The sequence below is a fragment of the Myxocyprinus asiaticus genome, chromosome 10 (genome assembly GCF_019703515.2).
Source record: "Myxocyprinus asiaticus isolate MX2 ecotype Aquarium Trade chromosome 10, UBuf_Myxa_2, whole genome shotgun sequence".
In the NCBI taxonomy this organism is placed as follows: Eukaryota; Metazoa; Chordata; class Actinopteri; order Cypriniformes; family Catostomidae; genus Myxocyprinus; species Myxocyprinus asiaticus.
This window is the reverse complement of record NC_059353.1, coordinates 38053240-39206672: the sequence shown is the minus strand read 5'-3', so window position 1 is coordinate 39206672 and position 1153433 is coordinate 38053240. Positions and strand designations below refer to the sequence as shown.

The window sequence follows — 1153433 nt, the reverse complement described above, 5'->3', positions numbered from 1 at the left end:
GCTAACTGAGTAATATGTAATATGGTGTGACTCGTGTCAAAATAAAATATTTTGAAAGAACTTGGATATGACGTACTGGTAATTACCACTTCAGACGAAAAAAGCATGTTTCCAAAACATTTCAGTAGACAACAAACTCCATAAAGCACAAGTTGTGAAAATTAGATGCCCCCTTTTTACAGCTTTATTCAGTGCATGCCTTTAAGAGAAAGTCTCTCTCACAGCTTTGTTTTCATTCCCATCAAAAATCAGATATGGCCCACTGTGAGTAAGTCTGTTGTTGCTGAAAGTTATGTTCAAAATGTGTTAATGGGTTATGGGTGTATACTAACATTAATGTTACTGTCTATTCCATAATGGTAGCTCACTGTTACCTTTTAACTTTAATTCCTGGGATTCACAGTGAAGAGAAAGGAAGTAGGCAGCAGTGTTAGGTTCTTTCAGTTAATGCAAAAGAATGCCATGCATTATGATGTCTGATCCTGCAGTACATTTTTTTCCCCCTTTTTTACTTTACAGTGTAGGGCTTTACTGGTTGTTTAGATCAGTGTTACTATCAGAAATAATTAATAATTCTTTATTTAGTTATTAATTAATATTTAAATTAAATAATAGAATCTAACTCATTAAAACCTCATATGGGGCTTCAGTAAATGTAGTGCACTACGTTTAGGAGCAGGTTTGGTTATTAGCAATAATTAATAATTATCAAAGATAATTATTAATTATTCAAATCAATAGAACATTGATTTGAATCAATGTTAGCTTTTTTTAATCCTTTAAATCAACAATTATCAAAGATAATCATTAATTGTTAACATCGATGAAACATTGATTAAAATTAACACTAGCTTATTGATCCTTCAAATTCAACAATCATCAAAGATAATTATCAAATATCAAAAATCAATAGAATATTAATAAGGATTAATATCGCCGGGGCACCACCCTGGAATCAGGGACTAATAACCAGATAGTATAACAGTCTCAATATTAGATTGTTCTTTCAGGAAAATAGACATCCGAAGAATATCGATTTTCGAAAAAAAAATTATGAAGGCTTGAATCTGAGCACTGACATCCCGTCAGCATTTTACACAGGTGTATGCAAACAAACCAAAACACTTCTCTTTGAAATATAACGAAATTTATTTATGCAGTAATATCAATTAATATTCAATACAATGCAGTCAATAAACTTCCGACTTACAACTACAAACTAAACAGTGATATGATTAGATATGGTAACCAAAATAATCCTATAACACACGAGGAAGGCGTGTGTGTGTAAGGAGGGACGCGCACAAAATGGCGGACATGACTCTCGTGGAGAGTATGTCACGCGAGATTTCCGGCCAGAGAATATGGCCACGAATGTGGGCAGAGAGAAACCAGTCAATGGCTTCTGCCAGTTTACCGCGTGTATCCACTTGTACGATAGCTTAGGAACAAAGCTGAGCTTTATCACGAAGTTATCTACTAGCCAAAAATGTATGCGAGAATGTTAGTGAGGGGTCACGTGTGTGTGAGTGTGTGGTTAGTACGAGAGAGTGAATTAAGTGATGGCCCCAAAGCCAGTTTCGCGATCATGGGAGAGAAAGCGGCTGTTAGTTTATCACTCAGAGACGTGGTGGACGGCTCGTAAACCGTCCCGCGGACTTTGATTCTTTAATGGATAAACTCCGTGTGCCGGTCACATCCGCGATGGCGGAAATACACAACAGTCCAATGTGGTTGGACTACAACACAGCAGATCTCATCCGTGATACCAGTACAGTGCATCCGGAAAGTATTCACAGCATTTCACTTTTTCCACATTTTGTTATGTTACAGCCTTATTCCAAAATGGATTAAATTCATTACTTTCCTCAAAATTCTACAAACAATACCCAATAATGACAACATGAAAGAAGTTTGTTTGAAATCTTTGCAAATTTATTAAAAATAAAAAACGAAAAAAATCACATGTACATAAGTATTCACAGCCTTTGCCATGACACTCAAAATTGAGCTCAGTTGCATCCTGTTTCCACTGATCATCCTTGAGATGATTCTACAACTTGACTGGAGTCCACCTGTGGTAAATCAGTTGATTGGACATGATTTTGAAAGGCACACACCTGTCTATATAAGGTCCCACAGTTAACAGTGCATGTCAGAGCACAAACCAAGCCATGAAGTCCAAGGAATTGTCTGTAGACCTCCGAGACAGGATTGTATCGAGGCACAGATCTGGGGAAGGGTACAGAAAAATTTCTGCAGCATTGAAGGTCCCAATGAGCACAGTGGCCTCCATCATCCATAAATGGAAGAAGTTTGGAACCACCAGGGCTCTTCCTAGAGCTGGCCGCCTGGCCAAACTGAGCGATCGGGGGAGAAGGGCCTTAGTCAGGGAGGTGACCAAGAACCCAATGATCACTCTGACAGAGCTCCAGCATTTCTCTGTGGAGAGAGGAGAACCTTCCAGAAGAACAACCATCTCTGCAGCACTCCACCAATCAGGCCTGTATGGTAGAGTGGCCAGACAGAATCCACTCCTCAGTAAAAGGCACATGACAGCCCGCCTGGAGTTTGCCAAAAGGCACCTGAAGGACTCTCAGACCATGAGAAACAAAGATTGAACTCTTTGGCCTGAATGGCACGCGTCATGTCTGGAGGAAACCAGGCACCGCTCATCACCTTGCCAATACCATCCCTACAGTGAAGCATGGTGGTGGCAGCATCATGCTGTGGGGATGTTTTTAAGCGGCAGGAACTGGGAGACTAGTCAGGATTGAGGGAAAGATGAATGCAGCAATGTACAGAAACATCCTTGATGAAAACCTGCTCCAGAGTGCTCTGGACCTCAGACTGGGGCGAAGGTTCATCTTCCAACAGGACAACGACCCTAGGCACACAGCAAAGATAACAAAGGAGTGGCTCCGGGACAACTCTGTGAATGTCCTTGAGTGGCCCAGCCAGAGCCCAGACTTGAACCCGATTGAACATCTCTGGAGAGATCTGAAAATGGCTGTGCACCGACGCTCCCCATCCAACCTGATGGAGCTTGAGAGGTCATGCAAAGAAGAATGGGAGAAACTGCCCAAAAATAGGTGTGCCAAGCTTTTAGCATCATACTCAAAAAGACTTGAGGCTGTAATTGGTGCCAAAGGTGCTTCAACAAAGTATTGAGCAAAGGCTGTGAATACTTATGTACATGTGATTTTTTTTTTTTTTTTTTTATTTTTTATTTTTAATAAATTTGCAAAGATTTCAAACAAACTTCTTTCACATTGTCATTATGGGGTATTGTTTGTAGAATTTTGAGGAAAATAATGAATTTAATCCATTTTGGAATAAGGCTGTAACATAACAAAATGTGGAAAAAGTGAAGCGCTGTGAATACTTTCCAGATGCACTGTACATTACATTAATACCTTGAGTATTATTATTAGCAATGAGTGGACTCAGCGGTCCGTAAACTGTACAAGCAATAACCTTGATACACAAGAATAACACACTATAATATTTTATCTCTGCCTAGACATAAACCTCTTACTTGAATCAGATGAGGACACAGACGAATGTGTGTTCATCCGTCCTCTAACTCCGACTTGGTTCCTCGAGGCTCGGGTGATGACGGGAGGCAGAGAGAGTCCCTCCATCAGGGAACAGAGGTTACATCAGTAACCAAGACGTTCCCTGTCTGTCACTCACTCAACTTTGTGTCGATATAGTGACACTAGGGGTTCCTATACGAAACGCCGCAGTGAGGTACAAAGGAGCGGACATGGGCAGGCTGCTGCATGCCTCACAGTGAGCGCTCGACCACGTCTTAGGTAAGGTGTCTCCCGGGTCCCAGTATGGGTAGGAGGAGGACTTACCCAAGGAAGCTACAGGCGGTGGCCTTTCCTGGTTTTTTTATTAAGCAATTTCCCACCGAGCACCTGTTAGAATAGCACTGGGGAAGTGCTCTTCCCTCTCCAGGAAGGAGAACACTACGGAGACCACATCCAACTGGAGGGAGTTTAACATGTGGAGAATACCTCACATGGACTTACCGATGGGGAAGTTCACATATGGAATGATACCACTGGGAAGACCCTATCTACGGAGAGGGTACACAGCCTCAGTGGCCAAGGCAGAGCAGAGCTCTGATGAGGGGAAACACAGGGTTCACCTGAGGGGAAACCAAACAGTGGAAACGCATCATACGGGATTACCGAGGGGGGAATCACCACGTATGGAGCACTGAGCCCAGTACACGGGCTCACCTGAAAAGGGGCATACCACGAGTACTGGGCCTGGCGGCTTTACTCCTCCACCGAGTTTGCCACCGAATAGTGCTTAAGGAATTAAAGAAGCATCCAGTGTTCACCAGTTACGGGTAACTGTTGTGGACAAGATAGCGCACATTATCACCTCAAGGGGAAAGGCGCAATGCAAGCGATACACCTGACCAGCCGCCCGGCCTAGCTGTTGTTACCCCGTAACACTCGGGTCAAAACCGGTTCTATGCGCAGGTTGTAGAACCTCGCAAAGGTATTGAGTGTAGACCAACCCACTGCTCTGCATATGTCTGCTAGAGAGGCGCCCCTCACCAGTGCCCAGGAGGACGCAACACCTCTGGTGGAGTGCGCCCGGACTCCCAAAGGGCACGGCAGATCTTGTGATTGGTAAGCCAGAGAAATGGCATCCACAATCCAATGGGACAAACTCTGTTTGGAGACAGCTTTCCCCTTCTGCTGCCCTCCAAAACAGACAAAGAGCTGCTCCGAGTGCCTAAAGCTTTGTGTGCAGTCCAGATAGATGCACAGGGCACAAACTGGACACAACAATGACAAGGCCGGGTCTTCCTCCTCTGAAGGGAGCACTTGCAGGTTCACCACTTGATCCTAGAAGGGAGTAGTGGGAACTTTGGGCACATAATCAGGCTGGGGTCTCAAGATCACATGAGAGTGTACCGGCCTGAACTCCAGGCATTCGCTGGTGACAGAGAGCGCGTGAAGGTCCCCCACCCTCTTGATAGAAGTGAGCGCCACCAGGAGGGCCATCTTCAGGGACAAAGTGCTGAGCTCGGCCTGCTCCAGGGGCTCAAAGGAGGCTCTCTATAAGGCAGGTAGGACCACAGAGAGATCCCAAGAGGGAATCAGGCACGGTCTAGGGGGATTCAATCTCCTAGCGCCTTTGAGGAACCTGGTAATTGGGTCGTGCTGTTGAGAGGGTTTCCCATCCAGTGTATCGTGATATGCTGCAATGGCAGCCACGTACACCTTCAGTGTAGAGGGAGACAGCTGTCTCTCCAGTCCCTCCTGTAGAAAGGAAAACACAGACCCGACTGCGCATCTCCGTGGATCTTCCCCATGGGAAGAACACCAATTCATGAAGAGATGCCACTTCAGAGCATACAGCCGCCTCGTGGAGGGGGCTCTGGCCTGAGTGATCGTGTCTACCACCACTGGGCAGGGCAGCCTATGCGACTTTGGTAAAGATGTGAGGAGACAGGGACAGACCAAAAGGGAGGACCTTGTACTGGTATGCTCGTCCCTCGAAGGCAAACCGAAGAAAGGGCCTGTGTCGAGGAAGGATCGATACGTGAAAGTACTCGTCCTACAGGTTGGTGGCCGCGAACCAATCCTGATGTTGTACATGCCGTGCCACCTTCCTGTGGGAGGATCTTCTTCTTAAAGACCAGCGTACAGGCTCTGATGGTGGGGCAGCTGGGGCCGGCACCGCAGGAGGACGGCCCTGGCCAGAGGCAGATGGGGTGTGGGACTTCGGAGGCCTATAGGCAGCTGAGCCGTGCCACGGCAGGATGTGTTTGATGGCCTCCGTCTGCTGCTTCATCGTCGAGAACTGGTGGGCGAAATCCTCCCCTTGGGAGATGGGCGCATCAAGAAGCGGACCTTCTCGGCATCACACATCTCTGCAAGGTTGAGCTACAGGTGCTGCTCTTGGACCACCAAGGTGGACATCGTCCGGCCCAGGGTGTGCGCCGTGACTTTCTTCACCTGTAGAGCGAGGTCGGTCGCGGTACGCAGTTCCTGCATAAGCCCTGGGTCACTCCTATCCTCGTGCAGATCTTTGAGCACCTTGGCCTGGTGGACCTGCAGGATGGCCATGGCATGCAGGGTGGAAGCGGCCTGACCCACGGCGTTGTAAGCCTTTGCCACGAGTGACGAAGAAAACTTACATGCCTTGGAAGGGAGTCTTGGTCGGTTCATCCAGGTGGCTGCACTCTGCGGGCATAAATGCATCACAACGGCGCGCTCTACCTGGGGAAGCTCGACATATCCCTTAGCTGCTCCGCCGTCGAGGGTAGTTAGGGTGGACGAGCCGGCGCAGCATGTACGGGCAGAGAAAGGTGCCTTCCATGACTTTGCGAGCTCCTCGTGCACTCTCAGGAAGAAAGGCACTGGGGTGGGGCACGGCCGTAAGTCACACTCCGAGACCAGAAACCAATCATCTAGCCGCGAGTGCTCAGGGCAGGGCGGAGGGTTCCACTCAAGACCGATGTTTGCGGCCGCCTGGGCAAGCATGGCTGCCAACCCAGCGTCCGCCTCATCAGCCCTCTACCACCCGAGAGCGGGAGCTCAGAAGATTTGTCCGCTTCCAAAAGCAGAAGCCCACCCTCTGATGCTGCAACCGATAACTCATCCTCGTCATGAGCCCCAAACGAGATATTAACTCAGCACTGAGGTGGACCACCTACCTCACTCATGAACTCTACCGGGCAGAAAGAGCGTGCTGGGGCTGGGAGGTCCGCGGGGATTGAGCTGGCGGAAACACTCCCATATCCACATCCAGATCATCCGCGGTGCTCGCCGACTCAGCCGCCTGAGTTTCAACCCAGGACGGACTGGGTCGGGAAGCAGCTGCAATGGCTTTCTACTTCACGAAGAAGGAAGAGAGCCGCGACCGCAACACTCTAATGGCATTTTCCCGCAGTGACCCCTCCACGAAAGCTGCCTCGGCGTGCTGGCGACCCAAGCACTCGACAGAGCTCATGGCCATCCGGTGGGAAGAGATAACAGCCGCACCCAGTAGCACAAAGGCGAAAGGACATCTTTAAAAAGACGTCAAACGTTTGTGCGAGCTCTTTTAGAGAAAATATACTCTTTTGGAATATACTCTTTTAACACCTGTGGACTCAGCCACCGAAGTGCCCAGGGGAAGCACAACACTCGACCGTGCGAGAGTGACCGCTGGTATACATCGTAAATTCCAGCAGCAGAAGATAAGGTGATGGGACGAACACACACACACATGCGCTCGGCTCCGAAGAACAAGTCTTAATGAGTGGTACATGCCATCTCCTTTTATACCTGTATATCCGGGGTGGAGAGTGGCATGCAAATTCCACTCGCCAATTTTCATTGGCCTTTTCTGAATAAAGCAAAGGTGATTGGGGCTCTCAAGAGCAAACCCCTAGTGTCACTACATCGACACAACGTCGAGTGAGTGACAGACAGGGAACATAGTACTACACTTCCAGGCTCTTTCAGCAGATTCCTGTTGTCACCCGTTGTTCCCTGTCTCTGCTTCTCAAGCCCAGACTTGCATTGTTCCTCATTTCTTATACATGGTTTTCTCTAGTGCTGCTGCTTCTGCCAGACAGCAAAAAACGAGCCTGGCCCATTGAATCTGTGTTTACTAGAGAACTCTCCTACAATGCGGCTGAATGCCACATGGAGATGAATAAAACTTTGTCCCTGACTCTGCCTAGGAGAGGCTGACATCATAAGTTAGAGTGAGACTTACTATCATAGCCTTAAAGTAGGTAATGAAGTCAACCTTGCCGCTGAGGTGCCATTCATGTGCAGTCAGCTGGCATAAATAATCTTTTATAGTTCTGTGTGAGTGTGCTGTAGAATACACTGTAGTTTTGAGGCCAAAACAATGCAAGTTTTTCAGGTCAGCTATGGGAGCCCCAAATGGAATCTGTGGTCATTTCTGTGCTTTTTTGGAGAAAAATTTGCGGAATGGATTAAAACATAGAAAATGTGCAAAATGAATAGTTCACCTGAAAATTAAGATTCTGTCATTATTTAGTCACCCTCATGTCATTCCAAACCTATATTACTTTCTTTGTGCATGGAACAAATTTTGAATAATGTACTAGTCGCTCTTTCCATGCACTTACAATGAAGGGAGTGAATATTGACTTTGATTTTGAATGGCACTCACAGTGAATTCTGCAACTAGCTTTTTTCCTTTTTTTTTTCCTTTTTTTCAAACATTATCTGTTCTCATTAACAGAAACAATACAGCAAATACAAACAATAAAATACAAACTTCGGCAACAATAATTACATTAAAATAAAATTACATTATTGAGCTTGTGTGCAATTCAGTGGACTTTGTCACTGTATTACTTTACTGCCATGACAACAATGATTTAAAATCCGATATTCAGACTTACTGGTGTAGAGAGTATTCATCAGGCGAGGGTCAGAGGCATTTCGAACTAATATTAACATCAGTGTTGCTGTGTTAAACCACATAATTACAAACCTCTCACCAATGCAAATCCATTGTAAAAAGTGCCATGACAACACATTACCTGTTCATTTTCAGGTTTGTGTATCCATGGAGCATTAGTATTAGCTTTTGGAGTCTAATGGTCCCCCCTCTCTGTTTATATACTTTGCTGGGAGAGGGAGGTTTTCCACTAATTGTCTCTATTACTGGTGGCTGAACATCAAACCAGGAATCTTAAGTATTCAGCCAGCAGTACAAATGTTCAAAAAAGAATAAAATAATGAGACTAAAAAAATTATAAAAGATCAAAAGCACTTAATTCTTTGCCTCCATACATGATGGTTGAGAATTGTTTGAAAATATTTGAATGTTTGCGCTATCTCTGGGTGTATTGTATGTTTATGAAGTGGCGCAAGGTGCGTTTTGCTGTTTTCCTGAGAAATAGGTAATTGCGATAGACGTTTAAGAACCACATCTAATCTCGGCGCAAAAGTCTAAAATCAGTTCCTTCATTTGCAGTTTGGGCATTCCACCAGCAGATGATATTTAAGAGATATTGATCACTTGTAAAGCTACACTATGTAAGATTTTTTTTATTAGAGATTAACAAAATTGAATTAATGACCAACAATTCATCTTCTAAACCATGTTTTTGCCTTACCCAGATTCACTATGGTAAGCCTATCATTTGTATGTTAGAGTTGTTGGGACGGATTTGGCAGGAAATTGCATACTTCCATCATTCGTCCGTGCGCGTTTACGTCATGTCCGTAAATAAAGAAAATAAGGTCCAGACAGCTACTACAGCCTAACTTTTGTAACGCTATATATTTTAAAACAACAGTAAGTAACAGTTTTCAGTAAGTAAAAAAACAAAAACAAAAACAAAAAACAGATGAAGATATGCTACTTAGCTGCTCATAAGACATATTGTTCAGATATCTGTCTTTTTCTTCCTTTTGTAATTTATTTATGTATTTTTTTTGAGGGAAGGGGGCGAGTTTTGTCGTCGTTAGTGACATTCGCTAAGATTATCACCTGTAACTATGGTTACAACAGTACTCCTCAAACTGTCAGATTCATCCACGCAGAAGAGATGAAGCCCAACTCACGTAATTACCAAAACAATGTTCCTCTGCATGTAACTTGCAGTTTTATGTTTCAACCGCTAGAGGGCCAAAAGTTACATAGTGTAGCTTTAATACTAGCCATGATTTGTGTGTTAGTAGATCAATATGATTGATAATAATAATACATTTTATTTTGTAAAGTGACTTTCCAAAGCTTAAATAAGCTAGAAATTAAACATAAATTATTAAACAGAGAAACATATAACAAATATTCATTACAAAACAATTAACAATGGGAGAGAACCAAAACATATTTAAAGCAGGTGAGACATGTGCGAGCAGGACGAGAGCCAACAGTCCCAGAGAGGCCGATAGAAAACATACAACACATACACTGAGGTCCAGAGCAGTACAGTCACAGAGCAGGAGATGCATTGCATAAAATGAAGACAGCCCGTTCATACGAATTTGGTAGTATGAATGGGCTGTCTTCATATTTATCGATGTTGCTTGACATGAAATGGAATATACCTGTACAGTGTACAGTAATGGGACGCAGACGGTGCAATAACCGGAGCAAAACCTCATAATTAAATTGCACTTGACCAAGCCCATTAGCGATTTGCACTCGCAGTTTCGCCAACCAACTTGTGCCAAGACTTAGCGCATGCTTGCACGAAAATATCAAAACTTCACGGTCACGTCCACTGACTGCGTGTATCACGTATCATATAGCGCTGCGTATAGGTCGTAGGGCTCTTAAAATAGGGCCATATGTATGTGTCAAAATAAATTTGTTCCCATCTGCTAAGTACTGTATACTGTGTATTTAATTACATATAGGCGATTTTAAACATCATGTTTCAGAATTATATTTAGTAAGAAAGTAGAAAGCAGCAATTTAGCAGATGCTTTTATCCAAATCGATTTTATATACGTACTTTAGTTACAGTTGCCCTGCCTGGGCTGAAGTAACCTGAGTTTAAAGGGATAGTTCACCCAAAAATGAAAATGCTGTCATTCTCTGATGTCAAAGTCTAATGTTTTTCCAAATCTGTATGACTTTCAAAAGGAAATTCACTGTCATTGTATGGAGAAAAAAAATGGTCACTAAGGCTGTCAGTCCTTAACATTCTTCCTGACATCTGCTTTTGTGTTCCACAGAGGAAAGAAAGTCATACAAGTTCGGAACAACATGAGGGTGAGTAAACGATTACATAATCTAAATATTTTATCTATTAAATAAGTATTGTCATATACAATATACATGAGATGTATGTTTTAAGGTAAAAATAGCTCTGAGTAGCACAAAAATTTGCTTTAGATCCAGCTCAAGACTCTGATATTAGACCAAAAACAGCTGCAGAGTTGCAGAGCTGGTGTCCTCAGCTCCACAGGACAGGCCCTAAATCAGGCACTCCTCTGGTGTTCATTTCTCTCTTTCCCTGCTGACTCCTCCAGAAATTATAGTATTTACTCCACTTTCAGAGCCTTCTCTAACCTGTGACATCCATCTCTGATATACAGTCTGATGTCATCCATGTCACTCACTGAACCTCTCCTGTAAAAGATGAACAGCTCTGCATTGGAGATAAAAGCGCTGGTATCTGCCTGTTGTAGAGATGAGAGTGGCTTTAATTTGTAAGTTACCATTCTTAGGCTGAGACAAGCGCAGCCATGGAATATTAATGGACGGTGGGAGAAACTGAGAAAGTTTGACGTAAGCAGGTGTTAGCTAGACACCTTTTCTTACTACTTTCTTCCTGCAAAGTTCCAGAAAGGTTTTTGTTAACTTTTCCTGTTTTTCCTGAAATTCACTGGCATTGTTGCAGATTGTTAAAAGTTGTACTGTCTTACACGATGTTTTTTCCCTCTACAGACACTTCTGAATGTGCTATCCACACTTGTACTGTAATCACACCTGAGAATATAGGTTTGTATCACCCTATAGCAAAATGAGTTAGAGAAAGATGTGAATCAGTTCTTTTGCAAAATTCAGCAGACTGAACTGAAAACGTGTTATGAATGTATACTTTACTGCGTGAGACAACAGTGCTGGTTATCAGAACTTCTTCCCCCCACATTGATTTCAGTGTGAATGGTGCATTTCAAGGACATAAAAGAAAAATGCAAGAGTTTGAGAAAGTGACCAAATGCGATGTGCCATTCCATTTTAAAAAATCACTTACAGCACCTTTATTTGTGTTGTCACATTGGAATGATTTCCCTTCATCTCATCTGCTTTTCTCTTTTGACACAGAGTGTTTAGAGAGCTCCATTTATTATAATTGTGCATTCTGAATGCGTTGTGTGTTGAGTGCAATGTGATATGAGGGTTCAGTTTTCAAAGTGTAGTATCGCTGTAGTTTCTTGTGTTCCTCCTATGTAGGCCCAGATGTTTATACAACAGATGTGTTTACTCTGATTTCACACTCACCACAACTCCACAAGGATGAAATCCCTTCTGGAGCAGTCACGGCCAGCAACTGCGGTTGTGAATAAAATCATTTTGGCTCTCTGCGAGTAAATATCTGTTTTGGTGTGCTTTTAATGTGTTGCTCCTGGCAACTGAGTGAGATGTTGCTCATGTGCTACGTGGTTCGAAAGACAAGTGAGCCTGATCAGAAAAGTAATTTAATGAATTGAAGAGAAAAGAATAGGGAGTAAAGAAAGCAAAATACAATTCAAGTACGGCTGAAGTCAGAAATTTACATACACCTTAGCCAAATCCATTTAAATTCAGATTTTCACAAGTCCTGACATTTAATCGTAGAAAACATTGCCTGTCTTAGGTCAGTTAGGATCACTACTTTATTTTAAGAATGTGAAATGTCAGAATAATAGTAGAGAGAATGATTTATTTCAGCTTTTATTTTTTTCATCACATTCCCAGTGGGTAAGAAGTTTACATACACATTGTTAGTATTTGGTAGCATTGCCTTTAAATTGTTTAACTTGGGTCAAACATTTTGGGTAGCCTTCCACAAGCTTCTCACAATAGTTGTTGGAATTTTGGCCCAGGTTGAGTCAGGTTTGTAGGCCTCCTTGCTCGCACACTATTTTTCAGTTCTGCCTACAAATCTTCTATTGGGTTGAGGTCAGGGCTTTGTGGTGGCCACTCCAGTACCTTGACTTTGTTGTCCTTAAGCCATTTTGCCACAACTTTGGAGGTATGCTTGGGGTCATTGTCCATTTGGAAGACCCATTTGCACTGAGCTTTAACTTCATGGCTGATGTCTTGAGATGTTGCTTCAATATATTCACATAATTTTCTTTCCTCATGATGCCATATATTTTGTGAAGTGCACCAGTCCCTCGTGCAGCAAAGCACCCCCACAACATTATGCTGCCACCCCCATGCTTCACGGTTGGGATGGTGTTCTTCAGCCTGCAAGCCTCACCCTTTTTCCTCAAAAAATAACGATGGTCATTTTGGCTGAAAAATTACATTTTTGTTTCATCAGACCAGAGGAAATTTCTCCAAAAAGTAAGATCTTTGTCCCCATGTGCACTTGCAAACTGTAGTCTGGTTTTTTTATGGCAGTTTTGGAGCATTGGCTTCTTCCTTGCCGAGCAGCCTTTCAGGTTATACCGATATAGGACTCGTTTTACTGTGGATTTAGATACTTGTCTACCTGTTTATCCAGCATCTTCGCAAGGTCCTTTGCTGTTGTTCTGGGACTGATTTGAACTTTTCGCACCATACTACATTCATCTCTAGGAGACAGAATGCGTCTCCTTCCTGAGTGGTATGATGGCTGCATGGTCCCATGGTGTTTATACTTGTGTACTATTGTTTGTAAAGATGAATGTGGTACCTTCAGGCATTTGGAAATTGCTCCCAAGGATGAATCAGACTTGTGGAGGTCCACAATTTTTGTTTCTGAGGTCTTGGCTGATTTCTTTTGATTTTCCTATGATGTCAAGCAAAGGGGCATTGAATTTGAAGGTAGGCTTTAAAATACATCCACAGGTACACCACCAATTGACTCCAATTAGCCAATTAGCCTATCAGAAGCTAATTGGCTAATTGCCTAAAGGCTTGACATCATTTTCTGGAATTTTCCAAGCTGCTTAAAGGTACAGTTAACTTAGTGAATGTAAACTTCTGACCCACTGGAATTGTGATATAGTCAATTAAACAAGTCTGTAAACAACTGTTGGAAAAATTACGTGTGTCATGCACAAAGTAGATGTCCTAAACGACTTGCCAAAACTATAGTTTGCTAATATGTAATCTGTGAAGTGGTTAAAAATTGAGTTTTAATGACTTCAACCTAAGTGTATGTAAACATCTGACTTCAAATGTATGTCTTGCGGAGGTCACAGAATTGGCAAACTTTTTGAACTCTAAACAGCTCTTTATTCAGAGTGATTCAGGTCATTTGAAGATTCATTACTTTGTGGCATAGCAAACTCTTTCTGTCTTTATCATAGTTCTTGCAAGGCAGCACTGTATTGATTGACATTCTGGTTAGGGGTTTCTTCATTAATTTACTTTTGCAATTAGCTCAAACCGCTTAACATACAGACTCCATTCAAAGTTATGTAGATCATTTCAGCCTTACTGTAGGTGTGCTGCCTGCTTTTGTTTTTTATAAACTTTAATCTCAATTTTTTATTTTGTTTAGCAATAACATCACTGTGTTATTCAGGGTTCCAACAGTCATGTGAAACTAATATCAGGCAATTAAAACAGTTTGATTTTCAGGCCTGAAAATCGATAAAATCTTCAAAAGTCATTTAAATTTCTATACTGAATATAAGTTTTTCCAATTATTATTATTATCAGCACTTAAACATTTTACTGGCTATATATATATATATATATATATATATATATATATATATATATATATATATATATATATATATACACACATTTACATATATATATATATATATATATATATACATTTACATTTATTCATTTGGCAGACGCTTTTATCCAAAGTGACTTACAAAAGAGGAAAACATAAGCGAATCATCTTAAGGAGACAGTGGTATGAAAAGTGCCGTATTACAAAGTTTCACTAGCATCAGAATAGTATTCAAAACAGAATAAAGTGCAACAGGAATTTTTTTTTTTTCTTTATTTTATTTTTTTTTCTTTTTCTAATGACTGGTTAAGTGCTCATGGAAAAATTTGTTTTTAGTAGTTTTTTGAAGACAGAGAGTGAGTCAGCTTCACGGATGGAGTTGGGAAGGTCGTTCCACCAACGTGGTACGATGAAGCTGAAAGTCCGGGAAAGTATTTTGGTGCCTCTTTGTGTTGGTACAACAAGGCGACGTTTCTTAGCCGACCATAGGCTTCTAGTGGGCGCATAGCTCTGCATAAATGATTTTAGGTATGCTGGAGCAGACCCAGTGACTGTTCTGTATGCCAGCATCAGAGCCTTGAATTTGATACGTGCATCAACCGGCAGCCAGTGGAGAGAGACAAGGAGTCGTGTAACATGCGCTTTCTTTGGTTCATTAAAGACCAGACAGTCTAGTTATGACAAGTGACTGGACAAGCAGTTGTGTGGCATGTTCAGAGAGGAAGGGTCCTATATTCCTGATATTGTAGAGTGTAAATCTACATGATCTTGCGGTTCGAGATATGGTCTGTGAAATTTTGTCTGTTGTCGATGGTTACCCCTAGATTTATGACTGATTTGGAAGGTGTTACTGTAGTTGCACCCAGCTGCACGGTGATGTTGTGTTAAACAGCAGGGTTGGCTGGAAAGACAAGGAGTTCAGTCTTGGCTGGGTTGACTTGCAGGTGGTGCTCCTTCATCCAGGCCGAGATGTCTGCCAGCCAGGCAGAAATTCGAGCAGTCACTGTGGTGTCGCTGGGCTGGAAAGACAAGTAGAGTTGCGTGTCATCAGCATAGCAGTAGTAAGAGAAACCATGTGCCTGAATGATGGGTCCCAGTGATGTTGTGTGTATATAGAGAAGAGAAGTGGCCCAAGCACTGATCCCTGAGGTACCCCAGTAAGTAGCTGATGAGGCTTGGATACCTCACCTCTCCAGGCTACCTTGAAGGACCTACCTGAGAGATAGGAGTTAAACCAGTCATGCACAGTTCCTGTGATGCCCAGCGAGGAGAGGGTAGAGAGTAAGATCTGATGGTTGACTGTGTCAAAGGCTGCAGAAAGGTCCAGCAGAATCAGGACGGATGATCTGGATTCAGCTTTCGCCCGTCTCAGCGACTCAGTGACAGACAGTGGGGCAGTCTCGGTGGAGTGTCCACTTTTGAAACCTGACTGATTGTCATCCAGCAGCTTGTTCTGTGAGAGATAGGCAGAGATTTGATTGAACACTGCCCATATATATATATATATATATATATATATATATATATATATATATATATATATATATATATATATATATATATATATACAGGGTTGGGAGGATTACTTTTGAAATGTATTCCACTACAGAATTTGTAAGGTATTCCATTAGATTACTCAAGGACAGTAACATATTCTAAATACTTTGGATTACTTCTTCAGCACTGGTAGATTTTTTCACTTGTTTCTACTATATAAATTGGAATAAAAATTGTACAGTAAGACAAATTACACATGTTAAAAATACATTCTCTCAATAAACTTAAACATTCTCTGAAAAACCTTATGTAGTATTGTTTCAAAAACAAGATCAATCAAATTGATCTTGTTTTAAGGATTTTTAGATATTTTTACAGGAAAACAATACAAAAATTATTATCAAGAATATGATTTTTGCCCTAAGATCAAAGGTCTTACTAGAAAAAAGAAATTATGATCTAACGTGAATTTTCTTGATAAAAATATATGATCGTGCCTGGTAACATGTGCATGTAAAATGGATAGAAATAGCATTTTAGCTTAGGGTAAAGATGACAATTTACACAAGGTATATTTCTATTTCTTCTGCTCCAAACTTACTTCAAATGTACTTTTCTGCCTGCTCTTATGAATGTAACACCTCATAAGAAAGTGTTTCACCGCTGTTCAAATGCACTTTGGATCGCATCATTTATATGTATAAATGTTTTCCATAGCTAACTGAATGAGAGTCATGAAATCGGCTTGTTAGGAAGTATTAGCAGGCTAGCGGCTAATATGATATTGTGTACTGAACAAGACAGCTATCGACTCAACCTGTTGATGCTAATTGACCCCACCCATGGGTTTGACTTTACTTTGCTTAAATTAGTTCACATTTACCATATAGTGCGCTGTTCAAAATTGTTCATAATGTTGACAAATTATACATCTTTATAATATGTCAACATTATTAACTCTTTTTTTGACTAGACTATATAGGATATGTGAACTAATTCACATATTGGGGGGGGGGCGGGCATGCACATCAACAATCGATAGCTGTCTTGTTCAGTACACAATATCATATTAGCCGCTAGCTAATTGACAACTTTTAATTTGACATGGAGAAAAAGTAAAGAAACAAAAACTTAAGTAGACAAGAGCTGGAGGTTCTTGTAGAGGAAATTATTGCAAGAAAAAAGTTCTCCTTGGGAAGCTTGATAATTATATCACATCGGAAAGTAAGAGGCAGGCAAAGGAAAGGGTGGCGGAGGACAGTCTCAGCTTTATAATGTTATAATTATTATGTTTCTATGGACTCTAAAGATCGCAGAGAGAGTGTTATGCAGCCCATCCATTTGAATTGACTAGCATGATTGGTCACCACATTAAGAAGCTTCAAAACAATATTTGTTGCTTGAATTTCATAATAATATTTGAATAGAATGAAAGCTAAAAATAAAAACAAAATAAAAAAATCAGTAAAAAAAAACAAAAAAAAAAAAACATGTTTTGGTCTAAAATCACATTTCTACATAAGCAGCCTATTTACGATTTCCAACTCAACATGATAGAATTTGTCACATTTAAAACAACCCAGCAAATTAATTAAAAATCTTTATACCATGGTCTGTTCGAATACTCAGTTCTGATTGGCTGGAATGCGTGTGGTTTGAGCCATTGAATGCACAGGTAGTTCCGGTCAGTTTTAATTATGGTTGGATATTAATGTGCTGTTTGTAACCCTAGCAACATAACATTACAGAGCAAGCAGAGTGAGCTTTTGCAGAGATGGGCCACTTCTATTAAAAAGAATGAGAGAAATGGGAACACTCAACTAAGAAGCTTTGAGCACCCAACAGTCAACGGATGTAGAAAGGAAGTCCCGCCTTACAGTTAAAAAAACCTGTCAGTCAACTCTAGAACGCACATGCGCATTAGCTATACAAGCCGGAAAAATATAATTTTTGTGTGTAATATGAGGTAAAGAATCACAATTTATGAAGCCAGTATTTTCAGATTTTATTGGTGATTTGAAATATGTTCTTTGATCGTAATCTTGAAATGTTGACCGTTTTTGAAATGTTGGTTTTTCTCCATTCAAGTAGATGGGAGCTGCACTGGCATGACTGGAAATAGCCTCCCGAGAGCATTCCAAAGATGACCGACAGTGGACTGACTTGCTAGAAAGACTTTGGCTATAGCAATTGAAAACATTTTCTAACCACTTTCATCAGCATAGCTAATGAAATGGAATTCAGATTGTTTTGCATGGAGGGTGAGAGAAGGAAATCAGGACCTATTAAATGCGTCTTTCGCTGTCCGGCAAGGCGATGCAAGATGAATTAAACTGTAATGTGTTGTGTATGTTATGTGCTGAGGGGCCACCTATTACCTCCACGTCATGCATTTAAAATAGTTTAATACACACCTAGCAGTGGATTATCCCATACTTAATTATATTTTAAGAATTTGAATTCTTCTGAAGTTTTTTCTAAAGAATAATCTAATGGATAAGAACTTTCCTAAGAAGGTTTTTTCAGGAATACAAGATATTCGTAACTTTTTTTCTTAAGTTAGAAATTAAGGGGAAAAAATTGTAGTTAAGAAAAATGTTGTTCTTAAGAACGTTTTGTTAATCCGGCCCCAGAAAACTGATTAGTGTGGATGTGGCCTTAGGCTATATACACACACACTGTGTATGTTTAATGCCACAACATTAAAACCACCTGCCTAATATTGTGTAGGTCCCCCTCATGCCGCCAAAACAGCGCCAGCCCGCATCTCAGAATAGCATTCTGAGATTCTATTCTTCTCACCACAAATGTACAAAGTGGTTATCTGAGTTACCGTAGACTTTGTCAGTTTGAAACAGTCTGTCCATTCTCTGTTGACCTCTCTCATCAACAAGGCATTCCCATCCACAGAACTGCCGGTCACTGGATATTTTTTGTTTTTGGCACCATTTGGAGTAAATTCTAGAGACTGTTGTGTGTAAAAATCCCAGGAGATCAGCAGTTTCAGAAATACTCAAACCAGCCCATCTGGCACCAACAATCATGTCACAGTCCAAATCACTGAGATCACATTTTTTCCCCATTCTGATGGTTGCTGTGAACATTAACTGAAGCTCCTGACCCATATCTAAATTATTTTATGCACTGCACTACTGCCACATGATTGGCTGCTTAGATAATCGCATGGAGGATTGTTGGTGCCATACGGGCTGGTTTGAGTATTTCTGTAACTTCCAGCACCTGTACGATCAGCACTGGTGCCCCCCAGGGATGTGTGCTCTCCCCACTACTCTTCTCCCTGTACACAAATGACTGCACCGCCAAGGACCCCTCTGTCAAGCTCCTGAAGTTTGCAGATGACACTACTGTCATTGGCCTCATCCAGGATGACGATGAGTCTGCATACAGAAGGGAGGTTGAACAGTTGGCTGTCTGGTGCAGTCAAAACAACCTGGAGCTGAACACGCTGAAAACAGTGGAGATGAAAGTTGACTTTATGAGGAACACCCCAACATTGACCCCGCTCACCATTATGAACAGTACAATGGCAGCAGTGGAGTCCTTCAGGTTCCTGGGCTTTACCATCTCACAGGACCCGAAGTGGAGACTCACATTAACTCCATTGTGAAAAAGGCCAAGCAGAGGTTGTACTTCCTTCGCCAGTTGAGGAAGTTCAACCTGCCACAGGCGCTGCTGATACAGTTCTACTCCGCAGTCACTGAGTCTGTCCTCTGCACTTCAATAACTGTCTGGTTTGTTTCAGCTATGAAATCAGACATCAGAAAAACTACAAAGGACAGTTCGGACTGCTGAGTGGATTATTGGTTGCCCCCTGCCCTCCCTTCAAGAACTGTACATTTCCAGGGTGAGGAAAAGGGCTAGAAAAATCATTCTGGACCCCACTCACCCAGCCCACTACCTCTTTAAACTGTTGCCTTCTGACCGGCACTACAGAGCACTGAGCACCAGTACCTTCAGGCACAAGAACAGTTTTTTCTCTCAGGCTACCCATCTCATGAACAGTTAAACTGTCCCATTGAGCAATAATTATGTGCAATACACAGTTTAGTCTATTAATTTTTATCCAACAAATCCTACCTCTTCTGCCATTACATTCCCTTGCACTATCTGTATATAGCAGATTTGTATTTGTACATACGTATATATATATATATATATATATCAAAATCAAATCAAATCACTTTATTGTCACACAGCCATATATACAAGTGCAATGGTGTGTGAAATTCTTGGGTGCAGTTCCGATCAACATAGCAGTCGTGACAGTGATGAGACATATACCAATTTACAATAACATCAAATTAACACAGCACAATTTAAATGTCTGATATACACATAATTACACACAACAATATACAAATAATAACATACACTGTACAGTATACAATACACACAATATAGATACACATTATTCAATAAAAATAAAAAATATATAAAAAAGTATTTATAGCAGTATAAATAGAATGTACAGTATGTTGTATTGTACTGTATTGACATTCAGGCTGTCGGTTGATAGTAAGTTTTTAAGAGAGAATATAATATAATAATAATATAATTTATGACAGTCCGGTGTGAGATATAAGAGTAAGAGTAATAAAGTGCAGTGCTGATGTATTTGATCATGGGAGATCAAGAGTTCATATATATATATATATATTATATATATATATATATATATATATATATATATATATATATATAATATATATATAAAATATATATATTTCTATTTATACTTATATTTTCTATTCGCTTTTTTTTTATTCTATTTTCTTGTCTTGTTTGTGCAATGGAAGCTTCTGTCACCAAGACAAATTCCTTGTATGTGTAAGCATACTGTACTTGGCAATAAAGCTCATTCTGATTCTGATTCTAACTGCTGATCTCCTGGGATTTTCAAGCACAACAGTCTCTAGAATTTACTCCGAATGGTGCCAAAAACAAAAAACATCCAGTGAGCGGTAGTTCTGTGGATGGAAATGCCTTGTTGATGCAAGAGTTCAACAGAGAATGGCCAGACTGGTTCGAACCGACAAAGTCTACGGTAACTCAAATAACTGCTGTGTACAGTTGTGGTGAGAAGAATACTAGAATAATAGAATGCTATTCTGAGATGCGGGTTGGTGCTGTTTTGGAGGCATGAGGGGGACCTACACAATATTAGGTAGGTGGTTTTAATGTTGTGGCTGATCGGTGTATAGTACACTGTACAGGAAATCTTTTTCGAAAGTCTATGTTTTTGGTGGAGGAAAACAACGTTCCAGTGTGTATCAGAGGGAAGAAAATGTAGCAAAATCCATTTGTTTTCAAACAAAAACGTATTAGGGTGGATGTGACTTTTTGGAAACAACTTCAAGGTAGGATGCTTTAAAAATGCTGTCTTGGTAGGCTGCCCACTAGCTTTTATAATAGAGCTTTTGTCTAGAATTTAGATAAAAGTGTTAAAAATATTTGTTTGCTGATTGCATGTAGTTATGGGCATTATATTGGCTGAACTAAAAACCTGACCTGAAGAGTTTAAAATATGTAGACTGCATTGCATAGCCCTAACCGAGCCAGAACCCTGAGAAATAAATTAATAAACCAAAACAGAAATAGCTGAAGTCATTGCATTACTTGCTGTTCTGCTCGATTTAGTTTTTTTGTGCATTTTGGGACAGCGGCTTTTTGTTTGAGCAAAATATCTGAGAGCTCTTTTTATCATGTTATTCTAAATGAACAAACACTGTGAGCTCAAATGAGGTTCCATAGAAAGATGCCTGCCGCTGTTGCCTTTGACCAATTAAGACTATTTATTCTACATGGAGCCTTTTTTGGAGACGATAAGGCACAGCACATCCTTGCTCATGCTGTTCCTTCAAGCATTTCCGATTTATCCGTGTAGAAGCAAGGAGACAAGCGGCGCATATCCACAATTGCAAACTGATTCAATCATTATTGTTGTCATTACCGTGACTGATGCATGCTAGCGATGATAGCACAACACTCGAAGACAATGCTCCCCATCCTCTAACGTACCTGTGTGTAAGAGGGGAAGAGAGAAGAGGGAAAGAGCCAGATTTAATAAAGGCCATTGTTTGTGATTTATGAAGTGTGACTCAAGATGATTTATCTTATTAGTTGGTGCCATGTGTAGAACAGGCATGTCACAGGACTCTCGATTTGTGTCACCCTTCACATGCAAGATTTCAGATCGATAGAGACTCATCATTGTCAAGATCGTCATCTCACTTGACAGTTATGGCTTTGATTAAAATAGTTTTACATCACAGCCCATAATGTCTGATGCCTTCCAACATGTGCTTTCCCATACAAGTGCTGACTGTCTGCATGTTTTTTTTCGCAGTACTAAGACTTTAAGGCATAGTTCATCCAAAATGAAAATTCTGTCATTATTTACCTAACCTCATCTCACTCCAAAACTGAATGACTCTTTGCTCTGTGGAATACAAAAGGAGAACTTGGTTCGTTCAGATTCTTTGCAATGAACCAGTTCAAAAACAGGTTAGATAGAAGCTCTTAAATTTAAATAAGCTCTTAAATCTTATTCTCCATTCAGCATATTCAAATGGACTCATCACGTTTGGTTACAACACTCAATGGCATTGGGTGTCAAAGTTGTCAAATCTTGGGCAAGAAACATCAGCATGCCATTTTTTTTTTATCTGACTCCAAAATCAAACTGTTTCATGGAAAAGAGCTGTTTAAAGATTCTTCAACATTCCTCTTGTGTTCCACAGAAGAAGAAGAAAACAGAATTCAGGCTTGAAACGGCGTGTGAGTATTTTTTATTTTATTTTTTATTTTATTATTCCTTTAATTCCTGAAGGCAAAAATAATACAGAGATCAACAATCCTGTGAACAAAATTACCCTCCTACTTGGGCCTAAGTGCGCTTTCTAAACGCATGAGTTTAGCCCATTAAACCCACATACAACCATCTTCTATATTCACAAAGAGAATGGTCTGTGGATTCATTATGACCATATCATCACATTCCCAACACCTCTGCTCAGATCCAAGAGCCTTTAATTTGTCATACCTCCTTCTGTCGGGATCAGTAATGAATGTATCATGAATGTGGCGGAACATGCTTTTACATCAACAAAAGTTGGTGTACAGATGTAACAGCGTTGAAGAAGATGTGCTGTCCTAATTTAGAAGTGCTCTTCATCAACTGTAAGCCTTTCTACTCTCTGCAGGAGTTTTCCTCATTCATTCTGGTGAGTGTTTATATCTCGCCACAAGCATGCATGAACGCAGCGCTGCAACAGCTGGCTGATCACATTACAGACATGGAGCGACAACACCCGGACTCACTTATTATTATTCTGGGAGATTTTAATAAAGCTAACCTCACCTGTGAACTGCTAAAATACAAACAACATATCACATATGCCCCACCAGAGACAGAAATATACTGGACCACTGCTACACCACTGTAAAGGATGCATATCGCTCTGTCCCATGTGCAGCTTTAGGACTCTCTGATCATTGTCTGGTTCATCTTCTCCCGACCTACAAGCAGAAACTAAAATCAGCTAAGCCCTTAGTAAGGACTGTAAAGAGATGGACTAATGAAGCAGAGCTGGAACTACAAGCCTGCTTTGACAGCACTGATTGGAGTGTTTTTGAAACTGCAGCCACAGACCTGGATGAGCTCACAGATACTGTGATATCATATGACAGTTTCTGTGAGGATATGAGCATCCCTACTAGGACATTTTTATCATTCAGTAATGATAAACCATGGATTGCAGGAAAACTCAGACACCTTCGTCATGCCAAAGAGGATGCTTACAAAAGCCGGGATATTGTACAACCAGGCCAGGAACACACTGACTAAGGAAATCAGAGTGGCTAAAAGAAGCTACTCTGAAAAGCTGAAAAAACAGTTTTCAGCCAACGATCCTGCATCTGTGTGGAAAGACCTGAAAAGCATCACCAATTACAAGACACCTTCCCCTCGCTCTGTAGAGAGTCAACTGAATGTGTTTTACTGCAGGTTTGAAAAGCCCAGTCTCACAACCCTCCCCCGCTCTGGTCTTCACTTCACACACACACCAACACCTCGTGGAACCCCCCTCCTCCCAGCTCTCCATGCCCACCCCAATCTGTCGATGGATCACCAGCTTTCTGACAGATAGGCAGCAGCTAGTGAGACTGGGGAATCTCATATCCGGGACCCTCACTATTAGCACTGGTGCTCCTCAGGAATGCGTTCTCTCTCCACTGCTCTTCTCCCTGTACACAAATGACTGCACTGCAAAGGACCCCACTGTCAAGCTCCTGAAGTTTGCAGATGACACCACAGTCATCGGCCTCATCTGCAACAGTGACGAATCAGCATACAGATGGGAGGTTGATCAGCTGGATGTCTGCTGCGGTCACAACAACCTTGAGCTGAACACGCTCAAAACAGTGGAGATGATAGTGGACTTCAGGAGAAATCACCCCGCACTCTTCCGCCCCCCCACCACCATCCTGAACAACACTGTAGCAGCAGTGGAGTCATTCAGGTTACTGGGCTCTACCATCTCTCAGGACCTGAAGTGGGACACCCATGGACTCCATTGTGATGAAGGCTCAGCAGAGGTTGTACTTCCTTCGCCAGATGAGAAAGTTCAACCTGCCACAGAAGCTGCTGACATGGTTCTACTCGGCCATCATTGAGTCTGTCCTGTGTACATGTATAACTGTCTGGTTTGGTTCAGCCACCAAATCAGACAGAAGGAAACTACAATGGAGAGTCAGGACTGCTGAGAGGATTATTGGTGCCCCCCTGCCCACACTCCAAGACCTGTACATCTCCAGAGTGAGGAAATGTGCAGGTAGAATCACTCTGGACCCCACACACCCTGCCCACTCCCTTTTTGAACTGTTTCCCTCTGGCTGGCACTACAGAGCACTGAGCACCAGGACATCCAGGCACAAGAACAGTTTTTACCCTCAGACCATTTTCCACATGAAAAATTAAACTGCCTCAGGACTCCCACATAGTGCAATAATGTAAATACATATCTCATATACATATGAAAATTCACATATTTAATTCAATAACTGTACATACCCCTACCTTGCATGTACATTAACACTTACATTTACACATTTGACAGACACTTTTATCTGTGATAAAATTACAGTGCACTTATTACAGGGACAATACCCCCAGAGCAACCTGGAGTTAAGTGTCTTGCTCAAGGACACAGTGGTGGTGACTGTGGGGATTGAACCAGCAACCTTCTGATTACCAGTTATGTGCTTTAGCCCACTACACCACCACCACTCCAACACTTGCATATGTACATTCGCCATTCTGTTATATGTCCTATTATTTGTATGTCTATTTATACTCTTACCTTGTTTTATATTCTGTGTCTCACTGTAATGTTCTGTGTGCACTTGTTTCTCCGGTCACCAAAAAACATTCCTTGTGTCTGATTCTGATCAGAGCTAATAATGAGCCTAATTTAAAGGGAGTGCAGTATTGGTTTAAATGAAATGATGATATGTACAATAATGGTAACAAGATCCTGCAAGTATTTCAAAGTTCAGTCTTGCTGAGCCGGAAGAAAGTCATGGAAATCTCAACAGCAGCTGTACTAAAGAATCTGATATTTCTGTTTCTCCTCTCCAAGTCTTAGCATTCATGTTTTTATGAGGGAGAGTAGAAGGGCATGTAGAAATGAGGACATACATCAATAATATAGTCATGAATCTGGTAATTACCATATATGCACATTTATGATTGCACATGGATGTACTCTTAAAGGAATAGTGTACCCATAAATACAAATTCTGTCATTATGCACAAAGAGCATTTGTGCAAAACAACATCATCTAAAAAGGGTGAAAATATAACCCCAGCCCTCTCTTCTGTTACCTGAAGTGAATAACAATGCAAAATTTAGCATGCATCAGTACCAGTAAATGAGTGACAACAGACTTTCACATGCACTTATACAAGAATTCTCAGAAAAATGCTAGATGATTTAGTCTTCATTTTGCTTTAAATTCTTGTTGACATACATTTCTCATTAACTGTTCAAAGCCTTGAAGTCTGAGCATTAAAGCATGCTAATTTAGCAGCTTCACTGTTTTTATCCACAGCTGTTAAATGTTTTAAGAGAGCCAAAAGGGTACATGACTAACAACACCCTAAGTGACTCGCATGATATCATGTGGATGTTTTTGAAAAGGTGACTGAGGAAGGTTGACAGGGATGACAAGAGCAATTTTTCAGACCTACAAGTAGTAACAGCCCCCTCTGCTGGTGCAATAGTCACACTGCTTGCACAACAATGGCTAAATCAGCGATTGATCTTAGTATTCGAAATAAGTTATAGCAAAAGAAAAAGACAAAGCTACTGTCACACACATTAAGCATTCTCGCTAAATGAAAAGTTCACCCAAAAAGGAAATATTGTTCAAACCAAGTATTATTTTCTTATTGTACTGCCAAGCTTAAAGGGATAGTTCACCCAAAAATGAAAGTTCTCTCGTCATTTGGTCCTTAAATTGCAAGTGAATGGTGACCAGACCTTTAAAGTTACAAAAATCACATTAAGGCCACATAAAAGTAATCCATATGACTCCAGTGGTTAAATCCATATCTTCAGATGCGAAATGATCAGTGTGGGTAGAAACAGATTCATATTTAAATCCTTTTTTACCATAAATCCCCACTTTCACTTTCAAAATGTGAAAGACTGTGAAAGTTGAGATTTATAGTAAAAAAAAAAAAGGACTGTTTCTTACCCACACTTACAGGAAACAGGACGTAGTCCATAGTACTCATGTAGCTACTATATTCCAGGGCCCGTATCCACAAAGATTTCTATCTTACCACTAGGAGTTCTCCAAATAGATCCTAGCTATGAGTTTTTGCTTAAAACCTATTCACAAAACTGCTAAGAGCAAGTTAGGAAATCTTAAAATAAGAGTAAGGGGAAGTAGACCTCATTGCTATGGATGACGTCACATTTTATTAGTGTGCTCTTTTAAATCGCCGTCAGTGATTGGTAGACAGGAAACAGCTATTTGTCAGCAAGGCAGACAACGATATATATATATATATATATATATATATATATATACAGGGTTGGGAGGGTTACTTTTGAAATGTATTCCACTACAGAATACATGCTGTATAATGTCATTTGTAATGTATTCCATTAGATTACTCAAGGTCAGTAACATATTCTAAATACTTTGGATTACTTCTTCAGCAGTGGTATATTTTTTTTCACTTGTTTTGACTATAAAAAATCTATGCCAGTAAAGTGACAAAATACACATGTTAAAAATACATTCTCTGAAAAACCTAAATATCTTATGCATTGTTTCTAAAACAAGATAAATCAAATTGACCTTGTTATAAGGATTTATAAGGAAAACAATACAAAAATTATTATCAAGAATATGATTTTTGCCCTAATATCAAAGGTCATGCTAGAAAAAAAAAAAGAAATTATGATCTGACGTGAATTTTCTTGATAAAATAAAATATGATCGTGCCTGGTAACATGTGCATGTAAAATGGCTAGAAATAGCATTTTAGCTTAGCGTAAAGCTGACAATTTACACATGGTTTATTTCTATTTCTATTGTGGGTGAACTATTAATTTAAACTGAATGTCTTGTGTGTTGTTTGTTATAGAAATAGTGAGTAAATTATATTAAAAGTGTGTTTTGGGTGAACTATTCCTTTTAAATTGAGTGTCTTGTTTGTTGTGTGGTATAGATATAGTAATTTTCACTGTATAAGCATAAAGACAGGTTTTACATTTCACAAATCCTCTAGGTCAATTTAGGATCTTAGCTTTAGGAATATTCACACTGTTCTGGGAATTCTGGATCGGACTATACCCAGCCCATTATACTTCTGCAGCAGATCCATCCCCAATAACTCTGATCAGCGATTTAGCAGAGAACAATAAAGCTGGTTTTCATAAAATCCCTTTCTATGCGGCTGTTTCACAGTCGCTAACTGTGCCTGGTAATTCCAGCAAATGATCTATCAACTATCCACTCTGACAGAGTATGATGTATTGTTCCCATGTAGCAATTCAAGTGCATTGAACTGCAGAAGTTACTTTTAAAGTAATCATTGCAAAACCAAGCTGTGAGGAAACCACAAATCTCATTGCTTGTTCCTCTCTGAATGCATGCTAAATGAATGTGTGATCAAATGTGTGTGAGTGCGTGGGTGGATGTGTGTACAGGCAATTGTGTTTGTTGTGGTGGCTGTCCTGCTCACGGACTGGCTGACTGCAGGTGTGTGTGAGGAATGAGTAAGACTCAAGCAGAAGGGTGATGTGATCACACTCGCTGTGCTCAGCATGGATGCGGAAGCCTGGCACTGGTAACATGCTTGTGACATGTGACGGACAGGAGGGGGTCTGCGCTGCACATCCCAGTGCCAGGAAAATGTGCCAGGCAGAGGACAGCAGGCAGCACTGCCCATGCCAACCTTTCTTTCCACGAGAAAGGTGTAGGTCTGGAAGACAAAGTGGTACAATCAAAATATTTTTCTTTGAAAAAAACAGTCAACATGAACTCAAAATTGATTTACTTATTTACTTTCTTAAAGAATAATTCACCCAAAAATGAAAATTCTGTCATCATATACTCACCCTCATATTGTTCCAGCCATGCCACCATTGTGTCACATCTCATGCTGTTTTTGAGCATCCCGCCACAAGCACTGTGTATTTAAAGGAATGGTTCACCCAAAAATTCTAATTCTCTCATCATTTACTCACCCTTATGCCATCCCGGATGTGTATGACTTTCTTTCTTCAGCAGAACACAAATTAAGATTTTTAGAAAAATTTCTCAGCTCTTTTGGTCCATACAATGCAAGTGAATGTGTGCCAACATTTTGAAGCTCCAAAAATCACATAGGTCAGCATAAAAGTAATCCATATGAATTCAGTGTTCAGAAGTGATTTGACAGGTGTGGGTAAGAAACAGATAAATATTTTAGTAAATTTTTACTATAAATTGTCTTCCCTGCTCAGTCAATCTCCACTTTCACTTTCACTTTCACATTCTTCTTGAGTTTTTTGGTGATTCACATTCTTGACTTGACATTAACTTTTTGGCTCACCGGCCACTGAGGCTAGTGGTATTCCAAAGTCACTTGCCACAGCATTTTCACAAGCCAAAATCCCCTGCCCCCAAAAAAGTGATACTAACTGGAGACTGTAACCGCATGCATTTATTTTGGACATTTTATTTGAACTAGAATGAGTTCAGCAGGACACAAGCCTAATGATTTAAGTCATCTCTTAGAATATCTGAAGGCAAACAAGGGCAGTTAGAATAGGACTAGAACAGAACAGGAGGAAAACTTTGTCAATAATTTGTCCATTTGTCCATGGAAGTCCAGATTTGAACTATTTCTAAATAATTCTTGCCTATTTAAAAGTTTACCATTGTTCTTCAATAAACAGCATTTGTTATGAAAAACGAATAGCCTAAACACATTTAGAAACCTTTAACTACAACTTTCACAGTTAATAATTCCATGGAGTACAAAAAGAGATGTTAGATTAAACTCAGTCAACATTCACTATCATTGCAACTTTTTACATAAATAGAAAAATTAATTAATCTGTTTTCCAATCATGGAAGAAAGAAAGACCTACGGGACAGGATTGGATAAAGATAATAAGTCTTATAGATTCGCCCTAATCGAATTAATATGTATCTATACCAGTTACCAGTTAGTATTACTTCAATAAAACATTTTAGTTTAGATGATGAGGTGTATTTTAAAAACCTTGTAATCGATATTGATGCATGGCACAATGTTGTCTCTTTACCTCGTCAGGTAGAGAGGTTCAACTTCCTCAATATAGCGCGTTAAAGTAGAAGATTCTCAGTAGAACTCTAATGGGTCACATACATTTTGTGATCTCCGCCGGCCGCGCGATTTTGTGTAAAGCCCGACTGAATCATGCAATTTCTGCTCTGCGCTGTCCCAAAACTCTGGCTCTATCTCTGAAACATGCTGATGTGCACTATGGCAGTCGCGTGAAAGTATGCTTCATTCGCCCCACACAGATGCACGTGTAAGTTATGAGAAGCATATTTAGTCCTTATGAGGTGCTGAATGTGGGATGAATACAATTAAATTTGATTCGGCTGCGTCCACCCGCTAAAATGGCTAGTAAGGGTAACAGAGTTACTGCCGATTTCAAGCTGCATTTGGCGGGTGGGCGGGTGTTCATGTCAAGCCATGCATATGCATTTCTAGCAAAAATTTACTTAAATATTAATCTGTTTCTCACCCAAAACTATAACACCCTTCTGAAGATATGGATTTAACCACTGGAGTCTTATGGATTACTTTTATGCTGTCTTTATGTGCTTTGGAGCGTCAGCATTTTGGCACCCATTCACTTGCATTGTATGTTCCTACAGAGCTGAATTATTCTTCTAAAAATCTTAATTTGTGTTCTGCAGAAGAAAGAAAGTCATACAAATCTGGGATGGCATGAGGGTGAGTAAATTATCAGAGAATTTTCATTTTTGGGTGAACTATCCCTTTAAGTCACCGTGTCAAGATAAAAATATTCCCAACTTTTAAAAACACATCTCCAGCCCCCTGCATTCTGTTCCATGTGTTCTTGCACAAAAAACAAGATAGACACAGCAGCACAAACAGAACAGAATGCAGGTCTCTTGAGACATGTTTTTAACATGTTTAACCATGACACGGTGTCTAAAAAACACAGTGCTCTAGTACTCTACATGGTGCTCCAGATGCTGAAAAAATTGCAAGATGTGGTGCAACAGTCAAAGACGTCCATCTAGTGCATGTTTACAAAGTACAAACAATTGAAAAAAGTGTGGATGGAAATAATAACACTTTCGTTGTGAACGGCCCCTGATGTGTCATATGTCGATGCCCCTGTAAGAAATGATCAAACTGATTAGTTGACCAGTTGTTTGTTGTTGAAAATATTTAGTTTTGCACAACCGAACAAAAGGACTGTAATGTTTTATCAAAATTCTACATGTTCTGCCTCTGAAATGACTTTCAGCTGACGTTACAAATACCTCTTACTTTTCATACCTCCCTCTCCAACTACCTGGCTCCATTCCTGTATGTACCCTCTGACTTTTACCATCCTGTCAATTCCAGATAGATGAAATCAAGCCTGGTCTTACATATTTACATGCTGAATATCCTCTTTCACTCGTTAATACACAATTTTATGGAAGTAAAACATTGCAAACAACGTTTCGCATTGCCCTTTACAATCTCCATTCTCAGAAAGTCAGAGGGCCTTACATTTTCATTGCAAGACTTAAGCAAACTCAGTTCACAAAAGCATGTACTTATAAAGGACACATCAATGGGACAGCTTTTCAGTTCAGATGTTGTACCCACCTTGAAAATAAAATTTCTGTAATGACAAATGGCTAAATCTTCAACAAATAAAGGACACCATTCACAGGTCTCGTAATGAGCTCTAACTTGAGGAAAAGAGAATGCTTGTCTGTTACATTGATGAACAAAACAGATTTGTAAAACAACATTTTACAATAATAGACATTCTACAGTGTAGCTTATTAATCACACATTTAATATAAAGAGCAGTAAAGGGGCCTGGGTAGCTCAGTGGTAAAATACGCTGGCTACTACCCCTGGAGTTCGCTAGTTCGAATCCCAGGGCGTGCTGAGTGACTCCAGCCAGGTCTCCTAAAGCAACCAAATTGGCCTGGTTGCTAGGGAGGGTAGAGTCACATGGGGTAACCTCCTCGTGGTCGCTATAATGTGGTTTGTTCTCGGTGAGGCGCATGGTGAATTGAGCATGGTTGCCGCGGTGGATGGCATGAAGCCTCCACACACGCTATGTCTCCGTGGCAATGCGCTCAACAAGCCACGTGATAAGATGCGCGGGTTGACTGTCTCAGATGCGGAGGCAACTGGGATTCGTCCTCTGCCACCCGGACTGAGGCGAATCACTATGTGACCACGAGGATTTAGAGCGCATTGGGAATTGGGCATTCCAAATTGGACGAAAAAGGGGCAAACCCCCCCCCCCCAAAATATAAAGAGCAGTATTGCTCTTACAGTTTGGTGTTGAGAGGGTGATGGAAATTATAAGCCAGGTGCGGTCATCAGCCATTTCTCAGGCTTGTATTAAAGTGGAGTGTGTGCTGAAAAGGAAGGGGACATCAGAGAGTGTGGTTCTGGAGCACGTACCGTGTTCTCATTACTGCTAACAGCCTTGAGCCTGCCTTCCCATTATGGAGAATTACGCACAATTGTGTCAACTATTGGTCACACAAGGCAGAGCAGGCCTGCTCTTACTGCCTAGATCTCAAGTGGGGATGTTTTTTCTATCAGTCTGTTTATGGATTTGTCCTAAACTTCTTAAGTCCTTGCTTAAAACAATCTGTTTATCTCAGTATGATCGGATTGTTCTGATGGGATGTGATTGGGGTTTTTGTTGGATATACTGTTTGATACTCAGCAAAGGAGATTTTTAGGAAAGCATTCTTTTTTTATCTCTTTCAGGGATCATGTTTACATGCATATTATTTTCTATTAAGGTCCATATTCTGGTTAAAGGGATAGTTCACCCAAAAATCCAAATTCTGTAATTTCCTCATACATATGTTGTTTCAAAACCATATGACTTTTTTCTGTGAAACACAAAAGGAGATTTTAGGCAGAATGTTAGCCTTAGTCACCATTGATTCAACGAAAGTGAATGTGGCTAACGTTCTACGTAACATCTTAATTTGTGTCCCACAGACAAAAGATAGTCATATAGGTTTAAAACAACATTAGGGTGACTAAATGATGACATAATATTAATTTTTGGGTGAACAGTCCTTTTAAGCCTTGATTCTAAGTCATGCACGTTCTTCATGCTATACTCTTAAAAAAATAAAGTGGATAAATCCAGCAACTCTTTTTAAATGTGGGGTTAGGGTTAACCCAAGTTTTAGTCATCCTGTAATCAATAGCATTTTAAACATAAATAGTTTTATCACATGTAGAACTAAAAAAATATTATTTAATTAATTCAGCGCCCATGTGAAAAGGTCTATGTTGGGGAAACATCCCACCCCTTCAAAGACCAGAAGAGGGGATTTGACCAACCCTGTAGCAAGGCATTTTAAAGGTGAAGTATGTAATTTCTGCATTACTAGTGGCACTAATTGGAATTACATAAAGTATGTTTTCAAACAACCTTTGACTCAACACCCTTTAGACTCATTACACTCTTTTGCACTCGCTGATTCTCTATGATCCATACTAAGTGAAAGGTGATAAACTTTTAACGTCGTAATAAACAACACTATAACATATACACATAGGACAGAAAGTATGGCAGAGGAATCTGGTCATCCAGTAACATCGCCGAATTGACATCACCGGCAGCTGGGTGTGCGGGGGATCCAGAACATGAAATAATATAGTTCTTCTGGTAACTAGTAAGCATAAAGATGCATATTCCGAGTATCTTACGAATTTATCTGCTCGATAGTAATGAGCTAACTTGTGTGGCTTGAGTGTACCTTACTTGTCGAAAAGCAATTTGGCACGTTTGGCATCTCCATCGAACCCCAAAAATTCCCTCAAAGTTCTCCACCTTGTAAATGCAACGCCAATGTTCACTTTGGTTTTACTTTGTTCTCTGTCTCTGTGTCTTTTAGCAAGTCTTCGAATTTGGCTTTAAAATCTTTAGGAGATGCTAAGTTTCTTTTCCTCTGCAAACGTCTGGCATGGATGTTCAAATTCCTCCGGTCCCTCAAAATATAAGTATCAGTGTTTTGATAGTGCCTGGGAGGCTCAGTGTTTATACTTTTGATGGATTACTTATAGTTTTGAACAATAAACTGAGATAGTAGAATATATTTTGACATCAAAAAAGTTTCATACTTCACATTTAAGGAATTTAATCACCCTATGTCCTCCCTTTTGTTTTGGGGCATTGAACAGATACAACCTTCTGCAAAAGGTGGCAACATGGACCACATTAGTAAGAAAAGGGATTTTTTTATTTAAAAATGTATCTCCTCTAGGAATGAATGAAGTGTTGGTAATAAAATATTTTTTTCTTATGTATTGGACTTTGATATGTATAAGCTTTTAACTGTTTTTAAAAGTCTTGTTTTTTGTTTTTATAATTGCAATTATGGTGCAATTGAGTGTGGTTTTTCTTTTGATCTGTTCTTTATTTTATTGTCTAACTGGTACAATTGAGATTGGTGTGTTCTGATTGGTGGCTGACATTATCCTGTTCATTTAATTGGCTGGATCTTAGTCTTGTTTTTATTCAAATGACTGCCCTGCACATGTTTTCTTTTAACCTTGTTAACCCTGATGAAGGCCTGTGTGCTGAAACACGTCAGTTTTAAATCAACATTCTTCCTTTAACAAGAGTTGCTGGATTTATCCACTTCATTTGTACTTTGCTCTATCCATGAATCTTGTTTGTTGGTTAAGTTGCACAAGACTCATTACTCAAATATAGTCTTCAAGAAATACAGGAAATGCTCACTCTTGCCACTTTTAAGACAGTTATTTAATCAACTAATTATTTCTCATTCACATTCTTAACAATACCACACAAGAGTGCAATGATTTGCATAATAAAAGTCATGATATCTTGACGATTTCTGTTAATGCTGTTGGGCCTCATGTGTTCAGATAGAAGACAAAGGCAGGCCTAACAGTCATAAAACCTAACTCAGCCCCCACACATTCCATGTCGTAAATTATACTGATAAAAATCGCACCAAAATCAAACAAAGGGAGTCCAAAACAGACTACAAATCCAGGAAGCCTTGCTCACTAAAGGATTGAGCTCTGAACTCTTATTGGATGAGGCACACAACAGAACGTCCCTCAAACATGACATCATCAGGAGTTCAAATAATTCTGAAATGCTTCCAGAGTGGCTTCCAGCGACTTAGTTCACCGAATACGGACGTAGCTTTTTGCTGCTCTCCGGTGCAACCTCGTGGCTTAAGGAAATAATGTCCGACTTGAAACTGTAGCCATACAATCTCCATCTCGCTGGACGTGTTGAGATTACTCTGTGTTCAACCGAACACTATAACGGATCCGAAGGAGACCACCGAGCAATTCGCATCTTCATCCGTTGGCCTACAGAAGTGAAGAGATTAAAGATTTCTCTTCCATCTTCAGTCAAGTCGACATTTCTGAGTTCTCCGCCAACCCGCTGAGAATCAACAGCCGTACCGCCCGCCGACAGCATGAGGAAACGGCCTCCCGTCATCACCCGAGCCTCAAGGAACCGGGTCAAAGTTAAAGGACGGAGGAAAACACATTCTACCTGTGTCCTCATGCGATTCAAGTAAGAGGTTACGTCTGGGCAGAGATAGAATATTATAGCGTGTTATTCTTGTGTTTCAAGGTTTTTGCTTGTACAGTTTACGGACCGCCATGTCCGCTCATTATTAATACTCAGGGTATTAATTATCACAAATTTGTTTGCTGTATTGTGGTCCAACCAAATTGGATTGTTGTGCATTTTCGCCATCGCGGGTGAGACAGAAACTGAGTTCATCCATTAGAGTCAAATAACGCGAGACTGTTTACGAGCCGTCCACCGCGTCTCTGAGTGATGAACACGGCTGCTTTATCTCCAGCTATCGCGAAATCAGCTTTCGGGCTGTCACTTAATAATCTCTCTCTCTCTCTCTCACTAACCACACTGACACACACACACACACTGTCACACACACACCTTATGTGTTATAGGATTCTTTTATTTCCATATCTAATCATATCACTGTTTAGTTTGCAGTTGTAAGTCGGAAGTTTATTGACTGCATTGTATTAATTATTAATTGATATTACTGCATAAATAAACTTTTGTTTATATTACAAAGAGAAGTGTTTTGGTTTGTTTTGCATACGCCTGTGTCATGCTGACGGGATGTCAGTGCTCGGATTCAAACCTTCATTCATTGTTTTTTTTTCCCGAAAATCGATATTCTTCAGATGCCGATTTTCCTAAGAAAACAGTCTAATATTGAGACTGTTTTAATATTCGGTTATTAGTCCCTGATTTAAGGGTGGTGCCCCGTCAATGTTAATCCTTATTAATATTCTATTGATTTTTGATAATTGATAATTATCTTGGATGATTGAATTTGAATGATCAATAAGCTAGTATTAATTTTAATTAATGTTTCATCGATGTTAACAATTAACGATTACCTTTGATAACTGTTGATTTAAAGGATTTAAAAAAGCTAACATTGATTCTAATGAATGTTCTATTGATTTTAATAATTAATAACTATCTTTGATAATTATTAATTATTGCTAATAACCAAACTTGCTCCTAAACGTAGCGCACTACATTTACTGGAGCCCCATATGAGGTTTTAATGAGTTAGATCCAATTAATTAATTTAAATATTAATTAATAACTACAGAAATAATTATTAATTATTTCTGATAGTAACACTGATCTAAACAACCAGTAAAGCCCTACAATGCTTTTTAAATTTTGGTACAAAAAATTAGCCTCCTCCTAAGGTGTTTACATGACCCAGAATTCTGATTAGTACAGATATATGCAAATTTCTATAAACCAGAATATTGGTATAATTTGGCTTAATCAAATTATGACTAAATTCCGATATTGGAATATTATTGTGCAGGTCTTTCAGTTCCACCTTTTAAATTCTCTCAGTAACAAACTTTCCAATTCTCCCTGGTCATCTTATTAATTCCTCTTAAAAAAATAAAAATAAAATAAAAATCTGCAAAATCAAGTAACATTACCTTTTCAAACCTTCACTTTTCCCCACCCAACATCCTCTTTTCCCACACCACCTCAACCAGGTTGCAGGCTGGGAATATAAATTACCTGACTGGCAGTACGCGTTTTGCTTGGCTGATAGCAGTCATGAGCCGACAGGATGGATGGAGAGAGACAGAGAGGGATGAGTCTGTCAGTTTCCCTCCCTCATTCCCTCCACTCCTTCTCTGGAGGCATTTCCTCCCGCTGTCCTTCCAATTGAACACAGAGCACCGGAGCAGGCATTGTGGGCCACTGACTCAGAGCATGTGTGCGTGTCCCTCTGCCCTTGGGTATTGCATGAAACGTTTCATCATCAGTCTTTGGTACTTGACAGCCATACAACATTCTGGACCAACAATTCATAACTCATTATAAAAAGGTTTCTTTAGCTATCAAGTCACAAGCAAGCAACCAATCTACAACCACCACAACCTCAGCATGACACAACTAAGTAAATAGCCCTAAAAAAGTAAATAATGTTTCTCTATCAGAACATTGGTCTGTTTGTTTGAGCATCCTGACCAGCCTGACATAACAACATGGGATTAACCAATGGCAGTGTTTGGAGTGGGACTATCTGTTTGGGTGACCAATGGTAGGCCCAAGGGGTCAAAATCTGGATGGTTAGCATGGTCCATTTAGCCCCTGCTGGTTTAATGCCATAACTAAACTATTATGGGTACAGAAATTTACTTTCTTTATTGATGGCCATTCAAAGGTGAATTCCGACGAAATAGTCATTTTTGCAAGCAACTCATAAATTGCAAATATTTTATTATATGTTATAGCTGATGTTTTGCTGATTCTGATTAATTCTGAAAAATCTTTGTCTTTCAGTTCATCACCTTTTAAATTCTGTTCACACTTCTTTCTGTTCTCCCTAGTCATCTTTTAAAATCAATTTTTTTTTACTATCCTTCACTTTAAAAGGTTCATGGGATAGGTTGATGTCTTGTTGCAATTGGAAGTGCAAACGGACCACGGGAATTCATAAAGAACATGCCCTGTGCGTATGGACCATGAAAACTAATTAATCCAGATAGTCTGGTAAATGTCACAGGCAGACATATGGAGTAACAGAGGGATCCATGGAGCCCCGTCCTCCTCGTAAATTACCAAGGCTGCTGAGTAAGATGCTCCAACACTGCCCCGATGAGATGGGGCCCGTACATTTTATTTCCCCCCACTTAATCTAACCTAACCATCTGTGAAAGAGGGGAGATGTGGCACCCCAGCCAAATGGGCTGATTTCATAATCAGGAGGTCCTTCCAATTATTGCTTAATGTACCACGGTATTACAGTGCGTGCCATTCTGTCCAGGCAGCTTTTACGTATTCATTTCCCCGGCATCCATATCACGTTACAGTGAGCTAGCTCGTGGTCATCCTCATTAGCCGGCTGGTTGGGTCCCTGACGATAAAACCAGCATTAAGAGCTCTCTGGAAAACCTCTGCCCCTCCATGAAGGAAAACCTTCTTTCTCTCAAAACTGTCCCTCTGCAAAGTAAATTACAGTCAGCGTTCTGGGTGACTTCGTGCAACATACAGATTTGCCATTTGTAGCACATGGCTCAGTGAAAAAGTAAATGGAAATTTTTTGAAAGCTGACAAATTTGCAGATTGTACATTTGGGTGAGATAATTCACGGCTCATGTGAAGTGTCACTATTATTACAGGGCTTCAGTATATTTACTGAACACCTATTACTTGATTTTTTTTTCTTGTAATTTATTAATGCCCTATTCACACATTTACAGTGGTCACTAATAGGCGTTCCTACTGCTGGATGTGGTGGGCCATGCAACTGGTCATGGCTTTTGAAAATCTAGTCACAAAAGTGATGTATTGCCAATAATGAAAAATAAAATGTCATTCTAATTTGAAAAGGAATCTGTTTTCTTGCTGCTAAAAATTTACATTCTGGAGGGGAAAACATTTATATATACTGTACAGTAAATTGCAGTTGTGCATAAGGCATTATATCATGAACAAGATGAACGATTATCAATGCACTAATCAAACTTACTTTAACCATGCATAATTTGTTAAACTGCTCACATAAGTTACATTAACTTCTCCATCTTGCCTACATTCAACTAGTAACTAATAGATAATGGATTGTGTGTGTTCTAATGTCTGCTCTACCATTGGTAGCACTGCATTGCTGCTCACTGGATAAGTTACAGTTTGTTGCATTGGTTGACACACTTCTAAAATTTATTTTTTAATCTGTATTTCTGTCTTGTGTTCCAGTAAATATGTAAACATCCTTAAATAAGATAAATTGAATCAAGAAGCAAGGTAATAGTTTTTTGGAAACACTACAATAGGATTCAATTTGTTAACATTAGTTAACAATATTAGTTAAAATGAACTAACAATTAACCACATATTTTATACAGCATTTATTAATCTTTATTAATGTTAGTTTATAGAAATGCAATGAATTATTGTTAGATCATAGTACATTAACTAATATTTACAAATGTATTAGTATATATTTTATACCTTATTGTAAAGTTTTATTGTATGTTTTTATAGTTTCAAGCATAAAATGCACTGTGTTGTTAGATCAATACTTTAAACAAGAAAAAACTATTTGTCAATGGGGTTAGAAAAATACACTTAATGTGGTTTTATTAACAAGGTTCGGGAGGAACAAGTTCATTTAATCCAACCAATCACACAGCCAGAGTAAGAGTATATAAACAGCTGCTTACCTCTATGTAGCACTGAGAGTTTTTGGCATTACGCCCCACCCTCAAACAACCATGTCCACTGAACTCGAGCTCTTCACCTCTGACGAGGAACTTTCATTCATTCCGGACTCACCACACCAGCTCGTCGAGTCAGGGATCATCTTGCCATCTTCTCAGGCTCTTCCTCAACCTCCAACAGTAAACCTAGGCCATCCAGCCTCTTGCTCAGACACCTCTTCTCGTAGGCGCAGTCGCCGATCTAATTCTCCCCCACCTCAAGATCTCTGCATACCTCCACAGCTTCTGTCTCTTCGATGTCCGACTGCCAAACCATTCCTGCTATTGCCAAATGGACGGTCATCAGACTCAGACATGCTCTTGCAACTGCAGACATCTCTTACCCTTGGCGTGCTATAAAAGCCCAACTCTACGACCTGCTCATCGCCCATAAACGCGGCAATCCACCCACCTTGCCTTCTTCTCCCCCACCTGCTAAAATCTCCAAACCGGCTACTTCCAAAACAAAAACTACAACAGCGCAGCAAACCAGCTCTAGTAGCAATGCTTCCCCTCAGATCACCACACGGATTCTGCGCCTGCACAGAACCTCCAGTAACGGAGCTCTATTGTCACTATCCCCTCCCCCGCCGAGCCCTCTTTTCCTCCTCCCCTCCCTCTCCAGTCTACTTCGGCAAATTTCAACTCGATTACAGATCATCCAGCAAACTCTTATCGTTTCACGCAGCAAGATCTTGTCCTGCCCTCTGGACCTTTCACCACTCTCATGAGCCATCCTCCTCACTCTTCTAATACTGTGGCATCTTGGCGGTGCTGGGTCTTGAACCCCCGACCTTCGGGTTACTGATCAGAAGGTCGGGGGTTCAAGCCCCAGCACCGCCAAGATGCCACTGTTAGGACCTTGAGCAAGGCCCTTGACCCTAACTGCTCCAGGGGCGCCGTATCATGGCTGACCCTGCACTCTGATCCCAGCTTAGCTGGGATATGTGAAAAAAAGAATTTCACTGTATATGTGCAAACGTATAATGTGTGATAAATAAATATAATTATAATTATTATAATTATACAGCTCTTCCTCACGTCTCCGCATTTTCCACACAAACTATCCATTCAGATCATTTCCATCCCTTTCTCCCCCTCTATCCATGGGCTATGGGAGCAGATTCCCACGTGAGGCTGTCTCCACTGGAGAACTCCACCCCAAACCCATACCCTCCCCAACCTTACCCCTCTTCCTCCTATCATCCTAATCTCCCTCACTCCGGAGCCATTCCTTGTGCGAGGCTGCCTCAGCAAGTGAATCCGTTTCCGAATATTTTCTCAGCCAATCCATACTTTCCAGTTCGCCTTCCCAGCTTCACTCTACAGACAGCTATACCTCTCGCTTTGAGCCTCTGCCAGTCTCCAACCACCTCCGCTCTCAGATCTTTGCAGGTTCAGACATAGATCTCTCCTCTTTACTGCCAACAATTCCACATGAAAACACAGTTAGAACCATAGATTTTTGCAAATTTTCAGTAAACCTAAAAAATCCCTCTCCCAGCGCTTCTCGCACACTCACCTTTGCCGAATTCTGTATCGCCTTCGGGTGCTTTACTCAAGTTATATGGTCTATGTTTCACAGCACGAGTCTCACAGTGGAACCAATGCCAGTACTGGGGAGCGCTAGATTTAGACATCCATAATAGAGTATTCCTCGGATGTAAGAGCATTTCATGCAAGGTGTGCAGTTCAACAGAACACCAAACCACTTCCTGCCCCTCTATCACACCTCCCCATCAATCCGCCGCATCTGCCATTAATCCTAACAACTACGTCCCTAAACCCAGCAGCAACCCTTCAAATTCATCCATTAAAGATTTTAGAGCAAGAACAGTACGCTATTCAGCGGGAAAACAAATCTGCAACAACTTTAACGATGTCGGTTGCATTAGACCAGCATGCCGTTTTCTACACATCTGCAGCTTCAGCCCACTTGCCCCTTCTGTCTGATCAAAAAATCTTCAATAAAACATTCATTCAGAAAGTACCTCCATACTCCTGTCATCATTGAAACACTAGCAAAAGAACTAGTCAATTTTCTAGACAAAGCTTTCACTCAATTTTTATTGTCCGGTTTAAAACACGGTTTCAACCCTGGCATAGAAAGTCTGACGACCTCAAATCTCATCTGTCACAACTTGCAATCAGCCCTAGTTCAACATCAAATAGTTGACAATCTCCTTAACAAAGAAGTCTGATCAGGTTTCATGATAGGTCCCTTTGCTAAACCTCCCTTTGAGAATTTTCACATCAATCCCATCGGAATAGCCACCAGAAAATTATCTGGGAAAAATACCTCATTATAGACCTCTAAGCCCCTCATGGCGGGCCTCCTCTGAGCATCAATAGCTTGATTTCAATCAACGAATACACTCTTTGATATCACAACATCGACCAAGCTATACAAATGATTAAAAAAGTTGGCAGGGAGGCATGGCTCACTAAAGTCGACATCACTTCAGCATTTAAAATTATGCCCCTGCACCCAGATTTCTGGCACCTCTTCGGCGTCCGTTGGAATGACAAATTCTATTTTGCTATCTGCCTCACTCATTTGACATGCTATCTGTAGCAATCTGCTGGATTTTGTTAAATAATCACACTGTGCATTACCTCATCCACCTGCTTGACGATTTCCTTGTAGTTTTGCCCCACAACTCCCCTCTGGCTCTCCACCTTACCAAAGTTTCAAAAGTTTCCTATGACCTAGGAATTCCTATCGCCCAAGAAAAGACCGCTGGCCTTTCCACCTCCATCGAATTCCTAGGCATCCAACTCGATTCGGCCAAATGTCTTGCTTCCCTGCCCAAAGAGAAAATCGATAGGATTATTTCTCTCTTCCGACATCCTATCAAACCCAGCCCACACTAAGTGCGATCTACTCTCCCTCCTCAGCTACTTGAACTTCACCATGCGCATCATCCCCCAAGGCTGCCCATTCATCTCACACCTTCTTTCTCTAGCCTCTTCAGTTCAGTCCCTAAACGTATTCCAAAACCAAGCATGTCAGGCAGATTTGCAACTATGGCTGACTTTCCTTAGACATTGGAACAGCCTCTCATTTGTCTACGATGACTTTATCTCATCACCCAAAGATATTCAACTGTACACTGATGCAGCCCCATCAATCGGTTTCGGAGGTTACTACCAGGGCCGTTGGTTTGCATCCACATTGCCCCCCAATATAACTAAATCCCCTCCCCACTCGGAATCCTCCACCCTGTTTGAACTATATCCCATCGTGGTAGCAGCCTCCCTCTGGGTATCAGAATGGACATCTAAAAATATCCTAATTCATTGATTTCACCAGAATTGTCGCTATTTCTCAGTGTCTAATTTGAAATCGAATCCATAACCAATTCATCATCAAAGCAGAACACATTCCAGGATCAAAAAACAGATTGCTGACTCTCTCTCTCGTTTTCTTTTTCAGAGATTCAGAGTTTTGGCCCCAGAAGCAAACCCTACACCAACCCCTGTCCCTCCCTGTTCAGAACTGAAATTTTTATAAACCACCCACTCAGACTTCTCCATCAAGCTTCATTAGATTCCATCCTTCAAGCCATTTCCCCTCGAACTCTTCAAACCTACTGGACAGCGTGGAAATGCTTTAAAAAATGTCACTTCATCTACAACCTACCATTCCCAGATTTTTCCCTTCTCTCCACATCCTCCTTCGCCTCACACCTCAGTCAACCAAAAAAACTCACTTCTCCTTAAAGGTATCTACAAATCCCAACCCACCAGAACCGACACCAGGCTCCCCCTCACCATCAACCTGCTAATCAGATGCTTAAACACTCTCCGACAGGGCTTCATTTCCCAAACACCACAAAAACACTAGACGCAATGTTCATCCTCGCCTTCTTCGGCTTCCTTCACTGTTCATAAATCACTACCACAACTAAATTCGACCCAAGAATCTACCACACAATTTCGGACTCATGTCATAGAGAGCAAGATAATCAGATACTTTATCAAACAAAGTAAAACAGATCAGACCAAAAAAGGGCATCCAATTTTCATTTTCAATCTACCAAGTCCTATCCAGCCTTTCCAATTGCTAGCTCACTATCTCCATCGATCTGCTTTTTGTAGATGACAAAAACCATACAGTTTCCCGATTCTGGTTCCAAAAACACAATCCGTCCTGATCAAATCCGGCATCCCTGAAAAACTATACTCAAGCCATTCATTCTGCATCGGCGCCACAACCACAGCAGCCCAAAAAGGGCTGCCCAAGCAACAAATATGCCTACTAGGCCATTGGTCATTGGATGCATCTCAACTACATCCGTACTAACTATCTCCATATCAGAAACGCCCAAAAAGCCCTCATCAGCTAACCACGAGGCATTCACGACCAGGGCCGGGGGGGGTTGCTTGCTTATCCCTGTCAACCATGCTGGCCCGCCATTTGAATGCCGCGGGGGTCTCGCCACCCAGTCCGTGGCCCCCCATCTCAAAATGCTAGTTGGGCCCATAACTACACTCAAGGCCCCTCCCGTTCAAATCGCAGCAGGGGGTTCTCCCGTTCGAAAGTGTATGAGCTAACTCACGTGTATTCGTATCTTGGGCTCACCATTCAAAATGCTAGGAGGACTCCCCCATTTGAAATGCTAGGCGGGCCCCTCCATTGTGTCTGAAGGGGGAGTCAGGTCAGTCTCAAGCGGCTAGGGTTAACGCCTCTGCTCAGGCCGATCCTGCCCCCCATGACAGGGCATTGCAAACCCCTCCAACACAATCTATTCTAGGGCTCTCCCATTCGATCAGCAGCGGGATCTCCCGCCTTAACGCAGTATGAGCTATCCACATTTATTAGTATAATGTGCTCCCCATTCGTGGTTGGGTTGACTCCCCCACTGAATGCTGTAAGCGCCCTTCCCATTCAAATGCTAGCTGGGCTTGCTTACTCGAGCGGCTGCCGAGTCTCCCATGGAGCTCGCACCTTTCGCCGCATGAGCCCGTCCAACAAACCAAGCCAGGAGGGAGACTTAATGTCGGCCTGGGCGGTCAGGATTCTCGCCTCCATCCAGGGTGACCCTGCCCTTCCACGGGGGTGCCCCCCCGTGTTAGGGCATAACGACCACTCCTGCACTCAACAGCTATTTGCGAGCTCATTTGTCTGTGGCCAATAGCACCACTGTCTCTCCTTATCTGCTGTGAGCACCCTTCCCGTTTGAATGCTAGTTGGGCTTGCTTGCTCTAGCGGTCGCCGAGTCTCCCATGGGGCTCGCACCGTTCGCTGCACGAGCCCTTCCGTCAAACTTAAGCCAGGAGGGAGACTTAAGGTTGGCCCGGGAAGTCAGGATTCTCGCCGCTGTCTAGTGCGACCCTGCCTTTCCACGGGGTTGCCCCCCGCATTAGGGTGTAATGATCCCTCCTGCACACAACAGCTCTCCACAAGCTCATTTGCAGCTGATTCGTCACTGTCCCTTCAGTGTTTCAACTTGCATGCCTTCTCCTATCCTACATCTCCCAATTTCCTATCCCCCGACTCGGACCCTAGCGTGAGGCTGCCTCCACTAGCGGCCAAGCTTGATTCTATATTCTTTGGCACACCTGCCCATCACTCACAGGATAGGCAAGCGACCCATCCCACCACCTCTCCATCTCCTCCTATCTATTCCATCAATATTAATACAGTCCGGGGGGGTATTTGAGCTCGGGTCCAGTCTCGAGCCTCGAGTCCTTTGCTCTGGACAGTGAGCCACAGGTTTACACTATCCTTAATACAGAATTACATTAACTGCGAACTACTGAAATTCAAGATATGTTTTATGAAAACGTCCTGGTTACTTTCATAATCTCCATTCCCTGATGGAGGGAAGGAGACATTGTGTCAATGTAGTGACACTAGGGGTCCCACTCTTGGGAGCCCCAAACACCTCTGATTTTGAAAAAAGGCCAATGGAAATTGGCAAGTGGAATTTCCATGCCACTCCCCCAGACATATGGGTGTAAAAGGTGCTGGCTCGCAACCACTCATTCAGGTTTTGTGTTGAGGAACTGAGACAAGGTCCTGGCCATTTCAGCGGGTAGTTCAGTATTGTGGCAAGAGGGACACAACGTCTCGTTCTCTCCATCAGGGAACGGAGGTTACGAAAGTAACCAGGACGTTCCCTATCTGTCACTCACTCAACGTTGTGTCGATGTAGTGACACTAGGGGTCCCTATACAAAACGCCACAATAAGCTGAACTGTGTTACGTGGACTGGCAGTGCGAGACAGGGTAGACCGCTGTGTGCCTCATAGCCAGTGCACCAGGCCATAACATAACCTCCCCCAACACTCTTATGAGCATCAAACGGTCCTTTGGGAACAAGTCGACTTGCCCAACAAATAGGGACAGGCTAGCCCAGCCGTGGCCTCTTTTCCTCTTTTTTCTCCCCAAAAAGAATGGAAGTTTGTTTACCGGCTGGGGGCCATAAGTGTCTACATCGGGGGGGTGTCACTCCCAAGGGGAAGACACCGCGGAGACCACACCCCACCCGGAGGGGGGTATTTTGAGTGGAAATACGTCACATGGTCTTACCGAGTCTTGTCGGAAGTATGTCATGTGGAGAAGTCCCATGGTAGGTCCTACCCAACGGGGGAGGATTTCTACAAGCACGGTGACTGGAGGCAGAGGAACCTCTGCCCAAGGAAGACCCAGTTTACCGACAGGGAAATTATTTCACATGGGGTCACCTATGGGGAACCAGCGCATGTGGAGCACAGGGTTAGTTAGCACATGTACTGGGCCAGCAGCGAGTTTCTCCACAAACTCGCCTGCCACAGGGCTGAGGACGAAAGTCATCCAGGGATCACAACTTGTGAACACGACTGGGAGTCAAAAGTGCACGTCTTCACCTCAGGGGAGGGGTAAGGCACTATGCGCAAGCGGTACACCCGGCCAGCTATCATGGAACTTACCCGGAACTGTCAATACACGGGACGAGACCAGCTCAACCCGGAGATTATAGAACCTCACAAAGGTGTTGGGTGTTGCCCAGCCCACTGCTCTGCAGATGTCTGCCAAAGAGGCGCCATTGGTCAGGGCCCAGGAGGCTGCCACACTCCTAGTAGAGTGGGCTCATAGCCCCACAGGGGGCGGCACGTCCTGAGCATGATATGCCATCACGATGGCATCAATGACCCAATGGGCATTCCTCTGTTTGGAGACAGTGCTCCCTTTCCGCTGTCCGCCAAAACAGACAATGAGCTGCTCGGAACTTCTAAAGCTCTGCGTGTGATCCAAATGGATGCGTAAAGCACGCACTGGATACAGCAACGCCAAGGCTGGGTCTGCCTCCTCCCGGGGCAGTGCTTGCAAGTTCACCACCTGATCCCTAAATGGGGTCGTGGGAACCTTGGGCACATAGCTCGCTCGGGGTCTCAGGATCACGTGAGAGTAGCCTGGACCGAACTCCAGGCACGTTTTGCTGACAGAGAACACCTGCAGGTCCCCTACCCTCTTGATGGAAGTGAGCGCAGTCAGGAGGGCAGTCTTCAAAGAGAGTGTCTTAAGCTCAACTGACTCTAGGGGCTCGAAGGGAGCTCCCCGTAGACCCCGAAGGACTACAGAGAGGTCCCACGAGGGGATGAGGCACGGTCTGGAGGGATTCAACCTCCTAGCACCTCTCAGGAACCTGATGATCAAGTCGTGCTTCCCCAAATACTTACCATCTACTGCATCGTGATGTGCCGAAATGGCGGCTACATACACCTTCAAGGTGGAGGGGGACAGCCACCCCTCCAGCCTCTCCTGCAGGAAGGAAAGCACCAATTCGACTGTGCATCTCTGGGGGTCTTTGCGTTGGGAAGAACACCACTTAGCGAACAGACGCCACTTCAAGGCATACAGGCACCTCTTAGAGGGAGCCCTAGCCTGAGTGATCGTGTCTACCACCGTGTCTACCACCGTCTAAGGGCCAGACGTGGAGATTCCAAAGGTCTGGTCGCGGGTGCCAGATGGTGCCCCATCCCTGAGAAAGAAGGTCCTCCCTCAGGGGAATTCACCGGGGGAGGGTGGGCTGTCGCAAAGAGCGTGAGGTCCGAGAACCACATCTGGTTGGGCCATTAGGGTGCTACTATGACGACCTGCTCCCCGTCCTCCCTGACCTTGCACAGGGTCTGTGCAAATAGGCTCACTGGGGGAAACCAGTGTCGGGGTCCAGCTGTGTGCAAGCACGTCTATACTGAGGGGTGCCTCGGTCAGGGCGTACCAAAGCAGGCGGTGGGAGGATTCCCGGGAAGCAAACAGGTCTACCTGTGCTCGACCAAATCGACTCCAAATCAGCTGGATCACCTGGGGGTGGAGTCTCCACTCTCCCCTGAGCGTAACCTGTCATGACAGTGCGTCCACTGTGGTGTTGAGGTCGCCCGGGATATGAGTGGCTTGCAGCGACTTGAGGCGAGTAGTGACATGCAACGGGAGCATAGGCCACCTTGGCGGTTGATGTATGCTACCGTCGCCGTGTTGTCCATCCAGACCAACACATGCTTGCCCTGGATCAATGGCCGGAGCCTCCGCAGGGTGAGCAGTACTGCCAATAACTTGAGGCAGTTGATGTGCCAACGCAGCCGCGGACTTGCCAAGAGCCGGCAATTGCGTGCCCGTTTCATACGGCACCCCAGCCCACCTTGGAGGCGTCTGTCGTAACTATGACGCGCTTGCAGACCTGCTCTAGGGGAACCCCTGCCCGTCGAAATGCTAGGTCGGTCCAAGGGCTGAAGAGGTCGCGACAGATCGGTGTGACGACTACGCGATGTTGACGACTACGCGATGTGTCCCATGGCACCATGCCCATCTCGGGACTCGAGTCTGAAGCCAGTGCTGAAGCGGTCTCATATGCATCAACCCGAGCGGTGTGGCCACTGCTGAGGATGCCATATGCCCCAGGATCCTCTGAAAAAATTTCAGTGGAACCACTGTCCTCCATCTGAAGGTCTTCAGACAGTTCAGCACTGACTGTGCGTGCTCGTTCATGAGGCGCACCGTCATCGAGACTGAGTCCAACTCCAAACTGAGAAAAGAGATGCTCTGAACCGGGGAGAGCTTGCTCTTATCCCAGTTGACACAAAGCCCCAGCCACAGATCCCTGTGCGCACACAACACATCCCGAGAGTGAGCTAGGATTAGCCAGTCCCTTAGCGGGGCAAGGGCTGCCTCTGCGACCTTTGTGAAGACGCGAGGAAACAAGGACAGGTCGAAGGGGAGGACCTTGTACTGGTACGCCCGGCCCTCGAAAGCAAACTGCAGGAAGGGTCTGTGTCGAGGTAAAACCGAGACGTGGAAGTACTCGTCCTTCAGGTCTACCGCCGCGAACCAATCTTGATGCTGGACGCTCACTAGAATGTGTTTTTGCATCATTATCTTGAACAGGAGTGTGTGCAAAGCCCGGTTCAGAACTTGGAGGTCCAAGATTGGCCGCAACCCACCACCTTTCTTCGGTATGATGAAGTAGGGGCTGTAAAACTCCTTCTTCATCTCGGCCGGAGGGACAGGCTCTATTGCACCCTTCCGTAGAAGGGTAGCGATCTCCGTACGCAAGGTAGCGGCATTCTCGCCCTTCACCGAGGTGAAGTACGGTGAACGGTGGCCGGTGGTCGTGATAACGACGGCCGTGAGCACCAGATATGTGACCCAGGGAATGAGGAAACTGCTCCTTCGGGTATGTGGTGAATCAACGAAAAGGCAAAGGATTCTCCTCCCGGCCCTCCACTGGGGGATGGAGTGGTCTGCTTACCATCTCTAGGCCTGCAGCAGATCTTCACGTAACTGGGTCGCCCGTCTCAGGGGCGCTTTGAAGCCTTCCTTGGGATCTTGGCGGCCGGCCAAGGAGGACACCCTTGGCAACGAGCAGACGAGATGCGAGGTCTTGAACCGCGCCAATGCAGGATGTGCATCTGTCTGCTGTTTCACCACCGAGAACTCCTGGGCGAAGTCCTCGACGGTGTCACCGAACAGGCTGACCTGGGAGACAGGGGCGTCAAGGAACCGTACCTTGTCAGCTTCCCACATCTCAACCAAGTTGAGCCATAGGTGGCACTCCTGGACCACCAGGGTGGACATCGCCTGCCCGAGAGTCGCGCCGTGACCTTCGTTGCCCGGAGAGTGAGGTTGGTCGTCGAGCGCAGCTCCTGCATCAGTCCCGGGTCAGAACTACCCTCGTGCAGTTCTCTTAGCGCCTTGGCTCGGTGCACTTGCAGGGAGAGCCATGGCGTGCAGGGTGGAGGCAGCCTGTCCAGCGGCACCGCAGGCCTTAGCCGCCAGAAACGACGTAACCCTACAGGTGCTGGACGGGGGTCTCAGGTGGCCCCGCCAGGTGGTGGCGTTTTGCGGGCACAGGTGCACCACAACTGCCTTATCCACCTAGGGAATCGCCGAATACCCCCTGGCAGCCCCACCATCGAGGGTAATGAGAGCAGAGGAGCTCAGAAACTGGGTCCGGGCAGTGAAAGGTGCCTGCCACGACCTGCATTCAAGAAAGGGACCAGGGCAGGGCGCGGCCGTGAGTGGCACTCCGGGCCCAGGAACCAATCGTCAGGCTGCAAGGATTCAGGGGGTGGAGGGTTCCACTCCAGCCCGACACACGCAGCTGCCCGGGCAAGCATGGCTGCCAGCCGCACATCAGTCTGCTACTGGGCGACCGCACCCGAAGGTGTTAGCCCAGTCGAGTCCTCAGTGTCAGACTGGACAGCCTGCTCTCTGATGCTGCAATTGGGAGCTCATCCATTTCGCGAGCACTGAAAAAAGATCGTGAACTCGCCCTGAGACGAGCCGGCGGTCTCATCCCAGCGGGGCAAACGAGCGTACTGGGGAATGGGAGGTCCGTGGGGAGCTACCTGGCGGAGTGGCTCCCATTGGGGTCCCCAAATCGCCCCCCAGTGCTAACTGACGCGGCCTCAAACCCGTAGGTAGAAGGACCGAGGCGGGGAGCCACTGGGGTGGTCTATAAGACATAACGAAGGAAAAACCGCGACCGCAATGTTGCCATGGTCATGCTCTCGCAGTGAGAACATGACCCATCCACAAATGCTGTCTCCGCATGGGCAGCGCCCAAGCACGTAAGACCGCAATTGTGACCATCGGAAGCAGAGAGGTAATGACCGCAACCAGGAAATACACACAAACAGAGAGGCATCTTTAAAAAGACACTCTCCATTAATCTTTTAGAAGGGAAAATATACTCTTTCAGTAGACAGCCCCTGTGGGGCTATGAGCCCGCTCTACTAGGAGTGTGGCAGCCTCTTGGGCCCTGACCAATGGCGCCTCTTTGGCAGACATCTGCAGAGCAGTGGGCTGGGCAACACCCAACACCTTTGTGAGGTTCTATAATCTCCGGGTTGAGCCGGTCTCGTCCCGTGTATTGACAGTTCCGGGTAAGTTCCGTGATAGCTGGCCGGGTGTACCACTTGCGCATAGTGCCTTTCCCCTCCCCTGAGGTGAAGGCATGCACTTTTGACTCCCAGTCGTGTTCACAAGTTGTGATCCCTGGATGACTTCCGTCCTTAGCCCTGTGGCAGGCGAGTTTGCGGAGAAACTCGCTGCTGGCCCAGAACATGTGCTAACTAACCCTGTGCTCCACATGCACTGGTTCCCCATAGGTGACCCCATGTGAAATAATTTCCCTGTCACCGTGCTTGTAGAAATCCTCCCCCGTTGGGTAGGACCTACCATGGGACTTCTCCACATGACATACTTCCGACAAGACTCGGTAAGACCATGTGACGTATTTCCACTCAAAATACCCCCCTCCGGGCGGGATGTGGTCTCCACGGTGTCTTCCCCTTGGGAGTGACACCCCCTCGACATAGACAGTTATGGCCCCCAGCCGGTAAACAAACTTCCATTCTTTTTGGGGAGAAAAAAGAGGAAAAGAGGCCACGGCTGGGCTAGCCTGTCCCTATTTGTTGGGCAAGTCGACTTGTTCTCAAAGGACCGTTTGACGCTCATAAGAGTGTTGGGGGAGGTTACGTTATGGCCTGGTGCACTGGCTATGAGGCACACAGCGGTCTGCCCTGTCTCGCACTGCCAGTCCACGTAACACAGTTCAGCTTATTGCGGCGTTTCGTATAGGGACCCCTAGTGTCACTACATCGACACAACGTCGAATGAGTGACAGATAGGGAACATCCTGGTTACTTTCGTAACCTCCGTTCCCTGATGGAGAGAACGAGACGTTGTGTCCCTCTTGCCACAATACTGAACTACCCGCTGAAATGGCCAGGACCTTGTCTCAGTTCCTCAGCACAAAATCTTAATGAGTGGTTGCGAGCCAGCACCTTTTACACCCATATGTCCGGGGGAGTGGCATGGAAATTCCACTTGCCAATTTCCATTGGCCTTTTATCAAAATCAGAGGTGTTTGGGGCTTCCAAGAGTGACCCCTAGTGTCACTACATCGACTCAACATCAAGTGAGTGACAGATAGGAAACAAGTGTTAATATCTTATACAATTGTACTTCAAGTACATGTATCTTGTTTAAATTGTTTTAGATGTTATTACTGGAAAAAATGGAAAATGCAAATGAATAAATAAATGTATTTATTTATTTATTTGTTTGTTTTGCAGTGCATGCCAATATTGCATTGCCAATGGTTGCTAGCAGTCATCTTTGACTTCCGGTTACTTTTTTGTATGTGTGAACACCCCTTAATATTTCTAGTAGGCCCAGGATTAATGGTTTCCTACCTGTTTCCTCTGACTCCACTGCTATCATCCTTCTCTTGAACTGTGTTGCTCTCTTCATCTCTCCTTTCTTGTGACTCCAGTGTCTTTTAAAGAGGGCAGTCATGCAAGGATCCATTAGGTAAAAACCAATTTCACACAGAGCCGATTTCATAAATATTGAAAGTGAGCCCACCCTCCGCCCTGCTTGAGTGGCTTTAGAGGGATATACAAAACCATCAACAACAGGCCCGACGCTAGCACCCATCTCCACTGACGCATTTTATTAAGCTTCACTCAACAGATTACAAAAGCTCACCACACAACAGCAAGATGCTAGGCCTAACTGATTGGCCAGTACACCTGAATATTTTCCCGCAGAGAGAAACTTTTTTCTTACCATGACTTTATTAGTTTATTAAGGTTAAAGGTGGTATAAAGTAAGAAGAGGAAGCTGAAAGAGATTTTAATATGATTATAAAGTGCTCCACCTGATAATAGAAGCAGTTTGTGGCATTTTTGAAATACTTTCATGTTGGAACCATGGTGCAACTGCAAATAGGGGTAGTCAATATAGTAAATATATATTTGAGTATTTTTCAGCTTTTTGTTGATGGTGATTTTGGTGAAAATTATTTGTATTTTTTTCTGAAATCAAACATGACAACATTAACCAAACAGCCATTATTGCCAATTAGATTTATTGTTAGAAACAATTAAATCAATTTAAATGTTTAAAGGGATAGTTCACCCAAAAATGAAATTGTGTATGACTTTCTTTCTTCTGCAGACCACAAACAAAGATATTTAGAAGAATATTTCAGGTCTTTCAATGCAAGTGAATGGTGACCAGACATTTTAAGCTCCAAAAATCACATAAAGGCAGCATAAAAGTAATCCATATGACTCCAGTGGTTTGATATATGTCTTCTGAAGCGATGCAATCACTTTCGGAATGTGAAAGTGAAAGTGGAGATTTAAAGTAAAAAAGGACTTAAATATTAATCTGTTTCTCACCCACACCTATCATATATCGCTTCTGAAGACATGGATTTAACCACTGGAGTCAAAAGATTTTTGAAACAAAGTGTTTTGAAACAAAGTATTTTCATGTTTGGTCCATAACATTGGGTTTGGCCACTATTAGCATTGCAGCTTGTTCCATCGTGCAGCTTGTTCCATTGAATCCAAACAGTAAGACTGCTGTTGTTGGGCCACAGGGCCCTGTGCATTTTTAATTTTACTTTAAACTACAAATTTAAGTTTAACAGAGGTTTGAAATGTCGCCTTGCAACTAAAATTCTGTTCACTTCTCGCAGTTATGTCTAATTACTTACCTTTTCATAAAACAAGCCAAGTAATACTACAGAGAGTTTTATCATATGAAATGCAAAGTGGCTCATTTTGGTTTTGTTAAGCCTACATAGAAACTGTGACAAGGAAATTGTTAAATTAAGTTTCTGGTTTTCTTAGAAAAGGCATAAATAATTAGGGTTTTAAATTGTTCATAAAAGACAGTAATTGTGGGCAGTAATTTCAGAGAACTGACAGAATAGAAAGTGAATTAGAAAGCGGACAAGTATGAAACCAAGCTGTGAGTGGCATCAACTTACAATAACAGACATAAATGGCTTGTCTTTATATGCAACACCTTGGCTTCTCAAGTGATTTAAACATGCTTGTATACAATTGTTCTTTCATGTTTGTCCACATCAGCTCCTATTGTGGGTAATAATGCACTGGGTAAAAAGTGTGTTCAACACACGTATTTCCACACTGATTGCTCATATTCACACATATGCAGCATCCGAATATACATATTTCCTTGCTATATAGTATGCCAATGGAGAAGTATGTCCGAATCCTCAGTAATCATGAAGCAGTAAGGGAGAAATATCTGAATGACCTGCTATTTCTGGCAAGATTTTGAAGTGCCGTTCGACGAACACTTGACAATCCCATAATCCATTGGGAGCTGAGGAGATGCCACGTTCACGAACAGGTGAAGAGAATAACACTGATCATCTCCTAACAAGACCACATGTCAAGATCTGGGTAGATTAGATGATAAGCAAATAATCAGTTCTCATAGTCAACATGTTGAATGCAGGAGAAATGGGCAGGAGTAAAGATCTGAGTGACTTTGACAATTTGGCAAGGGCCAAATTGTAATGGCCAGACAACTGGGTCAGAGCATCTCTGAAACAGCAAGGCTTGTGGGGTGCTCCCGGTCAGCAGTGGTGGGTACCTACTGACAGTGGTCCGAGGAGTGACAAACCACAAACCCACGACAGGGTGTTGGGCGCTCAAGGCTCATCTATGCGTAAGGGCAACGAAGACTATCCCATCTGGTCTGAACCGACAGAAGGTCTACTGTGGCACAAGTCACAGATCATTTTAATGATGGTTACGGGAGGAATGTTTCATAACACACAGTGCATCCCACCCTGCTGCGTAGCTGCAGACCAGTCAGAGTGCCCACGATGACCCCTATCCACCGTCGAAAGCACCTACAATGGGCACGTGAACATCTGAACTGGACCTTGGAGCAGTGGAAGAAGGTTGCCTGGTCCAATGAGTCCTATTTCCTTTTACATCACGTGGACAGCCATGTATATGTGTGGTGGAGGGAGTGTGATGCTCTGGGCAATATTCTGCTGGGAAACCCTGGGTCCGGCCATTCGTGAGGAAGTCAATTTGACATGTGCCACCTACCTAAACATCGTTGCAGACCAGGTACACCCCTTCATGGCAATGGTATTCCCTGATGATAGTGGCCTCTTTCAGCAGGATAATGCGCCCTGCCACACTGCACACATTGTTTGGGAATGGTATGAGGAACATGATGAAGAGTTCAAGGTGTTGCCCTGGCCTTCAAGTTCCCCAGATCTCAATCCGATTGAACATCTGTGGGATGTGCTGGACCAACAAGTCCAATTCATGGTGGCTCCACCTCGCAACTTACAGGACTTGAAGGATCTGTTGCTAATGTCTTGGTGCCAGATACCACAGGACATCTTCAGAGGTCTTGTAGAGTCCATGCCTCTGCGGGTCGGAGCTGTTTTGGCGGCATGCGGAGGACCAACAGCATATTAGGCAGGTGGTCGTAATGTTTTGGCTCATCAGTGTGTGTGTGTACAGTACTGTGCAAAAGTTTTAGGCACTTAAGATGTTTCACAAAAACATTTGTCTTAAGATGGTTATTTATATCTTCAGCTTTAGTGTGTCAATAGGAAAAATATATTTTAGACTCCCAAACATTACTTTTGCAAATAGAAAAGATAAGAATAGAAGAACAGGGCACTCTGCAAGAGATGGCATTGCCCCCACAGTGCCCCCAACTGAACACCGAGTCAGTGTGGGATTACACGAAGAGACAGAAGCAATTGAGACAGCCTAAATAGATCGAAGAACTGTGGTGAATTCTCCAAGAAGCTTAGAACATACTATCTGCTAGCAACCAAGAAAAACCATGTCCAGGTGTACCTAGGAGAATTGGGGCTATTTTAAAGGCAGAGCTGGTTACACCAAATATTGATTTAGCTTTTTTTATGTTTACTGGACTTTGTATGTTGTTAATTGATAAATGAAAACTATTTATGGCATTATTTTTGAAGACATCCTCACTATGCAACATTTTTCACAAGTGCCTTACTTTTGCACAGTACTGTGTATATACGATCAGCCACAACATTAAAACCACCTGGCTAATATTGTGTAGGTCCCCCTCAGGCCACCAAAACAGCGCCAACCTGCATCTCAAAATAGCATTCTGAGATGATATTCTTCTCACCACAATTGTACAGAGCAGTTATCTGAGTTACCGTAGACTTTGTCAATTCCAACCAATCTGGCCATTCTCCGTTGACCTCTCTCATCAACAAGGCATTTCTGTCCACAGAACTGCCGCTCACTGGATGTTTTTTGTTTTTGGCACCATACGGAGTAAATTCTAGAGACTGTTGTGTGTGAAAATCCCAGGAGATCAGCAGTTACAGAAAAACTCAAACTAGCCCATCTGGCACAAACAATCATCCATGCGATTATCTAATCACCCAATTGTGTGGCAGCAGTGCAGTTCATAAAATCATGCAGATACGGGTCAGGAGCTTCAGTTAATTTTTGACATCAACCATTAGAATGGGGAAAAAGTGATTTTGACCGTGGCATGATTTTTGGTGCCTAATGGGCTGGTTTGAGTATTTCTGTAACTGCTGATCTCCTGGGATTTTCACACACAACAGTCTCTAGAATTTACTCCGAATGGTGAATAAAAACAAAAAACATCCAGTGAGGTGCAGTTCTGTGGATGGAAATGCCTTGTTGATGAGAGAGGTCAACACAGAATGGCCAAACTGGTTCGAACTGAAGTCTATGGTAACCCAGATAACCGCTCTGTACAAATGCTATTCTGAGATACGGGTTGGCGCTGTTTTGGCGGCACGAAGGGGAGCTACACAATATTAGGCAGGTTGTTTTAATGTTGTGGCTGATCGGTGGGTGTGTGTGTATATATATATATATTTATATACAGGTGCATCTCAATAAATTAGAATGTCGTGGAAAAGTTCATTTATTTCAGTAATTCAACTCAAATTGTGAAACTCGTGTATTAAATAAATTCAATGCACACAGACTGAAGTAGTTGAAGTCTTTGGTTCTTTTAATTGTGATGATTTTGGCTCACATTTAACAAAAACCCACCAATTCACTATCTCAAAAAATTAGAATATGGTGACATGCCAATCAGCTAATCAACTCAAAACACCTGCAAAGGTTTCCTGAGCCTTCAAAATGGTCTCTCAGTTTGGTTCACTAGGCTACACAATCATGGGGAAGACTGCTGATCTGACAGTTGTCCAGAAGACAATCACTGACACCCTTCACAAGGAGGGTAAGCCACAAACATTCATTGCCAAAGAAGCTGGCTGTTCACAGAGTGCTGTATCTGAGCATGTTAACAGAAAGTTGAGTGGAAGGAAAAAGTGTGGAAGAAAAAGATGCACAACCAACCAAGAGAACCGCAGCCTTATGATTGTCAAGCAAAATCGATTCAAGAATTTTGGTGAACTTCACAAGGAATGGACTGAGGCTGGGGTCAAGGCATCAAGAGCCACCACACACAGACATGTCAAGGAATTTGGCTACAGTTGTCGTATTCCTCTTGTTAAGCCACTCCTGAACCACAGACAATGTCAGAGTCGTCTTACCTGGGCTAAGGAGAAGAAGAAGTGGACTGTTGCCCAGTGGTCCAAAGTCCTCTTTTCAGATGAGAGCAAGTTTTGTATTTCATTTGGAAACTAAGGTCCTAGAGTCTGGAGGAAGGGTGGAGAAGCTCATAGCCCAAGTTGCTTTAAGTCCAGTGTTAAGTTTCCACAGTCTGTGATGATTTGGGGTGCAATGTCATCTGCTGGTGTTGGTCCATTGTGTTTTTTGAAAAGCAAAGTCACTGCACCCATTTACCAAGAAATTTTGGAGCACTTCATGCTTCCTTCTGCTGACCAGCTTTTTAAAGATGCTGATTTCATTTTTCAGCAGAATTTGGCACCTGCCCACACTGCCAAAAGCACCAAAAGTTGGTTAAATGACCATGGTGTTGGTGTGCTTGACTGGCCAGCAAACTCACCAGACCTGAACCCCATAGAGAATATATGGGGTATTGTCAAGAGGAAAATGAGAAACAAGAGACCAAAAAATGCAGATGAGCTGAAGGCCACTGTCAAAGAAACCTGGGCTTCCATACCACCTCAGCAGTGCCACAAACTGATCACCTCCATGCCACGCCGAATTGAGGCAGTAATTAAAGCAAAAGGAGCCCCTACCAAGTATTGAGTACATATACAGTAAATAAACATACTTTCCAGAAGGCCAACAATTCACTAAAAATGTTTTTTTTATTGGTCTTATGATGTATTCTAATTTTTTGAGATAGTGAATTGGTGGGTTTGTGTTAAATGTGAGCAAAATCATCACAATTAAAAGAACCAAAGACTTCAACTACTTCAGTCTGTGTGCATTGAATTTATTTAATACACGAGTTTCACAATTTGAGTTGAATTACTGAAATAAATGAACTTTTCCACGACATTCTAATTTATTGAGATGCACCTGTATATATATATATATACACACACACACACACACACACATACAGTTGTGCTCAAAAGTTTACATACCCTTGAATGTTTGGCCTTGTTACAGACACACAAGGTGACACACACAGGTTTAAATGGCATTTAAAGGTTAATTTCCCACACCTGTGGCTTTTTAAATTGTAATTAGTGTCTGTTTATAAATAGTCAATGAGTTTGTTAGCACAATACTTGTTGACCCCTCTCCAAACATAGTGCTTATGGTTGTGACCATAAAGCTCTATTTTGGTCTTGTCACTCCAAATTACAGTGTGCCAGAAGCTTGACAGGGGCTTGACTTTCTGGCAACTTGACCATGCAGCTCATATTTGTTCAAGTATCGTCGTATTGTGCTCCTTGAAACAACCACACTGTCTTTTTCCAGAGCAGCCTGTATTTCTCCTGAGGTTACCTGTGGGTTTTTCTTTTTATCCCGAACAATTCTTCTGGCAGTTGTGGCTGAAATCTTTTTTGGTCTACCTGACCTTGGCTTGGTATCAAGAGATCCCCGAATGTTCCACTTCTTAATAAGTGATTGAACAGTACTGACTGGCATTTTCAAGGCTTTGGATATATTTTATATACTTTATAAAGTTCCATTACCTTGTTACACAGGTCTTTTGACAGTTCTTTTCTGCTCCCCATGGCTCAGTATCTAGCCTGCTCAATGCATCCACATGAGACCTAACAAACTCATTGACTATTTATACACAGACACTAATTGCAATTTAAAAAGCCACAGGTGTGGGAAATTAACCTTTAATTGCCATTTAACCCTGTGTGTGTCACCTTGTGTGTCTGTAACAAGGCCAAACATTCAAGGGTATGTAAACTTTTGATCAGGGCCATTTGGGTGATTTCAGTTACCATTATGATTTAAAAAGGAGCCAAGCAACTATGTGATAATAAATGGCTTCATATGAATACTATCCTTAAATAAAAGACAGTTTTTTTGCACATCAGTCATATTTTCAAAATCAATGCCGAAATTTCACAATTTCTGCCAGGGTATGCAAACTTTTGAGCACAATTACACCAAGAAAGTTGTTCTTTGTGCTTAAATGATGCTTGTTTAACAAAACCAGAGTGGATTATTTTCACGGTTGTTATTACATCATATATTCATGTCACAGATCAATGCCCATGACCCCAGATGATGTATGTCTGAAATCTATTCATATTACTCTCATATTTTACCAGCCGAGAAGTGCGCCCTTCATCAAATACAGTACATACTGTGATGGTACACGGTTTCAGAACCAGCACACGTTATTTGTTACAGCACACATTTTCAGAACCAAGGATAGCCTGTAATTCATCTCACGAAATGGTTATTTGAATTGCAATAAAAAAAAAATAACAACTGACTTTTACTAAATGTACTTATTCGAGCATTAGATTACAGAGGAATAACTGTGCATTTAAAATACTTGAGATCTTAACTAGAGCTACTGTACTACCACTTTCTGTTAATTTGGAGATGCTTAATCAGTCCAGGCAAATGAAATAAGTATCTTTCAAAATCATTAAAGGATCTTTTACCATTAGCCCATTCCTACAGAGTTTTAAGGAAACTGTCAGATCTTGTCCTCTTAAAATGTTGCAGCTTAGCATGGAAAGGGAATTTCCCTTCCCTCTGCACTCTGTTGGAAGAAAATCTAGCCAGATCACTGCATGTGTGATGCAGAAGAGGAACTGCTATTGAGGAGGTGGCCAATTTTGTTCAATGTATGATATTGGCTCCTATGTAAACCAAAGATAATGTTACATAACCAAAATATGAGGTCCACATTGAAAATCTGGGATTATGTAATACAAGTTTTAGTATTTGAAAACATTTAAAACAAAAATGTCATGACAAAATTATTAGGAAGTATTTAAGATTGTGAAAAACATATGCCACTAATCAATTTGTATATATTATTATATATATATTTTTTTTAAATTGACCATGTTTGAACAAAAGGTCAGATTTCCACTGAAGTACACAAGATTAACTTTAAAGTGAAAAGAGACATAAAGAATTCTTAAATTCTTGTTAAATTGTATAAAAATTTCAAAATAGTGGAATTTTCTATTGATTTCAGACTTTAGGACAGTACTCTATTTGCTCATTGTTCCATTATTGTTCATCTGTCGAACTCAAGCAAAGCTTTTTATAAATTTGATATGACATCATTAAAATGATCTAATATATGGTATTTCATATACAGTAATATAAAATAATATTAAAATTAAATCTGTGTGATATCAATGTGTATTCAGTCCTCTGAAAAATTCTGTGTTGATAGACACAACAGTCCAACAGTTGTTCCACACATCAGAATATGAGCGAAAACAGCCTTTCAAAAGTTTTAGAAAAAACTAAAACAAAAGTGAGATTTAGTCTATATAGAGTATATTAATGTAATGTAAATATTTGAGTATAATGACTTCAAAGTACCATCATAATGATGTCATGTGTTCAACATGTAAGACACTTTTTAATCTCCCTTCTTAGACATCTCCATTCCAACTGACATAATAAATTCAGGCACATAATCGACAAATAAATCAAATGGCATTGCAAAACAGCCATCATTTATCTGTCAGCCACTCCTGAAGATACCGCCGGGCACCTCACAGGATGGCATGCTCCGCTCCGTGCCTCACCCCTGTCCAGTGGATAATTCATTAGCACAGCATGAGAAACCGATGTCAATTAATGAGTCTTTTTTTTTTTTTTACATTCTTCAGCAAACAGCAGGCCTCCTTCAGCCCAGGCAGGTGCCGTGCATTACGCAGTATGGCTGAGTCTGCACACTCTATCAGCTCAGGGACGGGGATGACTGCAGCTGCCTGGCCTTTGAGACTCTCCGTGAGACTACTGAAGGTTAGACCGTAATAGTCACAACACTTTACTTAATGAGCTTCAGCTTAATTTGTTCAAGTGCATCTGTCTGCATCTCACAAGACTACAAGGAACACCTACTTCACGGCACGCCCACTACACGTAACGCCCCCTTTGGATCATCAAGCGATTCTACAAGAACATTCTTGGCTACAAGAACCTTTAAAAGCCTATACAATCGCTGTATGATTCATTTTCTCTTAACTCTTTAAATATGACAAAGAATAACTTTGAAATGATATGTCACATATCATATTATTAAACGGAAGATATAAATGGTAAACTGAACTTACTTGTTTAATGTGACATTTTTTGGAAGTGCTCTTTACTCTTTTCCTGAAGGTGTTTGTACAATTTCTGCTTGTTCAATAATAAAAAAGATATAAATGGTGAAATAAACGTTTATCTGTTCTGTTTTGTCCAGTTAGCTTATAGGCTAATTGGTTAGCCTGTTAGCTTAGCATACCGCTAGCTTCTTCTCCTATTCACTTTAATTAAACTTCTCCTCACTGTTGCCACCTACTTATATGGCAGTAGGAATGAAATAAAAAACTTAATTTGTGGTATATTTTAAGTATCCCTGGCTGCAGCTTGCAGAAAGTGGCAGGGCAACACATTGGGGTGTAGCTACACGTGTCGCTCCGCCAATAACTTACTCTCATTGGCTCGGTCGTCTTTTATTGGTATGGCGAAATTTCAACTCTAATACTGTCGTAGTATGCTGAACCATGTCTTGGCCCACTTCAAGAGGTGGGCTCGGGCACGATTCAGTTGGCTTAGGCATGGTACGCGTCTAGTGTGATCGCTAACTGTGGCCGAGCACGGAACTCGAAACATAACATCAATGATGCAACTGTTCCATTTAACAAACATGCCAAAGGGATCACTTTGGTCTACAGCAGAGGTGCAGTGTTTACTAGAAATTTGGGCCGACGAGAGTATACAGGAAAAACTGGATACAACACACAAGAACTCCGAGATATTTTGTAAATTCCTGACTATCTTCGTGCTCGTGGATACCAAAGAACCACTGGGCAATGTCGTGACAAGCTGAAAAAAAAGCGGGTTCAGTATCTGAATATAAATCTGGCAGCTCATCGGACGAAAAGGTTAAATTCCAGTGGTACGATGCTGTCGACAATTAGGCATGTGAGAGGGCCGTGTGTCACCGCGCCCCAAATGACTACAAATAAGTCACAAAGTAACGTTAGAATGATGGACTCCATTGTGCTGTGCGAGAGCGCTATTCTTCCTGTTTTCTTCAATACAAAAAGTCACATCGTAATGACGTAAGCGTGCTCAGGCCCGGAATGTTAAGTGCAATGTGAGTGCAGGCCAGCGAGGGCATGGGGACAGTCGTTCATGGGCACAGTACAAGGCAACTGGGCCTAGTGTGAGTACGCACTTAGTCTCCCGGTTTCTGCCATAACAGCTCATCATCATGAGTGATTATTTTGCATGATTATAACACATCAATGGAAAGGAGGAGGTGAGAACCGGATTTAGATATAAATAATATTTAATGATTAACTAAAACCAAAATGACAAACACACACAGGTGTCGGACAGCTGTCCGTAACTCTCTCTCTCTCTGTCGCACTGCCGTCACCAATTGGCCTTTATCCCTCTCAGTCTAATCAGCCTTATTAGGAGCCAGGTGTGTAGAATCACGACCCGGCCCCGCTCTCCGCCCTGCCACATTCCTCCCCTGTTCTCTCAGCCTGGGGAGCCCCCGGCATGACGTACATCCCCCCCCTTTCCCTGGGGGGGGGTGCGTGCATTCTGCCCCGTCTGCCGGCAGGTCATCCCCATCTACCTGGATCAGGGGAGGGGACAAGGGGAGGAAAACAAAAAAAAAATGTGGCACCTACACGCTGTAACGGCAATTGTGCCAAATTAACAAAAACATTTAAAAAGAGAGGGAAAAGGCCAACACAGAGCGGCAGCAGGAGAGAGAGAGGAGAGAGAGAGAAAAAAAATTCACTTGCCGGTTCTCCGATACACAGTAGCCTGGTCCATCGGCCACTCCTCCACCCTCTGGTGGACGACAGCCGCACCTCCCCAGGTGGATCAGAGGCAGTCCTCCAGCCCCTGGTGGATGGAATGCCCTGCTGCATTTTTGGTGGATGGAAGGGTCTCCCCTGCCCCTGGCAGTGGTTCTTCCACTCCAGGCGGTCGTCCAGGAGCCCCTCCCCGCTCACAGTCAGCGGTCTCAGACCCCGCCGCGTTTCAGCGGCTGGTAGGGGTCTCCTCCGCCCCTGGCAGTGGCCCTGACCACTCCAGGCGGTCGGTTAGGAGCCCCTCCTCCTCTCGCGGTCGGCGGCCGTTCCTCCGCTTTCATGCGGTCGGGCTCCTCCATCCCCCACAGCTGCTCCATTGGGGTGGATGGTAGTGGTGAGGACTCTACTACGGCGCATCCCTCCTCCTTCTCGGGTTTCGGCACCAGTGTAACACATCAATGGAAAGGAGGAGGTGAGAACCGGCTTTAGATATAAATAATATTAAATGATTAACTAAAACCAAAAAGACAAACACACACAGGAGTCGGACAGCTGTCCGTAACTCTCTCTCTGTCGCACTGCCATCTCCAGTCGGCCTTTATCCTTCTCGGGCTTATCAGCCTGATTAGGAGCCAGGTGTGTAGAATCACGACCCGGCCCCACCCTCCGCCCTGCCACAATGATCAATACTAGATTCTTTCACTGACCAAGTTTGCTTTATGCACGCCGTCTGTATCTGCTCGATCTATTGAAAACTCTGCATTTTAGGAATTTAGTCATTTTAATTTAAGCCATCAACAACAGTAAACAAGAGTCTGATGAACTGACGAAAATTCTTATACCATTCTTGAGATGGTTGCTGTGCTTTTACTTGTATTCTATATTGATTTATATTAATTTATTTTAAGGATCGTAAACGATTATCTCTCCTCCAAAAATGTGTGCTCCATTATCTCGTCTGCCTAAAAGTTACTTTCTAATTGACATGCATACAGAAACCAATGCCAGTCAATAAATAGTACATTACAGGGGAAAATAAGGAATATTGCATAAGGCATACAGGCTATAACTGTTAATAATGTACTGACGTACCGGTGCATGAGCACCAAACACAAAAAACACATATACATGATTTTCAGTTGGCATTTGTTTAAGAACATTTTCTTTTAAATCCCGATTTGTTCCTCACTTTTAACATAGGATAAAATCCATGGAATTTAGGATTGAATATCACATACAAATAAGCACCACAATCAAATGGTTTGGCTCAACTATTCAATATCTCTCAAACAATGACAACACACCAGCAACGATTACAACATCTCCTATCATGTATGTCTGTGAAAGATGAACGAGCCAAAGAGACTATGTTATGGGTGGAGCGACACGTGTAGCTCTGCCCCATATGTAGCCCCACCTCATTCTGCAGGCTGCAGCCAGGTCCTTCTCATATATTTAATGATTTTATAAACTTTAATTGTTTTTTTTATTTTTGTGGTTATGTTTAGGTTTAGAGTTATGGATAGGTGTAGGTGTTTATAGTTGCTGTGGGACTCCAAATAAACACAACAAACAGTGTATGAATGTGGCATCTAAATGTGGTGTCTTGGAACAGCCAAGACTTCAGGATTTCGCTGGTTATTTGGAGGGGGCGTAACTTTTAATGGACGTGCCGGGTAGTAGTCTTGCAGGATGCAGACAGACATCATTTACTGCCCCTCATTTTGTTCCAAACCCATATGACATTTTTTCTTCTGCAGAACACAAGGACATAATTTTAAGAATGTTGTGATGCTGATTTCCATATAATAGCAGTGGATAGTACCTCCCTTAAAAGTTAAAAAAAACACCCATGATCCTCCCTGGTTTGTTATTGAACAGGCAGTTCTTGCCCCTATTTCGCCATTACAAAGCATCTCTATCAAACTAATTGGAAAAGTTAAGTTACACCCCATTATTTCGCATTTACACTCGGTATGGACTAAAGTGTCCAGATTGTTTAAATTGGACACTTATTTAAATGCTGCCTCGAGCATATGGCAGAACCCAAGACTATGTACTGGCAAGTCTCCTTTCTGCTGGCCGGAGTGGATTGTGAGGGGGGTTGCTACACTCGGTGACCTATATGAAGGTGGTGTGTTGAGATCATTTGAAAACTTGGTCCAACATTTTGGGATCCCCAGACCTCAGTTATAGGTATTTACAACTGCGCCACCTGCTTTGCACTATTTTTGGGAGTAGCATACATCCCCCTAAGGAGGCAGATGCTTTGAGAGAGGTGATTGCGGCTTTTGGAAAAGGTCATGAGGCATCAGTGTACTACTCCCTGTTAATTCAGAATATGGGGGACGGAGCCTTAACTTCTCTCAAGAAAGTATGAGAGAAAGATTTCAACTTGGCATTGGAGGAAGGAGTGTGGGCTAAGATTCTTAAAAACGTTAAGTCTGCATCTAGTGATGCAAAGGTGCGTCTTATACAATTCAAAATTTTGCATAGATTTTATTGGACCCCCTCTAGACTGTATAGGCTTGGTCTTAAAGACACACCCACCTGCTGGAGATGCCAATCGGAGGATGGAGACATGGCCCATGTTTTTTGGTGGTGTGTCGAGATCCAAAAATTCTGGTCGAAGGTTCAGAATTTTGTGTGTGACGTGGTGGGCACTCAGGTTTCATTTGGCCCCAGACTTTGTGTTCTGGGCGATGGGGCAGTCATTGATGTGGGGGATGGCCATATAGGGAACTGGGTTCTGACATGTGTGATGATCACCAGGCAGGTTATTTTGAGGGGTTGGAGGTCAGCTGGTGCGCCCCCATATCCGGAGTGCTGCACGGAGGTGGGGAGGGTGGCAGCTTATGAGGAGGTGTTATCTGGAAGACGGGGTGGCTTGGATAAGTTTGTTCGGAAATGGGGCAGGTATTTGGAGTTTTTGGAGGGCTCTCGGGTGGGGTGTGGAGAGAGTAGTGTATTATAGTTAGTATGATTATTATGTGTGTGTATGTATGTATGTATGTGTATATATATATGTATATGTATTTATGTTTGTATATGTATGTATGTATATTGACCACAGGGTTGTTTATTTGGGGGGGGGGGGGGGGGGGTTGTGGGGTTTAAATGTTGATTTTATATATATGTTTACAATTCATTGTAAAAAAAAATTAAATAAAATTGTTCAGCTGTCTTGAAAAAAAAAAAAAAAAAACACCCAAGATTGTTATAAAAGTAGCCATGCTACTCGTACATCATATTCCAAGTCTTCTGAAGGCATGCAATCACTTTGTGTTTTGAACATGCCTAAATTCAAGTCATTTTTCACTCTAAAATCAAATGAAATATGGCAACAATCAATAACATCAAACCTCATTGGTTCAGAAGACTTGGAAAATGAAGCATGAGTCACATGGAGTACTTTTAAGACACTTTTGGGTGCTTTTTTTATTAAGCTTTAAATTGAGGCACCATCCACAGCTGTATGGAAATCAGCGATCACAGCATTCATATAGGCTTGGAATGGCATGAGGGTGAGTAAAAACAGACAGAATTTAAAAAATTTTTGGGTGAATTATTCCTTTAAGTAGCTTCGCCAGAAAGACCATGTTGGTTTACCAAGTGCTGATCCACCAGCATGCCAAGCACCCAGCAAACACTAACTAACATAAACCAGCTGAGTTTATGTTACCATATGTTACCATACAGTATAAACCATACTGTAAATGTCAATTAAAATGTTTATTAATTCAGTACTGAAGAGTATTTATTAAACAGTTCAATTAAATTACAATGGGCTATTTCATGCAATATTTGTTTGTGCTATGTATTTTTATGCATATTAATTGCATCATTAGCTTCGCTACATGCTATCTGCAAACACTACTGGAATTGATTGTGAGTCAAGTCTCCCATTTGCTTTGTGTAAGGAGCGCAAATAGTATAACGCACAGAGATGCTGCCTATGTAGAGCACTCCAGATTGGTCACTTAAAAGGTTCCAAGCCATTTAGGCTGCTCCCTTAGAAAGCAAATGCATGTGTAAGCAGTAGACATGCAAGGCAGCCCACTAGGTTAAGGAACAAAACCATGAACTATGCTTTCTGGACTGTCTTCAGTCATTATCTCAGTCACATCACACTAGTTTAGCTTTAAATTCAGCTGAAGTATGTAATTTCTGCGACAGTACTGCCAACGAATGGAAAACATTTTTTAAACAGCTTTCTGAATATACCCCTCATCTGCTGTTTATCAAACCAAGAGCTAGCCCCATCCCAAGCTCATGCTATTGGTTGAGTAACATTGTTGGGGTGGATCTAAATGGGTCACTCAAAACAAACAGAGGAATTTTCATAGCGCCACAGAGACAGTGTTTACAGTTTTCGAGAAAATTAACCTATGAATATCTTACTTATAGTTGTCTCTGCATATTAAGCTAGGATAGGAGGAAGTATTTTAGAACTGGAAAAGTTACATACTTCAGCTTTAAAATCTTTTTAACTAAAGTCTGATGTAGTGATAGAGAGGTGGAACACAGATATTGAAAATATAAATGAACGGCACAAAAATAAAAAAATAAAAAAATAAAAAAAATAATGGATTATAAACCAGAATGTTCTATGAAAATGGCTGCCTGTCAAGTAACTTAAAAAAAAAAAAAAAAAAAAGAAAGAAAAGCCTCAAAATGAATAAAGTGAATGAATGTAAAGTGATGGTATTTCAGATTACATATAAATATCACAGTTACATGGTTCATGTATGATCCAAATGATCTAAACTGCAGTATTCAAAGAATGTAAAATAGAGCTGAAAATTTATTCCTTGCCTCTGGTATATTCAGATGAATGGCAGTGCAATCTCCTCCCTGAGGTGAAGTCTGCATTTCCATGTCCATTTGAACCACTTTTAATTACATAGATTTTTATATAACAGAGTCATAAAGATAGTCTCTGTAATCTGTGGCCTTAGCCAGTAATATCTTGGGGTGCCACTGACAGCCATACTATTACACTTTACATGATGTCTTTAATTCCTTTTGAACATAAAGATTAGAGGTCTTAGAAAATTTCAAAGAATTGCGATATTTTACCTTAATAATATATCGAATCGATATTCTGACAACAATCAATATTTTGTCAAATTTTTCACAGATCCTCTGTACAGCTAAACTGCAAGGGTTTTGTTTAATGCTAAACACACTGGAACCAAGATACACTATTTGCTCATGTCATTTTTTTTCTTACACATATGTACCTATGCTCTACACAACGTTTATGACTCTACAATGAAGCAAAGCAAGAAGTTCAGCATTTGTTGCACAAAACACCAAAGTCCAATTAAGAATGAAAAAAGGGAGTAAAAGGGAGTAAAAGATCCCAATAATCAGTTTTGATCCCAATACACTAAACATAAAGAATGGCATTATCATCGTATAATATTGTATCGTCAGGTCTTTGTTGATTCTCACCCCTGTTAACCTCCTGAGACCTTAGCGTGACTGCTATACTTTTTCCATTTCTCTTTTTGATTTTTAACTAGTTGCACCTAATAAACATGCAAAAAAATTTTTTTAGACCAAATAGTTTTTCTAAAATTTTATGTCAACATATGTGGGCACACTGGACTGTGGGACTAAGTTGTGAAATTTTAAATAATACCATAATACCTTTTCTTTCTTTCTTTTTTAAATTTTTTTCTTTTTTTATTATAACGTTTCCAGAAGTATTGGTTATTCATGCTTTTGAGACATTACAGAATATAACAGGACTGGTCATTGTAGGAATGAGGAAGTGGGGTTCAGGTAACGTCACACTCTTTTATTAACACAAAATACACTCAGTAAAGCTTGTAAACACTCTCATGCGGGGTTTAGCTGTGTAGCACTCTCTCTCTCTGGGCTCTGGCATGGGCTCCTCTTATCGCTCTTCCCGAATTACTGCAACAAGATGTATAGCTCGCGTAGTGCACATGACATGAAGGAGGCGCCTTGATCAGTGAGGATTTATTTCGGAATCTCCACTTGGGAAATACTTCTGAATAGTGCCTCCGCAACACTGCATACTGAGATGTTGCGCAAAGGTACTGCTCCCGGATATCGCGTTGCGTAATCCACCAGAACTAAAACAAAGCAATGTCCGCGAGCCGTCTGTTCTAATGGCCCGATGAGGTCCATGCCAATTCTTTTGAAGGGGACCTCGTTTAATGGCAGATGGTGCAATGGCGTGCCTAAGGGTCTGGTCTCACGACTGCTCCAGAGGGAAATCCCCGGCAGGGAATCCTCTAAGGGCTGGGGAAGCTGAGACTTCAACCTCCCTTACGTCATTCTGACGTGGAGCTGATTTAGACGGCCCTGGCTCCGCCTCCACAGCCAGCGAATCACACACCACACACCGATACGCTTTGTCGCAGGAACCATCCACACACATTCCCCTCAATAAAATAGTAAATGCCGGCCAATTAGTTCCCAAAATTAGTGGATGGGTGAGGCAGGAATTAACCGCAGCCTCGACACTATGTTTCTGTCCCCGAAATTTAATAGTGACTGTCACTATAGGGTAACTTTGAATATCCCCGTGCACACACCTCACCTTCACCTTCCGCCCCGTGCCCAAACATTGTTTGAACAAAACATTGGTGGATAGTGGTTTGATTATCCACCAAGGCTAGATATGTACTTCCCCTGATATTCACAGGTATGCGGTACATTCCATCTCGATTGGGGGCAGCCCGTGGGGTGTTGGGGACCCAGATCAATACTCCCAGTTCCATCACTGGGCATTGGTTCTGGAAGTGCCCCGGCTCCCCGCAATTCCAACAAGCCAGCCCAGACGTTATGCCTGCACTCACAGCAGGGGATTCACCAACCTGGGGTGAAGAGCAAGAAGAGACAGGAGGAACCACCGGCTGGACAAACCTCCTTGCCGGGGGAGCCGGTTTGGGAGTAAACAACTCCCGTTTCCTGGGATGGGGCGGAGACCAGACAGAACCAGGGGTAGAGGGAAAGCGAGGGGGAGAGGGAGAGTGAAGAGAAAGAGAGTGAGAAGAGAGAGAAACCGAGGGCTACTCCACCCCCGGGTATGCCGCCATATGGTCCTCAGCCAGCTGGACGGCCTCTTCCAGCGACGCTGGAGAGTGGCACTGGACCCATTTTGCTGTTCCGGTCATCAGACGAAGGACGAACTGCTCCAGCAACACCAGATCAACGACTCCCTCGGCATCGCGCTCCTCCACCAGCAGCTATTTCTGGCAGGCATCACAGAGCTGTTGGACAAACGCAAATGGGCGGCCACGCTCGCTCAGCGTCAATGAGCGGAAGCACTGTCGCTGTTGCTCAGGGCTGCTGCCGACCCATTGCATGATGGCTTTCTTGATGTCCCCATACACCATGAGGTTTGCTGCAGGCAGGTGTTGGGCTGCGAGCTGGACTTCCCCGGACAACAGCAGCAGGAGGTGGTCCGCCCACTGTGACTTTGGCCATTTCCAGACCTCCGCCGTGCGCTCAAACAGGGAATGCCTCCGGTTCATCCTGCGGGTCATTTTCATAAGGGTGACCAGAGGCATGGAGGTTGTTAGGTCCGGGGTCGTGGTTGGGCCTTCCCCCCGGTGTAGCAAGCTCCACTTGATCTCGGAGAATTGCCTGGAAACATTGATCTTGCTCTCAATGTAGCTCAAGGAGGGCCTGGTGTTGTTCCTGATGCATGCTGGCGAGGGATCTGGCCAATGGCAAGGAAAAATGCGCTAAAGTACACATTAGTGTACATTGTGTTTAGCAGAGTGGCGTTTCGTGATAAATCGCTCAATTTTTTAAAATGGCATATTGTTTTAAAATAGACTCTAACATTTAAATCAGTAGGTTTCAATGTAAAATGTTAATGTTATGAAGCTGAGACAAGGAGTTGAACCCAGATGCAGTTTATTGCACAACTCAGGGGTAAACACAAGGAAAAACCACAGATTAAATCAGGATATGAGGTAACAAAGATAACTGATGACCAACAGGTAAATAACTCACGAATCTAGGATTCAAGGAAGATGTGAACACACTGGAAGCAGGTCCAAACGAGACTAGACAAAGACTGAGGGAGAGTGGTGAGACTTTATAGTGTTCTAATTGATGGTTTGATATTAATTAATAATTAATAATCAGGAGAGTGCGAGGGGTTTGGAGGAGCAGAGGCTGACGAGGGTGTGACAGTTAATTAGGTTTCTTATCAGATGTAGTTTTGTTGCCGTTTCTCCCAAAGACAAACTCCGCTGTGATCGGCGCCATGTTGCTTTGTCAAATGACTCCGTGTGTCAAAAGTTTAACCCTTAACTGACAGCACAGATATCAGTCGGTTTACATTTATTTAAATTATGCATTGCATATAGCAAAGCCAAAATACAACGTCCATGCAAAATAAGGAGGAATGCTCTATCTAATTAAAGAGCATTAAGTTGCATGTACCATGGTAGATAGGGATCAGTATCAATCTAAAATCATTCTAATCAATGTTACTCTGCTTTTTACAACATAAAACACTTCTGACCCGCAGAGGGTTAGAAGCAGCTCCGATTCCATTTCAGTCTCCTCAAGGCCTTATACAAGTTTCTTAAACAGTAATCTCTATCCTATCACATTTCAACATTTAATTTTCCCAGCTAAATTCAATCAAACATTCAGCCTTGTGTGACCAGCTAATCATGACCCCTGGTAGCTCGGCATACAGCACTCTAATCTCAGAGGTCTTCACTGAGAGGCAGCACTAAAACTCATTCATGTATAATTAAAAGTTCTCAACGCATATGGAATATCAAGGCATGCTGGAATCCACCGAGACAGATCACATGGCAGGGAGAATATTACGCACCCCTAACGTTTCGTGGTAATTATGTTCTGAAATATTTCTCACCTCTGTTCTCTTTTCATTTTCAAGTGGTAATAATATGAAGAGGGTTAAGGATCTATTTTGACACCGTTGTCAGCAACGACGTGCCAAGTGCCCCTAAGGGTCCACAAGTCATTACTCTATACACCCATTCTGCAGCAGTTAAGCTGCTGAACACCAGCCAGAGGCAATATAACATTTATGTGGGGGGAAAAAAACACATCTTGCATTTGTCACATTACTTGTTCGATTCTCCTTATTTACAAGAAAAATAGGTACACAATTGCTCTGTTCTAAAAATTTGTGAGCTGCCTATGGAGGCAGTATTTTAAAGCATCAAAAAAACACAAAGGCTATTCAAAAAGGTAGAGGTCTGCTGGGTTCGTTTCAGTTTTTTAGGTATAACTTTGGGTCAGGTTCGGGTTTGTAATTAATGAAACAAACGCATACAAACACAAAGTTAGTGTTTTTGCATGTGTCTGCGCTGCCTTTAAAATTTTCTCTATGTAAACACATGTTGGATGGACATCCACATTTTATTTTTTTCAGCATCTCGTGCAGGATCGTGATTTTAGACACTGTGTCAGGTTTAAAATATATATTTTTTAAAAGCATCTCGAGACACTTGTGTTCTGTTTTATTTGCTGCATTGCATTATGCTTTCTTTGTGACTTTCTAGCTGTAGGGAGCAAGGCAGGTCACTAAGCTTTGGACCAGAGCTTGTATTTAGAATAGAGTTGATATACAGTATAGAATCTGATTATTCGATAGCATATCTCTTAAACTCATAAAAGTAATCGCTATGACCTGAATCTGGCAAATGCGAGAGATTAGCATATTATCCTCCCCTGGGCTCTGTTTATAGGCCAATTCTGACTAATGCCACAAGTTCTCCCTAGGTTGTATTGAAATTGGATAAGCCTATTAAGTTAAGGCTGAGGTAATGAAAGTTCAAGTTGTTTTGAAGTGTGAAGTCTATTCGTCACAGGCCCTGATGACAAGACACTTTGTCCTGTCCTTTAGTCTTAATCGAAGGAGAGAGGTTTGTGAATAAAGTATGCCATCAGTGCAGTCCTGCCATCTGTACAGCCTTTAAATCAGAGCAAACGACTAAAACAAATTAACCTCCATTTGCTTAAAGAACACAGTAAGACCCTTCAAACTCCTTACAAGGTAAACAGTTTAGGGAAATGTAATCATTTGATTCTTTGGAGAACTGCTCTATGGCTGCTATGTTCTCGACCCAGAGCACGTAAGGAATTAGCCTGAGGGAGATCTTGAGGAAATCTGAACCTGCACTAATGATTGAAAAGCAAATGCACTGCATGTTCTGAGCACTTGTTGTTTGAGTAAATCATACAGTTTCATCAACTAGAGTTAAACTTTCTCATACATGTAATAAATGTATACAGCAAATAAAACATACAGTGGGGTTCATAAGTCCAAATTGAAAATATGGGATTCAGAATCTAATTTAAACCATGAAATGAATAGTTTTATGATTTTGAAAAGATTTACCCCAAGAAACATAATAAACAATAAATATTTAAGACTAAATTTGTAATATTGACCATGTTAAATTTGTGTTAATAACTTTACACTCGAGTCAGAACAGCCTGAAGGTCTGTACCGAGTTTGGTGGCTGTAGAGGAATAATAAAATAGCAGAACAGTATGTTGGCTTTGACAAGCCAAAATTAAAAGCACTTGATCTTACTCCTGCATGTTGAAACTGCATTTATATAGCAACAACCTAAATTAGACAGTTTGTTTCATCAATATATTCCACTACATGGTAAAATATCTCAAGGTTTTATCCATTTGTCATCCATTTTAGCAGATGTACTAAACAGAGCTGTTTTGATCAACAGCTGCAAAATAGCAAAGGGTCAATACAGGGACATATTCAGCATAATGCTTTAACATGCCCTGCTATAAATGAATGGCCATTAGCCAATATGAAATGGCGTATATATGAACTCAATCACTGCCACATGGGTGCCCCCTCATCTGGCTTGCATAAGGTGCCATCTGCCTGCTGGTGTTTCCAATGCCCATATGCCAAATCTGTGATTGCCTCCAATCTAATGAACTCAAAGGTACGATCTGTGATACTTAAACAGAGACACTCAAACCATAGGAATGTGCAGCATGTGAATGTGTGATGTGCACAGGAAAGCTAGGAAGTGAACTGACTTGTCAATAAGCCCTGCCTTAAAAACTTAATTGACCAATCCTCCCTTTGGCAACTGTTGCCATTTAATCAGACTAGTTTTGGCCCTTTCCTAATATAAGTCTTTGGAATTCATGTGTTTGGCTATCTTTAAATTTTACAGAAGTTGTTTACAGAAGTTGACAGAGGATGCTCAGACAGGATACCCCCAATGCACTTACAATGATTATAGAGGAAGAAAAATCTTGTTGAATATTGTTGATTCAAATGATTTAGTCATAGCATTTTGGGGATTTCTCTGTTTGAGCTGTGTGAGCAGAAAGAGCTGACCACTGGTAAACTGAAGTGCTTCTTTACTAGCGGGTAAATCACCTTACTCAAATGCATTCCAATAAGCTATCTATAAGATTAATCAGCTATATTCTCAACATGGATTTAATATGGTAACTTACATCTGCACAAAATATGAACACACAGGTCAGTTTAAACTAAGTTGCGTGCTAGTCAGAATGCATATCTCGGGATGTAAAGCCCTTCGTGAACAATATGCTATAAGTGTATAAATAATTCACATTAAGTACTGTAGCTTATACAGTACATTAATATACTCATATGCTATTATTGCACAGACTTATTTCAGGTTTTCAGAAAATCTTATTGGCTGTAAGTTGATACATGTTAAAAATGTCCATAAAACTATTATTGAATATTTGGTTTAGGATTTGACTGCTTTGACTGATTTTTTTTTTTATACTGCTTATTAGTACAAATTAGCCTACTAGAACGCTACTTTGGTTTACTAAAATTCTATGTAAAAATGAAAAAAATGAATGAAAATGACATGACAAAATATTGACTAAATTTAAATGACATTTTCATCAAAAGATTATAATTACAACTAAAACAAAAATTGGTGTAAAAATCAACACTGTTCCACAGCACTATAAAGGACTTTCCTCACTGCTGTTGTTTTTTCCCATTTCAGTTCCGCTTTTCCCTTTCTGCAATCTCTCTTCATTATGAGATGTGACATGTAGCCTGCTTAGCTCCCACACACTCTGATGTGTTGAGATTTTATTGTGGCATCAATATCTAGACCATTAGATAATGGGCAACACTCTAGTGGGCTGTTTGGTCATAATATTAGCTTTTCCAATTAGCACTGTGTTCATATATAAGTGATACTTAACCAATAAGCATAATGCAGGCAAGCAGACTAATGTTAATAGGTGGATTATAAATGCTTAATATTAATTTTACTAAAAGACTAATAAAGCTAAATGAGGGATCTCTCAAGCAACTACCAATAAGTGAATGACATTAGTCTGATCGCTTGGAGGCCAATGTGAATGAATGAATAATTGCATTTTTCTTCATCCCATCAGTTAGGGGCCTGGTATAACATAACTACCTTGAAATCACTCCATTTATCTCAGGATTTGAAAACTATATCACTATTGTTTGTGAATTTCCACTAAGGTAGTTTCAAGGTAGTTATTTCAGATAAAAAATAAATAAATAAATAAAATAAAAAAATCTTAAACCAGCCTAATCTAAGTCTCAGCCTGATCCAGGTCTCTCAGTTTTGGTTTGCTGGTTTTAGAGGGGTTTGGGCACTTTTTAGCTGTTCGAGCTGGGAGACCAGCTTAGATTTTTTTTTTTTTTTTTCTCAACAAAGAATAGGCTATGAAAGGCCCATACATATTTTGGGTCTGTAATTGGATACCCCCATCTCACTAAACCTGTTAATAACAGAGGACCTGTTCTTGTGGATCTATTCAAGCATAAAATAACTTTGTGTAACATATTAAAATGTTTGTTAATTTTTATTGAGGAATAAGGTCGAGGCATTTTTTTCCACCATTAACTGTGGAAGATAAAGACAGAAAAATGGACACATTCATAGACATTTTTCTTTAGGTGTAATCACACGCATGTCTGCTATTGTGTGCTGAGAGCAGCACTATCTTACTCTTTGGTACATTAAACAGACAGTGCTGAGTGTTGAAAACAGCTGGAGTGCTTAAACTCAGTAAGAGTTAGGCAGAGAAGCACTGCACACAATTTGACTGAGCCTTTAGAGCATGGCCCTAAAACTACTGGCTTGTTAGATAGTTTCATGTGGCCCCTCAAGTGTTAACAGAGCACAGCAGTAGGATTCGAAGTAAAAATCCCATTCATTTTCTCCATAGAGTAATTAATTTTTAAATATACCGTAGAAACCTTTTAAGACAGACTAACTGTGACCTAGACAATAGTTAACATGCAATTGTAGCCTAGGTGATGACAACAAACAAGACAAGTAAAATGTCTCTTTCGAAACCTAAAAGAAATGTATATTGGAATACAGACAAATTCAGAATAAGTGGACAAACAACGATCAATAACTGTATAACTGTGCCAAAAACCGTATATAGTTCAAATTCATGGTTGTAAAAACACTAGTTTTAACTAGTTGTAACTGTTCACCTGGCCCCTAATGGAGAACAACACCTGGCTCGGGCCCTCAGGTAACTTAACTCTGAGTCCCTGCTTTAGTGGTTATAAGTTAACCATGCGGTAAAGCTCTCGGACAGTCTGGGCTCACGCTGCCGGTAATGGAATAGACTGGTAGCATCTAAGTCACTTGAATACTTAATGGCCTCTGCAAACAGCTTAACTACCTGTTGAAAAAGAAAACAGATATTTAACACAAGAACAAAAAATGATTCATGATGCATTAGAGTAAGGGCTGACCTGGAAGTTTGTGATAAGGGGCACTCCGTAATCCACCGCCATTCTGCGAATCAGGAAGTTGTCTTTCAGGAACTTGGTGTTGTTATTTGGTAGATTGACCACTAGGTCAATGTGTCTTTCACTGATAAGTCTATTCAGAGAATAATGCAAAGATAGATACGTAAGTTCAGAGACATACTTTATACAAGTACGTAAATGTGCATTTATATGCACTTAATTACAGTCTTGCATGTATCGGAATGCAACGAAATGTGAAACCAAATTTGCATGGCTAGAAGTGTTTGTGTTCGTGTTCAAACTTTTTTTTAGGGCCTTACAAACTTTTAACAAATATGCAAAACATTAATTATCTATTGAAATACTAAAACCAGTTTCCAGAGCTTTAATTGTGGACTCTAGTCTCAAATAATGTAGGGAGGTTGTATTAAAAGTTCCCTCTAATTAGTAATAAATGTGATCAAGCTGAACCTGGGATCCCACCTAAATTGGTGGACGCCTTTCAATGCCACCCTTGAGGGTAAATGGCAGACACGATTCAAGAAACAGCATGAGCAGTGTTTTCCCTAGGATTTTTTTCAGCAGCGGTGCTGTTTCGCAAGCCAGACCCGCATTTACACAATAGCTTTAAATGACCTTTGAATCACTAAAGATGGGTTAATCATGTTCGCCTTATCATGTGTGTTTATTTAGTGGGAGCCTTTGACACTTTAAGGGCTCTGGAAGTCCTGATAGCTGTAGTAAGAGAAACCATACAGAGAATTCTTTTGGATACAGAGTACAGAATACAGAGAAACTGTAAATGTCTATTTATTGGCAGTACGTTTCATCTGTGCTAATCATTCCTTTTTGTTCTCCATTTATTAACAAAAATTACAAAACATGAATAAATAATTTCACAACTTCTGTAGTTATATCCATCACCACAAAAACCTATAACTATGACCATATAGCTTTTCCAGTAACTAGCTATTTTTTCCAAAAAGTAGTGGTGTTGCATGACAAAACACTACATTGCTATATTTTGTCAGATTGTGATATAATATAATATATATATATATATATATATATATATATATATATATATATATATATATATATATATATTAGTAGTGAGCTATTTTTTAATATAAGCTTGTATTTTTTATTTCAACGGTAGCGCTTAGATTATCTACTTTAAATTATGGTTAGTTTTAATGTAGCTTCTTAACACTGTTACTGTGAGTATTATACAGAAGTATGTGTCATAACTGTTTTAGACTTTTAGCATTGTGACACCTACAACAGAAATATCCATTTCAAAATAGACACACAAAAATACAATGAATTATGAAGTTCTCACCTGCTGATGCTGGGTAAGGAGGTGTTGTTGCCTTCATGGCTTGGCCAGGTAACAGGGATTGTTGGAACATCATTAGCATTAAGCCAAGCTGATGTACCCTCCGTGGCATAAAGCTGAACCCATGCCAACAAAATTATGTTCTTTATTCATGCAAAATATAATTTATCTAAGAAAGTGAAACAAATACTAAGTGAAATAACTACCACTACTTTCTAGTATTCTCACATCACTTAGCGCAAACAGACCACCAATAATCACAAGAGTGTGAAGACAGAGGCATTTTAATAGCATCTCTGATTTAAACTTTAGTAGCAAAAATGTGTTTTTGTTACCATGAATAATTTCAAACTGTAGGGTAAGTGCACCCATTAAGCCCACATACCCTTTTAAGCCCACTGTCAGCTTTAGAGTGAAATAAAATAAAAAGAAACCCTCATTTAATTTGGCTTTTTTTATATTTAAATAAGCATTTAATCGATCAGCATTTCTTTCAGGTGGGCTTAAAGGGGTCATGTCATGCTTTTCTTTTCTGCAGTAATTTTATTATTTCCGCTGAGTTAAGTGCAATTTTTATTTATTTTTTCACCAAAAACAGTCATAATTTAGTTAAATACATTGTACAACCCCTCAAATTCAGCCATATATGTTTGAAACTCTTTTAGAAGAGTGAATGCACCAGCTCCACAACAGCAAAAACTATATTTCACATAATAAAATGTTGCAAAATGTACTTAATGCATCTTTTAAATGTTTCAGTGGTGATGATTGTATTTAGACTCTGTACCAAATACATTTACAGTTTACCTACTGAAGTATTTTACATAATATAGAATGAATTCTTCTGTTGTAAATGTAAAATTATGTTTACCAGTCATGCTGGATATGTTTTAACAATTGTAAACAAAAAAATATATATTTTTAAATGAATCAAAAAGTGCTACAGGAAGCGTGGGGTGAAATGTCACCTGAGTATCTGGACAAACTGACAGCTAGAATGCCAAGGATCTGCAAAGCTGTCATTGCTGCATATGGAGGATTTTTTGAAGAGAACTCATTGAAGTAGTTTAACTTTTTTTTTCAAATTGTAATAGTAATTTTTCACGTTATTAATGTCCTAACTATACATTGTGATCAGCTGAATGCCACTTTGGTGAATAAAAGTACCAATTTCTTTCCATAAGAGCAAAATCTGTAGAGTATTCCAAACTTTTGGCTGCCAGTGTGTGTGTGTGTGTATATATATATATATATATATATATATATATATATATATATATATATATATATATATATATATATATATTCACACATACATACATACATATATATATATATATATATATATATATATATATACACACACACACACACACACACACACACACACACACACACACACACTATATGGCCAAAAGTTTGTGGACACCATATGTGCTTGATGAACATTTGATTACAAAACCTTAGGCATCAATTTCCCCCTTTGCTGTAATAACAGCTTCCACTCTTTTGGGAAGGCTTTCCACTATACTATATGTAGTAACATGGCTGCAGGGATTTGCTCTCATTCAGACACAAGGCTATCAGTGAGGTCCGGAACTGATGTTGGTCGATGGGGCCTGACTTACAGTTGCTGTTCCAGTTCACTCCAAAAGTGATCAGTGGGGTTCAGGTCTGGGCTTTGTGCAGGCCAGTCAATTTCTTCCACGCCAGACACAGTAAACTATTTCTTTATGGACCTCACTTTGTTCACAGGGGCATTGTCATACTGGAACAGAAAAGGGCTATCCCCAAACAGCTGCCACAAATTTGGAAGCACACAAAGCCCAAGCCATTACATAAAGAAACATTAAGATTTTTCTTTACTGGATTTAATGGAGTAACCAGATTTGTTAATTAGAAGGGGGTGTCCACAAACCTTTGGCCATATAGTGTGTGTGTGTGTGTGTATATATATATATATATATATATATATATATATATATATATATATATATATATATATATATATCTCAAATGTCTATTTATTGTTATCACCCAGAACAATAATAACTCACCTTAAAGCCCTCCTCATGAAGCTGGTGAGCAGTGGACAGGAAGTTAGGTCTGAAAGAATGCTGGAGACCAAATAAATAAATAAAATAAAGATAAGAAAGGAGAGATTGGAAAAAGAAAGCAGAAAGAAAAAGACAGACCATCAGAAAAAGATAAAAGCCTAAGCTCAGACTGTCTGTGTGGATGGACACAGAATATATCTATTTCTTGAGGAAAATTCTTCCTCTAAGCACTTTCAGATCAGTAGCATAGCTCTGTGTTCATGGAGACTTAACCATGGGCTAGTAATCAGACTTTAAAAAGCATGTCAGATCTGCAGTCCCCAGGTATGGCCATCAGGCAGGTAGCGTACAAAGAAATCTCGGTTTGTTTCGAATGGGAATTTCATGCTCTCATTAGTACTCAAGGCTCCATTAGAACACAATGATGCCTGAACACCACCAATGACCCTGACAAGATATGTGATTTCCACGCTGAGTGCAGGAGGAAATGAAAGAGGGCACGCAGATGATGATATTTTATCAAAACGTTAAACAAAACCTCAGGGTTTCACTGTCATAGTTGAGGCTCGATGTGTGTAAACATCACACAGTTACACACAAGGAAACAACAACACAAAAACACACTTTGAACCAAGTGAGGAAATATATATCAGAAACTACTGGAAATGTTTGTGTTTTAAAATTTAAGAATTCCTTTATGTTTCTGTTTCTGTCCACCCAAGCAAGAAGTGGACTGATTGGCTACATCTGTAAGTGTATGTGTGTTTTCAACTTAATGCTATAAAAACTTGCTTTTAATGGAATAGTTCACCCAAAAATGATAATTCTATCATCATATACTCACCCTTATGACATCACAAATTCATACGACTTATTTGTTTCTGCAGAACACAAATGAAGATGTTTTTATAGATGTATAATATGTTTATATCCATACAATGAAAGTTAATGGTTTCCAAAATTCTTAAGCTCCAAAAAGGACATAAAGGCTGTATTAAGGTAATCCATACACTTCGAGTGGTTTAATCCATGTCTTCTGAAGTAATACTATCAGTTTTGGGGAAAGAAACAGACCAAAACATTACTCCCTTTTCACTCAAAATCTTGCCATCTGCAGTCTCCTTGGCGCAATAACAATTTGAAGTTTGATTACACTTCCTCAAGAAAGTGTAATCAAGCTTGCCATCCTACATTTCGGAAATCCACAAGCGGTACATTGTTCCAGGACTAGAATAGCTGCCGGTAGAGTGACGGAATTTCTGCATCATTGCCCACTCTCTGAGTACTCCGGAGACTGCGACTAAAATTAGGAACTATGCCTTTAAACATCTTAGCTCTCATAAATTTGCACATGTCTTAATACTCCTACTCAAAGAGCTCACATTTATCACATTATGACCACTGTCATTCCAGGAGGAAATTAACTGCAGCCATCCAAATAACAATCTCAGATCAAAATGAGCTAAAAATGCTAATGTTCTACTGAGTAAATTTGTACAGGAAAGGTTATGCTTATTCATGAGAGCTTCATCCTTTATGAAAAGAAAAAAAAATCTTCCTCACTTGTATCCCAATGAGAATGCCTTTCCGTGGAAGCTTGAATCCTGTTGAGAGCATGGCCTTCAGGAAGGCAGAGTAGATGTTTGGTCCAAAGCAAGCCACCTGCAGAGAGCAAACGAGAACATTGAAAATCAAGAGACAGAAAGAAATATCTTGATCTTCAAGATCATGAGCACATCTGTGAATATTCATTGCAGGCTGCAGATTCTCCTGGATAAATTATTCATTTGTCTCCGTTAGTACAATATTTAAAGCCAAAGTGAAATAAATCAAATATATTAAAGATGTTGCTGAATGGAGGTAGAAGGGTGTGATATTGCAATTATGGAAATAACAGACAGAATGGGGCCATCATCAACTGGGGTAGAATATTGTACTTCTAATATATATTGTATTTGTATTTCTAATACTGAAAATCAGTCAGTGAAACGAACAGCGCTGAGCGGCGGTAAAGCTCCGCCTGCTACACTGTCCTCAAGGCTGGTTTCTAAGGTTTTCTTATTACCTGGGAGAGAGTGTACCTATCGTCTGTGTGGAAACAAAAAATGTTCTTCGCTGAATTTGGAGAGAGGATGGAAAGTCTGGATGTGCACTGGATGTATGTCCATGAGTGCCTCTGAACTAATAGGACAATATGTATGCTGTTTCTTGGCAAGCTGTGATGAATACATGAGCTGAAGCCTCACTATATTCTATGACAGATGTAACATTGATCATTTATGAGGCTGAAGAAGCTTCATACCTCTCCAGTGGAGGCCATCTCACAACGAAGGACTGGGTCAGCATCTCTCAGCCGTGGCCAGGAAAACATGGGAGCCTAGCAAAGTGTCAGAAGGGGAGGTTTTCAAAATATTCAAGTAGTGCTAATACTAAAAATACTGAAAATATTCAGTATTGGTCGACTAATGTGTTGTTGTTGTTTTTTTAATAGTTGATGCCAGTTGAGTTTTTTAGTGGCTGGTGCTGATATATACACATTAAAAGGTACACACAATTGCTGACATCAAACAAACACGTTGACAAAGCTATTGGGTCAATTTGATATGGTCCCATATGAAAGAAAAATCACAATGAAATCTTTTAATATCGTAATTGCTTCTTCTTCACAGGACAACAAATTTGAGGAGAAATGTCAAATGTTCATAGTGAAATTGTGACTTTTCGTGCAGACTTTGGTATCTTGGAAAATCTGAGAGCAGTGCGAGACATTGTTGGGATCTCTTCTAAAACTCTAGAGGAGAAACGTGAGATTAATGGGGTATTTTTATCTTGAGAAACATCTGAGAAGCAGAAGATCTACCACTTGCTCTTCATTTATTCTCATTGCTGTCTAGGAGAAGCAGTTGAGACATTAAAAGATTACACCAAGATATTATACACTCACTGAGCACTTTTATTAGGAACACTTGTACACCTACTTACTCCTGCAATTATCCAATCAGCCAATCGTGTGGCAACAGTGCAATGCATAAAATCACGCAGATACGGGTCTGGAGCTTCAGTTAATGTTCACATCAACCATTAGAATGGGGAAATGTGATCTCAGTGATTTCGACCGTGGCATGATTGTTGGTGCCAGAGGGGCTGGTTTGAGTATTTCTGTAACTGCTGATCTCCTGGGATTTTCACACACAACAGTCTCTAGAGTTTACTCAGAATGGTTCCAAAAACAAAAAACATCCAGTGAGCGGCAGTTCTGCAGACAAAAAAGCCTTGTTGATGAGAGAGGTCAGCGGAGAATGGCCAGACTGGTTCTAGCTGACAGAAAAGCTAGGGTAACTCAGATAGCCACTCTGTACAATTGTAGCAAGCAGAATAGCATCTCAGAATGCACAACATGTCGAACCTTGAGGTGGATGGGCTACAAGAGCAGAAGACCACATAGGGCTCTTTATTAAGACTATAGTGTTCCTAATAAAGTCTTCAGTAGAGTGTAGATTTTGCCAAGATTCCAAAGTCTGCAATGAAAAGTCAAAGATTTCACTATGAATTTAAAATTTTTATGTCAAAATTTTCCAAGACCAAATTATTTGCGCTATGCTATCCACATTCATTTTATGGCTCTGTACTCTCACTGTATGTTGTCTCATTTGTGTCTATTTTTAACACTCCAGAGAAACACCTGAAACAAAGCTGATACTCAAAAGAAATTTAAGTAAGAACTCAACATCAGAGAAATACAAACTTTCCTCTGGGGATACAAGGAGGAACAAACACTTTTGTTAATTGGCCAAGCCGATTATGTCAAATTGGCCAAAGATTGGCTGATTAGTCAGCCTACCTGATATTTTGTTCCAATTTAAATCTAGAAGACTTCCAATTAGCATAGGCCTATCCTGCAAGAGAAATGGTTGGCTACATTTGAGCACCTCAGAAGACAGATTTTCGTAAGGATCTTTGCATTTAGCCAAACCGCCTGATACAAATGCTTTTCATTTAGTGACACTTATCGTTGCAGAAGCATTGCTCAGTGTTTATCAAGAATACAAAGTACAGGAATTTTTTTTTTTTTTATTGAAACCTAATGGAAGTCTAGTGTGTCCTATCCAAAAAGGAGTTATTTGTAAATTATATTCACCCTTTGCTATATTGAAAGCACTACAACTACACATTATATGATGTTTTACCTTGTGATTTCACTGTTTTCTTTTATTATTTTTTTTTTTTTATGTACAGTAATTTCAAATCAGATGATTGCAACATGCTCCAAAAAAATTGAGACAGGGGCAATTTAAGACTAATAACAATCTGATGAGTTAAAATAAGGCAATGTGAAACAGGAGATGTTAAACAGGTGAGGCAATTCGTGTCATAGTATACAAGGAGCCTCCAAAAACAGCCTAGTCCTTCAAGAGCAAGGATCATTCAAGACTTGTCAATTTGCCAGCAGATGCTTCAGCAAATAATCCAGCACTTTGAGAACAGTGTTCCTCAAAGACAAATTGAAAGGATTTTTTATGCATTTCAGCTTACAGTGCACAATATAGTTAAAAGATTCAAGGAATCTGGTCAAATCTCGGTGCGTACAGGGCAAGACGAAAACCACTTCTGAATGTGCATGATCTCTGATCCCTCAGACAACACTGTCTTAAAAAACATAATTCATCTGTTATGGATATCATGAACATGGGTTTGGGATTATTTTAGTAAACTTTTGTTAGTAAACACAATTCGTCGCTGCATCCACAGATGCAAGTTAAGACTTTACTATGCAAAGCAGAAGCCCTACATCAACACTGTCCAGAAGCACTGCTGACTTCTCTGGGCTGAGTCTCATCTTTGATGGAAATTAGAACAGTGGAACCGTGTTTTTTGGTCCGATGAGTCCACATTTCAAATAGTTTTTGAAAAACACAGCCGTCGTGTTCTCCGTGTCAAAGAGGAAAAGGACCATCTAAGCTGTTATCAGCGTCAGGTCCAAAAGCCAGTGTCTGTATGGGCCAGGGGTGTGTCAGTGCCCATGGCATGGGTAACTCGCACATCTGTGAGGGCACCATTAATGCAGACAGATATGTAAAAATTTTGGAGCAAAATATACTGCCATCCAGCACCGTCTTTCCCAGGGACATTTTCAGCAGGACAACTTTAAACCACATACTGGCCGAATAAGCAGAGAGTGCGGGTGCTAGATTGGCCTCCCTGCAGTCCTGACCATCTCCAATTGAGTATGAGTTGTGCATTGAAGCACACAATATGGCAATGAAGACCCTGTACAATTGTGCAGCTGAAGACCTGCATAATGGATGATTGGGGGAAAATTCCACTTTTTAAACTTAACAATCTTGTGTCTTCAGTGCCTAAATGCTTAATAAGTGTTATTAGAAGAAATTGTGATGTTTCAGTGGTAAACACTCGACTGTCCCAACTTTTTTGGAGTGTGTCGCAATCATCTGATTTGAAATTACTGTACATAAAAAAAAATACAAACAAATAAAATTCACAAGGTAAAACATATAATGTTTAGTTGTAGTGCTTTCAATATAGCAAAGGGTGAATATAATTTACAAATAACTCCTTTTTGCTTTTATTAGCATTTTTCATACTGTCCCAACTTTTTCGGAATTGGGGTTGTACGTTTGATGTCTTAGGGTGATTTTCACACCAATCAAATGAACAGCTGAAACAGTAAATAACCTTTACTGTATGAGAACACCTGCAAAGCAAAACAAGAAAACTGCAGCACCACTGCCACCTACTGTACAGGCCAAAACCAAATCAAAATCAAATCACTTTTATTGTCACACAGCCATATACACAAGTGCAATGGTGTGTGAAATTCTTGGGTGCAGTTCCGATCAACATAGCAGTCGTGACAGTGATGAGACATATACCAATTTACAATAACATCAAATTAACACAACACAATTTAAAGTCAAATATACACATAATTACACACAACACAATATACAAATAACATACACTGTACAATATACAAGACACACAATATAGATACACATTATTCAATAAAAAAAAGTATATATAGAATGTACAGTAGGTTGTATTGTACTGTATTGACATTCAGGCTGTCGGTTGATAGTAAGTTGTTAAGAGAGAATATAATATAATAATAATATAATTTATGACAGTCCGGTGTGAGATATAAGAGTAAGAGTAATACAGTGCAGTGCTGATGTATTTTGATCGTGGGAGATCAAGAGTTCAAAAGTCTGATTGCTTGGGGGAAGAAGCTATCATGGAGTCGGCTGGTGCGTGTTCTGATGCTGCGATACCGCCTGCCTCATGGTAGCAGTGAGAACAGCCCATGGCTAGGGTGGCTGGAGTCTCTGATGATCCTCCGAGCTTTTTTCACACACCACCTGGTATATATGTCCTGGAGGGAGGGAAGCTCACCTCCGATGATGTGTCTGGCAGTTCGCACCACCCTTTGCAGTGCTTTGCGGTTGTGGGCTGTGCTATTGCCGTACCAGGCAGAGATGCAGCCAGTCAGGATGCTCTCTACAGTGCAGGTGTAGAACTGTGTGAGGATGTGGCGGTTCATTCCAAACTTCCTCAGCTGTCTCAGGAAGAAGCAGCGCTGATGAGCCTTCTTCACAACGACTTCAGTGTGGATGGACCATGTGAGTTCCTCAGTGATGTGGGCATCCAGGAACTTGAAGCTGCTGACTCTCTCCACTGGTGCTCCATTGATGGTGATGGGACTGTGTTCTCTGTCTTTTCTTCTGAAGTCCACCACAAGCTCACCACAAGTCTTACTGACGTTGAGGGAGAGGTTGTGCTCCTGACACCAGTGTGTCAGAGTGTGCACCTCCTCTTCATCATTGTCAGTGATCAGACCTACCACCGTCGTGTCATCAGCAAACTTAATGATGGCATTGGAGCTATGTGTTGCCACACAGTCATGTGTGTACAAGGAATACAAGAGTGGGCTGAGAACAGAGCCCTGTGGTGCTCCAGTGTTGAGGGTCAGTGATGAGGAGATGTTGCTGCCTATTCTAACCACCTGGCGTCTGCTTGACAGGAAGTCCAGGATCCAGCTGCACAGTGAGCTGTTTAAGCCCAGAGCCCGGAGTTTCTCATCTAGCTTGGAGGGCACTATGGTGTTGAATGCTGAGCTGTAGTCTACAAACAACTTTCTCACATAAGTGTTCTTTTTTTCCAGGTGGGAGAGAGCAGTGTGTATTGTAGATGCGATGGCATCATCAGTGGAGCGGTTGTTGCGGTAAGCAAACTGCAATGGGTCTAGAGAGAGAGGCAGCACAGAGCAGATGTAATCTCTGATTAGTCTCTCAAAGCATTTGCTGATGATGGGGGTCAGAGCAACAGGAAGCCAGTCATTTAAGCAAGTGATTTTTTTGCTTTGGAACAGGCACAATGGTGGATGTTTTAAAGCATGTAGGGACTACAGACAAAGAGAGGGAAAGGTTGAAAATGTCCATAAAAACACCAGCCAGCTGGTTCGCGCACGCTCTGATGACGTGGCCCGGAATGCCGTCTGGGCCCGCAGCTTTGCGGATATTCACCCGTCGGAAGGATCGGGTTATATCCACTACAGAGATGGAGAGTGAACTAACCTCTGTAGCTTCGGCCACGAGAGCTCTCTCCACGAGGGCGGTGTTATTTCCCTCAAAACGAGCATAAAAAGTATTAGCTCATCCAGGAGAGATGCAGCGGTGTTCACGGCGGAGTTTTTATTCCCTTTAAAGTCTGTGATGATGTTAATTCCCTGCCACATGCTTCTAGAGTTGGTGATGTTAAACTGTCCTTCAATCTTGTTCCTGTACTGGCGTTTTGCTGTTCTGGGCATAACTGGCTTGTTTATGCTCCTCCGCGTTCCCTGAATTAAAAACGGAGGTCCGCACATTAAGTGCCACGCAAACTTCGCTATTTATCCATGGCTTCTGGTTCGGATAAATCCGTGTTGTTCTGGTCGGAACGACGTCCTCTACGCACTTTCTGATGAAACACATAACGCTATCAGCATAAAGCTCAATGTCGTCATCAGAGGCGGACCAGAACATCTCCCAGTCCGTGTGATCAAAACAGTCTTGTAGCGTAGAGTCTGATTGGTCCGACCGGCACTGGATCGTTCTGAGGGTGGGTGCTTCCTGTTTCAGTTTCTGCCTTAAGCGGGCAGAAGCAGAATGGAAGAGTGATCTGATTTGCCAAATGGTGGGCGGGGGAGGGATTTTTAGCCATCCCGGAAGGGAAAGTAGCAATGGTCCAAAACCCAGTCCCCTTGTGTGTTGAAACTAATGTGCTGGTGGTATTTTGGTGCGACTGATTTGAAACTGGCTTTATTAAAGTCCCCGGTCACAATGAACGCGGCCTCAGGGTGCGCGGTTTCCTGCTCACTTATACTCCCATACAGTTCCTTGAGTGCCCGGTCTGTGTCGGCTTGTGGTGGGATGTACACGGCAGTGATAATGACCGCTGTGAATTCCCTCGGCAGCCAGAATGGTCGACACAGAAGCATGAGAAATTCCAGATCAGGAGAGCAGAAAGACTTGATAGAATGTACGTTCCTCTGATCACACCAGGATTTGTTGATCATAAAACATACACCACCACCTCTGCTTTTACCTGAGAGGTCTATCGCACTGTCTGCTCGGTGCACGGAGAACCCGCGGGTTCAATGGCTGAGTCTGGAATCTCCGCAGACATCCAAGTTTCCGTAAGGCAGATAATGCAGCAGTCCCTCGTCTCTCGTTGGAAAGAGATCTGCGCTTTCAGCTCGCAGAGCTTGTTATCCAGAGACTGAACATTTGCCAGTAGAATACTGGGTAGCGGGGGTCGATTTGTGCGGCGTCTTACTCTGATGAGAATGCCGGCTCTGTTTCCCCTTTTCCTCCTTCGTTTCCGCGTCCGGGCTGCCCAGACAAAGGGCTCCGCTTGCGTGTTTGTAAACAGCGGGTCGGCATTGAGGAATTTGTAGTCCGGTTTACGGTGTGAAATTGCTGAACCAATGTCCAAAAGTGTTTGTCTGTCGTAGACAATAAGGCAGACAACATCCAAGACAAAAAACATAAGAATTGTAAACAAAACAAACAAAACACTACCATGTTGTGTCGGAGCTCACAACGCAGCAGCCGTACTCAGCACCATCTTGAGACATGAGTAAAACCGACGCCATCTTAAAACATGAGTAAAACCGCCTGTGTTCATCTGTTTGTGAGGAGATAAGGACACAAAACCATAATGAGACGATTTAAACAAAGGTGAGGTTGTAACACCTCCATAAGCAGGCAGGGACACATGAAAGTGATACTGGGTCCTACTAACAGTCAGCTTGCAGTACATGGTGAATTAATGGGCGAGTGCTAAAGGCAGAATGTTTTTGGACTGGTCCTACAGGGGAGCAGTTTGACTTTTCTATTCAAACTGTTCTCAAATGATGGGGCAAGCTGATTGCCCTGTGAGAAGTAATGTCCTTATCTCTCCAATTAAATGCAGACAGCTCCCATTACCTCCTCAGGGGAAATAGTACACAGATTAGCATGTCACCTCTGCCGCCACTGCAGCGGGCGACAAAGGGGGAACTCATCCTTGAAGCTATCTAATCAGCCCTGGATAAGCCAGCCTCACTTACGCATGTAAATGCAAGAATAGGCCGCACTGCTGGGAATAAACAAAAGCAGCTTTGATTTGTTCTGTTATTGATGCATTGTCGGCCGTTAATGTGGTCGAAATCCCACCGGAATCGCCAAGCTCAACTGTGGAGGTGAAGGACACTATAAGTTCTACTACTAAACTGGGCACCATTCCTGAGACAAGTTTTCAAGCTCACCATGATACCTGATATATTATTTACCATTGAAGCCCCTGAGAATTCACACTGCCCACCGAGAAGAATCCCAGTACATCTTTGATGAAGAAGCAAAGAGAGGTCTTCCCTATTACCAATTTATAGAGCTTCCTTGAAAAGCCGGTGGTTGCCATGGAAACCAGGCCTTCCTGGTCCCAACGGGTAACTGCATACATTACAAGAAGAAAATTGTGAATATTTATTGTATGCCGACAACCATTTCACATAATGCCAGTAGAAAGCTGAAGAAAAGTCAGTGAGCAAATTCGTATTGGACTTTTAGAGAGATATCAAGATCAGCTTGGTGGACATATTTCATCAAAAACCCATGGTGCTTCTGGCTAATGTGAGGAGCAGTGCAGAGCAAATAATGAAAACTAGTACTCTGTGAAACACACAGAGACAGAGTGTATCCATGTATTTTCAAAACTCTTGCATTACGTCCTTCGAATAACAGCAGAATCCGTGAAGCAAGGTTTCACATTGGGGACTTGTTAGGCAGAGAGAGAGAGAGAGTACCAATTCAGAGATGTTACCCGAGCTTGACAAAGCAGAGGAAACATTAAACATAACAATGTGCCGAGGTGGACTCTTTAAACATGGCCATATTAGCACTGTTTGCTGTCTGAATAAAAGACAGCAGGCAAAAATAGAGAGAGAGAGAGAAATACAGAATGCGCTTGTACACATTCAAACATGGAAAGCCACAACTGATCACGAGATGAGCCAATGGCGTCAGTGATGTTGAAGCTGGGATGACATGCCTCGAGGCTACAACTCTGAATATGTTAGTGCAAAGTAGATTTGAGAGCTGCGGCAAAAGTATTTTCAGCAAATGACCTGTCTATCCCTTACATAATTGTATGGCTTTAGAAGACTAGTGCACAAGTTGTATGGACTACCTTTATGGTACCTTCAGGGTGCTCATTATCCTTTAGAGAGCTTAACAGCCATTTGACTTGTCTCATAGTTCAAGAGACTTGAAGAGACTTCTCAGATACATTTCACTTAATCAACTTTGTCTCAGAGGGTTCTTCTAAAATTCCTTGGGAAAAATAGAAAAAGACACAAATGAGAATATTGACACAGCAAGAGTATGGGAGTTATAAAATTAATGTGGATAACAGTTCAGATAATTTGATCTTGGAAGAACTTGAGTTCTTATTGAAATCTCTGACGTTTGTTTGCAGACTTTGGTATCTTGGCAAATCTGAGCGCAGTTTGTGACATTTCAGATCTATTCTGCAGCTCTAGAGGAGACACATGTGGGTCATCGTTTGCTCTTAATCTTGATGCTGTCTAGGAGAAACAATTGAGGTATTCTCATACAAAGGTATGTAACTGAAAAACTGTTACATGAGTGAAAGAAATGTGAAAGAATGGCAGATGCATTAAAGGGAGAGCGAGAGAGAGAGAGAGAGAGAGAGAGAGAGCGAGAGCGAGAGAGAGAGAGAGAGAGAGAGAGAATTAATCCTTAATCTTGAGAGAAAGCGTAAATCCCCTATATATCTCTCACCATGTCTCTCTTCAACAGAAACATCCAGCTAGCTGTTTAAAATTCCTCTCAGGACCAAACTAGGTATTTAAAACTTTGAGATTGGCAGGGGAAAGGGATTATTCCCTTGTGATTGGCTCCTCATTGCGGCCATTGCACTGTAACTCCTTGACAATTTCACAGAAAATTACTTTTGGGAGAAGAGAGAAACCATTTAGGCATCAAGTGTCTTAGACTCAAGTAACAACTCTGACTGCTGGTACAAACCAGCACCACCATTTAGGCCTGATAATTTAATTGTACAAAAATAACTTTTAAAGCTGAGAAACGTATTGGGTTAACTCAACTAATTACTAGGGGAGTATATGGCACACCAAAGGTGATGCAGTTTTTTCTATGTTAAAATATTTTCTCCTATCCCAGCTTAATATGCAAAGAAAACAAGTAAACCGTTCATAGGATGATTTCTCTGAAAACTGTAAACTGTGTCTCTGTGGCACTACCAAAACATTATGTTTGTTTGAACACTCCATCCATCCGGACATGGCAACACTGGCTTAACCAACGGCATGAGTTTGTGGCAAGACTATCTGTATGTTCGACTAATGGCAGATGGTGGGAGTGTTTGAAATGCTGGCAATATTTTTGCAATATCCTTTGGTGATGCTAGTGGCGCACAAATTACTCACTTCAAATTTAAACATTTACTTCTCTTAACACACATACACACCTTGATGCCAACGTAGTCAACTGGAATGATTGGGTTTTCTAAGGAGGGCAGCCGGGACTCGTCCATTGCCTCACCCACCATAACCCTGGTGGCCACATCGATGAAGTCCACACCAATAGTTTTAGAGACGAAAGGGAAGGATCGAGAGGCACGCAGGTTACACTCTATTACCTGAGACAGAAAGACACTGTCCTGAGTAACCAACAACCATATTTTACAATTCTTACAGGAATAGTTCACTCAAAAATGGAAATTATGGGGCCTGGGAAGCTCAGCGAGTATTGATGCTGACTACCACCCCTGGAGTCACGAGTTCAAATCCAGGGCGTGCTGAGTGACTCCAGCCAGGTCTCCTAAGCAACCAAATTGGCCCGGTTGCTAGGGAGGGTAGAGTCACATGGGGTAACTTCCTCGTTGTCACGATTAGGGATTCTCGCTCTCAATGGGGCGCGTGGTAAGTTGTGCGTGGATCGCGGAGAGTAGCATGAGCCTCCACATGCATCTCCGCAGTGTCATTCACAGTGAGCCACTTGATAAGATGCGTGGATTGACTGTCTCAGAAGCGGAGGCAACTGAGACTTGTCTTCCGCCACCCGGATTGAGGTGAGTACCGTGCCACCACGAGGACCTACTAAGTAGTGGGAACTGGGCATTCCAAATTACGAGAAAAGGGAATAATAAAAATAAAAAGGAAATTCTGTCCTTATTTACTAACCCTCGTGTAATTCCAAAGCTATATGCTGTTATTTTTTACAGTGGAACACAAAAGAAGAAACTTTTTAATTATACGTACGCAGCTCTTGCCATACAATAACAATTCAAAGTGGCAACAACTGTCAAAAAAAAAAAAAAAATATATATATATATATATATATATATATATATATATATATATATACAGTTGTGCTCAAAAGTTTGCATACCCTTGGAGAATTGTTAATATATGTACCATTTTGAAAGAAAACATGAGTGAGCAGGCAAAACAGAATTATTTTATTTCTTATGGGATTCATATTCAAATGTAGGTTATAACAGAATGGCACAATCATAAAACAAAACATGGCAACAAAGAAAAAAATGAAATGACCCCTGTTCAAAAGTCTGCATACCCTTAGTTCTTAATACTGTGTATTGCCCCCTTTAGCATCAATGACAGTGTGCAGTCTTTTGTCATAGTTGTCTATGAGGCCCCAAACTCTTGCAGTTGGTATAGCTGCCCATTCGTCTTGGCAAAATGCCTCCAGGTCATGCAAAGTCTTTGGTCGTCTTTCATGAACCGCACGTTTCTCCCCAGAGTGGCTCGATGATATTAAGGTCAGGAGACTGTGATGGCCACTCCAGAACCTTCACCTTTTTCTGCTATAACCACTGGAGGGTCAACTTGGCCTTGTGCTTAGGGTCACTGTCGTGCTGGAAAGTCCAAGAGCGTCCCATGTGCAGCTTTCGTGCGAAGAATGCAAATTGTCTGCCAGTATTTTCTGATAACATGCTGCATTCATCTTGCCATCAATTTTCACAAGATTCCCCGTGCCTTTAGAGCTCACACACCCCCAAAACATCAGTGAGCCATCACCATGCTTCACAGTGGGGATGGTATTCTTTTCACTATAGGCATTGTTGACCCCTCTCCAAACATAGCGCTTATGGTTGTGACCATAAAGCTCTATTTTGGTCTCGTCAATCCAAATTACAGTGTGCCAGAAGCTGTGAGGCATGTCAAGGTGTTGTCGGGCATATTGTAACCAGGCTTTTTTGTGGCATTGTGCAGTAAAGGCTTCTTTCTGGCAACTCGACCATGCAGCTAATTTTTGTTCAAGTATCGTTGTATTGTGCTCCTTGAAACAACCACACCGTCTTTTTCCAGAGCAGCCTGTATTTCTCCTGAGGTTACCTGTGGGTTTTTCTTTGTATCCCGAACAATTCTTCTGGCAGTTGTGGCTGAAATCTTTCTTGGTCTACCTGACCTTGGCTTGGTATCAAGAGATCCCAGAATTTTCCACTTCTTAATAAGTCATTGAACAGTACTGACTGGCATTCTGAAGGCTTTGGATATCTTTTTATATCCTTTTCCATCTTTATAAAGTTCCATTACCTTGTTACACAGGTCTTTTGACAGTTCTTTTCTGCTCCCCATGGCTCAGTATCTAGCCTGCTCAGTGCATCCACATGAGAGCTAACAAACTCATTGACTATTTATACACAGACACTAATTGCAATTTAAAAAGCCACAGGTGTGGGAAATTAACCTTTAATTTAAACCTGTGTGTGTCACCTTGTGTGTCTGTAACAAGGCCAAACATTCAAGGGTATGTAAACTTTTGATCAGGGCCATTTGGGTGATTTCTGTTATCATTATGATTTAAAAAGGAGCCAAACAGCTATGTGATAATAAATGGCTTCATATGATCACTATCCTTAAATAAAAGATAAAATACATGATCAGTCATATTTTCAAAATCAATGCCAAAATTTCACAATTTCTGCCAGGGTATGCAAACTTTTGAGCACAACTGATTACACAGGTGCATCTCAATAAATTAGAATGTCGTGGAAAAGTTCATTTATTTTAGTAATTCAACTCAAATTGTGAAACTCGTGTATTAAATAAATTCAGTGCACACAGACTGAAGTAGTTTAAGTCTTTGGTTCTTTTAATTGTGATGATTTTGGCTCACATTTATCAAAAACCCACCAATTCACTATCTCAAAAAATTAGAATACATCATAAGACCGATAAAAAAAACATTTTTAGTGAATTGTTGGCCTTCTGGAAAGTATGTTCATTTACTGTATATGTACTCAATACTTGGTAGGGGCTCCTTTTGCTTTAATTACTGCCTCAATTCAGCGTGGCATGGAGGTGATCAGTTTGTGGCACTGCTGAGGTGGTATGGAAGCCCAGGTTTCTTTGACAGTGGCCTTCAGCTCATCTGCATTTTTTGGTCTCTTGTTTCTCATTTTCCTCTTGACAATACCCCATATATTCTCTATGGGGTTCAGGTCTGGTGAGTTTGCTGGCCAGTCAAGCACACCAACACCATGGTCATTTAACCAACTTTTGGTGCGTTTGGCAGTGTGGGCAGGTGCCAAATCCTGCTGGAAAATGAAATCAGCATCTTTAAAAAGCTGGTCAACAGAAGGAAGCATGAAGTGCTGCAAAAAGTCTTGGTAAACGGGTGCAGTGACTTTGGTTTTCAAAAAACACAATGGACCAACACCAGCAGATGACACTGCACCCCAAATCATCACAGACTGTGGAAACTTAACACTGGACTTCAAGCAACTTAGGCTATGAGCTTCTCCACCCTTCCTCCAGACTCTAGGACCTTGGTTTCCAAATGAAATACAAAACTTGCTTTCATCTGAAAAGAGGACTTTGGACCACTGGGCAACAGTCCAGTTCTTCTTCTCCTTAGCCCAGGTAAGAGGCCTTTGACGTTGTCTGTGGTTCAGGAGTGGCTTAACAAGAGGAATATGACAACTGTAGCCAAATTCCTTGACACGTCTGTGTGTGGTGGCTCTTGATGCCTTGACCCCAGCCTCAGTCCATTCCTTGTGAAGTTCACCCAAATTCTTGAATTGATTTTGCTTGACAATCATAAGGCTGCGGTTCTCTCAGTTGGTTGTGCATCTTTTTCTTCCACACTTTTCCCTTCCACTCAACTTTCTGTTAACATGCTTGGATACAGCATTCTGTGAACAGCCAGCTTCTTTGGCAATGAATGTTTGTGGCTTACCCTCCTTGTGAAGGGTGTCAATGATTGTCTTCTGGACAACTGTCAGATCAGCAGTCTTCCCCATGATTGTGTAGCCTAGTGAACCAAACTGAGAGACCATTTTGAAGGCTCAGGAAACCTTTGCAGGTGTTTTGAGTTGATTAGCTGATTGGCATGTCACCATATTCTAATTTTTTGAGATAGTGAATTGGTGGGTTTTTGTTAAATGTGAGCCAAAATCATCACAATTAAAAGAACCAAAGACTTAAACTACTTCAGTCTGTGTGCACTGAATTTATTTAATACACGAGTTTCACAATTTGAGTTGAATTACTGAAATAAATGAACTTTTCCACGACATTCTAATTTATTGAGATGCACCTGTATATATATATATATATATATATATATATATATATATATATATATATATATATATATATATAAAATAAAATAAAAAGCATCATAAAAGTAGTTTTCGGAAGACATAGGATAGGTTGGTGTGATAAACACTTTGCATAAGATGCAAGGCATTATTCACTAATAATCTTGCCCTCCCCTGAAGCTTACGACATAAAAAAATAAACTAGAGACAGGCCCAATGAGAACTTCGGTGGAGGTAAAGATTATCAGTAAATAACAATTAAATTACAGTCTGTTCCTCATACAAAACTATTGTATGGTTTGAAATATAGCAAATGAGTTGTATGGACTACTTTTATGGTTTTTGTCCTTTTTATTGCTTGACAGCCCCTTAAAAATTAAATAGCTTAACATGATTAATTACTTTCTTACTATTATAAATAATTTAATAAAAAACAATTTAAATTAAATCAAGAAAAATATACTGCATTTTAGATCAAAATATGTTTCTGAATGTTGCCAGTGAACTGGCAATAAAAAAACTCTATTTATCTTCTTAAGTCATAGACATATTTTTTCATCAAGAATCGAGCATCAATAACTTACCATGACATCGTTGCCTTTCACCAAAAATTGAGTGTTAAACGGCCCTGAAATCTCAAACGCCTTTGCAATTTTCTGGGTAGCCGTCTTTACCTACAAGAAAAAATCTAGACATTAAAAAATATATGAATACTAGCAATAACTCACTTAAAGTCTTTATAAATGCACATGAATCTAGTAATACATCAATCAAAGTTTGGGTTATGCATGTCCTGTAAAATATACAGCAATCAAATGTACAACGTAGAGCATTTAAAAAAAAGTTTGTGATCAACTTTGTGATAAACTGAGGCAGACTTTAAAGAGAAGACTTTGAGTGGCTGATGTCCCTCTGAGAAAGTGATCGTAACTTTGCTCTGGATAAAAATGCTTTGTCAAATGTGTTGTAGTTGTGCAATTCACAAGCACACAACTTGTTTTTACCAGTTTGCTTTGATTTAGCTTAGAGGAGAGAATAGGTAATTTTATTTGTGGCTCATACAATTAAAGGGGTCATGTCATGAGTAATCAAATTTGATATTTTGACTTATAAGAGGTCATTCTACTATAAAAACATACTGCAAATTTCAGAAATTAAAACTTAAACCCCAATACAATTAAAGAATATATTGAAACCAAGCTGCAAAATGCCTCGTTCTCTACTTCCGCGACTTCCCTACGTCACTAGGGGGCTCATTAATTCATGACCGCCTCTACAGCAACAACATCAAAGCCTTCTGTAAATCATCGCAACCTTGGCCCCGCCCACTGGTGCTCAGTAACAGAGAGAAGAGCAGGAGAGACGGGCCTAGTGTGGCCTACAAACTATATCTGAACATCAAAGGGGACCCATATGGACTATTTTGAATTATTTTTGTATATAAACATGCACTAAACAGACGTTGTTGACCATTGTCATGTATTTTGCTCTGCTTTTTAAAGACACGTGTCAAGTTACAACTTTGAAAAGGAGACCCCATTTTGTTTCATTCAGATGCACTGCATCTTGCTGTTTTGAGCACAAACGCATCCTGGATGAGTTCTTGAGCCCATATGCACTATTTTTAATTATTGGTGTATGAGACCATGCACTAGATGGACGTCTTTGACCGTTTTGATGCGTTTCCGGCAATGTGCGCATCATTGCAGGATGATATTGTATGTGTGTGCGTCATGTGGATATGTCTTCAGCATATTTCAACGTGGACTGTATGTTTTTTCAGCTCATATCTGCGTGGATTGCTTGTGAACCAGTCATAATACGATTCAAGCTTTGCAAAGGAAAGCTACTGAAGGATGGGGCAGTTAAAAACACTACTGGACCCGATCGGAAAACCGTAAGTAAACATTCATGAATATTTCAAATGTCATGTTTTATAGTTTATGGTCCTGCTGTGCTTGAGTGAACAGTTTAATATATTCAGAAGCAATGGGCGATATGTGTACACCCTGAAACTTAGTTTTATTATGTTCTGCAGCTGGTTTATTCTATTCCGATTGAGTTGCAAGTATTCTAGGGGAATTCCAGGGACTGCATTCGAGGGGCTGCATTTCAAATATTCGAGCTGTATTCGAGGTGCTGCATGATGTTAGCCAATCATAACGGTGGGCGTTTACATTGAAGTTTAAAGGAGGCCAAAACCAAGCTTTTCAGACAGAGGGCCAGAGACAGGGTGGAAAATGATAATATTTTACAAAATTATGACTGTTTTGATGCAAAAAAATAACTTTGCTAACATTATCAGTGGACCTCAGGGAAGATAATAAAATTATATTAAAAAAAGAGTATGTCATGACCCCTTTAAGACCACAACATTCTGGATGAAAAAAACAAACAAACTTTAGACTGAAGAACTACAACAATTCAAAATACAGGGTTCCCACGGTCACAAAAATAAATAAATAAATAAAAAATAAATAAAAGGGAAATTCCAAGGTCTTAAAACCTGCTTAAAAGCAAGACTTCCTTGGTCTACCAGCTTTATCAGAAAGACCGTCCTGGTCGACCAGTTTCATTAACTGGTTTCACTGATGAATGATAAGCTTGGCTTTGCTGGTCCACAGCTAGATCTGCACCAAACCAGCATATACATGCCAAAGCCAGCATGGAAATTGATGCTGGTCTGTTCAGAAGTAGACTGAAAGCTTTGTTGAATAAAAATGAAAAATGCTGGACCTTTTCCAGAGCTCCCTGGCTGATGGTTTGGGTGGGCAGCATGAGTGTGGCATCTCCTGAATGCACTCCTGCGTCTTCCACATGTTCTGTGATAGCATGAACCAGCACCTGTAACAACAATGATACTACATCAAGTCTTGTGTCTTTGATTGCACTAACACTCATACTTTATTCAGTTTCCAAACCATCTGTTGATTGTAAAAAAAAAAAAGTGAAATGTATTCCGAAAGTTTTTTAACATATTTTGAAAGTGCCTTCATTGTTTGTCCACGGTACAAGCTGTCAAGAGTCAGCACTCAGCACTGCCTGTAGTTACTCTCCATTTGTTTCAATAAAAATCAAGTGTTCCCTATCTGTCACTCACTCGGCGTTGTGTCGATGTAGTGACACTAGGGGTCACTCTTGGGAGCCCCAAACACTTGAAAAAAGGCCAATGGGAATTGGCGAGTGGAATTTGCATGCCACTCTCCTGGACATACGGGTATAAAAGGAACTGGCTCGCAACCACTCATTCAGATTTTCTCTTCGGAGCCGATCGGTTGCATTCAGTGCACTGAATTCAATCCTTCCATACTCACCGCAAATTGCTGGATCTACGGCGCATTTCAGCGGCTTCTCCCCCTCTGCACCCGTGGAGTGCAGAGAACACCCCTGGGTGCTTCGGCAGAACAAAAAGTGTGGCACTCACGGAACATCTTTTTAAAGATGCCTTTCCGTTTGTGCATTATTCCTGGTTGTGGTCGTTATCTCTCTGCTTCTGACGGCCACGTTCGCTGTCTTACATGTCTGGGCGCTGCCCACGCGGAGACATCGTTTGTGGATGGGTCATGTCTTCATTGCGAGAACATGACTATGGCAACGTTGCGGTCGTGGCTTTCCTTCGTAAGAGGGCAAGCCACCCCATCGGCTCCCTGCCTCGGTCCTTCTACCTATGGGTATGAGGCCGCATCGGTTAGCACTGGGGGCGATTTGGGGACTTCAATGGGAGCACCTCCGCGAGTAACCCCCCACGGACCTCCCATTCCTCAGCATGCTCGCTTACCCCGATCGGACTCTCGGATGAGACAGCCGGCCCGTCTCAGGGTGAGTTCGACCTCTTATTCGGAGCCCGGGAAGACAATGAGCTCTTGATTGCAGCATCGGAGAGTGGGTTCGTCCAGTCTGACGCAGAGGCTTCGGCTGGGCTTCCTCCTTCGGGTATGGTCGCCCAGTCTCAGGCCGACGTGGAGCTGACGGGCATGCTTTCCCTGGCGGCCGCGAGCGTCGGGCTAGAGTGGAACCCTCCACTCTCCCCTGAACCCTCGCGGCTCGATGATTGGTTCCTGGGCTGCGCCCCGGTCCCTTTCTTCCCGGAGGTGCATGAGGAGCTGACGAGATCATGGGGGGCACCTTTTACTACCCGATCTCGGTCTTCCAGCTCCCCCCGCTCTCACTACCCTCGATGGTGGATCGGCCAGGGGGTATTCGGTGATCCCCCAGGTGGATAAGGCGCACGCGGTGCACTTGTGCCCACAGAGCGCCGCCACCTGGCATGGGTGCCCGAAGCTCCCGTCCAGGGCCTGTGGGTTTACGTCATCTCTGATGACTAAGGCCTACGGTGCCGCTGGACAAGCTGCCTCCACCCTGCACGCCATGGCTCTCTTGCAGGTACACCAAGCCAAGGTGCTAAAAGAGCTGCATGAGGGTAGTTCTGACCCGGGATTGATGCAGGAACTGCGCTCGGCGACCAACCTCGCTCTCCGGGCGATGTCCACCCTGGTGGTCCAGGAGCGCCAACTTTGGCTCAACCTGGTCAAGATGAGAGAGGCTGACAAGGCGCGGTTCCTTGACACCCCCATCTCCCAGGTTGGCCTGTTTGGCGACACCATCGAGGACTTTGCCCAGCAGTTCTCGGCGGTGAAGCAGCAGACGGAGACTATTCAACACATCCTGCCCCGGCGAATGGAGGTTACGAAAGTAACCAGGATGTTTTATCACATTTTAGACAGACTTCAATTTAATGCCTGATAAACATATTTTTACTGATAATTTTTCCTTGATCTTTCAAGATAAAAGAGTTAATTATACTTTAAAAACATGCTGTAATTTTTAGAACTCAACACCTCCTCCCCTATCTAAAACCACCATTCATTGAAAGCAAGCTGGAAAGTTTCTCGCATCACACTTCTGCAACTTACAGATTACATATGAACACATTATTGGTCAAATTTAACTGTCAACAACACCTTTTCAGTATTTTGAAACTTGGCCCGCCCAGTTACGGTGAAGTAGGTTAAAAATGAGAGAGGTAGATAGATACCATTATTCCTAAACACCAAAAGACTAATGATGAATTTAATGAAGAACTAAAGGTGGGATATCGCCAAACCTTGTGCTGCCCCTGGCTGTGTGTAGCACCTACTGCTCTGCACATCTTTTCTGAAGAATCCCAACATTAAAAACGGCAACTGAAATTTATTTTTAACAAGATCCGTAAACAATTAAGTCTGATTTTAACAGTTTGTGTACTGCATTTCAGTGTAGATTGTTTTGTGAACCTGTCACAATGGTTTTCAGATTTTTCACTCTCATTTCACAAGCGAAGAGGGCATTTACAAAAATGTCTATTTGAATTCTAAGGGTCAGAAAAAGGGTGTAAAATGGTCATGAAAAACTAAATTAGGACAGTTTTGACACAAAATTTCCTATCATTATTAGCGGACCTCAGGGAAGAAAATAAAATTATAAAATGTCTGATATGACCCCTTCAAATGTTAGTAGGTCTGCAGCATCTCTCACCTTGCCCATCTTGGCCACAGCATCCACCTCAACCTCTCTGGCACTTTGGATGAACTTGGTGATGACCACAGGATGATCCTGTTTCCGAGAAATTAAATACTGTAATAGCATTGCTTAAAATATTTAAACAAAATACTGGAAATGGCACAAGGACACCAAAAATACCATACTGAAAACTTATTCAAAGGGTCTTTCAAAGCTATAGTGGTACATTTACAAGGACGGTGTGTTTGTGAAATGCTTTCCAGAATGGCTCTTATAGCCACCCCACCCTGAGTCACGCACAGCCCAAGGTCATCCTGTAACTTGCGTGAATGGACGTACCACACCATGCAGAATAAAATATTTCCACCCAACACTTGTCTAAAAGACCTGTGTCTTTATTTCAATCCAATATCCAAATATCATACTGTGCTGTATGTATAGCTCAGGAAGCTGTAACGGGCATTTTCTTTGAGGAGGCAAAATGCCTCAAAAATATTTGGATGAGAAAATAATCAGAAGTACAGAAATACAGTGAAGCAAAACACATCTATAAAATATGAGATCAATTAGTGTTTAAAGCAAAGTAACACTGTCCAACAGCACCACCAGTGGATACAATTTCGGAGGGAGGCAGCATCTATTTTTGATTGGCTGATTACCCCAATAGGTGGGCTTTAACCCACTGATATGTTCACGCAACAGTAACCACCCACTTTTTCAGCCATCTTGGTTCCAGAAGAATTTTCCCCATTCATTTTTTTTACACATGGATTTTATAAAGTCCTTCATAGTCCTTCAAAGAGTTCTTAACCATGAGCCATATCAACCAGCTCCAAGGTGAATCACAGCATTACAAACTTTGTATTGGAAAATCGGACAAAAGGTAGAAGACTGTACTTAAAGGTATAGTTCACCCAAAAAACATAATTCTCCCATCATTTACTCACCTTTATGTCATCTCAAACTTGTATGACTTTCTTCCGCGGAACACAAACAAAGATATTTTTATGAAGATATGAGGTGTTTTTGTCCATACAATGCAAGGGAATGGTGACCAAATTTCCAAGCTCCAAAAAGGACATAAAGGCAGCATAAAGATAATAAATAAGACTCCAGTGTTTGAATCCATGTCTTCTCAAACGATCCAATTGGTTTTGGGTGAGAACAGACCAAAGTATGACACCTTTTTCTACATAAATCATGACATCAGCAGTCTCCTTGACGATCATGATTTCAAGCTCGATTACACTTCCTAGCGCCATCTAGCACTCTGCGCATGCATTAAGCGCTAGGAAGTGTAATCATGTTTAAAATCATGATCATGCCTAGAGACTGTAATGGCTAGATGTACAGTGAAAAAGGAGTTACATTTTGGTCTGCTCTCACCCAAAACCAATTAAATCACTTCAGAAGACATGGATTAAACCACTGGAGTTTTATGGATTACCTTTATGCTGCCTTTATGTCCTTTTTAAAGCTTGAAAATTTGGTCACTATTCGCTTGCATTGTATGGATAAGCAGACATCATACCTTCATTAGTATTCTGTGGAAGAATTAAGTCGGTTTTGAGAGGAAATAAGTTTGAGTGAATGATGGGAGATTTATTTTTGGATGAACTATTCCTTTAAAGTCTTTAATGAGGCAATGAACTACAATCCCGTGAAGCATTGTGAATGATGTAAACAAATTAAAAACAATTAAAAAATATAAAACTGTTGATTTAAAGTTGATGATTACAAGTACATAATTAATTTATTTAAAGTATATTGCAAAAAAATTTGATATATACAAATATATAATTAGTTTGACAGTGTAGGAGAAACCAACTCAAGTTCACAGTACGTCATGGAAGTGGGCAGTCACTGCTGTTTTTTTTTTTTTGGCCACTATTTGTTTGCCACAATTCTCTGATTGGTGGATTTCCTCTCTCTCAAGATCATGGGTAGCATAGTTTTTATCAAGGAATTGCACCATTAAACATGATTTGTAAAAAAAAAAAAAAAGTTGACTGAATGCAGACTGATGGCTTCAACAGAAGCATATACCATCCATTAACAACCTCAGAGCTCACAGTAGGTCAGTCTTTAAAGGTTTACAAGTTATTGTTAATAACCAATTCTCCTATATGGAAAACAAATTAAAAGGATTTTTACTTCCGAAACCAGACTGTTGCTCTCTATTGGCCTGAATTGTTCGAACTATTGGAAACAGATAGAGCAATTAGAGAGTAAACAATTCAACCACTTAATGGCAGCTTAACCACTGTCAGTCACATCACTATCTAAATGAATAAAAACTCTCAGTGAGCTGGTTGTAAGCGACTGCTTAGCCCACAACCGGTGAGAAAATCGGCCTTTATGGGTCAAACTGTTGAAAACGGATGGAGTAGTTACAGGGTAAACAACACACTCACTCGGAAATCACCACTTTTGGTGACGTCAGAATCAAAATGAAAAAAAAAATTTATGAGAGTGAGTCTGTTTTTGTCGAGCACTCAGGTTAACGCTCGGTTAGATTAAAGGTGCTGTGCCTGTGACCGTCATGACCCCTGCAGGTTTTTACCAAGGATCTGATGTGAATTGTCTGGAAATAAGGTGATATATTCAAATAACAGCCAAAACCATCTTGAAGTAGTTGTTTTTTTTTTTTTTTTAAGCAAAGAAATATAAAAATTGTATTGTAAAATGACTAAAAAACACATACTTGATCAAACTTATGACTTGTGTGAAGGTAAAGTCCCCATGAAATAAAAGTGGGAGTTTTTTGGTTTTTAGCCTCTGTGTGTTAGCGTTGAGTCCATCTATGAAAGTGTACAATTCAAAGTTCACAAAATTAACTTTTAGCCAACATACACGTTTGAATTGTCGTTCTCTTCATGCCATAATTGACCAAAACTATTGATGACTACTGTATCAAAATTGTGTGCAATAAAATACTCTCTAGCATGAGAATTTCCCGGCCAACTAGCATTAGAAAGCAGCAAATAATGATTTCCTCATACTTTATTTCCTTTCCCAACCATTGATTGGTTGTGAAGGAAATGGTGAAACTTATTTATTTTGAAAGTGTCTCGATTGTTTTCATCCATGGTACAAGCTGTTGATATATTCTGCCATCTTGCATATGCAACAGTAGCCAGTTGGTACGTGATAGCTGTGCAGTGTGTAAACCTCACTCTCCTGGCCTTAAGAGATGCACTAGTGACCGAAGCTAGAGTCCATGGCTTTTAGAGATTCCTTGCTAGCGAGTCCGACTCCAGTGTCGGGAATCGCCAGTTCGAATCCCCCTCGGGGCAGGTCGAGTAGGACCGGTGACACATCGAAAATATAAACACAGAGAAAAAAAAACTGTGCTTGTCAAACCATTTAATTTCATGGGATCCTTAACTTCAAGATATGCTCAACTTCACAAGATATAACTTTCAGATATTGGGCTCTATTTTCTTGAGTGTGCAAAGTGTCCTATCCAATTTTCACAAGAGCCCTAATTCTAAGTGCAATTTTCATGTCAACACGAAGCGCAAGTGGGCGTTGGAGGGAGTGTTTACACTACTGCTGGTGTAGGCAAGCAAACTGTGGGTGTATTGTATATAAATGAAGTGGCGCAGAGCGCAATTTGCTATTTTCCTAAGAAATATGTAATTGCGCCAAGACGTTTCAATACCACCTCTTAACCCAGCGCAAAGTCCAAATTCAGTTCCTGCATTTGCAGTTTGAAGATTTCACCAGCAGGTGGTAATAAATTTCATGTCTAAATTCTGAAAGTACAGAATTATGTCCCTTCAATCGCTGTTGAAGCCATCTGTTGAAACTAAACATTATGAGTTTTGTGTTAAACTTTCTAGAGGTCATGGTTTATTTTTTCAATTATTATTATTATTTTTATTGTTATGTTTATTTGTATTATTATTATTGTATATTTACAATTGTAATGTATTATTTAATTTTGACTAGTGATTTTCCACCTGTTGTCGTAGAGTGATTTTAAGTCACTGCAAAAGGGGGCAGTGGAAGAAGTTGGAGAATGAAAAATGTTTGGATTTAGTATGATTTTTTTGACCACTTCATTATTTGTATTATATTTTTGTTTCTTTTGTAGTGTAATTTGAATTTAGAAATATGTTTGATTAAAAAAAAATTGTTTCAATAAATCAATAAAAATTTTCAAAATCAACCAGTAGAAGTGAAGTGTGCGCCGATACAATCACTGTTAATGCTAGCCATGATTTGTGTTTCAGTAGATGAAAATGATTAATGATAATTACTTAATTTAACAGAACATGTATCCAAATTCTGATGTGAATCACATTTTCCATGCATATAAAAGAAGCATGTCACTGTCATAGAAATAGGCCGGCCATTCATCAAAGATGCAGTTAATGCACAAAAGAACATCATTTTCAATTCTTCTAATTCATTCAGTCCATTTACACTACCAACTTCTTATTAATGTGCTGTCTTTGTTTAAATCATTGGTCCTTGAGGGAATGGACTATATCAGGGTTTCTCAACCTTTTGCCCACTGCGACCCACAGTCACATTTTTTTAATGCCAGTAAATTAAATTTGTATGCCAGTAAATTAATAGGTACTTAATGAATCTAGTTATGTTTATATGCTTATAATACAGCGGCCTAATATCTATGCCCCAATATTTGTAGCCCAAGTAATTTCATAAATACACAAACATTTTCAAACATTAAACACACTGTGAAACAAAACTGCACCAACCCGCATCTCAGAATAGCATTCTGAGATGCTATTCTTCTCACCACAACTGTACAGATTGGTTATCCGAGTTACCGTAGACTTTGACAGATCGAACAAGTCTGGCCATTCTCTGTTGACCTCTCTCATCAACAACGCGTTTCCATCAGCAGAGCTGCCCCTCACTGGATGTTTTTTTTGTTTTTGGCACCATTCAGTGTAAATTCTAAAGACTGTTTTGCGTGAAAATCCCAGGAGATCGGCAGTTACAAAAGTGGGTCGTGACCCAGTGGTTGAGAAACCCTGGACTATATAATAGGAGGCAGATGCTGGAATAACCGGAGAAGAACCTCAGAATTAAATTGCACCAGGTCCAGCCTTTTTGTGCATTGCACGGGCGATTTCGCCAAACCCACTTGTGTAGAGACTTAGCGCATGCTTGCATGAAAATATTGTCCTCTTAACCCTCTGGGGTCGACGGACGCGCTGGCGCGTCCTGCTGGATTTTTTCCTCATAACAGCGGAAACGATATTTCTAGGCATACAGATAAGTTTAAGACATCATTAGAGACTATAAAGGGTCAACTTTTATTTGTGTACACTCACAATAACAACAAAACCTTGAACTTTTGTAAAATAAAGAAAATAAACAGGGTGCGCTTTCAGCCGTCTCTGTCTCCGCGAGCATCTTTCTGAAACACGTCACAAAAATGAACTGAAACTCTGCGAATACTTATCAGACAAACATTAAACATACGTATGTCTAAAGAAAGCTTAAAATGTCTACTTTTAAATAAAACAATTCAAATTTAAAACAAATATTCTCCTGCAATGTAATCTGTATGAAACAAAGTGATGTACAGTTTCTCCTGGCTCAGCTAATTATCACTAATATGATCACACCCACTAGCAGAGCGCACTATTCATACGGTAATGTGCTGAGGCGATCAATACAAATGGTAAACGCCCCCAACAATGCCTTAAAAAGCATCAAGTTCATTCACTTTCCTGCCCATTTGGAAGATGGCATGCTACACAGGTGAGGAAGCTCCTGGATAGTGACGAAGAGTTCATATTTTCCTCAGAAGAAGAGTGGGAATCCGATGAGGAACGTTTGCATTTTGAAGAGCAACTTGATCCAGCCGAGGATACAATTTCGGATGAGTAAGTCATTTAGTTTTACTTACATTAGTTGACATGCTATTTTATATAAACATGTACATATTTTACTAGTTGGACCATTTCCAGACTTTCCCGCCAGGATTCAGAGTATTGAAATTTGAAATATGTCCTAATAGGCAAGTTTTAGTTACATTTAAATGTTGTTTCGGCTAAAGCAGGTATTTAAATTGTAAGCTGTATGATATAAATATGATATGTAATATGATATAAAAATAATATGAATTTTTAGATTATATTTTAACTAGGGTTTATGCTGCCTCATTATCATCAACGAAGCTTGTGCCTGCAAATATCTGTTCGGGTGTAAAAGTGTAAAATGTGCTGTAAATATGCCCATATTAGAAAATCAGCATATTAGAATGATTTCTGAAGGACCATGTGACATTGAAGACTGCAATAATGATGCTGAAAATTCAGCTTTGATCACAGGAATAAATTGCATTTTACAATATATTCAAATAGAAAAGTTATTTTAAATTGTAAAAATATTTCACAATATCACTGTTTTTGCTGTATTTTGGATCAAATAAATGCAGCCTTGGTGAGCAGAAGAGACTTCTTTTAAAAACATTAAAAAATCTTACAGATCTAAAAACTTTTAAACGGTAGTGTAGGTCTAAAGTTTTTAAGTAAAATCTTTATGTAAAGAAAATGTATAGTCAGATTACTTCTTTTAACTTAAACTTGATTTTGTGAATAAGCTACAAACAATACATTCAATCATTAAGTCTCCTCACATTCATTCTCTCTCAGGGGAGGGGTCTTTGTCTCTTCAGGTATGAATCACATCAATATTCATGATCATCCACGCCTCCTCACATATGGCCTTTCTAACACTAAAAGTGTCCTACAGAGTTAAATGATTATATTGTTTTGTATGAATGAGTGATCAGGATGGTTTTCACATAATTTTTGTAGCAAAAACTCTAGGTTACCAGATCCAGTTCTCAAAAGTCTTGTGAACAAATGTTTAGTATGTGTTATATGGCCTTATTTCAGTGACTTAAAATGTTGTTTTTTCAAAAACCACGCATAAATGTTATTTTCTCAAAAATACAAACAGGTACATACATGTTGTTCACATGTTATTGTAGCCCAGTTTGTGCTGAATGCAGTGTTATCAGACTTTAGCCATTAATATGTTTTTAAGCAACTGAAAAAGCACAAATGTCAAGGCATGTCAAAACGTCTCCAGGGCTCAAAACACCCTCAGACCCCAGAGGGTTAAAGTAGGGCCCATAAAGTTAATACCTGTTGGTTTCTGATGTCAGTCCATCTAGGTTTGATTCAAGGTTAATAAATATGCTATTTGATTTTATGTGGTTATAAATATTTCTTATAGAAATATAAACTGCAATAAAGTCTTCTGTTGTCTCTCTGTTCTCCATATTCTGTAGTTACAGTAAAAGTCTTTGTAGAACATTATGCTGGCTAATTTACTATCTTGTGACAACATAAAACTGACCTATTTCACCTCTTTTTGGTGGTGATAGTATTTAGAAAAACAACAACATGACAAACGGGATGACAAATACTGAAAATCCCAAGCCAAATATCTTGACGTATAAACTCACAAATGGTTCAATGATGGTAACAGTGGTGGTAAAGCAGTTTTGCTGGACTCAGGAAAACTATTGCCCTCTTAAGTGAAAAACTGAGTAGGAAGATTAGATTAAAATCAATACTGGCCCTGAGCTACAGGAAAATTAGGGCTGCTGGAAATGTGCATGGTCTGCCACGATCTCCAGAGCATCGAGAGGGCTCTCATAGGCTCTGTTATAAAACCTAATGAGCTGCCTAAGTAGACAGCATTTTAAGACATCATAGGGATGCTTCCAAAATGAAGGTTGTTTTCTAAGAAACCTTCTTTTGGCAAATTCTAGTGCAGCATTGCATGTATTTGTGAGGAAATCAGTCTCATAATTAATTGCATTGTGTCCTTAGTGGATATCAATCCAATACCTAAAACAAGACATGAAAAATTTTGATTATAAATATGATTAATTCAATACCAAAGAGTTTTGCTAAAAAAAAAAAAAATCTAATTAAAAATAAATTTTTACCAAATATTTCTATGTACTGTATTTTATGCATATTAAAATATTGCATCTTAATCTTAGCAATATGTTTTCGCCAAACTCTGAGATCAGTTTTAAGTCAATTCTCCTGTGCACTTTGTATGAAGAGGTCTATTTTTACCATGCTGCCTATATAGAGCTTTTCCAATTAGTAACTTATGAGGTTCCATTTCCATTAGGATGCTCCCTATGTAGGCAGTAGACAAGGCAGCTCACTAGGTTGTGGAACAGAGCTATACTATTATAATTTCAAGAGAGGCACATATTAAATAATTCATGATTGAGCCATTGAATGATTCATGTGGCAAAACCAACACGCTTCGCATGAAGTAATTTTTGGTCGTGACTAGCCTGAATGACCTCACCTGTGACACCTGCGTAGCTTCCTCCAAGAAACGTTTCATCTCGTCTTCACAGTATGCCACGTTCATGGCTGAGCCACTGAAAACAGAGAAAGATTCTCATGAAGTCATTTATCACTCTGACACTTGATCCAGTTGTGTGAAGTGTTTTAAAACGAGCCCATCAGGAAATGAGATGGGACAAAAAACATGATTTGATGGTTGTAGAGTCAAAGCTAACAGACAGGTAGATATGTAGAGGCATGTAACAAAAGCAAGCAAATTGAAAAATCAAACCGGAGGAATATATTTAGGTCAGGTTGTCCTCGAGGCGATCAGAACTGAGTGTTTTATTTTGAGACGAAAAAAAAGATCTTTGGGTGATTTTATGGGTTTCTGCCCTTCAGCTACCATTTGAAGCATCCACCAGATTGTAAAGGTACTGAAACCACATCTTATCTGTTGTATTACATATTTAAAATAAACAAAAATATCACAGACGTTGACCAGCTAAATGAAGCAGTGTAAACAGAAAGACAAGTGGGAAATGTACATACTGCAGAGGGCTGTTGCAGTATGTGTTCTACAGTCCAGATGAACTGGCAGTGTTTCTGTCAGGTTCTGTGTCAGAGCTGCAGATCCTGAGAATCTGAGCCTGCAGCACGGGTTAAGCACCAGCTCTGCGGGCAGTGGAGATCCCTTCACACTCCTGATGCCAAACCACAGCTGGTACCAAAAACCCTCAGCAACACATAGCAGAGATCAAAACACATCTCTCACAGCTCTCAACTGAGCAGCTAAGTGATTGCAGAGTCAAACAAGGCAGTAAACACACAAATGTTAAAGAAATCCCTTTACAAGCCATGTATTTGTCAGTTGGATTTTCTTGAAAACTGTAAAAGCAAATCTGACTGTCACCTAACTGGTGCTTTGGTCAACACTCGAGAGTGAGATGTAGAGTGTGGGGTAGTCTAGTGTCTAGGGTTGGGTGTAGGGCTGGGCACTGATACAGATTTTCTGATTCGATTCCGATACAATAGCTCTCGATTTGATTCCAATTTAGATTCGATATCGATTCATATGGGTATATTTCAGTTATAATGTCCCTTGCTTACATATGTAAGCTAATGCTGTTAATAATACAGGGGACCTTCTAACTAGGTACATTACGAAAATATTAATTTTACGAATTATATTTTATTACTTTATCATTTTGGTCACATTTTAGCTTTTTAAATATGAACAAAAATCCATAATAATAATAATTTTGACTGAATTAAATTTTAGTTTTTCCCTACTCGTTTGTAGATGAATTAGGAGTAGAAAGCGATTGAAAATGCATAGGAAAAGAGGTGAATGAAAATGAAAGAATGAAAACAAAATATTTATTAGGCATGTTAGGCCAGCAGAGAAGGCTTTGCTGGCCCTGAGAATTCACCACTGGATTTTAGTCATACTGCCAACCTCTACTAGTAGCTAAAGATGTAAGCTTTTAAATAAAAGTTTGTAGGTTCTAACCCAAAAGAAGTGATCCATAAACTATTGCCATTATATCATAAGCCAGGCACAATAGCTCCAACTGACCCCGTAATAAGTGTACTCTTAAGTCACTTTGGATAAAAGTGTCAGATAAATAACAAGTAAGATGTAGTAACTATAAAAAGAGATACACTAAACAGGTTTTAAATAACTCTGTGAGAACAAACTTGAATATGTAGCAGAAATAAAAGGATGTGCAAAACCACTTTACTCACTTTCGTTCAGCGGTATTTTCATATGTTGTGAATCTGGTTTCAAACATAACATTTGAAATTTGTGCTCTGTGTTTTCCACTTGATAACCATTAAGTATCACTGTACAGCATCACACTTAGTGAAATCAGTGAATTTTGGCTGCTGCAATTCCTTGAAAAAGCTTAATATTGTCTCAAACAGACAGTAACCATTGAGGCAACATCTAATGAGAACAAATAGAAAAGTACTGCATCTGAGGAAATTGCATTTATGATTGAGCTGTGCTCTGGGTAATGGCAGAATAGCAGAATTTACAGCTATCTCAGTGTGGCCTCTTGGTAAACAGCGATTGGAACCAGATTTAAAAGGGACATAATTTTCGGGTTCTCAAAACAGACAACTGCTGTGCAAATTAGCTCTTCAAGTTGGCCAATCTGAGCCTCTTAGTGTGCTGTTGAATTGCATCTCACCCAGTGTTTCTACAGGCTGTAATTGAGAAGCCTGCAGCAGAATTTCTCTGCTCTTGACAATAAAGTGGTTGTCTACATGTCCACTTTCATTTGTGCTCAGTGGAATCTACTGATGAATACTGGAGATCTATGAAGTTAAGCGCTCTGTATGAAAAGAATAAAATTTCCCAGCGTTCTCTGCCCAGGCGATGTATAGCAGACTACTGTAACTCGCTGTATTATGGCATCTCTCAGTCTTCCATTTCTTGTCTGCAGCTAGTACAAAATGCAGCTGAAAGGCTTCTCAAAGGGATATTCTAATTTCTTTGCACTGGCTCCCTGTCAAGTATAGGACTGACTTTAAAATCGCATTATTTGTCTACAAAGCCCTCAATATCTGGCTCCTCAATACTTTACTGATTTATTGCTCCCGTACACTCCTTCTCGAACCCTAAGATCGTGTGACCATGGCCTACTCACTGTCCATAGAGCAAAACCTAAAAATCGGGGTGATCGCGCCTTCACTACCGCTGGTCAGAAACTTTGGAATAGCTTTCCTCTTTATATCAGACATGCTCCATCCATCTCTGCATTTAAATCTTCTCTTAAGACTTATTTTCCCTGGCTTTTAACATTCCCTAACTATGTTATTTTGGGGTGTTTTATATTCATGATTGTTTATTATTTGTTTATTTTGTTTTTATTTTTATTTTATTTTAATTTATTCCTTTTATTCACTGTAAAGCACTTTGGTCAACCTCTGTTGTTTTTAAATGTGCTTTATAAATAAACACTGCTTTTGATTGATTGATTGATTGATTGATTGATGTATAGCACCACATGGGGAATCAATTGCGAAACTGATCTCTGCTTGTGTCCTGAATTCACTGTACCCCATGTACTCACCTAAGAACGTAGGATGGGCGCAGGAGACAGGGGTAGCCTACTTTACTTGCAAAAGACACAGCATCTTCCTGAAAAAGAGAGGAGTACATGTGTACTTAGAAAGACCCCATGAAATGACAAACACAGCTTTCTATCATGTGTTGATGAATTACCTATCAAAAGTTGGGCAGGACATATCATGCTCGTCCCTTTTTATTTTATTTTAAATAGCCAATAATCCTTCAGTTATGTCACAGCCATGAACCATAATTTGTTACTTGCTAGTCAGTTGCAAGCAGGGGAGGGGCATTCTCATTCTGGACAGCATTTGATAGGACAAAATCTGTGTAGCATAACATGAGTCATAAATACTTTTGGTATTTTATTTTATTTATTTTTTTTCAGAAGAGAAAGACTGTACATTTTAAATGCATGTTTTTGCTAAAGGTTAATTTTGTCAACTTTTAGGAGTACACTAGAATATAAATGGTACACATGGACTAAATGGCACAAATCTTATATTTTAATTATGTACATGCGGTCTTTAAACCGATTAAACAGAAATGTAAGCGCAGTGTAGTTCTAGCGGGAAGACTAGCAGCTGTACATCATCGCACCATTAGCTAGGTAACTCCTAGCCAATCACATGTAAGCCAGTGCTTTATGAGTCTGCTCACAATCTATCACATTGCGTTTCAGTGTGCTAACACGGCAACCTCCACTACCCCACCACCACCAGTTGAGTCCCGTCCTGCGCGGGGGTAGGCTCCTCGCCCCTGCCTCCTATCTCCGGCAGGATATGACAGTTCGAAGTACAACTTCTTCGGACCGCCAGACAGGGTTTACACCACAGTGAGGCATTACATTTCTGTTTTATATTCATCAAATAAGATATCTGGAAATGGATTTCAGATGTCAATAAATTGAAGAGTAATTAAAGACATCTTAAAAGGCTTTCTTACTAGTTACAATAACATTAAAGATATAAAAAATGTATATTGCCACTAGTAAAAACCAAATTACATACAGGGGTGTAAATTAACGAATTACAAATACTCTTGTTAAGGTAATTAAGTAGTTTTTCCCAGGAATTGTACTTTTTCCAAGTAGTTTAGAAATGGTGTACTTTTACTTATGTACATTTTAGGTGCTTTAACTATACTTTTACTGTGCTATTTTCCCTCCTTCTGTGTTCGCTACATCTCTGACCTGATTTTATTTTTATCCATCAAAGTGAGTCTCGTGAAATCAAAACTTGAATGGCAGCAGGCACCAACTGCAATAAATCATCATGGATGTAGAGGATACCTCAGCAGTTCAACACCTAGACATCCAAGCCGTATCTGAATGAGCTTTTAGCAATAAAGAAGGTCAATTGCTTGATCGTGTCATGTGAGTTTAGCTTGCTCAAGCCAGTCGAGATTTCAGCTTTAGTTTGAAGAAACATATCGAGGTAAATGTAATATTTTTGCTTACTAGATTCTCTGTAACATTGCCTGTAAATTAGCTATCAATCACCGAGATTATTGGGCTGTGAGATAAAAAGTCCCTGGACGTATCTGTTTATTTTTACTTTGTCCTCTTTGTTTGTTAAATTACATCCGTGGATGTATGGCTTTGGTCTTATTGCAATTGGACATTTTGCCTGCTTTGTGTTGTGTTTTTCTTGTTTTGTTGTCTCTACCTCTCTTTCTCTCTCTTCCATGCAGGTTGCTCAACATTAAGGTGTCTGCAGTAATGATTGCTAATCACTCCTCTGTCAGGATTGGCTAGTGGGGAGAGTGAAGCAAGATAAAGCCCAGGCAGATCTCCACTGCATGGAGCTTCCCTTCCCTTGTTCCAGATGGTTGTTGGTATGCATGTGTTGCTGCATGTGGTTGTAGCTGTTAATTGTTGTAGGTTACTGTGTTGATGGTAACCATTGTTGTCACTGAGGTTGATCTCTGTCATTTAATTTAAAATTTCTTTATCTGGTGGCCTGGGTAGCTCAGTGGTAAGGACGCTACCACCCCTGGAGTTCGCTAGTTTTCTAGTTTGTTAGTTCGAATCCCAGGGCATGCTAAATGACTCCAGCCAGGTTGGCCTGGTTGCTAGGGAGGGTAGAGTCACATGGGGTAACCTCCTTGTGGTCACTATAATATGGTTCATTCTCGGTGGGGCACGTAGTGAGTTGAGTGTGGTTGCTGCAGTGGATGGCATGAAGCCTCCAAACGCGCTATGTCTCCGTGGCAATGAACTCAACAAGCCATGTGATAAGATGCACGGGTTGACAGTCTCAGACGCAGAGGCAACTGGGATTCATCCTCCACCACCTGGACTGAGGCAAATCACTACGTGACCACAAGGACTTAAAGCACATTGGGAATTGGGGATTCGAAATTGGGAGAAAAAGGGGAAAAATCCAACAAAAAGATATTTTTTTTATCTTGACACTTTGATGTAAATATTGAAAATAGTAATATGTGCCATTTTGTTTAACCTTTTTGTGTTATATCCTGTTTTTAGTTAGAAAGAGAGACAGGGAAGTTTTCTGTGGCTTTATTTTCTTTTGCATGTATTTTACTCTCCCCTTCATAGAAGACTTTTTTTTTTTTTTTGGTCTTGCCCCCTCCTGAAGCCTTTTGATAGTTCCTTTTTTCTGTTTCTTTAATTAAAGTGTTATTTGAACTTAAGTTGACTTGATGGGAGAAGGGAACTCCAACCTTTTTTGTTACTCCTCCCCAACCCTAGACTGGGGCAGGTCATAGCATCGGACTTGAAGTGTACATGTAACCGAATAGAGCACTGTCTAATATGTTTTTAAAAGGCTATTAATCTAACATCTCAGTCCAGGGACCATTCATCCAGCTGCCAGAGGGCGCCATCACCCGAATACTAGTCATGTTTCATTTCCTGGTTTACTTGTATCACTTCCTGTTACACATATATAAACCATGTGCTTGCAACACAACATTGTGAAGTATTGCCAGTTTTTACCTGCCTTACTGAGCATTTTTCATTGTATGTGGATCTAATGTTTCTGGATTTTTTGGCCTGTTCTTTCGACTCAGGTTTTTGGATTACTGTTTTGGATTTGTTTGCTAGTGATTTGCCTCTCTGTGTTTGTGACCTCTGCCTGGACTTTTACTACACTATTTGTCTATCGATTTGGATTTTATGAACTGTACTTTTATTAAACTTCTGCAAATGGATTCTAATCCTACTCCAGTCCTGAGCTCGTTACAATTAATCAAACAACAAAACGAGAAAACCACTCACTGCTTTTGGCTGAACAACTTTAGTAGCTATAAAAGTATTAATGCAACATAATAAAACAGTGACATTTTTAATATTTTAATATTATTATTTTTTTAATACCGACCCCTGATGAAGAGAGTATGTTCATTTAAATAATAAATTTCCAGTGAAGTAGAGATGATAAAATAATTTAAAACTATGCTCATTTTTTTCTTATGCCTGATAGAAAATTATCAATCCTTGTAGAGCAATACTTCAGGCAGATTATTCCCACCAGTCTCAAATACACTTCAGAAAATTGTGCATCATGCATTAGAATGAATACAGAACTATTTCTGGGCTTAAAAGATACAAGAACTAAATCAATGTAGAACATTGTATCTCAAAAGGAATACAATGTGGCCCCCTATGTACTACTTGAAGGCCAATGTGGCCCCTGTACAAAGAACTTTGCCCACCACTGCTCTATACCGTCTCTTTTGTGTGGGATGTAACATGCCAAGTGACAGTCTATTTTTGTTGTTGTTCTTGCTTAATGTTTTTTGCATTCTTTCTATTGTTTTGAACAATGTTTTACGTGCAACAATAACGTCCTGGTTACTTGCGTAACCTCCGTTCCCTGATGGAGGGAACGAGACGTTGTGTCGATGTAGTGACACTAGGGGGTCACTCTTGGGAGCCCGAGACACCTCTGGTCTTTGATAAAAGGCCAATGAAACTTGGCGAGTGGTATTTGCATACCCCTCCCTGGGACATACGGGTATAAAAGGAGCTGGTATGCAACCACTCATTCAGGTTTTGTGCAGAGGAGCCGAGACAAGGTCCCGGCCATTTCAGCGGGTAGTTCAGCATTGTGGCAGGAGGGACACAACGTCTCGTTCCCTCCATCAGGGAACGGAGGTTATGCAAGTAACCAGGACGTTCCCAATCTGTCACTCACTCGACGTTGTGTCGATGTAGTGACACTAGGGGTCCCTATACGAAACGCCGCAACTGGCTGAACTGAGTTACGTGAACTAGCGGTGTGTGACAGGCAGACCACTGTGTGCCTCGTAGCCAGCACACCAGGCCGACACGTAACCTCCCTCAACGCTGTTATGAGTGTAGAACGGCCCTTTGGGGACAAGTCGACTGCCCAAAAGATAGAGACAGGCTAGCCCAGTCGTGGCCTCTTATCCTCTTTTTTTTCCTCTCCCAAAAAAAAGGAATTAACCGACTGGGGCCACCAGGTCCAGTCGGGGGGGTGGGGGTGGGTGTCACTCCCAAGGGGAAAACACCACGGAGACTACACCCCGCCCACACTCTGCCCAAGGAAGACACAGTTTGCCAACAGGGAAACTAATTAGCGGAAGATATACGTTGCATGGGGTTACCTACGGGGAACCACCACATGCGGAGCACCTACCCCAGTACAGGGCTTAGTAGCACGTGTACTGAGCTGGCAGCGAGTCTCCACAGGGCTCGGAGGAAATCATCCAGGAAACACAGTTTGTGAACTCTACTGGGAGTCAACAGCACACGTCTTCAGCTCAGGGGAGGTGAAAGGCGCTATGCGCAAGCGATACACCCGGCCAGCTTTCCTGGACTTACCTGCTTGTGCGTGCCACTACACGGGACGAAACCGGTTCCACACAGAGATTGTAGAACCTCGCAAAGATGTTGGGTGTTGCCCAGCCCGCCACTCTGCAAATGTCTGTTATAGAGCGGCCACTGGTCAAGGCCCAGGAGGCCGCTACACCCCTGGTAGAATGGGCTCATAGCCCTGCCGGGGGCAGCATGTCCTGGGCGTGATATGCCATTGTTATGGTGTCAATGAGCCTGTGGGTGATCCTCTGCTTGGAGACAGCGCTTCCTTTCCGCTGTCCACCAAAGCAGACAAAGAGCTGCTCAGAGACTCTAAAGCTCTGCGTGCGATCCAAATAGATGCATAAAGCGCACACCGGACACAGCAACGTCAGGGCTGGGTCTGCCTCCTCCTGGGGCAGCACTTGCAGGTTCACCACCTGGTCCCTAAAAGGGGTCATTTGGGGGGTCATTTGGGGGGTCATTTGGGAACCTTGGGCACATAGCCCGGTCGGGGTCTCAGGATCACGTGAGAGTAGCCCGGACCAAACTCCAGGCACGTTTCGCTGACAGAGAACGCTTGCAGGTCTCCTACCCTCTTGATGGAAGTGAGCACAGTCAGGAGGGCAATCTTCAAAGAGAGTACCTTAAGCTCAGCTGACTGCAAGGGCTCAAAGGGGGCTCTCCGTAGACCCTGAAGAACTACAGAGAGGTCCCATGAGGGAATGAGGCGCGGTCTGAAAGATTCAACCCCCTGGTGCCTCTCAGAAACCTGATGATCAGGTCGTGATTCCCTAAGGACGTGGTGTGCCGCTATAACGGCTACATACACCTTCAAGGTGGAAGGGGACAGCCGCCCTTCCAACCTCTCCTGCAGGAAGGAAAGCACCGATCCGACTGCGCATCTCTGGGGGTCTTCGCATCGGGAAGAACACCACTTAGTGAACAGATGCCACTTAAAGGCATACAGGCGGCTCATAGAGGGGGCCCTAGCCTGAGTGATCGTGTCTACTACCACTTAATTCTTCCGCATCCCATCCAGGGGCCAGACACGGCGATTCCAGAGGTCTGGTCGCGGATGCCAGATGGTGCCCCGTCCCTGAGAAAGAAGGTCCTTCCTCAGGGGAATTCGCCCGGGGGGGGGCTATTGCGAGGAACGTGAGGTCCGAGAACCACGTCTGGGTGGGCCAGTAGGGTGCTACCAGGATGACCTGCTCCTCGTCCTCCCTGACCTTGCACAGGGTCTGTGCAAGTAGGCTCACTGGAAGTCCAGGGGGCCAGCTGTGTGCCAGCGCATCTATACCGAGAGGTGCCTCGGTCAGGGCATAACAGAGCGGTAAGTGGGAGGATTCTTGGGAGGCGAACAGGTCTACCTGTGCCTGCCCAAATCGACTCCAAATCAGCTGGAACACCCGAGGGTAGAGTCTCCACTCTCCCCTGAGGGTAACCTTCCATGACAGCGTGTCCGGTCTGCTTACCAGCTCCAAGGCAGTGGGTTTCGTCATCCCTGGGTCGCCTGTCTCAGGGGCGCTTTGAAGACTTTTGCGGGTTCTTGGCGGCCGGCCGTGAGACGGGTGGCGTCTGCTTCCTGCGGTGGGCTCCACGCCGGGGCCGGGCCGAAGGGGCGGGCTGCGGCAGAGCCAGTGCAGTCACCGCAGGGGGATGCCCTTGGTGACGAGCAGGCGGTGTGCGGGATCTTGAGCCGTGCCGGGGCAGGATGTGCCAGATAGCCTCCGTCTGCTGCTTCACCATCGAGAACTGCTGGGCAAAGTCCTCGACGGTGTCGCCGAATAGGCCAACCTGGGAAATGGGGGCAGCAAGGAACCGTGCCTTTTCGGCCTCTCCCATCTCGACCAGGGTGAGCCAAAGGTGGCGCTCCTGGACCACCAAGGTGGACATCGACCACCCGAGAGACTGCACCGTGACCTTCATGCCCCGGAAAGCGAGGTCGGTCACCGAGCGCAGATCCTGCATCAATCCCGGGGCAGAACTACCCTTGTGCAGTTCCTTTAGCGCCTTGGCTTGGTGGACTTGCAGGAGAGCCATGGCGTGCAGGGCGGAGGCGGCTTGTCCAGCGGCACTGTAGGCTTTGGCCGTCAGGAACGACGTAAACCTACAGGCCTTGGACGGGAGCTTTGGGAGCCCATGCCAGGTGGCGGCGCTCTGCGGGCATAGGTGTACCGCGCCTTATTCACCGGGGGAATCGCCAAATAGCCCCTGGCCGCCCCACCATCGAGGGTAGTGAGGGTGGGGGAGATGAAAGATTGGGACCGCGCAGTAAAAGGTGCCTCCCATGACCTTGTCAGCTCCTTGTGTACTTCCAGGAAGAAAGGAACTGGAGCGGGGCGTGGCTGTGAGCGGCGCCGCGAGCCCAGGAACCAATCATCGAGCCGCAAGGGTTCAGGGGAGAGTGGAGGGTTCCACTCTAGCCTGACGCTCGCGGCTGCCCGGGAAAGCATGTCCGTCATTTCCGCGTCAGCCTGTGACTGGGCGACCGTACCCGAGGGGGGGAGCCCAGCTGAGGCGTCCGACTGGACAAGCCCGCCTCCGACGCTGCGCTCGAGAGCTCATCAGCTTCGCGGGCTCAGAACAAGAGGTCGAACTCGCCGTGAGACGAGCCGGCGGACTCATCCGGAAGCCCGATCGGGGCAGACAAGTGTGCTGGGGAATGGGAGATCCGTGGGGGGATACCCGGCAGAGGTGGTCCCATTGGGGTCCCCAAATCACCTCCAAGTGCTAGCCGCGCTGGCCTCATACCTGTAGGTAGAAGGACCGAGGCGTGGCGACCGCATCGTTGCCATGGTCATGTTCTCGCAATGAGCACGTGATCCATCCACGAACACAAAAGACAGCGATCGTGATCATCAGAAGATAACGACCACAACCAGGAATAACACACAAACGGAAAGGCATCTTTAAAAAGACGCGTCTTTAAAAAGAAGTTCCGTGTGTGCCGCTCTTTTAGAGAAATATACTGTCTTATTTCTGCCGAAGCGCCCAGGGGCGTTCTCTGCAGTGCACCAGTGCAGAGGAGGGAGAAGCCGCTGAAATGTGCCGTCAGATCCAGCAGAGGTGAATGAACTGTCAGCTCAGTAAACATTGACCGTTCGCTCCGAAGAGAAAATCTGAATGAGGTTGCATACCAGCTCCTTTTATACCTTTGACACAACATCGAGTGAGTGACAGATAGGGAACTTGCTCTGTTGCCACTGAGGGCAATTTAGACCCTACACATAAATTGATTTGATAGTAATTGTTTCATACATTATGATTCAAAATGGTGATCAGTGTACTGAAAATAACTTTCATCTTTTCATCTCTGTAATCATGTCTCTATTATTTTTTTGAAATCAGATACATGTGTTTATCATAGATAAGTGAAGTTGGCATTCAAAAATTAAATTGTTAGAGGACACCTAGATTTTTCATTCTTTCTGACAAACAGCCATAAAAGAGAATGTGAATTATTGTATGTATGAAACATTTTTAAATTGCAGCATTGTTTATTATAAGGTGGCATATACTTTAGCTTTCACAACCCAATACTCACTACTCATGAGTATTTCTAAATGAGCTACTCTTTTACTCTTACATGAGTTGTTTTTAGGACAGGTACTTTTACTCTACTCACACTAAATTTTTTGGGAATTAACAGTACTTTTACTTGAGTAGGATTTTTCAATACTCTTTCTACCCTTGATTACAGATATCAAAAATTAGCATTTTTACTAGTTGTAATTTAATGGAGATTTGCACTAGTAACAGAATTTAGTATTTCAGCTTTACTGCCAAGTATGCTTACACATACAAGGAATTTGACTTGGTAACAATATATTTGTTGATTAGAAAAATTACTGATATGTGATATTGCTGATATAGTATGTGTAGTTGAAATTTCAACTAGTCAGAAATTAATTCTAGATATCTGTAGTTGTGTTTTGATCAGGAGTGAATGACAGATCATTGAAAATGCAGTTACACATACAGTTGAAGTCAGAAGTTTACATACACCTTAGCCAAATACATTTAAACTCAGTTTTTCACAATTCCTAAAAATTAATCATAGAAAACATTCCCTGTCTTAGGTCAGTTAGGATCACTACTTTATTTTAAGGATGTGAAATATCAGAATAACAGTAGAGAAAATGATTTATTTCAGCTTTTATTTCTTTCATCACATTCCCAGTGGGTAAGAAGTTTACATACACTTTGTTAGTATTTGGTAGCATTGCCTTTAAATTGTTTAACTTGGGTCAAACTTTTTGGGTAGCCTTCCACAAGATTCTCAAAATAAGTTGCTGGAATTTTGGCCCATTCCTCCAGACTGAACTGGTGTAACTGAGTCAGGTTTGGAGGCCTCCTTGCTCGCACACACTTTTTCAGTTCTCCCCGCAAATTTACTATCATACTGAGGTCAGGGCTTTGTGATGACCACTCCAATACCTTGACTTTGTTGTCCTTAAGCCATTCTGCAACAAATCTGGAGGTATGCTTGGGGTCATTGTCCATTTGGAAGACCCATTTGCGACCGAGCTTTAACTTCCTGGCTGATGTCTTGAGATGTTGCTTCAATATATCCACATAATTTTCCTTCCTCATGATGCCATCTATTTTGTGAATTGCACCAGTCCCTCCTGCAGCAAAGCACCCCCACAACATGATGCTGCCACCCCCATGCTTCTCGGTTGGGACGGTGGTCTTCACGGTTCCTCCAAACATAATGATGGTCATTATGGCCAAACAGTTCAATTTTTGTTTCATTAGACCAGAGGACATTTCTCCAAAAAGTAAGATCTTTGTCTCCATGTGCACTTGCAAACTGTAGTCTGGCATTTTTATGGCGGTTTTGGAGCAGTGGCTTCTTACTTGCTGGGCAGCCTTTCAGGTTATGTCAATATAGGACTCGTTTTACTGTGGATATAGATACTTGTATACCTGTTTCTTCCAGCATCTTCACAATGTCCTTTGCTGTTGCTCTGGGATTGATTTGTACTTTTTGCACCAAACTACGTTTATCTCTAGGAGACAGAATGCATCTCCTTCCTGAGTGGTATGATGGATGAGTGGTCCCATGGTGTTTATATTTGTGTACTATTGTTTGTACAGATGAACGTGGTACCTTCAGTCATTTGGAAATTGCTCCTAAGGATGAACCAGACTTGTGGAGGTCCACAAATTGTTTTTTCTGAGGTCTTGGCTGATTTCTTTTGATTTTCCCATGATGTCAAGCAAAGAGGCACTGTGTTTGAAGGTAGGCCTTAAAATCTATCCACAGATACACCTCCAATCAGAAGCTAATTGTCTAAAGGTTGGACATAATTTTCTGGAATTTTCCAAGCTTCTTAAAGGCACAGTTAACTTAGTGTATGTAAACTTCTAAACCCACCGGAATTGTGACATAGTCAATTAAAAGTGAAACAATCTGTCTGTAAACAATTGTTGGAAAAATTACTTGTGTCATGCACAAAGTAGATGTCCTAAACGACTTGCCAAAACTATATTTTGCTAATATTAAATCTATGGAGTGGTTAAAAATTCAACTGTATCAGTAAATATGTTTTTGTAATAGTTGAAATTAAATTCCACAAGTTATGATGTAATTTTTGATATAAAGAATTATTATTTTTACTAGTGCAAACATAATTATATAAAAACTAGCATTTTCACTAGTAGCAATTCCATTGCTGATCTCACTAATTAGCATTTTAACTAGTGAAAATTTAATTATAGATATCTATTATTCATATCCCGCACATCATTAAATGTTGAAAGTACTTGCAATATAACATTATATGTTCCTAGAACTGGTTGGTAACTACTTGATTTTTTACCCATAGTATTGATTTAAAAGTTAAAAAGTTAATTATTGTAATAATGGGCATTTGAATTCTAATAATGATAATGTTAAATGATATCCAGTATAATGTGTGAAAAGGAATATATTTCTGGTTTGATGTTGAAGTGGTAACTTGAGCCTCACTGATGGGGCTGTGGGACTACATAGAACAACAAAAGTTTGGAAACAATGTCCCAGTCTGTCACAGATGTGTTTCTGAATGTGCTTTAGATTAGGTCAGGCTGCTCTGTGCTCCTTTCTATATTTGACTCAGACTGTGGGCACAGGACCAGTTAATTACCACTGACCACATCTACTCACTTCATTATTATGCTTTGTGACTGGCTACTTCACAGAGAGAAATACTATAATATAGATCAAACAACCCTCCTGCCCTTGTTGTATGTCAATTGGGTTGTGTGAGGTGATTCAGTCTATCATACCAAAGCCTGAGAGTACCTGTAAATACTATATATTGGACAAATGGATCCTTAAATGTGCTCTCTTCTGAATCGTGGAGAAAAAATCCTTACAATTTTTCTCCTTACAGCAAAATCTCACATACTGTATCAACATTATAGTGAAATGCAGTTCGCAACCCATTTAACTTCCGTAATCTGATGTTTTTTCCAAGTGAACGAGAAAATGTGTAGGGCAGGACTTGATTTTATCCATCAGGAATTGACTGGATCCTGAAAAGTTTTTGGGCAATAATCAGGTGTATTGGTTAAATCAAGCCTTAATGCAAAGAAAATGTAAAAAATGTAGCCGGTCGCAAAATTACCAGCTTTACAGCAAATCCGTTGTAACTACTGGCCAAATGCTACATCATATAGTTAATATTCAGGATGTAGGCTGAAAAGCTTTTAATATGTCCCTATTAGTGGTCAACCGATATATCGCAGAGGCTGATAAATCGGCCGATATTCTGACTTTTTAAATTATCGGCATTGGACAATAAATTTTCTCCTTTGGCCGATTTGTTTCTTGAGGGTGCAGAGAATCGGCTGCTTGCATGTGAAGCAACTGAAACATGTAAACGACCAGTCACGGTTCGTTTTGTTGTCGACATGTTACTACAATAATAGACCAGTGTGCAACATAGTGCCATTTAAATGGTCCACTTATCAGAGCCGCGGCAGAAGCATTAGAGCTCATAATGTTAAAGTGCTTGCCTGTTTCATTCTCCCTTGTAACTTGTAACTGTCTTGTCTAATGATAAAAAGGCAAATATCAATAAAATTAATATCACATACTATCTGCAAATATGTGCATATCTCGTTTAAACAGATGTAATAAAACAACCTCACACAACTTCAGCATCCTGTGGAGCACTCAATTATCTTCCTCTAAAGCACGTATTCTAACAGTCTCTCCTGAACAGTTCCCTGTCACTTTTCTAATAATAAAAGGCAAATATAAATAAAACTTCTATTGTAAACCATCTGCAAATATGCAGATATCTCGTTTAAACAGATGTAATTCACAAACCTCACGAAAATCCAGCGTTCTCTTCCTGTCAAGCACTCATCTATTATCTTCCTCTGAACCGTGTATTCTATCAGCCAGAATCAAAACTTCAGGATCAGGATCAAAAGTTCCTCTAATTCACAAATCATGACGACAATCCAAGCAGGCAATCCAGGCCGTTTAAACTGTCAGGAGATTGAGGCTCGCACTGGATATGCACGAGCGCGTGAGTGTGACCAAAGTCTTTCTAGCAAGTCAGTCCAATGTCGGCCATGTTTGGAACGGTCTCAGGAGACTATTTCCAGTCATGAATGTGCAGCTCCAATCTACTTGAATGGAGAAAGACCAAAATCTCCAAAACGGTTGGTCAAGATTACAATCAAAGAACATATTTCAAATCAGCAGTAAAATCTGACAACACAGGTATCATAAATGGTGCTTCTTTACCTCAGATTAAGCTAAAAAAAAAAAAAAAAAAGCTATTTTCCCAGCTTTTATAGCTAAAGTGCATGCGTGATCTAGAGTTGATTGATAGGCGATGTCTGTATCTAAAAGGTGATTGGCTCTTTTACCTGTAAGGCGGGACTTCCTATCTACATCCGTTGACTGCTGGCTGCAGTTAGGCGTTCTAATTTCTCCCATTCATTTTAACAGAAGTGGCCCGTCTCTGCTAAATAGTCGCTGGTGCAACTTCAATGTAAAAGAGCTTCACATGTGCTATAAGTAAATGTCTTAATCACTATGTACTGTATGTACAATTGGTTTGATTCTGTATTTTTTGAGAAAATGCGATTGCTAACGTGGACATGCCATCCATGGTTGCTGGACTATTGTGTGTACTGCTATTTCATTCTTACTAATATATTAACAATTTCTTCATGTGCAATTAATCTACAAAAATGTTATGACTAAACAGAAATCAGAAAAAACTGCTATCTACCATTTAAAATACAATATAATTTTTTTAGATTATTTTTTACAAAGTTAACATTTTGTGTGAAATTGAGTAAATATAGTGCTAGATAAAAGTTTATTAATTTTTTTTTGCAATTTTATGTTTATGTTATTTACTATATTAAATTGTGTTATATATCAGCATTGTATCGGCTTATCGGCCACCCTGCTCTCTGGATATCAGCATCGGCCATTAAAAAACCCATAACGGTCGACCACTAGTCCCTTTACCCCACTTTTCAGATTGTTCCTACACCACTGGGTCAATTTTGATTTTATGTTGACTTTAACTAAGCAGGAAAATGCTGCATGGCATAAGTAAGCAACCGTATCCTGTCTCCTAACTTTTTCTAAGCACAGAAACAGCACACTGAGCGAACCACAGATTCCCAAAACTTTCTGCTCTTTTGCATTCCTGGCTTGTTTAAACAAGTGGGAGACCATTAAAATACTGAATGTACCCTCAGCAGTGAGACAGAGATCCAGCAAAGGGTGAGTGGGCAGCGCCGTGGGGCAGAATGCCCTCTCTCTTCTCCCTTCATCACACAACTTGAGCTCTTCACTTCCATGGCCCGCGGCAAGAAAGCTGGATGTAGCTAACAGCCGAGCAAGCATGCTTCTAGACAACATGTTTCAGCACTTCTAATGTTTGCTGTCTGAAAGCACTCTAACACCTCTGGAGTATTTAGGGTGAAAGCACATGTGTAAAAGTCAGGAAATGTGTCTACATTAGAAAAACATCAGCACAGCCGAGCGAGTGGATGATTTCTAGAAAACTTGGAATGAATGAAGTAATGAATGATTAATTAAACAAGAAAATGAATAAGTAAGAAGGCGTTCACCAGTAAATCACATCCATATTACTCAAATGACCTAAATCAACAAGCTCTAACAAATGCCAACCCTTTTATCCTGATTATTCAGTGGTTCGATAAAAACATAACAACTGTTACACCAGACTTACTGATCCATTCTACCATGCAAAGGCAAAATGCAGTAACTACACATTTTGTCAAAAAAAAAATCAGTTATGACCAAGATCGGTTCTCTTAGGCCACGTCCACACTAATACGTTTTCGTTTGAAAATGCATCTTTTTCTCTACGTTTTGGCCACACGGAAGGTGTTTTTGACAGCTAAAACTGAGCTTTTCAAAAATGCTCTCCCAAGCTGAAAAATTATAAAACACCGTCTTTGCATTGTATTGTGGACAGGGGAAATGTAAATATCTGAAAACTATGATGTATTCGTTGTCATGTGACGCAGTCATGTGATCCATTCAATTCAAAACAATCAAGATGGCGGCCCATGTTGTAGTAATGTTGTTGCTCCTGCTATTCACTTTGATAGCATTTTTAAAGATAAATGTTACTTTGTACAACCTTCACATTATATTCTTTCAAAGGCAACAGGAAGTTTACTTGGAATTGCTGTCCAGCAACAGAACATGAGGACAAATGCGTTTCAGACCGTACATGGAAAGGTGATTTTTTGCATGAGCAGTAAGGGTATTTGAGAGTTTTCCTCCGTTTCAGTGTGGACGATCAACTTTTGGAACATGCTTAAAAACGGCAGTGTGGACAGAGAGAGTTTACAAAAACGCAGTTTTCAAATGTATCCGGATTAATGTGGACGTAGCCTTAGACCAGGGAATTTCAAACTGGGGTGCAGGGATAACAAGGGGGTGCTAGGGGGTCCACAAAAAAAAAAGTGTAAAAATTAGAGCTGTCAGAATTAACGCGTTAAGGCATGCGATTAATTTAATAGGTTTAAAGCACACATTTTCCTTAATCGCGAATAACGCATTTACCGTTAATACAGCATAAACACTTGTGTGAACGGCAGAAACTTTGTAATGTGTCCGCCCGGAGTCATTACACTGACACACACTTCACAAACAGACACAGTGCCAGAGCCCTTCTAACAAGACGAGCCTACAAGCTTAACATAAAACAGCATAACACGGTGGTCCCACTGACATTCTATGGGCGGTACTGTCGTAATCAGGGACTAAAAACGGTTCAAGGAATGAAAACCAAAAATGAACTAAATTTTTTGCAGAACATAACCGAAAACCAGAACAAAGTGATTTTCAAAAACGTTATTTTTAAATGCTGGTAACGGTTATAACTACCAATTTTGTAATGAAACTAAAGGCCAAAGGTTTTAACACAGTACATTTTTGGAACTACACCACTTCATGTTGCCCAAAAAAATTAAACATCTACTTTGATCCTGAAGGAAACTGCTGCATCACATTTCTTTGCCAAATTGTCCATTGTGGATGATGCATTCTCTGAATGAAGAGCTTTTTATCAGCTATGTATAATTACTACACACTGTATACATGCACAGCTAATCCAGGTACAAGGAAAACATTATTAGAGGTAAAAAATTAATTTCTCAGTTGTTTCCAAGTCTTCCCTGAATTATTGTTAGATATGATGCATTAATAAAGTTTTGATGCTGCCGAGTTTTGACTCAGAAGCAGATCTGTAAATAAAATGATACTTAACTGTTAATTAACTGCTTGTTATGATTTCTATGCTGATAAATCCACCTGCTGATTGCTTATTTTTGCATATTTTGGTGAGGCATGTGGCTTATTTTGGGCTTATTTTTCCAGAGCATGTTGCTTGTTGCTCTTGCGAGATCTGGCAACACCGCAAATGGTATTTCACCCACCCCTTTGCACAGAGTACTGTCATTTTTAAAAGAACGTTATTAACCGTTCTTTTATTTTGTTCTAACTGGTAACCTTTTGTAGAGGAGGCTGCGGAACTTCTGAACCGGAACGAAAAATTCAGTTTTTGCTCAGAATGAACCGAAATGAAAAACAATTAGCTTCGTAATACTCTCCTATGATAGAGCCGTGGAGGTTGTTATCTCACTAAACAAAAAAAAAGAAAGTGCTTTCCTGTCAGTGATGGAGAAAGGAGCTCTTAGCGCTGTATGATGTACAAAACAAGCCCAGATGGGACTTGTAATCATTTTAATTACCACAGAAGCAACTCTAGTCTTAACTATCACCAAAACGCAGAATAAGAAGTTTTTGTCTGGAAGCGCTTTTCATGGCGAGTTCAAAGCAGCGCTGATGCCCTGATGTAAATTATGAACGCAGCTTCACAATTGCTGTAACAAAGCAGACAGCCACAGCCTACTGGCAGATTAATATTGCGGAGGATGAGTTTAAGAGATATAATGCCAATTGCAATGAATGTGCAACCTATGGGGAGACTAGTTCTTTCACCTAGTCAAACTCCCACTTAGACTGAATGTTACTTGAATTAGTGCTATTTTAGTGCATTTCATATGGAAGGCTTTGTTTGGAAAATGTTAATAAAGCATTATATTGTTACATATTGTTTTATTTCCTAAGATGGAAACAAATGCATTTTGACAAGAAAATAAGTATATATATTGTCAAATTTCAGCACTTTCATTAACTACAAAAAATTATGCGATTAACCGCAATTAAAAATGTTTATCAACTGACAGCACTAGTAAAACAAATTTTTGTTTTTTTAAATATGCATATTTTATAACCCCCTCACAGGGGGTTGTGAGGCCATATTCTTAGTGAAGCTGCTTTGGAATAACATTTATTGTGAAAGCACTATACAAACACATTTGAATTTAATGGAAAATGTTTCTTATAAGGTTTATATACAAACATTAACAGTGAAAGTAAGATGCAAATCAAGTGTTTTTGAAGTCTAAGAAATTGAATTGGAATTGGTTTTACCAGAGAGCTGAGAGCCCTCCACGGGGCCTGGCCTACACCCAGCTTGTCCAGAATGGAGGAGAATACAGATCTTTCTTCTGCACGATCGATCTGAAGGGGGCTGGTTCCCAGAATCGTCACTCCGTTTAGATGTAGGGGCATGGCCAGGTTATTTGGGATCTGCCCACCCACAGACACAATGCAGCCAGTGCAACCCTGAGGGAGCAAGGAAAGATTAAATCTTGGCAGTCTTAGTAAGGCATGGCAGGCTATTGACTATTGGCATAATGTCTGCTGAACATTACAGCTTATTCTGGCCAAGAACCGCTTAATGTAAGAAGGTTTGTTTTAAGCAAATAATGCTGTAATCAAAGTAAGCACAGTTTTGACATGAATGACTGTAATCATTACACATTAATTGCATGCAATGCTTTTCTGTTACTCTGTTTATAGGCATTATTTAAACTAGACTTTTATCCACTCATGTCTGTCTCTCTCTTGATGTTTTTGAGATGAGCTCTGGTACCAAGAGCAGACCGTGGAACATGACACGGCATTCTTATATGTTCTGAGATCCTTTTGATCCTATGGCAACCACATGTATGCCCACTTCATCATTCATACGCCAGCTTTGCTGCTCCCTTCAGGTTTATCTGATCACGCTAGCATGATGTTAATAAACCACCACACAGCACCAGGGAATTAGTACAACCTCGGAGCACAATATACCCCATAAAACAGCAAACACTTGATGAACCCATGCTTTAATCACCACTTTAACTAGATTATAATGTGTCTGAATGGAAAAGTCAATGGCTGTTAGAGAGGTCAGGTTTTGCATTTTCAGTGGAGACATCAGTGGCATCTCTATGAGGCATATATGAATGTGTTTACCACAGACTGCTTAGATGCTTAGTGGATGTGTGTAATTTCTGTGCAACTAGCACATCTATATAGAATTCAACAGATGTGTGGGCACAGGAGTTCCTATATCGGCTATTTTACGACTGAGTATGGCTCATCCAATCTCATTTTATGACAATTTTCACTGCATGTTGCAGTTCGACTCGACTCGACTCTGCTCACTTTACTTTTCTGAGTTTGCTTTTCCACTGCAGTTTAGTGCAGCCTCAACATGGGTGGGATTATAGGCTGATTGACATAGCTGCACCGCCTCTACTGCCATGACATCATCTTAAACACGACACAAACACTCAGCAAAGAAGCAATGGAGGATATCGAAGGAATGGTGTTCTTGATTCTCGGCATGTGACCGTTATTCGCAGCAAGACGACAAACTTTGTTTCAAATTAGGCTGACGGCAGCAAGACAAAATACAGCTAAAAAAACAGGAGAGTTTGGGAAATCATACACCAAAGCGCAGATGAGGACATCACTGTGTTAGGTCAAAGACGATGCACGAGGGTAAGCTAACCTGCCATCTAGCTTATAGCAATGACGCTCTTTTCGCAATTTTCTCTGACCAATTAGTGATCCGCAGGGTTTGATGTCACATTTAGTATCAGCTCGGCTCGCTTGGAACCTCGACCGAGGTGGTACTAAAAAAAGTACCAGGTACCAGGTACTATCCACAGTGGAAAACCCCCAAAAAGCGAGCAGAGTCGAGTCGAGCCGTACCATGCAGTGGAAAAGCCCCATTAGAGCAAGAACCATCCATTTTCTAATAGGAAATTTTACATGGCTACGTTTTCAGAAAGTGGACCACTAACGCCACATCATTAGGTTGCCCTTGTCAAACATGAAAGTGAATAATACCTTTCAGTTACCCAAAGGCACCAGGTGTATGGGTTGAACTTTGACCTCTCACCTCCTGCTGTGTGATGTCCAAGATGCGCTCCAGGGTCAACTCCTCGAAATACAGACGGTCACACTCATCAAAGTCCGTACTGACTGTCTCTGGGTTGTGGTTCACCACCACTGTACGCTTGCCCATCTGTCTGAGGGCACGAATGCTTGACACAGCACACCAGTCAAACTCCACACTGCTGCCTGTGGGAGAGTAGAGTGAAATGCTGCCCTGACTCACTCCTGCACTAATTGCTCATTAAAACTAATGAAGACAATACATGAATGGGTTGGTTTGAAATAAAAATCAGAAGATGGTTAAGTTAAAAAGAAAGGCAATGATAGGAAATATACTGCTGGAGAATCCTGACTTGAGCTCACCAATGTGATAGGGACCACAGCCGACAATCATGATACCATGATCCTTAAAATCCAGGTCATGCTCCTGTTGAGAGACACAAAACAATTGTGTTCATAAGCTTAAAACTTCAACAGAGTGTAGGTTTCATAGAGTGCAACAGTTCCATTAGAGTGCAACAATTCCAAAAAAGTGCAACAGTTTCAACATTGTGCTGCAATTCCAATAGAGTGCAACAGTTCAACTAGAGTGCAAAATGTAGTTCAACTGTTGAAATAGTTCCAATATAGTTCAACATTTCTGCAACAGATCCAATAGAGTGCAACATTTCCAAAAATTGCAACATTTCCAATAGAGTGCAACAATTCAAAGTTATTTTTTACTAGACTACCCATTGGCTGTGTTTCCCAAAAGCATTGCAAGCTAAAGTTAAACGTGGAGACTATTGGCACAAATGGTGATTTTGGGAAACGCTGCCCTGAAGAGTGATCCACCAATCAGAAATGTCTGATCTGGAAACACGTCAAATAGAGTGCAACAGTTTCATAAGAGTGCAACAGTTCCAATAGAGTGCAACCCTTCAAAAGAGTGCAACAGTTCCAATAGAGTGCAACGGTTTCAGTAGAGTGCATCATTTCTAACAGATGCAAACAGATCCAATAGAGTGCAACAGTTCCAACAGAGTGCAACAATACAAAGTTATTTTTTACTAGACTACCCTGAAGAGTCCTAAAACGTGATCCACCAATCAGAAATGTCTTTGTACCTACACCCTCAAACTAGTTATATAATTGTATATATGACATTTTTGCAATAAACTTAAAATATTGTTTTTATAATTATAATCAATGACTACAGTTACTGAAAGTGAATTGTTTTAAATTGTACCCTCATTTTTGATTGATTGCATCATTTGTAATGCTTCATGGGATGGTAGTTAATTTTCTTATAAAATAATATTTCATATTATTATAATTATATTATTTTTGGCTTCAAACAAAAGGTTGCAATGTTGTGATTCATCTTAGAGCTGGTTGGTTTGGTTCAAAGCGTAGAACTCTTTTATGAAGGATTTCTTGAAATCCCTGTGGAGAAAATGAATGTGAAAAATACTTTCAGAACCAAAGCAGCTAAAAAAAGTGGGTGGTCACTGTTGCGCTCTATAGTGTGTATTTTAAATTTCATGGTTTTATATAGAGTTGGTTTATAAATTAATGCTTTCCCTTGTGTTCTATAATTATAGAGAGAAATTGTATGCTATTGTAGAAAAAATCTAGACAGGGAACAAGAACAAAACATTGCCCAACAATTCAGCTGTCAGAGACTGAGTGACGCACCTGACCGTGGTAAGTGCAATACAAATAGTTGGTGACTGCGGGGTATTCTGCAGCAAGTGTATCAATCTGAGAGTGAAAAAGAAAAACATTTATCATGAAGCTAAGGTCAACATGACCACAGCTTCTCAATCATAAAGGGAAGAGGATATTTCTGGCAAAGGGTTCAAACCTGTTTGACCCAAGGTTGGATGTTGTGTCTGAGCCTGAGTGCCCTGGCCTCTCCCTCAGAGATGTCCAGGGCCTGGCCAACTTGTAGGTCCGAAAAACCATCTCTCTTGGCCTTCAGGAGTAGATCCCTCGGCACTGTGGTGCTGAAACAGCATTAAAGGAATAATTCACCCAAAAATGAAAATTCTGTCATTGTTTATTCACCCTCATGTTGTTTCAAACACATATGAAATTTTTTTTCATGGAATCCAATAGTTGGATTTTTTTGAAGAATCTTTACACAGCTCATGCCATTCAATGACAGTTCATGCTGACATCTGTCAAGCTCCAAAAAGGACAAAAGTAGCCCATATGACTTGTGAACTATATTCCAATTCTTCTGAAGCCATATGATAGGTTTGTGTGAAGTTATTATTACCTGATAATCTTGCCCTTCCCCAAAGTTCCCATCTAGCCCATGTTCACAACCAAATTACAAAAAGGAAAAAATTGAACTATTTGAACAATTCCTTTAAGAAAGTCAACATGACACAAATGCACTGAACCTAGTCAGTAAAGTTACTGAAGTTACAAGAACATTAACTAATTATTATTATTTACTGGTTGGGTAAATAGTGTTTTCTGGGCTTGTTTTAATGTTTTTAGTAAATACATGATAAATCATTTGAGGGAAAATTTTATTTTTAAGATAAATAACAAGCCATGGACCTTTGATCATAAGAGAGTTTAAGCTCCAGTGAACATGGGAGGAATTAGAAACCCCAAAAAAGTCTCCAACCGCCATCCTTGTTAAAGATGCTTTAGACTATTTTCAAATCAATACAACATTTCGACTGAGATCAAAGGAAAACAAATTCATGTTTAATAAGCTCTGCATGGACATAAAACAACTGAGATGTTCAAACGTCTTTAAAAAAAAAAAAAATTTAAACTACACATCCAAAAGTTTGGACACACCAACTCATTCTTTATTATTATTATTTTCCAATCTTTAGAATAATAAAGAAGTAATCAAATCTATGAAATATGAAGTGTGAATTATGTAGTGACTTAAAAATATAAAGGCTATCATATATTTGAATTTCTTCAAATTAGCAAACCTTTGTCTAGATTACACTCTGCACACTCTGAGCATTCTCATTCTCAACTTCATAAGGTATCCACCAGGGATATTTTTTAAAACAGCATTGAAGGACTTCCAATGTATGCACCATTTTCGTTTTATTAAGAAACTCTGGTAACACTTTCTATGAAGCCCATTTTTATAATGCACTGTATAGGCAGGCATTATAAATGCATTATGATGCTTTTGTAATGTCTCATATTACGCCTTCTAATATGTTCTAACTTCTCATAAATAATTGTAACCACAAGTATAATACATTATAATACATATCCCTTAGAGTATATTGCATTTTAACATGACCAACATTAAATTCTATTTGCAAAATTAATGTATTGCATACATTTGTAATATATATATAAATATATATAAAAACTTACCCTCATGCCATCCCAAATGTGTATCACTTCCTTTATTTTTAGAAAAATATATCAGCTTTGTAGGTCCATAAAATGCAAGTGAATGGTGACCATAACTTTGAAGGTCCAAAAATCATATAAAAGGCAGCATAAAAGTAATCCACATGACTTTTTTTTTTTTTTTTTACTATAAATGCTTCTCCCTGCCCAGTAGGCGCAATATGCATGAAGAATGTGAATTGCCAAAAACAAAAGAAGAATGTGAAAGTGAACGTGGAGATTTACAGTATAGTAAAAAGGACTTAAATAATGGTCTGATTCTCACCCACATCTATCATATTGCTCCTGAAGATATAGATTTAACCACAAGAGTCTTATGGATTGCTTTTATGCTGACTTTATATGCTTTTTAGACCTTCAAAGTTCTGGCCACCATTCACTTGCTGAGATATTTTTTATTATTTTTTATTTGTTTGTGTTTAGCAAAAGAAAAATATTATACACATCTGAGATGGCATGAGAGTGAGTAAAGGATGAGAGAATTTTCATTTTTGGGTGAAGATAGATTTTATTATAATGCACGTATAATGCCTTTACAATGCATTACAAACATGGGCTTATAGAAAGTGTTACAGAAATTCTTATGTAGGCACAATTTATATCTGGCTTCAAGATATATATACTTATATATCAGATCAATCTCAAGAATTTAATCATAAGCCTTTAGATCAAACTTTCTTTTTTTAAGATTATGAGAAACATAAATTCAGTCTAGTCCAAACTTTAGCCTGATAGCATATAAAAATCTAAAAATCTCTAATCTAAAAAAATCTAGTAAAAATTCTGTAGTAAATATCTAAAGTGTTTTATTGAAAGTTTAAGCTGTGAGTATACAGCAATAACAATGTATACAGTAGTCCCTAAGTACATAAACAAGGAGCAGATTTTTCACTCTCTCATAGCGCAAACAATGCAAAGACAGTTTGCAACCACTAAAACCAGCATGAGACAGCAGGAGTGTGAGACAGCAGAGTGTCAGTCAGAGAAAACCCATCCTCACTATACCACGCACCAACTGTGGGACCTTATTCCTTACTGCACTCAGAGGGGTCAACTCTCACCTGCACAGCTAGTAACGGCGATCTTTGGGCTATCACAGTAATGGGAATTTGGGAAATATGCTTAATTGGCATCATGAACCTAATGTCACAATGCAAAAAAATCGTAATGGTCCTAAAATAGGCTTGAAATTCTTGAAGCATTTAGAATTTCTTATTTCTTTAGACTTTGGTGTGAAATATGATAAAAAATATATATAACAAGTTCTGACAGATTTTGGAAGAATCACCCACTTGTACTGTTAATACATGTAATCTATGACAATCACTTATAATACTTTGCATTTTCAGGAAAGAATGAATGCCCAAAGTAATAAACAAAAACATCTCCACATCACCATCTTGTGGTGATTAACTGATCACTGCTCATTTCAGCTACAAGTTGTGTGGTTAAGTGGTGTGTATTTCTGTCTTAAAAGTGAGTATCAGTCATGAGTGTTCGAATGTGTGTATGAAGCTCTCTCACCTGTTATACTGACCCAGGTACTGCTCCATTTCAGAAATATGCCTTAGTTTGTGCAGGAACCATTTGTCAATGGCAGTGAGGTTGTGGATCTGATCAACAGTTACACCACTGTGCAAGGCCTTATAAAAAAATCAAAATAAACACCTAAAATTATTTTAGAGTATTTTTGTAAAAATAAATAACTAAACATCCATAAAACTCTTAACAAGGTTTATTGAATTTTATAATAAAAAATAGAAAATACTAAGTCTCACAAAAGTTTGGTTGATTTCTATGAAAACTACACTGAAAAGGATAGTTCACCCAATAATGAACTCTGTTATTATTTACTCACCCTCATGTTGTTCTAAACCTAAATAACTTACTTTCTTCCATGAAACACTAAAGGAGATTGCAAAATGATAGGGAGCCTCAATCACCATTCACTTTCATTGCCTCTTTGTTCCATATAATGAAAGTGAATGGGGACTGAGACTGAACATTGACCGCATGTGATTTAAAGAAAAAAAGTAAGTCATACTGATATGGAACAACATCAGGATGAGTAAATTATGAAAGTTTTTTTTTTTCTTTGGGTAAATTGTTAATTTAATATCTTTAAGGAACAGTTATCTATCTTACTGATCTTTAGATCAATTTAGAAAATGATTAAGAAAATGATTTTTGCAATGCAGTCCTAAACTAGCCAACCAAACTTATTTAAACTTAAATATCAAGAAAATAAACTGGCTATTATAATAAATGATTGTGATCTACAAAAATGTTTGGGTCATTGTTAAATGAGAAATAATGGCTCTTGATTGTTGGCTGTAAGTTGCAGTGTCCCTTGAATACAGAGCAGAGCCCAATGAGCTGTAACTTTCTGTTGCTGTATAGCGCTGTGGGGGGACCGGGACTCCTGGCCAATCAGGACACAGAACTTAATAGCTTGTCTGCTTAATAGGAGGCATAACCTGATCTGAATTAAATGATGTGCCTGGAGACAAAAATCAAACTCCAGTAACACAACTGCAAGACCAACCTTGAGAGTTATTGATGTCTCATGTCATGATAGGATTTGACAATTATTTCTTAATAAATCTGCCAGCATCAATATGTTCATTTGACACTCATATGACATTCCATTTTGAAGAAATCTAAGTGTTTTTTTTGTTTTGTTTTTTTAGGCAGAAAGGTCATTTCAATGAATGTCCAGGAGATTAACAAAGGGAAAACATCAAATGAAATAATAGTGTATATACACAAAATATAGTCAGGGTTCCCACATTCTTGAACAACCTGGAAATATCAAGCCTGGAAAAGTCATAGAAAATTAATTACTTCTTAAAAATCATGGAAAAGTAATGTAAATTTCTATAGTGAATATACATTTTTCTAGTTATGCTATACTCAAAGTAATTTAATATTGACTAGAGATGTAGAGGGGATACAACTCGCAAGCCATGGCGATTTCGGATTTGTGAGAAAATTGTTCTTTTGAGATGGTTCTTTTCAATGAATCAGTCGAATTAACTAAAAAATTGGTCTGAATTATTAATTAGTAAATCTGTCTGAATTTGAATGATTATTTTAAATTCATACCCAGTATTCTCAAACAAATGGAAAGGTTGTGGAAAAGTCATGAAAATTTACTGGTCAAAAAGTACAGTACCCTATAAAGTATTATATAGCCCCCTTAGTCCTCGTTATATATATTTGTATAGTATCTATTTCATTAAAATTGTATATGTCCCACTTCCTCCTTATGACTTCACAATGACTAGGCAGGCCAAGTTTCTGAACACTGAATAGGCAATGTTGAAGTGTAAATGTGGGCAGTCATATGTTAATGTTTCAGGTTTTAGACATTTTTGCAGCTTCAGTAATTGTTCATTTTGGTTTAAAGGGGTCATGACATGAGGAATCAAATTTTCCTTGATCTTTTGACATATAAGACGTCATTGTACTATAAAAACATTCTGTAAGTTTCAGAACTGAAAACTTCCTCCTTAATAGAAGAAGAACATTTATTTAAACCAAGCTGCAAAAATTACTCATTTGGAATTCGTGAACTTCTGACAACACAAGGACCAAATACATCTGCATATCCAATGCCTATTTTTCTGTCATTGTACCCTTGGACCCCGCCCACTGGTGCTGACAGTCAGTCACACAGGTGAAGAGCAGAGAGATGGGCCTGTCATTTGAGATTCATCCAAAGGAGACTTACACGGGACATCTTCATGTGCCTGTCTGGATATAAATGTTTTTCTACATAAGCGTGCACTAGACTAACGGTTTTGACCATTATCATACATCTTGTGCCGCTTTTAAAAGACGCAATGTCAAGTTATAACTCTGAAAAGGATCCCCCATTGTGTTTCATTCAGCTGCGATGTCTTGCTGTTATGCTGTCTTGCCGTTGTGCTGTTTGGACCATTTTTGCACCTGTCTATGCTATTTTTAAATGTTGGTCTTTTGTAAATATGCACTTGATGAATATCTTTGATCGTTTTGATGCATTTCCGGCGATGTGTGCTGCGTTTTAAAAGCAGCAAAAACACGTCTCATTCTGCCGCTGCCACTGACTGGGAGAAACACATGCAGTTGTGTGTGTAAACAAACCAGGAAAATGTGAGATGTGAAGACCAGCGTCTCTGCTTTGGCCTGTTAAAGTCGGTTAAAGCACCCAACATCACCGTATATTGTATTACGTTTGTGTATTCAGAACATTTCAGTGTGAGTTGCTTGTGAAACAGTCACAATATGATTCAAGCTTTGCAAAGGAACTGTTATTGAAAGATGCGGCAGTTAAAATTGGACTACTGGATGAAAAACTGTAAGTAACCTATTTCATTCATGAATATTACATATGTCGTGACTGTTTGATAGTTTATGGTGCTGCTTGAGAGAACAGTTTGATACATTCAAATGAAATGTGTTGGGTGTACGTTATGTGTTAATTCTGAAATGTAGTTTTAATGTTGTGTGGAGTTGGTTCATTTTCTTCGGATTGTGTTTCAAATATGCCTGTATTGAAAGGGTTGTATGATGTTAGCCAATCACAATAGTGGGCATTTACATTGAAGTTTTAAAGGGCCAGGCAGCTTAAAACCGAGCGTTTCAGATAGAGGGCCAGAGACAGGGTGGAAAATTATTATATATGAATAAATTATGACTGTTTGGTGCAACGTTACTAACATTCTATTTGGACCTAGGGAAGATTATAAAATTATATATATATATATATATATATATATATATATATATATATATATATATATATATATATAAAAAAAAGAGTATGCCATGATCCCTTTAATGTTAAAGGTTTTATTTCAAAAGATCAAGGAAAATGTTATTCCTCATGATATGACCACTATGAGATTTCTTTTAATCTAGATAATTCTAGCTGAAACAGGACACAGGGTTGTATTATAAAATGATTACATCATATTCAGTACATACAGATCATACTGGACCCAAAGGAATTAAATGTTAAAACTCCCTGATTCATAAAGCATGGTATAAAAAGCTGAATTAAACATTGCTGCTATATGAGTTGAACACAATCAGAAACTATCATACTGCAAAGTCTCTGCTCTGACGCATGTCTCTTAGTGTTCAGGGCCACATACCTGGGCAAGAGAGAAGATGCGAGTACTTGAAGGCATGGAGAGCTCTCGCTGCAGGTCATGCTGCTCCGTCCAGGCTCTCTTTAGAGGCAGACGCGGTACAAAGCCATCCACTGATGGGTGGCACATCCGCAGAGCCTTCTGGATGCTTTCCTCAAAGGTGCGGCCAACTGCCATGACCTGTGAGGGGAGGAAGCAAGAATTAGAGGATACCTTCTATGCTTGTGTTTTTGTGTTGTGTACATCAATGGTACTGACTTAACAGTTTTCAGTATTTTGTTCCATTAAAAATACTGAAACATCCTTAAAACAAGATTAATGTACTTGAGAATATATTAAGCCTTGTTTTCAGATAATATCTCTTGAATTAAGCTTTTTCTTTCCTTTTTTGAGCATAATCCACACACACAAAAAAGAAAAAAAGATTTTATGCAAAAACAGTAACACTTCACAATAAGGTTCCATTTGTTAACATTAGTTAATGCATTAGGTTTCATGAACTAACAATGAACAATATACTTTTACAGCATTTATTAATCTTGGTTAATGTTATCTTATAAAAATAAATTTGTTCATTGTTAGTTCATAGTTCTTTAACTTATGTTAACGTATACAACTTTTAATTTTAAAAATGTATTAATATATGTTGAAATTAACATTACCAAGATAAATAAATGCTGTAAAAGTATAGTTCATTGTTAGTTCATGTTAACTTATGTAGTAAACTAATGTTAACAAATGGAACCTTATTGTAAAGTGTTAGCAAAAAAACTACTTGTCAATGGAGTAAAAAAATTAGCTTAATGCAAGATATATTCTCTGAATTATTTTAATATTCTATGCAACTTTGCTTCACAAGTATGGTAAATCTGTTTAGTTTTAATGATGTTTACATATTTTTACTAGAAAACCACACAATAATAATGATTAAGAAAATTCTTTTTTCCATGACTAGTGACTAGACTAGGATCTTGGCAATAAAGAATCAAAATTATTATTTGGTCCAGGATTAGTTTTAATCTGTGCTAAAAAATTGCCAATGTTCAGTTGCTATGGCAACTCATGCACCTCTCCAACGCTCTTCATGGCACTGCCGATCTCCTGAGACATTCCATGAAAGCGGTCCAGATCCCAACGAGGTATTTTAGTGACAATGTAATCCAAACTGGGCTCGAAACATGCTGTGGTCTGCTCCGACACGGCGTTCTTTATGTCCGGCAGAGGGATGCCCAGCGCCAGTTTAGCTGCTACAAATGCAAGTGGGTACCTAATAAGAAACAGTTACAAAGATATAAAGATTAATTAGGCTAATGTTATCTTCTACATAGTGCTTATATTCAGCAAGCAACAAAAACTGTGACTTGTGATCATTGAACACTGACTGCTTTGAAACAATATGTACTGTGAAAACGCTATACAAAATAAATGAATGAGAATAGATCCATAGTACAGAAAAATCCCAAATGAGATCTCCTTAATATCTAAAATCTTCTCCTATACAGCAATGAGATTAAATGGAGGCTTTTGCTTTACTGTACTGCATCTTAGATTTTTTTTATACTTAGAAAAAGACCCCAATATTCTAACATGTGTCTCTTCTAGAGTTTCAAAAGAGATCGCAACAATGGTATCTTGATGAATCAGACCAGTTTAGACAAGTTTGCAATCAAAAGTCAATGCTTTCAATATCGCTTCAAACATTATTATTATTTTTTTTTTATCAAATTCTTCAAAGAACACTTTATATGTCAACAATAATTTCTTTATAAATTTATTTTTATTCCTCCTAAGGAATTTGATAAAGTTGAGACACATCTGATACTTAATGTAAAAATGTATGATTAAATATATATTTTTTGAGTTCCCTGTGCTGCGCTTATGTGCACAGCTGTTTTGTCTGTACTGTGTAGTGCTTTCTTAAATACATGTAAATGGGGTTAGTGTATTACACATGTGTTTTCAGTGGTTTCAGAGCGGTTCTCTGCTTGATACACAAGAATTCTATTTATCTGGTGGCCAGAGTGGCAAAGTTTGGTTCGGTGTGCTAACATGCACTGAATTATATTTAAAGCACTACAGTTTCACTTTAATTGCACATTTGTGTAATTTAACAGTATGTTTGGCCGCTAAAATTTACTATACAAATTAAAAACAACCCCATGTCACAGAGTTTTTGTGGACAGAAAGGGAGATGAGAGCATTTCACAGCATTAAAATGCTATTGTCAACTACAAACTACAGAAACTTCAGTTCCCAAAATAAAAGCTTCCACCAAAATAAAGACTTGAGGGTTTAACCAGACTGCATAGCAATGCCACGAGCAAGTTAAGAAAGTATTATAGAAATAAATTACTATTGAATAATAATGATTATTATTACTATAAAATAATTTACTTCTATAATTATTTATTAACTTATTATTACTATTATTATTATATGACAATAATATAATATTCAAGTTGACAGGGTTTAAAAAACAAAATTATGAAAAGTGAGCTCACACTTTCACAAATTGGATAAAAAAAACTTACACAGTGGACAGATGAAATGTGAATGTGATGATTTTTTTCCTCTGTTTCACTGTTTTATTTATTTATTTAGTTTGGTTCTTATTAAGAGGACTAAACTGTGAATACCCTTTCTAGAAAAGTATTTCCGGTTAGCAATAGAGCATAGGCAAAACATTAATTTTAGTTCAAATCACTTACACGCTGTTGTTTTTATGTTTTGTTTTTTCAATCATATCGCAGGTCAATTGAAATATTTTTTAAATAATTGCAATTAGATTTTTTTGTCCAAATCGTTCAACCCTACTTGAAACACTATAACGTCTCTTGAGCTATGAAAGAACAATAAAATGTTACAATTGCCTAACAACCTATAGTAATGTGCTCCACAAAATGCCTCCATTAGAATTTGTGGAAAAATGTTTTGCCCCACAAGGTATTAAAACTATTTTTGCATTTTTACACCAATCTTTTTATAAGACTCAAAATCTGTTCTGTTTATTCCACACAATTAGTTTTTCTTCTAACAGAGCACGCAGGATCAATGCTTTCAAAGAATGTGGATTCATTTCACACTGAACAGACAGAGTAGTGGGTGGGTGTTTTAAATGTCTGGCTCTCAACAAACCCAGAACTTTGGCTGCAGTTACTTCTCAAAATATTGGTGACAAAAAACACAAAACCAAAGACGGTGTGAAACTGACACCTTCAGATGATCACGGGGAAATGTCTGTTTTGCAGGTAAAACTCAAACCAAACCAAAGAAATGTACACCCTTAAATCTGTGCATACAGTGATTAAATAAACTCAAATAAATAGTAAATAAAGACATACACAACCACACAGTTTGGACTAAACCTATTTTCAACATTTTAGAATAATATTAAATTCATCAAAACTGTGAAGTAACACAAATGGAAGTATAGGAAGTGACTATAATGTATTTTAGCCTCTTCAAAGTAGTCACCAACTTGTGTCCAACTTGACTGGTAGTGTAACTATATGTGGGTATCCTGTCCGCGTGGTCTAATATGGCAAAATAATACTGTTGTATCCTGTGTGAGGTGTGCAAGTCTCACCCTGTTGCTTTAGACGCCAGTGCCGAGCTTCTGGAGAGGCGTGCATTCACCTCAATGATACAGTACTCCAGAGAGGACGGGTGCAGGGCATACTGGATATTACACTCTCCCACAATGCCTAGATGACGCACCACCTTAATAGCTGTCTCTCTCAGCATGTGGTACTCCTCATTGGACAGAGTCTGGCTGGGTGCAACTACAATGGAGTCACCTTTGGGAAGACCAGAAAGAGATATTATCTGTAAGTCTCTTAGAAATGCAGTCTTTGTATTAATGTTGGTTGTGTATGTTTTTGAAAAACATTTCCATTTCATGTCAAGTGGTGTAACCATCAAGTAAGAAGTAATACAATATTTTTCGTACACCTTGAATACATGTACACATATTAATCATTGAACAGTAACATAACGTGGATTTTTTTTTTCTTTTAAGTCCAACAAAAATATCCAAATTCATTTTTGATGTTCATCATAGAAGAGGTGTATTCAAGTAATTCCCTGTTTGAATTGCATTTTTAATGCTTTTTTGAACAATATAATAGTACATAAAAATGAGCATCATTTCATTGTCAAAAGGTTTCTGTGTACCTGTGTGGATTCCCAGGGGGTCAAAGTTCTCCATATTGCAGACAGTGACACAGTTATCAGCGACATCTCTCACCACCTCATATTCCACTTCCTTCCAGCCCAGGAGGGACATTTCAACCAGGATCTGGCTGCTCATGGCCAGGGCCTTCAAAAGGAATAGACATAACCCACTTTCATCATGCCAACCTATAGATATAATCTGTTGATCATAAAGTGGATAGTAGCTCAACTGGTAGAGCGTTGTTCTAGCAACACATATGTCATGGGTTTGATTCCCAGGGAATGTATGCAAGCAATACATTTTATCATTGCATGTACTTTAAGTTGCTTGGGATAAAAGCATCTGCCAAATGCATAAATCTATTCTGAATGTATTAGTATTAATGGAAGGAATTAACATCATGTTGTGTGATGTTTTACAATACTCACCTTGCAAGCAGTGTCCTCTAACTTCTCTCTGTTATCACACAAACCAGAGCCAAGACCACCCAGGGCATAAGCTGATCTCAACATGACAGGATAGCCGATCTCATCTGCTGCCTTCAAAGCATCTGCTACCTGCCAGACAAACAGGCTCATTCATAATAACCTACAATTATCTATTCAAACAAATGCATCTCAATTGCAACATCTATAGTCAAACATTTTTCTGACACCACAAAAGAGAAAACAACTACTTTGAACAGTGCCACAATATGCAGGTGTTCATCTCACCGTTTTAACTGCGAAACTGGGAGCGATCTTTTCATTGATCTCCATTAGTTTATCTGCAAATAGTTGCCGGTCCTCAGTGGCCATGATGGACTCCACAGGTGTACCCAAAACCTGCACTCCATACTTCTGCAATACCCCACTCTGAAAGAGCTCCACCCCTGACAGCACAAACACGAACATAACACTCATCTAACCATAAAGTGGAGCATGAAACATAACAAGCAATCCTTTTTTGACAAAATCCTCAATACTTAAGTTAAAATAAGAAATAGTTCAGCCAAAAATAAAAATCATGTCATTATTTACTCACCCTTATGTCGCTCCAAACCCATATGCTGTTATTTTTTTCAGTGGAAAACAAAAGGAGAATTTCTGAAGAATTTTCATGCAGCTCTTTTCCATAAATCAGTTCATAGTGACCACATCTGTCAAGGATGGGAATGGATCTGTCATCTGTATGAAAATCTAGGTGAAGATTCTTAACCTCCTGAGACCCCGCGTCCACATGCGTGGACATTACGTTTTTGGCTTCGCTATAGGTTATGCATCATTTAATTTAATTTAAACTGACTGATCTCAGTTCAGGAGACTCAAGGCCAGGGGTCGGCAACCTATGGCATGCACGCCAGCATTGGCACACAGAGGGGTAATCACTGGCACGCCAGCAATGGCGAGAGAGGAGTAGACTATTTTATTTATATAAATTCCGCACCTGCATGCCAATTTGCTTCTGTCAGCCTGCGCGGATGACATTCCGTGTTTCATTTTTGCTTACAGAACAACACGTAATGTAATAAGGAAAACACCACTATTAATCCTTGAGATTCCCAACCCAGCATACAGGTACACCCTCCTTAAACCATAGTCACACTTAAAATTACATAAAACGATTAAAAGAGAAAACATAAACCCACATCGTGGGGTTCACAAATCTTTTCAAATCTATTCAAAATATAAATGAAACCTGGAAATAAAGTTTTAGGATTTTGCAGGTGCGATTCACCGAAAAGGCCTAAACAGTTGACCGGCTTGTGATGCATGAATGGCTTGCACGCGCAGCGCGAGTCTCGTACTGTTTAACCTCCCATTCAGCTGATGAAAACACGCTGCGTGATCAAGAGGCAGGATTATATCAAGATATAGATTGGAATGCAGGTGCAAAAAACTTCATATAAGTAAAATAGCCTGCTCCTCTCTCGCTGTTGCTTGCGTGCTAGTGATTACATGATTACAATGACATAATATACGAAATATTTAAGATTCCACACAATTTTGTGATCAGTAATCAAATAAGCAAATTTGTGACATTAACTGTGTTAACTCATTTTGTACAAAAGGACAGGTTTTCTTTCATTAAAGCACTTAAGATGCTCTGTTCACATGCAGGATCATGATTATATGATAATCATGGGGTTTTGCACAAAATTTTCACTGAAACTGTTATGTTGATTTGTCATTGTCATTTGTATGAAAAATAAACGATTAAATTAGAAAAATGCAAAACAGAAACACTTTCACAAGTGGACTCGTCCTTCGGAAAATCGCAAACTTGTGCATGTTTTTTTGACACAGCCATTGACCAGGAAAATAAAAAATGGCACTCCATGTCAACAAGGTTGCCGACCCCTGCTCTAGGCTGTCATTAAAGGGTTAAACTTTCGACGCATGGAGTCATGCGACAAAACCACATGGCGCTGATCTTAGCTGTGTTTGTCTTTGGGAGAAACGGCAAAATAAACTAAATCTGGTAAGAAGCCTCATTAAGTTTTTACATTAAAACCTGTTTGAGTCAAAAGAGTAGTCTCTAGTTTCATCCGATATGCCATTTAAAAAATGTAATCGATTTATCGCAAAACGGCACGCTGTTAAACACAATGACCATGTACGTGGACTATAGGCTCATTTTCCTTAAAATATCCTATTTTCACTGCACTATCACATTGAGAATCAATGGATGCATCCAAAAGCTTGAAAATGTCGCTTTCAGAGGCTGTATATGGAGTTAGGATGAAAATAAGGTGCATTTCAAACTGTTCTGAGACAAGTGCATACAGACAGCACACTGGAGGTTAAGCCATTCACTAAACAAGGAGCAAAGGAGCAAGGGAGCATCCTATAGCTTTCCTATGCAGAAAAGTGTATTCACTCCTAACATCCAGTCAAAAGTTCAGTTTCAGCCTGCAGATGATGTTTGGACCATTCAACATGATTGACAGACATGGGACAATGGTAATCAGAACATAGATTCAGATTTTATATTGCTTAATTTTATTTTAACGTGGTTGGCAGGGATTGGACGATGCTAACCATTACTTTGAATCAGAATTAATTATGCTAATTGCTTCAGCACTGGCTATCACTTATTTGTTTGACAGTGCAAGGAGAGAACATTAAGATTTTGTTGCCAAAGTAAAAAAAAAAAACTTTGAAAAATAAAAGTCAAATCAAGTCAAATCATTTTTAGTTTTTTATTTGTGCTTTTCCCATTACACATTATTCCAAAGTAGCTTACAGAAAAAAGCTGTAATGTCTGTAACGTTTCAAAAACATGAATAACCAACACTCCTGGAAACATAATAAACCATTTGATTAAAAAAATCTGACTTTCTGTAGCTTGGTATTATTTTACATTTCACAACTTTCACATATGTGGACATAAATTTTCGGGAAAACTATTTGGTTTAAAAATTATATTTTTTGCATGTTTATTAGGGGCTACTAGTTAAAAATCAAAAAGGGAAATGAAAAATGCACACAGCAGTCGCGCTCAGGTCTCAGTAGGGTATGGAAAAGTTGGGTGAAGATTCTTAAAGATTGGGGGCCTGGGTAGCTCAGTGGTAAAAGACGCTGGCAACCACCCGGAGTTCGCTAGTTCGCTAGCTCGAATACCAGGGCATGCTGAGTGACTCCAACCAGGTCTACTAAGCAACCAAATTGGCCCGGTTGCTAGGGAGGGTAGAGTCACATGGGATAACCTCCTGATGGTCGATATAATGTGGTTCGTTCTCGGTGGGGCGTGTGGTGAGTTAAGCGTGGATGCCGCGGTGGATGGCGTGAAGTCTCCACACGCACTATGTCTCCGTGGCAACGCGCTCAACAAGCCACGTGATAAGATGCACGGGTTGATGGTCTCAGACGCGGAGGCAGCTGGGATTCATCCTCCGCCACCCGGATTGAGGCAAATCACTACACAACCACGAGGACTTAAAAAGCTCACTGGGAATTGGGCATTCCAATTGGGTAAAAAAAAAAAAAAAAAAAGATTTCTTAAAGATTTCTCCTTTTGTGGTCCGGAAAAAATTGGCATTGGGTGTACTTTTCCAGATTGCTGATTGGTTGATGCTGTTCAGAAAAGTGTGATGCTGAATGCTTACCACAGTTGAGAGCCGTTTGTCCACCCATGGAGAGCAGGATACCGTCGGGTCGCTCCACTTTGATCACATCCGTCACAAACTCAGGAGTGACGGGGAGGAAGTACACAGAGTCTGCCTGCTTAGTGCCAGACTCGTTAGTCTGTACCGAGGCAATGTTCGGGTTAATCAGCACCGTTTTCAGGTTTTCCTCCTGCAGACAAAAACAAGAAACACAGTTGTCAGAAAGATCATCTGTATTGTTCTTTCAAGTAGTTCCTTGGTCCCCAGCTGTGGTACAGTACATGGAGTGCCCCAAGGTGGCACGCAACATGACATTTGAAATGTACAATTAAAAAAATTATACATTCTATTTATAACTATAACATTTTATTTTAATTGTTTTATTTTTTTTCAATGATTTATTTCTAATTTCTGATCTATTTACAATATGAATGCACTGTAGCTTTGTGTGTCTAAGACTCTTAGACAGACCACATTCTACTGGAACTGTAGTATACGAATATGTAATGATCTCAAGCTGCACACTGGCACGGATGCGATGATCAGAGTGCACCACAATTTTAGTCTGCACGTAAAAAAGAGAAGACTGCAAAATTTTGCATATTAACACATGCAATTGCAATGCTTTCATAATGGTACTATTATTGTGATGAGGGTCTTGCAGCATAATGATTCACCTTAACTACATTAATATTGATATGAATCAAAATATGACATCATGTCGCTCAAAGAGTTGTCAATAGGCTCAATGCTACAAAAATTAGGGGGAACATTGTTGTGACTATGTGTAGGTGGTACTTGGATGGTTTGATCTGAATAAAAGTGGTACTTAGCCTAAAAAGATGAGAACCATTGAAGTAGGTAATTGAAAAGAGGTACAAAATCCATCTCACCTTCATAGCTTTGACAGCCTGGGATCCTGAATAGTCAAACTCCCCAGCCTGACCGATAGACAGACCCCCAGATCCCAGCACCAGAACTTTGGAAACCTAGGTGAAACAAGGACAACAAATGTGTGGGTAATTCACACAGAACATGTTCATTAGTATTTTTTTCAAGATTCAAGATATAAATTATTAACAAATTAATGTATAAATAAAAGAGTATATTTTAGTTTCTATGACTGCTCACCATTAATTTTAAAATTTGTAATCACCTTTTTGCTTTCAGTTCATTTTTAATGGTCCTGCGTTATGAGAAATAATTTTTTTAAGGTACAAAGTTTCCATGTCGTCTCTCAATTAAAGATGTTATTTAAACTGTATGCATAATATCCATAAATAAGCAAAATGTTGTTTAAAATAGTCTCAGATGGAAACTAGAATGCCACATTGCATGTCATCTTAAAAAAAGTACTTCATGTCAAATACCCATGTTCAGAAGAGTATTTGAACAATATTACAGAGAGGGCCTCCAAATTATGTGGTTTGTCTCCCTCACCTGGATTCTCTGAGGAATTGCAGGTTTCTTTGGCATCACAGATGTGATGCTTCCCTCCTTCCCCTTCTTTATCAGAGAGATGAAAGCATCAAACAGGAACTATAAAAGATAATTCAAGAAAATTCTCAAGTAAACTGGCTGTTTTTTAATGAAATAATTAGCACCCTGCTGTGTAGTACAGTCATGTATGAATCCCTAAGGAGAATTCTTCCAATGAACACAACATGATCAAGAGAGGACATTCGGTGATGAAAAATATAAAGATCTAATGCTTCAAGATCTTCTGAAAGTGCTGCGGTACCTCTGTGTCCGTGGGTCCTCCCTTGGCTTCGGGGTGGAACTGCGCTGTGAACACTGGCTTGGTGTTATGCATAATACCCTGAGAGAAATAAAGTACAGTGGAAAACATTAGCCCAGATTCTTCTAAAAACAAACCAGAGGTTCTTTGCCATACAGACTATAAGATAAGCAGTAATTAGTAATAAAGACAGAGACCGCTGTCAAGTTGAATGCAGAGGGATGCTACTTTAAAAGCAAGAAACCACAGAAGCAAAGTACAAGTATATTGTTACAAAATCGTTTTTTCATCATAGGCTACCTTTATGTGGCCAGTCAGTCATAACTTAGATTAAAGGAATAGTTCACCAAAAGAGTTTAAAAAAATCTGTCATTATTTACTCACCCTTATGTTTCTCTAAACCCATTTTCTTTTTGTGGAACATAAAAGGAGAATTTTAGAAATATCCATGCAGCTCATTTTCAACTAAAGTTTGTCATGCTACAAAAAAAAAGAACAAAAAAAAAAAAAAACCCACCATAAAAGTAGTTATACTATTTTAATGGGAAGTGAGTGACTTAAAGGGATAGTTCACCCATCGCTCATCATTTACTCACTTTCATGCCATCCCAGATGTGTATGACTTTCTTTCTTGTGCTGAACACAAACAAATGTTTTTGGAAGAATATATCAGCTTTGTAGGTCCATACAACACAAGTGAATGGTGGCCAGAACTTTGAAGGTCCAAAAAGCATATAAAGGCAGCATAAAAGTAATTCATACAACTCCAGTGGTTTAATATATGTCTTCTGATGTGATGCAACCACTTTGGGTGAGAAACAGATCAATATTTCAATCCTTACTTACAATAAATCTCCACATTTGCTTTTAAAATGTGGAGATTTACAGTAAAAAAGGACTTAAATATTGATCTGTTTCTCACCCACACCAATCATATCGCTTCTGAAGACATGTATTTAACCAATGGAGTCGTATGGATTGCTTTTATTCTGCCTTTATGTAATTTTTGGAGCTTGAAAGGTCTGGCCACCATTCACTTGCATTGTATGCACCTACAGAGCTGACATATTTTTCTAAAATCTTAGTTTGTGTCCTGCAGAAGAAAGAAAGTCATACACATCTAGGATGGCATGAGGGTGAGTAAATGATGGGAGAAGATTCATTATTGGGTAAACTATCCCTTTACATTTTGGTCCGTTCCTCAAACCAAGCTATCAAATAGTTTCAGAAGACTTGGATTATAGCACAAAATTCATATGGAATACTTTTATTGCAATTTATTTATTTATTTATTTTGGTCCCATCTAGAGCTTGACAGCAATGGTCAATTTGAGGGTAAATAATGACAGAATGTTCATTTTGGGATACTAGATTTAAAATCTATCTTAAACTATATCAAGTGAAACAGAGGACAAACCTCATTGGTTCCATCATTTGCATTGATGAAAAGAGGACTCCAGTCTGGAGGAAGAGACTCGCTGTCTATTCCATACCCGTGATTTTGGGCTGTAATAAAGGCCTGACCCGTCATCAAGTTCACAACAGGCTGGTTCTGGCCCCTGTACAAGATCAAGAAGCAAGTTTTGTCATTATTATTAGTCTAAGGATGCAACTGGGGAAAAAAAAATCTGCAGGAAGGCACCTGGAAACATTATGTAACACATTAATATTAATATTAACATATAAAATTAATATGTACCTATTCCCCATAGGTAGTTTATAAGACTGTGCACCAGTTGCCAGAGCTGTGATCTGATTCCCCATACAAATACCAAACACTGGCTTTGATCTGTCACTTTCCAGCACCTGAAAGAGATGGATGAATCACTATGATGGTAAGATAAAAGCATGACAATATATAGATTTACGATTATTCAAAACAGTTTATGATGGGGCAGAATTTGAAGTTTTCATTTTTTTTTACAAAATGATAATATTATCATAGTACCTTTCGGACATTATGAATCAGGGTCTTTGCTAGTGAAGGATCTCCTGGGCCATTAGAGATGAAAAGACCATCGTAATCCAAACTCATCAGGTCTTGGTCCCATGGCACCAAATGCACCTCAGCTCCACGCTAAGATACAAAAATAAACATTGAAATATGAAAAATTATAACACCTATTGGTTACACTCAAATGTAAAGGATAAGTCTACAACAGCCATAATGTTCTACCTTGACGAGCAGTCTGATAATGTTGTGCTTGATTCCACAGTCAACAGCAACTACTTTAATCGGGTTACCTTTTCCAAACACTTGAATATCCTTGAACCAGAAAGAGACAAGTCTTTAAATTTGTTGACAACCTACTGGAAATGCAAAGCACGTGTAAATGTATGATAGTTACCTTGGTTGAAACCTCAGCGACTAGATTTCGCTGGTTAGGGTTTGTGATCTCCACTGGCTGTCCATCAAATTCAATCTTCCCTAAAACAGTGCCCTAAGTACAAGAAGAAACACTATCAAGCTTTCAAATCAATGAAAATAATGTCTTTAAAGCATATTCATAATTTTAAAAGTACCACAAATGTTGACCTTGTCTCTGATGATCTTTGTCAGCATCCTGGTATCTATACCAAAAAGTGCAGGCACCTACAAACACAAGAAAAAAAGATTTGTATGAAAGAATTTGTGAAGTAAGAGGTTTTTAAATAGGTTTCTATGTGCAAACACACCTTTTCTTCTTGTAGCCACTGTGCCAGTGATTTCACAGAGTTCCAATGACTGTACTCATGACTGTAGTCCTGAACCAAAAGTCCTGACACCTTCCAACAACAAATGACATGGAAACAAACCAATATTATAGCAGTTAGGGGTTGTATCTGACCTTAAAGGGATAGTTCACCCAAAAATTTAAATTCTCTCATCATTTATTCACCCTCATGCCATCCCTGATGTGTATGAATTTCTTTCTTCTGCTGAACACAAAGATTTTTAGAAAAATATCTCAGCTCTGTACAATGTAAGTGAATGGTGGCCAGAACTTTGAAGGTCCAAAGAGCATATAAAGGTAATCCATATGACTCCAGTGGTTAAATCCATATCTTCAGAAGCGATATGATAGGTGTAGGTGAGAAACAGATCAATATTTAAAGGTGCACACAGTAATTCTAATCCAATGCACTTTTTGTCAAATTCTGCAAATATTTCCCCACAGTCTGCTAGCTGTCCGTTCTGTGGGTGAGCTGAAAAAAATCTAGTATTTGTACACAGCCCTGGCTCTGTAAATGGGACAAAAACATAGTGGAACAGACCGATCCACACAACACTACTCAAGCCAATCAGTAACAGGGGGTGGTTCTTGCGCATGCACAGGATGGGGGGTGGGGGCAGAGCGAGAGGAGAAGAGCGATGGCAAATCTGGCTGATGCGAACTTTCTAAACTCCAAGGAGGACAAATGGCTGAGAAACAGACCAAGAGAAAAAGGTCAGACGAATATAAACTAAAAAAGAATGATTGTGATAAGTCTAGGGCTAGGAGCCGCGTCAACATCGGTGAGGCTTTTCAGCAGTGGAGAGACCTCCGATTGGTAAAAGGCTTGAAGACGGATGCAGAAGTTGCTCTTTTTCTTCTCGATAAGTGGGTAACATAAATTTTGCTATGTTTTACAGAACCCATATATGCTGTTGTTGTGATGTTAGATTTAGTAGCAGGAAAGTTGTGAGTGTCTGGAGCTGGTGTGTGTAAAACCATCTCCCGTGCATGAATTTGGGGGGCGGAGCTTCCAAAGGAGCACTGAAGGAAGGGGTGTTTGCTTTGGCAGGTGAGTTCGAATATCAGTGTTTCTCAGGAATTGTTGAGTGCACCTTTATGTCTTTTTTAATATAAATCTCCACTTTCACTTTCACATTCTTCTTCTTTTGTTTTTGTCGATTCGCATTCTTTGTGCATATCACCACCTACTGGGCAAGGAGGAGAATTTATAGTAAATAATTCTCAAGATATAGATTGAACTACTGATTACTTTTATGCTGCCTTTATTTACTTTTTGGACCTTTAAAGTTCTGGCCACCATTCACTTGCATTGTGAGGACCTACAGAGGTGAGATATTCTTCTAAAAATCTTTGTTTGTGTTCAGCAGAAGAAAGAAAGTCATAAACATCTGGGATGGCATGAGGGTGAGTAAATGATGAGAGAATTTTCATTTTTGGGTGAACTATTCCTTTATCCAATAGAGCCAAATATCAACATTTACTGTATGTAGACGACATTGTAAGGGAAGCTAAACTCACCTGAATGCAATTGGACTCAACATTTTTCTTCAATCCCAGCTCATCTAGCTCCTGTGTGTTGGGAACTCCATAGTTTCCCACAATGGGGTAGGTGAGGGTCAAAATCTGCCCTCTGTAACTGGGATCTGTCAGGGCTTCAGGATAGCTGAAGATGATAGATGCTTTAAGACAATGTATTATCAATTTAAAACTAAGTAAAATATCATCTATATAATTCTGTGTATAGTACTAATCATTATACTATCTAATACTAATGTAATACTTTGATAATACTAATCATTTGTGACCTGTTTCATCATTTTGAGTAACTTTGACCCAGAAACACATTTTGAGTGGGTAATCAAATGTGCATTTTCATTATTTTTCTTTGGAATCGACACCAAATAAATGGGTCCTCATACATAAAAATACATGGCTATATATAGCCTATATATTTTAGGGAGTCATCACAAGTGGATCATCATTTTGGGGCATTAAACGTTTTGGCCTTACTTTGACAAATGTCAAAACACCAAATCCAAAATGACCATATTCAGAGGCTCATGCCAAAGGTTCCTTCTTACCCAACTAGTCCTGTATTGAAGACCAGCTCTCCGGCTGCAGACTGGTAATGGCCAAAAGAGTAGCCCTTCATTTTTGTACCATCATCAAGCACCAGGTGAGCAGTCTGAGCCTGGAAATTAGACTAAATGTATAGGCAACAAATGTGTTCAAGATGTTCATTTGCAAACGAAATACACGTGAACCTGATTTCTACTTCTACTGTGCAAAGATCAATTAATTATCGATGAACTCACCAATAATCTGCCATACCTCAGTCATATCACACTGTAAATTAATTGATCCTCTGTGATTAATACCATTATCCAAATAACTAAAAAGTTAACATACCTTAAAGCTAAGCAACCTCGTAGGTGTTCTCCAGTTGCGCCATCCCAGCTTCAGTTTGGCAACTCCACAGACTGTTAAGATTTTTGACATATTCTGTCCAAAACTGCTCTTCCCCCCTTTAATAATTTGTTTTCAATGTTTGCTATTCTCAAGCTGCGACGCGTGAATTTCTGCTTGGAGAAGATTTAAAATACTTCCATGTACCGGTGAATAAGGTGTGCTCTGTTCACCTGCTGCACCAAGTCATAAAGTTGGAGAGCAACCCTAGAGCTCGCGGGTTCTTCACACTCCGCATGTTTTTTTCATCGCTTACTCAACGCGCTGTACTGTGATTGGTCCATTTGTCTTAGCTGGCTAAAAACGCTGCACACCGATTGTTACTGTTATATTGTTACTACAAACAGCTTACGTAAATAAAAAAGAAAAAAAAAAAGAAAAAGAAAAACTACTTAAAAAAAAAAAAAATAAAAGATTACTGAACTAATAATTTCCACAGTTTAAAAACATCAAAGTTATGTAAAATATGCATCCCAAAACAAAAAAAAAAAAAAAGTAATTAAAAATAAATTAATATAAACAAACTCAAATTGGGTGAATCTTTATAATTTATGCTTTAACTCTATTATTATAATAAACAAGGACACTGCTGTCATCTCTGACTTGACGGAACATCATCATATTCGTCACTGTAAAATATGTAGGCTACTTATGGCATATTGCCACTTCCACTTCCTTTAGGACAATTAAACTACTATGACTGCATGTAAATAAATAACTGTAATCTAATTTATGTATTCCCAGTGACGATAGATAGGCCTAAGCATTACTGCAATTTCATTGTGGTACAGAGTTGCCATGTACTGTAGCAACATTCATATTTTACAGATTTATAGTATAACTATGATAGATAAAGTGGATTTGAACAACAATCTATCAACAATCAAACATCTACAGTTATTAACTAGTCAAAATAGAGATCATGACTCATGTGTCGTCATGGGTATTTTAAAGAATTTCCATTTTATTCCAACAATATGTTCTAATTTTCTGACAACAAAATTTGTTCTGATTTAAAAAAAAAAAAAAAAAAAAAAGGTGAAGGACAAGGATATGCTGTATAACATAATATAAGAGAGGTGAATTTTAGCACACTGTCCCTTAACATCTTGAATACATGTTGCTCAGGCAACTTATTTTAAATAAATTATGATCATGACATTCCTGTTTCAAACATGATGAAACTTTGCATCATCAGACTGCACCCACAGGGCAACCAAATTTCATATGTTTAGAAGTAAAAAAAAATAAAATAAAATATTTCAAAAGGAAGCCTTAATATGCCTTCTAAAGAAGCACCACAAGGGCTTCTGATGAAACTGTGGTGCCTCCCAACCATGCTTTCACATTTGCAACTCAAATCCACTGTTCGCTACAGTGAGCAAATCCTTTCTCTTTTCCTCTCCTCCTCACAATAGCGAGAGCCCCTGTCAGAGGATTAATGCTGCTGCAGGACTTTGCTGAGCATGCTAGGAGGGCTCAGTGCCAGGGCCGCCACTCTGCTGGATTCAGCAGTCTGTCAGAAGCAGCACATAATGTGTGGCTTCATTCAGTAAAGACACTGACCTTAGACAGGAACAATATCACAGACTTTTTGTGACCCAAATGACCCCTGAGTTAATATAGCACATGAAAAGTAGAGATCATAGGTCAGAGCTCTGATGGGTTATGACTGTTGTCAGGACTAGAAGACAAACCAGACCATGGGCACATTTCAATCCCAGTACCTTGCGAAGTGGATTTCACATGCCATGGTATATGAGATTCAAAATCATAGGGGAGAATACAGGTAAAGTGGAACACTTTAAAAACCTAAATTATACTAAACAATCCTGTTTCCCTTAACAATCATTACAGGGCATTGTATACCTTCGACTATTTCAGTGCATTTTGGAATATACTCTTTACTGACATATTGTTAATTCCAGTATTACTTAGTTCTTCTGAAAGCTGGATCCTTTCTCTGTCATATGCAGTGCAATACATCAGCACATGTTCAGCTGTCTCTTGGAGGCCACACTGGGCACAACAACCAGATTCACTTATCCCAATGATGAATAGAGAATGATAAAAGAGGTATGCCCAATATGGAACCTGGATATCCCCTCTGTTTCCATATTGACTTCTCTCAACCCCAACTTTAGTTTGGATATTGTATAGATGTCTTCCTTTTGTCTCCTTGTCCCATTTCTCCTGCCACATCTTATTTAGAGCCACTTTAATTAGTCCTTCAACTTCAGCTTTACTCAGTGGAACATTAACATCAATATCATAATATACGGTAATAAAATCTTCTTCTTACTTAATCGAGATCGTGAAGATGCAGTTTCTTTTTGTAATTAACATTTTTATTAAATCATACAATAACAATGAAATGTACAACATTATATATATATATATATATATATATATATATATATATATATATATATATATATATATATATATATATATATATAAAATCAACATTTAAATCCCGCAACCCCCCCCCCCCCAAAAAAAAACAACCCTGTGGCCAAACATAAGAAAATATATAAAAATAAAACCGACACACATATGTGTATACTTACGTATATATATATATATATATATATATATATATATATATATATATATATATATATATATATATATATATATACACACATAAATACATACATACACACACATAATAATCATACTAACTATAATACACTACTCTCTCCACACCCCACCCGAGAGGCCTCCAAAATCTCCAAATACCTGCCCCATTTCCGAATAAACTTATCCAAGCCACCCTGTCTTCCCGATGACACCTCCTCATAAGCTGCCACCCTCCCCACCTCCGTGCACCACTCCGGAAATGGGAGCGCACCAGCTGACCTCCAACCCCTCAAAATAACCTGCCTGGCGATCATCACACATGTCAGAACCCAGTTCTCTATATGGCCATCCCCCACATCGATGACCGCCCCATCGCCCAGAACACAAAGTTGGGGCAAAACGAAACCTGAGTGCCCACCACGTGACAAAATTCTGAACCTTCGACCAGAATTTCTGGATCTCGACACACTACCAAAAAACATGGACCATGTCTCCATCCTCCGATTGGCATCTCCAGCAGGTGGGTGTGTCTTTAAGACCAAGTCTATACAGTCTAGAGGGGGTCCAATAAAATCTGTGCAAAATGTTGAATGTTGTATAAGACGCACCCTTGCATCACTAGATGCAGACTTAACGTTTTTAAGAATCTTAGCCCACACTCCTTCCTCCAATGCCAAGTTGAAATCTTTCTCCCATACTCTCTTGAGAGAAGTTAAGGCTCCGTCCCCCATACTCTGCATTAACAGGGAGTAGTACACTGATGCCTCATGATCTTTTCCAAAAGCTGCAATCACCTCTCCCAAAGCATCTGCCTCCTTAGGGGGATGTGTGCTACTCCCAAAAATAGTGCAAAGCAGGTGGCACAGTTGTAAATACCTATAAAACTGAGGTCTGGGGATCCCAAAATGTTGGACTAAGTTTTCAAACGATCTCAACACACCACTTTCATATAGGTCACTGAGTGTAGCAACCCCCCTCACAATCCACTCCGGTCAGCAGAAAGGAGACTTGTCAATACACAGTCTTGGGTTCTGCCATATGCTCGAGGCAACATTTAAATAAGTGTCCAATTTAAACAATCTGGACACTTTAGTCCATACCGAGTGTAAATGCGAAATAACAGGGTGTAACTTAACTTTTCCAATTAGTTTGATAGAGATGCTTTGTAATGGCGAAATAGGGGCAAGAACTGCCTGTTCAATAACAAACCAGGGAGGGGCTCTCTCAGGTGGAAGTGACCAATGAGCCAAATGTCTGAGACTGAACGCATAGTAATAAAACAAAATCTTGGGTAGGCCTAGCCCTCCTTTGTCTATCGGCCTATGTAACTTATTAAAATGCAATCTGGGACGTTTACCATTCCAAATGAAGGACTTCGCTATGCTATCAAATTCCTTGAAATAAGAGAGGGGGACATCTACAGGGAGAGATTGTAGCAGGTAGTTACATTTTGGAATACAATTCATTTTAATAACATTAACCTTCCCAATCATCGATAAATGTAATGAAGCCCATCTGCACACATCGCTCGATTAAATTATTAAAGGGTCAAAATTAACACTAACTAAATCAGACAAATTTGCTGGGAATAAAATCCCCAAATACTTAATGCCCTGTTTGGGCCATTGGAAGGCGCCCGGTTGAAAAGCCGTTACTGGGCAGTACGCTGTCAGAGCCAAAGCTTCGGATTTAGGCCAGCTGACTTTGTATCCTGAGAACCTGGAAAAGGAATTAATAATTCTGTGGAGGCAAGGCATAGATCTAGTAGGTTCAGAGACAAATAATAAAATATCATCTGCGTAAAGCAGAAGCTTATGCGGCACACCTCCCGCCTCCACCACTGGAAAATCATCCTCCTTTCTTATCGCGGCTGCTAATGGTTCCAGGACAAGACAGAACAATAATGGGGAAAGAGGGCAGCCCTGCCGAGTGCCCCTATCCAGAGTAAAATAATCTGAAATTAATCCATTTGTTTGTACCGCTGCTACAGGGTGTCTATAAAGTAACTTATTCCAACCAATAAATGTACTCCCGAACCCATACATTTCCAAAATCTTAAAAAGATAATCCCATTCTACCATATCAAATGCCTTTTCGGCATCAAGTGAGATGGCAGCGACTGGAGATTGATCATTCGCTACTGACCACATGATATTGATGAGACGCCTGATGTTATCAGAAGAGCTGTGGCCCCGAATAAATCCCACCTGATCTATATGTATAAGTGATGTCATAACTTTACTTAATCGATTAGCCAAAATTTTTGACAATATTTTTACATCTAGTTGGATCAGGGAAATTGGACGGTAACTTTTACACTCGCTTGGATCTTTGTCCTTTTTAAGAATCAGACCGGGCTTGTGTCATGGTTGGAGGAAGCTTTCCATTCTTTAATGATTCTGTATAAACTTCTAACAAAAGTGGAGCCAGTTCTGTAGCATAGGATCTAAAAAATTCTGCAGCAAAACCATCTGGCCCCGGAGCTTTGCTAGTAGGTAGGGACTTAATTACCTCATCAAGCTCCTCCAAGTTTATCTCAGAATCAAGAGAATTGTTTTGCTCAGTCGTCAGTTTAGGAGGATCTAATGGTTCCACAAATTTTCTAATATCTTCATCAGTAGATGAAGATGTGGAACTATAGAGATCAAGATAGAATTCTTTAAAAGCATTATTAATATCAATGGCTGAAGTAAAAATTTCACCATCAGCAGATTTCACTGAGGGAATGGTAAAAAAAGACTCTCTCTGCTTTATATATCTAGCCAAAAGCTTCCCTGCTTTGTCACCTGACTCAAAGTATGACTGTCTTGCCTTGAATAACCAAAACTCCACTTTCTGTGACAAAAGAGTATTATATCTGTATTTCAATCGGGTCAATTCTCTGAGGCCATCAGCTGACATATGGCGCTTCAGCTCTGCCTCGGTACTTTCCTTCCAACTCCATAAGTTCTTGTGCTTTGGATTTTTTGATGAATGAGGCATACTGTATGATCCAACCCCTAAGAACCGCCTTAAGTGCCTCCCAAGCCACGCCCACAGAGGATACTGAGGACCAGTTGGTCTCCATATAAATACTGATTTCAGTCTTTAACATTTGTTGGAAATCAGGATTTTGCAGAAGGGATACATTAAGGCGCCAACTATATGATTTCTTTTTCTCTATATGTGGCATCACCTCTAAACTCATCAGGGCATGATCCGAGACTAAAATGTTTCCAATTGAGCAATCAACAACAGATGAAATAAGGGATTTGGATATAAAAAAAAAAAAAAAAATCTATTCTAGAATAAATCTTATGGACTGATGAAAAAAATGTATAGTCCCTACCAGATCTAAACTCACCAGGGCATGATCCGAGACTAAAATGTTTCCAATTGAGCAATCAACAACAGATGAAATAAGGGATTTGGATATAAAATAAATAAATAAATAAAAACTATTCTAGAATAAATCTTATGGACTGATGAAAAAAATGTATAGTCCCTACCAGATGGGTTCAAGGTCTCCAAATATCTGTAAGACCAAGATTTTTACACGTCCTGTGAAGCGTCAATGTTGCTCTAGGGGGTTTACACACTTTTGCTTCACTATGATCAAGGACTGAGTCCATCAAAAGATTAAAGTCTCCTCCCAATATTATATCATGAGGGGTGCCAGCGGCTTGTAACATCCCTTCAAGATCTATAAAAAAGCCCTTATCATCAGCGTTAGGTGCGTAAATATTAGCCAAAAACAACATTTGTCCTTGAATTTCAGCTAAAACTATAATGACTCTTCCTAATTTATCTTTAATCCGTTTGAGACATTTGAATTGTAGATGTTTATTTACCAATATAATGACTCCCTTGCTCTTACTTGAGCCAGCACTAAAAAAAACATGTCCACCCCATATCTTCCCAAAATGTTCAGCTTCCTGCGGGGAGAGATGTTTTTCTTGAAGAAACACTATATCATATTTCTTACGTTTAAGAAAAGTAATAACCTTCCTTCTTTTTATGGGGTGACCCAACCCATTTACATTCCATGTGGAGAGAGATAGTATACTCATATTAACATTTGACATTTTGATACAGTAGAAAAAATAAATTGTGTGTCAAAAACAAAATTATAAAGACCACATTCCCCATTAGTGAAACAATCAAACCCCGAACTTCCCCCCGAACAAAACAAACAGAAAAAAGAAAAACGTGCGCATTAACCCGACAGCGCCAACCAGCGACAATCCCTCTAAACTCAAAAGGTCCATGAACGCCCACGAGTCCCCACGACAACTTTGCCATCGGATTGCTCAATTTTGCCTCACAAATTTGTGAGGCAAATTTACATAACAGTAAATACTTTGTAAAATAAACCCAGCAAATAGGAATAATGAACACAAAGAATGTGTAGATTCATTCACAGGATTGTTTTAAAGGTGTGATCTTCCACAAAACAAATTCCAGCTGATATAAGACCGTTCAGATTCCTCGGACAGACAAACGAATGTTCAGTGAGCCAGCTGTTATGAGTTCAGCGGATGACGTAATCATTCCAATGTCCCGTAAAAAAAAACTCAACAAATCAAACTACAGTCAGCAGGAGGAATAAGCACGAAGAATGAACAGATTAATCCACAGCTGTTCCAAAGGAGTGTTATTCAATAGAACCAATACAAAAAGAAACAAAACCGGCATACCTGTTCCCCAGATGGTCGAGTCAATTCACTCGGAGGCTGTATAAAAGTAGATACCATGACTTACATAATCCGTCAACTTCATAAAAGACATCCTTTGTGTGAGTATGTAGATATTTTGTGGTCATCCGTAGTGTCCACTCTCAAACTGGCCGGGAACTTCAATGCAAAAGTTTCTTTAACGAAAAGTGTTATTCACAAAACAAGCTCTGGCCGCTCAGCAGAGCCAACGCAAAAAGAAAAAAGAAACCAAAATGATGCCCAGCTTCCTCAAGAGTAAGAACAGCGAGTTGGCCCACTCACATGAGTAACATCCAATGGTTTACTCAGACATTGATTCTATAAAAGACATTGCCTGATTTGGACATGTAAATACTTTGCGACCGTTTTTCGTTTCTATTCTCAGTTTGGCCGGAAACATCAGAGCAAACGAGATCTTTTTCTGATGTAAGAGTTTCTTGCATTCCTTGAACCGATCGCGTTTCTCTCTTGTCGAACTCGCAAAGTCCGGGAACAAGAAAACATTATGGTTCTTCCAAGAGAGCTTCCCTTTGCTCCTCGCCTGGCGCAACACATGATCTTTATCGGATGATCTCAGAAATTTGGCCAGAATCGATTGGGGCCTTTCTCCCTTAGCAGATCTGTGAGCTGGGACTCTGTGAGCTCGCTCGATTTCCAGCTTGTGGCCTGTTATGTCAAGCAGGCTTGAGAAAAGCTCTTCAAGGAATTTCACCATATCTCTGCCCTCTTCATGCTCAGGAATTCCAACAATTCGAACATTATTCCTGCGGCTTCTATTCTCAAGATCTTCAAGCTTTTCAAGGAGATGTTCCAAATCGACTTTGGTCACGGTGGATTAGCAGTTAATTCCCCCTCCGAAGATCCCAGAAAGTCGATTCGTTTTTCAACATCAGTCACTCTTGTAGCTAACTCAGAGAATTTTGTTTCCATCGCCGTAATCGATCGACGTATTACAACGAGATCCTCCAAGTCAGCAAGAATCTTCGTCAACATCACCGACATGTTGGACAACTGACGCTGGATTCCTTCTCCCACCGTGCAATCCAAATCGAGTTCCCAGTCTGTAGGTCTGTCAGGGCTTTCATCCTGAACACGTAAGTGTCTTATAATGTCTCCAGAGCCCGATGATTTTGACTTCTTTGCCATGTTTTGCATCAAAGAGTAAATGTGTAGCTGGGTGTATCAAAATTTACCAGATTATAAAATGAAAATAATTAAAAACTTAGCAAAGTGCGCAGAGCTCGTTGCTCACACGTTTGCTTCTTGCATGGCGTCACGTGACCCTCCGATGCAGTGTTTCTTGTCTCCATGTAAACCTCCGTTCATAACCTCCAATGATGCTGTTTACTATACACTGCTAAGAAAGAGAGAATGCCCTCTGACAAGAATGGAGAGTAAAATGTGTTTATTAATTTACCAAGATGAAACAAGATGCAGTTTTGGTGCAAAGAAAGTTAAAGCAGCATTTGGCCAGTGGCTCAACCAACTTCTTGAGGTATCACCCTGGGATGCTTTTTAAATAGTATTGAAGGAGTTCCCATCTATGTTGGGCACTTATTGGCTGCTTTGCTTTATTATTCGGTCCAAGTAATCAATTTCATAAACTTTTTTATTATTATTAAATTTGAGTTTTATAATGAAATAAATTAATATGGTGGCACAATTATATTTTTGTCTACAAAACTAATTTCAAATATTTAAGCGTACGCCTTCAGATCAAAATATTTTTAAGATCATTAGAAACATTTTGGTCAAGTGTTTCAAAATTTTTGACCGGTAGTGTATATGTGAAAGTAACTTTATATGTCCACAAAAAGAACATTCAGGCTTGTAATTTTAAAAGTTTAATATCTTGATTAATATCTGAAATTAAATGCTTTAGTATTAATTTAAATTACTAACATAATATTATTTAATACTATTATATATTAATACACTATCAAATAATAAAAATGTGAGCAAATGGAAAATGAATAGATGGTATGCACTAATAAACACTTATTTGTTCTTTCTTTCTAGCAGCATAAGACACAGTAAAGACATATTTGGTGTGCTAGTGTGCTTTTATTGAACTTCAAGTGAAAAACTGTATGTTGATGGCATCTCTGCCAGCAAATCCTAATAAGAAGAGGTTTGGGTGGCATTCACAATTTTCTGATGTATCTACAGTATATTGTGGAGTGATTAAGTTTTTATATTTTAAAGTCATTCAGTCATTATTGATATTGTATTACTATCTTACTTTAAACTATATAATTATTTTAGGTTTATTTATTCATAAATATTTTATGGCTAGTGTGGGAAAATGATTGCAAAAAAATTTAAGTGTCTTTAAACAAATGCAAGACAAAATATATTTCTTGCAATAAATAATAATCATAAATAGCTTATTTTGTAAATTTCTAAAACTGTCTTGTTGAAATGCACTTTAAATTGGAGTGAGAGATACTGGGGCAGTGACAGTCACTTTGCTTACAGCTGATTGGTCCTGAATATGGATGAGATCTCTGATCAGGAACATAAGGTTAGCCGATTAGTGTATGTTACTATGGCAAAGAACCAAAGATGAAAGCCTATCCACTTTACTGGTACCGCGAATTCAGAGTTAGCTTAAACTAAGTTTAAACTTATATAGCTAGCTGCTTAATCCTGCTTTGTGACATAGGCCACAAGAGACCAAACAATATATGTTTCCACCATAAAACAAACTGATCATCAGTATATACAGCTGTGCTCAAAAGTTTGCATGCCCTGGCAGAAATTGTGAAATTTTGGCATTGATTTTGAAAATATGACTGATCATGCAAAGAAACTGTCTTTTATTTAAGGATAGTTATCATATGAAGCCATTTATTATCACATAGTTGTTAAGTCACCCAAATGGCCCTGATCAAAAGTTTACATACCCTTGAATGTTTGGCCTGGAAAAAGTAGGTGTGGTTGTTTCAAGGAGCACAGTACGACGATACTTGAACAAAAATTAGCTGCATGGTCTAGTTGCCAGAAAGAAGCCAATGCCACAAAAAACCCCAGTTACAATATGCCCGACAACACCTTGACATGCCTCACAGCTTCTGGCACACTGTAATTTGGAGTGACGAGACCAAAATAGAGCTTTATGGTCACAACCATAAGCGTTATGTTTGGAGAGGGGTCAACAAGTATTGTGCTCCTTGAAACAACCACACCGTCTTTTTCCAGAGCAGCCTGTATTTCTCCTGAGGTTACCGAACAATTCTTCTGGCAGTTGTGGCTGAAATCTTTCTTGGTCTACCTGACCTTGGCTTGGTAACAAGAGATCCCAGAATTTTCCACTTCTTAATAAGTGATTGAACAGTACTGACTGGCATTTTCAAGGCTTTGGATATCTTTTTTATATCCTTTTCCATCTTTATAAAGTTCCATTACCTTGTTACGCAGGTCTTTTGACAGTTCTTTTCTGCTCCCCATGGCTCAGTATCTAGCCTGCTCAGTGCATCCACGTGAGAGCTAACAAACTCATTGACTATTTATACACAGACAATAATTGCAATTTTAAAAGCCACAGGTGTGGGAAATTAAACTTTAATTGCCATTTAAACCTGTGTGTGTCACCTTGTGTGTCTGTAACAAGGCCAAACATTCAAGGGTATGTAAACTTTTGATCAGGGCCATTTGGGTGATTTCTGTTATCATTATGATTTAAAAAGGAGCCAAACAACTATGTGATAATAAATGGCTCCATATGATCACTATAAATAATGATCAGTCATATTTTCAAAATCAATGCCAAAATTTCACAATTTCTGCCAGGGTATGCAAACGTTTGAGCACAATTGTATGACAATGGACACCTTTCACATGTCCACATGCCACAAAGCGGAAGTCGTCATAGTTGACTAAACTTGAATGGCGGTGAATGGAGGACCACAGCAAATTTAATTTTTGCCTACCCGTTTGCTACAACAGCAAAAGAAAAAAAAAAAAATCAATGATTATGTTATTATTGCTTTGCAAAAGAAGATACAGCTGTGCCCGTGAACATGGGCAGTGACTGGGGAAAGACCTCTGTGGCCGTGAGCACGGGCAGCGACTGGGGAAAGGCCTCCATGGGAGAATTGGAAGGCGGAGTCGTTGGAGGTTCGAGTGGCAGACCCATGGGAGGCACGATGAAGGAAGTCTCCAGGACCACCAAGGCTGGGGAGAAAGTGGTATCCATTGAAGGGAGCTCAGAGACCACTGGAGACATAATGGCCCCCCCAACAAATTCTTCTAAGGCTGGAGCTGGCTCTGGGACAGAAGAGGCTTCAATGCTGGCTCTGGGATGGACGAGGCATCAAGAACTGGCTCGTGGACCGTGGCAGGTGTGGGCGCTGGCTCATGAACTGTGGTGGCCATGATGGGGAACTCTGGCTTGGCGGCCATGACGGGGAACTCTGGCTTGGTGGATTCGGACGAAGGTGAAATCAGGGTGGCTGAGGGCTCGGATGTGACAGTTACTGTAGAAGTGCTGTGTTCCTCATCAGCCACTCCCACAGTGAAGGCTGAGCCACTCAAAGAGCAAAGTCAATCTATTCAAACAAAGTCCAACTAAATCTGCCTCCAGGCAGCATGGAGGATATGGGCTCATTTAGCCCAAAATGGAAAAAGTCTTTGAGGGCGATCTCATTAAAATCCACCTTGCTGGCCAGAGCACAGAAGTCTTCCACATATTCCTCCATGGAACGGTTTCCCTGGTGTAACCGCATGAGGCAAACTGCTAGGTTCATGTTGGGGTTGAGTATTCTGTAACGTTTGGGCCAGGCAGGACAGGCTGAAGACAGGAACAGACGAGGATGAGATGATGATGAAATGAGAACCCAAGTGCAGTTTTGTTTTAGAAAGTGCAATAAATCCAAAAACATGAATCCAAAACAAAACAAACATAAACAACTTGACTTGACAACATTACATCAACAATATTTGACCAAGGACTAGAGAACATGAGGGCTATAAATACATAGACTAGGTAAACAAGTTAACAAGACAACCAATGAAAATACAAAATTGATAACAAGACAATGAAACATGAACCAATAACAAGACAAAACTAATAACAAGATAACAAGACTATACACCAATGAGAACAAGGCACATGAACAAGAGAGAAACAGGATAATCACATGACTAGACAAGGAAGTTAACTAATTTCTAAATAAAAGACCTGAAAACATGAACAAAAACACATTTAAACATGACAACAGCACTGGATAACAGCAGCAAGAAGAGAGAAACAGACCAAATGTTCTGTCACTCCCTCAGCAGCTGTGTTAGAAGCCTCATCGCAACTATGGAAACTGATTTTTTAAAACGTATTCCAGGGTAATACAAATTACAATGTTATACATTTACACTAAATATTTAAAAAAACTTGTAAATATAAACATTTACTCTGTTAAAGAAGGCAGAAACGCGTCATAACAGGTCTGTGAAAAGGGTCATTACCAGAACCATACTATTTCAGTAAAGGAGGGTCCCTGATTCACCTGTTCATGTTTCTTTAGATGTTAATTTATGTATTAGTTTAATTCTGGTTAAATTTGTGTGCTATTGTAAATATTAGGGTTATTATTTGTAGCTTTGTCTTTGTTAATCCGTTTCATTATGGAATGCTGTTATTCACACTTACCTTCCTTGTTGGAGGGAGAGGCAGAGAGATGGAAAATTAGCCAATTTCACCATCCAAAATCGTGCATTGGTAAAATATCTATAATCTAATTAAATATTTCATTTTTTTATGTTGCTATTCAGCAAATGTTTTGTCAGATAACACTGCTACTTTTGAATGTCCGTCAAGGAGCCATCCGTATTTGGAATTTTCCAGCCTAAACTCTACCTCCTTGTTTCATACAATGCACTGCTCTCTAATTGTCATCCTATAAAAAAGCATTTTCTGTCGAGGTTCCCTGAGACATGGACACCACTGATGTTGAATAAATAGAAAATAGAATCAGTTGAGAAATTACAGTGAAGTTCCACAATATAGAAATATTTGATCTACATTTTATGTGATCATAAACTACAACACAGTATTTTAATTTAGAATTGTAATTCAGAGTGAGTATTTCTTATTTTATGTATGGGATGGGATGATATCATCGTATTTGCGTTAACTAATTGTCCTGCAATGCAATGCAATCCCTCTGTCTAAAACAGAAATTGAATGGAGTGAACTGCTCTGTGTTAAGATAGCCTGCAATGCTTCTGTGTTCCTTTTTAGAGACTTCTGTCAATAATAAGATGGAAAATTGCTAATTGATTAGAGGGTATGAGGTTCTTGAGAAATGCATAGCTTTCTATTACAGCTCAGCATTGGATACCCACACTTAACAATTACAGCTAGTTTCTCCTTCTTCTGGAGGCCAATCTGTTTAGGCTGGCATCCCATTTGCTGTTTTCAAAGATCCCAGGCCATATACAAGGGTCTGAAAATAACCAAGGCCATGTTGGTCAGTATCTAACTGCTCGGTAGGCTTGTCTCTACTCCTTGGGAAACAACAGGATGAAATGGATGCACATGGATCTATTGACACAATACAATATTCTTTAGAATTGTATGTGCTATATGTAACATCTAAGTTTTAGGCTGATTTCTATTTTTTTATGTATTTATATTTTATTTAGATATGATTTATTTATTATATTTTATTGATATATATTTATATATGAGGCCATACATTAGACTTTTTACTTACCTGGAATTGTAGTATAAGTTTTTTAATATCTTTCATCACATTACATTATTTGAAGTGCTACATTATAGCATCCTCTAGCATGTTAAAATAATTATTTAATATTTTGTTTTAACATGACCCTTGAAATGCTAGACCAGAAGAGGAGGGGCACTGCTCTTTAATGACATTTTTCTTGGTGACTTCATTAATACTAAGAAACTATAATGGGTATTCTTTTAAGGGTATAGAGTTAAGATTGCTTGGGGACTCTCACTGGAAGGCACTTATTGGCTTTTCCAAGGCTGTTTGCTGCTTTGTTTAGCTTTACCCTTTATAACTTATGTCTGAGCTATGAGAGGGCTTTTATGGGTATGCAGATGACGCTGAATCAACACCCTTAAGGAGCTGTGCCCCCCAGAGAGATCCCAAGAAAACTTTGCACCTCTTCAGACAGGCCTATAAATAGTGCCCATCTGTCCAAGGGCTAAGTTACAATCCCATTCCTTATGGAAGTTGTAAGGGTGGTCCAGGAGAGTGAGTGTTAATGTTAGTTATAGGGCTCACATCAGAACCATTGAGGTCCACACTATGCAGAATCTGTGACCTCTAAATCTACAGTAAATGCTTCTGTTGTTCCTCCTTAAGGTTATCTAAAAATATCTCTCATGCCAGTCACTTCCTGCACTATTCTTAAGGCAGCAACACCATGGTTCATTCACTCAGTTTAGTTTGTCCTTCAGTATCTCCTTTATTCAACTCTTGATTCATATTCATGCTCAAATATACAATTCATCCAATTTGTATACCTCAAACAAATAATTTTGCAGGAGCTGCTCATGACGTAAAAGTTCTAGAAGCTCCTAGTAGTTTTCAAAGGCATTTTTGGGTGTTAAAGGAACAGTCCGGGTTCAATATATGTTAAGCTCAGTTGACAGCATTTGTGGCATAATATCGATTACTACAAAAATTTATTTCATCTCGTCCCTCCATTTCTTAAAAAAAAAAAAAAAAGCTCAAATCTGGTTTCCAGTGAGGCACTTACAATGGATGTGAATGGGGCCAATCCGTAAACTTTTTTTACAACTTCGTTGCCATGACAATATAATGTCAACAAACCCTAAAACGACGGTAAAAATGATTGATAATACATGAGTTTTAACAGAAGAATTAATGTGTGTTTTATCAAATTAAAAGCGTCACATTTCTGCCTTTAAACCCTCCAAAAATTGGTTCCATTCACTTCCATTGTATGTACCTCGCTGTAACAATGATTTTTGCTTTTTTTAAAGAAAAGGAGGGACGAGTCAAAAAATGTTTTTGTGGTAATCAACATTATGCCACAAACTCTGTCGATTAAGCTTAACTTGTATTGAACCCCAAATATTCATTTATTGTGTCACATGATTGGTAATCCAAAATGTATTTTTTGCATCCAGTGATTTAAAAATATTGTAAAAACAACTATGATGTGAAACACCTGTTCATCTTGTTACTGTGTCTGTGCCCACTGAATACCATTCTGTTGTTGTTTACATGTCAGGGACTAGATCTTCTAGCAGAAGCTTGGCACTACATTAATTTTCTTAATAAAATAAAATTGTTGTCCTTATTTTTTTTTATTTACCAGGCCTCTCACACTCTATTGCTTAAATTCTAGGGAGCTGCTCTTGAAGACACTGACCCATATAAGTGTCTCTTCTAATGCAATATGACACCTATTACTTATGTCTCAAAAATGTTTCAATATTTTTAGATATGATCTTGAAGACACTCCAGGGTCCTTACTAATCAGTTGGACTTCATATGTCATTGAAACTTCATATGCTATCATCTCAATGTAGTGTTTTCCAATTAATTATCTATAAGGTGGATCTGAAAATGTGAAGTAAATTATAAGGTAAGGTAAGTCCACATTTCTAATTAGATGAAAGATTTAAAATGTAAATCATTGGAGGTCATGTGGCTCCATGTGAGGATCAGACGTGTGAGCTGCGAGCTCTGCGCACTTTGCTAGTTTTGGTTACTTTTGGTGACGTGGACCAGTGAGGTTCGGTGCGCTCTGTTTCGTGACTGTTCTGGGAGGATGGTATGTCAGGGAGTTCAGGGTTCTCGGTCTCTGGAGACATTGGGGGCGCTTGCGTGCTCGGGCTGGCACCCCTGGGTGGGCCGCGGACCGGGGGGATTGATTTGGTCGGGGGGGTGCGGGGGTTGTGGCGGGGGATGTTGGGCATGCTGGCTTGGGGGATCTTGCTGTGGTGCGTCGGTCGATCGCTGCCGTGGGTGCGGGGTTTACTCGTGTGGTCATGGGGATGGGGGGTGTCGAGGGGCAGGTCGATTGTCTGGGGTCATCAGAGAGGGAATTGTCTGATGATCCGCTGTTGACCGGGGTGGATTTGGGGCATGGAGGGCGTGGAGGGCCGTGGCTGGCGAAGTGGCGTCCGTGTCGTGGGGATCCTGGAGGAAGTGGAGGGACAGAATGTGGTAGAGTTCCTGGACAGGTTCTTTCCAGGTCTGCTTGGCGTGGCGGGCTATGGGCTGGGGGTCGGGCAGGCTCGCGGGGTTCCGGCTCGGCGGTCTGCTGGGGGGATGGGCCCCGATCAATTCTGGCCAGGTTTCTGAGATCATCTGATGGGAATCTTGTGTTGCATGGGGTGGGGGTTTCTTGGAGGAGCCACGGCATGGCAGGAGGGGGGCATGGTCGATTCGGGGAGAGTAGGAGGCTTTTGCATCAGCGGGGGGGGTCGCTTTAACACTGATGTTCCCGGCCAGGATGGGGGTGGATGCTGGGGATGGCCATGGGACGTTCGCATGCCCATAGCAAGTGATGTCCTTCGTGGGGTCAGTGGAGAGGGTGGGTCGTGTTATGGCTGGGTGGGCCGGGTGGGCCGGCTCGCTGGGCACTCGCTTGACTGTTTGAGGATTCTGCGTGCTCTTTTTGTGTTGGTTCCGGCTAGTGGCTGGAGTTTCTTATGTGGAGTGGCACAACTTCGGGACAGTTTTGTGGATGAATCTACACACTCTTTGTGCTTGTTCTGCCTATCGGCTGGAGTTTATTTTGTGGAGTATTTCTGGCAAAGTCATTGAAATAAGTAATTTGTTATACTCATGTTGCAGCCGAATGGGCCAGCTCACTGAACATCCGCTTGACAGATTGAGGAACCTGCATGTTTTTTATTTGTGCTGGTGCCACCTATCGGCTAGAGTTTATTTTGTGGAGTATCTCTTGCAAAGTCATTGGAGTGAGTAAGTCATTTACTTGTACTCACATTGCAACCATGTGGACTGGCTCACTGAACATTTGTTTGACTGTTTAAGGAATCTGCATGTTCTTTTTGTGCTGGTTCTGCCTGGTGGCTGGAGTTTGTTTTGTGGAGTGGCACGCCTTCGGGACGGTTTTGTAGATGGGTCTGCACGCTCTTTGTGTTTGTTCTGCCTGTTGGCTGGAGTTTGATTTGTAGATTGTCTTTTGCTGTGTAGTTCTGTCTCGCAGGGTGTGTGTGGGGGCACCGGACTTGCGCAGTCTGGCGGTGGGGTTGTTGCGGGGGTTATCATGGGCATGGGTGGACTGATTGGGTTTGGGGGGGTGGACGGCATTTGGTGCTGTCGTGCGTGGGGTTGGTGCGCACGTTTTTCTTTTTTCTGTTCTTTTTGTTCTGGGAGATGTTCGGGGTTTGGTTGTTGCGCTGGTGTTGGAGTGTGGTCTTTGTGGTCCTGTTTTTGACACGTGATCTGTTTGTTCTTGTGTGTCGGGATTTTAGGTGTTGTTGTGGGTGAGTTGTCTCTCACTGCGTGGGGTGTGGATGGGTTGGGGCGCCCCATGGAGGGAGGGAGGGTTGTTTCTCTTCTTGGGCATAGGAAGTGTGGTGTTTCTTCAGGGGGTGCACCTTTCTCTGCAGGAAGCTGAGGGGTTTGGAGGGATGTGGGGTGGGCATTTTTTTTTTTGTTGTGGTGCTGGCTTGAGTGGGAGTGGGGGAGTCGTTGCACTGGTGGGTGGGTGTCTGCAGTTCAGGTGTCTCAAACAGAGTGGGGATGGATTGGGAGGAGTCATTGTTGTTTTGGCTGAAATTCAGGGACAGAGTCTTGTTTTGGCTAGTGTTTGTGCACCTAGCGTCGATGGTCAGGGCTTTTTTGTGGGGGTGTGCGGGCCCCTTGGAACAGCATTGTTGCTTCGCAGGATGTGTGGGAGTCTTGGTCTTGCCTTTTGAGCCCATCTGGTGGGGACTGGGCTGGTCCTCGGTGTCCTCTGTGGGCATGGTTTGGGGGGCACTTGGAGTGGTTCTTGGGTGCCGGATTATACAGTATGCCGCTTTCACCCAAAAAATCCAGGGTGCAGGAACTCGTGGAATTGGAGGGGAGTGTTGGAGGTGCCGGGGCAGAGCTGGGGTGCCGGGTGTTGTCTGGTGGCCTCGGGAGGTTGGCCTGATTGGAATGCAGATATGGTGCTGTTTTGTCACGGAGGGTGGAGTTTTGGCTGTTCGGGGCGGTCTTACTTTGGGTCAGGGGACGGGGCTGGAGGACTTCTGGCTGGATATTTAGGGGGGGGGGGTTTCTGCCATTCCCTCAGTGCGATCTGCTGGTGTTGGGATGTTTGAGAATTCTGTCTTAATCTTTGTGGTTCCGCGTCCTAGTCTGCTCATGAGGTTGTTGGGGGCTTTGTGGAACCATTGGAACTTCCTGAACTGTCGGCTGAGCGGAGGGGTTCTCTTGGTTCTGGGGTGGCCTTGGGGGAGCTTGGTGAGGTGGTTGGGTCCTTGCCTGCAGGCAGGGCTCCGGGGCCAGATGGCTTGGATCTTGTGCTGCAGAGCTGGCTCCACTCTTTGTGCAGGGTCATTGAGGGGTTGGGGCTTCCACCGGCTGTGGCGTGGGCCCGGATCGGTCTGGTTCTTGGGGAGGATGGGGATCCGGGTGGGTGTGGGAGTTGCCGTCCAGTTTTCCTGATCCGGCTGGATGTTGAAGTGTTGTTGGAATTTTTGTCTGGCCGATTGAGTGAAGTTCTCTTGTGTATGTGGATCGGGTGGGGTTTGTTCGGGGCCGTGGCTCTTCTGGTGGCATTGGAAATTTCACCGGTGTCTTGTGACCAATGGTGGGTGGTTGGGCTCCAGTCACTGCCATCTTACTTGGCACTGGGGGGGGGGGGGGGGGGGGGATTTGATGTGGTGGAGTGGGATTGTCTTTTTGGGATTTTGGGGGTGTACGGGTTCGGGAGTGCTTTTGTTGGATGGATTGGGTTGCTTTGTGGTCACTCGGTGGCAGCGGTGCAGACAAGTGGATTAGTTTCAGATTGTTTTGCTCTGGGTGGGGGAGTCTGGTGGGGTTACCCTCTTTCCCTATTGTTGTTCTGACTTGCCCTGGGGCCATTGGTGGCCGCGGTGGGGGGGGGGGGTGGCGCGTGGGCTTTTGCTTTGCGCAGATGATGTTTTGTTGTTCGTCTCCAGCCATGCTGGATCTGTCCCTTGACACCAAGGAATTGTTGATTCCTTTTCTGGGTTCTTGTGATGCAGAGTTGGTTGGTCTGGATCCAGGGCTTTGGCACTTGCGGCGTGCTGCCTGGTGGCAGCTTTTTGGCCAAGTGCCTTCCAGTAGCCCAGGCAGGGCGTTGAGTGTTTGGGTGTTTGACACTTTGGTGGAGGGGTTTTCAAACGGTGTTGGCGGGTGGGCTTCATTGCATTTGTCTGTAACTGGGAGGGTTGATGTTGTTGGGGTGAATTGTGTTCCAGGGTTCGCTGCCTGCTGCGGTCTCTCCCTGTGGATGTCCCCCTCTCTTGTTTTGGGCAGTTTGGTGGTGTGGCGGGTTCCTTTATTTGAAGTAGTGGATGTCCCGGATTGCACTTCGGTGGGTTGTATGGGCCGGTTGGCGTGGGTGGGCTGGGCCTGACCAAGATTTTGTTTTGTTGTTGTACGTTCGGTATCGGATGTTTGGCTCCTTGGTCACTTCCGCCTGGAAGAGCCCCTTCCTGGTTTTGTTTTGGGCGGGGGGTTCTTGCCCGTCTCGCCATTGTGGGGCCTTTCTGTCAGGCTGGCCAGGGAGGTTGGGTTGCACCTCGTTGTTTCGTGTTTGCATGTGGTGTGGACGGGGGTGTCCAGGGTGTTTTTTTCGGACATTTGTTTGGGTGCTGACTCGAGCATATGGCTGAACACAGGGTTGTGTGTTGATGAGTCCCCTTTCTGCTGGATGGAGTGGATTGTGGGGGAGGTTGGTGTGCTCGGTGGCCTGTGTGGGGGTGAAGTGTTGAGATCCTTTGAAAATATGGTTCGGCATTTTGGGATTCCCAGGTCTCAATTCATTAGATATTTGCAGCTGCGCCACCCGCTCTGTGCTGTTTTGGGGGGTGGCATGCACCCCTCTGGGGTGGCAGGCACTCTGGTGATTTCTGCCTATGGAGATGGTCGTGGGGCATTGTGTGTTGCTCCCTGCTGGTTCGGGGACTGGGGGACGGAGCTTTGGCTTCTCTCTGGAGATTATGGGAAAGGGATTTGGGCTTGGTGTTGGAGAGGGGAGTGTGGGCTAGGATTCTGGAGGGCATTGGGTCTGCATCTGGAGGTGCAAGGGTGCGGCTTGTGAAATTTAATATATTGCATCAGGTCTGTTGGACCCCCTCTGGATTGTGTGGGCTTGGTATTGGGGATGCACCCACCTGCTGGTGGTGCCAGTCGGAGGATGGGGTGTGGCCCATGTTTTTTGGTGGTGTGTTGGGATCCAGGGGTTTTGGTTGGGGGTTCGAAGTTTTGTGTGTGGCGTGTTGGGAACTCAGATTTCATTTTGCACCAGGCTCTGTGTTTTGGACAATGGGGCAGTCATTGATGTGGGGGATGAGTGCGTGGGGAATTGGGTCCTGGCCGGTGTTGTTGTTGGCGGGTGGGTTATTCTTGGGGGGTGGGGGTCGGCTGGGGCACTCTCGTTTCAGGGGTGGCGCGCAGAAATGGGCAGGGTTGCGGCGTTTGGGGGAATGTCATATGGTGGGCTAGGTGGCATGGATGTGTTTGATGGGAAATGGGGCAGCTGTTTGGCCTTTTTGGGGGGTTCTCGGGGAGTGGCAGTGGAGGGAGATTTGTAGTTTTGAATGTATGATTTTATTTTTTTATCTATTCTTAAGTGTTTCCTCTTGTCTGTTTGAAATTTTTTGTATGTGTGTTGGACCACTGAATGTTTGTGGTGTGTGTGTGTGTGGAGGGGGTCGGGGGGGGGATATATAGTTTGATATAATTTGATTCTGTGTGTGTATATTCTGTTTCTTCAATCCTGTTTTTTGAATCAATAAAATGTTAATTATTTTTTTTAAATCATACAAAAAAATAAGCCACATGTTATTTATCAGGTAGAAAATGTGTGCCATCGAAGTAATACGCAAGCACTCGCAGTCATTTCCTCTGCCACACACAGAGACGTGTTTCAGTGAGAGACCTTTTCACTTTCCCTTGTGTCTGTCTCCTCCCTCACTATAGGCTCCTCCTTCCTTTTGCTCTCTTGAAAAAGATCTTAAATTAATCCAGAGATGTGCGTCACCTTGGCATGAAACTCTGCATGCTCTTAACTGTATCACGGGCATCACTCACAAGCTCACTTACCTCTTTAGCTGGTGTAGTTTAAGGAGAGTCAGGTGGGGGTGTTTTCAAATCTGAGTTGGAGTAGGAAAGCATTTTTAAGTCTCATGGTTTGGAAAACAGGATATTCTTGGGCAGTCTTGATCACATGATATACCTTGACTGTAAGCATATGCTTAAAGTATATAAAATGGGTCACAGGTTCCTACAGCAGGTATTGGTTTACACTGTTTTGTTTCATCTTTACGAGTTTTAGTCCATGTTTAAAGTCAAGGTTAGCCTTTGGTGATCTTTTTGAAGCTCAAAAAAGATGCAAACACATCATAAAAGTATCATAAAAGTAGTCCATAGGCTTAAGCACTATATTTCAAGTCTGCTAAAGCCATACTTTGTGTGACACAGACCAAAATTTAAGTCATTATTCACCAGAAATGTTCTATTTGGGACATTTATGAGAGTTCTTGAGAGAAGTAGTGATTTGTGAACAAAGTGTTCAATTAAGTAAAATCATTTCAATTAATTAGTTGATGTGGTCCACAAAACTGTTTGCAATGTTTTGTTAAAGACTCGGACTGGTCTGTTCAACTCACTGACTCAATGATCTGGATCTCGAAAAGAAAAAACGGATCTCGAGTTAAGAGTTCACTTGAGGGGAAGATTAAATAATAACTTACATTTCGGCCTGTTTCTCACACAAAGTAATCAAATAGTGTCAGAGACTGAGAATACAGTGTACTAGTCATATAGATCACTTCTGTGATACTGTAATGGTGCTTTTGCATCCTTTTTGATGCATGGAAGCTTCATTACCCAATCACTGTAAATACAGTACATGGAAAAAAGCAGTCAGTACATCATTCAAAATTTCTCCTTTTGTTTTCCAATGATGAAAGTCATGGTTTAGAACAAAGTGAGTGTGAGTAAATAAGGACAGTATTTTAAATTTTGGGCTGAACTATTCTTCATGTTCCTGTGGCAACAACAGGTCCTGCTTCATAGTCCTGTGGATCATGTGTGGAATTAATTTCAAACTCTGAGAAATCTCTGGTTCAATAAAAAACAAACTTGACACATACTGGAGAAGTTATCTTGGGACATGGTGACTCCAGTCAAAAGTAACAACTCCTCCCCTTCCCTAACAACCAAATAACCATGTAGGCAAAAAGTTATGTATCTGCTAAAATAATTAAGGGTCGAAGGGGGTTGTTGGTTCTGATGGACAAGTGAATGGGTGGGGAGGGGTCAGGTTTTAGGGAAGGTGCTTCTTGATGTCAGGGGTGAGACCTGATGACAGCTGGGGCGATGAGGGTTTCTCTGCCTCTGCTACAACTGAAGGGGGTCAGTGAAAGGGAAACGAGGTAAACTACTGTCAAGCTACTTGTTTGAAAAAGTAGTTTTCTACACTAAAAGCTCCAGTAGTAGCAAAAAGTATAAAACTACACTAAAGCTATTCAAGGGATCAAAATTATTAAATACAAATCTAAAAGATAATTATTTTCAAAATCAAAGCAGTACTTATCTGATATAAAACAACGAGGATCTCAATTTAGGTGGGAGCATTCTACTTATACACTAAATACAACAGTAAATTAGTAGCAAGATTCATTTGATTTAGTTACTCCCCAACACTGGCATCCAGTCTCTATATTGCTGGCCTTTATCCGGGGGTGGGGAAGGGCCCACAAGACAGATTAAGATGAGTGGAGGAGGGACAACTCACTCTGTACACCCTGTGAGGAAACAGGCATCAGCAGCTGAGGCCGCCTTAAGACTTTCCATCTCCTCTAACCCCATTCCCAAGAGTCCAGCCTGAGATGAACAAAGCCCATTTAGCCATTCACTGTTACTATCAGCTTTCATTAAGTATACAGTCGGATTTATCTCTGCTTCTCATACCTCATAGAGTCTGCACTTTGCCTACACACATCAACACTCACTGAGCACTTATTTAGGAACACTATTGTCCTATTAAAGTTCCCGATGTTATCTTCTGCTGTTGTAGCCCATCCACCTCAAGGTTCAACGTGTATTCTGAGATGCTATTCTGCTCACTACAATTGTACAGAGTGGTTATCTGAGTTACCGTAGTCTTTCAGTCAGCTCGAACCAGTATGGCCATTCTTCGTTGACCTCTCTCATCGATGTTTTTTTTTTTTTTTTTTTTTTTTTTTTTTGTGGCACCATTCTGAGTAAACTCCAGAGACTGTTGTGTGTGAAAATCCCAGGAGATCAGCAGTTACAGAAATACTCAAACCAGCCCGTCTAGGACCAACAATCATGCCACGATCGAAATCACTGAGATCACATTTTTTCCCCATTCTGATGGTTGATGTGAACATTAACTGAAGCTCCTGACCTGTATCTGCGTGATTTTATGCATTACACTGCTGCCACATGACTGGCTGATTAGATAATCACATGAATAAGTAAGTGTACCGGTGTTCCTAATAAAGTGCTCAGTGAGTGTAGGTTTAACAACATGATGAGGGACACTGATGAATTTGTATGTTGGCAAAGTTCCACTTCTTGACAAAAATCTCTCCTTGTTCAGATTACCCATATCTGCACACAGAGACTCTGATCATACACAGTCTGTATGCAGTGCATGTGACTTGGCCTAGAACAGATGATAGCTCTGCACACTCTTGGCATTCTTTCAACCAACTTTATAAAGTAATTAATTATGAGGTGCCACTAGGGATGCTTTTTAAAGAGTATTGGATTTCCCATGTATGCTGGGCACTTGTTGGCTGCTTTACCATCACTATGTGTTCCCACTCATCTTTATATAAATAATAATAATAATAATAATAATAATAATAATTTGTAAAGAAATTCACACATAAACACAATTTATATTTCTTTACAAATTTCAAGCATTTATGCATAAACCTTTAGATGAAAAGGTTTTTAAGATAATAAGAAAGATAAATTCAGTCTGGTGTCCAAACTTTTGATTGGTCTTATTTATTTATCTTTCCAAAATCTGCCTAAATCTAAAATGCACATCCACTTTAGGCTGTCATTTTTTGTCAATTTTGGGGAAATCTCCAGTATATTTTAGGAACTCATGCTTTGGTTTTTAGTGGACTTCATTGTCCTGAAGAGTAAACATACCAGGAGATTTTGGAGAAAGTGGTTGCATCCTAGCCACCTGTCCTGCCATTTATAGCTATCAGCAGATGCCATGTGCCATTCCCCATTCTTTCCAGCATTATAGACTGGATGTAAGGATGTAGTCCTTTATATGGGAACATTATACACATAAAAAGGACCCTAAACATTATTTGTACAGAGATAATCATCTTGCAAGCCAAGTAGGCCTATATTTAAAAAAAAAAAAAAAAAAAAAAAGAAAAGGGTAACTAAGTGCAAATAGTGTTAGATGCTATTTACATCCCAGTGCAAATAGTGGCAAATCCTTTACTTTTTGCACTCCTAAACATACAGTATAGATGTATCAGTGCTGCATGTTTATTGTGTTTATTTAAAATCCCACAGACACCCTACACCAATCCCTAAACCTAACCTTATCTTACATAAATTAACCATGGTTTTACTACAGTAACTGTATCACCATGGTATTTTTTAGTAAAATCATAGTAACCACAAAATTAAACATGGTTACTATACTAACACAATATAACTGTAGTAACACCATGGTTAACTGCATTAAAACTATGGCTTCTACCAAAAATACAATATTACTATAATAAAATCATGATTAATTTGACCTAAATCAAAACTTTCTCTCAACTCCCTGACCATCAGCATGCGAGATAGTCAAATTTTGTATCAATTTTTATTTATTATTATAAGCAGCATTAAAGGAAATATTAAGATTGGAGAAAGGAAACAAAATGGGGAAGAGTGGGACAAAAGGGTGAATCGATCCCAGGTCGTCTGCATGAAAAAAAATATATTTGCATTGTGTTTACATACTACACCATTGCAGCAATACCTGATGTTGCAGTTTGTGTTTATTTCTTTGTTTCCATCAGGCTATTTGAGTGCAAATAGTCAAGCTATGTGGCAGGTGCTATTTACACCTAGTGCAAATCTTCACTCCGTAAACAAATATTTTGTCAGCTTACATGTAAATTCATGAATATTATTTCATATGACTGAATCAACTTCACTTGATTAAGGGGGGCCAGAAAAGTAATTTTAAAGGGTAAGATTGGGAAGAAATAACAACTTTTGTACATTTTTACGTTTTACAGTGAGTCCAATAAAACCCTGAACTGAAGTTGGCCATCCACAGACTGAACTGGCCTGTAAAGAAATTAATTATTTTACAGTCACATTTACTTTGGTATGTAAATGACTAGGGTGTTTATGTTTTTAATGCAACCTGTAAACGGTGAACACATCTTGAATTGGGGCATCTCCAAGGAAACGAGTCGCGCGGTACCTCGTGACCCCGCACAACCCCCATTCATAATTTCTCAACTTTTCTTTGTTCCTCATATTCTCCAGGTAAAAACAGGCTATCGGAGAGGGCTTTGGAAGATACGTCTCCTTTCCCACTCTCATCTTTGAGAAAACATTTAAATCATCAACATTACAATAAATATCGTGAAGCAAAGTTCCTGTTTGTTTTCATCCCGAGTTGGAATGAGATTTATGACCCTGCGCTGTCGCCTCGCGTCGCCCCCATCTCCATTTGGGGAGCGCAAGCCCTCCCCTCTGTCCCCAACGGCCCAATCCGCTCACATGCGGGTATGACATCAACTCTGGGGTAAATTATACGCGTATATAAACGTCTATACTTGCCTTTAGAACGCTGAGTTTCCTCCAAGCAGTGGTCCACTCCCAGTGTTGACTTCCCTTCCGTTGGACAAATAGACTACTGAAAAATGGCACCTAAGAAGGACGCTAAGAAGCCCGATCCCCCCAAGAAGGCAGAGCCCGCACCTGCTCCCGCGCCGGAGCCCGAGGCCCCACCTAAACCAGCCGCAGTAGATCTGTCTGCCGTGAAGGTAACGGGACACGATCATTCATATGGTGTGATGAGATTAAACAGACATTAACATTTTAAAACAAAATATGTTAGCCTAAAAAATACATTCAAGTCAAAACATTATTTAACAAAACTTAATCAAATATAACACATTAAGTTACACTATTATACAAATTTTAAGGGTTAGATCAGGTAGAAATAGCTCCTTATTGTAACAATTGCAGGTTACCACTTTGTACAGTGAATAAAACTAACTTTATCAGGCTACACCAACAGAAGTAATTAGGGTTATAGCCTATATAATAGAAATAAATCCTTAAGATACCAGCGGCATTCACTTTTGACAGTGTGAGAAAGTGCTACTTGTAGAAAGCATGTTTTGCTTTTAGGCCCGTATTTCAAGATTAACTTGAATTTGCTGGTATTTCAGTTAATTGAAACTAAAGCGTAATTGTATATACAATAATGACTCTATCATAAATTATAAAATGCTGATGCTGATCAGTTGGTGAACTGTTCACCATATCGCTCCGTAGCCTAACGCATAGTTAGTAGGCTACTGAATATTGTTAATGTTTACATTTCAGGGACTAACCTATATCATAACAGAAGGATGGTACTCAGTGGATTTGCTTGCTAAAATGACTTTGGATAACTATTTATATTAACCTGCATTAATAGCTTTAACAAACATATTTACACCATGTAATGTGCAGAGCTTGAATTGCAGATCATATGAAAATGGAAAAATCATGGAACTTTTATCCATCTATTTGAATGCACATGGAATAATGATCTGTAAAACATTTTATTTAGTGTTTTATTAAGACATTACGTTAATAGAAAGTGCTGCCTTACGTTGTTCTTTTCATTGAATGACTTCTGAAAATATCTATTATTGGAGGATGATTCAGCACCACGGATAGTTCCAGGGTTGCTTTTGTTTTCTGCATACAATCGGTGGTTAATCGACCGCCACGCCCTGAGCTTTTCTGATTGCCTGATTGGCTAATTGCGAAGATGAGCGTCTGCGATTTAACGCATGTCCAAATGTGGAGAAGGTTAACATAGCCTAACATGGAGCTCCAGTCTACCCACCTTACTGTCTAAATTAAGCATGCCGAGATCTTGGGCTGGCACTGTTCAGTTGTGAATGACTCACCTGCCTTAACGATTGTTAGTGATGAGATTCAGGTCTTGAAAATCATTAAAAATCTTTGAGAATTATGTAGTGGAAAATTAATTCTCCATTTTACATCCCTTCAGCCATGTCTGTGATTGCCCTTATATTTTCTTATTTCAAATATATCTTTGCCTTTGATATTTTAGCTTATTAATTTGATGATGATGACAATGAATATTATATATATATATATATATATATATATATATATATATATATATATATATATATATATAAACAGAAAAAAATACAAATAATAGTCTGTATACATAATGTATGCATGGAATGACCGCTTTTATATGCATCCTTTACATTTTATCTTAATAAAGTCTATTACAAAGTTTAAACTGTTTAGTACTTGTTTTAATGTGTCATAAAAACCTGTATATATATAAGACAGCATTTGCACATACTGTACACAAATCTGTGTACTCCTATGTCCCTTACCTTACGTCACTTAGAATATTAAGGTTTAAGTATAAAAATATTAAAAATGGGTAAGAAATAAAATGTTCCTCTGTTTTCATTTAGGTTGATTTCAGCCAGGACCAGATGGAAGGTGAGATTATTACTATCCTATAACCCTTGATCACACACATGTACAGTATAAACATTTATATCTGCACAAAACACTGATTTGGGATTTTTGGGGCGTGTGGTCCTTGAAATAATGAAGAAAAAAAATCTACTATATATCAATTCATTTTTATACCCTATTTTAATGTAACTAGTTTTAATCTGGCTCTAGTTGTTGTGCCTGGGCAGGATTTTTATAATGGCCCCAGAAATATTAATTCAACTACCTAGAACACTCCAAGTGGTTTGCAGTAGAAGACTTGTGTCAAATTCCGTCAAATTAAATTGTGCCTTAAAGGTCAACCAATTTAATGCACCTTCAAAGTAGATATGCACTATTGTCCAGTATCACGTCTTACATGGAAGAATGTGGCCATTGCTCAGTGAGGGGCAGGCTTTCAGCAGCCTGGGTTTTAGTTACACCGCAGTCAGCATTCTAGACCCACATGATAATGCCTTTATAAGGAGGGGGTTATATTCTTGGGTGAGCATATCAATTCCAAGACGACTCTTTGAATGTCTTCCCCAGTCCTGCCATTGGTGGCAGCTGGCTTTGTGTGGAAATCAGATGAAGCTATTAATCTTTCAGCAGATCACCTTCCAGTGAGCCAATAGATAGCCATAAAGTTCATAGAAATAGTGAGCACTGATTATTACTCAGTGTGTCCGATCTCCCCAGGTGCGCACACAGCTGTCTGTTTAAATTTGCATCATTAAATGAGTGAACTGAGTCACATTAAACCCACAAATTGATAGTCTTGTGATTAAAAAGGCAATCTGAGAGTGTTGTAGACACCTGATACTTTGCGAGATCCTAATAAAATGCATCATCAAAGGGATTTTCCTAGCTGTAGATGTAGTGTAGCAAATGTTATTATTGTATAAATCAAAGTATGTAAAATAACAAAAATAAGCATTCATTTTAACATTTGCATTAGATACAGAATTTAGAGTGCTTCATTAAAGGTGTAGAGAGAACTATAGAGTAAGTAGGGGGGTTTGTTTGGTATCTGTTTATGAATCCTGTTTGAAATCAGTCACTTTTTTTGCAATTCAGTTTGTTGATCCTATTGGTGCAGAAATTACACACTTCAGCTTTAACTGAATAATAATCTCTCATCATAATTCCAGATTACAGGGAGGCCTTCGGACTTTTCGACAGAGTTGGTGACAGCAAGGTGGCCTTCAACCAGATTGCAGATATCATGCGTGCACTGGGACAGAACCCAACCAACAAAGAGGTGCTAAAGATCCTGGGCAACCCCAGCGCTGATGGTAAGAGAAGGGAAAGCAAAACATAGATCACCCCGAAGTGAAAATTCTGTCATTTACTCCCCCTTATGTTGTTACAAACCCATATGACTTTTTTCTTCTATGGAATACAAAGGGAGAAGTTAGGCAGAATGTTAGACTCAGCCACCATTCACCTTTTTTATGATAACATTTTACAATAAGGTTCTATTCATTAACATTAGATAATGCATTAGTTATCATGAACTTACAATGGAGAATATACGTGTATATATTTTACAGCATTTATTAATCTTTGTTAATGCTAGTTAATATAAATTCAATTGTTCATTGTTAGTTCATAGTGCATTAACTAATGTTAACATATACAACTTTTGATTTGAAAAATGTATTATTACATGTTGAAATTAACATTAACCAAGATGAATAAATGCTGTAAAAAATACATAGTTTATTGTTAGTTCATGATACCTAATGCATTAACTAATGTTAACAAATTAAACCTTATTGTATTTTTCCCTCATACATTGAAAGTGAATGGTGACTCAGTAAATAATGACAGGATTTGGGTGAACTATACCTTTAATTCATAACATTCATTTTTTCATAACATTCACAAGTGTTAGTACCTGAAGCAGCATTAGTTTGCAGTCAAGTCAACATTAGCGTTGACAGGAAGCTTTCACTATGGCATGTTCAGATGCCACTGTAATTGGTTAAAGGCTGGTGTCATGACAGGTGATTGCAGTCCATTACGTTTCAATACATCTGCCTTCCACCCCCCCCCCCCCACCCCCCACCCCACAGACATGGCAAACAAGAGAGTTGACTTCGAGGGCTTCCTGCCCATGCTGCAGTTTGTGATCAACAGCCCAAACAAGGCATCATTCGAGGACTATGTTGAGGGTCTGCGTGTATTCGATAAGGAGGGCAATGGAACAGTAATGGGTGCTGAGCTGCGTATTGTCTTGTCAACACTTGGTAAGGTGCCAAAATGAACTATTTGATGCCATTTCTGCAATTCTAGTTCAGCATCCACATTTAAAGTGTATTAATATGAAATAGATATTTTAAATTTGATTTTGGCCTTGTTTAATCACTTATATTTTAAGAGTGTCATGCAGCTATGCAATTCTACAATTGCACCCAGAAGTACACTTGAGACTCTTGACAAATGTAGTCTATGAATGTCTTACATGAATATCAAACCAAGAGGAATTTATTTTAAAGAAATATAACACAAACACCTTAAGCAAAATATTTCAGAAAAAGAAAAGAAGTTTTAACTTGAGTCTCAAGGAACTGACTTCCTCTAAATATCACCTAAACATCAGTTGTTCTAAAGTCCTTGCAAAAATGTGTTAGAAAAGTGGTTACTTCTGAGAAAAACTTGCTTGCAGATGCCACTTGTTTTGATATTTTGTCATCAATGCAGTGAAATTCACATTTTAAGTGTGACATAAGTGGCCAAAACTTTTTGGGGACAATGTCTGTAGTAAATTTGACACAATAAAATCTTGTTAAATTGGGTATGGACTGTGAAATGGTTTTGGCCCATATGTTGACAAACCTACCCCCCTCTCTCCTCCAGGTGAGAAAATGAATGAAGCCGAGATTGACGCTCTCATGACAGGCCAGGAAGATGAAAACGGCTGTGTGAACTATGAGGGTCAGTTCAGCATGTCCTTTTATTGTCTCAGTACACATTTATCACATCTGAAAATTTAACGACTTTATTTGACTAGGGTTCCCACAGTTATGGATAACCTGGAAATGTGGTCTTTAAAAGTCATATAAATGAGAATTAGTCATGGAAATGTCTTTACTGTGTTATAAAATAATTAATTTTCTATAAATATTTTTCTAGATAATGCTCTTTGTATATGTTGTGTAGAGTAAAACTTAATTCCAAGCCAGTGTGACATCTAAAAAAATGTCTTTCCTGTCGTTCATGATAACTTGATAAAGGAAAAGTCATTTAAATTCATTCAAAGAGTGTGGGAACCTTGACTTCATGATTGTGCTGGGTAAAAAGTTTTGAGATAATGTTTGTTTTCTGTTCTGTGGTTCTAAGATTCACATGAACATTCCCTTTTCAATCTTTTCATTCTGAATAGCTTTCGTCAAACACATCATGTCTGTGTAAGAAGAGTTTTTGAGGAAACTGAAAAATTTCTCCAGACTCCATGATGTCAGGACATCCACGCAACGTTTCCAACACCAACTCAGAAACGGATAAAAGGAAATATGGGATGTCAGTCATAAACATTTATTTTGTTTTTTGTTATTCCTATTTTTTCCACTTGACTCCAATTTCTTTTGTTCATTCTTGGAAGCCATTCAGATTTTTCCAGCAAATGTTTTTGTTCATACCAGGACAAGCCTCTCCATAGCGGAATGGTTATGAGGGGTGTTGGGGGAAGGTGTTGGGCAGGGGCATCGTAACTACACATAAAAAACAGACATCACCCCCCTTGACCCCTCACTGCCTGGATTGCAAAGTCAAAGGTGCTAAATCTCCTGCCATAAGTGGACTGGCTACATAACTTCCTTACCCCTTTCCCTAATCTTAATTTATATTTAGCCTCTGTCAATTCTCATAATAAACTTTTCACAAAGTACCAAAATTGTCTTGATTAATGTTCCTGTACTCAGCGCAGAAAGACAAGTTACAGGTAAGTGGATAGGTGAGAGTATCGTTTAAATAGCTTAGCAGTAACATCAAAGGACTTTAAGTTCACTGGAACTGCAGAAAATCAACGTGAATGCCACCCATTGCACCCATTGTTGTATTTCTGAATGAAACAATGAGCATTACATGTCAAACAAAGGTGTTTGGAGAAGAAGGGTTGAAAAATAAGAGGGCTTAGTGGCGTTGGACCAAAAGAAAAGTCATTTCAGAGGCAAAGCAAGTTTTTACATTTTAATGAACGATTACAAATTTTGTGAAATAAAAACAGGAACATGTATTGAGAAAACAACAGGGTCTATTTTGATTTCATGTTGACTTTTAAATTTACATTGTTAACCATAGAATAATTTATCAAAAGGTATCCATTTATTTAAGTTATAGTAGAATATCTGGCAGAATTTAAAGATGTTATAATGTGTTTTTTTAATATACAGTATATATTATATATTATATACAGACTTATTATATACAGATAAATCATTGTTTTTGCCTCTCATTCAAGCAGCTCATCTTTGATGCTCAACAAAACCCTCATTGGAGTGAGTGGTGTATATGTTTTAAAATCACTAAATAACTGAGTCCTGATGTCTCTTATTGAATATAAATTTATGAAATTGAAATTTATCTTTCAAAAGTAAACAGTTTCTAATGTACCAAATGACTAATTGTGAACAAATTCACATTCTGAGGCCTGCCAAAGGGAATTTATTACCCTATTTACATCTAGCCGATACACATCTACATGGACACAACACAAACACATAAGAATAATCAAATCAGACTAATGTTTTGTTCATTTTCTGTATTTTTATTGTCATAACTGTTAAGGGCATTTATAATCCATATCATAACAATAGGAGAAAAACTGAGTACATCTATGTGACCTTTTAAATACATTTACAACAGCTGTGGGAATAAGGGAAGGGTGGGAAAGGCTCAGGGGGGGCGAGAAACACGGAAGCCTACAAATAACAGCTCTTTCTAGCGAAAAAGGGGTAGAACCACAAATGACGAGAGAAAACATATACTGGATTACTGCATTCAAACAGATACACGCCGAGTGGGTATCCTTTTTTACGTTTGTTTTAATGTTTTTCTTTGTTTCATGTTCCACATCCTAAGTTCACTCATACAAAAAAGAAAAAAAAAAAAAGAAACCTATGCATCAAAGCAGAATTCAGCAGACAAAAACAGGGCCTATGATCACCAACAGAGTCCCAAGTAGCTGCTCCTACGTTAAAGGTATAGTTCACCCAAAAATGAAAATTCATAATTTACTCACCCTCATGCCATCCCAGATGTGTATGACCTTCTTTCTTCTGCTGAACGCAAACAAAGATTTTTAGAAAAATTTCTCAGCCCTGTTGGTCCATTCAATGCAAGTGAATGGTTACCAGAACTTTAAAGGTAAAAAATGCACATAAAGGCAGCATAAAAGTAATCCATACGTCTCAAGTGGTTAAATCCATATTTGCAGAAGCGATATCATAGGTGTGGGTGAGAAACAGATAAAAAATTAAGTATTTTTTTTTTACTATAAATGTCCGCTTTCTCTTCTCTCCTAAGAGTTCTTCTTCTTTTGTTTTTGGTGAATTGCATCCTTCATGCATATCGCCACCTACTGGGCAGGGAGGAGACTTTATCATTAAAAAAGGACTTAAAATGTATCTGTTTCTCACCCACACCTATCATATCGCTTCTGAAGACATGGATTTAACCAGTGGAGTCTTATGGATAACTTTTATTCTGCCTTTATATTCTTTTTGGACCTTCAAAGTTCCGGTCACTATATACTTGCAATGCATGAACCTACAGAGCTGAGAAATTCTTCAAAAAAATCTTCGGTTGTGTTCAGCAGAAGAAAGAAAGACACACATCTGGGATGGCATGAGGGTAAGTAAATGAAGAGAGAATTTTCATTATTGGGTGAACTATTCCTTTAAGAATAAAATGAGGGCCACAGCACCACCCATCTCGCTCAGACAGCCACTAACCAAGTGTAGCGATTTCCAACTTGCCTCTAAAAGAGGCGGTACATGGTTCACACTTCAAGACAGCAGTTTTAAAGCCGTTAGACCCAGCCACATGACTGTATTTGAACAAAACTCCATGATTCATGTTCTTGTCCTTTCTTTGTTCCTTTGATTAAAGATGCTGTAAGCAATGCTAGCCGTTCTGGAACTTACTTCCGCCAGATTTTAGACACTCTTACAGAATTAGACACACCCCCTCTGTCCAAAACAACTGTTGTGGTCAGAAATGGAGCTGGTGAGCAACACTGAGTTATCTCAGCAGCATTGAATTATCTCAGCGTTATCAAAAGCAACGCTTGTCACATGACAAACTATCAACTAACAAACTGAACACTGCTTATGAAGCTGAATGTGGCATTTACGTTACTTAAATGTTCTGCTTGAACTACTGCCCTCTCAGCTTCATGCTGCCCATATATGGGCTGCCCTGTGAACACGCAAAATGATTGACAGGCAGAAAGTGCCTCAAAGTCTTCTGACTGGCTAAACAAAGAATCTGACAGCGGCCCACAGTAACATTTTCTTCCGCTGTTTACAGAGCCAGAAGAAATATATTTCAAGACACCTATTTCAGTGATGTCTGTCAGGTAATAGGGACATTTTCTGCGTGTCATTCCATAAAAAAATCGCTTACAGCACCTTAAATGTAATACTGTTTGCGATATAGCCATCATGTGTAATTTAAAGCACAAATCTGCTTAAAATGTTCCAACAAAGATCCGCTTTTCTTACCAACAGCAAAGGCAGGAGTGCAACATGGACCCCTGGGCAATGTCAGTGCAGTCACCTGAAATGATGTACAAGCTTAACATCATCACTAATATCTACAAAAAACATGAAGTGTTCATTTTATCCAATGTTTCGGCAAATAACTTACTAAAATCCCTTGAAATAGAAAATAGCCACTTTTGTGTACTAGAATACATGCTCGTAATACTATCTAAGATTTCTTTTAATAATGCAATTGTACACGTATAAGTTATCGTAGTAATAATTTTTTCTTTTTCAACTGAGCATGAGATGTTGAGATTAAGAGCCGGTATATTTATAATTATATTCCCTAGTATTATATTTTTTGTTTGCAGGGGAAATTTTTATTTTTGAGTTCATGCACTGAATGGGCAAAAGAAATACGTGCAGTATGGAATCATCGTGCCATATTCTCACGTAGAAAATAGTTCTGATTCATGATACTGCCAACCGACTTCACGCAACATACTTAAGGCTGACCCTTGTCCAGCATTTGAGAGCACTGTCTGTACACCACCATAAAAAGTCAAACACATAACATGAGTAATAAAAAGCACAGGTACCTCTCTAGCTAAGTCATTATTCATTAAAATGATCAAAAAATAAACAGAGAAAATCCTTTTTTCTGTGTTTAGATAGTCACAATAGGGTTCTGCAAGATTGTTGGCTGATGAAGAGGGAAGTGTGTTTAGAGGTGTGCATTGAAAGTGAAATTGTACAGTCTTTCATAAATACCAGGGGGAGAAGGGATTTGTACCAACCGTGAAACCACTGAAAGAAGAGCTACTGTAGATTGAGCAGAGGGCTAGTTGAACAATGTTGCTAGACACTGGGGACTGGTGGAGAGGGGTTGGGGATTCACAAGCCCTGCTTGGCCAGGGCGGCTGTCACATCCTCAGCCAGCGTGGCCAGCTGTGGAGACTCAAGCATGTTGATGCTCCCAGACGAGGACATGTGGCTGTGCCGCTGAGGGGAGGTGCCACCCGACAGCCCGGCCGTCTCAATCACAATCTCCGCCCCATGATCCACACGTGCTTTGGCAGCATCCCGGAATGACAGCTTATGGCTTTCGATCTTAGAAAAGAAAGACAATAGCAAGTTGGTGATGGTCACTCAAAGGGATAGTTCATACAAAATGAAAATGCTGTCATCATTTACTTATCCTCATGAGTCGGTAACCCTTTCTATGAAGCCCATATTTATAATGCATTGTAAAGGCATTATAAATGCATTGTACTGAATTCATAATGTCTCATAATACACCTTATAATAAGTTATAACTTCTCATAAATAATTAGAACTACAGTTATAATACATTATAAGACATCCCCTATTCATAGTTATACTTTAGAATATAATGCATTATAACACAAGCAACATTCAATTTTAACGCAGCAGAAGCTAATAAAGTTAATCATATGAATGCTGTCATGCAAAAGCAGCATAGTGTAAACAGTCAAAAGGCTTTATGATGTGATCATATTATAAGTAAATTTACAAAAGCAATATCTTTTTATAAAAATACATAACATTAACTTGTAACATGCAATACATCACAATTCAAACTTATATAATTGAAGTTATTTATAAAATAATTCTCTAAATATGAGACTTATAAATTACAATAAATTCCAGCATGACTTGTAATGTCTTATAACCACTTAAAAATATTTTATGGATGTTTATATTAAGACATTGCTTTTGTCACTTATATTACAAATATATAAAGTATAGTACATTATAACTTCTGCATATAAAATTGGATGTTGCTTGTGTTATAATGCATTATACTTTAAGGTATACCTATGAATAGGTAAGAATTATAATGCATTATAATTGTGGTTACAATTATTTATGAGAATTTATAACACATTACAGTATAAGCTGTATTATAAGACATTACTAATGCATTATAATGCCTTTACAATGCATTATAAACAGATTTGGGGAGTGACGGAATAAATGTAACGGGATTATGTATTTAAAATAAAAGTAACTGTATTCCACTACAGTTACAATTTAAATCATTGGTATTTAGAATACAGTTACATTCAAAAAGTATTTTGATTACTGAAAAGATTACTTTGCATTTTATTGTCATTTGTTTCATTTAATATTTAGTCCTTTCAGATGGAAAACATTTATACATATAAATGATGTGATCCAAAGTGCATTTGAACAGCGGTGAAAAACTTTCTTATGATGTGTTACATTCATACGAGCAGAGAGAAGTTTGAAGTAAGTTTGGAGCAGAAGAAATAGAAATAAACCTTGTGTAAATTGTCAGCTTTATGCTAAGCTAAAATACTATTTCTAGCCATTTTACATGCACGTTACCAGGCACGATCATATTTTTTTATCAAGAAAATTCACGTTGGATCATAATTTCTTTTTTTCCAATAAAACCTTTGATATTAGGGCAAAAGTCATATTCTTGATAATAATGTTTGTATTGTTTTCCTGTAAAAATATCAAAAAATTCTTAAAACAAGAGCAATTTGATTAACCTTGTTTTAGAAACAACACTACATAAGATATTTTGGTTTTTCAGAGAATGTATTTTTAACATGTGTATTTTGTCTTACTGTACTGGCAGAGTTTTTATAGTCAAAACAAGTGAAAAAATCTACCAGTGCTGAAGAAGTAATCCAAAGTATTTAGAATACGTTACTGACCTTGAGTAATCTAACAGAATACATTACAAATTACATTTTACAGCATGTATTCTGTAATCTACATTTCAAAAGTAACCCTCCCAACCATGATTATAAATATGCGCTTCATAGAAAGTGTTACCACTGAGCCTAACATACTGCCTAAAATCTCCTTTTGTATTCCATGGAAAAAAGAAATTCATTCGGGGCTGGAACAACATTAGCATAAGTAAATGATGGCAAAATTAACATTTTTGAGTGAACTATCCTTTTAACCCAAGCCCATCTTCAAATATGATGTAGGATGTAAAATCAAGGCAGTTGTTTAAACAAACATTATTGTCATTTTCTGTTTTGTAAACTCACCTGTACATGGCCTCCTCCAGGTACATGGTGAGCATTGTCCAGGGAGCCCACCTTTGCATGGGCTTTTTCTCTGAAGTCCAGCTTCACACTCTCAATGCGCACATGGCCACCCCCTAAAACACAGGGAGCGTCATAGAACAAAGAAATACAGTATGATCAATTTCTTGCATCTTCCCTGGTGCAATCTTCACCCCTAAAACACTTCCAAACCCATATGCTGTTGTTTTTTTTTTTTTTATGTAAAATAAAAGAATTATTGAAGAATGTTCATGCATTTTCCCCCCCATACAATGACTGAAATTGTATATATTTTTTTAAGTATAACCTTATCTGCTACACTGAAACTATAGCAGCATACCGGTTTGGAATAACATGAGGGTGAGTAAATAATGACAGAATTTATTTTAGTGTGAACTATTCCTTTAAGCTTCCTAACATTGTTCCTAAATTCGAATCTAGTTCAAAGTAATAATTTGATATGTGTGTGAAATTCAAAAGAGAACCAAAATAAAAAAATAAAAAAATAGGAAAAAAAAAAAAACTACCAGAAGAGGGCACTGTTGTGACATCCAATAGCCTAGCTCAGGCACTCAACACTTTAAAGGTGCAGTATGTAAGATTCAGAAACCTTTGTTATTAATGACACCTGTGGCCGTTAAGTGAACTGCAGCCAGCTACCTCTTGCTCTTGCACACACTCCATAGGGACGCGAGTGAGCGAACATCGACCAAAACAATGACGTAACGTACAAAGAGACTGAATGTGATTCACCAGCATCATGCTGACAGATGAGGTATCATAATTAAAATTACACAGTTATGATTGTTTCACTACAAACTTTGAGACTGTATATTATATTTGAGTCTCCAGTGCTGGAACAGGGCTAAAACAAAGTGTGTATATGGGTCTTACTATGCGAGACTCTAGTTTGAAGTAATCACTTTTCTTTGCATGATACATTGACTGCATTTATACGACAGCCTATGTCGGCGTTAGCTAGCTAGCCAGCTTTATCAATAGCTGTTAGCTAAATATGGTGGATGATGACAGTAGCTGTTTATAAAATAGACTGTACATTATAAATATGTTGACACAATTCAATATTGATGTGATTCCATCACAACTGTCATTTTGATATATCGATGCACTATTGTTTTATAATAATAGAATGCCAATTCAGGGACGGTTTTGATCCCCAAAACCGAACGAAGGTCCCTCCAGGAATCAAATGCCCTGCCAGTGTTCACTCTAGTTTACTTTTCGCTAAAACACGATCACGTTCCCGCTTAGCCAGACTAGATTCAGTAGATAATTTTTAATTTTTTTTTTGGCTTACTCTGAGTTTGTGTAGGAGTCGGTGTTGTGCTGGGAGCCGGATGTTTGCTCGATTCCATCTCTAAGATAACATTACCTAGTGTTGCAGTTTGTTGTCGCTGTTGAATAGCGGAAGAGAAGCTATTACTGTCTGAGGCAAGGCTCTCGGGAGCGCGCATAAACGTCACAACCTTTGGATTTTTCCAGCAAAAGCGACCCGCTCCCTTCTCATGAAAATCAGTCTACAGGCTTTAATAGGCAACCTAGGAAGTCTGGGTATTTTTAAGTTGCGTTATGAGCCTTTCACACATTGGCAAAAAAAGGTGAATATTACATGAAAATTGTTAAAATATTGCACCTTTAAATAACTGTCTGCATGACACAGCACATTCCTAACTGCCCAAAAGTTCCATCAGTCATTAGCATGCTTACCTGGCCTGTGGCGGATATTATCCAAAGATCCACACTTGGAGGTCACATGACTAAGATCAATCTTCTTAGTTGAAATGTACACCTGCGAGGAAAACCAGAATTGACCATGTTTACAATAGCTTTACATATGCACCTAATAAGAAGGTATTAAGAATGGATGCTGCATTGGCAACCATAAAATTAACATATCAACAGAAAAAAGCTTCAGGACATTTTTTTGAACACATTTATAGAATACCGCACAGGAAAATTGATGAGTTGAACAGCGTATACAGTAAATGTTGCTAACTGGGCAGCAAATGAAGCACAACTGATACATATGCTGAATAAAACACAACATAATAAGACCTGATGACTGCACTGAGTATCATGATACATAGAATTATTTCCACATTTTCAGCACTAATTTTGGGAAGAAATCTGCAGAATGGATTGGTGAAATGTATTAAACAAAGCTGAGAGTACTTTTCTCTTATTGGTACTGTAGCTCAAAGCACAATCAAATTAGCTAAAATATTTAATAAACGAACATATAAGGGGCAGGGGATGTATAGAACTTTGCGAATGACAAGCGTTCCAATTCAGTGGGATTCCACAGAGCTTTATGATGAGCTCTGAATCGAAATTGTGAACTCTAACATAAAATTGTTATATTACAGTGCATGGGCCTGCATTAAATAAAAGTTCCGGTTTCAGTACATCGTAAGCTCTTCCACTGTATGCTGTATTACTGTACACACAATCTTTACAAACTGTGAGGGACAGAAATTTTGTCTGTGGCAACCAACTTAACCAGATTAATTTATATTGAATCTGGAACCTTCAATTGATCTTAATAACCTGAGAGAACGTGTGGCCGTTATAACTTTGTTGTGATATATAGTGACTCATAGTGACTGACTGCTGCTGCTGTGCAGGGCAGAAAAAGCAGATCTGATTGAAGTACAGACACGACTCAGCAAAAATAAGCTCTGACATTTAAAAACACTGTCAAGACATTTCAGTATGCAATGTGCACAGTCAGAAAGAACAGAGAGACTGTTCCAAAACCTCGTGAGCAGCCTACCTAGGCAGCTTTTTAAAGCATTATAGGCAGGCTACCTACCCAAAGTCTGTTCCAAAGGGTAGACAGCATTATTATAATAATTTTTCTTTCAAAGATATCTTCTTTGGGCCAAGTTTTAAGGGGCTGTTCACACAGAATGTGTTTTTTCCCACAAATCTGGGCTGTTTTTTAATTTTTTTAATTTATTATTAGGCATATCATTCTTCTTCTTATTATTATTATTATTATTATTACTACTATTATTATTATATATATAAATATGTGCTAGACTGATGTCTTGCCCGAGTGTCACGTTTCTACAATAAATATATAAATATATTTAGAAGACAACATATACTGTAAATATACTTAATTCATTCAATACCAAATTGTTTAGTTAAAAATAGTTAAAAATAATTAAGAATGTACTATTTATCCAATATTCATGAGTGCTTTATATATTTACGCTTATTAGAAAATTGCATTATTTGCTTAACACCAAGCCTGAGTCGAGTCTCCCTCCACTTCATGTGAGGAGCACTATTTGTATTATGCATGTTGTTGTCTATAAAGAGCATTCCAAATTGTTTAATTACAATGTGAGGTTCCATTTCGGTTAGGATGCTGCTTTTGAAGGCAGATACCTACACTATGTAGGCAGTAGACAACAAGGCAGCTCAATAGGTTTTGAAACAGAGTCAGAAAGAGAGCCAGAAAAAGACCAAGAGAGAGGAGACACAGCTTTAAACCTAAAGAAGATAGTAGCGTAGGTTGATAACAATTATACAACAGTAAGTTATGGTGTTCTAATCTGATTGGACGAGAGGCGTTCCAAGAGTGCTGATAGCTCAGACCATCAGCACTGGGACGCTTTACTGTTTGTATGACTCCGCTTGTGTTTGTGGCATTCCAAACCAACATGTAAGAGCAGTGCAGATGTGTAAGAGCAGCTAAATGTGTGAATTTTCATTCATTCCTGTGACATTAAAGATCTGAGCCAGCAGATGGCGACAAAAGGCCGTCTTGTGTGTGCTATGAGCGAGTTCAGTTGACCTTGACAAACTGTGTCAGTTCTTTGTGTGTTCTTTGAAGTCATCCAGAATTGTCTCTCACTCCATGTTCACTCAGATAACTACTAAACTATAGCTAAGAAATGATGTAAAAATAACAGCTTCATCATTACAGCCGATCACAGCAGTAATCACAGAGAGACTCGCGACAGACAGAGTAATCAAACACACTCAGGGTGCCTACGTGATACCCAAACTTGTTGAGATGGGGGAAGACATAAACTTTCAACATGGTAGAGGAGAGTCTGGTTTCTGTGTTGGTGTTTAAAATAAGAGCTCCCAAAGAAATGTACAAGAAAAAAACTGCCATCCTCCATGTTTTCTCTCCGACAACAAAACACATGAATGTGAGTGAAATAGGCTAGTTTGGATCATTCCAATAGCACGAATGGCAGCATCACTCTATGATTGAAATGGATTACTATCACACTACAGCTGAGGAATATAGTTAAAATAACAGCTGCAGCATCAATGTTCATCACTGCAACAAATGCAGATAATCACACGTTTAGTCTCTCTCTCTCATACATACACACACGTCCTTGTTTCTCTAATAACATGTTAGAAACAGCCCAAGCTGTTGTTACTATTTCTAAACTGTGGTTTTCAGATTAGTAACAGAGGCATGGGCACATCTTTCAAACTAGCAACAGCAGATCCTAAATCCGTGTTTTGAGAAAATTGTTCCATACACAAGATTATTTATTTGGGACAGTCCTTAATTTTTTCCCTACTTATTTATTTACTTGTTCGTTGAACTGTTTTATAAAAGCAGTATCACACTCACAATTCTGCTGTACTGTTCATCTATCAGCATGGCTGTGATTACCTGCGGCACTCGGCTGACGAACATACAGCACTTTTGCTCGTGTGATATTGCTTTAGTAATCCAAAATACAGCTCCATGTCTGTTGAGCAAAGATATTTCAGCATGTGAATAATCATAAAAATCATTCACATAGGTTAACCTGATTTAAAATGCCATTTTGTTTATTCTTATGACAAGGTTCATTGTGTGACGGATAAAGGAGGAAGTGGGAGCCGGTTCCCACAGACCACGAGAGTCAGGGTTTATTATCAAAATAACAGAAATTACTTTTCAGCTCACATTCAAAACAAAAGTCTGCTTTTCAGCATAATAGGTAACACAGATCAGTTTTTCAGCACAACAATCTAAAACACAGAAATGCAGTCTCTGGTGTGCAACTCTCTCTCCTCTCTCTGTGGACTGGGTCACTTTTTATCTCCCCCGTCTCTCACTGCAAGCATAAAAACTGTAATTAGTAGCAATTCATTTCAGGTGGAACTCCTTACCGTTTTCTCTCTCTCCAGACGGGCACTCGACCACGCCCTCACCTCCACAATTCTCAAAAATAAATTTGTCTCTAATGAAAACTGATGATATTCCATACGGTGGACACGCAAGTGTTGATAGGTAAAAATCCAACACTTTACAGTCTGCAAATACAGTGCATCCGGAAAGTATTCACAGCATTTCACTTTTTCCACATTTTGTTATGTTACAGCCTTATTCCAAAATGGATTAAATTCATTATTTTCCTCAAAATTCTACAAACAATACCCCATAATGACAACATGAAAGAAGTTTGTTTGAAATCTTTGCAAATTTATTAAAAATAAAAAACGAAAAAAATCACATGTACATAAGTATTCACAGCCTTTGCCATGACACTCAAAATTGAGCTCAGTTGCATCCTGTTTCCACTGATCATCCTTGAGATGTTTCTACAACTTGACTGGAGTCCACCTGTGGTAAATCAGTTGATTGGACATGATTTTGAAAGGCACACACCTGTCTATATAAGGTCCCACAGTTAACAGTGCATGTCAGAGCACAAACCAAGCCATGAAGTCCAAGGAATTGTCTGTAGACCTCCGAGACAGGATTGTATCGAGGCACAGATCTGGGGAAGGGTACAGAAAAATTTCTGCAGCATTGAAGGTCCCAATGAGCACAGTGGCCTCCATCATCCGTAAATGGAAGAAGTTTGGAACCACCAGGGCTCTTCCTAGAGCTGGCCGCCCGGCCAAACTGAGCGATCGGGGGAGAAGGGCCTTAGTCAGGGAGGTGACCAAGAACCCGATGGTCACTCTGACAGAGCTCCAACATTTCTCTGTGGAGAGAGGAGAACCTTCCAGAAGAACAACCATCTCTGCAGCACTCCACCAATCAGGCCTGTATGGTAGAGTGGCCAGACGGAAGCCGCCACTCAGTAAAAGGCACATGACAGCCCGCCTGGAGTTTGCCAAAAGGCACCTGAAGGACTCTCAGACCATGAGAAACAAAGATTTAACTCTTTGGCCTGAATGGCAAGCATCATGTCTGGAGGAAACCAGGCACCGCTCATCACCTGGCCAATACTATCCCTACAGTGAAGCAGGGTGGTGGCAGCATCATGCTGTGGGGATGTTTTTCAGCGGCAGGAACTGAGAGACTAGTCAGGATCGAGGGAAAGATGAATGCAGCAATGTACAGAAACATCCTTGATGAAAACCTGCTCCAGAGTGCTCTGGACCTCAGACTGGGGCGAAGGTTCATCTTCCAACAGGACAACGACCCTAGGCACACAGCCAAGATAACAAAGGAGTGGCTCCGGGACAACTCTGTGAATGTCCTTGAGTGGCCCAGCCAGAGCCCAGACTTGAACCCAACTGAACATCTCTGGAGAGATCTGAAAATGGCTGTGCACCGATGCTCCCCATCCAACCTGATGGAGCTTGAGAGGTCATGCAAAGAAGAATGGGAGAAACTGCACAAAAATAGGTGTGCCAAGCTTGTAGCATCATACTCAAAAAGGCTTGAGGCTGTAATTGGTGCCAAAGGTGCTTCAACAAAGTATTGAGCAAAGGCTGTGAATACTTATGTACATGTGATTTTTTTTTTTATTTATTTTTTTTTTTTTTTATAAATTTGCAAAGATTTCAAACAAACTTCTTTCACATTATCATTATGGCGTATTGTTTGTAGAATTTTGAGGAAAATAATGAATTTAATCCATTTTGGAATAAGGCTGTAACATAACAAAATGTGGAAAAAGTGAAGCGCTGTGAATACTTTCCGGATGCACTGTATATACATGAGGGGTTGTATATATTTTCACAATATGAACAACAAGAAGGGACATCAGTTTTGCATTTTAGCTTGCGTGTGAAAGTATATCTGATGTGTAGATGTGCATGCAAGGTTGCCGGGGTGTGTATGTTTGATTCTGTGCCAAGGTTGGCATTTTTTTATTAAGGTATCGATTCTCTGTAGCTTTGAGCATACAGTGCAGTAGAGAATGCAGAAAAGACTAGCCTATGTGCCGTGCCTGTAACCATTACATAAGTATGACCTCAGATCCAAAAATTAAAACCGCATGAAGCAAAACGTACATTTTTAATCTTAATGGACAGAGTAATGGTCATAAAAGTGGACTGCCAGTGGAGGACTATTGGCTTTGCAAGAGTAGGAGAGATAGACAGGCATAGGGAGCAGTACATACATTGCCTCCACAGGGCGAATGCTTCAGATTATCATTGGATCCACACTTTGTATGTGAATGAAGTGAAATTTGAATCTAGAAAAATACAAAGATATGTGCCTCTTTTAATGAAGATGGAGCACACACATACATGCACTAGCACAAACAAACAAGTGGTGGCCGTGCATCGATGATATCAACAGTTTTCAGGACGGGTTAGACAACAAACCAACAATGCCACCAATGATGGATTTATGTAATATAAAGGCACACAGCACCTCATGAAAACATCCTGTTTTAAAATGCTCAATGTAGCCGAGCATCACCCAGCCACTCCCTTTCATCTCAACAGCAGTTGCTCGGCCTTCCACTGTGCACTCAATTCAATAGCCTGTTTGCTGTTGTGATAGCATGCTTTTAACTGAAGTCAGCTGTTACTTTTTAAGGGAACAGGTATTTGGACCTGGGCTTGATTAGAAAGCAGGTCAAAGTAAGCAACTGTAGTGTATGTTACTGAAATCTCCTGAAAACACACACACCAGTCTACTGCAAGACTGCTGGATGGTGGGAATGTAGCAAACCTAAATGAGGTGTGCATTATACTGTCGCAGAGATGATGATGGAGAAAACTGAACAGATGAAAAAAAAGTCAATTTATTGAAACTAAACTGTAAAAACAGCAAATTTGTTGATGGTCAGAGCTGTAAGTATTTTGTCATGCTCTATTTTTATCCATTTTTGTTCTCATTTTCCCAGTTCTCAGTTTAGGTTAATAACAATCTGGGCTTTTTAAAATATAGGCTAAAATAGAAGTTAATAAAGATAAGGGAGAGGCTATTTGCACTAAGTGTACAAGTGTAAATAGCAACAAAAAGCTTCTTCTTGCAATAAGTGCAAATAGTGTTAGATGCTATTTACACCCCAGTGCAAATAGTGGCAGATACCATTTGCAATCATAATTAAATAGTAACATTACCAAATTTTCCCATGGTTTTACTACAATAAATGTAGTACCACCATGGTATTTTGTAGTACAATCATAGTAACCACAACATTAAATATGGTTACTACAGTATATTAACACCATATTACTATATAACACTATGGTTAATTGCATTAAAACTATTGTATATTCAAACCATGGTTAATCAAACCTTTCTCTCAACTCCCCGACTGTCACTGTGAAAAAATCACTGCAAGGCAATCAACCTTTATTTTAATTACGTTATATTTATTATTATAAGTAGTATTAAAGCAAATATAAAGAGTGGAAACAGGAAACAGGATGGGGAAAACTGGGACAAAAGGCAGATTAGAACAGCATGAGAAAAGTACATCCACACTACTTTATTGGAACAACACTAGGTGGTGCAGTTTGTCTTCAATTACACATAGTGCAAATAGTCACTACATAAAGATATACATTAAAAAGAAGACAATTCTTTAAAAAGTTGTTAAAGAAGTAAAAGGAATGTTCTGGGTTCAATACAAGTTAAGCACAATCGACAGCATTTGTGGCATAATGTTGGTTACCATAAAAAAACAATTTAAACTCATCCCTCATGTATATATAAAAAAAAATCGGTTAGAGTAAGTTTTACCAACAGTACGGTGTTACCACATTACAAAGTTTAACGCCGTTATGCTGTCTTGACAAAAAAGGTGTAATACTGGTTATATAACTTTACACAGATAAGGTCACTAAGTGATTTTATTACACTCAAATGTTAACATATGTAACAATATTTACGTCTTGTGGCTATACTTTTATACTTTTGTGTATTTTAATGTTTATGGACTGGTCCCATTCACTTCCATTGTAAATGCCTAGTGTAACTGCGATTTTTGCTTTTTCAAAATAAACAAGGGACAGGTCAACATTATTTTTTAAGGTAATCAACATTTTGCCCCAAATGCTGTCAATTGATCTTAACTGTTCTTGAAGTTACTAAAGAACTAAACTCATGGATGACTCACAAAAATGAAGGAGAGCAGATGCAAGTCTACTAGATAACTCAGCTCTAAAGATTTTGTCCAGTTGTTTGTCCAGTTGCCTGTTGATACACAGCAGCTTTTAGATTAAAACAATCAATCTCTCTTTTATCTTATTAAATATCTACTTCAAACATCCCCATGTCCACAGTCACCTTATAATAAAACATGGTCAACAATTGATAAATCTACAGCTCACACTACAGTACTATAAGGACATCATTAGACTTCATTAAACATGCACACAGTTCCCTCCATATTAGACGGTTTAGAGTTTTCAGATGGTCCAAATCCGCTTCAGTGGCCCTCAGCGGACATATTATGAAGGCACAGACGGGCACAGCATTCTTACCCAGTTTTACCCTTGGGCAAACACAGAGTGGCAGTGGCCGCAACATGCCCGGTCATTCAACCCTGAGAGATTGTGGCTCATGTCACTGTCACTTAGACCTTTTCTGTGAGTCACTATGTTGGGGAGACACTCGCTGTCATCCAGGGGTGAGAAAGCATTTGGGTCCAGACAGATTGAGGCTGTGGCATGGGTTATACAACATGCCCCTCCCCAAGGTGTCCTGAACATCCCAAACTAAACCTCATGTGCCCTCTGAGTGCACTTCAACTAGGAAAGAACTCTGCAAATATGCACCAATAATTCAACACTGTAAAGCCATACCAGACTCACTCAGACTTGATAAGCTAGCAACAAACTTTGAAATTAAGTGATTTCATTGGTGCTATTAAGTCTCATTAGTCACCTCTTCACCCAAAAATAAAAAATTCTGTCCTAGTTTTCTGCTCAAACACATAAGGACATATTTTAAAGAATGTTGCAATCGCTGATTTCCGTGCAGGTAGTTGATAGTGACTCACTTTAATGCTTAAAAAAGCACCCAAAAGTGTCTTAAAAGTAGTCCTGTGATCATTCTGTATGACAAACAGACAGAAATTTAAGTTAGTCTCTCTCAAATTAAATGAAATCAAATCATTGACCAACTTAAAAGTCATTATCAACTGCTATTGTATGGAAATCAATCATCGCAATTTTTTTTTTTAAATATATCCTTTTGTGTTCCGCAGAAGAAGAAAAAGTAATATGGGTTTAGAACGACATGAGAATGAGTAAATGACAGAATGTTCATTTCTGGGTGAACTACTCCTTAAAAATTGGTCATATACTACACTGTTTGCAGCACTTCTATTTCCTGAGGTCCACTTAAAATGTTAGTCAAGATTCCTTTGGCCAAAACCCATGTAACTGGTATTAATTTAGTTTCACATGATCATTATCTACTCACTCTTTGAGCCTTCGAATGAGTTAAACAGGCAGTTTCTGCTACTATACGTTTGAAGACAATCTTACTTTACATGAAATCAAAAGTGATCTCATTCCAAATACAAAAAAAGGTTTTTGTAATATTTTTTAAAAATAATAACAGTAAAAACTTGCTTCTCCTCTACAACTACTTTCAGATGACTTCACAAATCCCCATTACTTCTCAACTCCTCTTTTCCAACCACCTGACTCCATTCTGATATGTAACGGCCACTTTTTATGATCCAATCTGTTCCTCTATATTGTTTCTCATTGCAAACCCTTTCTTTTCTTTATCTTTACAAAAAAACCTTATGTTTTGATTATATTTCATCTCTAAATCAATTTCTCAATAACAGAAACTGGCACACTGTCCCCAAGACACACAAAATATAGCAGTTCATTTATTCCAGTGTCACTTGGCGTCCTTCCTTTCATTTTATCACTGCAGTGTCCCGCTCCAGTCCGCAGTGTTCAGTAACTTCAGATTCCCTCCTGTTTCCTCTACACTCCTTTCTGCTGGCTGATGAGATTCTTTACTCTGCACTACTGCACTCTGCCACAAGCCAGACATAAACATGCTTGCAAGAGATGACCCAAAATCACAGGGGTGTTTACATCATGGGCCTGTCCGCATCACTCCTGCAGTCTATTCATCATGGAAAACAAACCTCCTACAAGGCCAGTGTGCCTTTGTCTTAAGATATAAGAAGACAATGACACTCGTGCATGTGTGTATACGTATAAATGGTGGGGTTCAAATGTCCACTTGTGTAAATACGTAATATTATTTAAATATTATATATCATTTAATCCTGTTTTTCAATACAAATTATAATATCAGCATAACAATTTGGGTGAAAAGTTTAAATGAAACACACTTAGGCTAGTATTTGTTATGTCAACCATTTGCTATATTGACAGCATGCACTTGAGCTGGCACAGATTCTACAAGTTTGTGCAAAACCTGATGTTATCCCAGCATGATTTGAGAATGTTCCAAAGAGCATCTTTTGTGCTTCGATGCATGGAAATCTTTTGTACAGAGGAGTTAACATGGTAAATGTTACAAATCTTTAATATGAATAGTGACCTAGAAATAGAACAGAATTTTAAATATATCTTCTACATTCTACCTCAAAACTTTTTTTGTTTTAAAGGTTTCAAAAATACTAAACCCCCCTAAAACTCCCAATTCTTGAATTCCAAATCACTGTGGACTTTTGAACACCACAGCATGTGTATATAGACTATATATGTTAATGTTCTCCTTATTAATGTAGTACAAAATTTAAGAATTCCAAAACCATGTTCCCCAATACAAAAACTATCACAGCATTCTATATTACCTTCCAACTGAGAAAGGATCAAGTCAATCCAAGACAAGTGAACTTGCCTAACAACTATTATTTGAATCCATTAGCATGCGTATGGTGAATTGGAACATGTGACCACAAGGCAAAAGTGATAAATGTGAGACAAATTGACCACAGTATAGGACACTACAGAGGACAGTGTGCCTACAGGGGACAGAATTGACCCAAGCAGCAGTTGAGGAAGCAGAGTGCAATCAGATTGAGCTGATAGAATATGAACTTGCCTGCCCCCCCTTGGGTTGGTACTTGATGTTGTCGATGGAGCCGATCTTGGATTTGACGTTCTTGAGGTCAGGCAATGGCTGGTTAAGAACACGCAGCTGTTTAGGGGTTGTTGCGGGTGATTTCGGAGGTGTGCGGATGATGGCCACTTTCTTCTCCTGGGACAGCAGGCTGAGAGATCTGGGGGTGCCTGGGGTGCGAGGTGTACCCGGGGTACGGCAGGAGTAGCTGGGAGGGGTGCCAGGGGTGATGGCCATGGAGCCGGGCGTGCGTGGTGTGGAGGTGCCACTGCGGGCCGAGCGGGACCTAGCAGACTCTGTGCCTTTAAAAAACAGAATTAGGATTTCAGGTTAAATGCAAGGAATTAACCAAACAAAAAGTACAGCACAACCTCACAAAACATGCAATGAGGTCCAAAAATCTGAGGCCACATTAAATATCTGGGCCCGTATTCACAAAAAATCTTAAGGCTAAAAGTAGCTCCTAACATGAAAATTTAGGAGCAACTCTTAAAAATTAGGGGCGTGTCACTAATAATTCTAGGACTCGTAAAATTTTCATCTGATCTAAGAGTAATTCATGAAGCTTTTTAACACTAAAAGTAGCTCCTAAACCCACGACAGCTTAGAAGTTCTCCTGAGGACTTCTAACTCCTGAAGACTGACTCACAAACGATCCAAAGCGTGTTGCTGTAAACAATCCACATTAAAAACTATTTGTGCCATCCATCAGCAGGGATGCACGGTCGTTTCATTACATCAACACAGGATGAAGAAATGTTTATCAACCAAAAAAAAAAAAATCTATTTATCTATCTATCTAGCTAGCTAGCTAGTCTACTCTATAATAATGTACAGATTTTGCTGTTTAGGAAGAAAATTGGTACTTTAATTCACCAAAGTGGCATTCAACTGATCACAAATTATAGTCAGGACATTAATGATGTAAAAATCTGCACCATCACTTTTTGAAAAAAGTAATTTTTGATCAAATCTAGACAGGCCCCATTTCCAGCAGCCATCACTCCAACACCTTATCCTTGAGTAATCATGCTAAATTGCTAATTTGGTACTAGAAAATCACTTGCCATTATATCAAACACAGTTGAAAGCTATTTGGTTCGTTAAATGAAGCTTAATATTGTCTTTGTGTTTGTTTTTGTGTTGCCACAGTATGCAATAGACTGGCATGTCTTAAGGTCAATATTAGGTCAAAAATGGCAAAAAAGAAACAGCTTTCTCTAGAAACTCATCAGTCATTCATTGTTTTGAGGATGAAGGCTATACAATGCTTGAAATTGCCAAAAAACTGAAGATTTCATACAAAGCTGTACACTACAGTCTCCAAAGACAAAGGACAATTGGCTCTAACAAGGACAGAAAGAGATGTGGAAGGCCAGATGTATAACTAAACAAGAGGATATGTACATCAGAGTCTCTAGTTTGAGAAATAAACGCCTCACATGTCCTCAGCTGACAGCTTCATTGAATTCTACCCACTCAACACCAGTTTCATGTACAACAGTAAAGAGAAGACTCAGGAGTACAGGCCTTATGGGAAGAATTGCAAAGAAAAAGACACTTTTGAAAACAAAAAGTGGGCAAAGAAACACAGGCATTGGACAAAAGATAATTGGAAAAGAGTGGTATGGATCTTAACCCCATTGAGCTTCTGTGAGATCAGCTAGACTCTAAGGTGCGTGAGAAGTGCCCGACAAGACAGCCACATCTATGCCAAGTGCTATAGGAAGCGTGTGGTGAAATTTAGTATCTGGACAAACTGACAGCTAGAATGACAATGATAAAACTGTCATTGCTGCATGTGGAGGATTTTTTGATGAGAACTCTTTGAAGTAGTTTAAGTTCTGAACATTTTTTTTTTTTATTATTATTATTTTTTTTCAAATTGTAATAGTAGTTTTGGTAACACTTTATATTAGGTGGTCTTAACTACTATAGGTAGGGTTAGGGTAGGATTAGCGGTTAGAGTTAGGTTTTGGGATAAGGGTTGTGTTAGGGTTTGGGGTAAAGTTAACAGTGTAACTACAAATGTAATTAAATACAAGTACTTTAAATGTAATTACAATGCAACAACATGTATGTACATAATAAGCACATTGTATCAAATGGTTAAGTACACAGTAGTTAAGGCCACCTAATATAAAGTAGGTCAGTAATTTTTCACGTTATTAATGTCCTGACTATACACTGTGATCAGTTGAATGCCACTTTGGTGAATAAAAGTACAAATTTCTTTCTATAAGAGCAAAATCTGTAGAGTATTCCAAATTTTGGCTGCCCGTGTGTGTGTGTATATATATATATATATATATATATATATATATATATATATATATATATAGGGTGACCAGATTCCTTCTTGTGGAAAACGGGACAGCCCCCTCCCAGCAAAAATTAAATTGATGTATCCTTGCCTAGGCACAGATCAATGCAAAGTAGAGGGTGCATCCACATTAGTAACTGTTGTCACCTTGAACTTTTCACTGGCAGCAATTTTTCTCAGTGTGCGCTCATCTTTCAAGAGTTTATTGTAAAATGCAGAGCAGTCCAAAATTAAGACGTATGAAAAGCATTGCCTTCATGACTGTTACACTGAGTTGAGATTTATCAGGTGTCCATGCTGCGTTCATTAATGAGAACACACGTTCCACAGATGCAGATGTCCCAGGCAGGCATAAAACAAACTCCACGACCTTGGCTAAGACTCCGAAGTTGATGATCTTGCTCTCTAGCTCACGAAAAACGTCTGTCCATCTCTCAGATATGGCCATCTTGTTTATGTTCCACTCAGTGATGCGACTAGTGACAATGTTTTTTGCGCAAGCCCACTCATCAAAGAGCGTGGTTTCACCAATTAAACTGAGAGCGGGGATTCTGGAGTAGAAGTGTTCGAGGCTGCTCTAAATGACTTTCCACTCTGAGATGTCTCTCAGTAGGGCCCACTCAAGTTTTTATGTGTTCTCCAATGAGCGGCTCCAATTTTGGAGGTAATCCACCGATGCTGAATAAAAGTTTCTGACTGCACAAAAGAAATCATCCGCTCGCATGTCACCAGCTTCAACCAGGGCATCCAACTGCTTTTTAATGTCAGAGGGTATGAATGATTCCTCCAGCCTGGCCTGCAAGAATTTTCTCAGGTCATGAATGCACAAAGCTATGGCCATGCAAAACAGAATGATAAGCAAAAAATCCTTCACTTGCGTGCACCTTGTCAGATTCTGAATTTTGCTTCACAAAAAAATCGCCTACACTTGGTGCACGATGTCGGTGCGGTCTCCATGGGCGATGGAAAAGCGAGCTCCTCAAATCTCACACCTCACTTTACTAGGCTCTGTCTGTGACTCCTTTTTTAGAAATGTAAACTCTTTTTGAAGATCCTCATTAAATGTACATGCATGCTTCCTTCACTTTTTTGAAGCCGCAATTTCATCTGTGTGCTCTTTCAAACTGACTCTTCAATCAGTTCACTAACTGGATGTCTATTGATAGGGGATTGTGATAGGATAGTTTAATCCAATCATGTACTTCAAATAACACGGTGTGATTTTACTGGTTTTACAAGCTATATCCTTGGTTATCTTTGATTAGAATACTCACGTGACTGAGAAAGCCACATAGGTGATAGAGAAATTTTAGGAGAGGGGAAATACGGGACAAAGCACGATTTTTTCAGAATAAGTCGGGACACTAGAAAAAGTGCTTAAATACGGCACTGTCCTGGGAAAAACAGGACGTCTGGCCACCCTATATATATATATATATATATATACAGGTGCATCTCAATAAATTAGAATGTCGTGGAAAAGTTCATTTATTTCAGTAATTCAACTCAAATTGTGAAACTCGTGTATTAAATAAATTCAGTGCACACAGACTGAAGTAGTTTAAGTCTTTGGTTCTTTTAATTGTGATGATTTTGGCTCACATTTAACAAAAACCCACCAATTCACTATCTCAAAAAATTAGAATACATCATAAGACCAATAAAAAAAAACATTTTTAGTGAATTGTTGGCCTTCTGGAAAGTATGTTCATTTACTGTATATGTACTCAATACTTGGTAGGGGCTTCTTTTGCTTTAATTACTGCCTCAATTCGGCGTGGCATGGAGGTGATCAGTTTGTGGCACTGCTGAGGTGGTATGGAAGCCCAGGTTTCTTTGAAAGTGGCCTTCAGCTCATCTGCATTTTTTGGTCTCTTGTTTCTCATTTTCCTCTTGACAGTACCCCATAGATTCTCTATGGGGTTCAGGTCTGATGAGGTTGCTGGCCAGTCAAGCACACCAACACCAAGGTCATTTAACCAACTTTTGGTGCTTTTGGCAGTGTGGGCAGGTGCCAAATCCTGCTGGAAAATGAAATCAGCATCTTTAAAAAGCTGGTCAGCAGAAGGAGGCATGAAGTGCTCCAAAATTTCTTGGTAAACGGGTGCAGTGACTTTGGTTTTCAAAAAACACAATGGACCAACACCAGCAGATGACACTGCACCCCAAATCATCACAGACTGTGGAACCTTAACACTGGACTTCAAGCAACTTGGGCTATGAGCTTCTCCACCCTTCCTCCAGACTCTAGGACCTTGGACAATGAAATACAAAACTTGCTCTCATCTGAAAAGAGGACTTTGGAACACTGGGCAACAGTCCAGTTCTTCTTCTCCTTAGCCCAGGTAAGACGCCTCTGACATTGTCTGTGGTTCAGGAGTGGCTTAACAAGAGGAATACGACAACTGTAGCCAAATTCCTTGACACGTCTGTGTGTGGTGGCTCTTGATGCCTTGACCCCAGCCTCAGTCCATTCCTTGTGAAGTTCACCCAAATTCTTGAATCGATTTTGCTTGACAATCATAAGGCTGCGGTTCTCTCGGTTGGTTGTGCATCTTTTTCTTCCACACTTTTTCCTTCCACTCAACTTTCTGTTAACATGCTTGGATACAGCACTCTGTGAACAGCCAGCTTCTTTGGCAATGAATGTTTGTGGCTTACCCTCCTTGTGAAGGGTGTCAATGATTGTCTTCTGGACAACTGTCAGATCAGCAGTCTTCCCCATGATTGTGTAGCCTAGTGAACCAAACTGAGAGACCATTTTGAAGGCTCAGGAAACCTTTGCAGGTGTTTTGAGTTGATTAGCTGATTGGCATGTCACCATATTCTAATTTTTTGAGATAGTGAATTGGTGGGTTTTTGTTAAATGTGAGCCAAAATCATCACAATTAAAAGAACCAAAGACTTAAACTACTTCAGTCTGTGTGCATTGAATTTATTTAATACACGAGTTTCACAATTTGAGTTGAATTACTGAAATAAATGAACTTTTCCACGACATTCTAATTTATTGAGATGCACCTGTATATATATATTGCTGTCTGTCTTAGCTGAAAAATAGCTGTTCCCTGTCTACCAATCACTGAGGGCGATTTAAAAGAGCACATTAATAAAACATGACATCCTCCATAGCAACAAGTTCAACTCCGCTTTACTCTTATCTTAAGATTTCCTTACTAAAACGTGCGTTTAGCCGTTTTGTGAATAGGTTTTAAGCAAAAACTCCTAGCTAGGAACTCTTTGGAGAACTCCTAGTGGTAAGATAAAAATCTTTGTGATTACAGGCCCTGGATTTTTTCATATAAACATGGAAATAATGTTTTAGGATTTTGAAAAATATTTTAAAATGAAGAAGAAATATTTAAGATTCTTCACTTTTTCTAGTTTACCAAATTAAGTTGATATTGACCATGCTAACATTGTACAAAATGCCACATTTCCTTGCTTCCACTGAAGCACACAAAATGCTCTTTGGAACATTCTCAACTCATGCTGGGATAACATGGATCATCAGGTTTTGCATAAACTAGTGGAGTCCAAGCCAGCTCGAGTGCATGCTGTCATTGAAGCAAGACAGGGACATACCAAATAGTAAGAAATTCTGAAATGTATGTACTTTTCACTCAAACGGTTATGCTTAAAAAAAAAAAAAAAATTATTACATTTGAAAAATTCTAAATAAAAGCATTTTCACTAGTGGTCTCAGACTTTTGGACCCCACTGTATGTGAGAATGACTTGCATATCAGTTTACATACATTTTCTTACATAACAAATAGATGATGATGACAAAAAAAAAAAAAAAAGGTCACATAAATGTAGAAAACAGATTTAATGGACATGAACAAATCAAAGAAAAGTGATCATACAGTACATACAAAACTGAAAAACGGTGGAACGATGTATGATGGGCTCAATGTAAATAAAATGTATAGCAATGCATATGAAAATTATTCATCCTCCTTATACTTCTTCATTGTGTTAGAGAACCTTTAAAGATGAGGGGTAAACAGTTCAAAAGAGTACATGCAATACCAAAATATGTTCAAAAGGGGTGAAAAAAGTATATTGACTTTGTAGGCTCATACTGACTGTATCCTCATTGAGAACAGCAGGTGTGAAAGATGAGGATAAATAGGGTAAAGAGTGAAATAGTGGGGACAAGTACTCTTTACCTGTCATGCTAGCAGACCTGCCTTTCCTGTGCTCTGCTTTTACTTCAGTATGGAATGCTACAGAATAGAGAAGCGGGAAGGAGAGGAAAGAGAGGGCTGTGAATATATAGTTAAAGAGCCTGCACAGACTGAAGTAGAGACTCTACAGATGTCCCATATCCCGGATATTGAAAATACACCTGATTGGAGCAAAAAGTGAAAAAGTGGGGAAAGAAACCGAGGAAAAGATAGAGATTGAAACAACAAGAAAGATACAGAAAAAGGGGCAGTAGGAAGGTATATACCTTACAAAGGTAGAAATGTGTCAATTTTGCTATAGCATTTAATGTATACAGCTGTGGATATATTTGCAAGGCTTATCAGTATAGGCAGTGCTGGTACACAGTGCTGGTACTGATTACAAATTACATGAATAAAATTGTAGCCAGTAATGTTATCTATTGAATTACTTTTCCAGGTAATCTAATCAGATTGCTTTTAGATTACCTTATTCTTGTTTGCTGGTACCATTTTGACAATGGATCAAAATATGAGAATTGATATGATTTGTGTGTGTGTGTGTGTGTGGGGGTGTGTGTGTGTTTTACTCGCTAGTTTAATTTCGGCATTATACAGTTTTTCTCAGTTGCTTTGGTACATTTCTCGAATCATCCTTAACATTTGCAAACCAGTAAGTGCATTTCTCGAAACAATTTGTACAAACAGCACCACACAATGGATTGCCTGTAAAAGCCTTTAACTTGCTCAAAATCCTTAGTTTATCTCTCAAAAGTAAATATTTATGTCAATGAACATATTAGTGCCATCAGAATGGCAAGTCCTTGTGTCATTGTTCACAAACAAGATAGTCAAAATGCTTAGCCATGTTGCCAATATAACAGTGTACTCTGTCAGTATTTCCTGATGTAAATTATGGCTATGGTTTGGATGACAATGATTGAAAATGCACAAGGCTGCACTTTTTCTGTATGGCATATATCAATTTCAACAGTACAAAGTTACACATTACTGTATGTTGGATATTGATTGCAATGGATTGGACAGAATTCACATTTATGCTTTTACTGTTGGTCTGTCAACAAGTTACAGTACAATGTCATTGCGATACAGAAAAGAAAAAGACAAGACTATTTTACAGCACAAAGGGAAAAAAATACAATCGATTCAGGACACATTTACAAAAAAAATTCTATAGAAATGTATAGAAAATATGCTTGACAGATTATGACAACTGGTTCAACCATTTTGCATTTAATGACTTATGCAATGAACTAATGCCTAGATGTTTGGGGGGTAAGACTATTCAACAGAGAACCAGTATAATATATTTTGATCAACATGACATAAGCAATTGATAATGTAGGAAAAAGCAAACAATTGTACATAATCAATTTCATGAATGTACCAAAGCATTGGTAATTTGTTCAAAAGAATGAGAAATTGCTTTTATGATGTGCACAAGTGACTAGATGATGAGGAGGTTGAACAAGTAGTTTTGAGAATTCCAATTGTGATCTGAGAAATGTACCAAAGTGACTAAGAAAAACTGTAAATGGCATCCATGTGTGGTAACAGATCAGACCAGTTATATTTGTGAATCAGTGTCTCAAAAGTTGTTAGAAAAGCAAAATTGCATTCATGTACACGTACAAAAGCAACTGGTGAAACTAAAGCTAACTTTACCGCACTTATGCACTTGGTTCGGCATTTAAGCGTGGATTACTGCTCCAACTTTAGTGTAATAATGGCTAGTATCAGGTTTGTGTGTAATTACAAATCCTTGATTTTTGTAATCTGATAACCTAATCCAGATTACATGTAATTGTACTACCCAGGGCCCCGTTTCCCAATAACGATCAATCTTAGTAGTTAAGAGCATTTTCTACGAGCAATTTTATGAACATTCGTTATTTTTACGTGCGTTTCCCAAAACTGCACTAAACATGAACATGCAAGGATGCACTGTCACTGTCCATGTGCTGTGCTGAAATGTGACCGTATAGTGCTGTTCGTCATTGTAACTTATTTCATTAAAATTGAAATAATATATTGTAAAATATTTGTGCATCATTTTACAATCATTTGTAATTTACCTCGCTAAAAAAATTTTCTCATGCTCGGTAGCAAGTTAATGATTTTTTTCTTCTCTCTCTAATATTAATTTATTAATTTTTCTGCATCAATCATGCCACCACTTTGTTGTTACCAACTAGTCCACACAAATACTTTTATTTGTTTACTAATTAACCTATTCATCCATTTAGACTATCTATTTTATGCATTTTATTATTAATAATATTATTAGTCTTGTCTATTAAATTAAAATAAGTAAAACACATATATCCTGATATTAAAGTCTCAGCATAAAGTGTAGCTATTGGTATTTAAATTGCATGAAGTGTAATTTCACAATTGTCCTGCAGGTGTCTGCATAAGTACTGGTTTACGTCAATAAAGTTTCAAATGAAAAGAAAAGAATAATCATATAAAATGAATTTTTCAATTGTAAAATATTTAATTTAATGGATTATCTACAATTAGGCATAACCACATTTTTATTTAATACATGAATCATTTTTTCATTGAATTACCATTAACAATACCATAAGGTCATACCACCCACCCATCAAGAAGTATGGGAGAGGGAGAGACAGGGATATAGAGAGAGTGCCTCTTACATGTGGGCCTGCGTGGTGCTGTGGACCCAGAGCTGGTAATGGAAGTGGAACTCTCCTCATGCTCAGCTGTGCGTGAACGGCGGGTGAGGATGGAGGCTGGCCGTGGCAGGGACGACCTCTTCTCCGGGCTCCGAGAACCACCATCCTGAGGACAAAGTCATTTATCCTGTCAGAATTGTGGTAAACTAATGTTGCGTTCAGGTGTTGGAATTACTGTAATTACGAGAACTTTTTTCTCTATGGCAACGGTTATTTAGTTATTTTACATGATGTAACAGTGGTCAAGTTGGAGCTTTCATTTAATTTTCCGTTTCAAACTTGTAATTACAAGTTCTACGAAGCCATGAGTGGTTCTAACATGTTGGAATCTCGTAGTTACGGTAATTCCGACATGATGTAAACACAGCATTATTCATAATTGAGTTAAGTTTACACTTCAGTGAAGTGGCTTAAGTATTCTCTGGAAAGATTAGTTCTAATCATGAGCTGAGGAAAATAGTTATTCTAACCACCTTGCTCCCTGCTTACCTTCACTACATGTATGTTTAGTGATTCTTGTGGGCCCGCTGAAGAAGGGCGGGGCTCATAAAGATCCGCCTCAACCAATGGGCTCTTTTTATGGGCTAAGCAGGCTGAGTTTGGCCGGGCTGGCACCAAGGCCGCTGCCCGCATTTTAGAGGTGCATGGTATCTTTGTTAGTGTTGTAGGGTTGGAGGTCTATGATGAGAGCATGATGAGAAATGGAAAGGTGAATGATTTATGCACAAGGAAGAAAACAAAAACATGAAAATATGTAAGGAATTATGATGAAACTAAAACATGAGCAGAAAATGATATGAAATTTGGCATGACGCAGACCAAATAAAATGACATTTGAAAATTTGACCACAGATTAGGGGATTCAAGGGCAATTATTGAAAAAGTTAATGGATGAACAAAAGAAGGTGGACATGTTTAGTTTCTTTGAATATTGTGTTAGTACATGGGCAATGAAACTTCTTTAAGTGACACAGAAATGTATCACTTTCAGAGGAATAGTTCATGCAAAAATGAAACTTCTGTCATCATTTACTCATCATTACCTTCATGTTCATACACATATGCTGTTATTTTTTCCATGGTACACAAACAGAGAAATTCAAAAGAATTTCAAACAATTCACCCTTTGTGTTCCCCTAAAAAAATAACAGCATGTACCTGTAGGTCTGCAACAACAACATGAGGGAGTAAATAATGTCCGTACTGTAATTTTGGGGCAAACTATTCATTTATGGTTAAAAGAAATAATAATCCAAGTGAACTTGTAAAATGAACATAATACAGAGGAGATGGGATGTATAGACAATGCAAAAAAAGCATACAAAGGAACTGCATGAACAGACTCCAAATTCAGCTCGTCATTTAGGTACAGTACTGTATGTCTTTATTATTTTTATTAGGGAATTAGGCATTACTTGAAATATGAACATTCAACTAGATGACTGATCTTTCAAAAACCTACTAATCAGGTCATTGCACACTTGAACTGGCACCTTTATATTTTTTTCTAACAGTAAAATCGAATGTAAAGGTGCACTTACAGATGCCCGATCTCTGGAGTGCCTGGCCACACTGAATGGCAGTCGCCCATCCGCAGACACTACGAGATAAAGAGAAATGGCCATAAAAAAAAATCAATTCATACTGCGGCCATGACTACTGGATTATATACTTTCTAATAAAAACAAACATTGAACAATTATTTTAGACAAGCAAAAAATCAAGCATTTAAAAAAAAAAAAAAAAAAGATTTAATCGTATACTTAATCCTTAAAAATTTATAAATCACATTACCACTATTGGCACGGCATAGAAGGTACTCCACTGTTGTAATTGAGTTATTTATGGCCAAACTGGAATTGATCTTTACCCACAACTGAAAGTTATTAAGCAAATGGAAAGCCCTGCTCTAAATCTACTTGCCACAGAATAACAGAATTCGAAAATTACAAGATACTTTTTAGGAAAGTCCAATTGGGGCACTGCAGCAATGCATATGATGTCTACCATAAATTAAAGCACAATTCCCATTCAGCTAACAGTGGAACTTCATTATGGCACAGTTAGTTCTTCTACTCTAGACAGATGGAGGCCATTTCTCTTAACCGACAGCCCAGAACACACTCAAACCACCAGTTGCCTGGCAACCAGTGCAATTGGTCCCTGAATGTAGGATTTAACAGAATAGGAACGTTACAAATGGAGAGGAAATAGTGATGACTGTATGCTGCACCTCATAAATTGTTTAAAATATTTAAGTCAGAAGGATATCCTTTAAAATTAACCCACTCACACACTCACGCATACAATGACTGGAAGCACCACATTTCACAATATTCAATATTAAGCACTATATAGAAAAGAAAACCAAGTGTGAATGAGCGTGGAAATCAAAACAAAAGGTCAAGCTATGAGAAAATAGTAAACATGGAATAAAATATCTGTGAGCCATACAAATACTGCATGAGTATTTATACAACTTTTAATATAAATAAATAAATAAAACAAAGGCAAAAAAGCATAAAATAGAAAAATTAAAATGATAGATAAGTATCACTCTTAAAATGAAATGCAAATGCCCATGTTTGCCAGCCACACTGCACAACTGCTCCTTGTGACAGAGATCACCTGTGGGTTTCCGCTTAACACACGCGTGGTGTTGGGTAGGCCTAGGATGCCTTACGGTAGTCTTTAAAACACTTTTCCGGGAAGGAGAGAATGTCTGAATATCAGATTTTTTTGCGAGCTCAGACTTCTTAATCACAGCTACAAGAGGAAGACACAGAGTCAAGGACAGGCACAAAAGCAGTAAAATTCAGGACAATGGGTGACATGATATAGTCACTCCCCTCAAATCATTTAACATTGACATCATGAACAAAACTTTTACTTGCAAAGAGTGAGTGATAATGCAGTTTGTAGTGTGTGAAATGTCATATGTCATAATTTATTAACCCTTATGTTCAAACCCATATGACTTTCTTTCATCTGTGTCAAACGAATGTGGAGGTTAGGCAGAATTACAGCCTCAGTCACCATTTACTTTAATTGTATATATAAAGATGCAATGAAAGTGAATAGTAACTGATACTGTCAGTCCCTAATATTCTGCCAAAGAATGCTAGTCATGTGGGTGTGGAACAACGGTGAAGACTGAATTTTCATTTTTGAGTGAAATATCTTTTTAAATCTGGCCTTGTGTTGTCTCTAAAAGAGTATAAACATGAAAAAATACTGTAAAAAAAAAAAAAAAAAATCACAATACTGTACAAAGTTTCAAACATGATACATGATACCTAAGCAAAGTTGAAATAAACATTCGATTTTAAACTTTTAACCTGTTGAAAAACATGCATAAGGCTATAGGAAACTTCACATTCATAAAAAAATAGAAATCACAGAAAACTATTTTATGTCAATCCAGCAACAGAAACCTTTTTTCTTTTTCAGCTCTTCCTTCTGGATGGGTACCGGCTCCTTGCGAACAGGTCTGCGTTCAGGTGTGGTAATTCGTCCTTTGGCCCTGCCGCCCTTAGTCCTGTGTTTGACCGGTTTCTCTGCAGATGGTTTCTTGACAGGGCTCATCACTATGGGCAGAGGTTCAATTTTCTCTGTGGCCATGCTCTTATCATCATCTGCAGAGCACAGGAGGTGAAACAGGCAAGCAACTCTTTTACCAGCCTGTGATCATGGATCTACTCTGAAATCATACATGGACCTTCACAGACAGTGAAATGATAAAATGACAAACAGAATTGTGTGACAAACAGTGTTTCAACTTCAATAAACCTAAAACATAGATATGAAGTTTACAGACACTCCTGAGAAGTATTGCAATTTATTGATCTCATTTCATGCATAATAGACATTAAAACCACACCTTGAGTGTCCACCCAGGAACTGTCTAAGATGGAGTCATCAATGGTAGTTTCGTCTTTGTAGTCATCATAGCTTTGAGTTGGAGCCTCACTCTCTTGTACTTCTATCTCCTTAACTGGACATACAGGAGATTCAACAGGTTCTGGGACATCTAGGATTTCCTCCAAACTTGCAGCCTCCATTTCGACTTTTTGTGCTTTTTCCACAGACTCTTCCTCTTCTTGGAGGAGTTGTGGAGGTTCCTCTTCAGAGGGGGCAGAGAAGCATACACTGTGTCCAGAGACTTCCCGCTCATCAATGGTCTGCACCACTGTGATGAAGTCATCTTCTACTGTAACTACAGACTCAATTGCAGCTCGAGGCTCAACAGTGTCCTCTGCTGCCTTGGCCCCTTCCAAGACTTCTTCTACTTCTTCTTCTTTCTCGACAACTTTAACCTCCTCTTTTTCTACAGCAACCTCAGCTGGCTCAGTTTTATCTGCCACTGGCCTCTCCTCCAAATTTGAAATCAAAGCTGGTTTTGTTTCTGGCTCAACCTCCTTAGGCTCCTCAGCAAGCTCCACCTCCTCCTCTATTCCTTGAGGTACTGCGGTGGCACATGGAACCTCTTCTGTCTTTGAAGGAGCTGGCTGAGGTTTCTCCTCCACAGTTTTATCTTTCTCCACCTCCTCTACTCCTTGAGGTACTTTGGTGGCACAAGGAGCCTCTTCTGTCTTTGAAGGAGCTTGCTGAGGTTTCTCCTCCACAGTTTTATCTTTCTCCTCAACACTTTTATCTTTCTGTTTTACCTCCTGTTCAGAAGGTCTTTCCTCTCTAAAGTATTTTTCAAAAGATCCAACAGGAGATAATCTATTAGGGTCTGTTTTAAGAGCCTCTTTCTCTGCTGGTGATTTAGGTCTCGTCAGCATCTCCTCATCTGTGGCACTTTCTACTGAAGATGCTGGGGATGGCCTAATGGGCCTTGCAATCCTGTCCTTTGCAGCTCCAGTGAGCTGGTACGCATCTTCTGCATCCACCTCCTCATAAGCTTCTTGGTGCACAAGGTCTGGTTTATTCTTCACTTTCTCTCTAAGCTCCTGGAGCTCTCTTTCCTCCTCTACACTCAAAGGCCGGTCCTCCATCTCCAACTTGCGTATTTGCCTCTCATAGTCGGCTATTTCAGCTTCAGTTTCAGCTGCAAAATTAGTACCTGCATCAAGGTCAGGCTTGGTATCCTCCAGGGTTACAGTCACCTTTGGTGTGATGAAGGTTTCGGCTTGTTTGTCTAACTGTCCTTTATCATTGTCAGATAAAGTTGCACTCTTGATGTCTCTTGATAAAATATCAAACTCGTCTTTCTTTGTCACAGTAGTACTTTCTCTTTCAAAGGAATCTTCCTCCCTGTTCTTTTCTTCCTCTAGTTTTGCCTGTGGTGCGACAACCTCTGTTGTTGTCAGATCCTCAGCCAATAAGCACTCCTGTCCACCTGCAACAAAACCAGTTTCCTTTTCCTCTATCACAGTGTTAAATATTTGAGAAGAAGAATCTATTGGACTGTGCACATCAGCGGGAGATGGCATAGGACCAGAATATTCACTAAAGACACAATACCCTTGCTCCTCCATCTGTATCTCTCTCTTTGCAGCCATCTGACTTTGGTCACCTTTAAACAAATTTGCTAAAGAATCACTCACAAGAGAAGACATGTCCATAGGGACGGACTTCCTCCTCATAATCTCTGGGTCTGTGCTTTCTGATGTCAGCCTTGATCTACTACCTGCCAGGTCAAGCATTTCAGGTAGGTCTGGGGCCATGACTGTGCCGTTATTGTAACAGCACTTAGAAGGGACAGGTGATTCTGGGGACTCTGCTTGCAGACTTGTCTTTACATCACTAACTGTTGCATGGGGAGGTGAAGGTGATGGAGCTGTGGCAGAGGCAGTTGTCTCGAGGATCAGAGGAGGAAATTCAGGGAGCTTCTCTACTGAAGGAGTGGTGACAGGAAGGTAATCGGCAGATTCATCAAGGCTCCCACTGGTGTGAGACAGGATGTCAGAGGCTAATGGAGAAAAGTTTCTGGGACATTCTTGGGCTTCACCATGATCCACTGCCCCAATGGTGATATTCAAAGAGTAGCTTCTTTGCTCTAGAGCCAGTTTTCCTGGAGAGAGCCTGTCTACTGGTGATGGGGTCTTCAGTGTTTCTGCAGTACTTTTTGGAAAATCTGCCGTGACTTCCAAAGAGTGTGTTTGAACCAGGGTGCTATAGCTGATTTCAGGAAGTGGCAGGTTACCAACAGTGTCCTTTTGCTCTTCTGATGTAACACTAAGCTCATAATACCCTTCCTCTTGAGACCTGGCAGTATCTGTCTTAATTGTAGTGGTTTCAAAATAAGCAGACATTCCAGATTTGTCCTTAACTTCCACTTCTTGTTCATCAGGTTTCATTGAGGCTACTATTTCCATTTGTTTGTCTTGTTCCTGTCCTGATTTTACCTCTTGTATATTGCTAGAGTCATGTGTTTCAATTGAAGGCTGAATCACAATACCACTTCGACTATCCAGCATTTGAGTTGGAGACTCGCAAGTTTCTTTGGCATGACCCTGGCCACTTGGAGGCACTTCAAAATCCTCCATAGGGTATGTTTGACCAAAGGGGCTTTCTGGCATATCTGTGTCTCTGGCAAGGCTTTGGTAAGACGGGAGATCATCTAGATGCACTGCAGATTCAGTGAAGTCCATGCCAATGGGATCTGCCCTCTCGCTGTCTGGCCTCTCTTCTTCCATCTTCACAGCTGAAAGCAAATCTCAAGTAGTCTGCATTGTATTGCATCACTATTAATTCACAGTACAAGTATTTGCCAGGCCAATCACCACACAGACAGGCAAAGCTCTTAGTCGAATGAACTTCCATTTCCAAAAAGCAGCAGCCGAGATGAGACACGCATACCAATTCAGTGATGGAGTGATGGCATGGGTATGACAGGACCAGCATGCAGACCCAGAACATTTAATGTTGGGAGGATGAGGTCCAGAAAATGAGGATGGAATGTCCAAAGAGGTGGTCCAAACATGGTACTGAAATCAGTACCCCAGCAGAAAGATGGAGTTGCTGATATAAAGACGTCTGCCAGATAAATATTCAGTGATTATGGAAAATGTGCAAAATGTTATCACCATTAAGCTTTTCATTAGATAATTTAATAGTGGTTTGTTAGATTCAAAATGTGTGGCCTGCACTGTTTGATTAGAAGCTGGTTGTCAGGGACCAATTATGTATAAATTATACTTTATCATTTGGCTGATTGTAATAATAAGCTGACTTAGTCTTAAAATGTCACTATGAGACAAATACATTTTTAATTATTCACTGATTTATTTGCATTTTAAATAATGAAAAGCATTTGAGAACAAAGAAGGTTCACACAAGTAACCAAGATGAAATGACAATGCTTTGAGAAAAAAACAATGAAAATGTACAAATTAAATGATACTCAAATCAAAAATCTTTGTCTTTTCAAACCCAAATGTCTTTGAAAACAAAGAAGAACACACTGATTCACAGAAACAGAGGATTCTCACCGAATCCCTTTTAAACTAATTTTGTTTGGAGTAGGGCTGCAACTAACGATTATTTTGATAATCGACTAATCTAACAATTATTAGAACGACTATTCAACTATTCGGGCGATTATTGCAATGATTAATCATTAGCTCTTCACAGACTGTTCAGCTTGTGCCCCGACTTAAAAGGTTGTATTAAACATGCTTGATAACAATAAAGAGGACAAAATCATCTTTTAAAAATACCTCTAAATGACATTCACTGAATTAAAGGAAAAAATACTTTAATTCAGTAAAAAATTCACTGCAAAAATTCTTATTGTTATCAAGTGTTTTGTCTTGTTTTCCATTTAAAAGTGTCTAAAAATCCTAAAAACAAGATACATTTACTTGAGAAGCAACATATAAGATATTTAGACTTGCTTTAAGAGAATTTATCTTAAATATCAGTGTATTTTATCTTGGTTATACTTCTACAAGTGCATTTAAGACAAAATATACTTATATTCAAGATCTATTCTCTAAAAGCAAGTCTAAATATCTTATATGCTGCTCCTCAGGTGAATGCATATTTTTTTAAAGGATTTTTAGATATTTTAAAATATTTGTCTTTTTAATATTATATTCAACATTCTCATATAACAATTGTTTCTTCTGCAGTATAGCTGCTAAAGTAAATGTATGTTGTTTTAAAGGAGTTTTAGATATGTATATCGGAAAACACACCAAAACAAAAACAAATCAAAAACGTATTTTTTTTGCAGTGTATAATGGGGTGAAGACTACCCTCTCTCACCTTTTTGCAGTGACACATGTATTATGATACAATAAGTCACAAGCCATCATTTTATAATCTAGCTGCATTAAGTGCACGCACTCAAGGGATGATCGTCCCCGCGACAGAGTGTGCATCAGCCGGGTGCAGTTTCAATCTCTCCCCCTTAGATCAGAACATTTCGCGCAACTCATAGAAGAGTTTCGGAGTTTGTAGTTATTTACATGACCTGCTTCCTTATTATTTTAACTTTTAAGCTATAACACATTAAATATAACTGCATTAAAGATGTAACGCCAGGGTGTTTCCTTTAAAGATGCTCAACGAAGTTTTGCTTAAGCGGATCGACAGCTCCGGCTCCGCTTATTCCACAACGAGAGTGCTTCTGTATTTACTTATTTTGTATTTTTGTATAATTCCCTCATACTTTGCGATCTACATCACCTGAAGCTGTTTGGACAGTTTAGAGTGCATCTGGACTGTGAGCTGTGTTTTCTTCCTCTCCTCAGTCAGGCGTGAACTGCAGTGCTGCTCTCATGCGCCATCATTAGAGTTTCATGTGATGTCATGTTACGTTAAATGAGATCAAACGGCTATTCAACAAAGAATTTTTTTGTCAACAATTTATTATTGTCGATTTTGTCGATAATGTCAATTAATCGTTTCAGCCCTAATTTGGAGCATGCAGCAAAAATCAACAATACACTGGCAATGTAGCTGGCAAATAAAAGACACCAAGCAATGGATGACAATTTATGAAAGAGGTCAACCTAGCAGCAATAGCATCAATCGAGAAATAAGCAGTAGTAAGGTTTAGAAAATCTTCATTAGAAACAGTAGCTAGCAGATAGCGGCTGCTCTGGAAAAAGTGTTTAAGCAGAAAGAAGAGTGAAAGGAAGAGAATGACAGACACACATAGCTCTTGCCACAAAAGCCGGTCACCATCAAGCCAGTGTTGCCTTGCAGCATCAGCAGATAGAGGAGATATTTGAGCCATTCACCTACATTCCCTTAGAAAGCTCTCACAAGGCTTTCACTTTGCTTTTTTTGTAAAGGGAGAGAGAAAACATGCAGGTCGTGAGAAGGATGGACACACCTTCTGCAGGGCTTTCTTGCCCCCCTGCATCCTCAGCTCTCCCATTAGGGGCCTCGTTGGCAGCAGTCCCTGCCTGTGTGTGAAGCACAGCCTCGGCCTGCAGGCTGGGCAGAGCCTGGGCCTCACCTATGACCTCTGCCCGCTCTAGGAGCTCAGATGGGGGTTCCTGCTCAGGCTCCTCCCCACTCCACTCATCCTCCTCCTCCTGTTCCTCTAGAGCTGCTGCTGTTGCTGCGGTTTCTGAAGTCTCCTCCTCTTCCTCCTCCCCAGCTGAGAGACTCTCTATGGTCTCCTCTTCTTCATAAAGAGGGAGACAAGTGGAAACATCAAGACTATAGACAACACAGACTTGGGTTACTAGGGAAGAAAAAGATGGGACACTTTCAGCTCTTTCAGTTATGAGGACATCTCAAATGACAGTTTTTCAGTATGTTTAGGGAGGAGTTGTCTCTGTCCTTGAGTTGAATTAGTGGTAGATAAAGGTGAATACAGAAGACGGTCATGCAATGAAACACTCCATCAAACAAGATTCTAATTTAAGCCAGCAAGCATTTCTTCCTTAGCTGCCTCAATATTTACAGCTTATTTTATAGCAAATAATTTACTAGCTTGGTAAATAAATTTTGATATCTACAGTATTAGTAATCTAAAGTAAAATCAATCAGGAAAGAAGAATATAGTTACAATGGTCCCAAAAATTATTTAGACACTTAAGCCACACTAAGAAATTAATTAATTTCATTTGATATATTTCACAAAATATGAAACCAAGTGGCATCTGCAAACAAATTATGTTAGACCTTCTCTCAGAACTAACTTTTCTTAGTTATTTTTCCTTTTTCTCAGCCATATTTGCAATTACATTTAACTAACTGGTATAAAGTTAATATTTAGTGAATGTATAAAGTTATTAACCCTCAAGTTTACACAGCTGTGCTAGCCACCAGTGTAGTTCTTCACATTAACTATGGCCATTTTCCACTTCGTTTGACAACCAGAAAATGTCCACATACATTTTCATGTTTATTTTGAACAGTATTGTTTAAAACCTAACAAACATTTTTGGTGAAATGTTTTGCTTAAAAGGTGTGCACTTTTGGTATCTTTCTTTAAAAAAAAATAAAAAAGTAATTTGGTTTGATATTTTATTCCATGCAATGATAATAAAGTGTGGCTTAAGTGTCCAAATACTTTTCGAGGACACAGTATTCATTTCACACAATTCCAAAGAAAGAACAATGTTAACGTTTATGCCAAGTGCTCCATATCAGCTCCTTCATTTGTTCAATTTTAGTCTTGAACATGAAAAAATTACTTGCACACAACACTTCACAATGCATTGTGCAATTGCACTGTCACTGAGACAGAATGAGAGGCGCAGCAGCATTCCTGAGACATAAGAATGAATATGAAACCAGAGATGCAGAAATCCTGCTCAGAACAAAGTGTGACTGCTTATGATACGGTAACACTTTATTTTGATGGTTCCTTATTTGACTATACAGTGGTGTGAAAAAGTGTTTGCCCCCTTCCTGATTTCTTATTTTTTTGCACGTTTGTTACACTTAAATGTTTCAGATCATCAAACAAGTTTAAATATTAGTCAAAGATAACACAAGTAAACACAAAATGCAGTTTTTAAATGAAGGTTGTTATTATTAAGGGAAAACAAAATCCAAACCTACATGGCCCTGTGTGAAAAAGTGTTTGCCCCACTTGTTAAAACATAACTTAACTGTGGTTTATCACACCTGAGTTCAATTTCTCTAGGCACACCCAGGCCTGATTACTGCCACACCTGTTCTCAATCAAGAAATCACTTAAAGCTAGACATCGTGCCGAGATCCAAAGAAATTCAGGAACAAATGAGAAAGAAAGTAATTGAGATCTCTCAGTCTGGAAAAGGTTATAAAGCCATTTCTAAAGCTTTGGGACTCCAGAGAACCACAGTGAGTGCCATTATCCACAAATGGCGAAAACATGGAATAGTGGTGAACCTTCCCAGGAGTGGCCGGCCGACCAAAATTACCCCAAGAGTGCAGCGACGACTCATCCAAGAAGTCACAAAAGACCCCACAACAACATCCAAAGAACTGCAGGCCTCACTTGCCTCAGTTAAGGTCAGTGTTCATGACTCCACCATAAGAAAGAGACTGGGCAAAAATGGCCTGCATGGCAGAGTTCCAAGACGAAAACCACTGCTGAGCAAGAAGAACATTAAGGGTCGTCTCATTTTTGCCAGAAAACATCTTGATGATTCCCAAGACTTTTGGGAAAATACTCTGTGGACTGACGAGACAAAAGTTGAACTTTTTGGAAGGTGTGTGTCCCATTACATCTGGCATAAAAGTAACACCGCATTTCAGAAAAAGAACATCATACCAACAGTAAAATATGGTGGTGGTAGTGTGATGGTCTGGGGCTGTTTTGCTGCTTCAGGACCTGGAAGACTTGCTGTGATAAATGGAACCATGAATTCTGCTGTCTACCAAACAATCCTGAAGGAGAATGTCCGGCCATCTGTTCGTGACCTCAAGCTGAAGCGAACTTGGGTTCTGCAGCAGGACAATGATCCAAAACACACCAGCAAGTCCACCTCTGAATGGCTGAAGAAAAACAAAATGAAGACTTTGGAGTGGCCTAGTCAAAGTCCTGACCTGAATCCTATTGAGATGTTGTGGCATGACCTTAAAAAGGCAGTTCATGCTCGAAAACCCTACAATGTGGCTGAATTACAGCAATTCTGCAAAGATGAGTGGGCCAAAATTCCTCCACAGCGCTGTAAAAGACTCATTGCAAGTTATCGCAAACGCTTGATTGCAGTTGTTGCTGCTAAGGGTGGCCCAACCAGTTATTAGGTTTAGGGGGCAATCATTTTTTCACACAGGGCCATGTAGGTTTGGATTTTGTTTTCCCTTAATAATAATAACAACCTTCATTTAAAAACTGCATTTTGTGTTTACTTGTGTTATCTTTGACTAATATTTAAACTTGTTTGATGATCTGAAACATTTAAGTGTGACAAACATGCAAAAAAATAAGAAATCAGGAAGGGGGCAAACACTTTTTCACACCACTGTAAGTGACTTATCAACTGGCTTGCTATAGCTAGTAAACAGTGTTTCAACAAACTTTCAGTAGACTTTCAGTAGCCTGTATATAGATCTTTATTAATGACCTTTTAATGAACTGATGTTCTCAACAATAATGTAAGTAGGTCATTAATAGAGATCTATATACAGGCTACTGAAAGTCTACTGAATGTTTGTTGAAACACTGTTGACTAGCTATAGCAAGCCAGTTGATAAGCTGTTATTTTGCTGCTGTTATACAGGCTATACACATCACAAACACATACAACAGCAAATTCGTGTCAATGATCAAGTGATGGGGAAAGGACCTCTTACAAAACAAACACAGATGGGATTTGTGACAAAACTCAAGTACATTGCAGCCTTTGTAAAGTGGAATTTATTAACCACAGAATCACGTCTTCAAGTCTTAACTGGCACCTAAAAGCCAAACATACAAATGGCAATAATGAGGGATCACTGTGGTAGGACAATTACCGATTACCAGACAATTCAGATAAAGTATCATTATGTGGTCAGTGCCAGCTCTAAAAGCAGAACAAGACATTGGACGTGTTCAGAATGGCATACTACTAAACTACTCTTGCTATTTCTGCCATACATAGATACGGCAAAAGCAGTAAGAGTAGTATGGGTAGTATGCCATTCTAAACTCACCTATTCTCTGCAGCACTTTTCATGTGGAGTTCAAAGTGGCACTTGACGCTGGATATCAAGTGGATAGTCACATCCTGCCAGCATATAAATATTGTGGAGAGTGAGGGTTTAAGAGATTTAATGCATATTCAACCTATGGGGACTAGTTCTTTTATTTATTCAACCTCTCACTTAGACATTGGGAAACATTTAGTGTTACTTGAATTACTACAATTTTAGTGCATTTTTATCTTTATAATATGGAAGGCTTTGTTTGGAAAATGTTAATAAACATTAATGTTACATATTGTTTTGTTTTCTTTCCTAAAAAGGAAATAAATGTGTCCTAACAGAAAAAGAAGTACTGTATATATAGAGTAGATTTTCAGCACTTTCCAAATCTGCCATTAATCATGATTTATACAATGAAAAATCATGTTATTAATCACAATTAAATAATTTAATCGACTGACAGCGCTTTTAACAACATGTTGTTATTTGAACAACCAAACAGTATATCATTACACTGATTTAAAGGTGATGTGAGACACTTCCCCTACCCAGTTTAAAGGATAGGTTCACCTAAAAATGAAAGTTCTGTCAAAATCCCCGTTATGTCAGTCCAAACCCATATAATTTTCTTTCTTATGTGGAACACAATGAATTTCTCAGTCTGTGTTTTTCAATACAATGGTGGAGGATAGTACCTCACTTGAAAAAAGGCATAAAAAAGGAGCCAAAAATATAATTTACGTATTCCAAGCGATTCGTGCATCATATCACGCCAAGTATTCTGAAGACATTTGATACGTTTTGGTGAGAAACAACCTGAAATTTAAGTAATTTCTTGAAATGTATTTAATCTGTTGCATGTACTGTATATTAGTGCATGAGAGAAGTTTTTTCGTAGTGGCATGTGTGTTCATGAGAGAACTTGCGCTTTTTTAGTGCTTAATGCAAGTTAAGTGAATTAGTTGAGTAAATGACAGAGTTTTCATTTTTGAGTGAACTGTTCCTTTAAAGTACAGAGACAACTACAAGCCATTCGTAGGTTGATTCATTTTGGGTCTTTTTGACCAAATCATTCAAACCAACTCACAAAATGTATTAATTCATGAATCAGATTACAGTGATTCACAGAATGCGCTGTATGTCATATAACTGAATGCAACTTCTGAAGAAGAATCGGTTCTTGATTCTCAACCCTAATTAAAAGGGAAACACAACCCACAGAGTAATCATTTTGGTACAGTAAGAGATTAACCTTTCTTGACTGATGCATTAAGGTCAGAGATTCTGATGACCATCTACGTTTGTATGCAAGTGTGTATGTGTGTGTGGGCCATCATATGAAGAAGAGCTGAAAGTCCTCCTGTGATCTACAGCATGTGTACATCAGCAGGTTGGAGAAATAGGAGGGGCATGTTGAGTTGGGTAGGTTACAGACACATGGGTACGTTTTTGAGCTTTGATGAAGTGACAATCAAAAGTACCGATGGACAGAGAGGCTCACATACGGGCAGACAGATGCAGAGATAAAAACACAGCAAACAGGCATAGGAGAAAATGTGCACAGCATGCACAAATGTCCTGCTGATGGTGCAAGTCATTCAGATTTCATTTTCAGAGCCAGTGATTTTCCTCCTTTGAATGAACACTTCATAGCAGCAGGGATTTTGCAAAGACAATGCTTGTGCCTTGTACTGCATGGCAAAAAAATCTTTCATGAAATCCAAATGACTTGCAATTGGAATGTACCAAGAACGAGGTACAAAAACAGAAACCACCCCACAAGACACACTTTGGTCAGAATGGGCATGACACAATGGAGACAAACGACAGGAGGAGGCGAACCAGAGAGAAAGAGAGAGGTGATGATGCTGAGCCGATGAAAGAAGAGGAAGATAAGAGAGAGGAAGAGGGAAGAAGGAGGGAAGGAGAGAATGGCAGACAGGAACCATGCGTGGTTCACCTTCGATCTGTCTAAACGCAGCGGCCTGCCCCGGGGGGCGAGAGCCAGAGCGCGTCCACTCTGGGCTGAATAAAGGGTGCTCATAGTATTCCTCATCAGAGTGGTACGGGTCATCTTCAGGCACAGACACTGAGATGGAGGGGGCGAGGAACTTGCACCTCTCGCGAGAATTTTGGAAGCGGCGGAGAGGACCTGCTTCCTCCTCATCCCCTACATCTACAAATAGACACAAGGAAAAGAACTGCAGGGAAATCTGGACAAAGAGACAGAAATAAAGAGACAGAGAGGAAAGGGAAGTGGAAGAGAGAAAGGAAAGAGAAGAGGAAAAAAACAGAAAGGGAAAGGGGAAAAGAGAGAAGGAAAATGAAAAGGAAGAGAATAGGAAAAGGAAGAGATAGATGGGAGAGAAGAAAAAGAAGAGAGTAAGAAAGAGGAGGTAGAAGAAGAGACGAAGAAAAAGGAAGAGAAAGATATAGGGAACGAGGAAGAGGAACAGAAAGAGGAAGGGAAAGAGAAAGAGAGAGAAGGAAAGAAAAGAGGAAAAGAAAGGGGAAGGGAAAGAGGAAGAGGAACAGAGAGAAAGAAGGAAGAGGAAAAGGAAAGAAAAGAGGATAAGAAAGAGGTGGGGAATAGGGAAGAGGAAGAGACAGAAGGAAAAGGAAAATAAAGAGAAAGGGAAAGAAGAAGAGGAAGAGAGAGAAGGAAGGAAGAGGAAAAGGAAAGTAAAGAGGAAAAGAAAGAATAAGGGGAAGAGGAAGAGAGAGAAGGAAAATGGAAGAGAAGAGGAAGAAGAAAAGAGAGAAGGAAGTAATAGGAAAAGGAAAGAGAAGAGAACAGAGAGAGGAAGGGAAAGAAGAAAGGGAGGATGAAGAGAGAGAAGCAAGATGAAAAAGAAAAAAGAGGAAAAGAATGAGGCAGGGAAAGAGGAAAAGGTAAAAGAAGATGAAAAGAAAGAGAAAGGGGAAGAGGAAGAGGAAGGAAGCTAGAAAGGCTGTAGCAAGTAATGTAGAAAAAGGGAACACAAGTGAAAGTAAAAAGGTAAATCTGAATATGCTAAAAGAGACAGTGAGAAGGGAAGGGAAATGGACGAAAAAGAGAGAAAGTGTGAGAGAACATAAGGAAAAAAAGAACTAAAAAAAAAGTCAGATGGAGAGAAATAAAACAAAAAAGGTGTATGTGTACGAAAAACAGAAAGACACACACAAAAAAGACATACAGTGTCAAGAAACACAAAGTACAACTGTAGTGGTGCAAAGCCATAACCAGAGTTTTAACAGGAAGACATTCTAATTGTCTAAACTTAGGGAGATTGCAGGCTGAGGGAACTGTACCATTATGAAGTGTTTGATGAGAGTCAACATACTGTAAATGGGCATTCACAAACCATTTTACTTGTGTAATTTATTTTGGAGTTAAACATAATAAAAGTAAAGAGCATTAAATTAAAGAGCATCTTGACTTAAACCAAATCTATCATTATTTGCTATTATTTCCACAACCTTTATTACCTTAATGTCACTGCTGTAAATTTGTAAGGATTTAGAAATAACTATTTCAAACTAGTTTCATAAAGATTGCAATTCTGTTTGGTGCCACTAGTGGCACAGAAATTGTGTCACCTTCAGGAAATTAAAGAGTTTTGATTTCACGTTGACTTCCTCCTGAAGACTGTTAGTGGTTGGATAAGTGCTAATGACACTGATGTTTAGTGTAGTAGCTTTAGAGAGTGATCTGGGCATGGCATTGACCTACCACAGGCAGTAGATACAGACACAGTCAAAACAACAAACGAGCACAAGCCCACAACATCAACAGCACCTACAACACAACATGCAAAACTAAAGACAGGGACGCACAGAGGAACTGAGAGAGGTTTGGAGCAATTCACAGATCTCTAAAGGGGCTTTGAAGAGAGAATGAGCAGGCAACCTGAATGCCACAGGGTTTCAGCAACAGCCTAACATCAGCAAGAACATTAGCAAAACAAGTTGGCTGTAGTTGAGACTTCAGCAGCATTCAGTTTAAGGTGGCAGGGCTATCATGCAGGGCAGAGTCAAGATCCATGATTGGGCAGGGCATAATGAGGGTTTGAGTTTGATTGGTTATGAGGAGAGGAAAGGGGGTGGGGTCTCTTTGGTCTTGGGTTTTTGATCAAGATAAGCTCCCGGAGTTAGCATGATGAAGATGAGGCCATTTTTAAGAGCTGGAGATGCTGGATGAAGAGGAGGAAGAGGAGGCCGACTTGAATGATGTCAACAAAAGAGGCAAAGTTGATCCTGCAAACACAACTCCATCAGTCTCTGGACCAGCCCCACAGATCGGCTGGGCTTGGGTGAAATCAGCCTGGAAGGGGCAGGACTAGCACGCGTCCCCAATAAAACCCCCTCATTTAAGCCAGGGTCAGAGGGTGACCAAAAATACCACAAAAAAAGAAGGTTTTCAAGCTCTTTCAGTGTGTTTCTCACCTCACCTCTCTCTACACACATTCACTCACTCACTCACAGAGTGAAGCATGACCCTACCTTGCTCCAAAGGCCCGAAATGCTCTGCTGCTGGGGACGGAGGAGGAGAGGGTGGCAGATTTGCAGAGTCCTCCACTGCAGACAAACAACAGAAGTAGAGATTAAGATAATGTTCAAGACAGTTTAGGTGTCTTACTGTGGCTCTATTCCAAATACCTAGTGAGCTGCTAACGTAAGGAGCATTAAGGCATCATAGGTGTGCTCTTAAAGATACTTCTAAGATACCTTATTTTTGGTACCATACTGTTTGCATAAATCATTCCATTCGACCTTAGAAAAAGTTGCCTATACAGGAAATTATAAGGAAAAGGGAAGTGAATGTGGACGGGAAATGACGCAAGCCAGATTCAAATTTGAACATCACTGTTAAATTTGTCAAAGCATGTGTGCTTGCCCACAGCTCCGATGTGATGCGTTTTCTATTATTGTGGAAGCAAAATATCTTTAAATGTCCATACAAGAAAAATAAAACCTGTTAGCAATGTCTTCACAAGGAAAAAATAGATTAATGAAGGGACTAAATGTTGTACTTTAAAATGCAATTAGCTCATAATAGCTTGTAAAGGGACACAACAGAATGACGGAGATTATACGTTTAGTGTACATGTGAAATCCCCAAAAATGCAGGGTTGTGTGATTGTGTGTGTGTGTGTGTGTGTGTGTTATTTCTAAGAAAATACTGAGCAGAGAGAGGGTTAGGCTTAGGATTGGTATGCTGAATATTTTGCTGTCTCTAATCCTCTGATCTCTTCTGAGTGCAGAAATCATTATCTATTTTTTGATGACTAATTCCAGCACAGCAAGTACAAGTTCTTTTGGTGGGAACTCCGCGCCATAGATTTCTCATGTTTGCATCTGATCTCTTGAATTGCATTTCAATTGGAAAAGAAGTCTGACTGCATATAATTTTAAGTATTATCTATCAGTATTAGTTTATGATTTCAGTATTTGCTGTTTATAATTACAATAATTGAGAAATGTAATAACAGGGATGAAAACTCATGAGAGGTGAAAAATACATAAATATATTTTTTATTTTTTTATTTAAAGCTTTTAAAGTATTTAAGTTTAAACTAACCCTTTCAAATGATTTTAATAAGGAAAATTAAAAATAAATTACCAAACAATTTGGGCAAATTAGCTTTAAAAAAGGTGACTAGCTGAGGTGAGTAGTATGCATACCTGAATAAATTATTGGTGATCCAGATGGAATCAATCTTGGATCAGGATCTTTACCACAATTCGCTAATTGGTCCTCTGGCCTGTGCACTACTATATGTGTGTATGTGACAAATAAACAACTCTGACTTTGAGAGTGCTTTGCACTTTTGACTTTGTAATGTGTTTAAACAAAAATGTGGAAGGAAATTGTGACATGTTCAAACTAATTATGTCTTCTTGTAAAATGAATTATGTGAATGTTGATAAGATGTCTCCTTAGAAGTTGCATACAGTTGTGCTCAAAAGTTTGCATACCCTTGGAGAATTGGTAATATATGTACCATTTTTAAAGAAAACATGAGTGAGCAGGCAAAACACATTTCTGTTATTTCTTATGGGATTCATATTCAACTGTAGGTTATAACAGAATGGCACAATCATAAAACAAAACATGGCAACAAAGAAAAAAATGAAATGACCAAAAGTCTGCATACCCTGAGTTTTTAATACTGTATATTGCCCCCTTTAGCATAAATGACAGCGTGCAGTCTTTTGTAATAGTTGTCTATGAGTCTCCAAATTCTTGCAGGTGGTATAGCTGCCCATTCGTCTGGGCAAAATGCCTCCAGGTCATGCAAAGTCTTTGGTCGTCTTGCATGAACCACACGTTTGAGATCTCCCCAGAGTGGATCGATGATATTAAGGTCAGGAGACTGTGATGGGCCACTCCAGAACCTTCACCTTTTTCTGCTGTAACAACTGCAGGGTCAACTAGGCCTTGTGCTTAGGGTCATTGTCATGCTGGAAAGTCCAAGAGCCTCCCATGTGCAGCTTTCGTGCAGAAGAATGCAAATTGTCTGCCCGTATTTTCTGATAACATGCTGCATTCATCTTGCCATCAATTTTCACAAGATTTCCCATGCCTTTAGAGCTCACACACCCAAAACATCAGTGAGCCACCACCATGCTTCACAGTGGGGATGGTATTCTTTTCACTATAGGCCTTGTTGACCCCTCTCCAAACCTAGCGCTTATGGTTGTGACCATAAAGCTCCATTTTGGTTTCGTCACTCCAAATTACAGTGTGCCAGAAGCTGTGAGGCGTGTCAAGGTGTTGTCGGTAGCCAGGCTTTTTTGTGGCATTGGTGCAGTAAAGGCTTCTTTCTGGAACTCGACCATGCAGCTCATTTTTGTTCAAGTATGGTCGTATTGTGCTCCTTGAAACAACCACACCGTCTTTTTCCAGAGCAGCCTGTATTTCTCCTGAGGTTACCTGTGGGTTTTTCCTTTGTAAAACAATTCTTCTGGCAGTTGTGGCTGAAATCTTTCTTGGTCTACCTGACCTTGGCTTGGTATCAAGAGATCCCAGAATTTTCGACTCCTTAATAAGTGATTGAACAGCACTGACTGGCATTTTCAAAGCTTAGGATATCTTTTTATATCCTTTTCCATCTTTATAAAGTTCCATTACCTTGTTACGCAGGTCTTTTGACAGTTCTTTTCTGCTCCCCATGGCTCAGTATCTAGCATGCTCAGTGCATCCACGTGAGAGCTAACAAACTCATTGACTATTTATACACAGACACTAATTGCAATTTAAAAAGCCACAGGTGTGGGAAATTGACTTTTAATTGCCATTTAAACCTGTGTGTGTCATCTTGTGTGTCTGTAACAAGGCCAAACATTCAAGGGTATGTAAACTTTTGATCAGGGCCATTTGGGTGATTTTTGTTATCATAATGATTTAAAAAGGAGCCAAACAACTATGTGATAATAAATGGCTTCATATGATCACTATCCTTAAATAAAAGACAGTTTTTTTGCATGATCAGTCATATTTTCAAAATCAATGCCAATTTTCTGCCAGGGTATGCAAACTTTTGAGCACAACTTATATTTACAACCTTGTGCATTGATAATAAAGTCACTGGTAACAGTAAAAAACATTTTAGTCACACAGGCAACACACACTCACTAATGAAACACAAAGAGTTTCCTTTTACAAAGCCAAGAAAGCTTAGATAAAACCATGAAAGACAAAATGAAATTACCATCAAAACAGACATGCAGCACAACCACAGAAACCAGAAAGAAAACAAAGACCTTTATGTTTTACTTTGTTGCCATCCAGCCATAGGAGAGAGAGGGAGAGAGAGAGAGGAAGACAGAGAGATAGAGAGGAATGGAGAGAGAGAGTGCTCAAGGCAACCCTCTCTGCCCCATGTTGGCACACACATAGATAGACAAGGGAGTGGTGTGTTTAAAACCCAAGCAGACAGAAGCTTGAACAGGCTAGCTGTCAGGGCGAATATGTCATTATAAAGCAAATAAAAGTGCCCTGGTGACATTCTCCACAGCTTTGATCAGATCACACACACACACAAACAGACTGAGAAATGGACAGACAAAATGACAATGCTAACCACATACCACAGAGATAGAATTTTTTTTATGAAAATGGTACTGTGCTGTACTGCAAGAACATCAAGTACTATGCAAAATCCATAGTGTTCTGTTCCAGAGAATTGCTTCTAAATTATGGCCGCAACAAATAATCCATTGACTAGTGGTAAACTGATATGGTTTTTCGATAGCTAATGCCAATACCGATATCTAGAGAGTAGGGTGGTTGATATAAATGGCATCAGATATATATGAGTAGTCCACACATAACATGTCCATAGATGATTTTTTTTACTTCAAGATTTCAGATTAAAATGTATATGAACGTATAAGGGAAAGTGAATTTCTGTGGTCCTGTAACTGGCCACCATATTTTTTTATTTTTATTTTTTAAAATTTTTAAGCACCTTTTGCCATCAGTAGTTCATTTTAAATGTCCATATAGTCTAAATTAAGAGTGCATAAAAGGTTACGTGCATAATAATTATAAAAGAAAAAGCTAAATTCTGTTTAGAATAGTTTAAGAGGGAGTATACAGCCTGTCACACCACAGAACATGTCAACTTCCCCAAAAGCTACCTATATGTATTAATTAGAATTTCTGTTTGAAAACAAATGAAAACAACACAAAATTTTCTATCCATCAGTAGTTTTTGGAACTTAAACACAGGGGAGGTAACACTTCTGTTCATCAGCCAGAGGACACGGTTATCGTGTGATGTAATTATCTCAGAAAGGCCAAATATCGGCTGATCAATCATCTTGGGCCATATTTAGATCTCACTAATAACCTGTTATATTGTGCAGAGGAGAAAAAAAACATCACTGTTCCTGATGCTTACATTTTTTAAAAAGCAAACAATTGCAGTTACAGTAAGGTATTTACAATGAAAGTGAATGGGGCCAGTCCATAAACATTAAAACACATGCAGTTTCAAAAGTATAGCCACAATATGTAAACATTATACATGGTAATATGACTTTAGTGTTATAAAATGTAAGTTTTACATGATTTTAGAGTGATAAAATTACAGGATTCTTGCATCACCATGGCAAAAAAGTTGTAATATTGGAAATAACTTTACACAGAAAAGGTTAGTAAGTGATTTTATCACACTAAAATCATGTTAACACTTATAATGTTTACATCTTGTGGCTATATTTTTGAAACTAAGTGTATTTTAGCATTTATGGATTGGCCCCATTCACTTCCATTACTGTAACCACAATTTAAAAAGGGAGTTAGGGTTAGGGTTAGGCATTTAGCTACTCATGCTGTCGATTGAGCTTAACTTGTATTGAACCCGGAATATTCCTTTAAGATTAGGTCTGAGCATGGCAAAACCTCCAGTATCCCAGGGTGCTCTCCTGCCTTCCTACCTGAGGGCAGCCTGACGGCAGAGTCCGGATGCTGCTCCTGCTCTCCCTTCAGTACAGCTACCGCTTCAGCCGTAACTTCCTGCACGATCCGCGCCGACACTTGCTCTGTGCAACATATACACAGGCAAATATTCACATATACACATCAACAAATGGGTAAATAGTCATACATACACAGAGTAGCTCACTTTCAAATGTGAATCAATTCAGATAGGATGTCTCCATTTTTGTTCATCATACTTTATCCACTTTATACTTAATAAATCCTTGCAGTCCTTACAAAAGGGGCTGGGCTTCACTGAGATCTGAACCCATGACAATGAGGTTGCATTGTACAATGAGCGCAAAAAAGCTGTGCAAACATATGGTAGCCCACACACACTTACGCACACAAGTAAGGTTTTTATTGGTGTTAATAAAAATTATTAAATGGGTTTGAAACTATATGAATAAGGTCCATCTCATAGGCTTCCCCATTTACATCTCTCTGTTGTATGTTTTGTATCTTATTTGGCCAAAGGAACCAAAAGAACATCTATAGAGAAGCTGTGTGAAAACAATACAACGCAGTTATTGTAAATCTTAAACATATCCAGGACATGGCCCTGATTTGGACACCAAATCTCTTAACCAAATCACATGACAACTACTTACACTTTCATTCTGTATTTTAGTTTTAACTCTTTCTCTTTGGTGGGTTTTGATTTAAACTTCTACTCAGTGGAGATAACATAAAACACTCAAAAAAAAAAATAGCAAGAAAACTGGCAGCTCTTTGAGAGAGTAAATTGTCATTGTAACAGCAGAAGGAGAAGGTTTAAGTGGTGACTGCAACCAATTAAGAAGCAGGCTGAATCCAGCCCACCGACTGGCTGCCAACAGTCTTCCAGGAATACATCGCTTTAAAACAGTTCTATTAAAAGTATCCCTCAGCAGAAATGTGAACTTCAATTTCAGTGGCATCAATCGTACAATGTTATTAATTACTAGAAGCACATCTGGTTAGAGTTGTAATAGCCACCCATAGCGTGTGTTTGGCAAAGATTATGACTACAAACCTGATGTGTTTCACTGAAGAAAGAAAATCATTCGGCTTTGAAACAACAACATTACGGTGAATAGATCATTTTTTGGGTGAAGAATCCCTTTAAGAGTTTAAAATACAAGAAAAAGGCAAAAACGTTCAATTTAATCCTAATCAAAACTGCAATAATCAGCTAATGTGCTCAACATGAGACCGACATATTAGCGCCAGGAGAAAAACATCCCCAGCGACTCTTACGTCAAAGCTTTCTGAAGAGATGCGAAGTGATTAGGGCCATTTGCTACTCCCACTCTCTCTCCAGTGCAAAGAGACTGCATGATGGGAGTTAGCAATGCATCGCTTTTGTTTCCTTGTGCACTTTAAGGCAAAATTTACGCCTACCTTACAGTCCCAGAATCCACCCACACACTCACAGATACACACACACACACACACACACACACACACACACACACACACAGAAAGGGAAAAGAGTTTTGTTCAAATCCCATTAGAATAATGTTCACCCACGCAGCTATGGCTCACGTTTGTGGTGCGCCATCAACCTGTGGTCAGACGAGTCTAGTATTAACCTCTAGAGGAAACTCACAATAAAAGGAATTTTCTGGGTTCAATAAATTATGCTCAATCGACAGCATTTTTGGCACAACATTGATTACCACAGAAAAAAAATCAGAATCAGTGAGGCAGTGCATAAATAAAACAGTTCATAAACATTAAAATACAAATAGTTTTTAAAGTAGAGTCACAAGATGTCAAAATTATATGTGTTAACATGATTTTAGTGTGTTAAAATCACTTCACTGTGTGAAGTTATAACTAATATTACAACTTTGTAGTCATGACGATATTACGCTGGTAAACCCCAATAAGAGATTTTATCAAACTAAATCATGTTGAACTGAGATTTGATCATACTAAAACCATGTTAACATGTTAAATGTTTATGTCTTGTGGCTATACCTTTGAAACTGTGTCTATTTTAACATTTATGGACTGGCAACATTCACCTCCATTGTAATTGCCTTACTGTAACCATGAATTTTTTTATATTTATTTTTATTTTTATTTTTTTTTATAAACGAGAGACAAGTTGAAATTATTTTATGTGGTAATTAATGTTAGGCCATAAAGGCTGTTGATTCATGTTAACTTGTATTGACCCCGGAACATTCCTTTAAAGCAACAGTTCACCCCAAAAATACAAAATTCATTATCATTAACTACTTACCCTCATGTTGTTCCAAACCTATATGCTGTTTATTTATTTATCTGTTTATTTATTTATTGTGAAACCCTAAAAAAGTAACCTGAAATAATCTTCACACAGCTTTTTTCACCACAACAAAACTTCATAGTGACCATGGCTTTCAAGCTCCAAAAAGGACCAAAAAAAAGCACCATTGAAAGACTTGGAATATAGCGGAAAAGTTACAGTATGTGGACTACTTTTTTTGGTGCTTCTGTGGTGTTTTTTGTCCTTTTTGGAGCTTGATAGCCACTGTCACTATGCGCTGTTCTTGAATGGAAAAGAACTGCATAAGGACTCTTCAAAAGTTCTTCATTTTCTTTTTTCCAAGGATGAAAAGGTCATAAGGGTTTGGAACAACATGAGAGTGAGTAAATAATGACAGAATGTTAATTTTATGGAAAATATCACTTTAAGGCAAATAATATAATTTAGAACTCCCTGGAAATAGATGTTTGCTATATAATGACAAATTTGCAATAACAAATTACATAAGCACAGCCAATTACTGCATGACTCAACAGAAAGGCAAGGAATATGCCCAGAAAGAGAGATAATTTATTAATTTGATATACAAATATACAGTATTGCTCAATCTTTGAAAAAAACATTACAGTACCACAGTATATGACCAGCCCTCTCTCTTCTTTTTGTTTTCTAGTAGATATCTGATTGCTCTCTCTCCTTGACCGCTACCTTCATCGTTATGTCATATCTGTAATGTGGTGTCAATCCAGATTCCCTTTCAGGGTGAACCTGGCCAGTCCATCGCTGTCTTTGTGTCTGACAGCTGAGTCTGTGTGTCTACCACAACAGCTACCCAGCACCCCCCCTCTCCCCCCTTTGCCTGTCCACACCCGTCTGCTTGCGATGTGCTCGGACTGCTGATCAAATGGGATTGCCACCAACACACAAAAGCTTGCATCTCTGGGATATCAACACAAACAGTAAGTACAGTGAATATCCCAAAATGTAGCATAAAGACAGCTTCACACCATAGAAGGTAAAGAATATAGTGTCTTACATATCCATTTTTCACATGGAGAGCCGTATTCCACCTTCAGCAGGTGGTAGAAAATCAGAGTCAAATTTACATTTGCATCTGGCAGATGCTTTTATCCAATTAAGCGATTTACAGTGCACTTGAGCAATATGCAGTAACTACACATTCTGTCAAAATAGACAGGTTTGACTCAACTGTGCTCTGATTCATAGAAAACTTACTACATAAAGTAACAGTAACTTCAAAATCCACACTAAAAACAAGTAACTTTGAAGCCATTTACTGCATTTTACCTTTGTGGTGCATAACATATTTTGTTAGCTGTTGCAAGCATCAGTTGAGCCACAGGAACTGAAATCTATTTGCACTCGTTGGTACATCAGTACACTTCTAGCAAGTGCACATTCATCCTACAATACAGACACAATCTGTACAACTTGACTAGTCTAAATATGCTAACAACCTGCTATTTTAGTGCTGAGATGCCACTTAAACCTAGAGAGGACTATCCAACCCATTAGAAAAATCAGAGCTCTTACCAAAAAGTGCAGTGTCTGTGATCTGGTTGTCTAGAGGCAACTGCTTCCCTGTGCACTCTTATTCACGTATGCCTGCCAAAAGCAAGCCGGGAGGAAGGAGGGGGGAAGGTTGGTATTCCATGCCAGGACTCCCCCGCCAAAGAGCTGTTACCACAGCAACACACAGCCAGGCCCCAATCTGAATGGTCTCCCAGCATGCCTCAATTTTGCCACCCTCGCTATGTGAGTGACACACAGCCATATGCATCTGTGCTGCCATCCAATGGTTTCTCTACACTCATCATGAATGTCTATACATGAGAGATTTTAAATTATGTGTTTGTCCAAAGCAGACTTGTCGCAGAGACAATTTCTTTGGAGAAGTCAAGGTTTAAAGGAACAGTTCATCCACAAAGAAAATTCTGTCATTATTTGCTCACCCTTATGATGTTCTAAACCTGTATGGCATGAAACACAAGAGAAGAATCTTAGGGACTGACAGCTTCGGTCACTATTCACTTTTTTTTTTCATACAATGAAAGTGAATAGTGACTGTCATTTTAACAAACATCTCCTTTTGTGTTCAATGGAATATAGAAAGCTATATGGATTTGGAACAACATGAGGGTGAGAAAAGGATGACCAAATTTTCATTTTTGGATAAACTATACCTTTAAAAGGAGGGTTCACCCAAAAATGAAAATTATCTAATTTACTCACCCTCATGCCATCCCACATGTGTATGACTTTCTTTCTTCTGCTGAACAGAAATGAAGGTTTTAAGAAAAATATCTTAGCTCTGTCGGTCCACACAAATCAACTGAATGATGGCCAGAACTTTGAAGGTCCAAAAAGCATATAAAGGCAGCAAAAAAGTAACCCATAACACTCCAGTGAATAATTCCATATCTTCACAAGCGAAATGATGGTGGGTGAAAAACAGATAAATATTTAAGCCCTTTTTTTACAATCAATCTCCACTTTCACTTTCACATTCTTCTTCTTTTGTTTTTGGCGATTCGCATTGTGCATATCGCCACCTACTGGGCAGGGAGGAGAATTTATTTTAAAAAAGGACTTAAATATTGATCTGTTTCTTACCCACACCTATCATATTATTTAGATATGGATTTAACCACTGGAGTCATGTGGATTACTTTTATGTTGCCTTAAAATGCTTCAAAGTTTTGATCAACATTCACTTGCATTGTATGGACCTACAGAGCTGAGATATTCTTCTAAAAATCATTGTTTGTGTTCAGCAGAAGAAAGAAAGTCATACACATCTGATATGAAATAAGAGAGAGTAAATGATGAGAGAATTTTCATTTTTGGATGAACTATCTCTTTAAGTGCTTTATTTCTAAAGGTAAAAATGGTGACATAATAAAACAAACTTGAAGTTTGAACCAACACCATTTAGTTACCCAAATCTTGAATAACTAGGTCATAGCACTCCTACAGAAAACATACAACAGTTAGTATTAAATAAAGGAGTTTGTATGTAGCTCTACCAATCTTGTGCACTGTTTCAAGATGCCACACTTTTCAGTACAGCCCCTTTAATTCAAGCCAATGGCTGCCACAGCAAACAATCTCTCTGTGCTTCTCAAGTCTCCCATTCCTAATACAAAGCAATGTCATATGTCACACAGTCAGCATCATGGTCTAGCACCTCTTGTGTGTCTGAAGGGCCCTTGTGTGGCTTGCCTACGCCCCTTTGGCTCCGAAATCTCCCCAGCAGCGAGATATACTGTAGAGGCAGAGAGGCTGTTTGTGGGCAAGGTCTTTCTCTGCAGCTCCTAAAGGACACATCATTAGACCCTCTCTTTACAATTGGGCAGTTTTGCTCACATCAGCACAGAATAAGAATGTTCCGGAAACTATCAAAAAACAGTGAGAAATACGATGCAATGGCCAAAGATGTCTGACTGTATGTGTATGGTTGCTGCGCCAGTAATTAAAGGAAAAGAAATTCAATAATGATTTGGATCATTGATGGTCTCTGCTTTTTCAATTCGCTGAAGTCGTGCTCTTAATACCTGTTCTCCTGATTTTTATGCTATTTTATTCTTTTTATTTTATTTTTATATCACTTTTTCTCAATGTGTGTATTACTTTTTATTTTTATTTCATGTTCTTAACTGATTGTTTTTGTTGTTTTTTTGTTTTATGTATCTTGTATTTTCTTTCAAATTTATATGTAAAGCACTTTGAATTGCCATTTTGTATGAAATGTGCTATATAAATAAACTTGTCTTGCCTTGCCTTCCTTGCCTTGCCAGTAAAACAATGTAACTTTATCCGTAAAGGGAATGTACTCTGCAAACGGTCTAACAGCTAAAGCACAGCATGCTAATTAAAGCACAGTGGCTTAAAATATATAAACTAAAAGATATATATATATATATATATATATATATATATATATATATATATATATATATATATACATATATATGAAAGAATCTAGATAAACTAGTCAAGTGGTTCCCAAATGGTTTTGCTTCAGGACTCAGACACTGGACACCAAGTGATGACCAAACATGCTACCAAAACTATTTATCACACAAATGTAAATAAAAAGGTTAAAAATTATAATATAATATCATATCATATGATCTCATTAAATTTACGTGACAATGGCACATTTTTGCAAACCAAAATGTTGTGCTGTATTACATGTTTGGCAGGAGTTTTCAGTGACATATCCAGCAGGGGGCTGCAAAATCAGGTGAAATTATGTGTAGTCATACGAGGTTTTAAAGGTGAATATTAGATGGATGATTTAATGAGTAAAACATACCCTAACTTAAAACTTTAACCTAAACCTAACCAACAGTGTCTCAAAAGACAAATGAGAGGTGAACAAAACAGATAGTGTTTTAAAAGCAAATCCGACATGAAAAGCACATTTACTGAAGCAACTACGTCATGTCGTGTTGCTTCTATGGCACTTCCGAGTCACTTTTATTTTCATTTCAAGTGTTCTTGGCTGGGCTCGAGATTTAGTCTCCAAGTCCAACACTCAGGTGAGCTACCGTGGAAGCAAATCACATTGTAATAAGTTTGTAAATGTAGGTAGGTCTATAATACAAGCGTTAAAATGTATCGTTTTTCAAATGATGCGGTAGAGTAAAAGTGTTGTGTTATAATAACAAAGCAGGGTGTGAGTAATAGAATGAAAAATAATGTGTTTGAAAAGTTGATTTGTATGAAAAGAAATAAAACGCACACATTGTAGCGCCTCTAGTGTTCATTTCACCAGGAAACTGCAGCAAAACCTAGAAAGCGGTACGTAAAACTCAGTTTGCAAAAATGTAGTTATAGTAGCGTTCATTCTATGAGACTAGGTTGATTATAATATAATATAATATATTTTTAATTATTATTTAATTATTTGTATTGATAATTTATATTAATAATGATAGAAAATTAATAATAAAACAATATAAATCTCATCAGCCAATAATTTTCCACACAAAACATGTTGTCAGCACTTATGGCATTTAATCTCATTGCAGCTTAATTAAATGTAATCTTCATATTTTTTTTTTTACCTTGCATCGTTTTGTTCACTGTTTTAGGATGGATTGAGAAATGGGAAAATGCTATTTATTTTCACATTTTCTTTATGCACAATTATACAGTAAGTTGCATTTTATTATTTGCATCTAGAATTGTTTTTTTCCCTGTGGCCGTAACACCAATTGAGAACCACTGAACAATTCAGCCTCATTTCTTGTCTCGTCAGTTGTTGGACAACTACACAAAAAAATGACCCAGCCCGGATACAGAACTTGAAATATAAGAACAAGGCTGCCTGGAATCATTAATTAAACACCCAGACCCATGCAAAAGAAACAGGTTGTTCTTCTGGCTCAAAGTGATTTACAACAGCAAGTTTGTTAATGAGAAACGCATGAGCAATGTAAACACAACACTGAAGGATCGTTAGAATTAAGGCTGGGAAGTCCATCTCCATCACTCACTGTCAGGGATCGGGGTAGTGATGCGTTCTGCTGGGCTTTGCAGTGTATTAAGTATTTATGGGGATGAAAGGGGACCTGTGCTGATTTATACCAAGGACAGAATTTACTGGAACGTAAAGGGATTTCATAAACACAAAAAACTACTAGGAAAAACGTATGATATGGTACCTCAGAAATGTCCACTTAAGTGTCTGCGATGACATAAAATGTACAGTAAGGGAGCAGTATCAAACTGACAAAATAGATACTGGGAACATAAAAATAGATTTTAATTTAAAAAAATAGTGAAGATTTCCCAAGGTGATTACCATGATATGTAAACCTGTCCAGACAGAGACTTCAGAACGAGGCTCTGAAGTTTGATTTTATTGGATTCTACAGTGTCTCTTAAAGGAATGTTTCGGGTTCAATACAATTTAAGCTCACTTAACAGCATTTGTCGACTCGTCCATCGTTTATCAAAACCCTGTAATCCCCTTCTTAGATATAACTTTACACAGATAAGTTTAGTTATAGAGCACAACACTCAGGGTCAGGAGCTTCAGTTAATATTCACATCAACCATCAGAATGGGGGAAAAATGTGATCTCAGTGATTTCGACCATGGCATGATTATTGGTACCAGTTTGAGTATTTCTGTAACTGCTGATCTCCTGAGATTTTCATGCACAACAGTCTCTGGAGTTTACTCAGAATGGTGCCAAAAACAAAAAAATCCAGTGAGCAGCAGTTCTGCGGACGGAAACGCCTTGTTGATGAGAGAGGTCAACAGAGAATGGCCAGACTGGTTCGAGCCTACAGAAAGGCTACGGTAACTCAGATAAGCACTGTACAATTATAGTGAGCAGAATAGCATCTCAAAATGCACAACACGTCGAACCTTGAGGTGGATGGGCTACAACAGCAGAAGACCATGTTGGGAACTTTATTAGGACCATAGTGTTCCTAATAAAGTGTTCAGTGAGTGTGTATCTACACGAGCGGTGTAGAGCACACTTTCAGCATTTGAAAGAGCCAATTCAGGTGTATAGCGTAGTGGTGAAGTGATGTTCTACAGTCTTGGTGAAGTATACCAGATTGTGGTGGTCTGCTGCATCCTTCACAACCCAGCACTCAGAACCAACCAGCAAGATTGGGAATTGCACCATGCAAATTTTGTTCAACGCCGTTACCTAATTTGCATAATTCGTTGAGTAAATAGGTTGATAAAACATAGCAGACAGATAAACGACGCTATCAGCGGGCGCAATTCATTCTTTGTAAATTCACCTCACAGTTTCCATCCATGTGAGCTGTCAATGTATGATTCAGTGCTTGTCTGCAGGTGTCTGTGAACTGCTCTCTATAAGCAGAGTGCAGAGAGGCAAAACATAGGATGACCTGTTATGCATGTGTCTCTTCATCTGTGCAGTCATTCTTTAATCTATTCATCATTTAACTCTGAACATTTCTGCTGATGTGGCCATTATTCCCCTGACTGGGCTCCCAGAATGCCTACATTCTTCTTAATACTGGAACTAGAGGAATACTTTTATCAATGCAACCCATATGAAAGAAAATTCACAAACTTTTTCTCCTTGAGAGAAAGAGATGAAATAGAGAGCAAATAGAGATTTTTGCTTGAGTGACCTGCTTTTCAGGTAGTAATTTCACAGGTGTCTGCTCTAGAGTTTCAGAAGAGATCTCAAAAATGTGCTCAGATTTGCCAAGATACTACAGTCTGAAAACAAACGTTAGAGATTTCAATATGAACTAGAACATTATCAAATTTTTCAGGGACCAAATGATCTGGACTATGCTATTTGCATTACTTTTCTAGCTCTATACCTTTAACGTTTGCCAACAATTATTTCATAGATAAAAATATCTATTTCTACATTTCCCTGCAGGAATTTAGGAGAAACATCTGCGACAAAGTTTATACTTTAACTAAATATAACTGAGAACGTCTTAAGTCTCATGATTAGCTCTAAAGATCAACCTATCAAAACATTGCTCTGTTTGTTTGCTCAACCCGATAAGCCTGACACAGACACATTGGCTCAACCAATGGTGTGAGTTTGGGGTGGGACTATCTTTTTTCCGACTAAAGTCAGACGGGGGGAAAGTTTGAAAAAAAACCTGTTTGGAAACATTCATTAGTTTTGTAATTTCGTATGGTGACGATACTGGTGCAAAAAATGATACACTTCTTCTTCAAATAATGTGTCCAGACAGGATCATTTTTGTTACTGTATTACAGTAATTAAAATGAGATTTGGGACATTTTTTGTGAGATTCACCTTCATATGCCCTGTAATCGTGCGTTTGCTCTTGTGACTGTGTGTGCATGTACTGTATACCCTTACAAATGTGCAGGGCACTGGTATTGTTTGTCTTTGTGTAATAGGCAGTTATGATCCGTCATTACAGGGGTAATTAACAACACCACTCCCTCCCCCTGAGCAGTGCTCACAGCACCAACTCTCACTATCACAGGGTTGCCATGGCAGCTGCTCCCCTACAATTTACTCTGCCAAACCTTTGTTCAGCATCCCTGCAATCTTTCCTTTTACATTCTTTTTTTGCCAGCATGACAGAAGCAGCACCTCATTTTCCTCCTTGTACTCCCCTGAGGCCTTATAATACCCAGACGAAACAGCAATGGCCAAACCTACTTCCTCATACCACAGATTGCTAAATTCACTGGTTTCTTAAACAACATTAAACAGTTTTGGAGAAACGCACGCAAATCTACAGCACAACATGACTTTTAAAATGGTAACACAGTCTGTTATTAAGCCTAGTCTATCATTCCAATGGGAAAAAAACAGAGATAATTGTTCACTCTCTATTAATTATGTCAATCCTTTCGTCTGCATTAATAGCTGTAATACAGAAAGGAATGCAAAGAGCTTCGCCCCTGCTTGTGTTTTTTTTTTTTTTTCATCAAATATTAACAACTGTCTGTGGGTAATATGAAGTTTTCCTCCTCTGAATGTTCACATACTGTATAATATTTCAGTAATGTGAAGCAGCCTCCAGCAATACAGATACAGGAATTTTATGAGTTTGCAACCATATTACTGCCTCACTCCAGCAATACAGATACAGGAATTTTATGAGTTTGCAACCATTTTACGGCCTCACTCCAGCAAAAATTTAACAATGGGTCGAAATGCCTTACTAGTTGTTTTTGACCTCTGGTCGCAGGCTCAGCCCACCCACAGTCCATTCACTGCCAATGGCAAACAATGAAATCTTCAGCTGTAATTTGATTGGCTGGCTTTCCACAACTTCCAGGAGTATATATGGAAACAATAGTCATGCTAACATGGTACTGGGTTGATACAATGAACACAAAGATTAAAATAATCAGAATTTACTACTTCTGGAGGGACAGAAATTCTGTTCACAAATTCTACACACACTTTCACTACACACTACACCGTTTGTGGAGACAGCATGTAAAAATACAAACAAACTGCAAATTGCAAATGCATTATTGCAAAACCTATTTTATTGTTTTTCTGATTCTTACCCGCAGTCACAGCGTGTCCAGAAGTAAGGTCTCCGTTGAAGCCATTCTCTTTGGCGTAGGAGGTTGCAGAACCAGCGTGGGCATCACCAGGTTGGCAAGCCCTGTAGGATGAGAAGCCATTCTCTCCGTGTCCACCAGGGGAGGATGAGCCCTGGGCTCCTGGAGATGACCACTGGGGGGCGCTGCCCTCAGGCTGCCGACCGTCTGCCATCTGAACCAGAGGGGAGGGGGTCACTCCTTACTCCTGAAAGAAAAATTATCACGATTGTGTGAAAAAAATACAAGGTATTTTTCCACACCGGTCTATAGTAGAATAATCTATTTCTGATAAACCTGCCCCTAAACAACACCCCAGAACAAACTGTGGTGGCTTTATATGTCAGTATGATGGTCTCATCCTGTCTAAAGGGGCAGTTCTTGTCCAGAATATGTTGTGAACTGGATCAGACTTTTTGCAGCAAGTCAAAAAAGGCTATGTGACATTTAATTGGTAGTAGATGCCAGATTTCATTTGAGCTAAATCAGAAATGCACTCTGACAGCAGATTGAAGAGCACTATCTTTTCTTCTTCACCTGTCACAACATATATCTCATATATGAGGGTGAAGGACAAAAGAGCAGCAAACTCGCTCCTGTTTTTTGGCGATACACTTGACAGAACATGTGTCTGTTTCCACTGAATTGTGCATAGTGCCTCTCGGTGGGTTATTGCAAATGCCATCAGCTCCTGCTGGCTATGTAATTTCCATAGACAATTCAGTGTCATTATCTTTAATGAAAACTAAAACAAAAACTGGAAACACTTTACAATAAGGTTGTATTTGTTAACATTAGTTAACATGACGTAACAATGAACAATACTTTTATGTTTACAGCACTTATTAATTTTGTTCATGTAAATTTCAAAATATACTAATAAAATGTTTTAATTAAAAATGGTATATGTTAACATTAGTTCAAGCATTATGAAGTAACCTGAACTAACAATGAAAAATTTTATTTTCATATAACATATTAACATTAATCAAGATCAATAAATGCTGTAACAATATGGTTCATTATTAGTTCATGATACCTAATGTATTTACTTCTGTTAACAAATAGAACCTTATTGTAAGGTGTTACACAAAAACTATATGAAAACATAATTGGAAAACTTCTATAATTCTTCATAACTCAAAAAAACGAACTAAAATTAAATTAAAATTAAATTTCATACAAAATATATTATAAAATTTGAACCTTAAAAACATGCCTTCATTAAACATTAAAATGCCACTAGAAATTGATAAAACTAGATGACCCTGAACAGCTTTAAACATACATAAAAGGGGTCATGACATGCCATTTTTATTAATTTAAAATGTCCCTTAAGGTTCACGTATAATATTAGTAAAGATTTTTTGCTCAAAAAACAGACATATATTTGTAAAGCATGATCATTTTCCACCCTCATTCTGAGCCTCTGTCCGAAACGCTGGGTTTTGGTGCTGCTTCTCCTTTAAGACTTGACGGTAAATGCCTATGAGAGCCAAGAGTTATGACTGGCTCTCTGCTCTTGACTGACCTGCTCTCTTTTTGCCATCTCACTGCTCACTGCTACTGAGCAGGCTACGGAAGTGATAAGGTAGACAATGGCTTTGTTTCCATCCAAGATGCAAATGTAATTTATGCGAAAAACCATATTATCGTGTGACAATGTGTGAATAAAGCCACGTTTCCATCCAAGGGTGTTCGAAAGGATGAAATCATCACTTCCAGAGAAATTGGAGCCACTGTGAGAGTTCTATTAATAAAAAACTGGCAGTTTAAAGCAGGCAGACAAAACACTCTAAAGAACTTTGTCTAATGTTTGGGAGCAACAGCGCGATAGAGTCTTCTGGAAGCGCTATATATGTGTGTTCATACATCCTTATGACTATACCGTGTGGATCTATAAGATAAATGTCAATATACTGTACCTTCTCTTCTGTACAGTTCAAGTTTGTTTTCAACTTATTTGCTCTGCAAACTCTTTGTAGGCTTTGGATTTTCTAGACACTGTTATTTCAGGATGACCAGAGTAACATTTCAAATGTGATGATTGGCCCGCTGGTTAGTCCAGTAATGAACGAGTTTTTCAGTCACATGACCTTTTTAATGTGCATCTTTTATTCCTTACAAATTCAATAGGAGTTTATTCAGTAAATGTGTTTCCATCATAGTTTATGTGCATTTCTTCTTATTGAATAAAAATGTATCCACCTGAAGTATACAATGCACATTTTGGAGATTTATTCGCATCTTGGTGTTTCCATCAAGCAGTTTTTATGCGATATCCCAGAATACACATAAAAAAAAACATTGATGGAAACATAGCTATTGATGTGTTGTTGTGGAGGCAGTCAGATGCAAATGTCTACCACGGTGTGACATAACAATGTAGAGGAAGTAGAGACGATTAGAAGTCGATTTGTCAGCTTGATTTCAACGAATGCTCTTTTTTGCAGAGAGGAAGTTTTGATTTCTGAAAATTACAGTGTGTTTCTATAGTACAATGACCTCTTATATGTCAAAAGATCAAGGAAAATTTGATTCCTCATGTCATGACCCATTTAAATTATATCATATATACTGAAAAACTAAACAAAAACTAGAAAATATTGAAAAAGTAAAACAAACAGTCATAGGGTGAAAACTCAAAAACTAAACTAAATAGAAAGGACAAATTGAAAATAAAAGAAAAACAACATTAAAAATTCAAAACTACAAAAACCTTGGCAATGAAGATACAATATAAGTCACAACAAGGGCATTTATACTCCATAAATAAGAAAGCGAAAGGCAGGAACAGAGGCAGCTTCAGAGTGCCAGTAATTAAAGCTGCAGTTTAGAGTGCAACGATTGCTTGTAAATCTTAATTTGTGGTGTCTGCTCGTGTCCGCACTCTCTCTCTCTCTCTCAATTCGGCTTTAGTAGATTTTCAGATGACTTTGAGCCACCAGAGAAGTTCATGATATCTTAATTGCTCTGTGGCATTGTTGAGCAGCATCAGTGTTCAGTGTGTGCTGCTGTGGGTGGAGGGGAGTCTCTCTGCTCTCACAACACAGACTGCTGATGGAGGCTTTGATCATTCAGGACTCTTTCCTTCTATCTGACTGACAATTACCCCTCAAGGGAAGCTGCCTTCCTTCTCTACTTTATTCTCTCTCTCTCCCTCCCTCTCAGTCTGAATCCCTCTCTCTATGTTATTAAGCATTTTCTCTGAGCTTTTAAGATTAGTGCAACCAGTTGATTATAGAAAACTTTCTAAATCTGCCTCTTAAAGGGGTCATGACATGTAGTAAAATTTTCTTGAAAATTTTTTTTTTTATTATATATTTTTTTATTATTATTTTTTTACATTTAAGAGGTCATTGTACTATAAATACACACAGTAGGTTTCAGAATTTTAAAACTTTCTCCTTGCTACAAAAAGAGCATTGTTTTGAAAATAAGCTGCCAAAATGACTCGTTCTCTATTAAATCCACACTGTGATGTCACACTGTGGTAGACATCTGCATCTGACCACCTCCAAAATAACAAATCAAAGCCTAATTTATGATATCACTTCCAAGGCCCGCCCAGTAGCAGTGAGCAGTGCGATGGCAAGAAGAGAGAGCAGGTCAGTCAAGAGCAGAGAGCCAATCATAACAGTGGCTGTTTACTGTCAAGTCTTAAAGAGCACCTATTATGGTTTTTCAAATATTACCTTTCATGTAGTGTGTTATATAGCTGTTTGTGAGTGTAAAAAAGTCTGCAAAGTTTAAAAAATCAAAGTGCACGACAAATGGAGTTATTGACTCCCAAAAGAAAGAACCGATTCTGAACACCTGAAATGAGTCGTTAGTAATTCCAGACTTACTTCCTGTACTAACCTACGTAATTTGGTAACAAAAAACCCACCTCTGGTCTTCGCTGGCTGCTCGCGAACAGCTTTGACCCACCCTCAAACACTACACTAAGCGGTAGACCAATCACAACAGACCGGGACATCTGACCAATCAGAGCAGAGTAGGCTCTCTGAAAGGAGGAGTTTAGAATGAATCTTTTAGAACGGATCATTGAACGAGTCGTTTTTGACACTGGGAAAAAAAGGTAATGCTGCAATTTAAATTATGAGCAAATTAAAGTGATTTTTGACCTTGGATGCATGTAAATCTATTGTATGAGGCCTTTAAAACAAAATTAAGCACGTTTAAAAACCATAATAAGTGCTCTTTAAAGGAGAAGCAATTTCTGCCAGAGGGTCAGAATGAGGGTGGAACATTACCATGTTTTACAAATATATTACTGTTTTTTGTAAACTTTACTAATATTATTATTTTTTTTTTAAAAGGCATGTAATGACCCATTTAGGAATTTATGATTCCTATGAGGGGCACTCACAATAGTGTTTGGGAGTAACTTACTATTAACTTAAAGGGATAGTGGACCCAAAAATGAAAATTCTGTAATAATTTGCTCAAAAATCATATGACTTTCTTCTGTGGAACACAAAATGAACACAAAAGGCAGAATGTTTGCCTCAGTCACCATTCACCTTCATTGCACCTTTTTTTATACATTAAAAGGGAATGGCGACTGAGGCTAAATTATGACAAGAATTTTCATTTTTAGGTGAACTATTCCTGTGTATCTTGTAAGATTATTCATTGGATATATCCTGTCAAATATTATATTATCAGTTATATAAGATGATATCAGTTCCATATAAGATGTAAAATTGAAATTAATTATAATTCTGTGTTCTGCAAACATGAGCCAGATATGCTGTCCCATCTGTCATCACAAGATAAAATGGTTGGAAAACAAAATAAATTTCAATGTATTTCTTGCAGAAATACAAAACTAAGAACTTATCGTTGATTTGAATAATTTTCCAAATGTATGATTTTTTAAAGACTAGTTTTTTATACCCCTGACTATTGTTTTAATTTAAACTCCTTTTGTATTGAATTTTGAACATTCAATGTGCAATTTGTTAAGATGTACAGTAAGAAAAGTTTACATTTACATTAATTCATTTAGCAGATGCTTTTATCCAAAGACAGTAACACAAAAAGTGCTGAATTACAAAGTTTCAATTGCATCAGAAAAGTACTAGCCAAGACAGTTAGTGTTACTGTGAAAAAATGTATTCTTCCATATTATTTTTCTCTGCCCACATGTGAGGATAAAGTAAAAAATAGTACATTATAAAAACATGTCAGTTACAGTGCATCCGGAAAGTATTCACAGCACTTCACTTTTTCCACATTTTGTTATGTTACAGCCTTATTCCAAAATGGATTAAATTCATTATTTTCCTCAAAATTCTACAAACAATACCCCATTATGACAATGTGAAAGAGGTTTGTTTGAAATCTTTGCAAATTTATTAAAAATATAAAATGGAAAAAAAAAAATTACATAATTGTGTACATAAGTATTCACAGCCTTTGCTCAATACTTTGTTGAAGCACCTTTGGCACCAATTACAGCCTCAAGTCTTTGTGAGTATGATGCTACAAGCTTGGTACACCTATTTTTGGGCAGTTTCTCCCATTCTTCTTTGCAGGACCTCTCAAGCTCCATCAGGTTGGATGGGGAGCGTCGGTGCACAGCCATTTTCAGATCTCTCCAGAGATGTTCAATCAGGTTCAAGTCTGGGCTCTGGCTGGGCCACTCAAGGACATTCACAGAGTTGTCCCGGAGCCTGTTTGGTGGAGTGCTGCAGAGATGGTTGTTCTTCTGGAAGGTTCTCCTCTCTCCACAGAGAAATGCTGGAGCTCTGTCAGAGTGAACATCGGGTTCTTGGTCACCTCCCTGACTAAGGCCCTTCTCCCCTGATCGCTCAGTTTGGCCGTGCAGCCAGCTCTAGGAAGAGTCCTGGTGGTTCCAAACTTCTTCCATTTACGGATGATGGAGGCCACTGTGCTCATTGGGACCTTCAATGCTGCAGAAATTTTTCTGTACCCTTCCCCAGATCTGTGCCTTGATACAATCCTGTCTCGGAGGTCTACAGACAATTCCTTGGACTTCATGGCTTGGTTTGTGCTCTGACATGCACTGTTAACTATGGGACCTTATATAGACAGGTGTGTGCCTTTCCAAATCATGTCCAATCAACTGATTTACCACAGGTGGACTCCAGTCAAGTTGTAGAAACATCTCAAGGATGATCAGTGGAAACAGGATGCAACTGAGCTCAATTTTGAGTGTCATGGCAAAGGCTGTGAATACTTATGTACATGTGATTTTTTTCGTTTTTTATTTTTAATAAATTTGCAAAGATTTCAAACAAACTTCTTTCAAGTTGTCATTATGGGGTATTGTTTGTAGAATTTTGAGGAAAATAATGAATTTAATCCGTTTTGGAATAAGGCTGTAACATAACAAAATGTGGAAAAAGTGAAACGCTGTGAATACTTTCCGGATGCACTGTACATTCTGAGTAAGTTTGATTTTTACACTGATAATCACTGTTCATGATATGATGCATTATGCACTGCTGCAATTTCTGTACAAACACTTTCCCCTCCAGAATGTTAATTGTGGGTGGCAAGAACATTGATTCCTTGTCAAACCAGAATGACATCTTATTTTGCAAGACACTTAGCTTATTTTAACTCAAAGCAATAAGGTCACTGCCAGAGGACCACAAGAGTGGCACAGTTATCATCACAGTCATACATACTGAATTTCTAATCAACTACAGGAAGACCTCGTCTACTGAAAGTGTGATACACTGGGATTACAGTCTGATCAGTGATGCCATATCAGAACCCAACCGAGAATTTGATTAAACAGGAAAAATGGCAAAGCTTTAAACCTAGCAGTGAAAATTCAATGTAATGCAGCACTCACACTCTCTCGACTCAAAAAAGTTTTAATATATGGGGAAATGGTGGAATGATGAATTCAAATTTGAAAAAGTTACAGAGAGGGATTTTAAATTCTAAAGGCAAGCATCACTTAGTATTGCTCATACATAAGGATTTGAACAAATTCCTTACCCTAAGTATTACGTTTTGGAGGGTAACTCATCCTGCACTCTTTGTGCTATGGTCATGAATGATACCTCAAATCATGTGGCATTACATAGGAGTGCCATTACTTTTCTAAGCAGTCCGACTTGGGTGAAAAATTCCCTTAGTGGGACCCAAGCCTTATCTACGTACCAGAATATCATAGTGACATGGGGATGGTCTTGTTTGACTCTCCTGACTCTTTTTGGCTAGTAACCACATACCATCCTCCTAGAACAACCTAGTTAACACTTAAGCTGTGTCCCAAATGATGCACTATACACTATGCACTTACAGAATACTCTATGCACTCAGCCATGTAGTGTATGAATTTTCAAAGTGTAGAATCATCCCAAATGGAACACTTAAAGTTTTTTTACTACATGGAAACATTCACTGTTTAACAGCTGATGGAAAAGACATTTCAAATAAATGTGATGTGTTGCCACTCAGTTCAACACTTACATCTAAAATAACAGCGTGGTGTGATGGTAAAGCATTCAACTTACATTAGTTGCCACATTCTCCATTATTTACAACTGTTTTGTCAGACCAGCAACGCAGTCAGGTAACTCCGCCTCTTCCACTAAGTACAGCAAGCCGCGAGCGCTGAGAGCATGAAGTGTCCAACATTCCACTTTCCGTTTTGATGGTTGAAGAAGTGCATCATCCGGGTACTCATAGTGCACTTATTTTTGTTGCATTTTTAGTGTAAACATACTGCTTGCACAACATACACTTCAAAATTACGTAGAATAGGCAGAAGTGTGCGGTTTGGGACACCTCTAGCAAATGAATAGCAACATGCTAATAACACTCAGAAGACCTTAGAAATCTGCATAGGAATGCCCTGGCTACCACCATCAACACATTAGCATCATGGCAGTAACTTTTGAACAGTTAGGCTCCACTTACAATTTCTACAGAAAATGTAGTTGACAAAAATCATTGCTTCACCAATAGTCGCTGTTGGTCATGCCACCTCAGATTGCCAACTCCACTGAAAATGAAGGACTTAAGGTTGCTTTGTCACTGAAAAATGCGGTATATGTGAACATCCTTTCGAGTGAGAGAAAGACAGGGACATTCAGATTTCTAAAGAAAACACTCTGATCCCAAGATGCAAGTTATTTATTGAGGAATTTTGCAATGTTTAAGGAAAAGCACTCTCCATAGAAAATCAGTCAACAGATCATGGCTCAATGTTTCTCTCTCACATTTTCTCTCACTTTGCATTCTGTACATGACCAAGGTCATTTTCAAATCCATGGCAGGTATCTATAAAGACTTGCACACACACAAAGATGTAGTTTTGCTGTCAATCTCATAAAGATTTTCACTGCTCACTGCAACTTAAAAAAGTGAGCACATTGCAGTATCAGCATCACTATCCTACCTGAGAAACAGTACCCTTTGGTGGACAGATGTGGAAATAACACTGACTGGGCTTGAAGGGGGTCTGTATAGGCACTGTAAAAGCAGCAGGTGTGTTACACTGGGAATGGTGCCAACTGCCAAGGCTGAGGCTACTGAATATCTTAATTTACAAAACGTATGTTAGGTACCGTGGCAGAGCCAGGTGTGAGGCCAGCCAACAAAACCATCCCACCAGTGCTAGATGCTGAAGGCAGGACCAGAGAACTGCTCCCTAAAGTACTGGGACACATGACTAAAGCCAGAGACAGTATAAGGAGGACAAGACAGACCACTTGTAGAAAAGTGAAAGGGGGAAATTGCAATGTTCAATATGGCAGCTGTAGGAAAGGAAGCTGTGATGCACACGCCTTCCGCAGAGGTTCGCGCCAAACTCCCACGAAAATATAAGCTAGGTTTTAGTGAACACAAAGCGCTCTGGTTTCACTTTAATTTAACGATTGTGTAATGACAAATGTTATTTGTCACTGTGGGTTCATACACGCAGTGTTAAAGTAAGGTTGGCTGGGTTCCATCAACAACAGTGTATATGAAAAATAAAAAAATAAAAATATTATTTTTAATGTCTGTAGCAACTCATAATGTAATAACTGCACATAATAATGTAATAAGTATTACATTATTGATTAAATAAAATGTTAAAAATGTTATAATTTTCTCAAAATGTAATAAAATCTTGAGCACATAATGTAATAATGTTTTTTGCATAACGTAACAGGTTATTGTATGATAAATTTATATCATTATGAACACACTGTAGCCAGTGGCGCCTACAGCTGTACGGCCGTACCATGAGCACTCCGACTGACATGAGAAATATTTACTCTCAGAATATTTCATCAATCATGAAGTGTGTCCCATGGCAGTTTAAAAGAACTAGCGATGACCAATTTGTGAATGAATAATTCTTTTGAGTCGGTTCTTTTCAGTGAATTGGCCAGACGGGCTTACAAAACTGTCTGAATCGATTCGTGATTCAGTATAATTTGTTCAGACCGCTCTCTCACGGAATCATTTGGAGCAGTTTCTCACACAGTAAATCAGCATCGGGATATTTACGAACACAGAGAACAGCGCTGAATACAGTGGAAATTTACCTACAATCAACTGTCTTTTTGAGAGGTAACTTTGAGAGATAACTTCAGCAAGTGCTGTGTCATGTGAACAAGGGGCTGTTCAAACTGAAAGTGTTTTTGCATCCGCTCATGCTGATCTTTAATAGTTTTCCATGTAAACATTCGCTAGATGGATGTCTTTTGACAACTGCGTCACGTTTCACTGTTTTTAGGACCACTCACGGGAGCACTGCATTTTTATAACCTGCTTTAAGTTAAAAAAGAACTTTAACTGATAAAAACGTGTCTGGAGACAACTGCGTTCAGCTCTATTCGTTGTGGTGTGTTTTGCTTTTTTAGCAGGAGAACGTCTTCGGGTTACTTGACTGTAACCCTTGTTCCCTGAAAAAGCGGAATGAGATGCTGCGCTTGATTAAGCGCTTATGGGAACGTCTTTAGAAGTGACCAGCTGTGAATATGTGTGCAACACGTCAATGAAATTGACTAGAACCTTTATAGCCTCTGATGGTGACATCATCAGAATGCGCCAGTACCAGGGGCTATAAATAGATGTGCCACGGGTGCATCATCAGGTATGTTTGTCTGAAGAGTAGTCGTGGGACATCCTCAGTGCGGCAATGAAGCACAGCATCTCGTTCCGCTTTTTCAGGGAACAAGGGTTACAGTCAAGTAACCCGAGAGCCAAGTTTCCCTGTCAAAAGTTACACTTAAAGCTGCGCTTGATTAAGCGCTTATGGGCACGAGAATACCCATGCCGCCGCACTGTGGGTGTCTGGACCCCTTACAATTGTGTAGTGTGTGCTCACAAGAACACGAAAGGTCTCAGACATGAGCTTGTGATGTTGACTCAAGGACGTGAGAACCCGGAGTGGCATGAACATCCAAACTATAAAATCTTATGAATGTGTGCGGAGAGGACCAGCCTGCCGCATTACAAACATGCTGCAGAGGGGCACCCCCCACCAAAGCTTTAGAAGAAGCAACCCCCCTGGTAGAATGAGCCCTGATGCGAAGCTTGACCGTGCGCCTCATAGGCAAGAGCAATAGCATCCCTCACCTAATGTGACATTGCTGGTTTTGTGGCAGCCGCCCCCCTGTTACGGCCCCCATGACAAACGAATAGTTGCTCTGACTTACGCCACTGGCTAGTACGGTGGACGTAGGCCTGAAGAGCACGGACTGGACACAGTCTGTGAAGTTTCTCCTGATCCGGCGTTGTGAACGGCGGAGGACAGAAGGCTTTAAGAGTGACCGGATGTACGGTTGAGAAAGGAACCTTAGGCAGGTAGTCAGGATGAGGATGAAATATCGCTTTCACCATTCCTGGGGCAAAGTCTAAGCAGGATGGCAAGAAAGACAGAGCCTGCAAATCCTCAATTCTTTTTAAAGAAGTGATAGCCATAAGAAAAACCATCTTTAGAGTCAGGAGCTTGTCAGACACCGACTCTAGAGGTTCAAAGGGTGTCTCAACCAGACCCTCAAGGACTATAGTTAAGTCCCATGAAGGGATCCTGGTTCTAATGGGAGGCCTCAGTCGCATGGCCCCACGGACGAAGCGAGCGAGCAAAGGATGTTTCCCCAGTGGCACCCCGTCAATCAAGGCATGGCAAGCCGACAGAGCAGCCACATAAACCCTGAGAGTGGCGGGGCATGTGCCTACTGATAATTTCTCCTGCAGGAAGTCCAGAACTGAAGCAATCTGGCAGTTAACTGGATCTGCATTATGTGCAGTGCACCACCTTTCAAAGACACCCCATTTATTGGCATAACTTTTTCTAGTGGTAGGAGCCCTAGCACTCAGAATGGTCTCAATAACTTCAGGTGAAAACCCAGTGTCCCTCAGTTGGTACCCTTCAGGGGCCAAACATGAAGGTTCCACAGCTCGGGCCAGGGATGAAATATTGTCCCCTGCGCTTGAGACAGAAAGTCCCTCCTCTCCGGTATCGCCCAAGGCGAGCCGTCGAGGAGAGATATTATCTCCGAGAACCATACTCTGTTCGGCCAACACGGCGCTATCAGTAAGAGGCAAGATCCTTGTTGATGAACTCTGGCTAGAACTCCCGGGAACAGAGAAACCGGAGGAAACGCATACAGGCACATTTTGGGCCATGTATGCACCATCGCGTCCAGACCCAGGGGGGCTGGGTGACTCAGAGAGAAGTAGAGGGGACATTGCACTGTCTGTTGGGAGGCAAAGAGGTCCACCTCTGCTTCATAAAATCTTAACCAGATTTGTTTCACTACCTCAGGGTGGAGTTTCCATTCTCATGTCGGTATTTTCTGTCTGGAAAAAAATTTTCCGCTACCATATTCAGGCATCCAGGGGTATATACTGCTTTGAGTGACAGGAGCTTACCCTGGGCCCAAAGAAAAATCTGCCGTGCTAGTCTGTTTAGCTGGCACGACCGCAGACCTCCTTGGTGATTTATGTAAGAGACTGCCGCTGTGTTGTCCACCCGCACCAGGACATGGCAGCCTCTCAGATGCTGGAGGAAGTACTTCAGGGCCAGAAATACAGCCATCAACTCGAGACAGTTGATGTGCCAATCGAGCTGATGACCCTCCCATTCCCCTTGAGCTGGACGACCACTTAAGACCGCTCCCCAGCCCGACAGGGAGGTGTCTGTTGTTAGCAATCTGCGATGGCAAGACGCACCTAGAGTGGGACCCAAGGCAAGGAACCGGGGTCTGAGCCACATAGAGAGGGTACGTAGCCCACAGCGCGTAACCCTTATCTACCCTTGGATAAAATCCCCTGGCTTTGAGCCACAACTGAAACGGTCTCATATGCAAAAGGCCCATAGGGATCGCAGAGGACGCAGATGCCATGAGACCTAACATTCATTGATACTGAAGAACAGTATGATCTTCGCCTAGCCTGACTTTCCTCAGGGTATTCTGAATGGTTTCGATTTGAGCAGGAGACAGCTGTGCCCGCATCATGATTGAATTCCATACGATCCCTAAATATGTCGTTCGCGGGGCAGGAGAAAGAACGCTTTTCTTGTCGTTGAGTCTCAACCCTAGAGAAACTATATGAGCTAAGACGACATTTCTGTGCTGTAATGCCAGTTCTTGCGATTGTGCTAGTATCAGCCAGTCGTCTATGTAATTCAAAATGTGGATGCCTTGAAGTCGCAATGGAGCCAGTGCTGCATCCATGCACTTTGTGTATGTGTGAGGTGATAAGGCTTGGCCGAATGGAAGAACCCGATATTGGTAAGCTTCACCATCGAAAGCAAACCTCAGGAACTTCCTGTGTTGTGGCAGTATTTCTATATGAAAGTATGCGTCCATGAGATCGAACGATCGTCTTGACAGTTAGCATCTTGAACTTGAGTGCCTTGACTGAGCGGTTCAAGCCTTGAAGGTCTAAAATTGGATGCAATCCCCCATCCTTCTTGGGAACCAGGAAGTATCTGCTGTAGTAACCTGACTCTCTCTCTGGAAGGGGAACATGATCTATAGCCCCTTTGACCAGAAGAGATTGCAGCTTTTGTGACAGTAAATGTGCTTGTTCTGGTTTCACGGTAGTGGGGACCACGACGTTGAAACGTTGAAAAGGATGGCGAATTAATTGAATTCTGTAGCCCTTTTCTACTGTCTTTAGGACCCACATAGAAATACCTGGCAGTAGCTTCCACGTTGCCAGGTTCTCTGGAATGGATACCAACTTTGATACTTCCCGTTGAGGGGATGTTGGATGTTCTGTGTCCTGGGCGACAACAGGAAGCATCGGAACACTCATTTCACTGGAAACCGCTGCCCCCCGAAACACCAGTGGTGGTGAGGATGGAGAGGTTTTGTGGAGGTGTCGGGAAGGAGCGGGTAGATGTTTTGCATGCCCCGTCCCGAGGGGGGCTACCCCCACAATGCTGGGCGCAAGACCACTAGGACTTCTTCTTTTTGGAAATAATGATCCTGAGGTCTTGCTTTGGAGGCTGCTGAGGGCGACGAGCCGGTCCCCAACCTTTACAAGGGGGAGCGCAACTCGCCACACTTTGTTTTTAAGCCTCCCTTCTAGAAGGACCGGGGCGAGGCTGGGTGGCCGGCAGGGCCCTCCCCTGAGTGCGACGAGGAAGGAATTGCACAAAGGCTTCCTCGTGTTTTTTCACCTCCCGAAACCTGGTGACGACTGTATTCACCGAATCGCCAAACAGGCCGGAAGGTGAGACCGGGGCATCAAGTAGGAATACTCTGTCCTTATCCTTGATGCCTGTGAGATTTAGCCACAGATGCCTCTCCGTGCTGACCAAAGCAGCCATTGAACGGCCAATAGTGCGAGCCGTCTGCTTGGTTGCACGGAGAGATAAATCTGTGGCTTTACGAAGCTCTGAGAATGCTTCCTCGTCGATTGCACTACCCACACTCAGGTCCTTCAACAGATCAGCCTGGTATGCCTGTAAATTCGCCATGGTGTGTAGCGCAGCACCAGCCTGATCTGCTACTTGATAAGCTTTCCCCACAAGCGTTGAGGTGGTTCTACACGGCTTTGTGGGGAGAGTTGGTCTTTTTAATGATGATGTCGAACCAGGCGAGAGATAGCCCGCGAGCGTCTCTTCTACCTGTGGCATCATCGTATACCCCCGTGCCTTAGCACCCACGATAGTCAAATATATCGACGTCAAAGGCACAAAGATACGGGAAGTATAAGGTTTTCCCCATGAACGAGTTAACTCATCATGGAGATCTTCAAAGCAGCAGAGAGACTGATTTTGTGTTCCCTTCCCCTGGCCACCAGACAGAAATCTGTCTTCTAGTTTCGATCGTTTGGGGGTCTCTTGTTCGCGTTGCCGGTCTAGCTGTAATCTGGCCACCGCATGAGTAACCACCTCAAGTAATTCCTCAACCACTTTGTCATCACATGAGGAATGTTCAGATGTAGGCAACTCAAAGTCCGCAGACCCAAGAGATTCATCGTCCCCCTCATGAACCGAAGAGGCGCCGGGGCGCGCTTCGAGATTACGCGAGGGACAAACTGGATCTGGAGAGAGAGCGAGGGACGGACCCGTCTCTCGCTCCTCAGCCAGATCTATACATGAGCCCCACGATAGAATGGTGGGTGCTGGCTCTTGGAAGTAAGCGAGACGAGCGTGCAACATCTTCACTGTGAACAGCTCACAATTCTCACACTCGCCTCGCTCCAACGCAAGAGCAGCGTGCTCTTCCCCCAAACAAACAAAACAAAACTGGTGTGTGTCCGATTCAGCCATAGGACATACGCATGGAAACACACACCGTTTGCTTTGTTGATCACTCATTTTTTCTTTCTTTTGTCTTTTCCACACTTGAATGACAGAGAAAGAGAAAGTTTTCTGCACACTGCCTGACAAATCTAACTCCTATCAGAAGAAAAATAGAGAGCTGAGAAGCTGTAGAAGCACAAACACATCACAGAGTGGTCTGAAGACAAAAGACCTGATGATGCACCTGTGGCACATCTATTTATAGCCCCTGGTACTGACGCATTCTTATGATGTCACCAACAGAGGCTATAAAGGTTCTAGTCAATTGAATTGACGTGTTGCACACATATTCACAGCTGGTCACTTCTAAAGACGTTCCCATAAGCGCTTACTCTAGCACAGCATTAAGTGTAGCTTTTGACAGGGAACACGTCTGTTCTGAACAGTTACTGGAAGAAATGCTTTAGCCAATAGTTACATGAACGCTACTCATACTCGAGAAAAAACAATGCTTTCTCAAAGTCACCAGAATTGAATGCTTTGATGTTGTTTATGCAAAAATATTCTCCCGTGGGAGCATGCCACCGGACTCCCCTAGATATAAGGTTTATTAAGCAAATTTCTGTCTGTACCCTCAGATGAAATCTTGCAGGTGCCCATGACTGTAACTTATAATGTAATCACAGTTCGTAATGTAAGAGCAGCACATAATAGATAAGTGAAACAATGTTTACAATATAATCATTTTCTCTCAACATAATAACTTTATGAGCACAAAACGTAATAATATATCTTTTTTTAATAGGTTATTATATTAAAATAAATGTAGGCTTATTAGGCTACATTGTGAACTCAAACATTTCATAAATTTTGCTAATTTTGTTATTATGACCTGCTCAACAATTTTGAGTCGCTTTGACAGAGAAACACGTTTTAATTTGTATGCACTAAATTAAAAAATAAAGTTTCCTCTTTCTAATTATGTAATTCTTACGTTTCTTATCATTGTTGAGATATAATCATTTAAATGGCTGTCATAAAAACTTGGATAATGGATAATGCATTTATAATTTTATCGATATGCTTCTCTATAGAGAACTCCAAGAAATGTTGTAGCCTGTAGGGTGCATTCTTGTACCATAGATGCATCCTAAATTTGTGTGGCTGGTTGAATTGTCCCAGTGTTATTTATTTATTTATTTTATTACTATTATTTTTAAAAGTTACTGGCTTTAGATTTTATTTTGATTTTGATATAAGAAGTTATGCTACTCTCTAACAACTCTTGGAAATTTGTGCTTAAATCTAATAATAATAATAATAATAATAATTATTATTATTATTATTATTATTATTATTATAATAATAATAATAATAATATATATATATATATATATATATATATATATATATATATATATATATATATATATATATATATATATATATATGTATATACTCTGTGGGTTATTTTTTTTACAACGTAGGCTTTACTTTGCACACAGTGTTGTTATCACACACTATTTGTCATTTATCAGTATGTATGCCTTTTCGTTGTCAAATTGAAAAGCATTTAATATCCTCTTTTAACTGAAGACTACAAGTGTCTTTGGCTTATGTATACATACTAGAAGTAATGTACAGTAATAATAATAATAACATCAACAACAACAATAATATTTATATTAATAACAATATTGATAATATCAATAATATTAATAATATTTCCAGCCTGCTGGGCTAATGTATGATGGAGAAGTCCTGCAGAAACTGGACTGCCCGTCACGCCTTCCCCAGTGCCAGCTCTCTGAAATATCAGTAGTACATTCTAGGACATCAGCACCACAGGAAGCCAACCTGCCTGCTGGTCCCCTGCACAGAGATTAAGCCAATCACAGGCCAGGCTGTTGAGAAGACAGTGAAGGTTATACTACCCTCATATAACCCATGCTCCGAGCACTGCTTTTAAAAGACACTAGGAAACAAGTGTCACTTCAAAGTCTTGCTCATGAGAAACAACATGATATCAAAACCATTCACATCCTTTTCACGCCAGCTTCCTTTTAAACTATTTTTGCCCTTCATAGTGCAAACTCAGACCAACTGTTGGACTAACGTGCTAGTCAACAACTGCTTAATCCAATCTTGTGCTAATTAAATTAACTTAAATTGAACAACAATATACAATATACCTACGGGATCGAATTGTGATTTGATCCTTGAAATTGAAAACTAAAGCCAATTTTAAGGACAATTAGGTTTTTTATTTATTTTTTTTTTTTATTTGTTTGCATTCACATAATTTGCTTGACAATTAATCTACCCCCAAAAAATTATCATTACCGTAATGCATCGGATGTTGTACTTTTGAGGTTTTTGCAATTCCCATTATTCTTGTGATTCTTATATTTTATTATATTACAATAAAAATACTGTAAATTAGTGATTTTTTATATTAAATCAGCAAAAATATATGGCAGTAGAACAAAAACCACCACTATCTATAAATACCCATTATCTATAAATACTTCACAATTTAAATTATATATATATATATATATATATATATACATACATACATACATATATGTAATGATTGATAGTGAGACAAACAGACCCAAGAGCAGAGGAACAGTATTCAAAGGATTTATTAACAAATATTGGCAGCATTCGTGGCCGCGCAAGGAGCAATCCATGAAGAGTTTGTTCGTGGGATGAGTGTGTGCATTGTGGAAGTTAGGAACAGATTCGTAGAATTCTCCGTTGAAGCTTATTGAGGTGCAGTACAATGCCCAGCAGAGATGGGCTATCTTAACTCCCAACACGGGGGCAGAGACGGGGTATCCTCCATGGAAGACCAGCTGACTTGCAGCAAAACTGGAAAGCAACCATACACCCGACACACGGGCAACCAGCATATACACAGATACATCTGGTGCCAACAATCATGCCACACTTCAAATCACTGAGATCAAATTTTTTCCCCATTCTGATGGTTGATGTGAACATTAACTGAAGCTCCTGACCCATATCCACGTGATTATATGCATTGCACTGCTGCTACACAATTGGCTGATTAGATAATCGCATGGATGATTGTTGGTTCCAGATGGGCTGGTTTGAGTATTTCTGTAACTGCTGATCTCCTGGGAATTTCACACACAACAGTCTCTAGAATTTACTCCAAATGGTGCCAAAAACAAAAAACATCCAGTGAGCGGTAGTTCTGCAGATGGAAACGCCTTGTTGATGAGAGAGGTCAACAGAGAATGGCCAGATTGGTTGAAACTGACAACTGGTAACTCAGATACAATCTGTACAAATGTGGTGAGAAGAATAGCATCTCGGAATGCTATTCTAAGATGTGGGTTGGTGCTGAATTGGCGGCATGAGGAGACCTACACAATATCAGACAGGTGGTTTTAATGTTGTGGCTGATCAATGCATATAAGAACTAAATCCCTAAAAAAATGCCCTGAAGGCTGCAGGGATAGGGTGCACATATCACTCTGTCTACCCAGGGACTTGTGAGGGCCAGGGGTGTTGATGTCTGCCAATTGGCTCTGGTTCACCTAGGGAGATATCAGAATCAGCTTTATGAGCTTTATTGCCAAGTATTCTTACACATACAAGGAATTTGTCTTGGTGAGAGAAGCTTCCAGTTCACAACAACAAGACAGAGATAATAAAAAAATAGAATAAAAATAAAAAATGAATAGAAAATATAAATATATATAGAAAAAAACAATAAGGAAAAAAAAAAATGGAATAATGTGTCCCTGAACAAAGGGGGGTTCAAAATCAAAAGTATCAGTCAGTATCTGGTGTGGCCACCAGCTGCATTAAGTACTGCAGTGCATCTCCTCATCATGGACTGCACCAGGTTTGCCAGTTCTTGCTGTGAGATGTTACCCCACTCTTCCACCAAGGCACTTGCAAGTTCCCAGACATTTCTAGGGGGAATGGCCCAGCCCTCACCCTCTGATCCAACAGGTCCTAGACGTGCTCAATGGGATTGAGATCTGGGCTCTTCGCTGGCCATGGCAGAACACTGACATTCCTGTCTTGCAGGAAATCACGTACAGAACAAGCAATATGGCTGGTGGCATTGTCATGCTGGAGGGTCATGTCAGGATGAACCTGCAGGAAGGATACCACATGAGGGAGGTGGATGTCTTCCCTGTAACGCACAGCATTGAGATTACCTGCAATGACAACAAGCTCAGTCCGATGATGCTGTGACACACCACCCCAGACCATGATGGACCCTCCACCTCTAAATCGATCCCGCTCCAGAGTACAGGCCTCGGTGTAACGCTCATTCCTTCGACGATAAACGCCAGTCCGACCATCACCCCTGGTGAGACAAAACCGTGACTTGTCAGTGAAGAGCACTTTTTGCCAGTCATGTCTGGTCCAGTGAAGGTGGGTTTGTGCCCATAGGCGACGTTGTTGCCTCTCTCAGCCTATTGCGGACAGTCTGAGCACTGATGGAGGGATTGTGCGTTCCTGGTGTAACTCGGACAGTTGTTGTTGCCATCCTGTACCTGTCCCGCAGGTGTAATATTCGGAAGTACCGATCCTGTGCAGATGTTGTTACACGTGGTCTGCCACTGCGAGGACGATCAGCTGTCCCTCCTGTCTCCCTGTAGCACTGTCTTATGTGTCTCACAGTACGGACATTGCAATTTATTCCCCTGGCCACATCTGCAGTCCTCATGCCTCCATGCAGCATGCCTAAGGCACGTTCATGCAGATGAGCAGGGACCCTGGGCATCTTTCTTTTGGTGTTTTTCAGAGTCACTAGAAAGGTCTCTTTAGTGTCCTAAGTTTTTATAACTGTGACCTTCATTGCCTACCGTCTATAAGCTGTTAGTGTCTTAACGACCGTTCCACAGGTGCATGTTCTTGGTGCATTAATTGTTTATGGTTCATTGAACAAGCATGGAAAACATTGTTTAAACCCTTTACATTAAAGATCTGTAAAGTTATTTGGATTTTTACAAAATTATCTTTAAAATACAGTGTCCTGAAAAAGGGACGTTTATTTTTTGCTGAGTTTATATATATATATATATATATATATATATATATATATATATATATATATATATATATATATATATATATATACAGAGAGTGCAAGGGAATTTATGGCAGAAGAGGTAGGGTATGTTAGATAAATATAAATAGACTAACCTGTGTATTGCACATAATTATTGCTCAATGGGGCAGTTTTAAATGATCATGTGATGGATAGCCTGAGGGAAAAAAACTGTTCCTGTGCCTGATGGTTTTGGTGCTCAGTACTCTGTAGCGCCTGCCAGAAGGCCCCAGTTCAAAAAGATAGTGGGCTGGGTGAGTGGGGTCCAGAGTGATTTTTCCAGCCCTTTTCCTCACTCTGGAATTGCACAGTTCTTGAAGGGTGGGGTGGAGGCAACAAATAATCCACTTAGCAGACCAAACTGTCCTTTGTAGTCTTTTGATGTCCGATTTCATAGCTGAACCAAACCAGACAGTTATTGATGTACGCAGGACAGACTCAGTGACTGCTGAGTAGAACTGTATCAGCAGCGCCTGTGGGAGGTTGAACTTCCACAGCTGGCGAAGGAAGTACAACCTCTGCTGGGCCTTATTCACAATGGAGTCTATGTGGGTCTCCCACTTCATGTCCTGTGAGATGGTAGAGCCCAGGAACCTGAATGACTCCACTGCTGCCACAGTGCTGTTTAGAATGGTGAGCGGGGTCAGTGTTGTGGTGTTCCTCCTAAAGTCCACTATCATCTCCACTGCTTTGAGCATGTTCAGCTCCAGGTTGTTTTGACTGCACCAGTGAGCCAGCCATTCAACCTCCTGTATACAGACTCATCGTCATCTTGGATGAGGCCAATGACAGTAGTGTCATCTACAAACTTTTTGTGTATATATATATATATATATATATATATATATATATATATATACACACACACACACACACACACACACACACACACACACACACACACACACACACACACATATGTGTGCATTCTTTATCATGGTTATTAATTATGATTTCTGGGGTGCAATATGACCAGGACATGATCTTGACATGTTTTGTGAGACTTACCCAGTTGCACTTGTAGCTGATAACTCGCCTGTAGCTGGTACCATGCCAAACCAAAACTTCATGCCCCCTGCAATCTCAACTGTGATTGGCGGATGAAGTGTTATAGTTACTAACATGCTCTAATTGGCTGAGAGAGGGTGGCAGTTGGATGAGCCATTTCAGTAAACCCAGATGGAAGTGACAGCTCTGACCTTATTTTCCCCAGAAAAGGAAGCTGAAAAAAATCCCAGTCTCTCCCTGGGTGAACCAGAGCCAGTTGGCAGACATCAACGCCCCTGGCCCTCACACATCCCTGGGTAGACAGAGTGATATGTGCACCCTATCCCTGCAACCTTCAGGGGTTTCTGTGAAGTTGTGAAATCAAAGCCCCAGACTGTTTTTTAGGGATTTAGTTCTTACTGTCAGAATAACCAACTGGATATGGCATTAAATTGCCTTTGTAGAGGATGAACATTTGCATTGACTTTCAGAGACTTTACTTTTTGTTCCAAAGTTCTAAATAATTTCTGATGTGAATAGACCAACCACAGCACCTTAGATTAGCTAATCCTTGGAATATGGCACACAGTGACAGTAAACATTATTTGAATACATGGAAAAGCAGTAGTGCTTGGATGAACATTCAATCCGAACCCGCATGACAGAAGAAATCCCCAGTTAAATCCATATAAAACCCTTTTGTACACCATTTCAAAGCATTTCTAACCTTCCAAAACCTTCCAAAAATATTAAGTTAACTTTCTCAGCATACACATAGAATGTAACTTCGCATAGCACCAGATATTGTATGTGTATTCTCAGAGTTTCGAAGTACACACATAAGCACTCATTACTGTTTTGCTAAAGTTCTATGTTAATGGGAAATGTCTCCAAAATTTGGGAATGAGACAAAGAGACAATAAAAAATCAGAATTGAACCTATTTATATTTTCATAATAAATGTTGCTGGCCTTATTTTGCATGGTTCTATGATGTCATTTTAATCTGTAAATAAATTTTTCATAATCTTTTAACCAAAAGACTTTTTCCACCTCTGACTCAACCTTTAAATTCTGTGGGCATGGAAAAATAATTTTAACCAATGATATAATAGCCTAACTTTTCACAATCCAATGAAACCTAGAAGGGAATGCATAAAATCTATGTGGAAATTTAAATAGGGTGCATTACAAAAACCTGCACCATTTACAATGATCTTTTGAACAATCAGCTTGCCAAGATAAGCACTGAACAACTGCTACACATTTAAAGTATAATCTACATAATGTGTATGCTGGCAGTTGATACCACAGTTCTTGTTAACTGCCAGTTAAATAAGTAGTATGCTCTATTCCTTTACCCACTCCCTCTCTCTTTCTGTGAGGATACATGGCTCACCCTTCTGTAGCTGCAATGCAGAGCTCTCAACTCATGCATACACACACACTCTCACATATATAGCTTAGCTTGTGAGCTGGCAAAAGGAAGACTGTGGGGGGAATTCAGTTAGAATGAATTGCGCCTGCTGATAGCATTGTATATTTGCATGTGCTGTCTGCGTTCATTTAATTACAGAATCACTAAAGGATCTATGCAAATCAAATAAAGGTGCAAATATTCTTCTGTCATTATAAATAGAAAATGTACACAAACATCTCTTTTAAATGAAATTCAGTTTACCACCTGCTTAATGAATGACAAGGACATAATTTAAATACAGCACCAGTGTTAGGTAAATATATTTTTAAATAACAAATTACTTCTCTAAAATTGTAATCAGATTACTTTAATGATTACTTCACTGTAAAATTTATCACTTTACTATTTACTTTACTTTTGTGTTACTTTCTAAAACCATTTCTGCTCAACAAATTAAATCAAAATAATGTAGGCATGTCATAAAATATTGATATATTGACTATTGATCAGCATGTTATTTTATCGATATGTTTTTGAGGCATCAAGATATTAACATTAGCTGACTTTTAAATTAGAAACCTAATTTGCGTGCTTTCCAATTCACTGTAATTTGGCCTTCTGTTTAATGTAGTCTGGTGTAATAGCGTTGGGAGACCACAAGGGGATGATATAACATTTACTGAAGCCAGTCACGGGTAGGAAAAGGCAAACAAGTCCAAACTGTGGATCTAGTCACAATACACACGAACGGTATGAAGGATTTTGTTATTCTTCAAGAATTAACAAAGTGATGTTGATGAATTTGCAGGTTAATGTATAAAACTGGTGTAACTACTCAAACTGAATGATTAGAAATGATTATGCAATTTTCTGTATGTGGCCTTGAAGAGGTTTCATCTAGCTGTCAAACCACAAAAATACATTATAACTGAAAATACATTTTGTAGGCTGTATGAAAGATACATATACACAATATTTCATCCAGTGATGACTTATCCTTTGATAATGATGTTGGTCAAAATTAATGGAAAACTATGCGAGTTGAGCTCTGTGGTGCTGCAGAATTTTAAGCAGCCTCCAAAGATGGCAAGCATCGGCAGCGATGGTCTGTGTACCTTCGTAGAAAATAATTGTTTCAAATTTTAGAACGGCCATGTCATTCGCCAGACGTGTCCGGTGTGCGAGCCCCTTTAATTTTCTGCTGCTCACACTTTACCAAAGATGTGTTGTGAAATATGTTTGAAGAGACAAAGACTATTGTGCAACGAGCAGCCCAATTTATATTAAAAAAAATGCCACTATATAATCGATAATCATCTGGAAATTTTTCTGATTATCGATCCAAAGCCTAAAATAATGTCTATATTTCCTCCTTGTTCATTGTTGCACACAAGTCATACACTTTGCACCACACATTTCTCCCTTACTTTTTAGTGAGTCTTCAGCTGTCACAAAAACACAAACAGACATATATAATTGGCATAATTCACATTTAAAATGTATTCAACATTAATACAAATATTTTAGAAATATTTGTAACCCTTATTGTTACATATAACACCCATATGTTCTTAAATATATAGTCAGTATATGTAATCTGATTACAAGAATTTAAAATGTAAGGTGTTACAATATTTTTTTCTTTGCAAGTAATTAGATTACAGTAACCTATTTGGTGAATTTGTCCCCTTTGTCTGTTTGGTGTGGACTGAGATGTGTCCTCAGGAAGCTGTCAAAGAATTATTGCAAAGTTATTCAACATGGCTTATGTTTCAGAATGAGGACACAGATGAGGATAAATAACAGGTGTTTTATGAGAGTTTTATGGGCTTTTCTATTTGCTAGAGGCAGAGGTAAGCATAAACCTGTGGGCTTTATTTAGATAAACAGACAGCTTGTCACCCAAAAAGGAGTGGACAAGGTTAAAGAGTAATACTTCAAGTTCTACTGAACACAGCTGAAGTAGCACTTCCTTTTGAATAATTCACAGACAGTCATAGCTTCTAAGAAACTCAATCTACCAAGCTGGTTTATCCTGTCCAACTTTTCTCATGTTCATACATTCATTGTGTGGAGAGGCTGGCCACATTTGACCAATTAAGGGTAAAAGTTTTTGAAAGATTCTGGCATATATTCTCCTTCCTCACAGAGACTTTGTATTTGAAAATTATGTATCTATTGCATTTAAATTTCCCACAGGATGTACAGGATTGTTAATGGAATTTTGATGATTTGGAAACAACAATCCTTAACATCAAACTCAACATGAAGTCAAAATAGACTGTTTGAAATTTCTTGGTATTATTGTGCATCATTCATCAGACCATGTTATTCCAATAAAAAATATGCTTGTTTTTGTAATCGCCAAAATCTAATAACTTGCTTCGCCTCTAAAACAATTGTACTCTGCAGTGAATTAATGTAAACCAATAGACAAATAGCAATTTAGGCAATGTATAAGACTAAATTTGTAGGTAATGCTGCCTTTACAATATTTAATATTCTAATCTCTTTCTAAAAAAAAACAATTGTTAACTTAATGCTGTTTAACGTTAATGTTATACGTTTTTGGCAATACAACTACAGATTTGAAAAAGATGTGTTGCCATTGGGATACATCAAGGTAATAATGAGGGTGATCCTGACCTCACAATTGACTGCAGTCTTACATTCAAGTCTGGTTTCATTCTAGTAACTTTCACAATCCAATCAATTCCCAATGGATATGTCCAGCCCTACATTTTTTCTGACTGAATATCCTGTTTCACTCAGCAGTACATGACATAATGGAATGGGGTGCAAATTTAGTTTCATTTGAGAATCCTAATGGGATTAAATAGGAACCAAATCAAAATAAAATGACCAAAGTTCAGCCATGCAACTCTGTGGCGGAGGCTGATAGGTTCTTTGACTTGTTATCTGTTAGCCAATCGGCTCGCTCACATGTGACATGTTAAGCCAATCGGCTTGCATGGTGAAGCTGGTTTCTTTGCATCGCACTGTGAGAGTTTTTCTCTGAAAACGCAATATTGCTGAAGTGGTTTGCTGGGGGTTCCTTCTATCAGCTTGTACGGTAATGTCCACATGCTAACTCGGTATGTACAGTATGTGTTTTTCTAGCAGTAGCAAGTCTCCTTACTTGCTCTGCAGCAGCAGCAGCAGCAGTGTTGCAGATCAAGTCCGCCAAGATCAAAATCCTATCAATATGTCATACCCGCATGCTAAGTCTTTCCGAGAGTTGGCATGACTGAACTGAATTGTTTTCTATTTTTTGTTAGAATTTTAGTGTATCCAATAAAATCTTGGTTGATTCTTAGCAGATGCTAAGAGGATTCTTAATTGACCCCATTAGGATACTTTAGAATTAGTACCAAATTATGATAGAAATTCCATTGTAATCCATTTAAGATTTTCTGACTAGGCATAGAACCATCACTCATCTAGTTAACTTCTTTCATAAGACACCCCAGCTTATTACAAGAGAGTGACAAGTGTCTTATTATTTAGTTTTCCTTCTGGTTTTCTTCTAACTTGAAAAGTCATTATTGTTTCCTGTGGGAACTTGAGTACTATAGGTGAGTTTCAAATTACACACTTGCAGTGGGACTATTGAATCTGCAATAAAAATGATATTGCTACAGATTCTTCACATGTAATTAAAGCCTACAGGCTGGATTACACAGCTGCTTCAGCTGCCAAACCCTGTAAAAACAAGCTTGCATAAGTGTGGTCGTGACACCATGCACTGTTCTGCATTCCCTGCGGGCTTGATATAGATGCAAGTATGGCAGCAAGGGTTATATGCTACTAAAACGAAGAAAGAGAGTTATCGAGTTATGTGGTGCATGGATGCCATATTATTGTCAAATCTTCATTCATAGTGCCCGATACATTGGCTAGAATATCCTCAAATGTGTGGTTTATTAGATTAGTCTTTTGCTCATCTTTTTATTTTATTGGCAAAGATCAGCCACATGTTTGCTTAACAATTACACATTAACATGTAAACATGAATTTAAGCAATCTAATTTAAACAATAAAAAAATTAATTTGAAAAATTTGGGATTTTGATCAATTCAAAACAAATAAACATTACGATGTAAAATGAATAAGAAATGTACGAGATTCTGCACTAATTCTAGGTCACTAATCAAATAAGCAAATTTGTGACCATGTTAAACCCTTTGTACAAATGTCAGATTTCCTTGCTCCCCTTGAAGCACACAAGACGATCTTTGGATAATCAGGTTTTGCACAAACGTGTGGAGTCCATGCTCGAGTGCATGCAGTCATTAAAGCAAAAGGGGAACATACCAAATAAGAAATTCAGAAATTCATGCTAATTCAACTCTTATTGTTAATCTGATAATAAATAATAATAATAATAATAATAATAATAAAACACTGCGTGCAATTAGAAAAAAGCCAAATAGAAGCATTTTCACAAGTGCACTCATACATTTGAATCCAGCTGTATATGTAAACATGTAAAAAATCAACAGCTGCACATTTCAGTCAAAGGAAGTAAAAACAAGACAAAAATCTCATCTCTTTCTCGCCTCTCTATGTGGGCGTTTGCTCATGGGAACATCGACCCGCCAAGCCACGTCTTACCCATCAACAGGAGCATGTAAACATTCATTAGACCGAGAGGAAGAGTCTTCACATTTTCTGTCTTTTCAGAGAGCCTGACGTGTATTCAAAAGCAGGGAGAGGTAAGCTAATGAAAAGCCCTTCTGCTGCAGCTTTGCTGGAAAACTCACAAAAGCAGAGCCTTGCTTATCAACTGGCTTTTGTTTTTGGTGTTTCGCGGGTGTGCATCATGCTCATTCGCAGCTTGAAGGGCTCTCTCTGCCTCCCTCTCAACCCACTCACAGCTTCTGTGTTCTAGCAAAGGGCTAAAAACATTCACTCTATGTAAATAATGACAGAATGTTAATTTTTGGGTGAACTATCCCTTAACTTTTTGCCACACCAGCCAAAAACGGATGAGTTATCGGCCATGAAACTCATTAATTTCATTGATGACAATGGAATTATTTCACAGTTTTTCTTTGCATATTTGTGACAAAAGCGTACATCACTGTGACACTCAATGTATCAAATACGAGATGAGCCAAGCCACTTCGTGGTTTTGCACTAAAATTTTTGTTTTGGTGGCTTATTGCAAGGAATATTCCACATAAGTGTTGAAAAAAACTTTAGACATCTTAAATAAATGTATTGGCTATTTTGGATGTGGATCAGAGGTAGTAAGGAATTTGTATAAATATCGGCATAAAGTCTGGTTCACATTGCAGCTTAGAACCGCCCGCTTAGACAGGAAGAGACCGTCTGACCAACATTTAAAAGTTACCCATTACAGATTTGTTTTTTTTTTAAGGTTTTTAAGTTATGTTTAAGGGCAGATAAATCTGAAATCGGACATAACACTGTAGTTGTTTGGAAACTTGTAAACACAACTTTACTTCCCAGCAGTTTGGCCTTAAACGTCTTAAACTGTATGCAACAATAAAATTAGTGTGTCCCAAATCACTAGAATGCAAAAGGTGCACAGCTGGTATACTATTTATGGTGGAATTTCAATGTGTGCATGCTAATGGGGCTAATATTGCCCACAATATCTAGCACTGTGGAAGGAGAGGAGTTCTCCCCCTGCTGAAAAGACCAGCATTCCGGTCACAAGCTTATGTTGTGTTTTGGGTGCTGGTCCTCCAGCATGCAATTCTGGTATGCTTGTGACCCCACCAAGCTTTTAAACTAGCTTAACCAGCTTCATCAGAAAGACAGTGCTGGTCAACCAGCTACACCAGCTAGGTTTTGTTGGTGAAACGCATGGCTATGCTGGTTCACCAGCTAGACCAGCACCAAACCAGCACTAACCAGCATAAACCAGCCTAGACCAGCATGGGAATTGCATGCTGGTTAAGCTGGTCTTTACAGCAGAGCTGTCGATCATTTTCAGACAAGGAATAACTTTTAGGCAAATTAATTTAGCTAAATGCTAACATGCTTACATGTTAATGAAAACAGTACATGACAAGGGGGTCTGTAATATCAAGACACAATTTAATGGCATGGTAACTTGTTCAAAAACACTCATGCACTGTCTTACTACTTACTCAAAAGTATGTGCTTTTGCATAACCAGCATACAAACTGTACTTTTACGTACTTTTAGTGCAAAGGAGAACAATGTGAATTGGGATACAGTGTAGATTGTAGAGGGGTTGTCTAGTACCTGTCTAGGTGGTGGTAGACTCCAGTGATGATAGGTGGCGTGTTTAGGTGGAGGGACCGGGGCCCTAAAGAGTCTTTCAGAGGAAATCAGTGCGACAAACACCTGTAAATGAAGAAACATTGTTAGCTTCACAGTTACAGTATATACACACAGACATGTCAAGAAACAGCAATCTGGGATTTTTAGATATGTGTTGCGTTTCATGAGTGTGGGAGAAACAAACACATGGGAGTATGTGTTACTAACACACAGATTCAGCTCATTAGTTCTTTAATGAGATCACACTGCTATAGGTGAGCACTGTGGTGTAAATACTAATGGTATTTACATTGTACTCAAATTTACTTTACATATACCATGGTGCATTTTTATCAGTGATAATAGCAGCCTGAAGTTAAAGTTCAATAACCTTGCAAAATAAAGGAAATAGCAGGTCTAGATATAGTCTAAAATGTAAATTAGTTCCCTTCAATGCCATTTAAATCCATCCATCCATCCATTCCCTTATCTCTTGGAATCTATCCATCCATTGTCTATTATGGAGGGTCAGCAATGAGCATCAGAGCTCTGACTGCTTCAGGGGATATGAGGTGGAAAACACAGCATTTTCTTTCTGCCACCAGATAATATGCGAGCGCTCCACACACTGACTCACACTGTATGAACATGAGGGCCCTCAGCTGCATTTTCACACTGAGAACTCAAACAAGACAGAGTAATACCGCCCTCGCAGGCACAGAGAGCCCTGCATGGGTCCCAGAACCAGCAAACTGACATACTGCTGCTGCAGATGGCATTTAGATGCATACATAACACACAACACCACACAGAGGCAAAAAACTGCTATGTGTACACACTAAAAACATATAAAGTGCATACAGTACCAAGGACAGAAGGTTGCTAGTAGATGCAGTAACACCATTTTACTGTCAACAAGCTTGTTTTTCCATTGACAAAATTCAAAAGTAGCCACGTTTGCAATTTTTGGCAAATATTTCTTTATATTGCAATATATATTTTGCCAGGGCCCATTTTGGGGGAGTGGCTTGTAAAAGCGTGAAATTGCCTTTGACATCACAGCTCATGTACTGGCAAGATGGCCTGATCTCATTAATATACATAGCTATTTGTATGTTAATATTTGTAACATTTAAACATACAAGTATGTACATTTGGATAGAAACTAAAACGTACAATATGGACATTTGAAAGCATTTAGAACGTATTTTTTTTACGTATTTACAGCTTTAGAAACATCAAATATTGACTAATCCATTACAAATATATTGGAATACACAAATCGATTATAAATATATTTGTACATTTTTACTGTTTTATATATATTTTAGATCCCTTAACCCTACAACAACCTCTAAACATAACCACTTTTCAACAATATAAAAACATGTAACAAGTAGATTAATGTACAGTAGTAATCATTTTTGTTACAATATATTAATTTATATATATTTTACAGCCGCTAATCCCACACCTACTCCTAAAGCTAACATAACCATTTATTAAGCATATAAAACATGTATCAGGCAGATACATTTAATCACAATAATGTATTCAGAAAAATGGCAAAATTCAGTACCAAAGTATTCCAAAAGGCGATGTGCTGCATCCGATGTGCTCCATGATGGCATACAATAGCATTGTGTGAGGTAGAGAGAGGAATTTAAATTATTAATTGCTGTAAATCTTCTCCTTATGCACACCAGAACAGCGCTGTCATATCTCGAATTTAATTTTGAAAAACCAAACCAAACAACGCAGGTTTCCAGTTACGGTGGGTGCGACGGTGCTACAGCAGATGGAGACGGAGATCGTTGAATAAAAGGTTTGAATATGGGTCTGTTCTTCACAGAAAGCAATCTGAAGATTAGCAAACAAATTTATAGATTAATTTTATTATTCTTTTATGGAATTTGTATTCATTTTAACATTTTAAAGTGTAGTCTTGGTTAAAGTGATATAATCCTTTAAAACGCTGCATGTGGCAGCAGAAATCACACAGAACTGAATGAAACTGTTAAATGTCATATTATAATGTCAACTGCGTTAAACAAACATGAATGCATTTAACTAATCTCACTGATTATAAATTAAATGTAATTAACTGATTAATTCTAGGAATTCAATATGAATCAATTCAAACCGTACACGTAAACATTTGTACGTTTCTATAGGTGTTAATACGTAAAATGATGATGTTTAGATGCTGTCAATTTGTCAAAATGGTACGTTTGGGTGTTTATGCAAACGTATGAGAATGTACGTTTGCTAGAACCAAACTTTACATAAGAATACGTGAATTCTCATGAGATCACGTTGATATTTCTTATTTCGTACCAGCAATAAAACTCCATTATTTTTTCTTTATTAAAATATAGAATTCATATACAGTAACTGCTTTTTCCTGATAGCAATAAAAAAATAAATAAATATAAAAAAAACAGCACAGGTCATTAAGCTCGCAGCATCATATACAAAGCTAGTCTCCGTCTCAGTAAAACTGCACCTGTCAAAAAAATGTGAAGACGATACACCGTGATTTAGTTTTTTTATATTTTTGTTTGGGTGGCTTAATGGCAGGAATAATGCACATATGTATAGCCACAAGAAGTTCTGGTGGAAAAAAACCGTCTATTAACTTTTATTTACAAAGCCAATTTGTACTCGCATTTGGCACTTGTTGAGTGTTAATTTTGTACCCTGCATACTAAGCAGTGAAGGAAGATGACGAGAATGGAGGAGGGTGGACCCAGTGCTGTCTGGAAAAGATCTATGTTAACCGCAGGCTCTGGTGTGGCCATCTCACTTTCTTTTCAGGATGTCATTATGTGATTTTCAGAGCAAGCGGTTTCAAAATTAGCCCTGTGCCTCCCTCGACTAAACTCACTGACTACCCAACCCAAAAAGAGAACAAGAACTTAAAAAAGATCTACATTAACTTCAGGAGAAGCACAATATTCAAAGATCTGAAAATGCCTAAAGCTGGACTAAAAAATGGACACGACAGCATAGCTGCTTTCTGCCTGGATGTTGCATCAGATCAGATCTTCATGTTTAAAGCCGGAAGACTGGCAGATGGTGTAAATATGCTTCTAGTGAACTGCTATCTCACCCCAATACTGTGATCTATGAACATAACAGAGGTTCTTTATGAGCTGCAGACAAGTGTTTCAAGGGTGTGGATAAATGTCAGGATTTGGCTGGTGGAAGCCATGTTGGTTTTTGGTTTGGCTCAGTGTTTTACATAGGCACGTGTTTAATGTATGCATTAAAGTCAACATAAAAAAGAAACAAAGTTTGTGGCCCATTTTACATCTACAACCTCTCAAATTAAACGAGAAAAAATTACTTGACATGAGTTGTAATGACGTGGCTTGATTTTATCCGCTAGGAATTGATTGGAACGTGAAAAGTGAGTGTTACAAAGGCTACTAGAGCTTGATGACTTTGAAAAAAAAGCTCCGGAGAGGAGTTGGAGCAAGTTATTACATTTTAATAAAACAGTACAAAGACAAAAGTTATATTTAGTAACAGGCACCAATGGATTGTGCACAATAAGAATTAAAGGAATAGTTCATCCAAAAATGAAAATTCTGTCATCATTTACTCACCCTAATACCATCCCAGATGTGAAAGACTCCCTTCTGCTGAACACAAACAAAAATTTTTAGAAGAATATTTCAGCTCTGTAGGTCCATACAATGCAAGTGAATGGGTACCAAATATTTGAAGCTCCAAAAGGACATAAAGGCAGCATAAAAGTAATCCATAAGACTCCAGTGGTTAAATCCATGTCTTCAGAAGCAATATAATAGGTTTTGGTGAGAAACGGATCAATATTTAAGTTATTTGTTACTATCAATCTTCACTTTCACATTCTTCTTTTGTTTTTGGTTATTTGTATTCTTCATGCATATCGTCACCTACTGGGCAGGGAGGAGAATTTATGGTAAAAATCAGGGCTGTCAGTAGATTTAAATATTTAATCGCGATTAATCTCATCATTTTTCGTAGTTCATCGCGATTTATCTCAGATTTTAAAAGTAGTAAAATTTGACTCTATATATACTTATTTCCTGTCATAATGAATTTATTTACTTGGAAAGAACAAAACATTACTGTATGTAAAAAAAAAGCTTTATTACTATTTTCCAAACTCCACAGTATAAAGACTTCACTAAATTCACTAAAATAGCTCCAATTCGAATAACATTAAACATTTCCCAAAGTCTAAGTGGGATGTTGTCTAATTGAAAAAACTAGTATTCATTGCAATGTGCATTAAACCCTCATTTAATATTAATTAATCAGCAGGTTGTCTTTACACTTTGGATATGGAATGCACATTATTTGTGTCAGGGCACCCAACGCTGCATTGAACTCCATATGAAAAGTGCTTCTTGCTCTGCTTTTAGCAGTGGCACTTTCAATATAAAGATAATTAATCCGAACTGTCCGGTGATCATTAGCTGACACTTCAAAAGCTTGGCAGCATTGAGTATGAAGTTTAATAAATTTGAGCGGAGCGTCAACAGGGAGAAAAACTAGCTGCATAGCGGGCTTGTAAGAATTGACATGCTTATGTGGTAAAATGCCGACTTACAAAGGACACGTGAAGGACTTCAGTGAAGTCCTGCGAAGTCCCTTCAACATTAGTTTTATAAGAGACTCTTTCTCCAGCACTTGATCATTGGCACGGACTCGCTGTTGTGTGTTTGTTTGTAGTGTGTATATGAGTGTAATGTCCCAACTAGTCTCAGCCTCAGACGGCACGCCCACAGTCTGTGTACTTACCATCTGATGCTTATAGCACACAAAATTGGAAACACTTTCTCAGTCCAGTCAGACCAAATCTGATTGGCTGACTTCTACAGGATTTCCGAGAGCTTAGTTTGTGCTGGTCCGGGTGAAAGCACGAGTCAAGTTCACAAGGTTCCGTGTTGATACAATGAGCACTTTTGAGGAATAAATAATCACAGAATTTGCCCCAGTTTTCCAGGTTAGTCACATCAACTCTTTTAAAGATATTCAGCGCTTGGTTTGAGGCACATAGCAGAAAGTAAAGTGGATATCCATGAGCAGAGCTGTATATTCTTCTTTGTTTACTTTATGTTTGTAAAATACTCTGTAATGTGTTTCTGTGCTGTACTTACACTCGCTACACATTTTACGCTATTTTCCCGTGTGTTTTCTGTGCAATCGCTCGCGGAGACTCACATGCCATTATGTAAATTATTTATTTTCCCATGCCGGTCTTTTATTATGGTATGTGCTGTCTCTGATAACCCCAGCCCTAAACATCACGTAATGACAAACCCGGCTGTGACAGGTCACTTTACATATCAGTTAGATGATATTTCCTGCCTAAGAGGGCCTTTGCTGTTTAAGTCAAAGGTCTGGCTGCGCGAGACTATGTCCCCACTAAACACGTTGCAAAGGTCCCTCCCTCTAACGGTGTTTATAACTCACACGGAGCTGAATAAAATGTCACAATCTAATGTCAAATCGATACATGTCTTTAGATTAAGAAAAATTAACATGTTAAACATTTTAAATTAATCGCATGCATTATCGCGTTAACGCTGACAGCACTAGTAAAAATGGACTTAAATATTGATCTGTTTCTTACCCACACTTATTATATCGCTTCAGAGGATATGGATTTAACCACCGGAGTCGTATGGATTACTGTTATGTGCATTTTGAAACTTTGAAAATTTTGGTGCCAGTTCACTTGCATTGTGAGGACCTAAAGAGCTGAAATATTCTTCTAAAAATCTTTGTTTGTGTTCAGTAGAAGAAATTAAGTCACATATATCTGGGATGGCATGAGGGTGAGTAAATGATGAGAGAATTTACATTTTTGGGTGAACTACCCCTTTAAGAATGCATTTGATTTTATATTGAATTAAAAGGTTAATTTAGTTGTTTTGCTAACTTGTTCACTTCATCCCGATATATTCTCATAAAAAATTCAGCCTCCATAGATTTTATACTCGAACACACAAAATGATTGGAAGAGAGTTTCTGAGTGGCTAGTTTTCTGATTGGCTATATATATATATATATATATATATATATATATATATATATATATATATATATATATATATATATATATACAGTACTGTGCAAAAGTCTTTTTTGTTTCACAAAAGCATTTGTCTTAAGATGGATATTTATATCTTCAGCTTTAGTGTGTCAATAGGCAATATAAATGTTAGACTCCCAAACATTACTTTTGCAAATAGAAAAGATTAGAATAAAATAACAGGGAGCCCTGCAACAGATGTCATGGCCCCCACAAAACCCCCCACTGAACATCGTGTCTGTCTAAGATTACAAACAGAGACAGAAGCAATTGAGACAGTCTAAACAGAGAAGAACTGTGGCGAATTCTCCAAGAAGCTTGGAATATCCTATCTGCCAACAACTAAGAAAAACTGTGTCCAGGTGTACCTAGGAGAATTGGGGCTGTTTTAAAGGCAAAGGTGGTCACACCAAATATTGATTTAGCTTTTCTATGTTTACTGGACTTTGTATGACATTAAGTGATAAATGAAAACTATTTATGTTATTATTGTTGAAGGCATCCTCACTATGCAACATTTTTCATAAGTGCCTAAAACTTTTGCACAGTACTGTATATATATATATATATATAAATACACTACCGTTCAAAAGCTTGGGGTCACTTGCCTGAAATGTTTCTCATGATCTTAAAAACCTTTTGATCTGAAGGTGTATGCTTAAATGTTTGAAATTAGTTTTGTAGACAAAAATATAATTGTGTCAACATATTAATATATTTCATTACAAAACTAAAATTTTATTTAAAAAAACAAGTTTTTGAAATGGAGGACTTGGACCAAATAATAAAGAAAAGCAGCCAATAAGTGCCCAACATAGATGGGAACTCCATCAATACTGTTTAAAAAGCATCCCAGGGTGATACCTCAAGAAGTTGAGAAAATGTCAAGAGTACATTTCTGCAAAATCTAGGCAAAGGGTGACTACTTTGAAGATGCTAAAATATAACACAGTTTTGATTTATTTTGGATTTTTTTAGTCACAACATAATTCCCATATTTCCATTTCTATTTTACTTTACTATTATTCTAAAATGTGATGAAAAAAAAATAAATAAATAAAGAATGAGTAAGTGACCCTAAACTTTTGAACGGTAGTGTATGTGTATGTGTATATATATATATATATATATATATATATATATATATATATATATATATATATAAAGAAAAACTATGGACCACTCCCTTGACTCTTTTTTGCTTTTTTACAGAGCCTAGGACTTTCACAGAGGCAGGTGTGATTTCTCAGGACACCTACAGTATTTCAATGATACTTAACATTTTAAAAATAAAGTACTGTTTTTTTCTTTTAGAGCCACACCTCTGAGGACGCCCATGAAATTGCAATTCCACTGCATAGGGAACAATTTAGGAGTCAAAGAAGACTGTTCCTTGTAGTGTTTCACAGTAAGATGAGTTTGTTTGTATTCTTAAAAGTGGCTTTAAAGAAGACAGACCCCTCAATACTGTAAATCAGAAAATCGTAATTGATAATAAAAATATCACTACACCAATATTAAACATTATTATTTTCTGAAAGTCTGACATCTCATCTCATACTCATACCAATAAAAATTGCAATCTCAGATGATGGAAATGTGATTTATCTTTCGTTATAATGTAATATCTGAGTTAGGGGCCTTCGTAATGTCTTAATTATGAGATTGTCAAGATCCCAATGTTTGGCAGATGAAGGCTTGGAAATAAAGCTGGAGACTTCTTTTCAAAACATAATTATTTGCTAACAAACGAGGGATAATAAACATCAGATTTCTTTGTAGAGTCACTGATAAATCAAGAGAACATGGGACCATTGTTTGAAGAGGCCCATTTCCAACAAAAGTCTGTTTAATTATGGTTTAAAATAACAAAGCACATATGTAGCTGTCCTGTTTGGAGATCCGATAATCCGTACCCACGATTTTCTGTACTCTCAGCTTATAAACATATTTGCAAGCATTCCTTCATTTTAGCAAATCATGCCCACAAATGTATAAAATGTTCTATTATTTTAGCAATTAGTACTCACAGATTTGTAACCGTACCCTCAATTTTGCATAATTAGTGCTCATAGATTCACAAAATACAGCCATTTCCTTAATGTAGAAATGTCCACTGAATCATTTAACCCACAAGAACACAAAATAAGACATTTTGAATTTAATTTTAGTTCCAGCATCCAAAACACAACATGTACTGGTGAGCAATAATGCTGGTATACTCAGCAGGGCATTTACGTCAGTAAATGTTTGGTCAGGACGGAGCTAAACAGCCAGAGTCATCAGGCCTGCTTTCAGAGAGCGGGCATGTTTAAGAATTGACAAGCTCTTTGGTCTCTCTCTCTCTCTCTTTCTCACCTCTCTCTACCCTCACAAGTATGGGACACTGGCAGACAGCATCACTCTCAGCAGGCTGAGAGCCGTGCCAACCCTGTCTGTCTCTTTTTACCCCCCTTTTGGGCATGACATCATTGCTTTCCCTGCTGCATTGCATCCCATTGAAAGAGAGACACCGTGTGCCTGCCCAGTACTGAATTCAAACTCATTACACTACATGTCACTGAAGAGCGTATGACACAGCAATGACCATAAACAAACACCCACCCATCACTTGGTGTTTGGAATATCGTAACAGAACCCATTTCTTCACAGAATCAATATGTTTAAGAAATAGTTCACAAATAGTAAAAATTCTGTCATCATTTCATCACTCTCATGCTGTTTCAAACCCATATGACTTTCTTCTGTGGAAAACAAAAGGAGAGTATGTTAGTCTCAGTCACCATTAACTTTCATTGTATCTTTTTTTTTTTCATACAATGGAAGAGAATGGTGACTGAGGCTGTCATTGTGCCTAACGTCTCCTTTTGTGTTTCATGAAATAAAGGTTTCCCATATGGGTTTGAATAATGACAGAATTTTACATTTTTAGGCAAACTATCCCTTTAAAATAAATATGCACACACATATCCAGTAAGGAACAAGCAAATACACTCCTGTATGGCTGTGACTGGAGGTGTAATGGCTGTGGTGTCACTGAGGACAGCAGTTAGCAGAGCCGAATTACTGATGGCAGCTTTCTGCCATTACAGCACTGCAGGACTGCCATTGACAGCAGATGAAATGCTGCCCCTGTGCTTCTCTTCCCTTCTGGTGTGATACACGAAGGCTACAGTTAACTGTATTGTGGCCTTATTCAGCACACACACACACACACACACACACACACACACATACACACACACACACACAGGGGTGGCTGAGGGATACAGATAAATTGATGTGAAAAGGTCATGTTATGGCACAAGCTTACTTTCATGACCAATACAGGTGAGGGGGAGAAAAGGGTTGGGAAAGAGAGAGGGGTGAAAAAAGATGGGATTTGACCATAATATAAAAATACTTTTGGAAAATTGACATGTCTTGTGGTATACTCCATCTAAAACTATTTTACTAACAGCATTTTACTAATTATTTTATAATTATGCATGCAGTTTTGAAAACTTCATATTAATTGAGAGAATAAAAGGAAAATGTATACTTTTTAATTAATTTGCCACACTGCAGGACAATTTAAAATTAACTGAAGGCAAAATGGTGCTTAAAAATTGTGAAAAACTTAAAAGAAATTGTGACTAGTTACAGGACCTAGAGACATAGACCTTCCCATATACATTTATATATACATTTTAACCTAAAATCTTAATTTTTATGAAAAACGTCCATGTACAAGTTATGCATCAACTACCATTGACAAATACTCCTCATAGAAATGTGGTAAAAATATAATCATGGCTATAAAAAGGCAGGACTGATTTACAAAAATACAGAGCGAGATGTGTCGCAAACATCTCAATTATTGCTTGAACGATATATCGCCGAGGCCGATTGTTTCTTGAGGGCACTGAGAATTGCCTGCTTGCATGTGAAGCGACTGAGACATGTAAATGACCAGTCATGGTTCGTTTTGTTGTTACATGCCATCGTGTTACTACAATAACAGACCAGTGTGCAACAGAGTGTCATTTAAACGGTCCTCATATCAGAGCCGCGGCAGATGTGTTAGAGCTCATAAAGTTAAAGTGCTCTTGTGTTTCATTCTCCCTCTCTCTCCTCAACAGTTCCCTGTAAATTTTAACTGTCTTGTCTAATGATAAAAAGGCAAATATCAATCAAACTAATATCATTTACCATCTGCAAATATGCGCATATCTCGTTTAAACAGATGTAATAAACCAACCTCACACAACTTCAGCAGATCCAGCATCCTGTGGAATGCTTATAAATCTTCCTCTGAAGCATGTAGTCTAACAGTCTCTCCTCAACAGTTCCCTGTAACTTTTCTAATGATAAAATCAAATATAAAAAAAACTTCTATTGTAAACCGTCTGCAAATATGCAGATACAGTATCTCATTTAAATAGATGTAATTCACGAACCTCATGAAAATCCAGCATTTTCTTCCTGTCGAGCGCTCATCTAATATCTTCCTCTGAAGCATGTATTCTATCAGCCAGAATCAAAAACTTCAGGATCAGGATCAAAAGTTCCTCTGATTCATAAATCATGATGGTCAGTCCATGACAATCCAAGCAGGCGATCCACGCCATTTAAACTGTAAAGAGATTGCTGCTTTCATGTGTGCTATGAGTAAATGTCTTATTCACGTATTTTTTGAGAAAATGCGATTGCTAACGTGGACATGCTATCCATGGACTACTGTGTGTAATGTTATTTCCTTCTTTTTAATATATTAACAATTTCTTCGTGCAAATAAATTACTAAAATTTGATGACTAAACAGAAATCAGAAGACACTGCTATCTACCATTTAAAATACAATATTATTTTTTTAGATTCTTTTTTACAAAGTTAAAGTTTAGTGTGAAATTGAGTAAATATAGTGCTAAATAAGAATTTATTCATTTTTTAGCAATTTTATGTTAATGTTATTTACTACATTAAATTGTGTGATATATCGGCATTGTATCGGCCTATCGGCCACCCTGCTCTCTGGATATCGGCATCGGCCATTCAAAAACCCATATCGTCGCATATCACTAATCTCAGTGATGTGGAGGATGAAGCTGTTATTGAGGGGTGTTTATATTTAAGTTTATGCATTAAAATGCATATGTATATATATCTGCTATTTTACAATGGCTTCAAACGTGGCTCTTCCATTCAGAATTTAGAGACAGAACTAACCATTTCATAAAGTCTGTTTTACTGTTTTGAGTCTTTTGGTTTTAACTCAGGTGTTATATGATGTGAGACTTATCTTTCATTTGTTATGAATGAATATTCTACTATAAATTAATCTTTGGCAACACTTTATAATAAGCTTGTATTTTTTAACATTAGTAAATGCATTAGTATCATGAATGAACCTTTTTTAGTATCATGAATGAACCATTTATTAATCTTGGTTAATTTATGAAAATACAATTGTTCATTGTTAGTTCATGTTATTTCATAATGCATTAACTGATGTTAACATATACAACTTTCATTTTAAAAATGCATATGTTAAATGATGCATATGTATATGTTGATATCACAATCATTGAATCACTGTTGTCATGCACCTGGACAGTCAGGGTGCTAATGGCAGGTGTCTAGACAGGCAGCGCTACGTCACCCTGACACCAACAAGCATGCTATCCCGACCCGCAAAAACACTCAGGCACACACAGAAATAATACACATCTGCTTCTATAGGTCCAGTGTATAGAGCTATGATTACACAGCTAGTTAGCAGGTACACTGTTGCACAGGAGATCTCTTAAAAACTGCTGAAGTACATGAGCACACACACACACACACACACACACACATATATCATCAGGACTATAACATCCGTAGACATTAAGGGGGGCACATCCCCACAATATTCAGATTAAAGCTCGACCAATATGGATTTTTCAAAGGTTGATTCATACAAAATGATTACTGTACATTTGGCTCCTCCAAACCCTGAATATGAGATTACATCCTTGTATATCATTAATGAAGTGTTATGAAAGATGTTTATAAATCAGTTTAAATACAGGGGAAAGAAGTAATAAGGAAATCTTAAAATATAGATGGATGTTAGAGGACAGCAAAATGCCGGTATTGCCGGTAGCAGCCTGGCAGATCCTCATACACCTTATGTGCCAGTGCATTTTACACAGTGACGCAGCATCTCTGCAGCACAGCGAGAAGAAAGGCAGAGAAAAGAGAGAGACAGAAAAAAAACGCAACAAAAAAGAAAGAAGGATAAAGAAGTAGATGTGCCTACCTGATGGGATCGGTGTACAGAATCCTGATCTTCGGAGTGTAGCACAGACAGAGAGAGAGAGGGGGAAAGAACCACAGATGAATCTGGAGAGAGACAAAGAGATACAAATGTAGCAGGTGAGCTCAAGGTGTCATCAGAGTCCCGTTATATCAGTTATGTGACCTCGGAAGCCACGACAGATGCACGTTGTCAATGACCAGAGACACAGTAGAGCTCGCAACTGACCGCACATGTGTGAGTATAGCACACGCTGTTCATACTGCCACCTTCCAGCAAGTGTGAGAGCTGGAGATGGGTAAGGGGGAGGGCTATGTGTGTGTGACACTGAGAATTGTAATATAATTAACAGCCTCATAGAATGTAAGTAAGAGCAGGACTGAAGTATTCATGAATCCGTGAACAGAATATTCCAGAATTCAGAACCAATGACGCACAGCTCTGATGGAGGGTATGAACGGTGTAATGTAAAGAATGAATCTGCATATACGGCAATGAAGACTTAATCTTCAATACAGTACTGTAGCTTGGATTGTTGCAGTTACCTATGGTAATAGTTACAATAAGGGGGTGTTCACACAGGATGCAATATGGTGCATTAAAAACATCTAGGGTGCAATGAAATTGAACAGAAGGTGTGCTCATAGGTGCATTAAGTCCCATAAACCATTGCAAATGTACACACTTAAAACACTAAAAATGATTATCCTGCCCCCAGGTTAATCTGATTGGTCAATTGTTGTTTAACAAACATTGATCTGTTGTGCTTTATCAAAAGCTGAACTATTTTTTTTAACTTGATTAAACAGCAAGACAAAGGCTTTTTGACCTTCCATTTTTAGTGTGATAAGTGAACCATAAGTAATATCAGCAGCAATTTCTAACATCTCTATCCTGACTCATCATTTGATCCAACTGCAAAATGTTTAAGAAATAGTTCACCCAAAAATGTATTTAATGTATTTATAAGATGTATATGACTTTTTTTGTCTGCAGAAAACATACAAAGATTATTAGAAGACAATCTCACCTCTGTAGGTCCACACAATGCAACTGAATGGTGACCAAAACTTTGAAGCTACAAAAAGCACATACAGGCAGCATAAAATTAATTCATACAGTTCTAGTGGTTTAATCCATGTCTTCTGAAGCGATCCAATCAGTTTAGGGTGAGAACAGACCAAAATGTAATTTGTTTTTCCCTGTACATCTTGCCATTGCAGTCTCTAGGCATGATCATGATTTCAAGCTCGATTACACTTCCTAGTGCTTGACATTGCGCAGAGCACTAGATGGCGCTATATAATCGAGCTTGAAATCATGATCACCAAGGAGACTGTTGATGTCAAGATTTTTAGTGAAAAAGTAATTATATTTTGGTCTGTTCTCACCCAAAACCAATTTGATTGCTTCAGAATACATGGATTAAACCACCAGTCTTGTGGATTACCCTTATGCTGACTTTGTGCATTTTGGGGCTTTAAAGTTTTGGTCACCATTAACTTGCATTGTGAGGACCTACGAGCTGAGATATTCTTCTAAAAATCTGTGTTTATGTTCTGCAGAATGGAGAAAGTCATACATATCCAGGATGGCATTAGGGTGAAAAAATATGTTCTTTTTTCACATAAAGAAAAAGAAAAAAACGTTTTTGTTTTCAAGATGACAACTGGGTGTCACTCTACACTATACACTGAATAGTATTCACTAAGTAGTATGCTAGTATTCCATTCCCCACATTGGCAGGGACTTCCAGGACCTAACATCCATTTAATTTTCTAATTTTTATTCTACTGTACAAAAAATATATTTTCCAAGAGTATTCCCAAGTTGGTCACTGCCACTACCACATGACATACCAGAGTGTCACAGATAGGAAACTTTGACTGGAAATCTGATAACTGCTGTTCAGTCGGCCTCAATATTGACTCTCCTCCCAGACTGACTCATCAATACAGTGATTCTTCCAAGTTGCTCTCTGCTCACAAGTGGGGGTGAATGACGCCTTTATAGGGGCAAATTATCCTCTGGAGCAACTGTGAACAAAGTTGTGGAGCTCCACCCAGCCCTGCAGGCATCACTGCTTGGACAGAGGATGGTACAGTATGAGCAGCAATTTTGGATCAGAACCATCACCGATTGAAAGTTAGCATTTTACATATTGAGTGATGCACACAATTTAATAATGATGTCCATTTACTCATAAAAAGGAATAGTTCACTGAATAATAAAAAAAAATATTCATTATTTACTCAAATACACAGTTTGTTATTCTAAACCAGTATGACACAAAAATAAAAGTTTAGCAGACTCTCTGACATGCCTTTTTTCCATACAATGAAAGTGAATGGGGACCGACACTGTCAAAGTCCAAAAATTACACCAAATTTATTCCATTATTTGATGAAAATCTTCCCTGGTTGTCACATATGTTGTAACTGATCACAATACAGTATGGTAAATTTGAATATGCTTGTGCGTGAATGAGACATGAGAGCAAAGGCAGGGGGAATAATTAGTGAATAACAACTTAAATTCCTTCCTAATAAAGTCTTTTATTGTAATTAGTCTTAAAACCAGTGAAAGAATTTGATGTGCTTGCTGAAGCTGTATTTTATACTGTACATACAGAACTGTTCTAGAAAGGGGAACAATGTGCTCTATATGTAAATAGGCTTGAGTGTGGCTGAGATATGAGAGCAAGGGGAATTAAAAGTGAATAAAGATTAAACATATCATTTGGCTTTAGAAGACATGGTATTTAGCGCAAGCAATGTATGGACTAATTTTATGATACTTTTATGGTTATATTTTTTTTGGAGATGGATAGCATCTGTCGCCATTTACTTTCATTGTATGGAAAAGAACACATCAAAGATACTACAAAAACTTTTCCTTTTGTGTTCCACTGCAAAAAGAAAGTCATACAGGTTTGGAACGATATAAGGGTGAGTATAATGACACACAGTTTTCATTCTTGGGTGAACTATCTCTTTAAACCCATTGTTTTTGTCATTCTACCCAGCCTCTTTCTGCACGCTGATGTTTTGCTGACTGTTATTATCAGGGCAGAACAGAGTACAGATTCCTCTTCATTCCTCTTTCCCCTTTGGCTGTTCACACTCTTTCCCATGATCATCATCATGATTATCTGGGCAAACATTGGATTCTGAAGACACGCCAGAGAGGCAGAGGGGCACAAAACAAGCCTGGAGAACCTTGTTCCCCTCCTACCTCCCCACCCCAAACCCGGCTACAGATGGTTCTCCCTAACCACTGAATGAATACTCTTTCATGCTTGTAGCTTCCAAGGCTGTGAGCCTTGTTAATTTTGCCGCACCAAGATGGGCGTCTGCCTTCCCAAAATAGCGTGTCTGATGGGCTTAGCCATGTGTGGCATGCCAGTGCGGCATGAAGTAAGATGAGGGTGGGTATTGGCAATTCAAAAACACTTATGTCTCGGCCATGTGAAGAAAGGACAAGCACACTAGTCTCCCTTGGGTGAATTCACTATACATTTGCACTGCTTTTGCAAAATTGTTTTTTTCTTATACACTAACCAATCACAATCCAGTTTAACCAGGTGCTAAATATGATAAAATAGTGCTGCAGAGTTTTTATACTGAAGGAATAGTATATGCAAAACTGAAAATTCTGTCATCATTTACTCAACCTCATATTGTTCCAAACCCGTGGAACACAAAATGAGATACTAGGCAGAATGACAGGCTTAGTCACCATTCACTTTCATTATATGACAAAAGATGCAATGAAAGTGAATATTGACCAAGGAGAACCTTCAATATACAGTGTATACAGAACTGTACCAGAAAGGGTAGCTGGGTACAAATGAATAAAAGACCTAGAAAGAGTAAGCAATAAAAAATGTTTACAGTGCTTAGTGCTTGTGTAAACAGAGATATACAGAGCACACACAGGGGGGTTAAACTGTTGGCATGAACAGAGAAGAGCCATTCATTTACATGTGGAGTCTGTTAATTCAGAACTTTTCACCTGTCTCTAACAGAGACATGACTGGAGAACAAAGCCTACAAACCCAAAACAGCTCCAATCAATCAGTTGCAATAAAGACCTAGTCGGTGGCTCTCCTTAAAGAAATAGCTCACCCAATAACAGTCAATAACAACTAAAATTTTGGTCTGTTCCTCAAACAAAGCTATCATATGGCTTCAGAATACTTATATATATAATGCTTGTGTCATATGGACTATTATTATTGTGCCTTTTTTTTTTTTTTTTTTTTACTTTTTTGAAGCTTAAACAGCCCTTGGTCACTAAATGCTTTCATTGAATGGAAAAGAACATTAAAAATATATTTTTTTTTTTTTTTTTTTTTCAAGGCTTAGGCAGCACTAAAGCAGTGCCAGTTTGATGATTCAAATAAAAAGATTGTTAGAAACTACACTAGTTTCTGTCTTAAAACTTAAAGCATCTGAAATACACTCACTGTGCACTTTATTAGGAACACATGTTAATGTTCACATCAACCATCAGAATGGGGAAAAATTTGATCTCTGTGATTTCGACCGTGGCATGCTTGTTGGTGCCAGACGGGCTGGTTTGAGTATTTCTGTAACTGCTGATCTCCTGGGATTTTCAAGAACAACAGTCTATAGAGTTTACTCAGAATGGTGCCAAAAACAAAAAAAATATCCAGGTGAGTTGCAGTTCTGTGGGCTGAAACGCCTTGTTCATGAGAGAGGTCAATGGAGAATGGCCAGACTGGTTTGTGCTGACAGAAAGGCTACGGTAACTGAGATAATCACTTTGTACAATTGTAGGGAGCAGAATAGCATCTCAGAATGCACAACACATCGAAACCAGATTTCCCTTGGACTATCTCAATCTTTAGAAAAACAAATCTATCTCCTCCCAAACATAATCTAGTAATAATCTTCCCTTTATCAGCCTATGACAGCATCCCCACAGCAGATGCTCATATACAGACTGAACCATGCCTCTGCTATGCTGGATCAATCCTAATTAGCTTGTTTACCATCCCAGCCCACACAAGCTAGTGATGGGAAGATCGGATCATTTTACTGACTTGAATCTTTGAATCTCGTTCAGCAAAATGAACGAATCTTTATTCAAGTCATTTAGTTCATTTGAGCAGAATTAAATTAAAATGTTACATTTTCAATAGCCAAATCCCCCCCCCCCCCCCCCCCACTACGCAAACTTTGATTATAGTCCCAATATGGAAAAATTGATAATGCAGCCAAGGACAAATTATGAGAAACAGAAAGATTAGTTCACCTCTGGAATCTTCTTGTCGGAGTCATTCGTTCTTTTGTCACTGCATAGCATATACGGCTGTCACGTGACAAAAGAACGAACGACTCAGACCAGAAGACTCAAGAGGTGAACAAATAATTTCTGTTACCTGTGTGAGCAATGCATAGCATATACGGCTGTCACATGACAAAAGAACGAACAACTCGGACCAGAAGACTGAAGAGGTGAACTAATCATTTCTGTTTCCTGTGTGAGCAATGTATAGCGTATACGGCTGTCACGTGACAAAAGAACGAACGACTCGGACCAAAAGACTCGAGAGGTGAACTACTGTTTCCTGTACAGCGCCTATGCGGTTTTCACAAAACAAACGAACGGAGGTTGCACAATGCACATGCGCGGCCAACACAAAATGAAAGAATCACTCTCTGAGACTACTCGTTCTTCTGAGTCACATAAAAGATTCGTTCAAAATGAATCGACGACCCATCACTAACACAAGCTCCAAAGTGCGATGAGGCGAACTAGCTGCCCGGGGTAAGGCCTCCTGTGGGGTGAGTGTGAGGGGGAGAAACACCCTCTAATCCAGCAACCAGAAAACAGCATCTGCAGCCTGCATCTTATCCTACTTCACAGCCTCCAGCACCATCCAAACAAGCAAGCAGTCAAGCACTCCACCTGAGACCTGCAGATGTCAGACTTACCACTCAATTCATCATATCACATTTCTGCTTGCAAAGCTGGTTTAATTGTTATTGAGTGTCAATTTAGGTCCCAACCAGTCTATCCTCTACCTCACTAGAAAAAGATGATGACTCTGTCCCAAAGCCTAGTGAGATGCCTTGCTGTCTACTGCCTACATAGACAGGGCTGCATCCTAACTAAATAGAACCTCATAAGCAACCAATTTGGAACGCTCTACATAGGCACTTCACAAATAGCGCTCCTCATGCGAAGCGCACAGGGGGTTTGACATAGTTAATCACAATGGAGTTTGACATGTTAGCATGTTGCTAAGCTAACCCTTAAGTATTGCACCGCATAAAAATACACAACAAACATGTTGGGATTGCACTCTCTGCAAATTATACTTGCGAGCTGCCTAAGGGGCCGTTCACACCAAACTTTGCGGCCATCTGTGCTGTTTTTAATTGTTATTTTATTTAAACACATGCTAAATGAGCATCTCTGACCACTGCGCATGTCTCGCTGTTTTTTCAGTGTCTCATACCGGAGTGCCGAGTTTTTAAGATGACTTTTCAAGTTAAAAGAACTTTTCTAGCTTTTTTGCAACACAAGAAAGTGTTCCATCTGAAAGGCCCCTTAGAATTCAGAAGAAGAAGGTATCTTATGCCACGTTCATACTTATATGTTTTCGTTTGAAAATGCATTGATTTCACCACGTTTACACATCTCATCCACACTAGAACCGAGTGTTTCGAAAATGTTCTTCACTTCCAAACACTTTGGAAAATTATGACATTAGGAAACTAAAAACAGAGTTTTCAAACAAAAAAGTATTAGTGTGGATGTGGCCTAAGAAGTCTACTAATGTTGCCTACCTTTCGAGAATGCAGCTATGATGCCTTAAAATGCTGCCTATGTAGGCAGCTCACTAAGGAGCAGTGTTACACTTGTTGCCTTTGATGCTGTTGTCTAATCTTACAGTACACTGTGAGCGAGCGTCAGGTGTCACCAAGCTACAACAAGGTTTTTCTGTTTGTTTACAAATATAAAAATACAAATCACAAGTGCTTTTAAGGTGGGCGTACACGGTGCAATTTTCGGCTGTCGTGCGTGCTCCTGACCGTTTTTTTCCAGTCGGGAGAGATCAAGTGGAAATCGTTAGTGCTCATGTGGCCGAGGCTCGCATCGTGTGAGAGGAATTACGAATGGAGCCGAGCGGCTTACGAGCAGCTCACGACCTCATGATAATTTGTAAAAAATGTCTAAACAATGTGGCCGCTGTCGGCTTGAATTCGTGAGGTGTGTGTGTTTGAACGAGCCGATTTGGTGATCTACCTGAAGTTTACCAAACAGGAAAAGGTGTTACAACTCACATGATCAATGAAAACTGAGTGTTCATTAAGCTTTTACACATTTGGAGAAAATGGTCGTGTTAAAACTGTTTTTCCCATATTATTCATGACCACATCACTGGGAATGATTCTACAGAAAGGCCATGCTGTTTTCTGCTCTTCAAACAAATCATTTGCCATACATTTTTCGCTAGAAAACAATCTTTATCACTCTGACGGACAAGTTGTAAAATTTCCGTCATGGTCTATTTTTATTTGTCATACTTGCATTCATTTCAGTTCTAGGGCTACATTTAGGGGGATATAGCATCTGTTATAATTGTATATGCACACGATAGTGGATATGTGTTAGAAGAGTTTTTTTAACTCTCCAAGCGCATGTCTGGTGAAACCAAGGATTCTAGGTTGAAAATTCTACCTATCAATCAACCGCTGCAATAAAACAAGATTTTTAAACTTTGCTGTGTGCGGCTTTAAAGCGCATTCACATGGACAAGAAAACCTCACAGATCTTATTCAGAATGTCTGCCATCAACATGCAAGCAGTGACACAGATGAGAAGGACGTAGCCTACATACAAAGGTGAATAATACAGGTAGCCAACTCCATTAAAATAACTCAGAATTCAGAATCAGAATGAGCTTTATTGCCAAGTGTTCTCACGTACACAAGGAATTGTTTTTGGTGACAGGAGAAATGTGCACACATTATTTACTATGGGGGAGTCCTGAGGCAGTTTAATTGTTCATGAGGGAAATGGCCTGAGGGTAAAAACTGTTCTTATGCCTGGATGTCCTGGCACTCAGTGCTCTGTAGCACCAGCCAGAGAGCAACAGTTCAAAGAGGGAGTGGGCAGGGTGTGTGGGGTCCAGGGTGATTCTACCTGCATGTTTCCTCACTCTGGAGACTTACAGGCCTTGGAGGGTGGGCAGGGGGGCACCAATAATCCTCTCAGCAGTCCTGATTGTCCATTGTAGCTTCCTTCTGTCTGATTTGGTGGCTGAACCAAACCAGACAGTTATAGATGTACACAGGACAGACTCAATAACGGCTGAGGAGAACTATGTCAGCAGCTCCTGTGGCAGGTTGAACCTTCTCAGCTGGCGAAGGAAGTACAACCTCTACTGAGCCTTCTTCACAATCTGCACTAAACATCATATTTTCACTTAAATTAAATCCAAGTATAACTGACAGAAATGGTGCGCAAATTTTCCACACTTTCTTTTTAATCTTGTACATTTTGTGCACTTTATTGTCATGCAGTAACTGGCAGCAACACACTGAAGTTATGATTGATGTATGCAGTCATGAAATCACACAGCCTTCCTTCGAAATCTGAATCTGTCAAATGTTGGACTGCATTTGTAATTATTATAAATGCTTTGATAATTATTAGTTTTGATAATCCTCTGGTTTTACGTCTTATTATGATAATAGTGTGAAAATTCATGCGATTGCTCCAGCATTCGCCAGGTCGTGATGTCGTGTCGTACAATTGCACCTGTACGATTTTCAGATAAACTGACTCATAACATGTGCAGGGGCTCACAACCTCTGGAGAGACAGAACTTGCACTGTGTATGCCAGGCCTTAGGGAGTAGAAGAGCAAGTTATACATTCATGTACATCTGTTGGCAGTGTTTGTTTGTTTTATCCAGGGTTGGATGTCTCTTAACTGATTGCACTTTGAAGCATTCCGCCTAGAACCCCAAACATGAATATTTCTCTGATTTATCTCATTGTAACAGGTTCACGATGGGCAAGGAGGAGGCAGGAACCGGCAGAACAGTCAACATAACTTTAATGACGTAACTGAACTTAAAACAACATAAAACAAACATAAACACACACACAGCATGGCCATGTGTATCTCTCTCTTTCTCTCTCTCTCTCTCGAACTGGTATCTCCGGCTCATTTTTATCCCCCTCCTGGCTGATTAGCCCAATTCAGGGCCAGGTGTCCTCACGGCCCTCCCTCCACCCTCCTCCTCATCACACTCCTACATCGCCCGACTGAGGCTGGGGAAACCTCCGGCATGACGTAGTCCCCTCCCTTTCCTGGAGGGGGGTGTTGCCCTTCCAGCCGTTCCTGCCGGCAGGTCTTCCCTGCCTTTCTGGAGCCCTGGAAGAGACAAGGGGAGGGAGAGGTGGAGCGACAGAGAAAGAGAGAGAGGAGAGAGAGAGGAGAGAGAGAGGAAAAACTCGCTCGCCGGTCCCCGGACATGCCATTGCCTGGTCCTCAGCCACTCCTCCACCCTCTGGCGGATAACAGCCACTCCTCCCCGGGTGGATGGCAGCGAGTCCTCTGATCCCTGGTGGACAGAACAGATCCTCCCCTTCCTGGTGGATGGCAGCGGTTCCTCCGACTCCAGGCGGCCGGCTGCGACTCCTCCCCTGGCGGACGGCAGCGGCGAGGACTCCACGACAGCGCATCCGTCCTCCTTCCCGGGTCTCTGCACCAGTGTAATGGGCTCAGGATTGGCAAGGAGGAGGCGGGAACCGGCTGAACAGTCAACAGAACTTTAATGACATAAATGAACTTAAAACAACATAAAACACACAGACGCACGCGCACACACACAGCGGCCACGTGTGTCTCTCTCTCTCTCTCGAACTGGCGTCTCCGGCCCCCCTTTATCTCTCCCGATGATTAGTTGACACAGCACTGGCCATGCACCCTCACGGCCCGGCCATGCCCTCCACCTCGTCACGCTCATGTAGGACGGGCCACATGACATTCCATTTAAAACTCAAAAAGGAAACTTCCAGAAAATTTTTACCATTCTGTGATTAAAAGAAAAAATGGCAAAGAAGTTGCCAAAGAAAATTGGAGATTAATCTTTCACAGTTCAGGAGACTTAAATTAAACATAACTGAGAGCTCAATTACGTATCAACTTTGTCTAATAGCTCTGACAATTTGGTCTTTGAAGAATTTGATGAAAGTAATTGAATTCTTATTTATTTATTTATTTATTTATTTATCTTGGCAAATCAGACAACAGTGTGTGACATTTTTGAGATCTCTTCTCAATGAGGAGACACGTGTGAGATTAATAGGTTACTTTTCCTCTAATAAACTATCTGAGAAACAAGAGACTGCAGCAGAAGACTCAATTGCTCTCCATTTAATCTCATTTATGTCTAAGAGAAACTATTTATATATTAACAAGATCTCTTTTACGATTTTTCTTTCCTGTTGGTAGGCTAAAGATCATTTGCAAAAGTGGAATCCCTTGGCTTTTAGACTTTGGGGCTAAATGACACAGTGGTTGTATTCACACACACTAATTAAACCTTTTGCCAAGACAATCCCCCAAGTTCTCCTGCAAAACAGTCAGCAAGCACATCTACATTCAGTCTCCACACAAGCTAATTGGTCTCCGGCGAGTGTGGATGGATGAGAGAGAGGCTGAGGTGTTTCAGTATAGCTTTTGAAAGTGGAGAGTAAACTGATTCAGCCCGCATTAACATAACGTTGCTTTCATCTAAGCCAGGCCTTTAATCAATACATACAGGTTAAATACACACAATCACATAATAACTGTATAGGAACAAAGCACTAAAAAAGGGAGATCTGCCTTTTGACTAACAAATTGGTGCATTTGTGCTGTCTGAATGTGAATGTGAAAGTGGAGATTTATAGTAAAAAAGGATTTAAATATTGAGCTATTTCTCACAAGTAAGCAATAGCTTCAGAAGACATTTACTGACCCACTGGAGTAGTATGGATTACTTTTATGCTGCCTTTATGTGATTTTCTGGGCTTCAAATGTCTGGCCACCATTCACTTGCCTTGAAAGGAACTACAGAGCTGAGATATTCTTCTAAACATCTTCGTTTGTGTTCAGCAGAAGAAAGAAAATCGTACGTATCTGGGATGGCATGAGGCAGGGGCGGTTCTAGAGGGGGGGGGCCCTCCATGTGCCCCACAGACATTTCAATAAAATACATCCTTTCATTGTTGTTTAAAATTGTGCTTTTGTTTATTTGTAAGGTACTATTGGAGATTTAAAACAGTATGATTTTGGCGCCAAAAAAAAATCCTGAAATTCCCTGTAAAATTTAGTCTCCCAATCTTACCCTGCTTTTGGGCCCTTTTTAGCTTTAAAGTGAGGCACTATCCACTGCCAATGTGTTGAAAAGACAGACAATATATTTATTAAAACATCTTCATTTGTGTTCTGCACAAGCCACTCTGGTTTATCATTTACACTTCCACATGTACACAGCTAGGCATTGAAACTTGTTTGCATTTGTATTTACAGACCATTTACAAAGCCCCGGTCTCTATGGGACAGAATTGCCATGTGCCTTTAACTGTACACCAATTCTCTGAAGCTAGAAGGACTGAGCTCGATCAGCATAACATTGACCTTAATCTCTTCTGATGAAGATTCACCTCTCACATCCACCAGCTACAGGTCAGTGCATTACACATACAGCTGCCTCGAGTGCTTTGACTAATTGATTTACAGCAGGTGGTACATGGAATCTATGCACTTCACAGCCAAGTTTGTGTCACCACAGATTTATAACTACACGGTAAGTTTTTCAAAAGGGGTGGTGAAGCCTAGTGGTTAAATATCTAGGCTGGTGATTGAAAGGTTGTATGTTTGAACTCTGCAAGACACTAGCAGAAATGTCTGTCATTATTTACTCACCTTTGTGTTGTTAGCCTCAGTCACCATTCAGTTCCCTATCTGTCACTCACTCGACGTTGCGTCGATGTAGTGACACTAGGGGTCACTCTTGGGAGCCCCAAACACCTCTGCTTTTTTGAAAAAAGGCTAATAAGAATTGGCGAGTGGAATTTGTATGCCACTCCCCCGGACATATGGGTATAAAAGGAGCTGGTATGCAATCACTCATTCAGATTTTCTCTTCGGAGCCAAGCGGTTCTATTCATTGAGCTGAATTCATTCGCCGAGTTCATTCACCTCTCTCTGCTGGATCTTACAGCGCATTTCAGCGGCTTCTCCCCCTCTGCATCTGTGGTTTGCAGAGAACGCCCCTGGGCGCTTCGACAGAACATTTAAAAGAGTATATTCTAAAAGAATTTATTTTCTTTCTGAAAGAGCGGCACTCTTTACGCATCTATTTGGATCGCACACATAGCTTTAGAAGCTCCGAGCAGCTCTTTGTCTGCTTTGGTGGACAGCAGAAAGGAAGCGTTGTCTCCAAACAGAGGATCGCCCACTGGGTCATTGACGCCATCGCTATGGCATGTCAAGCTCAGGACGTGCCACCCCCTGCGGGGTTACGAGCCCACTCTACCAGAAGTGTGGTGGCCTCCTGGGCCCTGGCCAGTGGCGCCTCTTTGGCAGACATCTACAGAGCAGTGGGCTGGGCAACACAAAACACCTTTGCAAGGTTCTACAATCTCCGGGTTGAGTTGGTTTCCTCCCGTGTAGTGGCAGGCACAAGCAGGTAAGTTCCGGGACAGCTGGCCGGGTGTACCGCTTGCGCATAGCACCTTTCCCCTCCCTTGAGGGGAAGACATGCGCTTTTGACTCCCAGTAGTGTTCACAGACTGTGATCCCTGGATGACTTCCTTCTTAGCTCTGTGGCAGTCGAGTTTGCGAAGAAACTCGCTGCCGGCTCAGTAAGTGCGCTGGTAAGGTCCTGTACTGAGGTAGGAGCTCTGAACATGTGGTGGTTCCCCATAGGTAACCCCATGTGTTATATCTTCCGTAAAATCGTTTCTCTCTTGGTAAACTTCCTTGAGCAGAGGGCCCTCTGCTCTGGTCGCCATGCTTGTAGAAACTCCTCTCCCCTTGGGTAGGACCTACCATGCGACTCTCCACATGACATACTTCCAACAAGACTCGGTAACACCATGTGATGTATTTCCACTTGAAGTACCCCCCCCCCCTTCACTGGGAAGGATGTGGTCTCCGTGGTGTCTTCCCCTTGAGAGTGACACCCCTCCCCCGACACAGACACTTATAGCTCCCATTCAGTTAACAAATTCCACTCTTTTTGGGGAGAAAAGAGAGGTAAAAGAGGCCTCGGCTGGGCTAGCCTGTCCCTATAGTTGGGCAGTCGACTTATTCCTGATGGGACTGTTCGACGCTCATAAAAGCATTGGGGGAGGTTACGTGACGGCCTGGTGTGCTGGCTACGAGGCAAACAGCAGTCTGCCCATCACACACCGCCAGTTCACGCAACACAGTTCAGCTAGTTGTGGCGTTTTGAATAGGGACCCCTAGTGTCACTACATCGACACAACGTTGAGTGAGTGACAGATAGGGAATGTCCTGGTTACTTTCGCAACCTCCGTTCCCTGATGGAGGGAACGAGACGTTGTGTCCCTCTTGCCACAATGCTGAACTACCCACTGAAATGGCCGGGACCTGGTCTCGGCTCCTCAGCACAAAACCTGAATGAGTGGTTGCATACCAGCTCCTTTTATACCCGTATGTCCGGGGGAGTGGCATGCAAATTAAAAAAAGCAGAGGTTTTTGGGGCTCCCAAGAGTGACCCCTAGTGTCACTACATTGACACAAAGTCTCGTTCCCTCCATCAGAGAACGGAGGTTACGAAAGTAACCAGGAATAGAAGAAAAAAAAGATGCAGCAAAAGTGAATTGTGATTGAGGCTATCATTCTGCTTAACATCTCTTTTTGTGTTCTACCAAAGAAAGTCATACGGGTTTGAAATGAGTTTGTAAATCTTGACAGAACATGTAATTATTTATGCAAGTAAACAGTAATTCTACCTCACTTTGATGATAAACATTACACTCACAAAAAAAAAAAAAAAAAAAAAAAAAAACCTTGCACCTGGACCTCTGGGACAGCTCACAATTTGACCCTGAGTAAGAGGGAGAGTAAATATTTCATGACTCCTGCCAACTCAAGTGCATTGAACATTACGTTGAAGGGTGAAGTAACCACTGAACACAAACATGCCCGCACTGGAACTAAAGCATTTAGAAGACTTGTCAAACAAGTGGCAGGGTTCTATCCTGTCTCTATTAAGTGGGACCACAAGATAATAAGATTACATACCGAGTGTACTTTTTGCCACTTTCTGTACTGCTAATGTAGTGGAGTTTTACAATACCACTCCATCTCTTCCTCTTCCTCCTCTTAAAAAACATTCTTCCATTCCCAAAAGACTGCCTGGATGTCCCCTCGTTTGGCATTTCAACTGGAAAATGACTGTGTCTTGTCCGGGCACAGCTGCTTAGTGAAATGGAACAGAGCATTTCATGAAATTGCCTTCTTTTTTTAACAAAATCAATCTTGTCAGACTGATTCTAGTCTTGTGGTTTTGTGTCTGGAATAAAAAATGTCTCATATGTATAATGTAGTGTCAGAGTCACTTAAAAACTCCAACAAGCTCAGAGAGAGCTCTGAGTGCCCAAATGCGATGTTATCCATGCCATTTTCAAATCAGAGAAATGGAAAATTGAGCCAACGTTATGGATTCCAACTAAAGCCCCTGAGAAGATTATCCAGTTAGTTTTTATTCATCATTAAGTTGATAAGGCTCAGAAATAAAATTACCCAAGCTTGTGATTATTAGACGTTACAGACTGCACAGAATTAACTGGAGGATTTAATAAAAAAAATCCATCATTGTCAGAAAAAGCATATCTAATGCCAAATAAATATTTCACAAACAGGATGGTCAAACTAATGAATGAAAAAGCAAGACAGCAAAAAAAAATTTTCCTATAAAAATATTTTTCTTGTTTTCCAGTAAAAATATTTAAACATCCTTAAAACTACATGCATTTACTTAAAGGGACAGTTCACCCAAAAATGAAAATTATCTCATCATTTACTCACTCTCATGCCATCCCAGATGTGTATGACTTTCTTGCTTCTGCAGAACACAAACAAATATTTTTAGAAGAATATCTCAGCTTTGTAAGTCCATATGCAAGTGAGTGGTGGCCAGACCTTTAACGCTCTAAAGCACATAAAGGCAGCATAAAAGTAATCCATAAGACTCCAGTGGCTTAAAATATGTCTTCTGAAGTGATCCAATCAGTTTTGGGTGAGTACAGACTAAAATAAATATAACTCCTTTTTCAGTATAAATCTTCACTTTCACTTTAAGAATGTGAAAGTGGAGATTTATAGTAAAAAAGGATTTAAATATTGATCTGTTTCTCACCCAAAGCGATCATATAGCTATAGAAGACATTAAGCACTGGAGTCCTGTGGACTACTTTTATGCTGCCTTTATGTGCTTTTTGGAGCATCAACATTCTGGTCACCATTAAATGCATTGCATGGACCCATAGAGCTGAGATATTCTTCTAAAAATCTTTGTTTGTGTTCTGCAGAAGAAAGAAAGTCATACACATCTGGGATGGCATGAGGGTGAGTAAATGATGAGAGAATTTTCATTTTTGGGTGAACTATCCTTCTAAGAAGCAAAATTGTGTAGTAAGACTTGTTTAGATAGACCTCTGTCTAGCTGTTTTTATCTCAAAAACACATCCTTGTGTGAAAGTCCTTGCATCCTTGCGTGGCAAAACACTACGTCGCTGTTGTATTGAATTGCACACACAGCTTTTCCGCCAAGCGAACTGAGGTAGTAGTCAAGCACAATTTTTTAGAATGTCCTTTCTCTGTCTCTCTCATATGTAGCGTTAGGAAATTTGATTCATTTTAGTACATTGATTCATTCTGATTACATCACATTGAGTCATGTAAATTAACTGGGTTCAAAAACGATTCAAGATTAATTCTGAGTTACTGCACAGAAATCTTACGTCTCTAGTTTTCATAGTTCTACTGTGTAATTTTATCCGTTCATGTGTAATGCTGTGACCCTAATTGTGATCCTTGTTGTTTTTGTGCCATATAAATACTGCCCCTATTGTAAAAATTCTATACTGTGATAATTAAACTGTATATTCATAGGAAATTGCCCCCTTATTTATCTTCAATGTAGTTAGCTACTTTCTGTTAGAAGCTTGTAGTGTAGCTAAATCTTTTTTTAAAAGGGTAGCTTGACTTTTAATTATAAGTAGCTTGTTGCTTTGTTGCAAAGTAATTTCCCCGACAATTTACCGTAGACAAGGACAGTGAGGATTAAGACCTTCATCTCTTTGCCTGGACTCCTGCAGTCTCTGAGATTCAGCCCTAAAGAGATAAACATCAGCTCTGACAAATGGCCCACAGTCAAGGCTGCGAGCTTCAAAAAATTCCAGGGAGCCAGAGAACGATTTCAGACCACATGGCAGATATAACAAGAGAATAAAAATCACAGCTCTATATCAGTTTTGTAACACCCACAAGGCCAACAATTAATACCACAGCATGACTGCCATTAAATTGAGAGAGGTAGGCATAACAACACTTATTAATTATAAAATAAACCTAATGGCCCACTTCAGTTCTAACTTAAAATGTATTTATTTATAAAGCCTTAGTAGCACCACATAATAATATCCGAGACTAACTAAATTAGCACGCGTACTGTTACTTATACTTAATTAGTTGCAGGCTAATTAGACTATATTAAGCTGTAGAAAGGTATGTACTGTATGGTTGAAAGGAAAGCATGGCTCCTGCATTGTACGTATGTTATCACATACAGGCGTTCCTAAGCGTGACCCTCTTTAATCCCATTTCTCATGCTCCTCTTGTCCCTTATCATCTACATATTGTTTTGGTTATGTGTATTCATGCATAAAATCCACTTGAAACAATGTTTTCAGTGTAACCCCTCCACCCACAAATATGATGCTCATGCACATCCAGAACTGGACTGGAAACCACATCACCAAGCCAACTCAACTACAGTATCTTTATATCTGAAATTTAAGTTATTTACTGAAAATCTTCCCTACTGTTGTACTACTCAAATCTCATATGCTTCATATCCATTAAAATAATGTGCGTAGAGTCAGATTTTGCACTCATATCCATTAAAATAATGTGCGTAGAGTCAGGTTTTGCACTCTTATCCATTAAAATAATGTGTGTAGAGTTAGGTTTTTCATCAATGCAAGGTTAGTCAAGTGACATTATCGTCATGGACAGCAAACCTGACACAAAGCATCTAAAGGCGTAAAACTTGGAGTAAATAGTGACAGAAATTTCATTTTTGGGTGAACTATTCCTTTAACCACTAGGCTAAAGCGGCAAATAAATGCCTTAAGCCCTGTTCACACTGTCAGCGATTTTGTCGTGGATGCAACAGGAGATCATGATTTCCGGCAACATAAGCGACAGCAACCATTGGCGATAGGATGTGGTGACAGAACTTTATGCAAATGCAGAGCGATATCGCACAGCGACTACCAACGGAGCAGAGTGCAGAAAAAACTTTTTTGTTGAGAGTTGTTGTCATCGATTTCCCAGTTCTGTATCATTTGTCTGTAACCACATGGGTATAATAAAAAAATTATGCGTGGAAAACCGTTTCAGAAATTGACGGCATTCTGGGTGAGTTTGATTGATACATTGAAAGATTGTTCATTGATATGATTGAGCATTGCTGCAGTTTATAACACTTTCCCCTCCAGAATAGACTGGATGATGTACCAGAAATCCTCGGCATTGTGAGTGAATTCCATTCATACATAGATTGTTTGTCTTTTTCATAATATGATGCATTGAGCAGAGCTGCAGTTTATATAAAAACACTACCCTGCAAAATGTTTATTATTAGAGGCAAAACAAATGATTCCTAGTCAAATAAGAATGATATCTTAGTTTTACCTACAATATATCTCATCTGTGATTAGATTTTATAAAGCTATTGCCATTTGTGCAGCCGACCAATAGAGCGAAACAGTGCCCACCCACTTTTTCAGCTGTCTGGTTTCCGGAAGTATTTTTTTCCATTCATTTCTTCCCTAGGCTTTTCATAAAATTCTCCATAAAATAGTTTGTAAGCCATGAACCAAACCAACCAACTCCAAAGCGAATCACAACATCACAAACTTGTTTTGAGCCAAAAAAGTATTTGAAAAAAAGACAAAAAGACAAAGGTACAATACTGTGTACTTACCGTCTTTCATGAGGGCATGGACTACAATCCCATGAAGCATTGCGGATGATGTAATTGAATAAAAAATTATGGAAATATACAAATATTGATTTTAGGTTGTTGATTATAATTAAAGAAACAATATATTTTATGTTTATTGCAAAATATTCCGATATGTAGATAAGTAGTTTAAGTGTGAAGAGACACCGACTTGATTACGTAATTCGCAGTCCATCAGGGAAGTGGGTGGCCACTCCTAGGCACATTGTGTGGGCTTTGTTGGCCGCGGTTCTCTGATTGGTGAAGCTTTCTCTGCTGGACTACGGGTAATGTAGTTGTTTCCCTGGAATTCTGCTATCAAACATGATTCTTATACAATAAATTTGAAATAACGCAGACTGATGGCTTCAACGGAAGCATATAGCATCGATGAACAACATCGGCGCTCTAGGTAGGTCTGTCTTTAAAGGTTTATAAATTGTCATTGAAAATCAATTAGTCTATGGAACAAAATTATGGGATTTTTACTTACGGAACCCAACTGTTACGCTCTATAACGTTAGAGTGACAACAGTAGGAATGCCCACTAGCGACACAGAGTACAGAGATTAGCAACATTTAGCGACAAAATCGATGACAGTGTGAACGAGGCTTTCAATGTAAATGTAGGAGTAAACTGCAGTTGTAAGTGAGATACACATCAGAGTCAGTGCTTTAAGAACAATGCAGTGTTGTGAGTGGGAGTGAGGGCAGACAGGACCAAAATGACTGGAGACGGGGCATCACAAAGTTCATCAAGCTTTAGAGAGAAACCTGTCTATTCAGCAAAAACAGCTAATGCACATACTGTATATGCTTACATTTTTCTATGAAAAAGAGAGAGATATAAAAGGGAAACAGAAAGCTATATTTTGCAACTGGTTTTGCTTCAACACCCAGACTTAACATTGGAGATCAAGTGCCAACCCAACACAGTACCAAAATTGTTTATTTTACCAAAAAATGTCCTTCAATTCAAACTATGAAATTTATTAACATTATGGTTTTCGAGGATGAAGAAATGTCATGCAATCTGTCTATACTGGCATCTTTAACTGAGTGACAAATTAATCTACAGTGCATCCAGAAAGTATTCACAGCGCTTCACTTTTTCCACATTTTATGTTACAGCCTTATTCCAAAATGGATTAAATTCATTATTTTCCTCAAAATTCTACAAACAATACCCCATAATGACAACGTGAAAGAAGTTTGTTTGAAATCTTTGCAAATTTATTAAAAATAAAAAACATAAAATCATTATGTACATAAGTATTCACAGCCTTTGCCATGACACTCAAAATTGAGCTCAGGTGCATCCTGTTTCCACTGATCATCCTTGAGATGTTTCTACAACTTGATTGGAGTCCATCAGTGGTAAATTCAGTTGATTGGACATGATTTGGAAAGGCACACACCTGTCTATATAAGGTCCCACAGTTAACAGTGCATGTCAGAGCACAAACTAAGCCATGAAGTCCAAGGAATTGTCTGTAGACCTCCGAGACAGGATTGTATCAAGGCACAGATCTGGGGAAGGGTACAGAAAAATTTCTGCTGCATTGAAGGTCCCAATGAGCACAGTGGCCTCCATCATCCGTAAATGGAAGAAGTTTGGAACCACCAGGACTCTTGCCAAAAGGCACCTGAAGGACTCTCAAACCATGAGAAACAAAATTCTCTGGTCTGATGAAACACAGATTGAACTCTCTGGCCTGAATGGCAAGCGTCATGTCTGGAGGAAACCAGGCACCGCTCATCACCTGGCCAATACCATCCCTACAGTGAAGCATGGTGGTGGCAGCATCATGCTGTGGGGATGTTTTTCAGCGGCAGGAACTGGGAGACTTGTCAGGATCGAGGGAAAGATGAATGCAGCAATGTACAGAGACATCTTTGATGAAAACCTGCTCTGGACCTCAGACTGGGGCAAAGGTTCATCTTCCAACAGGACAACGACCCTAAGCACACAGCCAAGATAACAAAGGAGTGGCTCCGGGACAACTCTGTGAATGTCCTTGAGTGGCCCAGCCAGAGCTCAGACTTGAACCCGATTGAACATCTCTGGAGAGATCTGAAAATGGCTGTGCACCGATGCTCCCCATCCAACCTGATGGAGCTTGAGAGGTCCTGCAAAGAAGAATGGGAGAAACTGCCCAAAAATAGGTGTGCCAAGCTTGTTGCATCATACTCAAAAAGACTTGAGGCTGTAATTGGTGCCAAAGGTGCTTCAACAAAGTATTGAGCAAAGGCTGTGAATACTTATGTACATGTGATTTTATTTATTTTTTATTTTTAATAAATTTGCAAAGATTTCAAACAAACTTCTTTCACGTTGTCATTATGGGGTATTGTTTGTAGAATTTTGAGGAAAATAATGAATTTAATCAATTTTGGAATAAGGCTGTAACATAACAAAATGTGAAAAAATGAAGCGCTGTGAATACTTTCCAGATGCACTGTATACTAAAATATCGAGTTTGATTGGACGCATGGCTATTGACATCAACAACAAAATATGCTCAGTTTAAGTTAAACCAATTTATTTTGCTATCCTAACAGCACACATATAAATGGTTATTTGCATTTTATAGTTTGCAATTACCATATTTTTCATGCTATCTGTGACCTTATCAGAACAGACCTACAGCTCATTTTGGGTCGAAATCCACCACTAGTCTAGAGTCAATAAGACAGCACAAATTCCAGGCATTAAAAGCAACTCCAAATTCTATTTCCTCTCTATCTCTGTCTCAGCCTTTCTTCTCTCTGTCCATTCTGCTTTTGTTAAGTACACAGGAAATTCCTCTCATGTAAAATACTTATCCCATGGGCAGCTTAGTCCAAAGACTTATACATGTGAGGGTGGGAGACTGCAGAGAAGGGCAATGCCTGAGAGAAAGATATGGAACATGATGACGAAAAGAGCAGAAAACCTTAGGAAAAATGTTGCCTTTATATACGTAGATATTTTTAGATGTGTAATTACAACATGTTCATTGAATGTTCATTGATGAAAATAGAACTAGTGTAACAATAGGTGGTTTAACCTGGTCTAAACTGTCTCCTAGTTTGGCCAAGCTAGTTCAGCCGGTCTCAAACCTAACCAGCTCACATGTGCCACAGACCCCTCTAAATCCAGCAAACCAGACCAGCTGAAATAGCAGATAAGACCAGCAAACTTGCTTAGGCTGGTTTTAGATGTCTTTCAGCTTGGAGGTCTTCTCCTGAAACCATAATTTCCTCGTAAGGAGCAGAGTGGGAAAAGCGGCAAGCACCGTTATGGCCTCTGTGGTCAAAGCATCGTTCACCCTGACCACATCACTGAACTCTAGGGTGTGGCCGGCAGCACTGCCCAGCCGGCCCAACCTCTCCAGTGCCATACAACAACTCATGTAACAGGTCATTCCCTAGTATTAACTCCATATGAAGGGTTACCACCCATACACCCACACAATGACAACTGCAATGAGACATCAAAAACGTGCCAATTTGCCATTCAGAGCTGTTCAAAGGGTAAAATGAGACAGAAGCTCCGCACCAAAAACATGTGAACTGCCTTACTGTCTACATACTTCTAAGACAAATACCTAACTGAAAAGGAACGTATTTAGTGACTGATTTGGAATGCTCTGCACAACACAAAAATAGCACTCCTCATTTAAAGCACAAGCAGGGTGGGGTAACGATTTTTGAGGCACCAAGCAACCGTCCAGCCAGAGACCCATTTTTGGTGTACGACCGGGGGAAATTACATAAAAGTGATTTTAAATCACTGTGACGAGGAGGAGGGCGGGACCAGGCCGTGACTACACACGCCCGGCCCCCAATCAGGCTAATCAGCCAAGGAGAGGGATAAGTGCAGCGGGTTGCGGCAGTTTGAGAGAGAGAGAGCCACACGCAGCTGCTGTGTGTGCGTTTATGTTTTGTGTCTTTTTGTTTAGGTTTAAATTAAAATATTACTTGGACTATTTACCCATTTGAACCGTGTTACACTGGTGCCTAAGCCCCGGAGGGAGGAGCGATGCGTGGTCATGGAGGCCTCACCACTGCCGTCCGGCCAAAGGAGCAGCCGCCAGGGGTCGGAGGACTTGCTCCGGTCCGCCAGAGTGTGGAGGAGTAATCGAGGACCAGGCGACGGCATGTCTGGGAACCGGCGAGCAAGTTTTTTTCTCTCTCTCCTCTTTCTCTCTCTCACTGTCGCTCCACCTTTCCCTCTCCTCTTTTTTTTTGTTTTTGTTTTTCCCTCCCCTTGTCCCCCTATCCAGCTCTAGAGAGGCAGGGAAAAGCCTGCCGGCAGGAGGGGGGGGGGGATGTACGTCATGCAGGGGGTTCCCCGGCAAAGGAGGGAGGAGCGTGACGAGGAGGAGGGCAGGGCCAATTTAACCTTGTTACAATCATAATTTTAAAATCATTTCTAACCATTGTAGCCCAATGATATTATCGTCAAATTAAGGATCGCGCAGATTCCCATTGAAATTACTGTATTTCGCCTGTGGAATTTCGCTGTGCAAAGTTAAATGTGACCGCTCTTTTATAAATTTTTCTGAATATCTGAAAAGTTGGTTGAAGTTTGTTCTGTTACAGTTTGACACATTTTTTGTTGTTTTGCACAACACCGTCAACTTAAACTTTTTTTTTTTTTTTTTTTACTAAAATTATATGCCATTTCAGACAGAGTAAATTGGGCTAATTTTCACTTTGGATTAAAGCATCTGCTAAATGACTAAATGTTACAATGTACAAATATGACATGACGAAAGGACATTTTTGTAAAAAGACAAATTATTACTTAAAAAGCTGAATAAAAATGAAACCCTGCTTTCATTCAAGAATATGAATAGATGTGCCCTCTCCTCTTGAGGAACTCTAAGTACTTCAAAAGATTTCACCCACAGGCAAGTCCCTAATCTCTTTAAACTGAACGTGTCTTCCTGGCACTTTGCAGTCTAGTCTTACTGCAATATTTACTTGACTCATCTTTCACGCATACTGTTTGCAAACAAAACTTGTCTTCTCAAATCACCAGACTGCCAACGCTTGACTCAACGAACTTTTACAGGCGTTAGAGCAAAAATAATCTCACAGCGCTAACTTTTCCTTGGTGGGAAAATTGGTAATTTCAAACATGGGCTTACATTATCCTGACTGTTCTTTTGACAGGAAAATTAGGGACTATTTTTTGTCTCTATGATGTAAACTTTGTCCTGGAGGACCCTCAGTCACAAAGCAGGAAATGTGACTGTCATTCCTAACCCACTCAACTCAAAATGTAGATACTCAAGATGACCAAATACACATAGAAGGCCAAATGCCAACATGTACTTGCTGAGTGAAACTCCATGTTGAGCAATTCATTCATGAGTGTTCACTGAAAAAAAAAAAAAAAAAAAAAAAAAAAATATATATATATATATATATATATATATATATATATATATATATATATAAAATTTCTACTATTTTTGTCTTGTTTTCCAAGTAAAAACATCTAAATCTCCTTGAAAGATACATTTACTTGAGATGCAAAATTGTAAGATAATAAGACTAAGAAAAAGCTTTTAGAGAATATATCTTGAATTATGTTTATTTTTTTCTTGTTTTGCATAAATCCAAACAAATTTAGTGAGGTGTATTCCTAAAACAAGATAAAACAATTTGCCACAGGTGTAAGGCAAATAAACTTAATTCAAGATATTCTTCTCTGAAAACAAGTCAAATTATTTTACAAATTTTTTATATTAAGTAAATATATCTTGTTCTGAGGATGTTTAAATATATTTACTGGAAAACAAGATGAAAATACTGATTGAGAACATAAATTTTGCAGTGTTAAATTTGTATGAGTATATAAATTTTGTGTGTGTGTGTGTGTGTGTGTGTGTGTGTGTGTGTGTGTGTGTAGCCCCTCCACACACACTCTGCAGCAGACAAGGGTCCTTTCAGCATGGTCTGTTTTCCCCTCGTAAACAACCGCTCTTCTCACAACTAAATAGGCTTCCACTCTGAGCTCCTCTCATATCCCCCTCACATGGACTCCCCCTCAAACAGAGGCAGTGAGAAAGAGATGCAGGCTGTGAAAGAATAACAAGAGAGGGGGTGGATGTAGAAGAACACGACTGACAGAGGCACAAAAAGGAAGGTAAAACGACATGGAGGACAGAATTATTTAAGATGGCAGTCCAGGACAATGACCATGTGAGGCATGCCTAAAGGAGTAAAGGGTAAACTTCAACTCACAGTTCCTGCTATTGGAGAAAATAAAACAGATAGGGGCTAAACTCTTCCTCTCTACCAGTTATTTAGCTTAATTATCCATTCAGGAAAATTATATTGCTCAAAAGTTTTTCTCAGTTGTGTTTCATTGAGTATAAACTTCACAGATGTTTCTCCTAAAATTCCTTAGGAGAAATACAAATGGACACAAATAAGACAATTGTTGATTTTTCTTTCCTAAGGATCTGTCTATTGACCTGTTTCAGTGACGTCACTTTTTCCCGATAGCCGCCATATTTGTGACCATCAGCGGAAGAAAACAATGGGGGTGAATCGAAAAACACCCATAAAATGATCTCAAGACAAACATCAAAAAATGCTTTTGATCCATGTAAAGTCCCAGGAAAGGTGTGTACAGGTCTGAGGTCAGCATAAATATTGCCAAATATGACTTTCGCGGACATTTAAATGTATTTTATCCACGATTTATCTCTGTATGCCGGCGAGTCTGTTTTGTGACCGGCGAGTATACACTGTAAACATCTCTAATTCAGAAGTTACAAATGTTTGTGTTGCTTTCTGCTCTGATTTGGTCAAAATATTACAAAATGCTGTATGAATGTAAGGGCTACTTTTAACTCACAAAGAATACACAGAAAGCAACCAAAGCATATTAGTGTTTTACAATGTGTTCTGGTGGTGTGAATAAAGTCTGTGCTTCATGACCTGTGATGTGTTGACATTAGTATACACATTCAATATATACTATATTCACATTATAGTGCTTTTATTTATTACAATGTGTTACAATTATGACACCTTTTACTGCCTGGGTGTTATGAATAGCATCGTCCTATGCGCATTTCCGGTTTAATTGTATCTGATTCGATTATGTTATAAATATATTAGACGTGTATAGATAACTGACATGTCTGAATAAATGGCAAATTGAAGCCGTGTCACTTAAAAGATACAACTTTATTGAAAGAAAAATTACATTTTGGCTCTGATAATTGAACAGCAGTTTCACCTTTTCAAGATTTATAAATAGAAAGAACATTTTCGCCGGCTTTTGCCACATCCAACAGCGCAGCACAATGAAGATATATAGAATTTTGGTCACAAACATGGTGGCACGGTCATACTGTGACGTCACATGAAACAGGTCAATACCTCATACCCCAACATCAGGATTAAAATAATCATGTAGGCTATCTACTAATCTACACCCACAATGCAATAGTAATCACACATTTCAATAGTTACCGACTAATTTGTTAACATCCCATCAACCCGCATGGAACAATGTCATTACTTGTTACAGGAGAGGGGTTCATCTGACAGGCAGGAATGGCTCCATTGGATAGACTAGCAGTAAATAAGGACTAATCAGCAGTTTGTAAACGTGTTTAAGCATTCCTCACTATTTGTAAATCATCACACATGCCCCTAAAAGAAAAAACACACATGAGATCATTCTTGTTTAACAGACCGAGACATGCATCCAGGGAGAGGGGATTTCACCAGCCATAGCTCATTCCTGACAGAGGAAGTCCCAGACACTACAGATCTGTCACTACAGGTGAAAACCAGTGGTGTAGTCGGGGCCATATGCACGTATACGCCTTATGCTTATTTTTTTCCCAGGGCTGTTTGTGTATAACGACTTCGAAGGATTAATATTTGTGTATACCCTCAGTATACCCACTTGTTTTGCTGCTTCAGAAGTCCATAATCTACTATCGTTAGTTTCCCTTTAACTGTATTGGATGCTGTTTTGTGAAACTGGAGATACTTTGTCGTCACTGCCACATTGTCACTTGAATTCTACCATTCCCCGCTGTTATCACCGCCATCATCGACTGAGGGAATATATGACAGTAAGTGGAGAGAGAGTCACCCTCACGCTGAAGCAGTATCAGGTAAAATTAATTAACGAAATATGCCAAACGTCCTGTAAAATAAGGAACCGTCCCATAATTAAGGGAAAAAACTGCGTTCCGTATAAAATCCATACACGATAACGTTGGTCCCGTATTTTAGCTTCACACACACCCAAGCTGCTAAGAATGTTTCACAAATCAAAAGAAATGGACCTGAAACACACACACCTTTCGCATGAGCTGCGTGAGATATCGGATGTTGCTTTACACGGATGCTACACTTGACAGAAACGGCTGGGGGAAAGATCAGTAACAATTAGTGGACGTCTTCTGTCGTGTTTTCTGTCAGAAGCAAGATCATTTTGTCAAAATCATATAGCATTCAAGTGCATGTTAATTGTTTCCCACTATTGGGATTTTCAAACACCAGTAAACGCACCTATTCATGACATGCCATTACATTTTATTGCATATGTTAGAGCTCGTTCTGGTAGAGAGAGAGGGAGAGAGAGAGAGAGAGAGAGAGAGAGAGGTAAGAAAAACTGCATTACTGCATTAATTCCAAATAAAAGTACAATAGTAAAGGTGTAGTTAAAACACTTAACATGAATTTCTTACATTTCCCTTATGATAAACACTATTTACTGCCAAAACAACGACACTAATCCAAGGAGAAATACACTATTTTTATGTTAATGCTTTTCTCTCCCTTTCTCTCTTCTTCCTGGTTGTTGTATTTAAGCATTTTTCATGTTAAGTTTAGTAGGGGACGTTCACATTGAAGGCGTTTTTGCGTCTGTCTGTGCTTTTTTTCAATGTTAAGCAGCATCTCGTGCAGGAACGCCTGTAAATATGGGTCATTCCTACAATTTTTTACATTTAAGACCCAATTACAAGTGTGTGTGGTATCTATTTTGTTTAATTTCACCTGATTACAATTTTGATAGGCTTGTGAAAAAGACTGTGAAAAACTTTTTATAATGTTACACACTTCTGTAGGCTTAAAAGTTACATTTTAAATAATTGAAATCCTTTTCTACTGCACTTGCTGCACTTTTCAATGTGTCACTTCCTCGTGTCACAAAAACTGCAAACATCTTTGACAAAAATAAATGCTAAATCATTGGATTTCTATTTTTCCCTCACATTCAGTTAAGAGTTTAGTGTTCTCTCACTAACATGTATACATAGTGGAGTTTTTTTTGTGTGTCCCTTGATTTATTGCGCACCCTGTTATGTCATCATAGTATGACCTTTCATTGAAGATATACTGTATGTTAGGAAATTACATCACACACACTGGAGGTGTACATCACCCATTCTGCAAAATTACTTTTGAAGTTTATAACTCTATTGTTTTATTTATGTTTTCCTTTATTTTGTGGTGTTAGTCATATGTGGTCAAGCATAACATGTCCACCCTATTATGGGAAGATATATGGGAAATTAATATAATTTTAAAATTTCAATATACAGTATTTATGTTAAAAGAAATAAAATCATAAATATTAGTTTACAAATATGTTTCCTAGATATCAGTTTCACTTTCCGGCTCGATTTCAAATTTTTGTGTTGAAAAAAAGACATTTCTATTGACTGCTAGTCATGACAACGGGCCCCACAGTGCAAAACAAATGTCATAAATTTAAAATATATAAAACCACTGTAAATGTGATGAGTGGATTTTTTAGAGAAAGCACTAAAAATAAGCACTTTATAGCTCAGACAAATAACATGTCCAAAAACTTTTTTCCCAACATACTGATGTTAGGTTAAAATGTACATGACAGTACAACGGAAAGTGTGTATTTTTGGTGCTGTGGCAAGTCAGCATTTCTTCAAAGTTTTTAAAGATATGAATCACCTTTCAACATTTTTTAGAAGTGCAAATAAACAACAAGTATAATAATATTATATTAAATATGTATATCATGTATATCAATTATTTGTCATTTTGTGATTATTCAGAGCTCATCTTATACTTAATATGTTGTTTTTGGTTGTCACCATTATTGTGATTTGTATGTCAAATAATGAGGCCCACACGAGTTACAGAGGTAATATGTTCAGACGGATCTGCGCAACTATGTGTAAGTAATTTCAAAGTAATAGTTTTTACATTATTTCAAAATAAAAGCCATTTTCGTGGCTTACGTTTTAGAGTTTATTGCATTTTTTTTTTCTTTTTTTTATGGGGTCAACGTGGGCATGTTGGAGCCCAGGGCAGCTGACTATACAACCTGTATGACGGGCCGATACTTGCACAGCAGCTGGCCGGCCCAAATTATCCAGCGGACCACTGGGAAAACGCCCGGTGCTCCTGATGGCCAGTCCACCCCTGACAACAGAACAGTAGATAGAAAGAGAGATAGAAGGATAGATAGAATGATAAATAGAATGATAGATAGAAAGAACGATAGATAAAACAATAGAAAGATAGAATTATAGACAGAACGATAGAAGGATAGATAGAACGATAAAACTATAGATAGAATGATAGAAAGAATGATAGAACTATAGATAGAACGATAGAAAGAATGATAGAAGGATAGATAGAACAGACAGACAGACAGACAGATAGATAGACAGACAGATAGATAGATAGATAGATAGATAGATAGATAGATAGATAGATAGATCGTTTTGATCAAGCCATTGATTGTTTTGCATCTCCAGCATCTCATTAATGTGTCTGCCAATATCCACCAGCAATCAGCCACAGTAAGTCAAAGGCAAGGTGAGAGATCATTTACAACTGTGAGATAACAACAAATCCTACAGGACCCTCCCGTGGGAACCCAATACTTTAGATCCATAAGTATTTTCATTAACAATGATTTATGACTGAATTAATTATTTAAGGGCTAACTAAAGGATTTAAATCATTTAGATCTTGAAAAACAATCAGATTAATTAAGCAAATGTAAATATAGTGCTCAGGAGCTTCATAACAAGCACATGAATGAGAATCTTAAATGCTAAATTATCCAATTAATAATTTGACAGACTTGTAAGAAGTGGTTGCCTACCATGCTGAATTTCTTTACTATATCACATAACTCTAAAAACTTCTACCAATTATACTTCTCATCACATGTCTGACCATTCACATGGCTACTGAACATGTTTGCTCATAGAAAAAACCTAAACGTTACCACATTGCTGTGTTGAGGTTCTGTAAATGTTTCTACAATCACTGCTACAAGCACCAGGGTCTACGAACCACAGAGAGTTAACCAGGCCAAAAGGAGGGACTGGGACAAGCTCGAAGCCATAGTGGGTGTGTGTGACATTATAGAGGAGGACGATATTTCACAGTATTTTACAAGCCTTCCAGAACCCAGCATAAACAAGCTGTGCAATTACAGCCTGCCAAACTAATGAAGTCTCCTCTCACTGACATGTGGGAAGCCAATGACGCTTCATCTTGTGAGATCATTAGCCTTTGTCAAAACATTTCTCTAACACATCACACATTATGAATTAATCAGAGAGGTGACACTATCAGGGATTTATAATACTTGGTGAGTTTGTAACTAGGCTAAACCCAACTGATGCCACACAACCCTACTGGAGAGACCAGCATTGCTGGTCACTAGCATATGTTGTGTTTTGGATGCCAAGTGTTTGGTCTGGTTTGCTTGTTTTAAAGGGGCTCTGGGCATTTGTCAGCAGGTCAGGCTAAGAGATCAGCTGGCCGACCAGCTAAGCCAGTTGAACACCAGCTTCGTCAGGCTGAGAGACCGGCAAACTATGGTTTAAACTGGTCTTTTCAGCAGGATCATGATGGTCTTATCTGATCTTTGCTGCAGGGTAAGTGAAAAGGAGTTATGCTTTGAGGGTCCAGAAGGGCCAAGGGGTCTGTACCCCATCTGCAGAGAGACCACCGACAGCAGCTTCTCGACTGCTAAAACAAGGCACAGGATGTATACATAAGTATCCAAATTACACATGACTTCCTCCACCCAGTCATCCATCCATGCGGCGGGTACTGCTTTCCACAGGCGGCGTGTGCTTACGCATCTTCTCCTCAGGCTCAGCTGGGATATCATTTACACAGCAGCTCCAGACACTAAACCACTGCTGGGGCTGTCTAGCATTCATCACCTGCCTATAGCCTTTCTCGTTTAATTTCACTTTGGCAATTCATTAAAAGACCTTAAACAAGCAACTAAAGAACAATGAAAGCCTTCAACCAATAACTAAATATTGCAGCCTGATCTCATGAAAATTATGTGACTGTGGTTACGTCCCTATGATAGCATTGTGTGAGAAAAATGGCGAAAAGTAATTGTTTGAGGGGAGGTAATCTGCCCTTTAGCTCGTGATTTGTGTGAAAGGGAATAAAAGTCGTTGTTGTAGCACCTCTAGTGTTCATTTCACCAGGATACTGCCGCGATACTTCCAATGTGTCACGTAAAAGTAATTTAGCAAAAATGTAGGTATAGCAATGAGATTCTATGAGACCAGGTAGAAATGTAGAGATATCAAGGGAGATATGGAGTAATGAGAATATTGTCTTATATTAAACCAATACTATTTTTATGCCATTGAGTCTTTATATTAGGTCCTCTTTATCAGTGATTCCCAACCAGGGGTAAGCAAGCAGGTTCCAGGGGGTATGCAAAAAGAATTGGATTTTGCTATGAATAACTTATAAAACAAAATGTATGACTTAAAATAAATAAAAATAATATAGATTTTCTTATTAATCGCAATCTCTATTGATGAATAAGACACAGTATGCCTATCATACATTACGTGGCAGTCAACTAATAATACCAATTGACATTTTAAAAACAAGTCCATGCACGAAAGCCAGAACCAAGGAGGTCTAATACCAAGAAAAAGCTCTCTATTAATATTTGCAATTTAAATTTTGCTTGCAATAAATTTTATTTCGTCAGGGTACACGGTTACTTTTCAAAACTTGATCCAACACTGAATGCTCAAGCAGCCTAATTTACACTTAGAAAACTCCTGATGTTGCTATAACAATGCAAAAAGCACTTACCAATTTGCTTGAAGTGAAAATCAGTCCTCCTTTCCTGTTTAATTGATCAATCGCACGATCATGCAGAAAATCTCAGATTTTTAAATCCATAAGAATCTCTTTCTCAACAGCAATACCAGCAGTGATGATAGCCGACTCGTCAGCAAGATCTCACGCTCTTCGCTTTCATATTACGTACATCACTTAAAGCTTGATTGTGTTACTCAAGGCCAGCTAGAAGGCCTGGACTGGGACATATCCTTAAGACCACACCCAAAAGAACAAATAAATCAATCTGATTGGCTGATGAATCTGACAATCTGACTTTAGATGCCTATTCACTTTCACTGTTGGGGGATTCTGTGGAAATTCTGAAGGCCTGACGGGGTAGAGCTCAGACGCACACGCTGCTTCGGCTAACGAGCATGGCTTCGGGCATGCGATTTATGAAACAGTTGTCACACTTTGCTTGTAAGCATCGAGGAATAAATTCTGATTGGATACATTTTTTTGTTTTTTGCTATTTGTTTGTAGATTAATTAGGAGTGGAAAGCGATTGAAATTACATAGGCAAAAAGGTCAATGAGAATGAAAGGATGAAAAAATATTTATTTATTAGGCATGTTACGCCAGCAGAGAAGGCTTTGCTGGCCCTGAGAAATCACCACTGATATATACTGTATATACTCTATAATATATATGTATATAGTTTGACCTACGTGTTTTTTGTTTATATAGGTTAATATACTGTCATAATGGCGCATTTTTTATTTTATTTTGGCGTAAAACCAGATGTTTTTGATGACTTCACTTCTCATCTCCGTAAAAGCAATTCGCTATATGGGCTAATGTGCTTATTCAACTGCAAAACGCTATGATTTAATGATATAAATATATAGTCTGCATGTGCTACGCGCTTCACAGTGAATAAAATGCTGTTTGTCATTAATACACACACAGAGTGCAAGTGATGTTAATGATACAGTTTGTGTATAAGCAACGGCTTCTCACATTCATTTACTGTTGAAGTGCACAGCTCATGCAAACCTTGTATTTGTTTAATTAAATCTCAGCCTTTTGTGGTTTAAGCATCACACTAGGACATATCATGATTTTAATTTGATTAATTGTGCATGCAAACATAAATTTTATCCCAAAAAAATTAATTTTGCATTTTCTAGTTAATTCCATTTTTTATGAATGGATTTCGCTATTCTGTAAGTGTTTTACGCATTGCGGAAAAACTAGGGCCCTAAAAATGCGACTTCACTTGAGTTTTGATAGCTACAGTAGGAAGATTAGCAGTGAACAGCAATTTACATTTTGGATTGATCCTCATACAAAGCTATTTTAAGGCTTCAAAAGACTTATGAAAAAAGAATATATCACATGAGTCATTTGAACTACTTTTATTTAAGATTCATAGTGGTTTTTATTGTCCTTTTTGGAGCTTGGCAGTATAAATCACCATCCACTTTCAGTGTTAGAAAAACAGAGGCGCAGATATTCTGTCCAACATCTCTTTTTGTGTTTCATGGAAGACAGAAAATAATTCAGGTTTGGAACAACATAAGGGTCAGTAAATGACAACAAATTTTTCATTTTTGGGTGAATTATTACTTGATGAAGAGCCAAACCTTTCTCTGAACTGAACTTATAATCATTTATTTATTTCTCTAGTGGTTCTGGAGGAACACTGTATAATGAAATTTCCTGACTTGATGATCTACACTTTTGTGTTCAGGGCTCACATAACTGTCAAGTGATTTTTATTTGCAAAGCCAATCCTCTGTTGTGGTTATCCAAAGCACATGTTTCTTGTACCATCTCTAGTTGTCAGTCCAAACAACAGAGGAAAGAGAAACCCTGAGAAAAACCTGTTTGTGTTCTCCCAAGTCCTATATTTAACAGACACTGACAGGCCAAGCTGAAGAGAGGCTTTGAAATGAAACTTGATTTAGGATCAAATGGTTTGATGTATGTTGACACGTTTGTGTGTACATGTGTGTATTTTGTTGGAGTCAACAAGAATCTGGGAATATAACAGAAACTACCCTGTGTCTTCTCCTCACTCATAACTTTGATTGTATCGATTCTCTGGCAAGCAATTGTTGAACCAATCAGAACTGCAGTGATGTCTTTGTGGATTATAACTACAACCCCCACTAAAGCCCAGAGAGAAAGAAGACCAGATGAAAGTTACCATTCACTTTCATTGCATTACCTTTTGTGTTCTACTGAAAAAATAAAATCTTGTTGGTTCGGAACAACGTAAGTGTGGGTATGATAACAGTATTTTCATTTTTAGGGCCAAACACATAAACACACTTTTTTTTTTTTTTTTTTTTTAACTGTGGGGCATTCTTTTCTATAGCTTTAAAGCACGAAATCCATCGAAGGGTCTAAAACCAGCCTGTTTTAAGTTTTGCACTGGTAAAGACATTTCACATTGTTCCGTTGAAGTCACTGCTGTGTGCTCTGCTTGGTTTCCTGGCTGTGGTTATTGACATGTGCATCCCAGAGGCTTGGAGTTTGACTGCTGACAGTGCCTCTCATGGAAAAAATGTATCTCTCTCAGTGGAACACGTATTAAACTGGCCCTGGGGTCAGAAGGACCTGTGACCTTATGACCTCACGGCACTTGTGACTCATGTTACCAGAAGGAAATGTCAGGTAATCTGTTTCCTGTCCCCTTAGGTGGAATTAAAGCAAAGGGTGTAAATGTTTTAAAGAGTGAGTGCACCAACATTTTTATTTATTTACTATTTTTATTTACTGTCTTTTCTAAGGTTACTTCATTATATATCATTACGTCATTACTTACTCACCCCCATGTCGTTCTAAATCTGTATGTTCTTTATTTTTTTCTGTGGAACATGAAAGTAGACATTTTTGTAGAATCTAGCAGTTAATATTGGTGTGTCCATGCATCTTTCTGTGGAGAATGAGCCTCCTTCAGGGTGGAGTAAAAGGTCCGAATTGCATGTATGAATGCAAGTGATTAACAACCAAAGATACTGTATGAAAATTGCTTTAGACCAAAGCACCACAGTGGTAATTAGCGGTAATGCTATTGTGAATTTTTAATAAATACTCCATGTTGTTCCTTATGACTGGGCACACAGGAATCATAAAGAACTGGTCTCACTGGCTTTCAGTGTGAAACCAAGAGAGGACCTCACCAGATAGGATCAAAGGGATATTTGTTGACACATGTAGACTGATTTACATTTCTATAAAATGAAGACAGCCTTGGCACCCACAAAATACTGTGGTATGTGAAATTGAAAAAGGTTTAATTTACAGCATTTGTGTAATAGCAATTGCCATCTGACTAGCAGCACAATGGTAGATTCTTTCAGCCCTGGAGTTACCAAACATCAAAGCAAGCCATCTCAGGGACATTCGGAATCTGGGAGAAAAGCTTCTCATGCAGTTCCTATTGCTGGTGGTTTTGTTTCCATCCACTCTCTGAAGGTCTTCCTAATGCTGTTATCTGTTGCCATGGAGACTGACTCTCTACATGTTGCCCTGGTTACGGAGTTCTAGTTGCCAGCCACCCACAGCTTGGAGCTGAAGAGAGTCTTCGCAGAAGCCAGTTTGCTCAGTATTTAGGAAAGGGTTAGTCAGCAGCTAAGCAGGCCAAACAAACATGAAAGTGTTTTTTCCTTTAAAAAGGAGTATTAAAGAAAATAATCTCACTATGCTGCTTTAAAGACACCATGAAATCACTTGACAAGTACAGTGTTGCCGTTTTCCCTGTTAAAAATGGAAATGTAAAAAATAAAACGTAATAAAAAAAAATTAAAAATAAATGATTTCATAGTACCCTACGTTTTTCAAACTAAATTACATTATATTTTTTATAATGGCAAAAAAGGTTTGGAAACACTGCTCTATATGCTAGTTTACTCCAAAATTAACTATAGAGCAGATATACACGTTTTGAAATTTTACTGTCTTTCTTTTTCGGGAAAACAGACCAAAAATATTGATGACACCTAGCACTACACATATTTTTGTCCAGTCAAATGCTCTCTAGAATGAGAATCTCCCTCCCTCTACTGACTAACAAGTAGCAATTCATGGTTCATGACTGTGACATAACTAAAGCCCATTGGCTATTTTAAAGCCTTTCGACATGTCCCACCCAAATTTCCATTTTTAATAGGGAAAACACCAACAATGTACTCGTCAAGCGATTTCATGTTGTCTTTAAAGCAGCATAGTGAGATCTTTTTCCTTCATACTTCTTTTTAAAGGAAAAAACACTTTCATGTTTGTTTGGCCTGCTTAGCTGCTGACTAACCATTTCCTAAATACTGAGCAAACTGGCTTCTGCGAAGACTCTCTTCAGCTCCAAGCTGTGGGTGGCTGGCAACCAGAACTCCGTAACCAGGGCAACATGTAGAGAGTCAGTCTCCATAGCAACAAATAACAGCATTAGGAAGACCTTCAGAGAGTGGATGGAAACAAAACCGCCAGCAATAGGAACTGCATGAGAAGCTTTTCTCCCAGATTCCGAATGTCCCTGAGATGGCTTGCTTTGATGTTTGGTAACTCCAGGGCTGAAAGAATCTACCACTGCGCTGCTAGTCAGGTGGCAATTGCTATTAAACAAATTAAACCTTTTTCAATTTCACATACCACAGTGTTTTGTGGGTGCCAAGGCTGTCTTCATTTTATAGAAATGTAAATCAGTCTACATGTGTCAACAAATATCCCTTTGATCCTATCTGGTGAGGTCCTCTCTTGGTTTCACACTGAAAGCCAGTGAGACCAGTTCTTTATGATTCCTGTGTACCCAGTCATAAGGACCAGCATGGAGTATTTATTAAAAATTCACAATAGCATTACTGCTAATTACCACTGTGGTGCTTTGGCTAAAGCAATTTTCATACAGTATCTTTGGTTGTTAATCACTTGCATTCATACATGCAATTCGGACCTTTTACTCCACCCTGAAGGAGGCGCATTCTCCACAGAAAGATGCATGGACACACCAATATTAACTGCTAGATTCTACAAAAATGTCTACTTTCATGTTCCACAGAAAAAATAAAGAGCATACAGGTATAGAACGACTTGGGGGTGAGTAAATAATGGCGTAATGATAGATAATGAATTAAAATGAGAAAAGACGGTAAATAAAAATAGTAAATAAATAAAAATGTTGGTGCACTCACTCTTTAAAACATTTACACCCTTTGCTTTAATTCCACCTAAGGGGACAGGAAACAGATTACCTGACATTTCCTTCTGGTAACATGAGTCACAAGTGCCCTGAGGTCATAAGATCACGGGTCCTTCTGACCCCAGGGCCAGTTTAATACGTGTTCCACTGAGAGAGATAAAAAAATGTTCCATGAGAAGCACTGTCAGCAGTCAAACTCCAAACCTCTGGGATGCACATGTCAATAACCACAGCCAGGAAACCAAGCAGAGCACACAGCAGTGACTTCAACGGAACAATGTGAAATGTCTTTACCAGTGCAAAACTTGAAACAGGCTGGTTTTAGACCCTTCGATGGATTTCATGCTCTAAAGCTATAGAACAGAATGTCCCACAGTTTTGAAAAAATAAATAAAATAAATATGTGTTTATGTGTTTGGCCCTAAAAATTAAAATTCTGTTATCATAGCAGCACTTACGTTGTTCCGAACCAACATGATTTTCTTTTGTCAGTAGAACACAAAAGGTAATGCAATGAAAGTGAATGGTAACTTTCATCTGGTCTTCTTTCTCTCTGGGCTTTAGTGGGGCTTGTAGTTATAATCCACAAAGACATCACTGCAGTTCTGATTGGTTCAGAAACAATTTCATTTCAAAGCCTCTCTTCAGCTTGGCCTATCAGTGTCTGTTAAATATAGGACTTGGGAGAACGCAAACAGGTTTTTCTCTGGGTTTCTCTTTCCTCTGTTGTTTGGACTGACAACTTGAGATGGTACAAAAACATTTGATTTGGATAACCACAACAGAGGATTGGCATTGCAAATAAAAATCACTTGACAGTTATGTGAGCCCTGAACACAAAAGTGTAGATCATCAAGTCAGGAAATTTCATTATACAGTGTTCCTCCAGAACCACTAGAGAAATAAATAAATGATTATAAGTTCAGTTCAGAGAAAGGTTTGGCTCTTCATCAAGTAATAATTCACCCAAAAATGAAACATTTGTTGTCATTTACTGACCCTTATGTTGTTCCAAACCTGAATTATTTTCTGTCTTCCATGAAACACAAAAAGAGATGTTGGACAGAATGTCTGCGCCTCTGTTTTTCTAACACTGAAAGTGGATGGTGATTTATACTGCCAAGCTCCAAAAAGGACAATAAAAACCACTATGAACCTTAAATAAAAGTAGTTCAAATGACTCATGTGATATATTCTTTTTTCATAAGTCTTTTGAAGCCTTAAAATAGCTTTGTATGAGGATCAGCCCAAAATTTAAATTGCTGTTCACTGATAATCTTCCTACTGTAGCTATCAAAACTCAAGTAAATTCGTGTTTTTAGGGCCCTAGTATTTCCGCAATGTGGAAAACACATACGGAATAGCGAAATCCATTCATAAAAAACAGAATTAATTAGAAAATGCTAAATTTATTTTTTGGGATAAAATTAATGTTTACATGCACAATTAATCAAATTAAAATCATGATATGTCCTAGTGTGATGCTTAAACCACAAAAGGCTGAGATTTAATTAAACAAATACAAGGTTTGCATGAGCTGTGCACTTCAACAGTAAATGAATGTGAGAAGCCGTTGCTTATACACAAACTGTATCATTAACATCACTTGCACTCTGTGTGTGTATTAATGACAAACAGCAGAGCATTTTATTCACTGTGAAGCACGTAGCACATGCAGACTATATATTTATATCATTAAATCATAGCGTTTTGCAGTTGAATAAGCACATTAGCCCATATAGCGAATTGCTTTTACGGAGGTGAGAAGTGAAGTCATCAAAAACTTGCGGTTTTACGCCAAAATAAATGCTCCATTTAACTAGATGTGTAAAATTGAAAAGATGTGACAGAAATATATTACTTCTGTATAGTAAAATGTAATATTCAATGTAGTAGTAATAACGATAATAATAATATATTAATAATAATTACGTTATATGTAAGCAATATCTCACAAGCAAGAGTTTCATCACTACTTTAATTAATACTGATGCTGTACTAGGCAGCACTGTATTTGACCAAAAGAAAATGTAAAAATCCCATTTTGGGTTTTAGATTGTGCTGTGAGGCTAAGTATCTCTTCATTTGATAAAAAATAATGCAATGGTTTGTTGAAAAGTAATTGTTTCATTAAAATTCGCTGAATTCATTTGATTAGGCAGTTTTATTAATGATCAAATGTAATTCAGAGGAACCCGGAATTTAGAGATAATAAAAAGGATACCACAGAGGGGGGAACGAAATTTTGAAAAAAATAAAATGAATGATTTCATAGGGCCCTACGTTTTTCAAACTTAACAATAAAGGTTGGCATCAATTACTTGGTGTGTCACATCAAAACGGTACATTTTTTAACTGAACACAAGTGCAAATGAGAGAGGGGAAGATTATTAGTGAAAAATGCCTTCAATTTTGGTCTGTTCCTTCTAATTTTATGTTTTACAAAAGGAAGAAAAAATATGGGATGAAACAACACTGATGAATGATGAATTTTCATTTTTGGAAGAACTATTCCTTGAAAAAATTAAAGTGTATTACTGACTGAATGTTACATTTATATAGCGCTTTTCTGACACTACAATCAAAGCACTTTACACAGTGAACAGGGGACTCTCCTCAACCACCACCAGTGTGCAGCATCCACCTGGATGATGCGACAGCAGCCATAGTGCACCAGTACACTCAACACACACCAGCTATTGGTGGAGAGGAGAGAGTAGAGTTATAGAGCCAATTCGGGAATGGGGATTATTAGGAGGCCATGATAGATAAGGGCCAATGGGGGGAATTTGGCCAGGACACCAGGGTTACATGCCTACTCTTTATGAGAAGTGCCCTGGGATTTTTAATGACTACAGAGAGTCAGGACCTTGGTTTAATGTCTCATCCGAAGGACGATGCCTTTTTACAGTATAGCGTCCCCATCACTATACTAGGGCATTAGGACCCACATAGACCGCAGGGTGAGCACCCCCTGCTGGCCTCCCTAATACCTCTTTCAGGTATTAAGTATTACTGACTGATCATGATCAGTGACAGAGACAGTACGTCTATCCCTCATAGCCTCGTCACCATTCCCGTCAAAAAATCAAAGATGCTGCTGCTGTGAATAAAGTCAATAAAGATTAAAAAGAAGCTCAAAGCTTTGATTTGTTTTGGATCCTCCGAAAACATGATGAGAAAATAGTTCAATATGGGACACACTTTACATGGTAATAACTTGTTCTGCACTGAAAATAACCTGTCTTTCATTGTTTGTGACCCTAACACTAGACTGATTGCAAATGCACACATGCATAATTTACCAGACAACACAAGCCACAACCAGCAAAAGACATTATTCTCTGTGCATCAAGCAAGTGAGCTTAGCATGCCTAATTAAACTCAAGAGAGCTGAGCAATGCTCCATTAAGCAGTTTACAATCTCGCCATGAGTCCCTTCACAGACACAATAAAGCTAAAAATGTTTTCCAATGGAAGCTTGTGAAATTGCTGTTTTTCAGACACTAGTTTCTGTGCCACCAAATTATTGTCAGATGTTGTTCCCTCCTGAAAAATCAGTCACGATTTGCAGAAACCTTGAGCCACCTTTCGCTTGTGGCATGCTTGAGAGTGGTTCGCCCCCACCAGATGATCGAGAGTTAATCTTGCGGGTCTGGCCCTTTAACAATACACACTTAGAAAGCAGCAGCCCAGACACTGCTGCCTACACATGGGCGTCACATCTTTCCTCTCCCAGTACAACTCTAACACCATTTCTGGCCACACCGTGTGGAATCAGAGACGAACAGAAATGAGGAATTCTAGGTATTGGCACAATGAGTCACTGTGGTCACTTAGTACCCCTTCAGCTCCTCCTCCTACTTACCTACCTACACCTACTCACAACCCACACACAGACACATTGTGCAACATCATCATGAACAAGGCTCCTTTCAGCCCACACACTAATCTCACACACACACACCTGACTTAAGCCCACACACAATCAACTAGTTCCTGTTGCTTAAGGATCATCCTACACCTGCCATCACTGCTCCTTAATGTCTTGCAGTCTCGCGGATGTCTGTCACACAATACAGTAAAATAATTATTTCATAGGCCAACTAAAAGCAATTTTTCCTAATCTCTTTCTTCCTCTCCCCTCTGAGAGACGATCATGTCTGTGGGAACAATGACGCTTCAAGAGAAGTGTCTGATTTCATGCATAGCATTAATCTAAACCTTTACTTAATCTAATATTAAAGGACACAAAGTACATTTTTAAATGGATAGTTCACCCAAACATGAATATTCTGTCATCATTTACTTTCATTGTATGTAAAAAAAAACATCTCCTTTTCTGTTTCATGGAAGAAAAGAGTCTAATGGGTTTAGAACAACTTAAAGGTGAGTAAATGATGGCAGAATTTTTATTTTGGGTGAACTATCCCTTTAAAAGCAGCCCTAAAGCTTATACAACCATTTCAGTTCAATAGTAGACCTGCGTTACGACTTTTGTACAAGTCAAGCATTTAACCATACAGTAAAACTGTTGCCCTCTCTGAAATTTGTATTCAGATTTTTTATCACGCCATTATTTTTTTACACTATAATCGTTCTCAAAAGTGCTCTTTATTTAAAGCATTTAAAGATCCAAACATCTGATGCTAGCTTCTTTTTCCATCCAGTGAGCGATGAAAACATCCACAAAGTGGCAGTTAGTGGTCACTTTGTTTTTGCCAAAAACAACTGGAGACCACATTGGAGAGTTAACTATTTTTCATCTGTGAAGGATGACAGGCTACTTTTGATGATCCTATTAACAGAGAATATTAGCTTGATTTTAATGTTTACTTGACATGCTGATGGAGTGTTTTCTTTTTTTTCTTTTTTTTTTTTTGGAACTTTCTCTGCCATACTTGCTGTGATACACTGCAAAAACTAAATGGATAGTTCACCCAAAAATGAAAATTATCTCATCATTTACTCACCCTCATGCCATCGCAGATGTGTATGACTTTCTTTCTTCTGCTGAACACAAACAAAGATTTTTAGATGAATATCTCAGCTCTGTTGATCCATACAATGCAAGTGAATGGTGACCAGAACTTTGAAGGTCCAAAACGCATATAAAGGCAGCATAAAAGTAATCCACTCCAGAGGTTAAACCTATATCTTCAGAAGCAATATGGTAGGTGTGGGTAGTGTTGTCAAAAACACCGGTACTTCGGTACCAAGTCGGTACTAAAACAAAAAAGATGTAACGATACCAGTGATTCTACAGTACCGGTAGTACCGAACACCGACTTATTTCGGTGCCTGCACACTGTCTTACTAACACACGATCAAATGCTCACATGCTTATTTGAGCGTGTGCTTTGTTACTCCTTGTACACTGAAATGCACAACTATTCCAATTAAAAACGTGATATGTCCTAGTGTGATTATTAAACAGCGAAATGCTACAATCTTAGTCTGTAAGAGCTGCATGAGCTTTAAATGAATGTGTGAAGCAGACCGTTCATACACTGGAAACTCCAAAGACTATAAGAATCATTCACGTTGTATGAGAGATGACAGAGTAGAGCACTAATTTACTCTGAAGCATTATTTTTATATAATTTATATAATTAAATCACAGCATTTGTGCTTTAACAATCGCACTGGTATATGTAGCAAACTGTTTATCCGGTGAGGTTAAACTTCCGTCAAAAATACACGTAAAAATAAAAGCACGATTCATAATAAAATCTAAACGCCTGAAATTGAAGAAATTGCAATATAAATATATTATAACTGTATAGTAAAATGTAATCCTCACTGTAGAAATAATAATATTTAGTATCATTATAATAATAATAATAAATAATGAATAATGATTGTAATAATAATAAAAAATTAAGCAATATATCACAAGCAAGAGTGCTTTTGTACTGAATAAAAGTTTTTTTAAAAAGTGCAATGGTATGTTGATAAGTAATTGTTCTATTTTTTACTTGTGAAAAGTTTTTAAAAGTTTAAGGAAAACATTTTGATTAGACACCATTTTGATAATGAAATTAAGTTCAACTTTAAAACATGGAATTCTGGAAAAATTAGTTTTTTTAAAGGAAAAAGGGGGGGGGGGGAATAAAACAGATTTCAGTAGGGCCCTGCTTAAAAACAAACAAGTGTTAGAAACACTTGAAGGAAACATGCATATCTTTTAATTTATTATTTACATTGACTTTAGTAACTTTAAATAGGCTAAAGGAGTGTGTTCAATAGCACATTATCATATTAGCAAATTTTTTCTGTGGTATCGAAATTGGTATAGAGAACCATTCACTGGTATCGGTACTGACTACTGACATTTTGGTCACAACACTAGGTGTGGGTGAGAAACAGATCCATATTTAAGTCCATTTTTACTATAAATTCTCCTCCCTGGCCAGTAGGTGGCAATATGCACAAAGAATGTGAATCGCCAAAAACAAAAACGAATGTGAAAGTGAAAGTGGAGATTTATAGTAAAAAAGGACTTAAATATTGATCACAAATCTAATAGTAAATTTAAAGTACATTTTTGTTTTAAGGATGTTAAAGGTGCAGTATGTAAGATTCAGAAACCCTTGTTATTAATGACACCTGTGGCTGTTAAGTGAACTGCAGCCTGTAGCTCGTGATCATGCGCACTCCATAGGGAACAAAATAAAGAGACTGAACGTGATTCACTGGCTTCATGGTGACAGATGAGGTAGCCTAATTAAAATTACACAGTTATTATTGTTTTACTACAGACTTTGAGACTGCATATTATATTTGACTCTCCAGTGCTGGAACAGGGCTAAAACAAAGTGTGGATATAGGTCTGACTATGCGAGACTGTAGTTTGAAGTAATCACTTTTCTTTGCATGATACATTGACTGCATTTATACGACAGCCTATGTTGGCATTAGCTAGCTAGCCAGCTTTATCGATAGCTGTTAGCTAAATTTGGTGGATGAATACAAGTAGCTGTTTATAAAATAGACTGTACATTATAAATATGTTAACACAATTCAGTATTGATGTGATTCCATCACAACTGTCATTTTGATATATCGATGCACTATTGTTTTATAATAATAGAATGTATATATTTTCTGGATAACCAAGTTACGTTACACTAATGAATGGAGCTTTTTGCATTATCTTGAACATTGTCTAGCGTTCATTTCATGTATTATTGTAGTTTACCTTGCTGAATAATTACAGATTAACATTATGTCAGTTACTGTGAATCAGCATACCTGACTTTTAGTATAAAGAGAAGATCGTTGAAATTATTTGAAAGTTATGAAGCAAGGTAGCTTGCAATTCGTCAACGTTAGCAGGCAAGTCAAGTTAGCTAAAATTACACAGATCAATCCTTATGGCACTATATTTCACATGCTTTGCAGTTATGTTACCTGTCCAATAAGGAGAATGCCAATTCAGGGTCGGTTTTGATCCCCAAAACCGAACGAAGGTCCCTCCAGGAATCAAATACCCTGCCGATGTTCACTCTAGTTTTCGCTCGACCACGATCACAGTCCCACTTAGCCAGACGGGAAATGTTTTTTTTTTTGTTTTTTTTGCTTTTTGTTTTTTGCTTACTCTGAGATTGAATAGAAGTTGGTGTTGTGCTGGGAGCCGGACGTTTGCTGCATTCCATCTCTAAGATAACGTTACCTAGTGTTGCAGTTTGTTGTCGCTGTTGAATAGCGGAAGCACTGAGGCAAGGCTCCCGGGAGCATGCATAAACGTCACATTCTTTGGATTTTCGCAGCAAAAGCGACCCGCTCCGTTCGCATGAAAATCAGTCTACAGGCTTTAATAGGCAACCTAGGAAGTCCAGGAAGGTCTCATTTTTTAAGTTGCGTTACAAGCCGTTCACACATTGGCAAAAAAAAAAGGCAAATATTACATGAAAAAAGTTACATATTGCACTTTTAAGAAATTTTTTTAATAATTAAGAAATAATTTTTATAAGATACTATTCTTGTGGCAGTGCAGTGCTCATAGGAAAGCTGGTTTGCAGTAAGACTAGTATTGTAGCATTTAAAGTGCTCATGTCAACAGAACTAAACTTGACGGTTATTAAAACCCAAAGTCCCTGGATTATAGACAAGTGGATCCTCACTGGGTCACGACTGTCAGTTGTACTATGCCTTAACCTTATTTCCCTTAAGAAAAGGCTTCCCCATTGCCCTGCGGATGCCGGCACCCAACCTGGCACTGAAGTCTCTCATTGAAACTAAAATCAAGGCTATCTTCTGCTGCCCAGTCCTGAGAGAGGACATTAAATGCTGTGCTGGGCCCTCACAGCTTACTTCCACATGGGCAGATCTTTGAAGAGCCTCTTTTGTGTGTTCCACTGTCTTCATTACTCTAGAGTCACATAGTTATGGTTTCCATGGCTGTGGTTGCCATGGTGAGAAAGAGCCTACATTCAGACCATTAGTGGTTTGCACCATTAACCAATGGCACTAATGCTTATATGCTAAAGGGCTTCATTATTAAAGGAAGGAAAAGTTTTACATTTCTTCAAATTCCATTTAAAGTTTTGCGCTTTTTATGTATCAGAGCTGCTACACAAACTGAACACACAAAACTTGATGAGGTTATTATAGCGCAAACACAATGAAGAGTGTTAAACAGAAGGGAATCTTCAATTGACAGACTGATTAGCCAAACACAAAAGCAACAAATGTTATCAAACAAGCTTAATTCAGAATGCATGTAAAGTTTTATCACCCATTATCATTGCTGGTACAGGAGAATATTGTGTTCTATTCAGTACATAGGCCTACCAGATGCACAAACGTCATGCAGACTTCCAACATTAGGCCAAGAACATACTCCATGCAAATAAATTAATGCAGATACTTCTAGCTACACAAGCTTGAGCCTGATCTTATGAAAATAAGGTGACTGTAGTGATATCTTTGCAAAATGATATTATGAGGTTCCTTACATGTATCATGACAGTTCCAAGGTGAAATGTCCACTGAGTAGCACTAGAAGAGAGTAACATTTTCTCCCAAACAGATGAGGTTTTAAATGTTAATGCTCTATCGAGTTTTAAATCAACAAAATCAACCACTCTAAACCTTAAATCTAAACCTAGCCAATAGCATTGTAAAAATAAAATGTGACATGAAAAACGCAATTTCTGAAGCAACCACATCATTTTGTGATGATTCTATGACACTGAAAGGAATAAAATTAGCTATTGTAGCGCCTCTAGTGTTCATTTCACCAGACCTTTTTGGCTTCTACAGACAGTTTCTTTCAGGTCATTTACTTTCATGTCAGAGAAACAGTTTGAAGGAAGTCTTGCAGAGCAAGTTAGATATTTTGAATATGTTTATAGACAGCTCCCTGAATAACATCCAGTTTAATAGCACATACTTTTAAAGGTAACTCTATTGCCCCCTTGAGTAGTGCTGTTTGTTACCTCTACAATAACGCAATAACGCAAGTCAAGTATGTACAACTGAGCTTGTAATATGTTGGCCTAACATTCGTGTCTGCATTTGTGTACTTGCTTAGAGTATGTTTCTGGATTTAGCATCCACTGGACTGTCAGCTTAGTCAGAGGCCTTGCAGGTTAACTCCTTCCCTGGAAAGCTGAGCTACTGCAGAAAAAGCTGTCTGGAACCAAGACACTGACAGGCTTAGCATTTGCCTCACCCTGCTCCTCTCCTAGTACAAGCCAACACCCACAGAGCACTTCATAAACGACCAGCAGCATCAGCTGTGGGAACGAGGGGGAGAAGAAGAAAGGGGGAGCAACAGAGGCATGCCGAAGAGAAAAAGGGAATTAAAAGTGGGTGGTTGATGTGACATGCTTTTTTTTTTTTTCACTTTTCTCCCCAATTTGGAATGCCCAATTCCCAATGCGCTCTAAGTCTTTGTGGTGGCGTAGTGACTCACCTCAATCCGGGTGGTGGGAGAATGAATCTCAGTTGCCTCTGCGTCTGAGACCATCAGTCCACGCATCTTATCACGTGGCTTGTTGAGCGCGTTACCGCGGAGACTTAGCGCGTGTGGAGGCTTCATGCTATACTCCACGGCATCCATGCACAGCTCACCACGTGCCCCACCAAGAACAAGAACCACATTATGGCCACCACGAAGTTAAGTTGCTGTTTACAGAGTCTAGTGCTGTCACAGAAACCAGTGAGATATCTCAGGACACTTATTTCATTAATAACTTTCAGAAAGTAGTAAATTTTTTTGCATACCTTTGCATGAAAAAATTGCTTACAGCACCTTTAAGCAAAATTGTTTCACAACATATCTTGAATTAAGTTGGGTTAAAAAAATAAAATAAAATAAAAAATACATAATTTGCCAAGTCGTAGGTCTGATATCTAATGCAGTTTTGCTTCAAGTTAACAAATACTATATGCAATCAGGTTGTTTGCTGATTTCAATTAGGACACAAATTGGCCTAACTACATAAAACATAATATACTGTACACTGAGGGTATTTAACACTGGTCCTATTAAAGTGGCCCGACGTGGTCTTCTGCTGTTGTAGCCCATCCAACTCAAGGTTCGACGTGTTGTGCATTCTGAGATGATATTCTGCTCAGTACAATTGTACAGAGTGGTTATCTGAGTTATCGTAGCCTTTCTGTCAGCTTGAACCAGTCTGGCCATTCTCTGTTGACCTCTATCATCAACAATTAATTTCCGTCCACAGAACTGCCACTTACTGGATATTTTTTGTTTTTGGCACCATTCTGAGTAAATTCCAGAGACTGTTGTGCGTGAAAATCCCAGGAGATCAGCAGTTACAGAAATACTCAAACCAGCCCGTCTGGCACCAACAATCATGCCACGGTCAAAATCACTGAGATCACATTTTTCCCCATTCTGATGATTGATGTGAACATAAGCTGAAGCTCTTGGCCGGCATGATTTTATGCATTGCACTTCTGCCACACGATTGGCTGATTATGCATAAGTAGGTGTACAGTTCTATTATTTCTTAGTCACTTACCAACACTACTTTATTAATTATGATATCCCCTTAGAAAATGTACCATACAATGTTTATTATCTCAATTCTATATACATTTTGTATTTGATCTCTTTGTATCCTAAAACAGATTTTAAGAAGATAAAATTGCACAGAGAGAAAACAAATCCAGTTTTCAGGGCTTCTAATTGTTTTTCTTTAATTTGAATAAAAACTTTTTTTTTTTTATAATTTGCCATTAAATTCCAATTAATAATAAGAATATGTTTTTGACAATAAAAAAATTATGAAAATCTTTTTAACTATAATTTGGAAATTAACTATATATAAAATATAGAAATAGAGAAGGTTTGGATGTGTTCCATGCTGTCATCAAATTAAGTAAATAAATAAAAAATAAAAACTTTAATATGGCTGACTAAATATAGGCTACAAAATATTTTATATTTAATTATAATCTGTACACTGAAATTGTAAAATAAGATTATAGAATAATTCTATAACATAATTATAGAAAATAATGCCCTTTATAAATGTCTAGGTTTATCAAATATTCCACAACATATGACATTTTCGAGTTTTAGCATTGAAAAACAAATTTGACAAATAAAAAGTAATTTCATGTCTTGTTTGCCAAGATTCATTTTCTTATTTGTCATGCTTAAAAATCAACCACCCAAGTATATTTATAGGACAATATTTATCTATTTTAGCATACTTTATTTTCAGGTTACTTCAAAAGTCTCTCCAAAAGTGATTGCTGGAACAGATCCTGCGCTGTGCTGAATGCACACACACACACAAAGCATGACATAAGACTTTGGCAGTGAAATGGATCATTGAGGCTATAGTTAAGCAGGGAGGGGAGTGTCTGTGAATGGATTAGCTATACGTCACTATCACAAGTTACGTAAATCTATGCCATAAGCGTTACATGCTGTATGTGCATAACAGACAGGGACAGCCAGATCTTGATCTCTTTAGAGCGCTTCACTCTGGTACTTCACAGCCTACTGCTGAGTCAATAAACACCATTACACAGAACAACCCAAGGGTCAGTTCATTAAAACTTTAGTAACAAACACATTGCAGGTATATCCAACTCATCTATTTCTCATCTTTCACCTAGAGTTGCAGTGAAGTCACAAACATCAACTTCACATTTGCACTCTTTTTAGTGCTGAAAACAAATTTTCAATGAACTATACTCAGAAAGTAAGCATCTGACATGTTTGGGATTGATTACAAAGCTCTCAGCTGTAAATTGTAAATAGGATACTTTTCACAATTACAGTACATAATTGTGGCAGCTGTAATTGTAATCCAGATTATTCATGCAATGCATTAAGAAGTAATTCAGTTTTAGTTACTCGCCTATAATTCAATATATTTGCATTTTTTGTGCTTGGTGCATATTAATTTTTGATCCAGATGAGACCCAGCAAACTTCGACCAGGGATTTCCAATTTCCCATCACTGCTTACAGCAAGAATCAGAGTGCATTATTTTCATGTAGCAGCTGACCAAAAAGTCTTCAAATCCCCTTAGGTGCCCTGTAAATTCAGTTTTTCATGGCATGGTGCATTTTCATGTTTCAAATAGGTTTTATCTCCTTAACTTCTAGATGTGAATGTATTGACAGCCGGGAACTTACCTGAGTAACAGGCAATCCATACACATTGCCTATGTGACCTATTAGTTTTCATATTGATAAGGCTGTAAATGGTGCACTTTTAAATGCATTCATGTCCATTGTCAGATCAGCCAAGCTATGAGTCACTCACTGCAGTTGCCAAACTCAATACATTATTGAGCTGTGAAACACGTGCACTGTAACACGCTCACAGACACACATTCATTTTTCAGGCAGATGAGCTAACAGAGAACATCTGCCTTTATGACAATAACACATTTATCATGCTAAACTGAAACTGATATAATTTGCTGCATAGAAGAGTTCCTTTCAGAGGTCACACACATGGAGTGATTATAAAGTGGGTGTAAAAGACCTTTATTTCTGCCCTTGAGCCCTGGGGAAATTATAGGGCGACGGATCAGATGGGGGGACGGATGTCCTGCTGATAACTGGTCTCCTCATCATCATCTGCCTGCAGAGCAGGTTCAAGGTATAGAGAAAGACGCTGACCCTTTGTTCTGCCCCAGGCTTTAGTGGGGGAGGGTAACAGAGCAAGAAGAGCCCATGGGTGGCTCAGAGTCAAACAGTGGCAGACAGATTAGAGCAATCCTCACTGACAACATCGAACTTGAGACACTCCCAGCAAAGTGGACCTATTGCCATGCAGCACATATTAGGCAGTCAAGCTTGGTTCAAATTGTGAAAAACAAAAATACCCCGCAAGTTTTAGTTTCAATATTAATATTTTTTGTCACTTGTGTGTAAAGTAATTTGAGCTACTATCTTTAATTTTATTAGAAATTATATTTATTATTATTTTGTTTTTATTGATGGCTGATATTTGGCCATTTAGGCATCTACCTTTAGAATATTTGGTATCTACCAATAACCTTGCTCACTAATTATTGTTCTTACATGCATCATGCATGCATAGCCCAGTATGAATAATATAAATGAAATTCAAATCTATTCCTGTGCTGTCCAATTCCGACATAATGGGAAAAATGCAAAACATGTACGCACAGGCAGCACTCATTGCACATTAGTGGAATGTGCGTTATCTAGTGCGAGATGGTTGGGTGTAGAGGTGACCTGCTTTTGGGGAGTCCACAGGGAGAACAGGGAGATCATTGTTGTGGGGTCCACAGCACTGCAGCTCACTTTCCAGAGACATTTCCCATGTAAGAGCCCACAGTTAGCCTCAGAATACAGTTACACTTTGATCAACATTAACACACGCCAAATAGACACACTAATTGTATCTGTTTAAAATAAATGTAAATGCATCTGAAACCAAAGCTCAGAGCTGCAAAAGAAACTGTACCTTAACTGAATTTTTCAAAATTTTACTTGAGAAAACCATGCTCTACACAAAAATGCCATAATCATTCCTTATATTTCCCTTATTTCAAACAGTGGAGAAGGAAAAGGTTTGATTTAAATCTTAGTGGCAGTAAGCAGTCGCAGCCATTATACTTCAGTCCCCATGACTACAGTGGCTTCAAGCTGTGCTAATGCAAGTTAAAAACCACAAGCTTGTTTCTGCCGTCAGTGCTGCTTAGCCAATGCCACAATATTTAACATTAAAACATTTAAAACATTTAATTCTAATCAGAAAAGGCACAGATGAGGACAGGAGCCATTCTAGTCCTCTCTCGTAAATATCTGCTCATTTACTAACGCCTTTTACAGAACTGCCTGCTTTCTTAAATAGACAGTACCGATGTTTAACAGCTTTTCTAAAAATCAATGTAAATACTTGAAAATAGTATCATTTATGCAATAAACATGTAACAAAATATAATATATGCAATATAATATCATATTTATTAATGGAATACATGGGTATTTAAAAAGTTAAAATGAACAAAATTATGAAAAACAAATAAAATATCATTTGTAAAATTTATATTTTCGTAATATACCTAGTTAGAAAGTCCCCCGTATAATTATCAGCATAAGCTAGGAGAGTATTTCTTTCTTATGTAAGCAAAATGGTTATTATTTCTGAAATGTTCCAGTATGAACTGGAGTCGAATCTAGAGCTTGTAAAACTAAATCGAATCTAAATGAATCGGGAAATCTCGATCAATAACCAGCCCTAGTTTTTGAATTAACAGTTCAGTGGAGAGGATGATTATCAGTGAGTAACAATTTCAATTTTGGTTTGTTTCTCACCCAAAGCTATTGCATGGCTTCAGAAGACTTGGAATATAGCGCACGAGTCGTATGGATCACTTTACCTTACTTTTATGGAGCTTTTGCATCCTTTTTGAAGATTGCAAATCTCAAGTTTCCATTCACTGTAACTGCATGAGCAACTAGTATGTTCTTCAACATTTCTCCTTCTGTGTTCCACAGTAAAAATAACAGCATACAGGTTTGCAACGATATGAGGGTAAGTAAATGATAACAAAATTTGCAATTTTGGTTGAAATATCCCTTTACTGCAATCATGTAACAAACAATCTGCATTGAGTCTATTGGAAGTGCCAATTGGTCTTGCTTTAGGACTATTTATATAGTGCCTATTGGTCTTGCTTTAGGATATATTTAAAGTTCTGTACTGTAAATCTGCATATAATACCAGTAACCAAGTCTCAAAGCAGTACACGTTCCTCCGAGTTCAACAGTAGCCTTGACACACATTCAGGTAGGGCACCCGGAGGACTGAACAGCACCGGTCCACCTGACTCATGAAATGTTCTAGTCCCTACAGCATCATTGATCCAGCCAGCGTGAGGTTCTGGGGAATGTGGCCAGGATAAGTACCTCATAGTGACTCACTACCATTTAATTTAAGATGCGTTAAGCATATACCTGCGTCTGCAGAGTGTGCACGGCCAATGGAAATGCACACAACATCATACTATGCAAACCTAATCAGGCTGAGTACCTGTGTATGACTCAATCTCACACTTGAATATGCAGCTTGTGCAGATATTTGCTGGCCGCTCACAGGAACAGTTCTAAAATGGAGAAGTGCTCCAGTAGCCTATACAAAGAGCCCTTTGCAGTGTTCACAACAGAAATATTAAAACCAGGGACAACAACCACTTCACAAGGACAGGCTGTCACACAAATGTGCTCTCTGAGCCAGAATAAGCAGAAAAAAGCTGGACAAGGACAAAAAGCTTTCTCTTTAAAATGTTAATGTAATCACAACATTCACTGAAGTGGAGGCTAAAGAATTGTTTGAATAAGGGGTTTAATGTAATTGGGATCCTTTTGTTTGCAGGGAACATGAATCTGGATGTAGAGGGTCACATATTAAGGCTATCAAAAACACTTGAAATTTTACTTGCAAAATATATATATATATATATATATATTCAAGTAACTCAAGTAATTAAGTATAGAGCCTTGGACAAATTAATATTGCCAATAAAATGGGTTAAACTAATTCTTTGTTGACTATGTGCCATATTAGTCTCATAAAGCAGACCATTCACCTTCAGAGGTTATAGATAAATTATTAACTTAATGTTGTGTCAAAAAGCAAAAATAAAACACTAATTAAAAATTGGTTCTGCTGCATATCAGTTATCAAACACCTAAAAATAATTAATTATCAGTAAAAGCCCATTGTCATAGATCATGTCATAGTGTGTGTGTGAGGACGGGACACTTTTTGTCTCCTTTTGAACATCTGTTGCATTTGATGAAGGAGGTAGTATGCTAACAGATGGGAATAAAATCTGACCGATGGTACAGTGTTTAGACACACTAACACTTGGATGCCAATGGACCTAGATATAAAGCACATATTATTAGAACATGGACTCCATCATCCAGCACAGACTGAGCATTCAACCTCACAGCTTTCATTTAATGAATAAGCAAAATCAGGCAGACTGTGCAGAATGCATAATGTCATAACAGAAACAGCCATCATTGATAAATCATTGAGTCTTTTATATAGTCTCAAGGCGATGGTGTGCAAAACATGGACCAAATATGATCTATTTCAGCATGACCAGCATGGCAGATGTATAAAGATGGAAAATCACACTGATCAAATGTAACCATGGCCGTCCATCTTAAATATCTACATTTCAGCAGTGGAAGTAAATTTACTATAAAATATACAGATCATTAAAATCAGTTTAAAATCATTACTGATAAAGAGGTGGGTGCAGTATAAATCAGCAGTGTTAAACACCGGGTAGCTGTTGTTCAGCACCATCTCTGCTAGACTGCAAAATCTCTTCTGCGACAAAATCAAACCATGTCTATAATCAGTTCTCCTCCTTGTCATGTGCTGATCAGATTAGTGTTATTTATGTTACACTCCCATCCTGACAAATGATGAAAATCAATGGATTTTAGCATAAAGGATAATTTGAACAGAGTGATAAGTGGAAAAATGTAAGCAATCCTTTGATAATCAAATGGAAGTTGGCATACACTATAGAAAGTTAAATATATTTTCTAAAAGAATCAAACAATGACTTAAAATTATTGCACGCTCTACATCAGCACCATTGTACTGAGAGGAACAATGCACCCTTTCTCAAGCAATAGGGATTATCTATGCATTTTACATCGAATAGCCTATATGGATTAGAAGAATTTAAATACCCGCGTGTCGCATAGATGCACATATACAGATGCAAATCATGCTGACCGTTTTCTGAAAATCTGCTTGTTTTTTTTTTTTTTTTTTTTTTTTTTCTGTAAATAATTAAATGTAGCGGCTTACCTGTTCGGCGTGGTGCGTCCGCTGCAGGTTTCTTCTCGGAGCGCAGTGAAAGCCGCGGGTGCAGATCCGCCCACCCCAAAATCCCGCCCACTGATACCTAATCCCGCCCTTTGATGAATAATTACCGTAATTCACAGTGTGGACGTCCCTAAGCAACTGGTGCACAGTGTGTTGCGTTAGATTAGGATATTCTAAGATTATACACGATTTATTGACCATTATTATATTTTTGCTGCTAATTTAGGTTTCATTATTAATATGACCAAACATTTAATATAGCGTACAGCCTAACATTATATAGGCTAATGCTTTAAGAATATAACAAGTACATTAAAATAATTACATTTCATTTTAATAAAATGTATGTGTGCTATCAAAATACATATTGTTTCAAAGCAGCTTCAAAAAATAAAAATGTCATGAAACTTTAATATAATAGTTATTTAATATATTATTATTAATACAGGCTACTGTATTTTCATACACAGCCTATTCATATTCAAATGTGCATAAACTACTCATTTGTTTAGCAATATATGATGTTTGTTAATAAATTATTAGTGAAACTTATTAGAAATTGCTACTATCTTTCCTATATCAAATTACGTTTGTCAAGCTACATAATTAGAGAAGGCCAGACATCATTTGTAAAACTATGGGGATTTAGGCCAATGCTAGACTAAATACATTTTATTTTGTATAGATTTTTTCACAATACATATTGTTTCAGCACAGCTTTAAAGAAAATCGTGAAAAAGGGATAGTTCACCTAAAAATTCTCTCATTATTTACTCACCCTCATGCCATTCCAGATGTGTATGACTTTGTTTCTTCTGTTGATCAAAAACAAAGATTTTTAGAAAAATATCTCAGCTCTGTATGTCCATACAATGCAAGTGAGCGGTGGCCAGAAATGTGAAGGTCCAAAAAGCACATTAAAGCAGCATAAAAGTAATCCACTATAAATCTCCACTTTCACTTTCACATTCTTCTTCTTGTGTTTTTGGCGATTTGCATTCTTTATGCATATCGCCACATACTGGGCAGGGAATATAATTTATATTTTAAAAGGACATCAGTACTGATCTGTTTCTCACCCTCACATGTCATATCGCTTCTGAAGATTTGGATTTAATCACTGGAGTCATATGGATTACTTTTATGCTGCCTTAATATGCTTTATGGGCCTTTAAAGTTCTGGCCACCTTAATATGCGTTGTACGGACCTTCAGAGCTGGGATATTCTTCTAAAAATCTTTGTGTTCAACAGAAGAAAGAAAGTCATACACATCTGGGATGGCATTTAGGGTAAGTAAATGAAGAGAGAATTTTCATTTTTGGTTGAACTATCCCTTTAATTGTACTGTATAGTTTATTAGAAGAGGGTTAAACACTTGTGATTGGATTCTAAGACCCTGTGTCAGGATAGCAAAGGCTTTGGACCTTACCTATATAGAACTCAATCGGCACTATTATACCTTTCACTTCAATAAATTATAGATGTGGCCTGCGTATAGTAAGTGTGCTGTACAATTTTACACTGCATAAGGGCATGTCTGGCACACATAAACGATTTGTGTACCCTTCTTAGGATTTCCTTCCAAAGCTCCTCTGATAAATCCTCCTCCAAGTCTTCCTGCCAAAGGGCCCTAATAACAACTCTGGATGAAGAAGATAAAGTTGGTTGTAAATATGTGAAATTAGACCCTTAAATGTGTGAACTGGTGTCAGAAATCTTTTGACAGGTACATCATTAGGTAGCTGTGTCATAAGAATGTAAAACTCAGACAGACACACACACTTTGTATATTTCCGGGAAAGGGGACGTTGCATTCAAATTATTCACCTTACATATAGCACACACAACTACAGGGCTGGGAGTCCATAAAAACATAAAAATAAATATATATATATATATATATACACACACACACATTGGTGGCCAAAAGTTTGGAAAAATGTACAGATATTGCTGTTTCGGAAGGAAATTGGTACTTTAATTCACCAAAGTGGCATTCAACTGATCACAAAGTATAGTCAGGACATTACTGATGTAAAAAACAGCACCATCACTATTTGAAAAAAGTAATTTTTGATCAAATCTAGACAGGCCCCATTTCCAGCAGCCATCACTCCAACACCTTATCCTTGAGTAATCATGCTAAATTGCTAATTTGGTACTAGAAAATCACTTGCCATTATATCAAACACAGTTGAAAGCTATTTGGTTCGTTAACTGAAGCTTAAGATTGTCTTTGTGTCTGTTTTTGAGTTGCCACAGTATGCAATAGACTGGCATGTCATTAGGTCAAAAATGGCAAAAAAGAAACAGCTTTCTCTAGAAACTCGTCAATCAATCATTGTTTGGAAAAATTAAGGCTATACAATGCTTGAAATTGCCAAAAAACGGAAGATTTCATACAAAGGTTTACACTACAGTCTTCAAAGACAAAGGACAACTGACTCTAACAAGGACAGAAAGAGATGTGGAAGGCCAAGATGTACAAATAAACAAGAGGATAAGTACATCAGATTCTCTAGTTTGAGAAACAGACTCCTCACATGTCCTCAGCTGACAGCTTCATTGAATTCTGCCCGCTCAACACCAGTTTCAAGTACAAAAAAGTAAAGAGAAGACTCAGGGGTGCAGGCCTTATGGGAAGAATTGCAAAGAAAAATCCACTTTTGAAACAGAAAAACAAAAAGAAAAGGTTAGAGTGGACAAAGAAACACAGACATTGGACAATAGATATTTGGAAAAGAGTGTTATGGATCTTAACCCGACAAGTTCCCGACAAGACATCAAGCCACGTCTATGGCAAGTGCTACAGGAAGCGTGGGGTGAAATATCACCTGAGTATCTGGACAAACTGACAGCTAGAATGCCAAGAATCTGCAAAGCTGTCATTGCTGCACATGGAGGATTTTTTGATGAGAACTCTTTGAAGTAGTTTAATTGTAATAGAAATTTTTCATGTTATTAATGTCCTGACTATACATTGTGATCAGTTGAAAGCCACTTTGGTGAATAGAAGTACCAATGTCTTTCCAAAAGAGAAAAATCTGTACATTATTCCAAACTTTTGGCCGCCAATGTATATATATATATATTGATAAAATCTATAGCAGATTCTGACTGACAGATCAGTGGACAAACAGAAAACACAATTCTCAGGAACCCTCAATCAAAACTTTGACTTTAATATTATTTTAAGGCATTGGGAATCAAAAGTCAAAGTTTTGATTGAGGGTTCCTGAGAATTGTGTTTTCTGTTTGTCCACTGATCTGTCAGTCAGAATCTGCTGACAGTTTACATAACCATACAGAGAGAGGACAGACGTGATACACTACCCCTCCTTAATCAAGTACCAATGCTCGCACAATTCTCACTCTTGTTTGACTTTTGTGGAAGCACCAGGGCTGTCTCCTTAGTGACAAGGGCTCTTGAGTCTATACTAGACCTCTTCGAATTTAAGAAAGTGGAGAGGATTGAAGAGTGTCTCTACTCTCACCTTCCCCCCACTATATCTTTGTTTCTATGACAACATGACTCAAACAAGCTTTTATTTACATACATACAATTCTTTTTTTTTTTTTTTTTTTGAGGACACCATCTCTGCATAAAACAACACCAGCATAATGATGACATGTATCAAACAAATACAAAGAGTAGGAGCACAAGAGGCTGGAAGAAGATTTTATCTTGTTATGCACGGAAAATAACCAGCAGCTGAACATAAGGAAGACAAAGGAATTGGAGGGTTTCTGATGTACCTGGAAACCCCTGATAACAGTCATTATTTCTGGGGAGAATGTGGAAAACATCTCATAAGCAATGTTTTTGTACAGTTACCTGTTTAAATGCATTTCAGTAATGCAAATATGCAGCAAATATTTAATAACACTCAAATGTTTTCCCCTGTGAACTGTTCAACCACACTGCTTATGTAGTTGCATTGTTGTGTGCTGTTTTGCACTGAATTTCCTCTCTGGGATCAATACAAATCTCTCTATCTCTCCATCTCTATCTACTAAGCTAAAACAGAAATCCCAATGTGGCCATTAACTATAATATGCATTGATGCAAGCATGTCAATTGTTTTAACTGCCCTCTTGAGGTTCATTCATAATTTATGGCTCTCTAATTTCCGCCCAAAATTAATGTGGCTGCAATGAATGTTAGATTGTGTTGCCATTTTAGACATGTAGTGGAGAAAGGCTGTGATAAGTACCACTAAACCTACTTAGGCTAGATTGGCAAATATGTTTGAGGGTGTTTTTCTAGCACTTGATAGATAAAAGAAAATAATTTTAGTTTGGCACACAAAGTAATAACGAAGCAGCACCAGTGTTATGTGTATTTCAGCACACTGCACCAAAGTCCCTGTGAAGCTCCCCCTGCAGGTAGAAGTAAATCACAGCACCTGTCTCAGTGGAGGTATAAATAATGATCCCATTACACCAGTTCATAACAAAAGAGACTGTGAGAGAAAGACAGGCCTATTGAGCTCTCAAAGTAGTGCAGATCAATACTGTGGCCATGCACAAAGCAAGAATTTTTTCACTGTATTTCTAAAAACAGGCCAGCAAAAAACCCAAAACTCGGAAAAATAGTTATCCGAAAAACTTATCTGGGGAAAGTCAGAAGAATCATCAAGTGTTCAAGCTACTGTTTTGTCCCCATTGAGAACAACAGTAACAGGCTGCTTGCTTGCAAATGCAATTTTCAGGAGCAGATGTGTGACACATGAGCACCTTTATGTGGTTGATATGAGTATTATATTCTTGTACTCTTAGACAGCGTTTTTCAAACTGGGTTCCGCCGGGCCAGATTAGCCATCGAGAGCACCTTGAAAAATCCTGGTGGCCTGGCCTGCCTTGTGACTGATATAGGCTGCTCATTTTTAGCATTGTTTTATTATTATTATTTTATTGCCAGCACGATGCAGAGTCCTCTTATTATAAGCAGACCTGCGTTTATCATGGGTTTTGTGTTTTTTTTGGGGGGGGGGGGGTTATTTTCAATAATATAATACATAATACAGTGGTGTTTTGGGGCTTTTAAGAATGTGACTGCAAAGTTTATTGAGCCACTCCCTTATTGGTGGATATCGCTCCAGAATTGTGGGTAGAGTAGTTTTTCACCAGGAATTCAGAATCCATGAACAGTTTGGGGGTTGTGAAAGGGGTCCTTTGTTTAAAAAAAAGTTTGAGAAACTCTGCTTTAAGTTGTTCAGCAAAAGATAATAAATAAAGACAGTTTACACTTCTAAGTGTAGTATTCTAAATATCTTTAATGCAAAATCAGGCAAATTCACACATCTTTCCAAAATATTTTCTTATAGTTACCAAATATCCCAAATAATTTATCATATCCTTTTAAACTGGGTGAAGCCTGTAGATTACACCCTTGCTAAGACAGAAATTCTGCAGAACAACACACTGTACTTGTATTCATAAATAAATAATACACCATAAAAATAGGTTACAGAATTAAGTAATGAAACTGATACACTTAGGGAACCCGCTACGGATATTTAAACCAGTAATAAATTACACTGCCATGACAGTATGATACAAACACTGTTTAAAATCTTTAAAACAAAAAATATTAGAGGCTTTTGGAAACACTCCAGAGAGATACTGGACACATTTTGAAAATAGGGACTAAAAAAACTTTGTTTTACTGCTCTGTGCCACAACAGCTTAAATGATGAACGATTTATTTATGTAACTGAGACTGGCACCATGATGGATGTCATTTCCTGTTCCATCCCAAAAGATGTGCTTTGGTGCTTGAGAAGTCTGTAAACAGCACTGAATAATCAGTCAAACTGATTAAAAAACAAGGAAAGCATTTAGTTTTTCTACATTACATAACTGTCTACTATCTATTAAATTAAGTTGTCTTAAAAAAGTCTTTTTTCTTTTTTTTTCTATTTCTCTCTTCCAATGTTAATTGTAGTTATCGTGCATTGTAGCTGTTGTTGTGTGAAAAGTCTTACTAGGATTATTCATATGATTCCAATTATGTCCCAAGTATGATTATGACTGAAATATTTCTAATGTGTCCAGTAGAGGGAGTGATAGTGATGTGAAAGGCAGAGAGAAGTTAGACTGAACACAGATACAACATTATCTTCATCACCTCAGAGCTTCCTCATCTTCATCACTTAGAGGGAACACACGCCTCTTCCATGGCAACAGTGGCTAGAGGGAACACAAGAGGGAAACAATCGAATGATTTAAAGTTCAGTGCACAGACAGACAGATTGATGACAGAAAGGATTAGAAGGATAGACAGACAGACAGACAGACAGACCTCATTCACACTGGGCTCTGATCCCGGGATATTGGAGGCATTGCCGGGGAGCCTTCTGTGTGAACACAAGCCATTGCCGGAATGCCCGAAAATTTTATCCCGGGATCAGACCCTAGTAACATTGTCAATCCTGGGACATGTCTGTGTGAACAAAAGCAGAGCCGATACCATGAAGTGTGTGTGTCGTAATGATGACGTATTTATCGTGCGAAGGAGAAAGTTTTTGTGCAGAATAGAGATTAAAAAGTTTCACGGTTTACCGTGGTTTAAAAAACATACGGCTGTCATAAACCTTTCACGGCACTGTGTTAGTCAGGATTTTTTTCTCATTTTTTTTTAAATATACAAGTAAAGAATTTAACATTTCCACTGTAAATATTAGTAAAAAAAAAACAAACAAAAAAACAACATGGCTACATTTACAGCTTCACCAACCTGATGACAAAAAATATATTCATTTTTCATTCAGAGCGCAGTCAGAACTTTATTTCCCCCTCATGTATGGTGCAGTTGAAGTCCGTGATGTAGGAATACTTTGGGTATTTAAAAATAATAATGATGGTTACACAGTTTGTAAATTGTGGTGAGAAAAAGTGCCGTCTCATGCAGGAAACACTCCAAACCTGAAGTAGGGGTGAGATGTGGCTTTGTTGTGTATTCATTGTCAAGTTTCAAAATTACTGCTATTATATTATACGTGACAAAGTTAATAAACGACTATTATTGCCATAATATTTTAGTTTATCTTCTATTTATTTTAATAAGATCAGATACAGTTGTTGGAGGGGGATTTTACACTGTAATATGGTCATGTTATAATGTGCCCAGCACCTGTTACAACGTGCCCCGTAACATTTCACTTTCCTTTTTTCCAGATAGACGGTGAAAACAGTACACTCTGTATTCATAAAACAAGACCATATATTTGTACCCGACATGTGTAAAATTAATGTGAAAAAAGAAAAATACTTTGCATTTACAAACTACAAAAAAAAAAAAAAAAAAAGTGTTCGTTTGTGCCCCGCTCTCCCCAACAACCTCCGTGAACATCATTCCACAGGATTTGCTAAGATGAATGTAGGCTAAGTGAAAATACGGTAGGTAGGCTAAAGACCCCCTTACATAAGAAACATAACCAGATACACTTTTACCAGTTGAAATGACTCAAAATAGCTTTTTAGCTTGCCAAAGCGCTTGCAACCTTATGACAGGCCAACTGTTTATTCATACATTTATTTTCTTAACCCTATAAAGGGCAAGAACATAACGATACAGAAAATGAATTTAGTGCTATTTTACAACACATTAGGTTCCAAATAATACATATCTGTTTTTATCCAAAAATTGCTTTTATTTTCAATTTTACAGCTTGTAGAAATCTTGATCGAGGGTTAGGGTTAGTTCTTCTCAATGCTTCTCAATGCTTAATCACAGCGCAACAGTTAGCATACAATGTGTATATTACTAACATGTTTTATTTGTAAAGTTTAAAAAGTGCTTAAGACATACAGAAAGAAATGGCAGTGCTAGTCCCAAAAAAAGAGAAAAGAAAAAAAGAAAAACACCAACAAATAAATGGCACATAAATAATACATTTTGATTGTAATAAATGATAATGTCTGAAGAAAAAAAGTATAGTTTTACCATGTCGGTGTAGTTAGTTTTCTTTATTTTTAGCCCGTTTAGAATCAAACTAAATTACAAACGCGATTAATGAATCGAATGATGAATCGAACTTAACTGTTGCAGTGCAGTGTCATATTATTAGTTTTAAATTAGTGTTAAATTATTAGTTTCTTTATTTGTTTTTGCAATGCACCTTAATACCGTGAAATTATTATTAGTATTATTATTATTATTATTTTGACGGTTACTTTCACTTTCAATCTTTATTGTTCTTGGGAGGCATTTCAGTTGGTAGACAACAGCCAATATCACAGAAACAATTAATATAGAACAAAACAAAAATTATTTTATGAGCTATCTATAAAAGTAGGCCTGACTGCCGGAATAAAATCAATAAAATTGGCTATCATGAAAATCTCATACAGGGACCAGGGAGATACTCGGCATCTGCGCAGACAATTCAATTAACAGTCAGATTAGTGGTACCGTACGCAATGTGTTTGTTTACAAGAGGATGAAAGAGCGGGCTTCTCGAGAGAAAAGATTATGTTATCAGTAAACTTGAGACGCTTTACATTAGACGTCATATAGTGATGTCACTTTGGTCTTTACGATTGTCCCGGGATGTGTGTGAATGCGAGCACAGATTATGGGAAAGCTCTTGCAGTGTGAATGAACAAATTTTGCAGTCCCAGAACAGTTCCCAGAACGACTTTTCCCAGGATTAATACCAGGATCTCTGTGTGAAAGGGGCTATAGATAGATAGATCTAATATTCACGATTTAGACATATTTACTTCTCTGTCATCCACAATGGCTTCTGTATGGTCTTCAGGTGAACTAGAGTTCCAGGTGGAGGGGACAGGAGACTGTACAGGTGGGTGACAGTAAGCAGGGTGGTCTCTTACAGATACACTAGTGTTCATGGGTGACCTGTTGAGAGGATAAAGAGAGAGAGAGTGCAAATTTTCAATACAGTCAGCATAAATGCCTTGAGTCACACCATAATCCCAAATACACACATAAACACACATAGACCTGATTCTGTTGCTGTGTCTCCTGCTCTGATCACAGTAGGACCAGCAGAATTTCTCTCTGTGCTCATAACGCTGGTGTCTCTGAGAGAAATCCTCATCTGCTATTGCTTCTGACTGAATGAGATAAAGAAAGCTCCATAAAGACATCACTCCAGACTCCAGAGCACAGCTATTCTGGCTTTCGCCATGTTTAAGACCAAAGTTTAAAACTACATGGAAATAAACTAGCAAATTAACCTCTCTTTCCTCCTGCTCATCTTCTTCTCTCTTCAATAAAGCTGGAATATCCACATTTCTCCAGCTGAGGGGAAGAAAGAGAACAGAAGACATACACTATATGGCCAAAAGTTTGTGGACACCCCCTTCTAATTTACGAATTTGGTTACTCCATTAAATCCAGTAAAGAAAAATCGTAATGTTTCTTTATGTAATGGCTTGGGCTTTGTGTGCTTCCAAATTTGTGGCAGCTGTTTGGGGATAGCCCTTTTCTGTTCCAGTATGACAATGCCCCTGTGAACAAAGTGAGGTCCATAAAGAAATAGTTTACTGTGTCTGGCGTGGAAGAAATTGACTGGCCTGCACAAAGCCCAGACCTGAACCCCACTGATCACTTTTGGGGTGAACTGGAACAGCAACTGTAAGTCAGGCCCCATCGAACAACATCAGTTCCGGACCTCACTGATAGCCTTGTGTCTGAATGAGAGCAAATCCCTGCAGCCATGTTACTACATACAGTATAGTGGAAAGCCTTCCCAAAAGAGTGGAAGCTGTTATTACAGCAAAGGGGGAAATTGATGCCTAAGGTTTTGAAATCAAATGTTCATCAAGCACATATGGTGTCCACAAACTTTTGGCCATATAGTGTATATAGAAGAGAAATATTTCAAACACTACTTAATTCACAACTTCATGTGCCAACATAATTATTAAAGTACCCAGAAGTAGTCTGGGCACAGTGTGAGTAATTTTATATCACAGTAATTGTATCACAACACAGGTGTTTTTTTTTTATTTATTTATTATTATTTTTTATTTTTTTAAGGAAATTCAACAAAAATGGTTTATATATTAAAAGACCCTGTGATAATGCCTTTTTTTTTTTTTTAAGTCAAAGAACTGAAAACTTTACAAATCTCATCCTTTAAATTTGATTATGTTTTCTTTTTATTTGGAACTTAATGGACATTAAATATTTAATACCTGGGTGTCAAAATATCCTTATACAAAAGTCTTTCCATTCTCACAGAGGCGACCAGAGACACAGGAATGTCATCATCAACGCTGAAAATACTCTCGCCATTTCTTCTGCGCAATGAAAACTAAAAAAAAGAGAGAAATTAGAAAGTTATTAAAGAAGGTAACCTATACCTAGATAAGTGAATCATATTCTCTTCAGGGTAACAAACTTTAGGGTAACAATATTTATCATGAGGTTGGGGTAGAGGGAAGACCTGTGCGTTTCTCTGTTGTGTGGGTGTATCATAAGCGATGGGCATATCTTCCATTAGGCTATCATAATTTTGGGAGACCAGATCAGACTGGGCCATAACATCTGATCCATACATGTCTAAAACAAAGGAGTATTATTACCTTAGCAATCTCAGAGTCAGTGTTTTTGGCCACAAATTAATTAGGAGAACCAAGTGTCTACCACATATACTCATTGGCCTCTCAGAGCAGTGCTGCCTCCTCCTGCCTTCCCCGTGGTGGACCCGACGGGTACATGGCCATCGTATGGGTGTTCTCTCCCTCCTGTGACTCCTCTGCCTGCAGTTTTTCAGACGGTGATTGCAATCTGTAACGGAACATTCCCAAAAGGACATATCCCTACTCATCATAACATGCATATAAAAAAGAACATAAAAAGTAAAACATCAAGTTTGAACTGTCATGAAAGGCTTTATTCTCTCTATGCAAAATCTAATTTCTTCTTGTTTTTCTTTTGATTTTGGTGTGAAATGTGGGGGTTTAGTCCGGTCACTGACTCCAGAGGGGCTGCAAAGCACTGACAGAAAATCAACTGGACAGCATGAGGTGTGCTTTTACTTTAGAAACCTGTTCCGCAATTCAATCCCAGTCCAATGACTCGCTCACTCTGACAATCTCTCTCTAGTAAGAATAGGTTGCTGTTTCAGGATCATTAGCCCCCCCCACCCCCAATAACCAGTAGAGAGGAGTGCTAGATCATTAAGCTACTGATATCACCTTCAGATCTGATCCAAATACTAAAAAGGGTAAACCATCCTACTGTTACACCAGATACGACACGATAAAGTGACAAGCAATAGCATCTGGTTAAGACAAAAACGTATTAACATGTAAAAGATACTGTGACGAGCAATAGGGCATTTTGTCGATCGCTCAGTTTCTAGTTTTGTGCCTACACTCCAGGGCCGGCCTGTGGGCTTGTGGGGCCCTAGGTGAAATTATGAAATTGTCATAACTTTAAAACATCCATAGAACCACTGCAAACATGATGAGCAGATTATTATTTTAATAGAACCCACTAAAAAAGAAGCACTATACTGTATATAGCTTGGTAGATGACAAATAACATGTTCCAATAGCTTTTTTTACCAACATGAAGATGTTAGGTTAAAATGTACATGCATGCATAAAGGAATATGTGTATTTTAGGTGCTATGACAAGTCACAATTTTATCGTCTTATTTTGTTCACCTTTCGACTTTTTTTCAAGAAGTACAAATATGAGGTCATGGAAACTGCAAGTATGATAATTTCTGGGTAACATTTTACAATAAGGTTTGCATTAGGTATCATTAACAATGTATAATACAATTTTCCAGCATTTATTAATCTTGGCTAATGTCAATTTATAAAAATACAATTGTTTATTGTTTTTTCATGTTAGTTCATATTGTATTAACTAATGTTAAAAATGGACTAGTATATGTAGAATTTAACATTAAATAAGATTAAGTATTGTTCATTATTAGTTCATGTTAACAAATACAACCATAAGTGTTATCCGTTAATGTTAAACTAAACAAGAAAATGCTGTTTAAAATAGTCTTTGATAGTTTTAATTGTATAGGACACTGCTGACAATGCTTGAAATTCTGCTGAAAATGCTTGAAATGTTTATTTGAGCTATAAAATCAATGAAAACAAAAAGTTGGCCAGAATGTGTGCAAAAATGTATAATAGTTAAAACATCAGGGAAAATAAGGTAACTACAGCAATGTATAATATATAATTATTTATAAATAAAATTACATATTTTAAATAGGGCCTATTAACACAACACCTCGAAATATATATTTGTAAACAAATGTAAAGAAAACGCACATACCTCTTAGAGAGCTGACATCTTTGCAGATAGGATGGTTTGGTTATTTTCCAGATTAATTGCTCATATTTTCACTCTGAGTTTTTTTTTTTTTTTTGCATCTTTATATCGGCAGTGTCTGAATTCCTTCCGGTCTAATAATACTGTGAAAAGAAGCCGCACTGTAGTTCCAGCAATGATTTGCGTTTGTAATAAATTATGCAGATTAGTGTGTAGTGCTTTACTTCTTGCCAATTTTAGATACATTGCTGTAATTTTATTTGTCACTTTCATTTATTTGTCTTTTTGTGATTATTCAAAGCTCATTTTATACGTAATATGATGTTTTTAGTTTTCACCGTCATTGTGATTTGTATGTTAAATGATCAGGTCCACACGCGTTGCACTTTATCCAGCATACAAGCGCTCTGGAAACTATTGGACTGTGGAGCGTTTCAAATTAAAAGTCATCAATGTTTTAAATTCTAAGACTTGTTCATATGCTTTGTACATGTTCACGGGACCCAGTCAGACAGGTCGGGGACCCAGGCGGTCGCCTGTATTGCCTGTAGGATGGGCAGGCCCTGCTACGCTCTGAGTAGCCCTGCCTACTGTGAACTCTCATTGGTCCAAAATCCCATTCCTCAAAACTGTATACTAAATATCAAATATATTCTGATTGACTGTAATTGTGCTGCAACACACACAGTGCTGGGTAGATTACTTCAGAATTGTAATCTGGTACTGATTACAAATTACATGACTAAAATTGTAGTCAGTAATGTAATCTCATGGATTATATTTTTTAAGTAATATAATTTGATTGCTTTTGGATAACTTTAGAATTACATCTGACCTAATTCTTGTTTATTTGATGTCACATGCATTGAAGTAGGATAAGCTTGTGCCATTTTGACATAATGTTGCTTAAATGCAATAAAGGAAACTTACTTAATGTATCAAAATATGGAAATTGATATAATTTTGTTTGTGTGAATTTTACTCACTATTTGTCTGTTTCTGAGTGCAATAAAAAGGCACTTAAAATGTTCTTACTCCGGCAATTTTGGCATTACAAACGCCATTCATGTGTGGTAATATCTGTGAATTAACGTTAAAAAAAAGTTGTCACAAAAGCAAAAGCATATTCATGTACAGTACAAGAAGAATACAAAACAATTTGCGACAACTAAAAGTAAAAGTAATACTAACTTTACCGCACTTATGCAATCGGTTCAGCATTTATGTGTGGATTACCACTCCATCTTCAGTGTTATTATGGCTGGTGTCTAGTATCAGGTCAGTATGTGCAATTTACTGCCTTTGCTCAATGAATATGTATTCATGTAATCCAGAAATAATTAACAGCAATCTCGTTCCGAGTATTTAAAAATATAATTTAATCTAATTACAAGTACTAGATTTTTGTAATCTGATTACAAAATTAATCTGATTATATTAATCTGATATACTTAATCCAGGTTACATGTAATCTGTTACTACCCAGCAGTGGTCACACAGCATTTTCGCATTCAGTTTAGACAGACAAATTGCTTGTCGTTGGAATCTTATCGCATCATGTCTGGTTATTATTGTTATTACTGTTTTTCTTGTTATTATTATGATAAGTAAGAACAACAACAAAAAATAACAAATTTTGCAAATAGGAAGTAGAAATTCATAGATGTGATTTAAATATGAAGGTTATGTGCAGAAATAAATGTACACATGTACATATTTAATCACAAATTAAATTACAAAAGACTTTTGTTATGTATATATTTGCAACGTGAATGATAATTTCTTATTTCTACATTCATAACCATCCAGTCTGCCAAAGTAGCAGGCATTTAAAATTTTTATGTTTAGGATAAAAAACATTGATATTTCTCACTTCACGCTCATAATTTTAAATTAATACATTACATCCGTTCGCTCAGTCGCATGCCATCTAGTCGCACGAGTTGAAATATTTCAATGTGTCCAAAGTGTCTCAAATTGGATCCGTAAATTTGAAGGATGCAGTGTGTAATACCTCAGCCCATGAACAGTTCATCCCTCCACCAGAGGGAGCAGTCACCTGAGTTTCAGTGGCACTTCCTGTTTGTATTCTCACTTCCTGTTTGTAGCTTTATAAGCCATGTGCTTCACTGACAACGTTGCAAAGTATTGCCAGTTTATCCTGTTTTACCGAGAGGTTTTCCATTTCCATTGCTTCTTGATTCATGTTATGACCATTGCCTGTTTTTCTGGATTTACTGCTTTTTTGATTACCCTTTGTTTTGTTTGCCTGGTTGGACTGTCTATTTGGTTTACTGGATTAATCTGCCTGCTTTACGACTACATCTCTGCCTGCTGTTTTGGATTGTTTGTTTGTGTCTCTTTTAATAAGCTTCCTGCACATGGATCCTAACACCGTCTCCATGGCCAGTTCGTCACAGAATACTTCGCCTAACATGGATCCAGTGGAAGTTTCACAGCTCAGAGCCACGATTGCTTATCAAAGTGATGTACTACAGGGATTTCAAGAACAACTTGTGAATCTTCGAGCTGCTAATGAACATTTGACACGCTATATCCAGTCGATGCCTTCCCCACGCCCCGACATGGTAAGACTGGCGCTGCCTGAAAAGTTGGAAAAGATGGATCTGCTGACAAATGCAAGGGATTTCTGAGGCAATGTTCAGTATATATTTCACTCACCAACCCGACTCCTTTTAATCAAGAGACAGCTAAATGTGCTTTAATAATGAGTTTGCTTTCCGGAAAAGCATTAGAGTGGGCCTCGGCAGTTTGGGATAATGATGAACAAATTCGCAAGTCCTTCACGTATTTCTCACAACAGATTAAGGAAGTTTTTGAATACCCTGCAGGGGGAAGAGACATTTCTGTGCAGTTATTGCATCTACGCCAGGGGAAATTATGTGCAGCTGATTATGCAGTACAATTTCGTACTTTAGCAGCGCAGAGCGGTTGGAACGATATTGCTCTCAAATCAGTATTCAGAGAAGGTTTAGATCCCACAGTGCAAGCTGAGCTGGCATGCAAGGATGAATCATTAACTTTGCCTGAGTACATTACCTTGACCATTAAAATTGACTCATGCGCAATCAGCCACGATCCAGTGCACTCAAGCATTTCTCTGCCACTACCTCATCTTCTGTTACTTCATCAGCCGAATCGAATGAACCCATGCAAATCGGGCATGCGAGGGTGCCCGAGGAAGAACGCCAGCACAGACGAGATGAGGGGTTATGTTTCTACTGTGGCCAACCAGGACATCATTGTAACACATGCCCACATAGAGCCAAAGCCTCAGCTGGATCTTCTCTAAGGGTGAGCATCACATTTGATTCAGTTTCCAGTCAGAATTGTACTCTTCCTGTGACCATTTTTATTGAAGAAAACCAATCATGTGTTACAGCGCTAGTGGATTCAGGAGCTGCATTGAACCTCATTGATCATAAGATAGTTACCAAATTCAATATCCCTACAATACCATGTAATCCTCCCATCCGAATCACTGCAGTAGATAATGCACCCATAGGCACGGGGCAGATAACCCATAAACCCATACCTATCCAGATTCAATTAGGAATTTTCCATGTCGAAACCTTAACACTCTGTCATCACATCTCCTCGCCACCCCATTATACTAGGATATCCATGGCTATCAGTCCATGATCCACTGATCTCCTGGAGAAAAGGGGAATTGCTGCATTGGTCTCCATTCTGTCAAGAGCATTATCTAACCACCGAGTTAATAGTACCATGCCTGACCACGAGTGTGGAGAGCCCCCAGACTAACATCCATGCTCACATCCCCAAGGAATATTCTGAACTCACAGAGGTATTTAGCAAAGACAACGCCACCCAATTACCACCCCACAGACCTTGGGACTGTGCCATAGACTTGCTACCCAATTCTTCTCCCCCTAGAAGCAAGGCTTACCCTCTATCCCTCCCTGAAACGCAGGCTATGGAGGATTAAATCGAGGAGGCACTAGCATCAGGCTTCATCCATCCCTCTACGTCACCAGCTGCAGCTGGACTTTTCTTTGTGGAAAAGAAGGATGGTGGACTCCGGCCATGTATATACTACAGGGGTCTGAATGCCATCACAGTTAAATACCAATATCCCCTGCCATTAGTCCCATCTGCCTTAGAACAACTAAGAGAAGCCAAGATTTTTACTAAGCTGGATCTCAGAAGTGCCTACAACTTGGTCCGTATCAAAGAAGGGGATGAGTGGAAGACTGCATTTATTACCACTAGGGGGCACAATGAGTACTTGGTCATGCCCTATGGCCTTGCCAATGCACCTTCAGTTTTCCAGTCATTTGTCAATGAAATCTTCAGAGACCTTCTCAACAGCTGTGTAATAGTTTACATTGATGACATCCTTGTTTTCTCGAAGACCAGGGATGAACATATTCAACAAGTCAAGACAGTGTTCAACCTTCTACTCCACCATATGTGAAAGCAGAAAAATGTGCGTTTCACACCACCACCACAACCTTCTTAGGATATAACATCAGCCCCAAAGGAGTAGAGATGGATAAGTCCAAATCAAGGCAGTCACTGAGTGGCCAGCCCCCACAACCATCAAGGAACTACAACGATTTCTTGGGTTTGCAAACTTTTACAGGCAATTCACAAGGAACTACAGCATCGTTGTAATCCCTAATTCCAATGGTTTCACTGCCCCATCTGTGTCATTGTTGATCGTTTTTTGAAATCATGTCGTCTGATCCCCATAAAAGGTCTACCCACAGCCATGGAGACTGCAGAGGCCCTGTTCAACCAGGTTTTCAGGGTGTATGGACTCCCAGACGACATTGTCACAGACCGGGGACCACAGTTCACATCACGGGTATGGAAGGCCTTTTGACATTTAAATATCAATGTCAGTTTAACCTCTGGCTATCACCCTCAGGCTAACGGTCAAGTGGAGAGAGTAAACCAAGAAATTGGATGCTACTTACGCTCCTATTGTAGTCGTGAACAGCACCATTGGAGCACTTTCCTGCCATGGGCTGAGTACGCTCAGAACTCCCTCACACATTCATCCACAGGACTAACCCCTTTCCAGTGTGTTCTGGGTTATCAACCACCACTGTTCCCTTGGTCTGGAGAACCATCAGAGGTGCCGGTGGTGGACGACTGGATTAGGAGGAGTGAGAGGGTGTGGGACAGCACCCATGTCCTGCTTCAGCGAGCCATCAGGAGTCTGAAGATTTAGGCCGACCGCCAGAGGCGTCCCCACCCTAATTACCAGCCTGGCCAGATGGTATGGCTTTCTATGAGGGATCTACGTCTGAGGCTACCTAGCAGGAATCTCAGTCCAAGGTACGTAGGTCCCTTTAAGATACAAAGACAAATCAACCCGGTGACCTATAGACTAGAGCTTCCTGCTGATTATTGTATCTCTCCTTCCTTCCGTGTATCCCTCCTGGAACCTGCACACCCTGCACTGGAACCTGTAACCACTGAATCAACACCACCTCCACCATTGGAGATCGATGGATCCCCTGCCTATCTCATCCGGGAGATCCTAGATTCCCGAAGGAGGGCTAATCGACTACATTACCTTGTGGACTGGGAGGGATACAGTCCTGAAGAGAGATCCTGGGTAGCAGCCTCAGACATTTTGGATCCCTCACTCATCAGGGACTTCCACCGTGATCATCCAGACTGATCCTAGAGGGGGGGAATCTGTAATACCTCAGCCCATGAACAGTTCATCCCTCCAACAGAAGGAGCCATCACCTGAGTTTTAGTGGCACTTCCTGTTTGTATTCTCACTTCCTGTTTGTAGCTTTATAAGCCATGTGCTTCACTGAACACGTTGCGAAGTATTGCCAGTTTACCTTGTCTTACCGAGCGTTTTTCCATTGCCGTTGTTTCTTGATTCATGTTATGACATTGCCTGTTTTTCTGGATTTACTGCTTTTTGGATTACCCTTTGTTTTGTTTGCCTGGTTGGACTGTCTGTTTGGTTTATTGGATTAATCTGCCTGCTTTACGACTACATCTCTCTGCCTGCTGTTTTGGATTTTTTGCTTGTGGCTCTTTTAATAAACTTCCTGCACATGGATCCTAACACCGTCTCCATGGCCAGTTCGTTACACAGTGAAAAGGCAGCTTTTGGATCACAAAAAGAAGTTTAAGCCTGGGTTATAATGAAAAGACCAGCTTAGACCAGCATGAATATCCACAAGCACCCCATTGTCCCATGATGGAGACCAGCATCCAAAAAAACATGCATATGCTGGCAAACAGCTATGTTAATCTTTTCAGCAGGGAAGAGAAAGCAAACTGATTCTGTAACTTTTTTTTTCATTTATTTTTTTTTTCATGAATCAGGTATTTTAAATTTCAATTAATTTATATAGTGCTTTTCAAAATACAGTGGATTTGTTCCAAAACCTAGTAAACTGCCTATATACAGTAGGTAGCATTTTAAGTAAACATTAATGCTGTCCAGCTTTCTCACTAGGTGTTGGAACAGATATTCCATATTGTTCGGAAGCAAACCCATATTGAGCAACCCAAATAAGATAATGGAGGGCAAAATTTCCCAAGATTTTTAGGAAGATGATGAAGAGAGTTAGAAACATTAGGAGGAACCAAGACTCATCAGGAGAAGCCCTCCTCAGGCTGGACACATTTAAACAAATGTATACAAAGCATGCATACATACATAATGAAATGTCATAATCTGATTCTTACGGAATAAAGAACGAGAAACTCTGCCTCCAGAGCTGAGACAGTGGTGGGGACTGGAGAGTTCACTCTTCAGGAAGTGAGATTGCTGGAGCAAGTTGTCACCATACAGAGCTTTTTGCAGATGGAGGGACAATGGGGTCTCTGAGGGACAGAGCAGAAAAGCCACAGTCAAACCTACTGTACTACTTACATAAGACACACAAAAGGAAAACAATGTTAGTATAGACTTAAACAATGTGGTGATGGATACGAGTCTGATAAAGAAAGTCATACACATCTGGGATCGCATGAGGGTGAGTAAATGATGAGAGAATTTACATTTTTTGAGTGAATTATGATTTTAATGCTTAGGTTTTACACTGACAACCAAGGCTAATTTTATTGGCCTACTCTATGCGAATCAGCAAAACTGCAGTGAACAGCACAATTTTGACATGATGATGATAGACTGATATGAGATTATACTGATTCAATTGAGAAGACTAATGCAGGCTAATGCACAGAGATTAATGGAGTGCTGTAGTAATAAACATTACAACACAATTAAGATCATAACATCAGTTACCACAGCAAGAATTTGTACTTCTAGTACCCAAGACAAACAGGCTCTTTATCAATATCTAGTGAGCTGCATACACAGGCAGAATGTATGGCATCATAACGTTTGTTCCCAACACGAAGGCTGTTCAAAATGGTAGGAGGCATGATTATGCTGTCTTAAAAGATCCCTGCCAGCATGAAAATTCATCATTGCAAGAAGACAATCACAAAATACATAACATACCAGCATGGCAGCAAAGTAAGTGAAATGTCAATTATAAATGTAATGAACTGAACACAAAAAAGTATTAATAAAATTGAAATAATGAAATAAGAAAATAAAAAAACATATGCAATTACCCAATATTTGTGTGTGCTATGTACTTATATGCTTATAAGAGTATTGCTTCATTAGCTTAGCAACATGCTAACAGATAACTGTTTAAAACATTTTTTATTTAACTCTCCCATGCAATTCGTGTGAGGAATGCAATTTGTATGACACACATACTTGCTGCCTATGTCTAGCTATGGCACTCACTTATAAACTTCCCTTTAAGTTAGGGTGTTTCATTTCAGCTTCTGTAGGCAGTAGACAGCTAAGCAGCTTTTAGGTTTTGGAACAGAGCCACTCTTTCTCTTTCTACCTGACAGCGAGAGGACAGGATGCACTTTGTCAGCTGTTCTTTCTTTTCTGTGGGGACATGCAGGGTCTGTGCATACAGTTGCAGGGTCACTGGATGAAAAACTGGGACAGAGACCAGGGGAAGACTCAAGTTCCTATGGAGAGAGAGAAAAAAGGATAGGGTGTGTGCAAAACCAGGGCATGGAAAGTTATGGGTAGATGGCTAGAGTTTAAATCCTGGGGAGCACAATCACTAAACACTTGTGTCTTCCTAATGCTAATGGTTTAATTCGCATCTAAATGGCCATGTGCTGATGTGTCCAACTAAGCATTAATATAGTAAAGAGATGTAAACATAATCAAACTAAGTTAATGAGGCCAAATCTATGACAAACTGTGCTCTGGGGAAAGCATTATAACATAAATAATGCATAAAAATGATGGTAGCTAAAATCAGACAGCAATCAAGTAAGTTTTAAACACAAGGTTTACGGAAGTGCACCAGTCACCGGCTGGAAAAAGGACGCAGAATATGGTATGAGAAATGGTACAATGTGAGAAGGGCTGGCACATATGCATATAACACCAAATAGCTTTATTAAAAGATTGATTCTTCCAAAAAGGAATAATTTACTCACATGTGGGCAATTCTCACAAAACCTGTCAAGAAAATTTCTTATTTTCCTATCAATATCGAAAGAAACAATATTTTATTTGCCTAAAGAAAATTAAGCATATTTTTAGGGCCATATTTTTTTACATTGTGACATTATTTTCATGACATTTACACATTTCCCCCCAAATTGTCATTAAAAATGAATATATAGCTCTGGAAAAAATTAAGAGACCACTGCAAAATTATCAGTTTCTCTGGAATTACTATTTATAGGTATGTGTTTGAGTAAAATGAACATTTTTGTTTTATTCTATAAAGTACTGACATTTCTCCCAAATTCCAAATAAAAATATTGTCACTTAGAGCATTTATTTGCAGAAAATGACAACTGACCAAAATAACAAAAAAGATGCAGTGTTTTCAGACCTCGAATAATGCAAGAAAACAAGTTCATATTCATTTTTAAACAACACGATGCTAATGTTTTAGAAAAAGTTCAGAAATCAATATTTGGTATAATAACCCTGATTTTCAATCACAGCTTTCATGCGTCTTGGCATGCTCTCTACCAGTCTTTCATATTGCTGTTGGGTGACTTTATGCCACTGCTGGCACAAAAATTCAAGCAGATCTGCTTTGTTTGATGGCTTGCGGCCATCCATCTTCCTCTTGATTGCATTCCAGAGGTTTTCAATGGGGTTAAGGTCTGGAGATTGGGCTGGCCATGACAGGGTCTTGATCCGGTGGTCCTCTATCCACATCGTGATTGACCTGGCTGTGTGGCTTGGAGCATAGTCCTGCTGGAAAAAACAGTCTTCAGAGTTGGGGAACATTGTCAGAGCAGAAGGAAGCAAGTTTTCTACCAGGATAACCTTGTACGTGGCTTGATTCATGCGTCCTTCACAAAGATGAATCTTCCCGATTCCAGCCTTGCTGAAGCACCCCCAGATCATCACCGATCCTCCACCTGGTCATCTAATGGTTAGACGGAGACCTGGAGAGGCCTAAAAGCCACAGTGTCTCGCACCCACTGTGAAATTTGGTGGAGGATCGATGATGATCTGGGGGTGCTTCAGCAAGGCTGGAATCGGGCAGATTCCACACGAGTTTCCAAGTTAGAAGTCCGACATAATGTGTCATTCTGTTGCACTTTCCCCAGTTGAAAGGTGGAAATTCCAACTCTCCGAGTTGAATGGAACGCTTCATGAATCATCACAGCAACAACAATACGGAGCATTGCGGCTTTCCCCAAAGGAGCGAACACTTGGTGAGACACACACACACACCAGGCGTGTGGCAGTGGACTCAATGTGCTTAAGCAGTGCATATACAGCAGGTGAGTGTTTCAAACAGTTAGAACGCAGCTAAATGGAAAAGAATGCAGCATCTTCAAAACTGAACTTCAACTTAACACGCATAATAAAAACGCGATGGTTATGGCGTCTCCTGTTAAGCCAACTGTGATTTGAAAATAGACGGTTCAGACAGTCACTAAAAAAACTGCTGCGTGCTTACTAAGATTACTATGGTAACCTGAAGGAAGACAGACGTGCGTTGTGCACATTCTTTCATTGAGTTGGGCAGCGAATCTTCACATAATGACAAAATATAATGCAATTTATGTTTACTGCATTTATGTTTACTTTTCAAACTCTGCTGCCTTGTGCTTCACAGAAGCCAAATGGACAGCGCGTTACATCTGCTGGGATTTCAGCTGTTTAGAGCGGATCGCACTGCGGAGTTAACGGGGAAAGCAAGAGGCGTATAACATGATTTTACCTCAACAAATGTTGGTGTGCAAATGTAACAATGTTAAAGAAGATGCGCTGTCCTATTTTGGAAGCGCTCTTTATCAATTAAAAGCTTTTCTACTCGCCTCGGGAGTTTTCCTAGTTTATTCTGGTGAGTGTTTATATTCCTCCACATGCGTGCATGAACGCAGCGCTGCAACAGCTGGCTAATCAGAAAACAGACACGGAACAACAATACCCGGGCTCATTTATTATTATTCTTGGCGATTTTAACAAAGCCAACCTTACCCGTTAACTGCCAAAATACAGACAGCACATTACATGCCCCACCAGAGACAGAAATACACTGGATCATTGCTACACAACAATAAAGGATGCATATCGCTCTGTCACTCAAGCAGCTTTGGGACTCTCTGATCACTGTCTGGTTCATCTTATTCCAACCTACAGGCAGAATCTAAAATCAGCTAAACCTGTAGTAAAGACTGTAAAGAGATGAACCAATGAAGCAGAGCTGAAACTACAAGCCTGCTTTGACTGCACTGATTGGAGTGTATTTGAGGCTGCAGACACCAATCTGGATGAGCTCAAAGACACTGTGACATCATATATCAGTTTCTATGAAGATATGTGCATTCCTACTAGGACTTATTGATGCTTAAAGAAGTGGGGATAAATCTTGTAAAATCAGGCCATGAACACACAGAATAAGGAGATCAGAGTGGCTAAAAGAAGCTATTCTGATAAGCTGAAAAACAAGTTTTCAGCAAACAACACTGCATCAGTGTGGAGAGGCCTGAAAGACTTTACTAACTTCAAGACACCATCCCCCAACACTGTAGGGAACCATCAACAGGCTGACAACTTGAATGTGTTTTCCTCTAGATTTCAAAGGCCCAGTCTCACACCCCACACCCACTCTGACCTTCACTTCACACAAACATAAACACCTCCTGCAACCCCCCTCCTCCCCCCTCCTGCTACTCAATCTGCAATTAAGATTTATGTAGAGTTGGTGTACCGTACTTCCGGAAACAAAAGACAAGGAAAACACAGGGCCCAGATGGTGTTTCACCTACTTGTCTAAAATCCTGTGCTGACCAGCTGGCCCCCATCTTCACACAGATATTCAGCAGATCACTGGAACAGTCTGACATCTGTGGTTATGAAGTCATTTGAGAGACTGGTGTTGGCCCACCTGAAGGACATCACTGGACCCTTTCTAGATCCCCTTCAATTTGCTTATTAAGCAAACAGGTCTGTGGATGATGCAGTCAACATGGGATTGCATCATATTCTGCAACATCTCGACAGGCCAGGGACATATGCAAGGATCCTTTTAGTGGACTACAGTTCGGCTTTCAACACCATCATCCCAGCTATTCTCTAGACTAATTTACTCCAACTCTCTTTTCCCATGTCTATCTGTCAGTGGATCACCAGCTTTCTGACGGACAGGCAGCAGCTAGTGAGACAGGAGAAATTCACTTCCAGCACATGTACGATCAGCACTGGTGACCCCCAGGGATGTGTGCTCTCCCCACTACTCTTCTCTCTGTATACCAATGACTGCACCACCAAGGACCCCTCTGTCAAGCTCCTGAAGTTTGCAGATGACACCACTTTCATCGGCCTCATACAAGATGACGATGAGTCTGTATACAGAAGGGAGGCTGAACGGCTGGCTCACTGGTGCAGTCAATACAACCTGGAGCTCAACACGCTCATTACAGTGTACTTTAGAAGAAACACCCCAACACTGACCCCGCTCACCATTCTAAACAGCACTGTGGCAGCAGTGGAGTCATTCAAGTTCCTGGGGACTACCATCTCACAGGACCTGAAGTGGGAGACCCACATTGACTCCATTGTGAAAAAGGCCCAGCAGAGGTTGTACTTCCTTTGCCAGGTGAGGAAGTTCAACCTGCCATAGGCGCTGCTGATACAGTTCTACTCAGCAGTCATTGAGTCTGTCCTCTGCATTTCAATAACTGTCTGGTTTGGTTCAGCTATGAAATCGGACATCAGAAGACTACAAAGGACAGTTCGGACTGCTGAGCGGATTATTGGTTTGCCCTTGCCCTCCCTTCAAGAACTGTACACTTCCAGAGTGAGGAAAAGGGCTGGAAAAATCACTCTGGACCCCACACACCCAGCCCACTACCTTTTTGAACTGTCGCCTTCTGTCAGGCGCTACAGAGCACTGAGTACCAGAACCATCAGGCACAGGAAGAGTTTTTTTTTTCCTCAGGCTATCCATCTCATAAACAGTTAAACTGAGCAATAATTACATGCAATACACAGCTTAGTCTACTTATATTTATCCAACATACCCTACCTCTTCTGCCATACATTCCCTTGCATCTGTATATAACAGATTTGTTATATACAGATTTGTAATTATCTGTCGTCCAATGTCTGTGTTTCAGTGCCCACTCTAACATTTTCTTTTTGTTTATCTGTTTCAGTGGCTTTTTCTTTGCAATTCTTCTCATAAGGCCTGCACCCCTGGGTCTTCTCTTTACTGTTGTACATGAAACTGGTGTTGAGCGGGTAGAATTAAATGAAGCTGTCAGCTGAGGACATGTGAGGTGTCTATTTCTCAAACTAGAGACTCTGATGTACTTATCCTCTTGTTTAGTTGTACATCTGGCCTTCCACATCTCTTTCTGTTCTTGGTAGAGCCAGTTGTCCTTTGTCTTTGAAGACTGTAGTGTACACTTCAGAAATCTTCAGTGTTTTGGCAATTTCAAGCATTGTATAGCCTTAATTTCTCCAAACAATGATTGACTGATGAGTTTCTAGAGAAAGCTGTTTCTTTTTTGCCATTTTTTACCTAATATTGACCTTAAGACATGCCAGTCTATTGCATACTGTGGCAACTTGAAAACAAACACAGAGACAATGTTAAGCTTCATTTAACGCACCAAATAGCTTTCAACTGTGTTTGATATAATGGCAAGTGATTTTCTAGTACGAACCATCAGCATTCCGACGCTTCACTGTGTGTATCACTCCGCTTGTGTTCGTGCCATTCTAAACTAAAGTTTAAGAGCAGTGCAGATGTGTTAAGAGCTACTGTTTGTCTTTTTTTACATGTATTTTTTTTCTACATTACAAATGTTAGCCAGCAGGTGGTGGCAAAAGATCATTTTTATGTGTAATATGAGCCAGTTAGGTGACGTGAAGTGAATCCGCGTCAGCCAGTGTTTACATACAGCACTCCGTGATCGCTTGTATTACTACACTACTAAAGCTAGGAAATAGCTTTAAACGGCTTTAAATGAACAACTTCAGCATTACGGCTCATCACAGCTGAGAGACACAACAGACTGATTAATTACACAAACTGAAGGCGCTTACCTCTTATCGGACTTTCCACATTGGAGAGGAAATACTGTTCAAAAATGTGTAATTTACTTGTTCATTGAACTGTTGTATATAAGTATATATATATATATATATATATATATATATATATATATATATATATATATAACATTTTTTGTCTTATTTTGTATTTCTATATATACTTATATTTTCTACTCACTTTTTATTTTTATTAAATTTTTCTTTCTTTTTTTTTATTATTAGAATTATCTCTGTCTTGTTGTTGTATTGTTTGTGCACTGGAAGCTTCTGTCACCAAGACAAATTCCTTGTATGTGTAAGCATACTTGGCAATAAAGCTCATTCTGATTCTGATTACTTTATAACATCCTATAATAATGAATAGACGATACACTGGAACAAGAAGACGCAATGCAGCAGCCAAAGACATTTGACAGACATGTTATTATACTGTATAAATATACATATATTAGGGCTGTCAAATTAATTTTTTTAATTTGAATATTCGTTGAATTTAAGAAAAAAAAAATCACATGCGAATGCTCAAACTGTGCATTCAAATTTTGGATGTGTGCCAAGCACTGACGATGACTTCAGATCGATTGCATTCTTGCGCTAAAAAAAGACTAGACACAGCACAAAAAATACAGTTTAACAGAAAGCAAGTGTCTCAAGATGCTTTTTAAAGTTCTTTTTAATTAGACACAGCATCTAAAAAACAGCACTCCTGCACGAGACGCATGTAAATGTTAGCACGCATATTGTGTATATCTTGTGGCTATACTTTTGAAACAGTGAGAATTTTAACGTTTACAGATTGGCTTGATTCACTTCCATTGTAAGTGCCTCACTATAACCCAGATTTGAGCTTTTTTTTAAAGAAAAGGAGGGGCAAGTCAAAATAATTTTTTGTGGTAATAAATATTATGCCACAAATGCTGACGACTGAGGTTAACTTGTATTGAACCAGGAATATTCCTTTAACTATCCTAAAATAATGCCACAATGCAGAACATCTTAATGGTTCTAAATGTAGATTTAATTTTCTTTATGCAAAATTGAATTTCTTTTTCATTTATTTCATTTATTTAAATATGACCTGGGCATTTTCTTGACAAGTTTGGTGAGAATCACCCATGTTGTTCCAAACCTAAATTGCTTATTTTGTTCCGTTGAACACAGGGTCATTTATTTAGCACAAGTTGCTCTTTTCCATGCAGTGAAAGTAAATGGATATTGGGTCTGTCAAGTGCTGTCAACGCACATATTCAAACGCGTTAATGTCTCGTCATATTTCACATTAACAATCTCAAATATCATTGATTCTCATGACCTATTACAATGTCATATGTTTGAATGCTTTGAACACAAACATAAATTAGATTTATGTAGCTATGGTGGAGGGAAAGATTTTCAGGGTATAATTACTTTCATTGTGATTACATCTGTTCCTCACACAAAGCTTTTTGTATGGACTTCAGAAGACTTGGAATATAGCGGATATGAGCTACTTAAAATATCTTATTTTATGTTCCACAGAAGTGATAAAGTCATACAGGTAAATTACGGTGAATTATTGCAGTTATTAAATGTTGTTTTCAATTAGACAAGTGCATTCTCAACTTGTTGCATTCAGGTTTAGAAAAGAAACAAGAAAAAATGCCTTTAAAATGTTACAAGTCCTGGCTGCCCATAGAGGACACTGAAGGACAGCAGGACGAACCTCAAATCAGCCAGCAACAATTACAAGATTATCGTCATTTATGAAAGTGCAGCTGGTCTGAGCACTGCGTGTTAGAGGTTTTCAGGAGAAAGGTTAGAATAAGAACTAGGCTATTATTTCTGAGCTCCCCTGGGCACTGAGAAAACAAGCTGAAATACTCAGGCTAAATGTTGAACCTAGCGCACTGAAGTGTACAAGGTCCCTCTGGCCCTGGAATTAAAGTACATTAAAATCAATATGTCACCAATCATTGTGAGATGTGCCAATCCTCCTGACCAATCAGACAGAGACCCAACCATACCTCACACCAATCAGATTAAGACAAACTGTAGCCATGCTTTTCACTATTCAGAGTGAGACTTTGTTCGGAATAGCATACTAACATACTACACTTTGCCATACATTTGAAATATCTGGGGTGTTTTTATCACTTTCATTGCCAATTTTGCCCAGACCCCTGGCTAATTTCCATGCATTATATAGTACTGCACAGTGAAGTAAGCAATAGGCTAGTATTTTATTCTAAACACAGTCATTATCTTACTCAGTGTTCCTCTCCAATCAGAAAGAGAAGTGGTCATGTTCTTCTTCAACAATTTTTGTTGAGAAACATTTAGCTCCTCTCAAGTCATCAAGAAGAAATGTTATGTTCTTCACCAAGAATAAGAAACAGTCATTGTCTATACAAATTTATACTAATCAAAATCTATTTTCATAGATTTTGCTGTTAACCAATAAAATCAAGTCACAGCTATGCTTATTAGCTACTAATCCAAGACATGGCCAAATTATACACCACTGCTGGCTCTGCAAAGGCTCTGATTTGGATTTTATGATGCAAGTTAATGCTTAAACTAAACAAGCTGTTGTTTTCACCAGTGTGCATACCGAACAAGGTTTGTTCCATTTTAATGCCCATCACTATATTCAGCATTAAACATGGAGTTCTAACCCCAAAACTAAATACTTGTTTGCTTAATACAAGACATGATATGACTAAAGTCAATGTGCTAATAACATCACAGAATTGTTCTTTAAAATAAAAACTTGGGTGGGGGTACAAGGAGTCCAACCTGTTCTCCATGAGACGACGGGTCCATAAAGAAAAGATGAGGTTTGTGATAGGTCAGAAGGGGGCAAGTGCGGGCAGACACACAGGTGACGTCCACCTGAAGAGGGCATTGTCGTCTGTGGCACGCTCGCTTCCTCTTCTGTCCCGCATTGTGTAAGTATTGCGGTCTGTTGGAAAGAAAGATGCCTGGGTCATTCACTTAAATTGGGGGAAATAATCTTAAAAAAAATCTGATCATATGACAAATGCAGAGGACTGCTGAGTTCTTGAGTTCATTGGTTCTTTTCTCAACTCATACTCTCATATTCTCAATCTCACTCTTTTCTAATTCCTCTGTTGATTTCTTTCTTGCTCATTCACTCTTTTACTGCACCAGCTAATGAATCCTGACCTTCACATGAGATTTATATAACTATACACAAATATGTATCAGAATGAGGGAGCTGCAAATGAATTCAAAATTCATAAATAAACAAAAAAAGCTTTTCCTCAGGTGGTCCTGGAGCTTAGCTATTTTAGTAAAATGATCATAATTGTCATAATTGCTTTGTTTGTTTTAAAATGAAAAATGAATGACCCTTTTGTCCTAACCTGCTATAAGGTGTCTTCCGTTGGCCTCTCCAGTGACTGCACGTTCCTTTAAACACAGGTGATGAAGAAGGGGAAGCACATAAAGGTGGCATCAGGCTGTTCACAATCTGAGTCAGCTGAGCACTCTGCACACACAAACAAACACATATCCAAACACACACTAACAACTAATATGCACTGAGTACTATGGAGGGGGCGGATGTATTTCATGCGGTAAACTTTCAGTTTTATACCGCGTCCTAACCAGACGTGATTTGATGCCTTGTCTTCAGACTCACTTGTCTCTCTATGCTTCTCAGCAGGCGTGTGGGGCTGCTGTGTTCCATCTCTAGATCAGAGGGAAAGTCTTGGATGTTCCCGGCAGTAACTGACAGATCCATAGTCTCTGTCCACAAGGTGTTCTGGATCTGCCTGTCTGTCAGGGGCTGAGACTTAGCCAAAACCACATGACCCTGCAGGACACAGAAGGGACACATATATTTTAAAAAACTAAAACAAAGTCGAATCGTTTTATATCTGATTAACAACCAGGGTTGTGTGCCATTCCAAAGTGAATTGAGAATTAATTTGAATTTACTTATTAAACATGTGGAAAAATACATAATTGTAATCTAAGAAACTATTTCAAATGTAATGTTATCATACACCAACATATGAGGTTTCTCCAGAAACATTATATGATATGAATAATCAATGTTTAATTTAATAAATATATTTTCATTTACTGGAGTATGGAGGAAGAACACCTCATTTCCCAGAATGCTTTAATTTATTCAATATATTAAACTATTTATTATGGCTGTATGTATGTATGTAAATATATTAGTGCTGTCAGATCAATTACAATTTTGAATCACGATTAATCACGATTTTTCATATTTTTGCGATTAATCGCAGATTTTGAAAGTGCTGAAATTTGACTCTAAATATACTTTTTTCCTGTCAAAATGCATTAGTTTCCTTCTTAGGAATAAACATAAAACAATATGTTACAATAATGCTTTATTTACATTTTCCAAGGAAAGTCTTTCACAGTATAAAGACAGAAATGCACTAAAATAGCACCAATTCAAGTAACATTGAATGTTTCCCAAACTCTAAATGGGAGATTGACTAGTTGAAAGAACTAGTCCCCATATTTTGCCATCTATTGCAATGCGCATTAAATCTCTTAAACACTCATCCTTCGCAATAGTAATTGGCTGGTGTTGTGCCAAAATCTAACTCCCCAACAGATTCTTACTCCCCACTATCTGATTGGTCCATATCCCTAAACCAGATCCTCAAGGGGAGAACTCTGGCTGCAGCGGTTCCTCATCAGTGCCATGTATTGTGCATTTTGGTGACAGTAAAGACTTGACATGCTTCTATGGTAATTAAATTGCATGCTACAAAGGCTCCAAAGTACTTGATTTCTGACTCAATCCCATCTGGGTTTGTTTTGTACAAAAAATTGCATTAAGGGTGCTGTAAGTGATTTTAGCCATTCTGGAATTTCCACAAGCTGAGCCGTTGGATTAGCCAAGCCCCCTCTTTCCAAAACCCCGAAATCCAAAGATACCAAATGAGCTTTACAGAGACCGACACCGAGCAGAAGCAGTTGTCAAAAACAACAGCAGTAAAATAGTGCCCTCATCTGACAATTTTTATGAACAAAATGGCATAAAAATGGCAGTAAGTCTCAATACTTCGCTGCAACTGCAATACTATGAGAACGGGCAGTATGACTGACAGGTAGACGGCATCAGAGACCCTTTGTTTTCCTTTTACAGCGTCTAGTGCTGTCACAGAGACCGGTGAAATATCTCACAACACTTATTTCATTAATATCTTTCAGGGAGTAGGAACATTTTTTGCATATCTTTTCATGAAAAAATCGACTTACAGCACTTTTAAGAGGTCCTTTCCCCATCACTTGATCACTGACATAGAATTGCAATGTGATTGCTTGTGGTGTACATCACAAAGGTTCCACCCTACTCCAACCAGTGTTCAGAACTCACACGGAGCTGAATAAAAATGTCATAATTTAATGTCAAATTGGTAAACGCATAAATCGCGTTAAAGAAAAAAGAATGCGTTAATGCGTTAATTTTGACAACTTTAATATACTGTATATACTGTATACATAACTAATGTGTTGAACTATTTAAATTCCTCAATTGTGTGACTGATGAGTTTCTTTGAATTGCAATTCAGTAAATTCCTCTTCCTTTCACTCTAATTGAACATCATGTGGGGCCTGGCCAATTCACTTCAAATTCTAACTCATTTACTGACAGGGAGAGAATTCCTAAATACTGAGATTTGCTCAACTCTGATAACAACACAATGCAATCTGATAACCACTTTTCCGTACTTATAACATCTGAGTTCTTTACCTTGTTAGCAAGGATCTGCTGGTGCAGTTCTTCAAGCTGCTTTATCTGAAAGTCCAGCTCAGTCAGTCTCATCTGCAGCCATGTCCAGCGACTACACAATTCAGCTCTGTCTGCCAACCACCTCCACTCACAGCCTTGGCAGCTACCCTCCCACGTAGAGAGAGAGAATTAGAAATGGTCATTTAAATGACATGTTACACTTTATACAGTGACAATCCTTTGGAGGAAGCCTGGGGTAAGATTTTTGCTAAAGGGCACAATGGTGATAGTTAATGGATCGCCTCTTTCGAGAATTGAACCCACAACCTTTGGTTATCAACCCAGCTCTACAATCTATACAGATATTTATAAGTAAGCCATTTTTATATTAAATCCCCTGAAGAGTGTAAACACAGTGGCTCTGTAGGCACTTTCAACATTTCTGTATTTGTTTGAGCAATCCAACATTGAGGAAACCAATGGTGTTTGTTTGGAGCAGACTACCTGGTTTTCCAACAAATGGCAGAGGGGTGGAGTGTTTGGGGAAAACCTGTTGGAAAACAATACATACAGTATACATGCAATTTCTTATCACTGAGTTACACCCAAGGGGGTGGGGGGTTGGGGGGGACAGAGCATGTCAGGGGAGGTGCAGAGAATGATGATAAATTCACAAAGTAAAATGAAAAGATAAATAAATACAATAAAAATGTATTGTGAAGATAAATGGAAATGAACAGCTCAACAGACCATTGTCCAGCTTACAGCTTCTCGATTGCTAACACACTATACCTGATTCTGTTGGCCCAATTCTCCTAACAATTACTTCAACTCTCAAAACAAAGACACAATTCTGAAAATTATGAACACAATTCACCTGTTTCATACATGTTCCTGTTTGTTTCATATTTTGAGAAGGATATAACTGCAGGCACACACAGTATACAGTATACTACAGTATAGGGAGCCCCTAACCTAACCCTTTCCTAACCCTAACCCTAGCCATGAGTGGAAGGATGAGTGGCAGAAGAACAGTTGTCCCTGATGATATTTGCTCTACAGTATTCTGGTTGATTGTTCTTGTGCATGGTACAGCAATACTGGCTGCAGGCTGGGCTTCCCCTAACACCTTGCCAGGCTTTATAACTTGGATGTTTCCTCTCTCTCTCTCTCTCTCTCTCTCTCTCTCTCTCTCTCTCTCTCTCTTTCTCTCTCTCTCTCTCTTCCCAGATCCTTGCTGCAAAGGAAAGTTGATTTCTCAATGTTCACAGAAACATTGTGTTCTGGGTGTCGGCCTTATGACCATGCCGTTACTTGAATTAGAGTGAAAAGTACATTTTGTAATGCTCTACTACCCTGTTGGCAAGTGGATTTGCTTAATTTTGTAAGTTGATGATCTTTCATTTTCCCACTGTGGTGTGGATGGACATTTCTGGACAGTGTTTCACTACCCAGTATGGCTAGTGTCATTGTTACATATTCTAACCATTCAGGGAACCAGGGTTACAGTCGTAACCAGAAAGTTATCGATCATCATTGGTGAATTGCTCCTGAAATATAATAAATGAATGAAATACAATGCCTGAAATATAAGAAATTTTGATAATATAACACTATAGAATAATACCTAATGAAACTTCAAATAAGTGGCAAGAATTTACTGCAAGAAAGATATTTTTTGACAATTATTTAGCTTTCTTATTTACTGTTTACTTGATAGTTGTTTACTGTATAGGCCTATATACACACTCACTGAACAATTTATTTGGAACACTATGGTCCTAATAAAGTGCCTGACATGGTCTTCTGCTGTTGTAACTCATCCGCATTAAGGTTTGACATGTTGTGCATTCTGAGATGCTATTTTTACAACTACAATTGTACAGAGTGATTATCTGAGTTTCTCTAGGGACTGTTGAGCGTGAAAATCCCAGGAGGTCTACAGTTACAGAAATACTCAAATCAGCCCATCTGGCACCAACAATCATGCCACGGTCAAAATCAATGAGATCACATTTTTTCCCCATTCTGATGGCTGATGTGAACATTAACTGAAGTTCCAGATGCGTATCTGCATGGTTTTATGCATTGCAATGCTGCCACACGGTTGGCTGATATGGCATGAATAAGTAAGTGGTCAGGTGTTCCTAAGAAAGTACTCAGTGAGTGTACAACATTATTTTATATATATACTGTTGTGCTCAAAAGTTTGCATACCCTGGCAGAAATTGTGAAATTTTGGCATTGATTTTGAAAATATGACTGATCATGCAGTCACAATTGCAATTAGTGTCTGTGTATAAATAGTCAATGAGTTTGTTAGCTCTCATGTGGATGCACTGAGCAGGCTAGATACTGAGCTATGGGGAGCAGAAAAGAACTGTCAAAAGACCTGAATAACAAGGTAATGGAACTGTATAAAGATGGAAAAGGATATCAAAAGATATCCAAAGCCTTGATAATGCCAGTCAGTACTGTTCAATCACTTATTAAGAAGTGGAAAATTCGGGGATCTCTTGATACCAAGCCAAGGTCAGGTAGACCAAGAAAGATTTCAGCCACAACTGCCAGAAGAATTGTTTGGGATACAGAGAAAAACCCACAGGTAACCTCAGGAGAACTACAGGCTGCTCTGGAAAAAGACGGTGTGGTTGTTTCAAGGAGCACCATACGACGATACTTGAACAAAAATGAGCTGCATGGTCGAGCTGCCAGAAAGAAGCCTTTACTGCGCCAATGCCACATAAAAACACCTTGACACGCCTCACAGCTTCTGGCACACTGTAATTTGGAGTGACGAGACCAAAATAGAGCTTTATGGTCACAACCATAAGCGCTATGTTTGGAGAGGGGTCAACAAGGCCTATAGTGAAAAGAATACCATCCCCACTGTGAAGCATGGTGGTGGCTCACTGATGTTTTGGGGGTGTGTGAGCTCTAAATAATTTTTTTAAATAATTGTAAAACTGCCAACATTTATGAAGAGATATTGAATGTCTTATTATTTTTTATACATAACTATTTACCTTATTGTCTCCGACCATCCAGAGACCTCAGTCCTAATTTAAATTCACCAAGAACTTTCTAAAACTTTAATGTAATTACGTTCTGAAATGATTGTATCAACAACTACCGGGACTTTTTTCTCTTCTCCAAATACATTTTCAGTGTTTACTGTGCATACCTCCTGCTTTCTTGCATGGCAAACTCATAAAATTGTACCTTTGTTGCACTATCTGCAACACTTGTCATGTGGAGGGATAAGGGCACTTAAGGCACTTACACACTAGGGAAAGCTCTGCCGGAGCGTTTAATGCATGGGACTGCAAAAGTTCTGTTTAAAAGGCATGTACCACAGAGGGAAGAGGCAGTCACAGATGGAGATGGCTATTTAAAATATATCATTTTGACAATGTACCAGTAAACACTGAAACTCTTATCCAGGCTCTCTCCATAATTAATATATTTTTATATATTAAAAATACCCGCCATGTTTTTATTTTTTTTATTTCACTGGGCAACTAGTCCCGCCTCTCCGAGATTCCCATTGGTCAATGGATGCCTACACCTTTTCAACACCTGAAATCTTCTCAACTTTTGGTCACATGACGGAGCTTCACTATCGGAAACCCTTGCGACGCACCATCCCCTTTGAAATCAATGAATTCACATCGTTCTCTGACACAGCATTAACTCTAGTGTGTGGGTGCCCTAAAGCCATGCTCTCACTACACGACTTTTGGCCGGATTGTGCTGTCGCAGACAGATTTCCTAAGTCTGCGACAAAACGCCAGATCTCCGCCAAATCGGTGCTTGCTACGATCGAGGATACACGTTAAGTATGAGCAGTTCATTGATGTGATCAGTCTTGAGCAGTCACAGATGCTGGGATATTTTCATACCATACTTGATATTATCTCCACATGATCTTGTAGTGTGAGAGATGCAGGGACAAGTGCCAACTGCTCCAGTCAATGACATTTTATCATGCATCTTTATTTACAAGAATGGAAAGCCATAATTTGATCGTAATTATGTTTTATTGTAATAAACTAACAAGTAAGAATTTTTAACAAATAAATATATGGTCTTCACACTCTACTTGACATTGTGCTGTTTTATTTACCTCCAGTTTATTTCCCAAAACAGACACAGACAGCCTGCCCACGTCTTTCCAAACATTGTTGCTGCCATATTTTCTATTTTTGTCTCTTCTTTTGTTTTTCTGACAGAACAATTGCACAGCAAGCTAATCTTGACAATCCATTCCTTTATAATTCTCATGAATTTATATGAGAAGACGATGTTTTGCTGTTGTCCGGGGTTGCCTATTGGTCAAAGATCTTGTGGTTTGTGCACCTCGTCTGCGTTCTGTTGTGTAGTATGAGTGCTGCTAAGACAAGAAAATGACAGATAACAACAAACCTTGTTGTGTAATATGAGCAGTACAGCAATTCAAGAAGTCTGACTGTCGGTTAGTGAGAGCCCGGCCTGACGCTAGCGTTGAGCAGTGCGTTGATGCTCCGACGTGAATCAGGTGAAAGCCCCTTTTGTATTAAACAGGCTGTTTTTGCTTCTGTTCCTTAAAGACTTCTATATTTATAGTAAATTATGTCTGTTATGATCAGACAACTAATTAGAGGACATTCCTTTTTTATAGCTAATTTAAAAACCACAGAGGCATCAGAAGAGGATTTGAACTCTGCGTTTCCATCCAACTATTTTTCAAAATGCGCATAAGAAATCCTAAATGGAAACGCTTGATATCAGAATAAACAAAAAATTTGCATTAAAATTTAATGCGCTAGGAGGAGGTGGATTTTCTAGAGTTACGCATTAAAGTGATGGAAACGGCTTATTCGCAAGAACGATGACATGTCATGACCATTTGTAAAACATGATGGCAATGCGCTCATCGGATGGTATAGGTGTGCGAGAGCTTTGCGTGAAAGGCCCGACCACGGCATACAATTCTTCGAACGTAGCCCTGGTTAGTCAAAAGTGCTTCACCCACAGATCGTCGTTTAAGTGGATCCTCACAATCCACCAGAACTGTTTTGAGAGCGGGTGCTCTCTGGTATATGGAGGCTGACGGCAAATGGGAATAGCCAATTGACCCCTTATTATGTGAGCTATTGAACTTCTTCTGCGACGTCTCCTGGCAGCATTTAATAGCATAATGTACAATTGTTTTATAACAGCAAATACAACTCTCCCTGAAACAAAGAGGTCATTCAGCTGCTCCATGGCAAAGAGGTGGGCTTCCTCAAGATAATGCACATTCATGCAATGTTTCGCATTTGTTTTTGTTTTTAATTTTCAGAAATGCGCATTAAAAATGTGAAACATTTTTATGGAAACCCTGTCTGTCTTCCTTTCAGATAACACATTCACAGACTCTTGCCCCCATGCTGGCTAAAAGGAAAATTCCAGGAATATTTCCAGTGCAGTGGAGCAGCAGTGAACTCACTCACACACAATGGGAAGCATGAGATCTCCTGCTGGGGCAACAGCCCTCCTGGTCCTTTTATAAACAAACACTTTGCCTTTCTAGTCAGCCTACTTACTCTGTCTCTTTCTCTCTCTATACACATTCACAGGGCATAGTCCTGCCTAGACAAAACAAATGGCATTCCCAGAAAAGATAAGGAACCAGATCTTATTATACCTAAATACACAGATTGCCTTTTTACTTCTTTTGGTCTTTGTTTAGCTAACACCTCAATGGTGTCCAGACATGGGGCCCTATTTTAAGAGCTCTAGTGCTAAGTGCAGCACTATGCCATAAGTCATAAGCCCAAAGTCAGTAGGCATGTTCATGAAGTTTTATTATTTTCGTGCAAGCATGCGCTAAGTCTAGGCGGAAGTGGGTTTGGTGACATCGCGTGAGCAATGCTCTAATGGGCTGGGTCAAGTGCAATTTAATTTGGAGGTTCTACTACAATTATTATATTTGTACATTATTATATTTACTTATTATATAGTCTTTTCCCTCAAGCACCAGTGAAATAAACAAAGACAGTGTAACGGTAGCCATCTGGTAGGTAGCTCTGCAGTGAGTGGCTGTAGCCTTTAGCCTCCTTATTAGTGCACCCACCTCCTATGCCGGAGACACCGGTTTGAATCCCATTTGGAGCAGGTCGAGCAGGACTAGTTATAACAGCACATTCATAAGAAGTTGGTAGTGTAAATGAACTGTATGCAGTGAATTAGAAGAATAGAAATATGGACTTAATTGCAATAACTGCATCTTTTTAAATGGGACAAGCTCCTTTTATACACATGGAAAATGTGGTTCAGGATATGGATGTAGGCTCTGTTAAATTATAGAGAATGTAAGTATTATTAATAATTTTCTTCTACTGACACACAAATCATGGCTAGTATTAACACTGATTAAACCAAAAATATTTCTAAATTCAAATTACACTTCTAACGAAATGAAAATATAACTGAAATAACAAAGTGGTCAAAAAATCATGCCAAACCCAAACATTTTCCTCTGTCCAACTTCTTCCACTGTCCCCTTTTGAAGTGACTTAAAAATCACTTTATGACAACAGGTGGAAAAATACCAATACAAATTAGATCATAAATACAATTGTAAATACAAACATAATAAAAATAATTAAAAATAAACCATGATAGTTTAACAAAAATCTCATACATTTTTGTTTCATAAAAAGGCTATAGTCAGGGACATAATTTAATGTTCCACCATATTTACAGAGTTTGGACATTAACTTTATTACCACCTGCTGGTGGAATCACCAAACTGCAAATGCAGGAACTGAGTTTGGACTTTGCACTGAAAACAGACGTGGTATTGAAATGTCTTTGAGCAATGACCTATTTCTCATAAAAATAGCAAATTGCTTTTTTACACTTAATTACCATACAACGCACCCACAGTTTGCGGGCATACACCCACAGTTAGCGCAAACATGACCACCCACGCCCACTTGCGCTTTGCGCTGGCATGAAAATTGTGCTTAGAATTAGCGCTCTCATGATAATTGGATAAGACGTAGCATACGGTCATAGCATGTAGCTTTGCGCACTTAAAGAAATAGAGCCCCTGATCTTTTATGCTGTCAAATGCATTTCTATCTTTTAAGCACAGATCTTTTGCTTTTGTTTTACTTGTACAACTAAGCAGACATTTGAAGCTCTGCTTTAGCTTTGGGTCCAGTGGCTTTTTTAGAATTAAGTGACCACAACCAAACCACTTCAAACTGTGAGTATCTGTGAAACAAGAGTACTGACGTCAGATGAGCTGCACTTGTTTGCCTGAGAGCCGTCTCTCAGTTCATGCAAAGTGTCCTTAAGCAATTCTGCAGCTGAAGCTCAATCAAATATCTCATTTAAAATTTTGTAGCAATGTTCTCCTGTTCAGCTTTACCAAATAATGTAGAGCAGTGGCCACTGTCTGTCCATAGATGTGTGAATTTCTTTCATCCATGGAACACAAGGGAAGATTTTAGGCATGATGTTAGACTTGGTCACCATTTGCTTTTATTGTATAGAAAGAAGATCCAAAGAAAGTGAATGGTGTTTTGGATCAACTAACCCTTTAAGATTGGCAAACCAGTCCCAAACACCTCCCAAGCCCCTCCTCCAGCCCAGCCCAGTTCTTAAAATCAAAAGCTTTCCAAAAAAACAATGCTCCATACATTTTTACAGCACTTATAATGGGGCTGTAAAGCTGGCCTTATGTTGCAATCTCACAGCGTAAGTGCAGAGTGGGCGAGCAAATCATAGAGACGGACATGAAAGCTCTGATCTACAGGCTGGGAAAAGATCTCTATTTATTTAATATTCCCAGGAAAAAGATAGGGCCAGCTGCACGTGAACACACTGGATAAAAATCCACAACATTAGGAAGAAATATTGTGACAATTTCTCAACAGCTGCGTATGAAACAGAGTGCCTCTGTGCAAGCGTGTGAGAGCACAGCTCAAACATATGGCACTGCCAGTCATCAATCTTAAATAATCACTAAGCTTTCTGACTAGCAAATTCAAACATATAACAAAGATTAATTACCCAGTGCTACAAAATGATTTTGCTGCAAAAAAAAAAAAAAAAAAAAAAAAAAAGGATTTTGACTATTATTTAAAGAATTAATTAGGGGCATAGCAGCTCTTTAAAAAGGTGATTTTTGTCCCCCACACTTTTCCAAGCTAAACCCATACCGAGTCCAAATGGTGGACTTGTATACAGTATTCTTTGTGTTTTGTTACTTTGGGCTGATTGAGCAACCATCCTGCCAATCACAGGTGAGTTTCATGAGCCAAAACATCTCTTACGTAATAGCCCGTCAGTCAGACAGTCCAATCAACGTGGCTCTGTTCATTTCTACAAAGTTGCTTTCAGCAATGCTCATTTATCCATGTTTTTTATCAGCATTGTTGTTGATCTAAATTAATAATCTAGAGATGAGGAACACACAAATGAGAGTTATTATCGGCATTGATGTTGATCTAAATTAATAATCTAGAGATGAGGAATACACATACGAGAGTTATTTATCGGCATATCGTTCTTGATTGGCAGCATTATGTGAAATGCACTGCAGAAAAAAAACAATCCTTCTTTTAAGCACACATTGTAAGTGGAGTTTAAATCAGTGCATGAGTCTTAATTAAGTTATGCTTTTTACATTATGTTTGTGAGGTAATACTTTGATCGGTTGTTTTTGCCAATTTAAGCAGATTACTAGATCTGTGTTAAATATGTAAAGCTATTTTTAATATCAGCTCCTGTTTTTTACCTCTGTGTTGGTGTGCAGTCGACAAACTGTAGGAAAAATGATAGATCTGCTGTGTTCTTAGAACACTTATGCATTTTACTGAAGTGAATAGATATGTAGATGCTTTTTTATACATGAAAGCATACGGATGTTATTGAAACTCATAATTATTATGAGACTATTATTAGAAGTCATGCTCAGCAGCTCACAAATTGCAGGGGAATGATAGATTTGCTTTGTTCTTATAATGCTTAAAACCTCTACTAAAGTCTCTATGTAGATCTGTAGACATACAAATTTTAAAGGTTTAAAATTTTGTTTTGATCGTTGATTCAGTGACTAACTAATTTCACACAAGACACTCATTTGTCACCACCTTCAGGCATCACCAGAAATGCTCACTGAATCATTAAACTGATCTGAACAAATTTTGGTGAACGTCAAAACACTAGAGCCACTTGGATACATAAAATCCCACAATGCACAAGCAAAGAGTAAAAAATACATTTGTGCACATGTACAGTTGTCATTATTGTAGTTGATTAAATATTTAATATCAGCCTTTTATTGTCATGTGTGAAACAGAAGCAAGTGCTCCACAAGATGCCCTTTATTTTGCAGCTAATTTTGCAAAATTTTGCAATTATTTTGCAATACTTGAATCTTTAAAATACTATAAATATTAAAAGTAAAACATATGTATATATTAATGTAATACTTATATCATACTTATATATTAATATATACTGTAATATATTAATACTGCACTGTAAGTGTTGTGTCCCCCCCACTTTTAAAATGACTTCTACGCCCTTGTTGTAGAGCTTATTTTATTCAACCTTTGTCATGGTTACCTCCATGGCAAGCTAGTTCTTGGTTAGAAAAGACTAAATGAGGATGATTATCTTCAGATGCGACAGAGTGAGCACATAATTAATAGGTAAAATGTGTCATTTCCACACCACTAGGATCACCAAACAGAATTGTAAAAATAACAACTTTTTTCAAACAGGTTTCCTGAATGCTTCCCAGTCTGCCATTTGTCTACAAACAAATAGTCCAAGCCACAACTGTTGCTTTGTGGGGCTGTTTGGGATGCTCAAACAAACAGAGCAATGTTTTTATAGTGTCACAGAGCCACAGAGATTACAGTTTTGTGGGGACTGAACCTGTAAATAGCTTCTAGTTGTCTCTGCATAAAAGAGTGTTTCTTCAACTTTGGGCAATTTTTTTTTTTTTTTTTTTTTTTTTTTTTGTTATATGAAGGTCACATTAAAAGTGACTTGGAAACTTTTTACCATGCCTTCATTATATATTTTTAGTACTTTCATATGCCTTTTATGTATAGATTTTACTGTTTTAGCCTTGTCCTAGATCCTGACTTTAAAAATTAAACTATATGCTAAAATACATTATAAGAATAGAAATTATTACATGTTTAAAACTATGATCATCTAAACAAAGAGTGATATAAACATAAACCGTTTCAATATTTATTGTGTGAAAATTATTTTTACATTTTCCAAACTTGTGACATCATTTCCACCACACCAAACAAATTTGCCCCCAATAAAATTTTTTCTAAAGTTTTTTTATAGTTGTTAACCAAGTCCACAAAAGTGTTACTAAAGAGCATGTTTGAGATAAAATATGAGACAAGTTATGTTTGAAGAAAACAAATTCAAACTAAATATCCCTTGTGAGCAGATTATTTTTATTGGGCATCATTTCCGATCAAGGGCATAATTTTCATTCACTTTTCTAATTTTGCCAAATTATGCAAAAAGTGTGGAAATATTATTTAATTGTGAGTACTTAGTATACATAAAATGTTAGCAATGAAATTAATCTTAGCAAGCAAAGAAGTTGCCATTTTATTTTTAAAAAAGTTATAGGTGCCGCAAGCGATACTTTCATGGAAAGGTATGCAAAAACTTTTCCTCCTCCCTGAAAGATATTAATGAAATAAGTGTCATGAGCTATCTCAGCTGTCTCTGGAACAACACTAGACTCTGTAAAGAGCAAACAAAAATGTATCTACAGGCTGCGGCCTCTGATGCTTTCTGCCTGTCAATCATTTTGCGTGTTCTCATAGTATTGTAGTACGAATTACTGAGGCATAATGCCATTTGTATGGCATTTTGTTCATTACAGTTGTCAGGTCAGGGCGCAGTTTTGCTGCTGTTGTTTTTGAAAACCACTCCTGCTTGATCCCAAGTGTAATTGTCCACATCCTGCAAGACGATAAGGAACACCCACTACACGACATGCCCACCCCAAGGAACGCCCCCTTGGATCATAATGTGATTCTATTAACTAAAAGAACGTTTAAAATCCTATGCAATCATGGTATGATTCATGTTGTCTTAACTGTGTAAATATAACAAATAATAACTTTTAAATTATATGTCACATATTATATTATTAAAACGAAGATATAAATGGTGAAATTAAAAATGTATCTGTTCTGTTTTTTCCAGTTAGTTCAAAAGCTTACCGGTTAACCTATTAGCTTAGCACACATCTAGCTTCTTCTCCTCTTAATTTTAATCACATTTTTCCTCTGTCGTCACCTAATGACAAGTAAGTATGATTGTATACAGTCGAAATTTTAAGTTGCGGTATGTTTATTAATTTTACACACTTCTCATTTTTTTAATCTCTGTGGTATGGATAGGTGGTGGTGTATGGTTGCTGCAGCACTCCTAATTAACACAACAAACAGTGTATAAATGTGACACAACTGTTGCAAGAGGTGTAACTTGTAGTGGGTGTGCCTTGTAGTGGGCGTGTCATGTGGTAGTCTTGCAGGATGCAGACAGAACCTTCTCCTCGATCTCGGGCTCAACAAAGCTCATTTGGTATCTTTGTAGTGCGGGGTTTTGGAAAGAGGAGGCGTGGCTAATCCAACGGCTCAGTTTGTGGAAATTCTAGAACGGCTAAAATCACTTACAGTACCTTTAAAAAATGTATTTCCATCAGTGTCATATCCACCACTGAATACTGAACATAATACATAATTTGAGATGTGGTGGACTTTCGGAACAAAATACAAAAATGACATAAATCACAATGCATACATTGTTGAGAATTGTTAGTAGACAAACTGAATGAGCTACTAAGAGTGTAGAAAGATGTTTTAACGAGACTTTACTTCATAGAAGTTCGCAGTGCTTAAAGTGCCCAAAGTTGAAGAAGCACCTATTACTGTAAGAAATGGGACTGGAGACAGTATCTGTGCATTAAAGAATTACATACATGTCTTCTATGTACTGGACCTCTATCTTTAACAACACTTCAGGAAGCATTAATTTACACGTTGGTCTAATGCATAGTGTTAAATGCCTATTTTCTAGTGTCATAGCACTCCAATTGATTAGGAGGTCAATTATACATTGTGTAACCCCAGATCATTATACTCACTGTGATTCTGCTGAGGTCTTTTTGGTGTCTTCATGGTCCCACTCCTCATCTGAGCTGCTCACTGTGGCATCTGAGTCCAGAGACTCCAGCACCCCATGCAGAACTGCATGCCCACAGCGTACAAAATTCTGCAGGTCTCTGGATTTCAGAGATTCCCTGTGTGCTTGAGGGAACTGGAGGCTCCTTCTGAGAGCCCCTTCTTTATCCTGCACCTCCATGGCATTAAATGCTTCATTCCCTGTAGGGCTACAAAGATCCCCTGATGCCATGGGGGACCTGGGGAAACAGCGTACTTCAAGAAGATTCTTCCTTAAACCCTCCAGTTGGTGACTATAGTGGCGTGTGGCATGTTCGCCAAGAATCGTCAACACCCTCTGCTGTAAGCTACTGGCTCGATCCGCCAGTGCAACGTGCTGGGAGAGATGCCACAAAGACTGGATTGTCAGTCCTTCCTCCAGCACCGCCATGCCAGCTCTTTGCATTTGTGATGAACCATCCCAAATCTCATTTAAGGCATTGTTTTCCCTGCTGTGGTCTGGTTCTTGTGATATCATTGTAGCATGTGCTTGAAGGACTCTGTTAGTATGAATTGCATGCTCTCCATTGGTGTGTTGATCTGAGAAAAGTGATTTGGAGGTATCTTGACAATCCTTTGTGGAATAACCATGGATAAGAGGACTTGGGTTGTGACTGGCCTGTGTCACATCTTGTTCGTCATCCACAAAACTTATCTGTGGAGCACCGACTGGAGAGGTTAGGGAGTTTCTATTCATGGAAAGGATTGTGAGCAGGGATTCTGGGCTTGACAGCAGGAAGGCTTCAGGCCCTGAGCCCTGAAATACAGGTGACAGGAGCATTTCAGTAGGCTGAGATGAACCTTTAGAGTTCAGGAGGTCTAGTGAGATCAAGGAAGGGAGGTTCAGCCAAATCTTCTGTGCTACAGTATTCTCCACATCCACATTGAGAGTGACACTGCTAAAGTCCATATTTCCACTCAAAACAGAGTATAAAAGATGGATTTAATGGGCTCTAGTCTGATGTTTGGAGGAGAGATGGAGTCATTCCAGTCCAGTGTGCTGAGAATAATAGTTCTTTATATACTCCAAGTTATACAGTACTGTGGATTGAGAAAACAGACCTATTAATAGACTTTAGAGTTATCCAGATGTGTATATTAGAGACCGTTAAGAGAGATAAATAAGCGATAAGGTTGTGAGAAAGTGAATGTTTTGTGAGATCCTTTACTTTATCTGTAACAAACAATCACAAAATCGTAATTGAAGAAGATCTGTCTAGTTATAACAGGAAAAAAAAAAAAAACGGTTAAACGGTTAGATTTCAGTTATATTTTGATCACGCGATTAGAGTGAAATTCTGAAAAATAACGGCAGGATTGAAAACTAAGTGTGTCGTAATCTCACCTTTAACAGCCGCTCGTTTCAACCACAGAATCGCACAACAAAGATCAGAAATAGATGATCCTCTATAAATGATTTGAAATATAGTCCAGCAAGTTATACAAATACTAATCGATCAGTTTAATAAGCAGAAATCGACCGATCCCGTCTGGCTTTTCTTTACTCTGCTGAAGAATAGAAGAACAGCCGACGCCGGAGAGAGCGAGAGAGAGAGAGAGAGAGAGAGAGATTCTATTGTCATTCTTGTTACTACTGGTTACTTAAATATTTCTTAATATTCATTTTCATTCAAATTACTTTCATTTCACGCATCTAAGCTGCAAATATAGGCTACGTCATATATTTAATAGTAGCTATGTTTAGGCTCGTCCTAAAAACATAGAAATAAACCTAGATTAAACATAGCAATGTTAAGGTTAAATGTTTAAATAATGTAAAAAAAAATACAGTTTAAGCTCTAAAAACCCAATTTGGATGGTCCATACTGGTTAATAATTACATTATATATATCTTGAGTTTCCAAAGTGGTGTGTGTGTGTGTGTGTGTGTGTGTGTGTGTGTGTGTGTGTGTGTGTGTGTGTGTAGGCAGATTTAAGTGGTTTACCAGGACTTTTTTTTTAGGTCACAAACTGGTAATTACAAGGGTATTATGCTATAAATGTGGTTTATGAGGACATTTCTAGTGTCCCCATAATTTAAATAACTTTAAAAAAAAAAACATGCTAAACGATGTTTTATTGAAAATGTAAAAATGCAGAAAGTTTTCTATGAGGGTTAGGGTTAGGGGATAGAATATACAATTTGTACAATATAAAAACCATGTCTATGGAGAGACCTCATAAAATATGAAAACCCAACAAGTGTGTGTGTGTGTGTGTGTGTGTGTGTGTGTGTGTGTGTGTGTGTGTGTGTGTGTGTGACAACCTGAACTATTGGATAAGTAAATCAACATTTAATTTAATTAAGGAAAAAAATAATAGAAATACATTTAGGTATGTGTATGTAGAATTCTGTATTAGACTATTTGTGTCATTAAAGGAAAATTTCACCCAAAAAATGAAAATTCTCTCATCATTTACTCACATTCATGCCATCCCAAACGTATATGTCTTTCTTTCTTCAGCTGAACACAAACAAAGGTTTTTAGAAGAATATCTCGGCTCTGGAGGTCCTTATAATGCATGTGAATTGGTACCAAATCTTTGAAGCTCCAAAAGCACATAAAGTCACCATAAAAGTAAGCAATATGACTCCAGCAGTTAAATCCATGTCCTCTGAAGCGATATGATAAGTGTTGGTGAGAAACAGATCAACATTTAAATATTTATTCTGTGTAGCATAATATTTATTACCACAAAAATTCATTTCAACTTGCCCCTCCTTTTCTTAAAAAAAGCAAAATTCTGGGTTCCAGTGGAAGTGAATGGGACTATATACACAAGACATAAACAATATGTGTGTTAACATGATTTTAGTGTGATAAAATCAATTAATAACCTTTTATGTGTAAAGTTATAGCAAAATTTTACAACTTTGTTGCCATGATGATGCAATGCCAACAAACGACTGTAAAAATTATGATTTAAACAATTTTACAGCTCAAATAATACATGAGTTTTAAAGAAGAATTAATGTGTGATTTTATAAAAAATTATATGCTTCACATTACTGCCTTTAAACCCTCCACAAAAAATAGCCCCATTCACTTCCATTGTAAGTGCCTCAGTTACCAGCATTTTTGCTTTTTTTAAAGAAACGGAGGGATGAAAAAAATGGTGTCCTATTTAACAATCAATGCACTTTCACGTTCTTCTCTTTTTTTTTTCTTTTTTTTTTTTTTTTTGCTGATTCACATTCTTCATGCATATCGCCGCCTACTGTCTAGGAAGGATAACAGTAGTAAAAAAGGACTTAAATATTGATCTTTTTTCACCCACACCTATCATATCACTTTTGAAGACATGGATTTAACCACTGGAGTCTTATGGATTACTTTTATGCTCCATTCACTTGCATTGTGAGGACCAACAGAGCTGAAATATTCTTCAAAAAATCTTTGTTTGTGTTCAGCAGAAGAAAGAAAGTCATACACATCTGGGATGGCATGAGGGTGAGAAAATAATGAGAGAATTGTCATTTTTGAGTGAACTATTCCTTTCAGAGAAGCCTATTTCACTTGTTCTCTGCCTTGGATGGGTGGCTGAGTATGAATTACTCTTGTCTGAGCATGATTAATTGTTTCATCTTTAATTTTCAGACCTCAGTTTGGCAGTGAGCTGTTTCATTGTTTGATGCTAATATCTAGTACATTTTGTGACCGCTGTAAATAATGAAAACAGTGATTGAGATTATATCATGCAGCTCACACTTGCCAAAATTTTTTTGACATTTTTGCGGCTAACGTTTTACTGGCAGGGGAATTACATATTTCCTGTGCTTATACAGTATGTTGACAAAAAAAGAGAGATTGGAATGTGTGATTATCATATACTTTCTGTGAAATTTATAAAGTAAATAAACAAGATTTGTGGTCTGGTATTCCTAGTGAAGTACGACTCATGTGTCCCAATCACTTATTGTTCCAGGTTGGCTAAAGAAGGATGGTTTTCCTTTGAGTTTTTCTCAAGGTTAGTTATTTCACAGTTCTCAGTTCTCATCACTTCTTGCTAAACATAAATTTGTTGTAATATACATTGAGTCCACCAGATGGGACTGTAGCAATTTATATGCAACAAGTGCTCATCGGATTAATCCATTCTGTAAACACAGATATCTGACTGTGGATTCATGTGGCTTATAGTTTACATATATATATACACATATATTCATACATCTTTCCTATGCCAATTTGTCATGTAATTACAATTATCAATGTTGAAGACCTTAGCCTATACAATAAGTTTTATATAATAAATAATTATATAAAAAAATAATTAATAATTGTGTAATGTTTTATATAATGTAAAACCAAAGGCAATGTTAGCATGGCAACATTGACAATAGAAAAACTGACAAGCATGTTAACACCAGATAAAGTACTTCTAGTGCAAATGTTTAAAGAATAAATGAACACATTATACACACACACACACACAGGAACATACAAAATTAACAGTAAGTATTTTACAAATCTACATCTGCAATATGTATAGTCATGTGAAAGAAATCTTACTGAATATAGTATTTGCCACATGGTGGAAATACAGTGAAAACTATTTGAAATGCAAACAAACATATACATGAAAACATGATGTAAATTTCCCACCTAAATGTATGAAATGTATGTCAAAGGGTAGAAACTGGCCTACATGATTTGCAAAAATCCCTGAATCCCTTGGACATATAGAGGAAAGATTTTGTGGTTTGCAAATATCAACACGTTTCATTTCAAAACATAATTATTATTTCAAATTTCTGAAAATTATGTTCTCAGATTATTTTCTGTGGTTATAAAATAAAATTGAACTACAACATTTCAACCAAAGCATTTATATTCTATGTTTTGAACAAAAATTGGCATTTTCAATTTTCTGTATTTGGGTACAGTAGATTATATTAAAAACTTTTGGAAGTACTCATGTCCTGCATGCTACCCTCTAAAACAATTTTAAACTCTTTTTTTTTTTTTTTTTTTTCAATTCTTTAATAATTATTATGCATCTGGTTTGAATGCCATAATTGAGAAACTAGAACAAAAAAAAAAAAAAAAGCTTCACAGTGCAAGTGAAGACAAAAAGGTGATTACAATTGTGAAAAACTTATATATGGCACCTAGAATACTAATATACACATATACATTTCCACCTAAAATCTTGATGTGATGTTACATGTCTGCCCATTTACTGTGATTCTAAACAAAATAGTCATTGCATCCTAATGTACTTTTTTTTACTTCATACAGGTTATTTCTGAATTTTGTTTTACAGTTTGTGCTAAAATATTTACATTTATTCATTTGGCAGACACTTTTATCCAAAGCGACTTACAAAAGAGGAAAACATAAGCGAATCATCTTAAGGAGACAGTGGTACGAAAAGTGCCGTATTACAAAGTTTCACTAGCATCAGAATAGTATTCAAAACAGAATAAAGTGCAACAGAATTTTTTTTTTTAAATTATTATTTTAATAAATATGGAGCACTGCCCAAAAGTTAGTTTGAAGCTTTTGCCAGACACCCAATATCCTAAACTAGGCAAGTAGGAAAGAGGTTTGTGCTTTTCAATCAGATGAAAATTTCAGGGTTTGCAGAAGTTTTTTTCCAATATCTATCATCCTAAGCCGGAATTTTGTCTGACCAACACCTAAAATGATGGTTGTTCCAAGAGAGTATAGTGCCACAACAGAGCTACTTGCATGGTTACTCTGATCAAAACATTTAACAAAATAAAAAAGAATAAGATCTTCTGTCATGAGCCACACCGAGCAGAGAAAGAAGAGGACCATCTGTATAATGCCCATGATGGTCACTCTCATCTGCCTCTGGTGATGAAGGCTAGAGAAAGAGCTGGTGTTCTCCTCTACTCTCTTCATGTGACTCCTCAAGTAGAGAACGGTTCCACTGCTTGATGCCAGCATAATGACAAGACAAAAGAAAAAATAGACACATCTAAGCCAAAAGTGTGCCACTGATAGGTAATCTTGTACATCTATGTTTTCTTTGGTGATGTTTATTTGAACACTGGTTGAATTCAAGTCTCCAGAAATATTATCTTTCCATGGGTCCATAACTCCAAGAATGAATTCAAATAAAAAGAAGATTCTGTCAAAGAGCAATGCCAAGTACATAAAGGCTTTGATGTGCGTCTTCACCCAGATCAAAAAAGGCAGCTGAGCAGGAACAATCTGAAAGTAGTAAAACATATTCAGTCCGAGGAAGGTGGTAAAACTGGTCCTCGTGGCATACAGTATTACTGCAGATGCAGTGGTGTGAATCCATTTATCAGGATAAAAACTGTTAAATGACACAAATAACAGGTTAAAAACATTAAGAGTGAGGTTGCACCCAATAAGTGATCCCAGTAAAACATTAAGAGGTGGTTTAAGGTTGTTTTCTGGTCTGTTCTCTGAAAAAAACATACAATACACAAAAAATATGTTCATCAGAATAGTAGCACCAGAAACAGGCACATTCAGTATGGTAAATTCCAATAAGTTCATGTTAATAATGCAGGAATCCATTTTTCCATTTGCCACTAAGAACAAAGTTTCTTATAGATACAAAGGAGGCTCCACCCCCCTCTTTAAATGCATTTTGAATGGGCATCTCATTAAGACCTTCAAGGACCATGTTTGTAAATGGTGAGCTAAAGTAAAGGCACATAGTTGTGTGTCCATCCCAGGTGTCATAGTGAATAAGAAACTATTTCATTACCATGTGAGTATAATTATGAAAACTATGTGAAATGTACTGGATCATTTCCCATTTGTATTTAAAAGGGAAATTGTATAACTCACACTACTGAGTACCAAATGACTCATTTCATATTATATAAGCAAATAATGTCTTAAAGGCATCTATTTATGATTGATTTACCTGAATTAAACAGAAAAATGATAAATGTCAAAATTCAGAAAGAAAATCCTGCAGAAATTGGATCTTTAATTGGAAAGGAAAAGGTAGTTTGGTTTAACTAATTCCACCTTACTGAATGACTCACTGTGGTCAATTATATGTTGACACTTCATCCTTTTAAAGTTCTTTTTTCTTGCACACAGCTCATTGAAAAACCTTATTGACCATGACCTCATCAATCTCTTATATTTGCATTTGGAGAACTAAAGAGCAGCACTGACTGTGTTCCATAGATGTTTCCAGGAAAAGGAGACAAGTTGCAATAAAATGTATATTAAGATTAATAGGTATTCATCATGCAACACAAACATAAGAAATCAAGCTCTATTTTAAAATACAAGTCTGACTACAATCACCAGAGGAGGTGGAAAAGGAAAATGAGTTGGGAAACACAAAAAGTTAGGAAAGAACAAAGTCTCTGGTTTTATTCAGCATGTCATAAAAAAAATTTATAAAAAAAACACATTAGACATTTAGATAAAAGTCCATTATTTTACTCATATGCCAGTAAGTATCCATTATGTTAGAGGTTTAATTGTCTTACATAAAGCTCAGAATGTTTCGCTTATGAAAACCTGTACCGGTGCCAGAATTTTCATTTTGGGTGCTTTCAATTGCCCAAATATTTGTCAATGTTGGGTAAGTTACTAAAAAAATTCACTACAAATTACTTCTCTAAAATTGAAATCAGATTACTCTACAAATTATTTAATTAAAAAAGTAATCACATTTCTAATTACTTTACTTCTAATTACTTCTAATTACCTTATAAACACTTTTAAACACTTTTAAAATTTGTTTTGCCGCTCAGCGAATTAAAAAAATTGTCTGTATTCCCTCTTATTCGTGGCATTAATTAAATTATATTTAATTAAATTATTTAATTAAAAAGTAATCACATTTCTAATTACTTCTAATTACCTTCTAAAACACATTTAAACACTTTTAAAATTTGTTTTTCCACTCAACGAATGTAAAAAAATGTCTGTATTCTCTCTTATTGGTGGGGGGGGGGGGGGGGGGTGAGGTCCTGAACCCTTCATACCAGTTAAAGGGATAGTTCACCCAAAAATTAAAATTCTTTCATCACATACCATCTAGGGGTGGGCGATAAACGTGAGACATGAGGCAACCGGTATACATTTTGGATTATTGTCTGTATCGCAGTTACGCAAAACCGCCACGGTGTGCAAGAAATGTGCACTTCATTCTATTCACATCCAGTAGCGGATTTAGGCATGGGCGACATGGGCAGTTGCCCAGGGCGGCATCTTGTGGGGGGGTGGCACGAGGCACGAGGGGGCGGCTGTCTGGCTGGCACCGGCTACATTTTGTCGTCATCACTCAGAGACACGTAGCAGTGGATTCCTATACCAAGCAGGATTGGAGCTGGATCCGGCCAGTTCTGGTGACCTCAGGATAGGAGTCCCGAGGTTGAGACATGGAAACAAATAGAATAATAGTGCACAACATGCTTCTAATCAGACAAACACAGCTGTGTTTCACGTGGTCTCTGAAGCATGAAAGTGCAGGTGAGTCCAGCAGACTTCCAGATTGGGCTCCGCAGACACCTGCACAACTCAACCCAGTTTCTCTTTCCCGCTGCACAAACTTCAAAACTTGCGTGACCCATTTGAATTCTACTGAGGTTTTTTTTTTTTTTTTACCTTAAAATGAAATGGAGGAAGTCAAACATCTCAAACAATGATAGAGCCTAAACACTGACAAAGAAAACAGCTAAAACAGTGTGTCATGCACCAACAATTATGTGTCATCTGTTAAACTATACATCATCACCCTTAATAAAATTCAGTTCGAAATTTGATGTTAGATATTAGAAAACAAACCGGCTTTGCTTTCAGATATTCCGATTTTGTCTACAGAGATGACTTAAACCATTAAGAGCCTAATGATGTGTTTTATAATAATAATACTAGTCAACACCATCAGACTGAAATGTGAACTTTAGCATTGTTGTAAGCTTGATTACCACTTTTTGAATACCACCCATTTCAAATAAAATCAAATCACTTTTATTGTCACACAACCATATACACAAGTGCAATAGTGTGTGAAATTCTTGGGTGCAGTTCCGAGCAACATAGTAGTCGTGACAGTGATGGGACATATACCAATTTACAATCAACATCAGATTTATAACACAATTTAAAGTCAAATATACACATAATTACACACAACACAATATACAAATAATAACATACAATGTACAGTATACAATACACACAATATAGATACACATTATTCAATAAAAAAGTATATATAGTATATATAGAATGTACAGTAAGTTGTACTGTACTGTATTGACATTCAGGCTGTCGGTTGATAGTAAGTTGCCAGTGTGTTGTTAAGAGAGAATATAATATAATAATAATATAATTTATGACAGTCCGGTGTGAGATATAAGAGTAAGAGTAATACAGTGCAGTGCTGATGTATTTTGATCGTGGGAGATCAAGAGTTCAAAAGTCTGATTGCTTGGGGGAAGAAGCTATCATGGAGTCGGCTGGTGCGGGTCCTGATGCTGCAATACTGCCTGCCTGATGGTAGCAGTGAGAACAGCCCGTGGCTGGAGTCTCTGATGATCCTCTGAGCTTTTTTCACACACCGCCTGGTATATATGTCCTGGAGGGAGGGAAGCTCACCTCCGATGATGTGTCTGGCAGTTCGCACCACCCTTTGCTGTACTTTGCGGTTGTGGGCTGTGCTATTGCAGTACCAGGTGGAGATGCAGCCAGTCAGGATGCTCTCTACAGTGCTGGTGTAGAACCGTGTGAGGATGTGGCGGTTCGTTCCAAACTTCCTCAGCCGTCTCAGGAAGAAGAGGTGCTGATGAGCCTTCTTCACAACAACTTCAGTGTGGATGGACCATGTGAGTTCCTCAGTGATGTGGACACCCAGGAACTTGAAGCTGCTGACTCGCTCCACTGGTGCACCATTGATGGTGATGGGGCTGTGTTCTCTATCTCTTCTCCTGAAGTCCACCACAAGCTCCTTTGTCTTACTGACGTTGAGGGAGAGGTTGTGCTCCTGACACCAGTGTGCACCTCCTCTCTGCAGGCTGTTTCATCATTGTCAGTGATCAGACCTACCACCGTCGTATCATCAGCAAACTTAATGATGGCATTGGAGCTGTGTGTAAATATTTTTCTCTGACTATGTTTTTAAAGTTCCAAATAAAGAGAAAATCATATAAGAGGGAGGAGTTTTCATTTATAAAGTATTTAATTCAATGACTGGATTTTTCAAAAATAGGCACTACAATGTGGTTATTTAAAGGTGCAGTATGTAAGATTCATAAACCCTTGTTATTAATGACACCTGTGGCCGTTAAGTGAACTGCAGCCAGTTACATGTTGCTCGTGCACACACTCCATAGGGACGCCAGTGAGCATTGGCCAAAACAATGACATAACATACAAAGAGACAAGGTGATTCACTGGCATCATGCTGACAGACAGGGTTGGTCGAAATACTTTGGATTACTTCTTCAGCACTGGTAGATGTTTTCACTTGTTTTGACTATAAAAACTCTGTCAGAACAGTAAGACAAAATACACATGTTAAAAATACATTCTCTGAAAAACCTAAATATCTTATGCAGTATTGTTTCTAAAACAAGATCAATCAAATTGATCTTGTTTTAAGGATTTTTTGATATTTTTACAGGAAAACAATACAAATTTTTTTATCAAGAGTACGATTTTTGCCCTAATATCAAAGGTCTTACTAGAAAAAAAGAAATTATGATCCAACGTGAATTTTCTTGATAAATAAATATGATCGTGCCTGGTAACATGTGCATGTAAAATTGCTAGAAATAGCGTTTTAGCTTAGTGTAAAGCTGATAATTTACACAAGGTTTATTTCTATTTCTTCTACTCCAAACTTACTTCAAACTTACTTCTCTGTCTGCTCGTATGAATGTAACACATCATAAGAAAGTGTTTCACCGCTGTTCAAATGCACTTTGGATCACATCATTTATATGTATAAATGTTTTACATCTGAAAGGACTAAATATTAAATTAAAAAAATGACAATAAAATGCAAAGTAATCTCTTCAGTAATCAAAATACTTTTTGAATGTAACTGTATTCTAATTACCAATTATTTAAATTGTAACTGTTGTGGAATACAGTTACTTATATTTTGTATTTTAAATACGTATTCCCGTTACATGTATTTCGTTACTCCCCAACCCTGTACACAGTTATTATTGTTTTACTACAAACTTTGAGACTATATGTTATATTTGACTCTCCAGTGCTGGAACAGGGCTAAAACAAAGTGTGGATATAGGTCTGACTATGCGAGACTCTAGTTTGAAGTAATCACTTTTCTTTGCATGATACATTGACTACATTTATACGATAGCCTATGTCGGAATTAGCTAGCTAGCCAGCTTTATCAACAGCTGTTACCTAAATTTGGTGGATGATGTATTGATGTGATTCCATCACAACTCTCATTGTGATATATCGATGCGCTATTTTTTATAATAATAGAATGTATATATTTTCTGTATAACCAAGTTATATTACAGTAATGAATGGAGCTTTTTGTATTATCGTGAACATTGTCTAACATTCATTTCATGTGTTATTGTAGTTTAGCTAAAATTACACAGATCAATCCTTATGGCGCTATATTTCACATGCTTTGCATTTATGTAAGCTTACCTGTCCAATAAGGAGAATGCCAATTCAGGATCGGTTTTGATCCCCAAAACCAAATGATGGTCCCTTCAGGAATCAAATGCCCTGCCGATGTTCACTCTAGTTTTCACTTGACCACGATAACGTTTCCGCTTAGCCAGATGGGATTCAGTAGATAAATGTTTTTTTTTTTTTTTTTTGGCTTACTCGGAGTTTGTGTAGGAGTCGGTGTTGTGCTGGGAGCTGGACATCGCTGGATTCCATCTCTAAGATAACGTTACCTAGTGTTGCAGTTTGTTGTCGCTGTTGAATAGCAGAAGAGAAGCTATTACTGTCTGAGGCAAGGCTCTCGGGAGCGCGCATAAGCATCACATCCTTTGGATTTTCCCGGCAAAAGCGACCCGCTCCCTTCACATGAAAATCAGTCAACAGGCTTTAATATGCAACCTAGGAAGTCTGGGAAGGGCTCATTTTTTAAGTTGCGTTACAAGCCGTTCACACATTGGCAAAAAAAAAAAATTGTATTTATTATTATTATTATTATTATTATTATTATTATTTTGTTTTTGTTTTTTTGAAAAATGTAACTATATTGTGATATACACTGGCAGCCAAAAGTTTGGAATAATGTACAGATTTTGGTACTTTAATTCACCAAAGTGGCATTCAACTGATCACAAAGTATAGTCAGGACATTACTGATGTAAAAAACAGCACCATCACTATTTCAAAAAGTAATTTTTGATCCAATCTAGACAGGCCCCATTTCCAGCAGCTATCACTCCAACACCTTATCCTTGAGTAATCATGCTAAATTGCTAATTTGGTACTAGAAAATCACTTGCCATTATATCAAACACAGTTGAAAGCTATTTGGTTTGTTAAATAAAGCTTAACATTGTCTTTGTGTTTGTTTTTGAGTTGTCACAGTATTCAATAGACTGGCATGTCTTAAGGTCAATATTAGGTCAAAAATGGCAAAAAAAAAAAAAAAAAAGAAAAAGAAACAGCTTTCTCTAGAAACTCGTCAGTCAATCATTGTTTTGAGGAATGAAGGCTATACAATGCTTGAAATTGCCAAAAAAACTGAAGATTTCTGAAGTGTACAGTACAGTCTTCAAAGACAAAGGACAACTGGTTCTAATAAGGACAGAAAGAGATGTGGAAGGCCAAATGTACAACTAAACAAGAGGATAAGTACATCAGAGTCTCTAGTTTGAGAAATAGATGCTTCACATGTCCTCAGCTGACAGCTTCATTGAATTATACCCACTCAACACCAGTTTCATGTACAACAGTAAAGAAAAGACTCAGGGGTGCAGGCCTTATGGGAAGAATTGCAAAGAAAAAGCCACTTTTGAAACAGAAAAGCAAAAAGAAAAAGTGAGAGTGAGCAAAGAAACACAGACATTGGACAACAGATAATTGGAAAAGAGTGTTATGGATTTTAACCCCATTGAGCTTTTGTGGGATCAGCAAGACTGTAAGGTGTGTGAGAAGTGCCCAACAAGTCACATCTATGGCAAGTGCTACAGGAAACGTGGGGTGAAATGTCACATGAGTATCTGGACAAACTGACAGCCAGAATGCCAAGGATCTGCAAAGCTGTCATTGCTGCACATGGAGGATTTTTTGATGAGAACACTTTGAAGTAGTTTAAGTTGTAATAGTAATTCTTTAATTCTGCAGAAGAAAGAAAGTCATACACATAAGGGACGGCATGAGGGTGAGTATATAATGAGAGAATTTTCATTTTGGGATTATATTAATAGATGATATCTGCACCCTGATGCAAATAGTGGCAGACAGTATTTACACTACTATTAAACACTAACATTATCACTGCAGTGTGTTTATTGTGTTTATTTAGAGTCCCACAGACACCCTACACCAACCATTACCCCTAAACCTGACCCTAACTTCCTTTACAAAAATTAACCATGGTTTTACTACAGTAGCCATAGTATCACCATGGTATGCTGTAGTAAAATCAAAGTAACTACAAAATTATACATGGTTACTATTTTACCACTATATTACTGTAGTAACACCATGGAGAATTGCATTAAAACTTATTTTGGTCTTCTGCCAATAAACATGGTTACTACAATATTACTATAGTAAAACTACGGTTAATTTTACCAAGATTAAACCTTTCTCTCTAGCCTTCACCGTGACCAAATCACTGTGAGGAAACCTTTATATCTGTTGTTATTTATTATTATAAGTATTATTAAAGGAAATATTTAGATTGGAAACAGAAAACAGTATGGGAAAAAGTGGGACAAAAAGGGGAATCGAACTCGGGTCGTCCGCATGAAAAAAGCACAATGCCACCATTTTAATATATTGTGCCATTCCAGCAACACTTGAGCATGCAGTTTGTCTTCATTTTCTGTGTTTCCACCAGACTATTTGAGTGCAAATAGTCACTCCATAATATAAAATATGACTCGAAAATTATATAGGCCTAAATTATTGCAGTTTAAGCATATAACACTAAACTGCTGGATTCTTGAGATAAGTCACTCACAGGTAAAATTATCTTCTGTGCCATCCTTAACCTTTTCCTCCATTTTCAGATAAATGAGCTGCAGATGCAGGAAGTCTTGCTGCTACTGAGGCCTACCGATGATTCTGATTTGTATTATTTTAACGAAATTACACATTGTACTTGTGTGGCAATAGCTCACAAAGAGCACGGACTCATTTGTAATGGCTGATAGTTTCTCAATAGGTTTATAGAGTCAAAGGTAAGACCTTTCATTGGTAGTTGATAGCAACAGTCTGTGTTTACATAGCTAGCTGTATTGGTTGGTTAAAATGTGATTGAATTGGGCAGAAAAAATACGTTTGCAAAAAGCTACATACTGTATAGCATAAGAATACCCTCACTGAAAATTTGAAATCATATACTTTTCAATATACGAATAGCATTTAAGCATAACTTTTGGGTGGGCAAAGTACCACCGCCTTTTTGAAACATTACCTACACCACTACAAAGCATAAATAAATACATGAACATAAACCTCCAAATTCAAACATGCACCTGTGAAAAAATTTAATTCTTTGAATATGAGGGAGTAGATACTGTAAGTGATTTTTTTATATGATGGCATGCAGAAAATGTAAGAACAATATTTTTGTTTCATATAAATGCATTTTTCAAAATTAAAGACCTTATACCCGTAAAGAATATATTTTATATAATGTAAACTCAATGGCAATGCCAGCATGACAACACTGACAAAAGAAAAACTGATGAGCATGTAAAGTACTGAAGTACTGATTAAATAAATTATAAAAGAAAAGGTTAAGGTCAAAGAACAAATGTATACCAAAGTGCTGTACATGGGCAATTGAAACAATGAAATGCAGGAAAACTGAATAACCAAACAAAGATAAACAAAATAAATATATGAATGCATGAATACATTTTACACACACACACACACTGAAAATAGAGTGCATACTAACATAACTGTAATAAGCAAATCTATATTCACAGTCTATAGTCATGTAAATCAAAACTTCTGAATACTATTTGAAATACAATTTATACAAACAAATAAATGAAAACATGATGTAATTTCCTAGCTCAGTGTATGCCCATATGTCAGAAGACAAACTGGTTTGTCTGGTTTTGTGATTTGCAAAAATCACTGAACCCCTTGGACACATAGGGGAAGAGTGATTTTGTGGTTGCAAACATCAACACAATGATACATTCAAATTCCAGCAAAATTATTTACATTAGTGATCTGATCCTGAATTACATCATTTCAATCACAGCATTCTGTGTTTTGAACAAAAGATAGCATTTGATGAAAAATATCCTCTCTTCTGTCGCCCACATTCACATTGCTTCCCGATTAACCCTTTTTCACAACGCCTATAAACTCCTCTGCTGCCAGAAGTCCAATTACCTAAAATGAGTCATGAGGAAAGAGGTTTTTGCTTTTCAATCAGATGAAAATTTCAGGGCTTACATTTGTTTTTTTGCATTAGTTTTCTTTCACTCTAAGCCGGAATGTTGTCTGACCAACACCTAAAATGATGGTTGTTCCAAGAGAGTATAGTGCCACAAACGAGGCAATGATATATTGATCTTCATCAAATTGTTTAAGGTTATGATAAGAAATAAGCTCATCTGCAATGAGCCACACTGAGCAGAGAAAGAAGAGGACCGTGCCCCCTCAGACAGACCACCATGCCCCCTCTGTCAAAATGTTGTATTTGAGCCAATTTTTATAATTTAGTTATTATCTTTTAAATGTGTTTTACTTTTTTGACAGCCTATATATTCAACTCAATAAATAAAGCAAATTAATGTTTAAACTATTTGTGGTGAGTAACTGAAAGTTTCAGGTGAAAGGTGTCTTTCAGACTGCTCTCTTCTTAATTAGAACAATGTTGTCTGCTATATAATTCAGTCAGAGCTCAGAGGCTCAAAGGCTAAAAGAAGGAAATGGATTTAAGAAAAGGAATTTACCTAGGATAAAGATTTAACTAAATGATGTAACTAAAAATTGCAAGCATAAGTGGAGAGATTCGGTCCTCAAGAAAAGAGGACACTCGGTGCGTTCAGTTGTTCTAATTGTGAGAACAAAATACAGCAAAAGGTAGTAAACTGCTGTAAAGTTGTCTTAAACAATTATTTAGGTTGAGAAATGGATAGAATTTCATGCACTCAAACAAACAAAATTCATAACAAAAGCAAGTTTTATAAAAATTAAATGAATACAGTCTAAATATATTGAGGTTTAATTCATTTAATTTAGTTTAAGATTACTCAGTTAAATTTCATGCATGAAATTGAAATGTGTAACATTTTAAATATAGTACATTTTTTGGAGTGTGTGCTCCAGAGGATCATTTAATTAGACATTTATTAGACAAAAATTTTAGATTTCACTTTTTGTTTATTTTGAATATTTTTTGGCATTTTGTAAAGTGCTGACATGCCACAATTTCAGACACATGTATACAGGCAAGGGATAAAGAAGTGTCACAACAGTTACCAGGATGCACTCTGCTTCAGGAGGTGTTTAGATTAGTGTGGTTTGCAAGCCTCAGTCCTGTTTTTTCGATGGTATGTTACACTTAATTTTAGTTACTGTTAATTTTTTAATTTGCCTCATACTTATATTTAAATAATTAATTATTAGGAAAGTGAGTAAATGAGAATACAAGTAGTTGTAACTGTCAAAGCTTTTTCATTTTAGTAGATTTAATATATTTAGAATGTTTGGTGATGTTTCATTTGAGCTTATGCATGTATCATAGCCATGGCCAGAGGCGAACTGGCCATAGGGAGAACCGGGACATTTCCCAGTGGGCTGGCCGTGAAATGGGGCCGCCACCCCCAACCCCGCTCAACAACTTATGGGCCGGTTTTTATTTAAAATCCAGGGCCGATTTCTCTTCCCAATCCGCCCCTGGCCATGGCTTGTGTTGCCTTTCAAATGGCAACGAAGGTATGGGGGGGTACTTCATTTTCAGCAATGCTACACCTTAAGGTAAAGTGGCAAATCTGTGCCCCCTTCGAAATTTACAATGCCCCCTCGGGTAAATTATCCTGGCTCCGACTCTGCTGGTGGGTCACGACCAAAAAGTGAGTCGAAGGTCTATTTGGACTGGGTCATGGATAGTAAGGAAAGAACAATGCCATGGTTCTCCCATTCAAAAGTTTTCGGCTGCCGCCCAAGTGAAATGTTGCTCTGGCAATGCAAATGTAATGCTAATCTTGCGTTCAGATAAAGGCCTTTCATCTGCACTGCAATATTTTCGCGGTGCGATAGAAGCTTTCGCACGGGTTTAACGGAAATAGCTTGTGATCTGCTCTGCTTCCCTTGATATTCCTTCGTGCAGACCTCAAAACTGATGTGTCCCATTTGTATTCTAGTGAGAATTTTTTAGTTTAAAGTGAAATGGAGGAAGTCAAGTAAAACCTCTCAAACAGTAAGCAGCCCCGACATGTCAAACAGTACTGAGGAGGAAAAGAGCAACACAGTGCTATGCGCCAAAATAAAAAAAATATCAAATTCATTACACATTATCACCTTTACAAAATTGTTTCACGATTTTACAGGAGTAAAAGTAACTGTGATATTTTGACAAAAGATTTTTACAATTTCTTATTAAATAATCTATTAGGTAGAATCTATTAGAACACATTTTTATAACAACAGTGGCAGTTGTACTTAAAATTTCTAAATGTGTTTCGGCAACTTTTTTGTCATAAATACTATGATTTATTTTTATTATTAATGAAGACTAGCTACATTGACATAAACATGGTAATGAGGAGACATCCATGGTCTTACCTGTGCTTATATGTCATTGCACTGTAAATATAAGTGCATAAAGGGCTTAAAACTCTGGACCTCCAAGACTTAAGAACAAATTATTAAGTTTTCCTCCTGTGTAGTACTGTATAGTATGTTCTGTTTGAATGATGCTTGAAATTAGGAAATAAATGGGATAATAAATATAATGGGCTCATATAAATAAATAGGCTCTTCAATTTTTAAAAGGAGGGGAGAGAAAACTTTCTGTATTGTTTGTTTTTGACATCGACTACAACAAAAATAATGGCACTTGACCCATGCCCTTATACTTGAAAACCTTAAACAAATCCATGCAAGATAAAAGAAAATCCAACCCAGGAGACATTAAAGACAGGTTACGTTTTTTTACCATGGCTGGTCGGCACTTGATGTCCAATGTAAAATCTGGGTCCCGAAGCAAAACCAGTTGAGAACCACATGAATTCAGGATTTGATTTAGTTTAAGCTATATTTAGGCTGGATTTGGAATTCTTTGCCTTACTTTCTGCTGAGTAATGTTCTTTTCTTTAAACCAATCGACACTTGATATACGTGTCCATCCCAGTGATTTATAAAACTGATGTAACCATTTTTGTATAATTATGAAAACTATGTGCAATCTACTGGATCAGTTTCCATTTGTATTTACAATGGAAATAGGATCATTTACACTATGACATGCCAACTGACTTCTGTCTCTTTCTGATATTTCATGACAACGTATATCTCTTTATGCTCGTAAACACTTCATTGGTGATGTTCTTGGGGTCATTGGGTATTTCAGCTTCTTCAAAAACCTCACAAGCCCTCACTCAGGGGGGAAAAGTCATTTTATTTGAATAATTGGTAACACTTTACAATAAGGTTCAATTTGTTAGCATGAAATAATAATGAACAATAGTTTTACAGCATTTATTAATCTAAGGTAATGTTAATTTTAACATACTAATACATTTTTTAAATCAAAAGTTGTGTTTGTTAACATTAATGCACTATGAACTAACAATAGCAAAAATTAATAAATGCTGTAAACAATATATTGTCAATTGTTTGTTCATGATACCTAATGCATTAACTAATGTTAATGAATGGAACCTTATTGTAAAGTGTTACCGAATAATTACCACCTTAATGAATGGTTTGTCATGGTCAATTTGCTGCCAACACTTTTACATCCTTTTAAAGTTATTTTTATCGTGATTTGCAAAAATCACTGAACCCCTTGGATATATTGGGGAAGGCTTATTATGTGGTTTGCAAATATCAACACAATGATTAATTCAAATTCATGTAACATATGTTCTCAAATTATTTACATTAGTGATCTGACATTGAATGACATAATTTCAATAACAGCATAGATATTCTGTGTTTTGAACAGAAGCATTTAACTATTTACTGATTTTTTTTTTTTTTTAAAGCCATAATGAAAAACCTTCACTCTTCTGTCACAAATCGTCATGTTATTTCACAACATTTTTTCCATGTAGTTTGAGCGTTGCCCTAACGTTGCTTTCTAGTTAACCCTCTTTAACAATGCCTATAAATACATCGGCTGCCAGAAGTCCAATGAGTCATGAGGAAAGAGGTTTGTGCTCTTCAGTCAGATGAAAATTTCAGGGTTCGCAGAAGTTTCCCCCCGATATCTTTCACCCTAAGCCGGAATGTTGTCTGAGCAAAACCTAAAACAATGGTTGTTCCAAGAGAGTATAGTGCCACAACAGAGTCAAATAAATATTCACCCTGATCAAAACGTTCAACAAAATAATAAATAATGAGCTCTTCTGCAATGAGCCACCCTGAGCAGAGAAAGAAGAGGACCATCTGTATAATGCCCATGATGGTCACTCTCATCTGCCTCTGGTGATGAAGGCTAGAGAAAGAGCTGGTGTTCTCCTCTACACTCTTCATGTGACTCCTCAAGTAGAGAACGGTTCCACTGCTTGATGCCAGCATAATGACAAGACAAAAGAAAAAATAGACACATTTGAGCCAAAAGTCTGTTGTTAATAGTAAATACATCACAGATGTTTTTTCATTGGTGATGTTCATTTGAACACTGGTTGAATTCAAGTCCACTGCAGGAACAGGTCCTTCCCATGGGTACATAAGTTGAAGAATGAATTCAAATAAAAAGAAGATTCTGTCGAAAAGCAATGCCAAGTACATAAAGACTTTGATGTGCGTCCTCACCCAGACCAAAAAAGGCAGCTGAGCAGGAACAATCTGAAAGTAGTAAAACATATTAAGTCCAGTAGAGGTGGTAAAACTGGTCCTCATGGCATACATCGTAATAGCATATGAAATTGTGTATACCCACGAAGCTGGATAAAAATGGTCATAAAACACAAATAACAAGTTAAAAACATTAAGAGTGAGGTTGCATCCAATAAGTGATCCCAGTAAAACATTAAGAGGTGGTTTAAGGTTGTTTTCTGGTCTGTTCTCTGGAAAAAACATACAGTACACAAAAAATATGTTCATCAGAATAGTAGCACCAGAAACAGGCACATTCAGTATGGTAAATTCCAATAAGTTCATGTTAATAATGTATGAATCCATTTTTCTGCTGGCCACTAAGTGAAACAACTTTCTTATAAGAACACTGGAGGCTCCACCCCCTGATTTAAATGCATTTAGAATGGGCAAAAGCAATGTTTAAATAAGACTTTCAGGGACCATAATAAAAATGAGCTACAGATTGATGTAGGCATCAATAGACCTGAAAACGCAGTGGTCAAAAAGTGGCAAAAGAAAAGGGCCTCTTAAAATCTAGAAAACCACTTAAAATTAGGATGTGATTTAGCTTAAGCTATTTTTAGGCTGGGTTTGGAGTTATTTGCCTTATGTTTGTGTCCCCTGCAATTGATACTAGCAAGCGTCATCCCCCATCAGACATTTTTGCATCAATTCAAACTTCACCACTTTAATTTACTACTAAATTAGTACTTTAATTTAGTACTACAACTAAAAAAAAATGACCTGCTGTCACCAAATTCACAGTGTAATCAGCCTGTTTTTCTGATGTGTAATGTTCTTTTCATAAAACCACTCACTTTATCTGTGTATCCATCCCAGTGATTAATAAACCTGACATAACCATTTTTTATATATATATAATTATTGTACAATTATAATCATTTTTGAAAACAATTTTCAATTTACTGAATCATTTTCCATATTTACAATGGAAATGGGACCATTTATAATATTTACTACCAAATGACTACCAGATCTTTTTCTGATATTTCCTGACAGCATAAATCTCTTTATGCCTGTGAACACACCATCAGTGTGTTCATGGGGTCAGCGAGTGTTTCAGGTCCTTCATCATCATCAACCCTCACTCAAGGGGAAAATGTTCCAACTTATTGAATTACTTGTCAATTTTCTGATAACATTTTTACATACTTTTAAAGTTATTTTCTCCATGATTAGCAAAAGATCAGGCCACAGTTTAAGTGGCACTTGTGTCTTTATTCAGTAGCCTCTGATGTTGTAGATAGCTCTTCTCCTCATAGCTAAAGTGATGCTGCCCAGTGCACTGAGGACCTTAAAGGAATAGTTCGCCAAAAAGTTGAAACTTCTCATCGTTTACTCACCCTCATGCCATCCCAGATGTCAATAGCTTTCTTTCTTCTGCAGAATACATCATGTATATCTTGCCATTGCAGTCTCTAGGCACAATCATTATTTTAAGCTCGAATACACTTCCTAGTGCTTGATACATGTGCAGAGCTCTAGATGTCACTAGGAAATGTAATCAAGCTTGAAATCATGATCGCTAAGGAGACAAGATTTATAGTGACTAATTAGTTACATTTTAGTCAGCACTTTTACCCAAAGCCAATTGGATCACTTCAGAAGACATGGATTAAATCACTGGAGTATTATGGATGACTTTTATGCTGCCATTATGTGCTTTTTGGAACTTCAAAGTTTTGGTCACCATTTACTTGTTTTGTATGTACCTACAGAGCTGAGATATTCTTCTTATAATCTTTATTTTTGTTCTGCAGGATACATAAGGAATGGCATGAGAGTGAGTAAATGATGAGAGAATTTTCATTTTTGGGTAAACCATTGCTTTAAAGGGATAGTTCACCCAAAAATTAAATGACTTCCAGAATTGTAATGCTTTCTTCTTCTCTCAGCTCTGATGGTCCATACAATGCAAGTGAATGGTGCTCAAACCATTTGAAGCTCCAAAATGGAGATAAAGTCAGCATAAAAGTCATCCATACAACTCCAGTGGTTTTAATCAATTTCTTCTGAAGTGACCCAGTTGGTTTTGGGTGAGAACAGACCAAAATATAACTCCTTTTTATCTTGCTATTGCAGTCTCTAGGCACCATCATGATTTCAATCTTGATTACACTTCCTAGTGCTTGACGCATGCGCAGGTCGCTAGATGGCACTATAGGAAGTGTAATCGAGCTTGAAATCATGATCACCAAGGAGACTGCAGTCAAGATGTCCATGAAAAAGGGGTTATATTTTGGTCTGTTCATACCCTAAACTAACTGGGTCACTCCATAATAGATTAATTAAACAACTGGAGTCTGATGGATTACTGATCATGGTGGCAGCAATGCCAACCCTCCCCAAAAGGTTTTGGCCAGCATTTATTCACTTTTTATTGTATTAACAAATAATGTTTTATACGCATCTCCTTCTGTTTAACTCACCTGCTTAAACATACATACATACATACATATATATATATATATTTAAATAGTTTGAGACTACACTGTTATGCACAAGCCATTCAAAAAGAAAAAAGATCTCACCAAAAATATCTTTATTTTAAAAAGTTGTTTGATTTGAATAATTTCCACCTTATTCAATGACTCACTGTGGTCAATTTGCTGTTGACACATCCATTTAGTTATTTTTTATACACAGCCCATTGTAACACTTAACGGACCATAACTTCATCATCAACACATTTTTATTTGAAGTTACTATGAAATTAAACAAAAAATAAAAAAATCAATATTTATTACTTTTATTTTAAAATACAAGTCTGACTACAACGCCAGACTTAAGTGACCATCCTCAGAGGAAGGAAAAATACAAAAGAGTTGGGAAAGAAGTCTCTGATGTTAAAGATTACAAATAAAGCACATCATAAGAGCACACATTATATAAAACAGACACCTGGCACCAGGTGAAGTTCATACTATCATGCACCAGTAAGCATCCATACAAACACATACTCACTGTGGGTTGTTGGGAGGTTCTCAGGTAAAATACATCTTAAGGACATCTTAAATATAATAAATTAGAAAAAACAAGGCAGCACTGCATTTTTTGATTATTACTGAAGTTCAAAAACTGACAATATTGGAGTTGTCTTGCTACATTTCTCATAAACACTGCACTCAGTAATATTGCATTTCAATAACCTTTTACACAGGTTTAAATCTCCAGCAAATGTTTCACTTAAGCACTAACTTATGATGAAAATACAAGACAAGTCAAAAGTTTGGACACACTTGATTAAGCTTTGTTTTGAATACAAAAAGGAACTATCTAGAGCATGAATTTCTTTATAAAATGTATGAAATGGGTGAGCACCCCGCATACATCAGAACTCCGTCAATACTGATTAAAAAGTATCCAAGGTGGGTTAATAATGCAGTTGGTTGAGAGAATGCTCAAAGTGTGCAGAACTGTAATCTAGGCAAAGGGTGACTACTTTGAAGAAACACAATAAGTTTGGATTTGTCTTCCATTTGTTATTTCATAGTTTTGATGATATTACTATTATTCTAAATTAAGGGAATTCATAATAAATAATGTGTGTATCCAAACTTTTGTCTGGTAGTGTGCTCAAGCGGACATCTAGATACCCCTTTACACACACAAAACCTTAACACAGTAGGGTACATTATTAAAAGTATAAATATGATACATTTATGGCTTATTCCATTTGAGAAGATCTGTGTGAGGAGTTTGTAGTGCAAACTTTTATTATATAAAAGTTATATTGTAGCTCGGGCATCTTATGAGTAATCCTCCATCAGTCTAGAATATATTCACAGTCTTCCACTGAAGAATCGCTCCGCTATGAGCTATGAGAACAAATCAATGAAATCTCACCATTTCATGTTCTCCTCAGCTCCCCATCAGAAACTTAAGTTTCACTGAGGCATGTTAATAACAAATGCTAAACTGACCCTGACAGAACCCTGTGGCTTTCCTCTAGTCCCACAGATAATTGTCTTTTTCTGCCAGCTCATTTTCACATTCAGATGCCTTTAGTGGTCAGTATACAGCTCAGGTTAAACCACGCTGAGAGCGCTTATACTGTATGCAGCCTCAGATTGCAGGGCTGCTGGATAAGGCCGTCAGAAGTAGTCCCTTCGCCGTGAATCATCACTAATGAAGGAAGGGTTCCACTGAGCTGGGTAGATGCAGGAATGCCGTGAACCAGGGAGGCCGGAGAATGGATACAGACCATTGCGCTCCAGGTCGGAGTTCCTCAGAGCAGGCTACAAGAGAGAATAGCAGTCACATAGAAGCTTATGTGGAAAGAGATTCCATAATTAAGCAGTACGAAGCATGCATAGTTTTAGCAAAGTGGGAAAGCATGTTTAATATGTAATCCTTCTACTCTCTCTGCCACTATTATTCTTCATGTAGCAGACATTTCTCTACCGAAAGCAACTTAAAAAGAATAGTTCACCCAAAAATAAAAAAATTCTCTCATCATTTACTCACCCTCATGCCCTTCCAGATGTGTTTGACTTGCTTTCTTCTGCAGAACAACGCAACTGAATGGTGGCCAGAACTTTGAAGCTCCAGAAAGCACATAAAGGCAGCATAAAACTAACCCATATGACTCCAGTGGTTTAATCCATGTCTTCAGAAGCAACATCATAGGTGTGGGTGAGAAACAGATCAATATTTAAGTCCTTTTTTACTATCAATCTTCACTTTCACATTCTTCTTTTGTTTCTGGCGATTCGCATTCCTTGTGCATTCCGCCACCTACTGGGCAGGGAGGAGAAATTATAATAAAAAAGGACTTAAATATGTATTGGTTTCTCACCCACACCTATCATATTGCTTCTAGATTTAACCACTAGAGTCTTATGGATTACTTTTCTGCTGCCTTTTATGTTTGTTTTTTGACTTCAAAATTTTGGTACCAATTCACTTGCATTGTATGGACCTACAGAGCTAAGATATCTTCTAAAAATATTTGTTTGTGTTCAGTAGAAGAAGGAAAGTCATACACATCTGGGATGGCATGAGGGTGAGTAAATGAGAGAATTTTAGTTTTGAGTGAATTATCCCTTAGGAATACAGTACAACCTCACTGGGGCAACTTAATGTTGGGTTAAGTGCCTTGCTCAAGGGTACTATGGTGGTAGATTATATTTTGCCCCTTGCTGGGTATGAACCTTCAACCTTTGGGTTACAGGTCTGGATGTTTAACAACTTAACTTTCAGTCTGTTTCTTGCACAAAGCTATCATATGGCTTCAGAATACTTGGAATATAGTGCAAACTTTGCATGGACTACATTTATGATGCTTTTGCATCCTTTTGAAAATGTAAAGCTCCAGTCCCAATTTATTGCAATTGCATAGACAAGACCGAAAAGCTAAATCTTTAAAATTTTTATTTTTGTGTTCCATATAAGAAAGAAAGTCACTTGAGGCTGAGTAAATGTTGACAGAATTTTCATTTTGGGTGAACATATCAATTAAGAAAGTCAATAGGGTCAATTTTTATTGGGGGAGGGCGTGGCCAGGCCGTGAGGGTGCAAGGCCGGCGCTGAATCGGATGATCAGCAGGAGAGCGAGATAAAGGGGGGCTGGAGACGCCAGTTCGAGAGAGAGAGAGACGCACGCGGCCGTGCTGCATGTGCGTATGTTTGTTTATGTTTGTTTTATGTTGAGTTTCTTATTTAACTTTATGTTGACTGTTCAGCCGGTTCCCGCCTCCTCCTTGCGCATCCTTTACCTGTTACATACATAATTTTGATTAAAAGCTCACAATAAGTGCATAGACATACAGAGTAATAGATGTCTGTCATCTGCAGGAGATTTTTGGTGCTGCCGTTCTCCTGCATCTCAATAGTCTCTCGGCCCCACTCCATTGACACACGGTTACTTTTCGGAAACTCTGCGTAGGGTGACATCTGAAGGTCTCCACTTTTGAAGATGATTTTGTTGATGTCATTTTTGCCCTTTCTGTGGAGGCAGTGAAGAAAATTCTTAATTTTCTTATTGGAAAAATAAAGAGGAATTTGCACATTTGTCTGATGAACTTACTTGCAGCAGGTGACTATAAGAGCAATGATGAAAATCAACAGCAGACCACCCCCAGCAGGAGAGACCACCACTGCTATCAGTTTATAGACTGCACATAAACATTATAATAAACAAGATTATTTTAACAACAATCTTTCATTTAGTAATAATACAATTTCAAGTTTTTCAAAAGCTTAAAGCTATCAATCTACACTTAAGATATTTTAAATGTTTTATTCTTGATGTAAACTCAAAAGTACTTTTATATAAATATATGAAATTAAAATCTTACAATTACTGCAGTTGAAACCTCCAAATCCAAACATGCACCTGTGAAAAAAATCATTAAAAAGGAATGTTCCAGATTAGAAAGAACTTAAGCTAAATCAACAGCACATGTGGCATAATACTGATTACCACAAAATATATATATATATATATATATATATATATATATATTTTGACTCGTCCTTCTTTATTTAAAAAAAAAGAAGCAAAAATCGCTAGTACAGAAAGCACTACTGAACAATTGAAGTGAATGGGGCCGTCCATAAACATTAAAATACACACAGTTTCAAAAGTATGGTGATAAGACATTAATAATTATATTTGTTAACATGATTTTAGTATAATTAAATCAGGGATTTACTGTCGTTATGACAACTAAGTTATAATATTGGATAATGCTTTATACAGGAAAGTTACTAAGCGATTCTTCACACTAAAATCATGCTAAAACATAATATTTACGTCTTGTGGCTATATTTTTGAAAGTGTGCATTTTAATGTTTATGGAATAGCCCCATTCACTTCCATTATAAATGCCTTATTGCAGGAGTTTTCAAACTGGGGTCTGTGGAACACCCAGGGGGCTGCGAGGGAGTGCTAGGGGGTTCGTGGAAAATTTCAGATAAAGAAAAAAATGTTAGGGTTATACATCCAACATAACTCAGTTATTGAGTAGACAAAAAAGATACAATGTCAGCGTACTACAAAACTAGGGAGGAACACATATGAACATTTTTGGCCAATACGATACAGATTTAAACAAAAAAAAAAAAATATATAGGCAGATACCGATATTTTGCCACTTAAGCCCCGTACACACATGCAGCGGCTTCCAGCGACAAAGCGACCTCCTCTCATTCATTTTCAATGAGATATGGCGACAATGAGATCTGGCGACAGCGACCTCTGGCGACTAGATGTTGTCGTGGCAAGCGACACGACAAAGTTGAGAAAAGTTTAACTTCATGCAAATGAAGAAAGACTTTCGGGAGCGACAACCAAAAGGAGGGAAGACTGTCAGCGGAGCTCACGTCACCCATCTCGTTTGAGATAATGGGAGTCAAGTGCAGACTAGACAAAGCAGCGTTGCGATGGTTTTGTGAGCGATTTCACTGTTTTGTCTGATTCATCTGTAACCACATACATGGATATATGAAAATTGGCAATAAAAAATTGTGGGAAAGAGTCCTAAATTAGGAGTGACATGCCCCCAATTTTTAAGAGTTGCTCCAAAATTTCCATGTTAGGAGCTACTTTTAGCCTTACGAATTTGTGTGAATACGGGCCTTGGGGCCGTATGCATAAAACTTATCAGAAATGCTCTTAAGAATAGATTTAAGCTTTGTCAAAAAATTCTTCACAAAGAGTAGGACTTGTTTAAGAGTAGGAGCTTTTTATATAGGTGCTAAAAGCAACTTTCAGCAAAGTCTAAGGCTGATTCTTAAGTGCTGACTGAGGTGACGCTTAAATGTTGTGAAATAAGGACTACAATGATGTCTACTCAATATGGCTGCCATTAGACACTGAATCAGCCAATAGTGAGCCTGCAAGGGTAATATGTCCCAGCTTAATTAAGTGACATAATTAAATCACTCATGATTTAATACAACTCATTATAAAACAATATTTTGCTAATAGGTTATTTTCTGTTGATTAATTATTTGATTAATCTAATGAGAAAGCCAAATTTAATTTCCTGTATTTTAAAAACATTATTCCACATCTTGCCGAATGTTGTCCTCAAACATTGTGCAAATTTAATACAAAAAATCTAAATGCTAAATCTTAAATATAAATAGGACAATTTAAATCATGAAATGAAATAAACCAAACTGTTAATTACAGTTACATATAAGATATCAGTTAAACATGGTTCAATTTAGTGATACATTTCACATTCAGCATATCAACAATATTTTATTGTGGCACTCTGCTTGGTTACTTCACTCCATGGAGATATAATATATATATATATATATATATTATTATTATTATATATATAAATACTATTTTTTTTTTTTTTTTGCCCTATTTGAAATTATAATGACTTGCTTGCTGTTTTGGACAAGTTGCTTTGCAAACTGGGAATTGAAACTTGCATGACTTTAATATTTACAAATAAGAATAAATCAGTAAAATGTAAGTTATGAGCTGGGGTTAAACGTCTCTCAAGCACATTAAACAGCAGAAAGAATCTGTTGAAGCACCTGACACCCCACATAAAACCATGAGCTTATTAAATGTTTTATATAGTGCTTGGGATGGGCTCTTTTTTAGATGCAGCTCTGTACCATTTTTTAAATGTCTTTTTTTCCCATAGAAACACATTTTCACTACTGTAAAGTGGTGTCACTGATGGAGGTTGCAGTGCTAGTGCAAAGATATTCAGCTAATCATAACTGAATTAATTGTTGAGTATTTTCATCATTGATTTTTATAATTTAAGAGATATTTAGATTTTATTAATTAGTTGTTGCAGCCCATGTAGCCCATCAAATTTCTCAAATGCTTAATTCACAACAATGAAATTCAATTTATTCATTAAATAAAAAAAAAAAATTTAAAAAAAGAAATTGCTGCAATTAAAAAAATATATATACTGATGGATTTAATTTCACTTAACTACGAAACACATTTGCCCAAATTCCACTATCATAAGTATAACACATTCTTTCTTTGTTGAAGAATGTGTTGTCTCTGCAGAACACAGTCATTGTGCTACTCTTAACTAGGTTAGGAGACCTCTCCAGCACTCTTAAACAATTTAGGTGCGGAGAACAAATCTTAACACTTATGAAACTTTTTGAGTCACACTTATTCTTAAGTCTAGGAATAAGAGTAAAATAACGTCATTCTTCGAATTTTTGACACACTTAAGACTAAAATTTTACTCTAAGCGGCTTTATACATATGGCCCCTGGTCTTTATACACAGAAATATATAGGGACCTTATATATTTTAGAATGGGGTCCCTCACAAGGAGACTGTCATATCATTGGGTGTCCTTGGAATCAAAAAGTTTGAAAACCCCTGCCTAATTGTAACTACAATTGATTTTTCTTTAAATAAACGAGGGATTAATTAAATTATTTTGTGTTAATCAACATTATGCCATAAATGCTGTTGATTGAGCTTAACTTGTATTGAACCTGGAACATTCCTAAACAGTACTAAAAAGCACAAAACTAAAATACATAACGTACATAGGCTTACATAATTCCAACACTAATATACATTGATAGTTACCTAAAATATATTAATAAATCTTATATACTTACTCAACACATTTGCCATTAACAAGCTTGAGTCCATCTCCACAGTCTAAAAATATATTAAAAAATAAATAAATAAATATAAATGACCAACTTTGCCACTGTTCATTTGTATAGTGGCTCTAACTAAATGCCTGCAGTTATGTCTTCAATCCAAAAATTCAATAGAGAAAGGAGTATGTCGTACCTCTACAGGTCATGTCCCCTGGGTTTTTAAAGTACCCTGGGTGGCACTGGCAGAATGGGGTCCCGCTAGCGTCCGTGCACGCAGAGTACTGTAGATCACACTTGATCTTCTGGGCCAAGCACAGGCTCTCCACTAAGCAGAAAGAAGCGATTCAGAACCAGAAATTGTTTTCCCAGAGATAAGTGCCTGAACTCAAATTCAAAAAGCTTTTCAAAATATTATTGTAGGGGCCACATGCAAGAATCCTCCACAAGACTGTGTGTAATCTGTGTGGTTTGCGTGACTGGTATTATCATATCTCTGAAGTAGTGGGTTAGACTGGAGGACAAGGAAAGAGGGACTGGTTTTGAGATAAGAGGAGGATGCAGGCAGCGAGCGCTGAGTGGTACCGTGATAGGAGAGTTGGTGCTGAAGCTTAATGGCGCAGTGCGAATACGTCCTACTGCAGTTGCTCAGGGACATCTGGATGCTGTTATTGACATCAGTGCTGGTCACATTGGCGGGGAGTGAAAACATGCTCACTGCTGAGATCTGCACACCTTCTCCATCTCTGCACAGAACGTTTGCATTCACAAAAAAATTCTACTTCGATTTAGCCTCATTTAAAATTTTTGACCATGTACCAATCAAGTGTTTTCCACATTCTACAAAACGAAACCCAAATGGAAGTATGGAAATGATGTAGTGACCTAATAATGTCAAACAAATCAAAACTCTTTAACTCTTTAAATTTGCTGAATCATGGCAACTCTTCTAAAATGACCTCATTTCATTTTTCCCCCCATATGGCCTTTTCCAGCTGTGTCTCTGGAAGATTAGTAGAAACTAGGGACATGCCCGAAGTCGAATACCTTATTCGGAAAGGCACAAATAATGACTTCAAAACGAATAACGGATTCATCAGAATAATATAAAAAATATTTGTATGACTGAATATCCAAGAAACGTAAGCATAAACGACATTGAAAAATGAACATATTCTAAATGACAAAGAATTATGAATCTGTGCAGCCAATATTTCTAAAGTATAAACCTTATGAATGAAAATGCGCACGGTATAATTTCAGATCGGATGGGCGTGGTCTCTGTTAATTGTGAGCATCTGGAGCTTGTCAAGTGTAATATTAACTAAGATACGACATCATATACACTTTCCACTTCTTGAAATGTCTTTGTTAATGTATCACATGATTCACATGTATTTATTTATAGCCTAAACCTGAGCGCGATGTTAAATTCCTGACCTGAAGTGATGATTACACAGTGGAGCTCGTCTATCCATCTCTTAAAGTTGACCACATTTATATCCACATCAGTGATTAAGGTTATTATCTGGTTAAAACTTTAATAAATGCTCCATAAAGGTTCAAATGCTCCATAGAGTTTTCATCTATTAGGAATATTCCTGCTTATGTAAAATGAAGAAACTGAAACATTTTCTTCTTCTTTAAACTGTGCTAAATGTGAGAATGTTAAGTTTTCTTGAACTCTGGTAAGCCGCTATATAAAATGTAACATTATTATAATTATTATTATTATCCATCCATCTTCTCTAGCTGCTTGTCCAATGCAGGGTCGCGGGTAGTGCTGAAGCCTATCCAAGTTGTCTTGGGCCGAAGGCAGGGAAACACCCTGGACAGGTGGCCAGTCCATCACAGGGCATTATTATTATAATTAGGCTATTATTATGAAAAGGCATATATATATATATATATATATATATATATATATATATATATATATATATATATATATATACACACACACACACATATATATATATATATATATATATATATATTTATATATATATATATATATATATATATATATATATATATATATATATATACACACACACATTTTTTTTTCCCTTTTTTCCTGAATTTGGAATGCCCAATTCCCAATGTGCTCCAAGTCCTCGTGGTGGCGTAGTGACTCGCCTCAATCCGGGTGGTGGAGGACAAATCTCAGTTGCCTCCGCGTCTGAGACGTCAATCCGCGCATCTTATCACATAGCTTGTTGAGCGCATTACCACGGAGACGTAGTGCATTTGGAGGCTTCACGCTTTTCTCCACGGCATCCATGCACAACTCACCACGCGTCCCACCGAGAGCGAGAACCACATTATAGCGACCACGAGGAGGTTAACCCATGTGCAACCGGGCCAATTTGGTTGCTTAGGAGACCTGGCTGGAGTCACTCAGCACGCCCTGGATTCGAACTCGCGACTCCAGGGGTGGTAGTCAGTGTCAATACTTGCTGAGCTACCCAGGCCCCCACAAGGCATATTTTATTCATAGAAACTATAAATGTAAGAGTAACAATTAAAAAAGGACGTTTCATTTAGTTTTGACCCACTTCTGGTTTAAGCCCCGCCCACACCCGGATCTATCCGAATACAGAGACAGATACAGATCATTTTGTCAAATGAACAGATACAGATACAAATACAGATAATGGCATTGCCACACAACCCTAGTAGAAACTCACCTTTTACCCAAAGTTGAGTGTCTGTAACCATGGAAAATGGACAGAGAGGCATTGAGCTGAAAAACCAATATAACAATGTCAAACAGTTTTCATTACATCACTATATCATGTTCAACCAACCGTACTCGATTTCCCTAATGGTTGCTATAGAACACTTTGCATTTGCTGATATCGTAGTGTGGTTTTAAAGTAGGTGAAGAGGTCAGGTGTGAGATGGAGCATCTTGTTGCTTACCAGCTGTAGGATCTCTCTGTGGAGCTCATGCAGACCTGAACTCTTGAGGTGCATAGAGTTGTTCACGGTAAAGGTGCCCAAAAATGTTTTCACTGCAGGAGAAAGGCAAAATACAGACAGTGAGGGTACCACCAGAATATCCTGCTCTGGATATTCTTTAATTATAGACATCCATGATTAAAAAAAAAAAAAATTCATACAGCTTAACCCAACGTAAAGTGGATTGCTGGTCTTAACTGGTTTTAGCTGGTCTAGCTGTTCTCCCAGCCTGGCCAAGCTGGTATTTAGCTGGTCGGCCAGCTGGTTTCCAATCCTGACCAGCTGACAAGTGCCCAAAAACACCTCTAAAACCATTAAACCATACCATCCAAACCAGCTAAGACTAACAAACCATCTTAAGATTTTTTTTTTCAGGATTGTGGACAGCTGTTAGCCTACCTTGCGCACAGATGCGGCCATCCTCCAGGTCAAAACCCAGGGCACATTCACAGCTGAAGGAGCCACCTGTGTTGACACACACTGAACCCTGTGGGCACGGATTATTCACACAATCATCCACATCTGCAGAAAAATACACAATGTAATGAATCCATGATGTTTTCTCTTTACAAACCCAGAAGGAATTTTGTATTACATTACTACATATTGTGGGACAATAGCCATGTTTGGAATAACATACTACCAAACTACTCCTGGCTCATTTTTGATCGGACTGCGGCAGACTGCCAAATATTAAACCATTAGTACACAAAATTGGATTACAAATGCAAAATAACCATTTTTATTTCCAAGATGATAACTGGATGTCAATTACTGATAAATCATGCAAAATAATGAGGTAATGTGACATAGGGCTGCACAATTAACCAAATAAATAATAAAAATTACAAATACAGCTGCCACAATTAATTAATTGTGAAAAGTGTCAATTACAATAAGGTCTACTCCTGTTGCGAAAAAAAAAAAAAAAATGTTATATTTACAACATGTTGTTTGCAGCAGTGGAGCATTAACAAAATCACAGACATGTCCGTATAATTTTGTCAAAATTTAAATAACATAAATAATGTGAACTTGACCATCTTGATTTACTGATATATAAGAAAAAAGCAATCAAGTAATTCAGAAATGGTTCTCATTTAGTTTTGGACGTGCAGCCTTCAAAAAGGATTTGGCATGCAAATGCCCCAACAACATTTGTATTTTAAATGTAAATTCTATTAATAGAAATTAATATTGCAATTACAAAATAAAGGGAATTGATCGACAATTATGATTTTTGTGATTTATGATTTGAACATGCAGCCCTAATGTGACAAAGTAAAATTCCACAAGTTTAATTGTTTACCTCTGTGTACTTCATTGTTTCAAATTCTTTCTTTTATAACAAAGCAGGCATTATACAGTACATTTAGTAGTTAGTACGGAGCTTGTTTTCCATTCCAAACATAGTCAATGTGTTTAACTAAAGAGATAGTTCACCCAAATTCTCTCATCATTTACCCACTCTAATGCCATCCCAGATGTGCATGACTTTCTTTCTTCTGATGAACACAAATGAAGATTTTAGAATATTTCAGCTCTGTATGCCCATACAATGCAATTCAACAGGGACCAAAACTTTGAAGCTCCAAAAAGTACATAAAGGCAGCATAAAAGTAATCCATACGACTCCAGTGGTTAAATCCATGTCTTAAGAAGCGATATGACCTGAGAAGTCACCTGAGAAATCCTTTACTATAAATTGTCCTCTTTGCCCAGTAGATGGCGATATGCACGAAGAATGAAGTTGAGATTTATAGTTAAAAAAAGGACTTAATATCAATCTGTTTCTCACTCACACCTATCATATCGCTTCTAAAGATATGCATTTAACCACTGGAGTCTTATGGATTACTTTTATGCTGCCTTTATGTACTTTTAAAGCTTACATTTTTTTGTCCCTGTTGACTTGCATTGTAAGAACCAACATAGCTCAGATATTCTTCTAAAAACCTTCGTTTGTGTTCTGCAGAAGAAAGAACGTCATACATATCTGGGATGGCATGAGGGTGAGTAAATGATGAGAGAATTTTCATTTTTGGGGGAATTATTTCTTTAAAGTTTTAGACACGTGCCAAAGGATAAATTATATTTGATGTTTGCCAAACATACACATGGATCTTGTTTCAAACAATGGTAGTGAAGAACTTGAGAAACAGGCAAAGTGTTTCAAAATGATCTACACATTTAAGGCTTAGTCATTTAAAAAGTGTGTGGGCCCAAACATGATTTAAACCTTTAATTTGATATTAGAGTATAAGAGGATCCCAGAATCAGACATGTCACTACCACATCTGGTTGTTTTTTTATGTTAAAGTGAGCTGCTTACCTTCAGTGCAGGAGGGGCCTGTCCATGCAGGCAGACACTGGCAGCGATCATTTCCATCAGCCGTTCTAACACAGTGGCCTCCATTGGCACAGGTATTAGGCCCACATACATGACCTTCAGAGGAGGAAGAGAAGGTCAGATTGATCTTCTATTCATCAAATGAAATTAAAATAAACAAGTCACTAACAAGGTGTGTGTGAGTGTGTGTATATATATATATATATATATATATATATACACACACACACACACACACACTGTATATACCCGTATTCGCAAAGATTTTTGTCTTACCACTATGAACTAAGAGTTTTAATATAATATAATATAAAAAAGGTTTAAAAAAATAATAAAGTGTTTTGTATTTATACTTCATCCTATGTTGGTGCATTGAAATGAACATGTTTCCCGTCTACTGCATTAACTAAAACGGGTAGCCCAGTGATAGCCATAAATGTCGCCTTATTTCTCTGCAGCGAGCGCCCATCAAAGAAAAAAAAAAAAAAAAAAAAAAATTATTATGTATTTTTTTTTTTAAGTACACCATTAAAAACCTTTGTTTACAACTATACATGGCAGAGAATGGCCAATTATACATATATCTCAATCTGCACAAGCAGTTTTCGTAAAATAATTAATCATCCATAAATAATTATAACCAGTCAAGTATCATTAGTGCTCAGGAAACATAAAACGCACACCATCCAATGCTGCCGTTCAAAGTCCTCTGAACTAAAGCGTTTCTGTACATTGTGAACGATATGACACACCATGTTTTGCTTTCAGTAAATACTTTGTGGACATTTCTAGGCAATGGATTACATTTCAGATTTCTTATTCAAATTTCCATGTATGGCATCATTTCATATGTGTTCATCAGAAACCATGCAGAGATTGAAGCACTTACAGTATTAATTCATCAAGAAACCACACACAACCCCCAAAACATCCCTTGAACTATATTCACTTAGAAGTTCTCATTTCTTGTTACTCCTCTGGGACGGCTTTAGGTACTTTCAAGCTGTTCTTCTGAGTGCACCATTCTCTTCATCGCCATTTGCAGGAGCCACGTGCCAGAATGGATACCAAGAAATGCGCCACTAGCCACCCATAGCCAGTTCTTCCTAAGCCAGCTCTGGCTTCTCATCCTCTCGGTCTTTGCTGTACACAATAAATGTCTTTAGTAGAGGACGGGGTTCGGGATCTTGAGCAGCAGGTCAAGTTACTCCTTGGCTTTGGCCTCTCTCTTTATGCCCGGCTCAGGAATATATTCCTCCCTGTTCTTCCTTAGCAGTGGATTGGATTTGATCATGTAAAACATAAGAATTGATGGATGATGTGGGGTTTGGAGGGCATTTTTGATTTGATGGATTATTCTGCTGACGGAGGACTAAGATAAACTACCCATATCATCCACACCACACAACTGCATTTTGACAGTGGCCAGGGAGCGCAGAGTTGTCAAAAACTTTATCTCCGGTGTAATTGGGTTGTATCAGTTCGTGGGAAAGGTAATTGCATCTCTAACTACATTTACAATCATTTAAACACCCTTGCGATTCAGGCGATACCTTTTTTAAAGGGCAATGGCATAATAATATTCTAATACATAGACTCGACTGCGGCGTGGATTGACGACAACAGCCAACAGCCATTTTTACAGTCGTTTTAGAGTTTGATGACATTACATTATCATCGGCTTTAACTTTACACAGAAAAGGTTAGTAAGCAATTCTCTCACACTAAAATCATGTTAACGCACATATTGTTTATGTCTTGTGGCTATACTTTTGAAACAGTGAGCATTTTAACGTTTATGGATTAGCCACATTTACTTTCATTTTAAGTGCCTCACTGTGACCCAGATTTTTGCTTTTTTTTTTTTTTTTTTAAAGAAAAGGAGGGGCAAGTCAAAATGTATTTTTGTGGTAATCAACATTATGCCACAAATGCTGCTGACTGAGCTTAATTTATATTGAACCCGGAATATTCCTTTAAATGGATGGTTCACCCAAAAATGAACATCCTGTCATCATTTACTCACCCTCTTGTTGTTTCTAACCCATATGACTTCTTTCTTCTATGGAATACAAAAGGAGATGTTAAGCAGAATGTCATCATGTTACCCTCAGTCATCATTCACTTTCATTGTATGGAAAAAAGATGCAATGAATTGTTTACATTCTGCATAACATCATATTTTGTGTTCCATAGAAGAAAGTAATTAATTACGGTTTTCATTTTTGGGTGAACCATCCCTTTAATCCTAAGTAAGCATCACTAATAATACCAACAATAATATCCATGTACTGCATAAATAAAAACAAAGATGTTGTGGTTTCAATAACAAAACAAAAACACACCTGGTGATGGGGTTGACCTTGAAGGCATCTGTGTGGTTGTCATTCCTATCTCTGTGGTACTTCTGTCTGTATGATTCCTGGTGGTTATTACCACTGTGCTCCTGCTGATTGGGGTGCTCTTGCTGTATGGTGTTGTTGCACGTCTGCCATGTGCAGTAGTGTTCCCTGGTGTGGCCGTGCTGGTTTCTAAGTGCAAGGTTGTGACATCAGCAGAATTAGATGTACTGGGTGCCTGTGGTTCACCAGTGGGCGAGGTAGGCAGGTGCTGGGTTGTGGAGGCTGATGACTGGAGCACCTGTATGGTTCCGGTGGTAACAAGGGTAGTTTGTTCTGTTTGGGTTTGTGGGGTGGTGCTGAGCTGGAGCAGACGGGTGGTGATGGGAGCAGTCATGGTAGTCATAGAGTTGGTGGAACTGTAAACAGTAGATGGCACATCAGTAGCTTCCACTGTAAGCTGTGGCCTCTGAGTTGCTGGCCCGGCAGATGTTGGCAGCACTTCTGTGTTGGTTGGATCATCGGTTTTGGGGCTGAAGGGTGGCTGGCCAGCAACGAACTTGGAATACGAGTCATCAATTGTGGTGGCTACATCATCGAGCGCTGGGGGTGCAGTTGTCAGGCCCTGAATGGTCGTCTCTTCCACTGTATGGGTTGGAGTCATCTTGGATTCCTCACGACCACTGGAGGTGACCATTCTGGTAGAGAACTCTGTGGAAGCTCCAGTGCCCATAGAATCTGTTAAAGCTCCAGTGCCCATAGAATCTGTGGAAGCTCCAGTGCCCACAGAATCTGTGGAAGCTCCAGTGCCCACAGAATCTGTGGAAGCTCCAGTGCCCACAGAATCTGTGGAAGCTCCAGTGCCCACAGAATCTGTGGAAGCTCCAGTGCCCATAGAATCTGTGGAAGCTCCAGTGCCCATAGACTCTGTGGAAGCTCCAGTGCCCATAGACTCTGTTGAAGCTCCAGTGCCCATAGAATCAGTCACTGTTGTCTCACGGTTGTGCTGGGACGTGCTGGTAGCATTGAGTTCACCAGGGGTAAAAGGAGCGATAGAGGACAAGGAGTCATCGTTTTCGGTGTAAGACGTCCCACCATTGATCGATGTGACATCCGTCTCCCCAGTGTTGATCACTGTGAGAGGGGGTGTTGAATTTCGGTGCTCAAAGCTTTGTTCTGTGACACTAGGCTGTCCCGTCTGTGACTCCGTGCCTTGAGACACCAGTGACTCCTCAGTCTCTAAAAACTGGCCCTGAGTTGCATTAGTGGGATTATGATCTTCCAGTGTGGGCTCAGTCTGCTCAGATGCTGTAAATGCACCTTCTACAGTTTCTGTTTGCTCCCTGCCCTGGGTGGCCTCTGATGCCCTCTCTTCCCAGCTTAAAGTTTGAGACACAGCCTCAGAGGAGTTGGAGTTCTCGGTGTATGGAGAGGTGCTGTTCAAGGTCACAGAGAGCAGGGTGCGTTCTCCAACTCGGCTGGTTGTGGAAATGAAGGTATTATCAGTGCGAGAGACAGAATCAGTGCTGACTGTGTCCACATAACGTTCTCTCAGGTCGGTTACGGGAATGTCTCGCACTGTCCGGGACTCGGTCCCAGGCTGGTGTTTCTCTGATAGGGCCTGGTAAGAACTAGTGCCATGGGACGCAACTGACGGAGCCTCCCATTGGAAAGTGGCATTATGGGAATGTTCTTTATTGGACTGCAGTTGTTCAGTGGATGCATCTGTCCCAGGCTGGTGTTTGTTTGAGAGGGTTGGGTAGGAACTGATGCTGTGGGATACTATTGATGGTCCCTCCCATTGGGCTGTGGTATTTTGCATAAGCTCTTTGTTGGATCGCAGCAGTGTAGTGGACTCATCCGAGTTCTTTTGTGTTGTCCAGTCCCTTGTATTTATGGAGATGCGTGAGGTCTTTCCTGAATGTCCTGGTTTGTGTAGGTGAGGAAAGATAAACAAAATTATGTCAGCCATTATGTATTGTAAAACATAGTCATATAATATTCATTGATTGATTAACTGTACCTATTCACCAATTATATTTATGCAATTTGAGCATTGCCACTAGGGTGCGCTTCACATGGAGTTCGATTTTTGGAAACCTCAGGAACTATGTGAGATGTTTTCAGAAGTGACTGCGGATGTAATGATTTTGGGTGGAGAACAATTGGCAGTAAAGCTAGTCTAACCTAACAAAAGTTTAAGCCCTAAAAATGGAGGGGATCTAACCCATTGGGACCTGCTGTTTCCTTCCTTCAGCTGACCTAGCAAAGTCCATATTACAACAATGTCACTGCCTGCATGGAGTTCATACACAGGCAAAACTATAATCAAGAGGACCTCACATTGGATTAGGACACTTATTTTAAAGGGCTGGTATACAAAGCTTAATGGGCAGAAATATCTGTACAGTATAAGTCATTTACAGCCAAGACCTTCACACACATGTAAAACCCAATTAAGTATTTAACAGCTTTGGTACAGCATTTTCAATCAGTAACTGATTTACTTTAATCAGTTAGAGTAAAGCTTTGTGTCGTTTAACACAAATCGTTGCAACAAAATGGTACAAGTCATACTTTTTTTCCATGTTTAAATGGTAAAACATTGGCTAGTAAAATAAATAAATTACATTTAACACACATAGATCATACACCAATCAGCCACAACATTAAAACCACATGCCTAATATTGTGTAGGTCCCACTCATGCCGCCAAAACAGTGCCAACCCGCATCTCAGAATAGCATTCTGAGATGCTATTCTTCTCACCACAATTGTACAGAGAGGTTATCTGAGTTACCGTAGACTTTGTCACCAGTCTGGCCAGTCTGGCCATTCTCAGTTGACCTCTCTCATCAACAAAGCGTTTCCAACTGCAGAACTCCCGCTCACTGGATGTTTTTTGTTTCTGGCACCATTCTGAGTAAATTCTAGAGACTTTTGTGTGTGAAAATTCCAGGAGATCAGCAGTTATAGAAATACTCAAACCAGCCAATCAGGCACCAACAATCATCCATGCGATTATCTAATCAACCAATCGTGTGGCAGCAGTGCATAAAATCATTCAGATACGGGTCAGGAGCTTCAGTTAATGTTAACATCAACCATCAGAATGGGGGAAAAATGTGATCTCAGTGATTTGGACCATGGCATGATTGTTGGTCTCTAGAATTTACTCCGAATGGTGCCAAATCAAAAAACATTCAGTGAGCGGCAGTTCTGCAGATGGAAATGCCTTGTTGATGAGAGAGGTCAACAGAGAATGGCCAGACTGGTTCGAACTGATAAAGTCCACGGTAACTCAGATAACCGCTCTATACAATTGTGGTAAGAAGAATATCATCTCAGAATGCCATTCTGAGATGCGGGTTGGCACTGTTTTGGCGGCACGAGGGGGACCTACACAGTATTAGGCAGGTGGTTTAAATGTTATGGCTGATCGATGTACACTACCGGTCAAAAGTTTAGGTTCACTTACTCATTCTTTATTATTTTTCACATTTAAGGATAATAGTAAAGTCATCAAAACTATGGAAGAACAGAAATGGAACTATAGGAATTGTGTTGTGTCTAAAAATGTTATATAAGTAGTTACCCTTTGTAAAGAATTTGCAGAAATGTACTTTAGACATTTTCTCAACCAGCTTCTTGAGGTATCACCCTGGGATTCTTTTTAAACAGTATTGAAGTAGTTCCCATCAATACTGGGCACTTATTAGCTGCTTTTCTTTATTATTCAGTCCAAGTCATCCATTTCAAAAACTTTTTTAAAATAAAATTTTAGTATTGTAATGAAATATATATGTTGGCACAATTATATTTTTGTCTACAAAACTAATTTCAAACATTTAAGCATACGCCTCCAGGTCAAAAGGTTTTTAAGATCATGAGAAACATTCAGTCAAGTGTTTCAAAACTTTTGAACGGCAGTGTACTTCTGTTTATAGAAACTGATTCAAAACTGAATCAGCTATTGTTCAATGAATGTTGCAAGAATATTTCCACTGCATCTGACAAACAAACTAAAAGTTGATTTTAGTGTGGAAAGCTGTGATATATTTTCACTATAAAAATATTTAGTTAAATCTTATACAGCCAAAAATCTTAAGACACTGAAAATGTGTCTTTTAGATTGCTTTCCATGGATCTTTTAACAGAAGATATTTTTTAGCTCATATTAAGGGATAGTTCACCCATTCAAATTATTTTTTGTTATATCAAACCCGCATGACTGCCTTTCCTCTATGGAACACAAAAATAAAAATAAAATAATAAAATAAAATGTTAGGCAGAATGTTAGCCTCAGTCACCATTTACTTTCATTACAACTTTTTCCATGCAATGAAAGTGAATCGTGACTGAGGCTAACATTCTGCCTAAAATCTCCTTCTGTGTTTCATGGAGGAAAGAAAGTCTTAAAGGTTTGGAGCAACACAGTGGAGTAAATGATGAAAGAATTTAAATTTTTCGTTTTTACTATCCCTTTAAATGTAGGGATATTCACAACTTTTGCGATGGTTAGACCTATTCTATTCGACCTACAGTAGACAGGTAGCACTTGGTTCTGAAAAACACCTACAAACAAGACTTTTCTATTAAAAGTTAATAATGTATGAATAATGTAATAATCTTGACAATACATGCATGATATCAAAAAAGGATGTGAAATACTGCAGTCTTTGTTTGTCTTGCCCAGTCCAGGCTGCTGCACAATACAAGAAATGTCATGCCTAATTGCAGTTCCTGAAGTCTGGACATAATTTTTTTGTTCGCAAAATTAAATATTTCTTATTTCCTACAGGTGCTTTAATCTGTCATTATTCTCAGAATAACATTTCCTAATTATGCATCTGAAGGTAAACCTTATCATGCTGTAAACATGTCACATTAATGACATTATAATTAAGCTTGATCCAATGAGTCCTGATAATAAACCATAATAACAGCAAAATCCCCTTATGCCTTCTACAGTGAAGTTAGAGCACCAATAGTCAACCTATATTGGTTTTCAATGAACAATGCAATCAAATTAAATGTGCATAATAGCAAATAAAATAGCTGAATTGACACTTATTTTACACTTTACAATATATACTCAAAATTCACTAAAAATATTTGAAAACAGCATATGCGTATTATCCATTTAAACTGCTGTTGGTAGATTTTGGAACTGACACTAGGTAGACTGACCACATCAGATGATAATCTCAAAATTTCAGCCAATGAAAGGCAAAAACGCCACCAAATTTGACAAAAATGCCCCCAAAAATGTCCTCGTAATTCATTCTTTCAGGTTTTTTTTTCTTTTTTTCTTTTTTAACATCTGACACTTTGTAAGATGATATTATAATGCTAGTAGTAAATATTATGGCATAAAATATGAGTTCATGAGTATGATGTTGATTTAACTCTTGGGGTAAGAGGGAATAAATTGAGAATCTTGAGAATTTGTAGTAAAGAATTGATTAAATTGAAGTATTTGACATAAACGGATGAGACAGTTTATGTTTTAAAATTATGGGAGCCCCCATAAAGGTCAAAAATGCCCCTGAAAATCAAATCCAGGGGGAAAATATTGCACCTTAATGTTAATGTGTAACACTGGCCTGGGCCATATATCAGCCTATAGGAAATATTAATGATCTTCAAACATGCATCCAAGCATAAACTAGCTGTGCCATCAGGTGCAATGGCAGTGTAATATATGAGACAATTTACTTAAATATTATTCACTAAATTGTACACTTAATGTCAAACTGTGAATGTCTTTTTATGGCTTACTATTGAAATATAGCACAAAACTGCCACTAAGATTGAAGACAACTTGTTGGCTCAAAAAAGTGGGACAGTCTCGGCTGCACCTGAATGGTTAAAAGTTGAGCCCAATAGACAGTATTTGTGGTAGCATGTTGATTACCACAAAAATGAATTTCTACGCATCCCTCCTTTTCTTTAAAATAAAAAAAAAATAATAAAAAAAATCGAGGTTACATTGAGGCACTTACAATGGAAGTGAATGGGGTCAATTTTTGGAGGGTTTAAAAAGGCAGAAATGTGAAGCTTTTAATTTTATAAAAGCACTTACATTAATTATTCTGTTAAAATTAGAAGTAAAATTGTTTATATCATCGTTTTATGGTCGTTTTAAGGTTTACAGCGTCATGGCAACAAAGTTATAAAATTGGATATTACTTTAAACAGAAAAGTTTAGTAAGTGATTTTATCACACTAAAAGCATGTTAACACGCATATTGTTTACGTCTTGTGGCTATACTTTAGAAACAGTGAGTATTTTAACGTTTACGGATTGGTCCCCATTCACTTCCATTGTAAGTGCCTCACTGTAACCCAGATTTTTGCTTCTTTTTTCTTTTCTTTTTTTTAAAGAAAACAAGGAATGAGTCGAAATTATTTTTTGTGATAATCAACATTTTTCCACAAATGATTGAGCTTAACTTGTACTGAACTCGGAATATTCCTTTAAGGAGGTCATTCATTAAAAACTGAGTATTCAAGTGAAAGTAATTTCATTAGTCCACAAAGATTTCATAATGGATGACATAGCCATTAGCTGTATAACGAAATTATAATTATTTCTACTCATATAACAAGAATAATTTATACAATATATATTTAATAGATTATATATAGCACTGTCAAGAGAGCATCCTTTATGTTTCCTTATTGCAAATACCACATTTATAAAACTTGGTACTGCGCTGTTCACTATTATGTAGTATTATACAAGAAATAAAATGCAGAATTTAATTAAATGTATTTTTTTTTTTTTTTACCTTTCTGTACCTAAAAGGTTGCATAATTTAATATATATACAAAAAAAAATAAAAATAAAAAAAATAATGCTGTTATAAAACAACGACGATATAAACTTTTCAATCAGAACTGCATTACGTTGTGCAGCTCTACTGAAGACTGAGGTGGTATTGAGCTGAATATCTCTTACCAGCTCCAGTGATAGACACACTGGCGGGAATGTCCGTCATGCCCCCCTGTCCGCTCGCCCTCGATAGATCCACAACTGTGGCAGTGGCCTCTCTCGACGACCAAGATGTCGTGTGTTTTAAACCAGTTGTTCGCACAGAAAAAGTTTCGCTGCTCAACGGGCCGTCGGTGTCCGTATCTGGAGGGAATGTTTCAGCGATCACAGTATTTAGTACAAACAGCAACACCGTTAAAACCACACGGTGCGCGCGTCTCCGGCCACACGTTTCCATCATAAAGGCGACCAGGCGGACTTCCTAATAAATAAAACGCCACAGTGGTCCGGCTCACCATCGGAAAGTGAGTCCCTTTAACAGTTTTCCATTTGTAAATGTCTTATGAGGGTTTTAAAGTTGGAGTTGAAGGGTTTTATCTCAGGCAGTGAGAGCGAGAAACGGGAGCAACCGGTGACTCCTCCCCTCTGGCAGGCGATAGCGGTTTCCACCCCATTCCTCTGGGGGGAAAAACTGCTTTCTCACAAATGTGTGCTCAATTTAATTCAGACAGACATATGAATCAGATGATTCCATAACAGGTGGGATTCTTCTCTTTTATGCTCACTCTCAAGCCAAATTAAAAACCAATTTTGTATTTACACTGTGCATTATACAGTATACACTCACTGAGCACTTTAATAGGAACACTATGGTCCTAATAAAGTTCCCGACATGGTCTTCTGCTGTTGAAGTCCATCCGCCTCAAGGTTCGACGTGCTGTGCATTCTGAGATGCTATTCTGCTCACTACAATTGTACAGAGTGGTTATCTGAGTTACCATAGCCTTTCTGTCAGCTCGAACCAGTCTGGTCATTCTCCGTTGACCTCTCTCATCAACAAGGTGTTTCCGTCCACAGAACTGCCGCTCACTGGATGTTTTTTGTTTTTGGCACCATTCTGAGTAAACTCTTGAGACTGTGTGAAAGTCCCAGGAGATCAGCAGTTACAGAAATACTCAAACCAGCCCATCTGGCACCAACAATCATGCCATGTTCGAAATCACTGAGATCACATTTTTTCCCCATTCTTATGGTTGATGTGAACATTAACCGAAGCTCCTGACCCGTATCTGCATGATTTTATGCATTGCACAATTAGCTGATTAGACAATTGCATGATATAAGTCGGCATTATCTTAACTCATTACTCAAAAAAAGCATATTGTTGTCAAAAATATTTGCCTGTGTTGACAAATTTTGCCCTATAACTATTGTCCCTATATTTACACGGCATCGCTAACCCCCCTGGGGGTCTTTAACCCAAAGTGTGGGGTAAAAAGCTCCCTTGCCACCTTTAAAAATCTATTTGGAATCAAAACAACCTTCCGTTATCATTTCTTTACACACAAATTATGTTTCTCCATCAATATTCGACAAAAAGAAATGCATTTTTTTTTTATCTTGATACACTTTGTGACCAGTAAAAGTGCACATTTTCTTTAAGGTGTGCTTTTAGTCCTGTTGTACCCTACAAAAGATGTAGTGTGATTCTAGTTCCAACAAAGACTCTAGGGTGCATGCTCAGGAGCATAGCAATAAAAGTCAGGGGACATGTCCTAACTAATTAAAAAAATCTAGATGTTCCCTACTTTTTGGCAGGTAATCATTACATTTCAATAACTGAATGCATTCAGGGGTGTAGGATGATAACCTTTGGGATAAATTAATGCATGTAATGTATATGAACTCACTGAGGCCAAGACTAAATTTACTTTAGTGATACAACCTGATATTCAAATGCTTTGGATGCATATTAAAACTTATGCACATTGTTTATGAATATACTCAAACACATGCTCAAATTTTACATTACAGACTTGACCAGAGTAAAACACGGCATAATGAACCACAATGTATGATTCTGGTTGCTCATTCCCTATTTTCATACAAACATTATAATTTTCTTCAGATTTTACAGTAAAACAATTTAACCAGTCCCATCCTCCAAGTACTACCTGAGAAAAGTACCTGAGTGCTACTTAGTTGTGATCATAAATCATTCAGTCAAAATAATTCAGCCAGAACTCTATCCACATGTGCTTGAACTGGTTGAGTCAAGTCGGTTAGCAGGTCACAGTTGTAATGCATTCAGCTGGACTGCGAATGGACCATCTTGTCTGTGGTGGTGATAAAGGAGGAGTGATGGTAACGATCACGGAGGGCAAAGTCTGCATTTTCCTCTGTCAGCTGCTTGGTCTCCATGCCAACACCTGACAAAGAGGGTGTCACCACAATCTGGTCCTGAAGGGCCCCATCTCGTCTAAGAACAAAGGCCAGTCATTGGTTACGTGAGGTTCTGCGTACAATTGTAGTTCTAATCACATAATCCACAATGAAGTCTGCCAAATTCCCATTAGAAGTACATTTATAAACAGGCTGTCATTTGATATGAAGTTCTTTATGTTCTAACTTGCTTTTTTTTGCTAATTTTGTAAAGGGAAAGTCTCCTAATGAGTCAAGCTCAAGAACAGAGTCATTAAAGGGATCGTTCACACCAAAAAATAAAATTGTGACAATTTACTCACCCTCATTTTATTCCTTCTCACCTTCATTTTATTACACCCCCTCATTTATGAACTTCCTTCTTCCATAGAACACAAAAGTGGTGTTAAATGGATAGTTCACCCAAAAATGAAAATTCTCTCATCATTTACTCACTCTCATGCCATCCCAGATGTGTATGACTATTTCTTCTGCCAAACACAAATGAAGATTTTTAGAAGAATATCTCAGCTCTGTAGGTCCTCACAATGAAAGTGAATGGTGACCAAAATTTTGAATCTCCAAAAATCACAAATCAGTGTAATCCATAAAACTCCATTGGTTTAATCCATATCATCTGAAGTGCTATGATAGGTTTGGGCGAGAAATAGATCAATATTGACGTCCTTTTTTTCTTTAAATCTTCACCTTTGACCAGCCCCAACCAGTAGGTGGCGATATGCATGAAGAATGTGAATTGCCAAAAAACAGAAGAAGAAAATAAAAGTGGAAGTGGAGATTGACAGTAAAAAGGACTTCACTTATCACTCAAACCCAGTTGTTCAGAAGCAATCGGATTTCAGTTATCGGATTGGATCAAATCTTGAAAATGGGTTGTTCAAAAGAAAAAAAGGATTCTGAAATCATATTAGATCATGTAATCCAGGTCTTGGTTTTGATCTGGAGCAACCCTTCAGTATGTGTTGTTAAAAACTTTTTAGTAGGATTGAGATACTTTTGATCCAAAAAAATCTGAATTATCCTGATCTCAGCAGAAGGGTGGATTCAGGGTGGATTTCAAGAACAAAATGTAATAAAACTTTAAAATTGGTCAAATACAACATTTGTATCATGTAGTATATATATATATATATATATGTGTATTTATATTTTGTACTTGGTTTGTTTAACTGTTACAGCAGACATTAAGACTTTCAGTAAAGTAAAAAAAACAAAAAAAAAGTCACCATAAATTAATCCCCCAAACAGCTGTCAATATCAAACAAAAATAATGTATTTAATTTTAACTGTCATTTATCACTGTATATTAATTACAATGACACAAACATCAGAGATGAACCAGTCAAAAGTAGTTTCCAACAACAGCATCCCTTACTGCATGTCCAGTTAGTCCCTCACTCTGAGAGAACACTGGAGGTTGGTCTGGGTCTTCAACAGGCTCAGGTGCATCATAAACGTCATCAGAGAGAGGGGCATTTAGCCTTTTTTATGATTTAAAACACATTCAAAATATCCACAATGTATTTGTGAATAATGTATATTTGTTTGTTTTTATTTATATGTTGTGGGTCAGATGAGGGGTCTGACTGTTTAAAAGAAATTGAAAATGTAAGGGCATGTTTTTATTGTGCCGTTTTCTATCTCTTCAAATAAAAACACTTAAAGTGACCTCACGCTGGTTATTCTACCTGTTGTTCTTTACATAGCTAGTAGCCTACATTGTGATATGTAGTCCCATTTAGAGCACTGGTAATCCAGATTTGGTATCTTGAAACGTTTGTATCTGGATCAGGGTGATCCAATCCAGTGTTGCTTTGAAAAACTGGCACAAAAGTAAAATGGATTACCTGATCCTGGATAGCAAAACATGGGATTTTTAAATCCGGATCATTCTGATCCAGATTAACCTTTTTGAACAACTGGGCCCAGAATGAATGAATGTTACATTTATATAGCACTTTTCTGACACTACACTCAAAGCGCTTTACACAGTGAACAGGGGACTCTCCTCAACCACTACCAGTGTGCAGCATCCACCTGGATGATGTGACGGCAGCCATAGTGCACCAGTACGCTCAACACACACCAGCTATTGGTGGAGAGGAGAGAGTAGAGTTATTGAGCCAATTAATGGATGGGGATTATTAGGAAGACATGATTGATAAGGGCCAATGGGGGGAATTTGGCCAGGATACCATTGTTATACCCCTACTCTTTTCGAGAAGTGTCCTGGGATTTTTAATGACTACAGAGTGTCAGGACCTCGGTTTAATGTCTCATCCGAAGGACGGTGCCTTTTTACAGTATAGTGTCCCCATCACTATACTGGGGTATTATGACCCAGTATAGTGTCCCCATCACTATACTGGGGCATTATGACCCACACAGTCCACCGGGTGAGCACCCCCTGCTGGACTCCCTAAAAGATATGAATTTATGATTAATGAAGATATGGATTTAACCACTGGAGTATTATGGATTACTTTTATGCTGATTTATGTGATTTTTGGAGATTCTAATTTTGGTCACCATTCACTTGCATTGTATGGACCTACAGAGCTGAGATATTCTTCTACAAATCTTAATTTGTGTTCTGGAGAAGAAAAAGTCATACACATCTGGGGTGGCATGACGGTGAGTAAATGATGAGAGAATTTAAATTTTTTGGGTGAACTATCGCTTTCAGCAGAATGTTAATCTCAGAGATGATTGCATCTTTTTTTCTATACAATGAAAGTGAATGCTGACTGAGGCTAACATTCTAAAATCAGTGTTCCACAGAAGAAAGTCTTGTAGATTTGGAACAATGTGAGGTTGAGTAAATTTTCCTTTTTAGGTGAACTATCCTTTTAATCAAGACATTTAAAGGGTTTCTGAAAGCACAAGAGGAAAAGAGTTCTAATGTCATCTCACTGTCACACCATACCTGCCCAAATTACTCAGAGAGGTCTTGAGCCACCTAAAGAAGCTGAAACGAGCAGCTGCACCTGTAGGTAGAAGAATGCAACTTAAAAGTCCCTGAAAAGTCATTTCAAGCCACACCTGACTCATAGATAATCATAGATTAGCTTTGGGTGTAATTTAAATGGATATCATGCCAACTTGAATTTCTAAGATAAGCCTAATATCAGCTTTGTGATCAACTTTCCCAAAAAATAATGTTTGCTTTACAAATCAATGTTTTACACTATACAATTTTGCGCACAGAACAGCAGGTTCCTTTTGTGTGTGTTAGTCCTGTGACATGATGCTCCACGCAGATTGAAAAACAATTAGTGTTGTTACCACTAATGTATGCGATAAGAGTGCCCTTACTATAGTAAGACTATTACCACTTAGCATTTTTGCATTATTGCCAAAAATGCATTATTCCAAAACTGGCTCAAAATGCTAAGTGGTAATAACGAGTAAAATAAGGTCTGTGGTAAACATTACTTGAATATACTTGGACATTTTGTTCTACAACATAAATTACACACAGTCATATGGCAAACGTAAATTTTAAAGCTGCCGTGTTTTTAAAAAACATGTTGCTAAAAAGTTGATAGATAAGGATTACAGCGGTTTTCTGTGACGTCAGGCACGTATACTCACATGCTTGTGGTATTTTTTTTTTGTTTTTGTTTTTTTGCCATCTTAACATTAAAAAAATAAAGCAAATACACAAAAATACAAAGTATATATACAGGAGAGGTTCAATTCAATAACAAAAATTTAGCTCAATATGAAAAAATTATATGTATATACTGTGTGTGTGTATGTATATATATGTACACACACACACACACAAATTCTCAACATGTTAGATCAAAAGTAAAATAGTAAGGACAGTCGATTTAAAGGGGGAAAAAACAACTTAAGCAGAAATTCAGAGAGTTTGAGTGTGAGAATATATGCTTTTACAGAGCAACTGGGTTCATCAGGGTGATCCTCAATCTGTGTTTGAAGTTGTTTAGGGAGGTTGACATTTTAGCAATGTGGAAATACGTATTCCAAAGTAATGAACCTTATTTACCGACTTGTTAGCAACATAGTATTTTTTTTAAATGGACTATGCACTAGGTGTAAATAGCACCTGCCACACAGTGTGACTAGTTGCACTCCAATAGTCTGATGGAAAGAGAAATTGAAGATAAACTGCACCTCTATTGCAGCAGTGGTGTGGGGTGTAATGACGTGTAGATGTGTCTTTTTCGAGCAGACAATCCAGGTACGATTCTGTCTTTTGTCCCATTTTTCGCATCATGTTACCTATCTCCACTCTTAATATTACCTTATATATATATTTTTTTTATGATTAAAAGTAATATTAATGTTGATTTCCTTGCAGTGATTAGGTCACGGTGAAGGTCAGGGAGTTGAGAGAAAAGTTTGATCCAGGTAAAATTAACCATGGTTTTACTATAGTAATATTGTAGTAACCATGTTTTTTTTGTCAGAAGCCATTGTTTTAATGCAATTAACCATGGTATTACTACAGTAATATGGTGTTATAATAACAATGTTTAATTTTGCGGTTACTATGATTTTACTACAAAATACCAGTGATATTATATAGTAAAACCATGTTTAATATTTTTTTAAGGGAAGGTTGGTGTAGGGTATCTGTGGGACTCTAATAAACACGCTGCAGTGATGCCCCTATACTGTATGTTAGTATTTAATTAGGGGTGCAAATAGTATTTGCCACAAATAGCATCTAAAACCATTTGCACTTAGTGCAAAAAATATGCTTTTTTTGCTATTTGCACTTAGTACAAAGATGCATTTTCCATTTTACATCCAGTGTTGGGAGTAATCCAATAACAAAGTAATTAGTTACTGTAATCTAATTACTTTCATGTAAAAAAGTAGTGTATAATGCATTACATTTTAAATTTAGATTAGAGTTACTGACTTTCTATTTATGTAGAATACATGAATTTATTGGCCTGTAACTGGTCATTGTGAAGGAGAGTGTATGTGAGGTAAGGCTGTAACCACCACAGACATTGAGGGGGACATGTCCCCCACAATATTCATAATAGTGGTCTACTGATATGGGGTTTTTCCATGGTTGATTATTAAATTATTACATTTGGTCCCCCCCAATCCTGAACATGTGGTTACATCTTTGAGTGAGGTGCTGAGTGTATGACTTGTGTGTAACAATGAACAAGGAATTAATATAAACATTATTTTTAATTTGTTGAGTGGAAGTGTGTTTTAGAAAGTAGAGAAATAATTAGTAATCTGTAGTGGATTACTATTTTTAAGTAACTTACCCAACATTGTAAACAGTAGAGTTGGGGTACTCAAGTTTGGACTCGGACTCGAGTCCGAGTCACGAGTCCAATTTTAATGGACTTGTACTTGTCACGGACTCGGATGCAATTTTACTTGGACTTGACTCGGACTCGAGACTTTGGGACTCGATTTTTTTCAGAGTACAGCCGAGTCCATGACATTTGTGATGCAATGAAAAAAATTTAAAAAATAAAACAGAAATTAATGAACACATCTCTGTCTGCATGCAGCTGTATTAGCTCCTGAAGTCGTAGACGTAGCTACAGACGTAGTTGTTTCACTGTGTTTAAGCAAACACACGCACACATACGCACGTGCACAGGCACACTCAGCAGTAAACCAATACGCTTGAATGTTACTACAGTGACTACTGTATAACATCGATTACCGAGGTGGCTGCCACGATGAAAACAAAGACGGGTATGTATCCAGTGTAATAGAAACAATAAGGCAGATCACACAACACGGGACCTGACAACTGGTAAAATTGCGTGGCATTTTTGCAGCCAAGATGGTGCTTGCATTGCGGTTTCATCGTGGTTAAAAACTTAAAATCAAGAACTTCATTGTGTCAAGTCACCCATATCATGTCTCTCACAGTTTACTAAAAATCGTGTATCGAAATAAAAATACATATAGTATTAATATTGGATATTAAGTCTTTTTAGGTGTAATGTATCTACACATGTAGGGTTCTGTAGTCTCTTCTGGTCCACGCAGTTTTGTCAGCTTGAACTGGTCCATAATAGCTTGATGAATTAACTGTGTAACTTTTTAAATAGTTGGGGGGGGGGGGACATTATTGCTAAAGCAGACAGCAACTCTAAACAGATAAACAGCACCTATTTATTATTGATTGACTATTTTCAAAGCATAGCTGCTTAAAATACATTATTTTACAGCATTTGTCCACCATTCACAACATTCAACTATGCACAATCAAATATTAGGATATTTTGGGCAGTGAAATATTTTGTTTATAATTTAATTATAGACTATAAAATGTATTATTCGATGACAGAGTTTGTGTATGAAGCTAAACTTCATGTTACGAGATTATGACCACCAGGTAACTTATGCACGTCTTTTTTTAGCCTATATCTCTGACAATTTTGAAGGTCAACTCTGTTAAATGTATGACTCAATATTATTATTCTCCATGTTTTTGCATTTAAAGAAGAGCTCAGTTAAATTTTCTTTGGTTGGTATTTAAAGATTTCAGACCAAAGTGGCTGCCGCTCAAGCAAATATTATTATTATTTTTTATTTTTTTATCTTCTGCGGCAGCAGCTGCGAGATGCACTCGGACACATCAGGGATTTAGGTACACGAGCAGCACACAGAACTGCCCTGCATTGTGCGGTTTCCCGCAAATTAACTAGAAAATCATGTCCGTGACGAAATGGCCCCAATATTATCAGTGGGCTTTTCCAGTGTTTTTGGATGTAGCATTTGCAGTCAAATCGTGAGACGTAACTTCTCAGCGAGTGCTAATTAATACTGTGTTGACTCATTTGTATGTACTGTATTTTCCCAAATCAGCCAGCAGACAGACAAAAAAAAAAAAGATTCAGAAAGAAATCAGTATAGACTATTATTTCTTTAGATAGGGATAATTGTATATAAAACTAAATTAAACTGACAAATTGAAAATGACATAGAAATAAAAACTAAATTAAAAATTCGAAACATAACCTTGGTTGTAATAATTAATGCAGCTTTTACTTTTTTCAGTCTATGTTTGAGTGGAGGGAGAACAGCAACAAATAATTTAAATGTCAACAGAAAACAATAAGTGTGCTGAAGGACAGTTTTGTCTTCATACACCTAAAGCATATGCTTTCATTCTGAAACCATTTTGAAGTTTTTTCAGCAGGATACCAATCATAAAATATATATATGAAAGGCAGCAGAGGTGTTTTTGTTACATTTATATTGACAAACAGTTTTTTTAGTTAATATATTGATTTTGAGTTTACGGTTACAATTTTAATTCAGATTCATAAACGGATTCATTTTGACTCGGACTGTTATGGGCTCGGTCTCGAGTCTGACTTGGCCCCTTTCGGACTCAACTCGGACTCGATCAAACACTAGTAAATAGCATCTTTCCCGATTGGAACTCAGACCTTATTTTACTCAGATTGAAAAATACCATTTTGAAAACCCATGGGAAATTCCCAACGGAACCCATGGGGAATCAGCCTTCCATGTTCGCCTACAAATTGACATCATGGCTAAACAGCCCTATACTCTATGTATTTGACTGACAAAGTTCAAAGGAAGTAAAGTGGTGAGTGACAGCTGAAGTGCATAAACGCTTTTCAGTTGTTTGTGTATTCGCAGTTCATCCTGGGGTTACTTAATATATTTTACCAAACGTATTCGATTAAGCAACAAATAGGTACAGTTACCTGTTGGCAAACCTGGACTTGTTGTTCCAATGTAGAGAAAGAGGATAAGGGCGACTGTAATGTTAATCAAGGCATACATCCATTGGATGACGAACATTATTGTAAAAGAGCACAATGCCTGAAGAAAGATAAAAATATTGTGTGATTCATTCAAGCTTAATAAAATGTAATGAATTGTTAAGCACTGGAGATGTTTAGCCAAAACTTACACCAATTAATGAAACCCAGTGGTTGCAAAACTTTGCATACACTGAACCATCGATAGATTTGATTTCTGATCCTTCAAGATTTGGCTCTGAACCTGTAGACAAAAGGCATTTCTGACTGAAATACAGGTTTCAATCACTATATTAAGGAATTATGTCATATTTCGTACTGAGTTGCTTACCATTCCTGTCTATCAGCTCTACCGGGAGCTGTTGAAGTTCAACTGGGCCAGAATTAGGCAAAGATTGTTTCCTCTTGGCTCCTGTTGTAGGGTCAGTCTCCATCAGCCCTATCTGGCTGCTGGTATCATCGTCTAATCCAACAGTTTGTTCTGGCTCCATTTTATCTTTCCCTTTATCTAATGGTCCATTGCTGTTGAAGTCCAACCCAAAACTGTTCATCAGTGTTTCTTTAGCTGGAATCTTTGACTTCCTGCCCCGGGCCTTGGAGGTAGGAATAGACACTCTCTGTTCTTCAGCGCTGTCTGTGCTAGGCAATGGAAATATCTGGTCCATGTCTTTGGTGAACTCCAGTAGTGTGCCATTCATGGGGTCACTGATGGCTCCACTGCTGCCGTAATGTGGGTGAGTGGTGGACATAAGCATTCTCCTGGAGCTCGACCTTCTGATTAATGTCTTCCTTTGCTGGACCTGCAGCTCATGGCTTTTCACAACACAGAAGTAGCAGTAGTCAATCACGCTGTAGGTTAGCATGAAGTTGATGGTGACGATGGGAGCCAGCACATTCACCTGGCCGATGAAGATGAAGGCCATAGAGAGCAAGCTAGTCAGACAGATGGCAGCCACAGGGGTCTTATTGGCCCCTCGCTGTTAAACATTAAGGGATGAGAGAAAGGAGACACTTTGTGCATGTTAAAATGATATAGCAGGGGTTCCTAAACTTTCTGTAAGCTGAATTCATATGACCTAAATGATCTACTTCTCACATTTTACTTTAAGATACAAGTTTTATCTAACTATTTCAAGTTTTTTTTCCTCGAGACTTTAAGGAATACTAATCAATAAATATAATGAATTTTTAAATATTTGGAACCTTTACATATTATCTGGAAATTAAAACAACCTATTCCACTATCAATCAAACTATTGAATAATAAGAGATGAAGTGTTTGTGTTTACCCCATTAATACCTTTTTTTTTATCAAAATAAATAATAATAATAAATAAATAATGTTGTACAATTCAGATCTCCGTTATTAAACCTCAGAACTGTTTCGCATTATAGACTTTATTAGTTTGGCCCTACTCTCTCATCTCTTTGACACTTCAGGTTATGTAACGAGAGTGTAAGCATCCAGTTAAAACATCCCAAAGACAACATCTCTCATGAGCTAACCCTAACCCAAGACCGGTCATTACCCAGAAACATAAGTCTCTGGGATCGAGGCTGAGCTGGTGAGCCTACTCTACTGCTACTGGTTGGCATAGATCCAGACCTACCTGGGTTGGTCTTCTCTGTGCTTCCTGCATTTGTTCTGGGACTTTGATTCAGGGCGAGATGTCTCGGGCATGCATGTACCCCACAGAGAGGGGTCAGACAGAGCTCAAGCGAGGGAAAGGGTGTGCTGTGCTTTTTGAAAGCCACAATTGTTACAATTCATTACTTCACATATTTTGGAGTGCATTCGGGCGCACTATAATTAGGAACTCATCCTGTCCTCTGTGGTGCACTGAGCTACTCACTGAGCATGAAAAGTAAACAATTCATTAAAAGTGGCACAAAGTGCATGAAAAACAAATGTTTAAATTCACCGGCTGTCTGAGAAATGCATTGTTCCTCTGTCTGATCAGTGTCTGTCAGTATGTGACAGCACAAGTGGTGGCTGGCACGTTAGCTTGTATTGAACCCGAAACATTCCTTTAAGGATATCTCTGTATTTTGCTGCATTCAGCTTTCCTTCAACCCTGACCAATGCCCCAGTCCCTGCCGCTGAAAAACACCCCCAGAGCATGATGCTACCACCACCATGCTTCACCGTTGGGATGGTATTGCGCAGGTGATGAGCAGTGCCTGGTTTCCTCCTGGAATTCAGGCCAAACAGTTCAATCTTCGTTTCATCAGACCAGAGAATCTTGTTTCTCACAGTCTGAGAGTCCTTTAGGTACTTTTTCCCAGTGTCTTGCACTGAGGGGAGGCTTCCATCTGGCCACTCTGCCGTAAAGCCCAGATTGGTGGAGTGTTGTAGTGATGGTTGTCCTTCTGCAAGTTTCTCCCATCTCCACACATGATCTGTGGAGCTCAACCAGAGTAACCACCTCTCTTACAAAGGCCCTTCTCCCCCAGTTGCTCAGTTTGGCCAGGCGGCCAGCTCTATGAAGAGTCCTGGTTGTTCCAAACTTCCTCCATTTAAGAATTATGTAGGCCACTGTGCTCTTGGGAACCCTTAATGCACTCTAATTTTTTTGTAGCCTTCCCCAGATCTGTGCCTCGACACAATCCTGTCTCTGAGCTCTGCAGGCAGTTTCTTTGAGCTCATGGCTTGGTTTTTGCTCTGAAATGCATTTTCAGCTGTGAGACCTTATATAGACAGGTGTGTGCCTTTCCAAATCATGTCCAATCAACTGAATTTGCAACAGGTGGACTCCAATCAAAATGCAGAAACATCTCAAAGATGATCCAGAGAACTGGGATGCACCTGAGCTAAATTTCAAGTGTCATAGCAAAGGGTCTGAATACTTATGTCAATGCGTTTTTAATAAATTTGCAAAGTTATCAAAAATCTGGTTTTTGCTTTGTCATTATGGGGTATGGAGTGTAGATTGATGTGGAAAAAAAATAGTTTAGCATAAGGCTGGAACATAAAATGTGAAAAAAATGAAGGGGTCTGAATAATTTCTGAATGCACTGTATCTAATTATGAAAGCTGAAAAAATGTATTACGTCAGATTCGAAATAAATGCGCTCGACAGTGGTGCTTGTACTTTTACATTTAACAAGCCGTCAATCACATACATCACCATTTCCATTATTGGCCATTTATTGCGAAATCCCACCCAATTGAGAACTCAACCTATCATCATGTAGAGAATCCAGGCTTCCAAGCAGGACAAAAACTTAGATTCAAAGCTCAACGTCCAATAGGCAATCAAGTACAGATTAAATATACAAATAGTGCTCACAAAGCTCCCATAGAAGCATGACATCTGGGCGGTCCTCAAAACAATGCGTTTCATGCCTCTCATCCAATAAACATCGATCTTTACCCCACTAAAATCTAATGGTACAGATCTCTGCCATAGACTACCTTTGAAGCACGGCTTCAATAACACTCTATAGGCCGTGTTTTCACAGAGTTCTATGGACTTGTACATGTAAAAAAATAAGAAAAGCCGATTACGTTACTTGAATGAACAGTGCGATAGTGACTCATTTATTCACTAATATATTGAAATGCACAAAGAGTAATATGTCATTTATATAAATTATCTGTACATATATCAAACTCATCATTGCCGCATTTCATATGAAATCTTAGGGGGAGCCATGCTTCCTGTATAATCTTAAAGCTATCAGCACTAGTTTGCACCCATTATAAGGACGTTTCCACTTCTCATTTGGTTTATATTCCCAGAGTACATTTTGCCATGATAAGCATTTAAATTCAGTGAATAGGAATCAACAGAATTAACAAGAACATTGTGTAGTATAACACCATACTACATTGTCAGACATTCCCACTGATGAAAATAGACAATGCTGATATGGTTATCAATTCCCAATATAAGCACCCACCCCTTTCCCAAGAAATCCAAGAGCTGGGATGACTCTCTCTTGGGCGATACACTGGAGGATCCTGGGTGCACCATAAAGGCCACCCATGCAGGAGGCCAGGGAGGAGATGTAGAGGCCCAGCAAAAACAGGAAACCAACCAAGGAGACCTGGGCAAAAACAAACACAGAGAGGAAGAGTGTATAGCGGGCTCCACCCAGCTCTGTTCTGCTTGGCCAGACTGAAAAGAGCTTATAGTGTGTTGGAAGTAAATCAAAGACACAATGTGTAATCTGACAGAACCCATAATCAAGCACAATGAGAGTGGGCAATTACATATAACACAGTACAATGCTTACGTGTAATAAAAATTATAATACATTAACATTTTTGCATTTGGCAATTCTATCCAAAGCAACCACAGATTTTATAAGTGTGTGACTTCCCTAGGTATCGAACCCATGGACTCGCCAATGTTAGCTCCATGCTCTACAGGTTAAGCTACAGGAACAATAACAAAAAAGCACATCTTTTGTGACTTTGTAGATTTGATGGAATATTTCATATGCATGTTTTGTATAAGGGATGGACTGGGAGTAAAAATCAGCCCTGGACTTATAGCCTATACCGGTCCATCACAACTCCCTGGCGGATAATCCCCCACCCCCACTATAGCATCACACACAAAGTATTTGGCAGTACTTTCTTACACAATTTGCATCACTTTTGTCCAATATGGTGTCAGGTGGTTTCATTTGATCCTTCACATGACTCAACTTATCCCGATCCTGTGACTGGACCACTTCGTTGATCATATCTAATTTTTATGAGCAGGTCATATTTCTATGGCCTACATAGATGCTTTCTTATTTTTATTTTTTTCTCCCCAATTTGGAATGCCCAATTCCCAAGTCCTCGTGGTGGCGTAGTGACTCGCCTCAATCCGGGTGGCGAAGGACGAAACTCAGTTATCTCCACATCTGAGTCCGTCAACCCGCACATCTTATCACGTGGCTTGTTGAGCGCGTTACCGCGGAGACATAGTATGTGTGGAGGCTTTACGTCATCCACCGCGGCATCCACGCACAACTCACCACAAGCCCCACTGAGAGCGAACCACATTATAGCGACCACGAGGAGGTTACCACATGTGACTCTACCCTCCTTAGCAACTGGGCCAATTTGGTTGCTTAGGAGACCTGGCTGGAGTCATTCAACACACCCTGGATTCGAACTCGCAAACTCCAGGGGTGGTAGTCAGCATCGTTACTCGCTGAGCTACCCAGGCCCCCCTACATAGATGCTTTCTTATAATTACAGCTAAGAGGAGATATCATAGACTATAATTTGATTAGTTTACTTTTGTTCCATTTCTCATTGCCAGGAGAGAAACTTAAAATGTATCATTTAACTCTCCCCTAAATTAAATTGTCCAAACAAGTTGATAAAAAGTAGCAAGTATGTAACCTTTTTAACAGAAAGTGCATATATTTGTAGGCTTGTCAATGCTTTGAATAGGTGAAGTCAATTGTGGTCCTGATCTACCATGCACAGGGCAATGGTGACACCAGCATAGAAATATTCATTGTCCTCCATTGCTTTACAATGCCCCCCTTGGTTTTGACAGCTGCCGACATAAGTCGACTGGCCCACCAGTCCATCCCTGTTTCGTATGTAATAAGTAGCTCTAAAATGGTGTTAACCCCCACACCATGGCTCACAAGAAGGAACAGCTGTGGTAGCCTGGCCACAGCCAGGCTACATACAGGCGTACACATGGATAAACTATGTAACTCTGACAGGGTTTTCACCCCACTACAATCCATGTTGACTGGCAGCTGTGGGGCTATCAGGCCAAACTACTGAGTATGTGCAAGGTCAGTCCACAACTGGGCTCCATGCACATTCTTATATTAGCTGCTCTCGTGGTATCTGTAGTATTTACAATGACCTCAAGCCCTTCTTTTGTGAGGCCCTCTGAGATTTTGCGCAAAAGCAGAATGATATTAGCGTGCCAATAAATGCTACTCTCACATTTTATTTGTTGATAATGTTTTATAAAAAAGTGAGACTTGAGAATCAGTCTTAATAGTGGAAAAACCCATGGAATCTTTTGAAGCCTGGAATAACATCGGATTACCTTTTCCGCTATTAAGAAATCGTAGCGCAGCGCCTCTCTGGTGCAAATGGCTCCCAGCAAGAAGACAAAGACCAAATACAGGAACCACCTGTGGATTCACACAATATGCAAGAATCAGGGTTGAATTCTGTTTATAGAGCTTTGTGCAACAAAAATCGTTTAATAAAATGACATTAAATCTGAGATCTCATAAAAATGTATGAGTAAAAGTATGCCTTAAAGCAGGTTCCAAAATTAACTTGTTGCCACACCTGCCAATCGTGAGTGATTTGACAACATTTACCAGCCATAAATATTTCTAACTAACCATGAAACTATATTTTGCATTATTTCTCCAGTGATTATATAGATTCCCTATGATGCTGAGTGACACAATAACAGCTTAAGTCATTGTATCTCGCACAGCATATACAATCTTGCAGTAATACGCCACTTGTCAGAAAAACATGAAGGCCCATTATGATTTTTTTGAGATTTTCATTTTGGGGGCTCAGTGCATGAAATATTCCACATATGCGAGTTCTGGAGATAAAAAATAAAAATAATAATAATAATATATCTCTATATTATATATATATATATATATATATATATATATATATATATTCCTAGACACCCTGATGGTAATTTTTTTTACTTAGAATTAAGATGTGAGAGCTGCAACAGATGTTTTACTTAGTAGATGGTTTGCACGTCTTTGATTTGAATGGCGCACATCACGACACTTACATCATCAAGTGTCATTCGTGCAGTTTGACTTAAACCATGTATTATGTTGCCGTTCCAAATAAAGTCACCAGCCAACTCACAAAACCCATATTTAGCAAGTGCTTGGCAAGTGTTAATTTTGGGCTCTGCCATAAAGTATGTGTACAGTAACCACTATAGAGATTAGGATAAAAAGGAAAAGATAAAGATTATTTTGACACATACGAGGTGCAGACTGCAGCGAAAGTTCCCACGGGGATATTGTGCTCGGGCCTCTGAAGATCAGAGCTCATATTGAATCCCGCCATCACACCTACACATCACACACAGAGAGGGTTTCTGTGCAAACACGACTGGAGACAAGGGGCCATTCAAAACCTGAACTGCAGATACTGTTACATATCACAGAGCTCACTAAGAGTCACACTTTCCTGACTAGGGCAGGGACTAAAAACTAACAAAATGTTTTGAAGAATGTAACCGAAAACAGGAACAAAATCCCTTTCAATTGTTCCAGAGTGAAAACTTTATTTTTAAATGCTAGTAACCGGTTAATATCCAGTACATTTTGTACCAATTTTTTTTTAAATAAAAAAACAAAAAAGACCAAAGAGTTAATCACATAAATATTTTGGAATTAAACCACTTCCTCTTGCCCCCCAAAATTAGGCTTCTCTCTTTTTAGTAGAACATAAGCATGTGCTTTGATCCTTAAGGAAACTGCTGCATCACACATTTCTTTGAGCAATTGCACATTGTAGATGTAGCATTCCATGACATGCTAAAGTTGATCCATGCATGGTTTATCCGGATACAAGAAAAAATATAAGTGGTAAAAAGTACATTTCTCAGTTTTTTCCAAGTCTTCACTGAATTATTGTTAGATATGATGCATTAATACAGATTTGATGCTGCTGGGCTTTGACTAAAAGGCAGATCTGTAATTAAAATGTTGATTATATCAGTATAAAGTTGATTCAGGACTTTATTAGCACAAAAGAATATGGTCTGTGCATGCACTCTCTGGTGGTATCAAGATTTAAAAAAAGAAAAATAATTTGGCCTGCTTTAGGTGAAGTCCAAATGCACCCACGCAGTGAGTGTGTGCATGCAGGAGAGAGGGATTTAGGCTATCAGTTGATTTAAAATGGCCAGACATGTATTTAAAATATTTTTAATACGATTTGGCAACACTACAAATGGTATATCACCCACCCTTAGCACAGAGTACGGTCATTCTAAAAAGAACATTATTAACTGTAACATATATTTTGTTCTAATTGGTTACCATTTGGGGAAAAAAAAAAAAAAAAAAAAGGCTGTGGAATGCCAGAACTGGAAAGAAAAAAATTCATTTTGGTGCATTCTGAGCAGAAACTGTAAATCATTTAGTTTTTAGTCCCAGCTCAAAAGCGAAAGACAGGGGCCTGGGTAACTCAGCGAGTATTGACGCTGACTACCACCTCTGGAGTCGCGAGTTCGAATCCAGGGTGTGCTGAGTGACTCCAGCCAGGTCTCCTAAGCAACCAAATTGGCCCGGTTGCTAGGGAGGGTAGAGTCACATGGGCTAACCTCCTCGTGGTCACGATTAGGGGTTCTCGCTCTCAATGGGGCACGTGGTAAGTTGTGCGAGGATCGCGGAGAGTAGCATGAGCCTCCCATGCTGCGAGTCTTCGCTGTGTCATGCACAACAAGCCATGTGATAAGATGCGAGGATTGACGGTCTCAGAAGCGGAGGCAACTGAGATTTGTCCTCCTCCACCCGGATTGAGGTGAGTAACCACCACGAGGACCTACTAAGTAGTAGGAATTGGGCATTCCAAAATTGTGAGAAAATGGGATATTAAAAAAAAAAAAAAAAAAAAAAAAAAAAAAACTTTGCTCACTAATTGAACATTCAGCATGTTTTAGTCCTATTTTATCTCTTTTCATATCTCTATTTTTATTTTTTATGGCCTTTTTGCCTCTGATCAAAGGAAAGTCAAATGTGGCATGTAAGTGTGTCAAAGGCTTGAACGGTTTTGAATTTGAACCAGCTCTTTTGTGTCATGACTGTGCACAGCTCCGACAAAGATAGCACTTTTATTCTTTTCTGTGTGGGATAAATGAGGTCAGTGATAGACAGTAAAAAAAATCCAGTGACACCAGACTCTGACTGAAATCTCATAACCAGGCCTAGACGAAACATGTAGACCATTTTTTCTGCACTGATTTTGGGAGGAAATCTGCTGAATACTGCAGAATAGATTTAAATATGGCAAAATAAGCTTATTGGTAGTCGAAAGCATAATGAAAGTAAATATTTAATGTTTAAGCGGAAGAGAAGGTGTAGAACTTTGTGAATGATGGCCGTTCAACTTCTGCGGAAATCTGCAGAGTTCCGTGCGCACATATTCTGCGTGGGCACACAAAAATGTGTTAACTATGAGATTCCATCAAGTCTGCATACTAAGTCATACCACAAGTGCTAAAATGCAGCTGCAAGTACTTGAGGCTGCTCAGATACTAAAAGTACAGTAACATCACAGACATACACTTAAAGGAATATTGCGGGTTCAATATAAGTTAAGCTTAGTCGACTGCATTTGTTGCATAATGTTGATTAGCACAAATTTATTTTGACATCCCTCCTTTATAAAAAAAAAAAAAAAAAGAAGCAAATATCAAGGTTACATTGAGGCACCTACAGTGGAAGTGAATGGGGCCAATTTTGGAGGGTTTAACGGCAGAAATGTGAAGCTTATAATTTTATAATAGCACTTACATGAATTCGTCTGTTAAAACTCATCTATAATGTGAGCTGTAAAGTTGTTTAAATCATCATTTTTACAATCATTTTAGGGTTTGTTGACATTACATCATGGAAACAAAGTTGTAAAATTGGCTATAACTTTACATATAAAAGGTTAGGAAGCAAATTTATCACACAAATCATGTTAACATGCATATTGTTTATGTCTTGTGGCTATACTTTTGAAAGAGTATTTCAACATTAATGGATTGGCCCCATTCACTTCCATTGTAAGTGCCTCACTGGAACCCAGATTTTTTTTTTTTTTTTTAAGAAGAGGAGGAACGAGTCAAAATTCATTTTTGTGGTAATCAACATTATGCCACAAATGCTGTCAATTGAGCTAAACTTTTATTGACCTGGCATATTCCTTTAAGGTATTCTAGTATCAGCATATAGTATTGTTTAATGAGTGGTTGTTATATCACAGTTTTCCTCTTATTGTATGCGTGTAGGGTCACCTGTCGCTGCAGGAAAGAAAACACCAAACACAGTGAAGAAAGTCTCGCCAGCTGTGTAGTCTGGCAGAGTGTTCTTATGCAGCAGTTCCTCTGAATAGCCAACAAATCCATGCTCTGCAATAAACATATTCAGTCCAAAACAATGTTAGGAAAGAATGTTTAATACAATGTCCGTCTGAAGCATTACTGAGTGCAGAAATTGCTGAAATTTTGTTGTCTTAGGTCATTGAGTATATGTGAATCAGACATTACGCATATAAAAGTCTTCCTGAAAATTTGAAACTTGTCTCTTGTTTTGAAAACCAAACAAAACCAAACTTTTTTCAAGTTTTGCTTAAAACAAAAGGCATGAAATTGTGCTGTGCAGACATGTGCAAAAAAACATCCCTCTGTTCAAGACCACATATTGCAATCCATGACATACAGTACTGACCTAACACACACCGATACAAGAAGCCTTTTGACCCTGAAATCAAAGAGACTGATTATCTGGGGTACTGTGGGACAGACTTTGGTCTCTGGTGTGAAACTCTACAGCCGTGCATGGGCAGAGCCCCGGGTGTCTGTGGCTGACCGTCACCACCCCTTATGTAACAACTGGGGGGGGGGTTCTTTGAATACACACCAAGTTCAATAGTTCTGCACTGTGGACATGACTGAGGGAATGCTGGACTGAGTTTTGGGTGTGTTCACAGACAAATAAAACAGGCAAAGAACAGGCACCGCAGAACATTACACAAACAGTGCTGAGAGATATCACCATTGTGTTGAACCGTCAGACGAGAGTGGCATTTTTACTCAGGGTGGCAGCTGTGAAAATGTGCATAGCACTGATGCATACATTTCAGGAGGTCTGTTTATTTATAAACATTTCTATTTGCTTGCGTTCCATGCTTTTACCATTTCCTTTCCATTTACCCTGGCAAAAAAAAAAAGCACCATACAGATTAACCATCCACAAAACAGCAGCTTGGATATTCTGCAGGGTAAGAAAATGAAGACTTCTGAAGAATTAAAGAGATAGTTCAACCATAAATGAAAATTCTGTCATCCTTTACTCACCTTAAACTCATATGACTTTCTTCTATGAAACGCAAAAGGAGATGTTATGCAAAAAGTTAGCCTCAGTCACCATTCTCCTTCACTGTATTGAAAAAAGTTGCATGAAAATGAATGGTGACTAAGGCTAAAAAGGACATCATACAGGTAGTAAAATGCAGGTGAGTAAATAACAGAATCTTCATTTTTAGGTGAACTATCCCTTTAAAATATTCTTTGTACTGGGAACCATTCCTTTAACCTTTGGAATGACTTAAAATGTATTTATTTCAATAGGGAATAGTTTAATTAATACATGATTTGTGGACAAGCATGAACAGGCATGGTCTAATAAAACTAGAACAGTGCATTAGGAGAATCTGATAACAATTATATGGCATATGGTTCAGTTGTTGCAGATGATTTTTTCATTGATGCCCAGAGTATGCATACAAAAAATTTACAATAAAATAAGTAAAAAATAGAGAAAGATGGTGGGGGGTTGGGGGGGGGGATCTCACCTCTACAGATACAAGGCATTCATCCAGAGAGAGATCTACAGGGCCTGGCTATGCAAGAGCATGATCCATTTCCCTCTTGGTTATCTTGTGATGGGAAAGAATGTGTTCTCTTGGATTAATTACATGTTTATCCAAAAGGAAGTCACCACCCTTTCAGAAGCCCTGACTGTTCTACGCTTCCAAGTCACTGTTCATAGCAAGAAATAGAGAGCTAGAAGAGAGTAAGAAACACGCATACAGATCAGGAGAAAGCGGCAGGAAGGAGAGAGCACCAGATAGATAGTTAGAAAAAGAAGGGGGCACAAAGAAATTTGAGATAAAATTTACCTCCATAATATCTTCAAAATTTTGGAACAGCACGAGCAAGTGTTAAAGCTTTGCCCTAGTTTGCAACACTTTTGAGTATTACAAATCATGCTCTGCTGTCTTCAACATGAACTAAATATTTCCCTCCTTCTGATAAATGTAGGCAATGTGTCAAGCACAGAAAATGGAACAGTAAATATTGCATGTTGTACAAGAAATGTCATGCCCTGAGACAAGGATGTAACCACATATTCAGGATTGGGGGTACCAAATATAATAATTCAGTAATCAACCATGGAAAAACCCCATATCAGTAGACCACTATTATGAATATGGGGGGGGGGGGCATGTCTCCCTCAACGTCTATGGTGGTTATGGCCCTGCCCTGAGATAAAAATATCTCATTATAGGCACAACACACAAGCGTGAACGACAGGTCTTATTGAGACAGCAGATCAGGGCACGGCTGTTACTGTGGCCCTCCCTGCCATCTTTTTAAGCATTTTGACTGCAGCTGGATATTTATAGCGGGAGTCCTTCTGATCTGAAGATTTGGAACAGGAAGTGATAATGTGGATCTGCTTCCTGCCTGCTCTTTTGTCTCAGGCCAAAAATGTGGGTGAGCCCGGTCAACACCCTTAACCAAAAACTATGAGCGCATGTCAGTTTCCTGTCCAACCCAGAGCGCTTAAATAGTGTCTTTCACGTTTGAGTTGAGAACTAAGGAACACAGAGCAGACCCTACAATAGCATGAGCATCACAACTTCATAAAAAAAAGGTTAAACTTATGCAAAGGTATTTAGTTCTAATGGGCTTCCAAAGTAGATTTTAACTAAAGATTTTGCTGTAAAAATTAAGACCAAAAATGTTGCGCAGAGAATCGAAACGATTAATCTTTTCTCTTTAATTGGTTCATTTACATGAACCGTTCGAACAAATCAATTCACTAGAGTGAACTAGACTTTCCATAGCTACATAAAATCAAACGTTCTCCTAAACTGTTCTCTCTCTTATAAGCTCAACTCACACGGCTATAAAGCGTTTTGTCGCACTGCACTGCTACTAGCTGGAAAATGTAGCTTGTTACTGAAAAATGTAATGAAAACGATAGTTCACCCAAAAATGAAAATTCTCTCATCATTTACCCACCCTCATGCCATCTCAGATGTGTATGACTTACTTTCTTTTGCTGAACACAAATGAAGATTTTTAGAAGAATATCTCAGCTCTGTTGGTCCTTTTAATTCAATTCAAGTGAATGGTGTCCAAAAATCTGAAGGTCCAAAAAGCATATAAAAACAGCATAAAAATAATCCATAAGACTCCAGTGGTTAAAACCAAATCTTCAAAAGCTATATGATAAGTGTGGTTGAGGAACAGATCAATATTTAAGTCCTTTTTTACTATAAATCTCCACTTTTACTTTCACATCTGAAAGTCACTTGTGTCGCTTGTTTAGTTTCACTTTCAAATCTGAAAGTGAGCGTGGAGATTTAAAGTAAAAAAAAAAGTACTTATATTGATCTGTTTCTTAACCACACCTATCATATCGCTCCAGAAGATATAGATTTAACCACTGGAGTCGTATAGATCATTTTATGCTGACCTTCAGATTTCTGGCCACCATTCACTTGAATTGAATTAAAAGGACCAACAGAGCTGAGATATTCTTCTAAAACTCTTAATTTGTGTTCTGCAGAAGAAAGTAAGTCATACACATCTGAAATGGCATGAGGGTGAGTAAATGAGAGAATTTTCATTTTTGGGTGAACTATCCCTTTAATTAGAATTACTGTCACAGTACTGAAAAATGTAATTTAGTTAAGAAGCATCACTACTTTTAATTAGTTACTCTCCATCACCAACTGTTACACTACAGCAAAAATTATCCATTCCATCCCTACATAAAAGAACAGCATTTGAAACAATACTGCAAATAAAAGTCTACAATATTAAGAAACCTCTTCTTACAGTTCCTCTTGTGTGGTAACAGGCATGATAGAGGGGACTGAGAACTAGGAGGTGCTCTCATTTTTTAATCTAGCACAAATGTGTTCACTGTAATGGTATGAACACTCAAGAGGGCTGTGCTTGGATTTTTTTCATCTTTTCCAGCAATAACATTTTCAGATGATTTAACAAAACATTGAAGTAGGTAGCAGTATTAAATGGTCATCACTCCTCTCACATTGCGGCTACATTGTAGGGGCCAACTGGTGCCCGAGGGTGGCATAAATCAAACATATTCCTTACCAAAAACTATTTCACATGTGCTCAGCAACTAAGCTTTCTTTGGCTTTTCATGTCTTAAAGAGATATTTCACAGAAAATTTTTAATTCTGTCATCATTTACTCACCCTTATGTTGTTCCACACCTGTACTTTCTTCCGTGGAACACAAAAGGAGATGCTAGGCAGCATGTTAATCTCAGTCACCATTCACTTGAATTGCATAATTGTTTAGTCAATGGCAGTCTCCTATTGTATTACACAAAAGAAACTCATACAGGTGTGGAACAACACTAAGAGTATATGGTGACAAAATTATAATTCTTTGCATGATCTATTCCTTTAAATAGCCATGGGATGTGGACGTGCTGGGATCTCTGCATCAACCAATAGCGAAGAGGCATAGCCATGGTTATGAAGCCTTTTCTTGTGCAGACTACTGACCTTGACTACGTGATTAACTGAGTTATCAAACTGTAAACACAACTGCACAACAGCTCCTTTTTCCTGCCACTGGCAGGTAACCCGCCCATGCGGTGTCCGGCCTTAACAGTGTAACCCCTGGAGTCATGCCAATGGTGAGATCACTCCACAACCACATAGCTTAATTCGAAAAACCTGGAGTAACCAGTACCTCCTTTTCCCCTAGCCGACATAAACTGCAGCCCGAGTCAAGCTCCTAAAGAATGTGATCAGAGCAAGACAATAGCAGCAGTTAGGGGATGATGCTCCACACTCAGACCAGTACACCCCAACCTGTCTGACTTTTTTTTCCACAGCCTTCAATGAAGTAGAGAAAGAGTGTGATTGAGAGAACACCACCTTTCTCAAAGTCTTGCCTCCGCTATGGACAGGAAGCCAGTAATCAGGAGAACAGGAAGAGTAGGGGTGGATTTCCTGCAAACTTAGTGTGAAAGTACATAATGACCTCGTCTGAAGCGGGCAGCCAAAAAACTTAGACTTAGACTAAGGGTGCCTGCATGCTTTTTCTTGTCCTAAGATTTATAGACTCTTAGTTATCTCATGTAAACTTTTGTAGTATGGTTGATTGCTTTTATAAACTTACAATAAATGTAACTTACTTACTAGAATTTGTCTTGTAGCTCTCAAGAGTCGGTAAAACCTTCTTTAAGGATAGTTCACACAACATAATTCTGTAACAATTCACTTATGTTGCTCCAAACCCATATGACTTTCTTTCTTCTTAGGAACACAAAAGGATATATTAGGTAGACTGTTAGCCACAGTGACAATTCACTACAATTGCCACTTTTTTTGCCACACAATAAAAGTGAATAGTGACTGAGGCTAACAACTGCCTAACATTTCCTTTTGTGTTCTATGGAAGAAAGTAAGTCACACGGGGTTGGAACAACATGGGGGGGGGGTGTACATTATGTCATAGGTTTCATTTTTGGATGAAGTAGCCCTTTAATATCGGTGTTAACGTATTTAATGTTTTAAACAAGTTTAAGTAGTTTGGAATGCCCTGAAAATATTTAATATATCTGACAGAGCCAGAACTCTGTGATCAAGGCTTGGTACAGATTTAGAAAATTGAGAATCCAGATTTGGCAACAGATATAACTAATTCTAATTCAAAAGCCAAACAACAAAAGATATTCAGCTGGTTTTGCCTTGTGAAGTCCAAGATGACTATATGACAATATATAATTGGGTGACAAATGATTTCACCTCCCTGTTCCTTCAACTTCCATATTATGATTGGAATTCTTTCCCATTCTACCACCGTGTTTATTTTAGCAAGAGAGCGTGTGCCTCCTAATGACATTGTGCTGCCATCCCAGCAGAAGCAGGGGGCTAAATGTAAAAAAAAAAAAATGTATTGCTTATAATGCCAGCCATACTCCTTATCACAACCTAGAGCTGGAAAAGTAAACAAATGTAAATTACTATTAGCACTAGGTTTTTTTTAAAACACACAATTTAGCTTTGCTCGGGACACTGTCCCATTTACGTTACCCTGACACCTAATGGACAGTTGTTGCAAGGACATGTGAACTTACTGTAAACAGATTTGATTAACTAAAAAACATTAAACCTCAGTTTCACTACACCAATATTAGTATGAGCTACAAAATAGAAGCAAAGAACCCCAATAAAAAATATCTAAATCATAAATAAAAAGAATTATATTTATATTCTTTCACTAGAAAGCTGCTACCTGAACCACAATAAACGTATTTTACACTGCATGTAAAAAGAGAAATTATAACTATCCAGAGAAATTTAGTACACTCTAATTTAGTCTGAAATAAAATGACTTGAACTTGGATATCCTTGTCCAGCAGGTTTGCTAGGAAATGAGCAAATAAAGAAATGTCAATATAAGAAAGGCAGGCACTGTGAGTAGGTGTTGTGAAGACAACACTGCAGGGTCTGAATCTCTTCCTAAAGCAATACTTTAATAAAGGGACATTTGTGGTATAGCCACAGGTGTCTGTTAAAAACATGCTTAGTATCAGGTTTTAATGGTTTTATTTTGCATTTTCACAAATCCAATCTTTTGCCAGAAGCAGTTTATTTCACACCCCCCCTTTTTTTTTTTTTTTTTAGTGGAGATTGAATGTCTCATTCACTTTGGAGGAGAATGTCTGGGATCTATGGTGTTGGTTTAGCCAAAGACCCAATATGCAAGCAGACATTTAAAACGGCTGGAATGTATTATGACAGTTGCAAATAGTTCCAAAATGATGCGTTCTCAACAAAAGATTAAAAAAAAAAGAATGCAAATTACACGTTGTCAAAATGTCATTGTTTTACGGCATGAAAATTCCAATGAAAGGCTTTACTTTTCTCAAAACTACAGCAACTGGCACCCAACAATTAAAATTCTTTCATCATTTATTCATTTTCATGGCATCCTAGATGTGTATGCTGATACAGATCAATATTTAATTCCTTGTTTTACTATAAATCTCCACTTTCACTTTCAGAATATATAAGTAAAAGTGGAGATTGATAGTAAAAAAAGGAATTAAATATTGATCTGTTTTTCACCCACACGTATTATATCGCTTCTGAAGATATGTATTTAACCACTGGAGTGTTTTACTTTTATGCTGCCTTTATGTTAATTTTGGAGCTTGAAAGGTTTAGTCACCAATCACTTGCATTGTATGGACCTACAGAGCTGAAATATTCTTCCAAAAATCTATGTTTGTGTTCAGCAGAAGAAAGAAAGTCATACACATCTGGGATGGCACAAGGTTAAGTAAATGAGAACATTTTAATTTTTGGATGAACTATCCCTTTAAGATGCATGACATACTGGAACTATAAAGCAGTATCTGAACTGTGATTATGTACTGCATTTGATAAAGAACTTACCTTTCAGTTGTTGAAAAAGTATGTTCTTTAGGTATGCAGCTGATTAGTAGGAATACCTTGATACAGGAATGTGGGCATTGTTCCATGACCCAAATATATGACATCTCTGCAGATGTTGTAGGTCATTAAGGAATTTTCTTGCCTACTGTTTTAAGAATACTGAGGATTCAAACATACTATTCAACTGACATAGGCCTACCATATACAGTAGTAGAGAAGTATGCATATTTGGATGCCGGATAAATCAATACTTCTCAATTGCAAATCTATACACAAAAATAACCCTTAATGCAATCTCTTTCATATTTAAGATAACCCACCTGGATCTAGATGACTAAATGTCCCGATGACAAAATCCAGAGTTGACAGAGCTAAAATGGCAAGCAGAACCAACTGAAGGCGTATGATCCATTTCACCCCGGCCAGGTTAATCCCAAGCAAGCCCAGCAGAACAGCCACAGAGATGCCCCTCACTGCCCATACACTCTGTAAGTTCAGCACCTGCGCAATGGACTCCGCAAATCCTGTGATGTACAGCGCTCCAGCTACACACTAGAAAAAGAGTGTGGACCAAACAGTGAACTGCCTGCCCATTGAATGTTCAACAGGTGGAAATAAGAATGCACATTAGTTATACCATATGTTTAATCATTAATGCTGGCATAAGTTACTCACCTGTCCAAACACATACAGGAGTCCCACAGTTCCTCCGACCCTTCCTCCGAGCACAGTGGACATCATGGAGTAGACACCACCATTACCCACGCTGCAACACTCACACACACCAATACCTGACATCACTGTAACCAAGGCAACCAACACCACCAGTGACACCAGGAGCATGCCAAGCAACACACCTGTGTTACCCTGAGGATGGTCATATGGAATAGACAGTCACACTTTCACTGAATGCCCATTTAACAGTTGCTGTCAGTCAGAAATATGTGATAAGAAACATGTGATTTTTTTAGGGTCTTTAATTACAAAAGTTGCACTCTTCAGTGAAGTCAGACACCTTTGTTTAAATGTGGGGATGCACTGATGTATCAGCTGCCAACATTTATCAGCCAATTATTGACAAAATTAAAAACATCGGCATATCAGTTATTAGCATTAATACGCTGATATGAAAAACCGCTTGTTTTATTTATAATTATTTAGTAGCACACTTTGTAAAAACTCTGTGAATCCAAATGTACAAACCAGAAATAATAATAGCCAATATATGTAGAAGGGTTGGCACTTCTAAGTACATATCATATTTAATTTTGATTCTCTCATTTTAATGTTAATGCGGAAAAACTGCCATAAGCGGACGTGACAGTTGTGAAAGTGACACATACCTATAGGCTACGTGATGAGGGAAACTATCTAAAAACCTTAAAAGGCTGCATTTTAAAATATAGTCTGCATTCAGGGCTTCAGTCAGGGCTTCAGTCAGCAGAAGTACAAAATAAAAACAATTCATTTTGATCACCATGTTATCCCAGTTAGTTATTTTCTAAATCTATTTATGTTTCATTGTGGCTCTCTTTAAAATTTGGCCTGTGTTAAACAGATCCAATCCATGTTCAATGGAACTCATTTATTGTTAGAACAGTGAAAAGGCTTTTGTACTTCTTTGTAAATTTTCTTTCCTTAGTAAAACAGTGATCTGATGACAAAATAAGGTACAGTAAGTGACAAAATATCTGTATCGTTATTGGCCTATAATTTTTGTTACAATCTGTATCGGCCAAAAATGTTCATAACGGTGCATCCCAATTTAAATGTTCAAAACTTCAGTCCAACAAAAAAGGACACATCCTATTCACAGTACAGTAAACAAAAAAACAAAAGAAAAGTGTAGTATAGCCTACTATTATCTCTAAAACTCTGACAAAGCGTAACTTACCACAAGCCAGCCAGTGCGCAAGAAGAGTACCACCCCAAAAATGTTGATCATGCAGGTGGTGAAGACTCCATCCCAAGTCCCGAAAAGAACAGGTTCCCAAACGAAGAGCTGCACCTTCCACCAAGGTTGAGCATTACTCTGGGAGCCCTACACAAACCAATGTCACTAAAATCTAAAAGTTACAACTAATGTCTGTTTCTAATCATTCAGTACCTTAGATGTAGGTAAAACAGCAGGACCTGATTATTATTTTTTATTAAACAAGGTTCACAAACAGTATATGAATCCAGACTGGAGATTACCTGTGCGTCCTCATGGAATAATTCTTGAACCTGTGGACTCATACTCCCTCATGTGCAAGAGTAGCTGTACTGGATCTGAGGAATGTAAAGAAAGTTGAATATAAAGCTTTTAAATGTACAAAAGTAACTTTAACGACACGGGGCGATGGCCACGTAGCTTGAATACATATCCAACTAAAGGCATTTGTTAATAAGTGACACGGTGGTACATTTAAACCATTAATAATCAACAAGTAATCTACATTAAACTAACATTTACTTTAAATAATATATTAAACTGAAATGAATATCGATGAACATTGTCAAACAACAGTATTAAAGCTTACTGGCCAAGTTGTGTAGAAGCCTACTACTGTTTTTTGGGGGGGGTTACCAATAATATCCACTGCAGTTGCTCCTTTTACAGTCTACAGCCAATGTTAATGATTAGCGGTCTAATATAGGCTAAATGGGATCAAAAAAATTTTTAAATGGTTAATACGATATTGGTAAATTGTAAATTCTTTGAGTACTCGTAAAAACAAACACAAACGTACCTGTGCTCGCGCTCTGCACCCGGATGCAGCAGCAGGTGTACAGTGTGGGAGAGGCGCAAGATCACCTGAGGGTGTCGAGTAGCCCAAACTTTATTTTGTTCCTCTAAAATAGTCTTTCTGGGGAATACAGATGGATGACACTTCGTAAAATGTTTAATAAAAATTGTTATTAATGTCTCAGAACATGTAAGGTCTTTTTGATACTGTGGTCAGTTTTGATAAGAAGCCAATTCCATCGTCTGTCGAAATTTCAAACGTCACCAAAGTTACATTGAGCTTTTTCTGAAAAAAGTTGGAGACCGTTTGATTGATTACACCATAAACAAGTTAGATACACTTAAATCTATTTATTGCCACTTTCACGCATCGTTGATTATTGGATATATGCTATAAAGCTGTATTTGAGTAACCAGCTGTCTCAGAATGTTGTCGCTGTTATCATGTGGAGCGCTACGTGTGCAATAAACGTCATTAAACAAATATTTGATCCATCGAGCGCCACCTCAGGTGTGTCCTATGAGTGTACCACTCTCTTCTTAACACTTTTTCCCCCCCTCATACGATATTTTCTTGTCTAGTTATTTATAACCAATTTGGTCAGATACAACCCAGACCAGATTGTCATTCACATTCTTGTCAATTAAGATTCAGATAATTTATATACAGTAATTTGTTAAAATTGTCATGAAATTGTGACCATGCAAAAAATCTCAATGGTCCTAAAATAGACTTGCAAAAAATTTGTATTTCTTTATTTTGACTTTGGGTTGAAATATGACCCACACTTTTCTTATTCCATCCCATTCCAGCGATTAATAATGAAGACACGGAAATAACACTCAACTACTTTGTTGATGTATTTGGAAATTCATTATTACACAAAAGAGGCACACAATCAAACACATCCAATCAGAACCTTTCCCCCAATGTCTTAGGCAAAGTATTGCATTAAAGTATATGGAAATAATTCGGCTACAATAAAATGGATACGTTACATATAACAATATAACCACTGTACAAGTCAGGGGGACACGCACTCTCCAATGAAATTAAACGTCTAAAACTATCAAAAGTGCTCACACTTTATAAAACCATCTGTTTTTCACTCAATTTAAACTAAGAAAACAATAATCCATAATCAGTAACCATACTGGACTTTGATGCTTTAAATCAATCATGGATTACAGTGATGTGTTTAAATGGATCTAACCTTTTACCAACAGTAACTGAACACACACAAAAAACAAAAACAAAAAAAAAAACATTTATTTTTAACAAGGAATCAAGCTCTTCCCTCAATTTTTCATTTAACTTGTATACATTTCTGGAGCACCTTTAACAGTGATTATTGATTAGATGTTCATAATGCAGGTATCATACTACATTGAAATGATAAATAATATCTTTTGAAAGTCTATGATAGTCATACAAAGTGTGTTATAATAAGATTGTAATCATTATAACTGCATTGAGAAGCAATTCATAGAGAGGACAGTACATCTGTAAATGTTACAAACATGAACACAAATTTGATTTTGTACCAACATTTGTGCAGAGAGTTATCAATGACCACAGGAAAGAGAAAACCAAAATGGCAACAAATATTCATAAATCATGTTACTTACCCTCTACATGCTATACACAAAAGAAAACATGTGCACAGCAAAATGCAAAGCTTAAAATATACACCTTTTTGCAACATATATAAAGAATAAAAGAACAATATAGGAATGCTTAGGCACACTTATGAGAAACTGTAAGTAAAACATTGGTTGGTAATGTCTTTGACACCCAGAACATGCAGACTAAATAAATCATACTAAAAGGGCTGCTCTTGTACAACTTGGCATGATACTCTCTCTCTCTCTCTCTCTCTCTCTCTCTCTCTCTCTCGTTTTTTTAAAAACAAACAAAGCTAAGATTAAAATCAAGGTACATTTGTGGGGAAAGCAGGTACATTTCCATAAACAATCTGAGAAAACAGGAACAAAGTTTTTAATCTACATGATTAGTTAAGCAATAAAGAAAGAAATGTGCAATAAACAAATGCTATGTGTACATATACAAACTAGTACAACATTGCCAAACATTAAAAGTTATTTTGTTAGTTCTAATTTAATCCAATACGACACAGCATGTGAATCTGACACACAAACATGTGTGCAAATGAATATTTCTGAGACAAAGTGAAAGCATAAAAATATTATCTCAGACCATACAGTATACATTCTTAAATAATTTTCCTTGATTTCACTAAAGACAACTTGCCATAATAGACTGATAAAGTTCATATCTCCAATGCAGGTGTGCATTATGTGTCTGGATAAGGGTAATTAAAAGTGCTTTTAAACCATTAAAAAAAATGCCCAAGATACCAAACTGCAATTTAATGTATGTTTTGAAGATCGCAAGGACAACAGCAAGAAAAAGTATGTGAATCCTTTGGAATTACCTGCATTTATGCATAAATTTGTCTTAAAATCTGGTTTGATCTTCATCTAAGTTACAATAATAAACAAACACAATCTGTTTTAACTAATAAACGCAAATTATTGTATTGTTCTTGTACATATTGAATACATAATTCAAACATTCACAGTGTAGGTTGGAAAAAGTATGTAAACCCCTAGGCTAATGACATCAACAAAAGCTAATTAAGAGTCAGGAGTTGGCAATCCTGGCATCCAATTAATGAAACTATATTGGAGGTGTGGGTTAGAGCTACTTTGACTTATAAAAAGCACTCAAACATTTCGAGTTTACTATTCATAAGAAGCATCTGCCTCACAGCAAGACCTTCAGCAAGAATTGTTGCTTTGCATAATGCTGGAAAGGGATAACTACAAAGTTATCTCGAAGAGCTTAGATATTCATCTGTCCACAGAATTGTCTATAAATGAAGACAATTTAGCACTGCCGCTACTCTCCCTAGAAGTGGCCATCCAGCCAAAATGACTCAAAAGACACACCGAAGAATGCTCAATGAGGTAAAAAGAACCCTAGAGTGACAGCTAAAGACTTGAAGGAATCATTGGAACTGGTTAACATCTCTGTTCATGAGTCTACTATCCGGAAACATTAAACAGGAATAGTGTCCATGGCAGCACACCACAGAGGAAGCTGCTGCTTTCCAACAAAAACATTGCTGCATGCCTGAAGTTTGCCAAAGACCACCTTGACACTCCACAATGCTACTGGGAAAATGTTTTGTGGACTGATGAAACTAAGGTTGAATTGCTTGGGAACAACACACTATGTACAGTGTAAAATGGCTACCGCATACCAACATGAAAGCATGATCCCAATGGTGAAGTACGGTGGATTGATTTGGGGCTGCTTTGCTGGTCGGGGCCTAGACCACTGCCATCATCTAAAGAAAAATTAATTCCCTAGTTTATCAAGATATCCTACAGGATGGGGGCCTGGGTAGCTCAGCGAGTATTGACACTGACTACAACCACTGGAGTCACGAGTTTGAATCCAGGGTGTGCTGAGTGACTCCAGCCAGGTCTTCTAAGCAACCAAATTGCCCCGGTTGCTAGAGAGGGTAGAGTCACATGGGGTAACCTCATCGTGGTCGCGATTAGTGGTTCTCGCTCTCAATGGGGCGCATGGTAAATTGTGCGTGGATCGCAGAGAGTAGCATGAGCCTCCACATGCAGAGTCTCCGCGGTGTCATGCACAACTAGCCACGTGATAAGACGCATGGACTGACGGTCTCAGAAGTGGAGGCAACTGAGACTTGTCCTCCGCCACCTGGATTGAGGTGAGTAACCACACCACCACGAGGACCTACTAAGTGGTGGGAATTGGGCATTCCAAATTGGGAGAAAAAGGGGATAAAAAAAAATTTAAAAAAAAGATATCCTACAGGATATTGTCAGGGTGGCTGTGCACCAGATGAAGCTCAGTAGAATTTGGGTGATGCAGCAGGACAATGACCATAAACACTGATGTAAATCCACTACAGAATGGCTTAAAAAAAGAAAATCCACCTTTTGGAGTGGCCAGTCAGGGAAGTGTTAATAAAGACATGAAAGATTATAATTGTTTGTGTTGTTAGCTTAAGCACATTACTTGTGACTTTGATAAAGATGAGATCACATTTTATGACCAATTAATGCAGAAAACCAGCTAATTCCAAAGGGTTCACATACTTTTCTTGCCACTGTACATCTGCAAATTCAATAAAACACATTGAACAAATTAAATGTGTTAAAAGTGTTGTAATGCACTTACCTACTGAAAACTTGGTGTGTACTAACCATTGAGTCATTAAGTCAGGCTCACTGATGACAAATAAACAACAAAATACCTGTTGGTGCTGTTGCCCAGGACAGTTACTAAAACTGCAGACCCACTTGTGGGATGTGTGAAATCAAAACCTCTATAGACCCCCTGCAGTATACCAGTGCCATGTGCACTGATTGGCATGACTTGGTCATTGGACAGTCTATTAAATAAAAATTAGCGGAGTATCACAGAAGCTATTTTTATCTGTTTGTGAATATCTCTTTTTTTTTTTTTATGCAATAACCTTCAGAGTACTGTGCAAAAATATTTCAGGATTATATAATCTCATTATATAAAAGTATGGCCTAGGTCAGTGAACCTAGGATGAGAATACCTGCAGATGGCTCTAAGGTACAATAGTGAGGTCCTTTCAGTACCTCTCCAAAAAAAAAAAAAAAAAAACTGATACAAAGCCAACTTGATTGTAATGCTATTGTAGATTAGGGTCGTTTCCATTGGTAAAGAGCTATATTATTATGTAATTCTGTTAAACATGTTGTTAATAAATTCCAGCAAAAGAACTGATCACTAACAAGAGGCAAATATGGTCATGACCTCCGTATATTTTTATCTAGGTGAAGCCACCACTGACACGTAAAATGTATACTACAACAGTGATGTAGAAATATGTCTGAATTTAGATTATTAGGAAACACAAAATATAACTAATAAATTATCCAATTTGGCAAGCCATAGTACAGTATGGTATGATCATGTTAAGCATTATATGTGTAATACACAAAAATGCTATGAAACCATTAAAAAAAAAATCAGACAAGATTTCTTTAAAGGTGCTGATAATTAAATCTAATGTGGTGTATCACTCATCTCCTGATTCCCACACAGGCTTGATTGTTTAAAGAAAGAAAATAATAAGCATTTGCACAGAGATCAGATTCCCTTCATGGACAGAACTCAAAGACCTGGAATATAAAGTGCCTTTAAAATACATCAAATAATTAAAAGCTCTTGTTTAGCCAAATGTTTGGCTGTTTGTAGCATCTGGTGAGGAGGTTAGTTGAGTTTTTGTGTCATTAACAAGAGAGAACTCTGGAAAGTCAGTTCCTCCATGTGCTCTCAGACTAACTTGTCCACTGGCGATGCCGAACTGTGAGGATATTCCAGATCTTGAGCTTGGGAACTGAGATCGAAAGTTCTGCTCAAAAGTGGCAATCTGAAATGACTGACTGACGCTTTGTGCATCTGTCTTTTTAGGCGAGGCCACCTGGTCGAGAAAGTCCTCCGTTGGAGAAACCGAGGAAGGGTTAGTCTCATCACCCGACAGGGAGAAGGAGTGTTGGGAATCTACTAAAAGGCTGAAGTTGGGTTTCTCCAAGGTGGACCTCAAAGGAGAGTTCATGCTTGGCCTGAACCGGGATGGGGATGTGAATTGCTTCTCAGTGGAAAACAAAGGTTGGCCAGCGAGACTGCTACTGTCACTTACAAACGTAAGACTCTGGTTGTTTAGATAGGTGTCGTTCTGACTAGTCCTTTCCAATGCTTGCTGGAGAAACTTGGAGTACTCTTGTAGAAGGCTGGCCTTCTCGGCCGGGGGCGCATATGAACTGCTCCCCAAAGCCTCAGTGGGGCTGCTCTCATCTGAGGAGTTGATGGAGATGCTGGACGTCACCTCTGTGTCCGCCACACTGAAGGAAATCTCCGCTTGCCCGTTTGCCTTATTGGAGTAGTGATCGAGAAGTGTTTGAAGGACCTCATCCGGAAGGACATTCTTCTCATTACTGGACTTGATCTCCACGTTCAGTGTCTGAGTCTCGGAAAGGATCATGGTGGGAACGGTCTCATCGATGACGCTCGCTACAGTTGCCTGAGTGACGGAGGGCTGTGACACAATGCTGCTCACGTTCAGTGCATAGTTTTGGCTAGTGTTAGCCGTAGCCGCCTGAAGGTATCGCTTCTTCTTGAGAAACTGCATGGCATCGTCATAATTTGTGCTGCTTCTGGTTGGTTTTGCTTGTCCTCCTTGTAGTGCTTCTACCGACTCCATGTCAGGGTTGGTCTCAACATCCAAGAGGCCTTTATTATCCACAATCTCAAATGTGTATCTTGTTATTTTGCTTTCTTCAAATGAAGACAAGGGAGAGAGACTTTGTGACTGTTCTAGCGATTGCTGTTTCACCCCTCTCCTGCTAGCTATTTTCTTCAGCACTAGTTTTGGTGGACTGATGATCTCATCATTAGATTCCTCACCTGCAAGATGCCTGTTGCGAGGCGGGGAATCAGGCAGCTCTACAGAATAATCTGCCACAACATACTCATCCTTCACTTTGGTGGCTACTGCGTAAAGAGGAAGACACTCGCTTTTGTCAAGCCTGTCTTCCGTCTTCTCCTCATTGCCGTCTTCCACCATCTTGTCTGGAACGGTGGGACCTGTGAGCGAGACTCGACTTTTATCAGAGGTCTTCTGACGTTTCTTCTTGGGTAGCGCGTATTCCTTGACAGGAAAAGAGAAGTCCAAGCTCTCCGTGCTGCGAAGAGGGCCATCTTTGGCAGCTGCATTCTGCACCTTCCTGTCCTTATTCTCATGGCACATCCGTCTGTGCTTCAGTACTCGGTCAGTTCTGGAGAAATACTGTTGGGACAAATATCCATTCTCTGATATATTCTCAATATCATAACATATTTAGGCTATATAATGCACACTAACATTTTAAAGGTGCTGTAAGCGATTCTTTCATGGAGAGGCAAGTAAAAAAAAAAAGTCAAACCCCCTGAAAGATATTACTTAAATAAGTGTCCTGAGATCTCTCACCGGGCTCTGTGAAAGCTCTGGACTCTGCAAAAAGCAAACAAAAATGTGCGGTCTATGACACTTTCTGCCTGTCAATCATTTTGTGCATTCTCAAAGTGTTGTAGTTGCAGCCAATTATTGAATGCCATTTTTAATGCCATATTTTTCATAACAGTTGTCAGTTGAGGGCGCTATTTTGCTACTGTTGTGTTTGACAACCATGGATGACAGTCTTTGCTCGGTGTCAGTCTCTACGGTAGGGCTGGGCGATATAGCCAAAAATATTATCACAATATTCTTTTTCATATCGATATTTATCATGATATACATTCACATTTGCACATTGCACTTTTTTTTTTATTTCCAAGTTGGCAGAAGCACAGAAGAAAAAATTTCCCTAAACATTCAAAATAGTCTGTAAAAAACTGCATTGGTGGCCCAGAGACAACCAAAGCATTAGGGTCCGAGGGATCTTCTACCAAAATATTAAAACATTTTATAGAGTTTATCAATCAAATGCAGTTGGATATGAATGTTAAAAGATCATCTGTTCGTTTGTTTGAAAATTTTTACATTCAAATGATATATTTCTTTACATTCAGATACCCAAGTATGGGGGCACAGAAGCCCTGACTGAGGAATGATATTGTATTGGGGTTCTGGGGTATCCCCTGAGAGAAAATGTAAAAGTCTGAATGGACCATTTTATATTTCATTAAAGTGAGAAAGACTAAGCTACAAACTAGTAATTTTATTGTCTTTCCTTGTCATCCATGCCAGAGACAATGACATCTGATTAATTTTCTCAAAATTAGAACATCTATTTGTTCATTATTAAAGGCTCACACATTGATTAATAAAGATGAAAAACATTATGGTCTAAAGGCGCTTTGGAACCACATTACCTTATGTGGCGCCTCATGTCTACTCACATGCGGGGAAGAGAGACAACGCGTGCGGAGAGGGAGAGGGCATAAATGAAGCGTGTTTGGTGCTAGAGAAAAATATTCAAGAATGCAGCACAGAAAGATCAGATCTGGTGTACACAGCATTGTTGTTTTGTTGCACTGCTCAGTAGAGACAATGAGAGGGTGCAACTGTCGTCATGAAGTCCTGCAGACCCAAACTGCAGAGACTGGAATAGCCTAATCATTAGAAAGGCAGCTAACATTAGCAACTTTATACAGTCTGACCCTACGTTTCCAATGGTGTGTTGTGAGCGAAGCTGAGCAAGCATTTTAAATTCATTCCTATGAAAGCCGAGCACCACTCTCACAAAGTGGATTGTAGGATTGGCAGCGATGCGGAGCAAGCTGTTCCCTAGTGTTGTGAGCGGCTTTGAGCAGATTTCTTCTGCACCAGTGGAAAAGTAGCCTGAGAAAGCCGAACTGCTTGCGTTTTTCACGACAAACACCTGATCGTCTAGATGTAGAACATAGGCTGGAAATTCCAGAACAATTACAGCACCATTAATGCAGAGTTCCCAAATGTTTTCCACCATTTAATTTTTCTTTACTTTTCCAGTTGTTTGTGATTTACTGGAGAAAAAAAATATATATATATATATATTTTTTTTAATAGAGATTTCACTCAAAAAAGAGCAATTTCTACCAAATTTATATTTTAGAGCCAAGCATAACTTAACAAATTTCCATAAATTCTCTGTGATTTTTCAAGATTTTATTTATTTCCATGAGTTTCCTTTCACCCTGACTACACCGGATGCAAGCGTTGCATCATGTCGCATCGAGAGCAATAGAAACCATTATAATCAATGATGATATCTACACTGGAAGCGTCCGTTGCGGCGCGTCACACCGTCAGTAAAAGGGTGTCCCATTCCATTTCGCACTGCATGCACTGGTGCTCCTATTGCCAACAACACAAATAAACGGTTTAGAACATTTGTGTCGATGCATACAATTTAGTCAGCCTCAAGCTGTTGCATCGCATCAACGGACACACTTGGTGTAGACGGGGCGTAAGCCTGGAAATCACACATTTAAAACTCCCTGATATTTCCAGTTTTCCCATGAACGTGGTAACACTTTTAATTGCGCAATATCAAATTTGATATTGGTTTATTTGGTTTGGACCAGTTAAATTGCCTAACCTGATGGCAGTAGTCACACTGGTAAGGCTTCTCCCCGCTGTGCGTTCTCTTGTGCCTCTCCATGTGGTATTTCTGGATAAATTTCATTCCACATTCATCACAGCGAAAAGGTTTTTCTCCTACAGGTGGGACATTACAGGTTATTATGAATGTTATGCAAAATTTAAGCAAATCAAATACTTTTTTCCCATCAAAGTAAGCAAGTGTGGGAGTGCCATGGTAGGCTCCCCTCCAGCCCTCTCCAAGTCTATGAGACTAGATCTGTTTTGTCAGTGTATAAAGGACCACAAAACAGATTAGTGCAATGGATCACATTCATCCATATTTCCTTGGTTGTGAAAATGTAATTGGACATTTTGGAAAATTTTTAAGAGAAATATAAATTACACTTTCTTTTTCTGATCTGCTTGTATTATTTTAAATAACTGCTTACCTGTGTGGATCTTCTCATGTCTCTGAAGCAGGTACTTCTGAATAAAACGCATGTCACACTGATTGCACTGAAAAGGCTTTTCACCTGCCAATAAAACAAGTGTTTTTCATTTTGTTCTTTTATATGTAAATGACTTCCTAAGGACCAGCACAAGTAGTTTAATCTTACCTGTATGAATAAAGACATGTCTTTGTAAATGGTAGTTTGTCCTAAAAGCTGCATTGCAGTGCTCACAGACATGAGATTTTGGATTCTGGTGTCCAAGGGAGCCATCTTCATTAATAGTGAGAATCTAATAAAATGATGGAGAGAATCAATAGTTCAATACTATTTCACAGAAAATGTAATAAGCTGTCATGCCTGAGCACCTTTGTAGTGTAGGACAGTTAGAGGACGTAATAAAGCTCAGTTCTGGTGTGCCAGCTATCTTATAGAGGTGCATAATAGTTTTTAAAGAAATAAGATTTATATGAGTACAAACAATCAGCTTTGTACCCTTATAATAAATGGAATAATATACAGCGAGCAAGTCCACTATAAAAAAAAAGAAGCAACTTAAGGACAATTCTAAACTTTCATTACTTTTAAAATGACTTTTTTCAACCAATGTCATGCAGCCTGTAAAGTATCCCTCACTTAGAGAGGTTATAGCATACTGCTCCTTTATCAGTGGCATCTCTGATGCTTCATATTAAACCTTTGCAGGTGATCGCTGCTTTCTCTTCTTCTTTTTGTGACAGTCGGTTGAGTCCCTCCCTTGTTTCTTCTCCTTCTTATTCAGAATCAACGAATCTGGCACTTTCATCTCCTGCTTTATATTTACCTAATAAAAGCAAAAACAAAATAATAATTACATACATTTACTGAATTTCTCAGTGTCTAAAAGCATACAAAGTAACATGTAACAGACTTTTAAAATACCTTCTTTTTTTAAAGTTGAAATTTCTCTACAAAATGTCAAAAATAACTTGATTTGAAGAATGCCTGCATCCTAATGTTAATCTTTATGATCACACTTTATATTAGGTGTCTTTAACTACTGTGTACTAAGTTCTACTAGCATTAAAATACATACAATGCAATGTACTTATTGTGTATTTACGTTGTTCTGCAAAATTCTCACAAGATTCACATTAGCTGCTACTGAGGTTGAGGTATGGGTATATTTAAGAGTAGAGTTAGGGTTTAGTTTAAGGGTTGGGTTAGGTTTAGGATTAGAGATTAAGGTTAACAGTGTAACAACAGATGTAATTAAATGCATGTACTTTAAATGCAAGTACAATGCAAAAGCATATATTTACAAAATAAGTACATTGTATCAAATGCTTAAGTACATAGTTAAAGATTGTAAGAATGTTAAATGGGTCCATATTTACACAAAATAAGGCAATTTATCATCTGTCATATTTTTTAAAGGCTACAGACTATTGGTCGAATGATATTGGTTTTTCAAAGGTCGATGCAGATACTAATACATAGAGAGGAGGGTTGCTGTTGGCCGATATATACATACAGTACAACAACAGCAAATGAGATGTACAAAAAAAAAAATCTTTACAAAAAAAGAAATTAAGAAATTGTTTATTATCCATTGACAAAACTGTAGATTTCATACATCTCTGACACAAGGGGAAGCAATCAGTCACACAGACACGATTAACAGCTAATGCCGATAATAATGTATAATCTTTATGCCCTCTTTGGAGATTAAATAAAGAGTTTTGATAAAGCACAGCAATCAGGTCTTAATCACCTCAACTGGCTTTAGACTTACTGGCATACTGAGTGTATAGTGTAATTTATGGGAGATTCGCTGTGAGAAAGTGGAGTCATCCTGTCCATCATTTTTCACAGTCTCCTCATGAACCATCATGTCATCCTGAGACATCAGATCATGTGAGGTCAGCCCTCCACCTGCCAAGTCTTCATCATCTTCCTCCTCATCGTCATCATCCTCTGCCAAAAGGGGATGATTGGCCAAGCTCCGTTCCCCAAGTGTCATATCCAGACTGCCTCTTCTTCCTCTACCATCCACCCTTGAAGGACCCAAACTTCTGGATGAGTGGTGAAGCCCCATAGGGCCACATTTCATAAGCATCCCCTCCAGCTTGTCATCAGTGTTCATCGCTGAATGCTGAGCAGTTGAGCTGAAGCTACAGGAAGAGACTGGTCCAACATAAGGATTCCTAACAGCAGTCAACACTGTTGTGTTCACAGCACTTGCCTTCCGACAACCTGACTGAAAGAAACAACACACTTGAGTTTAAGAGAAACAAACTTTACATGAGTAATAAGGTGTTTTCTTCATTTTTCTCTCCAAAAAGACTGAGACCACTATTGAAAAGGCTGCTATGTTGCATTTTTCTAATTGAAAACAACATTACTTAATTAAAAATTATATTTGAGCATAAAGAGTGAAAAGCAGACATGATATGACATAACATGAATTTCAGAATTTCTTAGTATTTTGTATGTCCCCCGCATGAACTCCACAGGTTTGTGCAAGATGCTCCAAAGAGCAAGACTGGTACATTGGTAGTCTGACAAATACAAATGTCAAAGTCATTGCATAATCTGAAATATTTCTTCGTCATCATACATCATCGCTTTTCTTTGTTTTACACACTCAAAAAAAGGATTTTTGCAGGTTGTTCAGTTTACTTAATTAAAATGAACTAAAGCAACACAATTCTAGAACATTTGGTCACAACTTAATTTCATTGTGTTCTATCCAATTAAATTTGTAAAATGTAAGTTTACTTAATCCATCTGAGTTTGAACCACGTGAATACTTTTGTAGTACTGACGAAACTGGGCAGGGGATTTCCATTTCCCAGCATGCTTTGCACAGGACTGGATGTGGTGAACAAGTAGTGTTGAAATGAAGTGTTATGTTTTTGCATTTTTGAGCAAAATGAGAATAGGAGGAGATTTGTTAATGTTTTAATGTTCTGTTATATTGTTTTTTAAAAAGAGTCTGTTAGGCTGGAGTTTTGGAGGTTAACATTGTTAAGATTGGTGCTTATATTTAGGTTGGGGATGGATTTTCACATTCAAGTGATGTTTGATTCGAGTGCTGCTTAGCTCTATAAACAGTTGCTATCAATTGGCAGTGCAACAGTTTCACTGTCTGTACATTTGCTCACCTGGCATATACTAATAATTATTCAAATAAATTAAGTTGGACCAACAAAAGAAAACTAATCAAATTAAACATTAGTATATTTAGTTTGACGAACCTAATAAAATTGAGTTAAAACTACTAAAGTACATTGATTTGAGCTAATCCAACTAAATTAAGTTGGCTGAATGAAACTAACTTAACCTGAATAAAAGAAATGAAATTGCTTGTAAAAACTTTCTCAAATTCAAGAAAGAGTAATAAATTGGATAATAAAGTGGATTTTTTAAAATCCCAAAACATTGTTTATTTCCAGGTTTAAATGGACATTTGGACAAATATCAGAATTTTGGACCCCATTGTATCATTTTGTTTCATCTCCTGATATGCAGAGAATACATTACAATAATCTCAATTTAACTTGAAATGACTTTGGTGTCAGAATGGCCACTGGAGCATAAACATAATTAATAAGGCAGCATTCTTACCTTATTATGCAAGATTCCGTTTTTCTTTCAAAACAGTCACCTGTTGTATCTATGTAATACATCATGTCTTATTATTGTTAACACTAATAATCCAAGAAAGCATCCTACAGTATATTTAGTCAATGAGCAATAACATATTTAATATTCTGTGTTTCTAACATAATGAGCCCATAATATGGATCACAATAACTGAACCTCTGCATGATTATTCTCTTACACATATGAGCTGGTCAGCATTCTGCAACTCTTTACAGTAAAAACTTAAAGGATTATTTCGGGTTGAGTACAAGTTAAGCTCAATCAACAGCATTTGTGGCATAATATTGATTACCACAAAAAATTATTTTGACTTGACCCTCCTTTTCTTAAAAAAAAAAAAAAAAAAAAAAAAAAGCACAAATCTGGGTTCCAGCAAGGAACTTACAATGGAAGTAAATGGGGCCAATCTGTAAACGATTAAGTACTCCCTATTTGTGATAAAATAGCTAACCTTTTCTGTGAAAAGTTATAGCCAATTTTACAACTTTGTTGCCATGACAACGTAATGTCAACCAACCCTAAAACGACTGTAAAAATTACAATTTAAACAACTTCAGCTCAAATAATACATTAGTTTTAACAGAAGAATTAATGTAAGTGCTTTTATAAAATTATAAGCTTCACATTTCTGCCTTAAAACCCTCCAAAAATTGGCCCCATTCACTTCCATTGAAAGTGCCTCAATGTAACTTTTATGTGTGGTAATCAACATTATGCCAAAAATGCTGTCGATTGAGCTTAAATTGTATTGAACCCAGAACACAGTATTTCTTCAACCGATGAGGCCAGATTGCAAATTTCTGTTTACATATGACATGCCAATTATCACCCTAGAATTAGACACATAGAAACTAGATCAACTAATGATTTCAATGCAAAATAGACAACGTTAATAGTTTAAACTCTGTGCATGCAGGTTTATTCGTATTAATAAAAATAACTACAGAATTAACTGAAAGTGACTGTATTTATTTACAGTCTGACGCTACAAACACATACAGTGACCCTCAACCACAACACAGACTGCCTGTTCCCACTGTCACAGTTCATAATGCACGCAAATACACTGCCCATTTAATATTATTTGTACTTAATGTGTCTAATGCGTTTTAATAATGTGTTTAATATATTTGAATATAATTTGGAGTTTCAAATTGGCCTGATCTCCATCACTGCTGCTATTTCATCGCGCGCACAGAAGCCAGAATGCATACATTTTCACGGATGATTCAAACGCAGTCCCGCATGGATGAAGAGTATACGTACCCCTTGTGCTGTCAGCACGGCGCTGACGGCGGGTTCGAGTTGCATATGACGTGTTTGTCAAAGTTTACTGCGATGCTTTGGCTGCTAGCGCGCGAAGCTAGCGAGCTACGTTCCATCTGCAAATGCGCATGCGCTCTGACGACATGCGCGGCAGATGCGCTCTGATGACAGACTATCGAATATTGTTGGGGTTTTATTACTGGCTGGAATACACTTCCAGCGGTGTAAATGGCAGGGGAAATTCATGTAGAGAATAATAATGGCAGGATAGCCTGGGTATGTATGAAGGTTTTATAAATGTATTCCTGAATTTATAAACTGGATAAAAAATTAGCCTATAAAAGGAGACAGGTGCAATCAGAATGAGCTTTATTGCCAAGTATGCTTACACACACAAGGAATTTGTCATGGTGACAAGCTTCCAGTGCAAATGCAACTGTATATACATACATACAAACATATACATTTAAACATAGCTACATATAGTGACAAAAATAAAAACAAATATAACAGATGAAAAAAAATTGAAAAACACAATAGAGCTATAATGTTGTTCGAATATTTTATATACAGATATACAGTTATGTGCAGTTGTATATTGCACATGGTTGTATTGACAAAAGGAAAGTATTTGGGGTCAGCCTTAACTGTTCATGAGATGGTAGCCTGAGGGAAAAAACTGTTCCTGGGCCTGGCTGTTCTGGTGCTGGCGCTGGCCAGAGGGCAACAGTTCGAAAAGCAAGTGTGGGGGGTTGCAGGAAGTGTAAATGTTTGTGTGCTGTGAAGGTCAGAGCAGGTGTGGTGTGTGAGACTGGGCTTTTCAAATCTATAATATAAACCATCAGCCAATTGTTGATTCCCTACAGTGTTGGGGGATGGTGTCTTGTAGTTGGTCAAGTCTTTCAGGCCTCTCCACACTGATGCAGGGTCGTTAGCTGAAAACAGTTTTTTCAGCTTTTCAGAATAGCCTCTTTTAGCCACTCTGATCTTCTTTGTCAGTCTGTTTTTGGCCTGATTATACAAGATTTTAACCCCACTTCTGTAAGCATCCTCTTTGGCCTGACGAAGCTGCCTGAGTTTTGCTGTAAACCATGGTTTGTCATTGTTGTATGTCAAATAAATCCTAGTAGGAATGCACATATCCTCACAGAAACTGATATATGATGTCATAGTATCTGTGAGCTTGTCCAGGTCTTTGGCTGCAGCTTCAAAAACACACCAATCAGTGCAGTCAAAGCAGGCTTGTAGTTCCAGCTCTGCTTCATTGGTCCATTCTCTACAGTCTTAACTACAGGTTTAGCTGATTTTAGTTTCTGCCTGTAGATTGGAAGAAGATGAACCAGACAGTGATCAGAGAGTCCCAAAGCTGCTCGAGGGACAGAGCGATATGCATCCTTTATTGTTGTGTTGCAATGATCCAGTATATTTCTGTCTTTGGTGGGGCATGTAATGTGCTGTCTGTATTTGGGCAGTTCACATGTGAGATTTGCCTTGTTAAAATCCCCAAGAATAATAATAAGTGAGTCTGGGTATTGTTGTTCCGTGTCTGTGATCTGATAAGCCAGCTGTTGCAGCGCTGCGCTCACACATGCATGTGGAGAATTATAAACACACACAAGAATACACAAGGAAAACTCCTATGGCAAGTAGAAAGGCTTACAGTTTATGAAGAGTGCCTCTAAATTAGGACAGCACATCTTCTTCAGCGTTGTTACATCTGTACACCAGCATTCGTTGATGTAAAAATCAGGTGTGTCCCTGCCTGGTTTTGCTCATTGGTGATTTCTCTACACTCTTACTCAAGGTTTCATAAAAGTAAAAAAAAATAAAAATAAAAATAAAAAAAAAAGCCCCAAAAGTGGAACTGTGGGGGCAAAATTCCCTTGAAATGAATTATATTATGAATTCAGATGACCCTCCTTTTCTTTCAAAAAATCTGGGTTCCAGTGAGGCAATTACAGTACAAATGTAAGTGAATGGGGCCAATCAGTAAATGTTAAAATACTCACTGTTTCGAAAGTATAGCCACAAGACCTAAATAATATGTGTCAACATGATTTTAGTGTGATAAAATCACTTACTAACCTTTTCTGTGTAAAGTTATATCCACTTTTACAACTTTGTTGCCATGATGACTTAAACCCTAAAACAGCATTTTAACCTTTAAATGCATGGGTGTTTTGCCAAACATTATTACATACTCGGGTCTTTAGAGACCCGGCACATATATCTATTACAAATGGATCAACAAAATGCCCAGATAGTGTCACATTTTCTAAACATTTTCAAGACAATGAGAAAATCATTGAAAATAATATATTCTGATATATTTTGATGTTTTATTTTTCATATATCAAAGAGATATATTATTACTTCCACACTGACAATGGCTGTCAAATACATATAAGCTACACACAAGATACACATATGTATTTTCTCAGGCACTTTTTGAGTCTAAAATAGATGCACAAATTGCATAATTTCAGTAGTACACCCAAATGACAAACTGTTCATGTGTTACACTTGCTACAGTTTACTTCCACATTGCGTCTTCATCAAATAGCAAAGTCAAATGTAATAGTGCACATTTAGAATAACATTATACATTAAAAACAAATAGCCTATGGTGCCTAATAGCCTATTAAAATAGCGTGACCATATGTCCTCTTTTTCCCGGACATGTCCTCTTTTTCGGCAAAGTTGTGTAGTTTTGTGTATCTGTATACAAACAAAATGTTCATAATTTTTTGAATGAATAAAACAGGCTACTAATACTGAGAAAAAGAACTAATGAAAAAAACTGAATATTTATGCATGACTCTTTTAATAATAATAATAATAATAGCAGCAGCACAAAAACATTTGTCATTATATCGACGGTCGTGGCCCTTGACTTTGTATTGTTGACAGAATTTGACCCTTGGTGACTGGTGTACACGCATATGAAATACTGATAATTCATGTTGTCACACAGAAAATCAACTAATATAGTAATAATTTGTTTGAATATAGTACTCATTTGTCTTGTAAGAAAGAAATGTATTTCCTGTGATAGTACACTTATACAAATAACCATAAAAATTTGATTAATGGAAAAATTAATAAAAAATAAATAAATAAATAATAAAAACGACACTATTACATATCTAGGGTCTTAAATTACCCTAAACACTTTTGGTAATGAAGCAGGTATATAAAAAAAATCAAATTTTCCAATTCTATTAAATAAAATAAACTTTTATAAAATTATAAACTCCAAATTTGTTCTGCATAAAACCTCAAACATTTTTTGCCCCCATTCTTCAATTGTAAGTGCCTAACTGTAACCTTTTGCTTTTTTTTTTTTTAAAGAAAAGTAGAGATGATTTTTTTTTTCTTTCTGGTGGTGGTATTCAACATTATGCCACAAATGCTGTCGATTTAGCTTAACTTGTATTGAAACCGGAATATTCATTTTATTAAAAAAACAAAACAAAAACAACAACAACAAAAAAAAAGTTAACTTCTGATATTGACTCAACTTCAAAATAATATACTCAAGTTGATAAAGAGTGTTAGAAAAGTATGAAATGTGAGTAATGGACAACTTGATATTTCTGGAAGAGAATAAGAGCTGTTTTGCATAGCCTCGAACCAGTATTCACTCTTCAAATAAAACAAAAAACATCTGGCCATGTCACGTCCTCAAATAGTTCTGTGATGTCAAGTTGCTCTTAAGTTAAAACGCCACTAGAGGGAAGCATTTGTTCTGCATTTACAACCCAGAAACAAGTAAAGGTCACTCAAAAATGGCTGCGAGATACTGTGTTCGACTTCATGCAGCGCTCCGCGGACCGATCGGCGCCGGACTTGAAGCAATGCCTGTCGGTTAGAAATTTTGTCCGACTTGAAACGGCGCCACCGCCGATTCACCAGCGTTTCAGCGAATCTAGCCGGATGTCTCAGGTAGTGCCAGCTCTGAATGACGACACACGTCATTCACGATTGGCCAAACTCACAACGTGACAACGGTGACGTGTTTTCCATGGGCTGATTTCGCAATGTACATGCTACCCTTACTACTTCTGCATTGTAAGTCTATGGCAGAAATAAATAGAAGTATGGTATTATGCCATTACCATGGTGTTTATTCTGACACCTCTAGTTCGGCGATAACTCAGAAATCTGTGGTTATTATATGTTTCTATTATGTAATATTATGTTTGTCATAGTAATGTTTTTATTCATAAAAAAAAAAAAAAAATTCGAAATTATTAATAATACTGACTCCTTTATTGGTATTAAAATAATGCAGGCTTTTATTTGACTCTTCTGGTACACACAACATGCACAGTATTAAGCAGCACATAACCTTTTCAAATGAATACATTTTCTAGTTATTTTATGTAAAATTGATACGCTGTTCCCTCGAACACGAATCTCAAAAACATCCTGTGACGTCGTACAATTTGGATATGAAAGTACGCATCCTTCAGATCTATCGACGCAAACCAATCGTGTGGGCGTACATGCGATAAGATCCGTTTCCAAGTAATCATTTTGAATGGGCGCTTTATAAGTGCACGATTTTAATGTTTCAGATCCAGGATTGGCCTTTGGAACAAGAAAATAACGACTGTAAAACCATTTTTGTGCTTGATAAATCTCTATCGCGTTTTTCACGCATTTTTTATTGCATAGGACACAGATACAAAATTTTGTAAAACATTGTGAACAACAATATTCCTCTCCCGATGAACAGCAGTGGGGAGATAGGGAACAGTGTCCTGTGTCTCTAATCGAGCCTTCTTCGGAGCACTGGAGGGAACCACAGGCTCCGTTTCCGCTTCAAAGCATTGCACCCATCAGGAGCGCTTCCGCTGCGCAGGGGAGTTCCTCCCGTAGGCGCGAGGTAGGCGCTGGTACGGCTGCTTTCGTCTGGGCCATGGCTTGCATGGTCTCACTGGTGGCTCGGTGACGGCAGGTGCTGGCGCTGAGTTAGCGGGCATGGGTCTTTTAACCGGGCGCTGGCTTGAGACAGAGTGGGGGCGAGCCATATGCGCTATGCTCCATTTGGGCATAAAGTGCCTTATAGCTTGTGACTACTGTTGAGTCGCAACGTAATGCTCAGCAAACATACCACACCATCAAAGAGGCCGGCTGGAGACACTGGGCATTCAACAGAGATGTTTTCTCTCTGTCACACATCTCCATGAGGGTCAGCCATATATGCTGCTCCAGAACGACCAGGTTGCCTATGGACTTGCCGATGGCTTGCGCCGTGACTTTTGTGGCATGTAGCGCTAAGCCTGTTGCAGCCCGTAGCTCTTTGGAAGTCTCCGGATCAAAGCCTTGCTTGTCCATTTGATTGAGGAGCTTTGCTTGGAATACCTGGAGCACTGCCATTGCGTGGAGTACTGAGTCAGCATGTCCTGCCGCTGAGTAGGCTTTTCCCACCAGTGTGGATGTCCATCTAGACGGCTTAGAAGGATGTATGGGACGTGATTTCCATGGCCTGTTACACGTGGGGCAGAGATGTGCCACTACCGCCTCCTCCACAGGGGGTAGTTGGGCATAGCCATTCTTTTCCCCGTGGTCCACATTCGTGAGAATGGCGTCACTGCACGTGCGCGCTGAGAGGGGCGCGTGCCAGGACTTAGATAGTTCGCTATGAACTTCAGGGAAAAATGGGGCAGATCTGCAGGACGCGGCCGCTTGACGGCGTCCGGACTGCAAGAACCACTCATCAAGGTGAGACTGCCCAGGTTCCTCTGGGGGAGACCACTCAAGGTTGAGTTCTTCGACCGCCCTTGCAAGGACGCGAAGCACCGTCTGATGGCGGGATATGTCTCTCGCACAATGAACACTTACGGAACGACATCGTGAAGACGCGAACACGTAAGTAGCAAAATATATATATATATATATTTATATTTATATCACACAAATTACAATTGCTTTTAAAAGGATACTCTGCACCTGCCGACACGCTGCGGAGAATCAGGATGCTGAGGCCCGTTCACCAGCGAAGCGTCAAGTGGCGATGTGGAGAGATTTTTGCTGGAGCACTGCAGGGGAGTGGAGAGTCTTCTCACTGCCATGAAGATTCCGCCCGCTGACTCGTGTGTATCGACGGCGAAGGGTAGAGGGCTTCTAGACAAGAGATGATCGCTGTCTTGAACGAAGAAATTCTGAGGAAATGGTGTCTGTGCACCTGTTTTTATAGTGGACAGTTTCACGCCAAAACAGGTGGGGCTCAAACACCATGGCCGATATTAGAATATTGGCGTTATTGTAGAGTGGTTTCAACTAGGCCATGTATGAAGGCACTCCCCATATGCGTAGCATATTCTGCGCTAATTATTTTGATCTGCACTTATTATTTTGATCTGCGCCTTTTACTTATTTTTGCGCTTATTATTTTTTTATCTGCACGTATTATTTTTTGATTCACGCTTATTATTTTTGGATCCGTGACCGCAATAGTTTTGGCGGGATTTTGATCCCATAAAGCTGGAAGCCCGGCAGATGTAATGCGCTGCCCGGAATGGCTTCACTCAGCCAGGTTTCTGTGAAGTACAAGGCAGCAGAGTTTGTACATGTGAGGAGAAGTAGTTTGTCCGTTTTGTTAGGAAGAGAGCGGAGATTCGCTAGATGAATACTCGGCAGCGCTGTTCAAAAGCCGCGCTGTCGGAGCTTGACCAGTGCGCCAGCTCACTTCCTTCGCTTGCGTCTCTTAGCGTGCTTGAACAACACTGCTGCTCCTCCAACTAAATTGTCCAGCAAAATATACGAATAGTCAAAAACCGGGAAAAGATTATCTGGTATGTGCTGCCGAATGTTCAGCAGTTCGTCCCTGGTAAAACTGATTGGAAAAAAAATTAGAAAAACAGCAAAAGAATTGGAGAGCTTCACACAGAGGCGGCCTTTCGTGGCGCCATCATAATACAGTATTTCTAGCCATCATACAAGAAATAAAACATATTACTTATGATTGTTTACTCCTTGTTTGATATGGAAATTACTGCATATATAGCATATAATGTAATCAAACAGTAACATCAATACAAACAAATATATATATATATATATATATATATATATATATATATATATATATATATATATATATATATATATATATATATATATATACACACACACACACACACACACACAACAGTTAGTTCCGGTCCTCGAATCTGATTGGACGAGAGATGTTCCATGAGCACCGATGGTCTCACACCATCAGCACTCAGACGCTTCACTGCGTGTATCACTCTGCTTGTGTTCGTGCCGTTCAAAACTGAAGTATAAGAGCAGTGCAGATGTTTTAAGGGCTACTGTATGTCTCTTTTTACATGTATTTTTTTTACATAACATATGTTAGCCAGCAGGTGGTGGCAAAAGATAATTTTTGTGTGTAATATGAGCCAGTTAGGTGACATGAAGTGAATCCGCATCAGCCAGTGTTTACATTCAACAGCGCTCTGTGATCGCTCGTATTACTACTACACTACTAAAGCTAGGAAATAGCTTTAAACGGCTTTAAATGAACAACTTCAGCATTACAGCTCATCACAGCTGAGAGACACAACAGACTGATTAATTACAGAATTCAAGGCATTTACCTCTTTCCAGAGTTTCCACATTGGAGAGGACGTGCTGTTTAAATTGGCGGAGAAGATTGCGGTTTCTATAGTGAAAGACTCTTGTGCACCGGCTGCCGCGAAATAGGGAGAAATACCCCCGCTTGGACAGCTACTTTTTCACTGAGAAAGCTGATCTTCAGAAAGCTGACAGCATCTCTGCTCGGGTGTGGCAACAGGTGATCGCACATGCTCCATCTCTGTCTCTGTCTCTTTCTCTCTCTCTCACACACATCTATCTATCCTTGTTTATCCAATAACTTGTTAGAAACAGCACAAGCCGTGATACTATTTCTGAAGTGACATTTTTGAATTACTAACAAAGGCTTGGAGGCATCATTTGGTTTGAACGGCAGATTCTGATCCGTCGTGTAAGAAAGTAGTTCCATACACAAATGCGTTTATATGACTGTACTCAGTTTTACCTAATTTAAAAAAAATTTACTTGTTCATTGCATTGTTGTATATAAGCTATATCACACTCTCAATCGTGCTATATGTCCCTAAATCAGCACTGCTGTGATTACCTACGGCACTCAGACTGCGGCCACATCACAGCAGTGCTGATGTAGGGCCATTTCGCACTCTTGCCATGTGATATTGTTATTTTTAACAAAGTGAAATAAAAATTTCATTTTATTTTGTTAAAGATTACTCAATTCAATTTGATGGAATTCTGTTATGAAATTGAAAGGTGTAAAAAAAAAAAAAAAAAAAAAAATGTTGTGTGTGTGTACAGGTTTAACATATTATTTACTTATTCTGGCCCTTAGCAGTTTTCTTGAGTTTATGGTTCACACTTAACATTTATAAATATACAACAGTTAGTTCCGGTCCTAGAATCTGATTGGACGAGAGACATTCCATGAGCACTGATGGTCTCACACCATCATCACTCCGCTTGTGTTCGTGCCGTTCTAAACTAAAGTGTAAGAGCAGTGCAGATGTGTTAAGAGCTATGGTTTTTATTTTTATTATTATTATTATTATTATTATTATTTTTTACATTACATGTTAGCCAGCAAAAGATCATTTTTATGTGTAAAATGAGCCAGTTAGGTGACGTGAAGTGAATCCGCGTCAGCCAGTGTTTACATACAGCACTATATGATCGCTTGTATTACTACTACTAAAGCTAGGAAATAACTTTAAATGGCTTTAAACGAACAACTTCAGCATAAAGGCTCATCACAGCTGAGAGACACAACAGACTGATTAATTACACAAACTTACCTCTTATCGGACTTTCCACATTGGAGTGGACACACTGTTTAAAATGGAGGACATTGCGGTTTCTATAGTGAAAGACTCTTGTGCACCGGCTACCGCGAAATAGGTAGAACTACCTCCGCTACTTTTCCACTGAGAAAGCTGATCTTCAGAAAGCTGACAGCATCTCTGCTTGGGAGTGGCAACAGGTGATCGCACACGCTCAGTCTGTCTCTCTCTCTCACTCACACACACACACATATCCATCCATCCTTGTTTATCCAATAACTTGTTAGAAACAGCACAAGCCGTGATACTATTTCTGAAGTGACATTTTTTAATTACTATCGGAGGCTTGGATGCATCATTTGTTTTGAACCAGCAACGGCAGATTCTGATCCGCCGCGTAATACAGTAGTTCCATGCACAAATGCGTTTTTTATGACCGTACTCAGTTTTTCCTAATTTTTTTAAAAATTGACTTGTTCATTTAACTGTTGTATATAAGCAATATCACACGCGCAATCATGCTATATGGCCCTAAATCAGCACTGCTGTGATTACCTACAGCCGAATCACAGCAGTGCTGATGTAGGGCCATATCGCACTCTTGCTCGTGTGATATTGCTTAAATATATATGTATAAAGTATAAAGTTATGTATAAAGTAAAAAAAAAAAAAAAAAAAAAAAAAACATTCATACATTTAACCAAAGGAAATTAAATGTACATGAAAATGTACTCAAAAAAAAAAATATATATATATATATATATTCGAGATTTAGAGTATGCATTTCAAGATTTACGCGTTTCAATTTAATAACAATTGTCCATCGAATTGAACTAATCTTTAGACTCGAGTAAAACAAAATCTTAAATATTTTGTTTTACTAATTTAAATTGATTAAAGATCACAAATTTTTAAAATCACGTAATCTTAAAAATAGGTAATAATTTATTTTTTTGTTGTTGTTGGGCATTATGAACCTAAGAGATCTTACAGTAAAAGGAAATACTTTCCTTTTTCGTACATGTTTTCCAGAACATTAAATCATTATAGTAAATAGACTAAATTGTAGGATTGTTTACACAAAAGTGAAAAATCTCAATCTTCTGAACAAATCAGTTCAATAAAATTAATCAGACTTTATGATTCTTATAAGAAAGCGTTTGATCCTCCTCCTTTGCATAGTGTGATTATAAACAAGAATTCATATGTGTGAATACATTGAGAAAATATTTAAATTCCTGGACATTTTGCATCCCGGAATGGAAATAAATTTTTCGAGGAAAACCAAGCCAAAAATCGGGATGATCTTGGAAAATCCTGGACAGGTGGCAACCCTAACGCAAACCCAATACATTCCTATGTGGAAATAATATTTGGAAAACCAAAATTATCAAAATGAGCAACCAAAAAAAACAGGGTTAGTTTACATTATAAAGGGACCGATTAGAAGACAATATGACCATCACTGCATATTAAAACACAAGGCAAAAATATAATGGTATTAGAAATGTCAGGATTTATTAGTGTTAAACAGCAATGATTCTAACAGTATATACAAATGGTTATCTCTCACCCAATATAAACCACAACAGGGGTCAGACTGAATTACATACTCATGCAGCACTAAAATTAGGAAATTATTATATTCTGTTCCTTCAGCCAAATTTATGAAAACACTGACCCACCCACTCATCATCACAAATGACAAATATGGCATTCATAGAGGAACTGTGGCAACAAAGAAAATATGCAGAGTAAGGTCTCGAATAAGGCATAAACAGCATACTAATTTTTCTCAGCTGAATTATACAGGGAGGTGGTCAGTGGCTATAAACAGCTTGTGTTTTATAGCTGAATGTGCAGAGAAGTGGCAGACTAGTATGTTCTGATGAACACCAGGGATAATATTATGTTTGTGCTATAAGTGTTAAGGGCAAATTTAGTTGATGTGAATTAGACCAGTTACTTCCCTCTTGGTGTCCTCTGTGCAAGTGATAAAGATAATTTCACATGTTCCAAAGTAACTGGATGAATTCCAGATATGCAAGACCATTATTATGGGGAGGGGTGTGGGTATGATTAAAATGGAACTGCTGGGTACACTGTGAAATGTTATTCTCTCCCAAAATCCACCACCATATTTTGTTTTGATCATTTTAATCCTTGATTCAGCATTTTTTTAATTAAGACTATTTTCTGGTGAACCCGAGAGGTGAAATGTTCAAAGAAGATATAAAAGGAAAGATTTCAGCACAAATATTGGCAACAAAAGGCATAGAGATCACCAAAAAAGAAAAAGACATTACATAGTTTCAGAGTAACCAGGAATAATTATAATAAAGTCCTTTTTTGTGTTTCTGAAGAGTTATTGTCAATTTCCCTTCATAACTATTGTGAAGCAACCATAAATAAAACAGCACCCTATTCATTAATTCATTCATTATTTAGACTCTGAATATTGTGTGTGACAATATTATTTGATATTCTGAGCCTCTGGTTCAAGAGGTTGAGAAAAGTTTAGTATTTGTGAGGAAGACTTCAGTCCCCCAGGTCAGTCTGTAGGAGTGTGTGCTTCTCTGGATCGACGTCTCCAAGGCCTCCTGGTGTTGTGGTGTCATAACTTGACCTTCACATCTTACTGAAGCACTCTTTCGCATTGTTCCACACTTGAATTCCCTTAAAACCCAACATGTTTGTGTTTTAACATGTTATAAATCTGCTTCTCTTTTTAACTTTAAATCTGGTCAGTCATAGAGACAAAAGACCTGAAATAGATATAGTGTTGTGCTTTCTTTGTAATGACATAATTGTTGCTCACCTTTTTGCACATGCTGATCTGCATGATAGCATAACTGATGAGAGCCTCTCTTAGATCATGGTCCTTCTGCTCTTTGAACCTCTCAACATCCACCCATGCACTCTTCACAAACTCTCTACATAAAGACACAAAGATTTTAAAAGTTTTTAAAATGAATATAATTCTTCAATTTTCAAACAAAAACCAGCATCTTATTCACTAACCACCCGCAATTCAGTTTAACCAGGTGCTGAATGCACTAAAATAATGGTGCTCTGTGAGTATTTAAAGTAGAGCTGACAAAATTAACGCGTTTAACGTGTACATTTTCATCGCATTTTCTAATTTTCACATTAGATTCTGACATTCTATTCAGTTCCATGTGAGTTCTGAACACTGGCTGGAATAGGGTCTTAACAATGTGTCCGGGGTCATTTAACTGACGTACACACCACAAACAAACACAACAGCGATTCTGTGTCTGATCAAGTGATTGGGAAAGGAACTCTTACAAAGCAAAAACATATGGGACTTGTGACAAAAATCAAGTACTTTGCAGCCTATGTCTTAACTGGCACCTAAAAGCCAAACATACGGTAACTGGCACTAATGAAGGATCGCTGTGGTAGACTAGCTTGTTCTCCCGAGAATGGTCTGTCGACGCGCTGCTCAGATTTCAAACAAATTCAACTTTGACTTGACGCTGGATATCAAGTCACATCCTGCCAGCTGATATTGTGGAGGCTGAGGGTTTAAAAAGTATATTGCCCAATTCAATGAATACTCAACCTATAGAAACTAGTTTTTTCATATATTCAACCTCTCACGGAAACATTTAATGTTACTTGAATTGGTGCTATTTTAGTGTATTTTTATCTTTATCCTATGATAGGCTTTGTTTGGAAAATGTTAATAAACAATATTGTTGGGGCCTGGGTAGCTCAGCAAGTAAAGACGCTGACTACCACACCTTGAGTCGCAAGTTCGAATCCAGGGTGTATGGAGTGACTCCAATCAGGCTTCCTAAGCAACCAATTGGCCCGGTTGCTAGGGTGGGTAGAGTCACGTTGGGTTAACCTTCTCATGGTCGCTATAATGTGGTTCTCGCTCTTGGTGGGGCACGTGGTGAGTTGTGCGTGGATGCCACGGAGAATAGCGTGACGCCTCAACACATGCTCAACGAGCTACATGATAAGATGCGCCGATTGACGGTCTCAGATGCGGAGGCAACAGAGATTTGTCCTCCGCCACCCGGATTGAGGTGAGTCACTACGCCACTACGAGGACTTAGAGCGCATTGGGCATTCCAAATATGGGAGAAAAGGGGAGAAAATAAAAAAATAAAATAAAAAAAAACAATATTGTTTCATGTTGTTTTTTTCCCCCTAAGAAGGAAATAAAAGCATTCTAACAGGAAAAAAGTATATATGGAGTAAATTTTCGGAACTTTCAAAATCTGACTAATCGCAATTAACTATGAAAAATCATGCGATTAATCACGATTAAATATTTTAATAAAATGACAGCACTAATTTAAAGTCACTGTCATTCTTTACAGTGCAAACATGTCTCTTTTCTATCCACATTAGGTTTATTATAGGTTCTGCTTTATTCAAAGAAATTAGCGTTATTTGCCTGAAGCTAGTAATTTGTGCTACTGCCCCACCCGGAAAGCAGGTGGTAAACAGACTTTTAATAAAAATAATTGTTTGTGTATATTTTCTATTGATAAATGGCAGTAATAATTCAACAAATACGTTGTAACCAGGCAGTGTACAGTAGTTGAGCGCTTTCAACATTTAAAGAGCCTATTCTGGTGCCTGGATCATAGCGGTGGAGTGATCTACAGTGCCCTACAGTCCCAGTAAAGTATGCCAGATCTTGGTTGCATCATCCACAAACTTGCACTCAGAACCGACCTACAAGATTTGGAATTGCGTCGTGCAAATTGCGTTCAGCACAAAAATTCGGGGCGTGTTGTGTTAACTGATTTTTTTTTTCTTTTTTTTCAGTACAGTGGGAAGAGTGCATTACTTACTCGCATTCTGCATTTCGTTCTTTGACCAGTTCCTCTCCTTCCTCAATTTGTGTCTCCAGCATTTTCAGCTTGGCTTCTCTCTGCTCTGGGGTCTCCTGTCCAAACAGCTTACTGGTCATCCCCTTCAGAGAGAAGGTCCGTACCATCTACACAGGAAAAGAAAAGTCATGACACCCACTGTTTGGAGTAAGTCACACTATTCCTCCCATGTTTATTTGCACAGCAGAAAGCTGAAAAATAGAAGTCAAACCTTTTCCTCCCATTTTTTTTGGCCAAGTGGGCCTTGTGTAGCTGTATCAGCCAATCGGGTCAGAATGGCTTATATCTAAGGACTTTATTCACGCAAACCCCATACTTTTAACAGAATATGCAGTTAATTAGTTCAGAGTGTTTACTCACCCCCTTATGTTGTTCCAAACCCATATGACTTAATTTCTTCTGTGGAACACTAAAGGATAGTGTATGTTAGGCAGAATGTTAGGGACTGAGAGCCTTGGTCAACATACATTTTCATTGTATAGAAAAAAGATGCAATGATAGTAAATGGCGACTCAGGCTAATATTCTGCCTAACAAATCCTTGAGCATGAGTAAATTATCCCAGAATTTTCATTTTTGGCTGAACTATTCCTTAAAGTCCTGTTGGAAAGTCTCCCATTCCAGAAGTAAGAGGGGTAATGCGAGTTCTCCTATCTGTGAGTGGTATCTGGGTGGACACTGACCCCAGTGGCAAGTTCCTCCCGCTGCTGTTTCTTAGAGGTCAGATCCTGGGCAGCCATCTCCAGTTCATACTGTGTGAGCTCATGCTTCTTACACACTGCTCTGTGAAGGCACATAAACCACAAAACACACAAAAATCAACTAAATATAACTATCAAGGATAGCTTTATTTCAAATGATATTATACAAAAAGAAGATAAATGGCTAAATATGGCAACTTATGACAAAAGAGCCACTTATTAAGATTGAAATTTATGTGACACGAATCACTTTCAGAGCATCTACACTGCCATTCAAATGTTTGGGGTCACTTGACTGAAATGTTTCTCATGATCTTAAAAACCTTTTGATCTGAAGGCATATGCTTAAATGTTTGGAATTAATTTTGTAGACAAAAATATAATTGTGCCAACATATTAATATATTTAATTACAAAACTAAAATGTAATAAAAAAATTAAAAAAAAGATATATATATATATATATATATATATATATATATATATATATATATATATATATATTTTTTTTAAATGGATGACTTGGACCGAATAATAAAGAAAAGCAGCCAATAAGTGCCCAGCACTGATGGGAACTCCTTCAGTACTGTTTAAAAATCATCCCAGGGTGATACCTCAAGAAGATGGTTGAGACAATGTCAAGAGTACATTTCAGAAAATTCTTGGCAAAGGGTGGCTACTTTGAAGATGATAAAATATAACACAGTTTTGATTTATTTTGGATGTATTTTAGTCACAACATAATTCCTATAGTTCCATTTCTTTTATTCCATAGTTTTGATGACTTTATTATTATTCTAAAATGGGGGGGGGGTAATAAAGAAAGAGTAAGTGACCCCAAACTTTTGAACGGCAATGCACATCTCATATCTGTGTCACTGCTATTCACTGGTGGTGTGTTACATGTACTAAAGGTTTGTTAGATTTAAATATGTAATTAGTGAATTGGTGTTCAATTTTACAGCAACAACATGCAATTCAGAGTTATGCATTCACAAAACAAGTGTTACAAAAATAGTGCTTTTAATTGCTTTTTGAATGTAATAAAAACAAACTGGGGGTTGGGTGCAATGGGGAACTTCCCCAGTTGCAAAAACAGACATACTGCCTCATATACAGTTGTGCTCAATAGTTTGTATACCCTGGCAGAAATTGTGAAATTTTGGCATTGATTTTGAAAATATGACTGATCATGCAAAAAATCTGTCTTTTATTTAAGGATAGTGATCATATCAAGCCATTTATTATCACATTGTTGTTTGGCTCCTTTTTAAATCATAATGATAACAGAAATCACCCAAATGGCCCTGATCAAAAGTATACATACCCTTGAATGTCACAAGGTGACACACACAGGTTTAAATGGCAATTAAAGGTTAATTTCCCACACCTGTGGCTTTTAAAATTGCAATTTGTGTCTGTGTATAAATTGTCAATGAGTTTGTTAGCTCTCACGTGGATGCACTGAGCAGGCTAGATACTGAGCCATGGGGAGCAGAAAATTACTGTCAAAAGACCTGAATAACAAGGTAATGGAACTTTATAAAGATGGAAAAGGATATAAAAAGATATCCAAAGCCTTGAAAATGCCAGTCAGTACTGTTCAATCACTTATTAAGAAGTGGAAAATTCGGGGATCTCTTGATACCAAGCCAAGGTCAGGTAGACCAAGAAAGATTTCAGCCACAACTGCCAGAAAAATTGTTTGGGATACAAAGAAAAACCCACTGGTAACCTCAGGAGAAATACAGGCTGCTCTGGAAAAAGATGGTGTGGTTGTTTCAAGGAGCACAATACAACGATACTTGAACAAAAATGAGCTGCAAGGTCCAGTTGCCAGAAAGAAGCCAATGCCACAAAAAAGCCCAGTTACAATATGACCGACAACACCTTGACACGCCTCACAGCTTCTGGCACACTGTAATTTGGAGTGACGAGACCAAAAGATAGCACCGGTCACAACCATTAGCGCTATGTTTGGAGAGGGGTCAACAAGTATTGTGCTCCTTGAAACAACCACACCGTCTTTTTCCAGAGCAGCCTGTATTTCTCCTGAGGTTACCTGTGGGTTTTTCTTTGTATCCCGAACAATTCTTCTGGCAGTTGTGGCTGAAATCTTTCTTGGTCTACCTGACCTTGGCTTGGTATCAAGAGATCCATGCATTTTCCACTTCTTAATAAGTGATTGAACAGTACTGACTGGCATTTTCAAGTCTTTGGATATCTTTTTATATCCTTTTCCATCTTTATAGAGTTCCATTACCTTGTTATGCAGGTCTTTTGACAGTTCTTTTCTGCTCCTCATGGCTCAGTAACTAGCCTGCTCAGTGCATCCATGTGAGAGCTAACAAACTCATTTATTATTTGTACACAGACACAAATTGCAATTTAAAAAGCCACAGGTGTGGGAAATTAACCTTTAATTTAAAACTGTGTGTGTCACCTTGTGTGTCTGTAACAAGGCCAAACATTCAAGGGTATGTAAACTTTTGATCAGGGCCATTTGGGTGATTTCTGTTATCATTATGATTTAAAAAGGAGCCAAAAAACTATGTGATAAAAAATGGCTTCATATGATCACTATCCTTAAATTTAAAAAAAGTTTTTTTGCATGATCAGTCATATTTTCAAAATCAATGCCAAAATATCACAATAACTGCCAGGTTATGCAAACTATTGAGCACAACTGTACATGAATTAATAGCAGGGACAAAAACAGTTCAAGGAATGAAAACGAAAGCCGAATTTTTTTTGCAGAATGTAACTGAAAACGGGAACAAAGTGATTTTCAATTGTTTCCGGGGTGAAAATGTTATTTTTAAATGCTGGTAACAGTTATAACCGGTTAATTTCGTTCTGATAATTTTTTCATGAAATCAAAGGCCAAGTGTTTATCACAGCATATATTTGGAACTACAAAACTTCATGCTGCCCAAAAAAATAAAACATATGCCTTGATCCAGAAGGAAACTGCTGCATCACACATTTCTTTGCCTAACTGTCCGTTGTGGATGATGCATTCTGTAAATGAAGACCTTTTTAAAAACTATGTATACTTACCACATATACTGTACATGCACGGCTAATCCTGATAGAAGGAAAACATTATTAGAGGTAAAAAGTACATTTCTCAGTTGTTTCCAAGTCTTCCCTGAATTATTGTTAGATATGATGCATTAATACAGATTTGATGCTGCCAGGTTTTGACTCAGAAGCAGATCTGTAAATAAAATTATACTTAACTGTTAATTAACTTAATTACTTTTCTCCATTAACCAACATCTTAAGGAGTTTTGTGTTCCTTGCCACAGTCATCTTAAGCTTGCTCACTGGAGGTCTAAATACAAATATTATTTACTTATTTATTTTAAGGCACAATTTGCAATCACATTTTTATCAAACTGCAATGATGACTCTAAGACATTACAGATATTACAACTTCATTTTCTGTTTAAGCATAATTTTCTGTAAAGCTGCTTTGAAATGATGTGTGTTGTGAAAAGCCACATAGTGTCATAAAAATGACTTCAAGAATTCAAATTCTCGAGAAAAAAAAAAGTCTTAAAAATTGTCGTAAATAACATCTTAAAGTTAGGATAACCTCTAAATGGATACATTTATCGTTACGATTTACCAGTGTTGAAGTATTGAATTTGTTGTATTAGACAAGGCAACCCCATGATCAGGCTAATATGATCAAACAATGTCAAAGACTGTCAATTTATTCTTAAGAAAGAAAAATTAAGAATCAAGAATGAAGTTCTTAAGAAAATATCTGAGAACTTCTTAAGAATTTTTCAAGAATTGCACTTAGGAACATTCTTACGAACTTCTTGTAACTTATCCAAACAACTTTCTTTTTCTTAAGAATATCTTTGTGAATCTGGCCCCTGGGCACTGATGGGGGTTGTGTTAACAATGCACGTGAAGTTGCATGTGGAACTCAATCGGCCAGTGGAGGCCATCAGCTCCCAAGAGTTCAGGGAGAGTGCAAGAACAGGAGCTATGAAAATTTCTAACCAGTTCACAAGCCTCTCTGTTATAACAGCTTGTGTTTGGCTCACCATGATTCACATTTAAGATGAGGACATTCATGCAATGCAACATGTGTGCTTTACCTTAATGAGTCTGCGTAGAAAAGATACTCCTTCAGCTGGTCAGCATAATGCTCCTCTTCCTCCAGAATATCATCCACAGAGGCAGCATACCTGTAACAAACAAAAGTGCCTGATTATGCACTTTCTGTGCAAAAAGTATGAAGGAAAGATTACACACTCTAAGACACTCTCAAATATTTTTCTAAAATGTCACATGCTTGGCGGTACTATGGTATACTGTATATCACATGTCTATATTGTGGATATATTTGCGCAACTTTCAATGGGCAGGACTGCTTCACGTTATTTACATGTGAGAGTGATGAAGAAACAATGTGAAAATACAGAATAGAGTGTGCCAAAAATACGTATCAGTGAGGATGGACTTGTTATAATAAGGGCTGTTTTTTGGTGCAACAGAGTTTTGTTGGTTATGGTTGCTGAGCAATTTGCTGATGTGGTCACAGGTATGCAAATATCAGAACTGTCTGTTTTATAATATTAGTTTAACTGCTTTGAGTCTTTAGTTACATAATGTGAAGCTGTTTTGCCAGACTTATTAATTGGTTATAAATAATTGTATCTTTTGTAATACGTCTATCATGTTCCAAATAAAAAGAGAAATTAATTAAATGACCTTTCATTGTAAAAGTATTTACTTCACTGGATTATCCAAAAATAGGCACTACCAAATGTGTAGTTAATACTACATAAACTATTTTTTGGTGATCATGATGTATACCATTACTGTTAAAAATTGTGATATATCATTACTATGAAAAACAGATTTTGGTAATACCACACTGCCCTAATGTCACAGATTATTACTTTATTTGTATTATTTACTCTAAATCCGCGGGAACTAATGGAAAAGCCACAGCAAGCCTGTATTGGGCATTTTGAGTAATATTTGGGAATTCGTGAGCAACATGATCCATAACAGTCTGACAGCTGCCAAATGTGGACCGATGATGGACAGGTTGTTTCTTTCAGTGTGGAGACAGGCAGGCAGCGCATTGGGCTCTGACCTTTGACCTTTCTGCTGAGTACCGCAATCTGGAATCCATCAGAAAAGACAGCAATACAAACCAGTGAAGAAACGAAAGGGGACTGGTTAAAGACTCGAAACTACTGCATCATAACGTTGAAAAAAACCACTGCTAAACGTTTTGGCCATGGCTCCTGCAGATTTGCAGAGCTGTCTGCCAGCCAAATCAAAACCTGAGCCTCCCAAGGGCTCACCTTCTTGGCTACTTGTTACAGGGGGACCCCCTGAATGGAAATTGGAGAGGTTTAAGATCAATCTGGCAAATGTGTTTTACAGCTCAGTACCAGGAGCAAACACATGTAGAATCACAGGAGAGTCCTGGGGTGCATCATACAGCACCTCTATATTTCAGATCCCTCAATGAGCATTCAAAGGGTAACATGATCGGTCCAAGTAGGAGAAATACAATCAAAAGCAGCTGCAATAAAATCTTAAGACTAATCCTATAAAGACTACACGAGAATGGCTCATAAATTGGCCTGTGTCTGTTTGTGTGTGTCAGACAGACAGTGTTGGGTAAATTACTTAAAAATAGTAATCCACTGCAAATTACAAATGTTTTCCTCTACAACTGTAATCAGATTACTTAACTAATTACTTCATTTAAAAAATGACTAATTACTTGTTTCTAAAACACTATTTTGAATTTGTTGAACAGAAATGTCTATATTTCTTTCTTGTTCATGGTTACACACAAGTCATACACTAAGCATCTGTCATTTCTCCTCCACAATGACTCATTACAGGCCATAATTCATGTATTGTACATAAATAATATATTAGAAATAATGTACTTTAAAGTAATTAAATTAACTGAAAGTCAGTAACTGTAATCTGATTACAAGAATTTAAAATGTAATGCATTACACTACTTTTTTTTTTACTAAAAAGTCATTCGATTACAGTAAATAATTAATAAGTAATTGGATTACAACCAAGACTGGTGTCAGAGAGACTCGGAAAGTAATTTACTTGAGACTTCACTTGGACTCCAAATTAAAGACTCTCAAGGTAACTGCATTCTGTTCTATTCATCGAGTCAAGTTTATTTTTTTTAATGCAAGAGCACATTATGTTTGAACAGCCTTGAAGGATCTAATGATCTAATTTTAGCTTTTAAAGGCAAACTAAGTGTGTGTGGCTCCAAGACAGCAAACTAAACATGCATCTGTTTTGTACTTAAATTACGTTGTTTCTTTATTTCTTTTTTATTATTTTCTTTTATTATTTATTTTATACAGTATATACATTTTTACTTATTACTTTTATTTTTATATTGTTTCTTGCTCTCGATTTTATTATTCCTTTTTACTCTTATGTTGTGTGTTGTATTGTCACCACAAGTTAGAGATAAGAAACTGTTTCTCTTTCAAGGTCTTCAACATCACGGGACGATGTTGCGAAGCATTGTCTTTGCTCGGTATAACAACACTTGTTGAATTTGTACTGGTCAGACGAAGTCAGACTGATAATTGAGAAACACGCAACTAAGATTACTGATTAAACTCTGCTCATTTTTACCATCACTTAATCTCCTGCCTCCTGCTCTGCAGAGTTAGCATAAGCTGTTCACATTGACTGGTTTTTGATATCAGACAAAACTCTGACATTTGGATATCTTCTGACGGAGAGAGAGGTCTAGTGGGAGATTGAATCTAACAGCCTTGAGACTTGACTCTGCCTTGATAAAACGAAGACACTTGTGAGTGTGCGGTGAACTCACGCATCCATGTGATGGCCAGCGCTCTGCAGCCCATCTCCCATCTCTTTCTCAATGGCGCTCCACTCACTGTCCAAAACAAACAAAGAGTCACAGTGAGCCATTGCAGCAGACCTCAGCTACACAATAACAAAAGAACTGATTTACCCTAAAAATGCTTTTAACAATAACAGTTTACAGAGAACTTCATAAAACATGTCGGACTCCTTCAAAATGAGGGCACAATATTGTGATGACTGTTGAGCGACAATAAAAAAAAATGCTTATCCTGCTCAAGATAAAACTACAGAACAACGAAAGCTCATTGGACGACTTAAATTTTGGTCTATTGATCACACAAAGCTATCATATAGCTTCAGAAGACTTTAAAAATAGCATACAAGTTGTATAGACTACTTTTAAGGTAGAATTATGGTGCCTTTATGGTGCCTGACATACAGATTCACTATCTGCTTTCATTGTATGGAAAAGAGCAGCCTGGACATTCTGCAAAACATCTCCTTTTGTTTTCCACAGAAGACAGAAGGTCATATGGGTTTAGAAAAATATGAGGGTGAGTATATGACAGAATTTTCGTTTTTGAGTGAACTGTTCCTTTAAGAAAACTTCACCTAAAGACTCTTCCATAATTTCCATGCACTTTGTAGACTCCATATAGGCGATCAGCTGCTCTCTAAATAAGAAGAGTTGAAGCTGTTAGTAAATGTAAATACACTTCATGTGTATTTAAATTAGGTTTATGCTGGACTGAGAGAACTTGTCAAAAAGGTCGAGCTGCACATTCGGTTGTTTACACTTACCGCTCGAACTCTCAGCAGCTGGGAAATAACAGACTGCAGGTCATCTCCGTAGTGTTTCATTTCTGCAAAACGTCTGTGACACACACACATATACACAAGGCTCAATGTTAGTTTCACAGTACAGCCATATCTTTATGCATTTCATTGCTTTAAGACAACACACTCGTATTCATACAGCCCACAAAAATGACTTACTTGTCTGGATTCTTCACTCTGAATGTGGCGTTTAAAGCCTTTAATCTTGAATCGGCCTGTAAAGAGGACACAAGCCAAAAGTTGATGGACAGATTTATGTATGTGCTCTGTTTGTTCAGATGGAGTAAAGCGGAATTAGAGCCACTCCTTACAATCTTTTCAAACTACTGGGATCAGATAAACACTGCAATATGGCAAAAATATACACAAACATAAAATACTGCTGCTCTTTCGGGTTTGATCCAGACTGGTCCAACAGATTTCCTGTGCTTGTTTACATAAAGTACACTGATAACAGATTTCTCACTGCAGTAGCAATTCGGCCACATCACACAGTTTTTAACGATGCTTGCAAGGCATCACTGTATTGATAATGATATTCCTCAGATATTATGGTTAGGGTTTGTTCAAAACTTCTAACTCTAATTAATTAACTTCTGCAATTAATTCAGCCCAAACCACTTACAGCTGAAGTGTGTAACTTTTTCGATGTTAAAATACTTTCTCCTATCCCAGCTTAATATGCTAAATCAACTATAAGAAAGCCATGTGTAGGTTGATTAGCTTTAAAACTATAAATACTGCGTCTCTGTAGTGCTCTGTTTGTTTGTACAGTCCATCCAGCCCGATACAACAAAATTACTCAACCAATACCGTGAGTTTGGGAATGGAACTATCGGTTTGTTTGATCAACCGCAGACGGGATGAGTTTTCAGGAAAGCTGTTTGAAAACAATCTTAATTCCATTTGGTGGCGCTAGTGACACAGAAGATACACACTACAGCTGTAATGTACAAACTCTGGCTATGTTCATACCTCTGATTTTATTTTATTTATTTTTTTGCTCAAAATCAGATTTTTTCTGATTCACAATTTTTTATTGATTCACATATTGAACACAGAAAAACAAAACATATATACACAGAATCAACAATTATCCCCCACTATTTCCCCTCCCCCTCCCAATCCCAATCCCCAACCCCACCCTGGCCCCCAACAACATCCCAGTGGTCATACATGATTATAGACACACGCACACAAAATAAAAAAAATAATAATCACACATTCAGAAACGCCAGATATCCGCCCCATTTCCCCACAAACGAGTTCAATTTCTCCAGTCTTCCAAATCACCCTTCTTCAAAGGCCACCACCCTCCCCATCTCCATGCACCACTCCTGAAATGAGGGCCCTCCAGCCGACCTCCATCCCACAAATCTGATTTTTTGGGAAGGTTGTTCACATGACTATTTAAATGTAGCCCATATCAGACACTAGTCTGAAAAGCCGACACTCATTAACTGACCTGCATGCGTATAACACTCCCCGAGCATGCGTATAACAAACCCAGACATGTTCGTTCTTTTAATATGTATAATGAATTAACTTACTAAAACTGTTATAAGCAGTTTTTTTCTTTTTTCACCAGAATAGAACACTTAATGACTATCTAATAAAATATCCGCAAGTGATGAAAGACCAGATGGATAAAGTAATTTTAAATAAAGTTGACATGCACAGATAGAATGTTCAGCATTCAAAATGTAACATCATCATAATATTTGCACACTGGATTATGACAGGTCTTCAGTCTTACATCTGTTTGCAAACTGAATTATGATTGGTCTTGTCTTTGCATATTTTTAACCATTTATTTATTTTTCATGAGCGGTGAAAAAGGTCATAGCAGATGTTCCAGATGTATAATTTACGTTGAATTGTTTGCTGTATTTAAAGCATTTTGTCGTATTTAAAGCTTTTTTTGTTAGTTTGTAAGTTTAAAGTAACCCTTTCCAGTGATTTTAATAAGGAACATTTAGAAAATTTCACCAAACAATTTGAGCCAATCAGCTTCAGAAAAGGTGACTTTAGCTGAAAGGTGAGTAGTTTGAACACTGCTGCAAAAAGCCTAAAACTCAAGCTTAACTAAAACTTTAACACTTTCCTTTTGCTGCCTTGCAAACACTTTGCTGCCTTTATTTCCTTTAGGAAAAAAAAAAAACAATATTTATTTGAAATCTAAACATAGTCAGTGTCACATCAACACAGCTAATTAAGATATGGTGAGAAGCGAAATATAAACAGATAGAGAGGTGCTGGTAGAGGTTTAAACAGTAAAAGAACCCAATGAACTTGAAAGTGCTTTTATACCTTTGCCTGAAATCCGGTCTCAAACACGTGTTCCTTCCAACCATTTTCCTGTGGGGCAGAGAAAGGATGCAATTTCTGACACTGACTGAAAGGGAATTATCAGCATGATATGCCAGTTAAAACGATGTTTTATCCTGTTCAAACAACAGCATCTGAAAATGTGGAAATCTAAATTCGATTCTTCACAAAAGCAGAATTCAGTTGGTCAGGACCAAATGAACATCCTGTCTACTATTCCAAAATGCGGATCAGAGAATGTAAGTGTTATGGAGTGGGGAGTGGAGTTACCGATCCTACTTCTTGATGACAAGCCTTACACGTTAACGGCCCATAATGCAATTGCATGTTAGCAAGAATTCACCATGAAGTAAACAGTGTTAATAGACTAATAGCAGTCGTAATTAATAAAAAGATGGAATTACTGAAATACTATTGGAAACATACAGTACAAAATGTTTAGCGAAAATGAATGACGCAGTGTGAACGTGACACACAAAAGATTAATTGTGTAGCCTAATTTAAGAAGTTATGTTGAAAAAAAAAAACATGCATTTTTTTTCATATGGAAATTAAATCTATAGGCAGGTAATACGTCAATCTATCCTTCATGATGTGTAGTTTGAAGAATCATGGTCATCATACTAATGCATCTTGCTTGCAACTGTATGGATATTGCACTTTCAAACATTCACTTTATCTTGTGCCCTTATTGAAAGAACTTTACAGTGAAGCTGTAACTGCATCCAAATTGTGCTATGGAGCGAGGAGTGTGAAATGGAAAACCTGGAATGAAGTTGGAGCGGAATGGTGTCAGAATGCTTTAAGTGAGGGTTGAAAATCGCTGCTCACATACTCTGTGTGCTACTGGTTTGAAAATACATTTCCTAAAGTTACACCATCCTCCAGACAGCATCAGTGAGAGCTCTCTACCTCTGTGAGGAACGAATACAAGATCTTGTCATTGGACAGGACTGGATGTGAGGCCACTCGGAGCAGGAAGTTCTCCAGTCCGACCCTACGCCTCTCCACGAAATCGGGATCCATGTTGTCTGCCGATAACTTGTGCCAAACAAATTCAGCCTGTAGCACCAAAAAAAAAAAAGAAAAAAGTTACAATGTATGAAAGCAAATCAAAAATACAGGTGGCAGTAAACAAAGCATCCTGTTTGCATACCCGTTTTTCAGGCAAAGGTGGAACCACCACAAATGGATAGGTGACTAACAAATAGTTTCTAAGGAGCTCAAACTCGCTGTAACGCCTCCAAAGAGAATCTGGGACAGGATTGGTCCCCTCCAAAGCAGCATCCACCGGCCTATGAGAAAAATATGATAAATGAATAGATCACTACTATAACCTTTCTAAGTTTCTAAGTTATTCCCGGTATTTTCATTATCTAGTGTCTACCATCATACCTGAATACTGTCTCTTTTTATACCCTTTCTGTTCTTTACAGTCAGTTGTTGATCATAAACAAAACAAAAAATAAACATTCTAATCATGCACAGCACAGATGAGATAAAGCCATTCGAGTCTCTCGTTGCGCTTAAAGACGCTTTTTACAGAAATGCAGGATTCCCTTAAAGAGACAGTACCGGTTTTTAGCACGTGTTCAACAAATCAATGTAAATACCTGTAAATAGTACAAATTATATAATTAAACAATAAAAGTGTAACAAAATATAACATATGCAATATAATATTATAAAAAATCTCAAATGTGACCAAAATGATTAAAAATTATTTACTAACCCCATTTAATACACTGCCTAGTCAAAAAAAAAAAAGTTGCCCTTTGGATTTAAATAATGGTTTTGATCTGGGGTTGCTTCAACTGGTCAGGTTTAGGCTCAGCAAAATTATGTGACAATGCCAAGATTCGTCAGGCTCAAACTGGGAAAGAGTGGTTCAGGGAGCATGAGGAATCATTTTCACACATGAACCGGCCACCACAGAGCCCTGACCTTAACCCCATTGAAAATCTTTGGGATGTGCTGGAGAAGACTTTACAGAGTGGTTCGACTCTCCCGTCATCAATACAAGATCTCGGCCAAAAACGAAAGCAACTCTGAATGGAAATAATGTTGTGACGTTGCATAAGGTTGTCGAAACAATGTCACGACAAATGCGCGCCGTTATCAAAGCGGTATTGACGAAGGGACAGTTGAACCATTCCGTAAAGTCTTCTCCAGCACATTCCAAAGACTTTCAACTTTCAATATTTTAAAGCGCTATGCAGTAATTCTACAGCACTGACATTCTGAAAAGCTCTGACAAGGGAAAGAGAAAACACCTGCCCTGCACCAGCATCAATTACAAGACTATTCACATCTACACATCAACACACTTACTAACATTTATCACAGTAAGCTGTAACAGAATTTTTCAAAACAACTTTGGAAGTAAGCACATACTCTCCTTTCAGATACAAGTCATGGTTATGTAAGTATTTTGGATTGAAAGACTCGCTTGACTGTTGTAGATATTACAAATTGTCACTGTAGTGTTTACCTCACTGTACAAGGCAATGAGCTTTCAAACGATTGATGATCACTTGAGTGTGACTATTTAGAATTTATAGAATTTATTTATCTGTATAATTTGTTTCAACAACTGAAGGACAGTTGAAGTCAGAAGTTTACATACACCTTAGCCAAATACATTTAAACTCAATTCCTGACATTTAATCGTAGAAAACATTGCCTGTCTCAGGTCGGTTAGGATCACTACTTTATCTTAAGAATGTGAAATGTCAGAATAATAGTAGAGAGAATTATTTATTTCAGCTTTTATTTCTTTCATCACATTCCCAGTGGGTCAGAAGTTTACATACACATTGTTAGTATTTGGTAGCATTGCCTTTAAATTGTTTAACTTGGATCAAACATTTTGGGTAGCCTTCCACAAGCTTCTCACAATAAGTTGCTGGAATTTTGGCCCTTTCCTCCAGACAGAACTGGTGTAAACGAGTCAGGTTTGTAAGCCTCCTTGCTCGCACACGCTTTTTCAGTTCTTCCCACAAATTTTCTATTGGATTGAGGTCAGGGTTTTGTGATGGCCTCTCCAATGCCTTGACTTTGTTGTCCTTAAGCCATTTTGCTACAACTTTGGAGGTATGCTTGGGGTCATTGTCCATTTGGAAGACCCATTTGCGACCGAGCTTTAACTTCCTGGCTGATGTCTTGAGATGCTGCTTCAATATATACACACAATTTTCCTTCCTCATGATGCCATCTATTTTGTGAAGTGCACCAGTCCCTCCTGCATCAAAGTACCCCCACAACATGATGCTGCCACCCCCATGCTTCACAGTTGGGATGGTGTTCTTCGGCTTGCAAGCCTCACCCTTTTTCATTATGGCCAAACAGTTCAATTTTTGTTTCATCAGACCACAGGACATTTCTCCAAAAAGTAAGATCTTTGTCCCCATGTGCACTTGCAAACTGTAGTCTGCCTTTTTTTATGGTGGTTTTGGAGCAGTGGCTTGTTCCTTGATGAGCAGCCTTTCAGGTTATGTCAATATAGGACTCGTTTTACTGTGGATATAGATACTTGTCTACCTGTTTCCTCCAGCATCTTCACAAGGTCCTTTGCTGTTGTTCTGGGATTGATTTGCACTTTTCGCACCAAACTACGTTCATCTCTAGGAGACAGAATGCATCTCCTTCCTGAGCGGTATGATGGCTGTGTGGTCCCATGGTGTTTATACTTGCATACTATTGTTTGTACAGATGAACGTGGTACCTTCAGGCATTTGGAAATTGCTCCCAAGGATGAAACAGTCTTGTGGAGGTCTTTTTTCTGAGCTCTTGGCTGATTTCTTTAGATTTTCCCATGATGTCAAGTTCTAATGACTTAAACCTAAGTGTATGTACACTTCTGACTTCAGCTGTACCTTATTTTGCTGTGGATGTCCCAATCTGGATACTGGATTTGCACTTTTCAAAGAGCTCAATAAAATATTCAAATTATATTTTAGTTGCATTTGTGAGATAATAAATGTAATTGATTGTGTAAAATAGGCACATAATATTGTAATATTGATCGCAGGTCCCTGAATCGAATCGAAATCGCATATGCGCCAGACTTTGAGGTATCAGCAAACATCAGATCTCTGGCTAAGAGAATTGATATAAGATTGTATCGTGATAAAACTTGCATTGTACACCCCTATTCCAAAGAGGGTTTCACTTTCATTTCTGAAATTTCTATCACTTTTCCAGGCCTCAGAAATCAAAATGTTTAAATTCCCTGATATTTTCAGGTTGTAGAAATACTGAATATACATATGGGAAAAATACAAGAAAATGCAAAAATGTAAGCGATATTGAAAAGGAAATGTACGACACAATAGAGGAAACGAAGAGGAGAGAAACTTTGAAATAAGAGCTTAACATTCAGAGGGATCCAGGGAGGAAATGAGAGCATATAATGTGCTTCACGCTATAATCCACAATGAAATCAAAGCAGAAGGAAGGTGCAGATTGTCTGGGAGACATTCTCCACTCACACTGTATGACTTCCCCCAAGATCAGTGGCACCAAACTGCTCTCTATGGCCTGCTGTACATAAATACTCTGTGCGTGTGCAGTATGCCTTCCACATGGACCTTACAAAAACATGTGCTTCCCTTTTATGGGAATGTGCAACAATACAGCACTGTGTAGTTATCTCTAAGCATAATGTTGTGATATAGGCAAGAATTTTAAGTGGGGCTTGCTATGTCAAGTAGGCTATTACTGTTACTATTACTAGAACCATAAAGATTTTTTTTCTTCAATGGAGCACAAAAGGAGATGTTAGGCGGAATGTTAGCCTCCTTCACCATGCACTTTCATTGTATGGAAAAAGATGCAATGAAAGTGAATGGTGAAACAGGCTGGCACCACTCACATTTTCCTTAAAGAAACAAATATGTTTGTTGTACATCAAAAAAAAGAAGAAAATAGCCTTTCGGAAAATGTTTTTGAGTTTGACCACCAAGTATTGTTTTGAATTCATGTGATAAAATAATTATTGCTCTCTGGCCAGCATGAGTGTTTGTCTCTGCTGGAAACACAGACAAAGCACATCTGCCTGAACTGTTGACTCATCACGCTCTCCAAAATGACACGTCACACTTTTTAAAGCAAAACTTGGCAGAATGACGGGGGGTGAGAGTGAGAGGTTAAAGTAACATTTCTGCTGCATGTCACTTCCTCTCCAGTTCTCTCTTTTGTTTTGGTATTTTTTTAGGATGTTCAGCACTGTAAAGAATGTGTTAGACTGGCAGACCTAGTCCAGGAAGAAGTCTTGTGTAAACATTCACTATGAAGTGGATGGACTTTAGAGGAGGAAATCCGATGGTCTCTTCAGCTCCACTTAAACTTTCACATTTTCTAAACTGGTCAAGTTTGCTGTGACACTTTGACGTTCTGTGAGTTCATTCAGAGAGTCAATGTGTAAACCTGCTTTAACTAGGTTACTAATATGCACAAGGAAAAGGCTGATTTAAAATACTGAGGTTCTGTAATGGGTAAAGGTGATGCAACTCCATGGTTCCAGTTTGTTTTGGACCAATATGGGTTTTTATATATATATCATGGTGGCTAATGGCCAATATAATGCTGATACATACAGTATAATACAACTGAATTATAGCAGATGAGGCATACAAACAATTTCTGAAGTTAAACACAAAATTTACTCAAAATGAAAAAGAGATTAAATTTAGAAACAACAAAAATTTGCATTCAGAAAGATGTCAGTAAATTTTGGAACTGACACATTAAGGAACAAACACACAAACACTTAGGGCCCGATTTTAAATCCAAGTTTAAGTTTAATGCTTAAGTCTTAAATACAGCACTAAGCAATACGTGTAAGCAAACGCTGAGCCTAGGTTTAAAACAAAATTTTAAAAAATTAACAAAATAAAAAAAATAAAGCGCTATGGGCTTGGTCAGGTGCAATTTTAAAAAAAAATTTTCCTGGGATTTTGTGCTGTCTGCATCCTATTATATATTCAGTTCCATGTCAAGTAACATTGAGAATTTGGTAGTGTAAATGGGCTATACAATGCATTAGAAGAATAGAAATATTGATCATTTGTGTGTGTCTTACATTCTTTTGCACAATAACTACGTCCTTACTGTGGACACTCTCCCATTTTTTCTGACATCGTTCCAGTGCTATGATTTTTAGCGGTGAAATACAATCGAGGATGTTTGTATTTCCTCCCGCCTCAAGGAATCCCCTGCTCTGTGACTGTATTGTTGGCTCCATTGTTCATTGTTTAGTAATGTATATTTGTTATATGTTTCTTATGTTTTTTTGTTTTGTTTTTTCTCGCCTTTTCTCCCCAATTCGCCCAATTCCCCATGTGCTCTAAGTCCTCGTGGTGGCGTATTGACTCGCCTCAATCCGGGTGGCGGAGGACGAATCTCAGTTGCCTCCGCGTCTGAGACAGTCAATCCACGCATCTTATCATGTGGCTTGAGCGCATTACCGCAGAGACATAGCGCATGTGGAGGCTTCACGCTATTCTCCGCAGCATCCACGCACAACTCACCACGTGCCCCACCAAGAACAAGAACCACATCATAGCGACCACGTGGAGGCTACCCCATGTGACTCTACCATCCCTAGCAACCGGGCCAATTTGGTTGCTTAGGAGACCTGGCTGGAGTCGCTCAGCACACCCTGTATTCGAATTTAAGACTCCAGGGGTGTTAGTCAGCGTCTTTACTCGCTGAGCTACCCAGGCCCCCATGTTTTATGTTTAATTTCTGTACAGCGTCCTTGAGCTTTGCATTACACAAAATAAACTTCTAATAAAAATTAGGGATGCACCGATATGAAGATTTTTGGTTGACACCAAAACCGATTTTAACAACAACAAAAAACCTATAGGCTGATACCGATTTTTTTCCACTTACCTTATTTTGTCATCAGATTTTACTTTGTAATTATGCTTTAAAACTGTACAAAGTGGTACAAAAGTTTTTTTCTGTTTTAATAATAAATAATATCCACTGAACATAGATTGGATCTGTTGAACACGAGGCAAAACATTTTAAAAGAGCCACAATAGGGGGGGCCTGTTAAAATACACTGGCTACCACCTCTGGAGTTCGCTAGTTCGAATTCAAAACCCAGGGCATGCTGAGTGACTCCAGCCAGGTCTCCTAAGCAACCAAATTGGCCAGGTTGCTAGGGAGGGTAGAGTCACAAGGGGTAACCTCCTCGTGGTCGCTATAATGTGGATCGTTCTCTGTGGGGCGCATGGTGAGTTGAGCGTGGTAGCCGCGGTGGATGGCGTGAAGCCTCCTCACGCGCTATGTCTCCGTGGCAATGCGCGCAACAAGCCATGTGATAAGATGCGTGGGTTGACAGTCTCAGACACGGAGGCAACTGGGATTCGTCCTCCGCCACCCGGACTGAGGCGAATCACTACGTGACCATGAGGACTTAGAGCGCATTGGGAATTGGGCATTCCAAATTGGGAGAAAAAAAAAAAAAAAAGAGCCACAATAGAAGATAAAACAAAAATAAAAAAACAAGAGAAGTACAAAAAATATTTTTGTACTTCTAAAACATTTTTGCACTTCTGTTTTTGTAGTTTAATACAACAGAACATTACAACAGAAATAGAACATTACAAATTCATACTATGCATATGTTGGGCAATTCCACGGAAATGTCAACCACATCATGGAAAAATAAAAAGTTTTAACCAAAGGAACAAAACCCTCTTTTAAATTCTGTACTACAGTGGTATAATAGATAATGGCGTCCAGATCACAAGAGAGCAATGCTTGCTCATACAACGCTGAATTATGCGTTGAATGCAGACTATATTTTAAAACACAAGCTTTTAGGGTTTAGTAATCGAGCAAGGCCATATTGCGTTTTCATTTAATCAAGCAGCATTAATGGGTATCATACTGATGTTTCAGAAACCAAAATCTTCTACATATTGTAGCTATTATTATTTCTGGATTGTGCATATGAAATTAGAGGTTTTACAACATGTTTTACTAAATAATTTTAAAATTAACCAATGGTTTTAATTTGGTCAATAATTGGCCAATAAATATCGGCAGCCGATACATCGGTGCATCCCTAAAAATAATCATTATTATTATTATTATTATTATTATTATTAACCATATTTATCTACTGACACACAAATCATGGCTAATATTAAAAGGGATCGATAGCTCTTTAATATCATCGACTGGTGGAATCCCCAAACTGCAAATGCAGGAACTGAGTTTAGATTTTGCGCCAAGAATAGAACCACCTCGGACATCTTAGTGCAATGACCTATTTCTCAGCAAAATAGCAAATTGCGCTTTGCGCCACTTCATTAACATACAATACACCTACAGTTTGTGCACTTTTGCCCACAGATGTGCTGGCACAAAAAATTGTGCTTAGAATTAGCACTCTCACGAAAATTAAGACAAAGCAGTTGTTGCGCTTAGCACTGCATCAAGAAAATAGAGCCCTCACTGTTAATTTGCCAAACAGGCATGGTTATTGGCCAATTCGATAATCCCATTATAGCCAAATGATGGTACATTAATTGACCAGGCTGATCACTAGTCATTACTTTACTGAATCACTAGTTCCAGCTAACATTACATGCTATGGAAATATTTTTTTCAGTAGTTTGACGTTGCATCTAAACTGACTTCCATATAAAATGCATGGTTTCAGTTCAGCCCATTAGTCAAAACAACACATCAGTAAAATCGCATTCAAAAGCCAAGGCCCTGACCTTCATGATATAGTCAAGAGGAGAATGTCAGATGCAATTGATTTGACATGGTTATGTGTGGTGTTAGGTGTATGTAAAGGGCAGTTTCAGTATCTTGTGTCTAGTCAGTATTGTCTGAACCACAGTATACATGTAATAAATCAATGGAAACTCCATATGCACGGTATGCATTGCAAGGGCTAGAGTGAAATGACAACAGGAGAAGTGACAGGGTGTCTCATTGTCAACATTTATCAGAAAGTCAAGCGAAGCATCTTACCTCGTTTCTATAAGATACACTGTATAAGTCTCCTGCATGTTGACAGCATTCTTCCCTGTTCTTTTCTCAGCTTCAGCCACACCGATCTCCATCCTCTTTAGAAGACTTGTCCCTTTTTCGATCATCTGAAAGTTTAGGTAGAACTAGAAAATCACAATGCTCACTATGCTTGTTAAAGAGTCAGCAAAAGATAAAATGTGGACAGGGAGGCTATAAATTATGATTCACTATACTTATTACATTTCCAGTGCAAAACATGGACACTTGTAAAAAATCATTCTAACTAGTGATCAACCAATATGGGTTTTGTAATGGCTGGTGGAGATATCTAGAGAGCAGGGTGGGGTCATGGACGATATAATGCCAAAATACCTGTATATACAGTTGTTGAATTTAACTGAACACTTATTTTATATTTGTTTACTTGTATTTACTCATAATTTATTTAAAATATTTGGATCAAAATCATAACTTTTTAAAACATTCCTCTGTTCCTGCTTCTAAAAGCTGTTTTGGGGTTTTACACAGTCAGCCTTGGACTTCATGGATGCATCTATTAGATTAGCAGACAAGCCAGATACAACTCAAGTTGCGAGCTGTCAAAAAAAGTAAATATTAGACCAACCTATTAAGAACCGTGGGGACCAGTAAACAGGAAACAACAACAGCACGCAAAATTACAGATTTACACATGATACAAGAAATTACACAGACAAATATAATTTGAATGTATGAGATAATGGGTGTTTACAAACTACGTGGCAAAGGCTTTTCACTGACAAAGCATCATGTAATTCAACTAACTTCCAACTCATGTGGCGCTCTATAAATATGGTGAATCATATGTAATCTTAAAAAACAACAAGCATGTCTTTCATTTCAGGTGACACACAAATATTATTATATTTTTACAATATAAATATGAACCCTTGCACTCATCACGAGTCGTCAGCCCGTGAGCTCTCAGTTCAGCTCGCGCGACATCTACAAAACAGCACACAGGTCTCATCGCAAAAAGAGAGGATTAACCTACTGGTTTTATGGCGTTTTTTATGTTGTTCTCCGACTCGGACGGAGTCAGATCTGTGTTTCCAATCACCGCTATATCCTCGCTTCCTGAATCCGCCATGATTTTACCGTCACGCGCTTGCGCGATGAGCACACACTATTTTCACGCGAGTCTGCGTGTGCGCGTGCACGCGTGAATTAATCACCTGAGGATTCATGAGATAGGCAGTGAGACAGATTGGCAGATAAACAGTTAATCATACAATACTGCAAATGTTCTTTACAAACGCATTTTCGAATGAAATATTTACGATCATTTTAAATATTAAATAAAAAAAAAAGTCGTGGATTTGGCTGAATAAAATCTATATAAACTACATAAAAATATACAATCTACAAGACTTGCCTTAACGAACATGAAACAAACGTTATTATTATGAAATAAACGTTTACTCAATCACAACAACACCATGTATTTGTATTATTATTATTATTATTATTATTATTATTATTATTATGTTGTTGTTGTTGTTGTTTAGATATTTCATTAAGTGTAATCTAAGTGATTAGCTAAGTGTAAAATAACATAAATGTTCTTTACATAATTATGTAATTATGATTAATTTAGCGATTCGGTTGGTGAAACAAGTGAGAAAAGTATAACTAAATAATAATAATGATAATTTTAAAAATATTGAATAATAATAGTATTAGGTACATATTATCAATTAGTAATAATATTTATATTTTTTCACAATATTTTTGTAATATTTTTATTATTTTTATATAGGCCTATTTTCTATTGTATTTGTATATTTTTCACAGTGTGGTCAAATGGTTCTTGGGGGAAAGAGCAGTAAAAAAAATAATAAATAAAAAAATAAAATAAAAAAATTGCAGATAAGATTGCACGAGGATTTGTGCTTTTCGCTATTTTGTGCGCTTTTGTAATTTTATTTTGCACAGTCCTTCATTTACATTCCTAAATTCTATGCAATCAACACAATGCAGCACACTACAAGCTGAACTAAAGATCATTGTTCTCTCTGTATATGTTTTGATAAATGCGAGTTCTTGGGCGGACACGCTCTCACTCACATCTGGATTAAAAACATCTGGATCCGCCTACACGGAACTCAGTTACACACACAGTCCCAAACTCTCCTACAGATGAGATTATCTGTGTCTTTGACACGAGCAGTCACAGAAAATAACGGGAACAGTCAACAGTTTGGGATCTTTGGATTGTAAAGATATGGATCGCAGAGGCTGGAGTTTGTGGACTCAAACATCTGTTCTTCTGTTTTTCTGTCGTGAGTATATCTTCACTTTCTTCTACTTTCATTGTCTGGAATTCACCACGCATCAAAGATTCTTTAGACTTTGATAAGCCTACAGCTGATTTCTTCAGCAGTAGATAAAAGAAAGTTTTTATCCTTAAACATTATAGAGACAGTTGAGAAAGATTTTACTCCATTCTGAATAGATATAGCCAGAAGTTTGTTTAAACAGATTGGTTAAACAGCAAATATGTCTCTATTAATTGTTTGTATTGTATTTTTTAACAAACTTTAAGAAACGATGAAAACTATTATTTTGTTTGGTAAGCCATGGCACCAATGCAGCAAATTATGGTGTGTTAGATAAATTAAATTGTGTTTGATTTACTGTTTTGGTTTATTATTCAACTATGTTGTTCTTGTTTATAATGTATGGTTGAATTGTGTGGATGAAAGCAAATGGTTCTGTAGTTGTATTCCTGATGATGTTTATCCCTCTGGCTATCCTAGTGAAAGTGATGCAAATGCATAAAACTGGTGTCCAGTTTGATAGATAAATTAGTAGCCTAATAAATCATTTTTATGTGGGGAAACAATGTCAAAGTCTATTATTCTGACATATATTTGATACTTTTAAAGTATATGGTCCCTATTGAAATAATAAAAAAAAAAAAAAAAAAAAAAAAAAAACAACATATAGCCCTCATCTAGAATTCCAGAGGTGACCCCAAAAACAACTGTCAAAAAAATCTCACATAGATAACAGATCATTTAATTATATGGAGAGGTAATTCTATTATTATACTATTATTAAAACTATTATTATAAAGTTATAAAGTATTAGTGTCTCTGCAGTTGTCCCATTGTAAACGAAAACGTTTCATCATGTAACCTAAAAAAGTGTATTTTGCATCTAAATTAACTGGTTATGTCAAATAGATTATTTTACATATATTATGGCTCAATCATCCTATATTGTTTAACCAATTAATATAAAAATTTAAGTCCAGATTAGGTAGAAATAGCTCCTTAAGATAACAGCTGCACATATAGGCTACATTTTTAGTGTACACTCTTCAATGCATCTGTTAGCAAAATATAGGGTTTTAGATGATTATACTGATTTTACACTTAGACTCTTAAATGTAACAGCTGTTTAGACATATAATATCTATCTACATGTCATTTTTTTATACATGTTCAGTAAAGATAACAATACAGTATAAACACTAGCTATTATTTGACACCTATGAAAAGTTGTATTCTCAGAACAATATTTCATATTAAGTTATAAGTATAGAGAGTGAGCTCAGATCCTCATACACAACTGTGTTGTGAAATCGTACATCAAAATTACCCTTAATTAATAACAGGATCCTTGAGATGGAGATAAAAGATGCCATGCAATGTGACCACATTAAAATGACATGAGAGTATGTAATGGAAAGTTCCAAAAAGGAAACCAAATCTTGAGAATCCAAATCCTGATCTTTGCACAGCAGAGGCCCCCTTAAATGGTTTGGGTGTGTATAAAGTAGCTCCCCTTTCAACAGCAATTATGAAATATTACCATGTGGGTGGAAAGAAAACCATCAGCTATCAGTCGCACTTATCATTTCCTATCTGTTGTCTGAAAAATAGTTCTATTTTGTTAAATAGTTTGTTAAAAAAAATTAAACATTTGTCATTGTTTACTCACCCTAATGTTGTTCCAAACCCATTTGACGTCTTTACCAAAAGGGTATGTTACGGACTGACATTAGCCCTCAATCACCATTCACTTTCACTGCATCATTTGTTTCCATACAATAAAAAACTTGGTGACTGAGGCTGTCAGTCCCTAACATTCTGCCTAACATCTATGTGTGTGTTTCACGAAAAAAAAGAAAGTCATACAAGTTTGGGGTTCAACAATGACAGAATTTTCATTTTTGGGTGATGTATCCCTTTAAGAATAAATGTGGGAAATATGGAGAGGGAACTAGTGTCAGGGTGTGCAAATGTGAGCCCACAGAGACACTGTACATAATAATACAAAGACATTCATCTAGTGCCTTAATGATTCTCTACATTGTCATCACGATTGCCCACAATGGCAATATTGTAATGACTTAAACAGAGGGTACGATGCTGACAGGGTCTAACCCTACCCCATTGACTTTGTCAGCGGACACAGACACTCCTTTTTTCTTTGTTGCCTTGAGAAGACTCTAAGAACCTGTTCTTGGTGGGATTGGGTTTGCATGGTACTTGCGGAGGAGATGGCATTACATAACAGAACATTTCACTGGCTGATAATATGAGTTCAGCCTTCTTGACATTTAAAGGAATAGTTCACCCATTTACTTACCCTCATGTTGTTCCAAACCCAACCTAGTCTCATAGAATGAACATTACTATAATGTATTTTTGCAAACTGAGTTTTAAGCATCCTACGTTTCGCTGCAGTTTTGTAGTGGAATTAACAGTAGAGGCGCTATAACAGCTGTGCGTTTAATTAACTTTCATACAATTCATGAGTACAACGGCTGATTTTGAGTGTATAAACACTTATTTTTTCTTTCTATTACTCACACACTGCTGTGTTATTATATCAAAACAATTTTACTAAAATGTATCATTTGAAAATGATACATTTTAACGCTAAGACCCACTTACATTTACACACTTATTCCAAAATGATTAGCTTGCACGGTAGCTCACCTGATAGAGTGTTTGACTTTGAACTCGGAGAACCAAGACTCAAGCCCAGACAAGCAAGAAAGCTGACACGTGAGCCAAAAGTGTCATAGAAGCGACACAAAATGACATGCTTGCGTCAGAACTTGCTTTTCATATCGCATTTGCTTTTTAAAACAGTATCGGTTAGGTTTAGTTGTTGGTTAAGGGTGAGGATGTCTGCTTTGTTTACCTCTCATTTGCTTTTAGAACATTATTGGTTAGGTTTAAGTTAAAGTTTTAGGTAAGAGGGGTAAGTTTTACTCATTAAAACTCATCTAACATTCATCATGAAAACCTCGCCTGATTATGCTACCATTACTCGCTTTTGGAGCCCCTCACTGGGCATTTCACTAGGAAACTGCAGCAAAACATGTAATGATGCACATAATTTAGTTTTGCAAAAAATAAAAGGTGATGTTAGGAAGTTAGTCTCAGTCACCATTCACTTTCTTTGCATCATTTTTCCATTCAATGAAAGTGAACGAGGACTGAGGCTGTCATTCTGCCAAACATCTCCTATTGTGTTCCACAGAAGAAATGCATTTATATGGGGTTTGAAACAATGTGTGTGTAAATGATGCTAGAATTTTTTTGGGGGGGTGATCTATCCCTTCAAACAGTGCTCTTGAGCTCAGCTTTTTCTATGGGGTGTTTGTGAGCAATGGTCAACATTCGAAATCAAAACAGCAACTTCTGAAGACATCTGTCATGAATGCGACACAGTTATGCCAGTGCTGCCTTCTTTGTACTGTTATTTATTTAATATCAAGAAATGTTTTTGGGGATCAAGCTGAGTTTAAAAGGAATTGGAAAAACTTGGAAATGTGCCACCAAGTGGGACAGTTTGATTGCTACATACTGGGGCCCCAAAAATGTTGCATGGCATATAAAACTATATGAAACAAATATACAGTAAGGTCCAAAAGTCTGAGACCACAAGTGAAAATGCTTTTGCATTTTTTGTAGTAATTTCCAGTGTGGTCTCAGAGTTTTGGTCCCCACAGTAAATCACATAAAGATAATTTTAGGTCATCTATATATTGATTATTGTATATAAATGAGAATGGTGGTACAAGAAAACATCACCCAAAAATTTACATTTTACTTGGCATACGATTTTCATTATCATATGTAGTGCTCATGAATTACAAATAGGGAACGAAAAGGGAAACTTGCTTGAGTGCAAACCAAATAAATGCACGCCAACAACTCCTGGCCTCTATTCGCACGCAGCCATTGGATTTCCCATAAGCACTGAGGACTTGTGCTTCAAACTTGGCCAGCGTGAGCACTTCTGGCTTCAATTTCTTTCTGGAGCAGTGGCTGCTGAGTTTAATTATTTTAAAGTTTGTAGAGAGGGGGGCTTATGTGCATAGCCTTTAAGTTTATCATGTCCCTCGCTTCGTCTTGCAAGATCTCTCCCTGTTGTATGTTTTGATAGCGGGCATCAGTGGACATCTGGAGGTCTGTGTTAAATATCTCTGCTCCTCCTTTTAATACTGTTTACTGTAAGGTCGCTGCACTCTTTCAGCGAAATAGCTTCCACCCCTCATCTGCTTTTAATAAACAATTAATATTGTTGTGGATGTGGTGGTATCAGGACGGGGGAGACAGTGTGCTTGGAAAGGAATTCAGGCTTATCCCTCTTAACCACAGGAACTCCTGACACTCTATGAATACACATGCCTTCAGTGATGTGTGCACCAAACCAAATATAACCCAACACACACACATACATACATATCAGGTTATATATATTGCATTCATCCAAATCCAATTAGAGCTTTACAAACTCCAGATGTGTCACGTCTGCTAAAAGAGTTGGTCTTAAATACTAATCTTGATGGCAGCAGTCATTAGAGTTTCATTGTTATAACTTTGTCATTGCAATCATCATTTTCATCATTAGACAATTCTGACTGCATTTACTGCATACCTCAACCAAAGTTATTTGTGGTTTTAGGCAATTAGCTTAAGTTTGGCGTTTCTGTTTTCTTTTGAGAGTTCCAACAAGCCAATCATCCAAAATGTATATTGTAATTGAATTTGTTTGGGCTGCTTTTTTCTATGTTGCAATGTATTGTCAACCTTTAATTATATTACTTTGTGCCTTAAAGGGACAGTTCACCCAAAAATGAAAATTCTGTCATCATTTACTCACCCTTATGTTGTTCCAAACCCATATGACTTTATTTCTTCTGTGGAACACAAAAAGAGATATTAGGCAGAGTGACAGCCTCAGTCACAATTCACTATGAAAGTGAATAGTGACTACTCTAGGGTAGTTGGGTAGTATCCTTTATCTAAAACTATTTTAAAGTAGAATATAGAATAATTTGAATATTTGCACTTTTAAAATGTTGTCACACTGCAAAACTATTTAAGTAAAATAGCTATTTAAGCTAATAAGTGGCTAGCAATGAAAAATTGTAAGTTCCTAGAAAACAACTACAATCCACACTTTCTCTTTAAAAAATATTTACCTAAAGTCTATTTACCTAAAAGTAAATAAAATTGCCCTAAATACTTAATATTATTATACAGTGTTTAAATCTCTTTAAAGTTTATTGTCTGTTGTTATTGCAGTGTTGCAGGCGCAGACTTTCACCCTCATGACAACCAACCTCTGTAAGTGGTGTGACCACTCGAGTCCTGTATGTGAAGACAATGTCTGTATGAGCAACTGCAGTCTGACCTCTTACTGTACTCTGGCTGAAGAAGTGTGTGTAGCAATATGGTGAGTCCGAGGCATGGCTAAATTTTAAGTATGCATAAGCGACATGCATAGAAAGAGCCTAGTTGAATTGGGTAAACCTAACAAAATTAGAAGTGTCAGTCAAGGTTATTATAGTTTTGGGTTTTTAATTTAGTTTCATTTTTTTTTAATTTAGTTTTCAATATCAAATTATTATTTAGTTTAGTTTCAGTTATTTTACCAACTGTGTTTGTTAGTTTTAGTTTAGTTTTAGTTTTTCCAATGTATTTTAGTTTTCATTTTTTATTTTAGTCTATCAATATATTTTAGTTTCTATTTTTATTTCTATTTCAGTTAACACAGAAGTAAATGACTTGGTAGGGGTCAACTTTGTGTATTGTTCTTTAAATTAAACTATTCCCTGTCCAGTCCAGATTACACATAGGTCTACATAGTGTATAGCTAGGCTGATACACAACATGGTAAAAACAACCAAGAAGGACTTACAAATGTGGAGATACACTCACCGACCACTTTATTAGGAACACCTGTACATCTACTTATTCATGCAATTATCTAATCAGCCAAATCGTGTGGCAGCAGTGCAATGCATTAAATTAAGCAGATACGGGTCAGGAGCTTCAGTTAATGTTCACATCAACAATCAGAATGGGGAATAATGTGATCTAAGTGATTTCAACCGTGGCATGATTGTTGGTGCCAGACGGGCTGGTTTGAGCATTTCTGTAGTTGCTGATCTCCTGGGATTTCAGAAGCTACAGTTCTGCGGAATGCACAACACATCAAACCTTCAGGCGAATGGGCTACAACAGCAGAAGACCATGCCAGGTACCACTTCTGTCAGCCAAGAACAGAAAGCTGTGGCTTCTGTTCTTGGCTGACAGAAGTGGAACCCAATGTGGTCTTGTTGTAACCCATCAGCCTCAAGGTTTGATGTGTTTTGCATTCTGAGATGCTCTTCTGTTCACTACAATTGTACAGAGGGGTTATCTGAGTTACTGTAGCCTTTTTATCAGCTCAAACCAGTCTGGCCATTCTCCGTTGACCTCTCTCATCAGCAAGGAGCTTTTGTCTGCAGAACTGCCGCTCAATGGATGTTTTTTGTTTTTGGCACCATTCTGAGTAAATTCTAGAGACTGTTGAGCGTGAAAATCCCAGGAGATCAGCAGTTACAGAAATTCTTAAACCAGCCCATCTGGCACCAACAATCATGCCACGGTCCAAATCACTGAAATCAAATTTTTCCCCATTCTGATGGTTGATGTGAACATTAACTGAAGCTCCTGACCCGTATCTGCATGATTTTATGCATTGCACTGCTGCCACACATTTGGCTTATTAGATAATCGCATGAATAAGTAAGTGTACAGTTGTTCCTAATAAAGTGGTCGATGAGTGTATGTATCCCTTTATTTTTTGAACAGCAATAGATGATGTGATTAAACAAACTAATCCATTTATTTTGAAACATTGAGCACATAACCGAATGTGGGCACATGCACATAAAACTCATGGCCAGTAGATGACGTTTACAATGCAACAGATGGAGACGTTAAAAGAAACAAAAACAATTTTGTAACATGCACAAGTTAAAGTATTAAAAATTAAAACGAAAAATATTTTATGATCATTTCAATTTAGTTTGAATTAGGTTTGAAGCAATGAATGAGTTTAAGTTTATTTTTATTTTTGGGAAAACTTCAGTTGCTGTTAACTTGGCATATTAACAAGTGAAAGTTAGCGTGCTAAATTCATGCTGGTTGCAAGCACAAACAAAGTTTAGTTTAGTAATTACTGTATGCTATGGTTACAACAACAATTACTCAATGAAGCAAGCAATCTCTTTCATATGCAACATTGACCAGTTCTCATTTTTAGCTCGAGCTCCACTCTTCACCGTAATGGTAACCCGCAAAACTCCTAAATCTCAACATGACATAACATTAAACACTAACAAGTATCCCCCTTTATATTCATCTTGCACAAAAACATAAAATAACACTTAATTGTAACATTTACTCTCCCCATCGAGTCCCATGCAAAGCATGATGGGAAATAGAAATCCCCTGCCAATTTGATCTATGCCACTTGCAATGCAATGCAACGCAACACCACAAAAAGTATTCTTGTCATCCCAACTCAAATGGATTAAGTAAACTTCAATTTTTCAAATTTAAATGGATAGAACGCAATGAAATCAAGTTGTGACAAATTGTTCAAGTATTGTGTTGTTTTAGTTTTAATTAAATAAATTGAACAAGCAGCAGAAATCCTTTTTTTGACCTGCTCAGTCTATGAAGAACTTCTCTGGGAAGTCAGTCAAGCTGACCTTTGAGTGACTGCAGCAGAGGCAAATGTGTAAATAGAGATGCTTTTCTCTGAGGGGTCAACATAAAGACTCTTCTTCCACACTAATGCAGAATAAATAACAAACACATTTATATCCCTCAGCAAAGTTTACACTCTGGCATGAAGTTCAAAGTGCGCCCCTGAGCAGGGATTCCCTGGTTACATTTTATTCAAGATTTCATCAGAGGAACATAGGAAAACTTTTTCCTTGATCACATGTTTGTCTTTCTGGTCTTTCCGAAGGAACCAGTCTTATATTCCAACAACTGAAGTGGATTTTTCTGAGCATAGTGTTGTACTTGAATTGTTGGGAAAATTAACTGAAAAGAAATTGTTGAGTAAGCTGCATTGAGATTTTTGTGTTTTCATGAACTTTCTTAAAGGAATAGTTCACCCAAAAATTAAAATGGTACAGACTGGTAGATGGATGTCTTTGACCAGTTTTTTGAGCATCCTGTATATGCTGGATAAAATGCTTTTTTGACTGTATGTTTCTGTGATTTTTCTCACAGGAAGAAGGACAATGTGAGTGTGAGTGTACGGACACTGTGTTATAACCCACAGGATATGCTTGAGAACATAATGCTGGCCAACTACTCCTCCAAAGAGTGTTTGATGACACCTCAGCCCTCTGAGGATGGCCTGCTCTTCATCTGCGGCTGTATTGGAAATCACGAGTGCAATGACAAACTCATCTTTGACAAAGGAGCCAATGGTATGTGCTCCAGAATATTGTCAAATTAATATTTCCATACTGCTGAAACAGTAAATACATCTGGGTACATTTTGTGTGGGATTTTGTCTCCAAAACATTTTGTTTTGGAATCCAACACCATGGCTCTGTTCCAAAACCTAGTGTGCTGCCTATGTAGGCAGCATTTTAAAGGTATACTCATTAAAAACGTTGTACTCCTTGTGCTATTTTGAAACTTATTTATAAAAGCATGAGCTCTCACATGAGACGAAGACTCCAGTCATATAACCGCCTGAGACCCATGTGTGACTTCTGTGTGCATTTTCCATTTCATTTTTTGATTTGTAACTAGTAGCTCCTAAAAATGTATGTCCTCATATGGGGACAGCGGGACTAAGTTGTGAAATTTTAAGAAATACCAAGCTATAGAAAGTCAGATTTTTTTCATCAAATAGTTTATTATGTGTCCAGTAGTGTTGTTTATTCATGTTTTTGAGACGATATTGACATTACAGCTGATTTTCTAGAAAGATGAATACATAATTCTGATTAAAAGTAATGCCCAGCATCATCAAATCACTGCTAGTTATGTTAAAATATAATTTTGAATGATAAAATTCTGAATCTATGTAGTGATTATCATTGTCCCATGTCTGCCAAACATGTTGAGTGGTCCAAACATCATCTGCAGCCTGAAACTTCAGTTTTAGGAGTGAATGCAATAGGATGCACCCTTGCTCCCTATTTAGTGAATGACTTGACCTCCAGTGTGCTGTCTGTATGCACTGGTCTCAGAACAGTTTGAAATGCACCTTATTTTCAGCTTAACTCCATATACAGCCTCTGAAAGCAACATTTTTCAACTTTTGGATGAATACATGTATTCTCAATGTGATAATGCAGAGTAAATATATAAGAATGCATTTACTAATGTTAATGAATAGCACCTTATTGTACAGTGTTAACAAACAAAAATATAACAAAATTTAGATTAAAATGAAATGAAATGACCCACAGATTTGTTACTGTGAAAAGTTATTCAAAATGACCAACATGTTTTAAGAATGTCTGTCAGTTGAACTGCTCCACAGCACTCATCTGAGTACTAATTGTTTATCAGCATGCCAAAGCGTGAAAAATGAACAAAATATTTAAAGCAGCATATCAAACTAAATTAGATACGACTTTTTAACAACCAAACAGGTTTCAGTGAAAAGAGGTTTCTTACCAGAGGCATTTTTGTTGGCGCTGCGCCCATAGAAGCAGTTCACGGAAATCAACGGCATAGTGTTTGGTCTGAAGTTTAAACCTTAAATGACTCCTTAAAGTGTCCAGGGTAGGGTTGCACCAGCTGTGCGTAAGTTCTCACGTAAGTTAGGACGTAAATTTCACACTAAGGGCTTAATAACTACTAGTTAGTTTGTTACTAAGTCAGTGCTTAATTTGGTTACACCACCTGTTCTAAAGGCAAGACTTAACTAGTAGGTCGTAAGCTCTCCGTAAAATGATGCGTAGTCGCATATTATGATGTTTACCCGTATTTATCCAATAAGCAGCCTTCATATTTATACACAGAAGTATTAAAAAGCCGTGAACTTCAATTTGATCTTCTTATGGTTGATGTTCAAACCTTGTTTGCTCACGTAACTGTCAGCTGTAATAAATTATATCCCCATTAAAATATGATACATAATAAAAGTAGATTTGATAAATAGTAGATTTGCCCTATGTAAATAACAATATTAAAGGAACTGTATCTAAAATAAATGAGGGGTGATAAATACTAATACAACAGGCTGGAAAAATAGACATTTATTCATTTTAATATCCTATATATATATATTTTGAATGTGTTGAAACTTGACACCGGGCGACGCACCCTGAAAACAGCACCATTAGTTTTTTTTCTCTCTCTCCTAAATTTCAACATCATGATCTATTTTGAAATGATTGATGCCTGTCACGCAAAACATGAGCTCTTTGATGTCAAAATATCAGTCTGCTTTTTTATTCCAACCGTTACTCCTGGTCGGAGGCTTCCGTAAATATTTAGTTTATACGTAGGGTTACGTTCTTCCTAAGTTTAATGGTGCAACGCTCACATATTTAGTAGTGCATAAATTGTGACTTAATGCCCATTTACGCCACAAATAGGCTAAGTTTTAACTTACGTATAGCTGGTGCAACCGGCCCCTGAACAGTATGCAATGGGTTTAAATTAACTTAATGCGTTGCGTAGAGCGAATCCAAAATAGCAGGCCCTCGCATGAGGCCGCGGGGTCGCACAAGGATAAGTAACTTTATAAAAGCTGTTTTTATTCTACATGGAGAGGGTCCCCTCATGGGGGTTGACTTGTTAGGATCACATGACCAGCCGAATACTTATCGAATACGCTTAATCTCAGTAACCACCCTGTTATTGGACATTTACACTGATGTATTAAATTCATCATGGCTGACTTTGAATAGTGAAATTCTACAATAGTATCTGTAAATGAAAACTTTTGCATTTCAATTATGCTGCATCAAGGCCCTAGGTGTCAGTGTAAGTCCAAGATGACAAATGCAAAAATGAATGACTGCACCTTTAAGGCATCAATGTTGCATGCTCCCAACATTAGGTGAGAGAAATGTTGACTAGAAATATAATTCATTCAATATAAAAAATTCTCTCTATTATATAAGTATAAAAATTAGTATCCAATAAGCATAATAAAATAGATCTAATTTAAAATTGACTAATTTACTGTTCTATGTATTTTTAGGAATATTAGAGCTTCACATTGTTATCTTAGCAACTTGCTAATGCCAGTCTCTATTGAAATAAATTGTGAGTTCATTATTCATATGAAGATCACTATTTGTATGATGTTGCTCTCTATGTAGAGGTTTCCAAATCAGTCACTTATGAGCTTCATTCAGTTGATTTAGGATGCTGCCTTAGAAAGCACCTTACTAGGTTTGGAACAGAGCCTGTTTGTACTAATATAAACCTGTTTTTTTCAGGATTCTCAAAGCTGAAGTCAAAAGACGTCATTCCAGTGGTAGTCATAAGCCTGGTTCCACCTCTCCTCGTGGCTGTCATTGCTACCATGGCTTTTTACCTGTACCGTATACGTCAGCCTGGCAAACAACCTAAAGACTGGGCACCAAGGCGCACCCAATACCAGTCTCTGGATCGAGCAGAGGGTTGCGTTGGCCAAGCAAATGGTAGCGATTACCATGGCAAGCTGCCATCCCTCAGTGATGATGCCAATTCAGAAATATCATCAACTTGTGCCAATAACCTCAACCACAACACAGAGCAGTTACCCATCCAGTTGGAGGCGCTGGTGGGTAAGGGGCGATTTGCCGAAGTATGGCGGGCAAGGCTTAGCCACAATGAGGGTGGGCAGTATGAAACGGTAGCAGTGAAGATCTTCCCGGCAGTGGAGTATACTTCATGGCGGAACGAAAGGGCCATATTCTCTGACGCCGACTTAAAACATGAGAATGTGGTGCAGTTCTTGACTGCTGAGGAGCGAGGTGGTACTGCTGGTGGCCCCCAGAGGCAATACTGGCTCATCATGGCCTATTACAGTCTTGGGAACCTCCAGGATTTTCTAGCTAGTCATATCCTCACATGGGCTGAGCTGTGCTCACTAGCAGGCTCTGTGGCAAGGGGCCTGGCACATCTGCACAGCGACACCACGCCCTGCGGCATGCCAAAGGTGCCCATCGCACATAGAGATCTGAAGAGCAGCAACATTGTGTTGAAAAGCACTAGCGAGTGTGCGCTCTGTGATTTTGGACTGGCTCTGCAACTCGACCTCTCCCTCACAGTAGATGATTTTGCCAACAGCGGGCAGGTAGGGAGGAGACACAAGATATGGGTTCTGTTCCAAAACCTAGTTAGCTGGCTTGCTGTCTGTTGCCTACAGGCAGCTGCCTTGAAACGGGTCATTCAAATCGAACGCATTCTTGTACTAAAAAAAAATCTAGATGCAGCACAACAACTAACAGAAAGTAGATGTCTCCAGATGTGTTTTTTAGGCCAAGTCAAAACACACTGATTTTGCTGTGTTTACACCTCTCATTCACACTCAAATGCAGTTTTCCTCTGCTGAAAACAGACTTTCAAAAATGCTCTTCATAACTGCAACAGTTGAAACAGTTTCTAAAAAACACCTATCTGGAATGGAAACTCTTAAGGGACCAATTTGAAACACTCTACATAGGCAGCAACGTGAAATGCACAAGAGATTTGACTTGATTTCAATCTAGTTTGCTGTTAGCATGTTGCTAGGCTAAGAATACAATACTCCAATAAGCATAAATATAAATCTCAAACAAAAATTTTGGATAAAATAGTCAATCTCTCATTAGATTTAACTGTTTTGTTCTATACTTTCGGTATTAAATGAAATACAAGTACAAATATATGGATTTGTTCACTGAGCTTGTCAAAATACAGTCTGAGATTACTTCTCCTCGAAGTATACATGCGATGCTGCCTTATAATTTGGCCAAAACAAAATATCTTACAGGCGGCTTGTTATACTACCTACCTTTTGGAATAGCCTTTGCATTGGTGGTGAACCTATGATGCCTTAAAATGCTGCCTATAAGCAGCACACTAGGTTTTGGTACAGAGTAATGGTCTCCAATGCTGCATCCTTTGTACACACACAGAAAAAGCAATTCTAAAAGTCATTAGTAAATGTATAAACTTTTTAAGTGAAACCTAAAAGCTCTGCGGTTGAGGTCACAGAAGTAGTCACATGAAACCTTGTAACCATTTGTAGTTTAATTTAACGCAGTTATCTGATTTGAATTATGTGGTCCGTGTCTTGTAGGTGGGGACAGCACGCTACATGGCCCCTGAAGTTCTGGAGTCCAGGGTGAATCTAGAAGATTTGGAGTCCTTTAAACAGATGGATGTCTACTCCATGGCCCTTGTGCTGTGGGAAATGGTCTCTAGGTGTGATGTCATTGGAGGCAAGTAAAAACATTGTTGGATATGTGCTTGTGCAAACCATGTCATTCTATAGATGTGACAGGTAAGACACTGTAGTTAAATGAAAGTGGTTGAATTGTTCTTTCTAACAGAGGTGAAGAGTTATGAGCCCCCATTTGCCTCCAAGGTGCGTGAGCAGCCATGTGTAGACAGCATGAGAGACCTGGTGTTAAGAGACAGAGGAAGACCAGACATCCCAGAGAGCTGGACAACACATCCAGTGTGTACAACTGCAACTGGACAAGCATGAAACTCAAAGCAAAATAAAAACTTTTCAATTATAACAAAAAGTAATTTTGACTCGTCCTTCGTTTGTTTAAAAAAACAAATTCGGTTACAGTAAAGCACTTACAATGGAAGTAAATGGGGCTAGTCCATAAACATAAAAGTTTGCTTTGTTTTCTGTACAGCTGCGTGTTGCCTATACAGCTGTAGTTTCGCTTACTGCCCCCCTGCTAAAAACAGGTGGTACTTAAAACTTGAACTATTCCGATGTTAGGAGTAGTCCATATTACAGTCCGGGGACATGATTAATTGCGATATTTTTTTACGCAGTATTTTTTTATATAGATAATCGCACTGTATTAATGCGTTAAATTGCAAGCCCCAATTAAAACACTCTGTTTCAAAAGTATATCCACAAAACATAAACATTGTGTTAACATGATTTTAGTGTGATAAAAACAGATTTACCAGTGTGACTGCATTTACAAGAATAAAGGGTTTACTAAAATCGGACATTTCTTTACACAGATAAGGTTAGTAAGCAATTTTATCACACTACAATCATGTTAACACATATAATACGTTGCTTTACTTTTTATTTATTTATTTTTTTTATCCCCCTTTCTCCCCAATTTGGCATGCCCAATTCCCACTACTTACTAGGTCCTCGTGGTGGCGCGGTTACTCACCTCAATCCGGGTGGCGGAGGACAAGTCTCAGTTGCCTCCGCTTCTGAGACCATCAATCCCCGCATCTTATCACGTGGATCGTTGTGCCATCGCAGAGGCTCACAGCATGTTGCGGCTCATGCTACTCTTCGCGATCCATGCACAAATTACCATGCGCCCCATTGAGAGCGAGAACCACTAATCGCGACCACGAGGCGGTAACCCCATGTGACTCTACCCTCCCTAGCAACCGGGCCAATTTGGTTGCTTAGGAGACCTGGCTGGAGTCATTCAGCACACCCTGGATATTAACTCGCGACTCCAGGGGTGGTAGTCAGCGTCAGTACTCGCTGAGCTACCCAGGCCCACAGTTGCTTTACTTTTGAAACAGTGTGTATTTTAACGTTAATGGACTGTATGGAAGTATTTTAATGACAAATGTCTTTGAAATAAAAAGCACGCTGAATTGCACTAATTGAAAAATAAATGCATTGTATTAACAGTGCTTGCATTTTTTAGAATGCAATTTCATATTGTTGTAAATTTAACTGGTGAATATTTCCATTGAAAACTTTTTGCAGAAAATGTCATCATTAAAAATTCAATAATAAACGTTACCTTCCAAAATTCAGAACAGGACAGAAATATTTGACCAATGCGCTATGTCTCGCTGTTTTTTCAGTGTCACGCTACAGCGCCACATTTTGTAGACGTGTATAGTTAAAGGTGCTATATGTAAGATTGACAAAAAGCATTTGAAATGGGTACTGCAGCCTAAATTCAAAATATTGGAGAGTTGTCTGCCCAGCCCCAGACTCAAAGCTCATGCAGGTTGCCAGAATGTTGACACGCAAATTAGCCAACTCAGCATCCGTTTTAAAGGACTTCTGGGCTTTAAGCTGTCTTTATCTTCCAAAGGCATCTCCAATATTTATCCTTGTTTTACTACGCCTCTGGTCATGGTGGTTTTTAGACAAATGGCGAGGCTTTTTAGGTCGGGTGGAATCTGTTATCTCTGATCCAGTTCGTTTGCTGGCTTCCAAGGCTGCAGCACGCAGTGTTGTTTGCTTGCAAACTTGTTCAAATCTGGCAACCCGACGATGTCTAAATACTATTGGTGAGTGGGCAGTGGGCGGGATCACACATGCCAAAACATAAACAGAAATTCCAGCCCGGAATGGGAACTTCAAAGTAGAATATTCTGGCTGTAGCATTGTTATCAGAGAAGCCAGTATTTCAACTTAGCATGTTTCCTAATTCTCTAATGACATATTATGGTCATTTTATGATTTAGTACAGTAAAAATATTACATATAGCACCTTTGAAAAGAACTTAAACTTTTGAAAACATGTCTAGAGACACCTGCATTCTGTTCTGTTTGTAGCACTGCGTGGCATTTCTTTAGCACTATAAAGGGCTGTTCAGACCAAAAGCGTTCTTGCGTGAAAATGCTAGACACAGTGCAACAAATAGAACAGAACGTAGGTGTCTTGAGGCATGCTTTTAAAAGCTGTTCTATTAATTTGACACAGTGTATTATATGTGTCCCTCCCGCATAAAATGCTGAAAAACAGAGAGACAAGGCGCAAAGGGGAACAAAGTCCTTTTTGTTTACATAGAAAACATTTTTTTTTTTTAAAACACCGCAAATGGACGCAAATACTATTTTAGTGTGAATGGCCCCTTACACATTTTAAATACCTTTATAATACATTATACACTCACTGAGCACTTTATTAGGAACACCTGTACACCTACTTATTCATGCTATTATCTAATCATCCAATCATGTGGCAGCAGTGCAATGCATAAAATCATGCAGATACGGGTCAGGAGCTTCAGTTAATGTTCACATCAACCATCAGAATGGGGAAAAAATGTGATCAATGATTTTGACCGTGGCATGATTGTTGGTACCAGACGGGCTAGTTTGAGTATTTTGTAACTGTAGACCTCCTGGGATTTTCACACACAGCAGTCTCTATACTTTACTCAGAATGGTGCCAAAAACAAAAAAACATCCAGTGAGCGGCAGTTCTGCGGACAGAAATGCCTTGTTGATGAGAGGTCAACGGAGAATGGCCAAACTTGTTCGAGCTGACAGAAAGGCTACGGTAACTCAGATAACCACTCTGTACAATTGTAGTGAGCAGAATGGCATCTCAGAATGCACAACACGTCGAACCTTAAGGCAGATGGGCTACAACAGCAGAAGACCATATCAGGCACTTTATTAGGACCATAGTGTTCCAAATAAACTGCTCAGTGAGTGTATAAACAGACTTCATAGAAAGTGTTACTGACTTTCCTATTCATAATAAAAAAAATCTGTCCTCTACCTTGTGTTTTAGGGCATGCAGCTGTTGTGTGCGACTATAACTGAGTGCTGGGATCATGACCCAGAGGCTCGTCTGACGGCACACTGTGTGGTAGAGCGCTTTAATACTCTGGCACAGGAAGAGTTGGAGAACTCCATGTCCAACCACACACCCATACTGCCATCCATAGAGCAGCAAACCCCATCACTCCACCCTTCTCCTCTGCCCTGCATGGACCACAGCACTGGCATCCATCCTCCCATTACAACTGACACGTAGATCAATGCTTCCTCCAGGCAACAGTCAAATGTGACCTACCTGAAAAATCAGACTTGTTTTTGTAATACATATTGGTTCATTATGTGGAGCTGGTCTCCATTTCTCTTTAAATGCTTAACAGTTGGACAAGAGATGGGTTCTGTGCCAAAATATCCCTGTTTCTTGTGTACTGTTGCAGAGGATGCAGTTAGGGGTTGAACATTTCTCCATAAGGCTGCATTGTGTGGCAATGCAACAAAAGGTGTAGTAGGTGGGGAGATGTGGAGGGTACTTGCTTGGCAGAAGGCTCCTTAACCCTATAAAGCTGTGTGTATCATATTTGATACATGATCTTCTAAAGCTTCTACATCATCAACATGATGAATACTTTGCTGAAAAACCTGTTGCATGCTAGTTGTCTACAGCCTCCTGGTGAAAGTTGCTGTGCACTTCTGGAAGTAGAAGACCTTGTAAAACATTTTTTAAATGGCCGCCTTCGTATTGTGACGCACATGTCTTTTGCAGTGAAATATTTAATGTAAAATTAACAGTAATGTTTATATTGTTACTGAGATTTCAAAATGATAATTTGCTGAATTAAAGAGACTTGTGCTTGGATACAATTTCATACATTATTTTAATAGAAAAATCATGTTGAAATGTATTAAATATGACACACCAGGCTTTTGAGTTATATCTCTCAATTATCATTATATTACATTCATGCCCACCACCACAATAAAAAACACAGAGCTTTGAAAATACTGAAAATAATTTTTATAGGATATATTTAAAGTGGGGACTGATATTTATGTTTTTATATATATATATATATATATATATATATATATATATATATATATATATATATATATGCAGCCTGCTCTGACATTTTAAAGATCTCATTTTGCATTACAAGCTATTATGATGTCATCTTACTATATAACCTCCAGAGACCCAGCAAAAAAATTTTTTTACAATTTGCTTTTTTTAAACGTCAATATAGTGTTTGGTGCATACATATATATAGGAAGTTGTCATTTGGTCTCTCTGAAAAGCCCAGGCTGTCCTCTTAAGGTATGCCTACATTTACTACTGTGGCATGTATGGGCCAAGAGAGACTTAAATAACAATAGCCCTATACAAAAATGAATTGCTGGGTCTCAGGAGAATAATTACATTTAAAGCCTGATGTATGAAATATGATAAAAATTTCAATAGGTAATTTTTATTTATTTTTTTAGATTTTATCTATTGATTAAAAAAAAAAAAAAAAAAAACAGCTCCATTAAAAAAAAAAAAAAAAAAAAAAAGAATAATTTTCTGGCTATTATTTCCTATGTCAGGATTTATAGGGTTACTGTGCAAAGTGTGCCATCCTTACTAAAAATGTTTACCCCAATTTTCTCGTTCGACATTTTTTCTTTCCCCTTTCTGAGTCACTCATTTTTAACATCCGCATGAGATCCTCCCTTAAATTCAGATTTGCGTGGCCTTCAATTTGATAAACCACAGACCTGCAGCTGAAATTACGAGTCAAAAGGACGAAACAAGAGTGACCGGAAATAACTGCTGTTGTTAGATGTAAAAAAAAAAAAAGAAAAAAAAAAAAAAAAAGGCCAGTTTCAACGTATTGCTCATTCTGTCTCAGAAACTTCAAAATGTGCCGCAGGTCTCGTGTTTTTTTTCCCCTTTTGCTAAGAATGAGTTCATTTGTGTCATTGTGCACTGATCCTTTGTAACCACTGACCTGATTACTTAAATGACAAGCAGATAAAAGTATTTTCATCAATAATAATGTCTGGTCAAAATGACCTTCTTCAGAAGTTGTAGAACATCCTGTTCATTCCAGACTTTGTGGTAATCAGTTAACTCATCCAAATTAAAAGGAATAAAGGAACCTTTAGAAGATTCACTCCAGATGATAAACAAGGTTCAATAAGCAAATGATTTGTTAATTACGTCAGCGAGCTCGGGACAAAGACTAATTGAGAAAAGCATGACACTGAATTCACCATTTGCTAATCTCTGCCCCCTCTATGAAAATTGTCACTATTAAAGGAATATTCCAGGTTCAATACAAGTTTAGCTCAATCGACAGCATTTGTGGTATAATATTGATTACCACAAAAATTCATTTTGACTCATCCCTTCTTTTCTTAAACAAACAAACGAAACAGTGAGGCACATACAATGGAAGTGAATGGGGTCAATCCGTAAATATTAAAAAACTGTTTCAAAAGTATAGCCGCAAGACATAAATAATATGCGTGTTTACATTATTTTAATGTGATAAAACCATTGATTAACCTTTTCTGTGTAAAGCGATATCCACTTTTACAACTTTGTTGCCATGATGTAGTCAACAAACCCTAAAATGACTGGACAAAGTACAGTTTAAACAACTTTACAGCTCAGATTCTACTCTATTTTTGCCTTTAAACCCTCTAAAAATTGCCCACATTCACTTCCATTGTAAGTGTCACACTGTAACGTCAATTTTTGCTTTTTGTTTTTAAAGAAAAGTACTGACGAGTCGAAAGTATTTTTGTGGTAATCAACATTACGCCACAAACGCTGTCGATTAAGCTGAACTTGTATTGAACCCAGAATATTCCTTTACATGGTGGCCAGACAACGTTTTACCGAAAAAACTATCCAAACACAGGATGAATCGCCAGTAACATTTTTAAAGCAGGGCTTAGCAAAAAGTCAGTCTTAACAAAGCTTAACATTTTTTTTTTTTTTTTTTTTAAAGCAATCTGAGGTTCATCCAATTCTTCAGAGCTAGTTTGAGGACATGGAAAATTCATACCAGATTGCACACTGGAAAAAGGACTGATGCAGATAAATATTTTCTGTGCAAATGTCAACATGAACATATGGCAACCTGTTATGTTTTCCAGTACTAAAGATGAAGCAAACAAAGATGTAGAGTAATTTTTCCCTTTCCTATTGTAAACTGGTTTCACTATTGTGCTATAAGAAGTAAACATAATTGATGCATAACATGTCGGTTTTTTAATCAACATCAAGATTTTAGGTTAAAATGTATAAGATTATTAAACAAAAACTTTGTTTTTCACCATTTGAATCACCTTTTTGCCTTCACTCATTTTTAATGGTCATGTGGTGTTACAAATTAATACTTTATGTAGTCTCTCAGTTGACATGAGGTCATAAAAGCTGCAGGCCTATATGTCAACTTCCCAATGCGCAGTCCAAAAGTCTGAGATCATACTGAAAATCTGGGATTGCAAATAGAATTTAAACATGGAAATAAAGTATTTAAAAAAAAAAAATGAAAACAAAGAAACATTATGACATAAAAGATTAAGAATTATTTTAGATTCTGCATTATTTCTAGATGGCTAATCAAATAAGCAAACTGTGACATTTATCATGTTAACTCCTTTGTACAAAAGGTTTCCTTGCTTCCATTGAAGCACACAAGCTAAGCTATTAGGAAAATTCTCAAAACATGCTGGGATAACATGGATCATCAGGTTTTGCACAAACCAGCTCGAGTGCATGCTTCCATTAAAGCAAAAGGACAACATACTAAATGCTAAAATATTCATGGTAATTTTTCAATTCAACTTTTCATTCAAATTGTTATTTTGATAATGCAATTTCTAATGAAAAAAGTTGTTAAAGAATGCAACAGAGAGGCATTTTAACTAGTGGTCTCAGACATTTGGACCTCACTGACACCACAGTTTTATCTTTGCCTTTTTTCTTGATACCACACTGCCACAGTCACCAATCAAACAATATATTCTCCAATATATTAACAATTTTATTTATTTTTTCAATCATAGTTTTTTTCTGAGGCTACAGGGAGTGTATTTAAAACATCAGTGCAGTTGATGGCTCAGCAAAATTACTTTTTTTGAGTGAAGCGTACAGCTGACATATGTATGAAACAGCTTGTGGGATTTCTGTATTTTGCTGACTGGAAAAAGAAAGAGGATATGTACAACGGCTGTGGCTTCTCTCTTACTCTGTTTAATGAGAAAGCTGACGGGTGTGTGAGTGGTAGAACGGTAGGAAGACTAACACAAATAAGGCACCACAAGTTTCTCAGCACAACCATTGCCAGGGCTGAAGCAGAGATGTTATATGACTATGCAAAACTTCAACCAGCACAAGATCACTCTAACTGTTACCCGCTGGCAGAAAATCAAATGTCGACATTTTTAAACCTCACATTTTACTGGCTTTTATGGCTCAAACCACACATTTCTTTTTTTCAATTATCTCCTCAGTAGCAAACTAAAACTTGAACCCTCGGTTGCTTTCAACACATCCAATTGCCTATAAATGGAATTCACCCGAAAATGAAAATTCTGTCATCATTTACTCACCCTCATGTAGTTCCAAAATCCTGTTTCTTTCCTTTGAGAAACACAGGAAATCTAATTAGCTCTGTTTTATACAAGCAACATGGATGGTCATTTCTACCATCAAGCTCCAAGAAGGCCACACACACACACACAAAAAAAGCATCATAAAAGTAGGCCATACAACAGCGCTCGAATTCTTCTGAAGTCATACGATAGCTTTGTGTGATGAACACTCCGAAATGTAAATGTCATTTACGGATAATCTTACCATCTGTCATAGCTCTCATTTGTGGTCACGTACAGTATATTCAAACTTCCCACAATGCGCATGGTTACAAGATATAATACGGGGTCGGAACAGCATAAGGGTAAGTAAATGATGACCACATTTTCATTTTTGGGAGAACTATTCCTTTAAACATCAATGTTTCAGTCGAGGTAGAATTCAATGAGCGAAACAGAGCGTAGCATTGTTGTGCAAAGTCACAATAAAATGTACAGGATTCACAACTTTGACAAATCAGTTTGATGTAATGTTTGAGACAGCCAGTTTCCAATAATACTGATCAGCTTGCTTGTCTACACATATTACTGTACAGAGAAGATTATAAAGCTGGCCCTTTTCTATAGATTGAACACTTTAGGTGCTCTACGAAGGGATAGATCACCCAAAAATGAAAATTCTGTCATCATTTACTTACCCTCATGTTGTTCCAAAACACGCTTGATTGTTTTCCATGGAAAACTAAAGGAGATTTTAGATGGAATGTTAGGGACTGTCAGTGTTCACTTTCATTGCATTTTTTTTTCCCCATACAATGACAGTGAATGGTGACTGAGGCTGTCAGTTCAAACCATTCTGCATAAAATCTCCCTTTATAATTCTGGGAAGACAGAAAGTCATATGGGTGTGAAACGACATGAAGGTGAGTAAATGGCGGAATTTATTTTTTGGAGGGACATAATTGTTCATTGAACATCAAGCAAAACAGAGGGCTTCTACCTGAGCTCACTGATCATACCGATGTTCAACCCAGATATCAACAGATTCAGTGTATTGTGCCTACAAGCTTCACATACCAGAGCGAGAAAGAGAAAAACACGGCATAATACCAAAGCCAAGCCAGCAACTTTTCATTCATTAAGACTCTAACTGTGTCTGGCTGTACTAAGCAATAACAACTCACAGCTCGCCAGTTAGTGACACAGCTAGATGCCGGTCCTTTTGTAGTCCCCCTGCCATGTATTTAGTTTGATATAATATAAATCATTATAAGTCACATAAGACTTAAAAAGAATGAGAAAAAGTTGACCGTACCTTGATCAAATACAGTATCCCACAGTATGGTTTTCAAGATGTTCATAAATAAATCTCAAACACAATCCCACGTAAGAACCATCACACATTGTCCTCAGCCCTCGTTACATACGACAATCGTTAAGGCAACATCAACAAAGAATGTCCGTGTGAGGATTGGATAAATCATTCACTGTGTAGTTTTACAAAAATCTACCATCAAGGAATGCAAAATATGAACAACAGATTACAAACCGCAGTCCACACAGCGTATTTACAAACACTCGAACTGAAGTTATGTTTTAGGAATCATACAAAGGAGAGTGATCTGTGAGAATGAAAATGCTGGACCAGGGGTTTACTACAGCTGGAGGCTGTACAGTGCCTGTGCTCAGGTCAGAGGTCATGGGTTGGGCTGAGAGGGGTCCGGGGAAGAGCTATGGGCTGTGGTTTTCCACAGTGGTTGGTAATATACCCAGCCCTCACCCTGGAGAGTGAAAAAAGAGAACTTAAGAAAACAAATATCTGAAATTTTATCTCAATATCTTTTTGCCTTATGATATTTGATATATATCTTGATATTAATATACAGTATTTGCACTGAAATTACTTAATTTTTCTCCCCCTTCAATCACAGGAACCATTATTTTGACCAAACATTGATTATAGCGCTTCAGATTCAAATTGTTTAATGCAAGACGTTAAACAGTAAAAATCTAGTCTAATGACAATTAATGGCCAAATAAAAAGCGTGTTAAAATCATTGTGATATTCATGATGTTGCTTAAAGGAATAGTTCTCCGAAAAATGAAAATTCTCTCATCATTTACTCACCCTCATGCCAGCCCAGATGTGTATGTCTTGCTTTCTTCTGCTGAACACAAACAAATATTTTTAAAAGAATATCTCAGCTCTGTACAATTCAAGTCACCAGGGTCCAAAACTTTGAAGCTAAAAAAAACAGATAAAGGCAGCATAAAAGTAATCCATATGACTTTGGTGGTTAAATCCATGTCTTCAGAAGCCATATGATAGGTGTGGGTGAGAAACAGCTCAATATTTAAGTCCTTCTTTACTATACATACTCCTCCCTGCCTAGTAGGTGGCGGTATGCACAGAGAATGCGAATCGGCAAAAACAAAAGAAGAACTCGTAGGCCACATCCACACTAATACGTTTTCATTTAAAAACGCATCTTTTTCTCTAGGTTTTGGCCTTCTGTCCACACATGGCGTGTTTGACTGAAAAAAATCAAGTGCTCTCTCAAGTGGATACATTGTAGTGTGGACAGGGAAAATGGAGATATCTAAAAACGATGACGTATTTGTCATGTGACACAGTCATGTGATCCATTCAACCCAAAACAATCAAGATGGTGGCCCATGTTGTAGCACCGTTGTTGTGCCTGCTATTCACTTTGATAGTGTTGTTCAAGATAAATGTTACTTTGTACAACCTTCGCATTGCTTACCTTCAAAAGGCGACAGGAAGTTTACTCGGAATTGCTGTCCGGCAACGGAACATGAGGACAAATGCGTTTCAGACTGTACATGGAATGTCTGTTTTTCGCATGTGCAGTAAGGGGATTTAAGAGTATTCATACATTTCAGTGTGGACGAGAAACTTTTGGAAAACGCTTGAAAACGGCAGTCCGGATGAAGAGCGTTTGAAAATGCTGTTTTCAAATTGTAACCGGATTAATGTAGATGTGGAAGCTTAGGATGGCTGTTTAAAAGTGGAGATTATCTGTTTCTCACCCACACCTATCATATCACTTCTGGAGACATGGATTTAACCACTGGAGTCTTATGGATTACTTTTATGCTGCCTTTATATGCTTTTTGAGCTTCAAAGTTTTGGACCCTGTTTACTTGCATTGTCTGGACCTACAGAGCTGAGATATTCTTCTAAAAATCTTTGTTTGTGTTCAGCAGAAGAAAGAAAGTCATAACACATCTGGGATGGCATGAGGGTGAGTAAATGATGAGAGAATTTTCATTTTTGTGTGAACGATCCCTTTAATTTCATATCGCCAGCAAAATCATAAATATATTTTGAATATTCTACAGTATATATTGCTCAGCCCATATGCAAAGTCATGCTTCAATTTAACAGTCACTATTTAACCCACAAGAAAATGTATCTTTTCAGTGACCAAAGGTAAACAACAAACTTACAAAAAAAAACACAGGAGGATAACTACAATTACAGTACAGCCTCTTTTAACTGTTTTTAAGTTAAATATTAAGTAAAGTGCAAATATGAGATAAATTTAATAAGAGCAGATGATTTGTTCTTACATTGCTCTCAAAGTATTTTGTCCTCCATGGTGTCTCTGCCTCTGCACGATGCCTTTCCTCTTTTCTCTGCCTTTCCTCCAGGAAGCGCTTGTGTTCTGTGGCTTTGTCCATATCCCTTTCCTTCAGAGACTCTGTCACATGCTGCCAAAGTCTCCTGCAGAGAGAGGAGTCACAAGTTAAAGACATCACGTCAACAACGTTTCAGTAAATGCGTCTAAACCCACAAAACAGGTGTTGTTCAAAACAGAAATGAAGGTGAATAAATGACAGAATCTTCATTTTTGGGTGAACTATTCCTTTAAATGACTTATTGAAACCTTTGCATGGTTAAACAGTGTGGATTTTGGATTCAAATAATAAACTTTGTGGGTGTGTTTGGATAAGCTTGATCTGACTGGCTGGTGTTACCTGGACTCGTAGGCTCCTTGCAGCTCATTTGGCCGTACTCTTTTTCTAGTGACGGGGAGGGTGGTAACGTCTATGACACGTGTCTCTCCGCTGGTGTAGATAAACTCCAGAGTGCCATTCCACTCTCCCTGCACGCGGCACACTACGGTGTTGGTGGGGTTGTGTTTGACCTCCGCGATCACTCTGAGGAACACAGCAAAGGCTTCTGTTACAGTCCACTGGGTCGGCTTTCTGATTAAAGGGCTCATTTCATGAGGAATCACATTTTCACTGATCTTTTGAGATTGAAAGTTTGTTTTACTGTAAAAGCATACTGTAACTTTCAGATATAAAAGTTAAACTGGTCTTTAAAGTGGGTCCTCACAATCCTCCAGTACAGTTTTGCGAGCGGACGCTCCCAGGTATGTGGAAGCTGGCGGTGTGTGGGCATCGCATCCATTTCAGCCCTCGTTATATCAGATACTACACCTTTTCTGCAACGTCTCCTGGCATCATTTAATAAAACGAGGTACAGTTGCTCCAATCCTGCAAATAAAACTCTCCCCTAAGCAATGACGGTTGTGCCTGCTCAAATGAGAAGTTTGGGATTTGCTTTCATGGTGCTCACAGGAATGTTCACAGGGTGAACAATACCCCACACAGTGGCCCTGAAAAGCATTTGGACACTTTAGTCACACTTAAAAATGTATGAATGTCTTTGCATTATATAACAAATTATCAAACCAAATGACTTTTCTAAAGAAATATGGCACTAACATACTCTTCATAAAAGTGTATTTCAAATTATAAAAATGTTTAAACTTGAAACAAGTATCCACAGTTAAAGTCCACAGTTAATGTGATGAACTACACCTGTAGTTACTCTTTAAAGGAATCTGTGTGACTTGCCACTTGCCATATTACGTCTGGACCAATCAGATTAAAGTAACTGCAAAAATGGCTCTGACAAAATGTCAAGCTCATTTGTTTGCAGATGCCACTTGGTTTGATATTTGGTGTTCTAGTGCAATGTAATTCATAAATTTTTAAGTGTGTCCAAATACTTTTGGGAGCCCACTGTAAGCTGAACAGAAGCACTAATTGTTCTTCAGCACTGCCAGGCTGGTGTATAAATTGACACTGAAAACCCTACACAGTCTCATGTAATGTGATTCAGCTTGATCCTGACCTGTGCAGCTTGCCCCCATAGAAAGGCTTTGTCTGAAAGGTGATGACTGCAGAGTAGCCGGTCTTTGCGCAGTTGACATTGACCTTTCCTCCCAGTTCTACCCAGGGCACAGTGAGGATTGAGCGGGCATAGGCAGAGGGCAGACTAAAGGTGTATTCTTCACCATGCTCCAATAGGTGTAGATTACCTGCAACCACAGAATGTTTACACTTCAAAAAAATCTACAACAGTGGTTCTCAACTGATGGGTTGTAACCCAAAAATAGGTCACTGGACTGATCTGATGGGTCGCAACAAAGAAGAAAAAATAAATAAAGGTAAATGCAATTAACAATATAACAATGCATAGTTATGATAAAAAATAAATATGCTTATAAACTTTTTAAAAGGGAGGAGAAAACACTTCCCATATCTTTTGTTGTTAACGTCAAAAACCATGCACCCAATCAAATGATGATATTTTGGTACTACGAAATTCCTTTTGGCACTATGGCTATATTAAATTGAACATTTAGCCTAGTGTTTGTTTAATGTGTAAGAGGCCATCTGAATGCATTTTAGCATCCATCCATGCTGTTTTATGATCATTTATCTATGTAAACATGTTTGATTTTATGGACATTTTTCTTATTTTTGTACAATAAACAATTTTGGTACCGGGTTGGGTCGCCACTTGATGTCCAATGTAAAATCTTGGTCCTGAAGCAAAACCAATTTAGAATCTCTGCTTCCATGAAGAATAAACTGAAGTATGATATCCACTTCCTTCTAGATCGTGCACATTTGAAGCATTCACAAACCATTTGAAACACCCAACTCACCTTCTCCAATCATAGAGACACCAATGGACATGCCCATGAACTTGCTCTTGGTCCACACATGCGTGTTAACACACATCTGCCTCTCTGGACATTCGGCATAGAAGCCTGACACAGGTGGATGATGGGAAACCTGCTCAGCCACAAAGCGGACATTGTAGCAGTCTGACGTTAATGATGTCCCCTCTTTCGGGAACCCTGTCGGAGATGTCGTAGCTTTGGGTACTCTCCAAGAGCAGTGGAAAGTTTCTCCAATGATGGGGTTGTAGGGCTTCTTGGCAATGGCACCTTTGCGACCTTCGTGGAAAGAAGTGAGGTAATATTCCACAAATCGGACCATGCGGTCCATCGGGCTGGTGCCATCAGTGATGGCCACGAAAAGGTCCGGATGAGACATGAAGTCTGCATACATTTCCAGTAGGGAGCGTTTCTCCAGTATAAAAGTAGGGAGGACCACCTATACGCCAATGTGGAACACTATATTATTTAATAATGAAGGTTTAGAAACTGGTGTTAGACTGAATAATAGAATTTAAAGGTGCACTCAGTAACTTCTGTCTTTGTGTCACTCATGTAGAATAAAACTGCTTTTATAAGGTTACTGATATTACTGAAGTCTTCATTTTAATGTGAGTGGTCATGATTTCCTAAATATATTGCAAAATTACAGTTCATGTCTTTAGGAGTTCAACTTTTTTAATGAGGAAAAAATGACTGAGTGCACCTTTAAGGGATAGTTCACCAACAAAAGAAAATTCTATCATTATTTACTCTCGGTCATGTCGTTCCAAACATGTATGCTGTATTTTTGTTTTTTGAGCAACATAAAAGCAGAAATTCTTCATGAATCTTTACATGGCTCTTTCCCATTCAACAACAAGTTTATAGTGACAAAATCTGTTGATCTCCAAAAAAAAAAAAAAAAAAAAAAAAAAACCATTAAGACACAATAAAAGAAGCTTTATTCCATGTCTACTAAAATTAGGTAAAAAAATCTAGATTCAAAAATGGCCCATCGGCATCATCAATGCCAAAACGGTATTGTTCTTGCATGTGTAGTAATCAAATTCCGCATTTTTGAATTCTGAATGTGCATACGGGCTAAACACAAGCTTTAGCAGAGGTGGAGATTATCAGTGAATAAAAACTAAAATGTGTGTCTGTTCCTTATGCAAGGCTTTTGTATGGCTTCAAAAGATTTGAAATATCAGTCCTACTGACTACTTATAGAGCACAACCTACTTTTTCAGCCGTCTGGTTTCCAGTATTTCAAGAATTTTGCCAATTAATTTCTATAATAGGCTATTAATAAAATACTCATAAAAGAGTTGTAAGGCCTGAACCAAAAGCAACCAACTCTTGAGTTGAATCACAACATTATAAGCTTTGTTTTGAGGCAAAAAAGTATTTGAAAATCAGACAAAAAGACAAAAGGTACAAGACTGTGTACAAACCGACTTTCATGAGGGCAAACAAACTAAAGAATTAAAATCCCATGAAGCATTGTGAATGATGTATTGAATAAAAAACGATGGGACTATATAAAACTATAGATTTTAGGTTGTTGATTATAAGAATAGAAACAATATATTTTATGTTTATTGCCATATATTCCATAATGTACAAATAAATAAGTAGTTTAAGGGTGAAGGGAAACCGACTTGGTTGCATCATTCACAGTGTGTCATTGGAGTTGGCGGTAACTCCTGAGCACGTTTCACAGGCTATGTTGGACGCGGTTCTCTGATTGATTAAGCTTTCTCTGCTGGACCATGGGTAGTGTAGTTGTTTACCATGAATTCCGCTATCAAACACAATTTTTAAACAATGAAGTTGAATTTACACAGACTGATGGCTTCAACGGAATCATATACAATCAATGAACAACCTTGGAACTCATGGTACACTATATTGCCAAAAGTATTCGCTCATCTGCCTTTAGACGCATATGAACTTAAGTGACATCCCATTCTTAATCCATAGGGTTTAATATGACGTCGGCCCACCCTTTGCAGCTATTTCCACAAGGTTTAGGAGTGTGTTTATGGGAATTTTTGACCATTCTTCCAGAAGCGCATTTGTGAGGTCAGACACTGATGTTGGACGAGAAGGCCTGGCTCGCAGTCTTCGCTCTAATTCATCCCAAAGGTGCTCTGTCGGGTTGAGGTCAGGACTCTGTGCAGGCCAGTCAAGTTCTTCCACACCAAACTCACTCATCCATGTCTTTATGGACCTTGCTTTGTGCACTGGTGCGCAGTCATGTTGGAACAGGAAGGGGCCATCCCCAAACTGTTCCCACAAAGTTGGGAGCATGGAAATGTCCAAAATCTCTTGGTATGCTGAAGCATTCAGAGGTCCTTTCACTGGAACTAAGGGGCCAAGCCCAGCTCCTGAAAAACAACCCCACACCATAATCCCCCCTCCACCAAACTTCACAGTTGGCACAATGCAGTCAGACAAGTACCGTTCTCCTGGCAACCGCCAAACCCAGACTCGTCCATCAGATTGCCAGATGGAGAAGTGCGATTCGTCACTCCAGAGAACGCGTCTCCACTGCTCTAGAGTCCAGTGGCAGCGTGCTTTACACCACTGCATCCGACGCTTTGCATTGCACTTGGTGATGTATGGCTTGGATGCAGCTGCTCGGCCATGGAAACCCATTCCATGAAGCTCTCTACGCACTGTTCTTGAGCTAATCTGAAGGCCACATGAACTTTGGAGGTCTGTAGCGATTGACTCTGCAGAAAGTTGGCGACCTCTGCGCACTATGCGCCTCAGCATCCGCTGACCCTGCTCTGTCATTTTACGTGGCCTACCACTTCGTGGCTGAGTTGCTGTCATTCCCAATCGCTTCCACTTTGTTATAATACCACTGACAGTTGACTGTGGAATATTTAGTAGCGAGGAAATTTCACGACTGGATTTGTTGCACAGGTGGCATCCTATCACAGTACCACGCTGGAATTCACTGAGCTCCTAAGAGCGGCCCAGTCTTTCACAAATGTTTGTAGAAGCAGTCTGCATGCCTAGGTGCTTCATTTTATACACCTGTGGCCCTGGAAGTGATTGGAACACCTGAATTCAATTATTTGGATGGGTGAGCGAATACTTTTGGCACTATAGTGTATGTCGGTCTTTAAACGTTTATAAGTTATCGTTGAAAATCAATTCATCTATGGAAAAAAATTATGGGATTTTTACTTCAGAAACCAAAGGAAAAATCTATTGCACTCTATTGTGTTACTAGAGTATTTTTTTTTCCTTTCTGCAGCTTGACAGCTGTGGTCTCTATGAACTGTCATTGTGTGGAAAAGCTCTACTTTTGTGTTCAACAGAAAAAAAATAACCATATACAGGGTTGGAATGACATGACGGAGAGTAAATAATGACAGAATTTTCATTTTAGTATGATGGAAAAGCTTATCTGAGGTTTGAGAAAGACAGCTGAAATGAGAGCCATTGATGAGATGGAGCTGATATACCCTTGTGAGGTCCATGCCCAGTTTCAGCTGAGAGAGGAGGTGCAGAATGACACTTCGCTCCTCTTCCACAGCACCCAGATCCTCCTCTTCAGCCGAAGAGTCCTCCTCCACCTCCTGCGTGGTATCAATCTCCTCCTGCTCCTGAGACAGACACCAAACTCTAGGATTATCTTACTCAACCAATAAAATACTATAATACCAATGGAATAACTAGATTTTTACATTTTCTTAAATGACCGTAAGGTGTTGTGGGTGGTTGCCAGGGTGTTGCTATGCCATTAATTACTGGAGTGTTCTGGGTGGTTGCTTACTGGTCAAAGTCAAAACAGCCAATGCCCACTTCTCTATGAATACCCTACATATGGCTTAAGTCCCTCCTACAATGTACATCTATTAATTTTGTTAACCTGTTTTATCATCCTCTATGTCAGGGTTTCCCAAAAGGGGGTTAGTAAGAGATTGAAGGTTGCATATCTAAATATTTCAGTCATTTATCGAATTTTAAAAAACATTGACAGATAATTCCAAATACTGTCAGTCATTTGACAAATAAAACAACTAGAAAGAACACAACTTAAACCAAGAACGTCAATTTTCCCTCATTTTCCTTGTGTCTTTGCAGCTGCCCTCTTTTTCTCTCCCTGCACGTTGTGTATGTGTGTGAGAAAGAGTGAGAGAGTGAGCGCTCTCATGCAACTCATGACATAACATAATTACTTTCATTATCAGTGACGCAATCGTGTTTTAAAAGTAATTAAAAGTAACCTTAGAGTCATTAACCTGAAATCGTTTGCCCTGCAGTCCTAAAAAGCAATAGGTGATGGCTGTACCTCATTGGGGTGTACTGTTAACCGCTTGTGCGATAGTTCAGTTCACTACCAAACCGACCGGTTGAAGGAGGCTTCTGCTGCATCTTAAAAGTGTCATTTAGGCAGCCGGATACTTTTTCCTTGCGCGGCTGACATAACTCTTAAAATATAATGCATAATTTCCTAAAAATATAAATATAATGTTTCATTTCCAAAAAATATTTCTAAAAGGTAAGGGGGATTACAGCCCTGGCTTTTTTTATTTCAATTAAATGTCATTTTTAATGCTTAAAAATTGTTTATATTATCAAAATATTTCAAATGTAAAATGTGAATGTACAGTTGTGCTCAAAAGTTTGCATACCCTGACAGAAATTGTGAAATTTTGGCATTGATTTGGAAAATAGGACTGATCATGCAAAAAAAAAAAAACTGTCTTTTATTTAAGGATAGTGATCATATGAAGCCATTTATTATCACATTGTTGTTTGGCTCCTTTTTAAATCATAATGATAACAGAAATCACTCAAATGGCCCTGATCAAAAGCTTATATGCCCTTGAATGTTTGGCCTTGTTACAGACACACAAGATGACACACACAGGTTTAAATGGCAATTAAAGGTTAATTTCCCACACCTGTGGCTTTTTAAATTGCAATTAGTGTCTGTGTATAAATAGTCAATGAGTTTGTTAGCTCTCACATGGATGCACTGAGCAGGCTAGTTACTGAGCTATGGGAGCAGAAAAGAACTGTCAAAAGACCTGCATAACAAGGTAATGGAACTTTATAAAGATGGAAAAGAATATAAAAAGATATCCAAAGCCTTGAAAATGCCAGTCAGTACTGTTCAATCTCTTATTAAGAAGTGGAAAATTCAGGGATCTCTTGATACCAAGCCAAGGTCAGGTAGACCGAGAAAGATTTCAGCCACAACTGCCAGAAGAATTGTTTGGGATACAAAGAAAAACCCTCAGGAGAAATACAGGCGAAATACAGGCTGCTCTGGAAAAAGACGGTGTGGTTGTTTCAAGGAGCACAATACGATGATACAAAAATTAGCTGCATGGTCGAGTTGCCAGAAAGAAGCCTTTACTGCACCAATGCCACAAAAAAGCCCGGTTACAATATGCCAGACAACACCTTGACACGCCTCACAGCTTCTGGCACACTGTAATTTGGAGTGACGAGACCAAAATAGAGCTTTATGGTCACAACCATAAGCGCTATGTTTGGAAAGGGGTCAACAAGGCCTATAGTGAAAAGAATACCATTCCCACTGTGAAGCATGGTAGTGGCTCACTGATGTTTTGGGGGTGTGTGAGCTCTAAAGGCACGGGGATTCTTGTGAAAATTGATGGCAAGATGAATTCAGCATGTTATCAGAAAATACTGGCAGACAATTTGCATTCTTCTGCACGAAAGCTGCGCATGGGACGTTCTTGGACTTTCCAGCACGACAATGACCCTAAGCACAAGGCCAAGTTAACCCTCCAGTGGTTACAGCAGAAAAAGGTGAAGGTTCTGGAGTGGCCATCACAGTCTCCTGACCTTAATATCATCGAGCCACTCTGGGGAGATCTCAAATGTGCGGTTCATGCAAGACGACTAAAGACTTTGCATGACCTGGAGGCATTTTGCCAAGACGAATGGACAGCTATACCACCTGCAAGAATTTGGGGCCTCATAGACAACTATTACAAAAGACTGCATGCTGTCATTGATGCTAAAGGGGGCAATATACAGTATTAAAAACTAAGGGTATGCAGACTTTTGAACAGGGGTCATTTCATTTTATTTCTTTGTTGCCATGTTTTGTTTTATGATTGTGCCATTCTGTTGTAACCTACAGTTGAATATGAATCCCATAAGAAATAAAAGAAATGTGTTTTGCCTGCTCCCTCATGTTTTCTTTAAAAATGGTATATACACTATATTGCCAAAAGTATTCGCTCATCTGCCTTTAGACGCATATGAACTTAAGTGACATCCCATTCTTAATCCATAGGGTTTAATATGACGTCGGCCCACCCTTTGCAGCTATAACAGCTTCAACTCTTCTGGGAAGGCTTTCCACAAGGTTTAGGAGAGTGTTTATGGAATTCTTCCAGAAGCGCATTTGTGAGGTCAGACACTGATGTTGGACGAGAAGGCCTGGCTCGCAGTCTTCGCTCTAATTCATCCCAAAGGTGCTCTATCGGGTTGAGGTCAGGACTCTGTGCAGGCCAGACAAGTTCTTCCACACCAAACTCGCTCATCCATGTCTTTATGGACCTTGCTTTGGGCACTGGTGCGCAGTCATGTTGGAACAGGAAGGGGCCATCCCCAAACTGTTCCCACAAAGTTGGGAGCATGGAATTGTCCAAAATCTCTTGGTATGCTGAAGCATTCAGAGGTCCTTTCACTGGAACTAAGGGGCCAAGCCCAGCTCCTGAAAAACAACCCCACAATATAATCCCCCCTCCACCAAACTTCACAGTTGGCACAATGCAGTCAGACAAGTACCGTTCTTCTGGCAACCGCCAAACCCAGACTCGTCCATCAGATTGCCAGATGGAGAAGCGTGATTCGTCACTCCAGAGAACACGTCTCCACTGCTCTAGAGTCCAGTGGCAGCGTGCTTTACACCACTGCATCCGACGCTTTGCATTGCACTTGGTGATGTATGGCTTGGATACAGCTGCTAGGCCATGGAAACCCATTCCATGAAGCTCTCTACGCACTGTTCTTGAGCTAATCTGAAGGCCACATGAACTTTGGAGGTCTGTAGCGATTGACTCTGCAGAAAGTTGGCGACCTCTGCGCACTATGTGCCTCAGCATCCGCTGACCCCGCTCTGTCATTTTACATGGCCTACCACTTCGTGGCTGAGTTGCTGTCATTCCCAATCGCTTCCACTTTGTTATAATACCACTGACAGTTGACTGTGGAATATTTAGTAGCGAGGAAACTTCACGACTGGACTTGTTGCACAGGTGGCATCCAATCACAGTACCACGCTGGAATTCACTGAGCTCCTGAGAGCGGCCCATTCTTTCACAAATGTTTGTAGAAGCAGTCTGCATGCCTAGGTGCTTCATTTTATACACCTGTGGCCCTGGAAGTTATTGGAACACCTGAATTCAATTATTTGGATGGGTGAGCGAATACTTTTGGCAATATAGTGTATATTACCAATTCTCCAAGGGTATGCAAACTTTTGAGCACAACTGTATAAATATTCTAAGAAAGAACAATACATGGAATAAACAATACATTAAAATAAAACAATAATAAGAAAAATGCAAGTGCAAAGATACAAAATGTATTAATTTTGAAATGTTAACATCACTTAAAATATCAGAGGGTACTTCAAGTAAATCATTTAGGTCAAAGGGGTTCAGCTGATAAAAAAAAGTTTGGGAACCCCTGGTCTAGGTGAAAAACTTAAATCTGATCGCTTAGAGTACCTTTTCTTAATAAACCGCATAATCTGGGTTATAATTCATGTCTGTAGCATACACTGTACAGGATGAGTTACTCGCCAAATACTTTGGGTTAGGAGTTTGTTGAAATCCCTCGATATGAGCAACAGTAACAGTACTGCTCACCTTCGCAGGCACCAATAATAACACAAGGGGAAGCACACACACACACACGTACACACACAAAAAAGTATTACAAATTAAAGTGTCCAACAACAGGGTGGTTACTGAGATTAAGCAAGTAGTATTCGGCTGGTCATGTGATCTTAACATGGTGGTGCTCATGAGGGGACCCTCTCCATGTAGAATAAAAGGTTACTGATGTGACTGAGTCTTCATCTCATGTGAGTGCTCATGATTTTATGAATACGTTTCAAAATGACTATTAATTTCTTTAGGAGTAAAGCTTTTTTTAATGAAGAAAGAAATTCCTGAGTGCACCTTTAACAACACAGACAAGCTTATTCGGGTAAAAAGGGAGGCCTGTCTATAACTGGACATTCAGAGAGGCTCAGGTGTTTGTTTACATGACAAACTGAGAGCCTTCTCCGAATCTACAATGTAAGTCATTTTAATTGTCTTCAGCATGTGTGTTATGTTAGAAGAGCATAAACGTGGAAATGAATCCTGGGGCTAACCTACAGTGGCCACAACAGTGTTCGGACACTTAAGCACAATTTTATAAATGTCACTACATTAGACAGCAAAATATCAAACCAAGTGTAATTTTTTTTTTGTTTTTTAAAGCACAAAAAAAAAAAAAAAAACATTTACTACACCTGTGGTTACTCTACAAGGACACCTGTGGGAACCGACTCCATACATCCACTAAAACCAATGACCTAGACACCAGTTGGTTAAAAGTCATTGCAAATGTGAAGGTCTAGCATCATTTGTTTGCAGATGCAGGTTGGTTTGGTGTTGTGTTATCTAATGCAATGACATTCATACATTTTTAAGTGTGACTTAAGTGTCCAAATACTTTGTGGGATCACTGTCTATTTGAACAGACCGATCCAAAACTGCCCTTCAGTCATTCTAGAATTAATTAAGAATCTGACATTTCTTCGGACAAAATGTCACACATCATTTGAACAATCCACCACATTATTGGTGGCTGCAATAACAGCAGAACTGTAGAATGGAATTTTAGCTTGCAATCATTTTCCATCACAACAGATAAAAAACAATATGTAGAAAACAAGTGATAAAAGCTGACTGTTAACTTTTGCTTGCAACTTTTATGTTTAACTGCTTTTCCTCCACCTGAATTCTTCCAAACAAGTTTTATGGTTACTCTGATCCAAAACAAACCTATTTACCAGGGTGGAACAAAATTCAGAATTTAAGAATTGGCTGCCTTTCAATTCATAAGTTGGAATTTGAAATGAGTTGGCTATGCCCCACAGGAAGCTGAATTGGATTTGAAATGACAGAAAGTAGTATTTAATGAATTGCAATAGAAAGACATTCAATAGTTTCAACAGAGCTTCATTAATCAACCCAAGTTTTGAGAAAACTTTACACAGTTTGCAAGAAAGATAAGACGTTTATTAAAGATAAAAAATGAAATAATGGCTTACCCCGGCGATATCACAAGAGTCCATTTCTAGCGGTTCTAGAACTGTTCCCTCTGTTTTACCGTCAGCTTTGGTGATGCTGGGCAGTGTCCCTCCATTCTTCAGGATGTTGGGAAGTTTTGGCTCCAGCCACTCAATGGCGGGGCCTACGGGGCACACAAAATTCGGCTCAGAGGTGCTCATTTTGCTGGCCCACCACCACAATGCCCCCAAGCCAAAAACAGCCTCTAATGCCACAGGAATTGTGACACACAGTTCTCAGTGGAAACCTGAGCTCAGGGTCTCACCGTCTGCATGCAGCCCTGCCCATTGTCTACTCGTTTGCTTATTGGCAGGGAGACTAATCTGGTGGTTTCTGCTATGTTTCGGTAATTAGAAAGTCCAAAAAGGTCACAAGGTGACTTTGGTGTCACTACTTATACAACAATGAAAATACCGGCGATCCTATAGAATTGTTTGATGTTTACATGTTTCTTTTCTAGACAGAAAGTAATGAGGTGTATATGCTTCCAAGTTTAGTTTTGCAAGAGTGGATTTGTCCTATGTTTTTTGGGCTAGAAGAGTAGACATTTGCAAAACAGACAGGAGACAATTTCCTTCAGGAATTGACAGCAGTACAGCAACACAATTTGGGAAGTTTGTCAACCGTCACGCTTGGGTGACCTCAGCAAAGCTCTGGTTACCTGCAGTAGTCTATCAGTGGAAGATACGGTTCTCATTAATTATAAAGCAATATTCCAGTCCCTGAGCAGGGCCCCAAGTCATAAATTCTACAGGCACAAACATGACCTAAGATTATTGGATTTGCAACCACAAACGCTTGCAGTTTTTGAAGCAAAATGAAATGAAAAATTAGCTGCCTTTCGATGTTCAGCTATTGGTTATTTTGGTACATGCCGACCCCAGTATGTTCGTGGTCGTGGTGTGTATTTTGATCTTATCATATTGACCTGGATTACACAGAAGGGCGCCGTGAATACAGTATGTGATTTGAAGCATTCAATAACTGTTCTGATTGTGGATTTGGAAAAGGAGAGTATGTCTTGTGCTCTAAAAGAGTCTACAATATTAACCTTGGATTGTGTTTCGGCTTCCAATTTATGAACACACACAAACTCTACACTATGAAGGTATTTAACAAAGGCAGACCATACTTTCTCTGTTTTAACATGAATAATTAAAATGTCTCCCATCTTATCATGAAAGAGAGCATTATAACTACTACGAAAACACTGGCTGCAACTGAAAGCTGAAAAATGCTGCCTTCTGAGGATGTATATGATGGTAAGATGAAAATAAGGTGCCTGTTCTGAGACCAGTTTTCTTAAGAGGTCCATTCATACAATAATGCTGTTTGTTAACCCACTAACTGTTTAGGCGGCAAGGCACCAAGTCAGCTGCCTTAGCTTTCGTATGCAGCCATACTATAACTTTTAGAACTCAAAACTTGCAGAAAGCAAATTGCTGTAACTCATTTCACAGGCGAAAAGAGCATTTACATACAGTTGAAGTCAGACGTTTACATACGCTTAGGTTGAAGTCATTAAAACTCATTTTTTAACAACCCTACAGATTTCATATTAGCAACCTATATCACAATTCCAGTGGGTCAGATGTTTACACTAAGTTAACTGTGACTTTAAGGAGCTTGGAAAATTCCAGAAAATGATGTCAAGCCTTTAGCCAATTAGCTCCTGATTTGCTAACTGGAGTCAATTGGAGGTGTACCTGTGGGTGTATTTTAAGGCCTACCTTCAAACTCACTGCCTCTTTGCTTGACATCATAGGAAAATCAAAAGAAATCAGCCAAGACCTCAGAAAAAAATTTGTGGACCTCCACAAGTCTGGCTCATCCTTGGGAGCAATTTCCAAAATGTCTGAAGGTACCACGTTCATCTGTACAAACAATAGTACACAAGTATAAACACCATGGGACCATGCAGCCATCATACCGCTCAGGAAGGAGACGCATTCTGTCTCCTAGAGATGAACGTAGTTTGGTGCGAAAAGTGCAAATCAATCCCAGAACAACAGCAAAGGACCTTGTGAAGATGCTGGAGGATACAGGTAGACAAGTATCTATATCCACAGTAAAACGAGTCCTATATCGACATAACCTGAAAGGCTGCTCAGCAAGGAAGAAGCCACTGCTCCAAAACTGCCATAAAAAAAAGCCAGAATACAGTTTGCAATTGCACATGGGGACAAAGATCTTACTTTTTGGAGAAACGTCCTCTGGTCTAATGAAAAAAAATTGAACTGTATGGCCATAATGACCATCGTTATGTTTGGAGGAAAAAGGGTGAGGCTTGCAAGCCGAAGAACACCATCCCAACCGTGAAGCATGGGGGTGGCAGCATCATGTGGTGGGGGTGCTTTGCTGCAGGAGGGACTGGTGCACTTCACAAAATAGATGGCATCATGAGGAAGGAAAATGATGTGAATATATTAGGAAGTTAAAGCTCAGTCACACATGGGTCTTCCAAATGGACAATGACCCCAAGCATACCTCCAAAGTGGTAAAATGGCTTAAGGACAACAAAGTCAAGGTATTGGAGTGGCCATCACAAAGCCCTGACCTCACTCCGACAGAAAATTTGTGGGCAGAACTGAAAAAGTGTGTGCGAGCAAGGAGGCCTACAAACCTGACTCAGTTACACCAGTTCTGTCTGGAGGAATGGGCCAAAATTCCAGCAACTAATAGTGAGAAGCTTGTGGAAGGCTACCCAAAATGTTTGACCCAAGTTAAATAATTTAAAGGCAATGCTAACAAATACTAACAAAGTGTATGTAAACTTCTGACCCACTGGGAATGTGATGAATGAAATAAAAGCTGAAATAAATAATTCTCTCTACTATTATTCTGACATTTCTCATTCTTAAAATAAAGTAGTGATCCTAACTGACCTAAGACAGGCAATGTTTTCTATAATTAAATGTCAGGAATTGTGAAAAACTGAGTTTAAATGTATTTGGCTAAGGTGTGTGTAAACTTCTGACTTCAACTGTACAAATCCTAAAGGGATTGTTCACCCAAAATGAAAACGATCTCAACATTTACTCACCCTCATGCCATCCCAGATGTGCATGACGTTCTTTCTTCTGCTGAACACAAACCAAGATTTTTAGAAGAATATCTCAGCTCTGTAGGTCCACACAAGGCAAATTAATTGTGGCCAGAACTTTGAAGGTCCAAAAAGCAAATAAAAGTAGCATAAAAGCAATCCATACAACTCCAGTGGTTAAATTCATATCTTCAGAAGCAATATGATAGGTGTGGGTGAGAAACAGATCAATATTTAAGTCATTTTTTCCTATACATTTTACTCCCTGGCCAGTAGATGGCAATATGCACAAAGAATGTGAATCACCAAAAACAAAAGAAGAAGAATGTGAAATTGAGTGTTTCTCACCCACACCTATCATATAACTTCTGAAGACATGGATTTAACCACTGAAGTTGTAGAGATTACTTTTATGCTGACTTTTTATGCTTTTTGGACATTCAAAGTTCTGGCCACCTTTCACTTAAACTGTATAGACCTACAGAGCAGAGATATTCTTCAAAAAATCTTTGTGTTCAGCAGAAGAAAGAAAGACACACATCTGGGATGGCATGAGGGTGAGTAAATGATGAGAGAATTTTCATTTTTAGATGAACTATCGCTTTAAAGGCATAGCCTTTCAATGGTGGTTGGAAAATGGTCGTTAAAATCGAATTATGATGACTGTTTTGGGCACATTATAAGTAGACCTCACGGAAAAATTATATATAATGAAAACATGTATATGACAATGTATGAAATGATGTATATGAAAAAAATGATATTTAATAGTTAGCAAGCTATCCAACAAATACTGCCAAATTTGATTAACAATCTTTTTGAAGAGGAGAAAAGCCGTAAAGGATAAAAGAGACTCGCATAAAACAAAAACACATGGGAGCAGCACCAGTCAATAATTTTCTGTGATGGAGTAGTGCTTATAAATATCCCTCTTACTGCCTATTTACTGGAAGAGGAATGCTTTCATTTAATATCCAAGGAGTGCAGTAGCATGAGTCCAACTATACTGCAAAGTCTAAGGATTGAAGAGTTTGATAGAAAACTGTAAGACTTCTTGCACTGAAAACATCCTGCTGACTTTAGATTATCTTACATAGAAACCAAAACTAGTTTAAAGGGGTCATATTATACTTTTCCCCCCTAAGGTCTACTCATAATGATAGTCATGTTTTGTTTTTGCACCAAAAAGTCATGATTCAGTTTTTTTTTTTTAAACCCCATCCATGAAACTTAGAGTTAAACAAAACATTTGTTTTGTGTTGCTGTGCCTTTAAGACTATGGAAATGCACAAAGTGCTCTGCTGCACTTACACATGGGCTGCAGGTTTGTTGGCTCTAATGTGGTTTGCACTGCCCCAAAAAAAACATGATTTTTTTACTCTATAAATCACCATTTATAGTACTATACTTTACTTTATATACTGCTATGTAGTAATGATGTAACATTCACACACACACACAAAAAAAAAATGTATCACAATATTTCAGAAAACTAATCTGCAAAAATGGTAACTGTAACATCTCAACCATGAGCACATTAATATATGTCCCCCCAGGTTAACATATTCACTGTTCAGCAACCTGGGCTGCCATGATAAACAACAGTGTGAACTGTGCCGTTATGCAGAGATGAGCTACATTATACGTGGATTTCAGGAGGGGGAAATGCTCCTATTGAATATTGAACTTATCTCCTGCTACAATCAGCAAAGAGAAGATCACAAATGTAAAGACTTACCACCAAAGGGAACTTTCTGTCGAGCCACCTGCTGGAGCTGAAGGATATGCAGGCAGTCGCTGAGGCAATTCATGGTGGCCAGGGAGGTGGCTTTCAGCAGCAACAGGTCTTGGTCCAGTGGAGAAGGACCCTGAGAGGAGGGCAGACCCTCAATGCTCTGGATCAGGTCTCTGTGCTGGCCCTGCGCCTGGCTTATCATCTGGAACAATATGATGGTTCATTGGTTGATTAACTTCTTGGTTGAATCTCATGAAAACATGTTGAGGTTACATTTCACCCCAAAATTGTACTAAATCATTTACTAGCATTAGTGATTTCCCCAGTCTTACCTCTCTGGCCTCTAGCAGGTGATCAGGCAGCAGGGATTTCCTGCTGGAGTAGAGAGAGGAGCCCCTCTGCAGCTGGGACAGGCCTAACATAGCATTCGTGTTCTGGTTGATCCTATGCTGAGATCCTGGAGAACTGCCACTGCCCTGAGATGCCATAGAGAGACTGCGAGTCTGGAGTGGTGGGTTTGTCTGTGGAGGTATGCATAAGGGTTAGTTCGCCCAAAAATTAAAATTCTGTCATCATTTAATCGCATTACATACTTTTCATTGTATAAAAAACAGTGGCTCATGCATTCTGCAAAATATCTTCCATGGAAGAAGTCATAAAGGTTAGGAAGAAGATACGAGTGTGTACATGATGACAGAATCTTTATTTTTGGGTCAACTATTCCATAAAGAATGAACAGATTTACCTAAACAGCCTATAGGCCTGTTTTGAAAGTAACTGAGCATTACGGTTGCACTAACAGCATGGCAGGCATCTTACTGTAATTCTAACCTTGCCCATTGCCTCTGTGTGGTGCTGTGCACAGATCTGCAGGCGGCTGACCCAGTGCTGTCGCTCCTTTGCATCCGTGGCTGAAGTTACACAAACAGGCACATTAAACAGACCTCCAGCATAAGAGCATTAAATATTGGGATCACATTATTTCAGATTTGACCAGCAATATTTCTGTTAGTATGAGGTGCTATTTATACTAACCACCCAATTCAATGACAAAATAAGAGGAAGTGAAACAATCTGAGATTTTAAAAAAGCAGTAAAAGAGAAAGAGTGAAAAAGATCGAGTCATGTGACAACCTCTGAGTTTGTATTGCTCTCCGCTGATGGCATTGACGGAGAAGGTGTGCGAGTCTTCATCGCTGGGTGAAATCACTGCACCGGCTAACGGCAGCGAGCCACGGGGCTTCTGATTTCTGGACTGCTCATTCACAAAGTACTCTAGCAGCCCTGCTTCATTATTGAGGACAAAATATCTAGAATGGGGAAATATAACCGTTTGGGAGAAAGGTGAGAAGGTTCTGCCCACATTCTGCTCTGAACTTATAAGCAGACCAATACAAAATCTGTGCCTGCAAAACTTGAACGCCCATCATTCAAAGTTCTATCTATTCATGTTTGTTTAATAAACATTTTGGGTAATTTGATTATGTTTTCAGCTACCTATAAGAGTGTGGTAAGCTCAGCTCTTTTTCTTACCATGTTTAAATCAATTCTTTGGAATTTTCCAGATTTTACCCCTAGTTAAAGTCTACAGATGCCGTGTGGGCCTGCTTGTGAGACAAGGATATATCAGAAGCTGTACTCACCGATATTGCCATCCAGTCACAAGATTGGTGTACTTCATTAAATAACCATCCACCTTTTCCATCAGATCGCTTCAGTTCATAAAAAGAAAAGAAAAAGACATTGCACTTCATGTCCTGCCAGTTATCTATACCATGACCGAAAGAACAGATCACTAAATGACAATTATAAAGTCGTATAAAGTTATAAGGGCTCCTGTGAGAGTGATATCCAGAGAGCTGAGCCAAATTAGATTTCTTAAAAATACAAAGTTAATAAAACCCAAAAATATAAAACATACAACTAAATTGATCACAAAATAAAGTCTGAAAGGTGTCTGTAGGCAGGGTTACTTTTGAAATGTATTCCACTACAGATTACAGAATACATGCTGTAAAATGTAATTTGTAACATATTCTGTTGGATTACTCAAGGTCAGTAATGTATTCTAAATACTTTGGATTACCTCTTCAGCACTGGTAGATTTTTTCACTTGTTTTGACTATAAAAACTCTGCCAGTACAGTAAGACAAAATACATGTTAAAAATACATTCTCTTGAATATACATTGAATATTCAGAGTTCAATACAATTTAAGCTCAATCGACAGCATTTGTTGCATAATGTTGATTACCACAAAATTTAATCTCGACTCGTCCCTCCTTTTCTTTAAAAAAAAGCAAAAATATGGGTTCCAGTGAGGCACTTACAATGGAAGTGAATGGGACCAATCTATAAACGTTGAAATACTATTTCAAAAGTGTAGCCACAAGACGTAAACAATGAGTGTTAACATGATTTTAGTGTGATAAAATCGCTTATTAACCTTTTCGGTGTAGAGTTATATGCAATTTTACAACTTCGTTACCATGACGATGTAAGGCCATAAACAACAAAACCCTAAAACAACCTATAAATTTCAATTTAAACAACTAAAGTTTTAACTGAAGAATTAATGTAAGTGCTTTTTTAAATGATAAGATTAACTCTTCTTCTTTAAACACCCCAACAATTGGCCCCATTCACTTCCATTGTAAGTGCCTCACTGAAACCTCGTTTTGTTTTGTTTTTTTTTCTTTCTTATTTTTTTAAAGGAGGAACGAGTCAAAATTATGTTTTGTTGTAATCAACATTATGCCACAAATGCTGTCGACTGAGCTTATTGAACCCGGAATGTTCCTTTAAGAGGGCTGGACTGTGATGTATTTCAATACAGTGATCGCAATGTAACCATTATAATAACACAGATCAGACAGCTGAAGCCTTATGGTGAACGCAGATATCATGATGACAGTATGTAGTGTACACTACCTGTACTGCCAAGATTTGAAGCCCGTCCTGCAGGAACTCTGTGAGCCGCTGTGATGCTCCAGCACGGCTTCAGTCTGCATGTTGAAATACTTCCTGTGAGCTACAACACAGCTAACACTTCACTTGACACACAAAACACCGACCAACTGATCTCATATGGCGAAACCCGTCAAAACAAGTCAAAACGATCTGTGATGGCCGCTGTTTTAATCATCGCACCAGTTTTCTGATCTGATTTACAGACCCACTAGCATGTTTATGTCTCGCGCAGCCATGACAGAGCGTGAAGTCATCATGACCCGCATCATGTGACTAGAGTCGTTTTAAAAAACAAACTCATTCACAGAAAATGTTGTTTTAATTATTTGGTGCATAGCATAGCAATCCTATCAGAACATTTTATTCTGATTCTATTAAAAAAATTAGCGATGTTTTACTTTCAAAAATATCACTTTAAATTAAAAATATCACACTTAAACTAAAACCTGTGTATTTTTTTTATTTTTTTATTTATTTATTTTTTTGTGACGTAGACCTTCTTACAGGGGGCGCTCAGAATTTTAGAAGACCGAAGCCCCAAGACCCTGATTGAACCTTAAAGGGATAGTTCACCCAAAAATGGTCCATACAATGCAAGTGAATGGTGACCAGAACTTTGAAGCTCCAAAAAGCACATAAAGTCAGCATAAAAGTAATCCATAAACTCCAGTGGTTAAACCCATGTCTTCAGAAGTGATATGATAGGTGTGGGTGAAAACAGTTAAATATTTAAGTCCTTTTTTACTGTAACTCTTGACATTAATGTGGAGATTTATAGTAAAATAGACTTAAATATGGATCTGTTTCACACCCGCACTTATCATTTTGCCGAAGGTATGGATTTGACCACTGGAGTCTTCTGGATTACTTTTATGCTAACTTTATATGCTTTTTGGACTTTTAAAGTTCTGGCCACCATTCACTTACATTGTAAGGATGTACAGAGCAGAGATATATTTCTAAACATCTTTGATTTTGTTCAGCAGAAGAAAGAATGATACACATCTGGGATGGCATGAGGGTGAGGAAATGATGAAAAATTTCCATTTTTGGGTGAACTATCCCTTTAAAACCTCTCTGAAGGGTCTTGGGTTAATAGACATTTGCTCATAACATAGAAAATCGATAACATCGAAAGTTTACTCATACAATTACCATGACATAAATGGTTATAAACCAGCACCTGAATCGTGTGGGCATATCACCTGTTATCTTTGACTTTTATCACTGCAGATGCGTTGGTTCAGAATGAGGCTTTTTGTTTGCTTGTTTTGCAGTTAGTAAAATATTTTTTCACATTTTATTTTCAATCATAAGTTACATTTAAAAGTAAAAAAAATACCTCGTTATTGATAATTAATTTTTTTGGGAAAGAAAAAACACTGTTAACAATTCAAAGTGTGCCTCAAGTCCAAAATCACCTCTTTTAATGTGGTAAAAGAGATCATTAATGTATACAAACATACTGTATATACAAAACATGGAGGGGGAAAAACAAAAAATTGAGAGATTATGTGGTTCTAGATTCTTAGCTGAAGTTCTGCATGGACTTTTCTTTGGTCTCACAGCTTACTTCAACTAAATTCTGTTTATTTTTGTGTTAGTCATATTGACTACACATTGATATAAATGTGCAGATTTGCTTTGAAGTTGTTTTTCCTCTTCTGTAGTCTATTTATAACCAGTTGTTTTGTAGTGGGACAGTGTAATCTGTAATAAAATATAATTGTATAGCAGCTTCCACACAGAATTTGCCTATCAACATTTTTCAGAAATAATATAAGTTAATGAGATATTCTGGAAATCAGGAAAACTGCAAAGACAAATATAGCACAGTAATGAAATATTTTGTCTTTAAGTGGAAATTAAAGTAGTGCATTTGAACACACACATTTCATGGATAATAATTATGTTCTGCATGAACAGTCCTACTGTGGATAACTAGAAAAAAATATAGAATACATATTTCTTCTGATAAAGTCAACATTTCCTTAAAAATCTGTGCTGTGAAACTTTTTGTCAAGGTAATCTCAACTGAAATGAAGTTACAGAAAGTGCAAGTCATGAGGGTTTAACATGAGAAATTCAAATATTAACACTATGGCAAAATGAGAAACCGTTAATAAAAGAATCACAGTTTATGCAGCAATAATTAAAATGAAATAAGCAAGAAACAAAACAAGTCCTTTCATGAGATACATTTCATTAATATCACAGTCAGTCCTTTTCGACAATTAAATAAAATATTTTTTATTTGTAAATAGGCTATGTTCAAATGCTACCAAGCCTGAATGCTTTTAACGATATGATGACAATATCCTACAAAATACAAAGCCTTTCTTTTAATCTAAGAAAGGTCAAAAATATGTTCCGAAAAAAATTATCTACACAGTTAAAATAATAAGTTAATACCATCCTTGAGTAAATACCATTGATGGAAAGGCATTTTAGTTGAGGTTTGATTGAGAGTACAAAACTTCTTCAGTTACATCATATCGAGCCCGTGCAACTGCAATGGCTCATTCAGTCCATCAGTTCAGTATATTAACTGAAATGATACACACATACAGTAATTAAAACCATAATCACACCATGTTTTGTTGTGGGCAGAAAAGGACTCTTTCAATATCAGATTTCATGACAAAGAGTTGATGTCCTATATTTGCTCTGTATAACACAAAACTAATCTCTTCATCAAGTAGCAGACTCAAAAAAAAACACAAAAAAAACACACACACAAAAAAAGAAAATATATCTTTACACAGCTACCATTACTACAACAGTAATGTACTGTAATAAACCATATAAAGCATATATACCATATCTATTTAAGTATATTAATGACAAATGTCTTTGAAACAAAAAAGCATGCTGAATTGCACTAACTGAAAATAAACGCATTGCATTAACATTGCTTGCATTTTTTGGGGATGCAATTTCACATGGTTGTATATTTAAGCTGTGAATATTTCATCTGAAATCATTTTGCACAATATTTCATCATTAAAAATTCAATAATAAATATTCACCTTCCAAAATTAGGTTTAAAAAAAAAAAATTGTTTTTTATTTTCTTTTTTTTCTTAAGATTAGATCTTTATTATTCAACAGGTAACATTCAGTCCATTATATTTCGCTTTGCAAACTCGTCTAAAAAAAAAACACAAAAAAAACTTTTGGAAGTTGAAGACATTTGTCATTATAATACTTCCAAACATATCCAAAAGCCTCTAAAATCAGTGTTGGTAATAATTAAAGCTGCCATGTTTATCTTTACATGCTATCAGCTTAACCTGCATTTGATTAACACCGTGTTTGTTCCTGGAATGAAAACATTTTCTAACCTTAGTAGAAAGAAATTAAATATATCAATCCTAAAAACAGTTTGATAATGGCTAAAGGTTCAACTCTATGAACTATGAATTTGTGTATTTAGTTACAAGATTAGACAGCAGCGTCCACACACGCTTCTTGTGAAATATTTTAAGATAAAACAAACAAGCATTATAACAGATAATTATATTACATACGGATACCTTTCACTAGTCCTTGACACCTAAGCAGTAGCAAATGATTCCCTAAATGATCACATGGAGAGTGCAGCCCCTCAGTTTTTGTTCCCAGTTTCGTCTTTTTAATTAGTCGCAACATTTTGAATGTGCTCACAAATAATTAAAATACAGTGCAATGAGAAAGCATAGTGTTTTCTATATTTGTAATTACTGGCACTGCAGTAGCAAAACAATCAATTCCTGCTCCCATTTACTTGTATGGTGACTCAGCCCAAATGTTTCAACATGAAGATTGATTTTTTTTTTCAACCCAGAGCTGATCTATGCGCTTTGACTGGCACTGGTTCATTTATAAAGAACTGTAGAGCTGGGCACTATATCTAATGATCTCAAATATTTGCAATTATTTTGCTTTGGATATCTGGATATTTATATCAATAAAATTAAGTGTGATGATATTAATGTGCTTTGTAATTGGCCCTAAAGTTTTCTAATAGCATGACATTAGACTAGTTTTGCATTTAGTGAAAACATTTTAACTATATTTTACTGTATCGAATTAGCTAGAATTGCAGTTTGGTTCAAATGATGTTTCCTTTGAAAGAGAAACAAATACACAAATATCGAGATATGGTATATATCAAATATCATTAAAAAGACTGAAAAATTTAGATTTTTGTTTTGTTATATTACTAAGTCCCAATGGATTGTATCACAATAACGGAGTAACTTCAAAATGTTATCTGTAACTGAACTGCAAAGCTCATTAACAATTTTATGTTACAAAGCAAATGTCAAGAGCATTATTAATGGCGCCTTGTGAACAAATATTGTATATTCGTGTTAAAAAAAATTAAAACCTTTTCAAACAGTGATGTATGATCTCGGTGAAATCAAACGAATTAACAGCTAATGTCATCTGATCTCATAAAAAGGACTATAAAAATCACTTTCTCAAGGGCTTTTAGTGAATTGATAGTAAGAAAACACTAAAGATCTAAAATCTGCAGCCCTTGATAGGACAGCCCTTTAAGACCAAAATCTGGCAACATGTTTTCAAGGTAAACAGAGAATCAGTCTTTAAAAAGTCTGAATTTTCCAAATAATTACTTGAGATAAACAAATGAAACATAAAAATATAATGGGCTCCAAATGTCTCAGACCACATTTAAAAATGCTTCTATTTTGCGATTTTCTAATTAAATATACATAAGTTATATCAAAAGTTAAACTGAAAATCCACATTCCCAAATTTCTTAGTATTCAGTATGCCCATTTTGCTTTAATCAAAGCATGCACTCCACAAGTTTGTGCAAACCCTGATGATCCAAGTTATCCCAGCATGATTGGAAAATGTTCCGATCACACTGCTAACATGGTCAACGTCACAAATTTGCTTAGCGTTTAATTAGTGTTTTTCATTATTGACCTAGAAATAGTGAAGAATCTTAAATTGTATACAATATTTAATTTTACAAATATTTTGATACATGTTTAAATTAACATCAACCCAGATTAATATGCGCTGTAAAAGTCTTGTTCGTTGTTATTTTGTGTTAACTAATGCAGTTAATTGCAAATTAATGCAATCGTATTGTATTAGTAAGTATTACCGGAAACACTTTAAAATAAGGTTCTTTAGGTAACATTAGTTAATGCATTAGGTATCATGAACAAACAATTAACAATATATTGTTACCAGCATTTACTACATTTAATCTTTTTTGATGTTAGTTAATAAAAATACTATTTTCATTGTTAGTTCATAGTGCATTAACTAATGTTAACATAAAAATTTTTATTTTTTTTACTATTGAAATTAACATTAACTAAGATTAATAAATGCTTAAAAAGTATTGTTCATTGTTAGTTCACGTTAACTAATGTTGTTGACTTATGCAACAAATCAAACCTTATTGTTAAGTCTTTCTGTTTTACCCATTTTTCAAAATCACTAAACTTTTCAATGTGGTCTCAGACTTTTGGACCCCACTGTATATTCACCAAAAATCATTAAATCACTTTTAAACCTCTTCTAAACTACTTAGACACAATAGCAACATTCAAAGTTCTATAAATTAACTCAAACATCTTGCACCATAACAGAAATCTCACCAGGACTCCATGCAAATTCACAAGTATCTTCCGTCAGTCACATGTCCTGCTTGATCAAAACGATTGCCATCAAGTAATTTCACAGAACAATAGAGGAGCACCAAAATCTCCGATCATTCTCAACCAGATGCTTATTTTAGGACCAGAAATGCTACAGGGCCATCAGAGAGACAGAGAGAATGTAAATTAGCACCAGCTTGCATGACTATGGCTCTTTAGATCTAGCTGACAGTCGGGCACAGAAGTGCAATTAATGGCTTTTCAATCACTTCTACAGTGCACACCTCCATAATAGTTATAAGATCACAGACTACACAACAGAAGTGATCGTCGTTTGCTGTCCACAGCAACTAAACCTCAAGGGAAGCCCATGGCAGCAAGGTGCCTGTATCCATCTGTCAATCAGGACCAAAAATTCAGTCCCTGACACAGAGGAGGAAGCCCACCAGCACTGGAGTAAGAGTTAACAGGAGGTGCCAAACGTTCACCACCAAGCAGCAAGAGCTGGAACAAGGATCTGAGAAAAGCAGAGAATTACATTATGTTATGAAATACAAGCTTTACCTTGTTTAATATAACATTTTTGCACACTCATTAAAGGAGCATCATCAGATGACAGCTGAATTTTGAGAAATATGAAATGTGAGTACTGTTGCAGGAACCTACCTCTGTCCAGTGTTTTTATACAAGCAGTACGTATATTCTGCTACTTGGGTCATCTAAATGAATTTCCAAATCTAACTCTTACATTTTGATTTCTTAATTAAATGCTTTAACATGTTAACTCCAAAATAATTATTAAATTAATTGCAAATTATTAGCATTGAACTGTGGAATATATTCACAGCCCTATTGTTTTATTTCTTATACAGCCTTATACCGCTTTAGTATTGATATCAAGGTATCAGAGGCTGGTATCGCACCAAAGTGTTTGGTGTTGATCTCTGTGATGTGTTGGTGATAAAGTAACTCACCTAAGCGGCTACTCTTGGTGGTGTTCAGAGAGGGGATCTCATGAGGGAGGGGGCAGTCGCTGCAGAAGTCAGAGCAGGCGGGGCAGATGAGCTGCCCGCTGTAGACCCATCCATTCATCCGTACGCTCACGCTGATCACCTGACCAGCACGAACACATGGATAAGACTTGTTCTGCACCCACACCAACAAACTCTGGGCTGTACAAGACACCTACAACACAAATTGCAAAGCTTCAGTACACATACTGTACAATTCATGAACAAAGGCACTACTGAGTTTTGGTGAACAAGTAGTACAAATAAATAAACTACACTTTTACATTTTCTGAAGAACATTCTTTCCCATACAAAATTCTAGGGCAGGGCTATTCAACTTCATGGACAATTGGGACAGATGGAAAAAATTCTTCAGGGCATGCAGGCCAAGCCAGAATATTTTGTTAGCATAAAGCTTCTATCCGACAACGTTATAGTAGGTCTATAATATTTGTTTACTATAAAAATAAAACATCTTTGTTTAAAGCTTTCGTTTTTTTATCATGAGAAAAACTTTCCAGCAAGAAATTCTGGGGGGAAAAAAGATAACTTGACAAAATAAAAAAAAAAAATAAAAAAAAATAAAAATAGATCAATTAAAAATTGCTTTAAAAATTGGTTCATAACAGAGTAAATCAGACTGATACTAAAAAATGTATTGAAAAAAAAAAAAAAACAGTGAAGTTTGCTATAGATGCAATGATTTAAACTTTTGACTTTTCAAATTAAATGTTTTCTTGACCAAATTAATGAATAGAGCTTTTCTGTTTCTAAAAAAAAAAAAACAGCACGAACAGACACAAAATGCGTTCAGTGTGAACAGCCCCTAAGACAACTTACAACCTCACGCGGGCCACCATACCTGTTCTAGGATGTCTGAGTAGTTGCCAGGGTGTGGCTATTTGGTTGCTAATGTGTTCAGAGTGGTTTTCAGTGAAGCGGATGCTAGGGTGTTGTTCTGAGTGGTTTCTAGTTGGTTATTTAATGGCCCAAGTCAACCCCAAGTCTCTATGATATTCTGTTCCTAAATATGGCTTGTGTCCCTTCTTTAATGCTTTGTTCAAATCCTTAACCCTAAGTATGAGCAATAGTAATAGTGATACTTGCCTAAGCAAGCACAATAAAATAAAATACAAAATTTAATATAAAACAAAACAAAATAAAATATAGCTGCAAGTAGCAATTACGAGACCATGCATCAGTATGGCAACCACTGCACAACACATAGATCTCAGAGAAAGCATGGATAACACTGCCCCCAGATGGATTTGAACCCACAACTTTCTGTTCCACAGTTCGATGTGCTATCTACTGCACCACACAGCCAATACAAACATCTCCAGAGCTACATATTTCTAATACATGACATGCTGAGATAGGTATCGAACCAAAAACCTTCCATTTGACATTTCATAGCTCTAACCACTGCTCCACTCAGCTGTTGGGGTGAGAGCCACCAAAAGGAGCATACGTTTTCTAACAGCGAAGCACAAAGTCACCATGATCAACTTTGTATTGATATAACTTTTTAACAGAGATCAAATTCAGAATTTGATTGTGGGAAAGCCCAGCAACTATTCAGTAAGCACATTACAAAAATCAACAGAACTACAAAACTTTTTGCAGAATGACTTGTAAAGTTGGGATTTGAAACCATGACCCTTGAAACAATAAAACAGTGCTTTAACACACTGCCCACTCAGTTGACATACCTACAAAATGGCAAAAAGACTTATCTTTTGAACTATAGGTGGCGCTATCTCCAAACTGCTTGAGTATAATCAGGACATGATGTTGATGATGTATACCAGTTTTCTTTTAAATATGACAATGTATTTAAAAAATAAATACTTTTTTCATAAATGTCAATATGGTGGAGAGGCAGCATGGCAGATATGGGGAAAACTGATTTCCTTGAAATCTGCATGACCCAAGGAATCCATAGACACCAACCCCATAATTTTTGGACATATGGTTGAAAAGTTACAGGCAAAAACAGCCATTTTTTCTATTTCTTGACCCATAGGTGGCGCTGCAACCAAACTTTGCATGGTCCTCATGAAGCATACCAGGTTTTGTTTTGATACGACAAACCATTGCCGAGATATAGCCTCATATCCGGTTTTACATCGACCTCATTAACTTTGCAATGCCATAACTTTTAAACAAAGGCAAAAATCTAAATGCTTATGTATTCAGTCTTTGCGGCTCAGTCTGGAGATTATTTTGAGACCTTACTTGCAAATTTGGGTAATGTTTCAAGGAATACAATAAACATCATAATCCAAGATGGCAGCTACTGTAATGGGAGGAGTTTTTGAATCATCAGGAGGAGAATAATCAGATGAAAAAATAATTTTGTTTCTAGACCAAACGGTTCAAAAGATACACACAAATGAAAGGTGAATATTTGACATGGTGGTGGCGCTATAGAGTATGTCCGAGAGACCCCAAATTTGATATGGCGGCTATTCATGACCACCACTATCAATGTGCCAATTTTCAGCATTTTCCTATGTACGGTTCATAGGGTTGCCATTGACTCCCAGACAGAATAACAATAATAATAATAATAATAATACTAACGGATACAATAGGTGCCTATGCACCTTTGGTGCTTGGCCCCTAATAATAATAACGGATACAATAGGGGCTACGCACCTTCGGTGCTTGGCCCCCAAATAAATAAAATAAAATGAGGAATAACATTTTATCACAGTTCAACATCATTACCTTATAGCAACCACTGCCCCAGTCAGGATAGGTCATGCGTTTTGTGCACTGTTCCATTACGAACGCCGATTTCTGGTACAGACACACTGACCTTGGGCCGTACTCTTCCGCCCCATAGTTCCTCCACGTGGCTGAAAATGAAAAACACAATAACCTCAACAGTGGTGGAATAGAAGCAGAATTCACAACCAAAAAAAAAACAATGACTACCACCCATTCTGATTCTAAAAAAAGAAAGTTTGGTGGGGATGTTGGGAAGTGGCTCCTCACCTGGCTGGTTTTCCTGTACCCTGCAGTAAGAGCTGCGCTGGTACTGGCCACCCACATGCCAGCTAAACTCCTGACTAAAGGGACAGTAGTCTGCGATCTCCACGGCCCCTCCATATGCTGATAAATCTTCCTCAGGTACACCAGGGATATGGTCAAAATACTACAGAATGGAGAGGGTAAAACTGATTTAATCAACCTTACTTAACAACCAGACAATATTCTACATTTGTTAATGCAGTTGAATCTACCACCAACCAGTTTTATTTAACAGGCAGATATTTTGCAAAACTATACTAATGTGATGATTAGGAGAAAGGAGAGCTTTGCTTGTAGTGGTGTTCCATTTTTTTAATTTCAAGGAACAGAGCACATTATGTCCACTGCATTCCCAAAGATTAACCTGTAAACCTGGTGCAACATTTGTGATTTGTGCTTTAACCTGGTACTCCTGAGGAAGTGCATGAGGAAACTTCTGCAGGTTGCACACGGCCACTGCCAGCTGGTCCTGCCTGCAGGTGAGCTGCAGAGGTGCGCTCCTCACAGAATCACAGTATGGGCTCAGTGTTGGCCTCCTGTTTCAAAAGCATGTTTCTTGACAGAATCCCACCAGGATCAAATCTATCAAGTCTTTTAAATAGCCATTTCTCTGAATAATACACAATAAAACAGTTGGGGCCAACTGCATTCAATATGTGAAAATAAAGAACTGCTGTAGATGTACTGCATTCATAATCTGATGAAGTCTGCTTACAAAAACAAACCTATCTGGATGACAGATTTCTAGGCGAGTGCACACAGATTTAGCAAAGCTTACGCATGCCGATGTTGGTCTATCCAGAATTTACAGCTTTTCATCACAAAGTCGCAGCCCAAACCTCTTCCCCACTCCAGATTCTCTGCCATACTGTAATTGGCTCTGTACCACCTAAACAAAGAGACATCATCAATAAGAGAGACTTACAATTCTAGCATATCTTACATTACTAAATAAGTGCTTTTGTGACTAAAGTACTATATTAAATGGATAGTTCACCCAAAAATGAAAATTCTCTTATCTTTTACTCAACCTCATGCCATCCCAGATGTGTATGACTTTCTTTCTTCTGCTGAACACAGGTAGCCAGGGGTGGCCGTGGCCACTATGGACCCTATTGGCCACCCCACTCACAATTGCCATTTTGTCTTTCTTCACCAACCAAGAAGAAGAAGAGTGCTTAGGAAGGCTGTTTGAAAGTGTAGATTTATAGTTAAAAAAGGACTTAAATATTTATCTGTTTCTCACCCACATCTATCATGTCACTTCTGAAGACATGGCTTTAACCACTGGAGTTTTATGGATTACTTTTATGCCGACTTTATATGCTTTTTGGAGCTTCAGTGTTCTGGCCACCATTCACTTGCATTGTATGGACCAACAGAGCTGAAATATTCTTCTTAAAATCTTCGTTTGTGTTCAGCAGAAGAAAGAAAGTCATACACATCTGGGATGGCATTAGGGTGAGTAAATGATGACAGAATTTAAATTTTGGGGTGAATTATTCCTTTAATCATTTAGATATGACAGCTCACACATTAGTAAATAATTTACATAATTATTACTTGAATATACTGCAGTACCCAGAAACAGCAGCATATCTCTTACCCTGTATCCTCCATTATAGCCAAAGTAATTCTGGAAAATACTCTGTTCTGTGTGTGCGATCCAGTCATTGCCTCATTCTGATAAAAGAAAATATGTCTAAATAAATAAAAACAATAACTTTCAAAATAATGGAAAAAAAACAAACAATGGTACTGACTCTGAAACAGTTCAAAATGATGTGTGTAATTCTTCTGTTAAAATACTTTCTCCTACCCCAGCTTAATGTTGATTTAAACACTGTGGTTCTGAAAACAGTCATTATATTTGCAATTACTTTTGGTGACACTAGTAGCGCATAAATGGCATACTTCACCCTTAAGTGTCAGTGAATGTCACTCCAGAGAATGTTGTGTCAGTACCTCAAACAGACGCTTTTCCCAGTGGTTAAATTCTGTGCCTGCACCTCCCTGGTTCTCCAATTCCATGCCCTCTAGAATGGGGCAATTGAAATGTCTCCTGGCTTCCTCCTGATAAAACATTCAAAACATATCAATAAGCTCCCCTAATGCTTTATGAGCACTGATGAAATGTGGTCAATAATATGGTGTTCACCCAAAAATGAAAATTCTGTCATGATTTTCACACGCTCATGCTGTTCCAAACCCATATGACTTAATTTCAACTGTGGAACACAACAGGAGATGTTAGGCAGAATATAAAGGACTGACAGCCTCATTAACCAATTACTTTATGGAAAAATCTCCAATGAAAGTGAATAGTGACTGAGAATAACATTTTGCCTTAATTTCCTTTTGTATTACTAGGAAGAAAGTCATACGGGTTTGGAATGACATGAGGGTGAGTAAATGATGACAGAATTTTCATTTTTGGGTGAACTACCCCTTTAAGAATATAAACCCTAACTCACCACTACACGTGGAGTGACCAGAAGATGGACGTTGTGTCGCACCATGCGGCCGCCACGGATGTCCCACAGTCGAGTTGCTCTTTTAATGACTTTATCACTCCACTGATATAACCCTAAACTGAGAGAGATATGCAAAAAAAAAAAAAAAAAAGTTAAAGAGTGCTATACACATTTTTGGTATCAAAAACCATGTTTACTATCAGTTGTGACACTCAAATTGTCCTGTTCATACAACAGTTTACAGAAGCAGCTCAAATATTTTCCGTATGAACGAATAACCAAAGTAAATCCCCTTTTTCTCACGATAGCCATGAATAATGTCCGTAACCATCGAGACAGTGACTGTAAGTATAAAAAAATTACAACTTCCTTAACACTGGAAAGTCTTATTTCAATTGACACATGTTATAATAAACAAGTCCAATTGAGACATGAGTTCAGCTGTCAAATCTACTGTATTACAGTTTTTCTTAATTGCTTTGGCTCATTTTTTGAAACAGTCTTAACATTCTCTAAACTGTAAGTGCAACTGTCACAACTGTTTTATGGGATATCACAACTCTATTGCATGTCTGCAAAATGTAGTAACTCACCCAAAACATTTAATTCATGCTTCAAAACCTAGTTATTATGTCAGTAAATTGGTCAATGCCACCAAAATGAACAAAAAAATTTTGTCATCGAGTGAGCCGAACTGGTCAATATGTTTAGATGTTTTCTCACCATAGCAGTCAACCCTGGAAATGTTTGTTATATACAAATTTCATTTTTGTTCTACATTTTTGTTGACACTGACTGCTTACTGTACTATACAAGAATGTCAGTTTTGTCTAGCTGAATGCTGTTGTGTATCACACTGAGCTTTTTAGATATCAAATTGAACAGTAGGTAAAAATTTACTGGGAAAAGTCAATACTGTACAATACTGTAGTACACAGAAAAAGGATATGCACATTTGTATGTATACAGTACATTTATTTTTGTGTGTTCACATTTGCATGTCCATTTTTATTAATTTCTTACATGCAAAGTCATATATAGTGAACAGAAAATTACCACAAAATGACATCAATGCAAAAAATAAATAAATAAATAACAATGAAAAAACCTGCGGTAGTTCTGTAAAAAAAAAACATAAATTGTCTTGGTGGACATCCTGTCGCTCTTGTTGGTCTGGCCAGAGATTTAGCAGACATCACAAACATTCCATGTCATATATATATTTATGGAATATACATGTATGTCTGACAGATTTTGATAATTGAATGGATCATTTTGCATGTGATGGCTCACACGATGAAAGAATGTTTAGAAGTTGTGAAGAGTATGACAGTTTAACTGAGAATCAACTCATCAATTTTGATCAGCAAGCCATGTGCATTTAGTTATTGTGCAAACTGTAGACAATTGTACTTACTCTTTTGCACACATGTGCCAAAACACGTGCAATTTGCTTAAATGAATAAGAAATTCAAATCTGGTGTGAACAAGAAACTAATTTGTTTTGAAAAAAAATAATTCTCATTCGGGAATTGAGCCAAAGCGATTGAGAGAAACTGTAACATAGCCAACAATTTTAATAAAAGGTCCATTATATATATAACACATTAATGTATAGTATAAGGGATGGGCATTTCGAGAAATTTTGTAGTCTGGTACTCACATAAAAAAAAATGAGTAATCGATTACTTGAAATTAACATTCAACTTTTAAACCTGTTTTTCTTATGAAAAAAATGAGCACTATTAATAAACAACATCAACATTAAAAACAAAAACCACATTTACACTCACACATAGAACCAAACATTGTAAGCCTTCTGAAGTGATACAATCACATTAAATATTAAACATTTTCTGTTATAACGTTATAACTGCAAGATTAAGGTGAAAAAAATCAGTTTCATTGCCCACGACAGCAAAAGGCACAAAGGAAAATAAAATTGCAATATTCGAGTAGTGTTTTTACTAGTCTAATATTTTAAGCTGAATGAGAACTCATTAAATTGATTATTCATGCACATCCCTATACAGTATATGCATGTTTTATCATATTTCAAAAATAACAATGAATATACAAACATATCTGCCCTTTACCTTTCATTGTAAGCAGGTAGGCCGCTTGCAGAACGTGGTGTCAAAGGTTTGCCATCATCATCATGGTAAAAGGCAAAGAGCCCTGCAGAAAATCCCTGAGATATAGAACAAAGAAATAAGAATTATTATTACACAGTAGGACTGGGCAAAAATATAGATTTTCTGATCGAGATACTGATTCTTAAATCCCAAGATCAATCTTTAATTATATGCGCAACCCTACAGTCAACACTCGCATACGAGATCAAATTTTGCACTATGCGAAAAATGTCTGTGATTAGCCACTGGCTGGTAAATGTATTTAAATCACCAGTGATTGAGTAGTAAAGTGGAGAAGAAGTTCAGCACCATTTCGCTGCGTGTTGAGAGTTAAAGTTTGATTTAGCTTGTTCCATGTAATGTGTGTCCAAAGAGGGGATCCATGCAATCCATTTGTTATTAATTTCTCTTTTAATACTATTTCTGTTTTTTACAGTCAATTTTTTATTAAAAAAACAACAAAACATAAACAAATTCTGATCACGAAAGAGCACGGATGAGGTAGAAAATCCACTCCAATCCTTTCTTAATAATATGCACTCATTTACAAATGTTCTTTACAGAACTGCCAGTTTTCTTAAAGAGACAGTACCGATTTTTTGCATTCTACAAATCAACACAAATACTTGTAAATAGTATAACTTATGCTTTAAACAATAAACATGTAACAAAATATAATATATGCAATATAGTATCATATTTATTGATGGAATACATAGACTTTTACATTTTTAAAAAGCTAAAATGTGACCAAAATGAATATGTATATAATTTGTCAAGTGAATATTTTCGTTATGTACCTAGTTAGAAAGTCCCCTGTATAATTAACAGCATTAGCTGGGAAATAATTTCTTTGTAAACATAATGGAAATTAGCCTATAACTGAAATATACACATATGAATCGATATTGAATCGAAATTGGGATCGAATCGAGAGCTTGTGAATCGGAACCAAATCAAATCGGAAAATCTGTATCAATACCCAGCCCTAATAAACAGTTTTCAAGCTGTTACACCAATCATCAGACAAATTATTTGTTGGGTTTAATATAATTACCAGAGCATGTATGATCTCGTGTTTGACTGTGGACAGCATCCCTTCAAACTCCTGAGCTTGAGTGGTGATCATATTGGGACATAGATTGGCATATCCAGCAATAGGTCTATATGAAGAAATTCTGCCATTAGTATTGGCAGCACACTGGTAACAGTGTAAAGCCCAATCAATCTAAACACCCATCTATGTTGCCATTTCATCCGTTATTGTTACTACCTGTCTAGTTCAGACTCCAGCTGGCAGTACGCTGCATAGGCCACAATGTTCTCTTGTCCACAACGCTCCGTGGTCATCGCACTCACATACAGCACAAAATCTGCCCTCTCCACCCCCTCACCATCAGGTGGGCCGGTGGGGCCACAGGACTTCCCTGACTCACTGCATACCCTGCATTGCTAAAGAAGAAGAATTCATTACAATGTTCAAACATACTTTTTTAAGAAATTATTAGTAGTGCCCTCACTTGCTAAGGTGTTTTCCAGGGTATTGCTATATGGTTGCTAAGAACAAGTGGCAAAACATATGTGGAATATTCATCACACTAAGCTACAAAAGCTAAAATATGAGAAACAAAATCACGACGTGTCTTGACGTTTTTGTGACAAGTTCACTATAGATAGGTACATCTCGTTCATGATGCTGCTATACACAACTCTTGGTGCTGTTAGGGAAGAACGGTTAAATAATCTCACTGTCATAGCAACAAAATATATATTTAACTTATGTCACAATGGGACTCACCTGCAAATGTTGTTCAGGTACAATAACTGGGCCACACTTGGTGATGTCTGCACATGGTCCCTGACAGTAGCGATGGGGATCATCTCTTTTTCTAAGGTACTGATTTGTTGCACATTGTCTACTCGTAAAAAAATATATAATAATAATAATAATAATAATAATAATAATAAGAAGAAGAAGAAGAATTTATATATATATATATATATATATATATATATATATATATATATATATATATATATATATATATATAGGGAATAAAACAAGACACCTAAAGATTAAGACCCAAAAAGCTTCCAGAAGTGCAGACATGACTGCAAATTTAAGAGGATTAGCTCTGTCCGACAATATAAGCTCAGAAGGGAATTACCTGCTCAGTAATATTGGACCTGACTGCTTACGAACCCTGAAGGCCTTCTGAAGATAATCAATAGCCTGGGGGAGGAGCTTGTCCTACACAAAGAAGATCAATCATGCATACAATCTTATTTAGATGGAGCTGAAAGCCCATTCTAAGATTGAACAAATTATGTGTATTATTTGGAATCAACTTTGCATATTGATACAATCTTAAAAGTCAAAACATACCTTCACAAGACTGCTTTTGTCTTCATTTAACCTAGTAAAGATATTGTGAAGTCAAATGTATACTCATGGAAATGCGGTATAACAACTCAGCATCACATATTAACAAATAACTAACCCATCCAAGCTGGAGTCGTACTCTATCTGGATCTTTAACTGTTTATCAGTGCTTCTTTTGGTCAATCTGTCTGGCCTCAGTAACACTTTATGTATCACCTGGAAGTGCAATCAGTAGAGATTATTATAAGTACTGATAAATAAACACGTTTTATTGATCATTTAAAAGGGGTCATGACATGCCTTTTTTATTATTATTTTAATATGTTCCTTGAGTTTCACTTATAATATTAGTAACATTTTTGGTTCAAATAACAGTCATATATTTGTAAAACATGATAATTTGCCACCCTCATTCTGACCCTCTGTTTGAAACGCTGGGTTTTGGTGCTGCTTCTCCTTTAAGACTTGACAGTAAATGCCTATGAGAGCCAAGAGTTATGACTGGCTCTCTGCTCTTGACTGACCTGCTCTCTTTTTGCCATCTCACTGCTCACTGCTACTGGGCGGGGCTACGGATGTGATAATGTTAATTAGGCATCGATGTGACATTTGCGGTCAGATGCAAATGTCTACCACAGTGTGACAACACAATGTGGTGTAAGTAGAGAACGAGTTGTTTTGGCAGCCTGGATTTCAACAAATGCTCTTTTTGCAGTGAGGAGAAAGATTTGAGTTCTGTAATTAACAATATATTTTTATAGTACAATGTCCTCTTATGTGTCAAAAGATAAAGGAAAATTTGATTCCTCATGTCATGACCCCCTTAAGGGTTGTGTGGAGTGACTTATATACAGGTGTATATGTATATATATATATAAAAGGGGTTTTAAAGGATTAGTTCAACCAAAAATTATAATTCTCTCATGATTTACTCACCTTTAAGCCAACCCAGATGTGTATGTCTTTCCTTCTTCAGCAGAACCGAAATCAAGATTTTTATAAGCACATTTCAGCTCTGTATGTCCATACAATGAAACTGAATGGGTGCCGTGACACTGCTGGCTATTTGATGGTCCAAAAGGCATATTTAGGCAGCATAAAAGTAATCCACATGACTTCAGTCGATCAATGAATATCTTCTGATGTAAATCAATAAACGATAATTAAAACGATAATTCAATTCCTGTCAGCGCTGTTTTCCTGTTTGAAATAACCTAACACTCACGTGACATTCGTTCCTCTGTTGTATACAAAGCACAGGCTTCCATCTTCTTACGTGGACGTGCCATCATGCGTATGTCACACGACAGCTCCATGATGGGTCGAATGGTAGCAGGAAGTGTTTTTTTAAATGTTATAGTTTTAATTATCAATTTATTTTTACATAAACCTATCGATTTGCTTCAGAAGATATTAATTGATTGACAGGAGTCATGTGGAGTACATTTATGCTGCCTAAATATGCCTTTTGGACCGTCAAACACAATTTCAGTTTTGCTGAAGAAGGAAAGACACACATCTGGGATGGCTTAAAGGTGAGTCAATAATGAGAGAATTTTCATTTTTGGGTGAACTATCCCTTTAAACTACAGCTCCTATCTACATGAATGGGGAGTGACCGAAATCTCCAAAACGGTTGGTCAAGATTACAATCATAAAACATTTTAAATCAGCAGTAAAATTTGACAACAATAGTTTCATATTGTACTTCTTTAGCTCATATCAAGCTAAAAAAAAACAAAAAAAACGCTATTTTCCAAGCTGATGTAGCTAATGCACGTTCTGGAGTTGATTGACAGGGGAAGGCTGCGTCTGAAACCAGGAAAATGCTGCCTTCTGAGGCTGTATCCACCTTATTTTGCAATGTGGAAGTATTTCTGGCAAATGTGAGAAAGTTCCACTGGTATTGACCGCAGTGTAAATAACTAGAAGGTTATAACGCCAGAGTTAGTGATCTGGGCTTATAAACTACCACACAACCACAGGATGTACAGCTGAATGATGGCCAAATGTCGGATAATTTTCTAACTTCAGCATTTATAGTAAAAGAGTAAGTAAATCATTCACTTGTTGCTGTGTGTTGTATTGAAGAGACAGTAATAAAATCTGCTTCTTTCTTTAAAAGATTGTGACGATGCAGTCTTTCTTGTCTCCATGTACACCTCCGTTCATATGTACCTGCATAACCTCCAATGATGCCTTTATTTATTTATTTCCAAATTCTAGGTTTCATAATCCATGCTGAATGTGTGAACTGCATGTCTGTTTACTATACACTGCTAAGAAAGAGAGAATGCTCTCTGACAAGAACGGAGAGTAAAATGCATTTTATTATTTTGCCAAGATGAAACAATATGTAGTTTTGGTGCAAAGGAAGTTGAAGCAGCATTTTTCCGGTATTTTTCTTCTCTCTGCTGGTTGTGTACATTTTGTGGAGGACTGTCCGTGTAAGCGCCTGATTTCATTCATTCTGCCAGTGCAACAGTGTGATTAAACAATGGCAAAATGCGATAAACAGTAAAACTATATGCGAGTTTATGAAAATCGTAATTAATGATAATAATATGTCGACATGTATTGCCAGCATGTAATATAAAGCAGCATAATGTAGTATTTTTGTATCGCTAAAATAGCTGGAAGTGGCTTATACCGGAAGTGGTCCACATTCAATGTTGCTAAGGGCACCCTAGTTTTGCTGAAAAATAAGTTGGATATGGAGGCAGGATGAAAATATGTTGCTTTTCAAACTGTTTGGAGAACATTCATTCAAGACAGCTGTCAGTTAACGCATTAACTGATTAGGCAGACAGTCAGCTGACTAAGTTTTCAGACGCAGCCGATATCTGTACTTAAAAGGTGATTGGCTCTTTCACCTGTAAGGCGGGACTTCCGTTTCGACATCCGCCACATTGGGTGTTCCAATTTCTCCCATTCGTTTTAATACAAGTGCTCCATCTCGAGCTAAATAGTCTCTGAACCAGCATAACCAGCGTTCTATCTTATGCTGCTGGCTATGCTGTTTTTTCGCCAGGACAGTCACAGATTCTGGTCCAAATCCAATATGATCACTATAATGGGCGTGTTTACATTTTAGATATCAGAGACATTAGCTGAGCAACGGGTGACCAGGTACTGTCTCTTTAAATAAATGTAAAATGACAAGCAAAACACAGATAAGAGGGACTGACCTCTGTGTCCTGGGGCACTTTATGGTTACAGGTGTGCGAGTGTGCGCCGGTGCTGATGATGATAAAGATGAAGGTGATGATGGTGTTTAAGAGTAAAGCAGCTCTAACTGATCCGGCCTGCTGCCATGCTGACGCCATCATTCACCCCGTGACTTTAACATGCATATCTCCGTCCTGTCATTGCTGCAGAAATCCTCTCGAAACAGCAGAAAATGTAAATATTTAACGTGGGGGCTGTCAAATCAGCTGTTCATTAAACCGGCTTTACCCATAAACCCAGGCAGTGTGAATGCAGAAAAAAATGAGACAACGTGTCAAAATAAAAGCCCGCATGAATCCCTTAAAAATAAGACCCGAATTTGTAATGTTTGGTGAAACATTCTTGCATTGAAGGGTTAAAATATAAATTATTATATTTTTTTTTATCATATTATTTTAAACATTGTTATATTATTCATTACAGGATAATATTCTACATACTACAAATAACCTTTACTCCATACTAATATTTTTGAATTATGCCTAAAGTATAATCTAAACAGTTTGTGAATTTTCTGTATGCATACAATCTCTGGATGACCTACTATATTCAACGTATTAAACTTGGCCTTCCTTTTTCAGTATGACCCACCGCTTCAAACATTAAAGTTTTACTATTATAAAGTCAAAAGAGTACACACAGAATACAGAATACTACTCATGAAATGTTTCAGTTTGCAGCATGTATTGCATTATTGCATACTGTGCAAATATTTTGGGGCATACTGTATATTTAAAGGTGCACTAAGTAATATTTCGTACTTGAGTTTCAGTTATTCAGAGATAGTATTTTGGCATTTAGGGGAGCATTTTCTTAAGTTCACAAAGGACCAATGAGGCTAGAAAAGGAAATGTGATGACAGGTAGAGCAGACAATAAAGTCAGCATCCCTGAATAAGCCGATCAGGAATATTTACTAATAAGTACTGTGGCCACACACATGATATTTTTTAAGAAAATTAAAAGGTAAAACTTTACAGTAAGTATCCATTAGTAAACATCATTTAACAACATTAACATGAATTAACAATACTTTTAATGCATTTATTAATCGTGGTTAATGTTAACGCTGATGTCACTTTTTCTCTGTTAAAATACTCTTTCCTATCCAAGCTTAATATGCAGAGACAACTATAAGTACGCCATTATAGTTTAATTTTCTCAAAAACAATAGTCTTCATGTGGTGCTATGAAAATTCCTTTGTTTGTTTTGAGCAACCCACTTAGACCCACCCCAACAATGTTACTCAGCCATTGGCGTTTGTTGGAGGTGGGACTATCACTTTGTCTGACCAATGGAAGACGTGGGGCAAATTTAGAAAAGTTTTGAAAACAAGGTTTATTTTTGTAATTACATTTGGTGGCACTAATGGCGCAGAAATTACATACTGTACTACAGCTTTAATTTCAACATATAATAATAGATTTTTAAAAATCTATTTTTATTTTTTAAACACTTTATTATACCTTTCAAGTCATTAACAAATTTATATAATGCAGATCAGTTGTTCATAAATCAAGTGTTCAAAACAGTGTTACTATGAATGCAAACTTAATACACTGAAAAAGACACTCTATTAGCATAACAAATATATATAAATAAATAAAAATTTCCAACATTCTTTTGAATGTCCATGTACTAAAATAAAATATTTGATGCCATGAGTGTACCTTCATTTACTATTACTATTATTTTGAATGGCCATGCAAAATGAACCAGTGTGATAATTTTATCTGGTCACAAAAAGTAATTTACCTTTTACCCTGGTCCGTTAATTTACCTGATAACCTTTTGCTGACCCTTTATGCTTTGCTGAGCTAATGTGTGCTTCTAAATCACTTGCACCTTTATTAGCAACTGACACATAAGTGCCAGCTTTACATGTCAAACATTCTGCTTCCCACAAATCTCATACATGTGATTACATGATGAGAAACGATCTAAAACATTTCAAAAACCGGCACACATGACCATGACATCCATTCAGTTTTTGAAACTTAAAGCGCGGTATGATATTGCACAAGTTCAAAATAATTGCGCTCCCTTTCTCCATTGCGATCGGCTTCATTGACACAGATGCGCACGCTTGCTTGCTCAGTAAAGTTCCCTTACAACTCAGTACACTTGACGTTGCGTTTATTAACGCATATGGGGAGTGCCTTCTTAAACAAATTAGTTAAAACCTCTCTACAATATCGCCAATATTCTAATATTGGCTATGGTGTTTGAGCACCGCCTGTTCTGGCGCGAAATTGTCCGCTATAAAAACAGGTGCACAAACACCATTTCCTCAGAATTTCTTCCTTCTAGTGATGGGAAGATCGGATCATTTTACTGACTTGAAACTTTGAGTCTCTTTCAGCAAAATGAACGAATATTTATTCAAGTCATTTAGTTCATTTGAGCAGAATTAAATTAAAATGTTACATTTTCAATAGCCATATCCCTCCCAACACGTCTACTTACGCAAACTTTATAGTCCCAATAAGGCACATCCGCCATCAGATCAGCATGAGAGCTGCATTTACTGTCTGGGCCGTGCCCACGCAGAGACAGCTCACATGGAGACAGACTGTCCTCACTGTGAGGGCATGAGTCTCAGGACGCTTCGCTCACGAATCACCCTCGTTCTGAGGGACGATTCAGCCTCATCCGCCCTCCCACCTGCCTCTTCTGTGATACCCGAGGATTCACACGAGGAGGCACGGTGTGACTGCGAGTTCGAGCAGGATGACTTTAAGGTGGTCCTCGTGGCGCCACACGCCCCGCGTGCCCCTCAATCTCTACAAAGTGCATGTTTTCCGATACGCTATGTGCGAGACGAGCTCTGGCCTTCTGAAAGAGTGGGCGGCCTAGTCTCGTTCATTGGTTCTGACACTGGGAATAATAATGTCGCTGCATCAGGCGAGTGGTCAGTGGATGATGCTGCTGACCCTCCCCCCAGCGAGGAACGTGCAAGTGCCACTAAAAGAGATGCTCTGTGTTCTTACTAGGGCAGCTGAAGAGCTTCACATTGAGTGGTCTCCCCCAGAATAACCTGAACAGTCTCGCTTCGATGAATGGTTCCTGCAGTCCGGACGCAGTCAAACAGCAGCGTCCCACAAATCTGCCCCAATATTCCCTGAAGTTCATAAGGAACTGTCTAAGTCCTGGCACACGCCCTTCTCGGCGCAGTAACGCCATCCTCTCTAATGTAGATCATGGGGAAGAAATTGGTTAAGCCAAGCTCCTCAAGCAAATGGACGAGCACGGCTTCAATCCAGAGACATTCAAAGAGCTACACACCACTACAGACTTAGCGTTGCATGCCATGAAAGTCACTGCGCAGGCCATCGGTGATTCCATGGGCAACCTGGCAGTTCTGGATCGACACATATGGCTGACCCTCACAAAAATAAGTGATAAGGAAAAGCCACTCTGTTGGATGCTCTAGTGTCTCCAGCCAGCCTCTTTGGCACTTCTGTGAATAAGTTTGCTGAGCGTTATGTCGCGAATCAGCAGCAGTCACAGGCTATAAGACATTTTATGCCTAAACGGAGTATATCACAGCCGGTTGCCCTTGCTCTGTTTCGAGCCAGCACCTGACTAAAAGCCCCATACCTGCTGCCTCACCAGCACATGCGTATCAGCACGTGCAGCAAAAGCACTCCTGATGGGCACAGCCCTTTGAAGCGGAAAGCAGAGCCTGCAGTTCCCTACGGGTCTGCTCCAAAAAAGGCTCGACTGGAGACACAAACACTGTTCCCTATCTTCCCACTACTGTTTGTCGGGTAAGAAATATTGTTGTTCACAATATTGTTCAAAATGTTGTTCCTGTGTCTTGCACTCAAATAAATGCACTAAAAAATGCAATAAGTGCAAAAAAAGAATACAGCTTTTGTTGCAAATGTACGAGATGCTCACACATTCTCAATAAAGAGCCCCTTTTTCTCTTCAAAGCACACATTATGCGCAACCGCTTCCCTATAGTGAACGACATATTTTATCATACATAAACCAAATTGCCCTCTGTCCCGTTACGTGGAGGAGTGGCGAGCCCTAACGAGTATTTCAGAATGGGTGCAAAAAAAAAAAAAAAAAATGATCGAACATGGTTATACGATCCAATTTGCACGCCGGCCACCCCGTTTCAACGGCATTTTGTGTTCCACAGTTTCGTCCGAAGATGCACCACTGTTACGAGCCGAAATACACAATCTCCTTAGAGAAAAGCGTCAGAGATTGTGCCAAATTGTCAAGCCCAAAAAGGGTTTTACAGCTGTTATTTTCATGTCCTAAAGAAAGACGGTGGGCTTCGGCCAATCCTGGATCTGATCACACTCACAAAGCGCCATTCAAAATGATTACTCAGAAACGGATCTTATCGCATGTACACCCACATGATTGGTTTGCATCGATATATCTGAAGGATGTGTACTTTCATATCCAAATTGTACGATATCACAGGATGTTTTTGAGATTCGTGTTCGAGGGAACAGCGTATCAATTCAAAGTCTTGCCCTTCGGGCTGTCTCTGGCTCCTCGCACGTTCACAAAGTGCATCAATGCGGTTCTCGCCCCTTTGAAACTGAGCGGCATGCGCATCTTGAACTACCTCGACGATTGGTTGTTACTGCCGCAATCAGAGGCTCTGTTATGCCAGCACAGAGACTTACTGCTTCAGCGTCTAAACAGCTTGGGCCTCAATTAGAACTGGGCAAAGAGCACGCTCTTCCCCCAGCCAACAAATCTCCTTTTTGGGACTCTGCCACAACTCCACGAGCGGGGGCGCACACCTCACAAGCAAGCGTGTTCAGGCCATTCTACAGTGTCTGTCTCAGTTCAAACTGGGAAGAACACTTCCACTGAAGCTGTTTCAGAAAGCATTGGGATTTATGGCAGCGGCATCCACTCAAGACCTCTTCAATGTTGGCTGAAGCTCCGTGTGCCACAACTTGCTTGGCGCATGCACATCACTATATCCCGGCGCAGTATAGCTGCTTTAGCACCATGGACAGTTCCTGCATTTTACCAGCGAGGTGTCGCACTGGGGCAAGTTGTCAGGTGGAATGCTTCCAACACAGGTTGGGGGGTGGTGTGCGATGGACGCCCGACTTTCGGCACCTGGACAGGGGTGAAGAAAGCGTGGCACATCAACTGCCTAGAGCTATCGGCTGTATTTCTAGCCTTAAAGGCTTTTCAGTCAGAAATAGCGAACTGTCATGTCCTGGTTTGCTCAGACAACATGACAGTTGTGACATACATAAACCGCCAAGGCGGAATTCATTCACCGCCACTGTTGAGACTGATGTGTTGCCGCCTCCTATGGAGCAAGCATCATCCCATCTCCCTGAGAGTGACATATGTCCCAGGCCGCCTAAATTACGGCGCTGACCTACTGTCACGCCAAGGGGTGATACCGGGCAAATGGAGACTGTATTGAGGATTTGGAAAATATTCGGCAAAGCAGAAATCAATCTATTTGCCTCAGTTGGGAATACCCACTGTCCCCTCTGGCACTCGAAGTCACAAGCCCCGCTGGGAGCAGATGCAATGGCACACAAATAGCCGGCGAAATGCAAATATGCGTTTCCCCTGGTATGCCTGATTCACTCTGTCATATGCAAAGTCAGAGAGGACAAGGAAACAATTCTATTGGTTGCGCCGAAATGACCCAACCAGCCATGGTTTCCAGAAATGATAAGAGATGCTGTGCAGCTCGCCATGGGAAATGCCACTGAGGGGGGGATCTCCTCTCTCAGGTGCAAGGCACAATCTGGCATCCCCAGACCCAGCTGTGGAACCTGCATGTGTGGCCCTTGAACGGAGCGCACTAAAAGCGCCAGAACCGACACATTCAGTCATGAACACCATTTTACAGGCCAGAGCACTGTCCACGAGACGCCTCTACGTGCTAAAATGGAAGGTGTTCACTGATTGGTGTCTCTCACATGGCAAAGACCCAGTAAACCGCCCCTTACACGAAATTCTCATATTTCTTCAAGAGCAATTAGACGCAGGACTCACTCCATCAACACTCAAAAGTGTATGTGGTAGCTATATCTGTATCTATATCACGCACATGATGCCAGCACTTCTGTAGGCAAGCATGATGTAATCATAAAGTTCCTTAAAGGAGCAAGACAATTAATCCCACCTCGCCGGGCTACAGTCCCGTCTTGGGACTTAACTTTAGTCCAAAAAGCTCTCACAGGGCCTCACTTCGAGCCTTTGGAATCTATTGATTTGCTCATGCTCTCCGTTAAGACCGCACTACTGCTGGCTCTGGCCTCAGTAAAACGGGTTGGTGACCAGCATGCACTACCAATCGACAATTCATATCTGGAGTTTGACCCTGGTCTTTCAAAAGCCACTGTCAAACCCAGAAAAGGCTATGTGCCTAAGGTCCTAACCACGCTCTTCAGAGCGCAGGTGGTTCACTTTTAGGCATTCTTCCCTCCTCCATTTAATTTGGATGAGGAACAATCATTGCATTTGTTATGCCCTGTGCGGGCTCTACACGCATACGTTGAGCATACACGCCAGTTCAGACTGTCCGATCAGCTCTTTGTAAAGGACTGTCCGTAAACAAGCAAAGACTTTCTCACTGGATTGTCGATGCAATTGCCCCGGCTTAAGAGTGGCAGGGTATGATTTGCCCAATTGGTGTTAAAGCACACACTACTAGAGGCATGGCCTCCTCATGGGCATAGACGAATGGTGTGTCCTTACAAGACATGTTTTGCAGCAGGATGGTCTTCTCAAAACACATTTGCAAGGTTTACAAACCTAGACGTAACGTCTCTCTCTTAACAAGTCCTCTCTGTTTAGAGCGCTTGCTAATCATTGGCCAAATATATATACTTATGCTCCTCCCTTTAAGGACGAGCTCCCCATCATTCTACACAACCGCCTGCATTCAGGCTGTTGTAATTTACCATAAGTCACAAGCACTTACATTATAAATAAACTCCCTTCCCGACTGGGTTCGTGAAGGAGTTAATTCATACTATATGATTATAGTTCATATATTCATTCTGATTGCGCCCATCCTGGCCCAACACGAGGGTCACTCACTGCAGCATATTTATGTCGGTTGCTGTCCCAAAAGGCTGCGGCGTCATGCTTCCTTTCTGGAAGGTTATGTAGTGTAGTGCGGCGTGATGGGATTCTGTTCCCCATATGCAATAATAAACGCAATGTCAAGTGTACGGAGTCATAAGGGAACATCTCCGTTATGTACGTTACCTCAGTTCCCTGAGACGAAGGGGAAAAGACCTTGCAAATACTAGCCATAATACAAGACTCAAGAGTTCTTGAGGCACAAGCAATGCGCTCCTGAAGAAATGGTGTTTGTGTACCTGTTTTTATTGCGGACAGTTTTGCGCAAAAACAGGCGGGGCTCAAACACCATAGCCAATATTAATATATTGCCATTATTGTTGAGAGGTTTCAACTAGGTTATGTAAGAAGGCACTCCCCATATGCGTTAATAAACGCAATGTCTCGTTCCCTTCGTCTCTGGGAACCGAGGTTACGTACATAACCAAGACGTTTAACGGAGACTCGCTTGTGGCAAAAACAGTTTTTTGAAATACGCGGCTGATTTTGAATTCATAACGTATACATTATAAAACATGAAATATAGCTCTAAAATGTAAGTTATGCTCTGGAGAGAAACAACTCTCGTGCATCAAACAGCACAAGCACTCCGTCAACGCACTTGATGCAGCAACTGCTCCACATTAAACTGTATGCTTATTATGATCTTCTTTGAAGTGTTTATAAAGTGCTCTTGTGCGCTGGACATCTTGGGTTGCTTTTTTTCCACTTCAATTTGTCTCCGTCATTTTACAAACAAGTTTCATCATGCAACACATTTTTCACTTGGCTGTGAAGTGACATCACTGGCGGAGCTTCTCCATGCTGGTTGCATATATCCAACTAATCGATAATGAAATATGTTGTCGATGATTTTCATTATCGATAATTAAAGATTTTATCGATTAGTTGTTGCAGCCCTAGAATGGAGGCACATGACTTTAGCAAACTCTTTTAATAGTCAAAAATATTACAAAGGTAAAGATCAAAATCAGACAAATAAAATACTTCTGTCAAATTGGGAAGTACTATGGCATTTGGCATTTGCTGTAAAACAGAAACACCTTCAGTCCTCCACAATATCTACAAGACACTTCAGTTTGAGACCACACACACGCTCCTCCTCTTGTTGACTTGACAGCTCTCTTTTCAAGTCCTGCAGACGTTGTAAAAAAAATACCGGTCTGCTTTTTTCGCAAGGAGATGCCATCTTCTCAACTGAGTCATCTGATTCCATTTCCTTCAAATAACACAGAAATGGAGATTTAAAGCATTTATAATGGACACTACTTTTAAATATGACAAAACTCTGTTTTCTGGTATAGCTGTACCTGTGTATGGAAGGTAGCAGCAGCAGAGCGCTTGCAAGATTGGTTCATGACCAGAGGAGGCGTAGAGAGGATGGTAGAGGGTAGGAAAAGAGGAAAAGAGGCAGAGCACAAAGGGTCTGCTTCAATCCGACTCTGAATCTGATCTCCAATCCTTTAGATACATGTGAAAGAACTGTTTCTGCAAATGTGCAAGCACTAAGCAAAAAATAAAACACTGAAATGGACCACAGCTAACCCTAATATTACAAGGGTGATTCATAATGAAAACATTATGAAATGCTAGTCCAAAACTAGACATTAAAAAGGATTTAATGTTCCATTTAAGATTTTTTAAGAATTTTCCAGATAATTATTGATTAACTCAATGTGTCCCTCAATGTGCCCAGTTGTGATATCTACCCTTATTATTAGCATATTTCTTTGGGTCACCTCATTACTGTGATGCACCTGAAATAAATACAATTTTCACAAAAATAACCCCAAAAAATTTAGAGCGAACCTCTGGTGCTCAGCGTTCATCTCTTGAACAGTAGAGAGAGTATTTTGCAGTCGCTCCATTAAGGGAGTGTGTGTGCTGTTTGGAGCAAAGGGTTTGTTGTTTTTGCAAGGAGATGATATCTTCCCAACAGGGTCAACTCTTTCCATTTCCTTCTAGTAACACACAAAATAGAGATTTAAATAATTTGAAAAGAACACTACTTTTTGAAAATTTCTAGTTATGCTGATGGATCTGATTAAGCTGTACCTGTATGTGGACCGTGCCAGAGTGTTTACGGGAGGAGGTCGTGACCAGAGGAGACGTAGAGAGGACAGTGGAGGGAAGAGCAAAAGAAAAAACAGAGGCAGAGTCCAAAGGATCGGCTTCAATCCAACACTGCATTTGGTCTCTCGTCCTACAGATACATGTAAAAAGAACTGTTTCTGCACACATACAACCACAAAGCAACTGATGTGTATAAAAAAAAAATACATTGAACACAGCTAAATAATATTTAACCCTTTAAGCTCTGAAGGTGACTTTAAAGATTTCCTGTTTCAGTGGCATGCCCAAAATTAAAGGCTTATAACTCTTATAAGAAAAACTAATTTTTTTATGATATAAATTGTGATAAATTATGAGACTCTCAGCCTAAGAAACTGCTGAAAAAAAAAAAAAAAAAATTAATTATATATATATATATATATATATATATATATATATATAAAGTTTTCTGATTTGACATTGAAGTATATATCTCAGTGTAAATAAGGTAGCTTAGAAAAAACACTTGTTTTGTTCCCAATTATGTCAACTGTAACTGAGTTACATTTTGTGTTGATCCAACAAAGCAATTTAAAAGTATATATATATATGTCCAAAAGCCTCTCTAAAGAAATAAAACAATTGTGCATAAGAACTAATTACACATGCAAATACAAATACAATACTCTCTATCCAAAGTATGCAGGCATGAGTAATGAGATCTCATTCAGTTCCATTCTGTGTCATTTGAGCCATCACTGAGTCTGTGTCATGTACTTGGCGCCATCTCCAGGTGGCCATATGTAATTAGAGTGAACAATCCTCTCTACCCATATTTGGATGACTTCCACCTCTGGTTACAAATTGTAATTCTAAAACGATTGGTTTAGCGTTCCATGACGTTGGACAACATACTACATCATTTCTGATGCTGTCATTTGATCCAGGAAAGCTAACCTGTTTTCAGCCAGATAGAACATTGTTTTTAGATTATCTAATTATTATGCATCCGATAATGTTGTGTGTGGGCTCGTTTTCACAGGAATCCGCTCCTTTAAGTAACGGTTTGTGATATTTTATGGTCCGATTTTTTTTAAGCAAAAACGTATAAGCGGCTTATAGGCAACACCTGTTTACATGTAACGTGTATGTCAAAGATATGTACTCAGCCATTACTCGCTATATTTTTGTGAATAAAAAAATTGGGCTGGTTGTATTCTACTCTTTGAGAGCTTTCCAACAACATATGACACATGGCTATTTGATCAGTCTGATGTTTTTACCAATTACAATAATATGTACAGTGCAAAATTAAAAGTTACATTGACTGTTCCCGCCTCCTCCTTGCCCACCTTACCCCGTTACATATACCTATTTTGTGTTGGTCAAAAATGTAGTTATATTTTGATCATGATTTTTTTGTTGGTGGGCCTGCCGGTGGGCATCCGAGCTTAAAGGGTTAAATGTTAACGCTAACCTCTTTCCCTCTGCGTTCATCTCACGAATGGAAGAGAGAATGTGATCAAATCGCTGCTCTATAGGAATGTGTCCAGGGTCTGGAACAGAAAGCTGTTCCTCCATGTCTATCTGACTCTGAAACAGCTTCTGTTTGGGGAGATGTCTGTCTGCATTGGTGGGCAGATTGACTTTAGACCTAAAAGTGAATATTGAAATTCTGTTTTAAACTTTCTCTTCGAGAGATACAAAAAAAGAGAAATTATGTAAACACAAATAAAGAATAAATATAAAAAATGATAGTTACACTTGTTGTTTCTCCTGGTTGGTCTGTTTCACAGCCTCCATCCAACTGTCAGGGGGCCTGAAACACTTCAGGCTATCTTTGTTGAAGTACACGAAAATCTCACCATCACCCGTGAGAGCATCTGTGACAAGTTACAACAGACATTTTAATAATTTCAGAAAATGAATAAAGTTCAGATGAAATGTATTCACATTAGAGAAGAATAGCAATTGCCAATTTAGTTACTAGTCCATTCCAAAAGTCTGCGGCTCACACCTTCTGCCACAAGAGGATCTAAAATCCAGTCCTTCATACGATGCTCCACACATAGACATATGATCTCATCCCAGGGAATATCATCAAAGGATGGTCCAATCTTCTCATAGTCATCCTCATCTGCACCGTTCTCATGACAGTATTGGTAGTTGACTCTTCTAAGCAGGTTCTCCAGGCAGGATATTAGAATGGGTTGGCTTAGGGGTGAGCTGGGAATCTGGGATACATACTTGAATATAAAGGCACATAAATGTGGCCATGTGGCTATGGAAAAAGTGAAGAGATTAGCAATTGTGAATCACATGATATGAGACACTAGTTATGGTAACAATGCGTTTTCTTATATTCTCAAAAAAAAACTTTCTGAAAATGAAGAAATTCTGAGAAAGACTGAAGCTCTTGGAACTTTAATACTCCTGATCTAAACTGTCTCAATGCAAATTCAACTAAATGTCATTGATGAACACACCACTAACGGGAGGCAGATCCCACTCAGGAAGTTGCCGACTGAGGATGGCCCTCCTCAGCCAGTCCAGGTGTTCTGGAGTGTTCCAGGCCTGATGAGGAATCAGCTCCATGTTCTCAGGGAGAGAGAATTCTGGAGGTGGCCAGCAGAGGACGGACAGGTGCTCAGATGAGACTACTCCTGCCAGGAAACTCAGCACGCTGTTACAAAGCTGAATGATAGGCTCTGGGTGCTGAGACGGAAGATCAGCATGTTTCCTGTCCTGCTTGTCTCGGTGGAGTCTTAAGTGGAACTCACGGCACAGGCCTAACTCAACAACCTGCAGCAGGGTCTGAGAGGAGAGAGCTGGGCCGGTGGGAGAGCGGGCAGCAAGCCACCTCACCACATGACATATCTGAATAAAAACAATTACAAAGAGAATTTTACTTTAAATATTGTATACTTAAATGTTCTTCAACAGTTTAAAAATGCCTAGGTAAGGTTAAACAAATATTTTAACTAATATAGTAACTTAGTATTCTAACAATGTGCAGACCGACCTGCTCTGAGCCTTGCAGGTCAGTGAGGTTTGCTGGTATATGGATGAAGATGTATTCAGAGATGAGACCATCTTTGACGAACGTATTCAACATGAGTACTGTGAAAGTGAGACAACAAAATAATCAGATAAACAATCAAATTACAGTCTGTCAAGGCCTGTCACATGTAAGCTGTGCGTAAGCAAAACTGCAACAGTTGGCATATGTAGAGCTTTCACACTGGCAACGCCTTTATTGCTTAACCAATCTGTGACTCTATATAGAAAATAAAGCAATTCTAGGTTATCATGTTGAGTATATTCTTTACGAATTTACGACTGCATTTATAAACTGCCTAAAGGGATAGTTCACCCAAAAATGAAAATTCTCTCATCATTTAATCACCCTCATGCCATCACAGATGTGTATGGCTTTTTTTCGTCTTCTGCTGAACACAAAGATTTTTAGATGTATATGTCAGCTCTGAAGGTTCATTCAATGCAAGTGAATGGCGGCCAGAATTTTGAAGCTCCAAAAAGCACATAAAGGCAGCATAAAAGTAATCCACACGACTCCAGTGATTTAATCCATGTCTTCAGAAGCGATATGATAGGTGTGTGTGAAGGACCAATAGAGCGGCGATATTCCCACACATCTGGGATGGCATGAGGGTGCGTAAATGATGAGGGAATTTTCATTCAGTTGAACTGTCTGGATTCAATTAAATTTATGCGAGAAAGTGCTGTTTGCATGCCTGAAACTTGCATCAAGCCTTTCAAACAATGTGTAAGTGGTTCGCTCCATTATTTTACGTGGCAAATAAAAGCATATATTCCAAGTGATTGTGTTCATAATTAGGTTTCAAGTGCATATTAACCACGCTATGCATTGCAAAAATAGGTACGGCACCGAAGTCCTGCTTTGCTTCTGCTACACTGTGCTGCCAGCCTTACACATTCTTTCCTACCATACTTGAGTCCAAAACTAAGCACTAACATTAAGTATCTTGTACTTGCCTTCCTCCAAACCCCAGTCACTGGTACTACCCTCATCTTTGCCAGGCACCACCACAACCAGGGGTACAGGAGAGTGCCAGCAGCTGGCCTGCTGCACCTGCCTCAGCTGGAGGAGGGCAGACAGAAGGGTCACATCCTCCTCTTGCCCCTCTCCGGTACTGGGTATAGGGGGTAGTAGCATCAGCAGAGCATTGGTACCATGGAGTTCTTTCTGTTCCTCCAGCAGACACTGATCTTCTGCGCTCAGGGGCCCATGACATGCCTGCACACACACACAGACACACACACAGACATTAATCATTTGCAAAAGAAAAGACATTCAGGTTAGGCATGGGCAGGAGTAAACAAGAAATACAGTACTCGGATTTGACAGCATCAGTTGATCATGAAAACATGGGATTTGCATGACTTTCAACAACTTTTTTTTTTAACTTTAAAACATGTTGAAACACTGGCTTCATTATTGCAATAGGTTACAATGCCATAATGGGACCTGGCAGTCTGATTGGCAAGTATGTTGTAACATTCTTCATTAGTAACTTGCTTTGGATAAAAGTGTCTACTTAATGATAAAATGTAAATGGCAGATTACATTAATATTTCATACAAAGATCAGAAAATTTCACATCCAAAAACCAACTAAACAAGACAGACATCTACTGGACAGTGCTTAACTTCTAAAGGTCACCTTTATAGAGATGTGAACATCGTGAGTCTTTTCCCTAACATCTGTCAGGCTGTGACTGATGCACAGTGTTTGCAGTTGTCCTTTCTCACACTCTTCAGTTCTATTTCCTCCACCCAATTTCACCTCAAGCCAGTCTGTCAGAATGCTGCATGAAAGCAAATAGTAGTGAGTCTGAATTTCACATGTAACTCAGAATTCCCATCATTCCCTCTGTTACCTGCTGGCAAAGCTTGTATCTCTATCGCAGTGGCTTGGCAACAAAAGAGTGGCTTTCCAGAAGATTCTGTCAGGTGCATTAGGAGTGCTTTCTGCCACAAGTGCTGGCAGGTCAAGAGGTCTCCATACACATTCACTGACAAAAAGGACAATAAAAGGGTTAGATCACCCAAATTAAATTCTGTCATCATTATCTCAACCTCATTTTGTTCCAAACCATATTACTTTCTTCCTAAAAACACAAACAGAGATGTCAGGCATAATGTTAGCAATTCAGTACCCATTCACTTTTATTGTATGGAAAAAAAGATGCAATAACAGTAATTAGAGCCTGAGGCTGTCAGTCACAAATATTCTGCATAACATCAAGTCATATAGGGTGAGTAAATGACAACAGAATTTTCATTTAAAGAAATAGTTCCCCAAAAATGAAAATTCTCTCATCATTTACTCACTCTGATGTGTATGTCTGTCTTTCTTCTGCAGAACACAAATTAAGATTTATAGAAGAATATCTCAGCTCTGTAGGTCCATACAATGCAAGTGAATGGTGACCAAAACTTTGAAGCTCCAAAAAGCACATAAAGGCACATAAACCATAAGACTCCAGTGGTTTAATCCATGTCTTGTGAAGTGATCCAATCAGTTTTGGGTGAGAATGTAACTACATTTTCACTGTACATCTTGCCATTACAGTCTCAAGACACCATTTACATTTATTCATTTAGCAGACACTTTTTTTCAAGGCACCATCATGATTAATTACACTTCCTAGTGCTTGACGCATGCGCAGAGGACTATATGGTGCTAGGATGTGTTATCGAGCTTGAAATCATGATTGCCAAGGAGACTGCTGATGTCATAATTTATAGTGAAAAAGGAGTTACATTTTGGTCTGTTCTCACCCAAAACTGACTGGATCGATTTACAAGACATGGATTAAACCACTGGAGTCTTATGTATTACTTTTATGCTGTCTTTGTGCTTTTTGGAGCTTCAAAGTTCTGGTCACCATTCACTTGCAATGTATGGACCTACAGAGCTGAGATATTCTTCTATAAATCTTAATTTGTGTTCTGCAGAAGAAAGAAAGTCATACACATCTGGGATGTCATGAGGGTGAGTAAATGAGAGAATTTTCATTTTTGGGTGAACTATCCCTTTAAGCATACAATCACTTGTGCTTCAACTGTCTGATCTACATTTTGTGTTACCTCATTAAGAGATTGTAGTAGAAGGACACTTTCATTTGATGAACTGTTTCTTGTCTCATTTGCAGCAATCTAGAATATCAAAAGTTCATTGTCAGGATCAATAAAAAAATAATTAGAATAAGAATTTAAGTTAAGCAAATATATTAACCAAATCCTTATCTCTATAGCAATGAGATCCAGAGCTGTATGCAGACCTTGTGCAGGAAAATGCCATGTTCCCAGAGTTGCCCAGGTTAACCATCCCCTGAGCCAGGAGGTCCAGAGAGGGGCTGGAAGGGGCACTGGGGACAAGGGCCTTCAATTTGAACCGTGGATCCACACAGCCTGGAGCAGCAGGGAAACCACGCATCTGTCTCTTCAGCTGATGACGCACGGCTACCACGTCACGCCACCTAGAGTACATGCATACATTCATTCTGTAAAGGATTCTAATGAAGAGGGGAGTACAAACACATATCTCCACTAAGACCTCTTTTACTATATAGATCTATCGTTAAGACATCAGTGTCTTGTGGTACACATCTTGATATCTATTGAGGGAATACTGAAGAGGCATTCGAAATCATTACCAGCTACTGACTTTGACCAGTCCAATAACTCAAGCTACTTCTTTCAAATTTCTAATACATTCAGACAAACAGTATAAAAAGCAAATTTAAGACCTTTTTTATTTTATTTTTGGACTTTTTTAATTGATGGTATAGTACAGTGAAACGGAGCGAAAAAAAAAAGGGTGAGAGTGGAATGGGATTGGGACATTTTACAGTCTGGAACTGACATACAAACAAACAAAGATAATTAAGCTCCTCAAACCTCTTAATGAACTTGCGGATGAATCTCAACTCATTATCCAGGATCTCGTGTGCCATCACGACCAACTCCTCAGCTAGAGTCTCCTCTAATATACTGGTACACTCCTCCTCTGAGCAATGAGCAATAAAAGCAGCTTTCTCCTCTAACGTAAGCCTGGAAGATAAGAACCTTTATGGCCGAATTTCACAAACCGAAGAATTTCACAAACAAGAACATGTCCAGGTCATATTTCACCTCAAAATCAAAAGAAAGAGAATCCTAGAAAATGATGCCTATTTTTAGATGTTTTTTGCAATGTAACATTTTCATGACAATCAAGGATATTGTCTCCCAAAATTCTCAATACTGTAATACAAAAAAAATCTATTTCTCATTTCTGTAACACAAAATGTTTTTTATATTATCTATATTGTAAAGTATATATACATCAAGTGGTAGTATTTGTCATACTGCTTTTAGTTTATGCTGTAAAATGTGAGAATGCATTACAGTAATGAGAATTTGGGGGGAAATACGCTTAACTTTCAATGTCCTTTAATGGTCCTAATATAGGCTTCATTCTCTAAGATAATATATAACTTTATATGCATTTATATATAACTATGACTAATACACACACACATACATATATATATATATATATATATATACACACACACACACACACACTCACACCAATCAGCCACAACTTTAAAAACCACCTGTCTAATATTGTGTAGGTCCCCCTCGTGCTGCCAAAACAGCGCCAACCCACATCTCATAATAGCATTCTGAGATTCTATTCTTCTCACCACAATTATATAGAGTGGTTATCTGAGTTACCGTAGACTTTGTCAGTTCGAACCAGTCTGGCCATTCTCTGTGGACCTCTCTCATCAACAAGGCGTTTCCATCTGCAGAACTGCCACTCACTAGATGTTTTTTGTTTTTGGCGCCATTCTGAGTAAATTCTAGAGACTGTTGTGTGTGAAAATCCCAGGAGATCAGCAGTTACAGAAATACTCAAACCAGCCCATCAGGCACCAACAATCATCCTTGCGATTATCTAATCAGCCAATCATGTGGCAGCAGTGCAGTGCATAAAATCATGCAGATACGGGTCAGGAGCTTCAGTTAATATTCACATCAACCATCAGAATGGGGAAAAATTTGATCTCAGTGATTTGGACTGTGGTATGATTGTTGGTGCCTACACTTTTGGTAATCAAGCAGTTATAAATTAGTTTTTTGCAATTTTGCCATTTTTTGTTACACAATTCAAAAGAGATAGGTTGAGGAATACTAAAGAGGTGTGGGCATAACTCCAAAAATTGGATGAGGTACAGGGGATGGAATGAGGTCCCGGGTCACTAAAGACCTGAAATATGCATTAAAGGGTTAAATATCACCAAGGTAAAGTTGTCTAGTTGGCATGACTTATGATAGCCTTAAAAGCATCAGAATGGGATGAAAATTAAAAATCACTAAATGCCCTTGTTTACCAGCAAACGTATCTGTGAATATACAGTAAAGCTGTCATTATGTTGTTTTGTACATCGAGATTATACAGCTATACTATAACTTAGTGTTATACTACATACCTGAGATAGGATTTTTCCAAAATAACTGTACTGTAAATTGTAACTCGTCCGAGAGCTTTCAAGCTACATCCAATAAATTCAGCACAGACCTTTATACTCTTCTTCTGACTGTGTATGTTATGTCTTTTCTAACTGATGAAAAAAAAAAAGAGGGGCCTGGGTAGCTCAGCGAGTATTGACGCTGATTACCACCCCTGGAGCCACGAGTTCGAATCCAGGGTGTGCTGAGTGACTCCAGCCAAGTCTCCTAAGCAACCAAATTGGCCCGGTTGCTAGGGAGGGTAGAGTCACATGGGGTAACCTCCTCATGGTCGCGATTAGTGGTTCTCACTCTCAATGGGGCGCTTGGTAAGTTGTGCGTGGATCGCGGAGAGTAGCATGAGCCTCCACATGCTGGGAGTCTCCGCGGTGTCATGCACAATGAGCCACGTGATAAGATGCACGGATTGATGATCTCAGAAGTGGAGGCAACTGAGACTCGTCCTCCGCCACCCGGATTGAGGTGAGTAACCGCGCCACCATGAGGACCTACTAAGTAGTGGGAAATGGGCATTCCAAATTGGGAGAAAAAGGGGATAAAAAAAATAAATAAAAAAAAAAATAAAAAAATTAAGAAATCAACAAAAAAAAAAGAATGTTCAAAATGTTCATGATCTCTCTCTCGCGCTCTCTCTTTCTATCTATCTGTCATCAATCTACGCTGTTTTTTTGTGGTGGGGCCAGTGAAAGAAATTGGCAGATTGGAAATTGGCAAATATGAACAACTGGCCTGACTGGGTCAGCAGAAAAAAAATTCCTAACTTTTAAGGAAAGCTGTGGGAGAAATCATCTTTGAAACTTTGATTGACCTGACATGGGTGTTTCACCTGATCCATGTAGACTGGTTCTGGTTTGGGCAGAGGCGATGGGGGTCGAGCTGGCTGTGGGGCTGCTATGGGTTGGAATAGCCCCTGCGGCACCACAGGCAGAGTGGATTCTGCTGTATCAGATTTCTCTCCAGTTTCTTCCGTGTCTGTGGGTTTCACAGGATCTGCCATGTATGTGGGCTCCACAAACAGCCGGGGTTCAGCCAGCAGCCTGGGTTTCACCAGAGGCCTGGAGTCAGGCTCTATCAAATGCTTCAACTCCTGCCTCTGTGGACAAGCTGCCAAGAACAAGACAATAACACACACCTGGTCATCCATTGATTGATGTTGTTTCAAATACAATCTTAAAGACAACATGAAATAAAAAATTCAAGTTTTTTTTGTGCACGTGTTAGTTTTGAAGCAATCTACATGCTAGTGTACTCCTAAATGTTGACAAACTTTACTTGAAACAGATATACACATTTAAAACATACAGTCTTAATCTTCCGGGAAAACTGATCAAAAATATTAATGACTGAACCTGCACTACACAAAATTTTGTCCAATCAAATGAATGAGAATGTCCCTCCCCCTAATAACACCTTCAACAGACTAGCAAATAGCAATTTATGCTTCATGGCTGTAATGTAATAAAATCCCATTGGCTATTTTTTTTTTAAATAGGTACAAACCCTTTGATATGTCACACCCAAACTTCCAATAGGAAATACGTCAACACAGGAAAGAAAACTGTGCTCATCAAGCAAATTCAAAGGGTCTTTAAGTACAAATGCTAAGTGTATTCTTTAAGAAATTAAAAGCATCCACACCCTTTAGAGCAGCTTGTGGAGACTCTAGAGAGAGCCCATCTCCAGTGTACTTGTTGTTGGAGTCAAAGCTGCAAACAGGGGAGTGCTGGGGCGGGTTAGGCAGCGGTCCACCGCTCACCACCTCCCCAATCAGCACAGTTCTCTTCCTCTTTATGGCCACTGACTTCTTCTGCGGCAGGGTATCTGGCTCCTGATAGGCTGTCCGACTTAGTTCTACCATGCTGTAGGATGGACACAATAAGGCATTAGTTTAAAAAGCCTTTGCGAATTCAGCATCTCCAAAGTGACACTGGACAAAGCTGCAGTTAGAAAGGATCCAGCATAGTAAAAGACAGCAAAGAAAATGAGTAGGACCTACCCATCACTGATACTAAGGCCATACTGCTGAATGAAGTCTGAGGCTTCAGTGGCATTCCGGAACATGAGCATCCTGACAAAATCCTCAATTGGGAAAATGGTGGATCTCTGTGACCCAACAGTAAAGGCCACATTGAGGATTTTCAGTGCCTTTCTTCTCACCTAAACAGACAGAAAGAGAGAGAGAGAGACACACACACACAGTAATTAAAGAAACAAAGAGGTGTAATGAGGGCCAAATAAATTCGATTCTGGGCACAAGATTACCCTATCTTAGGTAAAGATGTACTCACCTGATTGAAGTACCTATGAAGTATGCAACTGGTCAAATAGGAAGCTGCATTCACCAGTTTGAAGAACCGAACAAAGTTATTACTGTTGAGTGCAGCAAAGGCCTGCACCGCAAAGACCACCTCTGGAGACTCTCGTACCTCTTTACGAAACTGCTGCACCTCACTGCATTGACACACAAAACAAAGCAGGCAGACAGATTAATAGATTACTCACCTAAAAACATCTCTCGGCTGATGCCATCGCTCACTCATGCATTTGTACCCGCTCTCATTGACTACTGCTATTCTTAGTGGACTACCTATAAAAGATCTGAACAAGCTTAGGGTATTTAAAAACAGCACCACCATAGTCCTAACCAGAGCAAAAAGGACAACTCACATATCAACAATTTTACTGGTTAATACCAGTATACTCAAATATAAAAAATAAAAAAATTGAAGGGCTCCTGCAAGTGCACAAGCCTTAAAGGATTAGTGCACCCGAAAATAAAAATTATATAATTTTACTCACCCTCATGCCATCCCAGCTGTGTATGACTTTCTTCTGCAGAACACAAACGAAGATTTTTAGGAGAATATTTTAGCTCTGTAGGTCCATACACTGCAAGTGAATGGGGTCCAAAACTCTGAAGCTCCAAAAAGCACATAAAGGCAGCAATAAAGTCAACCATAAGACTCCAGTGGTTTAATCAATGTCTTCTGAAGCAATTATATCGAATTTGGATGAGAACAGACCAAAAACAATTTTTTTACTGTACAACTCAAGGCACATTCATGGTTTCAGGCTTGCAGAGTGCTAGATGGCGCTAGGAAGTGTAATCAAGCTTGAAATCATGATCGCCAAGGAGACTGTATATGTCAAGATTTATAGTTAAAAAGGTGTAATATTTTGGTCTGTTCTCACCCAAAAACGACTGGACCGCTTCAGAAGACATGGATTAAACCACTGGAGTCTTGTGGATTACCTTTATGTGCTTTTTGGAGCTTCAAAATTTTGGTCACTATTCACTTGCATTGTATGGACATACAGAGCGGAGATATTCTTCTAAAAATCTTTGTTTGCGTTCTGCAGAAGAAAGTCATACACAACTGGGATGGCATGAGGGTGAATAAATGAAGAATTTTCATTTTTGGGTGGTGTGGATCCTCCCTACATGATGGAGTGCATTTACTGCACAGACCTCTGTTCACTCTCTAAGGTGCCATTCAGATAGAACATGCTTTTGTGCTAAAAAAACCTAGATACAGCTCAAAGAATGGAAAAAAAAATGAAGGTGTCTTAAAGAAATATTTTGAAAAGTTTATATTCTTTTTACTTGACACAGCATGTTAAAAATGCAGAGCTCATGCACAAGACACTGAAAAAACAGCGAGATGCAGCGCAATGGTCAAAGACATCCATCTAGTGCATATTTATATTGCAAAACAATAAAAAATAGCATATAAGGACTCAAATGTGTGTTCTGTGTGAATGGCCACTAAGGTCCACCCAAATCACTTCCCTCTATGTACACAAAATAGTTATATACAACTGAAATTATTATCATTACTCTAGTTGGTAAAATATATAGCCAGAGAATTTCATGAATTTCAAGGTTTTACCGAAGAATATCTCCATCATTGAGCTTAATCAACACGTTGTATTGTCGGAACTCCGCCTCATTAGGGCAGTACACCTTTTTGGTGGCAAGGTCTTGATACATCTCCTTCAAACTCTGCAGGCATTTTGTCATATTCTCATTGTTGATCTTTGCATCGAAAGACATCATGGGTTCCTGGCACAGGTGATGGGCGCAGTGAATGTGGAAACGGGTACATTTCTCAATGAGTGATACCGTCATTGGATCACATAAATGCTGCTGGGTAATGTCCTGTAAACGGGAATTAGACATGACTATGAAGAAAAATGGCAACTTTGAAACACTGAAAAGATAGCATTTTGAATATTTTCAAACATTTGAATATTTTAATCAAATGGACAACAAGGCTTAAGATCAAAGCAATTAAAGTTTTTTTCCCCACCTTGCGAATTCCTCTGGTTCTGTTCCAGACAAAGTCATACCAATCACGGTAATTGCCCTCACCCTGGTCCATAATCTGAGTCACCAGGTAGTCCATAGTCATGCTTAGCACAGGAAGTGGTCTGAGCTCATGAGGAAGAGGTTCTTCCTGATCAGCTGATGACCTGCTATACTCTTTGATGGCAGCAAAATGGTCCACCTGAATAGAATGGAAGGAATTAGTCAAAATGATTAACTTAAAAGGTAACCATAGTAAAGGCACTTTGCTGACATTCACTTCAAGGAATAATGTATGGCCTGACGTTTGGGGCGGGACTGTCTGCTGGATGGGGACCACTGCCAGATGGGGGAGTGTTCGGGAAACCAAAGTATTTTTATATTATTATAATTATTATTTTTAAAATTACACTTGGTGACACAAGTAGCGCAGAAATTATACACATCACCTTTAATTAACATGGTTTATTAAATCACCAAGTGAATAATCCTTGTCAATTATGACAAAAAAACACTGAACCTTGTCATAAAACCCACCAAAAATGTGGATTAGTATTACTGGTCTCTATTGCTACAAACCTTCTCTGTATCAGGGACAATCTCAAAGATGCTCAGCTGGTTACGTGTTTCTCTCATGTACCGTTCTTTCTCCGGGCACATATCAGGGCACGTTCCCACAAACACTTTTGTCATGTCCAGGTCAGTTCTTTTGGGCCGAGCTTCAGAGACAAAAAGACAATTATTTTCCAATCACTATTGTTTCTTTATAGAAGCTGTAAAAACACAGTACAAGCAATGTAAAAGCTCAAAACCACATAGCTTTACCTTGCCGTAAGATCTTGTCTCTCTGCTCTAGGAGGCGGTACCTCTCTTCAGCTGTTTCAGCCACCTGACTAATTAGAGGCTGAAGTACTGAGGGCAGGTTGCTTACAGGACGGTCTACACTCGGCTCCTCTGAAATCGAATCTACTGGTGCCTCACTATCAAACTGGAGAGTTTTAGCAACAGTGGATTTCTTAATAGGAGAGCTGGAAAAGAAAAACAACAGAGAAAAATAATCAGCCCTAAGAGCTGAATAACAATCACGTAAATGGGTGCTTCACTGATAAAAGAAACAAGAAAAGAGTTGGATATATTAATTGCAAAAATGGCAGCACTTTGCACACAGTTACATACGGATTCTGTGATATTATATGTCTAAGTTACCCTTTAATGAGAGAGCTAGTGTTGCTAATGGTCACTGGTTTGAGAAGATGCTTGCGATTAGGTGAGGACTGCAAAAATCCAGCCCCAGACTCTGTCTTCCCACTCACATCTTTGACCTCTTTTGCGGCCTTTTCACCTGGACCTGTAAATTAAAAGCACTTTATGAGCATAACAGTATAATAGAGAATGTTCACAGTATTCTATTTAATACTGGTAAATAGTAGTGCTTACATGATTTTGTCAAAAAATATTGCAATTAGAACTGACATCTCCTATTGTTACTGCCTAGATATTAAGGGTATAAGAACAAAAAGGCATAATATGACATTGAAACAGGATGTGCAAAAGGTAAAAACTAGCAAACCAAATTATGCTCTTCTGTCTGAAAATTCTGCCATCCCCTCCTCATCTGTGATCCCAACATGTTACACTGGATTTGTATAGCAATATGTAGTGGCAAAAAATGTTTGGAATTATGCGAATTATGCTAAAGTGAACCGGAGGACATTTTTGTTGACACATATTGCACATTATAAGCGAATTTGGTTGGAGAATGTGTATTAGATAACAAAACCCCTTCACTTTGAAGCAAATGTAATCTACTGGTTTATTTAAACGCAGCCTTGTGCAGTTTAATAATCACACAAGGCCATACCATGTACATTTGTGGCTTTCAAAACAGTGCTGTTACTCACTTTGTTTTTTTCTTTGCCAAAATATAAGTATTTCATTCCTCTGGAAAAGCTTTCCTTTCTTTTTGGCTTTGGCTGCAGATGCCTGAAAGACAAGACAAAGACAAGCACATTAAATAAATATAATTACTTCTCCAGGAATAAGCTTTGAGTCATTTATATTTAACAAGACATGCTCACATGATCTTGGAAATGGACAATGGCTAGGTTCTTCTGAGGTCGGCAGTACACTTTCTGCACTTTCCCAAAGTTGCCAAAATGCTTTGTTATGAGATCCTTCCTGTTAAGGTTAGGTGGTATTCCCTTACACTGGATGACAGTGGCATCTGTGGGGGATAGACCGGCCAAACTGTCTGTGCTCTCCTTGCGAACAGCACGTCTGCCTAGAGAGTATGTCTTAGATTCAGCCTCAGTTGCTATAAAGACAAGGGATGATGACAACATAGGTAGTGGTCAACCACTATGGGTTTTTTAATGGCCTATACTAATATCTAGAGATCAGGCTGACCCATGGTCTATGTAATATCTAGAAATACACATAATTTATTGACAGTAAGTCAACAAATTTGATGAACAATTTACTTTACACTTAATTTTCACAAAAAAATATTTGAAAACAGAAAATGTGCATTATTGTGCTGACACAAGGGGGAACAAACACGTCTACTATTTATTTGGGGCACAGATAATGTACGATGCAATGATCTCAGAATTGCCAACTAATGTCCAATTAATTGGCCTGGCTGATATATTACTCATAAAACATAAGCATGAAAAGATTTTCAGAACACCTTTTGATCAAAGAACAACATTGAAAGTGCTGGTTTCTATTAGAAAATCATAATTAATAGTAACTTACAAATTTCCTCTGCTTTTTTCAAAACTACAGGAGCCTGAGATCTAGAAGGTGCAGGGGGTACATCGTTAACTGGACCAGGAGGATCTGGTCTGTCTGGTGGATGATCTTCTCTCTTGACTGGGCTGACTTTGGATCTCATAAGTTCAGACATTGCACTACGGAAGAGTCCTCCAGCAGGGCCCCGGATTCTCAGCAGTGGACGTTTAGCTGGTCGTCTTGGGCTGTCTGCTTCAGTTTCAGCACTATCACTTTTTGCAGTTTTTCCTTGTGTAGCATTTGCATCTGCAAGCTCCTCCTTCCACTTTATGCCAAAACTCCCAAAAACTGGTTCTCTACCGCTGCTCTGCCCATCACTTGCCCTCTCCTCTGATCTTTGTGTGGCTTCTGATTTTGAGGCCCCAAACGCAAAAGATCCAATGGCATTACCACAAAACGCAGACACTTTAGTCTCTGCTTGAGGCTGGAGGGTCTTTGCAGTGAAGCTGAAGGAGGAGGGAGTGGTGGGCTGAGAAGCAGGGGTACTGCTGCTGGAGGGGTTGGCAGGTTGAGAGAAAGTGAACTGTATGTTCTGAATACTGGTGCCACCACCAAGCATCTCCTTCTGTGAAACATTACCACTGGAAGGTGACACAGAGGGAGCTGCTGCTGGCTGGGAGAAGCTGAAACCCAGAGTGCTTGGCTTTACACATGAGAAGAGCGACCCACTAGAGGGATTGCTGTCCATACTGTTAGTAACATCCTTGGATGTCCCAAAAGGTTCTGGAGCAGAAGACAGCTTTGAGCTGAGAGGTTCTGGGCTGGCACTGAAAATGGGTTTGAAAACAGCTTCATTGGGTGGCTTGAAACAAATCTGGCTATCAATGCCACCAGTAGGATTTTCAGTTCTGTCCCCAACCAAGGAGCTTGTTGTTGCTGTGAGGGCAGAAAGCTGACCAAATCTGGGCTGGTTGGTAGCAGAGCTGCTGAAGCTGGTCGACGACTGGGAAACACCTGATGAAAGACCAAATCCAAATGGTTGACCAAAAACAGAGCTCTGACTACATGCGGGCACAGGAGTTTGTCCTGTGGCTTGAGCATATGAAGGCGGCGGCACTCCAAATCCCAGTGTACCCTGACCCAAACCTGACTGCCCAAAGGCCAGGGTGGATCCCAAAGAGGAGAATGATGGCGGCTGCCCCAATCCTTGAGATAACCCACTGCTCTGACCAAAAGCAGGCATCTGGCCAAAAGCTGGAGAATGTCCCTTCAGCTGGCCAAAAGCAGGCTGACTAAAAGCAGATGGCTGTCCAAAGCCAACACTCTGCGTTGTGTTCTGCTGGGCAAAGGACGGAAACAGGTTTCCAGTCTGAACTGTGTTGCTCTGTGCCTGAAAGGCAGTTTGTGGTTTACCAAAGATATTTGAAGGATTCATCGTGGATGGAAGAGGGCAAATACATCAACAGTTAAGATTTACTGATGGGATATTGTGCAAATCCTTTTGCTGTTCATGATCAAAGTCCTCTGAATCCTGTAAAACAAAGCCCAACAAGAAACAAGGCCAAAGAAAACAATTACTTATGGTTTGTCACATCAACGAAACCCAAATTTAGTTAAGTTATACAAGTATATAAGTTACACTTCTATATAATCTGTACAAACATGACTTTAATATCTCAGATATTTAAGTATGGTCAAATTTAGAAGTTTTACAAAAGAACTCTCTGTGTAATCTGTACAAACAACCAAAACACAACATTAACATCTCAGGCAGCAAATAATACACTGCCTGGCCAAAAACAAAGTCGCCATTTAGATTTAAATAAGCAGATACTTAAGATCCTACGATTGGATCATTATTGCAGTGATTAATATGTTTCAGTTGGCAACAATTCTTTTAACCCTAACTAATGCAGTGTGTAGCTTCTCATTCCTTAAACAACCATGTGGGAAGACGTATTCCGTGGTCGTGGAAAAGATGTTACTTGTGTTTCAGAAGGGGCAAATTATTGGCCTGCATCAAGCAAAGAAAACAACTAAGGAGATTGCAGAAATCACTGGAATTGGGTTAAGAACTGTCCAACGCATTAATAAAACCTGGAAGGATAGTGGTGAACCATCAGCTTCGCTGAAGAAATGAGGTCGGGAAAAATCTTAAATGACCGTGGTCGGAGATCATTAAAATGCTTGGTGGGGGGCCTGGGTAGCTCAGCGAGTATTGACGCTGACTACCACCCCTGGAGTCGCGAGTTTGAATCCAGGGTGTGCCGAGTGACTCCAGCCAGGTCTCCTAAGCAACCAAATTGGCCCAGATGCTAGGGAGGGTAGAGTCACATGGGGCAACCTCCTCGTGGTCGCGATTAGTGGTTCTCGCTCTCAATGGGGCGCATGGTAAGTTGTGCACGGATCGCGGAGAGTAGCATGAGCCTCAAAATGCTGTGAGTCTCCGCGGTGTCATGCACAACGAGCCACGTGATAATGTGCGGATTGACTGTCTCAGAAGCAGAGGCAACTGAGACTTGTACTTCGCCACCCAGATTGAGGTGAGTAACCGCACCACCACGAGGACCTACTAAGTAGAGGGAATTGGGCATTCCAAATTGGGAGAAAAGGGGATAAAAATGTTATTAAAAAAAACAAAAACAATAAAAACGCTTTGTCACATCGTAAAAAAATCTACAGTAGAACTCATGGCTACGTGTAATAGTGAAAGTAAGAGCATTTCCACACACACAATGCGACAAGAACTTACAGGATTGGGAATAAAATGCTGTTTTTTGATGTTAGTGAGGCTAATAGGAAAAAACTACTTCATTTTGCCAGAGAGCATAAAGATTGGACTGTGGAGCAATGGAAAAAGGTCGTGTGGTCTGATGAGTCCAGATTTACCCTACTCCAAAGCAATGGGCGTGTCAGGGGAAGAAGAGAAGTGCATGAGGTGATGCACCTGTCATGCATAGTATCCACTGTACAAGCCTCGGAGGCAATGTTATGATCTGGGGTTGCTTCAATTGATCAAGGTCTAGGCTCAGCAACGTTATGCTGCAATAAAATGAAGTCAGCTGACAACCTGAATGTACTGAATGACCAGGTTATCCCATCAATGGATTTTTTCCTCCCTGATGGCACGTTCATATTCCAGGACGACAATGCCACGATTCATCGAGCTCAAAATGTGAAAGAGTGGTTCAGGGAGCATGAGGAATCATTTTCACACATGAATTGGCCACCACAGAGTCCTGACCGTAACTTTGGGATGTGCTGGAGAAGACTTTACAGAGTGGTTCGACTCTCCTGTCATCAATACAAGATCTCGGCCAAAAAATAATGCAACTCTGGACGGAAATAAATGTTGTGACGTTGCATAAGGTTGTCGAAACAACGCTACGACGAATGCACAACATAATCATAGCTAAAGGCGGTCCAACGAAATATTAGAGTATGCAACGTTTTTTGGCCAGGCAGTGTACAACGCTGCTGCTCCGATCAACACGAACTGAACTGGAACTGGATGCTTTATCTTCGCAAACTTGTATAATAAAACGATTTTACTAAACTACTAATTATTTTGCTGTATTTCATATCTCTACATCATGTATACAAAAGTCAAGCGCATTCAAAAAGAAAAAGAGTTAAACTGTGTATACATGCAGTGTTGACTTCGCTCTTCGAGCGGATGTTTATTCCTCTTCTTCGTGACCTGGCGCGTTGATTCAACTGGAGGCTTTTACGCGACTGCGTCCTCTACATTGATCTATATAGATCAGTGGCCCTCTACCGGCAAAAGAGAACACGACACCATTATACGATTGTCAGGGAGCTCCAAGTAGGTAGGCTACTACTGTGCAGGTGAAATAGGCAAAACATTTTTCGGTCACACTTCATTTTAAAGTGTTCATGTTACTGTGCATTTATATAGGTATTTGCTGAGTAATACTAATGAACTACATGTATTTATTTTGTAATTATTTTGTAGAGCTGCTTGTATTTACATATTGTTATTGTTATTACCAGGGATGGGAGGGTTACTTTTTAAATGTATTCCACTACAGATTACAGAATACATGCTGTAAAATGTAATTTATAACGTATTTCATTAGATTACTCAAGGTCAGTAATGTATTCTAAATACTTTGGATTACTTCTTCAGCACTGGTAGATTTTTTCACTTGTTTTGACTATAAAAACTCTGCCAGTACAGTAAGACAAAATACACATGTTAAAAATACATTCTCTGAAAAACCTAAATATCTTATGCAGTGTTGTTTCTAAAACAAGATTAATCAAATTGATCTTGTTTCAAGGATTTTTAGATATTTTTATAGGAAAACAATACAAAAATTATTATCAAGAATATGACTTTTGCCCTAATATCAAAGGTCTTACTAGAAAAAAAGAAATTATGTCCCAATGTGAATTTTGTGCCTGGTAACGTGCGTGTAAAATGGCTAGAAATAGCATTTTAGCTTAGCATAAAGCTGACAATTTACACAAAGTTTATTTCTGTTTCTTCTGCTCCAAACTTACTTCAAACTTACTTCTCTGTCCGCTCGTATGAATGTAACACATCATAAGAAAGTGTTTCACCGCTGTTCAAATGCACTTTGGATTGCATCATTTATATATATATAAATGTTTTCCATATGAAAGGATTTTCCATTAAAAACTAAATATTAAATGAAACAAATGACAATAAAATGCAAAGTAATCTCTTCAGTAATCAAAATACTTTTTGAATGCATTCTAATTACCAATTATTTAAATTGTAACTGTAGTGGAATAGTTACTTATATTTTGTATTTTAAATACGTATTCCCGTTACATGTATTCCGTTATTCCCCCAACCCTGGTTATTACTATATTATTTAATAATAGTAACATGTAATATGTGTAACAGACACTGTAAAATAAAGTGTGACCCATATTTCCTTTGCTGTTATTTAAATGGAACCTTGCACTTTGAAAATACACAAAAAATAAAGGACCCACTTAAAGGAATATTCCGGGTTCAAAACAAGTTAAGCTCAATTGACAGCATTTGTGGCATAATATTGATTACCACAAAAATTAATTTTGACTCATCCCTCCTTTTCTTTAAAAAAGCACAAATCTGGGTTCCAGTGAGGCACTTACTATGGAAGTGAATGGGGGCCAATCTGTAAACATTAAAATTACGCACTGTTTCAAAAGTATAGCCACAAGACATAAACAGTATGTGTGTTAACGTGATTTTAGTGTGCTAAAATCGGTCACTAACCTTTTCTGTGTAAAGTTATAGCCAATTTAACAACTTTGTTGCCATGATGATGTAATGTCAACAAACCCTAAAACTACTGTAAAGATGATGATTAAAACAATTTTACAGCTCAAATAATACACGTGTTTTAACAGAAGAATGAAAGTGCTTTTTATAAAATTATAAGATTCACATTTCTGCCTTCAAACCCTCCAAAAATTGGCCCCATTCACTTCCATTGTAAGTGCATCACTGTAACCTCTATTTTTGCTTTTTTTTTTTAAGAAAAGGAAAGTCGAGTCTTAATAATTTTTTTTGTGGTTATCAATATTATGTCACAAATTCTGTCGATTGAGCTTAAATTGTATTGAACCTGGAATATTCCTTTAAACTTATAAAATATGCAAACTAGACATTTTCTTAATAAATGCCCAAATGTGAGAGACTCTTCATAATTTTTTTTTTAATCAACAGCACTTAAGAAATGTACCTACAAAGGTGATGTAATATCACAAATATGTAAATATCCTCCATTCTACTTCCACTAATGCTGAAAAAAAAAAACACAGAGGTTTTGAATTGCTTAAAAAGTTTATTAGATTTTTTTCCCAAGTTCATAAAATACATTAATGTATATCAGCGTAATGAAATACAAAGCACATAGAACAATTTCATGGCAAAGCTATAAAAAATTTGGAAAACAGAATTTTTCACAGTGTTGTACAAGGTCCTTTATATTGCATATTCCAAAGCACAACAGAATCACATTTAGAGAGAGGTAAAGAACTTCACATATTCACATGATTCACTACAGCCTATCATTTTCATATGTACAAAGTTTACATGTGATGTTTGAGCACTAGTGGTCTCCTTTGACTATTGATGAGAAGATGTGTTCTGTCTTTCCACAAAGTGAAGGTTAACCTGTCTGTCTGCCACAAGCACTGTGCGATTGAGTGCTTGAATCTCGCCAATAGTTGGGTCAGGTCTGATTTCAAATAACTTGATTATCTGAAATAAAAAAGACAGTCAACAAGCAGCATTTTTCATATCTATAATATAATAGTAGACTGTATTCAATCTATCTACTGATCACTTTGTTTGTCTGTCTATCTATATGTTTTGTCTGTCTGTCTCATACCCTTGCCAAAGCCAGATGCATCTCTAATTCAGCAATGCGACGGCCAACACAGCCTCTGACTCCAAAGCCAAATGGGATTGACCCAAATGGGTTAGGTCTCGCTCTGCCATCTCGAAGCCAGCGTTCAGGTTTGAACCTCCGTGGTTCTGAGAAGACCTTCTCATCATTGCTGATTGCGTAGTGGCAAAGAGTGAATGTTGTCTACTCAAAAGAAATATAGTTATATACTGAAGCAATTTCTAAATTAGATATTCTTTTTTTCATGTCCCAATATCATGAGGGGGAAAAAACACCTTTTTTGGGAAAAAATGTCCACCAATGACCACATCATTCTCTGCCATGATACGGGAATTCATGGGGACCACAGGGTACATCCTGTGTGGAAAATTACACATGCAAAAATTTTAATGAATACCTAGTGGGGCACCATTTGCAATTTGGGTTGTTTAATTGCATTTACATTTACATTTATGCATTTGGCAGATGCTTTTATCCAATTTGACAGTGCATTCAAGGTATACAGTACATTGTTTCAGATTGCAGTTGGTTAGTTTGGCATACATGCAACGTTCGATTCTATACTTTTCGATACTTTTATTGGGTTGCCTAGCCGGTTGATATGCTTGTTTTCATGCACTTGAGCAAACATACTACACCTGTGTGATAACACTTTAACAAACATTCTTTGTTGGAAAATGATCCATTTTCACCTTAGTGCTTCCTTGATGACAGCTTTGAGGTAAGGCATGCTGTTCACTTCCTGTGCTGTTGGGATTCTGTCACCCTGTAAGATTCTGCTTACATCCTGATACAGAGTTTCTTGAGCTTCTGGATCTCTCGAGAGAAGATACAGGGCCCACATCATAGTGTTGGAGGTCTAGCACATAAAGAGGAAACATAGTAGGAACAATTAATGTATGCCGACTACATCAGTGGTTCTCAACCATAGGACGGTGGACCACTAGGATGCCTCATTTAAATTCCAGTGGGGCTGAAAAATGTTTCATACATTTAGGTTACTGAAAACATGCAAAAAAAATCACTGCAGCGTACAACCTTGGTGAACAAAATGTAAAATTTGTAATCCCCTCAATGACTGCCAGGAGAAGTATGTTTGAAAACAGGAACTTTGTCATTATTTCAGCAGAGGTAAAAGAGGAAAAATCATAGTCTAACAATATGGGGACTTGGAGTTGAGAAAGTTTAGAAAGTTTAGAACTACTGGTTTATCTGAATTTCCATTGCCTCTTTTGTCCCTTTAATTTTAAAGAGATATATATATAACACATTAAATCACTTTTTATTGCCAAAGTTATCGGGATGCACCGATTTGACATTTTTTGGCTGATACCGATTTTAACAAAAAACTATTGACTGACACAGATGCAGATATTTTGTCACTTACCTTATTTTGCCATCAGATCACTGTTTTGCTCAGGAATTATATTTTAAAAATGTACAAAGAGGTACAAAAGCTTATGTTCTAACAATAAAGAATTTCCATTGAATATGGATTGGATCTGTTGAACACAGGACAAGCCAACATTTTAAAGACAGCCAAAATGAAACATAAATAGATTGTAACAAGGTTAAGGATGGGAAAGGAGGAGGCGGGAACCTGCTGATCACGCAAAATAATATTTAATGAAACAAAAAGACACACAACACAAATGCACACACGGCAGCTGCATGTGGCTCTCTCTCTCTTGAACTGCCGCATCCCGTTGCACTTATCCCTCTCCTCGGCTGATTAGCCCAATTGGGGGCTGGGCATGCATAGTCACGGCCCGGCCACGCCCTCCTTCTCATCACACTCCTCCCTCCTTTGCCTCAGGCTGGGGAACCCCCGGCATGATGTACAACCCCCCCCCCCCCTTCCGGCTGGGGAGGGGGACAAGGGGAGGGAAAAACAAAAACAAAAAAAAGAGGAGAGGGAAAGGGCAAGGCGGAGCAACAGTGAGAGAGAGAGAGAGAAAAAAAAAAACTTGATTGCTGGTTCCCAGACACGGCGTTGCCTGGTCCTCGATCACTTCTCCACCCTCTGGCGGATGACAGCTGCTCCTACCCCCGGGCAGACCGGAGCAAGTTCTCCGACCCCTGGTGGATGGAACACCCCTCCGTGTTTTGGCGGCCGGTAGGGAGCCCTCCGCCCCTGGCAGCGGCTCCACAGATCCAGGCGGCCAGCAGCGAGCCCCTCCTCCCCTTGCGGCAGCATCAAAACAACAGAATTCACATTTTACATGTTTCTACTGACTATAACAGAACATCACAAATTCATATCATGCATATTTTGGGCAATTCCACAGAAATGTTAACCACATCACAGAAATTTTTTTTACCAAATGAACAAAATGCCATTTAAGTTCTATCGTGGTATAATGGATAATCGATGATGCAGTTCTTACACAATGCTGAATGAAGCGCTGACTGAAACACTGATTGAAGGCTATGGGTGCTTCTCAACTGGAAGGATGCAGCCTAGTTAGGCTGGATATCTCGGCTACCACGTCATCAAGCTCCTTCGAAGGCCGTCTCAATTGTGAAGACCCTTGGAAGTCAGCCTTGTTTCGCCATATTTTGGAGGATGCATCAAGTGCATCCTACACAGCCTTCAATCACCCACAATCCCTTGCACATGCGCACTTACTAGACCGTCTCATTCTAGCGCTGGAATGCTGAGGAGGAGCCTAGCCTACAGCCTCAGAAGGACTGATCTAGGAAGGACACAGCCTAACTAGGCTGCAGCCTTCCGATTGAGAAGCACCCTAATTTTAAACACAGTCTTTCAAGCTGTCACGGTCTTGTCACTTTGTCAGGTTGGGTTTTTGTCTGATGGGACCGTGACATCATCGCCCCATGTTCTATCTTGTGTTTTGTGTCCTTTCTTTGTGTGAGCGCATGGGTCCGAATTTGAGTTACCGCAGTGCGCTCTTCGGTAATGTCACGGCCCTGTCATTCTGTCAGGTTGGGTTTTTGTCCGACAGGACCGTAATCATTGTTCCCTGTCTGCCTTGTGTTTCGTGTATGTTCTTTATGTGAGCGCACAAGTCTGGTTGTGAGTTACCGCTGTGCGCTCTTCGGTCGGTCTTGTTTCATGACCGGAGCATGGTGTCTAGATCCTTCCTTCTGGCAAGCGGCACCTGTCCCTTGTTTGTTCCTGCCTATTTTAACACACTTGTGTGTCATGTTCTTGGCTGGATTGTTGAATGTAGTCTTTAGTGATTGTTGTGTGTTATCATTATAGAAAGCTGTTTGGTGCGAAATAACTTACCTCACTCTCTCTGCTTAGTTGGTCCTGTCTAGTGTATCTGTTTGATTACCCGTCTCTGCCCGCGTGTCGGGTGTGTGGTTGCCTTCCAGTTTACTGAGCGTGTGTTCTCTGTGCTCACGAATCTTCAACGGAGGATTCCTCGTCTCTGCCCGCATGTCAGGTGTGTGGTTGCCTTCTAGTTTGCTGCGTGTCAGCTGCTCTTCAATCCGGCCCTGTTGCAGTGTGGATCAGCCAGTCACACTGTTTCCGCATTGGTGGATTCCGGAGCCGAAGGGAACTATATGGACGTCGATGTGGCAAGTTCCGATGGTCCAGCTGGACGGACCTATCACCGCCCAGAGGAGGCAGAGGAGGGGCCGGGTGCCTGCTCCTCAGTCGCTGACAGCTTCCACGGTCACAGAGGCCGTTTCCCTGTCACTGCCAGTGCCCACAACCATGGAGGTCATTCCCTTGACTCTGTCTGTGCCCACAGCCACGGAGGCCGTTTCCCCTTCCCTGTTTGTGCTCACGACCATGGAGGTCATTTCCCTGTCACTGCCTGTACTCACAACCAAGGAGGTCATTCCCATGCCACTACCAGTGCCCACGACCCTGGAGGTCATTCCCCTGTCAATGTCTGTGCTCACAGCCATGGAGGCTGTTCCCCTGTCACTACCTGTCCTCACAGCCATGGAGGCTGTTCCCCAGTCTCTGTCAGCGCCCATGGCCATAGAGGCCGTTCCCCAGTCTCTGTCGGTGCCCACGGCCATGGAGGCTACTCCCCAGTTGCAGCTGCCAGTGCTCTCGGCTGTGCAGGCCGTTCCCCTGTCACGGCCAATGTCCACACCTGAGCTTACCACAGCTCCGCCCCCTGAGCCGCTCCCTCCTGAACCCTGTCCAGCGGATGCCGCCCAGCTCACTGCCCCCTGTCCAGCAGCTGCCACCAAGTCCGTTACCTCCTGTCCAGCGGCCGACACCTCTGCCCTGAGGCCACCTCCCAGGCCACTTGACCACACCCCCTATCTTATACTTCCTCCCTGGTTTCCCTCCCTTCGCTTCCTCTTTGTTGTGTTTTCTGTTCTTTGTTAGTGCTCGTTTTTTTGTCTTGTTTTTTGTTTGATGTTCCCGTTTGGGGGGGGGGGGGGTAATGTCATGGTCCTGTTACTTTGTCATGTTGGGTTTTTGTCTGATGGGACCATGACATCATCGCCCCATGTTCTGTCTTACGTTTCGTGTCCTGTCTTTGTGTGAGTACACGGGTCCGGTTGTGAGTTACTGCCGTGTGCTCTTCAGGAATGTCACGGCCCTGTCATTCTGTCAGGTTGGATTTTTGTCAGACGTGACCATGACATCATCGTTCCCTGTCTGTCTTGTGTTTCGTGTATCTTCTTTGTGTGAGCGCACGGGTCCGGTTGTGAGTTACCGGTGTGCGCTCTTTGGTCGGTCTTGTTTCATGTCCGAAGCATGGTGTCTGAATCCTGACTTCCTGTATGGTATCGGGATCCGGACACTCATGCTCCATGTTCTGTTTGTTTTGTTCTAAGTGTGTTGAAGTTTTCTCCCTCATGTGTTTCAGGTGCCGCTGGCTCACGGAATTAGCGTTTCCATGGGAACCCTGATTGTTTTCATGGGAACGCTGATCATGCCAACTTTCAGCTGGCGAGCGGCACCTGTCCCTTGTTTGTTCTTGCCTATTTTAATCCCCTTGTGTCATGTTCTTGGCTGGATTGTTGAATGTAGTCTTTAGTGATTGTTGTGTGTCATTATTATAGAAAGCTGTTTGGTGTGAAGTAACTTACCTCACTCTCTCTGCCTAGTTGGTCCTGTCTCGTGTATCTGTATGGTTGCCCGTTTCTGCCCATGTGTCAGGTGTGTGGTTGCCTTCCAGTTTGCTGTGCGCGTGTTCTCTGCACTCACAAATCTTCAATGGATGATCTCTCGTCTCTGCCCGCGTGTCGGGAGTGTGGTTGACTTCAAGTTTGCTGTGTGTCGGCTGCTCTTCAGCGGAGGTTTCCTCGCGGCTCTGCTCTTCGCCGTCACGGTGCATGCAGTCGCCTGCGGGAGCACTCATCACGGAGGATTCCTCATAACTCTGCTAAGATATTATTTTGAACTGTAAATAAATCCTTTGAACTGTTCCTCTGCTCTTGGGTCTCTGTCTTGCGGTTGCTCTCTGACACAAGCTTTTGTAATTGCGCAAGACCACATTTGAGATTTCAATCTTAACTCAGTCAATCGTGCAGCCTTAATGGATAGCATATCAATGTCTCAGAAGTCAAAGTTAGCTGGTCTCAAAGCGTGGATGGTTTTACCTCATCATGTATAGGTAAGTGCCGCTTTCACAACTGTAACGTCTGTAATGACAGTTTTTGCCCACAAGAACGAGAAAGAATAAAAATGACATGTTCTTAGGAGTGCCAACCCTTCTACATTCTATGGCTATCATTATTTCTGGATTGTGCATGTGAATTCGAAGTGTTTTTATAAAGTGTGCTGATAAATAATTATAACTGAATCATTGGCTTTTCATATCAGCGTTTTCATGCTTAAAACCGATTTGCCGATGGTTTTAATTTGGTCAATAATTGGCCGATAAATATCAGTGGCCGATACATCAGTGCATCCCTACAAATGTACCATTTCAAATGGTCATAGCTAGAGTAAATGTCTCTTACTGTGTCCACTCCAGCCAATAGCAGCTCAGAAATGCTTCCATAAACATCTTTATTGGTCATCTTGACATTGGAAAGCAGGTAGGTGAGATATTCCCCTGCAACCTCCTGATTTGTATCCACTCGCATCTGAATGGCTGCCATCTTCATGTCAATCAGTTTGCTAGCTGAACAAAATCATAAACCATAAGTCGATAAAAGATTATAAAACATCACACTGCATAGCAACATGTACCTGTATCTCTTACACTCTATCTGAAAATTATGATAACTGATGTTGATTGTCAGAGGCATCTCAAAAAGCTTACCAAACGTAAAAATGCCCTCCCAGCCACTGAGGTACCGCTGCCAAAATGGCAAGTAATCTCGGGTCCAATTTGGCAGCAACACCACAGGCATGCTGTAGGTGAACATTCTGGCAATAGAGTCAATGAAATCTTGTGTCTCTGTGGGAATCTCTTTCTCCAGGCAGCCAATGCGTGTTTCAAACAGAATGGATGAGATTCCTGAATGAGAAAATGAAAAGGAGAAAAACCTTTATTACTTATATACTTTAATACACCATACAACAATTATTGTGAGTTTGTGCTACAAGAAATAGTAAGATTTTCACCAGTTGATTCATATTCAAAATATTCAGTGTGAATGACACATGATAACTTTTGTGTTTCCTAAACAGATTTGAAAACAGTGTTATTATCGTTAATTATAACTAGCGTTTTTGTTAACTGAAAAAATATATATATATATATATATATATATGAAAACCAGCATAACTGGACAAAACTGAAAATAAACTACATTTTAAAATACATTTCATGACTCCAAAACAAACTAAAATAAAAATTCATTTTAGTTTTTTGATACACTGTATATTCTAACATTTAAAACCTGCCTTCATTAAACATGAAAATGCCACTAGATAGTAATAATACTATACGGCCTTGAGAAATTGAATGGTGTTAAAACATATCCAGATTATATCAGATAACCCATTAACTTTGGCAACAAAAACTAAAATAGGGTTCCTGTAGCTCAACTGGTAATGCATGGTGCTAGCAAAGCGAAGATCATGGGTTCAATTCCCAGGGAACACACAAACTGATTAAATGTATACCCTAAATGCACTGTAAGTCACTTTGAATAAAATGCATAAATGTTAAATAATTGTTAAAATAAAAACTAAATAAACCTAACAGTGATAGATTGAAAACTACCAGACACTAAACTAAGTTGAAAGAGCAAATTAAAAAATTAAATAAAATAGAAATGAAACCTGAACTGAAAATTCAGTTGAATATAATAGAATGCACATAAACTTCAAGCACTAGGTCAAGGTTATAGGTGCACTTTAAGTCACTTTGGACAAATGAGTCTGCCAAATGCATAAATGTAAAGACTAACCTACATTATTTAACTTTATCAGCAATCAGGGACTAAGTGGAAGCTTTCTACAATTATGCAGCTAAATATTAGCTGATTACATAAAAACTAATTACAAGTTTTTATGTACACACTCCCACATGGAAACTACAGAGGGGTACTTCCACTGATGTGATACGCACTGTTGAGTTTGTTATAAGGGGTATAATTCTGTCTTATTGTGTTTTACGTTGCATTAGTCACATCCTTCATGATGTTGTGTTGGCATATTACTGTATGCCATTGTGCGGAATAAAATTTTTGGGTATCGATAAAGCTCTGTCTAATCTTGTGTCATCTTATTTCAAACATTTACGAAGGACTATACCTTCAAGAGAGAAGCGATAAAGCTCATTGGACAAGTTAGAGACCAGATCACCAGTGGGGCTCATCTCACGCAGAAAGTAAATCCTTTTGATGAAGTCTGTGACGACCTCATTGACCACATCACCATACTGAACCGAGTCCTTGGGATGCAGCATGCGTTTGTTCAACACAGCCCGCAGTTTGTACCATTTCTCTCCTTCTCTGTTGAAGAACATATTGTAATCAAAAGCTCCTTTCAGAAGGGCAACAAAGCAAATAGCAGTTGATACAAACCCGATACAGTTAAAGGGATAGTTCACCCAATTGTACATATGAAAAAAAAAATGCAATTGAAGTGAATGGTGACTGAGGCTAACATTCTGCCTAAAATCTCCTTTTGTGTTACACAGAAGAAAGTCATACAGGTTTGGAACAACATGAGGGTGAGTAAACGATGGTAAAATTGAAAGTTTTGGGTGAACTATCCCTTTAATAAGATTACATAACATCACAAAGCAACATAACTACCACATTTTTACTACTCTAGTGCACTTTGTCCTAGTAAATTCTTAAGGCATGACAAGCCTTACATAATTTAGAAGTATGTGCAAACACCTTTACATCACAATACTGTTACAGAACTGTTGTGTTTTTACTCTGTGAAAGGGCCATAGCCGATGCCTCTCATGTCCCGGTACTCTGTCCACAGAGTCATGTCTCCTCTAGAAGGAAACTTCTCATCTTTTCTGAGGAGCTCCTCAACTAGATCCACACTGCATAGTGAAATGGAATGAAAGTTTCCAGCGTTCACTCTGTACAAGGGGCCATAAAGCTGCTTTTCATATAACTAGGGAGATGACAGACAAAAAGTGAAGCACAAACAAAAAGTGTATGTTAAGAAAAATCATTGTTTAAAATTACTATTAATTTGCAGACCAAATCTGCAAATTACTTTGGGTCAATATATCAAAGTTCCAACACCTTATGAGCTTTCCAGTTGTTTCCTGATTAGAAATATTGACGAATCTTGTTGATAAAATATTTTACAGCTCTGCCTAATTAGAAAAATGTGGATTCACTATAACATTTTCCATGACTTTTTAAGATTTTATTAATATTCATGACCTTTCCAGGCCTGAAAAAGGACAAGGATTTAAAAAAATAATATTATAGAAATTGGCTATTCTTGTAAATAAACATTTTAGAGCTGAGCGTAAAACACACACACACACACACACACACACACACACACACACACACACACACACACACACACACACACACACACATATATATATATATATATATATATAGTATAAACAGTACATATATATTGACTACTCCAGGCCTGGAATTCTTAGTTTTAGAATTCTCTGATATGAAAGGTTTTCCATGACCGTTTAACTGGGAACCCTGATAAATAAATATCAGATAAAACTCACAGCAAGAATACTTAAGTATTTAAACATGGTCAATTACAGAAGACAGTTGCTTATTTTCTATTCTATGTCTTTAATGATTAAGATAGTGACTGTCTGAGTAAAAGTCAGTTCTGCAATTACATGTTTCAACAAGCGTGTGGATAAACAGGTGACATCACATAATAAATTAACTATACATAACTGTACTGGCTGTGCTATCTTGTAGAATTTGCCCTCTGTACCTGTAGCTCATGCATGCGATTCAGGTACCCTTTAAAGAACAGTCTGTACAGCATCGTAAAGGTTGTGATCTCTGGGAGGTCAGCCACAGTCTTGAGCTTCCTGTGACTGTCCTGGACAGTGACAGCAGCAGCAGCATTACCCACTGCCCCTCTCCGGAGGTCCACAGCCACTGTGGTGGGCCGCAGGAAAGCAAATCCAATTCTTTCTGCAGAGCTCACTGCTAGACGAACAGCCATCATGGAGGCAGGGACAATAATGTGGGAACCAGCGATCCTGTTTCATATGGGAGGGAGAGGGAGAGGGAGGTGGGGCAACATCCTCTGCAGTTAACCCTTCACTCTCTGTTGTAATGTGTGTGTTGTCTTGTGTGTGGGTGTGTTTTTAAAGGAAAACACCATTATTGTGCACATACAGTAGGTACGGTAATGATTTCTGTTAATGGCAGTAAGAATTTCCTGCATATTTCCAACTTCTAGGAGAAACACTGTTGCTTTGGGCCAAATCTTGCAGCATAAGAATGTATTACATTCACCTCTCTTCCAGTTCAAACAGAGTGTGCTAAACAAATACAAACAATAGGCTTGGAACTGCACATCCCTCTGTTTACAATGGCTCTCATCCCCCCAAAAAAAATAATCATCTGAAAGTGTGGAATTTTTTTTTTTCTTTAAATCAGCTTAGATAATTTACAGTGGCCCAAAAATGTATTTGGACACTTAAGCCACACAAATACAGTATGAATATCAATATGAATGTCAATGCATTAGATACAAAAATATCAAACCAGTGGCATTTACAGATAGCACCTTAATATAGCTCAAGCACACAAAGTAAAGTTGGTTCTGAGAAAAGTTTAAGCATCATTTATTTGCAGATGCCACTGGTTTTTTTTACCCAAAATGGAAACCTATCTCTTTATTTACTCACCCTCATGCCATCCCAGATGTGTATGACTTTCTTTCTTCTGCTGAACAAAAACGAAGATTTTTAGAACAATATTTCAGCTCGGTAGGTCCATACAATGCAAGTGAATGGTGAACAGACCATTCAAGCTCCAAGAATCACATAAAGGCAGCATAAAAGTAATCCATTTGACTCAGTGTATAAATCTATATCTTCAGAAGTGATATGCTAAGTGTGGGAAAGAAACAGATACATTTTTAAGTAATTTATTCCTATAAATCTCCACTTTCACATTCTAAAAGTGAAAGTGGAGATTTACAATAAAAAAAAAGATTGAAATATTGATTTGTATCTCACCCAAAGTGACTGTATCACTTCAGAAGACATAAATTAAACTACTGAAGTCGTATGGATTACTTTTATGCTGCCTTAATATGCTTTTTGGACCTTCAAAGTTCTGGCCACCATTCACTAGCATTGAAACTCTTTGTTTGTTTAGCAGAAGAAAGAAAGTCATACATATCTGGGATGGCATGACAGTGAGTAAATGATGAGAGAATTTACATTTTTGGGTGAACTATCCTTTTAATTATAAAAAGAAATGCAAACATTTTCAAGTGTGGTTAAAGTGTCCAGAATCACTGTAAATTATATTTACATTATGTTCAAAAATATTGATTTCTGTCTGAACTGAATACATATTATGTCCAACTTAAGCCATTATTTGACAAGATTCAATGTACACAAAGCAATTTTCAAATTAATCTCAGGATAAATACAGTTGTGCTCAAATGTTTGCATATCCTGGCAGAAATTGTGAAATTTTGGCATTGATTTTGAAAATATGACTGATCTTTTATTTAAGGATAGTGATCATTTGAAGCCATTTATTATCACATAGTTATTTGGCTCCTTTTTAAATCATAATGATAACAGAAATCACCCAGATGGCCCTGATCAAAAGTTTACAGACCCTTGAATGTTTGGCCTCGTTACAGACACACAAGGTGACACACACAGGTTTAAATGGCAATTAAAGGTTAATTTCCCACACCTGTGGCTTTTTAAATTGCAATTAGTGTCTGTGTATGAATAGTCAATGAGTTTGTTAGCTCTCACGTGGATGCACTGAGCAGGCTAGATACTGAGCCATGGGGAGCAGAAAAGAACTGTCAAAAGACCTGCGTAACAAGGTAATGAAACTTTATAAAGATGGAAAAGGATATAAAAAATATCCAAAGCCTTGAAAATGCCAGTCAGTACGATTCAATCTCTTATTAAGAAGTGGAAAATTTGGGGATCTCTTGATACCAAGCAAAGGTCAGGTAGACCAAGAAACATTTCAGCCACAACTGCCAGAACAATTGTTCGGGATACAAAGAAAAACCCACAGGTAACCTCAGGAGAAATACAGGCTGCTCTGGAAAAAGACGGTGTGGTTGTTTCAAGGAACACAATACGACGATACTTGAACAAAAATGAGCTGCATGGTCATGTTGCCAGAAAGAATCCTTTACTGCGCCAGTGCCACAAAAAAGCCTGGTTACAATATGCCCGACAACAACTTGACACGCCTCACAGCTTCTGGCACACTGTAATTTGGTGTGACGAGTCCAAAATAGAGCTTTATGGTCACAACCATAAGCGCTGTGTTTGGAGAGGGGTCAACAAGGCCTATAGTGAAAAGAATACCATCCCCACTGTGAAGCATGGTGGTGGCTCACTGATGCTTTGGGGGTGTGTGAGCTCTAAAGGCACGGGAATCTTGTGAAAATTGATGGCAAGATGAATGCAGCATGTTATCAGAAAATACTGGCAGACAATTTGCATTCTTCTGCATGAAAGCTGCGCATGGGATGCTCTTGGACTTTCCAGCACGACAATGACCCTAAGCACAAGGCCAAGTTGACCCTCCAGTGGTTACAGCAGAAAAAGGTGAAGGTTCTGGAGTGGCCATCACAGTCTCCTGACCTTAATATCATCGAGCCACTCTGGGGAGATCTCAAACGTGCGGTTCATGCAAAACGACCAAAGACTTTGCATGACCTGGAGGTATTTTGCCAAGACGAATGGGCAGCTATACCACCTGCAAGAATTTGGAGACTCGTAGACAACTATTACAAAAGACTGCATGCTGTCATTGATGCTAAAGGAGGCATTACACAGTATTAAGAACTCAGGGTATGCAGACTTTTGAACAGGGGTCATTTCATTTTTTTCTTTGTTGCCATGTTTTGTTTTATGATTGTGCCATTCTGTTATAACCTACAGTTGAATATGAATCCCATAAGAAATAAAGAAATGTGTTTTGCCTACTCACTCATGTTTTCCTTAAAAATGGTACATCTATTACCAATTCTCCAAGGGTATGCAAACTTTTGAGCACAACTGTATGAGCCACTGGACATTCCTGGACTTTGGACAGATAATTAGCGCATAATGTCATCTATAGACACCAAACCCATAACAATAACAGAGAAAAATAATTTTTTCCTCGAGCTGGCTTTTATTTCTCAGATGTGTGTGAAGTCTTTATCTAGATTGTATAAAAATCAAAGCATGATTCAATCACCTCAGATGTTTATCAATCCTTTGTGGTTCAGTTTGCATTATACAAAAGTCTGTTCTCTTATCAGGTCTTCACATCTTTATCTTATCGATATTTTTGATAGAGCCAACCGGGTCTGTTTTATAGAGCATGAAGTGTCCTTGAACCTGAGCGGCGCTAAGCTCTGGGTGTGCTGCCAGCGCTTGCTCTGCGTATCGCTCGGCCTCAGCCGCAGACTCCTGAGGGTAAAACCTCCGGAACATTTGAGTCAGCTGCCAATGGGAGCAGTAGCCCACGTACTGCTTCAGATCAACCCGTCCAGGCCTTACAAGAGCGGGGTCCAATCTTTGGCACACAGAGGAGAAATATGGAGAAAACAATGCAGAGTTAATCAGAAGGAAAACACACTTTTCAAGGTTTCCACACATATTGATCAATAAAATTCCATTACTTTTCCAGTCATTCATGATTATATAGTTTGCACTCACAAAAGAGCAATTATTTTTTGGTGAAATATTTACAGCTGAGCTGATATAATTTTTCAATGACTTTTAAAGATTTTATTAATTTCCACAGCATTTACACACCTGTAAATCCCAATTTTACATCTTAAATCACAATTAAAAAACAAATCCCTGATATTAGTGAATTTATCATGGGTTTATCAACAACTGATGCAGATACAGATATCTAGAAAGCAGGCTGATGGCCAAAATAATCCTGATATACACCGATCAACCACAACATTAAAACCACCTGCCTAATATTGTGTAGGTCCCCGTCATGCGGCCAAAACAGTGCCAACCCGCATCTCAGAATAGCATTCTGAGATGATATTCTTCACACCACAATTGTACAGAGTGGTAATCTGAGTTACTGTAGACTTTATCAGTTCGAACCAGTCTGGCCATTCTCTGTTGACCTCTCATCAACAAGGCATTTCCATCCACAGAACTGCAGCTCACTGGATGTTTTTTGTTTTGGCACCATTCTGAGTAAATTCTGGAGACTGTTGTATGTGAAAATCCCAGGAGATCAGCAGTTACAGAAATACTCAAACCAGCCCATCTGGCACCAACAATCATGCCACGGTCAAAATCACTGAGATCAAATTTTTTTTTCACATTCTGATGGTTGATGTGAACATTAACTGAAGCTCCTGACCCGTATCTGCATGATTTTATGCACTGCAATGCTGCCAAACGATTGGCTGATTAATCACATGGATATTCACATGTTTGTCTATCACTACCATTTTCATGACTGTGAAAACCCTGACTGTCGTGAAATATACCTTTCAATGAAATTAGTAGTCATAAACACAATTCGGGCCTCTGAAGATGCCACTCCATCCAGAGCATTCAAAAGTCCACTGAAAGTGAGTCTTCCCATGCCCTGATAGGCCAGTGGATCTGTGAGAAAAAACATGGTCATTTAAGAGTATTGTTCTTGATGTATATGATGAGAGCATGTTGTACCCACTCATTCTAGATGTGTATCAATGTCACAATGTGGCTTCATTTTCTTGATAAAGAAGAAGAGGTGAAATATGACCGGGATTTGTTCTTTACAGGTTTCATGAGATTCACCCATCCATGACATATTCAGCTTATACAATTCATGAAACAATAAACACATGATAAGTTTACATAGATAGAGAGTTTCAAAAACACAACTGTGTGTGTCGCTTATTTGCAAAAGTGACATACTCTCTGTGGGTATCAGCTCGCGGCTGACGAAGGCTGCATCCACGTCCTCCAGTAGGATGATGCTTTGCTGTGGAGCGACGCTCAGCAGGTGGTTGAGACGATCGTCAGACAGACTGCGGTCACTGAGACTCATTAGACAGATGCTATAGCCCAACTCGCCTGCCAGCGCAGTTCTGTGAAATGTCAGCAATACAGTAAGTGTTTAGCTCATTACTTTATTGCAACCATACTGTACACAGAAATAACACTAATTTACAGGGTTCCCTTCCCGCACATTTTGAACAATGAATTCCATTACTTTACTAGTCGTTTGTAAAAACAGGAACTGGATAAAGATTTTTTTTTAAATCATTGGTAACCCTTTACAATAAGGTTCAATTTGTTAACATTAGTTAACAACATTAGTTAACATAAACTAACAATGAGTAATAGTTTTACAGCATTTATTTAATCTTGGTTAATGTTACAGTAATACATTTTGAAACTAAAAGTTGTATATGTTAGCATTAGTTAATGCACTATGAGCTAACATGAAGTAACAATGAACACTTGTATTTTTATTAACTAACATTATCAAAGATTAATAAATGCTGTAAAAACATATTGTTCATTGTTAGTTGTAAAGTGTTACCAAATCATTTTAGATTTATAAACCCTTTTTCAGGACACTGCATTTTAAAATAATTTTGTAAAAATCCAAATAACTTTACAGATCTTTATTGTAAAGGGTTTAAACAATGTTTTCCATGCTTGTTCAATGAACCATAAACAATTAATGAACATGCACCTGTGGAACGGTCGTTAAGACACTAACAGCTTATAGACGGTAGGCAATTAAGGTCACAGTTATAAAAACTTAGGACACTAAAGAGACCTTTCTAGTGACTCTGAAAAACACCAAAAAAAAGATGCCCAGGGTCCCTGCTCATCTGCATGAACATGCCTTAGGCATGCTGCATGGAGGCATGAGGACTGCAGATGTGGCCAGGAGCAATAAATTGCAATGTCCGTACTGTGAGACACCTAAGACAGTGCAACAGTGAGACAGGAGGGACAGCTGATCGTCCTCGCAGTGGCAGACCACGTGTAACAACACCTGCACAGGATCGGTACATCCGAATATCACACCTGCGGGACAGGTACAGGATGGCAACAACAACTGCCCAAGTTAAACCAGGAATGCACAAACCCTCCATCAGTGCTCAGACTGTCCGCAATAGGCTGAGAGAGGCTGGACTGAGGGTTTGTAGGCCTGTTGTAAGGCAGGTCCTTACCAGACATCACCGGCAACAACTTCACCTATGGGCACAAACCCACCTTCACTGGACCAGACAGGACTGGCAAAAAGTACTCTTCACTGACGAGTCAAGGTTTTGTCTCACTAGGGGTGATGGTCGGACTCGCGTTTATTGTTGAAGGAATGAGCGTTACACCGAGGCCTGTACTCTGGACAGGATAGATTTGGAGGTGGAGGGTCCGTCATGGTCTGGGGCGGTGTGTCACAGCATCATCGGACTGAGTTTGTTGTCCCTGCAGGCAATCTCCACGCTGTGCGTTACAGGGAAGACATCCACCTCCCTCATGTGGTCCCTTCCTGCAGGCTCATCCTGACATGACACTCCAGCATGACAATGCCACCAGCCATACTGCTTGTTCAGTGCGTGATTTCCTGCAAAACAGGAATGTCAGTGTTCTCCCATTGAGCACGTCTGGGACCTGTTGGATCGGAGGTTGAGGGCTGGGCCATTCCCCCCAGAAATGTTCGGGAACTTGCAAGTGCCTTGGTGGAAGAGTGGGGTAACATCTGACAGCAAGAACCGGCAAATCTGGTGCAGTCCATGACAAGGAGATGCACTGCAGTACTTAATGCAGCTGGTGGCCACACCAGATACTGACTGTTACTATTGATTTGACCCCCTTCACCCCCCCCTTGTTCAGAGACACATTATTCCATTTCTGTTAGTCACATGTCTGTGAAACTTGTTCAGTTTATGTCTTAGTTGTTGAATCTTTTTATGTTCATACAAATATTTACATGTTAAGTTTGCTGAAAATAAAAGCAATTGAAAGTGAGAGGACGTTTCTTTTTTTGCAGTATATATACAGTACTGTGCAAATGTTTTAGGCACTTGTGAAAAATGTTGCATAGTGAGGATATCTTCAAAAATAATGCCATAAATAGTTTTCATTTACCAATTAACATCATACAAAGTCCAGTAAACATAAGAAAGCTAAATCAATATTTGGTGTGGCCACCTTTGCCTTTAAAACAGACACAATTCTCCTAGGTACACCTGGACACAGTTTTTCTTGGTTGTTGGCAGACAGAAGAACTGTGGTGAATTCTCCAAGAAGCTTGGTACATCCTATCTGTTTAGGCTGTCTCAATTGCTTCTGATCTTTAGATTAGTCGATTATCAAAATAATCGTTAGTTGCAGCCCTACTTAGGACAAATGTTTTATATATATATATATATATATATATATATGTATATATATATATGTATCGTACTGTGCAAAAGTTTTAGGCACTCAAGATGTTTCAAAAAAATTATTATTATTATTATTTTTTAAGTGGCTAACATAGGGATATTCTATAAAAATAAATAAAAAAAAAAGGTTTCTAGCTTATTACTTATTTTGGAGCAGAGAATAACTAGAAATTACTGGTCTTCCAGGACTAGAAATTACTATTTTAAATTTTAACTTCCCTAATATTTTCAGGTTTTGACCCTGGGAACCCTGACTTTGAAACTACGACACTCTACTATTCATTAATCGTATTTGTGACACCTTGAACTGTAAACAAAGTAACTGTGCTTACATGAAACTGCTCTTCCCACAGCCTGGGGGTCCATACAGCAGATAGCCCCTCCTATATGGAATACCTGATTGAACATATTCAACAATAAAACTTAAATTAGAAATGAATTAAAATATCAAACAAACCAATATATATATATGAAATATTACAATGCAATCCAATGAAGTTAGTGGCATGAGGGAAGTTTCTCCTGACATGGATTAATTTTTAAAGGGACAGTTTACCCAAACATGAAAATTTTGTCATCGTTCATTCATCCTTATGTTCTTCCAAACCTGTAAGACCTCTTCTCTTCTGTGGAACACAAAATGAGATGCTAAGCAGAATATTAACCTCAAAGATGCAATGAAAGTGAATGGTGACTGAGGTTTACACTCTACCTTAAATCTCCTTTTATGTTCAATGGAAGAAAGTAAGTCATCCGAGTTTGGAACAACATGAGGGATGAGTCAAAGATGACAGAATCTTCACTTTAAGGTGAACTATCCCTAAACTCTTAAAATGACTTATTTTAGAGGATCTGAACTGGAGCTCGTCTTTAACTGTCAAGTTATCCTGTTAAACTTCACCTCTGTCAGTGTACCACTTGGGATTGCCGATGAACTCCTTCACATCATCAACAATCCTCTCTGCCACTCCATTCTCCAGAACCACTGATGACAGGGGCCGCCGTCGCCTAGGAAACCCAAAAGGCCTCCACTCTGCTCCAAGGGCAGTGTACATCACAGTCCGACCTTCTTCTTGTCTTAAAGCAAGTTCACGAGCTGCACAGACAAAGAATCACTAATTTACTGGCTGCAACGCATTTTTACAATGTTGTATAATGTACAATGTTTATACTGCGATCTACAGCAGATGTATTGTAAATTAATACAGTGTTCCACAGCAGGTTCACAAAACAGCAGAACCAAGCCATTGAGTGAACAGAAAAGGGAATATATCATAGATGGCTGTTTCATGAAATATGGGCACTTTATGTCCCTGGGGTTTGATTTTTATTAAAACTAATAGATTCCAACCTTTTTTTATGCATTAAAAATGTCTTGAAACTTTTCTATCATGCCTTCATCATTTATTTTTTGCTACTTCTCAAATGCTTTATGCTTATTTTTAAGTCCACACGACCAAAAGTGCCTATAGTTGAAGAATCAACCGGTGTTGGCAACAGCCCATTTCCTACCTCATACCTTCTTGGAGTATATTGAAGAATATCTGCCTGTCTCTACCCAGAGCAGTGAAGGTGACAGACTCCCATGGAGTTCCAGTGTGCAGGTCCACCATCTGCTTCTCTCTGGTTCTCTCCACTCTGATCCACTTCCTTCCGTACCTGAAAAAACACAGCTTTAATTAGAGATGAAGATAAGCGGATGTACATTATTGATTCCTGTTGGGAAGCTCAAATCAGCAGCACATCAAATGTAAACTGTCTAAAGCAACATCACTATACATATACCCAGAGTATACCACATTGGTTGGTAATGCTAGTGGGTCCAATAATGACAGTAAACTGTTCTTGAGTCATTATTCCTTTACCAGAAGATAACATGCAGATAAATAATTACATTTTGAACCCATTTCGAATACAACAATTATAAATAACATACAGTGAGGTCCAAAAGTCTGTGATAACACATTGCAAATGCTTCTATTTTGCATTTTTAATACTAATTATCTAATTAAATAAAACATGTTCCATTACCAGCATAACAATTTGGACCCCACTTTACTTAAAAGAGATAGTTCACCCAAAAATAAAAATTCTCTCATCATTTACTCACCCTCATGCCATTCCAAATGTGTATGAATTTCTTTCTTCTGCAGAACACAAATGAACATTTTTAGAAGAATATCTCAGCTCTGTAGGTCCATACAATGCATTTTAATGGTGGCCAGAACTTTGAAGGTCCAAAAATACATAAAGGTAGCATAAAAGTAATCCATATGACTCCAGTGGTTAAATCTATATATTCAGAATTGATATGATAGGTGTGGGTGAGAAACAGTTTAATATTTTAGTCCTTATTTTCTATAAATCTCCACTTCCACTTCCTTCTTTTGTTTTTGGTGATTCGCACTAGGCAGGGAGAATTTATAATTAAATAAAAAGGACATAGATATTGATCTGTTTCTCACCCACACCTATCATATCAATTCTGAAGACACGGATTTAAACAATGGAATCATATGGATAAATTTTATGCTGCCTTTATGTGATTTTTGGACCTTCAAAGTTCTGGCCACCATTCACTTACATTGTATGGACCTTCAGAGTTGAGATATTCTTCTAAAAATCTTTGTGTTCAACAGAAGTCAAACACATCTGGGATGGCATGAGGGTAAAAGTAAATGATGAGAATATTTTCATTTTTGGGTGAACTATTCCTTTAATAACACATTGTGAAACTAATGTTCTCTCTACATAAATTGTGGTCTTACCAAATAATGTGGTTGCCCGGACTGGGATGAAAGTCGAACTGTGTATGGACTCGCCCACTCTCATGCTGCATATAAGAGGTCTCAACACTTAGATGCTGCGTGTGTTTGGCATGTTTTGTAATCCAGCTTAACAGCCAGTGATAACTTTTATCTCTGCTGGGGACCTCCAGTGTGATCATGTAATGTCTTCTAAAGAAGATCATGCCAATCTGTGCCCCCTTTCGGGCAACTGCAAGTGCTGTGCCAATGCCAACAAGCCCAAAGCCTGCTCCAAAGTAAGGGTTGTCCTTCAAAGCTCCAATGAAATCTGACAGGGTCATGATGAAGGTGTCTTCAGGTTCTTATAGCAATCAGGAAGAGTCTTGTTGCCTCCTGCTTTACAGCACATGGGATGAAACCATTTTGATGTGATAACATTTTGAAAGAACCTTGAGAATTACAAGACATCTTACAATTTTGTTCACACACTGGTCAGTTCCTATACCATATACTGTATATTCTTTACTAAATCAATAAAGAATGAAAAGATGACTATACTTACGGCAGTGCAAAGATCATGACAAAGTATCTTTCACACATCATTGTCTCTGTTAATTTAAAAGAAACAAAAAAGATGCGAATCAGCTAGGTAGTGCACTAGAGTAAACAGCAGTCTGCCTTCAGCCCCCAAGTGTTCTCTCATTGGACAAATCACATTGCGACCTCTGTGTTGCTTCCGGTGTTCAGGAAAATAATTCCGTCTGAAATGTGTTTCACTTTAATAGTTCCGTTGTGACTAAATAGAAGCAGTCGTGCACGACATTTTTAGATATTTGTGAAAAATTCTAGATAGATTTTGGGCATTTTAAAGTTTATAATTCTCCACCATGTATGCAACATTTTTCTTTCAAAAGTAAGTTTTTTCTTTGAGTACAAAATCGTCCAGAAATGGCGCCGCTTTCATGGTTTACATCCAGACAAGTACAGGTAATGTTTGATTTAATTCAAGCAATACCTATAAAGTAGTAAGTATAATCATTACTAAAGGCTTTGATACAATATTTTATCTAGTTTCAGCACATCCCAACAGTCTTACTTTAATTAAACAGATCAGTCTTCTGTCTCTACTGTAATTGCGTTGTTTATTTGTTTATCAGACCGAAAGCAACATGAATAGAAGCGCAGTAGGTCAGAAATCTATTTAAGCAAAACATGCTTCCTCGCATCGTGTTTATTCGTCGTAACTGTTCACATAATATTTATCTCTCAAGATTATTTTATGTTCTGTGAAACCCAAGGTAAAAACCTGACGAATACACTTAAAATCGTGTCTTTTCATCTCAGACTGATTAAACGGTCACAGATATGGCTGGGTATCAACACAGATTTCACTATTTGATTCGATTTCGATACGATAAAATTCTATTCGGATTCATTTTTGGTATATTTCAATTATAATATTTATTTTGCTTACATATTAAATTCTCTCCCAGCTAATGCTGTAAATTATATAGGTAACTTTCTAACTTGGTACAGTATGAAAATATTGATTTTAAAATTTAACAACAGGGCCCAAACTATGCAGTTTAATTGCTGTTTATTTAACAGATACAATAATTAACACAAACAAAGCCAAAGTAAACAGAGTGGTGTGGAATACTTGTGAATTGTAATCTGGTACTGATTACAAATTACATGACCAAAAAATGCAATCAGTAATGTAATCTCACAGATTACATTTTTTGAGGGGGCAATCTAATCTGATTACTTTTGGATTACTTTCAACCGAATTTTATTTTATGTCACATGCATTTGAGTAGGATAATCATTTTAACATAAAAGTACAAAGAGGAAGAAAATGTATTCCATTCTTTATTACTAACGAAAAGAGTTCCGTTTGGCATTTTTAAAAAGTGCATTAAACATTACATGAATGAAATAAACATTAATCTAATTAAAGCAATGACAGTGATATTGATATGAAAATTATCAATAGATTATTAACAATTTATTGCCATTGCCTTGTTAGTATGTAATCATGTAATCTATGAAAAAGTAACTGTAGTCTGATTATGAGTATTTTAAAATGTAATTTAATCCAATTACAAGTACTTGATTTTTGTAATCTGATAGTAATAGTAATACAGATTACATGTGATCCGTTACTACCCAGCACTGAAAGCAAAAGATCAATCTTTGGATTTAAAAAACCTGCATTGGGATTGTTCAAAAAAAGATCGAATTAGGCGAATTGGAAAATGTTTATTTTTCCCACCTCTACTCGCAGAATTGTATAAGTCTGCTACTTTTTCTTTTGTTCAGTGAAAACTTTACAGAAACCATTAGGCTAAATCACATTTTAATCTCAATGGTCTTGCAGAACAGTCGTGGTTCCCTGGGAAACGGCTGGTCCTGATGTTGTAATCACTGATCTGCGGTTGTAATAGAATTTTTAACATCACTCACTGATACCTTTTGGAGCTTTATTTACATTGTGCCATGGAACAGCAAGAGCCTGGATGTGATGCAGTACAACTCTCTAATCATGTGGAAAATGACAATCATGCAACAGATGTCACATCTGAAGGTAAATAAAATAGTACTTATCAAGCCAATGATGTTTATTACATATTCAATACGATTTAATCATGTTGCATGCATCAGTATGTTGAAATTATTCATATTTATTACACTGCTCTAGAACACATGATTCTGGCCAATCGCTTCAGTCTGCTGTCAAATATATTTGCGTAATGACCGCTAAACTCAATAATTGACTTTTGTGTTTTTTTATTTCTTACATAATGAATAACGTACTGCAGAATAAGTCTAACAAGTCCTGATCACCCTGTCAGGGTTCATTTTGCAGCCGGCTAAAAGCACATTGTCCCTTACACAGTCGCAGAGTATATATATCTGAATTTATTTCCCTTACAACTTTGTCAGCTTACAGGTCATAAGAAATATATTGTTTGCTTCACAGCTTTGTCTCAGTTGAAGGGCTCGGATGTACACGTGTTACCTAAAAGCAAGAAAAAAGCTGCCAAAAGATTGAAAGCATCAGCAAAAATGGGAAAAAAAGCAACCACCATTAGCCAGGGAAAATCTATGGCTAAAGGTAGAACATACAAACAATGCATTTGTATATGTACTGTATACCCTTTGATTTGAAGAGGTATATTATGATTGGAATAATTGTAATCCCAAATCTGAATTATTCTGCCTGTTTCTGTTTAGTGGACCATGTTGCAGCAGGCACCGAACACATGTTCCACACACATATCTGCTCAGAGTGCAGACGCTGCTTTAAAACTCGCTCCCATCTGGTGGAGCACATGCGCCTTCATTACCCTGACCCCAGTTTGCAGTGCCCCACCTGTAAACACTACTTTACAAGCAAGAGTAAGCTACGTGTCCATAAGCTGAGAGAGACCGGACAGAAACTCCATCAGTGTCATCTGTGTGAGTACGGAGCTGTGGAACGCAACTCTCTGCGACGACACCTCGCCAGCGTGCATGGGCATCAAGAGGACGATGCCCACAATACAGAGCTGTTTACATGCCCAACATGCCAAAAGATGTTCAGTCAGAGTCAGGCATTAAAGATCCATATGAAGTCCCACAATAGGACACAAGATGGGCAGTCATTGCTCTGCTTTCATAAGGGGTGCTTATTTCAATATACAGAAAAGAAGAAGCTTCAAAAGCATGCATTAGATGAGCATCAAATTGAGGCCATTGAGTGCCGTCATCATGCCTGCAGCATCTTCTTTGGGAGTCGAGAAGAAATGGAAAAACATTTCAGCACACATCAGGCTTATCACTGCCCGCACTGTGACTTCTCCTGCTCAAATAAGAGCCGTTTCCAGCAGCACAAAAGACAGGGGCATCCAGGCAAACAGGAGCTGAAATGCAGCTTCTGTCCTTTCTCCACCCTCAACCCTGTAGATTTTGATCAGCATGTTGGTCACTTTCATGCCAATGAGAAAACACACCACTGTCCGCAGTGCAGCTTTGCGACAGCTCACAAAAGAGTCTTAAAAAGACACATGCTAATGCATACAGGTGAGATGCATTATCCAGATTTCTAATAAGTACTTAAATTTATGCAAAAATGTTAATTCGGCTTTCATTTACTTACTCTCATGTTATTCCAAAACCGTTCTTTTTTCCGTGGAACACAAAAGGTGAATATTTAAAGAATATCCAGTGTTCAGGGGGCCTTGGTAGCTCAGCGAGTATTGACGCTGACTACCACCCCTGGAGTCGCGAGTTTGAATCCGGGGCATGCTGAGTGACTCCAGCCAGGTCTCCTAAGCAACCAAATTGGCCCGGTTGCTAGGGAGGGTAGAGTCACATGGGGTAACCTCCTCTGGGTCGCGATTAGGGGTTCTCGCTCTCAGTGGGGTGCGTAGTAAGTTGTGCGTGGATCACGGAGAGTAGCATGAGCTCCACGTGCTGTGACTCTCCGCGGTGTCATGCACAGCGAGCCACGTGATAAGATGCGCAGATTGGCCACTGAGACTTGTCCTCCGCCACCCAGATTGAAGTAACCGTGCCACCACAAGGACCTACTAAATAGTGGGAATTGGGCATTCCAAATTGGGAAAAAAAAAAAAAAAAGCTTAAGTCCTCGTGGTCGCGTAGTAATTTGCCTCAATCCGGGTGGCGAAGGACGAATCTCAGTTGCCTCAGTGTCTAAGACAACCAACCCGCACTCAGCGTTGCCACGGAGACATAGCGTGTGTGGAGGCTTCACGCCATCCACCGCGGCATCCACGCTCAACTCACTACGGGCCCCACCGAGAACGAACCACATTATAGCAACCACGAGGAGGTTACCCCATGTGACTCTATCCTCCCTAGCAACCGGGCCAATTTGGTTGCTTAGGAGACCTGGCTGGAGTCACTCAGCATGCCCTGGGATTCGAACTAGCGAGCTAGCAAACACCAGGGGTGGTAGCCAGCGTCTTTTACCACTGAGCTACCCAGGCCCCCCTAAAGTGTTCATTTCTGCATAAATTATTCCTTTAATTACTCATTGATCATGCTTGACTAGAATGAACATTTATATTTACAGGTGAAAAGCCCCACAAATGTACTATTTGTGACTTCAGATGTCGGGATGAGACGTACCTCTCAAAGCACATGTTGACACACTCCAATGACAAGCAGCACATGTGCTCAGAATGTGGATATGTTACTAAATGGAAACACTATCTCACTGTGCACATGCGTAAGCATGCAGGAGATCTGAGGTATGCATTGTCCTTGATTGTTTTTGTAATAAAACTGTGATAAAAAAGAAACTGATCCACCTCTCATCTCTCTTAGGTACAAATGTAATCAGTGTTCATATCGTTGCCACCGCATCGACCAGCTGAACAGTCATAAACTCCGTCACCAGGAAAAGTCTCTGATCTGCGAGGTGTGTGCATATTCCTGCAAGAGAAAGACTGAACTGTGCAGACACATGCAGCTCAAGCACTCCACAAACACAGATCTCCAACCTCCTGTTTACCAGTGCAAGTTTTGCCCCTACACAACAAAGTACCGGCAAGCCCTGCATAGTCACGAGAACTGCAGGCACACACGCACACGCGTGTTCTGCTGTGCGCTCTGTCGCTACACCACTTTTAGCAACACAGGCCTCTTCCTGCACAAAAAGAAAACCCACGGATATGTGCCCGGAGATGTGGGGTGGCTTGAGAAGTATGCAGAGAAAGAGAAAGAGCAGAACTCTGCAGAATTTACTCAGAGCTTTTTCTTCAAAACTGCAGAACCTCAGATTGCAAATTCTGCAAACGGGGAACATACTGAATATGCAGAACAGGCTAATAAGTCTATAGATGACTCACAAAATATCTCTATAAATGACAATGAGAATGAAGCAATAGCGGCCACAACTGGAGGAACTAGAGAACTGACTTTAGTACAGCAGGTCAGTCCTGATATTGTATCTGCAAGAGAAGAGGCATGTAAACTTTCCGAAGGACATCCAACTCCCACTGATGAAGAACAGTGTGATACCTCACTTTTCAATTCACAAACAAGCACAGGTAGCATACAGACAAAGCATTTGCCTGCTGAGACCGTAAACATCGGGAACGCAGGTTTTGATGCACCCGTTGGAGGCCACATCGGGTATCATTCATTACATTCAGTCCACCAAAGCTCCCCAGAGCCAGGAGATGAGGACGATGATAACGAGACAGCTTACTGTGAGGATCAAATTGACCCTGACAACCTCCCACCAGTCACAGGAAGTGAAAGAAATAGGGAGGGACTCCAAAATTCTGAAGTCCACAAAGAGAGCTTGATCTCGAACTCGTATCTAGAGCCCTCAGCTTCAGAGACTCGTCTGCAGGTCATGAGGAGACAGGATAAAGACCAGGCTAAAGCCCTCATACTAGAGGGCAGGGTGCAGATGCTTGTTGTCCAGACACGGAACAGCATGTACCAATGTAACCGCTGCTCCTATGTGACCAGAAAGCAGGCAGCCTTAATCCGGCACTGCAGGTCATCCTGCCAGGTGATGAAAGCAGAACTACGCTGCCAGGAATGTGGCATGCAGTTTAAACAGCAACGTTCTTTAAACACCCATTGTCTCAAGAAGTGCCGGTTGCTGCTTAGGAGTAGAAAGAAATTTAACTTTGCAAGCATTGTAGGTCAATCAGGGAGCAATGCATCTATACAGGTACAAAGCAAATCAAAAGAGGACACTAGTACTGTTCTTAATCAGAGTAAATCAGGATCCCTCACTTTGCAACCTGAAACTATTGAAGTTACTGATGATACACATTCAAGAGAGCAAGATTCGGCTAAACTTGAAGGCCCTGCAATAGTAAGTGTGGCTGATTCACTGAAAACCACATCGCAAGGAAGGCATACAATTGTCATGAGTAGAAATAATGAGAATTTCAACGCTATGCCAGCTCTAGCTGGGGCCGTGGACTCCGTAAATAATGAGACCTCTGGCTATATTGAAGATGATGGTAGATATACTTGCAAACTATGTTCTTTTTCATCTATCAGGAAAGTCACAATAGATCGTCATTGCGCAACATGCAGAAGAAGCACATATAAAAAAATAGATCTGGCTGAAAACAGGGAGCAGTTTGAAGAAGAGGGTAGTCCTAGTGACTATAATCAGGAGGAAGATGGAGCAAATTACTCTGAAAGAGATTCAACAGACAAAGAAAGACCACAAGTCCTAAATCCCAGATTCTCCTGTCCCAACTGTCCTTTTCAGTGCCATCAGAAGAGAGCTTTAACAAGCCATGAGATAAAGGGCTGTTTGAAACCAGGTGAAGAACAGTGTCCACACTCTTCATTTGTGGCTAAATCTGAAAAATCTCTAAACCATCACACCCTGGGTCACCGGAAAGATAAAAATGCTACTAAAGGAAAAATGTCAGCTAAACTTCAGTGCAGTCTTTGCTCCTTCACCTGCAAACAAGAGCGTTGTCTAACACAGCATGTCGCTGTGAAGCACGAGGGAGTTCGACCTCACCAATGTCGCTTCTGTGCATTTAGTACAATACGGCGCTACCGACTGGAGGCCCATGAATCCTTGCACACAGGTGTTGGGAGGCATAGCTGTGAGATATGTGGACAAACGTTTGGCACCACATCCAGACTACGCTTGCATCATCAACGTATCCACAACAAACAGGCAACGCACTTTTGTTCTCTTTGTGACTACAGGGCGTATAATCTCAACGACATCAGTTGCCACAACTTGAGCTGCCACACCGGTGAGCTAAACCACCATTGCTGCAAATGCAGTGCACGTTTCAGCTCTGATATTGCCCTCAATCAACACTGCAACCGAGCACATCCAGATGCCAACAGCCTGTCCTGCGCTCATTGCAGCTTCACTTGCAACCGTCAAGCTGCTCTCAAAGCTCATTTGCGTCGTGACCACTCTGAAATCGAGAATGGTGCTACTAAAGAGGACTCTGAGACTCAAGATGGTCCAGAAAAACAAAGCAAGATCTCTGTCACCCACCAGTGCTTGGTTTGCTTCTTCAGCACCCATAAAAAGCTTCTTCTCATCCAGCACATGTTAGATGAGCATGAAGATGGGCCAGCGTCTGAGAAAACTCTAAAGTGTGATGTCTGTGGTTTCTCCTGCACCCACCAAGTAGTGTTTGACCAGCATGTACGATCGCATGGAGGAACCTGCCTCTTTAAGTGCACTGAATGTGAATTTTCCACCAGGAATAAGCAGAAGATCACCTGGCACATTCGAATACATTCAGGAGAGAAACCTTACCGCTGTGAGAAGTGCAGCTATGCCTGTGCTGATCCCTCACGACTAAAGGTATGAACTACCATTAGGCACAGTGTTGATTCAAACAAAGATGATGGAATGACTTAAAGGTGCACTCAGTAACTTTTGTCTTTGTGTCATTTTGGACTTACACTGACACCTAGCGTCTTGGATGCAGCATCATTTAAAATCAATAGTTTTTAGAAATAGAAATTTAGTATTCACAACTTTAATCAATGAGTGAATGTGTCAAATAACTAGACAGTTACTGAGATTAAGCAAGTAGTATTCGGCTTGTCATGTGATTCTAACATGGCAGCCCCCATGTGCGGACCCTCTCCACATAGAATAAAACTGCTTTTATAAGGCTACTGATATGACTGGAGTTTTCATTTTAATGTGAGTGGTCATGATTTCCTGCATATATTGCAAAATTACAGTTCATGTCTTTAGGAGTTAAACTTTTTTTTAATGAGAAATTTTTTTCGTTTTAAGATTGTTTTATACATATAAAACATGTTGGTGTTTCCAATTTAATGCAGTTTCTCTTATTTTAGTATCATATGAGGATTCACATGGATGAACGCAAATATCTCTGCCCAGAATGTGGCTACAAATGCAAATGGGTCAACCAGCTGAAGTATCACATGACAAAACATACAGGTGTGTATCATACTCCGTAGAATAATAGTGGATGGCCATTACTCTGACAGTAGCATTCTTGCTCTGATGTGTTTATCTTCTGTGCTCTAACAGGGGCCAAACCGTATTCATGCGAGGACTGTGAGTACCGCACCAACCGTGCCGATGCCTTGCGCATCCACCGGGAGACACGCCACAGAGACGTGCGTTCCTTCATCTGCGAGAAGTGTGGCAAGGCTTTCAAGACAAGCTTTCTGCTCAAGACTCACCAGAGAAAGCACAGCGAGGAGCGGCCTTACGTGTGCTCCGTGTGCCAGAAGGCATTCCGGTGGCCTGCAGGTCTCCGCCATCATTACCTGTCCCACACCAATCAGCTGCCATTTCACTGCCTCCACTGTCCCTACAGGGCCAAACAGAAATTTCAGGTTGTGAAACACCTTAAGAGGCACCACCCAGACTTGCCCGCGCAACATGGTGTGGGTAAGGATCAAGAGACCTCTAGCTTAGTTACACAGAAGGCCTGGACTGGAGAAGAAGATGAAAGACAAGAGGATGGACAAACTGCTTCAGAACGTGTGCAAAAAGCAGCGGATATTTAGCCATGTACTGTGTCTGTATGCAGGGGCGTCGGAGCATGGGTAATGATGGATCTGAGTAAAAGGAGCCCTCACTGGAGGGGGGCCCACTGAAAGGCTACATTGATATTCCATTATATTCTCATTTGTTATATACATACAGTAATAACATATTGTTGTTTGTAATAAAAGGTGGCAAGAGTCTGTTTTCCACATGTAAAAAGAGAAAAAAATTGCTTTTGGCGAGAAAATAAATCAGAATCAGAATGAGCTTTATTGCCAAGTATGCTTACACATACAAGGAATTTGTCTTGGTGACAAAAAGGGAAATATTCAGCAGGTGGTAGGTAACATTACTAGCAACTGCATCATTACATGTTTTTTATTAAACAGTGAACAACAATCAGATGCTTACTTAATAAAGTGACATGCACAATTCAAATCAAACTGTCGACATCTGCCGCTACTCACGCATCTACTATATAAACATATTTGACTTTTGTGCAAAAAAATCAGATGTTCATCTATTATGCCTAAATTTTGTTTTTCTTCAGATCTGCATAGGATACATGTGAAATGTTCCTCATATTAAGCCACTAAAAGAATATGCAAGGAACAAAATCAACTGTAATTGCGCTCAGATGCCGTTATCTATTTAAAGAGACAGTACCGATTTAGCATGTGTTTTGAGTATCGATGTAAATATTTGTAAACAGAACAGTCTATGCATGTAAACAATAAACATGAAACTGCATTTATTATTTTGCATACATATATTTGTTACATTTATTGATGGAATATATATGGACCATTTTTCAAAAGCTAAAATGAGACCAATATGAAGAAAAACTGACAAAATATAAAATTGAATCTGGAAATATGTAACAATACCCAGCTCTAATTTTAATTTAATTTGGGATCTTGTGCAAATATCAGTTGGCAAGTTAACACTTTCTAAAACTACCTGAGAGCAGAAATGTCTCAGAATAGACTGAACAAACTGGCACTCTTCTCATTTCAGAAATATTATGGTGACTTTGCCAACAAGAAAACTCAAAAATGTATATGTGTATAATTTATTTTGTTAGTTGTTTTTTATGTATTGCATCATTTAAATAATATTTGTATTTGAAAATAAATAGTTGTGAATTACTTATGAATTAGCACTTATTTTATTTATTTTTTTATTTTTTGCTTTTCTGTCCAATGTGGAATGCTGAATTCCCAATGCGCTCTAAGTCCTCGTCGTGGCGTAGTGACTCGCCTCAATCCAGGTGGCGGAGGACGAATCTCAGTTGCCTTGATTGATGGACTCAGTTGGTCTGAGTCCATCAATCCGTGCATCTTTTCACGTGGCTTGTTGAGCACGTTACCGTGGAGACATAGCGCGTGTGGAGGCTTCACGCTATTCTCTGCGGCATCCACGCACAACTCACCACACGCCCCACCAAGAGCGAGAACCACATTATAACGACCACGAGGAGGTTACCCCATGTGACTCTACCCTTCCTAGCAACCGGGCCAATTTGGTTGCTTAGGAGACCTGGCTGGAGTTACTCAGCATGCCCTGGATTGAAACTCGCGACTCCAGGGGTGGTAGTCAGCGTCAATACTCGCTGAGCTACCCAGGCCCCCCTTGAATTAGCGCTGTTAAATATCCATCTAAAATGTTTATACTGGATATTATCCTCACCACAAGCCCAAATTGTTAAGGGGGCCCTTAAACAGTACTGTACCCAGGGCCCAAAATTTGGTGCTATGCCCCTGTCTGTATGTATGTAGATAAGAAAGTTTTCTTTGAAAACATGTGGAAGTATTACATGCCATCTTGATCATAACACTCATGGAAACCAAGAAACATTTGACAGTATATTTATTCATGTTTATTCCTTTAATAAGACAACATTGGCTTTTTTCAGGGTAAAAAGATGAATTCATGATATACATTAATATTTACTTGATCATGATCATACAGTTTGTAATGAGAGTAGCAGTATATAAGAGTAATATCATTTAAACATTTGCTCTAGAGTGATTTATAAAAGGCACTTTTACCATGCTCAATTATATTTAGATAACGTTTCTTAAAGCATTGCACAGGATGCATTCACCGTGGTTACGTAGTGTTTAGTAAGAAAATGCACTGTATCTTGTTTTGATGACAGTACACTTAATATTGCATAGATTATACCAGGGGTCGAAGTTTGAGTCCACTTATGAAAATGTTTCTATTTTACATTTTTCTATTTTAATCATTTATTTTTCATTACAACTGATATTATCAGCATAACAGAGTGAAAAGTTTGTGCAAAACCCACATGTGAAAAATCTTGTATGTTAATTTTCACAGAGCATCTTGTGAAAGTGCTTTCATGAATGAAAACCTGTCCTTTTGTACAAAATGAGTTAACACAGTTAATGTCACAAATATGCTTATTTGATTACTGATCACGAAATTGTGTGGAATCTTAAATATTTCTTATATTATGTCATTGTAATCACTAGCAAGCAACAACAAGAGAGAGGAGTAGGCTGTTTTATTTATATGAAGTTTTTCGCACCTGCATTCCAGTCTACATCTCGATGTAATCCTTCCTCATGATTACGCAGCATGTTTTCATGAGCTGAATGGGAGACTAAACAGTATTAAAGTGTGACCCCAGCTAACAATTTTTGGTTCCCAGAACATACATTTTTAAGGTTTGTTTTTGGTTAGCCAGGAAAGTTTTCTTTACGGAAATAGAATGTTGCCCTAACATTTGCCTAACGTTCCCTTAACGTTCCGTTAACGTTCTCTCAACCTCAATTTTCCTCATTTATTTTATACATTCATACATTAGAATGTTATTATTTGGTTCCCAAAAAAAATAACCACAGGGGAACCATATGCTAATGTTAGGGGAACGTTCTGTGTTTGCTGGGACGAGACACACACGTGCAAGCCTTTCATGCATCATAAGCCGATCAACTATTTAGCCGTTTTCGGTGAATCGTACCTGCAAAATCCTAAAACTTTATTTCCAGGTTTAATTTATATTTTGAATAGACTCAGATTTTTGAACCCCACGATGTGGTTTTATGTTTTCTCTTTTAATCTTTTAATGTAATTTTGAATGTGACCATGGTTTAAGGACGGTGTACTGTGGGGTTGGAAATCTCAAGGATTAATAGTGGTGTTCTGTTTTACTTATTACATGAGGTGTTGTTCTTAAAAGCAAAAAGAAACAAATTAAACACGGAATGCAGACTGTCATCGGCGCAGCCTGACCGAAGCAAAGTGGGTGCATGTACTCGCGCGATTAACCGAAAGTGAAGCGCTGCCAGCTCCTAATGCGTGAATGGCTTGCATGCGCTGCACGAGTCTGTTGGTATACTGCAGTCTCATCACATTTTTACTTTTTGTTTAGCCTCCCATTCAGCTCATTAAAACACGCTGCATGTTCATGAGGAAGGATTACATAATATGTAGATTAGAATGATGATGCGGAATTTCATATGAATCAAACAGTCTACTCCTCTCTCCCTGTTGCTGGGGTGCCAGTGATTACCCCTCCTTGTATCAATGCTGGCACGATAACTTTCCTCTTGTAACGTTGTGATGTCCGTGGCTGTGAATCGTTTTGAAACATCTGAATCAACCGTTGTTGAATGATCGGCAAACTGCCCAGCGCTACTCGCAAGAGAGGAAAGTGCGCTCTGTACAGTATGAGCTCTATTTGCGAGCACAATAGCAACTTTACACAGTTCTAGGCTTTTGCACGTTTCATGGTTTCAGTCAGACCATTTTAACAATTACATAAGCAAGTACAGAGCCGGAGCCTTCATTAAACATGTCATTATCAAACATTCAACCCGCGGAACAAAAAAAAAAAAAAAAAAAAACAACCCACAGAAACAGTTTAAAAGTAGCCCAATTCCGCGGAAAAAAGGCATACTTGGCAATGCTGTGCTTCTGGGTTTTTTTTTTCACTGCAAGATAAAAGGTGCACACTTTTACTAAGTCATCTTGTACTTACATTGACACCTAGGGGCGTGGATGCAGCATCATTAAAACGCAATAGTTTTTAGTTACCGATGCCAACGTTGAAGCCTTAATCCATGAGTGAAAGTGTCCAATAACTGGATGGTTACTAGCAAGTTGTATTTGGCTGGTCATGTGATTCTACCATGGCAGCCCCCATGAATGGAACCTTCTCTGTTTGGAAAAAACAAAAAAACAAAAAAACAAAAAAACGCTTTTATAAGGTTACTGATTCAACTGGAGTCTTCATCTCATGTGAGTGGACATGATATTATACATAGGTTTCAAAATTACAGTTAATTTTTTTTAGAAGTAAAACTTTAAATTAGGAAAAAATTACTGAGTGCACTTTTAAAGGAGAGGATTTAAATAAAGTTTTTGTTTGTTTGAATGATTTACAGCATTTTTTTTCAGGTCACATATATAAGTCAAAAGTTTCTTCTGTTTTTTTACAGCACACCACAGTTTTGAGAGACATGTATGCTTTTCAGGACAGGTTTCACATTCTACAGGTTTGTAAGTAAATCTCCTGGAATTGTGGAATCACAGCTCTGTGATTTTAATCTGAACATAGAGGGAGGCTGGACAAATACTTATTCCATCTTTGGACAACAGATGCACATGACGATACCCTGGAAAACAAGGTTTTTGTTATTTTTAAGAACACCTGATAATAATTTCAGAGTATTTTCAGAGTAATTTCAGAGTATAGGCCCAACATTTTTTTTGTTGTTGTTATATTTGGCTAAAAAAATAAAATATATAAAAAAAAACTTACCTGGTTGAATACAGGTGAAAGGAAGAGTGTACTGTCCTATGAAGTCATTTCTAGATGCTAAATCATAGTCTTCAACTACAAAACGCACCAGTGCCAGCTCAGGGGTGTGGACTGTAAACTGTAAGGTTTCATTCCAACATGGGTTGAATCCTGTCCAGATGAAAAACAACAGAAAATCAATGCAAACAGAATTATTTAAACAGGATTCCATTAATAAAACTGTTATTTCCAGGTCTCGGAAATGAACAAAATCTTAAAACGTAATGGACTCTCTTTCTATAAATTGACCGTGGTTCTATGACTGGCTCCAGACCACCAGAGAGCACTACTGAGTGGATACCATCGTTTCTCCTTCGTTGCCGAGAACCTAATATAAAAGTGGTCACCTCGTGACTTGTTGATGACATGGCTGTAAATACCCATCATGCACGTCATGACTTCCTCCAGAGTCTTCTTGCTGACCCAAGTGACCAGAGGCTCTGGCGGTCTGGAGCCAGACATAGAACGTCTCCGGTTACTCATGTAACCTCGGTTCCCTGAGATGAAAGCATTGCAGTGAACGCTTTGGGGAATTCCTTTTCCACAACCTAGTTGAAGCACTTGTATCATAACGCCAGTCTTATGATTGGCAATTGTGTTTGAGCCCTGCCCTTTTAGGCGCACATTTGTCCTATATAAACGGGCGCTCAAACACCATTTCTTTAAAATTTTCTGACTGAAGGACAAGAACGTATGCTTGTACCTCAAACTCTGAAGTAGTAGTGCGGCCTTCATCTCAGGGAAACGAGGTTACATGAGTAACCGGAAACATTCCCTATTGATTCAGTTCATGAGACATTGCAGTAAACGCTTTGGGGAACGGAGTCCCATCACACCACACTATGTAGCGTCATACCCTAGATGCACCAGGGTATAAACACTTAGAAGGATATGTATATGAGGTCACAGGCCCGTTGGGCGATGACTTAATATGTCTTCAAGTGTGTATGAAAATGAATAACCCCACATGGTGAAAACCAGACGGTAAATTAATTTTAATCTGAGGATCTATATGAGAATATAATACACACAGAATATTTTAACCCCTTCATAACCAGAGGTAGAGAAAGAGGTTTTATTCTATTGGAAGTGCTTGTGACTTCAAGTGGGAGTAAATTGGATAGCAGCCTACACAGATGGCTGTATTAAAATTATAACAGGTAGCCTGCCCATAATAAAGAGCTTGGTCTCACCTGCTGGGTGTTGGAGTAGTAAGCTTACTAGACAGAGAGGAATCACGAAGCGATGGACGCCACGTCTAGGTTATAAAACCTCGCGAACGTGTTCTGCGAAGACCATATCCTGTAGGGATATACCATTTGTCCTTTGGAAGCCATGCCTCTAGTTGAATGCGCCTTTACTCCAATAGGGCATCTCACGCCCTGTGATTCATAAGCGAAGGCGATCACATCAACGATCCAGTGAGAGAGCATTTGTTTGGAGACAGACTTTTGTGCACCCTCCATAACAGTTGAAGAGCTGATCTGACAGTCTAACTGGCGAGTGTGCTCCACATACGTGTGCAATGCCCGCAAGGGGCATAATAAATGCTCTAACTGCTTCTCATCCGAATTAGACAGTGGAGAAGAGAAAGCCTGTAGGTGAACTATCTGAGCCATAAAGGGCGTGGAAAGCACCTTAGGCACATAGCTTTTTTGGGTTTGATGGTGGCTTTTGAAAGGACCAGACTGAATTCCAGACATGACCTGTCAACCGACAGCGCCTGTATATCACCAACCCGTTTGACTGAGGCCAGAGCCAACAGCAGTGCCGTCTTTAAAGAGAGCACACTCAACAGATTCCAGTGGTTTGAACAGGGGGCTCATGAGCGCACTCAGCACCAGATTTAAGTCCCATGTTGGAACCGTAGCAGGGCGAGAGGGGTTCAAGTGCCTTGCTACCCTAAGGGACTTTATGATCAGATCATGTCTGCCTATAGAGGAGCCAGCCTCTGGGGTGTGAAATGCAGGGATGGTCACTACATAGACCTTAAGCGTTGATGGAAGACCTGCATCCAACCGCTCTTGAAGGAATGAAAGGATCTCCATTATGGAGCAATTCACTGGGTCCTTGCTGCGTGAAGAGCACCAATCCGCAAACACATGCCATTTTAGTGCATAGAGGCGTCTCATAGACCGCACTCTAGCCTGCAAAATGGTGTTCATTACAGACTGAGCCAATTCGGGCTCGTTCGCTGTACTCCGTTCAGGGGCTATACGTGTAGGTTCCACAGCTCCGGCTGGGGATGCCAAATCGTGCCCGGCACTCTGACAGGTCTGCGGCTACACAGCCCCATACGCAGCAAGCTGCAATGCACTGTGTGTTCTGTCACCTTTCTATCATGCCCAGCTTTAAGTTTTTCAGCAATTTGTGCTACAGTAGCTCTTTTGTGGGATCAGACCAGACGGGCTAGCCTTCGCTCCCCACGCGCATCAGTGAGCCTTGGGCGCCCATGTCCCTGCTGCCGGTTAAAGGTGTACTCAGTAATTCTAATCCAATACACTTTTTGTTGAATTCTGCAAATATCTCCTCTGCTAGCTGTCCGCTCTGTGGGTGGGCTGAAAACAAAATCTAGTATTTGTACACAGCCCTGGCGCTGTAAATGGGACAAAAACAAAATGGATCGGACCGATCCATACAAAACTACTCCAGCCAATCAGCAACAGGGGGTGGTTCTTGCACATGCACAGGATGGGGGGTGGGTGAGAGCGATGGCAAATCTGGCTGATGTGAACTTTCTAAACTCCAAGGAGGACAAATGGCTGAGAAACAGACCAAGAGAAAAAGGTCATACAGTATGAACTAAAAAAGAAGGACTAAGATAAGTCGAGGGCTAGAAGCTGCGTCAATATCGGCAAGGATTTTCAGTGGTGGAGAGACCTCCGAGAGTTAAAAGGCTTGAAGACGGATGCAGAAGTTGCTCTATTTCTTTTCGATAGTTGAGTAACATAAATTTTGCTATGTTTCACAGAACCCATATATGCTGTTGTTGTGATGTTAGATTTAGTAGCAGGAGAGTTGTGAGTGTCTAGAGCTGGTGTGTGTAAAACCGTCCCGCGTGCATGAATTTGGGGGTGAAGCTTCCAAAGGAGCACTGAAGGGAGGGGTGTGTTTGTTTTGGCAGTTGATTTCGAATATCAACATTGTTTCTCAGGAATCGCTGAGTGCACCTTTAACCGGTTGTCCTTCCTTGGACCACTTTTAATAGGCACTTACCACTGCATACCAGGAACACCCCACAAGACCTGCCATTTTGGAGATGCTCTGACCCATTCATCTAGCTATCACAATTTGGCCCTTGTCAAAGTCACTCAGATCCTTATGCTTGCCCATTTTTCCTGCTTCCAACACATGAAATTGAAGAACTGACTGTTCACTTGCTGTCTAATATATCCCTCCCCTTGGCAGGTGCCATTGTAACGAAATAATCAATGTTATTCACTTCACCTGTCAGTGGTTTTAATGTTGTGACTGATCAGTGTATGTCAGCCCTGCTCATAGAAGAAACCCAAAAAATGGCTAAATTGTGGTTCATCATTTAATATTAAAGCATTTTAATGAATTATATGGTGATACGTTACCAGAGGTAGAATATATAATTAAGAAAAATGCATTAATATTTCATTGCTTTATGATGCCTGAAGAAAGCCATTAATTTGTGTCTTGTCTTCTTTTCTCCTGATTTCTCAGATTTCTCAGGCAAAAATTACTCAGGTCCTAGGCCTGGGACCTGTAACAAATGCCACCATCAGTTTCTGTGCACCCAAGAAACGGCAATGCAATCTCTGTGGGCTGATAACATGACCACATATCCTACTAAATTGTGGAGTACAATCGGCCACACATCAGTAAACTCTGGCGCTTAATTTTATGTGTCTGATATAAAATTGGGAACTGACAGTCAGCACAGCACAGAAAAGAGTGGTTGAGTGCATCTATACACTGAAGTTAACGCTGCTTCAAAGAACGCTGCGAATGCATTGATTTCAATAGAGCATTTTGCTCTGATGGAAAGAAACTGGTACTTTTATTCACCAAAGTGGCATTCAGCTGAACACAATGTATAGTCAGGACATTAATAATGTCAGGTGACATTTCACTCCACGCTTCCTGTAGCACTTGCCATAGATGTGGCTGTCTTGTTGGGCACTTCTCACGCACCTTGCAGTCTAGCTGATCCCACTAAAGCTTAAGGGGGTTAAGATCCATAACACTCTTTTCCAATTCTCTGTTGTCCAATGTCTGTGTTTCTTTGGAAAGTGGCTTTTTCTTTGCAATTCTTCCCATAAGGCCTGCACCCTGAGTCTTTTCTTTACTGTTGTACATGAAACTGGTGTTGAGCGGGTAGAATTCAATGAAGCTGTCAGCTGAGGACATGTGAGGCGTCTATTTATCAAACTAGAGACTCTGATGTACTTATCCTCTTGTTTAGTTGAACATCTGGCCTTCCACATCTCTTTATGTTCTTGGTAGAGCCAGCTGTCCTTTGAAGACTGTAGTGTGCACCTTTGTATGAAATCTTCAGTTTTTTGGCAATTTCAAGCAATGTATAGCCTTCATTCCTTAAAACAATGATTGACTGATGAGTTTCCAGAGAAAGCTATTTATTTTTTGCCATTTTTGACCTTATATTGACCTGAAGACATGCCAGTCAATTGCATACCGTGGTAACTCAAAAACAAACACAAAGACAATGTTAAGCTTCATTTACCAAACCAAATAGCTTTCAGCTGTGTTTGATATAATGGCAAGTGATTTTCTAGTACCAAATTAGCAATTTAGCATGATTACTCAAGGATAAGTTGTTGGAGCGATGGCTGCTGGAAATGGGGCCTGTCTAGATTTGTGTAACGTGGGCTGGCAATAAGGTAAATGAAGAGACGATGATGAAGTGCAATGATCCCAAGTGCAGTTTATTTACAGTGCTTTCAAATGTGAAACAAAACAAACTTGACTAAATGAAACTAGACTTGACTACCAAACAACATTACATAAACAATACTCGACAATGGACAATGGCAAACATGAGGGTTAAATACTTGAACAAGGGAGAACACATGACAATGAAAACCAATGAACACTTAGAACTCTAATCAAGATAACAAGACTGCTAACAACCTAATGAATCAATGAACCAATGAGGGCAAGACACAACAACATGGGAAACACATGACAAGATCACATGACCAGGAAACAGAAACTAACATGGCATGGAACAAAAACACATACAACCCTGATATATCCCCCCCTCTAGGGGCGGGTCCCGATGCCCCAAAACAAAAACATATAGATCAAGAGGGAGCTGGGGGGGGGGGGGGCATGGTGACCTGATGTGGTTACGTGGCAGGACATGGAAACATGGTGAAATAAGGTGTGGGGCGTGGTTTGGTGAAAACATGGCGTGGAGCATGAGACCAGGGCGGAGCCTGTGGGGAGTGGAGCCATGAGAGCCTCGAGGGGTAGAGCCATGGAAGGCAGAGCCGTGAGAGGCTCGAGGGGTGAAACCATGGAGAACTGGATACCCAGAGAGTAGCCGAAGACTCGAAGGGCCAGGGTGGAGCCGGAGGCAGGGAGGACCAAGGTGGCACCGGAGGCTCAGAGGAGCAAGGCGGAGCTGGGGGATCGGAAGACTGAGGTGGAGCCGGTGGGGCTGAGGACCAAGGCGGAGCTGTAGGGATGGAGGTCCCTGGTGGAGCTGAAGGATCGGAGAGACGAGGTGTAGCCAGAGGATCGGAGAGCCAAGGCATGAGCCGAGATGACCAACCGACGAAGGAGGAGCTGGAGGGACGAGGGACCCCGGTAATGCCAACAGGCTGAAGGACCGCGGTGTAGCCGAGGGAACGTAGAGCCAAGGTGATGTCGAGGGATCGACAGGCAAAGGTGGAGTCCAGGGCTCGGAGGGTCTAGGCGGAGTTGGAGGTTCAAAAGTTCTCCTTGTCTGGGATACCTCAGAGGGTAATGATAGAGCTGGTGGCTTGGGGGGAACCGGCTGATCAGGAGAACTCAGGGTGGGCACAAGGGCGGGAACCAATTCCAACTCAAATAGCCCAGTGAGAGATGGCTCTGGAATGGATGAGGTTTGCAACGCTGGCTCTGGGACGGACAAGGTTTGCAACGCTGGTTTGTTGGCTGTGGCAGATGTGGGCGTTTGCTCGTTGACCAGAGGTGATCCTGAGACATTGCATGGAGCAGACTGAAGCTTGGCTGTGATATGGCATGGAGCACACTGAGGCATGGCTGTGACATAGCATGGAGCATTCTCAGGCATGGCTGTGATATGGCATGGAGCAGGCTCAGGCGTGGCTGTGAAATGGCATGGAGCAGGTTCAGGCGTGGCTGTGACATGGCATGGAGCAGGCTCAGGCGTGGCTGTGACGTGGCATGGAGCAGGCTGAGGCGTGGCTGTGACATGGCATGGAGCAGGCTGAGGCGTGGCTGTGACATGGCATGGAGCAGGCTGAGGCGTGGCTGTGACATGGCATGGAGCAGGCTGAGGATCCAGGGAAAAAGATGGTGCTAGCTCAGCAACCATGACGAGGAACTCTGGCTTGGCGGCCATGATGTGGAACTCTTGCTTGCCGGCCATGACTTGGGACTCTGGCTTGCCGGCTATGACGTGGGACTCTGGCTTGCCGGTAATGACGTGGGACTCTGGCTTGCCGGTCATGACGTGGGACTCTGGCTCAGCGGCCATGACGTGGGACCCTGGCTCGGCGGCCATGACGTGGGACCCTGGCTCGGCATCCACCTTCCACACAGTGTACGATGAACCACATATCAGTAGGGCAAGGTCGATAAATTGAGTCAGGCTGTAGGTACTCCGGCTGCCTGGCATCAAGGAGGAGATTGGCTCATTCAGCCCAAAGCAAAAACAGTCCTTGAGGGCAGTCTCATTAAAATCGACCCTGCTGGCCAGAGCACAAAAGTTCTCCACATATTCCTCAATGGAACCGTTTTCTTGGCGTATACGAAGAAGTTCAACTGCTGGGTTCATCTTGGTGGGTCGAGTATTCTGTAATGTGGGCTGGCAACAAGGTAAACGAAGAGATGATGAAGTGCGATGATCCCAAGTGCAATTTATTTACAGTGCTTTCAAACGTGAAACAAAACATAAACATAAACTTGACTAAATGAAACTTGACTTGACTTGACTTGACTTGACTACCAAACAATGTTACATAAACAATACTCGACAATGGACAATGGCAAACATGAGGGTTAAATACTTGGACAAGGGAGAACACATGACAATGAAAACCAATGAACACTTAGAACTCTAAACAAGATAACAAGACTGCTAACAACCTAATGAAACAATGAACCAATGAGGGCAAGACACAAGAACATGGGAAACACATGACAAGGTCACGTGACAAGGAAACAGGAACTAACATGGCATGGAACAAAAACACATACATCCCTGACAATTTGAACAAAAATGACATTTTTCAAATAGTGATGGTGCTGTTTTTTACATCAGTAATGTCCTGACTATACTTTGTGATCAGTTGAATGCCACTTTAGTCAATTAAAGTACCAATTTCCTTCCGAAACAGCAAAATCTGTACATTATTCCAAACATTTGGCCGCCAGTGAATATATTTTAAATAGCCATCCGTGACCACCCCTTCCTTGTGTGGTACACAACTTTCTAATGGACCTTTCGCACTCCCATGTGTCAAATGCATTTCCCTATTTGTGTGAGAATCCTAACAGAGCACAAGCATTTAAAAAGTGTCCGTAACGCCATGCGAACAGATCAAAGCTGAGACTGTCAGTTTTGCTAAAGCTTAGAAATTCTCACCATTACTGTAGTCATTTAAAGTCTATGAGCGAGTCATTTTTGGATTCCCGTTTCGGGAGAGAAGTGATGACCGAAGCTGTTCTGTTCGTGCCGCCACCCATAGCCAGCAAAAAGCAAGTTTTCAGTTTTAACATCCACCCCTGCGGGGCTGCAGTGTAGCCATACACAGGCCTTTCAAAGCCTCTTTATGATGTTCAAATCCCTGTACATCAAGCTGATATACTTACCCAATGAGGCTAACTTAAAGGTGGGGAACTGGGTACACAACTGGAAATACCAGTACACCCCAGCCGTAAAATTTTAAATAATGTGTGTATTCGCTCAGAACAAACTGTTCTGGGCATTGTTGGAAAGACCATGCTACCCAGGACAGAAAACACAATACTGCAGGGATACAGCTGTCGGACCTATGCCCTAATAGCTGTGCTCACACCACTGCAGGTTCTCAGCATCTAGACGAGAAAACGAAAGAGGAAGTGATGACATGCACGATGGGTATTTATACACGGCCACATCATCAACAAGTCACGTGGTGACAGCTTTGATATTAGGTTCTCAGCAAAGAAGGAGATATGAAGGTATCCACTCAGTAGTGCTCTATGGCGGTCTGGAGCCAAGGAAATAGAACGTTCTAGTTAGCTATAAAATATTTAATTGACTATAAATAACTCTTTGTGAGCAAAATTTCTATAAACATTTTTTTTTAATTCTTATCCAGTAATCACAAACAACTGGAAAAAGAAGTGAAATTCATTGGTCAAAAGGTCTGGGAACCCTTTTTAAAGTTACAACAACGTATTGTTATCTAATAATCTCTCTTGCAATGACTTGGCACCAAAGCATTTATTCCTCACTTTCTCACCATTGTTCTCAATGTACTTGGTCTCCTGTTTGGCTTGATCCAGGGAAACGCCATAAATTTCCACCCTTACTAAGGGGTCTACAATGGACCATTCTTTTTTATTTAATTTAGGGAGCTGTTGGCCACTAATAACCTAAAAAAGTGTAAGCAAAAGAACAATTAAATTAAATCTCAAATAAAACTGACAGAATAAACATGAATACTGTTTTTTTTTTTTTTTTTCAGATTAACAATTTTTTATTGATTCACATATATGAACACTGTAAAACAAAACATATATACACAGAATCAATCTTAACCCCCACTATTACCCCTCCCCTCCCAATCCTACCCTGACCCCAACAACATCACAGTGGTCTCAAATGATATAGACACACATGCGCACAAAAAAAAAAAAATAGATAAATAAACAAATAAAAATATATATATAATAATAATAATTACATATCCATAAATGAAATATACCCGCCCCATTTCTCCACGAACATGTTGTACCTCCCCATTCTTCTAAATGCCCCTTCCTCAAAGGCCGCCACACTTCCCATCTCCGAGCACCACTCCTGAAAAGAGGGTGCTCCAGCCAACCTCCAGCCCCTTAAAATGATCTGCCTGGCGATCATGACACTGGTTAAGACCCAACTCTTTATGTGTCTACTTTCAATGTCAATGACCGCCCCATCACCCAAGATACAGAGTCTGGGGCAAAATGATACCCGAGTGCCTAACACATCAAACACCAGACTCTGAACCTTTAACCAAAACGTCTGTATCTCAACACACCCCCAAAAGACATGGGTTATGTCTCTGTCCTCTAACTGACATCGCCAGCAGGTGGGTGTGCCTTTAAGACCAAGCCTATACAATTTAGAGGGGGTCCAATAGAACCTATGTAAAATCTTGAATTGTATAAGGCGCACCCTTGCGTCTCTAGATGCAGTTTTTATGTTTTTTAGAATCCTAGCCCATTCTTCCTCCTCCAATTCCAACTTTAAATCTTTCTCCCATAATCTCTTGAGAGTGGTTGAGGCTCCGTCCCCCAGACTCTGAATTAACAAGGAGTAATACACTGATGCCTCATGACCTTTTCCAAAAGCAGTAATCACCTCTCCTAGAGTATCTGCTGCTTTAGGGGGGTGTATACTATTCCCAAAAATAGTACAGCGCAAGTGGTGCAGCTGTAGATACCTAAATAACTGAGATCTGGGTATCCCAAAATGTTGAACCAAATTATCAAAGGATCTCAACCCACTACTCTCATATAGGTCACCAAGTGTATTAACCCCCTCACAATCCACTCTGACCAACAGAAAGGGGACTTACTAATGCATAGTTTGGGGTTCAGCCATATGCTCGATTTAGACATTTAGATATAAACACTCTGGACACGGGGGGCCTGGGTAGCTCAGTGGTAAAGACGCTGGCTATCACCCCTGGAGTTCGCTAGTTTGCTAGTTCGAATCCCAGGACATGCTGAGTGACTCCAGCCAGGTCTCCTAAGCAACCAAATTGGCCTGGTTGCTATAATGTGGAGTGGTGGTGGCGTAGTCGACTAAAGCACATAACTGGTAAGGTTGCCGGTTCGATCCCACAGCCACCACCATTGTGTCCTTGAGCAAGGCACTTAACTCCAGGTTGCTCCGGGGGTATTGTCCCTGTAATAAGTGCACTGTAAGTCGCTTTGGATAAAAGCGTCTGCCAAATGCATACATAATGTGGTTCGTTCTTGGTGGGGCGTGTGGTGAGTTGAGCGTGGTTGCTGCAGTGGATGGAGTGAAGCCTCCACACCTGCTATGTCTCTGTGGCAACGTGCTCAACAAGATAAGATGAGCAGGTCTCTCAGGTGCAGAGGCAACTGGGACTGAAGTGAATCACTACATGACCACAAGGACTTAAAAGCACATTGGGAAGCATTCCAAATTGGGAGAAAAAGGAAACACCCCCCCCCCCCCAAAAAAAAAACAAAAAAAACAAACACTCTGGACACTTTTGTCCATACCGAGTGCAAATGTGAAATAATGGGGATTTAACTTCTCTGGTAAAGAGAAATGGCAAAATAGGGGAACATGAATACTGTTAAAAGGGATAATTCACCCAAGAATGGAATCTGTTATCATTCACTCACCATCATTAACCTGTATAACGTTCTTTCTTCTGCAAAACACAAATAGGCAGAATGTTCAGTTTGTCACTTATCAGTTTTCACTGTATGGAAAAAAGATGCATTGAACGTGAATGGTGACTGAGGCTGTCATTCTCCATAACATCTCCTTTTGTGTTCCACAAAAGAAAGAAAGTCATACCCACAAGTTTGGAACTACATGAGGGTGAATAAATATGTCAAAATTTTCATTTTTAGGTAATCTATTATTTTAATACCTTAACAGAGAAGTGTAGAGGATGATAGCCCTCCCATTCTTGGGGTTTATCAGGATCAAATAGTCTCTCCCTGTTGCGTAGGATCTCAGGTTTTAGAACATAGCCACAGTGGCCATTCTGACTAAATAGCCCATCATTAAGATCCATTTCCATCCCTGCTGTCTGGAAGTTCAATGCCACTATGAATCAGAAACATAACTATGTAATGCAGATCAACTTTCTACTTTACAACACATTAGCCATGTTTCCCTGCTCCTCTTTACATGGCTTAGAGTGTTAAAAACCTTTCTTTTTTTTTCTGTTCGTCTATCATGCTTGCGTTTTTCCACCCACAGGAACTTATGGCATAATGGTGTGCTATAAGATCTACAATACTCACCAATTTGGCACCCTATGTTCCACATATCTTGTGGACAGTAATTTGATGAGTCTGTCCTCATTCCACTTGGATATATTCGGGTCAACTGCCTGGTGTTATGCAGAACAAAATCTGGGCCTGATGAATGTATAATAAGAGATAATAAGATGAACTATATGAATCAAATTCATCATTATAGGGGTTATGTCATGAGGAATCAAATTTTCCTTGATATTTTGACATACAAGAGGTCATTATACTATAAAAACATACTGTACATTTCAGAACTCAAAATTAATCCCCAATGCAATAAACATATTTATTGAAACCAAGCTGCAAAAATGCCTCGTTCTCTACTTCCGCAACTATCCTACATCACTAGGGGATCCATTTATTCATGACCACCACTACAGCGAAAAAACGTCAATGCCAAAGTCACATCATCGCACCCTTGGCCCCGCCCACTGATGCTTCAGTTCGTATACTGAGAGAGAGCAGGACAGATATGCCTAGTGTGGCCTCACTATTCCTGAACAGCAAAGTTCCCATCTGGACTATTTAGAATTATTTTGTATTTAAACATGCACTAGACAGACGTTTTTGACCATTGTCGTGTATCTCGCGCCACTTTTAAAAGATGCAGTGTCAAATTACAACTTTAAAGAGAAGACACCATTTTCTGTAATTTAGCTGCTGCCTCTTGCTGTTTCGAGCACAAACTGCTCAACAAACTGTTCTTTCACCCATCTGCGCTATTTTTAATTGTTGGTTTATGAAAACATGCACTAGATGGACGTCAGTGCATGTATGGACGTCAATGCACAATGATACTGTATTTGTGTGCGTCTTTATTGTACTTTGGACTATGTATGTGGGTTTTTTCAGCTCATGTCAGCGTGGATTGCATGTGATTCAGTCATAATGCGTTTCAAACTTTGCAAAGGAACTGTTATTGAAGGATGGGGCAGTTAAAAACACTATTATACCTGATCGCAAAACCGTGAGTAAACAGTTTCATTGATGAATATTTAAAAAGTCATGACTGTTTGATAGTTAATGGCACTGTGCTTACAGTGTGCGTTATGTGTAAACCCTAAAATTTAGTTGTGGAGCTGGTTCATTCTCTTCCTATTGTGTTTCAAATATGGCTGTATTTGAGGGGCTGCACGATTTTAGCCAATCATAGCAGTGGGTGTTTACGTTGACGTTGAGTTGCCAAAACAGAGCATTTCAAACAGAGAGCCAGAGACAGGGTGTAAAATGATCATATATTACTAAATGATGACTGTTTTGGTGCAAAAAAAAAAAAAAAAACCCTTTACTAACATTATCAGTGGACCTCAGGGAAGATAATAAAATTATTTTTAAAAAAAGGCTATGTCATGACCCCTTTAACTACGAATTGAAAATGGCTCACAAAAATGATGTTAGTTCTAAAAAAAAAACTCTAGCGTCATTTGTTTGCTAATGCCACTTGGTTTGATATTTTATCTATGCAATAAAATTGATATATTTTTAAGTATGACTTAATTGTGCAAAACTGTCCAAATACTTTCTGCGGCAACTCATTAGTATTAATCAGTATTATAGAATATCTACTATGACATTATATATTACTTAAATATTCATCATACATAAAAGCACATAAATAGAAATTATTGATTTCAAATACAGTTGAAGTCAGAAGTTTACATACACCTTAACCAAATACATTTAAATTCAGTCCTGACATTTACTCGTAGAAAACATTGCCTGTCTTAGGTCAGTTAGGATCACTATTTTAAGAATGTGAAATGTCAGAATAATAGTAGAGAGAATGATTTATTTCAGCTTTTATTTCTTTCATCACATTCCCAGTGGGTAAGACGTTTACATACACTTTGTTAGTATTTGGTAGCATTGTCTTTAAATTGTTTAACTTGGGTCAAATGTTTTGGGTAGCCTTCCACAAGCTTCTCACAATAAGTTGCTGGAATTCTGGCCCATTCCTCCAGACAGAACTGTTGTCAGGTTTGTAGGCCTCCTTGCTCGCACACACTTTTTCAGTTCTGCCAACAAATTTTCTATTGGGTTGAGGTCAGGGCTTTGTGATGTCCACTCCAATACCTTGACTTTGTTGTCCTTAAGCCATTTTGCCACAACTTTGGAGGTATGCCTGTGGTCATTGTCCATTTGGAAGTCCCATTTGCGACTGAGCTTTAACTTCCTGGCTGACGTCTTGAGATGTTGTTTCAAAATATCCACATCATATTTTTTCCTCATGATGCCATCTATTTTGTGATGTGCACCAGTCCCTCGTGCAGCAAAGTACCCCCACAACATTATGCTGCCACCCCCATGCTTCATGGTTGGGATGGTGTTCTTCAGCCTGCAAGCCCCACCCTTTTTCCTTAAAACATAACAATGGTCATTATGGCTGAAAAGTTCCATTTTTGAATCCTTGCTGAGCAGCCTTTCAGGTTATGTCTATATAGGACTCGTTTTACTGTGGATTTAGATATTTGTCTACCTGTTTCCTCCAGCATCTTTACAAGGTCCTTTGCTGTTGTTCTGGGATGATTTGCACTTTCCGCACCAAACTACGTTCATCTCTAGCAGACAGAAAGCATCTCCTTCCTGAGTGGTATGATGGCTGCCTGGTCCCATGGCGTACTATTGTTTGTAAAGATGAATGTGGTACCTTCAGGCGTTTGACACCAGACATGTGGTACCAGACATGTGGAGATCCACAATTTTTGTTTCTGAGGTCTTGGCTGATTTCTTTTGATTTTCCCATGATGTCAAGATAAGAGGCATTGAGTTTGAAGGCCTTAAAATACATCCACAGATACACCTCCAATTGAATCCAGTTAGCTAACTGGTTAACTGCCTAAAGGCTTGACATCATTTTCTGGAATTTTCCAAGCTGCTTAAAGGCACAGTTAACTTGAAAATGTAGTGAATGTAAACTTCTGACACACTGGAATTGTGATATAGTCAATTAAAAGTGAAACAATCTGTCTGTAAACAATTGTTGGAAAAATTACTTGTGCCATGCACAAAGTAGATGTCCTAAACGACTTGCCAAAACTATAGTTTGCTAATATGAAATCTGTGGAGTGGTTAAAAAAATTAGTTTTAATGACTTCAACCTAAGTGTATGTAAACTTCTGACTTCAACTGTATATAATCAATTTCATCATTCATTTTTTTTTATAAATTATATATACTGTATAAGGGTTAGGGGTATAAATGAATAAAAAGTCCTTCTGACCTGCTTCCTTTGAATATTTACGGGTTTTAGACTCAGAGAGAGATGACATCTCATAAGGTTTGGCAGAGGTCCGGGAATGCTCAAAGCTGTGGAAATGTACACTCTTACAGAACACAAGGTCTGAGAGCTCCTTGCATAGTTTTTGCTTCAATATCTAAAGAGGGGCAAGCACTGGTTAATAACATTGGAAAATAAGGAAATGGGAAATACAGACTGACCCTTCTCTAAGTTTCTCAACATTTTTACTTGTACCTTGCCATCTTTTGGTGGGCTCTCCGAAGACGGACTGCCCTTGTTCATTTCTGCTGCCTCGTCCTCATCGCTGACATCACCTGTGAGGCTCTCTGTCTCATTTCCAATCGTCTTCCCTTTTAGCAGGATTTTCCTCTTAAGTGCCTTTAAATAAGGCCACAATTACATCTGCTTGAGATCCCTTTTTTCTTTTCTTTTTTTCCCCACCTTTTCTCCCCAATTTGGAATGCCCAATTCCCAATGCGCTCTAAGTCCTCGTGGTGGTGTAGTGGCTCACCTCAATCCGGGTGGTGGAGGACGAATCTCAGTTGCCTCCGCATCTGAGACCGACAATCCACGCATCTTATCACGTGGCTTGTTGAGCACGTTACCGTGGAGACCTAGCGCGTTTGGAGGCTTCACGCTATTATCCGCGGCATCCACGCACAACTCACCACGTGCCCCACCGAGAGCGAGAACCACATTATAGTGACCACGAGGAGGTTAACCCAACATGACTCTACCCACCCTAGCAACCGGGCCAATTGGTTGCTTAGGAAGCCTGACTAGATTCAGGCAGCACGCCCTGGATTCGAACTTGCGAAGTCAAGTCAGCGTCTTTACTTGCTGAGCTACCCAGGCTCCCCGAGATCCCTTTTTTAATTTATTTCCTTACATACATAGTTTATGTGGAAAAACATTAGAAATAACAAGATTTATTTTAAAAACAGTGGGGTCCGAAAGTCTAAGACCAGTGAAAATGCTTCTATTTTTTCTAATTTAATACAACATATTTTTTTCAATACAGCTAATATTATCAGCATAACAATTTGAGTGAATGAAGTAAAATTGAACTTTTTATTTCAGAATTTCTTAGTATTTGGTTTGTTACCCTTTTGCTTCAATGGCAGCATGCACTCGAGCTGGCATGGACTCCACAAGTTTGTGCAAAACCTGATGATCCATGAAATCCCAGCAGGACTTAAAGAAAGTTCCAAAGAACATCTTGTGTGCTTCATTAAAAGCAAGGAAATCGTACTTTTTGCACTGAAGAGTTAACATGGTCTATCTCACGAAATATGCTTTTGACCCAGTGCTTGCATTTGATAAATGACCTTGAAATATTGCAGAAACTTAAATCTTTCGTAATTTTACATCATACCCCTACAACTAAGGGTTCCAAATCCTAAAAAGGTTTTAAAAAAAATTGCAATGTGGTCTCAGACTTTTGGACTATTTTGATACATATCAAAAATATTGCTCTCTAAAACCAGTATTTCATTCTTTAAACATGTCATTTACATTAATTTCCTTGACTGTAGAAATTAAAACACCCTACCATTTTATTACATCAGAAGGTCTAATCATCTTATCAATGTCTATTCACAGGAGATAATGTTATGACTCTCAGTGGTTCACTCTTTGAATCTGTGACCATCAACTGTTAATAAAAAGTGTCCATTACAGTACATTAAGACCACCATTATTTTAAGATCCATTTCAGTTTTTTTTTTTTTTTTAAAGCGGTCGTGTAATATCATTATATTAAGTGCACCATTTTATCTTATCTGCATAGAATAAAGCACTGAATAGCTAACATAAACTCACCTCTGGGGATGGCAAGTCATTGGAGGTTCTGCCATCCACTGTGCTTATCAGCAGCATATCGCCCAGGATTTCTCTGAAATGCCGAGCCATGACTTCCTGTTGCTCTACGCTACAGTGGTTTTCAATGGATACAATGAGCGGATATTCAGACACCTGAAAGTAGGAGCAAAAGGATAAAGCAATGACTTAGCCTATACATTTTCAGTGTGTGTTTGTAAATTTGTGGGGCCATAAAGATTACCTTAAAGGCATACTGTGCAACAGTAGAAATTACGTCTTTGAGGAGTATCTTTGATGTTAGAGTGTGTCCATGGTAAACTACTGGCTCTCCATTTGCTCCATTCCAGCAGTCCACCTCTACACACTTGCAGCCTCGTTTCAATGCCCTTCACAGGTCAACATAAATAAACAGTTGTGAACTCTTAGAACAAGGCATGGTCCAGTTTTGTGGAAGCTGCTGAAAGGTTATACAATTAGTTATTACACTCAGATGGGTATTTATCTGGCACAAAGCAATGAGGATCTCAGTTAGAGTAAGAGCATTTCAATTGAACAGATCAATTTACTAGTAAAGGAGATTTTGATTCTTCCCAGTAACTCTTTTGATTTGATTCACCAAAAAGACTCACTCAGTAATTTACATTAAGAACAGCTAATACAACAAGAAACACCCAAATTTATATAACTGATTCAAAAGCATAGTAAAATGAGTAAAATACTTTGTAGGTACTTCATGGACTCCGTGAATAATTTTTTAATCGGTTTATTTATATTTAACTGTCCAAACGAACCAATTCACCCAGATTAATCGGACATCCGTTTGCCTTTGTTAGCTGCATCAGTTCGCTCGTTGGTAAAGCTGTTTTGGCAGGGAAAAACTACATTATTTTGAAAAGAGCTGAGCTGTGGGGGCCTGGGTAGCTCAGCAAGTAAAGACACTGACTACCACACCTGGAGTCGCAAGTTCGAATCCAGGGCATGCTGAGTGACTCCAGTCAGGCTTCCTAAGCAACCAACTGGCCCGCTTGCTAGGGTGGGTATAGTCACGTTGGGTTAACCTCCTCGTGGTCACCATAATGTGGTTCTCGCTCTCGGTTGGGCACGTGGTGAGTTGTGCATGGATGCCGTGGAGAATAGTGAGAAGCCTCCACACGTGCTAGGTCACCGCGGTAACACGCTTAACAAGCCACGTGATAAGATGAGCAGATTGATGGTCTCAGACGTGGAGGCAACTGAGATTCGTCCTCTGCCACCTGGATTGAGGCGAGTCACTACGCCACCACGAGGACTTAGAGCGCATTGGGAATTGGGTATTCCAAATTGGGGAGAAAAGGGGAGAAAAATAAAATACAAAAAAAGAAGAAAAGAGTTGAGCTGTTGTCAAAAAAGTTAGCACTGCGGGGGGCCTGGGTAGCTCAGTGAGTAAAGACGCTTACTACCACCCCTGGAGTTCGTGATCCCAGGGCGTGCTGAATGACTCCAGCCAGGTCTCCTCAGCAACCAAATTGGCCCGGTTGCTAGGGAGGGTAGAGTTACATGGGGTAACCTCCTCGTGGTCGCTACAGTGTGGTTTGCTCTCGGTGGGGTGAGTGGTGAGTTGTGCATGGATGCCGTGGTGGATGGTATGAATTCGGAATTCGGAAGTCACTATGCCACCACGAGGACTTAGAGTGCATTGAGAATTGGGCATTCCAAATTGGGGAGAAAAATAAATAAAAAATTAGCACTCCACAACACTAGCACATTCAAGTGGACCAAAGTTTAAGACGTTTTTCTTAAAGAAATATTCGGAGTTCAATACAAGTTTAGCTCAATTGACAGCATTTGTGGCATAATGTTAATTACCACAGTACCACAAACATTAATTTTGACTTTCTCTTAAAAAAGAAAATAAAAAGTAAAAATCTGGGTTCAATTAAGGCACTTACAGTGCTAGTTAATTGGGCCAATCCGCTAAAATAGCCACAAGACATAAAAAATATTCGTGTAAACATGATTTTTGAGTGAAAAATTGCTTGCTAACCTTTTCTGTGTGAAGTTGTATCCAATATTATGCCATGATGACACAATGCCCTAAACCCTAAAACCCTAAAATGCACGTAAAAACAATTCACAAGTTTTAACAGAATAATATTTGTAAGTGCTTTTATAAAATTATAAGCATTTCTGCCTTTAATCCTCCAATAATTGGCCCCATTCACTTCTATTGTAAGTGCCTCGCTGTAACCTAGATTTTAGCTTTTTGTAAAGAAAAGGAGGGACGAGTCCACATTATTTTATTGTGGTAATCAACATTATGCCAAAACTTCTGTTGATTTAGCTTAACTTGTATTCCTTTAAGAGTGAACAGATAAAATATATTATTATTATGTGTTAGAAATAATAGCTAATATGCAATAAAATTCTTACAAACCACAAAAGATAGCATCAAAGATCTGTAAAAAGGCAAGTAAATACATGGCTGTATTACCATAAATAAGCAAAATTTCAAAACTCACTGGATGTAGGCCTCAACACTGCTTGGCCCTTTCAGCTGATCCTCCATCAGGTAAGTGTTGTGGGAAGAGGAGATGTAATATTGGGCGAGAGGTTGGTTCATGTCCTGAAAGAGACCCTGTCGGTCTGTACTGAAGATGGAGCCCTCAGGAGACGTCAGGTACATTAGGAATCCATCGATTGACATGGAGTGATTCCTTCTGGCTGTACAGGAAGACAAAAGAAACCATTTACTTCCATCATGAAACATTACCAAGAAATCATGAGTAAAATACCACTTCACTGTTGTCCAATGATCTAGATAAAGTGCCCCATTTTACTGTTAGACCTTATTCACAGCAGCGTCATCTCTGTTTTTTGACAGGAATGACAACAAGGCTGTGAGGGATAGATGTACAGTCTCTTCAATGGGTTGTGTAGTTGTTTAAATTGTTTTTTGATCATTCTGCTAACAAAACATTGAAAAAATATATTTCCAAGAAATTTAAGTAGACAAAATAGAGTTGGTGTAGTCGAGTTCGGATTCGAACTCAAGTCCGAGTCACGAGTCACAAGAATTTTTTTTGTTATTAACAATTTTATTGATTCCAAAAATAAAACATACAAACACAACATAAAAAATGGACAAACATGCAGTACTGTGGTCACCAACAATTAGATCATCAAAATAAAATAAATACAAAAAATACATAAAAAAAAACAAGATAGACATTCAAACAAAATCAATAAAACACATACCCAACTAAACTACAAATCCCTCTCCACAACCATTCCCTGAGAACCATCCAAAAAAGCCAAATAACCCCCTCACTTCCTGATGAACAAATCCCATTTCCCCAGCCTTCTAAAAAACATCTCCTCAAATGCCGCCACCTCGCCCATCTCCCCACACCATTCCCTAAATGAGGGTGCCCCAGCCGACTTCCATCCCCTGAGGATAATTTTTTTTACCAATCATGACTCTGGCTAGGACCCAACTTTTTAAATAACTATCCCCAATGTCCAGAGTCATCCCATCACCCAGGATACAGAGAATGGGGCTAATTGAAAGTTCAGTGTCCAACATCTCACTCATAAAGTTCTGAACCCTCAACCAGAATTCTTTGGTCTTTACACATCCCCAAAATACATGTATTATGTCCCCGTCTTCTGATTGGCACCACCAGCAGGTGGGTGTGACTTTAAGGCCCAACCTATACAATCTAGAGGGGGTCCAGTAGAACCGATGCAAAATCTTAAATTGCATCAGATGAACCCTTGCATCTCTAGATGCAGACTTGATGCTTTTTAGGATCCTAGCCCACACTCACTCCTCCAATACCAAGTTTAAATCTTTCTCCCATAATCTCTTGAGAGAAGTTAAACTCCGTCCCCCAGACTCTGAATTAGCAGGGAGTAATACACTGATGCCTCATGACCTTTTCATCCAATTCAAGCAAAGCTTTTAATTCCTGACCATTATGGACTACAGTAGTATAATCTAAGGGAACTTCCCTTCTCTGCTCACTGTGAACAGGTCATGGCACAACACAAATTAGCATGAGTGAAGGGATTGTTGGGACACTTTGGTTTAGTGTGACCTTCCGGTCCACACTGATAACACACAACACCTTTCCTACAATTAAACTTCTGGTTAGGGCTTTGACTTTTTGGACCCCCGCCACTGGCTGTAAGTCCACACTTGGTTCTTTTGTCAAGCTGACAAGAAGACATCTGCCAGAGCTGCAGCCTCAGAAGCAGTTTTTGGATCACGTTCTTTGATCCGTATAACATTTAGAGAGTTGGTTGCATGGAAGGCTGAGACACAGGATCATCTTGGCTGCTGCTGCCAAGCCCTGGACTCAGTCCAGGAAAGGTGCAGTCATGTACCTCCTGTTGAAGCAGACTGAACTGGTGATGCAGGAACTTCCACAGGGCTTCCTTACAGGCTGGCTCTTGCTCCATACGGCTATCTTGTGCCTGCTGCATTGCAATATGTGTCAGAAACATGTCTCTGAGCTCTTGGAGAGAAGCATCCTGAGAAAGGGTTCCCAGTTCCATCTTTGTACCTTCCTCGCCTCCTATGGCACCTCCTATGGCTTCCTCAGCTTGCACAGTCTGTATTTTCTTTGGCCCCATCATTAAAAATGTTTTTTATGAAGGGCAAGGGGCAAAATCCAGAAGAAAAATAGCAGAGAAAAAACTACCACTCACTATTGTCACCTAGTGGCAGTCCCACCGCAGCCACCAGTTGTGATGAATCTGCTATCAGAATTACCCAGCAAATCACAACAAAATGTCCGTAGCCACAAAACAAGGGACAGAGTATAAGGTTAACTCCCAACATTACTCGCTCAAGCAAGTATAAGGATTACGCCCAACATCTCCATTGGTGAGATAGAGAAAAAATAATGAAAAAGTCAAAAATTCTGCAAAAATGTAATTCAGGTCAGATGCAACAAAAAAGTGTTACACAAATATTCGAAGTCACAAAAGTTGCATTTACTTCAGCCTCTTAACCTTTTCAGAGGTTGACTCACAGCAAGCATGACCAGGACCAGGACACTTCTAACTAACTAACAAAGGACTGACTAAAGACACACACTGAATTTACAGGAGGGGGCCAGTACCATAAATATACAGAAGGAGGGAATGACAAAACACAAAATTACACAAACAACACATGTCCTGGAACATTATACATCAAATAAAATCAGAGCAATGGATATAATTTTAGCTAATGTTAAAAGCATTCTGTTTGACAAAATCAAATTTACTCAAGTTTCCAACTTTGCCAGTGTCCCCTCTAGAAATTCACAGTTGGTATATTCCATCCACCCCTTAGATTTCCTATAAAACATTTCAGTTTTCTGTTTGCGACTCTTTGCTGCTGGACCAGTCCATCTTGAAACACCCACAGCTGGTACCAAACATTTTAATCAAAGAAATGATAACGGATCTAGAGCCTTGTGGCATGGGGGGCGTGGTCATGTGTCTGTCTGCGGGAGAGGGAAAGTGGTAAGGCTCATCACCTGGGCTGTAATTACTCTAACACCTGTCTCTCATTAATGGTTGCTGGCAGAGGGAGCCCACGGCGCCGTGGATGTTGTCGATCTGGTGGTACTGGAGCAGTTTGTTGCCCAGCTTCCTCGAGGAATGTCCGAGTGGGTCCAGTGCCACTGCCCAGCATCACTGGAAGAGGCCGTCCAGCTGGCAGAGGACTACATGGCGGCGTTTCCAGGAGGCAGTGATGCAGTGTTTTTTCTTCTCCCTCTTCTCTCTCTGCTCTCTCTCCATCCCCAGTCCAGGAAATGGGGAGGAGCCCTGCCAAAACCCCATCCCCAGTCCAGGGGACCCCTCCCCTTGTCTGTCCCTCCTACTCCCCCTGTCTCCCTCCGTTATCCCCCCCAGATTGGCGAAACTGCCCCCATGAGTGTGGAAGGAAAGCCTGGGCTGGTCTGTTGGAGCTGTGGGGAAGCCGGGCACGGCCAGGATCAATGTCCGGTGATGGAGGTGGGGACACTGATCCGGATCCCTGATGCTCCACAGGCCATGCCCAATCGGGCAGGGGCGTATCAGATACTGGTAAGAGTAAAAGGGGATACACATCAAGCTTTGGTGGATTCGGGTTGTTCCCAAACCTCTATCCACCAATACTTGGTGCAAGGCGGGGCATTGGGTAAGAATAAACAGGTGAGGGTGAGGTGTGTGCATGGTGACATTCACAAGTATCTGGTGGTTACCATTGAGATACGATTCAGGGGAAAAAGGCATAGAGTCGAGGCCACGGTTAATTCCCGTCTCACCCATCCACTAATTTTGGGACCAATTGGCCTGGTTTAAAAAAAATTATTGAGGGTAATGTGTGTGGATGGTTCCTTCAAAGTGGTGTCGCGGTGTGTGTGTCATGCGACGCTATGGCTGGAAAAGCGGTGCCAGGGCCGTCGACGGCGGCCCCACGTCATGGTGAAGCAGATGAGGGAATTCCTATACTCAGGGGCTTCTCTGAGGGGGATTTCCCTCTGGAGCAGTCACGTGATGAGCCTTTGACAAAGTGAAAGTAATTGATGGTCAACAGCTCCAGCCTAATGTGGTGCTCACATATCCATACTTTTCTGTTATTAAAGAGCAGTTGTATCGAGTGACACAGGACACTCAGGCCAAAGAGAATACAACTCAGCTATTAGTACCAAAGAGCCGTTGGGAAACACTCTTCCAGGCGGCTCACTATAACCCAATGGCTGGTCACTTAGGTCACGAAAAGTCTTAATGGGCCATTTTTTTTGGCCGGGCATTCATGGCGACGTAGAACGAGGTCCCCTTTGATTGCACGCAGCCATTGCTTAGATCTGGTGGACTGTGCAATGCGATATCCAGCAGCAGTGCCTCTACGCAACATCTCAGCACGTAGTGTTGTGGAGGCACTCTTCAAAATTATCTCCTGAGTGGGGATTCCAAAGGAAATCCTCACTGATCAAAGCACAACATTCATGTCATGTACACTATGCGAACTGTACGAATTATTAGGCATTAAATCGATTCGCACCAGCGTTTATCACCCGCAAACCGATGGGATGGTCGAACAATTTAATAAGACCTTGAAAAACATGATTCGTAAGTTCGTACACGAAGACGCTAAAAATTGGTATAAGTGGCTCGAACCCCTGCTGTTTGCAAAAGGAGAGGTTCCGCAAGCCTCCACAGGGTTTTCCCCACTTGAGCTACTGTATGGGCGTTGGCTGCCCGGCGTGCTCGACGTCAAATGGGAAGCTTGAGAGGAAGGACCTTCGAATAGCAAAAACCAAATTCCATAATTTTTTGACCTTAGAGCAAACACTCCACACTTTGGGGCAGGTAACACAGGAGAATTTGCTCCAAGCGCAAGAACGTCAATGCTGACTGCACGACAGGGGCACTCGACTACGCGAATTCACACAGGGAGATAAAGTGCATGTATTACTGCCCACTTCGAGCTCCAAATTACTCGCCAAGTGGCAAGAACCCTTTGAGGTCACACGACGAGTTGGAGATCTCGATTATGAGGTTAGGCGAACGGATAGGGGATGGGCATGTCAAATTTACCACCTCAACCTCCTCAAACCATGGAGGGAGGCGGTACCTGTAGTCTTGGGACGGTTGTTCTGGAGGGGGCGGAGCTCGGGCCGGAGGTGACTCCCAAACCAAATTCTTTCAGCCCGGTTCCCTGTGGAGACCACCTCTCACTGTCGCAGCTTACAGACATTGCCCGGTTGCAAGTGGAATTCGCAGACATGTTTTCACCCCTCCCCGGTCGTACAAACCTAATAGAGCTCTATATTTAGACCACCCCAGGGGTGGTGGTTCGTAGCCATCCCTATCGTCTTCCTGAACACAAGAAGAAGATCGTTCAGGAAGAATTGGAGGCAATGCCTGAAATGGGTGTAATACAAGAGTCGCACAGTGATTGGGCCAGCCCAGTAGTTCTGATAACGAAGAACGATGGCTCGGTCCGGTTCTGTGTTGACTACCGGAAAGTGAATGCTGTGTCCAAATTTGATGCTTATCCAATGCTGCAAATTGATGAGTTACTCGATCGGTTGGGCGTGGCTCAATTTTACTCGACGCTGGACTTAACAAATGGTTACTGGTAGATCCCTTTAACTCCAATATCCCGAGAAAAAAATGCTTTTTCCACACCGTTCGGATTATACCAATTCGTGAAGCTTCCGTTCAGTTTGTTCAGAGCCCCCGCCACGTTTCAGCGCCTCATGGACAAGATCCTCAGACTGCATACGGCATATGCCGCCGCATATCTAGTTAGGTAGTCTTAGAAGTTGGGTATCCGTGGTTCCACTTGGGTCACGGGCAGGTGCGTCCACAGGTAAATAAAACCACAGTGATCGCAGCTTACCCGACACCCTGAATTTCTGTGTGTTTTTTCTGCATTGTGGTTGATTTATATATATATATACAGTATATATATTTGACAAATAAAAAAAAATGTCCCATTCACTTATTATGGTGGGTCAATTCTGACCACTTAGTCTTATAGAATCAAGTCCAATTTTTTTTTTTTTTTTTTTTTTTTTAGATGGCAAGTGGAGGAAAAAAGTCTTGTACCACTCAGATAAACTGAACCATTTTTATTACATCAGAAAAATGTATTTCGGTCAAAAATGACCGAAGAGAATAGGAAGGTTAATTTTTTTCCTCATTAAAAAAGTTTTGTTCTTAAAGAAATGAATAGTAATTATGAAACATATGTATAAAATCATGAGCACTCACACAAAATATGAGTAACCTTATAAAAGCTGTTTTATTCTATATGGAAAAGGTCCCTTCGTGGGGACTGCCGAAGTAGACGAATACTACTCGTTAAATCGCAGTAACCACCCTTTTATTGGACACTTTTAATTTAATCTTGGTTGACTATAAATATAATTTTTTACAATGACATCGATAACTTAACTATTGTGTTTGAATGATGCTTCATTAAATCCAGGAGTTTGGTAGTATACATATCCATCCCAAAAAGTATAAATACAAGGATGCAGGAATGATTGATGGTAGGTCATTACCAGTGTCTGAAGGTTCATAATGTTCAATGAGCTGCAGAGCATGCTCATAACTGCCCTCCCCCTCCAGCTGCTCCTCTCTCAGGAACTCCTCCAGATCACACTGAGAGAGGCTCTGTCCATCACTGGAATACTCCTGGAACAACTCCAGCACCTCATTTCTCTGGGTGAGCATCTTGTAGAACTCCACAAACTCCTCATCCTCCAGGGTTCCTGACTGAGATTGATCTGCCTTCTGTGAGAAAGTGTGAACAAAACAAAGAGTTTCAGCATGTTGACAATGGATTATGTAGAGTGAAATAGACAAGAGCAGACTACAATTCACCACCTTGAAAAGATAGCTTGCATGTTCTTCATTCATGTCCACATTCATCATTTTCAGCAGTGTTTTTGCTTCCTTAAAGTTTATTCTGCCATCTTTGTTTTTGTCTGCTTTCAGAAACCAGTCCGAGATCCATCTGAGTGAAGTGGTTTAGGAAAACACAGTTTAAGGCTACATCCACACTAATACATTTTTGTTTGAAAATGCATTGATTTTGCTACATTTACTGTACACATCTTATCCAAACTAGAGAGGCGGTTTCCTCCACCAACAGACACTTTCTAAAATGCTTTCTATAACTGCCAACTTTAGAAAAAGATAATGTCAGAAAACCGAAAACTCAGTTTTCAAACAAAAACGGATCTGTGTGGACATGGCCTTAGTTGATAATGAACAATTGGACTTAATACATTTTCTGAAATTGTGAAGCTCAAGACATAATGTTTCACGAGTACGTCTGACTCCTGCCCATATAATCTTTGTGTAATATCGGTAAACGTATGTGGCTTGCTGTCCGCAAAAGGAGAGGCTCGAGGATGAGGCTCGACTCGAGCACAAGAGGGCTTTCACACTGGTAGTTTAGTCCGAAACAGTGCATGGTTCACATGAAATGTCGGTAATGTGAAAGCTGTTTTGAGGACCGCGATACCGAACCCGAGACTACCTGTAGAAGGTGGTCTGAGCTCAGTTGCAATGGAACTGTGGCGCAGTTTGCGTGAGTGAAAAAGAAAACCTGTACTCGGTTCTGCACATGTTCAGGAATTAAAATTACTTGCACATGTGTTTTTGAAGATTTAAGCATGATGACATCATCAGTTGCAAAAACAAAACAAAAAAAAAACACACACATGCATCATGAGTGTCAGGGAAATGTTGTGGGACACAGAAAAGGTGAGGTGCTTTTATATATGTGCGTGAGTGTCCTTAAAAAAGATTTTTGAGCATCAGATATAGTCGCCTACTACTGGACATGTACAACTGCTGAATTACGGCATGCGACGCACAGAGGCGCAAGTGTCGTTCACTCTAGTGTGCATTATGATACAAAATTAATTAAAAAAAAACCACACAAATAAAGCGACCCGCGTTGTGAGTTCCATCATGTGCACGTTTGTGATGACGCAAGTTTATGACGGAAAAGCATCAGGGTTCGATAAAATCATATGCGTGTCTGAAACCAGACCAATACTCCAGGGGGCACCGGGAACAATCGCGCTAGCATTCGGACGGCAGCAAAAGTGCCCAGTGCCCACCTAATTTACTCCCCTTGGGACTAGTGAATGGATATAGGGCAGGAACTCAAAGGGATGGGGAGGTGGAGGGATGCCAAAAGGATTGTTACCAGGGAGAGGTAAGCAGCGGCTTATATATTCTATAGTTAATTGGTTGATTAGATGGACAGGTTCCTCCCGAACCTATATTTATTAACTCCATTACATGAGTTCACCTGACCATATAATCTTTGAGTAATGTCTGTAAATGTATGTGGCTTTGCTATCCACAAAAGGAGGGCCAGGGAGGAGGCTCGACTCGAGCACTAATTTACCCTCCAAAAAGTGCTTAAAGTAAAATAAGGACAGCAAGCATGTAAATAAATATTTTGCATACACATATAATATATGCTAAATATGACGTTTTATGCTGCGGTCGAGTAGAGTATTACGCACAAAGTTTATTCCCCCCCTCCCAGCAGTCTGCCATCATGGGTGTGTTGATGGGGCCAAATGCTGAAAGGATTGTCACCAGGGTGAGGTAAGAAGCAGCTTATATGTTCTATAGTTAATTGGTTGATTAGATGGACAGGTTCCTCCCGAACATCCATGAAAATTCTTCAAAATTCTCCTTTGTGAAAAAATAACAATATATGGGTTTGGAAAGACACGTGAAAGGGTGAGTAAATAATAACAGAATTTTAATTTTTTGGGTGAACTATTCCTTTTAAATCAGAACATGCCTCAAGGAAAAATAAAATACTGTTCTGACTTCAAGGATCAAGGATACTGGTCAAGTTTGGTGCTCTCATCCAGGTTTTCCATGTTCTCCATGAGGGCTCTGATGCCCTGAATCCAGGCCTGAGCTTCCTCTGCTGAGTCAGCCACCAGGTCCATGTTTCCTTGGCGGCCGCGGAACACCAGAGTGAAGCAGTGGTCAGCAGGAAACTCTTCTGCCACACTGAGGAGAGTCTCTGACTGATGCCCCTCACGAACAGCATCTACATTACCGATGGAGACTGAAATCATAAAGACAATGTTCCTGTACTGTTATAATAAAGTAAACAATATAGGTTTGCTCTTTTCAGAGCCCCTGTACTGTTATAGAAAAATGAACAATAAAGGCATATTTTTTAAGCCAGTGGTTCTCAGCTGACCCAGATTTTACACTGGATATCAAGTGGCGACCCAGCACAATTTGTTTTTTAAATTTGTCTATTTTTAACCTTGGTCACGGTACATACAGCCTTTGAAATTATCAACAAAAGTTATGGGAAGAGCTTTCTCCACCCTTTTTATTATTTGAACTGAGCATTATTTTTTCCCCTGCTGGCTCATTACACACTAAAGACCAATTTTTCAGTTGTGACCCACCAATTTAGAACCACTGTTTTAACAGTCTTCATATTTAGAACCGCTAACTTTAAAAAAAAAAAAAAATTTAGGAGTCAAAATCTATTGAGTGAGCTCTAAACTTAATTAATTCCATCTTGGATCAATAATACACAATCTTTTAAAGAAAGAGTTCAACCAGAAATGAAAATTCTGTCATAATTTACTTACCCTCATTCCATCCCAGATGTGTATAACTTTCTTCTGCTGAACACAAACAAATATTTTTAGAAGAATATTTCAACACTGTAGGTCTATACAATGCAAGTGAATGTGTACCAAAATGTTGAAGCTCCAAAAATGACATACAGGCAACATAAAAGTAATCAATATGACTCCAGTAGTTAAATCCATGTATTCATAAATTATATGAAAGGTGTGGGTGAGAAACAGATCAATATTTAAGTCTTTATGTAGTATATAATCTCCTCCCTGCCCAGTAGGTGGCGATATGCATGAAGAATGCAAATCGCCAATAGCAAAAGAAGAAGGATGTGAAAGTGAAAGTGGAGACTGATAGTAAAATAGGACTTAAATATTGATCTCTTTCTAACCCACACCTATGATATCGCTTCTGAAGACATGGATTTAACCACTGGAGTCATATGGATCACTTTTACATTGCCTTTATGTGAACTTAGAGCTTTAAAGGAGATTTAAAGGAGCTAAAAAATAGAGCTTTGGTGCCCATTCACTTGCATTAGAGCTGAAATATTCTTCTGAAAATCTTTGTGTTCAGCAGAAGAAAGAAAGTCATACGTACACATATGGGATGGCATGAGGGTGAGTAAATAATGAGAGAATGAACATTTTTGGGTGAACTATACCTTTAAATTAGACCTGTTCCACTGAATTATTAAGGCCATCATCTGGTCTACTTGAACCGTAAAAGCATCTGCTATTAAATCCAAAAAAAGTTGTCGGTTTTCACTAAGTGATTGGGCTGCCTCACAAGGGCTTACAGGTAGAATGAGAGTGTATTGCCCAGCTGGACTTATATGCGATAGTCTTGCAGTCCTCCTGAAGTTTGTAGTGACGCTGACGCTTCCACATACGAGACTTCACTTTGCGTAAAAACATTCCCGCCTTCATGACCTCAAGGTTTTTATCACCTTGGTCACCTTAAGAGAAAGTGAGAGAGAAATGATCATTAGTTATGGTCATAACCAAGCTACAGATGTTTTCTCAACAAAGAAAGAAATTAATTTGATGGGCAAACAAATATTTTCAGTTGTGAACACTTGGTTTTTCCATGGACTTTTCCATAATTGGTCATAAAATGTGATAAGACCTTCAAATAAGTCACAACAATAGATAAAAACAGTCTGCTTAAACAAATAACACACAAACAATAAGGCATTCATGTCTTTATTGACCACACCGTGTACATATTGACATTGCGCTGCAGGGTGGAAAAAATACAGACAGTATGTTAGATAAAGACATGAAAATTCATCATTGTATTTGTGTTATTGAAGCAGACTGTATTTGTCTATTGTTGTGACCTGAGGTTATTTGAGTTGAAAATCAGATTGAATTTTATGACCAATTAAAGCTGAAATCTTTAATAATCTTTAAAGGTTTACATACTTTTTCCTGCAATTATAATATTAGGACTTACAACATTTGGGGGGTGATTCCATTTTCTACAGTGCACCTTTTCTGTAGACACAAATAATTATTAATACATCACCCTCTCACCACAAATTCAAATTTGAATGTGTTTTTAACATAACACTACATGAAAATTGCTGGCCTGACAATGTCTGAATTTTTCCCCTTTTAAATTATTTGTATATTTACTTTGTATGTTTATATTGGTTTCAACAGTTGGCCCACAAGTTGACAGATGTTTTTAAAATCCGTCCTACCGCTCAGGATGTTCGTCCTATATGCACAACGTTTAGGGTTAGGGTTGTGGGTTAGACTGGGTTTAGTCTAGCACATCCTGTTAAGTATTTTCTACATGACAAAATATTATTTACACATTTTTATGTCTGTAGTATACATCCCGAAAGTTTGTTACCTGCCTGACAAGATGTGTTACCCATGCTGTAATTTTAAACTTGAGAGTTTAAACTAATGGTAGTGAGCAGGAATGTTGCTGTGCTCCCTATAGTCAGTCCCTCCTTGAATCTTCCCCGAAATCCTTATGGAAGTCCTTGAGAGTACTGCACTTGGATGATATGAGAGCTCACAAGCATCCTTTCAATTTTGTTTTATGTTCTTTTAGCCACTCTTTTTTTCTGTGAAACTTCAACAAATTGTAAAATAGGCTGCATGCATAACCAGTGTGCACAGTGTTTTAAAATGAGGAGAACACATGTGTTAGTTAATTTTCTAGTAGTACATTTCTCCATAGGGAAAGACATGCTCATCCAGGCACAAGTAGAAATGTGCAGTCAGGCATAACATTAAGACTCATGAGTCATGGCTAAATACTGCAAGTCTCTGCAGGCACTCATTATTATGTTCTATTACTGCATGTCCCAAGAGGATAAAGCAAAATAAAATTTTGCTCATAAAAAGTTTCCAACAATTTTTCTGTCTTAGTGAATAAATGCTTGTTGTACACTGCTAATTAAAATGAAAGCCAACAAATGCAAATGATCATTTACAAAGCTAAATCAAATATAAATATACATTTTAAATGTGCTTTCAAACAATCCTTAGATATTTGCAGTTACAGAGATTCTGAAAATGCTATGCTGTAATGTGAACCACACTCACAACAGTAAATGCTGGCAAAATAATGCTCCACACAGCAAAGAGAAAGTCTGAAGAGGGCTGCATCTAATTACGTAAAGTCATAGCTGAAGCAAACAGACAGGAAAGACACAGGAAAAGGGAATAAACAGAACTTACCGGAATGAAGAGTGTCTGATAAATACAAGCATCTAATGGGGCTAAAGGAGCTTCACAGAGCTCATGAAACAGATAGGATGGCTCTGCTGTGTGTGAAGGACTGGTAAACAGAACTGCAGTCAGAGCTACGTACAGTGATGCATCGCCTGCCTCCTCCTTACACCCTCTTCCTCTGCCTCATTCTTTCCTATACACACCCACTTTCCCTTTTTTCCTGCTTTACACAGTTCAATAGTTTTGTTTTCTGCCCTTGTCAATTTACACATTCTACATTCCATTTATTAATCCTCATAAATAATCTTGGTAACACTAGTAAGGATCTATTAACATTAGTTAATGCATTAGGTATTATGAACTACAATGAACAATAGCTTAATTTGTACATCATATATTATTCTTGGTCAGTGTTACTTTATAAACACACTATTGTCCATTGTTTGTTCAAAATGCATTTGCTAATGTTACGTTAACGTATGCAACATTTATTGTTAAAAATGTGTATCTATGAATAATAACATGGTCACTGATTTCAGATACAAGAGCATTATAAATAGGCAAGATATATAGAATGGTGAAGCAATTGATTAAATTCTGTGAAAACCCTGTAACAGTGTAAAGTGGGCAAGGAGGAGGTGGGAACCGGCTGAAGAGTCAATGTAAGTTTTAATTTCATAAATGAACTTAAATAAACGTAAACACAAACATAGACACACACACACAGCGGCCGCATGTGCCTCTCTTTCTCGAACTGGCACCTCCGGCTCATCTTTATCCCCCTCCCGGCTAATTAGCCTGATTCAGGGCCGGGGGTGTGTCCTCATGGCCCAGCCCCGCCCTCCTCCTTGTCACACTCCTCCATCGCCCGACTCAGGCCGGGGAAACCCCCGGCATTACATACTCCCCTCCCTTACCCTTCCGGCCGTGCTGAGAGAAAACTGGCTCGCCGATCCCCAGACACGCCATCGCCTGGTCCTCAGCCACCTCTGGCGGATGACAGCTCGCTCTGACCCCTGGCAGACAGAACGGCTCCTCCCCTTTCCCCTGGCAGATGGGCAGCTGCGAGGACTCTGTAACAGCGCATCGCTCCTCCTTCCCGGGTTTCGGCACCAATGTAACGGTGTAAAGGAAGAGGTGGGAACCAGCTGAACAGTCCAAATAAGTTTTAATATCATAAATATGACACACACACACACACACACACACACACACACACACACACACACACACACACATGGCTGATTAGCCCGATTCAGGTCTGGGCATGTGTCCTCACGGCCTGGCCCCGCCCTCCTCCTCATCACAAACCCCTTTGTGGTTTTCATGGTTAAACAACACATTTCTCTTTTAAGCTTTTAAGTAGAAAGAGCTCTATGCCGAGCACAACCTACATTTCCATTTATATTTACATGTATTCATTTGGCAAAAGCAACTTTCAAATCAGGACAGATACAAACACACGCACACGCTCTGACACAGCCAAAAATACTTGCTCTAAAACATTTTCTTTATTTTGTTAGCAAAGCACTTCTAAAAATAACATTCACACTGGTTATTCTTGTTTTTCTGTTCACATGCAACAAATTTAAACCCTCAAGAGACACAAACAGAGGAGCATTTAAATAAATATTTAACATTTAAAGACATATTTACAATTATTATTTTTTCAATTATTGTTTAGCTGTAGGTCAATATAGTGCAGGTAGTGCAGTTGCTTTATATGTAGAATCTGTTTGGCTTAAATATGCTTCACTAAATGCAACAATACCCAACATGCATTACTTTAATATACATTTTAATATTTGTATACACTTTGTGGCTTCTTTATTATGTATAAAGTACATCTAGACTAACAGTACTTTATTTGGTATTGGACATCCCTTTTACATCCAGAAAAGCCTGAATTCTTTGCATCATGGATTCAACAACATGCAGGGCAGGAAAAATTCCTCAAGGATTTTGGTCTTCAGGGACCCTATTGAACAATTCAGGCCAATGAAGAGAACTACTGTGTTTCCTTAGTTAATGTTTCCTCTTAACATTGCAGTAACTCCAGTATATTCCAAATTCTGTCCAAACAAGCTACTGTAGCCTATTCACTTCACTACCACAAAAGTATTTGCCCCCATCCTGAAATATTCAGTTTTTGTGTATATCTCATCCTAAATTGTTTCAAAAATTCAAACAAAATCTAACATAAAACAAAGGCAATCTGAGTAAACACAAAATACAGTTTTTAAATGATAATGTTATTTATTAAAGCAAAAAAGTTATCCAATACTAACTAGGCCTGTGTGAAAAAGTATTTACCCCCTTTGTTACTAAATCCCCAAATCTATGAAACTGCATTCATAATGGGGTTCAGCAGGACTAGACACACCCAGGCCCGATTACTGCCAGCCCTGCTCAAATCAACACCTAAACAGAACTTTTCAGCAGCATGAAGTTGGCTAAAAGGTCTCACCCAGTAGCACACTATGCCAAGGTTGACAGAAATTCCAGAAATGATGAGGAAAAAGGTGATTGAAATACATCTGGCATAAATCAAACACAGAATTCCACAAAAAAAACATCATACCTATGGTCAAGCATGGTGGTGGTAGTGTGATGGTGTGGGGATGCTTTGCTGCTTCAGGGCCAGGGTGACTTGCAATAATTGAGGTAAACATGAATTCTGCTCTCTACCAGAAAATCCTAAAGGAGAAATTCTGCTCATCAGTCCGTGAGTAGAAGCTCAAGTGCAACTGGATTATGCAGCAAGACAATGAACCAAAGCATGTGAGTAATTCCACCTCTGAATGGCTCAAAGAAATAAATTAAAGTTTTGGAGAGGCCTAGTCAAAGTCCTGACTTGAACCCTATTGAGATGCTGTGGCAGGACCATAAATGGGCAGTTCATGCTTGAAAACCCTCCAATGTGGCTGAACTAAAGCAGTTCTACAAAGAAGAGTGGGCCAAAATTCCACCACAGCATTGTGAAAGACTGATCTCCAGTTAGCCGAAGCATTTTGTTGCAGTTGTTACTGCTAAAGGTGGCACAACCAGCTAGTTTAAGTTTAAAGCTAAGCTAAGTTAAGCTAAGTTTGAGGGGGCAGTTAGTTTTTCACATGAGTGATATAGGTGTTGGATAACTTCTTTTTGCTTCAATAAAATATATATATATATATATATATATATATATATATGAGAGAGAGAGAGAGAGAGAGAGAGAGAGAGAGAGAGAGAGAGAGATTTGAAAACTGTATTTTGTGTTTACTCAGGTTGCCTTTGTTTTATGTTATATCTCGTTTGAAGATCTAAAACAAATTGGTCTGAAAAATACACAAAAATAAATGAAATCAGGATTTCAAATACTTTTTCACAGCACTGTATGGAATTCTCTTTATTTATCCCGATGTGGAAAAATTGCAGTTTTGCAGGCAGAAATTTTTTATTTATATGTAATATAAATATATGTAATTAAAGAAGTAAAAAATAATAGGCCAAACAATATATAATGCATAGAATTACTGTACATCATAAGTAATACATTTAAATATTTGCAGCCTTACATAAACCGGAATGATTTCCATTCGATAAGTTGTTTATGCACAACAGAATCTTCCCATTTGAAAATCCCAGGGACAGGGTGGTAGTGGAGCCATCATGTTTGGCTAAATCAATAATGCACAGTCAAACCTACCTAAAACACATGACATCATACATTCTCTTGCTTGTTTTAGTTGCATATCTCTGATCTCTTTCTCCTGTAATAATAAAACAAATGCCTAAACCATGTAAGTTTACTGCTCATGTTCTTGAACAGAGAAAGAAACAATTATGTGATGATTACATTTAATTGCTCTCTTTATCTAATTAGAACAAACTCACAAACAGGGGAAGGAGGAATGTGGCATTAAAAAAGATCTAAAGGAGGGCAACTGGGTAAAATGCAGGTGTCCAGGTCTAGCCCTGTGTAGAGTTCCACAAAATCTCATAAATGAATTTCAATGACTTTTCTGATCATTCATGATTACTGGATAAAGAAGGAATTTTTAAAGAAATAGCTTTCAGAAAAAGCTATTTCTGGCCTAAGTATTTTAATCCTGAGCATAACTCAGGATCATGTAGATTTACACTCTACAACATCAGGAAAATGAGACCCTTCCTCTCTGAACATGCCACACAACTCCTTGTTCAGTCACTTGTCATAACTAGACTGGATTACTGTAATGCTCTTATTACCGGTCTTCCTGCATGCACAGTTAGGCCTCTGCAAATGATCCAGAATGCAGCAGCAAGTCTGGTCTTCAACGAACCAAAGAGAGCGCATGTTACACCACTCCTTGTCTCTCTCCACTGGCTGACAGTTGCTGCATATATCAAATTCAAGGCTCTGATGCTGGCATACAGAATAGTCACTGGATCTGCTCCAGCTTACCTAAAATAATTCCTGCAGAGCTATGTTTCCACCAGAAGCATGCTGTCGGATAATGAGCAGCGCCTTGTTGCACCAACACAAAGAGGTACCAAATCACTTTCCCGGACTTTCGACTTCATCTGTGAAGCAGACTCGCTCTCTGTCTTCAAAAAACAGCTAACGACACATCTTTTCCATGAGCACTTGACCATGAACTAATATATATATATATATATATATATATATATATATATATATATATATATATATATTATTCTGATGCAATTGAAACTTTGTAATGCAGCACTTTTCTTACTACTGTCTCCTTTAGATGAATCGCTTATGTTGTATTATTCCTCTTTTGTAAGTTGCTTTTGATAAAAGTTTCTGCCAAATGAATAAATGTAAATAACTATACTTTAAATATGTATATTCACTGTTCACATTTTTTAGATTTTTAAAGGAATATTCCGGGTTCAGTACAAATTAAGCTCAATCGACACGACAGCATTTGTGGCAAAAATCATTTCTTTCTCTTAAAATAAAAGCAAAAATCTAGGTCACAGTGAGGCGCTTACAATGGAAGCAAATTGGATACATTTTTGGAGGGTTTAAAGGCAGAAATGTGAATCTTATCATTTTAGAAAGGTACTTACATTAATTCTTCTTTTAAAACTCATATAATATTTGAGCTGTAAAGTTGTCATTGGTCATTTTTACAGTCGTTTTAGGGTATATTGACATTATGTCGTCATGGCAACGAAGTTATAAAATTGTATGTAACTTTACACAGAAAACGTTAGTAAGTGATTTCATCATACTAAAATCTTGTTAACATACATATTGTTTATGTCTTGTGGCAACACTTTTGAAATAATGAGTATTTTAATGTTTTTAGATTGGACCCCATTCCCTTCCATTGTAAGTGCCTCACTAGAACCCAGATTTATTATTTTTTTAAGAAAAGGAGGGACGAGTCAAAATTTATATATATATATATATATATATATATATATATATATATATATATATATTTTTTTTTTTTTTTTTTTTTTTTGTGGTAATAAACATTATGCCACAAATGCTGTCAATTAAGCCTAACTTGTATTGAACACTGAATATTCCTTTTAGATGTAATCAGTTCGACCTGGAAATTACCATTTTAAAATCTCCTAATATTTCCAGATTTTCCATGGCCGTGGGAACCCTGATGTTATAAGTGCACTTTAATCCACTTAAAAACGGGAGTAAACGTGATTAATTAATGAGGTAATTAATTAGCTTCTTGTCAAGACCCCTTCACTTTGTCTGAGAGCAACAGCTGTTATTGAGATCAGGTCAGAATATCTTGTCAATTAGAAGGTAATAGTTTTGCTGTAAACTTGTCAACATTATTACAAAAAAAAATAAAATAAAATAAAAAACAAATAAATAAAAATAATAACAAATAAATAAATAAAAATAAAATAAAAAAATTCCAAAAATAAAGCACATAACTAAAGTTATAAATAGAAAAACACTAAATAATTTTTAAATATATGAAAACAAAAATAAATAAAAAGCACCACATCCAAATAACACTATTGTACAGTTATCTTTCCAATGAGTCATTCTTTTCAATAAAAGAGATGTTTTGATCGCTTTCTTATTTGAAGTAGAACACAGAGAGTCATTAAATAATTCTAAGTCAATACAGAGAAGCCTAGATATGAATTTCGAAGCAGTAGCCTTACATTTGTGTATGTGAAATTGAAGGTTTTGACGTAAATAAGTTTTGTCTCACGTGATTTGTCTCACGTGACACGTCGTGATAATCATGGCGGCCACTTCTGTGTTCCAGCGAGTGAGAACAGGCTCAAAAATAGGAGCTCAGTATGATCAAGAAGGCAATCTCATCAAGGTACGACTGAAAGTTTGAAACTAAAACAGTTCAACCACTGACATATGCGGCGATTTGGTTTTGCAGTCTTTTTTTGTTGTTAAGGGTATGCATCCAATCGGGGAGGCCAATCAGTTCATTATAATATAGAATTCTGTTTGAATATAATGCTTGATTTCGTATTAAAAAATACTAAATACAGGCTTTTGGTTAGAAAATGTAACTGTAAGTGACAGTATAAGATTAACGATATTTTTCTTGTGCTTTAAAAGTTCAAAATCTGTTGCATACGTGTACTGTTGTGGTGTTGTTGCCGTTGTGACATATAGTGCTGTGATTGACAGGTGGAGACACGTGAGGATGAGGAGCAGAGTGTCAAGCTCGCAGAGATTTTGGAGCTGTTGCTCGCAGCTGGTTATTTCAGAGCACGTATTAAGGGGTTGTCACCCTTTGACAAGGTATATCAGTCATCACTCAACTGCACCACCAACACACACACACACACACACACACACACCACAGACTTCACTATGTAGGGTTGCCAACTTTCTACCAGCCAAATACAGGACATTCCAGCTTTAAATATGGAACACTTTTTAATCAGCGGGTGTCTGGGCGAGACGCTACTCAGTGGTTAAAGAGGTTCACCTAGAGCTTGTTTACATAGGAAAACTATTGAAAATCTGTGCGGATGGATGCAAAAACGTGTTCATCGTGAACGGCCCCTAATACACTTAAAATTAAAACCACTTTAATACAGCGACCAAGACGAACCAAATTTATATCAGTTTTCACTTTTGATAAACACGTTTTGCCAAAAGAAAAGCTGCAATCTATGGAGAAAGACAATATATTATTTTTCTGTCCACTGTTATCTTCCTGTAATTAAGCTTAAAGGAATAGTTCACCCAAAAATGAAAATTCTGTCATCGTTTACTCACTCTCATGCCATCACAGATGTGTATGACTTTCTTTCTTCTGCTGAACACAAATGAAGATTTTTAGAAGAGTATCTCAGCTCTGTTGGTCCTCACACTGCAAGTGAATGGGTACCGAAATGTTGAAGCTCCAAAATGCACATAAAGCTAGCATAAAAGCAATCCATAAGACTCCAGTTGTTAAATCCATATCTTTAAAAGCGATATGATGGTGTACAGTAAAAAAAGATCTTAAATATTGATCTGTTTCTCACCCACACTTATCATATTGCTTCAGAAGATATGGATTTAACCACTGGATTACCTTTATGCTTCCTTTATGTCCTTTTAAAGCTTCAAAATGTTGGAACCCATTGGCATTGTAAGGACCTACAGCGCTGAAATATTCTTCTAAAAATCTTCATTTGTGTTCTGCAGACGAATGAAAGTCATACACATCTTGGATGGCATGAGGGTGAGTAAATGATGAGAGGATTTTAATTTTTGGGTGAACTATCCATCAATGCCTTTTCCATTTTTAAAGCTCAACGAACCGACTTTCTGTTAAAAATTAGGGTCATCAGTTTGTAGACAGTATATGACTAATGTGTTAGAAATAGTATTTTATATATAGTATGATATAAATAGTATTGTTTTCTTTTTTTTTAATCACTAAAAAATAATTTGGCCTTCCAGGGCCACTGTCTCGGTACAAGTCTTTGTAGTAACAATGCATTATAATAGATTTTTATATGAGAGAAAGCACTTAACATGAAAATAGTGTATTTCTCCTTGGATTATAGTGTCTTGTTTTGGCAGTAAATAATGTTTATCACTATTGAAATGTAAGAAAATCACATTAAGTGTTTGAACTAAACATGTACTGTATTGTACTTTTGTCTAAAAGTGCTGCAATTTTTACTTGCAGTCTCTCTTCCAGAACGAGCACTGACATATGCAATGCAGTGTAAAGTGATGTCATGAATTACTGGTGTTTTTGGTGTCACAATAGTTAGAAACAATTATCATGCACTCGAATGCTATATATTTGACTTCTGACTGATAACACCACAGAAAACATGAACTGATTCTGTGTGGAGTTCATGTAACATTAAACAGCCGATATCTCACACAGCTCATGCGAAAGGTGTGTGTTACAGGTCTGTTTCTCTTGATTTGTGAAACATTCTCAGCCGTTTTAGGTGTGAGACGCTAAAATAGGAATGCAATTTTGTTCCCTCAAATAGAGGACGAATCTGTATTTTACAGGATGGTTGGTAACCCTATCACTATGGCTTTAACAGAACAATTTGTTTAGACATTTTGTTGCGATTGGGTGGCAGCTCCTCCCTGCCACCGAACCAGCAATATTTCTCACTGTCTCTGTTTTACTTTAGGTGGTTGGAGGAATGACGTGGTGTATAACTACATGCAACTTTGACATAGACGTTGATCTGCTCTTCCAAGAAAATTCCACCATTGGACAGAAAATGTGAGTGTCAGAATAACTATAAGATGTTGCATAATGCAGTCATAGAAGAAGAATTAAGTTATGACAAAAACTCTAGTTCACTCGAAGAGAGAAATTCTGTCATCATTTATTCACCCTCATGTTGTATGACTTTCCTCTGTAAAACACAAAAGGAGATGTTAAGCAGAATGACAGCCTCAGTCACCTTTCACTTTCAATGTATGGAAAAAAGATGCAATAAAGGTGAATGGTGACTGAGACTAACATACTGCCTTACATCTCATTTTGTGTTCCACAGAAAAAAAGAAAGTCAAATGGGTTTGGAAAGATATGAACTATCCCTTTAATGCTGGTCAATGTGTTTGTCGGTGTGTCTTTTCTATTGAAGTGCTCTGACGGAAAAGATTGTTTCAGTTCTGCCTAGAATGAAATGTCCTCACAGACTAGAGCCTCATCAGATCCAAGGGTTAGATTTCATCCACATCTTCCCTGTTGTACAGGTACATACACCTGCATACCTTCAGACTCTTAAAAGGGCTGAAGACCCACCACACGTACTTTAAATTACTTTTCTGACTCATAGTCCTGAGTTCACAGAAACTGTATACTAACAATGCATCTATGTTTGTGGGGTTTACAGTGGTTGGTAAAGAAGGCAATTGAAACCAGGGAGGAGATGGGAGATTATGTCAGGTCATATTCCATCTCTCAGTTCCAGAAAACACATGCATTTCCTGAGGTGAGACAGCAGGCCAACACTGAAACAACTAAAAGGAATTAGTACTATGATGTATTGAACATTTAGTTATTATATGGTAATCGTATGTTCAGTAAAAAAATGAATTGTTGATTAAGTTTTATTAAATGTTTTTAGGATGAGGAGTTTGCATTAAGGAAGGAGAGAGCCACCAGCACTGTGGTGAATGTGTGTGTAAGTATCTAACTTCATGATTTTATACTCCATACTGAGTGCTTTATATTAAAAAGTGAGCAGTTTTAAAATCACATGATTGTGTAGGAGGTGTATGCTCCTCAAAGGCGTTATAAGCGGCAGGTGGATGCTGGTGAGCTGTTGGATGAAGAGTCTCGGGTTCACTCCACCCTGCTGGAGTTTGGCAGGTATTTCTCATGTGATATTTTTATCATTTTCACTTGTTTAATCCATACACTCTCATTCTCATTCACTCTCAGATTTGTATTTTTCCCGCCATCTTCACTGACCTTTGGTTTTCTGGCTCTGTTCTTAATTTTTTCAACACTGAAATACTTTCTCATATCCTAGTTTAATTTGCAGAGATAACTATAATTAAGCCATTAGTAAGTAGGGCTGCAACTAACGATTATTTTGATAATCGACTAATCGAACGATTATTTGACTATTCGGGCGATTAGCGCAATGATTAATCATTAGCTCTAAACCAACTATTCAGCTTGTGCCTGACTTAAAAGGTTGTATTAAAAGTGCTTACTAACAATAAAGAGGACAAAATCATCTTTTAAAAATGCGTCTAAATGACATTCACTGAATTATAGGGAAAAAATACTTTTTATTATGTTTAATTCAGTAAAAATTTCGCTATAAAAAACTCCTATTGTTATCAAGTGTTTTTGTCTTTTTTTCCATTTAAAATAGTTTAAAAATCCTTAAAACAAGATACATTTACTTGAGAAGGAACATATAAGATATTTAGACTTGCTTTAAGAGAATGTATCTTAAATATCAGTGTATTTTGTATATAAGTGTATTGTTTCACTTGGTTATACATCTGCGAGTGCAGTAAAGACAAAATATACTTATATTCAAGATCTATTCTCTAAAAGCAAGTCTAAATATCTTATATGCTGCTCCTCAGGTGAATGCATATTTTTTCTAAAGGATTTTTAGATATTTTAAAATATTTGTATTTTTAATATTATATTCAGCATTCTCAGATAACATTTATTTCTTCTGCAGTATAGCTGCTAAAGTAAAAGTACGTTGTTTTAAAGGAGTTTTAGATATTTATATTGGAAAACAACCCAAAACAAAAACAAATCAAAAATTTAATTTTGTTGCAGTGTATAATGGGGCAAAGACTACCCTCTCTCACCTTTCTGTTTACTTCAATCCATTTTTAACTCACAAAAAAACAAACTATCTCTTATTAATAAAGCTGCATTTTGCCAATTTTCTAATCTCACGATAAGAAATGCACAGTGACATATATTATGATTCAATAAGTTGCCATCGCGTTATAATCTAGCTGCATTAAGCACGCGCACTCGAGGGATGAGCGTCTCCGCAACAGAGTGTACCTCAGCCGGGTGCAGTTTCAATCTCTCCCCCTTAGATCGGGACACTTCGCGCAACTCATAGAAGAGGTGCTGACCAGAGAGAAATGCCAGTTTCCTTATTATTTGAACTTTAATAAAGCTATAATGAATTAAATAGAACTGCATTAAAGATGTAACGCTGGGGTGTTTCCTTTAAAGGTGCTCGACACGCAAGTTTTGCTTAAGCTGAGCGTCAGTTCCGGCTCTGCTTATTCCACAACAAGAGTGCTTCTGTATTTACTTATTTTGTATTTTTGCATTGTAATTCCCTCATACTTTGCGATCTACATCACCTGAAGCTGTTTGGATAGTTTAGAGTGCGTCTGGACTGTGAGCTGTGTTTTCTTCCTCTCCTCAGTCAGGCGCGAGCTGCAGTGCTGTTCTTGTGTGCAATCATTAGAGTTTCATATGATCTTATGTTACGTTAAGATCAAACGACTATTCGACAACGAAAATTTTTGTTGACAGTTTTTTTTATTGTTGACGTTGTCGATAACGTCGTCTAATCATTTCAGCCCTATTAGTAAGTTGATTCCCCCGAAAAGTCTAAATATCGTGGCTTTGTTGTGCTATCAAAACATTGCTCTGTATGTTTGAGCATCCCAATCAGCCTTATACAGCAACATTGGCTCAACCAATGGCGTGAGTTTGGGGCGGGACTGTTTTTTCGGGAAACCTATTTACTCCACTTTTAGCAGCATCAATTAACTGACAAGTTTCTGAGTTCATTTCTCTCCTGACACTCCTTTCATGCTCTCATTCTTCATTTCCATCCTTTTTTCTTTCTATCTCTTTCTCTTATTTAACTCATTAGTCCATGCCTTCTCATATCACAGTATATACAGTAAGTAGGAATGAGGTTCTGTGTCTGCTAATGAGAGTGACAGATTGATTTTTGTTCAAATGTTTTGGCTGTGCATTGACTGCATTTATGTCTTTAGATTTGCATCTGTCTATGTGCTGTTTTGCGGACATTGCATCTAAATGTTTTTCTTTCTTGTGGAATTTTCTGTTATGTAGTGTGTGATGTATGGTGGCCCAGGGTGTACAATACAACAAAATTAGCAAACCAAACAAAAGCTGTAAATACAATGGAAAGAAACCACAGCACAACAAAATTAAGCCACAACACAACGGAAATAAGCTACAACAAAACAAAAAAGCCACAACACAATGGAAATAAGCCACAAAATTAACAGAAAATAAATATTTTAAAAACTGGATTTAAGTTCATGTGGCAGTTCTGACTATACAGGCGAGATCATAATTTCTTTCCATTTTAATTCTGTTGTTGTGGCGTAATTTTGTGTTGTGGTGTATTTCCTTGTATTGAGGCTTTTCTGTTGTGGTTTTATTCCCATTGTTTTGTGGCTTTTTTGTTGTGTTGTGACTTCTGTTGTGTTGTGGCTTTTTTCCTGTTGAGTTGTGGCTTTCTTTTGTGTTGTGGCTAAATTTCGATGTGTTGTGACTTAATTTTTTTGTGGTTTATTTCCGTTGTGTTGAGGCTTTTCTATTGTGTCGTATTTCCTTTGTGGCTCATTTCCGTTGTGTTGAGGCTTTTCTGTAGTGTTGTGGCTCATTTCCGTTGTGTTGTTGTAGCTTATTTACGTTGTGTTATGGCTCATTTCCATTGTGTTTTGGTTTATTTCCTTTGTGGCTCATTTCCGTTGTGTTGAGGCTTTTCTGTAGTGTTGTGGCTCATTTCCGTTGTGTTGTTGTAGCTTATTTACGTTGTGTTATGGCTCATTTCCATTGTGTTGTGGTTTATTTCTGTTGTGTTTTGGTTTATTTCCGTTGTGGCTCATTTCCGTCGTGGTTCATTTCCGTTGTGTTGTGGCTTGTTTCCGTTGTGGCTTATTTCCGTTGTGGTGGTGTTAGGGCTATCACGATTATGAATTTTGGCTGACGATTAATTGTCAAACAAATAATTGCAATTATGACGATTAATTGTCTGTTTTAGGGCTGTGACGATTAATTGTCATATAAATTGTAATATTTTTAAGGTGTGCTTTTTTTCTGCTTGTTTGCTTCATACACCTTAAGAGATTTAACTTCAAATATATAAATCAAATAATAAAATAGTGATAAACTATGATTTCCTTTTAAGGCTTTAAAACCTATGAATGACATGAAAAATAAGTATCAAAATATTTCTAAATTAAAATATGATATATAAATATACAGTTGAAGTCAGAAGTTTACATACACTTTGGTTTAACTTTTTTTTAACCACTCCACAGATTTCATATTAGCAAACTATAGTTTTGGAAAGTCGTTTAGGACATCTACTTTGTGCATGACACGTAATTTTTCCAACAATTGTTTACAGACAGATTGGTTCACTTTTAATTGACTATATCACAATTCCAGTGGGTCAGAAGTTTACATGCGCTAAGTTAACTGTGGCTTTAAGCAGCTTGGAAAATTCCAGAAAATGATGTCAAGCCATTAGACAATTAGCTTCTGATAGGAGGTGAACTGAATTTGAGGTGTACCTGTGGATGTATTTGAAGGCCTACCTTCAAACTCAGTGCCTCTTTGCTTGACATCATGGGAAAATCGAAAGAAATTAGCCAAGCCCTCCACAAGTCTGGTTCATCCTTGGGAGCAATTTCCAAATGCCTGAAGGTACCACTGTACCACTTCATCTGTACAAACAATAGTATGCAAGTATAAACACCATGGGATCATGCAGCCATCATACCGCTCAGGAAGTAGACGCATTCTGTCTCCTAGAGATGAACGTAGTTTGGTGTGGAAAGTGCAAATCAATCCCAGAACAACAGCAAAGGACCTTGTGAAGATGCTAGAGGAAACAGGTAGACAAGCATCTATATCCACAGTAAAACGAGTCCTATATCGACATAACCTGAAAGGCTGCTCAGCAAGGAAGAAGCCACTGCTCCAAAACTGCCATAAAAAAGACAGACTACAGTTTGCAAGTGCACATGGGGACAAAGATTGTATGTTTTGGAGAAATGTCCTCTGGTCTAATGAAACAAAAATTGAAAAGTAAACTTCTGACCCACTGGGAATGTGATGAAATAAATAAAAGCTGAAATAAATAATTTGGTCTACTATTATTCTGACATTTCACATTCTTAAAATAGTGACCTAACTAACTAACTGACCTAAGACGGAATGTTTTCTGCAATTAAATGTCAGGAATTATGAAAAACTAATTTTAAATGTATTTGGCTAAGGTATATGTAAACTTCTGACTTCAACTGTAAAATATAAAATCATTTTGTTCAACTTTAGTTTTGGTCAATTTTAAATTTACACTTGTTTTTTGAACTCATTTTATAATAAAATATATATTTTATATACCTGTATATATTATATTTATATTATATTTGTATTATTATGCAATAGTAAAATATTTATTTCCTAATTTCTTCACTTTCACACATTATTTTAATGCTCTGATTAAACCCACAAGCCCTTATTTGTCATGAAGTAAAACCTTTGAGAATTCGTTTCATCATTTTATCACTCCACAGAATAGTGTGCATCTCCTCTTTGTCACTGCGTGTCATTAACACAGCGTGTATGAACCAGGAACATTTGCCATTACACGATCGTTTAAAGTGAAACCGGAAAGCTTTGCGTTCACTGTCAAAGTTTATACTTGTTCGTTTATATTTTTGTGGGAGTTTGCGCAAGCCTCTGCTGACAGCGCGCGCATCAGAGCGCTTCACATGCTCTTCAGGACAGGAGCTAGTTGACCTCCACGGTGCGGCTCGGGAGCGGAGTTCAACTGAATGACACAAATGCGCTGTTCATGTCATTTATACAGTATATTACCGGTAGCTTAAAATTCCCTTATTTGGGCATTAAAATGTGATTGAAATTTGAATGCCCAATAATCGCGGTTGTCTCAAATAACCGCGGTTAGATCAAATAACCGCGATCAGACGGTTATTTTATAGTCGCGACAGGCCTAATTGTGGTTTATTTCTGTTGTGTTGTGGCTTTTCCGTTGTGTTCTGTTTTTATTTATTTTTTTCTGTTTTGTTGTCAGCTTTTATTTCTTTGCAAATTGTTGTGAAAAATGTTTTTTGTGTTGTGCACCCCTGGACCATTTGATTGAAGTAATTTTGATTTTAAAGTTGACTCTTGCAGTGAGCCTCATGCAATTTGTAATTTGAATGTGAACATGAAGCATTTAAAAATCATCCTTTTTTTTTTTTTTTTTAAAGGCGCTATGGATTCAGCAAACAGTCTAAAGCAGGCACAGTGAGTATCATATGTTTCCTCCAGAACATTACATTGTCGGTCACCATAGAGGAGCTTACATCTTTCCAATCAGGGAAGGCTAAAAAAAAAAAAATCCAACCTCTGTGCTCAAATCATGTGGTTCTGAAATTACTTGTGGCTCAGAAGAGGGAGGGAGGTTTACTTCCCCATGGGTGGGTGACCAGGGTTTAAGCCTCAAAAATGTTTTTAGTGAAGCCCTGCATGTTTTTTTTATCACCTTGTCGAATACGTTTTCATACCTGGTACAGGGTTGCTACAGTCATGGAAAACCTGTAAAGACATGATGCCTTGAACCTCACAAAACTGCTCATTGTAACTGCCTGCTAGCTTCTAAAACTTGAAAACACCAAGTGAGTCGAAGCGATTGGTTTACATTGTGTATCGGAGTATGGAAATCCGAAAGGGTCAAAATTCTTAGGTGTGTCTAGAATTTTGGAAGACTTGCATTGTAAAAAATGACTCCTCGCTGATGTAACATTTCATTATTTAGAATAAAATATATGATATTCCTGTATATTTCATGGACTGGCCTTATACGCATCTTCAAATGTCTGAGCTAAGCCCTAAATGTCCACTGACCCTCAAACCACCCCTGTGCTGCCCACTTGGGTATGCTAGATCACAGATGGTGAGGAGGGCTTGGAACTGACCTTTGTTTCTTTAGAAAAGTCTGTAAGAAGTGTGATCATGTGATGATGCTGATTTTTGTAACAGGCAGTGGAGCAGAAACAGGTGCTGGCTCAGGGCATGCAAAATGTGCCTCCTGGAATGACCCAAGTGTCTGAGGAAGAGGACCTGCAGGCAGCAGAGGAGGTCAGTTTTGAGTGTCTTATCAACCTACTGTTCGCTTGACTCAACTCTCCATTTTTCCCCTGGTCCACTTTAATTTTCCATCAACCAATCAGAAGCTCGTTTTGTCTCTTACAGCTCAGAATCAAAGCCCTGATGACTGGAATGGCTGCCATGGCAACAGAGGAGGTAGGCCTCGAAACAGCATTATAAACACAGTAGTGTGTAGAAAGGTTTTTCTTACAAAACTAAAATTTTAATAAAAAAAATATGGAATGGTTGACACCAGGAAAAGCAGCCAACAAGTGCCCAGAATACTTGCAAAACATTTTTTAAATTAAAATCATCCTAAATGGCACCTCATGAAGTTGGTTTAGAGAATGCCCAGAGTTTGCAGAGCTAGTATTTATGTAATATGTGTGATGATTACTCTAGCATGAATTCACATTTGTGTGTTTGTATATGTATGTTGGACTCATTATCATACACACAACTGTGTGTGTATTGTAGGGAAAGTTGTCAGCCAGCACAGTGGGCCAGATTGTTGGACTGCAGTCCGAGGAGATCAAGCAAATTGCCATTGAGTATGCTGAGAAGGTGAGCAACTTGAAGACTACTCAACGCCTCTAAGAAATAAAGTCCCTTGCAGAATCTACAAGGTGTTTATCATTAAAAATAAGAGGGATCATATATTAATTTTTTTATTCAGTACTACTCTTGTATAGCTTGATATGACATGAGTCCCTGCTTTGTCTTGAGTGGCCCACTGTTCTTAAGAAAAATCCTCAAGGTACTGAGGATGGGGGTATGTGGTGAGCAGGGTGTGGCTGAGAGATAAGGATGGATGGCTGGGGGAGAATTATTGCAATCAGCCTGGAGAGAGATAAAGAGGAGCCAGAGCCGCAGTTCGAGAGAGAGAGAGACGCACAAAGCTGTCTGTGTGTGTGCCTATGTTGAGAGGGTGCTGAAAAGCACTCCGTTATGTGTGACACTGAAAAGTGTGTTGTGTTAATAAATGTCTTGCATTTAACCTCCCACTTCCTCCATAAGAAAAGGCAGAGGTCTGCCACAGGGACTCATACACCACTATTACAAAAGGTGCAAACTAGTGCTGTCAGTCAGTTAGAATATTTAATCGTGATTAAACGTATGATTTTTCATAGTTAATTGCGATTAATCAAAGATTTTGAGTGCTTACATTTTACACTATATATAATTATTTTACTGTCAAAATGCATTTGGTTCCTTTTTAGAAAGAAAACCGTATGTAACTGTAATGTTTTAACCCTCATCTTCCACGATATAAATCGTGGCTATTCACTTTGCTACAGCAATCGTTTTGCCGCATTCACATGATTCGCAACGTTTTGAACTCCACATGAAAAGCACTGCAGAGAACGTCTTGTTTTGCTCTGAGCACTGGCACTGCGCATATAAATAATACTTCATTCGAATTGTCCGGTAAGATGGAAGCGCGCTGGGAAATCGCTTGACGCTTCACTGCAGCGAGTCATGTGGATGCAGCTTTTGACAAGTTCCATTTGGGTTTGTTTTGGACAAAAAAAAATACAGTTAAGAGGTCTTTTCTACATCACTTGATCATTGACACGGCATCACTTTTGTGTGTGTTTGTGGTGTGTGCATCAGTGTTATTGACTCCAGACACATCGCAAAGGTTCCGCCCAATTCCAACCATTGTTCAGCACTTACACAGAGCTGAATAAAATGTCAGAATCTAATGTGAAATTTGTTAATTGTGTTAATTGCGTTAAAGAAAAATGAATGCATTAAACATTTGTAATTAATTGCATGCGTTAACGTGTTAATTTTACACAATATGGGTGTGTAAACGTAACCCATACAAACTTGTGCACTCAACTGTTTGTGTGATTGGACAGGCGGAGCACTCAGCAGAGGATCGGCCGGAGAGATTTGGACCTGCACAGCAACACCGCCGTCAGCTGGCATCACTCAACAAACAAATCAGTCAAAAAACAAAAGAGCTGGAAGAGGTAGTACACACACATTCATACACCTATTCATTTTTTTGTGTGATTAGAATATGCACACTGTATACACACAGTGGTTTTGAGAATGCTGATTGGTTAATTATAATTTTTACAGCTGCAGGCCAAACAGCTGGAGGTCAGAACAGCATGTGAGGATGCTAAAAGCAAACTAGCAAAGGTGAGACAGAGGACCTGTTTACACTTAATTGTTATTGTTCACCCAAAGAAAATTCTGCCATTGTTTACTCACCCTCATGTTTTTCCAAACTCAAAAAGAGATAATTAAGCGCATCTGTCCCTGGTCACCATTCACTTTCATTGTCATTTGTTTCCATGCAATAAAAGTGAATGGTGACCAGGGACAGAGCAGCTTGGACATTCTGCAAGGTAACTATTTTTGTAATTCAGTCATACGGGTTTGGAACGACATGAGGGTGATTGGATTGTTATGGCAATATTGTTTTAAAGGTTAAACCCTTGTTTTAACAAAGTGGATGATTGGACCCTGTTTACATCTGTATTTAGTGCTGTCCACTTAAAACCAGGTGTAAACGAGGTGACAGATGACAGTTCGAACATTAATGTCTGTGTGAATTCAGGCTACCGCACATACTGAGAAGCTGGAGAGAGAGCTGAGCTCTCTGGAGGATGTGGAGTCTCAGGCCGATTCTGGGTATGTGAGCAGAACTCCTGTAATTAAATGAACTAATTTCTAGTGTTTGACTGAATGTGAATTTCAATGACCAATGGCAACCTCTAAAGAACTGGTAAGTATTATTATTATTTTTTATATCTATAATTTAGGTTGCTGGAAAAACTTCGTGTTTTGGTGGCCATGAACGAAAACCTGAAACATCAAGAGCAGACGTTCCGATTGCACTGTCGCGTATGTTACCATGACGACCTCACACATTAGTGCTGCGTTCACATCTTGTGGCAGTTACTGTCTTTACGTGATGACAACATGATGCTGTTCACATACACAAACTCAAAAATTATTTGTTTCTATGGTATTTGCTTATAACAGCAAAATGGATCCATGTACGGCTTTGTTGTTGATGACATCAAAATATTTAATAGCTACATTAATTCACCTCAAGAACAGAGAAAGTGCACCAGTTAAAACTGGCTATAATAACACGGCATATCAAACAGAAGTATATGTAGATGAATGTACTGTAACTAGCATTAACTTTTGTAGCTTATGCCATTTTGTTTCTTTTTACATGACTCACAATGGTCTTACATAAAATTTGTAGTTTTCAACTTGTAATTACGAGTTCGGCAAAAGTGAACAGTTTTTACAAGTCCAAAACTGAGAATTAACAGTAATTCCGACATTATGTGAACGCACAATTAGTCACTTCTTGTTACCTTGACTCTTTAACCAAATTTAGACACTTGTCATCAGACATAATGATTTGCTATGATTTGATTTGTTTAGTTTTAGGACTGAAGACAGGAGTGTGTTATTAACGTGTGTGTGTGTGTGTGTGTGTGTGTGTGTGTGTGTGTAGGAGGAAATGACCCGTCTGCAGCAAAGTATTGAAGAGCTGAAGCTTGAATCTGGAGATGAGGGGGATGATAAGATGGTACCAAACACAATCACAACTAAAAACATACACTCAATGCTTTAGTCACACTCGATGGCTGTGTGCTAAAACCTAATGAAGATGCCTTGCTGTTTACTGCCTACATAGATTGAAATGGAATGTCATAAGTAACCAATTTGTAATGCTCTACATAGGCAGCAACTCATGCATCATGCAAATAGCATGACGCAAATAGCAGGATTGTACTCAATACAATTTTATGTTAGCATATTGCTATGGTAACCTGCTACTCTGAGCTTAAAAATATGCAGCACACACAAATATTGAGTAATTTGTCCAGTTTTAATTAGATTACACTTTTTACCAATATTTTTTGGTACTGAGTAAATAATAAGGATGTTTATAATCAACATTTCTCTTACTTTGTCAGCCATCTTGGATTTTTTTTTTTTTTGCAATCTATTGAAGATTTCGTTCTTCACCAAGGACATGAGATGCTGCCAAACAATAGACTGAAGACGGCATCTTTGGCTGCATAATTATGTTACAGACATTCTTTGTACAGAAAGCATGCCTATGATGCCTTAAATGCTGCCTATGTAGGGAGCTCACAAGGTTTTGCAGCAGAGCCATAGTCTTTACTAGGCTAGTTTTCTCAGTCTTATCATCTGCTTGTGTCTGTAGGAGATGAGTCTGATGATTGATCAGCAGTACACGGCAGACAGAGAGAAGCTTCAAAAGATTCGTCTGCTTATGGTGAGGCTACTAATGCTTTTACTCAGCAGATTACATGAAAGAATCTACAGACTCATTGTTTACTCTGCTGCCCCCTGTAGGCTCGGAGGAACCGTGAGATTGCCATCCTACAGAGAAAGATTGATGAAGTTCCCAGCAGAGCCGAGCTGACACAGTATCAGAAACGCTTCATTGAGCTGTACAGCCAAGGTGTGTGTGTGCATGAAACGGATAGTTTCAACTCTAAATTCTGATTGGATGAGCCGCATTCGAAACTGTTATAAAATGCCAATAAATGCATGCCTGTGACTGCAAATTCTATTTAAATGTGCTAAGTCTTCATTGCTTGGTAACTGTAAACAGCCTACAGTAAGGCTACAGAATCGATTATTATTTTTTGCATGATTAATAAATTGAACTATTTATTGAACATTTTTGCCATTATGTTGCTGTTGCCACCAATTTATTTAAGCAATAATGCACTTGAGACAATGAGTTACAGGGATTTTACCATGGTAAAGGAGGTTTTTGGCACCCTTTACCGGTGATAAAATCGCAGTAACCCATAGTCTGTCTTGGCTTACTGCTTTATTAAGCACTCCTTCATTGTTTATTTGGTGTTTTTACAGTTTCAGCGACACATAAAGAGACAAAACAGTTCTTCACTCTGTACAACACACTGGATGACAAAAAAGTTTACCTGGAGAAAGAGGTATCAGTTACGGAGCCCCTTTTATTTTCCTGAATAAGTTTTGCGTGCCCTCGCAATAGTTGCGTGCCCTCGCAATAGTTGCGTTCCCTCGCAATAGTTGCTTTCCCTTGCAATAGTTTTACATGCCCTTGCAATAGTTTTACATGCCCTTGCAATAGTTTGCGTTCCCTCGCAAGAAGTTTTGCATTTCCTCGTAGTAGATTACTTTCCCTCGCTATAGTTTGTGTTCCCTCGCTATAGTTTGTGTTCCCTCGCTATAGTTTGCGTTCTCTTGCAATAGTTTGCACTCCCATGCGATAAGTTTTGCGTTCCCTTGCAGTACTTTTGCATTTCCAAGCAATAGGTTTGTGTTCCCTCTGATTGGTTTTGCGTTCCCTCATAATAGTTTTGGTTCCATCGCAAGACGTTGTGCGTGCCCTCGTAATAGTTTGCGTTCCCTCGCAATAGTTTTGCATGCTCTTGCGATAAATTTACCATGGTTTTACTACAGTAACCATATTTTAACCATGATATTCTTACCATAGTGATAATACAGGAAAATAAACTGTTAATAAAAATCATAATTTTGTGGTTATTATGGTTTTACTATACAAATACCATGGCTTTACTATATGTAACCATGGCAGTTCCATGTTTTATTTTGACATGGCATGGATACAAACCTATGTCAGAAAAAAGATTTATTTAGCAGTATTAATTTTATTTTCTTCAGCTCAAAGTTGTAATGAACACTTTCATCTTTGATCAGTCAATGTAGTGTTTAACATGATGTGCAGTTAAAATGAGACACTACCTTTTCTTTCACAGGTCAATCTGTTGAACTCTATACATGATCATTTCCAGCAGTGAGTATAAAATAAAGCGCGGGGTTCCATACAGTGATTTCCCAGTATTTCAGCAGCCTCAGACACTCTAAAACTGACTCCAATCTGACATTACCTACATTTTGCCTGTTCTTTCATGTTTTTAGGGCCATGGCTTCATCAGGAAGTAAAGAGCAGTTTCTTAGACAGATGGAGCAAATTGTGGAAGGAATCAAACAGAGCCGCATAAAGGTACAAAACGCACAGTTGATCTGAAAGAGAAAACTGACCATAGAAGCGGACAGTTTACATTAATGCCTGCTACAGTGCCTCTTGCGGCAATGCTGAGAATGCAACACATTTGTGCTATCTTGCTCTGACACATGTTGGAACATGTGAAATCAAGTGTGGGTAGATACAAACATCTCTATTCATTCATGTACTTGTGTTGTTTGGGGCCCAAATCCGCAAATCTAAATCAAAGCAACTGTCTGCTACTTTTGCAGTCTGTGAGTTTATATGTATTTATGTAAATATTTTGGTATGAATTGGTTTGTTCCCACTCCAGCTTTTTTGTGTTTTTACCCCCAGCAGACAGAAACATGAATTACATTAGTGTGAATGTCCAACATGTGTATGTTTGTTCTTAAAGATGGAAAAGAAGAGACAGGAGAATAAGATGCGCAGAGATCAGCTGAATGATGAGTACCTGGAGCTGCTGGATAAACAGAGACTCTACTTTAAAACCATCAAAGACTTTAAAGAGGTGAATACACATGCACAATTGCTGAGCTTAATAGAGCACATATTTAGATAATGTACAAACATTTCAAGACGGACCTACCAGGAGCCCAAAGATTAAGCAATGATATATGATAACTTTTTAATAAAAACATTAATTCATTCCTGAATTCCCAATGATAAACTACACTAGCCATAATTCTGAAGAGACATAAGAGAAGGCACTTTTAATGGGAATTGGAGCAAAAGAGCTCAATGCTAATTATGTAATTGAGTCAGTCTCCCTACACTTTCAAACTACTTATGTATTTGAATATTTAATAATACATTTCAAATATGTGGAATTTGATACTTAAAATCAGTAAATTAAAGTTTTTTTTGTTTGTTTTTTTTTGTCATTCGCAGTACTTGTCATTTACACCTTTTTTTGTACCTTTTGTCAACTTTGTCTGATCTTCAAACACTTTTTTTGCTTCAATTCAAATGTAATGTTGTTATTCATCTCATGTTGGTTTGATTCGAAGCTTACAACTCTTTATTGAAAAAAGTTTTGAAATCCCCATGAAGAAAATACTAGGGAAACCAAGGCTGCTGAAAAAATTGCCAAACTGTTAAAGAATATACAGTTGTGTTGTCTGAGCAAGTGTCAATCACACTTTCAATGCTGACGTTTGGATTATAATAGACTGACTCAGACCCTTAGGAGCGCTTCAGATGTACAGTGTATTCAGAAAGTATTCAGACTCCTTCATTTTTTCACATTTTATGTTGCAGCCTTAAGCTAAAATGCTTTTTTTTTTTTTTTCACATCAATCTACACTCCATACCCCATAATGACAGCAAAAACCAGATTTTTGATAACTTTGCAAATTTATATATAAATAATAATAATAATAATAATAATAATAATAATAAAAAAAAAAAAAATGATATCACATTGACATAAGTATTCAGACCCTTTGCTATGACACTTGAAATTTAGCTCAGGTGCATCCCATTTCTCTGGATCATCTTTGAGATGTTTCTACACTTTGATTGGAGTCCACCTGTGGCAAATTCAGTTGATTGGACGTGATTTGGAAAGGCACACACCTGTCTATATAAGGTCTCACAGCTGAAAATGCATTTCAGAGCAAAAACCAAGCCATGAGGTCAAAGGAACTGCCTGCAGAGCTCAGAGACTTGATTGTGTCGAGGCACAGATCTGGGGAAGGCTACAAAGAAATTTTCGGCTGCATTGAAGGTTCCCAAGAGCACAGTGGCCTCCATAATTCTTAAATAGAAGAACCAGTGGTCACTCTGGTTGATCTCCAGAAATCAAGTGTGGAAATGGGAGAAACTTGCAGACAACCATCACTACAAAACTCCTCCGGTCTGGGCTTTATGGCAGAGTGGCCAGACGGAAGCCTCTCCTCAGTGCAAGACCCTGGAAAAAGCACCTAAAGGACTCTCAGACTGTGAGAAACAAGATTCTCTGGTCTGATGAAACGAATATTGAACTGTTTGGCCTCAATTCCAAGCATCATGTCTGGAGGAAACCAGGCACCGCTCATCACCTGTGCAATACCATCCCAACGGTGAAACATGGTGGTGGTAGCATCATGCTCTGGGGGTGTTTTTCAGCGGCAGGGACTGGGGAATGGGTCAGGGTTGAAGGAAAGCTAAACGCAGCAAAATACAGAGACATCCTTAATAAAAACCTGGTCCAGAGCGCTCGGGACGTTAGACTGGGCCGAAGGTTCACCTTCCAACAGGACAACGACCCTAAGCACACAGCCAAGATAATGCAAGAGTGTGTTCTTGAGAGGCCCGGCCAGAGCTCAGACTTGAACCCAAGTGAACATCTCTGGAGAGACCTGAAAATGGCTATCCACCGACGGTCCCCATCCAACCTGACAGAGCTTGAGAGGATTTGTAGAGAAGAATGGCAGAAATCCCCAAATCCAGGTGTGCAAAGCTTGTCGCATCATACCCAAAAAGACTTGAGGCTGTAATTGCTGCCAAAGGTGCTTCAACTAAGTACAGAGTTAAGGGTCTGAATACTTACGTCAATATGAGATTTCAGTTTTTTCTTTTTAATACATTTGCAAAGTTATCAAATATCTGGTTTTTGCTTTGTCATTATGGGGTATGGAGTGTAGATTGGTGTGAATTTCTTTAAAAAAAAGCATTTTAGCATAAGGCTGCAATATAAAATGTGAAAAAAATGAAGGGGTCTGAATGCACTGTATATACTTTTCCATTAATCTCCTCCCTATTCATTTACTGAATGTATATGCATCAAGACTAATATTTGAGAAAACAGATTATAACATGTACGCTGTCTGTTCCAGGAGTGCCGCAAGAATGAGATGCTGCTATCTAAACTGAGAGCAAAAGGAGCATCATAACACCTGGATGCAAACACACATGCATATTCCCTGATATCCCTGAACACTGTGTTAGTCTGGATTATTTGTTCCAGGTTGTCGTGTCAAATCCATTTGAAGCATGTCATGAATATTCTGGAAATGTTTTTTGATCTGTGCCGTTATTCGTTTATACTAATGTATTTGACACAATTTATTCACTTATGGGAATTTAATTTCCTAATTAATCACATTTCTTTTTTGTATCATGACTATTACAGTCTGCTGCCATTAACCTAAAACACATTAAAAGGGCAATGAACCACTTGTTGATCTGACAGATTTATTTACTTAAGTATCTGTTTACACCAGCAGAGAACACATGGGATTACATCTGCTTTGGGGTCTTATTAATTCTCCAGTCCCTAAATTGGCCCAAAATCTGAGAATTGTGAGCATGAAAACTCCAAGACGGAGACATTGTAATAAGACTGGATTTAACCCATCAGAATGCCTATAGAGAGTCCATAGAGAAGTTCAATTTATTTCCATAAATCAGTTCTTTCAAAACATCCGTTCCAGTGAATCAGTTCAGTTGCAGTGTTCGTGGCATTTCTCATGGCTAAAAATATCTGCAATTTTCCTTCTGTTCATTTTGTAAAACATAGTTAACATTTTACTAAGGTTAAAATCACAATCTCAGAGCAAATACATAAATGGAATATCGTCAAACAGCTCACTCATCCCTAGTTGTTACTACAAAAGTTGAAGCTTCAGTCCTAGTATAGGGACCAGGCACCTTGAGAATCATAAGTTTCCATATTTTAATATTAGTTGGACAAGTGACAAGAATTTCAGTAGAAACTATTATATAGCAATATAATGGCCTTTGAAAACAGATTTCTGTAGACATGGAATGCAGACAGTATGACTAAACAATATTACAGTTGTGTAGTCTGATAGTTATTCCATATAGAAGAAATGTGCATGAAGAATAATAGATCTATTTTTCTCAGCGTGAGAACTGTCTGCCATCTCTCTTCCCTTTGTTGACATGTTTGAAGATCTTGGCCTTGTAGACGTTCTTAGATTTCTGGTAGCCGAAGCCTCCGCCACCTCCTCTCTTCTGCATCTTCATCCCTTTATTGCTGTAAACATCTGAGAGAGAGCAAGTTAAGGAATACACACTACTGCCCGAGGACTCTAGAAACAATAATAATAAAAACAATATGAAGGCTTTGTATTGCCAATGCATCAACACACAACAATTTAAGAATAAAAAAACACCATGTCAGTAGGGTCAGGCATTATTACTTATATTTTAATGGGCTTTATTTGGCCATAAAGAGTGTGACCTAACAAGCACTGAGACAAATGTTTTAATGATGTCAATAACTTACACATGAATAGCAAAAATTACATTGCCAAGTTTGATTCTTTAAATCAGTCCTTTGTCAGTTACTCATTTCTGTGAATCAGTTGAAACGGTATGTGTCAATATACTGATTCAACACAATGATTTTAATATAATAATTGACTGAAAACATGTAGGTAACTATTACTGTTTATTACGGTGTCCTATTGTTGCACTTAAATGCAAAGTATTCATAGTGATTTTTTTGTTGTTGAAAAAAGTCAAATACATTGATTAATTTTAACTAGATTTTTACATCTTGAATTAAACATTGCACCTATTTGGTTACAATGGCTGTTAGTTCGAAATGATGATGGTTTCTCTGATTAAAAAAGATTTCGGAGCAAAAACATAACTCAGAAATATATTAAATTCTTTTAAAAAGCTGAAAAAGAGAGATGTTGACATTTATTTAGCCATATCGTCCAGACTTAACTAGTAATGTGAAAAACTGTATGTACAATTCTCTTGGAAAAATGCATTGGAACACGAGAACAATAAATGGTTTAGTAACTTGTGCCACATGGAAAATGATTCACTGTAACAATACAGCACTGAAAGGATACTGAGGTCCACAAAGGGCGGCACTTTAAAGCCGAAGGACATGGCCACCTTGGGGAGGTCGAGTGTCTCTATGTTAAAGATCTGTTTGAGGGAATGAGAGTCGTAGGCTCTGACATAGGATTTGTAGGCCTCCTGAGCAGATTTTTGTAGGTAGTAGTTCTTCTCTATCAGCTTCTCCAACTGCAAGAGAGGAAAGCCAATCTCAATCCCCACCACAGCCATGTCAACACACTGATCTTCTGTTCTGATGAGTCTAAGATCTACTGAATCTCAACTGGAGATTTAAATTGCATTGTAAGAACTGAGAACCTGAAGTCTCACCTGAGATTGAATATCGGAGATTTTAGTCCAGGAGAACTCAAACTCACTCAAGGGAACCTTTATGAGGGAAGTGAGAGAGAATAAGAAATCCTTTATTCAGAGAGACCATCTTTAAATTTGCACACATTCTAACACCCTTAAAGAAATGTTCTGGGTCCAGTACAATTTATGCTCTATGGACGGATTCTAAAATGAATTCTCATTTATGCAATACAGTAATGCACTTATGGAAGTAAATGAGGCAAGGAACTGGACCAAAAATTTTTTTACAATACACACAATTTCGAAAGTATGGCCAGAATGGATTTCTTGGGTTATCAACACTGTCAGATGAGTATCGATTGAGCTTAATTTGTTTAATGACTCTAGTATAGTATTACTATACATGCTCAGGCCAGTTTAAAACAGTAGCTGTAATACTTTGGCCTGTTTGAGGAATCGTAAGAATCCGAGCTCTTCTGGTCTCAGGATCAGGAGGGCGTGTCCTCTGCCGTTAACACCACGAGCTGTTCGCCCAACACGGTGGATGTACTCCTACAATATAATCAGAAAATTCATATTATATATATATATATATATATATATATATATATATATATATATATATATATATATATATATGTATATATATATATATATATATATATATATATATATATCTCTATCTATCTATCTAATTTCACATACATGCATATTGCCATGCTAGACTATGAGTATGCAGGGATAAACATCTAAAAAAGTAAAGCCAATGTGTAGGCCTCTGTATACTTCATACGAAATCAAAGAATGAACAGGTGTGATGTCATTTCGAACAAAATCTAGCCAAAACTAAGGTGTTTTTTAGATTGTTTCGGTGGTTTGTGACTTTCAGGAAAACTTTGTACCGGCTGCTAAACATCTTACTGCCACTGGTCCACATCTCTATTGGGTTTGACTAGATTTAGCAGTTATTAAATCTACTCAAACACTCTTAAACGCCCATTCACTCTGTTGTCTGATATGCTGCTTCACTCATGTGCCATCTGCAGCTGAAAGTCATTCACATATCTGCCCAAAGTGAGATGTGCCTCATCATCATCATTCTTTTGTCTTTATTCTGCCCTTTAACACTCTTTTATACACAAATATCTGCAGTAGTATCAGTCATCATAAATCACAATAACAGAATATAATCGGTTCATATTATGGCCGTGTATAGTGTGTAAGCGCATTAGCGCCATGAATGCAGAATGTAAACATGACAAATTACACATTACCTACTGCATATATATTACTGGAAATCATCGAGTGGCTAAAACAGCTTCTTTTAATGATCACATGTGACTTCTACTCCTAGAATGAGGCATTGATAACACATTTTAATGTCACATTAAAGGAATAGTTCACCAAAAAATTTAAATTCTCTCATCATTTACTCAACCTCATGCCACCCCAGATGCGTATGACTTTCTTTCTTCTGCAGAACACAAACAAAGATTTTTTGAAGAGTATATCAGCTCTGATATGTCTATACAATGCAAGTGAATGGTGACCAGAACTCTGAAGTTCTATAAAACACAAAGGCAGCATAAATTTAATCCATATGACTTCAGTGGTTTAAATCATGTCTTCTGAAGCGATACAATCAGTTTTGGATGAGAACAGACTAGGGATGGGCATTTTGGTCATTTTATCTACTCGACTACCCGAAGTAATTACTCGAGTTCTCATCGAGTACTCAGTGGGGGGGGCGGGGGACACATAATTTACAAATACAGTATGTACATATGTCATAAGTCTTTGGCTGCTGCATTGTGTCTCGTTGTTCCAACATCTATTCATTAACATAGACTACATTATAGCAGCCTATTACAATAAGTACAAAAGAGAGCATAATAAAAATATAATGCATAATATTTATGTGAAGACTCGCTGGTCAATTCAATGAAACAATGCTCAGAACGTGTGACTCTGTTCTTCATTCAGGTTTCCATAATAAGCTTAGTAAGTGTACACCACCGTTTCTGAACCATGTATCTGCAAACCGTGGTTTCCGTGACACCATAATCATAGCGTTTGTAAAATGCAGTGTTAAGTTGAAAATAGTTTTGAAGACCCTGCGTCCTGTTACATTCAGCTGTGCTCCATCTAGATGCTTGATAGAAAGATTTTGCCGTGTGTGTGTGTGTGTGTGTGTGTGCACTTCTCTAGATTGTAGAGCGCAGTCTCTGCCCCGGACAGAAAGTCACGCTGCACTCTGCTGGAGTTTGTTGCTGTGATGATTCATGCTTCCTCTCATTTAACTTGGAATTTTAAACTTCATACTGGAAAAACTACAATGGAATGCCACTTTATGTTGGACTTGCAACTCATGCGGAAATCTTCAGCACTGATTTCGCTGACATGCAGATGTGTCACGCAAACATGTTGGCACCGAGGGAGATTTACAGGTCAATGATAAACCTTCACTTTTATTAAATAATATACATTGAGTCAAAGTTTCTAAATTATATGACAATAAAACCTGTTTAGCAAACGTGTGCAAAGTCAGATATTCCAAAAATGGTGAATTATTATTATTTATCTTTTTTCTCCCCAATTTGGAATGCCCAATCGTGGTGGCGTAGTGACTTGCCTCAATCCGGGTGGTGGAGGACGAATCTCAGTTGCCTCCGCGTCTGAGATCATCAATCCGCACATCTTATCACGTGACTTGAGCGCGTTACCGCAGAGACCTAGCGCATGTGGAGGCTTCACGCTATTCTCCGCGGCATCCATGCACAACTCACCACGCGCCCCACCGAGAGCGAGAACCACATTGTGGCGACCATGAGGAGGTTAACCCAATGTGACTCTACCCTCCCTAGCAACCAGGCCAATTTGGTTGCTTAGGAGACCTGGCTGGAGTCACTCAGCACGCCCTGGATTCGAACTCGCGACTCCAGGGGTGGTAGTCAGCATCAATACTCGCTGCGCTACCCAGGCCCCCTGAGACCTCTCTGTTGACGATCAAGGTACCGCTGACAACGTAATCAATCTCAAAATTAAAAATAAGGCCCCTCTTTGATAGGTATAGTTGTCAGGTAGTTGTCACTGAATTTTGAATTCAGTGAAAAGTCACATCAAGCATTTTCATGATCGATCATTGCTGTCACTTCCGAGTACTCGGGTACTCGTGCCAATCCCTAGAACAGACCAAAATGTAACTCCTTTTTCATTGTACATTTTGCCATTGCATTCTCTAGGCACGATCAGTATTAAAAGCTCGATTACACTTCCTGGTGCTTGACGCATGTGCAGAACACTAGATGGCGCTATAGGAAGTGTAATCGAGCTTGAAATCTAGAAGACTTCAGATGTCAAGATTTATAGTGAAAACTGATAGTACATTTTGGTCCGTTCTCACCCAAAACCGATTGGATCGCTTTAGAAGATATGGATTAAACCACTGGAGTTTGATGGATTACTTACATGCTGCCAATCACTTGCGTTGTGAGGACCTACAGAGCGGAGATATTTTTCTAAAAATCTTTGTGTTCTGCAGAAGAAAGAAAGTCATATACATCTGGGATGGCATGAGGGTGAGTAAATGATGAGAGAATTTTCATTTTTGGGTGAACTATTCCTTTAAGGTTTTACATGTAGTCTTGTGTGTCTTCATATTTAAATGCTCTTCTAAACTAGTGATCGACCAATATTGATTTTTAATAACCAGATTATTTGTTTATATGTCTGATAACAATTATTTAATAATAGCTTTATTTTTGTCTTTTTGCACAATGGTAACCAGATAATCATTAATCTACAACAATAAAAACCATAATAGTATTCACCTATAAATATTAATATAAATAATACTATATTAAAACATTCTAAACACACACTTTCAAAACAACTTTACATAAATATAATAGTCCATTTTAACTTATTAAATTTTTGGAGCCCAGTTGAATTTTATTATAATACAATATATACTGAATAATATTATAATGATTATTATTATGACGATTATATTTGTTTTGTACAACAGTAATTTAATTCTGTCCTATTTACTTTACCTTCACCTGGAGCTTTTAGTTTGCCAAAACACTGAAAGAGCAGTGTGTATTTGACAGTTTGCAATGTTGTTTACTACAAATCTGTTATAAAAACAGTATACTGCTGCTCAGCTGTTTCAAACTTATTTTTGGCTTGGAATGAAGAACTCTACCGTAAGTATACCGGGGCCTTGACTTAGCAATGAATCAGCTGTAGTACCTTTGGATCATCAGGAGGGTCATACTGAACAATCCAGTCCACTTCTGGGATATCAAGACCTCTGGCAGCCACGTCAGTACAGAGGAGAATTCCAGAGTCTGCGTTACAGAACTGGAAAAACGTTGTGGTTCTCTTCGTCTGTTTCTGCTTCCCCTGAGAGATCATCAAAATAAAACATTCATCACAACACTGCACAAATGTCACCTCTCAGTCCATGCGTTTCAGTAGGTGACTCACGTGAATGGCCATGACAGGCAGATCGATGTAGTTAAGTAGCTCATAGTGATACTTCACAGACATGCAGGACGAAAAGAACACCATCAGCTTCTTCTTTCGGTTCTTCTTCAGAAACGTAAAGAGTAGCAGGAACCGCTTCTCAGATGAGCATACAACATAACCCTACAAATTGCACAACACCAAACATGTTTATCCTTAGATAAGTCAAAAATCACTTTACAAGACATGACCAGAACATAACTGACTGGTTCTGAGAGAGGTGTGGGACAGGTGAGTGGTTTACCTGCTCAAGTCCTTCTACAGTGGCTGTGTCTTTGTTGTCGTCCACTCCCACATACAGGGGCTCCTTCTTGAGGGATATTCGCGCAAGATCCTCCACTTTACGTGTCTGCGTTGCGGAAAACAACATGGTTTGCCTTTTTTCTGAAAATGAACAAGGAGAAGTTGAGATCAGTGAAAATGTATGTAAATACAAGTACTTCTGATGCGATGTGTTTTCAATCACAGGAACAATTTTTGTAGGGTTTAAAGGCAGAAATATGAAGCTTATAATTTTATAAATGCACTTACATTAATTCTTGTTAAAACTCATGTAAACTCAGCAAAAAAAAGAAAAGTCCCTTTTTCAGGACACTTTAATTTAAAGATAATTTTGTAAAAATCCAAATATCTTTACAGATCTTTATTGTAAAGGGTTTAAACAATGTTTTCCATGCTTGTTCAATGAACCATAAACAATTAATGAACATGCACCTGTGGAACGGTCGTTAAGATACTAACAGCTTACAGACAGTAGGCAATTAAGGTCACAGTTATAAAAACTTAGGACACTAAAGAGACCTTTCTAGTGACTCTGAAAAACACCAAAAGAAAGATGCCCAGGGTCCCTGCTCATCTGCATGAACGTGCCTTAGGCATGCTGCATGGAGGCATGAGGACTGCAGATGTGGCCAGGGCAATAAATTGCAATGTCCGTACTGTGAGACGCCTAAGACAGTGCTACAGGGAGACAGGAAGGACAGCTGATCGTCCTCGCAGTGGCAGACCACGTGTAACAACACCTGCATAGGATCGGTACATCCGAATATCACACCTGCGGGACAGGTACAGGATGGCAACAACAACTGCCCAAGTTAAACCAGGAATGCACAATCCCTCCATCAGTGCTCAGACTGTCCGCAATAGGCTGAGAGAGGCTGGACTGAGGGTTTGTAGGCCTGTTGTAAGGCAGGTCCTTTCCAGACATCACCGGCAACAATGTGCCCATAGGCGACAAACCCACCTTCACTGGACCAGACAGGACTGGCAAAAAATGCTCTTCACTGACGAGTGGAGGTTTTGTCTCACCAGGGGTGATGGTCGGACTTGTGTTTATCGTCCAAGGAATGAGCGTTACACCGAGGCCTGTACTCTGGAGCAGGATCAATTTGGAGGTGGAGGGTCCGTCATGGTCTGGGGCGGTGTGTCACAGCATCATCGGACTGAGCTTGTTGTCGTTGCAGGCAATCTCAACGCTGTGCGTTACAGGGAAGACATCCTCCTCCCTCATGTGATACCCTTCCTGCAGGCTCATCCTGACATGACCCTCTAGCATGACAATGCCACCAGCCATACTGCTTGTTCTGTGCATGATTTCCTGCAAGACAGGAATGTTACTGTTCTGCCGTGGCCAGCGAAGAGCCCGGATCTCATTTGAGCACATCTGGGACCTGTTGGATCGGAGGGTGAGGGCTGGGCCATTCCCCCCAGAAATGTCTGGCAACTTGCAAGTGCCTTGGTGGAAAAGTGGGGTAACATCTCACAGCAAGAACCGGCAAATCTGGTGCAGTCCATGACGAGGAGATGCACTGCAGTACTTAATGCAGCTGGTGGCCACACCAGACACTGACTGCTACTATTGATTTGAACCCCCCTTTGTTCAGGGACACATTATTCCATTTCTGTTAGTCACATGTCTGTGAAACTTGTTCAGTTTATGTCTTAGTTGTTGAATCTTTTAATGTTCTTACAAATATTTACACGTTATGTTTGCTGAAAATAAAAGCAGTTGAAAGTGAGGACGTTTCTTTTTTTGCTGAGTTTATTATTTGATCTGTAAAGTTGCTTAAATCGTCATTTTAGTGTTTGTTGACATCACATCATCATGGCACCGAAGTTGTAAATTTGCTATAACTTTACACAAAAATTAGTAAGAGATTTTATCACACTAAAATCATGTTAACAAGCATATTCTTTACTTTTTGTGGCTATACTATTAAAATAGTGAGTATTTTAACATTTACAGATTGGCCTCATTCACTTCCATTGTAAGTGCCTCACTGGAACCCATATTTGAGCTTTTTTTTTTTTAAAGAAAAAGAGGGGCAAGCCAAATATATTTTGGTGGTAATCAATATTATGCCACAAATGCTGTCGATTGAGCTTAACTTCTATTAAACCCAGAATATTCTTTAAATTTATTGAGATATTCACAATATAGCTTCATTTTATATTACCAGCTAAATCATTGCAAATGTATTATGACGAATATACAAGCCCAACTGTCACTTCTAGTAAACTTGTTTTCCTTTAGTCCAATATTACTATGTTTACAATTCATGTCACAGTGGCATTAATGTTTAAGGCAGTGATGTCAGAGTGATGTAATTCGTTCTTACTCGGCAGTAGTTTGATGATCTGCTTGAGCTCCTCCTCAAAGCCCACCTCCAGAATCCTGTCGGCCTCGTCAATGATCAGACACTGAAGGTTTTTAAACATGAATCCGGGTGTGTTCTGGGGAACAGAAAGGTCAGTGAGGTCAAATATACTGCACAGACCCATGTGGCAAAACTGTTAAATGTGAGACGCTTTACCTGCAAGTGATCAAGAAGTCTGCCAGGTGTGGCAATGAGGATATTGACTCCATTAGCAAGTTTCTGTGCTTCGGCTGAGCGATTGCTGCCGCCCATGATGAGGCCGTAAGTGTGCACGTGATGAGTTATCAGCTCCTTCAGCACGCCATATGTTTGCATGGCCAACTCACGAGTAGGCGACAGAATGATCACTCCAGTCCCTGAGAGGCAGACAAAACAACATCACTCCTCTGAGGCCAAACTAGGGCTGTCGCGATTATTTTATAATCATCTAAATCCGATTATTTGATCCAACCACGATTATTGTGCACTTCAAATTCCAATCACATTTTACTATTCAAACGAGGAAATTTTAAGCGAATATAGAAATGACATGGACTGTGCATTTTTGTGTCATATTTTGTAATGTTATTGGATTATGTAAGCACTCCAAATGAACTCTGATTTCATAATTATGACAGCCTTGGGCCAAACCAGTGCAGTATTTACAAAAGGATTTTGTTTTTGCAACAGTGGCCAGCACTGCGGTTCAGTAAGTTAAGTAATCATGAGCTAATTCAGTGAGTTGTCCGACTGATTCAGTCCATGATTCAGACAGATGAATCAGTTTGATGTGGTTAGACTGATTCATTGAGTGTGATACTGCAGATATTGTTGACATTTGTAGGACAAATTGCAAATGATCCTTATTTGTAAGGTGCTTTGAATAAAAGTGTCTGCTAACTGGCTAAATGTACATTAAAATTAAAATAAAACTACACAAATGAGGGGGGTCTAGGTAGCTCAGCGAGTATTGATGCCGACTACCACCCCTGGAGTCGCAAGTTTGGATCCAGGGTGTGCTGAGTGACTCCAGCCAGGTCTCCCAAGCAACCAAATTGGCCCGGTTGCTAGGGAGGGTAAAGTCACATGGGGTAACCTCCTAGTGGTCGCGATAAGTGGTTCTCGCTCTCAATGGGGCGTGTGGTAAGTTGTGCGTGGATCGTGGAGAGTAGCATGAGCCTCCACATGCTGTGAGTCTCCAGGGTGTCATGCACAATGAGCCACGTGATAAGATGCGCGGATTGACTGTCTCAGAAGTGGAGGCAACTGAGACTCGTCCTCAGCCACCTGGAATGAGGTGAGTAACCGCGCCACCATGAGGACCTACTAAGTAGTGGGAATTGGGCATTCCAAATTGGAAGAACATGGGATAAAAATGTTAAAATTATAATAAATAAATAATAATAATAAAAAACTGCACATATGAAGCAATTCGTTCTTGAATCAGACAGTATATTGCACAGATTATTTCAAGAGTATGCAATTGTGTTCAGTGTGTGCACTCACCATTCCTGGGCATGAATTTGAGTTTGTAAATGAGCTCAATGGAGGGAATCAGGAAAGCCAGAGTTTTGCCGCTTCCTGTTTTAGCTGCTGCCAACACATCTCTGTTGGACAAGTACAAACACACACCTCAAACATCAATACAACGAAAACACAAATGGGATGTTTATATCATAGTGAATGTAAACCTTGCTCTCAACAGACTCACCTTCCTTCCAGCAGAGGGCGTATGGTCTTGTGCTGGATCTCAGTCATGGTGTCAAAGCCCATTTCCTTCACTCCCTTCAGTGTATTCTCACTTACCACCTCTTCCAAAGATGCAAAAGACATGTCCTCAAATGCACCTGAGACACCAGTAAGACAACATCAAAACACTGGTGACAAACAAGATCACACATATACTCGCACGGGATTTTGTAAAATTTCAGATTGTGCAATGTTTACCTGTCAGTCCAGATGGAAGCTCTAGTCCATCTTCATCTTCATCCTCCTCCTCCTCCTCCTCCTCATCAGCTGATGCCTCTTTTTCTTCATTTCCATTCTCCAGCAACTTCACAGCCTCTGCGCATTCCTTTTCCTCCTGTTTTTTGTTATTTTGTCGCTCCTCGTCTCCCTCTGATGTTTCGGTTTCATCTTCACCCAGTTTCTTGACCTTTTTCACACCTAAGAGAGCAGGTCCATATATGGAAAACTTATATATATATATACACACACTGATCATTTGAAGTGGTCAATCAATTTGGGTTTTCAATGAACAATGTGGATACTTCTATCTAGAGAGGCCAATATATGTATAATACAACTTCATAATAGCAAGTAAGATGTACACAAAAATTGCCAAATTAAAATGGTATAAAACTAAATATTGACAAGACTGTTGGGAGAATAACTACATAGCAATAATATAAAAATTGCCAATATCTTCCAATTAATGGGAACTTTTTTTTTTTTTTTAAAGCACTATATAAAACTATTATAATATGTTCAATTAAACTAGCTTCTCCTTTTACAACATCCACTGCAATATTCAGAATATAAACACTCACTGGATGTCGAGTCTCCAGTACCATCCAATTTTCTTTTCTTTATCTTCTTCTTGATGTTCTGTGAGGTTTTGTTCTCTTCAGTGACTTTCTGAGCAGAATCACTGGTCACTTCAGACTCCTCCATCACAAACTTCGGCTCTACTAGATCAAAAACACACTTACTAAAAGGCATATTTCACCTGAAAATGAAAACTCTCCCAGATGTTTATGATATTCTTTCTTCTGCAGAACGCAAATATTTTTAGAAGAATATTTTTAGTTCTGGAATGCAAGTGAATGGTGACCAGACCTTTCAAGCTCCAAAAATCACATAAAAGCAACATAAAAAATAATCCATATGACTCCAGTGGTTAAATCTATGTCTTCATAAGCAATACAATAGATGTGGGTGAGAAACTGATAAATATTTAAGTCCTTTTTTTTTTTTTTTTTTTTACTATAAATCTATAAGTCAAACTAACGTGCACTAATGAACATGCTGCTGGAATGACTTTAAAGCGTTACGTGTACATCACATACATTTAAGTAATTAATAAAGCACCTTCTTCATTGTCTTCTTCCCTCTGTTCTCTGAGCAGTTTACGTTGTTTGTTTTTATCATTTCTTTTCTGTATTTTCTTGCGGAGAATCTTCATCTGCATGTCCGCCATGGCTGTAGACAAACACGTGTGCGTGCGTGCGTGCGTGGGGTCTTTCACTCAGCTGTCTGCCTCATACTATGCCCGACTGAAAATTCTCAAGACCCATTTCGTTTCAGTTTTTTGTTCACCTTTGAGAAATAAAGGATGTCGAAATTTGCTCTCTTTACCATTATATATATATATATATATATATATATATATATATATATATATATATATATATATATATACACAGTACTGTGCAAAAGTTTTAGGCACTTGTGAAAAATGTTGCATTGTGAGGATGTCTTCAAAAATAATGCCATAAATAGTTTTTATTTATCAATTAACGTCATACAAAGTCCAGTAAACATAAAAAAGCTAAATCAATATTCGGTGTGACCACCTTTGCCTTTAAAACAGCACTAATTCTTGGACACAGTTTTTCTTGGTTGTTGGCAGACAGGATGTTCCAAGCTACTTGGAGAATTCACCACAGTTCTTCTATCTATTTAGGCTGTCTCAATTGTTTCTGTCTCTTCTTGTAATTCCACACTGACTCAATATTCAGTGGGGAGCTCTGTGGGGAACATGCCATCTTTTGCAGGGCTCCCTGTTCTTCTGTTGTATTGTATTGTATTGTATTCTATTCTATTCTAATCTTTTTTATTTGCAAAAGTAATGTTTGGGAGTCTAATGTTTATATTTCCTACTGACACACTAAAACTGAAAATATAAATAACCATCTCAAGACAAATGTTTTTGTGAAGCATCTTAAGACTTTTGCACAGTACTGTATATATATTATCATTAAAATAATATTTCACTTTCAACATATTGCCATTTTGTTTATTGTACTTTGAAAGTTTTTTAACCAAAAATGTACATTTAATTAAATATTAATATACTGTATAATATCTTTGTTGGTCAAAGAAACCCCCCCAAAATATCAACAGTTATTATCAGTGTATTTTGTTTCTGGTTGGCCTTTTTCTTTCTTTCTTCTTTTCTATCTTTCTTTCTTTCTTTCTATCTTATATTATTGATATAACATACTGTGCATGTAGTTTGCACTAATAACAAGGGCATTGTCCCCAACAAAAACCTATATTAGCATACAGTATGTTGGACATACTGGGATGTAAAGCAATTACACTCAGTCAAGGAGTGCAGGCTTTAGTGCATTAGTCTCTCAAATGAATGTACTTTCAGTTATTAGTTGTTTTAACCCTCTTATGGTATTCTGTAATTTTTGATAGAAATAATTTTTTCATCCATTTTCCATCTGAATATAAAAAATTAAAAAAAAAATTGGTCTTGATTCGGTGGTCGTAAAAAAAGTGACACCTTTGGTATTCACAGTCAAAATTGACCGACCACTGAAAATGAATGGGAAAGACCAATTAATCTGTCAAGTACAATCAATAAATTAGCCACAATACAGTAAAAAAAAAAAAAAAAACAGACAGAAATTACAGGGTGAGACTCTAAAACATCCTCACTGCAAAACATAGACACCCACTCACACACACACACACACACACACTCACACACACACAAGAACGAACTAGCGAGACAACAACACAAATTTTTTTTTTACATTTGTCAAATAATTTTTTTTTTATCTGTCATAATGCTAAACATACACATTAAGAAATGAAGGGTTAAAACTATGCAGAACACACACACACACACACACACACACACACACACACACACACACACACACACACACACATGTTGGTTTAGCTATCCTTATGAGGACCCTCCATAGATATAATGATTTTTATACTGTACAAACTATAGATTCTATCCCCTAACCCTACCTCTACCCCTAAACCTAACCCTCATAGAAACCTTTTTGCATTTTTACATTTTCAAAAAAAAAAAAAAACATCATTTAATATGCCATTTCCCTTGTGAGGACCACTGGCTGGTCCTCACAATGTAGGTGATCTCAGGTTTTACTATCTAAAAACCTGTACACACACACACACAGAACAAGGGCATCAAGAAGTGGAGCTCTACAGCCATCTTTTGGTTATTATTGGCATTACAAGTCATCTGTTGATTTCCAGCTGATGACAGCAATCTGACACTCACACACATACACACACACACAAAGTGCAAAATGTTTACTCTGATTTTTCTGTTTTATACTCTAATTGAATTTTCAGAATTTTGCAGTTTATTTCTGTTTCTTGATGTTCATTTTCTTGACATTATTATGCATTTACTTTGAGTTAGTACATTTTTATGTTTGAAATAAATTATTGGTAGAAAATTGCTTATTCTGTGTCTTCTCTTTGTAACACCATGATCAGGTAAAAACTGTCACTTCAAATCGATTTAAAAATATTAAACTTTGACAAATAATAGTTTGATAATGTCTAAATATATATTCAAATGTATATCTTGTGATAAAATATAAAATTAGGTTACAAGCCATCAGACTACACAGTAGGTTGCTACAGCCTTCAACTAAATGTTACTGTTACTGCTTCCAGTTTATTTCACATTCTCATATTTTCTTCATGTTTCAACTTATAGAACTGTAGTTTCTGAATTTGTATTTTTTTTCAAAATATTTGCTTATTTATATATGCAAATTAATGGTAAAATTTAGAAATTTACATGTAAATAAGACCAAAATAGCATAAATCCCAAAAGAAATGCATAATTTTATTGTTCTTACTTCAGGCAAGAAAAACATGGTATCATTGTCATCATAAAAAAAAAAAAGGGTTACACATCTAAACCTTCCGGTCACAATGACTGTGAATAGCAAAGAAAGGTGCCATTTTTGAATACCATAGAAGGGTTAAAAATTAGGCCTATTGGTAACAAAGAAGTGAAATGTTGTCAATGTAATAGTTAGTTAGCTGTGAAATCATTATTAGGAAGGATACACACACCAAAGAAAGGACAGGAATGGCTTATATTCAATATTAAGCTATTCACCAAGTTTATCATATTCAGCTATACAAGTCATTTTATTGTAGAGATGCCCTCTGCAGTCTCCTCTCGCATAACCCTATAAAGGAGCGATATATCGGGCCGATTAATTGGCTGATATATGGTTATTTTGGGATTATCCGTGCGGTTAGGCAATTCATAGAATTCCATCATTCCGTCTAGTATCAGTTCCAAAATCTTTAGAAAGAATGGTAATAGAGATTGCACATTTTCTATTTTCAATTTTGTTTTTATTTTTTTTGTTTTTTTTGTGATTTTGAGTAGATTTTCTGTAAAATAAGTGTTTGTTTTTTGCTAGCATGAAATTGTATTATGTATATATCAGCATTATATCATCCATCCATCCATCCACCTTGCTTTCTAAATATCAGCATATCGGCTAATGAAAAAAAAAACATAGTTCGATTACTACTACAGTATAAAGTGACCTTGATAAAAGTATAGGATATATACAGAGATGTAAAGTGGGGTTCCGTTCAAAAAACTGCATTTAATGGTCAACTGCATGTGTTGCTAAGCAATATTGTCTGTTTAGAGCAATGCACGTTAAAAATCAGTAGATTCAATACTGCTGACTGAAGTGTAACGATTTCCACTTCATCGAGAGTAACACAAGCGCACAATATCACACCTACAAGACAGTCCTTCAAATAAACTGACCTCATGACTACAAAGGAATTATAGGAGACTCTGGGTAGAGACCAAAGTATTTTGTCAATAAACTCTGTGTTTCACAACTAATACATTACACCAGCCCTGAACCCAGACAACCCACTCATACACATTACAAATTAAATCTCAAAAGTTGAAGTTGACATAGCCGATACGTATCACACTTGGACAAATCTAATAATTCTTTCAAATTTAAAAACTGCTGTGTAAAATTAGGTGGGATGAAGCATCATTTTACACGATGATGTTAGTGTATTATTTAAATATATACAATAATACATCAGCATATAAAAACATGTCTGTCTCTTTGTAACACACACCTAAACATACATAGTATATTTCTGAAATATGTGTATGAAAATCATCCAAATCTAACAAATGTAAATTCAGATCTTTGTTGAAAGATGAATGTTGAGAAATATTCTAAAGCAACTTCAGTTTTTTTTTCATAAACCGAAAATATCAGTTGCTTTAGAATATTTCTCAACATTCATCTTTCAACAAAGATCTGAATTTACATTTGTTAGATTTGGATGATGTTAGCCATTATCCTGGTACTATAATATAGTACAAAATCTATGTTAAAAATACATATTCATTAATCAGTTACAAAATACAAACCTTAAGAGGCACAACAATAAAACTTTTATTTAATGGCTTTATTTAGATTTCCCCACCAGTAATGAACAAGGAGGCCCTAGTGAAAACATATTTCACTAGATTACTACTTATGGAGTTCAACAAAAGCACCAATCAGTTTTTCTGCTGCACATTAAAATAAACACATGTAAATATATTAAGTTTATTTATTTTTTTATTGTATTTTATTTTTTAAGATAAATAAATGCTGTAAAAGTATTGACAATTGTTAGTTCATGTTAACTAATGTTGTTAACTAATGTTAACATATGGACCCTTATTGTAAAGTTTGTTACCAAACAAAATGAAAAAATCTATCATATGGTCAAAAAATAATTAATCCATTATTAATTTGCACCAGAAAGTTTTGCAACATTCACTAATGAAAATACCTAAAGTGATCTACATTCCTTCATTTATTCCATTTATTCATACTACATTCATATCACATTCTAACAGGTGATTATTTAACCTTGAAACAGTACAATATTGTACAAATAAGCTAAAGGGATCTGTAATGCAGCAGTTGCATACTCGGGTCACTTCAGTACAACATGGTAGCCATCATTACTTTCATCTGCCATCACATGGGAAAAAACTGCAGCCAACATTAACCACATATAGGATAATAAGAAAAACATGAGGTTATTATATATTAAGTGTAAATCCAATGGAGATTCTGTGGAGATACTGTGAATATCTTAGTTGTGTTTCTTGTTTTAGGTTTTAAATTATAACTTGTCATTTACAAAGTTTGTGAACTTTTTAACAGTAGCCTGTTAAATGGGCCTGTTAAAATTTCACTTAACCCTAGAAATAGAAAACTGAAGCTTTGAGGATTTTGAAAAAAATCTAGGTCACTAATCGAATAATCAGAATGTGACATTGATCATTTTAACTCCTTTAAATGAAAGCTCAGATTTTCTTGATACAAGATGCTCTTTGGAACATTCCCAGATTACATGGATCATCAGGTTTTGCACAAATTTGTGGAGTTCTTGCCAGCACAAGTGCATGCTGTCATTAAAGCAAAAAGGCCACAACCCAAATACTGAAAAAATCTGAAATTCATGTTAATTTTTCCAACTATTTAAAAAAAAAAAAAATAATAATAATAAAAAGTTGTTATGCTTATATTATTATTCATAATAAAATAAAATGCAAAATAGAAGCCTTTTCATAAGTGGACTCACATTTGAATCCCACCATCTTATCAAAATGTTTGCATTTAATGTAAAGTCAGCAAAAGTTTAGCCTTTAGTACACAACTCATTTGTGCAATGGCAAGGGGCTTTATTTTCACTCCATAACTGCAGCTTGATAAACAGGTCTAATCTGTATATTTACCTTTTAAAGTGCTGATAATGAAGCTAGTCTCCTCTGTAATGTTTTGCACCATCTGAAAAAGCAAAATACATTTTAGAGTAACGTAAATGCATTGATATATCTATCTATCTATCTATATATATATATATATATATATATATATATATATATATATATATATATATATATATATATATATTAACTTTGTGTGCTTGGATTACTGTATTGCCTGGCTTTCAAATCTATTTTAACAATCAGTAACAATTTTTGTTATGAATTTGAGGGAAAGTGTATTGCCACAGACCAAGGAAATACCCATAATCCCTTGCGCTTGAATGCATTTATGTGTGTTTGGTTAAATAATGGGGACATATGAGGACATTAAATGAACTGTTGTTTAGAATTAATAGATGGTTTTAGCTTTATGTAGTGTTTTTATTGGTCTTGCTGTAAAAAGTTGTTTTTGTTTAAAGTACCCATCAGAGAATTGGTGTTGGCTTTAGTGAAGTTTTTTCCGTTTTTTTTTAGTTAACTTTTAGAAATTATTAGTGAAGTCAGTCCAAGTTATTCAGAAAGCTGTTTTGAAAACAAAGTTTACTTTTGCAATTCCGTTTGCTGGTGCAAAAATTAGATACTTCAGCTTTGACAACCTAAAAAAATTACTGCAACTTTGCTTTGGGGGAAGAACAAAAACTTTTAATAAAACATGATCTCTTATCACTAGGATCAAGCATTCTTTGTCCTCTTACCTCATCTGACACCAGGACGTGGATCCCCGTCGGACCCAGTCTATATACATGATGGATTTGCTGTGAAGGAACATTATATAGATTGGCTATCTTCTAAGTAAGCTCAAGGACCGTAAGATCCTCTAGGTAGAGGGCATGATGTACCACAGATAAAACAATTAGAGCCAGAGTGTCATAAGCAATCCTGAATGCCCCATAACAATCCTTTTGCATGTCACAAATAAAATAAAGGAAATTGTGACGTCTCCTACCATCATCACCTGCTTTGGTGTGTGTTTGATTCCTGTGCTGTAGCTGAGATACATAGACAGTGAGACGTGGTTGTATACACCTGAAGGACTTTGAAGCAGTCAGGTCAAACAGCAAACATGTTTATGAACAGTGTCAAATACATGTTTGGACACATCTTAGGATGAATCATGGCGACTAATGAAAAGTGTGTAATAGCAACATTAAGACAGCTCACCTCCCTTTGATTGCATTGAAAAGATGGATCCCGTCCGCAGGACCACAAATCTCTACTCATTTTTAGCAAATCAGAACCTATAACATTAACAGAGTAGTTAAAAAGGCTTGTGAAACATTTGATTCCTCTGGATCTGTTCCAAATCCTACATAGGCAGCATTTTAAGGCATCATAGACATATTCCCGAGTCCCGACATGAAAATTTAATGTACCCTTCCCGGGTAATTTCATAATGCATCACGACAAGCTCAGTGTAAAAATCCATCCAAAATAGCTGTCAAAGTGAATAGAAATGTTGATTATAGTTGGGGGGGTTGGGCTCTAATAAAGACACATCCGCTTAAAAGGGCACCTTTAGATTTGTGAACGAAAGGTTTTGTGTAGCCCCTGTGTGCACATCAGTGAATACTAGTGTTCGCTGTCTCACGGAAATGTGAACCTGCCTACGCAGAGCACCTATCAGGTTTGGCACCTTGAGTGTTTGTGAGTGTTTTTATCATTTTAATATATACATATTGTGCTTTTTAGGCTTATTGCTCATTGTGCACTTTATTACCTGCTAATTGGAGTAGTGGTTGACATATATCCATTGCAATAAATGAGCGCAGAGATGGGTCCTACATAGAGCATTCCATATTTGTTACTTATGAGGTTCCATTTTAAGTTACAATGCTACCTATGTAGGCAGCAAACAGCAAGGCAGCTCACTAGGCTTTAGAACGGACCCAATAACTGAAGCCCTGTGGAATATTTCAGCCATGACTGTAGAATACATGGCAGATGTGTCCCCCTCACTTTTAATAAAACCCGCACTTTTTCACCAGGCAAATGTGTTTACGTTTTGTAATTCATACAGTAAATGTGTATATGTTTAAATGCAAATGATAAAATCCACTCATTTGTATGGTATCTGTTGACAATATTATTATGATATTACAGCTTGAATCTTAAAGCAATATACAGGTGCATCTCAATAAATTAGAATGTCGTGGAAAAGTTCATTTATTTCAGTAATTCAACTCAAATTGTGAAACTCGTGTATTAAATAAATTCAGTGCACACAGACTGAAGTAGTTTAAGTCTTTGGTTCTTTTAATTGTGATGATTTTGGCTCACATTTAACAAAAACCCACCAATTCACTATCTCAAAAAATTAGAATACATCATAAGACCAATAAAAAAAAACATTTTTAGTGAATTGTTGGCCTTCTGGAAAGTATGTTCATTTACTGTATATGTACTCAATACTTGGTAGGGGCTCCTTTTGCTTTAATTACTGCCTCAATTCGGCGTGGCATGGAGGTGATCAGTTTGTGGCACTGCTGAGGTGGTATGGAAGCCCAGGTTTCTTTGACAGTGGCCTTCAGCTCATCTGCATTTTTTGGTCTCTTGTTTCTCATTTTCCTCTTGACAATACCCCATAGATTCTCTATGGGGTTCAGGTCTGGTGAGTTTGCTGGCCAGTCAAGCACACCAACACCATGGTCATTTAACCAACTTTTGGTGCTTTTGGCAGTGTGGGCAGGTGCCAAATCCTGCTGGAAAATGAAATCAGCATCTTTAAAAAGCTGGTCAGCAGAAGGAAGCATGAAGTGCTCCAAAATTTCTTGGTAAACGGGTGCAGTGACTTTGGTTTTCAAAAAACACAATGGACCAACACCAGCAGATGACATTGCACCCCAAATCATCACAGACTGTGGAAACTTAACACTGGACTTCAAGCAACTTGGGCTATGAGCTTCTCCACCCTTCCTCCAGACTCTAGGACCTTGGTTTCCAAATGAAATACAAAACTTGCTCTCATCTGAAAAGAGGACTTTGGACCACTGGGCAACAGTCCAGTTCTTCTTCTCCTTAGCCCAGGTAAGACACCTCTGACATTGTCTGTGGTTCAGGAGTGGCTTAACAAGAGGAATACGACAACTGTAGCCAAATTCCTTGACATGTCTGTGTGTGGTGGCTCTTGATGCCTTGACCCCAGCCTCAGTCCATTCCTTGTGAAGTTCACCCAAATTCTTGAATCGATTTTGCTTGACAATCCTCATAAGGCTGCGGTTCTCTCGGTTGGTTGTGCATCTTTTTCTTCCACTCAACTTTCTGTTAACATGCTTGGAAACAGCACTCTGTGAACAGCCAGCTTCTTTGGCAATGAATGTTTGTGGCTTACCCTCCTTGTGAAGGGTGTCAATGATTGTCTTCTGGACAACTGTCAGATCAGCAGTCTTCCCCATGATTGTGTAGCCTAGTGAACCAAACTGAGAAACCATTTTGAAGGCTCAGGAAACCTTTGCAGGTGTTTTGAGTTGATTAGCTGATTGGCATGTCACCATATTCTAATTTTTTGAGATAGTGAATTGGTGGGTTTTTGTTAAATGTGAGACAAAATCATCACAATTAAAAGAACCAAAGACTTAAACTACTTCAGTCTGTGTGCATTGAATTTATTTAATACACGAGTTTCACAATTTGAGTTGAATTACTGAAATAAATGAACTTTTCCACGACATTCTAATTTATTGAGATGCACCTGTATGCTTTCTTTTAATTACGCACAACATTCGGCACTCGCAATTACACACAAATTTGTTCATGTCAATAATGAGGACATGGACAGCTAGGCTACAAGTTGAAATATTAGAAGTAAAAAAGGGAATTTCTCAATGCTTCTCCACAGTGAAATCCGCCTGTCACAGGACTAAGAGACACGATTCCAGTCATACCTAAATTTGACACAATGTGCAGTTACTACAGTTTGCCTTTGAAAGGCAGTATTGTTGTTTGAGTAATTTTCTAAATTTACCAATTTAGCTAACTTGTGTTTGGTAAAAAATAAAATGTGAATTTTTTATTAACTACCTTTTTTTTTTTTTTTTTCAAAATCAAAAATACCATTTAATATGACTGAATCAACCTGATTACATTAGGTTAAACAAACTAAGTATTTTAAAGGTTATTAAGGTAGAAAAAGTTTAGCCTACACAATAGCTTACCCTTTTTCTTCTTTCTTTCTTTCTTTTTATTTTTTTTATTTATTTATTTATTTTTTTTACATAGGTTAGCCTATACAGTATGGCTATATGTAAAGCCTTAATGGTAAATTAAATTAGTAAATTCCACATGCTCCCTTTTGGTTTACCCCAGTGTTAGTTATTAAAGTTGCATGAAGTTGATTCTGGACTTTATTATTATTAAAATATATCTATACAATAGAAAATTCTGCCTGCATGAGGTGACATTCTGTCCAATCTGGCAGTCAAACTAAAATTAGTGCATAAAAGTAGAGTATGCTATAAATGCAGTTACATCAAAGACAAGACAACAGAAAACTTGGTTACTTGGACAAGTTTTTTTGTTCTTACGCTGAACATTCTGTCCCCCTCACTTCTGAAATGATTGTTATGCCCCTTTATTTCCACCTAACTGAGAAGCCTGAGAAGAGCCTGCAGAAAGAGGAGAACCTGTTTTGATGGAGCCACTGCTGCGTGTCCTGTGCGGAGGACGATGGCAGAAGGTGCTACATGGCAAAAAAGAAGAAGAATCCATGTAATGAGCATAGCATGATCCATGTCCTCACACACACACCTATAAAGTTAAGAGACCAATGGTATTAAAGGAGACATGTCATGAGGAATCACATTTTCCTTGATATTTTGACATATAAAAGGTCATTTTACTATAAAAAACATACTGTAATTTTCAGAACTTAAAACTTCCCCTCCACTCCAAAAAGAGCATTTATTGTTTCAACTGAGCAAAAACAACTCGTTTTGAAATCGGCTGCATTGTGATGTAACTGCAGTGTCACTTGAATATTCCCATCTCTACAACATACTTCATCACGGTGAATTGATAAAAAGAGAGTGGCTGAGGTACTCAAACACTGAAAGTGGTGCTATTGTTACTGTAGTTTGCTTTGACAAACGAAGATTAAGATACCAATTAACAAATTTAATACTACTGTTTCATCTGTCTGTGTTTGTTTGATATGTAAGGAATTGTACAGTCAGCCGTTTTAAATGCAAAATAAACCATGATCAGGACTCCAACATGGAGCAGAAAGTGCTTATTATGCGGTTACCAAAGAAATACATTATTGTTTATGAAATATTGATTTGAGATTAAATTATTTTATTATGTAACAAGTATGCAAAGAAAGACAATGATGTAGTAAACCTTAGTAAGGTTGCCAGCGGTCTCAACTGTCCGCAATGTCCAAATTAGCCAGGACGGGATGCTTACTGTCCCGTATTTAACCCTATAAGCTTTTAAAGATTTCCTGTTTCAGTGGCATACCCAAAATTAAAGGCTTATAACTCAAAAAAATAAAAAAATAAAAAAATAAAAAATAAAAAAAGAAACAAGGAGGGTCAAGTGTTATTTTTAATATTTTTAAAGAAAATGTTTTAATGATATAGATTATGATAAATTCTGAGACTCAGCCTAAGAAATGTCTGAAGAAAAAAAAAAGAAAAGAAAAACTTGAGCCAAACATTTACTTTTGTTCTTATTTTTCTGATTTGACATTACATACCTCAGGGTGTTAATAAGGTAGCTCTGAACAACTACTTTTGTTTTGTTCCAATCATGTCACCTGACACCTGACTGAACTGAGTAAAATTTTGTGTTGATATGACAAAGCAATAAAAGTTATAGCATTACAAAAATAATTTATCCTAGTGTCCAAAAACATCTCAAAGTGTCCAAAAGCCTCTCCTAACAAATAAAAACATAATAATTGTACATAACAGTTAATTACATATGCAAATACAACAATGACTAAAGGTATGCTCTCTCTCCAAAGCATACACACATCTCATTTAGGTCCATTCTGTGACATTTGAGTCATCATTGAGTCTGTGTCATGTACTTGGTGCCAACTCCTGGTGGCCATATGTAATTAGAGTAAACAATCCTCTCTGCCCATATTTGGATGACTTCCACCTCTGGTTGCAGCGATCTGAATCCTAATATGATTGGTTGCTTAGTGTTCTACATGCTGGACAACGTACTACATCATTTCCGATGAAGACATCTGATCCAGGAAAGCTAATGTGTTTTTAGCCAGATAACACATTATGTGCTGTGTGCACATTGTGCTTCATGTGGATTATCTAATGATCTGTGCATCAGATTATGTTGTGTGTGGGCTCCTTTTAAAGATAATCGCCTCCTCTAAGTAATGGTATGTGATATTTTATATCACATATCAAATTTGATTCTACGTATATTTAGTTATAAGTGAAAACGCGGGTAGGCCCATCCGAGTTTAAGGGGTTAAGCAGCAAAACTAACTAAGGGGACTCCCCACCCATAGAACATCCCGTATCCCGCTCTGTAAAGATGTTTGCCAATCATAACAGTAGTATATTAAAGTCTTAAAGGGGACAAAGCACAAAAACTAGCTTTTCCAATAGAAGGCTCAGCGAAAAAGGTCACGTAATACTATATTATGTTTTTTGTGCAAAACCCTTTACTAATATTATAAGAGAAGCTCAAGGAAAGTAATAAAGTAAAAAAAAGCACGTCATGACACCTTTAATGCTTTAACCAGCCAGCTATACTTTAACCAGCAGCTGGGCAGGAGTAGCTCCCCCTGCTGGTTTGGAGAGTAGTTTCTTCTTCTCCGTTCTGTTCTAAGGACTCTTATTTTGAAATGATTTTGTGTCATCCTTCCTTAGTTCCCCCGGACTACACTTCCCATAATGCACTGCCCTCATCACTGCCATCTGTTCTCAATCCTCCTCACCTGTTCTCCATTCCCTCATCTGCACCCACTTGTATAAATACCCTCCTGTTTTGTTCATTCCTTGTCAGTTCTTGAAGTGTTACATTGTATTGTTATTAGTTGGATATGTTATGTTATATGTTATGTTATATGTTATGTTATGTTGTTAGTGTTCCACTCCAGTGTATTTCCTTGTCAGACTCCTTGTAAGATATTAGTTCCACTCCAGCATGTTACCTTGACTGATTTCCTGTATTTGTTCCACTCAAGCATCTACTATAAAAAGATTAGAAGTTACTTCTGTGTCTCCTCTCTTCCTCTCCACATACCTACGTGACAGGTAGCCTACTAAGATGTGTTTTTTTGGTAACACTTTACAATAAGGTTCTATTCGTTAACATAGTTAATGCATTGGGTATCATGAACAAACAATGAATGATATATGTTTTTACAGCATTTATTAATCTTAATGTTAGTTAATAAAAATACAATTGTTCATTGTTAGTTCATGTTAGTTCATAGTGCATTAATGTTAGCATATACAACATTTGATTTTAAAAATGTATTACTATATTTTGAAGTTAACATTAACCAAGATTATTAAATGCTGTAAAAGTAGTTCATTGTAAGTTTATACTGTTGTTAATTATGTCAACAAATGCAAACTTATTGTAAAGTGCTATTTGTTTTATTTATTTATTTTTTATTTCATGACAAAATTCCATCAGATTAAATCGAGTAATCTTTAACTAAATTAAATGAATAAAACTTAAATATATCTAAGTTTTATTTTTCATCTTGTTAAAGATTTTGCTATGAAATTGAAATGCACAAATCTAAAAAAAAAAAAATAGGCTAATATATATACTTAAGTCGGTGGACTTTGCTCGTTTTCCTTTGGGCTAATAAAGGCTAAACTTTTATTATTTTTTCAACTAATAATAAAAATATGTAATATATAATTTATGAATTGACATTATTAAAGCGCAGTGCAGAAATACACTTCACGGTCCAATAGCCTACATATAAAATGAGTTAATGCGACTTTCAAATAAATACTCAGTTTTTTTGACTGAAAACTGCAGGCTACTTGAAGTTATAACTTGGCAATTCTACATCTTTTCTTATCATTTTGTGATTCGTCCAACTGTCTACAAGTAAACAATCTCATGCCAAATATGATAAAGATAACCCTCTCGTGAATCAAAGACTAAATTAGGCTAAATTAAATTCAACTTTATAAACATGAAGATAGTTGATTATAAAGAAATTATTTATTGAGTAGAAATTGAGTACTATCGAATGACACAAATTCAAAACCATTGCTTTATAAGCGATTCCGAGTCTCGCGCAGTATCTTAACTTATATAATTATTTTGCGCGTGCTGTTGATAGGTTTCGGGATGAGTGTGTGCCAAAACAGCATTTTTCAGTCTCTATCCACAAGGTTAAGAGTTGTGCACCTGTCAGTGCACCGTGAGGGCCACTAAAGCTTTTCTGTCTTTTACTCACGGCGCGACGTCCTCAGGTGACCAGTGAGTGTCCGTCACACCAACACACTCTGCCATCTGAACTGACGCTCAGTCAAAACACACTAAAACTGTTACTTTTGTAGACCGTGTTGTTTTGACAGAGCACTGCAACACCCAAGGTGAGGACTGCGCGGCATGCAGAACTTGGACTTTAATAACTAGATTATACAATGTGATATTTGTAATGTGTCTCCTATACTACTAGTCAAAAATTTCTTGCTTTTTTGCTACACTTTACTGAATTTGTTTAAAAGGCAATTCCAACGTTATGGATGTGACATTTGCAGTAAAAATGTGAAATTTAATTTAATATATAAAGTACTCATTACCAGAATATAAAACAATTAATATGTATGATCATAGACCCCTGCAGACCCCAGTCCAGACATCAGAAAATTTATTTTCCAGTTTAGATTGGGAAATGAGCTTGCGTTATGGATGTGACAAAAATGGATACAAGTTTTTGGGAGAACACATACTTTGTAAATCTCTGTGAATTGAAATGCACAGTCCAGAAATAATAGCCACAGGGTTGTCACTCCTAAGAACATGTAATATATATATTTTTTTTAATTAATTGTCGTTTTCATATAAATGGGGAAAAACCGGCGTTACGGACGTGACATATTTTCATTATGGACGTGACGGTTGTGAAAGCAGCACTTGCATCATGAGGGAAAACCATCCAAAATGCTTTGAAATCTGCAGACTTTGACCTCTGAGACATATGATATTACCTTATAATACCCATCAAGGCTGCATGATGAATTGAAATAAGATTGAAATCGCCATTTTTCCATGGTATGGTTGACATTTTCGTGGAATTGCCCTAAAGCCTTATGCTTAAAGTTAGTTCTGTAGACAAATATAAATTGTCTTCATGTTCATTTCTTTACAAAATATCTTCATTATTATGATTGAAAATGTAACCTCTTACAGGAAACTTCCAGGTTGAATACAAGTGAAGCTCAATCAGCAGCATTTGTGGCATAATGTTGATTACCACAAAACATAATTTAGACTCGTCCCTCCATTTCTTAAAAAAAAAAAGAAAAGAAAAAGAAAAAATTGTTAACAGCTTTTGGCTATACTTTTGAAACAGTATTTTAATGTTTACACCATTCACTTACATTCAGGGGCATAGGAACCATTATAACTGAGAGGGACACGTCCTCCTCACTTATATTAAGCATACCCCCCCAACCCCCACACACATTTTGAGAAATACTAATTAAATTTTAATCAGTTTATTTTGCTTAATGTTAGTGCATGGGAAAAAAGTACAGCGGTTTGTCTAAAACAAAGCCTTTAAGACCTAGCAGAAGTCTCTGCCAATTGGTTGCTTCGGCGGTGGGCGGAACTAACTCAAAGGTGGTAATCCCATTGGCTAGCGCTCACGTCACAGTCCCCGTTTTAATTCAGCAAATCAGTTCGGGTGAATGCAGACAACGTGATAAATATTAATGAGCTCAACAGTGCTTACAGACACAGCTGTTGGCAACATGAATGTATCTGGGTCAAGACCTGAGCAAAAGTGTCATCTTTGACTATTGTAAGTTGTTGCTAAACAGATGAAAACCTTTGACACTTTGGTAACTTTTAGCATGTTTTAAATCTCGGACCTCTTTATCGTTAGTCTTGTTCACTGCAACAATGAATGACCAATAATGGCTGTGTCTCGTTTCGAAGGCTGGTGCTAGGTAGGACCTTTGTAGGCAGTGGTATACAGAGCGTCCTCAACTTCAAATTAGCTTCATTTAAACGAGATAGCCTTCGTAGGACAAACGTAAACAGAAAGTATCATGGTTGCTATGACAACACGCATCGCTCTCAACCTGCACGAGTACACTGAGTGAGAAAGGAATCTCTGAGGTAAACTTTAGGAGTTATAATGACGTAGATAAAAAAGAAAAGATACACCTCTTGCATCCTCCAAATTCCTGTGAAAGAAGGTCACATTCAAAGGCTGCATTCATAGTGTTTTACTCGCTTTTCTGAAACAAGACAGCCTCTGTGACTTATGCGACCGACAGATGCAACCTCCAGAGCACACAGCCTTCGAAACGAGATGCAGAAAATGTCTCATGTGCAGCAAATGTGCCCCCCAGTTTTCAGATCTTCCAACGCCCCTGCTTCCATTATATGTGCCTCACTGGAACCCAGATTTTGGCTTCTTTTTTTATAAAGATGGGACAAGTTGAAATACATTTTTGTGGTAATCAACATTGAACCAAAAATGCTGTCGATTAATCTTAACTTGTATTAAACCCGGAATATTCCTTTAACCACCTCATGGAGTTGGTTAAGAGAATGCTTTTACATTTGAAATATTTTAAGAAGCTTAAATATAAGAGTTTTGATTTAATCTCGAGTTTTTATTTCTTTTGCCAACTACATAATTCCCATACTTCCATTTGTGTTATTTTATAAATTTGATGACCTTATTATTATTCTACAATGTGGAAAAAATAATACTACAAAATGAGTGTATTCAAACGTTTTGACTGATACCGTGTACAGTGCATCCGGAAAGTATTCACATCGCTTCACTTTTTCCACATTTTGTTATGTTACAGCCTTATTCCAAAATGGATTAAATTCATTATTTTCCTCAATTCTACAAACAATACCCCATAATGACAACGTGAAAGAAGTTTTTGAAATCTTTGCAAATTTATTTAAAAAAAAAAAAAAAAAAAAAAAAAAACACACACACACACACACATGTACATAAGTATTCACAGCCTTTGCTCAATACTTTGAAGCACCTTTGGCACCAATTACAGCCTGAAGTCTTTTTGAGTATGATGCTACAAGCTTGGCACACCTATTTTTGGGCAGTTTCTCCCATTCTTCTTTGCAGGACCTCTCAAGCTCCATCAGGTTGGATGGGGAGCGTCGGTGCACAGCCATTTTCAGATCTCTCCAGAGATGTTTGATCGGGTTCACGTCTGGGCTCTGGCTGGGCCACTCAAGGACATTCACAGAGTTGTCCCGTAGCCACTCCTTTGTTATCTTGGCTGTGTGCTTAGGGTCGTTGTCCTGTTGGAAGATGAACCTTTGACCCAGTCTGAGGTCCAGAGCGCTCTGGAACAGGTTTTCATCAAGGGTGTCTCTGTACATTGCTGCATTCATCTTTCCCTCAATCCTGACTAGTCTCCCAGTTCCTGACACTGAAAAACATCCCCACAGCATGATGCTGCAACCACCATGCTTCACTGTAGGGATGGTATTGGCCAGGTGATGAGCGGTGCCTGGTTTCCTCCAGACATGACACTTGCCATTCAGGCCAAAGAGTTCAATCTTTGTTTCTCATGGTCTAAGAGTCCTTCAGGTGCCTTTTGGCAAACACCAGGCAGGCTGTCATGTGCCTTTTACTGAGGAGTGGCTTCCGTCTGGCCACTCTACCATACAGGCCTGATTGGTGGAGTGCTGCAGAGATGGTTGTTCTTCTGGAAGGTTCTCCTCTCTCCACAGAGAAATGCTGGAGCTCTGTCAGAGTGACCATCGGGTTCTTGGTCACCTCCCTGACTAAGGCCCTTCTCCCCCGATCGCTCAGTTTGGCCGGGCGGCCAGCTCTAGGAAGAGTCCTGGTGGTTCCAAACTTCTTCCATTTACGGATGATGGAGGCCACTGTGCTCATTGGGACCTTCAATGCTGCAGAAATTTTTCTGTACCCTTCCCCAGATCTGTGCCTCAATACAATCCTGTCTCGGAGGTCTACAGACAATTCCTTGGACTTCATGGCTTGGTTTGTGCTCAGACATGCACTGTTAACTGTGGGACCTTATATAGACAGGTGTGTGCCTTTCCAAATCATGTCCAATCAACTGAATTTACCACAGGTGGACTCCAATCAAGTTGTAGAAACATCTCAAGGATGATCAGTGGAAACAGGATGCACCTGAGCTCAATTTTGAGTGTCATGGCAAAGGCTGTGAATACTTACGTACATGTGATTTTTTATTTTTAATAAATTTGCAAACATTTCAAACAAACTTCTTTCACATTGTCATTATGGGGTATTGTTTGTAGAATTTTGAGGAAAATAATGAATTTAATCCATTTTGGAATAAGGCTGTAACATAACAAAATGTGGAAAAAGTGAAGTGCTGTGAATACTTTCCGGATGCACTGTATTTACACCTGTATTTACGGAAAGGCTTGACATCACTGTCACAGGGACATACAAAAGCCCCACTTTGTTAATATTTACAGCACTGGACTGAGTACACATCGTCACACATGTTTATAAATGTATTGGTGCATGAATTGTAATGCATTCCACAGTTGCTTCATAGCACACTGAACAGCTACACAACAAAATTACAAACTCAGCTGCATTTCAGGGATGAAAAAAATAAATAATTGTTTCTGGTTGTTTTATTTCTAGGGCTAACTTGAGTTGTTGTAAATCTATTACAAGCCTTTGAAAAAAAAAAAAAAGTACATTGGGACAGTGAAGGAAATAACATAAATGTATAAATACAAGAGTGTATCAGTGTCCAATGACAAAACATAAAATCTATCATGCTTAGTAAACAATTTGATGGAATACCGTGTCAACATTTCAGGAAACTCAGAGAGCTTTTAAATTAATACTTGCACTGTTGAACCTCACGATTGGCTTTTTCCTTGAGAGTAGCCCCAGTTTAAACCAAAATCTTGGACTGAATCAGTTAAAAATTATTAGAAAGAAATGCTGCATCAAACAAGGATATGCACACACCAAGCATACCAATAAAAGCCACATGCCCCAGAATATAACACTAAATGAGAATAGGGTGCTTTCAGTGTCTGTCCTTAATTTCAAATATGGTCTGGTTTCACAGTCTGAGGACAAACAGACATTTTGGTCAGCTCCCATTTCAGTTTTGGACTTGCTTGCTTCCCCACATGGGCAAAATATTAATAATAACGATAATAATACTGTATTTACAGACCAACCATCTGCAGAGGTGGCACGTTTTCTCAAACAGCCAAACCTAGGTCAGCACAGGATGGTTACGTCATCGAAACATGCAGGCTATTTGTTAACGTGCAAAAGAGTGCAACACCATTTTTACCTTATTTTCTTTCAGTGGGGGAGTGAGAAGCAATGATTAAAATGTATGTACAAAACACTAAACTCCCAGCACTGCAAAATTCTGCAGATGGACAAGGAAAAATAGAGCCCAGACTACTTGGAGAACGGATCACCTCTAGTTTTACAGACAGAATAGAGGGTTTTCATTAGTGTCAAAGACATGTGGCGAACTTGCGGTATCGTACTTTAACATTGTAGTGAGAATGCCTGTGGACATTTGTTTCTTAACAGTCTGAGTTTTGAACACAGAAAAAATGAACGTAAGGCATAGCAGTTTCAAATTTTCCATCACAATCTTCTTGCTCCTAGAACATAGACTGTAAATGGGTTTCATTCATTGTTTGAGGATGAACTCCTTTCCATAGAAGTGACAAGCATTTGAGAACTTTTAAAAATGACCTTGTTTGTAGTGGCTCTTTATAATTTACTCACAAAACCTTTTTCAAAAACACTTTTTCAAAAGACCAAGAAAAAATTCTCTACATTCAGAAGTTTGTTCTTGTGTTCCGTAGTGAGGCCTTTTTGTGCCACATTTTGAACACATAATCACTCATGCGAATACAATTAATGCAAAGGTGTTACAATTGCCTTCTTAAAGACTTGGGAAAAAAAACCCACAAACAATTTCCTACATTTTCAACATTGAGGGTGTGATATTGCGGTCCCATGTCAGCTTGCTTATACAAGAAATAAAAATTGATACAAGAATGCTATTCTTTTAGCCCTACATTTTATGGTTGTCACTGTAGCCAAACCTACAAATTTTCCTCTTTTCTTTACATGTATCACCCAGCCAGCCAAATGCTACACTAGCATTAACTGAGATACAATTGATATATTAGCTAACCCAACTGTGCCCATTTAAAATCCAAACCAGTGAATTGAGCCTGTAACGCCACTGTAACATCAATAAGTTATTACTTTTAAATGTAGTTAACAAATCACCTCCTCAGAAGTTGAAGAAAGCCTGTTTGCTCCAATTAAGGAAGCATTGCCAATCATGGAAGATCTGTTCCCTATCAAAGCGTCAGCATGCATTTTTTTTCCCTCCATCCAAACCCCTTTACATTCAATGTTCCACAGATGAAAAGACATATGAGAGATTAACAAAGAGGTTTCCTGGAGCTGGATGAAAAGAAAGTTTGATTGCGATGAGCAATGCATGTCTCCTGGGAAAATCCAGCAAGATTGGGATAAAGCAATAAAAAGGATGTTTGGAGGAGGCACAACTGTTTCCAAACACAGGTGTAGGGCACGGATTAGAGTCTATCCGGCTAGCTGTGAGAAGACACGTCTGAAGAACTGCTGCTGTTGCTGTTGGTCGTCTGGGCTCTCTTAATGTACAGATTTAGCAACTTCATCTGTGGAGTGAAAAGCCAGAAAAGTGAATTTGAAAATAGCAAATTTTAATACTGATTAATACAGACTGACTGCTCTCTCAGAGGAAAGCAAGTTATTTGCACTCTCTAGTTGCATTATTTAAGAAGGTTTGGGTTAATGTTTACTTCTGCATTGTCTAATCAGATGTTAAAGGAATATTCCGGGTTCAATACAAGTTCAGATCAATCGACAGCATTTCTGGCATAATATTGATTACCACAACAAATAATTTCGACTCGTCCCTCCTTTTCTTTACAAAAAGCAAAAATTGAGGTTACAGTGAGGGACTTACAATGGAAGTGAATGGGGCCAATTTTTGGAGGGTTTGAAGTCATAAATGTGAAGCTTATAATTTTATAAAAGCACTTACATTAGCTCTTCTGTTAAAACGTGTATTATTTGATCTGTAAAGTTGTTTAAATCATCATTTTTACAGTCATTTGAGGGTTTTGGGGTTTGTTGACTACATCATCATGGCAGCAAAGTTGTAAAATTGGCTAGAACTTTTGAAACTGAGTATTTTAACGTTTATTTATTGGCCCCATTCACTTCCATTGTAAGTGCCTCACTGGAACCAAGTTTTTGCTTTTTTTAAAGAAAAGGACGGACGAGTCAAAATACATTTTTATGGTAATCAATATTATGCCACAAATGCTGTCAATTGAGCTCAACTTGTTTTGAACACGGAATATTCCTTTAAGGGGAAAATAAATAAAAAAACATTTCTTGCAGTAAGCTGTAAAAGGGATAGTTCACCTAAAAATGAAAATTCTGTCATTATTTACTCACCCTCATGTCATGAGAAACTATATTTTGCTTCAATAAAATGAAGCCCTTTTTTTCAGTACCATTAAATTTTTTTTACATTGTGATATTATTTATGACAATTAAGCACACTTCATCCCCTAATTCTCATTACTACAATGCATAAAAACAAAACAAAAATCTTTATTGAATTTCACAGTAAAAGTGCTTAATTATCATGGGGGAAAATAATCACACTGGTCCTAAAAATAGTGTTTTCTTGTTACAGAATACATTTTTGGGGGGTGATATGTGACTTGTGTGTGTTTTTGAGAGTTTCATCCCTCTAGTTTTGTTAGAAATTGAGTTTCTTGGAGTTGACAAAGAGGGAAAGAGAGACCGAGAGAGCAGTGAAAGTGGGTCAAGTTTAAACACTTGAATCAGTCAAAACCAGGAGGAAACAAATAAATAGAGGGTAGCATGATAAAGAGATTGAACAGGGGTGAAACCATACAGAGGACTTTGAGATGGTGTGCATGTGATAATACCTTGCTGCCCGTGAGCTGCGCCAAATGGGGCTTCAGCTCCTCACCAATCACAGAGTAGATGGCCACTAGACAGAACACACTGGCCTTGCGAACGCTACTTTCAGTGTTGTCATAGCCCTGCAGACAGATACACACACACACATGCATGTCATGAAGAGTGCAAAAGTGACAGAGCAGTGAGGTGGGGGCAACGAACTCTTTCTGGTACAGTTTGTGGTACAAATAAGGCAGAATGTTTCCAATGAAAATTTGTACCAGGGCGATCAAAGATCAAATTACCGAAAGGGCTGCAGAATCACACACCATTACAAGGTTCTTGTAGACCTCCGGGAACAGTTAATGAATAAATAGCAAGTACATCACAAAATGTCAACAAGGGATTGGAAAATGTATATAATTTCCTAAAGTGAAAGAAGTAAATTTTAATCAAAGAAATGCTGCCATCAGCTTTAAGGACTCACTTGTAAGAGGCCAGGGATGATGTCTGGCAGCAATTGATGCAGACACTCCTTGGCAATGCGCTCAACGACTTTGCTCTGCATCTTAATAGCAGCCAGGTTGATGGGGTAGTCTGCAGTCTGTACGATAGGACACAGCACCTTGATGCATTGCTCTGGGTGAATGGACCCGGCCAGCGTAGACGCAGCCTCTTCAGCCGCCCTTACCACCTGCAAATAGAACATCAGGATGTCACTTGAGGGAGTTTGTGAAGTTTAACAATTTCAGCATATTTCTGTTTGCCTGAGCAACATCCAGAATATAATTTATAAATGGGAATCACAAGGAATTTGATGATTCTGGATCGGATTCCGATTCCACTTAACGATTTACGTTCCTTAGCAATTCAATGAACGATTATTTTAGTAATTTTGAGGAAAAAAGAATTGACAATTTTTGAAAAACAAATGACTGTAACACTATTGTATTCACTCAGCAGTCTAATGTGAAAGGATTAGATCATTTCAGATTTTAGACAACAGAACAGCGATAATTAGGGCTGTCAAAAGATTAAAATATTTAATTACGATTATCGCATAATTATATAGACAACATTTTAATACAGTCTAGGCCTATGTTTAATTATTAGGTTCATTAATTTGTGTGAATTGACACTAAACATAAAGATTTATGCCACAACGCTCTTTACTCCTCTCACTTGTACATTTCTGTTTTATTAAATAGCATCAAAACACACAGGAAAGGCAACAAGTAAATAAAACCTGCAATTATTAAATAATATAACAACTTTTCACACACTTTATGGATGTAATCATGTTTAGAATCATGTATTGTGTAGGACAGAATCAAATAGTTATAATGGCAAACTGAATAAATGGGTTAACGGCAATTAACACTTTAATCAAATGTAATTAAATAACATGTACTAACATGTTAATTTCGACAGCTCTAGCAATAATACATCATAAATTAATTGTATCATACAAAAATAGTTATTGCACATTCATATTTATTGTATCTAGCAGTCTTTGTTATCTCTACTAAAGCCATTCCTCATGTTTAGTTTGTCTTCTTATTTTCCCAGGACATTTTATGTGCCCAAAGAGTCTAAAATGTAAGCAAAAACACAAGAGGTCACGATGAATATTTTGGTTATTGGATGGTTATTTTTTCTGAATTTCGTCTTCAACAGTTTAATTAAATGATATTATCAAAATGGTGTCTAATCAAATGAAATGAATTCATTAAAACTTTATTAAAAATCATATTAGAATTATTTGAATTTAATAAAATTTTTCAACATAGCATTGCATTATTTTAATCAAAATCCTCACAGCACAATCCGAAACAACACTGGATATATTTTTGTCAAATAAATTGCTGCACAATGGAACATCACAGATGTGAGATATCACTTGAATACATTATTATAATTATTATTATTTAATAACGGTAAACATTAGATTACTATGCAGAAGTTAAATATTTGTGTCTTTTTTCACCTAGTTCACATGTCCATTTTAAATCAAGCATTTCTGTGTGTTTTTGATAGTAGTTTCTCATCTCTGGATAAACAGTTCTCTACATGGCCCAGTATTGATTATCAAACCCCAAAATGCTGTGATTTAATAAAATAAATACAGTCTGTATGCGCTTTACAGTGAATGAGCACTCTGCTCTCTGTCATTTACTACACAATCAGAGAGCGACATGATGATCATGATGCAGTGTTTTCAGTGTATGAGTGACTGGCTTAACACATTCACCTTGAAGCATGCAGAACAAGCAGACTATTTATTTATTTAATTAAATCGCAGCTTTTCGGGGCCTGGGTAGCTCAGCGAGTATTGACGCTGACTACCACCCCTGGAGTCGTGAGTTCAAATCCAGGGTGTGCTAAGTGAATCTAGCCAGGTCTCCTAAGCAACCAAATTGGCCCGGTTGCAAGGGAGGGTAAAGTCACATGGGGTAACCTCCTCGTGGTCGTGATTAGGTGTTCTCGCTCTTAATGGGGCGAGTGGTAAGTTGTGCGTGGATCGCGGAGGGTAGCATGAGCCTCCACATGCAGAGTCTCCGCGGTGTCATGCACAACGAGCCACGTGATAAGATGTGCGGATTGGCGGTCTAAGAAGTGGAAGCAACTGAGACTTGTCCTCCGCCACCCAGATTGAGATGAGTAACCACGCCACCACGAGGACCTACTAAGTAGTGGGAATTGGGCATTAAAGAGACCAATCAGCTTGCTCCTCTCTTAATAAGGCCCCGTACAAAGAAAAGTCACCTGGCCAGCCACATGTGAGGGCTATTATGGTGACACTGGGGTGTTGCTTAAAGGAATACATTTCAACAGTACATTCTAGAAAACAAGACCTTCTTTTGAAACATCACAACACTGTTAAATGATTGCGATAACTAAGAAAATGAAACTCTACTCTACAACTCACTGAAATACAATATATACTGTAAAATGATTGGTATTTTTGTTTAATAACGCATGTCACGGATTCTTAGGAAATCTATGACACTGTAGCCAGTGTCATATGTATGATGTAATTACATATTCATATGAATGAATTCCTAGAGAGGGCTGATCCTAACCTCCTTATGAGAGTCCTTGTGGGCTTCTAGTGTTTTCATGATGGTGAGTTCTGCATAGTTCTTGAAGCGCGCTGGTTGGTTCCTTAGTATCTCTTTCAGAACCCGTAAAGCTAGTGCTCGGATGGTGTGCTGAATGAGAGAGAATGCATACTATCATTACTAACCACTACAAATACACACAGACAAGAAAAAGCACCGGCACACAATGCTGGCACATGTATGGTACAGCACAACATGACTTAGACAAACTCATTAAAGCTAGCCTATGATTCTTGATATATATAAGACATTAGGATTATACAGAATGTGTCAATTAAAAATGTGTGCTATATTATGCATTTGGGTAGTATTTTCTCACATCTTTGTCCCCGAGTGTCTCCAATAGCAGCAATAGGATGGTTTTAAAATGTTCGTCCCACACAGCCAGGCTGTCCTCGCGTGCAATCTTCAGCAGCTCGATTAGAGCCCCCTTCCTCTCCTCCACTCGCTCGTTGTGATTGGACAGCTCCTTCAGTAGGTCTGCCACCAGGTCTGAGAAAGCCAGAGTGACTCAAGTCAGAGGAAAGAACGGAGTATATAAACAAGCTATCGTCCAGCTTTAATTGTACTAGAGCTCAGCAGTTTTAAAATATTTCACTTTCTTTGTTGGATCATTTGAATATATTATATCAGATACACTTACAAGTAAAATGTCATTATGAGACAGCAATGTATAAGTATAAGTGTTCCATTATTAGTTTTAGGCCACATCCAACACAAATCCGTTTTTGTGTGAAAAACTCAGTTTTCAGTTTCCCAGTGTCAAAGCTTTCTTAAGTATGCAGGAATGGAGAGCATTTTCAAAATCCTCAGTTTTTTGGTGGAGGCGAATGCCGATGTAGTGTGGATGAAGCATAAATGTAGCGAAATCAATGTGTTTTCAAACAAAACCGTACTAGTGTAGACGTGGCCTTAGTAAGTAGTTAGGTACATTTGTTTTTATCATTCTCTTAGACTCTGGGTAACCTTACTTTTTGATAGGGCTGGGTGATATAGTCAGTCTCAATATTTTACAGGCTTTTTGATGATATTCAATATATCTTTCAATATAACTGTATTTGCTTGGCCATTCCTTGAAAGGGTCAACAGCAATATTTAACTACATGTATACTTTTACAAAAATATTTTAATTAGAGCTGTCAAATGCTGTGTTAACGTGTCAGTGTATGTGATTAATTAAAAAAAGTTTAACGCGTTCATTTTTCTTAATCGCGAATAATGCATGTACCATTATTATAGCATAAACCAGCTTAAACACTGGTCAGAAGGGCTGAACCTTGGGAATGTATCCGCCCAGAGTCATTACAGTGACGCGCACACCACAAACATACAAAAAAGTGATTCAGTGTCAGTGGTAAAGTGATGGAAAAAGGAGCTTTTAATGCCATTTGTTCTACAAAACAAGCCTAGATGGAACTTGAGACAGAAATCATGTATTTTTCAGCCTCTGTAATGCACAATTTAATTACCACAGAAGCATGTCAAGTCTAACTATCACCAAAACGCAGAATGAGATGTTTTTGTCTGCAAGCACTTTTAATGTGGAGTTCAAAGCAGTGCTTGACGCTGGTTCTGACATCCTGACACGAATCATGAGTGTGGTTTCACAGTTGCTGTAACAAAGTGGAAAGCCACAGTCTGCTGGCTAATTAATATTGAGCAGGATGAGAGTTTAAGAGATTTAATGCCTACTGCAATGAATAAGCAACCTATGGGGAGACTTGTTCTTTTAATTAGTTAAACTCCCAATTAGACTTTGGGAAATGTTTAATGTAACATTAATTGTTGCTATTTTCGTACATTTCTATCTTTATACTGTTGAAGGCTTTGTTTGGGAAATGTTAATAAAGCATTATATTGTTACATATTGTTTTGTTTTCTTTCCTAAGAAGGAAATAAATGCATTTTGACAGGAAAATAATTATATTTAGAGTCCAATTTCAGCACTTTCAAAATCTGCGATTAATCACAATTAACTACAAAAATTATGCAATTAATCGCAATTAAAACTTAGCCTCAACTGACAACACAAATTTTATTACATGCAAAATGCCACGCGGGGACTTCAGTAAATACTTTTGTGTGATGATGCAAATGAACTGTTGAATCAGAGTTTTGATTAGCTCTCATACTCATAAGTCGCAAGACTTGGAGATTTGCGAAACTAGTCTACTTCCTTAAAATCACTGCAAGCATATTATGAATATTCCATATACCACCCAGCCCTACTTGTTGCACAGCATTTATAAATTGCGCCAACGTGATTGCAAACAATAAAGTTCTGTTAGTTTTAAAGCAAAACAGCAGTAAGCTTTAAGAACCATCACCGTATTTGAGTTTATACATTTGAATGCAACCATTCAAAGACTCCTATTATATGTCAGTACTGTCTTGTATTAGTGAAGGCAGTTTGTAGCAGTGTTAGTACATGACCATGTTAGGAAAACAGCTGTGCCATTTAAGATAAGTTGACATCACATGGGAGACACTGGGATGAATGGCACTGAAGAAGAGGAGGTGGAGGGGGAGTAAATACTGAAAATGCAACAGTCTTGTTGAACTGTGCAGGTCTTTACCAGGAGTAAAACCCTTGGGCAGCACCATCTTGTTCTCACCACAGTCTTGCCGACGGCCTGTAAAAGGGGAGGGACAAGAGGGGGGACAGCAGGGGATGTGATGACACAGAGACTTCACAATGCTACACCTGTGTCCCTTAAACTTATCGTTATGGGGTTAATAACCTGTTTATGTTTTGTTTTAGTCTATGAGAATCACTTTTTGTGACACTGTCGCATAGCCCTAAAGGTGAAATTTAAGTTTACTACAAATATACTAAAGGTCACAATCTGTGCCATATACCAATTTTATATTTACAATAATTATGTATTTATATTCTGATAATATTTCTATATTTTCAGTGAACATGTCTGATGCATCCACTGAAAGATATTTGACTAATAAAATTACATGAATAAAATACATTTTACTGCTTTATATAACAAATTTTTTTATTTTTTATTATTATTATTTTATTTTTTTACTTAGACATTCTTGTATGCTTTTTCTTGCTATTCATATTTTTTGCATCAGCTTTAAATGGCATTTTTTAATCTGTTCATTAGTTTTTCACAATTAAAGATGGTCTAACAAAAATCACACACAATGGGAGCAGTATGGAGTACAGATGATGAAAACAGTGAAAGTGGATGCATGGAGTTAGAGAAGCGCGTTGACTCACAGTCACGGAACTGTTCCACGTCGTCATCAAAGACGGCCTCTTTCAGTGCGCTTTTATCATAGGCCGTGATTGTGTCTCCGTAGCCATAGGGGGCAAACTCACGTGACCGTGGCACAGCAAAAGATCGTGGGGATGGTGTGTTGAGCAAAGATGTCTTGTTATCCAAGGCGGTTCGACCCCCTTCCGTTACATCCAATCCCAGTCTGGCATCAGACCCCGGAGATGCCCCTTCCCTCCCACCCTGAGAGAGGACAAGACAAAGAGTGTTCAAATATATACATACATACATACTTATGATACATACTGTATAAAGCTGTTCAGTCATGACATAAATTTGTATGCCAACACAGAAGGCTTATTTCTTTTGATTGCTTGAATACATTGGCTAATATGAATGTTTTAAAGTAGCATCAGCACTACTGCCCATGTTCTGTATGCAGAACAAGGATGCGAGCTTACGTGTTTGACAAATGTTACGTATAAATCATAAATCAAAAACTGCTATTCTAAAAACCCATTAGAAATTCCAAGCTCAAAATGGCTCAAAAATGCCAATTATCTTTCAGGTTTTAGGACTGAACAGCTCTATTATGAAAAGGTAAATTAAAATGAAATAAACAAGAATATACTTTATGGATGTGATTCATATGCTACAACAGTGTTCAACATTTCAACGTCAATGATTCATCTCTGTTTAAAATGGCAAACTGTTGCAATTCTGCAGCAGTTTAGAGTTTCATAAAAAAATAAGAATATTTTTGGGTCATAGAATTCCCAATCTGTGTCCTTGTTCCTGTTTCCCACTGTTAAAGCAAAGACTCACAGCATCATCCTTCTTGCCATCGCGTCTGATTGGCTCATTCAGGTCCTCTTGGCTGCGGTAACTGAAGCTCTGTATGGCCTCTGTGACACCACGCAGCGAGCTAAAGATCTCGTCAGAGTTCATGTTCTCTGTGTCATACTCCAGCATACTGAGAGAGAAATAGAGAGATTAAACTCTGACGTTGGGTAGACTGCAACACTTAGACCAAAGGCAAAACATACAGACCCAGAAATGAGCTCCGTTTATTAACCCTGTTTTTTAATGCCAACTGACATGCTCATGGTTATAAGAGTCATCATGCCAACAGCTCTAACATTTACAACATCTGAAGTGTATTCCTGATTCCAAATAATTAGGGGCAAAGCGCCAAAGGCGCTGTTAGTTTTCTTCTTATTCTTCCTCCTCCCCAATGGGAGTCTATGGCAGCCCATAGAACCGTTCGTAGGAAAATGCTGACATTTGGCACATTGATAGGGGTGGTCATGAATAGTCCCATATTTGGGACCTCTAGGACAAACTCTATAGCACCATCACCAGTTCATATATTCACTTTTCTTTTGCGCATATCTTTTGAACAGTTTGTCCTAGAAACAAAATTCTCTTAAATTATTTTTGTCGGACTGCTCTCCTCCTGATGATTCAAATAGAACCCTTACATTACAGTAGCCACCATCTTGGATTATGACGTTTATCGTTTAAACGTTTAATGTCCTTCAAACTTGGTCTGATTTGCCCAAACAATGTCTCAAAATAACCTCCAGACTGAGCTGCATATAAATGATAATACAGAATTTAGATTTTCGTCTTTGTTTTTAAAGTTATGGCATCATAAAATTAACAAGGTCGACATGAAACAAGATGTGAGGCTGTATCTCGGCAATGCTTTGTCCAATCAAAATAAAACTTGGTATGCTTCATCAGGACCATGATCTGAGGGTACATGCAAAGATTGGTGACAGTGCCACCTATGGGTCAAGATATGTACTAAAACCATGAGCTTGGTATCTATAGATTCCTTCAGTCATGATTAAAAATCTTTTAAATTACTTTTAGGAGCAAATCCTTTCTGTATTTGAAATGACATGATTTGATACAAGCCCATATTCGGATAGGTCCCTGGGAGTGGGTGGGAATCTAAGCACCCGTCCCGCCCCTCCTCGCCATGACAGGCTAGCAGCTGAGTTACCTTGTTGACAGGGCGCAGCGGAAGGCCCTGAGGGAGGGGCCAGCAGGAATAGAGGAGTGAGATGAAGGAGGAGGAGGAGGGGGAGGGGGATGCTTTAAAAGCCCATCGACACTCCAACCCCATAACCGACTGTGCCCACAGAACGGCCGGAGAGGGAGAGAACAGGGCAGAAGAGGAAGAGAGAAAAGAAAGAGTGGTCCAGTCCGAGTGTAGTGGTTAGCAGCATAGGTTAATATGTTATGAACCAGAAACCCCTAAATCATTATCTGTGCTCGCAGTGGACATTGTTTAAAGACTATTCTCACAGACCAAGACAAAATCCTAATCATAGGAGTGGGCAGTATGGTGTCTTAGCTATATTAGTTCAACTAAATATTCTAAAATCATGTGGTACATGATGTGAAGCGTTTTTTGCCCTTATGCCAGACTTACCATTCATTTGCTATAAATAATCATATCTCTTGACTTGCGTCCATCAAATTGAAAATAAAAAGAGAAAATAATCAAATGAGATGAAGTGCCTTTCATTTATAAAGTACTTAACCAAAAGTAGGCATTGCCACATTATTAAAATATAAATCTTTTTTTTTTTTTTTTTTTGCAGAATTTCCATCAAAAATATCTGACAGAAATACAGTTACCATGTATAATTACATTAAATTACTGTGATATACAATATCGCCATACTGCCCACCCCTACCAATGCAGAAATTCAATTTAAGGGTTTCAGGTTTATAAGGGAAAAAACCTATTCTAAAGAAAACAATATAGCAAGTGCTACACTGAAGTCAAGCACATGTTGGCAACAGTGTCAGTGTGTTAAAACAGACTCTTGAAACTGCTGTAGTTGGTCTCTGTGCTCTGAGTGAGATCATGCATTAGTGGGGTAGGCATATGCAAGTAGAGAAGGGTACACAAGTTACCTGGGTGACAGCCCACCATGTGAGCAGTTCGTGGGAGAGGTGAGGGGGCTGGTCCTGCTGGTTGGGTGCCGGGGTGGCGTGCGGCCCATTGTATTGCTCGGAGAACTCTGTAAAGAAGACAAAGATGAAATGGTTAAATTATACATAATAAAACAAAAGACAACTGTAAAAAATTGTATTCTAATCTTTAAAGGTAAAGTATGTGATTTTTTTTTCTATGCTAAAATACTATTGTTATGTTTGTATGAGCAGTCTGAGATATCATTTTCTGGCTCAGCCAATTGTGTAAGTCTTGGGCGGGACTACCATTAATAGGCTATTATATCTAGGCCAAAGACAAGTAGTACTGTAAGTACGGGTCCTATCTACTTGAATGGTGAAATAATCAAAACTGTTTAGCAAGAATATGTTATAATAACATACAGTATCAAATGATACATTTTGCTTCTTTACCTCAAATCATCTTTAAGGCCATGAACATACTTTATGCAAGTATGCGTACACAGATGTGAGTGCTTGGCCAAAACATTGTCTGTTGCTTAATGTGCGTTCTTGTGTTATATTCTTATGTTGATCTTTTATTATACAATCTCCTAAGAGAAAGAAAAAAAGAATGCACTTAGATCTTACCACACTGCTAGTGTTGCTTGAGTTCTTCAGATGATTGTGCAGGAGCTTGGTGGCTCCATCCTGGAATGTTTTAGGCAGAGCGCCCAGCAGCATGGTGAACTCAGGCGTGTTCAGCTCAAAGAGTGAGATCAGCACCACCTGAGCAGCCTGCACAACACAGCACACACATCATGAAAGAGGCAGTCAAACAACAAACCAGGCAGTGAAAGGTAACGCACGTTGACCATGCCGAGAATAATTCCAGAGAGAAAGAGAGACTTTGAACAGCTTTTGTCGTAGATGCAAGATAAGCAACGAAGAAACTATGACTGCTGTGCTCCTATGAACAGAAAACCTACACAGTTTACGCTGGAAAACCAATTTGCTGTATTCCTGCTTGATTTCAATCTGAGCCAGCTCTTTCCAAACCCTCAAAAGCATTTCTATCCGTAAACTGCTCTGTCAGAGCTTTCTCTAGTGTGTAGGCACACTTAATTGAAGAGATGGGAATTGAATTATTCTTATCGTCTCTATTAATGATTATCTAAGTAATGTAAGAAAGAATGGACACTGTGATGATTTTTTTAGTGCATCAACTGGCTTCAGTTTTCATAGAGAGCTCAGCTGTCTATAATTCAATTCTGCTTTATGTTAAACACATGCAAGGACATTACTTCACTCACTGTTATTCTGTGAAAAGTAACAAAAATATCTTAAGCAGTGGAGAGTTACCAGGAATATGAAAAGGAAAACCTAAACAAACTAAATATTACAACAAACTCAGTAATATTAACTGTGAGAATTGCATGTAAAGAGATTGTATTCAGCAGTATTTTTGCAAGGCAATGATGCAGATTAGAGTGAGGGGCACATGGTTAGGTGCAGCGGTTACGTGCTTGTTGTTGGTTAGGCCGTATGGTATGGCACTACCTGCTTGCACCTCTCCTCCAGGTGACCCTCTCCTGGAAGTAGAGCTGTAGTGCTGGGCCTGCCTGAAAACTCCTCACCTGCCCAGTTATGAAGGGTCTGGGCCACCATGTCAGAGCAACAGGATTAAAAGGGTAGCATATAATAGAAGAGACTGATGACCATTTGTTGCCTTTAGGCTACTACTGAAATCGGGAATAAATGTGCTGCATCCGTTAAATGTGATTAATTGATCCTAATTAACTGATTAACCTATATAAATAACAATTCTTCCACTGGCTGTGGAGAAAAGGTTAGACTACTTACACTACAACCTTACAACTACAATATGAATGCAACAACAAACAGCTTAAAGGAATAATTGATTTCAAATGAACATTCTGTCATTCTTTCCTCATTAGGAGTCATTAGGAGTGTGTACATTCTTTAACTCCTTTTGTGTTCTAAGGGAAAAATAATAGTAAAAAAATGTTGGGTGAACTATTCCTTTAAACCATGTTGTAGCCCAGTCTACATGGAGACTCACCCTTCTAACATCAGAGCTTTTGGGTTCTGTGGTCCAGGTTATAATGCGGGACACGGCTAATCTGGTCTCACTTGAGTTCCCAAAGTCTGCAGGGTCCATTTGCCGTGCCAGGGACTCAATGTATTTCAGGATGGCCACCTTCACCTGCATTGTAAGATCAAGAACATCAATATTTACTGACTTATCCGCACATGGTGAATTTGCAAATGGGGTTTTGTAAGCAGTCATCATACCTTAAGATTGGGGGTTTGAGTCTGATCAACAATGAATCTCATCAGGATGTTAAACTGTTGGTCAAAAGGAAAAGACTCCCTAAAAGAAAACAGAGGAACAAGGTGTCAAGCTTCTAGAGTCTTGAAAAATCTTGACTAGAACTACCTCTAAAGACTAACCGTGTGATGTCCAGGGCCTTTTGGACTTTAGTTTGTACTGAGCCCAAGAGGTCAGCTCCCATCTTCTTCAGTAGTTGAGTGAGCAGTACAAAGAGCCAGTCTTGAAGATCTTCTCTGTGCACAGTGATGAAGTCCACCAGAGTCTCCAAGAACATGCTAAATACCTGGAAGCAGAATATCAAACTATCAGCCACACTAAGTACACATACGATCACAAAACAAGATTTTTACATTGTGAATAGTGATTGTTCTGAGAGGTTATTAAAGCGATATTGAAGCTATGCGTTGGCAAGAGTAGGGCTTTTCAAACTTTTTGATGCTAAGGACCCCCAACTATAATGGTGCATTGCTGATGACCCCATCTTAAGGTATAAAGGCATCTACTGGTACACATTTTCATGTACAAAGACCCATTTCCACTGTAAGGATGATATTATAAAGACAAAATTAAATAATTGGCTTTTGTATTGCTATTTTACTAAAGACAAGATATTATTAAAATTAAAAGTATTTCCTTTTTACACTTTTTTGTTCTCTGAAATTTTCTGTGGACCCCTAGCATCCCTTGCCGCCCCTAGTTTGAAAACCCCTGGGCTAATATGTTCTGGGTGGTTGCTAAGATGTTGCTAGGTTGTTGGTTACTAGCCCAAGTTAAATGAGCCCAATCTCCATGATATTAGATTGCTAGATATGGCTCGAGTCCCTCCTTCAATGTAAGTCTATGGAATTTTTTTCACCAGTTTATTGTCCACCTGATGAAAATCCTAAATTTGATAGTTTAGAAAAGTGATAGCACACCTCTTCTTAATCAGTGTTGGGTGTATCCGATTACAGAGTAGTTAGTTACTGTAATCTAATTACTTTTAGTCAAAAATACTGTAATACATTACATTTTAAATTCTTGTAATCAGATTACAGTTACTGACTTTCAATTGAAGTAATTACTTTTAAGTACATTACTTGCACTAAAGTAATATGTACTGTATAATACCTTTAAAATATTAATTCATATGTATGTCTGTTAGTGTTTCTGTGACAGCTGAAAGGTGTGCGATAGTGAATGTGGAAATATAGACATTTTCAATTTGAGTGGAAAACAAAAAACAAAATCTAGGAAAAGTGATTCAGAAAGTAACTTAAAATTAAAATAATCAGTAAAGTAATCTTATTACATTTTTAGATAAATAATTAGTAATTTGTAGCGGATTACTTATTTTGAGTAACTTACCCAACACTGTTCTCAATAAACTTCAAGTTTTGAGGTATTATTCAAGTCTGTAGCACAAACAGTACGTGATGAGCTGTGTGCAAAGGTTAATACTTAGGGTTGGGGATTTGTTCAAATCCCTAACCCAAAGTATCAGCAGTAGTTATTGTGATGATTGCCTTAGTCAGCACCATTAATGGTGTGTGTGAAGAAATAACCCATTTAAATAAAGAATATACAATTATATGAATCAATACGACATAATGATTCAGGTATGTAAAATCCACTTACTCTCTATTGTTAAAATCCACACCAAGGTAGACCATGCAAACAACAGGAAAAAACACATTCCATTAGTGCAAACTCATTCCGCTTCCTAGTTCTAGACAGGTATACTTATTGCTTGACAAACATGTTAAATTTAAAAGAAGCCATAGTGACGAAGATTATTTATTTATAATCATTTCACACGACACAACACGTTCAAGTATTATTTTATAAAATCCTTTATTTGGAATTCTGCTATTAATGCAGCCATTGGTAAGTAGATAAAGTGTGTTCAAAACAGCAATGGGGAAAGGAGGCGTCCTCATACAAGTTACCTTGCTGTGAGGATCTGCAAACATCCTGGTGAAGATCTCACATAGCCTTTTAAGCTCCACTCGGCTGAAACACACAAAACATATGATTAAAGGAACGTTCACACCAAGAATAAACCGAAAAAGCAAACCGAGTCGCAGACAAAAGGTTAATTCACACCAAGAGCTAAGTGAAACAGCACTCGGGTCATTCACAAACGTTAATGCAAGATACAAAGAATCGAACAATACAGATTCACATGCTTTAATGCATAATAATTTAAGGGATAGTTTGCCAAAAAAACGATTATTCTGAAAAACTAATTTGTATCTTCAATACACCCACCTGAGAATGCGCTGGCTCTTCAGCAGGTTCTGCAAGCCCAGCAGGCCCTCCTTCCTTTCTGACCAGTTGGAGCTGGCACAGTGGTTCAGCACCTCTGCCACATCCTCTGTCTGCCGCAGGTAGTGAGGAATGCCTCCGTTTCGGGAGCTATAGGAACGCTCTGAGCAGGCACTGGAGGCATCACTGTTGGCATCATCATCTGACTCGTACCTCCGTCTCAATGGCTTGCGCTGAGGAGAACATGGAGCAGGTTAGAAGGCTGTTAAAGCTGTCAGTAAGGGGAATTCACTAACAATTTAGCATGCGTTACTCAATTAAAACATACATATGCTGATATGAGAAAGCCATGCAGCATTAAAAAAAAGATGGTTTAGGTTCTGCTGTCACTCAAGGAATAGTTCAACCAAAATCAAAAATTCTGTCATTTTATACTCACCCTCATGTCATTCCAAACCCAAATGCTGTTATATTTTCCAGTGGATCACAAAAGTAGAATTTTGTTTAATGAGTCCTTACGCATCTATTGCCATACAATGACAGTTCATGGGGCAAGGGGCCGAATTCACAAAAATCATAATCTTATTTTTTCAAATATATCATATTTTATTTTATTATTATTTTTTTTTAGGATAGATTGCAGGATGATTTTAAGAAGGTACCTAGTTAATAATGTTGACTGTTTTTGGGAATAAAAAATATTCTTAACTTTTTAAGCTTGAATTAGTCTGCTGAAGCTAATTTAAGTTGTAATTAAAATTACACTTAAAATCTTCACCTGCTTGTCCAGATTAAAAGTGGCAAGTCAATGTCACTGGCACCAAAATGCCATTAGTTCTTGTGCTTGTAATAGAAGAAGAAGAAGAAGTCATAATAACCAAACACATTATGTACCATTTTTTAATTCTGGAAGTTAATGCGGGCTAGATGTGAGAATTGGAGGAAGGCAAGATTATCAGTGAATAATGACATACATTTCGGTCTGTTCTTCACATAAACCTATTGTATGGCTTCAAACACTTGGAATATAGATCATGAGTCCTGTGAACTACTTCTATTGGGCTTTTTTCCATTTTTTTTTTCTTCTTTTCACTTTTGAAGATTGATAGACCCTAGTCACTACTAACTGATATTAGTTATGATATTGTATGGCAAGAGCAGTGTAACAAATCTTCACAAGTTTCAACTTTTGTGTTCCATTGAAAAAAATGACTGGGTGAGTAAATAGTGACAGAATTTTCATTTTTGGCTATTCAAATTTTGGTTACTAAATTAACTATTACTTCAACACCAACATAACCCTTGGACTTTGAAATGTTTCTCCAGTCTAAGCACTGGAGCGTGGCTAATAACAGTTCAGATATTTGGTGGGGCAGTCATGAATAATTCAACCCAGTCACAGACAATTTCCAGGAGTTGGCAATGCATTTAGAACCATTTGAGTTCAAATCATTAGTACAGTATGCGCAGATGACTTAAGTGAAAAGTGAGCCACACTGGGGTAATTACATCTACTTATGCAGCAAAAGGGGATATGTCACACTGATGCATAATATCTGCCCTGCTTTACAACTTAATCCTGCACTGTTGGCACACGTGAATTAATGATGATACACATTTCCGAACTCAACAGCACTGGGTGATGAATACAGTTAATAAAATGAAGAGATAAATACCAAATTGATGGATAGCAAAATGAACGAAATTAATCTTAACCACTTGTGGTGCTGGTGCAGAAAATTATGAGACTGTGCAGATGAAATGCTCGTTGACCAACTTAATGGAACAAGCGCAAATGTTTGTGGTGCACAAAATGCTCTTGCTATTTGCTTGACAGCTCATGATGGTATAAGTCATTCTGATTAGTGAATAAATAAATGGAAGTACAAACAGTATTTGAATGGAAGCACTACCTTATTCCTGGAGTCTCCTAACAGCTGAAGACAACCAAGAAAGGAAGAGCACAGAGATGCAGACATTTCAAAGGGAGAACAGTTGTGGCACAAACTGAAAATTGCACCCTAATAATACAATTGGTTAACTTTTGCAGTTCACTTAAATTGCCCTGTGGTATGAAAAATAAATGAATATTCCTTATTATTACTGTCTAATGTTGGAGGGAAGTATGAGGGATTTGTAATGTTAGCCGAAACATAAAGTGATTACAGAGGTTGAGCAAGTTATACAATTTTTATGAAATATATAATAAAGACCATTTGTTTTTATTTGAAATGACTTGGACAGAGAAATCTTGGACAAAAGACCAGAAATGTGCATTAAGAAAGCAAATAGGGTCAATTTTGCTTTCATGTTCACACTTGAACGAAGCTCGTCTAAAGATTTTCAGTATTTTTCTGTGGGGAATTTTGGGGCACAACTGATGAACTGTTTGTGCTGTCATGGGCCTGTAAACAATCTATTACAGCATACAGAGGTATCACTCCTGTTATTCTAGATCAGATAATGAGCAATATTTCAATTTATCATGATCAAGTCTTCAACTGTGGGCTAGGATTCTTACCAAGGCATCAGCCACTGCTGCTTCCACTTCTGTGCCTGTGTTCAACACCCTCATAGCATTGACAGATGCAGAAATGCGGGCCTGATGGATCAGACCATACCGATCTGTAGAGTTAAAACACAGGACAAGGTAGTGAGGACAGACAAAGATGAGCAGGCAAAAACTTACCATCTTGGACATCAAGTCTGGTAATAAATGTAAAATAAATACATTTGTCATAGAGAAAACTTGTGGATGACATTCTGATAAAAACCTACAACATCATATGAGGCACAAGCCTAGAAAAGGCACCAGCACTAAAAGAATAAGCAATAAGAATTACGGCTGCTTTAAACCAAAAACAGAAAAGCATAATGAAGTTAAAGGTGAAGTGTGTAATAATTACTGTTTTCAGACAGGTTTCTCAAAAACTCCCCTGTATTCCATTGGTCGGGAAACAGATAGTCTTGTCACAATCTCATCCCCCTGGCTGAAACTATGTTGTTATGTCTGGCTGATCGGGATGCTCAAACAAACAGAATAACTACTGCTTTTACTATAGCTACAAAGTCAAACTGTTTACACAACGAATAGCTATAAATTACACACTTCACCTTAAAACCAAAATTAAACCATACTGATTTAACTGATAAGAAAATGCATGGTTTTTTTGCATGATCAAGTGAAAAAAAGTGTGTGAAGTACATTATGGGTCCTAAATCCAAAACACTGACTATTTCCAAATAATAAATACAATCTCTATGATAATCACAGCACAAAATGGCAAACAAATATGACAAAAACTTCCTTTTAAATTCATGATCAGCAATGACAGCGATGCAAGCAGCAAGTCTTTAAAAATAAGTGGATATGGCAAGTGTACAAAATCGAATATATGAAGCAGAGAACTTAAGTGATTATTGCCAAACATGCCACCAACCGAGTGTAAACAAGCACTGTAATGAAAAGTAAAACGAAAAGCAAATAAAAATAATCAAGATGAATAATGATACTAATCGTACGAACATGGCGAGAAAAGCATAAAACGTCAAACTCCAGTAGTATACTGAATCATGAATGATTAGCATCTAAATCTAACAATGACATGGAGTATGAGGGCTTTAACTTGATCTGGCAACCCATGGTGTTGGTGTTACAGTCCAATAAAAATAAAAAAAAAGTATGAAGGCATGCTAAAGATTGGCCCGGTTTGAAGGGCAGGGATAGGGGTCATGCAGGTCACCTGACTGGCCCACGGGTTCGGCCGTGGACAGCGCGCTGGTAGAGCGAGAGTGACGTCGGGAAGCTGCAAGAGGACAGGAAGTGGGGTGACACCCCAGGGAGGGTTAGTGCTCTACGACAAACAATGTCACCACACCGAGTGCAATCACAAAACATCCAACATGCCACAGTTAATAAGTCAACATTATACTGACAAATGTCAAATATGCCGTCAGTTGATACCAATGACCAAGCACTGATTCTCCCTGCTGCCCGCTATAGTGCAGACAGCATTCAGAAATGGTGGAAGCGTACACAATGCAATGTGTTCTACATTTCAGTATTTTGCTGCACTTGTTTCCTCTAAGAAATTTCTAAAATCAGACGAGCTGCCTTTTCAGACTATCCTCAAATAAAAACAAATAAAAAAAAGACACATGCATTTATTTTTTATGGACAAACCAACAATATGGCCACCATGTATTTACATGATATATACAGTGGTCCCAAAATGTACTTAAGGACACAAGTTAAACCACACTTAAAAATTTATGAATGTCACTGCAACAACAAACCAACAAAATATCAAACCAAGTGACAATTACTTTAAAGAATAGCATAAGCACAATTTACAAGCAAAACTTTCACAAAACTAAAATGTTTATTTATGTTTTAAATGATAGAAAAATGGACATATTGCTCAAAATGAAGACAAAGTATTTAGACACTTTATGGTTGTCAAACTTAGTGGAACATAGCCAATAGTCTATAGCAAATGTTATGAACTAGACCTCTGGTAAGTCGGCATTGAACGGATATGATTTCATATATCCACTAAAAGTTGCCTTGGGATCATTTGATTAGAAGTATTTGCAAAAACAGCTCAGAAAAGTGAAGTTAGTTTTGAGAAAAGATTCAGAATTTACTTGCAGATGCCACTTGGTTTGATATTTTGTTATCTAATATAATGAAATTCCTGTATTTTAAGTGTGGAGCAGTGTCCAAATTGCAGCAGTTTTCTGAAGCACCCTGAGAACATATTAGTACATGCATGACAGTGCAAGCAAAAGACAATTTGACATCCCATGTGCTAGGGACAGTAGATCCATACTGTAGTAAATTGAGGCCCAACAGAATTGGAGGTAGGGTGTTGGGAAGGATTGGGGTGGTGTTGTTGTTTAGGCTCCAATCGACCACTAATGCGCTCTACTCACCAAGAGGAGTGAAGCCCCGAGCAGGGCTTGTGTCGCGGCTGCTCTCGCGACTGGTGTCACGGCTGCACCCCTGACTCATGCTGGGGCGAGGGATGCGACTGCTCCGGGCTAGCATGCGATAGGAAGAAGTGGCAGGGAGAAGAGCTTTACCACACAGCCTGGCTGTTAGAACACATGTTAGAGCATTAGTGAGGCTGTGAGGCCAGAGAAAGAGTGGGTGTTGAAGGGGAAGGGGTGGGGTGTTTGGTTGGGAATATCTGGCCGTTCCAGGGGTCTTTCTGTTTTAGAAAGGTTAAACATTTCAAGCAAAAGAATTAGAATCAAACAACATTTAGGCTGAACATGCAGTATTAAAGGTGCACCAAGCATTTTTTTACAACAGTGGTCTTTGACTTTATACTGACACCTATGGGTGTGGATGCAGAATCGCGGAAAAAATAAACGTTTTCGGTTACCAATGTCATTGTGGAAATGCTTTATTTGCAGGCATATTCTTCACCCATGTTTAATTTGTGACACAACCAAAAGTGTTCAAGATAAAGTGAGTAGTAATCGGCTGGTCATGCAATCTCAACATGGCAGCCACCATGAGGGAGGACCACCCTTTTATAGAATATAGGTACATTCTACATTCACACTGACAAAGACTGCATTGTTGGAGGTCACCAAGTGGTTGTATTGTAAGTAGATTGGATGTTATAAGTGGGCTGCAAAATTCCAAAATAGCTTTTTAAAACCTGATCACACATGTGATGTATTTCTGGTCAAATATGTCATCCTATGTTGACAAGGAATCAGTTTTCTTGCAGAAATTTATTTTGACATAAAATTAACTTTCTGGATGGGAAAGTGTTTGAATATAAACTGCAGCAGTGCATGATGTATCATAATGAAAATCATAAATGATTATTCATGCATGAATCAAACTCTCTTGGAATGCCCAAAAAAGCAGAGACAAATCTTACAGAACAGGGAAATGGCTCACAGTTAAGTTCCACATCTTGCCTAAACTAAACTACAGTATATGACAGGAGATAGATCATATGTGCTCTAATGCGTACACATCACTGGTAGTCGCTACATCGCTGCTCATTTGCATAAAAAAACTTTCAAGTTGTATTTCTGGACAGGCCCACATCACATTGTCAATGGTCCTTGCCACTCATGTCACCTCAAATAGCCAAATTTCACTAAAAATAAATGACTTCCCGGGTGCTTTGTCACTGCAAATGCTGTCAGTGTGAACTCTACTTCAAATAGCATTTTTAGGCCATGGTGTAAATGTAAATAAAGTTTATTACTCATTTTCTTAGGTGTTTTTTGTGGAAAAAACTGCTTAGTGCACCTCTAAATATAACAAAAAATATACAACAAAAAGACAGCATTTGTCTTAAAAGCTTTAACCTGCTGTCAAACGTACTAAGCTCAGATAATTGGCACAATATTGAGTAGTTAGATGAGAAATGGAAGCAGTTGATTAGTCAGCCATGTCATCTTTCATTAACAGGTAAATCAATCATAACCTACAAGACTGCAATGAGCAGCCACTGAGTCAGTTTTGACACAAACACTTGCATCAGCAATTTAAATGTATGTGGAGTCTCTTTTCACACAGATAAGACATCTCATCTCTTTGCACTGGTGGAATCTAATGGGATTCTGAATAAAATTATGATTCACTAATGAGTTAAAAAGTTAAAGGAATAGTTTACCCAAAAATTTTAATTATTTCCTCACCCTCATGTTGTCCAAAATCCCTATTATTCCCCAGGGTTAAGCTCTCAAAAAGTTAGCCATGCATTTCAATACCTATTCTTAGGGATTCCACAAGGAACCAGTCTAGGTCCTTTTGAGTTCCATAATCACATTGTTTTATACACTTATAAAGAAGTCGATTACATGCCTGCTATTTGTTAGTGTCCTTAGGAGTGAAGTGTTGAGATGTAAGATGTGTATTGCACATACCTAGGCCCATTCTGTTGGGACTGGTCTCACGGCTGCAGCCCTGACTTCGTGGGACCCTCGTATACTTGTCTGAGGGTGTTGTAGGGGCAGTGGCCCTAGGAATTCTGCCGTATGTGTGCCCCAAGAGCTTCCCTGGAGAGCTGGATCGGCTGCCGGCTGCAAAGGGAAATGCTGTAAGTGTCAATTTTGACCATGGCTGTGATTTAGTAAGTGATTATCTACCAAAGCCCATTGGTTTTGCACTACTTAACATCTAGGAGATGTAAGATTAATTTACATCCAAGAATCCAATCTTTTGAGAAGCTTGGTAAGAATCATAATAAATGCTCTGTGACTAATCTGATCATTAAAATTCAGTCAGTTACTGTGAGAACTTGAAAAACCAAGGAAATAGCATAAAACAGCATAAGGATATATATAAACATAAAAGTAATAAAGAAAAAAGTAATTTGCCCAACCATTGTCTGAACATTAACATTTGTGAGCATTGTTTTCATTGATGACTCTAAGCCCTCCTTAATTCACTTGGCTGGTTTGATGAGAAAGAGCTCAAGTTCATGTTGATAAAATCAACTCAATGTTGAGATATGTGTATGCAAATATATGGAGAAGAGAGTACAGACAAACACATAAACATCTGCAAGACAAACAGGGTGAGCTTTGATCCAAGTCTACTTGAGTTGTATGGGAAAAAGTAATCTACATGGGTATGGTCACGAGTCACGACAAAATACAAGTGACAGACACATTATCAAAAATATACACATTTGCAGAAACACATCCAAGCAACAACAAATAACCTACTTACATAATGGAAGAACTCATTCTCAGAGTAGAGGTATGGTTAACCCAAAAATAAAATTTCCGTCATCATTTACTCACCCTCATGTTGTTCAAATCAATATGACTTTCTTTTATCCATAGAACACAAAACACAAAAGTGGATGCTAGGCATGACGGCCTCAGTCACCATTCACTTTCAATGTATGGGAAAAAGATGTAATGCCATCTCCAAGCATCTCCTTTTGTATTCCACAAAAAAAGAGAGAAAGTCATTTGGGTTTGAAACAATATGGGGGTGAGTAAATGATGACATCATTTTCATTTTTGGGTGAGAGCAGGACATGCGACATGATGGTAGACATGTGACTCATGCAGGGTTCAACTTGAAAGGGTGGTGGCAGGGCCTTGAAGGATCTTTATTCTGATGAACAGGGGCTTACCACTAGTGGGGTTAGCTGATCTGGATCCTTGTGCATGAATGCGAGGCACCAGACAGGTGAAAAGTAGCCAGTTACAAAAGACACTTGATGTGACGCATGGTTATCCAGCATGCACCAGGCAAGATGTTGTTTGCTCGTGCTCTAGCAACTTAAAGGTTTAGTTCACCCAATAATGGAAAAGAATGTTAGCCTCAGTAACAGTTCACTTTCATTGCATCTTTATCCATACAATGAAAGTGAATGGTGACTGAGGCTGCCATTCTGCCTAACATCTCCTTTTGTGGAGATGGAAGAAAGAAAAATATGGGTTTGGAACCGCATGAGGGTGAGTAAATGATTTACATTTTTCATTTTTGGGTGAACTGTTTCTTTAAATCTACACATTTATTCATAGAGAGTGGCTTCGACTTTAAATGTTGCAATAAACTCCATGTTCAGCAGGGTGCCAAACTGGATTGTGAAAACATTAAAAACAAAGCCAACAGAGACAAAACTGATGAGAGTGGTGGCAGACCAGTGGTAATTGTCTGAGCTACTGACATAAAGGTTTAAGGTTTAGTCTTATGTGACCCTAAGAGGGTGAATCTCAGAAAAACATGTCCACGCCACATTACACCCGTACAAATTCATTTGATTTTTGGGGTCAAATAACAAAAGAAAGAAGTTAGAAGTTACAGTGTTCTTGACATATTTTGTGCAATTCACCTAGGAACTGTAAAGGTCACAACTGAGCCATTAAGCAGGGTATTTAACTCCACATTGCTCCAGAGAAACAGTAAATTGCTTTGACTAAAAAGGCACTAGTTTCATGAAAGTTTAAGCATTTCAAGTAGTTTTTTTGAAAATGTGCATTTGAGCACAAAGGATAATGGGTCAAAATACAGGAGGAAAACCTAAGAATCCCTACCAACATTTACTCTGGTTCCTGAATGCTAATCATATAAATCAAACTAGCAACTTTCCATACAACTTGCTAGGCCATTTTGAGTGTAGTAGATGCTTTATTGGGTGTCGTAGCTGGGGAATGGAGGTTAAATACTATGCAAATACTTACGTTGGGACTGAGACACTACTTTAGCTCTGCTTCGACCACGGCTGTCTGTCACAGTACTGCTGGTGCTGACTGCACTGCCTGAGCTCTGCCTCCTGGTGCGCACACGACCTGTGGGTGAAAGACAGTGTTAAAAAGGAGACATAGAATGTGTGAGAGAAAGACAGAGATTTAAAGTGACTGACACAGAGAGAAACAGACTGAAAGGTTAATTAACAACAACAAGAAAAGGACAGGGATACTGAGGACAAACATATTGATTCACTTATATTGACTGGAAGGACTTACATGACATGCTGCAATAAACTAGTTGGTGTTCAAATAAAAGCAACATCAGAATATTATTGGCTTTAGAGCAAAAGTAACAATGGCTTTCAAATTAAATCTACCAAATCTTGAGTACTGTTTAGTCTTGTAAAATCGACCCAAATTATGAAATGAAGTTTTGATGTAACTTAATATGTTTCCTATATGAAGTCTTTATGCTAGGCTAAAGGCCATTCACACTGACAGCAATTTGCAGCTACATAGGTGCACAATCTGGTGAGTAACAATAGAAACGTGGGGAGTTAATAATGTGATCCTCCACCTGATACAGTGGCAACCAACAGCACAAACTGACCTTCAGAGATTTTATTGATGTCAGTGTGAAAACTCTTTTAGAGGAAACCCTAAATTAAACTAATACCACACCTGCATAAGTGTATTAAAATGCAGTGCAGGGGGCTGTTCACACCAAACATGTTTTTGCGTCTTCCTGCACTGTTTTTTTAAAATAACTTTTCTATGTAAACGTGCTAGACAGACATCTTTGACCATTATGGCGCTTATGTTGTGTTTTGGGTGCTGGTCCCCCAACATGGGATGCTGATGTGCTAGTGCCTCCACCAGGCTTTTTAAACTAGCTTAACCAGCTTAATCAGAAAGATCATGTTGGTCAACCAGCTTCACCCACTAGGTTTTGCTGTTTAAAAGCATGGCTATGCTGGTCTACCAGCTAGACCAGCAACAAAACCGGCACTAATCAGCATAAACAGCCTAGATCAGCATGGGAATTGCATGCTGGCTTAGATGGTATTTTTAGCAGGGTACTATCAAGAGGATGGGAGGTATATCATGCAAAAAGGTCATGCAGACCACTAGTATAGTCATACCATCAGTTGAACAGTTATTATTCGACAAAGGGTACAAAATAACACTGTTTGAATCCCTCCAACAGAGAAATCTGCACATTTGTCCACACAAACACATAAACACATACATCTTACCATCTATTTTACCAGGTGCACCGTCTTTGGGGCAAAACACAAAAACAAAAGCAGGGGAGTGCAGGGTGGAGAGGAGAGGCATAAGAGGCAGAGGTTAGAATCAGTTAAGCCCATGGAAGATAGGGATCTGCTCACAAATGGGCCTTGCATGGAAGCACATGGGACCTACTGAGTGTGACTGCAGGTAAAGAGATATAATCTATTGGATTATTTATGAGAAATCATGGGATTAGAAAGTGGTGCAGATAAAACATTAAACAAATAAGAGTAATAGATAAGTTAGTGGCAGGTGGCGAGTTTGAGAATAGTTCACCCAAAAATGAATATGAATTATGTAAATGAGTAAATTAATTATTTAGTCACCCTTATGTCCTTTTTAACCCTGAGAATTCAAAGAATTATTTTATTCTGTGAAACACAAAAGATAATTGAGCCATACAATGAAATTCCCATACAATGAGTGCAAAGAGTAAATTTTTTTTTTGCCAAGCTTCAAAAAGTTTAAAAAGGCACCAATTAAAGTATCATACTTCAGTGTCAGAAAATAAACTTCTCATAAAGGGGCAAAAATTGCCTCCTGGATTGATTGCAATGGGGATTATTTACGTTTATGCCATTCTTTTATTCAGATACTTCAGTTTAATCAAGTTATTTACATACATTCTCAATCTCAATAATTCGATAGAATATATTTACTCCTTTTATAATTCTTTTATATTTTATAATGTGTATAAGAGAGAGGCTTAGAAAAAAATATTAAGAACTATATCAGATGTTATAAATGTTTTTTTTTTTTTTTTTATGCGGGTATTTTTTGCTCACACATTTTGAATTTCATGGGCATTTTTGTCACTTTTGGTGGCATTTTTGCCCCGAGCCCCCCTTAATTTTTGACCCTATAATACATGTAGTTAGGGCTGGGCGATATGGCCAAAAATATTATCACGATATCGATAATTATCACAATACATATTCACATTTGCAATTTGCAATTTGTTTTTACATTTCCAAGTTGGCAGAAGAAGAAAAAAATGTAACCCTAAACAGTAAAAAAACTGCATTGGGGGCCCAGAGACAGCCAAAGCAGTGGAGTCTAAGGGATCTTCTACCAAAACATTAAATCTTTTATGGAGTTTATCAATCGAGTGCAGTTGCATATGACTAGGCTCCCAACTAATCATTTTATTGTCTTTCCTTGCCAGAGATGATGACATCTGTTTAATTTCCCCAAAATTAGAACAGAAATCTATTTGTTTATTATTAAAGACTCGTAACATGCTGATTAATAAAGCTAAATTTTGAAGGAAAATATTTTATGGTCTACAGGCACTTTGGAACCACGTTACCTTATGTGTTGCCTTATGTCTACTCACATGCAGGGAAAAGAGGTAACGCGTGCGGAGCGGGACAGGGCATAAATGAAGCATGTTTGGTCCTAGAGAAAAATATTCAAGAATACAGTGCAGAAAGATCAGATCTGGTGTACACAGCACTGTTGTTTTGTCACGCTGCTCACTAGAGAAGATGAGAGGGTGCAACCGTTGTCATGTCTTGCGGTCCAGAGTCACTCCGGGGTCCGGACTCAGAACGCTGTGACCGGTGTAGCCTAATCTAGCAAGGCAGCTAATGTTAGCAACTTCATACAGTCTGAGAAAGCCGAATTACTTTGCGTTTGTAGATGTAGAACACAGGCTAAATATCGAAAATTACCAATGGAGTGTAGTGTCGATCACATAAAACCTGGCAAGTTCAAAGACCATTCTTGAATTGAACACAAGTACAAATGAGATTTGTGAGCACCAGTGAAAGGGAAGATTATCAGTGAAGATTATTGGTCAGTTCCTTACACAAAGCTATTCTACAGCTTCAGAAGACTTGGAATAAAGCACACAAATCATATGGACTACTTTTATGATACTTTAACGGTACTTTCTGTCCATTTTGGAGCTTGGCAGCATGAATTATTTTTTTATTTTTTAATGGAAGAAAACAATATAAGGGTCAGAAAGACATGGGCAAGTGTGACATGGGTGAACTGTCCCTTTACAGTCATTGCAGCAGAATATTTAGTGGAAGAATATTCAAGGACTGATGTGTTACAAAGTGCTCCAACATGCTCTTTTCCCTCTGTTGAACAACTATCAATGGGAAAACTAAAAAAAAAACTATTTACTAAAATAACCAGACTACACTTAAAAAAAAAAAAAAACCTTGAGGATAATAAATGGTAGAACATCGGTGACAAACACTCCTCGTTTGTTCCTCATCAGAGAGCAGTTTAATAGCATCGATGGCGCCCATCGGTTTTATTAATGGGCCACTGCAGCCATAAAAGCCACTGATTTTTATGGGTATTTTATTAAAATTCCTAATTAAGGATGAGAGAGGAGCAAAGATTGATAGAGTGTGAGCGGGTCTCACCCAGAGAGGCGTAGGAGCCTGGTGGCAGGGCCGCTGCAGAGCTGAAGGGAGATGGGGAGGTTGTGGTGGACATGCGGGATTTGGCACTGGCGGCGGCGTTTACATCTACGTCACTGCGGGAACGCTGGAGGGTGCTGGGTGTGGAGGACACCCTAGAGCCAATCACTTTACCTGAAGCGAGAAAGGGAAAGTAAGCACATAGTGAACCCGATTAAAAAAAAAAAAAAAAAAAACATTACAGAAGAGTTTGATGCAAAACTCGATGCATACATTTGAAGTGCATTATAAAAGTGATCCATATGACTTCTGCACTGATCTAAAAATGTTAAACAAATCAAAACTATCCTACATTTGAGCTTTTTCAAAGTAGCCAGCCTGTGCCTAGATTACAGCTCTGCCTACTCTTGGTATTCTCAACCAACTCATGAGGTGCATCCTGAGATGCTTTTTAAACAGTATTAAAATTTCTTCCCATGTAAGGTTTTTAAGATCATAAGAAACATCAATTCAGTCCATTTGCGTCTAAACTTTTGAATGGTAATATATGTGCTTGTATGCAAGTGCTAAGCAGGAGGTAAACAGTGTTGCTCAACACTTACTTCTTGTAACGGGGGCTCCGATGACACTCTTCACTGACAGCGGCCGACTGCAGGAAGTTAGACAGAAAGTGAGCATAATGTGTACATTAAAATCATTGCAATATTCACAATATTGCTTAATTTTATAATCACCATCAAAATCATCAGGAATATATCATGAATCTTCAATATGTCGCACAGTCCTACAAATCTAAAATAAATGCATAAATATCTGCTTTTAAATCACAACAGCTTAGTGCCACCAAACTCTCAGCATTTCAAATCAAATGTTAATTTGCATTTAACACCTTCTTAGCCAGAATTTTGCTTGCCATTTTTTATAAAAATGACAGCACTGTTTGGTGCTTTTATGTACAAAAACTGACACCAGATTGTGATTATTAGAGCTGTCACTCATCACACTTGTGGTAATGCAAGATGATCTCACTCTTTTTCACAACAGCAAGTGAATTTAACAGATGCTGCAGTCTAATATTAAAGATGACATCATTGCTTCATTTCTAAAGGGGACGCAACATGCTAGGAAACACAGTCATTAATCTGTGTACATGCTTTGTCAACAAAGCTGGCAAATCTTTCACCAGATTTAACATGACTAGCCATAACTCAAAGAGTTTTTGATAGCATGATTTAGCTTCCTAACTTAAAAAAAGCATACCGAGTTATTAGTTACTGAGTGATTGCTTAACTCTGGTAGAAAACATCAAGATACGTTGTCATCATCTGATCTAAAATCACTAACTATAAATTATAAAATCAGTTTACAGTATATATAGTAGGGACCAAAAGTCTGAAAGCCCAATTTTTTTATTTAAATCTGGAAATAAGCTACGTTTTTTGAAAAATTAAAAACAAAGAAAGGTTAAGAGGTAAACGGAAGAAAAATATTTTTATATTCTGCACTGATCCTAGCTCATGTGACATTTACCATATACTCCTCAAATTGTCAAATCATGCTGGGATAACATGAACAGGTTTTGCACAAAGTCCATGCCACCTGGAGTGCAAGCTGTCATTACAGCAAAAGGGGACAAAGCAAAATGCAACTACTAAGAAATTCTGAATTTCTTGTTTTCATGATTTTTCAATTTAACTTTTCAACAATTCACCCAAATTGTTAAGCTGTAATTACATTCTAATTTAATTACAATTCAAATGTAATTCAATTAGAATAATGTAAAATAAAAGCATTTTCACTAGAGGTCTCAGACCTTTGGATCCCACAGTATAGTCAGAAAAAAATACAAATATGAATTAATGGTGGTAGGTCAAATGCCAAATGTACAGATAGACCGATAATCGGTTTGACCGATATTTTTAACCGATATTAAAAATTTTCGACTTATTTGGTTATAGGTTTTTTAAAGGGATGGTTCACTCAAAAATTGTAATTCTCTCATCAATTACTCACTTTTATGCCAACCCAGATGTGTATGGCTTTCTTTCTTCTGCTGAACACAACTCAAGATTTTTAGAAGAAGATTTCAGCTCTGTTGGTCCATACAATGCAAGTGAATGATGACCAGACCTTTGAAGTTCAAAATATAATATAATCACATAAAGGCAGCATTAAAGAAATCTCCAGTGGTTTAATAAATGTCTTCTGAAGGGATACAGTCACTTTGGGTGTGAAACAGATCAATATTTAAATCCTTTTTTACTATAAATCTCCACTTTCACTTTCACCTTTAGAATAAAGGACTTAAATATTGATCTGTTTCTCACCCATACCTATCATATCACTTCTAAAGACATAGATTTAACCACTGGAGACATTTGGATTACTTTTATGCTGTCTTTATGTGATTTGTGGTGCTTAAAAATCTGGTCACCATTTACTTACACTGAAAGGACCTACAGAGCTGAAATATTCTTCTAAAAATCTTTGTTTGTGTTCTGCAAAAGAAAAAAGTCACACACCTGGGATGGCATGAGGGCGAGAAAATTTGAGAATTTTCATATTTAGGTGAACTATCCCTTTAATATCGGGTTTACCAATAAAATCGTACACAAAAGACTTTACATTTTAAATATTGATTAAGTGAGGGGCTTTGAACAAGTGTATATTGCAACTAAATCTAGTCAAATGTATTATTTGTAGACTGTGTGCAATATTAGTTTTGTAAAGCATTTCACCAGAGGTTAGTGATTAATGATTAAGTTGTCAGTGTTTTTAAAATCAGAAATAAAAAAAAGAATTATCGTATCGGTCATTAAAAACCAATATCGGTCGATCTCTAGTGAAATGTTGTCATGTCTCACTTGAGACTCTCCTGCGAGCTTGATGAGGAGCGGTCGGACTGTGGTAGAGACACTATACTATCAGAACTCTTCAGGTGAGACTGAAGGGCCTTCTGATATGTTGACTCCAATGCCTGAAAAAGGTGCTCCGCCTCCCGACTGTAATGGCCATGGAATCCCCAGTAACACCTGTGGAAGCGAAATTTAAATTCACCTTCATGTTTTTCCAAACCTGTATGACTTTCTTTTTTCCATGGAACACAAAAGATTATGTTAGGGATAATGTTAGCCTCGGTCACCATTCACTTTTATTGCATTTCTTCAGTACAATGAAAATCAATGTGACAGAGGCTGTCAGTACCTAACATTCTGCCTTACATCTCTTTTTGTGTTTCACGGAAGATAAAAGATCCATGCAGGTTTCAAATTACATGAGGGAAAGTACAGTAAATAACCGAATTCTCATTTTTGGCTGAACTAACCATTTAAGTAGCTTAATCAGCTACTAGCTTTATCAGAAAGACCATACTGGTCCACCAGCTAGAACAGCACCAAACCAGAAACAGCTAGTTTTAGTTAGTCTTTTCAGCAGCAACTACAAACACATATTTTAAATAAACTACTACTGAGTCTAAACAAGTAACCAAAAAAATTGCAAAACAGACTTACTTTCTGGCCACAGATCTGGCTTCTGAGTCGGCATCATGGATCCCCTTCTTGATGGTCTCAGTGAGAACCGCCACATGCCTGGGGTAGTATGGAAACATGTTAAGTACACTTTCTTGTAGTCTGTGTCCTTTAATACTTTCTGGACCTCGAGCCAGAGCTTCTTCTCAGTTCTCTAAAGGTGGCACAGTTGAAAAGAGAGAAAATGTAGTCCGGCTCTCCTTATAAAAGAGCTCTTGGCACTATTGCCATGGAAACGGCTGGGACACATGGCTGCCACACATCCTTGGCTCATCAATTCCCCCCAGCGAAAAGAATCATCAGTTGCCCATTCAGGCAAGCTTTGATAAGTAACAAACGTTTTCACCAGTTAAATGTCACAAAAACAGGAAAGGGAGGGGGGCGATCACTTGGTCGCAACACAAATTCATGCACAAACTAAGTTCTATGAGAAACACCCTGGGCAAAATGGATTTCCCAAAAACAAATAACTGCATTTTCATGCCCACTATGGTTTCAGTCATTTCTCACTCACTGTACTCACCTCTCTAGAGTGTGCGTCTGCCATTCTTGCAATAACAGGTCTAAAAACTCATAACACCGTCTGATGAGGATGAAAAAGATAAAGAATTTGTATTGGAAGACAATCATTTTAAGTTTCTCCTTTGCAAACACTGTTTAAAGAAAACGTTCACCCAAAAATACAAATTCAGTCATCATTTAATCACCATCATGTCATTCCAAACCCACATGACTTTCTTTCTTCAGTAGAACACAAATAAAGAAATACTGAAGATTGTGCTGGTTGCTCTTTTCCATGCAATTACAAGTAATTGGGATTTCAGCTTTTAAGCTTCAAAAAGTATGCAAAAGCAACATAAAAGCATTATAAAAGTGATCAATATGACTTCTGCACTAGATTTCTAGTCTTCTGGGGCATGTTAAGCTTTGTGTGAAAAATGTGAAGAAAATTAAGTTGCTATTGTGTTTCACAGAAGAAAAAAGTCATATGGGTTTAAAATAACATGAGGGTGAGTAAATGATGACAGAAGTTCCATGTTTGGGTCAATTATTCCTTTACTTTTAAATAGATCTCTCAGGGAGGTCAAGCTTACCTTCGAACAGCCACGGATTTGGATGTGCAGTTACTGGTGATGATCGGGATAAGGCGTGGAAAATGTGTATGCTGGGAGACAAAACAAATTGTGATTAGAAATCTTGACTGCAGAATATCACAAAATTTTGTCACACCGTGAAAATAAACTTCAAGACAAAAAAGTCCCTCAAAAACACTGTGTTGAAGTTCCTCGGGGCCCATTGAAGATAATCTGGCAAGAAGCATGCACACATTAGCTGTTCCAAACTCTAGTTAGTTACCTACCCAGAAAGCATTTTAAAGCATCATAGGTGCACTCACAACACGAAGGCTGTTTAAAAATGTCTGTTTTTTTGGCCAAATTCTAAGGCAACATTTCATGTATTCTCATCATCCACGATAGCAGAAGAAATTTCGACTATTAATATACTTATATTTTATACAGTACCGAATGCGCGCCGTGTTTTTAAGATGCTGTGTCAAGTTTAAAAGAACTTAAACTTTTTATTTGGTCTGAATAGCCCCTCAGAAGGTAGCTGCCTATGTTGGTAGTAGAGAGAAGAGTCTATGTTTTGGAAAAGAGCTATTGTGTCACTCTTTGTTAAAAAAAGATGAAGTTGAGGCATAGTGTCATCTACCGCCAGAGTGGAAAATGTATGTACTACAACTTGTGCAAATTGAAAAATGAAAAAGAAAGAAAAAGGAAGTGAACTTTTCATCAGGACTCACTCTCAGGATGAGGCGGATGGCTGCCACTCCTGATGTGGCTATAATTTTGGCGCTGTTGGGCACCAAGTTGAGCAGCGTAGGCATGATGCTTTCAGCTCCGTGGTCAAATTTATTCCCCAGCACTAAGGACAGATGCCTGCGAGACAGCAAAACCCACCAATCAACAAGACACATGACGGACGATACACTGACTTCAGGTCTAGACTAAATTTATCACATTCATGTGAAATTAAGGCATGGAACTTGTTTAGATATTAATCATGTAGCTGCACTTTAGCAGAGGAGCTCTCCTGCATGCTCCAGTAAGCTTGGTTTCACTTCATTAGAAACACATCAACACCCCGAATAATTAAAGACCAGCACTGAGCCATGCTCAATCACAGAGACCCGCAAAGCAGCTTCAGTTCCAATTTAAAACTACACCGAAGATCTAAGCCGATGAGATACCAGATAGATCATGTATGATGGGCCTTGAAGACTGAATTTGTGAAATATTTGCTTACTGTTAAAGTGAAGGGCCTTCACAACTACTCATTTTTGCTAGTAAACAAGTTTTCTGATTTCCATTCTTCTGATTATCGACCATGTAAATAAAGCTTATGACTGAAAATGGGTTAAAAACAATTAGGTAGTGTGAAAATGGTCTACATGACTCATTTTGGTTTCTATATCAACTGGAACACTGTTTTTAATAAATATCCAGAGATTGTAAAAAACAAACAACAAAAAAAAAAAGAAGTAGAGAAGAGTGGCTTCTTACCCTAACGTGATACAGGCCTCTCGAACCACTTGGGAACGAAGATCTTTAGCCGAGAGCTTGAAGGCACTTTCTAAAAGCCGGAGATGTTGAAGGAAACCCTCGTGTTCGGTTGCACCAGCCAAAACCAGCGACCGCACTTTCTTCAGCTGAATACATGAAACAAGAGATCCATAAGTGCCACTTTGAAGACACATCTTTCAAGCTGAAGTCTGCAAAATGTTGAAAATAGCAGTTACACTGAATAGCAATAACTTACAGCGGTGACTCTGTGTTCCCAGTCTTGCTTGTCATCTGATAGTACTTCACGGATCTTATTCATCGAGTCTTCCAACTCCTTACTGGAATATATCTGAAAATGGAGAATACATCTATTTCTTGCCTTTTGTGTTTGCAGGATAAACAAAACTCTGACAAATTAAGTTCTGGCATGAAACTCTGTATGGCGTAAACTGATAGGTTCTTTGAACTTGTTATCTGTTAGCCAATCAACTTGTGGTTTGTCAAGCCAATCGGCTCACATGGTGTAAGCTGATAGGTCCACTGACATGTAATCAGGTAGCCAATCAACTTGCGTACTCTCTCTTGCTTAACATTTACATTTGCTTAGTTTGCAGGTAATCTGGTTTCACTGCAGCGCGCTGCAAGAGTTTTCTCTGAAACCCTCCTCCTCCCCAGCTTCACCTGTCTAGATCTACTACATGGGGATTGTATTTATGTCTAATTTTGCAGCAGCATGTCTTGTGTTTGTCTAATTGTACAGCAGCAGCAGCAGCAAGTCCACATGCTTAACTCAGTATGTCTTTGTCTGTTCTAGCAGTAGCAAGTATCCGTACTTGCTCTGCTATAGCAGATCTAGTCCGCCAAGACCAACATCTTATCAACATGTCCTACCCACATTAACATGCAAAATCTTTTTAGAGTTGTTCTGACAGGTGTGCTTTACCTGAACTGCAGGTGCATCTTCAAAAGCCTTAATGAAATCCTCCTCATCCACAGCTCCAGCACTGACTCCATCCTTCCCTGAAGAACAAAATCACAAAAATGTATTAAAATGTAACTGTCTCAGTCTGAATAGCTGGACCCTCAAATATGAAAAAATTAAAATAAAAAATAGCCATTAATGTGCTATTAAAAGCTCTGTTTAAATTATTTTGTACATAGCAATTCCAATCGTAATGTTATTACGATTTTACACAGACTATTTATTTATTAAAACAGTAAAGATCATAGTAAAATATTTTAGCATAACCCAATTAATATTCATGAGCTAAGCCTTCACAACCAGCATGTCCCCACCCATCAAAACTTGTTACTGACGCCACTGTCCCCACCATTTTTTATTACAAAGTGACACCCATGGTCTCACCTGCAACCCTGGATCCAGAGGCAGAACTGGGTCGTCTCATTGAACCCATGCTACTCCCTCTCTTGCTGTTGGAGAAGCCCTTAGAGGAGGAAGAGGTGGAGGACCTGCCTCCATCCACAGAGTCCTCGTCATCAAAGTTCTTATCTGCAGAGGACACAACCAAAATCAAAACCAAAAATTGTCACCACTACCACATAAGCTTTACTCGTAGTCAAAAAGGCAGGTCAGTTACAGACAGCATCATCAATCTGTTCCAAAATCACAGCACGGATCTGAAGACCACATATTTTCAAAATGGACTGGTTTGTCGTAAGGAAACTCTTGATAATTAGGGTCCACCAGACCTCAATCAAATGTGTTTCTTATAAACAGCTAGATTGTCAAAGCTATGGTGTGGGCAGGACATATAAAAGCTTTTGGCTCAGTGGGACCAGGTTCGAGGCCAATCTGGGTCATGTTCCAGAACCCACTTCCTGTCAATGCTCTACTTTCCAATAAATAAAGACAAAAAGCCCCAAAAAGAAAACCCCATCAAATCAGGCTATATACAGTTAGCGCAATGGAATGGAAGACTTATTTTTGGACTGATGTCCAAAACAGGTTATTGTTCATAAAATATCTATCTAGGGAAATTCGTAGATTAATATACTGTGCGCAGACACTGGAAGAAAGCTGAAGTCAACTCAAAGTGAGCGGATGTTAAAACATACCAGCAGTCTGGGAGGAAAGGGATGGCAGACCAATCTTTCAGAACAGGAAAGATCTACAGGATGTACTATGGTTGTCATGATCATAATGAACCCAACACACTTTATATTATTTCAGTATGTATTATTATTATTACTACTATTATATCGAACATTAGATTATTATTATGCATTTTCATGCAATTATCAATTTTCTCAACTTTTTCTTAACTGCATTTTAAAGCAGTCCAACTGTACACGTATTATTGTACACGTTTTGCATTCATTCAAGTCAAAATGGATGCTGAAAATAACCTGGAATATTTCTACCTGTTAAAGAGCACCTATTATGGTTTTTAAACGTGCCTAATTTTGTTTTAAAGGTCTCATACAATAGATTTACATGCATCCAAGATCAAAAAACACTTTTTTTTTATTTTTTTATTTGCTCATAATTTAAATTGTAGCATTACCTTTTTTTCCCAGTGTCAAAAACGACTTGTTCAATGATCCATTCTAAAGGATTCATTCTAAACTCCTCCTTTCAGAGAGCCTACTCTGCTCTGATTGGTCAGATGTCCTGGTCTGTTGTGATTGGTCTACCGCTTAGTGTAGTGTTTGAGGGCAGGTCAAAGCTGTTTGCGAGCAGCCAGTGTAGACCAGAGGCGGGTTTTTTGTTACCAAATTACGTAGGTTAGTACAGGAAGTAAGTCTGGAATTACTAACGACTCGTTTCAGGTGTTCAGAATCGGTTCTTTCTTTTGGGAGTCAATAACTCCATTTGTCATGCACTTTGATTTTTGAAACTTTGCAGACTTTTTTACATTCACAAACAGCTATATAACACACTACATGAAAGGTAATATTTGAAAAACCATAATTGGTGCTCTTTAAAAGAGGTATATTCAATATTAAATACTCACAACATTCCCGGCATTACTGAGCTAAATTCATAAGGTGGAAGGTGTTCCCTTCTAGGGGTGGGAGAAAAACTAGTTTCAGCGATTCATCGCGATTCTTCCTCAAACGATCCCGAATCGATTCTCAAAACATTCAGAATCGATTCAGAGTTCAGTTTATACCATGGCAGTGCAGTGGTGCATGAGATGCTAGAAACATACACTGATCAGCCACAACATTAAAACCACCTGCCGCCAAAGGTTCCCCTCGTGTCGGTAAAACATCGCCAACCCGCATCTCAGAACAGTATTCTGAGATGCTGTTCTTCTCACTACAATTGTACAGAGCGGTTATCTGAGTTACCGTAGACTTTGTCAACAAGGCATTTCCATCCACAGAGCTGCCGCTCACTGGATGTTTTTTGTTTTTGGCACCATTCTGAGTAAACTCTAGGGACTGTTGTGTGTGAAAATCCCAGGAGATCAGCAGAAATACTCAAACCAGCCCATCTGGCACCAACAATCATACATGCAATTATTTAATCAGCCAATCGTGTGGCTGCAGTGCAGAAAATCACGCAGATATGGGTCAGGAGCTTCAGTTAATGTTCACATCAACCATCAGAATGGGGAAAAAATATGATCTCAGTGATTTGGACCGTGGTATGATTGTTGGTGCCAGATGGGCTGGTTTGAGTATTTCTGTAACTGCTGATCTCCTGGGATTTTCATGTGGACGGAAATGCGTTGTTGATGAGAGAGGTCAACAGAGAATAGCCAGACTGTTTTGAAATGAGTCTACGGTAACTCAGATAACCGCTCTGTGCGATTGTGGTGAGAAGAATAGTATCTCTGAATGCTATTCTGAGATGCGGGTTGGTGCTGTTTTGGCGGCACTAGGGGGACCTACACAATATTAGGTAGGTGGTTTTAATGTTGTGGCTGATCAGTGTATACGCATGTTAGGCGGCATAAACTAAAGCCAAGTGCACAAACACGGCTGTTTGCAGACTAACAGAAGTCTCACTAGCTGTTTGAGACTGTGTATCAACCACACGACCATTTGTGCCCGAATGAAACTACAATCCTGAAATTCATTCACAAACCCACGCACATGCTCGTGACTGTTATTGCACTGATTTTCACAGAACGGGATAAAAAAAAGCTGAAAATAATGATGACACTGCGGTTCAGGGGACGTGGGTGATATAGTCTGATAACTCTGGTTTGAAATCCATCATAGCGTTTGCTAGGGGGTCACGACACCTGAGACTTCATAATCGCAGAGCAAAAAGATGAAAGAGCACATATGAGATGCTTGTTAAATGTCTAAGGCAACAGCCCCGCTATTTAAACCACTTTACTATCACCTGTGCTGCTGAGGAGAGAAGCTGATATCCGCATAATCACAGAAGCAGATATGTCATCATGGACCAGCAACTTGTGGTTATAGTTAAAACTAAAATGAATAGGCTTAGCATAGATTACCTTTAATTAATAATTAAATACTTTTAAATAAAAATGATGGTAACACTTTATTTTGATGGTCCCAAATAGATATTTAACTGACTATAAGTGACTTATCAACTGGCTTGCTATAGCTAGTCAAGTGTTTCAACAAACATTCAGTAGACATTCAGTAGCCTGTATATAGATCTCTATTAATGACCTACTTACATTATTGTTGAGAACATCAGTTCATTAAAAGGTCATTAATAAAGATCTATATACAGGCTACTGAAAGTCTACTGAATGTTTGTTGAAATATTGTCTACTAGCTATACCAAGTCAGTCAATAAGCTGTTATTTTGCTGCTGTTATACAGGCTATTGATAGTCTACTGAATGTTTGTTGAAACACTGTTTACTAGCTATAGCAAACCAGTTGATAAGTCACTTACAGTCAGTTAAATATCTACTTGGGACCATCAAAATAAAGTGTTACCAAAATGATTAACAATGCTTTCAACAAAAAAACGTATTTTAATATAATAAGCTGAAGTATTTAATAGTGTTTATGTAATGTGACTCATTCTGATTTTTGAAAATAGCTGTTAAACAAAAAGCTAAAAGGGAAAAAAGAGTTCAGATATATCCGAGTGTGTTTATATTATTTAACAGCTTTCTTTTACTTTTCTTAATTATTTTAATAATTAAAAAATATATATTTATTTTATACATTTTACTCTTATTTCTGGTTCTTAAGTGGTTTTTTAATTGTATCTTGTATTTATTTTCTTTATAATTTTTTATGTAAAGCACTTTGAATTACCATTGAAATGTATATATAAATAAACATGCACCTTTGAATCGTAATCGAATCATGAGGCCAGTGAAGATTCATACCTCTGTTCCCTTCCATTAGATCATTTAAAATTGTAGCAAGAGGAATGTATAACAAACTAATTTAAGATGCCAGCGTAGTTCCCACTCAGACTCCCCAACAACGGCAAACTGAAGAAACTTCTTTATCTATCTATGACATAACCATATGCGGCCACAATTCATATTACCTGGTGACATATGTCATAATGAATAATGTGGCAATGTTACTGTGTCTCCACATGGTGGCCTGATGAGAGACCAGAACATTTTCAACTGGGGCTCAGAATCCGCTTTTGTATGCCATCCCTTATAATCCCCTGCTTTACATGTTCAAAGATATTTTAATCTCATGCCATGATTTCCTTACTTCTTTTTTTCTCTCCATTCACTGTTTTTTTTTTTTTTTTTTTACATCTAGCTTTTATTTATTTATTTTTCCAAATGGTCAAACTGTTACAACCTCACTCTGAGTTTTTGCATTTAAATAATACTATAGTAAAATGGAATATGAAGCTGTATAATGACAGTATAAAACACAAGCAAAATTAAACAATGTTCAAGCCTAAACGGCTCATACAAAGGTGGACTATCACTGTATTTCAAGGTGCAAATAGTATATCAAGCCCTCATCCCACTGAACACTGAACTCCTAGATAAATGCATTTCATACAGTGTTTTCCCTCATCCAAATCCCTGCAGGATTTTTGAGAATGAATAGAATATCCTGAATCTATTTTAAATATCCTTAAAATATTCTAAAAGTGAGCAATTCTGCAGCAACATGCAGCATTTTCACTTTCAGTGTGGAAAGACAAAAGGCTCAAGTAGACTCAAGAATAATTCAAAAATAAAACTTGACAGTAGAAACGTATCACCTGGTTAGAAAACTTGAGTAAATTCAAAGTCTTTCTGCCAAAGTGCCAGAACAAAACAATACTTGATTTCCGGTGCACCAATAAATTAAGACAATATGTTAGAATATGTCGGATGAAGCTGTAATATTGCTGTTAAACACTTTGACCCTTTGAGGGTATTCAATAACAGGATTTTAAAAATGTTGGCGTACACCCATGCCAAATTTCGGGCCACCAAAGCAAATTTAATGGTATTCATCTCATGGTCAGTGCTTTATATGAGCTAAATTTGCTTCTCATTTGAAATGAACATTTAAGCGGCCTGACTGAAGCCTGGTTTTGATCTGCTCTGCTCTATCATATTGTATCTCTGGAGTGCGCACGCATCATCCGAGCTTCCCTTGATATGTGTGCTTGAGAGATTGGATAGCGCAGAGCGGATCATTAGCACAAGTCAACCGAGCTTCCATCGATATTGCTGCATGGACCACAAAACTTACGCGACCCAACTGAATTCTACTGAGAATTTTTCTAGTTTACAGCACTGTGGAGGAAGTAAACATCTCAAACAGCTAGACCACCCTGAGGTTCTGAACAGCAGCGACTAGGAAAAGAGACAACACTGTGACATGCGGCAAAATAAAGGTTTTTCAAATGACACATCATCACCCTTACTAAAATGTATCACGATTTTTCAGTAGTCAAAGTAACTGGTATTTTGACAAAAATGTTAGTTTCATATTAAAATATCTATTAGGTGGAATCTATTAGACTTCATTTTTCTAACAATAGTTAAAATTTCAAAATGTGTTTCAGCTAGAATTTTTTCCTAACAAATACTATTACTTTTTTGTTTTTTAAGAAAAACTAGAAACAATGACCCAACCACAGTAATGAGGAACCATCCATGGTTCTTACCTATGCTCATGGCATTGCACTGTAATTATGAGGGCAATTATAAAGGGCTTTAAAGTTTGGACCTCCCTCCTATTAAACATCAACATCTACATAATTCAAGCATTTTTTGAGGACTATGGTTACATAACTGCTATAAGAGGGCGTCAGGTGTGTCAAACTAATGCATCCACATGAAAAAGGATATAAGAAGCTCTTTCAGGCACAGCTGGATCTCAGCACTCAGCTGAGACATGATGATAAGAGAAAGAGAACCACAGTGGGCGGGAGAACGTAGAGTCAGTCCGTTCTAATTAAACACACTGGAATGAGAGGTATGCTGACTGCTGAAAAATACAGCCTCTCGTTGGTGGGCATTAGGGACAACAGCGGATCAGACAAGTGGAATACACAGGGTTCCCTATTACCAAGGCATTTTCATAACTTTTCCATGACCTTTCCAATACTTTGTGATTACTGCATACATAAAAAACACACACACACACACACACACACAAAAAACAAATAGAATATGATTGTAAAGTGTTTATTCAGACTGTCATTCTTTCTAACCAATTCAGTTCAAAAGATCTGACTCAAAAGAACGATTTGCTTACAATATGACAAACAACATTCACTTCACAAGCTCTACACAAAAGCATTATCTAGCCAATAAGGTGTTTTAAAGCAGAGCATAACTAGAATAATGTATATTAATACAAATGTCCATGACTTTTAAGATTTTATGAATTTTCATTACTTTTCCAGGTCTTTTCCATGGCCGTGGAAACCCTGAAATACAGCTGACGATGAGTTTGTTTGTAAAACGACCAAAGAACACTTCGATATGTCCACAATGGGTATCTTTCATAAGTCAGCATGTGGGCAGATCACTATTGACAGCATTCAGTTTCTTCAGTCATAAGCAAAAAAACTGCACAAAAGCCTCATTTACAATCATCTGATATCGATATATCAGTTGTAGCTGGAGCTCAAGCAGCTACTTGATCTCTCAATTTGCTTCATGGTAACAGTTAGCTTTGATTTGAGATCCAACAGAAGCAGGCCTCTGCTGGTTTGCATAGACAGAATGGCTGTTGTAACAATATGCTCTGTAAACTCCCTTAATTGACCTGGAAAATGAAATGGCGCACTATTATAACACTGCTGTGAAAATCAATCTAACAGCATGCTATTAGGTAACCAGTTGAATAGGAAATTGGCCTTGGAGTAGAAATGGCTAATCTGAATCAGGCTTTTGGTAGTGCAACTTCAAAACAAAAAAATACTAGTGTTTTATATTGCCTGGAGATTTTGGGAAGCATCTGAAGTAGGGCTGCAACTAACGATTATTTTTATAATCGATTAATCTTTGATTATTTCTATGATTAATTGGATAAAAATGACATTTTATTTCCTGTATTTTATTAAAATATGATTTTTCAAAAAACTGATATAATAAAGGCCGTAAGGATTTGGTTTGATTTACATTACTGAATTCACGCTTCTATACTCTCACAAAACTTTAAACACAGCCTGAATCATGAAAAGTTTGTCGATGATTTCCGTTATCGATATTTATAAATCAATTAGTTGTTGCAGCCCTAATTTGAAGATCTGGAAACCTATCAAAAGAATGGATATGAATGAACCAGTCATACTTTAAGGCTTTGGTTGTAACAAAACTGCCTTTACAAACACCCCTGTTGAAGGATAAAGCAAGTCATACATGTTTAGAACAATGATTGCAGAATTGTAATTTTCCCTTTAAGTGAAGGTGTGTCAGCATTCCTTCAGCTAATGCCAAACTGGCCCAGTGCAATGTGACTTTTACTGTATATGATCCACAGTATGTAGCCATTCATTGGCATCATCTACCATAATGGCACCATACTGCATGTAATTATGGCCGTGAATCTGTACAATTTACATGTGATGTTTCTAAATTCCGGAACCGAGGCAGAGCCTAGGACGTGTACAGTATATCAATAATGGATGTGTCACGTCATTGTTATGTTTTTCCCCAAGGACTCTTATTTTGAAGTTCTGAAGAGACTCTTAGCTTGAAGTTTTGTATCTTCCTCTTATGTCTGTCTTCCTGTCCATTGCCCTAACTGTATCCCAGGTGTTCTTCATCTTCTTGTATCTCAGGTGTTCCTCGTCTTCTTGTTAGCCCATGTGCACATATACCCTCTTGTTCTTTCTTCCTGTGTCGGTTCTTGTTTGTATGTAGTGTGTGATTAGCCAGAATACTACTGTAGAATTTGTGTTACTTCTTTTTTGTATGTTTACCTTCATCGTTTTTTCCTCTTCTTTTGTTTAAAATTAAAGTTCTGCGTTTGGATCCTCACTCTCTCGTCTCTTCCCTTCACAAACCATGACAGAATGGGATGGATTCATATTTATTTAGTAGGGTGTGATGAGATGGTGATAATATTTACTCTAGTTACTCGCACCCACTGATTCAAAATTGAGCAGTGTCTTCTCAAGGGGACAAACCCCTGGAAATGACCTTAATCTCCCTGACACTAAAGTTTCATGTAGAGTCTGAGAGATGTGTCATTTCAGCTTGGATTTAATCTTTTCCGCATGGCCTGCCAACTTCAGACGATTTCTGCAAAACACAGACAAGTGTTTCTACAGCTCTGAAATCAGATTTTTCACTTGCCACTGCAGACAGACTATGTTTTATTCATTAAACAATGTAATTTGTTTACTGGACTGATATGGAACATAAACAGACCCATAAAAGGGTGAATGTCACGAAAACATGTCCGTAGGGCTTTCATGATGATGAAATTTGGCTGATGAATAACTGTCATACAAATAACTGTAATTATGAAGATTAGTTATCATATAAATGGTCATACGTCTTAAGGTGCATTGTGTACTTAATACATATACACCTTAAGAAGTTATTTATTCATATTTAACTTGGAATCATAATAAAATATGGATATATGATTTCCTTTAAGGCTTTAAAAACTTGGAAAATATTGCACAGGGGTAGAATTACTTGAAAAATAATATTTAAAATATTTCCATATATTTAAAATATGTCTAGCTTTTAGTCAACTTTACATTTACACTTTTATTTTTGCTACCTAGCTAACCTGAATATTATATTATATTATGCAATAGTAATTTATTTCCAATATTCACTTACAATTCCCTCATTTGCACAGTAAAATGTGATTGAAATTGGAATTGCACAGTAATCGTCATCAGGCGATTATGTATTGCAACAGGCTTACATGTCTACTGTAGGTAACATTTAATAGAAAAAACAAACAAAAAATAACCATATTTTGCATAAAAGAAAATGAAGCCTACTGATAGGACCATTAAGACTTTTTGCACTGACAATATTTTCTTGATAATTAAGCAACCCCCCCCACCCCACCAACATTCAGTCAGGATGTTTTTTTTTTTTTGTCACTCATTACGATGGTCATTTTTATTACATTCACATTGCTAAATTTCTGCTGCACTATAATAAAAATGCCTGTAAAACAATGATTAAAAAAAATAAATAAAAAAAAAAAAAAGGCTGATTATTTCTTTTTTCTTTTTTTTTTACATTATGGTAATAAGAATGGGGGGTGGTCCTTAATTTTCATGAAAATATTGTCACATAGCAAAAAAAAATTTAATAAATAAAATCTTAATGGTCCTAAAACAGGCAAAATTTTATTTATGGAAATTGTTTATTTCTTTATTTTGACTTTGGGGTGCAATATGACCTGACATATTATTATTTTTTTTTTTGATTTACCTGACAAAAATCGCTCTCCAAATTCATTGCTACAATACCGGCCACTGTGTCAAGTGACAACTTCCTTAATCTGCTGATTGGACAGAGAAGAAGACACAGCATAACATGTCCTAGTGTGTCAGTATAAAAAGCTCTGAATCCAAGCGACATATTTACATAACAGTGCTGTAGGACATGAACTCTAACTTGTACACACACACACACACACACACACACACACACAGCCCTAATCTATTAATCTCACACTCAATCCAATATCAAGTGAAAGACATGATTTAGATTTGCACGTCCTTTGGGTGAATGAAGTATTTAAATAAATATCCTGCATATTAAGATCTCAATCCCTGTGTTTAATTTCTCCTCCAACTCTCTGATCACTTCCTGCAGTGTCCTAATACAAACATGGTGCTCTAGGCTCATAACCTGTTCTCACAGGTACCAGCAGCACTATGTTGACAAGTGATACTGGAGGTGAAGCACCACACTAGGACATTTTCTGAAGGAGAACGACTGAAGATTTTGTTCGATTAGGAAAATGAGTCCACGTTGTATCACTATGGATTCCGAGATGAGGGAAGAAAACATGCTGTCAGTTGCTATTAAAGAAAGCAATGGGGGTGCCATTTGGGCATTCTGTTTCAAAACAATCTGACCATTGCCAAGCACTGTTTTTAAAGATGAAGGGTGTTATTTCCGTGCATCTAGCAGCACAAAACAGAATGGAAAAAATAAAGATTTTTAAACAAGTTTCAAACACTCTCCATATCTGTAATAGCTCAGGGCGAGAGACAATGGGAATGGCCGTAGATGATTCCCCACCCAAAGGTCTCGAAATGATTGATTTATTTGTCAAGTGCACGATTAGTCAAAGTGATCCAAATTGCTAATACAGTTACAATTTATGAATGCAATGCAAATCAAAAACAAACAAGAGACAAATAGTTTGTCTTACTTGTCATAAGCCTAATTTATGCATATTTAAACCATTAGAATTTGAAAGATGACAAACTTTATTCTTTAAAAGTTATGGCTAAACATCTTTCATGGATGCACTGGCTTTATATGGCAAACATGCTTTAAAATCTAGCCAAAGAGAACAGGAAAAAGAAGAAGAAAAAAAAAAAGATATAAAAATGTCATGAGTTCATATGGTATCAAAAAACAAAAAAAAGCAAAACACAAATACACAGATAAACATGCCATCCCCTAGTGAAGAACAGCAACTGGAGGTTTAAGGCCACTAGAGCCCAGCACTTCTTTCATTTGTCTCTGACATTAAAGCTGCCATTGCATTCCTTTCCTTACCTTCTCCGGTTGTCATACAGCAAGCGTCTCTTCAATTCACATGGAAAGACTGCAAACACAACAAAGCTCTGGCTTTTTTTACAGTGTCTCTCGCTCTCTCTGGTCTCCGCCCCTCCCTCCCTCCCTCCCTCCTCGTTCCCTTCCTGCTGCTTCGGTCTTGTGACTGGAACCAAGAAAAAGCCACCCAACTCTTTCAAATAAAGGATTTAGAAGGCATATCCCCCATACAGACACAATCTGTACATAGACTGGATCTGTGACTGCTTGTTTGTCAATCATTTGTCACCTTATCAAAAATCTTTACATTTTTACTAATTCTTAATTTACTTTTGAAACATCTTCCCTACATCAACAGAAATCTCAGCACATTCTGGACTACCTGGCCTTCACACAACAGATTTACACAAAATATTAGCAGTGCAAATGACAGAAATATCCTGTTATATAATGCTATTTATATTTCTGTAGCGACAGCACTTAAGAAGAAAATGTTTAAAAGGAAAGACGGTGAATCAAGCTAGAACTACATGTCAGTGAAGTTATATCTATCCTATTTATAATTTGTCATTTTAATTAATTTATTAATTTTAGACATTTATTAAATTCAAAATTAAATACATTATAACCCAATAATAAATATATATATATATATAAAACATTTATTTATATTTATTATCATTTATTTCAGCCTTTATGGCCTCTTTGTTATTGCACCACAGTCAAAGTTGTACAAGGTAGTCAAAGGAGAAAGATCCACCAAAATACCAACAACAAAACTAGTCTCCTGGTAACCAGACAGGAACCAAGACAACTTACACAGGTCTGATGAAGGTTTCTCATCACAGTGGCATGTAGTGTAGCAAGTTCAGTTCGTCTAGAGGAAGTGTTATATGTCTGCAAAAAGCTGCATCATCTGTAAAGCTCCTACAGCTCCAATACAATGCCAACAAGGTTCATAACAAATGACTTTATTTACAATGATGTGAACCAAGGATTGCCTCCAAGCATTTCAATTTCAAATGCAGCATGACATAATGCTATAAAATAAATCAGAATTCATGAAGAGATGACAAAGTGAGTCCCTTTGAAAAGTCATATCAGTAACCATAAAAAACCTGTTTCATTCCACATGGAGAGGGTCACCTCATGGGGGCCGCCATTTTAGGATCACATGACCAGCTGAATACTGCTAGCTTAAATCTCAGTAACCGCTCTGTTTCTGGATGCTTTCACTCGTGGATAAAATTTTTCATGGCTGACTGTTAATAGTGAATTTATACAATGGCATCTGTAACTTATGCATTTGAATGATGCTGCATCCATGCCACTAGGTGTCAGTGTATGTCCAAGACGACATGCAAATAAAATTACTGAGTGCTCCTTTAACTACTAACATTACTACTTTTAGTGGTGGTGGTTTTAACAGGAGATGCAATTCTCACAATAATTAAGAGACGCAACTTCTTGGAGATTGCTTTTGCGTGATGATAACTAGCTGTGGTTAACAATGAATAACAGTCAGCACAGTAAAACCCTGTGCAAGAAGTTTCGTCTCTTTAATGCATTAGGGTTAATCCCTTTATGTGCTGCTGTTACAGCAGTTAAAGCGCCGAATCAACAATACATTTCATTACAATCACTGTCGGACATGAAATCCTCTGCTATGAGTAATGTTATCGTATTTGTCAGAAAAGTCTTTAGCTGATTCTGTCTGACACTGATTAAATAAATAGCTGCAGTAAAAAAGGTTTAAACTCCTTGGTGTCCTAAACTAGATGCGTATCCGCAAAATTACCTTGCAGTTCTGCGCTTTTGAATGCGCAGTGAGGATCGTCTTGAATCACTCTGATTACGCTGAAGCGTGTCATTCTGCGTTCAGGATGCGCAAAAGCAGTTTTGTGTCAGTCTGTATTTAAGCTTTTATTATTTCTTACTTTTCTTAATTAGATAGTTTTGTACAATATGATGTTATAATTATTTAGCCTATTTATTTGTTGAATATCCATTTGTTACCATTTTAAAGGTAATTTATGAAAATTGGTAGCTTTGCACATCCCTCCTGCTAAACATAGTAGAATGTGAAAAGAAATATTGTAGAATGTGACAGCATGGGGCATTTAACCATATAGGCTGTGTGCCTTTGATGACTTAAAATGCAGACAATGTAGGCGGCACACCAGGTTTTGGAACAGATTGATACTGTACAGCCATGAACCAAATTTTCACACAAACATGTGTTACATTTTTCTGTAACTGTCTTTTTCGAGATACTAGTTGCTATATTGATGAAGCATTCCAGCACACAACAAGAGACTCTTTCTCTCAGATGTAATTCGAAAGCTGACACTAATCCCATTGATAGTTCAAACGGATTTACAAAGAAAATGATGGAAGAGTTTAAGAGATGACCAAAAAGAGACGATCCCCAAAAAACAGACATTTCAAATATAGTGAAAGACCTAAAAAAAGCCACAGATGCTGGATTTAAACCACCCACTGAAATGCAAAATGTGCCCAAAATGTGCACTGGGCCGCAAGGGAGAGCAGGAGGAGGAGGTGGAGGAGAGAAAGGGGTATTCAGACTTCCCTCCTTCTGTCTTTCAAAACAAATATGCTTTATAGCAGTGTCTGATGCTGACTGCAACTGTTGTGCCAAATCCTACCCCCAAAGAGGGGTAATGATTTGTAAAGCCTGCAGTTCAAAATATAATTTTCTAAATTAATATTTTTTTTCTTAAAACAAGAAACAACTATTTGCCAGTGGGGTAAGAAAAATAAACATAATTAAATGGAAAACAAGTTTATTTTTCTTACCCCACAGGCAATTTATTGATTTATTTTTTGCTTGTTTTAAGCATAATGTTGACTAAATTGTGTCAGGTTTCTCTGAAAACAAGACACAATATCCTATGCCATTTTGCTTGTCATGTAAATATTTCTTGTTTTAAGAATATTTAGATATTTTTACTGGAAAACAAGACAAAACATTTTGGCAGTGTTATTAAAAATGTCTTTCAGGCTTTCCTATTGTAGCTGATCAGATCAATACACTCAAAATTAAACAACATTTCAATGCTGTAACCATAACAGACATTGACATCATAGACAATTTCATAGAATCTTTGTTTGGACATTTGAATTGAACATATAGCTCCTACCTGAACCAGAGGAGGGGATCATGTTCCCGGATCTTTGGACTTCATCAAATCTGCTGAAAATTACGTTCAATCTATATTGAGATGAGAGAACAGAAAAAAAAGCATGTCAAACCTCAAAGAGCAGAATGAATTACATCTTTTATAATATTAGATAAACCTCGCTTTGCTAAAGTTAAACATTGCTCAGATACAGATGAAAAGTAATCAGATCTTCAGAACAGTAACTCTTGGAAATGCTTTCTAGCGTACCATGTTTCCACCATGACCCTTGTTGCATACAACACAATCCTCAGAAACAGGTGTTGTAAAAATAACAGGAAGCTTTCAGTGAACAGGGCAAATGTCTACGAAATGGAAATAACTTTCACCTGATTACCGGTACTCATATTTTACTGAACTACCCTTCTGACTACACTACTATTTCCTTGGAATTTTAGGTACCTGTCAGAGATATGGACATAATGACATCATGACTAAACTAAAAAAACTGCATGTCTATATGATTGAGGGTTATTGGCAGGTAAGTCATGTAAATGTAAACACAAAAGACAGTTCAGTCATGACCACTTCCGTCAAATGAATACTTGACTTAAATACTGGAATGAATACTTTATTCACTTGTAGAACATTGAAGCAATCTGTTGGTGTTGGCGGTATGGTTCTATTCTGGGCAAACTCTCCACTCATCCATGCAGCCACGCATAGACAGAGCAGGGAGTCCAGCGAATTTAAACATTCTGACAGTGCAACATAGTACAATCCTTCATTGCATAATAGATTAAATGGACACTTAATAGAACTTCAAATACTGAATCTCAAGTTGGTAAATCAAGAACAAGGGGCAATAACACATTGAAGATAGGGATACCAAGCTGGCAATCAAATGTAGTCTTAGAGCACAGAACAAGACAGATGTAGAGAAAACTAAGAAAAGCTGCCATACAGTGCATCCGGAAAGTATTCACAGCGCTTCACTTTTTCCACATTTTATTATGTTACAGCCTTATTCCAAAATGGATTAAATTCATTATTTTCCTCAATTCTACAAACAATACCCCATTATGACAACGTGAAAGAAGTTTGTTTGAAATCTTTGCAAATTTATAAAAAAAAAATAAAAAAAAAAAAACACACCACACATGTACATAAGTATTCACAGCCTTTGCTCAATACTTTGTTGAAGCACCTTTGGCACCAATTACAGCCTCAAGTCTTTTTGAGTATGATGCTACAAGCTTGGCACACCTATTTTTGGGCAGTTTCTCCCATTCTTCTTTGCAGGACCTCTCAAGCTCCATCAGGTTGGATGGGCAGCGTCGGTGCACAGCCATTTTCAGAGCTCTCTAGAGATGTTCAATCGGGTTCAAGTCTGGGCTCTGGCTGGGCCACTCAAGGACATTCACAGAGTTGTCCCATAGCCACTCCTTTGTTATCTTGGCTGTGTGCTTAGGGTCGTTGTCCTGTTGGATGATGAACCGTCGCCCCAGTCTGAGGTCCAGAGCGCTCTGGAGCAGGTTTTCATCAAGGGTGTCTCTGTACATTGCTGCATTCATCTTTCCCTCAATCCTGACTAGTCTCCCAGTTCCTGCCGCTGAAAAACATCCCCACAGCATGATGCTGCAACCACCATGCTTCACTGTAGGGATGGCATTGGCCAGGTGATGAGCGGTGCTTGGTTTCCTCCAGCCATTCAGGCCAAAGAGTTCAATCTTTGTTTCATCAGACCAGAGAATTTTGTTTCTCATGGTCTGAGAGTCCTTCAGGTGCCTTTTGGCAAACTCCAGGCGGGCGGTCATGTGCCTTTTACTGAGGAGTGGCTTCCGTCTGGCCACTCTACCATACAAGCCTGATTGGTGGAGTGCTGCAGAGATGGTTGTTCTTCTGGAAGGTTCTCCTCTCTCCACAGAGAAATGCTAGAGCTCTGTCAGAGTGAACATCAGGTTCTTGGTTCTTGACTAAGGCCCTTCTCCCCCAATCGTTCAGTTTGGCCAGGCGGCCAGCTCTAGGAAGAGTCCTGGTGGTTCCAAACTTCTTCCATTTACAGATGATGGAGGCCACTGTGCTCATTGGGACCTTCAATGCTGCAGACATTTTTCTGTACCCTCCCCAGATCTGTGCCTCGATACAATCCTGTCTCAGAGGTCTACAAACAATTCCTTGGACTTCATGGCTTGGTTTGTGCTCTGACATGCACTGTTAACTGTGGGACCTTATATAGACAGGTGTGTGCCTTTCCAAATCATGTCCAATCAACTGAATTTACCACAGGTGGACTCCAATCAAGTTGTAGAAACATCTCAAGGATGATCAGTGGAAACAGGATGCACCTGAGCTCAATTTTGAGTGTCATGGTAAAGGCTGTGAATACTTATGTACATGTGATTTTTTTCGTTATTTATTTTTAATAAATTTGCAAAGATTTCAAAAAACTTCTTTCACGTTGTCATTATGGGGTATTGTTTGTAGAATTTTGAGGAAAATAATGAATTTAATCCATTTTGGAATAAGGCTGTAACATAACAAAATGTGGAAAAAGTGAAGTGCTGTGAATACTTTCCAGGTGCACTGTACATGAGGTGGGGCTGGGGATGGAGGAGGGTGTTAAGTGCAGCTTGCATCCATGCAATGGAAAGGCAGCTAAGGCAATGAATTAATGGAGGACTTAAACAGAAACGCTCTGATAAGTGTCTGAATTGTATTGATAGATGTCATGATCAGCTGAGCATCAGCTTGACTAACATGACCTACCTGAACTGACGCTACACTTGATTTAAGTTGAACTTTTTTGGTGTTTGTTTTTCGAATGTTTGATTTACTATGCAAACATACAGTAATTTTCAGAACCCCAAACTCCTTCCATCCCAACACCAAGACTTTAGATTTGTTGAAAGTTGCAAAAAACAGTTTAGAAATTCTAGGGTTGGGATGTAACAGTTTATGCAGCACATTTTAACAAGGATTGTTTTGTGAACCTGTCACAATTTAATGCAGGTTGTTATTCAGGGATGGGGCAGCACCAACTATACTGGACAGCAAACCCACAGCCCATAAGTAAGTTTTGCTACTTATTTTAAATGCAAAGAGGTTAGGTCAAAGAGAGTGTTTTCAAAGTCTTGCAAATACACTGGCAAAAAACTGTCCTGTTTAATTCTAAATGATAGGGAGAAGGTGGAAAATGGTCATGATTCTTTTTTTTTCTTTTTTTTTTTTTTTTGGTACAAGAAACCTTAACTAACATTAGAATTGGACCTCAGGGAAAAATAATTACCAAAAATTATACCTAAACTGATTCAAGACCAGCATCCTCAAATTTCAGTAACCCATTTGGAGCATGCAGTGCTGTGAAAAAGTATTCCCTGATTTCTTCTCTTTTTGTGTATATCGCATACTAAATTGTTTCAAAAATACAAACAAAATCTAACATAAAACAAAGGCAATCTGAGTAAACACAAAATACAGTTTTTAAATGATAATTGTATTTATTGAAGCAAAAAAGTTATCCAATACCAACTAGACCTGTGTGAAAAAGTATTTGCCCAACTGCTAAATCCCCAAATCTATGAAACTGCATTCATAATGGGGTTCAGCAGGACTAGACACACCCAGGCCTGATTACTGCCAGACTTGTTCAATCAAATTAACACCTAAATAGAACTTTTTCAGCAGCTTGAAGTTGGCTAAAAGGTCTCCCAGTAGCACACTATGCCAAGGTCGAAAGAAATTCCAGAAATGATAAGGAAAAAGGTGATTGAAATACATCAGTCTGGGAAGGTTTACAAAGCTATTTCAAAGGATCTGGGACACCAAATAACCACAGTGAGAGCCATTATCTCCAAATGGAGAAAACTTGGCACAGTAGTGAACCTTCCCAGAAGTGGCCGACCTTCCAAAATTCCTACAAGAGCACAGCAACGACTCATCCGGGAAGCCAAAAACGTCAAGGGCAACATCCAAGGAACTGCAGGCCTCTCTCACATCAATAAAGGTCACTGTTCATGACACTGGCCAAAAATGCCATCCATGGAAGAGTGGTGTGGCGAAAACCACTGCTAACCCAGAAGAACATTAAGGCTTGCCTGAATTTTGCCAAAACACACCTTGATGATCCTCAAACCTTTTGGGAGAATGTTCTGTGGACTGATTAGTCGAAAGTGGAACTGTTTGGAAGACAGGGTTCCCATTACATCTGGCATAAATGAAACACAGAATTCCACAAAAATGACCTACGGTCAAGCACGGTGGTGGTAGTGTGATGGTGTGGGGATGCTTTGCTGCTTCAGGGCCAGGGTGACTTGCAATAATTGAGGGAAACATGAATCCTGCTCTCTACCAGAAAACCCTAAAGGAGAAATTCTGGTCATCAGTCCGTGAGTTGAAGCTCAAGTGCAACTGCATTATGCAGCAAGAAAATGAACCAAAGCAAAGGAGTAAGTCCACCTCCAAATGGCTAAAAAGAAGCAAAATGTCATGTGTATTTTGTTGATTCACGTTTTTCATGTCTTTTATTTTGAAAAGTTTATTTCCTGTTTCATGTCATGTGTCCCTAGTCAGGTGATGTCCTGTTTTCCCTCCACGTTCATGTGTCTTGTTTTCATTGGTTTATTGTCTTGTTATCAGTTCTGTTTGTTCATTGGTTATCTTTGTCATGTGTTCTCCCATGTCCATGTATTTAAGCCCTCAAGTTTTCCCATTGTGCTTTGTCAGGTATTGTGAATGTAACGTTGTCAGTTTATGTCTAGCCATGTTTATGTCAAGTTTCAAGTCAAGTTCATGTTTATGTTTCACATTTGTAATTATATTTTTTTTTTTTTTTTTTTTTTTTTTGGATATCACGTTTGTCAATAAAATTGCACTTGGGTTCTTCACGTCTTCGTCATTGCCAGCAGCCAATCGTTACACAAAATTAAAGTTTTGGAGTGGCCTAGTCAAAAGTCCTGACTTGAACCCTGTTGAGATGCTGTGGCAGGACTTTAAATGGGCAGCTCATGCTTGAAAACCCTCCAATGTGGCTGAAAAAAAGCAGTTCTGCAAAGAAGAGTGGGCCAAAATTCCACCACAGCTTTGTGAAGACTGATCACCAGTTATCGGAAGCGTTTGGTTGTAGTTGATGCTGCTAAAGGTGGCACAATCAGATATAAATTTTAAGGGGGAAGTTCATTTTTCACATGGGTGATATGATTTTTTTTTTTGCTTCAATAAAAAATATATATATTTGAAAACTGTATTTTGTGTTTACTCAGGTTGCCTCTGTTTTATGTTATATCTCGTTTGAAGATCTAAAACAATTTAGTATGAAAAATACACAAAAATAGAAGAAATCAGAATACTTTTTCACAGCACTGTATGTGAAAAAGTCCCATACAGCTCAGCTCCCCGAAAGTCCTCCCACTGCATATTCACAGAGCTGATGCTTTCTTCCTGCAAAACCCCCTGAGATTCCATCATCTTTTACACCCAGAGCTCTGAACATCAAAGCCGATTTCGCTGCATGTTCTGAGCTCCATGCGAGGAGATTCTGCCCTGCTGAATATAGACAGGCTGCCACATCTCTCACTTGCAGATGCAACTCGTTGCTTTTGTTGACATTATGGCAAAGTCAATACAGTTTCCAATTAGGACAAGCAAGTTAAGCCTTGTAATATTAATATTTAAGGGGAAAGGGCTCCAAACAAGCATTCAATATTAAATAAGGCCATTTCCCGTTGACAAGGACTGAAAATGCATACATTTAATCCTACAACCCCATCACTTCTCCATTAACAAATGTCCCGCAACATAATTTTGAATTGCAAATGAGATGGGATGCCAAATCCATGATTTCAGAAAAATGAAAGTGTCTGAAAAAAGCACTGAAAACAGCACTGAAAAATGTCAGGCTATCAGTAGAATACATTTTAGACTCAAGAACGGATATTGAAAACTTTTACAGTATGTTAAATGTTGGCTTCAGGAAGGAAAAAGACTGACCCAAGTGGATGCAATAATGGTGTAATTCTTTCATAGATCTCTCTAAGGGCCATTTTAATTGTGTGGTAATCCTTAATAGTAACAGGATTTGGTACAGACCCAAATAATTTGGGCTACGTTGCATCACCTTGAATGAATGAATGAATGAGGAAAACTATGAGTTTTTCTAAGTGAAGTAAAACCACAAACGTATGGGGTGCCATTTAACCCAATCCTGAGCAGTTTGGGGTAAGTTACTTAAAAATAGTAATCCACTACAAATGACTAATTATTTATCTACAATTGTAATTAGATTATTTTACTAATTACTTAATTGAAAAAGCAATCACATTACTAATTAGTTTACTTTAAAGTTACTTTCTAAAACACTTTTCGCTCAACAAATTCAAAATAGTACAAAAGTCGTACACTCAGCACCTCACATTAATCCTTCACAATGAATCGTTACGTGGCCATAATTCATGTATTCTACATAAATAATTTATTAGAAATAAGCATAACCCAATAATGTACTTAAAAGTTTAAAAGGTGTTAGGGAGGCCAGCAGGGGGTGCTCACCCTGCGGTCTGTGTGGGTCCTAATGCCCCAGTATAGTAATGGGGACACTATAGTGTAAAAAGGCACCGTCCTGTGGATGAGACGTTAAACCACGGTCCTGACTCTCTGTAGTCATTAAAAATCCCAGGGCACTTCTCGTCAAGAGTAGGGGTGTAACCCGTCCTGGCCAAATTCCCCCCATTGGCCCTTATCTATCATGGCCTCCTAATAATCCCCATCCCTGAATTGGCTGCATCACTCTCCTCTCCTCTCCACCAATAGCCGGTGTGTGGTGAGCGTACTGGCGCACTATGTCTGCCGTTGCATCATCCAGGTAGATGCTACACACTGGTGGTGGGTGAGGAGATTCCCCCTATACTATGTAAAGCATTTTGAGTGCCTAGAAAAGCGCTAAATAAATGTAAGGAATTATAAATTATTATTATTAAAAGTAATTAAATTAATTGAAAGTCAGTAACTGTGATCTGATAACAAGAATTTAAAATGTAATGCATTACACTACTTTTTTTGACTAAAAGTAATTTGATAACAATAATTAAGTACTTTGTAACTGAATTACACCTAACACTGATCCTGTAAGACCAAACTCTAAAGTGAGTGAAGCGCAGAGTGAAACCAATGTCATTCCACACAGTTTTTTTTTTTTGTGCCAGGCATGCTCCAATTGAGCTTACTCTTGAAGTCTTGAAACTATAAGCACTGAGAGGATCAGAGAAACAGATAATCATAGGGTCCCTGGAGACATTCCAATATTCCATTAAAGGGGAGGGACACCTAACAGATGTTACAACCAACTTCAGACCACATGTAAATGCTGGAAGGTTTTGCTCCCTTTTCTGCATGTTCCAACTTAGTCAATTATTCTGAGCATTGCGACATTACAGCCACAACACCAAGGGCATACTAAGGTTGCTGTGGGGTAGTATGACAGAAGCAAAATGTCTGAAACGGCCACTATGAAAGCCACAGTGTTGTAAAGGCAGGCTGTAAGGAGGTTTTTGCTGAATTACACATTCAATGTGATATGAGCATATAATTTTAGATGATAAGAGCAAATTGGTCTCAAGTTAGAGGGCAGAGCCTTGGGTCTGGAGGGAAATTAAGACCTAATGACCTATACGAAGAGCTAGTTTAATCTCTTAAGTGAATAAGAATAATTACAGTACTAATAGAGGCTGCTTCATACACCTTTCCACTCAGTCCGTTTAGAAACACTTTCTAAAGGGGCAAAAAAAGGTTAGTACAGATTCATCAAATGCCTGAAGTAAATGCAGATCAGTGGTTTTCAACTGGAGGGTCACAGTTCTGATAGGGTTGCAAAAATATAAAATAATGTAAAATTCATATAATAAATGCAACCATACATATAATCGTGCATTATTAGAATAGCAAAATATATATGCAAAATATGTCCCTTGGTAATATGGTTAATATTTATACAACATCTGGGCCAGTTGTATATGCATTTACAAAATGATCAATCTTCTAATTCAGCCTTTATAAGGTTAATCATTTTGCATATTGTTGAGCCTATTCAGTTAATGGCTCATGATTTCAAGGACATTTTCGTTTACCTTTGTACGATTAACAATTTGGTGTTATGTTGGGTCACCAATTGAAGTTCAATGTAAAATCTGGAACCTGAAGCAAAAGCAGTCAATAATCACTGCTTTAGATAGATGTCATGCTCAATAATGAACATGTGCCTCTATTCAGAACAAAACCAAAGTCCAGAATTGGACAGATATGTCAATCAGAATTTGAAAACACCCTGAAAGTGTCTTGAATGCTCAGTGTAAATGTAAACCTGATCTATATTGTGTGGGAACAAAAATGAGAGAGACAGTAGAACAGACAAAGGGAGATCTTACCTTGATTGCGGCAGTCCTTTTTTGCTAAGGTCAACCCTAACCTTCTCACCAACATGCCTGTATATTTCCACAAGGCAGTTCATGGCCGCATCCCGAACCTGAGCAGACGATCACACAACAATTTCAGAATTCCACTCATTTCAAAGTGGGTCTCGTTGAGCACTGTACTTTTTAACTCAACAACTGTAATTAAACTATTTTGAAACACTATTAAAAGCAAGAGTTTGCTGGTAAGTCCCCTTAATGAGGGTTTTTATGAGCCAAAATTTGTAAACCCTATAAAAGGCAAGAAATGCAAGAAAGTGTTGTTCAGTTGGAACTCTTGTGACCTTCCTTTGATTAAACTTTCTTAAATGGAGTGCAATCTCTTAACAATATTCATCTATATTTATTTAATAAACAGAAAAGCACATTATTTTTTAGTTCTGGTGACTCCACATGAGAAACCACCAGCAGAGGTCACTATAGTTTTTACTACATTTATCTTGGCTATTGTACTGTAAAAAAGCCATGTCATCCAGAGCAGGATTTTAAATGATCTAAGATTACAACAAATGTTTGTGAGTACCTGACTCGTGGGGTCTCCGAGTAGATTACATATATGTGGTACAATTTTGCTCAGGGTTAAGCCTTGGGCACCATATCTGAAAAACAGAACAGATCCAACATGGGGAGAGGGGCAGCATTAGTGCACCATAGGGGGTTGCAGTATCTTTGCCAAGTCTAGCTTTACTGGCTTATCCTAAAAATATGTGTTCCTCCATTTTAATGTCTGCAGAAAAATGCAATTACAGGTGGAAATTTTGAACATAAGTTTCTTAGTTACATGTAAATTGTGGTTTTATTGTATGAAAATGACAATATCTAAATTGAGAAGTCAAAGGGACTTACGTGTTTAGAGTTGCGATGAGACAGAGACAGACTCCCTCTCTGGTCCTGTTGTTTTTGTGTTTGAAACCCCCCAGCATTCTGTCCCATATGTACTGCAATGACAATCCAAATGTAATACTTTTATCAGTACAATTAAATCACATCTAATCTTATTAAGAGATCCCACACCAGTCTTTTCATGGAACAAAAGGCTTTGTTCATTAACTAAATGAAATCCCTGTTTAAAACACTCCAAAGGCCTCTCGTAAGGCAAGTTCTGTTCTAAGCAAAGGATGTTGTTAAAACCTCACATTATAAATATTTTTCAGGCTACCAAGATCCTGTACTGTGAATTGTTTGTAAAGGACAAAATGATAATGTTAATAAAAACCATTAACACTGGCTTCTCTATGCACGACACACAAATAAGAATTTGCAACTATAATACGCTAAATTTAGCTAAAGTTACCAAGGAACATCCTGTCATTGATCTATAGAACAAATAAAGACAAATAGCACAACAAAGATACCTGAGGCGAAGCTGCCTGCTCCATGATCTTCAGCAGCAGGGTTTGATCTTGGTCTCTGACTTGATCTTTGGCATCACCTAACCGATCTATCAAGCTGGGCAAAACTGAAGACATAGAAATCAATGAGCAGATAATCATCAGAGTATAATGGACATTCTGTGAATGAGAACACCGTTTAGGAAACAACATCTGACGGAAAATAATTAACATTACATTTTAGCAAAAGTAATCCTACCTGTACCAACTTGGGGCCGAAATCGGTCCTGTAATCTTGTTACTAAGGCAGATAGAATGTCAATTCCCAACAAAGCCAACTGAAAATGAGAAAGAAAACCCATTATATACTGCAATACACCAAAATGTTTAATCAAAGATTAACTTCACAATGTCATTGTCAATTTATAGTCCCAATTTGAAATAAAAAATCCAAGTATTTAGCATGCACAGTATGTTTCACATTATGTAACTTTGCACACAGTGCACAATATACATACAGTATAATATATTGCAAAAATAGTAAGAGTAGTATGCTATATAGATACGGCAGAAATAGTATGAGTAGTGTGATAGTTTCCTATTCCAAACTTAGTTACAGGTATAAATATACTATGTTCAGAATAGCATACTACCATACAACTCCTACCATTTCTGCCCTATCAATAGTGCACAGTATTCTACAAAAATAGTAAGAGTAGTGTGCTGTATGTATACTGCAGAAATAGTAAGTGTAGTATGGTAGTATGCTATTTCAAACTTAGTCTGTATGAGCTGTGCAAAGGATTATGGGTAAATCCAAAACCTCATTTATTTTCTAATTTCCCAGCATTTAATGACATTGCAGCCACATTTTGCCTCTCAGATTTAATCAGAACAAGTTCTTATATTCCCTTGCAGTGGTCAAAAAATCACTTAGAAATTTCTCATTTTTAATTCTAACCATCACTGAGAAGATGGCCACAAAACAACAGTACTGCACCAGCTCCAACCCACCCGGTTATCTATCCTTGTTATATGATTGAGTCCTGCTCAATGAACATTTCGTGAGAGGAAGTCTGATAACACCATATTGACACAATGACATCAACAAATGGTGCAATTATGGGAACCATAAATTAACTCAAAAGTAAAGTTGTAAATATGAGCAATTACAATGGCACCAAACATCGTGTTTGGTGATGCAAAAATGACACAATACATCATCAATACATAACTACATCACTGTTTCAGCTTGATACTGCCTATTCTGAACACACATTCACTGAGCACTATATTTATTACTATATAACAATATGGTACTAATAGGAGTGGGTAAAAATATTTATTTTTCGATGCATCGCAATCTTCCTGTGAACGATCTTGATATAGATTCTTAAATACTAAGATCGATTCAAGTAAAGCACATGCACCTATATTTTATGCTATCGGGCTGCCGAAGTTGGCGTCCGGCCTTTGATATGCTTTAAATGCATTTGTGAGGTGCAGCTAAAACCTGGTTTTCACGTAAGTGTGGCGAGAGATATCACAGAAGCTTGTACAAGTGATGCGCTCTGCTCTATTCTAGTGTAATTCTGGAGCGGGCGCTTCAACCAGGCTTCCCTCGCTATTTGCATTCCAGAGATGGGATAGTGCAGAGCTGATCACTTGATATAGTGGCGGCTTCCCTTGATGATCACAAGGCTTACCTTGATATCGTGGCTCAGACTTCTAAACTAAAGACCCATTTGAATTCTGAAAATGTTTAGTTTAAAGTGCTATCGAGGAAGTCAAACCTCTCAAACAGCTGGACAGCCCCGACATTCTATTCAGCACTGACGAGGAAAAACAACAATACTCTGCATGCGCCAAAATAGTGTTTTTCTTCTTTATTACACATAACCCTTGCTTACGTTTATCACGATTTTACAGTAGTGACAGTAACTACGGTATTTTGACAGAAATGTTATAGTTTTAAATAATTTATTATACATTTTTACTACAACTGAGACTATTTACACTGGCCTAACCACAGTAATGATTACTTAACTAAGTCATTAGGAGCCTGATGAAAGAAAAGTGATATGTTATGAAGAGGGAAACAAAATTTTTTACTAGCTATGTCCCAACTCAGTAAAGTGCTCTACTGTACAGACAGAATTTAATACTAGTCCTATAGAAATAAGGTGTTAATTAAATTAGTCTGAATTCACACATTCAGTGTCGAATTCAAAAGGTTCCAGATGTTTAGATTATGCAAATAGTACAAATTATGCATGTGAACAATAAATATGTAACAATACATATATATATATATATATATATATATATATATATATATATATATATACACACATACACATTATACATATATGCAATATAATATCTGCAATTTATCATATATTAAGACATCATTTTTTTGATGGAATACATGGAATTTGTGCATTTTATAAAGCTAAAATGTGACCAAAATGATGAAAAACTAATAATAAAATAAAAACAAATTGGTAAAATTAATAATTTCATAATGTACCAAGTTAGAAGGTCCACTGTATAAATTTACAGCATTAGCTGAGAGAGAATTTCTTTAATATGTCAGCAAAATGGACATTGTAACTAAAATATACCCATATGAATCGATATCGTATTGAATCGAAATCGGAATCGAAGGCTTGTGAATCAGAATCGAATTGGGAAATCTGCATCAATACCCAGCCCTAGGTCCTAAAAAAGTGCCCGATGTGGTCTTCTGCTGTTGTAGCCCATCCGCCTCAAGGTTCGACGTGTTGTACATTCTAAGATGCTATTCTGCACATAACAATTGTACAGAGTGATTATCTGAGTTACCGTAGCCTTTCTGTCCACTAGAACCAGTCTGGCCATTCTCTGTTGACCTCTTTCATCAACAAGGTGTTTCCGGGGACCTGGGTAGCTCAGCGAGTAAAGATGCTGACTACCACCCCTGGAGTAGCGAGTTCGAATCCAGGGCGTGCTGAGTGACTCCAGCCAGGTCTCCTAAGCAACTAAATTGGCCCGGTTGCTAGGGAGGGTAGAGTCACATGGGGTAACCTCCTTGTGGTCACTATAATGTGTGGATCTTGCTCTCAGTGGGGCGTGTGGTTAGTTATGTGTGGATGCCATGGAGAATAGCGTGAAGCCTCCACACACGCTATGTCTCCATAGAAACGCGCTCAACAAGCAACGTGATAAGATGCACGGATTGAAAACAAGGTGTTTCCATCCACAGAACTGCTGCACACTGGATGGTTTTTGTTTTTGGCACCATTCTGAGTAAACTCCAGAGACTGTTGTGTGTGAAAATCCCAGGAAATTGGCAGTTACAGAAATACTCAAACCAGCCCGTCTGGCACCAACAATCATGCCACGGTCCAAATCACTGAAATCAAAATTTCCCACTCTGATGGTTGATGTGAACATTAACTGAAGCTCCTGACCCGTATTTGCATGATCTTATGCATTGCACTGCTGCCACATGATTGGCTGATTAGATAATCACATGAATATGTAGGTGTACAGTTGTTCCTAATAAAGTGCTCAGTGAGAGTAGATCAACATCAGTGAATGTCATGTTTATCTTCTTACATTTGCTTAGTCCTCCCCTCCTGCATAGCAAGGCTTAAATACAATTTATTTCCAAAATGCATTTTAACAGTTAGGCTTAACTGAATAAATCACAATCCTTTGTTTTCACCCATACAGAAAATTACTGTAATTAAGCTGGTGACACTCTAATGAAGTAAAATACTAGGACACACATAGGATAAACCACATCTGAGCTGAGGAGAGTATTAATAAGAATTCGATTTTACCATGTTTTCCTAAACATGGCAAGTACGTTTTATATACTCGCAAAACATTGTTTTACTCACATGCCAGTGATCAAAGATATCACCAGACTTCCATGCCAAAAACCAAAGGTTCGAGGGGAAGTATGGTGATGTGGTGGGGAGTTTGTGTGGTGTAGTGATGAGGTTGCATGTCTTTCTGCCTGATGATAAGGTTTAGAGCAAACGACTGCTGTCTGATCCATCCACCAGTTAAAAAAGACCAGAACACGCCCACTATTTACCAAAAGACTTCCCACTTCCCACAGACATATAGACAGATGGCAAGCCCGTTTCCAACCGATGTGCAGTCCAAACAACCCTCTCACCAGCAACTTCTCTTAGGCTGCAGAATTTAAACATACCCTTTCCAGCTATTTATATCTCTATTCTCCACCAGAGTAAAGAAAAAAGCCAAGGACTATTGTTCTCCTTGCTGATCTTTTGTTTAATCTCTCGGTTTTTTCTTTCACGTCATTCTTTCCTTGGTTTCTTTCTTAACGAAACATAAGCAGGGATGATAAGAAAATACACAGGATAGAGATTGATTGTTAGTGTTTCTTCTACAGGCACAAATCAATACCAAATTAAAACTTTATTACATAAGTCTCCGCAGGTTCCGTCACACCTGGCCAGACAAATGCTGGATACCAGGAGTAAGAAGGCATGCATTTGTCAGAATACACTAGCAAGACTTTCATCTCTTAAACAATTTGTATTGATTTGCTTAATATTCGACACTGTCCATACAAGTCTCACTACGATAACCAGGGTGGTGCTTGTTTGTAAAGCTCACATCCAGATTGATGAAGTTGGTCAAATAAGCTCATCCCTGATACCCACATGAACAGCATTCCAAATAGGTGTTTCCAAACCCAAGAACGTATTCCAGAACAGTGAGATTCAAGACTTTCTTGATTCTCTTCTGATGATCAGTCTTTTTTTTTTTATTTAGAATCCAAAACACATTGATTTTGGATCTTACGAGGAGGCCTACACATAATCTGTTGACTATCTTTACATTTGCTTTGCTGATCTGGGGAGGAAAAAAAAATCTGTGGAATTGTGTCAAATTTATTTAAACATGGTAAAATATGTTAAACTGATCTGAGAGTACTACACTCTTGACCCCGTTTACACCTAGTATTAAAATGCGCCTCGGCTGATTCAATCACATGTGGTCAGGCGAGACACAATGCTGTTTTTACCTGGTCGCTTAAATGAGTCTCCTTTGACCGCTTGTGTTTGGATTTCGAGGGGAGGGTCTCTGATTTCATGACGACACACATCAGTCACTATTCCATAGTTTTACTGCATGAATATAAACCGCAAAAAAGTCATAAAAGACATAGAACGTGCAGATAAAACTAGCGTGCCGTTTATCTCAGATGGAGTTTAAATTCAACCTAAGCACAAACGCAACATTTCGAGTGCCGCATTAACCTGAGCATCAGATGTGTGTACTTATCATCTGTGTCTTTGCATGTTGATATCAGACACACTGAAGAAGATAAGTGAAGATCTCGTGCTTGTGTATGTTTTTGCTTTTTCAAAATGTCAGATTGGATGGTTATTTCCTTTTAAAGCCACACATAATCGACAACATTTAAAGACCCTGTGAAATCAAAATTAAAGTTTTGCTGCTTTTCGTCTATATCTATTTGCTTTAAGGTCATCTATATACTAGTGTACTTCTAAACATTGACAAAATTTGTTTTCAGAAGATCTAAGCATTTTAAATCTGCAGTCTCTCTCTTCTACCAATATCAAACATAAAATTTTTTTATGATTGATTTTCATCAGATTTTCTGTCTAATCAAATGCTCTCTAGAATCTGAAACGCCCCTACATTATAAAAATAACCTTGCCAAAGTCGCCGTTTTTGAGTGAGAGAAATCAGCAAGCATGGGTCATAGGTGCGTATTTGGCTGTTTGAACATGCGCATTTTTTTCCGTTTTCCAACCGTAATTTAGTTGAGAAGGAAAAGGCTTGAATTCATGCATTTTGAAGAAAGAGTTATTTGTGCCAGCTCGCTGCTTTGTGACAGGCATGACAGTCCGATGATACCTACACCAATTTTGGGATGTTCGCAGGGGGGTTTGCGAGCTACCTTCAATTGGCAGAGATGGCCGTTCCTACCCTTTACACTGTAGGGACATCGCCTCCAGCACGAGTAAGTATTTTTATGTTACAATTATTAAATAACAATTCATTTTCTAACATTAATTTGTTTTAGCACAGCGGTTATTTGACAGGTGAGGCGTGGCGCTTCGCTGCGGTCCAGGATGCATTCAGGTCACATGCGTTTTTGACTACTTCTTATGTAATTTCTGTGATCCCATCACAAAATATTTTAGACCCGTTTACACCTGTATTTAGCACTGACCACTAGTGATCGGATCACCCGAAATGCATCTTAATACCAGATGTAAACAGGACATTGCTAGCTGAAAGGAACTTTGAAAAAAGTCAGTAGATTCCATCAGGTCTGCTTATGAGACCTTTGTCTGAGAACTTTTCAAAATGTATCTCGTATTTAGCTTCAGTTTTAACTTCAGCACCATTCCTTTGTTGGGAACTTAATGGTGAAGTGTGTAATTTTTTACTGTTAAGATACTTTTTCTATCCTAGTTTAATATTCTGTGGTTCTGTAGTGCTTTCAATACATTGCTGTTTTTTTGAACGGTCTGCGTCTGGCTCAACCACAGCTGTGAGTTTAAGGCGGGACTACCTATGTTCTGAACAAAGGAATATATGGGAAGAGAGAAAGTATGGTAGGAGGAGTGTTATGGAAACCTATTTGGAAACAATAAATGATCAATGCAAAGGATTATGGGTAAATCCAAAACTTCTAATTTATTTTCTTATTTCTCAACATTGTATAACATTGCAGCCACAAATTCAAATAAAATCACAAGTCCTACCAAACATACTTCCCTGTAATGGTCAAACCACACATTTTTAAATCCAACCATCACAGAGAAGAGTGTATCAAAACAAAGGGACTGCCACTGCTCCACCCATCACTTATCTTTCCTTGTCATGGGGTTAAGACTGGCTCAATGAACTCATAGTGAAAGCAGGCCTGCTAACACCATATCAACACCTGGTTCTTGAAGTCAGACAGTGGTGCAGTTTTTGGAAACCCTCTAATAAGTCAAAAGTTCAAGTCTTAAGGTTGAAGCACCAAACAGAATTGAATAAATTAATGATTTCAAATCAAATTATACACTCCCATCTATAATATCTGAAGATGGCTATCCATTAGAGTTCCACTTCATCTCAATGGTAGTTACTCAACTGGCATATGACTCCTGAAAGTATGCAGCCTGCATGATCTCATCTAAGCTCATAGGTCCTCAGTTCAAATGCATGCTTATTTCAAGTGGCCTGATTTGGCACTATGGTGCTTAACTTTACCTCTACATACCCTGCCCATTGTGAACTAAGAGCTCCTGTATCTGGTTTGTACTTCCGTGCTTTGCTCTGTTGGTGCCAGCTTTGTGAGCATTCCCTGTGATTTTCCATGAGTCAGGGGAACAGTGGAGATGAGTATATGTGTGGTGAAGTGAACAGGCCCAGGCATGGACACAAGAAATCATGCTTCCCAAATGCTAGGCCATTATTATTCTCATCATACCTGCAATGCCACGCCATCACTAAGATAATGTAAAGGCTACCTACCCTGGAACAGCCTTGAATTTTGGCAGGATTGTGAGTTCAAAGGCATTTTATTAAATAAGCTGGTCTCAGGTAAGTGCTTGAGGGGGAAGAGAATTTCAAGGCCAGCTGTAATATAAGACTAATATTGCACTACAGCTGTTCTCAAGTGGCTTACTGAGTCACCAGTAAGAAAGGCATCGGTGATGACAGGAGCGCTACTTTGAGTCTGAAAAGAGAAAACGCCCACGATAATGCAGGGAAAAAACTGCAGCAGCAAAGCAGAAGCAGCACTGATACTGTACCATACTCGTAACCCCAGGCGCTTTTCTACACTTTTTGCTTGAATTCCCTCCATTAAAAGCCTGAAATCAGAAGCCTGCTCATCCTACACAAAATCAATGCCTCCCAGTGCACTTTGTTATTTTTTGTTTACGACAGGGCCCTGGCCCTGCTATAACTGCACTGTCATGTTTCCTAAGTTGAGGGCATGATTTCCTGCTCACGGAGCCCTTGTGAATGCTGGGACCTTGTAACAGACTGCCAGGTAGGTTGTAGATTTTTTACTCACCCAACACACATGTCATAGCAAACCCGTATTCTACTATTTTTTCCACAACAACAGAACATTTTTAATTTTTATCCTCTTTTTCTCCCCAATTTGGAATGCCCAATTCCCCATGTGCCCTAAGTCCTCATAGTGGCGTAGTGACTCGCCTCAATCCGGGTGGCGGAGGACGAACCTCAGTTGCCTCTGCACCAGAGACCGTCAATCCGCGCATCTTATCACGTGGCTTGTTGATCGTGTTACCGCGGTGACGAAGCGCGTGTGGAGGCCCACGCCATTCTCTGTGGCATCCACGCACAACTCGCCACGCGCCCCACCGGGAGCGAGAACCACATTATAGGGACCACGAAGAGGTTACCCAATGTGAATCTACCCTCCCTAGCAACCGGGCCAATTTGGTTGCTTAGGAGACCTGGCTGAAGTCACTCAGCATGCCGTGGATTCAAACTCACGACTCCAGGGGTGGCAGTCAGCGTCTTTGCTTGTTGAGCTACCCAGGCCCCCAACAGCAGAATTTTTGAAGCTCATAGTGACAACAGTTGTCAGGCTTCAACCCTTTAAGATCTGAAGGTGTTTTTAAAGATTTCCTGTTTAAGTGGCATGCCCAAAATTAAAGGCTTATAACTCGAGAAAAAAAATAAAAAGGAGGGTCGAGTGTTTGGTATCACTTTAAAGACAAATTATAAACATTTGAATGATATAGACTATGATACATTCTGAGACTCTCAGCCTAAGAAACTGCTGAAAAATAACAACAAATGTACTTTTTTTCTTATTTTTCTGATTTGACATTATATATCTCTGGGTGTAAATAAGGTGGCACTGAAAAACTGCTTTTGTTTGTTCCCATTCATATCCACTGTAACTGAAAAAAATGTAGTGTTGATACGACAAAGTAATCAGAAGTTGTAGCATTACAAAAATAATGTATCCTACTGTACAAAAACGTCTCTAAGTGTCCAAAAGTCTCTCCAAACAAATAAAAACATAATAATTGTGCATAAGAACTAATTACACATGCAAACATAACACTGACTACAGGTTAGCATATCATACTGACATGATTTTAGTAATGAGATTTACAAGAAAGAGTGCCAGTTGACTCAATGAGTCTGCATCAAGTCTGTGTCATGTACTTGGCACCATCTCCTGGTGGCCAAATGTAACATTGTGCTTTGTGTGGATTATCTAATGATCTATGCATCCGATTACATGTGTGACTCGTTTGAAAGATAATCACTTCCTCTAAAAATGTTTATTTATTTGTCGTGAAGTAATAAGTGAAAACACAGCATAAGTGACACCTGTTCACCTGAAACATAAATGTCAAAGACATAAACTTAGCTATTACTTGCTATATTTTTATCTGTGAGTAAAACAAATAGGCTTGATGTATTCTACTCTTTGAGATCTTTCCAACAACATATGAAACTTGGCTATTTGATGAGGCTGATTTTTTTACTGATTGCAAAAATATGTTCAGTGCAATTTTTTTTTATAAATGATCAGAATGGAAAACTTCTGATTTGTCTGTACATTTCAAAACACTTGTTCAGTTTTGGTCATAATGCCTACATGCATTGTAGAGGTTCTAAGCTTTCATACAATACCTAGTTTGTCTTTTGATACACCATAAAAAAAAAAAAAACATACAAAGAAATTAATTTTGAACTATCAAATTATTTTTTAGGACAAATGGCAAACCTGGCATAATGCACAATTTTCTTAATCTGAATGTGAACACAAATGAGATTTCAGAGCTTTGTTAGAGGCGAAGGTTATCACTGAATAAAAACTTTAATTTACTTGCGTCCTATCATAGAGCTACCTATCCCTTTAACTCCCTTAGTCTTTTCAATCACTGCTAAGACTATTAAAAGAGGTGCTGATCCAGAATAAAATATATTCAGAAAATAGATCTATGCGAGTTGTTCTGGTTCAAAACTCAATACGTTCGACTAACGCTAGCATTTCTAATAGATGGCCTTATGCCTAGGTGAAAGTGCACTGCTGAATTCTGAAGCCTCATAGCTTGCTAGCCTGTTTAGCATTGCTCATTCTTATATGTTCATCGTTTTATCCTTTGCCATTTTACCACGTGCTTTGGGCTTTTCCGCTTTTCTACTGTTTCAACTGAGTGTATTTTACCACGCGCACCTGTTATCTCTCTTTTTTTTCTCCGCTTGTCTACATTTTGCATCTCGAGTGCGTGCGTACGTTTTCTCCACTGTGTTTTACACGGATTACTGCATCAATCTCAAACCTCTGCTGATCAGGAACCCCATTGAACCACAACGATCTCAAACCCTTGCCGCTCAAGAACAACCATAACAACAAACAATTGCAATAATTCATGGCATCCACTCATGCTATTTCTTCCTGCACTGCATAACACATGTTTACTATAGCTTTTTTCGTCAGCAGTGAGGGATTTACATGTGATAAATGTAAAGAATTAGTCAGGCTGACGGAGAAGGTTAATGAGTTAGAGGCACGCATCCGAACGCTAGTGGAGGTCAGTGAGAAAGAGAAGCCAGTAGATACTGTCTCGGATGTGGGTAGTACAGCGAGCAACACACACACTTTGGTTCTGGCTGTAGAGCCCCTGCAGCAGGGCATTTGGGTGACGTCTTGGCGGCATACTCGCTCAGCGAAGCGAGACCACTCTCCCGTTCCTGTTAGGGTTTCAAATCGATTCTCCCCACTCAATGATGCACCCACTGAGAATCATTTTGAAAGAGCCTTGGTCATAGGTGATTCTATTGTAAGGAACGTGGAAATAGAGACTCCAGCCACCATTGTTAAATGCATTTCCGGGGCTCGAGCATCTGACATCAGACCAAATTTACAAGTGCTGACTAATGCTAAACGTAGATTTTCTAAAACTGTTATTCATGTTGGCACTAACGATGTCCGGCTTCGCCAGTCAGAGATCACTAAAGATAAGGTTAAAGAGGTGTGTGAACTTGCAAAAATTATGTCAGACACTGTAATATGCTCTGGCCCCCTCCCTGCTCGTCATGGTGATGAGGTTTATAGTAGATTAATGTTACTGAACGGCTGGATGTCTGAGTGATGTCCAGAGAATAGCATAGGATTTATAGACAACTGGAAGAGTTCTTGGGGTAGACCTGACCTGCTAAATAGAGACAGACTCCATCCCTCCAGGGAAGGTGCCGTTCTTATCTCTAGTAATTAGTGACTAACTGGGGCCCAGGTCAGGAAGCAGACAAACTGGTTAATCCAAACGTCTGATAGCTGCCTTGAGACATCACACAGGTCACATAAACCATAACACATAGAGACTGTATCCCCTAGATATCATATAGAGACTGTGTCTGTTTCATGAACTACAAAACACAAACTCCTCACTGAATCATTTAGAATTTTTTTTATTTAGGTCAAACTTGAAAAAATAAAAATAAAAACTGAAGATAAACATCATATAAAGGTAGCGCTACTAAACATTAGACCTCTTTCAGCTAAAGCACTAATTGTAAATTAAATTATAACAGATCACAGTTTGGATGCACTCTGTTTGACTGAAACCTGGCTTAAACTGGATTAATATCTTAGTTTAAATGAATCTACTCCCCCAGGTTATTGTTATAAATATGAGCGAGGAGGAGGTGTTGCTACAATTTACAGTGAAGTTTTTGTTGTTACTCAAAGGACAGGATATAAGTTTAAGTCTTTTGAACTAATAATGCTTAATGTGACACCGTCAGATATAAATAAAAAATCTCTTGTCGTCTTTCGCCCTTGCTACAATATATAGATCACCCGGGCCGTACTCAGATTTCCTTGGTGAATTAGCAATTTTTCTATCAGATGTAGTAGTTACTGTAGATAGAGCTTTAATTGTTGGTGACTTTAACATTCACACTGATAATGAAAATGACACATTGGGATTAGCATTTATTGATATTCTCAACTCTCTTGGAGTCAGACAAAATGTGACAGGATCAACTAATAATACACTAGATTTAATTCTGTCATATGGAGTTGATGATGATACTATAGAAATTCTACCGCAGAGCGATGACATCTCAGATCATTGCCTTGTCTCTTGTTTGCTGCAATCAGCTAATGTCACTCTATCTACACCACACTATTGTTCAGGTAGAACTATTCTTTCGACCACTAAAGATAGATTCATTAATAATCTTACAGACTTGTCTCACATACTCAGTAAGCCAAAAAGTCTAGAAGAACTTGATGTAATAACAGAAAATGTAAATACAGTCTTCTCTAGCACCCTTGATAGTGTCACCCCTCTTCAATTAAAGAAAAAAAAGAAGCCCCACACCATGGTACAATGACTACACTCATGCTCTTAAGAGAGCAGCTCGGAAAATGGAGCACAAGTAGAAGAATAAAAAATTAGAGGTATTTTGCGTGCATGGAAGGATAGTATCTGTAACTACAGCAGACACTAAAAGCTACCAGGTCAGCATATTATAGCAAACTCATAGAAAATAACCACAACAATCCTAGGTGTTTATTCAGTACTGTGGCTAAATTGGTTAGGAATAAAGCCTCGACTGAACCAGATATTCCGTCGCAGCACAATAGTAATGACTTCATGAATTTCTTTACTGATAAAATAGAAATCATCAGAAATAAAATTTATTTTATATCAAATATATAAATGTATTAATTATGCAATCAACTGTCACAGCACCTCAGAAAAAAATGTCTCATAATTTTCCTCACGAGCAACTTCAATCCTTCGCTGTCATAGGTCATGAAGATCTAACAAAACTTCTAACAAATAAAAATGTAATTATTTATTTTTATAAACAATTTACAATCATATTTAATCAAACTACACAATGACAACTCTAAGACTTTATAGACATTACAGTTTCGTTTTCTGTTAATGCATGACTTTCTGTAAAGCTAATTTGAAATGATGTGTGTTGTGAAAATGCTATTCAAATAAAAATGACCTGACATGACTTGACATCAAGGGAGCGGTTAAGATCTCCGGCGAGCTCATGGGACCGATTACTGCAGGCATGATTGCTTTTAAAACAACAGGCAAAAAGCATGAGGAGCTAAACATAAGCTGGCCTACATCAAAACAAAAATCTATGCAGCACAACAAAGACCTAATTAGGCTGGTTTACTGTTTGACACCAGACAAAAAAAAGTAAAGAAGAATTTACAACCCATCAAAAAGCTAGTGAACAATTAGACCTGTCATAACAATAACTGCGATTAGCAATTTAATTGTCTGTTTTGTTTATGTCACAGTGTAAGCTTAACACACCTTAAGAAGTTATTTATTTAGTGTTGTAGTACCAGAAAACATTTGACGTCCTTTATACAACCTTGGTGACCACTATTAAACACGATTTTTAAACAATGAAGTTGAGATAATGCAGACAGATGGCTTCAACGGAAGCATATCCCATCGATGAACAACCTCGTAGCTCATGGTAGGCCTGTCTTTAAAGGTTTATTATTTATCGTTGATAAATCAATTTGTCTATGGGATAAATGAATGGGATTTTTACTTCTGGAACCAGACTGTTGCGCTCTATTGGGAGACCACACAGAACTGTCCACACACACAATGCTCTCACAGTGATCATTAATGTTCGCTGAGCTGCAGAACTGCCTACGGGCCATGTCAAACCTCCAGAAAGTGTTCTGGGGACAACAGCATTCATAAGTGCAGCATTGAGCAAATTTGTTACACATGTAAGTAAATGTTTTATTCTAAAGCATTTCATAAATTGAACCAGAACTACAGAACGGTAAACAGCATGTTGTGTATCTTGATGATGGTGTCACTATGAAACAATATAGCCCCAGATTAGCGTATTTTCAGAGGAAACAAAACAACTCCCAAAGAGCTGTAAACAACCTGGGGGAAAGAAGAAACATCATTTTTATTTAATAAATGAATCACTAAACATTAGACATAGGGCTGGGTAAAGGTCCATATTATGATTAATCGCAATCTTCATTTGAATGATCCTGATATCGATTGTTAAAACCCCAAGATCAATCTTTAATTTTCAAAGTTTGGTTGTTGATTATTACTGTATATGTAAATTAAATAGCAATTGAACTGCTATTTTTTTTTTTTTTTTTTTATCATAATGTACCAAGTTAGAAGGTTCCCTGTAACATGGGGATTTATATGGTAATCCAAGTCACTTGAAAGAATGCAATTGCACTTCTATGCAATGTCTTAAAAAAATCATGGTAATACCATGGAACATTTTGTTAGTGAATGAATTTGTTCATTTGACTACAGTAGACTTTTGACTTTCAGCATAAAGTCTGGTCCAGTTTGCAGCTTATTCTGGCCGAGAACCACCAAATTAGACAGGAAAGATTTGTCTAAGTGAGGAAAAGCGACCAATCACAGTTAGTTTTTTCAGAACTATGGATGGTGTCGATCCAAACAACCAACAACAAAAACATGCCATCCACGCCCACTCTAGAATGTCCTTGGGGCAATGGGGGGGCGGTGTCTTGACATAGTCCATGCCAGTCAAACAGAAACCTGACAGAGACAGAACAACAGTGCACAGCTGATATGTTGCACACAAAGAGCATTTCCTCTTATCAAACACATGCACATGCAGCTTTCACGACAGCAGATGCTGACCAGTGCAGGAATTCTGAAGTCAGCTGAGCATGCATGAGTGTGCAAAAGGCAACTTTCTCTAATCTCTCAAGTTGTCAGTGTGTCCAAAGCTAGTGTGTGGTCCATGCAGGTCACAGTATCGTTAAAAAGAGCAAGAAGTGGAAGGTAGCATCTGGCCTGAGATTGCTTTTTTTAGATTCTCTCTAAATAACACAACTTTAAGACGCCAGCAGTTGGGTTTAGAGTAGGGCTGGGTATTGATACAGGTTCCCCCATTCGATTCCTATTCACAAGCTCTCAGTTCAATTAGATTCCGATCATATCCGATTGATATCAAATCATATGGGTACATTTATGTTACAATGTCCATTTTGCTTATATATCAAATACATTTCTCTCAGCTAATGCTCTTAATTTTAAAAGAACCTTCTATGCAGCCCTTCTAGGTACAATTTGTAGATATGATTTTTTTACTAATTATATTTTATAATTATTTTTTCACCAGATTGGTCACATTTTAGCTTTTGAAAAATGTTCAAATTCAGTCTATTCCATCAATTAATGTCTGGAAATTGCATATATTATGTTGGATATATATTTTTGTTACATTTTTATTGTTTACTTGCTAACTTTAACAAGTATTCACACTGATACATAGAACTATGCTTAATCAGTACTGTCTCTTTAAGACTAGTGGCGTCAGCCAGCGCATATAACGAGAAAAGATGTGCGTGGTTTCTTTAGCGCATCCATGTGTGATTAAATTGAAATGTTTATTTTTTTGTTGTTTTTAATCAACAACTGAGAGTAAAAAAAAAAAGGGTATTAAAAGAGACATTATTCAATGACATATGGATCTGTGGATCTTGTCTTTGGATACACAGAACAAGTTAAACCAAACTTTTACTCTCAACACTCCATTTTTTGGAGACTGAGTACGAGTACCGATACTTTCTTTTCGGTACTCACAGATCCTAAATACCGATATCTGTTTATTGTTTGATTTTTTTTTTGTAATGTTGCAGTTAATACTGTAAGACTGATGATTTGAGGACAGCGCAATTATTATGTTTCAGCAGATTTTACTCGAAAGACATTATCCAAAAAAAGTCATTTTTAGCTCTCACAAAATGATAACAAATCACAAACAAATTTCACATAAAAAATGTATATAAAAATAATCACTATAAACAAAACCAAGAGAGCTGATCTGCTGACTGTATTGGTTTCAGCAACTGTAACTCAAAAGACAATAGGACCTTTCCCACTGCAGGAACCATTCTAGGTACATTTACTTGGAACTACTACTTTTGATTGTTTTCTCACATGAGGAACTATAGTTCCTCTAAGCCTTGTGTAATTTATGTTGTAGAACAAAACATCATCAAGTAATGTTTACCACAGACCTTATTTTTCTCATAAGTTCAAAACCCACATTATAAAAACCCATATGAAAATCCAGAGGGAACCCATGGCGAATTCTCTTCCGGATTTTTGGACTACAAGCTGAACAGCTCTATGTGGCGAGCAGAGCGGGACAGAGCGGCATCTGGGCAGAGCGAGGCTGGGAATATAAGTGGTGAATGAAGTCCACCTGTGTGCCACACTGGTCTCACATTCCAGTGAGGGGCAGCGGGAGTATTAAAGGAGAGGAGAAAGCAGCAGAGGAGAGAGAGAGAGAGACACACGAAGCTGACTGTGTGTGTAGTGTTGAGCTAAAAAGCCAACAGAGTTTATGTGTAGTGAAGCTGAAAAGCATAACGTAGTGTGAAGCAGTGTGTTATTGTGTGCGACTGAAAAGTGCAATAATAATTGTCAATGTGTTTTGTCAAGCCGGTCCCAGCTTCCTCCTTTCCACGAATTGTTACACTCTATTACAGTGAATATTACATATAACTATACAGTGATATAATGCTGTAGTATTTTTTTCAAATTAAATGGATCTTTTATTATTTTGGTGGAAAACGGAGTGAAGCCCTTTCAGTTTGTATGTTTTTGATAACAGCTTCACACCTCCAGAAAAGCAGGTCGCTACATGACCAGGTGCGATTATTAAACCGCAAAAGGCTGTGTTTTAAACAAAAAAATATGTAGTCTGTACATGCTGTGCGCTGTAGAATGAATGAGTGCTCTGTTCCCGGTCATCTACCACACACAGAGAGCTCATGACGCAGCGTTGTCAGTGTATGAACAGCCGGCTTCACACTTTCACTTTGAAGCGCACAGCACTTGCAGACTGCATATTTATTTAATTAAATTGCAGCTGTTGCGATTTAATAATCAAACTAGGACACATTGTGTTTTTTATATGTGTGCTGAATGTTTCAGCAATGACATTCATACATCAGAAGGTATGTAAAGTATGTGAACGCACTATCGGACCCGATTCCAGTATTGGGACATCCCTAGAAAACTGGATTAAAAAGATAATTACTTCCATATAAGACTGAGCAGAAAAAATACTAGATTTTTGCAGTCTTCTGAAAATGTACTCATACTCTAAATAAATTAAATATTTAATTGTTAAATCTATTTGACCATTTGAATCGATTTATAGAAATGTATATTTTTGCTAGTGACGTTTAAATCAGTGACACTGTTAAAACACCTTTGTCTTAATGCTCTCACAAGTTGCAAGACAAGGAGGGATAGCAAAATTCGTAAAATCACAAAAAATTGTCTATACAATGAAAGTGAATGATGACTGACGCTGACATTTTGCCTCACATCTCCTTTTGTGTTCTGCAAAAGAAGGAAAGTCACATAGGTTTGGAACAACATGAAGGTGAGTAAATGATAACTTTCCCTTTTACATTCTTGTCACTAAGCACTATTATTTTTATTTAAAGTAGCGCTGCATCATTGCATTGTCTGCAGTGTGGTTCCTACAGTGGGTGAGTTGATGGTTTTGAATTTCAAGGCAGAATCATGAACTGGATTATACTGTCAGGGGCAACCATGAGAAAGCAAAGCCCTCTATATAACTCAAAGCTGATCAGCACCTAATAGGACCAACATACTAATGCGTAAACCCATACTTTAAACAATGGCCCTAACTAACAATAACGGAGAGCCTGAAACAGGCAGGTGATCCTGACACAAGCTCCAAGTTCCTTTATGACGTCAGCTACGTAACAAGAGCACAGAGAGTAAGGGGACAGTGGCTGTCACCTTTGCGTAGGGCTGGGCGATAAAACGATCTCGATATTTATCGCGATAAAAAATCCATGATATCGATGATGAGCTTTTGAGTAATTTTCGATATTTAGCTTGTATTCTGCATCTAGATGATCAGGTGCGTGCTGCTAAAAACATAAGCCATTCGGCTTTCTCAGACTGTATGAAGTTGCTAATGTTAGCTGCCTTGCTAACGATTAAGCAAAGCCAGTGATTGCGGTCCGGGTCTGGACCCTGGATTGATTCCATCCGGACCACAAGACATCATGATGACTGTTGCACCCTCTCATCGTCTCTAGTGAGTAGCGTGACAAAACAACAGGTCTGTGTACACCAGGGGCTGTATGTATAAAACTTCTCAGAAATGCTCTCAAGAATAGTCTTAAGCTTTGACTTAAGTGTCAAAAAATTCTTAGCAAAGAGTAGGACTTGTGTAAGAGTAGGAGCTTTTTATAAAGGTGCTAAAAGCAACTTTCAGCAAAGTCTAAGGCTGATTCTTAAGTGCTGACTGAGGTGACACTTAAGTGTTGTGAAATAAGGACTACAGTGATGTTGACCCAAAATGGCTGCCCCCAAATACTGAATAAGCAAATAGTGAGCCTGAAAAGGTAATATGTCCCAGCTGGTATGACACCATTCGTTCATTCATTCATGATTCAGTACAACTCATTATAAAACAATGTTTTGATAATAGGTTATTTTCTGTTGATTAATTATTTGATTAATCTAATGAGAAAGGCAAATTTAATTTCCTGTATTTTAAACATTATTTCACATATTGCCAAATGTTGTCCTCAAACAATGTGTAAATTGAAGGCAACAAAAAATCCAAATGCAAAATCTTGCAATATAATCACATATACTTTTCATGTTATCAAAACAAAATTTCTCCACAGTTTTAATGTAGATGGACAATTTAAATCACACAATGAAATGGTAATAAAACACATTGTTGTAATCCTATTACAGCTACATGTAAGATTTCTGTTAAACACAGTTCCATTTTGGGGGAAATTTGACGTATCAGCAATATTTTATCATAGCACACCATTTGGTTGAGCGGCACTGGCGCATACTCCATGAAGTAAGCCTATTTTTATAAAAAAAAAAATTATTTATTTATTTATTTTTTGTCCTAATTTAAGTAATAATGTCTCTCTTGCTGTTATGGACAAGTTGTTTTGCAAAATGAAAATGGAAACTTGCATGACTTTGAGTTTATAATATTTACAAATAAGAATAAATCAGTAAAATATAAGTTATGAGCTGGGGTTAAACGTCTCTCAAGCACATTAAACAGCAGAAGGAATCTGCACCTGAAACCCCACACAAACTATGAGCTTATTAATTGTTTTATATAGTGTTTGGGCTCTTTTTAGATGCAGCTCTGTACCATTTTTTAAATGTCTTTTTTTCCCATAGAAACACATTTTCACTACTGTAAAGTGGTGTCACTGATGGAGGTTGCAGTGCTAGTGCAAAGATATTCAGCTAATCATAACTGAATTAATTGTTGAGTATTTTCATCATTGATTTTTATAATTTAAGTGATATTTAGATTTTATTAATTAGTTGTTGCAGCCCTCTGAAAGTTTAGGCATGTAGCCCATCACATTTTTCAAATGCTTAATTCAAAACAATGAGTTTCAATGTATTCATTAAATAAATAAAATGTGCTGCAATTAAAAACTTACAGTTGTGCTCAATAGTTTGCATACCCTGGCAGAAATTGTGAAATTTTGGCATTGATTTTGAAAATACGACTGATCATGCAAAAAAACTGTCTTTTATTTAAGGATAGTGATCATATGAAGCCATTTATTATCACATAGTTTTTTGGCTCCTTTTTAAATCATAATGATAACAGAAATCACCCAAATGGCCCTGATCAAAAGTTTACATACCCTTGAATGTTTGGCTTTGTTACAGACACACAAGGTGACACACACAGGTTAAATGGCAATTAAAGGTTAATTTTCCACACCTGTGGCTTTTAAAATTGCAGCTAGTGTCTGTGTATAAACGGTCAATGAGTTTGTTAGCTCTCATGTGGATGCACTGAGCAGGCTAGATACTGAGCCATGGGGAGCAGAAAAGAACTGTCAAAAGACCTGCGTAACAAGGTAATGGAACTTTATAAAGATGGAAAAGGATATAAAAAGTTATCCAAACCTTGAAAATACCAGTCAGTACTGTTCAATCACTTATTAAGAAGTGGAAAATTCAGGGATCTCTTGATACCAAACCAAGGTCAGGTAGACCAAGAAAGATTTCAGCCACAACTGCCAGAACAATTGTTCAGGATACAAAGAAAAACCCACAGGTAACCTCAGGAGAACTACAGGCTGCTCTGGAAAAAGATGGTGTGGTTGTTTCAAGGAGCACAATATGACAATACTTGAACAAAAATGAGCTGCATGGTCGAGTTGCCAGAAAGAAGCCTTTACTGTGCCAACGCCACAAAAAAGCCCGGTTACAATATGCCCGACAACACCTTGACACGCCTCACAGCTTCTGGCACACTGTCATTTGGATTGACGAGACCAAAATAGAGCTTTATGGTCACAACCATAAGTGCTATGTTTGGAGAGGGGTCAACAAGGCCTATAGTGAAAAGAATACCATCCCCACTGTGAAGCATGTTGGTGGCTCCCTGATGCTTTGGGGGTGTGTGAGCTCTAAAGGCATGGGGAATCTTGTGAAAATTGATGGCAAGATGAATGCAGCATGTTATCAGAAAATACTGGCAGACAATTTGCATTCTTCTGCACGAAAGCTGCGCACGGGACGCTCTTGGACTTTCCAGCATGACAATGACCCTAAGCACAAGGCCAAGTTGACCCTCCAGTGGTTACAGCAGAAAAAGGTGAAGGTTCTGGAGTGGCCATCACAGTCTCCTGACCTTAATATCATCGAGCCACTCTGGGGAGATATCAAACATGCGGTTCATGCAAGACGATTAAAGACTTTGCATGACCTGGAGGCATTTTGCCAAGACGAATGGGCAGCTATACCACCTGCAAGAATTTGGGGCCTCATAGACAACTATTACAAAAGACTGCACGCTGTCATTTATGCTAAAGGGGTAACTAAGGGTATGCAGACTTTTGAACAGGGGTCATTTCATTTTTTTCTTTGTTGCCATGTTTTGTTTTATGATTGTGTCATTCTGTTATAACCTACAGTTGAATATGAATCCCATAAGAAATAAAAGAAATGTGTTTTGCCTGCTCACTCATGTTTTCTTTAAAAATGGTACATATATTACCAGTTCTCCAAGGGTATACAAACTTTTGAGCACTACTGTATATTGATGGATTTCATTTCTCTCAACTACAAAACTCATTTGCCCAAATTCACTTTCATAAGTCCAACACATTGTTCCTTTGTTGTAGAGTGTGTTGTCTCCGTGGAACACAGTCATTGTGCTACTCCTAAGTAGGTTAGGAGACCTCTCCAGCACTCTTAAACAATTTAGGAGGTGAGACCAAGTCTTAACACTTATGATCCTTTATGAATCTCACTTATTCTTATGTCTAGGAATAAGAGTAAAACTACGTCATTCTTAGAATTTTGACACACTTAAGACTAAAATTTAACTCTAAGTGGCTTTATATATACGGCTCCAGATCTGACCTTTCTGCGCTGCATTCTTGAATATTTTACTCTAGCACCGAACATGCTTCATTTATGCCCTCTCCTGCTCCGCACGCACTGCCTCTTTTCCCTGCATATGAGCAGACATGAGGTGCCAAATAAGGTAACGTGATTCCAGAGCGCCTTTAGACCATAATGTTTTTTTCTTCTAAATTTAGCTTTATTAATCAGCATGTTACAAGCCTTCAATAATAAACAAATAGATTTCTGTTCAAATTTTGTGAAATTAATCAGATGTCATCATCTCTGACATGGATGACAAGGAAAGACAATAAAGTTACTAGTTTGTAGCCTGGTCTTTCTCACTTTAATGAAAATATATAAATGGTCCATTCAGACTTTTACATTTTCTACATTTTCTTTAAGGGGATACCCCTGAACCCCAAGTCAGGCCTTCTATGCCCCCATACTTGGGTATCTGAATGTGACGAAATATAAAACAAAATTGAATGTAAAAATTATATGCTGTCATTATGCTTCAAAATGAACAGATGATCTTTTAACACTCATATCCAACTGCACTCGATTGATAAACTATTTTAGTATTTTGGTAGAAGACCCCTCAGACACCACTGCTTTGGCTGTCTCTGGGCCCCCAATACAGTTTTGTATAGACTATTTTGACTGTTTAGGTTTTTTTTTTTCTTCTGCCAACTTGGAAATTTAAAAAAATGCAATGTGCAAATGTGAATGTATATTGTGATAAATATCAATATCGAACAATATGATAAAGAATATTGTGATAATATTTTTGGCCACATCGCCCAGCCCTACCAATGCGTCAGTACTAGATAAGTGTTTTGGTCATTCGTACTCGCGAAGGGCAGCTGAATTAACAGCTCTTGACATAGATCTAAACTGCCCACTACATCCACATCTGCCACCTCTTTTCCATCTCACCGCTGAAGTAAGACTGAGAGATCGCTGCATATCATAAAACAAATAAGACAGGTGTTATTGTCAGATCAAAGCAGCTGTACTGAGGGCTGAACTCTATATGGGCATGATGTTCAGCTCTGTTTCCTTCATAAGCCTGGATGAGATGATAACACACTGGTAGTCTTGTTGTGATGTGGGTTGTTTTCAATACTGACCACAGAAGTGAGAATGTGCTCTTTCCATCATAACAATCTGACACATAAAACAACCAAATTTGTAAACCTACACCAAACCAGCACAAAGCTCAGTGTTCTGGGATATGGTTAATGTAAGACTCCAATATGGTTCAACATTGGTGTAAAAACAATCTAGTCTAACTTGATGAACATGGAAATGCTATTGATGTAAATTTGACAAATACACAGTGGCAAGAATACGTATGTGAACCCTTTGGAATGAGCTGGTTTTTTGCATTAACTGGTCATAAAATGTGATCTCAAAGCACAATGTCCGCTATGGAATGACACTACACGTCTAAAGGCTAAATCAATATAAAACCAGGATCAATACCAATTTCCTTATAATAGCTGATGCAATGAGTTACAAATGCACACTGTGAAACAGAATAATACAGCTATCCTCAAGTGTGGTATGAATCAGGAGGGAGTGGGTTGCACACTTTTGATTAGTAAGCTTCTCACAGACACTGAGCAACAGTGTGTTTACACTTGTCATAGGAAAAGAAAGACAGCCACCCAAACCCTGCTTTAATAACTGGCAAATGTGAGGATTTACACTGTTAGGCACAATTAAAAGTTCATTTTTGGTGACTATCCCCTTCAAATTAAGGTTATAATTACTGATTGTGAATAATGACTTAATTCTACATGTCTCAACATGATCTGCAGTTCCCGACATCTGTATATTTTTCCAGATTTCCAATGTAAAAACAAACAAAGGGACATGATGAGCTATAATTATGTCATAGAAACGCATATTCAGAGAACATAAACCACTCATTCACTAAGACTGGCAAAAGCTCAATGCCGGAGACATGGGTTATAAAAAAAAAAAAAAAAAAAAAGCTCTATTTCCCCCACAATTCAGTTTTCAGACATTATTTCTGTACACAATACCACAGGCTGCTCTGTTCATGCTCAAGCAGTGGAACAGCAGTTCTAATACAGTGGAATTGAAAAGAATCAAGCACAAGAAAATGGGTAAATTCAAAACTCTTTTGTGAGATGTTGTTCATTTGTTCATGCACAGTATGAAAACAAATGTAGAATAAATGTGGAGAGATGATGACCAGCAGTGCTACAGGGACACTGCAGACAAAAGTAGTAATGCAGTTTCTTTACACCTCCATCCATTATCACTTATTCATATACAACATTTGAGAATGAAGTAGACTATTTAATGAATGTAAAACAGTACCTAAGGCCCGAAACACACTTTACACAAGTACATAAAATGCAAACACCTTCTATGAGCATCACTACATTCTGAAATGTGTCAGGAAAATAGTGCTTTGCTGGAAATTGGCGAAAATGGTAGGGCTGTCAACAGGGCTGAGAAACATAATTCAAAATTTTCACTGAAATATATATATATATATATATATATATATATATATATATATATATATAAAATTATTATATAAAAATGTTAACGACACTGACAACGTTTATATGGACACTAGAAAGCAACTTATTGCGAGAAAGCTGTTTATTGTGACAAAGTGGCGTTACCATTTGCTGCACTGTATAAGCGGCGTACTCTTTACTCCCAAATGCAAGTGGCTCGTTCAGTAAGCAGCTTATACCACAGCAACATAATTTCCCCATAATTTCTCTGTTGCTTCGCTTTATTTCCAGATATTCCAGTGTTGTTGCTGTCTGTTTCCTTAACTTTCTATCCCGACCTGCAGAGTAATTGCGCTGCAATAGTGGGGTTTCCCTCTTAAGTCAAACTCAGGGATTCCCCCAATGTATGAGCACATATATGTGAACGTAAGGGATAATCGATATTTTACATTGGTATGTTTAAATGGGCATAGTTTATAGTGTATGTGCTTTTCCCACTGTACTCCCAGAATGCTGAATTCTTTCCACTGTGTTGACTTGTTGTTGGGCTCCATTCTATGCTGTTAGTTATTTGGTCTGTTCACGCACATGTGCACTGTTTAAAAACCTCTAAGAATGCAGCTTATGCATTTACAGGACCACATAAGCCACGTATTCTGGGAGAAACCCTGTGAATAACCATTTTCTTAAGTGCATGTAAACATAGTCATTATTTCAGTTAGGGGGAACAATCTACAACACATCTGATTTTTAAATCAATGTCATCTCCTACATCCACAAGCAACAAATTAATATAAACCAGTCAGAACCGTGTGATAGCTATTGATTATTGCAAAGAACATGTCCGGCAAAAGTGTGTAAAATGATAAAGTCAAATGATTTAGCCAGTTCATAGTCTTAAATCCTAAGTAAAAAGTATAGAAGAAAAAATAAATTTTCAATAGACGGTTCTATGTTAACTTAGTGTTGCACATTAGCCTATACCGGTGCCAGTGCTACCACAAATTCAAGCTTCATAATACCGGCGGTACCACAGTGTTTTACATTAAAAACGTGTGTATGTACTTAATGCTTATGCAGTGAGATGCTCATAAGCCAGGGCATAGTCAAGACACAACTGCCAAAGCATGCTCTCCCAGATGTCTGGCTGTTTTGTTCAGCGTCTCGTGAAGGGACCATGTATTTTTTAGATGCAAAGATTTTTTAGATTTAAATTCAGCCTTTTAAACAGCATCTGTTTTAGCCCAAGAATGCGATCGGTCAAAAAGGCCCATAAGTCAACATAAGTGCTTGGCACACATCCAAAATTTGAATGGCCATTTTAGCATTCTAATGTGCATTTTTATTTTAAATTGGACAAATTTTAGAATTTCAAAATTTTTATTTGACAGCCTTAGTAAATGGTCTTCCACATAGATTTAATAATGTAGACATTTGAAGGTAACTCTAACGCCCCCTTGAGTATGTACATTTTTAACTGCATAGCAGCACAAGAGCCCATGTTAAGAGTGTACTACGGGACTGAATACAAGCGATGCGTTGGCTAAGCATTCTTGACTGCATTGTGTACTTGTGTAGAGTATGTTGGGGCAATCAGAACTATACTAAACACTTTGCTGACTTTAGCAATTAATATTTGAGAGGTTAAAAGCTGTGTGAGTCTGGGAAGTGAGGAAAAGGGGAGGGCAACAGCTGGACAGAGAGAAAGAGGTGGAACATTGCCAAATAAACAATAATCTCCTTGTTCAGCAGCTTTAGTAGCTTGAGAGATAGACTACAGCAGTCACTCAATGCATCGAATCATCCCACCCCTCCCACCTGTATCCCATCAAACCCTGCGTCACCATCATGGTGCTCTCCTGCTGTCAGCCTGGCTCTGTGCACATCACACGCTGATCACGACGGGCAAGTGGCCCACACATGCTACTTATCACACTGGGGGGAGGAGGAATGGAGGGCTGGAAGGATGGAGAGAGCTAGGTGAGGAGAGATAGAAAGAGGGAAAGAGTGAGGGATCGTTGAAAGGTGCAGAACTATGGGAGCCTGAATAATGCAAACTGACAGAACAGGGACATGAAAAAAAGATGGCGAAGAGATGCGCTGTCTATGCATGTACTAGCATGCATTTAAAATGAAATCTATCAGAGTACTGATGCTCTTCACAACTGACTATTCACTAAAAGTAGTGTTTTATTCCTATCATTATGAAAAGTAGTCAACTGATATGGGGTTTTCAAAGACTGACGCTGATACTGTTAAGATTAAATTACATTATTATTTGAGAAGAAAGAGACTGCTGAGTATCCAGAAACAGCTGAACTAGGTGAAGGTGAAGTAAATAGGGCAGAAATATATTACTTTTATATGAAACAAATCTAGCCCTCAAAATAATAATGATAATTCAGTATTATATTATAATAATAAACTTGACTGGGTCCACAGCAATAATTTAATATTTTGCAATATTGAACTGGGTACCAAAAAAGTAGGTGAATTGTTTTTGCACACCCTGTTGAGTGCTGAGTCTGACACGACTGCTGTGTTGCTCGGAACTGCACCTAATACTTTCACCCACTATTGCACTTGTGTATATGGTTGTGTGACAATAAAAGTGAAGTGAGTGACTCCAGCCAGGTCTCCAAAGCAACCAAATTGGCCCAGTTGCTAGGGAGGGTAGAGTCACATGGGGTAACCTCCTTGTGGTCGTGATTAGGGGTTCTCGCTCTCAATGGGGAGCGTGGTAACTTGTGCATGGATCGCGGAGAGTAGCATGAGCCTCGACATGCGGAATCTACAACGAGCCACGTGATAAGATGCGCGGATTGACTGATCTGATCCAAATCCGATACTGTGTGTTAGTCATGTTCGTTATTGTCAAGCTCCAAAAATGACATGAAAGAACCATAAAAACACAATTAAAGCAGTTCATATGACTCGTGCTTTTATTCAAAGCCACTTGAAGACATGCAATAGCTCTGTGAATCACAAAAGGCTGTTTAATAAGTAGTATGCGCAGTGCCAGCGCGTTAGTGAATGGTGCTGCTCTGTTGACACAAACTCACGCACAGGCTGGTGATGCACTCGTGGCTATTATTAGCCTTCACAGCGGTGCGCAATATTTGAGCGCTACTCAAGAACAGCATCTCAGATGTAGATGCTGAATAGTTCAGTTCACTTATAATATGCATTTAGAATGGCACAGGAGGTGCATTTACCAGAATTTGAATAAAAAGCTAATTAAACTACAGTGAACTTGCCTACAAACAGACACATACAGGACTTCCTGGAGAGATTAGAATGTCAAAATAAAAGCGTGAGGGTTTAAAAAGTGCACAATTAAATATATTACTGTTGTATTTAAAATTAAAAGTCAATAATAATAATATTAATAACAATTTATTATTATTATTATTATTATTATTATTATTGTCATCATTAGTATTTGTTTACAACTGATAACAATATTTGAGTTGAATGGGTTCCAAAAAATAACTGTGTGATGAAAAGTGGACTGTGTAGGGTTGCACCAGCTGTGCGTAAGTTCTCACGTAAGTTAGGATGTAAAGTTCACACTAAGGGCTTAGTAACTACTAGTTAGTTTGTAACTAAGTCAGTGCTTAATTTGGTTACACCACCTGTTCTTAAGGCAAGACTTAACTAGTAGGTAGTAAGCTCTCCTTAAAGTAACGCGTAGTCACATAATATGACGTTTACCTGTATTGATCCAATAAACAGCCTTCAAATTTATACACAGAAGTATTAAAAAGCCATGAACTTCAATTTTATCTTCTTATGGTTGATGTTCAAACCTTGTTTGCTCACGTAACTGTCAGCTGTAATAAATGATATCCCCATTAAAATATGATACATAATAAAAATAGATTTGATAAATAGTATATTTGCCCTGTGTAAATAACAATATTATATGAACTGTATCTAAAATAAATGAGGGGTGATAAATACTAATACAACAGGCTAGAAAAATAGACATTTATTCATTTTAATATCCTATATATATATATATTTTGAATGTGTTGAAACTTGACACCAGGTGACACACCCTGAAAACAGCACCATTAGAACAGTTTCATGCTGAAGAGCCGCTTAAAAGTACGTTTTTTTCTCTCTCTCCTAAATGTCAACATCATAATGTATGTCGAAATGATTGATGCCTGTCACGCAAAACATGAGCTCACTGATGCCATAAAATATCAGTCTGCTTTTTTATTCCATCCGTTACGCCTGGTCGGAGTCTTCCGTAAATATTTAGTTTAGAACGTAGGGTTACGTTCTACCTAAGTTTAAATTGTGACTAAGTGCCCATTTACACCACTACTAGGCTAAGTTTGATCTTATGCACAGCTGGAGCAACCGGCCCCTGATGTCTTACAACTAAATTGAACAAAAAAGAGATCTGAATCCTTTAAAGTCCAGATGCAAGTTGAAACATTTAAAAAAAAAAAAAAAAAAAAAAAAAAAAAAAGGCACAAATAAAACACTGGTTTCTTTTCTACCGAAGACTTGAAGACTGGAATTATTGTTAATTTTGCTGCTCCATTATCCAGTATACTAGTTAATCATAAAGTGTTTCTTAATAAGCTATACATTTATATTGAAATAATGTGTAGTTAGAGGTTTGTGTTTCTTTACATATTAAAGAGTACTCCCAATTAGTTCCACACAATAATGTAAAGATATTCTAAACTGATTATGCAAAAAAACAACACTGGTATTGGCTATTGGTATCGATTTCCGATATCGGAATCGGATCGGTGCATCCCTACCAGCGACAGGGTCATGGGCGCCCAAGGCTCATTGATGCGCGTGGGGAGCGAAGGCTAGCCCATCTGGTCCAATCCCACAGAAGAGCTACTGTAGCACAAATTGCTGAAAAACGTAATGCTGGCCATGACAGAAAGGTGTCAGAATACACAGTGCATCGCAGCTTGCTGCGTATGGGGCTGCGTAGCCAAACACCGATCAGAGTGCCCATGCTGACCCCTGTCCACTGCCGAAAGTGCCTACAATGGGCACGTGAGCATCAGAACTGGACCATGGAGCAATGGAAGAAGGTGGCCTGGTCTGATGAATGATGTTTTCTTTTAGATCATGTGGACGGCCGGATGCATGTGCATCGTTTACCGGGAAGAGATGGCAGCAGGATGCACCATGGGAAGAAGGCAGGCTGACGGAGGCAGTGTGATGCTCTGGGCAATGTTCTGCTGGGAAACCATGGGTCCTGGCATTCATGTGGATGTTACTTTGACACATACCACCTACCTAATGATTGCTGCAGACCATGTACACCCCTTCATGGCAACGGTATTCCCTGATGGCAATGGCCTCTTTCAGGAGGATAATACGCCCTGCCACACTGCAAAAATTGTCCAGAAATGGTTTGAGTAACATGACAAAGATTTCAAGGTGTTGACTTGGCCTCCAAATTCCCCAGATCTCAATACGACTGAGTATGTATGGGATGTGCTGGACAAACAAGTTTGATCCATGGAGGCCCCACCTCGCAGCTTACAGGACTTAAAGGATCTGCTGCTAATGTGTTGGTTCCAGACACCACAGGACTCCTTCAGAGGTCTTGTGGAGTCCATGCTTCGACGGGTCAGAGCTGTTTTGGCGGCACGAGGGGGACCTAAACAATATTAGGCAGGTGGTTTTAATGTTGTGGCTGAACGGTGTATATATATATATATATATATATATATATATATATATATATAAAATATATATATAGATTATCATCAATAGGCTGAAAAATATCGAGATCTAATTTTTGTAGCTGTACTGCCCATCCCTACCACCTGACTGCTCATTATCCCGCTTATTACACAACTACTTGCCAAATGAATAAATAAATGGCGTGAGTTATTGATTTTTACTGTAAAAAGCTTTCTTGTACAGTTCACAGTGATAGAAGTAGGAAAGATGACTCGAAATATTTGGATGTGCGATCATTATTATATAATTTTTTATCATTATTGTTATTATTATTATATCAGACCGTTGAATGGCATGATGACCAATTGTAATAAAGTATTCCAGAGAGTTGTGTAATAAAATGCACATACTATACACAATACAATTTAATGACAGCAAATTATTAATTAAATGTTCACTTCTTTTACACAATGTTTACTCAAGCTGAAGCATGATGACATTACAGGGTCCACAAACACAACCTACCAAATATAGGATGACTTCACCAACTCAACATTCCAGTGCACCAAACAGACAGTATGGAGGTTAAACAGCCCTACTAAACTTTGAGCGTTCTTCAAATGACAAGAGCAACATTCTCTATTTCAGCAGTTCAAAACATGACATGTTGCAACATGGACACATTGTAAACATGTGTCCATCTATACTAGTTGAAAACAGGTAGCTCTCTCTCAGTTCACTATAGTTGTTTTTCCACACAGTTGTGGAACTAGTACCTTAACTAAATTCACTTCCTTGTGGAACAACCTGTTCCGATAAAATTACGACTTTTTTTTCCACCAGCGACACAGACAGCAAGAACTTTATATAAATAAGCTTTGACGTCAGTAAGTGATGTAGTTATAAGGATGACGCCTTAACTTAATGCGACAACAGCCGAGCTGACTCACTTCAAACCAAAAACAATGGATGACTTCATGAATAATTTTGTGTCATTTTTATCGTCCTGTTTTTTGTTTTTTGTGTGCAAAACTTCATGTGGACAAGGTGCACTTGAATTTGTGAGATAAGATGGAAAACAACAGGAGAGCAAGAGCAGAGAAGAGGGGACAGCTTTAACGCTATCTTCATCAGTAGTCAACTGAATTATGTTTTTTTGCTTTTTCATACCTTTGTATGTGTTCTTTCAATAAACACAATGCCACATGAAACTATTGTGTATTGAGTTTTCTAATACTGATTTCAACTAGCAATTAAATCTGCACTGTGATACATAGGATAGACAGTATGTAGGTACACATTACAAACGTTAAAAAAAGTTCACTTATAGCCTTGAGGTAACAACCAATGTTGCAAACAACATCGCAAACGAGGCAGCGCAAAAAGGTAAGTAAAAAATTTAATGCACTAAACAGTAGAATGAGCGAAATATACACAAAACAAACACAATGTACAAACTGTATACACGATAAACATGGAACGTAAATGATGCTATGATCCTTTATTCTCTTGTAGTATTGTTTAATTTGTTTATTTTCAATCAACATAGTTTAATGTCGTCATCACAAAAGCCTAAAACAATTCAACAAAGGATATTGTGAAGCTTACTAACCAGTCTTTTAAAAAATGGCCGGTATCGGCTGTCTGATGGCACATTTTTCTTGACCAATAAGAAATGTTTGCTGTTCAGACTCCACCCAAATAGTTCCACTTTGCAAGGAAAGTAGGTTCCTGGTTTGGTTCAGGTTTTAGGGCGTTTTCACACCTAGTTCATTTGAGCACTCCAAACGGTGTCAGAGCGATATAACGTGTATTCAGTATGCAAACAACCCAAATTATCTCAGACCCCGCTAAAAGGTCCCAAAAACCTCAGGAGGTGGTCTGAGTACGGTTCGTTTGTGGGTCCTTTTGTGGTTCGACTGATTTGTATGATGTGAAAGTAAAGAGGTAACAGTCCACTTTGCATTTCATTATGACATAAGTCTAACCGCTTTTGTGAATTTTAAATTCCAATCACATTTTACTGTTCAAATAAAGGAATTTTAAGCGAATATAGAAATACCATGACCACGACCGCAATGTGTCTTATTTTCCTGTCTTGTCTTATCTGAGCACTCCAAATGAACCACAGATCAGCCGGACTCGAGCAGCATCTGAAGAGTGCGTAAAGAGTGGTAATGCGCACGCCATCTGCAGAGGTTCGCACTAAACTCCTACGAAAATACAAGCGAGTATTTTGATAGTGAACAAAGAACTCCGTTTGACTTTAGTTCAACATTCATGTAATAGCACGTTTTGTGTATATTCATACACATAGTGTTAATGACACACAGGAGACGGCCACTTTATTCCTGTGGAGAAACATATTTTTGAATATTCATAAAATCTGTCAAACGTTTTCCTTAATGCAAAATAAGGGTTTGTGGGTTTAATCTGAGAGCTTTAACATAACGTGTGAAAGTGAAGATTTTAGGGCAGATATACACTACCATTCAAATGTTTGGGGTCACTTCCCTGAAATGTTTCTCATGATCTTAAAATCTTTTGATCTGAAGGCGTATGCTTAAGTGTTTGAAATTAGTTTTGTAGACAAAAATGTGCCAACATATTAATTTATTTCATTACAGAACTAAAATTTTATTTGAAAAAAAAGTTTTTGAAATTGATGACTTGGACCAAATTATTAAGAAAAGCAGCCAATAAGTGCCCAGCATATAGATGGGAACTCCTTCAATACTGTTTAAAAAGCATCCCAGGGTGATACCTCAAGAATTTGGTTGAGAAAATGCCATTTCTGCAAAATCTAGGCAAAGTGTGGCCACATTGAAGATGCTAAAATATAACATAGTTTTGATTTATTTTGGATTTTTTTAGTCACAACATAATTCCCATATTTCCATTTCTATTATCCCATAGTTGTGATGACTTTACTATTATTCTAAAATGTGAAGAAAAAAAAATAAAAACAAATAAGTGACCCTAAACTTTTGAATGGTAGTGTATATTAATATTGTATAATAGAATAGAATAGCATTGGCTGTCTGTGTTATATAAAAAATTGTGTAAATGAAAATATACCAAAAAGGAGACACATATTTTGAGTATTTGGAAATATTTTAACATTTAAAATATTATATTTCATGTCATTCTATCCCTGTGCAATATTTTAATATTTAAATTTTTAAAGCCTTATAGGAAAACATAATGCCCTATTTTATTATGATTCCACGTTAACATTCATAATATGTATGACAATTTATTGTTAGCCAAATGTCATAATCATGACTGCCATGTGGTCTGAGTTCTGAAGGAGTCGTGGTGTGAACAACAAAGGATCTGAGTTCACATCAATGCAAAGAGGACCAAAAAAGAAACTGGGTCCTCTTTTAAGTCATTTGTAGCTGGTTCCCTTTTTGGTCCACTTTAACTGAACTGAGTTTGGTTAATTTAAAATGGACTATATGTGAAACCACCCTTAGTTCCACGTGGAAGCAGGGCCCGAAATTAACTTTTTAGCCCACCAGCCAAGGTGGCTGGTAGATTAAAAAAATTTACCAGCCAGTCAGATTTCTTTTATTTATGTATTTAATTAATTGCACTTTATTAAAGTGGATTTCACAGACACGAGAGAAAAATAAACAATAATATTATTATGTTTAAAAGGGAACTGTTTTTTTTAAATAATTATTTATGAAATATTTATTTGCCAGATAGTCCATTTAGAATTCTTTTTCAGATTATTCACTTATTACAACAAAACTAAATTTGTATTTTAAACTACATGTTGTCATATGAACAGCCAGTTTGTAACTCTCATTAGTCTCATGAGCTTCAAGTACACATAACACAGTAACAGTTCTTGGTTTATTTGGAGTGAATCAATTCAGTCAGTCCCAACTGATTCAAAAGTCTTTTTATTTCACTAAAGAGAGCCGGCTCATAGATTTACTGCTAACTAGGGATGAAACAATATCATTTTTTGGAGAATGAGTACCGATACTTCCTTTTCAGTACTCGCCAATACTGATACCTGTTTATTTGTTTTATTAGGGCCAAGCACCGAAGGTGCGTAGCCCCTATTGTATCCGTTAGTATTATTATGATTATTATTATTATTCATCCCCAATGGGAGTCTATGGCAGCCCATAAAACCGTTTGTAGGAAAATTATGAAATTTGGCACACTGATAGGAGCGGCCATGAATAGTCCACATAGCAAATTTGGGACATCTAGGACAAACTCCACAGATCCACCACCAGTTCAAAAATTAACTTTTCTTTTGCGTGTATCTTTTCAACTGATTGTCCTAGAAACAAAAATTTTTTTTTTTTTTGTCTGATTACTCTCTTCTTAATGCTTCAAATTAACCCCCATACGTTGTAACTCCGCCCACTACAGTAGCTGCCATCTTGGATAATGATGTTCATAGTTTCAAAGTTTCACATCCTTCAAACTTTGTCCGATTTGTCTAAACAATGGCTCAAAATAATTTCCAGACCGAGCCACACAGGAATGATTGTAAAGAATTTTGATTTTCACCTTTGTTTAAAAGTTATGGCAGCGCAAATTTAACGAGGTAGATGTAAAACAGGATGTGAAGCTGTATCTCAGCAACGGTTTGTCCTATCAAACCTGAACTTGGTATGCTTCATAAGGATCATGATCTGAGGGTACATGCAAAGTTTGGAGATAGCGCCACCTATAGTTAAAAAGATAATCCACACTTGTGTGCTGACTCTAACATTGCAATGTCTCTTTGTCATCAGCTTAATATCGGATCAGTGTGTTAAAGCACTGGTTTATAGATTCAAGGGTTCGAATCTGCATGTCGACAAATCATGCAGTTAAAATTTATGTTGTTAAGGAGATCTTTGCATTGCGCTTACTAAATGGTTGCTGGGCTTTTCTCTAATGTAATTTTGATTTTCTTTTTGTTGTAAAGTTACATGAATACGAAGCTGGTTATGGTGACTATGATGATTGGTTGTGATTTCTCTATGCTTGGTATGTCCCTTTGGTGTCTGTGGACTGTGCAGTGACCTGTTGAACGGAAAGTTGCAGGTCCGAATCCATCCTGGGGCGATGTGTGATGTTGTGTGTGTTTGCGCTTTATTTCATATGTGATCTTTGGGTTGTGGTTAATGCTGTGCAATGCTTGCCATTTAAGTGCTTGGCCCCGTTATTGCTGCTTGCAGCTATATTTTTTTCTGAAATTCATATCAACAGTTTATTTCAATTTTATCATCAAAATGGTGTCACAGAGCACAATATGTGAGAGATACTGCTTAAATATTATACAATTACTATTGATTTATTATTATTAGAAGTAGTTAGTATTAAGCCCTATTCGGACATATGTCTGTAAAGTAATTATTACTGCGGACAGGGCTGGTCCAGGCTCGGTTCGCACCCTAAACACCCCCCCCCCCCAAAATAAAGAAATGCAAGCACACACACACATAAACAACTGTGCCTAAGGTTGCACAAGTAGTTAATAAAACAAAGGGTAAAAAAGAGAAAGCAATATGAAATATGTACCAAAAACAGACCAACAAAATATAGGCTATATAATTGAATGTATCTGTAGATGTTAGCCAGCTACAGGCCTGGTTCCTGGGTGCTTCTGAATATTGTGGAGGTGCTCTGTATAAAGTGGGATGTATCTTAATTACACATTTTTTTAATATATTAAATCATGTTTAAATGCTACAAAAACAAGGAACAAATTGTACAAAACATCTATTGCTTTGTTTTTGTTTTTTAATATGATCTGTCACTGAAAATGACAGCAAAATGCTGCGCCTGCGGATTAGGACATACATTGATGCAGCATTTTGTGTGTTCACAAAATGCAGTGATTTTTTGTGTGTTTGCTGGGATTCAAAGAAATCTGCAGTATTTACAGTATTAGTCTTACATATTCAATTCAGCAGGTGTGTGTGATTATTTTGGTACAGGGGCCACATCAGCTGTTAAGTAGGTCCTGGAAGAGAGAAGATAAAATGTTCTGCATATTTCTATCTTTTAAGTCCAGAAGCAGAAGTGCACTCATGCACTCAATGAATGATGCACAATTTTCAGAAGTGTATACAGACTGATGGGACCATTCAGTGATTGCTTGAAGTTTTGCTGTTACTTTTCTATCATGTGTTAGTAAAACTGAATAAAGGCTGAATATATTTATTAATTGATTATTTTACCATACTTCAATGCAGTGGTAATTTAGTATTCAATTTAACACTCTACATCAGGAGTCTGGTTTAATAGTAAAATAGATTCTAAAAGCTTATTCTAATGTAGGCCGCAAAGTGGACAAAGTTGTTTTATTCTCAAAACATTATCAACCTGTTTACATGCTTATGGGTCATGATGTGAGTCTCGTCAATGGTTTGTTTGGCACCCCATTCAGAACACAACTGAATAAAACAGGTTGCATGATACTGATAAATGATTACTGCCAGAGTTACATTCGAATACAGGTGTGAGGGACTTTACAAATAACACAAAGAACAAACATATTCCTCTCTCATTTGGTTTTGCTCACGTATCCCCTCCGTGTGTGAATGATGCGAAGATCTATTGGGATTTTACTAAAGTTCATCACTGAAAAGGTTTGCTCGCAGACTTGGCATTAAACAGCACACGCAGCCTCATGAATGGATACAGAGTGGCTTGCCTACATCACACTTTTCTTTGAGCAGAATATTGCACTATTGAGCGCTGTTTTTTATTTATTTTTTTCGAAGAAGAGAGAGAGAGCGTGCACACTCACATACATGGTTGCCAGATAGCACAAATTAAGTATGACATAAGGCAAAATATTTCCTATTTGTGCATGTATAAATCTCTGATTGGGGTGCTGCATCTATTATCTGGCAACCCTGAGCATATTAAAAGCTTGTGGATGCGCGATAGGTCCCAAAGCCAGATAAATGAAAGATCTAATAAAAAACGTTCATGATAAATCGACCCGCGGGCAGTAGTTTGCCCTGGTCTGCAATTGAAGGTGCTCTAAGTTTCGTTTGAGGATCATGGTCTCTTTTAAAAGAAGACACTTAGGAGTTTTTTGGTGAAGTGAAAGCAAGCAGCAATATAATTAATACAACATTACAGAAGCTTAAGTTTATTTTAAAGAAAGTACACTGCACTTAACTTGCACTAAACTTAAATAAAACAAGCAAAAAATGGCCCACAGTGTCCGTGCCAGTTAAGAGGTTCTAAATAAGCTATTTCAAAGTAGTAAATAAACATCAATGGCTGACATGAACAGTCGTTAACTTGTGATTCTTACCTTTATTTTGCTTTTTTTCTGCTCCTTTCTTTGTGCCTTCCTGCCTTGTGCACCTGATAATTTGGTTCTTTTTTCACTCATTTTGTCCACGTATGATGTGGTTCCAATTATAATATAATCACGTAGCACTAGTGCTCAATATATGGGTAGAGGGATGCACAGAACCTTCCGAAAAAAATAAATAAAAAAATAATACTTTCGTGTGGCGCCTCTCTGTCACTTTGCGCCCTAGGCAACCGCCTATGTCGCCTTTGCCACAGGCCGGCCCTGACTGAGGACATCTGTAATATTTACAGTCGATTCGCACAGGATAAGTGATGTCTGTAAAAATCACAGACATGGGTGTGTCTACAGCATTTAAACACTGCTGTCATGCATAACTGACCTATAAGAAAATGTATACTGTGCTGATTAATTATGCAGGAAATATTAAACATAAGCATATGCTGTATCTGTGATTATTAGAAGAAATTGATTGGAATATCTGGCATAATACAACAGAAGTGGTGACATTAACAAGTCTGTAATCTTAATTAAATTAAAATATTGGCAATCCCTTCACATTATGCAATTTTATGTTCCGAAACAAAATTTTATAGGGCTCAACAAAATTTCCCGCATTCACTCTGCTCAAATCATAATAAAACACTGCTCCTTTCTCTTTTACATGGGTAAATAAACACTCATCAGTCCAAACATGCAGAAAAACATGCATCAGTGCAAACGCAACAGCCAGCGTTATCTGAAGTTGTGAAGTGCGTCTTACATTTTCTGGTGTCTTGCCTTTACCAACATCAACTTCAGGCTCTCGGAGAACTTAAGAAACAGTGATATTTAAAGGGCTCAATGGCTTGAAAGTGCAAATTTACGGGCTTTTTGTCAATTTGTCGATTCGCACTGGATTAATATTACCAGGGGTTATTTTTACAGGCAGTTTTTGTAGTAGGTAAAACATGCTGTAATTTTTAACAGTGTGGGAATGCGCAGTCCGTAAAAGTTCTGTAACAATTACTGACATAACCGATTTGCATGGGATTAAAATTACTCAGAAGCTCTGGTAATTACTACATAACCCCACGTCCCCATATAAAATTAATCCCGTCCGAATACAGCTTTTTTTACAGTGAAAGCCCTTTCCATTTCTGTTTGTTTCAACGGAAGTTTTCACCTCCAGAAAAGCCGGTTGTTACGTGTCTCAAAGTGATTATTAAATTGCAAACGGCTCCTATTTAATTAAATAAATATGTAGTCTGCATGAACTGAATTAGCACTCTGCTCATAACAGCAGCCAAAGTCAGCACAACACCGGCTCCACACAAGCACATAAGCGCGGTATCCCTACTGCTAAAGCCCCGTTCACACCGCCAGTGGCATCACATGAGACAGCGACACCATCCCATTCATTTTCAATGAGAGCACAGCGACTTCCCGTGACACAACCTGTCACAACCACTGACGACAGAGATCGGTGTGGGGAGTAACAAGATAAGTTGAGACAATTTCAACTTTATGCAAATGACGAGTGACATTCGCGAGCAACTACCAATGAGAGTGAAGATGGAGGAGCTTACGTCATCTGTCTCTAGGGAGGGTGAGTGTGAGATACTGGAGTTGACTCGAGTGCAGGCAAGACGGGGGAGAAGTTAAAAATTTCTGTGAGCGATTTCACTGTTTTATATCATTTGTCTTTAACCACATACAGTTGTGGCCTTATAAAATGATGCGTGGAAACTGTGTCGGCATTCCGAGTGAGTTTGATTCATATATTTATATAAAGTTTGTCTTGTTTAATGATATGACGCATTAAGCACTGCTGCAGGTTATATAAAATGCTCGCCCCTGCAGAATGTGCATTTTTAGAGGCAAAAGAACTGACTCCTTGTCAAATTAGTATGATATCTTAGTTTTATTGGCAGTATCATCTGTAAACAGCTTTTCATATGCTACTATGGCCAGTTGTGCAGTCTAGAGCGGCGGCAGCAGTAGGAATGCCCACCAGCGACACAGATCGCAAAGTCTAGCAACATGCCACCCGTGGTGTAAACATGGCTTAAAGCAACATTCAATGAGCAGCAGGACTAGCTAATGAGAGCCATTCTATGTAAACACCTGCAACCTTACTGACTGCAGGCATACAGAGCCCCCTTGGAAGCTACGTTTGCCCACACTAAGATGCCAAGGGTGCAAAACGGCCTAGACCGTAGAATAGTAGATATAAAAAAGTCGAATAAAAATAGAAGTTTAGACAAATGTATTCTGCATATCAGGGCGTATATAGGTATAATTAGTCAAAAATAATGTTATTGCTAATGTTTTGTTGCACAAATTCCTATGTTGTGTGACTGTGTTGGATTTCGTTGAATTGCAATTCAGTACAATACTCTTCCTGTCATTCCAATTCCAATTCCAATTCAACATTCAGTGGCCAATTCAATTCAAAGTCCATTAAATAAGTTAAGAAAGAGTCAGCCAATTAAATTCAGAATTTTGCCCAACCCTTATCCTGGTAAACACATCAAGATGGGTGTGCAAAAAGGCTTTCAATACACCTCAGTATAAAACTGACTCAAAAATTTTACAAACTGGGTCAAGGCAGGATGCTTGGGTTAAGATAAATGGACGAATGATTTATAGAAAACATTAAAGACTTAGCGCTTTTCTTGTAGGTCCAAAAATATAATTCATCACCATCCTGTGTGGTCACAGAGTTTTGACTTTCAAACAGGCTAAACAGGTACTCTGGATTGAAAGTCTAGACTACATTTACAATCAGATAAACATCATGGTAGGGATGAAAACATGTCATACAACATGTCAGCACATGATTTGTACTTTAACTTTGTTGTTAATCAAAAGTCATTGCTAAACAGCATTAAGATGTACAATAGCACTATTACAACAGAGATAATAACCATAACTTTTACAATAACAACCACAAAGGCTTTTAAATTAAATCACTTAAAGGATTTTTATCAGAAATTATCATAACCAACGAGACAAAAACTTTCACTTTATCTCGAAGGGATGGACTACTTTAAAAGGCATAGCCCGTAAGAACCCAAACAATCTATTCTGTTTTACCAAAACAACCACACTATGATCGGTCCAAAGCTGTCAGGCTAAAGTGAGTTGGCATTACTTACAGTGCTGTGAAAAAGTATTTACCCCCTTCCTGATTTCTTCTATCTTGTGTATTTTTCATTCTAAATTGTTGTAGATCTCCAACCAGGTCTCCTAAGCAACCAAATTGGCCCGGTTGCTAGGGAGGGTAGAGTCACATGGGGTAACCACCTCGTGGCCGCGATCAGTGGTTCTTGCTCTCAATGGAGCACGTGGTAAGTTGTGCTCGGATTGCAGAGAGTAGCATGAGCCTCCACATGCTGGGAGTCTCTGCGGTGTCATGCACAATGAGCCAGGACTTGTCCTCTGCCACCCGGAATGAGGTGAGTAACCACGACACCACGTGGACCTACTAAGTAATGGGAATTGGGCATTCCAAGTTGGGGAGAAAATAAATTATCTATTTATTTTTCACACAAACCTATCGATTTGCTTCAGAAGACATTCATTGATCGACTGGAGTCATGTGGAGTACTTTTATGCTGCCTAAATATGCCTTTTGGACCATCAAACAGCCAACAGCCTTCACGGCACCCATTCAGTTTCATTGTATGGACAAACAGAGCTGAAATGTGCTTATAAAAGGTGAGTAAATCATGAGAGAATTATAATTTTTGGGTGAACTAATCCTTTAATGTCAAACTTCATCTTCTGATACAGCCACATCTCAATTGAAAGGCCAACCTCACCCAAGCCCCGCCCGAATACCTTCCATATTTCTCTAATCATCAATTGTTCTTTGGCAAGGCTGGTGCTTGTCATTAAAATGAGGCGGGAGTGAAATCATTTGTTCTCAGGCAGTTGCAACAGGGTACTGCTTCCTGACAACGAGCCAAACCAGACGTTAAAAATCACTTTCCTAAAATAAGCCTCCAACCCCTTCCTCCAGCTCTACCCTGAAAAACACATGACATCACACAGAACACTGGCTGAAACATTACAGTTAGGGATAGTTCACCCAAAAATGAAGATTATGGCATAATTTACTCAACCTCTTGTTGTTTCAAAACACATATGACAAAAGGAAATGTTGGGCAGAATATTAAGGATTGACAACCACAATCACCACTCACTTTCACTGCATCTTTTATTTAAATACAATGAAAGTGAATGGTGACGGAGACTGAACATTTCTGCCAAACATTTCATTTTTTGTACCACAAAAGACAGAAAGTCATACAGGTTTAGAACAACATGAGGGTGAGTAAATGACGACAGAATTTGTTTTGGTTGAATCCTTTTAGTGAAAGACACATTCTCCTAATAACAATTCAAAAGAGGGTAGGTTGTTCATGCAAAATGTGCACCCAATGTCTTTTTTTAAGTCTAATAATCACATCATGTGCCTACCAACCCCAGAGCCTCAGCTGACCCGAGAGCATTGGCGCTGTGCTAGTCAAAGTGAAAACTCACACAATATGTTTAGGCCTACATAAATAAAACAAATAAACATATGGACAGTTCTGATTCAGCAACATAATATGGATATTTCAAAGGCAAACTGTCTCATGGTTGTTCCTTAAAGGAATAGTTCACCCACAAATGAAAATTCTCTCATCATATACACACCCTCATGCCATCCCAGATGTGTATGACTTTCTTTCTTCTGCTGAACACAAACTGAGATTTTTAGAAGAATATTTCACCTCTGTAGGTCCATATAATACAAGTGAATGGTGACCAATATTTAAACCTCCCAAAAGCACATAAAGGTAATGCAAATGATTCCGGTGGTTTTAATCTTTAATCTTCTGAAGCCATCTAATCTGTTTTGGGTGAGAACAAACCAAAATGTAACTCCTTTTTCACTGTACATCTAGCCACTGCAGTCTCTAGGCATGATCATGATTTAAAATCATGATCACCTAGGAGACCGCTGATGTCAAGCTTTACGGTGAAAAATGAGTTATATTTTGGTCTGTTCTCACCCAAAACCAATTGGATAGCTTCAGAAGACATGGATTTACACCACTGGAGTCTTATGTGGCCTTTATGTGCTTTTGGAGCTTCAAAATTATGATATTTATACTCTGTAGGTATGGACCTAAAGAGTAGATATAATCTTTTGTTTGTGTTCTGCAGAAGAAAGCAAGCATACACATCTGGGGTCGCATGAAATTATGACAGAATTTGTATTTTTGGGTGAACTATTCATTTAAAATTATTTTTCCCAGAGCCTATTAATTGCCACTGTTAGAGCTGGATATTCTTGGAAATGAAACCCATAATTGAGTAGACTATAATATGGTCAAGCCAGTCACCCACCTTAAATGTCTCCTGTAGACAGTTCACAATTTAAGACACCTATCCCATAAATTATCATGTATGAAATTAAACTAATAACAATATTAAGATAAACCCTGTAATTCAACAATGGCCTGAGCTCTTTAAACCAAAGAGACTACAATGAAGATGAATCAGCAATTAGCCTGCTATCTACGCTTTTCAAGGAATAGTTCACCCAAAAATTTCTGTATTATAACAGATGTCATTTCAGAACTATATTACTTTCTTTCTTCCAAAATGAACAGATCAACATTTAAGCTGCGATTTACTGAAAAACTTTCAGTTTGCAGTAGCTCTCAAATCTCATTTGCACTTCTAAATATTCAAACTTTGCACACTGGTTAAAAAGACGTAAGAAACAATGCAGCTTGGCGTCACTGACATCAAACCAATGCACATGCACGAATGAGATTTCAATAATTTTATCAGTGATGATTGTATGATAATTTCACTACATAAAAAGAGCAGCTTGAACATTTAGCTAAACTTCTTTAATAATCTATGAAAGAAAGAATGTCATACGGGTTTGGAAGATCATAAGGATGAGTAAATCATCAGAGAATTTTCTTTTTTCGGTAAACTATCCCTTTAATCGTCTTCTAAGGACGTGAATGCAAAGTGAAGTCTCGCTTTGTGTTTGATCTCGGAATGTCAACATTAATGCCAGTAAATGTTCCAGTAACCTCAAAAGTCAATTCTGTTTGCAATGAGCGACCCTCAAGGAGTCGTTTCAAGGCCTAAATTGTAAGCCAGGGAAAAAAAAGCCCTTTCTTTCAGTCAGGTTGAAACCTGCAAACCTTTATGGATGAACATCTAATTGGTATATAACTCTGTATAACCTATTTTTACCTTGAAGTTACTGGAGTTTACCCAGGAGGTGGCGATACCATCCACCATTTTGTCTAGTGCAGTCTGGTCACTTTCCAGGTCTTGACACTTGTCTGCATCTATGATGTAGTCGATGAGCTCTGGACCCATTTGCAACCTGCGGGCCACATCTTTCTGTAGCACCTGCGTGAGACAGTACTCCATATTGGGCTCCATGGCCTACGATGTCCCGCCACCACCCGTGTGGCTGTGGGGAGAAAAAACTTGTAAAAAACTGCCTTTAGCGCACCCGATCCAGGGAAAACTAGAAAACACACGTATTAATATCCTGTGGTTATGAATCCAAAGAGTGCCACAGGCGGAGTGGAGGGGATGCAGGCTCGGGAATGCAAACGATGCACCATATGTGACTAGGCAACAGCTGATGTGGATTGTGAATTCTCCTTTTTTTCCTTTTAGGAGAGAGGCAGCCAAACCACTAGCAGCGGCAGGAGAAGTGGTGGTAACTAGAGTAGGAGATAGAGGGTTCCGGCACAGCAATGCATCATAATTCAGCGGTCCTCCCTGTTCAGGATGAGAAAATAGAGCTGTTAGCGGAATACAACCTCTGGACATCAAACACCAATGCGGTCAAACTTGCAATTTTGTCAGCTCAGATCAGAAGCCACTTTGCAGAAAAGCAGAAAGGCCCTTTGATGGTGACAACTCAAAGTTCTACTCATTTGCTCTTAACTATTTATTTGCTGACCACATATCAGCTGCAAGGCTTTGTGGCATACAGCATGAGGAATTCCACTCGGGGTAAACGGATAGCTCACCCTAAAATGAAAACTCGGTCACCCTCATGTTGCTTTAAACCTGTTTGACTTTCTTTATTAAGTGGAACACAAAATATGTGAGTCACCATTCACTTTAATGCTTCCTTTTTTAGTATAAAGAAGGTGAATGATGACTGAGGCTAACATTCTGCTCATTATCTCCTTTTGTGTTCCATGGAAGAAAGGTTTAGAACAACATAAGGGTGATTGAATGATGACAGAAGTTTCATTTTCAGGCAAACTATCCCTTTAAGCACACATAGGGGGAATGTGGAATGGAGGGATTCTCTCAAAGAGCAACAATTTGATGATCTGCAAATTATTCTGTGAAGTTATTTTTCAGAAATCATGCCACATCAAAGAGATTACTAGGAACTACCAGGTTGAAAAACTTTGGTTGTGTAAAGAAGGTAACTGCAATAACTCCATTAGAGGTAGACCGATATTTGATTTTGCCGATATCGACAACTAATGTGGTGTAAAAGGCCGATTACCAATTAATTGGCCGATAGTTTTTAAAATCGATTCATAGAATGTTACAACGTTTTCTTAGACAGCACAGACATAGAGGCCAGAGTACAAAATTAATAAAATCCCAGACGTAGTTTATTTTTTAATCAAAATCCCAATAATAATCAGAAAAAAGAAGATTGGTGCATAACGTGGGACTTTTAATGCTAAACAAGCCTGAAACAAACTGGGGACTCTTACTTTGAAATGATACTTGGCTCCGTTACAATGCTCTATTTAATATTTACCAAATTAAGCTTTTTAATAGCCTATATACTGTATTATTATTATTATTATTGACAATATATGAAGTTGGAGACCTGTTGGGATTATCAAATAATTTTTTTTATCTAACCGCGGTTATTTGAGATAACCGAGATTACTGTGCACTTCACATCTTAATGACAAAATAAGAGAATTTTAAGGGAATATAATAATGCTATAAACGGTGCGTTTGTGCGTCATTCAGTTGAACTTCGAGCGTCACTGAGCTGCATCGCGGCCAAACTCCCGTGAAAATATAAATGAACAAATATAAACTTTGAAAGTGAATAAAAAGCACTCCGGCTTCAATTTAAACAATCGTCATATTGCGGGTTCATACACGCAGTGTTAATGAAATGCAGTGACACAGAGGAGACACACCCTTACTCTATTTCTGTGGAGTGATAAAATGATGAAGCAAAATCTCAAAGGTTTTGCTTCATGAGAAATAAAGGCTCCTGGGTTTAATCAAAAGCATGCGAAAGTAAAGTAATTAGGAAATAAATATTTTACTATTGCATATTGTAATACACTATAATATAAAATAATATTATATTATATATTATAAATATACTTTTTTATATGAGTTCCAAAAATAACAGTGTAAATATAAAATGTACCATAATTAAAGTTGACCAAAAAAGGAGCTATACAGTATTTTAAGTATTTAGAAATATTTTGATGTCATTCATAAGTTTAAAGCCTTCAAATGAAACCATATACCCCTATTTTATTATTTGATTTATATACAGTACCACACTGGTGGAACGACCTTCCCAACTCCATCCGTGAAGCTGACTCACTCTCTGTCTTCAAAAAATGACTAAAAACACATCTTTTCCATGAGCACTTAACCAGTCATTAAAAAAAATAAAAAAAATCCTGTTGCACTTTAATCTGTTTTGAATACTATTCTGATGCTAGTGAAACTTTGTAATACGGCACTTTTCATACCACTGTCTCCTTAAGATGATTCGCTTATGTTTTCCTCTTCTGTAAGTCGTTTTGGATAAAAGCGTCTGCCAAATGAATAAATGTAAATGTAATGTAAATGTAGTACTGTGCAAAAGTTTTAGGCACTTGTGAAAAATGTTGCATAGTGAGGATGTCTTCAAAAATAATGCCATAAATAGTTTTCATTTATCAATTAACATCATAAAAAGTCCAGTAAACATAAAAAAGCTAAATCAATATTCGGTGTGACCACCTTTGCCTTTAAAACAGCCCCAATTCTCCTAGGTACACCTGGACCTGGTTTTTCTTGGTTGTTGGCAGATAGGATGTTCCAAGCTTCTTGGAGAATTCACCACAGTTCTTCTATCTATTTAGGCTGTCTCAATTGCTTCTGTCTCTTTATGTAATCTCAAACTGACACGGGGGGTTTTGTGGGGGCCATGCCATCTGTTGCAGGGCTCCCTGTTCTTCTATTCTAATCTTTTCTATTTACAAAAGTAATGTTTGGGAGTCTAACATTTATATTTCCTATTGACACACTAAAGCTGAAGATAAAAAAATCCTAAAAAAATAAAATAAAAACTGTGTTATATTTTAGCATCTTCAATGTGGCCACACTTTGCCTAGATTTTGCAGAAATGTACTCTTGGCATTTTCTCAACCAACTTCTTGAGGTATCACCCTGGGATGCTTTTTAAACAGTATTGATGGAGTTCCCATCTATGTTGGGCACTTATTGGCTGCTTTTCTTTATTATTCGGTCCAAGTCATCAATTTCAAATACTTTTTATTTTTTAAATAAAATTTTAGTTTTATAATGAAATTAATATGTTGGCACAATTATATTTTTGTCTACGAAACTAATTTCAAACATTTAAGCATACGCCTTCAGATCAAAAGATTTTTAAGATCATGAGAAACATTTCAGTCAAGTGACCCCAAATTTTTGAACGGCAGTCTAATTATCTGAGGAACATGGAGGAATAAAAAAAGCTATTGGCAACTATTGGTATACATTTTTGTAGATAATCGATAGTCCCAAAAAGCAACTATAGGCACCGATTAATCTGTACAACTGATATATCAGTCTACCTCTAGCCATGATCTAAATGATGTCTACGATACCTGCCTCCCCAATGCACAGATTAAAAAAAAAATTCTGATAAGGCATAATGGGAATAATCTGGCTGCATGCAGTCACAGTTGGCCTCCGCAAACAGTAGGCTAAGTGTATTAATCGGATAAGAAGATTACCTGATGCTCACAGGGATTACATTTTTTTTTTTTTTAAGTCTGCATTAAATGATCAAAGATGTAATGTCTACTGATCAGGGCAGAAAACTGAAAGTGATGAATGGTCACACAAGGCAATTTGATCAGTGTGTGTACAGTGGTGTAGAAACGTCTAAGACCACATTGCAAATCTAAGATATAAGATCCCATTTCAACCTAGAAATAAACAGAGTTTAAGGATTTTGAAAATTTTACAAAAGCCATGATGTAAAATGAAGATGTGTTTTTTACATTTCTGCACTATTTCTAGTTCTATTCTTTTGCACAAACCTGAAGAGTCCATTCCAGCGTGACTGCATGCTGTCATCAAAGCAAAAGGGGGAAATACCAAGTATTAAGAAATTCTGAAATTCATGTTTTCACTCAAATTGTTATGCTTGCATGATATCATTTGTAATGGGAAAAGTACATTAAATTACATGCAAAATAGTGCCATTTTCTCTAGTGGTTTCAGACTTTTTGAGTATGTGTGTTCAGCTTGCATTGTCACAAACAGTTTGTTTTGTTTTGTTGAGTTTACACTCCAAGTCTGTGCTTGTACCATGTATCTATGCAACACGAAGCTGGAAGGAGAGCATACTATGTCTCCTTATACTTCAAAGATCATAAGCACCACACAAAGGGTTCATGCATTTAGTAATACACTGATCTCACTCTAATGTGACACACACACACACACACACATTACACTATCGTATTGAATGCTCAACCTGTCCTAATGTCAGTCAAGATTTTCTATCACCTCCCCCAAACCACAAAACTGAGACCTATGAAAAGTGAAAACCATTTAATTAATTCCAACTCTTGAATAAATAAGCAATAAACTATGTTTAATCACATGTTTTTAAAACTGAATACAGGAAATTCAGCCAAACCTACTCAACACAAGCCTACATGACCATGTAATAACAGCAATATTCAGCATTACCATGTGAAAATGTGCTTATTACTCATCTAAATCACCGTATGTTCAACAATAATAAAACTAAAACATACAAATAATAAATAAAACATATAATAGGTATATTTACACGGATACTTCTGTAGTATCTGACAATCACCTTTAATTGGATGCTTTACTCCCAACCTCCGGCTTTAAAGATCCCTTTCTTTTGTTCCCTATACACTTTACCATTTCAAAGATATTATTTTAATAAAACCCGATCTGTGATTAAATACCAAGTGTTTTTAGCGCAAATCTGGGTGAATTTGATTATTTTTCATTGATCATCTAGCAGGCTATGCTACCTCTTATTAGCCGGCCGAATAAACTGTCAAAATCCCGGTGATTCCCACAAAACCAATACGCGAGAATGACAGGTTTGGTTGAAATAATAGATATTATACGTACCCTGACGAATATCGTTGAGGTTTCTGTGTGAAATGACACGGGTTGTGTTATGAAAGGTAAGCTAGGTTTGTATATCAACTGCTGCTCCTCTAAACACAATGATAGAGCCGGTCTGCGCATGCGCTACACACCTCAGCTCTTCGATCTACTGCTTACATTTATGATTCAAATGTCTTATCAAATGTCTAAATGTATTTAAGCCGTTATGTTATGACGGTTAGCAGATGCATTGCATTTCCTTTCTTATAATACACGTAATCTCAGCACATGCACCAATTTTATCAAGTTTCTTCTACAACAGATATTATTTACATCCACATACTAGAAATCATGACACAAATAGCTGCCACATGGTCTTTTCTTGTGTAGCTAAACAATAGGCATTAAACCTTTTACACTAATGGCAAACACCTCCATCTAGTGTTCATTCTGAGAAATGCAGTTTTCCTTTTATCTATATTTTCTCCACAAAACATTTAGCATGAGCATTTGGTTAAGTATCAATTTAAAATAATTTTTAAAAAAAACTGACTTTAGAAAGCAGAAAACTTTATTTAATCCTGTTTTCTTCAAGCACAGTTTATTAATATTTCACTACATCTGAAAAACATTGACTGAATACCACATACAGACATTGCAAATATTGTATGTCAAATACAACATAATATAGTAATGTTCAGCTCTCTGCTCCAGACTTATACTTTCAAATCAGCCTTACACACAAACTATGTGTATTACACAGTCAATAAGATTTTAGTGACCTCTGGGAGACCAAAAAGTGCCCATTAAAGGCCACCAGTTTATGATCTGTATAAAACGCAACACAAATCACCACATTACATTAAAATTTAGGCAGTTTTCCCAATGATACAAATATGACAGTCAGGATACTGTGTTCCTCTCTCCTCCAGGCCGTAGGGGAGGACTGAGGAGTAGTCACATAGAAATGGCTCTGAAAACAGTGAGTCCAGTGTCCCTCTTAAAACAGGGATTAAAGTCTTTATTTTACATTAGATTCTCCTTTTAAGCCGTTTGTTCCTCCTCCTCCTCATTCTCTTCCTCACCATCATCATCATCTTCCATGTCTTCAACATCCTCACTGTTTTCTGGGATCAGTTTGGCTTTGATGATGATCTCTTCGTCGTCATCATCATCATCCTCTTCAATTCTGATGGATTTCCTTCTCTCCAGCATTGATGGGGTGCACACAGGAGTGACATCCTATATGGCAAAAAACATGTCTTTAAAGCTCTGGTCGTGTAAAAGTATATACTTGTCATTCACTACAGTAAGTGCTGTTGGCACATGGGTTTCACTGTGTGCCACAATGACTCACAATAAACTTAATGTGCACAATTTTTCTGTCGGCACAGTTATCTCACACCAGTCAACTGAAATAACTGAGGTAATTTTCATTCTGTGCCTGAAACTAAACAGTTTTAAGCCTTTTAAGAAACTTAAAGGAATAGTTCACCCAAAATGTATGACTTTCTTTCTTTAGCAGAACACAAATATATTTTCAGAAGAATATTTCAGCTCTGTAGGTCCATACAATGCAAGTGAATGGTGACCAACACTTTGAAGCTCAAACAAGCACATAAAGGCAGCATAAAAGTAATCCATATAACTCCAGGGGTTTATTAATCTATTTCTTCTGAAGCAATCCAATCAGTTTTTGGTGAGAACAGACCAAAATGTAACTCCTTGGTGATCATGATTTTTAAGCTCGATTACACTTCCTAGTGTCATCTAGCGCTCTGCATCAAACTCTAGGAAGTGTAATCAAGCTGGAAATCATGATAGTGCCTAGAGACTGCAATGGCAAGATGTGCAGTGAAAAAGGAGTTATTTTGTGGTCTGTTCGATTAGATCGCTTCAGAAGACATGGATTAAACCACTGGAGTCTTATGAATTACTTTTATGCTGCCTTTGTGCTTTTTGGAGCTTCAAAGTTTTGGTCACCATTCATTTGCATTGTATGGACCTACAGAGCTGAGATATTCTTCTAAAAATCTTGGTTTGTGTTCCACAGAAGAAAAAGTCATACACATCTGGGATGACATGGTGAGTAAATAATGTGTAGTGTAGTACTTTCAAAGACATTTAACAAAATTCAGAATTCTGCAGATACCAAAATCTGCACAGAAAATGCAAAAAGACAATATAATCCACCACTGGCCTGGTAATAACATACTGTGTCTTTGTATAATGTTATTTTGGTCAAAGGATCCTTGAGATACTTGAGCTTACCTCGCTACATATGGAAACATCTGCTTGTGATTGGGCCTTCTTGGCAGGAACTTGCATTGCCTGAAAATATAGTAAAAAAAAAAAAAGAGATAGACATTTACATTTATTCATTTGGTAGACGCTTTTATCCAAAGTGACTTACAAGAGAGGAAAACATAAGCAAATCATCTTAAGGAGACAGTGGTATGAAAAGTGCTGTATTACAATGTTTCACTAGCATCATAATAGTATTCAAAACAGAATAAAGTGAAACATACATTTTTTTTTTTTTAATGACTGGTTAAGTGCTCTGATAGTTCACTCAAGATAGACACACTGAATAACAACAAGATAAAGCATCATCCTGATTAAAATTGAAAGAAAATGCTTACAAATCCAGGAAAATCGTAGTCGATGCCCTTTGCTGCCAGTCTTTTGCGTAGCTTAGCCTCTTTGCTTAAAAGTTTTGCGGTAATTTTCTTTACATCCTCTGGTGCATGTACTTTGTTATAACGAGCCACTGCGGGCTGCTTTGGCCTTTTAAAGCCCCTCTGGCAGCCATCAAAGAGCTTTTCATGGACCTCCTCAGGTGGCATCACATGACCTGAAGAGGACAAAATACAGCAATCAAATCTTTGTCAGAAATTGATTATGCAACATCTTGCTCCCTCACAACTCACACTTTATGAGTCTTTCTCCCATAAGGTAGTTGTCCATGGTCTCAGCCACAATCTTTGCCACCTCATCACATTCAAACTCCACAAATCCGTAGCCTTTGCTCCCTCCAGTCTGTAAAAAAAAAAACTCCAATTAAATACCATCACTGGGTGTCCGGCAATTACACAATATCCATAGTAGAGTCTTCAAAGCAGAGCATTATTTCTTATTTATGACTATTGTCTATCCACACATGTCTAAGACTGTGTGTGTGTGTGTGTGTGTGTGTGTGTGTGTGTGTATCATTACAGTGTAGGCACATAGGTTTCATTGCACAACTAGATAAAGTTGGCAATAAGCTAAATGTACCTAATTGTTGTCGGCACAATTATCTTACCTAAGGCAACAAACGCCAAAGGTAATTTTCAGATTGTGCCATTATTCAGCAGTCATGATAAAATAATTTCTATCAAACAAGACTCCTCTTAGAACCAAAGAGGACCTTTTTGGATAAACTGAAATCCAGGAGGATCTTTTTACTGTTTGACAATTTTTTATTTTTATGTTTTATTAGAACCCTTTAGAATTCTTCCCACGTTACGATAAAAACATTCCATTAGCAACCCATTAAGATTTTTTTTTACAAGGGAAATATGAAGTAAAACCACTTGCAATGTATATTTACCACTTTAATTTACCGTTTTATTTTACTATTTATAAATTCAACACTCTGACAGCTTCATATAATACAATATCCAATGGATGCTAAGACACATGCACTAATTGAAAACTGAGCACATCATACCTTTTTACTCATGGAAATTCTCAGTCTTAAAACTTTCCCAAACTGCTGAAAGTAAGCTCTCAACTGAGGCTCCAACAATCCTCGAGGAAGATGACCAACATATATAACTCCAGGAGTCAGAGACTGTGCCTGAATACAATTAACATGTCAAAATTAATATTATATATTAATACTGAAAATCAAAATAAGAATGGAAACGTGGTGTAAAGTGTAAATTGTAAACGTTACTGTTAACACTATAAGAAACATTGTATTATTACCTAATTATGGCTATTAAAGCTGGTTGATTAAATGTTGATCCGACAAATTCGACTGTAACCACGTTTTCACTTCAGTCGCCACATGTTCACGCTTCATACCGTTTTCGGTCGTTTCTTCACTTGCTGCACCTTCTTCTGAAACTCTGCATCCTCTTTTGGATTCAGAGCAAGAAGGTTTTTTGCCGGTTTCTCTGATGTTTTGCCCTCGGTCATGTTAAAATATATGACTAGTACAATAAATATATATATATATATATATACGTTTTGGACCCTGTCTCGCACTACCTCTCCTGCAACCACGCTGCGCTTCGTTCCGGAAACTGCGTTGGTTCAGTTCATTTCTTCTTCTTCTCTTCGTTTTTTGGCGGATCGCAAACAACTTTTAAAGGTGCATACCGCCACCTACTGTACAAGAGTGTATATCACCATGTCGCTTAGCTCTTCTTCTTCTTCTTCTTGTTTAATGGCGATCAACTCTTTAGGAGCATTATTGCCACCTACTGTACTGGATGGCAAATTAAACTTGCATGGGTGATGAGTCTGAAGTTTAAAATCTGTATGGATGTTTCATACTCCTTCCCAATCGTGGACCAATCAGAGCGCATGCTCATGCTAGCGCTGCGTGTTCAGCTCCTCTAACATTCACAATTAGCTATCACTTAGCTCATTCTGTCTAGTGCATTTTAAAAAGGTAAAAAGTGCCCTCCTGATCTCTCTTACCCCTTCTTCCTCCCCTTCTGTTCCCAATACCCCTTTTAGATCCTACGCCCGTCCTGGTTCTCTTACTTTGTCATGTAAGTTTCTTCTGTCAAGTTCATATATGGAACAATGCATGATGATCTACATTTTAGATTAGAGATTTATCTCCACAGTTAGCACACTTATTACTATTTCTTTTCCCTTGAACAGCCAACGTACTATTTAATCCTGTGTGATCTAGTCTGAGTCTTGCTATTTTTATTTCCTCTCTTCTGTTCTTTTCTTTATAGATCTTTATTTTAACTGATTTTTGACTTTTATAATATCTCCTTCCTTTCAGATCTTCATCCCAATTTTCCTGCCAAATCTCCATACCTTTATTCTTAATCAGGGCTTTTCCTTCTCCTTTTCCTAATGTAATTGATATTGCAATTTCCTTTTGTAAGGCTTTTTTTGCAAGCAAGTCGGCACCCTCATTTCCTTTCAGTCCCTTGTGAGCTGGCACCCAACAAAACTGCACATCAATACCATCTCTATGGATCCTAAACAAATTTGGAAATAGTTCTATGATAAGATGTTCTCTATCACTTTTCCTTGATTGGATGCTTCCCAAAACAGCAATTGAATCAGAGCATATTACCATCCTGTCCGGTTTAACCTCTTCAACCCATTGTAACCCTATTATAACTGCCACTAATTCTACTGTGTACACTGATAAATAATCAGAAAGTCTTTTAGCTATGGATATTTTAAACTCAGGAATGTATACACTGATTCCCACACTCCCTTGCTTATTCTTTGACCCATCCGTGTAAATTTTAAGGTAGTTGAAATACTTACTTCTTACATATAAACTTGCTTTGTTATCCACTTCATTCATTTGCCATTCTCTTTTCTTCTCTAATATATTAATATCTATTTCTGTTGCTGGATAAAGTCGGTGGAATATTACTAACATTTACATTTTTGTATTTGGCAGACACTTTTATCCAAAGCAACTTACAGTGCCCTTATTACAGGGACAGTCCCCCAGGAGCAACCTGGAGTTAAGTGCCTTGCACTTGGACACAATGGTGGAGGCTGTGGGGATCAAACCTACAACCTTCTGCTTACCAGTTCAGTGCTTTTGTCCACTACACCACCACCACTCCATAATAATACTAATTGGGGAAGTCCTAGTGAACTCTATAGACTCCAAGCCATATTCTCTAGCTCTTCCTTTCGATGTCCATCCAAATCCACTTCTCTTAAATTTGCCATATTCCCAGCAGTTCTGAATTGTTATTTTTGTGGGGTTTTCTTCTCCACATCCTTTTAACCTAATCCAGTATGTAAGTGATGATTTTTCTCTTCTGAGCTCCAATGGTATTTCACCAGCTTCTATTAGAACAGCATTAATGGGGGTTGACTTTATGCTCCAATACAGAGCCGTAGAGCTCTATACTGTAATCTGTCTATATTTAGTAGTATTGTCTTAGCTGCTGCTCCATAGGCTATACATCCATAATCAATTGTTGATCTCGTAATAGCTCTGTATATATCAATTAGTGACTGCTTATCAGCCCCCCAATCATATCCAGCCACTGCTCTTAGTAAATTTATTACTTTCTTGCATTTTGATTCTATATGTTTAATATGCACTTTCCATGTGTTTTTATCATCTAGCCATAGTCCTAAGCACTTGAACTCAGACACCCTCTCCATTGGCTTCTCATATATTGTCAGCTTCTCAACATCAATATTTTGCTTATTTGTAAATATCATCTAGCAGGACTTACTCATTGACAGCTTAAACCCCCATTTATATGACCATTTTTCCACTTTCTTTATTGCTTCTCTTAATTTTCCTATTACATATTTCAAATTTTTTCACTTTAGTTAATTTTAATATAAAAGTAAAATGTATAATTTAAAAGTCATAACTACATTGTTTGTTTAAAAGTCTCTTCTATTTCCAGTATATTATATTATATTATATTATATTATATTATATTATATTATATTATATTTGCATATATTCTGAAAGGTGTGTGTAAACTTATGAGACAAAAGGGGATGCAAACCTATGCACTCAACTGTATATATTATAGTTGTCTTTTAAGAACAATAGTTCTATTAAAAATACATTTATGTAAAAACTAAATAATAAAGTGCAAAGGCAAAATTGCTATGTTTTGAGAAGCTTTATCTATTTGTTGTTTTATGATGTTTACAATTTATTGATGAGTTGATGATTTTTCTTATGATGTTTATATTGTCATTTCTATTGTGAAAGATGTTTTATGTATAATTGTTATTTACTGCACATAGTTATATAATGATTTGAAATAAGAGTCCACAACTGACAAATTTCTCTTTGGGACAATAAAAATATATTTACATTTTACATTCAGTTAATTTAAAAATAGATTATCAATTGTAGAATGTCGCGTTATATTTAAATCATCATTTTAAACTCCATTTTTAAATAATTTAAATGCATACATCGTTTGATTTTAAAATGTGAAGGAATTTTTTTAATTTTTTTTAAAGTAATATATTAAATATAACTATTCATAAGCATACTGAGATTATTTTAAAAATATCAATGGCACAGAATAAATAATTTTTTCAACTGTTTGTTGCATTAATTTTTTATTATATAAGTAATATATTAAATATAGCTATTCATAAGCAAACTGATATTATTTTAAAAAAATAATAATAATGGCACAGAATAAATAACTTATTCAGCATATAACTGTTGCATTCATTGAAAAAGATGGGGTGGACCCATAGTGATGGGTTGTAAAAGGGGGCGGAGTTTTGGAATGGTAGGCTGTATCATTGATGTAACATTGTGAACACATCATTCAGCAAAAGTGAGAGTGCAACAGAGCATTACCTGACATGGCAACTAAAATTATTTATTTCACTGTGAATGGAAGACCAGAACAAGCAGAGTTTCCCATTGACTGCCCTGCACAAGATGTTAAAGGTAAGAATTTATTCAAATGCTCTTGTCTCAAGTTATCTATTCTTTCTAGTGATTACAGAAGTTGCAGAACTTTATAACTATTTAAACACCAACAAAAACATTAAATTTATTTTAGGTTAAAATTAAAAAATTAAGTAAAATGTATTATTTTTTTTACTTAGATTTGGTGTGTTGTACTTCATGGCATACACTGAAATATAATGCTCATATGTCAAGCAAAAGTATTGTATAGTCAGTGTCATAATATGAGATTAATGTTGCTTTGTTTTTCAATTAACAACTTTACAGCTTATAAAATTTGTTAGCTACAGTATTAGATGTGTATGGAAACCAACAATAATAATATTTATATTTATTTTAAATATCAGGAAATTTTAGAGAGATATCATTTATACAGATAAACAGTCTCTCTGCTATGAATGGCAGCTAAATTAATTCATGCACTGCAACATCAAATAAGATTTTTCAATGAAAAGGAGATTTGTTATGCCCAAATTGGCCCTCATTTGCTTTCATTTGGCTGAAAACAAGCTTAAGGACCTTTCTCATTCTGGAGGGCAGTGACAACAGCCGGGCTTCTTTAATCAGGTCCTCTCAATTACCGCCAGCCCACATGAAGAGCTTTTGTTGACCTGAATAGCTAATACACCATAAGGGATGCTACTTAGAGGATTGTTTATTTATTTGTTAATTAAGGATTTTTTATTTTTTATGTTATTGAGACTTCTATTCAGTTGTATAGGTCCCAAGTGATATAGGTATCCAGTTGAGCTCTAGTGGGCTTTTTATATATCTTTTCCCCCCAAATTGACTGGTTGTGCCTATTTCACAGCTTTTGACTCACAAACAAATAGAACATCATACATCACAGCTTGAGCCACAGGTGGTGCTGACAGTCAGTCAGTCTTCAAATGACAAGCATTTCACTTCACTTACATTGAAGCCTGTTAACTGCAAGACATTATGAAGTCTCCATACTTAGTCTTTAAAGGTACACTCAGTAATATATATATATATATATATATATATTTTTTTTTTTTTTTTTTTATAAATATGTTGAAGTGTGGCTTACACTTACACCTAGTGGCATGGATGCTGCATCATTCAAATACAGTAGTTTTCTGTTACCAGTGCCATTGTAGAACTTTACTATGCACAGAAAACCAGGATTAATTTAATCAAAGAATGAAAGTGTCCAATAACAGGGCAGTTATTGAAATTAAGCGACTAGTATTCGCCTGGTCATGTGATGCTAACATGGCTGCCTCCATGAGGTGCACCTGCTACATGTAGTATAAAAGAGCTTTTATAAGGTTACTGATATGACTGAACTCATCATCTCAAATGAGTGGTCATGATTTTAGACATATATTACAAAATGACTATTAATTTCTTTTAAATGAGGAAAAAATTACAGAGTGCATCTTTAGTATTTATGGCTCATAAATTTGTTTTCAGAAATGTGGAAAATTCTGTCATCATTTAATCGTGTTGTTCTGAACCTGTGTTTTGTCTTCTGTGGAACACAAAAGGTCATTTTTGAGGAATATTCTGTTCACTCTTTTGCATATAATGAAGTGACAGAGGACTGGGGCTGTCAAGATCCAAAATGACAAAAACCACAATAGAAAATAGTGTAAAAGTGGTCTAAGCGACATTCTAGGTCTTCTGAAGACATACAATAGCTTTATGTAAAGAATACACAGAATTTTCATTTTTGGGTGAACTATTCCTTAAAACATACCTTAGATCTGTAGATAAGAATTATGATGATGTGGTGATATTTTGTGTGTGTGTTTACATTACAGACCTTTTCCGAGCAGCAGCAGAGGCGGGACCTCATGACATCTTAAAGCTTTATAATACTAAAGGCAGTATCATTAATATTTCCCCTCAGCTGGTCCCCAACACTCCTCAATCCTGCTATAAACTGGAAGTGGTAGCTGCAGACTGCAACAGTGAGCTACTAGGTATTCTCTACCAAAGCACATGGGCCAGCTAACAGACATCATTGGCCTTTAGTTAATGTATTGTTGAACTATTGAGTAAACATCATTTTCTCTTGCCTGTATTATGAACAGTGTTGGGTGTCATTGGATTACACAGTAATTAGTTACTGTAATATAATTACTTTTAGGCATAAGAAGTAGTGTATCGCATTATATTTTATATAATCAGATTACAGTTACTGACTTTCAATGAAAGTAATTACTTTTAAGTACATGGGTTATAAATATTTCTAAAAAAATATTATTAATGTGTAATACAATTCAAATGCGAATTCATATGTTCATGTTCATATTTATGTCGGTTTGCATTTCTGTGACAGCTGAAGGGTGTGTGACAATGAACAAGGAGAAAATAGACATTATGATAGGGGAAAAAAATGGTTTTAGACAGTAACTTAAAAGTAAAGTAATCAGTAAAGTAATCAGATTTGAATTAGAGAGAAGTAGTCAGTAATTTGTAGTGGATTACTTTTTAGTTACTTACCCAACACTGATTACATCAAACAAATATATTAGGAGAATGTTGAACTCCACAGTTTTGCAATCTTTCAGGTGCAGAGCTGGCTGTTGCTCTAGGATTCGACCTTTCCTCTATGGAGAAAAGGTAGGCAATGTTGAGACATATTGAAAATGTACACTTTTAGCAGCTTTCAGAGGCATATCAATCACTACTTTAGAAATGTTTAGGTTTTATGTTAAAATGTAAAAATTAAAATGGGTTAATGCATGGGTGACCTGTTTGAAAACAGCCATTATTTTTCAGTTTGGTGACAGAAATTACACATTTTAAATGTAATGTTTCCCATAAACTTTTCAAATTGTTTGCCTAAGTGGCTTTCAGTTTACTCCACAATTCAATATATAAATGAGTGAAATGAAATGCCTTGGAGGAAAAATTGCCTTCTTTCACTGTGTAATTGTCTTTTGATCAGGTTACAAAGCCTGGAAAAAAGAATTCTCTCTGAAGCAGCAGAGACTCCATCTATTGTATATGAGATGAAGAGACAAGTGGAGTCATTCAGAGAGAAGCTAGAGGTATAGCCATTGCACTGTGTTTGAGATTCATTCACTGATACAAAAGAAAATCTCTGTTGGCATCCATGATACAATGACAATAAGAACAAAAAAATATCCTGGTTGTACTGTTTTTTTGGACATGTACCTTAGATTGCCATGTAAATACCATGGTATATGAATATTGCACTTATTTAGTACCATATATAAATGTACCATGGTGTTATATTTAACATGGCCAATGTACCATAGTACCACAACAGTATGTTCTTGTAAGAGGATGCTAAACAAACCTTTATTTCTCTTTCCGCACATAGCGTCTAAAGATTTATCCTTGCTTTGTATTTTTGGTATTTGAAGATGTAACATTTATAGTATTTTAATTTAAAATTGGAGTTTTAGAGAAATGTTTAGAGTTTTTTTTAATGTTTTTTTTTTCTTTTTTTTTGTGTAAAAAAGACATTTAAGTTAAAGGAATATTCTGAAGTAACTGAAATATTGAAGTAACAGTGAGGCACTTACAATGGAAGTTAATGAGGTAAATTTTTTGAGGATTTAAAGACAGGAATGTGAAGTTTATAATTTTATAAAAGCACATACATTAATTCTTGTGTTGAAACTCATGTATTATTTAAGCTGTAAAGTTGTTTAAATCGAAATAATTTAGTCATTTTAGGGTTTTAGGGTGTTGACATTACATCGTCGTGGCAATAAAGTTGTAAAATCGGCTAGAACTGTACATAGTAAAGTTTAGTAAGTGATTTTATTACATTAAAATCATGTTAACATGCATATTGTTTACATTGTGTTGCTATACTTTTGAAACAGTGAGCATTTTAACGTTTACGGATTGGTCCCATTCACTTCCATTGTAAATGCCTCACTGGAACCCAGATTTTTTCTTTTTTTTTTTTTTCATTTTTTTTTTTAAAGAAAAGGAGGGACAAGTCAAAATAAATTTTTGTGGTAATCAATATTATGCAAAAAATGCTGTTGATTGAGCTAAACTTGTATTGAACCCGGAATATTCCTTTAACTATCTGTCTTCCACATCCATAAACTCAAAGCAAACAAAGATTATCCAAGTGTGCATGTGGAATTCCAGCCCTTAGCATCATGTCTTTTTCTGTAGAGTGTTGAGCACCTGAGCTGGCTGGGACTGTTTAAGGACATGTCTGAAAGCACCCACAAGCCCTCTCCTTTCTACCATAAAAGAACCCTACGCAAGGCCCAAGAAGAGTGCGAGCATGTCAGGGAAAAGTTCATCCAAATGAGGTGACATTCCTGTCTGTTACATGAAAGGGTTCAATATACTTGCTGAAAAGACCTGCATTACTGGTTATCAGCATATTGAATGCTGCTCCCCAGTGTGGGATGCTGGTGTGCTGGTATCCCCACAAGGCTTCATAACTAACAACATGTCTTTTGTCAACCAGCTTCACCAACTAAGTTTGTATGGCTGTGCTGGTTCACCAGCTAGACCAGCAATAACCACTAAGCCAGTCTGGACCAACATGCTGGTCTATGCTGGTCTTTTCAGCAAGGATGCAATTTTATTCAATACTTTATCTGAATCAAATATAAAACAATAAAATAATTCAATTTTAGTTACCTTGGTTTTAAAAACGTGGATAATATAATGACATCAAAGTCTTTGAACTGCCATACCAGAATCACTACAGTATTTATTTTCTGCAGTGTATTAATTTAAAACCTTTTTATTCTGAATAGTTCTCTAGAAGTTTCTGAAGAGGTAAGACAGTATCTTAAGAAGCCAACGTTTGATAACTGGTAAGTTTTCTAAATATTTGTTAACAAAACATGAAACGCCAAATATACATAGGCACAAAACATTTTATGACTTTTCTTTTCCTTCTTATTTTCACCATTTGTAACAGGCTATAACATCAGTTTCTTGTAAATTTGGTAGTTGATATAAAAAATACTTTTGGAAATTTGATTTGTTCATTGCAAAACCTGCTAAATTGTTTGCCTAAATTTTACAGTAAAAGAGCATTTTGTTAATTTTATATTGAATTTTATTTAGGCTAATTTTATATTAAATTATTAATTGAGAGACTACATGGGATATTTGTTCTTTAAAAAAAATATATTTTTCACACTGCAGGACCATTTAAAAATGAAACTGCTTAATGCTTAACCCTTTCGCTTACACATTGAAGGAATAATTCACCCAAAAATGAAAATTGCCATCCCAGATGTGTATGACTTTCTTTCTTCTGCTGAACACAAACTGAGATTTTTAGAAGAATATTTCAGCTCTGTTGGTCCTTAGAATGCAAGTGAATGGTGACCAAAACTTTGAAGCTCCAAAACTACGTAAAGGCAGAATAAATTAATCCATAAGACTCCAGTGGTTTAATCAATGTCTTCTGAAGCGATCCAGTCGATTATGGGTGAGAACAGACCAAAATATAACACATTTTTCACTATAAATCTTGACATCAGCAGTCTCCTAGGCTATCATGATTTTCAGCTTGATTATACTTCCTAGCACCATCTAGTGCTCTGCGCATGCATCAGACTCTAGGAAGTGTAATCGAGCTTGAAATAATGATCGTGCCTAGAGACTGCAATGGCCAGATGTACAGTGTACAGTTCTCACCCAAAATCCATTAGATCGCTTCAGAAGACATGGATTAAACAACTGAAGTCTTATGAATTACCTTCATGCTGCCTTTATGTGTTTTTTAGAGCTTCAAAATTTTGGTCACATTTCACCTGCATTGTGTGGACCTACAGAGCTGAAATAGACTTCCAAAAAACTTTCATTGTGTTCTGCAGAAGAAAGAAAGTCATACACATCTGGGATGGCATGAGGGTGAGTAAATGATGAGAGAATTTTCATTTTTGAGTGAACTATCCCTTTAATATAAATTGAACCTATAATATTAATTTAGATTTAAAAAGTCCATGGACACATTACGCAACAACTACCCAATTATTAAACTCAGATATGACTTGTTTTTGGAAATAAATGGAAAATGTGGTATCTTCACAATTGTTGTTACCACATCAAAGTCCTGCACCTGCCATATACAAATAGGAAACTGTTACGGAAGCAAAGTACAGCACTTCTAAAATAAGCATAAAGAACACGGAGGAGATTAGTCCTTTCATCTGCCCGAGGGCCTCATATCAATATCAATGGTCCTGCCCGAGGTTTACAAATCAAAAGCTATTCTTGTGAGCAAAGGGCTGGAGATCCATGTTCATTAATGCAATAGTCTTCCAAGTGGAGTTGTTAAAACCAGGCTTTTCAGATTAATACAACAAGATATGGTTTCTCTTGAGGGGTTAAAAGGAAAGGAACCATTGTTTGTTTCATCAGGGAACAAATTTGTGCAGGAGATAAAATTATCTGTGAGATGGACAAAAAAAATTATGTTTCTATTTATTTATTTATTTATTTGATAGATTATTTATTGGGATTAGATTGTGTATGGATTGCATGGACAGATAATTTGGTTTTGAAAGAATTTGATGAGAAACGATTCATATTGAAATCTCTGACGATTGCAGACTTTGGTGTCTTGGCAAATCTGAGGAGAAAATCTGAGAATTTACTAAGCAAAAGTCTCCATTTGATCTCGGTTTAATCTCATTTCTGTATAGGAGAAACAACTGATATATTTAAAAGATCACTTTTGTGATTTTTCTTTCCTATGTGAAGATCTGGGCTTGTAACCAAAAGGTTGCAGGTGCAAAACCATCATACAGGCTGCTCCTTGTGGTATCACCACTGACTTTATAATTCAACATGTTCCTATACTATGGCAATGTATGACCAATTTTATTCATCACAAATAATGTTTCTGTCCTGTTGTAGGCAATGGGAGGATGCTGAGTTTATGGTGCTACTTCAGGTGATGTACACGGACCTGGAATTCATCTCCACCTTCAATATTGAGCTAGATGTGCTGCAGCAGTTTCTGTATGAGGTGTACAGACGCTACAATAACATCCCATTTCACAACTTCAAGCACTGCTTCTGTGTCACTCAGATGGTGTGTGGAATCAGGCCCAGCGTTATGATTTCTCCCAAACACTCCAAATAGGCAATTCTCCATCTGCTGGATTTATAAATATCATGCCCCAGACAACCATCATTTTACTTATAGTACTCCTGCCAAAACAGTAATTGTCATTTTACTGTATTTGTCCCATTAAATGTCTAATGGGTAGTTATGGTTTACAGAAGCCACAAAAAGAGAAATCATAGTATATGAGGGGTTGTTCATGAATGTTTTTGAATGCCACTGAAGGTTTAAGGTCAGTCGGGAGTACAACGAACCTTTCCACGCATATTTGTTGGGAAGATCACACAGGGAGGTTGTCACAAAATTTACAGTATGTCTAAGTAAAGTTTTGAGTCAAAAGTCCAATTACAGAAATGTTTGTTTTCTCTAGCAGTGGGTTTGAATGTTGGTTTAAAACACCTATTTTAAAACCCACTTAAATTAGAATAATTTTTATGAATTCTTTCCTTCACACTATCTCAGCTCTGTAGGTCCATACAATGCAAATGAATGGTGGCCAGACATTTCAAACTCCAAAAATCACATAAAGGCAGCATGAAAGTACTCCATATGACTCCAGTAGTTAAATCATTGTCTTCAGAAACAATATAATAGGTGTGGGTGAGAAACAGGTCAATATTTAAGTCCTTTTTTACTACAAATCTCCACTTTTATTTTCACATTCTGAAAGTGAAATTGAATGTGGAGATTTCGTGTAAAAAAAGGATTGACATATTGATCTGTTTATCACCCAAAGTGATTGCATTGCTTCAGAAGACATGGAGTAAACCACTGAAATTTTATAGATTACTTCTATGCTGCCTTTATGTGATTTTTGGAGCTTAAAATTTCTGGCCACCATTCACTTGCATTGTATGGACCTACAGAGCTGAAATATACTTCTAAAAATCCCTGTTTGTGTGCAGCAGAAGAAAGAAAGTCATACACATCTGGGATGGCATGAAAGTGAGTAAATGATGAGAAAATTATAATTTGAGTGAATTATCACTTTAAATTTCAATATCATCACATTTTTGCTATAGCTGTTGGGAAAACAAGTGAACACAGTAAAACTGCACTGGGTTACATTAATACAAGTGTAAACTATATAATGAAGGTACAGTAGGTTCCACAAAACACTGTGAAATAGTGTTCTCAGGAAAAGGGTATTTATCATAAATGTTATGTCGGGGCAACTTGTCAATTTTATTATGGCAAGTTCTCACATGTTTGAATGTTATACATTTATGCAGTTTATTAACTACAATATTTGTTATCCAAAACAGTGGTTTGATATTTTTGTTTGTTACATTTTTGCCGTTTTATGAATTGTTTTGTGTTTCATAATTGCTTTAATGGCATGTTCCATTGTGACAACTTACCCCATATAGTGTAGCAACATACCGCGCTATTGTGTTGTATTTTCAATTAACTGTTTCTTTCATCCTGGGCAATGATGGTGGAACTGTTCAAAATATTTTTTGTAGCCAAGATTTTAAGGTATGTGCCTATTTAGAAATTGACTCTCAAAAATAAACCCGCCCTGAGAAATATTTCATGGAGTAAAAAGTGTGACAACTAACCCCGGTCACACCTACTGACCTTGTTATGTAAAAACCACAAAAGTTTGTGGCTCTTCTGTTTCATCAGATGTATGGGCTGATATGGTTAACAGATCTCAGGAGCAAGATCGACAGTATAGACCTTCTCATCATGCTGACCTCAGCCGTGTGTCACGATCTGGATCACACTGGCTACAACAATGCCTACCAGGTGAGATGGATGTTTTCTTAGGCTCTGCTCTGTTGAATATTAAACAGCACACACTGATGGAGCTATGTCCCATTTCAGATTAATGCACGCACTGAGCTTGCTTTGAGGTACAATGACATCTCCCCATTGGAAAATCACCACTGTGCTGTAGCCTTTGAAATCCTTGAAAAGGTATGGCTTTTCTTGGTTGTGCATATGATTTACAAAGGCCTGAAACCCCTAACCTTACATAAAACTTTTTCTTTTGCTGCCTTACTGCCAAGCACTGTTATTTCCTTCAGGAAATGAAAATGTAATCTAAATTAATAGAACATTTTTGCATAACAATAGAAAAAGTGTAACCAAAGATCGTCAAGGTGTCATTTTAATTCTTTTTCAGACTGAAAGCAACATTTTCCGAAACCTGTCAACAGAGCAATTCAAAAGAATAAGAGAAGGCATAATTAAGTATAGTGTTTACTCTTCTATACCCTTAAAAAACATATCTTTATCATGCCAAATACTAAGTCAAAACTGCCATACTTATCTCTTCAGGTGTATTCTTGCTACTGATATGACCAGACACACTGAGATCCTCAACAAGTTCAAAACCATTCTTCCAGTGTTTGACTTCAGCAACAAGGATCACAGGGATGTGGTAAGGATGATACGTATAACTCTTTGCCTCTTGGTTAAGATTTGTATTTGGGTCAATTATATATAAGAATGCCCTAGAAATATATATATATATATTACTATTTCTAACAAAAAAATAAAAAATAATTTAATGACATGAAACATTATTTTTAAAACCATAAAATATCAAGTCATATTTTCCTTACACCTTGAATTCATGTTAGTGTAAACATCTTAATCATTATTTTCAAACATTTTCCAACATATTTTTAAGGCAAAAAAGTACTTTTACAAATATTTTGATTTGAATTTTAAAAAAGTGCCCCTCTTTTCAAATATTTGTAATAAAGGCCCTGTTTTAAAAATTTAGTACTTTTTGCCTTAACAGTATGTTTGAAAATAATGACATATGTTTATACATCTTAATCATTATTTTCAAACATTGTATCTTAAGTGGTATTTTGAAAATGGTATCTTAATAAATAATAATATACACCTTGAATAAATATGTACACATCTTAATCATTATTTTCAAACATTTTCTAAGATATTTTCAAGGCAAAAAAGTACTTTTACAAATATTTTGATTTAAATTTTAAATAGTGCCCTTCCTTTCAAATATTTGAAATCAAGGCACTCTTTTGAAATTCAAATCAAAATATTTGTAAAAGTACTTGTTGCCTTGAATTCATTTTTTCAAATTTATTTTGGAGAAAGATTAAAACACGAAAGTGATCTTTCATTTTTCGTTTTTGGGGTGGGCTGAGGCAAGCATCACTATTACAGTTGGTCTTCTTGGGATTTAAACAAACCCCTAACCATAAGTATTAAACTGTGCTATTGCTTTTCTAAGTGATCAGACTAGAAACCACCTAGCAAAATACTAGCAACCACCCAGATCACCCTAGCAACAGCATAGCAGTTCCCTGACAACCACCCACAATGGCGTATTATTGTGGTTGTGTTTGGGCATGTTAAATGTAAAAAAACAGACATTTTATTTTTAAAAGCATTTTAGTAATTTTCCTGACCTGTTCAAATGCCATCAAGAAATTATATGTATTAACTTTAGGCTAGTTTGCTGTTTTTGCATGATGCATTCAGCTGTCAGTCTTAATGAGCTGTTATTGGATCACAGCACACTTTAAGGCACTTACTGTCTGGCTGATTTTTTATTTTTTTTGCAGTTGATGATGATCATGATTAAAGTAAGTGACATCTCCAATGAGGCGCGACCAATGGATGTGGCAGAGCCATGGTTGGATTGTCTGTTGCAGGAGTTCTTTAACCAGGTGACATCCTAAAAACAACTCACACCATCTCTAACATTTGATTGTTTTTTTGTACTTTGTATAATTTTCAAACCTCTCCCAGTGTCATGCCTTCTTATAGTTTATCTTTTTAATAATAAACAACATTATCTTGTGCTTTTACTGTATGTTATGTTATATAAAGTTCAGAAATCTTTGTCTAGAGTGACATGGAGAAGTTGGAGGGTCTCCCTGTCACCCCGTTCATGGATCGAGACAAAGTGACCAAACCCTCTTCTCAGACTGGCTTCATCCGCTTTGTTCTTTTTCCTCTCTTTATCGAACTGGCCAACCTGTTCCCCTGTCTTGAGGTGAGGAAGTCCCCAGAGGAAAATGTTATTGCTCAGAAGTTGCTCTATTGTAGCTCAAATTAGACTAATTTTGACAATAGCACAGATAAGTTGAGCTTGGAAGAATTTGATGAGAATGCTTTTAGTTCATACTGAATATCTATTGATTGACATATATTGTATCTTGGCAAATCTGAGAGCAGTTTGAGACATTGTTGAGATCTCTTTTGAAGCCCTGGAGGAGATACATGCCAATTTTTGCCATATTATTTAAACAGATATTCTCTTACTACTTACTTCTAACTCTTAATTGTAACCTTACAGCAACATATCATTGACCCAGTGCGGAAAGCCCTGGACTATTACACAGAGATGGAAAAGGCTCTGGAAAGGGAGAAACAGAACCGGGCCCAGAGTGAAAAGGTGCACAAGTCCAGTACCTCAAAAGAGCCAGAAGCTCATTCAGAACCTGTTGGGGCAACAAAGCCAGGCAACCTTTAATCTGAACACAGACTGTCCAAAAAAAAAAAAAAAAAAAACAATCCATGTACGAATCTGGAATTTTTGAATGTCAAGCCATTCCTACACCTTACGAAAACACAATTTTATATTTCAATTCAATGTTATATAAGGAGATTTGATAAGGAGTGATGGTCATAACTGGTAGAAATGGTCATTATAAAAGGTAAATTTTTTTGGCAAATTCTGATTGTGTTTTAACCCTCCTATTGCATTCAGGTCATTTTTGACCCGGGAGAGGTAGATAATAATTTTTAAATACTACATAAAACACATAATACACTTTATTTTCTGATTTTTTAATAAGACTGTTTTTTTTTTCATTTTTATTATTATTAATTTATTTATTTTGACATCTTTTGTGTTTGTGGGTCAATTTTGACCTGGGCATCAATTGTGGCTTCCACATAATATTATGTAGATTTTTTTGTACATCTATTAATTAATTTTTTCTTATAAACACTTCACTTACAGCCTCTTTCCCATACTCTCTCACTTTTTTGTCTCTCACTGGGACTGCATCTAGTTTACAAACAAGCACAGACATACAAATACAGTAACACAGTCACACACACACACACACATTCCTGTACAAAACAGACATGACAGATGAAACAAACATAACAAAGAAACTAAATCAAAGATACTACTGTCTAAAGGGGTCTGGCGAAAGCAAAAGTTCATGCACACTTTAGTCTATATAGGGCTTGAAAGAGGAAATTGTCCACATTTTACTCTGCAGCCATCTGATGACGAACCAGTTTGTAGCATACTGACGCATCAACATTCGGCAGTTCATGCAAGCAAATAGAATAGATTTTGCTTAAAAACACAGTAAAGAAGTATTAATGTTGTAAACTTGAGTTGTATAGTTGTTTTGATAATATTTAGTTGAAAAAGAATATGTTGGTTTCATAACTTTTGACCACCAAATTGTATTGAGCAGTTATGAGTAATAGGAAATTAATTCAAATTAATAGTAATTCTCACATTAGATGTTAATATAAATTGTATATTATGTTATATTTAGAAAACATTTAACAGAAATGTTGATAAAAAAAAGATGTCTTCACATGTATCACACTGGCTTTGCTGTAGTTAATGTATTTTAAGAAATGTCAAAGAATTTCTACATTTTATTATTTTTTTATTTTTTTATTTTATTTTTTTTACATATTAATAACTTTTATATTTGTCAGTTTACATGGCAAAAATATAAATCTTTTTACATGTATGAACAGTTAAGAACTTAATGACTTACAATATAGTTTTAGATGAAAACCATTGGGTTATGAATAAGCTTGAATTCCACCTGGTCAAAATTGACCCGCAAATGTAAATTGGTGTATGCAGATTCTGAACGCAATAGGAGGGTTAAAGGCATAAAGTGCTGTAAGTACATAAGTGTGCAACTCTTGCCAGTTTAATACACAACCAGACAAATGTTTGACCACACTTGACTGAATATCTATTTTGAGGAGAATTTAAAAAAACAACTAAGCTTAAATGCTTAAAAATAGTTTTTATAAAAAAATTATAATTGTGCCTATGTATGAATTTCTTTATAATACTAAATTGATTATTATTATTTAAACAAATGTAATGGATAAGTTGGACCAAATAGTAAATTAAAAGTAGCTAACAAGTATCCAGCATACAAGGGAACTCATTCAATACTGTTTAATAAGTAGGCTGAGAGAATGCTCAGCATGTTCAGAGCTTTAATCTAGACAAAGGCTGGCTACTTTGAAGAAGCTAAAATATAATATAGTTAGTACTTCCATCTGTGTTGTTGAAATGTTTTGATGATTGTACTATTATTCTAAACTGTGGAAAATAGTAATAATAAGAATTGAGAAGTTGTGTCCAAATGTAGTGATCATGCACAGCCAGCCCAGAAGATGGCGCTACAAGAAGCTACAATATCTTTGCAGTGGGAGAGGATGCTCTACATTTACTGTAAATGTCCTGTTACATTATGAAAAGATATTGTCACTGCCTTATGACAATTACATTACTTAAATGGTTATAAATAATGATTGACTGAAAGCAGGTCAAATGCATACAGTGTGAAATCCTATTCACATATTGCCACCGATTCTTAGGCAATATGATTTCGAGAATTTAAATTATATATGTTAATACATATTATATATTATATAGAGAATATAAAGGATTTTGATTATATTGAATATAAAATAACACATATATGAAATATTAAGAATTCTTAGAGTTCTTTAAGAGAAAAAATAGAAATCAAAACAACAACAGGAACTGTCAACACACTGTCATTTACATTCAAATTTATTTTACAAATGAAAACTTAAAGAACTTAAATTACTCCTTGTTACGCATCTATTTACCAAAAAAACATATAGTGTTTCTTAAATCGGGTGATGCAAAATTGAATATTATGCATGCAGGTTTGCATTTCTCTCAAAAACTGTCCCGCACAAATAATACAATTCCATCTGAACTCCATTTGAAGCAATTAAGTTGCAGACGGAGGTAAAGCATTAGCATGCAGAACTGTACATTTTGCATAGTAAAAGGCTGTCATTTATTTTGGATAAATTTCTCGTCGTCTTTTACCAACATGCCATTGCATGATACAGAACTTTCACTGAAGGAAAAAAACAAAACAAAAAACATCTATCCCAGGAATGGAAAGTTTCAGTGAAATTATAGTCATTGTTTTACTGTGGCAGTGGTATGAAATTGGAAGAACACAGTTTTTGTTCTTCTACAATATGAATTAAGTCTGGTTAACACACAATCAAAAATAAAACAAATTGCACAGAACTCTCTGCTAAAGTTTAAGAAAGTCAAACATATACAGTATAGCATAAGCAGTTAAGGCATAATCATAAAGTCACTGGCAAGGAATGTATTGACTGAAATTGAAAAAGAATAATGAGAAATGAATAGATAAAACAATGGGGGAAAACAGAATTTATGCAATGGCCCTGAGCATTGGCTACAACAGTGTCACCAAAAATGCAGATCAAAGAACCATAAAATGGGTCATTAGATGTTTGGAGCCATACACCAAAATGTTTGTGTTTTAGCTACACTTTATGGGACAAAATTGCTTAAAATTGTACTTAGAAAAGAGGTACTGAACCTGTGTTAAACAAGACAATGCAGGTGGGCAGGGAAAATGGGAGCGGCAGTGATAAGAAAGACATTAAGGACACTTTATCCAAACTACATTGACTTCTACTGACCCCTCAAGTCCAGCAAGGAACGTTTGCAAAACGATTACCGAATGCTTTCAAATGCTATGTAAATACTGAAAACGGCTTATTGACCTTCTTATTGGTTCTGCAAAGGGCAAGTTCACAGTTTACACTACGATCAAAGCTACCTCTCTAATACAGCATATAGGTTTATTAATATCTCAAAGCAGAATGGAAACTGGTCAAATCCAGATGTTTCCACACCAATCGCACATAAAAAAATGAAATGCTTAAATCTCAACTATGAAGCCATTGAAGGATAAGGACATACACAGTAAAACTATAATTCTGCTTGAATTAAAGGGATAGTTCACCAAAAAAAATTACAATTCTCTCATCATTTACTTACCCTCATGCCATCCCAGATGTGTATGACTTTCTTTCTTCTGCTGAACACAAACGAAGATTTTTAGAAAAAATGTAGGTCCCTACAATGCAAGTGAATGGTGGCCAGAACTGTGATGGTCCAAAAAGCATATAAAGGCAGCATAAAAGTAATTCATAAGACTCCAGTGGTTAAATATAAGTCTTTAGAAGCAATATGATAGGTGTGGGTGAGAAACATCAATATTTAAGTCCTTTTTTACTATAAATCTCCACTTTCACTTCCACCTACTCTTTTGTATTCTGCGATTTGCATTCTTCCTGCATATTGACACCTACTGGCAGGGGGGAGAATTTATAGTAAAAAAGGACTTTAATATTTATCTGTTTCTCACCCACACCTATCATATTGCTTCTGAAGACATGGATTTAACCACTGGAGTTGTATGGATTACTTTTACTCTGGCTTTATATACTGTTTGGCCCTCCAAAGTCCTGGCTACCATTCACTTGCATTGTATGGACCTACAGAGCTGAGATATTCTTCTAAAAATCTTGGTTTGTGTTCAGCAGAAAAAAGAAAGTCATACACATCTCTTCAGGATGAGTAAATGAGAGAATTTTCATTTTTGGGTGAACTATTCCTTGAACACTGCTTGTGTTCCATCTATGTTGTGCTGTTACAAACGCACAACGGCAATTTCTGTAAGAGGAAAGAAATCAGAATCTGTGATCTGTACATGCCAACACAACAAGTCAGGTAATTAAATCGCATTGCAGAACTCTAATTTGTAATACCAAGAAATGAGTCAAGTAAAACACAAATGTCAACATCCTGATAACATTCAAATAACTGTGCTTATGAAACAGAATTATTTTCTTGAGTGGTTTATCTGATGACAATGAAACATAATTTGGCATTTTTCAAATTTTGATTGATTTTGAAACCTTCACACAAAAATAAATAAATAAACGCATTTATTTTTGTAGCTTGTAACTTGTATCTTGTCTTAAGTTGAATTATCTAAATTTAATTTCCAGCATTTTTAAAATCACATATAAACCTCCAGTGCACCTGCTACGACACACAAAATCTTTACTATTGCTCAGGCACACACTAAATAGTCTCATAAACCTCAACAGGACAGAGATATTTTTTTATAGACATATTGATCCACAGAAAGGTTTAATGAAAGAATGAATCTCAACTTACAGTAGCTGCTACACATTTTTGCGGTATCAAGACCACAACCAGAACCCAATAGCTAAAAACAAACCACAGCAAGGAAATATGCCACAGAAAATGTTATGCGATATGAGCATCAAACCAAACTCCTGTGAGTAGGCTACTCTGTTAAAAAAACCACAAGAACACCCAAAGAACGGGGGAAATTAATTTTACATGTAGAAAATGAAGCCTGTTTTAGGATAATTAAGATTTCTTTGCATAGTAACATTATTTTCAAGAACAAAATCTGTCATCATTTACTCACCCTCATGTTGTTCCAAACCTGTCTGACATTCTCTCTACCATGGAACACAAAAAGGAGATCTTAGGCTGTATGTTAGTCTCAGTCACCATTCAATTTCATAGTATGTTAGTAGGGTATGTAAACTAAATGTTTCTCATGTCTTTCCGTTCTGTTACCAGTTCTCGAACGTGCATTCTTATATATCTAAAGCATGAAATATACAGCGAGAATAGTCTGATTCCCAAATGGATGACTAACATTTTCCAGTTCTTTTGAATCAACAGCTCGAAATATACAGCACGATCAGTGTAGTCTGATTCCCAAACTATGATGAACTATGATCTGCTGCCTGGGAGGAGGAGATGCATGACATTCATTCGTATCTTCAATCTTGTTCAACAAGAAAAGGGGCCGGATGAATTATGAATAAGTGAGTGATGATCACACATTACAATGACATACGGACGTTATTGAAACTCATAGTTATTTTTAGGCTAGTACTGTTGTCCTTTTTTTTTAGTATAAATTGATAAAAAGTCATGCTCAGCAGTTGACAAGTATGACAGATTTGCTTTGTTGTAATTTGTGAGGAATGCTTTAACACTCTGCAGTGCTGAAGTCTCATAGTAGAATTATAATAAAGGATAATTAGACTTGTTCTTTTCGAGAATTATTGCTTTCGGTTCAATGCAATTACTTAAAAGGCCGCCATTTGGTGCCATCTGCAGGCACAAAGGCATAACTTGAAGATATGTTCAGTGAACGAATCAATGAACGAATCTGAAGGAATCTTTTCGGTGAACGGAATCAAAAGAATCGAGTCACTGAAATGAATCAAAATCACCACCACTGATTCTTATTAGCCGATTCTTTTGAATTTACAGAGTGAAATGTACAGTACAGTGTGACCAACATAGTCTGGTTCCTGAACAAATGACTCTTATGCGTTGGTTCTTTTAAATCTGCACCGCAAAACATCCAGTGCTACCTCCCAAATGAATGACTCTTATCAGCTTGTTTTTTTAGTGAATAACTTGCGAACCGCTAGTCATTAATTTCATAATGTCCAACTGGAATTGAACCAAGAATTGTTACTGTGTTTTGTGTACTTTGTCAATGGAACCATTATATTCATTACAATTCCCATCCTTACATGTTAGTCTAAGTCACCATTCACTTTCAGGCCGCCATCTCCTTACATCTGCACAAATGCAAAAAAATCCTATTAGTTAAAAAATAGGCTTGATGTTCTTCATAAATGGGGAAATACAGAAAGGTCAAATCAATATTTAGGATATTATGGCGCAGTTATCCAGCTCTGTAACTCTGGGTATAGGGGAAGAACATCCAAATGAAAACCAAAATAGAAATAAACAAAACAGTGAATGCACGACACTCTGCTTCCATTGGCTAATGCGATCATGCAAAAAGGCTCTGTGCTGAGTGAGCATTTCTGCATGCCAGCACTACAGTAGTTCAGAGTAAAAATTAGCATGCCACTACAGCAAGTCCTGCAAATATAGAGAATGCAGAAAACCCTGTGAATTAGACCTAGGGCATAAGCCTGAACTAAATGAAATTATGGACCAGAAATGGTCTGCTTGTACTATAGTTCTCACTCCTCCAAGATATCATCTTCTCTTAACCAATGCACATAAGTATCTGCACCTCCAATCTCCAACTGCCTTACAAGAGATATGCATGGGCTGCGAACAGCGGTCTTACCTAGACGGACCAGGTTGTTTGAATTTTGTTTTTAGTTGAGACAGCCCATGGGTGAGGACCTGTATTGCACTGGATTTTCAGAAAAGGGCTTACACAATTACATGAGAGTTATCTCAGAACTATTGGATATTAATTTAGAGTCTATGCCGTGAGTCGTTACTGTAGGCCCCAGGGGAGCCCCTGTTGCGGTGGGGTTTGTATGCATCTTGATAGGGATCTTGGTAGTCCTCCTCAACCAGAGGGTAGTGGTCACGGCTTTGCTGGGAGCTGGAGGACAGACGGTTATGACTCTTCTTTTGCCGTTCGTTGTTGTGATAGTTTTCATCAGAGATCATCAAGCTGCACCTTTCCACTGGAGAGTGGTCGGTGACATGATTGCTGTTTTTATTTCTTTGGCTCTGTTAAAAGTACACCAGTATTAGCAGCAAAGTCAATATAGTGCAAAGCAAATGTGTTATGTGTTAAAATATGTTTCTTTTCAACCCTGCTGAAAAGTCCAGCATACTATAGTTAGTTACCAGCATTCAGTACAGTGTATTCTAAGAAATTTTGTTGCCGGCCAACTTGTCGGGGAATGATAAAGTTTATGGGACAAAATGGAAAAAATCCAGTTATCAGATTTCGGTGTGTATTTCGGTGTGTAACACGATGGACTATGCATAATATGCGATATAACAATGACACAATCAAGTAAAATGAACAATAAACATTTGTTGATTATAGCTGCTTTTCCAATAAATAAATAAAAAAACAGCAGTCATGGAATATTTAAAAAAAAACATTCAAAACAAAAACATAGGGCAAAGCAAAATGCTAAACTACAATTTGTAAAGAAATATTAAAATAACAAAAATCCTTAGGTTATTAAGTCAAATAATTTCTCACCTTGGATAATTTCTTTCTCTTTATTTTTATTACTATTTTCCTCCAATTTTACATAGTCAAATGTGTGCAGTGTTTCTCTACAGCTTGAGATGCACATAAGCCTGTGTAACGGGGTTCGTTGTGGGGTGAAAGAAGGAAATGGGAAACGTTAGGCTTTAACTCAAAAGGTTGGTCTTTAATAATGTATAACTCAAAAATAGCTTTTCAGCTTCAACATAAACAGACAACTTTGTTGGTTGAAGCGTGTTTCTCTCTCACGGTCTCTGGTATGGTCTCTCCTTTTATTGCTCTCCCCAGTGGTTACTGCAATCAGAAACAGGTGTTAGACATTATAGCGCTCAGGTGTGCACCCTTACCGCTTTCTCTCGCTTCGGATGAACGCTCGACCACGCCCCCGCCGCCACATACTCCCACCACTGGTGCGCCCCCGGCCCGTGGACCACCTTGAACTTAAAAGGCTGAAGAGCGAGATACCAGCGGGTGATCCACGCTTTGGAATCTATCATGTGGTGGAGCTATTGGAGCGGGGCGTGATCTGAACAGAGGGTGAAGGCATGCTCCAACAGGTAATACTGGAGAGTGAGGATGGCCCACTTGATGGCAAGACACTCTTTTTCAATGGTGCTGTACTTAGTCTCCCTCAGTGAGAGCTTGCAACTAATGTACAGCACCGGCCGTTCCTCAACCTCCACCTCCTGCTCTGTAAAATGAAAGGGAGAAAGAAGTTGGGCGAATGTAAAAGTGGTCAGCCACAAAGTATAGCTAACGCCTGTTGACACTGCTCCATCCACTGGACCGGGTCTGGAGCTCCCTTTCTAGTGAGATCAGTCAGCGGGCTGGTGACGTCCGAATAATTAGGCACAAACCTTCTATAATAGCCAGCCAGCCCCAGGAACAAGTGGAACCCCAGATACCATACCTCCACCCGTCCAATTGCACACTTCTTGGGGTTTGCTGTGAGTCCTGCTTGTCGCAGCAACCTCAGATGCTGCATGTGCCGCTGCCAATCATTACTGTATATAATGATGTCATCCAGATAGGCAGCGGTGTAAGCATAGTGTGGTCTGAGGACTCGGTCCTTAAGGCGCTGAAATGTAGCCGGAGCCCCGAACAAACTTCCCGAACAAATTGGTGTAAGCCAAACGGTGTGTAGAAGGCTGTTTTTTCGCGGCACACTGGCGTTAAGGGGATCTGCCAATAACCCTTTGTCAAATCCAGTGTCGAGTAAAAGAGACTTGTGCCCAACCGATTGAGCAACTCATCAATACGAGGCATTGGGTATGCGTCAAATTTAGACACTGCATTGACTTTCCTATAATCCACACAGAACCGTACTGACCTGTCGCTCTTAGGGACTAGAACAACCGGGCTGGACCAATCACTGTGGGACTCTTCTATTACTCCCATAACGAGCATTGCATCTACTTCTTCCCAAACTATTTTTTTCTTGTGCTCGGGCAGTCTGTAGGGACGGCTACGTACCACTACCCCGGGCGCAGTCTCGATGTGGTGCTGAATGACGTTTGTACGACCAAGCAGAGGGGAAAACACGTCTGCAAATTCCTTTTGCAACCTGGCAACGTCTGTAACTTGCGATGGTGAGAGGTGGTCCCCACAAGTGACCAGGGTGACATTTTTTAAGTTCACCTCTGGCCTGAGCTCCGCCCTCTCCGGAACTACCATTGCCAACATCACAGGGACCGCCTCCCTCCATAATTTCAGGAGGTTTAGATGGTATTTTTGACGTGCGTCACCTCTATCTGTTCGCCTTACTTCATAATCGTGACCTCAAAGGGCCCTTGACACTTGCCGAGTAATTTAGAGCTTGATGTTGAGAGTAATACAAGCACTTTGTCTCCCGGTGCAAATTCCCATAGCCGAGTGCCTGTCATGCAGTCGGCTTTGACGTTCTTAAGCTTGGAGCAAATTCTCCTGTGTTAGTTGACCCAAAGAGTGGAGTTTTGCTCTAAGATCAAGAATGTATTGTATTTCATTTTTGCTGTTTGAAGGTCCCTCCTCCCAAGCTTCCTGCATGATGTCGAGCACACTGCACGGTCACAGACCATACAGCAGCTCGAATGGGGAAAACCCTGTGGAGGCTTGTGGGACCTCTCGAACTGCAAATAACAGGGGATCAGGGGTTTAATTAGGGTTTTATGAAACCGTTCCACCAACCCGTCTGTCTGTGGGTGGTAAACACTGGTGTGAATCGATTTAATACCCAATAATTTGTATAGTTCGCGTAGTGTACGTGACATGAACATAGTGCCCTGATCAGTGAGGATTTCTTTAGAATCCCCACTCGGGAGATTATTCTGAAGAGTGCCTTCGCAACACTACATGCTGAGATGTTGCGCAGAGGCACTGCTTCCGGATATCTCGTTGCATAGTACACCAGAACCAATACAAAGCGATGTCCGCGTGCCATCCGCTCTAATGGCCCAACGAGGTCCATGCCAATTCTTTTGAAGGGGACCTCGATGAATGCAAGGGGGCGCAATGGCACTCTTGGGGTGGCCGGCGGATTCACTAGCTGACATTCATGGCATGCCGCACACCACCTGCGAACATCCCCGCGAATGCCCGGCTAATAGAAATGGGCCATTAGACGGTTCAGTGTCTTTTCCTGCCCTAAGTGACCCACCATCGGATTATAACAAGCTGTCTGGAATAACATTTCCAGATGGCTCCGCGGTATTCATAATTGGGTTGTGGGGGCCTGGGTAACTCAGCGAGTATTGACGCTGACTACCACCCCTGGAGTCACGAGTTCGAATCCAGGGTTTGCCGAGCGACTCCAGCCAGGTCTCCTAAGCAACCAAATTGGCCTGATTGTTAGGGAGGGTAGAGTTACATGAGGTAACCTCTTTGTGGTTGCGATTATTGGCTCTCAATGAGGCGCGTGGTAAATTGTGCGTGGATCACGGAGAGTAGCATGAGCCTTCACATGCTGTGAGTCTCCGTGGTATCATGCACAGCAAGCCACATGATAAGATGTGCGGATTGACCATCTCAGAAGTGGAGGCAACTGAGACTTGTCCTCCGCCACCCGGATTGAGGTGAGTAACTGCGCCACTTCGAGGACCTAGTATGTAGTGGGAATTGGGCATGCCAAATTGGGGAGAAAAGGGGATAAAATAAAAAATAATAATAATATATTATAAATAATTGGGTTGTATCCTCTTTTGTCTGAGCATCCTGCGTCACTCAATGCAACCGCTCTTTTATAATAGCGAAATACGGATATGAAAGTACGATGTTTGGCTGGAGCTGCTGACCATCAATAACTTTCACTTGGTCAAGGAGATGCCTAAGGGTTTCGTCTCTCAACTGTTTCAGAGGGAAGTCCCCTTCGGGAAATCCTCTAAGGATAGGAGGGGCCGAAGCCTCCCCCTCCCTTATGTCATCCTGACGTGGAGCTGATGAAGACCGCCCCAGCACTGCCTCCCCTGCCAAGGCATCGCACATTTTATATCTAATAATTTTCTCACAGGACCCATCCACACATATTTCCTTTAACAGAGTTTGAAATTCTGGCCAATTAGTTCCCAATATTAGTGGACTGGTGAGGCGGGAACTAACCGTTAATAATGAGTGTCACTACAGGATAATTGTGAATATCTCCATGCACACACCTCACCCTCACCCCTTTACCTGTGCCCAAAGCCTCGTCTTGAACCAAACATTGGTGTATAGTGGTCTGATTGCAGCCAGTATCCACCAAGGCTTGATGTGTACTCCCCTTGACACTCACCAGTATTCTGTACGATGGATAAGCTTTTCCAGCACCACGAGATCCTTGACTCCATGACTCCCTCGGCGTCGTGGTCCTCAGCCAGCAGCCACTTCCGGCAGGCATCCCGGAGTTGTTGAGTGAAGGCAAACGGGTACCCGTGCACATCCATCTTCATCGAATGGAAGTGTTGTCAGTGCTGTTCGGGGCTGCGACCGACCCGCTGCAGGATGGTCTTCCTCAGATCATCGTACACCAGGATACTCGCTGCCTGTATTTGTTGCGCCACTAGCTGGGCTTCCCCAGACAACAGTGGGATGAGTCTGGCCGCCCAATAAGCATGTAGCCAGCTCCAGATCTTGGCTGTCCTCTCAAACAGGTCTAAGAATGCCTCCAGATCATCTTCTGCCCCATGTGACTGGAGGCATGGGGGCTGCTGTGTCCGGGGTCGTGGCTGGGGCTTTCTCCTGGTGCAGTAAGCTCCGGATGACATGCCAGTCCTCTGCTTGAGCCTGGAGCACCTCCTGGAATCGGTGAGGCAGGGCCTGATGTTGAGCATGATGCATACTGGCGAGGGACTTGATGACTTCCGCTAATGGTAAGGACTCTATGCCGGCGTATATTTCCTCCAAAATCCCGGGTTTTGGCACCAGTGTAACAGGGTTTGTTGTGGGGTGAAAGGAGGAAACAGGAAACATGAGGCTTCAACTCAAAAGGTTGGTCTTTAATAATGTATAACTCAAAAATAGCTTTTCAGCTTCAACTTTGGCAGTTGAAGTGTGTCTCTCTCTCACGGTCTCTGGCGTAGTCTCTCCTTTTACTGCTCTCCCCAGTGCTTACTGCAATCAGAAACAGGTGTTAAACATTATAGTGCTCAGGTGTGCACCCTTACTGCTTTTTATCTCCAGACGAATGCTCGCCAATGCGCCCGCCGCCACAGCCTGATGTCCTTCTCCGTCAGAAGACGGCAACGCAAGGCTGTTTTAATGCGATTCTGAAGTGAGAAGATTTCCACTGCAGGTATGCGAGATGGGAATAACGCAGGCAGCTTTTGCCAGCAGATTAGGATTTCGCAAACTGTCGGGAAAGTTTAAACCTCCGTGGCAGCGAAGCGTTGTCATCACTGATGACGCTTCGTGTTAATATTTTCACCAGACATTGTGTCCAACAGTTTTTCAATTTGTCAGACTTTGGGATGTTTTACGGTCAAAAAATGGTAATTACCAACTAATGGAAACCCTGATACAGTATGTTGTGTTTTGAATACTAGAGTGCTGGTGTTCCCCCTAGGCTTTTTAACTAGCTTAAAGAAACCGATCACTTGTTAAGCACAGTCTTTACTGTGCTAACGTATTTCCAATTGTAACACAAAACTGGGGCGGGCATATCAAAGAGCTTTTTTTTATTTTTATTGACAGACAATAGCCTTTAGTTTACATCACAACTGTGAACCATGATTTGTTATGTGCTATTGTTTATCAGAATTAGGTGGTATTTGTGGGACAATCTCATTCTAGAGAGCATTTTATTAGTCAAAAATATTGATACGCCCAATATTAAGTCATCCATTTTTAAAATACGTAAATCTGCTAAAAGGTTTAGGAGTATACTAGCATATAGATGGCCTCAAAGCTAAAAAGCATGGACTAAAAGCCTCAAAACTCCAATTAAGATTTCATGGGGTTTTTATCCATCAAGAATTCCTTGGTCAAACAGTATCATACATACAATAAGTTTTGCTGATGAACAGTACCGCTATACTGGTCTACCAACTACACCAGCTCTAACTACAAAATGAAATTCATGCCGGTCTAAGCTGGTCTTTTCAGCAGGGCAAACTCATATTTTCAGCTAATGGCAGTTTGAAATCAGATGCTCTGACTGAGTCCAAAGCCCTTGCTCACCTGTAGTCCAGAGATGGCTGTGGGATATGGAGACAGCGCAGTGGAACCCAGGTTGCGGCCCAGTAGAGGGTTCAGGGGAGTGCTGAGGGACGTGTGAGTTGCACGCCAGTAGGCCTCTATGTACTCAGCTAGGTGTTCACATGCATCCTCAAGCTGGTTCTCATCCAAAATAATGTCAAACATTTCCTGGAGTTGGGGAGACACAGCAGTAGTGAATGTTTTATGTAAAGGTTAAAAATGCACAATATTCACTTTCTTAATTCACATTCCTGGTGCATGATTCATTGCTGGTAAAAAAAAAAAAAAAAAAAAAAAACATTTTCCTTTGCAATATTTCAGAAAATATAATAACTAGCACAGTTTCCAAAAAAAAATTCCTCTTTGGTTGAAGTCACGAATACCTCTTACTTTTAAGCCCTCCTGTCTAAACACCTGGCTCAGTTCTGGTATGTATGTCCTAATTTTCACAATCAAATCGATTTCAGATGGATAAAATCAAGTCCCACCCTAAATTTGTTCTTGTTGTATATCCTTTTTCACATATAAATTAGTCAAGATAACAGAAGTAAAATTTGTTGTGAATGCTGTTTCCTGTAGACTCAAAAACAGAACAATATGAATGTGTTTAGTTTATTCTGGATACTCACTGGAGGACACTGAGCTAATTTGTCTGCTGCAACCAGTTGTACATTTAAATGCTTGCTCTGAGATTTCCCTCGTGATTTGATTAGCCGCTGCAATACCTGTCAGCACACACACACACATAAAACTATTTAAGAAAACTATTAAGAAAAAGGACAATAACATCATTCAACTGATACAGGTATTGTTGGATTTCAGGACTTTAATCTGCCTTTCAAATCAACAAGATGAAGCATTAAAGTTGCAGTAAGTGATTTGCAAAGGCACTGGTAATACACACCATTTTTATTAATGACTTTGTTACCTTTGGAGAAGACACTTTGACATGGACGATAATGGGAGCTAAAGAGGTCTTGATGAGCTGGGCTGGATGGTTGATTGTATCTGCATCCAGTACAACCAGCTGAAGGGATCTGGCTAATTCAAAGATCCGCTCTATCTCACTCTGAACCTCACCTGTTACAAAGAGGAAATAATCAAATAGATTAAGTGTTGGCTTATGAAACATGCTGATTTAAATGTAGTAAATATGTAACATTAATAAAACAACTTGCATTGAGTTAGAAAAGTCTCAAACAGTATTAAGCCATAGGACACACCTAAGTTGGATCTGGTGTTGGATCTCTCGATGATGGCTCTCTTACTGGGATTATTCAGCACAGATCTCTTTGCTAAAGAAATGTCTGCAGTTACTCTTGTGATTGATATCCTGAAATTGGGAGATAAATACTGTGACATCACCCTCTACCACACGGACAGGAAAGGTTTGCCTAAACAAAAATAGTAGTCAATCTATGATAAAGCTAATGACCTTACCTGCCTTCAAACCTGTGTTTCAGGAAGTCAAAGAGTGCTTTCTGCATCATATCTGTCACCTGTGTTCAAACCCCGGAGGACAGAAGAGTAAAAACACAATTATTAGCAAGAAGTAGTGATAAAATTATTGAGAAGCTATTGAGAAATATCCATTTGACTTTAATAGTGACTAAAAATGAAAATTATGCCATCATTTACTCAAACTCATGTTGTTCCAAGCCCTCTTTGTCCTCACAATGCAAGTGAATGGGTACCAAAATGTTGAAGCTCCAAAAGTACATAAAACATAAAATGAATCCATATTACTCCAGTGGTTTAATCCATATGTTCAGAAGCAACATGATAGGTGTGGGTGAGAAAGAGCAATATTTAAGTCCTTTTTTACTTTAAATCTCCACTTTCACTTCTTTTTCTTCTTCTTTTGTTTTTTGGCGATTTGAATTCTTTTTAAATATCGCCACCTACTGGGCAGGGAGGATAATTTCTAGTAAAAAAGGACTTAAATATTGAACTTTTTCTCACACACAACTATCATATTGTTTCTAAAGATATAGATTAAACCACTGGAATCTTATGGATTACTTTTATGCTGCCTTATGTGCATTTTGGAGCTTAAAAATTTTGGTACCTCTTCACATGCATTGTTAAGACCTACAGAGCTTAAATATTCTTCTAAAAATCTTCTTTTGTGTTCAGCAGAAGAAAGAAAGTCATACACATCTGGGATGGCATGAGGGTGAGTAAATGATGAGAGAATTTTCATTTTGGGTGAATTATCCTTTTAATGACATTAATTTTTCAATCACAGTTCAGCTTATAAAATACAGACATCAGTAATAGATTCTCATAAAACTTTTTAAAATAGCACATGCATTTAAATATCAACAACTACACTGGCGGCCAAAAGTTTGGAATAATGTACAGATTTAGCTGTTTCAGAAGGAAATTGGTACTTTAATTCACCAAAGTGGCATTCAACTGATCACAAAGTATAGGCAGGACATTACTGATGAAAAAAACAGCACCATCACTATTTGAAAAAAGTAATTTTTGATCAAATCTAGACAGGCCCCATTTCCAGCAGCAATCACTCCAACACCTTATCCTTGAGTAATCATGCTAAATTGCTAATTTGGTACTAGAAAATCACTTGTCATTATATCAAACACAGTTGAAAGATATTTGGTTCGTTAAATGAAGCTTAATTGTCTTTGTGTTTGTTTTTGAGTTGCCACAGTATGCAATAGACTGGCATGTCGTAAGGTCAATATTAGGTCAAAAATGGCAAAAAATAAACCACTTTCTCTAGAAACTCATCAGTCAATCATTACTTTGAGGAATGAAGGCTATACAATGCTTGAAATTGCCAGAAAAACTGAAGATTTCATACAAAGGTTTACACTACAGTCTTCAAAGACAAAGGACAACTGGCTCTAACAAGGACAGAAAGAGATGTGGAAGGCCAGATTTACAACTAAACAAGAGGATAAGTACATCAGAGTCTCTAGTTTGAGAAATAGATGCCTCACATGTCCTCAGCTGACAGCTTCATTGAATTCTACCAGCTCAACACCAGTACAAATGTACAAATGTAACGAGAAGACTCAGGGGTGCAGGCCTTATGGGAAGAATTGCAAAGAAAAAGCTACTTTTGAAAAGGTAAGAATGGGCAAAGAAACAGACATTGGACAACAGATAATTGGAAAAGAGTGTTATGGATTGAGAAGTGTCCGACAAGACAGCCACATCTATAGCAAGTGTTACAGGAAGCGTGGGGTGAAATGTCACCTGAGAATCTGGACAAACTGACAGCTTGAATGCCAAGAATCTGCAAAGCTGTCATTGCTGCACGTGGAGGATGTTTTGATGAGAACACTTTGAAGTAGTTTAAGTTTTTTTTTTTTTTCAAATTGTAATAGTAATTTTTCACATTATTAATGTCCTGACTATACATTATGATTAGTTGAATGCCACTTTGGTGAATAAAAGTACCAATTTCTTTCCATAAGATCAAAATCTGTACATTATTCCAAACTTTTGGCTGCCAGTGTAAGTCAACTTAAAAAATAACTACTTTATATCGCCTTTATATGATAACATATTACCAGACTTTTTATGTAAACAAGTCCTGCATGTGATGGTGACATGGAAGCATTCATACCTTTTTCAAAGCTGTCCTATTAACCTTGATATAATGCTCAGTCTATTACCGGTTGTAACCTCATGTAAATCACCTAATAGTCCACTATAACCCTGAACCATTTCATTTTTTAAATATCTTCACTGTCTCATGTTATAGTACAGCAGCATCTACAACAAGATGGTTAAAAGCAGGAAATTAAATTTTTTTAATATAATATACAGATAATATACATGTAGACAGTAGTGTTACGTAATGAGCTTAAATGATCAATCATGATAACTGTATAGCTGTTTAGCTGTGATATATGCTCCAAAGTGTCAGAATGCCTTGAGATATCATCTTAGTAGCTAATTGTCAGATTCTAACATACTTGTCATGATTTCTGGGACTATATTTATGTTTTTTTTTTTCATGCTCCATTTTTGAGACTGGCATGTTGTACCCAGAAGGTTGTTGCCTTGGCAACTCTGCATGGAGATGATGACTGCTATTCAGTGACAAACCGACATCCCCTCTTGCATGCTGCTTAAGAAGTGATGCCCTGGTTACCATGTCTAAATATACACACAAACCACAGGGATTGGGGGAGGCCTACCTCATAGCCCTTAAGTGATGGGCCAACTAAGACCACAGGCCTCATGGAGGGGACCACATCATATGGAGGAATGTGCTCAGCCTGAAATATAATAGTGATTTATTTCTGAAACAATATTGCTATTTATTTGCTCTACAATAGCCCCATACTGATTTCTGCATGAACAATGCAATGTATTGAATTTTGAAAGCTATATTATAAAATGTATAGGACTGACAAATTAATTACAGTGCACTCACCAATTTCTGTTTCTGCTTTCCTGTAATGGAAAAGAGGAATTATAAAAGTAGATTTTTAAAGCAGTACTCAGCCACAAAAACAAATACATAAAAACAAATATAATGAATTAATATTTATATAAAATACACGCACACACACCCACACACCCACACACACACACACACACACAATATAATACCAGTAATCATACTATATTAGAATAACTACTGAATAGAATAATATAATATATTTTTCTAAAGGAGCAGTACCTAGCATTGTTTCTCAGGCCAAATTAACAATAATCTGAATTGTTTGAAATCTCTGTTTTCTGTTTCCTAAAGTCATCGTTGTCCAAAGTGTGTGATATGGAGAGCGTTTTCGAAAGTCTCCATTTTCGGTGGAGGAAAACGCCATTCAAGAGTCATAAACGTAGCAAAATAGTAGCATATGAGTCTTTACATGGCAAAATGAGTTTGCAAACAAAACTGTATTAAACGTGGCTGTGGCAGACACGCCTCTTGTTTATCGGGAAAGGAGGAACCGGGTTAGCACTCACAAAGTCTTTTAATAAACGAAACACAACATAAAACTGCTTTCCAGCATAACACAAAAGTGCAAACACGAACACTGCTGCGTGCGTCTCTCTCTCTCTCTCTCTCGAACTGGCGTCCCTGGCTCCTCTTTATCCCTCTCCACCTGATTGGGCTTATTTGGCCTAGCCCGGCCATGCCCTCCTCCTCGTCACATACACCCAACGCCCGATTCAGGCCAGCGAAACCTCCAGCCTGACTTACTCCACCCCCTCCCTTCCTGGAGGGGAGGTGTTGCCCTTTCGGCCTTCCTTCACCGCCTCCCCTGAGTAGGACGAGGGGAGGGAGAGGGGAGAGAGAGAGAGCTGGAGAGCCCAAGAGAGAGAGGAGAGAGAGAGAAAAAAAACTCTGGTTCCCGACCACGCTGCCACATGGTCCTCAGCCAGCTGCACTGCCCCCTGGCAGACGTCAGCGGGTTCCTCCGCCTCCTGGCGGACGTCAGCGGGCTCCTCCGCCCCCTGGCGGACAGCAACGGGCTCCTTCGCCCACTGGCGGATGGCAGCATGCTCCTCCACCCCCTGGCGGACAGCAACGGGCTCCTTCACCCCCTGGCAGACGGCAGCGGCTCCTCCGTCCCCTGGCGGATGGCAGCGGGCTCTTCCATCCCCTGGCGGATGGCAGCAGGCTCCTCCGTCCCCTGGCGGACATCAATGGGCTCCTCCGCCCCGGCAGATGGCAGCGGGCTCCTCTGCCCCCCGGTGGACGGCAGTGGCGAGGACTCTATGACAGCGTGTCTTCCTCCAATCCCGGGTTTTGGCACCAGTGTGGCAGACACGCCTCTTGTTAATCGGAAAAGGAGGAAACAGGAACCGGGTTAACACTCACAAAGACTTTTAATAAACAAAACACAACAAAACACTATCGAACTGGCATCCCCGGCTCCTCTTTATCCCTCTCCCGGCTGACTGGGCTGATTCAGCGTCGGGTGTCCATCGTTACGGCCCAGCCATGCCCTCCTCTTCATCACAGTGGCCTATATTTCAGTATACATCATTGTCGTATTGCTGTGTTGTCTTATACTGTAAACAAGATATGAAGAGTCTATATGGCCTGCATAAAAAGGACAGAAAAACCTTTCCCCTACCCACTAAACAGTCTGAATTCTTCAGCATTTAACTGGCTCATGTTCCACAATCACTGTTAATGGAAAATATCCATTCATTCCCTGTTTTTTCTAGACAATTTATTTATGAAAATGGAATGGAATTCTTCTGTAAAAGCTCTGGTGAGGGCTGAAGCTGACCTGCAGAAGGAGGGTTGGGCTTGAAGGTGCCTGACACCATTTCACCCAGACTGGAGGAGGAGTTCCCACTGGACTTCCTGTGAAGGGTGGAGCAAAGAACAGAACACAGTGTTAATTAAGGTCTAAATTCAGAATGGAATACCAGTGTAATTGCATTTTACTAGCATGTGTAAAGGTGTTGATTTTAATTGGTTCACAGGACATGCTTGAGACGATAAAATATGCTAAGAATTTCAAATCTAAATTCATCTTCTCTGTTCAAGGAAGCAAACACAAACACTAGATTTTCCCAAACACTTTCTTTGATAAAAGTTGAGAATAAACAGCTGAAGTGACTGCATGACTCAACACTGCTGATCACTGTTGTTAAGAGAGAATGTAGCACATCTCATTCAAAGTCTGTATGTGCCATTTCATTCACTAAACTGCCACATTTAATTCAAACGCTCAGTATGTAAAAGGACATGGTACCAATTTCAAAATGTTGTTATCCCATAAATAAATACCCTTCCGGTAGTCTAAATTGAGAGGTGGTGCTACATACAATAATGTCCAAGGAAATTGTAAACATCTTAAAAAATCTACTGCATTGCATTATAAGGCTTTCAATATAATGAAGTTCCAAACGTAAGTTTGGGAGGAGCTGGTTCATCTTGGCCTGCGAAATCATATCCCAAAAAATGAGACAGTAGTCTTACCCGTGGAAGCGGCTCCTTTTTTGCTCCTGTTGTAGGCGAATGTTCTCCAGTTTTACAGGACTGGGGATGAAGCCGATATCACAACCTTCCTTCACCAGTCGCCCAATCCACCAGTCATTGTTGTACTTCTGTGAAAGAACAGAGGAGAAAGGATTGTGTTTGAAGTCAATGCATTTTCTGATATATGAAGATGGCTAAATGGGCTCTTATTAAATGAATGCCCTCTTATACCACCCTCACTTCCTTTATGTGAAGAAAATCTTTAGCATCAAAGGAAATAGCAGTGCCAGCGACAGGGACATCCTCATCCAGAGCACCACAGTAGCTGACATTTGTCCTCACGGCAAAGGCCACTGCTTTAGCCTGAAACAGATTTAAAATACACATTAATGAACAGTATAGCAATGCTGTATAGAATTACTACAGATTTGACCCTTTGGTGTAACCAGTCACATCAAAGTGACTTTAGAATTAAGATTGGACAATGTGGTATTTCAAAAATTGAGAACCTAAAAATTCCTAAATGGACGCAAGACACTGAAAAGAGGCAAAAATATGTAGAACATTAAAAAAAAAGGTTTGAAAGTATTTTGTTTAAAGGCACACTTAGTATTTTTTTGCTTATTTTTCCAATGTCCAATGCTCGCAACAGCCATCTTTGACCAACTGGCATGGATAGAGCATAATGCTAAAAGCAAATGTTTTTGGTTACCCATGCCACACTATTGAAATAGACTATTTGTATGCTTATTTTGTCATCCATGGTCAGGTATAGGTTAGGTATACTGTAAGTTAGTTGGGTTCTGGTCAGTTACGTATAGGTAACTGTGGTTAAGATTGTCTGACCTTCGCCCTCTCCAGCTGGACGGTGGCCTGCTGCTCTTTCTCCTGCTGACCTCCCTGCTCCTCATCAAGAGAGACATCTGAGTCAGAGGGCCTGCTTGTGTAGGAGTCAGCCGAACCCTGCAACACAACAGGAATCTCTGTTAATATATTGTCATTTCTATAAAGCCACCTTAAGTTAAGTGAATTGCTGCATGTTTAGAAAGTCTTATTATATAAAATGTGTATGCCAATAATACATCATCCCATAATCAGATGTTGAGTGAAACAGGATATTAAACTATAAAAACTGTAGGACAGGACTTTTGTCAGGAACTGATTGAATCCTGAGAGGTGGGCGTCACATTCCAGAATGGAGCCATGTGGTTGGAGGGGAGTGTTTTTTTTTTTCAAATTTGGAATAACATCCAAATTTATAATGGCACCAATGAATTGTATGCAATAAGACTAGGAACATGCATTAAAAAAGTATTTCATATATATTTCATGTTCACATTTAGAGCATTACAAAATTATTTTATTATATGTTATTGAATATGCAGTCCCAGAAATACAAACTATAATCTTTAAACAGCATTAAAAATGCAGGATCAGTGCAAGTGTGATGTATAGTGGATGTGTGCTACACCAATCAAAGGCTCTTGCTTGTAAATACTGATACACATTCCTATTACACACAGTGATTTAACTGTTTTATCTAAATCGGATTAGCCTGCATTCAAATGTTGTGTTTTAAAATAATTCTTTGCTATAGTGCATCAAGCAGAATTTACTAATCACTCATGTTCAAGACAAGTAAAAAAGTAACTGTAACAGGTTCATTTTGTGTGAGGAGGAGGAAGTGGGGACTGGATCAACAATCCATGTGAGCTTTATTTTAATCACACAGATGTCGCTTTTCAGCGTAAACGGAAATCAGAACTCTGCTTTTCAGCCTCAAACAAATATGTACAGAGTTCGATACGTGTACAGACACTCTCCTCTCTGGCGTCTGGCTCGCTCTTAAATCACCCTCACTGCAATGAAAAACAGGTGTTAAAGATAATAATTGACAGGTGATAGTTCTCACCATTGTCATCTCCTGATCTCGCTCTCCATTCACAAACCGGCACTCGACCATGCCCCCACCACCACAGTAACCATGTAATTATTTAAAGCTTGTCAGGACTAAAAGCCTTCAAATAGACACAGAAGCACATTATCTAGGAGAATGTTGCAAGCATGAACGATTTTATTGGCTAAGCTGTTTAACTCATGAGTAAGATAAAAGGTATCACCTCAACATATTTTTACACTGTAGAATAAAAAAAATAAATTAAAAAAACAGACCTTTTGATTATAAAAAATGTTGATTACAAAAAATGTTTTCTATAAAAAGTTATTTACTCACCTTGTGTTGCTCAAAACCTGTATGATTTTTTTTTCTTTTGTAGAACACAAAAGATGTTATGCAGAATGTTGACATTAACTTTTATTGGATACAGTGAAAGTGAACAGTGACAGAGGCTGTCAGTCCATAACATTCTGCCTAACATCATTTTGAACCCTCCATGCTGAGGGTGATTAAATTAACAGAATCACTGAAGGAAACGGGACCAGATCAAAGACACATTGATTAAAGCTGACAAGCTCAGGTTCACAGCTCAGAAAAACTGAAGAATTGTTTAGTTAAGCCCAGTGGTGAAGGGGATTTTCAGATGAAGTGTTCATATTGGAGTTTACAGTATTTATTGGAAATGGTGGTGGTGGTGGGGTGTAATGTCAAATCGCTATGATATATCATAACTATAAATAGATGCTGAGCATCTCTGATATTAACCCCATGTATGTGAGATGAGGTATAGGGGTGTCTGTCTAAAATAGAATGGCACTTAATTCAAAGTGAGAGAGGCACTGAATGCAAGAGCAACCATGTGCTTTGATCTCCTAATCAAAAGATTCTGCTCAAAGCCAACAGATGCCTTGAAGGTTCATTAACCTGTCTTATAAGAACACATCCACTATAACCCTCTTTCCTAACATTCTCTTTACCACTGCAATACATTCCAGCATCTGATACTGTAAATCCCTTTTCTCACTCCAACAACAGCAAGCACTGTGATTCAGCATCTGTGACATGCTGTTGATTACCACTGACAATAAGTGTGACTCATCCTTGTTTGTTTGTAAAATCAAACAACATTTTTGTTTCCAGTAATGCACTTAAAGGCCAATTATGTACTCACCCACATATTGTTCCAAACCTGTATGAATTTCTTTCTTCCATGGAACACAAAAGTTAGGCAGAATGACAGTCTCAGTCACCCTTCACTTTCTTTGCATGGAAAAAGAAGCAATGAAAGTGAATGGTGACTGAGGCTAACATTTTACCTAACATCTGCTTTTGTGTTCCACTGAAGAGAAAAAAATCATACAGATTTGAAACAACATGAGGGATGGGGCAAGGCGTTGCACCAAAATAAACTACCAAAATAAAAACACCAATGTTCAATAAATATTTACTTTTATTCATATTAATAAACAATTCATCCACCAAGTGATATAATTTATAAGCCTAACTGTAGACTGTTTTATGGTTGCAGGTTATCAGCACTTTTACAACAGCTTCGAACACGCTTATCTAATAAGAATTTACAGTAGGAACTATTCATTTCACATGGGTAGTTCCTACTGTATTTATTAAGTTAAAAAAACACTGTTTTGAAAGTATGGCAACAAGACAAATTGCACATTTCTGCTTTTAACCCCATCAGAATGCATTGCCCAATACACGTCCATTCTAAGTGCATTACAGTAAATATACTTATTGTTTGTTTTTAAAGAACAGAGGGATGAGTCAACACTATTTTCTGGGGTAATCGACCGTATGCCACATATGCTGTCGACTGAGCTTATCTTATAGCTGTAAAGAAAAATAACAACATATCTGTTGAAAAAGTTTGACTAGTGATGCCCTAGTCTCTCTCTCTCGCTCTCTCTCTCTCTGTCTTTGTGTGTGTGTGGGGTGGGGTGGACTGCTGAGTTGTCCTCCTCTTGGCTGAACCAGTCTGATGTCATTACTATCACAAGAGCTGCAAACTACACAATCTCCTCCACTTATAACCAACGACCACCAAGCTGTTAAGAGATGGCACTTGTTTTGCAACCTAATTGGCAGAAGAAAGGAGATGGACTAATGGAACTCTGTACAAGCAATGGTGTCAGACATAGACAGGCATTCAAAAATATGGAGAAAGGCACACACATCCAAAAAAAGATAAATATGAGAAAAAGGTCCAAATATAGTGCACAAATGAAGAAACAACACAACTAGAAAGCTCTCATGAACAGGATTTTAATTAAAGGAATAGTTCACCCAAAAATTAAATTCTTTCATCATTTACTCACCCTCATGCCATCCCAGATAAGTATGACTTTCTTTCTTCTGCTAAACACAAACAAGATTTTTAGAAGATTATCTCAGCTCTGTAGGTTCTTTCAATGCAATTGAATGGTGGCCAGACTTTTGAAACTTCAAAAACCAAATAAAGGCAGCATAAAAGTAATCCATACGACTCCAGTGGTTTAATTAGGTCTTCTGAAGTGATACAATCACTTTGGGTGAAAAACTAATCAATATTTATATTTTTTTTTTACTATAAATTTCAACTTTTACTTTCACATTCTATAGTAAAAAAGGACTTAAATATTGATCTGTTTCTCACAGCACCTATCATATCGCTTCTAAAGACATAGATTTAACCACTGGAGTCATATGGATTATTTTTATGCTGCCTTTATGTGATTTTTGGAGCTTGAAAGGTCTGGTCACCATTCACTTGAATTGTATGGATCTACAGTACAGAGCTGAAATATTTGACTTAAAAATCTTCGTTTCTGTTCTGCAGAAGAAAGGAAGTCATACACATCTGGGATGGCATGAGAGTGAGTAAATGATTAATTTTCATTTTTGGGGTGAGCTATCCCTTTAAAAGTAACATTTTTATCTTTTGCGGGTTCATGGTTACTCACTTTTGCCATGCCAAATGTTTGTGCTTGCTTTACATTTCTTTGTCTAAAATAGGTAACTTAGCAAATGACGATGGAACGACTGTTGTGGGAAGACCAGCCCATGAGTTTCAATGGTGGTCCAGACTAGTTTAAGCTTGTTGCTGGTCTTGCTGGTATAGGCCAGTACACATGAAGTTCCCCAGAAAAACTGGTTGACCAGCATGATCTTTCTGGTGAAGCTGGTTGATTTGGCTGGTTAAGCCTGGTTGGGACACTAGCATACCAGCATCTTAAACCAACATACTATATGCTTTAGTGACCAAGTACAGTGCATCCGGAAAGTATTCACAGCACTTCACTTTTTCCACATTTTGTTATGTTACAACCTTATTCCAAAATGGATTAAATTAATTAGTTTCCTCAAAATTCTACAAACAATACCCCATAATGACAACATGAAAGAAGTTTGTTTGAAATCTTTGCAAATTTATTAAAAATAAAAAACGAAAAAAATCACATGTACATAAGTATTCATAGCCTTTGCCATAACACTCAAAATTGAGCTCAGGTGCATCCTGTTTCCACTGATCATCCTTGAGATGTTTCTACAACTTGATTGGAGTCCACCTGTGGTAAATTCAGTTGATTGGACATGATTTGGAAAGGCACACACCTGTCTATATAAGGTCCCACAGTTAACAGTGCATGTCAGAGCACAAACCAAGCCATGAAGTCCAAGGAATTGTCTGTAAACCTCCGAGACAGGATTGTATCGAGGCACAGATCTGGGGAAGGGTACAGAAAAATTTCTGCAGCATTGAAGGTCCCAGTGAGCACAGTGACCTCCATCATCTGTAAATGGAAGAAGTTTGGAACCACCGGGACACTTCCTAGAGCTGGCCGCCTGGCCAAACTGAGCGATCGGGGGAGAAGGGCCTGGGAGGTGACCAAGAACCCGATGGTCACTCTGACAGAGCTCCAGCATTTCTCTGTGGAGAGAGGAGAACCTTCCAGAAGAACAACCATCTCTGCAGCACTCCAAAAATCAGGCCTGTATGGTAGAGTGGCCAGACGGAAGCCACTCCTCAGTAAAAGGCACATGACAGCCCGCCTGGAGTTTGCCAAAAGGCACCTGAAGGACTCTCAGACCATGAGAAACAAAGATTGAACTCTTTGGCCTGAATGGCAAGCGTCATGTCTGGAGGAAACCAGGCACCGCTCATCACCTGGCCAATACCATCCCTACAGTGAAGCATGGTGGTTGCAGCATCATGCTGTGGGGATGTTTTTCAGCGTCAGGAACTGGGAGACTAGTCAGGATCGAGGGAAAGATGAATGCAGCAATGTACAGAGACATCCTTGATGAAAACCTGCTCCAGAGCGCTCTGGACCTCAGACTGGGGCGAAGGTTCATCTTCCAACAGGACAACGACCCTAAGCACACAGCCAAGATAACCTTTTTTGGGGGGATTTTTCCCCTTTTTCTCCCAATTTGAAATGCCCAATTCCCAATGCGCTCTAAGTCCTCGTGGTCGCATAGTGATTCGCCTCAGTCCAGGTGGCGGAGGACGAATCCCAGTTGCCTCCGCGTCTGAGACAGTCAACCCGCGCATCTTATCACGTGGCTTGTTGAGCGCGTTGCCACGGAGACATAGCGCGTGTGAAGGCTTCACGCCATCCACCGTGGCAACCACGCTCAATTCACCACGCGCCCCACCGAGAACAAACCACATTATAGCGACCACAAGGAGGTTACCCTATGTGACTCTACCCTCCCTAGCAACCAGGCCAATTTGGTTGCTTACGAGACCTGGCTGGAGTCACTCAGCACGCCCCGGGATTCGAACTAGCGAACTAGCGAACTCCAGGGGTGGTAGCCAGCGTATTTTACCACTGACTCTGTGAATGTCCTTGAGTGGCCCAGCCAGAGCCCAGACTTGAACCCAATTGAACATCTCTGGAGAGATCTGAAAATGGCTGTGCACCGACACTCCCCATTCAACTTGATGGAGCTTGAGAGGTCCTGCAAAGAAGAATGGGAGAAACTGCCCAAAAATAGGTGTGCCAAGCTTGTAGCATCATACTCAAAAAGATTTGAGGCTGTAATTGGTGCCAAAGGTGCTTCAACAAAGTATTGAGCAATGGCTGTGAATACTTATGTACATGTGTTTTTTTTTCTTCTTTTTTTTTTTTTTTTAAATAAATTTGCAAAGATTTCAAACAAACTTCTTTCACGTTGTCATTATGGGGTATTGTTTGTACAATTGAGGAAAATAATTAATTTAATCCATTTTGGAATAAGGCTGTAACATAACAAAATGTGGAACAAGTGAAGTGCTGTGAATACTTTCCGGATGCACTATATGCTGGTCTTTTCAGTAAGGAAGATTATTTAGTCAAGTTCACTGCCTAATTTAGCCATAGGGCTCTATTTTCATGAGTGCACAAAGCGCAGTGCTACGTGTTATGACCATGCGCAACATCTTATCCAATTTTCATAACGGCACTTATTGTAAGCTCAAGTGGGCGTGGTTGGGGTGTTCGCGCTATCTGTGGATGTATGCGTGCAAACTGTGGGTGTATTGTATGTTTATGAAGTGGCGCAAAGCGCAATTCCCAATTTTACTCAGAAATAGGTAATTGTGCTATGATGTTTCAAAAGCAGGTCTGTTTGCAGCGCAAAGTCTAAACTCAGATCCTGCATTTGCAGTCTGGAGATTCCACCAGCAGGGGATAATAAAGTGGAACATCACATTTTGTCCCTGACAATAGCCTTTTTGTGAAACAAAGAATTATTAGATTTGTGTTAAACATCTTTAGGTCATGGTTTATTTTTCAACTATTATTATTATGTTTATATACAATTGTATTTATGATTTAATTTGAATTGGTATTTTTCCACCTGTTGTCATTGTCACTGCAAAAGGGGGTGGTGGAAGAAGTTGGAGAGAGTAAAATGTTTGGATTTGGTATGATTTTTTCTTAACCACTTCGTTATTATTATATTTTTGTATCGTTTGAAGTGTAATTTGAATTTATAAATATTTTTGGTTTAATTTTTTTGTGCTTGAATAAATTAATTACATTTTTCAAAATTGACCGGTAGAAGTGAAGAGCGTTCAGATACAATCACTGTTAGCCTAATACTAGCCATGATTTGTGTGTCAGTTGATGAAAATGATTAGTACTACTTACATTCTCTATAATTTAACGAAGCGTAAATCAAAATCTTGATGAGAACCACATTTTCCAATGTCATAGAAATATGCCTGACATTCAACAGGGACACAATTACTGTACCAAAGAACGTAAGTCTATTCTTCTCATTGCATACAGTCCATTTACACTACCAACTTCTTATTAATGTGCTGTCTTTGTTTATATCGCTGGTGGTTGACAGAGAATGGACTTTATTTAATATAATGCAGGCTGTGCCAGAGAAGAACTTCAGAATTAAGTTGCACTTGACCCAGCCCTTTAGCACTTTGCACACAATTTTATCCAACCCACTTGCACCTAGACTTAGCGCATGCTTGCACGAAAATACCAAAACTTCCTGGCCATGCCCATTGACTTTGCATGCATGACTTATGGCATAGCACTGCACTCAATGCTAGCGCCCTTAAAAGGGCCCACAGTGTCTCTAGAGACCTGCTATCTGCTCACTTGATGACTAACCAAATATGTAAGCAACTCTTTGTATAGAAGACAAACTAGGATAAAATTAGCCAAGAAATGTAAGCGCAGCGTAGTTCTAGCGGGAAGACTAGCAGCTGTACATCACACCATTAGCTAGGTAACTCCTAGCCAATCACATGTAAGCCATTGCTTTATACGTTTGCTCACAATCTATCACATTGCTGTTTCAGTGTGCTAACACGGCAACCTCCACCACCCCACCACCACCAGTTGAGTCCCGTCCTGCACGGTGGTAGGGTCCTCGCCCCTGCCTCCTATCTACGGCAGGATATGATGATTCGGAGTACAACTTTTTCGGACCGCCAGACGGGGCTTACGCCAAAGAGAGACATTACGTTTCTGTTTTATATTCATCAAATAAATGTCATCTTAAATTTCACTCAAGTCTGCGAGTCTTCCTGATAGAATAGATGTTTATTCACAGAAGCACCATCTATGTTTTTGACAGGAATGACAACAAGGTTGTGAGAAATATTGTGGCAAATTAGATGTGATCTAGGATCTTTTTGATAGCTTTATACAGTGAATGCCATTGAAGAGACGGTAAGCCTATCCCTCACAGCCTTGTTTTCATTCCCATCAAAAATCAAAGATGATGCTACTGTGAATAAGTTCTACAGGCCTTGCTGCTTTCAAGTCACACTGATTGTGTTTTGACTTTTTGAATCTTTGACACTCATAACTCAGGCCTGCACAAAGCCCTCACCCTTGGCCATCACGCAAGACCACGGACCTCCATGCCTAGGAATGTCATGTGACCATTGTTACATAAGGCAATGTTCACTGAAGCTTGTCAAGTGACAGGCTTTGCATCTGCTCCTGATGACATCAAAGCCACAGTGATTCATCCTCATCCAAACCTCATTCCATCTACTCATTCTCCAACACACACTAGTCTTGTTCCCACTCCTGTTATTTTCTACTGTTCATATAACTTACATCATCTCCCTCTCTTTGATTGTTGAAACCATCTCCATGCATACAGCATTCCACAATCCAATTAGATGTATGCTCTGAACAATTTCTCTCTTCTTTGAAGGGATGGTTCACCCAAAACTGAAAATTATGTAATTTATTCACCCCCATGTTTTCACAAACCCCTATGACTTCGGTTCTAGTGAGCCTGTAAGATTTGATAGAGCTGCATAAAGGTATGAAAGCTTTCTTGCAGACAAGCAAATCAAGCTAACATGCAAGCGTTTACAGAATTGGCAGTTAGGCAATCATTTCACTCAGGAACACATTACACCATGTGGCCAGCTGGTTTGCTTCCTCTACGCTGCCAACTCAGCAATAACGATGGTTGGATGGAGAGAGATGGTGGGTGCGGGACGTGAAAATTGCCCCAACAGATGATAGCACAGTTCCTCTTTCACAGGCTGCCAACACATTTAGACACATGCCAAATATTTAAATCATATATTTAAGTATAAACTTTTATTTGTAAAAAAAAATATACGAGGGTAAAAAATATTTAATTTGAGGATACCATGTACCATGTAAAGATGTTAAGATGCCAAAACACCTCTGCAATGTCATGCTTAGTTTGTTGCAAGATGAGAAGAATCCTTTCCCTAAAAGGACAGTTCACCCGAAACTAAATATTCTATCATCATTTACTTTCCCTCATGTTGTTCCAAATTCGTATGGCTTTCTTTCTTCCGTGGAGCACAAAAAGAGATCAATTTAAAGTAAATGGTGACTGAGGCTAACATTCTGCCTAACATCTCCTTTTGCATTCTATGGCAGAAAGAAAGTCACATGAGTTTGAAATAAGAGGATGAGTAAATTACAGAATTGTTATTTTGGGTGAACTATCCATTTAATCTTTTTTATATATATTATCAAACAAAAATAACATGTTCATTAGTCAAACCCACAGATAAGAGCTTCCAAAAATGATTTGGACTGTGAATTATAAAAACTTAATCGATCACAGTCCTGCAAGCAAAAAATAATACCAAATTTCTTCATTTAACCTACTGTCACTGCAAATACTGCTTAAGATTTGGCTTAATACTGATCTCAAACTTGATACTAGCTGCTATGAACATTTCACTAATCTCATAATGAAAGCAGTTTTTACTGTAGTCTTCAAAGAGGCTATTTCTAATGCACACTTGAGACAGAGATGAAAAACACCTTCAAAATAAGAGAGTATGCAGAGCACATTAGAATTTCTCATACAAGCACTTGGTTTAGCATGAATGCCCACGGAAATTATTTCTGCACCTCGGCTATCACAACATACTTAGCGGCAAGACAGTTTCTCAAATGATCCAGTTGATCTTTATTTATTACCACATAACGAAATCTATTAACCTGCAGGAGCCATGAATGATGTCTAAAAGGCATTCTGCATCCACATAAAATCCATTACATGAAAAGGTTTGTATTGCATAAAATAAATTAATTCAGGGACATATCATATTTTTCCCCAGTCAAGGTACAGTACTGTGCAAAAGTTTTATGTACATTCAATGTTTTACAAAAACATTTGTCTTAAGATGGCTATTTTATATTTTCTGTTTTAGTGTGTCAATGGACAATATCAAATGTATTCCCAAACATTCCTTTTGCAACTAGAATAGAATAGATGTAGAACAAGGAGTCCTGCATCAGATGGTATGGCTCCCACAGAGCATCATTGAGTCAGTCTGGGATAACATTCATAGAACTATGGTAAGTTATCAAAGATGCTTGGAACAACATCTCTGCCAACAACATCAAAAAACTGTGCACAAGTGTACCTAGGAGAGAACTGGTTCTGTTTTAAAGACCTAGGGTGGTGACACCAAGTATTGATCTCGTATTTTTATGTTTAATGCACTTTGTATGTTTTCTCTTAATTGAGAAATAAAATTGTTCATAGCATTGTTTTTTAAAACATCTCACTATACAAAATTTTTCACAACTGCCTTAAACTTCTGCACATTACTGTATCTTTTTTCGCCAAAACCTGTAATTTAGTTAGTCATAATTTAATGGTCGCTTTCCACCCTCTCTTTGACCATTAGAATCAAACAGCAGACTTTTTTGCTGCTGTACTTTAAAGACTTGTAAGCAAGCACTGGCTATTAGCTAAACTCTTTGCTTGTAAAATTACCTTTGGGCTGTGGGTTTGCTGTCAGGTCCAATACTGCTCCATCCTTCAATAAGGATTAAATTATTAAATAATAATATTTGCATACGAAATTCGATTGGTCTTCTTTTTTTACATCTATTTGTATACTGAATTGTAATTTCAATTCTTGTCTTCCTTTCATACAGTTTATTTAATCATTTATCCAAGATGTGTGCTGAGAGTCAAATTCACTAAACAGCTGCGCCACTTTTGCATGTGGTATTGCAGCATAAAAACCTTCGTCTTATTCACTAACCATCTGCAATCTAGTTTAAGCAGGCACAATCAGAGATGAAATTGCGCTGTGTCTTGAGTATTTAAATAAAGTCATGGTCACATGCCTCCTTTCTACAACTGTATGCAAATTAGGCTTATTATAGATTGCGCTTCATTCACAAATATTGCTATTACCACCAGATAAAAGCAGGCAGTAAAATTAATTTGATTTAAAAGAGATGTTTGTGTACATTTTCCATCAACTATATCACCAGTAATTCATCAAATAATGATCAAATGATGGAGAATAGCGTTATAACCTGGCATATATCCAGATGTGCGGTGTAGTCAAGCGCCCTTTCTGCATGTTAAAGAGATAATTCAGGTGTCTGAATCAAAGTAGTCAGTAATGCTGTTCAGTTCTGCCAAAGTGTGTCAGATAACGGTGGTCTGCTGCATCCTCAGCTATATAGCGCTCAGATTCAGCGCACAACATCGGATTTGTGCATGCAAATGGTGTTCAGCAGCGATTTTGTGGGCATATTTGCGCTGTTGTCAGATCAGCATAATTAATTTAGTAAAACAGGCACTGAACCAGCGCAGACAGCCCGTGAAAATAACCAGCGCTTTTACTGGGTGCAATTAATTCTTATTGAATTCCCCCCTAAGTGTCATTACAATGGAAAAGTGCCTCTGATGTGCCGAAACATACTCTACACAAGTACATGAACACAGACGCTTTTAGCTTCGCAAGCTCAATTTTGTCCATCATTGTGTTACAAAATATGTCAGACTGCAATTCATAACAAAACGCAAGTATGTGTTGCATTCTTAGCATTGCCACAAGCGGCGTTATAGCGGACATTATTGTGAACTGTCCACTTCTACGGTGAGTTTTCTCTTTTAAGTCAACTATGACATGGCAGAGCAATAGTTTGAAGACAATATTGCTGAGCAAATAAGTTTAAGTCAATATATTTGTAACAACTGGCCTGAATAACATCCGGTTTTATGGCACAAACTTTTGAAGGTAACTCTATAGCCCCCTTGAGTACTGAGGTTTGTTACCACCACAGAAACACAAGAATGCACATCAAGTACACAACATGGCCAAAAGTATGTAGACACCCCCTACTAATTAAAGGGTTTAGCTATTCCAGTAGTTTCTGTGAGAACAAACTTAATGATACTTAATGCAAATTTTGTGCTTCGAACTTTGTGGCAACTATTTGGGGGTGGGTCTTTTTCTGTTCCAGCATGACAATGCCCCTGAGCACATATCGAGATCCATAAAGACATGGTTTTTCGATACTGGTGTGGAAGATCTTGACTGGCCAGCTCTTGTGTCTGAATGGGAGCATATCCCTGCAGCCATGTTCCAACATCTAGTGGAAAACTTTGTCAGAAGAGTGGAAGCAGGTATAGCAGCAAACAGACGGATTAATGCCTTTGATTTTTAAATTAAATGTTTAACAGCACATATGGGTGTGGTGTTCAGATGTCCACAGTCTTTTGGCCATATAGTGTATGTTCAACCAGACAGCACATTGGCAATGCATTGATTGGCCAAGCGCTTATGTTTGCATTTGCATAGTTGCACAAAGTATGTCTCTAGCCTAAAAGTTTACCTAAAACATAAAAAAATATTATTTTGCTTCTTTGCAAGCACTGGTGTTTGGTCTTCAGGAAATGCAAATCTGTTTAAAGTACTTTTAAAGTTTCAGATTAAAATATTACTTTATTATTATCTGAATGCTCACCTAACACACATACCCACACACACAAACAAGGCCTAAACCAGAGCCAGTGTTCATGTACTCTGCCTCAGTACATACACCATTATCTAACCATGTCAAGTGTGTAGGCTTTGATTGTCAAGCCACAAGTTCTGCTTATCTCCTGAGATTGTACACGGCGTGCACATTCTTATGTGATGCCAGTGGGTCTGAGAGCATTTAAGGCCCCCACTATATTTGTGGATCTTTGCCCTGTGTTTCTTTGAAAACAAAAGCAGATAAATCATTCAGTGTAAAAGCATCCTAAAGTGAGAACATACACAGATGAATCATAAGGGCTGAGGACCAATGCCTGCTCGTTGAGTCAGTAATTACAGATAAATCTCTCCACAACACAGTATGAGGTCAATACCATTTAGGGCCATATCTGATGAAAGCAAATATTTAACCATAAAAAGAGATGTCTATGAAAGCTTTGCATCACATAAACCCTGAAGGTACTTTTTATATCTGTAAATGGCTAAATTGATCTTTAAATCAGTGTTTCTCAAATGGTGGTTTGCAACCCAAAAATGCAGGTCTGATTTGCGGACAGCAGGGCAAAAACAATGCTAAATGTACATGGCAAAATACCACTAACCATACAATCGTGCAGAGTTTTATAGTAAAATTAAAAGGCTCATCATCTTTTATAAGGAAGGAGAAAATGCTGCCCATTTATTTTGTTATTGACAACAAAGGCCATGCATTCAATAAAACTCTATAGTATATCATAATACATTTATAGAAGTCACTTAATAGAAGCTAGCCCAATTAGGTAGATGCCCACACAGAATGGTTGCTGTGACATCCCCTCTTCCTTGTAAACCATGAACAGAATTACATACATTTAATGTGGCTCCACTTGCAGCAAGAATAAACATGGTTTGTGTCAACCACAATTTGCGTTGTGAGGTAAATTATTGGCTGCATAGAGCATGAAACCATTTAAATTCAAGACGCATACTGTAAAGAAAGATTTTTCAAACCAAAACTATATTAGATGAGTTTAAATTCTTGTGCATATTCTTTTCCATTTCTGTTTGCTTCTCAAGAACAATTACTGTAAAAACTACAATGAAAAAGCTTAGTAAGACATCATGTTTGATCCATTGGATCAAGTTAGAACCTGTGCAGTAACATTTATTAGTCAGTAATTCCAAATATAATACAGCAAACAGTTTGCAAGCACAATTAAGCTAAAAACAGTGGAACATCATCAAGCCTATACATATGAGAACCCTCAATTAGCTTTAATATTTATAGGCTGTAAGAGAAGAGCAGAAAAGAGAGGCTGACACAATTAGACTAAGGCTATTTTAAGATCATCTGAGTTTCTTTGTCATTATTTCATTTTTACGACATAATTTCAATGATTTGTCTGCTGCACCATATAATTCCAGAGGAAATACTAGCTGTGGGGTATAAAATTATCCAGCACACAAAACATGAAGAATTAAACAGCCTCTCTGCACTTAAGATAAGAGTAAATATAGATATGAGTATAGATTAAGCATGTCATAAAATGTCAATATAACAATGATTGATTGGCACGTTATTTTATCTATATGTTTGTGAGGCGTTGCTATATTAACATTAGCCGACATTTAAATTAGAAGCCTAATTTGAGTGCTTTCCAATTCACTGTATAAATGTTATACAAATATAACATTTACTTAAGATGGCTGCAGGTAGGACAAGGCACAGGGATCACTGTTACACAGGACACATCAACGCAGAAGGTGACAGTTGTTAAATCTAGTTACCATACACTCAAAAGTTAAAAAGTTTCAAGAATGAACAAAGTGATGTTGATGAGTTTGCAGGTTAGTGTATGAAACTGGTGTAACTGTCCAAACAGAATGATTAGAAATGATTATGCAATTTCTCTGTATGTAGCCTTGAAGAGTTTTTTTTTCAAGCTGTCAAACCACAAAAAGACATACTTGTAACTGAAAATACTTTTTGTAGGCTATATGAAAGATACATTTACACAGTATATCATCCAGCTATAACTAGAGTAAATAATCTATGTCCTTTGATAATGATTTGGGTCAAATTTAATGGAAAACTATGCCAGTTGAGCTCCGTGGTGCTGCAGAATTTTAAGCAGCCTCCCGAGTAGCTAGGAGTCGTAGGTGTGTTGTATGTGTGTGTACCTTCATAGAAAATAATTGTTTCGAATTTTAGAACATAGCGCCATGTCGTCTGCCAGACATGTCCGGTGTGCGACCCCCTTTAATTTACCTTGCAGCTTGCACTTTACCAAAGTTGTGTTGAGAAATATGTTTGAAGAGACAAAGACTATAGTGCAACAAGCAGCCCTATTTATATCTGAAAAATGCATAAATAAATTGATAATCATCGGGGAAATTTTCTGATTATCGATGCATGAAAAATGCATCGATTACAAGCCTATTAATCAGTAGATAGATAAAATCTTCCCTGTGTTGACAAAATTCCTATTGAAAAATGACATTTGGGTGGAACATATCAGAGGGCTTGTCACTTTCTTTTAAATAGCCGATAGGCCTTACTTTAGTAAGATGCCATGAACTATGCTTTGCTACATGCTGGACCTTTACACAGGCAGGGACATTCTCATTCCAGAGAGCATTTGATTGAACAAAAATCTGTGTTTTAAAGAATGAGTTATACAAATTTTTGGCATGTTTTCCTGGAAGAGAAAGACTGTAAGTTAAAAGGAAATGTTGTCCATGTTAAGCAGTACACTAGACTAGAATATAGATGGCCTCAGAGCTAACATGGACTAAAAGCCACAAAATCCCAATTTTGATTTCATGGGGTCTGTAAGAACGAACAATAAGGATAACCACATTCTATAACTGAAAAGATGTTAAAAACAACAACATCATCAATCTTTAGCAGTTGCCAAGTAGCTGGCCTTGTCCAAGGATTTTGGACTACTCCTTAAATATTTTACTAAATGCTGAAAGTAGTTCAAATGAATTTTTGACCCTGCTGACATGCAGGATCCCTAGAAACACATTGACAAAAACCCCACTGGTATATGGTGTGAACCCCTACTGCCTAATAAATAGAGCTTAATGTTAGAGAGCTTAATGAGTTTGGTAGATAGAGGTAAATCATGAAGATCTCCTGCTAAAAGCTTGTGATTAATGAAAGCTTAACAGACAGGGTGTAGGATGTAAATGGGATATTACACATTTGACACATTGGCTACATTCACAACACAAGACAATGAGCCCAATTCAGATTTTCTGCTCAAATCTGATTTGTTTGTGTAGTCATTCTCATGACCTTTTTTTTTTTTTTTTTTTTTTAAACAGACAATGGTCTAAACAGATGACACGTCTTAACTGACCTGGGCTGCATTTCCCTAAAGCACTGAAAGCCTAAGTAGACCATAGAAACCACTGGCACCAATGGCCTCTACGATCAACTTAAGCTTACGATGCTTTTGGGAAATGCAGCCCTGAATGAGTAAAACACTTCTGTCATCCTGAAAAAATGTCATAATACAATTTAACATACAATTTTATATCATATATCATATTTTGTTATCATATGATATTGATAACCTATGCATTAGCACTTTTAATGTCTACTGCCACTGTTGAAAGCATTAATTTACATCTTATACAAATATATTTATGCACCTTTCTCTGTAATACTTCAAATAAAGCAATTCATAAATCATTTTATGATTCACACCAAGAGTCCCAGTAAATCAAATTAAATTAGATTACATTAGATTGACATAACAATTTAAAAAATTCCAACCTTGCTGTTCACACTTAAGTCACATTGCATTCGGGGTTGCACAACTACTGATTTTTAATAGTCAACTAGTATAATAGTCAAATTCGACTAGACATGACGTCATTCCACCCCCAAACCACAGCAAACCCGCCCTTGCAGAAATCCCACTCTCCTACACGTACAGTCCTACATTACACAATAAATAGATATACGGTTGGTACAATGTAATGGGATTTAGCAAATTATATCTATTTACAAAAATATCAACGTTTGCATATATTACAGGTTACTGTAACAATTATGTCATCTTTATCAGTGTAGCCTTTGGAATTTTCTGAACATTATCAGTGTTGATACAATGCAATGCGCATGTGCAATATAAATACAGAGAATGCATAAGATTGTTGTTGACCCGTTGATGCGCTGCGTCATTAAGCAGAGGGACATAGTAAACAAACACCAGTTCTGAATTGCATTCTGTGTGCGCGCCTTTTAATGTGAGTCTGACCAAACGTCGCAGCCTATATTTGAGCCACTGCGCCTTTTCAGTGCAGAGCCACCGGGCTTCACACTCGCAGTATTTCTGAGCGGACTTCAGGCTGACAGTGTCGACTACGTTACTTGTTGCTGTCTTTTTATCTGTCTGTGCAACCCCTACATTGCATAAAATCAGATATGCATCAAATTTATTTCCATATATGAAAATGGGCCAGATCGGATTTGAAAATGTCAGATTTAATAAGATTTTTGCTGTTGAATGTAACCACAGACAAAAACAAAACCATGTATATACCTAAGAGGTGTTGGTCCATACTGTGTGTCCATGCCATTAAGATTTATTTTCATAAAATTTATGGAGAGGAAAAAATTTACTGGGGGCATTGTCTAAATTCTTGAGTTTTAATCGAACATATATGTTTCATTATGGTTTCTATTCTATATCAACGCACATGACACCAAGGTGTACACAGAAAAGAGGAGGTTTATACTGCGATTAATTCAACTCTATAGTTAAAATTTCGGAAATAGAACTTCCAACTTAGAAAATGCATACACTGGCGGCCAAATGTTTGGAATAATGTACAGATTTTACTCTTATGGAAAGAAACTGGTACTTTTATTCACCAAAGTGGCATTCAACTAATCACAATGTATAGTCAGGACATTAATTACATGAAAAATTACTATTACAATTTGAAAAAAAAAATTCAGAACTTTAAACTATTTCAAAGAGTTCTCATCAAAAAATCCTCCATGTGCAGCAATGACAGCTTTGCAGATCCTTTGCATTCTATCTGTCAGTTTGTCCAGATACTCAGGTGACATTTCACCCCACACTTCCTGTAGCACTTGCCATAGATGTGGCTTGTCTTGTCGGGCACTTCTCACACATCTTACAGTTTAGCTGATCCCACAAAAGCTCAATGGGGTTAAGATCCATAACACTCTTTTCCAATTATCTGTTGTCCAATGTCTGTGTTCCTTTGCCTGCTCTAACCTTTTCTATTTGTTTTTCCTGTTTCAAAAGTGGCTTTTTCTTTGCAATTCTTCCCTTAAGGCCTGTACCCCTGAGTCTTCTCTTTACTGTTGTACATGAAACTGTTGTTGAGTGGATAGAATTCAATGAAGCTGTCAGCTGAGGACAAGTGAGGCGTCTATTTCTCAAACTAGAGACTATAATGAATTTATCCTCTTGTTTAGTTGTATCTGGGCCTTCCACATCTCTTTCTGTCCTTGGTAGAGCCAGTTGTCCTTTGTCTTTGAAGACTGTAGTGTAAACCTTTGTATGAAATCTTCAGTTTTTTTGCCAATTTCAAGCATTGTATTGCCTTTATTCCTCAAAACAATGATTGACTGATGAGTTTCTAGAGAAAGTTGTTTCTTTTTTGCCATTTTTGACCTAATATTGACCATAAGACATGCCAGTCTATTGCACACTGTGGCAAATCAAAAACAAACACGTTAAGCTTCATTTCGTCTACTGACCAGTCCTGACGATTCTCCATTCTTCATTGATCTGTTCAGGTAAGCTGGTAGCTAGACAGGAAAAATTGGGAAATGAGTATCTTAATGCTGAAACCTCTGAGCTTTTGACATTGACCCTGCCTCAATCCCCAGTTGGCCTTCTTTGGCCCAAGGGTAATCGGTGGGTCAAAGACCATTGGCCATTGAAGCCCCGGTAGTGACAATGGAAACGCATTAGAACACCCTCATTTAGCCCGACAGTGGAAACGAGGCTAATTCATGGAAAACAACCATCAACACAGCAGAGAATGATGATAATTTGTGGTATATGTGAATAAATACAAGAATGAAGGCTGCATCTTAAAGAGACTGCCTGCTCTTGCTGTAAACTTCTGATCAGTTGACTGAAGAGACTGGTCTTGTTCATGTCTGGCCTAATGATGTTAATTAAATGAGCACATCATTTACATGGACTAACAAAGTGGCACTTTAAGCAAGCATTTCTTTCAAGAGAAGGTGGAACCACACAAAAGCTGTACAGCACTGAAAATCCTATAGAAACAGCAACACAGTGTGCAAGCCAGGAGGAACTGAACAAGCAAGCAGTGTGGCATTATTTCTGGCTGCTCCATGATACGGAATAACAGGCTGCTGACTGATGCTCTCCCCCGGTTGCCTCTTCCATGAGGCATATGAAGAACACAGCATGGTTTGGAGGAAGAGTGGAGGTGAAACTGAAAACAGAACAATACATACGTACACAAACACACACACCTGATCCTCTCCCCTCCCCCAAAACACTCAGTGGAGCATACATTCAATCTGCAAGCTAAATTCATCCAGCCTTCCCCAGAGCGTTAGTGTATGCATACATTCATAGATTGAACCACAATGTATAAGACCATGAAGATGCAGCCAGCCAACAATGGCTCGACACACATAGACCATAGCCCCACTCACCGCCTCAGAGTCTTCGAATCCATGCAGGTACAAATTGTCGTACATGGAGGTTTGATATTCCCAAAGGATCTCCTTAACGATCAAATAGAAATGAGGTATAAGGAAGCTCCAGGGATACGCTCTCTTACAATCCACTTGCCCACAAAAAGAGCACCAAAGCAGGAATGATAAGCAGACAGCAGCCACCCTATCACCTCCTGAAGTCAGCGTATTGTATGAATGGAGAATGAACCATGATCGATCACATCATAAAGAAGTGGGGCTCTCCCCAGAGGCTGCAGACACCTGACATTTTATCAGCTTCCATAAACAAAGCAGGAGAGCAGAGCCTTCCTCAATCAGAGGCTGATGACAAAGCAGCAAGGCTGTATTCTGATTGGCTAAGGGGAGCTCCAGTCAGAAAGGACAAGTGCTCTCTTCTGTTAACTCTTAAAAGAGGAGAAGGGGGTCTGCAGGGTGCTGACAGCATTCCACTCCTTGACCACTGGGTTTCCTGTGCTTTTTCCTCACAATTTCTATTTTTGTTCACTCCGACAAACCACCCCCCATCTTCAAACCTCTTCCCACCCTCTCTATCTTACTACCTCTCTCTTTCACCATCTATTCCTCCATTTTACCCATGAACACATCTACAGTCCACAATTATATGTGGCATCTCCATATACCACAATGGCAAAACATATTCTGAAGAAAATAAGACTAATGTTTGCCTGTGCGAGGTTGTTAAGGTTTTCTGAGTGGTTTTAACTATGTTACTATGCGGTTGCTAAGAAGTTCTGGGTGTTTTTTAGTGCACTGATATACAGTTGCTTGGTTGTTCGTCAAATGATGCAACCCTTAAGTGATCTCTATGATATTTTGACATCATGACCGGGGTCCTTCCTTCAGTGTTAGTCTATAAGATGTTCTCACCTGTTTTATCATCCACGCTATCATCCACTACAAACAAAAAACATATACAGGACTCCAAACCTCCATCCCCTCCTTGTAAATCACTCAAACCAGCAGTTTATGGAAGATGTGAATGATGAAACATCATTCATAAAACTGAAGCTTGACATAAGGGTACTGAACCGCACACAAGTATCAGTACCTCTGCTTTGTGTCATTACATCCCCAATGAACACAAACCGGCTATAAAACACCTACCCCTTCTCGGCGACACTGGCACAAGAGCATATAAATTCCCAGCTATGACCAGACATACACTCACAGAGCACTTTATTAGGAATATTTTGGTCCTAATAAAGTGCCGGACATGGTCTTCTGCTGTTGTAGCCCATCTGCCTCAAGGTTCGATGTGTTGTGCAGTCTGAGATGCTATTTTGCTCACTACAAATGAACAGAGTGTTTATCTGAGTTACCGTAGCCTTTCTGTCAGCTTGAACTAGTCTGGGCTGTGTTTCCCAAAAGCATCGTAAGCCTAAGTAGATCGCAGAGACCATTATGGTTTCTTAATCAACTTAAGCTTGCGATGCTTTTGGGAAACACTGCCCTGGCCATTTGCCGTTGACCTTATTTCATCAACAAGGCTTTTCTGTCTGCAGAACTGCCACTCACTTACTCAGAAAAAGGATTTTTGCAGGTTGTTCATTTTATTTAATTAAAATGAACTAAAGCAACACAATTCTTGAACATTTTGTCTTTACTTGATTTCATTACGTTCTTTCCAATTAAATTTGTAAAAATGAAGTTTACTTAATTTGAGTTAGGACTACATGAATACTTTTTGCAGCATTGATGAAACTCGTCACGAGATTTCCATTTTCCAGCATGCTTTGCAGGTGACTGGATGGAGTGAACAAATGTTGAAACTAAGTGTTATTTTATGCAATTTTGAGTAAGATAAAAATAGGAAGAGATTTGTTCATATTTAATTTAATTTAATTTTGTGTTATATTGGCATTTAAAAAGATTGTTTGTTAGGCTAGAGTTTTTGGAGTTACCATTGTGGTGAAGATTGGTGCTTGTTCTTAGGTTGTGTATGGACTCTCAGTTTCAGTGAAGTTTAATTTGAGTGCTGCGTAGCTCTATAAATGGTTGCTATCAAACTGACAGTGCAACAGTTTAACTGTCATTACACTTGCTCACCTGGCATATACTAATGGTTAATAAAATTAATTTAGTTGGACCAATGTAAGACAATTAATTAGATCTAGTTGGTCTGACAAAATGAATTTAATTTTGTACAACTAGAACAAGTTCAAACCAACACTTTTTTGTTGGAAAATTTTAATTTATTTGCGTGGAAAACTTTTCCTCAATTTAATTAAATGTATTGAATTTTTTTATTTATTTATTTTTTATAGTGCTGGATGTTTTTTTGCTTTGGCACTATTCTGAGTAAATTCTAGAGAGCGTGAAAATCCCAGGAGATCAGCGGTTACAGAAATATTCAAACCAGCCCGTCTGGCACCAACAAACATGCCACGGTCCAAATCACTGAGATCACATTTTTTCTCCATTTAACTGTCCCATAACTTGACATATTTGGGTTTAGAGAGTATAGAATCTCTCAAATCAGCAGATCTTGGTCCTATTAGTCAAATATAGGGATATGGGAGTAGGGCGTGGTATTGGCACACGCCTCTTTGTAGATTACTGATCCATTAATATTCTTATATTTCGTAATCGTTGATAGTGAACCTTATAGGTTCTTTTTAGGGTATATCTTCCATTAAAAAGACACCACAACCAAGTAACAGAGAACCTTGTGGTTGTTAATATTTTTTTATTTTTTATGTATCTTGTATTTTCTTTGTAATTTTTATGTAAATCACTTTGAATTGCTATCGTATTAAATGTGCTATATAAATAAACGTGCCTTGCCGTGCCTTGATGGTTGATGTGAAAATTAACTGGAGCTCCTTACCTGTATCTGCATGATTTTTTGGATTGCACTGCTGCCACAAAATTGACTTAATGTTATATTTAATATATATATATATATGTGTGTGTGTGTGTGTGTGTGTGTGTGTGTTATAAGTCACATGGCTAAACTGTTTAGTAGTTCATTTATTTCATAAATGTACATTTATTTTCATTGCACCAAATGTATAGCTAATTTCCCCTCCAAATCTAAACAGGTAAATAGAAAACCTTTAGACTTTTAATCATTTTTAAATTAAATTCATCACTGCACCCATAAAATACAGGTCACTGGACAAACAGAATAAAATGAACCCAATCTATCAGACAAATGTCCATGGAGACGGGTGTATCTCTGTGCTGCATTCCCAATTCTGTTATTGATCTATATTTTCCTTCATTCCAGTTACTGAAAGAATAAGAAAACCATGACCAATCAGACCTTTTAATGTAATTACATGGAAATAAATTGACAGTGTTGCTGTTAATTAATCACAGCTCTCTTGAGTATAAAACTCTGGCACACATCGCCCCCTGTAGTTTAGAATGCACATGAGCAACTTGCCTCACACAAAATGTTTTTTTTTTTTGTTAACAAAATTGTCTTTTTCTCAATAAAGCCTACCTTGCTGTTTGACATCAAGAGCTGAAAGGAAACAGACATTTTGAACCCTGTTATAAATGGTTCCTTTTGCGTTCAATACACTCTCGCTTTGTTGCAAGGGTAATCATAAAGCCCATTATTTCCTCATTCAGTGGTTTTATTTAGTAAGGAAAATCTCTCAAATCTACAGTATATGCCAACATTTGATCATTTTGCCCATTGCTTCTGAGGCTTTTGGGGGCCTATGGTCAATAAACACAGCGGGAAAACAAAGAAATAAATTAATAACTAAACAGTTTAGACATGTGACCTATACCAGAGGGATTAATAATTTATACAAGCTCCCGACACTCTGGAATTTTAAATGTGTTGTGATGGAATAATAAATATACTTCTAATGGCTTGGGCTAATCATTTTTCATCATTTCACATTTTTCAGTCTTTCTTCTGCGAAATGTGATTTGTATCAGTTGTAAATTCAAAGCCAGTTCACTGTTTTTATATACAAGATTATTACCTGCAGTCTTGTCTTTAACCTTGATCTCAGCAGGTTTTCAGCCCCCATGGATTTTCTTACTTCATTTCAGCAGAGTGCTAAGACACATTTTCTGACATATAGATGTGCAGACATGTCCTCTCAATGCCTCTCTACTCCATACAAATCAGTCCTGGAGATGTATTGTTTCATTTTCCAGGATAAGTATTTATTCCCTCGAACCTTAAAAACACTAATTACGCTAAACAAACCCAAAGTCTACTTTCTAAATCTGATTCTCATAAATGAATTTAACACAACCAAGCTCTACTTATCACATTTTAAATATAACTATATTAGCAGACACAGAAGTAGGGTGTCCTGTATGAAGGTTTTTGCTGTGAAACCACCTCTATGGCCAGAAATAGAAAGCTACGGAAGTCAGTCAAAATACTGAATTCCCAAGGTTCTGTGAGGACCTAGATTCTAAATTAATTTGGAGACTGCTGTATATAAGGTGACTGGATCTACCAATGAGCTGAAGTTGTTTTATAAGTGTCTCCATTTTAACTAATAACAATTAATTACATAAAAAAAAATACCAAGGAATGAGATGGTCTTGGGCTCAAGTTCTTAAAATCAATGTGAAACACTGGTTGCAACTCATTTTACTGTCACAACCTGAAGTATCCTGTAGAACGTATGTACGAGTAAAAAAAAATATTGATGAGAAAAATAGTAAGGCTGGAATTTAACTACTGGGAACTGATTGGATTGTGAAAAGTGGGCATTTTAATACCAGAATAGAGGCAGGTGGTGGGAAAGGAGGGGTAGAAAAATAATAATTTACAGTTGCTTTAGTGGTTATTTAGGGATTACATTTTGATAAAAGATTACAAAGACAAACTTATCTTACATGGAATAACATGCATCAATGAATTGTGCACAATAAGACCATGAACGTCCATTAAAAAAAGTAAACAGTGTAAATCTTGAGTCCATGTTTACTGCAAATTATAGAATAGTTTAAATGATTATGATAAATAACATATAATTGTGCTTCTTTAACATATATTTAGCTTTTGGGCTTCTGCTCCAAAATTGTGGGACTCACTTCCAGCTGATATTAGAGAAGCACAGACTTGAAGTATATTTCAATCTTATCTTAAAACATTTTTTTTTTCAGGAGTTTTTCCTTGATTATTTTATTTTTTGTATTCTGTTTTATTATTAACTGTATTTTCATATGCATGTTTATATACTATATTTGCTATTAATCTTTGTATTCTTATATGCTTGTCTTTTTTATGCAAAGCGCCTTGAGAAGCTACCTTTAAAGGCGCTATATAAAAATAAAGATTATTATTATTATTATTTATGGCCTGTAGTTGGCGTTTTGTAGAAGCGTATCACATAATGACGCAACGTTGATAATATTGATTTTCTCAATAGCCTCTGCTGCTGTACCTATGGCAACTCATTTGGTTTTATTTGTGTTGGTGATGTTTGGAGATGATGGTTTAATCCTTTCTACATTACGATTCAACACACAAAGCTATTTGCATTGTGTGCAGCAGCACAGAAGCTCTGTAGAGAATGTCAAACAATGCATGTCATACAGTCAAATAAGCAAGGGTGGACTTAGATACAGCTAGGTATGTCACATTATTTGGTATGAAGGTCATTGGTTTCCCCTGGAAAACTTCTTCAGTGCAAACTTGAAAAAAGCATTAGATCTGACAAAAGGTATTACATCATTCATATTTTCATTAGGGAACATTCAGCACTCTTTGATGATATTTCATATCTCATGTATTGAAAGAATATTTAGAGCTCAAAGCTTCAAAACACAAAATCAATTGTTTCAGATGTTATGAAGAACTAATCTCACCTTTGTTCAGCTAAATGTTGAATAAGTACAGTCGGAAAGGTAGCCATGAGCAATTTATATTCATCTGATGAGAGTGAGGACTCATCTGTTGCTTGGAAACCAAATGACCCATTTAAAAAGCTAATGCGATAATATAATTCTTTGAAAACTCACGCTGAACTAGATATATATTGAGAATTGTACAAGGCCTTTGACTTGGCATGAAGATGCTAAATTGAAACATGTTGCACAAGAAATTATCTCTGATTCATCATATGACCAATTTTCACTCAAATAGTGTAAGATGCCAAGATTCAAATGACTCATTTACAGTGAGTTTAAACCCTCCAAGGAACCATGCTGTGATTGTTGGCAGATTTGTTAGAAATGTGTGCATTATGGATAAATGTGAACTTGTTAGCCTCTGTAAAAAGTATTTGTTGACCATTGCATATTTCCATTACATATTTGCACATTATGCACATGGGAAGTGGATACTGTATTATCCACTAAGAATTTTAATCACTGTTCAGAACTCTTAAAATGTCCTACACAGATTTGCTCTGAAACTAAAGCTTGAACAAAAGAGTACACAATTCCCAGCAAAACATATGAAGTGTGAGAGTGCTTCAGAAAATGTCTAGATGGAGATAGCATGTTGTATAGGTAAAAATTAATGGTGCTTGACCGATCAATGTGAGATTTTTAATAACCGATACCGATATCTAGAGAGCAGGGTTGGTCGATATAATTTGCAAATTAGGTAAATACAAAATTGCTGAATTTAAACAAACACTTATTTTCCACTTGTTTACAATATTTACTCAAAATTCACTAATAAACATTCGAAAACTGAAAATGTGCACTAGTACTCAGTTAAGGCAGTTGGCAGATTTTGTAACTGCAGTATTATCACTTCTGTTAAACGGATAGTTCACCCAAAATTGGAATTCTCTCATCCCAGATGTGTGACTTCCTTTCTTCTGTTGAACACAAACAAAGATTTTTAGAAAAATGTCTCAGCTCTGTAGGTCCATACAATGCAAGTGAATAGTGGCCAGAACTTTGAAGCTCCAAAAAGCAAATAAAGGCAGCATAAAAGTAATAAATAAGACTCCGGTGGTTAAATCCATGTCTTCAGAAGTGATATGATAGGCATGGGTGAGAAAAAGATCAATATTTAAGTCCTTTTTTTACTATAAATCTCCACTTTCACTTTGACTTCCACATTCTTCTTCTTTTGTTTTTGGTGATTCACATTCTTCGCGCATGTCGCCACTACTGGGCAGCGAGGAGAATTTGTAGCAAAAAAAGGACTTAAATATTGACCTGTTCCTCACCAACACCTATGATATTGCTTCAAAATACATGGATTTAGCCACTGGAGTCATATGTATTACTTTTATGCTGCTTTCATGTGCTTTTTGGACTTTCAAAGTTCTGACCACCATTCACTTGCATTGTATGTACCTACAGAGCTGAGATATACTTATAAAAAACATCTGGGATGGCATGAGGCTGAGTAAATGATGAGAGAATTTTTATTTTTGGGTGAACTATCCCTTTAATTCACCAATAAGGCATGATTACCGGCAGATGCAAATATGGTCGAAATTGCCAAATATCGTCCGATTAAATGGCCTGGCCAATATATCTGTCTATCACAAAACATTTCCATAATCTCAGTCATCTTGCATGAATATGATGTGGATGCTTTTGTTGTCTTGGCTGCCCCTCTTACCTGACGAAGGATGAAACTGGTCGATGTTGTGCTGCCATCAGACCTCTTCAGTCGACTGCGCCGAGAGTAGGTGCCTCTGTTCACCTGCAGTAAGAGAACAAGCTATTAATCACTTTCTCTCCTCTAAGCAGAACAGGGGCACCTTCATTCACACACACACGCCCACATACTGTATTCCACCACAACACTGTCAGAGAGGTCTTAGTGGAGACCCTTACAAAGTACTGTGTATTTAAACACATACAGAAGGTTCTGAATGCACATAGAGTCATACCCACTGTCAAAGCACTTCATCAGTGTGTTTTGTACAGCAGTATTAAATCTGCTACTAAATACAGTAGACATGTGCAACTTTGATCTCTCCAGGGTATAACATGACAAAATGCTTAACAGATAAGAAACGTCTATTGGGTTAGATATCAAAGCACATTACCACAAAAAAAAAAAAAAAAAAAATAGAAAAAAGAAGAAAAAAAAGCTGACCTCTGCATTGTCTCTACATAGAAATCAAGGCAATGTGTTGAGCAGGCAAACTGCCCTTCAGTATGGCTGGCCGCAATGCAGTCTTACATTGAAACCCTAAAGGATAAAGCATGCAGTTAAACTATACAGTATGGAGGCTAGCAGATCGGATGTTTCCAGTGAGTTTGTTGCGCAGGAAAAGGTGAAACATACAGTAAAAAGACAAGCGGGACAAAAAAATAAAATAAAAAAATCTGCACTGATGCTTAGAAATCGGGTCAGGTCATGCATTCTTTACAGGGAAATCAATGAGAACATTAATTATTTAGCAGCCTAATTAAAGACCAATGGATCAAACTGACAACCATCGATCATTAGAATGTTTTGTGGTTTGGTTTTAATGATCCTTTTATATGTATAATCAGTCTGTGGGAGTTAAGATTTAATTTTACACAAAACATAGACCTACTGTAGGTTTAAAACACAAAGCAAAACATTTTTGCTTAGCGTGGAAAAAAATACAATTAAAAAATTCTAAGGAATGGATAAGGGTAATAACTATAGTAAGAACTAACATTCTACCCAACATTAAAACACATCCAGAGAGCAAACCCTACAGTAAATGATACTTTGCTAACAAAAAGGACAGTTGCAATACCATGTTTTTAGAAATGCACCATGGAAATACCATAAACATACCTTGGAGTAGCTTGTAAATCCCATTGTATGTGAATATGGTCATGCTTTAGCACTATATTATGCATCAAAGTACCATATTACCATCTGATACAACATACAGTAGTACAGTACTTTTTGTAAATTTAAGGCACAATGAGGAATCTCACAAGTTTATGGTCATATTACAGGTACACTCAAACATTTGTGGCTTGTGAGACCATTTGAGGAAATGTAGCCTATTAATTGTGGGGGGAATGAAACAAACACAACACAACAACTACAGTCACAGTGGTCTGGATTAACATTACCCAGGAAACAGAACATTCCCCTAACGTTAGTGTATGGTTCGCACTTGGTTCTTCTTAGTAGTTAGAACACTTAACGTTCTTTTAAGGCTTTTTATAAAAAAAAAAAAAAAAAAAAAAAAAAATATATATATATATATATATATATATATATATAAAATTTTATAACAAAAAACTTACGTTACCAAAACAAAAACAAACGTAACCAAAAACTGTTAGCTCGCATCCCTACCTGAAAAATCGGCTTCTGCACACCGTCGCCTATCCCGTGTCGGGTGTAGATGTGCCGGGACATTTCCGCAAGTTCATCAGTCCAGGGTGGTGGTTGCCTTTCGGTCCCTGTCCACTGGCTCAGCGAAGGATATTGAACGGTTTGCTCCAGTTTCGCGGTGAAGTCCACGGTCCGAAGACACGGTTAATGTTGTGTGCTGCGCTGTGACCGATGCAGTGCGAGTGCAGCTGTCGCGTGCGGATGCAGTGGCGCGAGCTCACCACAAGTCCAGCATAGTGAGCTGCTGATCAGAGGTCATCACAAGATATTAAGATAACACATACAAAAACAATTAATCACTATAGAAACAATACAGACATAGTGTATTTACAAGCAGCTCAACATCCCATTAAAGTACACGTAAACTGTGTTTTGAGTTTACCAATTCATTTATTAAACAATGCAAAATCAGTCACAATTTTATTGAATATGCACACATTTGCATGTTATTTCAAAAGTGATCTTTTTAAACTTTTTTTCTCTTCTTTTAATCATCTTAACAACTAAGTGGTTAGTAATTGTCAAGCACTTTTGTCAGAAGGGACAGAAAATGAATTCAAATGTGTAAAATTATTTAAAAAAATATTTTTAGGTGTTTAGTATGTATAATATTTAATTGACTATTTTCCACCACTTCCCTCTCTTTTTACTGTATATTGGCCCATAAAATGCCAATGAAATCGTATGTTATATTTATGAAAAATATTATGTTTACTAAATGAACATGTCCCTTTTAGAAAATGCTCTTTGAAAGATGCTAATCAATGCAAATTCAGTAGACGAATGTAATATAAAAGCATATATGAAGCTTTTGGCTGTTATATTGGATGTTTAGAGTTTGAAAGTGGAAGTTAAATGGTTAAATCTAACCATCCAAATCAGTGACTTAATTCTAACTCTTTATTATTATTATTATTATTATTATTATTACTCCGTATATTTAAGCTGTCAAATTAACACTAATGCAAAGTGTGACCCATATTAAAGGAATATTCCGGGTTCAATACAAGTTAAGCTCAATCGACATTTGTGGCATAATGTTTACCATAAAACATAATTTTGACTTGCCTCTCCTTAAAAAAAAAAAAAAAAAGTAAATATAGCCGCAAGCGGCAATCATCGGGGTCCAAGCACATGTGAAGAACTAACCAAAATAATCAGAATTGACAGAAATGCTCCAGTGGATGCCAAATTATACAAATTGACTATATAAAAGCTGCTGAAAGCTGATTGGTCGATGGCGGCCATGTTTTTCAAAATATGCGACTGTCCTTATAGACCTTGATGACACATTGGACAAATAAACTGAATGCAAAATTTCAAGTCTATCGGACCAACGGTTCCATAGTTAGAGCCATTTTTGTTTTTAAAAATTATAGCGCCACCAAGAGGCAGAGATGCGTAATATGTGTGTGTGTGTGTGTGTGTGTGTGTGTGTGTGTGTGTGTGTGTGTGTGTGTCCTCAGATGACCTCATACATAAGTGTACCAAATTTGGTGGTAACTCTTGAACAGATTGAGATATTATAACCATTTTAGTAAAAGTGGCCACACCCATTATGAATGTTTTGGCATACCGTTTGACGATAAATTAAAATTTTACAATTCCTTTGATAACTTTTCATTTTGGGACTCCAGAGAATGTTTCTGCACTTGTTTGGTTCCAATCGGCGAACGGCCTACGACTAGTTCGAAAAAGTAATCTTTTAAAATAATCTCAAGTATTTATTGAATGTTTCGTTTCAAACCAATGGTGCTTAAGGCAAAGTTGTTTAAAATGAGGTTTACAACATGGTCTGAATAACGTGTTTCTTTTTTAAACACAGCGGTATATACGCAATAGTGCCTCCAGGTGGCCAATTTTTCTCATTGTGCATAGACCTCTTGGGCCAAGAGACAAATAGGCATACCAAGTTTAATTCCGATCGGCCATATTTAACCCTTTATAAAAGCTGCTGAAAGCTGATTGGTCGATGGCGGCCATGTTTTTAAAGATAGGCGACTGTGCTCATAGACCTTGATGGCAACTTGGGTAAAGACAGTACATGCAAAATCAAGTCGATCGGACCAACGGTTCCAAATTTAGAGCCATTTTTATTTTTTTAATTATTATAGCGCCACCAAGAGGCAAAGGTGTGTAATATTTTTGTGTGACCTCAGCATGAGCCTATACATACTTTTACCAAATTTGGTGATATTACCTCAATCCGTTGAAAAGTTATAACCGTTTTAGTAAAAATGGACATGCCCACTTCGAACGTTTTGGCATACCGTTTGACGATAAATCAGAATTTAAAAATTCCTTTGATATCTTTTCATATTGGGACTCTGCTGAATCATTCCGCACTGGTTTGGTTCCGATCGGGCAAACGGCCAAGGATGAGTTCGTTTTTAATTTTTTTTCAAACAATCCAAAAGAGCGGGAAAACGAAGGGGCGGAGCAAAATTCTGTCAGGGGTTAAAACTCTTCGGCATGACGCAAGGAATCAGATAATTTTGTTTCTAGCCCTTACGGTTCAAGATGTATGGCCCAAAATATGATTTTTGTTTGTTTTGTTCACAATAGCGCCACCTAGTGTCTGAAGGATGTGTGTCTGTACGCCTGAGTAGTGGGGTGGGGATTTGGAACCATCCTGCCAAGTTTGGAATCTCTACGACTCACGGTCTCTGACGCCCAGATACTTTTAGGGCAGAAAAAATAAAATAAATAATAAGAAAAATAATAAGAAAATCGGAACAAATACAGTAGGGTTCCAGCAACTTCGGTGCTTGGACCCCTAAAAAGCTTCACATTTCTGCCTTTAAACCCTCCAAAAATTGGGCCCATTCACTTCCATTGTAAGTGCCTCACTGTAACATAAATTTTCTCTTTTAAAGAAAAGTCAAAAAAATTTTTTGTGGTAATCATTATGCCACAAATGCTGTTGATTCAGCTTAACTTGTATTGAACCCGGAATATTCCTTCAATGAGTTTTTATAATGAAGGATTATTATCAATCAGTTATAATTTTATCAGAATGTAGGATGAAATCAAGAGGATTACTAAAGGACATACCTTTCTTATCTGCTGTGTGCTGCATCCATATAAGGACATGCTAAACTGAAATCTGTATCATTCACAGCTGTGGCTGCCTGTTTATCAGATCCTAAGAGGATGCACATGTAAGGTTGATAATTAGTGGGATATTGGCTCTGCATAACTGAGTAAAAAAAGATTGTCAAAACATGCCCTGATCGCCTATCAACTTCTGTTTATAAGATTTAATAACAGCTTAACATCCAGCATCTCTACAAGTGAAATGACATCAGTTTATGAGAATGCACCGCTCAAGTCATTTTCAAAGAGATCTTTCTTTGTGAATATGCTGGGAAAGTGTCCAATACAGAAAAGCAACCTTTGAAACACAGGTAGTTTTTATTTTCTGAAGACTATAAGAGTTCACTGAGTTGCAAAAGGAATTTGAAAAATGGGCAGGCAGGATACAAAGGGATCTTGATGTTACAAAACATTGGGTCTGCGAGTACAGTACAGATTTCCCTCCAAATCTCTTAAAACATATAGGTTTACAAATATACAGCAGCTTCTGAAATAAAGTCTTTAAATTGGTTTCTACTTTTATTCCATCTCTCGAAAGAACAAGGCATCTGGTGGTAAATAAATGTTTATAAAGTTAAGGTGCAACACAGACAGCTAGATATTTAACATCTAATATACTACATCTTTATCAAGCAGTTTAAGAAAATAACAAAGACAATTCTCGTCTAATATTTTACTACATAAACCCATCTTAAAGAGAATGTGAAATTCTGCCTATATTGTAAAGGGATTATCAATTTCAATTGGGGGTTGTCAGAAAAGTCATATACCTAAGAAGCAAACATCAACAAATTCATTATTTCCAGTTGAGGAAATCAATCATAGACCATGAAAATGATATTGTACTGTATGCAATTTTACACAGTTTACATTAAGTCAAACAACAACAGACACCTACAATGCAAACACAAGCAGCACTTGCATATTATAAATATCATTATACAGTGAAACACATGGACTGACCATAAAGCGATTGCATCTGTAATGACTTTCAGTTCATAGAAATCAAAAGCAAAGCTTGCAAAGGAATTAACAAACATTACCTGAAAGTCTCTAGCCAGTGGCATTGGCTTTAAACTGCTGTTTAATGCTACCCCCCTAAATCGGTCCCATCGTTCTGCCATTCTGATAGTAGGAAATTCTACAAGTGCTCGGAGTCTTGGCACATAAATTCATTGCAGATTTGGTGATCCATGGAATTATCATGTTCTTTATACAGTTGTCTTCTCTGTAATGCCTGGTGCCATTAAAAACACATTCTCTCTTGAAAGGCAAGAATTCAAAGTTTATAGGTCTGTTAACCCGGAAATGAATGGAAAAAAATAGTCATAAAGATACCAGTAAATACCAGTCATAAAGATTTGTTACTATTTGCATTTTACCATCTTTATCTTAATTTCAAAATCAGAAAAATAAAGAATATGCTGGTGATTAGCATAGCATGACAAAAATTATGATCTGGTTTAGTGCGATGCATTCCAAAAACATTCCTCAAAACTACATCATGGGGTTAATAAGTGGGAGAGAAAATGAAGTGCTTGCTTCCTTTCAAGTGAGTTACATCTCTGTCCTGCCAAGACAAATGTCAGCAGATGTCAGATCTCTGCATACCCCTTGACATCAATATATGCAAGAGAGAGAAAAATACTCTCCATGTCATTTCACTGTTTGGAATTTGCATCGGTAGAGAAATTCACGGCTGTAGAGTCGGATCTTCAGCACAGCCTTACAGAAGGGGTTGCTGGTAGAAGGCTGCTTGTTGCTGCTGAGGGGCAGGTTGGGCCGGGGCTGCCATCGGATAGGAGGTTGGAGGCTGACCAGGATTAGTGTTTTGATAGGCAGACATGTCCATAGCCACACCCATCTGTGCTGGATAATGGGTGGGGGCTCCAGGAGCTTGGTTCATGTATGGTGCATTTATATGGCCACTGCAAGATAAAACAAACCAGAGTTATATAAAAGTCCACTCAGTGATTTATATACTTTTTAGCAGAAAGAAATTAAAAGTATTTTTGAAATTGTTTAAATTGATACACCACTAGTTATCAGCAAACATAAACAGAAATTTACAGGGTGCAACTTTAAGCCCGATTTCACATTTGGTTAGATTGTTTGTTTCAAACCTTCCCATGCAGGTTTTTTTTTAACATATATACTAAATTTCTACAATGGCATCTGAAATGGAAAACTATTGATTTTAAATGATGCTACATCCAAGATGCTAGGTGTCAGTGTAAGTCCAAGATGACACAAAGACAAAAGTTACTGAGTGCAACTGTTACTGTAAGTACTCATTACACATTAACAATTATTTATTTAGAGTTATTCAAAATTACATTATGAATTTGGATTTGTGGTTCAGTAAGTTTTGGACTCACTAAAAAGATCCAGCTACTTAGAGTAATTCGTTTTCCACTGCTGATTTAGCAGAGGACAAATAATTTCAGTATTGTGCTCTGTCCGCCTCAGCAGAAGAATGCACGTTCAAGAACCGTTAATGGAACTGACAGTTCCGTTATTTAACCGGTTCTGAATTAGAACCGGTTTTCCATTCCCAACCCTAATCGTGAGTACTAGTGGCAGCAGTAGTTTCACAGAAGGAAGACGCTTGTTTCATGTGTTATTCAAGTATATCCCTTTAGATTTACCAAAAAAATATCACACACACAGACCAGCATTAAGACATTTTTTTCTACAGTGGATGCATTGCAAGAGATGCAAGAAATGTAAGCTGCTCCATGAAGAAAATGTATTCAAAGACAGGCAGGTATGAGTAATGCATTATACTATAACCACTTTCATAAGGATGGGCATTTTGGTCAGGTTGTCTACTCGAGTACTCGAAGTGATTACTTGAGTACTCATCGAGTACTTGGGGTGGAAATCGTAACTCTTGGGGAAACCTTCAACTCTGATTTCGCAGAGATCATGCAAACATGCGCACGTTTCACGCAAACGTTGGCACCGAGGGAGATTTACAGTCAATGATAAACCTTCACTTTTATTAAATAATATACATTAATGAGTCAAAGTTTCTACATTATATGACAATAAAACCTGTTTAGCAAACATGTGCAGAGACAGATGTTCAAAACACGGTGGATTAAACTTTCTTTTGATTATCGTAAACCTGTAGAACAAACGTTAGCACTGCAGCATCGTTTATCAGTTTGGTTGCTATGAGACGTCTCTGCTGACAATGAAGTTACCGCTGAAAATGACAACGTAATCAATCTCAAAATTAAAAATAAGGCCCTCTTTGATACGTAGTGTATAGTTGTCAGGTAGTTGTCACTGAATTTCAAATTCAGTTAAAAGTCATGTCAAGCATTTTCATTTTCGATCATCGTTTTCATGATCGATCATTGCTGTCACTTCCGAGTACTCGGGTACTCGTGCCCATCCCTATTTCATACCAAACAAACAAGACAAACTCTAACATCAAACTAGGAATGTGCACAAGTAATCGATTAATCGAGTACTCATTCAACTTTAAATATTCGACTAGTAAAAACACTACTCGAATATTGCAATTTGATTTTCCTTTGTGCCTTTGCCTGCCATGGATTACTAGAAACTGCTTTTCTCACCTAAATTTTGCCATTACAACTCAATGCATTGGTGGATGCATGACGTTGTTAAAGGAATAGTTTTTAAATGTAAATTATCTAAAGTGTTAGCTTCAGAAGACTTCGATTGTATGTTTCTATGTGTGAGTGCAAATGTTTTCTTTCGTCATTTTTGGATCTAGATGTTGTTGGTAATGTCTAGTGCTATTTTTCTCATAAGAATAACAGGTTCAACAGTTTAACTTAAATTCTAAATTTCAATTAATCGATTACTCGTTTTTTTTTTTTTTTTTTGGAGTACTCGACTACAAAATTACTTGAAATGCCCATCCCTACATCAAACGGACTAGAATATACAGTACAAAAAAAGCTCTAGTGCAAAAGCATAGTTTTTATTTAACATTTAAGCATTTGGCAGGCATTTACAAAGTGACCTACAGTGCATTCATGATATACATTTTTAGTATTGTGTTCACTGGGAATTGAATCCATGACTCTGGCATTGTTAGTCCCTTGCTCTATCAGATACATGAGCTACAGTTTTTACAAAAATATTGATCAACAAAAAGGGATGTTTGGTAACTTGCTTCACTGAGAGTTACTGACACCTATGAGTGTTTGATTACCTGATGTAGGGAGGTTGTGCTGGCTGGCTGTTGGCTGCTGAATTGACTGTAGGAGGGAGGGAACAGAGAGGTCCAGGTTGGTCCGCACTTAGACTATAACTCTGTGGAACACCAGAGGACATGTAGGCTCCAGACGGCTGATAACCCTGAGAGAGAGCCAGTAAGAATTATTTTCTAATACTTTTTAAAATGACTTTTTGTGTACTTCTACATGATTCTTTATTTTAAGTGAATGGCCAACCTGCATACTGAGAGGAGGAGGGGCTGCTGGGTAAGTGCCTTGGAGAGACTGCATTTTGGAGTATGCTGAATACATTGGAGCCTCATTCATTAACTGGTTATACAGTTCTAGAGCCTCCAACACCTTCACATTCAGCTCAGACAACTCTGAGTGCTTCCTGCAGAAGTGAGGGAGGATATACAAAGATTTCGAATGCAAGGAGCTTGTCTTTGTGCAAGTTTGATTTGTTACACCAGGATTTCAACCAACCTGTCAATCTCTTGCAGTTTCTTGTCAATCATTGGGTTCATCTGTTCACAAGCATCTGAAAAAGGAGATGAATAATTATAGTAAGCAAGAATGTAGTGATTTAGCACAGTGTTTCCCAACCTTTTTTGACGTAAGTACCCCCACAGCACCATCAGTAATGCTCAAATACCCCTTTATCAACACAAAACCAAAGATGTGTACCAAAGGCTAATAAATAAAATGTAACACTATCATTAATATTGTAATATCCTTACAAAATGAAAAGAGGAAGTTGCAGAATAGGATGTTTATTCATCAACAACAACAAAAACTTAACTGGCTTATATGCCATGAAACACAGTACACTTACTACAATTTATCTGAAGTAACCTGGGGTTAAAGAGATAGTTCAACCAAAAATGAGAATGAGATGAAATAAGAGATGTAAATTAGATAAAATACTGCCTAACATCTCCTTTTGTGTTCCATGGAAGAAAGGAAGTCATACAGGTTTAGAACAACATGAGGGAGAGTAAATGATAAAATATATATATTTTCAGGTGTACTATCCCTTTAAGTTTCTTGATAAAGAGCACAAGAGTGCTGGTTGTTCCTTATGGAGCTTGATCCTACAACCTTCTGATTGTATGTCACATAAATGTAATCAAATGGCATCGGCATCTAGAGCTAAAAAAGGGTTTTCCCAGTACCTTCTAATGTGACCAGCTCTGGGCCATCAGGTGACGAATCTGCAGGGTCTGTGTTCTGGAGCAGGTACAGAGTTCTGTCCATCTTCTCCTGTAAAGATTGAAGAAAACAATCGACATCAGATACCAAGAGAAAAGCTCTTTTTTGTTTTTATGAGCATCAATACTTTCAGACACTCACCTCATCTATATAGACAGGCTCAGGTTCAGCTTTGGCTTCAACAATGGGCTCCTCAGGAACTGTTGTCTTCTCCACATACATCTCTACAGGAAAGAGAATACAGGAGATTTGCAATTTCAGTAGATTGTTCCCGTACAAGAGGCCGTGTTAAAAAGTGTATTACCGGGCTCCGGTTCAGCATTCAGGTTGGTGGTGACAAAGTTTGATGGGAAAAGCCCAACTCCTCGATGGTTCTCTCCTTTCCACCAGTTTGGATCACTGTTGGATAACAGCAGCACTTATTAACAGTAAACGTGGTTTAGCCAGAGGAGTTTATGTACAGTATATTATACTTCTAATTATAGCAGCGACAGAGCAATATATTGGCCAGGCCAATTATCCCACTGATATTGCAGATAACAATGACTGCTCAGTCAATTAAATATAAGTGTTGGCTCCCCATTTCGTCAGTTCCAAAATTCTAGATTTGTCAATGGGTAATGTAAATTATCAGTTTCAAATATTTGTAGTCGATTTTTAGAGTACACATTAGTGACAGACCAATACACTGGCTACGCTGATTAATAAACCAATAGTTTGATACTTTGAGATTATCAGATCCTTTGAGATTGGCCAATTATTAGAAGTGGTCATTTCACCTAGTGAGAGTTCTAAAATCTATGACAGGGGTATTCATTACATCGATCATCACTTTCTCATTACTTTTGCAAGACATCCACTTGTTGATCTCGATAACAGGCCAAAGGGAAAAGAGAGAAGAGAAACCACTCTAATGCGGATTTGCGGGTTTTAATGTAAACATAGTCTGTTATGTCTAAAGTAAACGTAAATAGTGGAACAAAAAAGTGGGGTCACACTTTATATTTAGTGTTCATGATACTGTGCATTTACATAGGGAATTTCTAATGCACTACATGTAATTGTTGTGTAATTGTTTTGCAGAGCTGCTTGTACTTACATATTGTTATTACTATGGTAATTAATAATAGTAATATGTGTAACATGGACATTGTTAAATAAAGTGTTATCAAAAGCAGATTTTTATCAAAATATCTGACTTGTGTAATGCAGACTAGATCTGTCACTGTCTAGTATGTTGTTATATTAATCAAACAGCAATAAGAAAATGAGAAAACAATTCACTGCTCTTGGCTGAAGTATTTTAGTGGCTTTAAAAAGTATTTATGTACTTATAATCATACAGTGACGCCCAGTAACTTAAGTAATTTTATGTCACATTTCACTACAATTAATTCTGAATTTACTTGAATACTTGATACTGCTGGGAAAAACTTTAAGCAATGTTTTCTTAATTTGTGAATATTAAACATTGTGAATAAGTATATCTCATTCCATAGAAATGTGAGCCCCCTGATCTACGACAAGAATAGACACATTTTCTGTTTCAGACATTTTTAGATGTTTGAGTATTGAGGAAATTTTGTGTAAAATAAGTAAGTGTTAGCTTAGATTAAGCAAATGTGTGTACATCTTATTTGTTATCATTAAATCGTATTATGTATCCGCATTATTTTTGACATTGGCCACTGCTCTCTAGATGTTGCATAGTCAAATGAAAAACCCATATCGTTTAATCAGACAACTAATTTTGCCTTTGAACATAAACTCTTCATGAATTGCCATTCATTTCCTTGAACAATCCATTTATAATTATGATATAATGATGTTTAATGGTGTTTACCTGTCATCCAGGACCAGCACAAGCTCTCCAGCCTTAAAGGTGAGCTCATTGTCTTCAGCGGCCTCAAAATCATAGAGGGCGCGCACCTTGCGGGACTCTTTCACTCCAATGGTGTTGTAAGGTGAATCAGCGATTATTGTGAGGGGTCGTGTCTCTGCCTGTTGCTTCTGCTCCTGTAAGGACAGCTCAATGGCTGCACAGAGCAAGACACAAAAATATCATTGGGTCTTATTCACCTGTGTCCACATGTATTTGGGCGCATATATACACTGGCAGCCAAAAGTTTGGAATAATGCACAGTTTTTGCATTTTCGGAAGGAAATTGGTACTTTAATTCACCAAAGTGGCATTTATCTGATCACAAAGTATAGTCAGGACATTACTGATGTAAAAAACAGCACCATCACTATTTGAAAAAAAAAAAAAAGAAGAAAATAAAAATGTAATTTTTGATCAAATCTAGACAGGCCCCATTTCTAGCAGCAATCACCGGAATTTAGCAATCATGCTAAATTGCTAATTTGGTACTAGAAAATCACTTGCCATTATATCAAACACAGTTGAAAGCTATTTGGTTCGTTAAATGAAGCTTAACATTGTCTTTGTGTTTGTTTTTGAGTTGCAACAGTATGCAATAGACTGGCATGCCTTAAGGTCAATATTAGGTCAAAAATGGCAAAAAAAAAGAAACAGCTCTAGAAACTCATCAGTCAATCATTGTTTTGAGGCATGACGGCTATACAATGCTTGAAATTGAAGATTTCATACAAAGATGTAGACTACAGTCTTCAAAGACAAAGGACAAATGGCTAGCCTAACCTAACACTAACAAGGACAGAAAAAGATGTGGAAGGCCCAGATGTACAACTAAACAAGAGGATAAGTACATCAGAGTCTCTAGTTTGAGAAATAGGCGCCTCACATGTCCTCAGCTGACAGCTTCATTGAATTCTACCCACTCAACACCAGTTTCATATACAACAGTAAAGAGAAGACTCAGGGGTGCAGGCCTTATGGGAAGAATTGCAAAGAAAAAGCCACTTTTGTAACATAAAAACAAAAAGAAAAGGTTAGAGCAGGCAAAGAAACACAGACATTGGACAACAGATCATTGGAAAAGAGTGTTATGGATCTTAACCCCATTGAGCTTTTGTGGAGTCAGCTAAACCGTAAGGTGCGTGAGAAGTGCCCAACAGGACAGCCACATCTATGGCAAGTGCTACAGGAAGCGTGGGGTGAAATGTCACCTGAGTATCTGGAAAAACTGACAGCTAGAATGCCAAGGATCTGCAATGCTGTCATTGCTGCACATGGAGGATTTTTTTATGAGAACTCTTTGAAGTAGTTTAAAAGTTCTGAAATTTTTTTTCAAATTGTAATAGTAATTTTTCACATTATTAATGTCCTGACTATACATTGTGATCAGCTGAATGCCACTTTGGTGAATAAAAGTACCAATTTCTTTCCATAAGAGCAAAATCTGTACATTATTCCAAACTTTTGGCCACCAGTGTATGTTTTCCCACAGAAATCATGATCCAGCAACAAGTTTGCACTTGTTTGCAAATTGTTTCTAAACTTAAGATAAAATTTAGAACCCAACCCAAACCACACATAGAAATTAAATGACTTAAACCACATCCACACTAAAACACATCTTCTTCTCTACATTTTGGCCTTCCGTCCACACTCAGACAGTGATTTTGACAGCGAAAAGGAAGTTTACGAAAATGCTCTCCAAAGCGGACTTAAAAACGCCATTTTCGCGCTGTAGCGTGGACAGCGGAAACGGAGATATCTAAAAACGATGACGTATTTGTTTTGATGCAGTCATGTGATCCATTCAACCCAAAACCATCAATATAGTGCCCATGTTGTAGCGACATTATTGTGCCACGCTCCCTGATTGCATTCCTTCAAAGGACGGGAAGTTTACTCGGACTTGCTGTCAGGTGACAGAACACAAGGACAATTGCATTTCAGACCGTACATGGAATGGCTATTTTTTGCATGCGCAGTAAGTGGATTTAAGAGTTTTCATGCATTTTAGTGTGGATGAGCAACTTTTGGAAAATGCTTGAAAACAGCAGTGTGGACACAGAGCGTTTCGAAAACGAAACGTTTTGAAATGTATCCGGATTAATGTGGATGTAGCCTAATTGTCCATACAATAAGTATTTTTTAAAGTAACAAAAAATATGTGCATTGTAGCTCAATCTGGAATTGGTTTCTGCATAAAAATTCAACCAATCATTTAGTAGTCCAGGCCTAAATAAAAAGTGTTAAATGATTTTGAAAATGGATCACTAGAAAGTGTATCTTTAGAAAGCATGAGAATATGTAGATCCTTCCTCACCTTTGGCCAGATCATCATCATCAGCTGGTCTGCTGGTGGCGGGAGTGCTGCTGGGCTTTGTGCTGGAGCTCTGCAAGCAACACAGATCGATGAGAACACAAGTTCAGCACTGGGCTCAATATCAATTAATACAATTTATCATTTGCTGGCTTAAAAAAACCTATGTTTCTCTTTTTTTGCACAGCAAAAGCTATATGAAACAGCACTACAATGCCATCTATAGGAGTATGAATGTCAGTGCCAAAGGAGAAAGAGCAGTAGAAACATTCACAAGATTGGATAAGGTGAACTAGTGACTCACTTTCACAAAGCCATTTACATAAGTGGGTTTTTGACATGACAGCCTTTTTATGACAACCTAAGAGTGACAGAACAAAGTCTTCTGACCTATTTTTGAAAGTTGGTTAATGGCATCACTCATTAACAGCTACAGAGTTCACAAGTTCACATTCACTTTTCAAACATCTGGTCTTGTACACAATAAAAGGAGAAAGAGGAGAAAAAAACAAAGAAGAATCGACTTCTCATGGGGCCGCGAGGACAGTACAGCAAATATATGACAGGAAATTCCATTGTAGGCTCTTGGTTCTCTTGTCTCGAGTTTGCACACATGCTTCAGCATTCCAGACGTACTTGACTGCTTTACATGCCTCTAACCTATATAACTACAATGCCTGGCCAAAAAAAAGTCGCCGTTTGGATTTAAATAAGAAGATACTTAAGATCCTATGATTGGATCATTATTGCAGTGATTAATATGTTTCAGCTGGCAACAATTCTTTTAACCCTAACTAATGCAGTGTGTAGCTTCAACAACCATGTGGGAAGACGTATTCCGTGGTCGTGGAAAAGATGTTACTTGTGTTTCAGAAGGGGCAAATTATTGGCCTGCATCAAGCAAAGAAAACAACTAAGGAGATTGCTGAAATCACTGGAATTGGGTTAAGAACTGTCCAATGGATTATTAAAACTTGGAAGGATAGTGGTGAACCGTCAGCTTCGCGGAAGAAATGTGGTCAGAAAAAAAAATCCTGATCGCTAAACCGTCACATCATAAAAAATAAAACAAATCGACAGTACAACTCACAGCAATGTTTAATAGTGAAAGTAAGAGCACTTCCACATGCACAATGCGACAACAGCTTACAGGATTGGGAATAACCAGCCGTGTGGCCACAAGAAAGCCACTTGTTAGTGAGGCTAATCGGAAAAAACTACTTCAATTTGCTAAGGAGCATAAAGATTGGACTGTGGAATAATGTGATCTGATGAGTCCAGATTTACCCTATTCCAAAGCGATGGGCACATCAGGGTAAGAAGTCAAGTGCATGAGGTGATGCACCTGTCATGCATAGTATCCACTGTACAAGCCTCGGAGGCAATATTATGATCTGGGGTTGCTTCTATTGGTCAGGTCTAGGCTCAGCAACGTTATGCTGCAATAAAATTAAGTCAGCTGACAACCTGAATGTACTGAATGACCAGGTTATCCCATCAATGGATTTTTTTCCTCCCTGATGGCACGTTCATATTCCAGGATGACAATGCCACGATTCATCGAGCTCAAAATATGAAAGAGTGGTTCAGGGAGCGTGTGGAATCATTTTCACACATGAACTGGCCACCTCAGAGTCCTCACCTTAACCCACTGAAAGTCTTTGGGATGTGCTGGAGAAGACTTTACAGAGTGGTTTGACTCTCCTGTCATCAATACAAGATCTCGGCCAAAAATTAATGCAACTCTGGACAGAAATAAATGTTGCGACGTTGCAAAAGGTTGTCGAAACAATGCCATGACGAATGCATGCCATAATCAAAGCTAAAGGCAGTCCAATGAAATATTAGAGTATGCAACTTTTTTTTGGGCCAGGCAGTATAGATTTAATGTGGTAAACAGTGGCCATGTTTAGTCACATGATTGTTTTATAATCCATCTCCTAAACAGGATTATAGTAGTCAATCTATCTGAGGTTTTACCCAAACATTCTAAGCTTGCCATGTTGGTTCAAATGACAAAAAAAAAACTGGAAAATTATAATAAAATAAATAAAATAAAAAAATGACAATAAAAATGATCAGATCTTATCAGCTGCAATAAGCAGTACAAAACATACAACTATGTGTATACTACGCAAAAATATACAGTTGAAGTCAGACGTTTACATACACTTAGGTTGAAGTCATTAAAACTCATTTTTTAACCACTCCACAGATTTCATATTAGCAAACTATAGTTTTGGCAAGTCATTTAGGACATCTACTTTGTGCATGACATGAGTAATTTTTCCAACAATTGTTTACAGACAGATTGTTTCATTTTTAATTGACTATAATCACAATTCCAGTGGGTCAGAAGTTTACATACACTAAGTTAACTGTGCCATTAAGCAGCTTTCCAGAAAATTCAAGCCTTTAGGCAATTAGCCAATTAGCTTTTGATAGGCTAATTGGCGTCAATTGGAGGTGTATCTGTGGATGCTTGACATCATGGGAAAAACAAAAGAAATCAGCCAAGACCTCAGAAAAAAAGTTGTAGACCTCCGCAAGTCTGGTTCATCCTTGGAAGCAATTTCCAAATGCCTGAAGGTACCACGTTCATCTGTACAAATAATAGTATGCAAGTATAAACACTATGGGACCATGCAGCCATCATACCACTAGGAAGGAGACGCATTCTGTCTAGTTTGGTACGAAATGTGCAAATCAATCCCAGAACAACAGCAAAGGACCTTGTGAAAATGCTGGAGGAAACAGGTAGACAAGTAACTATATCCAGAGTAAAAACGAGTCCTATATCGACATAACCTGAAAGGAAGAAGCCACTGCTCCAAAACCACCATAAAAAAGCCAGACTACAGATTGCAAGTGCACATGGGGACAAAGATCTTACTTTTTGGAGAAATGTTCTCTAGTCTGAGTAAACACAAATTGAACCGTTTGGCCATAATGACCATCGTTATGTTTGGAGGAAAAAGGGTGAGGCTTGCAAGCCGAAGAACACCACCCCAACCGTGAAGCATGGGGGAGGCAGTATCATGTTGTGGGGGTACTTTGCTGCAGGAGGGACAAGTGCACTTCACAAAATAGATGGCATCATGAGGAAGGAAAATTATGTGTATATATTGAAGTAACATCTCAAGACATCAGCCAGGAAGTTAAAGCTCGGTCATAATTGAGTCTTTCAAATGGACAATGTCCCCAATCATACCTCCAAAGTTGTGGCAAAATGGCTTAAGGACAACAAATTCAAGGTATTGGAGTGGCCATCAAAAAGCTCTGACTTCAATCCGATAGAAAATTTATGGGCAGAACTGAAAAAGCATGTGCGAGCAAGGAGGCGTACAAACCTGACTCCATTACCCCAGTTCTGTCTAGAGGAATGGGCCAAAATTCCAGCAACTTATTGTGACACGCTTGTGGAATGCTATCCAAAACGTTTGACCCAAGTTAAACAACCTAAAGGCAATGCTAACAAATACTAACAAAGTGTATGTAAACTTCTGACCCACTGGGAATGTGATGAATGAAATAAAAGCTGAAATAAATCATTCTGTCTACTATTATTCATTTCACATTCTTAAAATAAAGTAGTGATCCTAACTGACCTGAGACAGGGAATGTTTTCTATGATTAAATGTCAGGAATTGTGAAAAACTGAGTTTAAATGTATTTTGGCTAAGGTGTATGTAAACTTCTGACTTCAACTGTATATGTAAAAATATGTAATGTGCAGATTATTATATTATACCCTGCTCTCATATCTTCTGAAACTTTAAGACGAGATTGCAATGACCTACATGGAAGACGTGGCAAGAAAACAAACAGGTACCAACACATCTGTCTACATTTCTGTGACCTACCATCACAGAAAATATGATGAGCTGAATAACTAATGACCTATGCAAATGTGACCTGTAAAAATAATCTAAATCCAGTCAAATTACCGGGTCATTTATGTAGGCCAAATAAGAGTCTGCTATCTGTTCATTTGCATTAGGGCTTTTAGACAGCTAACATAACAGCACATTCTCCTGCAGAGAAATCCAAACAGAACATGTTGTTGGCTGATGACAGGAATACCTGGGTATTTGGGGCAGGAAAGGTAATTCCCTCATCTTTGAGGGACTTGATGGTGGCACTGATGAGGCTTAGTTGTGGGTCTTTCTGGAAGTCTTCAGCCCACTCCACCATCAGGGCCTTCAGTTTCTCACTAACCTTTGGATGAGCCTGAGCAGAAGAGGGCAGCAGACAAGCCTGTTCTTTACACTCTGGAAACAGGATTTAACTCAATATGTATATACAGAGGGTTAAAGTTCCTTACCCTGTTCAACACACCCCGAACTTCACTGGCAAACTCTCGCGAACAGATTTCTAGATGAAAGATTCTTCCACTGTTTGAGACGCAGGCACCTAGCAACTAAATGGGAACATTACAGAAATATTTCAGCAGTTATAAGGCACATCTTTTCTATCAAGGCTGCCACACTTTTTGACCAATGATTTTCCAAGACCTTTCCATTCATTTGTGAGTACTGGATAAGTATTTTTAAAAATCACTTTGATTTAGACTCGCTAACGAATCATGCAGTCCGATCTGTGAAATAGTTTGACTGATTCGTAAAAAAAGAACTGATTCAAAAGAATTATTCGCTCACAAATCGAACATCAATATGGCATGGGACTCTACACAAGAGCAATATCTAGCCAATTAAATATTTATATTCGCTATAAAAATTTCCATGATTTTATTCATTTCAATGACTTTTCCAGGTCTGGAAAACACAATTCAAAATTTCCTGAATATTACCAGGTTTCTACGACTGTGGAAATCCTGTTCTGTAAGAAGTCTTCCATTGCGATCGGTTTGATTGACGCGGATGCGCGTGCTCGCTTGCTCATTAAAGTTAACGGAGACCTGCTTGTGGTAAGAACAAACAGTTTTACGAAATACGCGGCTGATTTTGAATTCATAACATGTTTACATTATAAAATATAGAAAATAGAGAAACAACTCTCACGCATCAAACAGCACAAGCACTCTGTCAATGCACCTGATGCAGCAACCGCTCCACATTAAACTGTATGCTTATTATGATCTTCTTTGAAGTGTTTATAAAGTGCTCTCATGCGTTGGACAACTTGAGTCGTGTTTTTTCCTCTTCAACTTGTCTCTGTTGTTTTTCAAATGAGTTTCATCATGCAACACATTTTTCACTTGGCTGTGAAGTGACATCACTGACGGGGCTTCTCCATGCTTACCGCTAATATCCAACTAATCGATACATTATCGATATTTATCGATTAGTTGTTGCAGCCCTAGATTATTGCTTAAGAAATCAATCAAGCATCTTGTATACGGTGTTCCATCTGTTTGCTCTGCAACTAAAAGTCTCTAGAGGTGGGAGAAAATACTGATATGTTGAAGTATCGTGATATTTTCCCTCATGATATTGTATTGATATTTGCACACCAAATATCGATATTATTTTTTATTTTTTTTTACATTTTCCCACATTAATATTGTGGTGCTGGGAAATGTTTTCTCTTTGCCGAATCGATCTAGGAATTCAACAACAGTCCCTAAGAAGGTGCAGTTATCATGCTTTACACATAATCCCTAACATTACTAAAATGTATCACGATTTTACAGTAGTTACATTAACTGAGGTATTTTGACAAAAGTGTTAGTATCATATAAAATAGGCTAACCTTTTAGGTAAAATTAATTATACTTTTGTGTACTGAAAATAAAGTGTTGTGCTGTGGTGTGGTAAATAAAGTTTTTAAAGTGTTTAGGCTACTACTGTATTCTTAAATACAATCATTTATTTTTAGAAAGACTCGCTACATTGACCTAACCACCGATATAGGGAGCCACTACGGTCTTATATGCTTATGGCTTTGCATTGGGCATAGATATTAGGAAATAAACTGGCCTTTTTTTGCAAACTGGCACATTTATATTAATTTAAAAATGCATTTGGTGATTTGGAAACCTTAAGTCTTAAGTCCGATGAAGAGGAATGAGAAACATTGAGTGAAATATCGCAATACACCAGGGGTCTCCAACCATTTTCAGGCCAAGGACCCCTTGGTGGGTAGAGAAACGGAGCGGGCACCCCCGTTACATATCGTATAAAATTGAGTGTTGCGTATAACCTTGTGGATGCATCTTTATTTTGTGAAACTACGGCACCATATAGCTCACCGTTAATGCTTGCATAGCAACATGAGGGACTTTGTGGTTGACTCGCTTCATGATTGACCTGAGACAATCCTTTGCCCTATGGAAGAAACACAGAGGGCGTCATGATACTTATATTGGCAAGCACAATTTCCACTGAAGAAACTTGTGATAAAAAAATTATATTATTATTTAATATTAAAACAACAATAATAACAAACAGTTTTGCCAAAAATTATTGTATGAATAAGGAAAAATGTAACAATATTATGCATGAAAGCACCAATCACAGAATGTTACTAAAAGAAACACACTGAAAACATATAAAAAATAATGAATTACTAAAATCTGATATATACAATTTTAGCTCACCCATTGGGAGTTGTCCCGACCCGGTCACAGATGTCCATAATAAGGCCCCAGTCCTCTGTTGTGTTGGTTTCACTGGTTGCTTTCTCTGAAAATGCAAATGAGTATTCCAATGAGCCCCATAATGCAAGATATCATTATAGAGCGATATTAAACTGGAAGACAAGAGTCAAAGTCTCTTGCTGAAAATATAAACAGGCAGGCACAACAACCATTAAATCCACTAGGTACATGTTATATTGTTCCCTCCTTTAGGAACACAACGGGATAAATTAGGCAGACATTTTAATGACTAACTCTTAATAGCGACAGGGAAATTGTATTCCGACATCTGATCAATATGGTATCTAGGAAAGTTCATGAAACAAAGGAACTTGAAAAGCTGTAATGAAATAAGAAACAATCTTACAGCATTACTTTGTGAGTCTTAAACTAAACTTTGTTCTTCATACCCAAACTGCTCAAAGCTTATTGACAGAAGGCATTGAAAACTGAATAACTGGACTGATTAATGTCAATTACAAAAGTTATTACAGGGAGTTTAGGACACAAAGTACAAACACACCAGTGTGACAGTTATGTTGATTACGTCTGACCTCTTTAGTATGTATATCATGTGCTATAAGACACTTTCTACACTTCAAAAGAAAAGGGATCAGTAAGAGAAGAAGGAAATAACCCTGAAGGTCTTGTGGAAATGACACACTGGCAGATACGGCCCTGTCAACATTACATCACTTCGATTAAAAACAACACTGTCAAACTCACCCACATCCTGATCGAATGGGTTTTGGCCAAATAAAGGCATTATGTGACCTTTTACTTGCTATTAATCCAGAAATCCAAGCGTGTTATCTACGGAGAACGACAAATTATTCCTCTCTTATCCATTAAACTGCGCTCACATCCACCAGTTGCGCTCTACCGTAAACTCAGTAAGTCCACGTGATGCCTGTTAGAAATCGCATTTTTTTTTTCTATGTAGAAACTGATTAAAAATATATATATTATTATTATTTTTAATCTACAGTCAGGATTTCTATCCAAACTACAATAAATAAATAAACTAATAAATACGGAATATATTTGATTGTTTTCATTCAGTGAACAACGACAACGCCAGGGGGAATTACCAGAACCCTTCTACTAAAATGTTCTAAACGTTTAGCATAAAATAGCATAACGCGGCAGTCTCACAGACATTCAACACTAGTGAGGAAACAAAAGGCCATTTTAATTATGTCTTTGGGGGTGATGCTTTAGTGTGATGTATAAACGGCTTTTGTGAGGAAACAGAAAATTAATGAATTGACCCCCTGTCCGCTAATATTCAACATGTTTTACACTACAAAATTATTTTGGAATGAACTATGTGTGGAGTTTATTACGATAAAATTGCTGTTTTATAAAAAGAATACACGAACAATTTAGCGACAGGTATGTGTCAGTTTACGGCTCTTCCCATTCATTTGTATGGTATCCGCAAACGGTGACTTATTGTCGTAACACGCTAGTTACGCTCTCTATATGGTAAAAGCGCGGAGGTTTTATTTAGTAAATAAAATAATCTCTGGAATTACCATACATAAATGATGTGATTAATTGTGTTTAAATGTGATTAATACTAATGGTACACAGTTGTGATTCACCAGAAAACCAAATATAAAATAACATACATAAATTATTCAAGAAAATATTTGTACTTGGTAAAACCATATGTTGGGATTTCTACGAGTAAATTTAAGTCTTTTTTTATTTTTATGTATTTTTTATTTTTTATTGTCCAGTAATATACAATTTCTATAATTATCAACATTCAACATATAATAAGGTGTGTAGAGAACAACTTATATAATGAAAACAATATAAACAAAAGGAAAAAAGCCAGGGGGGATTAATGACACTAAAGACAAATTACAAACTACATATAAAATTATAATGAAAAATTGATAAAGCTCAGAAATTGTTTTTGTCAGTGATCTTCTATACCTATTTATAAAATGGATAGTCAACCTGATTGGTCAACAGCCATGCTTTATTCATGATAATGCACAGCACTAACCTTTTTATGGAACTTCCATTTTTGTCACTCTGCAGCACCCATAGCTGACAGTTATTATTGTTGCCAAGCAACGATCTGTTTACTGTTACTGCCAGGGACAATATTTTCTGGCCAAAGGATGTCAATTAATGGTTTTACCTACAAAATATAACATTTTAATGAACATTTGTGTGTTTAATATTTGTACTATGTGGTGACCATTTTATAAAAGCAATAACGCACATCGTGCCTAACAACGCCCTTCAACCGTGACTATATTCACAATATATTATGGCCTCTGGTGCCTTATTGCTTAAATAACAACAGAGCAACAGTCAACTAGCGTGTTGCGACAGAAAGTCACCGTTTGCGGAAACCATACAAATGAATGGGAAGAGCTGTAACTTGACATCTAGCTGTTGCAAATATGTCCGTGACTTCTCTTATAAAACTGCCATTTTATCGTAGTAAACTCCACACATAGTTAATTCCAAAAGGATTGTTCAGTGTAAAACATGTTAGAGATTAGCGGACAGGCGGTCAATTCACTAAATAATGGGCTGTTGCACACAAAAGCAGTTTATTCAGCACACTGAAGCACCTGTCTCCTCCATAGACATTCGTTTAAAAAATTAAAAAAAAAAAAAAAAAAAATTGTCTATTGTCTCCTCGCCAGTGTACCGGCCACATAATATCTGTGGGCCATTGCTATGCTGACATTATAGGTTAGACTTGTTAAAAGGGCTCAGGTTTGTGTTTGTACAAAATATTTTCAGACAGGCATGTGTGTTGAGACCTGAAGTCAAGTGCGTTCCGAGGCCTGTACTGCCATCTAGCGGATGGATGAGATGTGTCCGAAATATGTGTCGAACCCAAACCCAAATCTTAAATTTCAAATATTTCAAGTTAATTTTCTGGTCTAGTGTTATTATTAAGATACCTGGTATTTTATATCAGCAGCTACCCATAAGACAGGATTTCAATGTAAAACGAGGCTAAACTGTAAATGTGAAACTAACAAAAGATCAATTAGACTATTTCCTCACCAGGGGGCGCTCCAATCATAAGCACCCTCTATACATGTCTGCAAGGCCACACGCCTTTAGGGAACATTTGGATGATCCCGTCTTTCTAATGATAGTTCGGTCATGTCGGCACATGCCATGGGGACCAGCAAAACAGCGCACGGTGATTCGAGTATCAAGAAGAAAAGGGGACCCGGAACGCTGGCCACCGCATATCTGGTTATCTACAACGTGGTTATGACAGCAGGGTATAATGAAAATCAAATGCGCTTCGTTTAAGCGTGTGACAGCAAGAATGAATGGTTGCATTTTAGGCAGCATGCTCATAGTGCATGTTACCTTTCTTTTGAGTTTATCGCGACATGACTGAACATTGTTGTGTTTCGAAATGATTCTACTGTGCAATGCAATGCAATGCAATGCAATGCAATGCAATGTAATCAAAGCCTGTTAAACACGCCATTGACAGCGAACACTGGTTACATTGATCTCTTCTATATAGTTATTCTGTGCTGTTTCTTTAAATGGCATGTAGCCTGTTTATAGGACCGCATTTGTTAATCAACCTACATAGTGTTGTGATTAGACGTTTTATGAGGGTCAACTGAATTTAAGTGCACCCTGCTCACTCATTCTCCTCATTACGTTCATAACTGTTGCACGAAATTGATGTCCGATACGCGAACGAATAGTTCTTCTCTACCGGTACTTTTAAGTGATTCGGTCGTGCCGTTGCATATATAAATGAGTATTTTTGGTGTAAAACTCCCGGGACACTGGAATCATAAATGTCTCAACTTCTGAGGCAATCTTTCACTTTTAAAAAACAGTGGAACATCAGGATTTTACCTAAATGTATTTTACTACAAATGTGTCACGTAAGAAACGCCTCAAATTAACCAGCGAACTGATTTGTAACAGGTTCTTTGAATCAAACTGATTCGCTAAAATGAATCGGACTTCTCAAAAGAGATGTGTTAAAGGAATATTCCGGGTTCAAAACAAGTTAATCTCAGTCGACAGCATTTCTGGCATAATATTGATTACCACAAAAATAAATGTAGACTTGCCCCTCATTTTCTTTGAAAAAAGCACAAATCTGGGTTCCACTTACAATGGAAGTGAATGGGGGCCAACATGTAAACGTTAAAATACGCATTGATTCAAAAGTATAGCAACAAGACATAAACAATATGCATGTTAACATGATTTTAGTGTGATAAAATCGCTCACTAACCTTTTCTGTGTAAAGTTATAGCCAATTTTTACTACGTTGCCATGACGATGTAATGTAAACAAACCCTAAAATGACTAAAAATGATGATATAAACAAATTCACAGCTCAAATACTACATGAGTTTTAACAGATGAATTAATGTAAGTCCTTTTGTATAATAATAAGCTTCACATTTCTACCTTTAAACCCTCCAAAAATTGGCCCCATTTACTTCCATTGTAAGTGTCTCAGTGTAACCTCCATTTTTTTCTTCTAATTTTTTAAAAGTAGTTTTTAGTTTAAAGTTTTTTTGTTTTGTTTTTTTTAAAGATTACCACAAAAAATGTATGTCACAAATGCTGTCGATTGAGCTTAATTTGTATTGAACCTGGAATATTCCTAAAAACCAAACAGGGTTTGCAACGTTTTTTTATTTTACCACAATGAGGAACAGTTTAAAGATGCAATTCGGTCAGTTAGAAAACACAGCTTTTATGATATTTCACAAGGACCTTTAAGAGGTAGAGTTCACCCAAAAATGTAAATTCTTTAATCATTTACTCACATTTGTACCAATACCAATAGACCAATCCTTTGACAACATCACAGCTTGCGTCACACACGGAAGTGGTGGCAGAAATCGTCCGCAAACAGTAAACTTTTATCAGATTCCACTGCTGAAAAATGATTTTGAGGGTTCTCGTTGACGGATGTGGCTTCAAGCCATCAACAGAGCTGACTGGACTGAGATCATCAACACTGCTTTGCAGCAAACATATAAAGCGAACATTATTACAGAAATGTTATTAACTCATATAATTATAGTAATTGTATAGCTAAGAATATTTATGTGTTTATGATGGTTTTGTGTCGTACGTTTGTATAGTCGTCTAATCTGTCAAATCTAACACGACAGTCTATCGGCTTTCTGTCATCACGTACTGCCCATGCGCTGACATTTTTGCAAACAATGGGATTGGTCAATAAGACATTCAGCAGATGTCTTTGATATTTTTATGATTTATTTGTAAATCTGGGCCCGTATTCACAAAAAATCTTAAGGCTAAAAGTAGCTCCTAATGCGGAAATTTAGGAGCAACTCTTAAAAATTAGGGGCGTGTCACTCTAATTTTAGGACTCATACAATTTTCATTTAAGAGAAATTCATGAAGCATTTTAACATTAAAAGTAGCTCCTAAATCCACAACAGCTTAGAAGTTCTCCTGAGGACTTCTAACTCCTTAAGATTGACTCACAAATGGGGGGCCTGGGTAGCTCAGTGGTAAAATATGCTGGCTACCACCCCTGGAGTTTGCTAGCTCGCTAGTTAGAATCCTAGGGCGTGCTGAGTGACTCCAGCAAGGTCTCCTAAGCAACCAAATTGGCCCAGTTGCTAGTGAGGGTAGAGTCACATGGGGTAAAACTCCTCGTGGTCCCTATAATGTGGTTCGTTCTCGGTGGGGGGCGTGGTGAGTTGAGCGTGGTTGCCGCGGTGGATGGCGTGAAGCCTCCACACGCGCTATGTCTCCGTGGCGACGCGCTCAACAAGCCACGTGATAAGATGCGTGGGTTGACGGTCTCAGACGCGGAGGCAACTGGGATTTGTCCTCCACCACCTGGACTGAGGCAAATCACTATGCGACCACGAGGACTTAAAAGCACATTGGGAATTGGGCATTCCAAATTGGGAGAAAAAGGGGAAACCCCCCCCCCAAAAAAAGTTTGACTCACAAACGATCTGAAGCATGCTGCTGTCATCAATCCACATTAAAACCAGTATATTAGAATATTATGACATTGACCTTTAATAAGGTATCTCCTGAATCACAATTGAGTCTATGTATTTTAATGATATAATATTATAAATATTATAATGTTGACATTGACCTTTAAAAAAGGTATCTCCTGAATCGTGAGGTTTTGTTTATTATTGCAAACTTAGAGATGCAGTAAGCTCTCCCACAAACTGAAACAACCCGATTACACCAGAGATAAAGGTTTTGACAACTCTGCACTCCCTGGACATATCTAAATAAAACTGTGTAGTGTGGATGAATTGGGAATTTATGTCATTCTTCAGCAGATTAAACTATCAAACTATATAAAATATATCCTGTCCAGACCGCACATCGTCCGACAATTCAAAACGTATTTTTTCCTGTGGAAATACGCCAGACAGGTGGCATTCACAGGGAATTACGGCAATTGTGGGGTGCTGTTGTTGACGGGATGCACACTCGTTTCATTACATCAACACAGGATGAAGAAATGTTAATCAACCGAACGTGAACGTGACATCATCCATAGCAATGAGGTCAACTCAACCTTACTCTTATCTTAAGATTTCCTTACTAAAACTTGCTCTTTGCAGTTTTGTGAATAGGTTTTAAGCAAAACCTACTAGCTAGGAACACTTTGGAGAACTCCTAGTGGTAAGATAAAAAGCTTTGTGAATACGGGCCCTGATCTTTTTAAGATGATTAGCAGATGGGTGGGGTCTAAGCGGGTCGCTCAAAACAAACAAAGGGCATTTTCAGAGTGCCTCAGAAAAACAGTGATTACAGTTTTCGAGAAAAACCTATGAATGACTTACTTGTAGTTGTCTCAGCATATTAAACTGGGATAGGAGAAAGTATTTTAACACAGAAAAAGTGACATACTTCAGCTTTAATAAGAATGTGATGCGTCCCAGAAGAGAAAATCTAAAACAGACATCTCAGAGATGTACGTGTGCTATCTGGGATCTTTTTCCATTTAAAGTGAAAGGTGACTGAGGCTGCCAGTCCCTAACATTCTGCCTAACATCTGCTTTTGGCAGAAAGAATGTCATATGTGTTTGGAACAACATGAGAGGAAGTAAATGATGACAGAATTGTCATATTTGGGTAAACTAACCCCTCAACTATATAATCAAAAATTTGTCCATTAATGTACTGGGTGCATTATTGTGAAAACTATATGCTGGAACTTAATGTTAATTGTTTTGAGGAACAGATTGTATTCACAAACTCTTGACTCTACGGATATACTGTACCAATAAATGTGCTGAATGCTGTATTTGAATTAGACTGTTACATGCCACTCCTTCCCATTAACCACTGTGTAGTAAGAAATTTGCATGCAGTTCCACATTTGTGTGCAAAGCAGAAATGTTTTCCTCCTTCAAAGCAAGTGAAAGTGGCACTACAGAGTTCCTTTTTTTTTTCTCTTCTAGATGGCTGGTCATTGCTGTTGGTCTCGTTCGAGCATACCTTGCCAGAGGTAGTTACCATGGTCTTTATTACTCGATAGAGAAGCCCCTAAAATTCTTTCAGACTGGTGCGCTTCTGGAGGTGAGTGGAATGCAAACTATATTAATTTTAATGAATTCTTTTTTTTTTTTTTTTTTTTTTACAAAATTTAGCAACTATTGCTTAAGGATTAATTATTTTTCTGTAGTTTGGTATCATACCATCTATTAAAGGTGTCATGACATACAAATTTTATTTGTTATTTTTTTTTATTACAAATATAATTTAATATTATTAAAGTATTGTTTGTACCAAAACAGTCATAATTTAGTTATGTGTGATCATTTTCCACCCGGTCTTTGGCCCTCTATCTGAAATGCTGGGTTCTGGCCTCAGCGTCTCCTTAAAAATTAAATGTAAACACCCACTGTTATAATTGGCTAACATTGTGTAGCTCCTCGAATACAGCCATATATATTTGAAACTCAGTCAAAAGAGGACGAACAAGCTCTACAACAATAAAAAAAAAAACTACATTTCAGGTTTTACACAATGCACACCCAACACATTGCATCTGAATGTTTCAAACTCTGTTCACTCAAGCACAACAGCACCATAAACTATAAAAATCAAACAGTCATGACCTATGAAACATTCATGAATGGAACTGGTTATGTTTTGTGGTTGGGTCCAGTAGTGTTTTTAACTGCCTCATCTTTCAATAACAGTTCTGTTGCAAAGGTTGAATTATATTGGTACTGGTTCACAAACAGTCCACACTGATATGAGCCGAAAACACATGTAATACACGCTGAAATGAGCCTAACACACACAATACACGCTGAAATGTGCATAACAACAATAATAAGGGATGCACCGATACCACTTTTTCTCTTCCGATATCAGAAATCTCAGTATCGGCCGATACCGATCCCAAGCTGATACCAGTGTTGTTTTTTTGCATAATCAGTTTAGAATATCTTTACATTATTGTGTGGAACTAATTGGGAGTACTCTGTAATATGTAAAGAAACACAAACCTCTGACTACCCATTATTTCAATATAAATGTATAGCTTATTAAGAAACACTTTATTATTAACTAGTATACTGGATAATGGAGCAGCAAAATTAACAGTAATTCCAGTCTTCAAGTCTTCAGTAGAAAAGAAACCAGTGTTTCATTTTTACCTTCTTTTTTTTTTCCAAACATGTTTCAACTTGCATCTGGACTTTAAAGGATTCAGATCTCTTTTTTTGTTAAATTTAGTTGTAAGACATCAGTCCACTTCATTCACACAGTTATTTTTTGGAACCCATTCAACTTAAATATTGTTATAAATTGTAAAAACAATACGAATGATGACAATAATAATAATAATAATAATAATAAATAGTTATTAATATTATTATTATTGACTTAATTTTAAATACAACCGTAATATATTTAATCGTGCACTTTTTAAACCCTCACGCTTTTATTTTGACATTCTAAACTCTCCAGGAAGTCCTGTATGTTTCTATTTGTAGGCAAGTTCACAGTAGTTTAATTCGCTTCTTATTCAAATTCTGGTAAAATGCACCTCCGGTGCCGTTCTAAATGCATATTATAAGTGAACCGAACTATTGAGCATCTACATCTGAGATGCTGTTCTTGAGTAGCGCTCAAATATTGCGCACCGAGTGCATCACCAGCCTGTGCGTGAGTTTGTGTCAGCAGAGCAGCACCATTCACTAACGCGCTGGCACTGCGCATACTACTTATTAAACAGCCTTTTGTGATTTACAGAGCTATCGCACGTCTTCAAGTGGCTTTGAATAAAATGCACGAGTCATATGAACTGCTTTAATGGTGTTTTTATGGTTCTTTTATGTAATTTGTGACAGTAACGAACATGACTAACACACGGTATCGGGTTTGGATCGGGCTCATCGGACCAAAACTGATCCATCTAAAAGCTTCAGTATCGGAGCCGATACCGATCCAGGTATCGGATCGGTGCATCCCTACAAATAATCTAATGCACAGTGAAACATGGCGTACACACATATGATCCTGTATGATGCGATCAGGAACATTTAGTTAAACTTCAGTCATTATTTCCTGATGTTGGGATGCTTCAACAGAGGCCGTATGCAATGGAATGGAGCAGAACAGCTGCATTTTTCAAAGCTGAGATTGTACAAATCTTAAAATGTGGTGCACATCACCTGAAACACATCAATACGGTCAAAGACCTCCATCTAGTACGTTTACATAGACTAACAATGGAAAATAGCACAGATGGGTGAAAAAATGCATCCATGATCCTCATTTTTAGAGTTATAACTTGCATTTGCATCTTTTAAAAGCAGTGCGAGATACATGATAACGGTCAAAGCAGTTAGTCTATTGCATGTTTATGTAGAAAAACGTTTAAAAATAGTCCAGATGGGCACAATAAGGTGTGCTGTGTAAGTCCCCTGTGGTGTAGAGAAATAGTAGGCCCATCTTGTTCTTTCCTCTACACCTTTCTGACTGAGCACCATTGGGCGGGCCAGGGGTGCCATGATGTACAGTAAAAGTAGCCGTTGATGTCTTTCTGTAGATGCAGTCATGTGCCGATGTATTCATCTGTGTGATGTCACAAAGTAGGGAAAATCGAAATGAGCTGTTTTTGCAGCTTGGTGTAAATAAATGCTATTTTTGTATTGAGAAGGAAGTTTTGAGTTCTGAAACGTACATGATGTTTTATAGTACAGTGAACTCTTGAACATGTCAAAAGATCAAAAAAACATTTTCATGTCATGACTCCTTTAAGACACAGAATGCATGGACTCAAGCCTGTGTGATTTTCACAATGTCTAGCTACAGTTCAGAAGTGGTATTACATTGATGTTGTCCAGTATTATTTAGGGGTGGGCGATAAAAGCTACATTTTATCATAATATTGTATACAATTTTGGTTGATGGCAATGTGTATCATTGGTCTCTCTTGAAAGGTGTGTTATTGCTAAAACTCTATAGAGAACATGAAATGGCATTTAAAATACTTATTTGAAATATGTAATTCTCTTTCCCTGCAGAGTGTTTGTATATGGTCATTGTATGTTAAGAAAACATTATTTCCTGAGGCTGAGTGCACCCCATAAAATTTTATTTTTGCTCTCTTGACAGATATTGCATTGTGCTGTGGGTAAGTACACCCTGGTGCTAATAACTAACGGTCTCTGACATAAAGCTATACTATAAATATATAGTCTTGTATAGTAAGATTGTCTGTACAAGTGAGGCTTTAAACTCAGCAGTGCAGTTGCCAGTAAGGGTGCTGTTTTCTCTGCCAGTCATAATACTACATAATACAGACAGTGATAATGTGATAAAGTTCACAGTCCATATCTCATTATCTGGGGCTTAAAACTTAATGTGACCTTTCCCAGAGCAAACAGCAAGCACTCCTGCAGCAGTCTCTGTATCATTCTTGGCCTTTAAATTATTGCTGTTGTACTCTTGCAATATAAATTATAATATTATGAGTAAATGCGTAAATTATTATTATTGCATACATTTTATTATTATAATGATTAATTTCTGTCTGCCTTTTTATATCTATGTATGTTCTCTATCATAATCTAAGTATAGTATAACATCACACACTTTGACTCCATTGTGCCCCATGAATATAAATGTAAAGACTTCAAGGCTTAATTATGATGGTTATGTAATCTGAAATTTATTTAAAGCCCATTGCTCCATTTAGAACGCATTGCAATTTTTTTTTTAATGTTTTGTGAAGGAATTGTTCCCTCCTCTGTGGTCCTAACTGGGTTCCAAGTGATGTCACGGGTGTTCCTTACCTGGGCAGTCACGCACAGCGTTAGAGAAGTAAGTTTATTGTGTTACTTGCTCAGGTGTCCTTTGAAAGATTAAATACAGTAAAGTATAAAATAAAATCTATAATGATAAAAATTTTCCATAGATATTCTCAATATTTATAATCATTGATGCTTCCTCCTGTGCTATATTGATTAATATTTCCATGTTTGTCTCATTGGCTCATAAGGCAAAAAGTCAACTTGGCAAACTCTTATAGTCTTGTACAGACTACTGTCATCTAGTGGCTAAAACAAGAATCAATATCCTACATAAATAACATTTTAGTGTAAAGAAAACATTGTTATTCATTGCATTCACCCGTTCTTTGAAACTAAGAATCAGGTTTTCATTGTCTATCCCAGAAAAAGACATCTATGCTGAAAGTGTAGGTCTGTAAGTTATTCCTATGAGAAACCTGCTTGAAACAAAACTGGAGAATAATACTAATATTTATAATTTAGCCATTTATGCCTGCAAGAATGTTTCTGTCGCTAATAATAACCTCTCAAGCCTGTGTGTGTACTAGAGACAATGTTGGAGTCTTTGGCAGGTGTGTATGTGGTTTGAAATTTTCTGATGTTCTCAGTAGTCCATCTTTGTGTGATGTGTTTCTTAAAGGCCCCAGTATACTTCATACGAAATCGAGGAACGAACAGGTGTGACGTTATTTTGAACAAAATCTAGCCAAAATGAAGGTGTTTTTGAGTTCGTTTCTGTGGTTTTTAACAGTTTGCCAGGGTAAACTTTCAGGAAAACTTTGTACCGGCTGCTAAACACCTTCTTACTGCCATTGGTCCACATCCACCTATTCGACAGCGCATTCCGGTTGTGTTGGTCAGTCAGTTAAGACTGTCAACATGAACACAGTTAATATCAAGCTGGTGCAAATGCACCTACATCTACACAATCGTTCATATGGAGACGTTTTCCAAGAATAGTCATGTGATGTCATGTTTGGTCAGTCGGTTGTTTGAACGATTAGTCGACTAGTCAGTGTTAAGGATAATAATGTATAATTAGGCTCCGTTATGTTCATGGGACCCCAATCACATGTTTCAGTGGGAAATACAGACACCAAGTGCAGCACTTCAATGTGGAACCTAATGGATATTCAACTAAAATATATGCTAAATAACTATAAAATATTATTTCATAAAACAAAGTAAGAAATAAGAAAGGCTCCAATAAAGCACAGCACAAAACCACATCCTGAACGCAGAATGACACGCTTCAATGTTAACGGAGAGCTTGGGAGTCTCAGGGCGATCCTCAAAAGCACAGAACTGTAAAATAATGATCCATGTACACATCTAGTTCACGACATCGAGCAGTTTAACCTTTCAAACTGCAATTATTTAAGTAGTGTCAAACAACATTTGCAAAAGACTTTTAATCTCTCTCACATCACAAATATGGGACCATTACTCAGCAGAGGATTTAACATCTGATAATGATCAACTTGTAATGAGTTGTTGATGCGGTGCTTTGGCTGTAACAGCAGCGGTTCATAAATGGGCTAAACTTAAAGAATTAAAGAGACGAAACTTCTTGCAGAGGGTTTTACTGTGCTGACTAATATTCACTTTTAAGCACAGCAAGCTATAATCACTCAAAAATGCTTTAAAATTTGTGCGTCTCAGTTAATATGAGAATTGCGTTTCCAATTAAAACCACCACCACGAAAAATATTAATATTTGTAGTCGAACTCACTAATCAACTAGTCAGTTGTTGGACAACTAGTCGATTACTCGAACACCGTAGCACATCCCTAATTCACACATCTGCCCAAAGTGAAATAGCATCTTATCGTCATTCTTGTCTTTATTCTGCCCAAACACTCTTTTATACATGCATGTTTGTAGAAGTATCAGTGTCATCATAAATTACAATCACAGAATGTAACCGGTGCATATTATGGCTGTGTATAGTGTGTTAGCTTATTAGCGCCAAGAATGCAGAATGTAAACATGACAAATTACACATTATCAACTGCAAATATATTACTTTAAATCTTCATCGAGTGTTTAAAACAGCTACTTTTACTAATCACATGTGAATTCTACTCATAAAATGAGGGATGAAGTCATTGATAATGCATTTTAATGTCACATTAGTCAAGGTTTTAAATGTAGTTTTGTGCGTCCTTATATTGAAATGCTCTTCTAAACACCTTCCCTAGCGGCGTGGCCGGTGTCAGAATGTTTGCAAACAGTATATCATTGCTCAGCTGTTTTGAACTTCTTTTTGGCTCTAAACAAAGAACGAAGAAGAACTTTGCCGTGAGTACACCGGGGCCTTAAGTGAATTGCAAAGGAAAAGTAGCAGCAATAACTGCATGGTTCTCGATAAAATTTTCCTCAACAAAACCAGCATGCTGTGTAATTCTATCTGCATTCCCATATGACTTACAGTTCCTCTTGTCTTAGGTCCAAAGTGAAGACAGTGTCCTGCTCTTTGTGGTGGCCTGGACCATCACAGAGATCATCCGTTACTCTTTTTACACCTTCAGCCTGCTCAACCATCTGCCTTACCTCATCAAATGGGCAAGGTAAAGCTTCTCAGTGTCCATCCACTGTCCTTTTGGTATAAACATGTGTTTTACATATGATTTAGATCAGTGGTTCACAACTGGTTTTGAAAACCCAGATTTTACCTAGGTCTGTCGCGATTATTAAATAATTGTCCGATTACGGTTATTTGATCTAACCACAGTTATTTGAGGTAACCGTGATTATTGTGAAAGTCAAATTCCAATCACATTTTACTGTCCAAATAAGGAATTAAGCAAACATGCCATAAACGTTTGTGCCTCTTTTTCTGATGTTATTGCATTTGAGCACTCGACCGATGCAGACTGCATCTAGTGCAACTCCTAAAGAGCACGTGAAGATTAACTGCCTCTGACACACTGATGCACGCGCTGTCTGTGTAGGTTCTCGCCAAACTCTCACGAAAATATAAACAAGGATTTTGTTAGTGAACGTAGAGTGCTCTGGTTTCACTTTTATTGAACGACCGTCTAATGCAGGGGCCAGCAACCTTTTTGACATGGAGTGCCATTTTTGTATTTTCCTGGTCAATGGCTGTGCCTTATTTGATTACTGATCACCAAATTGTGTGGAATCTTTTTTTGTTGTTGTTGTTGATTTTCTCCCCTTTTTCTCCCCAATTTGGAATGCCCAATTCCCAATGCACACAAAGTCCTCGTGGTGGCGTAGTGACTCAATCCGGGTGGTGGAGGACGAATCTCAGTTGCCTCCGTGTCTGAGACCGTCAATCTGCACATCTTATCACATGACTTGAGCGCGTTACCACGGAGACATAGCGCGTGTGGAGGCGTCACGCTATTCTCCGCCGCATCCACGCACAACTTGCCACGCGCCCCACCGAGAGCGAACCACATTATAGCGACCACGAGGAGGTTACACAATGTGACTCTACCCTCCCTAGCAACCGGGCCAATTTGGTTGCTTAGGAGACCTGGCTGGAGTCACTCAGCACGCCCTGGATTCGAACTCGTGACTCCAGGGGTGATAATCAGCGTCTTTACTCGCTGAGCTACCCAGGCCCCAAATTATGTGGAATCTTAAATATTTCTTATGTTATACATTTTTCAAAATCACACACAGGGGCTATTACTAGCACGCAAGCAACAGCGAGAAAGGAGCAGGCTTTTTTATTTATATGAAATTTTTTGCACCTGCATTCCAATCTACATCTTGATGTAATCCTCATGATCACGCAGCGTGTTTTCATGAGCTGAATGGGAGACTAAACACTATTAAAATGTGACGAGACTCACGCTGCACGTGCAAGAAATTCGCGCATCACAAGCCGATCAACTATATAGCCATTTTCGGTGAATCGCATCTGCAAAATCCTAAAACTTTATTTCCAGGTTTAATTTATATTTTGAATAGATCATGATGTAGGTTTGTTTTCTCTCTCTCTTTTTTTTTTTTTTCAATTTGGAATTCCCAATGCGCTCTAATCCTCGTGGTGGCGTAGTGACTCACCTCAATCCGGGTGGTGGAGGACCAATCTCAGTTGCCTTCGCGTCTGAGACTGTCAATCCATGCATCTTATCACGTGGCTTGTTGAGTGTGTTACTGTGGAGACATAGCGCGTGTGGAGGCTCACACTATTCTCTGTGACATCCACGCACAAATCACCACGCGCCTCACCGAGAGCGAGAACCACATTATAGCAACCACAAGGAGGTTACCCCATGTGACTTTACCCTGCCTAGCCACTGGGCCAATTTGGTTGCTAAGGAGACTTGGCTGGAGTCACTCAGCACGCCCTGGATTCGAACTTGCGACTCCAGGGGTGGTAGTCAGTGTCTTTACTCGCTGAGCTATTAAACACCTAATCGTTTAATATAATTTTGAGTGGGACTATGGTTTAAGGAGTGTGTACCTGTATGCTGGGTTGGAAATCTTAAGGATTAGTGTTTTCCTTTATACATCACGCGTTGTTCTGAAAACAAAAAGAAACAAATAAAACACTGAATGTAGGCTGTCATCTGGCAGCCTGACCGAAGCAAAGCGGGCACGTTTATCTTGTGATGCGCAAATGGCTTGCACGCGCAGTTCAAATCTCGTCACACTTTAATGGTGTTGAGTCTCCCATTCAGCTGATGAAAACACATTGCGTGATCATGAGGAAGATTACATCAAGATGTAGATTGGAATCCTGGTGCGGAATTTGTATAAATAAAATAGTCTACTCCTCTCTCACCATTGCTGGCATGCCAGTGATTACCCCTCCACTGACCCCTGGTCTAATGACAAATGTTGTTGTATTGATTGTGTAATGTGGTCGTTGCGGGTTCATACGCGCATTATTAGTGACATGCAGTGATGCCTGCTTACTCTACTTTTGTTAATATGAACAGAACAGAATCTCTTCCTTCTTGCGATATTAGGGCTCGTAGATTTAATTGGAGAGCCTTAAAATAATGTGTGAAAGTGAAGAATTTAAGACAGAAATATTTAACTATTGCATAATATAATATATCATACACTGCCTGGCCAAAAAACGTCACCATTTGGATTTAAATTAGCAGATACTTAAGATCCTATGATTGGATCATTATTGCAGTGATTAATATGTTTCAGCTGGCAACAATTCATTTAATCCTAACTGATGCAGTGTGTAGCTTCTCATTCCTTAAACAACCATGTCAGAAGATATATCCTGCGGTCGTAGAAAAGATGTTACTGTGTTTCAGAAGGGGCAAATTATTGGCCTACATCAAGCAAAGAAAACAACTAAGGAGATTGCTGAAATCACTGGAATTGTGTCAAGAAATGTCCAACGCATTATTAAAACCTGGAATGATAGTGGATATGTGGTCGGAAAAAAATCTTGAACGATCGTGATCTGAAATCATTAAAAAGCTTTAAGTCACATCGTAAAAAATCGACAGTAGAACTCACGGCTATGTTTAATAGTGAAAGTAAGAGCATTTCCACATGCACAATGCAACCAGAATTTACAGGACTGGACCAAACAGCTGTGTGGCCACAAGAAAGCCCCTTGTAAGTGAGGCTAATCATAAAAACAACTTAAATTTGCTAGGGAGCATAAAGATTGGACTGTGGAGCAATGGAAAAAGGTCATGTGGTCTGATGAGTCCAGATTTACCCCATTCCAAAGCAATGGGCGCGTCAGGGGAAGAAGGGAATTGCATGAGGTGATGCAACCGTCATGCATAGTGCCCATTGTACAAGCCTCTGGAGGCAGTGTTATGATCTTGCTTCAATTGATCAGGTCTAGGCTCAGCAGTGTTATGCTGCAATAAAATGAAGTCAGCTGACTTCCTGAATGTACTGAATGACCAGGTTATCCCATCAATGGATTTTTTCTTTCCTGATGGCACAGGCATATTCCGGGGTGATAATGCCAAGATTCATCGAGCTCAGATTGTGAAAGAGTGGTTCAGGGAGCATGAGGAATCATTTTCACATATGAATTGGCCACCACAGAGTCCTGACCGTAACCTCATTGAAAGTCTTTGGGATGTGCTGGAGAAGACTTTACGGAGTGGTTCGACTCTCCTGTCATCAATACAAGATCTCGGCCAAAAATGAATGCAGCTCACGACAGAAATAAATGTTGTGCCGTTGCATAAGGTTGTCGAAACAATGCTACGAAGAACGTGCACTGTAATCAAAGATAAAGGCGGTCCAACCAATTTGAGTTTGAACATGGATATTTGTGGGGATACCTTCAGATTCTGCATTTTATTGATTCCAGTGCTTTTAAGTCTCCCAGAGATATGCCAGTGTACTGCGACATAGATCTTTTCCTACTGAAATTAAAAGATACACCGCACCTTATTTCAAAAGTATACTTTCTTTTATACTCTATAGAATCCAGTGGTATTGATCATATCTGGCATACTTGGGAGAAGGATCTCAATGACAAGTACACTGATGATGATTGGGTAGATGCAGTTAAATCAGTTAGAAGAATATTTACTTGTAATAGATTGACTGAAACTCAGTACAAAATACTTCTTAGACTTTACATCACGAATTCTAAACAAGATTGATAGAAATCACTCACCATTATGTACTAAATGCCACAGGGAAATTGGCACTTATATACATTGCTTTTGACTTTGACCCGTCATTGCAAAGTTTTGGGATGGGGTGGCATGGAAGATGGTTACATTTTTAAAATAACATTTAGAAAGGATCCTGGGTTCTTCTTACTCGGTCTCCCCCCAAAACAGGTTGCTCTAAGTGCTAAACATTTACTGTATGATAAGCTGTTACTACTTGCTAGAAAATTTATTTTAATTCAATGGATTCAAACTAGGCCCCCATCACAGTCACTTTGGTATCGAGAGATCTTTAGAGTCTTGCCCATGGAAAAGCTAACTACCGTTGTCAAGGGAGATGGTGCCTTTTTTGAGCAGATAAGGTGGCCTGTGTTGGAACATTTACCAACTTATTTGGGGGATATCATTTTTAAGGGAAGACACATGTTTGATTAAGCACATTCTTCCTCAATCCTCAGTTTATAATCTGTCCAATTTGACAATTTATTCATCATTATTATTGTTTAACCATACTTGTAAGCAGTGGCCATAGGGTGGGGAACAAGGATTTCCAGTAAGAGGAGCATGGTAGGCCGAGACTATTATCTGTCAGATTTGGGAGATGTCATACTGTCCTTAGAGTATTTAACACAGTCCTCAGTTATTTATTTATATCGTTTATTTTTCTCCAGAGAGGAGCAGATATGTTTGAATAGCTTTGTATTAGTGTATATTGTATATAAGTTTACAGTGTCATTGTAGACGTATTTTTTATTTCCAGGGTTGTTTACAGATTTTTTTGGTTTGTGTTATTGTTCGTCAGGAACTGAAAATCAATAAAAATGTATTTGCAAAAAAAGGCGGTCCAACAAAATATTAGAGTATGCAACTTTTTTTTTTTTTTGGCCAGGCAGTGTATCATATAAAATAAAATGTGGTCTGGGTTCATAAAACATCAGAGTAAATGGAAAAATGTGATCAAAAGTTGTTTAAATAGAGACAAATAATTGCAAAAATCATGAAAGCTCTAAAACAGACACTTAATCAGCATGATCGCAAAAGCTCTAAAACAGACAATTAATCGCCATAATCACGAAAGCTCTAAAACAGACAATTAATCGCCATAATCACGAAAGCTCTAAAACAGACAATTAATCGCCATAAGGGCAAAAGCTCTAAACAGACAATTTTTTGCCATAATCGCAAAAGCTCTAAAACAGACAATTAATCTTCATAATCGCAATTATTTGTATGACAATTAATCGTAAGCTAAATTCCATAATCGTGACTGTCCAATGCCACAATACAGTACCAAGATTGTTTATGGTAAAATAGTAAGTTTAAGAGGAATTATTAAATGTTAAAATACTTGTAAACAGCAAAAGAAACGAGAAGAATTCTCTCTTCCCTTTTAAAGTTGAAAAAAGGAATGATTATATGGTTAGTTGCATTTTATTATTTGCATTTAACGTTGTTTTTCCCCTGTTGTCTGCAGCTATCAGAACAGAGCTGCGACCCACCAATTGAGAACCACTGATTTAGTCTAGTCATAGAGGGGTCTTTGTATGGAACATTTCCACTCATGTACCCCAATCCTAATTGTAAAGATGAAATGAAAGTGCATACAGTCTTGCAAACCTTCACAGGTACACATTTTTTATTATGCTGTACCCCATGGGTGTGGCTGGGGAACTTCTGACGATCTACGCTGCACTGCCATACGTGCAGAAAACAGGGCTCTACTCAATCACCTTGCCTAACAAGTACAACTTCTCCTTCGACTACTACACCTTCCTCATCCTCATCATGATCTCCTACATCCCCTGTACGTTCCTAAACAATCAAAGATTTCCTTCAGAAGTGTTTAGTATTTTCTTAAAATGTTTTATATAGTCCATTCGTAAACAGTCCCATTCCTCAGTTGAACTTGTATAGCTGCACAAGTTCATAAAGCTTGAAGCTCATTCTTGTCCAATGAATGAGTAGCTCTGTTCCTGTTAGTAAGTGTCTTTGTCTGTGTTTCTCAGTATTCCCTCAGCTTTACTTCCACATGATGCGCCAGAGGAAGAAAGTTCTGGGTCACGTGGAAGAGTACAGCAAAGTGGAATAACTCCACACACAGCAGGCTGATCGCACAGAGAAGGGAAAAACGAGGATAACCTTTAAAAGCCACACTTCACAGATTTTAAAAACAGAAGAAAAAGCTTTCTTGTTGATAAACAGGGCAAACATGAAGATGATTGCTAACGGTACTGCTTTGGTAAAGAACTGCTTCAGTTGGTGATCCTGTAACAACACCAGTGGCTTTTCCTCAGTTTAGAGGGGAATGTTGTTACCATACTAATACTGTACATCAGCTACTGAGTGGAGATTTTCTTCTTTTTTTAATTCTAATAGAGAATTACTGACCAAATATTGTAGCAGATAGCACTGACAAAGACATCCAGAGAAAATCGCAAAAAATTTCACATAACTACTACTGGTGTCTTCAACAAGAAGGGAAATATCCCATACTCTTTCTGTGTACTGTGCTCTGTACACTATATTCCATTTGCATCTACTGACTTGAATATCTCTGTCTCACACAGTTCATTCCTCTCTTCTCCCTTAAATTTCAGTGTGTATTTTGTTTTGCATAGAACACTTTTGGTGATTCATAACACAAACTATATGGCATTTTCCCCACCTTTGATTTCCACATCTAATGATCATGATTACTGTTTGTACTTTCTTTGTTTTGTGCTGTGTTTCTTAAATGGTCGATAAAGATCATTGTTAATTCTTTGAACCATTGTTTGTTGGTTGTGTTGTTCAGTATTGGATATGTATTGCTGGTTTGTGGCTGTTTGTTCAGAAAAGAGGTGTACTACCCAAAGCGATTGGCTGAGTTGCTGGGTCGGACCCAACATTTAGTGCTACTAATGTACTGGATGTGCATTTGTCATAGAAGGAGATTACAGCTGACACAATTGGAGCTGTACTGCTGTTAATGTGGAAGTGTTTGGCTGGAAAAGGGCTACAGGAGCACATGCCGAGCGGAAGCACAGGCCTCGACTCTGGGGCCAATTGGATTTGAGTGCCTCCAGTCATGCTTTTTCAATAAGTCAAATCTAATAATGTGCAGAGAAGGCTCAGAATAAAGACTGACTTAACACTTCATTGCCGTCTGCCTAATTGCCAACAGCATCAGAACAAGACAACTCCAGCCTCCCATTGAAACACATGCAAATTATTTCTCTCCTGTTTAAGTGCGAGCCACATAATTGCGAAAATAGCCAATTCTCCTTATCAGGCCTATTTATGAGAAGATTAGCATGGGATTCTTGTGAAAGGCTGAAGTACAACTTTAAATGCATGTAAAAGTGGTGGGGCAATACATCGGATATTAGTAGCATGACCCTTAACTAAAAAAATAAAATGCCATCAAAAAATGTTGAGCTTTTGATACATTTAAATTTTGCATGGGACCAGTAAACTTTGTATGAATAGTAATACAATGATATATATTTACAATAAACCATAACATGGGAAGCAAAACTACTTTTGTGTCAGATATGTGCTTATGTAAGACTTAATTCATGTTTTTACTCCGATTTCAGTATTTACACAAGTGCAACTGGAAGTATTGTCTCTTAAATGTTCTACGCTCTCTTTGTGCCAGTGTTAACAATAACAAACCTAGTCAATTTTCCCTAAAAGAGTGATGAAGTAATGAGGACTCATCTTGCACTTTTGGTTACCATGTTCAACCATCCTTCACATGATGGCAGTAGAGATGTATTCCCGACTCTTAACATTAAGTCTGCAACTACAGATATCTTAACAAGTGCTCTTGTTTGCTGTTTAGAAGTTCACAAAGCAGAATGCATAGAATTCATGTGGAGAAAAAAAACTGCTTCCTTGTGATTGTCACATTCCTTTAACACCCTGTGTGACATATTACATATGCACTGTTTGAGCTCTCATTTACACAACTCACAGATGAGATTAAATCTTATTCCACAGTCTTTATGTCAGATTTTAGGGATGGTTAACTGATCCTCAAATATATTCCAATTCAGCAGTTGTATTTTTTAAAGCCTCAAGTGCATTCAGTAGAGTGATCAACATTAAAGGAGGACAAAATAGCTTAAAGGCAATTTCCCTTGAGGTTTATATCTCAGCATCTCATCTGGTTCAGGGATGGGAGTCATGAGACCTAAGAAAAAAACAAAACCGAGGAGGCATGACTCTGTTGACGCCAAACAAAAAGATCTTGTGTCTTCACAGACTGTCATAGAAATGCTTAATTTTCTTTGGATCGACGACAACCAGGCATGAAAATAGTATCCTGTATATTTGAAATTGAAAATGTACAGGCAATACATTGGCATGATAAACAGTAAAAACAAGGGCCAAAAGGTCAGTTCTGCAATGAAATGTCACTAATGCTTAATATTGCATTGCTTAAGGTGTTCACAATTTTGCACCCTGTATTTTTTTTTGTTGAAGTTATGTGAATGTTTTCGATACCCTGTAGGTTGTACATAAGGAGGTTGTAGCGCTACTAGCTATACAGCTTTTTTTATTATCTTAAAAAAAACTTTTTTTTTGTGAATAATACTATATCACCTTATGTTAAAGGAAAAGTTCACCCAAAAATGAAAATGCTCTCATCATTTACTCACTCATGCCATCCCAGATGTGTATGTCTGTCTTTTTTCTGCTGAACACAAAGATTTTTAGAAGAATATCTCAGCTCTGTGGGTCCATACAATATAAGTGAATTGCGGCCAGAACTTTGAAGGTCCAAAAAGCATACAAGGCAGCATAAAAGTAATCCAAATGACTCCAGTGGTTTAATCCATGTCTTCTGAAGCAGTGTGATAGGTAAGAGTGAAAAACAGATCAATATTTAAGTCCTTATTTACTATAAATCTCCAATTTCACTTCCACATTCTTCTTTTGTTTTTGGCGATTTGCATTCTTCAGGCATATTGCCACCTTCTGGCCAGGGAGGAGAATTTATAGTAAAAAAGGACTTAAATATGAATCTGCTTCTCACCTACACCTATCATATCGCTTCTGAAGACATGGGTTTAATCACTGGAATTTTATGGCTTTTATGCTGCCTTAATGTGCTTTTTGGAGCTTTAAAATTATGGCCACCATTCCGTTGCATTGTATGCATTGTATTCACCTTATGCGCCAGAGAAACTAGCAGGCAGCCATCTTGAATATTTTGCCTCGTAAATTCCATTCTGGCGGTTCTATATCATTGTTGCTTCAGAGTTTTTAAAATCAAATGTAAGACTTTTTGAGACCTTTTTCAAGACCTGAACAAATAAAATTAATACCGTTTCCCCATACCAAAACAAACTAACACAATCTCAAAATAAATCATGTATCACAGACTCTTACCTAAACAGGCAGGGTCACACATTCAACATGGCCTTAACATTGCTTATCAATAAAAAAAAGGATAAGTTTAAAATACTCAAGACATGTTTTCCACATATATATCACATTAAACTTGGTTTTTGTACCATTATATAAATAGATACAAATTAATAGTCGACCAATATTGGATTGTGCTGATTTGATAATGTGTTGAAAGCCAGTTAGTATGCCAAGTTTTTTATTATTATTATTATTACTATTAAATGTTCTTTTTACAAAAAAAATAAATAAATAAAAAAATAAAAAACTGGCAGCTGTGGTTGCCAGAATAATTATGTAAAAAAATACAGTAAAAACACAGAACAACCTGTAAATTTTACAGTTTAAAACTGCTGTAATTTACTTGACCACAATGGCACTGTGTGTGTATATATATATTTAAAAAATAATAATAATCTGTTAAATTTACAGTAAACAAAATGTCATAAACTTGATATTAGCCTTCTGAAACTGTAAAAATCTGCTTTTTACTTTATAAGGTATTGTTAATTACTGTAGTAACTTCAGAAAGGCACATGATGGCATGAAGTTCATCAACAGTGGCTCTTCCAGGAGCAATGACCAATAAACATGTAAAGACAGTGCTCAGTGTCACTCACACAAACACTTAACACCATCAGGGTAACACATGTGAAATTAAAATAAGGCAGTAAACATTAACTAAACTACATCAGATATAAAACAGAACACCCCAATGTACATAACTGATATTAAAAATAAGAAACAACTATTCCCATAAAATATAATGAAATGTAATGGGTCACACAGGGAATTGTGGGAATGCCCGGTTACTGTTTTTTTTTACTGTAATTTTAACAATAATTTACTGTAAAAAGTACATGTACTCTCTTGTTAAACAATGTACATTTTTACCATTAATTATACAGGAAAATCATACTTTTTCAATCTAAATATTTTTTAATTTTTACAACTTTATTGTAAAAACTACTGTATTGTCTTTTAAAATATATTTTAAAAAATTACTGTATATTTTACTGACTCATTAATCGATTAAAGATTTATTTTCTGTAGCATTTTTACAGTCTTTTACTGTTAAAATTACAGACATTTTTTACAGTGTACAAGAGTCCAAATTTAATTAAATTCCAGATGCACTTTATACATGGAACTTTGCATAACTTTTAACTTTAAAGGCACTTTAACTTTGAAATACACCGGGGACTCTTATTTTGAAATGTTTGCGCTTCACTGCTTCCAGCTGCTCATTCAAATAAACAAGGGAAATAAAATGTACACTCCTACAATAATCTATAAGTGCAAACAGTTAAAAGTAAACATTGTCATATTTCATCAACACTATATCATAATCAACAACAGTTGATCTTTAGTGATAGTTTATATCCGATATGGCTTAATGATTACGAACTGCTCTGCAACAGTTGGAAACACTCACAAGCCCCCATGTGCTTTTGTTGCATCAGTTGCATATTTAAGACTTTTTATGACCTTAAATTTTGGAAAACTGAATTTAAGACATTTTTAGACTTTTTAAGGATCCGCGGGATCCCTGTATATAGAAGTCTATGGTGTTGATGTCAAAGTGTAATTAGCTAGCAAAGTGGATTTACAGGTTATAGAGTTGTCAGAAGCTATCATGAGTATTTTGAAGTGTTCAGGGGATGTCATAACAACTGGAAGCAGAGCGGGAGTATTCATTCATAAATACACAAGCTCTTACCTTCACGCTGTGGATGTACATGTGCCTCTGTGCTCATGAAACTCCAAAAGACAATACAAAGTCATTAAAAATATCTCTGTAAGACACCTCTGACCATCTTCTCATGTCATTTACCCATTGCTTTATAGTTAAGGTAAGCAGATTTTTTTAGCATTAAACCGGGACGGGTGAAGGGGTGCAACTATATTTACACACGCATACACATGTGAAAGTGTGTTTTATTTTATATTCTGTTTACAACAATTTTAATAACATTTAAGCCTCTAAAAACGTAGGATGACAAATTAATTTTAAAAAGAACAATTGTAATTTTCTTTAATGTTCAACTTGTATGTGTAATAATATGAGCAGTCGCTGTTGACAATTTCATATCAACGACACATTTTAACACAAATTATTAACAAGTTGAAACCTACAAATTAAGCTGAATTACACGTATAACAATTAAACGCTTGTATCATGAAAAAGTGCAGTGTGTGGCTGTCTGAATGTGATCTGCCAGGTCCAATTATCTAGTAGTAAAGGGGTGATGTGGACTCACACCATACACTCTTGGTGAAAAATTCTTTCTGTGCATGTAATCCATTTGATCGACTCTTCTCAGTAGCTTCAATACAAACAGGAAGTTAGATGACAAAATTCGGAAGAGCGGAGCGCGGAAAAGAGGCGGGGCTAAATAAGGTGTATAGACCTAAAGAGCGGAGATATTTTTCTGAAAATCTTCGTTTGTGTTTAGCAGAAGAAAGTAAGTCATACACATCTGGTATGGTATGAGGGTGAGTAAATGATGAGAGAATTTTCATTTTTGGGTGAACTATCCCTTTAAAAGAACAATTGCAATCTGTTCTACTTTTAAACTCTTTAAATTACTATATTTCTTTGTTGTCACCTTTCTCTTTCTTTTTTCTATCTTCTCTTACTTTAATTATATATATCCCTGTTAATCATCTGCTATGCTAATAGATAAGGAATTTTTATATATATATATATATATATATATATATATATATATATATATATATATATATATATATATATTAAATAACATTATAGTACATTATATATTGTACAAATATACAAGCAATACAGCAATATCGCTAGGCCCGCCCACTTATCCAAATCACTATGTTCTGACACAAGTGTTGACCAATAGAAAACGTGATTAGAAACTTGCGCAATCATGTATCCAATAGAGTTACACAAGAGGCGGGGCTTAAAGATCATACTTGGTTGATGGCAATACAAAGAGGAGCACCAAAAAGGATGACACCGTTGTAATCAATTCTGTGTGTGTTTCGGTTTTAAGGGAATCTGCAGGGAAAAGACGTTCAGCTCGTCCTGCATAGTCAACTCTCAGCTTTATTTCTGCAGGGCGGATTCGACTCTTTATCGCGTGACGATTCATCTTCAACTACACGCCAGCGCTGGTGATGCTGCTGCACCAGGCGGCATTGGAGATACCAATCTGCACTGCACGAATGAACACTTTGGTCACCAAAGGACACTTGTGAGGTCATGGCAGTGTGAGGGGATCTTGGGGTTAACGCAACTTGTTTCCAAGCTCAGGTTTCCACAGCCATCGTGATGGTTTCGCGTATGAGAGGAGATCATGTAATCATCTAGTGGGCTGCGACCACACATTCACAGGTGTATAGCTTTTGCGTGGATCAGTGCATCAGTGCGGACGCACCATGGAGTCGTGCTCTGTACTTTCTGCCCTATCCAAACCGTACTTTGGCGGACACAGAACGTTCCCCTAACGTTGGAGTGTGGCTCCCTTTTGGTGATTATGTTTGGGAACAGGTTCCTAACGTTCCAGGAACGTTCTTTTTAGGTTTTCTTGTTTTAATAACCGTAAACTAACGTTCGAAGAACGTTCCGGGAACCAAATATTGTTAACCAGCTAAATTAGGAGATCTAAAAAGCGTGATGGAGTCAGTGCTCGTTGATATGGACTAAATAATGCAACTGTAAGTGGTTCGTGTTTTTGTATCTCTAAATTGAAATGTGGAGCACAGTACTTACTAGCAGTTTACTTCTGATGCTCTTGCCACCTGTGCATGTGTCCCCAATGGCCACTTTGAATATGTAATTGTTTTAAGTGCCCTCTAATGTATTTGTAATGATGTAATCTCTCAGACACAATATGACTAAAATAATTTCACTCACCTCACATTCCTATTTTAGAAAGTAGCATGAGAAATGCAACTTCTACTAGCTCAGTTTTAATAATGAGGTCCAGTACGCAGCCGTGGATCCCTCGTAGATAACTTTTATTCACTTTTCTTTAAAATACTATATATATTTTTTATGCAATATGCCCAAAAAAATAATGACTGAAACAGCGCCTTTTTTGCGTAAAAAGTTTATTTTGGATAATGTACATGTAAGTTTGTAATTTCCATACATATATATATATATATATATATTTGATGTAACACTCGAGATCATGTCCAGACCTAACAGTGTGAGCCCACCCGGCGCTAGCGCGCCTGGACTGAGGGGAGGGACGGAACTCAGATCTGCTTGGGGTGAGTCGGAGCCCGTGGCGAACGGATGTCCATACTCGGCCAGATCCTCCAGCAGAAAGCTCATACGGTCCAACAGTCGCTGGATAGAGGAGGATGACTTCGAGCGACCACCGGGCCGAGCCACGACCACCGTCAGCCGGGTTAGTTTCAGATCCAAGTCTGCGTGGCAAGAACATGGGGAGGAGAGTCGCAACAATAACCGATCGTCTCCGAGGTACCGAGATGGAGACGTGAGACCCAAGTCAGTGGAGTTGGGTTTGAAGGGCAGGAGAAGCAAGTTTAAGCCCGAGGAGGAGCTAATGCCTGAAGTGGTGAACTTTTCCATGGTCGCGTGCTGCCACGGCGTGATGCAGATCTTCAAATCCAAGAAATTCCAGTCGGAGAAGTTGGAGAGGCTTTACCAGCGCTACTTCTTCCGGCTCAACCAGAGCAGCCTGACGATGCTCATGGCCGTACTAGTGCTGGTGTGCGCGGTGATGCTGGGCTTCCACCTCGCCGGAGGAGAGTATCAGCTAATTTACGTGGTGGTTTTCTCCACGGCGATCTTGCTCATCCTCACGCTTATTCTCGTGTGCAACAGGAACGGCTTCCATCAAGATCACATGTGGATAATTTGCTATGTGGTCATTTTGGTGGTGCTGCTCGTGCAGGTGATCGGCGTGCTGTTCGTGGAGCCGCGGAGCGCGTCTGAAGGCATCTGGTGGACCGTGTTCTTCATCCATGTGATTTACACTCTTCTGCCGGTGCGGATGAGAGCAGCGGTCATCACTGGAATTATACTGTCTGCAGTACACGTGCTGGTCTCATGGAAGTTAAACGAAATGGACGTGTTTTTATGGAAACAGGTGAGTCTTGCTCTGGCCATATATATATTGGTAACGTTCTAAAATGTTATAATACTTTTTTAAACTATAAAGGGCAGTGGGAAAGATACAAAAAGAAAGTTTACCTTTTAAAAAAAAAAAAAAAACAATTGTTCGGAGAACTTTTGGAGAGTTTTTAGGGGCCGTTCACTCCGAATGCGTCCTTGCGCGAATACGCCGAAACATAGGGGTACAACGGGGCTAAAGGGCCCGTGTGGTGAAAGGCTCCGTTGATTTTATTTTCTAACAAAAACTACCACACTTTCCTAAACACTTGATTATAACTATGCACTGCAAAATTTTCCTGATCCAGGATATCTTTGCGTGTGGTGTCTAAAAGTTGAACTTGAGTCAGATTGATCTAATTTGTAATAATTTTTTAAATGTTGCAAATGTATGTAGCTAATGAAAATCCCTGAATTTAACACATTTATTTTGAGACAAAATACTTATTTATCATTTTCAGTTTTGTTCAAGGTCATTAAATCAAAAGTTTTTTTAAATAACTGTCCAGTAAGTGAAAGGATAGTATTTGGGGTAAAAAGCCCCCTTGTTGCAGGGGCTAAAGGCCCCTATAAAACACATTGGGGTTTTTTTAAGTGGGGGGAAAGATTTGTTCTGAAAAATGTTCAAAGGGGGCTGACTTAGACTCGTCCAATCAAAATGGAGATTAATTTGTTTATAGAAAACTTGAGATGTTATAAAATGCCAAATGTACTTGAAATAAACAGGAAATTGTGCACCCTTTTCTGAAGTAGTTTTTTTAAGTTAGCATTATCTTAATTTGTTACTCAAAAAAGCATCTTGCTGTCTCAAAAGTATTTGCATTAGTTGACAAATTTTGCACTATTTCGCCCCTATACCTAAACGATATCCCATTAAACTCCCTAGGGGCCTTTTACTCCAAGTGTGGGGTAAAAGGCTTCCACGCCACCTTTTTTAAAATCTGAATATTAATCAAAACAACCTTCTGTTATTATTTCTTTTCTCACAAATTATGTTTCTCCATCAATATTCAATAAAAAGAAATCAATCTTTTAAATCTTGATACATTTTGTGACCTTTTCCTTAAAGGTGCACTTAGTAACATTTTTGTTTTTGTCATTTTGGACTTAGAGTGACACCTAGCGGTGTGGATGCAGCATCATTCAAAATCAATAGTTTTCAGTTGCAGATGTCATTGTAAAAATTCACTATTCACTGTCAGACATGATTAATTTACTATATGAGTGAAAGTGTCCAATAACAGGATGGTTACTGAGATTAAGCCAGTAGTGTTTGATTGGTCATGTGATTTTAAACATGGCAGCCCCCATGAGCGGGACTCTCTCCATGTAGAATAAAACGGCTTTCATAAGGTTACTGATATGACTTGAGTCTTCATCTCAAGTGAGTTGTCATGATTTTATACAGATGTTTCAAAATAACAATTAATTTCTTAGGGAGTAAAGCTTTTTTAATTAGGATAAAATTACTGAGTGCACCTTTAAGGTGTGCCTTTAGCCCCATTGTACCCTACAATCATGAATACGTGAAAGCAGATGCGAGTGCTTGGCCACCGAATTGCCAACGCGTGGTCCTGTTGAACATGCTTAACGTGCATTCTTCCGTACCGTGGTGGGAACAAATCTTAGTACTTAAGGGGGTGATAGAGTTTCCTTCAAATGTCTGTGCTATTTGACTGGATGTGTTGTTATTCAGGTAAGATGCTGTCAATATATTGACTTTAACTTACTTGCTAAACAATATTCTCTTCAAACTGTTGCTCCGCCATGACAGTAGTTGAACTGAAAGAGAAAGCTCACCGTAGTAGTGGACAGTTCACTCTAATCTTGCTATAGTGCCCTATTGAGAATGCAGTGTGTAGTTGTGTTATGTATTGCGATCTGACACATTTCAGAACGCAACACCACGTGAAATCGAGTTTGCGTTGCAAGATGCGTCTGCGTTCACGTACTTGTGCAGAGTATGTTTCGCCCTTAAAGTCAGCAGCGTGAAGAACGCAGGTGTCTCATGACATGTTTTTAAAAGTTGAAGTTTTTTTGAACTCGACACGCAGTGCTGGGTAGATTACTTCTGAATTGTAATCTGGTACTGATTACAAATTACATGACAAATTGTAGTCAGTAACAATCTCTTGGATTACAATTTTAAAGCAATCTAATCTGATTGCTTTTGGAATACTTTTGGATACTTGTGACCTAATTCTTGTTTATTTTATGTTGCATGCATTTGAGTAGGAATAGCTTATACAATTTTAACAAAGTTGCTTAAATGCATTAAAGAAAACTTACTAAATGGATCAAAATATGAGAATTGATTATGTTGTGTGTTTTACCTGCTATTTGTCTGTTTGAGTAAAATTAAAAAAGGCACTTAAAATGTTCTTACTCTAGCAATTTTGGCATTACAGATGCCATCCATGTTTGGCAGCAGATCAGACCAGTTATATTTTTGAATCAACATAAAAAAGTTCGTCACCAAAGCAAAACTGCATTCATGTACATTTTTGAAACCAAGTACAAAAGCAATTTGCAAACTAAAACTAACTTCACAGCACTAATGCAGTCGGTTTGGCTTTTATGTGTGGATTACCGTTCCATCTTAATTGTAATTATGGCTGGTGTCTAGTATCAGGTATTTGTATTCAGTTCTACCCCCATTTGAAAGCACTCTAAGACTTACCAAATGTATGTCAATTGTAGGCTGATTCAGACTGAACATTTTAAAATATTTAAAAAGACAAATTAGAGGGATCAATAAATTATGAACGGATTATTGCCTGATTAATATGTAATCATTTAATCCATAATAAGTAACTATAATCTGTTTACGAGTATTTAAAAATGTAATAATATTATTACTACAAGTACTTGATTTTTGTAATCTGATTGCATGTAATCCGTTTCTACCGTTGACACGGCCCTACTGCACGAGACGCTGAATGGTGAGTCGCGGTGCAATGCTCAAAGAAGTCCGCCGAAAGAATGTTTACGTAGAAAACAATTGAAAAAAAAGCACTTGCGGACGCAAAAACATGATTGGTGTGAACGGCCCTGAAAACAATCTCCTCAGTTTGTTGCTTGATCCTACACATTTTTCATTTTCCAGCTAAACTTTAAGGATATGAGGTTTATTCATGAAGACTTTCTTTTCAGTATCTTACAAATATTATGATGAAATAATGTTTACTAGTCTGCGCTATGCAGTCTACATATGTCACAGAATAGCTATAGATTACTTAAAATGGTCCCAGCTGCTTCTAATAAGGTACTGAGTTTGTGCGTTTCATTGACATTTCTATTTCCTTGATGCTCATAATGGTCTGTTTGGGCAAAATGTGCATTTGTAAAGTTGCACAATTACTCTTTTACATTTACATTTGTGTGTAAACACATGTCTGAGGATGAATCGTTGGGCACCCATATTTTGTGTCAATTTATGACTTGCATTTGAAAGTGGTATTAAACTGCGCTGGCAGCATATGGAAATGATTCACACTTTTGTTTCATCTGCAAAGCCTCTGGATTTAGTTGAGCACACTTTTAAACTCCGTTTTTCAAACATTTCTGTGTGTTGGTTTCTTATTGTTTTGGTAAATGCTTTAGTTTGTGTTCCTTTTTGAGTGTCTTAATCTTTCCTTAAATATTGACGATGGAGATATGGAAATATGTGTTTCAGTAGATGAATGGAATGGTGGAGTCATTTTTTTACTAGTGATGTGTGTTTGGATAAACCTCACATGTGGAGAACACTGGACTTCTCAAGTATAACAAATAAAATACGTTACAGTAGAGGTTATAATGAGCCTATAAATTCTGAGAAACATAGAACTGGAGACTAGTAACTTCTTCAGAGCTTTTGCCAGCAAATGAGCTCTGTGTGCAAATATTGAGCAATTTTGAGTATTATGAAACACTTTTTTTATTATTATTATTATCATTATTATTATAAAGAAATATCATCAATCGCAGACCACTTCAGCTCTGCGGACCCGCCGGCGGGACAAAAGGGAGCACTATGTCGCAAAAAAGTTTACGCTTAAAATGTTCAAGTCTCCAGATACATAAATCAGGCATATGCAGTATTGTTTGAAAGCTTAGAATCTGAACTTTTAATAGAGAACCATCACTTCTGCATTTATGTTACATAAAATAACAAAATGAGGCCTGAAAACATCCATGTTGCAAATCAGCGCCACCTAGAGATAATGTGGTAGAAGGTCAAAGTCAGTTTATTTCTAAAGCACATTTTAAAGCAACAAGTGTATACCAAAGTGCTGTACAAGTACAATTAAAACAATTAGAGAGAGCGAGAGAAAAACGCAAAATACAGAATAGAACAGCAAACAAGACTCAAATTACAGTCACTCAAAAGCCAAAGAATATAGAATTCTTAAGACGAGATTTAAAAGTATAAAGAGATGGAGCTGATCTAATGTCCAGTGGCAAGTCATTAATATAGAAATATTAATATGAATATCATAGTATTTCAAATACCACTTAAATAGACAAATCATATATATCAAATGAAAGCTTTCATTCTCAGTAATGCTTAGTTTATTTTGTTGCCCTAATACTACAGTTTGAAAGATTTTCAAAAGAATCACAAAGTAAAATATGATTTTTGTAAGACATCAAATGCAAACTAGGGATGTGCTGAACAACTAATTTCACTGACGTTTAAAAAGAAATTTTGAAGTCGACTAGTCTAAAAAGAAATGAACCTTCAGAAAACAGTAAAAAAAAACAAACAACAAAAAAATAAGTGTTTATGCGACCCATTTAAAATACTTAATCTATTCCAAATCCAAAGCTAAATTCCACTGAAAAGGGGCATTTATCTGTGACGTGCTTGCCTTATTATGATCATTGCACATTAAATATAGTAAAAAAAAACAAAAAACAGTAGCCATAGGATAGAAAATATAGGCCTGTGATGTAGCCTACAATAAACCTAATGTATTCTAAACATGATGTTCACACAGAATAAAAGGTAGTGTAACCCGTTAAGCAGTCGGCACCTCGTTGAAAATAAACAGTCAGGCTACTTACTCAAGCATTCATTTTTTGATGAGCAAAATTAACACGTCGACATGGTCTGGTGAAAGACGGGACTTAACTCTCCTGAGGCGGATATCCTGCGCTTGATAAAGCCTGCACAGTGGAAAAATAACGTACAAGCACGCATAGATGTAAAGAAGACTCAAATGTGAAAACATCCATAGGGACTTGCAAATGTTTATAAATCCGATTGCCGCACCACCACCGAAGTGATTTCATAACTACTTTGCTGAGTTTGCTTGTCTAGCGAGAGGACCTTTTCCTGCGTGCGCCGCGAGTGAGAGAGGGAAGCAGCATGTGCAGCCTGAGGTGAAATGAAACTTTCTTTCTGCTCCAGATATCCTCCTTTTTAAAATAATATTTGTATTATTAATTCTATTTAAAATATGTAACATTAAAATGACAGAAATTTAAGCGCAGCCTCTGTAAAAAATATAAAGCCAAATGTAAATGTGTAAAAATGTTGATCAGTTTAATGGGGGAAATATTAACTAGTAATTCCAGTGTCCACTAGCAGCATCAGAACCATTTAGCATATTAATCCCTAATGCATATGTCTCATTTATGCACTGATCGCTGCTACTGTAAGCCCCAAATAGCTAAAAACTTTATATCTGCTTTTACCTTAGGTAGTTTTTACCTGTCTGTGAGCTTGCTTGTGTCAATAATCCAATGTTATATCTTAGATGTACAGAATATGTCCAGCAGGAAAAGCATGCTAAACAAATCATCAAAAATATGTTACCAACTATTGATGATAAAAAGTTATACATCATCGCAGAGGGGACCTTGATTGAGCTTGTAGTCCACTCAGAGGCCGAGATATTTTATGAAACAATCGGGGTGGTGCATGGACTGAAAATTAGACTGAATATCTGTGGATGAGCACATCTGTGAGGGCTAAAATGCATTAGAGTGCCACCTACATTTCAGATTGGCATTTTGTGACGCAAGGTGATAGTGATAGAAAAAAATATTTTCTAGTACTCGTTGCCATCTACTGGAATAAAATAAGACTTTTGGAGGGAGATAGAGTGAACAGAACCAGTATTACATGCTTACAAAGTCATATTGCACATCATAAGATTGTAAACAAATACAATTTTGTTTGAGTAATTGGAGTCTTTTTTTTTTTTATTATTATTTGGGGGTTTTCTGAAAAAAGAGAAATTGTTTTGTCAAATAGTCCACAGTATATGTAAATGGTGAGCTTTTAAATTTCAATGTGAAAAACTGTAGGCGGCAGCCCAAAAATGCCCCAGAATTCAAGAGGTTAATGAGTAAATGCAAATGAGGTAATCTTTAAAAATGATTAGCCTAAATTTGACATTTCTTAGTCAACTGTTGTGCACCCACTGTATATTTCTCATTTGTAGACTTCAAGGCTCTCAAAATAGATTATGCAAAATCACCTAGGTCATTTTCCTAATTTTGTATACTCAACCACTGTGCTCTGTTGAATTTCATATTTGTTCAACTGTACCATCTAGTAGAAAATGTGTTTTAAACTTGCTTGCCTTCAAATGTAATTATGTTGTCATTGCAAACACAGACTCTTTGAATGATGGATGTGGGAACGGACTGCTGTGTTTGTTTCTCTTTCAACACAATGCTGTTGTCTTTAGCATATCAGATCTCTTTCTGTTTACAAGAGACCTAGCAAGCCTCTCCGATAGTGCATTGTTATTTTAACAAGATCCTATGGATGCATTAGGATTGCTCTCATATAAGCCTCTTTCCCATCTTGAGTTTTGGTGCTCCCCAACTGGAAGGATAACTTTTTAGAGGAACTACATTCTGGAAGAGGCTTTTCCCTCTTGCATGCACACCTACAAAATACCCCTGTGATGACCTAATGTATTGTCGACCGTTTTTCTTCTGACGTTGTATGTACATACGATGTAATATCAACAACAGCACCGATGGAGAATGCCAGGATCAGAGATACGCTTTCGTTAGGGCTTTTTTACACAAACTGCGTCCGCATGTTTTAATGTGCGTGACTGCGCGTGAACCACTCGGTGCTGCATCCCTGAAGTCGCAGTGATATGAGAGATGTTGCGCTTAGCCTATTTGAACTGCGCAGCACCCGCTGAACACATGGAAAACGTGAATTAAATGCACTATAAACTTATTTATCAACACTATCTTTACAAATAAAAGCATGTGACTCAGCATAAAATACTGTACTGAACTACTCATCGATTGGCTGAAAAAAGTAATCTTGATGCAAGTTAACCGTAACAGACACGCAACACTTTTTGTAAATACGATTTCATAACAGTTAAGTTTATAATAGTTCTCAATTACCCACTCTCGAAAAACATCTTAATATTTATGTACGTTTTCTAAGGAAAAACTTTATGTAGTAATCCAGAAATCACTTTATTTTCTGTATAGTGCTCCAGCTGTCACAGTACAGATGTGATGAAAACACGAAGTGCCTCTCCCATTAAAGTCAGCCAGCAGCTCTGCTCACCCCTCACACACACAATATGTGAAACAGGCGATACTCTTTGGATACTTTGGTTTTGTGCTATTTCTGTTAAGGAAATTGGAAAATATGTGCAATCCTCTGAATAGGAGGATAGCAGCTACAAGTTTTACTCATGACAGCTGTCAACTTCACGTTTCTCATTGCTTTGTGCGTGAAAAGTTTTTGAACAATCACAGGCTGCAGCACCTCCAACAATTTCTCTTCTCCCCAAAAGTCCCTTCCCTGGAGTAGGAGCTATACAAAATAAAAAAAAAAGTCCCTCTATACAGCTAAGCTAAACTGAGTAGCCTGTAGTTCCTCAAATGACCCAAAACAGGCTTTAGTTCCTGCAGTAGGAAAGGGCGTATAGATGGAGATGGCTAGTATTCATCAGGCTGTGATATTGTTCCTGCTATTTATGAAGCCAAGAGTTTAGGGGGCAGGAGTGACAGCTAAGGTGAAATCAGGTCACATGTAGCATTTCCCAGATGTAGCTGACAGTAATGGATTTACAGTTTAATTCTGCATTTAAAAAATATTGACGATGGTATAGTGAGATTTGAATAATACTGAGAGAATCGAAAGATACATTGAATACATGAAGGTTGCTGTCATGGTCATCATGGGTCAATTTGTCATAAGTAAGTTATGAGATCCCAGTTTTGATTTACAGTTTTGTCATAGAGATCATCATCAAAGTTCACAAACCCCAGCTTTATTTCCTTTGTGTGCTTCATTAACGCTGGAAATTGGCTGTGGGACCCAGTTAGAGGAGCTAACATGGGTGCTTCCCCTAGGAGCAAACAGAGGAGGTGGACCTAGACCTGCCTGGCACATGTCCAGCTGTAACATGGTTTGTGCCTGCTTTTATTGAATTGCCCAGCTCTGTAACAAGGAGACCTGCTGGAATTCAAAACAGATGTCGTCCTTGCTCCTTTTAAAAGATCTTCTATTAATTTTCCTTTTGAGAGTCAACCCCAATGGAGTCATTAACCTTCTCCCAGGCCAGGCTGACTACGTGCTCTGCAGAGCAGCATGCTGAAGAAAGCACCACCTCTTGGGACTAATGCAGAAAATTAAACGCATGATCTTTTGATGTTCATTCGGCTTTTGCTAATGCTGCTTCATGGCAACGCCAAGGTCATGGGTTCGATTCCCAGTGAATACTGATGTACTGATAAAATGTATGCCTTTTTAATGCAAGTCGCTTTGGATAAAAACATCAGTTGGATAAGAGTTTCTTCAAAATTTTTGACCAGTAACAATAATGATCCAATTATGATACTGTCATTTATCGAATCTTAATGCAGGTTTCGATTTGTATCGTATTGCAAGGTATTTAGTGACCAGCCCTATTACCAACCTAGTCTCATAGAATGAACGGTACTATAACTACATTTTTGCGTGAGTTTTACGTGCCGCGTTCTACATTTTGCTGCAGTTTCCTGGTGAAATTAACACTATAGGTGCTATAACAACTGTGCGTTTTATTCACTTTCACACAAATCCCGGGTACTATGGCTGTTCAGGACTTTATAAACACTTTCGCTCTATTACTCACACCATGCTATTTTATTATATCAAAACACTTTCACTCTAACGCATCATTTGAAAAACCATACATTTTAATACCGGTATTACAGACCCACCTACATTTACACAATTATTCCAATATGATTCGCTTCTGCGGTAGCTCACCTGATAGAGTGTTGGACTTTAGACTCGGAGACAGAGCCTCGAGCCCAGCCAGTGATGCTCAGAGTAAAAGTGGAACAAAAGTGCCATAGATGTGACACAAAATGATGAGGTTGCTTCACAAAGTATGCTTTTCATGTTGAATCTGCTTTTAAAGCACTATCATTTAGGTTTAGGCACTGGTTAAGGGTAAGGATGTCGGTTTTGTTTACCTCATTTATCTTTTAGGACTCTAGTGGTTAGGTTTAGGTTGAAGTTTTAGGTTAGGATTGTACGTTTTACTAATTAAAACATCTAATATTCACCTTCACCTGATATTTACCTAATATTTCACTGGAAAATATTCATTTTACCTCTCAAGATCCAACTCTGACATGTCCCTTATTAGCGCAAACCCTCCGTCATGCTTCCTGTATCTTAGCAACCAAGGCCTGTTCTCGCAAACACCATCCAAAAGCACTCAGGGCCTCCATGTGAGAGGACCCCTGCTTTTCATCTCTTATCTCTTTACCATCTCTTAACCACCTTTAGTGAATGTGCCATCTTACCATTAGAGGTTCAAATTGAGATGATTAAGGCACAACTGCCCCTGGTGCTGTGAGATTTCACTCTCTCCATCTCTTCCCCCATACATTGTTTTTTTCTTGTTGTCAGGGTAGACCTGTGGTAATCAAGCTCTGATGTGTGTGGGTGGCCGCCCGCTCCTCTTTTAAATGATTGCTGCAGTCTATATCTTGTATTAGATGTTTTATTAGGAGTTGTGTCTTGATGGCACATAAAAATGCAAATCTATCTTTATTCAATTTGACCTTCCCTTTGAAATTAGATGTGGCTGAATTTTGGTGATTGATATTTCTTTGTAAATACCTATTCCTGCTATCTCTGTAAGGAAGTGTTGACTTGCTTTACAGCAAGAAATGTTTTCAGATGATATGAAAGGAAGGTCAGCCTAATAATTTCAGATCTAAATTTGTGACAGAGGAAAGGTGAAGTGTGTAATTTCTTTGATGTTAAAATAAAATGGGGTCCAACAGTCTGAGAACAGTAGTGAAGATGCTTCTATTTCCATTTTTCTAATTTAATAAATTATTACAAATAATATTATCAGCATAACAATTTGAGTGAAAATGTGAATTGAAAATATACATGAATTTCACAATTTCTTAGTATTTGAAATGCCACAGATTTGGTTTAATGACAGTATGCACTCCACTGGCATGGACTCCAAGTTTGTGCAAAACCCGATGATCCATGTTATCCTATAATGATCTGGGAATGTTTCAAAGAGCATCTTGTGTGCTTCAATGGAAGCAAAAAAAAACTATGACCTTTTGTTCCAAGGAATTCAAATGCAGTGTCACAAATTTGCTTATTAGTGACTAGGTAAGTCCCAATAAAAATGTTTGTAATGTTGCAGTTTTCAAATATAATACTGTGAGACATATTTAAATGTATATTAAATATGTATTTAAAAACAGTAAGTAATTTTTGGCTCTAACATTGTCAAAAATGGTAAAAAAAATAAATAAAAAAAAAATCTAAAATTCCACAGAAAAAAATAATTGAAATAACCAGTATGTAAAGGCTTTCTATCAAGAAAGATTCTTTTTCAGGTTCTTATTCATGAACAGAAGCATCTCTGCATCTTAACATGTAGGGCCCTAAAAAAAAAACAAACGTTTTGTTTTATTTGTAATTTTTTCACAAATTCGTAATTTTTTTCTGAATTCTAAATAAAAGAAATCATTAGAAATTTAATCAATTAAAATATAACAATTAATTTTCAGCATAACATTATTTTTATTGATTTATTTATTATCATATAAAGTAGTATTAAACAGATCCCCACAACACATCCAAAATACAACATTGTACTTTTGTCAAATAAAGTTCTGCACAACAGTGAATCACTGATGTGAGATATTGCTTAAATGTAATACAATTATTATTGATGTAGATGTTGTAGCAGCAGTAGTAGTAGTAGTATAATTGCAGTGAATATTAATTAACTATACAGTAGTGATATTTCTTTTTTTTTTCATTTAAATTAAGATTTTCTTTTGCCAGAAAACCGAGTGAAGCCCTTTCAGTTTATATGTTTTTGACGACAGCTTCACACCTCTAGAAAAGCAGTTTGCTACATGACCCAATGTGATTAATAAACTGCAAAAGGTTGTGATCAAATTAAATAAATATGTAGTCTGTATGTGCTGCACGCTTCAAGGTGAATGCATGATCTGCTCTTGGTCATCTACTACACAAGCGCGCATTATGCTTTTATAATGTGGTGTTTTTACTAGCAGCAGGCTTCACACATTCACTTTGAAGCATGCAGCACATGCAAACTAATAATCACACAATTTTAATTTGTGCGCTGAATGTTTACACAGTGTCATTGTACAAGCATATGTAAACCTCCTAGAATATCCAGCATGAATGGATTTCAGTGGAACTTTGTGTAAACATCAGATAAATATAAAAGTCTGGAGTGTGCCTTCAGGGACTAAGCCATCTCAGTCGTCCCATGTAATTGCGTAAGCTTGAATCTTCTTTAAGATCAATTTTCCTTGTTGATCAATTTCTTGCCAATATGACCAGACGATTGTAATGGCAGGGGTGTGTACTCCTCAACATTGACATTTCCAGTTCTCAAAATTGCTCAGTGTCCATCGATTGTTTTTATTTTATTTTATTTTTTATTTTTTTTAAGAGTGACATGAAATTAGCATTAGGATTTTCCTAATGGACCTTCTGGGACAACCAACAGGACATTCTGGGAAAGTTCGTTTTTTGGTTCTTAGAATGTTCCCAAAACAGAGCTTAAATGTTTTTATTTCAGTTAGCCAGGAAAAGTTTTGAATGGAAATAGAATGTTCACTTTGGGTTGTGCACAACGGTTCCCATAACATTCTCTTAACCTCTAAATTCTTAGAACTTTCTGCCTCCATGCTGCCACATTAATAATTATTACTTTTAATATTGACGCCACGAGCTGGTCGTTTTCATGCTTTCTATTTAAATGTTTTGTCAATATTTAGCTACCACTTGTCTCTCTCTTCACCTCTGTAATGGGCTCAGTCTGTCTCTCACACGAGATAAATGCATGATGTTTTGCGCGTGGAGGCGATTATTTCTGTACAAACTCTGGAATGCATCCTGAATCAGACCAAATACAGCTTGTTATTTTTATTGTAGAACCACCCTCTGTATCTCCATGTACCCATTTGTCATCCATCTTTTTCTGTTTTGCACTTAGAAGTGGGCCTTGCAAACTTTATATGTATTGTAGACCTGCATAGTGAATTTTGTCAAATCATTTATCCATAAAAGTTCCCTGTTTTAAAAAAAAAAAAAAAAAAAAAAAACGTTAGGAAGGGTACAGCAAAGAAATTTATAGCTTCTCATTTTAACAGCTGCATAGACCCCATCAGCTGTGTGCAATGACAGCCAATACTTCACTGTGTTTTGCCAGATGTTTTAAGCTCTCGGTAAAAATGTTACATCATTTGTATTTGTATATACATTAGGGATAAATAAATATAGTAAAGTGCTCCCCAAAAAGTACTTGGACACTTTAAGATACACTTAATATATGAACGTCATTGTATGCGATAACAAAACCAAGTGCCATTTATTTTAAGTACATTTAGCACAAGCACACTTTTCAATTAAGTTATTCTACAAAAATACAATTGTTAAATTTAACTGCTTTTCAAAAATATAAAAAAGTACCAGGCAGATTAATGTACAGTGAAAATACGTTTTGTTACAATATACTAATTTATATATTATAAATTATATAGAGCCGCTAATCCAAAACCTACCCCAAAACCTTACCCTAACCAACTGTTAATCCTATAAAAAATATAACGAGCAAATCACAATAATTTATTCAGAAAAATTGCAAAAAGCAGTACAAAAGTAATTGGAACGACGATATGCTGCATTCAAAGTGCTCTCTGACAGCATGCAATAGCATTGTGTGACAGAGAGAGTGGAACTGAAGTTATTAATCTCAGAACATTTTCTGCTGATCCACCTTCTGAATGCGCTGTCATATCTCATTCAAACAAATACATGATGGAATATGGCATGCCGCAATCGGCCATGACACACATGAGAGCCAATGAGAATTTGACATCACTGCCATAAATCCTGGGTCATAACACTTCTCGAGACTGCAATTTTTTAATTTTGACATCAGTGGGAGTTGACAGTTATGGCTGTTACAGGTGCTATGGTGGATTTTGACGAAGATCGTAGAATAAAATTCTTTTAAATGGATTTTAGTGCACAAATAAAATGGATTACATTTATGATTGTTTTAAGGTGCTTTGTGGTTAATTTTATGGTATTTTTTTCATATTTCCATCATATTGGAAACTGTTATACACAAACAAAATAAAAATCAAATGCTTAATGATTTATTAAATGATTACAGAATTTGTATTCATTGATTCATTTGATCAAGTTTAGTGTTAGGTAAAGGGATATAATCCTTTAAAACGAGTTGAAGACTGCAGTAGAAATTGTTATAATGTCATATTAAATGCATCATCATCTTTGTTAAATGTGATGGCATTGAACATTTAATTAATCTCAGAGATTATAAATATAACAAAATCGATTATTATTCATGGATTCAATAAGGTTACGTAAACATTGTGTACGTCTCTAAAGTTGTACATATGTAAAATGATTACATTTTAGATGCTGTTAAAATGGCTATTTTTGTTCTACAATCATCCTGCCATTTGGTTTTCTAATGCAGTTGAACATCTGGGCTTTTAAGTTCCTAATTGTTCAGTAGAGGTAAGAACTATTCCGTGTTCGTACGTGGAATAGTTCAACATTTTCCCTGTAGGCAAAAGTGGTTGGTGAACCTTAACTTTTTAGTATCTTGTTAAGTCATTCCGTGTGATCAGAAACAGATGTCCTCTTCTCTCTGGGATGAACTTGTAGGCCATAGGGCCTGTTCCAATGTTTGCCTTATTGCTCATTTTCACAGTCAAGTTGCTGAACACTCTTCACATGTTATTCAAGGGCTTTCCATAAGGCTGTCACTATTGTAAAGTCATACTGGAGAGAAGCCAGTTGGCCATGTCTTCATTTTAATTTCTGGATGGTAATCAGAAATAAATATCCAGTCTCTCACAAAGTTTTAGGTATACAGTTAGAGTGTGGAGAGCTTTCAAACTATTGTAGCCACAAGATGGGAAAAAATCCAAAGATGAGACTGAGTGAGAAACCTGTGACTAATCAGTTCAACACTCAAATATACTGTAAAATAAAAATAAAAAACTAAATACAAATTATGAAGGTTTTTGGTGCTAAGACCTTATAAGCTGAATGATGTGACCTCTTTAAATGCCACTGATTTGGGAGTATGATCCTCTCCTTCAGACCTGACGAAGTGCACCCATCATGGTGCTAAAGTAACAATTCATAGCCACTCTCTTCACTTTCCAGGAAGGGAAATTAAATTTCGGTGACAGGCAAATTACCTCTTTTGACTTCTATGTGATATTCAAATAATTCCATACAAAATGCACTGTTATCTTTTTAAATTTGTTGTTGCTGCTATTTTTAGTTTCCATTTTTATCTCTGGAAGGTTTTTTTTTTGTTTGCAAAACTCGCTATGGTGTTCTCCTAAAAGATCAAATCAGATTTGTATTATTTGTTCTTTGTCCTTTTAGATTTAGAAAAGCAAATAAATAGTTCAGAAAACTAGATGCAATCTAGTTTGCAGTTTAAACATTGAAATATATGACATTACTTGTTTTCAATAAGAAGAATAACATAGTGGTTGACCATTGTTGTGTAGGCCTTGGCATTTATAGCAAGCCTTGAATAAAAAATGAACCTGCAGAGGAAAGAGTGAATAATAATAATAATAAAAATCTAATTAAATCTTGTTGATGCATTTTTTGATGCATTGATTCCTGGCTCCAAACTAAGGGATGAGGCATTATACAATAGTTTCTCAGTGATTCAATATTACTTTTTTTTTCCATCATCTTTAAATGTGAACACAAACATTATATTTGTTTATGATAGGTTCATTATTTATGCTGTGCTACTGCATGTCCTAAATGTTAGTATAAACAATGGCATTTAAATGGGTTAAATTCTGAGTTAAATCTACTTGCATCTAGTTACCTTAACTCAAATAGTTAAAGGAATAGTTCACCCAAAAATGAAAATTTGCTGATAATTTACTCACCCTCAGGTCATCCAAGATGTGTCTGAGTTTCTTTCTTCATCAAAACAGAATTTAAGACTTTTAGCATTTCATTTCAGGCCGCCTCCTCTAAAGAATGCCAGTGAATGTCCTCCATTTTTTGACGGTCCAAAATGCATATTTAGGGTGCATCAAAATAATCCACACGACTCCAGTCGACAAATAAAGTTCTTCTGAACCCAAATGATTGATTATTTTGAGAAACAAAACAATACTCATAATTTTTAACTACAAATGTTCACTTCCATACATCTCTGTGACGCGCGCTCATGAGAAGGATGAGGTAAGCTCGTTGGTAAGGTCATGCGTCACGTGGAGGAGGAGGAGTCAGGAAGTCATTGTTTACATTGGGTTTTTTTTAATTATTATTATTTGGAAATTATTTTTTATTTTATTTATATTGTTTTGAAATGGTTTTGGTTTGTGAACAGCACAAGTTTCTCTTCCTGACTCCTCCTCCTGTCTGGCCATTCAAGAATTCAGTGTAAACGGTCACTGTTGTAATTAGCTAACATCGTGCAGCCCTTCCAATACAGGCATATTTGAAACGCAGTCTGAAGAAAATGAACAGACTCCACAAGACCACAACATTTATAAAGCAAAATTTTAGGATTAGCATATAACTCGCATCCAATATATTAAACTGTTCACTCAAGCAGCACCATAAACATCAAACACTCATGAGATATTAAATATTCATTAATTAAATGGTTTACTTACAGATTTGCGGTCCAGTAGTGTTTTAACTGCCCCATCCTTCAATAACAGTTTCTGTTTTACAAGCAATCCATACTTATATGAACCGAAAACATACAATCCATGCTGAAATGTTCTGAAAATGCAAACGTAATACAATACTTAAAACACGGCTCACATCGCTGGTGTTGTGTGGAAATGCATCAATACGATCAAAGATGTGCATGTTAAAAAAAAAACAACAATTAAAAATGGCACAGATGGGTGCAAAAACAGTCCAGGATGCCTTCAAAACAGCACAACAGCAAGACAGTGCAGCTGAATTAAATGCAAGGGGGTCTCCATTTTAGAGTTATAACTTGACATGCAGTGCAAGATGTATGATAACTGTCAAAGCAGTTCATCTAGTGGACGTTTATGTAGAAAAACATTTAAATCCAAATGGGCACATTAAGGTGTCCTGTCCACTTTGGATGAATCTCCCATGACAGAGATCATGATCTCTCCTCTTCACCTGTGTGACTGAGCATAAGTGGGTGGGGCCAGGGGTGCAATGACGGAAAAATAGGTGTTGATGTCTTGCTGAAGAGGCAGTCATATGCAGATGTATTTGGTCCTTGTGACGTCACAAGTTCCACAAATTCCAAATGAGTCATTTTGCAGCTTGGTTTAAATAAATGTTCTTTTTCTATTGAGGAGGAAGTTTTCAGATCTGAAACTTACAGTATGTTTTTATAGTAAAATGACCTCTTATATGTCAAAAGATCATCACATCATATCATGACCCTGTCAATTGAGGGAACAAGTTTATAAGTCAACTTATTAGGGTTTTCGGGTCCCCGTCCACACTAAAACGTTTTCGTTTAAAAACACATCTTTTTTTCTACATTTTGGCCTTCCGTCCACACCGAGACAGGGTTTTTGTCATAGAAAACTGAGTTTTTCGAAAACGCTCTCCAAAGTGGATACAGTGCATCCGGAAAGTATTCTCAGCACTTCACTTTTTCCACATTTTGTTATGTTACAGCCTTATTCCAAAATGGATTAAATTCAATATTTTTCTCAAAATTCTACAAACGATACCCCATAATGACAACATGAAAGAAGTTTGTTTGAAATCTTTGCAAATTTATTACAAATAAAAAACGGAAAAAAAAAAATCACACGTACATACATGTATTCACAGCCTTTGCTCAATACTTTGTTGAAGCACCTTTGGCACCAATTACAGCCTCAAGTCTTTTTGAGTATGATGCTACAAGCTTGGCACATCTATTTTTGGGCAGTTTCTCCCATTTTTCTTTGCAGGACCTCTCAAGCTCCATCAGGTTGGATGGGGAACGTCCGTGCACAGCCATTTTCAGATCTCTCCAGAGATGTTCAATCGGGTTCAAGTCTGGGCTCTGGCTGGGCCACTCAAGGACATTCACAGAGTTGTCCCTTAGCCACTCCTTTGTTATCTTGGCTGTGTGCTTAGGTTCGTTGTTCTGTTGGAAGTTGAACCTTCGCCCCAGTCTGAGGTCCAGAGCGCTCTGATGCAGGTTTTCATCAAGGATGTCTCTGTACGTTGCTGCATTCATCTTTCCCTCGATCCTGACTAGTCTCCCAGTTCCTGCCGCTGAAAAACATCCCCACAGCATGATGCTGCCACCACCATGCTTCACTGTAGGAATGGTATTGGCCAGGTGATGAGCGGTGCCTGGTTTCCTCCAGGCATGACGCTTGCCGTTCAGGCCAAAGAGTTCAATATTTGTTTCTCATGGTCTGAGAGTCCTTCAGGTGCCTTTTGGCAAACACCAGGTGGGCTGTCATGTGCCTTTTACTGAGGAGTGGCTTCCATCTGGCCACTCTACCATACAGGCCTGATTGGTGGAGTGTTGCAGAGATGGTTGTTCTTCTGGAAGGTTCTCCTCTCTCCACAGAGAAATGCTGGAGCTCTGTCAGAGTGACCATCGGGTTCTTGGTCACCTCCCTGACTAAGGCCCTTCTCCCCCGATCGCTCAGTTTGGCCAGGCGGCCAGCTCTAGGAAGAGTCCTGGTGGTTCCAAACTGCTTCCATTTATGGATGATGGAGACCACTGTGCTCATTGGGACCTTCAATGCTGCAGAAATTTTTCTGTACCCTTCCCCAGATCTGTGCCTCGATACAATCCTGCCTCGGAGGTCTACAGACAATTCCTTGGACTTCATGGCTTGGTTTGTGCTCTGACATGCACTGTTAACTGTGGGACCTTATATAGACAGGTGTGTGCCTTTCCAAATCATGTCCAATCAACTGAATTTACCACACGTGGACTCCAATCAAGTTGTAGAAACATCTCAAGGATGATCTGTGGAAACAGGGTGCACCTGAGCTCAATTTTGAGTGTCATGGCAAAGGCTGTGAATACTTATGTACATGTGATTTTTATTTTTTATTTTTTTATTTTTATTTGTAATAAATTTGCAAAGATTTCAAACAAACTTCTTTCATGTTGTCATTATGGGGTATTGTTTGTAGAATTTTGACGGAAATAATTAATTTAATCCATTTTGGAATAAGGCTGTAACATAACAAAATGTGGAAAAAGTGAAGCGGTGTGAATACTTTCCGGATACACTGTAAATTTGAAAACACCGTCCCCATGTTGTAGTCTGAACAGGGCAAACAGATATATCTGGAAACTATTACATATTTTTTTTCATGTAACGCAGTCATGTGATCCTTTCAACCCAAAATGATCATGATGGAGGGCCATGTTGTAGCGGTGTTATTGTGCCTGCTATTCACTTTGATAGCGTTGTTAAAGATAAATGTTACTTTGTACAACCTTCATATTACATTCCTTTAAAGGCGATGGGAAGTTTACTAAGCATTGCTGTTCGGAGACGGAACACGTGGACAGTTGCATTTCAGACAGCACATGGAACGGCAATTTTTTGCATGTACAGTACGGGGATTTAAGCGTTTTTATAAGTTTCAGTGTGGACGAGAAACTTTGGAAAATGCCAGTGTGGATGGAGAGCGTTTCGAAAACGAGAACGTTGTTTTCAAATGTACCCGGATTAATGTGGACGTAGTCTCAGTGTGGGTAAAAAAAAAACACAACAAAAAATAACAGATGCCATTGCTTTGCAAAAAAAAACTGGGTTTAGGGTTTAGTGACTATGGAACAGATGCCACACACAATTAAAGTGATTTGCTTCCCAGTCCAACAGTCCAAGTGTGACATGTTACTTGTATTATTTGTACATTAAGTGGACATTAAGGTTCTTCAGATGCACAATCCTGCTAAGTGATTATATACTAACTGTTACACACCAGCCAAACAAACAAATCAAATATATTTAACAGTACTACATTTAAAAGTGTTAATTTATTATTCTTGTAATTTAAGAGCTTATTGAATGATTTTATTTATTTATTTTTTGGGTAGGATCATGCGTTGTAGGATCACTACTTTATTTTAAGAATGTAAAATGTCAGGGCCTGGGTAGCTCAGCAAGTAAAGATGCTGACTACACACCTGGAGTCGCAAGTTCGAATCCAGGGCGTGCTAAGTCACTCCAGTCAGTCTTCCTAAGCAATCAATTGGCCAGTTGCTAGGATGGGTAGCGTCATGTTGGGTTAACCTCCTCGGGGTCACCATAATGTGGTTCTTGCTCTTGGTGGGGCACGTAGTGAGTTGTATGCGGATGCCGCAGAGAATAGCGTGAAGCCTCCACGTGTGCTCGGTCTCCGCGGTAATGCGCTCAACAAGCCATGTGATAAAATGCATGGATTGACGGTCTCGCATGCGGAGGTAACTGAAATTCGTCTTCCGCCACCCGGATTGAGGCGAGTCACTATGCCACCACGAGGACCTAGAGTGCATTGGGAATTGGGCATTCCAAATTGGGGAGAAAAACTTTAAAATGTTTAACTTGTGTCAGACATTTTGGGTAGCCTTCCACAAGCTTCTTATGATAAGATGCTGGAATTTTGGCCCATTCCTCCAGACAGAACTGGTGTAACTGAGTCAGGTTTGTAGGCCTCCTTGCTTGCATATGCTTTTTCAGTTCAGCCCACAAATTTTCTATTAGATTGAGGTCAGGGCTTTGTGATGGCCACTCCAATACCCTGACTGTGTCGTTAAGACATTTTGCCACAACTTTGGAGGTATGCTTGTCATTGACCATTTGGTAGACCCATTTACGATGAGCTTTAACTTCCTTGCTGATGTCTTGAGATGTTGCTTCAATATATCCACATAATCTTCCTTCCTCATGTTGCCATCTATTTTGTGAAGTGCACCAGTCCCTCCTGCAGCAAAGCACCCCCACAACATGATGCTGCCACCCCCCATGTTTCACATTTGGGATGGTATTCTTTGGCTTGCAAGCCTCACCCTTTTTCCTCCAAACATAACAATGGTCATTATGATCAAACAGTTACATATTTGTTTCATTAGACCAGAGGACATTTCTCCAAAAAGTAAGATCTTTGTCCCCATGTGCACTTGCAAACTGTAGTCTGGCTTTTTTATGGTGGTTTTGGAGCAGTGGCTTCTTCCTTGCTGAGCAGCCTAACAGGTTATGTCGATATAAGGCTCGTTTTACTGTGGACATAGATACTTATCTACCTGTTTCCTCCAGCATCTTCACAAGGTCCTTTGCTGTTGTCCTGGGATTGATTTGCACTTTTCTCACCAAATTACGTTCATCTCTAGGAGACAGAATGCATCTCCTTTCTGAGCGGTATGATGGCTGCGTGGTCACATGGTGTTTATATTTGCGTATTATTGTTTGTACAGATGAACGTAGTACCTTCAGGCAATTGCTCCCAAGGATGAACCAGACTTGTGGAGGTCCACATTTTTTTCTTTTTCTGAGGTCTTGGCTGATTTCTTTTGATTTTCCCATATGCTCGTCCCACACTATTGCACTTATACCATGTGGTGATTGCAAGAATTTTGACATGCAATAAAGTCCATGTGGAAGAAATACTGTTGGTGAGATGTATAACACTAATCGCAAAATCCCATCCTAGATTTCTAACTGCCTGCAATTATATTTAAAAGAACAGCATCTGTTCAAGTTGTTTTTATTGACTATTGAAAATAAATTGAAACATTTCTTCAAAAATAAAATAAAAATAAACCATTTGTATGAACCTGAAACTCACAAAAACTACTGACTTTGAAAACAAAAAAATGTGCATTATCCACTGACTTGGCTGTTGGGGAAGTCTGGAACTGATACAAGATTAAGACCAAATGCTTTTTTGCATTAAAAATTTAGACTCAGTGCAAAAAATAGCACAGAAAGCATGTATCTCAAGGGGTGTTTTTTAAAATTATCTTTTTAACTTGACACACAAGACTCCTGTACAAGACGCAAAAAAAAAAAAAGCGAGACATAGTGCAACGGTCAAAGACATCCGTTTAGCTCATGTTTAGTAGAAAAACAATTATAAAACAGCACAGTCAGACACAAAAACACATTTGTGTGAATGGCCCCTAATGCTTGTATTAGTTGGCAAAGCGGTCTGGTTATTGGGAAATGCTAATAATCTCAGAATTGCAGCATATCATTATCTCTCTTTCATTAATAATGTTTACCATAGAAGAAATTTCCATGACATTTATTAAAGTACAATCCTTGTTCCTTGCTGTGCTTTTGCTGAATCCTTATTGGATCTGACTCATGTTTTCAGTTGGATATTGGTTTGATGTGAAGAGGTGTGAATGTGAGCTGAAGGGGGTTTTAAGATAATGACAGTGATGTGCAAGGTCGTGTCAGCCACAGGGTAGCAGGTTTTGAGTCAACGTATTTTACTGGGAAATAACAGTAGTAAGCTTCATTTGCCATTGATTCTCTCTCCCAAAAAGTCCACCGGCTGCCCTTCCTCATGTTATACGTTATTGAAGGATCCGATAACAGTCGTGGAACACACACCCTGTCAGACGATCGCCTTGCAGTGTCCGCATACTTTTTGCCATGTATGGCTACTTTGGGCATGTTTGGCTATTTTGATAAGGCATTCAGTAGTAATAAAGCTCCAATTAACGTGTTACTATTTTTAAATTCGTTGTGCAGAATCCCACAGATCTTCACACATATAGAAATCAGCGTAGAAAATGTGAAAAGTGTTCAGATTCTGTGTCGGGCTATGATGACTCACATACACTACTGTAGTGTTCTGATGGCTCCCATGGGTTTATTAACACACCATTTAAAGTCATGGAAAAAAAAAAGATGCATTAAAACAAAGTGGAAAGTTGATGACCTCACCATGTCAGTCCTGGAGGATGTGTTTAGAAGAGAGTTAGCCTGTGACGTATGTGCCCTCACCCCTAGAGACCTGTCCTTGTATCTGATAGACATCACCATTCACGTTAGGCTGCATTCAGGTCTTTTTTCCAGTTTACCATAAGTAATTGGACTTGACAAAACATAGCAAGGTTCACAGGTCCCTCATATGTATCAGTTACAGCTGTTATTTGGATAAGAGCTCTGAGCTTTGTGAATTTCATGAATACAACAGCGAGCATTTGTGGCACATGGAAAAGACCAGAGCAGTTCCATCCAGGAAAACAAAATCCCACCTGCCAACAGTGGCTTCCCCCCTGTGAGCCCATATGCTTGTTAATATAACAGGATATTTGTGCTAATCATAGGGTGGCCGTTGCAAATCCACCTGAAAACAAGGCCAGGGGTGCTCAGGGAAGCTTTGGCGCAAGCGGCTGGTATAAAGCATTAATATACGATAGGCTAGAGAATTCAATTTCAGATTGCAGCATGTGTTGGTTTAGTAGAGAGATGGTGCCTGGGAACAGTGTTGAATTCATTTTACAGTAAGATACACAAGCGGTGTCTCGTTTTGAAGGCTGCATGCTAGGTAGGACGCGTCCTTTGAAGGCTGCAATATATTGAGTGTCCTCCTTTAAACAAACGGAAATGGAACATATTATGGTTACTTTGACATCACGCCACTCTTTAACAAGCGCGAGCACTTTGAGTGACAAGGGAACAAAGTCCCTTTAGAAGGGAATATATGAGGTATATTTTAGGAGCGTTATAATGATGTAAAGAGAAAAGAAAATAGATTTTACAGGTGTAAATTTTAGTCTAATACTTTTTTAATAATATATTAATATAATTATACATGTTATATACTCTGCACCCATCTACTGAGGTACTTCAACTTGGGAATTAACATTCCTTGCATTTGAACATCATATTTACAGGCAAATTGGCATCTTTTTAAGACATTTCCATTGAAGCAAAGAATTGTGGGTGAAGGATACACCTCATGCATCCTCTAAATTCCCGTGAAAGAAGGTCGCATTCGAAGGCTGCATTTGAAGTGTCCTCCTCGCTTTTCTGAAACGAGACAGCCTCGATGACAAATGCGACCTCCGGAGGACGCAGCCTTCCAAATGAGACACGCTCTCTTTCTCCCTCACTGCCATCAGTGCTCACTCTCCCCTGAGTTCTGATTACACGCACCTGCATATCATTAGTGGCTAATCAAGGACTGCATATATACCCCGCTTTCACACACACTCTTTGTCTGTTCTCATTGATAGATGCCAGATCTTTCTACTATGTCAAACGTACCTGTGTCTTCATTATTGCCTGCAAGTATCATAAGACTGTTGTGAGTTATCTGTTCATCGTGTCTATACCCTGTCTGGATATTACTCACCTGCTGTTTGCCACTTTGCTCAACTGGATTTACTCACAATGTTTACATCACTGTTTCAATCATCTGTTCAATAAACCCTGCTACTGAGTTCATATCTCTGCCTCCTTGAGTCTCTCCATTACACCTTTAACTTTTAAACCCTCACGCTTTTATTTTGACATTCTGAACTCTCCAGGAAGTCCTGTATGTGTCTGTTTGTAGGCAAGTTCACAGTAGTTTAATTCGCTTCTTATTCAAATTCTGGTAAGAAAAAGAAAAAAAAAAGCACCTCCAGTGCCATTCTAAATGCATAAGTGAACCGAACTATTGAGCATCTACATCCGATGTTGTTCGTGAGTAGCGCTCAAACATTGCACACTGCGTGAAGGCTAAAAATAGGCACGCGTGTGTGTAAACAGAGCAGCGCCATTCAATATGGAGTTGGAATATGGAAGCTGGAGCTGCGCGTGCATTTTATTTATTTACTTACACTGCCTTTTGTGATTCACAGAGCTATCGCACGTCTTCAAGTGACTTTGAATAAAATGCACGAGTCATATGAACTACTTTAGTTGTGTTTTAATGGTTCTTTTATGTCATTTTTTGAGCTTGACAGTAACGAACATGACTAACACGCAGTATCGGATTTGGATCAGGCTCGTCGGACCGATACACGATCCGTTTAAAAATGTCAGTATTGGAGCCGATGCCGATCTAGGTATCGGATCGGTTCATCCCTAGTGTTGATGTGTAAAGTCTTATAACTGATGCTGGAGTTGGGCAGCAGGTGATTTCTCTTTCCCTCATTAGTGCTGTTCAGAATGTCGGCATTGTCAAGACGTTTCACATGATGGATGAACTGCTCCATGATACTTTTAAATAGCAAATTCTCATGTAAATTTCAAACGGCCCAAATTAATCGTGAGCAGGGCTGGATTGGTAATCTGTTCCCAGTCCACCCCTGCATGAGAACTCGCATTTTAAGGAGTGCCCAGTTGATGTGCTTGCACGGATCCTGTCAATGGTCTGGAGCTCGTGTTTCTCGGGATGCCTGGTTGACGTGCTCGCACTGATCGTGTCACTGGTCTGGAGCTCACGTTTCATGGGAAGCCTGGTTGACGTGCTCGCACTGATCCTGTCACTGGTCTGGAGCTTGCGTTTCGTGGGAAGCTCGGTTGATGTGCGCGCATGGATAGCGGAGTGCAATTTTCCACACATCCTTGTCCCACATGAAAAGCATATTTAGCGCTCAAAGTGAAAATGTAATAAGGCTTCATCACCTGATGGAAATGTGTACGGACGTGGCTGACATGAGTATTAAAATAAAGGTGCATCTTAAAAAAAATGTCTATATCGATATTTACGCATTGTATCGATAACATTGGATCGTTGGTTATTGGACTGATGGATCGTTACACCCCTAGTTGCAAATGCCAATTCATGTTGCTTTTAAGCATATTCTAATATGAAATTCATCCAACGAGAACCAGGAAGTGTTTGTTTGGATATGATTGGCAGCAATGAAGAGTAGGTGGGAGAATAGCACGTGCACAGATTTCTGACGCTTATGGGAGGATTGACATAATTTTTTTTTTTTGGAGCTTGGTGGATGCAAACCAAAATATGAGTATTCATTAAAAATGAATAAGTCTCTCATTCTAAACTTGAGCCACATTAAAAAAGCTATTGTGAAATAGCTGATAAATACACACCTGTGACTACATATAAAAGTTTAATTATATGTTAATTCAGTAAGTTCCAGTATTGCTTGGCATCCACAAACAACATAATCTCCGCTTCAGGTTATGCCTAACAATGCTGCTTTGGGGGGTCCTGTAATTGTTATGCATAAAATCTTTGGTTAATCAGTATGAATATCAATTAGTGCCTCTAAGGGCCGAAACATACTCTACTCAAGTATGTGAACGCAATCACATGTTGCAGTTTCACATGTCAAATGTGTCAGACTGCAGTTCATAACAACGCAACTATGTACTATAGCGAGATTAGTGTGAACTGTCCACTTCTATGGGGAATTTTCTCTTTCAACTCAACTACTGTCATGGCGGAGCAACAGTTTGAAGGGAATATTGCTGAGCAAGTTAAAGACTTTTCTTACCTGAATAATAACACATCCAGTTTAATAGCACAGACGTTTGAATGGAACTCTATCGAATACTGAGATTTGTTCCCTCCACGGTAAAGCAAGGACACACATTAAGCATGTTCAACAAGACAGCGCATTGGCAATGCGGTGGCTAGGTGCTCGCATCAGTGTTGACGTACTTTTTGTAGAGTATGTTTCGGCCTCAAATGCATTTGTATTTGTAAAGTGTGTTCAGGTGTTTATACATTTGTTGCTTAAAGCTTCTGTGCAAAAATATGGTGCATGTTTATGTCAGCCACTGAGAAGGAACCTGAGTGTGTTCAAGGAGAGATTGCCATGGCAGCTAAATGAAACCTTGGCAGCCTCTGCAAATAGTCAATTCTCCCATTGGAGGAAAGGGTTGGTTTCAGAGACGGAAGAAACTGAATCTGAGAATAATTCTATGAAGCGCAGCCTGAACTCCCATTCCTTTAACAATCTCAAAAATGGGATAAAACGAATTTTCAACATTCAAATACAGCGTGTTATTGTATAGGCAGTTTGGACTGCTTAGAAAATTATGTCAAAACGTATTAACTAGTTTCCAACTCGAGGGATAGGTAGGATATTTTTCCAGAGACTACATAATCAAAAAAGTGAGTTCTTTGGAAAAATATTTTGCTTCTTATCATGCATGTGTTTTAGTTTGTTTTGCTCTGATTCTTTTCTTGGAATAAGACTAGATTTGGTTTAAAATTGGCACAGAACTTACAGATTGTGCTTTGGCAAGAGACCTATTTAAATATACAATATTCTGTGGTTATCATTATAGTGTGCCAGGAACATCTCTCTCTGATGTTTCTCCAGCTCACACTCCTAAAGATATACAACAAGATGAAGCCTTATTACATCATGCCTTTATAATGAGAGCAGCTCTCAGCCACACCATGTATGGACAATTGTGTGGCAATTGAATTTGGAAGTAAACTTTAGAGCAGGGTTAGTCTATTAAAATTCCAAGAGGTCCAGTCTTTAAAATGTATTTCCAAGCAAGGGTCCGAACAATAATAACTTTACATTTTTAAGCCAATATGTTGTATGGCTCTGGAATTACGTAAGAAATGTGCATTTAGGAAGTTTTTTTTTTTTTTTGTAAATTTAGCAGCAATATTTAATGTAAATTAAAGTTAAGTTGGCAACCATAATAGCCTAGTAAAGTAAGAAATACTACTTTGTGAATGGACGCTCTATGCAAGACTGCTGCATTGTCAAGTAGGCCTATAAAACCCCAAATAATCGCATATAATCTATGCAGCATTAATAAAATGTGTTATGGTACATACAATACCAGTCAAATATTTGGACACCAGTGTTTCCCACAGGATTTTGTGAGACTGTGGTGGATGGACCTCGGACCCTCATGGGGGGTCTGGGGGCGTGCCCCCCTAGAAGAAAATTTTGTACATTTTAAGTTAAATGCATCAATCTGGTGCACTTTGAGAGCAAAATTAAGAGGCTAGATCTATGAAGAACTTTGTGCTCTTGTAAACAATTTTGTGCTGTAGTAGTAATTTAATCATAAACACATTGATTGTATAGATATGAATGGTGATGACACGGCAAATGTCACACCCCCAAAGCATAAACGAGACTGAGTTTAACGCAGTTCACAGATGGTCAAAACACAAAATTGACTAGAGCATACATTTGAGCTAGGGCTCGACATTAAGCATTGTCATGTACTTGTCCTCCAGACAAATAAATTGGTCTCTTGTCCGAGTTAAAAATGTACTTCTCTGGAGAGAAAAAAGGACATTTAAGTTACATGCTCAAGTAACATATCAAAAACATGTTGTATATTTTTCTAAAATTATGACCGATGCTCAATAGTGTACCTATGCAATCAACTTAATTCTCTGCGACAGAAATGTAAACTGCACTGGGTAGGGGAGGAGACTATTGTCATATGATAATTATTTTGTTACATATGCTAGTCAAATAAAGGAAAGCCTCCATCGCCATCATTAACAGCAGGGATGTTCACACTTCTACGGAATGAGATCTACTTTTTCATCATGTTATTGCAGTAAGATCTACCATGTAAAATAATAAATAAGTGTTATGTAACAAACACTTCAACAGGTTTGCCCTTAATAGCAATCATGGTTTTACAACAGTAACCATATTTTAATCATGGTATTTGTAGTAAAATCATAGTAACCACAAAATCATCATGGTTACTGTCATGGTTACAATACTATAGTAAAATCAATGTTACTATATAGAAACTACAGTATTACTGTTATAAAACCAACATTTCAGTAGTCTGTAGTGAAATTTTATGATTCTCAATACCAGCTTCAAAACCACAACAAATAATAACACTAATATGTTAATTATGGAAGAATGGTTTCAAGTTCTTAAGTAGTTATTCAAGACTAGTAAACAGTCAGTAATAACAATAAAAAACAGCACTGAATAGAAATAGTTCAAACATAATTGAACAAAAAATAATGAATGAAAATTCAGTGCTTTTTTTAACAGCTTTAAAAGTTTTTAATAGCAATAGGCTATCAAGTATTCAAGTAAACATTCAGAATGAAATGCAACATAAAATTACTACTGGCCTTCACTGTATAATTATAATACATTAATATTTTTTAAAGTTACTCAGTCAAGAGCAGTGTGTTTTCTCGTTTTCTTGTTCTGGTTGTTTGATTATAATAATGACACACTAGACAGCAGCAGGTCTATTAGCATACATTTACACTTACAAGTCCGACATTTTAAAACAAATCAATTTTTTTTCTCTGCTGTTTACGTTCACTTTAGACATCACTCTCTGTGTTTACATGAATACCTCACCAAGATGGGCATTTTGGCGGAATTTTTAAATGTATTAGACCGTTCAGGCGCACATTAACGTGAGCATTTTCGGAACACGCGCATGTTCAGCACACACACATATGCCGCCTGTCAATCAAACAGGGCGCAGCTGTTCGCTTGTAGATCGCTTGTGAATTATAAAGTTACGTGCTCCTCATTACTTTCAACAGCAGAATAGGAATGTGAACTTTCTAATAAGTGACACAGTCTGATTGTCCGGTCGGGCAAGTAAAATTCTCTTTCACTTGCCCCTTCAAAAATCCACTTGTCCCGGACAAGAAGACAAGCGTTAATGTCGAGCCGTGAGACATCAAAGAAATAAAGCAAAAGTGGTTACTTGTGTTGAACTTGCTCCTCAGATGCTGAAAATAGTTACGTTACCAGAGCCGCTGGTAATAACGTTAACGTTAGATAATTGGTTCTAGTGCATGTGTGTGTGAGCATGCACGCGTACGGGGGGGACAGACTGACTGGCTGGGAGTGAGAGATGCTTTTGCCGAAGCAACGGCACAAAACACAATGTTAGAGATCTTTTATGTTATTATGAGAAATGTAAAATCATTTTTGGTTCATTATGAAACTGTGATAGGACAACACAGTCTAGGTAATTAATGGGAAACGCTGGACAATTGACTGAATTTGTTTCTCAATAACTTAAAAACCTTTCTATAGACTAAAATATACGTAAGAGTTTTTACGTGTTCAAATTTTGGTCACTACTGTACATTTATTCCATCCTTCCATTTCTGTTTCATAGTTTTGTTGACTTTACTGTTCTGAACTTTGGAAAGAACTACTGAATAAATAATGAGTAGGCATGTTCAAAAGTTTGACTGGTAGTGTATGCCACTGCAGATGCAGTATTTATTTTGCATTTGCAGTATAAAAACAGCTTAAAACCCCACTGTATTTATGATTGTATTGATTTTGGAGAAATGATGGTAACACTTTACAATAAGGTTCCATTTGTTAACCTTAGTTAATGCATTAGGCATGATGAACTAACAATTAACAATATATTTTCTGCAGCATTTATTAATCTCTGTTAATGTTGGTTAATAAAAATAAATTTGTTCATTGTTTGTTCATAGTGCATTAACTAATGTTAACACATACAACTTTTGATTTGAAACATGTATTACTATACATGTTGAAATTAACATAACAAATATTAATAAATGCTGTAAAAGTATTGGTTATTGTTAGTTCATGTTAACTAATGTTGTTAACTAATGTTATCAAATGGAACCTTTTTGTAAAGTGTTACCAAAATTATTTGTGGTTCAGATGGAACCAATCCTGGGTCTGGATCTGGACCAGGGCCTGTCGCAATGTTGAGTTTGACTTGGATTGCTTTAAATCCAGTGAATCATGCTTCTTGATTAGTGTCTTCCTGTATTCTTAGTGTCTTCCTGTAGTGTCTCTTCCAAACACTCCTTGTAGTGGGCAGATCTGTCAGTAAACAAAGTAGGCATGATGATTATTTGATCACTTTATTTAAAGTATTAAGTCACCTTACTTTCTTGAATGAAACTTCCTTATCCGTTAAATGTGAGCGCTTATACTCTTTCAGTCAGGCATTGCGTCCAGCCGACTGTACAGTTGCCTGGATACATGTGAACTGGCATGGAGAATGGTGCCAGGACTTGAACTTTATGAAGGAAATATTGGCTCAGTGGGACCAATCTGGCAGTGAGTCCCCTCCTGCCCTTTGCTCCCCTATTCACCGCCAGGCCCTCTGGGCTGCTCTTTCCATTTGTCTTGAAGCCAACAATTTGCATTTTTTTAAGAAATCCTGTAATTAAGAAAGCAAGGGGTGCAAGAGATTTTTATGATACATTTATTAGTCACTTAAGTTGTATTAGGACAACATTAGAAACTTTAAGATGTTGGCCAACTGGTAAATGAGTTTAATTAATATATCAAGCATAGATAATAGCTTATCAGTGCCAAATTCCCTGTATATAAATGTGAGATTAGTCAGCAGCATAATAATTATTTATAATTTATTAAAATTATAAGATGATGTGCGCAATTATATTTTGTTTAAATTGGTACTCCTATTTCCGTTTAATGTGTAGAGACAACTGTAAGCAAGCCATTTGTAGGTTGACCTCGTGACGAGTGTAAATACAGGCTCTGTGGTGCATTCAAAACATTGCTCTGATTTTGTGGGGATCAGCAGGGCCTAGAGATATATTATATCGATATCTGGATCGTGATATTATAATATTATAATTTATGTTTAGTGTATTGCGATTTCAGAATGTTGATCTAATGTGATTTTTTTACTCATTTATTTTCATTGAACTTTTTTGCTTTGTGCAACAAGTGCTGCACTTCCTGCTTTACTTCATTGCAGAGCCATAGAAGTAACATTGAGCCAACCTGGTTTAAGAGAATCATGTTACTATAATTTGATGTATTGAAATCTTTTACTCATTTATCTTTATTGGACTTTTTTGCTTTACTCAGCAAGTACTGAACTTCCTGCTTTACTTCAATGTAGAGCCATGAAATTAGTGTCGAGCCAACATAGTCTAATAAAATTGTTACTATCCCTACATTTTTGCTAAAATAATTTTTTCTTGGCTCGCTGTACATATCACAGCACTTTCCTGTTGAAATGAACTCAAGTTGCTACAATGACAACTTTTTTTAGCCCTTCACACAATAACGAGTAAAACGGCAGATTGTCTGTATATAAACACTAACTTATCTTAAGACATAAGCACTTTTACTATAGTGCACGACTTATTCATATTTTAATGTTTGCATTGCATAACCAACTGCATTTATAAGCTTGTTTGAGGGTTGTCTTTCACATTTTGGAAGTGAAAGTGGAGATTTATGGTTTAAAAAAAGGGACTTAAATATTTTACTCACCTATACCTATCATATCACTTCTAAAGATATAGATTAAACCAGCGGAGTCAAATGGATTACTTTTATGCAGCCTTTATGTGTTTTTTGGAACTTGCATTGTGAGGACCTACAGAGCTGAGATATTCTTCTAAAAATCTTTGTTTGTGTTCTGCAGAACAAGAAAGTCACGTACATACAAATTATTATTATTTGTTTATTTTATTGTTAATAGTAAAAAATAAATAATTGATTAAGTTAAATCAATTAACTTCTGATGAGGGTTTCAAAATAAAATTTGATCTCCAATTATGTGATAATTAGATGATACTTCTCTCCCCTTTATGGGTTCCCAAACAATTTGTATTCTTAAAAGCACAGAGACTTAATTCCACAGTTGTGGAATGTCATTAGTGTGTCAGCAGTGCAGTTCATCAACTGACTATGTACTCTGTAAGACCCTGGTTATGTGAGGTTGAAATTCTCATGGTCAGGCTTAGCGGTGTGGTTTGCTGGGCTCCACATTAGCAGCTTTGCCTGAGCTCAGTAAAGGGGGCTCAAAGGACCTGAACAATACTACCCAGTGTCCAAATACTTATCCCTCTGCAAGTGTAATCCATAGGGGATCAGAAGGTGAAGGACATGAATCAGGACATTAAGCAAATTCATTAAGCATTTAATGAGTCTAAAAATAGTGTATATATTTCCACCATCAACAGCAGCGGTTGCCATGAATACAAATTTTGTTTGTTGAATTTATTCTTGTAGTGGGAAATATAGGCTAGCTAATGACATTAACCAGATGATATGTATACGTATGTAAATTATATGGAAACACTGCTTTAGGAGATAATAGGCAAAATGTCTTAATCTCTTTATTTTCCTTTTATGGGAAAAAAAAGATGCAACGAACGTGAATTGTGAATAGAAATTTTTGGCTAAACTATCCCTTTTAAGCTGAAGTATATCTTTTTCTGTAGTAAAATACTTTCTCCTATCCCATCTTTACATGCAGAGACAACTATTAGCATGCCATTCATAGGTTCATTTTCTCGAAATCTGTTAACACTGTGTTTCCGTTGTGCTATGAAATTGCTCTTTGTTTTTAGCGAGCCGCTAAGACCTGCCCCAACAACGTTACTTAAGCAATGGCGTGAGCTGGGGGTGGGACTATTTTTTTGTTTGACCAGCGGCAGACGGGAGGCATATTCAGGAAGCTGTTTTGAAAACAAAGTGTATTTTTGCAATTATTTTTGGTGCCGCTAGTGGCGCAGAAATTACATTCTTCAGCTTTAATGTAAGTTAGGTTGAAATTTTTCACATGTAATTTGTCTGTTGTGTGTCCAAGTCTATTTAAGTGATGACAATGAGCTGAGAATCTATCTAGTTATGTGTCCAATGGAAAATAAGTGGCTATAGCTATGTTTCATGACATTCAAGATTGACTGTGCTCCATAAGCCGTTCTTTTACTTCCTGCGTAGCTGGTTGCTGTATTTCACATTATCCAGTTGTATATGTGTGAGAGTGTATCATGGAAGTACTGCATTTGATTGTTTTCCATATGGCTATTTTCAGCAGTACACATGTTTACGTTCAGTTCAAGTGTCTCCTCTTGACCCAGAATTCTGAGATGCTGCAGACACGAACTGGTTTAATATTGCTTATTAAATATGAGAACATTTTGAGAAGTAGAAGTCGAAACAGCTGTTGAGTGACATGCAATGTTTGACATTTGACAAATTATTGCTGAAATGGATCAGTTGGAACCGTATTTACTGGGAGATTCACAGAATGCTATATCGATGTATGCTAGAGAATGGTAGCACTGGAATTTATTGCTTCTCATTCACAGATTTTTTTCTCTTGGAGATTCCCACACTCCAGAATGGATGCCATATGCACTTGTGGCCCAAGAAAAAATATCCATCTGTTGTATTTTAATTTACACATTTAATTACACAGCTGTCTTTTTTTTTTTTTCTCCAGAGCAACAGCGTCTATTTGGCTACACTATTTTGTTACAGCTTATTGTAACAATTAATTCTAAGAAAGATCCAAAACAACAGAGAGTGAGAGAGAGAGAGAGCGATAGAGAGAGAGAGAGTGAGAGAGAGACCAAGAAAGAAAGATGGAGAGAGAGAAAGAGAGAGTAGGTGGAACTCCACTAGAGGTGTAACTGTTCAAATTTCTCACGGTTCAGTTTATATCACGGTTTTAGCGTCACGGTTCCGGTACAGGTCGGTATTTGCTATGTTCAGGAAAAAAAAAATATATATACGTATATATTCCAAATCCAAAGTAAGAATACTGTATTTGGTAACAAACACTTCAACAGGTTTGCCCTTAATAACAATCATGGTTTTACAACAGTAACCATATTTTAATCATGGTATTTGTAGTAAAATCATAGTAATCACAAAATCAACATGGTTACTGTCATGGTTACAATACTATAGTATAGTAAAATCAAGGTTACTATATAGAAACTACAGTATTACTGTTATAAAACCATGGTTAATTGTACCAAAACCATGATTTTTTTTATTTTTTATTTTGTATTTTCTCCCCTTTTCTCCCCAATTTGGAATGTCCAATTCCAAATGTGCTCTAAGTCCTCGTGGTGGCGTAGTGACTCGCCTCAATCCGGGTAGCGGAGGACAAATCTCAATTGCCTCCATGTCTGAGACCGTCAATCTGCGCATCTTATGTGGCTTGTTGAGCAATTTGATTGCTTAGGCGACCTGGCTGGAGTCACTCAGCATGCCCTGGATTCGAACTCATGACTAGGCGTCAGTACTCGCTAACTACCCAGGCCCACAAAACCATGATTTTTGCTAAGAAAACCCTGGTGACAGTGGTCATGATTACTTCAGTCGTTATAGTAAAATCATAGTTAATTTTCTTTAGGGACCTGAACTGTTAAAAAAATAAAACTTTGCAAACAGTGCCTGTTTTGTAATTTTTTTTTATCATCGCTGTTGTAATTGACTGCAAGAAGAAAATGTTCCCAGACAGGAGACTTGAATAACGCAGAGGGCTTCTATATCAGCGGCTCGTTTGCTCCGCTTGGCACTTGCCATTTTCAGCTACACACAGTGCATGCAGAACAGTGATGTCATAAAGTTAACCCACGTGAAACACAGACAGAGCGTGTCCATTCAGGTGCATTAGCGGTGGTTGTAACTGTGCGTGTTTATTTGACGCTTTGTTTTCTTCGCCAAACCTTGTGCTCCAGGTGCATCATTAAACTTGAAGTGCCAATGCTTACCAAACCGCGGGTGGTGAACCGAACGTTTTTTTTTTTTCTTTTTTTTTTTTTCTTTTTTTTTTTTACTGAGAACCGTTACAACCCTAGTCTCCACTTGAGAGAGATATATACAGTTTAATTGGGTTCATTCCTACTTTCATGGGGGATATCCTTTTGTCAATGTAGGGAACATGAACAATCAAAACCTTATTATGTCCCACAAGTGTCCCTGATCTAAAGTCAAAGCCACCTTTGTCAGTTCCCAGCAGTGTTGGGGTGCAAATAACTTAAAGTAGCGACAACAATATACTATTATTAACATAACTGCATTTTGTAGTAGTGTGACCAGTGTAATCTAATTACAAAGTTATTAATTACTGTAAACTAATTACTTTTTAGTACAAAAAGTAGTGTAGCACTTTACATTTAAAATTCTTGTAATGAGGCGTGTACCCCCTGACAAATCAATGAACAAAGAGGAAAATAGAAAATAGTTAAGCGGAAAAGCAAAAGTTTTTCTTGGAAAGTTTTGTAGAAAGTATTTAGTAATTTGGTTACTTTTAAGATGAAATAATCAGTAAAGTCAGTAATCTGATTACAATTTTAGAATTGTAATTTGTTTTGAACTGCTTTGTTTGGTAACTTACTCAAACACTGGAACTGATCGTAGCTTTTTTAGCAAAAGTGTAACTTTTTTCAAACAGTTATAGTTTTTCCAGTAACAAGCTACTTTTTCCAACGAGTAACAGTGTAGTGTTACTAGGGCCTTATGATTTCCGCGATGCAGAAAACACGGCCGGAATCTCGGAATCCAGTCAAAAAAACTGAATTAACTATGAAACGCAGAATGTCACGAAATTTGACATATTTGGGATAAAATTAATGCATAAATGCATAAATGCACAATTAATCAAATTAAAATCGTGATATGTCCTAGTGTGATGATTAAACCACTAAAGGCTGAGATTTAATGAAACAAATATACCCTCTGGCTGCATGAGCTGCATGTTTTAGTAAGTGAATGTGTGAAGTCCTTGCTTACACACTAACCGCATCATTAACATCACACACGCTGTGTGTGAGTATTAAAGACAAAGAGCAGAGCACTTTATGTACTGTGAAGCGAGCAGCACATGCAGACTATATATTTATGTAAATAAATCATAGCCTTTAGTGGTTTAATAAGCACATTACCCCATACAGTGAACAGCTGAGGGGAGAAGTGAAGTTGTCAAAAACATCTGATTTTTTGCCAAAATAAAAGCTCTATTTAACGAAATGCGTGAAATTGAAAATATGCGATAGAAATATATTTATTCTGTATAGTAAAATGTAATATTCAACGAAGTAGTAATAGTAGTAGTAATAATATTAATAATATTAATAATAATTTCATTATCTAAGCAATATCTCACAAGCAAGAGTTTCATCACTGCTTTCATTGATACTGTGATGCTCTACTGTGCAGCATTTAATAATAATAAAATAAAAAAAACTCCAATTTTGGGTTTTGGATGGTGCTGTGAGAATCAGTATAGAAGCTCTTCGTTAAATAAAAAAATAATGCAGTTGTATGTTGAAAAGTAATTGTTCTGTTTTCATTTGATTAAAATTCTGTGAAATCATTTGATTAAAAAGTTACATTTCTAACAATTAGTGTCCCCTTAAATAGCTTCAGTGTAATTAGGGACTTTTTTTTTAGTAGCTTGCAGTGTAGCTAACTACTTGTATAGGTTATCTGCAGTTTAACTGCTTTGTAGTTTCATTATAGTATTTAAATTATGAGTAGCTTGGCAACCTACAGTTTCACTGTTATTGTCAGCCTTTATATCAAGGTCTGTCCTAACATTAGCAGACTGTGAGCTTAATAGATGTCATCATTGTTCCTACAACCATTGTTTTGCGCTAACAATTCAAATCTAGTTTTGTTGTTATATGTGGGCTGGTTTGGAGAGTGTTGCCAGGCCTTTGATGTCAAGGAAACAGACGAAGCCTGTTCCGGCTCACTGTGGCAGACTTCTATCAGGATCCTGCGATCCAGGATCCAAGTTCATCTACCTGACCTGTCATACAGGGAAAGTTGTGAATACGCTCCAATGGGGTTGTCAAAAATCATGATGTGATTTATGACTGGCCAGCTCAGGACCAGGAAACGGTTCATGCAAATATACTTGAAATTTGCAATGATTGTGATTTTGAAAGAAACTATCCTGGATTATCAACAGACCCAGTCCGAATCTGACTTTTTATGCATTTTCTGTACTGAGTTTTAGAAAAAAGCTGTGGAATTCTATGGAATGATTTTAAAAATGGTCAAATGTGATAATGGAACTGAGAATATTACATTCTTGCCCAGATCCCAAACAGGCATGACATGAGTTTACAACTTTTATTTAATTGCAGATTTTTATGCTGCATGCCTTGCAAACACCACTGGAATACACTATCTGGGCCAAGTTCAGTTTTAAAATATACTCTGTTTTTCGAGCATTGCTTATGGCTTCGGTACCATGGCTTCTGTAGAGCGTGACTATTTACAGTAGCAGTCTAAAAAACACCAGCCTTTTATCCTGCCTGTTGCAGTAAAGCCATTATGGGTACGACTTTGTCTACATAAAAGCCTAAATTGCTTTGTTAATGCAATGTTTGTGTGCTTACATGACCTGAAATAATCTGGCAAATATTTAGTGTTTTTATGCAGCACTGTTTCTTTTGTTAATAAATGCATCTTTTATACGCACCACCCAGCCTTTCAGTCAACTTGCCTGTTGTTTTAGCATTCATTTAATCATTTTTCTGTCTAGCACAATGTCAGAGTAAAGTGTAAATGTACTGTCAGAAGTTCATTAACTCAAGGACTGTGGAACATATATGGATACAAGGTCTTTTTTAAAACAGGTTTTAGAAAACTCCTCTTGTATATAATTGGTGTTTGTGAAGGTTGATGTATGGCATGTTTACTGGACTTCTAGACATTAATCATGTAGCCTCACAAGAGGAGGCTTTGTGAAAAAAAACAGTGAATCACTAATGTGCATTGAAGAAAAAGATAAAGCTTGATTTGTGTAAAGATAGACAGACAGACTTGTGTTTATACTAAACAAAGTTGCACCTTTTCAATTAAAAGAGCCAATAGTTTTTTGGTATCGCCTGACAGTTTTATTCAAAAACTAAGGTGACCATATTGTTTTAAGTCTCAAACCAGTGAGGTGGTTGGTATCTTTGTGAATTATTTTTGTGGGAGGTGCCCAGTCCACCTACCATTGAAATGGTAATAGAAATAACAGTAGTTCCAAAAGAATGTGGTCTTCTATGTACATTTTTGTTCATTTCCATGACAGTGTTATTTTTCATAGCATACCTGTACTATTGTCCTGTTTTCAGTTGAATTCTAATGTGTTTCAAGCCTTTTCCTGGGCACCTCCCTGGGCACCTTTAGTTTCTTGACATTTTGAATTATGTGATTTAGTTAAAGACCTCCACAAACTATCATCAAACTTTTTTGAACACAAAATGTTTGAAACGTTGAAACCTAAAACACAAAGTCCCTGATTTACTATCCCAAATAATGGTTACTAATTTGCTTGTGCAATCTATCAATTGCGTGTGCACGTTGTGGGAATTTTGCGGGTGATTAGGCTACTTGGAAAAATCGTGGTAATAACTACATGAATTAGAGGATTCCCTCTTTTATTCATTTTGTTTGTTTGTTTGTTTGTTTGTTTATCATATAAAGCTAGTTATACCCAGTTGAGAAGTGAATCATGATGACAAATAGCTCAGATACGGCCAGATTCACACTAATCAGTTTTCAGTTTCCTAACGTCATCATTTTCCAAAGTATGCAGTAATGGAGAGTGTATTTTGAAACACTTGTTTTCAGTGGTGGAAAACCATTCATGCATTTTTAAATGAAAACTTATTTGTGTGGATGTTGTCTACATCTGTCATACTTCTCAACCACTGTAATTGATTTTCATGGTCATGCCAAGACCCAGACTGAATCTCTCACATTGTCTGCGCTGATTTTAGCGGAAGATCTGTGGAATTCTGTGGAATCTGGGTATATTTGGAGCTGAAAGCATGATCAAATTATCACAAATATTTAAAAAAGGACCACACAAGTGGTGTATGAAGGTAAATCAGTAGCAAAACTCGAGAGCTTGCATATTTGGATTTGAGAACTTGTACAATAAATATTTGTACTCGTAAGTTGAAACGTACACTTACAGCACTGATGTGAAAACTTGTAAAATAACAATTTGAAGTTGAATGTTACAGTCTGCACTCACAGACAATAATTCAAAGCTTGTGTTCTGAATTCACAATTGCAGACATGTAGTCACAGATGTGTAAAATGACATTCACATAAATACAACTACAGACATACACTACCGGTCAAACGTTTTGACACAGTTACTCATTCTTTATTATAATTTTCTTTTCACATTTTAGAATAATAGTAAAGTCATCACAACTATGGAATAACATAAATGGAACTATGGGAATTATGTTGTGACTAAACAAAATCCAAAATAAATCAAAACTGTGTTATATTTTAGCATCTTCAAAGTAGTCACCCTTTACCTAGATTTTGCAGAAATGTACTCTTGACATTTTCTCAACCAACTTCTTGAGGTATCACCCTGGGATGCTTTTTAAACAGTATTGAAAGAGTTCTCATCTATGTTGGGCACTTATTGGCTGCTTTTCTTTATTATTTGGTCCAAGTCATCAATTTCAAAAACTTTTTAATTTACATTTTAGTTTTATAATGAAATAAATGAATATGGTGGCACAATTATATTTTTGTCTACAAAACTAATTTCAAACATTTAAGCATACGCCTTCAGATCAAAAGATTTTTAAGATCATGAGAAACATTTCAGTCAAGTGTTTCAAAACTTTTGACCGGTAGTGTAAATGGTTTTGCGTTGTTTCAGATGCCAAAAACTGTAACATCATAAAATGGAACCTCTGATTACAAGACAGTGTATTGAATATCATTTTTGTATTTCAGTTTTGTAAATAGTTAAGGGAGTGTTCTTTGTTCCATACATGTTGAGCTGTTTCAACAGAATGGTTCTCAACCAGGGGGCCAGGACGCACTAGGGGGCCTCTGCACACTTCCAAGGGGACCTCAAGATGACAAAATTAATTTAAAATAAGAAATATTAAAATTACTAAAATAATCCAACTTAATTTAAATGCTAAAAAAAATACTTTAAGATGTATGCCTACAAATTATAAACAGACTCTTTCTGAAACTTTTAGAATAAAAAATTATCCATGATTAATTATTTTAATCAGATACGTCTAGTTTCGGGTGAGGGGGCCTTCAAATATTGTCTTGGACAGTGGCAGCCTTGGAGTCAAAAAGGTTGAGAACCACTGTCTTAAACAAAATCTTTAACATTCGTGGTCAATCAATTGTAAAAGCAAAGATGGGAGGGTAATGAGACATGGCCAGAGATTCAATTAATTTGAGCATTCATTTGACCTCACTATTAATGCATTAAACTGCATTCTTGAATGGAAAACCGTAGTCCAAGATTTACATCATTATAGCTGTATATCTTACCATTGATTAGTATCCCCAACAGGCCTGCTGATACAGTATGTGTATTTTGACCCTAGTATGTGTACATTGACCCTCCAACCATTTAATACATCCACGAGTGAAATTTTTTTTTTCTATGTTTATCATTTTGCTTCTCTGCTAAGACAAGGGAAAACGTTCATAAGAGCCCCACTCCTCTTCAGAAGTCCTCTAGAATCTCCCAGCAGATGTACGACTTCCTTAATGCTAGTAGTATGGAACTTAGAGGTTTTCTGTATGCAAGGTTTTAAGTGATAAGCTGGTATGCTTGATCAAGTTTTTACAGTATTTGAGCAAATGTTTAGGAAACGTTTATGTGCATATTCTGCAATGTATATCTCCTTTAACCTGACTCTTTTAAGGTTTTGTTGTAATCTGACACCCACTGTCAAAAGATCTGCAATTGGTCTATTTTTATCTACAGTTGTATTCCAAATTTGTTTGATGTGTCACATCTACTCTTTATGGCATTTACTGGATGGCATGTCTCCTTTACTGTATTTAAGCGTTTGTCTCTCGCTTATGTGCTTGACCTTGTAGCTTCCTGAATGCTGTGGAGGGAACCTGGATTTAAGAGCCTACTAGTGACATCAAAGGGCAACCAAAGCCCAGAGCCACATGTGGCTGGTGTTTCAAGTGGCTATATTTGGACTATATGTATGCTTTATTTGTTTTGATGTGGAGGATGAAGTATTGAAAATGCTTTTTTTTTTTTTTTTTTTTTTTTTCCCCATTGGGCCTAGTAGTTGTCTTCAAAGGTGTCACTCAGAATGTGACATTTAGGACCCTTTAGAGTCAAAGCCAACATGGATCACACCAGTGTCACAGTGTCCATGAGAGCACTTTGTAAGTCCCAGTGATGAGTTCTAAGTAAGAGGTGTTCCTCAAAAAGACATCACAAAAAAGACATGGATATTTCTTAAGTGTATTGTTGTCTTTATCAATTATTCAATGAAACTTTCTGTGCAATCAATATAAGGCCCTGTAAGCAGATAAATGCCGACTCTTGGGAATTCTGCTGCTGCTGCCTTTGCCTTCATTAGAGGTGAGGTCACATGACCTTACTTCCATGAAAAACGGGAACACAAGACAAGAGTTAAAGAAGTTTCCTGAAAGAGCGAGAAGTTTTGACATAAAGAATGACACATTTTCCTTGTAATTTTCTTCCTTTTCAATGAGGGTGTATTTACACTTGGCAGGTTTGGTTCGATTAAAACGAACTCTGGTGCGATTTTTCTGTTAGTGCGGTTCATTTGAACAAGTGTGAACGCTGCCATCCGAACCTTGGTGCGCACCAAACAAGTGGACCGAGTCTGCCTGAATAGTGGGTCTCGGTCCGCTTCTAAATGAAGTCTGGTGCGGTTCGATTGATATATGCATGCAGCATGGACCAAAGACGTCTAAACGGACCAAAAACAGGAAGTAATTTGCCTAATACTGACCTCAAGCATACCTGGTTCTTCTCATCATAGGCGCTATGTTGCCCATTACAGATTGGTACAGGCGGCGGAACCGCCGTCAGCCGTCCTTGCAGCATATCCTCGTTTGTGTGTGCAACGGAGGAATTCTTGGTGCTGTTCTGACACCTTTACACATTTTATTAGCTCTTTGTTTGTTCTCAGCTGGTAAAAATACCACCATATATACATATATAAATCTAACGAGCACATTTCGCCCAGCAGCCAGCATTATTTTGGATGTTCAGCAAGTTTTGTCGCAAAATAAACGTCATAAAAGCTGTCCAATCAGGTTGTGACTTTTTCCTGATGCCTTTTGTTTCGTATCTTTAGGTTCGGTGTTAAAAATGCCAACGTAAATGCTAAGCGAACCAGGACTAAATGTATCATTTTCTTTTTTGGTCCAGACCAAGAGGACCAAGAGAACCGAACTACAAGTGTGAACACACCCTGAGAAAGCTTATTGAAAAGGAATATATATACAGCGAAAATAAATATATATATAATACACACAAATATGTATATACTGTGTGTGTGTGTGTGTGCATACATGTGTATTTTTTTATGTATTTTTACACACACTGCAATAAATCAGGGATGAAATGTAAACAAACTGTTCTGTAATATCATAACATAGTTTAGAAGAAGCTATGTGCAAAGTTTGATTCGTGTAGGCCTATGTTTATTGGAAGTTGAGAAGTTGAGTTGTCAAAATGCTGAAAAACGCTGGTTTTGATTAAAGAGTATTAAATTCAGGCATATGTTTACAGTACACTAATATTTACAAAATATCAAAATAAATGATTTTGTCATATGCTTTTCCAAACATTATAATGCCGTAGAAACAACCCAAATGCCAAAACTTTTTTTTTTTTTCTTTTTTTTCTGGGTCCCAGGAGGATATTGGGGGGGGGAGCTTTTGCACAAATATTGTCTTTTGGCACATTTTACTCAGATTTTTATGGTACCACCAGCAATCATTAATCTCTCTGATATGTTTTGCTGTGCGCTGCCTGTTCCCTAGTTCTTGCTGTCTGAGACACAGTCAGACAGCTCATCCAGCCATACCTCTCCACGGCTGTGCTGCAGAACAGGGAGGATTGCTTTATCCGTTCCATTGCTCCCACATGATTGACAACTATATTGCATAGAAAATTAGTTGTTGGCTTTGTTTAATTGTGCAGGTTGTGCTCTTGTCAAATGAAGCTGGTTTATAAACACCTGTTGTCTGTTATGTCCATATTCATTAAATAAGCATAATGACCTTCTCCTGTCACAGCAGTGTATTCACTGTAATATTTGGGCTTTAGAAAACCTGCTGTATTTGGAGCTAGAATCCTCATATTTCTTTCATCTCTATGGCCAGAAACAAACTTTAGGCAAGTATGCAGACACAGATGTGAGTGCTTGGTCGGTGTATTGCAAGCACGCTGTTCTGTTGCACAGTTAATGTGGGTTCTTGCATTACTGTGGCGGTACTCAAACTTCAGTACTCGAGGGCAAGTTACCTTCAGATATCTGTCATTAAAAAGGATGTGTTATTAATCGGGTAGCTTAACGTTGACAGTTGGGGATTGAGTGCATTTGTATTTTCTAAACTGTTGCTCTGCCATGACAGTAGTTGACCTGAAGGAAAAAACACAGTTTAAGCTAATGTCTGAAATAGCACCCCTTGTGGCAACACTGAGAATGCAACAAATACTAGCGCTGCATCGTGAATTGCATTCTGCCACTTTTCAGAATGTGTGAAATATAATTTTTGTAGCTTGAGGTGATTTTGGTCATTGCATAAAGCATGTTGTAGGCCATAAAGCATTAATAGAATGGTTCATCCAAAAATGAAAATGATGTAACTATTTACTCACCCTCATGTTGTTACAAACCCGTATGTTGTAATTTTTCCAGTGGAACATAAACATTATGTTTAAAGAATATTCACACAGATCTTTTCCACACAATGACAGTTCATAGTGACCACAGGCTGTCAAGCTTCCAAAAGGACAAAAAAAAAGCATTATAAAAGTAGCCTGTGCTATATTACTGTGCTATATTCCATGTCTTCTGTAGCCATGTGTCCAAAATTTTAATAATTATTCACTGATAATTATCATCTCTGCCAAAGCTCTCAAATTAATTATGGCTTCTATGGCACCGGTTTGACATCACAACTTTTGTGAACAAGACACTCAAGAACTAGGGGGGTGTTTACACTTGGTCACTTCAAGCGTTTTTACTGATTGATTGCTGTCCGGCCACATCAATGTGTCTCCGCCAAATGGATATAAATCCAGTTTTCATTTCCCGCATTATATGCAAATGAAACGCCGTTCACCTCCGTGATTATGCCAATTCCAGGCAGTGATTTTAAAAGATGTGATTTATGGGGCCTGGGTAGCTCAGTGGTAAAGACGCTGGCTACCACCCCTGGAGTTCACTAGTTCGAATCCCAGGGCGTACTGAGTGACTCCAGCCAGGTCTCCTAAGCAACCAAATTGGCCAGGTTGCTAGGGAGTGTAGAGTCACATGATCGCTATAATGTGGTTTGTTCTCAGTGAGGCGCGTGGTGAGTTGAGCGTGGATGCCGCAGTGGGTGGCGTGAAGCCTCCACACCTGCCATGTCTCCGTGGCAACGCGCTCAACAAGCCATGTGATAAGATGCGTGGGTTGACGATCTCAGACGTGGAGGCAACTGGGATTCGTCCTCCGCCACCCGGACTGAGGCAAATCTCTACGTGACCACGAGGACTTAAAAGCACACTGGGAATTGGCCATTCCAAATTGGGAGAAAAAAACAAAATGTGATTTATTATTTGATTCCAAGTGACTTTGCCCAGTGCGCTCTGTGTATTTTTCCCCTCAGGGCTTGTCATTCATTGTCAGTGTTTAGTTTCAATTTTATCAGCAATCTGCATCAAATAAATGAAGAAAAAACTTCGGTCTCTCCAACAACGTGCATCCATTTCTTACTTTATTATTTATTGCGCAACGTGAGCCCTGTGCAAATACTCGATAACAGATGTTATGTTTTGCATTTTCCCTATGCTGACGTAGCACTGTTTGGGCAGAATAAAGTTTACATAAGTGGCTTGAACAGCCAGATGCATTTACACTTGACCAAGTTTTGTCTGGAATGAGTCTCAAACCACCTCCGGAGGAATCTGTCTTCGAGGCCATTTACACTTGGTCTTTTCATGATCGGATGGCAATCCGATCAGCAAAAATGCATGAAGTGACCAAGTGTAAATACCCCTTAATGATGTGTTATATTAGCAAAATCCAACCTTCAACACCATATGGGTTTGGAATGAAATGATGGTGAGTAAATAATGACAGAATTAAAAATTTTGTGTGAACCATTTCTTTAAAGGTTTGTAGGCAAGTGATACCACCAGCTGTCTCTTGTTTATTATCTCTTGTTTTTCTTCTGTAATGGAAGCGGGTTTGTCTATAGCTCAGAACTGCCAGAGCTTTCCATTAGTGATGCGTTAGACCTTAAGGTTCAGCTTGAACCTCATACTTTACCATTACTGTTTACCTTGGTGGAGTAATGCATACCAGGATCATCCATTGCAAACACTGTGTTCTTTGAAGGATATGTTTCACTTAACCTTCTGCTGCCCTATTATTTGCATGACATAGTGATGCTATTTCGATTAGTAATTTGAATACTTAAAGTGAGTTTTGTGCTCGTACTGGTGGTAAAGATTCCATAGTAGCCTAATCTTACATCCTATCTTCCGTTTGCTTTGTGTGCTTTTAATTGTTTGCTGCTAGTACAACAGCTGGTAAACAAGTGGATTGCTTACAAAGAGGTGGAGAGTTAGGGAAAAATTATGCATTATCACACAAACGTAGCATAAAGGTTTTAGATGGCACATTTAGCTTCTCTTTTTATTTGAGAAAGGAGGTGTGAATATCTTAATAGCCTAGTAGGCCTAGCTAAAACAACTTTTCTTTCTATTTTCCAGCTCTTGTTTTTTTATAATTTTTTTATTTTTATCAATTAGACTAAACCGCCATTGTTCTCAAGTACATTAAAATGTTTAATTCAGTAACTTCAATACAGTAGAAAATAGGCAAGTTTTCCACTCACTATTTTCACTTGAGGAACACAAAAATAATATTATCTGTTCATACCAATACATAGCAATATTTACCTGCATTATTTTTTTTTACTAAAACAAAAGTGTAGAAGTGGCTGTCGTGATGCTAGGGTTGCCAGGGCAATGCTGTGCAGTTCTTTTGTGTGTGTTATTTTGATGTGAAATTATTTTATTATTATTTTTCTGAAATCAATGATACAGTACCACAATAATAGACCGGCATGCAACAAAGTGGTAGCCTATTCAAATAATTGCCTCTGCAATAATCGGCTTTATGAGCTGACTAATAAAAACCTGTGCAATCCTGACCCCCAGAAGGTGGTCGCTTGACTCATTCGCAGCTGGTTAGCACAAAAACACGTTTACTGTAAATGTACAGTAGGCGATAGCTTTTATCGCCAATGCTTTATTACATTGCGTCTAGTCAGGACACGATGTAAGAATCCAGTGTTGTTAGCCATCAGCCTGGCTAAGACACAGGATGGTTAGGAAAGAAAAGCTCTCTGTAATTCCATAAACCCGACGGCAGCTGTTGCAACTCCCAGTGTTTTCATCTGGCTTCGGCAGTTTGCTGCACTGACTGCCCTTGACAGAGAATGAGTGATTGGCTTCACAGAGACCATCCCCCAAACTCAACTCTGCTCATTATGCATATGTCCAACAAATGCAGAAAGTGGATCATCACGACACTCAAGGTGACAGGTTGTATTATTACTCATCCGGAATGAGATGAAAAACAAAAGGCTCATTTGAGAAGTGTGATGCATACATTAAACCATTAAAAACAAAAGTGTTCCTAACCTTGGTTTCCCCTCTGATGGCTGTTGGATCCCCCCCATTCCTGCATCTTAGAAAAAGCACTATTACATGACCTCTCCCAATCGGTGATGGAGGGATTCCATAAATTTACTAACAAGGCCATTGCAGAATGAGTAAAGGGAGTGTATTAATAGAGGATTATTGCTTGGGAGTAATTGCATTGCTGACTGGAAGCCTTATTTGACGCATGTGCATTTCCATGGCACTGGTGGGACAGGAGTTAATGCACAACTGGGCCAGAGATCCTACGCTCAATGCAGCAGACACCCAGCACCACACTGCAGCTGTTGCCCGAAGATAATGTTATAGTGATATACTGTATCACATATATTTAATCTGCAGAAGTTAATTGAGCTGTAATGAAATGGCTTTCAGGGTCAGTCTCTGCCTTCTATGATACTTTAATGGCTGAGGAAAATGGACTTCTAGGTGTGTTTATTTCGAAGTGTGTACACAACGGCTGTCTTTTCTCACTCTGCGTGTAGTTTACACTTTCTCAGCTGACATCTTTCTTCTAAATAACCGAGGACAGGGACAGGAAGGACAGGCAGATGAAGACAGTAGCTTGACTATGCAAAAACCCGCTTTAGCTCAATTATAACAGCACATAACACTGGAGTTGCGAGTTCGATTCCAGGGCGTGCTGAGTGACTCCAGCCAGGTTTCCTAAGCAACCAAATTGGCCCAGTTGCTAGGGAGGGTGGAGTCACATGGGGTAACCTCCTTGTGGTCGCTATAATTTGGTTCTCACTCTCGGTGGGGCACATGGTGAGTTGTGCATGGATGCCGCAGAGAATAGCGTGAAGCCTCCACACGTGCTATGTCTCCGCGGTAACTCGCTCAACAAGCCACATGATAAGATGCGCGGACTGATGGTCTCAGATGCGGAGGCAACTGAGATTCGCCCTCCGCCTCCCGGATTGAGGCGAGTCACTATGCCACCACGAGGACTTAGAGCGCATTGGGAATTGGGCATTCCAAATTGGGGAGAAAAGGGGAGAACATTTTTTTTTTTTTTATAACAGCACATGTAAACATACAGACTGGGAACACGTAATCCATTAGGCTAAAGGAACTGGTGTGTTCTGGTGTTCTGGACCCTGAGGTCATGGCTGAGATACAGTACTGTACTGGTGTCCAGGTGTTCCTAGGAGAATTGGTGCTGTTTTAAAGGCAAAGGTGGTCACACCGAATATTGATTTAGCTTTTTTTAAGTTTACTGGACTTTGTATGACATTAAGTGATAAATGAAAACTATTTATGGCATTATTTTTGAAGACATCCTCACTATGCAACATTTTTCACAAGTGCCTAAAACCTTTGCACAGTACTGTATATCCTCTTTGACATCAAAAATTAAAGGTGCAGTCTATATTTATTTATTTATTTATTTATTTGGTTATTGTTGAACTTTTTGTGTTGCATGAAATTTTATTTATGGGAAGAGTTTGTGATTCTCATAATCACAAACTACATCCATCCTTAAGAGTGTTAACAGATGATCCCGCAATATTCACAAAGTTAAAAGTTATTACAAATGCAAAACCGCTTTCACATGTATTGTCTATGCAGAGTACAAATACAAAAGGCTAGGCATTTATTTGTGCATTAAATAACAGATACTGTAAATTACAAATGAACTGTGTGGATTTGTGGATTAAATTGTGATCTTACAAAACAGTACATACATTTATGCATTGTTTTGAGTGCCATGTGCATTGTGAGAGGATTAGATAATTATAGAAATAAACTGGAAAAATAGAATTATGGCAAAATAGAAGTCATCGAAGCACCATCCCCCATCAGCCCCCCATCAGATTTCCATAACTATTTTTCATGTACTTTTTAAATAGACATGAAAATTGTTGAATTTGGGGTTCCATGACACTTTAAAGACCTTAAAAATTGGCTGATTAAGTCAACAACATTCCGGTGCGGTTGCCAGAAATTGAATCCCGGAATCCTTATACATGACTAAGACATTGTATTTTCATTATCTAGTGTCTACCATCAAACCTTTTGGTGACTGCGGTCCATTTTTAAAGTATCCCAAATGCTATAATACCCACGATTCTATGATTTTAACCCTCAGTTGTGTTTTTAAATTAGCAAATTTGGCATGGAACCCTGGTAACACTGCTCACGTGCTGTAGCTGCTCTGGGGAAGAGAGAGCAAGAGGACAAGTGTGCAGCGCGCATCTGCGCTGTTCAGAATTTTTTTTCAGAAAAACTGTTCAAAAACTGTTCAAATTGTTTTTTCTTTCTGCCTTATTTTGTGGTCATTATGAGAAAAGTATTCTAAAAGTTTTCAAACAAAATTTTATAAGGTAACTGTATTCTCTATACAAGTGCTTGAAAGCAGGGGCTGAATACAATTACTTAATTTTTGTATTCTGAATTCATAACGCCATTACATGTATTCCCTTACAGCCCAACCCTGCGTATACCATGTTGTTTGATGTTGTATTGTGCTTTCTTTCACAGCTTGTGTCCAACGTCCTGATCTTCTCCTGCACTAATATAGTTGGTGTGTGCACACACTACCCAGCAGAAGGCTCACAGAGACAAGCTTTTCAGGAGACCAGAGAATGTATTCAAGCTCGATTGCACTCTCAGAGAGAAAACCAGCAACAGGTGAGAGCCCACAGAAGTCGAGACCCCTGCTGTCTGTGAATGTGCCATCCTGTCTAAGAGATTTGTTGCTCAGCATGAACATTTTGCAAATGCAGATTCAGTGTCCTAAAACTATTTTCACACTTTTGCACATTTAAGTCACCCTTAAAAATGTCTGAATGTCATTGCATCAAACCAAGCGGCATCTGCGAACGAAAGAGTCTTTACCTTTTCTCACAACTAATTTTACTTTTTTAGCCACCAATGACTCTCAGCAGTGTTGAGGTGGATTGAGTGGATAAACAGGGGCATAGAACATTGAACTCTTCATTAAGAGAAACCACTGTCCATAATGGGATGGCATTTTTTTTCTCTTTCTTTTTACCCGTCTGTCCTCTTTCCTCTTTCCCCCTTCATTTCATTGTCATCTTTTGCAGGAACGCCTCCTACTCTCTGTGCTTCCTCGACATGTCGCCATGGAGATGAAAGCCGACATAAATGTCAAACAGGAGGATATGATGTTCCACAAGATTTACATTCAGAAGCATGACAATGTCAGGTAAGAGTGATTCCACAAATAGCTACAAGGACAGGAATCAGTGTTTGCATCTGAAAGCACTTTTGAAGCATAACCTTCAGCCTGAACTTTAACCTATAATAATCAGTTGTTGATGTTTTGAGATTGAAGATTGAAACCAATGTTCTGTTTCAAAACCTAGAACTGGCTTGCTATCTGCTGCATACATAGATAGCTGCCTTCTAATGGGGTCTTTGTGAAAAGTAAAAAAAACAAAAAACATATCCGTCTTTTTTACATCAGTCTGTGCTGTTTTTAAAAAAACTTTTTTTTATGTAAACATCTACTAGACCATCATCTTTGACCATTCCACCACGTCCTGTTTTTTCAGCATCTCGAGCAGGAGCACCGCATTTTAAAGACGCCATTTCAAGTTAAAAGAACTTAAACTTTTCAAAACAAACACTCAACACCTGAATTTTGTTTAATTTATTGCATTGCGTCCAGCTTTTTTAATGCAAGAACAGGTTCTGTGTAAACGACCTAGCATCCTAACAGAAATGAAACCACACAAGTGACTGATTTGGAACCCTGTACATGGGTTGCAACTCCACTTACAAAGTGTTTGGCATTAGCATTGTTGCTAAGCTAACAACGCAATATTTTAATGAACATTTAAATGCATAGCACACAAAAAAATGTAGTAAGTAGTCAATTTCTAATCAGATAACAAATGAAACCACACAAGTGACTGATTTGGAACCCTCTACATAGGTTGCAACTCAGCTTACAAAGAGTTTGACGTAAACATGTTGCTAAGCTAACAGCGCAATACACTAATATGCTCGGAAAGCAGCATAATTATGCATTATAAATACCTACCTTTTCAGAACAGCCTTTGCGTCGGGGGCACACCTACTGTATGATACCTTTATAATGCTAGGTAGGTAGCTCACTAGGTTTTGAAACAGTTCAAATTAACAAGCATTACATATTACTCCCTCTTGTGGTTTTAGAAAGGAAAGCAATTGTCCATCTCTTTCTCCAACTTGACCATCCATGTGCCAGACAGCATTTCTGAGCATTTACAGACTGAATATGTGTTGATTTCCACTGCACCAGACCAATTAGGATCCTCGCAAACACAAAAGGCCGCACTGTAGTCTGCTATTACATCTCATGAGGCTCAACAACCGAACAGGAGTTGTAGGCCATTCGTCTTTGATCTGTACTTCAGCTTTAAATATACAGCAGCAATAATCTTATAAACTCTAAGAGTTCGCTTCTAATGCCCCAATGCTGTCAGAGTTGAAACAGGCATGTGGGTCTCAGGTCGATGGCAAAGAGCAGGACTTGAGTATCCATGTGATGAAGGCTGACTATCCATGGTGAATAGTTCTAAATCTGGAGTAGTAAAGGTTAACCTGAGAAAAATAAAAACAGTTTGACAGGGCAGAAGTTGGATAAAGCACTAGTGAGCTATGGCAAGGTTAAAGACCCCCCTGCTTTTTGAAGTCCAGATGAAATGGCTTGATGAGCATAGTTTGCTTTTTTGTGTTGACATATTTCCTACTGAAATGGTAATGTAACAAACAATGCTTCACCAAACACCAGTCCAAGTTTCAAAAATATTATAATCCAATTGTCCAGGTGCGTAGACACAAAAACATGCAGGAGTGAAAAAATAATGAGTCCGCACTCAAAATAAGAAAAAACTCACATCAATTTATTACTACAGATGCCTCAATTGAGCAAACATTTTTCAAAAAGTGCCAAGTCAGCAGCAAAACATTTTCGGAATCACCCCTTCATCAGTGCTAAATAAACGGTAGGTAAGACAAATAGGCTTTAGTTTACGTCACAGCCATGAGCCATGATTTACTACTTGAAATTGCTAGTCAGAAGCAGGTGGTTTTCGGGTGAGGGACATTCTCACTCTAGACAGCATTTGATTGGGCAAAAGTTTGTATAAGCCTCAGAGTGCAAGAGAAGAGAAAGGAAGAGAAAGACTGTACATTTTAGATGTGCATATACACCGATGAGACAAAACATAATGACCTCTCACAGGTGACGCGAATAACGTTGATCATCTCCTAACAAAGCCACATGTCAAGGTCTGGGTAGATTACATGGTAAGTGAACAATCAGTTCTTGTAGTCAACATGTTGAGTGCAGGAGAAATGGGCTGGAGTAAAGACCTGAGCGACTTTGATAAGGGCCAAATTATTATGACCAGATGACTAGGTCAGAGCATTTCTGAAGTGGCAAGGCTTGTGGGGTGCTCCCTGTCAGCAGTGGCGAGTATCTACCGACAATGGTCCGAGGAGGGACAGACCACAAACCGGTGACAGGGAGTTGGGTGCCCAAGTCTTATCGATGCGCGAGGGCAATGAAGGCTATCCCGTCTGTTCTGAACCAACAGAAGGTCTATTGTGGAACAAGTCACAGAAAATTTTAATGATGGTTTCGGGAGGAATGTGTCACAACACTCAGTGCATCGCACCCTGTTGCGTATGGGGCTGTGTAGCTGCAGATTGGTCAGAGTGCCCTTGATCACCCCTGTACACCATCATAAGCTCCTACAATGGGCACGCAAGCATCGGAACTGGACCTTGGAGCAGTGGAAGAAGGTCACCTGGTCCGATGAGTCCAGTTTTCTTTTACATCATGTGGATAGCCGTGCACGTGTGCACCATTTACCAGGGGAAGTGACTGCACCAGGATGCACTGTGGGAAGATGACAAGCCGGTGGAGGGAGCGTGATGCCCTGGGCAATGTTCTGCTGGGAAACTGTAGGTCCGGCCATTCATGTGGATGTCAATTTGACATGTGCCACCTACCTAAACATTGTTGCAAACCAGGTATACCCCTTCATGGCAATGGTATTCCCTGATTGCAGTGGCCTTTTTCAGCAGGATAATGTGCCCTGCCACACTGCAAACATTGTTCAGGAATGGTTTGAGGAACATGATGAAGAGTTCAAGGTGTTGCCTTGGCCTCCAAATTTCCCAGATCTCAATCCGGTTGAGCATCTGTAGAATGTGCTGGATGAACAAGTACGATCCACGGCGGCTCCACGTCGCAACTAACAGGACTTGAAGGATCTGCTGCTAATGTCTTGGTGCCAGATACCACAGGACAACTTCAGGGGTCTTGTAGAGTCCATGCCTAGGCAGTCGGTGCTGTTTTGGAGGAACAACAGCATATTAATCAGGTGGTCATAATGTTTTGGCTCATCAGTGTATCTCCTAAAAGTTCACTTGGATAACTTTAAGGTGAACAGTAGCATATATGGCCTAAAAACTAAAAGACGTGCACAAAAAGCCGCAAAAGTCCTTTTTGATTTCATGGGATCTTTAAGTATTCCACACCTTTGCACCACTGACTCCCGAAAATATTGCAAATCCTGCCAATCAGGTTAAAGCTTACTATTTTAAGAAATCTCTTGCCATGTTTGTTTGTGAAGGCATCAGCTGGTCAGTTATTAGTCATGGTTGGTCCGGTAGGCAGCTTGACTCCTGCCTCTCTGGGTTGTTGTTTGTGGTTGGAGGTTCTGTTTTTTTGCTTGTCCCATACCAACCAGTCCCAAAGGTCAGAGGAATTATGTGTGAATTTAAGTGTGCATTCAAGCGATTTGCTTTGCTTTCCATCTTGCTAATTGGAATATTGATAGGTCTGATACTAGAGGACCCAGTGTTTTAATTGCTGAGGACAGTTATGTAACAGCATCTGTGTTTAAATCTTTGCTCTTGAAGGAAACCTACCAGTTGTAGGATGATGAGCAAATCTGGTTTATTCATCTTCTACAGTACCTTCAAACATTATTGGACATGAATTATATCATAATTTGTGTGTACATGCATGCATATTTTTTATAAGAATCGTAAGTGTTGGGGGCCTGGGTAGCTCAGCGAGTATTGACGTTGACTACCACCCCTGGAGTCGCGAGTTTGAATCCAGGGCATGCTGAGTGACTCCAGCCAGGTCTCCTAAGCAACCAAATTGGCCCGGTTGATAGGGAGGGTAGAGTGACATAGGGTAACCTCCTCGTGGTCACTATAATGTGTGGTTCTTGCTCTCAATGGGGCGCGTGCGAGTTGAGCGTGGATGCCGCGGAGAATAGCGTGGGCCTCCACACGCGCTACGTCTCCGCGGTAACGCGCTCAACAAGCCACGTGATAAGATGCGCAGATTGATGATTTTAGACACGGAGGCAACTGAGATTCGTCCTCCACCACCCAGATTGAGGCGAGTCACTACTCCACCGCGAGGACTTAGAGCGCATTGGGAATTGGGCATTCCAAATTGGGGAGAAAAGGGGAGAGGAAAAAAAAAAGGTGTTGAACAGCTGGAACATTCTGCTTTCTGCTCACTGCATACAAATGAAATCAAAATATATGTGTAAATATGAATTACACAGAATTACCATGCATCTGTGGACATTTAGGTTATTATTAATGTGTTAAAGTTAATTCTCTCATTATTAACTCACCCAGATGTGTTTGATTTTTTTCTTCTGCTGAACACAAATGAAGATTTTTAGAAGAATATCTCAGCTTTGTAGGTCCTCACAATGCAAGGGAATGGTGGCCAGATATTCTTTTTTTATTCTAATTTTATTCTAATTTTAGCTAGTTGTGTTCTGACAGGGGAGATTTTTTTGATTTCCATTTGGAAAATTATTATGCGCATCCAAACTGTTGCATGCCTTTGTTTTGATCACAACCAGTTTTCTGAAAACCTATAATTTAGTCAGAGAAACTGAGAATTTAAAGGTGTAAAGTCAAAAGTAATTTTTTCACACAGATAGGAAAGATTTTTATAGAGGCTATGAGTGAAATCATTTTTAAAGAAAAGAACTCTCCATTCACTTCCAGGAAAGTATATTTTCAGATTTTGAATATAAATATATTTGTTACTTGTGATTTATTATGTATTAAACCCAGAAGCCCTCTAGCGTGACATCATATCCTGTCTGTTGCGATGTCCGAGTTAATTTTACATGCTCAAAGCCTAGTGTGTCTTTGGTGAGGGTCTTTAAGAAACCTCTAAATGAGCTCTGGGTTACTGTGGTGGGGTCGTGACTCCCAGGTTAGAGGTGAGGTGGTTAGACCTCTAAGCAGCAACTTTGATAATGGCCAAGTGGTGACTCCTGATGGATTTAGAGGGTCATGTTATATAAGCAGGACGTGTGACTTTGTGGAACATTCCTGGGGCTTTTTGTATTTGGCTGGAACGGTTGTCCTGCTGTTGTCCCTCAGCAGACTATTGCTGACCCAGTACACTCTCCGCTTATTGAAATGTTATTCACATCCTGTCATATTTTTTTTTTTATCATTTTCCTGTCAGCACAGTGTGATTTAAACTACATTGGATTAGGCAGCTACATTTGACCTTAGGGTTTCTGTCACCACAAAGCCATTAACATTGGCCAAGAACTATTGTTTTGTTCCCAGTGACACAATAAAAAAAAAACATTTCAACTCAATTCGTATCTCACCAGCTTCTATGAGAATAATGCATATACAATATTTAACAATGCATCATAAAATCCTAATTATGATGCACCACAAAGGTTAGACACAAACAAAATTAAAGTCAACTTGAGAAATCAAAATTAACCCTACATTATTTACTTTTTTTTAAGCAATAGTTTGCCCAAAAATGAAAATGATGTCATCATGTCATTTCAATTCTGGACCTTTTTTTTCCAGTGGAACACAAAAGGTGAAATGTTGAACAATGTGCTGGTGACTTTATTCCATATAATAAAAATGTATCTGGGCTGTTGAGATCCAAAAAACAAACAAACAATAATAATAAATAAATAATTTGTTTTTTCACCATCAAAATTTCATAGAAGTAACTCATATGAATTTTGCACTGTATTACAAGTACGTGGAATTCAAAAAGAGTAGGCATACAGTTGCTTTGTGTGACAAATAGATTGAAATGTAAGTTGTTACAGTATATACTGAAAACCTTTTCTGCTGCAGAAGTGCAAGTTTTTCAGCAAATAACAACAAAAATGTTGGCCTGTTTGTCACACAAAGCTATTGTATTGTCTTCATAATCTTTCATCAAAATTTAAAGAACTTGCTCTGTCTTTGAAGCAACATTCCTTTTCCACTGATGCCACCTAGACTGTGCGGACTATTGGATAATGTTAACCAATGGCCAAAGAGCTATTTAAATATTGTTGTAGCAAACTGTCATTAGAATGGACTCTCTTCACAATCCCATCCATTCCTTATGGGTAAAATCAAGTCCTGTACTACTACTATTTCTTGTTGAAAATCCTGTTTCATTGTAGAGTTAAAATGGGTTGTAAATGCAGTTTCATGCTGACTTTAAACATTGTAACGGGACACATTTTAACCAGAGCTTTTTTTTAAAGACTGGCATTACTGGTCTCCAAAGTGCTGACAATGTTGGTAGTCTTTCCTGTAGGGCCAAACTGGGTTTCATTTCATACTTTGCCTCATGTTTACATGCTTAAAAGCCCAAGATTACTAGCACCTAATAAAGGACCTAGAGTGTGTTTGTAATGGCCAGCAGAAATACTACGGAGCCCATAATGTGTTTGGATTCTCTTTAGAGAGCAGCCCTGCCATTGCGCCACACTGCAGCGACTTTTTCGGTCCAGGCGGTAGGGAGCCTATGAGTCACCCTTGAGCTAATGATTCAATAAGCTTTAAAGATCCGCCTGAGATGCTTCCAGCAGCACAACCAGCTTCAGGCCTGCCTGCCTTCAGAGAGCACTGCACTCTCTTGCTCTTTCACAATCAACTAACCTTAATCCACCCACCCAGGGGAGGCTATTTATTTGAGCTTTGATATAAAGCAACTCTATTAGAATCGTCAGCTATATATAAACCTCTGATCTATGACTAATATAAGGGTTTTAGTGTAAGGGAGGGTTAGAATTCAGCCTTAGTGGCATTTGTATGCTGTAGGCTATCTATACTTTTTATTTTTGAGTGAGTACGCCAATAAATGCAAACTCTAAATCATGTGTATGTATAATGTACACGTATAATGTTTACATCTAGTGGCTATACTTTTGAGACGGTGTGTATTTTTAATGATGATCTGGCCCCATTCAATTCCATTGTAAGTGCCTAAGTCAAAATTATTTTTTATGGGAATCAACATTATGCCACGTGCTGTCGATTGAGCTTAACTTGTATTGAACATGGAACATTTATTTAATAATGGATATAATTTTTATCGGTTCCTCACAAAGTCTATCGTATGACTTCAGAAGACTTGGAATACAGCACAAATAAGTCATAAGGACTACTTTTAGGGTTTTGTTGTCCTTTTTGGAGCTTGACTGGTCACTATAAGTTGTCGTTGAGCTGTGTGAAGGACAAAAAATTATCTTTTCTTGTTCCACATAAATAATAACAGAATACAGGTTTAGAATGACAAGAGGGTGAATGAATTATAAACTGGTGAAAATTTTTTTTATTGTATTTTTTTTATGGAAGGATTATTGATCTAGCATTATGGTCAAATGTATTCATTTAAGTTATCATGCTTTTTGTCTCTCGAAAAAATATTTTGTACACTCTGCTGATAATCTGCATATGTCGAGGTGACCGAGATGTGGACCTTTTTCCAGTGATGATGTCCAATGATGCCAAGCCTCCCTACCAAAGACACATATGGCTCTTCATCTAATGACCAATCTGTGCTCATGACAGATTATCGGAAACGTCCAGAATTGATGTTATAGCTAGCTCGCGTCCTAGTCCATATTAAAAAATAGCGCATCACTTAGTGTGTTTACATGCACACCAAAAAGCTGATCACTGTCAAAAAAATCAGCTTATTCAAAAACGGCAACGTAAGAAACACACCTTTACATGAGATTTGAAATCATTGGATTATTCTCTGCTCTTGATATTAAAATGTAAATGGGCATGCGTGCAGGACTTGCACACATTTGTTAAGCCGGTAAAGTATTTACATGCAACACGAAATATCGTTTATTGCTTAAAGCGTTTATGACCTTACCCTGATAAAAGAACACAGTTTAAGCATTTACAGGTCCTTACCCATCGACGGTTTATTAATCAGTGCATTGGGGTGGAAAAGCATACGAGTTTGGAACAGCATGAGTATGAATAAATAATGACAGAATTTTCATTTTTAGGTGAACTATTTTTTAAAGCAGTGGGATCAAGAACATACGCCTTCTCTGGCATCAAAGCAGCCTCTTAAAAGGGAGTGGCAACCATTACATGAGCTGACTCTTTAGCAGTACCATTGTGTGAGAAGAGCCTGCCCTCTGGGCCCCTTTTAAACATTTCTGGAAATCATCTTCGAGACTGAGACATTGAGTCTGAACAGAGAGGTCACACTGTCCCCAGTTTTCAGTTTCAATCAAACCTTGCCGTCTCCCTGCTGTTGTCATGCTTGCTTGAGTGTAAGACCAGCCCTGAGCTGTTTGTAATAAAGCTTGATCAATGGCAACATTTGGTGAATGCTCCACAGATTAACACTGAATAGGAAAAGTCATTACAGCTCATGAGGTTTTGTTTTGTCTTTTATCCGAGGTGCACAACAAAGAAGAGCCATATCTATTACTGGGCTCCCACAGGAGAATATCATGCTTTATTCACTTTATTGTCTCTATAGGCTCATCGTTCTCTTAATATGAATGTCTTCTCTTGCTATAGAAAACAAACTCCCGTGTACACCGGTTTACTGTGTCATAGGCATGGAAATGAAGCTGTGAAGCTGGTAACACATTAGTTAGCTGATATTGTGTCTATGTAAAGTCTGCCTTTCAAATGGTCAATTGAAATGAATAGCTGTGGGCGATGGTTTCATTCGTCAGTCAGGTAACCGTGGTAACCCTGTAATATACAGTACTGTTGGTGAATGTGCACCACACTGATCGGTGGGTATGAGGGCCTGAGCTATGAACCAAACCAACCAGTACTGTGGTGAATCACAAAATGACAAACTTTATTTTGAAGCAAATAAGTATTTGAAAATTGGACAAAGACAAAGGTGCAAGACTTTTGACAGTCCCAAAATGCATTGTGAATGATGTAATCGAATTAAAAACTATGGAAATATGTAAAAATATTGATTTTAAGTAGTTGAATTGGTAACACTTTACAATATGGTTCCATTTGTTAACATTAACAACATCAGTTAACGTGAACTTGGTTAATTTCAACATTTATTAATACATTTTTAAAATCAAATGTTATATTTGTTAACATTAGTTAATGCACTATGAACTAACAATGAACACTTGTATTTTTATAAACTAACATTAACCAAGATGAATAAATGCTGTAAAAATATATTGTTCATTGTTAGTTCATGATACCCATTGCATTACGAATGTTAATGAATGGAACCTTATTGTAAGTGTCACCGTTGAATTTAATTTTAGAAACAATATATTTAAAGTTTATTGCAAAATAATTAGATACTCTCAAATCACTTATTTATTTGTATATAACTCAATTGCGTCATTTATTGTGCGTCATGGACTGCAGGACTCTATTGTCGCGATTCTCTGATTAGTGGATTTTTGTCTTCCAGATCCACGGGTAGTGTAGTTATTCACCAGGAATTCCTCCATTAAACTATTTATTTTTATTTTTATAATGCAGTCTAATGGCTTTAACAGGAGTATATACCATGGATTAACGCTAGGATTGATGATGCATAATACACAAACCACATGCATCACTAACTCTTCCTTTTGTTTCTGCCTCTCTCTCCACAGTATTCTCTTTGCTGACATCGAGGGTTTCACCAGTCTTGCTTCCCAGTGCACTGCCCAGGAGTTAGTGATGACCCTCAACGAGCTCTTCGCACGATTTGACAAACTGGCCGCCGTAAGTGTGCGCAAAACAGCTTGCACCCTCTGCCAAATGACTGTTTTTTGGGCGAAATACGGTGTAAGACTGAGATGGAATCATATTAATTCTGTATTGCATACCACTCAGAGTACAGCTGACAGGAATAGACAGACCCCCTTCCTGTCGAAAGAGTGTTCACGATCATGCTTTGCACACTGATCTGTTATTCCAGCCCATCTCCTCTTTATCTCCACCAGGGGTGGTGACTCATCGCAGCAAAGTCACCATGTGAGTGTGCACATCCTCTGCTACAGCAGAGAGATGCCACTCAAAGAGAAAACCATCTGGTGTCTGTTCAGATGCTTGCACACTTCCCAAAACCTTCGGGCGGAAAGACAAAACATTTTGCGTGCGCTCTTCCACCCTGTTGATCAACAATAGAGGTTGTTGTATGGGCTGCGGGATAAATCGAGGCATGTGCTGGGGTGACATTCAGGTGGCTGTCATAAGACAGTGAGTCCTGTGCCCAGCCTGAGGGCAAGGTATACTCATCTGCTCTCCACTGGTTTCTCTATCAATTTCATGATGACTTACTATCTGAGTCACCTATAGTACTCTAATAACAACACTTAATATTAAAAGGTTAAAATACTGTCATTATTTAATCAACCTCATGTTCCTTTCCAAACCTGCATAACTTTTTCTTTTGTGGAACTGAGATGTTAGGCAGAATGTTACGGAATGACTATTCACTATTAATTTTCATTGTATAGAAAAAAGATGCAATGAAAGTGTATGGTGACTGAGGCTGTTAGTCCATAATGGAAGAAAGAACGTCAAATAGGTTTGGAACAAACTTATGGGGGTAAGTAAATGATGACAGCATTTTTTTATTTTTGGGTGGACTGTCCCTTTAAACTGATCCATTAGCCCTGATACAGATCACTTCTGATGGGCTTTCTGCTTATACGGTGTTACGCACTCTTTAAATCAAAGAGTGATAGCTATCCTTGAGATTAAGTTATCCAAGCAAAATGTAATGACAAACTGGCTTGCATTTTTGATTTCATGAAAATGGGATGCCAAGCATATTACATAAATAAATACAGTGCAGACGGAGATTAAACCTTGACCTCTCTAAACCATTTGGGAACAATTAGGTTTGTAGTTTTTGTTTTCATAAATCATATAAATCCCTGTGAAAATCCACACCCTTAAAAGGAAAAAAATTTGCGGTATGCGATTGTTGATAAAAGGGTTTTTTTATTGGATAAAAAGCTAAACTGTATGTGTAATACTGTCTTCTTATGGGATATCATAATGTTTTGTGCAGTATATAATGTTTTAGGATAACAGGATATATTTATATGTTATAAATACAAAGAAAATTTAAAAAAATGTCTAATATATACTACATAATAATTGATTGTTTTGCAAGGTGTTAGGCCCAATTTTGGACTCATTGCCTGTTTACCTAGTGCCTGGCATTATCATCTATCTCTGGTGATCCCTAGAGCGAGTCACTCTTACACTCTCTGGCCTCTCTCTCTACGCTGTGCGTCTGCAGGAGAATCACTGTCTACGCATAAAGATCCTGGGCGACTGCTACTACTGTGTGTCTGGACTGCCAGAGGCCCGAGCTGACCATGCGCACTGCTGCGTTGAGATGGGAGTGGACATGATTGAAGCCATCTCGTGAGTATTACAGTACATCTGATTATCAGAAAGGAAGATGATGGCTTTTGTGCCTTTTTTGAAAAAAAAAAAAAAAAAAAGATTTTTTTTTATATATATATATATATATATATATATATATATATATATATAGATATAGATATAGATATATATAGATATAGGTATATAAAACATTTTTTTTTTTTTTTTTCTTGAAACCAAAGTTTAAATGCATCACACATTTCTTTGCCTTAATGGTCATTGTGGATGTAGCTTTTTGTGACATACTGAAGATCTTTAGACAACTATACATAACTACTCTGTACGGTTGATCCAGATACATGGAAAAATATATTTTTCAGTTGTTTCCAAGTCTTCACTAAATTATTGTTAGAAATGATGCATTGATACAGATTTGATTCTGCCGGGTTATTATCCATTCTTTAATTTAATTCTAAATGGTTACCTAATTGGAAAGGTGGCAACGGAGCACTGGAACCGGAATGAAAAAATAAAGTTTCTGCTCAGAACGAACCGAAATGAAAAGCATTTCGTTTTTAGTTGTCAGAATTTTCTTAATATATTACTTTGATGTCATTATATTAAAATATTATTTATTAAGTATGTTTTGGTGCTGTAGGGCAAAATTAAAATATGTTTTGATGGCTGTGTTAATTGTTTTGAAAGTATCAAACTTAGTTTAGAGAAATATGTTTAATTTGTTGAGGAAAAAATACTTACTGTTGTACTGTTGAATTTCTTTGAATTGCAATTCAAGGAATGCCTCTTTCTGTAATTCATATTCAAATTCAAATTTAACATCCAGTGGGGTGTGGTTCAGTTCAAATTCCAGTTCATGAACTGAAAGGGAGCCAATACTTACATACAGAAACTTTCCCAACCCTTACATTCACATTGCGGTGAATCCAGATCTATAGCTGGGCAGTATGAAGGTTCATGGTAAGGCTTTGAAAGAACACCTATTTGGATTTACATGTACTAATCTTGACTAGGTTGTGTATCAGCATGAACTTCTAACTGTGAAATGCCCTCTGTGGGTTAATTGGTCAGGTCAGAGAATCATCCCTTAAATGGCTTATTTGTTATTTGTCTTGCATGTGTGTATCTGCCAGTGGACGTGTCCAAATGACTGACTTCCGAAATGTTGAATACCTGTGAGCAGTTGTTTAAGGCAGGAGTGGTGTTGACTAGCTTTCTGCTCCAGTTAGTATGTGTCTGTGTTTCTCTGGGCCACAGCCAACCGCTCCAGTGCCCCATCACACAGGAAGAGAGCATTTTTCCACAGGAAGAAAGCACTTGCCTGTCACACTTCAGTGTTCAAAGGGATTTGATGGCTTGTTTGCTGTGTATCATCAGGTTCACAATGTGCAGACTTGTTGAATCTTAACAAAATAGCACAATTGGAGGAATTGGAAGTACGGCATATAGTCACTGAAAATGTTTAAACAAATGAAAACTTATATGTAAGCTTCTTCAAAGTAGCCAAACAGCTCTGCACACTCTAAGCATTCTCTCAACCAACTTCATGAGGTATCCACATGGGATGCTTTTAAAACATTATTTTCATTCATTATCTGGTCCAACTAAAGATGTATGGCTAAAGATTAGCCATGAATTACTAAAAGTGTACAGAAGAAGGTAGAATACCTCAAACTTACAAAGACTGCATGGGGAAATGGCAAAGAGGGGGCAACATTTCATATTTCCCTGCAACCTTGATGGTTGGAATATTATGGAGCCCCGAGGACAGGGTGGGAATTATTCTTCTGAAATAGTTTGCGTTCCATCATAATAGTTTGCATTCCCTCGTAATAAGTTTTGTTTGCCCTCGTATTAGTTTGCGTTCCCTCGTAATAGTTTGCGTTCCTCCGTAATAGTTTGCGTTCCCTCGTAATACATTTTGTGTGCCCTCGTAATAGTTTGCATTCCCTCGTAATAGATTGCGTTTCCTCGTAATAGTTTGCGTTCCCTCGTAATAAGTTTTGTGTTCTCGTAATAGTTTGCGTTCCCTCGTAATGAGTTTTGTGTGCTCTCGTAATAGTTTGCGTTCCCTCGTAATGAGTTTTGTGTGCTCTCGTAATAGTTTGCGTTTCCTTGTAATAAGTTTTGTGTGCTCTCGTAATAGTTTGCGTTCCCTTGTAATGAGTTTTGTGTGCTCTCATAATAGTTTGCGTTTCCTTGTAATAAGTTTTGTGTGCTCTCGTAATAGTTTGCGTTCCCTCGTAATAAGTTTTGTGTGCCCTTGTAATAGTTTGCGTTCCCTCATAATAGTTTGCGTTCCACCATAATAGTTTGCATTCCCTTGTAATAGTTTGCATTCCCTCATAATAAGTTTAGCGTGCCCTCGCAATAGTTTGCATTCCCTCGCAATAGTTTTGCGTTCCCTCGCAGTAGTTTAATTTGTAGTTAAACCATAGTGATAATACAGGAAATCGAAAACTATGGTAATAAAAATTATGGTTGTTATGGTTTTATTATACAAACACCATAGTTTAACTGGTTTTACAAAAATAATATTGTAGACTGTAGTAACCATAGTTTTTGCCAATAATCATATAGTAACATTGTAGTAACATGACTGTTGTAGGCAAATTTTTATTTTTATTTTATTTTTATTTTTTTGGATGGAAACCATGGTTTTACTATAGTAATATAGTAACTATGAAAAGTAACCATTTTTTTTATTTTTTTATTTTTTTTGGTGGAAACAATGGTTTTAATACAGTATACTGTATCCATATAGTAACCATGTTTTTACTATAGATTAACCCTGGTAATTCTTGTGGTTACTATGGTTTTACTGCAAATATTGTAGTAAAACCATAATCACAAAATTATGATTTTAATTACCATAGTTTTCGTTTTCATGTATTATTACTATGGTATTACTGTGAATATCAAGGTTAAAATATGGTTAATATAGTAAAACCATGGTAAATTTATTGCAAAGGAACGCAAAACTATTGCGAGCAGCACAAAACGTATTGCAAGGGAACGCAAAACTTATTGTGAAGGCACGCAAAACTAATTCAGAAAAATTATTCCCGCCCTGTCCTCTAAGGGGCTCTGTAGAATGTGGCATACTAATGTCTTAGTTTGTTTAGTCCAGTCATCAGTGTTTTTGTAAAATTTTGGTAGTTTTTATGTCAATAATTGTTAAATGTTTTATATATTTAAAAAAATATTCAAAATATGAAATGTGTTCCTGGATGGTTTCTGAATATCTTAGAAAATATGAATAATGTGCAGTGAAATATTGCAAGAAATTATTCATTATAGTTCATTATTACATTTATTTATTTTTTTGTATACTCATTCTTGTTTATATTTTCATTTAAAATGTAAACCATTCCCATATTCCCCAGTAATTCAGCTTACCTTTATAGACACTTTCTTCTCATTTCATTCGAAAGCAGATATCCTTTAATATAATTAGACATATTGGTTTTATCACTTTCTCATTTGTACTGGACTAGAAGACTGCTTAAGTAACTCCTCTACATGCTCCCCTATAGTTTGTGTGTTAACAGCTTTCAAAGTAATTCTGTCTAGTAACGCTGTTCAGGGAAATATTATTTTATCATCAATCATGCTGAGAAAATGTAGCAATTCTTTATTGTTATGCTTAATATAAAAAAATATTCCCAGAATTAACACTGTCTTTTTGTCGCTCCAGGTTGGTGAGGGAAGTCACCGGTGTCAACGTCAACATGCGTGTGGGCATACACAGTGGGCGAGTCCACTGTGGGGTGCTGGGATTAAGGAAGTGGCAGTTTGATGTCTGGTCCAACGATGTCACCTTGGCCAATCACATGGAAGCTGGGGGCAAAGCAGGGTGGGTTCGTGAACTTTTGATTTTTTTTTTTCAATGTTTTATCACGACACAAACCCCAGCAAAAACGTCCTGTGTTTCTTCACATTTAAGATCTGAAAATGTGTTCTTTTTTTAATTAACAAGACATGTTTAGACAATTCCCTAAACAATTCCCAGTGGGTTTCACACCACCGCCAAGCAGTTAACTATATTTCCAAACTACTCCTATTATTTCTGCACTATGTATTTTCTGCATGCTTAGTGTACCCTAGTTACCCTACTACATGTAACCAACAATACACTTGTCTTGACCATCCATTTCTAGTGTGAAAAATTATTCAGACATTATATCATGTATTTCCAAGATGATAACTGAACACCACTCGAGAAATTAAACATGCAACATGATGAGGTCCTGTTCGAAACATTTATTGTTGCGTAATGTGTTCTGTGTCACATATTATTTTGTTGTCAGTATATACTGCACAGTATTTAGTAAGCTAGTATACCATTCCGATCTGAACACAGCTTCCTGTGATTGAGTTCAGGCCAACATCCTGTCTATATCATGCCACATTTACATTTATTCATTCAGCAGATGCTTTTATCCAAAGGAGCACACACATTCATATTAAAGTTGTTTTTATCATCTCAGGCGTATCCATATCACTAAGGCCACCCTGAACTACCTAAATGGGGATTATGATGTGGAACCTGGATTTGGTGGAGAGAGAAACATCTATCTCAAGAAGCACAACATTGAAACCTACCTTATAGTTGGCTGCAGCCAGAAACGGGTGAGGACCTCTTTTGTCCTTGCCAGCAAATCATATCAGTTCAATTTTAAAGGGATAGTTCACCCAAAAAGGAAATTATGTATGCTGTTACTTTGTTTCCTGGAATTTTTTGAAGAATCTTCATGTACTGTAGCTCTTTTCCACAATCATGTCTATTAAGCTTCAACAATGCAGCACTCCAGAATAAAAAAAAATACTATGAAGCCATTGGCTCCTAAACTTAAACATTTAAGAGCCAAAGAGCTGTTTTTAATTGCCAAATTACAGAATTGCTTGATTAAGATGGATGTTCAGAAGCAAGATAGAAAGACAGCTGATAACCGATTAAATGAATATTCCGGGTTCAATACAATTTAGCTCAATTGACAGCATTTGTGGCATAATGTTAAGTACTCATACCTCCGATCTCAACACATTTATGACATTTATGACTGACAACATAAACGCACAGGCATATCGCGGTCTTTGCTTACAAAGAGGCTGTAGAAGTTCAAAAACGAGTGTGTAAAAGATAACCATATTTTAACGTTTTGAATCACAATACACTAAATATAAAGGAAAAAAACACTTCCTCGTGCTGTGCATCCCAAGATAACATTCAAAAATATTAATAAACTCCAGAGGCATCCGAAGCATTGTATTCATTAGTGATCACCTCAGCAATCTCGAACACATCAGCGAATTCACCGTTATTCCTCCTCATTCGATAAGTAAATTCAAGCCAACTGACCTGTAACCAAGGAAGTTTGGATTAAGGAACGATGGTTTTGAAGGAAAACAGACGAAAATACACCTTGCCATATTCACCAACATCTTCGTTCAACCAGAGATTATTTAGCAGAGATGGGTCACTTCTATTAAAATGAATGGGAGAAATTGGAACGCCCAATGGCAGCCAACTGTAAGCGGATGTAGAAAGGAAGTCCCGCCTAACAGGTAAAAAAGCCAATCAACTTTTAATTACAGACATCGCCTGTCAACTCGACTGACTGTATCTCAGCTATACAAGCCGAGAAAGACTTTGTTACAGCTCTCTGAAAATTTATCTCGCGACACCGTTCAAGTAAAAGTTTTGCATAAACGCATAGATTTTCCTGGGGCTAAATACTCGTGTCAAAATAACGTGTCTAAAATAGCTTTGTGTCAGGTGACAATGAGAGCATTGATGAGATTTGCGTGTCATTTGCATCAAGATATGCTGCAGATGTGCTGCTCTCCGTAAAACAAAAAATGTCAGCTCTGTCAGCAGGCGTTTCGTGAGGCAGTATGTATGTGATTATTATTGTAATATAAATTTTTTTGCAAATTTTTCTGTTTAATATTTTCTCTGTAAAATAAAGATGTAAAGAATAAAAAAAAAAATCGGTTCTGCATATCGGTTATCGCTTGTGTAAACATAAAAATAATCGTTACGTATAGGTGTTTAAAAAAAATCAACATCGATCTCTAATTTTAGTGTTTATTTCGAGTCTGTCATGCAACTTTGCTCTCTGTTACCTGAGACATGTAGGGTCAGCATGCTATTATTCTCTCTAAATATATGTGTCCTTTTCAAGTGAAAACACCTAGCACTCAGAGATAGCATGACTCACATGGTGCTGGGCAATAGATTGATTAAGATGGATTCGGGGAAACGTGACGTCAAAAGACAAGCTAGTTAATGACTGTGACATTAAAACACACAGACCGTAAAACTACCTGGTTTTCTGTTTCCCTCAACAGAAAGAAGAAAAGGCCATGATTGCTAAGATGAACCGGCAGCGAACCAACTCAGTCACCCATAATAGCACTCACTGGACCGATCGGCCCTTCTACAATCACCTGGGTGGCAATCAGGTTTCTAAGGAGATGAAGAGGATGGTGAGGAATCTGCCCTTTTGAAAAGGCTGCATTAACCACTCTCTAGGATGAGAACATTATCTGAATGCAGAAAAACAGTTGGTTTGCATTTACTGTAATTGCCATTACTAAAACCCATTGCCTCTTCTGTTGGAGAATAAGGCATAGGACAGGGGAGGTTCTTTATACAATGTGTTAACTAAGCCAAAACAATCCCAAGGACATTGCTTTAGGGCCACATGTAAAGGGCCTCCTGATCTTTGTGAAATCCCTGCTTTTTCAGTCAGTTCACAGCTCTTCCCGGGCTCCAGGGCCTGTAGGGAATAACACTCTTAATTAAATAAAACTGGATTGCCTCAAGGCCCCGAGAGATTTAATCAGGCAAAGTGGAACCTGCAATTAGTTCTTGTGCCTGCTCTTTGGGAATATCCTTTATCTCATTGTGTCTAAATCACCTGTTCATTCTCAGCTTGGGCAATGTGAAAAGAAGAACTTCTGAAATCCAGGCTAACTGACACACTTCAGAGTTATCAGCTAGCATGACAAGAACATTGACGTTGAACATAGAGTAAATAAACAGATTCCACCAAATTTCCCCTGTCTTGCTTTGGTTGTTTAAACAGATAGTTCCGCCCCAAATTCACATTATTCGTAGAGCCAGTGTTGCTATGTCGAGCTGGATGGACCTCTCAAACAAGCAGAGAAATGTTTTGATAGCACCACAGTGTTACACTTAGGTGAAATCAATCTACAATGGCTTACTAATAGTTGACTCTGTAGCTGCGTCCAAAATCGCATACAGTCACAGTAATGCATTTAAAGATTGCACGTTCTTTAGGTATGCAGGTGAGTAGTATGAATACATTCTCTGACATATTTCACAGGGGAATGCAGGCGTTGTCCTTTGAACCAAAAGTATGACGTATTAACAACAACTGGGAAAATAATTTATTCTGGTTTTGTTAAACAAGCACAATTTAATCAAAAGGAATATCTTTCTTGGCATATACAGTTGAAGTCAGAAGTTTACATACACCTTAGCCAAATACATTTAAACTCAGTTTTTCACAAGTCCTGACATTTATTCATAGAAAACATTGCCTGTCTTAGGTCAGTTAAGATCACTACATTATTTTAAGAATGTGAAATTTCAGGATAATAGTAGAGAGAATGATTTATTTCAGCTTTTATTTCTTTCATTACATTCCCAGTAGGTAAAAAGTTTACATACACTTGGTTAGTATTTGGTAGCATTGCCTTTTAAATTGTTTAACTTTGGTCAAATGTTTTGGGTAGCCTTCCACAAGCTTCTCACAATAAATTGCTGGAATTTTGGCCCATCTCTCCAGACAGAACTGGTGTAACTGAGTCAGGTTTGTAGGCCTCCTTGTTCGCAAACGCTTTTTCAGTTCGGATTGAGATCAGGGCTTTGTGATGGCCACTCCAATACCTTGACTTTGTTGTCCTTAAGCTATTTTGCCACAACTTTGGAGGCATGCTTGGGATCATTGTCCATTTGGAAGACCCATTTGCGGTGAGCTTTACCTTCCTGGCTGATGTCTTTAATATATCCACATAAATTTCCTTCCTCATGATGCCATCTATTTTGTGAAGTGCACCAGTCCCTCCTGCAGCAAAGCACAGCCACATGATGCTGCCACCTCCATGCTTCACAGTTGGGATGGTGTTCTTTGGCTTGCAAGCCTCACATAATGATGGTTATTATGGCCAAACAGTTCAATTTTTGTTTCATCAGACCAGAGGACATTTCTCCAAAAAGTAAGATCTTTGTCCCCATGTGCACTTGCAAACTGTAGTCTGGCTTTTTTATGGCAGTTTAGGAGTAGTGGCTTCTTTCTTGCTGCGTAGCCTTTCAGGTTATTTTGATATAGAACTTGTTTTACTGTGGATATAGATACTTGTCTAACTGTTTCTTCCAGCATCTTCACAAGGTCCTTTGCTGTTGTTCTGGGATTGATTTGCACTTTTCGCACCAAACTACGCTCATCTCTAGGAGACAAAATGTGTCTGCTTCCTGAGCGGTATGATGTCTGCGTGGTCCCATGGTGTTTATACTTGCGTACTATTGTTTGTACAGATGAACGTGGTACCTTCAGGTGTTTGGAAATTGCTCCCAAGGATGATCTAGGCTTGTGGAGGTCCACAACTTGGCTGATTTCTTTTGAATTTCCCATTTAAAGAGGCACTGAGTTTGAAGATAGGCCTTAAAATACATCCACAGATACAACTCCAGTTGACTCCAATTAGGCTATCATTTACATTTATGCATTTGGCAGACGCTTTTATCCAAAGCGACTTACAGTGCATTTATTACAGGGACAATCCCCCTGGAGCAACCTGGAGTTAAGTGCCTTGCTCAAGGACACAATGGTGGTGGCTCTGGGGATTGAACCAGCAACCTTCTGATTACCAGATATGTGCTTTAGCCTACTACGCCACCACCCCTCTATCAGAAGCTAATTGGCTAATTGCCTAAAGGCTTGACATCATTTTCTGGAATTTTCCAAGCTTGTTAAAGGCACAGTTAACTTGGTGTATGTAAAGTTCTGACCCACTAGAATTGTGATATAGTCAATTAAAAGTGAAACAATCTGTCTGGAAACAATTGTTGGAAAAATTACTTGTGTCATGCACGAAGTAGATGCCCTAAACAACTTGCCAAAACTATTGTTTGCTAATATGAAATCTGTGGAGTGGTTAAAAAATGAGTTTTAATGACTTCAACCTAAGTGTATGTAAACTTATGATTTCAACTGTATACAGCACTTCCAGTTCAAAATCCACAATCTCCTTAGCTCACAAGTCATTAGGGGATAGTAAAATATCCAGTGGATACACACGGATGTAGTAGGTCAGGGCTCTTCAAGTAGTTTCTTATTGGGGCCAGATTATCCAGATGAAAACTTGATGGGGGCCAGACATTTTTCCAGATTTATCTTAGCTAGCATTTTCATTGTAAGTAACATGTTAACATAAAAAACAAAGTTAAACACTCTTACTACTGTATGTTTATTTACTATAAAATAGTCTGTGGTATATTAATTTATTAAAGGTCTATTTTTTAAGGTCTGACCATAAGTTCCTTTCAAAGATTTGTCTGAAGAACAAACAAGACTTCACACCCTCAATTAACAAATAGCCTAGATTGTGATCAGCATTACTTTGAAAATAAAATCATAACAAGAAAAAACATTTAGATCTGCTGAAGCCCATATCTTTGACAATATCAACCCATATAAGAAAACAATGGTCATCTAATATAGAACTGTAATTTTACATACAAACTTTAATTTAATAAATGTAATTTTTTTTAAAAGGGAAAATGTCTATTCTTCCTTTTTTATTATATCCTCCCATTCAGTAAAGGAAAAATGAGTTCAGCAAATATTGCGCATTTGCACACAGAAGCCAGTGCAGGAGCCAGATATTAGTGCAGATGATCATAGGAAAATATAGAACACTGATTTGATCATTTTCAGGGTTTGGAACGCTGACTCACAACTGTATGAATGTGTGCTGGTTCAGTGGCACTTCTTTATCACTTTTTTATGAGCACTAAAGATCCTGTACAGATGAGACATGCTTGTTTAACTCTTGAAGATTAAAACAATCTAGTCTCATAGAATGAACAGTACTATAAATTCAGTTTTGCAAACTGAGGTTTACGTGCCATTTTCTACATTTTGCTGCAGTTTCCTGGTGAAATTAACACTATAGGCACTATAATAACTGTGTGTTTTATTCACTTTCACACAAATCCTGGGTACTATGGCTATTTAGGATTTTATAAACATTTTCGCTCTGTTACTCACACCATGCTATTTTATTATATCAAAACACTTTTACTCTAACGCATCATTTGAAAAATGATACATTTTAACAGTTGTATTACAGACCTACCTATATTTACACACTTATTCCAATGTGATTTGCTTCCTACGGTAGCTCACCTGATAGAGTGTTGGACTTTAGACTCGGAGACCGAGCCTCGAGCCCAGCCAAGGAAGCTCAAAATGAAAGTAAAAGTGAAGCAAAAGTGCCATAGAAGTGACACAATATGATGTGGTTGCTTCAGTAAATGTGCTGTTAATGTCGAATTTGCTTTTAAAACACTATCGGTTACGTTTGGGTGTTGGTTAAGGGTAAGAATGTCTATTTTGTTCACCTCTCATTTATCTTTTTGAGCACTATTGGTTAGGTTTAGGTTAAAGTTTTAGGATAGGGAGGTATGTTTTACTCAATAAAACATCCATCTAATATTCACCTTAAAAACCTTGTCTGATTACAACATAATTTCTCTCGCTTTTGGTGTATTGTTAAACTCACTGATGAATTGATGTTTCAGACTTTGAGGCGATTTAATCAAAATTAGTGGGAGGGCCAGATAAGGATGAATGGCAGGTAATGAAGCTGGGTTAATTCTGAGGATTTGGACACCCTACTCCATTGACATACTGCTTTTGGCATACAGTATAGTATGGAAGGATGCATATTTGGACACAGAGTGTAAATTACACCGTGATATGAGAGAATTTTAACGTCAAAGAAATTACATCAACTTAATAATTCAGTTGGAGCCCAGAATGGCAAACGATTGCCTGAGCTCTGTCCGCTCCTACGCAAACACTAAGCTTTAATGGAGGGAGATAAACATGTGGGGTATTCTGACGAATGGAATATCGGTATCATAATAACAACAGCACCTGTTTTTGTCTGTTGTATTGTCTAGAGGCTTGTGTTGGCCCAGAAGGTGTTGCTCAGTCAAAGGAGAGAAACAAATGCAATAATGCATCAACATACTGGCTACAGTCTTTGTACAGTGCATTCATAAAGCATTCATGTGTGTGGGAGTGAGTCTGACTCCTTTGAGAGTATAAATTTAGCGACTATTATTATGCCCCTAGCAACCCATCCTTGGACACTTTTCACTCCCAAGTTTTAATGTTTATTGCTTAGAAATCACTATTAAAAACAGTCACTTGATGTCTAATGAGAACATTCAGTCTTTTCCTTGAGCCACATATTTGCTGTTTCTGATATGTATTAAGTAGTCATTTATCAAATGCTTTTATAGCAAATGTAGTGCAAACACACTTTTCAAATTATAAAACAATTGATATATTGTTCATAGGAAAGATGTCAAAAACAACTACTGTACCATGCCAGGGTAGGTAAATGATGACAGAACACATGTGCACCACTGCAACACGAGCCTGTTTGTTTTCCAGTCCATATTTCTCATGTCCTCCCAACATGATAAATCAATGACTCATCAGCCTATGTTTACTTTGTTCACAGTGGGCTCTGAATTTCAACTCCCCAACACAGAAGGCTGGTTGTCACAAATCAGGCCTCTTTATTTGAATTTGGTGCTGCTAATGCAGTCTGTGCAAAAGAAACGGCACATGCTTGATATAGACGAGTTGTTTATACTTAATGAGTCAGCTCTCAGCTTGTTTGCACACAATGTCAGTCATGTTTGGTTGGTTGAATCAGTTCTTTTCAGTGCAGTAAATATTGTCCTTGATGTACAGTATGAAAGCAACAGCCTCCATGGGGTTTGTTATTTTGATGCTGAAGCCCTTGCTGAAAAGACCAGCATGAATTTCCATGCTGGTCCAAGTTGGTTTATGGTGGTTAGTACTGGTTTTGTGCTGGTCTAGCTAGTGGACATGCATAGCATGTCTAAAGAAGCTGGTTGACCACGGGAGCATTGCTGGTTAAGCTCATTAAGAAGCCTGCAAACTAGGATCCCATGCTTGTGACCATCAATGCAGGTCTTTTCATCAAGGACTGTTGCGTATAAACGATTGCATTCATTCCAATTAATACATTTTTTTGGATTGAATTGCTAAAAGTCAAGTCCATTGTCTATGGGCATTAAATACCAGAATGGAGCCAGTGGTTGGAGGGGAGGGGTTGAAAACTAAGATGTTTTCCTATGATTCATGGATATTCCCCTCCCATCTCTTGACACTAGTCATAGTTCTGTCATGGGAAATATGATGATAATAAGGAATGAAGAGACATTTATGTGTGGAATGTTGGGGTGCCTTTTAGAATGGAGTGTTGTGAAAATGTTTTTGTTTTTTTTAACTCCAACATAAAGAATATATATGTCTGAAATTTGCAAAAATCAAAAAATCAAAATGTTTTCAATTAAAAGAATATTGCAGGTTCGATACAAGTTAAGCTCATTCGACAGCATTTGTGGAGTAATGTTGACAACAAAAAATTATTTTGACTCATCCCTTCTTTTAAAAAAAAAAGAAGGGATCAAAGAAATTTGAGGTTACAGAGAGGCCAAAACAGTGAGTATTTTAATGTTTATGGATTGGCCCTGTTCACTTCCATTTGTAAGTGCCTCACTAACCCAGATTTTAAAAAAAAATAAAAAAAATAAAAATTGAGGAACTAGTCGAAATTAATTTGAGTGGTTATCAACATTATTCCACATGCTGTCAATTGAGCTAAATTTGTATTGAACCTGGCATATTCCATTTCAATGTTTTTTAATTCACTCAAGTCCATTGCCCATGAAGTTTTCTTGCCCTATTTTTGTTGAGTTACTCCAGAAGGGGTCACTGTTTTGTTAGTATTCTAATCCTGATCCATTCTGCATTGATGATGAATAATGTGTTTTCTGTGTCAATTTTGTTGCAGGGATTTGAAGATCCAAAAGACAAGTAAGTATACACACCTCCCAACCTCCTCCCTGCATGCCAGTACTTATTAATAGTTGATAACTACAGTGAAAACACACAGCTGTGGAAAGGTATTGAAAAATGTTTCAGTTTCATTATAAGTAGGCTCACATATAATCTGAACACTTTTTTTTTCTCGCATTCTCTGTAGTGAAATGTCTATAAAACAGACCCTTTACACAGACTTTGCCATATTGTGCCCTAACTTAGCTTAAATTTAGCAAACATTTATATTTTTTATTTTAAATAAATGTAATTTATATTTATAGCACTAACTTGTTATTTATATCAAACTTGTTACCATTGCTGTGATGGGGTTTAAAATACAGCTGCTGAGGGTAATTTGACATCTCACTTCTGAATGCAGTAATCCTTCTCTTTTTATATACTTTTCCTCTTTTAGATACCTTCATTAAAGTGGATTTCTTTTTGAGCAAAAGGAAACAAAAATAATATGTGTGTTACACTGTACAATAAGGTTCCATTAGTTAACATTAGTTAATGCATTAGATATCATGAACTAACCATGAACAATATATTTTTACAACATTTATTAATCTTGATTTTTGTTAGAAAAAAGAATGCAATTGTTAATTGTTAGATCATGTTAGTTCATAGTGCATTATCTAATGTTAACATATACAACTTTTGATGAAACATGACATTCCATTTCTGCGGAAATCTACTGAGCTGTGGGTGCAAATTCCATGCAGGCCTACTTATTAAGATACTAAAATCTTCAATTGTGAATGAACTATCAACTACCATCGATGAACTAATCAACTTAGCATGTTTGCTTGGCATATAAACTAGCCAGTAAACATCTAAAAGTTAGAGAGTGAATATGCAAACATCTTAGTTACTGCAGGTAATGCATGTTGCAATATAATCGCACCATATAACTAAGAATCTAAAAACCTTTCCATTAACTTGTCTTTGTCAAAATATGCACTTTGAGTATTTGAAAACAAATGCTAAATTTTGCCTGACCCTTGCTAATGTAGCATACTCCTAGTCACCTATCAGTTTAAAAATGTATACGTTATATGTTTTATAATATACTGTATGTTTCAAATACTCAAAGTATAGGACCCGGTTATACTCTTTAGCAAATGATTTGTTCTTTCTCAATGTAATCAACAAAATCGGTAGTTTGCAGGTAATCATACCACGTCTGGTAACCATGGTGATTGTGAACTCAGTCACCACTGCATGCTTTTGTGTGGGTTTTCGGGAGGGAGCGCTGCTGTTTTTTGGCGATGCGGTCTGGCTATATAGAATTTCAGATGAAGGTTAACTGAGAGGAGAGGCAGAAGGTGGAACAATACTTTCTTGTCTTGTGTTATCTAGACATTTCATTTTCAGAAACACGCAAGAAAACCTGAACCCTGAAGATGAGGTAGATGAGTTCCTGGGTCGCGCCATTGATGCCCGGAGCATCGACCGGTTACGGTCTGAACATGTCAAGAAGTTTCTGCTGACTTTCCGAGAACCTGACCTGGAGAAGAAGGTACAACATTCATGTCCCAGACAAGCTTGAATGACAAGATAAGAGCCATACGATCAATCGGAAGATCTGCTTAGTCACTGTTGACACTTATTATAAAATGGGTAGTTCACCCAAGAAATTAGTATTGTCATCATTTAATCACCCTCATGTCGTTCCAAACCCACATGACTTTCTTTTGTGGAACACAAAAGTAGATCTTTAGCAGAATGTTCACATTGCTCTTTTTCATGCAGTGGAAGTAATAGAGATTGCAGCTGACAAGCTCCAAAAATAACACAAAAGTACTATAAATGCACCATAAAAGTAGTCCATATGATTTGTGCACCATATATAAAACCTTCTGAAGTCATACGATAGCTTTCTGTGAGGAATAGACCGAAGTTTTTTTTTTGCCAAAAATAGTAACTTTTAAGTATTTCTCTTTGTGTTCCAAAAACAACATACATTACACGTTTTGAAAGTTGATGATGACCAAGTTTCATTTTTCTGGTGAATTATCCTTTTTACAGCTCATAAGTTAATGTTAAGGGGATAGTGTTCCTTGGACAGCATGGTAAAAATAGATCAGAGCACCAATCAGTAGTCCATTATGTTTTACCGTGGTGCAGGCAGTGTTAAACTAGGCAGGAGCACAGCTCAAAGATGTGGCATGCTGCTAAGCTGAATAGAGGCGGTAAAACTCAAGGTTCAGAATGAGTCAAAGATTGACGTCTTTCCGCTGCACTGTGATTTAATTAATTTTATAATGTTGCCTTTAAAGAATTTATTACTTGTGACCTGCAAAAAGCTGGACAAACTTTCACAGATGCATAGACGATATTTTAGATAATGAACCAAGCAATTACCTCTATCTACTTGGTTATAAATTCACTCCTTATTTTTTGTTCTGTTACATGTTTTACATATTTAAACACAGATTTTTGTAGATGCTGTCAGCCAGCTTTTGTTTTCTGAGTAAATTTTTTTTAGAAGCAACATACACTCACTGAGCACTTTATTAGGAACACTATGGTCCTAATAAAGTGCCCGACGTGGTCTTCTGCTGTTGTTGCCCATCTGCCTCAAGGTTCAACATGTTGTGCATTCTGATATGCTATTCTGCTCGCCACAATTGTACAGAGCGGTTATCTGAGTTACCGTAGCCTTTGTCAGTTCGAACCAGTCTGGCCATTCTCTGTTGACCTCTCTCATCAACAAGGCGTTTCCATCCGCAGAACTGCCGCTCACTGGATGTTTTTGGTTTTGGCACCATTCTGAGTAAACTCTAGTGACTGTTGTGTGTGAAAATCCCAGCAGATCAGCAGTTACAGAAATGCTCAAACCAGCCCATCTGGCACCAACAATCACGCCATGGTCCAGATCACTGAGATCAAATTTTTTTTCCCCCATTCTGATGGTTGATGTGAATATTAACTGATGCTCCTGATACGTATTTGCATGATTTTATGCATTGCACTGCTGCCACACGATTGGCTGATTAGATAATCGCATGAATAAGTAGGTGGACAGGTGTTCCTAATAAAGTGGTCGGTGAGTGTATATTGGCCAGGCTGATTAATCAGACAATTTTTGGGGGGCATTTTGAGATTTTTAGCAATGACCAATTACTGTGCCCACTTGTTTGGCTAATAGAAGTCTGAACTTTTGAGTGCACATTTTCGGTTTTCAAATGTTTTTGAATGAATTAAGTAAATATGCCATTAAATACTGAATGCAAACACAGTTGTTCACAGCTTGCTTTCACATGCCAATTAAAACTGTATTTGTAACCCCACCATCTTCTGTCAGTACTCCATACAGGTAGACTCCAGGTTCGGAGCATATGTAGCCTGCGCTTCCCTCGTCTTTTTATTCATCTGCTTCATTCAGATCGTCATTGTACCACAGTAAGTACAGTACACTTCAATCTTATATAATACCTTCCCTTTTTTGGTCCATTCAAACAGGATGCAGGCTTAGACAAGTTTTTGTTTGAATCAGAATGAGAATGGCTTTCACATATACACAGAAACCGAGACTTTCATTAATTTTGACTTATGAAATGAAGACAGTCAGAACCTGAAGTCCCAGAACAGTGAAAGCAGGTCTCTGTTTATCCTCAAACCCCTTTACAGGCAGCTCATACACACTCCAGGGTATTTCTACAATGGCATCGCTAACCAAAAAGTCTTTGCGTGTGCCTGATTCTGCATTGACGTCAATAGGTGTCGGTATAAACTCCAAGACCACTGTTGTATTGGTCAGCGAAACATAATCAAAAAATTGCATGGTGCAACTTTAAGTGGACGTTTCCCAGTTGTACTCTCTTGGGTTCTAATTTTCATTCACCTAGTTATCTGTCTACACCTTTGTTTTGTTCCACAGCTCAAAGCTGATGGTGGTCTTCTATATACTGTGTCTGGTCCTCCTGATGGTTGTCATGTTCATCTCGGCCATTTACTCCTGTTTTGGGGTAAGTGACACTTCTTTTATAAGATAAAAATCTTAGTTCTTGTATTTATAAACCTTTATTAGTTTTCAAAACTAGTGCAACATGACTTAAGCACTCCCAACAACAACACAGCAACACACAAAAACCCATCCCAACAATGCATCTTAACACATCCTTCACATACCCTCACACACTCACAGACACATCATGGCTAACTCCAAGTTTTATCAGTATTCAAATTCCATGTTGAAGGAACAATTTTAAATGTTATTGTACACTATGGGATGATATTTAATAAAAAGTATGTTGATATTTCTCTCTTTTGACAGTTTTTCCCTGTGGCTCTACAAACTATGTCCAAAAGGATTGTTCAGTCCAGACTCAACAGCACCCTAGTGGGGGTTTTTACAATCGTCCTGGTCTTTCTATCCGCTTTCATTAACATTGTGAGTCCCCTTTAAGCCTTTTAGAGAAGTCTTAACTTTAAGATTGATGGTATCATTTACTCTGATATTTTGTTTATTTGATAGGTCTTAATTGTCATTAGTGATACACTATATGGCCAAAAGTTTGTGGACACCATATGTGCTTGATGAACATTTGATTTCAAAACCTTTAGGCATCAATTTCCCCCTTTGCTGTATGTTTCCACTATACTGTATGTAGTAACATGGCTGCAGGGATTTGCTCTCATTCAGACACAAGGCTATCAGTGAGGTCCGGAACTGATGTTGTTCGATGGGGCCTGACTTACAGTTGCTGTTCCAGTTCACCCCAAAAGTGATCAGTGGGGTTCAGGTCTGGGCTTTGTGCAGGCCAGTCAGTTTCTTCCAAACCAGACACAGTAAACTATTTCTTTATGGACCTCACTTTGTTCACAGGGGCATTGTCATGCTGGAACAGAAAAGGGCTATCCCCAAACAGTTGCCACAAATTTGGAAGCACACAAAGCCCAAGCCATTACATAAAGAAACATTAAGATTTTTCTTTACTGGATTTAATGGAGTAACCAAATTCGTTAATTAGAAGGGGTTGTCCACAAACTTTTGGCCATATAGTGTATATGTAGAGAGAGAGCCAATAAAACAGAACATTTCTTTACCACTAGTGGCACCAAATGGAATAGCAAATACATACACATAAGCCCACCAAGGTCAAATTTAATTGTGATCTTAAGAAAACAAGGCAAAATTATAATGCGTAAACTCTTTTGGATTTTGTATGTTTGGAAATGATCATTATTACACTGCTCTCTGGAAAACGTTATTCTGATTGGTCAATCGCTTTATTTTGCAGTCAAATATTTTTGTATAATAATGACCATTAAACTGTATAATTTACCATTGTCCCAGGTGTCTTGTATCACTCTGTGGCCTCTTTCTAATCACATAATAAAATAAGTTCAACTCAAATCAATATTTCCATTTATTTATTTGGTAAGGAGCTGTGTAATAATATACAGTAAGTTGGTCATTATCATAAAATAAACCCTTCTCATGGGCAAACAAGAGCATCCTGCTCACCCTATCAGGGTTTATTTTGCCATAATGACCAGCTGGCTTTACATTATTTCTTACTTGCATTATTTTTCAATTCCATAAATACACACTTCACTTTAAAGTTACTTACTTTTGATATTGAAGTCTTTCAGAGTTTGATAATAACATTATCTGTATTTATGCTTTGTAAAGTTTAAGTAAATGTGATGTGAATTAATCTGAGAATATGTCCTTATGTCTGTTAGTTCACCTGCAGTACAGATGACCTGAAGACGTGTTTAAGGCAGGAGTTTAATATCAGCCCCAGTAAAGTGAATGCTTGCCATGTCCTCAGTTCTTCCTTTAACTACTCTCTCTGGTCTCAAGAAAGTCTGTGCAACAGCTTGTCACCCACCTGCAATTTCCCAGAGGTGAGGCACTGTTCTCAGATCAGTTTAGTAATTCTAAAATAGATATGTAAATATATCACAGGTGAAGCAAAAAATTTTGATTCTCCTAACAAGACCACATGTCAAGGTCTGTGTAGATTAGATGGTAAGCGAACAATCAGTTTTCGTAGTCAACGTTTTGAATGCATGAGAAATGGGCAGGAGTAAAGACCTGAGCAACTTTGACAAGGGCCAAATTGTTATGGCCAGATGACTGGATCAGAGCATCTCTGAAATGGCAAGGCTTGTGTGGTGCTCCCAGTCAGCAGTGGTGAGTTCCTACCGACAGTGGTCCGAGGAGGGACAAACCACAAACCAGCAACAAGGTGTTGGGCGCCCAAGGCTCATCGAGGTGTGTGTGTGTGTGTGTATGTATATATGTATGTGTGTGTGTGTGTGTATATATATATATATATATATATATACACACACACACACACACACACACACACACACACAGTATATAGGTATTTTAGCAGGGATGGGAGGGTTACTTTTTAATGTAATCCATTACATATTACTGATTACTTAACAATAAATGTAATCAATAATGTAATCCAATTACAGAAATGTGAAAGTAATGTAATCTGATTACTTTTCATTACTTTTGGTTTACCACAAGGGCACATATGTAAATAAAGTCAAGATCAAATCAATATGATCTCTAAAACTTTAAATTATGCTTTGAATGCAAACAGAACATGTTTGAGTAATATTATGAGTACTGTTGTAGCTGTTATTATATTTAAGGAAAAGAAACCTGGACACTGCACCCTATCAAGAAAACAGAAATTGAGCTGTTAATGTAGAACAACTCAGTACTTTTAAAGAAATCAGGTGAGTTCTCTGTCTGCTACAGAAAACGAACATTTCTCATAAAGCAAATATAATCAGAACAGATGCACTGAATTATGTCTTGGTTAACATTAAACTAAATCTGACAGGATTCAAAAACACTGCAAAGTGTAATTCTACCATGTATTGCAGTTAGTGTGAATAGGTAATTGTAATTTGCACTATTCATGAACTTCAGACTGTATTCAGTAAGTAAATCACACGTTATCATCATCGTTATTATTGTCATAATTAATACTGGAGTGTCTTTCCTCGGCATTCTCATGATCCAAAGTGTAACATCACCAGCTAACAGTTTATGGCTGTATAAGAGTTTATCTATGTTTAGGTTTCTGTTTAAGGAGGCTTTTATGGGGGAAATAAAGCTTTGATTCCAATAAGAAAACAAAATCTAGTTGTAAAGAATAGATCAAAACAGATTAAAACTTTTAGTGTGTCTTTTCAATTACTTATTCCTAATTACTATAAGTGTTGAACATGTTACATTTGCCCGAATGTCTCCCTCACCCAGACATTTGAACTGTTCTCAACAATAATTTATCAAAATCAGATAAATTCTTCAATGAACTTTATTTCCTATGAACTTAAAACAGTGTCAGTTAATTTTTCAGTTGATTTTTGTATTGTAGTTGTAACTTTTTTTTTTTTCTTAAATGATTAAGGTTTAAAAAAACAGTACGTTCACCTGGGGGAGGGGTCATTTTTTCAGCTTCAATACAGAACGGAACAACATACAGGACGTCCTGGCTAATATAGTACAGTTCGAATTTTGCAACCATGTAAACCAGGGGATTTCTATGCTGTACCAGCAATGATGCGCAAATCGTGTAAGTACTGGCAGCTATTCCTGCTCCCGCCAAATGATGAGGGCCATGGATTTCTTTGAGAACTAAGGCTAACTCATTTTAACACATTTTAATATTAACTAATTTTAGCTAACCTAGCTAAAGTGATTTCTGTGTGGCTCTCATTACCTTCAAATTCTCAGGTCCTTGGATAATGAGAGCATCTTCACAGCTGGAAGGCATAAATTCCACTGAACTTTAATGTTGTTTCACTTTTCTCTTTTAAAGAGCGAATAATGTCGAAATTTCCAAGAAAATAATGCATGAAGCAGCTGTTTGCCTCGAGAGCAGAGTGCTGATGTGAGACAGGTGTTATATGCGCATGCGATAGTATGAGGCGCTTTGACTCAAGTGAGTCATGAGAGAGAACCTGAAGAGAACGCGCATCTAAACCATCTCTCACTCTAAACAAACAGCTGTTTGTATCACTTTATGTCAGGAAAGTTCTCTGTTTCTTTTGTCAGAAATTAAAACTTGTAATCCTGACCGTAATCTAATTTTAAATGTAACTGTAATCTGATAATGATGGGTTTTTATGTACCTAACGCCATTACATGTAATCCGTTACTCCCAAACCTGGGTATTAGCAACATATTTTGTGTGTAAAAAAAAATATGGCATTCAGTTGCATTGTTGTGTTGTTAAATTAATCATTGTCAATCCATTCTAACGGATGCTTCCAAGACTATAACAAGTCATTCTTACATTTCACAAAACTACAACTATGTCAGCTAGCTGGAAAATGTTGCCATGGTAATGTGATTTAAATCAGCAGAATTTGTTAGAAACAACAATGTTCCATTTTTCACAGGAAACCAAATGTTCAAATTTGCAAGGCATTTAAGCACACGCACATGATCAATGAAATTAAGGTGTAGTGACAACACAGCACAGGCCTGATAGGGCAAATGACAACTGGTTCAATCAACTAGCCTGGGCTATTAAGCCATCCTTATTACTTGTCTTTTTAAGAATCATACATGGAATAAGTTGAAGTTAAAGACTGTGTTTCTTTCCTGTGTCTGCAGTACTTCTCCTCGTGTGTGCTGCTGAGCTTGCTGGCATGCTCAGTGTTCCTGCAGGTCAGCAGTATTGGGAAACTTTTTCTCATGCTCTTCATTGAGGTCCTGTACGTGCTCATCATTGAGGTACCTGAGGTCAGCATATTTGACAATGTGGATCTGCTGGTCATGGCCAATGCCATGTGAGTATCTGTCTGCCCATCTGTGATTGAGCCAGGCAGGCCATGGATAAACATTTTTTGTCCATCCTGGAACAACATTTCTGTCAAGCAATCATTTACAAACCATAACCATAACTAGGTGCTGGGAGATGTAGCTATAACAATTATATCTGAATATTTTTAAGCCTTTTGATGATATTTGATTTATATTTTGAAATTTATGTATTTGCTCTTAAATTACAGAGGAACCATCAATTCAACCAAACAGCCATTGTAGCTGAGTAGGTTGTAAATGTTTAATGTACCAACTAAAACAGTAAAAATCTAGTTAAAATAATTGTGGCATGTTTTTCACATTTTCCACGAAATAAACAGAAGGAAGCATGATATTCAATAATTTTCATTTATTTGCACCAATACACCATAAACAATGACATTTTTTCAAATGTATTTTTACTAAAGCATTTTAATATATGTAAAAGCCATCCATTCATCCATTTCTTTCTTTCTATCTGTCTATCTATCTATCTATCTATCTATCTATCTATCTATCTATCTATCTGTCTGTCTGTCTCCATCCATCAGTCTCTATCCATCCATTTCTGTCCACCCATCCATCCATCCATTTTTCATCCATCAGTCTCTATCCATCCATTTCTGTCCACCCATCCATCCATCCATTTTTCATCCATCAATCTCTATCCATCCATTTCTTTCTATCCATCCATCCATCCATTTCTATCTATCTATTTATCCATTTACCCATCCACCCATCCATTTCTATCTATCTGTCTGTCTCCATTCATCAGTCTCTATCCATCCATTTCTATCTGTCCACCCATCCATCCATTTCAATCTATCTATTTATCCATCTACCCATCCACCCATCCATTTCTGTCTGTCTGTCTATCTATCTATCTATCTATCTATCTATCTGTCTGTCTGTCTGTCTGTCTGTCTCCATCCATCAGTCTCTATCCATCCATTTCTGTCCACCCATCCATCCATTTTTCATCCATCAATCTCTATCCATCCATTTCTTTCTATCCATCCATCCATCCATTTCTATCTATCTATTTATCCATTTACCCATCCACCCATCCATTTCTATCTATCTGTCTGTCTCCATTCATCAGTCTCTATCCATCCATTTCTATCTGTCCACCCATCCATCCATTTCAGTCTATCTATTTATCCATCTACCCATCCACCCATCCATTTGTCTATCTATCTATCTATCTATCTATCTATCTCTTATCAATCCATTTCCATCCATCCATCCATCTCTTATCCATTTCTGTCCATTTCCATCCATCCATCCATGTCTAATGAATGCCCTGTTGAGTTTTTACTTGGGTATTTAATTTAGGCCAGTTTTATAGAATTCAGGATAAAGCAATGGCTGTTCTGTTCTCTCCCTTTGATACATTTGCTTTTGTCTTTGTATTTACAGTAAATTCATCAATGGAACAAGGTAAGATACATCAACAAAATGAAAACCGTGAGCTGTTGTTGTTTTGATTGCATAATTATAATGATCGCTGTCACCAGACAAGTAAATCAGAAGTGTACGAACACATAGCCAGAATTTGTCGTGCTATGGTACTAATCATGTTCTTCGGTAGTAAATAGCATGCATTTGATTTGGTATTCAATTGTATATCATTTAGTGTGAAATTGTTGACAGTGGCTCTGTTTCTGTAGCTGTGAGAAAGAAATGCGGGTTCCTCTGAAGATCATGACTCCAGTTGTCATTACAGTCTTTGTGCTGGCACTGTACCTTCACGCACAGCAGGTGGAGTCCACTGCCAGACTGGACTTTCTCTGGAAGTTACAGGTATGTTTTTACAGTGGCCCTAAAGAAGTATTTGGACACTAAAGCCACATCTAAAAATATATATGAATGTCATAGATTAAATAATAATAATAATAATAAAACATCAGACTAAGTGGAATTTATTTAAGGGAGAGATAGCACTTTTGAAGCAAAACACTTCACAAAATAATTTTTTTGTTAGGTTTTAAGCAATAAAACAATAAATACACTCTGAAAAATGAAGACAAAGTATTTGGACGTGTTCTGGTTGAACATATCCATGGCAATGAAATTCAAACATTTTAACTGTAGCTTAAGTGTCCAAGTACATTTTTGGGCCATTGTGCATGTATGATGCTTTAACGGTAAAGAGCCAAAATTGTTATTTTTATATCTTCCTATTCTAATAAAGGGATAGTTCACCCAAAAATTTTAATTCTCTCATAATTTACTCTCCCACATGCCATCCCAGATGTGTATGACTTTTTTGTGCTGAACACAAACGAAGATTTTTAGAAGAATATCTCAGCTCTGTTGGTCCTTACAATGCAAGTGAATGGTGGCCAGAACTTTGAAGTTTCGAAAAGCATATAAAGGCAGCATAAAAGTAATCCATAAGACTCATATTTAAATTCATATCTTCAGAAGTGATATGATATGTGAAAGTGAAAGTGGAGATTTATTGTTTCTCACCCACACCTATGTTTTTGGCGATTCACATTCTTTGTGCATATCGTCACCTACTGGGCAGGGAGGAGAATTTATTGTAAAAAAGGACTTAAATATTGATCTTAACCTTGTTTCTCACCCGCACCTCATATCGCTTCTGAAGATATGGATTTAACCACTAGAGTCATATGGATTACTATTATGATGCCCTTTATGTTTGCCTTATGGCAAGATGTACTGTAAAAAATTAGACACATTTTGGTTTGTTCTCACCCACAACCGACTGGATCTTTTCAGAAGACATGGATTAAACTACTCAAGTCTTATGCATTACGTTTATGTTGCCTTTATTTGCTTTTTGGTGCTTCAAAGTTCTGGTCACCATTCACTTGCACTGTATGGCCCTACAGAGCTGAGATATTCTTCTAAAAATCTTTGTGTTCAGCAGAAGAAAGAATGTGATACACATCTGGAATGGCATTAGGGTGAGTAAATGATGAGATCTATACCATTAAAGCACGTGTCAAATTTTTACCATTCTAGCCTCTGTTTTCTCAATAATGGACTCTACCTACCCTATCTGAACGTCTTACTCTGTGTACAACAAACCATTAGCCCTGACATAATCTAGTTGTTTGCTCTACTGTTGTTTCTGTTATTTGTGACAAAATAGTTTTTTTGTCATAGGCTACAGAGGAGAAGGAGGAGATGGAGGAACTTCAGGCCTACAACCGTCGGCTCCTCCACAACATTTTGCCCAAAGACGTGGCCGCACACTTTTTGGCGCGCGAGCGGCGGAACGATGAGCTGTATTATCAGTCATGTGAATGTGTGGCTGTGATGTTTGCCTCCATCAGCAACTTCTCTGAGTTCTATGTGGAGCTGGAGGCCAATAATGAAGGTGTGGAGTGCTTGAGACTGCTCAACGAGATCATCGCTGACTTTGATGAGGTAAAGTAGATCTCTGACAAACCTCAGGAACCTTGAGATGCTTTCTAAAAATATACAAGAAGTATTGAGTGTAATCAGGGCTTAAATCATGGTGGAACGGTCTGGAACGGTGTTCCGGCACCTCCGATTCAAAAAAGGAAAAAAATATTGGTAGTTTGTTTGTCACTCCATTCTATTTCCTGCAGGCAGGTTCCAGTTCAGGCTCAGCTGCCCACTTCTGCACCCTGTAGATCACAAATTAATAAGCAAGTGGGTGTGGGGGGGTTGTGGAGAGGGGTTTATTGTCAAAAAGTAGTGGCATTTTAATTTCTTATTCTTAGATTACAGTTACTGACTTTCAATCAAGTTAATTACTTTTAAGTACATTACTTGTTACACATTTCTAAAATTATATAATTTATTTAGAATACATTTAAAACATGAATTATGTTCACATGTTTGTCCGTTTGTGTCTCTGTGACCGCTGAAGGGACAGGGATAATGAACGAGGAAATCTTAACAATATTATAAATTTGTTGAGTGAAAAAACAAAAAACCTTTTTGTGAAAATTGTTTTAGAAAGTAACTTAAAAGTAAATTTGTAATGTGATTACTTTTTCATGAAATAATCCTTAAAGTAATATTATTTAAATTATAGAGAACAAATTAATAATTTGGAGTGAATTACTTCTTTTTTGTGTGTGTGTGTTTTTTTTTTTTTGTTTGTTTTTTTTTTTGTAATTTGCCCAACAGTTTACAAGCTGTACTGGCTAGTTTCTCAGAAAGAGCTAAAGCCTTGTTTCAAGCAAAAAGTGCTTTCTTCAGTAATTTTCCATTAAAAATGCTTTTTATTTAAGGACAAGGCTGAACCTGCATCTTCATATCTTTCCAAACAGTTTGCATTTTTAGAAATGTAGATATTTACAGTCAACATGGAACACCGTTTGCAACCCATTTTACTTCTGTAATCTGATGTATTTGTGAGTGAAAAAGATATTCATCGGTAAAAAGCACAGCGGGACTTGATTTGAACCATGGGAAATTTAAGATTGTGGAAAATAGGTGTTGCATAGCAAAATGGAATAGAAAGGTTGTAACAATTAGAGGTATCTGTGACGCCAGCCAAAAAGGAAAGCCGTTTCAGAGGCGGAGCAATTTATTACACTGATAAAAGATTACAAAGACTTTTTTTTTTTTTTTTTAATGTGCAGTGATTAACAGTGCACAATAAGACTAGAATATTTTCTATTTTGATGTCATGTTGACTTAATATGTTTTCTCTTTTGGATGGAAGTCATCACCTTGAACATCCATTTCACTTGCTTTGCAGATCATTAGTGAGGATCAGTTTCGTCAACTAGAAAAGATCAAGACCATTGGCAGCACATATATGGCTGCATCTGGCCTTAACGACTCCACTTATGATAAGGCAGGAAGGTCGCACATTCGCGCCTTGGCAGACTACGCCATGCGCCTCATGGACCAGATGAAGTACATCAATGAGCACTCTTTCAATAACTTCAAAATGAAGATTGGTAAGGATTTGGCAACAAGCCAAACTACCTAATCTGTTAAGTTCATTTTCACCATTTTATTTTATTTTATTTTTTTTATATATAGGGTATTCAATGAAACCATATGAATGAATATGGAATGAATTCATTTCTGTAAGATTTTACACATTCTATCAGACCATTGTGGTCAGCTATTCATCATAATTATTCATATTAATTATGTACACATTTTAATGAGGGACATAAAGGTCACCCATTTCACAGAATAACCCATACAGTATATTTTACTGTTATCAAATGAAAAGCATGTTGTCAGTAGGTTTCATAAATGGCCCTATACTGTAGGTCTCAACATGGGTCCCGTCGTGGCTGGTGTCATAGGAGCCCGTAAACCGCAATATGACATATGGGGGAATACTGTTAATGTAGCCAGCCGGATGGACAGCACTGGGGTACCTGAAAGAATACAGGTGAGATGTTGGCAGGTTTTTGCATATTTATTTATATGAAAATCATTACAAATAAAGGTCATGGTATCAGTGAAATAGATAATTGGTTTTCCAACCAGTACTGGTTATTTTTATCTTTAAGAGTCCAATAACCGATGTGCAGCAAAGATGTTTTATTGTTGTTGTTTTTTTGTTTGTTTTTTTACCTAACAACTAAATCATTAGACTACAGTAAAACATATGCATTATGGAAAATGTCATATTAATAATGTTAATATTAATTAATAATTTATAACTTGGTATGTGTACAATGCCTTGAAAACGTCTTCTGCCCCAGTGCAGTTTTCACAATTTTTTGTGTCAAATATTAAAATATAACTTTTTTACCTAGCCGGTACACAGTATTGTATATAATGACAAAACATGTCCAAAATCTCTTAAAATAAAAAACCTAAAACTAAAATTCTGAGAATAAAAAAGTATTCATACCCTTTGTAATTACTAGGTTAACCTTGCTCAGGTGCAAGATATTGTCTTCTAAACATATCCAATTTGTTCTAGTCTCCACTAGTGCTTTTAATAACTTATGAGCAGAAACACCTTCCCTGTCTATAAGATCAAACTGTATGGTTCCTTTGAACAAACAAAAACGAAGACAAAAGAACATTTAAAATAAGTGAGGGATATAATTGTAGATAAGCACAAATCTGGGGAAGGATAACAGGCCATTTCAAAGGCAATGAACATACCTCAGAGCTCAGTGCAGTCTATCATACAGAAGTGGAATAAATATGGAACCTAGGGCAGGCCGCCCCCAAACTTAGTCAGTGAACAAGAATGACACTTGTCAGAGAGGCTACTGCAAAACCAGCCACCACTCTGAAAAAAACCACTGAAGTCAGTGGGTATGACTGAATATATTGTCCGTGGCTCAACAGTCTCTAAACTATTGCTCAAAAAGAGGCTATATGGTAGAGTGTCTAGGAAGAAACCTTTGCTGAAAAAAAAAAAGCACATGCTTGCATGTAAAGACATTGCAGTACGTAACTTGGAAGATGTGACAGAAGGTCTTGTGGTCTGATGAGACTAAAGTGGAACTTTCTGGCTTAAACTCTAAATGGTATGTGTGGCGCAAAGCCAACACTGCACATCAGCCAGTGTAAAACCGATTATATTGGTCTACCTCTAGTGGAGAGACCTCAAAATTGCTTTCCATCGCCGATCCCCAGCTAACTTGGTAAGCTTGAGCAATTTTGCAAGGAGGAATGGGCTAATATTGGTCCATCACATTGTGCAAAGTTGATAGAGACTTATCCAAAAAGACTGATGGCTGTATTAGCTGCAAAAGGTGGTTTAACCAAGTATTAAATTGGATGAATCCTTTTTTTATTCTCAACATTTTAGTTTTTGGTTTTCTTTTCTTTTTTTTTGGGAGAAAAAAAAAATATTTGTCATTTGTTTGTCACAGTATTTTATACAATACTGTGAACCAGCAGTGGAAAAAAGCTGAAATACTTTAATATATTCTAAATTTGGAATCTGACACAAAAAATTTTGAAAACTGCAGTGGGGGCTGAATACTTTTTCAAGGTACTGTATTTATGGACCATCTTACTATTTTCTATTCTTGAACAAATGACAACTCTGGAATGGAAGCTTTAAAAATCTTCCATTCTTCACAAATGCTAATATTCTCTCTATATCAGGTCACAACAGACCTTTACCAGGTTCTCAGCTCGTATAACTACACACTGGAGTGCAGAGGCGTTGTTAAAGTGAAGGGCAAAGGAGAAATGACAACCTACTTCCTGAACGGGGGACCCAACAGCAGTTAACACTCAGTGTCTGATATTTAGAACGGTTGAGATGAAATGAGGAGCAGACGCCAGGGGCGTGGCCAGGCTGTTGATGGGCATCCTCCTGGAGAAATCAGAAAAGGATTTGTTCAGAAAACAGCCTTAACGAAATCAGCAAATGGCCTCTTTGCACACTGAGACATCCTATAGGATTAATGGAGGGCTACACCCCCTTTACTTAAGGTATGGAACAGTTCAGAAGGACAGTCCATCCACAGAAACAAGGTCAACTGAAGAGACCAAAGAAACAAAAGGAATCTCAAGGCATACAAAGCAGTTCTCCCATTCTTATATTTCTTATATTACCAAGAGAGGACAGATGTGCCTGACTTTGGCGCTCTCAGGTGATAAGTGTGGCAGGACTGCGTTCCTATTCGACCAACTGATTCCGGTGGATCCAAAACAAAACTGCATGAAAACACTAAAGCCTATATACCTGTAGAACACAGCTGTTTTATGTGTATATAATTCAACGGTGGTTGTGAAGAGTACTGTTTATGGAGTCTTGTTGCATTCAAAACTGTCTATGTGATATCACAATACATAGAGATATCACAATGAGCTAATACATGGGTAGAGGGCCATAATGGGCACAGCAGCTCTATAAACCCTTTATGGTTTCCCGAACTCTTCTGCAGCGACTGTGGTTGTTACTGGTAAGAGAGCTTGAGTCGACAGTATTACCTCTCTTAGTGCTAAAGAGTCGTAATGCTATGTTATTGTGTGTCCCGAACACACACACTTACATTCACACCCACTCACACACACACTCGTGTCTACACTGAAGACACTTTTAAAGACAGAGGAAAATGTGGCTGTTTTTGTATTTTGAACATTTTATATTTTGACTCCAAAAGCCAAACTGTGTCACAGCTATTTTAGATTATATATTTTGTACAATAATATATTAGAATGATGTCTATAAACAATATATATATATATATAGACCTTATAGAATGCTACAATCCTGCACATTTTTAAAAGGAGGAGCATTTTTGGGTCGGGCTGCTGGCCATGTAACTAAGAATGTTTGGCCTTCCTTCAAAAAGGGTTTCGGTATCCTATGGCAAACACATCTGCAAACATTAATTTTCACCTTGTGTTTAGGGTGTACGGTTGAGTTTGGACCCTCTAGTGCAGGTTTATTTAACTTCAGTCCTGGTGGACCACTGTCCTGCATAGTTTAGTTCCAACCCTAATCAGACACACCTGCCTGTTATATTTAAGTAATCATTAAGTAATAATTATTCCATGGTTGAGGTGTGTTTGTTAAGGATTGGAGCTAAATTCGTTAGGGTGGTGGCCCTCCAGGACCGGAGTTAAAATGCCCTGCTTCAGAGAAATGTTTTCTGTTATTCCACATATCTTTGCCATTTTTGCACTGCAGCTCATCAAGCCTTTCCCTACCCTCGCTGTTCAGTCTGATGGTACGACCCAATGAATGTCCATTTTCTCCAATGAGGCCTTTGTATGTAAAGAAGCGGAGCTTGTCCGCCAGTGGCTTTTCCAGAAACATGGCTCTGGGTGTGCCATGGAAAAACAGAGTGTGCAAGAATCTGAAGCACAATAATGTGACATGTACCGTTAACAACCATTGCATTAATGTCCTTTTAGTTCTAAATTATTTTTCAGGCCAGTGTTACGTTATAATGACTTAAAGCTGAACTATGTAACTTGTTCAGTTAAAATACTTTCTCTTATCCCAGCTTAAAATGCAGAGATAACAATAAGTAAGCCATTCATAGGTTAAAGGTGCACACAGTAAGTTTTTATTCATGTCGTCTTGGACTTACACTGACACCTAGGGGCATGGATGCAGTATCATTTAAACACAATAGTTTTCAGTTATAGATGCCATTGTAGAAAATCAGTACTCACAGTAAACCATGATTAATTTAATCCACAAGTGAACATGCCCAATAACTGGGTGGTTACTGAGATTAAGTGAGTAGTATTTGGCTGGTCATGTGATCTTAACATGGCAGCCCCCATGAGGGGGCCCTCTCCATGTAGAATAAAACAGCTTTTATTAGGTTACTGATATGACTAGAGTCTTCATCTCAAGTGAGTCATCATGATTTTATACAATTGTTTCAAAATTACTATGAATTTATTTAGGACTAAAACTTTTTTTTTAATGAGAAAAACATTAGCATTTGTTGGGGGTGGAGCTATCAACAGCTTAAGAAGGGTGTGTTCAGAAAACTGTTTTAAAAAAAAATTGCAAATCCACTCAGTGGCACATACTTTAGCTTTAATGTAGGCCTTTGGTCAATGGAGTTGGTAGGCCTGTTAATGTATCCAGTTATTAGGCTTATATTTACTATTTTTAGTCATGACAACTGAAATCTGTCACAAATTGATTTGATTGTTTTGGAACGATTTATAATTATTTTCCAAAATATGCTGAAGACACAAAATGTACATGGAGTGGCAATTTGCACTGTACAGGAATATTGATTAAAAATACACAAGGCTTTACATTGACTAGATCAAAAATATAATTTTGGATAAGAAATTGATGTGTGATGCATTGTGGAACAGAAGAACAACAGTCAGAAGATTCAAAATCTCTATTGAAGATTCTTTATATTTAGGAAGCACCGAGATGTTTGGTTTATGCGTGACTGCAAATATAAACAGAAAAAATTATATTAATGTTACATTAATCATTTAGCCTGTTTGATTAAAGAATAACAATGGAAGCAAAATTCAGTGGGTCCACTCAGTATTTCTGTGTTGCGCTGACACCTACAATAGTGGCGAAGATGCAGCATCACACAAGAGTCAAAGGGCCTATTTAGCCACTTCATGAGTTTTTACTGATCGGATTGCTATCCGATTGAAAAAGTTCATTCCATTAACACTCGGCCACATCAATGTGTCTCTGCCAAACAGATATAAATCCAATCTTCAATTCCCGCACTAAATGCAAATAAAACAGAGTTCACTTCCATGATTATGCTAAGTCCGGGCAGTGAATTTAAAAGATGTGCTTTTATACTTGATTCCATGTAAATTTGCACAGCGCACGTGTCTGTGTAAGGGACACACTCAGGGCTTCTCGTAAGATGCGTCAGCTGTGCTCATGTCTGTGTTTAGTTTCAGTTTCATCAGTGATCTGCATCAAATAAATGAGGAAAAATGTTCTCTATCTCCTACAACGTGCATTCATTTCTTCCTTTGTTATTATTTACTGTGCAACACGAGCCCTATGCAAATAATTTGGTGACCGCTGTTATGTTTCGCATTTTTCCTATGCTGACCTAGCGCTGTTCGGGCATGGTAAAGTTTACATATGTGACTTGAACAGCCAGATTAATTTAGACTTGACCAGTTTTGTCTAGAATGCGTCTCAGACTGCCTCCTGAAGTGGTCTGAGTGATCCTATTGCAATCCGTCTCAAATGCATTTTGGAGGGCATTTAAACCTGTTCTTTTCATGATCGGATAGCTATCTGATCAGTGAAAACGCATTAAGTGGCCAAGTGTAAACAGGCCCAAAGAGTGCCATTGTTGAGAGCGCGCATGTAATCTGCGACGGCCTCAGAAAAAACAAACAACCCTTTGGGTGGGCAAGCTGACATTTTGGGTGGCATTTGCACACCCTGGCACACCCATGGCTACGCCACTGCACACACGTATCCATACACACTCCATAAAGTGACATTATATGTTTGTTTGTTTTTACATGATTGCTTTTCCTGTTTCAGATCTTCAGTGTAAGAATTGCAAAGTACATTCAGATAGGATTACAATATAATATGTTGGATCTGTATGTAATAATCTGCATTTCCCAAGCCTGTCTCAAACATTAAACTAAACTATTTGGTCCTCTTATCACTTCTCAAAACTTGGACCCACCTGGGCTTTCAGAGTCACCCCAGTTTTTACTTTCCTCGAAATAATCAGTGCCATATTCTTACCCTTAATTTTAAAATAAAACTTGGTTGAATGTTTTTGTATTTCATGTCATGATATAGCTACTTGTAGTGCTAGGTGATGTTGGTACCATATGAATTCTTAAGTTGAATGAATTCCCTGTTTCATCCAAACAAAGAGAAAACAGGTAAAAGATTTCCACTAATTACCATGTATTCTACACTGCTGAGAGGGCTACTGGTGCTTACTATTCAAGTGGATTGTCCGATTCACTAGAGCTACTTTCTAGGGTTTTCTTTGCTTCTCTGACATGTCAAAACTCCAAAAAAATAAAAAAAAAAGTTCTTTTTTTTTTTTTCATCACAATAAACCACTATAATGTTGAACTTATTCCGAATTCGTGTTGTTATGAATACTTCAAAAGGTAATCGACTGTGATGGCGTCGTCTAATATTTACATATTGAGTTGCGATTCTCTTTTCTTTGTAGTTGACCATTTATAACAGGCTTTACTCTGCAAAGGTGGCACAGAAGGCCAATTTATGGCGTCATTTTTATATCACCAGAGCTTGAATTTGAAAAAGCCTCCGAATTCATAAATTGAAGTGTAATTTGATGTTATCGAAAAATACGTGAAATTATTTTGTGTGAATTCACCTCTAAAAATTCAGGTTGTGAAATTCAAGTTTTTATTATTCAAGTGGTGGATTTCAGGTCGTGAAATTCATGTCTCAATATTCAGGTTGTTGAATACGATTTGAGAAACTCAGGTGGCAAAATTCGAGGATGACATCCGGGAATGCAAGGAAGAGCAAACGAGTGTTGATTTAATCCAGCGATGGAAACAGTTCAAAAGTCATTTTAAATGTGTATGTATCGTCGTTGTCTGATGAAAAACACGTATCTCCAAAAAACTAATTTTTCAAGAGCATGGAAAAACTCTTTGTCATAATCTGACAAGATACTTGTTAAACGGACAACCTGATTAAACATCTTTTCATTGGTCATTTCTATGAACTATTAAAACAGCAGGAAGAGGTGCATGGCAAAAAGTCAAAATTGCCAAAAGAGATTTGTGTTTTTCATCAGACAGTTACGATATATATATATATATATATATACAGGTGCATCTCAATAAATTAGAATGTCGTGGAAAAGTTCATTTATTTCAGTAATTCAACTCAAATTGTGAAACTGGTGTATTAAATAAATTCAGTGCACACAGACTGAAGTAGTTTAAGTCTTTGGTTCTTTTAATTGTGATGATTTTGGCTCACATTTAACAAAAACCCACCAATTCACTATCTCAAAAAATTAGAATATGGTGACATGCCAATCAGCTAATCAACTCAAAACACCTGCAAAGATTTCCTGAGCCTTCAAAATGGTCTATCAGTTTGGTTCACTAGGCTACACAATCATGGGGAAGACTGCTGATCTGACAGTTGTCCAGAAGACAATCATTGACACCCTTCACAAGGAGGGTAAGCCACAAACATTCATTGCCAAAGAAGCTGGCTGTTCACAGAGTGCTGTATCCAAGCATGTTAACAGAAAGCTGAGTGGAAGGAAAACGTGTGGAAGAAAAAGATGCACAACCAACCGAGAGAACCGCAGCCTTATGATTGTCAAGCAAAATCGATTCAAGAATTTGGGTGAACTTCACAAGGAATGGACTGAGGCTGGGGTCAAGGCATCAAGAGCCACCACACACAGACGTGTCAAGGAATTTGGCTACAGTTGTCGTATTCCTCTTGTTAAGCCACTCCTGAACCACAGACAACGTCAGAGGCATCTTACCTGGGCTAAGGAGAAGAACTGGACTGTTGCCCAGTGGTCCAAAGTCCTCTTTTCAGATGAGAGCAAGTTTTGTATTTCATTTGGAAACCAAGGTCCTAGAGTCTGGAGGAAGGGTGGAGAAGCTCATAGCCCAAGTTGCTTGAAGTCCAGTGTTAAGTTTCCACAGTCTGTGATGATTTGGGGTGCAATGTCATCTGCTGGTGTTGGTCCATTGTGTTTTTTGAAAACCAAAGTCACTGCACCCGTTTACCAAGAAATTTTGGAGCACTTCAGGCTTCCTTCTGCTGACCAGCTTTTTAAAGATGCTGATTTCATTTTCCAGCAGGATTTGGCACCTGCCCACACTGCCAAAAGCACCAAAAGTTGGTTAAATGACCATGGTGTTGGTGTGCTTGACTGGCCAGCAAACTCACCAGACCTGAACCCCATAGAAAATCTATGGGGTATTGTCAAGAGGAAAATGAGAAACAAGAGACCAAAAAATGCAGATGAGCTGAAGGCCACTGTCAAAGAAACCTGGGCTTCCATACCACCTCAGCAGTGCCACAAACTGATCACCTCCATGCCACGCCGAATTGAGGTAGTAATTAAAGCAAAAGGAGCCCCTACCAAGTATTGAGTACATATACAGTAAATGAACATACTTTCCAGAAGGCCAACAATTCACTAAAAATGTTTTTTTTATTGGTCTTATGATGTATTCTAAATTTTTGAGATAGTGAATTGGTGGGTTTTTGTTAAATGTGAGCCAAAGTCATCACAATTAAAAGAACCAAAGACTTAAACTACTTCAGTCTGTGTGCACTGAATTTATTTAATACACGAGTTTCACAATTTGAGTTGAATTACTGAAATAAATGAACTTTTCCACGACATTCTAATTTATTGAGATGCACCTGTATATATATATATAATATACACACAGTATATAGCCTACATTTTTAATAATGTGTAAAACGTCTTTTCTTTGTTCCTTGACAATTCACATTGAACGAATCTGCTGAAAAGGCAAGGCAAATTATTCACGTGCACGCATACATGACCAGATAACACTATATCCCCAGCATGGTCATACAGTGATGTCACATGAAACAGGTCAATATGCTCATACATTACCGTGAATTATTATTATTATTTATTTTATATTTATTTATATATTTTGTTTTTTTTTTTTTTTGTTTTTTTTGGTATATGTACGAATTGAGTGTCTTATAAAGGAAATTAATATAATAGTACCTGATTAATAATAGCTACAGGAAGTGACAAAAATGCTTTATAGGCGAGAGAGAGAGCGCGAGCGAGAGTGAGTGAGTGAGTGAGTGAGGGCAGGTTTAAGTGTTTTTTTTTTTTTTTTTTTTTTTTTTTAGGTTACGAACTGGTAATTACAAGGGTATTATGCTATAAATGTGGTTTATGAGGACATTTCTAGTGTCCCCATAATTTAAATCACATAAAAATCATACTAAACGATGTTTTATTGAAAATGTAAAAATGCAGAAAGTTTTTTATGAGGGTTAGGTTTAGGGTTAGGTTTAGGGGATAGAATCTATAGTTCGTACAGTATAAAAATCATTATGTCTATGGAGAGTCCTCATAATGATAGCTGCACCAACGTGTGTGTGTGTGTGTGATTGTTAATACTTAAAATGTGAGGAACAAAAAAAAACTGACATTTAAGGTTAAATGACTCACGTAATGATCACTTTTCTATTTTGATCTTTCACGCATGCATTACATGCAAGACAAAAGAAACTATAACAGAATAATGCTGTCTGATTTTAGTAAAGGGTACAATGCAAATGCACATATTGTAGAACGATTCTGTAAAGTATATAGATGGAGCCCAGATTTGTGTTATCATGAAGGTAAATAAACATAATATATAAGACACTGACAAATCATCAGTAGTCTACAAATGTAATACAAATGAGGTTAGACTATCCAGAATTTTGATACAAATATCAAAAAGCGAGACTGCATGCTAACTCAAGCAATCCAGACTGGTAATGTAAACAGTTAGGTTCAGAATTTGTGTTCTAAAATGTTATTTATTTATTATTATTATTGCAGAATTATAGTTAAAAAGAGGTAGTTTGATTATTTGTTTGCACTGGTAAAAGTCCTTTGCCCATATCATTATGAATTAAGGTTCTTGATGAAACTTGCTGTTTGGTGAAGGATCCAGTGTCAAAACACATTAATGAAACATTATAATAAGTATCCCTAAAGTATAACTTTTTGTGTTTTCTCAATGAATTTGGAGGATTTTTCAAATTTAAATTCTGGTGATATAAAAATGACGCCATACGAGTTACACAGTTTTGCACAGCCGATAGAAAACAAGTGTCACGACAACAAGCTAGAGATGTTTCACCTAAAAATAAAAGTGTTGCTCCAACCACGTATTTTGACTTTCTTCAGTGGAACACAAAAGGGGATGTTAGCCTCTTTCACAGACAAAAAAAAAAAAAAAAAAAAAAAAAGGGGGGTACACAGGAAAGGGAAGCACTGGTAATGGTATGGTTTTTAAAAAACATACATATTGTATGTATAGCATTTTATTATCTTATTGGCTATTGCCTGTTTGTGATGTGTTGCTTTAAATGTCCAGAGGGTGGCGGCAGTGCGCTTCCAATTTGCGCCTCAAGTCATTTGATTAATTCCGTCACTATCCATAATTACTTGCCTTCAAATTTGCGTGTTTCTGTAACTTGTACAGCTCTTCATTGTACTGGCAGGTCATTATTGTGGTTTAACAGTTTTCCAAAAAGTTTTTTTCCCTTACATATTGTTCGGTTGTTTATTTGAACATAAAGACAGCTGTCCTCACACAATCATTTGGACAAAAACATTTTGTATTTGTCCTATTTTCGTTCAGTAAAAAACAATGTAGGAGGGGAATGGAAAGAAACGCCACAGCGAGCCTGTCTGGGCCACCGAAGCATGTTATCATTTTCATAATTTCAGTACACTTTCCCCACTGCCAAACCTGACCTTTATGTTATCTGAAAAATGTGCACAAGAAAACCCCCTTGTGGTAAGAGAATCATTTGATTGTTTAAGGGTAGCCAGCTGGTAGGTAGCTGTGCAGTGTATAAACCTCATTCCCTTCAGGCTGTGGCCTTTAGACTCCTCCTCATTAGTGCGCCCACCTACCATGCTGGAGACCCCGGTTTGAATCCCACTCAGAGCAGGTTGAGCAGGACCAGTTACAGTGGTGCTGTGACCTGGATGGGAGTGAGGTTCAGGGGGGTGAGTGTGACAGGAGCCAGCTGGTAGGCAGATGTGCACTAAACCTCGCTAGTAACTAGGCTGTAGCCTTTAGCCTCCTAATTAGCATGCCTAGACCGCGGTTCGAGTCCAGTTCGGTGCAGGTCGAGCACACTTGAATTTAGTCTCTGCCTGTGTCCGATCCAGTTAGTTTGACTCAAGTAAAGAGGTTTTATGATGCATTAAAGAAGGGCCATTGTGCTGGGCATGAGAATGGCATCTCATTGACATTAAAAACAGCTTTAATGGCCAAATGGTTTGGGTTTGATCCAGCAGTCAAAAGGTTGTAAAGACCTGAGGCGACTCAATATAATGCAAATCAAAGGAACAAAAATGCAACATCATTTTTCACCCTGACGTACAGCACACTATAGTGTACTATATAGCGATAAAATTAGATCAGCAGTGAACATAATCACAAGGAGACGTTGGAAATGTAGAGAGTTGGATGTTTTTCTCCACTACTAAGTACAAAAAGGCCTAAATGGGCTGTAATTTCCGCATATACACACAAATGTTCATTGCCTCACCTGGAACATTAGTTTTATTAGTCAGGCATCTCTGAGCACTACAAATGACTTTAATAACCACCACCATCATCATCATTATCGCAACTCTTTGGATTTGAGAATAGAATGCACCAAAACATCAGACTTTGTACATATTTAAAAAATGTTGTACCCATCGGGGAGACCTGAGCTAGTTGTAACAATTTGTAGTCTATTGTACACTAGGGGTTTTCAAACTGGAGTCTGGGGATGCCCAGGGGGCAAGAGGGAGGTGGTAAGGGGTCCGCAGCGGATTGTTTATTTAAAGTTTGACATTACCGAATTAAAATTATTGCTATTTCATTCTGCTTTCTAAAGACTGGTCAGAAAGACCAAGAAAGGATTGTAAGCCTGTATTCTCTCTCTAAATGCTTTGGAACAATAATACATCTAACATCACTCTAATAGTGAAAATATAAGGATAAGAGAAAATATATTAAACTTAAAGGGATAGTTCACCCAAAAATGAAAATTCGCTCATCATTTTCTCACCCTCATACCATCCCAAATGTGTATGACTTTCTTTCTTCTGCTGAACACTAAAGATTTTTAGAAGAATATTTCAGCTCTGCAGGTCCATACAATGCAAGTGAATGGGTACCAACATTTTGAAGCTCCAAAATGCAAATAAAGGCAGAATAAAAGTAATCCATGGGACTCCAGTGGTTAAATCCATATCTTCAGAAGTGATATGATAGGTGTGGGTGACAAACAGATTAATATTTAAGTCCTTTTTTAAATTTATTTCCTCTCCCTGCCCAGCAGATAATGATATGCACAAAGAACGTGAATCACCAAAAACAAAAGAAGAATGTGAAAGTGAAAGTGGAGATTGATAGTAAAAAATGTACTTAAATATTGATCTGTTTCTCACCCACACTTATCATTCACTTGCATTCTATGGACCTACAGAGCTGAGATATTCTTTTAAAAATCTTCATTTGTGTTCTTCAGAAAAAAGTAAGTCATACACATCTGTGACAGCATAAGAGTGAGTAAATTATGAGACTTTAAATTTTTGGGTAATCTATCCCTTTAATAAACAAATTACGTTTATAGATAATATTTTACAGAAAATATGATTTCTTTTGGTTTTAGTACAACGACAATATAAAAACCACTTATTTAATTTTGCTTTTATAATATCGCTTAGGCTACTATTTTGCTCACATAGTAAAAATGAGTCTTTATATATGAAAATATAAAGCTGCATTTGAATTTTAGGAAGGGGGTCCCATGTGAGGGATCATATTTGGGGGTCCTTGGCATCAAAAAGTTTAAAAAACCCTTGCTGTACACCACTGATTTATTTCTCAGGGTGGGTTTATAAGTAAAAGAAAATATAGACCTTAAAAGTCTTGGCCAAGTTATTGAGAAAAAAAAAAAAAAAAAAAACGACAAGGGAAAACTTTTGACTCAAAACCTTTTAGATACAGCCCCGTGACAACTAGCCCCAGCTTTCCCTATTTAGGCACTGATCATTTATTCTAAATCACCAAAAAGGTCTCTGTGCTGTTTAATCTGTAGAAGTGAATATAAAGGTATGTTGTGCACATGAAGACATGAGACGCAGGCACATTCATACAAATTCAAGATTTTTACTGTCGGTTTTAGAACAGGGCCTCACTTTGAGAACACACACTACATATTGAGGGAAAGAAAGAGAGCGAGCAATTTTTGGTGAAAGATGTCTGATATGCTCTCTTTAAAATGCAAAGATGCATAATTCAATCTTTAATCATCCCGGACACTGTTTGAAAAATAAAGTGTGTGTACAGCTTGAGGAATTTTGAAACATGTGGCCCATAAGCTATCAATCTGTACAACCTGTTATTTCCACTGTGAATACAGAATGCAAAACCAACCAGGTGAATAGAAACAAAACAGAGAACTCATTCATACATACAGTTGCAGGTTATCAAAACTCTACTCTATAGTAAACAGACCCATTGACAAAAGGCAGCTGACACTCATTGTGGCTTTTGGGCAAAAAAGAAGTCTGTATAGTAGTGTGGTTCCTTTCTCCTCAGAACTCACAGCATTCATTTGCAGGTACACACCTGCAGGCAGCATTGACACGACTGATAAATAACAGGTCTGATTATACTTTCAGGCAAAGACATCTGACTAATGACCATGACAACACAGTGACTCTGAAATTAGGCATATGTGTGAAAGCATATGGCAAAATAAAGCCATCAAATGCTTGTTTCTGACTGTAAAAAAAATAAATAATAATCATTTAGCTGTATATAGGCAGCTATAAAAAAACAAGTCTTTCTTTGCATATGCGTTGGCTTCAACAATTAAAATAGAGAAACAATCGTACAATGTGTAAATACATTTTCTAAAATGACATCTTAAGCCCAATTTAAATACAAATCTCTGATAATATATTAAATTTGAACATCTGAATTATTTGCTAATGATTAGCTTTAGAAGCTCACATGATTAGATTCATGCTTGAAATATCAAAGTCCCTGTTATGATCTTTTCTTTAGACCAGAACTCTCATCTCTCACCTCAAATGGCAGCAAAACAACTGATGAACAATATCAAAACTCAACAACCAATATGTGAAGCCCTGCTTCACAATCCTTCAAACTTCGAGTTGTGGATAACTGTATAACTGTGTTGGGCTATGTTCTAAAGTCTTTAAACAGATAATGGGGGGGGGGGGGTGGGGGTGGGGGGGTGTCAAACGTTATAGTCAGGTGCTTTGCCCTGCGGTTGTCTCAGGTGGATCTGCAGTGTGATGAACGCTCCCACCGTCATGTGGAAGAGGATCTGCCATATGTTACGAAGTTCATAGAGATACATGTTACACAGGCAGATCATGGCAAAGGCCAGGAATGACTTGATGTTCCTCCATACTGAGAAGTAGGCAAACAGGTAACACTACATGCAGGAAGAGAAACAAGAGGAAAGCTGTTACACATTTTTAGCAATATGAGAAATTGAAATACAAGCAACAAACTAGATTTTGGTTGCTAAGGTGTTTTCATGTTTTTTTTTACAGGGTTCCCACAACTTTTTACCAATTAAATTTCCATGAATTTTCCAGTCACTCGTGATTACTGAATTAGGGTTTTTAAAATCATTTTATAGAGACTGCACAATTTCTGTTCGAATAATGATTTTAGAGCTGATCATAACTACAAAAGGTTATATTCAAAGAAATTTCATGAATTTTAAAAGATTGTATTAAATTCCATGACCTAAATTCAATGCCTGGAAATCAACATTAAACAAATACATAAAAAAAATAAAAATCACAATACACTTCTTTTGTGATGAACATTATATTTTCCGAGTTCAAAGTCATTTTGATTTAAAATTAAAAGCTCATTAAAAGCTGAAATTCTGGAAAAAAATAAATGTTGACACAAGTAATGTAGAATAATCTTTAATTATTATTATTATTATATTTTTTTTTTAAATCTGCAGTGAATCTTTTAAAAATTATATTTAAAAATATTTATATTTTATTTTGTTGTCATGTTACAAGAAAACTTGAAAAATATTAGACATTAAGACATTATGAAAAGGCACATTTTGTTCAGGTCAAATGGAGTAACCTTAAAAAATATCTTTATTCATGACTAAACAATTCATGATATTTGTAAAAAAAATAAAAAATTAAAAAAATTAAAAAAAAGAAATCCCTTGAAAAATGTTTTAAAACTTTTTTAATTCTTTGTTTTAAATTAATAATTAAGTTGGGTACACTCACATGTATTCAAGGTGCAAGGAAAGTATGACCTTTTACATGATGGTTACACCATTTAACAATTTTAAATGATTACTTTTAAGAAAATGCTATAAATGTTTTTCCAAAATTTATGAAACCAACATGGACACAAAGATAACATTTCTGCAAACTTGACAGACATGACAAACTAGATTTTTAAAAGATTTCTAATTTTTATAACCTTGGACAATCTTAGCAAGCCCCTTTAATAAAAAGCATCTACAATTTTAACTTCATTTGTTTGAGGCTAGTAAAAAGGCAATATTTTTCTAATTTTCCAGATTTCGCTTTTACAGACATTGGTTGGTGAGACACAGAGCAGAGGAAATGAAGGCTGTCAGGCCGACAGTAACTCACAATCTGACTACTGCTTACCTGATACAAACAGGCCGCAGTCCCCAGGAAAAAAGCAATTACGTAATTAAAGTCTTCATCGTCGTTCTGCAGACGAAGCAGAAAAAGAGGAAAGACAGGGTGCTGTGTTAAGGACTGTACAAATTATAACAAGAAGTCCTGAGTTACAACGGACAATGAATTACAGAGAGAGACGGAGTGCGATGACTCACTTATCAGTTTAATATACAAAGCCATGCAAAACAACACATTACATCTACAGTAAGTGCACAGCCTGACAAAATTATTTACAAGTCATAGCTACTATCCATTAGTTCTAACTTAATACATTACAATGGCACTGTTACAATTAAAAGTAATGTACAGTCTGTTGTATTGATCAATAAAAGCTCAAAATAAATAGTGATGGGCAATGCCAGCATTACTATTAGTGAATCATTGAGCTAACCTGTAATATGCTTTCTATTGCATGGACTCCCCGCAACAAATTGAGAGCGCCGCACAGGACACTTAGAACGCAGGCAACGATACCAGGCAGTGTAACAGGCTCCAGCATTTGATTAGAAGCTGCAGAAAAAAAAAAAAAAAAGGTACAGTCAAACAGCAGTGAAATTTCTCTATAGTGGTACTCTCCCAAGCAAAACTCCCTGGCACAATGCTAGGGTGTTGAGGATGGTTACCAAGGCATTTCTATTTGGTTGCTAGGGTGTTCTGAGTGGTTTTTAGTGGGTTGCTATGCGGTTGCTTACTGGTCCAAGTCAAAATAGCCCCATACCCTAGTCTGATATTTTGTTCCCTAGATACGGCTTGGGTCCCTCCTTCAATGCAAGTCTATGGGATTTTCATGCCTGCCAGGAAATGGTAAGTCCAGTCACTTAGAAAAGTAATGGCACCAGTGTCAGAAATGTACTTTTTTTATTTACAGGCAATATTTGCTGCTGAAATTTATTTTAAAGGGCTTTTTTAACTTTAAGAGCAGAAGCGTCTGGGCAGAGTTGGGGTGGAGTCTTACGTCATCACAGTAAGTTTCCGACTAGGAGCATTCGAGGACAGATGTTTATGATATTTAATTGGCAAGTAAAATAAAGTTATTTATGCATAAATTTGTCTTAAAATCTGGTTTGATCTTAATCCAAGTTACAATAATGAACAAACATAATCTATTTTAACTAATAGCACACAAATTATTGTATTGTTCTTGTACATATTGAATACATAATTCAAACATTCACAGTGTAGGTTGGAAAAAGTATGTAAGCCCCTAGGCTAATGACATCAACAAAAGCTAATTAGAGTCAGGGGTTGGCAATCCTGGCATCCAATTAATGAAACGAGATTGAAAGTTTAGGTTAAAGCTACTTTGAATTATAAAAAGCACTCAAACATTTTAAGTTTGCTATTCACAAGAAGCATCTGCTAACGTGGACCATGCCTTGCAAAAAAAAAAAGAGATCTCAGAAGACCTACGATCCAAGAATTGCTTGCATAAAGCTGGAAAGTGTTACAAAGTCATCTCGAAGAGCTTAGATATTCATCTGTCGACAGTTAGACAAATTGTCTATAAACAGAGATGATTTAGTTCTGTGGCTACTCTCCCTAAAAGTGGCCGTCCAGCCAAGATGACTCAAAAGACACACCGAAGAATGCTCAATGAGGTAAAAAGAACCCTAGAGTGACAGCTAAAGACTTGAAGGAATCATTGGAACTGGTTAACATCTCTGTTCATGAGTCTACTATCCGGAAACATTAAACAGGCATGGTGTCCATGGCAGCACACCACAAAGGAAGCTGCTGCTTTCCAACAAAAACATTGCTTCACGCCTGAAGTTTGCCAAAGACCACCTTGACACTCCACAACACTACTGGGAAAATGTTTTGTGGACTGATGAAATTAAAGTTGAATTGTTTGGGAAGAACACGCAGCACTACATATGGCGTAAAAGGGACACCTCATCCCAAAATGAAAACATCAATCCAACAGTGAAGTATGGTGGAGGGAGCATCATGATTTGGATCTGCTTTGCTGCTTCGGGGCCTGGACCGCTGACCATCATCAAGGGAAATAGTTTATAAAGATATCCTACAAGATAATGTCTATAATAACTCACATCAGCCACATCACGTTTCTCACCTCTTAAATTCAGGCTATTTTTATGGGTACAACCTGTCCGGAGACTGCTTTTTAACAATAATATGTGGTGGATTAAACACTTGAATAATCATGTTACAAGATGCATAAAAGGGTTGATGATAAACAAAGAAGTAAATCCTAGTAAAATGTGTTTTATATTACTAACGAATAAAATATTAACAAGAAGAGAGCACATGTCGTAACTCTGCCCTCACTCCCACCATGGAGCTTCTGCCCTGAAACTGCTGGTGCTGCAGGGCTGCAGCTGGATATATCTTGTATGAAGGGGGAAATAATGACAGCTACAAAGTCTTTTAAGCTCTGCTTACTTACAAGAAAAACACAAACCCCTGATCAAAATCCAACTGAATTTCCTTCAACAAACGGTAAAAGTGACATGTAAGTTCTATTTTGTTTTAATTTTGAAAATGCTGCAGGCTAGAATCTAACCTGTATAAGCCCCACAGCTCAATGTTTTAGGAGTATAGTCGCTAACTGCTGTGCCACAGCTCTGACAAGCTCTCTGATAGAGAACAACTAGAATAAATACCACTTTCAAGATGTTCTTGAAAAAAAAAGCCCTTTAATACAAGGATGTGTATGTGTCATGGTCACAGTGTGTTCCTTACCTATGCCGTTATATTTAGACTGCTTTTGTTGTGAGAAGCCATTGATTGATCTAATGTCCTCCGGGGAGAGCTGATAAGGAGGCCGGAGCTTGATCTCAGTCTGCATGTCGGCCAGATTAATCTTGGTGGAGAGGGAACGTGGGCTATTGTAACGTTGCTTGGTTTTCCGGATGAAGTTATCTGTCAAAACCACAGAAACGGCAGGCACACTAAATGAATGCTTCAGTTGCAATATGGTGTACATGTTAAAAATGACTTCAGTGCATTTCAAATCACTTTGATTGCAAGGTCTTCAGGCAGCATGAGAGAACGATTGTTGTCTTGGTAAGTCTATAGTTTCTGGGCCTGTTTAGACTGAGGTTTTGAGTTAGCAAGCAAGATTCTAAACAAAACACAGTGAGTTGCTGTCTATTGTCTAAATAGACAACCTTCTAAGCACTCTAGTACTCGAAAAGTGCACAAGAGACTCGACTAACGCTTATGGTTAAATTAAAGGGATAGTTCACCCAAAAATGAAAATTCTCTCATCATTTACTCACCTTCATGCCATCCCAGATGTGTATGACTTTCTTTTTATTGCTGAACACAAACAAAAATTTTTAGAAGAAAATCTCAGCTCTGTTGGTCCTTTCAATGCAATTGAATGGTGGCCAGACCTTTCAAGCTCCAAAAATCACTTAAAAGGCAGCATAAAATAATACATATGACTCCAGTGGTCTGAAGTGATGCAATCACTTTAGGTGAGAAACAGATCAATATTTCAATCCTTTTTTACTATAAATCTCCACTTTCACTTCACCTTCAGAAGTGAAGATTTATAGTAAAAGATTACTTTAAGATTTACTTGTTTCTTACCACGCTTATGATATTGCTACTGAGGACATGGATATAACCACTGGAGTCATATGGATTACTTATATGCTGCCTTTATATGATTTTTGGAGCTTGAAATGTCTGGTCACCATTTACTTGCATTGTATGGACCTACAGAGCTGAGATATTCTTCTAAAAATCTTTGTTTGTGTTCTGAAGTAAAAAGAAAGTCATACACATCTGGGATGGCATGAGGGTGAGTAAATGAGGAGCGAATTTTTATAATTTTTGGGTGAACTATCCCTTAAAGGTTTAGAGTTAAACACCCCGCACCCCCCCCCCCCCATTAACTCTATGGGCAAAAGCTCACCAAACTCAATGAAGGAGAAAGGCCTCAAAGCACTGTTGATCCGCTTGGTGTCATACGTGACAATGAATTCTCTCTGAAGTTCATCCAGAAAGCTGAAGGCCAGGACATTTGGATAGTTCTCCGTGCAAACCATCAAATAGCCAACTCCAAGTGAGCTTGTGAAACTGTGGAAAGCAATTTACATTATGACAATCATATCGATGATCCAGTACGTTAGGAGGGAGTTTCTCATGTCATTATTACTTTTCAGTGATGTCTTAGACATATACTGACAGCGCTGGGAGGTGGCCACATATGAGAACATGACATTAGTCACTAAGGACAAAGAGGGCGGGAAAGGTTGCAGTAATGAACCTGAAATTCCATTTGACTCCAAACGACCACACTGTTTAATATAACCCTTCACACTCTGTTTAACACCAACTCTCTGGATCTGTATGTTCACCAAGTTCTCTTTAAGACACTTTGTTTTCCTTCTGAGGACAGTTTAGTAACTTGCCTCAGGAAACTGGAAACTTTGTCATTGTGTCTCTCCATGTTAATGTCTATCTGCAGAGATGAAACAATCAATTGAGTCACACTCCAGAGAGAGAGCTGACTCGTTTCTGCCAGCTTGTGAAGTTTGGGGTGATGAATGGCGGCCGTCTGGAAAGCCAGGCTATGAAATGGTCACCCCAGGGTCCCTCAATGCAATGAATCTGAATTAGACCTCACTGAAGGGGAACTTTAAATTTGACATCAGACTAAGTTGCCAAACAGTGCACTCTATGCCTCAGTTTCATTTCTTGTTGTTGGTTGTTTTGATTGAAGGGATAGTTTACCTGAAAATGAAAATTCTATCATCATTTATTCACCATAATTTTGTTTCAAACCCATTTGACTTTCTCTCTTCAATGAAATGCAAAATTTTTCAAGAATGCCATCAAGCTCCAAAAAAACAACAACAAAAAAACAAAACACCATAAAAGCAGTCCATCTGACTTGTGCACTATATTCCACAAAAAACTATTGTATGGCTTCAAAAGACTTGTAACACATCAATATTTCAATCCTATTTTACTAAAAAATTCCACAAGAAACTATCAAATGGCTTCAAAAGACTTGTAATACAGCACATAAGATACACGTGCTTTTTTGTCATTTTTGGAGCTTGACAGCCTGTGGTCACAGTATGCATTCGTTGACTGGGAAAGACCAGCGTAAACATTCTGCCTGACATTTCCTTTTGTATACCACAGAAGAAGGAAAGTCATATGGGTTTGGAATAACATTATAAGTGAGTACGAGGACAGAATTTAACTTTTTCTGTTAACTAATCCCTTAAAGGATTAGTTCACCCAAAGATGGAAATTCTCTCATTATTTACTCACCCTCATGCCATTCCAAATGTGTTTGACTTTCTTCTGCAGAACACAAATTAAGATTTTTATAGAAATATCTCAGCTCTGTAGGTCCATACAATGCAAGTGAATGGGTGCCAAAATGTTGACGCTCCAAAAAGCACATTGAGGGAGCATAAAAGTAATACATATGACTCTAGTGGTTAAATCAATATCTTCAGAAGTGATATGATAGATTTGGATGAGAAACAGATCAATATTTAAGTCAATCTTTGCTAGAAATTCTTCTCCCTGCCCAGTAGGGGGTGTATGCATGAAGAATCACCAAAAACACAAGAAGAAGAATGTGAAAATGAAAGTTAAAGAGGAGATTGACTGAACAGGGTGGAGAATTTATAGTAAAAATGAACATAAATATTGATCTCTTTGTCACCCACACCTATAATATCACTTCTGAAGACACTGATTTAACACCCTCTGGGGTCGACGGATGCGCCGGCGCGTCCTGCTGAATTTCTTCCTCATAACAGCGGAAACAACTAAAAATACTATACATTTTTGGGCATACAGATAAGTGTAAGACATCTTTAGAAACCATAAAGGGTCTACTTTTGTGTACACTCACAATAACAACAAAACCTTGTGCTTTTGTAAAATAAAGAAAATAAACAGGGTGCGCTTTCAGCCGTCTCTGTCTCCGCAAGCATCTTTCTGAAACACATCACAAAAATGAACTGAAACTCTGCGAATACTTATCAGACAAACATGAAACATATGTCTAAAGAAAGCTTAAAATGTCTACTTTTAAATAAAACAATTCAAATTTAAAACAAATATTCTCCTGCAATGTAATCTGTATGAAACAAAGCAATGTACAGTTTCTCCTGGCTCAGCTAATTATCGCTAATGTGATCACACCCACCAGCAGAGCGCGCTATTCATACGGTAATGTGCTGAGGCGATCAATGCAAATGGTAAACGCCACCAACAATGCCTTAAAAAGCATCAAGTTCATTCATTTTTCTGCGCGTTTGGAAGATGGCACACTACACAGGTGAGGAAGTTCCTGGATAGTGACGAAGAGTTCACATTTTCCTCAGAAGAAGAGTGGGAATCCGATGAGGAACGTTTGCATTTTGAAGAGCGGCTTGATCCAGCCGAGGATACAATTTCGGATGAGTAAGTCATTTAGTTTTACTTACATATTAGTTGACATGCTATTTTATATAAACATGGACATATTTTACTAGTTGGACTATTTCCAGACTTGCCAGCCAGTATTCAGAGTATTGGCATTTGAAATATGTCCTAATAGGCAAGTTTTAGTTACATTTAAATGTTGTTTCGGCTAAAGCAGGTATTTAAATTGTAAGCTGTATGATATAAATATGAGATGTAATATGATATAAAAATAATATGAATGTTTAGATTATATTTTAACTAGTGTTTATGCTGCCTCATTATCATCAACGAAGCTTGTGCTTGCAAATATCTGTTCGGGTGTAAATGTGTAAAATGTGCTGTAAATATGCCCATATTAGAAAATCAGCATTTTAGAATGATTTCTGAAGGATCATGTGACACTGAAGACTGCAGTAATGATGCTGAAAATTCAGCTTTGATCACAGGAATAAATTGCATTTTACAATATATTCAAATAGAAAAGTTATTTTACATTGTAAAAATATTTCACAATATCACTGTTTTTGCTGTATTTTGTATCAAATAAATGCAGCCAAAGCACAAATGTCAAGGCATGTCAAAACTTCTCCAGGGCCCAAAACACCCTCAGACCCCAGAGGGTTAAACGCTGGAGTCATATGGATTACTTTTTTGCAGACGTATGTGATTTGTGGAGCTTCACAATGATGGCACCCATTCACTTGCATTGTATGGACCAAAAGAGCAAAGATATTCTTCTAAAAATCGTAATTTGTGTTCTGCTGAAGAATGAAAGTCATACACATTCAGGATGGCATGAGGGTGAGTAAATAATGAGAGAATTTTCATTTTTGGATGAACTATTCCTTTAAGTACAAATGAACAAGACTCTTTCAGACCAATGATTTTAATAAAGGCTCATTTAAAGGGATAATTCACCCAAAAATGAAAATTCTCTCATCATTTACTCACCTTCCTGCCATCCTAGATGTGTATGACTTTCTTCTGCTGAACACAAACTGAGATTTTTAGAAGAATATTTGCAAAAAGTAATCCATTCGGCTCCAGTGGTTTAATATAAGTCTTTAGAAGCGATATGATAGGTGTGGGTGAGAAACAGATTAATATTTAAGACAATTTTTAAGATGATCTTTTTCTCATCCAAAGCAGTTGCATCACTATACATATATTAAATCACTGGAGTAACGTGGATTAATTTTATTACTGCCTTTATGTGATTTTTGAAGCTTCAAAGGTCTGGCCACCATTCACTTGCATTGAAAGGACCTACAGAGCTGAAATATTCTTATAAATATCTTTGTTTGTGTTCAGCAGAAGAAAGGAAGTCATGCATATCTGCGATGGCATGAGGGCGAGTAAATGATAACAGAATTTACATTTTTGGGTGAACTGTCCCTTTAAGACTTGAACTGGGATTTATTAAAGGGAAACTGAAAAAAAAAAAATGAAAGCATAGTTCATGATGTCTGATTTGGTTGCATAAGTTCTTAATAAATAGTAATTGTGTGTTTTAAATAAAAATCCAGCCATTCCTCTGCTTTGCTTGGCACCTATACGCTGCAGAATGCTATCAGTCATTTGAAATATTTCAGATTAGTCATTTAAATATAACAGAATACCTTTTAAGAGTGCAATTAATATAGTGTAGTGCACTACAAATACCAAATTTTGTTTTCAGACTGAAGGCATGCATATGGTGTATCATCCCACAGTTTCCCAACCACCCTCAAGTCCATTACAACGATAACTCACTTGATGTTGTATAGGCCGGATCTGAGTGAGCAGCGATCTGGAAACTGGCTGAGTTTTTTGGATAGACCCTTTAGATGTTTCTTAACCTCCTGAAGTCCTTTATCCTGTTCATGGTCCGTGGAGGCAGACAGGGGCAGACCGTCCCTCACTCTCACCACAGAGGCAAACAGGACCATAGACATCTTACACAAAGCTCAATGCACACCTGAATGGACAAGAGAAAATCAATAGATCAGTGAGTCAATGACTTATAATACTCCATTCTTACCACTCAATGTTTTGTGCTGACAAAATAGACAATGGATACTGTATGGGGATAAATTGCTGGCAATCCTCAACATATTTCCTTAACTTTCAACCCCAACAGTTTCACATTTCTTAGCCACCACAGAGTTGAAAGTGAATGTAGAAAACCAAAACACACTGAAATAAAGCACATATTGTATAGCCTATAACTAATAATATGGGCAATATTTAAATGATGAATAAATAAACGTCTCATTCTGGAAACACTGCAAAATCAGTAACCTGACCCTAATTCAGACACTAATTTAAATACTGTATCTATACTCTTTTTATTCAATTATTTTATATTCAACTCTATTTATACTCATATTCTCATGATATCTGCAGCACAGTGAGCTAAGCTAATAGTAATAACATTAGCAGATTTACTAACAGCAAGGCATCACATCGGCGGATTCTCTTATTCATAGACCAAAAGCACAGAACTAATTATACCAGTTTGATTAAAAGTGGAATCACTGAAACTAAATATTGCGATTATAAGTAATGATGTGGAGTAGATACCACTGCTTCCTTAGCAAGCCCTTTAGCTGGGCTTTTAATGACTGCATGCATCGCCACTGTTTGTTGTACATACCTACTGACATGAGACCGTTTAAAAGATATTAAGACATAATAACCCTTTCGTGTTATTTTGCAAATATATCGTTATATTTTGCAAATGTCATCGCTGAGCTCTTCCTGAGGATCTCTTCGCTGATGGGTTTGCTTACGTTCGACACAGCTTCGGCTTTGTTCGTCCAATCTTCGGATTCTTTCGACTTCATTTCGGATCAGTTCGACTAAGAGCTGGCGGTGTGACTCTGGATGACGTAGCAAAAGGAAATGCCTGGAGGTCACTGTGAGCATCAGCAACCAACTATTGAAATTGTACATACGTATGTAGATTAAATGTTATTTTAAATACACGTTAAACATTCTTACATATCAGTAAATAAGAAGTGCATGTTAAACTTAATAATTAGTTTAACCAATTATTACATTTACAAAATGAAAACTGCATATTGTATTTTGCTTTATTGATTATTTAATGCGTATAGAAACCCTTTATCACAAAAATAAAAGACTATAAACACTTACAGCTTTATGCTGTTTATTACAAAAAGCTGCAGAAAGGTGTCAACATTTGTGAATTAGGTTCTTAAAGGGATAGTTCACCCAAAAAAATGAAAATTCTCTCATCTTTTACTCACCCTCATGCCATCCAAGATGTGTATGACTTTCTTGCTTCTGCTGAATACAAAAGAAGATTTTTAGAAGAGTATCTCAGCTCTCTGTAGGTCCTCACAATGCAAGTGAATGGGTACCAATTTTGAAGCTCCAAAAACACATAAAGGCAGCATTTAAAGGTAATCCACAAGACTCCAGTGATTAAATCCATATCTTCAAAAGCGATATGATAGGTGTGGGTGAGAAACCGAACAATATCAAGTCCTTTTTTACTATCAATCTCCACTTTCACTTTCTTTTGTTTTTGGCGATTCACATTCTTTGTGCACATTGCCAGGACTTAAGGACTCTGTTTCTCAGACACACTTATCATATAGCTTCTGAAGATATGGATTTTGCCACTGGAGTCTTATGAATTACTTTTATGCTATCTTTATGTGCTTTTTGAAGCTTCAAAACTTTAGTACCCATTCACTTGCATTATGAGGACCTATAGAGCTGAAATATTCTTCTAAATATCTTTGTTTGTGTTCAGCAGAAGAAAGAAAGTCATACACATCTGGGAAGGCATGAGGGTGAGTAAATGATGAGAGAATTTTAATTTTTGGGTGAACTATCCCTTTAAGAATGTAAACATTGCACATTACGTAATTAACATAATTAACTGTTTTCCTGCCATGAATTTTATTTTTTTCTTGTCCAAAGGAAATAACATATACTAAAAACCACACATAACAGTTTGAATCCATGTGTTTAAACAAATGATACTGTGTTTTTAGTGCAGACATAGTAAAGCACTGCTATTACTAAAATACCAGAGCTCCTTAATAGGATGATTGGACTGGAATGGAATAATTCAAATTTATCTTGTATATGCCAGGCTAAAAAGACAGGAAAAGAAAAATACACATAGGGAGGGAGGAAAGAAATGAAAACATTGCAGTGCTATTATAATACATTTAGCACGATTTCCAATAGGTATAATGGTGTTTAATGTGGTTTTATTGCCACATTAAAATTTTCTTATTTTTCACCTCCAGCTATGAGCTTAACAATCACAGCCTTACATTTTAAGCAGAGAAAACACAAAGTTCAGTGCAAACCAAAATGTTATAGATCTGTCTGAGTCAAGCTCAGTAATGTGTTGACAAACCATGATTTTGTAATAAATAAATCGTTCAACTTCATCCATCACTCACACTTCTGAATTTCATGTTTTACAAGCATGAAACTGAGAGCTCTTCATCTTAAAGTGACTTCTTGGCAACATCCACTTCACAGCAGCATGAGCCATTCATTAAAGATCGATGTCCATTGCATAGACAGCTTGATTAGTAGTTGGCAGTCCAAAGCTATGTTTTTAGTGCAGGACAGTCAGTGTGACTAGTGTGGATGTTGTCATTCATACTGAAAGGATGTGAGGTGGTGTAGTGGGCTGACTCAAGCATTGGTAGTACCTCTGAAATCACTGCAGGAACATATGAAGGAAAAAAGACTGACCAACAGTGGATTAGGTACAAGGGAATATAGACATTACTCTCAAGGAAATGCTGCCCATTCATCCCTGAAGTACTCTTGTTATGACAGATCCCATAGTTATCTGTAATATCAGTTGTACAGGTGACTGAATCTAACAGCAGAATTATCATGCATTTGGAAGGTTGCTACACTCACTGCCCCTGGGTGTAAATTAAAAAGAATAAGACAGGAAAAATTTCCAGTTATTTTTACCAAATTTAATTAATAGTCAAAAGCTAAATTTTTGATGCAATTGCTGCTGAGAGAACATGTTTTTCCACTTTTACTGCCACGTCTATGAAACAAGGTGAAAATAAATTTGTATGGATTTCTTGGCAAGTGGCGCACATCATTTTGATTACTGCTTTCAGAGCAGGAGTGGATGAAAATCTTTATTTCTTCAGTAAAGATAATGGGGTGTATTTATGTCATAGACTTCTGCTACTGAGAAATTTATCCTACTTACTTGTATTATTGAATATTTCCTTGGGCTAATCATTTTCTTCCAGTGTTGCTAGAAATGCTTTAAGGTCATGGGTTTGATTCCAAGGGAATGCATGTACTGACAAAAAATCTATAGTTTAAACCAGGGACGTAGATTCCAGGGGGGATGGGGGTGGAGGTAATCCATGATCAATGGAAACATGTAAATGCCTCACACTGCAACCCCCCAAAGTTCAAGCCAAATCTATGCCCTTGGTTTAAACACTGCATGTCGCTTTCAAATAAATATCTGCAAAATGCATTAATGTAAATGTGGAACAAAGAACCTTGAAACTTGTCCAACCCTGGCAAGTCTCAAAAAATTTAATCAGTGAACATAAATATTAAGGTGATGTTGGTTAATTATTTTGGTTTGAAAAAGCCAACATACTGGGAGATTACGTGATGTGCTCATGAACTGGACACGCATGAGTAGAGCTCCGTACACTTAGCCCCTTTTTGGTGTTTATTTTACTTTATTCTTGACTTTTCTTCGACATTGTCTCTTTCTCAATGGCACATAGTCAGAAATTACATGATTATCGCCAGTATCTTCTCCAACCAAAAAGAAATGCAAAGCAACAAAGCATGGATGACAAAATGGCGATCACTGTAGCACGCTTTGAGGACGCTTTGAGATCTGAACTGATGGCGATGCAGAGTGAATTTGCCTCTAACATGTCCATTATTCAGTCATTATGCTCTAAACTCTAGACTCTCTCACGTGGGAGATGAGAGAACAAAAGAAAGTGGTCGCTGATCATGATAGACGATTGGATATGCTTGAACAACAGGTAGTGGATTTACAGGACCGCAGCAGGCGCAGCAATTTATGGCTGGTTGGCTTGCCGGAAGGGGCCGGAAAAGATTATCCTATGGGCTTTCTAAAACGTTCGCTGCCGTTGTGGATCCCTTCATTAGCGGACTGAGAGATTGAAGTGGAGCGAGCACATCACATGCCCTCCAAAGCTTCGTCTGACTATGGGGAAATTAAATATTTCTATTTTAGATAAAAGGCTGCGATCTGGATAGTAATATAACACATATAAAGTCAGTGATGGAGAATAGGAAGATTGTCTTTCAGTTTATACTCCCTGTATTCCAGATCCAACTTTTTTCCCCTTACTCTCTGTTTACCTCTCGAATTTCTCAGATTTCAAAATTGTGAATTGGACAGATTCAGTGCAAACGAATCTCACTCTCAGTCTCTTTGCACGGATAAACTTTGACAGCGTATAACCTTTTCCTCATTGGTAGACTTGTGGCGTTTGCTTAATCTTCAGCTGCTTACGATGCCGATATTATTCTTTATCTTTATCTTATCACAGTGCCAATTCCATTAGAATGTCTCTAGTCTCTCGACCACCTCGAGCCCTTAGGTGGCGTTTTAATTCTAAATTGTTACAGGATGAAAACTTTTGTAGTCAGTTTAGAAATAAACTCTAAGAATTTATTAACATTAACTGGGGCTCAGTGGATGATCCGCGTATACTTTTGGATGCGATTAAAGGTTTTATAAGGAATAATTCAATTTCGTATGCCTCCTTCCAACAAAAAGCCCGACACAGTAAGATAGCGGAGCTTGAATCGCAACTTCTGACTTTAGAGCAATCCAGTCAATGCTCTTTCTCTGACATGACAACCAGCAGAATCTGGGTCGGAGGTGTGAATGGCGAGCTCTGCGCACTTTGCTAGTTTTTAATACTTTTTATGTCATAAACCGGTGAGATTCGATACACCCTGATTCTTAACTGATTTATGAAGACAATATGTCAAAGAATTCAAAATACTCGGGCTCTGGAGACATTTACGTGCTCAAGCTGATACCTCTGACAGGACTGCAGACCAGGGACTCAGTTTGGATGGTGCAGCAGGAGAAATTTAACGTCAGCTGTCCAGCATGTCTGTGTTGCTGACTAAAGTCGTCGCAGACTTAGAGAATCTTGCTGTAATACGTCAATCGATCACTTCCATGGAGGTGAAATTCTCTGAATTTGTTACAAGAACGTCGTACGTCGAGAAACAGATTGATTATCTGGAGTCATCGGAGAGGGAATTAGCTGCTAATCCGCTAGCGAACAAGATAGACTTGCAGCGTGTTTGGGAAAAACTGGAGGATTTGGAGAACCGTAATCGACGAAACATCATCCGAATTGTTGGAATTACTGAGCATGAAGAAGGCAGAGATACAGTATGGTGAAATTCCTAGACGAGCTCTTCCTGAGTCTGCTCAACATAACAGGCCATAAGCTGGAAATCGAGTGAGCTCACAGAGTCGCGGCTCACAGAGCCGCTAAGGGAGACAGGCCCTAAACAATTCTGGCCAAATATCTGAGATCATCTGATAAAGACCTTGTGTTACGCGAGGTGAGGAGTAAAGGAAAGCTTTCTTGGAAAAACCACAGCATTTTCTTGTTCCCAGATATTGCGAATTCGACAAGAGAGTAACGTGATCGATTCAAGGAATGCAAGAAACGCTTACATCAGCAGAAGATCACGTTTGCTCTGATGTTTCCGGCCAAACTGAGAAAAGATGCTAAGGATGGCCGTAGATAATTTACATGCCCACAGCAAGCTCTGTCCTTTATAAAAACATTGGAGTGAGTAAGCCATTTGGTGATTTTCATGTTGTTGTTTAGTGGGCCTGTCTCACTGAACATACACTCGACTGCCCGAGGAAGCTGGGCACCTTCTTTGTTTCTTTCTGTGCTGGTTCCGCCTAACGGCTGGAGTTTGTTTTGTGTAATATAATTTCTTCGGGAAAGCTTGTGGATAAATCTGTACATTTTTGGTGCTTATGCCTCTGTGGCCTGGAGTTTGTTTTGTGGAACATCTCTTGCAGGACATTGGAGTGATTGGGTCTTTTGTTGCACTCATTTATCAGCCGAATGGGCCGGCTTACTGAATATTTGTTTGACTGTCCGAGGAAACTGAAATTTTTTTTTATGCTGGTTCTGCTAGCGGCTAGAGCTTGTTCTGTGGAGGAACAGTTATGTGGATGAATCTACATGTTTTTTGTGTTTATTCCACTTATTGGCTGGAGTTTGTTTAATTGACTATTTTGTGCTGTGTAATTCTGTCTCACAGAATCTGTTTAGAAACACCGTACTTGGGCAATCTGATGGCAAAGTTGTCATGGGACTCTTGTAGGCGTACATGGAATGTTTGAATTTAGAGGGATGGACGTCGGTTGGCGCTGTCGTACATGGGGTTTATGCACACATTTTTCTTTTTTCTGTTTGTTTGGTTCGGGGTTTGATTGTTACACTAATGTTGGAATGTGGTCTTTATAATATTGTTTTTGACACACAATATATTTTTTCTAATATGTCAAATGTCACATGTTAATATGAGTGGATTATCTCTCTTCACGTGGAATATGAATGGGCTGGGGCACCTCATAAAAAGAAGGAAGGTTATTTCTTTTCTTAAACGTAAGAAATATTATATAGTGTTTCTTCAAGAAACGCATCTTTCCTCGCAGGAAGCTGAAAAATTTGGGAAGATATGGGGTGGACATGTTTTCTTTAGTGCTGCCTCAAGTAAAAGTAGGGGAGTCATTACATTGATAAATAAACATCTGCAATGTTTATTTTGCAGAAATTCAGGGGGAAAGGTTGATTTTGGCTAATATCTACACACCTAACGCTGATGACCTGGGCTTTTTTATAGATGTTGAAGGGATGTTGCAAGCCGCTGGCACCCTTCATGATATAATATTGGGAGGAGACTTTAATCTTTTAATTTTTGATCATAGTGAAGCAAAAGTGTGTAAGCCCCCTAGAGCAACATTGACGCTTCACAGGATGTGTAAAAATCTTGGTCTTACAGATATTTGGAGACTTTTGAACCCATATGGTAGGGACTATACATTTTTTTCATCAGCCCATAAGATTTATTGTAGAATAGATTTTTTTTATATATATATATATATATATATATATATATAAGTCCCTCATTTCATTTGTTGTTGATTGCTCAATTGGAAACATCTTAGTCTCAGATCACACCCTGGTGAGTTTAGAGGTGTTGCCACATACAGAGAAAAAGAAATCATATAGTTGGTGCTTTAATGTATCCCTTTTGCAAAATCCTGATTTTCAACAAATGTTAAAGGCTGAAATTAATGTTTATATGGAGACCAACTGGTCCTCAGTATCCTCTGTGGGCGTAGCTTGGGAGGTACTTAAGGCGGTTCTTAGGGGCCAGATCATACAGTATGCATCATTCACCAAAAAATCTAAAGCAAGGGAACTCGTGGAGTTGGAAGGGAATATTAAAAGTGCCGAGGCAGAGCTGACGAGGTAATTAAGGCCTTGCCTACAGGTAAGGCTCTGGGGCCAGATGGTTTTGACGCTGAATTTTTTAGATCTTATGCTACAGAATTGGCTCCACTTTTGTTAGAAGTTTATACGGAATCATTAAAGAATGGAAAACTTCCGCCAACCATGACACAAGCCCGGATCAGTCTGATCCTTAAAAAGGACAAAGATCCAAGGGAGTGTAAGAGTTACCGTCCAATTTCCGTGATCCAGCTAGACTTTAAAATATTGTAAAAGATTCTGGCTAACCGATTAATTTATGACATCTCTTATACATAGAGATCAGGTGGGGTTTATTCGGGGCCGCAGCTCTTCTGATAACATTAGGCATTTCATCAATATTATGTGGTCAGTGGCGAATGATCAGACTCTGGTCGCGGCCATCTCACTTGATGCAAAAAAGACGTTTGATATGGTAGAAAGGGATTAACTTTTTAAGATTTTGGAAATATATGGGTTCGGGAATACTTTTATTGGATGGATTAAGTTACTTTATAGACACCCAGTAGCGGCGGTACAAACAAATGAATTAATTTCAGATTATTTTTACTCTGGCAGGGTTGCCCTCTTTTTGTCTTGCCCTGGAACCATTGGCAGCCGTGATAAGAAGGGAAGATGATTATCCAGGGGTGATGGCGGGAGGTAAGGCGTATAAACTTTTGCTTTACACAGATGATATTTTATTATTTGTCTCTGACCCCATTAGATCTATGCCTTGCCTCCAAAGAATTATTAATTCCTTTACTAAGTTCTCGGGATACAAAGTCAATTGGTCTAAATCTGAAGCTTTGGCTCTGACAGCGTACTGCCCAGTAACGGCTTTCCAGCCAGGCGCCTTCCAGTGGCCTAAACAGGGCATTAAGTATTTGGGCATTTTATTCCCAGCAAATTTGTGTGATTTAGTTAGTTAATTTTGACCCCTTAATAAAAAGTTTTACGAGTGATGTGGGCAGGTGGGCTTCATTACATTTATCTATGATTGGGAAGGTTAATGTTATTAAAATGAATTGTATTCCAAAATTCAACTACCTGCTACAATCTATCCCTGTAGATGTCCCTCTCTCTAATTTCAAGCAATTAGATAGCATAACGAAGTCCTTCATTTGGAATGATAAGCTTCCCAGATTACATTTCAATAAGTTACATAGGCCGATTGACAAAGGTGGGCTAGGCCTACCTAAGATTTTGTTATATTATTATGCATTCAGTCTCAGACATGTGGCCCATTGGTCGCTTTCACCTGAAAGAGCCCCTCCCTTTATATTGAACAGGTAGTTCTTGCCCATATTTTGCCATTGCAAAGCCTTTCTTTCACACTAAGCCTTTCTAACCCACTGACTCATGGGTCAGTTCTGTTCAAACCCTTTTTCTATATGTCGAGGCACCCGTTAGGGTTGTCCTCTTTCCCCATTGCTGTTTGCGCTATCTCTTCAGCCCCTAGCTCAAACTGTGCGGCCGTCTGAACTTATCTCTCCCATAACGGTAAGAAACACGCACCACCACATTTCGTTATTTGCTGATGACATTTTATTGTTTTTGGATAAACTGTTGCATTCTATCCCCCATGTCCTGAATTTATTTGACCATTCCGGATACCTTTCTGGCTATAAAATTAATTGGACCAAGTCAAGTTTACTTCCCCTCAATTTTACAGTCAACTCTACACTTTCTACTATAGCTGTCCCGGTGGTTCGTTCCTTTGGCCTAAATATTTAGGGATAAATGTTTTTTCCTCCTTACAAGATATTGTCACAAAAAACCTGAATAATATTTTAACCAAGGTAACCTCAGATTTGGAAAACTGGTCCCACCTTCCTAGTTGTTTTCATGCTCGTATATCGGTGATTGAAATTAATGTCCTTCCTCGAATTAATTTATTTTCTTTTATGATTCCTCTTCCTCCACCTGCTGGCTATTGGAACAAACTTAATTCGATTGTCTCTAACTACATATGGAATGGGAAACATCCTCGAATTAAGATGCTTACCTTACAGAGCAGCGGAATGGATGGAGGTTTGTCCTTCCCCAACTTTAAACTGTATGCTCAAGCTTTTACTCTTCACCCTTTGTCAGTTTGGTTTGATCCTGATGTCTCAGCGTCATGGAGGGCGATTGAGGAGTCCCTTGTATCCCCTTATGAATTAAAGCATCTTGTTTTTGCTGGAATTTTGAACCTGCTGTCCACATGGAGGGAAGTTAAAAGGCAATCACAACGAGTTACAATCTGGCATGCCATTCACTTCTCTTTCATAATAGTCATTTTTTGTCAGGCAATGCACCTTTTCATTGTCTGTAATGAGTCCATAAAAAGGTAAATTCTCTGGGTGATATCTTTGATGATACTGGACTTTCATGATATTAAAGTCCAATACAATTTAAAAAATTTAATTTTTGTATGTATTCGATCGGCCCTTCGGGCATATGGGGTACCTTGGGACTCCCAATTACCTATTCGCCCATTGCGCAAACTAATTCTTCCTTCTGAGAAATCTCCTGCCTCTGCTTCATTTATCTATCTCTACCTTTTTAAGCAATCCTACAAACCATTATCTGTTGTAACTATTTGGGCCAATGGGCCCTGTGTTGGGGTTCTCTTTATTCTGTATTGTTGTTATTCTTTATTATGTTGAAATGAAAACAAATTAAAACCAAATTTTCCAAAATCCCTTAACAAAGAATTAAATTAGTAAATGTAACTCCCCTACATCTAAGGGTGTAGATTGCCTGCCTACATCTTTCAAGCTCATCCACCAAACTCAGCACAGACCTTAGACTGTTTGACTTCCACACTAATCTGTTTGAAAAAAGAAATGCTGTTCTATTGTGGATAAACGTAGCGAAATTAATGCGTTTCAAATGAAAACGTATTAGTGTGGACGTGGCCTTATTGTGCAGCTATGTCTTTTCGAACTGATTGGACTTACACCGTCTACACAGGCAAAACTCATGATGCGACACAACGGCTTGACTGGACGCATCGACAGTAAATGGTAACTCAAGTAAAACTGTATTATTACTAACAACAATTTGCTTCTGCCATAATTCTTATATTGATACGCACCCAACTCTGAAAGTCAGGGCTTGAATAAAATTACGACTTGTAATTACAAATTTGTGGTGGTGTTCATGTGCGTACAACTCTTAAATACAATCATTTCGACATGAAATGAATGCACTATTTCTAAAGCCAACATCGAAGTCCTGACAAACTTTACCTGTTTAGTTGGTTCAATGGACTACATCATTCCGTTATTTCCGTAATTAGTCCACAATTTCCTGTGAGAATGACTCAAAATTAATTTTAAAAATATAAAAATTCTCAGAATGCATTTACAGAATGCCAGCCTTATGAAGCTGCTATGTGCTGATAACTGACAGGCACAAAATTGCAGGGCCATTAGGATGCCCTCATACTCTGCAAACAGTGGCAAACAATTTCCTTGTCGTCGTCAAATTTCCTAATAAGGAATGGTAGTTGACAGGCTATGACTGGATTATGCCAGCTCACCATATCCTGAACATTTAAGCAGTGGCAGTTCTGTCTTGGTGCCCTAGGCGAGATCGGATGTGGCACAATTTGGGGCACCAATCTCACATCACGATCTTGCGAGCTCTGTACAGGGGTGGTGTGGCACAATTTGGGGCACCTTTCTCCCATCGCGATTTTGCGAGCTCTGTGCGGGGGCGGCCTAGCAGGTGCCCTGTCGTGCCGCCCCAGAGAGCTTTGCCGACCTAGGTGCCTGCCTATATCGCCTATGCCAGGATCCGCTACTGCATTTAAGGTCAATGAATTTGGTTCTGCTTTAACAGCTGTTGTTATCAACAATTATATTGAGGAAAAATAGATTCTTAGCTGGACTTATTTCTGCATAGCATAAACAGCATAATGTGTTTTGATCTTCTATTTCCTTAACTTTCTTTCATAAAGCATGTCCTCTTTTTACCCCTTTGTTCTGACAGAGAAGGGTGCATCCAGGCATTGGGGAATTGCCTGCACCCTCAGTAGGTTTCTCCATTTGAATTTGATGGACTGAGCCACATCTCTTTCTCCAAACCATTAAACAACCACATCTTGCACTCAACAACAGATGCATCTCACCAGCAGGTGTTTCTCCACGGGCAGCAGTTTAAATGTTCAAAAATGACTCATCCCTCAAGTTTCCAATTTTGCAAACAGCTCATGCCTCTTTCAAGGGTTCAGTTTAATGGAAAAAGGATTTGCTTGTTTGAGATTACGACAGGATTATCCCTGGAAGACTTCCATAAACTGAAATACCACACAGAAATGTTTGCTGATTACTCAGAAACAGCACAGTAGTGCTTGTTTTCGCAGTTTAGTAAAGCAATTTATTTGTTGTGCTCCTCTGTTGTACCCACTGTGACAGAACAGTTGCTAAAAGACAGCAAGGAAAGACTAATTTGCTCCTGCTAATTCTCAATATGGAGACATCTTTCCTATTGCATATGGTCATAATCTTTGAGAACTACATTTTAAAAGGTACAACTTTATTCAGAGTAAAGGGGAAAAAATAGACCCCAAAAAAACTATATCTTGGTCAGATCTCTCAATTTCTTCTCTATGCTTTATTAACCAGGAACTTTGTATCTTATTCGGAGCAAGAGCTGATATCTAAGCATTTATCATTTGTACATTTATTGCCTCACTTTCAGGGAATAAAAAATATTAAAAGTTTGTGTGGACTTAATGCAGAGAACTGTGTACCAGTGCCAGATGAAAAACAAATTACCTGTCTGCTTGGCAAACAAAGTCAGCAATAGCCCACATAACATTTGTCCCTTGGTATTGAAAAACAACATTAAAGCCTATATTTTACAGTTTTCTGAAGAAAACCTGAGTAGTGCTTGTCTGTGCAAAACTTACTTGCCAAAGTCAAAAGAGCCCAGCTAAATTAAAATTGCTATTCTGGTTCCTCAATATGACGGGACTCTTATTCAATATGAGGGATTTTCAGCCATTTTATTGTCCACCAGACAAAACTGATAAGCATGATCACTTAAGAAAAATAAAAACACACTCTCCTTGTCGAATGATTTGAGAGAACATTAATGTACGTAGCACAAATTGTGTGGGACAAGTTCATGTACATGGGAAATGCATATATATATTTTTTTAAGGAGGGCACCAAGGTCAGCTTGCTTTCTTTAAACATGAGTGAGTGTTAAGACGCCGCACAACCTGTCAAATGCATTTCAGCACAAAGGAAATGAAGAGCAACCGATCAGACATAAACATAGACATAATCTATACTGACTTCTAAAAAAACTGATTGACTATACAGAAATCAGACATAGTTGGCAAATGTTTATTGCACTAAAGTTGATGAAATTAATTAGTTTTTATTACCATTACACTGCACTTTCCCTTGGTGCTCGACCTTCCCAGTGAGTGTGCTCTATGAAGCACTATAGCTGCCTATAGTGGAACAGGTGACTCGATTGGATTGACAAAATTTAGACATGGGAATAAAGATTTCTGCCACAGACGTTTTTTTTGCATTTTTATTTTTTTTTTGCATGCAATAATCATTTAATTATAGAAGGTACAAATTAGTGTTTGACAGATATGGGTTTTTTTAATGGCCAATGCTGATACCAGAAAGCAGGGTGGCCGATAGACTGATACAAGGCCGAAATATTACACAATTCAATATAGTAAATAATGTAAACATAAAATAGTAAAAAAAAAAAAATGTATAAACTCTTATTTAGCACTATATTTACTCAATTTTACACAAAATGTAAAAAAGAATCTTTAAAAAAATAAGATTGTATTTTAAATGGTACATAGCAGTTTCTTCTGATTTCTGTTTAGTCATACAATTTTAGTAATATATTTGCACATGAAGAAATTGTTTATATATTAGGAAGAAGGAAATAACAGTACACACAGTAGACAAGCAACTATGGATGGCATGTGCACATAATCACATTTTCTCACAAAAGACCGAATCAAACCAATAGTACATTCAACAATAGTATATTGTGAATATGAGATTTATTCATAGCACACATGAAGCGCTTTCACTTTGAAGTAGCACCAATACATTTGTGCGGATCCAACACAAGCAGTAATATCCTGACAGTTTAAATGGCCTGGATCACCTGCTTGGATTGTCACAGACTGACAGTCATGATTTGTGAATCAGAGGAACTTTTGATCCTTATCCTGAAGTTTTGATTGAATACGCGCTTCAGAGCAAGATATTGTTATATGAGTGCTCGAAGGTAAGAAAAGGCTGGATTTTCGTGAGATTCGAGGATTACATCTGTTGAAACGAGACATCCGCGTATTTGCAGACGGTACATGATAGAAGATTATTTGCCTTTTTAACCATTAGACAAGGAAGGTAAAAGTTATAGGGAAATGCCGTGGAGAGGCTGATAGAATACGTGCTTTAGAAGAAAAAGTATGAGCGCTCACAGGATGCTGGATTTACTCAAGTTTTGTGAGGTTTGTTTATTACATCTGTTTAAACGAGCTATCCACACAACTGTATATGATATTCTGTTTCATTGATATTTTCCTTTTTATCATTAGACAAGTTCAAAGTTACAGGTAACTGTTGAGGAGAGAGAAGGAGAGTAAAACACGAGAGCACTTTAACATTATGAGCTCAGACGCGTCTATCTGGTATGCAGACCATTTAAATGAGACTGTGTTGCACACTAGTGTGTAATTGTAGTAACACGATGGCACATAACAAAAAAATTAATTGTGATTAGTTGTCTACATGTCTCAGACGCTTCACGTGCAGGCAGGCGATTCTTGGCGCCCTTGTGGCCTTAAGATCAACTCGGCCAAACGGGAAAATTTTTCGGCTAATGCCGATAATGAAAATTTTTTATATCGGCCGCTGTGATATATCGGTCGAACACTAGTACAAATAAGTTTTTGGAATTTCAAATAATCCATTAAAAATCTCATGCCTCCTCAGTCTGAATGAGCATAATGCCTCTGGCTACAGGTTTTTGAAAAACACCTATCCACAAGTATGAGCAATAGTAATACAGATGTTACAGCCCTGCTCATATTTCAGCTTGAAATCTAGCAATAAATAGTATGTAAACGTGAAATTAGGAAGCAATATTTGCATGATATAAGTTGTGTATACTGAATAATTTTGACAATGGTTTTTGGAAATGTATGCCTTTATTTTGCATTGTGCTCATCAATGTGGCAAAACTGTACATATGGCAGGGCAAAAAAAATCAACAAAGGTTACAGTGACTTCTTGGCATCATTGTGGTAGTTCCCACATTCCATGGACCTTTGGGATAAGACATAGCAGAATTTCCTATAACAAAACAAGTCAATGGAATCACATGAAGGCCCCTGACCATCCAAATATTGATGGAAAAGCAATGCACAATTGAACCATGTCTCTACAGCAGTGGCAGGTAGTGAGACATATCTGTGCACATTTTATGTTTGGCTATGTGATATGAATTCAGAAAGTGATCACATTTGGCCCTTATAGGGATACTTCCCCCAAAAAACAACAATTCAATCATCATTTATTCAATCTCATTCACAACTTTCTTCCATGGAACACAAATTATGATGTTAGGCAGAATGTTAGGGAGTGACAGCCTCTGTCACATTTATTGCATCTTTTTCCATACAATAAAAGTGAATGATGACTGATGCTTTCAGTCCCTAACATTCTGCCTGACACATCACTTTGTGTTACAATGAAAAAAGTCATATGGGTTTGGAACAACATGAATGTGATTAAATGATTTCAGAATTTTCATTTGTGACTGAACTGTCCGTGAAAACAGGATTTTTAACTTGAAACCATCATCTTGCATATACTTGACATCTATGCCCCAGTGTTCCTTGGCTCGTCATGTTCTATACAATACTTCTTGCCACACATTTGGCAAGGAAATGTAAACGGAATTCCTGTTCAATGATTTTTGTGTACCATCTCCTGAAGACACATGTAAACAATTCATAATTTGGCGACGTGAATAGTGAACACCCATCTGAATTGCAAATGACAATGTGCATGAGCTCTCTTCAATTGTGTTTCACTATCCCTGAGAACCTTATTCATAATAAAACGGACCAATCCTCTGAATTATACAGTAAAAGTTCAGCTACAAGACCATTAAATATATATACTGCCTACAGCAGGGTTTTTTTGACACACAGTAGTTCAGTTGCCACAAAGATATTGGTATGGGTTGTGGCATCAGGAAGAATGCCATCATCTGGCCGAGAGATATCCAGCAAAACTGTTAAATCAGCTAAATTCAACAGCCATAAAGGAATAGTTCACCCAAAAATTTTACTTTTGTTATTATTTACTCACCCTCATGTTCCAAAAACATACTGTATGAATTTCTTTCTACCATGGAACACAAAAAGGAGATGTTAGGCAGAATGTTAGGGACTGACAGCCTCAGTCACCATTCACTTTCATTGCATATTTATTTATTTTTTTCATACAGTGAAAGAAAGTGAATGGTGACTGAAGCTAACATTCTACCCAACATCTCGTTTTATGTTCCTTTGAAGAAAGTAAGTCATATGGGTTTGGAACCACATGAGGGCAAGTAAATGATGACAGAATTTACATTTTTTAGTGATATATAAGTTATTTCCCTCCTGCATAAATGGGGATAATAAATCTATTGCATTATGATGTACAGTTCCCATTATAACTTACAGTTCTTACTGTATTCCCATGCTTATAACAGTGTCCTAACCAGATGCAAGAAGTTTCCAGCGGCAAATAATTTTTCTGTTCACGCTGAATGCGAAAACTCGTCGCGTAGCCAGTTAGAACATATCTGATGTTTAATATGCAGTTATGTGGAGCACTATTTTGGACAAATGGGATTCCACTGTGGTTGGGGTGACCTTGCGTGACGCCAAGCGATTGACAAAACGTTCGTTCGGTACTTGTTGCAGCTGCTGGTTTGGAATAAATTTCTGATTTACAGAACTTTTATCACTTTATAGCATCACACCTGGTTAGGTCACAGCGAAAAAAAGAGATTTAATGCATGTGTACTAAAGATCTAGAATGGCTTTGTAATTCAGGAGAGGGAGGATACAGCAGCAGTCAGACTTAATAACCAGACTAGACATACAAACCAGACAAGACTTTGGCGCATACATGGAACATTGTTACAATAGAACATGAAGGGCCCAGAATTGGAATCGTCATTTTTGGAAACATAATTTTATGTGGCATTTTCCAGGTTTGTTTTGTAATATTACTCTGTCACAACCAACAAAGAAATGTAAGTCAAGGAAAAGAAAAACTACTTGCTTGAATACATGTGAATACATGTTATTTATACATGGCCCTACTTTATCCACAAAATAGGGTCAAATATGCACTGCACAGTTTGGACAACAGAGTTATCCAAACATTTAAGGCCACAAAGTTGAGCTACAACAATTTTCTCCCTCTGCTTTTTTTCTCCCTTTTTAATACAAAAATATTTGCAGATCCGATTGTACACATGATCCCTCCTCACTGGAATGGGAGTGATGACAATGCATCCTGGCGATAACTGGCTTTCTCCACAAACACCAGTTACCCATCACATGTACGGGCCCCCTGGGGAACAAAGGCCCAGTATTGCATAGATTTCAGTAACTGAAGTCACAGTATTTGGGAACAATTTCACAAAAAATAAAACAAAACAAAATGCAAAGTCTGAAGTGGTCTGATGGTTGTACATTATTATTAGAAAACATAAGATGTATAAAAAATAGCCTTTTTAGCTGAGGTTTTCAAGTCTGTGACATCAGTGCTGGGATGTTTCTGCCCAAGTCACAGTGCAGTTACTGGCTCCTCTCGCGCATAGTAGCACTCCCACATGATTAGAGCTCCTCTTTCCGTTTGCCAACTTTCTCCTGGTCTCGGCCCCTGAGATTTCGCATGAAGCCTGTAAAACCGGCCTCCTGCAGGGGGTAAAAGATGTACACAATGAGAAATTACTAACAAAAACATATACAGTAGCTCTGAAAAGTATTTGCACACTTAAGCCACACAAGTGTATAAATGTTATTGGATTAAGATATGCTATACTTTTTCTCAGAATGAATTTCAAGTTCATAGTTCACCACATTAAAGTTTGATGACCAACAAGTGTCCAAATATTTTTAGTTATTACTTAAACCCCAACACTTTTTAACCTAAAACTGTTTTAAAAATATTTGTTTTATCTTTAAAATAAGTGCCACTGAATTCAACACTCTGTAATGCGGCTTAAAGGGATAGTTCACCCAAAATGAAAATTCTCTTATCATTTACTCACCCTCATGCCATCCCAGATGTGTATGGCTTTCTTTCTTCTGCTGAACACAAAGATTTTTAGAAGAATATCTCAATATCTCAGAATATCTACTATAAATCTCCACTCTCACTTTCACATTCTTCTTTTGTTTCGATTCGCATTCTGCGTGCATATCGCCACCTACTGGGCAGGGCGGAGAATTTACAGTAAAAAAAGACTTAAAATACTGATCTGTTTCTCACCCACACCTATTATATTTTGAAGACATGGATTAAACCACTGGAGTCGTATGGATTACTTTTATGCTGCCTTTATATGCTTTTTGGACCTTAAAAGTTCTGGCCACCATTCACTTGCATTGTACGGACCTACAGAGCTGAAATATTCTTCTAAAAATCCTCGTTTGTGTTCAGCAGAAGGAGGAAAGTCATTCACATCTGGGATGGCATGAGGGTGAGTAAATGAGGAGAGAATGTTCATTTTTGGGTGAACTATTCTTTAAAGTTTCCGAATAGGGCCACAGTTTTAGATTCAGATCACTTTCGTGAAAGAACACTTACCCCTCTTTCCCCATTGTATTTCTCACTGAACTTGCCATAGTTGTAATAGTTGAATGTTGGGTAGCCCTCAACCCCTTCCTGTTTACACAACTCATGGTTCTGTCCCTTCGTGCAGTCGACTGCAGCATATGCGATCTGAAATAATAAATAAAAGAATGATTAATTTGACATGAAAATCAGCTATGTCGTAGACAAACAATCATTAAAAGATACTGTGATAATATAGATGGTAATTTGATATATACGATGCCGTGGTATTGAATGTTTACCATATTCCTGTAGTTCAGCTGGGAAAGCATGGCACTAGCTACATCAAGTTCATATGTTTGATTTCCAGTGAACACATATACTAATAAAATTGAATGTGCTGCAAGTCACTTTGGATAAAAGCATCTGCCAAAAGCAAAAATGTAAATCCATATTCATGTAACATGGTATTTACATGGTACTTCAAAGGTACTTCAAAGAAAACCATGGTAATACCATGGTACATATCCAAAAACATGGTATTGCCATGGTGCACGCTGTAGAAAAAAAAAAAAAGAGAAAAAAAAAGCCATCACCATGGCATCATGTCGAAAAAATAAATAAAAAATAAAACAAAACATGGCAATATGTAAAAGTTCACAATTTTACTTGTTTTGTTAGTGTCTAACAATCCCTGATCATCTGGAACTTTTGGACAGGTAAAATTACACTTTTCGTTTTGATTCCCCCAAAGTTAAAAAAAGAGTTTATGGAGAAGAATCAAGCACACCCCAACTACACTGATATGTATTATATAGTTAAGGATGAAAAGAGCAATGCTATGAATCTCTCTTGGGCTAGTTTATGGAGAATTAAAACATTACTCAATAATCCATTAGACTGCTTGGCAGTGTATTTGAATCTTCTTTATGAACATTGGCTTGTGTATAAACCTTCTTCTGATATGGAAAAAGAATTTAAAAAGTAACAACGGCAAAATATTCAAAACCAGAACAGGGCAGTTTAAAGCATGAAAGTTTTTATTTGCCCTTTTAAGAGTTCATTTTTTAATGTGCAAAAAACGTTAACTGCGAAATCTAACAGCACAGCTGATTTGGTACCAACTGAGCTGTTTCGTTTGCAGCATCCCTGTGTCCCGAATTTTGCCTGCTGTTTTTTTCTCAAGGGTAATGAAAAATGACTAATACATTGCTGTCAAAAAAAGGCCATTCAAAGCAAGGGAGGGGGAAAAATAGCAAACAGCACAATGTGAATACAAGAACAGAAATTTATGCTCAGGATATCGCAGGGTGGCAGTTAGGGAAACATAAACAAATGAACATAAATGTCTCTTGATGGATGGGCTATTTCACCCATTTTGCCTTTAGTTTGCTAAAAAAAGATGCTGTTAATAAAGTGTAATGGTGTATTTTTGCCCAGTTTACCTGTGTTCATTGCAGCATATCACTCAAAGGTGAAAACAAAATGCCCTGTCTCTTCATGGCGAACATTTAAAGTTCAATCGGATTATAATTACATGAATAAATCTAGTGAAATTACCATGTGGTGTTCTCAATCATGAGATATGAAATCAAAATGGATCCAATTTACTTTTTAATGCACATTCCTAGTTTTATTGTGATTTATCAGTGCATAGTGCATAGTATTGTGATTTATCAGCAGTGGTGGCTCAGCGGTTAAGGCTCTGGGTTACTGACCAGAAGGTCAGGGGTTCAAGCCCCAGCACTGCCAAGATGCCCTTGAGCAAGGCCCTTGACCCCATCTGCTCCAGGGGCGCAGTATCATGGCTGACCCTGCACTCTGACCCCAGCTTAGCTGGGAAAAAAAAAAACTATATATGCAAAATGTATAACGTGTGACAAAATAAAGGCTTCTTCTTCTTCTATTGCAAAAAAAAAAAAAAGATGTTTGTCTTCATAATCTTTCATCTAAATGTAATAAAATACCTCGCACAGAAACAAGTTTACTTTTCGGCTTATTTAACTTATTTATTGTAATTTTCAATCCCTTCAACCACCTGGCTTCTGCAATGTAACCAAAATGATCACACAAGAAATCGACATGCTGCTTCCAAAAGTACACGTACCCAGAAATCGACCCCATTCTCCCGAATTACCTTTTTTTTTTACCGATTTATGTGAGCAATCTTTGAGATATGGGTTCAGTTCCAAGGAAACCAGGAAGTAATCATGTTCACATAAACACATGGTTAGCATGATTCAGAGGATGCACATACCTTTTAAAATTCAATTTTTACTCTACTGACGGTTAGGTTTAGGGTTGGAGTTTGGGTTAGGCCAAATGGTTAATAATCTGGATAGTAAAATATGCATTCCTGACTGTATTACATCATTTACAACTTAAAACACAATTAGCTTTTGGCGCCACCCTGTGGACATTTCACATCAACACTTCCAGCTTCGGCCACTGGGGGCAGTGGTTCAAATTTCAGTAAGAACAGACCGATTTCAGAAGCAGAACTTTCGACCTCCTGTTGCCAAATTCACAGTCTGATGTAATGACCATTTTGCATGATTCAATCAGTCCCGTAAGATGTTTTTCACTCGATTATTCTTTTTACTTTGAAATACGTGAGATTACAGAATAAAAATGAGTTGCGAACAAGATTTCACATTGATGTTCAGATACAAAAACAGCTGAAAAAGAAACAATGTTGAAATGTGTCTGTGTTATGCAAACAGTGGGGTAGGCATCTAGAACCAATCGAACAGGATCTTCCAAGATTACAGTGTTTCACTGTAGGTTGTCATGAATCTGCCCTTGATTATTCAGACTTCCACTACACTGACAGGAGAAAATGGAGAGGAAAGAGATTGTTTATTTAAAGATTGCCGGCTAATTCTGGTATTGATCCTCATGTGTTGGTGGAATACTCTCTTGGCACTTGACTGATCTTGCTATAACCTCACCAATAAGTGGATGTAAGCAACACAAGATGCATGGTCTGTGAGGCTACTCTGGATCTTGTGCTTACAGATGTTGTTTATGAGATGGATGAGGTCAAAAAATACACAAAGGCACCCTAGCTATTTCTCCAACAGTAATTATCAACCTTACATGAATGGAAGAGACTGAAATACGCTTTTTTTTAAATTTTATGTATTTGGTGGTATTGCAGGGATACTGTAGTTTACCCATAAATAAAAATACTATATTCATTTAGTCGCCCTTATATTGTTTCAAACCAAAATAAAGGAGATTTTTAGCCTCAGTCACCATTCATTTTCATTGTATGAAAAAATAAGATGCAACAGAAGTAAATGATGACTGAAGCTAACAACTCCTTTTGTGTTCCATGAAAGAAATAAAGGTCATACAAGTTTGGAACAACATGAGGGGGATTAAATGAACACAGAATTTCTATTGTTGGGTGGAATATCCCTTTAAGTTAAAATAGGTCAACTTGGGGGCCTGGGTAGCTCAGCGAATATTGACGCTGACTACCACCCCTGGAGTCACGAGTTCGAATCCAGGGTGTGCTGAGCATCTCCTTAGCAACCAAATTGGCCCGGTTGCTTGGGAGGGTAGAGTCATATGGGGTAACCTCCTCGTGGTTGCGATTAGTGGTTCTCGCTCTCAATGGGGCATGTGGTAAATTGTGCGTGGATCGCAGAGAGTAGCATGAGCCTCCACATGCTGTGAGTCTCCGCGGTGTCATGCACAGCGAGCCACATGATAAGATGCATGGACTGACTGTCTCAGAATCAGAGGCAACTGAGGCTTGTCCTCTGCCACCTGGATTGAGGTGAGTAACCGCGCCACCACGAGGACCTACTAAGTAGTGGGAAGTGGGCATTCTAAATTGGGGAGAAAAAGGGTATAAAAAAAACAAAACAAAAAAAAAGAAACAGGTCAACTTGATAAGAACAACTGAACCAAGACTTGGCTTCACATCATCAGCCATTGTTTCACCACCGGAGTATCTTGTATTTAATTGGACCACTTGAAAAATATGTATTTGTTAGACTTCACTACAAAATTGTGTTAATCAATGGGCAGAGACAATGTAGTGCAAAGAGGCTTTGCATAAAAAATTGAAGAATTTATGTTCTAAGCCCTGCACTAGTAGAAGGTAATTTACCATGTTTACTAATCCACTGTACAGAACAGAAATGAGCATTAATGAGAACAGAGGATCAACAGAGAAACCAAAGGGAGAATATTGCACATAAGTGGCTCCAGGACCACAAACCTTTTTAAAACCTAAACAAAGCTTGATGTATTCCTTGTTTAAGTGTCTATGCATCACTGAATAAAAATGAGATGTTTTTTTATGCATCGAAATTAAATTCATATTCAAATTGTCTGTAGTCAGAATAGCAAGATCTGATTCTTACAAAATCACATTTATATGTAGTTTGAAATGCGATTAAAAAATAAAATAAAATTGGAAATTCAAACAATCTGATTGTTTCGTAATATGGGAAATGACGTGTATGTAACGTCCTACACAATGCCAGGAAGTACCTAAAGATGTCTAAACTAACTCATTTGTAAACCACCTAAGATTGTAGCCTATACATGTGGGAAAAATAACTATTACTATGGTTTTAAAATAATGCTGTGAAGTGGCAATGTTTGGAAAAACCAGCAGATGGGGCTTTTTGAACAAAGCTTTAATTCTTCAGACAAACAATAGCTGTTTTTAATAACATACTTCAGGGCGTTAGCTCGAAATCCAGAAAAAAAAGTAACTGGCTCCATTTTAATCTTGGCAAAGTGATATCCAAATGCTGTTCATCTGAATAGTGATTATGCGTGAGTTTAAACCAAAGAGCTATTGGGAAAGTAAAACAGGCTGACGTTGTTCCTAATGAATTTTAGACATTCACAAACAACAATTCGACATCTCTGTCTTGTGGCCAGTGATAAATGCCTGCAGATAAAGAAGCCAAGTGCAAGTCAAGTGTTCTTACAGGGCCTCTGAGGATTCAAAGAGAGCCAGCTATTTTCAGAGTTTTTTTTGGAAAAGTGGAAGATTCAAAGTCTGAGAGGGAGTGAAAGAAGAACGTCATGTTACTCTGGTAGAGAGACTTGTCAGAAGTATGGCGAGAAATGTCCATGGACTTCCTACAGTCAGTTAGCTGACCATCTGATGCATATTGCTCAACAAACTGGAAAGGACTTTCTTGATCTGGTATACGCTAACCTATACAAGTTTAAATTAGTCCGCCTAGAAACAAAGTCATTTTTAAAAAGTTGGGGATAAAAAATTTAATTAAAAAAATTATTCACTGGATTTGCCAACATTTGCAGAATAAGTGCTATCAAATGTTCAAAAGATCTTCCAAATCTAGTTTGAGGAACTTATTAGCAAGTTAACTAGATATTCACAAACAGAACTTAATATTATGCTTTGTTCTCTGAGTTACATCTGTGAAATGGTCAATCCTTATTACTTTTGGACAGAAATTCAGATCAGTCTATACAATTCCCACCTTTTTTTCCCCCCTACCAATTGCTCATGGACGATGCTGCACAATTATTTAATTTTTTCCCCAAGGCCTATGGTCTATTATTGTGGTATAATCAATTTAAGATAAAACCGTCCCTAAAAAGCACATAAAAACAAAATTAACTGTGGTTGGTTTCTTTACATGTCAATCAGATGGTCTCTTCCTAAGTAGGCGGCTCTTGGCCAAAAAAACCCCCAACAACACAAAACTAAACATTTTTTAGACCAGGGCCCATATTCACAAAGATTTTTATTTTACCACTAGGAGTTCTCCAAAGACTTCCCAGTTAAGAGTTTTTGCTTATAACCTATTCACAAAACTGCTAGGAGCAAGTTTTACTAAGGAAATCTTAAGATAAGAGTAAGGTGGAGTTGACCTCGTTGCTATGGCCTCGTTGCTATGTCACGTTTTATGAGTGCGCTCATTTAAATCGGCCAAAGTATAGACACAGGGAAGCATAATTTGTTAGCAAATTCCTTATAGACAGAGAGCGAGATGATAGATAGATAGATAGTTTTTTTCGTTGATGAACATTTCTTCGTCCTGCGTTGATGCAATTAAACGAGCATGCATCACATCTGCAGCATCAAAACACCGGGTAGCCCTGCGAAGGCCGTGAATTCCACCTTTTTTTCTCTGCAGCGTGCATGCATTCGAGAAAACACACTATGAATTGTCGGATAATATACGGCTGGAGAGGGCATATAAAGTTTGATAGATTTGATAGATAGAGAAATTCCCAATTCATCCGCGCTACACAGTTTCATTTTGATGTGGCCAGGGAGCACAGAGGCGATACCTTTTTAGACGGTCAATGTCATAATAATATTCTAATACATTATTTATGTGAATTGATGATAGCAGCCATGCTTCGGATCATTTGTGATTAACTCATAGGGATTTAGAAGTCCTCAGGAGGACTTACATATGAGGAACATAGCAAGCAATTTGCCATACAAAGTTCAACAACATCTACAGTGTTGTACTGCCAAGCCCTCAAGGTGGCTGGAGTAGTATAAGTGCTAGCGCAGAAGAAAGATACAGAAGTATTTTTTATTTATTTAATTTTTTGTGTACAGTAAGTGCAAGTTAGTACAAAAGTAAGTGCAATTAGTGTGGATTGGTTAAGTGCTCGTGGAACAGATGTATTTTCAGCTGTTTCTTGAATGTTGAGATGGTATCAGCAGATCGTGTGGATGTTGGAAGCTCATTCCACCACAGTAGAACAGAGAAAGTGAAAGATCGTGAAATAGACTTTGAGCCTCTTTGTGATGGGACCACTAGGCGCCGCTCATTCATAGATTGCAGAGAGTGCGAGTTGGAGCATAGACCTGGAGAAGTGAAATTAAGTTAGAGGGTACGGTTCCATTGGCTCATGAAGGCCAGAGTCAAAGCCTTAAATTTGATGCGGGCAGCTACAGGTAGCCAGTGAAGTGTGACATGAGCCCTTTTTGGCTGATTGAAGACCAGATGCGCTGCTGCATTCTTGACCATTTGCAGCTGGCAGTCCAGCCAACAAAGCATTACAGTAGTCCAGTCTTGAAATGACCAGAGCTTGGACCAGGAGCTGTGCAAAATATTCAGACAGAAAAGGTCTGATGCTCTATAGCGAGAATCTGCAAGACCGGGCGGTTGATGAGATGTGGCTGTCACGGGTTTAGGACAGCGGTCACCAATTAGCAGACTGTGGTCCTGTTTAGTTTAATTTGGTTTCATCTGGACTGTGAGGCATCATGACAACGGTTGCCCCATCTTACTGTTTCTACAGTTTAAGTGAGCAACGTGTCAAAACTGCGGAGCTGTACACACCACACTAATTAACATTTTTCTCTACCACCGAACGCGCTCCCCGTTCCATGTGCATTGCCTCTCTCTCCCTGCTATAGACATACAGTGCTGTGAAAAAGTATTTTCCCCCCATCCTGATTTATCCTGTTTTTGTGTATATCTCATACTAAATTGTTTCAAAAATACAAACAAAATCTAACATAAAACAAAGGCAATCTGAGTAAACACAAAATACAGTTTTTAAATGATTAATGTTATTTATTGAAGCAAAAAATTACCCAATACCAACTGGGCCTGTGTGAAAAAATATTTGCCCCCTTAGTTACTAAATCCCCAAATCTATGAAACTGCATTCATAATGGGGTTCAGCAGGACTAGACACACCCAGGCCTGATTAATGCCAGCCCTGCTCAAATCAACACCTAAATAGAACTTTTTCAGCAGCATGAAGTTGGCTACAAGGTCTCACCCAGTAGCACACTATGCCAAGGTCAAATGAAATTCCAGAAATGATGAGAAAAAAGGTGACTGAAATACATCAGTCTGGGAAGGGTTACAAAGCTATTTCAAAGGCTCTGGGACTCAAAGAACCACAGTGCGAGCCATTATCTCCAAATGGAGAAAACTTGGCACACTAGTGAGCATTCCCAGAATTGGCTGACCTTCCAAAACTCCTCCAAGAGCACAGCGACAACTCATCCAGAAAGTCAAGGACAGCATCCAAGGAACTGCAGGCCTCTCTCGCATCAATAAAGGTTACTGTTCATGACTCCACTATCAGAAAGACACTGGGCAAAAATGCCATCCATGGAGGAGTGGCGAGGCGAAAACCACTGCTAACCCAGAAGGACATTAAAGCTCTTCTGAATTTTGCCAAAACACACCTTGATGATCCTCAAACATTTGAGTGAGAATGTTCTGTGGGCTGATGAGTCGAAAATGGAACTGTTTGGAAGACGGGTCCCGTTACGTCTGGCGTAAATCAAGCACAGAATTCCACAAAAAGAACATCATACATACGGTCAAGCATGGTGGTGGTAGTGTGATGGTGTGGGGATGCTTTGCTGCTTCAGGGTCAGAACGACTTGCAATCATTGTGGGAAACATGAATTCTGCTCTCTACCAGAAAATCCTAAAGGAGAAAATCCGGTCATCAGTCCGTGAGTTGAAGCTCAAGCGCAACTGGATTATGCAGCAAGACAGTGATCCAAAGCATAGGAGTAAGTCCACCTCTGAATGGCTCAAAAGAAGCTAAATTAAAATTTTGGAGAGGCCTAGTCAAACGTCCTGACTTGAATCCGATTGAGATGCTGTGGCAGGACCTTAAATGGGCAGTTCATGCTTGAAAACCCTCCAATGTGGCTGAACTAAAGCAGTTCTGCAAAGAAGAGTGGGCCAAATTTCCACCACAGCGTTGTGAAAGTCTGATCTCCAGATATCGGAAGCGTTTGGTTGCAATTGTTGCTGCTAAAGGTGGGACAATCAGCTATTAAGTTTAAGGGGGCAGTTAGTTTTTCACATAGGTGACATAGGTGTTGGTTAACTTTTTTGCTTCAATAAATATATATATATATGAAAACTGTATGTTGTGTTTACTCAGGTTGCCTTTGTTTTACGTTAAATTTCGTTTGAAGATCTAGTATGATCTACTATGATTTAGTATGAAAAATACACAAAAATAGAAGAAATCAGGACTCAAATACTATTTCACAGCACTGTAAGGTGCCACATAAACCCTGATAAGTAGAGTTGCAGGTGCGGTTATTTTAACAACAGTAATGAAGACACCGTGAGCAGCAATATAGATGGACACTAGCATCTTTCGCCTAAACACACTGCAGAAAACAATAATGAAGCAAAGTGAAACTATCTTCCTCTGTCTGATATGACTCCGATGGTTCAGCTAAGGCAGGTTTGTGAAAGGACAAGATAACATGGTGACTATAACGTTTTATCCCCCTGTCTAAATTTAGCTTCAATAATCAGCATATTATGAGCCTTTCAAATAAACAAACGGATTTTTGTTCTAATTTTGTGAAAATGAATCAAAGATGTCATCATCTCTGGCATGGATGGCAAATAAAGACAACTAAAATTTTGAAATGACTAGTTATCCTAGTAGAGTTCTCTGCTGTTGAGAACATTTCCATTATTTCATAGTCAACCTATTTATACCTACAGCCTTTATATCTATCATTAACAGTATTTTTATGCTGCACTGTTACGTAAAATGTTTGTTTGTGTTAGTAGATTGCCACTTTAAGGAATATATAAAAATGGCCCATTCAGACTTGAATTTTATACATTTTCTTTCAGGGGACACCCCTGAACCCCAATACAATATTTTTTGATCTATTAAAAGGCCTCCTATGTCCCATATATAGGTTTGTATTCTGAATGTAGAAAATATATAAAAACAAAAACTGGACTGCTGTCCATTCCTCCAGACAGAACTGGTGTAACTGAGTCACGTTTGTAGGCCTCCTTGCTCACACATGCTTTTTCAGTTCTGCCCACAAATGTTCTATCGGACTGAGGTCAGAGTTTTGTGATGGCCACTCCAGTACCTTGACTTTGTTGTCCTTAAGCCATTTTGCCACAACTTTGGAGGTATGCTTGGGGCCACTGTCCAAATGAATGGAAGACCATTTGCGACCAAGCTTTAACTTCCTGGCTGATGTCTTGAGATGTTGCTTCAATATATCCACATAATTTTCCTTCCTCAAGATGCCATCTATTTTGTGAAGTGCACCAGTCCCTCATGTAGCAAAGCACCCCCACAACATGATGCTGCCACCCCCATGCTTCACAGGTGGGATGATGTTCTTTGGCTTGCAAGCCTCACCCTTTTCCCTCCAAACACAACAATGGTCATCATGGCCAAATAGTTAAACAGTTTCATTAGACCAGAGGACATTTCTCCAAAATGTAAGATCTTGGTCCCCATGTGCACTTGCAAACTGTAATCTGGCTTTTTTATGGCGGTTTTGGAGCAGTGGCTTCTTCCTTGCTGAGCAGCTTTTCGGATTATGTCAATATAGGACTCGTTTTACTGTGGATATAGATACTTGTCAACCTGTTTCCTCCAGCATCTTCACAAGGTCCTTTGCTGTCGTTCTGGGATTGATTTGCACTTTTCGCACCAAACTACGTTCATCTCTAGGAGACAGAATGCGTCTCCTTCCTCAGTGGTATGATGGCTGTGTGGTCCCATGGTTTATACTAGCATACTATTGTTTGTACAGATGAATACGGTACCTTCAGGCATTTGTAAATTGCTCCCAAGGATGAACCAGACTTGTGGAGGTCCACAAATTTTGCTAATTTTGGAGAAATTTGGCATGGCTAATTTCTTTTGATTTTCCCATGATGTCAAGCAAAGAGGCACTGAGTTGGAAGGTAAGCCTTAAAATACATCCACAGGTACACCTCCAATTCAGTACACCTTCTATCAGAAGCTAATTGGCTAACTGTCTAAAGGCTTGACATCATTTTCTAGAATTTTCCAAGCTGCTTAAAGGCACAGTTAACTTAGTGTATGTAAAATTCTGACCCACTGGAATTGTGATATAGTCAATTTAAAGTGAAACAATCTGTCTGTAAACAATTGTTGGAAAATGTACTCATGTCATGCACAAAGTAGATGTCCTAAACGGCTAGCCAAAACTATAGTTTGCTAATATTAAATCTGTGGAATGATTAAAAAAAATGAGTTTTAATGACTTCAATGTAAGTGTATGTAAACTTCTGACTTCAACTGTATATTTATGTTTCATAGCCATACTGACTACTGACACCGATTAAGTTATTATTATCCGGACCTTTGCTGGGAAGGAAATGGAGAGATCAGACCTCTTGAAACTTCAACTGAATTCCCCTGGTTTAGGAGCTACTTTTAGCATTAAAATGCTCCATGAATTACTCTTAGAGGAGTGACACACCCCTTAATTGCTCCTAAATTTCCACGTAAGGAGCTACTTTTAGCCTTAAGATATTTTGTGAATCTTTAGCCTTTTTTAGTCAAAGGTCTGCCTATGCAAGACTACTATATTGAAATTAACAGAAAAAAAAAAAAAAAAGATTTGGAGAGTGGTAAAGGTTTGAATCAGACAAACAAAGACAACATCCCCAGAGGCTGTGACAGTGAAGATCTTGGGAATGTTCTGGAGATAAAAAGTGATAAATTCTGGTATGTCCGAAAACTGTCTGAATGAATAGTAGGGGTGCACCGATCGATTGGCCACTGATCTAAATCGGGCAATCTTCGTCTTAAGTCTGTGATAGGCCGATCGTGTCTTAAATCAGGGCCGAACACAGGGAATCACACATACACTGCTACTCTAATGAATGAGCACTTTCTCAGCCCTTGATGCAGTGTGGACTCTGGAGGATATTTACTAATTTAAACTTTCAGACATGCTGCTATTCAGATGAATATGCAGGTTTGTTTTTAAAAATGTGTAAGAATTACACATGTATGAATATTAAGTTGCCCATCTAGAGTCGTTACAGTAGTAATTCTGAGTCACTGCAATGTAAGCACGGAGAGGATAAAGAGACTGCAAGCTGGTATAAAAGCGAACTAAACAAAAAATAAACATGCATATACGAATCTGAGTTTGCGTGATGTAATGAGAGTCGTGACAATCAGACGTTGTGTTGAGCAAGAGACTGTTTGAGCAATCATGATCATAGTGCATTAACTAATGTTAACTAATACAGCTTTTGATTTAAAAAAATGTATTAGTATATGTTGTAATTAACATTAAGTTCATAAGTTAATGTTAACTACAGTAATGTTGTTAAATAATGCCTTTGGAACCTTTTTCTAAAGTGTTACCATAATTTAACTGTGTGGGGCATAAACATATAACTGTACAATATAACTTGCAAAAGTGTGGCAAAGGGCACTTTTTTAAAAATCTTTATTGGCTGATCTTAGTGTTAAACAAAAATAAAAAAAATATCCGAGATCGGCATCTGCCTCAAATTTCCTGATCGGTGCACCACAAAAAAAAAACAAAAAAAAAAGAGGTTGATTGTGCTTGACAGAACCAGTAAGTCACAATTTGAGAGTGTTTGTTATCTAGAGATGCTGTAAATCTCCATAAAGGGCTTGAGTCTCACCTTGCGGTCCTCTTTGAAAAGTTCGGCTGCTGTCGTGAAATAAGGGACAGCATTTTTGCAGTGCGGGCACCCTGGAGAAAACAGTAATATATGATTATTCATTGAGCTGTCTCACCTCATAATACACACAGCAAAATGTTATATATCCCAGCATGCACAAAAGGACAACAATAGAGGTGAATACTAAAGCCGAAGAGCAGGAAACAATCAGTGAATTCTAAAAAAAAATACAAAAGATATTCCTCACACAACAATACCTTATGACAAACAAACACACACAATCCATCACTGCCTGTCTATAACAGGTTTAAAAGGCATTAGTGACTACAAATTTCAGTTTAACAGCGAGTTAAAAGTGGCTTTACTCTTCTCAGACAGCCCAACAGGGCTTTCCTGAGGCAACATACAGGTGCATCTCAATAAATTAGAATGTCATGGAAAAGTTCATTTATTTCAGTAATTCAACTCAAATTGTGAAACTCATGTATTAAATAAATTCAGTGCACACAGACTGAAGTAGTTTAAGTCTTTGGTTCTTTTAATTGTGATGATTTTGGCTCACATTTAACAAAAACCCACCAATTCACCATCTCAAAAAATTAGAATACATCATAAGACCAATAAAAAAAAACATTTTTAGTGAATTGTTGGCCTTCTGGAAAGTATGTTCATTTACTGTATATGTACTCAATACTTGGTAGGGGCTCCTTTTGCTTTAATTACTACCTCAATTCGGCGTGACATGGAGGTGATCAGTTTGTGGCACTGCTGAGGTGGTATGGAAGCCCAGGTTTCTTTGACAGTGGCCTTCAGCTCATCTGCATTTTTTGGTCTCTTGTTTCTCATTTTCCTCTTGACAATACCCCATAGATTCTCTATGGGGTTCAGGTCTGGTGAGTTTGCTGGCCAGTCAAGCACACCAACACCATGGTCATTTAACCAACTTTTGGTGCTTTTGGCAGTGTGGGCAGGTGCCAATTCCTGCTGGAAAATGAAATCAGCATCTTTAAAAAGCTGATCAGCAGAAGGAAGCATGAAGTGCTCCAAAATTTCTTGGTAAACGGGTGCAGTGACTTTGGTTTTCAAAAAACACAATGGACCAACACCAGCAGATGACATTGCACCCCAAATCATCACAGACTGTGGAAACTTAACACTGGACTTCAAGCAACTTGGGCTATGAGCTTCTCCACCCTTCCTCCAGACTCTAGGACCTTGGTTTCCAAATGAAATACAAAACTTGCTCTCATCTGAAAAGGCAACAGTCCAGTTCTTCTTCTCCTTAGCCCAGGTAAGATGCCTCTGACGTTGTCTGTGGTTCAGGAGTGGCTTAACAAGAGGAATACGACAACTGTAGCCAAATTCCTTGACATGTCTGTGTGTGGTGGCTCTTGATGCCTTGACCCCAGCCTCAGTCCATTCCTTGTGAAGTTCACCCAAATTCTTGAATCGATTTTGCTTGACAATCATAAGGCTGCGGTTCTCTCGGTTGGTTGTGCATCTTTTTCTTCCACACTTTTTCCTTCCACTCAACTTTCTGTTAACATGCTTGGATACAGCACTCTGTGAACAGCCAGCTTCTTTGGCAATGAATGTTTGTGGCTTACCCTCCTTGTGAAGGGTGTCAATGATTGTCTTCTGGACAACTGTCAGATCAGCAGTCTTCCCCATGATTGTGTAGCCTAGTGAACCAAACTGAGAGACCATTTTGAAGGCTCAGGAAACCTTTGCAGGTGTTTTGAGTTGATTAGCTGATTGGCATGTCACCATATTCTAATTTTTTGAGATGGTGAATTGGTGGGTTTTTGTTAAATGTGAGCCAAAATCATCACAATTAAAAGAATCAAAGACTTAAACTACTTCAGTCTGTGTGCATTGAATTTATTTAATACACGAGTTTCACAATTTGAGTTGAATTACTGAAATAAATTAACTTTTCCACGACATTCTAATTTATTGAGATGCACCTGTATGTCCATCAAACCCTGCAGAAAAGGATGGCGTCTCTGTCCTCATAACTCCTAAACTTTTATTTCCATTTTATTTTAGTTAAGGTTGTCACGCACCCTTGTTTGCACACTGTAAGTTTTTAAATGAAAGTTATCGAAGTAATTAATGACTGTTAATGGCACAGTACTAATGAGCAAGATAGCAAAAAAAGAGCTAATTTAAGAAGCGCAAGGGTCATTATGAATGGAGCAAAAATTTACCCACCCTCCTTTTGGCTCATGTTGCCATTATATGGGGAGTAGGAAGGCTGGGCACACCTCCAGACTCGTGCAAGGTCAATGTGAATCTGTCTTGGTGCCCAGTCAGATACTCTAATCAAGAACTCTAAGAGTGGGTTAAAAGCCGTTCTTAAAATAATTGTACATTTTATGAGAGGAAATTTAGTGTCAAAACAAAAATCTAAGGAACTCTAAGGTGCCAAATGATGTTCCCTCCAATTAACTTCAGTTTTTGCAGAGCAAAACCTTGCTGTTGGTAAGACCCAATATTATAAATGATTATTTATTTTCACATTTTATATAAATGATGACATTTATATGATTAAATTATTTGCTTTTTCCCCCACACATTTTTGAGCCTTCTGCACTGTTTTCTGTCTGCACAAAAGCAAGTTCAGGAAACACTGCTGTCAAACCGAGGAGATGTTGGGTTTCAAAATTGCACTGGAGGTGTCCAGATTTGTCACTGATATCTGACATAATGGATTGATGGGTTGTGAGAACTAAAGTCCTTTAGTCGGCTTGAAACCCTCAGATAAGAACATCTTGTTTCTACTATCAAGCTCACTTCAGTGCAATACCCCTATTATCAGTCTAGCTAGGTGCTATTTAAACCTTCAGCATGCAAAGACCTTCTGTATAATTAACTCAAAGGTTGCTTTTACAGTGGTGAGTGCTGCCCACTTATTCTGCTAATCAAATGGTGCCTTTAATCAGAACAAAGCAACACTGATGGGATCATTCAAAAACCTCTAGCACGGTTTTTAAAACATCTATTTATACAATCGTTTGTGCCACTAATTAACTAGAATTACATAGTTCTGATTAACAGTCTTTAATACCTTTTACAAATATTATTGTATTTATTTATAAATTAAATGCATATTATAAATAAGTTTACAATTTAAATGTATAACTTTTTGCATTACGGTAATAAGAATGATATGTACTGAATTGTAATGTCAAAGCAAAAAATCTTAATAGACCTGACACTAGGCTTCATTTATATTATATAAAATATATACTTTTTTTTATTATTTCATTTGATTTTGAGGTGAAATATGACTCAGACATGTTCTTGACAGCCTTTGTGACATTCACCCTAACATGTGTCTCTTTGTAACAATTAGCATTGTGTGAAAACATGGCATTCTTCACAAGTGTGATCACATAAATTCCCTTAAAGGCACAGAACAGTAAGGATTAGACAGAGAGACAGAACCAAGTGTGATAAAATGCGAGCTAAACAATCATCCAAGGCACCTCTACGCCACCTGGATTCCCACAGTCATACATAGTGGTGCTCTAGTTCAGGGGTTTTCAAACTGGGATCTGGGGACCCCCAGGGGCCACAAGGGGGTCCGTGAAAATAAATAAATAAATAAATAGTGTAAAAATGTAGAAAAAAAAGTCTGACATGTATGAATTTGACATGAATGAATATTACTGTTTCTTTCTGCTTCTGAAAGACTTCTTGGAAATCATGAGATTAAACTTGATTATTTTATTCTATTGACAGTCTAGTTTTTATAGGCGTTTAGATACGTTTGTGATAAAAAAAATATTTAAAGAACATTCTGCTTTCTCACTGGGGATTTTAAGGCTATATTCTCAGTAAAGCTGCTTTGGAATTATATTTTTTGTGAAAGCGCTATACAAATACATTTGAATATTAAAATAAGATTATAAGAAAAAAGATACACTATCTTTTAGAGATAATATTTTACAGATAATAATTTAATCATATCTTTTGGATTTAGTACAATGACAATATAAAAGCCAATTATTTAATTTTGCTAACATGTTCTCTTTATAATATCACACTATTTTTCTCACACAATAAAACTGGGTCTTTATACATTCAAATATAAAGCTGCTTTTATGTTTTAGGAAGGGGGGTCACTCGCAAGTATATCATCATATTTGGGGGTCCTTGGCATTGAAAAGTTTGAAAATCCCTGCTCTAGATAGCAATAAAATTCTACATTTTCCTATAATTTCCTTTAAAGGCTGAGAGAAGATTGGATCCATGTTTTTAGACAGACACAATAGCTACAGTACTGTCTAATAACAAATGGCTTACATGGAGCATAGAACATGACCAAGGCATGTTTCTTCTTTTTCAGAGATTCTCTGAAATCTTCAGCTCCTAAGTGGCTCACACTGGACGGCATCTCCTCCCACGACTTCTCTGGAGGAGGTGGTGCCTGGGGACTGAAGGTGAGAGAGTGTCACTGTGATTAAAATGTAAACTGTGACGCTGAGGTCCTTAAACATTTAGCACTCAATTCACACTTTCATTGCATAAATAACAAAATATCCAACCAAGTAAGCCCCCTAAAAGTATAGCACTTACAGGTTCACACTTTAAAATGTATGAATTTTGTTGAATAATTAAAATACCCCGCCAGGAGGCATCTGGAAACAAATGGTGTTAGACTTGATCAGAACTAAATTAACTTTCCTTAGCCATTTTCCTATTAATTTTGAACAACCAAGGTTATTTTAATGGATGTATGAAGTCAGTTTTCCTCAAGATCAAAGAGGTGTGCTACTCACTATAAACATCTACACTAATATGTACGTTTTCATTAAAAAAACTAGGGCTGTCAATTTAATGTGTTAAATCAGTTCAAATAATTATATAAAAATAATATGTTAAAAAAAGTTATGCAATTAATCATGGCCCCAGAGAGTAATAAAAATATTTCTATCACTAGAGCAAATTCAAGGCAGTAAGCGCAAATCCAGCTGTATAGACGTGCAGCTGTAGATGCAACAAACCACACTACAGACAGCAGACAGCACAAAATAAGGACTCCTTCTTGCATTCAAACACAGCTAGACAGAGCGCAACTCCCAGTGCAGGGGTCTCAAGACAAGTTTTTCTTTTAACTTGACACAGTGTCCTAAAATTCTGTGTTTACGACACGACGTAACCAAAGTGAGAAGCTCCAAAAGCATCCGTTGGCAAACTGGATTGCGGTGGACTGTAGGCCAATGATAAGTTTATGTTCAATGATATGGAAATAAACAATATATTGCCTTCTAAAGCCACTTTTTATATTGCCTAATCAATGCTGTACTTGTCTGCCACTATAATATAATGTATTTTAATTATATAAATTATTATATCTATTGCATATATTATATTTCTAATTATTTAAATATGATTATTTCTAATTATTTAATCATTTTTCCTCTGCAAATATACTGATAATTTATCGATTGACAGCCCTATTAAAAATTCATTAATTTTGCTATGTTTTTGCCTCTCATCCACAGTGGAACAGTGTTTTCCTCCACTGAAAATGAAGCCTTTCAAAAACACTTTCCATAACCGAATACATTGGGAAACGTTGAAAAGTGCTCATGCCAAGTCAGTATTATTGTAATTACAAGATTCCGACTTGTAAAAAGTCTTTATGTTTTTATAGAACTAATATAAAAAGAACAGAGCTGTCAGAATTAATGTGTTAACTCAAGCAATTAATTAACAAAGTCTAACGCATTCATTTTTCTTAATCGTGATTAATGCATTGACCGTTAATACAGTATAAACACTGGTGTGAAGGGCGGAACCTTTGTAATGTGTCCGCCCAGAGTGACACTGACGCACATGCCACAGCAGCAGAGCCCTTCCACCAAGTGGAGCCTACAAGCTTAGCATAAAACAGCATAATGCGGTGGTCCCATACACATTCTATGGGCGGTACTGTCATATTTTAGAGCTCCTTGGTCATAACACACTAGTTGACCGTTTCACTCTCTCCTATGATAGCGCCTCAGAGGTTGCTAATTAGATAAATAAAAGAACCTCTGACAGTGCTTCCCTGTTAGTGATAAAATGATGGAGAAAGGAGCACTTAGCTATTTGATGTACAAAACAAGCCCATATGGGACTTTTAATAGAACTCAAGTATATCAGCCTTGTTAAGTTTGTTTGTTTGGAAGCACTTTTCATGGTGAGTTCAGACGTTGGTGTTGCCACCCTGAAGTGGATCATGAACGCAGCTTCACGATTGATGTAACAAAGTGGATAGCTGCCGTCTACTGACAGATTGATATTATGGAGGATGAGTTTGAGATTTAATGCTCATTGCAATGAATACTCAACATTTGTGGAGACTAGTTCTTTCAATTAGTCAAAATCCCAGTTAGACATGGGAAACGTTTAATGTTACTTGAATTGGTGCTATATTAGTGCATTTTATCTTTATATTGTGGAAGGCTTTTTTTGAAAATGTTAATAAAGCATTATACTGTTACATATTGTTTTGTTTTCTTTCCTAAAATGGAAATAAATAAATTGACAAGTAGTATATAAAGTGTCAAATTTCATCACTTTTAAAATCTGCGATTAATTGTAATTAACTACAAAAAATGAATCGCGATTAAACATTTTAATCGACTGACGGCACTAAAAAAAAACCAACAACATGGCAGCGGCCTCAACAGTTAAAAGGTAGTTTATACAGTACATATTACTATTTGATATGCAATTTAATTATCATCTTAAACATTTTCTAAGAACATATAGAGGTGAATTAATATAGTGATGTCATCAACAACAAAGCCACACATGAATTTGTTATGGTGTTATGAGCGATGCCATAGAAACGAATGACTGAGTAGTCAACTCGTAATTACAGTAATTCTGACATGATGTGAACCTTAAAGTGTCCTTAAAAATGTATAGTTTAAAATTCTGATTGGATGAGCAGTGTTCAAAACCTCTGTAAAATGCAGGTAAACGCACATCTTTGAGCGCACATTCTATATTAATGTGCCAAGTTGCTATGTTGCTTAAAGACAGTAAAAGTAAGGCAAATTAACTATTTTCATTGGCAGAACAATTGTTTATTATGATGATCATTAATAATAATATAACTATTTATACTAAATTTGTGTCTTTTATCACTTAAAACGCTCTGCTTTGAGTCTTGCCCAAGAACACCCATTTCCCGTGGTAAAATCACTTTAATGCACAGCCTCTTTTGGTTTTGGGGTGACTTATTATGCAAGTCATCCAATAAACAATTTAGTAAACAAAACCTGGACTTGTGCTCTCTGGTCTTGAGAAGAACTTGACACATTTCATGTCCTATTCCAGTTTAGTTCCAAGGTATTCCCATATAGCATAATCCCAAGTGTCTGAAAACAGGCTTAACACTACTTTTCTGGGATCTGTGACAAGACACAGTCATGCACTTGAATTCATAGCTGTTGTCTACACAACAGGACTGCCCTACTAGCAAAGCAAGGGCAAGCTTTTCCGATGAGAGGTCAGCTTAGCAGTGATTGATTGAAGTCAAGCTCTGTTGAACAGATCACAAAGAGCCAAGAGAGATGCCAGCAAAGGGGGCAGGGGTGTAATAGTTCAGTCCCAGCACATATGGAGGTCTCAGTTGCTCTTTAGAATCAGTGAGTGCATGTTTTCAAGAGCATGTTCCTGTTGACTGACCCACTGACAGTTACTGGGCACTCTCAGCATGAAGTTCGGTAATGTGTGAAAAACATCGACAGGTCAAATGTGTGGGGCCCCTTAAAACAATCCTCAACAGTCTCAGGCCCCATTTCCACTTGGTATTAAGATGCGTTTCGAAACGCATCTTAATACCAGGTGGAAACGGTGTCTCAGTGAAAAGATTTTGCTGTTTATCCAAGGTCTAAAACTTGTTTTAACATGGAAGGTTGTCACAATACCAAATTTCAGTAGCCCATACTGTACCAATACCAGTTAAATTTCATGATAGTCAATACCAATTTTGATACCACAGCACAAAATAATATGATAATAAACACAATCCTTTATTAAAAAGGTAAATATTAATATATATATATATATATATATATATATATATATATATATATATATATTTAGGCAAAGGTGGTCACACCGAATATTGATTTAGCTTTTTTTATGTTTACTGGACTTTGTATGACATTAAGTGATAAATGAAAACTATTTATGGCATTATTTTTGAAGACATCCTCACTATGCAACATTTTTCACAAGTGCCTAAAACTTTTGCACAGTACTGTATATATATATATATATATAAACAAATTAAAACAATGGCATGTAGCCTTTAAGGATTTCTCAAAACTACTGTGAATATTGTTGTTTGATTAACACTGTAAGACATATTGCACAGATCCAATATAATGACACAAATCCAATTTTTTTTGTTTCGTTTTGTCCTGTCTGTTTACATTTACTTAACATACCGGCTGTGTCGACATTATGAGAGAAATGTATTTTCCATTCACCAAATGTCATTGATACACAGTACTATCAATACTGTGTATCATGACTGGTATCATTCCATTGTTATCGACCATATCAACTATCTGCACATATTTAATAATTATAATGGACTATCGGGACTATTTATAGAGTTAAAAGATTGTTGATGAAAAGAACAATGCAAAGCAATTAATGCCACACCTGTGTGTGACCTTGCCTGAGCACTTAATCCACTTCCTTCAGAAACAAATATTACAGAGAAAAGTGTAAAGAAACAAATGAATAGATGAAAGCATAAGCAATCATATACCTCTGTCACCCCCCACCCCAACTCAACTCACTTCTGCAGCCACTCGATAATCTTGTCTTTGGTGCGGAGCTGTGGAAGTATGTACTTCTCTTCTCCTTTTTCAAAGTACTTCACTGTTGGAAATCCTGAGATTTTAAAGCGCTCTCCAATGGACTTGTGAATGGTAGTGTCCACTGCTGCCAATACACCTGGGCTCTGAAGCATACACATACACATACAGTATGAACACGATTACAGAGAAACACTGACAGACAGAAACAGAGGCTCTGTTTACATTCAGCATAAAACATAGAAAAATGTAATCTCAAAATCACTTACAGTAATGTACTTGTGTAAACAAACCCAAGAAGTATTACTAGTCCAAGTGTTCCAAAATAAAAAAATATATATATATATTAAATGATCAGTGTGGCTAATTTGTTGAGAAGAGATCTCCATTCCCACAAGATCAGATTACATTTCTGAAGTTAGTTTTGAAATTCAAAATCCCATCAAATGTTTGGACACAGATGACTAATTTCTGTTTCTCATAAATTTAAAATGCTTGAAATTAGATTTGTAAACTAATATCTTGTCCCTACATACTGTATGAATTTCCTCTAATTTCCAGTAAGATTTCAAATTTTAGAACTAAAAATGTTATTTATTTATTTATTTTAAATGGATGATTTGGACCACACAGTGAAGGAAAAGCAGCAAACAAGTGCCCAGCATACATGGAAACTCCTTCAAAGTGGTTTAAAAAGCATTCTAAGTAGATACCTCATGAAGTCAGTTGAGAAAATGCCCAGAGTGTGCAGAGCTGTAGTCAGTAATTGTTCAGAAAACATCTACATCACTCTTTACAACACAAATGCAGCCAGAAATACAACAGCCTATATGACACTGTTCATTTGTTCTATTTCATCTTTATGATATTATTGAGAAAAATAAAGAATTTAAAAAACATTATTTTGTGAACGGAACCTAAATCAAGTGGGAGGCGGCAGGAAGAAAGCCCTAAAAAGTCTACCCTAAAAAAATTCTGCAGGAGCAAGCAGGTGGCTGGGAACAGGAGGTGAAAATCAGTTTCACACAGTCTTGTAGTGCCTTGCAATAAGAGATGCTCATTTTTAACCTAATTACTCTCCAAAAACTTTCCATCAATTATAGAACTCATTAAGAACTTCAATTGTCTCTGTGTCAAGAGGCTGCGTTAATTTGTGAACAAAGTAAGTTGCCATTGTAATATTGATCGCGTTCTATGTTTAAGAGGACCTCCTGCAGGTAGAGATGAGATGTGTAATTATTAAACGCTCAGGAGAGGAGATCAGGCATGCAGACATAAAGTGGCTCCATGTCTTGTTCTACTCTCGTATTTGAAAAAATGCTTTCTTTATACCCAGAACCTAACTGGTTTAACCCTCTGCTGCATGGTGTCCAATACAATGGACAGACCTTTAAAAGCCATTTGTAACCATTCAAGGTTAGATGTTACCTCCAAACTACCATGAATGAATGTATGAATGAATGAAAAACCATGGGTGATTACCTCTGACCCTCATTCATAATTCTATATGACTGTGTCCTCATTATATACAGTATCATTGTATAGTTTATGACAACATAAATTCAACATGGCTGACGAAAGTAGAGAAGTTGGCACTACTCAAGGACCAAACAACTCTGAAATATCTCTCTCAACTGTTTATTCCAGAATTTCCAGACAGCATATTCTTTGCTATCATACAAATTGCCATTTGCGACTCTAAATGCATCGTGTCCACTTCAGTGGACAAATGTGTAACTCACTCAAAATATCATTTCGGGGAAAAAAAGTTGATTGGGAATTATTATATACAGCTGAAATCAGAAGTTTACATACACCTTAACCAAAAACATTTAAACTCAGTTTTTCACAATTCCTGACATTTAATCATAGAAAACATTCCCTATCTTAGGTCAGTTAGGATAACTATGTTTTACTGTGGATATAGATACTTGTCTACCCGTTTCCTCCAGCATCTTCACAAGGTATTTTGCTGTTGATCTGGGATGGATTTGCACTTTTCGCACCAAACTACGCTCATCTCTAGGAGACAGAATGCATCAGTATATTGGCTGCATGGTCCCATGGTGTTTATACTTGCGTACTATTGTTTGTACAGGTGAACGTGGTACCTTCAGGTGTTTGGAAATTGCTCCCAAGAATGAATCAGACTTGTGGAGGTCCACAATTTTTTTGGCTGATTTCTTTTGATTTTCCCATTAAAGAGGCACTGAATTTGAAGGTAGGCCTTAAAATACACTCACAGGTACAACTCCAATTGACTCCAATTAGCCTATCAGAAGCTAATTGCCTAAAGGCTTGACATCATTTTCTGGGATTTTCCGAGCTGCTTAAAGGCACAGTTAACTTAGCGTATGTAAACTTCTGACCCACTGGAATTGTGATATAGTCAATTAAAATTGAAACAATCTGTCTGTAAACAATTGTTGGAAAAATTACTTGTGTCATACATCAAGTAGATGTCCTAAACGACCTACCAAAACTATAGTTTACTAATATGAAATCTGTGCAGTGGTTAAAAAAATAGTTTTAATGACTTCAACCTAAGTGTATGTAAACTTCTGACTTCAACTGTAAACATTAAAGGGATATTTCATAAGAAAAGGTAAATTCTGCCATCATTTACAATTACCTATCTCTCATGTTGTTCCAGACCATATGACTTTCTTTCATGGAACACAAAAGGAGATGTTAGGCAGAATGACAGCCTCAGTCACCATTCACTTTCATTTAATCTTTTACCATTTTATAAAAGGCTAATGATCTACCAAACATGTCCTTGTGTGTTCCATGGAAGAAAGAAAAGTCATACAGGTTTGGAACAACATGTGGGTGAGTAAATGATGAAAATTTGAATTTTTGTTTGAACTATCCCTTCAAAATATTTTTTAATTTATGATTTAATAGTTCATTTATCAAAGGTTTAAAAGGCAATTAATTCATCAGAAAAGTTGCAATGAAAACAGGGCCGGCTCCTGCCAGCTATGCTAGCGTGGGCTGGGGGAGAGTATAGGTGGGCATTTGGGATTTGGGTTACTCAGACTAATTTAATGTCTTTAATTGGCGTGACATGGCGTAACTGTCAAGATCATAAGGCCCAATATAAAAAAAAAAAAACTGTACCCAGCTATGAATCATGATCACATACGGTACTATCAGCTAATAATGGCTGCGGAATCAATGGGACTCGGCACATCAGAGTGCAGCGCAGGATGATGTGTGCGTGGGAGCAGGAGAAAGAAATGAATTGCGGGACTCCCGCAAAATCTAAATATCTAAACAACAAAATAGCTGTTCCTCAGATTTATTTAATGTATTTAAGGTACAGAGTGTTATTTGTGTTATTCGTCTATTGCGCAAGACCAACAAAAAATAAACTATTTACAGGCGCAGGGTTGGTGGCTAATTCATACAAATGATTCCTTGTGCTCCATGCGGTGGAAAGTGCTATGGATGTTAACGCTTTATTAAAGAAATGTACAAACAAAACTTTGAAATCAACCAAAGGTCAATCAGAATCTTAGGGGACCGGGACTGAAAAATTTGTGCAGACCACTACCTGCGGGCTTGCGGGTGGGAGCGGGACAAAATATTACATATTTTTTTGCGGGAGTGGGACAGAATCTCGTGGGAGCGAGTCTGAAAAATACATCCCACGTAGATCTCTATTTTATAATTCAGGTCCAGTATTTTTGGGGAGCTGATGTGGAGGGAGTGGGAGTCAGGGAGATATTTAATAAGAGGGAGCCTGTGATACATTAACAGCGGCCACATGGTCACTGCACATCGAGACAGCACCAGGCTTCTATATGGGCATTAGAAAACCTATACATTGCACAAAAATATCTCTTATTACCGTTGTTGCTCGCTTGATGTCTTGGACTCTCTGGTTTGCCGCTTCTTGAGTGTGTCGTTGCTTTCGGCCAATGACAAAAATAGAAAAACACTACACATTTCTGGTGCTGTTTTGTGATTGGTTGAGCAGTCTACAGCACACCCTTAAGGTTTGCAACACACAGCCATATTGCTTTTAACCAATGCACAAAAAAAAACAAAAAAACACATTTTTTTTATTTAAAACCATGTTTGCAACAAAAATGTTTGATTGGGTGGGCAAGACTCACGTTTGGGTGGGCTCAGCTCACCCCTGCCCATGCCTACATCCGGCCCCGAATGACAACATGCAGTCTGCAAAGTATTTTGATGAAATTAAAAGTGCAATTATTTGGCACAGCTGTCTTCTCACTATTATATAGCCGCAGAATGGATTGTCATTATGAATGTTTCCTCAGCTTATACCTCTATTTGTACACATCTCTCATTGGGATACCTTAATCTATCCCTTTTTTTTTTTTTATTAAGCTATGATACGAGTCTTGGGCATTATCACAAACAAAGGATTTGTGGGCACTAACTCCTCAGGGGGCAAATAATCTTTGAAAAAAGTGCCGGTCGAAGAACATCTATCGCTGACCCTGTAACTGTAAGCCAATTAGAAGTGTATGTGTAAGAGTAAATGGACAAGCACTTGACAACCAATACAAAAACGCATCTCATTAAAAAAACACCACCACATTTCAAGGATACTCTTGAGCGACTACTTGAATTTCTCTGCCATCCACTTACAAAATGTCATGTTTATAATGTCTTACATTTTTATATGCACATTTAAATACCCTTTTCCCAAACTCTCAGCGAGATGCAAATTGAAAATGCTTTAAAAAAATATCGCCATGCGGGCCCCCCTTATTCAAATGTGTGTAGGGGCCGTGAGCAAACGGAATGAGAAAAATAAATGACTTCAGCTCTCTCGGGGGAGAAGGTGTGAGGGCAAGAGCATGCATTAGATAATGCATAACGTGCTGTTACTGAACTCTGGGAAGAGCATCACTCCGAGCGGTCTCAAGCTGAAGGCCACAGGGACAACAGAGGGAAGAGGATGACATAATTACTCCAACTATGAGGCTCTGGTGACTTAGTTGGCCTGCAACTCTTGACCAGAGAGGACAGCTAACACAGCGGCCACACCCATATAATGAGAAACACACCGCTAGCTTGCACAACATGGTCAGAGATAGTTGTTTGTGAATTGTACAGTGGATGTCTCATGTTGTAACTCTTTAGGGCCAAAAAGAAATCAACATGTCATTTAGAGATGGAAATATTATATCATAAGTTGCAGAAGTGTCAAACGTTATTTTTGGATTTGCCCCAGGGTGTTTTCAAATTGTCTAGGCCAATTTTAATCAAGGCAATTGGACACAGACTCTTTATAAGGAATGCCTCAGAGCGACAATTACACACTTGGAACCATTTAATTAAAGGTGAAGTGTGTATTTTTTGTGTGAAAATATTTTCTCCTATGCCAGCTATTTATTTCATTGGCATGTTGATTTTCCCGAATAGTGTGAACACCGTAGTTCTGTGGTGCTTTCAAAACATTGCTCTGTTTGTCTTAGTATCATAACCAGCCTGACATAGTAACATTTGCAAAACCAATGGCATGAGTTAGGCTGGGAATATCTGTTTGATCAACCAAAGGCAGAAATTCCATTTGGATTCGACTGAGGCACAGAAATTACACACTTTGTACATAGGTGCTCTACAACCAAATGCTTCATGTTATGCCTTGCAGTGTCAAAGGATGTCAGAATTATACGGTATCTATGAAATATATAAGCATTATCAAATTCTCATATGTCAAAATAAAGTAAGAGGGAACTCACATCTGGATCTTTGTTGAGCATCTCAGCAGCTTCATCATACTCTGGCTTCATCTTCTTACAGTGTCCACACCCTGAGGTCCATAGCAAAACAAGGAAGGTCAGGTGCAAAAAATTATATTTTAATATAAATCATTCTAAATTTAAATTATTTAAAGACCATAAACAAAAAATGCTGCTTGAAATGCAGATTTGAATGCCCACTGCAAGTTAAAGGGATAGTTCACCCAAAAATGAAAATCATTTACTCACCCTTATGCCATCCAAGATGTGTATGACTTTCTTTCCACTGCTGAACAGAAACAAATATTTTAAGAAGAGTATCTCGGCTCTGTAGGTCCTCACAAAGCAAGTGAATGGTGGTCAGACCTTTGAAGCTCCAAAAATCACATAAAGGCAGCATAAAAGTAATCCATAAGACTCCAGTGGTTAAATATATGTCTTCAGAAGAGATATGATAGGGGTGTGTGAGAAAGAGATTCATATTTGGTGAATCGGAGTGGTGGTGGCGTAGTGGACTAAAGCACTGAACTGGTAAGCAGAAGGTTGTTGGTTCAATCCCCACAGCCACCACCATTGTGTCCTTGAGCAAGGCACTTAACTCCAGGTTGCTCCAGGGGATTGTCCTTGTAATAAGGGCACTGTAAGTCGCTTTGGATAAAAGCATCTGCCAAATGCATAAATGTAAATATTTAAGTCCTTGCTTTTACTATAAATCTCCACTTTCACTTTCAGTCCTTTAGTAAAAAAAAAAAAAAAGGACTTAAATATTGATCTTTTTCTCACCCACACCTATCATATTGCTTCTGAACACATATTTAACCACTGGAGTCTTATGGATTACTTTTATGCTGCCTTTATGGGACTGTCTGAGCTTCAAAGTTCTGACCATTCACTTGTATTGTATGGACCTACAGAGCTGAGATATTTTAAAAAATCTTAGTTTGTGTTCTGCAGAAGAAATAAAATTCTGGGATTTCATGAGGGTGAGTAAATGATGAGAGAATTTGTATTTTTGCGTGAACTATCCCTTTAAGTCAGTCAGTCCAGAAACTTGATAGGGCACAGGTAGGGCTGTCATTAAATCTTTGCTGGTGTTCGTAATACATATATATGTGATTAACAGGGTTGGGAGGGTTACTTTTGAAATGTATTCCACTACAGATTACAGAATACATGCTGTAAAATGTAATTTGTAACATATTCCGTTAGATTACTCAAGGTCAGTAACGTATTCTAAATACTTTGGATTACTTCTTCAGCACTGGTAGATTTTTTCACTTGTTTTGACTATAAAAACTCTGCCAGTACAGTAAGACAAAAAACACATGTTTAAAATACATTCTCTGAAAAACCTAAATATCTTACGCAGTGTTGTTTCTAAAACAAGATAAATCAAATTGATCTTGTTTTAAGGATTTTTTTTATATTTTTACAGGAAAACAATATAAAAATTATTATCAAGAATATGATTTTTGCCCTAATATCAAAGGTCTTACTAGAAAAAAAGAAATTATGATCCAACGTGAATTTTCTTGATAAAAAAATATGATCGTGCCTGGTAACGTGCATGTAAAATGGCTAGAAATAGCATTTTAGCTTAGTGTAAAGCTGACAATTTACACAAGGTTTATTTCTATTTCTTCTGCTCCAAACTTACTTCAAACTTACTTCTCTGTCTGCTCGTATGAATGTAACACATCATAAGAAAGTGTTTCACCGCTGTTCAAATGCACTTTGGATTGCATCATTTATATGTATAAATGTTTTCCATCTGAAAGGACTAAATATTAAATGAAACAAATGACAATAAAATGCAAGTAATCTCTTCAGTAATCAAAATACTTTTCTGAATGTAACTGTATTCTAATTACCAATTATTTAAATTGTAACTGTAGTGGAATACAGTTACTTATATTTTGTATTTTAAATACTTAATCCCGTTACATGTATTCCATTACTCCCCAACCCTGGTGATTAATGACTTGCATACCGCATGACTGTTACGCAAAGGGAGACTGAAAATGTCATGCCATTATTTGGATGTAAATATGTGATTGCAATTAAAACACACACTGATTGTTTAGCTCAAATAATGCTATAATAAAGATTAGATCAAATTACTGCAATCAGGTGATTATATACAGTAATGTGACAGGCCTAGGCACAGATGATCCAAGACTTTCTTAACAGCTTTACTTTCTGATTTCCACTGGTCAGGGTGGCCTGGCCTGATGGTTTTAGAAGGTCTTGGGTACTTGTCAGCTGGTCAGACTCAAAGACAAGCAGCTTGGGTGAGAGACCAGCTAGATCAGCCAAACCAGCTTAAGCCAGTTAAAATCAACAAACCACTTAAGCTGGTTTAAGTTTTTTTTTTTTTTTTATAGCACTGTGGTTACATTCTTTAGGTTGACACTGCATGAAAATGGCTCAACTCAATATCTATAAAAGAGTCCAAAATATTGCTGGTGACAGTGACTAAAATAATCAGAACCAGCATTCATCTGCGACAGCATGCAGTGGGAAAGTAGGCAAAGAGTTTCCAATTCTACAGCTGTAACATAATCATAACAGCTGTTCCAGTAAACATAAGCCAGAGATAACTGAGCCAAGTGTAGACTCATTGTGTATTTATTAAGTTGGCTTGACAAAGCCAACACACTGTTATTCTATAGACATGGTTTAGGGTTTTTTTTCAAAATCTTTCAACCAAGAACAAAATGTTTGACTGTTAACTAATCATACAGCATTCGAGCTACAGCCACCAAACTTGGCACAAAACTTCAGACTGTTGCTATGATTTTCTAACTAATCAGAATTAAGATTTTCCCACAACAGGCGATCAAACATCCCAAAATCCCATAGACATACATTAACAGAAGGTTCAAATGGGCCAAGATCATTCAAACTCCAATTGTCAAAAATTTGTAAAATTCAAATGTAAACAAGGCATTTAATCTGCTTTAATGGTCTCTCTCTCTCTCTCTCTCTCTCTTTTTGTTTGACATCTATCTATCTGTAACCTTCAAACTTAATTTGTTTTTAAATTAGTCTTCATTTTTCAGACACGCTTTGTCAAGCCAACATCAAAGTTTGTCTTCACAAACTTTACCTATCTAGTTTACACTATGGGGACATGAACAAATTAGCTCTACTTATAAATGTGTTTTTTTTTGTTTTGTTAAGAGCGATGTACAACAGGTTATACATAACTGTTCATTACTTTGAGAAGAATAAGGTGACTCAGAATCAGGTCAGATGAAATTTGCACAAGAGGTGAATGCCAGTATTCATTATGTTTCACAGTTAATACAATGCAGAGAAAAGGTCATTTTTCCACCACACTCAACAGTGACGATTATGCATGCTGAGAGGCCTAACCGTTGTTGTCATTGTATGGATGACATGTGAACCAATATTTGTGTGCAAGCACGGATATAGCATTTGGTCTTGTTGATGAGAATGTAACCAAGTTATGCAGCACTATATCAGTATATTAATGTGACAAGAGAATGAGCACGTATAGGCTCACACTATGATTGGTAGGATACAATCTTTACAGGAAATTAATAAGTTCTATCAGAGGTGTTTGATCAAAAATGTATGAAAGCTGAGAACTGTCTTTTTTCACACACACACACACACACACACACACACACACACAAAAAGCAACATCCCAAGATACTGAAAGACTACTGACACCCTCGTATCAACAAATCTATGTCAGGTAGATTCATTTGAGAATAAAATTGATATAACAACATCACACAGCGCACACTGTGTGATACAAGTGCAATTCATACAAGATAAACAGATGGACAACATTTTCACAGTGTTTTTCCCAAAAAGTTTCTTTGTCGCTTAAAAATCATTTTGGGACTTTGTCTGCCCTTACAAAAAAGTATTGTGGCAGCACCTCACAACAGTGATGACATCAGATGGTATTACCATGATACTGATTTATTATTACCATATCAAGTACCACGGTATTTACATGGTATTCTAAGATACTTCAAAGAATATCATGGTTCTATCATAATACATGTCCATATAACCTGGTATTACCATGGAAAGGGGCTGTTCACACAATATTTCTGCGTTTGGTCTACACAGTTTTTTGGACTTTGTTCATTTGCACCAGGCGAACATTTTTGGCTGCTACGGAGCGTCTCGTGCCATGAACGCCATGTTAGTTAAAAGTAGTTCAGATCAGTTTATCAATGTCAGATTGAAAACAATGGACCAATCAGATGAATTTGGGGGAGGACAAGCACTTTGAGTTTGAGTACATTTGCAACGTTGTACATTCACAACGGTGTATGGGACTTAAAGTGCTTTCTGTTCAATTCTGCTGTGCTCCATGTAGTTGTTTTAACGTAAATACATCTTGAGTGAACACCCTCTACCATGTCTAAACACCAAGGTGATATATAGACCATGATTTTGCCAAGGATGACATGTTCCTGGATCTTTTGTAGGTCCTGGAACAACATTCCTGTCAAACAAACCTAGGCCTAACCATAAACTACCCCTAAAATCAAAGGGAAATTGATCAAAGTTTTGTTCAAGCACCAACCCAAGCTCTCAGCCTTAAGGTTAGGGTGTACTTCCTTTCTCTGCAAAACGTTTGCTGTACTGATGATGAAATTTATTTGATATACTTAAGCCTTAAACCTAACCCAAATCCTAAAATCTGATTGGTTGATAGAAATGTTGTTGCAGGACTAACAATGATCCTTGAACATGTCTTGGCAAGACATGGTCACCCGAAGTTTTGTTGCTGCTACTCACAGGGAGCGTAGAACATGACCAGGACCGAAGGATGCTCCTCCAGGAAGGTATCAAAGGATTCATCCGTCAGATGGAATACCGCCGAGTCCGACTCTGACCAGGGCACCTCTGGAGTTTTAGGCTGTGGAGGCTGGGGACTGCCATAACATATTAAAAAAGGAATTAAAAACGTCTCCATTAGTCATTACGTCTTTGTTGTTTTAAGATTTTGATGCATATTCTGAAACAGCTACACTATTACTCATAGCTTTCCAATGGCTAAAGCAAGATACCAAAGCTATGAGTTTGACACTGTTGGTTCAAATTCTCACCACTGGTTTCAGCTCACTTCATCTGGTGGAGAATGGTCACGCCCGACTGAAGAGAGCTGCTCTGAGCCAGAGACAAACACCCGCAATTTACATCTGTCTCCTAACAGGTCCTGTGCCCATTCAGGAAAAGCCCAAACGATTTGTTTGTAGAGCACAAGGAGCCAAAAGCTTGTCTCCTAAAAGTGTATCAGCTGATCAAAGACCATTCAGAGCCAAATTTTCCAGAGACAAACACTAGCAAGCCCAACCCAACCATTCAGTGGGTAATATACATACACGTACTGTAGTTGTTGCACTCGCCAGACAAATCCAGCTGTGAAATAGGCTAGTTCACAATGTCAAATTACTGAAGTCCAGAATCACAGTAGTGAAGTAAGGTCCTTTTAGTTTATTAAAAAAAATAGTGACCCTCTTACACTGCATGCCCACGAACAGCCCACAACTCATTCATAGGCAGAGTAATGTATAATTCACATAAAAATGGCAAGATCTGAAAATCAGGGTGCACAATATTTTATCAGTCTACTCAGGAACAAAGTCATATTTATAAAGTACCGTGCTGCAACAATGAGCATTTTTTGCTGAAAAAATTTAAATAAAATGAACTGGATTTGCCAGTGTTTTCCAAGTTAATGGCATCAAATCTTTGGCAGAAAGCAAAATCGTACATTCCACTTTCTGAGCTATGTACAGTGTGTGAAATAATCAGTAGTTATTACTTTTGGACAGACATACATCTGTACACATTTCTGCCATTCACAAATTGAAATTGCTTCCATATTTAATGGCATATAAAAACAAGCCAGTCAAACAATATCTTCCTGTCTAAGTGGGCAGTTCTTAGCCAGAACAAGTTGACCATACTTTATGCCAATAGTCAGAAGTCTGGCTAAGCGAGACAATCTACAAACCAATACTACATCTTGCCAAAGTAATTCATTCAAAACTTTTTAAGTACAAATACTGCTAAGTACATTGCAAGGCTTGACACATAAATATTAAATTTTCATCTGGTCTAAACAACAATCAGTTGTTGTTCTGTCCCAGACTTTTAATATACAGCATCAGCAGTGTCAGTGAAACAGACACTAGCAAACAGTTGTAAATATGAATGCAAAGAGAGTTTTTGAGGTTGTGTATGTCTGTTTGCCTTGAGGAATGTCAATGCAGCTAAAAATGTTTAGGTGTTTTTCAGTCCAGCTTATTGATTGCTTCATTTACTCACTTTTTCAACCAGTCAGCGATGTCTTTGGAGGTGGCTCCATAATTCTCGTAATGATGCAGGAACTTTCCCTTTCTTTCAGAAAAAACAAAACAAAAAAACAAAATGATGTTAATCATAAACTGGCTGTGGAAATGTAACCAAACCAAATCTCATCATTTGTGCAAATAAGTGTACAGCAATTTCACAAACTTTAATATGCGGAAATAGACATGATGGTGCACGTATGGGAGACGCAGATTCGATTCTGGCCTCTGTCGGGTCCCAATCTCATTCCCTTTCTGTCTCCCCATAATTTCCTGTCTTTTCTCAACATTCATCAAAGAAAAGTGCCCATAACCCCCAAAAGTTTTAAAACAGAAGGTTTATGTTAAAGCTATTAGTATTGATTTTTAAAAATGTACTTCAAATCTTCTTGCTCTCCAGCTTAGCATGCTAAATGGTACACGGCAATGTTAATTCACGCTTATTTTCCCATCAGAAATTGCACTAGGGAGCTTAGGATATTTGAACTGACACACCAAAGCACTGAATTACAAACAACATCCAAGACCACTGCTCGCTTCTTGCCATCCAAGATAAACATTTTAAATGAGCGTTTGACTCAAAGCTAATTAAGCCATTTGGCCCAGGAATCTGAGCACAATCAAAGACCCCAGCTAATGGCCTTTGTGTTCTTTACTAATCCATATAACCACAAGTAGAAGAGATCACAAATGTACACAGAAATGCTCTTGTATTTACTCAGCTTTGTGCAGAAGAAAGCTTCATGCACAGGAAATTTCATCAGTTTTTGTCTGATCTGCTCATATTCCGTGATTAAAAGAAATCTGCTGCAAGTGAGAGAGCTAAGCTGAAGCACTGGCAATGGAAAGCCATTTGTAACTGTCACTGATCAGTTGGGATCCACAAGCATTGTGGAAACGTAACCCCAAAATAAATCAATAAATCAAGTGGAAAACCAATGCCCATCAAACTGAATTATTACTTTAGAGGCAGACTTCATCTTATATCAGTTTTCTTGATTTCCTAGTCTGACAAAGCTGTTTTTGCCTTTTAACCTTCAAGTTTCAAGCAACTATAAAACATTTTTAAACATGCAACTGGTTGTAAAGGTAATGCATGTCATTTTATGTTTAAATACTTTCTTCTATCCTAGTTTAATGTGCATAGTAAACTATACTGCTCTACAAATCAAAACACAGTAACTACACAGTACCACTAAAACTCAGAAAAAAATGACTTTACTTTTCGGTTTTAGTGTGGATTTTGTAGTAACTACAGTCCTCAAACTCTGAATTTGATCATAGTTGAGCCACATACATCTGTAACAGGACAGATCATAGTCTAAAAGACCTGATATCTGGTCAGAACTCAATTTGGAAAAAATATCCACTTGCATTTGGGTATCCTGTACAGCTTGACATGGCAACACTGGATCAAACAATGGCATGAGTTTGGGGCAGGACTATCTGTTTGTGCAACTAATGGCAGATCACATTCAGGAAATCTAACATTATTTTTCATAATTACATTTAGTGCCGCTGGTGGTGCAGAACTTACACATTTCTCCTTTAACAGATCTGGTGTAGGGTCAGTGAGATTTTGTCAGTACATATAACACTTTACATTGCATCACAGCATGTTGACATCAGGCACACTGAAGACATTCTGTGAAGTCTTGTGGGTCTATACGATCCTTCAATGTTGTTTGAGATGCATAAGAAAGTATTAATGTATTAATAGTAAGTATCAATTTAAACAAGAATCAATATAGAATAGAATCTAGAATAAATGTAATAGAACAGAATGTTGAATATACAAATGACGGCAGTCCAGGCTGTTGTCCGGACAGCTAACCTATATGCTTTAACATTAAATGAATGCTTATTATGCACTCAAAGAATAGCTTTCATTTATTCAGTCCTTTTAGATTAATGATCAGGGTGTGCAAGATGAAGGATAACAGAAGATGGTGGGGGATAAAGCTATTTTGCAGAATTCAGACAGATCATAAAAGTATTGTGCACTGACCCATCAAACAAATATCTCATCAATTTTACATTCTAGTATAAGTCTGGCACTAGAGATTTTACACACCAGTGTCCATCTGCAAATACAACTTTTTTTTGCACTATTTATTTAATATCTGGCACCTATTGTAGGTGTCAAGCACCATGTCCTTGCGGTCACCTTTGGAGGGCTGTGTTTAATTGAAATTATGGAGCTATTAGCACTAAGTAGAGGCTGAATATGCAGAGCTTCAGACGCAAGTCTATGTGCAGGCAAAATGCTCTGGACAGAATGGATGACACAGTGAAGACAGATTTAAGTAGTATTATAAATTTAAAGCCTATCATTAAGTGTTCTGAGTGCTGCTCAATGGCAGCATTTACCAGTGTGGGCATTACAAATTACACATGTTACATTCAGGTTATTTTGTGGATGAAACAATGAAAGTAACATGTTACATTTGGAATATACACAATTACACCCTTTTTCCTGTTTCAAATTATAATGAACATTACTACTCTAATTATTAACTGACAAATACAATTGTAAACCTTGATTACTCCAATTGTAATCGATGAACACAGCAAGTGATGCAACGTCTAAGGGTACAGTCATTGCATGCAAAAGTAATGCAAAAACATCACCACAACAATGCATTTTGTTACTTTAAAAAGTATTGTTTCGCAACCACTGGTGCTCACTGAGGTGTATAGTTCGAGTTGATGTTGTATGTGTTTCTTGTGCTTTCACCTTTGATGAAGGACTGGTGAATGGTTCAAAAATATTTTCATAAGGATGCATTTGTTGTGAATGAGACTGATGCAGTGGCCCTTAATTGGACTGGAGAGGAACCATTCTGACCCTCGTTCCTATACAGAGTCACCTTCAGACCAAGTGCATCATAATTGTGCAACCCATAAAATAAAGCAAATTCAGAGCAACTGTGATCAATGAATTTTATAATAGAGATTAGAAGTGGATCCTTTATATTGTACAAAAGGACCTTCCTGATGACATGTCACTTTGACCAATCATTGTATTAGCAAAGAATATCAATTTAAGCTGTTATGATGCATGTTCTATCCTAATGCAGAACTTGTTTATTTTTAATACAGCAAAAGAAAAATAGGGGAGAGTAGTGTAAGCTGTGCCACTTTTTCACATTGTCCTCTAGGCAAGGAGAAATGTTAGAGTTAGAATGAATACGCTTAATTATATATTTCAGGATGTCTGTTATGAATTGAAATGAGAAAAATGCATCTACAAATTAAGGGAAACAAAAAAAAAAAAAATGATTTCTCAAAAGAAAAAGTGGTCCAGTGACACATCTTGTACCATGTTAAGGGTAAGCTCTGACATGTCATGGGGTGGGTTAAGTCATTGGGGAATATTTGAATGATTTACATTTAAAAAAAAAAAAAAAAAAGATGTTTATGCAAAAAACTATTGGTAATACTTAACAATAAGGCTGTATACATTAACATTACGGTAGTTAATGCATTAGTATCATGAACCAACAATCGAATTGAGAGCTGGGGAATTTGGAGGCCAGGGCAACACCTTGAACTCTTCATCATGTCCCTCAAACCATTCCCGAACAATGTGTGCAGTGTGGCAGGGTGCATTATCCTGCTGAAAGAGGCCTCTGCCATCAGGAAATCCCACTGCCATGAAGGGGTGTACCTGGTGTGCAACTATGTTTAGGTAGGTGGCACATGTCAAATTGACGTCCAAATTAATGGCCGGACCCAGGGTTTCCCAGCAGAACATTGCTCAGAGAATCACACTCCCTCCACCGGCTTGTTGTCTTCCCACAGTGCATCCTGGTGCCATCACTTCCCCACGTAAACGGCGCACATGTACACACCTGTCCACTTGATGTAAAAGAAAACAGGACTCATCAGACCAGGTGACCATCTTCCATTGCTCCAAGGTCCAGTTCCTACACTCGCGTGCCTATTGTAGGTGCTTTCAACGGTGGACAGGGGTCATATCATGAGCACTCTGATCGGTCTGCGGCTACGCAGCCCCACACACAGCAGGGTGTGATGCAGTGTTGTGACATATTCCTCCCATAACCATCATTAAAATTTATATGTGCCACAGTAGACTTTCTGTCAGTTCGGACAATGAAGGGATAGCCTTCATTGCCCTCACGCATCGATGAGCCTTGGGCACTCAACACCCTGTCGCTGGTTTGTGGTTTGTCCCTCCTCGGACCACTGTCGTAGGTACTCGGCACTGCTGACTCGGAGCACCCCACAAGCCTTGCCATTTCAGAGATGCTCTGACCCAGTTGTCTGGCCATAACAATTTGTCCCTTGTCAAAGTCGCTCAGGTTTACTCTAGCCCATTTCTCCTACATTCAACACGTTGAATACAAGAACTGATTGTTCGCTTACTATCTAATCTACCCAGACCTTGACATGTGCCCTTGTTAGGAGATGATCAACATTATTCACTTAACCTGTGAGTGGTCATTATGTTTTGTGTAAATATAGAATTGTTTATTGTTTGTTCATAATTAACATTAACCATGCTTAATAAATGCTGTAGAAATATTGGTAATTGTTAGTTCATGTTAACTTTTGCATTAACCAGTGTTAACATACTGCATAAAAATACATTATAAAGTGTTCCTAAACAATTTAATAATGCACTACTAAATTTTAGAGTCTTATTTTGCTGCACATTTAAAATTTTCTAAGATTTTGGTTTAGGATAACATTTTCCTAAACCAACAAAAAACATTTTAATATTCAGAATATTTTTCTTACCCCACTTTCTCTTATGCTTGGCAACAATTTGCACAATTCTTTGTTTGTTTTAGAGTTAAGGACCAAGTGTAACTCACTCAAAGTAGCAGAAGGTTGGGTAGCCCTTAACATTGAACTCCTGTTTGAGCCCATCAAACTCCGCTGGGTGCACGTTCATCCCCGCCAGCACCTACGCCAAAGGCAATGGATTAAACTCAATACAAACAATCCCTGTCTACTAGCTCAAACAAAGGAAAATGAAGATGAATGGCCACATCAGAGTTTAAGCAGAAAGCTTGTTGATATAGATGGCATGCAGCGAAGTGGGACAGAGAAAATATCCAACTCTCTGATGACATTGCGAGGTTCTGATGTACAAATCCCACCCCAACAGCAATTTCAACTCACCTTGGTTTTAGAGAAAAGTTACGTAAAGAAATAGTCCACTCTAAAATGAAAATTCTGTCATTATTTACTCACCCTCATGTTATTCCAAACCTGTATGACTATTTTTCTCCCTTGTGGAAAACAAAAGGTTTTTGAAGAATATCATGGCCACTCTTTTACTTATAATTAAAGTGAATAATGACTGGGATGGTCAAGCTCCAAAATGGCAAAAAAGCATCATAAAAGCATGATGAAAAGTGGTCCATACTTGTGTACATATTCCAAGTCTTCTGAAGCCATGTGATAAAGATTATGTGAGGAACAGACCAAAAAGAAACAGACAAAATTAGTTATTCACTGAAAATCTTTTCCTTTACTCTCCTCCTACAATGAATCAATCGATTCAGTTTGCAAATCAGATGAAATGATTCATTTACAAATCTGACTGATTTAGTTCCTGAGTTCATCTCACTGACTCATTGATCCGGTCGCAGCTGTTAACTGCTCACTGGAGAGGAAAATTATGAATAACCACTTAAATTTCAGACTGTTCCTCATAAAATGCTATCAAATGACTTCAGAAAACTTGTATGTCGAGTTGTATTAACCATTTTTTTTGTAATTTTGGAGTTTGACAGCCCCAGTCTTCATTCACTTTCATTATATGGAAAAGTGGACAGAATATTCTTTAAAAATTTATCTTTTGTGTTCCACGGAAAAAAAGTCAAACCCTTCGGACCGGGGGGGGGTGGCGGTGTTGGGGGTGACAGAATTAACATTTTTGGGAGAACTATTCCTGCAGACTCATTTTGATTTGTGCTTAAATGTCAAAATGCGACGTAACTTCATCCATTCCAATGGTGTATTACACTGCTATCTGGAAAGAATATACCATATGGCCTTATTTCAAATAGCTCAGTTATGACAGGCAATGTTTCATGATGAATTCGAAAATAAATGCATATTATCCGAAAGTCACAAATTGTCTCCAGGGCCTCGTACGTATCTGTCTGGCCACTGAAAAATGTGCAGTCGCACTCTGCTGACCAACGATTACCTCCCAAATCCATCAACATTTCTGCAATGTTATCAGCTTCTCCCACACGTACGTGGAAATTCAGAACACAGGAGGCAGCAAATCTACTCATGTCACGTCCATACCAGCATTCCATCCATTCATTATGCAAATCTCTGAACGAGCATCTTATTTACTAGCCCCTGGTAGTGCCCACTCATCATTCCGAGGTAAGACAAATAAATACTGCTTAAACTGAAGAAGCAATTCTTTATGTGAGGAAGAGAAGAAACCCCCCCCCACCCCCACCCCCACTTCTTTCAGTGGCAGGGTCTGTTCATATTGATGATAGATATTTTCTTTATGCAATAAAGTTATGTTTACCGGTGAATAAAAGGAAGACGCAGGGTTAAAGTTTTTCTAACCAATTAATTTCTATAACTTTTAAATGACCTTTCCAGTTGTTGGTGATTGAATAAGGATTTTTAAGAATCATTCAAATTTAGACCAATTTGCTAATCATTCAGACCAACTTGTGAATCAGTTTGACCGATTTATTGAAATGAACTTGCTGAAAAGAATGATTCAGTCACAAATTGGTGAAAATGTGTTTTACTCAACACAAGTTCAATATCTAGTTGATTAAATATTTAAGAGCAGAGCATAACTAGAAAAATGTATCTTTGCTATAGAAATTTTCCATGACTTTTCCAGGCCTTGAAAACAACTTTAAAATTCCCTGTCATTTCCAGGTTTTCCATGACTGTGGGAGTTCTGAAGATGAGAATCTTCTGTTGTTCCAGCTGTGTGATACTGACTGATGACCTTTTGGCTTTTGCAAGCTTCCATGTTGACAACATGCCCACTTTGAAATTCACAGTGGGGGTTATTAAAACTTTTGAGTTCTATTTCAACATTTTCAGTTTGAATGAAAGTCAAGCATGGATGTGTGTGTGTACTTCTGTGAACATTCTGAGATGAGAGAGAGAGAGAGAGAGAGAGAGAGAGAGAGAGAGAGAGAGAGAGAGAGAGAGAGAGAGAGAGAGAGAGAGAGAGAGAGAGAGAGAGAGAGAGAGAGAGAGAGAGAGAGAAACAAAGGTCTGAGAATGAAAAATGTGCAGTGAAGTACAGTGTGGGTTTTGCAAAAGTGTACATAGAGATATTGAGCTGAGCTGGCATATAATCTATATTTGACCACAGACATCAACAGCAGGAAGTACATCTAATAACTGTACTATGAAATCAGCATAAGTGCTTTTAGGCAAAATTGCTTCTTGCTCTAATGAGGGGAACTAAATGTTCTGTCAAAAAGGGACATCAATAGTTTTGCAAAACATCCCACCTGTTAAGTAATTAACCAAGTGTACCAGATACGGGGGAAAAAAAACACATTGTTGAGGTATGGTCTGACTTTAAAACATGGAAATAAGAGACTCAATAGGCCATGTGAATGCCTTTGACATGCTACTTACATATTTCCCTTTTGTCTCAGTGGCTGCATGCTGAAAAATTGGCTGCATCCTTTTACACACACCACACCCTGCATGTAGAAGAGATTGATGTCAGAATGCCAATGGCCTGTTGCTATGCGGTTGTTAAGATTTTGTCAGTGGTTTTAGTGCATTATTATGCAGTGGCTAAGGTGTTTGGGGGCTTATTTGGCCACGTCTCTATAATATTCTGGTCCCTAAATATGGTTCAGTTACTCCATAAGGGTTCGGGAATTGATTCTGGCACACTTGATCATACAAATTAAAAAGCTAGGATCTTCTTCAAAAGAAATGAATGCAACAGCTTTTATTTGTCACATTTTGTATGATTGCACATGGTTTGCATCATATAAAGTGTCTAGAGGCAGAAAATGACTCACATGGGGCGTAAAACATCATGAGGATGGGCCTCTCCTCTCTTTTCATCAGCTTCCTGAAGTCCTGCAGGCCAAAAGCACAATGATACATCTTTGGTAGAGTAGAACATTTCCTACATGTAAAGGGGGTTTATAGAGGGTCAGTTGTCACAGTATTAACAGGAGAAAATTTGTATATGTTTGTTTGGCGCTGCTGCTTTGTTGCTGCTGCATTGCTGCGGCAGTCATGAGTCAATCACTCTGGGCAAAAAACAAACAAAAAACTATAATATCAGGATGTGTTTTTTTTTTTAAATTATTATTATTTAAATCAGCATAATGTATAAATACTTTAAAATATTATAATAATTGTTGTTAGTATAATTAATTGTCATGGAAATAATATTACAATACCCTTAATGTTCTTAAAAACAGATTTCGTTTTTTATTTGCAAAACATATAATTCCTTTCTTTTGATTTGGGGTGAAATATGACCAACACAGTTTTTCCTGTGTCCTGGACAAAATGGTCCAAAAACTAAGGCTAGTGGATTTACATTCACATTCGTTCATGGGCACACTGTCCGGCAGGCAGGTTTAATCTCTGGAGTCTGAAGAATAGGCCTGCTATTCTGTTGCAGATTTCTCAGCTACATGCTTTTGTTCTGTGTGAAGTTCCCACACCTGATAAATACTCCGAGCAGAAAGCTGATCTTTATTGCAGTGAGCTTCAGAGAGTGATACTCACCTTCTCCGTCTCAATGTGAACAACGTCTTTAGCCTCAGGGTTCTCCTCCCACAGGGGGGCACCGGCGGGGTCTTTTAGAAACGCCACCATGGACTTAAATCGGTGAGAGAATAGATGAAGAATTAGAGAAACTTTGTAAAGAGTTCAGAGAATAATCTGTACTGTAAAAAATGTGCTCAAATTTCCTGATTTTATGATAAACAAATCACAAAGACATAATTATGAGATTCTAAATCAAAATTATGAGATGCTAAGTCATATTTATGAGATAGTCAAAATTATTAGAAGAAAATTCATGTTTATGATACTGTCAAAATCATGAGAGACTAAATCATAATGAGTTAAAAAGTCCAAATTATAAGATAAAAAATCCAAATTATGAGATGCTAAACCATAATTCTGATGTTAAAAAGTAAAATAAATTATATAAAAAGCCAAAATTATGAGATGCCAAGTCATAATTCTGAGATGCTAAGCCATAATTATGAGTTTAAAAAGTCAAGACTTTGAGATTAAGAGTCAAAATGTTGAGATAAAGTCCAAATTATAAGATAAAAAGCCAAATTATGAGATACAATGTCAAAATTATGAGATATTAAGGGCTTTATTTTCGAGAGTGTGCAAAGTCTTATCCAATTATCATGAGACCACTAATTCTAAGTGCAATTGTCACGCCAGCGCAAAGCGCAAGTGGGCATGTTGCGCTACTGTTGGTGCATTGTTTGTAAATGAAGTGGCGCAAAGCGCAATTCGCTATTTTCTAATGTAGGAGATGCTTAAAACCAGGGGCGCAGATTCCGGGGGGGGGGGGGGGGCGGGGGGGAGGGTGTGTGTACTTGCTTGTTTTGATTATTGGGGGGGGGGGGTTAACTCCCCCCATCCCCCTGGAATCTGCGCCCCTGGTTTTAAGCATCTCCTCTATTCACGCCCCAAAATTTAAGACCTGAGCAAATTAAATTGGAAATACTTTGGTGCCAAATTGATACTAAAATAAAAAAAATTAAAAAATTCAGTTCTTTCTACAGTTGTGCATTTACATTTATGCATTTGGCTTCTATCCAAAAGTGACTTTCAGTGTATTCAAGGTATATATTTATTATTTTTATATTATATATATATATATATATATATATATATATATATATATATATATATATAAATAAATAAATAAATAAATATAATATTCAATAAATATATGAATAAATAAAGATAAATAAGATTCAATATATATATATATTGAATCTTATTTATCTTTATTTATTCATAGCACCATGTTCTACCAGTTGAGTTTTTGAAACACAGAGTACTGACTCAATTCAGTACTGTCAGTCACTGTTGTTTTAATATGCATGGTTAAGCCAGCTGCAATGAAACACTGATGTGCGATTTGCAAAAACCAGGGGAAAAGAAGAGCAATATGTGACTTAACAGCAGGTGCATTTAATAAGAGCTCTCCATTTTTTCCACACCAGTGGCGCCAGTGAACATGTCCCATCACTGACTCATCATCCAGCAGAGCTCAGCTCATTCATTTTTAACATATTCACATTACAGCTACCCTCATTGCAGGGCCATTCATCAACGGCTCGTCAGATTTGGACGTAAGTGAGCTGAGAGGCGAGTGGAGAATTAGATAAGTGAGAGAAACCAATGAGAGACAAGTCTAATTCGCCTACTAATGATCCAATGGCTTCTGCCTCTGGTGCCTGACGCAGAGTAGTATGAAGTAACAGTCACGGGAAAATTGTGGATACTGAGTGAGTAGATAACGACACGAAGCGAAGCATTCACTAACAGACAGCGAAAGGTTTTTGTGTGAAACAACCCAAAATAATTTTTCAGTGACGTCCAAGGAATGTGGTGTACGTGCAAGCGACTGTGAACAAGCTTCTCTCATAGCGGTAATGAATGTGTACGGGATGTCAAGATTTTTATTGCAAAATTACTTAAATTTAGGGTTGTTTCCCAGATGACAGAAATTAACTGTTAGACAAGGCACACAATGCGAATGGTATTTACTGAAAATGCTGATCAAAAATCCATATCCAAAAAACAAATATCAATTAACTGAATTCTGAAAGAAGCTACAAAAATAAAGAGGGGCTGCAATTTTTGCAATAAAATGACTCCAGCAAAATGTCATTTTCTTTAAAATTACCTTAAATGTGGCTGGTCTGTTGTATTCTGTGTGGAAGTTCCCATCCCTGAAAACAACAAAATACTACAAGATAAATGTCTGAGCAAGCTGAAATCTTGATGTTCTCAACATTATTCCAATGAAACCTTCAATAACCATCTTTACATTGATTTCAGAAGAAAGAGATTGTTCTTACTTGTAATGCAGGATCTCCACTCCTTTGGTTTTCGAGCTAGGGTCTACCTTGACTTTTTTACAGAGTTTGCGGCCTTCTGAATCGCTGAAAAATATATCAAAGAAAAATATATCTTCATTTTCAATCACAGAAATTCATCACATAAACAATAAAACCTCTAAAACAATCCTTCATGGCAGAAATCGGGGTTAGGCAAACTTTAAAGTATGGCCTCCATTTCAATTCATGAATTTGAATTGAAATGATAGGAAGATTTGAACTGCATATTGAATTTTGAAGACTTGTAAATAAGAGCCTTCTGAGAAATAAAGTGCTCTACCAACTTTGTCCATAAAATTAATATTAATTTATTAAATAATTTGAGATATATTTGAATTGAATAACTTACATCGGTTTTGTGTGTATGATAACATGTATATGGGTAATTCAAACTAAATAAATTCAAAGATATTATTTAAAAATACACTTACAGCAGAAATGTTTCAAATTTCATTCCATTCTACAGTATTTCCTTAAATTCAAATTACAATTCCACATCTGTTTCCACTCCAATTCAAATTCAAGATTGAGGTTCCAATTCACATTTAAATTTTGAATGGCGCACAACCGAGAAATGCAAAGAACATTCCAGAAAAAATATATAAATCTAACATGTTCTTTACAGTCTGAAAGCACGATCAATTAACTTCATACTTATTGTGCAAACGCTGAGGCAAAAGCAAACATTAAGTCATAGGAAATTATGCTCAACAAGGATTATAGTCATGTTATTCTATTATAAAACGAATCCTCAAGGGGCATTTTTCATGCAAATTGATGCAGCCAAAATCTTGAAGTGATACAATTAATGTCCTAAGACATTAAATAAATTGCTGTAGCAGCAATACACGACCGCTCATGGTAAATGACAGATGACCACTTCAATAAGCTAATGTATGGGCTGTGTCTAAGATTTGGCAAACTCTGTCATTCTCTTCCTGAAGGACAAGATGTTCAGTTGCCTTTTCTTCAGTGTAAAATACACAAACTCTATCTGTTTTCCTTAATTCAAAGCCACAAGCACGGTCCAAAAATAACTTTTTATGCCAATGGTGGGTGAACTGACAACATTTACCAGCAATGAATATGTCTTACTGACCAAGAAAGTGTCTTTTCGTTAATTTTTATTTATATTTTTATTATAAATTATTTAGCTGTTCTCCTGGCATATTACTGACAAATAGTGCAGTTTATTGTGACAGTTGCAACAACATATACAAGATGAGCCAGTCTTTGTATCTATGTGAAACTGTAGTCACAAAAATGCGAAAACAAATTGTGATTTTGCTCCTTATATTTTGTTGACACACATTTTGACACATTTTGTTGACAGACATTGCCTGTCCTTATCCGCAGCGTCTCGCAGCTACATGATCTCATTAATTTTTTTATGAGAGCTGGCGACATGAGTTACAGCAACCATTGGCAACTAGACGTGGGTGCGTCCAGCGACTTCAGAAAGTTAAAGGGATATTCCGGGTTCAGTACAAGTTAAGCTAAATCGCCAGCATTGTAGCATAATATTGATTACCACAAAAGTTAATTTAGACTTGTTCCTCCTTTTCTTTAAAAAAAAAAAAAAAAAAAAAAAAAAAAAAAAACCTAAAATATGTGATCGAGTAAGGCAAAAAATTGCCCCATTCACTTCAATTGTAAGTGCCTCATTGTAAAGGACAGAAGATTCGAAATTATTTTTTTGTGGTAATCAACATTATGCCACAAATGCTGTCAATTGAGCTTAACTTGTACTGCACTTGTATGAGTGAGTTTGATTTGTACATTGATAGATTGTTCATCTTGTTAGTGATATGATGCAATGAGCACTGCTGAAGTTTACTGTATATAAAAACACTCTCCCCTTCAGAATGTTCATTTTTAGCAACAGATATAAAAAAAATTAAAGATATCTACTGGCAATATGTCTCATCTGTGATCACATTTTCCAAGATATGGCCAGACATGAAGTCCACCAATAACGTTAGAGCGACAGCAGTAGGAATGCCCAATAGCTACATACAGTATAGACATTAGTGATTTATAATATCGCTGCATGTGAGAACGGGGCTATACCGTGACCAGTCTGAAAAATGTCATTGTTTTTTTTTCCCGTGATTTAAGATAAAGCAGCAACATTTATGATCCAAATTTATTTGATCGTATTCTTGAGCAACTAATCTGGAGATTTTGGTCTTTCCCTATTTAAGTAGATGGGAGCTGTACTTGTATAACTTGAAAATAGTTGCCTGGAGGCGTTGTGAATATGACCACAGAGTAACCTGACTTGCCTTAAAGGGACTTTGACATGACTTACATCAACAAGGTTCTTACATCTGAATATACAATTACAATTCATTCCTACAATTCAATATAACCGTGTATTGTGTTGTAGTTTCTGATTAAGTGACTGACCATTGGTCATACAGGTGCATCTCAATAAATTAGAATGTCGTGGAAAAGTTCATTTATTTCAGTAATTCAACTCAAATTGTGAAACTCGTGTATTAAATTAATTCAATGCCCACAGACTGAAGTAGTTTAAGTCTTTGGTTCTTTTAATTGTGATGATTTTGGCTCACATTTAACAAAAACCCACCAATTCACTATCTCAACAAATTAGAATATGGTGACATGCCAATCAGCTAATCAACTCAAAACACCTGCAAAGGTTTCCTGAGCCTTCAAAATGGTCTCTCAGTTTGGTTCACTAGGCTACACAATCATGGGGAAGACTGCTGATCTGACAGTTGTCCAGAAGACATTCATTGACACCCTTCACAAGGAGGGTAAGCCACAAACATTCAATGCCAAAGAAGCTGGCTGTTCACAGAGCGCTGTATCCAAGCATGTTAACAAAAAGTTGAGTGGAAGGAAAAAGTGTGGAAGAAAAAGATGCACAACCAACCGAGAGAACCGCAGCCTTATGAGGATTGTCAAGCAAAATCGATTCAAGAATTTGGGTGAACATCACAAGGAATGGACTGAGGCTGGGGTCAAGGCATCAAAAGCCACCACACACAGACGTGTCAAGAAATTTGGCTACAGTTGTCGTATTCCTCTTGTTAAGCCACTCCTGAACCACAGACAACGTCAGAGGCGTCTTACCTGGGCTAAGGAGAAGAAGAACTGGACTGTTGCCCAGTGGTCCAAAGTCCTCTTTTCAGATGAGAGCAAGTTTTGTATTTCATTTGGAAACCAAGGCCCTAGAGTCTGGAGGAAGGGTGGAGAAGATCATAGCCCAAGTTGCTTGAAGTCCAGTGTTAAGTTTCCACAGTCTGTGATGATCTGGGGTGCAATGTCATCTGCTGGTGTTGGTCCATTGTGTTTTTTGAGTCACTGCACCCATTTACCAAGACATTTTGGAGCACTTCATGCTTCCTTCTGCTGACCAGCTTTTTAAAGATGCTGATTTCATTTTCCAGCAGGATTTGGCACCTGCCCACACTGCCAAAAGCACCAAAAGTTGGTTAAATGACCATGGTGTTGGTGTGCTTGACTGGCCAGCAAACTCACCAGACCTGAACCCCATAGAGAATCTATGGGGTATTGTCAAGAGGAAAATGAGAAACAAGAGACCAAAAAATGCAGATGAGCTGAAGGCCACTGTCAAAGATACCTGGGCTTCCATACCACCTCAGCAGTGCCACAAACTGATCACCTCCATGCCACGCCGAATTGAGGCTGTAATTAAAGCAAAATGAGCGCCTACCAAGTATTGAGTACATATACAGTAAATTAACATACTTTCCAGAAGGCCAACAATTCACGAAAAATGTTTTTTTTATTGGTCTTATGATGTATTCTAATTTTTTGAGATGGTGAATTGGTGGGTTTTTGTTAAATGTGAGCCAAAATCATTACAATTAAAAGAACCAAAGACTTAAACTACTTCAGTCTGTGTGCATTGAATTTATTTAATACACAAGTTTCACAATTTGAGTTGAATTACTGAAATAAATGAACTTTTCCACGACATTCTAATTTATTGAGATGCACCTGTATATAATTTTTACTCATATTTGGTGCTTGGTGTGTTTATTTTGGCCAGATATGAAATGTATGGTGTTTTTACCGTTTTAAATTCAGAAATCAGTACCCTCTAACAAGATGCACTTAGTTACAGAAAAATTTATCTGTCATATGGACCAATGACAAAACATAAAAACAACAACAAACCACTCTATCTTCACACTTACACCTCTCTTCATATAAAAAATTTGAGAACAAAAAGAGCTCACAATTACCTGATTCCTGCCACTGTGCATACGCCAACACACCACACCACACCACTGAGAGCCCTTCTTTTGAGCGATAATGAGCACGGAAATGTATTACATAAGGACACATAGGAGCAGAGAGGACTGAGAAGTGAACTAAAGCCCCATGCTAATGGAAATTCAAAGAGATGGAATTCAATTATGCTTCTGACAACACCCACCCCCCAACCGACTGCAACCCTCCCTCCTGTCCCTCAAAGGCAGAGGAGACAGAATAATTAACGTTATGCATATCCCACATGGCGCCTTCGTGGGTGGACTGAGAGACTAGCAGCAGAGAGCAGAGCTCATTCTGTCAGGTGGGAAACTCAATTAGCCGTGCTGACTCAGGATCACAGATTGGCAACTCTGAGTACACATAGGTAGACATGTCCCTGTCAAAGCCTCCTCAGCCACTACAACCCGACTCTGTAATACCAATGAGAGGTGTGGTCATTGTTTTCAAGTGTCTAAAGCTGTTCTAAAGCTTGGCTAAGGGTTATGGGTTGAGTCACCAGTTTAACTTGCAGAGGGAATCCAGGGGTCAACATTAATGAAGTGGAAAGTGGTTAGTACACAAGACTGTTGGCTTCAAACAACATGCATGGATGAATTGAGAAGTTGAAAACCAAAACAGGTTTGAAAACTTAAGCAACTGTTAGAAGCAGTCGAAGCAGAAAATTCAAGCAGATGATTAATAGAGGTTCAACGCAAGGACATAGAAATTTTGTTTAGTTAAAAATGTTGTACTTCTCTTATCCAACAATGGGTCTTTGTATGAAGGAAGAAAGAAAAACAGAAAGCAAGAATGCAAGAAAGCAAGAAAGAAAGAAAAGGAAGATGGAAGAAAGCATGAAAGAAAAAAAGTACAAAAGAAAGAGAGCAAGAAAGCAAGCAAGAAAGGAAAAAAACTCCAGCTACCACGTCAGTGAGCAATGATGTTAGATAATATTTTCTTCAGGATCAAAGTGCGGCCATTCACTTTTGTATGGTGAAATTTAGCAGGAGAAATACAGTCATCTCAATGGGAATCCATGCGACTTCTGGTGTTGTTTAATTTCCCTATGCAAATTTAATATGGGATTCAAATTTGGTGAACTTCGGCATGCAAATTTCAACGCTGCAGCGTTGACCACCAAGAAGTTGCTTGATTGGGCAGTGACCTCTGTGTAGGCAGTGCTTCGTACATACACTTGCTACTAGGGCAAGAGTATCGACAACCACAAAACGATACAATAAATATTGTGATACATGTCACGATTCAATATATTGTGATTTATTACAATATCATAATTGTATCACTATTGAAACTACGCAAAATGTGTGAGAGAGATCCAGTGTGCCCGCAAGAGAAAGAGTAAATCTGTTTTCAATCTTTCTCTGAGTTTCAATCTCTCATGTGCCACATAAAAGGAGGTTAAGGTAAATGCTACCACTCCTTTATGGCATTACCATTTCTCTCGAACTGATCCCGCTCCGTTCCTGACCCACTTCCTTAACAACACCTCCAGCAGAGCAGAGTCTCATCTCTCTGCTTTGCTCTTTCTTTGGTACTCTGCTCTCGTTGCTACCTATATCGAGTTACTTCCTGTAAATCAGTAGTTATTCACGAGAGGACCAAATAAACTAAAGCAAAAAACAAACAAATCAATTAAGACTCAAAAATGTGCTTTAAGAAAAAAAAAAAATCTTGGCAACACAACAGGTCAAATGTTGTCTAATTTATTTCAAGTAAAAGTTACCTACCACATACATGCCACATTACAGTTACAGTACCACCCAGCCATTAAAAAAATGATTGAGAGGGGGCCTGGGTAGCTCAGCAAGTAACAACGCTGCCTACCACACCTGGAGTCGCAAGTTCAAATCCAGGTGTGCTGAGTGACTCCAGTCAGGCTTCCCTTTCTCCCCTTTTCTCCCCAATTTGGAATGCCCGATACCCACTGTGCTCTAAGTCCTTGTGGTGGCGTAGTGACTCGCCTCAATCCGGGTGGTGGTGGAGGAATCTCAGCTGCCTCCGCGTCTGAGACCGTCAACCTGTGCATCTTATCACGTGGCTTGTTGAGCACGTTACCACGGAGACATAGCGCATGTGGAGGCTTCACGCTATTCTCCGCGGCATCCACGCACAACTCACCACGTGCCCCACCGAGAGCGAGAACTACTTTATAGCGACCACAAGGCGGTTACCCCATGTGGCTCTACCCTCCCTAGCAACCGGGCCAATTTGGTTACTTCCTGGCTGGAGTCACTCAGCACGCCTTGGATTCGAACTCGCGACTCCAGGGGTGGTAGTCAGCATCTTTACTCGCTGAACTACCCAGACCCCAGTAAAACATTGTTATTAAAATAATTTCAAAGAAATATAATGTTATTATTAAAATAGTTTTCCTTTGACAGGCAAAGTTATAGTTTTCCAATAGGCAGTTTTATTCACACTTGGCTTAAGGGTTCCCCCTCCTTAATAAAATCCCAATTTCACCCCTGCATGCATGTACTGTATATTAAGTGACATACCTTATTTGATGAGCTTTATTTTGAAACATACTCTAACTATGCTAATAGATAGTTGCCATATTTAATAACACTGGTCAAGAACTGTGTTTAAACACAAAGTACTGCTGACATTTTCAAATTAAAAATTAAACCTTTAGAACTGGCCTGGGACAACACAAAGAAAGTTGGCCACGAAGTCGATTGCCTCAAAGAAACAAAAAAGGACAGTAACACACAGTAGCAGTGACTTGCTCTAACACAAGGGCTATATAATGGATTGAAACTCACCCACAGTTGACCCAAGCGATGGTGCCCTGACCTTTCACAGTCTGAGCAACATCAGACAGCAGCTTCAGATGAGCATTTCCAGATGTAGCTGAGGACACAAGAAACACATACAGAAGACTGTAGGAGGGTCATGTTTCAGAAACAGTACAATGGGAGAAGTCTACATCTTGTTGATATGTTGAACATGCATTCAGTTAGGTGTGTATGCTCATACAGACAAGACTTGAATAAGTCTTTTACATGGGTGATAAATGTCACTCATGTCACGCATGTTCACATACACAGATTTTCCAAAATGTGTCCAAATATATTGTTTATACAGCATGTACCCCATAAATGTAAATGTTAAAAATGGCAATTATTCTGCTATTTAATTGATTAAGATTTACAAAATGACATTCAGATGAAGATCAATAAAATCTTTGTTTTATTGAGGTATTTAAAAAAAAAAATGTATTTAAAAAAGAAAGATGACTGAGCTATCAGTCAGATTATTATGATGCATAATGATGCATAAGACCTAACATATCTCAGGAGGGGGGAAAAAAGAAAACATAAAAATGTGTTTAGGGATAGTTCACCAAAAAATAAAAAATGAAAATTCTGATTATTTACTCACCCTCATGCCATCACAGATGTGTGACTTTCTTTCTTCTGCTGAACACAAAGATTTTTAGAAGAATATTTCAGCTCTGTAGGTCCATACAATGCAAGTGAATGGGGTCCAAAATTTTGAAGCTCCAGAAAGCACATGAAGGCAGCATAAAAGTAATCCATAAGATTCCAGAGGTTAAATCTATATGTTCAGAAGCATTATGACAGGTGTGGGTAAGAAACTGATCAATATTTAAAGGTGCACTCAGTAATTTTTTTCTCCTAAAGACATTAATTTTCATATTAAAATTAAGACTCCAGTCATATCAGTAACCTTATAAAAGCTGTTTTATTCTCCATGGAGAGGGTCCGCACATGGGGGCTGCCATGTTAGAATCACATGACATGAATATTACTCACTTAATCTCAGTAACCGTCCTGTTATTAGACACTTTCACTCACTGATTAAAGTAATCATGGCTGACTGTGAATACTAAATGTCTACAATAGCATCTGAAACTGAAAACTATTTATTTTAAATGATGTTACATCCAAGCCGCTAGGTGTCAGTGTAAGTCCAAAATGACACAAAGACAAAAGTTACTGAGTGCACCTTTACTTCCTTTTTTTCTATAAATTCTCCTTCCTGCCCATTAGGTGGCAATATGCATGAAGAATGGGAATCACCAAAAACTAGAGCTGTCAGAAATAACGCGTTAACACGTGCGATTAATTTAAAAAGCTTAACGCGTGAATTTTTCTAAATCGCGATTAACATATTTATCATAAATACAGCATAAACACTGGTGTGAAGGGCGGAACCTTTGTAATGTGTCTGCCCAGAGTCGTTACATTACACTGACGCACACGCAACAGCGGCATAGCTCTTCTACCTAGGAGAGCCTACAAGCTTAGCATAAAATAGCATAACGCGGCAGTGCCATAGACATTCTATGGGCGTAACTGTCTTAATATGCTAGTTGACAGTTACGCTCTCTCCTGTGATAGAGCCATGGAGGTTGTTACCTCAGTAAATAAAAGAATCTCTGACAGCGCTTCCCTGTCAGTGATAAAATGGAGAAAGCAGCTCTTAGCGCTATTTAAATGTACAAAACAAGCCCAGATGGGACTTGTGATAGAAATCAAGTATTTTTCAGCCTATGTAAGGCACGTTTTAATTACCACAGAAGCACACCAAATCTTAACTAGCGCTTTTCATGGGGAGTTCAAAGCTGCACATGACGCTGGCTACCACCCCTGGAGCTCGCTAGTTCGAATCCCAGGACGTGCCGAGTGACTCCAGCCAGGTCTCCTAAGCAACCAAATTGGCCCGGTTGCTCGGGAGGGTAGAGGCACATGGGGTAACCTCCTCGTGGTCACTATAATGTGGTTAGTTCTTGGTGGGGCGCGTGGTGAGTTGAGCGCGGATGCCGCGGTGGATGGCGTGAAGCCTCCACACGCGCTATGTCTCCGTGGCAACGCGCTTAACGAGCCACGTGATAAGATGCGTGGGTTGATGGTGTCAGAAGCAGAGGCAACTGGGATTCAACTGGAATTGAGGCGAATCAGTACGTGACCACGAGGACTTAAAAGCGCACTGGGAATTGGGCATTCCAAATTGGGTGAAAAAGGGGAAAAATTCAAATAAATAAATAAAGCATTATATTGCTACATATTGTTTGTTTTCTTTCCTTAGAAAATAAATACATTTTGACAAGAAAAGAATATATAGTGTCAAATTTCAGCACTTTTAAAATCTGTGATTAATCGCGATTAACTACAAATATTTTTTTTTTAGATTAATTGTGATTCAAAAATGTAATCGCCTGACAGCTTTACCAAAAACACAAGAAAAATGTGAATGTGGAGATTGATAGAGGAAAAAAAGGACTTAAATACTGATCTGTTTCTCACCCACATTAATCATATTGCTTCTGAAGATATTGATTAAACCACTGGAGTCTTGTGGATTACTTTTATGCTGTCTTTATGTGCTTTTGGAGCTTCAACGTTTTGGTAGCCATTCACTTGCATTGTATGGACCAACAGAGCTGAGAAATTCTTCTAAAAATCTTTGTGTTTAGCAGAAGAAAGGAAGTCATACACATATGGAATGGCATGAGCGGGAGTAAATGATGAGATAATTTTCATTTTTGGGTGAACCATTCCTTTAAGTAAATAAATGTCTGCATTTCAAAATGACAATAAACAACAAATGAATGCCTTTGATTCTATTAACTACAAAAGATTTCCATCAGTCTTTTTAGAATAATACTATTAAATCAAAGGTTGTATGATTTATAGACAATGAGCTCATCTGAGGCGCTATCACACTCCAGCTCATTTGATTGGTGTGAAGGTGCTTTACCAACTTGAGTAACGTAATAAGCTATCTGCTTTAGAAGTTAATCACTATTGATTATGTACACATTGTTGGAATGTCGCACAGTAATAATTTCTATAAAATTAGTGGTGAAGGATAGCAGTTGTCGACAGGAACGCAATGTTTACAATGTTTATTGAGCAATAAAACCATAAAGGGTCCTAGAGCTATATATCATGTTTATTATGTTGGGTCAAATTGAAAAAGCTAAAATCATCAATACTCAAGAAACAAATTAAATTAAAAACAAATAATCAAAAAATGTGAAATGAATGTTGTTCTTATTTTTTTACAAGCTTAATGTGAATGTGAATGTGGCAGTCTTGCTGCCAGACAACAGCTACTGGTGGTAGTCACGGATAGGGGAAGTATTTTGCAAAGACTCAACAGAACAAACTTTGAAAGTACCAAGTGTGAAAACACCCAGAGTGTTCTATAAGGTTCCAGATTTAAACATTTCTGACAGTCAGGGTGTCTCCTATTACATAACTAAACAGGATTCTGAATCCACATTCTGTTTTTTATTCTGTTACTCATGTTGGTGAATGTCAAAAGGACAACAATTTCAGGAAAATTTAAAAATGTTGATGTGACAAGTAATGTGAGCCAGTCTGAACATTTTTGATAATTAATATACAGTTTTTGGGATAGATTTCTAGACCAATGAGATTTCACAGGGAGCAAACCTACTCAGAACAGCAGCACATAAATAAAAACCAAGGGACCAACAAAATATCCTGTCACTTGTCGTAAGTGGTCAGGACAAAAGCTCAGATTACATGCAAGAGATCGATTTTACAGTTAAATGTGCCACCCTTGGTTAGGACATGGTGTAAATGGACTATCACCACTATTGCGTCGAGAAAGCTTCTAATGCAAAAAAAAAAAAAAAAAAAAAAAGAAATCAGGGAAAGTATGCAAGTATGCTGGACTGCTTCACAGGATAAGCAGAGCTACTCAGCCATCAATCAAATGCAGTGTTCCATACACCGACTTACCCAATGAACTCACATGGTCAAAATGAGTCGTGAATTATGAAACAAATAAATCTTAACATAACAGCAAGGCCTTGAGAGGCTCTTCCCATATGTTGTGGGTGGTGTGGATTGTTTATTGACAGTTTGACCATACTGTACCCATATATGGTGCTGTGCTTGCTGGTTCAACAAATAACAGCTAGGAGTTATGCAAATGAATATGTAGTGTAATGTAAAGGGGTTGATTTTTCTAATGGCTGTGAGTGATGCATTTGCTTTGATTTTAGGGTGTTGGAGTTCTTTATGCGCTTTGCTTTGCTGTAAAATGTATATTATTACAGCCAATAAGCGTTGCAGGTAGCTTAAACATCCCAAGTAGCAGCTGTGGAATATGCAAAAGGTGGCATCTTCATAAATGTCCCTCTATCTTTTGGCTGCTAAAGCTGTAACATATTTACTCCATTGTTAACTCAATGGTCCTGAGATAACAGAGAGAGACTAACCTGACTTAGTATACAGGACAAGAACATTAGTTCTGGTTCTGAGAAGTTTTTTGAAATCCTTGTGGTCACTGACTTTCTCTATGAGTGGAGACACCTTTACTGCCTGCAGAGCAGACAACACTGCAACCTGTGGAGGGGAGAGAGAGAGAGAGAGAGAGAGAGAGAGAGAGAGAGAGAGAGAGATTGAGATAATTTATCAATGTCAAGGCCAAATATCACAGGCATTTTAAAACAATATCCTAAACTGTGGGGCAATATAAATGCTGCACTAGTGTGAAGTCACAACAGTGTGTCCAACAGTGATGATACAGTGAAGCAAAGATAACAGCCATTACAGATCCAGCATATCATAAAAATAGTTACATCATAGCAAAATGCCCCTATGCCAATCTTCTACCGATCAGTATCAATTGGAAAGGAGCTTAGCGAAGTCAGGTTGCTTATCTATGATAGACACTGTCTGGCCACAAACCAGAAGTGAACTACAAAAGTGCCAAAAAGAGGCCTTTTATAAGCATCAAGTTTACTGTTTATTTTTAATATCTTAATTTTTTCTTAAATTATTCAAATGAATATAATTAATTAATATATTTTTTTAATTAATACATTTATTAATTTAATAATGTGTGTTTTATTTACATTTTAAAAATGTGTAATTAAATAAATATAATAAATAATGAATTAATCAATTTAATACATTAAAAATAAAAAACAATGAACTGATGATAATTTATTGTAATAAATTAATAATACATTACTTAAACCTGAAGTGTGTAACTTTTTGGTTACATCTCAGCTTAATATGCAGAGACAACTGTAAGTAAGCCATTCATAGGACCATTTTCTTGAAAACTGTAAACACTGTGTCTCTGTGGCGCTATGAAAATTCCTGTTTGGTTTGAGCAATCCACTTAGACCAGCTCCAACAAGATAACTTAACCAATGGCGTGAGTTAGAGGTGGAACTATATGACTTTTTCAACAACTGCAGAGGACGGGCATATTTTCGGAAATTACTTTGTATTTTGTTTATTTTTGCAATTCCGTTCGATGGCGCTGGTGTCACAGAAATTACATAATTCAGCTTTAATTTATTAATAATTTTATTATATGAACAATTTTTATTTACATTTTAAAATTGAATTGTAATTCAAATAAAAATAAGAAATAATGAAATAATGATAAATGTAATAAATGAACAATAAATACGCAACTAAATTAAATAGAGGCTAATTAAGCAAATTTGAAAATTCTATTTTCTAATTTAATGTAATTTACCAATTTTATTTTACTTTATTTTATTTGTTGCATCATAATGGCTGCCATACTATCGTCATAGTGGCAGACACACATGTCTCATAAAAGTGGCCTTAAAAATAGCTTCTGAAATTGTGCTCTGATGTGAGGCTTATGTGTTGCCCTGGAGTGGGAGAACATGCGCTTTTTTACCGTTATTCTCTCCATCACTCTTCCCAGCAGAGGCATGCGATTTGGAGTTTGGATGGAGCTGAGCTGATAAGGCAACAACAGATTAAGCTGCTGTCATCTAAAGAAGAGGAAAGTGGCAAGAGCAGACAGGCCATGACACAAACGGAGACTGACCCAATCATCTCCCTATGTCAAATGCTTGATGGGGAAAGACACATGCACAATGAGGAAAAATTATGTTGTCTTATGTTCTGGATAAGACACTTTAAATGTGTGTATTTATTTTCACAATGACCTTCTGCTTTCAGCGTGAAAAAAATTCTATACATTTATATATTTATTTTGTCCATCTGGATCATCTTCTGATAGCTAACTGATACATTTTGGGATTGTCTTTAGAGTACTACAATTTGAATACCAGGCATTACAGTAGAAATAAAAAAGAAAAGCAGAGAGGCCAATGCACAACTTAAGGGTAAATTGTGGGATCATCGCCAAACAGAATTTCAAAAATAATAATTACGTTCTCAAACAACTTTCCCAGAACACTCCTCCTATCTGCCATTGGTCAAAAAAAAAAAAAAAAAAAAAAAAAAAAAAAAAACAGATAGCACTGCCCCCAAACTCACCACTGGTAGAGCCAATTTTGCTATGTTGGAGGGCCATAGGTGGAAAAGCAGAGAGAACTTTCTCTCTGAATGAGTGTTTCATTTCTGTGTGTGGTGTATATTTTACTTCCTCTTTGTGTGAACAAATAGGGACCAGTAGCATGAACAACGTTTGTGACTGGGCGATATCTCAGTGGCCACAGCACCTTGAGGGCAGTGTGAAGATGACAGTCAGGGCTAATAAAAGTACTGCAAAGCTGAGGGACCTGAGAAATCACACCTCCTCTCATTTCAGCTATGGTGATGGAGAGCAGACACTGTGATGTATTATCAGAAAAATGTCAGAGCAACTCATTGAAATGTTTGAGGGTCTCACATTACTTCAATCAATAAGTCACTGAAGTCCACCAGCTAACTTTAAAGGGTCATCTCATGAGAAAACTAATTTGCTTGATCTTTTGACGACTTGAGTTAATTTTACAATGCAAACTTAATGTAACTTTCAAACTCAAAACTTCCTTCCCAGTCCAAAAATACAACTTATTGAAACTAAACTGCAAAAATGACATTAATACATGACCACACACATTTACAGTTCAACAATGCCTATTCAGCGTTTAGAAACTTGGCCAACCCAGTCATGGTGAAGTAATAAGGAGGAGTTAAAGTAGACATAATTATTCATAAAAACAAAAAGAACTAACAATAAGAGTAAAATGTTGGAAAGCCTGTCAAACCATGTGCTGTTCTGGCTGTGTGTAGCACCAGCAGCTCTACATATCCTTCCAAATACTACCAATGTTAGGAAAGACTGCAGCACCATGCCATAAGTCATACACGCAAAGTCAGTGTGCATGGCCAGGAAGTCTTGGTATTTTTGTGCAAGCATGCTCTAAGTGTAGGCGCAAGTGGGTTCGGAGCATCACACTGCCTCCGCCGGCCTGCCTTCTTCCCATAGTGCATCCTGCTGCCATCTCTTCCCCAGGTAAATGATGCACACGCACTCGGCCGTCCACATGATCTAAAAGAAAACGTGATTCATGAGACCAGGCTACCTTCTTCCGTTGCTCCATGGCCCAGTTCTGACACTCCCGTGCTCATTATAGGCACTTCGGTGGTGGACAGGGTCAGCATGGGCACTCTGACTGGTTTGCATCTATGCAGCCCCATACAAAACAAGCTGCAATGCACTGTGTTCTGACACCTTTCTATCATGGCCAGCATTAAGTTTTTCAGAAATTTGTGCTACAGTAGCTCTTCTGTGGGATCGGACCAGACGGGCTAGCCTTAGCTCCCCACGCGCATCAATGAGCCTTGGGCGCCCATGACCCTGTCGCCGGTTCACCGGTTGTCCTTCCTTGGAACACTTTTGGTAGGTACTAACCACTGCAACCCACAAGACCTGCTGTTTTGAGATGCTCTGACCCAATCGTCTAGCAATCACAATTTGGCCCTTGTCAAAGTCGCTCAGATCCTTACGCTTGCCCATTTTTTCTGCTTCCAACACATGAAATTCAAGAAGTGACTGTTCACGTGCTGCCTAATATATCCCACCCCTTGACAGGTGCCACTGTAACAAGATAAATGTTATTCACTTCACCTGTCAGTGGTTTTAATGTTGTGGCTGATCAGTATATAAACAAAGTCAGCACATTCATAAGAAGTTGGTAGTGTAAATGGACTATATGCAATGAATTAAAAGAATAGAAATCTGGATTTACGTTATTTTGTGCATTAAATATCAGGCATATTTCTATGATGGTGGCACACTCCTTTTATACACAAATTCGGTTCTCATCAAGATTTATATTTTTGCTCCGTTGAATTATAGACAATGTAAGTATTATTAATCATTTTCATGTACTGACACACCAATCATGGCTAATATTATCAGTGATCGTATCGGAACGCACTTCACTTCTACTGTTCGATTTTGAAAAATGTCATTCATTTATTGAAACACAAAAAAAATTAAACAAAAAATATTTCTATATTAAAATTACACTTCAAACGAAACAAAAATATAACTAAAATAATGAAGTGGTCAAGAAAAACGTACCAAATCCAAACATTTTACACCCTTTCCAACTTCTTCCACTGGCCACTTTTGCAGTGACTTAAAAATCACTCTACGACAACAGGTGGAAAACTACCAATACAAATTAAATCATAAATACAACTGTAAATATAAACATAATAAAAATAATAATAATTGAAAAATAAACCATGATGTAAAGATAGTTTAACACAAATCTCAAAATAATAATTTGTTTCATACAGTAAAATGGCTACAACAGTGGACAATTTGATATTCCATTTTATTTTCAGAGCTTGGACATGAACTTTATTACCACATGCTGGTGGAATCTCCGAATTGCAAATGCAGGAACTTAGACTATGCACTGAAAACAGACCTGCTTTTGAACCGTCTAAGTGCAATGACCTATTTCTCAGGAAAATAGCAAATTGCACTTCGCGCCACTTCATTAACATACAATACTACACCCATAGTTTGCACGCATTCACCCACAGATATCGCAAAAACTCCCAACCACGCCCACTTGTGCTTTGCACTGGCATGAAATTTGCGCTTAGACAACTGGATAAGACGTTCACGAAAATAGAGCCCTATGACTGTTTTGGTGCAAGAAACTTTGACTAACATTATAAGTGGATCTTAAGGAAGAAACTATGTATGATATAACCCCTTTAAAACCTACAAAACTCACACTAAAGTACTTGCCCTCCTAAATGAACTCACATTTGAGATCTTACTGACCTTAGAACCCATAAAAATATAAAACTACACAGTCACATAGGACCAAGCAGAATACAAAGGCATTATAAAAGGTTTTTTGGTATTTTTTTCTCAAACGACCCATCTTTAAAACTGAAAATGACAGCTACGGCACAGAGACAACCGCAGCATTCAACTCAATTCGGGGACAAAAGAGTTAGTGTTCTAAGTCTAGTCACATCAGGTTTCATAGCCTATTTGGTGCACCAACTATTCTTCAAACATTCTGTCCAGAGCTGACAGTCGACCAATAGAATGAGCCCATTACAGTCTGGCAATCATCATGTCCTGTACCTGTTACAAAGACTTCTATTTGGCTTTCCATGAGCAGTGGTGTTCGATGTGGACATTATCCTAACAATGCCGCCACTTTGACAAAACTGTCACTGTTATTATCATCCGCTGAACAGCAATGGGAGACAGGCTTGATCGTTTCCTGTCGATCAATGCAAAGTGAATTAAACGGGTTGGAAAAAAATGCACGCTGTGCAACACTATTTCATCTGTTGAGCTGTTCCGGCTCAGGGAGTGAGAAGAACATGCATGAAAGGATTGGGTTTATGGAAGAACATGTTTTCAGAATATTTCTTGCTGCGTCTCTTTGTTGCTGTTGTTTGAAGGAACTTCTTATGGACTCTTCAACTCAACGGGGATGGTCTACAAATCATTAACTCGGGAATAAACAATTCTTTAACCGACAAATATGACACAGATTGCAGCATGCAGAAAAGCAAAATTCTGACAACAGAATCATAGTTTTTCCTTTCATTCAAAACCTGTTTCTTTTTTCCATAATGTACAACTCAGACATAAGTAAATCTATATAGCACAAAGTGCGATTGAAAAGTAAAATGTGACACTACCAAGTGCTTCATGGCATTTGGAAATTAGTAGAGTACTTTTGGCAAGGTTCCCACACCTTTTGACCAATGAATTTCCATGATTTTTCCATTACTTTTCTTGTTTTTCAGGATGCTGAATAAGGATTAAAAAAAAAAAAAACATTTGAGCAATTTCTAGCCAAATAATTATTTTAGAACAGAGCATTACTAGAAAAAAAATTTTTTCACTATTGACCTGTTTCGGTGATGTCACTTTCTCCCCACAGCCGATATATTTGTGACCATAAGCGGGATGAATGGAAAAACACCCATAAAACGATATCAAGAAAAACCTCAAAAATTGCTTTTGATCCATGCCAAGTAGCAGTAAATGTGTATTCAGGTCTAAGGTCTGCACAAACATTGCTAAATTTGACTTTCGCAGACATTTAAACATATTTTATTCACAATTCATTTCCGTATACGGCGAGTTTGATGTGTAACCGGTAAGCGCACACGCTAACCGGTACGTCACCATGAACATCTCTCTTTCAGAAGCTACAAATGTTTGTGTCGTTTTCTGCTCTGATTTGGTCAACATATTACAAAACGAGTGTGTTGACCCCATCTGAATCAATGTAAAAGCTGCTTTTAACTCATGAAGGATACACAGAAAACAACCGAGGCATTTTTGTGTATAAGACTAATGTTTACATTGTAGTCTGGTGGTGTGAATAAAGTCTGTGCTTCATGATCTTATGATGTGTTGTTTATTGACTAACATTAGTATATTCACATTATAGTTCTTTTTAATTAATTGCAATGTGTTACAATTTTCACATACCTTTATACTGTCTGAGTGTTATGAAAAACATCGTTCTATGCGCATTTCCAGTTTAATTGTATCAGAATCGATGATGTTATAAATATAACTGACACGTGTACAGATAACTGACATGTCTGAATAAATGAGCAAAGACCCACAAGTGTTTTTATCCCCGCTCTCCCCTTTCATCGCTGCTTGACTTTAGCGAAATGAAGGCGTGACGTTTAAAAGATAAAACTTTATTGAAAGAAAAATTACATTTTGGCTCTGGTAATTAAACAGCAGTATCACCTTTTCAGTAATTATAAACAGAAACAAAAATGTTGCCAACTTTTGTGGCATCCCACAGTGCTGCACAATGAAGGTATATGGAACTTTGTTCACAAGTATGGCAGCACGGTCATATAGTGACATCACATGAAACAAGTCAATATAAATTAAAATTACTTTTCCATGACTTTTTGAGATTTAACTCATTTCCAGGACTGGAAATCCTTATAATAAAATTCCATACATTTTTACAAGTTTCCCACAACTGTGGGAACCCTGTGAGAATCACTTTGACCGGATCATTGAATGGTAAACAAATACATTTTTTGAACCAGATCAAGTTCATTAGGAAAAACAATTTGTTGAGAAATCGGACTGATCCGATTCTCAACTCACTGACTCTATGACTGTCTGCTCATTGGAGAGGAAGACTTAAATTTCAGTCTGTGTGGGTGAAGTAGATAGATAATTAGGTCCATTCGAAAATTCTTCTCTTCCAATCACTTGTGTTGATATTTAATTTTAAAAATGTTTTAAAAAAATTTAAAAAAGATTATGCTTAATGAGCCGACAATGTGTGTGGTCATGTAAACGCATTAAATGTCATGTAAATGTGGTTTTATTGCTTTGACAGATTTTTTAAATAAGTTGATTTTTGGGAGGTATCGGCGTATTGGTGTGTATGTAAACAGACTCATTGATTGATGGCAGTGGTCCTCCAATTAATCGTCCACTCAAGAACATCCTTGTTTAGTGGACCATGCTGACATGTTCTGCACAATATGGGCAACACTTTAACATAAAAAATTATTTGTCACATCAACACAAAAACACTGCTTAATCGGCAGATTGTAATTTAGCATGCAATGCGTTCTCGAAATGGCATCTCATTTCCACTTTTAGAGTCTAACTGAATCAGCACAAACCATACCGCTTTTAGTCAAACACTCGTTCATTCTCCCGAGTTAAACAGCACGGGGGTCTTCAACTCTGCAAAGCTGATGTAGGTAATTCACAAACACAAGGAAATTAGTCTACAATAGAAGACATTCATCCAAAAATGAAATTTCTGTCATTTACTTAGCCTCATGTTGTTCCAAACTCATATGACTTTCTTTTTTCTGTGGAACACAACAGGAGATGTTAGGCAGAATGACAGCCTCAGTCACCATTCACTTTCATCATATAGAGAAAAATGCAATGAAAGTGAATGGTGACTGAGGCTGTCATTCTGCCTAACATCTTTTGTGTTCAAATCATACGGGTTTGGAACAACATGATGGGTGGCCTATAAAGTTGAGTTGTTAATGACTATGAGTCATTATAGTTTACTGTATGAGGTGCACAGAGACAAGCTATTTCCATGCATAGAGTGCTGGACCAGGCATCGGTGGGAGGGGAAAGAGAGAGGTTTGCGGGTTGCCTGTAATCAAGATTAAGACATTTTATCAATTGCTCTGACAAGTGGGAGGGCTTGAGGGATGCAGATAGCAGAGAGCGTTTTTTCTTCCCCCGCCCAACCACAACAAACTCCTACAGCTTGGTAGAGTACCTTTGTTTGCGGTGACAGACATAAAACAGGATGTGAGACAGGAAAGCTCCTGCATAATGAGAGTTGCCTGACGTGGCGGCACAGCTAATAGAGTATTGTACTGAGGATATATTGATTCACAAAGATTTTGTGAATTTGTGGAACAAGAGGGGTGTACTTTAAACTGTGAGGTTAATCAGCTCTAAACATTACAAGCTCATTTCTGTCACGGTAACCTCAAAAGAAGGGAAAACATTTCAACTCTGATCGAGGTTAAATAACACTATGTCCCTGTAAATACAAACCACGCCCAATCCCAAAGTGCAAGATACATATAAAAATCTATTCAAAATAGAGAAGCACGAGGTTATCAGTTGCAAGGTTTGATGTCTTTTGATAGTTGTGCATCAGTGATGTTGCAACATGTCAAACAGTTGTGCATACTGTACTGTAGTGTAAACAGGACTGCTACTGTAATTCAAGAGTAGCTCTAACATGACACACTCACTGGCAGCAATCTGCATTAAAAAAGAAGAATCATTTCCTCTCACAGAAGTGAATCCGTTTTGATATTAGGCAGTGCTCTCATATGTGAAGTATACAGCTGCATGTGCATGATCCACCAATACATGAGAACTATGATTAATGAGACTGAATTGATCTGAATGATCTTCAGTGTATCTCTCTCATCGCCTCTTCTGCTGTCAACTTTGAGCTACTGCTGCAAGAGGGATAGAAGATCAGTCCCTTTTCTTTCGTTTTCGTCTTATGTCTACAGCAAAATACTTGCCCGATAGGTCATTTTCATATTACTGATTATATATCACCATGATTTTATGTTAAAAGACTCACCAACGACAAGAACCAGAACATTTCGATCTGTCTCTTACGTCTCCCGTATCGGTTCCAAGAAGCCATGATGCCGTTGCCACGTTTGGCTACGCAAGCGCAATCAATATTCCTCCAAATCCCTGGACAACGCAATGCTTCTTAGGAAATGTAGTTTCTTATGTATTGTAGTTTTTGGGGCCCACAAGGTTCGCAGTCATACCTATAAAGATAATAATAATAATAATAATAATAATAATAATAAAACACCAACGTTAAAACAATAACTAGTCACATTTATTATTATATTATAAAAATAAACATCTTGTATGCTAGGTCATATAGTTAGGTAGCCCCAGGGGTGTAGATTGCAATAATCAAAACAAGTATGTATGCTATGGAAACAAGTAAATGCTTCACGCTACAAAAAAATAAAAATAAATAAAAAAAATAAAAAACAATTATCATAAAAATAAATCTCTATTTCATAATGGCTTCGGCTTTGAATTCTTCCAATCAGAACTGAGAGTCAGAACTATCCGGACTGTAAACATAAATAATTGCTCAAATTGTTCAAATGTAGTTTCTCAGAGAGGTGTGGCACAGTTGTTACTTCTGTTAACAGAAGTTCAAGGTTAAATAAACATGACTTTAAGTATATAATAATACACTAAATTACTACTGTATCGTATATGGAATGGTCTTATGCATCAGGGTAGGGTTGCACCAGCTGTGCGTAAGTTCTCACTTAAGTTGAGACGTAAAATTCACACTAAGGGCTTAGTAACTACTAGTTAGTTTGTAACTAAGTCAGAACTTAATTCAGTTGCACCACCTGTTCTTAAGGCAAGACTTAACTAGTAGGTCCTAAGCTCTCTGTAAAGTAATGCCTAGTCGCATAATATGACGTTTACTTGTTTTGATCCAATAAGCAGCCTTCAAATTTGTACACAGAAGTGTTAAAAGCCGTCAATTTCAGTTTGTTCTTGTTACGGTTGATGTTCAAACCTTGTTTGCTCACGTAACTGCTAGCTGTAATAAATTAAATCCCCATTAAAATACGATACATAATAAAACAAGATTTAATTAATGGTATATTTAGCCTATGTAAATAATATTTAATAACTGTATCTGAAATGAATAAGGGGCAATAAATAAATAAATACTAATACAACAGGCTGGAAAAAAAGACATTTATTCATTTTAATATCTTATATATTTCGTATATGTTGAAACTTGACACCGGGCGGCATACACAGGGAAGTGCACCGATAGATCGGTTTCATGCTGAAGAAGTACGTTTTTTACATAACGTTTTCTCCCGTAAATTTAAACGCGTGTTATACAACATCATCATATATGTCGAAAGGACTGAATCCTGTCAACCAAAACATGAGCTCATTGATGTCATAAAATATCAGTCTGCTTTTTTATTTCATCCGTTACTCCTGGTCTGAGGCTTCCGTAAATATTTAGTTTATACGCAGGGTCACGTATTACCTAAGTTTAATGGTGCAATGCTCACATATTTAGTAGCGCGTAAATTGTGAATTATTGCCCATTTATGTCACAACTAGGCTAAGTTGTAACTTACGTATAGCAACCGGCCCCTCGATACACATTGTAGTGCCACCACCTGGATATGACAGCAGTACCTGCACTTGATTTCTTGGGGTCAGATCATCGATCTGCTTGTGGGTCATTCTCAAAAAATGTTGACTTTCCGACTTACAAAATGTTGACATTTTCAATTCAGTTCAGTTCAGTTTTTTCAGAGAGCAAATATTTTTTCAACATCTTGACATTATTTTTATTCATTAAGGACAATTTAACTGTTTCTTTATTTTATTATTTAAAGGAATATTCCAAGTTCAATACAAGTGAAGCTCAATCGACAGCATTTGTGGCATAATATTGATTAC

The 1153433-nt window shown here is 38.3% G+C and overlaps 29 protein-coding genes, 1 long non-coding RNA gene and 2 other non-coding genes across 52 annotated transcripts; 8 read left to right on the top strand and 24 right to left on the bottom strand.

The window, feature by feature from the left end:
* Positions 1–75994: 75994 nt before the first annotated feature.
* cps1 (carbamoyl-phosphate synthase 1, mitochondrial) lies at positions 75995–155665 on the bottom strand. Of its 2 annotated transcripts, none has more exons than XM_051708957.1 (38): positions 155556–155665; positions 155228–155349; positions 154665–154809; positions 153106–153195; positions 152966–153022; positions 152778–152870; positions 152606–152695; positions 152378–152506; positions 152129–152235; positions 151847–151988; positions 150433–150510; positions 150132–150230; positions 149585–149680; positions 148692–148881; positions 145318–145475; positions 145033–145161; positions 144604–144748; positions 144017–144227; positions 141499–141697; positions 140434–140610; positions 136817–136935; positions 133752–133893; positions 133583–133648; positions 132269–132332; positions 131910–132091; positions 130103–130297; positions 113320–113387; positions 110256–110331; positions 101940–102017; positions 99162–99269; positions 97010–97099; positions 92325–92495; positions 82579–82653; positions 81840–81938; positions 80277–80336; positions 78223–78335; positions 76884–77013; positions 75995–76810 (listed from the first exon to the last, which is right to left on the bottom strand). In XM_051708957.1, exons 1-38 carry the CDS (start codon positions 155643–155645, stop codon positions 76682–76684), a joined length of 4512 nt encoding a protein of 1503 aa, XP_051564917.1. In that variant the 5' UTR covers positions 155646–155665; the 3' UTR covers positions 75995–76681. The 2 variants fall into 2 exon arrangements, with proteins under 2 accessions (XP_051564917.1, XP_051564918.1); XM_051708958.1 differs by having other exon boundaries at positions 155228–155337; positions 155556–155645.
* Positions 155666–181903: 26238 nt separating this feature from the next.
* On the top strand, positions 181904–187723 carry LOC127446939 (myosin, light chain 1, alkali; skeletal, fast). The gene is made up of 6 exons (XM_051708286.1): positions 181904–182105; positions 183801–183828; positions 184977–185120; positions 185904–186077; positions 186688–186765; positions 187214–187723. The coding sequence occupies exons 1-6, from the start codon at positions 181983–181985 to the stop codon at positions 187240–187242; spliced, it is 576 nt and encodes a 191-aa protein (XP_051564246.1). The 5' UTR covers positions 181904–181982; the 3' UTR covers positions 187243–187723.
* An 852-nt stretch (positions 187724–188575) lies between these two features.
* LOC127446933 (microtubule-associated protein 2-like) lies at positions 188576–343683 on the bottom strand. Of its 2 annotated transcripts, XM_051708277.1 has the most exons (19): positions 343620–343683; positions 289725–289807; positions 277334–277435; positions 248859–249102; positions 237532–237636; positions 232588–232662; positions 230066–230281; positions 224366–224662; positions 218954–221725; positions 218508–218708; positions 217702–217839; positions 216615–216673; positions 215563–215751; positions 215035–215179; positions 212357–212413; positions 205842–206161; positions 195338–195419; positions 193592–193704; positions 188576–191645 (listed from the first exon to the last, which is right to left on the bottom strand). In XM_051708277.1, the coding sequence occupies exons 4-19, from the start codon at positions 249067–249069 to the stop codon at positions 191430–191432; spliced, it is 5196 nt and encodes a 1731-aa protein (XP_051564237.1). In that variant the 5' UTR covers positions 249070–249102; positions 277334–277435; positions 289725–289807; positions 343620–343683; the 3' UTR covers positions 188576–191429. The 2 variants fall into 2 exon arrangements, with proteins under 2 accessions (XP_051564237.1, XP_051564238.1); XM_051708278.1 differs by lacking the exon at positions 215563–215751 and having other exon boundaries at positions 343620–343681.
* A 5226-nt stretch (positions 343684–348909) lies between these two features.
* On the bottom strand, positions 348910–388986 carry LOC127446935 (KAT8 regulatory NSL complex subunit 1-like protein). The gene is made up of 15 exons (XM_051708280.1): positions 388849–388986; positions 387428–388544; positions 375274–375415; positions 373171–373344; positions 372893–373017; positions 372303–372468; positions 363811–363943; positions 362627–362764; positions 354257–354400; positions 354057–354172; positions 353806–353924; positions 352843–352906; positions 352607–352719; positions 352366–352501; positions 348910–349830 (listed from the first exon to the last, which is right to left on the bottom strand). The coding sequence occupies exons 2-15, from the start codon at positions 388411–388413 to the stop codon at positions 349765–349767; spliced, it is 2622 nt and encodes an 873-aa protein (XP_051564240.1). The 5' UTR covers positions 388414–388544; positions 388849–388986; the 3' UTR covers positions 348910–349764.
* Positions 388987–393064: 4078 nt separating this feature from the next.
* On the bottom strand, positions 393065–406886 carry LOC127447597 (uncharacterized). Its single transcript, XM_051709539.1, has 3 exons — positions 406877–406886; positions 403140–403245; positions 393065–393788 (listed from the first exon to the last, which is right to left on the bottom strand). Exons 1-3 carry the CDS (start codon positions 406884–406886, stop codon positions 393065–393067), a joined length of 840 nt encoding a protein of 279 aa, XP_051565499.1.
* A 137-nt stretch (positions 406887–407023) lies between these two features.
* On the bottom strand, positions 407024–407986 carry LOC127447596 (uncharacterized). Its single transcript, XM_051709538.1, has one exon. It carries the CDS (start codon positions 407984–407986, stop codon positions 407024–407026), a length of 963 nt encoding a protein of 320 aa, XP_051565498.1.
* Positions 407987–410210: 2224 nt separating this feature from the next.
* LOC127446934 (protein HEG-like) lies at positions 410211–432301 on the bottom strand. Its single transcript, XM_051708279.1, has 13 exons — positions 431858–432301; positions 424900–426819; positions 422537–422650; positions 420604–420726; positions 420166–420257; positions 419932–419987; positions 417827–417987; positions 417438–417569; positions 417257–417299; positions 413983–414020; positions 413712–413799; positions 413453–413630; positions 410211–411921 (listed from the first exon to the last, which is right to left on the bottom strand). The coding sequence occupies exons 1-13, from the start codon at positions 432129–432131 to the stop codon at positions 411778–411780; spliced, it is 3363 nt and encodes a 1120-aa protein (XP_051564239.1). The 5' UTR covers positions 432132–432301; the 3' UTR covers positions 410211–411777.
* A 956-nt stretch (positions 432302–433257) lies between these two features.
* LOC127446937 (solute carrier family 12 member 8-like) lies at positions 433258–462049 on the bottom strand. The gene is made up of 15 exons (XM_051708284.1): positions 462028–462049; positions 461818–461935; positions 461492–461566; positions 461190–461336; positions 459971–460162; positions 459616–459847; positions 451851–451964; positions 448824–448911; positions 447891–447978; positions 445774–445920; positions 442202–442847; positions 442023–442114; positions 441814–441931; positions 437040–437100; positions 433258–434150 (listed from the first exon to the last, which is right to left on the bottom strand). The coding sequence occupies exons 3-15, from the start codon at positions 461531–461533 to the stop codon at positions 433979–433981; spliced, it is 2139 nt and encodes a 712-aa protein (XP_051564244.1). The 5' UTR covers positions 461534–461566; positions 461818–461935; positions 462028–462049; the 3' UTR covers positions 433258–433978.
* Positions 462050–462860: 811 nt separating this feature from the next.
* znf148 (zinc finger protein 148) lies at positions 462861–476659 on the bottom strand. 2 transcript variants are annotated; one of them, XM_051708282.1, is made up of 7 exons: positions 476530–476659; positions 473390–473854; positions 472313–472438; positions 471784–471907; positions 471616–471699; positions 471183–471301; positions 462861–468910 (listed from the first exon to the last, which is right to left on the bottom strand). In XM_051708282.1, the coding sequence occupies exons 1-7, from the start codon at positions 476572–476574 to the stop codon at positions 467294–467296; spliced, it is 2580 nt and encodes an 859-aa protein (XP_051564242.1). In that variant the 5' UTR covers positions 476575–476659; the 3' UTR covers positions 462861–467293. The 2 variants fall into 2 exon arrangements, with proteins under 2 accessions (XP_051564242.1, XP_051564243.1); XM_051708283.1 differs by having other exon boundaries at positions 473390–473850.
* A 10209-nt stretch (positions 476660–486868) lies between these two features.
* On the bottom strand, positions 486869–511150 carry snx4 (sorting nexin 4). The gene is made up of 14 exons (XM_051708285.1): positions 511014–511150; positions 509981–510105; positions 502134–502272; positions 501890–502039; positions 500960–501007; positions 498809–498864; positions 498614–498686; positions 498425–498486; positions 497817–497882; positions 495067–495156; positions 490932–491031; positions 490211–490356; positions 488194–488308; positions 486869–488051 (listed from the first exon to the last, which is right to left on the bottom strand). The coding sequence occupies exons 1-14, from the start codon at positions 511107–511109 to the stop codon at positions 488004–488006; spliced, it is 1314 nt and encodes a 437-aa protein (XP_051564245.1). The 5' UTR covers positions 511110–511150; the 3' UTR covers positions 486869–488003.
* A 965-nt stretch (positions 511151–512115) lies between these two features.
* Positions 512116–532843, top strand: LOC127447217 (TGF-beta receptor type-2-like). 3 transcript variants are annotated; one of them, XM_051708885.1, is made up of 7 exons: positions 512117–512301; positions 517576–517726; positions 520567–520769; positions 523755–524596; positions 525584–525725; positions 525837–525964; positions 528990–532843. In XM_051708885.1, exons 1-7 carry the CDS (start codon positions 512244–512246, stop codon positions 529233–529235), a joined length of 1770 nt encoding a protein of 589 aa, XP_051564845.1. In that variant the 5' UTR covers positions 512117–512243; the 3' UTR covers positions 529236–532843. The 3 variants fall into 3 exon arrangements, with proteins under 3 accessions (XP_051564847.1, XP_051564845.1, XP_051564846.1); XM_051708886.1 differs by having other exon boundaries at positions 525837–526034; positions 528990–529128; XM_051708887.1 differs by lacking the exon at positions 525837–525964 and having other exon boundaries at positions 512116–512301; positions 528990–529168.
* A 147-nt stretch (positions 532844–532990) lies between these two features.
* Positions 532991–556903, bottom strand: LOC127447216 (oxysterol-binding protein-related protein 11-like). Of its 3 annotated transcripts, none has more exons than XM_051708882.1 (13): positions 556616–556903; positions 555328–555396; positions 554819–554994; positions 554504–554595; positions 554017–554205; positions 553688–553886; positions 548888–549030; positions 543033–543173; positions 539554–540007; positions 538734–538920; positions 537566–537748; positions 537158–537311; positions 532991–535344 (listed from the first exon to the last, which is right to left on the bottom strand). In XM_051708882.1, exons 1-13 carry the CDS (start codon positions 556693–556695, stop codon positions 535261–535263), a joined length of 2151 nt encoding a protein of 716 aa, XP_051564842.1. In that variant the 5' UTR covers positions 556696–556903; the 3' UTR covers positions 532991–535260. The 3 variants fall into 3 exon arrangements, with proteins under 3 accessions (XP_051564842.1, XP_051564843.1, XP_051564844.1); XM_051708883.1 differs by having other exon boundaries at positions 543033–543167; XM_051708884.1 differs by having other exon boundaries at positions 554516–554595.
* A 2384-nt stretch (positions 556904–559287) lies between these two features.
* On the bottom strand, positions 559288–576987 carry LOC127447233 (leishmanolysin-like peptidase). Its single transcript, XM_051708949.1, has 17 exons — positions 576510–576987; positions 573440–573537; positions 573325–573355; positions 573107–573189; positions 572737–572854; positions 572212–572390; positions 571996–572101; positions 570900–570994; positions 568804–568921; positions 568295–568402; positions 567936–568012; positions 567108–567218; positions 566733–566865; positions 566294–566453; positions 566024–566154; positions 563255–563465; positions 559288–562797 (listed from the first exon to the last, which is right to left on the bottom strand). Exons 1-17 carry the CDS (start codon positions 576648–576650, stop codon positions 562697–562699), a joined length of 2001 nt encoding a protein of 666 aa, XP_051564909.1. The 5' UTR covers positions 576651–576987; the 3' UTR covers positions 559288–562696.
* Positions 576988–577868: 881 nt separating this feature from the next.
* On the bottom strand, positions 577869–604898 carry LOC127447594 (germinal-center associated nuclear protein-like). Its single transcript, XM_051709537.1, has 30 exons — positions 604380–604898; positions 601334–602840; positions 600655–600890; positions 600478–600559; positions 599783–599924; positions 599402–599604; positions 599156–599295; positions 598581–598778; positions 598161–598429; positions 596559–596721; positions 596267–596427; positions 595909–596129; positions 595097–595374; positions 593377–593607; positions 593077–593099; positions 592651–592818; positions 592032–592229; positions 591838–591906; positions 590625–590759; positions 590408–590552; positions 589720–589981; positions 588725–588822; positions 588189–588579; positions 587720–587983; positions 587465–587585; positions 587180–587356; positions 585706–585853; positions 585460–585611; positions 584961–585111; positions 577869–584869 (listed from the first exon to the last, which is right to left on the bottom strand). The coding sequence occupies exons 2-30, from the start codon at positions 602742–602744 to the stop codon at positions 584696–584698; spliced, it is 6411 nt and encodes a 2136-aa protein (XP_051565497.1). The 5' UTR covers positions 602745–602840; positions 604380–604898; the 3' UTR covers positions 577869–584695.
* A 2229-nt stretch (positions 604899–607127) lies between these two features.
* Positions 607128–620609, bottom strand: LOC127447172 (sterol 26-hydroxylase, mitochondrial-like). 2 transcript variants are annotated; one of them, XM_051708806.1, is made up of 10 exons: positions 620476–620609; positions 617000–617273; positions 615993–616183; positions 615359–615558; positions 613917–614114; positions 613612–613775; positions 608397–608563; positions 607980–608061; positions 607687–607887; positions 607128–607556 (listed from the first exon to the last, which is right to left on the bottom strand). In XM_051708806.1, the coding sequence occupies exons 1-10, from the start codon at positions 620511–620513 to the stop codon at positions 607422–607424; spliced, it is 1650 nt and encodes a 549-aa protein (XP_051564766.1). In that variant the 5' UTR covers positions 620514–620609; the 3' UTR covers positions 607128–607421. The 2 variants fall into 2 exon arrangements, with proteins under 2 accessions (XP_051564766.1, XP_051564767.1); XM_051708807.1 differs by lacking the exon at positions 607128–607556 and having other exon boundaries at positions 607701–607889; positions 607981–608061.
* On the bottom strand, positions 620544–628110 carry LOC127447173 (mitochondrial chaperone BCS1). The gene is made up of 8 exons (XM_051708808.1): positions 627962–628110; positions 627421–627792; positions 626172–626311; positions 625554–625748; positions 624985–625048; positions 622161–622333; positions 621746–621863; positions 620544–620796 (listed from the first exon to the last, which is right to left on the bottom strand). Exons 2-8 carry the CDS (start codon positions 627738–627740, stop codon positions 620544–620546), a joined length of 1263 nt encoding a protein of 420 aa, XP_051564768.1. The 5' UTR covers positions 627741–627792; positions 627962–628110.
* On the bottom strand, positions 627961–673175 carry LOC127447171 (1-phosphatidylinositol 4,5-bisphosphate phosphodiesterase delta-4-like). Of its 3 annotated transcripts, none has more exons than XM_051708803.1 (17): positions 673041–673175; positions 671797–671837; positions 671138–671296; positions 669574–669802; positions 667579–667708; positions 667254–667485; positions 660720–660921; positions 658463–658607; positions 658222–658374; positions 656635–656778; positions 656383–656536; positions 653151–653267; positions 652772–652950; positions 650396–650528; positions 641691–641840; positions 640908–641544; positions 627961–628007 (listed from the first exon to the last, which is right to left on the bottom strand). In XM_051708803.1, exons 2-16 carry the CDS (start codon positions 671816–671818, stop codon positions 641456–641458), a joined length of 2238 nt encoding a protein of 745 aa, XP_051564763.1. In that variant the 5' UTR covers positions 671819–671837; positions 673041–673175; the 3' UTR covers positions 627961–628007; positions 640908–641455. The 3 variants fall into 3 exon arrangements, with proteins under 3 accessions (XP_051564763.1, XP_051564764.1, XP_051564765.1); XM_051708804.1 differs by having other exon boundaries at positions 640964–641544; XM_051708805.1 differs by lacking the exons at positions 627961–628007; positions 640908–641544; positions 641691–641840; positions 652772–652950 and having other exon boundaries at positions 650395–650528.
* On the top strand, positions 628199–638030 carry LOC127447170 (zinc finger protein 142-like). 4 transcript variants are annotated; one of them, XM_051708801.1, is made up of 8 exons: positions 628199–628312; positions 629780–629986; positions 630383–630517; positions 630637–631464; positions 632480–632657; positions 632734–635725; positions 636232–636337; positions 636431–638030. In XM_051708801.1, the coding sequence occupies exons 2-8, from the start codon at positions 629899–629901 to the stop codon at positions 636913–636915; spliced, it is 4812 nt and encodes a 1603-aa protein (XP_051564761.1). In that variant the 5' UTR covers positions 628199–628312; positions 629780–629898; the 3' UTR covers positions 636916–638030. The 4 variants fall into 4 exon arrangements, with proteins under 4 accessions (XP_051564761.1, XP_051564758.1, XP_051564759.1 ...); XM_051708798.1 differs by having other exon boundaries at positions 628252–628386; XM_051708799.1 differs by having other exon boundaries at positions 628293–628424.
* A 6053-nt stretch (positions 673176–679228) lies between the features above and the next one.
* LOC127447237 (coiled-coil domain-containing protein 93-like) lies at positions 679229–698291 on the top strand. Its single transcript, XM_051708954.1, has 23 exons — positions 679229–679336; positions 679660–679773; positions 681630–681724; positions 682092–682203; positions 682344–682442; positions 682578–682634; positions 682722–682822; positions 688219–688255; positions 688991–689089; positions 689204–689254; positions 689576–689662; positions 690964–691077; positions 691190–691252; positions 691674–691747; positions 691879–691960; positions 692592–692666; positions 693312–693383; positions 693464–693572; positions 693992–694074; positions 694882–694919; positions 695045–695129; positions 695530–695643; positions 697952–698291. The coding sequence occupies exons 1-23, from the start codon at positions 679253–679255 to the stop codon at positions 698006–698008; spliced, it is 1902 nt and encodes a 633-aa protein (XP_051564914.1). The 5' UTR covers positions 679229–679252; the 3' UTR covers positions 698009–698291.
* Positions 698292–698494: 203 nt separating this feature from the next.
* Positions 698495–710643, bottom strand: LOC127447236 (ATP-dependent RNA helicase DDX18-like). Its single transcript, XM_051708953.1, has 14 exons — positions 710504–710643; positions 709963–710100; positions 709361–709579; positions 709125–709260; positions 708920–709020; positions 707591–707790; positions 707396–707510; positions 705022–705161; positions 704739–704900; positions 704502–704654; positions 700686–700799; positions 700266–700322; positions 699947–700124; positions 698495–699124 (listed from the first exon to the last, which is right to left on the bottom strand). Exons 1-14 carry the CDS (start codon positions 710610–710612, stop codon positions 698979–698981), a joined length of 1968 nt encoding a protein of 655 aa, XP_051564913.1. The 5' UTR covers positions 710613–710643; the 3' UTR covers positions 698495–698978.
* Positions 710644–728906: 18263 nt separating this feature from the next.
* Positions 728907–838730, bottom strand: LOC127446879 (CLIP-associating protein 1-like). Its single transcript, XM_051708183.1, has 44 exons — positions 838626–838730; positions 833457–833999; positions 790520–790598; positions 790285–790388; positions 789776–789867; positions 789453–789528; positions 788885–788982; positions 780489–780559; positions 766594–766737; positions 766171–766247; positions 765484–765576; positions 765228–765373; positions 764468–764603; positions 763758–763828; positions 763187–763246; positions 762646–762723; positions 761998–762165; positions 759736–759782; positions 759137–759307; positions 756716–756739; positions 755451–755558; positions 754397–754423; positions 753174–753329; positions 751209–751316; positions 750017–750079; positions 748795–748898; positions 748187–748210; positions 746277–746506; positions 745955–746018; positions 745644–745646; positions 744146–744309; positions 743987–744065; positions 743754–743897; positions 742322–742468; positions 741692–741798; positions 740769–740897; positions 739583–739730; positions 738760–739000; positions 738098–738154; positions 735841–736013; positions 735483–735611; positions 732887–733093; positions 732426–732542; positions 728907–731114 (listed from the first exon to the last, which is right to left on the bottom strand). Exons 2-44 carry the CDS (start codon positions 833649–833651, stop codon positions 731028–731030), a joined length of 4746 nt encoding a protein of 1581 aa, XP_051564143.1. The 5' UTR covers positions 833652–833999; positions 838626–838730; the 3' UTR covers positions 728907–731027.
* On the top strand, positions 828828–830884 carry LOC127446880 (uncharacterized). 2 transcript variants are annotated; one of them, XR_007898260.1, is made up of 3 exons: positions 828828–828856; positions 830419–830644; positions 830763–830884. It is a non-coding gene; the product is annotated as an uncharacterized LOC127446880 (long non-coding RNA). The 2 variants fall into 2 exon arrangements; XR_007898259.1 differs by having other exon boundaries at positions 830760–830839.
* A 456-nt stretch (positions 838731–839186) lies between the features above and the next one.
* LOC127446877 (MKI67 FHA domain-interacting nucleolar phosphoprotein-like) lies at positions 839187–842922 on the bottom strand. Its single transcript, XM_051708181.1, has 6 exons — positions 842676–842922; positions 842317–842445; positions 841535–841643; positions 841247–841458; positions 840876–840935; positions 839187–839846 (listed from the first exon to the last, which is right to left on the bottom strand). The coding sequence occupies exons 1-6, from the start codon at positions 842787–842789 to the stop codon at positions 839649–839651; spliced, it is 822 nt and encodes a 273-aa protein (XP_051564141.1). The 5' UTR covers positions 842790–842922; the 3' UTR covers positions 839187–839648.
* LOC127447673 (small nucleolar RNA ACA64) lies at positions 839919–840046 on the bottom strand. The gene has a single exon (XR_007898409.1). It is a non-coding gene; the product is annotated as a small nucleolar RNA ACA64 (small nucleolar RNA).
* On the bottom strand, positions 841820–841945 carry LOC127447672 (small nucleolar RNA ACA64). Its single transcript, XR_007898408.1, has one exon. It is a non-coding gene; the product is annotated as a small nucleolar RNA ACA64 (small nucleolar RNA).
* A 3242-nt stretch (positions 842923–846164) lies between the features above and the next one.
* Positions 846165–857804, top strand: LOC127447593 (high affinity cGMP-specific 3',5'-cyclic phosphodiesterase 9A-like). The gene is made up of 14 exons (XM_051709536.1): positions 846165–846252; positions 848061–848222; positions 848814–848865; positions 849194–849296; positions 850408–850550; positions 851007–851066; positions 853126–853303; positions 854966–855088; positions 855167–855259; positions 855468–855535; positions 855623–855725; positions 856891–856995; positions 857178–857324; positions 857628–857804. Exons 1-14 carry the CDS (start codon positions 846165–846167, stop codon positions 857802–857804), a joined length of 1602 nt encoding a protein of 533 aa, XP_051565496.1.
* Positions 857805–861873: 4069 nt separating this feature from the next.
* LOC127446874 (voltage-dependent L-type calcium channel subunit beta-4) lies at positions 861874–907823 on the bottom strand. Of its 3 annotated transcripts, none has more exons than XM_051708176.1 (14): positions 907602–907823; positions 905925–906008; positions 878897–879013; positions 878291–878413; positions 878051–878178; positions 877353–877429; positions 875540–875559; positions 875301–875381; positions 872563–872621; positions 872346–872455; positions 872051–872202; positions 871752–871847; positions 871105–871290; positions 861874–864980 (listed from the first exon to the last, which is right to left on the bottom strand). In XM_051708176.1, exons 1-14 carry the CDS (start codon positions 907662–907664, stop codon positions 864717–864719), a joined length of 1560 nt encoding a protein of 519 aa, XP_051564136.1. In that variant the 5' UTR covers positions 907665–907823; the 3' UTR covers positions 861874–864716. The 3 variants fall into 3 exon arrangements, with proteins under 3 accessions (XP_051564136.1, XP_051564137.1, XP_051564138.1); XM_051708178.1 differs by lacking the exon at positions 861874–864980 and adding an exon at positions 865589–865770; XM_051708177.1 differs by lacking the exons at positions 905925–906008; positions 907602–907823 and adding an exon at positions 898367–898706.
* A 3212-nt stretch (positions 907824–911035) lies between these two features.
* On the bottom strand, positions 911036–927833 carry LOC127446875 (signal transducing adapter molecule 2-like). Of its 2 annotated transcripts, none has more exons than XM_051708179.1 (14): positions 927668–927833; positions 926903–926987; positions 926555–926630; positions 924668–924763; positions 924427–924573; positions 920347–920416; positions 917991–918183; positions 916452–916546; positions 916289–916371; positions 916111–916198; positions 915422–915476; positions 915173–915329; positions 914932–915077; positions 911036–912664 (listed from the first exon to the last, which is right to left on the bottom strand). In XM_051708179.1, the coding sequence occupies exons 1-14, from the start codon at positions 927705–927707 to the stop codon at positions 912463–912465; spliced, it is 1533 nt and encodes a 510-aa protein (XP_051564139.1). In that variant the 5' UTR covers positions 927708–927833; the 3' UTR covers positions 911036–912462. The 2 variants fall into 2 exon arrangements, with proteins under 2 accessions (XP_051564139.1, XP_051564140.1); XM_051708180.1 differs by having other exon boundaries at positions 926890–926987; positions 927668–927815.
* Positions 927834–930004: 2171 nt separating this feature from the next.
* On the top strand, positions 930005–948354 carry LOC127446878 (very-long-chain (3R)-3-hydroxyacyl-CoA dehydratase 2-like). Its single transcript, XM_051708182.1, has 7 exons — positions 930005–930213; positions 934396–934513; positions 937568–937586; positions 938187–938275; positions 940694–940815; positions 946464–946642; positions 946845–948354. The coding sequence occupies exons 1-7, from the start codon at positions 930089–930091 to the stop codon at positions 946925–946927; spliced, it is 735 nt and encodes a 244-aa protein (XP_051564142.1). The 5' UTR covers positions 930005–930088; the 3' UTR covers positions 946928–948354.
* Positions 948355–954231: 5877 nt separating this feature from the next.
* On the top strand, positions 954232–1050296 carry LOC127446873 (adenylate cyclase type 5-like). 2 transcript variants are annotated; one of them, XM_051708175.1, is made up of 21 exons: positions 954232–955331; positions 1004714–1004863; positions 1005280–1005401; positions 1015117–1015228; positions 1016760–1016887; positions 1020564–1020722; positions 1021357–1021498; positions 1023221–1023358; positions 1030022–1030044; positions 1031428–1031572; positions 1033361–1033458; positions 1033937–1034024; positions 1034333–1034449; positions 1035748–1035912; positions 1038659–1038834; positions 1040267–1040287; positions 1040518–1040650; positions 1041986–1042249; positions 1043559–1043763; positions 1044088–1044212; positions 1045898–1050296. In XM_051708175.1, exons 1-21 carry the CDS (start codon positions 954405–954407, stop codon positions 1046024–1046026), a joined length of 3567 nt encoding a protein of 1188 aa, XP_051564135.1. In that variant the 5' UTR covers positions 954232–954404; the 3' UTR covers positions 1046027–1050296. The 2 variants fall into 2 exon arrangements, with proteins under 2 accessions (XP_051564135.1, XP_051564134.1); XM_051708174.1 differs by having other exon boundaries at positions 1031413–1031572.
* A 6832-nt stretch (positions 1050297–1057128) lies between these two features.
* Positions 1057129–1068940, bottom strand: LOC127446931 (vesicle-trafficking protein SEC22a-like). 3 transcript variants are annotated; one of them, XM_051708275.1, is made up of 7 exons: positions 1068795–1068940; positions 1067869–1068073; positions 1063595–1063758; positions 1062412–1062591; positions 1060100–1060218; positions 1059673–1059738; positions 1057129–1058444 (listed from the first exon to the last, which is right to left on the bottom strand). In XM_051708275.1, exons 2-7 carry the CDS (start codon positions 1068048–1068050, stop codon positions 1058244–1058246), a joined length of 912 nt encoding a protein of 303 aa, XP_051564235.1. In that variant the 5' UTR covers positions 1068051–1068073; positions 1068795–1068940; the 3' UTR covers positions 1057129–1058243. The 3 variants fall into 3 exon arrangements, with proteins under 3 accessions (XP_051564235.1, XP_051564236.1, XP_051564234.1); XM_051708276.1 differs by having other exon boundaries at positions 1068752–1068912; XM_051708274.1 differs by having other exon boundaries at positions 1067869–1068915.
* A 15771-nt stretch (positions 1068941–1084711) lies between these two features.
* LOC127446928 (protein disulfide-isomerase A5-like) lies at positions 1084712–1151616 on the bottom strand. The gene is made up of 17 exons (XM_051708265.1): positions 1151536–1151616; positions 1142404–1142530; positions 1137947–1138034; positions 1130871–1130954; positions 1130696–1130741; positions 1128538–1128630; positions 1127814–1127874; positions 1127416–1127483; positions 1124640–1124731; positions 1119776–1119847; positions 1118240–1118376; positions 1113452–1113522; positions 1107708–1107871; positions 1103200–1103330; positions 1098889–1098959; positions 1086509–1086643; positions 1084712–1085613 (listed from the first exon to the last, which is right to left on the bottom strand). The coding sequence occupies exons 1-17, from the start codon at positions 1151599–1151601 to the stop codon at positions 1085533–1085535; spliced, it is 1587 nt and encodes a 528-aa protein (XP_051564225.1). The 5' UTR covers positions 1151602–1151616; the 3' UTR covers positions 1084712–1085532.
* Between the last annotated feature and the right edge of the window lie 1817 nt (positions 1151617–1153433).

What these genes read in the sequence shown, in the direction of transcription:
- LOC127446928 (XM_051708265.1), bottom strand. Translation starts at nt 1,151,601, where the DNA reads ATGGCTTCTTGGAACCGATACGGGAGACGTAAGAGACAGATCGAAATG. An exon ending in GGTCATGTTCTACGCTCCCT is followed by an intron (nt 1,113,523 to 1,118,239) that starts GTGAGTAGCAGC and finishes TATGGACCTCAG; the next exon opens with GGTGTGGACACTGTAAGAAG. An exon ending in GGTCATGTTCTATGCTCCAT is followed by an intron (nt 1,098,960 to 1,103,199) that starts GTAAGCCATTTG and finishes TGTTTTCTCCAG; the next exon opens with GGTGCCCGCACTGCAAAAAT.
- LOC127447173 (XM_051708808.1), bottom strand. Translation starts at nt 627,740, where the DNA reads ATGACCCTGTCAGATTTCATTGGAGCTTTGAAGGACAACCCTTACTTT. An exon ending in CCGGGCAACCACATTATTTG is followed by an intron (nt 626,312 to 627,420) that starts GTAAGACCACAA and finishes GTGTTTTTTCAG; the next exon opens with GTACGGAAGGAAGTGGATCA. An exon ending in CTTCAATATACTCCAAGAAG is followed by an intron (nt 625,749 to 626,171) that starts GTATGAGGTAGG and finishes TTGTCTGTGCAG; the next exon opens with CTCGTGAACTTGCTTTAAGA.
- LOC127447236 (XM_051708953.1), bottom strand. Translation starts at nt 710,612, where the DNA reads ATGGCGGACATGCAGATGAAGATTCTCCGCAAGAAAATACAGAAAAGA. An exon ending in GATTCCTCAAACAGGCCAAA is followed by an intron (nt 700,323 to 700,685) that starts GTATTACAGCTA and finishes TCCCTCATAAAG; the next exon opens with GTTCCCTTGAGTGAGTTTGA. An exon ending in GCCGCCCTTTGTGGACCTCA is followed by an intron (nt 699,125 to 699,946) that starts GTATCCTTTCAG and finishes GCTCTCTCTCAG; the next exon opens with ATGTTTACAGCAATAAAGGG.
- LOC127447233 (XM_051708949.1), bottom strand. Translation starts at nt 576,650, where the DNA reads ATGATGGCGTCAGCATGGCAGCAGGCCGGATCAGTTAGAGCTGCTTTA. An exon ending in CTGGAGTCTGAACTAGACAG is followed by an intron (nt 572,102 to 572,211) that starts GTAGTAACAATA and finishes TTCTTCATATAG; the next exon opens with ACCTATTGCTGGATATGCCA. An exon ending in ATAGACCAACATCGGCATGC is followed by an intron (nt 566,866 to 567,107) that starts GTAAGCTTTGCT and finishes CTTTTGAAACAG; the next exon opens with GAGGCCAACACTGAGCCCAT.
- LOC127446934 (XM_051708279.1), bottom strand. Translation starts at nt 432,131, where the DNA reads ATGATGGAAACGTGTGGCCGGAGACGCGCGCACCGTGTGGTTTTAACG. An exon ending in AAGGTCAACCCCATCACCAG is followed by an intron (nt 422,651 to 424,899) that starts GTGTGTTTTTGT and finishes CCTCCTCTGAAG; the next exon opens with GTCATGTATGTGGGCCTAAT. An exon ending in GTTAATGGCAAATGTGTTGA is followed by an intron (nt 414,021 to 417,256) that starts GTAAGTATATAA and finishes TTTTTTTCACAG; the next exon opens with GTGCATGTTTGGATTTGGAG.
- LOC127446875 (XM_051708179.1), bottom strand. Translation starts at nt 927,707, where the DNA reads ATGCCTTTATTTGGCCAAAACCCATTCGATCAGGATGTGG. An exon ending in CTCCTCCTCTCAGTATGCAG is followed by an intron (nt 915,078 to 915,172) that starts GTTGGCCATTCA and finishes GCTCTCTCTCAG; the next exon opens with GGTTATCAGCCGTCTGGAGC. An exon ending in GCACAACCTCCCTACATCAG is followed by an intron (nt 912,665 to 914,931) that starts GTAATCAAACAC and finishes TTTATCTTGCAG; the next exon opens with TGGCCATATAAATGCACCAT.
- LOC127446877 (XM_051708181.1), bottom strand. Translation starts at nt 842,789, where the DNA reads ATGACCGAGGGCAAAACATCAGAGAAACCGGCAAAAAACCTTCTTGCT. An exon ending in ACTACGATTTTCCTGGATTT is followed by an intron (nt 840,936 to 841,246) that starts GTAAGCATTTTC and finishes CTATATTTTCAG; the next exon opens with GCAATGCAAGTTCCTGCCAA. An exon ending in ATGTTTCCATATGTAGCGAG is followed by an intron (nt 839,847 to 840,875) that starts GTAAGCTCAAGT and finishes TTTGCCATATAG; the next exon opens with GATGTCACTCCTGTGTGCAC.
- LOC127447593 (XM_051709536.1), top strand. Translation starts at nt 846,165, where the DNA reads ATGGCAACTAAAATTATTTATTTCACTGTGAATGGAAGACCAGAACAA. An exon ending in CTGCAACAGTGAGCTACTAG is followed by an intron (nt 848,223 to 848,813) that starts GTATTCTCTACC and finishes GCAATCTTTCAG; the next exon opens with GTGCAGAGCTGGCTGTTGCT. An exon ending in AAGCCAACGTTTGATAACTG is followed by an intron (nt 851,067 to 853,125) that starts GTAAGTTTTCTA and finishes GTCCTGTTGTAG; the next exon opens with GCAATGGGAGGATGCTGAGT.
- LOC127447594 (XM_051709537.1), bottom strand. Translation starts at nt 602,744, where the DNA reads ATGAATCCTTCAAATATCTTTGGTAAACCACAAACTGCCTTTCAGGCA. An exon ending in AGACAAGATCTTACGGCAAG is followed by an intron (nt 599,296 to 599,401) that starts GTAAAGCTATGT and finishes TTGTCTCTGAAG; the next exon opens with CTCGGCCCAAAAGAACTGAC. An exon ending in GGCCTTAGTATCAGTGATGG is followed by an intron (nt 596,130 to 596,266) that starts GTAGGTCCTACT and finishes TCCATCCTACAG; the next exon opens with CATGGTAGAACTAAGTCGGA.
- LOC127447237 (XM_051708954.1), top strand. Translation starts at nt 679,253, where the DNA reads ATGGCGGCCACTTCTGTGTTCCAGCGAGTGAGAACAGGCTCAAAAATA. An exon ending in CTAAAAGCAAACTAGCAAAG is followed by an intron (nt 691,253 to 691,673) that starts GTGAGACAGAGG and finishes GTGTGAATTCAG; the next exon opens with GCTACCGCACATACTGAGAA. An exon ending in ATACATGATCATTTCCAGCA is followed by an intron (nt 694,920 to 695,044) that starts GTGAGTATAAAA and finishes TCATGTTTTTAG; the next exon opens with GGCCATGGCTTCATCAGGAA.
- LOC127446879 (XM_051708183.1), bottom strand. Translation starts at nt 833,651, where the DNA reads ATGGAGCCCAATATGGAGTACTGTCTCACGCAGGTGCTACAGAAAGAT. An exon ending in TAGGAGACTCCAGGAATAAG is followed by an intron (nt 746,507 to 748,186) that starts GTAGTGCTTCCA and finishes TGTTCTCCTCAG; the next exon opens with CGCAAGCCATTGAGACGGAG. An exon ending in AAGAGCCAGCGCATTCTCAG is followed by an intron (nt 746,019 to 746,276) that starts GTGGGTGTATTG and finishes TGTGTGTTTCAG; the next exon opens with CCGAGTGGAGCTTAAAAGGC.
- LOC127447596 (XM_051709538.1), bottom strand. Translation starts at nt 407,986, where the DNA reads ATGGATTCATACATTATTAACATGAACTTATTGGAATTTACCATACTG.
- LOC127446878 (XM_051708182.1), top strand. Translation starts at nt 930,089, where the DNA reads ATGTCGGCACATGCCATGGGGACCAGCAAAACAGCGCACGGTGATTCG. An exon ending in TCACGCACAGCGTTAGAGAA is followed by an intron (nt 938,276 to 940,693) that starts GTAAGTTTATTG and finishes CTCTTGTCTTAG; the next exon opens with GTCCAAAGTGAAGACAGTGT. An exon ending in CATGATCTCCTACATCCCCT is followed by an intron (nt 946,643 to 946,844) that starts GTACGTTCCTAA and finishes TGTGTTTCTCAG; the next exon opens with TATTCCCTCAGCTTTACTTC.
- LOC127446874 (XM_051708176.1), bottom strand. Translation starts at nt 907,664, where the DNA reads ATGTCCCGGCACATCTACACCCGACACGGGATAGGCGACGGTGTGCAG. An exon ending in TGCAGAAGCCGATTTTTCAG is followed by an intron (nt 906,009 to 907,601) that starts GTAGGGATGCGA and finishes CTCTTACTGCAG; the next exon opens with GTGAACAGAGGCACCTACTC. An exon ending in CCAGTTTCATCCTTCGTCAG is followed by an intron (nt 879,014 to 905,924) that starts GTAAGAGGGGCA and finishes GTTGTGTTGCAG; the next exon opens with GGTTCGGCTGACTCCTACAC.
- LOC127446931 (XM_051708275.1), bottom strand. Translation starts at nt 1,068,050, where the DNA reads ATGTCTATGGTCCTGTTTGCCTCTGTGGTGAGAGTGAGGGACGGTCTG. An exon ending in CAATAGAAAGCATATTACAG is followed by an intron (nt 1,059,739 to 1,060,099) that starts GTTAGCTCAATG and finishes CTTCGTCTGCAG; the next exon opens with AACGACGATGAAGACTTTAA. An exon ending in CTGCGGCCTGTTTGTATCAG is followed by an intron (nt 1,058,445 to 1,059,672) that starts GTAAGCAGTAGT and finishes TCCTGCATGTAG; the next exon opens with TGTTACCTGTTTGCCTACTT.
- LOC127447216 (XM_051708882.1), bottom strand. Translation starts at nt 556,695, where the DNA reads ATGCAGACTGAAGCCGTGCTGGAGCATCACAGCGGCTCACAGAGTTCC. An exon ending in ACAGAAAGTTCCCTTTGGTG is followed by an intron (nt 549,031 to 553,687) that starts GTAAGTCTTTAC and finishes TGTGCCCCGTAG; the next exon opens with GCCCCGCCATTGAGTGGCTG. An exon ending in TGGGCATGGACCTCACAAGG is followed by an intron (nt 540,008 to 543,032) that starts GTATATCAGCTC and finishes ATTGGCGTATAG; the next exon opens with GTGGTCCTCCCTACTTTTAT.
- cps1 (XM_051708957.1), bottom strand. Translation starts at nt 155,645, where the DNA reads ATGTCAAAAATCTTAACAGTCTGTGGAGTTGCCAAACTGAAGCTGGGA. An exon ending in AGTGGCTACAAGAAGAAAAG is followed by an intron (nt 153,023 to 153,105) that starts GTGTGTTTGCAC and finishes TTGTGTTTGTAG; the next exon opens with GTGCCTGCACTTTTTGGTAT. An exon ending in TGATTCATAATGTCCGAAAG is followed by an intron (nt 152,236 to 152,377) that starts GTACTATGATAA and finishes CATCTCTTTCAG; the next exon opens with GTGCTGGAAAGTGACAGATC.
- LOC127447172 (XM_051708806.1), bottom strand. Translation starts at nt 620,513, where the DNA reads ATGCAAACTGAACCACAAAGGATTGATAAACATCTGAG. An exon ending in TTATCGCTTCTCTCTTGAAG is followed by an intron (nt 614,115 to 615,358) that starts GTATAGTCCTTC and finishes TTTCTCATTCAG; the next exon opens with GAATCTCATCCATTCTGTTT. An exon ending in TGCATCTGGCTTTGGCAAGG is followed by an intron (nt 607,557 to 607,686) that starts GTATGAGACAGA and finishes TTTTTATTTCAG; the next exon opens with ATAATCAAGTTATTTGAAAT.
- snx4 (XM_051708285.1), bottom strand. Translation starts at nt 511,109, where the DNA reads ATGGCGGATTCAGGAAGCGAGGATATAGCGGTGATTGGAAACACAGAT. An exon ending in GTGTATCTTATAGAAACGAG is followed by an intron (nt 502,273 to 509,980) that starts GTAAGATGCTTC and finishes TTTTTCTCATAG; the next exon opens with GCCGGTGGATGCTGCTTTGG. An exon ending in AGAGTGAAGAATCCAGACAA is followed by an intron (nt 498,687 to 498,808) that starts GTAAGTCATTTT and finishes TGTGTGTCACAG; the next exon opens with ACGTTTTGCAGAAATGAAAC.
- LOC127446935 (XM_051708280.1), bottom strand. Translation starts at nt 388,413, where the DNA reads ATGGACTTTAGCAGTGTCACTCTCAATGTGGATGTGGAGAATACTGTA. An exon ending in TGAGAAGCATAGAGAGACAA is followed by an intron (nt 373,018 to 373,170) that starts GTGAGTCTGAAG and finishes TTGTGTGTGCAG; the next exon opens with AGTGCTCAGCTGACTCAGAT. An exon ending in ATGAGCAGGAGGAAAGAGAG is followed by an intron (nt 352,720 to 352,842) that starts GTTAATTTGCTA and finishes TATCTCATTCAG; the next exon opens with TCAGAAGCAATAGCAGATGA.
- LOC127446937 (XM_051708284.1), bottom strand. Translation starts at nt 461,533, where the DNA reads ATGAGTCCACAGGTTCAAGAATTATTCCATGAGGACGCACAG. An exon ending in ATTTAGTCATCTAGATCCAG is followed by an intron (nt 451,965 to 459,615) that starts GTGGGTTATCTT and finishes TGTTTATTGCAG; the next exon opens with AGCATGGATTTGTTGGCTAT. An exon ending in AAGTCCAGGTTTGCCAACAG is followed by an intron (nt 437,101 to 441,813) that starts GTAACTGTACCT and finishes TTCTACCTACAG; the next exon opens with GTGCAGCTGCTCGTTTCAGC.
- znf148 (XM_051708282.1), bottom strand. Translation starts at nt 476,574, where the DNA reads ATGCAACTCGAACCCGCCGTCAGCGCCGTGCTGACAGCACAAGGG. An exon ending in ACTATACACTCAGTATGCCA is followed by an intron (nt 472,439 to 473,389) that starts GTAAGTCTAAAG and finishes TGCTTTTATTAG; the next exon opens with GTAAATATAAAGCAGGAGAT. An exon ending in ACATGAGAAGATCCACACAG is followed by an intron (nt 471,302 to 471,615) that starts GTAAGCAGTTAT and finishes TCCCACCTGTAG; the next exon opens with GAGAAAAACCTTTTCGCTGT.
- LOC127447170 (XM_051708801.1), top strand. Translation starts at nt 629,899, where the DNA reads ATGGAACAGCAAGAGCCTGGATGTGATGCAGTACAACTCTCTAATCAT. An exon ending in AAGCATGCAGGAGATCTGAG is followed by an intron (nt 632,658 to 632,733) that starts GTATGCATTGTC and finishes CATCTCTCTTAG; the next exon opens with GTACAAATGTAATCAGTGTT. An exon ending in TCACATGACAAAACATACAG is followed by an intron (nt 636,338 to 636,430) that starts GTGTGTATCATA and finishes GTGCTCTAACAG; the next exon opens with GGGCCAAACCGTATTCATGC.
- LOC127446939 (XM_051708286.1), top strand. Translation starts at nt 181,983, where the DNA reads ATGGCACCTAAGAAGGACGCTAAGAAGCCCGATCCCCCCAAGAAGGCA. An exon ending in CAGCCAGGACCAGATGGAAG is followed by an intron (nt 183,829 to 184,976) that starts GTGAGATTATTA and finishes TCATAATTCCAG; the next exon opens with ATTACAGGGAGGCCTTCGGA. An exon ending in GGGCAACCCCAGCGCTGATG is followed by an intron (nt 185,121 to 185,903) that starts GTAAGAGAAGGG and finishes CCCACCCCACAG; the next exon opens with ACATGGCAAACAAGAGAGTT.
- LOC127446933 (XM_051708277.1), bottom strand. Translation starts at nt 249,069, where the DNA reads ATGGCAGACGGTCGGCAGCCTGAGGGCAGCGCCCCCCAGTGGTCATCT. An exon ending in TGGACACGCTGTGACTGCGG is followed by an intron (nt 237,637 to 248,858) that starts GTAAGAATCAGA and finishes TATGTTGCACAG; the next exon opens with AGCAAGTGTCGGCGCGGATC. An exon ending in TGTTAAGCGGAAACCCACAG is followed by an intron (nt 216,674 to 217,701) that starts GTGATCTCTGTC and finishes TTTATCTCGTAG; the next exon opens with TGTCTGCGGATGGGCGACTG.
- LOC127447171 (XM_051708803.1), bottom strand. Translation starts at nt 671,818, where the DNA reads ATGGAATCACCCCCCAAATGTT. An exon ending in ATGCAAGCTATCTTTTCAAG is followed by an intron (nt 667,486 to 667,578) that starts GTGGTGAATTGT and finishes ACTTTCTCACAG; the next exon opens with AAGGCAGATCAATCTCAGTC. An exon ending in ATGACTTGCCATCCCCAGAG is followed by an intron (nt 656,779 to 658,221) that starts GTGAGTTTATGT and finishes CCTTATTTAAAG; the next exon opens with GCACTTAAGAGGAAAATCCT.
- LOC127447597 (XM_051709539.1), bottom strand. An exon ending in ACAACCATCATTTTAGGTGT is followed by an intron (nt 393,789 to 403,139) that starts TGGTCAGACAAC and finishes CAGTTTTTATCC; the next exon opens with TGATAAATGGATTCACACCA.
- LOC127447217 (XM_051708885.1), top strand. Translation starts at nt 512,244, where the DNA reads ATGGATCGCAGAGGCTGGAGTTTGTGGACTCAAACATCTGTTCTTCTG. An exon ending in ATTTTGCCAACAGCGGGCAG is followed by an intron (nt 524,597 to 525,583) that starts GTAGGGAGGAGA and finishes CGTGTCTTGTAG; the next exon opens with GTGGGGACAGCACGCTACAT. An exon ending in AGAGCTGGACAACACATCCA is followed by an intron (nt 525,965 to 528,989) that starts GTGTGTACAACT and finishes CTTGTGTTTTAG; the next exon opens with GGCATGCAGCTGTTGTGTGC.
- LOC127446873 (XM_051708174.1), top strand. Translation starts at nt 954,405, where the DNA reads ATGTCCAGACCTAACAGTGTGAGCCCACCCGGCGCTAGCGCGCCTGGA. An exon ending in GAAGCTGGGGGCAAAGCAGG is followed by an intron (nt 1,020,723 to 1,021,356) that starts GTGGGTTCGTGA and finishes TTATCATCTCAG; the next exon opens with GCGTATCCATATCACTAAGG. An exon ending in TCATCGCTGACTTTGATGAG is followed by an intron (nt 1,042,250 to 1,043,558) that starts GTAAAGTAGATC and finishes CTTGCTTTGCAG; the next exon opens with ATCATTAGTGAGGATCAGTT.